At 46.4% G+C, this 1,153,433-nt stretch overlaps 1 protein-coding gene across 1 annotated transcript; it reads right to left on the bottom strand.

Moving 5' to 3' along the window:
- Window positions 1–361,361: 361,361 nt before the first annotated feature.
- Window positions 361,362–865,337, bottom strand: FOXO3 (forkhead box O3). Its single transcript, XM_069606548.1, has 3 exons — window positions 863,541–865,337; window positions 534,891–536,315; window positions 361,362–362,530 (listed from the first exon to the last, which is right to left on the bottom strand). The coding sequence occupies exons 1-2, from the start codon at window positions 864,069–864,071 to the stop codon at window positions 534,924–534,926; spliced, it is 1,923 nt and encodes a 640-aa protein (XP_069462649.1). The 5' UTR covers window positions 864,072–865,337; the 3' UTR covers window positions 361,362–362,530; window positions 534,891–534,923.
- Between the last annotated feature and the right edge of the window lie 288,096 nt (window positions 865,338–1,153,433).

A 1,153,433-nucleotide genomic window follows, 5' to 3' on the forward strand; every position in this document is an offset into this window, starting at 1 on the left:
TCTGGTGCTGCGGCCTGCCATCGGGCACCCAAATTCATTTTAAATGAATTTGGTGCTGCTGCCTGCCGTCGGCGGCGACCTCACGCTCGACTCGAGTCTCTCGACTCACTCACCTTGACGAAGTCAGTCACAGTCACTGGCCTGGCCTCCTCCTTCAGCAGGGGTGGATCGACGTGGGTGGATGCAGCTGAACACAACAAACTCAGCCTCAGCTGGCAGCAAGACGAGAAGCACCACACGCGTTTACTTTTGCGTCGTGAAATAATCAAAATGGAGGCCAACAGAAGCGTTGCAGCACGCTGTGGCCACGCCCCCTCCTCCTCTGATTGGTCAATGGCCAGAGGTCGCAAGAGATTGACAGGGGTCGCTGGCCAATCGCCAGCGGTCGCTCTTGCGACCTCTGGCGACCCCCAAATGACGTCCCTAACCTACAAACTTGAGATTAGGCTCTTTAAGACTGCCATGTTTGAAGCTAAAGAATTGAGTTTAAACTCAAGGATATAAAAAGTGAAATCAAGACCCAAAGAACTGTTCACGGTCCTGCAGGAGATAACGGGGACATTGGCTGTGTCTTCCATGGTTATTGATAATGCATGGTGTCAACTCATTCATGACGGCTTTGTTCAGAAAACAACACAACATCAGCAACATATTTTGGATCAAGTAAAATTGACACAGATTTCAGATTAGACTGGACTCCTTTCTAGCAGTGTAACTAATTCCGAGACTGCATCATTTGCCTTTAAAGCGGTATCAAAAAAGAGATTATGGAGATAGTACATAGTATGAAATCTACATCACATAAGGAGGATATTTTTCCTGCTTCACTGTTTAAGGATTTCTGTAAGACCCTTGCTCCTTGGGTCACTACATTTTTTAACTGGTCCTTTTAGGAGGCCTGTGCTCCAAAAAATATTAAACAGGCCTGGATTAAACCTTTATTGAAAAAGGACAATCTTGATACAATTGCGGGTAATTATAGGCCAATCACGAATATACCTTTTGTGTTAAAAATAATTGATAGAATAGCATGTTCTCAATACCAAACTTTGTAGAACAATATGATATCCTTGCTAGTGAACAGTCCAGGTTTCATGTTAATCACAACACTGAGACTGCTCTTTTGGATTTAAAAACAAATATAGAGGAATAATTGAGAAAGGTAATGCAGCATTGCTCTTACTCTTGGATTTCTCTTCCGCTTTTGATTTGGTCGATCACGCCTTATTTGCAGATAGACTGATCAAGGTGGGTAAATGTATGCCCTTTGCAGAATGTTGGTTCAAATTCTTTCTTGGACCTAGAACGGCGAATGTGGTTAAAGGGAATCATCAATCAAAAAGGATGTTTCTCACCACAAGGGTCTTGCTTGTGGCCGCAACTTTTTAATGTCTTTTCTAAACCTCTATGTGATCTTCTTGTTTCCATGGGGGTTCAGTTTGCAAAGTATGCAGATGATACCCAGATTATGATTGAACTACCTGGGTAATCCAGGATGACTTAGAAAGAGTAAATACAATCTTTAAGGCCATATAGGGTTTGATGGCTGTGAAGTCTTTGGCTTTAAATAATACTAAAACAGAGTTGCTCTATCTTGGCACCCAACAAAAGTTAAATATAACTTGATTTACAGTATACATGTTTTGTAATAGATGGTAATGCCATCAAAGTTTGTGTCAAAACACTCTGAGTCTTTTTTGATTCACACTTATCCTTTAAGAAGCACATCTCCTAACTTAAGTCCTCCTGCTCCTACAATGTTCACATGCTATGCCAAATTCGCCCTTATATTTCAGGGGCAAATAGAGCTGTGATTGCAGCGGCCATCAGTAATACAAAGTTAGACTAGTGCAATAGTTTGTTAGTAGGTGCCTCTCAAGCAAATATAAAAAAACTGCAGGCGACACAGAATGGAGCTGTGTGTGCAGTCTGTGGGCTGAGTCGTAGATCTCAGCTGTCTGAAGCACGCAGGAAACTGCACTGGCTCGCTGTTGAACACAGAATTCAGTTTATGGGCTCTGTTATGGTGTACAAGTGTCTTCTGGGCAAAGCTCCTGTCTATCTCTCTTCAAGAGTTAAAATAAATCCCCTTCGGGTGGACTCTACGCTCTATTAACAGTGTTATACCCCATCAACCGTAAGTCTTTTTAAAAAAGATTGGTGGTGCACATTTTAATGCTTGGGCACCGGCCTTGTGGAACTCACTTCCCCAGGATATCAGGGACTGAGTATCAGATGCCCAGTTCAAGAAGCATCTTAACATTGATAGAGGGATACGCTAAACCTATGCTGTCTTCACTCAAATGGCTTTAAGCAGTCCTGACCTGCATTTTATCTTGTTATTTTTTGTGGTGTATGTCCTGTGAGCGCCCTGAGTCCTTTGGACTAGTGTTGCAATATAAAAATCATATAGATAGACCATATGTCGGATCTGCAGACTGACACATGTTTTGTGCGAGTGCTCTGTAGCAAAAATGACAGCACAGATTGACATTGCCTATACTGCAGAGTGGATTACATAGTTTTCTGTAGCCTAATGCATTAAATATGTGTTGCCTTTTCATTGGTGTTTACAGTAGGAGGTCTCCAAACACAATGACATGTTTTCCTCTAAACAGTTCTTTGTATCCATTTATAGGGCTTCCTGTAGTCTTAGATGAATTAAAGCAAGCGATAGGTTGGATACCATGCTTATTGAATCTACTAAGAGGACTTTAATTTGTCGTAGAATTCTGCATAGTTCAGTTGCAGCTTCTGCTAACAATTTGTAATATTCTTATTTGTTTTGGTGTTCGACTGATAGGAGGAGTTGTCAGTGTAAAGGTACACCTCCTATGTTGTAAGCAGCTAGACATGTGGGGGCTGTTATAACAGCTGAAAGGTTTTTATTTGTTTCGTCTTCTAGAAATGTCTTGATTGTTTTAATTAAGAAGGTTTTGGTAGAACCAGCTTCAGCACACACATACAAGGGCAGAGGTTTATAATGTTTACAACTACAAGTATTATTTTCATGTTTTAGTCCATGTTCAATTTCTTCAGTGGCTTCTAGGTAAATGGTGAGTTAATCATAATTCCACTGTAATTTGAGCACTGGCAAATCTTCTTTAGATTGTATGGAACGATGCATGGTGTTTTATAACTCATTCATCACTATTTCTGCTTCATTTGTGTGGTTCTCCAAGTGGTGCTTGGCATCCTGTAAAAGATGGTTGACTCCCTTCTGAAGTGTCTTTATCTTGTTGGTGTTTCTATTTGTTCTTGTTGTTGATGTTCATTGTCTAACATTTCTTTGTACAGTTTAAATTTGGCATTTGTTATACTGCTTTCATTTGCTTTGAATGCAGCTTTAAATATGTCTGGTCACCTAACAAGTCTTCCTCTTTTCTCCAAAGTTTGCAGTAATGCCATGTAATAATTTCTCAATGTGCTGCAAATTTAAATTATAATTGTACATGGCTAATTAGACTAGGTTTTGAAAGTTTTACTAGACTTACAAGCAGCACTTTTGTTTAGATAGTATGTGTCAATGAGATATTTTTTTTAGATGTCTTGGCTGCTGGGAGTTTTTGTAGCTATAGATTTGGTTTCTTGGAAGGATTTTAGTACTCTTATTCACGATGAAGCTAGACCAATTTTGAGCCAGAGAATGTTTTCAGATTTCCCATACAAGGCTGTACTTGTTAAACGATCAGCAGCTTTGTTGGACCCACACTCTGTGACAGCATTTTGGTACCAAAGCTGTACAATTTTTGTTTAAGGGTTTTGTCGGATGACATGTCATCTCATAGGTCTTTTAGCTCAGTTTACTCAGCTTTGGTGTGATAGGCTGTGAGATATCTTGCAACGGCAGCCTCATTGTCTGCAATGTATTGAATGTCTATGTTAGCATTCCACAAGAGTGCAATGACAGGATTGTAATCATTGGTGTGCTTCATCTCTTTTAATGTATGTATTTTTGGGAGATTTGTCTTTCACACTGTGCATAACAGAACACATTAAACTATTTACTTGACCTTTGGTACAAACTGGCATTATGAAATCCAAAATGACATTCGGTGAAGAATCTGTCTTTGTTTTTGTATCGAAGTCAGGAGTATTTGCCACACTTATGTTGTTAGAAACATAAAACTTGAATCTGCAAGTCATTATGTATGTCTTCTGAAGGAGTGTCATAGGTAATGTACTTTCAATAAATTTTAAAACAGTGTAATCACTGTAATGGCCACATTTGGAAGCATTTTTAATCCACAAAAGCATCTGGATGTCTCGTGCTGCTCTGGACTGATATTCTTTCCTCCAAACGAAGTGTTCTACTTCTCCAAGTGGAGGACAGTTTTATTACAGATGAAGTGCTACATGCAATGAAACAATGGTGAAAATATTGTGAGACATTGACAGGATCCAGAGAACAGAGCTCTCTTGCACTTTTTATGTCTATCGCTTTATTTTGGTTTGCAGTTTTGTAGGAATTAATGTAAGTCGTCCCATGCATATGCTGCACAACTCAGAGTAACAACTGATGTGGGGGGGGCTAGTGTCCTTAACATGCAGCATATATCAGCATGATGTCGGAACCAGTATTATTATATACCACACATATTTGCCAAGAGATTTGTAATACTTGACTCCAACAGTTCATCTTTGTCTTTTATCTTTTGAAGGAATTCAGTAGCTGACATTTTTAGAAAGTGGCTGCCTGTTCTTAGTGTGTGTGCAACTCTAACATATTCAACATTTTTCTTGAATTTTAGATCCTCAGAATACATTCGTAGAGAATGATATTCTGATGCACTGATATTTATGGGTTTTTCATCGTGTCTTCCTCCTTTGCCTGTAAGGAAGAATAGTGGAAAAAAACATTTTCCCATATGCTAATTGGAGACCCTTTGGATTGATGCATTTTACATGTTTGTAATGCATATTTCAAGTTGTCTCTGGAATGTAGTGGGTGAAGTCTATACTGGTCAAAAATGTTCTACGTAGTGATAGGATCCACATATTCAAATTCAGCAGTTTGTGGTGTATCTTCATATATTTGTGCTGTTTAATTTCAGTTTTTTTCTATGCTTATATCTTGATAGTATTCTTTGTTTTGTTTAAGATACTCTAGGGCTTCCTTAACCTTTTAAAGTCAGCTAGTTGTTGCCTAATTATTGTGTCTTTTGTCGATATACCATTAACCAGCAAAGTCAAAGATTGCTGTACTGCTCGCTCTACTGCTAGAGCTTCAACATTTTCATTAATGTTTTATGTTAAGTATATTACTTTGCCATAAATGCCTTTGAGTAATTCTGATCGAGGCAATTTGGCAGCCTTGGGCTGCAGAAGTATTATAACTTGGAATGGGAGTACTGTTTTAAATATGATACTCACTTATAGATTAGGTTGTTGGAGAGCATTTGGAAGTGGAAATATTTCAAAGTTATTATTGATTGCTCGAGATGGCATTTGGTTATCATCAAGCTTACTATTACAGTGCATGCAAACTATTAAGGGTATCAGTTATATTGTATTTATTCTTTGCTGTTAGATACAAGGCCAATTGCAACCAATGTGAATCCTCATTGTCTTCTATCTTGTAGGACATATCTACCTTTTTTTGTTACCATTTTCGTGTTTTTCTAATAGAAAGTTTGCAAGTTCTGCTACAACAGATGCAAACTGTCTCAAATTTCAGCAGAAGTGTTTTCAAACGCCACTATTTCTTTTTATATGTGTTTGTGAGAAGCTTAGTGTTTGAAAGTTGCTGATTAATATTTTGTAAATTAACCGTGTTTTCCAATGCTTGTTCAGTTCCAAAATATTTAATTTGTATGTGCGCCATTTGTCTCAGGACTTCTGGGGCTCTTCCATTTAGGAGATTGTCATTCAGTTTTTGTAGTTCTACAGCAGGACCTTTAACATTGCACAATCTATGCACAAGGTTTTACATTGTAGGATGGTGTATTGCTCACATTTTTATGTGATGGAAGTGGTTTCTGAAATGCAGGCTAATGAATGTCCTCATAGTCCAGTGTAGATGCGCACTGAGGAGTCCATGATTTGTAAAATCTGGATTTTACTTTTGTCTTTTATTTTAACATAGTGATTGAGGAATTGGCTGAAAAATTTGAACAACTGTTGGCGCACATTGTATATTGAGCTCCACGTCCATTTTTTATACTCAATGACCTGTGTGTGGACATGAGGAACATTTGGTTGAAAGTGTGTTTCGGAAGATTTTTCTATTAAGGTTTATTTTGCCATAATGGAATCTCCTACTATTTCATAGCCTCGTCCAATAGTGGCTTTGGCTATTGGGTTTGTTTGTTGTTGGTTGTCTTCACTGAAATACACTTCTGTTCTACTGGTGTGAAACCATTCACCTGGACAGAAGTTAGAAAAGTTATCTATGTTCACTCTGCATATGTTTATAAGTTTATTTGTAGTTTTTAAATTAATTTTGAGTGGTTTTATTCTGTTTAAAACTAATATAATTTGTTTTCTTTTTGGTTTGAATCTACTGTCAATCAGTGCTTCAAGTATCTGTTTTCTGCGGTAATTTTGAAGTGAGGAACATGACTTTCAAATCTTTTTATGAGAATGGTAAGAACTGTGCGCCAGAACATTTTCTGTAAAATCTAGATTTTTTAATGTTTTATTGTGACTACATTGACATTGCTAGACATAGTTTGAGGTTCATTTTCAGTTGTAATTTGTTTACTACATATTTGATTACTTTTCTTTTTTGATGCAGGAGCAATACTTTTGTTAGTGGTGCTGTTTTTGTACTTCGCAAGAGCATTGTAATTTGTTCTCTTGCTTGTACATTTTCTATTAATTGTTTTAGTCAATAGTGAGTATATGACTGTCCCTTTTTTATCTGCTCGATCTTGGGGAAAAACACAACCCAGGAACAAAATAACCTCCTTAACAACTGCCTCACAGATATCTACAATTGGATGACAATGAACAACCTTAAACTGAACCTGGCAAGAACAGAAATAATGCTCTCACGACGCAGGCAACCCACAACTGGACTGCTATGCCGGCATGGGAACGCAACTGCAGACTACCAACATAGTAAATAACCTAGGAATACTCATCGACAACGGACTACCCCTGGAACCGCAAGTCAACACAGTCACATAAAAAATGCTCCTTCCTCCTAAGACTACTCGGGGGATTACATCCCTGCCTCTACTTCCCTCACAGAACCATTACAATCATATCCATGATACTCACAAGAATTGACTACACAAACAGCCTCTAACTAGGAATGCTGGGAAGACTTACCAAGAAACTCCAAAGGGTGCAAAATACAGCAGCCAGGATCCTACTATGACTAAACAGCAGAGACCACATCACTCCAGCACTGAAAACTACACACTGGTTACCAGTAAAAAACATATAAAATGTAAAGCACTCTACATCGCCCACAAAGCCTTGCACAGACAATGAGCTGAATTCCTCAAAGACAAGATCAGCCGGTATTGCCCAACGACCTACCAATAGAGACAAAACATTATGAAAAAAGGAAATTCGGCAGAACAGTGTTCTCACATCTAATTGTAAACCTCTGGAACACCATGCACAAAGAAATTGGAACCATAGAAGACCACATCACCTTCAGGAAATGACTACAAATCTGGTTATTCAAAAGACAATAACAACCGTAAAGGAACACCAACTGCAATAACATCACAGACAAACAACTAGAGAGGAGACGAGATGGATTGACTAACCGCAACCAAGACCATGGATAGATACCATCAAGCGGCAACCAAAGAGTCACACCAGGGGTTCCAACAAACCAACCAACCAACTTACTAACCCACATCCCCTTCCTTCTCCTCCAATATAACCAACGCCACTACACTGGACCTTAGGCTAGCCACACTACACATAAACACACCAAGAATCAATTCTATGTTCATACCCACCATCTCTGAGATTCTGGAAGCACACCTAGAGTACCACCTGCCACATAGGCCATAAAACCGTCAACAACACAAGTACACATCGAGACACTGGATAGTCATACAGCAACAGCCACCCGTGACTCTGTATCCTTTATGGACACAATCCAATCAGGGAGCACAACCACAACCCACCCCAACACAGCATGACACACTAACACAACCCAAACACTAGTAAACACCCGAGGCACTGAGTCTTACCCATTCGGTTACAACGCACATGCCTACCACAACAACGTTCACTTGCAAACAACACTCACCAATACCAGTTCCTCCTGGTTCTGATCTGTTCTCGCATCCGGTCCTCACTTCCCTCCCCACGCCCCCTCTCTTGCAGAGCCACACCAGCACTTGGAGGCTGGCCATGGGTGGTAGCGGAGCAGGATAAATCAACATGACATAACATAAAATCAGGCTATCAATGTAGGTGTCTATTTTATAAAGCCAAAATTGTGCACGGGTGTTGAGCCTGGTATCAACAATCTGAACATTATGACCTTGCACGTTTTCAATGGCCCACCATTTGATATCATCTTCACTGTGTCCCACTGACAAGAAATGTTCAACTAGGAGGGCGGTAAGTACCTTAGTTCTAGTCGATGTTCCATAAGCCAGGTTTTGACAGATCTTAACGTCTTGCCGATTACACTTTTTTACATGTAAATTCAATTAAGCAAATAACATTGGAACTATTGCAGGTGGTATGGTTCCTTAATGTCAACGTCCTCCCCTTCACTGTGAACTGTTTAATCTGTGTGGTGTATTTGGGAACATTGCGTGTTCCACAAGGATAAGGGCCCAGCACTAGTGCGAGACTCCACATTTGGCTTAACAAAATGGATTGTGGAATGATTTGCTTTCTCTCCACTTTGGTGAGAAATTGTTCAAAAGTCTTCCCTTTCTTGAAGGTGATTAGTGGGGGTGCCACTGTGGCGTCTTCCAGCTGTAGAAGGTGCCAGTTTCTGAGAATTAATTTTCTGATGACATTACTGTGGATACTGAAAGTCGTCACACAAACGAGGTGATCAATCTTATCCCGGGAGATGGGGTTTGAAAAAAACCTCTCTATCCTGGAAACGGGCGCTCTTAAATGATTGCTTCAGTAATCTGTTTGGGCAGTCTCTCTTTGACAATCTATGGGCCTCATTCCGAGTACGGCACTAACCAATGGCGCTATTAACGCCTTGGTTGACGCCGTACCCAGACCGGCAGCGCCTTGGTGGATGGCGGAATTACTGCCCCATTCCAAGGTTGGCGGGGCGGTAATTCCCCATTCACCAAGGCTCTTCCCCATTCCCAAATGAGCCCCCATGGGGCTCAATGGGAATGGGGAAGATGCAAATAACGGTGACCGTTCATTACGGTCACCGTTATTGGCTGGAGGCCCCTTTGCGCCCTCGACTTTAACACCTGCTCAAAGCAGGCGTTAAGGGCGAGGGCGCAAAGGGAACCTCGGAGTATGGCGGTAAGGGATTACCACCACCGGTCTCGTTAGCGGTGGCCGCTATCCCTTACCGCCATACTCGGAATGAGGCCCTATGAGTCAGAAGCCTGGATTGTACCTGATAGTTTTCTACTCGTGAGCAATTATGCTTCGCTCTGAGGAACTGCCCGTAGGGGATATTATTTCTCAAGGCTTGGGAGTGGAAGCAACTATAGTGTCCAATGGTATTTCTGTCCGTCTTTTTCGATATAGACTGACCACAGTGAAGTATGTTTTGCAGCATAGAAATCCACTTGCAGTTGAAGTTAAATTAAAGGGAAAGTTGTATGATATATTGGAATATGAAGATGTGCTATAGTTTTGATAGAAGGTAGGTCATTTAAACAAAAAGATGTCATTCTTTGCTGTACTCTATCTTGATAATTGAGGTATTTTTAACTATGGAATTATGCACTGGTATAAGTAGTAGCACATGGAGCAATCACTATGCAAGCAGAAGTACTTTCTTTTAAAAGCACTAATGAAGTATTGGATAGGTGCTGCAGTGAAGCATGTTTTGTAGTACAGACAATCAGGTATGGTTGAAGTAAAGTTAAAGGCAAGGTTTTATAATACAGTGTCATATAAAGGTCTGCTATAGATATGACAGAAGGCAGGTAATTTTTAAAAATTCATTATTTGTTGTACTGTAGCACGATAATTGAGGTATTTTAATTATGGAAGTGTGCAGTGCTTTATGTAGTAGCACATGTAAGTCACTACGAAATCAGTCATACATTTAAAAGTACTAATGAACTAATGAGATAGGTGCTGCAGTGAGCATGTTTTGTAGAACAGAACACCAGTTGTAGTTGAACTGTAGTTAAAGCCAAGGTTGTATAATACAGTGTAATATGAAGGTCTGCTATAGTCTTGTCGGAGGGCAGGTCATTTCTTTAAAAATATGTCATTCTTTGTTGTCCTCTAGCTTCATAATTCAGGTATTTATGATTATAATCTGTGCACTGGTATATGCAAGCAGAAGTACTTTTAAAAGCACTAATTAACTATTTGGATAGGTGGTGCAGTTAAACATTTCGCAGCACAGAAGACCAGTTATTCTTGAAGTCATATTATTAAAAAAGGTGGTAGAGAATATTACTATTGAAGAATAAAACATACCTGTAGTATGTCTTCTTAGATGTAGATTCTGGAATGTAGATCCTGTAGATAAAAATCTGTAAACGTCTGCACAATAGGTTGTGATAGAGTAGGCTCTGAATCATGACACAAATGCACTCTTATAGTTAAACAATACATCTGAACTGTTGAGATGGTAAGGTGTAGGGTTTTGGGATCCAATTGGTGGATGGGTGTGTGACTGTTTGAATGTAGCCAAACAGGGAGTGTTACAGAGTCAAGGGTAAAAAAGGGAAGAAGGGCTGCCCTGGGCCCTGATGTCCGCGTACATACGCAACAGTTCGCGGGCAGACTGCACGTGCCACCTGGCTCTTTTACCATGCTTTGCATGGAAAGAGGACTGAGGAGACCGTGGACATCATGGATGTCCGAGGACGTCGGGAGGCTTAACCAATCAGGCCTTCACTTTCTGGAGTAGGAGTTGAACTGCAGAGGAGAACATGGCAGCATGTGATTCATTCCTTGTTTGAATTGCTGAAAGCATGAAGCTCAATAAGAATACTTTTTGGCTAAAGGAGATTTGTGGGTTAATTGGCTGCAGATATATGCCAAGCAGCTTGGTATCTCAGATAATATGGGCTTTGAAAAATTGGAATTTTATGGTATGGAATTTGTGACATGAAATGGAGTTTACTATTACCCAACATCCAGAAGTAATTGTAGTACATTTTGGAGGCAATAGTTTAGGGAATCTAACTGGTCTAACTTTGCAGTTTGCCATGAAATATACTTTCAAATATATTTTCAAAAGTCTGATGAAACTTTTTCCACAAACAATGTTTATTTTTTCACTAATTACACAGAGACAGCTGTGGAAAATATCCAAGCTGTTTTGTCCATGAATAGAAAAAGAAAAGACACAGCAGGATGTGAATAAATCCTTATGTGTATTTCTGCAAGATTGTGGAATGTGATCTATTGAAAATGATATTCAATGACATTAAGGACTGAACATTGTTGGAAATTACCATTTTCTTTGCAATTTTGGGAATGCAGTGAACTTTTTTTAAAGAAATAAAATTGGGAGAAGTAGAGTATGTAATAAAAAAAGTGTATGGCCCTCATTACAACACCGGCGCTACACCATGGCGCTATTAGCACCATGGTTGGTGCCAGTGTTTTAACGAGTCCGCCATGGTGAAATGGGGAAATAGCGCCCCATTCCAAGGGTGGCGGGCGGTATTTCCCCATTTCACCATGGCCCTTCCACATTCCCATTTTTGCCCCATTGGGCTCAATGGGAATGGGGAAGGTGGCAATTACGGTACCGCAAATTGTGGTACCGTAATTGCCTGCGAGGTCCCTTTGCGGGTCCCTACTTTAACGGCTGGTCCAGACCAGCCGTTCAGGTCGGGTCCCGCAAAGGGACCTCGTAGTAAGGCGCTAAGTGGTTAGCGGCGCTACAGCCTTTTACGGCGCCGTTAACCACTTAGCGCCTGGGTCGTAATGAGGCCCTATGTGTACACATTGCATGTGTACATGTTAAGATCATAGCCTTCCTAGAACAAAATTTCTTCTAAGAGTCAATATTAAAGAGTACGAAAAAAAGGAGAATGTATTAAAGCATTGAGTAAGGCTTTAATGCCTTCTTTTATCGCATGCTGCATTTTCAACTGTTTGTATGGCAGAGAAGAAGGGTGAAACAGAATGTTATTTCTGTCAACATGTTTTCTCTGTAGTATACAAACGTTTCAGTATTTGCAGCGGATTTAATGCCAATGTAAATGCTGGAGATTCTTATGGAGTCTGCCTTCTTAATGCATCAAAATAAAGCATGCAGACTCCATAAGGATCTATTGTACACATTTTCTTATTCTAATTTTAGACTTTGAAAGGTGCTTCCCGCTGGAACGTAGTTTTTTTTCATTCTTAAAAATCTTTTTTTAGGCAGGAGGATGGGGAGGTGAGGGGCAGCAATCACTATGAAGGAGGGACAGGTGGAAAAGAGAAGATGTCGAGCACTGCTGATGAAACTAAGGTATGGGGCAATTATTTTCCTGCGCCTTAACAGCAGCCTTGAAGGCACTGCAGAGTGTTCCCCCCTGCAGATGAGTGCATTGCAGTATATGCATAGGACAGTTGTCCTCTGAAGATAGGGATCAACTGCCTCTTGTATAGCCTGCAATGCAGCAGGAGGAATCATCTGCCCAACGGAGGTGGAATGAATGTGGTCAGGAGTGAAAGGTGATGGTGCATTAGAAGAGGTACATTTACATCTTGAGAAAGGAACTGCCTGTCGGGTGGAAAGTACGGGTGTGGGGACGCATGGAGATGGTGCCGAAGGAGTACTGCCCTTTCTGGCCACTACTGAGTATGACACCACACTCAGTGTAGTGCACATGGGCAGCATGATCCTTCGTTACTCCCCCAAAGGTGGTTAAAATAAACACACCTAGGACTCTCTCTGACCACCAGACATAGAAGGTACTTCCTCAACTGCGTCATCAATCTCCTCTTCCTCCTGCAGCTCATCTGCTGCAGTCCCCCTGTTTCTTTCTCCAGGTCCTCCAGGTGGTGGAGGTGATGGCCCCTAAGGGGGAGGGATAGCCATGACTGATGCCATTTTGAAGGATTGTCCAGCTCCCAATTCTTGGTCCTCTCCTATGCTGTGCCATATTGAGAATAATTATGAAAAATGGGTGGGTCGCCTTGCAGGAACTGCACATGGTCTTTCTTAGTGGATCACATGCACGCAAACAAAGAAAAACAATAGCTGGCAATGGAAAATGCTCTGTTCGCACCAGTCACCCTCAGTGAATGAGGTTGGGTCCCGTACAAGAATCTGCCACATAGAATTCAATCCAACCTGGTGCTCTCGACCCTTTGGCATGTATCGAAACCCATAGGTGACATGAAGGGAGTCACATCCTGGCTGTCACCTTTAAGCTGTATATGGGCCCTCCCTCTCAGGGCTAAAGTTGCAGAACCACTAAGATGTCAATCCCACTATGAGGCAGGTCTCATCAGAGCAGGCCCTATTATGGATAGATATGAATCAAGTTACAAGTCAAATTACAGAACTATTTACATATGTGTGTGGTGGCTATAGGGATGAGCCTGTTTTACTGCACCTACGGTCTACATCCCCGATTTCTTCCTACTTCAGCCTTTCCGACCTACACCATACCTTCCATGCACACCACGTAACAACACTGTAATACAATGTTACAGACACGAACATGTATATAGTCTGCAGACTTCAAATTGTGGTTTTAAACAAAATAAACTGTGATACATATTTACAGAACATTTAAATTATAATACATTATGATAGGTGGGAGAATCACTGTGGGAAACAAAAATAAAGGAATTTGAGTGTGGTATAAGTTCATGATTGGGTGAATTGGGGATAGAGATCCCATCAAAAAGTGCATCTGCAATGTCCTCTTCAAATCATTGGGGTGATTGATGGGTAACATTTACAGGTCGGGCAATGAAAATCTCTATTTCGAATCAGAAGATTTTTTACATATGTAAATAGTTCTGCAATTTGACTTGTAACCTGATTCATATGTATGCATAATTTGTTCACCTGTGTTTCAATATTATTCAATATATTTTCAAGGGGTTTTTTTTCGTTTTTTTCTTCATGATTGGTTTCTTCTTCTTGTTCTAGATTGTGAGATATGAGAGATACGTAATACATTGAGTTTAGTAATTTATATATGTAACAATTTGATTATTTTATAAAACATATAAAATAATTGACCATTGATAGGTTCTTCTTCAGTTACATCTTCTTTTGGGAAGTATAACTCTAGCCATTGACAGCCGTCTGCTTTGTTGGCCTTGCCTTGCATCAATTATCTGTTTTTACTAAGCTGTTGCTGGGGCTGCCACAGGGCTAACCCAGGCTATCCCGGGCTCCTGTGTTTCATTGCTGGTTGCTGGTGGTTGCTTGCTGGCTCTCGGCAGCTGGTTTCAATTTTTTTCTTGCTCCTTTTCTACTGACCTCCTCTGACCCATGACAGACTATGACCGCAGAGATCAGAGCTTTGTGCTCAGATCTCATGGAAGCTGCTGGAGAGAGGTACATTTTGGTGGAGGTGAAGGTGAAACACTGACATATTGACATGTAGGGGGCAAGGAGGTAGGGGACATTGTTATTTTTGCCTTGGGCAGGCCCCTGTTCTATCTCCCTTCACTCTGTATGGGCATTGGCGGCCTCTGGTGGGGAATCCAGTATTGGACCGGAGTATTCGGACCTGTGTGGCTTTGTGACTATAAAAAAATGCCTGCTACCAGAATGAATGCTATCAATATGTTGTCCACATCTGCTTCTGAGATACCACCAATGCCTAACTCCCCCAGTCTTCGGGTAAGAAAGGGACTCTTACAAGGGGTAATCCTTTTGAGTACCCAGCCCGCTGTGGGAGTGTAAGTCAGCTGTCGGAATTCCTAACACTGAGTGCCTGGAGGAGAAAACGATTTCAGGGCAAGATGGTTATATTTTCCAATAATAATGATGATGATGATGCTGACCCAGCTTCAATGGATTGCCACTATTGGTACGAAGTTGGTGAAGAAAAAGGCGAATCAGGCTGACCATCTGTGTGTCATTGGGGAAACGTCAATGGGAAATGGAGCTGGCAGTTCTGATGGTTTAGTGTCCTCTTTGGCTTTGGCAATGCAGTCTACTACGAAAATGATGGAGGACATGATATCGGAAGCTTTGGTGCAGTCCTCCTTGGTGAAAAGGGGGCTGGATGATGAATTTGCTAATACGGGGAGATGGCAGCTTAGTAAGGAGCTTATTATATGCAATCTCAATGCGTGCACAAATGTTCCGGAATTTGGCTCCTGGGTAGACTCACTGGATACAAGGGTCCCTCGGATACATATCCTGAGGGCGGTAAGGTCCTGTCAAAGGGACCAGACTTATGACAGGGTTAATCAACATTGCCAAACTAATCTAAATGAAACCTCTGACATGAGAAGCCTTTCACAATTTTAGTAATGAAGAAAAAGCTGCAGTGAAAAGTCTTGCCTCTAACAGAGAGATAGTGATGCGTAAGGCGGACAATGGTGGCGCTTGTTATTACAGAAGCTAAAAATGGCATGGCTACCTCCATACCGGGTACCAGGTCCGGGTCCCGCAAAAGGAGACTTAACGGGCCATTCTGACCTTGGATGGCCCGGGAAATCCCTTTCGCGGGACCCAGATCCGGTACATCCCCATTCCCATTTGAGCCCCCGTAGGGCTCAATAGGAATGGGGAGGATGCTAACAATGGGCCCGTTAATGACGGGCCCATTGTTAGCATCCTGGACTGCTTGCGGGACCCGCTAAGGACGCCTGGTCTGACCAGGCATTCCTTAGCAGAACCCACAGCAGTCCTCGTAATAGGGCAGCCCGTAATTAACGGTGCCGGTCCCGTAGCGGCACCGGTCATTACGGGACCGCCAGGGTCCTAATGAGGCCCATAGTATCTTTATATACTTGCATTCCACAGAGAGACACACTTGATATACTTGAAGAAGTACTACTTTCCAAAAGATCCACGGGTTTCACCCCAAACAATTTAATTCTTTGGAGTGCTGACATGGCACTGACAGAGAATTACTTCAGCTTTAACCAAGAATTATACCATCAGATCCATGGCACAGCTATGGGGTCACCAGTAGCCCGACTGCTGCTAACCTTTATGTCGAGTTCTTCGAAACACAGTACATTTATTTATTGGATCAAATTTCCCTATGGAGACGTTTCATAGATGATATTTTAATCATCTGGGACGGTTCAGAAAAATCATTACTTGAGTTCATCCAATGGATGAACCTACAGAATCCATTCCTCAAATTCACCTCTACGCATAGCAACAACAATGTCAACTTTTTAGACATTATGATTTGGGTCGACAATCTGAATAATTTGCTGAAGGTCAGACCTTTCCATAAACCGCCTGAGAGGAATGCTCTTCTGTGTTTCGAGAGTTGCCACCAGCGACACACCTGCGAAAATTTACATTTTGGCCAATTTTTAAGGTTAAAATGGAATAACACACAGAACAACACCTTCTTGTTAGAGGCCGAGATATTAAGCTCCAAATTACGAGCTAGACGGTACCTTAAGAAAATAGTCAAAAGGGCCCTCAAGAGATCTATGATCAACAATCGGGAGGCACTGTTAGAGTACCAAACTAAGACTGCACCAAACACCGAGATTGTGCTTGTTAGTACCTTCACAACAAAACCAAATGCGATTACCAAGATACTTGAAGGGGGTGAATGCCCATTGTCAGCTTTGTTGTGTGCGTATAAAAGGGCAGAGAACCTGAAGGAATTACTGACCAAGAATGATATCGCGCAGAGAACTGACCAACAAAAACTATTACTGAGCTCTGGGGGTTATCCCCACTTAAAGGACATTCTCCATGTGGTAAGTGTGTCAACTGTAAATTCACATGCAGGTCAAGTGAGGTAGATATTGGTTTGTCAAGACCAACCATGGGCCCAGACTTGCTTTACAAATTGCAATTCAGCTAACGTCACCTATGCCATTGGGTGTCCATCCCCTAAAATCTACATCGGAATGACCGAACAGAAAGTAAAACAAAGGATCAGTGAGCACAGAAGCTGCATAAAGAAGAAAGTGTTGTTTGCCTGTCATGATGCCTACCTCCAAGGAGCCAGGTCCGACCCAGCAACCCCAGAGGCAGGCATCATTTCCCCCAGGGGAGTGCCAGCGGGCCAAGCTGGGGCCCTTTGGACGCAGTCCTGGTGCCTTAGGCGCCAGGCTCATGTTGGACCTCTGTCCTGGCGCCTTAGGCGCCAGGCTCATAAAGCTAGACAGGTGTTCAAGTGTTTTAATGTGCACTTACCTGATGCAGACCATGCTGCCACATCCAGGCCCTCTTGAGGCCTGAATAGGAACTACTTTACCTGTGGGACTACTTTCCACCCGGGTGTGGTCGGGGAAGGATACATACCTGATTGGAGGAAGGATACACACTTGGAACTTCTTCCAAAGCTATTTAAACCACACCCGATCAGCAACTCACGCTTCGGGTTGTTCTGCTCCTCGGAGCAGGACGCTCACCGTGTCAGCTCCTGCATCTGGACTTCAGCCACGCCTGTCAGCATCCTGGGTCCCCTGCAAAGGGAGACAAGAGACCTACCAGCTAATCTGCACCACGGAGACATCACCGACGATCCTGAAAGGGAAGACATCATTTTTAAAAGCATTTCGTTACGCTCGCTGCAGCGCTGCATTTCACTCACCTTTCCTGGGTTCCTCCATCTTCAGCAGTGATCATCCGGATACACAGCCACTTCCCAGAGCCTAGAGAAAAAGACAAGAATAAGAGGTGAGAGAAGGAAGGGAATAGGAAAAGCTCAGTTTCCTTCTAAGACTTACCTGTTGGGTCATTCCCATTTCATTTCGGGTCTTGCTGCTTCCAAGCAGGACCCCGGCCCCTATGGGGAAAAAAGACAAAGACATTAGATGAGCGAATGCAAAAACATTACCTGAGCGCTCATCTAGGACTTACCAGATCTTTACTGGAACTGCACGTTTCACTTCGGGTCGGCGCCATATCTCCGGCATTCCGAACCCCGGCCCCTATGGGGAAAAGACATCAACATCAGCGCTTCGTTGCAAGAAGTCTCCAAAGGAATCTTCATTCATCACCTGAAAAAAGACAATGAACAATAATATTTAAAGCTTGAACTTTTGAACTTACAACAGAACTTTTACAGCGCCTTACCAGTATAATCAAGCTTACCTGAACTCCTATCCAACCTCAATCCAGTGAAGTAACTGGGTTCAACGCGCCCCTGCGTCAGAAGCAGGATGGAGAGCTCGTCCTTTCAGACCCTAAGGTGAGACTTCACGGGGGATCGTGGAAGGGTATCGTGGAGGGTTGGAAGAGAGTGGGAGGCTTGAGCATAACTCAGTCAGTAGGTAATACTCCCTTTTCACGCACAGGGGAATATTCCTGCGAGCCGGGGAAGCCAGAGTAGAGGGCCCTTCCTGTCCATCTTCAGAGTCCTGCGCTTCACCATTGAAGAAGCATCAGCACTCGAAGCCAGACCTGCGCCTCCGTGGGAATCAGGTAAGCGTTACAGAACGCGAAGCCTACCCACAATTTCCCACCCGGGCGCTATGGAGACTTCCGAGACTGACCAGCTGGCCCAGCTTTTGGGGGAATTACGGGCAGAGGTGCACTCAGCCCGCCAGGAGACTAACGCTCTCAAAAGAGAACTGATCTTATCTAAGGAAAGAACTGATGACCTAGCCAAAAGGTTATTACAGGCCCAGGCAGGGCACACTCCTTTACCTAATTATACAAATTAATCTACCTGGACACATGCCTTTGGCCCCGCCTGAACGTTTTGCGGGGGATCCCAAGAAATATGCCGTCTTTATGAACCAATGTCGTTTACACTTTCTATGCAGACCCGGAGCCTTCCCTAACGACCAGACCAAGGTAGCCTTTATACTATCTTACCTCAGTGGCAGTGCTGCCGATTGGTCTATTCCATTGGTAAATCAGGATGATCCCATTCTCCAGAATTTTCAGGGCTTCCAGGCCAGCATGGAAAGATTGTTCGCTCGACACTCTCAAGGACAGGCCCTTGATAACAAACTACTATCCTTACGACAAGGTAATCAGGATCTTCTGTCCTACATAGCCACCTTTAACAAACTGGTTGTGGAAACTGGATGGCCAGAAAGCAAAAGGATCACATTGTTTCATCGAGGCCTGCGCAGAGAGCTTAAGGATGTTCTAGCTCAGATAGTAAACCCACCCCAGGTCTGCGCAGACTACATTGACTTGGTGGTTCAACTTGATCACAGACTTCAAAATAGAAAAGCAGATCGGTTCAAGTATGAAAACCGAGCACCGATCAAAACCCACGCTACCTCCAAGAGTACCGACGTATCTGAACCTATGCAAATCGGTGGTGTTAAAGGACCATTAACGCAGAAAGAACGAGAGAGAAGGCGGCAAATGCAACTTTGTCTGTATTGCGGGACTTCCGGTCACTTTCTTCGAAATTGTCCAGTTAAACCACTTAAGAAGGTGGTTGGAGCTACTGATAACGAATTAGTGACACCTGATTCGGGAAAAGACCTGGCCGGGCAAGCGTAGGGGTCCGCTTGCCGAGCATGAAAACTAACTCTTTGACCTCGCATTTCGTCATGCCAATGGTGCTCGTGGACCCAAAACAGCCTCAGCAGTTGCATGTTATAAAAGCATACATCGACAGTGGAGCTATTGGAAATTACATAGACCGTGAATTGGCTTCCAGGATTAAGCTTCCTCTCCGCCCGAAAATAACCCAAGATGTCATTACTACAGTAGATGGAACCGAAATAGCCTCAGGGCCTGTAATGCATTCCACTGTTGAAGTGACACTGGTGGGTCAGGATGGACATCGGGAAGCAATCGTGTTTGATGTGATCAAGGCCCCACGATTTCAAGTAATTCTTGGAATTCCTTGGTTAGAAACACATAATCCCAGAATTGACTGGCGAGCAAAGAAGATAAGTTTTCCTGATTGTGAACCAACTTGTTATCCAAGAAATCCAGCTATGGGTCTAGCCACAGGAACTTCCACCCCTGTACAGCTACCGTCAGAATACCAAGAATTCCAAGACGTTTTTCAGAAAGAACAGGCTAACACGTTACCTCCCCATCGGTCTTATGATTGCCAGATCGATCTGGTACCCAATGCTCAACTACCTTGTAGTAGGATTTATGCTCTTACGGAACCTGAGAACCTGCATTTGCGTCAGTATTTAGATCAGTACCTAGCCAATGGTTTTATTCGCCCGTCCAAGTCTCCTGTCTCTTCAGCTCTGTTCTTCGTGCCAAAAAAAGAAGGCGACCTTAGAACGTGTATAGACTATCGCGCCCTAAATCAAATAACGATTAAGAATCGTTATCCACTGCCCTTGATCCCTGAGCTTATCGACCAGGTGAAAGACGCTTGTGTGTACACCAAGTTAGATCTCCGAGGAGCTTATCACCTGGTGCGCATAAAAGAAGGCGACGAATGGAAGACTGCATTCCGCACCAAATTTGGGCTCTTCGAATATCAGGTGATGCCCTTCGGTTTGTGCAATGCACCTGCCGCCTTTCAGTACTTTATGAATGATGTTCTTCAGGAACTTATCAGTGTCTGCGTCATTGTTTACATTGACGACATCCTGGTGTACTCTTCTTCAGAATCTGATCACAGAAAACATGTTAGGGCAGTTCTTGAGAAACTGTGCCAGCACAGACTATTTGCAAAACTCGAAAAATGCGTTTTTCATACCACAGAAGTTGAGTTTCTCGGATTCATCCTGACACCTCAAGGAGTCCGAATGGACTCGCGAAAGGTGGACGCCATCCTCAAATGGCCATCTCCAAGCTCGGTGAAGGGAGTTCAGAGCATGCTCGGCTTTGCCAATTTCTATCGAAGATTCATCCCGGAATTTTCCCGAACAGTCCAACCCATCACCGCTCTCCTAAAGAAAAACAAACGCTTCGAATGGACTCTTGAGGCCGAACAAGCCTTCCAGGACCTGAAAACCAAATTCACCTCTGCACCTGTATTGAAGCACCCGCACCCAGATCTCCCGTACATAGTGGAAACCGATGCTTCCAGTTCGGCCATGGGAGCTGTCCTGTCGCAAAGAGACCCAAAAACTAACCAACTACACCCAGTGGCCTTTTGGTCCAGAAAATGTTCTCCTCCTGAAATCAACTACGCAATTACCGATAAAGAGTTACTGGCCATCAAATCTGCTTTCAAGGCTTGGCATCACTACCTTCTCGGGGCAAGACACACCATCACCGTAATTACGGACCACAGAAACTTACAGTATTTAAAGACGGCCAAAGCTCAATCTTCACGACAACTCCGATGGGCTCTATTCTTTGCGGAATTTGATTTTGTAATTACCTATCGCCCTGGCTGCAAGAATGGAAAAGCAGACGCCTTATCCCGGATTGGCATGGAAGAACCTAATTCAAGCTTAGAACCTGTGCCCATCATACCTGAGCAAAGAATCTTAGGCTTAACTTCATTGCAATCTATTGAGGATATCCAAACGCAAGTAAAACAACTTCTAGACACTTCAACCTTACTGGAATGGAGTCAAAAGGGTCCTCATTACACCGTTAAGGATGACTTACCCTACTTCCAAGAGCGGTTGTTTCTGCCAAGTAAAGAATTGCAAGAACTTGTTATTGCCCATCATCATGAATCTTTAATGGAAGGACACCCTGGTATCGCTAAAACGGAGGAAAAAATCAAACGCCACTTCTGGTGGCCTTCTTGGAGAAAAGACATAAAGTCTTTTGTACTGTCTTGTGGAATTTGCGCCCAAAACAAGGCTCAAAAGAAAAGGCCAGCCGGCCTACTTCAACCCTTGGATATTCCACGGGCACCATGGCACACCCTGTCAATGGACTTTATAACAGATCTGCCTCCTTGTGCTGGTTACAAAACAATCCTTGTAATTGTGGACCTATTCTCCAAAATGGTCCACTTTATCCCTTTAAAGGGTTTGCCTTCAGCTTCCACCTTGGCCAAGGAATTCCTGGAGAATTTAGTTCGCATACATGGTTTCCCTTCCATTTTAGTCTCGGATCGTGGAAGTCAATTTATCTCACATTTTTGGAAGAAGTGTTGCCAACTAGCACAAATAGATGTGCGGTTATCCACCAGCCACCACCCCCAGACCGACGGACAAACCGAGAGAACCAATCAGACTCTCGAGTAATGTCTTCGGTGCATGTTACACCAATCCGAGTTAAATTGGAAAGACATCCTTTGGATCGCAGAATATGCATACAACAATTCAGTGCATTCTGGAACCGGACAAACCCCCTTTTATACTTTGTATGGTCACCATCCTCGGACCTCTGATCTAGATCCACCTCTGACCCTGGAAATGCCCGCAGTAAAACATCTGCATTCCACAATAACCCGAGCCTTCAAAGAAGCTGCCACTCATTTACAGCAAGCCAAGAAAAAGTATAAAGAAAACGCTGATTTGCACCGAAGTAAAACTCCTCCTTACCAAGTAGGAGACCAGGTATGGCTAGCAACTAAACATTTACCCCTCAAGGGCCCGCGAACCTTCAATCCCAGATTCATAGGACCTTATCCCATCAAAGCTATAATCAACCCAGTGGCCTTTAAACTGGATCTACCGTCCAACATGCGTATTCATCCAGTTTTTCATGCATCACTTTTGAAGCCAGTACAACCAGGAACCCGATTGTCCAAGCCTCCAGATCCAGTTCAAATTGAAGGGGAATTAGAATTCGAAGTTAAAGACATTTTAGACTCCAAGGTGGTAAAGTCAAAACTCTTCTATCTTGTTGACTGGAAGGGATATGGACCTCAGGAGAGATCGTGGGAGCCTAGTAACCATGTCCACGCACCTCGATTAGTACAAAGGTTTCACCGGAGATTTCCGAACAAGCCCAAACCCCCGGAGGGAAGAACCTTGGGAGGTGCCTTGAGGGGGGGTACTGTCATGATGCCTACCTCCAAGGAGCCAGGTCCGACCCAGCAACCCCAGAGGCAGGCATCATTTCCCCCAGGGGAGTGCCAGCGGGCCCAAGCTGGGGCCCTTTGGACGCAGTCCTGGTGCCTTAGGCGCCAGGCTCATGTTGGACCTCTGTCCTGGCGCCTTAGGCGCCAGGTTCATAAAGCTAGACAGGTGTTCAAGTGTTTTAATGTGCACTTACCTGATGCAGACCATGCTGCCACATCCAGGACCTCTTGAGGCCTGAATACGAACTACTTTACCTGTGGGACTACTTTCCACCCGGGTGTGGTCGGGGAAGGATACATACCTGATCGGAGGAAGGATACACACTTGGAACTTCTTCAAAAGCTATTTAAACCACACCCGATCAGCAACTCACGCTTCGCGTTGTTCTGCTCCTCGCAGTTGGACGCTCACCGTGTCAGCTCCTGCATCTGGACTTCAGCCACGCCTGTCAGCATCCTGGGTCCCCTGCAAAGGGAGACAAGAGACCTACCAGCTAATCTGCACCACGGAGACATCACCGACGATCCTGAAAGGGAAGACATCATTTTTAAAAGCATTTTGTTACGATCGCTGCAGCGCTGCATTTCACTCACCTTTCCTGGGTTCCTCCATCTTCAGCAGTGTTCAACCGGATACACAGCCACTTCCCAGAGCCTAGAGAAAAAGACAAGAATAAGAGGTGAGAGAAGGAAGGGAATAGGAAAAGCTCAGTTTCCTTCTAAGACTTACCTGTTGGGTCATTCCCATTTCATTTCGGGTCTTGCTGCTTCCAAGCAGGACCCCGGCCCCTATGGGGAAAAAAGACAAAGACATTAGATGAGCAAATGCAAAAACATTACCTGAGCGCTCATCTAGGACTTACCAGATCTTTACTGGAACTGCACGTTTCACTTCGGGTCGGCGCCATATCTCCGGCATTCCGAACCCCGGCCCCTATGGGGAAAAGACATCAACATCAGCGCTTTGTTGCAAGAAGTCTCCAAAGGAATCTTCATTCATCACCTGAAAAAAGACAATAAACATTAATATTTAAAGCTTGAACTTTTGAACTTGCAACAGAACTTTTACAGCGCCTTACCAGTATAATCAAGCTTACCTGAACTCCCATCCAACCTCAATCCAGTGAAGTAACTGGGTTCAACGTGCCCCTGCGTCAGAAGCAGGATGGAGAGCTCGTCCTTTCAGACCCTAAGGTGAGACTTCACGGGGGATCGTGGAAGGGTATCGTGGAGGGTTGGAAGAGAGTGGGAGGCTTGAGCATAACTCAGTCAGTAGGTAATACTCCCTTTTCACGCACAGGGGAATATTCCTGCGAGCCGGGGAAGCCAGAGTAGAGGGCCCTTCCTGTCCATCTTCAGAGTCCTGCGCTTCACCATTGAAGAAGCATCAGCACTCGAAGCCAGACCTGCGCTTCCGTGGGAATCAGGTGAGCGTTACATTGCCCCCCTAGTCCATCACTTCTCCATGCTGGAACATGACAGCGATTCCTTGAAGTGGACAGTGTTACTACACTTGGACAGATCATACAATATTGTGGTTGATGCCAAGAGACTCTTCTTTAAGGAGCAATGGCTGATTTTCCTCACTAATACATCCGAGGTAGGATTGAACGAACAAGTGGAATGGAACAACTGTTAAGAAATGTTGTACCAATAAGGTTTATTAGCCCACAACGACCTGCAGTAATGCTTGCACTAAGGGATATGAAAGAGTTGTGTTGGTGTTATCAACTCCCTGCGAAGGAGAGTGCTTGGTTAACAATGACTCTTTGTTTCCCCACTTTGTGTACTTTGGATCACAGTGTTACAGCGCATGGCAGTTGGTCTGTGACACTACAACTGACACTGTTTTATATGTGTTTCTTATACACTTGAGCAGGTACCACTGTAATACCTGACAACTAGCCAATGGCGAAGTAGAGGTGGTGCTGCATTTAGGTTTATTCACTACATGGTCCAGTGAGTAAGCAGCTGTAGTGTAGTTAGATGTATTTCTAATAAATGGTCATATTTTACCTCTGATTGACCACCACTGCCCATGGTGCTCCTGGAGTGTACGAGCAGATACGTGGTGACGTGCATGAACTTCGAGTTCCTGGTATGGATGACGAGACACGTTACCTGCGTCACATGATCTGTCTGACTAGTAGTCACCCGACTTTGAGATCACAAGGGTGCACAGCTGACAACCTACTAGGGCCGCAGCCGAACAGAAGTAGCAAAGGACTGATAGTTAGAGATGCATACAGACTTTGCGTGACCTTTGCCCAACCAGTACTTACTCGACTCGGTCACCAGCAGGGTCTGCAGCGAGTGACAGACTTGAGATTCAGTTGAGTGGAAGTATCGGAAGACACAGAGCTACGAGGGTCGGTTCACAGTAAGCGACGAATATAGCGACACGTGTCTAGAGGGCACCTGCTTCATTTTCAAATAGTTTAGTATGTGTGGACACCCACTTTTAATAACAAACCCTTCGGTTGTTGCAGGTCCTCTCACGTGTAATATAACACGTTGCTCACAAATACCATAACCCGCATGTGGTTTGACCGGCTTTAGACTCACCCGTAAGTGGAGAGCGCTGTCACCAAAAGAACAAGAAGTTACAACGATAACATTTTGTCGTCCTTGTACTGACGGATAGAAGGTCATTTCTAACGTATGAGTATTTGGTAATTGCGCACTCATTGCAAATGTTGTTTACAATATTCGAATCCTGGTCGATTTCAGTAGGTTCTTGTTGACTATGCTTTCTGACGTCCATTTTTTTACCGTAGTTCACTACGGCAGGAGTACGAGTACGATGCTATGTTTACAGTCTACACGCAGAGTAGAGTTGTAGTCTTTTGCATGATTATGACAATTGTTGCAGCATAGAACTAGAGATGACGTTCACAAGTCTATAGGATCTGGCACATTTTTGACATTGACGTGTGCTCATACTGTTTTACATCATCCCTTAGATTTTTGTCTACATTGAAGATGCCCAAATCTGTTTGTGTGAAGGATACTTTGCATTCCTTGTACATACAGTAAGCCTGGTGTGGGTAGATTGGATAGATTGCCGTACCTCATAGGTTTAGCAGCTGGCAGTTATGCACATGTTCTCATTGCTGCTTTTTCTCCCCTCTTCCTTCTATGTTTTGGACTCAAAGCTTCCATGTTCTTGAGTTGTGCCTATTGTTATCCAGCTGTCTCTTTGTGTAGGCACCACACCCTGGTGTATCTTGGTTGAGAAGTGCAGTTGGTCCCCTGAAGAAGTTCTCAGTATAATTATCTTCTAAATAATTAGAAGAACGAAACATGTTGGGTGTTTTCTTGCACTGGAAAATACAGCACTGCCTATAACAACATATTTAGTTGTAACTGGTCCCTTTTTGCGGAGAGGGGGCATGTATACATAGGACCAATCATATAGGTCTAGGGAGGTAATCCGTATTAAAGGATTTCCCCAGTTCTGCTCACCAACGCCTTGTTTGCACTCAATCATTGTATTGAATGTTTTGTTTATTGTACTGTACAAGTTAGTTCTGTATACATAGGGTGTTGCTTTAGTTTGTATTTTTTGCACTAGGGCTTTTAGTGGTTTTATAAGAGATGTGATGTCAATATGTGTTTTATACTGTATATGTTTTAGAATGCCACTTTGTGCACACTGCTTTAAAATTGTGTTGATTTTATCTGCTTTGTCTTAATAAATTTGTATGTTCATATATGTTTTGAGAAGAATTTTGACTCAGTACTTATTTGGTCCAAGGACTGAGTTCTCTATACGAAGGAAGTGAGTCTGGAGAGACACTTGGATTCTTTAGTTGTGGATTGTCCATTTCCAATAGTGGGGTTGAATCCTTGTGTCTATAAATTGTTTCTCCTGGTCTCTCCTTGTATTAGTGTATCTTACTGTTCACATCAGAAAGTCCCAAATGCCAAAGATTACTGTCCCGACCCCGAGGGGATTTAATATGGACCCGAGGAACATTATACAAACATTATACCTACCAAATTTGGGAAGCCTAGGGACCTCGAGACAAGGCAGGCACTCAGAAAAAAAGTCCTGGCCTGGTTACATCAAAGAGTGGAACAAAGTTGTATCAGAACACAGGACATGAGTGCTCCTTAGGGTGCACAATAATAACTGGTGTTCTATGGGCAATACAGATTGCATTGTTATAGGATGCGGTCAAAGTAACTTGCCATTGTTTTTGAGCCGTTGTAAAATCCTGCCTAACATGCCATCCCATACCAAGTTGAGAATTATTTTGAACTGATATCTAGTTTCCATTTGTATGAATCATGGATCTTCTTTCTGGGTTTTAACCTTTGGTTGTTTGCTGTGTTTTATGTCATCTGTTACTTGCTGTTTGTCAGCGCACTGAGGTCCATGGGTGTGTTGTACTTATATAAGAAATAAATACAAATACAAATATTGATGCCACCTGTCCCCAGGTATGTCGGTGGACTAGCGATATTGTCAGTGGACAGGGGAGAATGATTTTAAGTGCAATGTTTGTGTAGAGAACTTATCAAGTTGCTGGTAAATTAGATTGCGCTGGTAAAAACTTATGAAATTCAGGGGAAAACTTTGTTAAAGAGACGTTATGGTTGCCAGGTAAAATCAAAAAAACAAAGAAATTCACCAGTTATGGTAAGCTGCGCAACCATTACTCACGCAACTGCCATACACTGCTCACACTAACACCCAGGACATCAAAGATGATATCACAAATAGCATTATCTATGGCATCACCAGTGACATCAAATGTCCTGGGAAGTTGTTTTTGTTCAGTGGCAATAAGAATGTTAAGCAGAAGACTTAATGTGATTATTCTGCATTGAACACATGATACACACTCTAAAGAAGCTGAATATGTAGACCCTCACCTTGTGCTAGGTTACTTTCCTTAGGGTTTGGCCTGAGCTTATGGTGCACATACATGGAACAAAAACCAAGCCCAAGACAGATAATACAATTTCTATACAATTCCATGATGATGGACTCTGATCTTACTTTCATTTTCTGGTCTTTATATTTGTTTCCTCCTTGCTAGAGTTTCCCTGTCTGTGCCGCAGATTTGCATGGGTTGATGCTCTACATGTACTCTGTGTCCTAATATGTGCCTGTAGTAACTCTTGCATTGTAAGCTGTTGATTCAAACGTTAACATTAGTCAAGATTCTGATAGGCTTGGATTTATGACTCTAATGGCCAAACATAGCAGAGGAAGAATATTGTACTTCTATATTCCATGCAGCAGCCATTGCCTGTGTTTATGTATTATTAGATTTCTGTATTAACAACAAAACGCCAGTAGAATGTTTCTGTTTCAATAAGTACATTTTGTGATACATGGAGCAGTCCCTTAGAGGACTACCAATCACCCTTCATATGTTGCTAGCAGCACTCTAAACAGGACCCCCTGTAGAGACTTTCCATCATGATTGTTACAGAGAAGTAATATCATGTTATGTTATGTTATGGTATATGGCATTTGTGTAGCGCCTGCTGCCATTGGTATGGCCTCGAAGTGCTGTGGGATAAACGCCCTTGGAAGATCGAGATCTGAGATGTGAAGGAGGATTCTAAATTGTGTGTATGCATTTTTTGGCCAGCACAAACGTAGGTATGGGATGGCTAGGTCCCTGATAGCATCCCATGGAAATATGAATAGTGGGTGGGTGCTGTGATGTATTATCAGGAGAGTAGGAGAGCCAAAGAAACTGGTAATGTGCGCAGCTGGACCTAATTTTTACTTGGGACTCAGCCGCATTCTATTGGAAGTGGTGATGTGTGTTGTGAAGTCGAGTAGTGATTGTTGCAGATGTTTGCAGGGGGGTGGCTGTGCCCCGGGAGGGATACAACTATGTTTCAGTGTAATGCAGTTATTTAACGTTTATATCAGACCACCCTGCGTTTTATTCAATCGTACGGGTTCCGTTATTATTCCCAAATTCCTGTCTGCCTTGACCTCACTCAGACTGAAACAGCTAGTCATCTGAAAAGATGCCTTGAGGACCTGGGAGCTTGGATGGGAAGTAACTGGTTAAAACTGAAAGGCAGTAAGACTGAGGTCTTGGTTGTGGGTACTGCATACCCCCACCTGTTCTGGACCACTGAGTTCTGGCCTTCGTCACTTGGCCCTCTCCCCACACCTGTTACATCGGTAAGAAACCTGGGGGTCAGATTCTCTGCATCCCTTTCTATGGATGAGCAAGTGGCAGCGGTATGTAAATCCGGCCATTTCAAGCTCTGCATTCTCCGTAAGGTTCTTCCTTTTGTCCCGGCAGCCTGCCAGGCACCAGTGGTTTCTGCTTTAGTTTTAAGCGTGCTGGACTACTGCAATTCCCTTTATCTGGCCCAGCCCCACTATCTGATCAAGCGACTTCAGCTACTGCAGAACGCGGCAGCCAGAGCAATCCTACATCCTCCCTTTGGAACACCCATGTCTCCTTTACTTAGGAAATTGCATTGGCTTGCGGTGGCAGATAGGATCTCTTTCAAGTCTTTGTGTATTGTACACCGGGCCTTCTATGGGAATGGTGCAGACTATTTGCAAACAAAGTTCTCGTGCTATGTACCCACCCGAGCCTTGCGCTCTCAATCAGCACTTCTGGTAGCAGTACCCTGTTACCAGCGTGCTCGTACTGGAGGACGGGCCTTCTCTGTGGCTGCTGCGAAAGCTTGGAATGACCTCCCTTTTGCTCTCTGCAGCAATGCTGATCACCTCCTGTTCCGTCGTCTTCTGAAAACAACTCTGTTTAAATAAATCCCGGCCTCTGTTAGAATGTCCTATCCTGCCATCTAGCACCAAGATGCCTTAGGGTGTACGTGCACTCTCCAAGTTCGGTTAACATAACATAACATAACATAACATAACATAACATAACATAACATAACATAACATAACATGCAGTGCTAGACGTACCAGTGAATCAAGGCTGATATCTAGTTACCATGAGGTCTTGCAGAACAAAACATAAGGCCTGACTGGAGTCCTTTACATGCAGGCTCTTTACCACCTTGTTGTCTCATCAGGTGACTCATCAGGTGCCCCAGTCTACCTTCCTGGTGTGATAGTTCACCCAAGAGGTAGACTGTGGCAGTCAGGATGCAGAAGAGAAGAGGCCGGCCTTGGTGCCTTCCAGAAAGTGAGGCGATCCTGCATGCAGCGGATGATAAAAGGAATCGAGTTTCAGATAGTGGGAGCTTGGACTGAGAAAGACGAGCCCCCTATTCTGGTCAATTTTGTGACTGGGTTGACGAGGAGGAGATCTGTGCCAGATCTCAGGTTTCTGGTGGGCATGTAGGGTGTGAGTTTAAGTTGCAGATATTCTGGTCCTGTGTTGTGGAGTGATCAGTGGGTGATGCACATTGCCTTAAAGGTGGATCTTTGCCCGATCGGCAGCCAGTGAAGGACACAGAGGGTGGGTGTTCTATAAGTCCTAGGGCAAGAATTATCCTTGATGCAGTGTTTTGTACCTGTTGGAGTTTTTGTAAATTGTGATGCAGCGACCACCAAGCAAAGGGCGTTAGCCTAGACTAAGCATGAGAGGACGATAGCAACGATTGCAGCAACTCTGTGTGGGAAGATCAGGTAGAGGAAGATGGGTCGGAGAATGCGTGAGTGCAGGTAGCAGATTTTTGTGACTGAGTTGATGTGATGTGAAAGTGGCATGTCTGAGTCCATAGTGCATCCAAGGTTTTTTACTGTGTTGCAGGTGGGGGGCCTAGCGAGGGCGGTCATGGGGTGGGTTGAGGGAAGAGGGTAGTCTTCACGCAGATCATAATCTTAGTTTTCCATGGGTTGAGAAGGTGGTTGACTGGCATCCAGTGGTCGATCACGGTGAGGCATGATACAAGATCGAGGCATGAGGAGGAAGGGCCCTCTGGGATCTTGAAGATGAGTTGGGTGTTGTCTGCATAGTTTTAGCAAGAAAGGTTGTGGGAGCAGATGTGTGCAGGTAGAGGTTAAAGAGCAGTGGGGAGAGTGAGGCGCTTTGTGGCAATCCGTGGGCAATAGGGTGGGAGTTGAGGAGAAGGAAGGCATGTGCATTATTTGGGATTTGTTGGAGAGGATGGAGGATATCCACTTCAGAGCTGCATCCCTGATGCCGAGAGTGGAGTCTGTCAGGCAGGGTGTTGTGGTCAATAGTGTCGAAGGCTGCTGAAAGGTTGAGTAGAATTAGTGCAGCACATTCTTCCAAGTCTGAGTGTTTCTAAGGTCATCCCAGATGGAGAAACAGCATGATTCAATTCCGAAGCCAGATTGGGCGTGGTCAAGGAGATGGTTGGATTCTGTGAAAAGTCATAGTTGGGAGTAGGATGTTCAGTCGATTAGTTTAGCTATGAATTGGTTGGTAGAGATCGGTCTGTAGTTGGTTGGTAGAAGGGGGTCAAGAGAGGGCTTTTTGAGCAGGGGTTTGATATACAAGGTCTTGAATCCAGCTGGAAAGGTGCCTGAGGTGATATATAATTTATAATAATAACTGGTTATTTATAACACGCTTAATACCGAAGAGGTTTCTAAGCGCGGACCCAGGATTCAAACCTGTGTTGGTCTACGTCGACTTGTTTCCAAGACGAGCGCATTGCCACTGAGCTATACTACCTGTGCCGTGATAAATGAGTTAAAAATAGATCTTGTGATGTCGCCAGTGCAGGTTGAAGATAGGATTTCTTTTAGAAGAGTCGGAGAACAGGGGTCTACTGGGGATCCTGAGGGGCGGCTGTTAGATAGTAGCTTTAGAAATTCAGCGTGGGAGACAGGAGAGAAAGAAGAGAAGAGAGGGTAGGTGGAGGGCAGATCTGAAATCCCAGACGTGGACGCCGGGGAGTGAGGTGTGAGCGATGCTATTTTAGTGGCAATGGCAATGTTTCTTTCCAGTCTTGTGTTGTGAAAGTGGTCTGAGAGGGAGTCACAGAGTGAATGGGTGTGGGAGGAGGCAATGCATGCTGGGGCCTTGAATTTGGAGATAATTCTGTGGAACTCCCTATAGGTGTTTGGGGCACTGGTGATTCTATTCAAGTAATAGTATTTTTTAACCTTGCATATTTTGGCCCGGTAGGCTTTGAGCCACTGGGCATAGGCTATTCTATTCTGCAACTACGGGTCTTCCCGCTATCTGCATTGTAGGATGTGGTTCTGGGATTTGAGAGATTTGAAAGCTAAGGTGAACCATCTGGGGGAGAGACCCTGTCTGGAAGACAAGTATCTGAATGGTGTGGGTAGGCTGAGATCTTCGAGAGCCATAGATCAAAGTGGCAGATGGAGCTCTGACCCGACTGGATTGGTGAGGAGGTCAGGGAGGCAAGTAGGAAATCTGCCAGGTCAAGAGTTACTTTGATTTTCTTCTATAGAGGGGAGTGGGTAGGAGGCTCCGGGGTACCTGGGGTGGACAGAGGGTCTGCAGTCGAAAGAGGGAATAAAAAGGCTGATTGGTCCGTCCGTCCAGGCTAGTGGGAGAGGTGGCATTGGGTTGATGAGTTCTGGACAGCTGAAGATTGTGTCTAGGGTCCATACCCTGCAGAGTGGGTAGGTCCAGATACTAGTTGTGTTAGATGTAGGATTTCCAGGTCGTTCAGAAGGGATTGTGTCATGGGTTATGTGGGAAATCAAACCGGAGATTGAAGTAACCTAGCATTGTGAAGAAGGGGCAAGAGACCAAGATGGCTACTAAAGAATCGCTAAGATTTACTGCAAAGCATCTGTTGTAGCCCGGGGGTCTATATATGAGCAGGAAGCTGTGAGTGTGAGAGGGGGTGAGAAGAAATTTTACCAGGAGGGATTTGCCCTCTGAGCTGCAGACTTGTTCCTCTGAATGTGAAAAGGAAAGGTTGGATGTTTACAGGATGGCAGTGCTGCCTGCCGTGCTGGTTCTATTATGCAGAATATAAATGTAGCCTAGAGAGAAGGCTTTGTGTGCAATGAGCCAGAAGTCTTGTGAGAACCTGGTTTCAGTGATGAAGAGGATATAAGTTGACTTCAGATGAAATTAGTGTTGAGAGGGTATGCAGGACTATGACTCTGGATTTTAGACCTGATTCCAGTCCAGAGGGACGAGGGTCTGGTGGCAGTATTCTAGGGTTGGTAATAAAGTCTGGGGACTGACTTGTAGAGGATCAAGGAGAATGGCGTCTGGTGTGAGTGCAAGGCATGTTATTTAGCAGGTTGAGGAGGGATTTCACTGGGTTGGGTGGCTTGTTGGAGGCTGTGATGGTGTATGTGTGAAGGGATGTCATGGTTCTGGAAGAGAGATAGGGCACGGTGTGTTGTATAGAGTGCCAGGGTAGCTCTGTGTCTGTTCATTAGGAGATTCAGGGGAGCAAGGGGCATGTGTGTGCAGGTTGGAGGGGAAGCTGATTGGGGTGGTAGTTAGGATTGCACGGACAGAGTTTAGGGCTGCAAAGCATGGGTCATGGTGATATGGATGGGAGGTTGGATTGTGCAAGGGGGTGAAGAGGTCCAGAAAGGGAAGGGTCTGGTTGAGGGAAGGTAGCTTGGGCAAGGTAGGAGGGATGCTTGAATGGGTGGTGCAAAGGGGGAGGTCTACGATGGATGGGGTGGGCCTTATCCTCTTGTGGATGCTATGATGGGCGGGGGAGGTGGCATGTCAGAGTAGGGTCTTACGTAGGAGCAGGGATTTTTCTGGTGCGTCACAAGGCGCCTCTAACTTTGGAGCTGCTAGGCATGGCGAGAGGCCCGCCCCCTGCACCCTAAGGGAGGGAAATACAAGAATATTGGATCCGAAATTAAGTGAGAGACGCGCACCCGGTACCAGCAGTGGGAGGAAACAAAATTGCAACAAACCCAAACCTATTAGATTCAGAAATGTGGTGCAGTTGAACGCTACAGTAGATAGGTTTAGTTATGTCTGCCCGTCCTGGGAAGCGATGTCAGAGGAGAAATGATGTGGGGTAAGTAATGACGGTAGCGGGATTGGAAATGCAAACAGATCCCTATTAGGAAGTACTGTGTAGACAAAATTCAGTGTCGTGGAATAAAGAAGGAATTCGAGATGCAAGACCAATGCAAAGATCCCTGCGTAAACAAAAATTCCGAGTGGTGCAACAGAACGACAGCGAGATTTAAAAATGCAAACCTAGAACAAAATCCCTGTGGAGAAAATGCAGTGCGGTGGAACAAGGCATCATCGAAATTAAAAAATGCAGGCCCTTATCAAAATCCCTGCAGAGAAAAATGCAGTGTGGTGGAACAAGCAACAGTGAAAATCAAAAATGCAAACCCATACCAATATCCCTGTGGAGAAAAATGCAGAGCTGCAGAACAAGTAACAGCATCATTCAAAAATGTAAACCTATTCAAAAATCCCTTTGGAGACAATACAGTATGGTGGAACAAGGCAACAGCGAGATTCAAAAATGCAAATCCACACCAAAATCCCTGTGGAGAAAAATGCAGTGTGGTGGAACAAGGCAACAGCAGGATTCAAATATATTTAACAGTAGAGCAATGGCGTAGTCTCCTACCTCATTGTAGCTGCAAACAGAGGGTGAGACCTGGTCGGGCGGGGCCGAACAGGCAAACAGGGATGGAAGGTGCCTAGGAAGGTACCCTTTGCCTAAGCCCTTAGCTGGCTGCCTGGACAAGGCTGCCCAGGGGACTTTGTTCAAATAGGTCCTCCTGCCACATGGGTCGCCATGACCAATCCGTCTTCGCAGAGGGCGGAGAGGCGGAGGGCAGAAGGGCAGGCCAAGGAATGGGAGAGGAGGGAGGTTCGCAAGCGCAAGAGTGCTCAGGTACAGGTTTGGAGGAGAAAATTGAAGCATGGCGTTCCCTGTGAAAGCACAGCGGTTTTCTCGCCAGTGCCTGCACTGAGTGATGTATGCTCTCTAGCTGGTAGTCAGAAAGTGGTTCCAGGCAGGTCCCGTGGAACTAGGGATCACTCGCCTCTTGTTCTTCCAGGCCATGTGGGCCCCCATGGGCCAATCCGGCTTTGCGAAGGGCGGGGAGGGTGAGGAGAGAGGGCAGGCTGAGGGAGGGGAGCGGAGGGAGGTCTGCAAGTGCAGGAGCACTCAGGTACAGGTTGGGAGGAGAAAATGGAAGTATGTGTCGGGCCCTGTGCATGCATAGTAGTTCTCTTACCAGTGCCTGCACCGAGTGATGTATGCTCTCTGGCTGGTGCTCTGAAAGTGGTTCCAGGCAGGTCCCATAGAACTAGGGATCACTCGCCCCTTGATCTTCCGGGCCAAGTGGGTCCTATGGGACAATCCGGCTTCGCAGAGGGTGGGGAGGGGGGGGCAGAGGGGCAGGCTGAGGGAGGGAAGAGGAGGGAGGTCTGCAAGCGCTGGAGCACTCAAGTCCGGGTTGGGAAGAGAAAATGGTAGGATGGCGGGCTGTGTGCACGCAGAGAAGTTCTCTTACCAGTTCTGGTTGGTGGTCTGAAAGTCACTGACGGACGTCCATGTAAATGAACGAGTGTTGGCAGAACTGAACAGCCATTGTCAGGTTGGATGGAATGCCTTGTAGGGCCACGATCGAATATGATAGTGTCAAAACTAGACACAGGCGGTGTAACTCAGCAACAAAGTCCATTGTGAAAGTATGCCATGGATATGGGGGGGGGGGTTCTTCCGGGTTGCCTTCTCTGCTGGGTGTAGATTGCACAAGTTGCTACATAATCAGAGATATTTTTGGCTTGTGTGGGCCACCAACACCAATGTTCCAATAATTCAAGGGATTTCTGTCCCCCTGAATGCCCGGCCACTGGAGAGTCATGGTACCAACATAGCACGCTTAGTCTGGTTTCTGTCATAGCTCATAATAGCCAGGAGAGGTGATTCGCTAAGGTCCTGTTGTTCCAGGAGTCATATCTTGATCTGTCTTTGCATTTCAGTCGGTGTGCTGCAGGCACAGTCAACATGGTCTTCTGGTATCACAAGTATGTCTCTATTGGTGTATTGAAATAACAAAAATATATAACCACGCTGCAAAACAACTGATCTATTAAATATCGTGCTGGAGAGGTCACGAAGAGTATCTCAAGTATTTCTCAATCATAACCTTTTAATTTAATAACATACATGTTCAACTAAAAACACACATATGACATTATATAAATTGTGAACTAAATATCAAATCAAAACAATCATGTTCTAAATCATGAAACAATGTGATAACATAAATGACAAAAGAGAGATACAAATGGTGTATTGAGCAGCATCTTCGTGCATACCCCTTGACAATTTGACACAGCACCCGTCCTTCATGCCTTTGTAATATGGGCTGTTAGAGACCTGGCCATTCTCTACCTATCGTCTATCGGGCTATAAAAGCGCACATGCATTTTACCACTCTTTTCATTACTTTCAAAACAGACTATGGTCTTCTGATGGGTGGTCATCCTCACAGCAATTCGAAGCCATACCAAGGGCAGCAGGCACTATACAAATACTACCTAACATGGTATGCAGTAATAAAATCGCTGCAAAAATGCCATGGTTTGACACAGTAAAGGTGTACCCCATTATACCATTTAAGGGGAGCGGGGGTTGCAGGGGTATCCCCCACTCCTCTTAAATGGTATAATGGGTCTGGGGGTTGCGGGGGTGTCCCACGCATCCTTTACATGGATTGCGGCGGCAAAACCACAGTCTTTTTGCTGTGATTATTTGTGTAAACAGCCATTTTTGCCGCGATTTTAACTCATGGAACCCCTAACATAGCATAACATACGGGCTAGGGCATCAGCTTTATCGCTGCGAGAGCCAGGTCGGAAGGTGATTATGAAATAATACGCAGAGGAAAAACTGTACAAATTGTTCGAATTACAATTGTTCGAATTACAATTGACCTTTGCACAATTGACCGAATTGTGAAGGTCAATTGTTACATATATGCCGGTGGAAACCATATAACCAATAAATATATATATGCGGTCAATTGTGCAAAGGTCAATTCAGACCCTTGACTTTCAGTCAATTCAGTCATTCGAACAATTGTGTTCGAACTATTTGGGTAATACCGGAAAAACAAGTGCCAATGGGCTTGCCTGGCATTCATGCAACAAAGTGTGCCGAGAGTGGCACGATTTCAGTGGTCGTGAACACTGTGATCTAGTGCTTGGCTCCTAGCAAATCGTTTCTCCACTCCCTTAAAGCTGTTAATATATCTAATAGCTTGCCATCCATGGTAGTGCTGTTTCTTTTCATAGTGATCAAGTTTGCGTGAATAAAAGGCCACAAGGTGTAGGGGTCGAGTAGAGGCACACCTTTGTGACAAGACGGCACCCACCGCTACATCCGAGGCATCTGCTTCGACTATGAAAAGGTTCTTCTGGGTTGGGGTGTTGGAGTGCTGGGGCTGTGGCTAATACCTCTTTTTGCCATTCAAAAGTGATTTGACCGTCGTTGGCCCAATGGAAATGAGTGTTCTTTTTCAACGAAGCCGTCAGCACGACAGCAATATCTGTACTGTCCTTGATAAAGCGTCTGCCCAGACCTGCGTGCATCAAAGACCTTGGCCATCGCCACAATGAGGGCCTTAGAATGACATAGTACCAGGTCATTCCTTTCCAACATTGGATTAGCCCAAAGTGCAGCCTCTCCACCTAAGTAAGATAAGACAAACGCTGCTTTCGCCAGAGCATCCTGAAAAGCAGTTGATCTGCACACAAAGTGCAGTTTTCATTGGTTGATGAAAGTTAGGAAGGGTGTGGGGATTGACCATGAAACGTTCTGCCGTGACCAAGGGAAAAGGAGAGATGGTTGGGTTGGGGAACCAACATTATGCCCAATAAATGGCAAGTGCGGCAGTTCTGTATTACATGCTCCTGCAATGTCTACCTCACTGTCAGGAGGCAGCCGGTTGATGTGTGCCTGCATGCTATGAAAGTTGTTGCGCAAACCTAGATGAGCAGAGGCCTTGTCTGCCCCCAGGGCTGCTATCTCCTGAATGAGAGCGGCAACGGGACCAGGAGCAGCAATGCATTGAATTACCAGCCACTGAGAAGATTCGACAAACTGTCAGGTCTAGGGGAGCAATAGTGTCCCAATGATATTACTGGTAGTTGGGTAGTAGGTAATAATTCCACAAAACACAATATGGTACTGTACACAAAAATATAGGGTCAAGAACAGTACCTGTAGGATGCTGCAGAAGTCGTAATGGTCAGGATGTCATAGATGCCAAATTCTGATGGGGCGAAATGCCTTCCCCGATCGGCATGAGGGAGCATAAAAAACAAGGCATGCAGAATGCAGAAAAAACTCTTTGAGGAAAAGGGGGATGTAGGAGCACCAGGGGAGAGCTGGGTTGGGGCCAGGAATATGACAACAACGGAAACAAGGGACTAAAGTAACGTAACACTAGGCAACAATGACTCGCCGGTTTGTTGTCAGGCTACCCATCATTTGTGATGTAATCAATGATCTCTTCGATGATGCCATTTGTGATGTCATCTTTGATGTCCTGGATGTTAGTGTGAGCAGTGTATGGGGGTGGTGCAAGTCATGGTTGCGCGGCTTGAAGCCAAAGTGGTGGGTAGCACATCTGTGGAAGAGCTGTTTGTGAAAGGTGCATGGGAGAAAAAACAACCCTGGCACTAGGTTGAACACAACATGAACAGACAAAAAGTGCCCACAAACCATGGGACAGCCGCGTCCCAAGCAAACCTATAACAACTGGGTGCCAGTCAATACTTCATTTTCTGACGGAAGAAATTACATATGTGATCCCCCAAGTGGGAATCCCAAATCTTTTCGTACAGCAGTTAATTCAAATCTATCTCGAAAACATATATCATAAAAATTCAGAGAATTACACCCACTCTGCTTGAACAACAAAATGGGGGGGATCTGTATATGTAATTGCTTTTGTGGTATATTAAAGTGTTCAAACATACAGTGCTATTGTGCACAAATCAATCAATATACAGAGTCCAATTTTCATTAGCTCAAAGCGTTTCAGGGAAAGTCCCCTTCGTCAGGATCAGTTTCCTTCAATCATAAATATTCTTCCTATTATGATAGTATCTGTAAAACACGTTTACATCATATTAGAATCTTTCTTAATGTTTCACCATCAATGTAATGTATTGTGATTTTCAAACAGGTATACAACCTGTCATGATTAGTATGGTACTCATTTATCTGGTGAGGGTCCAGGTCTGTCAGTATATTGTTAATCAACTTAAACACCACTCTGGTAAATCTCATATGGGTGAACTGCTACCCAGATTTTCTTTTTAAACGAGGCAAAACGACCGCAATTTATTTGCCATGGGCTCAATTTAAAGGCACATGCGTTTTTTTTGTTGGTTTTCTTCTGCCCCGCCTCCAATTTTAAGGAAGCAGGGGACACCCCTGCATCCCCAAAGTTGCAAAATACCAACCCTGGGGTACGGGGGACACCCCCCCAACCCCTGCTCCCGAGGGTTGGTATTTTGCCAAATCACCCATGCTAAATTCGACCAAATTGGTCATTAGGTCAATTGTTTTAGATCAAATAGGCTAATACCATCTGACATATGTGTCAAAAGGATAAAAAAAAACTCAAAATCATAACAGTTGGTGAAGGGGGTCCAGAGAATCCTACCTTGTTAGGATCTATACCGACAAATGGGCCTCATTACGACTCAGGCGGTAAGGGGTTTACGGCGGCGTAAACAGCGCCAACCCTTACCGCCTGATTCCGAGGTCCCTTAGCGCCATGGAGGTTTTAACACCAGGTGTTAAAATCCATGGCGCTAAGGGACCTTGGCCCTCATTACGACCCTGGCGGAGATCGTGGTGCAATATGCACCATGGAGCACGGCGGAAAGCTGCCGATACCGCCATGGGGGTTGGCGGATTTACCGCCCCATTCCGACCTTGGCGGGGCGGTAAATCCCCATTCCCCATTTTACCCTTCCCCATTCCCATTTTTGCCCCATAGGGTATAATGGGAGTGGGGAAGGCGTTAATTACGCCACCGTAAAATACGGTGGCGTAATTAACAACAAGGTCCCGTAGCGCCATGGATTTCTCCGCCCGGAAAAACCAGGCGGAAACCGCTCCATGGCGCTACGGGAACTCGTAGTAGGGCGGACGGGTCCGCCGCGAATACCGCTGGCGTAAACCCACTCCGCCAGGGTCGTAATGAGGGCCCTTGATGTTAATTACGCCACCGTAATTTACGGTGGTGTAATTAACGCCTTCCCCACTCCCATTATGCCCTATGGGGCAAAAATGGGAATGGGGAAGGGTAAATGGGGATTGGGGACTTACCGCCCCGCCAACCTCGGAATGGGGCGGTAAGTCCGCCAACCACCATGGCGTAAGCCATGGTGGTAAAGGTACGACCCAGGCGGTAACTTACCGCCTGGGTCGTAATGAGGCCGCACACCTCAGGAATTCAAAAGTTCTGGTCAGTAGGGAGCATATGCTAGCCTTAATCTCCGGCAACCCGTTGGGCTCTATAATGTAACCACAAATGTAAAAAAAAGGTTTGGTTACTGCGAGCCGCACTTTGCGTGCAGTCGGTATCTCTTATCTAAGGTTCGCAATCGCACAGGGCCTCCTTTTGATGGGGTCGTAATGTTGCCTGCTGGATGCACAGTCTGTTCGCACTGTAAAATGCATCTGCAGCAGTCACGCGCATTGCTATGTGATGATCGTTTTATCACCTGGCGTCGACCGGGCGCGAGCGCTCCCGGATGACCTCATTAATAAACAAAGCAAGTTGCGTAAAGTCACTCTTTAGTGTTTTGGAAGAGCTCATATCGTGCACGTAAACGCCCACAGATAATCACATCGGTAAACAGTGCACGTTGCGTGCAAGCATCATAATGGAAAATGTCACACATTGCTGTCATTATTAAAACTCCAAGTGGGTGATACTAACTAAAAGTCATAATTCAATCAGACTCGCCGAAATATGTCTGGGAGCGTCCTGGTAAAGGCACATGAGAATAACAATGTTTGAATAATAAACATATTCCTAAATGTAACATTAGTTGCTTAAGTGTCTATGTTGGATACCATTTATGCAATCGAGTTTGAAACCGCATCTCCAGAATACATGTCTAAAAGCGGCGTGCCTACTATGTTAAACTAATCACATGATCACAATATTACATCCATATCAGTAACCAATAAGGTCTAACAGTTACACAAAGGGATTGCAAGTGGAGATCCTCATTTAGTCAACCAATTACAGAATGACATACATAGCAGTAAATGAAAGTCTAGTGGTTTCAGAAAGGATCCCAAGTGGAACTCCTCATTCATTCCATTCGGGGTAAGACTGTCCAGCTTCTCTATCCAGTAGAGCTCTGTCTGGTTTAATTCCTTGCCAACGTTCCCACCCCTTGGTGGTCTACAAACCAACTAAAGTATAATACATTTCAATTGTGTTATGCTGTGTCTCATGGTCACAAAGTGTTGTGCTAATGGTGACTTGATGTTCCTTGTGCGAATCTATTGCATTTATGCTCATTCCAACGTTGTTTGGCTTTACGTGAAGTTTGACCCACATGGGCAACTTAGTCCATAAATAAGTGAGCTAGAATCACATGCAGCGAAGTCCCTTAATTAGATCTTCGCACCAGAAGGGGGGTGTCTAACATGGCCTCCCTTTATGACATTGTTGCAATTATTGCATTGAAGACATGGGAAGGTACCATTCTTTTAATTTATTTTATTTATTTATTTTGTCATTTGTCTAGCACACCAATCCCAGAGGCAACTGGGCGCTGAAGCCAACATTGATGAAAGTCAACATCCTAGTGAAGTGCAAAAATGGTTTGCTTTTCAGTAACTTCTACATCAGTCTGTAATAAATAGAACGTATCTAAAAGCCAATACATTGATTCAGCACAACTGGTTTGTGAGCACACACCTTCCCTAATGTGAGTTGGATGTCTGTTGGTGTTGTTTCGGCCTTCACTAGTTTGTCACGTAGGTTTCTACCTCTTTTGTAAGCCATAAGGGGTGGTTGTGGAAAAGGTTTGTGTACCATAGGCTCTAATTCGATCACTCTCCAATTCTTCTTGATTAGCCTTGGGATTTGATGACTTTGGCTAGAGAATGTAAGTGTGTATAGGAAAGTTATTTCTCTCTTTCTTTTTTTGTTATCACACAGATCCTCTCTCGTGAAGTTGGACCTTGTGGTCTATGCTGTGTCTATGATATCTGCTGCTTATCCTCTTTCCTTATACAGATTGGCCATTTTTTCACACTCTGCTTCCAGTGTGTCCTATTATTTCCCCATCTCTTAATTCTAACTTCACATCCAAAAAGTGTAATTTGGGTAATCATACCTCCTTCTTAAATTTGATGTGATCATGTATACCATTGATGAAAGTCAAGAACTCACTTAATGAGTCCACATTACCCCTCCAAATGATAAAAATGCCGTCTATATATCGTTTTCACACCACCAATCTAGACGACCAGACTGGATCGTGTAACAGATTTTCAGTTTCAAGATGGAACATAAAAAGGTTTGCATAATCTGGGGCCATTGAAGGCCACATTGACGTGCCAGATGCTTGCAAGTAAAATTGTGTTTCATACCGAAAATAGTTATCGTGCAGTGTGATCTTGGTGAGCTCGAGTATGAACTCCTTAGGACCCAGGCAGTTATCTTCCCTCAGAAGAGCCCATCACAGGGCCTCTATCCCAACCCCTCCAATGTGAGGGATTGAGGTGTAGAGGCTCTGTTCACCAAAAGAGACTAAGATGTAATTATCGGTCAATGGTCCAATCTCTTTAAGAATGGTGAGAACGTGGGTGGTATTTCGTAGATAGGTTGTAGTTTTCTGTACTATAGGCTGTAGTACTGTGTCTAGGTAAATTGCTAAGGGATCAAAGATACTGTTGGTTCCTAACACTATGGGTCTGAGAGGAGGATGACTACTGTTTTTATGAATCTTTGCAAGACCATAAAACGCTGGTGTGATGGGGAAACTGTTTGTCAGGAATCTGTGTGTCTTGTCTGTTATCCACTGTCTTGTGCTTTCTCTAGGGTACTTTCAATTAATGACCTAATCATGCTGGTTGGATTCTGGTCTATCCTGATATAGGTATCCGTGTCATTCAGCAGACTCATACATTGGCCATTGTAAAAGCTAGTGTCCATAATGACAATAACCCCTCCTTTGTCAGCTGGTTTTATTGTTAACGTCCTGTCATGTGCAATGTCCTTGATAAGTCTACTCTGATGTTTACTGATGTTGTCATGAGAGATTTTTTGAAAATTAACTTTCTTCAGGTCCCTCGCCATTTGATTTTCAAAGAGGCTCAAAGCCATATTGTCAATTTTGGGGTCAAAGGTGCTCTTAGGCTTTAGCTCTAGATACTCTGAAGTGATTACTGGAGTGATTGCTGGATCTTCTTGTGGGGGCTGTAGGTCGAAGAACACCTTCAATTTCATCTTACTTATTAGTCTATATAAGTGAGTTCTTCTAGTAGTGTGGAGATTTGTGTAGGTACAAATGATAACCCCAAATTCAATACATCTATTTGGTTCTGTGTCAGGTGTTTAGAAGAGATGTTGACCACTAACTGTTGTGTGTTTTGTTTTTTGACTGTAGGTTTCTTGATACCTTTTCTCGTCTTTTTTTCTCTAAAAAATAAACTGCAGCCACTGAGCTGGAAGTGGTTGCCGTTTGTGAGGAATGTAAACCTCTAGTTGTCTGACCACCAGGTCTACTATTCTGCACTACAAGAGTTCTTATTTCCCCTGCCAGTTCACAGTTCCCAAGGGTCTCTTCACCACTACAAGGTGCTTCACTGCTGATGTCACTATTCTCCTGCCTCTGTGTCTTAGGTTGTGGTTTATTGCGGGTCTGGTATTCTGATGAAATTCTTACCATGTATAGACTAAATCCTGGGAGTAGTCTGTTCATGGTTGCGCGGCTTACCGTAACTGGCAAATTCTTTTGGTTTTTAGATTTTACCATAAAACCATAACATCCCTTCACTGAATGACATCATTTTTTATTAGTGCAACCAGTGGTCGAAGTGTACAAAAAGAAGTAGTGGAACTATGATCCCTGCTGGCCTCCCCCCGCTTCCCACAAACCTCATTGCCACACACCCTCCCATGGGCAATCCAAACCCCCAAACACACCTGCTATTTAAGCGAACGTTCAGTGCATTGCACTGAGGTGCAAGTTTCAACTTCTTCCTACCATTTCATTTTAAAACTAAACCATTCCAGAACAGTTTATTTTAAAAATAAAAGTATAGGAACAGTAAAACTTTAAAAAAAGAAGTAGAGGGTCACCGCTCCCAACCGCCCCTGCCCACTTCGACCACTGAGTGCAACTTAACCATAATGTCCCTTTTACAACGTTTTTTCAGTGAATATATATATATATATATATATACACACATAGTTAAGAGAGAGTTAAGGTGATCAAATTGAATGCAAAAACCTTGAAATTCGGCATATGTGGAAGTGATGACCATCTTAATCTAGCGTCCTCCCTTGGATGTCCCCCATGATGTCATTTTGTATGTCATTGTGAATCCCTTCTGTTTTAATATGTATGTGCACATGGGCTTTGCAATGTGGGTGCGGGGGGGGGGCTATGAGTTAAGATGCTCATCACTTCCAACATCTGCTTAATGTCAGGGGTTTTGTTGAGTGAAAACTGATCACATTAACTAATGTTTTTTCAAAGATTTTCAAGGGTTTTGTTATGCAATAGTTTCTTTAGGGTCCTCTAACCATGGCCAATGTACATGTTGGACCAATACGTTTCTACCCGGCCCACTAGCCATGACCTTTGGCCATGGTCAGTAGCCAAGACTTTCAACCGTGGCCACTCTACATGTTACACCACTTATCTTTTCGAAAAGGGCCATTGCCCAATGCCTAGTAGATGTGATCTCTGTAGTTGTAAAATATTAGTTTCTGCTCCCTACACCTGCCATAATTTACCAAAATCTTTTTTGTTTCCAGCAGTAGCATAGCACTGTGCCAATTTCAGCTATAACGGAAAAACAGTTGAAAAATAAAAAGTCTTTCCCATCCTCACAGGCACTCACAATGTGTCTCCCTTATGTTTTCATGGTCGCCCCTCTCAATTGCTTTTTCACTCCCAGGCCCTCTGCCATTACCCCATCTCTCTTTAGTTCATGTGATGCATTTTCTTTACCTATCGTATCTTGCGTCATTGACCATGTTTTCTCGGACTTTCACTATGCACTAATGCCTCCATTTGACCAATCCTACCCTTCTTGCACATTACCACTTTCCCATCCCCGTCCTCTGCCTTAAAACACCTCTGAAATGGAGACCCTCAAAACAAACATGCGCTGTGGTCTACGACACTTGTGTAAATTACGGACACCCACCCTACTCCTAGCCTCCAATAATTTCCTTGCTGCCCAATCTGTGGACTGGACTCTGCCGAATCCTCCTAACCCAAATCCCTTTGCAATTACGCTGGCATACTTTAATCTACCCTCCAATCATTGCTCAGACTTCCGAGGCCAATTTTCACCTCCTCCTCCCTTTCTGCTAATGTCTTTGCTCACTACCTTTCCTCCAAAATCTCTAAAATTCATGAGACTCTCGCTGCCCACTTCTCTCTCCCTACCCAGCCCTCCTTCTGTCCATCACCTCTCCCCCAACCTCTTCTAAACTGGACTATTTCTCTACTACCTCTCCTATTGATTTAGCACCAGTCCTTCACAGTGCCAACCCATCTTGTGCTTCTATCTACCCTTTACTCCTCAAATGGTCAAATACTTAGGCCCTCATTATATGTTTGCCAGTATCCTGGTGATAATACTGCCAGAATACTGGCAAACAGTAATACTGTTACCGGCGCCTGATCTGCAGGAATTTCCATTATTCAAAATTCCTTCAGTGGGCGGTCTTAGGATAATGGCCTTGAAGATCCATTTCAATCTATCTTCCATAGTAACCATTCCACAGAGCCTGCACTTATGAGTGTCTCCACCTCTTTCTCTAATGCTCACAACTCTAAACCTTCTTCTATACTCATCCTTTTGGACCGTTCAGATGCTTTGGACACTGTGACCACTCCTCTCTCCTGCTCACTCCCCAGGACGTTGGGTTTTGTGGTTTGCTCTTGCCTGGATCACCTCCTACCTGCAAGGTCTTGGAAACCTCTGACCCTAACCCTCTCCCTGTCAGTGTACCCCAGGGATCAGCCCCATGGATCTCTGCGCTTCACCTTCTATACTTCTATTTTAGGAAGACTTATCTCATCCTTTGGCGTTCACTGTCACCTTTGCTGATGACACTGACATATTTTTTCCTTTCCCTGCTTCACTGCAATTCATTACTGGATGGCGCTACGCTGCCTCCTGTTGAACTTTTCAAAACAGAACTCATCTTTCTCCCGGCTTCCTAGGCCACCTCTTTTCTCTAACGCCTATCTCCTTCTCACCTGACCGTCTTGCTCCATCATCCAAGGCTCAGAATCTCGGGTCCTCTGTGATAGTGACATATGACTGCAATAATTCATCACTAGGGCTGCCTCTGCTGCTATTATTAACCTCCTCAACTTGTGTCCTTTTCTTACTGGCCACTAAACACAAATTAGAATCTCCCATCTCTCTTGCTCAGCACACTTGACTACTGCTCAAGCCTACTCATTGACCTTCCTCTCTCCTCCTTCCTCCCTCTAGACAAGGCCCTCAGCTTTGCTACTTGCACTCTCTACAACCTACCCAGATCCTCCTCCACTTCAACCTACTGACAACATGCTGATTGGCTCTCCATGCAAAACTGCTCTCTTTTCAAGTTTCGTCTCCTAGTCCACAAAGCTCTCAATGGTATTGCTCCTCAGTACATGTATTATTGTATCTCAGTTTACTCACCATCTCATTCCCTCATTACCTCCACTCCTCATCTGAACTCAACGTCCTACAACCCTCCCTGTCCCTCCTCTCACTTCAGCTCTTTCTCCCTACTCTCCTCACCCACTGCCAATAAAAATCAAAGCTAGCCCAACTGTGTATCTCTTCAAAGCTCTGCTTAAACTTCACATACTAGCTAACGAGGGAGCACCCGCTGGCTTTTCCCCCAGCCTGCCTGCAATTTTGTATATTTGAATAGTCTCTTCTTTAGTTTTAGGCACTTGTCCCTTTAGGTTAAAGTTACCTTTGTAAGCCACCTGTTTTCATACATATATACATGGTAGCGTCCATGTAGTTATGGTTAAATTGGTGTTTCCATAGGAAGAGCATTTTTTGGGTGGCTTATAACTTCGCTCCCTCTGGACGAATCCTCACCAAACTTTGCAAAACAAGTATACGGTCCTCTCTGAATTATTATGGAAAGTTTGGAGAGGTTTGGTCCAGGGGGGGCAAAGTTATAGGGGGGGTCCCAAAACTTTTGTTTTTTCCCATAGACATAATGGGAAAAAACTTTGCGCATGCCTACAGCCCAAACCGCTGGATGGATTTACACCAAATTTGCGGCAGGAGCGGGGGCTTGGTCCCGAAAGCGTGCTTTTGCAAATTTGGTGTAAATCCGTCCAGTAGTTTTTTTTAACATGACCAAAATGTAAGGCAAAAAAAAGATTTGTGATATCTCCGTTCGCTCCGCGGACGGACTTTCTGGTTCGCTCCGCAGACAGTGCCCCGATTGACCGAGCGGCTTGCGTGATGTCCGCCGACATGTGCCGTGTTCGCTGATTGGACGGCGTGGTGCGTGAAGCGCGTCAGATTTTCTGTGGCGCCCTCCATCTTGCATTCGTGACGACCGCGGACAGCGCAGTGAAACTTGGATTAAAAATTGTATTTAGTGGAGTGTGTTGGTGTGTAAGAGTGTTTGGGGAGGGTGGGGGAGTATGAGATAGGTTCAATGTTCTGTTTTTTTTATGTGCTAGACGCTTTTGTTGTGTTCGATTTTTCTGCAGACAACACGGCTGTTCTGAAATGTTCGTAAATAAACAGAATGGATTCGGTGTCAAGTTGAAAGTGTTCTAAGAAGACTCGTGGGGTCCTGGAATGTTCGCACGGGGTGTCCTGAAGACGTTGTCTGTTTTGTTCGTTGTCGAGCTGAAAGTGTTCTAAGAACACTCGCGGTGTCCTGAAATGTTCATACATAAAGAAAATGGGGGTGTTCTGAGGACGTTGTCCGTATTGTTCGCTGACAAGTTGAATGTGTTCTAAGAACACTCGCAGTGTCCTGAAATGTTCGAAAATAAACAAAATGGGGGTGTTCTGAGGACGTTCTCCATATTGTGTGCCTGCTTAGCTGTATCCAATAAGGGAATGGCACAGAGAATGAAGTGGAAATGGTAGAAGGGCTGTCTAAGAGTTATGCGGTCTGCGGACAGGACGTGCTACATCTGGGGTTTTCCAGCAAATCCAGCATGGAAAGTAGACTGTAGGGATCAGCCAATCAGATGTTGAGGTTGTGGATTTGTGCTCAAAGAGACTGTGTGTAGTGAAGATGGCAGAAGTGGAGAAAGTCAGGGTGTTGGTGCTCGGAGATATGTTTGTGCATGGTTTACAACAGTATGCTCAATGCAGGCATGTTGCAAAGAATTTTGATGTTAAAGGAGTGGAGGTGGTGTGGAGCACTGTGCCTGATTGCAATGTACAGGGAATTGTACAAGTTTGTGAAGATATGGGCAGGATCAACAGTCCCCATGTGGTAGTTTTGCACTATGGTGCTTTCCATTTGGTCTATGTCAGTGCCCCTACTTTGTTGGCAGATTTGGAACACTTGGTTCAAGCAGTAATGAACATCCTTCCAAATGCCAAAGTAATTCTTTCTGGATTACTACCTAGGGCAATATGGGACAATAGTTCAGTTTTTTGTCCTCAGCAAAACAATGCTAGGTGTGTAATCAACCGAGGCATGTATGCCTTCATGCTTAGAGCTGGTATGTTCTTCTGTAATAATGAGAATATTGATTCCAGTAATGCTGTTTATTTTAAAGAAGATGGCATTTCCTTATCTTTTATGGGAAATGCCATGCTGTTTTGGAATGTAAGGGTTGCTTTGGAGAAGGTTATGTGAAGATTTTAGGAGTAAAGTAAGAAAAAAAAAATAACAGGTGTCTGTCAAGCATCTGCAAAACCCCCCCAAAAAACGGCTCTTTTCAGAGCCAACCTCAAAGGGGAAATGGGGCACACTATTTAAATTTACATTCACCACGCTCAGATTTTTGATATGTCCGCGGACATGGCGGTAGTCCGCGGACATCGAAATCACTAGCTAGGGGTTCAGTATGTTCTATGTTACATGTATTTAAAGTCAGGGATATTATGGTTAAGTTGAGCTACTAAAAACCTATGTAATTCAGTAAAAAAACTTTGTTAAAGGGACGTTATGGTTAAGTTTCGCTACTAAAAACCTATGAAATTCAGTAAAAAAACTTTGTTAAAGGGACATTATGGTTAAGTTGCGCTACTAAAAACCTATGAAATTCAGTGAAAAAACTTTGTTAAAGGGACGTTATGGTTCAAAGTAAAACCGAAAAAAACCCTGAAATTCGGCAGTTATGGTAAGATAAGCAACCATAACTCACACCACCGTGCACTGCTAACACTAACACCCAGGACATCAAAGATGACATCACAAATGTCATTGATGACATCACTGATGACATCACATGTGCATTTACTTTTCATGAAAACTCTGTACAAGGGATTCTTATAATGCTGACCAAAAACTGTCAAGGATCATTGGGATAAATATCATGAGCTAATTAGTGCATTAAGCAATGCATTGATATAAATAGCATTCTATTATGAAGTTCTGTCCAGTATACTAAGCTACTCATGCAGAAACATAGGCAGTGTGTGCAGCATACATGATGAAGGTGCCATATTCATAATCTTGCCATGTTGAATAGTGAAATGATAACTGCTTTCTTATTAGAGTTTTGCATACTGTGAAACATGTAATAAGTAGATAATAAAACTCACTTAATACATAATTATTACAGACAAAACACAAAGAGACAACAACACATACAAATATGAGTATATACAGGGACAGTGAAGTAAACAAAAAAGCAGAAGTAGTAGCAGAAATAGTTCATAACCTAACTGATTGTCTTTATGCAGATAAACTATTGCTCTGTTTCAAAGCTGCTACTTACCATATGTATGAGTATCACATGATGTGACTGCACCCAAAGGAAAGGAGAGTGAGTACAATGTATACAAATATGAGCATATACAGGGAAGGTAGAGTAATAAAAATAAAACTATGAGAAAGTGCTGATAACCCTAATGATTATCTTCATGCACAGAAAGGATTGCTCTCTTTCAAGCCTGTGTCTTCCGCTATGTATATGTTTCATATGATGTGACTTGACCCTAAGTCTACAAATATAGTACCTTTTCAATTTTTACTTCCTGACTGTTACTGAAGAAAACTATGTGGCCTAGATATGTCAGTAAAGGGAAAAAGGGAGAGCCAGACATGTGATGTCATCAGTGATGTCATAAATGACATTTGTGATGTCATCTTTGATTTTGATGTCCTGGGTGTTAGTGTTAGTAGTGCACGGTGGCGCGAGTTATGGTTGCTTATCTTAGCATAACTGCCGAATTTCAGGGGTTTTTCGGTTTTACTTTGAACCATAACGTCCCTTTAACAAAGTTTTTTCACTGAATATATATATATATATATATATATATATGTATATATATATATATATATATATTCTGCTTGTTTTGTTTTGTACCTGGTACATGCTCCACTTCTTTTTGCACCCTCATAAAGTGGCACAGCACTTGTTCTCATCTTTATGCTATTGTACAGGCACCAATCATCGGAATGCCTCTGTCACCCATTAATCTGTTATTGTAAGTCCTTTTAGATCGAAATTGACATCTCTGTTCTTTAAATGCAAAACAATAACATTATTTTTGTAATGATGTTAAAACATTATTGCTGCTCTTTTGACATGAATGAAAGATGAGAGCACTTTTACCATTTCCTGAAACTTTTCACATTCAGCTAGTGCGATCTGACTGTTCTCACCGCCAAGGTACTTTTTTAAATTTATCATAAAAAACAATATCAACACTTATTTAAGAACAAACCTCCCAAAGCAAAAATATCCATCAGAGAATAAGAATACAGCATTAACACCTGATCCGGCAGGCCGGATCGGGTCATAACGGGCTGGGGCCCAAGGTAGAGGCTCAAGCACAGCAAGGGCCTTAACGATGAGTCCAGGGGCCATTACCACCAGATCCGGCCTGTCAGATTGGGTGTTATTGCTATTAGAACTCCAGGTTTTAAATCTGGAAACCCGGGGTGCTAACAGCAATGTATTGTGTGTGAATGCAGGGCCCCTCTTCCATTTCCATGGCGACTGATGGGGACATGAAGCGGCAGCAGCAGTGTTGGCGCTGCCACTGAACAAATCGGGTAAGTGGTGTAAAGGGGTGGGAAGGGATCAGAGACCCGAGGGGAACAGAGGGCAGAGTGGGGTAAAGATGGCGGCGCAGGGAAGCAGATGGGCTGAGATTGTGGGAGTCAGCCCGTAATCCAAACAACCTGATTGGTTGGCTCACTCGCCCCTGGTACTAATATCAAGTAAAACATTTTTACAAAGTAAATGAAGGATAACGTATTTCAGGTATGCTAAGTTTATGATGTTTATTAATTCCACAGAGGAAAAGGAGTTAACCACAGTGGTCTTGCCAACATTGGGTCCCCATATTTCATTTGGATATATTTATTTAATTGGAGTGTTGTCTTTGCTCACTACTGTGAACATTCCCAAATTTGAGCTTTTATAGTCTTTCTTCATTTCATTGTAACTAACAGATATTACTATTATGCAGCAAAATAGTACTCCTTTTAATCTAATGTGTAAGGAGGAAAAGCAGGCAGGATCGCGCAAGGATTCAAGCATATGCATACCGATGTCACATATTTGTGAACTTCGTCGAATGGCTTAAACACTCTAAAATGGTCCCCCAGTCATTCTCTCGCTTTATTCACCCCCTTTTTTGCACAACGCTGTATTGCTTTCTGGCTAGGTGTACACTGTCAAGAAACCAGGCTTACAAAATCATAGCAGCAAAGTCAGAGGCAGCTTTATTGTCTTGCAAGACAATCACCAGAACATATGTTTACCATACCGAAACAAGCCAGTAACAACCTGAGCCACCCACCAGATGTCCCCTCACGCAATCACCTGACATGTTCCTTCTAAAAAGCTCTGGGTTGAGGATAGCCAAAATCACCACATTCCCCTGCGATACGTGCAGGGTCCATCCTTGATCTCCTCTCCAAGTCGGCAGTCCCTATTGTAGGGACATGATCACGTTACGCCCGCAACAGAGTGATGCAACTCTGTTGCGGTGAAGAAAAGTGGCTTCCCTGCGCATGCACATCAGAGCGCAGGCAGAGCCCGGACGAAATACTTGTGTCAGTGTCTGTCTGTGGGGGTTGGGGGACCGAGGGGCTACTGTTATGCCAGGTCGTGCAGCTTCATTACAATGGCGACGAGGAGGTTGCTCATACTTACCCAAGTGCTGGATCAGCTGAGCTAACGGAGATGGTGCGCAACAAGTTAATTCAGGGTTGTGCCTCCAGAACGATGCAGCGACATGTCCTGAGGGTACCCGGGCTCACTCTGGTACAGATTCTGGAACTGCGGCGATCCTATGAACTAGCAGACACAAGGGCTTCCAAGATGGACGAGGCCATGAAAAGCTGGATGATGTCTGCGCGTTAGGGTGCCAGCAAGGCGCTGGGGCGTTTTGACATGGAATGGGCCCTAGAAGAGACAGGGGACTGGAGATGCCGACACATTGCACACTGTGTGGATAGGACCAGTTGATCATTTTGCATGCATGTGCAAAGCCCTGGGGCCAGTAGTCACACCAAGAGGCCCTGCTCAGAGACGCTTCCCTAGGTTAGACCAGGTGGATCAAGATGAAGACCAGCCAGAACAAGGACCTGACCCAGAAGACGAGGAGGAAAACGTGTTTTTCACCTCTAGTCTCAGTGACCTGAAAGGCAAGAAGAAGAGGCAGCCGAGATGTGCGATGTCTGTTGATGGATGTGAGATCCCGGTACTTATAGACACAGGGCATCTGTGAGTGTAATGGCCCTGGAACACTATGAGGCATTGCCAGGCCCACCGGCTCTGTCCCGGGCAAAAGTGAGAATCTTTACCTTCGGTGGTAAATAGCCGCTGCTATTGAAAGGGGCTTTCTTCTCAGAAATGGGTCATGGGCCGAACACCATCAAGGCGAGATTTTTTGTTACTGATGTCAGCAAGGACACTCTGCTGAGCTGTGCCACCGCAGAGGCCCTCAACATTGTCCGTTTTGTGTATGGGGTCTATGTGGAACACATTCACGAGTTGCTGCGGAAGTTCAAAAGTGTGTTGGTGGGCCTAGGAAAACTGATGGGTTAGTCAGTGAAACTGCATATTGCTAAATCCATCCGCCCGGTGGCCCTGAAGCACAGGAGGGTGATATTTCGTCTTTCGGACCAGGTGGACAAAGAGATAGAATGCCTGGTGGAAATGGACATCATTGAGACAGTAGAAGTGCAGACTCCATGGGTGTCGCCGATAGTGGTGGCACCAAAGGCAAAACCGGCCGGAGTCGGTTCGGATATGTGTAGATATGTGCCTGCCCAACAAGGCCATCAAGCAGGAAAGGCACCTCATGCCCACATTGGATGATATCATTGCAGAACTACAAGAAGCAAGGTTTTTCTCCAAACTGGACCTGAGGTCGGGCTATCATCAGGTGGTCCTGCACCTCGAGTCTCGGTACATTACAACATTCACAACTCACAAGGGATTATACAGATATAAGCAACTCAGTTTTGGTCTCTCGTCGGCTGCAGAGGTTTTCCAGAACATTATACATGGAGTGCTGGCTGACCTGGCTGGGGTTATTAATATCAGTGATGATGTTATGGTTTTCGACAGATCCGACACTGAACACATGGAGAGGCTAGAATAGACACTTGAGAGGATTAGGTCAATGGGACTCACCCTCTACAAGGAGAAATGTGAATTCTTCAAGGAAAGGATTGAGTTCTTCGGGTTTGTTATTCAGCAGGGAGGGATGTTGGCGGATCCCAGAAAAGTGAAGGACATCAAGAAGGCAAAACCCCCAGAGTCAGTCACAGAGGTGAGAAGCTTCCTCAGCATGGTAACATACTGTGGGCGATTCATACGGAATCTGGCAATATTGTCTGAACCACTACGAAATCTGACGAAGAAAGAGAGTGGATGGCAGTGGGGCACATTGGAACAGAGTGCGTTGAAGGGAATCAAGACAGCCTTAACGTCCGACAGCAGTATGGCAATTTTCAACCCAGCCGTATTGTCGGAGATCATAGTGGATACAAGCCATTTTGGACTTGGAGCAGTGCTGACCCAGCAGAACTCGAGGGGTGAGGTGCAGCCTGCGGCTTTTGCGAGCAGGGCCTTGACGGATACCGAGCAGCAGTATTTCCAGATTGAACGTGAGATGCTGTCATGATGCCTACCCCCGGAGCACCAGGCCAGGCCCAGCACCCCCGGAAGCAGGCATCATGCCCTCGGGTAAAAGCCCAGCGGCCCCTTATAGGGGCTCTTTGGACTCAGTCCTGGCGCCAGGCTCATAAAGGGAGGTGTTTTGTGCACTTACCTGATGCAGACCATGCTGCACGCTTCAGGCCTCCCTGAGACCTGAAAGGGACTATTTTTTCATAGGGACTATTTTTTCACTCGGGCGTGGCCAGGGAATGATACATACCTAGTTGGGGAAGGATACATACCTGGGGCTTCTTTGGAGGCTATTTAAGCCACGCCCAGACAGCAGCTCATGCTTCGCGTTGTTCTGCTTCCTGCAGCTTAACGCTCACCGTGTCTGCTCCTGCTCCTGGACTCCAGCCACGCCCGCCTCGAACCTGGAAGACCTGCAAGGAAGGAAGAGAAGAGAAAGGTGAAAACCAGGGACTATTTCAAACTTCTTACCTGCATCCGGAATCTTCTCGCCAGCATCCCTGAAGAAAGACTTCAATTTAAAAGCATTGCGTTGCTCGCTGCAGCGCCACGCTTCACTCACCTGTCCTCGAGACATCTCCTGGCTCCATCGCGGCTGTCAGCATCGGACGCCATATCTCTGCACCTAGGGGAGAGAGGAAGAAACAAAAGGTGAGCAGAAGGAACACAGAAGGAAAGCCTGATTAACAGCCATAATACTTACCGGCTTTTCTTCCACATTTCGGGTCGGCGCCGCCCCGTTGGCAGGTACCGTACCCCGGCCCCTATGGGGAAAGGACAAGAGACATTTCTGGGGAATGATAAGGACATTTAGAGGGATCGCCCTCATCACTACTCACCTCGGCAGTTTAACCCCTCGACGCATCGCCTTCATTCTGCACCTGAAATAAAGGACAGATCACAGGTTAGAAAGACAACATAAAGGGGGCCTCACTTGAACTTTGAACTTTCATACTTACGGCGCATCGCTCAGGAAAGTCAAGTGGATTTTGCCAGCGCCATTCTGAAAACCAGTGAAGTAACTGGACGAACACGCGCCCCTGCACCAGAAGCAGGATGGAGAGTTCATCCTTCCAAGCCATAAGGTGAGCTTAAACCGGGGTTTGGAGGAAGTTAGAGAGGAACGAAGGGGGAAGGGGGAAAGGGGGGAGCTAGCACACTATTCTGCAGACTGTTAATCCCCTTTCTCATCTGCAGAAGGATATTCCTACGGGCCAGGCAAGCACGATTTGGAGGTCCTGTCCAATCGGTGTTCCGGGTCCTGCGCATCACGCTAGAAGAGGCCACAGCAATCCTGACTAGACCAGCGCCCCCGTGGGAAACAGGTGAGCGTTACAGAACGCGAAGCCTTCCTACAAATTCCCACCCAGGCGCTATGGAAACTTCCAAAACTGACCAGTTGGCCCAATTACTGGGGGAATTACGGGCCGAAGTACACGCCGCTCATCAAGAGACTAGTGCCCTCAGGAGGGAAGTGATTGTAATAAAGGATAGAGCTGATGACCTGGCTAGACAGCTTTTGCAAGGTCAAGCTGGACAAACTCCTTTACCCGGTTCCGGGGGAAACCCCGCTCCTGTGGTTTCCAGTAACCCGGTGCAGATTAATCTACCTGGAAACATGCCGCTGGCCCCACCTGAACGCTTTGCTGGAGACCCCAAATGATTCGCCGTATTCATGAATCAGTGTCGTTTGCACTTCCTATGCAGACCTGGGGCCTTCCCTAATGATCAGACCAAGGTAGCCTTTGTGTTGTAATATCTCAGCGGCTGTGCTGCCGATTGGTCAGTCCCACTGGTAACTCAAGATGACCCGATTCTTCGTGATTTTCAAGGATTTCAAACAAGCATGGAAAGGTTATTTGCTCAACACTCCCAGGGACAGGCTCTGGATGACTAACTTCTATCTCTGCGACAGGGCAATCAAGACCTTCTATCCTACATTGCAACCTTCAATAGACTAATTGTGGAAACTGGTTGGCCAGAGGATAAAAGAATCACGTTATTCTATCGAGGTCTACGCGGAGAACTTAAAGATGCCCTGGCACAAGTTGTAAATCCGCCTCAAGAATGCACTGAATATATAGACTTAGTGGTCCAATTGGATCACAGGCTGCAAAACAGAAAAGCAGATCGGTCCAAGTTTGAATCCCGGGTGTTGGCCAAGACCCACGCTAACCCCAAGGGGGCTGATGCCTCGGAGCCTATGCAAATCGGAGGTGTTAAAGGACCCCTAACTCAAAAAGAACGGGAAAGAAGAAGACAGATGCAATTATGCCTTTATTGTGGGTCCTCTGGACACTTTCTACGAGATTGCCCGGTTAAGCCGCCCAGGAAGGTGGTAGGAGCCGCTGATAAAATCCATGGAAACTCTGTATCGGGAAACGACCACGCCCGGCAAGCGTAGGGGTCCGCTTGCCGAGCTTGAAAACTAACTCTCAGACCTCGCATTTCATTGTGCCAATGGTCCTCGTAGATCCGGAACAGCCTAAACGGTTGCATGCTATAAAGGCATACATCGATAGCGGGGCTATAGGAAACTATGTGGATCGAGAATTGGTCTCTAGGATAAACCTCCCTCTGCGTCCTAAAACCAACAAAGATGTCATCACCACAGTAGATGGAACTGAAATTGCCTCTGGACCGGTAACACATTCCACAGCTGAGGTGACACTTGTAGGTCCGGATGGCCATCGGGAGGCAGTTGTGTTTGATGTAATCAAGGCTCCACAGTTTCAGCTTATTCTCGGAATCCCTTGGTTAGAGACATATAATCCTCGAATTGATTGGCGAGCGAAGAGAATAACCTTCCCGGATTGTGCACAAACCTGCTACCCAGAAAATCCAAAGATTAATCTAGCATCAGTAACCTCTGTCCCCGTGCAACTACCTCCAGAGTACCAAGACTTTCAGGATGTCTTCCAAAAGGAACAGGCCAACACGTTACCTCCCCACAGATTGTACGATTGCCAAATCGATCTGGTGCCCGGTGCACAACCCCCTTGTAGCAGGATTTACGCCCTTACTGAACCAGAGAAACTGCATTTGAGACAATATTTAGATCAATACCTCGCCAATGGTTTCATTCGCCCGTCAAAGTCCCCGGCATCCTCAGCTTTGTTCTTCGTGCCTAAAAATGAAGGCGACCTTAGAACTTGTATCGATTACCGCGCATTGAACCAGATAACTGTTAAAAATCGTTACCCTCTGCCTCTGATCCCTGAACTCCTTGACCAGGTGAAGGACGCTTGCGTATACACCAAGTTAGATCTCCGGGGGGCTTATCATCTGGTACGAGTAAAAGAAGGCGACGAATGGAAAACGGCCTTCCGTACAAAATATGGACTATTCGAATACCAGGTGATGCCTTTCGGGTTGTGCAACACACCTGCAGCCTTCCAATTCTTCATGAACGCTGTCCTTCGGGAACTCATCGATGTCTGTGTTGTCGTTTATATCGATGAAATTCTTGTGTACTCCTCTTCGGAATCTGATCACAGAAAGCATGTCAGGGCCGTCCTAGAGAAACTGCGCCAGCACAAACTGTTTGCCAAGCTGGAAAAATGTGTTTTCCATACCACCGAGGTTGAGTTTCTCGGATTCATCCTGACACCTAAAGGGGTCCGAATGGATTCACGGAAAGTGGATGCCATCCTCAAATGGCCATCACCTAGTTCGGTGAAAGGTGTCCAAAGCATGCTTGGTTTTGCCAACTTTTATCGCAGGTTTATCCCGGAGTTTTCACGTGTGGTGCAACCCATCACTGCACTCTTGCGAAAAAATAAACGTTTTGAATGGACCGAGGAAGCCGAACAGGCCTTTCAGGAGTTGAAAGCTAAGTTCACGTCTGCACCTATTTTGAAGCACCCGCGTCCCGATCTCCCATATATAGTCGAAACCGACGCGTCCAGCTTAGCCATGGGAGCTGTCCTGTCTCAGAGAGACCCTGAAACCAACCAACTGCACCCCGTAGCATTTTGGTCCAGAAAGTTCTCGCCGCCGGAGATAAATTATGCGATCACCGATAAGGAACTATTAGCCATTAAGTCCGCCTTCAAGGCTTGGCGGCATTATCTCCTCGGCGCCCGGCATACCATCACCGTGATCACTGATCACCGAAATTTACAATATTTAAAAACTGCCAAGGCTCAATCGTCTCGACAGCTCCGATGGGCTTTGTTCTTTGCTGAGTTCGATTTTGTAATCACCTACCGCCCCGGCTATAAGAATGGTAAGGCGGACGCTCTATCCCGAATTGGAATGGAAGAAATAGACACAAACTCAGAACCTGTGCGGATAATTCCCGAACAAATAATTTTGGGGATAACCACTTTACAAACCCTTGAAGACATTCAAGCATGAGTGAAACAATTCCTGGACTCTTCAGCCTTGCAGGATTGGATCAAAAGGGGGTCTAACTTTTCAGTCAAGGATGGCTTACCTTACTTCCAAGGACGCTTATATTTGCCAGAAAAGGAATTGCAAGAACTGGTTATTTCCCGTCATCATGATACCCTGATGGAAGGACATCCTGGCATTGCCAAAACAGAGGAAAAGGTTAAACGACAATTCTGGTGGCCTTCCTGGCGAAAGGATATTAAATCTTTTGTGATGTCCTGTGGAGTTTGTGCTCAAAACAAAGGTCAAAAGACAAGACCCACTGGTCTTCTTCAGCCCTTAGACATTCCACCAGCACCTTGGCACACCCTGTCACTAGATTTTATCACAGACCTGCCCTCTTGTAATGGTTACAATACTATTCTGGTCGTGGTGGATTTATTTTCCAAAATGGCCCACTTTATTCTGTTGAAAGGATTACCTTCAGCTTTGTTCTTGCCAAAGAATTCCTCGAAAATATCATCCGTTTGCATGGATTCCCGTCCATACTAGTTTCCGATCGGGGAAGCCAGTTTATTTCTCATTTTTGGAAAAAGTGTTGTCAACTGGCACAAATCGACGTAAGACTCTCGACCAGCCACCACCCACAGACCGATGGTCAGACGGAGAGAACGAACCAGACCCTTGAACAATATCTACGATGTATGTTGCACCAATCGGAGGGTAATTGGAAGGACATTTTATGGGTGGCAGAATATGCATACAATAACTCGATACACTCTGGAACTGGTCAGAACCCCTTTTATACCCTATATGGACATCACCCTCGTACTTCAGACTTGGACTCACCTCTGAGCCTTGAAATGCCCACAGTGGACCATTTGCATTCTACGATTACTCAAGCTTTCAAGGATGCAACTGCACATTTGCAACATGCGAAAGGGAAATACAAAAAGAATGCGGATCTGCATCGAAGAGAGGCGCCTCCATACCAAATAGGGGATCAAGTATGGTTGGCTACCAAACACCTATCACTCAAGGGGCCTCGAACTTTTAATCCAAGGTATTTAGGCCCTTACTCGATCAAAGCTATAATCAACCCAGTGGCAGTCAAGCTCGATCTACCAGCTAACATGCGGATTCACCCCGTTTTTCATGTGTCACTTTTGAAACCAGTGCACCCAGGAACCAGATTAACAAAGCCACCAGAACCAATTCAGGTAGATGGGGAGCCTGAATTCGAGGTGAAGAACATTTTGGATTCTAAGATCTCAAAATCAAAACTTTTCTATCTAATTGATTGGAAAGGGTACGGGCCTCAGGAAAGGTCTTGGGAACCCAGTGATCACGTACATGCACCTCGGCTGGTAAAAAGGTTCCATTGGAATTTCCCAAACAAACCGAAACCTCCAGAAGGAAGACCTTGGGAGAGGCCTTGGGGGGGAGTGCTGTCATGATGCCTACCCCCGGAGCACCAGGCCAGGCTCAGCACCCCCGGAAGCAGGCATCATGCCCTCGGGTAAAAGCCCAGCGGCCCCTTATAGGGGCTCTTTGGACTCAGTCCTGGCGCCTTTGGTGCCAGGCTCATGTTGGACATCAGTCCTGGCGCCATAGGCGCCAGGCTCATAAAGGGAGGTGTTTTGTGCACTTACCTAATGCAGACCATGCTGCACGCTTCAGGCCTCCCTGAGACCTGAAAGGGACTATTTTTTCATAGGGACTATTTTTTCACTCGGGCGTGGCCAGGGAAGGATACATACCTAGTTGGGGAAGGATACATACCTGGGACTTCTTTGGAGGCTATTTAAGCCACGCCCAGACAGCAGCTCATGCTTCGCGTTGTTCTGCTTCCTGCAGCTTAACGCTCACCGTGTCTGCTCCTGCTCCTGGACTCCAGCCACGCCCGCCTCGAACCTGGAAGACCTGCAAGGAAGGAAGAGAAGAGAAAGGTGAAAACCAGGGACTATTTCAAACTTCTTACCTGCATCCGGAATCTTCTCGCCAGCATCCCTGAAGAAAGACTTCCATTTAAAAGCATTGCGTTGCTCGCTGCAGCGCCACGCTTCACTCACCTGTCCTCGAGACATCTCCCGGCTCCACCGCGGCTGTCAGCATCGGACGCCATATCTCTGCACCTAGGGGAGAGAGGAAGAAACAAAAGGTGAGCAGAAGGAACACAGAAGGAAAGCCTGATTAACAGCCATAAAACTTACCGGCTTTTCTTCCACATTTCGGGTCGGTGCCGCCCCGTTGGCAGGTACCGTACCCCGGCCCCTATGGGGAAAGGACAAGAGACATTTCTGGGGAATAATAAGGACATTTAGAGGGATCGCCCTCATCACTACTCACCTCGGCAGTTTAACCCCTCGACGCATCGCCTTCATTCTGCACCTGAAATAAAGGACAGATCACAGGTTAGAAAGACAACATAAAGGGGGCCTCACTTGAACTTTGAACTTTCATACTTACGGCGCATCGCTCAGGAAAGTCAAGTGGATTTTGCCAGCGCCATTCTGAAAACCAGTGAAGTAACTGGACGAACACGCGCCCCTGCACCAGAAGCAGGATGGAGAGTTCATCCTTCCAAACCATAAGGTGAGCTTAAACCGGGGTTTGGAGGAAGTTAGAGAGGAACGAAGGGGGAAGGGGTAAAGGGGGGAGCTAGCACACTATTCTGCAGACTGTTAATCCCCTTTCTCATCTGCAGAAGGATATTCCTACGGGCCAGGCAAGCACGATTTGGAGGTCCTGTCCAATCGGTGTTCCGGGTCCTGCGCATCACGCTAGAAGAGGCCACAGCAATCCAGACTAGACCAGCGCCCCCGTGGGAAACAGGTGAGCGTTACACACTGGTGGTGCTCTGGGGGTGCACCCATTTCCGGCTCTATGGGCCTCATTACACGGTAGGCGGTGGACCAAGGTGCTACTAGCACCTTGGTCCATGCCGGTAAAATACCGGCACCGCCTTGGAGGAAAGGGGAATTACCGCCCTATTCCAAGGTTGGCGGGCGGTAATTCCCCCTTCCCCCATTGCCCTTCCCCATTCCCATTTTTGCCCCATAGGGCATAATGGGAATGGGGAAAGTGCTAATTATGGTACCGCAAATTGCGGTACCGTAATTAGCACCCTGGTCCCTTTGCGGGTTGGTTTTTAACGCCTGCTAAAAAGCAGGCGTTAAAGTACCAACCCGCAAAGGGACCTCGTAGTAAGGCGGTAAGGGTTAACGGTCCCTGGTACCATTACCGGTGACCGTTAACCCTTACCGCCTTCCGTGTAATGAGGCCCTATATGTTGGGGAGACCGGTAACAGTTGTGACTAACCATAAGCCATTGCTACCAATCATGGCTGGATCGTCAGCAAGGCCACCAGCTGGGTTTCAGCATTGGATGCTGGCCTTATTGGAGTAAAATATCTGTTTGGTGTACCGGCCAGGGTCGAACAATGCCATTGATTACCTGTCCAGACATCCTGGGAAGTCTGAGGTGGAGTCTGGGGATGGAGAGATGGATGTCGAGGAATTTGTCAAGCTGGTGGTGGAGTCCAACACTCCGAATTCCATGTCTGTGCAAGAGTTGGCAGATGGCTCCGCCGGAGACTAATGTTTCTGCCTGCTTCGAGAGGCCCCCCCAAAGGTAATTGGAAGTGGGCTCTGATGGGGTTGGAGAAATGCACACAGGAAGTAAAGGCATCTCTAGAGCATCTGTGGAAAGTGAGGAATGAACTGTCATTTGCGGAATTGGGGCTGCTGTTGGGCGGTCAGAGGATGGTCGTGCCGTTTGCGCTGGTCTCCAAAGTGATAACCCTGGCTCATCAGGGGCATCAGGGGTCGGCCAAGACCAAATCACGCTTAAGGATGAAGGTGTGGTTCCCCAACTTGGAACTGCTGGTGGATGAGTTTGTGAAGAATTGTGTGTGGTGTCAGGCTGTAGCCCACATGCGGAGAAAACCCCAGATGGAGTTAATGCCCAGGGGCACTGGACCATGGGAAGTGGTGCACATGGATTTTGCATCGATAGGGAGAGAAGGGCATTTCCTAGTGGCGATTGATCAATGGAGCAGATATCCGGAGGTGGATTTTGTGGCGTCGACTTAATTTGAGAACATTGTACCAGTGGTGGAGAAGGTTTTCGCACTGCATGGGTTTCACAGAGAGAGTTTTGCGAGTTTCTTAAAGGAGTGCAAAGGCAAGCACAGAAAGATATCTCTGTTGTGGCCCAGAGCGAATGGGGAGACTGAGCCTTTCATGCGGACCCTGAACAAGGTGTTACGGATCACTCATGGGCAAGGGTAATCCCTGCGTCTAGCGCTCATGTTTCCTAAGGGAACATAGGGCCACTCCACACTGCTCCACGGAAGTTGCCACTGCAGAAACCCGGGTTCCGAAAGTGCTTGTGGGGGTTTTTGCTGGGCAGTGAGGACCGAGCACCGGGAGTGATTGATGAAGAGCAGGCGTCCGAACAACAAAAGATGCGCAATGACAGAGAGAATATCAGGAGGAAACTGCAACCACCAGACATGCCCCTGGGCGATAAGGTGCTGGTCAGGAACCGGCACCCGGAAGGCAAGATCTCTCTTCCCTATGACCCAAAGCCACTGGACGTGGTTGGAGTAAAAGGATCAATGGTGACTGCATCCGGAGGGAGGCCGACGGTGGCCCGGATTGCTAGCTGTTTCAAGAAGCTAAGTCGCAGGAATACAGTAGACCTAAGTCCCGTGCAGAGCGACGTCGGCCAAACTACTGATGAAGCGTGGAGCACCACCGGAAGAGACAGTTCCTGACCCAGGGATAGAAGATGAGTTCCGAGGGAGCACAGGTAGGAGGTACCCCCAACGAGAATCCAGGTGCGGTCCGTCCCATCTAAAAGACTATGTGGTAGACGATTAACATGCTGCCAGTGTTGCACCGAGAGAAGCTGAGAATGGTGTGGTGAGTTCAACTGCATTGCTGTGATGTGTTTAAAGTGTTGACAGTTTTAGTGTGCAAGTTATGTTAATTTTTATGAAAAGGAGGTGTATAGTGACGTAGTCATGCTACGCCCATGACAGAGTGTTGTAACTCTGTCGCAGTGAATGAAAAGGGCTTCCCCGCGGTTGCGCGTCAGACCGCAGGCGGGACCCAGACAGAATACCCGTATCAGTGTCTGTCTGTGTGGGTCACCGGAGGCTACCGTTAAGCGAGGCCATGCAGCTTCATTACACCTGTTTCCTTCATCACGTGACCGCGAAGAGGCTATGCATTCAAAAACCCTTTACTTTATCTTTCAAGTTCCGCGCGTATAGTGTGAAAATGCTTAATCAGGGAAAAGGAACACATAAATGGCAAGGAGAGAGTAGAATAAGTTTCATTTTCGCGATGAAGTCCTTGTAAATGAACATAGCTTCAAATTAAAAGGTAGTGTGACATTCAGACTGAAACGTTGGAACGATAAGGGCCAAAAAGTCATGCCAATATTCCCCCAAAGTGCTACCGAAATCCCATACATAAATAGGTTTTTTTTACTCTTCTGCCAGCCAACAGTAATCTGCATGCAAAACAACTACGAGGTTTAAAATGTACAAAAATAATAGCAATGCATATACAACCCTACCCACTTTTCACACCCAAACAGTTCCACACATTTATTTCATAAAAATATGCTGAAACAGATCTCAAATAATTTTCTGTAAGACCTGGCATTGGTAGCAAATGCCATTTTGCATCCTTGTGCCGTTCATAAGCACAAAGCTACAAGTACCAGAATGCAATAAAATGAAATCCTGGATGCCAAGACATGCAGATTATTTCATACCCAACAAGGGACAATTTAAGATCGTGCCCAATTAGTTGTACTACTCTCAGACTTAGACACATTGCAGAAGAGCCTGTACGACAAAGTGACATGCTTGTGGCCATTTTTCAGAAATAATGTTATTGTTCACCATTTAACATATAGGGCCTCATTACGAGGTTGGAGGCAGCCATGGAGCTATTAGCTCCATGGCTGCCTCCAAAATCCTTCCGACTCCGCCCTAGTGAATGGAGCAATTACCGGTCCATTCCGAGGTCGGAGGGACCGGTAATTCCCCGTTCACCAGGGCCATTCCCCATTCCCATTTGAGCCCCCATAGGGCTCAATGGGAATGGGGAAGGCGCTAATAACGGTACCGCAAATTGTGGTACCGTTATTAGCTCTAGAGTCCCTTTGCGGGTCCCGTCCTTAACGCCTGAAAAAATCAGGCGTTAAGGAAAGACCCGCAAAGGGAACTCGTAGTAGGGTGTTAAGGGATGTAAGTGACTTCAATCCAGCACTCCAACTAAGTCAATGCTTAGGATGGGATGCCCAATGGAAGCCCTTATTTATATATGCTTATGTCAAAGTTCTTTAAATCTGGATGATGAACCCTTATATAACGCCCCTCTCTTTGAATCCCTCTGACCTCACTGAGCCAAGAAGTAGGTTTGTTTTGCAAATTAAAAGGTTTATTTGAAGAATTAAACAATATATATATCACACTTTTATGAACAAAATAATATCTTTTTTTTTTTTTTTTTTTTTTTTTTAAATTTTTTTTTTTAATTTTTATTTATAATATATACAATATATACAATATATCAGCCACTACAATATTACAGAAAACCAAATTATAAACAAAAAGAAATATCCAAGAACCAACTTAAAAAAAATCATTGAACACATTCCAAATCTTTTCATATGTCGACATTTTGCATTTCAATCTGTAAATAAGTTTCTCCGTCCGTGAGAGGCATTGCATTTCCTGGATCCACTCCCCATAGGAAGGAGATTCCCTCCCCTTCCACCCGCGGAGAATCAACCTCTTGGCCACAATAAATGCACGAAAAAACCACTTCTTGTGGGCTGAGCTGATATCACCCAACCCTGTATCATCACCTAGTATTACCGTCCTAAAATCGAGGACCGAACCACCTCCTGTAATCCTGTCACACACATTACAAACCTCATTCCAAAAATCTTTGACTCTCACACAATCCCACAACATGTGTTCCAATGACCTGACTGCCTGGACGCACCCCCAACAGTTAGAATTGTCAGACATGCCTCTTTTATGCAATGTTTCAGGGCACCAATATACCCGGTTCAGGATCTTTATCTGTCGAGAACGTTCACTTAGATTCAGAGAGCACAGAGATACATTACTACACATATTCTGCCAATCATCCAAAACAAACTCTGATCCTATTTTCTCACTCCACACTCCTCGCAAATTGTCATTACTCCGAAAATGTGACACCATTAGCTTGTAAAGTCGACTGGCTAAACCGCCACACTTCCCACTTGAGTCTGTCAGCAAAGCACACACATCCAAAGAGTCAGACCAGTCGACCTCACCAACCGCTCTCTTTAGCAGTCTATATGCCGAATCCGATAGACCATCAAAATTCCATCTCTCTCTCAGCTCTGCGGCAGTCAACCATCGATCATCATTCCCCAAATCAGAAACCAGTCTAATATTCATCAAAAACCATTCAGGCCAAAAAACTGTCCTCAGATTGTCCCTGATCCTAGGATTCAACCAGATGGAGGCACTCCTGCTTTTGAACGCATCCCGATCAAGCAACGACCAGACAGCAGTCCATGAATCACGCAAAAAGGATGTTGCCAACAAATTGCCACCCGAAATCTTGGTATTAGTGGTCAACAAGGCTGTCGGGCCCAGCGGCCCATAAGCGCTGGACTCCGCCACCGCCCAGCTGTCTAAATCAGCCGACAAAAATGGAACAAAGGAATGAGCAGAAAAGGCCAAATGATAGGCCCGAAAATTCGGCACCCCAAGACCACCCAAATGGACCGGAAGCTGTAACTTCCAAAGACTAAGTCTTGGCGGCTTTTTGTCCCACAAAAATTCTTGAACTAGTCGATCCAATTCCTTCCAGTAGCAGCTCTTAATCTTCAAAGGAAGCATGCTAGATACAAAATTGATTTTGGGCGTTGTATTCATTTTCAGGGCATTGACTTTACCCCATAAGGAGAGCTTAAGCAAAGACCACCTTTCTAGATCCGATTTACTTTCCCGAATAACCACAGTCATGTTCTCATCAACCATCCTGGAAAGAGGATACGTCAACCATACCCCCAAATAACGTAAGCGTCCCCCGCACCACGTAAACCCCTGTCCCGTAACCAGGGTTTTATCACATCCATTCGTTAGGGGCAGCACTTCAGACTTCAAACGGTTAATCTTGTAGCCCGAGCAATCATGAAAACCCGACAACAGCCTCATCAAACTAGGCAAGGACACCTGCAAATTCTCCAGTACTAATAGAAGAACGTCCGCATAAAGCCAAGCCTTTTGTACCATACCCCAGCAACTCACCCCGTGCAAATCTGGTTCATGTTTGATGCTAACAGCAAGAGGTTCAATTGCTAGAATGAACAACAGAGGGGAGAAAGGACAACCTTGACGCGTTCCGCGTTCTAAACAAAAGGGTTCTGAAATTAGGCCATTAGTCTTAACGGCAGCAGTCGGCTTGGAATATAGAAGAGCAACCCAAGAAATTAACTCCTCCCCCAGATTCATCCTCCTCAGTACAGAATACAAGTAATCCCAACTAACCCTGTCGAACGCTTTTTCCGCATCAAGCGAAAGGACAGCGGCATCACGATTCGTTCTGTCTGCCGTTTCCATGGTAAGCAATAATCTTCTGATGTTACTAGAGGTACGCCTATTTTTCATGAAACCAGATTGTTCCTCACCAATCAGATTAGGTAAAAATTGCACCAGGCGCATAGCAAGGACCTTGGCAAGAATCTTATTATCCGTATTGATTAGGCTGATCGGACGATAACTGCCTGGGAGATTACAATCCCTACCCTTTTTCAAAAAAACCGAAATGGAAGCATGATTAGTACTTTTAGGCAGCATCCCAGTCCGCTTGCTAGATACGTACACTTCTCTCAAGAGTTCCAAGGCTGAGTTCGGGAGAACCTTATAAAACTCACAAGGGAGGCCATCAGGACCCGGGGATTTGCCTGTATTCAGCGCTGAAATCGCTCCTTTGATCTCATCCACCGTAATTTCAACACCCAGCAGATCACGATCGTCATCTAAAACCGTCGGGATTGGCAAATCACCAAAGAAGTCCTCGCCCACACCGGTAATACCCGCCTCTTTGCTATACAGATTCTCATAGAAGTCACGAAATGTCAAGTTAATTCTATTTGGATCAAATGTAATTCCACCATCTTTGTCTATAATAGACGTTATTGCAGATTCCGAAATCCTTTTCCTTAACCTGTAAGCCAACCATCTGTCGCAACGCTCCCCTTTCTCAAAATATGTACATTTTGAATAGAACAAGCCTCGTTCAGCCCTCATCGTCAAAAAGTCCTCCATTTCTTTTTTAAGTTTCTTCAAAGTTGCTAAAGAAACCGAATTAGTCGGGTCAAGCATCAGATCCCTCGAGATCCCACTAATACGTAGATCTAGATCACGCCTCTTACACTCCTCCTTCTTTCGCTTACCACACGACAGCCCTAAACAGATACCACGCATACTGCATTTAAAGGCTTCCCACGTGTTCTCAACACTGATCTCTTCCGAGCGATTCTCCGAGACAAAGTAATTTGCCTCAGAAACAATCCGTTCCAAAATATCATCATCTAACAGAATAGATGTGTTCATCTTCCATGCGAAACTCCTTTTACAGCGAAATTTAAGTCTCAAATGCATCTCAACGGGGGCCTGATCACTCAATAAAATATTGCCAATACTACTGGACACAACACTTTCCGATACATTCCCACCAGACAAAATCATATCCAATCTAGAGAACACACCATGCGCACTAGAAAAGAAGCTATATTGCCGTTTATCCAGGTTCTCCAATCGCCACATATCTTTCAGATCATGTTCCTCCAAGAGTGAATGAAGTGCTTGATGATGATAATCACAACGCAGTACACGCCTGACTTGACTTCTATCCAGATCAGGATCAATTACCGTATTGAAGTCACCCCCAAGCAGAATATTAGGGTTATTCATGTCTAAAAGGGTTTGTGCCACCATTCTGAAGAAGGAGCCATCATCCACTGTGGGAGCATACACATTGCAAAGGGTTAACAACTCCCCCTGAATCTCAACCAGTAATGCAATCATTCTGCCCTCTTTATCTGCACATTCCCTCAGGATTTTAACAGGCAGTTTCTTACGAATCAGAATGGCCACACCCCTCGACCTTGACGAGAAGGAAGATCCATAAGCTGATCCCACCCACTCCCTTTCCAGCCTCGAAATCTCGTCTTCCAAAACATGAGTCTCTTGTAAAAAACAGATGTCAGCATGCATATCCTGTAACATGTGAAAAACTTTCTTCTTCTTTAACATATTATTGACCCCATTAACATTCCAAGAGACAATGCGCAGGTCATTAGTGGTCCCCCCTGTGCAAAAAGGCATCATGACTAGAAAATCTGGAACATCAAAAGCAAAACCAAAATAAAAAGTAAATGAAAAGTAACTAGAAAAAGAAAATAAACATGAAAACGAACCAAAAACATAAAATAACAAATCAAAAGAATAGATAAGACTGCGAAGTCTATTCAGCTCAAAGAACAAGTGAATCCACATTCAGAACCAATCCCAGGACCCCTCCCAATATCCAATAAAAACCACATTAAAATATTATCAATAAGCATACTAAGAATAATTATCACGCGTAACCGAAAACCGCCACATGACCATATCTTCCACCCCCCAATAGATGTGTCAAACCATATAATTATAATAATATAATAACAACTATTATTAATAACAAGTATTATTAAGGCAACCGGTAAGCCCACCCCTTATTATGTATTGAGGCCCTGTGTATCCTAGACTCTTACATGCTAAATCATATCCCGGGACCAGATATCCATCTTAGATTTTCCACCTGACAGGATTGAAGCGCTCATCAAAATGAAAACTGTGTTCATGGGCATGTTGTTCAAACAAGAAGAACCTAGCATTAAAGTTTTGGCAACAGCTCTGTGTAAGTTACTTCGTTCTCCCCTTACCTTCCGACCCCAGAGCCAACATGTAGGATTGATCATTATGAGATGTAATCTACGCACCTAGTACCTGTCTCACTCCCCACAATATCCCCAACACAGCCTGACTACAGGAACTCATTAATAATTTCAAAAATAAAAATTATTATAATCATGAAGGTTTACCAACCCCAAACCGGTATCAACTAAACCAACAGATTCCACAGAGATCACATCTAAATGAACAGTGTCCACCACTTACGACTAAACACTCGATAGTATCTTCAGTCCACGAAGCAAGGTGGTGCAGTGAAAGGAGATTAAGATTAACCCCATCGCCCGCCCCCTGGAATGATAACATCCCAACCTTCATAAAATAAAACTGGAAGGCACCACTGTACCCCAAACCATCCAATTTTCCCAAGTACCCACAAGCCCCTCCCCCAAAATATACATCTAGTGAGCCAAGCTATCATCATATCTTAAACAGGTATTAAATAAACAAGGGTGACCACACAATGGAGAAGGGTTACAGCATTAGGGAGAAAACATGGAGTACAGGGTCACGGACATGCCAATCCAAAAAGGTAGGAAAATTGTAATAGGAAAGTCAGTACCGGCCCCACACGCAAGGATAAAAGGAAACATCAAGTGCGTGCGTGTAAAGGCCAGCGGTCCGATAGTTGCGCGCCAGAGTCCCTTGACATACTGGCCTGACCCTACAAATGAAAACATAGTGCCCAAGGGAAGAGCTTCCAAGTACCTCGGTAAGCAGATCACCTCCGATCCAGCTGGACAAGTATCCCTTCCCTCAATCCGATCCAGTAATACCGCGCATTTCGGGAATTGAAACATGTCGATAGTTGACGACCCAGTCCGGGCTTCCTGCACCGAGAGCAGAAGTACATCGGGTGCATTCCTTTCGGTCGCTGATGCCGGGCAGATCAGCTGACGTGAGCGCCGCTCGGCGTGCTTCAAACGTCATTCCGAGCGGGTCCTTTCTTCTAATATGCCGGCAGCAACGCGGAGCTCCGTCCGAGGCCGTAGCATGGAATCCGGGTAAGAAGAAGTTCTAAATTAATTTTTAAAAATAGACGAAATGCCAACAGTCATCGGCCACCGGCGCCATTTTAAAAAATAAAACCTACTGTGGAAATAGGTAAAATGTAAAAACAAGACTGATCCATTGGGGGATGAGGTAATTGGATGTTTTGTAAATCGATTAATTAGTCAAAGCAGGTATATGAACACCTTTCTTATAGGTCTCCAGCCAATCCAGCGCTTGCACAGGGTCAGAAGTGCTTTTTTCCCCCTCAGGAAATACCATAGTAAAAACATTATTCCTGTTAAGAAATGCTCGCAGAGATAGCTGTCTGGCCATGTCTTTAGCCCCCCTAAATGACCTCCTCAAGAGCAGGATTTCTTTGGGATAATCAGGGTATAAATAAACAGATTTACCTTTGAAGGAGGCATTCTCAGTCTTCCTAGCAGCTTTCATTAAACACTCCTTTGACCTCTGATTCAAAAAGGAAATCAAAACATGCCTCGCTTTGCCCCCCTGATGTTTCCCAATCCTAAAGACATTGTCAATATCTTCCATTTTAACGGTGGGGCAATGGAAACTTTCCCTAAAAACCTGAAAAATCAGGGAAGGCAAATCTTCTTCATCTCCTGCTGGATCATCCACTCCAACCAATCTGATGTTTTTAGCCCTGACCTTTAACTCCAAATCCAATCGCTGTTCCATTTCTCTCTTCAAGTCAGACTTCAGGTTATTATATGCTTGAAAGCTGCCTGCAATCTCAGAACTCATAGTCAAGGATGATTTCTCCAAGTCTGTGACTCTGCCATCCAGTTGGCCAGTCTTCAAATTAAGCTCAGCCATAGTCAGCTTGATTTCACTCACATCCTGGGCCACCCTAAGAATAGTTTTGTAGACGTCAGACAGGCTTGGGGTGTCCTCCATCTCTGGGACCTGCTTGGATTTTTTTGAGGCAGGGTTCTCGGCTTCACCAATCTTTTTCTTTGAGTTCATGACAATGTCTTTATAAATTTCTTCAGGGAGAGGTCCAGAGCAGTTGAGCTAAGCTGCTACTCCGCTGCCAGCCATTCTAGAATCCCCGAACAAAATAATATCTGAATAGCACACTTATGAATATGGACGGTAATCAACAATGGGTAAGATTATAAAATCAACAATCTCTTTAATCACTTAGGAGTAGGAATAGGAAGGATACTGTAGCAGAGAATACTTTATATGATTCAAGGAAATGCAATAAGAGGAAAGAATGCAACACGGAAATAAAACTTGATGTGATTTCAATTAAAATAATCACTTTTCTCCCTGTGACTACTCACTCCCCCCAGTATGCAATATGAAGAGATGGAAATGAGGGCACACAGGTTTCAGGAATATTAATCAACAATGCAATTCAATCCCAGTTTCCCCAGCAAGCTTAGAGGTATGATTTTAAAACACAGGTCAAAAATGTTTTTGAATGTGATTGCAATGGATGGGAAAATATGCTAAAATGATTTTAATTCACTAAAGGAGATTCAGGATGAATGAGATTACTTTGGATGAGTTCAGGTCAACAGTAGCAATGATTCATGAATGATTATCAAATTGAAATGAAATTCAGCAGTTGCAAACAAGAAACAGCTATTTTGACAGAAAAATGAAATTGAGCCAAATTGCGATTCGCTGCAATTTGTCCGCATGCGTGAATCGCGATTACGGAAAAACTATAATGAATTGGAATATCGTTTTAGGTTCGTTGGAAAGCCTAGGATCTTAGCTTCAAAATGACACTTAAATTTCGGTTCTAGGACGGATCAAATGTTACAGGGGTTTTTGTGAAGGTAGATTTTTTTAGAAATAAAGTCAAGATTTCAAATATGAGAGATCGCGCTTTAAAGGTTTACCAACAAGGATAGGCTTAAAATAAGGAGCTATGAAGAAGCAAGACATTCAACGGGCAGCCACCAGAACTGCGGCGCCACCGCTCTGATCTCTGTCCGTCAAAACACCTGTCCCTCTTCAGAAAATATCAGCGCAAAAATGATTATTGCTACAATTATCAAGAATTATGTGAAGGAGAGAAGAATTTAGGATAGACAAAAGAGGTTCTGTAATGCAGTTCTGGACAGGTTGAGAAGGTTGGAATAAGATTACTTTAAACTAAGAGATTGGTTATGTACAGTTCTAGACTAAATACTCACTCCTATGGTTTTAGAATGGAGTGGGCCTCGTCAAAGATCTGGTCAAGGGTTTGGCTGGGTTCTCTCGCCACCGGACAGTTGTCAGGCACGGAGGTCTCTCGGACTGGATCGGATGGGTTCTGGGTTACAGCACTGCTCTCTCTGGGTCTGGATCTTGGTTCTAGCACAGCGTTCTTAGCTAGAAGCGACACAGCTCAGCCAGGCTGTTGAATGGTTTGGTTAGGCCCCGTGGAAGTTTAGGGGTTAGAATCAGGTTTGCAAAAGATTCTGAAGCCTGCTAAAAAGGGTTCAGCTTGTGGGTTAGGCCTCTCTGCTTCAAGGTTCTAGAGTTTGGGTTCTAAAGTTTGGGTCTGGAGTCTGGAGTCTGGCGTCTGGAGTCTGGAGTCTGGATCTATCTGGATTCTGGAGTCCTGCATGGTGCTTTGCCAAGAAATCGGATGATGAGTGGAAAAAAGGGTGTCTTTCTGGGTCTCAGCAGTCCCTATTTATATGTTTCCAAAGTGGGTCGGGAGGCTGACTCTCTATGCCCAACCCTCTAAGGATCCTGATAGGTCAGAGAATTTCCTGTACCCTGATTTGAGACAGGAGCAGTGTGTCATATGTGTCAGAGTGATGCTGTGTTGTATGGCTTAACTGAAATCCCTCCCCTTTGCTTTTACATAGAAAATCTATTTTTCCCAAAAAACATATTTCTCAGATACACAAGTTGTTCATAATACATATACACATCACAGATTAATTAAGGCATGTCTCTGTTCAAGTCCCATGTTCCTACGAGCTTGGGTTCAGAAATGACCACTTATTCGCGCTTTTGGTGGGTTTCCCAATATTGGTTCTGCACCAAATTTTACACAGGCATACACACTCCATCTGAGCACATCTCTGTAATTTCTTATGTTCATAGCACAAACACTGCAGCTGCAATATTAATAAATTCCGGGGTTTGGTCTCAGAACATCACACAGTGTCCAGCTTAGTCTTAAACCATGAGGGAATTCTTCATTTTAAGAACCTCAAAGTTTCCCTTTTTTTCAGCTGGGTACAATATGTTATAAGCATTTTTATAAAACATACATTTGCTTTCTATTCAATTCACACAATGGTTTGTCTCCGCCTCCAGGGTCCGGGCTGACTCAGAGGTCACATGTCTCTCCTCCTGCCAGGAGTTGTTGTCAGTTACACCCGAATTTAGTATATTCTATTCAGTTGAAAGACTCTATTGTCCCTTTCTCCTGCCAGCAGAGAAAATCCCCTCCCCATCTGATTAACATGTCCATGCGACATTCTCCCTTTTGGTGGGAAGGCCCAAGGTGTGAAGGGTCCTCAGGGGAAGCAAGCCTTTTGGAGTTTTAACTGCATCAGGTTACCTTCTGATCAATTGCAACATAGTTCCTTGTAAAAAAATACATTTATACATTTAATATAAGCAACATATCTTTAAATCCAGTCTTTTTCAACATTAAATCAATGTGTGGCCCTCTATATGGCATTTTGATGGAATTCTCTTCTTTTGGCATAGTTTGGGTTCAATTGTTCAATTTTACACAAATGGTTTTAAAACGCCGGCTTCTTGGTAGAGGTGAGCAACGGTATTACACCCATTCTTGACAGATTTCTTCCAGCAAGCAATCCTCAAAATATACTTTGTTCAGATATAGATACACTTCTGTGGACCTTATATTCATGTAGATTCTTGCGGGAGAATGATGTTGACCACCCAACAAGGAGGTGGGATCTTTTTGGGTGGTTTGTGAGCCATGATTTCTACAAATTTGACACCAAATAAAAACAGATTTTTTAAACTAGCTCTGTTTCTTTTGCAATCAGCATTGCTATTTCCAAGTGGTTTCAGGCTTCTTTGTGGGTAGCCCAAAGGTGGTTTTTGGCAGCGATCTCCTGTGCTCACTGCGCATTTTCTGGTGATTTCTGGCGAGCAGCATGCTTTCCACTGCCATTATGATGTTTCTGCTGCCAGCAACGCACAGTGATGTTGCAGGGCTTGGATGAGTGCGTTGATACATCCCACAGGGATTACCGGCACTGGTGCCCTAACCGGTGCCGGTTATCCCTTACCGCCCACCTCGTAATGAGGCCCATAATCTTATTAAGAAGTTACATTGCCACAATAGACAAATCCCACCACCCACTCAGGATAAACCTACAGTAATCAGATGTAAAGCATGAGTGTACGTAAAATGACAGAGTAGATATCACCCAACCCTCCCTGAATATCCCTCCTGTTGTTACTTCCTCCCTCTAGCAGTATGTTGCCAAAGGGTCTCATATTCAGCCTGAATGCAAGCCATTAAGAGAGCCCCACACATTATAGAAGACATGTTCACGATCTCCAAGTCTGATTTTCATCTTTTCCACAAAAAACTTTTCCAGTGTTTTCCATCCACTCTTCCACTTTTAGGAATCTCGTATATATTTCCTGTGCCCAAGAATGGTTCTCTGTCATAGTGAGAAATTCCTTTTAATCCAGAGGACTTCAGCGTCGGAAAAAGTGCATTGTCGATTCAGCAATATGCTGAACACACTGATCAGCAATGGCAAAAATTCCTGGAGTGATTGACATTTTTTTGGCAAGATTGGACCACACAAGAACATCAGATGAGACTTCTGTTAACGTATCGAAAGGTAAGTGTCGCAGTCCTTACCCGCAGGAGTGGGCGGAGCCTACATTGATTCCTTATGGAAATTCAGGACGAACAAACACACCCTTAGCACGGATCTATGCGATTATCTCGAGAAAAAAATTCTGCAGCCGAAAATATTGAATCTTTTTTTTCTTCTTTTTGCACACCTTCATGCAGGTATATGCAGGGGGAGAATCCCGAAGTCCCTTCATAGTCCGCCATACATTATTTATTACCCTAACCCACTCCCACATATAATTTCATAGAAATCCACAGTTAAAAATGTTTATTACTGATGTATAAAATGAAAACCTATCAAAATATGTTTAAAACATATTTTTTTAAAACACATTCTGCATTTTCAGCCACGAAATTATGGGGTGATACCCTATATCTCCAGCATTTGTCTGTATCTGTCAGCTTTAGTATAGTCACCTTCTTAGGCGATGTTGTAAATTAATGTGAATTTTGGGGATTTTTTGGATGTTGTTTTTTGTGTGTGAAACAAGCCCATATTCACCCTCATTTGTTCATAGGGACAGGTGTGAGCTATGGTAGGTTGGGCCCTGGGGCAGTGCGGATGGCCCTTGCCCTTAATGCTATACCCTGCATACTCGACTGCTCCTGTGCAAAGTGTATCGACTGATCGCAAGCTTGCAAAGCGCCCTAAGGTGGCCTCCACAGGTGGTCAACTCATTAAAATACGTGTGATATGAAACATGAATTGCAGTCTTATTTTTTTAAAGCACCATCATATCTTAAATTGGAAAGTATTTATTTATGTATTGGACATTTGTAAGGCGCCTATACAACAAATGGTGTTTCAAGGCAAAACAAGACAAAAATGGGGGTGGGGAGAAACCAGGGAGAAAGATACAATAATGGTCCTACCCGCCCTTGTGGCATTCGGAGTGTGCTAGCACAGAACAAGAGGTGTGAGGGGGCGGGAATGGGAAGTGCCGGTCTGTGCAAAAAAATTAAGTGCTAAGGTGGGAAGGGAAAAGGGCGAGGCGAGTTGAAAGTGCTAACTGGAGGTCAGAGGGCAAGTGCCAGGGAATGCAGGTAAGTGCAGAGAAGGAGGGTGGGCCAGGAGGGGGAGTCTGGAGTCCTGTAGTACTCAGAGGGAACCGGGCAGTCAGTCACTGAGGCAAACGAAGGTGTTAGCAGGGGAGGGGGAGAGTGAAGGAGGAGGAGAAAAGGAGGGTCTTGAGGAGCTTCCGACACTAAAGGAGATCCAGTTCAAGACTGAGAGGGGCAGGGAGACCATTCCAGAGGGAGGCTCCCACGGAGGAGAGAGATCTACTCCCCTCTTTGCTTAGAGAAGCGTCTGATTTGCATAGAGTTGGAGCTAGCAGACCCAAGGACTCTAGCAGGGAGATAATTAGGGAGAGAGAGTTTGATCCTTGCAGCAAACGGGAGCTAGTGGATAGAAATTAGGGCTGGAGAGACGCAGTCCCTAGGCTTGAGGTCAAGGAAAAGTCTTGCAGTCCTATTCTAGATTAGTTGAAGGGGACAAAGGGATGATGGAGGAAGAGGCTGTTACAGTAGTCCAGTCTAGAGAGGATAAGGACTCTGGAGACATTGAGTTTCTAGGGAAAGGTGAAGATAGGGAGAATACCTCTGAGGAGGTGCAGCTGACAGTGAGTCTGCTTGACAGGGTCCTCGATGTCAGGAGAGACGGAGAGAGACGAGTCAAAGAGGACACCAAGGTTTTTAGCCTCACAAGTGGGTGAGGGGAGTGATCTTAGTTTGAAAAGAAAGGCTATAGACCACGAAGTCTGAGCAGAGGTTTTGTGGGTGGGAACATTGTGCACAGCAGCCTCCCATATGTTCTAATGCTATTTAATATTCACATTGTCAAGCACACCAGATTGCCGCATTATGATTCAAGGCTTTATGTACCTTAATGCGCACAATACTGTGGCTACCTGCTGCCAGAAAGACATGGCGTAAAGTCAGCCCGCCTCTTCACCCTGAGTCACTTGAATGCATGCTTGGCAGACAACATGCACTGCATAAGAAAGCAAAATGGCAGGTGCTGCTAGAATGAAACGCATAACGGGGAAATATCGCAAAGTTCTCAGACGTGGCGAATTGCCCAATTAGAAGTGAGACAGCCGAGTTGCCAAGTGCTGCCATTTTGACATACCTGCCATTTTAAAGCACTGGGGCTGCTCCATTGTTCAATGACAGATATAGATTGCACGTTAAACTACATACAATATTCATTGTTTTGATATTTAGGCTGCAGATGCAAAATATGAAAGGGTGTTCCATGCTGGGTTGCCTCTAGGCACCAGCTGTCATCCGCTTTCTTTGATTCCTGGCGTTCTCTCCCTTTTTGGAAAGAGCAGTAGTTGTATTTGGACCTGCTTCCAAAGAGATCACCATCTTCTATTTGCTTAACTCAAATCCGCTGCTTCCTCCTCACAGATCACCTCATTCACTGGCCAGAGTTCTAATTAACAGTCAATGAAAAGGTTCCCAAAGTGATAGTTTGCATGGCGCAGTAATGGATGGTAGCCGGGGGGCAGAGTTGGTATGCTTGAGCGGTGTGAGAGCAGTTCAAGAGGGCTTTGGGTCATTGCCACACTCTGCAGCCCTTATCACGGGGTATTATTGCTATGAGCACCCCGGGGCAAAGTCACGGGGTGCTAAGGGCTCATTTAAAGAAAGAGTCCATGAGACACAGCCAGACACGGCACGTGGAGTTGTAGTAGAAATAAAGGAGAAAAAAAGCACAGCCACCATAGAAATTGAAGGGAGCGGGGAATGACAGCAGTGCTCCAGTGGCAGGTCAAGATATGGGTGTGTGGGGAGCAAGGTGCCAGCCAGCGAGAATGCTGGAGTGTACCTGTGAAGCAAGCTGTGCTCTGGCACTGCTGATCGGCTCTCGCCTTCTGCTTGGGCACTAATATGCATTTTCTGCCATTGGGTGAAAGGGAGACACTCCTGAGAGGCTCGTCACTGACGCAGATGCATAATTCCCTTGATTGGTAGTGGGACATGTATCTAATACACAGTACTGTAACTGCTGAGGAGGAAATGCTGAGGGCAAAACACTTAGGGGGTCTTGCAGGGGGGGGCGCATCAACATGCACACTTGTGAGCAATTTGGGTCCCTCCATACAATGTTTGTCGTTTGCACTACAATTGTACTCTGTACTTCTCCCTTCTCTTTGTGATTTCTTTTAGGGTTTCTTTTCCAAGATATATATTCTTTGTTGCTAATTCCAGTGTGTCTTAGAATGATACCGTTATTCATCCTCTTGTTCTGCTATGAAATATCTTGTGTCTTTCCCCTTCTCCCAGGGTACCGTTATTCACTCTCTCTTGTTCTGCTATGAAATATCTTGTGTCTTTCCCCTTCTCCCAGGGTACCATTATTCACTCTCTCTTGTTCTGCTATGAAATATCTTGTGTCTTTCCCCTTCTCCCAGGGTACCGTTATTCACTCTCTCTTGTTCTGCTATGAAATATCTTGTGTCTTTCCCCTTCTCCCAGGGTACCGTTATTCACTCTCTCTTGTTCTGCTATGAAATATCTTGTGTCTTTCCCCTTCTCCCAGGGTACCGTTATTCACTCTCTCTTGTTCTGCTATGAAATATCTTGTGTCTTTCCCCTTCTCCCAGGGTACCGTTATTCACTCTCTCTTGTTCTGCTATGAAATATCTTGTGTCTTTCCCCTTCTCCCAGGGTACCGTTATTCACTCTCTCTTGTTCTGCTATGAAATATCTTGTGTCTTTCCCCTTCTCCCAGGGTACCGTTATTCACTCTCTCTTGTTCTGCTATGAAATATCTTGTGTCTTTCCCCTTCTCCCAGGGTACCGTTATTCACTCTCTCTTGTTCTGCTATGAAATATCTTGTGTCTTTCCCCTTCTCCCAGGGTACCGTTATTCACTCTCTCTTGTTCTGCTATGAAATATCTTGTGTCTTTCCCCTTCTCCCAGGGTACCGTTATTCATCCTCTTGTTCTGCTATGAAATATCTTGTGTCTTTCCCCTTCTCCCAGGGTACCGTTATTCATCCTCTTGTTCTGCTATGAAATATCTTGTGTCTTTCCACTTCTCCCAGGGTACCGTTATTCACTCTCTCTTGTTCTGCTATGAAATATCTTGTGTCTTTCCCCTTCTCCCAGGGTACCGTTATTCATCCTCTTGTTCTGCTATGAAATATCTTGTGTCTTTCCCCTTCTCCCAGGGTACCGTTATTCACTCTCTCTTGTTCTGCTATGAAATATCTTGTGTCTTTCCCCTTCTCCCAGGGTACCGTTATTCACTCTCTCTTGTTCTGCTATGAAATATCTTGTGTCTTTCCCCTTCTCCCAGGGTACCGTTATTCACTCTCTCTTGTTCTGCTATGAAATATTTTGTGTCTTTCCCCTTCTCCCAGGGTACCGTTATTCACTCTCTCTAGTTCTGCTATGAAATATCTTGTGTCTTTCCCCTTCTCCCAGTGTACCGTTATTCACTCTCTCTAGTTCTGCTATGAAATATATTGTGTCTTTCCCCTTCTCCCAGGGTCCCGTTATTCACTCTCTCTAGTTCTGTTTTACTGATAATGGGCCTCATTACGACCCTGGCGGAAAGGGGTTTACGCCGGCGTAAAGCATGGCGTACCTTTCCGCCAGACTACGAGTTCCCGTAGCGCCATGGTGATTTTCACGCCTGCTTTTTGCAGGCGGAAAAATCCATGGCGCTACGGGACTTGTTGTTAATTACGCCACCGTAATTTACGGTGGCGTAATTAACACCTTCCCCACTCCCATTATACCCTATGGGGCAAAAATGGGAATGGGGAAGGGTAAATGGGGATTGGGGACTTACCGCCCCGCCAAGGTCGGAATGGGGCGGTAAGTCCGCCAACCCCCATGGCGGAGTTGGCAGCTTTGCGCCATGGACCATGGTGCAAATTGCACCATGGTCCTCCGCCAGGGTCGTAATGAGGGCCAATGTAAAAGCAGGGATTTCAGAATCTGTTTTGTGTTCTTCTCTCTTTGCCCATATGTGTGTCTCTGATCACGTCTTACAAGGTCCTTTCTCTCTCTCTTGTATCCCAACAATATAGGTTCAACTGGTTCATGAATAAGTCTCTCATCATTTTTACTGGAACGGATGCTCTGCAAGATGTAACGATCGGTCTTCAGTCTCCCATTAGCGCAGTTACCTTCTATTACGAAGGGGGGCGTATTTGGAAGTGTTGTTCCTTGGTGAGCCTGTCTTGGCCCTCGGAATGTGGTCGATTTGCCTTCTTTGGCGTATTTCTCTTTGTGGTCTCTCTTCTCTCTACGGTGGGCCGGCTGTCCACCACAGGTTCCTGTGGTGTCGCCACCACATTCTCCTGGTTTTTGGCCCTGCTGTTCTCATGCACTAGGATTGCGTGTTGGCTCTGCTGTCCCAGTTTCAGCCTCTGAAATGGGACTCCTGCTCTGATGCTCTCACGTACTGTGGTTGGGCCTTGGCTTTAGCGTCCCAGTCTCGTGTGTCGGGCTCCTGCCCTGTTGCTCTCTCGTGCTGATGCTGCGCCCTGTCTTTGGCATCCAAGCTTCTTGTACCAGGTGAGTTTCAAACTTGTTGTTCTCCTCTCTAGTGTGTAGCCCGTCTCCTCTCGATCTTACACAGCGCAGGGCCCTCTCTAGGCTGTGTAAGCATTCCTCTCTCTCCCTGCTCTTCATACAGGGTTCGTCATTTAACATCCTAGTCTAAGTGAGTTGCATACTTTGATTTAAAGGGACATGTCCATTTCTTATAAGATGATTGTATCTCTGTGGAGTTTCTTCATCCCAGTCTTTATCTTTACAGGATTCTGATATTGTAGAGCCTGTCATGTAGTCCATAGTGTGTACAACTGTAGGGAATTCCTCATGGTAACAGGAGTCCTTTCCCCTAAGGGGGAGTCTCTCCCGGTGGGGTCCCACTTGCCTCGACCCCCAGGCAGGGTGTTGCGGAGCGGGCTCACCTCCCTAGCCTCACAGGGGTGATCCCCCTTAGGGAAAAGGAACAAATTCCTTCGATTCATCAGAGTGCCTACTGAAGTGAGGACTTAGAGAAAGCAGCAATCCCCAAGCCTTGACCTAAAATGTACCCTCTTCAGGGCTTTCACACTGAGTTTCCGGAACAACTTTAGATTGATTCACTTTTGCCTTGTACAACTACCAAGACGTCAGTATCATCGGAGGAGACCTTCCCTGCTGGTCAGGTTGATAGAAGAGTGGAGGGTTCTCTCAAGAAGGCACATGCAACTTCCAACTTTGGTCTGCATGCTGGCATCTACGCTGCCTACATTTTGCAGTCCACCCGCAAGGATTTCCAACACCTTCTGGAGGCCATAGAAGAGGGATCTAATCTATCCACACTGATTGATCTTCTGGAAAAAGAACTTATGTTTGCCTCTAACATAACATTTGATGTCCTACATGCCTTTGCCTTGCCGGAGGTTTCAGTGGTAGCCAGCAAGAGACAGTGTGCAAGGGGGAGACCTCTGAGAGAGCCATCCTGCTCCATCTTCCCTTCCATGAACAGAGAATGGGAGAGTTTGTTAAAAAGACTCTGGCATTGCTCTCCCTAATAAATGAAAGTCTGTTCCCTCTCGAAGGCCTTACAGATACCACTCCTCCCACACTACCTCTGTGGCCCACCGAGGGAATGTCATGGGTAAAAGCAGGGGCAGAGGGGCATCCTCAGCTGCCAAAACTCAACAGTCCATGACTATCGCCCCAGCCACACCTTCAGCCTGGCTATTCCTTCTGTAGGAGGGGGGCCTGCATTTTTTTTGTTAAGTCTGGCAAGAGGCTGCATAAGATGTCTGGGTGTGCAGGGTGTTCTGTGAAGGGCTATCCATAGGTGTCATCTCCTTTCCCCAAGATTCTGGAATTAGGATCATTCCTTGGCCTAGAGACCCCTTGAGGAGGACATCTCTCCGGTATGCCACTTTGTCTCTTCTAGCAAAGAATGCTATCCAGCCAGTACCCTTCATGGGGCAGGGGCATGCCAACAGAGGCCTTGACCGATCCCGCATTCAAGGAAACCCTAGCTGAGAAGCTTGAGGAATATATAGACCTCAACAAGGGCTCAGTCGACAAATGGAGTACACTTTGGGAAGCAATGAAGGTGGTGACGAGGGGAGAGGTAATTGCCGAAGCAGGCGGGATTAGGAGGCAATTGAGACAAGTACTAGAGTCCGAGGAGGAGATCAAGCACCTTGAGAGTATACTCCCCCCAACGATAGAGACGGAAGCCAGGCTGAAAGAGGCTAGAGAAGACTGCAAAACCGCATGGGAGAGACTCTCGAAGTTCGACTATTCCACTCGGTCTGCAAAGGCACACAGCGAAGCGGACAAACCAGGTAGGATACTTGCCTGGTTATGCAGTAAAGAACACCCAAGGTCGGCACTAAATTTGATTAAGGACAGCGGGGGTACACCCCACAGGACACAGCAAGCTATAAATGACACCTTCTCTGACTACTATGCCGAACTATACGCCCATACCAATCGCATATCCAAGGCTGACATCAAAGACACCTTGGAGGAAGTCGGTCTACCCAGACTGAATCAGGAGCAGGGAGACATGCTGGGGGAGCCCATCACGCCCGAGGACATTTCCGAGGCGATCAGATCCCTTTCCACGAACAAAACCCCCGGAACAGACGGCCTTACACCGGAGTTCTACAAGGCATACGAGGAGCTCCTATCCCCCATACTACAAGAAGTCTACGCGGAGGCATTCGAAACTGGAGGGTTACCTAGTAGCATGAGGGAGACCCTTATAGTCCCACTGCTTAAGCCTGGCAAACCACCTGAAAACTGTGACTCATACCGCCCAATAGCGCTCCTGAACTACGACAGCAAAATACTAACAACTATTCTGGCAAAGAGGCTCTCGAAAGTAATAGGAACCCTGGTACACGAAGACCAAACTGGCTTCGTTCCGGGACGCAACACCACGGCCAACCTGCGTAGACTTCAGCATGTGATAGCACACACAGCCGAATCCACCGAAGACCTGGCTGTGTTGTCGCTGGATGCCATCAAGGCTTTCGACTCGATCTTCTGGGAGTGGCTGATTGAGACCCTGAGGGAATTTGGGCTTGGCGATCAATTTGTTCGCTGGGTCGAGGTGCTTTACAACAACCCAGTTGCGAGAGTGAAGACTGGTAGCATGATATCGAAGGCGTGGCCCATCCAGAGGGGAACCAGGCAGGGATGTCCCCTCTCCCCAATGCTATACATTCTGGGCCTTGAACCGGTGGCGATCTATTTCAGGAATCAGCTCTTTGATGCCAGCATCAGCTTGGGCGGAACAGACAATATCATCTCCCTGTATGCCGACGACGTTCTCCTATACCTACGAGACCCCCAGATAAACGCCCCTATAGCCCTGGATATCCTAGACAACTTCGCGAAATACTCTGGGATAAAATTTAGCCGCCAGAAATCATGCTCCTTCCCCTTGGCTGGACTCAGAGGCAAGAGCGCTGACGAACTCCCTACGCTTGGGATTCAATGGCAGGTGGAGGCGTTCCGCTACCTGGGCCTCACCATTAAGCACACGCCGGCCTCTACTCATGACTGCAACACGGAGGTGGCTATGTCCGGAGTACGCAGATCTATCAAATTCTGGTCGAAACTGCCGCTCTCAATGATGGGTAGAGTGGCAATATCCAAAATGATAATATTGCCCAGATTTCTTTACTACTTCACAAACATAACATACTACATTCCACCACCCTTCTTCAGGAAGCTAGAATCCCTATTAAGAGACTTTCTTTGGGGCCGAGCCAGACACAAGCTTGCACTGAACATCCTTACGCTCCCCTACGCTGAGGGCGGCGTTCAGCTTCCCGACTTTCAGAGGTATTATCTGGCGGCACAACTGACCCATATCGCAAAATGGCTATGTGACGACCCCTCGGCAGAGACGAATCTCCTGCACCAACTAACATCCCCCATGCACCCCAAGGAGCTAATATGGAACAAGCAAGTGGGGCCTCGTGACCCACCTATGATAGCACAGCTGGGGCGACAGGTGTGGACAAAAGTCACCGCTATGCTGGGGCTACGGCACCCGTACGCACCAGAGATTCCCATCCTGGCAGACGTGTGCAAAACCAACAGCGACTTATCGGCGATGAGGAGATGGGAGCACCACGGCCTTTACTCATGGGGAGACATGTTCAGCGATGGGCTGTTTAGAGACTTTGAATCACTGCAACAGACAGATGGACTCCCCCCAGGACAATTCCTATGGTACCAGAAGGTGAGACAGGTTGCCAAAGAGAAATGGACTGAATGGCCTGAGGAGCCGGACACACGCCCACTTGTGCGGGAATTGTATGGTGTCGGCGACGGCTGGAAACCGACGTCAAGATTGTACATCCAGATAAACGACAGGACCAACCCAAGAAGCGCACGCCTGAAAGAGAAATGGGAGTCTGACCTAGGGACCGAAATCACGGAAGGAGAATGGTCGAGGGCCCTATCATACCCGAAGGAGATATCCCGGAATGCGAGGTTCAGGTTGATTCAGCTCAATATCCTCTACAGGACCTACATGACTCCGCATAGGATAGCCACATTCTCCGACAAGGTGGCTCCGACCTGCCCATGGTGCACTGCCGACCATGCCGACATGATTCACATGTTCTGGACCTGCCCTAAAACACAGAAACTCTGGTCCGCCGCCGAACAGACCTGTAGGAGAGCTGGGTTGGAGACATACGAATGGACACCCAAAGAATGCCTCCTGGGTACCTACCCCAGGTTGAGTAAAATCAAACACCTGGTGAAGTTTATGGACATTGCATGCGCACTCACGAAAAGAACAATTGCCATGGCTTGGAAATCCCCGACTGGCCCCAGACACGAACCCTGGACTAAGGAGATGCTAAGATGGACAGCAGCCGAAACCAGGGCGTGGGAGGAAGGGATAAACCGAGGCGGAGAGGATCCAAGCACCGCGCTGGAGGCCTGGAAATCCCTCCTGAGAGACTTGATTTCCTCAACGAGCCTCAAGCCCCCTTGAATCTGCCTCCCCTGGACCATCGAGTAAGTTCGACCGAGATACTGGAACATCAAACCCACACTCCCCTCCACAATACGCTCTAGTTTGATTGGCCAGCCCTCACCGACATGAGACGAGGGTCCGACAACAAAGCGATGAGCCCAACATCCCGGAGGACATGCGAACAGTTAGTGTTACTTTTGTTATTTGTTAAGTTAAGTTGCCCACCCTTACCAAGCTCAAACTGCATATATGTTACACTTTAGGTGACTCACCCTCACCATGTTCTTGACGCTTCACTGCACATGTATACATAAATGCTAATAAAAACATTTAAAAATAAATTCATGGGGCAGGGACGGGGAGTTTATTCCATCCTGTTTTTGGCTCCAAAGGCTTTGGTAGGCTTCCGCTCCATTCTCTATTTTCAATCGGTGAATTGATTTGTCACCAAGAAGAAATCAGAATCGAGACTTTTATATCCATTATTCCGCTAGTCACCCCAGGGGAGTTTCTGTGCGCAGTAAACCTGGAGGACACCTGTCTTCACATTCCCATCAGGAAGGCAGCTCAACAATTCCTAAGGTTTGCCACTGCAGAGGAGCACTTCCAATTCTGCATGCTCCCCTTTGGATTAACATCAGCATAGATGGTCTTCAACAAAATCCTGGCTCCTTCATGCTCAGGGTTCTGAGTGAGCCCATACCTCGACAGTTGGCTAATCCGTGCTCCCTCCAGGGAGGAGGCCTTACAGAGGACTATTATTGTTTGCCAGACCCGTGGCAGGTTTGGATGGAAGTTGAATGTGGACAAATGTCACTTAAATCCAAGCTCCCACTTGGATTACATAGGGGCATGTGTCTCTTCCGCTCCATAGAGTAATCAAGCTTAGGGATCGATCGATTGCAATGCCTCCTTTCCATGTCATCAGCTTCAGCCTGGACTTGACTCTTGAGCCAGGGGGACATGGTGGCTGCAAAATTCATTGTACCATGGGGCAGGGCTCATCTTCAACTATTGTTAGCTCACATCTTGAGGTCCTGGAATCCGGCCTCTCTGGATTACATTCTGCTGATCCCCCTGAATGACTACACCATTGCAGGTCTTCAGTGGTGGCTATCCCTCCCCAAGCTGCTGGAGGGGAGGGTCTTCCTTTGTCTCAGCTCCCCCCTCTCATTCTGACCAAAGATGCCAGCACAATGGGATGGGGGGATGCTGAATGTGGCTTCACTTCAGGGGCTATGGTCAATAGCAGGAGCCTGGGCTTCTTCCAAATGGAGGGAGCTATCAGCAATCCACAAGGCATTACTTAATTTCTATCATCAGCTGGAGGGTCATGCAGTATTGGTCAGACAGATAGTATGGTAAGCAAATGGTATCTAACCCAAATGGGGTTTCGGGGGCGGGGAGATGTGCCTCACTTACCCTCCACATGTCCAGGATAATATCATGGGCAGAGAGGCGCATCTCATGTCTCTGGAAGCTTCCTATCAGCCAGGGGAGGAGAATTAGAAGGCATATTTCAAAAGCAGGATCTTCCCATCCCTGGGGGAGATATCCCTGACTCAGGATGCAATCCAATCCCTGTGCAGTAGGAGGGGTTCCCAATAAAAGCCCTGTTTGCCTCTCACCTCTCTCACATCCTTCCCACTTATTGTGCCCTGGGGGGAAGATCACCAAACCTGGGGGCAGGATGCTCTGTCCATGCAATAATCCCCAGTTCTCATGTACTTCACTTCCATTACCTGTCTATTAACAATAACATTGACACCCTTGCTCCAGCCCTTGCTGAGTTTGCAACCACTCCTTTGCCTCAGGATTCTTCCTCTCCCCTCTGAAGCACTCCCTTGTGCATCCTCTTCTCAAGAAACCCACAGCTGATCCTTCTTGTCCAGCTAACTGTCTCCCAATTTCCATTACTCCCTTTCTGGGAAAACTCCTGGAAAAGTGGGTCATCTCTCAGTTTAACCTTAATTCCAATTCTGTTGGCTGTCTCCATGACCACCAGTCTGGCCTCAGAGCTGCCAGAAGCACGGAAACTGCTCTCCTGAACACCCATGAAGATCTGCTCTCCAACCTTGACTCTAACATTCCCTCTGTCCTCATCTCTCTTCTACCTTTGACACAGTCAACCATACCATCCTGCTCAACCATCTCTGTGATAACCTGGGTATCACTGATCAAGCTTTGGCCTGGCTGACCTCTTTCCTCTCTGATTGACCCTCCCAGGTCCAACTTGGGACCTTCGTATCATCTAACTTCCTCTCCACCTGTTCTGTTCCACAGGGGTCTAACCTCTCGCCCTGGCTTTTCAACCAATACCTGGCAACTCTCGCTCACTGCATTGCCATTTTCTGCTCAAATTTCCAGTGCTACGCTGACAACACTCAACTCATTTTCAGGCTGTCCTCGGCCACCTCCTCTCCCTCTCTCATATCTGATTGCCTAACTGCCATTCAAGATTGGTGTGCCGCCAATGATCTTTGTCTGAATGCCAGAAAGACGAAGATCCTCCTCATCGGCACACCTTCACCATCCTTTCCCTGTCAATCTAGAAATACGGATGCCTCTACTTTGAGACCGCAAGCGCATTCTGGTGGTGGTGGGCCAACCGTCTCATGCATGATATGACAAAATATAGGTTTTCGAGTTTGCCAATGAACGGCCATTTTGATGTAACAAGAATCGCCATTTTATTTTCAAACCATTGCTCATTGCTTTCTGTTCCTATTGCTTTGCAGTATATTTTCCGCTTACACTGCTCGACTGTGAAACATTGTTGTCTGTATGTGAAAAGGACAAGGCCACAGGGCCATGAGGATAACAAGAGTTCGCTGAAACACAAACGTAGGCAGCGCCAGGAAGAATGCCCGGCTCCCTCCCGAATGTAGCCTTGAAGCAGAGCTGCAGGGCATCTAATCATTTCACAGCTGCCAGCCAGTCTCGTTATATGGTAGAATATGTTAGAATAATACCGCTGAAGGCTTGAATTATGCTTTTCTTACGGCCCCCCTTTGCTGAGCCCGCTAGAGCATGTCGGCTCCCAGGACGCGAATAGCACCTGATAGATAGCAAGGTCCGGAATGCAACTCACCCAGTATGTAGTTTGCTTCCAAGAACAGAAGCGCTGTGTTCTATTCAACAACTGAAAGATGCCTTCGCACTCACAAATTGCAAATTGTTATTAGAATAGATGTTTGAAGGTGTCATAGTGGTCGGAGATGTCCATCATCACACCAAGTTCAAAGAAACCCAATAAAGGGGGGTGTTAAACATGTCATAGCTGATTGTGTGATATGAATTTTGTATATATGTAACTGATGTACGTAATTCACCCTCTTGCGTCCCTCGAGGTCTAGAGATACACGTCGCGGGGGCGTGAGGCCGAGTTGGCCAACTGAGACCTTTGCTTTGCAATAAACCCTAGCTTTGGGAATACAACCTTGTGTCTGGCATATCTATCGTGTGTGGTGACTCGCCTTGTTTCCATAGATGTCAGAGTCCCCTAGGGGCCCCTTTCAAGATGGCGCCCAAATAGGGACCCTCCCCCACTTGTTCCATTGCGTAACATTGTAATTGAGTAAGGCACAGAACGGCGAGGACGGGACGATCGAGCCGGGATCAAGAGGTGTTCGGGGCGCTCTGTAGAAGTGATGAGAGACTCCTTTGCAGATCTGCACACATCTGATCCCTGATCGACGTACCTGGCTAGAGAACAAGGAGACGAGGGTCCCAAAACAAGGCGGAAGCCAAGAAACGCAGACACAACGTCCTTTGGTGCGTCAGTATACAGACGACTTGATTTATCAGGTGAGTCATTCCCCGATTCAAAGTATCCTGATATTGGTTGAGAGTTGACTTTGCAAAATCAAACGCCCTAGGTAAGGTTGATTAACCAGGGGGAAGGTTGAAACATGCCTGGGGTATTGTCCACCCTAGCGGGGATTTTCCGCTGTGGTAGACAATCTTTGGAAGATGGCCAAATTGTACCACCTGGGGGAACGCCGGCGTATGAGATGTATGTGAAGTATGGAGTGGGTGCGATAATATTCTGTGAGACTTGGCATAGGCAAACCAGAAAACAACAAGACCATCAGTGGCCGATTAATGGTAGTTTTGAGATAGCGAGGATAGACAACCTGGAAAGGGTTTTGATAACAAAGAAAGCGCGTCCTGCAGCATTTGAGACTATTAAAGACTGGAGAAAGGAAGCAATGCTCCGATTTAAAAGCAGAGCGAAGCATGCGCGCAAGCATAAATCGAAAGGTGAAGTAGCGGACGAGAAAGAAGAGGAGGAGTGGACTGAGAGTATAAGAAGGGCAGGCAGGCGAGACCAGTTGAATATAGAAAAGATATACCCACAACGAGAATTACACATAGCAGATGAATTGATAGAAAATATATTGACCCATACAAAACAAGGCTCAAGATCAGAAGTAAGACCAGACACGTCAGTAGCTATTGCCCAGACCCCGCCCGTAGCTCAAGCTCCCCCTCCGGTAGCTCAAGCCCTCCCGCAGCCACAGACCGTGCGCGTAACACTTCCTATTAGCCAATCAGGCCCACAACAGACACTCCCTGTTCCCATTGTCCCATCCGCACCGCCCGCCTCAGGCACAAACTCGGTACCGTCCGTTCCTCCTGGGGTTGAAGTTGAAACCGCAGGGGAAAGAGGCGGGACTGACCAACGGGGGTGCACAAGGGTATCCCGCAGCGCAATCAGCAAAGAAAGGAAGGTGGAATTGCAGCAACAGGCAGAGATGTATATAGATGGGAATGATGGGACGACAACATTGGCTTCGATATATGACTTCCGTAGAAGCAACAAAAGACAGGTAGTGATGGAATGCATGGGTGAATATTTGGTGGAGAAATGGAAACAGCTCATTGGGAAATTACCACTGCAGCGATTGTTAGATTTGAATGCATTAGCACGCTGTAGGGAGAGGGCTGAAGAAGTGAGAGAACATGTATATAGAATTTTTGAGCTTAAAGATGAATTAGATAATGATTATGCCGAAATGTTTGCTACACCTGGGTACAGGAGTAGGGATATCGGGAGAAATAGGAAGGAAATTGTAGAGCCATATATACAACGACGACATTCAATGTCGTCAGTACAAAGGGGCGATAAATTAAAAGTATGTATACGAGAAGCGTTTAGATGGATGTCGGATCCTAGTATCCCCACAATCTAGATACACCAGATATTTGATGAATATTCCATGCCCATGAAAAGAAAAGCACTACAGTCGATGGCTGAACATTTATTAGACAAAGATATAAAAAACGATAAGGCCAGCCCACCCGAAATAATGGCAGTATATAGAAGAGCACTAGAGCGAGGGACAGGAGAAACAGCCCTATCATTGGATCTGGGAATATTGTAACGTCTAAGAGAAGGGGGGGATGGTAAGTGGGGCATTTCCTATGAGAGAGGTCCCACCTATCTTTGTGCCCAAAGTGGAGGTTCCTGCAGTGGGCGGTGCAGTGGCGCAGGTGACACCAGCCCATTACACCGCCCAATATGTGCATGTCCCCTTTTCCAGACAGGAGGTGAACAACATAAAGCAGCGATTCCTGATATAAGAAAGAATCCTGCAGGGTTTTACAAGGAAGTAGAGTCCTGCCTACAATCATCCGTGCTTACCATTGGTGATATAGACCTAATATTCCCGGTGATGCTGCCAGCAGATATATGGAAAGAAATAAGGAAGGTAGATGACCCAACAGCCTTTGGCGCCACATGGGCGGACTTGATAATAGAAGATAGAAATAAAGCGGTTGGAGGGACACCAGGAGCGAACCTGGCGGCGTTACCAGCACGTATAGTACAGAAGTTAAAAACAATTGTCCCAGAGAAAAGAATTCAATGGGACAAATTGACTGCATGTGTACAAGGCAAGGATGAGTTGGCTACAGATTATTTTAATAGATTTGAAGAAGTATTCACAGACTTCAGTGGGCAGGATGTGGGTTCGGAAGCAGGAAAGAGGTTATTTGTTGACAAATATGTGAAGGGGTTAAAACTTCCAATTCAGGATCTAATAATGACATCAGAGAGTGCATGGCAAGCAAAAACGTTGGGCGAAGTACTGCATATGGCCCAATATTATGAGCGCAGAGTGACTACAGGAAAAGAAAAAGAAGAGAGGGATAGGGTAAATCTAAAGACACAAGTATTAATGCAGCAAGTAGTGGGACATAATAGAGGGCGCGGGAACGCACAACGAAGGAGTAATTCGAATATGCATGGGGGGAGCAGTGGGACCGAATCAATGCGCATATTGTAAAGAGGAAGGACATTGGCGAGGGCAATGTCCACATCTACAGAATAGAAATGGGTCTGGCCAGAGGAGACAGCATAGAGGACACCCAGGAGCAAATGGACCAAATAGGAATAGTATGCAGCAGCATCAAAATAACGGGGGTAATCAAAACCAAGGCCAAAACCAAAATGCCCCAAACCAGAGTCAGGGACAGCAAAATCAACAATATAGAAATCAGAGTGGGGGAAATAGAGGGTAGAGTGGAAATGTTTTCGATACACAGCCAAACACGTATTACAGTAATAGTAATGATTACACATCAGATTATGTGTTATTTCCCAAATAGGACAGCCCAGGACAAGGGTCGGAACCAGTGTCTATTCCCGTGAATCAGAGGGGACCCTACGTAGAAATGAGAGTCGGGAATGAGGAGCACCGCTTTCTTGTAGATACAGGAGCACAGAAGTGTTCAATAGACCATCACTTGGTTCCGGATATACCACTGTCAGGGCAAAAGACTATTTCCATAGGGTTCGCAGGTACAGCAGTCATAAACCCAGTGTCCAAACCAGTCCCAGTTTCGATAGGACCATTTACTGAACATTGTCCTTTCCTTCTAACAGAAAATTGTGGCCACACAATGCCCCTGTGTCAGAATTCTTGTCCGAAGCGTTACCAGGGGAACTAAGTAAAGTACCAACCTGTATATGGGCAATGCATGACAACGATGTAGGATGTTTAAAGATAGAGCCAGTAAGATTATTTTGAAAGAAGGTGTTATTTTGAAAGAAGGTGTTACCCTACCGTGAATACCCCAATACAAAATTTCGGTTGAAGGTGAGAAAGGATTGAAGGGTATTGTTACAGATTTGGTGAAATTAGGGGTAATCGAGGAAATCACAGGCAGTACATGCAACAGCCCGATTCTTCCGGTTTATAAAAAAGGAGGTAATGAGGTACCATATCGTTTCATAATTGATCTACGCGCATTGAATAAGGTAGTAGATCCGCAATTTCCTCTAGTACCAGACGTCACTACAATATTGACAATGATACCTGTTTCAGCAGAATATTTTAGTGTAGTAGATTTGAAAAACGCATTCTTTAGTATTCCAGTGGACAAGGACAGTAGATATTTGTTCGCGTTCACATTAGGAGGACGATCATTTACATTTACGCGGATTCCGCAAGGTTACACGGAAAGTCCAAGTATTTACAGTAGAGCATTAAAAGAGCAGCTAGACATGCTGGAATTACCCGTTGGTTGTGCACTTTTGCAATACATAGACAATCTATTGCTAGCTGCAGACACAGAGGAGATTTGTAAAGAAAGCACTGTATTACTACTGTCACACCTAGCGGCACATGGCCATAAAGCTAGTTTGAAGAAATGTCAGTATAATCGAAAGGAGGTGGCTTATTTGGGCTACCTACTTTCGAAAGGAGGGAGAAGACTAACGCCAGAACGCATAGAAAGTATTTCTTCTATGCCTATTCCAAAGACACAAAAAGGAATCAGAGCCATAATAGACATGGCTTCATATTGCCCACAATGGATTGGTAATTTTGCGTTAATTGTGAAACCATTAGTGAATTTAACTAGAAAGGATGCGGTTATGCCTTTGCAGTGGGATGAGGAATGTCAGAAAGCATTTGATGGATTGAAAACTGCATTATGCTCGGCTCCAGTTTTGGGTACGCCGAATTATGAGAAAATGTTTAGACTATTTGTGTGTGAAAGTGAAGGATGTGCATTGGCGGTTTTGACACAGGAACAATGTGGAAGAAATAGGCCGTGCGGCTATTTTTCTTCTGCGCTGGACCCTGTAGCGCGCACACTACCACAATGTTTGCGATCTGTCACGGCAGCTGCTGCATCAGTGAAACAAATGGAAGGAATGGTATTGGGGCACACTTTAATTCTGATGGTGCCACATGCCATAGACGTTCTATTAAATAGGACACAGACGCAACACCTCACCTCTGCTAGATTGACAAGATATGAGATTATCTTGTTCGCGCCCCATATCCAAATTATGAGGTGTAGCGCTTTGAATCCTGCAGAATTAATGCCACTAACCATAAAAGAAATTGGGAAGAATGAATCACACCCCCACGATTGCTCAATGGTCACTGAGGAAGAAACCAAGGGAAGAGTTGATTTAAGTGATATTCCACAGAAAGAGCCGGATGGAGAGTTATTTTGTGACGGCTCATGTTTTAAATTACCAGATGGCACGACAACTGCTGCATACGCTATCACTACTCTAGAGAGTGTTGTAGAAAGTAAAAGAATTCCCTATAATTCAGCACAAGCCGCGGAAATAAAAGCATTGACCAGAGCCTGTGAGATTTCTGAAAATTTGAATGTGAATATATATACTGATAGTATGCTTTTGGGGTGGTTCATAACTTTGGTCGACTCTGGGCTGAGAGAGGGTTTCTGACATCACATGGCGCCAGAATACAACATGGCCCTTTGATTGTACGATTGCTGTCTGCACTCACGTTTCCAAAGCGCCTAGCAATAGTGAAATGCGAGGCACATAAAAAAGTAACATGCAAAGTAGGAGAGGGAAACGCGTTTGCAGACAGAATTGCGAAACAAACTGCCACTGATTTGAATACCAGAATGATGACGGTTCAGACAGAGGAAGTACCCTGTATGATAGAAGATGGAGTTGCCACTGACAAAGAAATGCAGGCCGAGGCTACGGCCAATGAAATACAGGGGTGGGCAGAGGGATCTGCTGAGTTGGATCTGGAGGGTTTTTGGGTGGACAAGGGAACTAGAAACTGAATGTTGCCAAATTCGTATGTGACTGCAATGGTCACAATGGCCCACAACCCTACGCACATCTGTGCAAAGAAAATAATACAACACCTTTCTACAGTTTGGCAGAATGTAAACATAAAAAAGAATGCAGAGAGGTTGGTGCAGAACTGTATCACGTGTTTGCAACACAATGTAGGGAAGGGAACAGTGACTCCAACAGGAAGTTTTGGCCCGCCCTCCATGCCATTTGAGGTAATTCATTTTGATTTCATAGAGATGGAGAGGTGCCAAAACTTAAAATACGTCTTGGTGGTGATCTGTGCATTCAGTAAGTGGGTGGAGGCATATCCTTTGAAAGACTGCACAGCAATGAGTACGGCAAAAGTAATGTTGAAGGAGTACTTTCCAGATTTGGCTTGCCCCGAGTCCTATGGTCTGATAATGGACCGCATTTGTGGGTGCAGTGGTATTACAGATATGTGCTGGTCTCCAGATTGATAAGAGATTCCATAGTTCAAGCCATCCGAGTTCCGCCAGTCTTGTGGAGAGGCACAACGGGATTCTTAAATCAAAGATTAGCAAGATTTTTGCGGGAAGCATGTTGAGTTGGGTGGATGCATTACCAATAGCACTATTATGCATGCGTACGTCTGTACAGGCTAAAACTGGGCTCTCCCCATACGAGATCGTAATGGGGAAGCCGGCAAATGTTTGGTGCACACCTCAGCCAAAGCGACTAAGTGAGATAGAACATCCTGTGCTTAGTACTTATTGTGGCCTTTTAATGCAGAAATTGCATTTGATTCATCAGCAGGTGCAGGAGGCATTACCAGTGAGATACACCGGTCCGGGGCACGCGCTGGAGCCAGGAGACTGGGTGCTGCTAAAGAACTTTGAAAGGAAGTCATCATTAGCACCAAGGTGGCGTGAACCCCATCAAGTACTTTTGACAACGCAGACGGCAATACGGGTGGATGGAAGGAAGTCATGGATCCATGCCACCCATGCCAAGAAGATTCCAACTGCACTGAAAGACTTGCCTGACACTGCTGACCGGAAAGAGACAGTGGTCCCAGAAACGAAAGAAACTGTTGCCAGTGAGCAGCCACCTAATCTGCCAAAACGAGAAGTGAAACTCAAAACAAAGCCTGAGACGATTGCAAAAGAGGGGGAAGGGCAAAGAGTGCCCCAACGTTGCCCAGCAGAATCGACATCACTGCTGACCGACGCGAAATCTGCCTTGCAAATACCAGTAAAACCAAATTGTGTACCCCTTTGGCGCCCACCAGCACTTTCCAACACGCCAAAAAACGGATCTGCATCATTGGCGTGGCGCACACCAGCACCTGCAGTAGCGCCACAGGCGGACTTCAAGCCTGAATCTGGAAGTGCACCGGCACTGTTCACGGATCATACGATACCAGGTGCAAGGCGACAAAACCTGCGGCCTCGGATGACAAAGTGATCCGCAGTTCTTTTTGGCGTTTATGTCAACCTCTGGTTCAGCTCATGGACGGAGAAGGAACCGGGGGTGTAGAGGAGAGAAGCGTGAGAATTGTGCAAGTCGGACAATTCAAGACTCGCGGCTCCTCGGTGCGATCATAAAAAGTACATGTGTCCTGAACCAGAACGGACAAACTGGGCGCACATGATACTAAGGCGATAAGATAACTGATCGAAGGTCCTCTGAGCAGTATAAGAGGGGACAAGTGATCTCGCCTAAAAATGAATAATCGAATCCAGGCTAAAAAAGAGAAAGGCAGAACTGAACGGTGACAATTCCATTGAACTTATTAACTTCAGAGCAAGCTCGACGAAGAGAGATATCCACAACGAACTGTGATAAAAAAGAAGAAGGACGACGAGAAACATGCCGGGACCGGTTCCAGCCTCCTACTGCACCACCACCGCTGAGAATGAGTCAATTATAAAGACTATAAGCTTAAGAAAAACGCATGGTAAAACAAATTGTATGCTGGTACTAACGATAATAATGTGCTTTATGAGCGTGGTAGCACCAATATCGACAGCCCTAATATTATGGTGGGTAGAAACAATACACCTATTAGAAATGTTTTTACCAATAAGTAATATATCCACTACTGAAAGTCCGGTTCAGGTGATCACTTATACCCTACCCCCAATGGAAGAAAAACACAGGGAAGGTTTTGGAAATAACACCTTATTGCTGATAATGAACATGACACATGCAATCCTGAAGAAAACAAACTGCTGGGTATGTGCCCATTTACCACAGCATGCCGGGAAAGGAATAGGGTGGTATGTGCAGCCATTACCATTAAGTTCTGCATGTAGGTGCAATGTTCTATGGGAAATGGAATGAGAGTAATACAGGTCAATTAGACAGAACCAACATGAATGAGTTTGAGGAAATAATAATGAAGCCTGTGGGTTGTTCCATTTTCCATAAAGCACAAGTAATAGCCCCAGAGCCCTGGAGGAAAAATGCACGAAAGATAACACGACAAAATAGATGAGATAGATTGTCCCCACCAGAAAAAACATCTGTAATGACATTCCGTAATTCCCCCATTTTACACAGTGAATTATAGCCGAAGAACTGTCCCTTTTTGTCTAAAAAAGAAAGGCTCTTTTTCAGTCAGAACATATGCTGGTTGTATGAATACAGTGGTACTAAAATGGGAAATAGAACCAGTATACGTAGGTGATCCAGTTTATTTTAAATGCGGAGAGAAAGCATACCCTTGGTTGCCCAGAAACTGGGGAGATACATGTTACCTAGAGCTACTGTTCCCAGGAGTATTCCTCTTAGAAACAGCAGCCATGGCCAGATTATCTAGAACTAGAGTCAAAAGGACTGACGAAGGTGTTTTAATAGCAACTGATGTAGCAAAATCATTCATTCCATTCTTAGGGCAGATAGTGAACTCCTATAATATAAGACAACTGTCCAGAATCCTAAAGAATACAATAAACACAACAACAGATATATTATTTAACATGACGTTGGAAGAAAGAGGAATCAGGTTAATGACGCTGCAAAATAGAATGGCTCTCGATGTGATCCTGGTTGATCGTGGGGGAATTTGCAAAATAGTGGGATCAGCATGTTGCGTTTATGTCGATGACTATTCCCCCACGATCTTTAAAGCAATAAAGAAAATGCATGTCCTAAGCTCTGAACTCCCTACTGGAGAAGGGAGCTGAGGAATAGGATCTTGGTTTTGGGGAATACTACGATCTTGGGGATGGAAGTTGATCTCAATATTAGTAGTGGTATTTGGAATATTCATAACGTGCTGTTGTTGTATACATTGTTTACCCATAGTTTGCGCTGAGGTAACTGAGGGATGTACGGAAGGATGCATGCATATGATAACAAAGAAAAAACAACCTCATGATCGAACTGACCCAGACCCAAATGAGATGAGAGCGGTAAAAGAGTTGATGGCAATAGATATTGATGAAGACAATGATGTCCACGATAGCATGCAAGACTCAGACATAAGTACTTCAGATTCATCATCACTAGAGGAGGTTTCAATAAATAGATGAGACGTTTGGCATACGGCCAAAGGAGGGTTTGTCAGTCTAGAAATACGGATACCTCTACTTTGAGACCGCAAACGCATTCTGGTGGCCGTGGGCCAACCGTCTCATGCACGATATGACAAAATATAAGTTTTCGAGTTTGCCAATGAACGGCCATTTTTATGTAACAAGAATCGCCATTTTGTTTTCTAGCCATTGCTCATTGCTTTCTGTTCCTATTGCTTCGCAGTATATTTTCCGCTTACACTGCTCGACTGGGAAACATTGTTGTCTGTATGTGAAAAGGACAAGGCCGCAGGGCCATGAGGATAACAAGAGTTCGCTGAAACACAAACGTAGGCAGCGCCAGGAAGAATGCCCGGCTCCCTCCCGAATGTAGCCTTGAAGCAGAGCTGCAGGGCATCTAATCATTTCACAGCTGCCAGCCAGTCTCGTTATATGGTAGAATATGTTAGAATAATACCGCTGAAGGCTTGAATTATGCTTTTCTTACGGCCCCCCCTTTGCTGAGCCCGCTAGAGCATGTCGGCTCCCAGGACACGAATAGCACCTGATAGATAGCAAGGAAAGGGAAGCAGGTGAGTGCTGCGCAGGGCAAGCCGACCCCAGATGCCCCCCACAAAGGAATTTCTGTGCCCCCAGGCCCCTGTACCCTCTTTGCGTCCCCGCTCCTTCCTGGATCCCTGCTCCCGCCTCCCATCCCGCCCCCCGTTCCCCATTGGCTAACTGGGCCCGTGGGTTCGGGTCTAGCGACCCGCGGCAGCCTCCCTGCTTCCGTTACCATCGGGAAGCAGGTGAGTGCTGCGCAGGGCAAGCCGACCCCAGATGCCCCCCACAAAGGAATCTCTGTGCCCCCAGGCCCCTGTACCCTCTTTGCGTCCCCGCTCCTTCCTGGATCCCTGCTCCCGCCTCCCATCCCGCCCCCCGTTCCCCATTGGCTAACTGGGCCCGTGGTTCGGGTCTAGCGACCCGCGGCAGCCTCCCTGCTTCCTTTTCCATCGGGAAGCAGGTGAGTGCTGCGCAGGGCAAGCTGACCCCAGATGCCCCCCACAAAGGAATTTCTGGGCCCCTTCCCCCCCCCATGCCACCATTTTGGGGCCAGGAGGCCCTTGCTGCCTCCCTTCTGCACGGCAGCTTTCCTCCCTCAGTCCCGCCCCCTTTGTCCTCCCCTTGCCCTGATTCGTCCACCTCCCCTTTATCCCCGCCTTTCCCAGGGCAGCCCTCTGCCCGGCAGCCCCTCTGCCGAAGGGCCCCAAGGCAAAGGGCGGCTCCTACAGAGGCGGCTCCAGGATGTGTCAGCAGGTGTCCGCAGGGGACGCCAAGGAAGCCAACAAACACCAACAAAAACCGTGAGTGTGGCATGGGTGGGGAGTAGAGCAATCACTCTACTCCAGAAAACCCCCGCCACTCTATCTTGCCTACCAATAACATAGAGTGCCGTAATACTAGCATGTCCACTCTTAGATGGAATTGTGAATGTTAGCATGTCCACTCTTAGATGGAATTGTGAATGTTAGCATGTCCACTCTTAGATGGAATTGTGAATGTTAGCATTAAGAAGTACGCCGGATAGCCCTCTGAGAAAGATACACTAGAATTTGCATTTAGAAGCTGTCCCTAATTAGCCTCTCTGTGAAAGTTGAATTTAGAACTGCTCCCACCTCCATCTAGAAGTGTACCCAATTGCAGTTGAAGTTGCGCCGGATAGCCTCTCTGAGAAAGTTGAATTAGAATTGTTCCCTCTTGCATGTAGAAGTGTACCCAACGGCATTTAGGAGTGTACCCAATTGCATTTAGAAGCTGCACCCAATAGCCTCTCTGAGAAAGTCGAATTTAGAATTGTCCTCACCTGCATTAGAATTGTACCCAATTGCATTTAGAAGCTGCGCCCAATAGCCTTTCTGCGAAAGTTGAATTTAAATCCGTTACCACCCGCATTAGAACTGCTCCCACCTGCTCCTGGAAGTGTATCCAATTAGAGTTGGAAGTTGCGCCGGTTAGCCTCTGTGAGAAAGTTGATTTAGAACTGTTCTCTCTTACATGTAGAAATGTACCCAACGGCATTTAGAAGTGTACCCAATTGCATTCAGAAGCTGCACCCAATAGCCTCTCTGTGAAAGCTGAAATTTAGAACTGTTCCCACTTGCATTTAGAAGTGTACCCAGTTGCACCTGAAAGTTTGCACCCAATAGCCTCTCTGTGAAAGTTGAATAAAGAACTGTTCCCACTCGCAACTAGAACTGTACCCCGCACCTCCTCAGAGAAAGTTGAATTAGAATTGTACCCTCTTGCAATTAGAAGTGTATCCAACAGCATTTTAGAAATATACCCAATTGCATCTAGAAGCTGCACCCAATAGCCTATCTGATAGCTGATTGTAAAACGGTTCCCACCTTAATTTAGAAGTGTACCCAATAGCATTTTAGAAGTGTACCCAGTTACACTTGAAAGTTGCACCCAATAGCCTCTCTGTGAAAGTTGAATTCAGAACTGTTCCCAGCAGCGTTTAGAAGTGTACGAGGGTGTGAACTAGACGATGATAATGACTGAACGAATGTGTGGAGCGGACGAATATGAGGAACGGACGAATTTGTACAACAGACGATGCTTAATATGCTTTGGAATGAAGGAAACACTTGAAAACATACATCATACCACACCCCACGCTTACTCTCCCTCTTACACCACCACTCATCTAGAACACAGAGATACTATGACACCATTCGGTATAACTGTTCTCATATCCACATCTCTCTCTTACTCCACATCACTCTAAGTAATCATTGCTGGATTCACACCCCCCAGCCAGGCATTCTCCTCAGGCCTAACGCAGCCTCACTCGTTCTGGGTAAAACCGACCAGAGCAAACACATACTCCTGACCTCTCAACCACCACACGTACAACTAAAAAGCAGCTACCACTCGATTTCCGCACCAGCTGCACACATACCTAGTGCGCACACGCACTTTTGGACTCCCTCTACTCTCTATACTGACCGAACTTCGGTTCACAAGGGCGTTCAACCTACCAGCGCCTTCAGACCATACCAATGGTATATAAGGCGCTATATAAATGCAAAATAACAATAACAATAACAATAACAAGGTCCGGAATGCAACTCCCCCCGTATGTAGTTCGCTTCCAAGAACAGAAGCGCTGTGTTCTATTCAACAACTGAAAGATGCCTTTGCACTCACAAATTGCAAATTGTTACTAGAATAGATGTTTGAAGGTGTCATAGTGGTCGGAGATGTCCATCATCACACCAAGTTCAAAGAAACCCAATAAAGGGGGGTGTTAAACATGTCATAGCTGATTGTGTGATATGCATTTTGTATATATGTTACTGATGTACGTAATTCACCCTCTTGAGTCCCTCGAGGTCTATAGATACACGTCGCGGGGCGTGAGACCGAGTTGACCAAATGAGACTTTTGCTTTGCAATAAACCCTATCTTTGGGAATACAACCTTGTATCTGGCATATCTATCGTGTGTGGTGACTCGCCTTGTTTCCATAGATGTCAGGGTCCCCTAGGGGCCCCTTTCATCCTCTTACTCTCTGGCCAGCCTCCCTTGGCCCTCCTGATACCCCACCGGCGAGGCTAAGAACCTCTGGGTCATCTTTGACTCCACACTTTCCTTCTCCCCCCACATCTCTGATGTCTCTACAATGTCAAACTTCCACTGCACCTCCTCAGAGGTACTCTACCTTTCCTCTCCTTCCCCCAGAAGCTCATGGTCTCCCAAGCTCTGGTTCTCTCTAGGATGGACTATTGTAACAGCCTCTTTCTAAATCTACCTGTCTCTACTCTCCGCCCTCTGCAACTAATCCAGAACAGGACTGCGAGACTTGTCATTGGCCTCAAGCCCTGGGATCATATCTCTCCAGCTCGGAAATCCCTCCATTGGCTCCCAGTGGATGCAAGGATTACATTCAAAACCCTCTGCATTGTCCACAAGGCTTTCTGGGGCCTGGATCCAAAATACCTTTAGCTATCCCTCTGCAAATACCTCCCCTCTTGAGCTCTTCGCTCCTCTACCTCTGACTCCCTCAGGGTCAGTCGTTTTTCAAAGAAACGAGCTGGGGGTAGATCTCTGTCTTCAGCCGGGACCTCCCTCTGGAACAGCCTCCCTGCCACTCTAAAACTTGAGGAGAACCATCTCCGGTTCCGGAAGTAACTCAAGACCTTCCTCTTTTCTTCTGCCTTTGCTCCCCCTCTCCCCTGCTGATCTGTTCTCTCTTGGCACTGTGCACCTGACCACCCTCTGTCCTCCGGGCCCAGGTACCTGCTCACCCTGCCACCCTCCCACATTGCCTCCGGGCCACCCCTTGCATTGGGGTCTCTATCTGTACCCATAAAGCACCCCCCTTTTCTTCCTGCACTAATCAGACCTACCCTGTCTGCTGCCTTAAACCTAGCACTTGCCATTTGCTGGCTGCACTACCACTGTTTGTTGCCTTTATTATTTATTTATTTATTTATTATTTATATGTTTCTCCTTTACTTTGCACTTTCCACTTCTCCCACCTTCCATGCACTTTCCCTCTCCCCTCTCCCATGCACTTGCGCATTCTCAATGTCACTGGGCCTAGTCAGATCGTTGTTTTGTTCTCCCCTGTTCCCCTCCCTTGCCTTGTCGCGCTCTGAAGCTCTTGTGTATGAGCGCGATAGAAATAAAATATCAATATCAATATCAATATCCAGGTTCCTTCTCAGGATGAGCAGGGAGGAGGCATCTGTATCTCGATAACCCTGGCCTGGTGAAAGATACAGGAATGGGCGTCGGAGCCTCCCTAGTCTTTCCCCTGTCCCCTGAAGCGTCCTCTATCTTCTCGGTTTTCCCTACATTCCCTCCACCTAAGGGTGTGGAGGTTGAATTAGAGGAGCTTGTGAGAATGGGTATGTGCCATGCCCAAGCTGACAGCATCCAGGCTTGCCATAAGCCCTTCATGCAGAAGACTTACAATTAGCATTGTCAGCATTATTCAGACTCGTCCTTGCCTCTGGGCGCAGTACCCTTGACATGCCGGCCTTTTCGGATTTTGGAATTCCTGAAAGAGGGTTTCGATCTGGGTTTGGCCGTGTCCTCTCTTAAAGCCCAGTTGGCAGCCATTGGAGCATTCTGGGAACCATGTGGTGGTATTGAAGAGGCTAAGGGGTTTTTTGCCCATCTTCTAAAGAATTTCTCCCGGCCAAGGTATCCTATTAGATCCCCGTGCACTACCTGGGATCTCTCCCTAGTCCTTTCATCCTATTTGAACCTTTGGTGACAGTGGATCTGAAATTCTAAACCTTTAAGACATTTTTTGTTTGCCATCAACAGTGTTAGACGCTTGGGGAGTTAAGAACCTTATGCTGTGTTCCTTCCTAATTTTGTTTCCTTCCAGAGAGTCTGGTGCTTCGTCCCTTCTCTGAGTTTCGTCCTAAAGTAATCTCCTCCTTTCATCTCAATGAGAATCTTGCTTATACTTCTCTTGAAGAAGAGGGGTCACTAGAGGAGAAACTGTATCTTAGCATTCTGGATCTGGATGTGGGTCGTCCTGCCTGGACCTATTTGGACAGAACAGTCTACTTCTGGATGCGTGATTCTCTCCTTGTATCCTTTGGGATGGGCCACGCAGGCTATAAATCAGCTGTGGCAACTATCAGCCACTGGATGAAATTAACTATTATGTTGCGCTTTGAATTAGCTGGGATTACCCCTCCCAGGCTGGGGTAAGGGTGTGCTCTGTAGATCCATCAGGTGGGTGGCTACTTCCTGGGTGACTTTCCAGAGCGTTTTCATCAGTGTCATTTGTCAGACATTCACTTGGGCTTCTTCCTCCACGTTTGTGCTGGCACTACTGTCTGGCGGTGTTTGGGAAGGGCTCTGCCTTTGTCTCTGCAGTTCGGAACATCCACCATTCTTTGTGATTTGTCTACCTGGAATACATTCACTGGTGTGCAGTATGCTGGCTTGGGTTTTTTTTTTTTTGTTCTTTTGTTCCAACCAGGCCTTGCTTGCTATGTCCTCAACTGTTATTTACTGGAACGAGGAAGAGGAATGAAGAGGAATGAAGGGGCAATGACTGAATTACTTATTGGTAATCTTCATTGCCTTTATTGTTACTCTTCCTCGTAACAGTCCGACTTCCCATCCTACCCATCCTACCCTCATTCTGCGGGTGGGCCTGGTCAATGGCTTGTGGAAGTAATAGGATGTTGTGGAGGACACAGCTCCTCTCATCCAATCTAGGTTTCAGCATGGAGGGGCCTTCCTCCCATTGGATGGGGGGGTGCATTTACCCAAATTGACCTTTTACAATTGACCTTTTATCCTAATTGATCCATTATAGTGGTCCTAGTTGACCTTATGCACAATTGACCATTATATTATTTTTGTTATTTTATATATGTATTGGGCTGGTTTTGGATTATAAATAATATACGGGGATTGGGTGGGAGGCTGCAGGAGGTTTTGGATTGGGTCGGGGGTTGCAGGCGGTTTCCCCCCGCATATATGTGAAATTGACCTTTTAAATTAGGTCAATTCTCCCGAGGGCAATTGTGAAAAGGTCAATTAGTATACAGCAACAAAATATTGAATCTAACAAAAACAGGTAAGTAGACACTTACAACTGATTTCTACTGAATTGTCTGCTTTTTGTTTAGAGCAGAAGTCTATCCCTTTATTTTGGATTACAGGAAGCTCGTGGAAGAACAGGGATTGTATATATCATAAAACAACAAACACCACAAACATCGCCCCCTCCTTTCTTTACTTATTTTAAATAAACAGCTTACGAATAATGATGCAGCCAATACCTTAATCACTGCACATGAGACTCCAACCTTTTATGAAAATATAAACATTCAAATTGTATTCTTTTTCTGAGATTTAAACATCTCTTATTTTTCCAACTCATCTAATAAAATGACTCACAATACATATAATACTATAAAGTGCATTAGTGTGCATAGAGGTTAGTTAAAGTGTCTTGGGTGCAAAGAACAGTACATATTAAGATTTTTGATACATGTTCACACATGCCCACACAGGGAATGTGATAGTTTTCTAAACATAGTTTGATGGCCAAACCTGAACAAGGTGAGTGAGGTATACATATTAGACTAACAGATAAACCTAGTTTTATTTTTTTTAAACTCTCACTTTTCTCTGACACTTGAGAAAACACAATGGGCCTCACTACAAGTGTGCCAGTCCTGAATCAACGGTGCCAGTAGAACCGTATCGGCACCGTTTTCAGGACCGGCACATTCTGACACGCGATGGCGGAAACACCATCACTGCAGAGTGACCCCCATGGTGCTACCGCACCGGTAGCACCGTGACCGCAAACAGCAGGTTGATTCGCCGGACGGCCCTGAATTACCTGCATGCCGGTATACCAGGAACATTACGAGTACCGCGTATACGTAAACACCACCATAAAAATGGCGTTAGCACTGTGACCACTACGCCTGTATTGCTGCCACCGTGGACCAGGCGTTAAATAGTGCCAGGTGAGCAGTAACAATCCCCAGGTGTGCAAAATTAGGCCAGCTGCACATCATTGTCCACTGGGAAACTACAAAAGGGCCACACCCACACCCAACCCACCTTCCAACACAACCATGCTGGCAGTCGGCCTAGCAGCAATTGGGATGGGGAACCTGCAAGCAGCAATGGAGTTAGAAGTAGTATTGAGGCAGAAGAGGAGGCGTAGGTGCAGGAGGCAAATGAGGAACCCGGTGGCCATCCCAAACATCAATGTACAGCAGGTACCACCACGCCAGCGCCCACCAATACCGCGCATCAGAGCAACACCATGGAACCTGACCCCAAGTCAAATCCACACATTACACCGGCTTGACAGGGCCACAATATTGTCAATTGGTAGAAAAACTTTGGAAGAGGACGAACGATAGACGCTTGAAACTCCTTCGTTAAGGCGGGTTGACATGGACCGTTGAAGATTGCGAGTAGACAACTTGTAAACAACGGGGAAAGAAACGAGGAAGTTGTGTTTGGCTTTCCCATTTAGCGGTAGACCGCGGAATATCGGCAACACGTGTTCGTGTAACAGAAGTGTTTGAATGAAATTACCAAGGAAATGAAGTGAATAATCCGTGCATAAGATCGAAGCACATTTACAAATCTATTTTTGGGAGTACAAGGGTGCCCCTGGTATGCTACACGTTTCAAATGTGACTACGTGAAAAAGAAACAGTGTCCTGAAGACAGAATCTGTGAAGAAATAGAAAGGAAATTAACTTGATTGTATTCTTGTGAAATGTATAGATTCTAGAAACACATGTCTAGTGTTGGCACGTTGGTTTTTCCCAAAGAAGAGGAAAATATTGTAATAAGAATATACAACAAAAGTGTGTCCACATATTATGTTTGATTGTACAAACCTAATGGGTGATGTTCAGATACACACTTAATGAATTGGTGTATTTTTCTGTGAACCTGTAGGGTTCCTTTTAGATGCATCACTGGTGTTTTTTACCTTTTTAGTGACTGTGATAGACATTAAAATATGTGTTATTTTTTTAAAGGCCTTGTGTGTCTGCTTATATATTGAATGGGCAGCTTGTATGTATAGCGGGCAGATGCTGCAGACATACTCATAGCTTGAGTGGGAGGAAGCCGTTGCTGTGGGATTGTGTTTTGTTGTGAATTGTCACACTCATCAATGAAGACATCAGCAGCATAATCAACATCCAGGCTGCAATTCCGCCCTTGCCGAAGGTAGTCTCGCTACTTACTTCCTTGCAACCGGAACATATCAGCACACTATAGGGGAGCTGCATGGGCTGTCACAACCCTGTTTTTCAAGAGTACTCTTCCAGGTACTGGATGCGCTGCTGTGCCATGTGTCAGACCACATTGCCCTACCCTGAACACCTGCACAGGTCAATGCCACCAAAGTGGCCTTCCATGTCCTTGCCGGCATGCCCAATTGCATTGGTGCATTAGACTGCATGCATGTGAAGTTGACTGTCAGACATGCAACTGAGGCAGTCTATCAAAATCAGAAGCAATTTCACTCCCTCAAAATACAGATGATCTGTGATGCACAACTACTAATCACGCATCACACACGACTCAATGGTTTTGTGGAACTCCATGTTGCCTCGGTACATGGCACATTATGCGGGAGAAAGCATGTGGCAGTTGGGTGAGTAGAACGACCAATGCATGACCTCTGTGAAGTGTGGGGGGGGTAGACATGCACCACAGTGTCCCAGGCTGTTGGGTGAGTAGAACAACCAATGCATGACCTCTCTGAAGTGGGGGCGTGGGTAGACACTCACCACAGTGTCCCCGGCTGTTGGGTGAGTAGAACGACCAATGCATGACCTCTGTGAAGTGGGGGGGAGTTAGACACTCACCACAGTGTCCCTGGCTGTTGGGTGAGTAGAACGACCAATGCATGACCTCTGTGAAGTGGGGGGGTAGACATTCACCAGAGTGTCCCTGGCTGTTGGGTGAGTAGAACGCCCAATGCATGATCTCTGTGAAGTGGGGGGTGGGCTAGACACTCACCACAGTGTCCTTGGCTGTTGGGTGAGTAGAACGACCAATGCATGACCTCTGTGAAGTGGAGGGGGGTGGGGGTAAACACTCACCAGAGGACATCCAGCTTACCGCTGCTATAGGCAAATGAAAGTTTGCCATGTCAGGGGAATATATACATTGGATAATTTAATAAACCCCTAGCCATGGAGTGGCACACCATGCAATGGCAACATGGTGAATGGAGTATCTCCACCAGTGAGGAAATAGTAGGTGCACCCATGTGCGCGATGGCTAGTCATCATGATGTGCCCAGTATTTAATTAAATCGTGTGGGATGCGCCTGACGCAGATTCCGCCAGCACCTTACAATACATGGGGCACCTAGTGCACCCAATTGACTGAAAACAAACTAATGCAACATGGACTTGCCTAGCAGCACATCACAATTGGAGACATCAGGTAATAAAGATTCTGTAGGAATGTATGACCCAAGTGTGTATTATTGAAGAGTACAACTTTGCTGGTCCCGAAACAATGGAGGCAGGAAGCTTACTGCCACCGTAGTTTTACGGACCGGCAAAGTACAAGTATGCAACTGCGTGCCGTCCCACCCATTTGGTCTGCCCTAGCGGGCAGTACGGCACCCGGCCGCAGACTTTCACTGCAACACCGGCACCGTAATTACACGGTGCCGGGGTTTCAATGGTCCCCATTCCCACTGAGTCCTATGGTGCTCAAATGGGAATGGGGCCTAACATTTACTGCCGCCTGACTTACCGGACCGCCATGGCTGTAATGCCCCAGTATTTCCGGCAAGTCAGGCGTTGGGAATTCATTACATGCCCTGCTGCTACATGCCGGTTTCACCTGCACTGTTGACGCTGGACCTGTGATGAAGGCCATTGTAACATATTGCACATTGAAATCTGTGGCCTGTACTATGTTGTGTGCTGATCTAATACATAGACTGTGTAAACATACCAACACAAACATTCTATCACCTTACCATGCAGGTGATGCCGGATACCCACTCACACCATGGTTCATGACACCCATCCGATGACCTCGGAACAGGCATGAGTAGGTCTACAACCGGGCACACATATGGACACAGGGCATTATTGAGAGGACCTTTGGACTGCTGAAGGCCAGATTACACTGCCTTAGCCGATCTGGTGGGGCATTGCTGTACAGCCCCGTAAAGGTAGGGAAAATTGTGCTGGCATGTGCCATACTGCACAATATGTGTATACGCAGGAACATTCCACTGCCCCAGACATTGAGCCAGCAGATGAGAATGAAGAAGATGAGGACGATGATGATGGGATGGGTGTACAACCAGGGCGGGGTGCCATGGATGGACTACATGCACGGGGAGCACTTAATGCAAATTTCTTTTGATCAAAATCAACTGCACATGAATCAGATTAGTTTGTAACACTTGCATTAAATGATTGATACACACACGTAAGAAGATTGTCCACTCGTAGTAATGATTTGCAACCCAATGTATTAACGGAAAAAGACATAGGAACAGGTGCTACAAAAAAATATACTCAAACGTAACCACCCACCTCCCCAACGTACCCACCCACCGCCCAGGCCCCAAATACCTATTCCCACTATGGACCACCCCCACCTCCCCAACGTACCCACCCACCACCCAGGCCCCAACTACCTATTCCCACTATGGACAACCCCCACCTCCCCAACGTACCCACCCACCACCCAGGACCCAACTACCTATTCCCACTCTGGACCACCCCCACCTCCCCAACGTACCCACCCACCGCCCATGGCCGAAGACACAATATGGCAACATGTGTAACCTTTGTATGTGACACTACACTCTATTTTTTTCCCCTGCTGACCCAGACAGCCGCGTGGACCTCCTCCTGGGGCTGGCAGCCTGCGAGCTGGATGGAGGGGTGCAGGTGGAGGGAAAAGTGGGGTTCTGTGTGGGTAGGCGGCTCATGATGGCCTGCAGGGCCAGTGACATTGTTTCTGCAATATTGGACTGCACGCTGTTTCCCTGTACCCATCATGACATCAACCAATGGCACGTGAAACCCTGCGCCTAAACTCTGGTTGCTCTCCCATTGCAACCGGGATTCCTCACGTTGGAGCCTGGACTCCTCCAGGTGTCATTCCACCAGTGCGGCCAGTGTGTCCTGACATTGCTCTATGCGCTGCAGATGGCTGGTTAACTCCTGGAGTGATGGTGTTGGGGAGCGCATGATCCTCATGCTGGTCAGGCTAGATATGCTCAGTTGATCTGGGATGTGGGGGTTCTAATCACTCCCTGATCCAGGTCCATCATCCACAGGTCCCTCTCAAGTGCTGTCCACGCCATCAGGCTCGGACAGGTCTGGTGTTGGTGCTGCACTTCTCGGTGTACTTGCTGTGGCAGCAGGGGTGTTCTGCTGAGGTGCCAGATGGGGTGATGTGGCAGCTGGGATGATCTGCTGGGGTGCCAGCTGGGGTGCTGCGGCAGCAGAGATGTACTGCTGGGGTGCCAGCTGGGATGCTGTGGCAGCAAGGATGTACTGCAAGGGTTCCAGCTGGGGTGCTGTGGCAGCAGGGATGTTCTGCTGGGGTGCCAGCTGGGGTGCCGACGATGCAGGGGTGGTGGTATCCTGAGCGTAGTGCACCTGGGCCGTCGTTACACCATGGATGACCGAGGTGCCGGCACCAGATGTCAATTTACGCCTGCAACGATGGGCACGTCCTGTCCCTCTTGATGTCCTCGGATGACCCCTGTCGGTCAAAGATGATGTTCCTGTAGGAGATTGAAGGGCATGATGTTAGTGGTGTCACAGGATGTGTATGGTAAAGTTACATGCAACACACTCCCCATGCTGCATCAAAATGTGGTTACATACATGCATTGATGTGTGCTGTGTTCATGTGGGTGTGTATGTGGTACCATTTTGGTGCATGGGGGCCCATACGGTACTGGGTGTTCTAGGGTTGAATGGGACTGTGATATGTGGCTTTGTGTGCCTTGCTGGGGCGGGGGGGGCAGGTTTCGTTTGATTCACATTCATGTCATCACACTTTCTGTACTCACCAGCCTCGCCAGGTGTCACTGCTCCAGCCTCCGCTCCACCAACTCCCTCAATGTCTTTGAGGTGCAGCACGCTGCTGCACTTTTCCTCCCACTGTAGTATCTTCAGTGAGGAATGTGGTCCACCTCCTGTAGCACTGCACTGCTGTCTGTGGGCATACTGGCAGTATGTTATGCACCCTCTGGCGCAGGTCATCCCACCTCTTGTGGCAGTCCTTGACTGAACGGGGTGTCACCCCCACAGCTGACACCTTCTGGGCAGCTTCAGCCCATATGGCCTTTCGCCTCAGCTGCGTGCTGCGCCTCTGGTCTGCTGTGAACCTTCCCCCGACACTAAGAAGTGCTTCTAATCATCTTGGTTTTAGAAGAGCCCCTTAAGACCATTCTGTTCTAACTCTTCTCTCCTAGGCCACCCTTTGTGTGATCAGCTCTCCCTTTTCAGTGCCATGATGCCTTGGCGACCGTGCCCTCTATAAGTTTAAAAACATAAAATAACATAACATGAATAACTCCCCTGCAATGTCGTCTGTGTTGTCGACAAGCAGAGTGAGTTCCACTTCACTGAAGCAGGGTTTGCCCTGCCGGCTCACTGGAATCCTGGAAGACATTTTCCTTGTGATTTTTCACTCTCACAGTAGATGTGGGCCTCCTGGTACCGGAGGATTGCAGTGAATTGTGATTTATGTAACGGCCGCCGCTCTCTTTCCGGTTTTGGCAATAACGTTAATTCCGGCTCTGGTGTTTCCGATGCCGCTATGTCCGGCATGCACACGACGGAGGCGGATGCACTGCCAATAATGGTGGCAGTGCATCTGTGTCCGCCGGTGTTACTGTAACGGCGGTGGCTCTGGTTCCGCATGTTGATAATGCGTGCGGCCACCAAGCCATAATTCAGCCTTGTTTCCGACACCACACAGTGACATAAATGGTGCCACTGCCATCACGGTAACACCGGTTTTCTTACGCCTAACTTATAATGAGGCCCAGCGTCTCAACAATTTATCTCGGGATTGTTGTTTGTTAATATCCTGGTAACCTCAGTTACCCCATTTAGATTGTGTTTAGATTCATTCTACAAAAAAAACATCATAATAAAAAATCATGCAAAATCAGGTAAAGAGTCTCCTAAAGCATTTTATATATGCCCGTATTCGTGTTCATGAGCTCACCACTAATTCTTTTCCTCAGGGGGGCACATTCTTGTTCTTTTAATACTGCGTCATGCATTTTCGTGATGCAGTCTGTAAGAAATATATCACCTAGGACCCATTTTACTCCTAATGCAAATTTTTCTTAGGTTTCTAAGCCTTGATTGTTGTTTACCATTCATCAATGAACACTGACTTTTTATAGTTCTGTCCAACATACAGTTGGAGCATCTTCTATCTCCAATCACCGGGTTGCCACTGTCACCTATAGGCCACAAAACCTGCCCTAAGTCAATGTCTACCCTGCAATCCTTAGGGTAATAAGCTCAAAAGAATGTCAATTTCACTTGAAACTCAAAACCATTTCCCAGGAAGTCAAGCCTGACTAGATGTGTAATATTAATCAGTTATTACCCTCTTTGTTTATAGTGTGTCAGCCCTTTTTAACATACAGAGCATTTAGAAAGGCATGCTTTCTTTACTAAATGGCTGTTATTGAAGCACAGGTTAACATGAGATCTCTCTTCTGTTGGTTGCGATATTAGCTTCGCTCTACTAGTTTCCTGTCGTCTCCGTAACACTAATGGGATTGAATGATAGATTTAAACATCAGTAAAAAAGCCAACAGCACCATAGAGACCAACCTATATCAAAAACCCACGGATAAACATACTCTGTTACGCTTCAGAAGTTATCATCCTAACAACCTAAAAAAGAATCTCCCCTATGGTCAATTCCTGCGGATTAGGAGAAATTGTTCCACCTTAGACCAATTCAAGGTCCACTCTGGTGGCATGACGGAGGCAAAGAGGTTACCCCCAAAAAATAATAAAATGTGCACAGAAAAGAGAAAAAAACATCAATAGGGACACGTGCCTCACTAAATATATAAGAGACAGAAGAAAGGATCACATATGTGACCACATATAGTCCAATGAGTGATGCCTTAAACAAATGAGTGCTAATAAATTGGCCAACTATTCAACTTTCTGATTTCCATCCCAACAAACTTGGTTTGGCTTTAAAAACACTAAAAACCTGAAACAAATGCTGGTTCACACATACGACTATAAACCACCCGAAATGTGACCCTTACAAGCCTTTGGGGTTTGGATCTAGTAACGGGCCACCACAAGTGTGGTCAGTGCTTGGTATGTGGACTCACAAAGAAAATGAGAAATGATGTCCTGAATGAGATCACTTGGGAATTAAAAGAATTCACAGATTACAAAACAACGTGGGCAGTGTATGGAATCAAGCACCCATGTGGCTTACTCTACATAGGGAAAACTAAAAGAGAAATCAGACAGCGCATCTGCGAGTACAGCTCATGCATATCAAAGTCCTGGGCAAGCCAATGGTGGAACATTTTGGTCAGGAAAAACATAGCCACACAGATATATTTTGTTTTATCATGCAAACAGTGAAAGAAAACACATGGGGAGGAGACAAAGACCTGGCTCTTAGGAAATAGGAGCAGAAATAGATACACAAATTGGACAGTGTAAGGCAAGGTTTGAACACAAGCATCGAGTGGGGTCTGTTCTTCTGAGAAAATGAGACATCATTCCAGGTGAACAATAGACCCCACTGAATTAGGTGAAAGTGGAGTTCTGTCTGTGGTCACCAATAAAGGCGGCTTGGAAGCTAAAATGCCTGGCCTCTACCTATACACCTGTACAGGAATAAACTTAAAAACACCTGAATGATATCGAGGGCCTTAGCCCGATAAGAATGTGTGGCCATGGAAAGGTCAAAAGGTGAAAGGAAAGCACCCCTTGATAAATATAGGCAGGGCTGAAGCAAAATAGCTGGTTAACATGGAGAAACTGAAATGGATGTAAAGTGAAAAAAAATCTCCCACAAATTTCCTCTTTCACCCGAATGAAAGCAACAAAATGAGAGGATGACCCACTACAATAGAGCACCTAAAGTGTTTAGCAATGCAATCATGAATGAGGAAGGGTCCCTAACAAGAAAATATTCATAACAATGCTAATGGCATATGGGATAATAAAACCGCTCAACCTAAGATAAAGTGTTGAGTATTGTTTAAAGTGAAATGGATCTGTATTTCAAAATGGTATAACAAGAGTCAGCACTTTGTGTGGAGGACGGCGATCTATCCCTATATGAGGCAATTGTGGAGAATCCCGTTGATTCCACACTTTAAGACGTGGTATTATTCCATGGATGCTGGTAAGACTATTCAGAGAGAGGTTATAGCATCTTGCCATTCTGAGGAGTTCCAGCCTATGGTTCAAACCAAGTTAGTAAGACCTAGGAAGAAAATGTGTAAAGCTACCCCATCTCCAAACCATTCTTTTGTAACCCTAGAATCCCATATCCCCCCAATGCCAAAGGTATGCCAAAAGGAATGATGGAAAGGTGACCTTCCCTGTTCTGTCTGGCTCTAAAAAGGTAAAGCCCTATGATCCTCCTTCCAATAACATCAAGAAAAGAAAAATCATCTTTAAAATGTTTACAGAAGTAGAAACATCGAATTTGCCAAAAATTGACTACTTGTCCGAGAGTCCCTCAGGGATTGTGACAAGGAAGAGAGCTGGAGAAGCATGTAGGAGCCATGGCCAGGCAGGCAGGCCTAATAGCTTTTGACAAGGTCAGGCAATTAGTCCAAAGGGTGTATACATCAAGCCAATTAACCCACCTGAGGGACATAAAAGGCTGCAGCAGGAACAAGCAGTAGAAAGAAGCTGGTGCAGGAGCAGGAAGGTCAGCAGTAGCAGTAGTAGGAGAAGCAGAGCACAAGGCTGGCAGTTCACTAGGAATTTTGACCACAGAAGGGACACCATAGAAAAGGAAGAGAAGATTTCACCTGCAGACTCTGAGTTAATTCTGTGCTCACAAGCACTGTTTGGCTGTGGCTGCATCGGAAGAGACTGGAAGAAACTGGCAGTCTTTCTAGGTGCGCCTAATTGCTGTGAATGCAGAGCTGAAGTTGCGCAACCACCCGAGGCCTGTGTGCAGAGGCAACCCGAGGGAAGCTGGAAAGGGGAAGGCTCTCCAGTATCGTGGCAAGATCGGATACACCCTTGCAACAGAGGGGTGTGGGTCCCAAGAGTGCCTGTATCAGTAGCAGCAGAAGAAATTAAGTCACGAAGCAGAAGCAGGAACTGTTGTGATTGTGGAGTCGGTGAATGAAGCTCAGTACTCCAAATCATCAGAAACACCTTGCTGGTAACAGTGTCCATCTTAAATGATGCTCGCAAGTAAGTGAAAGTAAGTAGAAATTGTTTGTAGCCACGGGATGTTGCTCTAACAAGGGAATTGTATTGAACGCTTATTGCAGTAAAGTTAAAGTACCCACGTGAAGAGAAAGCTTTTCTTTTTCCCATTGTTAGATCTAAAGTGTTACCGAACGGTTGTGTGTCTCCTATTAGGAAGGAGCATGTTGCCGGTAAACTTTATGAAGCAGAAGCTGACTTTCCTGCATTGTAACAAGCAGCCAATCTAATATCAAACAGAGGGCACGCATATGAAACTGTGTTTCTCGATTTCTATTGAAGTTGAATGCTATCCGGAAAAGAGAGAACACAAACCTTTTAAGCGGCAGTTCGTATTTAAAACAAACACGCGTGTACCTAAATTTGTTTCTACAAAGAAACTTAACTCTTGTAACATCTTAAACAATTCTTTAGTAGTTGCAGAAGTAGCTGAAGCTAGTAGAAGAACAAGCATTATCCAAGCTAGTGGATGAAACCCTTTCAAGGTGAAACAAGTCCAATTAAGAACTGAAAACCATTGTTTGAAAGTTGCTGAAGCTGTTATAAACCCAGAGTCCTCTGATATAAGGGTGACAAGGTTATCCAAGGCTGGAAGAGTGGAAATGCAGCTGTGGGGTAACTACTGGAGACAAGAAGGTGTACATGAAACTGGGGAAGGGGGCTGAGTGCTTGTTAAAAGAAGCCATTTCTGAATCTGTAGAACTGAGACTGTTCAAGTCAAGGGAGGGGAGCAGTGTGGGAGCTAAGACACATTTTGTGGTAGCTGCGAGACAGAGAGGAAAGGCAAAAAGGCTGCCCTTTCTTACTATCCAAAAGAGAAGAGTACCTTGCCAACCTGTAGAGGTCCAAGTGTCTCGTTGAAGTTGCCTAAAATACCAAGCAGTAGAAGAAGCAGTAGTACTGAGGTTACCTGTACATTTGCCAGAACATTATTTGAATGTAGCAGAAGAAGAAGCACACTATGGGGCAAAGAAGCAGAAGGGATTTGCTAGAGAGAGAGCAAACCCTAAGAAGAAGCATTCTGACAAAGTATATTAAAGACACTGCAGTCGTTGTTCTGCAGAAGTGATACTTTTGTCCTAAACTTTATCCATTCTCTCCTGGACGGAAGTTATCCAGGAATACCATTGGTGCTGTTGGTTTCTTTGTGGGAATTGGAAAGGGAATCTTTTCATCAAGCGAAGGAGAAACTGTTACCAGCAGATTTTTCTTTGAATGAACTTCTGTTTTCTTGGAACTTTTCAAAGACTAATTTAAGACTTTCTTTTCCTTGGAAGAAATTGACTTTGGGACATTCTCGGGAGGGTGAGCAAGTTCTGCCCAGGACAAACAGAAGTCATCCAAGACACTGGTTATGTGGTAATCTTTCATCTATGTGGTTTATATGTTACTTTGTATATATTCTTGTTTAGTGTGAGGGCTAGTTTTGTGTATCCTACGAGGTCTTCTATTACATTCTAGACTAGGTAGGGATCCCCTAGTAGAGTAGGTTTAGTTAGGGTCTATTTACTATTTTTGTTTAAAATAAAATATCATGCCTTGAGAAAACTGAACACAGTTGTGAGCCTCACATTACGGACCCCTCATATATGGTGTCAGGGTGGGATCCAATTAGCTTCATACAAACAAGGGGCCCACTTAATAGTGTTGGAATAGGATTCCTGTATGAAAATAATAATACATACCACAGAGGGAGATGATTTTGTGGTATATGCCAAATCTAAAGATACCATTTCCCAATTGAAACACGAAATATTGGATCAAAAGGCCTTTCCTATGTATCACCAAAAATAATATTTTAGTCAAAAGCCCCTCTCTAATAATAAGAAAATAACTTACTTTGATCTTAGTACCTCAAATTAAGGCTTCTTACTCCCTTTCTGCAGCCTCACCTGATATGGAAATTAGTGAGGACGAGGATCTCGAGATATCAGGAAATGTGGAGTTTGAAGATCTTATTGAGGTAGACAGAATATCAGGGTTTTGAGGTTAGTGATGAGTACTATAACCCTCCATTTAAAGATCCTGAAGGAAGTACTGTAAGGGAATTGTTATCTGGAGCAATTATCATGGCGATAATAAATGCCCTTCTAGTAAAATTGACTGAACAACAGATCCAAGATGAAACTAGGTATCAAGGGGGAATTGAGAGAATCATAGCATCTGCACAGAGACCTGTGATTTCACGGGGAGTGTTACAATCATATAAGAAAGGTGAAGACCTGGGAATTATTTTTCTCAACTTTGAAAGGTTAGCACACCAGTTAAATTCGGGCCCAGAGTTAAAAATCTGTTATTTGGCTACCCTTCTCAAAGGCAAAATTCAAAATTTGTATCACCTTCTTAATCCAGATGGTACTACCTCTTATGTGGAGATCAAAGAGGAATTGTTAAGGAAGGTGGGTCAAACGGAAAATTTCTATAAGCAGAAGTTACGTAACATCAAATTAAATTCAGATGAAACTCCCATTGAATAAGCTGCCAGGATTCAAAACACTTTATCCTAATGGTTAGGGAAGAAAACAAGATTATAATTGGTTATTTATGATTATGATTGGTTATTTATAACACGCTTAATACCCGGAGGTTTCTAAGCGCGGACTCGGGAATCAAAGCTGTGTTGCTCCGTGTCGTCTTGTTTCCAAGACGAGCACGTTGCTCCTGAGCTATCCTCCCCAAACTGAGACATCAGCTATAGTATTAGAAACTCTTACTATAGAACAATGTATTAAATCCGTTCCACCTTTTTTACAGAAACCCATTCTAAAGATCAATAAACCTAATCTATCCTTGGTTGCAGAAACAGCCCAACATTTTCTAGAAGCCAGTAAACATATACGCAGTTTGCATAAAGGAGATGAGGTGAAAAGGGAATCTAAAATTACACCACCCTCTCTAGAAATTATACCATACTCTTGTCATAAAATCGAGAAGGTGAAACCTCCAGGAAGTTTTTCTAAGCCCCCTCATAAGACAGTGGGAGTGAGCCAAAAATAATATCTGGGGTGAAAGGAAAAGAGAATCCTAGACTAGAAGAAATTAGAAGCCTTAAACCCTTGACCATGTTATGTTTTTCCTGTGGGCAAGCTGGCCATTTAGCTTGACATTGTCCCTCCAATAGAAAAGAGGAACGTGTGGAGATTGGAGATATGGTAGAGAATGAGGAAGAAGAGGAATTGGAAGAAGAGCAGGAGGAATATCATCCCATATACACTATAAATACTCAATGCTTAGGTGGAGAAAACTTTAAAACACATGACCACGTTTTGGTAAACGGTATTCCAGTTCAAGCTTTAATTGATTCTGGAAGCCGACAAACAGCCATTAGACCTAATTTAGTATCATCTGAAAATGTTAGGAGAAATAAGCCTGTTAGGGTTATTTGAGTTCATGGGAATGAAGAAATGTATTATTGCATCCCTTTTACCATTGGAATTCACGGGAATGTTACCTGAATGAATGTTGCAGTCATTCCCGGGTTGAAAGAAGAAATCATTATTGGCACTGATCTTCCCAATTTTGAAAGATTACACCGGAATCTAAACCACTCAAATAGGTTCTCATAGTGTCCATTTTATTCTTGGGTTCATGAAGAGTTCTGCCCAAATTACCGAACATGGGACTGGAAAACTAGTAAAACTACAAAAAAGGTGGGGAGGGGCGAAGTAGACGGGAAGATGGAATCTAGACCAGAGATCAGGTCTTCAGGGGAAGGGTATGTAGAGAATCACATGGATTCCCCACTAAAACCCTGCCGAAAGTCTCTTCCCAGAGAGCCAGGAGAGGGCAGATGTTTCCTGATCCCAATCTTGGGGGTGGTGTACTGCAGAAGGATCACCTGGGTGGTGAAAAGGCCTGGGGTAGTGAGGTGGGTTCACAGTGTGAGACATGGTATTATTCCATGGATGCTGGTAAGAATATTCAGAGAGAGGTTATAGCATCTTGTCATTCTGAGGAATTTCAGCCCATGGTTCAAACCAAGTTAGTAAGACCTAGGGTGAAAACGTATAAAGCTACCCCATCTGCAGAACAATGTTTGTTGTAACCGTAGAATCCCATATCCTCCGCAATGCCAAAGGTATTCCAAAAAGATTGATGGGAAGGTGAACTTCCCTGTTCCGTCTGGCTCTAATAAGATAAAGACCTATGATCAGGATGGGCTAAGCAAAATAAAAATCTTTTGCTGTGAGTGTATCATGCAATCCCATTAGAACTAGTGTCACAGAGAAGATAGGAAACTAGTAGAGCGAAACTAAGATCGCAACCAACAGAACAGAGATCTTGGGGTCGATTCATGGAGCAAACGTGCGCCGAAAATCCAAGCGCAAGCAGGCGCAAGGTGGCGCAAGCGTGAGAAACCCAGCGCACGCGCACGCGTGCGATTCAAGGAAGACGCTGCACGTGTTTCCCGCTGTCCGTGCGCCAAATCCTGCCATGACGCACGCGGGCACACACGGCGTGCGCTACGCGCACAGCAAAAGCGCACATAGCGCGGCGCACACAACCAAAGTGGGCGGAACAGTGGGCGTAACACGCGGAATGGGGAATAACACGTGAAAAAGAAGGCGTAACTGGGGAAGTACTGCAGGGAACTACACGGAACGCCCACACGCACGCGAACAACCGGTATTCATGGATTCTCATACGGGAAACCCGCGCACGCCAAAAGACGCACACAGGCGTCAACGCGACCGCCACATGAAGGCAGGCGGAAGCGTCCCCGCGCACAGTATAAAAGTGCGCGCAAACAACAAACACGTATATACAGCTACGATGAATGCCCCATTTGTCGCAGCACTGATCGTGGGACACCGCAGGAGGAGGAGAATAGCCAGGGCACGCATTTTTGCACCACGGAAAAGCCTTTTTGGGATGCCTGATGACTGGGTCTACGGCAGGTATAGGTTTCCACCCCATATCATCCTAGACCTGGTCAGGGAGTGGGAAGATGACCTTACATCCCCCACCCTTTGCTCCCAAGCATTGAGCCCCTTGGAGAAGGTGCTCAATGTCCTGCATTTCTTGGCCACTGGGTCATTTCAGCGGACTACTGCCATAGTGGGGGGGGTCTCACAGGCCACACAGTCACGCTGCCTACACCAGGTACTGGCAATCATGACAGCGCGCCCCTCAGTCTGCAGGCACATATACATGCCCAGAACACCCGCAGAAAGGCAGGCCGTTGTCCTGGATTTTTACAGGGTAGCACACTTCCCCAAAGTGCTCGGTGCCATAGATTGCACCCATGTGGCCCTACGTCCACCTATGGCCACTGAGCACATCTACCGAAACCGCAAGCACTGGCATTCCATCAATGTACAGGTGGTATGCGATGCAAAGGGAATCATCACCTCTGTCTATGCAAACTACCCTGGCTCCAAACATGACAGTTTCATATACAGAATGTCCGCCCTGAGCCGGGCCCTGGAAGCTGGGCAGCATGGCGACACCTGGCTCCTAGGTGAGTACAAATGCCCTTGCACATGCATGCATGTCACACACACACACACACAAATACACAAACCCCAATAATCACAACCATTTACACCTCCCCAGGCGACAGTGCCTACCCTCTGAGCAACCACATGATGACGCCAATCCGGAACCCCACCACACCACCCCAGGTAAGATACAACGCCGCCCATATTGCAACCAGGGCCATAGTGGAGCGCACATTCGGAGTGCTCAAGTCACGTTTCCGCTCCCTTGACTGCTCTGGCGGGCAGCTACTCTATGCACCCCCAGTAGTGTGCAGGATCATTGTAGCAGCATGTGTCCTGCACAGTGTTGCAACAAGGCAGGGCGTACCGGTGGACATGGTGGTGCCCCCACATCCCCAACCACAGGCACAGGCGCTGCCCATGGGAGGGGACAAGGCACGTGGCGAGGAAGCCCGGACCCAGCTTGTGGCCACATTTTTCACCTAAACTCCCACCCCTGCGGAGTGCACACCAGCCTGGCACATACCAGGTGACAATCGATGATGACAAAGAGACAGTCAACTGTCACAACCCTACCACCCTGAGATAGTTGCCATGGAAGTGCCACATTGCATCCCTAGCTACTTAAACACAAGCTATCCTGTGTGACCAAAAGGCACACATATGACATATGACATGACATGATATTGTATTTGTAACGTGCCTATACATAAGTGTTTCAAGGTGCAACGAGGCAGGGAGGGGGGAACAAGGGAAGACAGACAACGATACTACTAGGTCAGGTGTCATTTAGATTGCGCAAGTGCAGGGGTAGGGGGAAGGGAAAAGTGCAAGGGGAAGGGGAGGGGGGGAGTGCAGTACAGGGTAAGTGGAAAAAAAAATCAAATAAATGGGCCAGCTGGTGGCAACTGCAAAGGTAAGTGCAGACAAGTGCTGGGAAGGGGGTGCTGTAGGGATAGAGAGACAGTCCCGCAGTGCAGGGGTTGCCAGGGAGGCAGTGCAAGTGGAGAGTGGCTGGGCCAGGGACCGAGGTCGGTGAGAGTGGTCCAGTTGCAGATCCAGTGCAGTTCCAGTGAAGAATTTAGCAAGGGAGAGGAAGAGAGAAAGCAGAAGCAAAGAGGAAGGTCTTGAGGTGCTTCCGGAACCGGAGATGGTTCTCCTCAAGTTCCAGTGAGGCAGGAAGGCTGTTCCAGAGGGAGGCCCCTGCCGCGGAGAGAGCTCTACCCCCAGCTAGTTGCTTTGAGAAGCGGATGGCCCTGACATGGAAGGTGTGAATCACACACACCTGCAAAACAGGCCATGACCATCACTGTTACGTCACTCAAACCCTCCCAAACCACAACATGACATGGCAAGCAATAGCCATACACCAACACAGTACCAATAAGGTACACATTGCCATGTCAAAAATGTACAGTGGCATCAGACAATGATGCCTGACATGGAATCAGATGAAATGACTGACCAACAACCTCCCACCCAAAATAAGTAATTCCCAAATGCATTACAAACGTTGTAGATGTAACATAACAATGAATGCCTGTCTACATGCACATTGTGCATTGCAAAATCCACACTGCAGCTTCTGTGTGCTGTGTCCAACTCCTGCAACACACTGCTCAGCGCACAGCACAGTGAACAGCTATTGTGTGTGATGCACACCCTGAGCATCACATCTAAGCGACAAACCACTTCAAAAAGCAAATTAGGCATGTACAGGATCCATAATTGGTCACAGAACATGTGCTGCAGGGACACAGTGGGCACCAGAAGGCAAACAGAGTGTACACGTGGCTATCCAAGGGTGGTTGTACATGTAGTGCATCATAGTGCAAGTGTGTGTGTCAGTAAGGACATGCACTCAACATATGCATGTGCAATCAAGTGACCATCAGTGTCCTCTACACATCACATGTGAACATTCACCATGTGTACACCCCAGCATGTCAAACCACAACTATCCCCTCACACCTGAAAGGTAAACACAACACATGAACAGGCATTGATCAGCAGAACACAACATGTACATAGGATACCACAATTACAATGTCAGGGTTCCCATCACACTGCAGGGCAAGGCAACTATCAACAACAAAACACCCTCCCTCCCTCACAAATGACCATGACCCACTGAACAACTTCACCTGGGTCATGGAGCCTTCAACCCTCAATTTCACCTGGCCACAGGATCACCCTTCCCCTTCGTCACCATCTCCCACCTTGTGTGTAAAAAGGTGCCTGCACCCTCAGAGTCCACCCTCATTTGCAAAATCACAAAATCCAAGCCAGAAAAACGAACCAGAACACCCTCCAGTAGATGACTTTACGTAGCAGTACCTCACAAAGGCCAAGTACTACCACAATGATGTAAAAACCAAGGTAGCACAGTAAAACAATGTCACAACAGGATGTGAACCATGTGTGGTACATAACATAGAATGATGCACCATGAACGGATGTGTACTGTCACAGGTCCCGTGTATAGGCGCAGGAGTGGCACGAAACAACCACCCCCACCGTGGCCCGGGTGCCTGCAAGGTCAAACTCACACAGGCCTCTGAGACCCTGGTGGGGAAGGAGGGTCAGGGATATGCAGTCGGGACAGGCGTTGGCACACTGGATAACTGGAATGAGTGGCAGGAGAGGGGAGGAGGAATGACACATGAAAGTAGGGAATGCACGAAAATGTACTACCTGCATGAACACATACACAATCCGAACAAACTTGGACATCATTGTCATGGCCTTCTGTAGTCCAGGCTTAGGAGTGGCACGAACCAACCACCCCCTCTAGGGTTTTGGCGCCTGCAAGTTTGGGGCTTACACAGGCATCCGCAACCCCAGCGGGGAAAGAGAGTTAGGGAACGTTGCTTGGATAGGTACGGGAAGCAGGAACACCGGGTAGAGGGTACAGGGTTTAAAATTGGATAGGACTCCGGGTGATTAGGGGAAAACAAACATACCAAATTGAATTACACATTCATCCATGCATTAGTGCACCCCCCAGCAAGCCTATGCAGAGCAGTTTGAAAGAAAAACAACAAGACACTTAGCTCTGGTTTTGAGTGCTGGCCTCCTGCCTGCGCACTCCCAGGTCCGGTTAGAGGAGCACTTCAATGCTGCAAAGAGAGCCACAGTTAATAATCTGTCCGTGGCCATAACACAAAAACACACCACAAAATATGCCCCATAGCAACAAACTACTCTACAAACAGACAATCTGGTGTAGATGCTTCGTACCCATATGTAACATTACCCCTGTGATGGGTCATACACAGTCAATGCAGTAAGTCAGCCGCCGGTGGGTGCTTGGCAAATGGAACACCAATGTGTCACAATTCACACAACATGCAATGTTCCCTGGGTAAGCAGACAGACCCATATAGCAAGGCATGACTTCAGAACAAGTCGTGTTCCACCATGACCAAAACAAAGCAGGCAGTGCATGTTTCAAAATGTACATGGAAATGAAATGCACTGCACCCGAGTATGTCCCTTGCTTTATGTCCCTGTGAGCTGCCCCTTTCCATGTCTCGGAAGGCTACATGGTTGATACAAGTGCCTCAATGGACCTTGGTGTACCGGAGGGTATGTGCCACTGCCCCTGCAGGTGCCCCAGACAACCTTACAATCAACAGCCATCAGTCCACCAACACATCTGAGCTGTATTGTGTGCTTCAACACCAATATTCGTCCAAGCTCCCCCTCAGTGCTGTTACTAAGCCTGCATGTGCAACTCGCCTGGTGCAAGCTTTGCTGTGTTGTGGCCCTCCTGTGCTGCTCACCTTGCCTGGAGTTCCTTGGAACACGTCAGCAGTTCTAGGATGTAGGTCTGCAATCCCTGTGCCTCTGCTTGTGCACACATGTGCATGTGGGCACCAACAAACGTGTCCAGAATTCAGACGTCCAATGGGCCATGTCTGCTGGCAAAGGTGGTCTGGAGGCTCATCCCCCTGCAGAAAGGGCATGAAACACATGATTAATGCTTTATAGTCATCTGAGTGTGTCTCTTCAGGCATCTCATTACTCTACCATGTCAGAGACTTACATCAGAAATCACACCATCAGTCTGTCTTTCACATCCAAAGTGTGGAACACACTATCTACGGCATGAATTGCAACAAGCATGTGTACAGTAAAGATAAGAAACATACTACACAATGCATAGCAATGAATGTACACATTAATCATGAAACACCCCATCTAGCAAAAGCTGAACAGTGGACAATAACACCGCAATCATCCCCACTAGGGGTGTCAAAACAAGTTACACAGCACCAGACATGCCACAGATATGACAGTCCAAAGCCCTTGTGTAATAGGCGGAGGGGAGGCACCCAGGAGGGGGGAGGTACAGGGTGCTGCTCAACACCCACATGCGATGATGCTGAGCCAAAAAAAAAACCTCCCTGGGCTCAACGCCTGCACAGCCCGACCTATGTGGGAGATAGATGGTCGTCCGAGTCTGGCTCATCCTGGAAAGGAGGACGTGGCACAGTAGCCTGGCCACGCCTATCCGCAGCTTGCCCCTCGTCGGCAGCAAGTCTGCTGGACGGGTGAGCCTGGTTCTGTGTGGCGATGTGACGTAGGTCTGCATGCAGAATCTCACGTGATACACGTGCTTCCTCTTGCAAGGTAGCACGTGTAACATGGAGTTCCTCCTGCAAGGCCTGGCTGGACAACCGCTGCACCTCCCGGCAAGCCTGTAGCTCAGCCGAGATGGTACGCTCAAGCTGTGCAAACTTCTCCTCTGCCCGCTGCCTCTGGTACATCATAAGGACACCCAGAGTGGATTTGAGGGAAGCATACTCCTCCCTCAGGGCATCCATGTGCGCCTCTGCGTGAGCAGCAATTGCTTGACGCAGAGACGACATTTCAGCCTGGTGTGCCCTGTCTGAGGCCGCCATGCCCAGCCTGAGTGAGCGGGCCGTGGACCGTGCCGCCTGCTGCTGGAGAAGCACCTGCCTAGCAGGGGGGAGCACAGATCGGGCCACACGCTCCATGCTCCCAGCGATGTTCTCCATTGCTGCCCCCTGCCGTTCTGAATTGGCAGTCATGTCTTGCTCCCACTCAGTATACTGCGGTTGCGCGTGGCGACCGCGTGGCTGGGCTTGACCCCTGCGGGACCCAAGGACCGGATGTCCTCGCTGTGTTGGCACCGCCCGCGGCTGTACGACTACATGCCCCCGGCACATCAGTGACTGGTGTGGAGGGTGACCCTGCGTCCCGATCCACCACGGGCGGAGGAACCAAGACTGTCTGATCCCTCAGTGCAGGTGTCGCGGACAGAGGAGTATCCACATCAGAATCACTCACCCCTGACACATGGACTTGATGCTCATCCAACTCGACATGGACGTCAGAGTCGTCATCAAGGCTGGACTCATAGGCAGCCAGAGACAAGATGGACTGCAGCACTTGGGGGTTTTCGTGGCCTACCACCCCACGACCCCCACTTGTGCCAGGTTGATGTAGTGGTAACAACCCTGTGTCTGGCATGACAACACCATCCTCTGCCTCCATTGCGTCATCACCTGAAAAATAGAGAGACAAAAGGTCACTACACATGTCAGAAGCACACAACACACACACACCGACAACAAACACATCAGGCAGACATGTGACACACAACATATAACCTGGCATGCATGCTGGGTCAACTTTGAATTGCTTCTGTGATCAGACCTGTTGAAAGGTGGCAGTTTCCATGGAAGTGGGTCTATGCAGTGCAGAAAATGTGTACGCCACTCACTACCTACATGTACAAGGACTCCATGGTGTGTGTCAGGAAATGTGAAGGCAGTGCAAGGTCAAATTCAGGCATCACGTGCATTGTGCATTCAATGTGTACCATATCTAGAAGCCAAGCACCCCTCCACCCAAGTACAAAAGCAGGGATGCCTAGCATGGTATCAAAAGGCTGACCATAGACCTGTGTATTGACAGGCAGTGTTGACTGGCATCAACAGCTTAATGTGATTCAAGTGACAACAATGCAAATGATGATGGGACAGTAAGCAGGACACATGATGAAAACTCTGGAGGTCGCCCACGTGTGAAGAAGACACTACAACAGTTGGACAGAGCCATTGGCCATTAAACAGGCTGAGGCCTGTGAGCCACACAGATTGTCAGACCCTAAACATGTGTGCAACGCAGTACTGACCCACAGTTGACATGGGAAGGCTGATGAGATGCCATGCAATGTATGTCACCCAGGACTTGTATTACAGTGATCATCCAGTCAAGGACACATAGGGGCATGCGTGCAATGCACATGGAGCATGAATGGGCACTCATGTCCCTGCGGGACATCTGACCTATGCACAGTACAAGTGAGATACCCTGAATCAAGTACTAAGGCTGCACCACACGGCATATGTCTGGCAGATTGTACGCTGGAAGTTAGCATCTACACAGGACGCATGAACAGGAAAGTACACATTGGCAAGATTGAAGCAGACCAGTGCAAAGGTGGAACTGGGGTGCAGAGTGGCAGAGGAGGGGCAAGGGAGCATGCCTACATGGAGTCCCCGCATGCAGGCAGAGGAGACATGCACGTCAGTCATGCAATGACATTGTGCCTGGGCTGAGAGGAAGGTCACCCCACGCCACATGCAGAAGGGCCAGTGAGCTGGAACATGGACCGGAGGGGCATACTTGTAACCAGCATGTCAGTAGGGTGCAATAGTGGTGATGCGGACAGTCCCCGTCTGCTCCTCATGTCCACCATCCAGCAGAGCAGACATGCATCACGGAAGCATTGCATTACTTACACATCAGAACCATGTACACGTCACATGTAGTGGCAATCATGCACAACACATCCCACAAGTGAAACACACACGTCCTCAACAAACACGCATCAACACTCACTGGACTGGGCATCAAAGTCCAGCATCTCTCCCACTCCTTCGACCAATTCAGGTGGTATGAACTCGGCAACGAGTGCCTCATGCGGAGTGAGCTCTTCCTCCTCTGGTGCAGGCCCACCGCCAGTTACCAGAGTCAAGTTGTAATTAGAGGCACGCTTAGCCTTAGTGCTGCGTTTGATGTCATTCCAACGCTTTTTGCACTCTTGCGCCGTGCGCACTTCATGGCCGAATGAACTGACATGTTCCGCAACATGCTTCCAGTGGGTGTCATGTTGGGCAGCCGTAGTCTGACTATTGGCACCCACTAGCATGTCACGGCTGTGGCCCCGCACGTAGCCCACGAGGAAGTCCAGTTCCTGCTTTTAGAAAGGCTTCTTCCTCGACGTGCAGGAGGTCGTGGCTGTGTGTGGGGTCCCAGCCTATGCTGCAGGTGCAACCTTCCTCCTCTTGGACTGTGGCGCAGACCCTGGCTGGCTAATGCCCCCCTGACCAGTATGGCCAGTGGGTTCGGTGGATTGAGCCAAGGGAGTGGCAGGTGGAGGGACGACCAAAGGCCTGACTTGTGTTAGTGGCAGCTGGGTGTCCTCTAATGGACCCTGCGCAGCAACATCAGCTGTGGCAGGGTCATTGACCGCAACGGTCCTGGTTGGCAGACTCACAACCGGGGTGTTGTTGGGTGCATCTGCCCCTGTACTTGCCAACACCCGGCTGTTCGGGGCAGCAGATGACATAACTGCCCCAGGGACACGTGTCTTGGTCTGAGCAGCCCTGCCTGCCCTTATGCTTTCCCTCCTGGCCTGTTGGAAATCTACCAAGGGCTCCTCAAGTGCCAACGCAGCCTGCGCTGGCAGACCCTGAGCCTGGGTGGCGGTGTCCACAGCTGCACCTGCAGCTACCACTACCCTTGGGCCCGTGGCAGTCGATGGAACGGACTGCCGGGTAACACGGGCGCCAGTGCCAGATGCAGAAGCTGCATCCCCCGGAACCACAGGGGGTGGTGGCATGACTGCACCGACACATGGCACAACATTGTGCTCAAGTGGCGCACCCCTGCCTCTTCCCCCTCTGTGGCCGCCCTGGACACCCTGGAGTCCCCCTACTCCCTGGTCACCACGGCCACGTCCCCGACCACGCCCACCACGAGGAGTACACCCAGCTGAGGCGCCCCTCACCTTTGGTGTCCTTCCAACCATGGCACAGATGTAGTAGTGCCGGCAGAGATGGAGTAGTGCCAATAGGAGGTGTACACCACAATTGACCTGGGCAATTGGGGTGAAGGGGGTGGGAAGCAAGATGTTAAAAGCCCCCCTGCACCTGCAAGGCTGTATGTGACCCCGGTGATGTAGTGACGGGTCACGCAACGCTCAGGCACCCCAAAACTGCAGTAAAACCGTGCACGCAACCCTGCAGCCTACGTGCGTGGAATCAACCTCCCGCAGTACGCGGTGGCACCCAGTAACACGAATAACGCGTACGCGTGGGACACGCAGTTACTATGACCTCGAAAATGGGTGCGATACACAGGGGCACCCGCAGTGGGAAAAATAGCGTGTGCGACTCACCGTCTGACTAGCGCGATGCAGAAAAACACGCGTAGCCAATACCCCCGCCAAAAGAAGAGATACGTCCTTGATAGCTGTGAAGTTGTGATGGCGCGCGAAACAACAGGAAGCAGCAACACACGTCGGTCTCCACGAAAGGCACGTACAGCGAACTGCTGCCCCCGCTCACCTTTAACCCGTGCTGAGGGAAATGCCCGCGCGCGTCACGTCACTTACGCGCATGGGCCCTTTCCTCCGATTACACGCATTCCCACGCGGACGTGCAGTTTTTCACACGCGCTGAAACGCCCATGCACGCCTGCACGTGTCACGTCACAGTGGCGCTTGCGCTTGAAGGGCCTTCTGTCCAATGAAATCGCCTATGCGTGCAGACGCGCTTACGCGCTAAGGGCCTTTCCTCGAATTACACGCTGACGTGCAGAATTTTCATGTGCCAAATCACTCCGTATCAAGCTGGCCACGCATAAGCACACGGACGACCACACTCCTGCCCAAAAGGCTGAATTACTGCCCCCCAGAGCCCCGAGCAGCCTCCCACGAGCCATCTGCTGCTGCCTGCCTGCCTGCCTGCCTGCCTGCCTGCCTGCTGCCACCGTGCCCTGCCATTTGGTGCCTGCACATCAGCCATCTGCAGGGGTCCAGTTGCTGTGTCCACTCCTGCTGGAACAGAAGACTCCCGACTGGGATACCATCACTCCACAGCCCAGCCCCAGGACCCAGTTGCCCACCCACGCTTGCCTCGGGGGTCACCATGTCGGGGCAAACACCATCCGAGACCACTGGCGACCCCCAGCCAGAGGGGCAGAGGGCCACCAGCTTCAGTCAGAAGGAAGTTGGTGTCCTGGTGGAGCATGTCCTGGGGCATTATGATGCCCTCTTCGGATCATCACGTGCCGACAAGGATGGACGGGACAGGATCTGGACGGACATCGTGACTGCCATCAACGCGGAGGGGGTGGCAGTCCGCGACTTCCAACATGTCAAGAAGCGCTGGGTGGACTTCAGGTCCAGGACCCTCAACAAGGCCCGGCGCCTCTTGAAGGCAGCGGATGCTAAGGGGCGCCGGGGCCACTTGTCGGAAGATCAGATTAGGGTCCTGGAACGCATATCCCCTGCGCTCCACGTCCAGGTCCTTGAGAGGCAGACCCGTCTGGAGTCGAGCGGTAAGTGGCCAAGCATTGCTGTGTGAGACAGGGCATGTTGCAGTGTGCTGGTTGTCTGATACTTGCCTGTAATTGTGACATAGGCCATGTGCGTGTGTGTGTGTGTGTGCAGGGACATCATGGTCATGCATGTGAGACCAGTAATGTGTGAAGCACACGGTTGGTGTATGTGTTTAAATGCTACATGGGGAGCCCTATGCGGAATAGACACATGAGAGCATGCCAGTCTCTGTTCCTGGACATGGGTGGGGGTGAGGAATGGGTGATGATGCCATGTACATGTATGGTTTCCATGTCTGTGTGTCTGACCTGTGTGTCTGTGACTTGTGAATGCCATGGATGCATGACACATGTCTATGTCAATGTTCAGATCCACTGATGCAGCCTAGCTATCCTTGCATCCACTGTGTCTGGGGTGTACGAGTCCAGATGGATGAAAGTACGGTGAAGTGTGTGAATGTGATAGGCATGACCCATTATGCATGTGAGTTCAAAAACAACATTGTATGTTTCAAGAGTCCCTTGGACATGTTTGCTTATGTCCATAGCATGCGCCATGCCTGTTACTGCATGTGTTTTGCCTGCACTGACCCATGTGTTGTGGAGGGACATGATGGAAGTGATCTTTGACAGTGCCACTCATCTGCTATTGCTTCCTGTCTAGGGGACCATTGTACAGTACCCTGATGCTTGTGTTCTATGTCTCCCTCTACACAGCGCAAAGTGAAGAAGAGGGCGGAGACGGCACTGTGGAGCAAAGCGGCGGGGATGCCCCCACGGCTGCAACGGAAGGGGTGGGTGAGCCCCCACAGGGGCTTGCAACGGCGGAAGACGGTGTGGCGCCATCCAGGTTGGTGGTTTCCACAGAGGAGGAGGAGGCCGCTACTGAGCCGCACATGGGGCCTGGTGGGGGCATCCCTGCTGGTGCAAGTGGTACAGTCCAGGGGCAGGGGCAGGAGGCAGCACAGGTCGCCGTGGAGGTGCCTGTGCATGTCACTGTCCCTGACACTGTGACTGCACCACCATGCACCAGCAAGGATGCCCCATCCCAGGCCCGTCCGCAGGTAGGGGGGATGTCCATGTCATCTGACTCCCCTCCACCTGCGGACGAGGGGACACCTGGCCATACAGAGAAGGTCCTGATTGGTGTCGCGTTGCGCACGGGTGTCTCTCCCCGGGAAGCACGCACCTCATCACGAAGAGCACTGTGCCAACGTGGCCCAGTTGGGAGCGGTCATGGTCAGGGGTCTCGTACATGTGTCGGGCACTTTGGCGACCCTCTCCTCCTCTGTGGAGGCTATGCTCCAGTCGTTCTCCATGCCGTCTTCCGGCCCAGATGCCACCAGGGCCCCCTGTGGACCTGCCCCGACCAATGCAGCCAACTTGGTGGGGATCCCATCCCTGCCACAGTCGGGAGTCGGAGGTCCAGCAGGGGTGGACACACCAGCAACTGGACCCCAGCAGATGGAGGATGTGACGGCATCATCGGGCAGGGCACGTGCACGATGGCGTCGGTGGATTCCATCAGCCTGGATGCCGTCGTGCTGGCACAGGAAGTTGCATCGGAGTCAGCGGCAGGCTCGACGTGGGAGGCATCATGGCTCGGGGCCATCAACATCAGGGGTGCAGGCATCGGCCGGAGGGCAGGAGAACCCTGGAATGGGAGTGGCTTCCGTGTGTGAGCGGTTGGGCCAGCAGATAGGTGTGGAGCGGCAGCGGGCAGAGGAGGAACGGCTCACAATGGTCAGGGCGGAGAACTCCATGCGGAGGGCGCTGAGGCGGGCTGAGTGCCTCGAGGGTCTTCGCAGGGAGTAGGAGCTGGACACTGCTTTGTCCCTGCGAGACCACGGGGCCAGGGAACATGCCCGCCTCCAAGCCATTGAACAGGAGTTCGATGATGCCCTGGCCCATGACAACATCCAGTGAGCCGTTGGACTAGCCCGCTGCCCTTGTAAATAGTTATGTAGTTAGTGTTAGGTTTCCTTTGCTTTATTCTTGATTTTGGACCTTTTGGACAATGGCCAACATTTTTGTATATAGTTTTTTTTATTATGTAGTATTTTTAGATAGGTTTCATTTCTTCAGTTAGGATCATGGACCCTGGATTGTTTATCTGTATATAGCTGACTGTTGGATTATGTTTTTTTTTTTGATTTACCCATGGAACAATGGTTTTTAGTTTTGATTTTCCCTTGGATGTACTTTTTTGAACTGTGACTTTGGACACCTTTCCTTTGGATTATGATTTGGGGTTTTTCATTATTTTACGGACATGCTGCTTTTTGGTTTTTAATTCCCATTGTCGTTTGTTTATTTTTAATCCCATTTATGTTGCTTTTAATACATTTTTTTCATCAAACTTCAATGTGTAGTATCATATCATTGGTTTCATGCATGTCATGATATGGGTTTTGACATTCACTTACACCCATTGTGTGTATGTGAGGGACATGTGTTCATTTACATACTTGCCATTGGGGTTGTATCATGTAATTGGCAATTCTGAGTGGGTGGATGCAATACTTGGGTGGGTGTTTGGCATGTGGAGGCTGCCCATAAGGGCCAGGGATCTAGATTGTGATGACGTGTTGGCTGGGGGACATGTGTCAGGGCCTGCTGGCAGGTGCCTCGCAATGCTGGGGGGTGGGGGTGCAAGGGGACATGAGTGGGACATGAGTGGGCGCCTGCTGGCAGGTGCCTCGCAATGCTGGGGGTGGGGGTGCAGGGGGACATGATTGGGACATGAGTGGGGGCCTGCTGGCAGGTGCCTCGCAATGCTGGGGGGTGGGGGTGCAGGGGGACATGAGTGGGACATGAGTGGGGGCCTGCTGGCAGGTGCCTCGCAATGCTGGGGGGTGGGGGTGCAGGGGGACATGAGTGGGACATGAGTGGGGGCCTGCTGGCAGGTGCCCCACAGTGCTGTGGGGGGTGGGGGACATGTGTGGGGGCCTGGTGGAGGGTGCCCTGCACTGCTGGGGGGTGGGGGTGCTGGGAGACATGTGTGGGGGCCTGGTGGAGGGTGCCTCTGACTGGTGGGGGGTGGTGGTGCTGGGAGACATGTGTGGGGGCCTGGTGGAGGGTGCCCCTGCAATGCTGGGGGGTGGGGGTGCTGGGAGACATGTGTGGGGGCCTGGTGGAGGGTGCCCTGCACTGCTGGGGGGTGGGGGTGCTAGGAGACATGTGTGGGGGCCTGGTGGAGGGTGCCCCTGACTGGTGGGGGGTGGGGGTGCTGGGAGACATGTGTGGGGGCCTGGTGGAGGGTGTCCTGCACTGCTGGGGGGTGAGGGTGCTGGGAGACATGTGTGGGGGCCTTGTGGAGGGTGCCTTGCACTGCTGGGGTGCTAGGAGACATGTGTGGGGGCCTGGTGGAGGGTGCCCCTCACTGGTGGGGGGTGGGGGTGCTGGGAGACATGTGTGGGGGCCTGATGGAGGGTGCCCTGCACTGCTAGGGGGTGGGGGTGCTGGGGGACATGTGTGGGGGCCTGGTGGAGGGTGCCCTGCACTGCTGGGGGGGGGGGTGCTAGGAGACATGTGTGGGGGCCTGGTGGAGGGTGCCTTGCACTGCTGGGGGGTGGGGGTGCTAGGAGACATGTGTGGGGGCCTGGTGGAGGGTGCCCCTCACTGGTGGGGGGTGGGGGTGCTGGGAGACATGTGTGGGGGCCTGGTGGAGGGTACCCTGCACTGCTGGGGGGTGGGGGTGCTGGGAGACATGTGTGGGGGCCTGGTGGAGGGTGCCCCTGACTGGTGGGGGGTGGGGGTGCTGGGAGACATGTGTGGGGGCCTTGTGGAGGGTGCCTTGCACTGCTGGGGTGCTAGGAGACATGTGTGGGGGCCTGGTGGAGGGTGCCCCTCACTGGTGGGGGGTGGGGGTGCTGGGAGACATGTGTGGGGGCCTGGTGGAGGGTGCCCTGCACTGCTAGGGGGTGGGGGTGCTGGGGGACATGTGTGGGGGCCTGGTGGAGGGTGCCCTGCACTGCTGGGGGGTGGGGGTGCTAGGAGACATGTGTGGGGGCCTGGTGGAGGGTGCCCCTCACTGGTGGGGGGTGGGGGTGCTGGGAGACATGTGTGGGGGCCTGGTGGAGGGTGTCCTGCACTGCTGGGGGGTGGGGGTGTTGGGAGACATGTGTGGGGGCCTGGTGGAGGGTGCCTTGCACTGCTGGGGGGTGGGGGTGCTAGGAGACATGTGTGGGGGCCTGGTGGAGGGTGCCCCTCACTGGTGGGGGGTGGGGGTGCAGGGGGACATGTGTGGGGGCCTGGTGGAGGGTGCCCTGCACTGCTGGGGGGTGGGGGTGCTAGGAGACATGTGTGGGGGCCTGGTGGAGGGTGCCCCTCACTGGTGGGGGGTGGGGGTGCTGGGAGACATGTGTGGGGGCCTGGTGGAGGGTGCCCTGCACTGCTGGGGGGTGGGGGTGCTGGGAGACATGTGTGGGGGCCTGGTGGAGGGTGCCCCTGACTGGTGGGGGGTGGGGGTGCTGGGAGATATGTGTGGGGGCCTGGTGGAGGGTGCCCTGCACTGCTGGTGGGTGGGGGTGCTGGGAGACATGTGTGGGGGCCTGGTGGAGGGTGCCCCTGACTGGTGGGGGGTGGTGGTGCTGGGAGACATGTGTGGGGGCCTGGTGGAGGGTGCCCCTGCACTGCTGGGCGGTGGGGGTGCTGGGAGACATGTGTGGGGGCCTGGTGGAGGGTGCCCTGCACTGCTGGGGGGTGGGGGTGCTAGGAGACATGTGTGGGGGCCTGGTGGACGGTGCCCCTGACTGTTGGGGGATGGGGGTGCTGGGAGACATGTGTGGGGGCCTGGTGGAGGGTGTCCTGCACTTCTGGGGGGTGGGGGTGCTGGGAGACATGTGTGGGGGCCTGGTGGAGGGTGCCTTGCACTGCTGGGGGGTGGGGGTGCTAGAAGACATGTGTGGGGGCCTGGTGGAGGGTGCCCCTCACTGGTGGGGGGTGGGGGTGCTGGGAGACATGTGTGGGGGCCTGGTGGAGGGTGCCCTGCACTGCTAGGGGGTGGGGGTGCTGGGAGACATGCGTTGTTGATCAGTAGTGCAAGGTGACATGTGGCTTGGCTGGGGGGGGCATGCCCATGGTGTATGGGCTGCCTGCGGGACATGAGCAGGGGTGCAGGGTAGTCCCCTGTGGTGTGGGCTGCCTGCAGGGGCCGTGGAGGTTGTAGAGCGAACACCTGGGAGGACCCACACGGCCAATTCACGTGTAGTACTCCCCGGAACCCCTGAAATACACGTACCCTGCTGAAATCGCGTTTGAGACTTCCCAGGCACCCCGAAATACACGTACTCAGGACATTCGCGTGTGGAACTTCCCGCAAACCCCTGAAACACACGTACCCTGCTGAATTTGCTTGTGAAACTTCCCGCACACCCCAGGAATACACTTACCCAGGACATTCTCGTGTGGAACTTCCCGCGCACCCCTGAAATACACGTACCCTGCTGAATTTGCTTGTGAAACTTCCCGCACACCCCAGGAATACACGTACCCAGGACATTCTCGTGTGGAACTTCCCGCGCACCCCTGAAATACACGTACCCTGCTGAATTCGCGTGTGATACTTCCCGCGCTCCCCGAACTACACGTACACAGGACATTCGCGTGTGGAACTTCCCGCGCACCCCTGAAATACACATACCCTGATGGAATCGTGTGTGGAACTTCCTGCGCACCCCTGAAATACACGTACCCTGCTGAATTTGTGTGTGAAACTTCCCGCGCACCCCGAAATACACGTACACAGGACATTCGCGTGTGAAACTTCCCGCACACCCCAGGAATACACGTACCCAGGACAATCGCGTGTGGAAGTTCCCGCGCACCCCTGAAATACACGTACCCTGCTGAATTTGCATGTGAAACTTCCCACGCACCCCGAAATACACGTACACAGGACATTCGCGTGTGGAACTTCCCGCGCACCCCTGAAATACACGTACCCTGCTGAATTTGCGTGTGAAACTTCCCGCGCACCCCTGAAATACACGTACCCTGCTGAATATGCGTGTGAAACTTCCTGCGCACCCCAGTAATACACGTACCCAGCTGAAATCGCGTGTGAAACTTCCCGCGCACCCCAGTAATACACGTACCCCGCTCGCACAGGGCCAATCGCGTGTGGAACTTCCCGCGCACCCCTGTAATACACGTACCCCGCTCGCACAGGGCCAATTGCGTGTGAAACTTCCCGCGCAGCCCAGTAATACACGTACCCAGCTGAAATCGCGTGTGAAACTTCCCCCGCACCCCATACCCCGCTTGCACAGGGCCAATCGCGTGTGAAACTTCCCGCGCACCCCAGTAATACACGTACCCAGCTGAAATCACGTGAGAAACTTCCCGTGCACCCCAGTGATACACCTACCCCGCTTGCCGTGCTGGTACAGGGTTAGCGCAGCCCTTTGCGCTGGATTGGGGATTTTGATGGCCTTTCCCTGTGCAAGGGGCGTAACTGGGGGCGTAACTGGTGCTGCTGCAAGGTCGCCACTGTGCGCCACGTCTGGTTTTGGTGGCTGGAATCCATGAATCTGCTGTGCGCAGAAATGTATTTTAGCGCACGCGGCTGGCGCAGGGATTCGCACGCCCACACTGTGCGCCTGCCACGTGCGCCACTTGTGCGCTGAATTCTATGAATTACCCCCCTTATGTTAACCTGTGCATCAAAACGAGCTGTTTACTAAAGAAAGCATGCCTTTTCTAAATGCTCTGCATGTTAAAAAGGGCTGGCACACTACAAACTAAATGGTACTAACTGATTAGTATTACACATTTAGTCAGGCTTCAATAATTCACTTCCTGGGACACTGTATTGAGTTCCAAGTGAAGTTGACATTCTTTTGAGCTTATTAGCCTAAGGATTGCAGGGTGGACATTGACTTTGGGCATATTTTGTGATATATAGGTGACAGTGGCACCCCGGTGATTGGAGATGGAAGATGCGCCCCCTGTATGTTTGACAAAACTATAAAAGGTCATTCTCGATTGATGAATGGTAAGCAACAATCAAGGCTTAGGAACCTAAGAGAAATGTTAATTAAGAGCAAAATGGGTCCTAAATGATAAACTTCTTATAGACTGCATCACAAAAATGCATGACAGAGTATTAAAGAAGAACGTGCTCCCCTGAGGAAAAGGGCTTAGGGATGAGCTTATAAACACGAATAAAGGCATATATATAAAATGCCATAGGGGACTCTTCACCTGATATTTTATGATTTTTTATTATGTGTTTTGGTAGAATAAACATAATCTAAATGGGGTAACTGAGAGTTTGATCTACAATCAGCTCCTGTCCTGAAAAAGGCCTAGAAGATAAAAGTTAAGAGATTGTATTGGATGGGCGGATCTCAGAGAAAGGGCTGAAACACTTATGTGTCAACATTGGGCCTCATTCCAAGTTGGGCGATAAGGGATACCGGGCACCGGTAAGGAGAGGTCCCTTAGTGGGTCCCTCCTTTAACGCCTGGTCTGACCTGGCGTTATGGACAGGACCTGTTAAGGGACCAGGGTGCAAATAACGGGCTTGACATACGCCAGCCCGTTATTTGCGCCCTCCCCATTCCCATTGAGCCCTTTGGGGGCTCAAATGGGAAGGCGGAATAGCATTTTCAATGGGGATTTACCGGTCCCGCAAAGGTCGGACTACACCGGTAAGTCCCCATTGAAGTAGACAGGTGCCGGACCCGTTATTGGTGGCAGTCATGGCGCAAATAGCGCCATGACTACCACCAACCTCGGAATGAGGCCCATTGTTTTGATTACATCCTATGTTTTATGGAAATGAGGTTATCGGGATATTAACAAACAACAACCACGAGGGAAATTGTTGAGACATTAAGTGTCCGAGAAATATGAGAGTTTTTGGAAAATAAAACTGGGTTTATCTGTTAGTTTTATATATATACCTCACGTGGAATGACCATCGAACTATGTTGAGAAAACTATTGCATTCCCTATGTGAGCATGTGTGAACATGTATCATAAATCTTAATATGTACTGTATTTTGCACGCAAGGCACTTTAACTAACCCCTATGCACACTAATGCACTTTATATTATTATATGTATTGTGAGTCATTTAATTAGATGAGTTGGAAAAAGAAGAGATGTGTAAATCTCCGAAAAAGAATAATTTTGAATTGTTATATTTTCATAAAAGATTGGAGTCTCATGTGCAGTTATTGAAGGGATTGGCTGCATCAGTATTCGTAAGCTGTTTATTTGAAATAAGTAAAGAAAGGTGGAGGGGTAGTTTGTGCTGTTTGTTTTATTAAGAAGTAGGTGTATTCCAGAGAAAGCCATTTGTTTTCGGCCAGCTAGAAAATGACGTGCCGGCTGAAAATCATTTGCACTGGGAGCGGGAATGGCAGCCTGAAACGGTAATCCTGTTTGTGTCCCAATTCCACCGGCGAAATGACCAAAATCCAGTATTGTGCAACAAAATGGTGTTAAACCATGTGTTACACCTGGTATTACACTGCATTTTGGGGGACTTAACAATGAATCGTTTAGCAGTGTTGACAAACTGCTGTCCACGTTTCTCACCTAATTTAACTCCTTGGTCATTGATATAGTATGCTATTTTATTTATATAGCGCCTATACACAGGCAAGTGTTTCAAAGCAGGTGGGAACACGGGAAAAAACAGTCGCTCAGAGCCATTGAATCTGATACGATAATAGTCCGCACAGGCAGAGTAAGTGCATAAAATACATTTAACCGTATGGGATATAGCAAACATGCCTGACGGCGATTCTGCAATTTTAACAGTACAAATTAGGGGTGAAGACAGGGGGTGAACAGACAGACGATCTTGAGGCCTGGTGCGTACGGATTGATCAAGTGCACAGAGGATCACAGGGAGGGGAGGGTCAAGTGAACCTGTTCGGTTGAGAGCGGGGTAAGTGCAGAGAGAGCCACACTCTTGGGTCAATTTCCCAGTGTGTTGAGTGTGGGTGGGGTGTAGGGCTTCGACAAGTACGAGAGAGGACTGGCGGGGCTGCCGGGGACCAGTGAGACTCTGAGGTACCCCAGGCGGCCAGTTCACACTTCTTTAAAAAATATGCAGGGGCCACAAGTGATGGTCTGTGACTCGGCGTTTAGATCATGTCATTTTGCATTTCAAATATGTATTTGATGTGTTGTTTTCTTACAACATGTAGGACTGCTAGTGCCAGAATGCCATGTGGTGTGAGCTTAACAGCTAGGACTGGCCGACATTCTTAAACCTGACTAAAGACAGCTTGGGATTTCTGTAAAGTCTTCTACTACTTGCAATACTTAGAGATAACCTCCAAAAGAGCCTGTGATGAAGCCACTGGCTCATAATCACTCGTTGGCACAGGCATGCAGTTTGTGTCAAGCATGATGAGTTTAAAACTGCAGTTCAAAATAACTGGTATGTTTTTTATATGTCAAAGCAAGAAACAATTGTGGAAATGGAATCAGCAGTTTTGAACAGCTTATTATTTTTATTACATGTGTCCCTTGTTTGCAGGATGATAATAAGCAGACACTTGTGAAGGGGTTTTGGCTCAGAGATGCAGATAATAAAGCCAGCTCAGAGCAGTTAGTGACAAGATGCTATGTAATTGAAGTCCAGCGGCCAAGGGTCTTGGCTCCACAGGCTCACATTAAAATGTAACACTGGGGCTCATTACAGGGTTGCCGATAAAACCCGCTGGTAGGCGTCGGGTTACCGGCCACCCCGTCATACCCTTACTGTCGCCTGATATCCCGGTGCCATCAGGATATCACAAGTGGCGGCGGTAATGGTAAGTCCCCATTTTCCATGGAGTCCAATAGGACTCCATGGAAATGGGATCACTGAAGCAGCGGCATTGTTGCTATCGGTGCCAGTGTATCAGTGACAACCATGCCTGTAAGGGCCTGAAAACCCGGCAGGTCAGGCCTGTGTTGGGATCCGTGGCCCCTAGCGGGATTGTTGTAGTATGGCGGTCCAGAAAGGGTGCTGATACGTTGCAACCGGCACCCTTATTTCCAGACCATCATACTTATAATGAGGGCCACTGTCCTCTGCTCCCTCTGCTGACCTAGTGAGGAGGGTGTCCCTTTTGTAAAAATAGTAGGGTCCTTTTTCCAATTGGGTGTACCTCGACTTGTGTTCTGCGTAAACCCATGATTTAAGGGATTGGTCGCCATTGTCTTCAGCCAGCCTCAAATGGTGTGGCAGGTATTACCCAAATTGACCTTTTACAATTGACCTTTTGCACAATTTACCTAATTATAGTGGTCCTAATTGACCATCTGCACAATTGACCTTTATATTATTTTAGTTATTTTATATATGTATTGGGTTGGTTTTGGATTATAAATAATATAAGGGGATTGCGTGGGGGTTTGGGGGGGATTTTGGATTGGGTGGGGGGGTTGTGGGGGGTTTCCCCCTGCATATATGTTAAATGTTAAATGTTAAAGGTATTTGTACCGTGCACCGTCACCAACGGAATTGGTCCCCAGGCGCTCTGGCGGATCTGCAAACGATAAGCGCGGTTGGGTTAGTACGGTGAAGAAGGAGTAGGATAGTGAGAGGAGTGGTGTTCTGTTGGCAGCTTCAACTCGGTATACACCGGGTACTGAGCTTTGGTGCGGGTATTGGATTGGTGTCAGTCCGCGTGTGCTGTTGCTCCGGCTTATGTGTTGTTGCAGTGTTGTGAAGTGCGTGCGGCTTGTGGTGCGAGAGATGGTTGTGTGGGTTTTTGAGTGAGATAAGTATGCAGAGTTTGAGGTTATATTGGTTAGTGGGTTCCCTGAACTTTTGCATGCTAACTTCACAGTATTGTCTGAGCGTGGCACTTGTTGGCCTTCACAATCCTATCTAGGTGTGGCGCAGGCCAATGTTCAGAGTTCTATCTAGGTGTGGGCATGCTAACATTCACAGCCTTATCTAGATGCGGTGCAGGCTGGTGTTCACCGTTCTGAGTGTGGCACATGCTAACATTCAAGTTTCATTTAGGCGCGGGCATGCTATCCTGCAGTCAAAATCCTATCTAGACGCGACGGAGGCTAATGTTCACAATTCTATCTAAGTGTGGGCATGCTAATATTCACAGTTCCATCTAGATGCGACGCAGGCTAATGTTCACAATTCTATCTAAGTATGGACATGCTAATATTCACAATCCTATCTAAGTGTGCACATGCTAATATTTACCATTTCTATCTAAGTGTGGACATGCTAATATTCACAATTCTATCTAGATGTGACGCAGGCCAATGTTCAAAGTCTAAGTGTGGACATGCTAATATGTCAAAATTGACCTTCTAAATTAGGTCAATTCTCCCGAGGTCAATTCTCCCAAGGTCAATTGTGAAAAGGTCAATTAGTATAAAACCGGTGTGGCACACTACTATCAGTAAAGGATCCGGGTCATTTCCCTACCGGGGCCATGTTACTTCATTTTCTGTCGCTTTTTTTTATGGGGGCAAGTCCCCCGGATCTCTCTCCCACTCCAGCCACCATTCCCACACCCATCACTCCCTTAAAAAAGTACTAATAAATGTATCCTTGCTCTGCCCCCCTAGAAAATGCCATGAGATACACAGCGAAATGGTGGTTCGCCAAATGCTATGAACCAGTTGGTGAGAGGGGTGGGTACCATCAGTAAAGTAGGGAATCATTTTAAGAAATTGCACTGCAGGAGGACCTTGAACGTTTGCAGTTAAGCGCCAAAGGGGCCCTGTGTGCACATTTCTACTTTTCCAAAACAGAGTGGAACGTAAAGAGTAAAACCCAGGCAAATTCGCCTAATCACTGTTCACTTTTCCACTCCCTTTTAGGAAATAGAAAGTGATGCACCTAAACTAGGATCCCAAAGAATCAAATGGATCCTCTATGCCGATGATTTAGTAATGATATATCAAACTCCCAGAGGCCTCCAGAACCTGATTCAATGTCTTGAAAAATACAGTAGAGTGAACAATTTGATAATCAACACAGAAAAAACGCAAGTGGTGATTTGTCAAAAAAACAATTCTAAGGTAAAATTCAAACAATGCAAATGGATACTAAATAATGAAAACCTTTGCTTAGTTAATACTTATAAATACCTAGGCCTACACTTTGCTGGAAGCCCGGTGCCTTTATTACAGCCGTCCATCCTAATAGCAAAAATTCAATCTTTAGCCTCACAAGCTTCCATTATCCTGCGAAAATATGGGAAATTCACAACTAAACATGTGTTGCTTTTTTACAAACAAAAAGTAATTCCCATAATAGCTTATGGGGCTGATTCCCAACTACCACAACCAAGAAAATATTGGGATAAGCATGAAGGCACATTTTGGAAATCGGTTCTCAAATTACCCACTTGTACACCAACGGCATTGTTGAGACTAGAAATTGGCTCTAATTCGATCTATTGTCATGTCCTATGGAAAATGTGTTGTTTTTTCAGAAAATGTCTGATAGGTGTCTCCCAGCAAAATGTGATGAACACTATTGCGTACTACTTGTTAACTTCTGCTGACAGATTTCCAAAAGCTTGGCTCCAACATGTGATTAACATACTTACCGAAGCTAATATTTCTTTGCAAATGCTAATCTCAAATCCAACTAAAGCGAAGAAAACACTGTTCTTATATGACTGGATTCTGACCCAAGATCTGTGTAAAAATTTAGTTGATTTCTCTTGAACCACCTTTTATCCCAAAAAACTGGGTACAATGGAAAAATATTTACAAAAATGTCCTTCACATTTTGTACGAGCCCAGTTGTTAAGAATACGTTTAAATCTTTACCCCACACATGAAATCTTGTCCAGACGTGATAAGGTCCAAACGCAAAGTAAACGCTGTCGGTTTTGTAATGATAATAACTGTATTGAAACCCTTAAACATCTAGTAGTGTCATGTTCTGCATTAGAGACTCTACGGCAAATCTATTTTAAAAACTTTTTGCAGTTTTATTGCTTTCGCACTGAAGAAGAAATTTGGGGCTTAGTAATTAATAGTGAACGCCCAGCAATTTTAATTGCTTTAGTTAAATTTATATCTACTATCTTCCATTAACATGGAAGTGTTGTAAGTACAATGAGGTGTAAGATATTCTTCATTGTTCATATGTTGAAGATGAAATGTACTGAATCTTTTAGTTATGTATTGAATGACTTAGAATAATTTTCTCTTTTGTACTTTTTTGTTCTTTCTTAATTTTCACTTTTTTTTTTACGTTGTTTTATATTAAATATTTGAAAGGTTGATTCTCAGCCAAACAAATAAAAAAAATAAAAAATAAAAAAAAAAAAGTGTTAATGCCTCTCACAATTAATGATTATGGGAGACATTTACAATGAATTCCTATGGAATCCACCTGCTTGTACCAGGCAGTAACTTCATGGGATTCTAAAGGAATCCATTGGTTTATCTCCATCATGAAAGTTTCATGCTGGTCGCACACCAAATGGATTTGTTATGTGGAGTGGGAAAGGGGGCGGACATGTAATGGCTGCTCCACTCCCCAATTCCACCTGATAAATTCTACAAAATCCACCACATCAGTAAAAGTGTTGGTGTAGTGTTCTGTAATAGAACCTTGACTCCCCGCGCTGCGACCGCCTTGGAATGTTTGGGTTAGAAGTCTGGTTGGTTCTGGGACAGTTGAGAGAGTGAGTGAGTGGTGGAAGGAGGCGGACTCAGTGCGGGGTGCCGGAACGGTAGAAGACTAGAAATAAAGATTTTGTTTAATTATTCACCTCGCCTCCGTGCATACTTCATTTGGCGACGAGGATCCGGCGTCCCACGAGCCCAATTCGAAAAAAAAAAGAGAGAGCTGGAGCTCCGAACCAACGTAGGCTCACGTTTGTTTGTGCTGCCGATAGCAAAAGGACATACAGAAGGTAACCGGAGCCACTTATCAAGGGAAAGCGGTTCCTTTGTAGATATTATTCATCGATTGTTGCCAGTGAGTTTCCGATCGCTTCCAAGCATACGCGCGCAACATCGCGCGTATTAAAGAAAAGGACCTTCCAGCAGCTCGCGGTCACGTGATCCTGCACGTTCAAGACCAGGAAGTCTGGGCAGGGTGAAGATTGGGCATCTTCATCCTCGTCCCAGTACCTGAAAATAAAAATATATATCTTTTTTTTTCTTTCTCTGTTCACCGCTATTGGAAATTGACTATTGGAGCCAACCTATGCATTTTAAAGAAGCCTAATTCTTCTCCCATATTGACAATTAACTCCGCATTTTGACAGTTGTGCAATAGTGGAGTGACCATTGTGCTCTATAACAATGCAGGGCATCAGTATTCATCCTCCAGCAAGTTTTTTGCTGACTCCAGGACAACCAGCAGTTGTCTGGTCAGAGTGGAAGGAATTTTGGCTGAATTATATTCAAGCTGTACATCAAGAAGAATTCACATCCCGGAAGAAGAAACTACTTTTGTTGCATGCACTTGGATTAGAAGGTCAGTGGAAGTTTAGAGAACTTCCAGACTTGACAAGAGATGAAGCTGGAGATGCTGACAAGCATGATAGGGCTATAAGACAATTAGACAAGTACTATGCTCCGGAAACGAATGTAGCTATGAATAGATACAAATTCTACACGAGAGTGCAAAAAGAAAATGAGACAATTGAAGAATATGTTTCAGCATTGAGAGTTTTATCGCTAACTTGTCAATTTGGTAATGGCATCACTCTTGATGAATTGATAAGGGATAAAATAATTATTCACTCAAAGGATAGTATAGTTCAAGATAGGTTGTGGAGGGTTGGCAATCCATCACTACCTGAAACTATAACCATTACTAAATGGGTGGAGCATAGACAATTGTGCTCCAAGGCGATGAAAGACAAGAAAGAGTAGGCTATACAGAACATGCAACGACAAACCACTAAGATAGTACACAAACAAGAGGAACAGAGTCAAGTTAATGCACTGCGATCTAAAGACAAAGGTGAAGCCACTCCAGGAAGGAGCAACAAGGCAAAAACCTGTGAATATAGATGAAATAATTCAGTTAGGGGAAGGAATTGGTCGAAGAATGAACCCCGATCACAATATGATCAGAAATTTCAGAATGCCCAGCCAAGAGAAGGAAACAGGTCTTATAACTGTGGCAGAATTGGTCATTATGCAAATGCAAACCAGTGCCCGGCACTAGAACAGAAATGTGGAAATTGTGGCCTAAAGGGCCATTTTGCAGTTGTTTGTAGAAGGAAGAAAAAAGTTTCTGTCATCGTGGATGAAGAAGAGGAATCAGAAGAAGAAAGGGTGTTCTTTATACATGAACCTCCAGAAGGAGAATTTAAATGCCTGAGTTGCGAAGTGGTTCTAGATAATTGGAAACTTAGAGTGAAGGTGGATAGTTGTTCGCCGTGGACAATTATTACTAAGAAAACATGGCAGAACTTAATAACACTTGGTCTCAAAAGTGAATTGAATTCACCAGACATTAGAAATCCTGGTGAGTTTGGAGGGTCTAGAATCAAAATGATTGGATGGTTTTCTTGTATCATTCAATTTAAAGACAGACAAGCGCAGGTTAAAGTTTATGTAGCAGAAAAAGGAGTGAACATTATAGGATGGAGAGACCAAGCTGGTTTGAGAATCAGGTTAGATCCATGTACTGAAGAACAAATCCTGCTGGTTAATAGTAGTCAACAACGAAGAAAGGAAGTGTCAGCAGAGAAAAATGAAGTTAAGTCAAAGTTGGGTTTATTAAAGGACTTTTTGGACAGAATTCGCCTCAAGAAGGGAGCTGTACCGGTTAGACACACAAAGTCTAGACCGGTTCCATTTGCCATTGCTGACAAGGTCGAGCAGGAATTGTCATTATTGGAATCTGAAGGTGTTTTAGAAAAAACGGAGTCCTCTGAATGGGTGAGCCCCCTTGTCGTCGCACTAAAGAAAAATGGCAAACTCAGGATTTGTGTGGACTTGAGGGATGTCAACAAGACATCATAACTGATACTTTTCCTCTTCCCATTATATCTGAAATGTTGAATTGTATTGGAAATGCAGATGTGTTTTCTACGTTAGATCTGTCAAAAGCCTATCATCAAATCTCACTTACTGAGGATTGTAGAGACATTACAGCTTTTATTACACCACATGGTCTATATAGATATAAACGTATGCTGTTTGGTCTAGCGTCTGCGGCAGCTGTATTTCAAAGGGTTATGGTGCATGCCCTTAAAGGTTTAAGTGGGATCTTTGTGTATCACGATGATATTATTGTGTTTGGAAAAGGAAGTGAGGAACATGATAACAGGTTGAAAGATGTGTTGAAAAGATTAGAGGACGTTGGTTTGAAAATTGAGCAGAGCAAATGTAAAATTGGGGTAGATGAAGTAGAATATTTAGGACATACTGTAAATGGCAAAGGGTACAAACCTAAAAGAGAGGCCATGGAAGCAATTAAGGAGTCACCTAATCCTAAGAACAAAGATGAGTTGAGATCATTTTTGGGGTTATGTGAGTATTATAATAGGTTTGTTAAGAACTTTGCGAGTGTCACAGAACCTTTGAGAAAATTGTTGAAAAAGGATGCTAAATTTGTATGGAGTGGTGATTGTGATAAGGCTGTAGGTTACATAAAACAGAAATCTCTAACTCTTTGGAGTTAGGAGGGTTTGAGTTTGGTAGGATGACTGAGGTCACAGTGGATGCCAGTGGGAATGGTTTGGGGGCAGTTTTATCGCAGATAGATGAAGATGTTAATGAGAGAATAATCAGTCATGCCTCAAGAGCCATTTCAGATGTAGAGAGTAGATACTCAGTGATTGAAAAAGAATTACTGGCTTGTTCTTGGGCAGTGAATTATTTCAGGAAATATTTGTGGGGAACAAAATTTGTGATTCAGACGGACCATAAGCCATTGATTGAAGTCCTTACGGTCAAAGGAATGTGCAAAGCCTCGCCGAGATTAGCAAGACTTAGTCTTAAACTGCAAGATTATAATTTTTTAGTGAAATATGTGCTTGGAAAAAGGAATGTTGTTGCTGATTTTCTATCAAGGTTACCATTGGGAAGTAGGCAGACAGCTGTGGAGGTGGATGATGAGATGGTAGCTGTTGTGTTTGAGGTTACTTCCAAGGATACTTGGATTGAGGAGTTGGGCAAGGATGATGAACTATTACAAATCAGTGAATACACGTAATCTGGATGGCCTGAAAAGAAAGCAGTGAACGAAGCATGTTTGAGATTCTGGGAGGTAAGGGATGAATTGTCAATAGAGGATGGGTTTCTAGTGAAGGGGGATAAATTGATTCCCCCACATAAGTTATATGGTGAACGTATTGAAAAAGCACACCAGGGTCATCCTAGCATTACGGGCACGAAGAACAATGTGAGATTGAAATACTGGTGGCCAGATATGGATCTGATGATAGAGAGGGTGGTTAGAAATTGCTGGCCATGTCAGAACAGTGACAAGAGTTGCAGAATTGTCAAGTCAAAGCCTATCAACATTTGTAAAGATGAAGCACCATGGGAAATGGTAGGAATTGATGTTGTTGGGCCATATGTAAAGTTGATTGGAGAGAAGACATTTTTAATAGTTTTGGTTGATTACTATTCAGAGTGGCTTGAAGTAAAAGCAGTGAGTAGAATTGATAGTCATGAGATTATGAAATTCATAATGCAGATTTGCAGAAGGGAAGGATTTCCCAAAATAATAATGAGTGACAATGGAGTTCAATTCAAAAGTAAAGAGATGAGAGAGTTTGCCAAGAGATCGGGAATTGAGTGGAGGTTTTCAGCTTTAAATCATCCTCAAACTAATGGATTAGTGGAGAGGTACAATCGTGTAATAGTAGAAGCTGTGGAGTTGGCCTTAAGTAATAATTTGTCTGTGGATGAGGTTCTCAAGGAGAGGGTGTGGTGTAGTAGGGTGTCGGGTAAGAGAGGAATGAATATTTCTCCTTTTGAATTGATGAGGGGAAGAGCTCCCAATGCATTGCTTAATCCAGAATGGGTTAATAGTAGGAGAGTTGCACATAATGAAAGACAAAGTTTGGTTAAACATCAGGTTAAGAATAGTGTGTCTACTGGAGAGCCCAAATTGAGAATCTTGCCAGGAGATTATGTGCGGATTAAGATTGGTCGAAATGCGAGGAAGGGTGACTCTAAATACAGCAGTCCGGTTAAGGTTATACAAGTGTTCCGGAGAGCAGTTAGAGTTACTGGTGGAGCGGTATGGAATTTGGATAGGGTCAGTAAATGTAGGTGGGAAGGTAAACGTGAAGGAGTTAGTCAATTTGGTAAGGAGAGAAGAGCGGCTGATTTGTTTGGAGATGATTATATTCAGTATGGAATGGAGAATGTCAATGGGATGGAGAATGTCAATGGGGATTTAGCCAGACAAGATGATGAAGTAAACATGCGACAAAGTAATGATGTTTCTGGACGTAACTTTCTGCACAGTTCAAGAGAAAGGAGATTACCATATTGGTCCAGAGATTATGTCATGCGAAGTTAAATTTATGTATAGTCGATAGTCTCTTCCTGGATTAACATGTGTTACTTATATATGGTTTAAGATTCTTATATTCTGTGTATTCTACTTACTTTTACTTTACGATGTTGTGATATAATATTTAAAGGGGGGGTGATGTAGTGTTCTGTAATAGAACCTTGACTCCCCGCGCTGCGACCGCCTTGGAATGTTTGGGTTAGAAGTCTGGTTGGTTCTGGGACGGTTGAGAGAGTGAGTGGTGGAAGGAGGCGGACGCAGTGCGGGGCGCGGAACGATAGAAGGCTAGAAATAAAGATTTTGTTTAATTATTCACCTCGCCTCCGTGCATACTTCAGTTGGAAATCAGTGCGTATATATTTACTGCCACTTTTCACAGAGCCATGGGTTTGGAAACCGACCCCTGTTCTAAATTAAATTGCAAGTTCCAAGTGCGAGGTAGACCATGCAGATTGGAGTTCTGCTAGGAGCAAATGTCCATGTACAAAACCCTCACATAGAGGGCTCCCGCGCATGCGCCCCTGCATTGATCCTACTAGGCCGATGGCCTAAAGGCCTAGCGAGTCGCGAGGCACTGCTCTTCAGCACGCGCACGCATTGGGGAGATACAGTGGGTCCGTTTATCAGGCTATCCACAGGGACTGTATGAGAAAAATGTACATACAATACATTTCGTGAAGATTATTTGCATTATGCTTTGGTCAATCTGAAAACCCTAACAAGCCAACACGCCCATCTCTAGCCAGAGAATTTCCTAGTCATAATGTTGTTTTCTTAGCCCGTGGGACAGCTCAGAAGCAAAGTGCTGCCGGAAAGGGACATAGGTGTGATGATAGCCCGTGACTTAATCTACATGAGGTAACATTACTTCCACACGGAGCGAAAGAAAATCATGCAATGCACGCGCTCCTTGACATCCCACGTAGAGTCTCGTGCGTGATGTAGTTGTCATGGGGACACCGGTCATTTACATTTCAAACGCGGCTATAAATAGCAATTCGCTGCCACACCAATCTCTTATGTCATCGAATGGGGACAGTACTCCGCTGGAATGAATATATATATATATATATATATATATATATATATATATATATATATATATATATATATATATATATATATATATTTCACCCCTCAAGTTAGTTCCTCAATAGAAAAATGCTGCATTGTGTGTAACCCTCTTAGAAATTACAGGCACGGTTGTGTGACGGAGATGCTGAGTTATGACAGCTCCACCAGATCTCCCTAGATGTGTGTGTCATTCTCGCGCTCTGTCTATGGCTGGATGTATAGAAGGCTACACTCGCAGGTATACTAATATACATGGGTTGCTTGCTTGTTTACTTTATATAGCGCTCCCCCACCGAAAGGTATCTGGGCGCAACATCATAAAACCTAGTTCAAGGGCGCGAGTTGCCCGAGTTGCATTTATGCCGTCTAATGCATTTGTATTAATTCGTTTCAGATAATACGGCGACCGCTCGGCTCAGTGAGTGGTAGGCAGCGCTCGTTATGCGAAGCTACCTGGAGAGATTGCATTCACCTCCCAATGCTGCTTCGTCTGTTTCTTTCGTGCTCTCTTCCTGCGCGCACGCGGGTCCCCTGAACACAGAGCGCAGAGCGACCCCTTATCCGTGTACCCGAATAAACATTATGCTGTTTATACCTCCCTTTTGTACAATTAGGAATTAGTAAATTTCGTAGTCCTAGTACTTGCTTTGCTTGCCATTTTTCTTGTTCTCGTCCTGACTTTGGGGGCCGATGTCATACAATATGGGGGAATGCCAGCATGTTCGGGGTGTTTCTTCAAACGTTCTGCGTTGCAGTTCTCTTGTGCTTCCAAACAGAACATTGTAAACCGAGTTCATTTTCTGTTTGTAAGTTGTTGCTTGATACTTTGCTCGAACACTCTGCAATCGAGCTGAGGTGCTTTCCCCCTCGTTTCATTCTTTGCTGCTGGAAGTGTTCCTTTTCAAAGGAGTTGAGGGTGTTCTGGTCACTTCTTCATTTTTCTTTCCATTGAACAATGCTATTCCATTGATGTTCCAACACCAAACGTCAGCGGTGACATATTTTTCTCTAGTGCGTGGAACCATACTTGTAGTTTATTTTTTTATAGCATTTTGATCTTGATTAACATGTTGTTTTGTAAGTATTGTACATCAATTTTTCGTTATCAGTTTTCGCAGAGCGTTCTTGATTTTGTATCTTATTATTTTGGATGTCATCTTGATTGTCTACTAGTAGAGTCAGGAGCAACGGTGTTCTCCCCAGTTCCTCGTCAGTGGAAAAGGGCTGAAGCACATTTAAAAGTTGGGTCTGATGCATGTTCTGTAACTGCAGATAATGCTGTAGTGATCTCTTTATGAACCTGTTTGCCCTCTCATCTCGTCCACTAGTTTGAGGGTGGTAAAGTGCTGCTTTGTTTTGCTTCACATTGCATTCAATTACAAAGTTTACAATTTTCTGTGATATTAGATGCACACAATTTTCTGTTACTAATTCCGAGGGATATCCCTCCCTTCTGAAAATGCCTTAAATAGTACTTATTATGGTATTGTGGACTGTGATGCTGGAAATGCATCAGAGGGACAGGGCCTCTGAATCCTTGTCCATTACTGCTTTTTATCGTGTGTTCTGTCATGTTTTCTGCCCAGGAGTCCATGTGGGACTCCTGGCAGTGCATCTCTCTCTTTTGGTTTGGTGAACAGACCCATGGGATACCCTTATGGCACCCATGGGTAGGGGTACAACCCTGTGCCCCTAGTGTATGTTTTTGGGCACCTGTGGGTGGCCCACAGAGCAGGGTATGGGCTGGTGGCAGCTCCATGCTGAATTTGACAGGTGCTCTGGGTGTCCTCCATTTTGGGATACCCAGGCCCTACCATTGGGATCAGTTGATTCCTGATAGGAAACAAGATGGCCCCTGTGGCCTCTTGCTTTCTATTGCCTGTTACCTTGTTTTCCCAAAGTCCTGGGAAGCCCTGACTCTGTCCCTTCCCCCTGACTGGCTGTTGGGTGGAAGTTCCATATATGGTGTTGTTGTGAAGGCCCAGCTAGACTGACTGGAGCCTTCCCAGTGACTGTATGTTGTGGGTATCTCCTGTGGGTGGGACCTGGGTGAATGGAGTGTGTGACAAATATACACTCTTTGTTGTGGTTGTCTGGTTTCTGGCATGAGAGACAAAGAATGAGACAGCCCTGCCCGAAACTGGCCTGAATGCAGTGTGTAGTGTTGAATGGCTGGGTACTTGTCCCAATCCACATTCCTTGTTGTGAGTGTCTGAAAGGGAGGAGTGTGGCACTGTGTGCCTGATTGGCTGACTGACTGCATGAATGCCCTTCTGTATGATTGGCTGCTGAGTGTGTGCCAGCAGTGTGGATGAGAGACAGAATAGTATATCTGGGGACCTCTCACCACTGGTAAAGTGTTCAGGGAACGTTCAGAAGCGTTCAGAAGCGTTCTGGAGCTGAGTCTCCACTCTAAGAGTAACTGGAACTGCTGATCCTCGACGTCCAGCTGGAAGAAGAAGACTTGCTGTTGCATTTGCTTCGACCGTTCAAGAGTTGAGTTCAAGGTCCTTATTTCTGAGTTCAAGATCCCTATTCTTGAGCTCCACTTGTTGAGCCAACTCCTCTTTCTTAAGTTCAGCATCTATTTCCAACTTGCGGTATTCAAAGGCCAATTTCATCCTTAATAACTCAAGCTCCAAGGAATTGCTGGGGTTTGGAACAGAGGCAGCAGGAATGGCAGCATTCCCAGAAACAGATTCAGCAGAAACCCCAGGGGCAGAGTCCTCATTGGTTGCATTCCCCCCCTCATCAAGAGTTTCACCATCAGTCTGGTAGTCCACCAGGGCAGCTATCAGCTCAGCCCTAGACTTATCCACAAAGTCTAACTCCCTGGCTTCACAAGCACTCTGGAGAGCCTCCAAGCTCATCCGAGTCAATTTGCCATTTGCAATAGACTCCATTGTTTGTAATGCAGTTATCTTGTACACAACTAAACCTTAATTTAATAAATTGCGGATATCCTTTGTAAGTGGCACGGTTATACACTGATTCTTAAAACCATAAGCATCCCACCGCTGCCACCAGTGTAGAGAAAAGAAGACCGGTGGGGGGTGTCTGTACTTCTGCTCTCTATATGGTAGAAGAGAGGCACAGAAGACCCCAGCCAAGATTCTCTATTACGGTAGCAATGGACGAGCAATCAAGGCCTAGCTTCTCAGGAGGTGATGCAGGCGGGTTCTTAAGTACAGTGTACCCCAAGCCCCCACAAAGGAATGTCCACACACTGTATTGGTTAGAACACAGTCTTTATATAATCAAGATTCAAGGTTATGTACACTTATCATAATAACTCACTTTGTACTCAGGAAAATCAACAATGGCAAATATATACAATTCTAAAGTGGTACCACCCTTTGTATTAGATCTCATAAAAGTGCATCAACAATACTGTAACAATGTCACACAGATCAATAGAGGGAAACCAGCAATAGAGAGAGGAGAGAAAATAAGATGGTTGAACAATAGGCAGAATACTGGCCCCTACCACTAGACACAGTTCTGTGTGGAGATCCCCCCACCTGGGCAACCTGTAAAATAAAGATATAGCACAAGCCCAGTCCATATATTGTTCTGCAAGTCTTATTCCCTCCTATAATGTTTTTACCCCCCCCCCCAATGTACCTGGTGGAGTCGAGTTCTTCGAAGAGGCGTCGACAGATCCTTCTTGAGCGACCCCCTTTCAAGCGGGAGTCACGGATCGCCGAGAGGCGTCGAGAAGCGTCGAGGAACTCTGTGTTCGGCGACGGGGAATCGACGGCCCTTCTTGAATGTCTTCCCTTTCAAGCGGGAGACACGGGGCGTCGAACGTCCGTCGACAAACAGGGTAGAACGGCGTCGATGAGGCGGCAGCTTCGTCCGAGCGGTGCTCGTCGGCGTCGGAGCGTCGGCGTCCTGCAAGGCAGAGGCGTGCGGGGCACCTCGGAGACAATAGTTCTGGACTGCAAAGATTGTGGAGACGGAGGCCCAGCAAGGGCGTCGAGTCATTCGAGTCTTTGTGGTCTTCGGGTGGCGGGAAACCCACCGGCAGGTTTCTCCTCGGCGCGTTGGTCGTCCTCGACTTTCTCTGGCAGGATAAAGCGGTCGACGGTGCGGACGAGGGAGTCCTTCGATTCGAATGTTCTTAGGCAAAGGAGCGGACGGCTCCAGTCGTCGGCGGCACGGCGTCAAATGGTTCCCACGGCTGGGCAACACAACTTCGACGAGCCTCCAGCGGTTACACAAACCTGCGAACCCTGGTCGACGGCAATGGACTTCGACGGCAGCGATGTCCGGGTGCTTCACTTCGATCTCCTCGGCGATCCCGTCTCGGGTCGGCAGCCTTTCGAGGGTCTGTCTTCCAGGGCGCTTCGGCGAAGATGGAGCGGTGCTCGATGGTCCCTCGGAGCACGGGAAGAGGGCGCCTTACCAGGTCCTCTCTCGGGTCAGTCTTTGACGATTTCAGCAGCCTTCGGATCGGTCGAAGCAAATGCAACAGCAAGTCTTCTTCTCCCAGCTGGACGTCGAGGATCAGCAGTTCCAGTTACTCTTAGAGTGGAGACTCAGCTCCAGAACGCTCTGAACGCTTCTGAACGTTCCCTTAACACTTTACCAGTGGTGAGAGGTCCCCAGATATACTATTCTGTCTCTCATCCACACTGCTGGCACACACTCAGCAGCCAATCATACAGAAGGGCATTCATGCAGTCAGTCAGCCAATCAAGCACACAGTGCATTCAGGCCACACTCCTCCCTTTCAGACACTCACAACAAGGAATGTGGATTGGGACAAGTACCCAGCCATTCAACACTACACACTGCATTCAGGCCAGTTTCGGGCAGGGCTGTCTCAGTCTTTGTCTCTCATGCCAGAAACCAGACAACCACAACAAGGAGTGTATATTGGTCACACACTCCATTCACCCAGGTCCCACCCACAGGAGGTACCCACAACATACAGTCACTGGGAAGGCTCCAGTCAGTCTAGCTGGGCCTTCACAACAACACCATATATGGAACTTGTACCCAACAGCCAGTCAGGGGGAAGGGACAGAGTCAGGGCTTCCCAGGACTTTGGGAAAACAAGGTAACAGGCAATAGAAAGCAAGAGGCCACAGGGGCCATCTTGTTTCCTATCAGGAATCAACTGATCCCAATGGTAGGGCCTGGGTATCCCAAAATGGAGGACACCCAGAGCACCTGTCAAATTCAGCATGGAGCTGCCACCAGCCCATACCCTGCTCTGTGGGCCACCCACAGGTGCCCAAAAACATACACTAGGGGCACAGGGTTGTACCCCTACCCATGGGTGCCATAAGGGTATCCCATGGGTCTGTTCACCAAACCAAAAGAGAGAGCTGCACTGCCAGGAGTCCCACATGGACTCCTGGGCAGAAAACATGACAGAACACACGATAAAAAGCAGTAAAGGACAAGGATTCAGAGGCCCTGTCCCTCTGATGCATTTCCAGCATCACAGTTGCCCCCCCCAGACTGAGGTGGAGGGTGTCTAATCTCCCACGAGATAGACACCCTCATCCAGACGGTCAACATACCTTCTGGAAAGGCCATCTGCATTATCGTGACTCTTCCCTGGTCTGTGCTCTATGGTGAAGTCTAGCCCTTGCAGGCTAATGGACCACCTGAGCAATTTCGGATTCTCACCCTTCATTTGCATAAGCCACTTCAGGGGCTTATGATCTGTTTGGACCTTGAAGGTAGACCCCGTAAGGTAGGGCCTAAAACGCCTAAGGCTCCAAACTATGCTAAAACACTCCTTTTCAACAGTAGCCCACCTAAGTTCTCTACCCTTGAGTTGTCTACTGATGAATATGATAGGATGTTCTCTCCCTTTGTCATCTAACTGGGACAAGACAGCTCCAATTCCGGTGTCGCAGGCATCCGTCTACAAAAGGGTGATCTGGCTATTTAGAGAGACAACCCACAATAGCCAATCATGTATTTTTACTACATGGACATATGATCAAATCCTCCTGAAAAATCACCCCTCATTTTTCACAGACCTCTTCTGGGCGCTCAAACCTGTGCAAAGGTGCTTTCCTTTGGTGCAGTCTTTGTCACTGTTAATGCCTTCTGTGCACCTTTGCACAATGTGATCAATGTGAGCGTCCATGCGTGGCTACAAATACACTTCTCTCCCCCTCTTCATTGTTACTGTCGTTCTTAGATGTACTTCATGGGTAGCTTTGAGGATTGCTTGTTTTGATTTGTGAAGGGGTATAATCTTGCCATTTCTGCAAAGGACATTGCTGTGATAAAACATATTTATTGCCCCTTTGCAAAAAGCTTGGAATGGAATTGGCAATTTATTTCACTTCTTTCAAGGCCATGCTTTTGTGACAAATTCTTTAGGAATTATTTGAATATCAATATTCAGAAATTTAAAATCATTACTTTCATGTGATCTAGGAAGAATCAAAATTTTTCTCCCCATATCTTCAATTCCAAATCACAAATAGTAAACCACCTAATGTATTAAGGGTTTTATATCTATAAAATCCCATTTGCCTCAACAGAATATACAAGATTAAGATATAATCTAATACTCTCATTTGCGGCTGGGATGAAAAAGATCAACCTGACGTATGGAGCTTTTTCCTTAGAACCAGTAATTAAGACTTATAAAAGAAAAGTTGTACCTACACTCATATATGGTTTTGAACTTACTTACGGATTTGGTAGGTGGTGATTTCCTAAACAAACTGGAAGGTTTGTTGTGGAGACAAGTCTTAAGTTTGCCAGCTTGTATCCTAATTATGGTCATCCGATATGAATTGGGCTTATTACCAAGCAGAGCTTTTGTGAATTGGAGGTTGCTTCGGATCTATGCTAAACTGCTGGATCATCTATTTTTATCCCGATACGTAGAGCAACGATCTGCCAAAATTATTAACACTTTCATCACTAATTGTGAGTGCATTTTAGATAGAATTGGAAGGCTCTTTTTACTCTCATTAAAAATTGTTCCAAAGCAAAAAAAGCTTTGGGAATTAGAGTGGCTCCACAAGCAAGAAACAATTCTGAGCTATATATTATGCCACAATGTCTCCAGAGAAGAAAGAAGTGTGGACTTTTGACAGCCATACTTAATAACATTTCCAAATTATAAATGGCAAAATGTATTCATGCATTTTAGATTGAACGTATTACCTACGCATGAAGTTCTGGGGGTGAGGAAAGACATAGAACATTCTGACTGCACTTGTCATTTCTGTTCGGTGCCTACTGAGCTGAAGACTTTGTTTCATCTATGCTTGCAATGTTCCCGCTTCAATCAAATAAGAAGCTTATATTTGGACAAAGTTGTATCCTGTCCCTCATCGAGACAATCTTTGCAGTTTGGGCAATGCATTTTAGAGGGTAAACAGCTTGCACATACATTATTAAATTTGAGGTTTGTTCAACAGATTATTCCTTCTCTTTCTGAATTGAGGGTTTCTTAACATTAGTCATTTTCAATGAATGGTTTTAACAATTGCTTTTATAAACTGTGGTATTATGATTAATTATGTATTATTTTATATTGGGTGACGATTAATTAGTGCCTACATTTTAGACAATGTTGTTGGAAGGTTTCATATTTAACCCTGGCACAATAATAACAAAATTCCTTAACTTTTGTCACAATTTCACTGGTACTCATGTTTTTGGAGCCATTTTGTTTTTCGCAGGCCAGACAACTTTCTGGCAGAATGTACTTGACCTTTTATCTTTATTGGGTAAGCGCACAATCTGGAAGACTATGCTGTTTCCCAGGGAAGTGCCATATTCCTAAAGTGAATTCTTGTAACTTTGGTGCTTGCCTTGCAAGGCGTGGTCTACAGGAGCTTGTGGCCCCTCGGTATAAGTCAGTGGTTAGTGTAGACTAATTGAAGAATTTTCATAACATTTCTTTTTTTATTTCAATTTGAATAAGACCATATAGAAATCCATATAAATGTCCATGATCTGGCATTAGTAAAACAAAGCAGACAATATATCATCTATGCGTCACTTGAAGAGAATCGTCAGAATATCATACAGTTAGCTTTCTCATGTGAACATCCTGTGAAGCTTGTCCTGCCGACACCCCCAATCATCCACTGTACCCCTCAGGAACTTCAGAGGATAGAAAAATGCTTCAGCAGAACAGGCTTGAACATGGAAGATTCATTAGAGTGACTGCAGTCTATATAAGGAGACCAGGTCTTAAGAGTTTTAGGCAACATATCAGTTAGTAAGGCCAACTATTTCTCAATTGCGCAGGATTCTCACACTTTGCTCCACCAGGTTGCCATAAAAGGGCCCTTCTGGGCCTTCCAGCACTGTGCTAGGGTTATCCTGGCTATATTAAGGAAGTGCATAAGAAGGCATGCCAGACATCAGATTGGGCCCACCCCCACCTGAGTCACTTAAGATAAAAAATAACTTCTCTAGAAGTAATTGTATGCAACAAAGAGGACTGCCTTGCAGTAAAGTTGTGTTTTAGGACAGATCACCAAACATGTGCCAAGGTCTCAACCCCTCCGCAATCCCTCCAGCAAAACAAAGAACAAGACAGGGTCTATTTGCAAACTCATTGTGTGGGTGAGATGCAACCTAAAGCAGATTTTGTAAGCACACTCATTCATTTTCATACACCTCGAAGTCTCGTGGACTTTTGCACAAATTAGTTTCCAGGATCTTGGCCTGATTTTGTTGCGCATTCTTCCTCCCGTTTCGTCATGCAGAGTGGTTTCTCCTCAGGAGTTCTCCTGTCAAAGAGGCAATATATCGTGGAATGCCAGCCCTGAGCAATGCCCTCAACTAGGGTGAGTTTGGGGGTGGGTTGTCTAGTTCATTTGGACCGAATCTTTGGGTACACAGTCTAGTGATGCAATTTGGTATGGAGCAGAACCTCCCTGGCAATGCCACCTTGAACCTAAGCTTGGCATCTTCAAATGTTAAGGGAATTCACTAGTTATCAAACTGAGACAAACATTTTACGCCATTTTGGGCAACCTGGTTCCCCAGCCTTGAAATCGCTCTGAACCAATCCCGGAAAGGAGTTGGGGTTACCCACTACTGGTGAAAATGGTCACAATCCCACGCTCAATCCCCAAAGTCTTAACCCTCGAGTAAGGACATCTAAGCGAGGGTGCAGCGGGAAGCAAGAAGACCTCCAAGAAGACCTCTGACCCTAGATTTTTACAATTTGCGTAAAAGATTGAGGTTCAGAAAGGACATTTTAGTTACAATGTTTTCCCTCCCCACCCATCCCACACCTTCCCATGGGTGCATTCAGTGAAGAGGATGAGTTACCTGATATGTGGTCAGGTACAATTTACACTGGGAAGTCCAAGGCACCCAATCACAATAACTCTAAGGCAAACCTTCCTTGGGACTCTCACTAGCTTTTAGTCCCAAAAAACTCACAATAATCTCGTGTTATAAACTTTCTGGGATCTTGATTAGGAGACCTACAAACACATAAAAGAGGTAAGGATTAAATAAATTGTACAGTGTAAAGCCTACCTATCTGGGATTTCACCTGAGTCCCCCATTTATCAATGTCATGCGACATGCTATGGATTTATCTTTAGACTTATCAAATTTCAATCAAATCCAGAGACGACCTCAAAGTCCACCAATTTTCGCGTCAAGGATGTCAATGTAGACGCAAAGGTAATCAGTGGGGACAATCCAACTCTCTGTCCATTTGGGAGTGCCCCCATTGAACCAATGTGAAGTGTGTGAAGACTTTTTCATCCGGGTTAAAGAATCGCCCTGCCTATATCAGCCCATGTTCCCTCAAGAGTCTTGCCAGTACAGTTGTATTTGTAAAATCTGATATTGTGTGGGCTATAGATGTATTATTGTGCAGGTCTTTGACCACATAGAATGACCATCCAGTAATCATTTAGCCAGTAGCGAATGCAACCACCCTCCGGAGATGTCAAGGAAAAAACATCCCCCTTTGTCATTCAGGGCATAGACAAAGATGCGAATTGTAAAGTGCCCAAATAGCACCCCATTAAGTATCGGGAATCTCACATTTGGACCTCTAAAAAAGTTATGTTTAACAAACTGAATGCCCTTAGCAAAGAGAATTGTCCCACTTCTTCTTTTTGTCCCCGGAATCAGAGAACTAAAGATGATAATGTCTACTGTGCAAGGAATGTGCACCCCAAAGACATACAGTGCCTGAGACAAATATATACATATTTCACTTTTTTGTTTAGCAGGTGAATTGGGAACATCATCCACGCGCTATCCATGACGCTATTTTGGCACCAATGTATCTATGCTATTGGTTGTACACAGCCTTTCGAGGAGCTATTTATCATTTCAGCCCTAGGCGCTCCTGGACATTCATTGGGGGTGGAAGCACCCACACCTTCATGCACTAGCCCTAGCCACAGGCACTGTGCAATTGGGTGGAAAGTGTAATATAGGCATGGTGTTAAGGACACAGGTGTTCAGACACCCATAGCTCTCAGTAGCGGGAGTGGGTAGAGAGTTTAAACCTACCTGTTTGTTGTTATTAGGGTGTTGATTTATTCATGGTTTTATGAGATACAGACTTTCACAGATGCAGTTCCTCTTTATAAGATTGAACTATTCAACCTGGCCTTCAATTCTGCTTGATTTTTTTCTGTTTTCAGAACAGTCACAGTCACCCCTCTCCTAAAAAAGCAAGGGGCTGACCTGAAGTTAATGGCTAACTTTAGCCCCGTGTCTCTCTTTCCGCACTTCTCTAAAGTGCTCTAAACGGTTGTGTTCAACCGTCTCACTAATTACTTAGACATCCACACCCTTCGAGACCCGCGAACAAGCAGGTTTCCGCTCCTATCACGGAAATTGCTCTGCTGAATGTGTCCAACTTCATCGCCTCTGCTAAGCACTCCAACCTATCCTCTATCGTAATTCTTCTTAACCTGTCCGCTGCCTTTGACACTGTCGATCACTCTAACCTTCTTAGTACCTGTCATGCGCCGCATGCCGTGGTGCCTATGGTCCTGTGTACGACTTGGCAGCGGCCATTGTTAGCCATGTTACCTTGTTACACGCTGCCTCTGCAGCGGTCTAGTGTTGCTGCACACAGCATCTGGGGAAACATTTAGCCATCCTCCCGCAGTAGCGGTCCGTTGCAACCGCTTTCGGTCAGCCCTTCTGCTGCTTGTTTTTCCCTGGTTGCGCTCGCTTGTGTTTCTCTCTCTTTCTCTCCCTTTGCCTTCCTCCTTTCCGGATCCCGTTCCATTCCACCCTACTTTTCTCTGATGCCCCTGTGCGTGTCGCCTTTCTCCTCCCTCCTTTTCCCGCTCTGCGGTCTGTTTTGCTTTCACTTTCTTCCTTCGTTCTCATTGCCTACTCCGCGCATTTCAGGGGCCTCCTCTCTCGGCTACAGAAGCTGCTTTTTGCCTCACCCATTTCTGCATTGTCCACCTTTGGTATGCTCCACTCTCTGCCATACTAGGACTCTTCCTCTGTGGCCATTAATTACAACTATATTGAGCCTGCGGAGCCCACCTTCCACTCGGCACTGATACTGCTGGATCTTTAATACCGCCTTTGTGGCAGCTTGGGTTTTTTTGCGCCTGTCCTAGGCTTTTTCCCCATTCACTCCCTCACGGGAAAGGAGCCCCAGTTCATGCTCCTGCGCAGTTTTCACTGTGGCTTCCTCCCGTGTGAGACCCAACCTGCAACAAAAAGAAAGACGTAAGGAGAAGGACTACCGAGCCTGCAGACCTCTGGATTCTGTCACATCAGACTTCAATCCGTCAGGTGAGGAGGAGGAGGAGGGAAGTCGGATAGACTGGGAGGTTCAGCCGCACGGGGTTGACAGTTTGCAACGCCCAAGTTGAAGGATGGCCACACCAGAGCAGCTACAGGAGTTGGTAGCGGCAGTGCAGAACCTCTCCCTAGAGGTTCAGAATTTAAGAACGGAGAACAATTTGTTAAAGCAGATGGTCTCAACCCGAGACCCCAGACCGGTTGATTTGCCACCCATGGCGCTTCCCTCTGGAAAATACGATGGCACTCCAAAGAAGCCGAAGGAGTTTCTAGATGCCTGTAATATGTACTTTACCTTCAGGCGTACTATGTTTAACTCAGATCATGCCTGTGTGGGGTTTGTGATCTCAAACATGTCTGGAACGCCCTGGCATGGGCTACCCAACTGGTTACAGGTACTGACCCGGTGCCTCAAGATTATGGGGCCTTTGTTGCCCTGCTTAAGCAGACTTTTGAAAGACCCGAGATCACCTTTACCGCCTGCGAGGACCTCCTGGATGTGCATCAAGGCCAGGTCGATGTCCTTTCCTACATATCTGCTTTCAAACGGTTGGCAACAGAAACTGGATGGCCTGAGCAATCACAATTCGTCATATTCAGGCGAGGACTTTGCGAAGAAATAAAAGATGAGTTGGCTAGGTCCCCCCGGCCCGACACACTTTCCAAGCTACTGGCTGCAGCCCTACAGATCGAATATAGAACCCCTGAAGAACGGAAAAGAAGAAGGGGAAAAGGGTTATGTGCTTATTGTGGTTCAGACCAACATCAGACCCAGAATTGTACGGAGTTTCCCTTCTGGCATTCGGGAAACGAAGGCCCTCGGTCCTAGGAGGGACAGGATATCGAGGGGTAGCATCCAGTCCCTACGTTTCTCTATCCATTGGTCCAAGAGACTCATCCAACGATTCTAGACTCATGGTACTCAAGGTTCTGCTTTCTGTGGATCAACGCCAAATCAAAGCTTTGGCCCTGTTGGACTGTGGCACAGCGGGAAACTTTGTCGACACTATATGGGCCAATACTCTGGGTCTGCGTAGAATGAACGGCAAAGAAGACCAGAAGGTCGAAGAGATGGACGGAAGTCCTCTCAGTTCCGGACCTATCACCCAGACCACCGAACCCTTACACTTGTCTATTCAACAGCACACAGAGGAAATCCAATTTGACATAATACGTGCTGCACACTTTCCTCATATCCTAGGAATCACTTGGTTACGGAAACATAATCCCGGTATTGACTGGTCCACCAACTGTTTAAGTTTCGAGTCTTTATTCTGTAAGAAGAGCTACCTGCACAACACAACCTATCTGGAGGCACAGGCTCATTCCGTTTCCCCGAACAACACAGTTGGGGTACACTCTGTTCCGTTTGATCTCACTGACTTCGAAGCAGTCTTCGGAGAAACATCCCCGCTGGAACTACCGCCCCACCGACCAGATGACTGTTCTATAGATCTAATTCCCAATGCATTGGTTCCTTTTGGAAGGATGTTTGCATTATCCCAGGTGGAAAAGAAGGCCTCCGATCCTACCTGGATGACAATTTACAAAATTGCCTTATCAGACCATCCATGTCTGCTGCAGGGGCACCGCTGTTCTTTGTTCCTAAAAGGGACTCACTTGATCTCCGGCCTTGCATTGACTATCATGGGTTGAATAAAGTGACTATCTGAGATTGCTACCCCATGCCGCTTATCACGACATCCTGTAGGCTGGGCTGGGAGCTAAAATTTTCACCAAACTGGATCTCTACAGTGCCTACCATCTGCTAAGGATCCGCTCGGGTGATGAGTAGAAGACGGCATTTGGAAAACCTTTTGGACTATATGAGTACCACGTTATGACGTTTGGGTTAGTCAATGCCCCGGCCGTGTTCCAACGGTTTATGAATCGTGTCTTTTCTGATCTCATGTATCTTGTGTATCTTGACAACATATTGGTGTTCTCCCGGGACGTTCAAGAACACAAATTCCACCTGACAGAAGTCCTTAATCGTCTCAAGGTGCATAACCTTCTCGCCAAAAAAGATAGAGGAAGTCAATACATCTCTCGATTCTGGTCGTCTCTGTGCCACAATCTGGGCATTGAACGTGCTTTATCGTCTGGGTTCCATCCCCTGACCAACAGGCAGACGGAGCGGCTCAATGGCACACTTAACCAGTACTTCTGCAGTTATGTCAACAAAGAGCAAGACAATTGGGTACCACTATTACCAACAGCTGAATTTTCATACAACAACTCAAGGCATACTGCCACCGGCCTCACTCCATTCTTTTTCCACCTATGGATTGCATCCTCGCTCGATGTTGCCTCTAGCCTCTGTTTACTCTAATCTACCTGCTGTTGAAGGAGCTTTATCCAAGCTTCAGGAAGTGCACAGAACAGCCAAACTAGGCCTAGAGGACAGCCAGAAGACGTATAAGACCCAAGCCAACCGCCATCGCCAGAAAACACCAGAGTGGAAGGTAGGAACCAGGGTGTGGCTCTCACCAAATTTCTGCCTCGCTGGATACATCCATCCAAGCTGTCACCTCGCTTTATTGGACCCTATCCCATTGTAGCTAAAACCAACCCTGTGGCTTACCACCTAAGATTGCCCCCTAGCATTCAGCGTGTCCACCCGGTTTTTCATTCCTCTTTGCTCTGCGAGGCTTTGCAATGCTCGGCTCTCAGACTGAACCCTTTGCGATCCCCACCAGAGGTAGGTGATGAGTATGAGGTGTCTCAGGTATGCGATTCCCGATATAGGCGGGGACGCCTTGAATACCTCGTACATTGGAAGGGTTATTCCAGGGCTGAAGATTCATGGGAGCCCCTCTCACACATCAAAGCACCCATACTGCTTAGGAAGTTTCATCGGACTCACCATTGGAAACCTGGGGGCTCTCGGCATGGGGCGGGCATACTATCATGCGCCGCCTGCCGTGGCATCTATGGTCCCATGTATGAGTTGGCGGCGGCCATTGTTAGTGCCGTTACGTTGTTACACGCTGCCTCTACAGCGGTCTAGTGTTGCTGCGCACAGCGTCTGGGGAAGCATTTAGCCATCCGCCCCCAGTACGCGGTGCGTTGCAACCGCTTTCGGTCAGCCCTTCTGCTGCTCATTTTTCCCTGGTTGCACTCGCTTGTGTTTCTCTCTCTTTCAGAGATTCAGAGACACTCACAGAACAAGCAACTGGTAATTCTGATCGTACAGCTAGTCCTCCAGCAGAAGCATCCTACACCTCAGCTTTTTTGGGCGCTCGCCCAAAAGAACTCACAGGGGGAGGAGGAAACCTAAGACCCAAACCACAGACACGTCTACAATTAAAGAAAACCTAATCATTAACATCTCAGACAGAATTCTTAACAAGTCTGAAGAAGACACATTGAAAAAAGGACTGAGCTTTGTTCCAACTTATGGTACCACATTATTTAACAGCAAGATCGAACTATACAGATTTGTAAGGAAGCTCAAGTTGAAAGTGTTTTTTGAAGAATTGGAAACCTTTGATAAACCAACCAACATGCCTGATTTCCAAGAATTCAGGGTCAAGAGCGGATTTCTACCACCTATCAACGTACCCTCTATTGATATTTTCCAGAGATTAGTCACCCGTGATCTTGAACGCTTCAGTTACAGAACCCCACCACATAAGAACCTTAAACCCCATGAAATGAGACTCATCAAGGATCTATACAGCGACACGAAAATAACAATTCGCCCTGCAGATAAAGGAGGTGCCCTTGTTATTCTCAACACTGTTGACTATGACTCAGAATGCCGGCAACAACTCCAAGATCATACCACATATGCCGCATTGGATCATGATCCTACTATTTCCATCAAAAACAACCTGGTCATCTTGCTGGACAAGGCGTTAGAATTGGAATGGATAAATGAACACACTCATAAATTCTTGCTAAATGATCACCCCAGAATTCCAAATTTCTATACGCTTCCCAAGATCCACAAGGATTCCACCAAACCCCCAAGAAGACCAATAGTTGCAGGGATGGACAGTATTAATCAGCCAGTTGGCGTTTACATTGATTTTTTTCTCCAACCACTTATACAGAGAACTCCAACTTATACCAGGGACACTACTCATTTTCTTCAGAAACTTAACTCCACCACTTTTCAACAAAACCAATTGATGTTCACTATAGACGTAAAGAGTCTATATACCTCCATACCACATGACCTCGGTATCAAAGCAGTCGAATGGTTGCTACTCCAATCACCAGATGTACGTGCACAAAAATAATTCATTTGGACTCTGTTACAATTCATCTCCGACAATTCTTATTTCCAATATGGCAACCAGTTTTTCTTGCAACCTCTGGTACCTCTATGGGCGCCACTATGGCGCCTACATACGCCAATTGTTTTATGTTTAAATTTGAGCTGGATTATATATTGAGCAAGCAAGAATGGAAGAAAGATATCCATATGTGGACTCGATATATTGATGACATTTTTGGCGTTTGGACAGGCACGGAGAGAGCATTTGATGACATTTTTGAGCACATAAACAACATTGACCGACGCTTGCAATTTACTAGGGAGTCATCACGTGACAAGATCACCTTTCTCGATGTACAAATAACGAAGAAAGACACTGGCTACAGCACCACCCTTTTTCGGAAGCCCACCGACCGCAACAACCTGTTGCACCGCCTGAGCTTCCATCAACCGAGTTTATTGAGGAACCTTCCATTTAGCCAACTTCTACATGCAAAGAGGATCGTTAGTGACCCTCAAGACTGTATTTCGCAACAACTTGAAATGAAAGAAAAATTCCTCAAACGAGGCTATCATCAAGAAGAATTGGACTCGGCAGTTCAAAGAGTCAATATTCTTGACCGTGACACCCTACTATCCGCTTAAAAAAAACCAGTCAGAGAACTGAAATCACCGGTATGTGTGTCGAAATTCTCCATCCAGAGCAACAAAATCAAGAAGACAATCAAAAAACACTGCAGTATTTTCAAAAACGACACGAGAGTACAGAATCTATTTAAAGAATTACCGGTGTTTGCATTTCAGAGAAGCAAGAACCTCAGGGATGAACTGGTACAGACAAGACCACCCGCTAAGGAATTGATCACACAACGAACTGGTACATTTCCTTGCCTGCACTGCACTAATTGCAACTCCGTAATCAAAGGGAATGCTATTTTTCATCCACAAACAGGCAAGAAGATTTTTCTTAAGGAACCTGCGACAGCACTAACATCATATTGTCATGACCCACAGAACACGCCCCTTTTGGACCTCATGGTCCTTGTCACAAAGGGGCTTGTACTCCTTGATACTCCCAACATGGCCGTCTAACGTGCAACATCTTCCTTGTCCTCACGTCAGACGCAGCATGTTTACAAATAGGCCGCGCCCCCTCGGGCCCGCGCTTCTCAATGCTACTGCAAGCCGCGACTAGACGTGTGCTCCGTAGTTCGCTACACTGTTGTCCTTGTTCCTGGACCTCCTAATTCCATTCTCATTACCCTCTTCCTTCCTCCTTGTTTCCTGGACTCGTTTGCTGTGTGCTTACCTTCTTCGTTCCTGGATCCCAGAGTGTCTGAATCCTGGAGCTTTGAACGCACACTGGACCCAGAAGAGGCTCGCGCAGGCTTATACAAGACCAGGTCCGTGTGTAAGAAGACACCGCCCAAGAAATCCTGCAAGGATCACTCCCAGGTGAGAAAGGGGGAATTCTGTGACAGTTTGAGACGCCAAACGACCGAAGTCGAAGCCGACATGGAAGCGGCTGTTCAGGATCCCATGCGTGGCATGCAAGAACTATCGACCGAGGTACAATATTTAAAGGCGGAAGACGCCGCTCTCAAACAATTAGTTCTATCCCATGATTCTGCCACAAAGGAAAGCGTATTGCTGGGCGGCATTGTTGACAAATACAATGGGTCGGCAAAAACCCTTCATGGATTCCTTGATTCTTGTTTGGTCCACTTTACTTTTAAGCCCTACTACTTTTCAACCCCTAGGGCTAAGGTTGGCTTCATAATTTCACACCTTTCCGGAAATGCTCTAACCTGCGCTACGCCCTTAGTCAATTCTGGTGATGCCCTCCTGGTTGACTATGATGGTTTCATACAAGCTCTTAAAAACATGTTTGACCGCCCTGAGCAGGTCTATAGTGCCCAGGAGCGCCTGCTAGACTTTCAACAAGGATCCCAGAATATGCTTACATATGTAACCCGATTCAAGCAATTGACCAAGGAAGCTGACTGGTCTCCTGAAGCAAGTTTTACACTTTTCAGAAGGGGACTGAATGAGGAGATCAAAGATGAGTTGGCCAGAGTGGCTCGCCCAAGCTCGTTCCAGGCTCTTTTGGACCTTGCCATGCAAACAGATTTTCGTATCCAGGAAAGAAAGGCAGAAAAAAGGAAATCCAAAGTAACCCCCCAAAGGCATCCTTCGAGACCACCTCCAAGACTGGCACAAATCCAGGGTCAGCTGCTGAACCAGAACCTATGCAGTAGGAGCCTTCCATGGACCCATATCCCCGCAAGAAAGGATGAGAAGGATTCATACAGGGTTATGCATGTACTGTGCCTCGGATAAACACCTGGTTAGAGAATGCCCTCTAGCCCCTCCTCAGCGTTCGGGAAATGCCAGCTCCTGATCCTAGATGGAGCAAGGCTTCGGGAAAGAGATGTCTGCTCCGCGTCTATTCCATCCTTGAACTCTCCTGGACAAAACAGCCTAGTGATTGTACAGGCCCTTCTATCGCCATCCAAGAATAAGACCTACTCCATTTTGGCCTTGGTTGACTGCGGAGCTATGGGAGTATTCATTGATCAAGATTGGGTTACGTGTCACCACATTCCATACGAGACACGAAGTACTATGCAACCGGTGGAAGCGATCGATGGAAGACCCCTCACTTCAGGGCCTATAAGCCTGCAGACTAAAGAGAGCCAACTTTCAATAAACCATCACCAAGAGCTGATCAGATTTGACATCATTAAGTCTGCTCATTATCCCATGGTCCTGGGTATGCCCTGCTTACAGAAGCATAATCCTTATATCAACTGGGCAGCAGGATCCTTATTTCTTGGATCTGAGTTTTGTATGTCTCACTGTCTATTCCTGGAATCATTTGTGACACCTTCCAAAGAACCATCAATAGATCTGCAAGTTCCACTCATGGTTTCCAATATCGTAGCGGTTCCAAAGGCCTATCAGAATTATGCTGATGTGTTCTCAACTGCCATAGTCCAGGCTCTACCCACTCACAGACCTGAAGACTGCGCCATAGACACAGAACCCTCAGCAGTGATTCCCTTTGGGAGCATGTTCATCCTATCCGAACCTGAAAAGAGAGCCCTACGAAAATACTTGGATACCAACCTTGAATATGGCACCATAAGACCATCGAAATCCCCAGCTGGAGCCTCACTGTTTTTTGTTCCCAAGAAGGACACCAAGGAACTTAGACCTTGCCTCGATTATCGTGGATTAAATCAATGCACACTCAAGGACCGCTACCCTTTACCCTTGATCTCGGATATCCTGGAAGCGGTGAGAGGAGCTGTAATCTTCACAAAACTGGATCTCAGGGGTGCCAATCATCTAATTCGTATCAGGGAAGGAGACGAATGGAAACCAGCCTTTCGAACACCCTTTGGACACTTCGAATATCTGGTAATGCCCTTTGGACTTGCTAATGCCCCTGCCGTCTTTCAACGTTTCATGGATAGGGTGTTCTCCGATATGCTGTTCATCTTCATCATCGTCTACCTGGACGATATCCTGATATATTCCAAGGACCTTCTAAGGCATGAAGAACATGTCAAGGCTGTCTTACAATGACTATGTGAACATAGACTCTTAGCCAAACCCGAGAAATGCCTGTTTAATGTGACCTCAGTTCATTACCTAGGATTTGTCCTTAGTCCAGAAGGAATTGGTATGGATCAGTCAAAGGTAAAAGCCATATTATCCTGGCCGGCTCCCACTTCTGTGAAACAAGTTCAATCTTTCCTGGGGCTAGCCAATTTCTACCCGAAGTTCATACCCACCTTTTCGGAGATTGTTCAGCCGATCATTGTACTCCTGAAGAAAGACACTCCCTTTCTCTGGTCTACACCTCAAGACAAGGCATTCCAACGTTTAAAGACAGAGATTACTCAAGCCCCCATCCTAGCCCAACCCAACATAAATCGACCATTCATAGTGGAGACGGATGCCTCTAACTATGCCATAGGAGCAGCGCTGAAGCAAGAGTTCGAGGACAAGATGGAACACCCCATTGCTTATCTTTCAAGAACTCTGACTCCCAGTGAGACACATTACTCTGTCCTGGAAAAGGAACTGTTAGCCATCCGTCAAGCCTTCACCGAATGGCGACACCTACTCCTGGGAGCGAGACATCCAGTCCAGGTCCGCACGGACCATCGGAATCTTCAGGTTCTACAATCCTTGGAGTGTAGGAACAGTCGTCAGGCCCGTTGGGCCTTCTTCTTTGCCCAGTACCAGTTCCACATCCATCATGTCCTCGGATCACAGAACATAATTGATGATGCCTTATCCCGATGTCCTGACTACGAAACAATTGAAGACCGGACCTATCCCAAGATGTTTCCCCACATGATTTTTGTAGCTCAAGCAGTCAGTCTCCTCGAAGAAATTCAGATACAAACCCAATACTCTGAGCTTTGGAAGGATGTTTCAAGGAAGTATCAATGGAATCTAAGAATCAAGGATGGATACTTGTTCAAGGATAATGCTCTAGTTATCCCCACACAGAAATTACAACAAAGGATAATCAACCTCTGCCACGATACCCTTCATTCTGGACATCGTGGCGTCACCAACACCCTCCGTCTTATACAAAGACAATTTTGGTGGCCTAGAATGAAGACAGACGTACAACTGTACATCCAAGCCTGGTCTATTTGTAGTCAGAACCAACACGATAACAAGAGACCAGCAGGTCTCCTACTACAACCTACTCTACCAACAAGAGCATAGGAATTCATTGCTACAGACTTCATTGTGGAATTGCCACCTTCCAGGGGATACGCGACTATCATGGTTACCATTGACTTGTTCACTCACATGGCTCACTTTACACTACTGCATAAACTACCGTCCTCATCAGAGCTAGCTGGAATCTTCCTAGAACACATTTTCCGCCTACATGGACTTCCTTCCAAGATCATATCAGACCGAGGACCTCAATACGTCTCACAATTCTGGAAACATCTCTGTCGTATTCTGGGAATCCAAAGCTCTCTCTCATCAGGTTATTATCCACAAACCAATGGAGCTACGGAACGTGTAAACCAGACCGTGGAACAATACCTTTGCTGTTTCGCCACTAAGGTTCAGGACGACTGGTCGCTCCTAATACCCCTGGCTGAGTTCGCGTACAACAATTCCGATCATTTGGCAATCAACACCAGCCCCTTTTATTGCAGTCAAGGATTCCATCCATCAGTGTTAACCTCTGTTCTTCCACATCCCACACCTGTTCCTACCGTTGACTCCTGGATGGAAACACTCATCAATGTACACAAGGAATCCAAGCAACACTTAGAGAAGGCCAGAATACGAACTAAACAAAATGCTGATTCTAAAAGAAGACTAGGGCCTTCATATGCAGTTGGTGATCAAGTCTGGTTGTCCTCGAAGCTACTACCCCGACACTTACGGCCAAACAAACTGGCCCCCCGGTACTATGGTCCATTTCCCGTCAAGGAAATCATAAATCCTGTCTCATACCGACTCAAGCAACCCGACTCCTGGAAGAAGATTCACGCAGTTTTTCACACTTCTTTATTAAAACCCTACATCCGATCTTCCCGGAAATCTTGCAGACCCCCTCCGGTGGTGGTGGACGACCAAGTGGAATATGAAGTGTCCCGAATATGCGATTCCAGGTATAAACGGGGTCAGCTTCAATTCCTGGTTGAATGGAAAGGATATCCTCCAAGTGAAAGAACTTGGGAACCAGCTTCTAACCTGAATACCCCCTCGATTGCTCAGAAGATATCATCTCATACACCCGGCAAACCCGGTGGAACAAGTCTTCGAGGGGGCATGCTGTCATGACCCACAGAACACGCCCCTTTTGGACCTCATGGTCCTTGTCACAACGGGGCTTGTACTCCTTGATACTCCCAACATGGCCGTCTAACGTGCAACATCTTCCTTGTCCTTACGTCAGACGCAGCGTGTTTACAAATAGGCCGTGCCCCCGCGGGCCGCTCGTCTCAATGCTACTGCAAGCAGCGACTAGACTATTGACCTTGTTCCTGGACCTCCGAATTCCATTCCCATTACCCTCTTCCTTCCTCCTTGTTTACCGGACTCGTTTGCTGTGTGCTTACCTTCTTCGTTCCTGGATCCCGGAGTGTCTGAATCCTGGAGCTTTGAACGCACGCTGGAGCCAGACGAGGCGTGCGCGGGCTTATACAAGACCAGGTCCGTGCGTAAGAAGACACCGCCCAAGAAATCCTAGAAGGATCACACCCAGGTGAGAAAGGGGGAATTCTGTGACACATATATGGCATTAAATGCCCATGTGGAAAATACTACGTGGGCCAATCAACCAGAGCTGCCAAAGTACGCTGGAACGAACACCGTTCCTGCATTCGTAATTCTAACCTGAACTCAGCTGTGGCCCGACATTGGGCTGAAAATAACCACAACCTCTCACAAATTAAGTTTTTGGTCTGGAGGTTTTGACCAGAAATAACCCTCACGAAGATTTAGGCCTACGCCTGAATCGTAGGAGACATTTTGGATTGATAAACTCTGTAGTCTGGTCCCGAATGGTCCAAACGAAGAAATGAATTACCACTGTTACATCTAAGTCCCTTTGGAATACTAGGACATATGTGGCCTTCCCGATGCCCTGATGCACTTTATGCGTGATGTTTGCTGTTTACATTGCTTTGCCTTTAATTTAATTGAATATGTGTTCTCTGCATGGACTATTTTTGCTCCAATGTCTCCATGTTAGCAACCTTGCCGCAAGTCCCGGACTTCTGTCTGGGACCCAAGGTGCCGCCTGTGAGCGACATCGTTCGTGACGAGGTTGTGCTTAATCATTATTATGAGCATTACTATTATTCCAATGTCCTTTTATATCAAATGTTGACCACAGATATGCATGATTTAAATTGAGTGGTTTGAATGTGCTCCACGTTTATCTCCATGTTTTAGTGATTTTCATGATATGCATGTTCCTCTTTCTTTTCTTATATCAAACAGATGTTTTCCCTCTGTCTGCTTCGGGTCCTGCCTTGGTCCCGTTTTCATTTGAGTGTTTTTACTATTTCCATTGTTTTTTTTCATTTTTGGATATTAAGACATCATAATTAAGGATATTAAGTAGGCATGCCCGTAAATTGTTTACTTTTGAGATTTGTGCAGTCTGTCTCCTGCTATACACCTAAGTTCGTAACCACCGGAATTCCAACGGCGCGAGGTGGTCACGTGTAGTATAAGAGGCCCATTGTCACAGCAACCGCCTAACACGGCAGACCCAGTTGCTGCCCGGCATCTGCACGCAGGAGTTTCAACGCGCTCCGTGTGCACCGAGGTATGAGATCTGATTGCTGCATATGCTAGTTATTTTGCACAGACATCTGTGCTAGTTACGCTACAATACTCATTGCGATCCTTTCCCTTTACCAGATACCATTTGTAAACACATAGCTCTCAACACACACGCTTTTGGCCGGTGTCACCCACCTTGTAAACAGCTGACTCACCCACTGAGCCTCCTGCATGCCCATTCGTTTCAATGGGCCTCTCACCCGCCAAAATTAAACTCGGGTGTTTTCACCCGCCTTCACGACACAAATGGTTGAGAGCTATGGTAAACACGTTCGTGTTTTACACCACAGCCGCTGTATCCACGGCATATCGTTGTGTCCCACTTTGGGTTTGTACAACGTATGTTCTCTTCTAAGCCACATCTTTAAGGTAAACTAAGTTTTACACATGTTGTCATTTTTCGGCCATTCACAAACAATCAACTCATTATTACTTTTTATTTCTTTTCTTGATTTTCTTTGGAATCTCTGCTGACTGGTATGTTCCTATTATTATTATTATTATAACATGTATGTGTGACTTTTCATGTCGATATTGATGTATTATGTTATTGACTTGGAACTGATTAGACTTGCCCTGAAGAAGGAAATTAAGTCTGTATTACATATGAGTTGCGGCAACTGCTCCCTCACTAAGAAGACATTAGTGATCGCTTTGTTTTGAATTTCTATGGATAAATCAATACTTTGATACAAACTACCCACAAATTCTTTTCATTTTTAACAAGTGTACTACTTTGGATACCGTATCAAAACCGTTCTCTTGAACTTTGAATGATTTTTGCCCATGTTGGGCCCCATTGAGAGCAGCTGTGTGACCTGGTATGATTACTTGGTCTATAGCTTTTTGTCTCTCTCTTTCTCTCCCTTTGCCTTCCTCATTTCTAGATCCCGTTCCATTCCGCCCTACCTTTCTCCGATGCCCCTCTGTGCGTCGCCTTTCTCCTCTCTTCTTTTCCCGCTCTGCGGTCTGTTTTGCTTTCACTTTCTTCCTTCGTTCTCGCTGCCTGCTCAGTGCATTTCATGTGCCTCCTCTCTCGGCTACAGAAACTGCTTTTTGCCTCACCCTGTTCTGCATTGTCCACTTTTGGTATTCTCCACTCTCTGCCATATTAGGACTCTTCCTCGGTGGCCATTACTTACAACTATATTGAGCCTGCAGAGCCCACCTTCCACTCGGCACTGATACTGCTGGATCTTCAATACTGCCTTTATGGCAGCTTGGGTTTTTTTGCGCCTGTCCTAGGCTTTTTCCTCCATTCAGTCCCTCACGGGAAAAGAGCCCCAGGTCATGCTGCTGCACAGCTTTCACTGTGGCTTCCTCCCGTGTGAGACCCAACCTGCAAAAAAAAGAAAGACGTAAGAAGAAGGACTACCGAGCCCGAAGACCTCTGGATTCGGTCACATCAGCCTTCAATCTGTCAGGTGAGGAGGAGGAGGAGGGAAGTCGGATAGACTGGGAGGTTCAGCCACACAGGGTTGTCAGTACCCTCTTTTTTCTTGGGATTCGCGATCAAGCCCTTGCCTGGATTTAATCCTACCTTGCACCCCACCAATTCCTTGTCTCCTGGAGCAGGATCACCTCTCAACTCACTCCTCTAACTGTTAGTGTTCCACAAGGCTCTGTCTTGGGTCTACTCCTCTTTAACTCTACAGCTCTGCTCTTGCTTTGCCTTCCCTGATGTTAAACTCTACCAAAACAAAGGTGCTCTTGTTCCCTGCCAAAAGCTCTCTCTCAACTCTTCCTCTGCCTATCCAGTTCCCACCTAACACTCTCCCCTACTCTTCTTCATCTAGAAATCTCAGCATCATCTATGACCCTTGCCACACCTTCACTACTTTCATCTCCAAAACTGGAATAGCAGCTCGCCTCAACCTCCTAAATATTAGGAACATCAGACATTACCTTCCTTTCAACACTGCCAAGACCACTTTTGTCTTTTATAAACTGGACTACTGTGCCAGCATCCTCTTTGGTCTCTGAAACTATGCTTTTTGTCCTCTCAAAAAGATCATTAACTTTGCTACCAGAACTCTCTTTAAACTCCCTCACTTTACACCTACTTTCTCGTACTGTCACCAGGCTGGATGTTAGACAATGCAAAATAGGGCCAGATTTCTATGTCTTCTCCTGGTTCACAAATCTATCTATGGTAAGGCACCACTGTATCTATTCTCCTATATCCAACTCTCCAAGTCTTCTCAGAATCTCTGCTCTGCCCCCTCGACTACCCTTATGGCTCCTTGCCCTTCCTGTGCTTCCTCTCGCTTCCGCTCCTTCTCACTTCTTGATTCACTTGAATGGAATTCTCTTCCCCTGGACATCTGAGAAACAGTCCACATGGATTTGTTCAAAACCAAACTAAAAGCCTACCTTCTCGCCTCTGCGTGGCCCTCTTAACCTACCTCTCATCTGCCTGCTAGATACAATGTTTCCCTTGCTTCTAACCTGCCCCTGTCCCTCACTTCTTCTGTCTCCACTCTAGCACTTCACCCATCATGGTCACATACTGAGCACAGCTGGCCATACTGCTTACCTGCACTTAAAAATGTCCAATGCTCATTGTCCTTAATCTATGAATGTCTACTTATGTAATGTCCCCGGTGACTGTTCCATTTACTCCCCTTCACAACCTGGTCAGAATGTCCCTTAAACTCACCCCATTGTAAGAAGCTCACCGCTTACCATCAAATCTGAATTCTTATCTATTGTATGCTCTTTTAAGATCAAAAGAGCATTGTTCCTCCTTGATATAAATAAATAACAAAGAAATAAAATATGTATACTACTCACATTAGTATGAATGCTGTATGTATGGGTTTGAAGTTACAGCAGTACATGCAGATAGTGAGATTATTCAAATTTAAACATCCATCAACCTTTGATATTACATTTCCTTTGAGTAGCTGATGGGATTTGTAGTCTAAAACATCTCGCGAATGCTCAGAAAACTTGCAATGGCAAAGCCAATAGGTCTGCGTTTGCAAACTGACTTTGCCAGTGCTTGTTTTCTAAAATCAGCACAGCATTACTGACCAAACGTGACTTCAAGGACTCCCTTCAGGCAATGGGTGTTTGTGAATAGATCTACAAGTATGATACCATACCGTTGAGGGATTTTAAAGCATACATTTTATCTATACCAAGAGTTAATCTATTTTAAGTTCATATATTTCCTTCCTGACATTCTCAAATAATGGTGCCGTGATTAGGAATGTAGGAACCAGAGCGAATGATGGGTGACTTATCTCTCTTCTTTCCGAGAGGAGGGGGGACACCTACAAAAATAATGACACTTTCACTTTCCTGAGGAGAGGATGCGTGGCACATCTTCTTTCCAGAGTGGAGGCGGGAGCGACACAAAGAATTAACTCTTCTCTTTCCCGGGGAGAGAATGTGTGGCAAAAGGGCTGAAAGGGTGTTCTTAAATCAACTGCTGTCCCACAGACAAGGGGAAACCACAAGAGTTGAAATCAACCCCTGCAGCTATTGAAAAGCTTTCCACCTGGGGCACTGCCAATTAGCAGAAAACCACTTATATGATGAGAAGGATACAGGAGGGGTCATTTGAGTTTGCAAATTGGCCTGCCTGCTATTTCCTGGTTAAGTTGTCTATTCAAACTGAGCAGGTGAGAATCTCTTTGCAGTCAACCACATGATGCTCATTTTTTGCTTGGGTGAGAATGGTGTTAATATCCATAATGTGTAATAATGGCCTTGAGTGGTGGCTGTGTAAGTAATGAAAGGAAGGATGGAGGGCATCAAAACAAGAAGGCACCACCAGATTAGCAGTGATTGACAGGTGGTTGGGGCATGGGGTCATATCACCTGAACCTATTTTCACAGGTGGGCCAACTGCAAAATAAAGAGCATGGAAAGAAGGGGGCGGGATAAAGAAAGAGCAGAAACACAAAAATGGGCCAATATATTGGCAGTGATTAACAGAGAGTGGGACAGAGGTTACCTTTTCCTAGATCCACTTGCACCAGCTGAACAAACTGCAAAAGTGAAATCACTGATACTGGGGAAATGAATGATACTGAGCTAAATATTTGCTGTCGATTTAACTGCATGGAATGACCCTGTACCAAACCTGATTGATCAGGGTGCACTAAATATGATATACTAGCAAAAGGTACCTGTACTCCACATGGGTTATGTAGACAGACATGATAACAATCATCAATTGTTGAAAATCAATGATACTGCTCCGGTCTCTGTTACAAGTCGCTTATGGCTTATTGTGCTTTGCACTCTGAAGTAAACTTCCCTGAGAATAGGTGTGTGTAGCTGGCTGGCATACCCCGTAGCAGACGTGAAGGGGAGGCGAGAGTTGGCGTGCTGCAGCAAACTGGGACCTTCTGTGCACTCCCCCACTTGTCGCCACCGGCACGGTGGAGTGCGTTGTTGTGGTGGAAATATCTCGGAAACGGTATGCCCATGGACCTTGAAACACGGTTTATGAAGTCTGAGTTGTGTTCCTCGGGTCGAGACGCTTAAATTGAGCTTTGTCTTGTCCTTCTACGACCACATTGATGTATTGCCGATTTCAGGCAACCGTCTCATGTGTGAAGGGGCTGAATTCCAGGGGGTGGGGTGGGATGTCCAAATGTCATGTAGCCAGTAATGGCCAGAGGCTCCTAACAGGTAACTATGCAACATTTGGTGCAGATTGGTGGAACAGTGTGGAATTGTATAAGGAACAAACTAACAGATTTCCTGCTTTAAATGTGGTAGCTGTCTGTTGGCTATTATTTTCGCTATTATTTGATTTTCCATATTCAACATGGATGATGAGAACCAATGTTTCCAGGTGCCTTATTATCCTTTAGTGGTACTATAATATTGGCCATGATCAATGACGGTGGCAGTTTACCTACCGTCTAAGCTTCATTATACATTTCTAATGGGCGTGGAGCAAGAATGTTTATTTACTCTTTGTAACTTCGGCTGTCAGCTCATCAGGGCCAGAGTTATCCTGTTCACAAAATCTTGAACTGCCCGATGTATCTCGGTCAATGGATAATCTAATAGAGTAATGACATTCACAGCTAGCTGGGGAATCGTGATCAAGTCTAAGTCATGTCTTAAGTCTGCGTCCACACAGGTAGTCTTAGAACTATATAGAGTCTTAGCGTACTGCAGGAACAGTGCATTCATTCCACTCAGCTCTGTAATCCTATCTCCCTCTTCATTAGTATTTCAGCAATACAGGATCACTTTCTCTCATTGTTTATTAACCAGGCAAGAGATCTGCCGGGTCTTTTTTGCTCACAGTAATGTCTTCCTACGGTTGTCCTGAACAGAAACTTAATTTCCGTCTCGGCTGTTTCCTTATATTGAGACAGTTTCTCGTGGCATGGAGCCAGTATACTTTAAGCACACATGTTACTGTAGCACTGCTGTAGGAGACAAATATCTGTTTCTAATGAGGCGCTATGCCCCAAGGTGGTGGGCGGACTCTGTAGGTAATGGCCCGCTGCCCACCCGAGTGTGGTTATGCTGTTACCAAAGGGTCAGCACGGCACTGAGGGGCAAATCGCCATTAGCACCTGTGTAGATTTCCAAATAAAGGTACCTTACTTTCGCAGCCCGGTGCTGGCAGTGCTGCTATCTAGGCTGTGACATCATGATCATGATAACAAACGTCCTGAGAGCAGCACTCCGTGGCATCAGGCTGCGCAAGAAAGGTACGTTTATTATTTTTCTTTTTGACAAAAACTCACCATTAGCACCCGTGTCGAAAACTACACGGGTGCTAATTGGTGAGGGTGGAGCGGGGAAGTGATGGAACAGCGGTGCTGGCTGCCCGTTCTGAGCCTCCTGCTTGTCCGGCGCCGCCACCCAGGGTGCTAATGTGTGTTAATCCCCTTCATATATCTTTCAGTACCGCGGCTTCTTTGGTTATACAAATCCCACAAATATGCAATTGAAACACGTCCCACAAAGTAGCTATCAAAGGGACCCCGATTAAACGTGTAATATTGTTCAATCGTCTTGTGTACGAATTGTTCAAACGTGGGACCCGTTAGCACTCAAGCTTTACATTTCCAAACGACAGACTTAACCTATCCAATCTGGAGTTCACACACTAATCGCTCAAGGCTGTGGTCAGAGAGTGTTCCTGCAAAGATTGTACACTCTGCAACCTGCACCATGGCTGTGCCTTTAGCAATGCATAATCGTGCAGAAGTGGCATGTACTCTCGAATAGCGTGTTCACTCTCTTGTGTCAGGGTAGATATGTCTATACACATACATCATATTATGAAAAGTCATGAATTCTCTCACTCTTGACTGCCTTTGCAATCTGCCGTGAACTGTGTTGTGAAGGGCTTTGCTGGATAGATGGATGCAAGCTAGTGTGGAATGCATGCGGTCAGAGAGAGTGTTGGAAGGTGAGACTGTTGATGTAGGAGTGAGAGATGGGTACGGTGCTGGCATTCCAACTCAGGAAGTTGGAAACATGTAGCCTGGGTCGTGGGAGCCAGTGGGGTCCTCTTTTGAAATGTTGAGGATATTTGATGTAACTATAATAAAGGAACTGTGAAGTAACCTACCTGGAGTATCCTTACAACAATGGCGACAAAACGGACATGCGTGTGCTGAAGCTGGATGGCAAGACACCAAGTAAGCTGCTGAGCGGGGTGCAGAAAGCGAGGACACACTGCCCCCAAAGTAACATCTCATCAGCCAGGGTGGCCTTCGCAAGCAAGGTAGGCTGCATGAGGAAGGAAAAGTTGGATGAGCTGAGTAAAATGGCACAGGGAGGCCTGTAGCATAGAGGCTGTGCTGGAGGGGGTGGAGACCCAGGGCAGTTTGCTGGAGGAAGATGTACTAAGGTTAGTCTAGAGAAAAGCAGGCGATGAAGAGGAGAGTTATAAATAAAGAGCTGAGTGGCCTGCAAGCTGGCCAAGAAACTGGGAAGGATGTCACCCAGGGAGCGTGCATGCATGTGTAGGGTGCAGTATGGTGTGCCATGCTGTGCAAGCAGAGAAGATTGGCTCCGTACATGAAGAAGAGTTAATGGATGTTTGGCTGAGTTTCACCTCAGCAGGAGGTCGAAGAATTGTGGAGGAAGCGTTTGCCAAGTGGATGAGTTCGAGGTCGCTGCCACATAGCCCACGCTAACTAATGATGAGTGGGGGAGAGTTGGAGCTCAGATGACCATCTCATTTGATGGCTGGGAACAAGTGATGACGTTTACATTGCCCTAATGGCCAGATACGAGGAAAGGACCCTGCGACGCCGATACGTGGCCATCTGTACCGTGGGGAGAGCCCTGGTGCATTCGGAACGGCGGCTGTTGGAGGCTAAAGACGTGCTGGGGAGTCACAGGCATCAGGCAAGCATGAGGCTATATCATCGATCGGATGAAGGAATGAAAGGAGACTGGAGAGGCTTCCAGGAATTTAATGTTGCCTTTGCAAAAGGACATGTATGCGGAGCAACTTTATTAGTAATGGGGTGGTAAAAACATATGGATATGATCCTGGGTAGAATAACTGAGTCACAGCTGCAACAAAACGATATATGTTTTTATATTTATTATGATTAACATACCAGAGTCTGTATTGGATGGAAATCTTCTTGGGTATGGATGGAGAGTGTGGTACAAGAAGGTACATACCAGTGGAGATGTGTTAAGGGGTTCCTAGTGACTTTATCGAAATGCCATTTTGTCGGCACAAAATTGCCGGAAAAAAAAATGTATGTTTTTTTTTTTTTTTAAATGGGGGGTTCCCCCCTTTTTTTATTTTTTATATCAACACTTTTTTTTTACTCGCGAAACAAAAAAAACATATAAAATGTTAAAAAAAACATTCAGAATTTTTTTTTCGGCAATTTGTTTTCGACAAAATGGCATGTCGAAAATATTTTTTCGGTAATTTAACTGTATACCGTGTTAAGGAGGGAAGAAGCCTTATCTATAGATGTGTTGCACATATGTGACTGTACACAGGGCCTCATCACGACTTGGGCGGTAACGTTAGCGCTATTAGCGCGGGGGCTATTAGCGCGACCGCCATAGCCCCCCCCCGACGCTAATAGCGCGGGATCACGAGTTGGGCGGACTTGGAAGTCCCCATTCCCCATTGAGCCCATTCGGGAATGCCCCATTCCCCATTGGGCTCATTGGGAAATTTTGCGCTCATACCGCCGGCGGATTTCCCGCCGGCGGTATTAGCGCGAATTCTCGGCGGATTTCACACCAGCTCAGAGCTGGTTTGAAATCCGCCGAAGCCCTGATTCGGCGGACCCTTAAATCCAGCGGTAATAGCGCTACCGCCGGATTTAAGGGTTACCGCCGAGGTCGTGATGAGGCACAGTGTTTATGTAGGAATTGAAGTTATTTTCGGAATTTGCGGGTACATTTTTGTCCAGCAACAAGGACTTTTAGGAAAGTCGTTGTCAGAGATTACATCTGGGCGTATGTTATGTCTAGAGTTCAGATATGCAGTGTGAGTGTTATACCAAGGCAATGCAAACATAGGCATAAAAGTTCTAGCTTTGCACATTATAGAATAGTTTAGCATTAACGCTTTGAGGGTTTGCAGGTAGTGCTGCAGAAGAGCAGCAAGGACTTTTAGGACAAGGAAAACTCCCAAATTACATGTATCAGCAACTATCCATTGCAGGAATTACAGGATTAGCGCTGCTGAAGCAGCGAATGGTATGTAATAAGTGGATAAGGAAGCAGAAATGCTGTTTTTGTTCAGCATTTGTAGGGTGTGTGCGTTGTTATTGACTGGAGGGATGGAAAAAACAAGGGGGGTTCCTTGGAGTCACTCTGCTGGACCTTAGTCCCAGTTACGAGAGCCTTACCCAGATTCTTTAGCTCACTATCTTTCACAGAGAAGAAACATCCCAAACATATCAGTCTTTGTCCTGCCCAGGGGCAGTCCAGCACCGAAATGCTAAGCAATTCTCCTCTGAACAAGAGTACCAACAGCAATCCCAGACACGTGTTTCAGCCTTGTTGGGCATCATCAGTGAGTTCGAGCTGTGCCTCTCTGAGAACAGTGAGCAAGGGGTCCACATCTGGATTCCCTAGTAACTTAGGGTGAGACCCAAAGTTATTTAAATGACACAAAAAACAAGTGGGTGGGGGCCTGGGAGTTTAGAGAGGCACAGCTTCACCCTACTGATGAGGTCCAACCATATTGAAACACGTGTCTGGGGTTGCTGTTGATACTCTTATTCAGAGGATAATTGCCTAGCATTTTGGTGCTGGACTGCCCCAGGGCAGGACAAAGACTGATATGTTTGAGATATTTCTCCTCTGTGAAAGATAGTGAGCTGAAGAATCTGGTTAAGTCTCTCGTAACTGGGACTAAGGTCCGGCAGAGTGACTCCCAGGACCCCCCCTTGTTTTTTGCATAACTGGAGTAATGGGGACAAAGGTGAAGTATAGTGCATCACAGTGTATGTTGTGAACATTGGTTCGAGTGGATGTGCCTCGAGTCAGGTGCCTATTAAAAATGTCAGTTGTGAGGACGTTGAAGTTGATTTTGTGCTATATTAGTAGTTCTGGGTATGAATTTTGTGCTATGGGAGTAGTACCAGATTTGGAAAGGAATGTGCGACATTGTTTATGTACTTGGTGGTACCAGATACGGATTAGAGCATGCTGATTGTTTGGTTCTGTGTGAGACGCCAGTGAGCTTGCCAATTGTTATACAGCATGAGTGCTCTCGGAGTACAAGAGTATAGGACTACATGTGGAGGTGGGTAATGTGGCATGTGCGCCGTGTTATGCAGCAGCATTATTATTGCCCTCAGAATATGTGAGGAATAGGGACTATATGTGGAGGTGACTAAACATGGAGGTAGATCTTGAGGCAACTGTGTATGCCAAGTATTTACAGAGCATAGTTGCTTTTTAAAAGTATGAGTGGTGAGTGGTGTGAGTACATATTGTATAAGTATGTGGTGAATCTAGTTTTACTCAATGTGTATGTAGGGGGAGTGTTAAGCTGTTTGAGGGGTGCTTTCATTTTGATGTACTGAGTTGAGGACATGTTGCTTCCACTTGTATTTGGTTTGCAGCAGTGAGGTTGGTACTGGATCCTCTATTTCATAGGTTTCATGGTTCTGTCAATGTGAGGCTTGGAGTTGGATGTGTGAGTGTGAATGATGTGTGTGTGTCTGGTAAAGAAGGGATGTGTGTTGCGAAGTGCTTTGCTGAATATATGGATGCACGAGGTCAGCAAGAATGTTTGAAGGTGAGGATGTTGATGTATGAGTGAGTGAATGTTATGTTGCTGATATTCCAACTCAGGCAATTGGAGAAATGTAGCCTGATTGGTGGGAGCCAGTACAACCTCTGGCAAAACTCGGCGTATCAAGGTTTCCAAGAACATCTCCATTGCACCAGTTTCTGAACCTTCGCTCAAACCAAGGATGTGTATATTATTTCGGTGAGACCTACCCTCCAAATCCTCGACTTTGTCAGCTAGTGATACCACTTTCTATATTTCTTTGTGCACTGTTTTGGTTACATCATTAATTGAATCTCCATGTCTACCATTGTGCTTCTCAGCATTGCAGGTGCAACTAGTGGGTTCCATCAATCTAACTTGTGCATCATCCACACATGAGGCCAACCCTCTAGTTTCACCGAAAGCTTTGAGTGACTACTCTTGAGTTCGGTAAGTATCTCCTGGAGAATGTCCAGGGAATCAGTGTGACTTTACGCAGCTGAAGATTTCTCCATCATCATTAGAGAAGCAAATTCTTGTTTATAAGCAAACTTTCATAAGTCTGCTGCTTTGCTAGCTTTTTTGGTTTTGTCATTACTGCACAGCGCTCAATTAGCAGCACCATTGTGCACCATGAGTGAGAGGGCACATTTTAGAGATAATCCTCAATTATATTCCTAGAGTCTAGAAGTATAACCACTGTTCTCCACATTTAGTGACCAATCACCAAAAGGGGGTCTGTCCTTTCCTGGTTCTCCTCTTGTCTGTCTAACAGAACTTTTTCCATCTCCTGGGCTGGCAAGACCTCCTCGTCTTTCCCCCTCGAGCATGGAGTTCCCCAAGGATCAGTCCTGGGTCCTTTTATCTCTTCTCATTATACACGTCTCAACTTGCTGCCAGAATCTCCTCCTTTGGTCTCTCTCATCACTTCTACGCCGATGATACACAACTTTTTCTATCTTTTTTGTCCTTCACGCCTGAAATCCACCACACCCTTACAGCCTGTCTTTCTGCTATCAAATCCTGGATGGCCTCTCACTTTCTCACTCTAAATGCAGGGAAGACTGAGGTTCTGTTCTTCCCTGCTAACACTCCTCCCCCTCATCCTCCACCTCCTTTCATATTCTCTCCTCCCTCTAGTCTCTTTATTTCTCTCACAGCTCACAATCTTGGCCTCTACTTTGATTCTAATCTCTCTTTTGCTCACCATATTTCTCTTACCTCTCGTTCCTGTCATTTCCATCTGTATAATATTCGTAAAGTTCGTCCTTTCCTCATTTTTCAAGCTACTAAACTTCTGATCTCCTGCCTAATCTTTTCCTGACTTTTCTAATGCTCTACCACTCTTTTTGGCCTCCCAAGCTCTTGTCTTGCTCCCTTAAAATCTATCTACAATTCTTCTGATCTGCTACTTTGTCTTTTCTCTTATCGAGATTCTATTTCCTCTTCACTTGCCTCACTTGGCTGGTTCCCTTTTCACTCCCAACTCAAATTTATTTTCTTTGCCTAGTCTTTAAATCCCTCTATGGGCTTGCATCTGACAATCTTGCTGAACTCTTATCTTTCTATACTCCCTCCCGTTCTCCCTGTTCTTCTTGTCTCTTTACACTGAACATTCCTCGTCCTCCATGTGCCCAGTCCCGTTTCCGATCTTTTCAGCTTCTTGCTCCTTTACATTGGAATGCTCTCCCACTCTCTCTCCGCTTTATCACTGTTTACTCTCTCTTTCGCCTCTCTCTGAAAACCCATCTTCTTCATTGCCCCGGATTGCTTGCTACCCGAATTGATGTTTGATGTTTACTACCTATCATTATTTTGCACCGTACCCTGTTTTTAAAATGTGCAGCGCTTTGGTTTAAGGTGCTATACAAAATACAATAAAATACAAATACAATCACATTACACAACTGTGGTGGGTAGGCTTCTGTTGGTATCTTTCAAACCATTATTGCTTGCTCTTTAATATTCCCGTCTCCTCCAATTCTTCAGTATTGACTTATTCTAATATCATCACTAAATATAGTTTTGGGGTTCCCCCTTTGAACCAAACGGTTATTGACATAAGGAGTGTGATGATCACAATTCTCTTTCAGAGGCCTCTACTTCACCACAAATCAGTCCTCCTCAGTTCTCCCACTTTAGCATCTGCCCCCCACCCGACCCTCCCGGTTGCCAGGGAGGTCCAGGCCATAAAAGTCTTTCTGATATAAATTAGGCCAATGGGGCCTCCAAAGCACGTGATTGTTCTACACTTCTTCACTGTAATCCCCGAAGGCAGCACTTACTGCAGGTCACCCGGGGCTTCTGAGGATATCTAGCCTCAGGACAAAGCTCCCTTATTGCGCTTCAGATCAAGCATCCAGTTTTCTACACACCGTGCTTCAGCAGGGCTCCCCCAGCTCAGCCACACACACTTCGCACTTCGCTGCTGATCAGTCACTGCACTCCCGGCATCAAGCCACCATTTAATGACATTTCAGCATGCCACATGTGCAGCATCTTTGTCCCGTGCGCCATTGCCCAGGGGGCCAATATGGTGCATGCCATATACCAAAATGATCACGAGGACTTAATGAATGCAGATGTGTCAATAACAGCACTATCAAGATGCATAAGACAGCTACAATGTGTCAACATTTGCTGCCTGGGTTACGGAGCTCTACTCCAGTACTGCTCTTTAGTCCCCGCCCATCACATGACCTCAACCTTAAGGTTTCATCTATTATTAAACTTTTAGGACAACATAAAATAAAACCAACTTTAAAACCAACATTGCTGGAACCTTAAAAAATCCTTTCAATTGGCATGTAGAAAAATAACATTGCCACATAGTTATATCTTTATAATGTACACCAACAACAACATAACATGCACAGGAAACATTCAACATGTCATAAAACACACCACATTACCATGTAACATAACATAAAAAGAGTATATACACCTTATATTAAATGACGTCAAAGCATGCACCCACAATCACACCTTATAGTACATTAACAGCAATCCAAAACAAGCATTGGTAAAGCCAACAGCTTTAGCGTGTGTATAAGTATCAGGCATATGCCAAGCACAGCTATTAAATGCCCAGGTGCTTGCACCAGTGTGCACCTGCTACCATCAATGGCCAGTTAATACCACTATGGCAGTGTCTGGCAAGTGCCTTTCCTATGCCTATACAAAAGCCCAAACTGTTGGTATTGCCAATGCTTGTTTTTTCGTGGGGCTCAATGAGATGCCTTCGGAGCCCTAAGAGAACAAGTCTTGCCACATCCCTTCATGGTGTGTTCCAATAAATACTTATTTAACACGCAATGGCAATGCCAACAGTTTTTGCTTTTGTGTAGATTATGAGAAATGTATTTGCCAAGAATAGACGTAATGGTAGTAACTGGCCATTAATGGTAGCAGCTTGAAAATGGTGCAGTACCTTTGCATGTGCTAGCAGTGCCGGTCAAGTTTGCCAATGCTGGTTTTTAGCAGAACTTCAGTGAAGAAGGGTAAGCATACTGCTTAGAAATCAAGTGGCTAAAGGCAGACACAGATAAGACATTTTTACATCAGAAGCACGTTTACCTACAGCAACAATTAAAACCAATTAAACCGTTAGCTCTTGGAAGACTGCTTTGAACGAACCCTGTCAGGCGCTTCGAGTGCAAAGTTTGATGGTAAGGCTTGATAAAGACAGCTCAAAAAGATTCCCTGAGGTTGTGTTTTGGACATGAATGGCCATAGGTATTAGCATGGCCACTTAATGCATGGGTAAATAGCCAAACACCTACAAGCTTTGTGCCCTTTACATGCCATCTCTGCCTAGCTGTACTCCAAAGCATCAGCTTCGGCTTAAAGATGGGGCAAAATAAGGCCAAAACATTAAAAAATGTATAATCTGCACCAGTTTCTGCCTTTATTATGCTTCCCCTTTCCATCTGGAGCTACGCCACGTGCACCTTTGTCAATGGTTGATCACCACTGCACATATATCATACTTTCTCACTCATGTTCCTAGCTCACTGAAGATGTGCGCCTATTTTAAATAAAGTGGATATTGGCTGGCACCTCTTGTAAGTGATTTCAATCCGGCACATTACCTAAATCAACACCTAGCGTGTAATGCACAACTGAAATCCTTATTTATTTATTTGTGTCTAAAAGTTCTTTTATTCTGAACGATGTACCATTTATATCACGCCCCTCGCTTGGAACCCCCCTGGTCACACTGAACCAGGAATCAGGCTGGTTTGCAAAGTTAAAATATTTATTTATATATTCACAATATAATCACACTATATTTAATGGGTATACAAAGATCACCAATGGGGTGATGTCACATTAAGCAATTTCTTTAATTACAAGGAGTAATAATGAGCAAAAACAACGCAGCACCACAATAATACTTTTGTGGGTGTGTGTTCAGATCAAATGGCAATGTGGCTACTATTTCCCCCTGTACACTCCTCCACCCCCCAATAAGCAATGTAGAGAGATAGTGGGAGAGAGAACAGGTTTCAGGAATGCAGAATTCAAGCAAATATCTCAATCCCAATTACCCCCAGCAAACACAAGAGAGAAACAGAATTGATTGGCAGACTGTCAAAATGCTTTTTAAAGTTGACTTTGAATGGAATAGGTAAGACACTAATTATGGTTTAAATCACTGAAATTGTTTAAATTCTAATGGGAGCCGCTTTATCTGGTTGCAGATAAACACTAGCAATGATTTGACCACTAAGCAATGTGCAAACTGAAATTTGAGGTCTGGTGCAATGAAAAGCTGTTTTACACGTTATAGAAATTTCCTAAGGCAAAATTCGTGGCAAACTTTCCCGTGTGCGGTAATCGCGATCGCGGGAGAACTATAATATGTTAGCTACTAGCAGACATTTAAATTTTGTTTCTAGCATAACATTTAAAGAAGTTGTGGACGTTTTCGTGGAGGTCGTTTTTCTGAGATAAGCACAAGAATGGGAAAAACAGGGATGCGCTTTCAAAAGACAAACAGGATTTCTTTACACTAGGGTCAGAAGCAAATACAACACGGGAGCACAGCCACTAGACCAGGATGCCTCTTGATCAAGTTTTTGCCTGCCGAGGAGCTTGCCTTCTTGAGATGAAATATATCAGCGCAAATATATGTTTAACAATACTACTACAGAAGGAAGGTAGTAGGGATAAGATAAAGAGTTCAGGCAATTCAAAAATATTTCTAACCATGCAGTTCTGAAGACAAGATAGGATAGATTAGGATAGGGATTGCTATGGATAGTACATAGGCTAGTGACACAGTTCTATACTCTGGATACTCACTATATGTATTTGAACAGAACCGTCAGGAATTCTGGTCAGTCAAGATTTCTGGACAGGAATTCTTCTGGGCACACCGGACTGGGACAGGCTGCTGGGCACACCGCATGACAGGACTGGGTCTGCAATCAGCACGGCGCTCTGGTTACCGCACGACAGGACTGGACAGGATTGGCACAGCACGGCACAGCATGGCACAGAATTGGGTTTAATCTGCCCTTCTCGGTTCTGAAGATAATTATTTAGCAGGAAAGCAGTTACAGCACAGCCCAGCTGCTTCTTTGGTTTCCCCTTTAAGTTTGTGGGATTCTGGTTCTAGAGGTTTAAGGCCTAGCTGAGAATGGTTCAGCTATACAGTGGGCCTTTCTGCTTGCAAAGTTTCTGGAGTCTGGAGCAAGGAATATGGATGGATCTCCTTCAGGGTGCTTCACCAGGAATTGGTTAGTGGGTGAATCTGTGTGTGTTTCTAAGTCCTCAGCTTTCTCTATTTATGCATTTGGTAAAGGGGTGTGTATGCTGGATTGTCCTAAGCGTGCCCCCTAGGCTGGCTATAGAGTAAAATTTCCCCTCTCCCTTGATTGGAGGAGAAAACAAGGTGTCACCATGATGATGTGGTTTTATGAGTCAGAGAATCCTCCCCTTGGCTTTTGAACATGAAATCTACTTTTAGTATAATACATATTTACAATTTTGCAAACTTTATAACAATAACATATCGAGATCACATATTTTGTGAAGCAAATGCTCTTCCAAGCCCCGTCATTGTAGGATCTTGTGTCAGCTTTTGACAGAATTCTGTCCTTTTGGGCCGGAACACAATGGCCCTCATTACGACCCTGGCGGTAAGGGGTTTGCGCCAGCGTTAGCTGCGCCGACCCCTTACCGCCAACTACGAGTTCCCATAGCGCCATGGTCACTTTTCCGCCCGCTTTTTGCGGGCGTAAAAATCCATGGCGCTATGGGACCTTGGTGTTAATTACGCCACCGTAATGTACGGTGGCGTAATTAACGCCTTCCCCACTCCCATTGAGCCCTATGGGGCCGAAATGGGAATGGGGAAGGGTAAATGGGTCAATGGTGACTTACCGCCCCGCCGGCCTCGGAATGGGGCGGTAAGTCCGCCATCCGCCATGGCGTAAACGGACTTTACGCCATGGCGGAAAAGTCCGCCGATGGCGGAAAAAATCCGCCAGGGTCGTAATGAGGGCCAATATCTAGTTTATCCAAAATTTTGTACAACTGTGCGCATTGTATCTGGGCCTAAGTGTGTGAAGTTTCATACTTTTGACATAATTACCTTTAGTATAAAACCACAATTTCTACAGTTACTTCCCAGAACATAGCACAGAGTTCTGGCTCCTCTTCAAATGTGCAGCCAAAAATTAGGTTCAGAAGTCTGGGGTTTATATATTTTTTACAATTGTACACAGTAAATTATCAGTCGTTTTAGAAATATGCTTTTTGTCCATTGTGAATCAACAAAAGTTATTGTCATGATGCCTACCCCCGGAGCACCAGGCCAGGCCCAGCACCCCCGGGAGCAGGCATCACGCCCCCGGGTAAAAGCCCAGCGGCCCTTTATAGGGGCTCTTTGGACTCTGTCCTGGCGCCGTTGGCGCCAGGCTCATGTTGTACATCAGTCCTGGCGCCATAGGCGCCAGGCTCATAAGGGGAAGTGTTTGGTGCACTTACCTGAAGCAGACCATGCTGCACACTCACCTGATGCAGACCATGCTGCATGAAGAACCAAGCCAATGACCATAAGAAGGATATTCCTACGGGCCAGACAAGCAAGATTTGGGGGTCCTGTTCAATCGGTGGTCCGAATTCTGCGCATCACGCTTGAAGAGGCCACAGCAACCCAGACCAGACCAGCGCCTCCGTGGGAGCCAGGTGAGCGTTACAGAACGCGAAGCCTTCCTACAAATTCCCACCCAGGCGCTATGGAAACTTCCGAGACTGACCAGTTGGCCCAACTACTGGGGGAATTACGGGCCGAAGTACACGCCGCTCGTCAAGAGACTAATGCTCTCAGGAGGGAAGTGATTGTAACAAAGGAAAGAGCTGATGACCTGGCTAGACAGCTTTTGCAAGGTCAAGCTGGACAAACTCCTTTACCCGGTTCCGGAGGGAACCCCGCTCCTGTGCTTTCCAGTAACCCGGTGCAGATGAATCTACCTGGAAACATGCCGCTGGCCCCACCCGAACGCTTTGCTGGGGACCCCAAACGATTCGCCGTATTCATGAATCAGTGTCGCTTGCATTTCCTGTGCAGACCTGGGGCCTTCCCTAATGACCAGACCAAGGTAGCCTTTGTATTGTCAAATCTCAGCTGCAGTGCTGCCGATTGGTCAGTTCCACTGGTAACTCAAGATGACCCGATTCTTCGTGATTTTCAAAGATTTCAAGCAAGCATGGAAAGGTTATTTGCTCGTCACTCCCAGGGGAAGGCTCTAGATGATGAACTTCTATCTCTGCGACAGGGCAATCAAGACCTCCTTTCCTACATTGCAACCTTTAATAGACTAATTGTGGAAACTGGGTGGCCAGAGGATAAAAGAATCACGTTATTTTATCGAGGTCTACGCGGAGAACTTAAAGATGTCCTGGCCCAAGTTGTAAATCCGCCCCAAGAGTGCTCAGAATATATAGACTTAGTGGTCCAATTGGATCACAGACTGCAAAACAGAAAAGCAGATCGGTCCAAGTTTGAGACCCAGGTGTTAGTCAAGACCCACGCTAACCTCAAGGGGGCTGAAGCCTCTGAGCCAATGCAAATCGGAGGAGTTAAAGGACCTTTAACGCAAAAGGAACGTGAAAGAAGACGGCAGATGCACTTATGCCTTTATTGTGGATCCTCTGGACACTTTCTACGAGATTGCCCGGCAAGGCCGCCCAGGAAGGTGGTAGGAGCCGCTGAAAAAATCCATGAAACCTCTGTATCGGGAAACGACCCCGCCCGACAAGTGTAGGGGTCCGCTTGCCGAGCTTGAAAACGAACTCTCAGACCTCGCATTTCACTGTGCCAATGGTCCTCGTAGATCCGGAACAGCCTAAGCGGTTGCATGCAATAAAGGCATACATCGATAGTGGGGCTATAGGAAACTATGTGGATCGTGAATTGGTCTCCAGGATTAACCTCCTCCTGCGTCCTAAAACCAGCAAAGATGTCATCACCACAGTCGATGGAACCGAAATTGCCTCGGGACCGGTAACACATTCCACAGCTGAGGTAACACTTGTAGGTCCGGACGGCCATCGGGAGGCAGTTGTGTTTGATGTAATCAAGGCTCCACAGTTTCAGGTTATACTCGGAATCCCTTGGTTAGAGACACATAATCCTCGAATTGATTGGCGAGCGAAGAGAATAACCTTTCCAGAGTGTGCCCAAACCTGCTACCCAGAAAATCTGAAGGTCATTCTAGCATCAGTAACCTCTGTCTCCATGCAACTACCTCCGGAATACCAAGACTTTCAGGACGTCTTCCAAAAGGAACAGGCCAACACATTACCTCCTCATAGATCGTACGATTGCCAAATCGATCTGGTGCCCGGTGCACAACCCCCTTGTAGCAGGATTTATGCCCTTACTGAGCCGGAGAATCTGCATTTGAGACAATATTTAGATCAATACCTAGCCAATGGTTTCATTCGCCCGTCAAAGTCTCCGGCATCCTCGGCTTTGTTCTTCGTGCCAAAAAAAGAAGGCGACCTTAGAACTTGTATCGATTACCGCGCATTGAACCAGATAACTGTTAAAAATCGTTACCCTCTGCCTTTGATTCCTGAACTCCTTGACCAGGTGAAGGACGCTTGCATATACACCAAGTTAGATCTCCGGGGGGCTTATCATCTGGTACGAGTAAAAGAAGGCGACGAATGGAAAACGGCCTTCCGTACAAAATATGGACTATTCGAGTACCAGGTGATGCCTTTCGGGTTGTGCAACGCGCCTGCTGCCTTCCAATTCTTCATGAACGATGTCCTTCGGGAACTCATCGATGTCTGTGTTGTCATGTATATCGATGACATTATGGTGTACTCCTCTTCGGAATCTGATCACAGAAAACATGTCAGGGCCATCCTTGAGAAATTGCGCCAGCACAAACTGTTTGCAAAGCTGGAAAAATGCGTTTTCTATACCACCGAGGTTGAGATTCATCCTGACACCTAAAGGGGTCAGAATGGACTCACGGAAAGTGGATGCCATCCTCAAATGGCCATCACCTAGTTCGGTGAAAGGTGTCCAAAGCATGCTTGGTTTTGCCAATTTTTATCGCAGGTTTATCCCAGAATTTTCACGGGTGGTGCAACCCATCACTGCACTCTTGCGGAAGAATAAACGTTTTGAATGGACCAAGGAAGCTGAACAGGCCTTTCAGGAATTAAAAGCTAAATTTACGTCCGCACCTATTTTGAAACATCCGCGTCCTGATCTCCCATATATAGTTGAAACCGATGCATCCAGCTTAGCCATGGGAGCTGTCCTGTCTCAGAGAGACCCCGAAAACAACCAACTGCACCCCGTAGCATTTTGGTCCAGAAAGTTCTCGCCGCCGGAGATAAATTATGCAATCACCGATAAGGAATTATTAGCCATTAAGTCCGCCTTTAAGGCTTGGCGGCATTATCTTCTTGGCGCCAGGCATACCATCACCGTGATCACTGATCACCGAAATGTACAATATTTAAAAACTGCCAAGGCTCAGTCTTCACGACAGCTCCGATGGGCTTTATCCTTTGCTGAGTTCGATTTTGTAATCACCTACCGTCCTGGCTGTAAGAATGGCAAAGCGGACGCGCTATCTCGAATTGGAATGGGAGAAATGGACACAAACTCAGAACCTGTGCTGATAATTCCCGAACAAAGAATCTTGGGGATAACCACTTTACAAACCCTTGAAGACATTCAAGCTCAGGTAAAACTATTCCTGGACTCTTCAGCCTTGCAGGATTGGATCAAAAGGGGGTCTGCCTTTTCAATCAACGATGGCTTACCTTACTTCCAAGGACGTTTATTTTTGCCAGAAAAGGAATTGCAAGAACTGGTTATTTCCCGTCATCACGATACTCTGATGGAAGGACATCCTGGCATTGCCAAAACAGAGGAAAAAATTAAAGGACAATTCTGGTGGCCGCCCTGGCGAAAGGATGTTAAATCTTTCGTGATGTCCTGTGGAGTTTGCGCCCAAAACAAAGGTCAAAAAACAAAACCCGCTGGTCTTCTTCAACCCTTAGACATTCCACCAGCACCTTGGCACACCTTGTCACTAGATTTTATCACGGACCTACCCTCTTGTAATGGATACAATACTATTCTGGTTGTGGTGGATTTATTTTCCAAGATGGCCCATTTTATTCTGTTGAAAGGATTACCTTCAGCTTTTGTTCTTGCCAAGGAATTCCTCGAAAATGGCATCCGTCTACATGGATTCCCGTCCATACTAATCTCCGATCGGGGAAGCCAGTTCATTTCTCATTTTTGGAAAAAGTGTTGTCAACTGGCACAAATCGACGTAAGACTCTCAACCAGCCACCACCCACAGACCGATGGTCAGACGGAGAGAACGAACCAGACCCTTGAACAATATCTACGATGTATGTTGCACCAATCGGAGGGTAATTGGAAGGACATTTTATGGGTGGCTGAATATGCATACAATAACTCGATACACTCTGGAACTGGTCAGAGCCCCTTTTATACCCTATATGGACATCACCCTCGTACTTCAGACCTGGACTCACCTTTGAGCCTCGAAATGCCCGCAGTGGACCATTTGCATTCTACGATTACTCAAGCCTTCAAGGATGCTACTGCACACTTACAACATGCGAAAGGGAAATACAAAAAGAATGCGGATCTGCATCGCAAGGAGGCGCCTCCATACCAAATAGGGGATCAAGTATGGTTGGCTACCAAACACTTATCGCTCAAGGGACCTCGGACTTTTAATCCAAGGTATTTAGGCCCTTACTCGATCAAAGCTATAATTAACCCAGTGGCAGTCAAGCTTGATCTACCAGCTAACATGCAGATTCATCCCGTCTTTCATGTGTCGCTTTTGAAACCAGTGCAACCAGGAACCAGATTAATAAAGCCACCAGAACCAATCCAGATAGATGGGGAGCCTGAATTCGAGGTGAAAAACATTTTGGACTCTAAGATCTCAAAATCAAAACTTTTCTATCTAATTGATTGGAAGGGGTACGGCCTCAGGAAAGATCTTGGGAACCCAGCGACCACGTACATGCACTTCGGCTACTAAAAAGGTTCCATCGGAAATTCCCGAACAAACCGAAACCTCCTGGGGAAACGGCCTTGGGAGGGGCCTTGGTGGGGGGGGTGCTGTCATGATGCCTACCCCCGGAGCACCAGGCCAGGCCCAGCACCCCTGGGAGCAGGCATCACGCCCCCGGGTAAAAGCCCAGCGGCCCTTTATAGGGGCTCTTTGGACTCTGTCCTGGCGCCGTTGGCGCCAGGCTCATCTTGGACATCAGTCCTGGTGCCATAGGCGCCAGGCTCATAAGGGGAAGTGTTTGGTGCACTTACCTGAAGCAGACCATGCTGCACTCTCACCTGATGCAGACCATGCTGCATGAAGAACCAAGCCAAATGAGGCTTAGGAGGGACTATTTTTCTGAAGGAACTATTTTGTTACTTGGGTGGGGCTGTGGAAGAATACTCACCTGGAACTTCTTCCAAGGCTATTTAAGCCACGCCCGGACAGCCACACATGCTTCGCGTTGTTCTGCATCCCAGCAGCTGAACGTTCACCGTGTCTGCTCCTGCACCTGGACCTTCAGCCACACCCGCCTTGAACCTGGAACACCTGTAAGGGAATAAGAGAAGAGAAAGGTGAAAACCAAGAACTATTTCAACCTTCTTACCTGCATCCGGAATCTTCACGCCAGCATTCCTGAAGGAAGACTTCCATTTAAAAGCACCGTGTTGCCCGCTGCAGCGCCGCGCTTCACTCACCTGTTCCCGAGACGCCGCCCGGCTCCATCGCGGCTCTCAGTGCCAGTCGCCACATCTCTGCACTGCAACTAAGGGAGAGAAGAAGAGACAAAAGGTGAGCAAGGGAACACAAGAGGAAAGCCGAATTTTCAGCCATATTACTTACCAGCTTTTCTTGGTGAACCATTCCACATCTCGGGTCGGCGCCACATCTCTGGCAGGTACCGCACCCCTGGCCCCTATGGGGAAAGGACAAAAGACATTACTGGGGAATTATAAAGACATTTAGAGGGGTCGCCCTCATCACTAACTCACCTGAAATAAAGGACAGAAAAAGACAACATAAAAGGAGGCTCACACTTGAACTTTTGCATCTTCATACTTACGGCGTATCGCTCAGTAAAGTCAAGTGGATTTGCCAGCGCCATTCTGAAAACCAGTGAAGTAACTGGGCGAACGCGCGCCCCTGCACCAGAAGCAGGATGGAGAGTTCATCCTTCCAAACCATAAGAAGGATATTCCTACGGGCCAGACAAGCAAGATTTGGGGGTCCTGTTTAATCGGTGGTCCGAATTCTGCGCATCACGCTTGAAGAGGCCACAGCAACCCAGACCAGACCAGGCCTCCGTGGGAGCCAGGTGAGCGTTACAGTTATCTGTCCCCGCCTCCTTCTCCTTCTTGTAGCTCAGAAGCAATCTCCGCCCCCTTCCTTCTGGCAGAGGCCATTTATGATGCTTCCTGATTAGCATCTCCTTGCCTGGGAGGAAGCCCATTGTGCCCTTCCCACAGCAGCCGAAGTGCTCCTCCCCTCTTAATCATCACCTGAATGTGAGTTCCTGGTCTAGAGAGCAGAAGGGAGGTGCCTGGCCCGGTGGGGGAAGTTGTTTGTGGTTTGGCTTGGAGTCAGGCTGAATTTAAATGTCATTGTGGTAAAACTCTCCTTCGTACAAATGCGCCAGATTATGTCATTTGATATGTACAGAATTGTGGTTTATTCTCACATTTAATTCAGAACAATTATTTTTTGTAATGTCATATGCCCTTCATGGTAAGACATGTTTCGGCAACACAAAAGTGCCTTTCTCAAACCAGGGCTATGTAATGCATAAACAAATTAGACATGAAACATTTTCATATGGAAATCAAAACAATTATTGTAATAATGAAATATTCCATTCAAAGTTCAAATAAAAAAAGAAACATTGTCAAACATCATAACTTTTGATAAGAGACAGAGATGAAAAGGGATGGGTGAAGGGAAAGGAATTTGCGGGAAAGATACAAAAAAGACAAACAAAAATACAAATAAATACAGATTCGTTCACATGTGATTTACCAGAACATACTGATTTAGTATCGTCATATTGTTAATCTCATGTTAAATATAACTAACATCCAATTATTATCCCACATTATTCTTTGGTTAAATATGAGTATGTGGATTATCTGATTAAAAATCTATTGTGTCAGCAAAAACCAAGAAACAACACCATTTGCCCAACTCTGTAATTGTGGAGCTTGCGCTTTTCTTATGGTTGTGCCATTACCTGTTAGCTTGATACACATAGGGTTAATGAGCTGCCGTCTGTCCTTGACACAATAACCAGGTTAGATCCCTGAAGAGAGAATTACGCCAATTACCTATTGTTGTACAGACATTTTAGTTGTACGATTGTATTTAAATGGTCATAAAAATGAATACATCCGAAAGTTGCCATACGTCCATAATTGGCTTATGGTGACTGCTAATTAGTTTGTTCTATAATCATGAGCCAACATGTTTAAAGTTCTAACTCTCGTCCCTGCCTTTTTGAAAAAATACATGATGTCACACTCGAAAGTTGCGCATGCTGTCTTTTAAATGGATATTTCCATGCCCGCGTATCCTTCGGCTCACGTGGCTGTATTATAATTGCCGTCCTATCGGCTAAAAATTTTGTACTCATTAGCATAGATGTAAGCAAACTATAAAACACGCTCACCATGCAGGTCGGGCTCCTGCGCCTCTTCAATCAACCTGCACTCGCTTTGGGACACTGCTTTTGAATGAGCATGAACAGTATGTTGTCGACCGGCATCATGGCAACGTTGTGGTCCTTTCTTTGTTGCCATGTTCCCGTCGGCCATCTTTTGGGATAAATCGTATACGAACGGATAGAGGACCTTGTTTGTGGTCCTGTACTCGTTTGTTTCAATTAATACTGGCATGATTTCAAGAGCTTTAATAGAAACATGTTTATAATTGATCCTGTTGCTCAAATATTTTGCAACGGGTCGTCATGTTTGATGAATTAAAACTGATTATGGAACGGATTTGCATCGCGCAATGTATCCGTGTGACATTGACTTTTTGTAACTTGCTGATTACGTCCCAATTATGTTGAAAGATATATATTATACCTAGACTGTGATTTGTGTGTACTCTTTTGCTCAAATTTCCTGAATATGCAAAAATGGAGAGAATTAGTAATTGACATAGAAATAGAGAATCAAAAATAATGTACCATACAAAAACACATTTTGACTTTTATTGAAATGACCGCTGGTACCCTAGTCACACAAATCACATTATAGGTTTAAAATATGTCAGGGGTAATGTTTGGGGTATGGGAAGGCGCTTCCTGTACCCAAAAAGATGTTAAATAGGGAAAAAACTACATTTCCCAGCATGCTTTGAGAGTGTCTAGTTCAAAGGTTTCCCGCGGCCCTCCAGCTGGGATTAAATAGGAACTGCTTAAAGTTCACCGCCGCCCGTGCCTCAGTGCAGGTAATTACAGTTTATCAGCACGGGCGGCAGCTGAGGACACGAGCAGATGAAACCCCGCAGGGACGCCGAAGGACTGTGAAGCTTCTTCCTGGGCCGCAGCGGTGATTATATGCAGGAGAGAGCAGGAGCTGAGGCCTCGGCGGTGAATCAGCTTTACTTTTCGTGATGGGCAACTGACTTCAGGGTCTGGATGTCCTCGTGAGGCATCCGGACTGCCAGTTAAGTGCATTTCTTCATTGGCTTGTTTCCGAAATCTGTGTTCTTTTGGCTGCTTATCTGTTTTACATTGCTGAGAGGGTTGGAGGAATCACGCCACTAAGCGATGAACTGATTAACATTATTCCTAACCCAATATGCAATTGCCAAGAGAGAATCATCTCTAGTTCATTTGATTTATGAAACATTACAAAGTGTCCCACAGCAAGAGGGCACGTGTTTGGTGTAATCGTTGTGACTCATTGTTTGTCGCTTCACTGTGCCCCGTGGACCATGAGTCTTGTCTCTTCATGCAACGGATAGCCCTTTGTTTGTGTCATTTCGCCTGTTTGCCAGCTTCCAAGTGTCAAGTGGAATATTCCACCGTTTGCTTCAGTATTATGTCATGTCGGAGTATTTAACCCCATGTTCTTTGGGAAAGTGGTGTCTTATATGACCAGTACTAAGGATATGCTATGCTAGGTACTCTATAGTTTACAATCCTTGTATGCAGGAGGTTTATTTCAGGTATTAGGAGGACAGGCTAAGGGTTCAGGAGTAGAGTACATGTATAGGAGTTTTTGACCTACATAGTAGTAATTGTCATGTACTTGCTTGTTATGTTTTCCCCTTCTTCCCCTTGTCGTTCCACCCCCTTTCCCTAACTCCTTCTTCTCCCCATTGGCTGCCACGTGGCTTCCTGTGTTATTCATTATCAGGCGCCCGTGCCAACCACGGTGGGAGGGTCGATCTATTCGGCTTCTGTGGTTCGGGAGAGGGGGTCTAGTACCCTATTCTCCCTTTGTGAGTTTGACAGAATTAACTGCCCCCGATTTCGGGGTAATTGAACCACCCAGGCCAAATGGATACGAATCCTCCCTCTTTAGCGGACGTGCTAAAAGCACTGCAAGACATTCAAGTGGAGTTAGTGCAGGCTAAACAAGAATCAAGTAAGTCGAAAGCCCAGGTACAGGGTTTGGTAGCACAAAGAACCCCTTTGGACGGGGCTGGAACCTCTACAGGGGGTCAAACTGGTAGAGTCCCATCTACGGTGATTGTGCAGCCCCCTAGTAGTGTGCCTTTAGCGGCACCAGAAAGGTTTGCAGGAGATCCCAGGAAATATATGACCTTTTTAACACAGTGCCGTTTGCATTTTTTGTGTAAACCTACAGCCTTTGAGACTGTACAGGCTAGAACAGCATTCGTTATTTCATATTTAACCGGAGATGCGGCCGCTTGGGCCATGCCTTTGGTGCAAAAAGGATGATCCTCTACTGTATGATTGGGATGTTTCCTGGGGGAATTTAGAAGACTGTTTGATCGCCGGGAAGTTTCCCTGGCTCAAGACAAAGAATTGTTAGCTTTAAGACAAGGAACTCGTGATTTGGTTTCATATGTTACTCAATTCAACAGGTTAGTGATTGAAACAGATTGGCCTGAGAATAAAAAACTGTGTTATTTTACCAAGGACTGAAGGAAGAATTGAAGGATGCTATTACTCAGGTAGAACCTCAACCTAATACATGCACGGCTATGATTGATATAGCATTAAGGTTGGATCATCGTATAAGTGAGCGCAAGGGAGATAAGAAAAGACCAGAAGTGTTGCCTTTTGCTAGATTGGATCGTGGTAAGGGAAATAGGAATACAGAAGGAGAACCTATGCAGATTAGTGGAGTGAGAGGGCCATTGTCTACAGCAGAAAAGGAGCAACGCAAGGCTAATAACTTGTGCCTCTACTGTGGGCAACCAGGACATTATATTAGGGCCTGTCCGAATACTCCAAAGAAAGGAGTAGGTGGGGACAGAAAAAAGGTGGAGGCGAGAAAAGGATTGGGCCGAATTTAGGGGGAACTCAGGTGACAGGCCCAGAAAAGACTAGGTTCCCCACATGGATAGCTAATACAACAGGGAAGAGAAATTCACATTTGTACATTCTGGTGACTTTAATATTTGCTTGTACGAAACAAATAGTGTCTGCAATGGTGGACTCTGGAGCCACCGTTAACTTCATTGACATTGGATTGGCCAAAAGGCTGAGTTTACCGTTAAGGGAGAAAGCACAGGTGGAGGGGGTACAATCGGTGGATGGTTCACCCTTGGTTTCGGGGCCCATTTGTCAACAGACTCAGCCCATTCACATGAGGTGTGGGTCCGGACATATTGAGGAAATTGTATTTGATTTTATAGCAGCTCCTCAGTTTGAACTCATTTTGGGGATGCCTTGGTTAATTCAACACAATCCCAGAATTGATTGGGTTACGCTGGAGGTGGTCTTTGCAGGGTTGGAATGAGAGGATCATATGGAGGAGGAGATGAGTCCAGCATTATTTCTGGCAGAGCAAGGGGCAGAACTTCAGATGGTGGGAGCAATGGCTGTGAGTATTCCAAACCAGTGTCAAGATTTGTCCAAGGTCTTTGACAAAGGGGGAGCTGACAGGTTACCACCTCACAGATCCTATGATTGCGTGATTGATTTGGATCCAGGGGCTAAGTTACCTTGTAGTAGAATCTACGCTTGGACTGAAACAGAGAACCAGCATTTACGAGAATACCTGGATGATATGTTGAGTAAGGGTTTTATTGTTAAATGTTAAATGCTAAAGGTATTTGTACCGCGCACCGTCACCAACGGAATTGGTCCCCAGGCGCTCTGGCGGATCTGCAAACGATAAGGTGGGATGGGTTAGTAGGTGAAGAGGGAGTAGGATAGTGAGAGGAGTGGTGTTCTGTTGGCAGCTTCAACTCGGTATAGACCGGGTGCTGAGCTTTGGTGCAGGTATTGGATCGGTGTCAGTCCGCGTGTGCTGTTGCTCTGGCTTATGTGTTGTTGCAGTGTTGTGAAGTGCGTGCGGCTTGTGGTGCGAGAGATTGTTGTGTGAGTTTTTGGGTGAGATAGGTATGCAGAGTTTGAAGTTATATTGGTTAGTGGATTACCTGACCTTTAGCCGGCTAACATTCACAGTTTTGTCTAAGTGTGGCACTTGTTGGTCTTCACAATCCTATCTAGATGCGGCGCCGGCTGGTGTTCACAGTTCTAAGTGTGGCACATGTTAACATTCAAGTTTCATCTATGCGCGGGCATGCTTTCCTTCAATCAAAGTCCTATCTAGATGCGACTCAGAGTTGTGTTCACAATTCTATCTAAGTGTGGACATGCCAATACTCACAATTCCATCTAGATGCGCTGCAGGCTAATGTTCACAATTCCACCTAGATGCAACGCAGGCCAATGTTCACAATTCCACCTAGATGCGACGCAGGCCAATGTTCAGGATTCTATCTAAGTGTGGACATGCTAATGTTCACAACTCCATCTAAGTGTGGACATGCTAATATTTACAATTTCATCTAGCTGCGACGCAGGCTAATGTTCACAATTCTATCTAAGTGTGGACATGCTAATGTTCGCAACTCCATCTAAGTGTGGACATGCTAATATTTACAATTCCATCTAGCTGCGATGCAGGGTAATGTTCACAATTCTACCTAAGTGTGGACATGCTAATGTTCGCAACTCCATCTAAGGATGGAAATGCTAATATTTACAATTCCATCTAGCTGCGACGCAGGCTAATGTTCACAATTCTATCTAAGTGTGGACATGCTAATATTTACAATTCCATCTAAGTGTGGACATGCTAATATTCACAGTTCTATCTAAGTGTGGACATGCTAATATTTACAATTCCATCTAGCTGCGACGCAGGCTAATGTTCACAATTCTATCTAAGTGTGGACATGCTAATATTCACAGTTCTATCTAAGTGTGGACGTGCTAATATTCACAGTTCTAAGTGTGGACATGCTAATATTTACAATTCCATGTAAGTGTGTATGTGCTAATATTCCCAGTTCTATCTAAGTGTGGACATGCTAATGTTCACAATTCTACCTAAGTGTGGACGTGCTAATGTTCGCAACTCCATCTAAGTGTGGACATGCTAATATTTACAATTCCATCTAGCTGCGACGCAGGCTAATGTTCACAATTCTATCTAAGTGTGGACAGGCTAATATTCACAGTTCTATCTAAGTGTGGACGTGCTAATATTCACAGTTCTATCTAAGTGTGGACATGCTAATATTTACAATTCCATGTAAGTGTGTACGTGCTAATATTCCCAGTTCTATCTAAGTGTGGACATGCTAATATTCACAGTTCTATCTAAGTGTGGACATGCTAACAATTACAATTCCATGTAAGTGTGGATGTGCTAATATTCACAGATCTATCTAAGTGTGGACATGCTAATGTTCACAATTCTATCTAAGTGTGGACATGCTAATGTGTTATTAGACATTCAACTTCACCTGTTTCGTCACCATTATTCTTTGTCCTTAAGAAAGAGGGGTTTATAGTGATACTGTCGAATTACAAAATGTGGAAAGTCAAAATGTGGAAAAAAAAAGTCAGAAAAAAAATGTTTAATGTCCCTTTTTTTTATTTTCTGTTCGAAATGGGGGGGTTCCCCCCAACCCTCCCCCTTTTTTTAAAACCCTTTTTTTAAACGCATGAAAACAAAAAAAAACATGTAAAATAAAAAATTACATATTCAACAAAAATAAATTCGGCCTTTTTTTAGTCGACATTATAACTGCACACCGAAAGAGGGCACTCTTAGGACATGTATTGATTATCGGGCTCTGAATAAGGTGACAGTGAAAAACAGGTACCCCTTGCCGTTGATTTCGGTACTATTGGATCAAGTTAAGATGGCAGTAGTCTACACCAAACTAGATTTGAGGGGAGCCTATCATTTGATTTGTGTAAAAAAGGGGGATGAGTGGAAAACGGCCTTCAGGACGAAGTTTGGTTCATTCAAATACTTGGTCATGCCTTTTGGATTATGCAACGCTCCTGCAGCCTTCAATACTTTATGGAGGAGGTGTTGAGTGAGTTCCTAGATGTGTTTGTTATAGTATATATTGATGACATTTTGATTTATTTATCTACTGAAGAACAACCTATAGGCCATGTAAGAGCTGTGTTGAAGAAATTACAAGATTATCAGTTGTATGTAAAACTAGAAAAATGTGCTTTTCATACCTCACAAGTGGAATTCCTTGGTTTTATTTTGGCTCCCTCTGGTATTGTGATAGACAAGAAAAAAGTGCAAGCAGTTACTGAATGGCCAGCGCCTCAATGCATCAAGGATATTCAGTCCTTTTTGGGTTTTGCTAATTTTTATATGCAATTTATTTCTAATTTTTCACAAATTGTCACACACATTACAAAATTATTGAGGAAGGCCACTAGGTTTTGTTAGAACTCTGAGGCAGAAGAAGCTTTTCAAGAGTTAAAGAAAGCATTCACGTCAGCACCGGTACTGAAACACCCAAATCCGGAAAAACCTTTCCAAGTGGAAACTGTTGCTTCCAATTTGGCGTTGGGGCAGCGTTGTCTCAAAAGGATGAGGAAGGCGTGTGGCATCCAGTAGATTTCTACTCTCGTAAGTTTACGAGCTGTGAACAAAATTATTCTAGCATTTTTGGAATGGCGACATTATTTGCTGGGGGCCAAACATCAGGTTATGGTGGTCACTGATCATAAGAACTTGCAGTATTTTAAGACAGCTCATACTTTGAGTCCCAGGCAATTATGGTGGTCACAATACTTTAACGAGTTTAATATTGTGGTCACTTTTAGACCAGGAAAATAAAATGGAAAAGCTGACGCTTTGTTCAGGCAGCAAAATCTTGAAAGCAGTATGACAGAAGTTAAAACTACCATTCCTGTGGAAAAGGTAGTGGGAGCTGTAATGACTCAATTACTGAGACAGGTGAAACAAGAAATGGAAAGAATGGAAAAGGTGAAATGGGGAATGCAGAATCCATTAGAAACTTTTCGCAATGGTCTTCCCTATTATGCAGCAAAGTTGTATTTATTGACGCTTGCTTTTTTTTAAAAACTTTTCTTTATTGGCATGAAGAGAGAACACATAAACAACACAGTGGACAGGACAGCTAATATCACAGTTACAAGAAGGGCATTACATATGTTTGAGGATGACAGGTATGGGATAGGCCCTTGGTCTTACAATTCAGTGTGTTTCCGGGATAACCAAGCTTACTTCATCTGGAGGGGGAGATGATAGAAGTTCAATATCCTCCTTGGTGTCTCTCAGTCCATACATTCTTGGGGCGAGAGGTCAATGGAAGGGTGTTAATGTAGTCCTCCTCACATGTTTGAGTCCAGGTGAGGGCCTTTAGCCACATCTAGAATGATGGGGGGGAGCAGCGCTTCCAACACTGCAATATGCATTTTTTGGCTACCATAGTAGCGATATTTAAAAATGTAGACATCTTCCTTGCCTCAGGCTCATCCCATACTCCGAACAGGACAGCCAGAGGTGCGGGAGAGATATGGATCGTTATTATCTCAGAGAGGGCTTCCATGATGGCTTTCCAGTATGGGCCCAGTGCTTCACAAGCCCAGAACATATGGATGTTGTCTGCATCTGTGGATTTACATCTAGGGCATGTATGAGCCTGGTAGTATAGGCGATTCAGGAGCTTATATTGCATACATCTATATCTGGCATTTAGGGAGGCCTTGCGTGTGTGCATGCACATCTTTCTCCACAATGCATTAGAGAGGGGGAAGCCCAGTTCGCCACTCCACATGTCCCGTGCCGGCTGCAGTGCATCATCAGGGTTAGCCATCAGCATTTTGTACAATGAGGATGTTATGCCCCTGGCCCCCGCCAAGTTGGTTATGTATTGGATTTCGGGCGAGTCTGGGGGTTCGTCGGGATAGGAGGGCCACCAGGCGCGGATTGCTGCCTTCAATCTGAAATACTGCAGCAGTTCCAGCACCAAGCCAGAGTGCCCGGGTCCCCATGTCTGCTGAGTAATGAACTTCCCTCCGGGGTATAGGTCGGACAGTGCTCGGTAGCCCAAATCGTACCAGTGTCTCATTATGAGTTTGTCGTGAGTAGGGCTGAGGCCCGGGAACTGCCAGATGGGCAGCCATTTGTAATATGGGTGGTGGCCAGGGTGCTTGTAGTAATCGTTTTAACGCCATGATTGTTGCTGCTACGGGGTCAGCGGGGGCATCAGTATGGAATGTATGATAGAGGATGAGGGAGAGGGTGTTGACTTCTTCACTTGCTAGTTTCTCGAGTTTCACATGTGGGGGAGGATCCGTGAATATATACCATTGTGAGGTGTGTGGAACTTGTGCAGCGGTCCAGTATTTGGCGAAGTCTGGGGCAGTGAAGCCACCCTTCTCGTATGGAAGAGTCATATGCTGCCACTTTTTACGAACCGTGCCAAAATGCCACAGAAATTGGGCGCATGCAGTGTGTAGGTCCTTAAAGTATCGCCTCCCGGGCCAGATCATTACAATTACAAAGATGTAGAGCAGCTTAGGGACAATTATCATTTTGATTAGGGACAGTCTGCCCGATAATTAAAGCGGGAGGTTGCACCACCTCAACAGCCGGGCCTCCACGAGTTGCGCTGCAGCTGCGTAATTATCGGCTAGTAGTGAAGATTTAGTGAAGGATCCCTGAACCTCGAGATATCTGATGCCCCCAGATGACCAGTGGAGGGGAAATTCGCATTCTGGTTGGGAGGTTGCCACCGTGAGCAGGAAAATTTCAGATTTAGTGTAGTTTATGGTGAAGCCCGAAAATGTGCCAATTTTTGTTATATCAAGTATGATAGAGTGTAAATGAGCAGCCGGGTCTCTAATATAGAGAAGTACGTCATCAGCATACAATGAGATTATCTCCGGGGTGTCTCGCAGGCGTATACCCTTTCGTGCATGTTTGTCTCTAACACTGTCAGCCATGGGTTCGATAGCAAGCGCAAAGTGTATTAGGGAGAACGGGCGACCTTGGCGAGTGCCTCTGTGGAGCACAAAGGGGGATGAAACCATAGAATTGATAAGGACTCTGGCTACAGGGTTTGTATATAGTAGCTTGATATATGATATCATTCGTGGGCTGATTCCCATTTTGTGGAGTACCGGCCACATATATTGCCACAACACCATGTCGAATGCCTTCTGGGCATCGAGGGTGACCGGTACTGCATTGGCGTTGGGGTCGATTCTGGACATGACGTTGAACAATGAATGGATGTTGAGGGCTGTGGATCTACCGGGAATGAAACCACTTTGATCAGGGTGAACTAGGTGGGTCATTATGGGGAAGAACCTGCTTGCGATGATTTTAGCAAAGATTTTCATATCGGTATTGATTAGAGACAGGGGTCTGTAGGACCCACATTCGTTGAGTGGCTTGCCCGGTTTGGAGAGCATGGTTATGACGGCCTCACGCATATACTGGGGCAAAATAGCCAGCCCGAGTGATTCATTCCAGACCTCGAGGAGTCTGGGTGCAAGAATGCCAACATGCTCCTGATAAAACTCCGAAGTGAGACCGTCTGGGCCGGGTGCGGCAGCTCGATATTGCTTTGGTTATCTCGTCAAAGGTGAATGGAACATCTAGCTGATCTCTGGTAGCGCAGGAGAGGAGGGTCCTGGGGATTTGGTCAAGCAGGAGGTCCGTATCTTGTGGGCTGTGTTCTTGTTGGGGGCCATATAGGGTTGTATAGAACGCGGTGAATGTTTCGAGGATGTGTTGGTCAGCCCAGCACAGGGCACCGCATGTGTCTTTGATGCAGTCTATACGGGTTCTGCCACCCTCCGCGCGGACCAGTCTGGACAACATCCTCCCCGGTATGTCCCCTTCACCATATTTCCGGGCTGCCATGGGACAGGCATGGTATTGTATCTCCCTCCAGGCGTGGGCCTCAAACGTTTCCAGTTCCGATCTAATTTGTGCCAGTATGGTCGGGGAAGGGGCAGAGTTGTATTGATATTGATATTTTATTTCTATCGCGCTCATACACAAGTGTACTGCTTTTCAAGTTCTTTTAGCTTCACCTCCGACTGCTGTAAACTGTTTTTAATGCCTTTGAGGACCCCAGCCTCCCTGGAGATACACATCCCCCTGATGAAGACCTTGAATGCCTCCCACAGGACCCCATCGGATGTAGCCTGTCTGTTATTGCATTCAAAGAAGGTGTGCGCGGCAGTATCTGTGTATCTGTGGCCTTGCCCACCATTCCACTAGATATGAGGAACAGGTCTATCCTAGATAGGCTATCATGTACTGATGAGTAAAAGGCATGTTCTCTCGCCTGTGGGTGGAGGACTCTCCCTATGTCTTTGAGACCCAGCGTGTCCATGTGTGTGTGTAGTCTGTTGGCCGCACGTGAGGTGGCCCTTCGGGCAGTCCCAGATCTGTCGAGCTCATTGTCCAAAATCAGATTGATATCTCCCCCCGATATGATTGGAACCCAGATATATTTCACCAGTATGGTGGTGATTGCATCGAAAAAATCTGGAGCGTCGAAATTCGGGGCAAATGTGTTCACGTGGAGGCATTCCATGTTAGCAAGTAGACGATGAAGTATTACATATCTGCCCTCAGGGTCAATGTGACTGGTGCGCAGCGAGAATTGGACTTATTTGTGAACTAGAGTAAGTACTCCTCTGGACTGGGTTGAATATTTTGTGTAGTATCTGTTAACACCCCCATTCGGGGCGAGACACGTCGTTAGGCGCCCCAGGGCATGTGTTTCTTTGAGAAGGAGTATTTTAATTCCGTGCCTCTGGGCATAGGCAGTTATCCTATGGGCTTTGGTGAAGTTACTCAATACACAGACATTCCATGTCATGATGTTAAGTGACATAGTGCCGTATTATGGGACATCCCAGCAGTGATATTCATTACTATTCAGTACCTTACACCCAACTGCAGTACAGGCATATTGCGCTGCAATCATGTATCCCCCTTCCATGCTGTTTTCCTTTAACCAATTCCCAACATTGCCTCCCCCCACCCTCACTGCCCACCCCCAACTTGCAGTGTAGACGCCCCCATCCCCAACAGAGGTGCCAGCAATTCCCCAAGCCCAGGCGGCACTGGGTAAGTCAATGCCACCGCTCATGTAGAGGTCGGCGGCCATCATCCAACGTGGGTGTGCTTCTTTTGTGGCCCAACCGGGGCCCAAAAGCAGTAGCAAACAAATGAAAATGAACATGAACATTGCAACTGCAGTGAGGTGCGCTGTTGTCGTGTGGTCGGCATCTTAAACATAGAGTCGGACAGTAGATGCTGTCCAGGATAGGTTTCTGTGGTGGGCAGATCCAATGACTGGTCCCAGGAACTAGTATGTTAACCAGAAAAGTAGGCTGCGGATGCAGGAATGTTCAGGGCAAGCGGCCGGCTACAGGCACCGTGGAGAAAGGATGGTGAGTGTCTCCAGTTCAGAAGCATGGCCGGTAGTCCAGGCCGCTTGTGGCAGGAAGCTATATTTGCTGAGTAGAGAACGACGTTGCCATCATCGCATTGAGAATCGAGGATCACCAGATAGAATGCAAATTTGCAGTACATCATTGCCATCGACACATTCAGAGTCAAGGATCAGTTGATGAGTTAGGCCACATCGGGCTGGCTCGTATTTGGTTAATCATCGTTGGCGCGGTCATCCGCTGGATTATGTAGTGGAATGTGCGCTTCAATAAATTTCACTGCCTCGTTCGGGACAGTAAAGAAGTACAGTTTGCCGTTGTGTGTGATTTTGAGTCGTGCTGGGAATAGGATGGCATACAGGACACTGCATTCCCTAAGCAGTTTCTTGACCCCAAGGAATTGGCGCCTCTCCTGTTGTACCGCAATTGAAAAATCTGGGACAAGCGGAGGATGAAGTCTCTGTCCCGGTAATTAAGAATCCTGGCGATGATGGGCCTTGGGATGTCGCCTGGTTTGGGGCGTGGTGACAACGCTCGGTGGGCGCGTTCAACTGTGAAATAAGGTGAAAGGACCGGGTTACCTAGCAGATCTTTACGTAAGGATTTGACGGCATCCCCCATGCGCCCCTTCAGAGCGTTCTCAGGGACCCCAATAATACGCAGGTTGTTTCTGCAAGAGCGCGATTCCAAGTCGATGCACTTTGCTTTCACACTCTTCATGTCGCGCGACAAGGAGGCAACTGTGTTCTGCAGCACATGAATTTCATCCTCATTCGTTGATATCCTATTTTCGGCATCAGTGATTCTGGTCCCCGCTTGATCCACTCGTGTTTTTAGGGAGGCGACATTAGCATTGATGTCGTCCAACTTTTCATGAAAGGAGGCAAAGTTTTTAGCCATGGATTCCATAAGCGTAGTCAAATCGGGGATCGGCCTCAGGTTCCTCCTGCAGGGATGATGTGTGTCCTGCCTACACTCTCGGGACAGTCCTGGTGAATTTATCCATGGCTCCCCCCTTAGAGTTCCCTCTTGTTCTGTTCGACATTGCTAGTATGCCCTTGGACGAGGCGGGGGTCCACAGGCGCAGATGGTCAGGGGTCTGAAGTATTGAAGGACAGTAGGCCCCACACCTGTGTCAGCGGTGCGAGCAGGCTGTGGCAACAGAGGATGAAAGAAGGCCGAAGCCGGATGGAGAGCGTTGGGCCACTCAGGGGCCAAGAGGTGGAGGTTGCCGACCCACGATGGCAGGCAGCCACCCGGTAAACTGCAGTGATTATGTCGTAAGGGCCCACTCCTTTGTTAGGATGGGAGGCGCTGTATAAACTCAGCCCAGCTGGTCTCGTTCCCCTTGGGGCCCAGTCACTGCAGAGAGGGGGGGTATACAGGCCAAGTGCCCAGCGTTCGTAGGGGCCCCTCAATTGTAGGTGATCAGCAACAAGAGGGGGCTACAGCGCGGATCGGAGCCCCAATGATAATGGGTGGAGAGGTACCCAATGCTGTAAGGAAGAGTTCCCCAAATCCCACATTCCAAAGCAAGCAGGCAAGGTTTGAGGCCCCAGATCAGGCAGAAGGAGGTCACAGTTAGCCGAGGACAGGCCCAGGGTGGACCGCAATAGCCCCAATATGGGTGCCCCACCCCCCCTCTCCTCACCTGGACAGCGCGGACCCCCGCGCAGGACCAAGGCTGCGAGTCCAAAACAGCAGCCAGGCCCCACGTAGCTCCGCAGTGGAGAACCCGGCACTGGAGGCGAGAGAGGAGGCTGGGGCGCGCTCCGACACGAGCCCCTGCGGTGGGCCCATTCGTGCAACAGCGCCGTGGTGGAGGATGCAGTTCTACCTCCCAGCAGCCGAAGGTAGTCAGCACTGCGGGGGTCCTCAAAAGGAGGGCAGGGCGCTCGGGCACCACACCTCACGCCCTACCGTGAGCCACAAGCAATAGAAGCCGGCGAGGAGGGAGCGGGGGCCGGGCGCACGCCGAAGCCTCCGTGGGTCAGCAGGCGGCCACAGCCAAAGTTCTGTGTGCAGGCTTATAAGGTCCGATTCGGGCTGGGATTTTTGGGGTGAAGGCAGAAAGGAGAAAGCATCAATCCAGCCAGATGTGGGGTGTCAGGATTAAGGTATGCAGCAGTTGAAGGTGGATTGGCACCGGAGCCACACAGAGCTCAAAAGCTAAGCAGCTACCCTACCGACGCTTGCTTTACAAAGATGTAAGCAAACTATAAAACATGCTCACCATGCAGGTCGGGCTCCTGCGCCTCTTCAATCAACCTGCACTCGCTTTGGGACACTGCTTTTGAATGAGCATGAACAGTATGTTGTCGACCGGCATCATGGCAAAGTTGTGGTCCTTTCTTTGTTGCCATGTTCCCGTCTGCCATCATTTGGGATAAATCGTATACGAACGGATAGAGGACCTTGTGTGTGGTCCTGTACTCATTTGTTTCAATTAATACTGGCATGATGTCAAGAGCTTTAATAGAAACATGTTTATAATTGATCCTGTTGCTCAAATATTTTGCAACGGGTCGTCATGTTTGATGAATTAAAACTGATTATGGAACGGATTCACATCGCTCAATGTATCCGTGTGACATTGAATTTTTGTAACTTGCTGATTACGTCCCAAATATGTTGAAAGGTATATATTGTCAAACTCACAAAGGGAGAATAGGGTACTCGACTCCCTCTCGGTAGATGGGACTCTACCAGTTTGACCCCCTGTAGAGGTTCCAGCCGCATCCAAAGGGGTTCTTTGTGCTACCAAACCCTGTACCTGGGCTTTCGACGTACTTGATTCTTGTTTAGCCTGCACTTACTCCACTTGAATGTCTTGCAGTGCTTTTAGCATGTCCGCTAAAGAGGGAGGATTCATATCCATTCGGCCTGGGTGGTTCAATTACCCCAAAATCGGGGGCAGGTAATTCTGTCAAACTCACAAAGGGAGAATAGGGTACTAGACTCCCTCTCCCGAACCACAGAAGCCGAATAGATCGACCCTCCCACCGTGGTTGGCACGGGCGCCTGATAATGAATAACACAGGAAGCCACGTGGCAGCCAATGGGGGGAAGAAGGAGTTAGGGAAAGGGGGTGGAACGACAAAGGGAAGAAGGGGAAAACATAACAAGCAAGTACATGACAATTACTACTATGTAGGTCAAAATGGGGAATGAGGAATTCCCGAATGGGCCCAATGGGGAATGGGCAATAACCCTTCCGCCAAACCCGTGATCTGGCGCTAATAGCGCTGGGGGGTTTGGCGGTAGGGCTATTAACCGCCCAACTCGTGATGAGGCCCATAATCTGGCACATTTGTACGAAGGAGAGTTTTACCACAATCTCATTTTTTGTAGAGGTGGGGGCGGGTACCTCTATCTCTCCTGACAAATGCGACGCAATCAACAGTGTTATGAGAATCTAATGTCAGGTCACAGAATGTGAAGGTCAGCATCAAACCGCCCCATTTAGTTCTCATGAACTTAAATGTCCTTTTGTTGCAAAGTTTTCTTGGTTGAAATAAACTTGTAATTTTAAAACAAACATCTAGAACACTGATTCCAGACTCTAAACCATGAAGTTTAAATAGTTACAGCCTAGGTTACTCTTGATAACAGGTCACTTAGATTTCAGATATTAGATTTCAGTGTACATGTTTAAACCCTTATGATGCAAAATACTGACAGCTGTCATACAGGTGGCCGCTGGTACTGCGCCCATATTTTGACAGATCCCACAGGCAGGCAAACTTGTGCTGTGGGTGTTTTGATGACCAGTTCAGCTTTCCAGGATATTGCAATTTCACAATGATTGCTTGAATTCAGTAAAATGTGACACCCAGCAAGAAGATCGGATGTTTGTGGGTGTTTTGGACCAGCATTCTGTATTTTCAGCAACCAAGAAAAGATTCAAAATGCAAGATTTCGGATTTCTTTCAGCAAGCACTGCTTTTCATGCAGTCTCCATTTTTACTTGTTGGGCAGCCCAATGACATGTTTCAGGAGTGAGGTCTCTGTTCCACCACTGACAACATGCATGGTAGATTTGGCAGCCATCTTTTTGTGTTTTGTAGAGCCAATTTCCATAGGTTTTGCCGCGCATAGGGTTTTGCGGCCATTTTGATGATTCTGGTTCCATCAGGACACAGGTATGCCGCAGGGCAGAGCATAAGTGGGTTAATACATCCCACAAAGCCCCCCCTCTCGACTTGACTTGTGACCGCCCGTCAAGGGGAAGTCGGGAGATTAGGATGTTCAGTTTTTCTTTTTGGTCCAAGTGGAAAATTCGTCTGCTTCTCCCATCAGTGCTGGATCAGCAGGTTCTCCTCGCAGGTTCCAGATGAGAATATGGAGCGATACCCTGGGCCCCTTGGGTCTTCCCTTCCGGTCCCCGAGTGGACCTCCTTGGTGCTTAGGATCCATGGTTTCAGTCCTATGATGACAAAACGGAGCATATTTGTGGACATTTCCCCACCACTATTCATGTAGTGGGGCAGATGCATACATTTGACATATAAATGACAATCTTTCCCGCTTGTAATTCCTACTAATTATAACAGATGGAATGGTTGTTTACAGTCAGAATTTTCTAGGGAGCTGGAAGGTCCCCCTCCGGGTTTCCAGATGAATCCTCTAGTTGCTGCAGAGTATGCCTAGGATGGCAACACTTCAGCTGGTTGATGTGGACCCACTTATCTTCCCCTTCTGCCAAACTGCCTTTGGGGATACGGATTTTGTAGGCGACTGGTGAGATTCTGTCTACAATTTCAAAAGGACCCCGCCAGCTAAGAAGAAATTTGCGCTGTTTGGCCTGGTTCCTTTGGAAATTGTACAAGTAGACCCGGTCTCCTACTTGGTATTCTTTTCTAGTTGTCTTAAGGTCATAGTGGGTCTTCATACTGTCTGCAGATCTTTCTAGATTCCGCTGGGCATAGGCAAAAGCATGGTGAAGGTGTTTTCTCAGATTCTCAACATACTCATGAGTTGTGGAGGCATTGATCAAGGTCAGCTCTTGGGTTCTGTAGAGCAGATGCTTGGGAAGCACCATCCTTCGTCCAGTCATCAGCTCAAACAGTGACATTTTAGTTGCAGAAGAAGGGCTAGATCTGATGGCCATCAGGACAAGAGGTAATTGAATGTCCCAACTTGGCCCAGAATCTGCCACAAACATTTTTAATATGCTCACAATTGTCTTGTTGTATCTCTCAACTCCACCACTAGAGGCTGGCCGGTAGGCAATGTGTAGTTTCCTTTTGACGCCAAGTATCTCCCACATCTTTGTCCTCACTTCGCTAGTGAAGTGGCTACCTTGGTCTGACTAGATCCTTTGGGCTAGTGCAAAGCGCGAGAAGATGTGGTTGATCATCAGGGCAGATGCTGTTTCTGCCTTGCAATTTGGGGCCGGGAGACATTCCACCCATTTAGTGAACAAGCATGTCACGGTCAACATGTACTTGTTCCCCCTAGAGGAGCGAATCACGGGCCCGATAAAATCGACTTGTAAATCTGACCAAGGCAGTGTCATCCCCCTCTTTTGGAGAGGAGCACGGTGTGTGAGGGATGTTGGCTGAAATTGTGCACACACAAGACACGCCTTGAAGTATTGGTTGAGGTCCTGGCCCATGTGTGGCCCGTATGCAACCTCTCGCAAGATTTCTAGTGTCGTATGAAACCCCTGATGACCGGCTGTGGCCGCATCATGGGCATGACTTAGCATCAGGCTTCGGAATGAGGTGGGGACCACCCACTGGTCATGGGCAGCTGTGGATTTCCTCACCAACACACTGTCTTGGATTCGGAACATTTTTGGACACTTCATCAACACTCGGAGGTCCTCTTTCCATATGTAATCGGTATCCGTCAGGGGAAAGTTCCTAGGGTCCTCAATGTGTTGATAAAGCTTACCAATTATTGGATCCCCTTTTTAAGCCGTAATCAAATCAGCATCTGGGCTCTCCTTACTCCATTGTGCAGTTGAGAGTTCATTGTGAGCATTTGTCTGGGACCTAGTGATAGCAGTGACCTGGATTTCCCCCAACAGGGACTCGATCTCAAGTGGATCCCCTTGGATGGTTCTGGTTTTGGCTAGCTGATCAGCTAGGTCATTTCAAGTTTTGTCTGGTACCTCTACTTTAGAATGACCCTTGATCTTTTTTCCAGTAGATGCTCATCCCATTCGAGGTGACCAGATCATCAATATTTTTGATAAATTTCCCATGTTTCAAAGGTTTGTTATTAGCACATAGCATGCCTCTGGTTTTCCAGTTAACCAGGTGCTCCACGAACCCGTTCCGTACATAATCCGAATCTGTGATTATGACCAGTACGTGGAGTTGGTGTTGGACAGCAGTGAGGATGGCTTGATGCACAGCCATCAACTCTGCCACTTGACTACTTCGGGGACCGATTTTGTACCCAGTGGAGGGTTCTGGGGTATTATTCACCCATGCATTCCCTACACCGGCCACAAGTTGTTTTTCCCCATTGTCAACATGGTAGGAGCATCCATCCACATAGACAGTGGGCATTCCCTCACACTTGTCTTCTTCAAAGACTTTGTGTGGGGAATTAAGGTATGCCTCCATGTTGTCCTTGATTTTAAGACTTTCGTCCTCGTGACAGTTTTCTCTGGCACAATCATGCGAATCAGCCAGACCTTGCGCGAGGGGACTATTCTTGTTTTGGCCATATCTGACCTCCACAGGAAAGCCTTGCATTTGCAGAATCCAGGAATTATGCACATTTCCGGCCCGGATTCTGTCACTTTGGAGATATTGCAGAGTCTAGTGTGGAGTCTCCACTATGATGTGTTCCCCCTGGATAAACGGGCGGTAATTCTTCAATGCCCACACCATTACCAGGAGTGCCTTCTCACAATCGTTGAATTTTTCCTCCACAGAGGATAAAGTCTTGCTTGCATAGGAGATTACTTTATTGAACTTGTCATGCTTTTGGTATAATACTGCAGTCAAGCATGTATTTGAGAACCCTGTCTCCAAGAAGAACTCCTTGTTTTTGACATGGTAAACTAGGCAAGGCGCTTGTCAGAGGCTTTTTTAGAGTTGTCTTACTGCCTCGGCTTGTTCTGGACCCCACTCCCACTTGACCCCCTCTTCAAAAGATGGATCAGGGGTCTTTTCATCTCTGCGTAGTCCTCAATGAACTTTCTGCTGTAATTAGTCAGTCCAAGGAGGCTCCTTAGTTCCCGCAGAGTTGTGGGGTCTTTTAATTTCTGGAGTGCTTCCACTTTCTTTTCCTGGGGACAGAGACCTCAGGAGTTATCTCATGCCCCAACAAATTGACACAGGTTCTGCACCACTGTGCCTTTTGAAAGGGGAGTATTGCTCCGGCAGCCCTCAACAGTGTCAGGACATAACAGATCTCTGCTATGTATTCCTCCACAGTTGAGCTTTTGACTAAAACATCATCTACATAGGCCAGGTTACCCCTCTCACCCAGGTCGGGCATGGCCTCGTCTAGAAAAATGTTGAATTCATTGCCGGAGTTGATGTATCCGAAGGGAGTCCGGGTCCATGTGTACTGCTGCCCCCCGAAGGTTAAGGCCAGCTTGTATTGGTCCTCCCTACTGACAGGTAGAGTCCAGTACCCATTGGTCAGGTCTATTGCAGTGAATACCTGTGACCCCTTGATCTGGGCCAGCCCTTGGTCAATGTAGGGAAGAGGCCATCAGGAAGTATGGACCCGTTTGTTGAGCTCCCTAAGGTCAGCACAAAGTCTCCACTGGCCGTTTGGTTTCAAAATCCCCAGCACCGGATTATTGAAGGTGCTGTGGACTGGACAAATTATCCCACAGGACTCAAGGTTCTTAATTATTTCAGTAAGGGACTCCATTGATGCGACAGGCAAGCGATATTGCTTCACAAACACTGGAGTTATGCCAGGGTCCGTGGGAATTGTTGTTGCGTGGATGTCGGTGCGACCACAGTCATATGAGTCCACCGCAAAGAGATCTTGAAAATCTAAGAAAACTTGTTTCAATGTTTGCTTTTGCTCCAGAGGCTCACAGGCATCGGCTAGGATGACTCTCTCTTCAACAATCTGCCTGAAGCCTGGAAAGACTTCTGGTTTTCCTATCTCAGCAGCCTCCTCCAGCTGGCTGAAGAAGTCCCTGGTCAAAGTGCTGATTTGGACTGGTGGCTTCAGGTGGGGAAGGCTGCCCTTGCGGACCTGAAAGATCACCTCATCCCTCTCGAAGTCACAGGTCACATCTTCCTTACCATAAGGGCAGGAAGTGTACACCAGGAAATTCCCCCCATGCCGGGTGAAGATCCTGTCTGGTGTTGCGTCATCGTCACTGTCAAAACAGTCCTTGGGGATGGGTCCTAACAGTTCATTACCTAAATCTATGGAAAAATGTTGGTCATTAACCGCCATTCCAATAATGGTGCCTGCGGCTAGAGTGATACTCTTTAAGTCGCTGTTATCCACCTCTATTGGAATGGTGCCATGTTCTATGTTGACTAGTAGTGTTGGGTTTACCCCCAACCCTTGCTGTTGGAAATGAGCATTAAGCTGAATATAGGCGTCAGGGTTTTTCAGTTTCTGTCCTCTTAACTTTCACTTCAAGTGAGAATTGTCGGGTCTGTTCTGGGATGGTGACTTCCTCTCCAATCTGAATTTCAACTGCATATGGCAGCAGTTGAGCTGACCGAAATGCTTTCTCTGGGTTATCAAAGTCCATGGGATTACCCGCTAATCGGGAACAGGCTTTGAAGATTATTAGGTCCAAACTAATGGCAAAGCGATTGAGAATGTCATTGCCTAAGTAAAATGCAGCTAGGACATCTCGCACGACCCAACTATTATGGACTATGCTCTTGTTGCCTATCGAAATTTTTAGCATACACCTGCTAGGCAGGAGATGTTTGGAATTGGGTGTTTCCAGGTCCATTTCCCATTTGTCTATCAGTTTAAATGTGAGAATGGCTGGATCTTTTGGGAGTTTGCGGAACATGGCTTCGCTGATGAAGCTCTTACCGTTGTTCACACACACTCGGGTGGGAACGGAGTCCTTCCCTGCATTTAACTGAATAGGAATGAACAACTGCTCTCCAATCTTCTGAATATCAGCCAGGCTTTGAGCTGATTTCTCATCTTTCTGGACTATAGGAGTGGGATTTTCTGATTGTGAATTTGTAAAGAATTTCAGAGTGTTTCCTTCAATTGTGGAATACCACCTTAGACTGGAAGGAAGGTTGATTTACAGAAATAGAGAGGATCCCCCATCACCAGTTTGTTTTCCTACTGCAATTTCTGTCACGTCTGGGATTTGGTTATTCTGGAAGTGAAATTCTATTTGGCCGGGTTTTTGTTGAACCATGTGGCATCTGCCGTTTAAACTAACATGGTTGACACTCTGTTTCAATTTTATTGGTCGGCTAGTCTGGGTCCAGAGGACCTTGTTTACACAATCTATCAGGGGTGACAATCTACGCAGGATATCATTCCCTAGTAAACAAGGGGTGCCCTCTGGAGTCACAACTATGACCGGGTGCTTCACCTTGTGGCGCCCAATTTTAATGTCCAAATCCGCAGTCCCCTCGATGGGAATTTCCTTCCCGTCGAAGTTCTGAAGTTGTCCAGGAAGAGGGGTGAGAGGAATTTGGTATTTCTCCCCCTCCCCGAATTCAGTTGATCAAAGGTCCTTTTTTGCAGAAGGGTATCTTAGGATCCAGTGTCCACCAGTGCCGAAATTGCACATTGCCCCTGTATTTTGACTGGGGCATAGAATCTTCCCTCCTTTTCCTCAAGGGGGCAGAGGTAATGTACATTTTTGGACAACTGGTGGGTTAGTTTCTTGGTTTTGGATACTGACAGAAAGGTGATTTGGGCAGGATTCTGTTTGAAGTCTTGGGAATCTGGAAGAAAAAGGTGACAGCTAGATATAGAGGAGGTTTTGGGTTCCCCTGGTTCTGATTCTGGGCTCCCCCCCCTTTTTGTAGGCAGTCATCAGGATGGGTTTGAACCAGGGGATTTTCGTGATGGTGATTCTGGGATTTGATGATGGACGGTGCTAACTCGGTATCCACATCTACCCAGTCTGGATTTGGATCCTTAGGGACCCGTTTTTCTTTGGGAGGAGCTCCCCCATCCCTGAAGGAGAAGATCCTTTCCCCAGAATCCTCTGAGGACCCCTCTCCTTCAAACTGGAAGACTTGTACCTCCTCCACAAAATGGGTCTTTTTGGGCTCTTTATTTCTCCTACTCCCTCTCTGCTCCTTGGGTTGCAGACTTTCGGGGGCAGGAGATTTTGGTTCCGGTTCCTGGGTTTTCAGAGGCCTTTTACAAGTGGGGAAGGAAGCTTCCTCCAAGGCTTTAGACCCCAGTTCCCCTTGTGCCTCCTCCCTGGGAACTGGTGGGTTGTCAGGGTTCTTCCCCCGTCATTGCTCTGGAGCACCAGGTCCTGGATTTGAGGCATTCTGCACTGCCATGCTCATCTGAGGGTTCTGTTGAGCCCTCAGCATGTGACCCAGATCCTGTGCCATGTTCTGGACCTGGTGCTCTAGTTCGGACACCCGCTCTGGCTGGTACGGGGTCCTCATGTCTCCCCTGGGCTGATCCCGGGAAGGGTAGCTATCCCTTCTCCCAAAATACCCCGGGTTAGGAAAGTTTGGGTACCCCTCCATCCTTGGCCTCCCCTCTCCCGGATTGGGCTGTCTGGGCTCAGGAAAGTGGGGAAAGAAGGATGGATTGTTTTGGGAGTTAAAGTTTGGCGGGTACCTAGGAAGTAAATGTTGTCCAGTATTTGGGGGATAACTGCCCTCCTGGGGGAAGTGAGGAGGGAAGTTCCCTGGGTTTCCTGCTGTCTGGTTGGATCCCCCCCTTGGGCTGGAGGAGTCCACACATAACCCGGATGGGTCTATTCCCCTTGTAGCATGGGCTGTGTAGTCAGGAACGTTAGGGGTCCCATTGGTGGGGCTACCTCCCTGGCTCCCTGTTTGTGATTGGCCCGAGGGCCTTCTGGGTTTGGGGTTGTTTTGATTCTGCGTGGGCAGGTTTTTAGGCCCCCCCCATATCTAAATCAAAAATGTGAGCAACCTTCACCTCTGCCACTTTAGCAGCAGCAGGGGTGTTGGTTGTTTTGGGGCTTTTTCCACTATTTTTATTTTCCACTGGCTTTTGCACCTCATAAATGCATGTGGCTTGTTCAATGATCCAGTCTAGTGATCTTTTCTCGTGAAAGTCCCTCACTAGCTGGGTCATGATATGCTTAGGGAGAGCATGAAAGAAAGTGTTTGCAAATTCTTTGCTGTCAGTGCGCACCCTTCTAGTGGTCTGCGCAAAGGCACGTTTTAACTCTTGAACAAATTCTTGTGGGGCCTGGTCTTCCCCAAATTGTAAGTTATAGGCTGCCTTGCGAGCCTCCTGATGGTTCCTGTGAATAGAAAATGTTTTCAGGATGGCCACCCTATAGGTGGACCACCTAGAATCGATTCTGATCCTCCAGCCCCGCAAAGAAGCTTGAGTACTCGGGAGAAAATGTCCACTTTACATATTGAATACAGCTTTGGCTGTCCTTCAAATGGAAAGTTTCCATCATTTGTTCAAATAACTCATTGTGCTCCCAAACCGAATATTTTGCATTCTTATGATAGGGCGTGATGATGCTCCTAATGGCTTTTATTTGTTTCAGGGGATCCTTGAGCAAGGCCCTCTTGACCTTGTTGGCTTTTTTAGTTCGGGTGACCCTGGTCCACTCATCCTTTGACTCAAAGGCACTGCTACCAGAGGTGCCTGTCTGGTCTTCTAGGCACTCCCGGATTCTGCGAACTTGGGAATGGCTGGCAGAATGTGGGGGCCTAGTTTCTGGAGTCCTGTGGCACTCAGAAGAGTCTTCTGATTCTTCCTTGCTCCCAGGATTGGCTGAGTAACCCCTCCCCACTGTCCTAGCTGGGAAGAAGTTTTCAGAATGCCCTTAGTGGGCCTACTCTCCTGGAGTTCCCCACCAAATTTTACCATCTGGTCTCTGGGTGAATTATATTTTTGAGGATCCATTTCTCTGATCCTCCCCTCATTTGAATCTCCCTGATCAGAGAAGATGGCCCTAGCACCTGGGGACCCATACATAGATGCCCGTCCATCCATTCCTGGGAGGCGCTGATCTATGGGCCCCATATTTCCCATTGGGTGCAGTCTACCATCCCCGTGGCCCTTGGCTCATGTGCACCAGTGGACATGGGGGTGGCAGAGTCCATGGAGTTGAAGAGATGGAAGTCTCTGGTACCAGGGTTCCTGAGGTGATGCTCAGGTGTTTCCCTCTCCCAGCGGACCTCATCTCTCTCAACCCCTACTCCCTGTTAATATGCCAGAACCTGACCCTTTTGCTCTTCTATCAAGGCCTTACTAGTCTCTATTAGTTGTTCCTGCATAGCTACCTGTCTGTGGAGCCTGTCATTTTTCTCACAGAGAGCCTCATTATCTCTCTGTGCTTCCTGTGTAATTTTGGATTATTGGGCCAATTTTTGCTGCAGGAGGGTTACCTCATGAGTCCTGTCCTTACTGGCCTGGTCATTCTTTGCTAGTGCATCTTCCACCCTCCTGGCGTGCTCTAACAGTTTTTTGTAATCTTTTTGGAGCTCACCCAGTCCTTGAAGGGCCAGGTGATTTTCTTCCATCTTGGTTTTTAAATAACTGACCTCCTGGCCTGAGGTGTCCCTTTCCTGAATTAGAGTACCCCTCTGTGCAGCCAGGCCGTCCCTTTGTCTTTTGAGTGCACCAGCTTTCTGGCACTCTTCATCAAATTCTGATTGGGTGTCAAGGTCTTTGAGAATTCATTTGTTATTTTCTTCTTTTACTTGGTCAATCTGATTTCCAGGGTGAATATCTGCCCTGCGCAGGTCCTATTATAGTTCACTTGCTGCTCCAGCTTTTGTTGGCTCTGTAATAGAGAGTCCAATCTTTCCTGACACTCTTTTTGCAGTGCCAGTACTTTGGTATCCTGCTCTACCTTCTCCTGCTGCAGGATATCCAGATCTCCTTTTACTTTTATCAGGTACTGTCTGGTTTCATTTTCTGATTCTAGGCTCTTTTGTAGCCTTTGCCCTGCAGAGTCCAAATCAGTTTGGGCTTTTTCTAGTGATTGTACTCGCCTATTTGCCAGATCTAGGTTTTCGGCATATTTTACCTGTATTGCTCCAATGTGGAGGTACAGATATTCCGCTATTTTGGTAATTTTACTTTGCTCTTCTTTTACCTTAGGTGCCATGTACAGTTCACTCAGCGCCATGTGTAATGGACCCTGATCCTGCCATGTATCTAATCCTGTGGCAGTGGCTTGTTCTTTGTTTTCCTGCAACCAAACATTCTGATCCTTCCCTGTCCATTCACCCCTGACAAATAATTTGTGCAGTAGGTGTTCTTTTGCCATATTAATTTCTACTGGGGTCGCCATTCCAGAAATATTAATTTCCTTTCTTACTTACAGGAGTTATTTTATTTTTGCAAAACAGCCCAACTCCTTATAGCGTTCCTATTGAAGGGTGTGTTTACAGTGTAACACAGTGTGGCAGCCCAACAGGGTTTATGTACCCCGTCAGTTAGCACGCTGTATTAAGCTGTCACAAGTGGTATGTCTAATTCCGAAATCTTGTGACGAGCCCCCAATCTGTAAGTAATTTCAATCCGGCACTTCACCTAAGTCAACGCCTAGCGTGTAATGCACAACTGAAATCCTTTTTTATTTATTTGTGTCTAAAAGTTCTTTTATTCTGAACGATGTACCACTTATATCACTCCCCTCTCTTGGAACCCCCCCGCCCCCGCTCACACTGAACCAGGAATCAGGCTGGTTTGCAAAGTTTATTTATATATTCACAATATAATCACACTATATTTAATGGGTATACAAAGATCACCAATGAGGTGATGTCACACTAAGCAATCTCTTTAATCACAAGAAGTAATAATGAGCAAAAACAACGCAGCACCGCAATAATACTTTTGTGGGTGTGTGTTCAGATCAAATGGCAATGTGGTTACTATTTCCCCTTGCACACTCCTCCACCCCCCAGTATGCAATGTAGAGAGATAGGGGGAGAGAGAACAGGTTTGAGGAATGCAGAATTCAAGCAAATATCTCAATCCCAATTTCCCCCCAGCAAACACAAGAGAGAAACAGAATTGATTGGCAGACTGTCAAAATGGTTTTTAAAGTTAGCTTTGAATGGAATAGGTAAGACACTAAATATGGTTTAAATCACTAAAATTGTTTAAATTCTAATGGGAGCCGCTTTATCTGGTTGCAGATAAACACTAGCAATGATTTGACACCACTAAGCAATGTGCAAACTGAAATTTGAGGTCGGGTGCAATGAAAAGCTGTTTTAAACGTTATAGAAATTTCCTAAGGCAAAATTTGTGGCAAACTTTTCCGAGTGCGGTAATCATGACCGTGGGAGAACTATAAGGATTTGAGATGCGGTGTCTGGTTCTTTGGAAAGCTGTGAATGTTAGCTACTAGCAGACATTTAAATTCTGTTTCTAGCATAACATTTAAAGAAGTTGTGGACGTTTTCGTGGAGGTCGATTTTCTGAGATAGGCTCAAGAATGGGAAAAACAGGGATGCGCTTTCAAAAGACAAACAGGATTTCTTTACACTAGGATCAGAAGCAAATACTACACAGGAGCACAGCCACTAGACCAGGACGCCTCTGTATCAAGTTTTTGCCTGCCGAGGAGCTTGCCTTCTTCAGATTAAATATATCAGCGCAAATATATGTTTAACAATACTATTACAGAAGGAAGGTAGTAGGGATAAGATAAAGAGTTCAGGCAATTCAAAAATATTTCTAACCATGCAGTTCTGAAGACAAGATAAGATGGATTATGATAGGGATTGCTATGGACAGTACATAGGCTAGTGACACAGTTCTATACTCTGGATACTCACTATATTTATTTGAACAGAACTGTCAGGAATTCTGGTCAGTCAAGATTTCTGGACAGGAATTCTGCTGGGCACACCAGACTGGGACAGGCTGCTGGGCACACCGCACGACAGGACTGGGTCTGCAATCAGCACGGCGCTCTGGTCACCGCACGACAGGACTGGACAGGATTGACACGGCACAGCACGGCACAGGATTGGGTTTAATCTGCCCTTCTCAGTTCTGAAGATAATTATTTAGCAGGAAAGCAGTTACAGCACAGCCCGGCTGCTTCTTTGGTTTCCCCTTTAATTTTGTGGGATTCTGGTTCTAGAGGTTTAAGGCCCAGTTGAGAATGGTTCAGCTATAGAGTGGGCCTTTCTGCTTGCAAAGTTTCTGGAGTCTGGAGCAAGGAATATGGATGGATCTCCTTCAGAGTGCTTCACCAGGAATTGGTTAGTGGGTGAATCTGTGCGTGTTTCTAAGCCCTCAGTGTTAGGCATCAACATGTGCAGTTCCCTCTGGGACCACTGCAACAGATTTAAGACTACAGGTGTTTGGCAGTAAACCCACTTGGTAGCAGTCTGTACCACACAGATTCACTTGGTAGCTGTGGCTGAGCAGTCAGACTTCCCTCAAGAAGAGTTAGGCAGTATACAGAGTATTCACAATAGGTCAAAAGAACATAGTAGAACAAGTAAACACTGACCAGGGCTTGGTGTAAAAGAGATAAAATTATTTATTTAAAACCACATCTAGAAAAACACACAGGCGCTAATAGTAAGCAATTCAAAAACACGGTCACTAAAAGATATACACTCCCTTAGAAGAATATTAGACAAGTCTTAAGTAAAGCCCCACTTATTTTCAGACAGCGATGAGTGCTTAATGCAAAAGGCACTCTAATAATTCGTTTTAAAAGGGAGAGAAAAGCAGAGAATAAAGTGAAACGGATCCCAACACTTTTACAAGAACACAACAAGAGAGGAAGGCAAAGTAAAACCGTGAAGTTAGAGTTCAAAAGGCCGGATCCACTTTAAGAGGATCAAACTAAATGTGTCCAAGGTCACACGGTTGCAGTGCACAAGAGTCTTGCAAAGGTTCAAAAAGAGTTGGACCAAAAGAAAGGGACCAGTTAGAAGGTCAAGGCGGCCAGCCCAGTCCAGAAGGTTAAGGGGTTATTATTACCTTGTAGCAATCTTTAGAAAGGGAGGCCTGGCGGACACGGTACCTTAAAGTGGTGAGAATGCTCCAGCGGGGGCAGTTGTTCCTGGCAGCGGATGCAAGTAGGTGCTTCGTCCGGGGGAAGAGAGGATCTCGTTGGGGAGGAAGACAGGAGTCCGTTGCACTGCCAGGGAAGAAACCAGCACCGGAGTTCTCAGGTAAAAGGAGCAGTTCTTTAGTTCGCGGTCCAGTGGTAAGTGGCTATCCGGTTGCCGGGGTGCTTGGCACGGGCAATTCGACCACAAGCTGGGCTGGGGTGTGAAGAGAAGAAGGTAAACTGGTTGTGCCCACCAGTCAGGGGAAGAAGCCTCTCCAGCCGGGAGATCTTCTCTGTCGTCTGGAAGTGGTGAGTCGGTTCCGCAGGGCTCCACCGGTAGTGTCTTCGTGGTAGGTCGGCTCAGCTTCTCCCTCGTCGGATTCTCAGGTCCTGTGGCGACTTCTGAAGTTCCAGTCCCCAAAGCCCTGCTTTTATGCAGCACACCCCCATTCACTCAGCCTAGCTGTCAATCAAACATGCTAAGTGGTGAGCCGGCCGGCCGGCTCACCACTTGGGCTAATCACACAAGAGTGGACTTGAGTTACCAAGGTAACTCAGTCCAGGGTGCCTAAAGCCCCTCCCACACCCCCTGTGGTACCCAGACAGAGTGGCACCACTTTTGGAGGCTTCTGTGGAGAAGCCCGCCAAAAAGTGGAACAAAGGGCTCAACTTGGGTTGGAGTCACAGAAGAGAACACAAATGCCATTTTAGAATAGTAAAAACACATGAGACCCTATGGAGTAAAGGACCCCATAGCGCATAAAACACATTAACAGTCAAAGGAACACCATAAATCATGTCCAAGAGTGGGAGAAAAAGAGTCTCACTCTTGGCAGGAGAAAAAAAACAAATCCAGAAATCCAGCAAAGCTTCTGGGGGACTCGCTAGGTTAGGAAATTCAGCCTAAAGAGAGAATTCTCCCTAACACTCAGCTTTCTCTATTTATGCACTTGGTAAAGGGGTGTGTATGCTGGATTATCCTAAGCGCCCCCCCCCTAGGCTGGCTATAGGCTAGAATTTCCCCTCTCCCCTGATTGGAGGAGAAAACAGGGTGTCACCATGATGATGTGGTTTTATGAGTCAGAGAATCCTGCCCTTGGCTTTTGAACATGAAATCTACTATTAGTATAATAAATATTTACAATTTTGCAAACTTTATAACAATAACATACCTAGATCACATATTTTGTGGAGCAAATACTCTTCCAAGTCTCGTCATATCATATCATTTCATATCATATCATTGTAGGATCCTGTGTCAGCTTTTGACAGAATTCTGCCCTTTTGGGCCGGAACACAATATCTAGTTTATCCAAAATTTTGTATCTGGGCCTAAGCGTGTGAAGTTTCATACTTTTGACATAATTACCTTTAGTATAAAACCACAATTTCTACAGTTACTTCCCAGAACATAGCACAGAGTTCTGGCTCCTCTTCAAATGTGCAGCCAAAAATTCGGTTCAGAAGTCTGGGATTTACATATTTTTTACAATTGTACACAGTAAATTATCAGTCTTTTTAGAAATATGCTTTTTGTCCATTGTGAATCAACAAAAGTTGTCTGTCCCCGCCTCCTTCTCCTTCTTGCAGCTCAGAAGCAACCTCCGCCCCTTCCTTCTGGCAGAGGCCATTTACGATCCTTCCTGATAAGCATCTCCTTGCCTGGGAGGAAGTCCATTGTGCCCTTCCCAGAGCAGCCCAAGTACTTCTCCCCTCTTAATCATCACCTGAATGTAAGTTCCAGGTCTAGAGAGCAGAAGGGAGGTGTCTGACCCTGTTGGGGAAGTTGTTTGTGGTTTGTCTTGGAGTCAGGCCGAATTTAAATGTCCTTTTGTTACAAATTTTTCTCGGTTTAAATAAACTTGTAATTTTAAAACAAACATCTAGAACACTGATTCCAGACTCTAAACCATGAAGTTTAAACAGGTCACTTAGATTTCAGACATTAGATTTCAGTGTACAAGTTTAAATCCTTGTGATGCAAACTACTGACCGCTGTCATACAGGCGGCCGCTGGTACTGCGCCCATATTTTGACAGATCCCGCAGGCAGGCAAACTTGTGCTGTGGGTGTTTTGATGACTAATTCAGCTTTCCAGGATATTGCAATTTCACAATGATTTCTTGAATTAAATAAAAGGTGACACCCAGCAAGAAGATTGGATGTTTGTGGGTGTTTTGGACCAGCATTCTGTATTTTCAGCAACCAAGAAAAGATTTAAAATGCAAGATTTCTGATTTCTTTCAGCAAGCACTGCTTTGCATGCAGTCTCCATTTTTACTTGTCGAGCAGCCCAATGACATGTTTCAGGAGTGAGGTCTCCGTTCAACCACTGACAACATGCATGGTAGATTTGGCAGCCATCTTTTTGTGCTTTGTAGAGCGCAATTTCCATAGGTTTTGGCGTTTATAGGGGTTTTGCGGTCATTTTGATGATTCTGGTACCACCAAGAGACAGGGATGCCGCAGGGCAGAGCATAAGTGGGTTAATACATCCCACACTCTATATCACCAATGCACAGGAGAAGACTGGCACACTGCATAACAGAGTAGCCAGCTGTTTTCAGGGGGAAAACCTAACTATTTGATGCCAATCCCTTGCACTGGGTGTGATAATGGACTCCTAGCTCGTAAGAAATGGTGTGCTGTGTGTAGGATATGATATGATAGGTTATTTATAACATGCTTAATAACCAGAGGTTTCTAAGCATGGATCCGGGGATCGAACCTGTGTTGTTCCATGTCGTCTTGCTTCCAAGGCGAGCATGTTGCCCCTGAGCTATCCTCCCGAGTATGAGTATTGTGATGGCTAGTACCTGCTAATGTTTACCCTTGTGATTGTAATGCAGTTCAATGGTGTATGTGGCCACGGGAAAAAGAGGAACAAAGGGAAAATAATGACAGCCTCTAGTTGTAGGGTGATATTTTATGAGTACCAAAGAAGGCAAGGCCAATATATTGCACTGTTGTACGGTACCAAGGCATTTGATGGAGATTACAGGCAAAGATCCAAGTATTTGGACTTGATGCCAATAACAAAGACAAAAAGGTGCAATGTGATAGCAAGGTTCGCCAAATACTTATATGATGCATGCAAAGGCCCAACCTATTGGATTTGCCAATGCTTGGACGACAAAATACAGGGTGAATGGGAGCTTACTGGGTCGCGGTTAAAGAATGCGAAATTTGTTGACAGATGACATGTAATTGCATTGAATACTCAAAATGCCTGCTCGGTTTCTGCATGTAAGCACGTGTGGATGGGGCTCATACACAGGTGAGCAAGCCTTGGTATCTTGTGTGTCAAGTCAAAGCATTAGTAGAACAGAGTCAAAATAAATATGTGATCATGAGCAAGAGCTACAAGCTAAGACACCAACTCCAGGAACGTGCCATATGCAAATGTAGGAATGTGCAATGTGCAAATGCAAGAATATGCAATATGCAAATGCAAGAATGTGCAGTATGCAAATGCAGGAACGTGCAATATGCAGCTCCTAGATGTCAGGTATTACAGCAAGAGCTACTTCAGGGAACAAGAGCTAGCGCACAGCTTGGCAGCAAGCGCGACAAGCTAAGAAATCAACTCCAGGAATGTGCAATGTGCAAATGCAGGAACATTCAATATGCAAATGCAAGAATGTGTAATATGCAAATGCACGAATGTGCAATTTGCAAATGCAGGAATGTGCAATATGCAAATGCAGGAACATGCAATATGCAGCTCCTAGGTGTCGGGTATTACAGCAGGAGCTACTTCAGGCAACAAGAGCTAGGGCACAGCTTGGCAGCAAGAGCAACAAGCTAAGAAATCAACTCCAGGAACATGCAATATGCAACTCCTGGACATCAGGCATCACAGCGAGAGATGTCTCTGGATAACTAAGAGCGAGCACACAGCTTTGTGCAAAAATAAGTGCCACATGAGAGGCAAACTATTATTGTTTGTCCATTACGTTTGCCCCACTGCGAATATTCTTTCAACAACCCATAATAAACATTTCCAAACATGTCATGTTAAACTCAGAGCGGGGGAGTCCACCACCCGGTCTGAGTTTGTTTAAGTAACGTTAGAGCGTTAATGAAACAAACGGCATTACCTCTCTCTTCCAATCGCTAAACTGCAACAACAACAAAAAGTTTAAAACAAGAAGAGCTGCATTACTTGAACATGCGTGCCGAGGTGTTCAAGTAACCAAGCTGTACAAATAATGCTGAAATAACATGGCTACCTGGGGGAAACAAATGCAGAATGGAGATTACATCATACTGACATCACTTACTGGAGAGCCAATCAGGTACAACAGCAGAAAACACTAGACACCCACACGCACAAGCAAGTCCATGGACAATTTGAAAGCCATTTTACCAAACACCTTTAACAGTAAATTCTTTATTTTGAAAACCAAAGACATTAAAATATGTAACATAACTGATCAATATGTTTAAAAACATCAATCAACTGAAATAACTTTTTTATAACATTAAATCATGGTGGCTGCCATTTTGGAAGTCAAAATGGCCGACCAATCCACCACACAGTAGAAATTCAGCCAAAGAGTGCAAAAAGAGGCAAAGTCGTGGGTGGCAATAGGTGGGAAGGGGCAGAAAAACTCCCATCCATTTCACTTATTTTGGAAGTCAAAATGGCCGACAAATCCACCACACAGTAGAAATTCAGCCAAAGAGTGCAAAAAGAGGCAAAGTCGTGGGTGGCAATAGGTGGGAAGGGGCAGAAAAACTCCCATCCATTTCACTTAGCAATGGGCGTTAAATGGGTAGGACACATAGTCAAACTACCGTGTGTTCATCCTCATATGCCAACCTGCATTGAAAAGCATTGCAACAAACCTGCATCCAAAGCCCCTCTTTCAAGTGCTCGTGTCAAAGCTTGTATTTTAATGACAATCGCTTCGGCTTTATAGGTAGAGCTTTCTGTGCCACCTAATAGCCAAAACTAAAATAGGGAGCACTAATGTTATAGAAATGTTGGTTTTATTTTATGTTATGTTTAGTGTTTAGAAATAGGTTAAACCTTAATGTTGGCATTTCTAACGCTTATAGATGTCAACTTGTAATTGAAAGTGACCATAACTTTTTAACAAAAGTTCCGTAATGTTTTATCAAGAGGGGGCAAAGTGGCGGTCCGGTGCCAAAAACGTGCTTTTGCAAATTTGCTGTTAATCGGTGCATCTGTTTGTTTAGAAAATCATTAAAAGTAGGTAACAAAAATGCGTGATATTTTTGTGTCATCCACAGACTTACTTGCTGGTTCATAGTCCACGGATGCCTTTGACCAATTAGAAAGGCCATTGTTGTTTGCGTGCATTAAGAGTAGAAGTGTCAGAATACAGCCTTACTGGTCGTTATGGACTATATGTAGATGGATGCTGCTCCTTCCAAGATGGAGGACCACAGTTACCATGGCCTCCCATTTCGAAATGGCACCCTTATCTAGGTCGTATGCCTTGATATCAGATAACCGGAACTGCAGTTCCCGCAGTTGATTTCCTTCAAAACAGCAAAACAGCCGGTAAACTCCAGTCTGCTGTTCCTTCTTGATTGGGAATCCTGCCTCCTACTCTCCAGTTTATCTGTGCTGTTTGCTTTCTGTGGCCAGCTCTCCTCACTCGCTGTGTTTGTTCTCAACAAGAGGGTTTTTTCTTCAATTGAGTTTTCCCCTCTTTTGGGCTTGCCGCTTCAGAGGACCCACTTTGTTTCTCTGTTCTTCCAGAGTACAAGGTGCCTGCCCGGTAGGACTGATGCTATCTCTACTCTAAGAGGACCCAAAAAGGCAAGAAGGTATGGTGCAAACCTGCGAGCTTGCGAGGCCCAGAGGCTGACATGGCCCAAATGCAAGATCTCATAGTTGCAGTGCAAAATCTCAAAGCTGAGATGCAGACATTAAAAAACAAAGACGCATATTTGCATCAAGCCTTAACAAACAGAGATGCCTTACCTTCAGGGTCCCGTCCGGGCAGTCCCCAAGTGGAGACACTTCTTGGGGATCCTAAAAAACTAAAGGAATTTCTAGACGTCTGTACGGTTGTATTTTCCTTCAGACAGGTGTCCTTTCAGACTGATAGGTCAAAGGATGTTGTTTTATTACCCATATGGGCGGAAGTGCCTTAGCATGGGCAACATGTAAGTGCCATGATGCCTTTGGCGAAAGCGTGCTCTAGAAGAAATTAATTGATTGATTGATTGATTGAACTCCATAAGGGACAACAGACGATCCTCTTCTCAATACCTTTCTAGGTTTCTTAACAGCCTTGGAAGCTTACTTCGACTGACCAGATTTAACTTATGCCATCAGGAATCCCTATCAGACTTCCAACAATGGAACTTGGATATGTTACCCTACATTACACATTTCAAACCGATAGCTCAAGAAACTGCCTGGCCTTTCTTAGACGGCTCTCCGGGGACTTGAAAGACGAATTGAAAAGGGTTCCTAGACCTCCTTCTTTTTACTAACTAATTAAACTAGTACTACAGTTGGATTTTCATATCCAAGAAAGAAGGATGTAAAAACGATGGAAAAAAGGAGACATAGGACGGGAACCACTCGTTCATTAACTCTCCCACGGCCTCAGATAGTCCATCCATTGTTTCTTCTGATACGAAGGAGCCCGTGCAGATTTGGGAGCTGTACGCGGTCCACTTTCTGAGGAAAAGAAGACCCGCAGACAAACAAAAGGGATATGTCTACATTGTGCTACTTCATCACATCTGTAAAGGCAATGTCCCTTGGCTCCACCTCGCAGGCAGGGAAACGCCAGTTCCTGAAGCTAGAAGGGACACTGTTTCGGGAATGGCAGAAAGTCCCCTTAAAACCATGCCAATTAATGTTTTTAATACACAGACCTAAGACAATAGTTTGTTGGTCTTCAGTGTCTTACTCTGGTCTCAGAACATACCACCTATGGGAGTATCTGCCATCGTGACTCCGGAGCCACTGGGATATTTACGGATCATATTTGGGCTAAACAGATGGGAATATCTTGTGTCTAGAAGCCCATATCCTTATCAGTTGAAGCAGTCGATTGGACGCCATTGGATGGGGGTCTTATAATGCTTACCAGGACCTCAGAATGCAAATTGCCCAACATCAAGAAACTTTGTCTTTTGTCATTATAAGGGCAGCACTCTTTCCCTCAACTCTAGGGATTCCTTGGCTGACTCGTCACCACCCGTTTTTTGGCTCTGAACATTGTACCTCTTTTTGTCAAGCTACACCCTCTCCACCTATACTTCATACTCATGACCAAAGGTTAATAATAATTCTAAACCTTACAGCCATCACCTCTTTTATTTTGCTCTAGTCACCCTGAGTGGGAAAGGTATGCCCAGACATGGGTCCTGTGCCTTATGGGCCTAGAGACCCAAGTTACTGCTCATTGATGAGGCCCAACAAGGCTGAAGCATGTTTAGGGATGCTTGTGATCTCGTGCAGAAGGGATGTAACTGTCAGGTAAGGAGAAAGGCAGTGAATATGGCAAGGGAAATGTGCACAAAATCACACAGTGAATAGCTTTGAATCAAACAACGTGCACACAGGAACCAAGAGTCATGTATACTAAAACCCAGGAGTGCAAATAGAGTGTGACAACAATACAAATATATGAAAAGGCATGTGGGGTAAGCACTTAGAAACTCCTTATGACTGCAAGGAAAGTCGGCAGGCTCCTTACCCACAATTGCTGTCACAGGTACTGACAGCGCTAAACACACGTAGAGGGCAAGCAACGGCAGGATCTGTGAGCTAACACTCTTGCTGGTATTGAATAAGAGAACTTAAAAACAGTACGCACGAGGACAAGAAATACCACTTGAATGTCAGCAAGCCCACGAACCCTGTTGATCATACAGGGACCCAGAAAGGCTATAACAGCAATGGGAGGATAACTAAATACATAAGACTCAAGACAAGTGGCAAGTAGGAATAGTGATTATAGAGTAGTGAGGAAAACATAGGCAGTCATACAGGAGCTAGCTACAACAGCACACCACACCTAATAATCAATCGGAAATAAATGCAGAAGTGCAAGGGAAAACATGGAATGGATTCCAAGAGAAAGTAAAGGAGCAGGAGCAGGGAAACAAAATTACAAAGGCAACATCCCCCACCCATCCAAGGAAAAAGGCAGGAAGGTTAATCTATAAAGAGGAAAGACTAAAGCATCAATGTTTACAGCAGCAAAGGGCAAAGTCAAAGAAAAATAGAACACAGGTAAACTGGGCTGCAACAAAAAGGGAAAGCACTGAGAAAAGCTGCCTGTAAACAGAGGAATACAGAAAGGGAATCTAGGAAGCAGAAATCAATTAAGCACATACATTCGAAATCCAGGGTTAAGGAACAAGGACTAGAACTTGGAACTAGGCAAAAAGCTAAGAACCAGGAACAAGGGACCAGTACAAACAGGAACACTGCATCAATGACCAGCACTGGACTGAAGCAAATGGAGGCTTTTAAAGCTGCTTAACGAGCACACGTCTCAGGTGTACTGCTGGCTGCACCTGCAGCCACAGGTGTTGCCTATCCTCCACCTGACCTTGTCCTGGAAGGGTGGGGATGAAGCAGTGGGCCAGGCATTCTGGGAAGCATAGTCATTTGATTAAAGAAGCATGCTGGCTGCCAAAAACCTGGAATGGATCCGGAAGGGAAGTAGCTTGGAAAATAAGGTTTTAGCGCTCCCAATTCATCACAGCACTGTAGCATAAGGTTCGGTGGAAAAGTCCAGTAGGGAATAAACCCCAAATCATGCCCCCAAGTGGTGGGAATGGGAGCGAAGGGAGCGAGTCGTGACAGTAACCAAGCATTTCGGGTTGAACTGCTCCTTTTGGGGTCAGACAAAGCCTGATTTGTATATGGTCTTTCCCCTTTCGTAATGGCTTGGCAGGCAATGAACGATTGTCTGGAGGGTTGACCAGAGCAATGCCAGAGGTTAAGATGAATTCTAAACCTTCCAGCCTCACTTTTTTTTATTTTGCTTACATAGGAGACCTCCTTCTTCTATGAAAGAACTACAGCGAATCCTGGGCTTGGCAAACGTTTACCCTAAATGTATCACCAGGTTCTCAAGAAAAGTTCTTCCTCTAAAAAACGTGCTTAGGAAGGGCCAAAAATGTAGCTGGCATGAGACAACCGAGAAGACCTTTACATCACAAAGCAAACGTTCACTTCAACACCCGTTTTGGTTGAGCCCAATGTCTTAAACCCCTTAATTTTGGAAACAGATGCCTCCAACAGAACAGTTGGAGCCGTGCTTAAACAAGTACAAAAGGAACAGGAAAATATCATATGTCTTTTTTCTCTAAAACGCTGTCTGGGCTGAAAGGAACTATTCTGTTCTGGAAAAAGAATTGTTAGCCATCAAATGAACATGTTTTGAGTAGTGTCATCTCTTACTTGGAGCCAGGAAAACCACGGTAATCAGAACCAATCATCGAAATCTTGAGGTTCTTCAGTCCTTTGATTGTAAGAACAGCAGACAGGCTTGATGGGCCAATTGTTGTCACAATATCGTTTTTTCATGACATATACTCAAGGCTCAAAAAATCTGACAGCTGATATGCTGTGTAGATGGCGAATGGATGATCTAGGTATAGGACCTTGTCACGAGAAGATGTTAACTACCACTCCTTTTATCATTGTAATTGAAACCTTTCTCCAAAAGGTCCACTCACAGATTGCAACTACACTGTAAGATACCAATTTTTGTACCAAATGGGGACTTAACTTCCAAGATGACCTCCACGTCTATGGCAACTGGCCATAAATCCCTTCCCTATCTCTTTGAACATAACTGCTTTCTTTGGGTCATGACTCAGCAGTGGCAGGACATTGTGGAACACGCAACACAATTGAACTATTACAGCGCCAGTTTTGGTGGCCAACTCTCAAACAGGAAGTACATGAATATGTGAACACTGGTGTAGTCTGTAATGAGCACAAGTCCCACAAAACCAAACCTACTGGCAAGTTATTGCAACCAGAGCTGCCTAAAAGATCTTCGCAAAGAATTTCCACCTACTTCATCGTCGATTTTCCTATCTCAGGCGGTTGCTCAGTGATTAGAGTAACAGTGGAGACCTTCACTAAAATGGCCAATTTTTCTGCGCTACCCAAATTGCCTTCAGCCTCTCAAATGAGTCAGGTCTTTCTCTACGCAGTCCTTCATCTACATGGTTTACCTGAATCCATTATGTCACATAGAGGTCCACATAATGTCTCTAAATATTGGAAACAACTATGCAAATCCTTAGGCCTGCAAAGGCTTTTGTCCTCAGGGTATCACATGGAAGCTAACTGACAAACGGAGAGAGTAAATCAGTCACTTGAGCAATATCTGAAGTGTTTTGTTTCTGCTGCACAAGATGGCTGGACATCCTTTATGCCCACAGCTGAGTTCACTTAGAACAATGCACTCCATTCCTCTCTTGGTATGAGGCCTTTTTTCTGTTCATATGGTTTTCACCCTAAATCGTTGCCTTTTTCAGATGTCAAAGAATCTGACGTTCCCAACCTAGATGCCCTGTTGAAAAAGCTACAGGAAATACAACAGCTGACCTTACAGAATTGTAGCATGCTCAGAAGACCATCAAACATTATGCAGATCTTCGCCAGACATCCTCTCCTTTGTTCAAAGTAGGTGATAATGTTTGGTTATCTTCCAAATACCTAACTTTTCACCTACATTCCAAAATGTTCTCTCCTCATTATTTTGGTCTGTTCACAATCAGCAGAGTCATTAATCCAGTTGCCTTTCGACTATGTCCGCCTCCTTCTTCGAAACGTAGCCATCCGGTGTTCCACATCTCCTTGCTGAAACCTGTAAGGGAGGAAGGGTCTCCCAGGCCCCCCTTCATTCCTAACAACACACATGATATGCTCATTCTGCGGTTGACGGCGCACCTCTGGCCAAGGTGTGTGGTTACCATTGAATGACCTATAAGTGCATTGACTGAGCCACAAGACTTCATTTTGTATTAGCTACCAACTCAATTTTCTAGTAGGCCGCATGAAAACACTGAATGCAGGCCTGCAGCTCTCCCCTTCATTCTTGGCACACAGTCAGCATGCCACCCCCTCCCCTCTGCCGTCTCCGCGGCTGCCATGTTCTCACGGAATCTTGGGCATGTACTGTAATGAGCTAAACACGGTATCTCTCTTCCTTTTACATCACTGCCCTGTGTGTGACTGGGCCGAAGCCTGGACCTGGAGAAAACCATCCACCTCCACAAATCTGCCTCTGCACTATCAGACGCCCTCCTAAAGAAATATGGATCACACGCCCTATAACCTCACAACTCTTTGATGTAACAGTTGCATGCCCCTCACCGCGTGTGCCACTCCAGCTCACCCCCAACACTAATCCCATGTGGCCATATATTCTTCTTGTACTAAAACAGTAAAACATCCACAGTAGATCCAAGGAGATATTTGATCAATGTGTTCTTGAAATACGATGTTAGATAAGACACCTGGACCCATGTATCCTCATTTTTTATTGTTCAGGTCAAAAGTCTAATTATACACTTATTGCATATTAAGATTGATGAATAATGCCAAGATATGTGTGGCCAAAAGTGCAAATGTTATCTAGCACAAATTACAGCGATGTGGACATCGCCTGACCTCGCACCCCTCCCAGATGAGCCCATCTGACCCGTGTGCACCAAGAAGTTACAAGCTGAAGCCAGCCAATCCTGAAGCATCATCCCTATATGTAACATACTGACCAGTCCCCTTCGTCCAATGAACTCTACCAATTGTACCCCCTATAGCACACATCATAGATGACGTGTTTTTGTAATATAATGTTATTTGGTTATCTCTATGGAATTGTGGGGAATGCCAGCTTTCATTAGGTGACCCAGACGCAATTGCGTTCTTCTGTTCCTTTTGGTACGAGACGTCCCCCGGCCACTGCGGCGAGATCCATGGTGCCCCCGTCAAGGCTACCCACCTACGCAACTGGTACCCTTAGAAGTATGCACATTAGGACAAAAGGGTCCAAGGGTCCCCGCTTTGCAAATACCTGGCCGTACCGCTCACCGTAGCCAGGTCTGGCTGTTGAGTGTGGGGCGCCACCTTGACAGACCAGGTCCGCAGGCTCCCGGATCAAGACAGACACGCGAGTATCAAGTGCAAGAGACCCTAAAAGGAGGTGAAGAGGGAAAGGGAGTGAGATAGAGGTGTGTTGAGAATATATGGTGGGGATAGAAGCAGGGGACTTCTCTTTAAAGTGGGAAACTTTTCTTTTCGCATATGGCCATTAGGAGTATATAAGAAGTTAAGAGGTGAACAGAGGTACTGGAACTTAGCTCCGTGAGAGGGTAGAAGGTGGCGCTGCGTAGTACTATCTCGACTAGTACAGGGATTAAATAGTGACAAGGTGAACAAAGTAGGAGTCCTGAGTAAACAGCAGACTCGGAGTAGTTTTTAGAAACGCATGTTATTTCTCTTTCTTTCTTGTCTTTCAGAGGGTGGTCCAAGAGGGACCAGGATAGGGGTGAAATTCTGGGTGAAATAAAGGGAGAGGGAATAGGGGATAGTAGGTAGGCAGGGTCCATGTTTTAATGTTCATGTGTTACTTTCTGTTCAATGTTGCATGATTTATGTTGTGTACATCAAACTATACGTCATATGTCAAGTGGCCACTCTCCTGTTCATTTTTCTGGTTCGAGATTTACAACGTGTGGTATTTGAAGGTCTAAAAAAGGTACTTCGTGAAAAGTATTGCGATATATGTGTTGAAAAGTTCTAGGTTTTTAAAGGATTGATTGAAATTGGTTGAAATTGGTTTTAGCTTGCTGACACACACACACACATACACTCCAAAGGTTATAATTAAGGTACGATGGAGGCAGAAACGCCACTTATGCATATATGTCAGAGCTTACCTGGGTATAATGAAAAAATTTAAAAGTACCACGAACAGTGGCTTGCAGAAATGAAAGGGGAAGGTATGCCCCAGGTATGGCCTGAAGGTGGATCATTTGAAAAGTTAATACTTGACATGGTAGCAACATACTTGATCATTAAGTACAAGGGTAAACAGCTCCAGAACATAAGAGAAGTGTTGGACTTGTGGAGACTATTCAAAGAAATACTCCTGAGTAAGAATAAGGCACAAGGCCCACCACCCCCGGCCATGAACAGCAGTGTGGGTGGAGGGGAGAGCAAGGAAAAGATAACAGAGCCCACAAGAATATACCCAATGCTAACGAAACCTGCAGAGGGATATAGTAACCCAAGCACACACCCCCGCGTCACCAGCAACAGCCCCACTCCCGTACGATCCAAAGGGGTCGTTCGGACAGACGTGCACCCCTCCGTTAAACATATAACAGCTGACACAGGACCTAGAAACACGATTAAGAATGACACAAGCTGGACTAACACGGCTCAGGGGGATATGTGAACAAAGTACACCCTTACAGAGAGGCGAGCCAACACTGTCGCCCCAGACGCCTGGTACCCTAGTAAACATAGTCAGAGATAACTGGAAAAAGGGGGAGATTCTATTCCGCATTAATGACACCCCCACCAGAATAATACAAGTAGACCAGGAAGAGGAACAGGTGAGTAAAGGGCAAGAAAGCGTGTCATCTGAAAGGGAGGAAGAACACTGGAGTGATTTAGAGGAAGACGGAGAGGGGAACGGGATAGGTGAAGCATCAGGTGGGGCATCCCTGCTTATAGGATCCGTGCCCGGCGAACAGGGGGACGAGGAACGGTGGGACCAAGGGAGACTAAGAAATAGAAAGGGAAGAGCGGCGGTAGCATGAAAAAAGGGAGCAAAGTTAAGTACAGGAAAAGGAAAGAGCAAGTTACAAATTCCACTGATACATAAAGAAGCAGGAAGACCACACTATGTCCCGTGGCACACATGGACAAAGCAAACCTTTGAAAACACTACCTGCACTATCAGGGGGAGCGAGTAAGTGGATATACACATTTGAGAAAAGTACAGCTGGGGTCCCCTTAGCAATTGCCAATATTAAAGGTTTGTTTGTTTCTGCGGTGGGCGATCAGGCCAACAGGGTCTGGGCGAAGGCAGGGTTCCCCGGGGTACATTGGACTGTGACTACCATGATGGAGCGTCATTTCATACTGTGAGGGCCCTACTATGGGACGCATTGAGGAGCACATTCCCAGATATTCCTGATTTACAGTCAGTAATGCAGTGCACTATGGAGGAGGACGAAGATGCTGTGAGTTACATTCTTCAGGTGCAGGACATGTGGAGAGCAGGGACAGGCACGGCTTGGGATCAATCCACCTCCCTCTTTTACTTCATAATTAAGAGAGGCCTCCAAAAGGAAATACAGAAGGCACTCAATAAAATTGTGGGGATCGACGCCAGGGGTTGGCCAGAAATACAGAGCATCATAGTGCACCACAGTAGGAGGATCAAAGAGAGGGAAAAAGAGATAGTGCAGAAAAGGTTGCCAGATGAAGCAAAACTAGTACAAACGAAATTGGTGAAGGTCGCAGTAGTAGCTGTCGCCCTCCCCGAGGGAACGATGGGGGACGGGGAGGAGGGCCAATAGCAATACAGACAAGAATGGAAGCAAAGTGGGCAGCAAATGGACAGGAACAATGGGCTGGCGAGGAGAAGTATGGAGGGTCACAATGGCAAGGAAGAGCTGGAAGAGGAGGCTGAGGTGAGTAAACAGGAGCAAGAGTGGGATATGGAGGTCAGGGGCCAAGAGGAAGAGGACAAGGAGTATACTGGAATTGTGGTAGATGGGGTCATTTTTCAAGAGAACGTCCCAGCCGTCCCATGGCACCTTACAAAAATGAACAACAGTATGGCCACCCCCACCTAGATAGCCCCTACGGCTTGCCCATGGGTGGATATAGACGAGAGGAACAAGCAGATGCCCAGTACGCATACGAACACAGAGCACCAATGCACAGCACACAGCAATCCCCGCCATCACAGAGTCACATGACACCTACACGCAGTAATCCATTTGCCACAACAGCAAACAGTGCACCAACACCTTTCAGAGGGACAGCAGTGGTGGGTAACAATGTTTTTCACAATCAAGAATCAATTAAACATCCAGCATAGGACAGCCCACAGAGAGCACTTGCGTGTCCAGTACTATCGACGACCCTTCGTCCAGAAGAGGAACCACTGGTGGGGGAAGAGATAGGAAACAAACAGTTCATTTTTATGGGAGCAGAAAAATCGTGTCTAAAAGAAGGCCGGTTTCCGGTTTCAAATTGAAAAATGGAGACGCAGGGATTTTCTGGGGCCGTGGTTGAGGTTTCATACACTGAAGATTTGGATGTAACAGTAGGGGGAAAAACAGTGCGGGCACCCCTGTTGTATTATGAAGATTCACCCATAAATTTGTTGGGGAGGGATCTCCTAAGCAATCTTAATATGACCATCTCGTTTACAGAAAGAAGAATAGTGTGTTCAACACCAGGGATATGTGCCTTGAGGGCCATGTTGCAAACACACACATAAGCTAATGAACTGACAGTCTGTGGGATACCCATTGACCCAGACATGTTTGTGCAAGGGATACAAGTGTTGGCGAGAGTAGTGCCAGAAATAACACGCCAAGAGTGGAGAGTACCATCAGAACTTGTATTTCAGCCTGTGGCAGCCCCAGAAGTGCGGCCCAGGTCGATAATGACCATAGATCTGCATGGAGTGCAAGTGTCCGCACGACGAATAGCAGTGATTGGAATGGACATGCATGGGTGTGAGTGGCGAACAGTGCTGTGCATAGACCCTAATGTAGCACTATGAGACCTATCAGATAAGGAGCTGTTCACTGACAATGACACACACACAGAAATAATAATGGAGATCTCCATCCCATGCAAGATAATGATTCAACACAGACAAGTGACAACACCCCTCATGGCCATTGTCAGTGCACCGCCGCCATTTTTCGACAAAGACCTGAAACAGGTAACCATCCATACTGTGAACCACAGGGCCCCATGACGTGGAACTCCTACAAGAAGTAACCCCTGTCAGAATCAAGCTTAAGCCAGGCGCAATACTACCCTGTGTAAAACAATACCCACTATCAAGAGAGGCAGAGGAGGGAATAAAAGAAACAATACATGCCCTTCTGGAGCAAGTCATTATTGTGCCTTCAACTTCACCCTGTAACACTTGCATTGATCTGATTAAAAAAGCAAAGGGCGAGGCATGGAGGATGATACAGGATTTAAGGCCTCTTGATGATGTCATAGAGAAAGAATTTCCACTTGTCCCCAACCCTGCATCCATTCTGTGTAGCATCCCAAAGTCAGCGACATGTTCCACAGTGGTATACTTGAAAAATGCGTTTTTCTCGGTACCAACAGACCATGAGTCACAATACCTAACTGCATTTACCCTGGGGGGAAAAAGATATGAGCATTGCTGATTGCCCCAGGGATACTGTGAAAGCCCAAGTATCTTTAACAGAATACTACATGAAGATCTCGGCAACATTGACACACAAAGCATGATTATTCAATACATTGATGACCTGCTAATTTGCGGAGAGACTGAGGAGCAGTTTAGGAAAGATTCAATAATATTGCTCACCTTGCTAGCCCACAAGGGGTACAAAGTGGATAAACAAAAATTGCAGTACTGCCTAAGTGAGGTATTGTATTTGGGTCAACTCATATCAAAAGATGCTAAGAGAATAATACCGGACAGAGCACCAACAGTGCGCGCAGTGAGCAAACCAAGTACAGTAAAGGAAATGCAAATATTCCTGGGCATGTGCAATTATTGCAGAGCCTGGATATCGGACTATGAAGCATACACAAAACCCCAATTGCATGCATTAAAAGAAGTGCAAAAAGAAAATACGACACTCAAATGGATCCCAGAAATGAGTGTAGCAGTTGATACGCTCAAAGACTTAATTTCAACTGCACCCGTTCAAGCAACCCCTGATAATGCAGGGACACTTCGCGTGCGAACAGGCTCTTGCAGCTGCCGTGTTTGCAATTGAAAAAAGCAGCCCAATTGTAATGGGATGTTCATTGACGTTGTTCGTTGAACATTTATTGTTTGCCATCCTTGAAAGATCAAAATCCACACTGACAACACAAAGAGCAACAGAATATGAGATTATTCTATCCAGTCCAAACATACATATAGTGTGGTGCAAAACAGTAAACCCAGCCACGTTCCTCACAGAGACATGCACCATTGAAGATATGCAAAACCATGATTGTGCCACGTACAAAGAGGAAGATGATGACATGCCCAAAGCAAACGAGAATGCCCTGGAGGAAGGAGAAGTGTATTTTGTAGATGGGTCAGCGTCTGTACACTCAGAGACAGGAGAAAAGCATGCGGGGTGGCAGTAGTGAGACTGGAAGAAGGAGAATATAAAACAATAGTACAAAAGCGGTTGCCAGCACACTTTTCAGCACAAGCAGCAGAATTGGTAGCATTAATTGAAGCAATACACGCAGCAAAAGGGTGTGCAGTAACTATTTACAAAGATTCAGCTTACATGACCACAACAGTACACAGGGGATTGTCACAATGAGGGAGGAGAGGGTCCAGGAGGACAGATGGGTCCCCGGTACAGCATGCCAAGCTTTTAAAAGAACTGATAGAAGCCTTAACAGAACCAACAATAGTGGCCCTGGTTAAGTGCCAGACACACACGAACAACAATGACGTCATCTCCTTGGGAAATGCAGCAGTGGATTCTGCCGCAAAAGAAACAGCATACTTGGAAAAAGAAATACAAAGGGAATTTATAATAAAAGAGAATGTGGAATAAGACAGGGAGGACGGTTATAACTCAATGCCAATTTCACAAATAATCGAGTTACAAAAAAGAGCCCCACCTGAGGAGCAGGAATTATGGACTAAAAGAGGGTGTGCCCAGTCATCCACTGACCTCCTTTGGCAGCAAAAACATACCGGGAAAATAGTAATTCCTGTGGAGTTATTAGAAATAGCATTCCAACAACTGCACTTCCCTGCACACAGTGCAAAACAACACATAGCAGCAGACATCCAGGAAAATTGGTTCGTGCCAGGGTTACAGGAACACGTGGCAAAATTGATGATAGAATGTACAACCTGTCAGACGTACAACTCAGGAATGACTTTGAGAACATTAACAGGATCACTGCCCCACCCCAGCGCACCATTCCATGAACTGCATATTGATTATGCAGATGTGGGACAAAGGCGCAATGGAGCACGATATCTGATTGTGGTGGTCTGCCCCTTCTCGCGTTGGGTGGAAGCAGGACCCTGCTCCCACCCGGATGCGAAATGCGCAGCGCAATTCCTAGTGAGGGAGGTGTTTCCCCGGTGGGGGATATGTGACATCATACGATCCGACAATGGAACGCATTTCGTCAATGACTTATTCAAAGCAGTGACTGCCCTGCTGGGGATAAAACACAAATTGTGTTCGATTTATCACCTGCAAGCACACAGGATTGTGGAAAAAATCAAAGGCCTCCGCAAAAGGAGATTATCAAAACTGTGTCACACCGTAAAGAAAAAGTGGATGTACTGCTTGTAGTTGGCACTATTCGAGTTGAGAAACCAGCCTAGCAAAGACCACCACTTGTCACCCCACGAGACAGTGACAGGGAGGCGCATGCACACCCCAATATCACCTCTGAGGAGAATATCAGATGCACATAGAACAGCCACTGTACTGAGTGAAGAGTTCCAAGATTACCTAAAGAGGTTGACTCGAGCAGCAAGGATGATAGCAAAGCAAATAGCACCACCCTTTACATGGGAAAGTGAAAGTGACACAGTAACCCTGGCAGGAGACTGCCCAAATGCACAATTAATGCCTGGGGAGACGGTATATGTCCGTAGCATTGTACGGCAATGGAATGCTCCAATATTTCATGGCCGTTACGAGGTAATATACTGCACACCCACGGCGGTGAAAGTGAAAGGGCTGAAATACTGGGTACTTCTATCAGACGTACTAAGAGCACATGATAGCTTTGTAGTGTGAGGAGAAGAGAACATTGAAGAGAGAACAACGCAAACGTAGCATTAAGAATAATGCAGAGAAATTACACAGAGCCAGATGAAAAAGAGAAACAAAATGAAAAATGAGCTATCAACAGGAAAGGAAAAAGGTGTACATAGAATAACGAGAGAAATCTATAGAAAATTGAATGGTACTCACAAAATGCAAAATACATATGTTCACAGTTGCAGGAATTAACTGTTTCCTGACTTTCTCTCTCCATTTCTCTCTCCCTCTCTCTCTCTCTCTCTCTCTCCATTTTATTAATAAAAAGTTAACAATGAGTACAATAATATGAAAATGGTAACGTAAAAAAGATTCATATGAAAAATGCATGCAAATGAAGTTAAATGTGCAATGTGTACTTAACCCAATTACATCTCACTCTGTAGGTACAGAGATGGCAGAAACAACGGCCCTCAATGCCAGCGATTCCACAATAGATAGGAATAGGAGAAATGTTAGCAACACTAGGATGTACTCATTCGAATGCGGGCTTTGTTTCTCTGCAATTCTGATTTTTACGTTATTGTTGGCTTAGCATTATATGGGGCAATACCTTTCATATACATTGATATGAAAGAGGGGGGAGGAGGAGTAAAACTGATACAAGAAGGATCTCACTTAGTATGGGATGTTTTATGCTAATATGGGCTCAAAATGCTCCCACAAACCTCAATACCCTACACAAGAATAACACTGTCTGGCCCCACTGTTGAACTATCCGATAGCTGACTACTATGAGCATGAATTTAAAGTATATGAAATGAATGACCCCAACCCTTATGCATTTACATTGCCATATGATGAACTCTATACAACCACACAAGCTACCTCAAGCAGTGATTATGTAAATGATGAAACACAAACCCCCGACCCGGCCTATGGTAAAAAATATGGACAGCGAAGTGACGGGAGGGTGTGAAGGCAATGCCCAGAATATTCCCAATCCGATACCAGGGAGCAGGAGGCGGAAAAGGGGGGCGGGACGGAAGATGTATGATGAATTTCATGGACTAAGTTTAGATACAGTGGAAGACCCACGACACCCAGATCAGTCCAACAAATGGCACGCAGACATGAGCACAATGGCGAAGCAAGCTACCAACGAAAGCTACTATGTGTGCTCCTTGATCCCCATGCCTCAGGGACCTCTAAAGTATTGTTACCACAGGAGACACCTATTGCGGAGGCCCAGTTTCTAATCCACCTTGCACTGTGTAGAGGTAAAAGCACCTATCAAGCACACACTGTTACACTACAGATGCTGCAGAATGAAAAAAACTGTTACAGCAAGTGCAAGAAGTGATCTGCAGCAAGGAACCTTTGTTCGTGATTCAAGGGACAATGTTTTCTGACAACAAGTGGCAAGAAGAACAAGTAATGTGTAAGGAAGAGGCTTTACAAGGACTGTCGGACAAAAAGGTACAATGGGTTAAAAGTACATGCGCTTCAATCTGGTCTCAGCACATCGACAAACTAATGTGGGTAACAGCTTGCGAGAAACCAATCAAGGTGCAACACGAAATATCATACAAGCTGTGCTTCCATGGAGAAGGAAAAGTGCCCCTAGGCATAAACAAGAATTGTAGCAAAAGTCTCATAATTCCAGACATGAAAAAAGGAACAGCAGCTTTAATGGACACTTACTGGGGCGGCAAACAGGCGTATTTGCACCTTACGTAGTCACGGAGGGGCACCTGCGCTCTGGCAACACTGCCCTAAGCCCTGATGGTGATACCAGAAAGCCACATCCGAGGGGAGAGGGTGCAAGCAAAGATGTCCCAGGCACCCCTGTCAATGACCGAAGAACCCCCTGCATATGACGTCTTACCCGAAGAGCAGCTACTAAGCACCGTATCCCAAAAATGGAGATCATCAAACTATATCTCTGGAGAATCATCTGAACTTTTTGGCACAAATCCCTGACAAATTTAAGTTATTTACTTCAGCAGAAACATCCTTCGCGTCCCTCGTTCCAAGCATCCAAACCTGAGCAAATGCAAAATGGATACAAATTGTCGGGTGGGAACTTATCCAGCTGACCAATGACACCGAAGAGGGATTCAATGCAATCAAGGTGGAATTGAGAGCCCTGCGGCTGATGACCATGCAGAACCGCTACGTCCTGGATCCTCTAACTGCAATGGACGGCATTGTTTGCCGAAAAATCGGGAGCGCATGTTGCACTTTCGTACCCTCTGCCGATGCGGACAATGGGACACTATCAAACATGATAGCAGCAGTGCATAACCTCAGAGAAAGAATCAAGGAAGAAGGAGGAGGAGTGCAGTCCAGCACATGGTTTGACAACCTGTTCGAGTGGGTCCCATCATGGCTCGAAATGGCCTTGAAGCTACTAATACCTATCATTGTCTTTTTCTTGCTCACTTTTTGTGTGTGCCAATTGGGACTCGGGTGTTGTGCAAAGTCTATCCCTAACAGTGCAATGATGATGGTGACAATGGGCAATGTAGCAGGAGTAGTGCAGGTAACACATGAAGCCCAGGTCCAAACAGGAGAAAACACATAACCAAAATATAGAATTACTGCTATATATAACACTGGGTACATTGTAGACCCGTTATGGCACACCACAATTAAGGAACCCTGAGAATTAGAGTGGTAGGATGAAGTGTGGGTATATTTGGAGAGGGCGGGGGCTGTATCTACTTGACTTGTACCCCAGATGAATATGCACAGGCAGGGGAGAGCCTTAGAGCGGTATGTCGGGCCTGGATGCCAAGAAAGGGAACCCTGGCTTGGGAGGAAGCAGTAGCTGAGGAAGCCAAATGGAAACAATTGGGAGAGTTGCAGTATTTGTTACTTAACGAAAGGGGGGAATGTAAGGGAGGAAGGGTCTCCCAGGCCCCCCTTCATTCCTAACAACGCACATGATATGCTCATTCCGTGGTTGACGGCGCACCTCTGGCCAAGGTGTGAGGTTACCATTGAATGACCCATAACTGTGCATGGACTATGAGCCGCGAGACTCCATTTTGTATTAGATACCAACTCCATTTTCCAGTAGGCCAGATGAAAACACTGAATGCAGGCCTGCACTTCTCCCCTTCATTCTTCACGAACAGTCAGCATGCCAACCCCCACCTCCTCCCCTCTGCTGTTTCCGCGGCTGCCCTGTTCTCACGGAAGCTTGGCCGTGAACTGTAACGAGCTAAACGCTGAATCTCTCTTCTTCCTTTTACATCACTGCCCTGTGTGTGACCGGGCCAAAGCCTGGACCTGGAAAAAGCCATCCATTGCCAAAGATCTGCCTCTACACTATCAGACCCCTCCTAAAGAAATATGGATCACAAGCCCCCTAACCTCACAACTCTTTGATATAACAGTTGCATGCCCCTCGCCCCGTGTGCCACTCCAGCTCACCCCCTGACACTAATCCCATGTGGACCCTTCTTGTACTAACAAACAGTAAAACATCCACAGTAGATCCAAGGAGATATTTCATCAATGTGTTCTTGAAATATGATGTTAGATAAGACACCTGGACCAATGTATCCTCACTTTTTAGTGTTCAGGTCAAAAGTCTAATTATAAATATATTGCACATTAAGACTGATGAATAATGCCAAAAGGGCAAATGTTATCTAGCACAAATTACAGCGACGTGGACATCGCCTGACCTCGCACCCCTCCCACATGAGCCCAGCTGACCCACGTGCACCAAGAAGTTACAATCTGACGCCAGCCAATCCTGGAGCATCATCCCCATATGTAATATACTGACCAGCCCCCTTCATCCAATGAACTCTACCAATTGTACCCCCTATAGCACATGTCATAGATTATGTGTTTTTGTAATATCATGTGAATTCCTTGTTGTTTGGGCAGAGCTTTCTCGGAGTAGCGGAGTCCTCTGTGTGCCCCATTTTAACTTTATATAAAGTCTTATCTTTTACCTCACTTGCACTTGGTCCTGGCCTCATTCCCTACTGGGGTGTGTCCATTAGTGTTTCTTATTTGATTATCTCTATGTAATTGTGGGGAATGCCAGCTTTCAAACCCTACAGACCAGGAACCTCTCTACGGAATAATCTACCTCTTCCTCCTCCCATTCGCAGGGATGATCATTTAGAATATGAAGTCCAACAAATCTTTGATTCACAAATCCGCCAAGGCCATTTGGAGTATCTGATTGATTGGAAAGGTTATGCCCCCTGTGAGAGAACTTGGGAAAAAGACTAAGATGTCCATGCTCTTCTTTTGGTATGACATTTCCATTCAAAGTTTCCCAGAAAGCCAGTCCCCCAGATCTGGACGGGGGCATAATGCCAAAATACAGCCTTATTGGTCATTATGGGCTAGATGGAGATGGATACTGCCCCTTTCAAGATGGCGGACCGCAGTAACCACAGCTGCCCATTCCAAAATTGTGCTGGCATCTATGACACACACTGTGACGTCAGGTAACCAGAACTGCTGTTCCCACGGTTGATTCCCCTCAAAACAGCAACACAGCCAGTACGCCAGCACGTTGCAACGGTTCCCCTTGTTGCATCTGGTGCTTCCTGTGTTCTCTTAAGTTCTTCCCTACGTTCCTCATGACATTTACTTCCTTCCTTCCTTGTACCTGCACTCCAGTCGGCTGTTCCTTCTTGATAGGGAATCCTGCCTCCTGCTCTCCAGTGTATCTGTGCTGTTTGCTTGCTGTGATCAGCGCTCCTCACTCACTGTGTATGTCCTCTACAAGATGGTTTTTCCCCCAATTGAGTTCTTCCAACTGTCATACAAACATGGAGAAACATTAGAGACCAGCTAGTTAAGGCAGAACGGACATAACCTGATACACAAAGTTTCTTTGCACACCAAAGGTTGGCACATTCCCATATCTTAGTTGCCAGCATTGCAACAACAACATTAAGGGTGACTATGTAAGACATCCACACACTGGCAAGAAAGTTAAGGTAAAGCATTTTGCCACCTGTGACACTCGCAATGTCGCTATGGGATTAGATGCTGATGCAGGAAATATTATATTGGGAAGACTACACGCAGGGCGAAGGAGCGATGGACGGAACACAAGTCCAATATTCCAACACAAAATGACAAGACACCAGTGTTTGGACACTTCCATGAATTCCATCATAATGTCTCACAAATGAGATGTATTATACTGGAGGTTATATATTCACTCCTTAGAGGAGGTCACATTAACAGACGATTGTCGCAAAGAGAAATGTCCTGGATCCATCAGATGGACTACTTAAACCCTTTGGGAATGAATGAAGAGTTTCATTTTAGTTCATTTTTATAAATGTATATTATAATCTCTGTTATTTTCCCACCAGCACTTGGATTGTTGGCCATTATGAACAGTTTGGGAACAGTTAAGAATTTCTAGGATTTTGCTGTATCTCCAAGTACTCTAGTATGTGTTACTTATGATTTGTTTGCTCAGATTTTAGCACCTATATTGTTTTATTGCTTCACATGATTTACTCTCATTTGAGAACGTTCAGGTTCAGACACATTTTCAGTTTCAATGATCTTATTCAGCACAAACTAAACCATGTTCATCTATTGTGAACTATGACATATGGATTCTTGATATGTTGTGGTTTATCATCATCAATACATGTTTGCTATGTTTTGGTTTTCAAATCATATGTACTTCAGACCAATGTCAGATATTATGCACAGCGAACATCGTGGAATGGGAATACTCTATTATACTCACAAATAACCATGTGAATTATTCAAATATTCTACCCATAAGTAGAGATTCTTGCTTATTGCTATAGACTCAACCTTGGTTTCCATTGTTATCATATCTTCTGATTTCAAATCATGTGTATTTTTCACTAATATTGTTTATCATAAAAAGTCAACATCCTGGAATGTTAATGTTCTATAATGCTCATGAATAATCACATAGGTCATTCAAATGCTCTATCAGCAAGTAGAGTTTGTTGCTGATAGCTATATACTGAACCCTGGTCTTAATTGCTAACATATCACGCAAGCCCACCCAAGCTGACATGTGCAGATTTTTAAAGAATTTTGCAATTTTTGAATTTTTTTGTAATCATAAAAGAATTTACTTTATGATTATATACCTCAATTAAACCTATTTCCTCTTTGGACAACACAGACCCCATTAGCAGTATAACTTTTAAGACATTCGATTTTGGTTATCATAGTTACCATCTCACGTAACGTTATCCCTAGTTGATAGATGCGGGCCATTATGTTATTCTATGCATATTTACATGTAATTGTATGTTGATTCCCGTTTATGATTCTGTGTCTCTTTTGAGCCAGTTTCCTCTTTGTATACTATACAATTTACAAGCATCATGGATGATGTTTCCTACACATTGTGACTATTTGCACATAGATGTAACGTAATACCAAAATGGCGTCTTCAAGTAACATCATCACGTTATTACGTGGGGCACATTCTTCATAAATATTGCAGTAATTTTTGCCCACGTCCTCCACGACGTGTTTAGTCATACGTGGCTTTGTCTCTCTTAAGCATCTATTTTACAGGTAATTGCTACTGAATTTCGATTCCTAGTTGTCCAATCCAGTTTACATCTGGTTTATATAAAGGAAAGTACAGTGCCATGAGGGCTTATTTTCCTTTCTTTTTTAATAGACACCTTAACCCTTATGGTTTACCATGGATTCGGCTTGTGAAGGCATGTCTCAATTCGCATAATCACTTATTACTTACGTCTTTTTTACATGTTAGTGAGTAATCTTTTCTTCAATACAGATAAGTTGCTGAGGTTTTGAGATAGGCTGTCTTTGAGCATTTTTCTCATTTTAGAACATTACTTGGACTTTTAAGGTGTGATTTCTTTCTATACCTATTTTTGGATGACTTGAATTTCAATGTTACTTTTAGCATTATCAATAGTTAAGCATATTGAATAGCTTCACTTCTTATTTAGATTGGAATCACACTGGAACAATGTGGAGGGTTGAGATTCTTTGCATCAACTCTTCGTATAGAGTCACTACCCCTTGAAGCTTCTTTTGTTTGCATTGCTTTGAATCATAAGGTAAACCTACCTGTTTGTACCATTGACAATTTCTAGTGACATTATATCAGATCTATTAGATTACTGATCACTTTTTGTTTGGATTGCATTTACAGATTTAAGACTGTTTGCTTCTGAGGAAGAGACGTGTGTGTCCCAAAACGCATTGGGCAGTGTTTTACTGTGTGCATTTTTTTAAATAAACTACTTGGATGAAGAAAACAAGGAATGGACAATCTCATGAGATACCTACTACTTTGAGCACTTCTTTTTAAGAAGTATATATTTACAGGCTATATAATTAAACAGTTCTCACCTAGTTCACACAAGTGTGTTTCATGATCACACCATAGTTGGATTTAAAGTTCTAGCATCACTAGGCTTTAACAGAGTGCAGGGGACGGGAGTATCCTTACAGTTAGATACTTGTTCTGTTTCGGAAACGGATATACCGCATTAGTACCCGGCGTATGTGCAACCATGGGATACACTTTATATGATTGGCTGGTTTCCGAGCCATACCATGGTGTCATCCTGTGGACGCACATACGTGCCTGTGTTTGTTCCCGGGGGGGGGGGGTGCATGGCAACCCCTTAACCAATGAGGAGGCTTGAAACGGGGCAATCCCCGCTCCGAGCCTCCCCACGGCTGGACTCAGGTATGTTTTTTCTTTCCTCCACCCCTGTCACCTGCAAACTATCCCTCCCAACCCCACTTACTTTTTTTTTCTTCTTTTCTCGGGAGCGAACGCGCTGGGAACAATTCTGTTCCCAGCACATCCACTCCTGATGGCCGCCATGGAAAGGGAAAACGGACTCTGTTTTCCCTTTCCCGTCGGCCATTTTATTTGACTTTTCTATACACATATTGTTCAGCATTGCACGTGCCAGCACAATTTTGCCAACCTTTACAGGGCTATACATCAATGGCCCGCCGGATGTGCCGAGGCAGCGGAACGTGGCCTTCAGCAGTCCAAAAGTCTGCTCTATTATACCCCGTGTGCATATGTGTGCCCGGTTGTAGGCCTCCTCATGCCTGTTCTGTGGTCGTCTGATGGGTGTCATGAGCCATGGCGTGATGGGGTATCCGGCATCACCTGAATAGCAGTGACAGAAAGGTGATCAGACATTTTTGGTGGGAACTTTGTGTTGGCGATTATAGCATGTACGCAGTCTCAAGTATTTTGTTAGCACACAACATAGTATGTGGCACAGATTTCAGAATGCAACCTGCTAAATTGTCTTGGATGTACTCTTCAATATTACACACCTGGCTCACTCATTCCTACTGAGACTGTTAGACGTGCTCAATGTCTGCATTCATGATACCTTCTAAGCAACTACATGTCTTATTCCTTACAATTTGCACAATGTTGTTTGTGTACATACTAGGTGCCTCATGTCTTGTAAGGTCCTGTCAGAATAAACATCATGCACCTGCAGCGCACAGGAGTGAAGACACTGCTGCGCGGAGCCAGAGAAATTGACATTGTGCAACTGGGAGCATCTGCTACTTTCTCGCCGGTGCCTATACTCACATTCACGTCACCTTTGCATGGTGTGCCACTCCATGGTTCGGGGGTGTTACCATTGGCCATTACATGGATTCCCATGACATGATAAACTGTCATTCACCTATTGCAGCGGTAAACTGGGTGAACTCTGGTGAGTGTCTATTTGCGCACCTCCGCCCCCACTACACTGAGGTCCTGCATTGGTCATTCTACTCACCCAACAGCCATGAGCACTCTGGTGAGTGTCTATTTGCCCCCCCACTACACAGAGGTCCTGCATTGGTCATTCTACTCACCCATCAGCCAGGTGCTCTCTCAGATGTAACGTGCCATGTACCCTGGCAACGTGCAGTTCCGCAAAACCATTGAGTCATGTGTCAATCCCGGGAACATGCACAGCAATGGGTGATGAGTTGTTCTGCATCACAGACCATCAGCATGTTCAGGGGGTGTAATTGTTTCTGATTTCTATACATCGCCTCAATGGCATGTCTGGCAGTCAACTCCAAATGGGTACAAGCTGGTGCACCTATGCAATTGGGCATGCCGGCAAGGGCATGGAAGGCCACTTTGGTGGCATTGACCTGTGCAGGGGTTTGGGGTAGGGCAATGTGGTCTGACACATGGCGCAGCAGTGCCTCCAGTACCTGGAACATTATCCTTGAAAAACAGTGTATGTGCCGGTTGCAAGGAAGTGCAATACCGACACTACCTTCAGCAAGGGTGGAATTGCAGTCTGGATGTTTATGATGCTTCAGATGTCATCATTGATGAGGGTGACTGCTAAAATTATGGTGTCCCTTTCAAGTCGGTATAAGGTGTGGATTTCGATTGGGGTCAGGTTCCAGGGCGAGGCTCTGATACGGGGTATTGATGGCTGCCTGTGGGGTGGTACCTGCTGCAGAATGATGTTTGGGATGGCCACCTGGTTCCTCATTTGCCTCCTGTGCCTACTCCTCCTCTGACTCAGTGCTGCTTCTAACTCCATAGCTGCTTGCAAGTTCCCCAGCCCATTTGCTGCTAGAACGACTGCCAGCATAGTTGTGTTGGGAGGTGGGTTGGGTGTGGGTGTGGTCCATTTGTAGATTCACAGTGGCCAATGGTGTGCAGTAGGGCTAATTATGGCCACCTGGGGCCTGATTACCAGCACGGGTGTGTTGGGAGGTGGGTTGGGTGTGGCCCATTTGTTAGTTCGCAGTGGCCAATGGTGTGCAGCTGGGCTCATTTTGGCCACCTGGGGCCTGTTGGTGCTCACCTGCCACTGTTTAACGACTGGTCCACAGTGGCGGTAATACAGGCGCGGTGGTCACGGTGCTAACGCCATTTTTATGGCAGTGTTTCCATGTAGGTGGTACTCATAATGTACCGGTGTACCGGCGTGCTGGTAATTCAGAGATGTCCAGCGATTCGTCCCGCTGTTTGCAGTCACGGTGATACCGGATGCGACAGCACTGTGGGGGTCACTTTGTGGTAACAGCGTTTCCGCCATCGCAGGTCCGAATGTGCCATCCGGGAAACATGCCAGTACGGTGCTACCGGCACCTTTGATTCTGGACTGGGAAACTTGTAATGAGGCCCATTGTCTCCACAAATCATTATATAATGGGCAAAAGAGACCAAAGTGTGCCAGAGTTTCAACATTGCCACAGAAACGACGACTGTCCTTTGCATGCTTCGTGCCATACCAGTAGCAGGTAACAGCCTTCAACTGCCAAGTGTTTAGTCTGGCTCGAGACAGAAATTAATTGTGATATAAGTAGGCCACAAGATCAAGATGAGCAGCCATTCCCGTGGGTGGCGAAAGAGGGAGATACTGCGTCACAGAATTCTTCACAAGATTCGTGTCCTCCCACCTCATACCCCAGAAGGTCAGAAACTTGCTTTTTAATTCTTTCACAGCAAGACTAAATGAAGTTCCAAAACCACATTTCAAGCCCACAGTGCCAAGAGATTTTTCTTTAACATTACATAAACATTCGATTGTGTGATGATTCCCCAAAGACAGAAAGTGTCTTATCGAAGCTTTGGTTGAATGTTCTTGTCAGCTCCTCCACAAAAAGAGTCTAGGGTATCAGAAAAGTTGCCAAGTCCGGTTTCAGAGTGTGTAAGAAATGATGACGCAGTCGGAGGCACTCCCAAAAGAAGGGGGAGAAAAGATTTCTCCTTATCTTGGAGTCCCTCCTGCTTGCTCACACCCCAGAGTTCACTTACGTAAGCGCCTGCTGCCACACTCTTACCCCTGTGTATAGTTAGCACGCGCTCAACAGAAATTGTAGCATGGATTTTGCAAATCTAAAAATACTGCTGGAAGCTTGTTTCGTTTTCTGTCTTCTGATAATTAAGTTGTCCTTCCAGTTTAGGCAGCGCCCAAAGTTATGCAAAGATACTCAAAACATTGGCAGGCATTACGTTTTTTGCCATCCAGGAAGACCAACCGATCACGAAATTGTTTAGTAGCAAAACACATCGGATAGCATTTATTTGCGTTTACCTTCATTCTCCTACGATTTATAAACTTGCCGTACCCCTCTACAGGGCTTTGAAGGGACTTGGGGGTTTCTACCACGCAATCAGGTGTGTACTGGCAACCAAAAAAGGCCCTGGAAATTATTTTCAAAGTGGCCCCACACATTTTCAGTAAGCTCAACACTGGCCCTGTGAGAAAATGTAGAGCTAAAATAGGTTATCACGCAAAAAAGCACCAGGGTGCAGAGGCCGCAGAGTTCCCTATAGGTCAGTCCAGCTCTGCTAGCAATGCAGCATCATCAGCAGGGGAGTATCCAGTGCGGCAGCAGTGGGGTGGCAAACTATGCAAAAGTCCTGGGTTTTTTATTTGTGAAATTGAATTCTTCCAATGTGTGCCAAAGAAGGGAGCAAGACCTAACTAGCCATCTGCATGGGTTTCCAGGCCTCTACCTGACAATAATACCTCTACAGCCTGTAGCAGTTGTAGCTGGTGGTTTTATTTCCCTGGGCAGAAGCTAGCGTGCAACCATGAAATAATCCATTAAGGTTTGGCAGGTGCTTCCCCTTTTTTAAAATAATGGTTTAAAATCATTAATTTCATATATAGATTTCAGAAACATTGGCTCGATAAGTTGACTGCTAATCAAATTCGGTGATTAGGAGGAAAATAACGCTGGTTCTGCGGCAGCCACTCTGCTATACTAGGCCCTCTTGTGCACTGGCTGCTGGTGACACTATGTATCTCCCTGTCACGTCACGTTTTATGGGACACAGGAAGAACCATGCAAGAATAATACAATTCTAGGGGATGGTCTCAGGGGCCAGTGACAGGGGAGCACAAGCATGTAGTCCCTATAATAATTAAATCTGATCCATTGGAAAGGGGCCTTTTTTGCAATTAGTGTGAACTTCATCTAATAATGAACCCAATTTGTGCAATTAAATCAAAGTGTTATTACAATATTTGCCCCACTCTGCAAACTTTGGTTAAGCAGTAAGACCAATATTTTAACCCACTCTGTGCTTTAGGCGTTAACCACCTATTTTGTACATTTTACTTTGTACAAAACGGTTTGGCATTCAAGGACTACACTAAAATACTGGCATAGTGATTTACTGTCAAAATACACAAATCTCATTATAAAGCAATCTGACAATACATAAATCTTTAAGGAACCAGGTTAAGCCAAAATGATACTATCTTGGCTTTCTAAATGAGAAACTAGAAGTCCCAGAAGCAAAATAATACACATATAAACATGTCCTGTTTTACAAAGGTTCACTTTTATTACTTTAAGACGTACACTAAAAGAAATTGAGAAGCAAGGTCACCTGTTTATAGAAGAGATAGCTTGTCACAAACTTCAAGCTCACAGTTATGCATCCACATAAAAGCAACCCCTCCTTTGCATATGAAGCTAGAAGGCATCAAGGATATAAATTCATCTTTAAAGGAGCTTTGTGTTACTCCATTAAATTGACTTGGCATCAGACACAGATTTAGTGGGTAACTGGAGTGGTGTGTGTGGGGTGTCTTTCATTTAATAATGCTCCACTATACTGCTGATTAACAAAACACCCACGCCTAAGAAAGTCAAGCACTCATGCTCAAGTAAGGATGCAAACAAAATAAACACTTTCTAACAGTAATTGTACGGCCGTTTAAGGGGTGCATTTTGTCATCTGCATTTTGTCCAATAGTGATAGCTGGAAAGGAGAGCAGATCCCTTCAACAAGTCCCAAAATGGGATGCAGCTGCCACAGTCATTGTGTTAAACGTCTACCCATTATCAGGGAAATGCGAGAAACAAAGAAGTGTGAAAACTCCGGGCTCTGGAGAAATGTACACGGAGCTGAAGGACGCTGGAAGAGAGATGACGATCGGAGGAGCAGCCGAGTACTGGAGAGTGAAATAGAGGGAACACTCATACCGGGGTGCTCCTGGGGCCAGCTGGGCATATGGTAATGCTGAATTAACTGAAATATGTAACAATTAATGGTGAACCCAAAGTGAGGGGTTTTGGATAACGAGCAAGCTGCGAATTACAATGAAATTAACTTGAATGTGAAGTATTATTGAATACCGAATTAAAGGAAAGATCTAATGGGCCACTGAAGTAAAAACAAGTGAGAAATATACATAATTAACATTTATTAAGTAAACTTTTTTGAACCATGTGAATAAACAAGTGATGAACACGTAAAGGCAAATGTTGAATCTTTATGAATAAAGTGAAAATCAAGCGATGAGCACTTATGAATACTGTGAAAGCAAAGTGGTGGAAGAGAGTGAGCACCACAGAGTGAGTTATGGGAAGAACCCATTATGTCAAAGCCAAGCGACTGGCAAGGAGAGTCTGAAGTGAAAGCCAAGAGACTGGCAAGGAGAGTCTGAAGTGAAAGCCAAGAGACTGGCAAGGAGAGTCTGAAGTGAATGGATACCCATGACACGGGTGCAGAGAGAGGAAACCTGTGTTGGTAAGAAATATGAAGATTGCAATATAGAAAACACTTTGTGAGCAAGCCAATACACTGGCAAGGAGAGTCCGAAGGGGATGTAAATCCATGACACAGGTACAGAGACGGGGGAGACCTGTGTGAGCAATAAAATCCAAAGGCGACAGAAAAATAACAGAGTGCCAAAGGTTATTGGTTGGTTGACCTGTGATGGGTCAACTGTCTGGTCCGATAACTGCACCTAGACCGAAAGGGTTATAGGTTGCGTGGCCTGTGATGGGTGGACTAAGTGGTCCGACAACTGCGCCTAGACTGAGTGAACCCTAAATAGAAAGAGCCAAGAGAAGTAAAGATGAAGAAACTACCTCTCATAACAGGGTTGCTGGAGTGGGAGGGAAAGCAATCTGTGTGAACTATTGAAAAGTCTGAAGGGTTACAAAGTTGAATTGGAACTGTTTTGAAAATCAAGAGACTTGAACTAATTGTAGATGTTGAATCCTTGAGGAGAGGAACCTCAAAGCCCTTTGACACTTTGGAATAGGATTGCTGTAGTGAATGAGACAGAAAGCAATCTGTATGAACTAGTGAAGAACCTGAAGGATTATTACGTACACTGGAATTGGTTTAGAGAAGATAGAGACTTGAACTGATTGTAAGTTTACAAACTGGAAGAGCTGACGTCTTGGGGAAGGGGAACCTGAGACTTTGTGAAACGTATTGTCGTCTTGGGAAAGGGAAGTCTGGGGTCTTTTTGGAACTGTGTTGTCGTCATGTGGAAGGGCACACTTAGACCCTTTTTGAACTGTTTTGAACTTGGGGAAGAGGAGCTGGAAAGTAAGCCACGAGCTGGAAGAAGCTCAGAACATTATTTGGAACACTATTTCTTTTGTTGCTGACATCCCTACACATCTTTTAGCTTTAGTTGTGAGGGCAAGTACAGGTTTTGGGCACAGACTGGCTTTTAACTTTAACTTACTGACTCAGACTATCTTTAGTTTCTTTAGGTAGGGAAATCCCACTTTAGCATAGGGCAAGTTAGGCCTGTCACCATCCTGACATTTAAGTAAATAAAAGTATTTTATCTAGAACATTGAAGGGCCGATTCATGGAACAAATGTGCGCTGAAATCCGTGGCGCAAGCTGGCGCAAGGGTGAAAAAGCAAGCGCACGCACACGTGTGCAATTCATGCAAGGCCCTGCATGTGTTTTCCCCGGGACGTGTGCCAAATCAGCGCGTGGTGCACACGTCACTGCAACATCCCAAATGCTGTGTGTGATGCGCACAGCGAAACCTCACGTTAGCGCACACACCAAAAAGGGGGCGGAACACGCGGAATGGGGAACAACACGTGAAAATAAGGGCATAACTGGGGAAGTACTGCTGGGAAGTACACGGAACGGCCACACGCACGCGAACTACATGTATTCATGGAATCGAATAGGGGAAACCCGCGCAAGGCAAAAGACACGCACAGGACTAAACACGTCCGCCACAGGAAGGCAGGCAGTAGCGTCCCCGCGCATAATATAAGTGCACGCAAACAACAAACACGTATATACAGCCGCAGCACTGATCATGGGACACCGCAGGAGGAGGAGAATAGCCAGGCCCCGCATTTTTTTGTCCAGGACCAGCCTTATTGGGATACCTGATGACCAGGTCTATGGCAGGTATAGGTTTCCACCTCATATCATCCTAGACCTGGTCCAGGAGTGGGAGGATAACCTCACATCACCCACCTTGTGCACCCAAGCACTAAGCCCCTTGGAAAGGGTTCTCAATGTACTGCATTCCTTGGCCACTGGGTCATTTCAGCGGACCACTGCCATAGTGGGGGGGATCTCACAGCCCACACAGTCACGCTGCCTAAACCAGATGTTGGCAATCATGACTAGGCGACCTTCAGTCCGCAGGCAGATATACATGCCCAGAACACCCGCAGAAAGACAGGCCATGGTCCAGGACTTTTACAGGGGGCCACACTTCCCCAAAGTGCTCGGTGCCCTAGATTGCACCTGTCACGATCCCTGCCCTAAGCCTGGATAGCCAGGCCAGGGCTGCTACTTTTACCCCCATCAGGCCCTTAAGGGCCTTGACATTTGCTCCCAGACTCTCTTGGAGTCAGTCCTGGCACCTTTGGCGCCAGGCTAATATGCTAGAGCAGTAATCAGGGCCCATAAGGGCATTGCGCAACAACATGGATGCCTCCACATGGCTCAGTTCCTAACCTGAACCATGCGGTCTAGCATTTTGGGTGTGGCAGGCCCAGTGATACCTGGGATGCCTGCGGGCTATATAAACCACACCCGAACTCCAGTAAACGCTTCACGTTACTTTGCATTCCAGCAACGTGACGCTCATCGTGTTCTCCAGCATCTTTGAACTTCAAAAAGTCCGCACCTGCAAAACAAAGGGACATCGTTATTTTCAGCAGCTTACCTGAGATTCCCCGCAGACTGCAATCAGCACCCAAGGAACAGCAAGCTTCTTGGATCTTCGAACCTGCAAAAAGAGAGAAAAGAGACATTAGACATTTACATCAGAGCCGGCAACTTACCTCTCAAGTCGCCCATTGACCAAAACCGCTTAGGAGCCTCTTGCTTCGGTGAACGCAGCGGCCAACGGGAATAAAAGACAACAGGTTAGCAGACGCACGGCACCATAGCGCTACGTATAGCGCCCACTTACTGCATCGAGGCACTCCCGAAACACCATCACTCGCCGGTGAGCCCAAATCCAGCCAACGGCCCACAGCGGACTCTCGCGCACCTACTGGGAGAGAAAAGACATCATTAGTTCAAAGAAAGGCTTACAGAATAACAGTAATAAGACCTACCTGAGAAACTCAAAAGGGCAGCATCAGTGAAGTAACTAGATTGCAATCGCCCACAGAGGACAACGCGCCCCTGCCAAGAAGGCAGGACGGAGAGCTCGCCAAAGCCCAAAAAGAAGGTTAGGAAAGGCCCGGGGAGGCGCTGCGGGCATACCGGGTGTTGGGTGGTTATTTCCCCAGTTGCTCTATCTTGAACATTGCCCACCTGTTTTCCAGAAAGAACTCCCCGCTGATAATACCCGGGAGAGACCGAGAAAGGCACCAGGGTTCCGGCAGCTGGGTGGCGTCCCCGGGGATACCAGGTGAGCGTAACAGCACCCATGTGGCCCTACGTCCACCTAGGGCCACAGAGAATATCCACCGCAACCGCAAGCACTGGTATTCCATCAACGTGCAAGTTGAATGCGATGCACAGGGGATCATCACCTCTCGGTTCACCCATGACAGTTTCATATACAGAATGTCCACCCTGAGCCGGGACCTGGAATCTGTGAAGCATGGCGACACATGGCTCATTGGTGAGTACAAATGCCTGTGCACATGCATGCATGTCACACACAGACAAATATACAAACCAAACTAATGACAACCATCATCACCTTCCCAGGGGACAGTGCCTACCCTCTGAGCTCCCACATGATTACGCCAATACGGAACACCACCACCCCACCCCTGGTAAGATACAACGCAGCCCATATTGAAACCTGGCCCATAGTGGAGGGCACATTTGGAGTGCTCAAGTCACGCTTCTGGTCCCTTGACCGCTCTGGCGGGCAGCTACTGTATACACCCCCAGTAGTGTGCAGGATCATTGTGGCAGCATGTGTCCTGCACAATGTTGCAAGACGGCGGGGCGTACCGACAAGGTGGTGCCCCCACATCCCCAACCACACGAACAGGCGCTGCACATGTGAGGGTAAAGGGCACGTGGAGGCCGCCTAACTGAGGCGCCCCTCACCTTTTGTGGCCTCCCAACCATGGCACAGATGTACTAATACCAATGAGAGGTGCACACAACAATTGTCCTGGGCAACTTGGGTGGGGGGGCAAGGAACGTGATGCAAACAGCACCCCTGTGCTCCTGTAAGGCTGCCTGTGGCCCCTTAGGAAAAATGACGGGTCACGCAATGCTCAGGCATCCCAAAATAGCAAGAAAAAGAGATATGTGACCCCTGTAGCCCACGCGCGTGTAAAAAAACACACGCAGCACACTGTGGCAGCCAGGAACACAAAAAATGCGTACGTGCTCAACACGTGGGCTAGTATGACCAAAAAAAAGGGGTACGCGACAAACAGGGACACCCGCAGTGGGAAAAATCGCATGCGCGACTCACCGTCTGCCTTGCGTGTAGAAGAAGAATGCGTAGCCAACACCCACGCCAAAAGAAGAAGTACGCACTGTAGCCGCTGTGAAGTAATCACGTGTGAACCCCAACGTCTGGAAAACACATGCAACGCTCTCCATGAAAGGCACGTACAGAGCGATGGAAACCCACCCCGTGCCGCAGGAAACGCTCACGCGCATGTTACGTCACCTACGTGCTTACGCACTAAGGGCCTTTCCTCGGAATTCACGCAAACGTGCTGTTTTTCACGTGCCAAATCACTCCGTATCAAGCAGGCCACGTGACAACACATGGAAGACCACGCTCCTGCCCAGAAGGCCGAATTACTGCCGCCCAGAGCCCTGAGCAGCCTCCCACGAGCCATTTGGTGCCTGCACATCTGCCATCTGCAGGGGTCCAGTTGCTGTGACCACCCCTGCTAGAACAGAAGACTCCCGACTGGTGTTCCATCACTCCACAGCCCAGCCCCAGGACCCAGTTGCCCACCCATACCTGCCTCTGGGGTTGCCATGTCCGACACAACACCACCATCTGGCACCAGTGGCAACCCCCCGGCAGAGGGCTACCAGCTTCAGTGAAAAGGAAGTTGGTATCCTGGTGGAGCCAGTTCTGGGGCATTATGATGCCCTCTTCACACCATTGTGCGCCGAAAAGGAAGGACGGAAGAGGATCTGGAAGGACATAGTGGGTGCCATCAATGCAGAGGGGGTGGCACCCCGCTACATCAAACATGTCCAGAAGCGCTGTGAGGACTACAAGTCCAGGACCCTCAAGAAGGCCTGGCGCCTCTTGGACGCAGCGGATGCAGTGGGTCGCCAGGTCCAGCTTAGCACCCAGCAGATGAGGGTCCTGGAGCGCATTCACCCAGTGCTTCACCACCAGATCCTCAGGATGCAGGCCCATCTGGAGTTGAGCGGTAAGTGCCCATGCATTCACGTTTAAAACAGTGCATGTTGCAGTGTGCTGGTAGTTAGCTACTTGGCTGCATGTGTGACATGGGTCATGTATGGATGTGTGTGTGCAGTGACATGATGGTGCTGCATGTGAGTCCAGTCAGGCGTGGCCCACATGGATGGTGTATGAGTTACAATGCATCATGCGGATTGCACATGTGTATGCATGCCTGTGTCTGTACTTTGACATGTTTGGGGTGTCAGAGATGTGTGCTACTGTCATGGACATGCATGATGTACATGTCCGTGTGTCTGAGTAGTGTGTGCGCCATGTATGCATGACACATATCCGTGACGATGTGTTGATTCACTGATACAGCCTAGTCATCCTTGAATCCACTGTGTCTGTGGGTATACGGGGCCAGATGCATGACCCTCCGGTGATGCGTGTGTATGTGATCAGCATGTCCCATGATGCATGTGAGTTTCAGCCCACCATTGGATGTTTCTACGGTGCCCTGGACATGGATGCAAATGTTTGTTGCATGTGCCATGCCTGTTTGTGCATGTGTGTTGCCTGCACTGACCCATGTGTTGTGGAGGGACATGATGGAAGTGACGTTTGACAGTGCCACTCATGTGCTATTACTTTCTGTCTAGGGGACTATTGTACAGTACCCTGATGCTTGTGTTCAATGTCTCCCTTTACACAGCGGCGAGTGAAGAAGAGGGCGGAGACGGCGCTGTGGAGGAAAGCGGCAGGGATGCCTCCACCGGCCGGCGACGCAAGGCCCAGTCACGCTCCCAGGAAATTTCATCATCTGGGAGCGAGGGGACTGGTGCCGCGTCCACCACTACGGCTGCAGCGGAAGGGGCGGGTGAGCCCCCACAGGGGCTTGCAACGGCAGAAGACAGTGCAGAGCCATCCAGGTTGGTGGTGTGTACGGAGGAGAAGGAGGCCGCTACAGAGCCGCACATGGGGCCTGGTGGGGGTGGTACCACCGGTGCAAGTGGTGCAGTCCAGGGGCAGGAGGCAGCACAGGTCACCGCAGAGGGGCCTGTGCATGTCACTGTCCCTGACACTGTGACTGCATCACCATGCACCAGCAGGGATGCCCCGTCCCAGGCCCGTCCGCAGGTAGGGGGGAGGTCCACGTCATCTGGCACTCCTCTACCTGCGGACGAGGCGACCCGTGACTAGATTGAGTCCGTTCTGATTGGTGTCGCGTTGCGCACACGTGACATTCGTGATGACGTGCGTGCTTCCTGGGGGGACCACGCACGTCATCACTAAGAGCTGTGTGCCAACGTGGCCCAGTTGGGAGGGACCATGGTCAGGGTTTTCCTCCATGTGTCGGCCAGTCTTGCAGCCCTCTCCTCCTCTGTGCACAATATACGCCAGTCGTTCTCCGTGCTGTCTTCTGGCCCAGATGCCACCAGGGCCCCCTGTGGATCTGCCCCAACCATCGCAGCCAGCCTCGTGGAGATCCCATCCCTGCCACAGTCGGGAGTCGGAGGTCCAGCAGGGGTGGCCACCCCACCAACTGGACCCCAGAAGAAGGAGGATGCGCCAGCATCATCGGGCAGGGCACGTGCACGACGGCGCCGGTGGATTCCATCAGCCCGGAGACCGTTGTGGTGGCAGAGGCAGTTGCGTTGGAGGCAGCAGCAGGTTGAGCGTGGGAGGCATCATGGCTCAGGGCCATCAACACCCCGGGGGCAGGCATCGGCCGAGGGGCAGGAGGACCTGCTGGCAGGTGCCCGTCACTGGGGGTGGGGTGGTAGACATGTGTCGGGGCCTGCTGGCAGGTGCCCATCACTGGGGGTGCGCTTGGGGACATGTGTTGGGCCTGCTGACAGGTGCCCGTCACTGGGGGTGGGGTGGGGGACATGTGTCGGGGCCTGCTGGCAGGAGCCCATCACTGGAGGGGGGGTGGAGAACATGTGTCGGGGCTTCCAAGTGCATGGTGCCATGTGGCCTGCCTGTGGGGCATGGCCAGGGGTGATGGGCTGCCTGCGGGGCATGCCCAGGGTGTAGGGTAGTCCCCTGTGGTGTGGGCTGCCTGCAGGGCATAGGGAGGGGGAGAGGGGCATGGCCGGGAGGGCCCACACTGCCAAATTGCGTGTAAAACTCCATGCGCACCCCTCAGAATACACGTACCCCGCTCATGCCAGCGAAATCGCATGTAAAACTCCACACACACACCCAGAATACACGTACCCGCTCGCGCCAGCGGAATCGCGTGTAAAACTCCACGCGCACCCCCGGAATACACATACCCCGCAGGCAGCCCATCCACCCCTGGGCATGCCCGGCAGGCAGCCCATCCACCCCTGGGCATGCCCCGCACGCAGCCCACACCACAAGGGTACTTTCTCCACACGATTTCGCTGGCATGAGCGGGATACGTGTATTCCGAGGGGTGCGTGTGGAGTTTTACACGCGATTTTGCTGGCACGAGCGGGGTACGTGTATTCCGGGGGTGCGCGTGGAGTTTTACACGCGATTTCGTGGTTGGGGGGCTGTATGCTGGTCCACTGGCCTTTGCGCCATGTACTGGATTTGTGCAATGTTTTTGCCATACGGGGCGGGATTGGGGGCGTAACTGGCGCTGCTGCAGGGTCGCTGCGCCATCCTGCACCACGGCTGATTATGGATGTTAGTATCCAGGAGTACGTTGTGCGCTAAAATGGGTTTTGGCGCACACGGCTGGCGCAGACTGCACAAGATTTTGTGGTTGGGGGGCTGTATGCTGGTCCACTGGCCTTTGCGGCATGTACTGGATTTGTGCAATGTTTTTGCCACACGGGGCGGGATTGGGGGCGTAACTGGCGCTGCTGCAGGGTCACTGCGTCATCCTGCACCACGGCTGATTATGGATGTTAGTATCCATGAGTACGTTGTGCGCTAAAATGGGTTTTGGCGCACACGGCTGGCGCAGACTGCCGCACGCGCACTCTGTACACCAGCTGCGTGCGCCACTTGTGCGCTAAATTCTATGAATTACGCCCTGAATCTGTTGTCTGTGTCTGTGTTGTCTGTGTCTTGCTTCATGATGCCTTCACAAGTAGGATTAGTCACAGGAGAGGGACTGGGCCTTTTACACTAGTTCGTAACGTTTTGTTGGAGTTGTCGGTTGGTTGCGGGGCTTCTGGTTGTTCTGTAAGGAGGTTAGTGGGTCTTGTCCTCATCAGTGCCAGGTTAAACGAGTTAGTGTTTTGCCACTCTTACTGGCAGTGGAAGTGAACTTGGGGCTTGGTTAGTGTACGCCAGTGTTAGTCGCTGGCCTGGCACTGGAGCTTTTCTAATCTGTTGCGAGTATTGTGGTACTGTAGTCAATGCTTGTGGATGTGGATGTGGCTATGGATAGGATAGGTATGGCTTATGGATAGGTTTGGCTACATTACTTTTTGTACCTAGATAGACAGCCTATTAGATGTACTAGGTATTAATACAATACTTTATGTGTAGCACATTGGTATTGAATCACATATTCTAATATCAGGGTCACAGAAAAAAATCCAAGATGGTTTTAAACCCCCCACACATTTTCTGTGGATAAGGGAGTTGTTAGAACGACATGCAGAGTATGGCACGTTCCTAGCATTGTTAGATACTTACTAGCATGGGCGTAATTATAGGGGGTGGGGGGCGGTGGGTTTTGTCCCCCCCAACTTCTGTGGCATGCCTTTTTGCCCCCCCCAACTTTTGGAGGGAGGGCAGGGGGGGCCGCAATCATCAATTATGTAATTGGACAGCGCAAGCCCGGCTGGGGTGCCCAGCAAGGCTTGCTCTGTCTCATTACATAATGCAGAGATGCCTGGCAGCCGTGCTGCAACACATTCAGGGCTGGGAAGCCCGGCGTGACTCAGTCCCTCACCCTGGCTGGCCTGACTCAAAGTCAGGAGCCAGGGTGCTGAAATGGGTGTTGCAGGGCACCTGTGCTGTCACGCTAGCAGCAGCACTTCCGGGGGCCAGCGGGACAGAGCATCGCTTTCTGGCTTCGTGTTCGCGCGACACTCAGACAGGAACTAGGAAGCTCATTCAGCTTCCTTGTTTCTGTCTGGAGGTGCGTGAGTGCAAAGAGGTTAGGTTGGTGTAACATGAGACGTGGCCGGGGCGGCATTTGAAAGCAGAGCAGAGGTACTTTAAAAAATAAAATGTTTTTAATTGTGTTTGTGTATGTTTGTTGGGAGCTCTGTCCAAGCCTTCTGAGGCAAAACACATGCAAACTTCCTAATTAACATATGGATTTCACCAACAGAATTGTCTTCACAGAAAAGGGCATTGCAAGGCACATCATTAGTCTTCGATACTTGGCGGCACCATGGAAGTGACTTTAGAATAAGTTGCCACAAATAACTTTGTGGTGCAAAATACCTAAATTGCACTATTGTTATATGTGGAGCAACTCTATAGTCATTAGGCTTTTCCATTATAATAGCATGATACATTAACATAAGCTTTGAAGAGAATCAGAATCACTTAGAGAGCTGCAGATAAGGCACAATGTGATTAAATAATTTGCTCAGGATCACACACTTGGTTAAATGGTGAAACCGGGATGTGGACAATTTATGCAACCATGCACATCTTTCCAGGCTTAGTTGATGTATTAAGGTTTTGCTTTACATTTTATGTGCTTATTAATTATATAATACATATAACATATAATTATTTATAGCAATGCATTGGAAGCAAACCACATTACATAATAAACTAGCCTTTCATAATAAACTAACCATACACTATGCACATTGTCATTGAAATATGTTGAGCAATGGGAGTATGGCTTTAGTTTCATTCTCCCCATTCTGCATGCAAAGTTACAATAGCATCATGCAGATTAATGTGAGCCTAACAAATCCTCCTTGGTTTTAAAGTCATAGGGCCTCATTACGAGTCCGGCGGTAACCGACGCGGTAAAACTGCCTTGTTACCGCCGGACTCGTATTACCATTCCACCTCCGTGATTCCCGGAATTACCGGGGCATTACAACCCCAGTTTCACGGGAATCACGGAGGCGGAATGGTGTTAATCCTATGGGACTCAATGGGAATGGGGATCATGGAAACACCGGCAGCATCTTGTGATTCGGGATCAGGTGGTCCGGAAACAATGGTGGCGGCGGGTTTACCGCCACCGTTATTTCCAGACCGCCTGATTTGTAATGAGGCCTATAGACATTATTTCATAAGGCATGCAACATTATGCACCCTTCTCACTTCTGATCACTACCTCCCATTCACATTTCTAAAAGGACAAAAGTACCCCCTTCCTCCCATCAGTGCCTAATGGCTCACATTGTAATGATCTGTTGATACAGAGCAACGTGAGGACCCTCTGCTGCCCAGAGCTCCTTGGGACATTGTCCTAGCAGTGGGACACCTCTAACATTCGGAACAGGTAAGGTGTCCTGCTGCCAGGACAATGAGTGTGCTGAGCGACTCTCCCGCTCGGTACTCCACTGCGTGGAGCTATTTGAACACAGGAAAACATACCTTAATTTGAATCAGTCAGAATATTGTACAAAAAATCTACCAGCACGTAGATATATATGGTGCTGTGCAGAACCCAAGTTTGGAGTTATATGGCATTTAACATCTATACCAATTATACTTTGTCACCCACTGCATTGAATTAATCAATGGTTTCTGCCTTTGAATGAAAGGAAAAATCAGGCAAATTGCTGACCTTGCAGTGAATCTGGTCATTTCCACCATGGCTTTATAGTTCAGCTGTCAAGTCAACGTAGCCCAAAATTTCAGGTATCAGGGGGTGATAAAGTCTGGTCTGCTCAATGGACCTTGCGCCACTGTTTCCATGTGTTAATGTAAATGTACATATAAATGTTCTGTGCACACAGTGTATGTCAGTGGAGGTGCTGGGTGCATTTGTGTGTGAGTCAGAGTGTTTGTAAGCATATGTGTGTTGACTTTTGTGTCTGAATGAATGATAAATAATGCATTGTTTGTATGTTCTAGTGTAATTAGGTTTGTGAATGTTATGTTGTGTCACTGGGTGCATGGCAGGCCGGCTGAAGATGTTCGGGGGCCTAATTGAATTTTAAAGATAAGCCACCAGTCTTATGAAAGTTATAACAGAGCATCAGCAATGGACTCTTGTGGTATAGTAGTTTAGTATTATCCCTCAGGGATTTAGGTTGTTTGACCGACGTACAAAATCACAGCAGAATTGACCGTAGTCATTTTAGCTGCTGATAAATTTTTACCTCGGTACAAAAAAACCAAACCCATGTTCCCTCAAACCGCCAGTACACCCATAAACCCCCCCACTTAACCTTTCCCCATCCGCTGCCTCTCTTGTAACCTGCAGCGTCAGATCCATCCCTTTAACACGGGTTGGATCTGACGCTGCAGTGTTCCTTTTCTTATTTTTTTTTGTTGGGTCCCCTGCCACCAATGCTGAGGAAGCGGGGGACAGCCCTGCAACCGCCGAAGCTAAACATATCGAACATGGGCTGAATGGGCCACACCTGCAGCCACTGCTCTTCATGTTCGGTATCTCGGCTTCGAACTAATGGTGGTGATCTAATTCGGTCAAATCTACCATTCGACCAAATTTCTTTTAACAATTTGGCCAAAATGATCCCTCAGAGCCACCATCCGCCCTCTCTTCACCCCACCGCTTTCCTTCAGTTGTCATGTCCCCTCCCAACTTTTTCAACAAAGTTACTCCACTGCTTACTAGCATATTCTCAACCATCATGTGTATTTTGTAAAGACTGTGCAAATTAGATTTTACTTTAGGTTGCTGCAAAAAGGATGTTTTATTTCAAATATTGTAGTTTTAAACAGTTGGCTTATTCTAATTGCACTGTTAAAAACAGAGAACTCTATATTAATACATTTATTATGCAAGTTTAGTGAACAGTGCAGGTATTCGTTTAAATTTAAAGTTTAGTTACTAGTACACGTATTCTTTTGAATTTAGGTTACAGAAAACAGAATGTATTATTTGTAATATTGTAGCCTTAAAGATGCAGGTGTGGCAAGTATTGCCTATAATAAAACCTTGTAGCGCAGTCAACATTGTAAAGTAGCCAGGCACCCATTGGCATATTTTAACTGTGCTTTTTTTTATTTTTTTTGGTTTTCATTGTTAACATAACAAGCATCAGTATTGCCTCATTCATAATCTCCAGTACATATGAAATCAAGATAACTCAGTCACAGGCCCCCTTCCACCACCCTCCCCAGTAACCGCGTTCCACCCAATGCCTGCCCTTCAACTACCTATACTCTGTTCCAGTCATACGCCACTAGTTGCCACTATATGCCTAGGAGGCATTTTGCACCAGGTGGGCCCCAATTATTCACACGACTCATAGATCAAACTTCTAAAATCTTTTGGCTAGTTATCGAGGCTCTCACGGGGGTTTATCGTCAGAGGGCCTGAATTGTGCCTGTGTAATCCAATTCCACGCAAGTAACACATCAGGCCTCATTACAAGTTCGGCAGTCTGGAAATAAAGGTGGCGGTAGGAACGTACCGGCACCTTTTCCAGACCACCAAACTATAAGTATGCCAATAGGGGCACAGAACTCCCTGTGGGCCTGACCTGCTGGGAGGTCAAGCCCGTACCGGCATACTTTTCACTGAAGCCCTGGCACCTTTCCTATAGGACTCCATGGGAATGGGAAATAACCGTTCTGCTGCCGACTCTGATATTCCTCTAGCACCCGGATGTCAGGCGACAGAAACAGTGTTATGGGGTTGGTGGTAACCCACCAGTAGCGCCGGCGGGTTACCGCCAGCCTCGTAATGAGGGCCATCATCCTCTTCTCTTCACAATCTCTATGCATCGTAGTCCTTTGCCAGACCACCGTTTCCGCTAACGTCCATCGCTTAAGATCCTCCCCCCACCTATCTATCTTGGAGCCACCCTTATCTTTCCATGCCAGTGCAATCCCCCGTTTGGCTAGTATGAATGCCAGGGCCCCAAATCTCACCACATGGCCAAAAGACACACCTTGGTCAAATACTGGTAGGTCGATACGCAATTCATGCTGCGTCCCATAAACCCCCATCCAAAACTTTTGCACCACAGAGCAGTTCCAAAACATGTGTATCACTCCTGCTCACTCTATCTTACACCTATAGTGTGTTGTGTAGGGAAATATCTGGTCAGAGTTCGAAATCCAGAAGCTGTAGACCCCCATTTTCATAAGGTCTCTGCAGCGTATTTAGCACGATCTTCCATCTAGAGTTTGCCCGTATGAGATCCCTCATCTTGCTATGCAGCAACGCAAAGTGGATGACAGGAACACCAAATGCAACATTGGTATAAAAATAAAGCATTCTGGGGAGCAGAATCATTTTCACCAGTGCTATTCTCTCTTAAACGAGCTGTCCACATAGGTTAATAGTAAGTCTGCCATTGGCGATTGCTCATGTTGTCACCAGACGAAACAAACATAACTCAGGCCAGTTTTTCTTAATACTAGAAAGCTTAGCAACATTTTCCACCACTTCCAATACATATGACAGGTTAACCCCGGAATTGCTTACATACAGCAGAAGGTGGTCCGCGTACATCAAGACAAGGTGGTGTCCGCCCTCTGTCCATATGGCCTCCAAATGAAACTCTTTTCATAAATACTCAGCCAGCGGCTCCATGGACATTACAAACAATCGTCAAGGGTTTTGACCCATGTTGAATCAATAGACTGGGTAGATGTGGGGATGAGCTGTCGCCGCCCATTATTCTATCCCAGAACAAACTAAATCAATAGACTGGGCAGATGGGGGGATGAGCTGTCGCCGCCCACATTCACGCCAGAATCCAGGAGAACTGCGCAGTTTGCGCACACCAAAATGGTCACCTAATCTGCCACCCACCAGTGCAAAGAAAGATGGTTCTGTTCAAAATCCGTTTTTATTGATGTCAAAAAGTTGCTAAAATCATGGGCACAAGACCACTCTAAAGATACAACCTTCTTGTGGGGGGTTCCACATCACCACTCTACTGTAAGGATGCCAGCAAAACAATGTTAAGCAAGGATCCTATACTATCAAGCAAAAGACCACTCTATTGAAATGCATTAATTCAAGACAGATCCCAAAAATGGGTGCAGTACCAGCTTTGTCCACAAACCGACGCTAGCGGTCTAAACTCTGACAGGAGAACTGCTACTTCAGAAGCTAATCAGCCTCTTGAGACAGCTGGAAACTTCAAAGGCCCGCTGGTTAATTAAAACTCTTAACCACCTGCTGTTCCCAGAGACAATCTGATTACATTAACAGGCCAAGAGGCTGGGAAACCTTCTCACCTCAGAGACCCACACAACAGCCCAGGAGATCACATGGACATGCTAACCAAATGCAGAGTGGCCCCCTGGCCTGCTGACCTCAGCCGACACAATAGACTCTTGCAATTGAATGGGGTATGTTGATTTTCAGTGTGGACTGTAAACAGAGCCCTGCCTGGGAGAGGAGAGACATGTGGTACTCCCAAGTTTCTGGGGGTGGACTCAGACACTTTTGTGGAATCATATTGCAGCAAATATATGTTTAAGTTAAATACTTCTAAAATATTGTATTAAGCTCACAAAAATGTGCAATTTGGAGAACCTTAATATAATAAATGTACCCACAATTCAAGACTTGATTCAACTCTGTACCATGTTCTAGGACCAAACCCCGCTATTTATTGATACTACAGACACTGGGTTTATGCTAGAGACCTAGTAAAGTACTGGAATATGTGTAGAAGGGGAGTGTACATTTGTGTAATTTTTGATGAAAAAGCAATGTTGCAAAACCCACTAAAAATGAAAATAAATTGCCATTTCTTAATCCAAGTGCTTAGAAACATCAGAGTTGGAACAGAGACTACCTTATGTGATATATGATGTGTGTATATAATGTCAACCACTTGTGTATCTGGGAAAGGTGTTTAGTTATGAAAATTATTTTCTAAGGTAAGAGCAAAGGGGAGTGTTCTTTCTGTATGCCATGAAGATGACACCTCATGACTCACTCTGACACACAACTCTGTTCTCCAGTGAGAGCACAGAAAACTCTTCAACCTACCAGGACCCTTAGTGGGTTGGCCATGCAGAATTAGCCGACCTACCCACTTTCTAAACACATAAAAAGAGCCACTGGAAGCCAGATAGAGCTTGCTTTTTCACTTTCTGCTGAGCATTTTGACTTCAGACTTCACATCCAGAGATCCAGACTTCAAATCCATCAATCTCCAGAGACCAGAAATTAACTCCAGAATTTGTAGCAGAGAGGCCTGAATCCACAAGCTGAATCCTTTTTCAGCAGGCCTCCAAATCATTTGCAAACTATTCAACAGCCGGACGAGGTGTTTGAATTTTTGCCAAGAACTTTTGTCAGAACCAGAGACCAGACCGCCGTGCAGTGCCGAGAACTTTTGCCAGAACCAGAGATCCAGACCGCTGTGCAGTGCCGCTAGCAAAGCTGACCCAGAAGGTAGAATTATCCAGTGAGCAGAACCAGGCAGAGACAGTCCGTGGCGAGGGAACCGCAGTCCAATCCTGACCCGATCCGTGGCGAAGTCGCATTCCTGTCCAAAATATAGTGTGAGTACCGCCAGAACTGTGCAAAACCCAATCTCTTAGTTTAAAATAATCTAATCCAAACTATTTTAACCTATTTAGAACTGCCTCCTAGAATCGTGTCATTCTGTCATCTTTAAACCTGAAAACTGTCATCTGTCATTCTGAGCTTTAAAATTTCAAATCCAAAAAATGACCTTTACTAAATCGGCCGTATCTCGGGAAATGTTTGTGATAGAAGCGAGATCTAACTGTTATTTCGAAGCTGAGATTCTAAGCTTTCCAACAAGCTCTAATCTGACTTGCTACACCTCATCCTCCCTCCGTAATTGCGCTCGACGCACACGACTAAATTTGCCGCGATTTAACATTTTGCTTAATTTCAGCCACATGTAAAAATATTTGTCCTTGCTTTCCTTTGCTGAAATTCGTTTGCAACCTGACAATCATTCATAGAGCATTACTAAAGTGATCCTGAACTAATACAAAGTAGCTATCACCTACCCTGAAACCTCCTATAGGGAATTAAAAGCATTTTTCGCATATTTTACACTTAATTGCAACCACATCAAAGTATATTGCCTGTATTTAAAACTCCTACCTGTTTTCCTCTAAGCTTGCTAGGGGGGAACTGAATTATATTTGATTGCATTCCTGAGAACTATGTGTTTTCCTTCCATCTCTTTACCTTGCATAAGGGGGGGGGGGTGAATTGTCAAAGAAAAGTGATTACATTGCCTTTTGTTGAAGTCATATCAAGTTTATTTTCTGTACTGCATTTTCATTCATCATTGCATTGTTCTTGAAGCCATAAAAGCATTCTCAGCTAAATATCCTCTCTATATCACTTCTAGGCCATCAAAAAGAGTGTACCACTGTAACATTATCCATTGTTGATCACTATCATCTTCACAAGTGTGCTATCAAATATTAATTTACTATAAAAGTGTGATAGATATATATTGTTTAATTTTCAAATAAACCTTTTAATTTGCAAAACAAGCCTCCTTCTTGGCTCAGTGGGATCAAGGGGGTTCTAAGAGAGGGGTGTTATATAAGGGTTGTCATCCAGAGTAAACGAACTGGACATAAAAATATATCAATAAGGGTTTCCCAAAGCATCCCAGACTAGGCATTGATTTAGCTGTAGTGTTGAATTGAAGTCGCTTACAAAGTGGGGGCTCGGAGCCGGGATATTCTGGGTTAGATTTACCACTTGTGCAGCTTAATACAGTGTGCCAACTGACCGGATACACATATCCGGTTAGATCACCACGCTGTTTTACACTGTGAAAGCACCCCTCAAAGGGACGCTCTAGGAAACGGTCTGTTTTGCAAAATAAAATACAAACTTCTGTAAGTCAGGAAGGAACTCAAATTCCAGAATGACGACACTGGTAGACATCAAAATAGCCAGAGAGCACTTCTTACATAAGCTATTTGTGAGAGGTGAATGGACTGAGAAGGGCCAGGATGCGTGGTTGCAGGCAATCAAACAACAGGTCACTGCAACTGGGTTAGATAACTGGAGAAATCAGGGTCCCTTACATGTGGCCCTGAGTGAACTATACATGGCTCCTAAAGCTAAAGATGAACACGACAAGATGGTTAGGATAGCGACATATTTGTATCCATATATGGGAGCCATGCAGGACAAATGTGCTGAAGGCCAAGATCTGGCAAATAGGCAACAGATTGCGTTAGAGAAGGCCCAATCTGACCTGGCCTCTTCTGAGCAGAGGATGCACAGAAGTCAGGAGTCAAAAAATGAGAGCAGACAGTATCTCATTAAAATCAAAGAGGACATGTGTATCCTGCAACAGGAAAAGTCTGACCAGGATACCAGATTTCTGGCCTTGCAGAAGGAGTACCAAGAAGGTTTGGACTCCCTACTGCAGAGCCAGAAAAAGCTGGAGCAACAATTAGATTTCAATAGGGCATGTGCTGAGCAGGTAGTCACCCTGCAAAGCCACCTAGATAGGGAAAAGGCAGAGAGCAATAAACTGATCCTGAAAGACCTGGATACCCAGGCAGAGTTTGATCAGGAGCGCCAGAAAGCTGGTGCCTTTCAAAGGCAAAGGGACGACCTGGCGGCACAGATGCAGACTCTTAGTCATGAAAGGGACACCTTAGGCCAGGAAGTCTGCCATTTAAAAAGAAAAACTGAAGAAAATCACTTGGACTCCAGGGGCTGGGTGACCTCCAAAAAGAGCATCAGAACTTGCTAGAGCACACCAGGAGGGTGGAAGAGGCTCTGGCAAGAAAGGAGCAGGCCAGTAGGGATGGGACTCAGGAGGTAACCCTCCTGCAGCAAAGACTGGCCCAGTACTCCAGGACTAATCAGGAGGCACAGAGAGAGAATGAGGCTCTCTGCCAGCACAATGATAGGCTCCAGCAACAGGTAGCCATGCAGGAGAGACTGATAGAGTCTAGTAAGGCTTAACTGAGGAACTGAAAGCGCATGCTCTTGCATTGCAACAGGGAGCAGGGGCTGATAGAGATGAGGTTCGCTGGGAAAGGGAAACGCCTGAGCATAACCTCAGGAGCCCTAGTACCAGAGGCCTTCATCTCTACCAGTCCCTGGACTCTGTCACCCCCATGTCCCATGGCGCACATGAGCACAGGGCCACAGGGATGGCAGATTACTATCCAGCCAAAAGGATGGGGCTCATAGGCCAGTACCACCCAGGAATGGATGAGCGGGCATCCGGGTATGGGCACCTAAGTACAGTGTAATTTAGTGGGGAACCCCAGGAGAGTAGGCCCACTAAGGGCATCCTGAAAACCTCTGCCCGGTTAGGTCAGTGGGGGGGGTACCCATCAAATCCTGGTAGCAAGGAGGGATCTGAAGACTCCTCTGAGCGTCAAAGGACACAGGAGACCAGGTCCCCACATTCTGCCAGCTATTCCCAGGCTCGCAGAATCCGGGAAAACCTGGAAGATCAGACGGGCACCTCTGGGAGCAGTGCTTCTGAATCAGAGGATGAATGGACCAGAGTTACCCGAACCAAAAAGGCCAATAAGGTGAAAAGGGCCTTGCTTGAGGACCCCTTAAAACAGATTAAGGCAATCAGGAGTGTCATCACGCCTTATCATAAGAACGCCAAGTATTCTGTTTGGGAACACTTGGAGCTCTATGAGCAAATGATGGAGACTTTCCATTTGAAGGACAGCAGTAGCTGCATCCAGTACGTCAAATGGACATTCTCCCCTGAATACTCCAGTTTCTTTGCGGGGCTGGAGGACCAAAACCATTCAAGATGGTCCACATATAGGGCGGCCATCTTGAAACATTTTTCTGTACATAGAAATCCCCAAGAGGTTCGCAAGGCAGCCTACAATTTGCAATGTGGGGAGGATCAGGCCCCACAAGAATTTGTGCAAGAATTGAAGCGTGCCTTTGCGCAGACCACCAGAAGGGTGCGCACGGACAGCAGAGAATTCATCAACACATTTTTCTATGCTCTTCCCAAGTACATAATGACCCAGCTCGTGAGAGATTTTCACGAGAAAAGATCTTTAAACTGGGTCATTGAGCAAGCCACCCGGATCTATGAGGTGCAGAAGCCCATAGAAAATAAAAGTAACGCGCAGAAAAACCCCAAAACCAACAGCACCCCTGCGACTGCCAATGTGGCGGAGGTAAAGGTTGCCCCCGTTTTAGATTTGGAGATGGGGGGGCCTAAAAACCTGCCTGCGCAGAATAACTCTAACACCAGAAGGCCCTCGGGCCAGTCACAGACAGGGAGTCAAGGAGGTAGTCCCACAAATGGGGTCCCTCGCTCCCCTGATTATGTAAGTCCCCGCTACAAGGGAAACTGACCCATCCTGGGTTATGTGTGGACTCCTCCAGCCCAAGGGCGGGGATCCAGCCAAGCGCCTAACCCGGGGAACTTCCCTCCTAACTTCCCACAGGAGGGCAGAAATTCACCAAATCTGGGGCAGAACTTTTTCCCCAGGTATCCACCCAATTTCCAACCCCAAAACCATCCATCCTTCTTTCCCCAATTCCCTGAGCCCAGACAACCTAATCCGGGAGAGGGGAGGCCAAGGGTGGAGGGGTAGCCAAATCTTCCCAACCCAGGATATTACCAGAGAAGGGATAGCTACCCTTCCCGGGAGCAGCCCAGGGGAGAAAACCGGACCCCGTATCAGCCTGAGCGGGTTTCCCAGTTAGAGCGCCAGGTTCAGAACATGGCACAGGATTTGGGCCGCATGCTGAGGGCCCAACAGAACCCTCAGATGGGCATGCCGGCACAGAATGCCCCATACTCTGGACCTAGTGCTCCAGAACAATGATGGGGGCAGCACCCCGATAACCCACCGGTTCCCAGGGAGGAGGCACAAGGGGAGGGGGGGTGTAAAGCCTTGGAGGAAGCTTCTTTCCCAACTTGAAAACAGCCCCTGGAAACCCAGGAACCGGAAACAAAATCTCCTACCCCTGAAAGTCTGCCACCCAAGGAGCAGAGAGGAGGTAGGAGAAACAAAGTACCCAGACAGACCCATTTTGTGGAGGAGGTACAGGTCTTCCAATTTGAGGGAGAGGGATCCCAAGACGATCCTGGGAAAAGGATCTTCTCCTTCAGAGATGGGGGAACTCCTCCCAAGGAAAAATGGGTCCCAAGAGATTCCAATCCAGACAGGGTGGACGTGGGGATTGAGCTGTCGCCGCCCATCATCCTATTCCAGAACCAACAAAGCCAAACTTCCCTGGTTCAAACCCATCCTGGTGACTGCCTCCAAAAAGGCAGGGGCGGCCCAGAACCGGAACCAGGGGAACCTAAAACCGAATCAACAGACTGGGTAGATGTGGGGATTGAGCTGTCGCCGCACATAATTCTATCCCAGAACCAACAATACCAAAATCCCATGGGTCAAATCCATCCTGATGACTGCCTCCAAAAAGGGGGGTGGGCGGCCCAGAACCCGAAACCATTTCCAGTTGCCAACTTTTTCTTTCAGATTCCCCAGGCTCTTCACAGAATTCTGCCCAAATCTCTTCTCTCGCCATGTCCAAAACCAGAATGTTAGCCCACCAGTTGTCCAAAAATGTGCATTATCTGTGCCCCCTTGAGGAGAAGGAGGGAAGATACTATGCCCTGGTACAAGTACAGGGGCAGGGTACAATTTTGGCACTGGTGGACACTGGATCCCAAGCTACCCTTCTGTCCAAAAGGGCCTTTGATGAACTAAATGCAGGAAGGGGGGAGAATTACCGCATTCCTCTCACCTCTCTTCCTGGACAACTGCAGAACTTTGGCGGGAAAGAAATTCCCGTCGAGGGGACTGCAGATTTGGACATCAAAATTGGGCGACACAAGGTAAAACACCCGGTCATAGTAGTGACTCCAGAGGGCACCCCTTGTTTACTAGGGAATGACCTCCTGAGAAGGTTGTCACCCCTAATAGATTGCGTGAACAAGGTCCTCTGGACCCAGACTAGCCGACCAATAAAATGAAAACAGAGTGTCAACCATGTTAGTTTAAACGGCACCTGCCACATGGTTGAACAAAAATCTGACCAAGTTGAATTTCACTTCCAGAACAACCAAATTCCAGATGTGACAGTAATAGCAGTAGGACAACACTCTGGTGATGGGGGATCCTCTCTATTTCTGAAAATCGACCTTCCTTCCAGTTTAAGGTGGTATTCCACACTGGAAGGAAACACTCTGAAATTATTTACCAATCCACAATCAGACACTCCCACTCCTATAGTCCAGAAAGATGTGAAATCAGCTCATAGCCTGGCTGATATTCAGCAAATTGGAGAGCAGTTGTTCATCCCTGTTCAGTTAAATGATGGGAAGGACTCTGTTCTCGCCCGAGTGTGTGTGAATAACGGTAAGAGCTTCATCAGCGAAGCCATGTTCCGCCAACTCCCAAAAGATCCAGCCATTCCCACATTCAAACTGATAGACAAATGGGAAATGGATCTGGAAACACCCAATTCGAAACATCTCCGGCCAAGCAGGTGTATGCTCAAAATCTCCATTGGCAACAAGAGCATAGTCCATAATTGTTGGGTCGTGCGAGACGTCACTGCCGCCTTTTACTTAGGCAGTGACATTCTCAATCGCTTTGCCATTAGTTTGGACCTAATAAACTTCAAAGCTTGGTCCCGATTAGCGGATAATCCCATGGGCTTTGATGATCCAAAAAAAGCATTTAGGTCAGCTCAATTGCTACCTTATGCAGTTGAAATTCAGCTTAAAGAGGAAGTCACCATCCCAGAAAGGACCCGACAATTCTCCCTGGAAGTGAAAGTTAAAAGAGGACAAAAATTGAAAAACCCTGATGCTTATATTCATCTAAATGCTTCTCTCCAACAGCAAGGGTTGGGGGTAAACCCAACACCATTAGTCAACATAGAACATGACACCATTCCAATAGAGGTGGATAACAGCGAGTAAAGAGTATTACTCTAGCCGCAGGCACCATTATTGGAATGGCGGTTGATGACCGACATTTCTCCATTGATTTAGGAAATGAACTGTTAGGACCAATCCCCAAGGACTGTTTTGACAGTGACAGTGAGGACAATACAACACCAGACAGGATTTTCACCCGGCATGGGGGGAACTTCCTGGTGTACACTTCTTGCCCTTATTGTAAGGAAGATGTGACTTGTGACTTCAGAAGGGATGAGGTGATTTTCCAGGTCCATGAGGGCTGCCTTTCCCATCTGAAGCCTCCAGTCCAAATCAGCACTCTGAACAGGGACTTCTCCACCCAGCTGGAGGAGGCCGCTGAGATAGCAAAACCAGAAGTCTTTCCAGGCTTCAGGCAGATGGTGGAAGAGAGAGTCAACCTAGCTGATGCCTGTGTGACTCTGGAACAGAAGCAAAAGTTGAAACAAGTTTTCTTGGATTTCCAAGATCTCTTTGCGGTAGACTCATATGACTGTGGTCTCACCGACATCCACACAACAACAATTCCCACGGACCCTCGCATGACTCCAGTGTTTGTGAAGCAATATCGCTTGCCTCTCGCATCCATGGAGTCCCTTACTGAAATAATTAAGAACCTTGAGTCCGGGGAATAATCCGTCCAGTCCACAGCACTTTCAATAATCCGGTGCTGGGAATATTGAAGCCAAACGGCCAGTGGAGACTCTGCGCCGACCTTAGGGAGCTTAACAAACGGGTCCATACTTCCCGATGGCCTCTGCCCTACATTGACCAAGGGCTGGCCCAGATCCAGGGGACACAGGTATTCACTGCAATAGACCTGACCAATGGATACTGGACCATGCCTGTCAGTAGGGAGGACCAATACAAACTGGCTTTTACCTTTGGGGGCCAGCAGTACACATAGACCCGGACTCCCTTCGCATACCTCAACTCCGGCAATGAATTCAACATTTTCCTACATAAGGCCATGCCCGACCTGGGTGCGAGGGGTAACCTAGCTTATGTAGATGATGTCCTCATCAAAAGTTCATCTGTGGAGGAACACATAGCGGAGATCAGTTATGTTCTGACGCAGTTGAGGGCCACCGGAGCAAAACTTTCCTTTCAGAAAGCACAGTGGTGTAGAGCCGTGTTAATTTCTTGGGGCATGAGATTACTCCTCAGGGTCTCTGTCCCCAGGAAAAGAAAGTGGAAGCACTTCAGAAACTGAAAGACCCCACAACTCTGCGGGAACTAAGGAGCCTCCTTGGACTGACTAATTACAGCAGAAAGTTCATTGAAGGCTACGCAGAGATCACTAAACCCCTGATTCATCTCCTGAAGGGGGGGGTCAAGTGGGAATGGGGTCCAGAACAATCCGAGGCAGTAAGGCAACTCAGTAGAAGCCTCTCACAAGCGCCTTGCCTAGCTTACCCTGTCAGAAACAAGGAGTTCTTCCTGGAGACAGGGTTCTCTAATACGTGCTTGACGGCAGTATTATACCAAAAGCATGATAAGGTCAATAAAGTAATCTTATGTGAGCAAAACTTTATCCTCTGTGGAGGAAAAATTCAACGATTGTGAGAAGGCACTCCTGGCAAAGGTGTGGGCATTGAAGAATTACCGCCCGTTCATCCAGGGGGAACACATCATAGTGGAGACACCACACCAGCCTCTGCAATATCTCCAAAGTGACAGAATCTGGGCCGGAAATGTGAGTAATTCCCGAATTACTTCCTGGATTCTGTCAATGCAAGGCTTTCCTGTGAAGGTCAGATATGGCCAAAACAAGAAGAGTCCCCTCGCGCAAGGTCTGGATTACTTGCATGATTGTGCCAGAGAAAACTGTCTCGAGGACGAAAGTCTAAAAATCAAGGACAACATGGAGGCATACCTTAATTCCCCACACAAAGTCTTTGAAGAAGACTAGTGGGAGGGAATGCCCACTGTCTATGTGGATGGATGCTCTTACCATGTTGACAACAACGGGGAGAAAGAACTGGTGGCCGGCGTAGGGAATGCATGGGTGAAGGAGTTTCCAGAACCCTCCGCTGGATACAAAATTGGTCCCCGAAGTAGTCAGGTGGCAGAATTGATGGCTGTGCATCAAGCCATCCTCACTGCTGTCCAACATCAACTCCACGAACTGGTCATAATCACAGATTCGGATTATGTACGGAACGGGTTGGTGGAGCACCTGGTTAACTGGAAAACCAGAGGCATGCTATGTGCTAATAACAAACCTTTGAAACATGGGAAGTTAATCCAAAAATTTGATGATCTGGTCACATCGAATGGGATGGTCATCTACTGGAAAATGATCAAGGGCCATTCCAAAGCAGAGGGACCAGATAAAACTAGAAATTACTTAGCTGATCAGCTGGCCAAAACCGGGGCCATCCAAGGGGATCTAATAGAAATAGAGTCCCTGTTGGGGGAAATCCAGGTCACTGCTATCACTAGGTCCCAGACAAATGCTCACAATGATCTTTCAACTGCACAATGGAGTAAGGAGACCCCTGATGCTGATTTAATTACATCTCAAAAGGGGGATCCAATAATTGGTAAGTTTTACCAACACATTGAGGACCCTGAGAACTTTCCCCTGACGGATACCGATTACATTGGGAAGGAGGACCTTAGAGTGTTGATGAAATGTCCAAAGATGTTCCGAATCCAAGACGGTTTGTTGGTAAGGAAATCCCAAGCTGGCCATGATCAGTGGGTGGTCCCTACCTCATTCCGAAGCCTGATGTTAAGTCACGCCCATGATGCGGCCACCGCCGGTCATAGGGAGTTTCATACAACACTTGAAATCTTAAGAGAGATTGCATACTGGCCACATATGGGCCAGGACCTCACCAATACTTGAAGGGGTGTCTTGTGTGTGCACAATTTCAGCCAACATCCCTCACACACCGGGCGCCTCTCCAAAAGAGGGGAATGACACTGCCATGATCAGATTTGCAAATCGACTTTGTAGGCCCTGTTATTCGCTCGTCTAGAGGAAACAAGTACATGTTGACCGTCACATGCTTGTTTACCAAGTGGGTGGAATGTCTCCCGGCCCCAAACTGCAAGGCAGAAACAGCAGCTGCCCTGATGATTAACCACATCTTTTCCCGTTTTGGTCTACCTCAAAGGATTGAGTCAGAGAGGGTTAGCCACTTCATCAGTGAAGTAATGACAAAGATGTGGGAGATACTGGGGGTCAAAAGGAAGCTACACATTGCTTACAGGCCAGCTTCTTCTGGTGCAGTGGAGAGATATAACAGAACCATTGTGAGCATATTAAAAAAGTTTGTGGCAGATTCTGGGCCAAGTTGGGATATCCGACTACCTCTGGTCCTAATGGCCATCAGATCTACCCCTTCATCTGCAACTAAAATTTCACCATTTGAGTTGATGACCAGACGCAAGATGGTGCTTCCCCACCATTTGCTCTACAGGACCCAAGAACAGACGTTGATAAATGCCTCCACAACTCAGGAGTATGTGGAGAATTTAAGGAAACACCTCCAACATGCTTTTGCCTATGCTCAGCGGAATCTAGAAAGATCAGCTGAAAGCATGAAAACCCACTACGACCTGAAGACCACCAGGAAGGAATATACTGTGGGAGACCGGGTCTATCTATAGAATTTCCAAAGGAACCAGGCCAAACAGCGAACATTTTTGCCTACATGGAAGGGACCGTTTGAAATTATAGACAAGGTCTCCCCAGTAGCATATAAGATCCACATCCCCAAAGGTAGTCTGGCGGAAGGGGAAGACAAGTGGGTACATATAAATCAGCTAAAGTGTTGCCATCCCAGGCACACTCTGCAGCAACTGGAGGAGTCCTCTGCAATACCAGAGGGGGCCGCTCCAGATTAATTCAGTTCCACCCTAAAATATCCCACATATAGTCTCTAAAATATTATGATTCTTGTATGCAACTGTCTTTGAATTATATCTTGTTTTTCAAAATAAGAATGCTATGTCTCTTGATTTATAAAATGTACATGCCGCCCCACTAGATCAATAGTGGGGGAGAAATGTCTACGAATCGGTATTGCCGCTTTTGCTTTATCATCCTAGGAGAGATGAAACCATGGAGACTGACCAAGGAGGACGACCTGGGACCGGGAGCAAAGATCCGAGGGGCCCGGGGTACCGCCCAATATTCCCATCAGGACTGGCGAGGAGAACCGATCGATCCAACTGGATGGAGGAAAAGATGCTGAACTGTGCCATCTACGGAATTGGAAGAAGATGATGCGGACATACCAGCGCGTGGATCAAAAACATCCTTTGCACCCGACTCCCCCTCGACTCCAAATCAAAGCGCAGTCGGGCGGGGGGGCTTGTCAAGGGTTTTGACCCATGTTGAATCAAAAGACTGGGTAGATGTGGGAATGAGCTGTCGCAGCCCATTATTCTATCCCAGAACAAACTAAATAAATAGACTGGGTAGATGGGGGGATGAGCTGTCGCCGCCCACATTCACACCAGAATCCAGGAGAACTGCACAGTTTGCGCACACCAAAATGGTCACCTAATCTGCCACCCGCCAGTGCAAAGAAAGATGGTTCTGTTCAAAATCCGTTTTTATTGATGTCAAAAAGTTGCTAAAATCATGGGCACAAGACCACTCTAAAGATACAACCTTCTTGTGGGGGGGGTCCACATCACCACTCTACTGTAAGGATGCCAGCAAAACAATGTTAAGCAAGGATCCTATACTATCAAGCAAAAGACCACTCTATTGAAATGCATTAATTCAAGACAGATCCCAAAAATGGGTGCAGTACCAGCTTTGTCCACAAACCGACGCTAGCGGTCTAAACTCTGACAGGAGAACTGCTACTTCAGAAGCTAATCAGCCTCCTGAGACAGCTGGAAACTTCAAAGGCCCGCTGGTTAATTAAAACTCTTAACCACCTGCTGTTCCCAGAGACAATCTGATTACATTAACAGGCCAAGAGGCTGGGAAACCTTCTCACCTCAGAGACCCACACAACAGCCCAGGAGATCACATGGACATGCTAACCAAATGCAGAGTGGCCCCCTGGCCTGCTGACCTCAGCCGACACAATAGACTCTTGCAATTGAATGGGGTATGTTGATTTTCAGTGTGGACTGTAAACAGAGCCCTGCCTGGGAGAGGAGAGACATGTGGTACTCCCAAGTTTCTGGGGGTGGACTCAGACACTTTTGTGGAATCATATTGCAGCAAATATATGTTTAAGTTAAATGCTTCTAAAATATTGTATTAAGTTCACAAAAATGTGCAATTTGGAGAACCTTAATCTAAGAAATGTACCCACAATTCAAGACTTGATTCAACTCTGTACCATGTTCTAGGACCAAACCCCGCTATTTATTGATATTACAGACACTGGGTTTATGCTAGAGACCTAGTAAAGTACTGGAATATGTGTAGAAAGGGGGTGTACATTTGTGTAATTTTTGATGAAAAACCAATGTTGCAAAACCCACTAAAAACGAAAATAAGTTGCCATTTCTTAATCCAAGCGCTTAGAAACATCAGAGTTGGAACAGAAACTACCTTATGTGATATATGATGTGTGTATGTAATGCCAACCACTTGTGTATCTGGGAAATGTATTTAGTTATGAAAATGATTTTCTAAGGTAAGAGCAAAGGGGAGTGTCCTTTCTGTATGCCATAAAGATGACACATCATGACTCACTCTGACACACAACTCTGTTCTCCAGTGAGAGCACAGAAAACTCTTCAACCTATCAGAACCCTTAGTGGGTTGGGCATGCAGAATTAGCTGACCCATCCACTTTCTAAACACATAAAAAGAGCCACTGGAAGCCAGATAGAGCTTGCTTTTTCACTTTCTGCGGAGCATTTTGACTTCAGACTTCACAACCAGAGATCCAGACTTCAAATCCATCAATCTCCAGAGACCAGAAATTAACTCCAGAATTTGTAGCAGAGAGGCCTGAATCCACAAGCTGAATCCTTTTTCAGCAGGCCTCCAAATCATTTGCAAACTATTCAACAGCCGGACGAGCTGTTTGAATTTTTGCCAAGAACTTTTGTCAGAACCAGAGACCAGACCGCCGTGCAGTGCCGAGAACTTTTGTCAGAACCAGAGATCCAGACCGCTGTGCAGTGCCGCTAGCAGAGCTGACCCAGAAGGTAGAATTATCCAGTGAGCAGAACCAGGCAGAGACCGTCCGTGGCGAGGGAACCGCAGTCCAATCCTGACCCGATCCGTGGCGAAGTCGCATTCCTGTCCAAAATGTAGTGTGAGTACCGCCAGAACTGTGCAAAACCCAATCTCTTAGTTTAAAATAATCTAATCCAAACTATTTTAACCTATTTAGAACTGCCTCCTAGAATCGTGTCATTCTGTCATCTTTAAACCTGAAAACTGTCATCTGTCATTCTGAGCTTTAAAATTTCAAATCCGAAAAACTACCTTTACTAAATCGGCCGAATCTCCGGAACCGTTAGAAGCGAGATTTAACTGTTATTTTGAAGCTGAGATTCTAAGCTTTCCAACAAGCTCTAAACCGACTTGCTACTCCTCATACTCCCTCCGTAATTACGCTCGACGCACGCAACTAAATTTGCTGCGATTTGACATTTTGCTTCATTTCAGCCACATGTAAAAATATGTGTCCTTACTTTCCTTTGCTGAAATTCGTTTGCAACCTGACAATCATTCATAGAGCATTGCTAAAGTGATCCTGAACTAATACAAAGTAGCTATCACCTACCCTGAACCTCCTATAGGGAATTAAAAGCATTTTTCGCATATTTTTCACTTAATTGAAACCACATCAAAGTATATTGCCTGTGTTTAAAACTCCTACCTGTTTTCCTCTAAGCTTGCTAGGGGGGAACTGAATTATATTTGATTGCATTCCTGAGAACTGTGTTCTTTCCTTCCATCTCTTTACCTTGCATAAAGGGGGGGTGAATTGTCAAAGAAAAGTGATTACATTGCCTTTTGTTGAAGTCATATCAAGTTTATTTTCTGTACTGAATTTTCATTCATCATTGCATTGTTCTTGAAGCCATAAAAGCATTCTCAGCTACTTTATCCTCTCTATATCACTTCTAGGCCATCAAAAAGAGTGTACCACTGTAACATTAACAATTGTTGATCACTATCATCTTCACAAGTGTGCTATCAAATATTAATTTACTATAAAAGTGTGATAGATATATATTGGTTAATTTTCAAATAAACCTTTTAATTTGCAAAACAAACCTCCTTCTTGGCTCAGTGGGGTCGGGGGATTCTAAGAGAGGGGTGTCATATAAGGGTTGTCATCCAGAGTAAACGAACTGGACATAAAAATATATCAATAAGGGTTTCCCTCAGCATCCCAGACTAGGCATTGACTTAGCTGTACTGTTGAATTGAAGTCGCTTACACAATATGGCGAAAGCGGGCAGTCCTGTCTCGAGCCCGTCCTGATGGGTCATTCCCTCGGGATTGTCTGCCCCATCTCGACCCTTGCCCTCAGATCTGAATACAAAAGGGGGATCTACTTAAGGAACTCTTCTCCATTCTTGAATTTCTGCACCACTGCGGGCATCCAACTCCATTCAACCAAATCAAATGCTTTAATCACCCCCAGGGATGCCACCGCTAGTACTAATCTTTGTCATGTGTGTGAGATAAGACATGCTGCAACCTTCTCAGGTTGTGCAAGGTGTTTCAGTGCAGTATCCAACCTGTGTGGTCCGCATGGATCAGTTGGGGTAGCACCTTCTGCAGCCTCCTGGTGAGTATTGAACTAAGAATCTTCACATCTACGTTCAGCATAGACAGGGTCTGTACGATACACTGAGAACAGGGTCGTTCCCCCTCTTTAACGATCGGGATTATGACCGCTTCATTCAGTGATCCCGGTAGTGCACACATCTCATATGAATCATTGAAAGTTGCCAGTAATTTCCCAGCCATAATTTGCTTGTATTCTTTATAAAACTCTGCAAGGAGTCCATCAGATCCCGGAGCTGTTTGTGCCTCCAATTGTGATATAGTTGCCAAAATATCCTGTTTAGTAATGAGGGTGTCCAATTCCATAGCCTGACTTTCTGTGATGGCAGGCAAGGAGATAGACCCGAAGTATGCTCCACCTCCTCTAGATCCAGCCCCCTATCCCTACCATATAGCCTCTAATAGAAATCAGCAAATGTGTTGTTTATTACAGAGCTGGCGGCCCACCTTTCCCCCACATTTATCCACTATTTACCCTATACTCATCTTCAGGTCTTCCTGTCGTAGAAGCCAGACAAGGGGGTTCCTTGGCTTATTGCCCTGTGCATGTAGTTTCTCCGAGTTTACTGCATGGTTATGTTTACCCAGTCTGTCCCACGCATCCATACAGTCTTGCCTTAGCTTGATAAGGACTAGTTCATCTCGGTCTCCCTCTCTCTCCACCAAGGTCCACTCAGCCTCTGTAATTTTTCCCTATATGTCCCCCAGTGACTTTGCCAGTAGTGATCTGGTGCCTGCAATAAAGGCTATGCATTATCCCTGTATCACAACTTTAAAGGCTTCCCATATTACACGGCAGTCTGGAATACTGCCCTCATGGCTCTCAAAATATCCTTGCACTGTCTCCCAGAGATTGGCACTGTATATCTCGTCCATCAAAGCCTCCGCCCTCAGTTGCCACATGGGTATTTTTGTTTTGGTGTCTGCCCATACAAACGCCACCACTAGAGGGGCATGAACAAAGTCCTGCCCAGATACTGAGCTCCTGCAAACAGTTGTTTATGATCTTCCCCGTGAACATAAAGTCAATGCTTGTGTAAACCTTGTGTGGGGGCAAATAAAAGGAGAAACCACTAGACTTGAGGTTCTGATCGCTCCATATTTCTGTAAGTCTGAGCTTCATTGTTACCTCCTGCAATGCTTGCAATTTTGGTCTACATCTATTATTCCCACCATCCGACCTGTCACGTATGGGATCCAGGATCAAATTGAAATCACCCTACCAGATCCACGGGACGTCCCTGTGGGCAGCCACAATTTCAAGCAGCTTATTACAAAAGGTCACTTTGTCATAATTCGTTACATAGCTGTTAATTATACACAGCGTCTTCCCCTCCTAGCATCCTGGCCGCAATATTAGACAGCCCTCCATTGCCCTAATCGCCCTCTCAACTTTAAACAAAACATTCCCAGAGATCCATATAAGCACCTCCCTTGGATATGTGGAGTAGGTTGAGCCAAACCCAATTCCAACCCACCTCTTAAACATCGCCTGCTGCCTAGGCACCGTCAGATAGCGCCATCGATATCATCTGGTGCCTGATGCAACTATAAATACTGTTCCTCTTGATATAGCAATTCAGGCCCCTAACATTCCATGACATAGCTCGCAGATTATCCCCCATCCCTGATAGCTTCAAATGTGTCAGCCTCCCAGCAACTATTCAAATGTCCCTCAGGCATCTGTACCCCCGCAGCATTCCAGAATAATTTCCCCAAGAAGGCAGGCATTAGCATCCCGCTCCCCAATACAAAAACAACATCATCTACAACTTCAACGAACAACTAACTCTGAATAACTCCCACTATTCGAGATATCACCCAGCTATACCCTCAACTAAACAGTTGGGTGTCAGGCGTGTGTACCAGATGGCCCCCGACAAAGAAGGGCCAATCTGAAGCTCTGCCTGGTAAGCACCTGGGCGTATATACCATTCCAAACAGTCTCACTAGTGAGGCTCAGCTACAATCTCAGCTACATATGGTGAAACCTGCCCCCAGTCCCTTCAGCGTAATACAGCGTTCAACACCATTAAGTATTGACAATGACCTGGAATAGATAGTAGACCAACCTCGTTGTAATAAGCCCATACCTTTCACCTTGGGTTAACCCATTACCAAGTGACTCTGTTTCTGTGAGAGATTAACCCGTATCACTCTGGGAAAGTTCCTTCTGTCCATCTTGAATGCTCTGTTGACCGAGCAGTTGATCCACCCAGTCAGGAGTCTCAAAGAACCAGGACGTCCCCTTGTGTATGACCCTCACCTTCATTAGGTACATCAGCATTTATGAGATTCGATGTTGTATCAGTCTAGCCTTGACTGAATCATACAGCCTCTGTTCCATCGGCACCATCGCAATGTAATCTGGGTAGACTGCTAATTCTGAAGTGCCCCTGGTGATCTTCCCTCCAAGCCTGGAGCACCATAGTATATATTCTTTGTTCTTATAATTAAAGATTTGGCAATCAGTGGTTTTGGAGGTGCCCTCGGGGGAGGCTTCCTAGCCAGTATTCTGTGGGCCCATGACACCATAAAGCCTTGGGTCAGTGAACCCAGGTCCAATTCCTGCAGCAGCAAGTTCTCCACAAAGTTAGTTGGGTCTTCCCCTTCTGCCCCTTCAGGCAGGCCCAAGATCCTAAAGTTATTTCTTCTGGCCCTCCCCTCCACATCTTCAACCCTGCCTTCCAGCATCACAGTCTGAGGCAGCAGGTGCTCCACTTGTTCCTTCTGAATCACCACGTGTGCTGCCTTGTCCGCCAGTTGCACTTCCGACATGCTCACCCTTTCCGACAGTGCATGAAAATCTTGTCTCAGGAGGAAAACATCAACCTTCACCCTCACCCTTATCATTTGCTCCAGGGAAGACCTAGAAGCTGCTATTGAGTGCAGGATGGTACTCAACCCTGGTTGGGTGCTCTGCTGCACTGGCATGTCCTTCACCTCCTTCTGGGCTCACCCATTTTGTACCTTCTGAGTGTAGGTATCCATATTGGATTGTCTGGAACAAGAGTACATTGTTCGGCTCGACATCTGGTACTTCACTCCATGATCTCCTCTTTTATATACCCCCCAGAACCCAGCCAAGTCTTTTGTGCTCCTTCTCATCAGCGAGCGAAAGGGGCAGAGCAGGTCTTCCCTTCTTAGCATCCTCACCTCTTATATGATCCTTCACTCTAGGAGTATGGTGCTCTCTAAAAATGTATGTTGCATAGGGCGGCTCTTCGCTAGGAGTTTCTGCAGGCTGTCATGCAGCACGTATGTCCAGCAGTTTCAGCCTGGCTGGCCACAGCATTCCCAATATCTGTGACACCTCTGCCACTCTTCCCTTCGCCGTTCACCTTTGATTATGTCGCCGTTTCACAGAGCGCCAACTTCCATCCGTCGTCCGCAATGCCGGCTGGAGGTAGAGGGGTGTCCAAAACTCCACTGTCTATCCCAGAGTGGTGAGGCTTACAGAATCCAGGGGTAGCACCCACACTCCAGCCCCAAACTCAGCCTCTCGAGTCGAGCAATACATTTGCCTACCCAGTGTTCTCACCACTGATGTCCCCAGCACTCAGCCGAGTCTTCCCCGCACCATCACTTGGTGCACAGCACGAGGGGGCAGGGGGCAGGACCACAGATCTCTGTCTTCTCGGCGGTCCCAGCACCCATGCTGCTCCCTGCACCAGGTGCATATTACTCCCATAGTCCACAGGGTGAGTTTTCACTCCACGCTGCAGCAGGCTATCTCACGACCAGTTCTCAATGCCGTCTGATAGGATCAGAGTGCCGTTAACCCAGCACCATCTTGGGGCTTCACTGAAGCTGAACTCCCGTTCTGAGTAGCAAGCCACTGAATGCTGTTCTCTAGCTGCCAAGCGGTCCTCTTGTGCGGGGCAACCATCACCTTGTAGAGGAGGTCCCAGGTGTGGCCTGCACTCCAGTCTCCCATTTTGAAGTACCAGGAACATTCACATCGAGATATGTGACGTACGATGAGCAAATAAAGAAGCAGAGAGCCGCACTAGGGCTCTGTCCGGTGCCAATTGAAAGAGCAATACCTATTGAAGCGCCAATAACCAGACAACCATGGACAGTAAGGTATCCATTGAGACAACCATACCAGCAAATGACACGAAATGAAGATTGTTTAAACACTGTCCCAGAAGAAACTCAAAAGGCCTTAATGGAAGACGAATGATGACGTCACAAGGGCCCGGACAGACGTACAGATGAAGAACGACAACCAAAAGATGACACACAAAGACGAAACACCATGGATAAGGATATCGCAGACATAAAAGAAGAGACGATGTTGAAATATAAAGAAACGTAACTGCAAAGCAGGATGAAAGTATTCAACCAGGTAACGCCTGTACATAGATTTGTAACGCAAGAAGCTATGAAAACAGTGTGGCTTGCTATGCTTAGTAGAAGAATAGAGCGGCAAGCGTCAACTATATATATCTACCTCAACGAAGCACATTATATAAGTGCAGTCTACTTTATACAAAAGCAGAATTAACCCAGGTTACTAAAAGTCAAACAAGCCAGGATTCTTATTCCAGCTAAAACAAGAAGAGAGAGACAGCGGAATCGAAACTCAGCAAGGAGCAGGCTGTGCCTGAGAAATCAAGGTCAAACCAAGAGAGGGAGGCAGACAGTAACTTCGGAGAATTGAAACTTAAGAGCAGAGCAGCCTGCCCCGTGAAGGTCGAGATAAGGGGGCCCAGGCAGGTGGCAGCCGAAGAGGAGAATTAAATGCACAAATAGAAGGAAAATTAAGCCGATTCACGTGTGCTAACATGTGACCAGCCAAGCGCGAAGAGGTACCAACGTCTGATGTCACCCAAAGCAGGAGATACCATAACTTTTCCTGACAAGAAGCTACAGTTTCGAGGCCAACCTCAGCCAACTAATTGACACATAGCCCTAAAGTACTGATTGATGGAAGGGAGGCAGGGTGAATCTTGGGGTATACTGCATCTGGGTGACCATTCTGCATGCTGCTTATTAAAGTGGAGATTTATGCTTAGGGTTGTAGCCAGCCCAATCACAGTGGGCTAAATAATCTAAGGTCCTATAGATAGTAGAACCAATGAGACGTCGTACTTTTAGTGACGTTTGCATGAGTAATATAGAGGGAAGGGCGTAGACGCCCACCCGATAAGAATTATCCAATCCTCAAACTCCGTTACCATATACTGGTATAGCACCTATACTTAAGTTACCTTTTCCAACCAACAGAATTGCATGACAAACTTGTGAGTGTTACACGTCAATGAAGACGAATTTTGACTATAACTATTGCTGTTTGAATGGAGATTGTTGGGAGTTGAAGCGAGAGGGACCATTGCATCCTTATTGATCTCCATGTTTCCCTGTTTCTTGTACTTGTCATTAAACGGACTCCCCTTTGCCAAACCATCGAGTTGTCCTTATTGATTGGTGTTGGAGTAAGAGAATCCCCCACCCCATCCACCTCAAGGTGCAGCTATTTCGTCTTAAAGTATTCGAGAGCGAGCTCTGATTCTATGGACCAATCAGGGGTTAATCGCACTCGTTTACACTTGGTAGCAGAGGATGGTTAGAAACCATCGATTATTGATTATTGATTATAATAAGACAGCTATTGACCGTTGACATGAAGTAACTCTAGGTATTCGGCAATATCACAAGTCCTTCGGCATTCGGCTGAGTAGACTGTGACGATTCCCGTGGACAATGGTAGTGTAATTGATCCAAAACTGCAGTGGGGCCTGAAGGGACCCGTTTTAAAAAAACCAAATCCCTTCCCATTCCTACGTGCAGCAGATCAGGCGAAAGTCTGAAGGAGGAGGTAACAGAGACAGTGATCCCGAGGGTCCAGCGAGGAACGATGAGAACGGTGAGTGAAATAAAAAATTGAGTGCTTTGGCAAATTTCATAGGCGTTAGAATAAGTAAGGGAAAAGGTCACAGAGGGAGATGGAGAAACAAAATACTAAGAAGTAGAGGACACTGTATATATGTAAGGCGATAATGACTCGAGAATACTTGAACAAATAGAGAATACCAGGGCGGACACCTGAGAAGAGAGAGGATACCAGGGCGGACACCTGAGAAGAGAGAGGATAACAGGGCGGACACCTGAAAAGAGGGAGGATACGCCTTATTCCTGTGCTTTAATATAGCGGTCAGAAGAAACGTGAACTCAGAGCCCCACATAATAGGGGACGACTAGGCTACCACCACGTTTAAAGACGTCATGAACAGGGTTTGTTTAAACTCCATGTAGGGGTAATAATTAGAGGCAGAGATATTTGTGTCCAGCTGGTGTCTGTCTAGTCTGTTAAGTGTCTGTCTTATATGTTCTGTTGTGCTATCACATGTGAAGGAATTCTTTTGTGTGTTTTGAGTGAGACCTGATTAAGATTGGCGTGATTCCGTAGTTGAGACGGAATCGTATATGAATTGATGTTGTTGAGTAAATTGGTGATATAAAAGATTTTGGCGGGAAAAAAATTGGATTGGAGCTTGCGGTGTTTGGTGCTAGCTCATATTGTTGGAAGTGTTAAAGTTGCACGAAAGCATTGAAAAAGCATTGTATAAGAGGAGTAGAAACAGATTTAAACATGGAAGACATTACTCCATTAGCACACTTATGTAAGCAACTGCCGAAACACGCAACCAAGCTTAAGAAATATAGCACCGAGTGGGTTAAGGGTACTGCCCACATGATGTTTATGCCGTGGCCACAAAATGGGTCTTTATCTAAAGCCATCTTACAACATATGACGACATACTTGCATACCACATATACAGGCAAGAAGCTCGAGAAATGCCTAGCTGTTCTAGAACTCTGGAAATTGTTTGAACAGTCAAAGAAAGAAGAGCCACCTGCAGATTGGATATTAAATGTATGCACGGAGGGGGGTGAGATGCCTACCGCACCACCTGCCCCACCTGAAACAGAACCCAAAGAGAGTAAGCCTGAGGGACTCTACCCATTAAGGGAGCTTAAAGCAGCCACAGGGTACAGCAACCCTGCATATGAGTCACCTACTTACAGTAGTGACGAAAATCAAGGGAAGGATAAGGACTTGAATCTCACCTCCATAGTCCCGAGGGACAAGGGGAGACGCGATGATGAAAGAAAGGGTCAGGCACAGACAAGTGCATCTCTCGATAAGGAGAGAGAGGGAAAGAAGTGGAAAGGAAGTGAAGACACAACTGACAAGATAACATTCGCAAAAGATGAATGGATTGGAGGACAAATCTTATTGAAATTTGATGGGAAAGGAAGTGATGATGTGAGACCGAAGGAGAGGTTAGATGAGGCACAGAGAAAGGAGAAAGAGAAGGAGTTAAGGGACGAAAGGATAAGGAGGAAAGATAGACTGAGGCGAGAACAGCTATATCGCAAAGAGCAAGAAAAACAGCTCGATCGCAAACAGAGAGCAGTCTATGACCACGACAGACAGAAACAGCAAAGGTTGGAAGAAGAGCAAAGGCTATGTGAAAAAAGGATAAGGAGACGAAGAGATGAGGAGATACGAAAGGCAGATGAACGTAGAAATGAAGAGAGGAGGGAAGAAGATAGAGTCAGAGAGGAGGCGAGGAAGCGCAAAGAATTTGATGATGATATTAAACGTAAGCGTAGACAGAGGGCACGCGATCTCAAATATCTGGAGAGGGAAGCCAAAAAACCTGATCCAGTGGTAGATTGGGATGACATTGAAGAATTCTTTCCTGCGTACGACTCAGTACAAGACACGTCTAGGGAAAATACTGAAGATGACTTCGCCACCAGAAGCATTGAGGAAACGATCGATAAAATATATGATGAAATGAGGCTAGAACAATTACCCCAAGGGGCGGGGGAGGGCGAGCGCCTGGAGAGCACTCAGCTATATGACATGGAGGATGTCATCTGAAGTAGTGGGAGTAGGAAGCTGTCCCTTGACAGATTAGAAATCAGTAGAAACGGTGCTGACACAAGGAGTTGCGTGAATTGGGAACAACCAATGTCCGACTCCGAAGAGGAGGAGCGTGAAGCAAATGAAGAAGGGAGACGGTGTGAAAGACGACTCCCAAGGGACAAAGGGGTACGCTGGTCAGATGCTAGCGAGTCTGCACCAAGGGCATCAGAGTCAGCCGCACAGTCTGACCAGCATGAAGGAACACCCCATGGTCAGAGGGGGGTGTTGTCACTAGCCTATGTAGACAGATTAAGGACATTGCCAGGTAGACGGCGATGCAGGAATACTACCCCTTTGATAGACAGGAGAAGCATGAGAGAAGAGAAAGAAGGCTGCGCATTCCAATTTCCGCTACTAGAAAAGGGGGAGCAAGACCACAATATATTCCATGGCCACACATGGATCGAGAAAACCTGAAGAACAAGCTTCCAATGCTGACATCGGGAACCGGAAAATGGATACATCAGTTAGAAAAAATGACAGGGGGGAACACGCTAGCTATAGGGGACATTAAAGGTCTCCTGATCGCCATACTTGGTGAGAGAGCAGACGATGTGTGGACACGGGCAGGCTACCCTGGTGTAACCAAAATTAACACTAAGCACGATGGAGCACCATTTAACAATTTCAGAGCAGCAGTATGGAAAGCGCTACGGGTGCTTTACCCAGACACTTCTGATATGGGAGCTATAATGACTGAAAAAACGAAGGAGTCAGAAGATCCGTTAATTTATATCCAGAATTTTCAAGACGCGTGGGTGCTCGAAACGCATGAATCTTGGACAAAATCTATACCTGTGTTTTACCATATATTGTGCCAAGGGTTGCCAGAACCAGTGCAGAAACAGCTCAATAAATTGGTAGGAGTTGAGGCTAAGCCTTGGGCTGAAATACAGTTAACTATTGCACATTACTGTAGATTGTTACAAGAAAAGAATCGAAAAAAAGAGGCAACTCGAAAGGGTGAGGAAGCAAAGCTGGTGCAAAAGAAATTATTGAAGTATGCTCTCGAAGGAGCCATGCTAACTAACGCAACTTAACCAAACATGCAACAGGTGGCTAACCCACAACTGAGCAACCAGGGTAATGTAGGATTTTACCAGAGGGGAAGAGGTTTGAGAGGAAGAGGATGGCAGAGCAAACAAGGAGGTTTCCGAAATAATCAAGGAGGTTTTCAAAATGTGCAGAATGGTAGTCCAGATATGTCAAATGGACAGATAATCCGACCACCGCCTGTTTGTTGGTTGTGTGGAATGACAGGGCACTTGGCGCGCATATGCAGAAGTATAGGCATGTTGCAGAATGGCCAAGGAATGGGGGCAGGCACCTGCTTTCCCACAACAGGGCGTTGCACAGAATCATACGGTGCAACAGCACGCGCCGGGAGTGCAGCAAGGTACATAACAAGGGGTGCAACCACAGAACATGGGACATTTTTCACAAGGACAATTGTAACAGACACCGTCGGACATGCCACACACAATGAGCACAGGGCAGGACCAGAGCCCTGGAAGAGGAAGCAACACTGGGAATGGGGAAAATCTGCCAGTGCACAGTGGGCAAACTTATACATACAATAGAACAGCTCACTGGGAACCCTGATGTGCTCTATCCTATCAGTGACACCAGACCCTCACAGGGAATCTAGGGTGAATGTCATTACAGGGGGTAAAGAATATTTCTTCCTAGTGGACACGGGTGCAACACGCTCGTGCATACGTGAAGGCAAATTTTCCTTATCCGGCGAGGCCATAGATACTCAGAGTTTCACAGGAGCTCACAGTCAAGTTCCCTTTACAGACTCACTCTCAGTCTCCATAGGAGAGTGCGACATGAATGTACCTCTATTATATTCACGCCAGACCCCTGTAAACATTTTTGGTCGAGACTTAATGACAAAATTGAACCTGACGATTTTTGTTCACGGAGGAGGGCATAGTATGCTCTACTCCAGGAATGCATTACTCGAATGTATGCAAAATAATTAGAGCATACTGAGGACACATAGCCATGAGAGCTATACCGCTGGTACCAGAGGTTTTCGCATATGGCATGCGGGTGCTTATGGCGGGGTTGCCAGGCCTAGCGGATTGAACCATGAGAACCCCTGATGAGTTTTTATTCAGACCTAGAATACCTATGCATGAAGAGGAGGGACAAGTATTTCCCTTGATGATACATGCTTCAGCAGTGCAAGGGAAAGTAGCATTGGTCGACGGAAATGATGATGAAGGCAGACAATGGTGCGCAATCATCGCCATTGAAGAAGGGTATCGAGTGACTGACGTCACCGATGACGATCTGTTTGAAGAACAACCAGACTCAGAAGGGACGAGAGTGGAAGTGAGTCTCATCTTTTGGGTAAAAAGGATCAAAAGAGAAGTGCCTCAGAGAATGATGCTGGCGTTGAAGCGTCCGGAATATTTTGATGAGGATGTAGCTAAAGTACCTGTCTCAGTATGGACTACAGGACCCTATGACGTAGGCCTCTTGAAGGGGGTGGGAGAAGTGAAAATTAACTAAAGCCAGGAGCAATTTTGCTGAGAGGCTGACAATAGCCCATGTCCAAGGAGGCAAACAAAGGGATTTTTACGACAATCTCTGCCATGATGTACCAGGGCATCTTAGTAACGTCAGAGTCACCATGTAATATGGCGGTTTATCCTGTCAAGAAATCAAGGTGAGGGTCTTGGCGTTTAATCCATGTTGAAGCCGAGTTCCCTTTAGTCCCTAATCCATCTACAATTCTATATAATAGACCCATCGAGGCAAAATATTTCACGGTGATTGACTTGAAAACTGCTTTTTTCTCAATCCTGTTGCACTGTGACTAACAAGATCTGACGTCATTCACGTTCAGACAAATGCACCTGAAAAGCACGAGGTTGCCACAGGGGTACTGTGAGTCCCCGTCAATTTTCAATAGAATCCTACAGATGGACCTAAGCAATATTGCATTAGAAAGTGTCGTCTTGCAGTATGTGGATGACATTCTAATCTGCAGTACCACAGAAGAGCAATGCAGGCACGATTCTGTTCAGCTACTGACTATACTGGCTGAGAAAGGATATAAGGTTGACAAGGAAAAGCTACAATATTGTCAACAGGAAGTGCTGTACATAGGCCAGTTAATCTCTCATGAAGGGAAAAAGGTAACCCCAGAAAGGGCTGAAGCAATATTGAACACTGCTAAGCCACACACGATAAAGCAAATGCAGAGCTTTCTAGGGCTGTGCAACTATGTTAGGGCATGGGTTTTCGATTACAACTCGTATACCAAGCCGTTACTCCAGGCCCTGAAGAAGACCCAGGTGACAAAGGAAAAGATTGAATGGTCTTAGGCAATGGAGAAAGCGTTTGCTGAACTCAAGAGAGCGATTTGTATGGCTCCAGTTCTCAGAATACCTAACTATGCAGAGGAATTCTACCTGTTTTCGCACACAAACGGCAGCATTATGACGGCAGTGCTCGCTCAAAAAACCTTACTGGGGTACAAGCCCTTAGCATATTACAGTGGGAACCTGGACCCAGTAATGAAAGGTCAATTCCCATGCAAACAAAGTTTAGCTGCCGCAGCGTTTGCCATAGAGAAGGCGACAAACATTGTAATGGGATGCTCCATGACGTTAAACGACGAGCACTCATTATTTGCCATTCTACAGAAACCAAAGGGCACATTGACATCTCAAAGAGCTTCTGCTTATGAAGTGATCATATTAAATCCATCAATCAAAATAATCTGATGTAAAATAGTGAACCCAGCTACGTTCATAGCAGAGCCAGTCACTGAAGGAGAGCCGATACATGACTGTGCGAATTATGGAGAATTCTATGGTGAGATCCCCAGGGTAAAAGAAAATGCCTTGGCAGGAGGAGAAATCACCTTTATTGATGGGTCTTCGAGAATCGATCAAGCTGACGGACAAAGATATACAGGCGTTGCTGTAGCGAAGCACACAGCAAATGGAGAATTTCGAGTACTTGTCAGTGCGCGAATATCATCTCATTACTCAGCACAGGCTGCAGAATTATTGGCGCTGATACTCGCCATTGAGAATCACGCAGACCAGGAAGTAACGGTGTACTGTGACTCCGCCTATGTGACGTCCGCAGTGTACGCAGGACTAGCGCGCTGGAAAAGGAGGGGCTACCTCTGAGCAGACGGCACACCAGTGCAGTACGCAGCCTTATTGGACAGGCTAATTAAAGCACTACAGCTCCCAGTGGGCATAGTGGTCGTGAAATGCACCGCCCACATGAAAGGGACAGATTTTGTGTCACGCGGAATTCCCGCAGCAGGCACGGAAGCCAAGCGTATGGCATCCAAAAGCGAGATGGTCGTGGAAGTGGCGTGCACCCACGAAAGAATGATGGTCGCACAACCACACCTGAAGCCTATAGTGATCTGGGGCAAACACAACTAATGGAACTCCAGGGGGAGGCCCCGCAGGAGGAGAAAAACCTGTGGAAACATTGAGGGTGTTCTTTAAACCCCTCTGACAACTTGTGGAGGCAAGACAGCACTGGTAAACCAGTAATGCATGTAGCCCTACTACAAATAGCGTTGGAACAATTGCATTACCCGATGCGCCTGATAAAAGAGAATCTAGCAGCAAAGCTCGCGGAAGACTGGTTTATACCGAATTTAGCTGAGCATGATGCATTCTTTATGGTGAACTGCATAATCTGCCAGCAATTCACCGCTGGGCACACATTAAAAGCAATGAGAGGAGTCATCCCCCGGCCAAATGGGCCTTTTCAGCACTTGCACGTCGATTACGTCGACATGATTCAAGTATCCAACGGGTACAGATACTTAATTGTCGTGGTGTGTCCATTCTCTAGATGGATAGCAGCAGGTCCAGGTACTCACCCAAACTCTACCTGTGCGGCCAAATTCCTAGTGAGGGAAGTGTGTGAAGTAATGAGATCAGATAATGGGGCTCATTTTGTAAATGCAGTCTTTGAGCAGATTAGCTTGCTGCTTGGTATAAAGCACAAGTTCTCGTCGGCGTATCATCCAGAAGGTAATGTGATTTGTGAGAGGCTCAACGGCTTGTTAAAGGAAAGGATAGCCAAGTTGAAGCTTACTCTAAAGAGGGGATGGTTGCACTGCCTTCCATTGCCATTGTATGCTCTTCAGAACCAACCAGGCTCCAACCATCATCTTACGCCACACAAGATAGTCACAGGAAGGAGAATGAGGACCCCTTTAACCCTTTGAGACAGAGCTAGATGTGATGCCCAGTCAACCCGAGAGGTCCTGGGATCTGAAAAGTACTTGAACTGCATGACATCCAGCCTTACTGTAATTTCAGACCAGCTACAATGATGACGAAAAGGGTGCAGCGCAGCGCAGAACACCGAAGGGAACACTGCAATACACTCAGTTCAAGATCTACGTGTTCCACTCGTGTTTCCTGGAGATAGTGTGCTGGTGAGGAACCACACGAGGAAAAGGTGGGACGAGCCAAGATCCAATGGTCCTTTCATCGTGGAGGACTGCACTCCGTCAACTGTGAAGTTGCAGGGCAGGAGAGCATGGATTTTTCTCAATGACATTAAGCCCTATATCGGAGAAAACCCCCTAGCTGCACCCCACTGCGAAGAGACTACAGACGACGGGGAAGAACCACAGCACGTGCAGACGAGATCCATGAAGAGGAAGAAGGACGCATGAGCAGTAAAGCAAGACAAAGAACCCTTTTTGCAAAATTGTGGCTTAAATTGGACATTTCCCCTAAGCAAAAAGAAAAGGGGGATAAGGACATAAAAAACAGACACTCTGTGCATCCTAGTTGCAGGGGGAAGAAGATAATTGCGCATATAAGCCACAGCACGTTTTGTCGACACAAACTTTTGAACCAGGTCACACTTAAGCTTTGTTGAGGAAAAGACTATAACAAACTTTGATCAAGGACTTTTACATTGAAAGCAGATACAGTATCCTGATTCACACAGTACCAATACTTTGTTTGGCAGCACTTATGGTGTCCCCCAGTAGAGACATCACAAAGGATGTGCTTACTTACTTCCACTTAGTACTAGTATCATATCCGTCACTGGTAGGGAGGGTCACCAGTGTCACAGACTTTTTACAAGATCCTGAGAACGAAAAAGTAATCAGACACCTGCATACTGTCATTGCGGAAGCCTTCATCGTACTCCCGGAGTAAATGATAAGGACACAAATGCTTCCACCACAGGCGATACTAGATGAACTCATCAATACACTTTTCTTTCGCATAATCGAAGAGTGCCCATCAATTGTCGGAAGAACCACAGACACGTTGACATTTATTCGAGATCCAGCAAACACTAAACATTTGAACAATTTGCTAAACAAAATCAGCATATTGGTCGCACTCCACGCAACTGGACAGTGCAAACATTGTTCACGTCAAGGAAAGAACTTATAATCCTGAACCCAGCAAGACAGGACGAATGTCCCTTTCACTAGAAGACAGCAGACTGGTGCACAGTGTCTTTTTCCGCAGAGTGGCTGACTTTCCTGAATTAGTGGGGAGGCCTATCGAAATTGACGCCCCCACATTCATCCGAGATCCAGCAAATATCGCACAATTGGGAATGCTCCTGCATGGAATAATCCTCCAGGTGGAACTTTGATAGTCATCAAAGAGACTATCTGGGGAGATTCTGAAAAATCTTTCCGCCGAGGGACAGATTGAGGGAACAGAGTCAAGAACCCTAACTGTTATGTTTGTTGTCATTTTTCCCATATTTCTTCAAACTGACTTTTGTCCAACACAGCCGCAGGATTGAACCAGATTAAAGGAGTGAACTGAGAGCTCACACACTTTTGAACCTGCACAGTAAAAGTGACTCACCGAAGTGCTAGTCTAATCTATTTTTTCCATAGTCTAGCAAGGGAACTGCATCCCACATCAAGAGACAATTACCTGACGCAAGAGGGGGGAAACTTGTGAAGCACTTGACACTTTATGACACAAACTGGTCAAGGAACGATATTGAGTGGGGGAAAACAGTAACATTGACACTTGGCGAATGATCGAGATGGGGGCCCAGAACAGTAACCAGGTCCTCCCACAAGCAGAGGGGCACCCAAGAAAAGCCGAAACCCACAAAAGCACCCAGACCTTATGTAGTCATTCCAGTCCCGAGAAATTCTGATGGTAAAGTAAATGAAATTAATGTAATTAGCAGTGATAGATACACGCTTGAGGTAATGAATGAGCAGGAAAGCCCTGTGGACAACAGAAGCGGCCGCAGAAGGCCTCGCCGCAAGGACAGATGTTAAAAGATCTTCTACTACTGCACATAACCAGAGTAAGAAAATACAGGAGGAACTGAAGAACAAACCGACAGAGATTGAATCTACAAGCACACATGGTCCAAAACAAGGTACAAGCACCAAGTCTACAATACAGCCATATACCGGACCGATGTTAGGCTGGGTGGCATGGGCACTTGCACGCAGCAGAGAAAAAATGCATGAGGACCTCGAAGAAGGCGACAGACACTTGTCCACTCAAATGGGGCAGGTAAGGAGACCTATACCGTGGACCAGAATACCTGAGAGTTCTCCAGCAAGAAAAAGCCATACAGACGCATTTAGGGAAGTAGTTATAGCAAACTACAGGAAGACACTGAGAATCAAGAGAAGCCTACATGAAGATAACAATGAATTAAATGACTACCTGGACAGCACAGCACATCTAGGGAACAACATTTGGTACCAGCACATGGAAGAAGTTGGAAGACGAAATTCAGAAGGAGAATGCTTGTCTGTGCACTCCTACCATACAGCATGGGGAAGTCCAAGATCTTCGTAGCTGTAGAAATTGATGTCCCGACAGCACACTGTCTGTCACACATAGCAATGTGCAACACCAAAGGCCAGTTCATGGGGAGGGATGCCTTATTGATATGGGCAACTGAAACAGATTACCCCGATGAAGAAGATTATGTCCAGGACATCAAGACAAGAAATAGAGCTCATACTAGGTATCACCTTATCAGGTACGAGAAACCTGAAGTTAAAGGAGCAGGAATGAGATGGAAAATAAACCCAAGGCTGAATGTCCAAGGGAAAACCCCGGAAGAGGTTCACATTTGGAAGAACAGAGGCCAAATGCAGATTTGGGGAACAGTGCTTTCCCCCAACAATGGGAAGAAGGAGTGGTGATTTGCCAAGCATGGATGGTCCTTGGAGCCTGAAAGGAAGCAATAGAAAACTCACAGAGGTTGTGCAAACCTTTATGGCCGAAACTCACAAGATTACTGACATGGGTAGAAGACAGAGGAGGACCCCTGCAGATAGTGACACTGGAAGGCCCGATATTGTGCTTCAGGAACAATGGCACAAGGAAGATGGGAGAGAATCAGAACTGTGGATGAATTTTCGAGGCTCCAGGAATGATGCATGGGACTGCAGTAATTAGGGATCATTATTGGGTGTGTGGATCCAAAGCATCCATAAGACTGCCGAAAAACTGGGGAGGCATATGCACAATAGTGAACGTCCATGTTCCAGCACTAGTGATCCCGAAAAGTGACCTGAATATTGACAGTTTCCCGAAAGCAGATCCTCACCTGAGGAAAAAGAGATCTGTGGAACTGGTATCCCGAAGGAAGAGAGAGAATTACTTCTCTGCCAAATCAGAAGAAGCATTCCATGCAATCCCATATGAACACAGGCTGTTCAGCATCACCTCATCAGTGTTCACAACAATCCTCATGCCAAAATTCCAGGTTGGAGCAAACACTAAATGGTTGCAAATCACCAGATGGGAATTACTGCAGACCATCAACTCGACAATAAAGGGATTCAATGCAATCAAGGAAGAGTTAAGAGCAATCCGACTGATGACTCTCCAGAACAGATATGTACTTGACATGATCACAGCTATGGATGGAGGAGTTTTTGCAAAAAATTGGAGAATCATGTTGCACATTTTTACCTTCTCACGATGAGGAAAATGGAACTTTAACAGAAGCCATACGTATGCTGACAAACCTACAGAACCAGATGATCGATGAAACTGACGAAGTTGATGATGACAGCTGATTTGGATCACTATTCACATGGGTCCCAAAATGGATGGCAGATGCATTTAAAGTTCCTGGGAGCCCTGCTAGTGATGATATTGCTAGGATGTTGTGTCGTTAAGATAATAATCTCACAATGCCAGAAAACTGTGAAGAAAGACATAGGGATGAACATCCTGATTGATGTCAAACCAGGATGGAAGCCCAGACATCTAACTGATGACGAAATAAGAGACTTTGTGAAGGCAAGCAAGCATGCGCCAGAAGGTACAAAGTTTCTGTATCCCAGGAAACGCAGAAACTATGAAGGAAAATGAATCTATTGCAGCCCAAACGGACAATGTAAACTAATGACATGGAATAAAGACGAACATGTAAAGATAGCAGGAAGCCTGAAAGGAGTGATAAAAATATGGACGCCGAAGAGACATTCCTTCAAACTATCATGTACAAACCCAGAAGAAGAGGAAGAAATGAATACAGAAGAACCAAGTAAGATGAATCCCAAGGAGGAAGAAGAAGAGGTTGATAAACCGACCAGAGGGGGGAGTGTAGAGGAGGTAAAGCAGCAGAGAGCCACACTAGGGCTCTGTCCAGTGCCAATCGAAAGAGCAATACCTATTAAAGCGCCAATAACCAGACAACCATGGACAGTAAGGTATTCATTGAGACAACCATACCAGAAAATGACACGAAATGAAGATTGTTTAAACGCTGTCCCAGAAGAAACTCAAAAGGCCTTAATGGAAGATTAATGATGACGTCACAAGGGCCCGGACAGACGTACAGATGAAGAACGACAACCAAAAGATGACACACAAAGACAAAACACCATGGATAAGGATATTGCAGACATAGAAGAAGAGACGATGTCGAAATATAAAGAAATGTAACTGCAAAGCAGGATGAAACTATTCAACCAGCTAACGTCTGTACATAGGCTTGTAACGCAAGAAGCTAAGAAAACAGTGCGACTTGCTATGCTTAGTAGAAGAATAGAGTGGCAAGCGCCAACTATATATATCTACCTCAACGAAGCACATTATATAAGTGCAGTCCACTTTATACAAAAGCAGAATTAACCCAGGTTACTAAAGGTCAAACAAGCCAGGATTCTTATTCCAGCTAAAACAAGAAGAGAGACGGCGGAATCGAAACTCATCAAGGAGCAGGCCGTGCCTGAGAAATCATGGTCAAGCCAAGAGAGGGAGGCAGACAGTAGCTTCAGAGAATCGAAATTTAAGAGCAGAGCAGCCTGCCCCTGAAGGTCGAGATAAGGGGGCCCATGCAGGTGGCAGCCGAAGAGGAGAATTGAATGCACAAATCGAAGGAAAACAAAGCCGATTCACGGTGTGCTAACATGTGACCAGCCAAGCGCAAAGAGGTACCAACGCCTGATGTCAGCCAAAGCAGGAGATACCATAACTTTTCCTGACAAGAAGCTACACTTTCGAGGCCAACCTCAGCCAACTAATTGACACATAGCCCTAAAGTACTGATTGATGGAATGGAGGCAGGGTGAATCTTGGGGCATACTGCATCTGGGTGACCATTCTGCATGCTGCTAATTAAAGTGGAGATCTATGCTTAGGGTTGTAGCCAGCCCAATCACAGTGGGCCAAATAATGTAAAGTCCTATAGATAGTGGAACCAATGAGACGTCGTACTTTTAGTAATGTTTGCATGAATAATATAGAGGGAAGGGCATAGACGCCCACCCGATAAGAATGATCCAATCCTCACACTCCTTTACCATATACAGATATAGCACCTATACGTAAGTTACCTTTTCCAACCAATAGAATTGCATGACAAACTTGTGAGTGTTACACGTCAATGAATATGAATTTTGTCTATAACTATTGCTGTTTGAATAAAGATTGTTGGGAGTGAAGCGAGATGGACCATCGCATCGTTGTTGATCTCCATGTTTTCCCGTTTCTTGTACTTGTCATTAAACGGACTCCCCTTTGCCAAACCATTGAGTTGTCCTTATTGATTGGTGTTGGAGTAAGAGAATCCCGCACCCCATCCACCTCAAGGTGCAGCTATCTCGTTTTAAAGTATTCGAGAGCGAGCTCTGATTCTATGGGCCAATCAGGGGTTAATCGCACTCGTTTACAACCTCCTATTACGCCACATCTGCGCTGAAATAGACAGTATTAGGTGCGATATTCAAGGCTTCAAGTCGGCGATCACGCGCGACCTCACATCATATGCGCTGCCCCCCCCCCCATTATGTCAAGCTTAATGTGAATAGTCAACAGTGCAATTCCAGATCCACGCACAGCGGAGCAGTCGGCCAAGAATATCCTGGCTAAATATTGTAAACGTTCAAATATATGAAAATTGCCTCTATTAGTAAACATATTGTCCAGTCTAGTATACACGTTATAACAGAATAATATGAGTAACCTCTAATTTCTCCATTTTGCAATCTCTGCATGTCTGCTATTTCTAATTGTCGTAATGCTTGCCGTGATGCTTCAGCTGATATCTCCCTGGTGATTTTGACTGGGTTGGATCTATTCATGACTTTTTATCATTATGCAATTAAAATCACCATTCCAGAATATCAGTCCATCCATATATCTATAACACTTCTGCACTAGCACTGGGAAAAAGAAAGCATCTTCATTTGTATAAATTGACAATGCAAACTTTCAATCCCTCCAGTAGTCCCACTATCACAACATATCGCCCCTAAAATGTACTACTATATCCACCATGTTTGACACCCATATAAGCACTGCACTGGCAAATTTGTAATAAGTCATACCAAAAACTGTGCCCCCCTCCTATTTCTTATTTATTTTCCCTAGATCTTCCTGAAATACACGATTCCTGCAGAAACGCCTTTTGTGTGGCTTGTCTCTTTAAAAAAGAAAGGACAGGAAAAAGTTGAACATAGCTGCACATTACCCACACATCGCGGGATATAATGTTAACTGCACTCATGCCTCATCTCCATCTGTAATACATAGGGCCAACATATCCAAACAATACCACACATTCATCCATGGAAACAAAACCCTCTCTTTTCCCCTTCCCATACCCAAGTTTCCCCACATCCTGGATCTTCATAAACAACAGATCCAACATTCTCAAACAAAATAGAATGAGATTATCCTAGGACAACAGTGGACCTAGGCCGGAACTGACGACTCCTCAGTTGCCAGTATGGTGTCACACTCTTTCCCCGACCACTCCTGTCTCCCTCTCAAAATAAACCTTCATACCTCTGGTACGGCTGCCCGCGCATAAGGTAAAAAGCTGATAATCTTCACCGTATTCATGGCATGTCAAATATTTAGTCTATTCAGAGTCGTAGCTCTCATTAATTCCGAATGTCAATGCTCCAATGCAGTTCTTAATCCTTGGTCTCACCTATATGTCAACAATGGAACATTAAGAAACCTTTCAATTTGTCAACTGCTGTATGTTCTTTCCTGAAGCTGTATCCTTCTGTATCCATCTTCTTTGGCTGCTGTCTCCATCACCTTCTCCGAATTGTTCCTCAAACGTTGCCTCTGCATAGATACATCAATTCCTTCAGCATCCATTTCGTTCTCCAGTGCTGTTCTACTCTCTAGCATAGCCTTCAAAAGCTCTGCCTAGCTACATAATCAGACACATCTACAGGGTCTTGTGGTAGGTCAGTAGACCCATTCATCCCTCCTGCTGTACATCAATCCATGTTCACCTGTTTTGCACCTTTATGGGGCCTCCCTCCAGTCATTCTGTCCAAACTCTACAGGATCTGCTCAATCGTCAGTATTTTGCCAACAGTGTCCCTACAATGGCATGCCTTTCTAAATACCACTCGGAGGAGCCTGAGAAACTCGGAAAGAAAAACTGCAGCGTTTTCAAACACAACCGCGTTGTGTTTCTGCCTGCTGTGGCTATCACTTTGGGTCTCCGGTGCTCCCCCAGGGGAGCCCCGGAGACCCAAAGTGAAAGCCAAGGCAGGCAGAAACACAACGCGGTTGTGTTTACATGCCGCAGTGTTTCTGCCTACAGCTGATTTCCCATTTGGGGCTCTCGGGCTCCCCACGGGGGGAGCACCGGAGACCCAAAGTTATAGCCACAGCAGGCAGAAACAAAAAACGCGGTTGTGTTTGAAAATGCTGCGGTTTTCCTTTCCGAGTTTCTCAGGCTCCTCCGAGCCAGAGGAGCCTAAGAAACTTGGAAAGAAAAATCGCAGCGTTTTCAAACACAATAATGTTGTATTTATGTGTGTGGTAGCTTCAAAAGCGACCGCAAACATAAATACAACGTTTTTAAAGCTGCGGTTTTATTTCTATGTTTTCCGGGCTCCTCCAGCCTGGAAAACTTAGAAAAAAAAACGCAGCTAGTGCTTATTTTTAAAAATAAATAAATAGCACTTACCGAGATTCAGCTGCAGCTTTCCTGCTCTGGTCTCCGGCCCCCGTCCTCCGCGTACAGCACCAATGAAGGAAAAGCCACCCAGCGGTAGCTTTTGTTTACTACAGCTGGCTGGCTTTTCCTTCATTAGTGCCGCAAAAGCCAGCAAAGGTGGGCATCCATTGCACAAAATGGATGCGCCCATGTCCTTGCTTTTGCTAATTTTGAGCTTGAATAGCTCAAAATTTTACATAGGAAGTTTTAAAAAAAAAAGTGTTAGTATTTTTTTTTAATGTTGCCTATCTATTTTTTAAATAAAATGTTTAGCTGGACTACCCCTTTAACACACTGGGAATAAGTAGGGACAGAGCAAACAGCAACAGTGTGTTTTGATTCTTGTGTTCCTGTACCTGAGAACGGATCAGCAAAGCTTATGAAAAGGCCGATTACCCTCAAAATTCCTTCCTCTCTCAGCAGGATCTAGTCTAGAGGTGGATTATTTTTCCTATGAATTGAGCGGGATTACCAGGTTGGACCTGGATGGGACAACATGTGTGGTGTAAAGTCGGTTGTAGGATTGTGGGTTCAGAGGAACCTCTAGGCATTATTACTACTGGGAGGCTCTTGCTCAAGTATTGGCTGGAGAGAGGGGCGTTTTTATTCTCTTTATATCTCCCCAGTTAATGTCTTGTTCCTTGAGTCTTGGGGCTGGCTAGACAACCAGTTTCTGTGGGGGACTCTGGCCTCACTGATTCCTCTGATGCAGAATTGGTTTTGTCAGTGGATGCTGGTGGTGTACAGGCACCTCACAGTAGTTGAGTTAGAGTACCCACTTGACTAATACAGGTAGGAGATCAGGAAGAATTCATGGCATCAACTTGGTTTGTTGCAGGTAGGTGGCGTTAAAAAGGTCTGGAACATATTACCCTCCCCAAAGGAGTGTCCCTAAGGCGGTGATAGGTCCTATAGGACTCCATGGAATGGGGAGTTACCATCGTCTCCGCCGCCAGTAATATCCCAGTAACACTGGTATATGGGTCGCCAGAGATGTTACAGTAGTTTCCCGGTATCCCGCCGGATACTGGGGAACTCAGAATACGCCCATTTGTCTATTATGGGGCTGGGATAGTGATCCTTTTGTAAAGGGTGTAGGAAGACTTTCAGGGCTCTTCCAGTTTGAGCTAGATTTGATTTAAGCCGAGGGAAAGCCATCCGAGCAGACCTTGCTAAGTTTTCTCTTGACACACATATGGCAGGGCTGCTAGGTAAGGATGTGTACACACTTTGCAAGTCTAAACCAGGTTCTCATATGGGATATCCATCAGATGATGTTGGCTCTTTATAGGTCCATCCTCCTCTTCAGTTGGGGTGCACTTCTATGTGGCCTATTTTGAGCACAGCATCTGGTGCTAAGGGAAGGAGAGTTACTTGCCTACAGCTATAGTTTCCAGGGGAGGATGGGCTCACCAAACTCATAAGTAGCCTCCTAAGAATGGTAGGGCAGAGATGTCTTTTGAAGATCGAGTCATCGGGCAGGACCTGTACAGAGCTGCAAATTTAAGGTTGACCCCACACCCGTGATACCACTGGTGGGGCTTTGAAAGTCACACCGAGATAGACAGAGCAGTCCAAACTATAGCCCTTGCTTGAGGAAAAGGCTCTGGACCCTACATATACTGGACTATACGCAAACACTGGCTGGTAGTGTAGTTCTACACAAATGTTCTCGGTGTCAAGATGCGTACCATTTCAAATGGTGATAAAAACAGTTCTCCTCTTACATCCCTTGTTGGTGGTGACTTTCCAGTGTCCACAGAGCATCAGTCAATCATCTAAACTAATTCGGCTTTGTGTATAGGATGGCCTTCAAGATAACAGTGAAATGCCAAATGGTATTTCCCTCTGTCCGCATAGACAAACATGTCTAGTGATGCTTCTGTTGGTGCATGCATCCACAGTTAAATCATGCACATAAGTGAATCCACCCTCCACCGATGCCAACTGCATCAATGTGGTGAATTTAACCTACCTGCCCAGTACCTTTTGATTGTCAATAATGGTATTGCTCTTGTGAAGCACAGAAAGGAAACAGTATCTTCCATGGGGCTTACGGTCCTTCTCATATAGCAGATGTTCAGCAGGCCTTCTATAGAGATGGCCTCCTTGATGCTAAAGGCAAGACACCCGGGTATATCTTTCAGGGAGCAGAGGGGGGCTGAGGTGGCTATAGCCCCAGGTCTTTTGGTTGCAGCCCCGGATAGAAGCTCAGGGACTACAATTAAAAGGCTATAGTTAGCCCCCAGTCCTGACAGTCCCGACATTAGCTTAGCCCCTGATCTTTTCCAGACCTAGCAACACCCCTATCAGGGAGAGTCTAAGGGTGTCAGTCTGCTGCCTCTTTGCTCAAACCTGTGCCCCGTCTTCAATACAGCGGGTGAGTTTTCATTTCTATATGAATACAACGATTGACATTTTCATGTCAGTGTTTTTCAGATGAAAACGCGATGCTCTATGTCCTTGTACTCAGATACAAGCTTCATTGGCGTCAGCATGGGGGAAATTCCATGAATTGCTTATATGTAAAAAAAATAAAAAAAAACAATTTGGACATTTTGAAGTATTGTGTGAAGTCACAACACTGGCAACTGGTCTCTGAGCCAGTGGTTGACTGGGAACCAAAAATGGCCCTGGAAACGTTTTTCAATGAGCCTCCATATAACACTCTGACAGTGAGCCCGGCCCTTCTAAGTAGGATTTGGGGTTTCTCTTACAAGAAAATAGTGGAATTTAAAGCACATTTGTCCCTGTATAGGGATCAAAATGAAGTTAAACCTGACAAAAAACGTGCTGACATTTGTTAAAAGTGAGGTATAACATGCAGTTAGATTTAGGGAGTGGTACATGAGGAGATGGGGAAGGAAAGAGGTGAGGTGACTGGGGAGGAAAGGGTGTCACGGGAGCAGAAAGCCAGGATACCCATGCAGAGGCCTACGGTGCAGAGGCCCACCTGGAAATCCACAGAGTTTCTTCTAGACCAGCCCACGACTGCTCCGAGCTCTGCCCATTAAGAAACGGATTACATTGGCGTCTATATCAAACCCCATAAATCACACACGTTGGTGAGGTGTAGAGGTGGGGGGCCAGGTTATTCATGTAGACGTGGGGGTGCCCGGTAATTCATAACAGGTCTGAGCCAAGGAGTGTTATGTGGTTTTAAGATTCAAACACATGTCAAGCCAGCAAAAGAATGACTATGCACATTTTGCAAGGGAAGTGCTTAAAGGTCGAATGCAGCAATACAAAACGTGGGGGAATTGATTGGAAGGGATGTCTGGGTTGATCAGATCAGTGCTGTTGGAAAACCCATGTATTGCTAGGTTAAACCCTGGCCTGGGACAAGTGTTTTTTTTTGTTTGCGTTGGAACCACTTTATTAGGGGAATGTTTAACAAATACAATGTGCAACAAATACAGTTTGTTCCCTAGTTAATGACCGAAATTACAGTATTTACAGATTTGTTAAGGCACAGGTATCCAGAAAAAGAAGGCATAATGACAACTTTTCGCTTGAGATTTCGGCGACCTGCTTCACAGGTTGTGATCCCTTTAACATTTTCTCACAGCCTAATCCATCTGACGTCTTGGTTTGACACAGGTATTACGCTGGTGATGTGCATTGCATTTGCACAAAAAGAAAAGCAGCCATGCCAACATGCCCCCTTTCATGAGGTGATACTTATCCAGACTGTTGAGAATCTACAAAGGACTACAAGTCGCAGAATGCAAAGGACTGGCCCACGGACACGGGAGCTCAGGATGTTGAAAACCCCTCTCGCGGCTAACTTGCCCTAACTAAAATCAAGGGGCCATGAACGCCTCAGCATGCTAGTATGCGGAAAGGTGTTTCAAGTGAGAGTGCTCGTGTTCTCTAGGTCAAGTGAGCTGCAACGTGTGTTTATTAACGCGTGGGAGTCGCGCGCAGCTTGAAAGTCGGAGTGGTTTGCGAACACGTCGGAGCACTCACGTCAATACCAGTCACGAAATAGCTGTGACATTTACGTAAACACTCTGGAAATTACTGGAAGGTTTCTGGTTTCCATTTCTTTTAAAGCGCGCGATCTGTTGCCATCCAGAGCAGCAGGCTGGTACTTAGATTTACCCAGCGGCGCACTTAGATGGAATTGTTCGTTCATACTCATAGATTCTGATTCTCAGGAGACTAAACGACGCGTTTTGTTTCTTTCTTTCTTGACATCTGTGTTGTTGAAGGATCCCTTCGACTTTTAATGCCTCTACTAAACAGACCAACAGAAAGGCATCTAGAAACCCATATGAACACGCTGGAAAGGTCCTGGGGTATGCTGCAGTGGCGTAACACAAAATGTGGAGCTCCCACAAACCCAATGCTTTAAATGGGGTAAGAAATTGAGGGGGGTGGGAGGCTCATTTGGGCGTGTGGCTTCCATGGTGGGCGTGGCCTGAACAGTGCATAAACCATCGTAAGGTACACAAACAAATATATAAATGTGTGTAAGCATTTATATATTTGTATGCGTACCTTACTATGTATGGTTTGTGTACTTTTCAAGCCATTTTTTATAAACATAGAAATAAGTTACATATTTTCTATTTTTATAAAAGATGGCTTGAAAAGTACACAATTCAAGCCATTTTTTATAAAGCTTTACCAACAGATCACCTAGCACGAGGCATCTTTGACCCTCAGTGAACCCGAGGGCTCTGTGATCTAATCTGCAGATTAGATCACAGAGTCCCCAGGTTCGCCGAGTGTCAGTGACCTGGGGAGGGGGAAAAAGGGACCATAACTTCCTCTTGTGACTCCTCACATGAGGGGTCAAAAGAGGAAGTTACAGTGACTGACAGAAGTACCAGCCAGCCACAGCGTAGCTGAAACTCCAGTTTCAGCGAGGCTGTGGCTGACTGGTACTTCTGTCAGTCACACAGCTAGCTGCCTGACATTAAAATGGTGGGCGCATCTCACGTCGTGGTTACGGCCATGGCGGAATAATGTGTCCCGCAATGGCGTGGTGGGACGGTTCAGCACAACTTTTTGGAGACTGCCAGGGCCCAGCCCCGGCCCACCTAAAGCACTACCCACACCCCCTCCATGTTGACTTCCAGTCCCCATGCCAATCTCGGCAGGACACACCACAGCATGTGTTGGCCTGAACCACCACACATGAGCAATGTACATGATGATCATGCTGTTGCAGAGGCACGCCCAACACTGCACATGGCTTTTTTTCACTAACTGAAAGATGCAAGTATGTGTTTTAATCAAACTTTAAATCTTTCACCTAGTGTAGAGACAAGAGGGATGTGCCTGGCTTGTAGGTTCAGACACCGAAATGTACCATGCCAACTCTACATGGCCAGTAATATTATATTATGCACAGTGTTGATACCTTAAGAAAACATGCTCATTCTGGCTCTGTTCGAATATGCCAGTATCCCCATGTACACACATTCGCTGGTTTGCTTAGACTTCAATGCCAGTAGAAATCTCCTGCCATAGGAAGAAAATACGTTATTGCTGTTACACAAATGCTAGCCTCTACCCCAGCACCACAATGTAAGAATACTCTTCATGTTGACTTTGCCCTCAAGACCAGTAAAACATGCAATGCTGCAGTAAGGAACCATTTCCTTGTTTGGCTATACAAATGTCTCCACCCACCATGTCAGAACACTCATCCCTTAACACCAGTAAAAGCTAACATTTACTTGCTGACTGCACAAGTGCACCCACGCTCCCCATGTAAGAACACAGATCAGATGTTCAGTTTGCCTGCCCTATTGTCTGCCTACACCCCCACCCCAAACCCTCCTTCAAGTAGTAACCTTCATTAAGTTGGCTTTGCCTAAGAATATTGATATTTTATTTGTATCGCGCTCATACACAAGTGTTTCAGAGTGTGACGAGGCAATGGAGGGGAACAAGGGAGAACAAAAACAACAATCTTACTAGGCCCAGTGACATTAAGAACGCACAAGTGCATGGGAGAGGGAGTGGGGTAAGTGCAAGGGTGGGGAAAGAGGTGGAAAGTGCTGAGCAAAAATAAAAATAAGCAAATAACTAAAACATTATTAAATAAATAACAAAGGCAACAAACCATGGTAATGCGGCCAGCAAGTGGCAAGTGGTAGGAATAAGGCAACAGACAAGTTTGTCTGAATAAGTGCAGAAGAAGAAAAAAGGGGGCGGGTAAACTGTAGGGTTACAGATACAAACCCCAGTGCAAGAGATTGCCCTTAGGCAGTGCAGGTGGGTGGCAGGGTGAGAAGGAACGTGGGCCCTAAAGACAGAGGGCGATCAGGTGCGCGGTGCTGATGCAGAACAGATCAACAGGGGAGAGGAGGAGAGAAGGCAGACGCTAAGAGGAAGGTCTTGAGGTGCTTCCGGAATCGGAGGTGGTTCTCCGCAAGTTTTAGAGTGGCAGGTCAGTTGGTAGCAGAGATGTTGTAAGAAGGTCTGTCCTTCACTGATTCCTATGAGCCCTGTAGAAACAAGGGCGACAAAGAGAACAGAAAGGGCCAATCCCCAGATAGGGAAAACTCCCAAAGAAGAGGAAAAACCTGTTTAATTGTAGATCTTCTCTAGGGAAGGTGTTTCCAACAATTTCGGATTTAATCTTGAATCTCCGATGTTTGTTCTGTATTGTTATCACAGGTGGAGTAAGGATCCGTTGCTAGAGTGCACTCTGCAGAACACACGGCAGCTGCGGGTGGCAGAGTTCAGCCACATAGAATTGGAATCCAAACAACGCTGGAATTAAGGTGCGACAGCCGTGGGTGGTGGCGAGTGCAGCGTGGAAATGAAGTCTAACAATGCTGGATTTAAGGTGCGTCAGCCGGAGGTGGCAGAGAGCAGCCACAGGAGAATGAAGTCCAACCACACTGGTAAGGTGTGGCAGCCTCGGGTCACAGAGAGCAGCCGCGGGAGAATGGAGTCCAACAACGCTGTTAATAAGGTACGGCAGCCGCGGGTGGCAGAGAGCAGCTGCAGGAAATTGAGGTCAAGAAGGCTGGAGGGCAGTTTGCAGCAGGTAGCCGAGGAATGGTTACCCCGGTATTAGCAAGAAGCAGAAAGGAATGAAAGAAGACGAAGAAAGGAAGAGATGAGAAGAGGAGGGTGCAAAGGTACAGAGGGTTTGTGCACGGGGGGGCACAATTAGATGTCTGGAAGCGGGGATTGACTTGGCAGCACGGAGGAAGTGAAGTCAGTATAAGCTCTGAGCAGTAAGACGCGACACGCTTACCTGACTGTTCGCATCAGCTAGTAAATAGCAACTAAATAATCATGCAAAGGAGTCTTCCGACTCTCAGATGCCATCTTGGAATAAACTAGAAAGCTACTTGAGGAAACACACAGAGTACCAACTCGACACCATCTTGGATATCCTAATATGCCATAAGGATGTCTTTTCCTCCACTTGTGCCATACAGAGCAGGTGTTCGAGGTAGTCCTAACAGTATGCCCTCTCTGAGGGGCGGAGGGACCAGGTTTCCAGGGATGTAACTGATGAAATCGTCTTAGTAGTTTTGGGGATGAACGGAAAAGGCTGGTTCCCAAGTGCGCTCAGCGGGACTTTATCCTTTCCAGTCCAATAGATATTGTAGACGACCACAATGAAAGCGAGAATCACAGATGGACTGGACTTCATATTGAGGTCTGGATGGAGTATCCACTGGAGCTAGGGGTTGCGTCTTCCTTCTGTTGAAGGGATCGGGAATGTGAGGCTTCAACTGTGAGACATGGAATACTGGATGGATCTTAGACATGGACTTGGGTAACTCCAATCCGAATGGCACAGAGCCCACCAACTGAATTATCTTGAATGGACCAAAGTAACGAGGTGCCAATTTGGAAGGGATTAAGTGTCTTGGAAGATAATGAGAAGAGAGCCATACAAGGTCGCCTATGAGTAAAGGAGGTGTCTTAAGACGATGTTTATCGACTTGTTTCTTACTGGCTGCTCTGGCATCCAACAGTACTTGTAGTGCATTGGAATGGCAAATTTGAATTTCGTCTATGAGCTTAACCACTAAAGTTGCAACTTAGTTGCACTGGTCATGAGGGTAGGGCCACAACTGGGATGAAATCCGTATTTACAGAGGAAAGGGCTGACTCCAATGGAAGTATGTATAGAGTTATTGTAGGCAAATTCTGCATATGGAAGTGAGTCAGCCCAGTTGTCATAGGAGGCAGATGTAAAACACCTTAAGTACTATTCCAGTGTCTGATTTAGCCTCTCAGTTTGCCCAGTGGACTGAGGATGTTATCCTGACGTTAAAGCACTTTTGATTCCTAGAATTTTGCAGACCAGTTTCCAAAAGGTGGCAGTGAAAGTGGTATTGAACGCTGCAGACAGATCAAGAAGTATAAGAAGGGAAGACTGTTTAGCATGGCGTGCAGATTGTAAAGAGTCAAGAACAGAAAGGACAGCAGCCTCAGTAGAGTATCCTGGGCGAAACACAGATTGGAAACGAGGAATAATAGAATGTTGAGAGATAAAAGTGGAGATTTGAGTGTAGACTATGCGTTCGAGGATTTTAGAGAGGTATGGAAGAAGTGAAATGGGACGGAAATTAGAAGCAGAAGAAACATCAGTGGAAGGTTTTTTCAAAATAGGAATAATAATGGCATGCTTAAATAACAAAGGGAAGGTAGACGAAAGTAGGCAAGAATGAAATAATGTTGTAAGATAAGAAACAAGTGAAGGATAGATTTTAGATATAAGTGTTGATGGTATAGAATCCAAAGGAGAAGAAGTAGGGGGGGGCACAAGCAAGAACATTGGTGATGGGGGTAAAGTCCGAGAAAGTTTCCTTAGGAGATTCGAAAAGAGATACAGAAGACAGAGTTATCGTGAGTTCAAGAAAACTCAATAGTTGGTCGAAATTAAAAGACTTTAGTAGTAAAGTGCAAGATCTGTAGTAGTAAGAGTAGAATTAATTGAAGGGTCTGGAATAGGAGATGAGAGCATTTGAGAAAGAGTTTGAAAGAGGCGTCTAGGATGAGAAGATTTTGAGTGAAGAAGATCAGAGAAATAAGATTGTTTAGCGGATAGAAGACAATTATCACACAAAGTATGATAAGATCCCTAAGAAGTATAGTTTCCTGGTGTCTTCAGTTTTTTTAACCAACATCTTTCTAAGCGCCAAAGAACGCGGCACATAGCAAAAAGACGGGAAGACAACCAGGGTTGAGGTGGTTTGTGTGACGGATGAAATGGAGAAGAGGGATATAGTGAATCAAGAGAGTGCAAGTGAAGAAGAAAAAGAAAGGGTAGAAGCAGATTCATCTACTGATAAGTTAGCGAATGAAGCTTGAGAATGCAGTTTAGAGATGCTTGTAGAAGTGAAAAGTGTGTTAAATTTACGTAGATCACGACGTAAAAAAGTAGGCGAGGAAGAAGTAATGCAAGGAGAAACAACAGAAGAAATTGAGAACAAGAGAAGATGATCTGATAAATAGACCGGAAGAGAAGACACAGGGGATGCAGTTATAGATGATATAAATATAAGATCTAAACAAGAGCCTGATATATGGGAAGAAGGTGTAGATAGAGGAATAAGGAAATAGGAATCAAGAATGGAAAGTAATGGAAGAGTTGAATGAGTGGTTGAGAGATGGAGATTAAAGTCACCTAGAGCTATAAGAGGGATAGTAGTGGGAAGCAAAAAAGACAGCAATGTGTCAATGTCCTCACAAAATGAGGTAACAGGCACTGGTGGATGAGAAATCAATAGAAAAGAGATAGAAGGCATAGAAGAAATAGCAGAGAAAATTGAGTAGGACATTTCAAATGTAGAAAAATGATGAAGGGTTAATTTATGAGGGACAATGGAAAAAGGGGAATGGTACAAGATACCAGTGCCACCACCTCGAGAAGAAACGCGAGGGATATGGCAAAAAGATGTAGCAGAAGTAGACAGTAAAGCAGGTATAGCAGTATTAGTAGCTGAGATCCAAGTTTCTGTAATACAGAGAAATTGTAATTGTAACCATAAAAACATGTCAAGAACTGTTGATGATTTAATGCAACTACAAAAAAATATACAAATAATGCCACTTTGTTAGCTCAACCTTCTTACCATAGAAATCGCTTTCATGTCCTGGCGAATGCAGCAGTGGCCATGGGTATACCTTATGGTCAGCCGGTCTCCTCAGCCCACCGTGCTCTTCACTGGCTTCCTGTCTCAGCAAGCATCTGGTATAAAGCGCTTTGTATGATCCATCATGCGTTTTATGGCAAAGGCCGTTTATCCCTGCAAAAGACGATTAACCCAGATCACCAGACCTACACCCTACAATGTTCTTGTTGGGCACTCCTTACAGTTCCTCATTACGATCTGGCACAATGTGGTGGCTGTGTGTTCTCTGTAGCTGGCATTGATATTTAACATCTTTTAGTCTCATAATGCCTCTGGTGAAGGTCTGCACTATATAAGACTGAAATAGATAGAAGGCTTTGGCGCCATTCATTTACGTCATGGTTCATATTCAAACATTGGTATGGTGGAGGGGAGGGGCGGAACGCAACTTGCATTTCCGCCACCCCCTTCCTCTCTGCCATTCAAATGCACACGCATCTACACCAGCATGGATTACCAGGCCAACTCAGATGCTGGCAATCCCTATGTGGTCTGCCTGCTTCTTGCACCAGAATAAAGCAGGAGGTCCCCATAGGGATCCATTGTACACGTTCCCTGTTACGCAAGCATGGCAAGCAGCGCTCACAAACAAAAGGTTAACACTGCATGGCATGCAAGCATGCCAGTCAACATCTACTCACTTTGCACTGCGGAGTGCACACATTAACGGCAAAAGGTGGTGTGCACACTTGTCCGCTGCCATTTGTACTTTATTTTTGCACCATGCAGTGCAAAAGAAAACATTTTGGAGGCAGGGATCAACTTACATCACAGTGTAAACATAGCGGCTCTCTGCAGCCAAATCACTAATTTTGAGTATATGAGTCCTGGAAACATGAGAAGCACCCATGTACGCCATAACAGTCCATGTTGGCAAGTGAAACCCCAATGCCCCCACAACACGCTTTATTTGAGACCAACCCACCCATTCACATACTTTGATTTTGCTGCAGCAATGCACAAGGCACAAACCTACATTGAGACATGGATTATTGAGATTATCTAATTTCGCAATTAGTCAACTGAACCCCTACTCTCTTCTTTGGGGGCTTCTTCTAGCGCCATGGTCTTGCAAGATTTCTGCATCCTAGCAGCATCAAGAATCTGACTTACTTTCGTGCAATTTTGGCAAGGTGATAAGTGCGTAAGAAACAAAGCTTACATACAGCATTTTTGCCATGTACCTTTTGGTATATGTTATCCTGTTACGCTCGGTTTGGCATTTTCTGGTTGCAGGGACACTGATGCTTTAGATGCATTTTATGACAATATGTTAAGAAATCCACAGAGTTGAATCCTGCCAAATCCCTGCCACGGCTATACAGTGTTTTAAGGATTATGATATGATCAGTACACACAAATCTGTTAAGTCTTAAGATGATGATGGTAATACAAATTTGTGTTCTTGCAATTCAATGAATGAAATGGGCAATGCCAATGGTTGTTTGAACAACATAGTAGATGGCACAATGTATTATCTGTTACCTTTACATACGTTCATTCCTTTTTTTTTGTTTCCTCCTTTTCCCGCTTTTCTTTCCCCTCAATTATGGTCACATTATCATATGGATACTTAATTTGCAGTTTATTTTGGTTCCTTTATTTTTTGTTATAACTGATACCAATGTGACCAATCGTTTATGTTTGTGAAATATTCTGATATTAGATTTAATCATTTGCCTTCAAAAAGACTGATGTGGTCGAAACAGGTGTCGGCACCGTTTTTTTTCTCATCAGGCACAGTTTTTGTACATCAATGACCATGGAATAAACATTGACAACTTAACTCACCTATGCTGATTAGTTCTGTTATATTGATTGTTTTGCAAACATCAGCGCATGCACATGGAACAATCTCGTTATCTGTTCTTTCACACTAGGCAAGGGCAGCCTAAAGTTCCATTGTTTGCAGCCGATAGTTGATACGATATTCAATTTTCCTCACTAACCTTTCTAGCCACAGCACCCTATACCTGGTTTCCCCAAACTCACTTACAAAGCCGAGCAGAGTGTTTGCAGGCAACAACCTTGTCCTTTGTTCAGAGACCCTTTGGCACTTCCCACCTAGGAAGCTTGCTGGCAGACCCTAACAGAGCACGGTGTGTGCTGGCTGGGTACCTGTTCTGGAGCTGCTGGAAGGGTCCACTGAGTCCGGTATCTCCCTCTGTTCACTGGGAGATGTTTAGGAGAGCGATCCTGCTTCCCTCTTGGAAATCCTGGCCTTCCTTCACTGGCGGAAGCTGTAAGGCAGACTTTGTCTTCAGTCAGGGTCCAAATGAGTACTTCTTACTCCTTTCTAAGTTGTAGGATGATCTGCTAAGTGAAGGGCTCAGGCCTCTTAAAGCCAAATGGGCCCCAGTCATTGGTGCAGGCTAACCCTAACGTAATTAACCAATCCTGGGCCCCCACCAACAATCTTCTGTTATACGTGAGGTCATTACCAGAGTAGTTTGCAACAGGAAAGGTAAGCGGTGACAACATGTACTACTAAGTCCCACCCATCTTCCTGTCTGCTGTGGATCAAAGCGTCTCTCTGGTTTATTGAGCTCTCTGTGAGTCCTGATCAAAGTGCAGGTCTCCCTTGAAGTTTGTGGAGAGAACAGACTTTGTCTCCATCAATTCACATACTGTTGCCCCAGACATGCCATTCACTGCCCTTCATACAGAGAGTTGGGAGCTAGCTTCAAGTTGACACATTGCATACCAACAGCAGAACTTAGACAATAGAGAGGGCAGATCCATGGAGCCTTTGATTATTTTAACTAGGCTGGCCATGGCTGGAGGAAGGTGTTGCCTTCCTCCTTCAGAAATGCTTTGATGTAGCTGTGGCTGTCACATTCCAGCTAAATGTGACAGGGAGGACTGTGTCTGTAGGCTGTGTCCACCCAGAGTACACTTGACTTTGTGTTTGTTGTGCTGCGAGCATAGAAAAATGTGTGCGGATTAGTCCCATCATTCATTTTCATTACAAAACTTCAAAAACAGCCCAGGCGAGCGCACACTCCCCGTGCGGATGGTAGAATTCCTCACAGCAGCCATTTGGGAAAGGTTGGCTGCCATTGAGCAGTGCCAGGCATCACTGGAAACACCGGCGGGCGAGTAGGTGGAACACATGCAAGCCATAAGGGACTGTCTGCAGGGAACGTGCCGCAGGATTACCTGTACCATCTGCCAGGTCATGGCTGCCATCACCACGCTCAAGCAGAGTATGAGGAAACATACAGAGGGCATGTTGGCATTTGCTGAGCCCCTCAATTCCTGCATGATGTTGACTCTGCAGAATATCTGGAGCCGGCGGGTCTGAGTACTCCACCTCAGTCACCCCCACAGAGGGATCCCATCCCAAGACCCCAAGGTGCAGCTCCCAGCACCACCTCAGACCTAAGGTGCTGGAGCAGGCTACCAAGGCCAAAAGTCACAGAAGTGACTGCAGACACATTTTGTCAGATATCACAAGGGAAGAGGGTGGGGAGGTGGAGGTGTTTTAGGGATAGTGTGTTGACATTTGTTCATTAAATAGATATGCACTTGAAGCAATGTCAGGACATTCCTTATTCTATGCATGTGTTTAATTCATTACGTGACTATAAACAGAGGTGCATAGCAAGTACATATCAAAGTGCACAGCACCCGCAGGTAGTGAGCCCCACACTTCTGGGTGTGGCATGTCCTCATCAGTGGGCAGGGCGACATTCCGCTTGAGGCAAATGCGCAACATGGCATATGCAAGAAAAATGTGTCTGGCCTGTACATTAAGACCCCTTAAGACCGGCGTAGACGCCGGAAAAACACCTTCAACAGGCCGAAGGTTCGCTTGATGCAGAGCCTGGCCCGGACGTGTGCCTCTTAAGCCACCTCCTGTGGTGTCTGTGGATTCGGCATGGGTGTCGTCAGCCATGGCAGCTGGGGGTATCCAGAGTCACATGCAAGGGCAAAGGTCATAGGGGTCAGTCACAAAGCATTGTGGATGTGTTGCCTTTTTCAACGGCATGTTGATACAGGCTATGCATGCACATTTTGACAAGTATTGTTGCACAACATGATTTTCCTTGCCAGTACTTGCACGTGGAGTCATTACTTTGTGGGGACATTTGCTCTGTCGTGTAACACCATAACACAGCTCACTGCCAGCACTCGTCGCTTTCAGGGTTTGTGATTGACATGGCAAAATGCCAATGTGCCTCTGCTGGACCTGTTTGTTGCTCTCATGAATGTGCCCCGATGGGTGGTTAGTTGCATTTATGAAGGTCTGTGTTGTCTGCATCTATTCCATCATGGCTTCACATATATGGTTACCAGAGTACATTGCATTACTTATGCCAGTGTTGCTTTCTTTTGGTGCAGCATTGAACTGTGTTGTTCCATGTATAGGGATGTGTAATGTTGCATTGTGGTTCCTGTAGTCCCATTTGTGGGTGTTGCTAGCCTGTTGGGGCAATATGCATTGGCAACTTACTGCAGCATTGTCAATCTCAATCATGTCCAAGTCCTGTGCATTGTAGGCTGTCATGCGAGGGGTGAGAGGGCAGGTCCTGCATGTACCGAGCCTTGACACGGCATACATTCTTCAGTCGTGGTAATGCCCCCCGCCCTTTCACATGGCAATTCACTAGTACTGCAAAAATAGTTTGTGCAATGGCACTTGTACTCACCCAATGCCCACGTCTGTTGGCCTCTGTGCCTCTCCATGTATCCAGACAGTGTGCTGGTCCGCAGTATCATGGGTGGAACCAGGTAAGCCGGCAGAGCAGTGGGTTATGAGGTCAGGATCGCAAGAGACCTAGACATTCAGGGAGTGGTATTGTTTCTGGTTGTGGTATACCTCTTCAGATGGCTAGGGGGCCACCAACGTCACATGGGTGCGGTCCAGAGCAGCAATCCAGTTGGGCAGGTGTGCTGCTTCAAAAAAACTCACCTTCATGGCATTCTCCTGTGCCGGGTTGGTGGGCAGGGATATGTGCCAGGAGATATGGCACAAGAGTGCTTCGAGCACCTGCACAAGCACATTGGAAAATGTGGGCTGGGACACAGTGTGCTGGAAGGTGCCATTTGCAAAGAAATGCAGGACTGACCAGCTTCAGCAGCGGGGGTAAGGCTGCACTGATGTTGATCTTGCGCTCTATGTCATCTTGGAGCAGAGTGAGCAGCTCAGCTATAGTTTCCCTGTTCAGCCGGCACAGGGTGATTAGCTGGTTGTCAGTCAAGCATCTCCCCCACCTCCCTGCATCCTGTGCTGCTCCTCCAGCCTCTGAAGCTCAATGCGGAGCAGGAGCAGCTGCATGTTCAAGTTCACAACAGCTAGCGGCAGCATGGTGTTGGAAAGTTTGTTTGGGGAAAGTGTGGGCCTTATGTACCGTTCCCAAGTGAATTGGGTGCACCTGTGGTTTCATTTTCATCACCTGTATCATTTACCTCCACCTTCAGGTGGAGGTAACTGCACTGTATTTTTTGCAGTATTACCGCCCATTTTTGGCAGTATTTCAATTTGTAATATGGCAGACATCTTATTTTGGTATCTCAGTGTAATTCCCCCAGTGGAATTACCACAGGGGTTAATTCCGCCCTGTGTTGGCGGTAATTCTGCCAGCGCTAATACCGACAGGCTAATTCTGCCAGCATAGTTACTCCAGAGTCATGATTCGGCGGTATGGTAAAAGTGGTGATAATACCATTACTGCCACTTTTAACTTATCCCTTCAGACTCATGATGAGTCCCATAGTGTTGACCAGGTCAGTGAAGTAATTGAAGGATGAGTTAGGCGCAGGTGGTCTCTAGATAAAATGTACAGAGACAGCACCTCTGAAAGAGAGGGAGCTATTATGCTGCCATATTGCTAATGCCCCATCTTTATACCATTGTTATTGTGACTTGTACCGCTGCCAATTTTCATGGTCTCCAGGTGCTCAGGCGGATTTGAAAAGAAGGGGGGTTGGGGCGGTTAGTGGGGTTAAGAGGGGACAGCGCAAGAGAGCTTCCGTGTGCGGCTCGTAGCTTCCGTTCAGAAATACCGGTCACTGTGTGCTGGCATGAATTTGGTAGTCTGGCCTTTGTGTGTTGTGTGCGTACATTATCTGAGTGTATTGGTGTTGTGGGAGAAGGTACAGTTTATTGGTTTCAGTGTATCGTGCCTGCGGCTTGTATCAAATCTGTAATGTAATGGGTGGTGGATGTGTTGAGAATTATTAGTAGGGTTGGTTAGGGGTCTTTGGGTTTGTTGTGATGGGTTAACTATCGTTTAGTCTTGTTCCTGGTGAGCATGATATTATATGATAGGCTATTTATAACGCGCTTAATACCCAGAGGTTTCTAAGCACGGACCCGGGGATCGAACCTGTGGTGCCCTGTGTTGTCTTGCTTCCAAGGCGAGCACGTTGCCCCTGAGCTATCCTCCTGAGACATGCAGTTGCCATTTGGGTGGTCCATTCTCTGGGTGTTCTCTTGCATTGCGGTGGGTGGATTTCTTTCACTCTGAAATTTTCTTCAGCTTCCAGTGTTAAAGAGCCACGTTTTTAATAGTTTCCTGAACTTCAGGTGATCCTCCACTGTTTGGATCTCCTTTGGGGACGTGTTCCAGAGTTTCACTGCTATGCAGGAAAATGCTGATCCCACAGATGTTTGTTTTGAGTTTTGTTTGTGTTCGAGGCGGATGTCGCTGCTGGATTTTAGTGTTCGTGTTGGGGATAATATTACTTTCGGGAGAGAGCAATTGGTAGGGCGTAAGGTATGCAGGTATTGTTGGAATAGTAGAATGGGAGTTAAGTATAGAGTGGTGGGGAGGGAGTTCCAGAGTCAAAAGGGCAATGGCTGAAAAGGTCAACGTATGTTTTTGCTGCATTTTGATAACCTCTAAGCAGGGGCGTTTATCATCTTCCAATTATACACCTAAGACAGCAAGATTCCAAGCAAAGTTTGGTAGGTTCCTGCCTTTTGTTTAATGCATGATTGGAGAGGTAATCAGTGAAGGGGGAATCAGATGCGGGAACTACAGTTTAATTTTGGAGTACCCTTTTATCTTCCTCATCACAGTCCTTTTTTTATTTTTTTATTTATGAGAGAGACGTCTGGAAAGAGGCCACCACATAAGCCCCTTAAATTTAAACATTTTAGCCTCTTCCGCATGCGGCGTATAAAGTGCCTGAACAATCACCTGTTTTTCCCTAGATTCAGCTAATATGCTGGAGGCTGCATGCTGTACTGTATTTAGCTAAACTGCCTTACTTAATTTTTGTGTGTCATTTGTTTTGGATATACTGTGTCTTCTGCAATTCCCTCCAAAGCACTGTCAGAAGGAACTTTGGTGTCAGATTTGATTATATTTTTTGGGACACGGCTTGCCATGCCGGTCCATATTATTATAATAATTTTATTGTGATATAATCCAAAATGTGGACTTTACACAAACATTCTTGACATAATGCAAAAAATACAATATATGCAGTACACAATAATACACAACAGTATGATATAATCTAGTGCAAATTAGTGAATAGTAAGGTACAGTAAAATAATATAATAATAAAATATGAAATAAAGTGTACTTGGTTAACAATAACTCCAAATAGATCAAGTAAAATAAAATACAGTACTACACAGTTTTACTTGAATTCGACACCCTGGTCTGTTCATCAGACCTTATACGGAACATTTAATTGATGGTGAACTGACATATCCAAATAGCGTGGCAGGGTCTATCCAAAGAGTGGTGTGGCAGGGTCTATGGGTTCTATGATGTCACGGCACTAAACAATACCAAATTCAACAATCACAATATCATTGGTCAGGTAAGAGGGTTTTAACGTGCTGCCATACCGTAAATAAAGCTAGCTGAACTGAGATAGAATAGGAGTTTAAACAATAGTCCCAGAAGGAGTCCGCAGTAATTGCCTCGTAAGAGTGAAACAGTCTGCCTAACATGCACATGTATAAAGTATGTATGTAGGCTTGGCACGTCTAAGTGTTTTTCGGGGACATCCCCCTTCTGGAGTATATTAGAGATTTTGTGTGGGAGGAAAAAAACGGACTTTGCAGGTTCATTTACTTGCCTACTTGCCCCACCAAATTCAACGTACATTTTGCAAATTGAATTTGTAGTGGGTTACAGCTTCAGGAGGGCAGTAGAGCAGGCTCCTTCGTAAAGCATGCATAATCACCAACATGTGGCCTCATGGTGCATTCAGGGCTGCTGCCTGAAAGAAGGTATCAGTTTCTCCAAATCATTACAATGACTTTTTCAGCCTCGTGCTGCACATGTAACACCAGATCTCCTGTAACTAGCGCCTAGAAGCCTCAGCGCTTTTTGCGCGGCTATTAATCTAAAAATAAATAAATAAATAAATTATTATTGGCGTTTCCCATCTAAGGCTGCAGCCTAAATAAGATGTTCTGTTTTTTTCTAAACTGTAGAAGCGTTCACATCGTTCATGTTTATTTAGGTCTGCTCCCCTTCCTCCTTCCTTTCCTCGCGTGTCCTTTTTCATCATTCCACCGACTAAATTCTGGATAGTCCTGGCAGGGGCTCAACACGCCACTTTCCCCCAACAAGACTTTGTGCTGTTAGGCTACTAAAGTGATGACCGGCACGGTATTAAACAAAAAAAAGAAGTAACATAACATTGGGGAAGAACCGTTTTCCAGGGTATTGCTGTGCATTGTGCAGTACTAATTATCAGACCCTCCAGGGTATTGCGGCATGAAATGGAAAATTTTGCGGCACAAAAAAGAAAAAATTGCGGCACACAACTGCATTTTTTGCGGCATTATTTATTGTCGAAAAATACATAATTTAACATCTTTTTTATCCAAAAACAGAGAACTTGAACAGTACAGAGTGTTGCACATTGAAACAGGAATGTGTGAGGTGATGTGGAGAACTTTTAACAAACCTTTGAGCTAACTTTATGGAGCAATAGCATCAAACTGTGAGCCTGAAATGCCCGTCATTGTTTTTTCAAAGCAGTCTTCTGAGTTAATGCCTTCTGCCACTTGATTTATAAGCACTATAATGGCACTGATTGCATAGCTTTCTGAGCACCCCCGTCCATTCCTGAGCTACATCAGTTTCAGTACTTGGTCTCAATCCCATCTCCCCTAATCATATCAGTCCTGACTTGCAGCTTCTCTTTTATTCTGTGGGTTCCTAAATATAGCTCTACCAGTCGACCTCAGTCCTGACTTTCAGCACTCTACGCAACTCCTGCTTACCTTCATAATGCTGCCCAGCTATAACCCCTGCATTTTCAGTACTGGGATGTAGACACATACAGGCACACACGCACACAGCTCTGCTGATCTACCTAAATTCTAAAATGCGCCCCTTCTGCTATCCCCCTACTAAGATCCTCTCACACAGGTGCATCCAGGCACACCTGTCCCTAGTTAAGGTAACCCTTATGGTCCATTTCTGGAAGCCCATCACTGCTTCACTACCACTCTTTAGTCATGGCATGTGAACCCAATGTGTACGGGCAGTCCTCCGGGGTTAGGTCCACACATTTCAAAACAATGACATTGAAGTGGAGCTAAACACCCTCAAAGCCTAAATTGGCAGATAAGTACCAAAATCGAAAATTTTAAAAGACTGGGGAGTGAAGTGTTGGGTATAGATAGTGGGTGAGTGCAGTGAAGAAAGAGGAAATCCAAAGATGGCATGGGGGTGGTGGGATCCCTATAAAAGTAAATGGAAGGTGTATCTTAATTAAAGATGACAACGTCGATACGATAATCTCAAAAAGACTCAGTCTCCCATCCAAATGAGCCATGAGAATCCTCCCTTCAGCGGAGGACAGGAGCATCCTCTGCAGGCCATCTGGCTTGCCTCCAAGGCTAAAGGCACTTCCCTCGCCAGCATTCCTCCCCGAGATCTATACTCCCAGTCCGTTGCTGCGCACTGCTAGAATTGTTTTGCATAAATCAGGGCATTTATGTAATTCCTTTAGCTCTTAGTCTTCACTGTGGGTCACCTGCGTCTGAAAATCACCTCCTTCCCAGTTCCTATTCCAGCTTTCTACCAGATTCACTGCCTGCTCCTCTGGAAGCACTCTCGAAACCGCATAACACTCTGAGGTGCTCCCACAGTCGGTCCATCGCTACTAGTGTTCTGTGAGTTGCTCCCAAAGCCTTAATCCGCCACAGCAACACTGTGTTATTTGGGGAAGGGGTCCCTCAAGATGCTTCTTAAGCTCAAGGGATCCAGTAAGCGCTCTTGCCAGTAATCCTGCCAGGTTTCCTGGCACCTTAAATCCTTTAAGTCCTTTAGTGCGGTGGACAGGCCACATCACTGGTGAGGGTCACAGCACAGCTGTGGCAGCAATGCGCTTTACAGGAGCTTGCTGCCATGTGAAGAGGATATGGGATACTGCTGTTGCCGAAGCTTGGTCTCGGCAAGCTTGGTGTCAGTGCAGACCCTCCCTAGAATAACTCTGTTACACTTAATCAGGTCCAGTACCTCTGCCAAACACAAAACGTGGGTTCCTTCCCCAAGATAGTTTCTATGAGTGTCCTTCACTGAAGTCCTGCTAAAAACAAGCATTTGCAAATCCAACAGTATTGACTTGATTTTAACATAACTGTGTATAGGAATTGCGAGCTGCTGCTATGGTAATTAATTGCAAGGCCTTTGTCATTTGTGTCCCGTTCTGTCTGGCCACGCTCTTTAGGACAGCCAGGCTGAGTCACCACAGCCTAACATTTTGGGGTGTGGAGGGGGGAGAGGGCTACAGCTCGATCAGCTCCATGGAGGGGCTTGAATTCAAAGGTGTCAACCCTGGTTCACACCTTTGAACTGAAGCCCCTCGGTTTATTTGTTTTTTGCTCAGTGGAGTTGTTAACCCTTGAGCTGCTGCAATTGGCAACCCCTCTGTGGATGCTATAAATCATTAAATGAGCGTGAAAAAGATACTTAAAGCTAATGTGTCTTTTTTGCGCTCATTTAATGATTTATAGCGGCCATAGCGGGAAAGGGCAAATTTTGCGTTTTTTTTGCAAATCGCAAAATCGCCATAAGCTGGGTGGTCTGAATTATGTGGATAACTGTTCTAATTCGGTCCTTTACAAGGGGTGAAACGTCACGCAGGGCTGATAATTAGGCTACCTACAGTCAGACACGCTGCAGTTCGTGACCAGAAGCCAGAGTTATTGGACTGCTGCGGAGGCCAACTCCTCCCCTGCTTGCTTTGTCCACCCTACACTAGATGCTGCCCGGCTTTAGGTCGGTTGTTTTGCTAGGCGTACACACTTCCACCCTATGGGACCGGTATTGGTTCGAATCGTAATAGGCTACAAACAGTACACTGTTTGTTCTTTTGTCTCAGGGCTAAAGCTTCACCCTAACAACTGGATGCTTCACTGAGAGGTTCTTCAGTTCTTGCTTCCTCTTGATAGAGAAGGTGGTGTCCAGTTTTTTCGTCATTTTTCAATCTTATCGCTGTTTCCCAACTCTCTAGAAAGGAGAAAAATTCACTATTTGCACAATCCAAACCAAATGTATTTCCTTAATGAGTATTTCACACTCTATGCCCCTTTTTCAACTTTACTTATCTTTCAATACAGACTCCCCCCCCACACACACTATATATATATATATATATATATATATATATATATATATATATATATATATATATATCAGCACTGCCCTCTTCGACAAAGAATTTGCTGGAGAAAAGGTTTGCATTTGAGATCATTTGCATACCCACAATGCCTTGATGTTGTGCCTCAGAACTGGAGTGAACTTCCAGCGATAGCTACTAGGTGGCGTTGTGGAATGTGTGACTTGGCTCAAATGGACTTTCCTACTTTCACATTTCAGGTGAAAGGGTTTTATTTTAAACCCACCTTAACACCACCCCCCAAGAGGCCTATGTTTTGTTGCCAAAATAAAAAATGTCTTCAGATCCTTGAAGGGGGACTGTTTTCTGTGATATTTATGGTTCTTTCCCTTTCCAGATTTCAAAATAATGGCAACTATGTATTGAATAAGGCCTCACTCAAACAGGCATGTCTTGGCTCACCCAAGGTGTGCTACTTATTGAGGGCTGCAGTAATGAAGTCTACCACCTTGCAAGCAAATTCATATTTAAGGATTTCAGGAATATTAATGTACCACAGGCTGACAAAAAAAAAAACTAAGATCCCTGAGAAAAAGTTGCAATTCCTTTGCTGGGATTCCACCTGGCTATAGATTTTCCCTGTATTTTTAATGGATATACGTTGATATTATATATACACTTATATGACTTTTCAGGATTTCTAGGGCGAAATTGAGAATAGTCTCTTTATGCTGAAGTTATGAATTGTCCTTGTGGCCATTCTGTAACCGTTTGGGATCGCGATCCCTCTGGCGGGTTATATGATGCAATACTGTGGCAAGAGGCTACAGACTCGGATTTTCCCAAGACAAGTCTTTCTTTTTTTTATCCCTTGTCAAGTGAATTGATCATTTGTCCATCTCCTTGGTAAGGAGTGGGATCTCTTTGCAGAATTTAAAAAGCAGGAACGGAGTAGGATTTACAGTTCACAGACAAGGTCTCTTAGGGCTTTAAAAATAAAAAAAAAAGGATGACTGACTGCCGATGTAATTGTCCAAACATAAGTGTTCCCCTCTCTGATCCACTCTTGCATGTTTGATACTGTTCTGATTATGGATGTGACTTGCTCTCTAAACAAGCCCAAGTCTGGTTAGTTCCTTGGCAGGATATAGTCAATCAATGTATTTTCATGTGCCAAATGTGGGACAGCTTTTTCGTTGGCTTTGTTTTGAAGGTCTCGGATGCTTCACATGCAGGATAAATCACTTCGATCGGTGTTCTGCCATCCATATTACAGGATCCATCTGTTTTCATGACTGCAGAATATAATGGCATTCTTGACTGGCTGGATAGCCACTAGTCATCAGGTTTACAGATACCATGGCCTTCAGGGGCAAGCAAAAGTGTTTAACTTATTTGCATGTGTATTTTCTACAACAATAAAGATATCCTTTCTAATGGAAATCTACATGCAAAAGCACACGTCACAGGTGAGCAGTATTCCCTGTACCTTTCTAACATATCATGATTAAACAAGACTATATGAGACAGTGTAATAATAATACACTGGAACATAGCCCTTTGACTAGGGAACAGACACAATCAAGATGTAGTAGGTACAATTAACATGCATACAATTGATGAATGATCTTATCAGGGGTGTATCCTATGGAGTCAGTCGACGAACCACTAAACGATTACACTGGGATAGGGGTAGGGAATCCTGGACAGTTACACTGATGGGCTGATTTTGATGGCTAGGGGGCAAACATTAAAATGGATGGGGGCATGTAAAGAGAGGAGGAAGCACAGGTGTGGATCAACAGGTGTGACCAAACTGTTGTGGGGATAGGATGGAACACGTTATGTACCGGTAACTGTTGTTCTCCAGCATGGATTCACATGCTCATGAATATTCCTCCTCGTCAGGCCAAGAATCCTCAGTAAAAAGAATGAAGGTTTGCTTTAAAAAGTTTGAAAAATGCCTTTCCCCCGTTAACCAATCACTTAAGCCTAGGTCATGCTGCACCCATCCAATGATGAACGTCTCCCCAAGCCCCACTCCCGGTAGCCATCTTCAGATTTGAAAGCACGTGAAGTGACAGTATGCACCAAGAACACTAGGGAAAGGCGGGAGGGTTTGCATGTAAATCCATGCCAGACCCATGCTGGAGAACAATAGTTACAGGTAAGTAACATGTTCCTTCTCCAGCATGGGGTCTGGTATGGATTTTCATGCTCATGAATATGAATACACAGCAGTGCATAACACCCACGGGAGGTGGCAAAGCTCAACAGAAGTACAATCACTTACCCTTGGAAAAGACTCACCTCAAACAAACTGGTTGTGTACGACCGCCTGGCCAACTCTGGAATTCGTGAAGGTGTGCGTAGACCTCCATATAGCAGCCCTGCAAATGTCCAGCAGTGGACCATCAGAGAGAAACGCTGTTGTTGCTGCGATGGCACTGGTGGAATGGGCCCTCAGCTGACCTGGAAGAGGTCTGTTGGCCAGATGATGACAGTGCATGATACAGCCGGAAAGCCACCTGGATATGGAAGCCTTCGACAGGGCCTTCCCATTATTCACAGGACCAAAAGTCACAAAGCGTTGAGATGTGTTCAGAAAATCCTTCCTGTGGGCCACATAAAACTTGAAGGCACGACCAACATCCAGCGTGTGCAGCGGCCTTTCAGCATTTGAAGAAGGATTCAGGGAGAAAACTGGAAGCACCAGGGGTTTGTTGAGATGGAATTCAGAAAGAACCTTCAGCCTAAAGGTTGGGTGGGTACGCAGCACCACCCTCGTAGCATGAAAAGACAAGCATGGTTGCTTGCATGAAAGAGCCTGGATCTCTCCGACCGGCGTGGCCGAGGTGATGGCTACTAGGAAAGCGGTCTTTCATGAGAGAAACTTCAGAGGAGCCTGATGCAATGGCTCAAATGGAGGCCCCATGAGTTTAATAAGAATGACAGAGTTCCCAAGATGGGGCAGGAGCCTTCACCGGTGGAAAAGTCCTGAATAGGCTCTTCAAAAAATCTTTGATCAGCCTGTGAGACCACAGTGAAGCTCTACCCGGTGACCACGTGTACTGGGAAATGGCTGCCAGATTCATCTTGGAGGCGTGAGCCAGACCCACCTTGGCTAAAGACAACAGGTAGGGCAGGAACTGAGGGGCTGTAACACGCTGAGGTGTTATCATTTGCACCCTGCACCACACAGTGAGGTGTTTCCATTTGTGGCTGGAGAACAATAAGTGTAGAGGACGCTTTAGACTCGGCCAGGACCTTCCTGCATTCTAGAGGAATGCCATAATGTCCAAACTCTAGGGCTTCAGGAGCCAAGCCGTAAGGTTCAATGAAGTTGGGTCGTGGTGCAGAATCGTTCTGGCTTCTCTGTAGAGAAAGCCAGGAAGAGCAGGCAGCCGGTTGGCTGGCACTATGGCCTGGTAGAACAGCTCTGGGTACCAGATCTCGTAAGGCCACGCCGGGGCGATCAGTATCATCTTCCCGCAACAACGTTCAAGTGTGTTGATAACACATAGCAGCAGAGGTATTGGAGGGAATGCGTACAGAAAGATGCCCTCCCATGTGACTAACAACGCATCTCCCAGGCTCAGTGGCTGTGAAAACCTGCTGGTGAAAGCCTGGCACCGAGTTCGCTGCTGTGGAAAAAATGTCGATCTGGTGTCAGCCCACATTCTGATGAGACGTGACATCTGTGCCTGCTGGAGCTCCCATTCATGGGAGGACTGCATCTCCCTGTTGAGGGAGTCCACAATGGTGTTCTTGATGCCCGCCAGTTGAAATGGGACAAGAAGCATGTCCTGAAGAATGGCCCAGTGCCACAGGGCCTGCACCTCCAGGGAAAGAGCAGGAGAGCAGGTCCCTCCCTGCTTTCGGATGTAAAACAGTGATGTGGTGTCCATGAAGATTCTCACCACCCGTCCCAGCAGAAGAGGAAGGAAAGACTTGAGGGTTCAAAACACAGCCTGCAGCACCAGAACATTGATGTAAAGCGCCTGCTCCTCTGGAAGCCAGAGGCCTCTGGCGTGGGACTTCCTGATTTTAACCCCCCCCCCCCATCGAACCAGGGCGGCATCCGGGGTGGGACTTGAAACAGGGATTCCCTGCGTAAGGTGTTTGCATACTACCAACCACTGGATGGCTTGTCTGAAGTCTCAGTTGAGTATAATCTTGTCTGTCCACTTGCCTGTGACCTGGAGCCACCTGGCATCCGAAAACTCCTTTAGAGGTTTCATCTGTAGTCCACAAAACAAAATCAGGTGAATGCAAGACAACATCATGCCTAGCAGTGACTTGATGGCACGCACTGTCATGGACTGAGCCGTGGCCAGTCGATGCACCTTCCCAAACATTGCTGCCACCCTCTCCTCTGAGGGAAACACCAGAGATGTCACTGTGTTGAGGCAGGTGCCTAGAAGAACAAGTTACTTTCTTACCTGGTAACGTTCTTTCGATGGGATGTTCCTCCGATGTATTTCACATCTATGACAGTAATCACCACAGCTGTGCTGCTTCAGAAAAAATTTGCAGCATCTTGCGTCGATACGCTGTCCCTCGAGGGCCTCCGTCAAGCACCAATGTCACCAGATGTTATATGTAGGACGCACGACACCCGTAGCCTTAGTGGTAGTTTTTTCCCAGAACGTGTGGCACCAATCTTCTGCCAATATGACTACAGAAAGCCTTGCGGAAACGTAAGCTGCAATCGCATAAGAAATTCTGTAGAGGGGCAGGCTGGGAGGGTGCGATGTGGAATACGTCGGAGGAGCATCCCATCGACAGAATATTACCAGGTAAGAAAGTAACTTGTTCTTAGAGGGGATTGTGTCCTTAGACGTATTCCACATCTATGACAGACTCCCAAAGCAGTACCAACGTATGGAGGTGGGAAAAGAATTTAGAATGCCCAATCAAATTGCAGAATAGAGGACCCCCTTACCAAAGGCCAAATCTCGCCCATGGATAGAATCCAGGGAGTAGTGTTTTACAAAAGTATGGACAGAGGCCCATGTGGCTGCTTCACAAATATTACGAATGGGAACACCACTCTGCAGAGCAGTGGAGGCAGCCACACCCCTAGTAGAATGAGCCATAAGCCCACAGGAGGGTTCTTACCTTTCAACCGGTAGCATTCAGAGATTGTCAAGATGATCCAACGGGATAAGGTCTGCTTAGAAACAGCTTGACCTAAACGACTTCCAGCGTATCCTACAAATAGCTGATCGTCCACTCTGACCCGGGACATGCGTGAGATGTAGAAACTTAAAGTTCTCCTAGGATCCAACCTATGGAGCCTCTCCTCTTCCTTACCAGGATGCGGAGGAGGATAGAACGCCGGAAGAATTACCTTTTGCCTCAAATGAAATTCCGACACAACCTTCGGAAGAAAAGAAGGACGAACCTTAAGGACAACCCTGTCCTTATGGAACACCGTGAAATGTGGCTTGGCGGATAGTGCCTGCAACTCACTCGCTCTGCGAGCGTAAGTAATCGCAACAAAAAATATTCTTAAAGAACAACAGTCTCAATGGACAAGAATGTAAGGGCTCAAACGGAGCTCCCATCAGGAACTTTAAAACTAAGTTCAAATCCCAACCGGGCTCCTGGAAAGGTGACAGAGGAAACACATTAGTTAGCCCTTTCAGAAACTGAGAAATCAAAGGAATCTTAAAATAAGAACACTCCTCAGACGAGCGCTTAAATATGGACAGCACCGCCAGGTAACCCTTAATGTTACCCACTTGCAGGCCCTTGTGGGCTAAAGAAAGCTAAAAAGACAGAACCATAGGAATTGAACACTGAAAAGGGTCCACATACTGTACCCTGCACCAGTCGCACTCTCAAACGGCAACGGTACAGGGATTTTGCTGCTGGCCTTCTGCCGAGAGCAACACCTTCATTGCGTCTTCAGGGAGGTCCCAATCCTTATACCTCAGTCTTTCAGATGCCAAGCATGAAGGCTGAGAGACTTGACCTCTGGATGGAGAACCCAACCCCTCTCCCATGAGAACAGATCGTCTCGGTAGCGAAGACAGCGTGGAGGGCAGATGAACATGTCGAGAAGGTCCGGGTACCACGCTCTACTGGCCCACGCCGGAGCAATGAGGATCATTCGGTAACCGAACCTCCGTAACACTTGCCGAATAACGGGGACTGGAGGAAACGCGTACAGCAGTGGGAAGGACCACTCCACTACGAACGTGTCCCCTAAGACTCCTCTTGGAGAAAATTCCCACAAGCAGAATCTTTCGCACTTCTGGTTGACACTGGTGGCAAAGAGATCCACTAGTGGGGTCCCCCAAAGGGCGAAGATCTCCAAAAGAACTTCCTGAGCCAGCTCCCACTCGTTGGAGACCATGCTTTGCCTGCTCAGAGCATCCGCCACCTCGTTTTCATTTACGAGCAGATGAAATGCCGAGATCGATGGTCACCTCCGGCCAGGGTAGCCAAAATGGAGCCCCCTTCATCAGATTGCCTTCGACAGCCCACCACAGAAGATCTTGGTCGACCAAGGGCGGCACCTGAACGGGATCCGACATCCTGCCAGAGGACTGCGACCACTGCATCTTGAGAGCCCACTGCAGAGATCTCAGCCGCAGCCTGGCCTCTGGCACCAGTAGAATGCAGGATGCCATGAGGCCGATCAACCTCAAGAACTCGAACGCCAGGAGACTCTGGGCATGTTGAAACTTGTCCACCATCTGCAGAATGTGATGAGCCCTCACCTGGGGAGGCGAACACTGCCCCAGGGATGTGTCTAGCACTGCTCCGAATGTACTGGAGCCGCTGGGTAGGTGTCAAGTGGGACTTCAAGTTGAGGGAGAAGCCTAGCCTGTGAAGGGAGTGGCAGGTGACTGACAGATGATCCAGGACTTGCTCGGGAGAGCGCGCCCTGATCAACCAATCGTCCAGGTAGGGGTAGACGTGAATCCCCCCTTTCATGAGATACGCTGCCACCACCATTAGCTTGGTGAAGACCCTCGGGGCGGAGGTCCGAATGGTAGGACCCGAAACTGAAAATGCGAGTTGCCAACCGCGCACCGAAGGTACTTCCTGTGCATGGGATGAATCGGCAAATGAAAGTAAGCATCCTGGAGGTCGAGAGACACCAACCAGTCCTGAAGTTGAAGGGCCTGGAGGACCTGAGAGAGAGTAACCATCTTGAACTCGTCCTTCCTGAGGAGCTTGTTCAAAACACGCAAGTCCATAAGGGGTCTCAATCCCCTGTCTTTTTTCGGGATCAAAAAATATGGGGAATACCATCCCTTGTTCCTCTCCGCTACAGGCACCAGTTCTATGGCTCCTTTCTCCAACAGGGATTTGATTTCCTGCGCAAGGAGCGGAACCGGATTCTTCAAAGAGAGCTTCCCTGGTGGATTGTCGTGAGGCCTCTGCCGGAATGGAAGACAGTAGCCGTGGGCTATGATCTCCAGAACCCACACATTTGAAGAATGGCACGTCATTCTACAAGATGCTGCGCCAGCCTTCACCCAACCCGCGAACCATGGGACATGGCCTCATGACTGAGCGGAAGCGGCTGCGGCAGTGCTTGAGTGCAAAGAGGCAACTGCCCAAGCGGCTTTGGCACCTCAAGTACCTTGTTTTCCACCTCTGGTACTTCTACGTTGGCCCTTTTGACTGGCAGCTCCTCTTGATCTACCAAAGGAAGAGTAGTATCGAAAGGAACCTCCCCTCCATTGCTGTCCCCTAGGACGAAAAGGCGGAGGGTGACGTGCTGCAGCGCTCAATGACTTCACTGCAGCTTTGGAGGTCTGCAACCTCTCAAGGCTCTCGTCGCCTTGCTGCAAAAAAGATGGTCAACATCAAACCGCATGTTGAGAAGCCGGGGCTGTACATCGGGAGCAAACCCCGACTTCCACAATCACGCAAACCTGCGCATCATGGTGCTCGCCGTCATGGACCGGCTGACACAGTATGCCACATCCAGACCCGACTGAACAGACTCACATGGCATCCTTCCCATCCTGAACGAGGGCAAGAAAACCATCGCGTTCCTCCCCTTTGGGAATATGTTCAGCCGCCAGAGATGCACAATTCCACAGAGTGTGAGTGAATCTTGCCAAGACACAAACTGAGTTGGCTGCCTTTAAAGCCATATGCTCAGATGAAAACACTTTGTTCGCCCAACCTTCAAAGTGCTTGCCGTCCCTATCCGGAGGGATGGTAGGTTACGCAGCCTGCTTTGCTGGGGCCATAGTCGCCTGCACCACTAAACTCTCCTGAGTGGGGTGCGTAGACAAGTAGCAGGGTTCGCCACTGGCTGGACAGTATTTTTTCGGTAGCAACTTATTCACTGCTGGGAGACTCTCCAGAGCAGTCCAAGCCACTGCCACCCTTCTTTGTAAGGCCATATGAAATGGCAGCACCGGGTCAGTGGGTGGACCTTGGTCCAAAATATCTGTCAGGTCATCCTGCAGAAAATCCACAGGTGGAGCAGACCACCCCAAGTACTCCGTCACCCTTGACATGAGACGCCTGTACGATGACTCGGCGTGTGTACCAGGCTCAGGCCTGCCAAACTCAACCTCCGGAGAGGTGTCCAGACCACTGGCATCATGTAAGGATTGACGCAGGTCTTCCATCTGGCTATGACCCGATAACAGGTCATCAGGAACCTCAGGAGGCACAAACCCCTCCACATCTGACCCTTCATCCACCTCTGAGATGTAATCCAAAGGCTGGAATAAATCCCTGGATAAAGGTACAGACAAAGGCTCAAACACAGGCCTCACTGATTTACTCAGGGCCTTCCACAGAGTTTCCACCGGCCTCCGGGGGGGACCTCAAACAAAGCCTCCTCAAAAGGCGTCGACGGAATCGGTGTCGAGCGAGGTGCCAACAACTTCAACAACAGCTTCAAGGCCAGAGCCCCAAGCGTGTCCTTCGACGGCCTCAGCGCTGATCGCGTCGAGGACTTCCTCGGAGGCGGAGCCTCAAGAGAGTCCATCGATGGACATGGCGCCAACGGCATCAATGCCTTCTTAGAAGTCCGGGACCTGGCACGGCTAGTGCAATCAACCTTTGCCGATCGGGACCTTGACGGCGCCCGAGCCTGAAGGCGTGCGAGCGGGGGCCCTAGCGCATTCCTTGCCGGCTTCTCTCAAAGGCATGAATGGAACGGTGCCCTGCGATTCGAAAATCACCATCATCTCCTTGCGAAATGCGTCCCATTCCACCAGAGATGAATGCTTTTTGGAACAAGCTACCCGCCGGACGAGGACGGGGAAGGCGACCGGTGACGGTGCTTCCACGAATGCCTAGAAGAGGCAGAGGAATGGCGGGAAACACTCCGGGACCGAGACCCGGATGCGGAGAGTCGCCCTCGAATAGTCGGTTGAAAGCCCAGTGGATTTCGATTTACGGGGTTTGGAAACCCTACCTACAGACAACTCCCGCAAGGCCTTCGACGTCAAAGATTGGCGTTCATCGCAGTCATCGGTGGCGTGGCTCTCGCCGAGGCACCACAAGCAGACGTCGTGCGGGTCCGTAAGCGACATCTTGGAACTGCAGTCCCGGCACTTCTTGAAGCCTGACCTCCGGGTAGAAGAAGAAGAAACGATTTAACAGGAGAAGAACCGAGGCGCACCGAGATTCCGAAGCAAACAAGTTTGTGGAAAAAACGGAACTGAGGATACAGGCATCATGCGTCCTACAAATAACATCCGGTGACATCGGCGCTCGACGGAGGCCCTCGAGGGACAGCGTATCAACGTCATCGGCGCAGAAAATGTTTTTCGAAGCAGCACAGCTGTGGTGATTACTGTCATAGATGTGGAATACGTCAGAGGACAGAATCCCCTCGAAACAGAGCGTTCTGCGATGGCACCACGCAGGAATTCGGATAGTTGATAGAGAATCAGAGTTCCGTCAGAAGGCGTATGGTCTCTCTGGTGTGCTGCACCGCCAGGGCCTGACAGAGACATGATTAGCCTTTCTGTGGACATCCTGTGAAGGAATATCCTCGGCAGATCTCGACCTCTTCCCCAAGGAAGAATGCTCCAAAAGGTCATCCAGACATGGAGGGGGCCTGTGCCCACCCAGAGGCCATGCCTGGAGCCCTTTCGTCTTTCAGCCATGCGACCAACCTGCTCTAACAGTTCTGCTTCATCTTGGCAGGGAAACCTCGGCAGATCTTGCATCTGTCCTCATCATGGTCAGGAAGCAAATAGAGGCACCTCATGTGCCAGACTTCGATGTAGATGTTCCTCAAGCCACATCTGGCGCAGATCTTAAACAGCCTTCTCTTGCCTTCTGCTGACATGGCGAGGCATGAAGTAGGCCTCAACTAGGCCTTCTGAACTGGAACAACAAAGATTCAACGATGTCACGGTCGATCTTCACCAGCAAAGGATCCCTGTTGCCGGCACTGACGAACGGTCAGCGGATAAGAGAGATTTGGGCAAAAATAGGTCAATGTATACAATGAAAAAATTCCCAAGTAGGAAAATATCTCGAAGAGCAACTCGCGAGGACCCACAGCACTGAAGCGTGCAGTAGAAATCTGAAGATGGCCACAGGGGTGGTGCTTCGGGAGATAGTCATCATTGGATGGTTGCAGTATGACCCAGGCTTCCGTGATTGGTTAATGGGAGAAAGGCAGTTTTCAAGCTTTTTAAAGCAAGACTGCCTTCTTTTTAGCAAGGATTCCCAGCCCAATGGCAGAGAATATTCATGAGCATGTGAAAACATGCCAGCCCCGATGCTGGAGAATGCAAAATTCAGGTGGGGGAATAACGGGAGATCCACTCAGTAATGTAATGGGGATGGGTACAAGACCATGGATAGATTTGCAAACGAGATTTGGTGACTTAGAGGTTATGCATGGAATGCCACCTAGCACAATGTTGGTATGTAGCAGTGAGGGAAAATCTTTGCAGGTTGTAGACGGGCCATAGTTTGGAGCCACTCACTGGAAGCACCTACTATCCCCAAGAAAGAGAGCAAAGTCAGGGAGTTGAGTCCCCTTACCATGACGATTTCTTTATTTTTTTAATTTGTTTATTGACATTTTCCAAACTAAGTTAAACAGTGTGCATACATACAGTTGTATGATCATACTATATAGTAAAACAGGCCAATAAGCTTGCACAGTATGAACTAAAGGAGGTAAAGGGAACAAAGCAGGAAAGGGGGGTAAACCAGTATTGGAAGGGAGGAAAAAGAAAAACCAACCAAATTCATTAATATGGTGCGTAATTCCACTGTACTCTGCTCATACTGCTTCTCATCACAAGTGAGGGGTCAGTATTCAAAGTTGCAGTCTGCATGAGAAGGGGGTTGTATCTTGTTCAACACAAGGAACAAGTTACTTACCTGTAACTGTTGTTCTCCAGCATGGGTCTGGCATGGATTCACATGCTCATGAATATTCCCCGTCGTCAGGCCGGGATTCCTCGGTAAAGAAAAAAATTAGTATCAGTTTTGTTTCTGATCTGTCTTTCTTAGTAGTAACCAATCACTGATCTCTGGGCCATACTGCCCCCAGCCAATGACTGCCCAATACCTAAGCCCCTCCCCTGGCAGCCATCCTCAGATTTGGTAGCACGTAAAGTGGCAGTATGACCAAATGAAGAGCCGCAGAGGGGAAGGAGGGAGGGTTCTCATGTGAATCCATGCCAGACCCATGCTGGAGAACAACAGTTACAGGTAAGTAACTTGTTCCTTCTCCAGCATGGGGTCTGGCATGGATTCACATGCTCATGAATATAAGAATACATAGCAGTATACACTTCACAACCACGGGAGGTGGCAACAGGCTCAACATTAAGCAATACAACAACTCAACATTAAGCATCTCTTACCTCCTCACCAGGCTCACCTTAAGCGAACAAGTTGCGCAGCACTGCTTGGCCGACTCGGGACTCCACCCTGGAGTCCCGATCGACGCAGTAGAATCTCGTGAAGGTGTGCGTCGACCTCCACGTAGCAGCCCTGCAGATGTCCAGCAGGGGCACACCAGACAGGAACGCCGTGGTAGCAGCGATCGCTCTGGTCGAATGGGCTCTCGGACGGCCGGGCAGCGGTCGGTTTGCCAACCGGTGACAGTGCAGGATGCAGCCGGAGAGCCATCTGGAAATGGAAGCCTTCGAGAGAGCCTTCCCTTTGAGTCACAGGTCCAAAGTTCACAAACAGCTGTGATGTCTTCCGAAAACTCTTCGTGCGGTCCACGTAGAACTTCAGCGCTCTAGCCACATCCAGCGAGTGCAAAGTCCTCTCGGCCAGAGACTAAGGTGACGGGACGAAAACTGGCAACACCAAGGACTCGTTGAGGTGGAAGTCCAACGGCACGTTGGGCATAACGGAGGGCACCACCCTCGTGTCGTGAAAAGTCAAGTATGGAGGCTTGCAAGATAGGGCCTGGATCTCTCCCACTCGTCGTGCGGAGGTGATGGCCACAAGAAATGCTGTCTTCCACGACAGGAACTTCAATGGCGCCAAATGCATAGGCTCGAATGGGGACCCCATGAGCCTGGTCAGCACCACGTTGAGCTCCCACGCTGGGGCAGGGGCCTTCACCGGCGGGAACGATCGGAATAGTCCCTTCATAAATTCCTTCACCAGGCGATGAGATCACAAGGACGCCCGCCCTGTAGTTCTGGTGTATCGGGAAATGGCAGCCAGATGTATCTTGATGGAGGCGTGAGCCAGTCCAGCTTTGGCCAGCAACAGTAGGTACGGCAATACTTGAGGGGCCGTAATCTGCAGAGGGTTAATCTTCTGTGCACGGCACCAGACAGAGAACCTCTTCCACTTATGTCCCTAGCATTTGAGAGTTGAGGACGCCCTGGCTTTTGCAAGAACCTCTCTGCAGTCAGCCGGGGTATCGTATCCTCCAAACTCTAGTGCTGCAGGAGCCAAGCCTGCAAGTTCAGCGGGACGTGATGGAGAATGACACCTCCTTCTCTGGAGAGAAGATCCGTGTCCGTCGCCAGCTTGATAGGTGGGGACGCTGACAAGTCCAGAAGGTCCAGGAACCAGATCTGTCTCGGCCACGCCGGTGCGACGAGGATCATCCTGCATCTGGACCTCTTAAGCTGGTTGATGAGACGGAGCAGCAACGGCAACGGAGGGAACGAGTACAGGAACAGGCCGTCCCAAGGGAACGAGAAAGCATCGCCCATGCTCCTCAGCTGGGCGAACCTGCTGGCGGACCTCTGGCACTTGGAGTTTGTCGCCGTCGCGAACAGGTCAATCTGGGGTTTGCCCCACCGTTGAAAAAGCCGATCCACCTGGTCCTGGCGTAGTTCCCACTCGTGGCACGAGCGCAGCTCCCTGCTGAGTGAGTCAGCGATGGCGTTTTTTATTCCTGCCAGGTGGAAGGGAACCAGAAACATCCCCTGGGCGACGGCCCAGTGCCACAGATCCTGGGCCTACTTGGATAGGGCTGGGGATCTGGAGCCTCCATGCTTCCCGATGTAGAACATTGTGGTGGTGTTGTCGGTGAAGATCCTCACCACTTTGTCCTTGAGGGACGAAAGGAACGATATGAGCGCCCAGAACACAGCTCGTAGCTCAAGGGTGTTGATGTGAAGAGACCTCTCCTCCGGGAGCCAGAGGCCTCTTGCGTGGAGATCTCCGGTGTGGGCCCCCCATCCCTGCAGGGAGGCCTCCGTCGTTACCGTCTCCTGATAGGCTGGGGCCTGAAAGTCCATGCCTGCCGAGAGGTTCGCACGGGCAACCCACCATAGAATCGCCCGACGGAACTCCTCGTCGAGCGGGATCCTGTCTTCGAAGCTGCCTGCTGCTTGAATCCAGTGGGCGTCGGGGAATTCTTGTAGCGGACGCATCCGAAGTCTGCAAAGGGGCACAAGGTAGATGTATGAGGACATCATCCCGAGGAGGAACTTGATGGACCTCACTCTGGCCACATCCGTGGCTAACAGGCACTGCACCTTGCCCAAAATGGCCTTCGTCCTTTCTTCCGACGGAGATGCCAATCGCTTTACTGTATCGAGCTTCGCTCCCAGAAACAGTGCCACCTGCGACGGGACCAGATGGGATTTGGGGTAGTTGATGGTGAATCCCAGCTCCGTGAGCAGGTGGACGGTCCTCGCTGTGTGTTCGACGGCGAGTTCTCTTGACCTTGCACGGATTAGCCAGTCGTCCAGGTAGGGGTAGACGTGGATCCCTTGCAGGCGCAGCCGCGCTGCCACACGTGCGAGGCACTTGGTGAACACCCTGGGTGCCGACTTTAATCCGAACGGCAGGGCTCTGAATTGGTAGTGACGCCCCTGGACTACGAATCTGAGGAACTCTGTGTCCTTTTAGAATGGGGGTAGTGGAAGTAAGCATCCTCCAGGTCCAGTGACGATAGGAAGTCGCCCTCCTCCAGCTGTCCCAGCACGTGCTGGAGGGTGACCATCTGAATTTCTGTGCCTTGATGTACTTGTTCAACCGACGCAGGTCCAGGATGGGGCGCCAACCGCCTGTCTTCTTCCTGACGAGGAAGTATCTTGAGTATACTCCGGAGCCCTGGAGCCTCTTGGGGACGAGCTCGATGGCACCCTTCTTGAGCATCGCCCTTACCTCCAACAGCAGTTGAGGGATGCGATTCTCCTTCCTGGCCACGGGAGGAATGCGAGGACACTTCTTTTGAAATTCCAGCGAGTGTCCGCGGGCCAGGGTGACCAGCACCCAAAGGTCGGTGGAGATGGACTCCCACACACTGACGAACTTCGTCAGCCGGCCTCCCACCGGGGTGCTTCGGTGGGGGCCCGACGCTACGGCCGGTTCAGTCCTGCTTGGAAGAGGCCTTGCCGCCTTGGCCTCCTTGCCGACGGCGGCGAGACCCTCCTTGCTGGCCGCAGCCTCTGTAGGCCTCCTGGGACGAGGAGCGGGCTGCCTGGCGGTAAGTAGAAGAGCCGCCGCTGGATCCCTTGGAGGCTCCCTGTCTGCCTCCAGAGCTCCGAAAGGGCCGTCGTTGCTGAAGGACTCCTAGGGTTCGGGCTGTTTCCGTGTCTGTCTTGATGGCCTGGAGGGACTCATCCACAGTCTTTCCAAACAGGTTGTTGCCGTTGAACGGCATGTCCAACACTCTGGTCTGGACGTCCTGGCGAAAGTCCGTCGCCTTGAGCTATCCTCGTCGTCGGAGGCACAACCAGTTGCCCAGTTGGCAAAATCCGGTATCAGCAATGTCCGTTTCCACCGTTATGGCATGATCCGACGCCACCTCTCCTTCCTGCAGAATCTGTAGGGCCTCTGCCCTCTTGTCGTCCGATAGGAAGTCTAGCAGAGGAGCTATCTTGAACCAAAGCTGCCTGTCGTAACGGGCCACAATCGCTAAGGCATTGGCTGCCTTAATCGTCGCCGACGAGATGACTCGTCGTCCCATGGAGTCCAACTTCTTGTCCTCGCTGTCCGGCGGGGAAGTGGAAGTTGAAGCCGCCGCACCCGCTGCTTTCTTCCTGGCCGCTGCCGAGACAGAGTCCGGCGTAGGCTGCGCCCTGAGGCACAAGGGGGCGGCATCGGGGACCCGGTACTTCTTCTCGTACCTGTCCTTCTTGGCGGGTGTCGTGGAAGGGTTCTTGAGGATAGCCAGCCCCTCATCCCAGATGTCGTCGAGCAACGGCACAGTGAGGACCGTCTTTCTCTTGGCCTCTCATCGTTGGTAAAGAAAACCTTCCTTTTTCTGTTCCTCAGGGCAGAGCTGGAAGAGCTCGGATGCCCGGCTATCATGGCGTGAAAACGTGAAAAGAGCCAATTTCGTTGGGCGGAGAGGCCCGAGGGGGGGGTGATGAGGGGATGTCCGTTGTGTCATCGCCGCTGTCGTCGGCGTCCGTCCCCGTTGCTGTATCCGTTGCCGTATCCTCCTGAGGGACCGGCGAGGGGGATGAGGGGTCCACAGGCCTCGCGGGCACGAAGGGCGGAGCGGGGTGGACTCTCCTCAGCTTGTTCGGAGGGCTTCCCGACGGGCCTGGTTCTGGATCCTCCGTCGAGGTCCGTGTTAACCTCGTCCTTATCTCAGTACATAAGGATTGGATCGCCAACAAAATGGCCGCCGAGCTATCCTGGGGCTCGGGTAATGGCTCCGACAGACGGGATGGCTGCTTCACTGGGCCCTCGTCGTCGCCATCTTCGATCACATCAACGGGAACCTTCCCCTGGGATCGAACCTCTTGTTGAGGCCTATGAACCTCTCGTTGAGGCCTTTCACGGTTTCCACCGGATCCTCCTCGGAGGCTGAATCCGAGTCCGTAATGGCCACCGCCCCCCCCCCTCTTTTTCCGCCGGGGTCTTCACAGGGGTCTTAATGATGGTCTGGAAAGAGGATTTCCTCGGCTGCGGCAGGGAAACTCTCCACTGGCGTAGCCTCTGCCGGCTTCGCCAGGGCCGCTGCGACAACCTCGATAGAGGCCTTTGCCGGGTGGATCAAGGCCCTCACCACGTTAGGTGCGTCCTGGGCCTTCGCTTTGGGGGGGAGGGTCATCGCCTCGCTCCCCCTCGGCTCCCTTCGAGATCGACCGGGGCATCTCCAGAAGCTTACCCGGGTTCTCGGACTTCCTCTTCCCCGAACCAGAGCACTGTCTCGTGGTTGATCGTGCCGGGGAAGTCGCGCCCTGCCTGGCAGCCGAGGAGTCCGACCTTTCGGCGCTCCCGGTGCCCACGGACTCGCGGTGCTTGGCCTTCTGTTGGGCTGGGGCGCCCTCACAGGACTTAGAAGACCGCTCAGACTTTTTCTTCGCCTTCTCACCTGCTGTGCCCTTCTCCAGCCAGGCGGCGAGGCAGGAACGACGATCTTGCTTGGTCCGTGTTCCGACAGGTTCTTGCAGAACGCACAGTCCTTCTCCACGTGCGTCTTGTCCTCATGAAGGCAGTAGACACATCTCGAATGCTCATCTTCCTTGAAAACATTTTGCAATCCGCATCCTGGGCAGCTCCTGAACAGCTTGGATCCGGGTGTCGAGCTTCCCTTGTTCTGGGCCATGTCCGTTGAGGTAGGCCACAGAACTTCTGGAATCCTCCAAGAAGCGTAACTCGACGAAAACCTCACCCTTGAGGGGCGTAGAAGACCCCATGCTGGAGAAGTTTTTCTCCTCTTTGGGAGTTCACAGTGCTTTTTCGTCAGAAGGGTACAGAGCAGTATTAACCAGTGCCTTCCAAGTCTCAAAAAGGAGCCCCACCTCCCCTCTGTGTACATTTATAGCATGTCACAGGCTGTTGTCTCAGCCGTGCTCCAGCCCTGCATTTCTTTTAGCCATACTTCATACAGTGGGCCTTTGTTTGATTTCCAAGGCATGGCTATGCATCTCTTCCCATGTATGCAGGCTAGGTCCATGAAACTGGAGATGTGCTTGCATTTACTATTTCTGGTGTACATACCCAGTATACATTCATGCGGTGTCCATTTGTATCTGGTGACCCCTGCACTTTTGCTGCTGTGTTTACTTCTAGACCAAAACCTTTGTACGGTGTCGCATTCCCGGAACATGTGCATTACATGAGCATCAGCTTGGTTGCATCTAGGACAGGTGGAAGTTACTTCCTTATTAAATTTAGCAACCCTAGCTGGGGATAGGTATGTGCAATGAAGGTCATTAACCTGTAGGAGTCGGAACCTTGCATTTCGTGAGATGTATTTACCATGACTGAGCACCCATACCCACTTTCTGTCTGTGGTTTCTTTCCCCAGATCTACCTCCCATTTGGCGCTGAGCTTTGCTTGGTCTGTGATCGTGCTATTACGGCCTTATATACTCCGGACACTGGTCTCCATCCGTCCTCTAAATCGTGCATGAGTTTGAAGAGCGTGCTAGGTTGTGGTTCCGTTGGCCAGTCGGGCCAAGCGCGTTCGGCGAATTTAGTTATCTGCATATACCTTTTTGGGTAAGGTCCAAAAACTCTCTGTATACTCCATTCTCATACATATCTCCCCACATTAGTATGCCAATGTCCTCCCAGCACTTTGCCACTTTCAACTCCTGTGGGTCCCACTATGTGTTGATCAGTAAAGAGCTATGGGGGGAATACGATTGTGTAAACTTAATATTCATGGTCAGTTTCCAGATTTGCCTGCCTAATGTCAGCAATAGTGGGTGTAGTGCCTGCCTGTTCAAAGGATGCCAAAGGGCGTCTCGTAGTCGTACAGGTCGGATCAGTGCCTCTAGTAAGGTATGTTCTATGTTAGGTTTGTCTGTTAACCATTTGGCCGTGAAGCTAAGCTGTGCCGCCAGATAGTATTCTAATATTGGTAGTTGTATTCCACCTTGTTCCAAGGGGAGTGTCGGTGTTGCTGTAGATAGTCTGTCTCTCTTGGGGCCCCACAAAAAGGTTCTTAGGGTGGTATGTCTAATTCCCAGAAGAAGGAAGCCGTTATATGATAGATAACATTTGTGAATCCATATAACAATCGTGGTAGAATGATTATCTTTGTAATGGCCACTCTGCCCATAAGCGAGAGAAGTAGTCGAGACCAAAATACAATAACAAAATCTGGATTGACCACCACCTTCTTGCATTTACGCTGGCAACTAAAAGGCCTAATGCCAGGTTTACCCCATAGTCCCCCCCCTACACTAACTAGAAACAAAAAGAACATACTCTAGATAAACTCCTTACCTGTATCCTTTCCAATCTCAATTCACTACACGACAATATGGACCCCAACTTATTAGTTGATGAATACAACAAAGCCATGACCACCGCTCTTGATGATATTGCTCCCTTAAAATTGAGAAACAGCAAACCCAAAAGCCACCTAACACCTGGTTTACCCCACACTTGAAAAGACTAAGTTTAGATAAGCGAAAATGCAAAACTGCGTGGAGACTACTCCCCTCTGTAGCAAACAAAACAAACCCAATTAATATGTCAGCCCAATATAAGAAAGACAGCCTCTTGGCGAAACAGGAAACTTATAATAACAGAATTCTGCAAGCTAACTCCAGTATGAAAGAACTATTTACAATACTAAAAGAACTAGAAAGTCCTATTGCAGTACAAAACAATTGTGTGAAAGACAAAACATGGTGCTCCGACATTCAGCATGCTCTAGTCAACAAAGTTTCTAATCTTCAGAATAAGATAGCACAAAATAAAGCCTCCCTAATTCCTTCGACAGTCTCTAACAAAACACCCTTGCCACCTCTCAAACATCTAACCCGATTCAGTTTTTCTAAAGTCTCCACTATTGAGGTTGAGAAGGTCATACACCGCACTCAAACCCTCAAATTGCCAGGACGACCAATGTCCAGCACAACTAATCAAGGACGCTACCAGAGATCTAGCGCCTTTCATCTCAAAACTTATTAATGCCTCCTTCTCATCAGGTACCATCCCATGTAACCTTAAAGAATCCTGGGTACTCCCTCTCCTCAAGAAACAAACCCTAGACCCCACCATACCGACTAATTACAGGCCCATCACAACAGTGCCATTCCTCCTAAAAATTTTAGATGAGGTAGCCTACATCCAAATTCAGAACTTCTTGGAACTTAACCAACTTCTAGGAGCCCGCCAATCTGGTTTCCGGCCACATGGCACGGAAACTGCATTAATTGATCTCCAGACCCAAATAGAGGAACTTAGAAACAATGGAAAACTAGCGCTACTCCTCCTCCTCGACCTTTCAGCTGCATTTGACCTCGTACACCACAAGGTCTTATGCAGCCACTTGGACTCAGCAGCCAATTTCTCCAAGGAAGCCATAGTATGGATACAGTCCTTCCTCATTAACAGGACTATGAGAGTCTTCTCCCCCTAGACAGCAGCAGACCCCATCACTTGTGGGGTGCCCCAAGGATCATGTGTCTCTCGAACCCTGTACCATGTATTTACCAAGCCCCTTTTTGATGATCTGGACCATCTGGGTATCACCTACACCAACTATGCAGATGGTACTCGGATCCTCTTACCACTTACTGGGGATTATGATAAGGATTTGGCCTTGGTGAATAGAATCTACAGCATCATTCAGGCATGGATGGCTGCTCAAGGTCTCTGCCTGAACAATGACAAAACGAAGATCATCATCCTTGGCACTAACTCCCACCTTACTAAATTAGGCCCCAATTATTCATCCTTCACCATTGATGGGAACTCCATTAAAGTGGCCAAAGAAGTAAAAACTTTAGGTTTTTACATAGACTCCACTCCTAACATTCACCAACCAGGTAAATACTTTGGCCTCATCCACTGCATATACTTGTAAATTAATTACAGCCGGCAAACAATTCCCATCTCCTAACAATTGTATGATCCTAGCCAGAGCCCTCATCCTGTCCAAATTGGACTACTGTAACACCCTCTACACTGGCGCCAAAAAATACATCATTAAGAGAATACAGGTACTTTAGAACAATGCCATCAGAGCCGCACTAAGTTTAACGAGAAAATAACACATCTCTGAGACTAGGAGACCATATAATTGGGTATCCACCCATGATAAAATCCAACTGAAAATGGCATCTCTCATCCACAAATGCCTAAATAATAAGGTACCATGGTACTCGACAGAAAGAATAAATAATAATTCCTCAAGCAGACCCACTAGAACAGTAAACACTAATTGTCTCCTTGTGCCACGATTCAAACTTTCTACAATTGGGGGCACTAGCTTCCTGGTCAAGTCAGCACAATTGGGGAATTCCCTGCTGCCACCACTGAGAGCGACTCAAACATTCACCAAATTCAGACATAATCTCATTAACTGGTTCAAAGAGAAAAACAAGTAACTTCTCTAGCCCAATATCACCCCTGTAAATAACTTTAAATGTCTTGTAAATTACATTTTTGCCGGTTACATTATTCTATATGCTTATATCTTCTTTTGCCGGTATATCTTGTATTTTATGTCTGTATACTATGATTTGTTCTTATACCACATGTAACCAAGCTGAATGCCTTCTTTTATCTTCTGTGCCCTGATACCCTAGGGTCTGGCGCGCATTATAAATAAACCATTGATTTTTTGACTCCTTCCACTGCTCTGTGTGTTTAAGACATGGGTTTGTTCCGGGATGTGTGTGACTTATGTCCAGATACCTGAATGACTTGTGTTCCCATTTCAATCCCCAATCCAATTTTGGGGTCAGTACGATGTCATTTAGTATTGCTAGGGGGAAAAGACATGATTTTTGGCTGTTAAATGTGATCCCGGAGAACCTTGCAAAGTTGTCCAATATTTCTAATATCAAGGGAAGGTTATGATGTGGTTGGGCTAAATAAAGTAGCACATCATCAGCGTACACGTACATTGAAAGTTTCCTGGCCTCAAGGTATTCCTGCCTGAGGTACACAGCGACAGGTTCCAGCGCTAATATATACAGCATTAGAGAGAGAGAGGAGGCACCCTTGGCGAGTCCCTCTCTGTAGATCCCATAGTTTGGATACATAACGCCCCGTTCTGACCCTGTCAGTGGAAGAAGTGTATAATATCTTGACCCATCTTCTGAAATGTGCCCCAAATCCAAAACTTTTTAAAGCAACCTCAATACATTCCCAATAAACAGAATCAAAAGCTTTAACTGCATCTAGTGACACCACTAGATAGTGTTCCGGGCGCTCATTCATCTGTTCAATGACATGTTGTAGTCCGCGTAAGTTCAAGGTAGTACTGCGGCCTGGGATGTAACCAGTTTGATCCGGATGTATGAGTGTCGATATGCATTGCCGCAGTCTGGATGCCAGTATTGTGGTCAGGAGTTTCACGTCGCAATTCAGAATGGCCAATGGTCTATATGAGTCCACATGTCTGCTGGCTTCCCAGGTTTAAGAATGGGAACTATCCATGTTTCTCTCTGTGTCTGGAAGTATCCCTGCCTCAAAGGTTTCCTCAAAGACCTTCAGGAGTGTTGGGGCTACTATGCTTTGATATGTTTTGTAAAACTCTGCAAGCAATCCATCACTGCCCGGCGTTTTTCCCAGGGCAGTTGCTGTGATTGCGCTAATTCTTGTAGGGTGAAGGGTTGGTCTAAGAGGTGACTTTGGGCAGTAGAGAGCTTGGGGATCTGAATTTCTGTGAAGGCTTCTTCTATGTCATCTACAGGCACTTGGGCGTTGTGACTATATAACTTGGTGTAGTACGTGGTAAATCTGGCATTTATTGCTGACTGCGCTCGCCATGGTTCTCTGCATTCATCTTTCAATAGAGTGATCAGGGTTTTGGGATGTTCCCTACAACATAGCCAACCAAGGAGCCTCCCTCATTTGTCTCCTTCATTGTGTGTGCACGCAGTGCTGGCAGTGTAGTCAAATTTGGATAAACGCTCCCAAGTGGTTTGGTGGTCTTGTCGGGATTCTCAAAGGATTCGCTCAACGATTCCCCCCATAGGTTATGTCGTTTCCAGCACTCTTACCTTTCGTTCGAAAACTTCAGGCTCCACTCTTAGTTGTCGCCGAACTCCCCCCGCCCCAGCAATTACTACTAGACTGACTGTAGCCACTAAAGAATGCACATATTCAATTATTCAGACAGAAGCCACCCTAGCGTAATCTTTAATCCACATACAGGGGCACCGACAGACTCCTCCACCATTCACGCTCACCTACACTGGCACATTTTGGTTTTCTCTCCAAGAACACTCGTGATAAACCTACTAACATTGTCTTGTGTTGGTTGCCCACTCCTTGACATGTGCCATAGAACCTGTTTAGGGCAAAGTGTTTAGATGGTGTACATTGAATTCTTCATAAATGTCTTTTTCCTGCAAAAATAGAATAAAAGTGTTGGGCATAGCACTTGCTTCTGTGTTAGAACGGCTGTCAAGAAAGCTTCTAAGCTGAGCCAATTATGTATAGTGTCACTGGGTACTTTTTCCTCTGTGTGTACAAGGGGAATGCACGAAAGCCAGTAGCAAGTCAGGCATGCAATGCCCCACAATGCAGCAATTGTGAGAAATGAATCAACATCCATGGTTGCGGTCTTCTAAATTTTTATTTTAATACCCTTTTGTTTTTTTTTTAAAGATTGACAAGAACAATATTGTTTAATGTCAACCTGTGGGAAAGATGTATGCCCTCAAAATGAAGTGGACTGTCTATAATTTGACTAAACAGGCAAACATGTGACTTAAAGAGGCATTAATTCCTCCAGAATCCTCTGGCTTCCCTAAATGGTTATGGTAGTTTATTGTAGAGTCTTCCTGTTCAGCGGGTGCATTTGTTTCAGTGCATAGAGGATAAAGCACATTTGTTTCAGTGCATAGAGGATAAAGCAATCAGCCAACATAGCCACACATTAAAAGCAGAGATCCATTATGCTTTATTTACATGCTTCACTATCTGTTTTACAAAGTAGATTACAATTTCAAGTTGAAGACACAAGGCAATGTTTACTAACACCAAGTAGAGAAAAGCACTGCATCTCTTGCACAACTAGAAGGGGGAAGAGGGACGAGAGAGATACACATCAAGCCCAAGTCATAGCCCGGAGAGCAAGGTAGTGTAAATCCTTCCACTGAGGCTCCAGGTGCCCGGGTGCCCTTCAGAGTACGTGAGTTCAGCATGATAGTGCACCGCGTTGAACAAAAGTACCAAGCAGTTCATATGGAAACCTATAAACCACTAAGAGGTGAAGCATGTAAACTCCTTCAAACGACAAGGCAGTGGTGTACAAAGATGTGTCTGCAAAATAGAACAAAATGGAAGAAAAGCAGTTTTGACAACTCAGCAGGTGCAGGTATTGTGTGGTGTAGGCTGGTGCACAATCCTTCACGCACCAGCCTTCATCAGCCACTTACTTTTGCTTTGTTCATTTATTACATTAAATGCATTTTTTTGTAATTCATACAAAAATTAGCTGACCTAGTCCTACCCACTGGTTTACGAGGGTGCACACCCTTTCAGAAACACTGTTTATTTAAAAATAATGCCCCTTCAGTCCTTCCCCTTTTTCAGGAGGAGCAGGTTGTAAAGGGGTAGTGGTGAACATATTTCCAGAGACATGCACCCAAGGTTAGCAACCAAAAGATTCTATTACAGCCAACGCTCTGAGGAGCGGGAATACACCGGGATAGTATCTAGTGAGAGTGCAGGAAATTAGAAAAGAAACACGAAGGAAAGGCCCAAAAGGGCGGCAGATTACTCCTCTTCGTTGCACAGAGCACACATTTCACGCCTTACATGTCAAAAGGAAAGGCGTGACCTTAGTAACATACAGCGGTTTGTTCTTAGTGCAAATGTGGTATAGACACTAGGGAAGGTGGTGCAAGAAGAGGGCTAGGGGACAGTTTTAACGTAACACTGAACTTTCTCTATGGACCTCTGCTTCTGGGTGACACTACATGAATGGGGTTTCACAAGCCGTCCCTAACCTACTTGCCAGTGTATTCCTGACCCCGCTTTCCCTGTCAAATGGAGTCTCTATAAAGGTTAGGAAAGGACATCAAGTGTCGCTGTGTACGTAGGCATTAAGTTTTACAAACCTACCATAATAAAATGTATAACAATTGTTGGGACAGGGGAAATCATAAAACACCTGTGGCATCTTTGCACTCTAGTTACGTAGGTGGCAGCATAATATTAATTAGCACATGGATTTCATTATAGACCCACTTCATAACACATCAGAATGCTATCTTTCTTAGCTGGTACAGATCACATTCCAGACATTCTGACATGAGCAGCCTAAAATCATTCCCTTTTCCCTTCAGTTGCATGGTCTAACAACCTTACGAGACCGCAAGAGGAGGTTCATGATCGCTTTGCATAAGGACCCTTCAGCGGCTTCAACTCCCACAATAACTTGGGGGTGGCTCCCTCAAGCCTTACTTATGAAATAGTTTGTGTGACACTGAACTTTTGCCTGGAATCAATTAAACTAAAAAAAAAAAGCAGCCATTTACCAGTGAAACGTTGTATACAACTTTGCGTTGTCACCTCGATTCAGTACTGAATTTTTACAATAAAAGGCTGTGGGGATTACAGTATTTAGAGTAGCACGAGTAATTTATATTTTTGGTTTCATGCTACTGCAGGTGTTTTCCCACATTTTATTTGGATGCCATAGATCATTGTGGGTGCTTGGTGCTACGATGCATCCAAATGAAACAGAAGACACAAACTCGCCAATCTACCCTCTTCACAACGAGTAGTTGGGTAGGATTGCAATGTTACAGGTTTTACTACCTTACCACATGCTTGCTTTGATCATTTCCCTGAACATTTGTTTGCCCTTGTTCGTGTCATCTTGCTTTTTGTTGCTCGCAGATGCAGAGGGCACTGTGCGTGCAATTACGTCAATCTGCTACAATGCCAATTCAGCCTCAGTGCTACATGATCTTGGGGAAGCAACATGTGGGCTTGCCATTTATTCGTTCAATTTGTAGTTATTCTTTTTTTTACTGAAAACTACTGTTGTTTTCAATTACTCTAACAAGTTTATCACCACAGTGAACTAGCTGGTGGTAAAAGTACCACCTCTTACCCATGCGATTAGTGCCAGAGGACCCACTAGCTCTTGCACAGGCTACATAACATTCCCCACTCTGTGATAAGAGGAAAATTATAAAGGCACACACCTTGTCAATTCAAACCAGATTACAATACAATATGAAGAGCTATTGGCAGGGCATTTTTGTTAGATTAAACGCCACCGTGCAGCAAAGCATTTTTTTTTTCAAAGGCTAAACAATATGCTTTTTGCTGAACCAGAGTAATAATGCAGAATACAAGGACTTCGTGTATCTGAAGAGCTCTAATTTTAATGCAATAATGCAGTTGCTGACTAACTAGGACAACCGCTGCAGAGGACTCAAACTTGAGACCAAAGGGCAACCTATGCTGCAATAAAAGCATAGTAAATCTTTTTGCATCTGCCGAGGGAAGATGCTGAGGTAGCTAAGTTGAATGTGGTTTAGATGGGAAAGCTGGATATAGTTTTAGACCTACTTTTAACACTGCCTGAGTGCAATCTTAGCTCACAGTTTGAACTTCAAGATTCACAGAACTCTAGCCATGACATTGAACTAAAGAGACCAATCCCTTGGACAGCGAAGACCGAGACATGTCTCATTTTTGTGTGCTGCATAGGCATCAAACAGGGCGAATTGCAAGCTTTCAAATTCAGAGTCAGAGGGAATCTGCATCCAAATACTGTGGATTATTAACCAAGGGGAGATCCAACCCGCAGGCTCCCTATTTCCCAACGGACTGAATCCACAAGATCTCCTGGACAACCCTGAAAGGGCAGGGTGAGCAATGTTGAGATCATGTTTGCAGCAGGCACGCTGAATAGCTCACTCTGTAACCAAATCCAATTAAACCATGATTGACTGCTCATGAATTGAGTCGTATTTCCACAAAGTTTAACCTGCTCCAGGAAAGGCTCATACATTACATTTTCTAGGTTTGTCAAGGGTATTTGTATACTGCAAACGCCCTTTGGATCAATCATAGGTGTGTGGGCTCTTAAGAGTACAATAGCCATCTAAAGCAATTTTAACAATTGCAGGAGCTGATGTGTTATGAGCTTTGCATTGTGATTCGAGTGCCCTGCGGCAAATAAAAACAGCACCCTTTGTAGCATTTTGTGTTTTGTCCTCTGGCGAATCACAGGAATTCCCGTGTGAGGCTAGGGAGGTGAGCCTGCTCCGCAACACCCTCCCTAAAGTTAGAGGCAAGCAGGATCTCACCAGAAGCGGCGACTCCTGTGGGGACAAGAACTCCCATTGCTGTGAACTCTCTAACAACCCTCCTAACTTTACCTATTCAACCATACACTATAAGGACTTGTAAAAAGAAAGAACAAGTATATGTTACTGTAAACAAGAAAATGTGAATATCCCTTTAAATGAGGAGAGGTATTTAACTGAGATGAGGATGATGAAAAAAAGAAAAGGCCTCAACAAGCCGCAGCAGAGTGAGGCGGAGATAGGTGGGGAAGACCCATGGCAACGTAACCTCAGAAGGGGGTAAGAGACTGGAGAGTCAGAGACCCGCGGAATACAAAACGTCTGGCAAGCCGAAAATCAGAGGGTCAGACGCGCAGCGCCCGGTCAGCTGGAGAACGAGAGAAGTCGCCAGTGCTTGTGTAACCACAGAGAGCCAGTGCAGGGCCGGCGATCCTGGCAACCACTGAGAGACCATTATGCGACTGGTACCGCGTAATGTTTCGGTGCCTGGAATACTGAAAAGCAATTTGAGAGGAAGGCTCGGGGTACGAGATACCGAGCAAGGAAAAGGAATCTAGTGACCAAAAGAGCGAGCAGAAGCCGAGTGAAGTGAAATTCCAGTGATGTTATCCCTGATATTGTCCGTTAACAGGGAAACAGGAGACCAGGATCAGTGAATGAGAATGTTGCAGTGAGAGCAAGATAAGTGAATGAGAATCATAAGAGTATTAATACTCGTCCCAGTCGATGTAACTAAAATATAACCTGGAGAATAAGAGTTGAGAAACAGAATAGTTATCCATATTAGTTATCCATAGAAGAGTACCCATATTCGTCACAGTCAAGATAACGTGACTATTACTGTGGAAACAAGAGAAGGAACAGGGAATTGTTATGTAACTATTCCTACTCTTCTCAGTCAAGATATTGAGACTATAATCCTGAAAATCAGAGCAATCGATAATACTTGTGAGTAAAGAAAGTGTCACTGACCAAGAGCGAAACTGTAAAAGAAAATCCTGAAGATAAGGATAAAAGTATTATATATATATATATATATATATATATATATATATATATATATATATATATATATATATATATATATATATTATATATATATATATATTATATATATATAGAGAGAGAGAGAGCGAGAGAGAGCAGGGGATACATACAATGCAGACACTAAAGGTTGTGAACTAAAAAGAAGAGAAATAAACATCAAGAGAGAAACTCAGAAAGTTTGGATAACCTTACCCTGGGAAAATGGAAGAGTAACTTGGAAAGAGAGTTGAAGAGAAAAGTAGCAAACAGAGGCCCCTGATAAGGGAAAATATATCAGTACAGAGTAAAGGAAACGCCACGTGGAGAAGAAACAAAAGAGTAATGAAGTATTAAGAGAACGGTATGAACTGATTAAAGAAGTCACAAGAGACTATTGAAAAATCAGTTACTGAGCAGCAAGCTTACAAGAAGCAAAACCTCATGAAAGGGGAGTTATTACCTGTCTTTAGTCCTGTGTTAAGATAGTTGTAGAGTCAGTTAGCGTTAGTTTGGACAGTGGGCAGATTACTTTAAGACATTGATCAACGACTGACAAGCATCTCCATTAATTTGTTAGCTAGGGAATACCCCATAGAAGTAGGGAAAGATGAGCATTATTCCTTTCTTTATTCAATATTAATCTAGAAAGTCTTACAAGAGTCTCTGTCCTTCTGCCCCGCCACAGCACATAATAGGTGTTGGTCATGCTGGCTGTCTCCCGAGAGATGGCTCTGGCGGATTCAGCATCACACAGCCCAATTCCACCATCATGTATATCCCCTCATCCCAGACCACTAATACAGAGAGGGCTCCAACTCACAAAACCCAAAGTTCAAGAAGCACACCATAAGGGCTTCTGCTAATCTGGATACATTATGCTTTCCTCATCATACCAGGCCAAATAGACAAAAGGAGATGGTGCACCTTCTGAGGGTTGTGGGGGGTGGGGGGGACTGCCAAAATGAAAGGAACTAGACTAACAGAAGTACCAGTGTACTTCTTTTACATTAATCCTGTATCTATGCGTCATACAAAAACATTGGAGGAAAACAGGACCAAAGAAAAACAAGCGCACTCAAACACATACAGATGAGCTAAGGCAAGAAAGAAGACCCAAAGCTGCAGTCCAAAATGAACTGTAAACCCTGTTGAAATAACATTTAGATTGGGAGCGATGGAAAACATTTGACAGACGTGCTGGGGAGTGGGAGGTAATCCTGGAGTGGTAAATAGGGAAACGGATGGGCAGAGGAGATCAGGAGTAAGTATAATGAAAGATATGTTACTAGAAAACAGCGGCCCATGTTCCTTTCTGTACTGGGGGGCTCTGTGTTGTCACTTACTCAAGGAACATTGTCAACAAAAACCCACTCTCCCTCCTAGTAAAAAGAGGAATAATCCATGCATTAATAAAGATATACCAACTACGATAGCAAATCTGCAAAGGGTTGGGTCCTAACCCCCACTTAGCATGAATGAAGTAACTTTAAATTAAGGATACAACCACCTTTGGCTGTCCATGAGATGGGGAGAATAATGGGAGAAGAACAATTCTTCTATATGGCTTTAGTTGCTCATCCACACAGTTCTCATCAGCAATGGCAAGCGATGTGTCATTCCAGGGAGCCCTCTAGATATGGGACTAACACCATCTAGCAGAACAAAGTAAGCAGCTTCCACTTCTTGGTGAGGTAGATGTGGTCTGTAGCATAGACAGGCCTTTGCATTCAACACAGGGAAACTAAATACTGCCCCCCAACATTAACGTGGGGCCACGAAAGTGTTTTTAGAACTTGGGACATGGGATGAGACTGGCATTTCCTGCTAGGCTGGTTGCCGAGTTTTAAAGCATTGATCAATGAGCATGGCAAAGAATGCCTTGGCTAGAGTGCTCTACCACAACCTACTTTGAGATGGACATGTGCATGGAGGAGCACTGTCAATATGGGCCGGAGAAAGAGAAGTGGAATTTTCTCAGGGGCCCAGAAGAGGTCTGTTTCGGGAAAGGATTAAGATACCAACGTTATGAAGTTAGGCTCAAACATTTGAACAGAGCTTTGATAGAGAGTGATTGGTTGAACAGGGTTTCTTTTAACAGATTTGTAGACTGACAACATCACTGCAACAGGCCACTGCGGAGATTAATCCAGATTGCACTAAATCATACAAAAAAAGTGGTCGGTCAGGTGGCCAATTATCTACCTCCACTACTTCAACTAACAGGACGTGGTTATTGTAAGAATAATGGTCCTTGGGCAGTATATGTTTGGTACAAGAGGTTCAGGGATTATTTGGTGTGATAGCTGGACGTTTCCACATTCCTTTTACACTAGAGGCCTGGATCCATTTTGGTCTTGAAACCACACCTACAAATCACAGTTTTCATATAATGTCCAAGCTGGTATGGAGAACAATTTATCCAGGTAGGTTTTGTGCAGTGGGACTACTAGCAACATGAAATGGCAACTACTTTAGTAATGTGTGTTACACATGTGCCTTCATAGCAACTCACTTCTGTACACCTCAGGGCCGGACATGATTTGGACAATACTTATGAGCAAGTACCACAGGTTGGCATGATGTAAACATTAAATTACATGTTTAGCCTGATTTCTAAATTCTAAAAAATATAGGATTACATTTTAGTAAAGGTATAAGTAGAGGAGGGCATTTCAGCTAACAAGTCACACACACCACAGCGCCCTCAGGTTCAGAGCCATTGAGTGGTGCAATGTGGATCTGCAAATTGAAGGTAATGTTTCAATTGTTGTTAATTCATGGGTCTCACACTGCTGAATCGTTGCCAGATCCAATCTCACCTACTGTTACGAGACTGGACACCTCCGGTTTTAGACAAACCACTTGAAATAAGCCGCATGCTATAATTTCACCATTGAGGGAGTCCACCAGTAGAAGGACAAGCCGAAGGGGGTGAACCTACATAAAACACAGCGAGCATCATGTATACATTTGTGTGACCTGGAACCTTTTTGAATTAAGGGCCATGGGCACAGGGATCTTGGAGCATGTAGTGCTTGTTCACAGTGGCTGCATAGGAGACACGATGCTCATGTGCTGACCTGTTTGGTTGAAATGCTAGTTTGTTTTCGTACACCCATGCACTATAGTAATTATTTCCCTACATAATAAAATATATTTATATATCGATATGCATAATGCATTTATGCAAAGAAAACAAGTCTTCATATATCACTCTGGAGAAGATTTCATATGCTGTCCTATTCGGAGACACTAACTTCATAGCATGTTCTACTGTACCAATGGTATTTTACTCTTCCCACCCGGCCCTCCCTCCAACATCACAAAAAATAAAAAGAAATGAACAAAATCCTCAAACCCTTCAGATAATAAAGAGGATGCATACAGCACCAAATGTCCATTAAGTGGTATAATTAACTCCTCACTGGCCTTCACGTTTGTCACATCCCTTATATTTTACCACAGTTTATTTTACATGGCGAGGACCTCCAGCACTACAAAGAAAAAATAAAGACATTTATTGGTTTAGCATTGGTGGATAGCTGGTAGGAGGGGAGCAATGATGGTGCGTGGAGGGAGAGTGCTAACTAGGGCACACATTTCTAATCCATGAGAAACAAACGCAGCATAGATAAAATTGCTGGCCCCATGCGGCCGGCCAGCATCTGGATGCATGGACTGTAAACTCATCCCTTCTTTTATCCATGACCTAACAAGGCATAAAAGAATTTGTTCCAAGGTTCTAAAAGAAAGCACAACACATTTGGCAAGGTTCAGCGGCCAGCTTATTTTAGATACCTTCAGAATCTAAACCCGTTAAAATAAAAACCTGTATTACCTACACGCCCCTCAAAAGAAAACGCATGGACAGATTGCTTCACCCGAGTTTTCTACTAATGTCGACCACATTACTACTCAGTAACTCACTTGCTCAGGGCAGCCAACGCGATGCTGCGGGTAGACTATATTTGGGAGACAGCAAATATGGTACCAAGTCTGTAAACAAAAAAAGGGCCTCCCACGGTAGCGCATACAAACACTGCAAGTTTCCTACTACGTGGTCACCCCTGGGCAGCTACAGTATGATGTACCATCAGGGTTACTACAAAGACCATGAGGCTGCGAGAGGGCGGTGCACGCTACTTGTAGACAAACCGGTCTTGCAGTGTTTTTCAACGTCAGTTGGATATTACGGCCAGGTGTCCCTGGAAGGTTCTGCCTACATTGACCGAAAGAAGGAGAGCATTAAACAAAATATGAACAACACAAATGACTGAAGAAATCGTCTTAAATGAAGGAACACCACCCAAGAAACAAAACTATTCGTACACCACATACACAGTTACAAAACACCATTGTAACAGGCTACACAGTGCTCTTAATGGGATGACGAAGGTCATGTACTCCACAGCAGGCGTGTATCTCTTCAAGAAGAAATTTGCATACTTTAAAACGTGTTCAGTTCTGAAGTCAATCTTCATCCAGGGCAGAAGTGAGGTGATGCTGGAGGGAGGGTGGCGAGTCCTTTAACAGTCTCTGCTTTACAAGGAAAAGCGATGCAGGGTTCGCAAGTGTCATAGGCTGTAAACTGTATCACGGTCCACTTGCATGATCGCAAATTTGGCAAAAGGGTTCACTTTCGGTGCTCTCGTCAGTTGATGGACCTATGGAAAAGAAAAAGAGAGGCAGAAAGCCTCGAGTCACCTCACTCCATAAATTCAATACATAAAGATATAAAGCAGATTGGGTGGAATGAAGCTCAGGAGGATTTAAATATCAGTGCCTGTGTTCATAAACCATAGGGTATTTAAATTTTCAACAGTAAATAATCAATGCTATTCATCTAAATCCTCAATCAGAGATATCGATTAGTCAGAACAGGTACACCATCACTCACATGCTAAACAGCAGGGTGTGTCGAATGTACTACTCCAAAACTAGGCGTAGTCACACTCCCTTGTGCTTCGCTGTAACATACTAGAGTAGTGGTAGCCAAACATTTTAATGCTAAGGCCTTATATGTTCAATTAAAAGCAGTCACTGTTCTTCCACTTTAAAGAGCAATGTGCACCCGTGGGCAGCCTCTGTGGCCTGCGCTGGGCCAACCCACAGCTTCTAGACCATTGCCCTAGAGATATTTTACAACTGAATACTTGCCCACTGGGCAAATGTCACACTTCCATAAATTTTCAGGCTTCAGAGCCATGCAGAGATCACTACCATGCTTTGCCACTTTCGATTGACTATGAAGTTGCTTGGTTTTCAAGCTGCACAATGATTTAAACAAGTTTTGGCAAAGTTAACAGTTTGGGCTTTTAGTAGCCATTTGTCAGGCACTGCCATAATGTTACTATCGGCCATATGGAGGCAAGAGTTGTCAAATGGTGCGAGTACCTGAGCTTATGATAGCAGTGCCGGACAAGGGCCTATCTAATAGCTATACACAAGCCACAGATGTTAGATGTTAGGTGTAGGGGTCCATTTCAATTGAAAGAGTTAGAAGGCCCAAATACAGAGAATCATCGTCATCCATTCCACCTCTCGGGCTTGTGGTGTACACGGCTCTTGTTCACGCATGGGACAACCAGCTTGCTATGTTGGGTACATGCTGCTGGGGGCCCAGGGAGTGTCTGTACTCACAGTGTGGATACAATGTTCAATCTCAGTACCAAATCAGTTTTTCTTCGGCGTTTAAAACAATTGTACCAACAGCAGGGCTGTAATGCATGCTAATAAGCACAACAGAAAACAAACTGTCAGCTAGATTTATTTTTATTACCATGGCCTGTGCACACCACCTTTGTATGCTGCTTCAGAGCAAAGCATTTGCGAGAGCACATTGTGGCCTCCCAGTCTGCCCATGCTGTGAAGTTGTAAAGTGCAAAGGGGTGGAGGCTACATTCTCTCCTATGCACCAGAGGCTGAGATTTCTTGTACAGTCATTAATGTAGGCAGAGAACTGGTCAGCCACATTTGCACAGATCTTGTTCACCTGCAGGACATCTAGCTCCCTCCGTAAGGTTCTTGATGCGTGGGGTACAGGGATGGAGTGTGCTCACATTGTGGATAATCTGTTGAAGCCCAGGGTCAAATCAGTTTTTCTTCTGGTTTGGTAATGTGTACTAACACTAGTGGTGAAGTATGGTACGAAGCACTAAAAAAAAAGATATCAATTAATAAATGTGCTGCAGAATTTCAAGAATGAAATAGCAATATAGACAGGAAGTACACCTAAAAAAATGCCTGTTTATTTCCACATGCTTACAAAAAATGTCTGGGTGCGGAGACCACTAGGGGGCGTGGGATAAGATGGCCGCCTAGCCTCTTAACTCCCGTCCCCTTTGGCGAAATAGCGATGATATAGAGCATCTTAGCCCAAGAACCCAGAATCTAAACGCATCAAAATAGAGGTGAAACACCCCAGCACCTGAATGAGCAAAAAAGGAACCCGAAGGGGGAAGCCGTGAGGAGGAACACTGCGGGGTGGAAATGTGAGGAAAAGGCCTGCAACCACCAGAGCTTGAGCACAGGGACCGGATGCAACACCCCGCAAGGAGTGAGTAAAGGACACGTGGAGTAAAGGACACGTGTAGTGAAGGGGTTTTGAGAGCCCCTCAGGTGGTCGACCCAGACGGAAGACGATCCCACACGCCTGTGGGCTGCCCCACAACCAAGGAAGACGTATATACAAAGACACGGCCAGGGAGGATCTGAAGGCAAAGGGCGTGCACCACTCTCTCTGGGTCGGAGGATGGAGGGCAGGAGAAACACTCCCCCCACCGGCCTCGAATCAGCCGCCACGCAGCCCACTCGCCCCAGCCGGGCATGAGGGTGCCCCGACAGCAACAAACCACCCAGCACCGGAGACTATAGGAAACAGGACATCAGGCGGGCACGAGAACAGCTCCCTGGTGGGAGTGAAGGGAGGAAGAAGTCTGGGATAGGAGAGGAACGAAGCCCTCAACACGAAAGGTATGCTCAGATCCCCCAGAGAGCCCCACGCACTACAAGCGGCGGGAGAAGTCACCGGAACAGGTCCAGAGGTGAGGAGTACCCGGGTGGCAGAAAGAGGAACCCACGGGCCATCCATTGCACAAACTGTCCCCAAGTACATGAGGGAGAAGGCACTAGACATTTGCAGGAGTGGGCGTCCACTATAAGCTGCTCCCACAAGTACCACACGACGTAACCAGGAGTCCCCAACTCAGAGAATACGAGTACATGGAAGGAAGCGACGGAAGGGGGTGGGGGGGGGACACCACGACACCCAGATAGACAAGTCGGGGAGCCTACTGCCCTATTGCTGTGAGAACAGAAAGATTTTGACAAACCAGTATCTTGCCACACGCAGAGTGGGCGCCACACGGGGCAGCACGGAACAGAGCGGCAGCCCTCCTGGCTGCACCCCGCACAGATAGGCTAGATCGGTGATCATTGAGAGACTGAGGGAGAGAGGGGAGCGGCCAGCACCTGGTCATAGCAGGGTTGGGACAGGCAGAGACTTGCCAGAGGAGAAGAGAAAAAAGTGCCCCAGTGGCTCGCAATACTGCTCCACAAGCACATGAAGGGGGACACAAACAGCGCCTACGTGCTGCCTGAAGGGAAACCAGCAGAAGAACACTGCAGCACCTCTAACGTGCCTTAGCCCACCGCGTATCTCAAGGGAAGAACCATGAATAAAAGGAAGTAACGCCCAGAGCACGGAACCCATAGTCCGCATCAGTAGAATCAGCACCCGGAGGGCGGAACGCACACACGTAAGGAAATAGTGGACAACCAGAAGGGCTAAAGGATTGGAGTGCTGGAACAGACCACTTGCAGTCGGCACCAGCTACGAAACACCACCTAGGAGGAAGGATGGGGCCTAAAAAGGGTCCAAGTCGAAAACCTCTGGAGACACACAGTGAAGTGAGCGGTGATCAAGACCGGTGGCACTGAAACAAGAGAGCGAAGAGCCTGGACGTCTGAGAAAGTAAAGGGGAACGACGGGAGAGACCCTTGGTGGTAAATATGGCAACAGGGATTGACATGTCCATGTTGTCCATAAAGGAAGATACGGGGCACATCCTGGCAGAGATCAAGGCCCTCAGAGGAGACATACAGGCCTCGCTAGTAGACTTCACAGGCATAATGACATCTGTGGAGTCCAAAGTGTAAGGTCTCGAACACAACCAGCTGAAATGGAACTGGTAGAAATGAAGTTGGATGTGAGGATGACAGAATTAGAGTTGAGAGGAAGAGGTGCAGCTCAAAATGGACGATCTCGAAAAACAGAGAGACAGAACATCATAAGAATACTAGGACTGAAGGAATCAGGGAGGAAAACCCCAAGACAGATGGAGGAAAAAGTAATTGGCTTGATAAACCAGCTCTTCGAGGCAGACGGGGGCAGGACAGTGCAACTTGAGAGGGCGCACAGAGGAGGCAGGCCCTACGGGCATGGTCCCCGCTCCATAGTGGTTGGATTCCTGAGCTACAAGGACAGAATGGAAGTTCTGAACAGGGAGAAACGACAACGTGAAGTGGCATTTGAGGGCTCCAAAGTAACAATATATCAGGATCTGTCAAATTTTACCCTAGCAAGGCATAGAAGCTGCAGACCCCTCACAACGTGGTTGCGGGATAAGGAGATTCAGTACAGACGGGGGTACCTGTTTTCGCTCCAGTTTGAGGTGGAACGGGTGGAATACCGGCTAACATCAGCAGAGGAGGCTGAGCAGGCCCTTCGACACCTCACAGCGGACTCAGATGCCCACCCAAGAAGCCAAGAAGGCCCGTCTGTCAGTGGGGAGAGGCCAAGATCCGCTCCAGGCCCCCAGAGAAGAAGGGGGCAAACACGGAGGAAATGTATGAGGCTCAATGGACCTTCCCCCCCGAAAAACTAACCCCCATGCAAGAATAACGACTGAAAATCAACCTGAGGGACCAAATCGTGAGTAATCTACAACATGGAAACCGTAAAGGGGTGGATGCCAAGAATGATACTGAAAATCTGCTGATGGGTGAGCGACTCTACACGCTCCAAAGTGGCCCCCTGAGAGAGAGGGGGTGTCTCAGACTAACGCTCAACACACCAAGTTGAGTTTATCGATAGTTCAAAACTTATTTTGTGAATTTGTTTAAGGGGTGGCACCAGGGCACCATACATGGACGATACCGAACAAGGGCTCCAAAACATGGGTGAAATAGGAAAGATGGCATTTGAAGTTGGATATGGGGGCAGAGGTGGGGTGCGTGGATACGAGTCATGGGGAAAGGTAACGCTAGGACGGGTCTAACTGTGGGTACACTCAACGTATAAGGCCTTAATTCACCCACAAAGAGGTACCTAGCTGTGCGAGAATTCCAAAAAGGCTGCGCTAGATATATTATTCCTAGAGGAAACACGCCTCATACATGGGGAAATGGTGGGCGCTGAGGGGGGGTAGGTAGGACAGGTATACTGGGGGTCCGGGAGTACTAAAAAAGGGGGAGTCGGGATAATAATCCACAGACAGTGCAGCCTGCAGGACTATGTGGCCACAAATCTGTTGGAAGGGAGACTGCTAATCCTACAGGGTAACCTAGAGGGAGCAAGAATACTACTGGCAGCGATATATGCCCCCAACCAGGGCCAAGAGAACTTCAAGAGAGGCACTTGACAAAATGCAGGGGCTAGAAGCAGACCTATACATACAAGGGGGTGGGGGGGGGGGACTTAACTCATCTTCAAGCAAAACCTGGGAGAGGAAAAGGAGAGAGGAGACAGAAGGTGGACAAGTTGGGGCACCTGGGATTGGCAATCGAGAGAAGGGGTTTGGTGGATGTATTGAGGAATCAGCACCCACGAGATGAAGGCTTCACGTTCTATTCAGCGCCTCACAAAACGTATTCGAAGACAGACTATCTGTTTGTGAACATGGAACAGGGAGCAAGGGTAATGGGGGGTGGTATCAGATCAGTGGGTTGGATGGATCACGATATGGTAACTATGAATTTGGAAGTGACTGGCCTGTACAGACCCAAGGTCCCATGGCGCTGCAATGAGTCACTCTGGGGTGACCAGGTTTTTGCTGAATAGTTAGCCAAAGGAACATCAGACTATTTTGAATTGAATGACATGGGAGAGGTGAGCACTGAAGTGGTCTGCAATGCGGGGAAGGCAACGTGCAGAGGTCTTCTGATTAGGGAGGGGGCGAGGAGAAAAAGAGGCCTGATTGAAGATAAACTTAGAAAAGAGATACAAGATGGGGAGGAGAAAATGCATGCCAGGAAAGAGAATACAGACAAAATTAGGGAACGACTGCTGTCGAAATGGGCAGAGCCTAGAGCACTTGGTATTGGGGGAAACCCTGTGGAAAATTAGATACTTAAAGCAGCTATATTACGAGAAGGGGGACAAGGCAGATGCACTCGTAGCAGCTAGGCTCCAGATGCAGAGGGCAGAGAGATGGGTAGCCAAACAGGAAGACGCCGCGGAGGGGGACAAGGTCCGACCGGAAGACATTGCTGAGAGGTTCGCCCAATATTATGAGAAGCTATAAGAGTCTGAGGCTACTGACAGGGAAGAGGCAGTAGGGGCCTACCTACGCGGAGTAAATAGGACTAGTCTAGCACAACAGGAGATAGACCACCTAGAGAGCCCAATCACAGAAGTGGAAATTCAAGACGCAATTTCACATCTCCCAAATGGGAAGGCCCCAGGTGAGGATGGGTACACCATAGGATTCTACAAAAAGCATGTAGGAATCTTGGCTCAACATATGGCAAAACTTTACAACCATATTCTAGACACAGGAAAAGCACCGGCAACATTCAGCAAAGCACTAATATCTGTGATTCCAAAAGAGGGGAGGGACCCAACCCAAAGCCCGTCATACCGGCCAATCTCACTTCTAAATGTTGACGAAAAGATATTCACAAGCATGTTGGCGACAAGACTAGAAATTTAACTGCCCCGTATAGTGCACCACGACCAGATGGGGTTCATAGCAGGGAGACAAGGCCCAGGCGCAATTAAAAAGACGCTAGACTTCAGAGAACACTAAGGATAATCGTGGGGACCAGGCGCTGCTGAGCTTGGATCCCGAAAAGGCTTTCGACTGGGTAGAATGGGGCTTCCTCTTCGCAGTACTACATAAGTTATGGGTGGGAGAAGGAACAAGTTACTTACCTGTAACTGTTGTTCTCCAGCATGGGTCTGGCATGGATTCACATGCTCATGAATATTCCCCGTCGTCAGGCTGGGAATCCTCGGTAAAGAAAAAATCAGTATCAGTTTCGTTTCTGATCTGTCTTTCGTAGTAGTAGCCAATCACTGATCTCTGCGTCATACTGACCACAGCCAATGACTGCCCTCTACCTAAGCCCCACCTCTGGCAGCTATCTTCAGATTTGGTAGCACGGGAAGTGGCAGTATGACCAAGTGAAGAGCCGCAGAGGGGTAGGCGGGAGGGTTCGCATGTGAATCCATGCCAGACCCATGCTGGAGAACAACAGTTACAGGTAAGTAACTTGTTCCTTCTCCAGCATGGGGTCTGGCATGGATTCACATGCTCATGAATAAAGAATACATAGCAGTACACACATGCACAACCACGGGAGGTGGCAAAGGCTCAACATTAAGCATTACATCAAACTCAACATTAAGCAATTCTTACCTCCTCACCAGGCTCACCTTAGGCGAACAGATTGCGCAGCACTGCTTGGCCGACCCTGGACTCCTCCCTGGAATCCCGTTGACGCAGTAGAATTTTGTGAAGGTGTGCGTCAACCTGCACGTAGCAGCCCTGCAGATGTCCAGCAAGGGCACACCAGATAGGAACGCCGTGGTAGCTGCGATCGCTCTGGTGGAATGGGCTCTCGGACGGGGAGGCAGTGGTCGGTTTGCCAACCGATGACAGTACATGATACAGCCGGAGAGCCATCTGGAAATGGAGGCCTTTGAGAGAGCCTTCCCCTGATTGACAGGTCCAAAGTTCACAAAAAGTTGTGACGTCTTCTGAAAACACTTCGTGCGGTCCACGTAAAACTTCAGCGCTCTAGCCACATCCAGCGAGTGCAAAGTCCTTTCGGCCGGCGACAAAGGCGACGGGAAGAAAACAGGCAACACCAAGGGTTCGTTGAGGTGGAAGTCCGATGGCACCTTGGGCATGAAGGAGGGGTGCGTCCTGAGCACTACCCTCGTGTCATGAAAAGTCAAGTACGGGGGCTTGCAGGAAAGGGCCTGGATCTCTCCCACTCTTCGTGCGGAGGTGATGGCCACAAGAAACGCTGTTTTCCACGACAAGAACTTCAACGGAGCCGAGTGCAGAGGCTCGAACGGAGGTCCCATGAGCTTGGTCAGCACCACGTTGAGCTCCCACGCCGGGGCCGGAGCCTTCACCGGCTGGAACGATCTGAACAGTCCCTTCATGAATTCTTTCACCAGACGATGAGACCACAAAGACGTCCGCCCCGTGGTTCTGATGTATCGGGAGATCGCAGCAAGATGAATCTTGATGGACGCGTGCGCCAGTCCAGCCTTGGCCAGCGTCAGAAGGTACGGCAGTACCTGGGGAGCCGTAATCCGTAGAGGGTTAATCTTCTGTGCGTGGCACCAAACAGAGAACCTCTTCCATTTGTGTCCATAGCATTTAAGAGTTGAGGACGCCCTGGCCTTTGCAAGAACCTCTCTGCAGTCGGCCGGTATGTCGTATCCTCCAAACTCTAACGCTGCAGGAGCCAGGCCTGCAAGTTCAGCGACTTCGGGTCGTGATGGAGGATGGTGCCTCCTTCCCTGGAGAGGAGATCCACGTCCGCTGGCAGCTTGATTGACGGGGACGCTGACAAGTCCAGAAGGTCCGGGAACCATATCTGCCTCGGCCACGCAGGTGCGACGAGGATCATCCTGCACCGTGACCTCTTGAGCTGGTTGATGAGCCGGATCAGCAATGGCAATGGAGGGAACGCGTATAGAAACAGGCCCTCCCAGGGGAACGAGAAAGCATCGCCCATGCTCCTCGGCTGAGGAAACCTGCTGGCGAACCTCCGGCACTTGGAGTTCGTCGCAGTCGCGAACAGATCGATCTGGGGTGTGCCCCACCGTCGGAAGAGGCGGTCCACTAGATCCTGTCGTAGTTCCCACTTGTGGCACGAGCGCAGCTCTCTGCTGAGCGAGTCGGCGATGGTGTTTTTTATCCCTGCCAGATGAAACGGCACCAGAAACATCCCTTGGGCGACCGCCCAATGCCACAGATCCTGCGCCTCCTTGGACAGGGCTGGGGATCTGGTACCGCCCTGCTTCCTGATGTAGAACATGGTGGTGGTGTTGTCGGTGAAGATCCTCACCACCTTGCCCTTGAGGGACGGAAGAAAGGACCTGAGGGCCCAAAACACTGCACGGAGCTCCAGGACGTTGATATGGAGGGACTTCTCCGTCGGAAGCCAAAGGCCTCTCGTGTGCAGATTTTCGATGTGCGCTCCCCACCCTTCCAGGGAGGCATCCGTGGTCACTGTCTCCTGGTGGCCGGGGGTCTGGAAGTCCATGCCCGCCGTCAGATGCGTGCGGGTGCCCCACCACCGGATCGCTCGTCGGAAACTCTCGTCGAGTGTGATCCTCTCCTCGAAGCTGCCCGCCGTCTGGATCCACCGCACGTCCAGGAACTCCTGCAACGGGCGCATCCGGAGCCTGCACAGGCGGATGAGATAAATGCAAGACTACATCATTCCGAGGAGGGACTTGATGGACCTCATCCTGGCCGCGTCCGCAACCAGCATCCGCTGCACCTTGCCCAAGATGGCCCTCGTCCTTTCCTCTGACGGAGAGGCCAGAAGCGACACTGTTTCGAGCTTCGCTCCCAGAAACAGTGCGTCTTGCGCGGGCACCAGGTGGGACTTGGCGTAGTTTATGGAGAATCCCAGGTCCGTGAGTAGTTGGACGGTCCTTGCCGTGTGCTCCACGGCGAGCTCCTTTGTCTTTGCTCGGATGAGCCAGTCGTCCAGGTAGGGGTAGACGTGGATCCCCTCTCGGCGCAGCTGCGCCGCCACCGGTGCGAGGCACTTGGTGAACACCCTGGGTGCCGACCTCAATCCGAAGGGAAGGGCTCTGAACTGGTAGTGACGCCCTTGGACCACGAACCTGAGAAACTTTCGGTGTCCCTTTAGGATGGGAATATGGAAGTAGGCATCCTCCAAATCCAACGACGACAGGAAATCGCCCTCCTCCAGTTGACCCAGGACGTGTTGGAGGGTGACCATCCGGAACTTCTGTGCCTTGATGAATTTGTTCAGACGTCGTAGGTCCAGGATGGGACGCCATCCTCCCGTCTTCTTCACGAGGAAGTATCTTGAGTAAACTCCGGAGCCCCGAAGCCTCTTTGGGACGAGCTCGATGGCGCCCTTCTTGAGCATCGCCTTTACCTCCAAGAGAAGTTGAGGGACGTGATGTTCTTTCCTGGCCACAGGGGGGACGCGCAGGCACCTCTTTAGAAACTCAAGCGCGTGACCCTGAGCTAGGGCGTCCAGCACCCAACGGTCAGTGGAGATGGACTCCCACACGCTGACGAAGCTCGTCAGCCGGCCTCCTACCGGGGTGCTTCGGTGGGGGCCCGACACCACGGCCGGTTCAGTCCTGCTTCGACGAGGCTTTGCCGCCTTGTCCTCCTTGGCGACGACGGCAGGGTCCGCCTGACTTGCCTCATCCCCTGTAAGCTTCCTGTGACGAACGGGCCGCTTGACGGTAGGTGGAAAATCCGCCACTGGAACCTTTGGAGGCACCCTGTTTGCCTCTGCCGCTCCGAAAGGGCGGCCGCCGTTGCTGGAGAACCCCAAGAGCCCGGGCCGTCTCCGTGTCCGCCTTGATGGTTTGAAGGGAATCGTCCACTGTTTTCCCAAACAGGTTGTTTCCGTCGAACGGCATGTCCAAGACTCTGGTCTGCACGTCCTGACGGAAGTCAGTAGCCTTGAGCCATCCACGCCGCCTAAGGCACATGCCGTTGCCCAACTGGCGAAATCCAGTGTCTGCGATGTCCGTCGCAATCGTAATGCGTGGCCACCTCTCCTTCCTGCAAGATCTCTAGGGCTTCCGCCCTCTTGTCATCTGGTAGGAAGTCCAGCCGGGGGGCCAGTTTGTACCACAACTCCCTGTCGTAGCGGGCTACGATAGCCAAGGCGTTGGCCGCCTTAATCGTCGTCGCTGCCGACGAGATGACTCTGTGTCCCATCGTGTCTAATTTCTTTCCCTCGCCGTCCGGCGGGGAGGTTGACGTAGAGGCCGCGCCCCCCCCCCCCCTCTGCTTTCTTCCTGGCCGACGCGGAGATGACCGAGTCCGGGGTCGGCTGTGCCCGAAGGCACAAGGGGGCCGCGTCCGGGACCCGGTACTTCTTCTCGTAACGATCCCTTCTAGCCGGTGTCGTGGATGGGTTCTTGAGGAGGGCGAGGCCCTCATCCCAAATATCGTCTAGTAGAGGTACAGCGAGGACCGTCTTCCTCTTGGTCTCGCGCCGTTGATAAAGGAAACCTTCCTTCTTCCCTTCCGGGCTGGAAAAGCTCGGATGCCCTTGCGATCATGGAGTGAAACGATCCAATCTCGTCGGGCGGGGAAGCCCGGGTGGGAGGTGACGACGGGAGATCCTCGTCGTTAACCTCGTCGTCTGTACCCGTCGCGGCCGTGTCAGACCCCGTATCATCCCCATGTGTCGTGGACGGGGAGGAGGGCTGAACAGGGCGCGATGGCTGAAAAGGAGGTGGAGGATGAATCCTTCTTCTCTTAGGGGGAGGGCTCCCAGAAGGGCCTGGCTCCGGGTCCCCCGTCGGGAGCGGTTCCTCCGTTGGTGGTAACGGCAGTCTCGTCCTTATCTCCGAGCATAAGGACTGTATAGCCAACAAAATGGCCGCCGAGTTGTTTTGCGGCACTGGTTGAGAGAGATCCGACGGGCGATCAGGAGCCCCGTCGGCATCCTCGACGCCCTCGTCGTCCTCCACGTCGGGGTCCCTCCCGACAGGATGGCCTTCTTCTTCCACGCCAGAGCCGTGGCCTAAGACTTCGATCATCTCCTCCTCAGAGGTTGAGGCTGAGTCCACGTCGACCTCCTGCCCCCCCTTTTTCTTCTCCGTCGGAGGTTTCACAGGGGTCCTGTCGATGGGCATGAAAGAGGACTCCCTCCGCGGTGGCAGGGAGATTCTGGGCCCCGGGGTCGCCACCACTGGTGTAGCCTCCACAGGCTGAGCCAGGGCCGCTGCGACTGTCTCGATAGAGGCCTTGGCCGGATCAAGGCTTTCACCACCTTAGGTGCGCTCACCGCCTTCTCCTTGGGGGGAGGGTCACCACCTCGCTCCCCCTCCGATGGGGCCTTAGGGCACGACCGGGGTCTCTCCAGGAGTTTCGCCGGGTGCTCGGCCTTCCTCTTACCCGAGCCAGAGCGTTGGCTCGTGGTTGATGGCGCCGGGGAGGATGCGCCCTGCCTGGCGCCCGTAGAGCCCGACTGTTCGGCGCTCCCTGTGCCAGCGGACTCGCGGTGCTTGGCCTTCTGTTGGACCTCCGTCGCCGGGGCGCCCTCAAAGGTCTTAGAAGACCGCTCGGACTTCTTCTTCTTCTCGCCGGACGGACTCTTTCCTTCCAGCCAGTTGGCGAGACGTTGATGGTGGTCCTTCATGGTCCGCTCCGACATATTGCGGCAAAACGCACAGTCCTTCTCCACGTGCGTCTTGTCCTCATGTAGGCAGTAAAGGCAAAGGGAGTGTTCGTCCTCCTTAAAGACATTCTGAAGCTGGCATCCAGGGCAGACCCTGAACAGCTTTCCGGGCGTCGAGCTTCCCTTCTCCTGGGCCATGTCAGAGATGGGCCTGAGAAACTTCTGGAGTCCTCCAAAAGCGTGGCTAGACGAAATCTTCACCCTTGAGGGGCGTAGACGAATCCGACACGGGTCCCCGTTGATCGGATGAAGAAACGGTGGAGCTTGAGGCTCTTTTGACCGAAAAGAGAATTTTTTCTGAGAAAAAACGTGAAAAAAAGCACTAATGCTCGAGAGCAAAAGCACGAGGATCCCACCACTTGAACGTGCGGTAAAAATCTGAAGATGGCTGCCAGAGGCGGGGCTTAGATAGAGGGCAGTCATTGGCTGTGGTCAGTATGACGCAGAGATCAGTGATTGGTTACTACTACGAAAGACAGATCAGAAACGAAACTGATACTGATTTTTTCTTTACCGAGGATTCCCAGCCTGACGACGGGGAATATTCATGAGCATGTGAATCCATGCCAGACCCCATGCTGGAGAATGAATGTACCGTGCAATAGGAGCTATCTACGCGGGCCCAACAGCGGGGGTGGTGGTCAATGGAGCCAAGTCCAGGGAGTTTAGGCTCAGCAGGTGTACTAGGCAGGGATGCCCTCTTATTAGCCCTACTATTCGCGCTGACAATGGAGCCGCTAGAGGAGAAGATGAGAAATGACGATCAGATAAAGGGGATACAAGTGGGGGAGCAGACCCACAAGCTGAGCATGTATCCCGACGACATACTATAATATCTCTCAGACCCAATGGAATCGATATAGCGGGTGTGTAGAGCTTTAGAGGAATACAGGGAGATGTCAGGCTTCAAGGTCAATGTCAACAAGTCGACTCTCCTCCCACTCTATGAGGGTACAGTGCCATCAGCCGATAGGTGGCCCGACCTGGGGATCCCAGTATAGAAGAGCGATATAAGATACCTAGGGGTGAGATTACCGAGAGACTTAAATTATATGAAAGCAACTTCCCCCCCACTGCTACATGGGGTGTTCAAAGACCTGGAAGGCTGGTGAAAATTAACAGTCTCCTGGCTTGGCAGAGTGAACACAATTAAAATTGTCTTCCCAAAGTGTCATATCTCTACCAGGCACTCCCGATAGAACTCCCGGAATCGCACTTTGCGGACATCAAAGAAAATACTGAGATTCCTATAGCAGGGAAAGAAGCATAGGGTGGCATATAAGCTACTAGTGCAACCCAAGGAAAAAGGAGGTGTGGGGATGCCCGAGATGCGGACCTAGTACAGAGTGGCCCAATTTAGAGCCCCATTACCTCACCTATGAGTAGAAAGGGACAGGCAATGGGTGGGGAAAGAAAACTTCCTATTCAGACCCATAACACTAGGGGAATTACTCTGAGCACCAGCAGCTCCAAACAGTGTACACACTCATAGGATCCTGGGCCCCCTATGCCTATTGCCTGTAAGCCATATATGCTGCCCGCCCCCCCGGACCCACTGTACGGGAACGTATACCGGATCATGAGAGGTTTCAGAAATGGTTTGAGGCAGGACTGGAAAGAGTGGGACAGGTTCTGAAGAAGGACAGATTCATAAAATTAGCTGACTTGGAGGAATCCCTGGGGATTGGGAACTTGTCAGTCTTCAAGTATTTGCAATTTAAGGGGGTGCTAATGTCGGGAGACTGGAAGGAGGAACTACAAAGAGACCTGACACATGCAGAAAGGTTAAGACACGGAGAAGGGGACCAGGGGCGTTATTTCTAGAATGTACCCGGCACTATTGGAAGCAAGGAGGGTTGATATTAGCATGAGGAGGATGAAATGGTACTGGGATTTGGGGCTGGAAATGGTACCGGAGCAATGGGAGAAATTATGCATTAGTGCCCACCGCACATCAGTGGCATGCCAGTAAAAACAGCACGGTTTGAAACTGCTGTACAGATGGCAGTGGGAGCCTGCGAGGTTAGCCAAAATGTTTCCAGGGGCGGACCCTCATTCCTGGAGGAAATGTGGACAAGCGGCCGACTACTGGCACATGTGGTGGGGCTGTGGGAAGGTGCAACAGTACTGGAAGGAGGTCCTGGGGTGGATTAAGAAAGGGATTAGAGGAAATTGACAGGGAGGCTGAGCCCATGTTGGTACTGTTTGGCTTGGAAACAGTTGAAGAATGGGTGAAACTCCTGCATATGCTGCACTACCTACTACCTGGCGGCCAGGGCATGTCTGGCAGGAGGTTGGAAGAGAGGTGCTCCCGTCGGAGAACGAATGTGCTTGCAAAGAAAGCGTGGACCTATACAGAATGGAAGAACTAACCAGGAGTCTGCATGACAAAACCTCGACGTGGGCGGTGGCATGGGCTGCATGCCTGGCTAAATATGACCCAGAGAGACTGCAAAGGAATGACTATGCTGGAGAGGAAGGGATCAGGGTGGGAGCTACGCAATCCTAACCCATTCCCGGCTGATGGAGAGAGAAGTAATATAGAGGGGGGAGCATGCCTGCGGGAGGGATTGGAGGGACGGAGTGAATAAGTGTGCCCAGAGATGGGCCCGAGATTAAGACCAGAAACTCATGAGGTGTATCCAATGTAACAGGAACACTTGCCCCAAGATACTACTGGTGTGGTAGTCCTGGAGCCACAAAAGGCTGGTGTGGGAGGGCGGATAGGGGGCTGGGGGGGGGGGGGGGGGGGGGGAGTTTATTTTCATCTTTGGGGCGGGGCGGTGAAAACGTAAAAATAAAATCTACATGGTGATTTGGTGTATTGAAATGCTCGACGCTGTCCTGATGTGATGTAACTGAGCTACTTCGCTAACGCCAAATTTGAAGAAAAAAAAATGTCTGGGTGTGATGGGGTGTGGTCGCAAATTCACCCCATGCCCCTCACAGAATAAATACCATGAACAGTCTGGCCCACTGGAGGCAGCTGCTAAGATACATTTGTACTTCCAGCAGAACTATCTGTGCACCCTGGGGTTAAATGAAGCTTTAAGGTGGATGGAGCACTGTCACATCTACACCAGTTGCATATAGAGGGGAAGACTAGCAACCTTTGTGGATTGGAAAAAACACATTCCAGGTTAGGGAGTCGGAAAGGTTTCACTATGCACAGCTGAGTCACTGTGCTTCTCATTTGCAGACTAAAGTTAGGGGCACGTGGGAGCGATCTACTTTGGAGCCAACGTAATGTGCTGGAATATAAAAGGCTAAGGTGTCCACACTATATAGGTTGTTGGACAGGAACGATCCTCGGGAGCATCTACCTTGTATTGATAAGTGGGAACAGGACATAGGTGTGGTGATAGTCTATGATGCCTGTAAAAGGATTGGGGCTCATACGCATAGTTCCTCTAAATGTACGACCGATAAAGAATGTGTAGTGAAGATCTGTTAATGTTAATGGATATTTGTACCGCACTCTATCACCACTGGAGTGGTCCCCTGGCACTCTGGCGGCTCTGAAAGAGGGGGGGGCGAGTTAGTGGGAATAGGCTGGAAAAGTGTAAGAGAGCAGTGATGTGCTGATGGCAGCCTCAGCCCGGTGGGTCCGTCGGCTGGGCCCGGGCTGTTTTACGGTTGGTAGTCGTGTGCTGTTGTGCAAGTCTATGTGGGGTTTGTTTTGTTGTTGCAGTGTAGTGAAGTTTGTGCGGATTGCTGGTTTTAGGCTCATGGTTATGTTTGGTTAGAGTTTGAGAGGTGTATGCAGAGGGATTAAATTGTTAGTGGATTGGTTAGTTGGCATTGCTGTCCTTGCAATTATGTCTAGGTGTGATGCTTGCTATCATTCACTATTCCATCGTTTCCAATTTTTCAATATTCTATCTAGATGTGAGGCAGGCTGGTGATCACAATTCCAATTAAGTGTTGCTCTTATCTTCATTCGCAGTTTCATCTCAATGTGGTTCATGCTAACTCCCACCGTCCTGTCTACATGTGATGCAGGTTAAGGTTAAAAAAATTCAATCTAAGTGTGGTATATGCTAAAATTCACAATTCTAGCTAGATCCAACACAGGCTAAAGTTAAGAATTCCATCTAAGTGTGGTACATGCTAACATTCACATTTCTATCTAGATGCAACGCAGGCTAAAGTTAAGAATTCCATCTAGGTATGGTACATACTAACATTCAAATTTCTATCTAGATGCAACGCAGGCTAAAGTTAAGAATTCCACCTAAGTGTGGTACATGAGAACATTGTTTCACCAGTTTATAGGTGGCACAGGCTAATCTTAACAGTTCTCTATAGTTGTGGCACTAGTTTAACATTGGCTGGTGTGTTAGTGCGTAATGCAATGCAACGTTTACAGTCAGGCCAAGAATGGAATTTGGCTGGTGGTGACAAATCACACCAAGTATGCATGTTGTAATTCTATGGCAGTCTGCGTTATGAAGAGGTAAGGTAGAGCGGCGAGAGCTTTCAGGAGTAGAGTAATTGCTCTACACCCCACCCATGCCACACTTACAGTTTTGTTGGTATCGGTTGGCTGCTTACTTCTTTAGCTCCCCCTGCAGACACTTCTTGGAGCCGCCCTTCGCCTCAGGGGCTGCCGGGCAGGGGGCTGCCCTGGGAAGGTGGCTTAAGAGTTTTGATAGACCAATAGGGATGAGGGAGTGGGCAGGGAGCCACAATCAAGGGACGCTTCGGGGCATGGCAGCAACAGGCCGGGGCCACAAAAGGCCAAAAGGGAGGCATTTCATGCAGAGTCTCACCGGAGTACCACGCTCACCTGCAACGCCGAGATGGAATGATGGTTGGTAGGCGGCATGAGGGAGGAGAGGGGGAGCAGGGACACAGGGGCAAGTAACACTGCGGGCAGGGCCCGGGGGGCTCAGAGATTAAAGCAATGCCGAATTATAGGCCCAGGAGGGTCGGGGCTTCACCCATGCTTACCCGAGGACGCCAGGATGGCACATGACTCTGCGGAGGCTGCAAAAGATGAATGGGACGTACTCCAATTGTTGGAGAGGCTGGATGAGGAGGGCTCTTTGCTGCATATGTTGTGGTCCTGTGGTAAGGTGCTGCATATTTGGAAGGCGGTTTGTGCGCAAATTAAAGAAGTTACAGGTGTTTAGTTGCCGTTAGATCCTTGTGTAATACTCCTGGGAGATACAGGGGAGGGAATGTTTCCCATGACTGGGTATTTAGCTACCCTAACGGTTCACCTCCTGGCAGCGGCTACGATCTCTATAGCCCATAACTGAACGTTTCAGGAACAGAGTACGCGTATGTGGTGGTTAAAAATCGGGGACATTTTAATAGCGGAAACAAATCAAAGCATTAGGCATGGGGAAATACGAGCGGTAAAGAAGGTATGGATGTCATTTATAGAATATTCAGACAAAATCCCTCTGATGACTTTGAACCACCCTTGATCAGAAGCTACTCTTTGCTGTGATGATCTTGGGCAGAGATGGATAAGATAATTGTTAGGACAGTTTTTCTAAAGTCCATATAAGTGCTTCATAAAACCATACATCTAAGGCAGTTCATAAATCCACTCTTAGTAGAAGGCTGTACCACCTGAGAACATTTGGTAGCGTAGACAGAGCAGCCAGGCTTATCTTGTGAGGGAGAGAAGGCTGTAGCTTGGTACAAAGAAATTGTAGCATACGTATGGTCCAAAGAAACACTGAAACACTATGGGCCTCATTACACAGATGGCGGTGGACCAAGGTGCTATTAGCACCTTGGTCCATGCCGGTAAAATACCGGCACCGCCTTGGTGGAAAGAGGAATTACCGCCCTATTCCAAGGTTGGTGGGGCGGTAATTCCCCCTTCCCCCATTGCCCTTCCCCATTCCCATTTTTGCCCCATAGGGCTCTATGGGAATGGGGAAGGCGCTAATTACGGCACCGCAAATTGCGGTACCGTAATTAGCTCCCTGGTGCCTTTGCGGGTTGGTTTTTAACGCCTGCAAAAAGCAGGCGTTAAATTCCCCAACCCGCAAAGGGACCTCGTAGTAGGGCGGTAAGGGTTTACCGGTACTGGTAAAATACTGGTACCTGTAAACCCTTACCGCCTATCGTGTAATGAGGCCCTATGTATTGTAAAAATAAAGGGTTTATTTAAATAAAAGTAGACCAAGATAATTATTGGGGAAGTAAGTAATATGACATAATATAAACACAAACATAAAAATCAACTCAATAACTATGGTATGCAAACCAAGGTATTACCTTATTTAGTGGAGCAGTTAGCAAATCAAGGTGAGTCAAACCCAAGGTTATACTTTCAGGAAAGTAATATACTACTCTTGGAGAATAAGACCAGGTTAGATATATAATCAGTATTTCAAGGGTAGTTGACCGTGTCAGTCATGCAGTGACACTCCATTATCAAATCCCTTAACATAGCTAGAGTGTCTATTTATTGCATCACTGGTACGTTTATAAATAGTACACCTGAGAGTGCCCAGCAAACTCCAAAAGGTGGCCTAGTCCAAGTTTAGGGCATGTGAAAAAGTGAATTGTGTTGGTAACAAAAGGCTGGGGGGTGGGATAGACGGACTGGGTCCTCTCTCTGGCAATAACAGGCAGGCTGCACTGAACTATGGGAACACAATGAAGGCACCAAAGTCTCTGTAGAAACCAAGAAAGGATTATTACAGGAAGAGGAGTAAACTCATTGCCAGCTGGATTCATTAGACACACTGGACTAGCTAGCCACACATATTGGCATGGAACACATGGCTTGGGGAGTACCCTTCGATATAGGGGGTTGGGGGGAGAAGAGACACAAACGGAGAAAGGGAAGGGTTGAAGAGGGAGTTGGGGTAGGGGGCTGGTAGAGATGGTGATGAGAAAAAAAAAAGAGAAAAAAAAAAGGGAGGTATGCGCAGAGAGAGAGGGACCAAAACAGGGAGAGAGAGACAGGGGCATGGAGAGAGGGAGAGACAGGGGCACATGGAGACAGACACAGAGATGGAGACAGACACAGAGACAAACGGAGCGGCACAGATACAGGGTTAGGGGGAAACAGCAGGGGTGGGGGGCAAACAGGCCAGGAGCCCTACTGGCGGACATATAGAGCGGGTTGAGGTTGATGGTTAGAAACCAATAGTCCTTGCTGGACCACTGGTGCCCCGAGAGTTGATTCATCACAATGGGATGCACTGAATTGTCAACAGCTGGATCCCAAAGTTTCTCTGCCTTCAGTTGTGCTCCAACCAGGCGTATCCAACCAATGATTCATGATCCCTTTTCAAAGGGGGTTGAGCATAATTCAAGCATTTTACAAACACGCTTGTGGACCTGGTAAGGAACACATAGCTACAAAAAGCTCACATGCCTTCCCATTCTTACAAGATTTACAAACGCGCTTCAGTTCGATACTTTACAATATTACATCTCCAATTTTCCACAAGAACTGTGCCGTGGTATTTGTGGGCACACATTTGATGTCCACGTGTTCAGGCTGTGCTTCAAAGCGAGGCACTTTTTTTATTTTTATTTTTTATACATAAGCACGATCATTACTCGCCTGAAGACAAACGGCATGAAATGTTCTGATCACTGCACCTGCAACACGTGGAAGGCAGTTAGTTCCTCAGGCCCCACTCTCCGCGTCACCTCTTAGTGATCACCCAGTGCGCGTTGAGTAATGAGATGGGATTTTCCGTGCACCTGATCAAGCTCCCAAAGGTGTTCATTAGTGTGCGTCAGAATTGTGTTTTGAATGGAAAAGTGATGCTCTGATGCGGTTTCCCAAAGTTACACCCGGCGCTTCAACGGGGGCCTACCATTACGCACCAACAATATATTCAAGAGCGCGCCGGACACATAGCTGGAGGCCGGTGCTTTCCTATTGATTATTCCACAAATTATGCATTTCTCAAGAAATATGACAACACGTGCTGCAGTTACTTAAAATACATAAGGTGTGTATGCAAATGAAACCACCACTGTAAAAATATGCACCAGCGCTGTTACTAAAACATGCAGAAGTAGGGACAACTCAGAAGATGGTTACAGTAGATTTAAAAGTTTAAAAGCAAATGCAAAGAGAGAAATAAAAGGTCACGTGTTCCGATTGTTTGTATTAGGTTGTGCCCTTTAGAGGCCACGGGAAAGAGCACTTATACAGTACAGGCACATATTCACAGCAAACACTGCAGTTGAGAGGATATTATGGTACAGTTATCAAGCAGAAGGGCTCACTATTTCAAAACCGACGAATTTCACGAAAACACGTTAAGTATGCCAAGTGTATCGTGGACAAACTAAACATTTAAAAATGCTAGCTGTGTAATGAAATAGTTCCTGTTTGCAGGTGATGCCTAATTTAGATTTGCCATATTACCAAGCTCCATGCACTGTGAGCATGTCAGTAGCAGTCAGCCTCAGGTCAATGGGAGGGGGAAGAGAGACAAGAGCACATGCACGCAGCCTTCACTAGAGGACGTTTTGGTCCTGGTGTATCTGGAGCATGATACTGAGGCAAGGAGACATTAAGGGCATGGAGAGGCAGAAACCGCAGGGCCCTGATGAAGAGTCAACGAAAAACCTGGTGGTGATAGTGGCCAATGGAGACCTCATGGACGGAGATTCAACCTGATGGCGACTGGAGAACACTGGGCACCCGACTAAGTGGTGGGGAGAGACATTGGGATCCAGATGAGGGAACACTAGAGACCCAATGGGAAAGAGCGGCACTGGGCAGTGAATCGAGTGTTTTGGTGGAGAAGTGATTAGATCAACAGTCTTGTTTGGCGATTGGGGTAAAAGATCATGTGGCAAGTGACTAACCAGCCATAAAAAGTCACATGCCAACTTAAATATAAACATACACACAGCACACCATTTCTTACTTGCCAAGAACCAATGTTGATTGCAAGTTTTTAGCCCTGGAACTTTGGGGTGCACTGAAATATCTGATGAATGCAAGGGAGCAGCTCAACCTTGATCGTGGGCATGCAGGCACTGACACACTCAAGATCTGAGAGGGGCACTTGCGAACTGATCTTGGTAGGGCTGCTTTGGGGACTTGAGGGTGTGTAGGGGACCCAGAAGGAGCCTTTGTGAGGCCACATCCCACATGTAATTGTTTGATTTCTAATAGTCTCCCCACACCAAATAACACCCCCATTTGCTGCTTTTTTTTAGAAGAGACGTTGCAATACCGGTTAATTGAAGTTTTAGTGCACACTTTGGTGTGAATGCAACATTCGGCTTGGAATTTGAAGCATCGGGCATAAATACTCATCAAGCCAAAATTCGGACAGAGTTGGATGTTCTTCATGTAACGCGCAAGAACAAAAACTGAAAGTCAAACACGTCTCCAAGGTATCCAGTCATTTTTCGGAAACAAAACAGAACGGTACATAACAGGGTGGACATGAAATAAAGGGTAGTGTGGGTTAAGGGGATGAAATGGGTTGGGATGTGGTGGCTTGAAAGGGGGGGCTGTGTGGTGGGGACCTCCCCAAAATTGGCGTTTTGTCCGTGATGAAATGTACCAATTTGTAATAGTGGTTGGTAAGATTACATAACTGTCTCCAATCGTGCAAGAAATGCACCAATCTCTGGATTACGAAAGTGAGGGGGGCTCGTTTTCCCAAAAAAAAAAGAAAATGATGACGGGAATACCATTGCACGACATCTTAATGAAGCTATCCAGATGGAGGTCAGGGGTGAAATCAAGATATACCAGAACCAGTGATTTGGGAGTGCCATGGTGTTCTAATATGCAACGTGGAACTAGCTGCCAGAGAACACAAATGTGTGCTCTGTAAGGGGTTGACAGAATTATTATCTGTAGTATGCAATATTTGGCTCTCTGGATGTTCTGGACTACAACTCCCATCAGTCCGAGCAAGCGTAGTTAATGATAAAGGATCACGGCAGTTCTAGTCCAACACATCTGGCGAGCTGCAGAACCCAAAGATTTTCAGACCCCCGGTGAGAGCAATCTAACACTGCACACAGTTGTGTGCCCAAGATGTATCTATTTCAGTGACTGCCAGCCCTCCTTTGGGGCACCATGGTACATGACAGGTATTCGAGGGAATTTCATTCTTTTAGGGCATAATGGAGCTGGGAAATGTAATTCATCTTGACAGGGGAGATTGGAGAACAGAGTCAAAAGCTATCCTTGTCATTAAGGCACGGGAGGTCACCCTGTGTTGGCAGTGAAGCTAGATTAGTATATACTAGCTCATAAAGATCACCAGGATTAGAGATGTCTGTGCCGTAAGTGGCACATGAGGTGTATGCGTAACACACGAACAGTATGCATATCCGTGGGTTAGCAGGCAAGTAAAAAGTGACTATCATTTCATGTACTGCTGCATCAACTAGCAATAAGCAATCATTGTCAATATGCATACTGTTTGTGTGTTACACATACCCCATGTGCCATTTAATGCATAGTGAAGTAACTCCTCAAACTGGCCCACATTGGCCAAAAAAAGTGGCCCATTTTTACTGGCCTACACTAGCATTTTGCATTTTTGGTACAGTCATCTCCCTAGTGCCTATAGGCCAGTCCAAGCCTGCCGGCTCATCCATGATGGGCGAGGGGGCGTCCACCCACTGGACACCTCACCCATTATGGAGATGCCAGCCCAGTGAAGCACTGAGCACTCCCTCAGCTGCTTTTTCCAGCTGAGGGAGTGCTAATGGGCTAGCTGAACTATCAAAGGGAAACTCTGTTTGCCTTTGACAGTTTATTTCCCCAGCCACACATGATCACTGAGCCATGCAACGCTGGGGGTGTTTTGATTCGGCAGCCTTACATAGCTCATTGGAAATGCTGGCTGGGGCATGCATGCATGTATGTGCGAGTAGGTGCTCCAGCGCCTCCTCGCACATACGGGCAAAGCAACCTGCAGCGGGGCATTTTAGCAACCACGCGAGGTACGTTTATGGCAATTTATTTTTTATTTAAATGTGTATGGATGTGTGTATGCTTGTGTTATGGGACTGTGGTGGGATCAGGATGGGAGGCAGCACTGGGATAGTGGTGGGAGTAGGGTGGGGAGAGCCCAGGGTCTGTACTGGGAGTAGGGTGCGGTGACGGCACGCAAAAGTTCATAGTGATTTCTACATACTGTCCATCTGGCACTTTTGCGGGGGGCCAGGCCTGCCCAAACTTTGCTCAGGGGGGGGCCCAGGCCAAAAAAGTTTGAAGACCACTGCTCTAGAGTGAGGCCCCTACAAAAAAAAGAGGGTTTCTGCACCCTTTTTCTCTCATCTCATTCATCTCGACACTCCTGATCTACCCGAGGCATGCAACCCCTAATGTTCCCATCTGTCCAAGACATTCCCCAGTTGGTTAGAATTTGGAGATGTTGTGCCTCAATAGGGTGCCATGGGATCGAGTGATCTATACATACCATAGTAATGGAGATGATTTTTGGGTCACTCTAACCCTTCAGCGGCCACCAGAGAAGGTCTCAAAAAGTGCCAACGTCACTGGGAACAGTTGAGATTTCTGAAAGCGGATTTGGAAAACAAACTATGCTTAGAGTTCAAATTCAGACATGACTGCAGGTAAGGAGCGATAAGGGTTATCCAACGGGCAGGCGACATCGACATGCAGGCCAAGTTTTTGATGGGTTGTGGACCTGGGATTTGAGGGTTATTTTGAATATGTTGTGCTAGGGAATCCCTTGAACATGCAATTACAACAAGCAGGGTAAAATGGGTCCCATTGCACATATATCAAAATTCCTCTACCCCGTCATGAAAGCTAGTACTCCACATGCACACAACATACTTCTGACTTGTCAAGCGTGATTAATCATTCGGATTGGCTGGCAAAATGCCCTGATGTGTGATGGGGATAAACCTACTTGGAACATAGGCATAATCATAGCTATGACTAGGAGAGTCCTAGTTCATCTTCTTTGTGTTCTTAAGCAGTAGGAAGTAACGTCCACAGCCAATTCCTTTAAGAGCACTGAATGTGGACAACCAATTGATGCGATCAAACCACTTACTGGCGTCTAAATTTAGGATAGTAGAGCAAGGAGTTCCTTACGCGTGGCTACCAAGCGCATCGCACTGACAATGCGTTTCTCACAGTCCCCGTTCAGCCCGCTTTAGTGAATCCCATTTGGTAGCAATTCAGTTCCGAAAATGTTCTGCTAGCCTAGAACTACTACAGAGGCACTGGCAAAGCTTTACATGCAGAACTATCTCCAACAGATGGTGAATACAAGGTTTCGCCGCCTTCCTGGTGCCTGGCAGCATTTAGAACTGGAGGAAATTTTCACCATTTCAAAGCCGTGATCTCTTGCGTGGATAAGAGATTAACTCTTCAGACATTGGAAGATGGATTACAAAAAACATTACATGGATTCGATTGGGTGGCATAGCCTGATTGTTAATGCTGCAATCTATAGCTGATCACGACAAAATAAATGTATTGGTTTCTGGCATAAAATATGGCCATTTTCTTATTAAACAGAATTACAACTACCTTTATAAATAACAGTGCTGTCACAAAATATGTCATTGAGGTTTCTCTCTATAACATAACTGTCATTAGCTACAATGCCACAAAATAATGTGTACTCATCTGGGTTGGCAAATATTAATCCGGAAAGAAGTTTTTAAAATACACCTTATATTCATTAAACATCCAGGTTTATTTATTTTTAAACAAAAAAAATTGTACAGCTCTCAATGGCTTATAATCCCACAGAGAAGAAATCAAAGAATTGGCCGGCTTTGCAATGCGTCGCTGCCACAGAAAGCTACTTAAGATATGAGATTGTCACACGGTTGTTTACTATACATTGTGGGTTCATATCTTTGTGGTCACGCAGAGATTTCTTAAACTGCCTTGAAATAACTCCGCATATTTAAGTAAACTCACGTAAAAGCGGTGGGTCCCCACTAGGGGAGATGGGGGGCCCTGGGGGGAACGCGAAGCGTCTCCCCCCGGGGAGTTTTTTGGCGCTGCACACGGCCAGTGAGTGGCCGTGGGGTGCAGAGCGCCCCTCCAGAGGTACTTAAGGGCTCAGGGAAGGTTCGGGAGGCAGGCGACGGTTAGGACTTGGTGATTGTCAAGTCCTGTTGCCTGCTCCCGAGCCTTCCCTGTAGTGGCTGGGCCCTAGGTGCGAGTTAGAGCAGGTGAGGTAGGGGAGTTGTAGTAGAGGAGGGCGGTTAGGTTTTGTGTTAATTTAATAAAAAAAAAATAAAAAAAAAAAAATTGTTTAGATACGCTTGAGGAGTTTGTAAGAGGGGTGCCGTAGATAAGACACCCCTCGCGTCTTACCGTGGGTCTCCGTGCCTCCGGGTGTGCGTCGGGGGTACTCCGTGAGTGGGGGCGGGAGGGCTCCGGGGGTTTCCGTCAGGGAGTTGTGGAGGAATCCTTCCTCCGTTCGCGTGCCGGCTGGGTGTGGGGGTTTTAGGGGCAGGTTAAGGAGCACAGTGTTAGCGGCTTTCCCGCAGCTCCTCAGTGGGTTTTCCCACGTAGTTCGAGCGTTTGGCTCTCGGCGCTCGCGTGTGTGGGCGCGGTAGCAGCGCTGTGTAGGAAGGGGGCAGGGCAGCGCCGTTAAAGGGCCCGTGTTTCTCGATTGAGGGAGGGGTGCAGTGCTGCTTGTACACCGCTAGGTGGCAGTGTGCACTGCCGTTATTCAGCACTATTTTGTGCTTGTTGCTAGTGTCTTAGGGGCTCCCTCTTCAGGGATTTCCTATGTAGAGGGGAGGGGGTGTGTGCAAGGGTAGAATAGTTGAATAGGGTTTTTTTAAAAAAAAATATATATATATATATATATTTTACAAAATATCATAAAGGAAATAATAATAGAAATAATACCAGTAATAAAGAGGTAATTAGGTAGGGATATTTTGGGGATTAGTTTTCTTTTATTAATTATCAATACTATTTAGGTTAGTTTATTGGTTATCACCCACGGTGTGTTTTGGTTTCTGGGGGCTTTTTATTTTCTTGTTCGGGTTGCACAGTGCCAAGGGTACTAGTCCACGGGTAGGTTCCGGCTCGGGGGCTTAGAGTACCTAGTTTGATTTTAAGGGGCATATTTTTGGGCACACGCGGACTATTGTGCACAATGGCAGGCCGGGGAGCAAGCAAGAAGGGGCTGGTGGATGCTGAGGCTTTGAAGAAGGCCCTGGAAATCATTAGCAGGGCAACTAAAGCCCAATTGGAAGGGGCAGTAGGGGAAGTTACAGGAGAAGAGGAGGGTAGTGGGGGCAGGCCGCAGCGTAGAGCTGCGGCAGACGGAGCGCTGGCGGCGCTGGTGGCTTGCACCCCTTCGGCAGGGAGAGGGGAGGTTTGGGAATCCAGGGGCAGGAAGATGAGGAGGGAGATAGACAAGAGGGCGGATGGGGGAATAAGGAGGTCGGGGGGGGCAGCCAGTGAGAGAGGAAGGGTATGATAGCTCTAGGGAAGAGGGGAATGCTCGAGAAGGTGGGGCTCGAGGGAACAACAGTGGGGGCAGGGATGAGGCACAGATGGGGGTGTCAGGGCAGAGGGGAAGAGGGGGTAAATACCTGCAGAAGAGTGCAGGTGGGAGAAGGAGGGAGAGGTCCCCTTCAATTGAGGAGGGTAGGGTGGGGCGCGGAACGGCCCCCACGGGTAGGAGGAGTGGGGGCGGAGGGCACTGCGCAGCCCCCGCTGTCCAGGTGGAGGGTGAGGGTTTCGGTACGGCCCCTCCTCGGTCAACGCAAGGAGAGCCTAGAGGGCGCAGCACAGCCCCTAGCAATGAGGATTCCAGGGTGGAGGTCGGAACGCCTCGCCCGAGAGAAGAGGACCAGGCAGAGGTTCCCACAACCCCGCCGAGAAGACGTCAAAGGAGTGGCGGGGCGGACGCCCCAGGCTCGCAAGAAGATCATCAACTCATCTCGGGCATGAGCTCGCATCCACAATGGTATTTAAGGGGTGATGAAGTTGGTGGGGAGGAATATGTGGGGCAATGGGAATCGGAAGATTACAGGACGGAAAGGGAAAGGGTGGAGGAGAGAAGAAGTTCAAGGTGGGATAGGGAAAGGGAAGTGCAGGGGGGACAGGGTGAAAGGGGTCAAGGGAATTATTGGCTGGGTGATTGTGCTGACATGTTTTGTCCCCGCAGTAGGAGCCCTCTAAGAATGGAGAGGAGGAGCACCGTTGTGGACGCCAGGCCGCAGGTGGCAGGTGTGGAAAGAGGTCAGCGGGAAAGGGAATGGTCATCTGCATGGCAGAGAGGGGTTACAAATAGGTGGTTAGGGGATGAACGGGCTGGTTTTCAAGGTGTAATGAAGGAAGTTGGTGTGCAGGCCATTGGAGCCGAGGGGGTTGAGAAGAGCATTTGCTCAGTGGAGGTCCAAACGGACAAAGTGGTGGAGCCATTGGGGCTCGAGGTACAAGCTGGTAAAGATAAAGAGGTGGAAGTGAAAGGAAAGGAGAAGAAATTACCATACATGGGGATAACAAAACCATTGGGGGCACACTTGATGGCAGCGACCAGGGAGAAGATCCAGGCAGGGGAATTTGTGGATGTCTTCAAATTGCTACATAGGGAGGTGAGAGCGAAGGAGGGGTCTAAGGAGGAAGAGAGGGAACTGGCTTCACGCCCGAGGGTCCCGGTGACCATTGAGAATTGGACATCGGCGTTTATCATTTATGCCAGTGTGTATTGCGAAAAATTCCCGGAGCGTTGCGTGGCCCTGCTTAAATATATGGATGTAATAAGGAAGGCTTTTACGAGCTTTGGGGGCTTTGCCTGGATAAGGTATGGTGAGGAATTTAGAGCGAGAATGGCAGAGGACAGTCAGGCAGTCTGGGGGGAGATAGATATGGATCTTTGGCTGCAATGGATGGCCCAACAAGGCCTGCCCCGACATTACATACAGCAAGTGGGCTGCCAGTGCCTTTCCGGCCCTTTCTTGGCCGCCCCGCCCATGAGGGGGCGGGGGGAGGAGGCAGGGGCCAGTCCTCAGCAGCGTGCTGGGGGTACAATAAGGATAGCTGCGCAAGGACCATGTGCAGGTTCAAGCACGAGTGTAGCAAGTGCGGGGGAAAACACTCTCTCACGCAGTGTTTCCAACAAGGAGACAGGGGGAGGGGGAGAGGTGCAGGAAAAGGGGTTGGGGGGAAAAGCTTTTACTCCAATTAAAGTGGGTGTGTTGGAAAAATGGTTGCAATTTTATCCGGATAGGAAAGGGGCTAAGATTTTGAGTGAGGGGTTTTGTCAGGGATTCAGATTAGGTTACCAGGGTCCAAGGGTGCGGCGGTGGGCGGAAAATTTGAAGTCGGCGAGAGAAAATGCGGAGGTGGTAAGACAAAAATTGAGCAAGGAAATAGCGGCAGGAAGGATAGTGGGCCCATTTGATGATGTACCGGGTGATTTAGTGATATCCCCATTGGGGGTGGCGCCCAAGAAAGCTCCGGGGGAGTTCAGACTGATTCATCATTTGTCATGGCCGGAGGGTATGTCAGTTAATGATTTCATTGCCCCGGAAGAATGTGGGTTTGTGTATGCGAGTGTTGACCAGGCGGTTGAGCTAATAAGGAAGGAAGGGCGAGGGGCCTTCATGGCCAAGTGCGATATCAAGGCGGCGTTTAAATTATTGCCGGTGCACCCAGAGGATTTTTGGTTGTTAGGTTTGCAGTTTGAGGACCATATATACATAGACAAAGCATTGCCAATGGGGTGCGCAATTTCCTGTGCTTTGTTTCAATGGTTCAGCTCTTTTCTACAGTGGGTCTTCTCATTTAGCTCGGGGCGGGAGAGTGTGCTGCACTATCTGGATGATTTTCTGTTCATTAGCGGGACAAAAAAGAGAGGAGGATTGCAGAGGAATGCTAAAGTTGTTTCAAGACTTGATGGAGGAGCTGGGGGTACCATTAGCCGAAGACAAAACAGAAGGGCCGGCAGTGGTGTTAACATTTCTAGGAATTGAACTGGATTCAGTGGCCATGACCTCACGCTTGCCGCACGACAAGGTGAGCAAATTGGTGGTACTGTTGGAGAAAGCGGTGGGGGCCAAGAAAATGATGCTGGTGGAGATGCAGAGATTGGTTGGGCATCTGAATTTTGTATGTAAGGTGGTGGCCCCTGGGCGGACGTTTTGCAGGAACATGGCAAGGGCCATGGCGGGAGCGAAGTGCCCACATCACCGGATAAGAGTATCGGGGGCAGTGAGGGAGGATTGCAGGATTTGGCTGCGCTTCTTGGAGAGTTTCAATGGAATGTCAATGTGGTTGCAGGGAGACCCGGTGACATGGGAAGTTCAGATACTCTCGGATGCAGCGGGGGCCGGTGGTTTTGGAGTGTTTTGGGGGGGGGAAATGGTGTGCGGAAAAGTGGCCAGAGAGATGGTTGAAGGAAGGGAGGAGTATAGCATTTCTTAAATTTTTTCCATTACTAGTAGCATTGGAGTTGTGGGGGAAGGAGTTGCGGAACAAGAAGGTGAATTTCAATGTAGACAACGAATGCGTGGTCCATGTGGTAAACAGGCAGTCAGCGAGGGATCAGAGGGTGGCAAGGCTGATGAGAGAATTTGTCCTGCGTTGCATGGAATGGAATGCAGTGTTTAAGGCAACACATGTGCCAGGGAAGGATAATGGCATCGCTGATGCATTATCTCGTTTTCAATGGCAGAGATTCCGTGGATTGGCGCCAGATGCAGATCAGGAGGGGCAGCAGATTCCGGAGGAGCTGTGGAAGATAGGAAGCTGAGAGCGCTTGCTTTGGTGGAGGGTTCATTGGCCGCGGCATCTAAGAAGTCATACAGGAGGGCCTGGGAGGATTTTATTAGAGGAGGAGCTTGTAGTTGGAAGGGTAGATGGGATGCGGAAGAGCGGAGGAGGGATGATGTCATGAATTTCCTGCTGAGGTGCATGGACAGGGGCTGGTCAAGGGCAACGATAACAGGAAAGCTAGCAGGGATTTCCTTTTGCGGAACATGGTCTTGGGGTTTTCAACCAAGTGGGGGGGAGATGGCGAGTAGGATGTTGGAAGCATGGGCAAGGGAGAGTAAGAGGGACAAGGACAAGAGGAGGCCGACATCGCCTGAATTGCTGCAGAGGTTGATTGAGGTTTTGGGGGGAGTTTGCTGGTCGGTATGGGAAGGGGAACTGTTTGCGGCTTGTTTTACATGGTTATTTTTTGGGGCCTTCAGGGTTTCTGAGTTGGTCGGGGGAAAAGGGGGGGTAGGGGGTCTGCAGTGGGAAGATGTGCAAATTACAGAAGAAGGTTTAGACATCAAGATTAAAAGGTCCAAGACGGATCAGAAGGGAAGGGGCTCTCGGGTCCTGCTGGGTCGAGGGAGCAAGGTTTTATGCCCAGTTCAGGCAGGTAAGGTGTGGAAGGAGCGCTGTGGGGTTAATTCAGGTTTGGTTTTCCAGCATTCGGATGGATCGCCGGTTACAGCAGCACAGGTGCTAGGGGTATTGCGAAAGGCGCTGGACACGGTAGGAGAAAAGGCGGAGGAGTTCGGGACTCATTCTTTTAGGATGGGCGCAGCATCTGAGGGTAGCAGACTGGGTTTTTCGGAGGATAAAGTGAAAAGTTTGGGGCGTTGGAGGTCGGGAAAATACAAGGGTTACGTCAGGGATTTTGGGAAAGGGGATTATTGAAGAAAGATGGTGGAGGACTTTGTGGGCAAGTTGTTGTTGTTTGTAATAAGTTGACTTGTCAGTAATTTTTGTAATTTCTGTTTCAGATGCTGCGCAAAGGAAGGGGGAGTTGGCGCAAGTTTGGATTGTTGGACATTCAATTGTGAAGTGGGCTGGTAAAGAGGCGGAGAAAAGGGTGTTTGGAAGGCAGTTGGGGTGCAGTTACAAGGAAGTGGTGGAGAGGTGACAAGGTTTGGGGGGCCTGCGGTGGGATCAGCTGCTGCCCATATTGGCAGGAATGAGGGAACGCTATGGAGTTCCACAGGTGGTGATGCTGCATGCTGGGGAGAATGACCTGGTTTGGGATACGGGGGTGGCTCTGCAAAGGAAAATGAAGAGGGACTTAGGGTGGATTAGGGATATGTGGCCTCAAGCGGTGGTGGTGTGGACTAAGTTGTTGCCGAGAAGAGTGTGGAGGGGAGCAAGAAATGAGGGAGCAATAGAGCGGGCCAGGAAGGGGATAAACAGGGAAATGGAGAAATGTTGTGCGTCAGTGGCGGTGAGAGTCATGGACCATAAGGAAATAACGTATGAGGGTTTTCTTATCTTTAGAGAGGATGGGGTACACTTGTCCGTGTATGGGAACAGTCACTACCTGGCGGACTTGGGTTCTTGGCTGGGAGACTGGGTGAACAGTTTGAGGTAGAAAAGTGGGGAGGAGGGGTTGGGGCAGAAAGAACTCCTCGGGGGAGGGTTTTTCTGGTGCCGGGGGCATGGCCCCTTTTGATGTGGGGGGAGGGAAGCACAATGGGGGAATGACACGGGAAAGGAGGGGGTGGCGCTGTTTGCACAAGCAGGTCACCCGAGGGGAACAGGTATTGAGCCTGGAGGGGCATGGCCCCTGGGAGAAAGCGGGACGCCTGGACAAGGGGCAAGGATATGGTAGGATCCAAGGGATCATTAGGGAGGAAATTGGTTATTTAATTATTTAATTGTTGGGGGGAAAATGAAAATGTTTAAGTTATTTAATTGATTGTTCAAATATCTATTTAGCTTGTTAGGCCATGGAGCCAGTTAAGCGTTTTGATTGTAAGCTTTGGCCTGTCACATTAAAGGGACCTTTTCCACTTTTAAATGAGTCTGGGTTTTTGTGCAGTAAGCCAAAAGGCAGGAAACGGGCTGTAACTATACTGGTAAAGTGATGTCATGTACGGGTAATGGACTCTCTAGGAATGCCCTGGGACAAGCGCTCCCACCGTGAGCGGTCTCTGGGTGGACAGTCTACTTTATTGATATTCTGAGTAAAGGAATTGTTGAGCTTCGACATACTGTATAAAGAATGTTTTAATGGAGCTTTTTTCATCAACATTTCTGACATTCGTGTTTGATTTGGTTTGTAATTTGTACGAACTCCAGATTAGCAACCAGGGTAGGAGGAGGAAATTGTTTTTTACATATATTTCTGAAACCATGCCTTCAAGGGTGAATAATACAAGTGTTTCTAGGCACGGCAATGCCACCTACTACAGTTATCTTGGTGCAATGGAAGATAACCAGATGTCAAACAGTGGGCAATGTTCAACAAACTGGCCAGACCAGGGAATAAGGTTAACAAAAGGTTTTATTACTAATTAGTACCCGGTGCGACGCAATGAGACCGAAATCTATGCACCAATTGGTGCTATTCCGAACCTTACCAGAAGGTAATACCTCTGATGTTCGGAGTGGTTCTGGTGCCGGTACAGACCATCGTTTCCATGTAAATTCGAGAAACGGTCGCAATGCTGTTTCTTGACTCGAGAAAAATTGCCATCAGTACCCCGGTACGACGTGCCGGGGTTCTAATGGCAATATGACCCTCTGGAGGGGGGCCATTAATGGTCAGGTAATGTACCCAGGGATCTGATAAAGCGCTCGCTTCGCTCGGCCTTTTAAATTATGGGCCCGGGTGCATTACCCGACCGGTAATGTCCCCCCTCCTTGAGAAATGCCACTGCTAGATTTTCTTAAATTTGGCCACATGCCAGTAGCTAGTAACTACTGTTCTCCTGAGAGGAAGTGCCCTTTTGGCGACCCCACCATCCACCAACTCAGTCAGACAAGGCACTTCATGACAAAGGACAGCATCAGACATTGAGGCGCCGTCTCCATGAACATGCATTGATCACTTTCAGTCTACCATCCCCAAATGATACCGCTTGAAACAAAGTTTTATCCGAGGTTGGATGTCGGATCCTGTAGAAAGTTAAGACTGAAGAGCCATAGAGATCTCAATACCTTCGCATAGTACAGGAGAAAACTCTGCCAAATAAGGCAGCACATGTTCTAGTTCCCAGGGGCCAGGATCTGTGCCCTAGACGACCAAAAAAAGCATTCTGACAGCAACGCTTAACACTTCATGAGATTGCCATAGAAAATGTATTAGAATGAAGCACTCGGACCTTTAACAAGGGCCAAGTAGTTACAACCCGGTATGTTCAGAGGATGAGGACATCATTGCCATGTATACCCTGGGACAACACCCCCCTCAGGTGTGATAGGCAAGGAATTAATTATGTTTAAAATAGAGCATTTGAAAACGAAGGGGAAAAAAAGACCCTAGTGGGCATCCTGGAAATGCACCACAAGCTGAAGCTCCTCTTAAATGTGCATGGCCTACGAGGCGTGTTGATTGCATGGCGGGTGATTCTGGATTGGAGAGCAACGGCCAGGCAAAGGAGGTGGCTGCCGAAGAGCGGTATGGCTGACCAGCAGTTTTGGAGGAGACTGGACGTTACGGCAGAGCATGGGAAAGTGAAGTAAGAGTGCGGGGATCCAGGGCAGCCTGGCAGAACAGAACACCCTGGGGCGTGTCAACGGCCGGCAGCATGAAACTCTTTCATCTGTGGATAAACTTTGTTTTCCTCAGAAACCATTTGTGACAATAAGAGTGTAGGAAAAGAGCAGAACACTTGCTACAGCTGGGCAGACCTCCAAGGAGTTCAACACATTTCAGGATCCCAGGGAAAAAACTCTTCACGGATGCGTAGCTTAGTGATTCACTCCATTTCAACACGCTGAAATATGGGTAGCTCGATCGTGTGGATGCTACACTGGTCTGTTAAACTGCAAGAATCACAATAAAGTAGAACCTTTTGCCAGTCTGGTCAAGATTCAACTTTAAGAGGCGAAAGCACAGAGATGAGCTTTCCAGATCACGGTCAATGATTTCATCAGCTCATTGGCAGAATAGGATATCTTCAAGGCAGCCTAGGGCATAATTGATATGTAGAAAGGCAAGTAAAGTAGTAAGCTACAAGATAAACCTTGTTAACCTGCAAACATCTTCAGCACTCATTGCTTGGGCTTGTTCTTCGCTTGTATGTGGTTAACCTCAGGTTTATAGAATTATAGTCAACTGCGGGCTGTAGAAGCTGCAAATGGACCGTAAACTCAAACTAACGGACCAAGCAAAGCAAGTACGTTAACGAGGGCTGAGGGCTTTGACAGGCCTATAGCGCCTGGTGGGTGAGTGGGGCAGGGCATACCACAGCTAAAAAGTGAAGTACGAGTTGCTACAAAAGTAAGGTGTTCGTTGTGTGCAGAGCTTCACAGAACACCCTAAAAACCAGGTCACAACGGAAAAGGGAAATGTGAACACCATCCAAACAGATATAGCTCTCTTTTCCTTTCACAAGCAGAAGTGCGAGGAGAGCAAGCGGGAGCTGGAGTGCTGCGTGACAAAGCAGCGGCTGCCGAGCAGGGAGGGGAGGCCGCATGAACCAAGGTCTTGAAATGCGGGTCAATAGCAGCAGTTCGACTATCTAGGACAACTCCAGAGAGGTGATGAGCAACACTGGGACGGCTCTCGGTAGGGACGGCGGCCTAAAATATGGGCTCTTCCGCCCTTAAGATTGGATTACAATTAGATCTAGTTTTTCAATAACAATAATATTGATAGCTATTTACATCGCTATAGCAAAAAGATCTTAAAGTTGCTCTTACAAACATCATGGAAAACTAACAGCGCATATAAATATTCACAGTCCATACAAATTATACAATTACTCGTACAAAGAAACTGATGCTAAAGGACTGATAATACAGGGGCTCGCTATCAAGGATTTGTTTTTGTGCTACTAGATAAAGCCATAGCACCTGGCAAGCCCCGGACACCAGATTCGCCCCACCACAAGATGCAGAGCTCCGTCCCGGAGAACACCATGGAGCACAGTGAAAGAGGAAGACCAAATTAATCAGCTGATAGAATTAGAACTGCTGACATTTTCTATTAAAAACAGTCACTGACGTTCCGTTTTACATAGGGCGATCAGATTTAAAAAGTAAAAAACCGGGACAGAGCAACTAACATAAAAGTAAGACTAACTCTTGGAAGTGGCTGTGAAGGGACCACACTTCAGTAACGGTTGGAGGAGAAGGAGGTTTAAGTGTTACTGGTGGAACACAATTAATTCTTTCACAAACTATCACTATCTTAATTCATAAAAGTCAGCATTTCTTCTGTGTGAGATTGCGCATTCCTGCCTGCCAGCTATGAAGACCCGCTACCAAGAACCAGGGCCGCTGCATTTTCCGATGGAAAAATAATCTTGAGAAAGGGGGGACAACGCACCCAATTTTGACAGTCCCGACAAAATAGGGATGTCTGTCACCCTAGTTTTACAGAGCCTTGCCTCCACTTCCACCCTCCTATGCCCCCAAACCCACTCGGCCCTTTACTGGGCCAGCCCTTTAGTTTGCAGACCAATGCCCTCTGTATCAGAGGAGTTGAAGGACAAGAGAACAGCTAACTTGGAAGTGTGCACACAACACATTTAAATAAAAACAAAAAAAGAAATAAAGACAAGTTGAAGGAGCGTACAACAAGGTGGGAAAACGCCACTCCATTCCACAGCAGTAGGCAGTTTGAAGCAACATTTCGCCGATTCTGCGCCAAGGATTACATTTAACACGCCGCAAAGAAAGGCAGATGCTCAAAATATACCACCAGAAGAAACCCGGGCCAGGAAAGCCTTCAACGAGACTGGAAAAGGAATTCGGAATACGAGTGGCTATGCTACCACCAGCCCAACAAAAACAGTGCACTTGGCATCTCCTAAAATACAGTGACAGCAGACAGATAAAGTCCAATACACGTTTGAATCAGAAATAATAATAACACGCCCATCGTGTACTAGAAACACATCAGGATTGCTGAATCCAGCAGTAAAAGTACTGTGGTGTGGGAATGAAGATGAGAGGAATAGCAGCGTTTTACCCTGCATGCACGAACATTTGCATTTCACTATAGAGATATCATTTCCTGGACCACGGCAGCAAGCACGTGCACTCAGGTCACTTCCTTTGATATGCCATTTCGACATGAATGCAACCGGATTTTGTTTTGAGTAAAGCACGTTGTTGTACAAAGGTGACCAAATTGCATAATAAGTCCAGTGCTTACCTTCTTTACCGCAGGGCACAAGTCGAGGGACCACGTGTGTGGACGGTGGCCGGCCACGCGCCATCCCCCATCCCCGGTGGGTTTAGGGAGTCTTAGAAAAGGAATACAAATTCGCTGTAGCCACGTGTGCCACACCCAGGATTCAAACCCAGGTCATGGAGCTGGAAGGCTAGAACCTTGGCCACAAGAAGCTAGAAACATGGCCACAAGAGGTCACCTGAACGTTAAAATGTAGATCAACATCTTGCCATATAGGATTTTTTTATTCTTAGATCTAAAAGATGCACGCTTTTTGTAATTATCCAGCAATGAACTTAGAACTTTGTTCTCTCTGTGCACTAATCAATGGTAAAGACAAGTTGAATGAAATTGCATATTTCATTTTAGGAACTGTTCAGCTCCTGCGACGTCAAGTGCCAATGCGTGTGCCAGAGTCCACCCATCCTATTTTTTATGGAGCAAATATGCCGTGCGATGGGTAAGCGGGCAATCGGACGGGAATCCCATGGCAATTTACTACAAATGATGGAGCTTGGCTCTATATTCTGTGGCATTGTGTAAACCGCCAAAACTTGATTAGCACTACAAATCATAAACGAGAGATAAAGAATACTTTGCATGGGTAAAGAACAAAATTTACTTTTTAGATGTTTCCAAATTCAAAAAGGATGTCCACTGTTACAGGGCGGTCTCCAGGGCAAGACATGACAACCAGCTCTTCACCATCCTACACACCACTGTAACTTACCATCGAACAACTTCAGCACCAAAAGAACACAACTCAACACAATGGAAAGTGTACCACCCCAAGACAAGTACCTACACTAACTCTCCCAAAACACAGAACTAACCTACAGTAGATAAAGCATTACAACTTACACAACTCAACTTAAAACGCCCCACTGCCCGCCACCATGGACAACCGCACAATTTACATTAGCCATCTGGAGCACAAACCAAGCACTGTGATGAGCAACTTGCAAAATATTTAAAAACGTACATATCGCACAGCACCCTACCTTTTCAGATTTGTTCACAGCAATATTGTAACAAAGCAAAAAAGTGATATGAGGTGGGAAAGCCACTGCCATGCTAGCAGCTATATCATCTTCTTAGGTGGCGGCAGTAAAACAAAAGAAACCCCCACCTACGTTTTTCTGGTTCAATCAGAACTGACAGCAGGATATCCGCCAAGTTCTGCACTGTACCAATTACATATGGTATTAAAAAAAATACGTATTTAGTGCATCTATTTAGTTTTTTCTTCATTTTCCTTTAATGTACTTTCATTTTCTTTGCAGGTTTAACTGTTTACATAATCGCGGTTTAACAGTTGTTCATCAGGATTTCGTACCTGCCGTCTCGCCGAACGAATAGACTCACCAACCACTCCACAGGACAATATCTTTCCTGAATGAGGATTCGCATTTAATGAAGCCCGCAGCCAAGTGAGCCTCATTACATGTGTACCGGACCTCAATCCCCTCCACCCCCCACCCCCCACACCACCACCCTGGCCCAAGTCAAGCAAACAATAGAAGCCTTGAATTTATTTCATGTTAAGACTAAACAGAGGCAACATTTTTGGCTCTTAAAAAACAAAAAAACAAAGATATAGATCATTGGCTCACAGTGCCTTGACAAAGTGCCTGTTATGCGTGAAACATGTGGGCTTAAGCCAATGATGCTCCACAAAAGGTATAACAAATCAGTTTTATACGAGAACCGTTGATGAAAACTTTTTTCCTTACAAGAAACAGTTCAACCTCCGTGCAAACAGAATAAGGTGCATCTGATTTCAGGAAAAGACAAATAAAAAGCTATGCACAGGATCAAAGTCTTTTCTTGGGCGACACATGTAAATGGAACAGTGCAACATTTAGTGGATGTACTGCAATGAAATTAAACAAAGCAATATTGCCACGCTCCCTCTGCTTCTGTGTTAGTGACTGCAAGCGCCCAAATAGCCCAGTGGTGTTGCCGTCTGCCAGGTGCCCTAAACGCGTTTCTCTGTATCCAGAGGTGAGGGGACAGCAGGAGCACTGATCAGACAGGAGTAACTGTCTGACCGAAGCTGACCAAGGTGAGCTTCACCATGCGGGGCTGGCTGGCTCCATAATGCATCCAACAAAGATACTGGAAGTTCAAACATGGAGGCTCTTCTAGAAGGTACACTATAGTTGTTGAAACTGGCATTTAAATCATAAATTCTCAAAAAAAAATACCTTGGGAATAAAACAAATTCACTATGACACGATTACGAATAACTTTTAGGGGAAAGGAGGCACATTTGTCTTTAAATAAATAACAGATCCCAGTCTGATCAATGACAGAGGGGTAAGATGGCGGCTGTTTGAACAGGAACCAGGATTGCATATTAGGAAACCAGCATTATACACGGGATTACAAGGCATTGTGGCTCGATGATAAATATGAATGTTCAGGTTTACAGGATGCAGGACATGTATGTAAGCTTTGGTGACTTTTATAGAAAAACACAAGGACTAAAATAAACAAAATGAGAATGGTCTTCCCGAGAAGGGCAAAAGAACAGACGTGCACAGACTCTAAATTATTGGAGATTTCTGGCTCTTGACGTCACGTTACAAAGGGACACCTGTCAAATTGCGTAGCGTGCCCAAATGTTGGACTGTTGAACTAATTTCTTTTCAAAGCCAGACTTTAAAAAACCTATATACAGTGACATTTTCTATCAGCCATTTTGCAGCCCACAGAAAAGGTATCAGAAATGTATTTCCATCAATTACCTTCTTGAATATGTGTTGAGAAGTACACAGGCCGTTTTGGCAAAGCACATCCCTGTCGTGTGTGAAATTCTGTGCCAAATCAAGCACAGGATAGCAGACACTTAGGGCCTGATTCACAGAAGCCTTTTTTAATAGTGCAATCCCATTGAAAATGCTCTATGAACCAGGCCCTTAGAGTGCAGCTTTTAAACATAGAGAACTGTAATGTTCGAACTGAACTGCCTTTGTTTTCAAGAATGGACCATGCTACATGTGAATGGCAGACCACGAATTAAAGTAGTTATGTTGCAGGGCATACTGGAAGCCATTTAATTAAAAGCTTATAATTGGATATCTCATATGTCCTTCCAATGTGAATAGCATAAGTAAAGATGTCATTATAGCAACAATTGTATTCCAGTAAATGTGAGAATTCATATATTACGTATTCCTTTATTCTATCATGTTAGTAAATCATTTGAATCTATATTGGTTGAAACGTGGGAAAAGGAATAAAAATGCTATTCAATTCCATTTTGCAGTGCCATGTACACTAAAAAGACAGGTCTGCATTGATAAATTAAGAAATTAAACCTAAAGGAGCTGCAATTAAAGAACTAAATCTGCTAGTTGCCCAGACTGCAGACTTTTGTTCTCTTCAGTATGTCTACGTTAGGTGGCGTTGGGGAATGTGTGACTTGGCTCAAAGTACTTTCCGATTTCAGGTGAAACTTTTTTTTTTTTCAAAACCTTTTTAAACCCACCATAACTCTTGGTAGTGTGAAAACATGAGCAAATGCTCCAACCAGAGGGCTGACAGGACTTTACTGCACTGATGATCCCTAATAAGGGTGTAACCAGGTATGAAGTTGTCCTGGCAGCCTTGCAAATGTCTGGCTTGGGTAAATGCAAAACATTTTGGCTGCCACTTTAAAGTGGGATTGCTTGTGTAGATTCTTAGTCACAGTGGGTCATAGTAGTGCAATGGCAAGTACTATCACCTTGGATGATATCAAGTCGTTAATGCCACCAGTAGAGACCAAAGTATAATCTGATAGCGTGTGTGACGAAATGCATGCTGAAATAATTGTATTCACGAAGAACTGTGGGAAGTGCTAATCCTCTGCATTCTCCCATCTTAATACCTAGGAAGAGTCAGGTGTAGTGTGGGAGGGAAGAGATTCTCAAACTAAATATCTGTCACTAGAGACTAGGACATCTCCAGCCCAGAAATATAAACATTTCAAACTACATATATCTAGACTGAAAGGAACATATCCATGTTTACCGAAAACCACACACAGGAGCATTTATGTTATGCAGGACTACACAAATTGAAAGGTGTGCGCATTAGTGGTTTGAAAACACACACACCAAGTGTATAGAGTGTGAATCTCACACGTTTGGCTGAAGTCACAGAGGCACAATTACTGAAAACTGTACCCATGTCTTTAAGATAACTAAATATATTTGTGGGCTCAGAAGAACACATTTAGATTCCAGAGAACATTATTTGTGAATGTAAATTCATAAGAGCCAATGCAAACAAGAATCCCTTTGCATATAAATGGCTTGACACAGCCCTACATTAGCCGGTCCTTGCATATATTTCAAGTGGCCTCTACATAGATAATGCACCCAGAGGGGGATCAACAGATCTTTGGGAACACGAGAGGGAGGAACAAGAGTTCCTTGAAAGCAAAGGCAGGCCGCTAAATGTGCCCTTGCTAGTAGCCAGTCTAGAGTAGGAAATAGTGGACTGGATGCACAAGGAGAAATTGCATTCCTGCCAGGGGACGAGTGACATTCTGGAAGGGACCGTGTCTTGCAACTTCACAGGTGACACTCTGGCAAAAGGATAATAAAGGAGGAGGTAAACAACAAAGGACCAGTAGAAAATTTGGGTTGAAGGCATGAGTTGTTGAGCTTGCTTTTTTTATGCAGCCTTACCAAATGGTTGAGGGCTTTGCAGAAGATGGGAACATGGCACAAAGTCCAATCGCCCTGTGATGGAACATGCTGGCTACTCCACATGTGCAGTGAGACTGCGGTTTGCACTACCTCTGGAAAGCCAAAATCAAAGAGTATTGTTTATGAATAACCAAATCCCTGTAAGCTACAGCGTCCAAGTAATTTATTACAGGACCAACCCTGGGAAAAGGTGGCACAACACCAGCGCATGGCACTCATTTTATCCATCTAAAAAAATCTGAGCAGTGCCGAGAGGATATGCTAGGATTCAAACCTTTAAAGTTTAAGTTACTCACGTATTTCAGCCTGCAACGGGTGCTTATATTTAGTGAGCAGACGAGAATACTTCGCTGCACAAAACAGAATTAAATGCAACCCATCAGAAATGAACAGTAAAACTTTGAAACATTTTTTAAAAAATAAGTTGCTCGCTACAGTTCCCCTTTTGGATCTCAACGATATGACATTTTTTATTGCACATTGAAGTATTGGGGATTTAGGAAAACATTGAGTTGAAAAGTTATTTAGACTTAAAACGAACGTTTTGAAAGACTATTTACAGTATGGATAGTGACTGGATGAGCAGCAGAGGTGGAAGAAGTCTGGACTGAAAAAAAAGCCATTCGTGCATAGTCCTGTGCTGCGTCACTTGAAATGCATCTAGTAGGGAGGTAAAAAGCCAGAAACGCAGATACTAACAAATCAAATTCAGATGTTCTTTTAGAGATGACCTATTGTCTGGCACGCACACTATGTTCCCAAACCACATTCTTGCGTCTGTATTTCCTCAATCGTTTGGAAATGTATCCCCCCCAGTAATATTCCTACCCGCATTCGTATCTTGTTCAGCATCCCTCGTCACTGTCGTGAACATCGTCATCATTGTAATCCAACTTGTCCTGTCCATATTGCCAGCTAAGGATGAACGAAAACCGCAACCGCAGCATATTCGCCCCCATCCACATCGTCATTTACAACTAGTTGCATAGTAGGAGGGTACACAGGGGAGCAGTAGTGGTCAGGAGTTGGGTGGGAATTTTGGCACAGTGGCTGCATGGTAAAGGAGCAGGGGGGTAGAAGAGTAAAAGGGCACCAAGGATTCTGGAAATACCTGTGGGCCATAATTACTTTTAAGATACCTTGCAGTTTAGTGGGAAGAAGTTTGGGGCCCAGTATAGAAGGGAGGTATGTTATTACTCAAAAAGCTGTAGAAACTCTACCTTTTCCGTTAATCAACTGTTCAGTAAGAGGAATTAGTTATTGGGGAAGGGGGATGAATGTATTCATTTAACTGTAAAAGGTGTCCATCTTGTCTACCCCTTTGGCTGCTTTTCTATGGGACGTTCTTGCTAGCTTTGAACACTTTGTTGAATGGTAAACACATTATGTAGATGTGCTTAGGCTAAACTGCGATGTATTACATCTTGCAAATTGGTGTAAACCCCATGTTCAGTTTATTAGCTCTTTTATGAAGATGTGTTATTATTATTAAGGTATTTATTGAGTGTGGACCTAGCTTCGGGAAGCAGTAGACTGCTTTACAATCATAGGGGCAAGAATAAGATTAGGGAGCATAGAAACAAAGAAGTGAGGATCCAACAACAGCTGAGGGCGGGAAAGAGTCAACAATGAATCTACAAGTAACAAGGGAAGGAAACGGTGGGGGATCAGATCACCCAGTCTCAGGATGGATGGGGAGTGGACTGTGTAGGGACCTAAGTGTTAGGGAGGAGCCATTCCTTCAAGAAGATGGTCTTGAGCTCCTTCCTGAACTGTAGAAGCGACAGGGCGAGTCGGATGTTGATGGGCAGGAGGTTCCAGAGTCTTGGGGCATAAACCGAGAAGGCCTGTCTGTTTTATTTCCTTCCTGCACCGGCAGAATTCAAGGATGCACAAGTCTTTACTTTTGGTGGATCACAGGCCTCCGGAGATGCTGGGTTTCTCAGCGAGGTAGTTTTGGGACTTTAGGGCGACAGCCATGTATATAATGCAGCAGGATTTGAAAAAGATACAGGCTGTGGGAGTCGTGCGGCAGCATGCAGGACCCACTCAGGGGAGCCAGGGTAGTTGCCAGAAGGCCTTCCAAAAGGGCACTGCCACCATCCAGATGGGACAGGACCAAGGCTTGAACAGCTGATCTGAAGTTTGTTTCTGGGATGAAGGGCTTGATGTTCATTATCAATCAATTAAAAAAAAGGTGCAGACATTCAATTCAGGTCTGATCTCTGGTCTTGGCCGATGCAGGTTTTGTGGGTTCCTGGGTGCGACTGGTGAGGTATGGCCCCTTTCTTGAAGATCCATCGTATGGGGTGCTGTGCTCTTAGGGATCACTTTATGTAGGGTGTTTTAAGTTGGGGGTAAGGTTATATTTTGGGTAAGTAAACTTGTCATTTGCATATTCTGTATGGGTAAATATATTTTGACTCTAAAACACAGGCCTTTCTTTGTAATCCAGACTTTTGTACCCATTAATTCTAAATAAAAGATTAATATTTGAATTCAAGTTCCTCTTCAGATGAGGTAGTAATATTACAGCTCATTCCTGTGGCACTGCTCTGCTGTTAGCACAAATCCTATCATATCCCTGGAGTAGGGTGGGACCATGCAGATGGCAGGCTTCCAGGTGTCCTTCGATTCATATTTTGTGGTTACGAGAACAAGTCTGTTTTTAGAGAGTATAATTGGCCTCTTTTCTGTAGAGCCGAGGGATGCACAACATTTTCGCTAGGAGTGATAGCAGCCAAGTCCTCACAAGTAGAGAAATGCCAGCACAAAACAAACATGTGATGAAGCAGATGAAGGGAACCTTTGAAGTTTATATACAAACAGTAACAAGTCAATAATATGATGGACAAAGTAAACTAGCCAATAAGGCTAAGGTGGGGAATTACCAAGAGCAGAAGTATGAACAAAAACACCAACCCGGCAATATACCATGGGCAGAATGAATTACCTAAAAGGGATAATGTGGTGAATTAACAAAAGTGGAGTTGCATCCAAAGGCAATTACAAGATGGTGAATACAAGAAGCCCTGGCAGGAGAGTATACCAGGAAATTAAAAATTTATGAATATAAGAAGCCTTGGCTAGAAAACCTACCAGGCAATTAAAAGTGGATAATTGCGAATACCAGAGGCCCTGGACGAAAAATATACCAGGAAGTCACAAGAAAACTATCAAAGCTCAGAAAATCCTGAAAAGAAATCCCAAGACCAGAATTGTGTTAACAGAGAATAAAGAGGTCCGGTGGAGAAATATCCAGACTAGGAAAAAGATTGTGTTAAACATAAGATATGAGAACAGAGAAACACTGGGTGGAGAGTACCCCAGGTATCCTGACAAAATAAAGGCCAAAGATAGTTGGGTATGATTTTGTATTGAACAAGAGAAAATCAACAAATGTTATTTGTAAGAAAATGTGAAGAAGGATCCAGGGGAAGGGAGACGCCCTCTGGAGTAACAAACAATATCCTTGAGAGACTTTTTTTCATATATGTATGAAGAAAGAAACAAATACACACCAACGTGCACAGGTCACACACACTCTGCTTCACCATCAAAGAAAGATGCTTGAAATGCCAATATTTAGAAATGTTGAAAAATTGGCTTTATTGTAAACAGAAAATCGATGCCCTAGGCAACAAGAGAACAGGAGAGACACAACACGTGATGCGTGCCACACCCAAATGGGCGTTTGTTCACACACTTGCAGAGCTTATGTTTGAAAATGCATTTAAATGGGCTTTCAGTTTGGCTACTCTATGATACAATCTCGCATTTGCAACTCTATGGTTCACTCAAAAATAACAGCCATATTGGCCTAGTATACCATGCCAAGTCATTGTGTTGCATGGTATTCTATAGACATAGTTGTGCTATCAAAGAATAGTAATAGTTGGCCACTTATTGCATTTATAGTCTGCAAGATAGTCACATAAGACATGCCTCTGAAACAATAAAAAACAAAAATGAAATGAATTTCGGGTCATTCGATTGATTAAAACCAGCACTCGAATGAGACAATATAAACACAGGGTGTCTAACACAATATCATGTGGTTAGTCCAACTAATACCCATTAACAAAGTGAAACGCATAGTGCAACCGCTCTGGAAACAGGCACGCTTGTGTCAGACTTTATGTCTGGTTAAGTCCAATATTCTACCCAGTGCCATGTGTATGACACAAGGTGTTTCCCACATAAAATAAGGCAAACGCAGGTGTCAAATGTAGAGAATAAAAAGCATAGTGCAAATAATCTGACTAAAACAACAACTCCGATCATACGAGTGGTGTCTTGTACTTAAAAATAAATAAATAACGAAAAAACCATGAGTTCCCGTCTTGGACCCAATACATCTATGGTCAATGAACTATGCAAATCAACAGTTGTGCATAATAAAGTGCATGGTGCCTGACTGTATAAGTCAAATGCTAATTAGCGCACTGTGCAAATAAGCAATTGTGCAACAATGCATATAATAATGTATAGTATATATTTTTATAATGTTAATAGCTCAAATGAGCTTTATCATAATATATAAACAATATACAATTGTTCAATCGAACACTAAGACAAGATTACATGCATAGAAAATATGGTTCATAACTAACATACATAATTGAATGTATCAAAACAAAACTTAAGACAAAAACATATATGCAATTATATAAACACTTAACCTAATCTTCACAATGATATATAACTATAAGGTATAAAATGCACCTATCAGTTCATCATAACAAATTAATTGTAGCCTCCTGGTTCGTAACAGCCAACTAGTAAGAGCATCAAGTTCATCAGACAGTCACTTACAGTAGCTAGTTTACTGAATTCCATGGCAAATGTTTATCAACATGTGAGGTTAATATAGGGGGATTCCCTAATTTTTCTGATTTTAATATTTCTTTCCAAATGCTGAACAAAGCGATATGTATAGATTTATGATCGAAATTAAAACAGTACCGCCAGAAGGTTTCACTCTTAATGCTATTATAGTCGGATACATATGGGCCCAATATCTTCATGTTTAGTGGACCATACTCTCAACACTCCATCAATTCATGCTATTATTATTATTTTACATTTATAAAGCGCTCACACAGCCCGCAGGCATCGAGGCGCAGTTACTTCATGTTGGGTGGTTTCTAGCTTTCCCGCTAAGCCATCAAGGTGACACCACCACCCCCGCTAAGCCACCAATGGCTCCCAATACTGGTAATTTGCCAACTCGTAGGAGCAAGACGAACCTACATAGCTCTGGTGATGGACATAGGTTAATATAACATTGGGGAGATGTACATCTGTGGCAAAGTTGGTCGGTGGCAGTACCATAGCTGCTCAACGTAGCAAGATGGGTACAGTTAGCACACCAGTCCCATTGTTGCAACTCACGAGTAGCCTTCCTGATTAATTCATGTAAGCAGTGATCCCAATTTGGTTTCCACCCTATCATTTCAAAACTGTTGTGTGAAGGATGCCAGCTAGTCACCGGGCGGGGAGGAGGGTGGGGGGAGGTGGGGGGGGGGGGAGCCAGGGGGAGTGGGGGCCTGTTTTCCCAAAAGTTGTAGCAGTGGGCATACAGGCGATTTGCGAGATTTTAAATATAATGCATATCGTCTTTTCAGGGCCATGGTAGATAATGATATGAGGCCCAACTCCAAACTGATGATTTCAATTGGGACACTGGGACCCAGTCCTACCATTTTCCGCCAGAATTTGCCCTCCAGTACCTCGAGCCAGGTAAGGTCTTGCATACAGATCGCTTCCAGCCCATAGAGGAGCGAGGAGCAGAAACACTGTTTATAGAGAGTAAGAATACCTAGGAAACTGAAACCAGACGCTGCTCTCACACATCTGTGCATCATAGTCATTTTAGTCATTGCATTTAGTTTTTTTACTGCAATCAAGTCTCAGTAATCTGAATCTGCCTTAGTCCTACATTCCAGGTCCAAGTATTTAAAACAGGAGACATGCTCAATAAGATGTCCGTCAATAACCATATTAGGCGCTGATGCACGCTTGTGTGAAAAATGCATGAGTTTAATCTTCTCATAATTCATGATGAAGTCATGGTCCTTAAAGAGAATCTTAAGAGCTCTATCATAGCTCTTTTCAGGCCAGCAAAGGTATGATCCAGTAGGACCAAGTCATCTGCATATGAGAGACATGAAACCTTCACTCCTGAGCTCTTAGGTGGGCAAGTATTGTACTCTAAGTCCCATCCCCTTTCCTCCATACTGCATGGGCGTCCCTCACGAGGGACGGGAGATGGAACCTTTCACCAGAAAAAACCTTCGACTTTAAGTTTAGAGGCGCGTGGGGGTGCGGCCCTAGGAGAATGCGTTGCCCTGACTCCGCCGCCACACCTCAGTCCCGTTTTCCGCGTCAACTGGAATGGGCTGAATTCACCAGAGCTCCTGGGTTTGGCTTCGGCCATGTAATTCCACGAGCAGATCATTCAGGTACTCGGTCCTCAGGTGTCATGCTCCTCCCCGAGGCCCTGTGAGTGTCTGCATGCCCCCCCTTACCCCTGTGAGTGCTTCTGTGCCCCCTGTGAGTGTCGGTGTGCCCCCATGCACCCTGTGAGTGCTTCTGTGCCCCCTTGCCCCGGTGAGTGCTTCTGTGCCCCCTAGCCCCTGTGAGTGTCTGTGTGCCCCCATGCCCCCGTGAGTGTCTGTGTGCCCCCATACTCCCTGCGAGTGTCTGTGTGCCCCCATACCCCCTGCGAGTGTCTGTGTGCCCCCATGCCCCCCGTGAGTGCTTCTGGCCCCCCTCGCCCCCGTGAGTGCTTCTGGGCCCCCCGCAAGTGTCTGTGTGCCCCGATGTCCCCCGTGAGTGCTTCTGGGCCCCGCTAGCCCACCTTGAGTGTCTGTGTGCCCACCTTGCCCCGTGAGTGCTTCTGTGTCCCCCCTGACCCTCATGAGTGTCTGTGTGCCTCCCCTGACCCCCATCAATGTCTGTGTGCCCCCCATGAGTGTCTGTGTGCCCCCCATGAGTGTCTGTGTGCCCCCATGAGTATGTGTGTGTGTGTGTGTGTGTGTGCCCCCCCTGACCTCATGAGTGTCCGTGTGCCCCCTTCGCCCCCCGTGTCTGTGAGGCCCCGCCATGCGCCATGTGTCTGTGAGGCCCCCCCCATGCCCCACGTGTCTGTGTGCCCCCTGTGATTGTACATCCCCCGTGAGTGCTTCTGTGCCCCCCATTAGTGTCTGTGTGCTCCCATGCCCCTTGTGATTATCTGTATGCCCCCGTGAGTGCTTCTGTGCCCCCTTGTGTGTCTGTGTGCCCCTGATGCCCCTCGTGAATTGCCTGTCTGCCCCCTCCCTCCTCCATGAATCCCCCTTGTTTTTCCTCCTTCCTACTCTTCACCCACTCTATTCTCCCTCCTCTCCTACACTTCCCTCCTCCCCGCCCCCCCCCCCACTTCCTCCTGTTAACTTCGAGCACTACCTCAACTGCCGTGGCATAGTTAATCCATAGGTGCCTGTCTTTTGCAGTGACCATGCCTCCCCACCCCTAACCCCCCTTTTCCTTTTTCCTGTTAAACCTGGCACTATCCCAATTGCCGTCAGGCATAGTAATCATATCTGCCTGGCTTTGCAGCCACCCTGCCCTCCCCTCCTCCCCACCCCCATCTGTCTTTGTCCTGTGCACTTACTCTTATCATTTGTCCCATGACTTTTGATAGCAGCTGGTCTGTCTCCCCTCCTTCCCTCCTTGTCTTCTCCTCCCACCCCCACTCTAAAATTTGTCTCTGACCTATTTTGACAGTTTGTTTTGTTCCTCTCCTTCCCCCTCCCTCCCCCTTCCCCTTCTATACTTCTTGCACTACATCAATTGTCGTCAGGCATAGTAATGTTACTGCTGGTTTTGTCTCCTTTTCCCTTCCCTCTTTGCCTGATCTGTTCCATGCACTTGCAGTATCTGAAATGTCGGCAGGCTTATTACGATAGTTATTTTTTTCACATTCTGTATTGTTTCAAGGACTTCAAGATTGTAACTGTATTTTCCCCCATGTTCCCTCCCTCCTTGAAGCGCTTTGAAACACATTGTGTATAGGCGCTATATAAATAAACAATCCTCCCTTCCTGGCGCATGTCGACTTCTACAGGGTTCAGCAGGTGCCCATCCTGCGACAGGCTCTTCCCGGCTAAAGACCCCCATGCCCTCTGCCTACAGTGCCTTGGCCCTGACCACGGCTGTAAAGCTTGTACCGCGTGCAGCACTCTTTCCTCAAAGGTCTTTTAAGAACAGACTGGCCAGGTGGAGGAAGCTCTTCCACAGATCGTCTCCAGAGGACCTAAAGGACTTGGTCTATCATCGATCCAAGCCCAAGGTAGGGCCGCTCGCTTCCTGTGCACCCTTCAAGGGAGACTCCTTCCCAAGGACTCGCCCGCGTGGGAGGGACCGCACAGGTCCTCGTACCAGCACAAGTACTGAGGCTGTATCAGCTACCGGCCGAGGGATCTGCAGATCCTCCCGGTGAGGGTGCTGAGGGACCAGAAGGCTCTTTTACCGAGTCTTCAGCCGAGGGGCTACGCCCTAGTACCGGCAGCATGTCCAAGGGGGGGCGCCTTTACACAGTACTACTGGCAGATCCGGCAAGGGCGTAATGCCTACCGGGCCTAGGCCTGAGGAACAGGGTAGGCCCCATGATCCACACTCGTGAGTCCTGGGCGGGGCCCAGTGAGCAGAGCAACACGATGCAGGCACGTGGAAGGCAGCTCGACAATATGGCCACCACGCCAGAAAATCCAGACATCTGGCTGACGCCGCTCCAGGGAAGGCAGGCGGAGGACCGTGTGACGAGGTGGGACTGGTGTCAACCAGTTATGTGGCCTACAGCTTATCCTTCCTTTCCGCAAGGCAGGTTCCCGGTGCGTCGATATGGGCAGGGTACATAACGGCTCCAGCAGCCGCCCGCTACCCGGTCAATATCACCTACCACCAATCCAGCCTGTGAGGACAGATTCTTTGAAAAGTTCCTCGGGCTCATGAAATCTCCACAGATGCGGGAGGGGGGGTCCTCCTCAGGGACACCATCAGGGACTTGCTCCCTCCAATTGTCCCGCCGGCGTCTCGGGCCCCAGCACAGGCTCCTCCGGTGCCTCTTCAGCCTCAGCAGCCCGCTCCGGCCTCCCCAGCCGATTGCGCAGGCAGTCCCGCACCAGCCTCCGCCGCAGCCTCCGGCTCCTGTACCGCAGCCCCTGTCTCCTAGCACTCCCCCTCCGGTGCCGGACCCTCCAGATCCGCAGGTGGACACAGATGAGGAGGACGACCCTGACACGCCATCTTCAGCCAAGGCCTTCCAAGAATGACTGGCAGGGCTGGCAGAGTACTTGAGCCTTCCTCAGCCCAAGGTCGAGCAACCAGCAGAGGGGGTCCTCACAGAAGTCCTCACGCTACGTCCCGTTGCCAGAACAGGGGATCCCGATGCAGAAGGACGTAGTTGCTGTAACGCTCACCTGGTATCCACAGGGATGCCACCCAGCCGGGTTACTTGCTGGTATGCATCTGCCTGAAAATACATGAGGACTGTTTTCAAGACTGACCGACTGGGGTAAGTATCCTCCCTGCCCTGATTTCAGTCCCTCTGGCGCCCTCTCCTCACCTTGTGGTAGAATTAGGCGTGCTCTCCGTCCTGCCTTCTTTGCAGGGGCGCGTGGTCTTTCATGGGCAAGTGCGGTCCAGTTACTTCACTGACGCCGGCCCGTTTGATATTGTTCAGGTAGGTCTTATTGCTGTTCTTTAGTTTTGTTGCTATCCTGCATGCCTTTCTTTGGTTTAAAATGTCTTTTTTCTCCCTTCGGTATGCAGAGTTTCAGCACGGCGAACTGGCTTAGTTGAGCCCCGCTGGTAAATGATGGTGCATTAAGAGCGCTATGATGCGGTAAGTAAGCGCTATGCACAGCGCTGCGAAGTCTTGCCTTTGCTAACCTGTGTTTTCCTTCTTTGTAGGTCGCGGTGTTCTTCAGCGCGAGTGGAATGTCCGGAGTGGTGCCAGCCGAGAGGCGACCAGCCAGGCAAGCCTTTTGAGCAGTTCATAATTTGTAAATGTTTCTACTGCTTTCTTTAATGTTGCCTCTATCTTCCTCTTTCAGGTCGTTCTGTCCGGGAAGCGTGCAGATTCGAGGAAGCTGTTCTCAGTAGCTCCGAGTGTTTAAAGATGAAGACTGCAGGTAAGTTGCTGCTGCTAATGATGTTCCTTTTGTCTCCTGGCAGGTTCTGCTTCTCCGAGGTTCGAGGGAATAGCTGGACACGGTGAGCGTCACGCTGCAAGCTGCAAAGTAACGCGAAGCGTGTTGTCTTGCTCGGGTGTGGTTTAAATAGCCCGAACAAAATAGTCTGGGTAAAGTAGTCCCTAGGCTACCACACCCAAAACATTAGACCGCATAGCTTGGTTCTTAGGAACCAAACTATGTGGATGCCTCCATGCTGGCTGACAATACAATAATGTAGTTCCCAAGCACATTGTTTTTCATGGTGTATGAGCCTGGTGCCATAGGCGCCAGGACTGGCCCCATGAGGGCTTTTGAAGAGGATGCCAGGCTCTAGAGGCCCGAGTCCTGACTCCACCTGGCCAATGGGTTTGCCAGAGGGGGTTTTGGGCGAAGGTCATGATAGTTGCCTTGGCCAAGAAGGGTTGGCTCAAGCCCCACTCAGCCTAGCCAGTGAATAAACGCCTGGACGCCAAGTACAGGCAGATGGAGGGGGATACACTCTTGCTATCAGCCCATCCTCAGCCACACTCCTCGGTGATCGCTGCGGCATCACTGTACTCCAAGACTCAGTCGTCCTCAGCCGCCTCCTCTGCGGCGCTGCTAGGCAAGCAGGAGAAGATCTTGGAGGCATACGGGAAGAAGCTGTATTCCAACGCGTCCTTGCACCCGAATCAAGCTAATGCGGATGCCATGCTGGCAGCCATTAACCAGAGGCTCTGGCGGGAAATTGCAGATTTCCTCCCAGAGCTTTCGGCGCAAGAGCCAAACATGATTCAAGGCGGGATTGGCAGGGGCCAAAATTGTGGTGCAGGACATCATGGAGTCCTCCGTGGCCCACATTGACACCTCTGGCCGTGTCATCTGTATTGCCACGGACATGAGAAGAACAACCTGGCTCTGTGCTACGAAATTCAACCCAGATGTCCAGGAACGCATACTGGATCTTCTGTATGAAGGGGATGACCTCTTCCACTCCACAATGGACGAGGAACTGGATTAAAAGAAAAAACGCTCTCAAACGGCCAAGTTTATCCATTCTTACAAAGACCACGCCCAAAGTGCACACCCAGTCACAGCAACACTGAGAAGGGGCGTACACAGAGGTTTCTGCGGCTTCCAAGAGCGGAGGTCCATGCAGCCTGACCGTTTGCCATCCCAGCATCGGCACAAACAGGTGGGTGGCAGGGGTGTGGGGTGGTGGGGCTGGGAGTAAGGGCTTTTTCCAGTCCCCCTCCGCCGCAGCAGTCTCAGAGGTAAAGAGGGCATGACACATCCCTCCGGGTCCACGAGTCTCCAGTGGGGGCAGGCTTGCACTCCATGCACATTTTTGGTGGCAGAATTTCGCTGACCCCTGGATCCTCTCTGTAGTCTCCACGGGGTACCACCTCCCTATTCCAGCCTCTCCTCCCCTTCACTCCCACAGGTTGGGACAGCAACTCTTTTGGCAGAGATCCAGTCGCTGGTCGAGAGCCAGGCAGTGGAGGAAGTCCCAGCCTCCCAGCAAGGTTTGGGCTTTTACTGCAGGATTTGCGCCATTCAGAAGAACCAGGCGGGCCCGAGAGCTGTGCTGGACCTTTCCACCCTCCCTCAACCTCTCTCTACCTCTACAAAAATTCAAGATGGTTATGCCAGCTTTGATAGCGGAAACATTGTGCAAGGGAGACTGATGTGCTCCCTGGATCTGAAGGACGCAAAGCTACACGTACCGATCTGGCAGCCTCATCATTCCTTTCTACGATTCATGATCATGGGCTACCATTTCCAATACAAGGTGCTCTCTTTCGGCCTCAACTCGGCCCGAGGGTCTTTACCAGGCTGACGAACACGATGGCGGCCCTCCTCAGGTCGCAAGGCCACCACATTCTGCCGTACCTGGACGACTGGCTCGTCAGGGCTACATCTCCGGAAGCAGTGCATCATACCTCCCACGCTCTTATGAACACACTGCATGAGCTGGGTTTTTCGCTCAAACTCAAGAAGTCACAGCTACAGCCCACGCAGACACTGACCTTCTTGGGCCTCATGCTCAGAGAAAGTTTTTCCCTCGGAGTACAGGATCATGGCACACTTCCTCAGCAGAGAAATGACCTTGGCCTGGTGGTACCAACACCTACTGGGTCTCATGGCAGCAGTCCTCTTGGCCGGCTCCCACACAAGACTAAGGATGAGGAGGATACAGCTGCACTTTGAAGGCCCTGTTCCTGGTTCCAATGATGCTGCAGTCAGAGATGATCAATGTTCCTCCGTCGCTTCACCCAGATGTCACATTGTGGTCCAGGGACTGCAACCTGCGGACGGGCAAGCCTTTCGGGCAACCTCCACCATAGGTCAGCATCACCACAGACTCCTCTTTCAAGGGTTGGGGGGCCACCCTGGACAACCACTGCATCCATGGCACCTGGACCCAGCAGAAGTACTGCATCAATTGGCTGGAACTGAAGGCCATTAGGCTGGTGGTGTTCATTCAAACAGACAACTCGACCAGCATGTTCTATGTCAACAAGCATGGTGGCAGTCAGCATGTGGGAGTGGTCCCTAGAGAACAACATCTACCTCACAGCGGTCCACCTGCCGGGGGAATCCAACCTGGAGTCAGACAGGCTCAGCAGACTGGGAGCGGACAACTACGAGTGGCAGTTGAACGACCTAGTGCTGCAGGAGATCTTTTGCAAATGGGGTCACCCTCAGGTGGACCTCTTTGCCTCCTTGGGCAACAGGAAGTGCCAACTGTTTGCCTCCTGGCAGGGTCAGGGCCCGGGCTCCTTGGGCGATGCCTTTCCGATCAGGTGGGACGGAATCTGCAGCATACACCTTTTCGCTGGGCCTGGAGGGTCATAAACCTACAAAGAATACAAGTCTCAAGTTGCGCTGTTACCCAAATTAATTATAGTCTGAAATCATGAACACAAGTAGATGGTTGAATATGTCAGTTTAATTAATCGATTATTCCATTTGGTCCAATAGTGATGTGTACTTGAAACTCAGTTAGGTTCATTGAGATTCAAGGATAATGCGCTTCATACAAGAAGTAACAAAAGTGAGTTCAATTAAGTCCAACTCTGATCCTCGACACTTCAAACTTTGTAAGTTGTTCCAAATCCTGACCTGTCTCAGGATATTTTCTCAGTTAGCAGCTCACCCATTTCAAATCAAAGCATACACAGGAAAGCGCTTGTGCCGTCTTTAAGACTGGGAATCTCCATCTCTTAAGGATCATAAACATGAATAACATGTACCACACTGTCAGAATTCGCAAAGCAAGTGGACTGCAAGGACATGGGAGTCATCAGCTCCCGTCATTATTCTTGATGCTTTTAGGAGATTTTTGACACCAATGAGGCCCCCATAAGGGTGGCCTCTCTTCCCTTTAATGGCCTTAATTTGGAAGATTTGGAATCCGTCCACCAGCAGCTTCATGAGCAGCCAGACTTCCTGTAACAGGAAGATATCTTTCTTCAACAACAGCTTTAATGACCCTCCAGCTTCCAGCATGTGGGAAAATCCACAGGTATTCAGATTGGAAATTTTGCAATTTCAATTTCCACTTGATGGGGCACATTCATTGTTTGAGATAAACCAGTTTAAAATATCCAGTAGGTTTCCTTATAGAGAGCCATTGCCATTTATGCCTGCGACTTTATTACCAATGATACTCATTTTCCTGTATTACTCTCAAATCCTTGGCCCTACATGGTTTAGGTGCTACCTGCGCCTCAACTGTGTCAAGTTCGTACCCAAGATCTGCATATCGATCTTTAAAAGATCTTACCATTTGCGCAGTTTCGTTCGTACTGCAATGGACCCTACCAAACTGGTGTTTTGAGTTCCTAATTGGCTCAACAAATTCATTCTTAATGGGAGGATTTTTTGGGTCAAAGACAAGAAATCAGCTCTGTTTATATGGTGATTGGATCTAGGTTTCCCCTGTGCTAGCTTCTTGATGGTAATCGTCTGAGGAGGCTAGATCGTGACTGCCTTCAACGTATTGTCAGAGATCTCCACTTAGTGCTTGATTTACTGGCAAAGATTCTGATAAATCAGTCATATTTTGATGCTTAAGTGGAACAGCTATTTTATTAGACTGCATCGGGAGCTTAGGCGGCACAAAGCTGATATTATGGACTGTTTGCTCATTCACCTCTGGTTGGCATCTATCATTAACGATCCAGCAGGATAGCGTGCATTTATACCTAGCACCTTTTTGCATTTCCCATTTGTCCAAGTATTCTTTTTTTGTCTGACAGTATCAGGTGAGTCTTTTGAACCTTAAGAGTGTTTAGAGAATTCTTGTACTAAGTTACATGTTGCTGCAATGCGACAATGCGATTTTGCCTCGATTTTCTCTTCTGTTTCCGGGTTAAAAACATTGTGGAGTTTTCTCTAAAAAGTTAATCAGATTCATTGACCTCCGCATAGGCAATATCAGCATCAGCAATGCAGACCACTTCTTAAGAAGCGGCATTATTATGTAGGTTGACGTTAGTAGAGGTGTAAGGAACTGCAGCATGAATGAGAGCATCCAAATCCCTATCCTCATCAGCTTTCATAGAATTACTAGCCAGCACCGAGACTTCATCCAAACATTTTCCACACATTTCAGTACGACCTTCATTGCAAACTGTGAAAATGACAGTAGGGCTTGGGTCGCATCCTGCTGCCGCGTGTGATCAGCGTCAGTTGGTTATGACCCCAACATCTTCCATCGGGCATAGGTTCGGTGAGGACGACAGTCTGTGCACCTTATCGTTGACCTTCCTCTGTTCGTATGCAAGACTGGGTGGCGCCATACTTACTGACATGTTAGAGCAAGCCATAACAATGTCTATCTTCATGCACCTGCTTTGATATAGTACGTGCTGTGGTTCAGGCACCAGAGAATCACGCAAAGAATAACATAAGGCCAACAAAGAGTGGTTATTGTCCATCGCAGAAAATGAAAGATCTAAAATGTTCACTCTGCTAGGCGACATATTCGTGCCTAGTACATTGTCAGTTGGGAGGGGAGGTGGAGGGAGTGCCGCCAATTCTGGTAGAAAGTATGCTTCAAATCGTACCAGGCCCACCTGTCTTGGTAAGCTTTCTCTTGGCGAGCTAGTAGCTTGTAGTTTCACAGAATCTCCTTTGGTAGAATAGGACACAGTACGGTTTTGTTTTGGACATTCTGACACTGACAGATCATTTATCAATAAATGTCTTTAGCCAAAACCATGTCTAACTCGTGTCCGAGTATCAATCCTGACTCCTCACATATGATGTGGGGTAAAAAGACAGCCCCAGAGCGACAAATCGAGAGGTCATGCTAGGCCCCATTGTGAGTGAAGCCGGTTAAGTCTGGCGTTCCATTGAAATATAAAAGCCAGTACAAAAGAGTGATTTTAACATAAGACCTAGTGAATGAGCAAGAATGGGCCTACCTCCATTTTGTTAGAATGTACAGGCACTCAGTCGAAGAAAAGGGAGACTTAGAACTGGAATATTGTTAACTGCTCCAATGGATTCCAAAAGACAGGTGGCACTGCAGAAGCTTACTTCGTGTAAAATCACATGTGACAGATTTAAAGCTGCAGAAGTGCACATGGAAGGAAATAAATACAGTTTAAATACTGTGCATTTGGAAGCTAAAAAGGAGGAATGCTGCCTTACATTTGAAAAGTCGAATGACAAATTGCCTTCATGAGGAATAGAGAGACAATTTGAGCACATAAAATGATAGCATTTATAGGGAAAGGCCAATGTAGTTTTGTAGCAATGAACACTGGTTCTTATGTAACTGTGGCCTATCTGTGTGCACTAGATTAATAGTGAATCAACCTCTATTCTAATGTAGTATAAAAGAAAGATTATATTTATGAACAGCCGGCCTAGATAGAATGCTAAAATGTTATATGTAAGCAAATCTTGTCGATTTAAAGCTGTATTTTCTGATGAATGCGTGAAACTGGTGTTTTCCCACTAAGCTGAAAGGTCTGTGCCTTTGAAAATTTGAACTCAAGACCTTTGGCTCAGGACCCCTAGGAGAAGGTCTGGTTGTCAATTTAAATGCTAAAAAATACAAAGAAGTAGATTGAAACTATGGGATTTACAGATAACACAGCCATAACAATTGACCTTTAAGGTCAGTTTCCCCCATTAAGTGTGCATTAGCTCTGAACAAAGACACATTGAAACTCAGGAGAAGAGGGTAGAATAAACATTGGCCAGCCAGATGTCCTGATCTATTCATAGAAGAGAAATGCTTGGGGTGATCAGAAACAAAACCACCTCTCATAATACATTGTCATATGTTTACCATTGAACACCTTTTACTAAATAAAAAAGAGAATTGTGTGTCCCAGTGGGCCCATTCCGGGATCATTGTAAAGGGGATACAAAGCCAGGTGGGACCATGTAAAACGAAATATGTGTGATGAACAGGACTTAAATTATGATCAAAATAATGATTATGGCATTTTCATAAATATGAGGAAATGGAAATATTGATAGAGTGATAGACTGTGAAATTAATGTTGAAAGTATGTACTGTCAGAGTTGTAACTATTACGGCGCAGCCACAAAGCTCGAAAAATGGTGGCTCTGCCCAGGAAATGTAGAGTTCGAAAATGTATAGATTCATGTAGTTATCTGATAAATTAGCATAGCTGCCATGTTAGATTTTCAGAACCCAAAAAGGTCAATCCCATATGTCATTTTGAGATGACAAATCTTTCTCCTCCCTCAGCCTACATCATACACACCCCCTAACTCCTGGTCCTATCAGCAGCCAGTGGGCGTCTTGGTGGAAGGTGAAGGGTGAGTCCAGTCAATCCTTACTGTGCCAATTATGGTAATGTAGGAGTGTCATCAGCCCTATAAGAGGTCAATTTTGCATCGGAACAGAAGCCCACTTGATTCTGACAGGTGGCCTGCTGCTGGACTCTTGTGAGGAACAACTAGCAGAGAGGCCTCAATCCTTGCATTGGAGACAATGACAGGGAAATCTAGAAACTAGCCGGACCCAATCAGAGGAGCCAGAGTCAGTCTGGCTGCAGGTGAAAATCCTTGACTGAAACCCTTGACCATATCTGTTCTGTCCTCAGAGGAGCCCTGCTGTTTTTCACACCTTATAACCTGGCAACATGGCTGATGAGGCTCAGGCAGCGGCAGGCGCCCAGGCCAACATTGGCGCAGGGTTCACTTCTAGAGCTGCGTTCCTCCAATGGCCAAATCCATTTACCCTACAGCCACATCACGACCAGGTGCAGAGATGGGAGGAATGGATGGAGAAATTTAAAGACTTCATGAGAGCCATAGGTGACCAGAACTCAAGATTGACATTTTGCAAACCTGCCCCGAAAAGAGATCAAGGGAATCCTAAAAACAATCCCAGCGCAGAAGACCACATATGCACTCTTAGTGTCTGCCATCAACAGGAAGTTTGTTATATTATGAAACAGGGACTACAAGAGATACTCGTTCAATCAATGCATACAACTACCACATGAAACCGTAGGGGAATTTTTCCTCAGGCTCCAGAGGAAAATTACCCACTGTGACTTTGCCAAATTCGATGATGACGGGGAAATCAGACTCAGGGTAATTGAAGGGTGCACTTCCTCACTTTTTAGAGAACACCTACTGAAGAAGCCCCTCTCCCTACAAGAGATCATTGACCTGGCCTGGGTATGTGAGTGAGTGAATCTACAAGCAGCAGCCATGGAGAACCCCAAGAAGAACGACACCATTGCGGCAGTAAACACTGGACCCCATGGGAACATTCGCAGTCAAGGAACCTCGCCTGACAGGATCCCCGAAGCCCACACTGACAGCCTCAAGGTGAAGAACAGTGTTATAGGTGTGGATTTGAATTTCCCCACAAAGGCCAATGTCCGGCCATAGGACAGATGTGTATGAGATATGGCAAGGAAAATCCCTTTCAGGCGATGTGCAGGGAAAAGTCCCCAACGCTTGCTGCATACAGGCCAACTTTGCTTGCCGGCCCGGTCAAGAGGCTAAAGCAACCAAGAGTACCCAAACTCAGAAGGTACCCTGACCGTGACACTCAGGCCCAAACAGATGTCGTGAGAGCCATGGAAGACCTCACCATTGACCCATCAAGACATTACCAGAACGAATAAGACCACTCACCCAACCCTTCAGCATACCATAATCTCGACCAAGCTAAGAGCCCGAACCGTATGCATACCCAAAACCATACTACAGTCAGGGCCCATACAAAAACCCCTCAACAGATCAAGCAAGGAAACAGTCACCAGACCAGCACTACAGCCAGGATAGATACAGCAAAGAATACCTCAGACTCATCAGTGACACCTCTGATGACAGCGTGGCTCTGAATGGCGCAGTTCAAATCGAGGGCACAATAAACCGCAATGAAGAACAAAATGTCTTGTCAACTACGTTAAAGAGCTTTAGTACAACTGCAAGACTATGGCCCCCCCCTTTTCTATACATCCCACAAGATTTTGGGAAATTACCATCTCATGGGTCCGGTCTTGTTGGTCATTTGATGAGAAAGCAGTTTAGTATTTTATAGAAGACTTCAGGCTCAAAGTCCATAATACAGTTAGTGTGTAGAGTGTGGTCATGTACTTTATTTGGGTGCTTTTAATATCTCTCAAAAAAATATAAGAAGCAAACTGTTGCACTCCTCAGTAACCCTCTGTGTGCAGGGCGTTTGGACAAAACCTTGCTGAGTCAACCATACAGTGGCTCTTCACTACGATCAGTCTCTCCTCCGCCAATTCTCTTGGGGTGCATGTGGACATAAGGAGGAAAATTAGAGTTTTTACATGGCACAGGACAAAATGTCATAAAGAAAGCCCTGTGTTGTCTCTAGGCGCAAGCAATTTATGAAGAAACGTGTCACACTGTACTTTTGCTGGCCTACGAGAAGCTCCATCAGGCCTCCCACTCCCAACTTTCAGCAGCCCACATGCAAAAAACAGATTGCCAGACCAACCAACAGAAAGGGTGGTTCCCGGGGGATACATGCAAGTGTTTCCACCGGGGTATTTTTGGGCGCTGCACAAGCCAGTGAGCTGGCCTGGGGTAGCGTGCTTTTCTTCCGGGGGGCTTAAAAGGAGCAGACAATAGTTGGTGACGTTTTTCGTGTGCCCAGTCGCTGCTCCTGTACCTTCCCTGCCGTGGCGGGCCAGGCATTTGCGACTGTGCAGAGGGTGTCAGGCGAGGTTGGTCCAGGCTGCTGGTGCGGGGCCGCAGATATTTTAAACAAATAAAAAAAATGTATATATATATATATATATATTATATATATATATAAAGTGGTTGTGTAAATCAACACCACTTGTACTCACTGTCCCAGTTTCACCGGGCCCGGGTAGTGTGCCGTGCCTCACCTGAGTGCGAGTTATCCTTGGTTCGTTGCGGGGGATATTGGGTTGGGAGCACCCTCTCTCCATTCGGGCCCATGCCAGATGGTAGGGGTCAGGCGACAGGGGGTGGGGGGGGGTCAACTCGGCTGGGTTGTGGCCTGCGAGCCTAGCGTTGCCTGCTTGGAGAGGGAGGGGAAGGCTGAGTAGCCTGTTGGAGGCGCAATATAGGCTGTAGACTGCGGTCAACAGTTGTTGCACTAGGGGGCAATGTGGCGAACAACCCGCAGGGCTGGCTGTGTCAGCCTCGGGTGTAAAACAATGCACCAGTGGGGTGGGGGCTTTTAAAAAAGAAAAAGGGGGAAGAAAGTAGCCAGTATAGGAAGGGATTTATAATTAGGGGAAAGCAGTGGCAAGGACCCAGTGTGCCTGCTGTAGTGTAGTGCCTGGTCATCCCCCCCCCTCCACCACTCCCTCGGGTCAGGGTCTCAGTGTGTTTATTTCCTCTGTGTTCGTTTTTGGGCCCAGGAGAGGGATTTTATTTCTTTTTTTTTTAAAAGACGGATATGTATTTGGATTCTGCAGGGAGCACACCTGTTTTGCGGCTCCCTGGTTGGGGTTGTGCAAAGGGTTTTGCTGTGGGGGGGAGAGGGGGTTTCGAGAGGCCGGAAAGGCTTTGAAGGGCTTGGAGGACACGGTAGGTGTAGTGGATGCCCAGGCCTTGAGCATAATAAGCAGGGTGACAAAGGCCCAGCTGAAAGACGCAGTGCAGGAAGTCACAGGGGAGAAGGGACCCAGGGTTGGGAGGCCCCAGCGCAGACCGGTTTTGCACAGGGCCCTCGCGGCAGTGGTGGCGTCAGCAGGGGTGGGGAGCTTGGGGAGAAAGGGGCTAGGAAGAGCAGGGTGAACATGACGAGGAGGGTGTTGAGGAGCGGGGCAGGGGGGTGAGGGGAGGACGACACTCTCCCCAGTAGATGGCAGTGACGGGTGAAGGTACGGGACGACCTCTCCGCCCGACAGTTTTCAGCATGGAGGGCTTGGCGTGGCCCCTGGGGCAACCGATGAGGAAGGAGAGTACTTTAGAGCACTCGCTCCAGTGAGAAGGAGCAGGCAGCCTAGAGGGTGTGGTACAGCCCCTAGCACGACAGAATGCAGGGCAGAGGAGGGAACGCCTCACTTGAGAAGAGGACCCGGAAGGGGTTGGTGCAGCCCCTCTGAGAAGACAGCGCCCGAGAATCATAGAGTGGATACCCGGTGCTGGCCCAAAGAGGATCTGCCAGGCCCAGGTGGGATCACACAACACAATTGGTATATTGCTGGGGATGATGAAGGGGGCGAGTAGGACTGGTTGGTGTGGGAGGTGATGGGTCAAAGAGTGGGTTGGAGGAGAAAGGACGACATGGGGCGGGTTTTGGGGTGGAGGGGGAGTAGGGTCTAAGGGGAGTGTGGGGAGAATGCAGTGAAGAGGGTTGGCTAACACTGCTGATGCTTTTTGTCCCCGCAGTAGGAGCCTGTTCAGGAAAGTAATTAGGTGTACTGGTGTGGAGGCCAGGATGACGCAGCTGGGCGGAGACAGGGCAGCAACAGGTTAGCAGGGCCGGGAATGTCTCCGGCTTGGGTTCGGTTGGGAGCTAGGTGGAGGCCACAGAAAGGGGGGCTGGGGCACCTGGTGCAGGGGGAAATGACAGGGGGTACAAGCAGGGGCCCGGAGGGCAGAAGGGAGAAGTGTAGCCTCGGTGGATGTGCAGACAGATAAGGTCTTGGGTTCTGGGGTGCAGGTGCCTGCTGAAGGAAGGGGAGGGTACGGAATTGTCGTATTCAAGCTTCTACATAGGGAAGTCAGGGCTAAGAAGGGGTCGAAGGAGGAGGAACGGAAGCTGGTGGCAAGGCTGCGGGTGGCGGTTATGATCCGTCGTGATCTCTAATATACGCTAGCGTCTACTGTAAGAAGTTCCCTGAGAGGGATGTAGCTTTGTTTAAGTATATGGATCTGATTAGGAAAACTTTCACATGTTTCTGAGGTTTCGCTTGTGTGAGGTACGATGAAGAGTTCAGGGCAAAGATGGGTGAGGACAAGCAGGCAGTGTGGGGGGGGGGTTGACATGGACCTGTGGTTGCAATGGAATGGAGGGCACCCACACACCCAGCCCCAGCGCTTCATACAGCGAGTGGTTTACCTGTGCCTTATCAGTCCTTTCTTGGTCACCCTGCCCCTGAAGGGGTAGGGGGAGGAGGCAGAGGACATAAGTCAGCGGCATGCTGGGCCATTAATAAAGAAGGATGCTCTAGGCCGGTGTGCAAGTTTATACCTGAGTGCAGCAGATGCGCAGGAAGGCATCCCATCGCGCAATGTTTTTTCGCGACTGGGGCAATAGGGAGGGTTTGGGGGAGGGGAGAGGGCTTGTGGGCAAATTCCTATACTCCAGTTAAAGGGGAGGTTTTGGAGATAAGGAGGGGGCTAGGATTTTGGGCATGAATTTCCGGGCGGGTATCAGGGGCAGAGGATGCAGCAGTGGGCAGAAAACTTGAAGTCTGCGCAGGAGAATCCAGAAGTGGTAAGGACGAAATTGCAGAAGGAGGTGGCTGGGGGATGGGTGTTTGGGCAGTTTCCGGATCTGCAGATCTGGTGGTGTCTCCCTTAACCCCTTAAGCGCCATGGACGAGCTATCTCGTCCTTAGCATTACATTTGTGTTGCCATGGATGAGATAGCTCGTCCTTTTTGGCACGTCACTGTGCGATCCCTGCAAAGCAGGGATTGCACAAAAATGAGATCCAATCCCCGAGCTATGTGAGGAGGAGGTCAGTCCTCACGGCCTGGGGGTTGGATTTCCTTCAGTTTCACGTCAGCATGCATAATGCGTGCTGACGTGAAACTGAAAGTAATTTTCACTGCGAAAGCCATTTCGGCTGCCGCAGTGAAAACAGAAGGTGAGTTTCCTTCTTTTTCTCCCTCGATATGTTAATGTTAAAGGAAATTTGTACCGCGCACTATCACCACCGGAGTGGTCCCTTGGCGCTCTGGCGGCTCGGAAACGGGAGGGGAGGGGAGGTTGAGTTAGTGGGAGGAAGCAGGAAAAGTGCACGAGGGCAGTGATGTGCTGTTGGCGGCCTCAGCCCGGTGGGTCCGTTGGCTCGGCCTGGGGTGTTTGCAGCCGGTAGTCGTTGTGTACTGTTGTGCAAGGCTATGTGTGTTTTTGTTTTGTTGTTGCAGTGTAGTGAAGTTTGTGCGGTTTGTTGTGCTGTAGGTTTTGGTTGTGTTTGGTTCGGAGTTTGAGAGGTGTATGCAGAAAGGGAAATAGTTAGTAGGGGTTGGTTAGTTTGCGTTTCTATCCTGAATTGAGGCGCTCTGTTTGCGTAGTCCCCCATTGTTGCTGCTCTGTCCTGAACTGGGTCTGACTGGCCTACAGGTTCCTTACTCCTCTAGCCCCCGCCTCTGACATGCTCTCTCATAGCTCCCTTATCTTCCATTCATACTCCTGTGGCCATTGCACCTGCCAATGACAACCTCTCAGGTAGTGGGGCGATTGCCAATATCTCGATAATTCCACACCCATATGGTACCTGGCGGTAGTTAATTAAGGGGCGGGCGAAAGTGTTGGTGGGGTTGTCTAGGGCAGTTGACTCAGTCTCTGTGCGTATCACCTGTGTTCCAGTCTAGCCGGTGTCACCCATCCAGGTGCCGTGGGCGTTACTCTCTCAGGTCCGGGATGTCCGTGTCTTTTGGTTTAGTCATCCTTTTCCAGTTTTGGTTTCCTGGTTTAATCTATGGTGTTTTAGAGCCAGGTTTTTAGTGATTTCCTGAATTTTAGGTGATCTTCAGTGTTTCTTATTTCTTTTGGGATGATGTTCCAGGTTTTTGCAGCTAAGTGGTAGAAGGAGGTGCCTTCAAGTTTTTTTCTTATGGGATGGTTTGAGTTCCAGGCGGATTTCGTTGCTTGATCGGAGGGGTCTCGTTGGTTTGTAGACTGTTATTTTCTTTTGTAGGAATTCTGCTCCTTGTCCGCTGATTGCCCTGTGCGTTATGCACATTGTTTTGAAGGTGATGCAATGTTTTACTGGGAGCCAGTGTAATGTTTTTAGGGCTGGGGTGATGTGGTCTCTTCTGGATAGTTTGATGAGTAGTCTTGCTGCTGCATTTTGGATCCGTTGCAGTTTCTTAAGGAGGTATTCTGGTATTCCGAGGTAGAGGCTGTTTGCATAGTCGATTTTAGACATGATTAGGGCGACGATAGTGAGTGTTTTGTATTTGTATTTGTATTTTATTTATTTGTATAGCGCACCAGGCCCAGGGGCAACCAGACGCATCACTTAGTTACAACATAGGAGAAACAGACAGAGCCATAATTACAAAATTTACAAGTATAATACAGAATTTACAGGTATGATAATAGCAATGAGAGGACAAGCAGATTATATATACATGTACAAATTAAGCAGAGAACCCAGAGATAAATGTCCTGGGCGGCCAGCCAGGTTTTAGTAAGGTGTTTGAATCTCAGGAAAGAGGGGTCTGCTCTAAGCTCATTAGGAAGCATGTTCCAGAGTTTAGCTGCCAAGATAGGGAAGCTAATTCCACCAGATCTTTGGAGATTGAAACGTGGAACCTCAAGGCAGTTTAAATGAGCCATTCTGCGGGGTCTTATGGAGTTGTGGAGGGCAAATCGGTTAGCCAGGTAGCAGGGAGCTTGGTTATGAAGGCATTTGTGGGTAAGAGCCAGGGTTTTCAGGGAGATACGATGTGGGACTGACAGCCAGCGAATATTGCATCTGGTGTCGGATAGGTGTTGGCGCCTGGGAATGTTGAGGGCAGGTCTAATAGCATTGCACGAAGGAGAGGAAAGGTAGAATTCTTCTTGCCATGCGGAGGAGGAAAAAGCATTTCTTCACTGTTGCATTTATTTGTGGTTCCAGGGTTAGGTTGTTGTCCATTAGGACTCCCAGATTTTTTTACTACCTTCGATGGTGTAGGTGTGTTTCCCATTTCTGTTGGCCATGGGACGGCGGTTTCGTTCTCTTGGTCTTTGGATACGATCATGATTTCAGTCTTTCCTGGGTTGATTTTCAGGTTGTTGGCATCCATCCAGTTGAAGACTTCTTTCAGACATTCGGTTAGGGTTGAATGGTCGGCATCTGCGTCTTTGATTTTGTAGATGATCTGAGTGTCATCTGCGTAGTTGTAACATGTAATGTTGTATTTTTTTGAATATTCTGATGACTTGTCTGATAGATGTTGAAATATAGTGGAGATCGTGAGGATCCTTGTAGTACTCCGCAATCGTTGACTCGTGGAGTGGATTTGAAAGGTTTTATCCATACGGTCTCTGTTCTGTCTGCTAGGAATTATTTGGTCCAGCATAGTGCTGTGTCTGTTATGCCTATGTCTTCTAGTATTTTGGTCAGGGTGTCGTGGCTAACTGTGTCAAAGGCTGCGGAGAGGTCGAGCAGAATAAGGGCTGAGGTAGTGTTTGAGTCTGCGTTAGTTTTGAGGTCGTCCCAGATGGATAGTAGTGCTGTTTCCATTCCTCTCGCTGGTCTGAAACCAATTTCGGCTTGGTCCAGCAGATGGTATTTTTCTACGTGTTCTTGGGTTAGTTTATATACGTAGGTCTCTAGAAGGTTCGCTGGGTAGGGGATGTTGGAGATCGGCCTGTACTTCGAAAGGTCGTCTACGTCACCATTTGTGTTTTTTAAGAGTGGCTTGATGTATGCTGATTTGAAGATCTTCGGTACAGTCCCTGTTGAAAGTGATAGATTTAGAAGGTTTCTGTAGTGTTCTGCTGGTGATCCTTGCACAAGGATTGATTTGTAGATGTCTAGGGGACATGAGTTCATGGGTGATCCTGCTTTCTTGCTTCGTTTAACCAGCATTGCCAATGCCTCTGCTGATATTTCAGGAAAGCTTCAGAGTTTGAGTTGTGGTTCCGAGTTGGGTTCGTTGGGTTGTATGTTGTGGTTGGTTGGTCGCTTTTGTTTGTTTGACGGATGTCATTGATTTTTTTTTTTAAGTGATCTGCCAGGTCGTTGCATAGTTTTTCTGAGGGGATTGGGGTGTTATCACAGCCTGGTGGGTTTCTCATTTCTTCAATGATGTTAAACATTTCTTTTTGTGTGTTGGTGGCATTACTGATTCTGTCATCGTAATGTCTTTTCTTTGCCTTTTGAATTTCTTTCTTGTATGCACGGATTTGTTTCTGGTGCAGTGTTTTTTCCCCTGGGTTATATTCTTTCCTCCATTCCAATTCCATCTGTTTTCCTTTTTCATGTCGTTTAATTGTGGGGTGAACCATTTTGCCATTGCTCTTTTTTTGATGGGGTGAACGGTTTTTCTGGGGCGATCTTATTTATAGTATCTGCAATCCATTTGTGCAGTATCTCTGCTTTTCCATCTAGGTCAGCTAGCTCCAGTTCTGTAGTTGAGGGTTTCGTTAATTCCAGTTGTTCGGATAGGTTGCTTTCTTTGACGTGTTTCCAGTTTCTTTTGGTGGTGGTTGTGAGTTTTGGATGTTGGATGTAGGCTTGGGTAGGCAGAGTAATCATGAATGGGATGATGAGATGGTCGCTCCATAGTATTTGTATCGGAGGTGCTGTGGTGATGAGTTTTTCTTTGGCGAAAATTGCGTCTAGGGTGTGTCCTGCCAGGTGTGTTGCTCCTTTGACTAGTTGTCGTAGTTTCATGGCGCTGAGTTGATCAATTAGTGAGTTTTGGGAGTTGGCGTGGCGGTCTTCAAACCAGATGTTGAAGTCCCCCAGGATGATTAGGTATTTGTGGTTGATGGCTAAGTTGGTGGTGGCTTCTATGAAGTTATCAACGAATGTTGCATCATATGTTGGTGGTCTGTTTACCAGGATGAATGTGATGTTGGTTTTTGGGCTCGCTGTTAGGTGTATTACCATGGTTTCGCAGTTGAGGATGTTGAGTGGTTTGTCAGTTTTTATTTTCAGGTGTTCTTTGAATGCTATGGCGATGCCTCCTCCTTTTTTGTTTAATCTGTTTATTTGTAGGCATTTGAAGTCGGTCGGAAGGCAGCTTTGGAGTGTGATTTTGTAGTTGTCATCCAGCCATGTTTCTGTGATGAACAGGATGTCAATGCCTTTGTCGTCGAGTAGGACGGAGATCTCTGTTGAGTGTTTTGACATGGATCTTGCGTTTATTAGATTGCAATGAAATTTGGAGGTGTTTGGTTTGGGTTTTGTTGAGGTCGTCTTCCGCTCGGTGTTGAGGTTTCCTTCTTGGTCGGCCAGTTGTTGGGCTGTGGGGTACGGGGCGTCAGCGTCTTCAAAGAGATCTTCTAGGTTTTTTCTTGGGTTTTTAGTGTTTTCATCGGGTTCGTCTTCCTGGAGTTGTGGTTGATGATTGGACGTTCCTCTTGCTTTGGTGATGTAGGGGGGTTATTGGGTCGGTCGTCTGTTTGTTGTTTGTTTTGGCCATCATTCTTCTACTTGTTTGCGTTAGGGTGATTGATGTTGCTGTTTCTAATGTTGCGTTGGATTGCCGTGGTGGCCAGTTGTCTGCGAGGTATGGAGTTAGGTAGAGGGATTTTGCTCTTCTCTCAGAGTTCCTTCGGTTTGTGTTCCTGCCTGTGGGGGTCCAGTCTGTGGTTGTTCTAGGTTGCTGTTCTGGCGTGTGTGTTCTTTCATCTCTTTGTCTTCTCCTCGGAATTGGTCGTTTGCGCTGAATTGTAGGACTGAGAGTTGTTTGGTGACGTCTAGATGGTCCTGCTTAGGTCGGGTGGTCTTGTGGTGTAGTGGTTGGTGAGGGGGTGTCCGCGGGTGGTTTGGGCTCTGTCTGTGGCGAAGGGGGGAGTTAAGGTTTATTAAGTTGGGTGTTATCGGTGGCTCTCTTTACTGTCCGTCTCCCTAAGCGTGGTTCACTGTGGTCAGCAGGCTGTGTGGGTTAGGAAGTGTATCCGCTGGTTAGGTGGCTTGGATCCGCGTAGCTTGGACTTTCGCCTTGTGATGCGAGAGGCCCTGGTTAGAGTGACCCACCACCATAATTCGTTGGTGGTTTCTGTCTCACTTGAGAGTTTGCTGAATGTGCGAGTGAGCTAGATTTGAGACACCTGTTTAGTGGGAGAGAGGCCTATCAATGCAGTCTGGAGGTCACACAATGCAACTTGGGCACAGAGGCCCTGCTATCAATGCAGTCTGGAGGTGTCACAATGCAATTTGGGCACAGAGGCCCTGCTAAATTTGAGACACATGTATAGTGGGAGAGAGGCCTAACAATGCAATTCGGAGGTCACTCAATGAAATTTGGGTATTGAGGCCCTGCTATTAATGCAGTCTGGAGGTCACACAATGCAACTTGGGCACAGAGGCCCCGCCAAGTTTGAGACACCTGTATAGTGGGAGAGAGGCCCAACAATGCAATTCGGAGGTCACACAATGCAGTTTCGGCACAGAGGCCCTGTTATCAATGCAGTCTGGAGGTCACACAATGCAGTTTGGGCACAGAGGCCCTGCTAACGATGCAGTTTTTGGAGCAATGGGCGGTGATTACAATGAGCGATATTGGTTTTGCCTAGTGGTCCGGTATCTGGGGTAGAGTTGTACCTCTCCCCCACCCAAACAAACCTATCTAGATGCGACGCAGGCTAGCGTCCACATTGCCCTACAGGTGTGACACTTGTTAACATTGACTAGCATGTTAGGATGCAATGCAAGGCAACATTTCAAACACTGTCATGGTTGAAATCCGGCTGGTGGTCACACAACTTTCTAAGTATGCATGGGCTAAGTCTATGGCAGTCTATGTTATGGGAAGATAAGGTAAGGTAGAGTGGCGGATGCTTTCTGGTGTAGAGTAATTGCTCTACACCCCACCCATGCCACACTTACAGTTTTTGTTGGTGTCTGTTAGCTGCTGGCTTCTTTGGCTTCCCCTGCTGACACCTGCAGAAACTTTCTGGAGCCGCCTCTGTTGGAACCGCCCTTTGCCTTGGGGCCCTTAGCCGCAGGGGCTGCCGGGCAGAGGGCTGCCCTGGGAGGGTTGGTTATGGGATGAGGGTGATCCAATCACTGCCCATGGGCGCGATGGGAGGCGGGCTGGAGGGGGAGAATCCAGGAAATGGTGGCTGGGGCACGTAGGCGTTCCAAAACACTTTTTGAAGTGTTTTCTTGCAAAATGGGGGCCGTGCACCGCAGCTCCACTCACCTGCCTCTGCTGGGGGAAATGGTGCCCATATGGGGCGACCAACCCCAAGTGCAGCGGGTCTCCAAGGGTGCCCCAGCAGGGTCCACATCCCTTCCCCAAGGGACATTCTGTAACACAGCCGAGCCAAAGCTCCAGGATTTGTCGGGGGTGATGTCTCTGGCCTTGGGTGGCTGTCTCCCATGTCGGTCGACCCTCCCAAAGTCCAGTGGCAGTTCCGGCAGGGTCCCCATTCTTCCCAGGAGGGAAAGGCTGTAACGTAGCACAGCCAAGGGTCCAGGCTGGGCTTGGGGATGGTCGACCCAAATAGGAGACTGGTGCCCAAGGCCAGGGACATGACCCCGACCATCCTGGAGGTCTGGCTCAGCTGCGTTACAGAATATCCCTCTGGGAAGGGATGCAGACCCTGCCGGGGCTCCCTGGGACAGCCGTTGCACTTGGGGATTGTCGCCCCATATGGGAGACAGCCAACAAGGCCGGGGACATTACACCCGACTATCCTGGTGCTCTGGCTGGCCTGCGTTGCAGATTCTCCCTCTGGGAAAGGTCGGGGATCCTGCCGGGGCTCCCTGGGACTACCGCTGCACTTGGGGACGGTCAAACCACATGGTAAGACAGCCGCCCAAGGCCAGGGACATCAACCCTGACAATCCTGGAGCACTGGTTGGGCTGCTTTACAGACTTTCCCCCTGGGGATGGAAGGGGACCCTGCCAGGGGCTCACTTGCGCTGTCGCAGTAGTTGGGGACAGTACTCCCACATGGGAAACGGATGCCCATGGCCGAGGAGATCACCTCCAACCGTCCTGGAGATCTTGCTGGCCTGTGTTACAGCTTTTCCCCACCAGGGAGTCTCAGCAGTGTGACAATACCTCCCCGAAGGGAAAAGCTGTAATGCAGCCCAGCCAGAACTCCAGGACGGTTGGAGGTGATGTCCCCGGCCATGGGCATCCGTTTCCCATGTGGGTGCACCATCCCCAAGCACAGCGGCAACTCCAGGGAGCCCCCGGCAGGGTTCCCTTCCCTGCCCCGAGGGAAATTCTGTAACTCAGCCCAGCCAGTACTCCAGGATGGTCAGGGGTGATGTCCCTGGACTTGGGCAGCTGTCTCCCATGTGGTTTGACCATCCCCAAGCCCTGCAGCGGTTCCAGGGAGCCCCGGCAGGGTTCCTGTCCTTTCCCGGAAGGAGAAGCTGTAACGCAGCCCAGGTAGAGCTCCAGGGTGGGCTTGGGGATGGTCAACCCACATGGGTGACGGGTGTCCATGGCCTGGGACATCACCCCCGACCATCCTTGAGCTCTGGCTGGCTTGCGTTTCTACCTTCTCCCTCAGGGAAAGGATGGGGAACCTGTTGAGACTCCCTGAAACTGCCGCTTGACTTGGACGGTCAACCCACATGGGGGACAGCCCCCCCAAGGCCAAGGACATCACCCCGACCAGCCTGGAGCTCTGGCTGGGCAGCATTACAGAATTTCCCTTGGGAACAGACGAGGACCCTGCCGGGGGTCCCTGGGACCCCCGTCCGTTGGACTTGTGGACAGTCGACACTTTCTTTTCCACCCAGGTAGGTGCACCCACACATGTGAGGTACTGTTTTCATCCGGACACCTGTGGGTATGTGGGACGGTAGGGCACGTGCTGGTGGCGTGTTTCAGTAGTTTCCAGGTGGGAAATATAAAAATTGAGTTTTTTTTCCCCAAATTTTGGACTTTGCCGGAGTTTGTGGGTAATATATTCTGGGGCGATTTGCGTAAGTCAGACCGCTGAATTCCCACGGGTGTCTTCTTTTCGGCAATGCATGGGATTCCCTGTTTTCCTTTGAGACTGCGACACCCCAGGCCCAAATCTGTGGGTTGGCTCCCCAAACCCTTTGGGGCATAGCAGTGGTTTAGTCTTTTCCTTTTGCGCCCAGGTAGGTGCACCCATACATGTGAGGTACCGTTTTCGTCGGGACACCTGTGGGAACGCGGGAAGGTAGGAAGTGTGTTGAAAATTATGTTTTTTTCACCAAATTTCGGACTTTGCCGGGGATTGTGGCTAATAAATTCTGGGGCGATTTGCGCAAGTCAGACCTCTGTGGATTCCCACAGATGTCTTCTTTTCAGACATGCATGGGGTTCCCTGTTTTCCTTGGTGGCTTCAACACCCTAGGCCCAAATCTGTAGGTTGTCCACAAGTGAAAAATCCCACAAAATCTGCTCTGCCGAAGGGCTAGGGGTTACCAGTGGTTTAGCCTTTTCCCCTTGCGCCCAGATAGATGCACCCACACATGTGAGGTACCATTGTTGTCGGGACACCTGTGGGAACGCAAGAAGGTAGGACATTTGTTGTGTTCGCTTGGTTTTCTTAACGTTTTCATAGATTTGCTGCTGCACTTGGTTACACAATCCTTTCATTTCCCAAATGTGACCTATACTTAGTTGCTGCTTTAGGCCCTATATGCCGCTGTAGCCTGCACAAGTCATCTACCCTTCAAAAAGGTCTGGCTGTGCTCTTTCAAAAAATGTATGCTTGCCCTTCCTCACCACATTTGTTTTCCTTATTTACACATGCTAAGCATGTCTGTTTAGGCCATAAGCATAAAAGTCTTGTGTACCATGGCTCCATTTTAGGCTTGTGGTTTTGCTTATTTTCTCAAACATTGCGAAAAATGTGTGATTTCCTAACTGGAAGAGTAGTGGGAATGTAGCGGAGCATTGCTTTTTCAAAATTCACAGAAGCCATTGCTTTACCGGGCCAACCATGTCCACCACATACCTTTTTTTCTGTCATTTTTCCAATTTCTCCCAAAACTATTGACATTTTCCCTACATAGTTGTTGCCTGATAATAATAATGATAATGAACTGTGCAAATCACCCCTTCCTAAACTTGGAATGTTGCCTACTTTTCAGAAATGTATGCCTTTCTGTCTTCCCATTCAGCTTTCCTACCCCCCTCTTCCATTCCGTCCATGCATGTCCTATTGGGAAAAAAAGGGCAAAAATCGCCTACCTCTCACAAAACGGATGGTAAACATATGTTCTTTTGGTTTCCACTCAACCCGTTCTTGAAAGCCTGGAGCATGGCGAATTCAGCACAGTAAACCATTTGTTCCTAGCTCTTACAAGGGGGAAAAAACTACAGGCTTCTTTGTACATCATTTTATTGGCATTTTCTGAAAAAAACGAAAATGGTCTCCCTTTTTGGTTATTTTCTCTCACCCCCATAGAGCCAACTAGGATTCCTTGGTGGCGTAATGACCACATACATGTGGGAAGAAAATGGGCCAAATTAGGCAGAGATATCTCATGTAACAAAGAAGTTACAAGGGATTGAATGGTGACATACCAAAATTACAAAAAAAAAGGCCTTGGCACGGTAGGGGGGTTGGGACCTTGGCAGTTAAGGGGTTAAGGGTTGGGTTTAAAAGAGCAGCCTGTGAGTTAAGGTTGATTCACCACTTGTCATGGCCAGAGGCCATGCCATGAATGATTTCATTGCCCGATGGTTGCAGGGTGGCCTATGCAAGTGTGGATCAGGTAGTCAGTTTGGTGAGGGAGAAGGGGTGTGGTGCTTTTATGGCCAAGTGTGACAGTTGGATTTTTGGTTGTTGCTGGTGCATCCAGAGGATTTGGATTTTTGGTTGCTGGGGATGCAGTTTGAGGGTCAAATATGCGTGGACAAAGCATTGCTGATGGGCTGTGCAGCGTCATGTGCATTGTTTGAGCATTTTAGCTCCTTTTCTGCAGTGGATTTTCACTTACAGTTCTGGTTTTGGGGTAGCATGCACCATTTGGATGATTTCTTGTTCATCAGTGAGGCCGGTGAAGAGGAGGAGCGCCAGCGGATGCTGGAGGCTTTTGAGTTGCTGATGCTTGAGTTGGGAATGCCATTGGCAGAGGACAAGATTGAGGGACCGGGGGTGGTTCAGACTTTTTGGGGGAATCGAACTGGCAATTAAATTACCTTATGTCCCGGTCTCCCGACCGCCAACATTTACTTGTGAAATCGAGGCTGCAGCAATATAAGACTGACAAGCTGCATCTGACATTTGTCCTTTGCTCACCCGCGAGCCCAGGCCTGAATAGTAAACAGTCCAAAGCTGCATGTAAGTCTTGTACTTTGCACACATTGTACTGTTATCGTGAGTTTTCTGATGGATTAAATGAGCACTATATCCATTTGGCATTGCATGCTCAGAAGTGTTTGATAAGTTGGCTGTCATTCTTACACTCCCAGACTGCACTTTGTTTGCATGCAAAGGAGCCAGCAACCGACATTCAGGGCACCTGCACTATTCAACAACTAGCTACACCCTGCGGTCCCATCTACACCACTTTGGCAATGCGTTCCCTCGTCCCCAGCCCCCGCAGGTAACTACTGCACTTATTCGTGGGGGTGGGGTCGTGATCGCCAGCACTCTGGGCTGCCCAAACTACCAAACAATTCAAACTTGCCGGTGGGTGTGTTGCCCCATAACATGATCGGAGTGGGACTTCATGCACCGCTTCGTCCCTGCAAGGAGCAACTCAGCTGGGAGGCCCTAGATGCTTCTAATATTTCTGGATTTTAAAAATCGCCGAGGTGTGGTATAGGAGTGTAGCTTTTTGAAGAAAAATGCGTTGCATTTTTCGTCCTTCTCAAGATGCTAAACCCTGGAGCGGAACATGACTTTCCTGGATTCTGCCTGCAAGTGGTGTCCAGCTCCTTGCTGGTTTCCTCCAGGTCATCTTTCACGTCCCAGCCTCTGAGCTCGAGTTTGAGAGCAAATGAAAGGAAAGAGTGTCTGGGACGAGGTGTTGCTTAAACAGTGCTTCAGGGACTGGCCCGTTCCTTCTGAATCGCGAAATCCCCCTCTCCCCAACGCAGGCAGGGCTCACAATATGGTTTTATTTCTGAGCTTTAAAAAAAATGCACCATATAAACCTGGTTTACAGCAAACTGTCAAAAACAAAATGTTTGTTATGGTTTTTTAAATCCTGTATATTGTGGAGCTGATGTGGTCAAGTAGCTGAATGATTGGTGGTGGCACCAGGACACCTGCATTCTAATCCAGGCTGTCCCACTTGAACAAGTAGTGTGATCTTTGGCGTATCACCATCGCCCCAGGCCCGATTGTGGATTTTCTCCCACAAATGGGGGAGCTTGAAGACTAAATGCTATGAACACAAATGCGCAAGCCATGCATTTGCATATTACCCTGGAAGCGTGCACGTGTTTTTGTAAAGACTGCTCTATGGGCTGGGATTAAAACTCCTAAACGTGGGTGCTTTGGGTGCTGTGGGGGAGAGGAGCATGCAGCACCCCAGCATACGAAGGGATGGATGAGTGGATGGATGAATGAGTGCACGGTAGCAGTGACAATCATGCTTATTAGGAAACTTTCTTCTGAAACCCTAGAGGTGGCAACTGGAGTGCATTGACTTTCACAGCAAGGATTCATGCTACATGCATGAGAACTTGAGGGCATTCTTAGGTTTGCATAATGCTCTTTGCTTTTATGCAAATGGCCAGACTTGGGTTCTATATAGAGATAGTGTTATGTGACCTGGCCTGAGGCCACGCCCCTCTGCCTGGCTCCACCGCCCCCCCACCACCGCCCCAACCCTCTCCTCCTCTTCGCCCCCCCCCCCAACCCTTCCCCTGTGCATCCCCCGCCTCCCCCTGCCCCTCCCAAAAGGTGGCGAGGGTTTTTACATTTCCAGCACTGGGCATAGGGTGACAAACCGGTGACCTCGAGGTTCTGTGCCTTACAAATGACATTAGAGTGTCAAATTAATTACAATTTGACAATTGCCTTGACAGCCAGCATGAAGCGAGTTGGTGGTCTCGGCTCCCAGAGGTCACGAGAAACCAGCATGGGAAGCGGTAGCCACCGTCGCCGCAAAGGATATTACAGAAAACGTAAAAGCCTCTTGCACTAAAGGCAGGCATCGGAAATAAGCATGAGGCAGCCTCTTCTAAAAATACCACCACTTCACGGTGCTGTCATTTGGTTAGAGAAAGGCATGCAGCAATCTTGGCATCTGAGGCGAAGTTAAGTCTCGGGCTAATTCCCAGGCAGAAACACGTGACAACAACGACGGCAGGCCTGCGCGAAAACTGCAAGAGCGGGGACGCAGAGAGGATGGGAACACGAGTGGAAAAGCCCAGGGTACTTGGCTGAATACTTCATGCGAATGTAAAGAAAAAGTGATTAATGCACCACATAAAAATCGACGGGAATGGGTCTATTAGCAGAACAGAAAGAAAGAAAAGACTAGAAAAACTCCGACTAGCACCACTGTCACTTGGCAACAGCAGCTGGTAAAAAATCTCATTAGAAAAGGCAATCACTCAATGTGTGTTTTTTCGAATCTATTGTTTGCATTCAGTTCATTGCCTTAGGTTTAGATAATTTGACACGAGTAACACAATTATGCAATCTTAATTTATTTTATATCACCAATTCCTTTGAAGCATTTGTAAGAAAACGAAAAAAAAACCCAGGCTGAAGCGTGAAGACAAAATATGCTCTTCCTTCAGTGAAAGTGAAAACAGTTCTTTAAAACTAAAGACACAATCTTGGCTTGGGTTAGAGCACTAGGGACATTTCAAATCTTACTATCACAATACTACAAGAATACTTGCTCTATAAAGTTAGCGACCACATCCTTGGGTGGCTACTAGACCCATAGGATCAGAAGTCAAAATGGTGTTCTAGTGGTGGAGCAGGCCTCCAATTTGTCAAGATGGCTTGGAGGATAACATGAAAGTGGGGGCAAAATCAGAGTGATCACTCGTGGCCCCCTTCAGAGTGCCCACAAACATTAGATTTAGATTTCTATTAAGTACTCTCATTCACTAGTGCCCCACATTCCAGTGTAGGATCATATGTGCCCAGGTCCAGCCAAAATATGCCCAAGTTAAGACAAACTCCAAATACAGCCATCATATTCCTGATCATGGTCCTATACCAAGAATCAAAAGCTCAAATGTATCCATCATATACCTAAGTTTATTCCTATAGGCTACCATCATATTCCAGTACAGCTTGAAATATGCATGTTCAGCTTTACAGGTGGAGCTGTATATGCCTGCATACGTTTCACACACCAGTTCCCGTTTCCTATGCCAGATGCAACTTCACAAGCGCAGCTGCAACCTCACAAGCATAGCCAAAGCCTCAGATGGCCACGTAGAGTCTTTTATACTAGGATCATCTTAATGTGCCCAGGTTGACCCCCTCACATGCCCATGAACTGCACTGGTCAGTGAAAAACACATTGATACGACCGTTTTTACCGTGACCCTGGAAAACTGCTTTGCCAGTTTCACCCCCACAGGACATGTACATCAGAGGCAGCAGAACAAGCACTGCCACATAACATTTCCAGTACAGGCGTCCCACACACAACAGGTGCACATAGGTGTCATTAGTTCAGGGGTCGAGATGACAACACTAACAGAAAATGTAGCAGCTGTTCCAGCGTTTCGAAAACAATATGCTCAGAGCAGGCAGAAGCAGCCCAAGTTCCACCTCACGGTTGGGTCTATTTGACCTAAAACATTTGATCGAATTTGACCTTTTTTTCGGTCTAAAATGCAGGGGGTGGAGGGGTTCAACCTCCCCACTTCCCTCCATCCTTATCTATACCCTTACCAACCCACATATACATTTAATTAAATTTGACCGAAAATAAAAGGTCAAAAATATTCGATCAAATGTTTTTAGGTCAATTATGCGGATCCCCACCTCACACTATGTACAGCACAGGTAGCAGCACTACAAGCAATCACCACAATTCGTCCAACGCATGCGCCAGTAGCACAAGCTATCCTCCCACAAAACAGGATCACCAACAGAAGTAGTGCAGGCTTCCCCCTCCCATATATTGTGCAACAAAGGAAGCAAGCTTTTACGCGACCTTGCACAACCAGTCCTGCATAAGCAGCAGCATCGCTGCAAGCTGTCACTCACCACTGGCTGTGCAGTTTGCTGGCTCTCACTATGCGGCACACCTGGCACTGCTAGTCTAAACTTTGATAATAAATAGGACTGACCAAAAAGAAAAGGACTTCCCTTACAGCTATGGAAATCCATTTTACAGAACGAAGCATGCTTGGGCCAGCAGACCATTGAACTAAAATGTGTACCCTATCCCTCCAAAATCTCTGTTCCAACCCCACATCCTCGGTTAACATGATGAAAGCCCTGTCGCACCTAGGAGACATTTCAAACCTCTTACACCATCCTCTCCCCTACCATCCTCTGGATGATCATTCTCTCCCATTCCCAGATGCCCAGAATGTTGCCAAAATTATATTAGGTAGTTGGAGATTTGCTTTGAGTACCCGCGAGAAACCTCAAGAGAATACCCCCAGCCTCTTATACTAAGATAGACAAGCTCAGAGGCTTGGCTCAGGGCTCCAGAGACTTGTCCCCGGTATGCCGCTACCCCTATGCCCATTTCTCAACGATGCCCACTGCTCAGCAGGCACCATGTCACACATGTTTGTGCCTATGCTGGGTTTCTGCTTGCTCCACTTTATATCTTAAGAGTTCTGGTGGCAAGCGTGTGCCCACAAGCGGCCAGGATTTTCTACTCGGAGCAGTGTGGTAGCCTGGAGTCAGCCACAGGTTAGTACAGCAGCGCTATAGGGAAACTGCTCAATTTACTATTATTCGTTTATCAATTGCTAAAGGTGAAAGGCAGAGACAGTCCTAGGAGAATTCCAAAGTCTACATGCAGTTTGCACACAGATCCCCACTGGTCTCTGGCAAAGTACATGTATGTGTGTATCCGACCTTATGAGATGAACCCACTTAATTGACAGAGGAACATGTTTTACATTCCTACACATAACAGTAATCCAAGTACAAAATAACTGCAGTAACTGCAGAGCGAGGAAATACTAACGCAGACTGAAGCAAATAATATGGACAAAGTATTGCTTACCCATCACTACACATTTCAAATTTGTATTTCTCAAAACTACACAGACAGAAACAAAGTACTCAAGTCTTGTTATGTTATGCAAGTCCTGTCTAAGCACGTCATTGTATACTCCAATATAAAACTTACAATTCATTTCACGTTATAAACGTAGCACTACTAGTACCAGCATGCAATATGATTTGAGGCTAAAAACAAAGACTGGCTGATTATCTTTCGTCGGACAACTTCAAACCTCTAAAACTTCCCTATGGGTAAGACCCCTTTTAATATGTTGAAACACTGAGAAAGAAGCCTGTGCGATTAAGTAAAATGTACAGTTGCACCAATAAGCCAAACGTGTGCTTTTCTTGTGAAGAAAGGAAGTTTACTTCACAAATCAAATAGTTTGCAGTAGGGACAGAGTCAACGGGGGTCTATTGAACTGATGTTTTTATGCCAGCTCTACTGACCCAAACAATCACGCCCACACACCATTTCACAATCATGAACAGAGGACTATAGCAAAAATACACTTGGAGAAATGAAAATTCTTGAGGGCATGCTGGAGGTGCTTGGTGAGCAAAGCCACCACCCTGCCTCCCGACTGCTTCACCAGGGTGTCATCAAGTATGTTGGCAACATTTTGAGGGGTTTAAGCCTGCAGAAGCATGTGATCAGTTTGGCGATAGGCGCACCATAATATTCACAACACAAATTGTATTGTTTTCCAGCTGCATACTGAGCTATTTTAGAAGGAATATTCTGGAAATAGAACACTTGCACTACATCGTTATGGATACATACTGCAGGCAGTGAAGAATCCCTTTCACCACTCACGTCCTGATGAAGGCCATCATAATTGAATCAGATGAAATCCAATAGGCCGAAACACTTGCGTGTCAACAATATGAATGTGTCTTAAATGATCTTTTGTGTCACTGTGAACCTTGAAAACACAAGGTGGATCTGTTCTAAATCACCAGATGTTTTTCAAAGTATGATTTGTTGAAACGGTGTACCCTGTATTGTGACGGTGTTAGGCTCACTATTGTCTGGCAGTATGCTATGTTATATATGTTTTTCAAAATTACATTGTCTTTTTGAGAAATAAACAGTAACTGCGTACACAAAATGGCTTAGAGTAGATATTTTCTCTCGTCTATATAGTTGTATTGTGTCCAGAATCGCCCCAACATACTTTTTGTGAGATTGTTTTAGAACAGGCAATCTCAAATAATAAACACTGCCAGGCATTAATGTAGCGGTACAAGACAAATTGCTAAATGCACTATGGTTCAATAGTACCTGGTGAGGAGGATGCAACCGCCACCCAGCCAATGAGGAGGCTTGGAATGGGGTCTTTACCACACAAGAAAAGACACAGCTCCGAGCCTCTTCATAGAGGGAGGCCGATATCTTCCCTCATCGGGAACAAAGGTAAGCGTGCACCCTGCATCACCCCCCCCTACAGTACTGTTTACGGCGCATCTCCGCTGCGTGAATAGCCGCCATGGTAGTCCCTTCTCCTCGTTCCCTGGCAGCCATTTTCTTTTTTTTTTAAAAGCACTTTAATGGTCGCCATGGAAAGGGAGTAGGAGCTATGTGTAGTCTGTCCTCCCCAATCCATGGTGACCATTTTTGATGCTATTTTCCCCCTCGAGTTGAGAAACTGCTTTCACGCCATTTCGCAACTCGGGAAAAATGACTATCAGTACCCCTGATAGCAATAGCACTCTCAGAGGAGGGGCATTACCAGACCAATAATTCCCCGCCCCCCCCCCCCCCCCAGTTCTATTGCTTTAGTAGTCTCCAAGGCCACTCAGATGATGCCTGTTAATCTCCAGAATCAAATTTGAAATACAATCTTTTGTGGGTAAGTAGAAAAGGGGCATGGTAAAATGGTCAAGGAAGAGAAGGCATATGAGAGGGCAACAAATCTGCAACCACAAACTTGACCTAGACTGTCTGCTCTCAGACGCCCCATCGACAACTTTCCACAGCCAACAAGTCCACGTTTAAGGCAACTCCCATGACGTTATCTTTCTCACATCTCCCTTCATCTCTTCCAACCTCACCATTGCTCTTTACTTATCTGGCCACTTTCCCCTTCATTCTAATTTTTACGTACTGCCTCCATTCTCCATCTCTTCTGTCTCACCCAACTTAACACATGTTTCAAATTCACTCACTTGCTCTGTACCAAGATCAGTTCTTTTGCCTCAATCTTTTCTTTACACTGGCCTCCACCATTGACCGGGTCTCCACCAACTTTAACTTGGCTCTCGACTACCTTTCTCACTACTGCCCACCACTTTAAACTCTCATCCATTCTCACCCCGATCAACCTTCAGCCTATTCAACCCCAGAATCTAGACTACTGCACTTGTCCAAATAGCCTACTACATCGCTAAGCATTTATTGCGTCTTCTGAAATACAGACAGTGCCACTTCTATCCCTCTTGGAGTAGGAGTTCCCAAAGACACGGACCACTACTATTTACCCTTTACCCGACCTCCTTAGCCAAAGTAACCTCCCATCTTGGATACTCAAACAATCTCTTTGCAGATAATGCAGACTTTGTTCTCAACTCACTCAAGATTTCTCTTCATGGGTCACCAACTTTCTTTCAACCACCCACCACTGAATGGCGCGTCCTGCTCATGCTTAGGTGTTCCAAGACTGAAGCAATTCACCTCCTAGTCCAGAATCCCCCCATATTACCCATTTCTTTTCCTCCTCCTCTCTTCCCCAACTCCAAAGGCTTGTACCCCTCCGACACCGAACTCAAATTCCACCAGTTTATCACATTCAATGCAGTCAGATTCAAGTTTCTTAAGAGCATCAACCACTCCACAAACGCCCATATGCACCCCAGTACTGAGACACATTAACTACTGCTGTAGCCTCCTCTTTGGCTTTCCGATCTTCTCCTTTACTTACCGAAAAAAAATCTTCACTTTTGTAACTCCTACTGCTTGTCCTTTAATCAATTTATGGGCTAGCCTCAGACCATCTACCCCCTGACCCCCCCCCAATCTCCCATAAGCCCCTCCTTGCACCCACGCCCCGTCACCCTGCTCATTCTCTCAGACACTGGCCCACTGTGGGGATACTTTCATTTCTGCTCCTACTAACTCCACCACTTAAACACTTCAGAAAGAACCAACATTCTTGAGCTCACCAGCACTCTCAAGCTCCATCTCCACCTCCTAGAAGGATCTCCTGCACTATCCCAAAACATTATCCCCCTGAAACCCTCATTATCTCGACTCATGCAGTGCGCATCCCCTGGACAAATACATGTCAATATACGTATATATGTATACGCACACTTACAATTAGTATCCCTCCCCGCAGTACATTGTCATCTGTGTTCCATGTTAGTTTGCTTCATCCCCAATTCTATCCCTTCAACTGGTCCATTTCCATAATGCTGTGCGCCAATCTCTGTAACTTGACCTTTTGTATGCGTTTCTCGTCGAAACGCCACATCCCTGCTAAATACAACAAAAAAGGCACATAGGTAGAGGGGCAATGAGGAGCACAAATATGGGGCATGAAGGCGTACGAAGGTGGCATGAGAGTGCACAAAGGAAAACTGGAAAGAGACCCCTACCAGGCTTGCAGATAAGCACCGAACAAGGCAGATTTATGCATTAAAATCTTGTAAATATTTTCCTGCATACATTTATGCACAGGTTTAGAGCAGTGGGCAGTCCAGAGGTCAGGTTACTTGACAGAAACCAGAACGCTTTTGATTTTTATCTACATGGATGCAATTTCAAACCATAGAGAAACATCTGTGAAACAGACATATTTCTTCAAAGCCTTTCAGAAAGAAAAAGCACACAGCAACATAAGGAATTATTTTTTTCTGTTCAGCTTGCATGCATATTTATTTTCCTAGCATTTTAGGATCATATCATTAATAAGATGGAAAACAGAGTTACAATTGAGAATTATCTTGTTTACCAAATGCTTTTTTTTCCAGCGAAAGCAAACCTGTAATGCCCAAAAGCATTTTTCACAGTTCTTGTGATGTGTGCATTTATCATCAAGAAGCATCTATATGGTGTGGTCATGCACATTAATGTGTAGGAGAAGGTTTTCCATAAATGTTATACATTGTTTGAAACCAGATATCTTTGCTGAACAACTGTTTTGTTTCTAATGGGCCTTATTCATTTTCAAGTTGTGTCATGTTTTGGTTGCCCCTTGCATACTTTTTAGACTCTTGCGAGGGCAAATCATTTTTTATCTTACACTCGAATTATAAAAACAGTGTGCACAATGATCCCACCTCAAAACCTTATATAAGGCACTGATAAGTAAGCAAGGCCATCCATTCAACCTTTACTTGCAGTCAATGGGGTACATTACTATAAATGGTCATTGGCAGCGGTGACCTTGCTCAATGGTGAGTGGTTGTCATTACACCAATCACGGGTGTCACTGCCTCTTTCAAATGTTCAAGACTACAATTAAAACATTCATAACCTTATGCTCCAGGAAGTGCCAGCACTGTTCAAACACAAACAAAAATGAAACGGTTTACATTTGCAATTTAAATAGAAACTCAGCAAAACCGGTCTCTGTAGTGATAATCCAGATAGGGATTTAACTTTTTAGGTAGAACTTCATTCATGGTTTGTCTAACTTCTAAGAACTGTGATAATAATACCCCAGTTGATGCTCAGTTTACATAAATCCCGATGGATGTTAACTTGTAAGCCGCGGAGGAAGAATAGCTCAGGGGCAACGCGTTTGTCTTGGAAGCACGACAACGCGGTGCAACACAGGTTCGAATCCACAGGTTTAGAAACTACTCACTGGTATTAAGCTTGTTATAAATGAATAATAAAATAAATAGCCTAGGAGTTTGAGCGCTCTCTGTTGCTGCGATCTGTGCGTAATCTTCAGGTCGCAGGTTCGAAACCTGGCAAGGCCAAATAGGCCTTTCATCCTTACGAGGTCGATAAATGAGTACCAACTTCGCTACGTAAATCTGTTCTATGTACAGCGCTTTGGCAAAAATGCTATATAAATAACAAATCCTAACATATCATTAACTGTCCAGCCAAAATGTGACCATGAGATTAGATGCAGAATTTAGCATTGAGCCCTTACCTCTCTGGCACTGTTGCATCATAACATGGGCATACCATTAGGTACTAGTTACCAGAAAATGAGGACTTTCATTAAACATCAAAAGACAATTCTGCTATTAAACCTCACAATACATTCAGGTTTGCTTTACTGTTTAACTGAGAGGGTTTTTGTGTCTTAAAATGTTAAATATATACAGAAATCAAATGCCCAGACCTAATGTGAAATGGGTATTGCGTGACTTACCGCCCTGTATTAACATCCCAGTCTGCAACATGTTTTAGTATGTGAACCAGCCGTACAGTGGCTGGGAATTGATTTTGAAATAGTTTGTTTTTCTAAGGCTGGATGCCTTCTAAATCATGCTTTATTGAATTCCTACTATGCAACGCTTTCCTGATTCGAGTTAGCCTATGTATTTTGGCAAGTGGCTATCAATGTTACATTAGTTCTATCTTTGAGGATCTTGCATTGCTGAGGCAATTAGCTGTTCCTGTTCGTTGTGGGTAGTTTTCCACTGCTGTATCAGTAAGGCACATGCTGGGCGTGTTCTTTGTGAGTGTAATTTGGTCTGCTAAACCCTATGATGTTCCAGTTTTATGTGAGTGGAGTGTGCACTGCTCTGGTGAGCCTTACCTCTTCAGTGTGGTGGTGCTTCCAATGCTCCATCCCATGCAGTTCCTTCTCTGTGCAAGTGGAACTTATATTGTTGTGACACACAAGGTAGCTGTTCCAAGTGTGCTAATCTTGCACTGTTGAGACTCACAACATTCCTGTTCTAGGTTAGGAAACCCTGGTCCACTGAGATGCATGGTATACCATTTCTACATTCGGAGTGGAGTGTGCACTACTGAACACTAGTTTACACTGTTGTTTTATAGGAGAACATATTCTACTGTGGAGACACATTCCTAATCTGTTCTCTGTGTGGGAATCCTCTTCCCTTGCTTTACACTTTGCACGGATGCCCTCCACTTGTTTCTACATGTTTAAAGCTTGCCTTGGGGTTGCCCTGGTTTGCCTTTTCTGTTTGTGTCGGGGAACCCTGCACAGTTTCTACCGAAGCTGACCTGCTCTGTGTGAGCAAAGCGTTAAACAGCTTATACTGCTCTTGTACCCTTTCTTTACACGCAGGGGAAACTCAGTGTTGGTGCTCATCTGCTCCATATGTGTGAAGGTGTTTGTGCCACTGCACCATGTGCCTTATCTGTTCATTGTGAGAGAACCTGCTTTTATGTCACAATGTGGAAAGCTGCAGCATGATCATTATTTCCATAGTTTTAACTCTTTGCACAAGTCGGGTCGATGTCATATTTGTACTCTCTTGCAAAGGAGAAAACTAATTTTTACTCCCTTAAAATCACATTTACTCTCAGACTTTAAAACTAGGGAGTCAAATTCTCTCACCTCAAAATCTTATCTTGAACACTGACCCAACATAATAAATACAAACATAGGGGGGAGAAGGCACAGAAGGTAGGAGAGGGTTGAGACACAAAATGGGTGCCGGTAAAGAGGAGATCAACATTCAGCTTCAGAAATCTTTCACCCTTCAATAGCGATCAAAATATGTAAAACTGGAACAAAAACATCAAGTACACCTTGATAAGTTCATCCTACTCTTAATGTTCACACCATATAACAGGTTTACGTCCTCTCAAACAAAGTAATATAACAGACTAGATTGCTCGCCTGCCACACATTTACCGGTTTCCCCATTGAAATAGCCAGTTTATACCATTAGGCTCTATTTATGCAGCATTTCAGAAGAGGAGTACAAGTCTGTGACTGACATCATTCATAGGATACACAGAGTAAGCCATATTCACAATATGGGCCATTTTATAGGTCTGGCTAGAGGGAATATTCCCCCTAGACCTATTGCTTACAAGACTCACATGGTGAGCACTGCCACAAAGTTGCTCTATGAGGCAGTGTTTCCTATAGGTTCAATGAATCTTAGAACTGTTCTCCAATTGGCTCACTGCATTTAAGTTTCTTATCTGTGGAGCACCTAGGATTACGCCCTTGTCCTTCTGCACAGTAATCCTTTCCAGCTGAAAGGTCTTTGTGAGTATATGGAATGACTGCAACGCAAAAGCCATTGCATACCCCCGATTACAGCCTGGTTGAACCCACAGAGCACAGAAAGTAAGGATTTAGGTGATAGGCACACGATTCTTCACTAAAAGATGTTGGTAACGCGGTGTTGGTTCAAAACCAAAATAAAAACATTTGAATAAGAAGATACAGCATTGGCTCTACCACCACCCACCCAGGAATGCTGTGGCTCACCCAGGACATTTCCTTACAACCAAAGGGACGCCACAGCAGGGCCTACACCCGTATCGACTGCCCATTCTTCCATTTTTGTAGCCACAGTTTAAGCAGGGGACGGGACCGGAGTACCTTAAGTAAAATATTTCCAAATGCAAAAAAACATTTCGTCAGTTGTATAACACTGTTTGGTGGTCCTGATGTATTATACTCTGCATTATGCATTTGCTTTGAATGCAGCAGAAGCAAATTCTGTTAAGGAGCGAAGGGTACAACAAGCTACAGAATCCTTAGCTGCAAGTCCTGCAACTAATGCTAGACTCTTATTATTGCCCATGATAATGTCTCATAGTGAGAATCTCACAATGAGGCTCAACCCCTCTTGCATTTTATTGAATTCCATAATAGAACAAACAGTTCTACCATGGAATGTCCCCCGAATCCACTGAAATGTTCTGTTCCTGAAAGACAAAATACACGGGACACAGAATTGTCAGGAAAGTGGTAATGGGAGAGAGAAAGCAGAAAATAAAAATAAAGGAATGGGTGTGCTGAACATGGAGGATCACCACACAGCCTCACTCTAACTCTACTGTGTAATTAAACATTTTGATGATCACAGCATCCAACCAATTAAATATTCCTCAAATCCTCTCAAACATCCAACCTGCGTTCCTCCTCAGAAAGATGACTTTCATGAGAGCACAATTGGACATCCCCAAGCGGGATGACTTGCTCGTGGGGGAGTGTATACTTTCCATTTTTCTCCCATTGCCAATGACCACATTTCAAATTTCGTCCGGGCCAATTCTATCACTTGCCAATGGCTTATATGGAATACAAACGTATCTGATAAAGGGCAGTCTCAGACTTGATAGGAGTTCATATTGGCCTGTTACAACAACGGTTTGGTGAACATGGGCAGTACATTTGATGCAAGTAAAGTTGGGTAAGCATCAGTATTGGGCAGAGGAGCAGCAAGTTAACCTCTTTGGGTGTACCAACAGGAGCCTGGATTAAGATTCTAGAATAAGGTATGTGCATCTTCACTTTAAGCACACCACATCCATTGGTCTAGCTAAATGTTTTCATTTATGCACTGTGAGGAACCAGAGGGTGTCCTCTCTTCTTTATCCCCAGGATCCTACTCTGAGGTGGCCAGGGAAAGGCCCATCGCCCTGGGGGGAGGATCACCTGGGTGGAGTGAACTTGAGGAGAAGACATCCTTAGGTGAGACATGGCATACCCCTTTCCCTTTTCAAAATGGGCCCTCTATTCCTAAAGACTTTTTTATTATAGCTTTTTTTAAACACTTTCCCTTTTCCTCCTTCCATATTGTCTCCCTGAAACAACACCTTAGTAATGGGAAGAGGAAATACCAACTAGGAGGACACATCCTCATTTTACTGATCCGCACACATATCAGAGATAAAACAGAGTTATGAATGCTCCTTTTATTAAATCGTGCAGTTCCAAACATCACTCTGGTACCGAGAAGAAGACGGCTAAGGAGGTATACCAGTGGAACAACCAAGCATGTCTGTTTAACAGAGTTCTCCATAGTCAGGTAATGGAACTCAATGACCCACACCTGGGGTCAGTTAGACCACCTGATGGATATAAAAATGCCCACCACTTTGGGAGAAGGGGAATGGGCTGAAGGAAAGGAAGCTAGAGACCCAGGTGCCCGGAGCAGTGTTTGTATTTATATTTCTTTATTTGTAAAGGGCGCCTGGCCCTGGGGCATCTGGGCGCATATCGTGGGTTGGGTTAGATGTACATGAGTAGAAAGTAGATCTACAATACAAGAGAGTGCACATATAAGCAGCAATAATTACAGTTACAATAGTGGGTATACACAATTCATATACAATCACATTCCAGGTGTTGTGCAGGAGAAAGATGCCACACCCTTGTCGGCTGTGTGAGGGTCTGGAGGTCCCATTACCTTCCTGAGCGGGTCTGCTTCGTGGAAGCTGTGAAACTCCCATTGACTCCAACCGCCGTCAGAGGAAGCCAGGAGAGCGAGTAGTGCTCTCTGCAAAGGCAGTGAAGGAGAGGGGGAGTCTGGGGAATCAGAAGAAGCACGTTGCAAAGGGCGCCGAAGAGAAGAACGCTGCCGTGTGCGACCGGTGAGTGTAAAGCAGTTACACGCTCATGCCTGGCCTCTCCAGTAACGCATAACAAAGTCCTTTGCGATTGTCAAACAAACTGAAAGTACCTAAAAGTACTTTTGCATGCCGGAACAAGTATTTGTAAGGTACCTAGTGAACTGAGACTGACTGAAAGCACTTTTTGAATGCTGCACAGAATACAAAGCACATTGAATACTCATAAATGGAGTGAAAGCCAAGTATTACATGAGACAGAAATCAAGGAATGCATTGTATAAAACAAGTATTGATAAACTCAAGAGAATACCAAGAAGGGTATGAAGTTGAGAAACTAAGTATTGGCCCAAAGCCACGAAGGGCCCAGAAATTGCAGACTAAGGAAACTTGTGTTGGCAAGAGCCAGAGGAATACAGGAAAGGATAAGAAAGTGCATAATTGTTGATGGGAACAGGAGGGATATCGGTTTCGTGACTTGTAATGGGTGGACTGCGTAGCCCAACAACTGCGCCTAGACTGAGTGCCCTACATGGAAGAAGCCAATGAGCGTATATCTAAACAACTTTATGTTTTGCGAGGGCCTGAAATGGGAGACTGAAGTTAAGAAACAGAACTGTCTAAGTGAATTGGTACAAGGTATAATTTCAATGGAACTTGGAAGTGTACCAAAGAACTGTATTCTTTTTGAAAGCTGGAAGATTTGAACACTTGGGGAAGGGAACCCCCATATTCTGTGAACCATTTTGAAGTTGGGGAAGGGGAAGCTGATCCTAAGCCAAGAGCTGGCAAGAACTGTGAACTTTCTTTTGAACACTATTCTTTTGATGCCGACATACCTATACCTGGTATACAGTTAGTTGTGAGGCCAAGTATAGGTTTTGCATACAGACAGACATTTGATTTGGACATACTGACACAGACTATCCTCGTTTTCTTTAGGTAGGGAAATCCCACCTTAGCAAAGGGCAGGTTAGGCCTTACTCCATCGTACATTCGGAGTTAAATGAAACTTCTGTAACAGAATTTGAATCTGTTGTCTGTGTATACACTGTGATGCCTTCACTGCACTAGAAAGAGGCTCACTGGAATTTCCACCAGGATGCTCGGCTTTCAAGAACAAAACCTGAGACAATAGAGGTAGGATATTCCATGTGGAACTCTATGGTAGTCACATGACCTGGTGGTAAGGAGAGTGACAAATGGAGCATTTATATTCATGGAAGCGGCATCGTTCAACTGTTTTACTACAGCCGGACGAAGTCCTTGTAATGGATGAACGAGTGGCGTTATTCACTACGTGTGGGTGAGTGTATTCAATCTATCGGGTCTGCTTTGATTGTGCATGTCTTTGCCAATCTTTTATGGTTTGTTATTAATTTTGCACTATGAATAAATTATACTAAGACCGCTTTTTTTGAGTGCGTTTTTGAATCTCAGCGTGAAGGCATTCATTTCTCATCACGCTTTGGAGATTGAGCATATATATATATATATATATATATATATATATATATATATATATATATATGTGCATTAAGAGTGTTTAGAGTTTGCGAGTAAGCAAGTGGATCCATCACAATGCTTTTCTATTCAACAAATCAGAGACCAAACATGATAATTTCCTTAATTGCACTGCCACACAAAAAAAACATCTTTGCTGGCAATACACCTTTGTTTCCTGCACAAAATAAGCACCCTTTCACCTTCAAAATTAATTCGGTGAAAGACGTAACATTTTACTTACGTGTGAATGTTTGTTTTTTTTTTTTAACTAAAACACAGATGACAACATGTAAAGCCAATTGGTCATTTTAATGATTGATCGCGCCACTTATTTCACATAAGCCTGGCTTAGAACTGTAGAAAGGCAGTAAGAAATTGGTAATCTGTTTAAGCGATGTTCAAAGGAACATCACAAATAGAAATGGCTATGAAAGTGACAAACACCCATGTTTGCTAAAAAATGAAAATAGGCACCCTTTTTATCCACCACCACAAATGATTTTTCAACAGTCTAAACATATGTACCTCTGTATGCATTTTTCTATTGTACAAAGAGTCCAGAATAGGAGGTTAAATGGTCACGTCCATAAACGTCCCCATTTAAAATTCCATGAACAATTAGCAAGGCGCTGTCCTCATAAATGTAATGAAAAAGGCAATAAAGTTAAACACCTACACACAATTGTTTCTCATTTGGGGCCGCCGCATGACCATTTACAGCCTTAGAGGAGTAATAAACGGTACATTGTCACTTCTCAGCGATGGGTGACAACCCAGCACAGTACATTTGAAAACACAGAGCATTATTTTGCCCAAGTCTGCAGACCATTAGCTTGCGACTAATCAATGCAATGTGACAAAGGAGTGACAAAATAAAGTAAACCTCTGCCTACAGCGGCTTTCTCAAGTCCACGCTTGCAAAATATTAATGACAGCGCCAATGGCCGGTGCTGTTCATGTCCTGTTACTTACACTGCACGAGAGTGCAGACGTGGGGGCATGGTCAAAGCATTGAATATATCTACCACTCCTCCAATATCATTCTCTCGCCATTACATCATTTCTGGCTCATAGGCCTTTGAAGCAAAACTAAAAATGTGATTGTACCCTTTTGAATCTCCCTTATTAGGGAACTAAGGTTCAAAATTGCTCACACCTGACATTTAACCATTGACTAGCAGGGCCGACAGCCATGGAACAAAGTAAGAGTTTGTATAGCATGGGTGACTGATACAGTTGTCATTTGCTTGCATTTATCGTGATAATATGCATTTTAATCCAAAGTATCAATAAACAAGGATGTAGCCGAATTGTACATGTCAGAGAGTTGATATTTTGGGCCGCTGCTGCCAAGCTACTGGGCTGGTTTATGACCACGGTGGTCTGAAAGTGCATAGGATTGGTCAGGTATAGCATGTCCCTGCCCAGGGATCACTTATGATGAGAAGGCTAGCGAGATTTCATTTATGGCAATTCATGCCTGGGCCAGTTTCAAGCAGTCCAAATAATTAGCTCATGTAATAAGCTCAACACGCCAAGTGGAGGTAGATAAATCACCTTAGAATTCAACATGAAAAATATTACAAATGAATGCTCCTTTATAGATGGGACTGTGGCCACTGGATTTATTTTTCTAAAAAGACTGAAAGGGATGGAGATTCGAAATTTAGGAGACCGCCCTTCAGATACTATCCCATAATGGATTTTGGCATGCTATTCGAGCGAGTACCTCTTTATCCCAGATTGCAAGGTGGATTTATGGAATCTCAAACAGACAGGGATGTCCATGCCCTGCCGTTAACGCTTGAATGCAGAGGCCGTGGACGTCTGATCCTAACCATCATTACACCCACCCTGCAGCATCAATTGCTGCCACATCTATGTGTTTAAAATCACCAGCGTGAGAAAGAGCAAAGGCACTTTACATTCCTCTAATTACCCAGACAAAATATAAAACTGAACGAATGGACCTATGGCAATTCAGAGAACAGAGTCCATATTGAGCTCAATGGATGTAACCTTTGAAATTAGCAGGTAGAAAAGAAGGTGTTGCACTTTTTTTACAGGCAGAGCTAAACCTACAAAGATGATGCCACATAGATACATGTTTAGAGTTTACCAGTGGGAATAATAAAAAATAAAAAACCTTGGAAAATAGGGTTATATAATTTTGGCAACCACAAAAGAGATGCAGTTGCTTACAGGATGCGATTTACCAGAAGAATGACGTCTCACAGCCATGAAATTACACTGAATACGTTAGCGAAGTTATGGTTACATAATTTGGCTTTTGGTGTGAAAACTTGCTCGTTGTTAAAATTCATTATGACTTTCAAAGTATTTGTGATCATATGCCTGCAGTATTCTGGGTCTAGAAACAAGGGGAACTGTTTCAATGTGCAGGATTTGCTTCCTTTTCTATGCATTATCATTTGCAATGAAAGGGGAGTTGACGTTTTCTGTGTCCAGTGACAGTGGTAGCATGCAGGGGAGTGAGGAGTCTTAGTGAAAGCGATCACCGGCCCAGAAGAAGCTTCTGGTAAGCTATAAACAGGGTTGCACCGGTGAGGCGCATGCAAAGTCCGGCAAGAGCACTCCCTCACACCTTCCAGGTGGAAGCCCCAGAACTGTGTAACTGGCTTAGCAGCATGAAGGGTTCCACAGGGAGGAGACAGGCAAGAAGACTTACCATTCAACATGGTTATTGGAATTCAATATGTCCTCCGGATATTAGAGTTCTAGCAGAAATGTATCATATCATTTAAAGTGAAAGTAGGAAGCACCTTTTCACCGTTTGTCCTAACACACAGACCACCATTTCAGGTTGAGAACATGCTCCATGGCATAGACCTACAGTGATCACCTGCTGCGAATGAGGAGGTAAATCTAGACACCGGGACCGCAATGCCCAAGCACTACTGTAAATAAAAAAAAAACATTTGTTATTAAATGAGGGACATCCTAGAACTAGTGTATTGTTCTAATGTTCACCTAATAATGTTATTTTAAATAAAACTAAGCAGATCGCCAGTGAGCGTGGGGAGGGAGAAGTCCATTGAAGATTCCTAATAGAAACTCATGAACAAATTAAATGTTACTCTTGGTTAACTCAAAGGCCCCTCCCAGGAAACAGTTCTGACCTTTGAAATTTAACAATTTCCAGAGCAAATGCTGAGCTAGAAAATGGATATTTTGGAAAAACCGAAAAAAGGTTTCAGGGTCGAGGAGTTGCACCAGAAACAAATGGTGTACATTGAACATAATTGAGGGGAACACCACCCACTGACATTCCTGAGAACTTGGAAGAACCACGAAAATCCACCTTGCCATCACAGACGAGTAGCAGGCTTGATAATGGTGGAGCAGGATGCAACTTATTTTACATATGGTGGAGTGCCAGCACATGAGTTGCCTATTCTGTAACCCGTACTCTTACCAGAAGGGAAGATGAAACTAATTTAAAAAGGACCCTTTGAAGAGGCCTTAAAAACTATGGCCAATGTATAATACGAACAAGTACAATAGGGTCCACATCAAATCCTCAAACAAACGAGAAGAAAAAAGATGCATTATTTAGGATATTTGACTCTGTATCCTTTGTTCAGGGCAACGCCTGCATGGAACAAAGGAAAACGCCATCTAGAAAAAAAATTCGGATCCAGAGATCGTCACCCCTACAGATCTAGAGCTTGCCTTATTAAATGATAAAGGAAAGAAAGTACTCTTTCATGATTGGTTCCCCAACAATTACAAATCCTAGAAATCTGTTGCAGAAGGAAGTGCCACAAGCTCAAGTGTGTGCTGGGAAACCTACCAATGCATAACAGTTTTATGTATGTAATAGGCCAAAGTAAGCCTCCTTGTGTCCCTGGAAAGAAATCCTCTTTACATATGACAGAATTGGAGATCTAAACAGAAGGACAGCTGTACATAATTTGAGTTCCGATTGTTGCAAATCAGAGGGCAAGACAAGCGACTTTAGCCATCTGATTGAGCAAAGGTAAGCTCTTTAATTGCACAAAACATGTAGCTATGAAAACCTACTTGATCTAGCATTAGTGCTTTTTTCAAAACATTCTTCAGCTGATGTTCATTTCATCCTCAGACATTAACATGGTGGAGTTCACAAATACACACAATTTGTTAGAGATTAACTGAGTGCATTATTAGTTCAACCATTGGTTAGCAAGTGCTGTGCGTTGCGCACCAACTGTGCTCTATGGCGGTGGATTTTGTCAAAAACTTCCCATTTGTAAATAAAACAAGAAAAAAAAAAACAAATACGAAATACGGTTTGCAATCTAGAAAACCGCATATTCCACGAGATGGCCCCCTTGATGTGGTACAATGAGCGGGCACACATAACATGGTGCATAAGAGATAAACACTCTAGATGCGATGGCAAATAGAATGTTGGAGAAAATGAACTTCTGATAGTTAAAAAAAAAAAAATGATGGTAGGCGCGTCATTCAAAAACCGATGCCTCCTGTTGGATTGCCTATCTTGCTCGGTTTCATGATGAAAGGGGTGTCCCAGTAAAATGTGAAGCAATTATGTCTGGGGCCTTGAAAAGTCATTCTAGAGACTGTCTTGTCAATGCTGAAGATTTGTATAGAAATGCTTTTATTTACTGCACTTTCTAATGGAGCACTATACAAGTAAAAGGTGCAAAATAGGCCTAATTTCATGCTTTAAAGACACACATGCAATGAGTGTATTTTTAGCTACTGCCTCAATAGTATGTTGCAAAGACATGTGGAAAAAGTTCATTCAAGTGGAACTGCGCCATATGTAAAAAGATGGTGTTTGCCACATCGAAGAAAATTTAGCAGGCCTAAGGCCATCTAGTCCAAGCTTTAAAACTACAAGGAACAATTTCAGGATTGCATTCCACACGCTACGTGCCTGGGAACACTTATATTTGCAGCCCTGAAGCTTAAAAAAAAAAAAAAAAAAAAAAAAAAAGAAGAAGAAGAATTCCCACAATTCGGATGCCATGTTAAAGAAAATGGGCCTCATTACACGGTAGGCGATAAGGGTTTACCGGTACCGGTATTTTACCGGTATCGGTAAACCCTTACCGCCTTACTACGAGGTCCCTTTGCGGGTTGGGGAATTTAACGCCTGCTTTTTGCAGGCGGTAAAAACCAACCCGCAAAGGGACCAGGGAGCTAATTACGGTACCGCAATTTGCGGTACCGTAATTAGCGCCTTCCCCATTCCCATAGAGCCCTATGGGGCAAAAATGGGAATGGGGAAGGGCAATGGTGGAAGGGGGAATTACCGCCCCGCCAACCTTGGAATAGGGCGGTAATTCCCCTTTCCACCAAGGCGGTGCCGGTATTTTACCGGCATGAACCATGGCGCTAATAGCACCATGGTTCACCGCCATCTGTGTAATGAGGCCCAATATATCCTTAATTTTAAAATGCTTTCCTTTCAAAAGTGAATGCAATTATAAATGAACCAATGCCCTCTCACCAAAAAATGTGAAGTGTAGTATAGAAATGAGGCATTATACAAAGTTCCATTGTACTTTGCCAGCATGCTTTTCGTTTCACTTTGAATGATACTCTATTTTATTTTACTTGAAAAGAGACATACCCAAACGTAACTTGATGTTTACTTGCGTAAACCTAAAATGTACCGCTTCTCCTCCAGCCCAAGTCGCATCACAAGACCTGCCACCTTAAGACCCTGATCACAAGCTAAGATTTTGTTATTGTGTTCATGTAAGATTTCTCTGCAGGAATCATTTTAGAACCAGATAAAGCTCAAAGCTAATGTAAGCTAAAAGACAAACACGAGTATATTATATTGAGAATCACAGATTCCTTATCTTATTATTTCAATAAAATGGAAATAAAGCCCATTGCCCATGCACCGCCATCACAATCTGCAGGTCGAAATCAGCATTTAATGGACTAGGCAATCTTGTCAGCCAAGAACAACAGTTCTTTGTGTGCCTTTGAAACCCAAAACTTAAATAAGTGGAAAAATCATGTCTTTAGAAAAGAAGGTCGTACCAACTTAAACCAAATTGCTGAAAAAATGTGAGGAATCTATTTGAGGTACTTCTCACTTAGAACTCTGCGCCCTCTTTATTTGGTACTTCAGTTTAGAAGGTCGCATGGAACTAGGGTAACAATGGAGTCTTTGATTCCTCTACTCCATTAGGAAGAGACAAAATGAAAGTTGGTTACCCTTAAGATGTGCTCATGCGCCCATTATTGAGAAATCCATTGATTGGAAAAAATCACACGACTTCAATTTGAGATTGATATTTGTCAATTTATCTTGAAAGATGTTGCCCTATGGTGATAACACGTGTTTCGACGTATCCAACGTCTTTTTCAAATCAGGGCCATTATATAGTGTGGATGTGCATATAATTGTCAGGTTTCATGTCCAGTCATGGGATAATCCCTGCCGGTACGCAGACGGAAAGAAACAACGAAGTAACCAAGGTAGCAGGGATTATCCCATGACTGGACATGAAACCTGACAATTATATGCACATCCACGCTATATAATGGCCCTGATTTGAAAAAGACGTTGGATACGTCGAAACACGTGTTATCACCATAGGGCAACATCTTTCAAGATAAATTGACAAATATCAATCTCAAATTGAAGTCGTGTGATTTTTTCCAATCAATGGATTTCTCAATAATGGGCGCATGAGCACATCTTAAGGGTAACCAACTTTCATTTTAAACCAAATTGCCTTTTGTAGCTGAAAATTATATCTTCCAACTCATTTAAAATTTGCCTTGGGCATAATGTAAAAATGTAGATAAATAGAAAAAATACTTCTCTGGAAATATATGCGACATTATGCATATTAATTCTTCCTTCTGATCTACAGATTATGGTGATCTGTATTTTATTAAACTAACACATATTAATCAAAGGTTAATGTAATAAACAAAATGCCTCTCCATAACATGAAGAGTGAAATCCCCTCCCACCTTTTTAGGACTGGTGTAAACTGTACCTCAGTCACAAGATCTGGGGAGGAGTTGAACAGATAATAGCTTGCTTACAGATGAGGATTATGAATATTGAAAGATAGAGATGGAAGAATATTTATAGATGCAACAGAAAGGAAGATTGCAGATGAAATCATCAGGAGGATTGGGTTACATGCAGGCTGAAGATGGGAGCCATTTCAGAGAGTTGAGAAAGCAAGATATTGGATAATGATTTACAGACAGCCAGCAGAAAAGTGACCTTGCTGACGTGGCAGCACCAGATTGAGGCTCTAAGCTGTGTCCATAAAATGAGAAGCCATATTTAAAATTCAAGTATAGAAATCCAGAAATAACTGCCAATTGTTCTGACTGTCTGGTAAATATGGGGAATAAAGGGCTGGACATCAAGGGGACTGTTCATTTAACAATGACTGTATCAGCAGCGTTAGAAGTCCTTCAAAATATCAAATTCCCTGGCAAGCTCAATGTTAAGGTCAATGAGAATACAGAGAGGATTCAAAGCTAGACTAGGTTTTTCCCAGTTCAAACAACCAGGGGGCTTGGAATGAAACCCTCTGAATACTGGTTGTTCACTCGCACTTTAGAGGAACAGCGTTCATTCTTAAAGCCGGTACTGAGTGAGACCAAAATCAGATCCAGAAAACCAACTGTATAGTGCTTGTTGGCAGAGGATCGGGAACATCTCTAGAGGGCAGTTGGGGCTCTTTAACCACAGTACAATGAAGGGAAATAGGTTGCATAATGTTATGGCAGAACTGAATGCTCATTTTCAAGACCAGGAATATGGCCTTAAAGGACGCCCTGTGGTTACTTCATGCCATTACTAATGAGATGATATTCAAGGACTAATCAGTTGACTAATTTGTTGTTAGTCTCTATAAGAAGGACGCAGTAAAATATGCCCCAAAGCTGACAAAATGAGACATGTGAGATACGTGTTGACCGACAAGATTTTTTTTTGTAATGGAGAATACCTATAATTTATGCAAAGGTGTTTAATCAAAGAGATAACTGAATGATGTGGTAAGTAATTTTGGAAAAATTGAGAAATTGATATATATTTTAGCTCATCCCATTGTAGATAAAAACCTGTAATCCCTTTCATCCCATTGAGGAAAATAAACGGACTAAATCCACTGCAGCAGGAGTCTGGTTTAGGAGAATTCTGCATTTAGGATAAAAAGACATGGAAATTTACCACAGCTGTGCATTAAGTAAATCATCTATGAAGAAATCTTGAAATTGCACTGTGCTTTTCTTTTTTTTGCCTAATTTCATTTCATTTTTAAGCAGTGCACTGACATTTTTCTCCCTTTAAAACGTGTGTATTTTTTTGCCACATAGAAACAGTACTGTGTGTTTTGTACTGCATTTGATATTGAGTGAGAATACACATTAGTTACACTTACTTAAGCTTATCAGGATGGTACAACTATTCTCTAAGAACGAATCTCCACCTTGAAAGGGATAATGGCGCAAAAAAGTGGGGACATATATTTTGAGCCAGCCCTGGATTTTCAGGTTTGGCTGGGGGAGCAAACGGATGCTCTGTATTGGATCCTCAACAGTGGGTATAGCAAAAGCCTCTAAGCAAGAGCACCATAGGCACCAACTGATAATAAGGTGACTTCTCATTGTACTCCAGTACTCATCGCAGAGGGGAAGACTGATCTACTTAAGGCATCATAGGCATTCCCACAGGGGTGCAATGAGGGTATCCCAAGAGGAAAAACAGGGGTGGTAAACCTATGCACAAATCGACCTGGGCCCAGGCATTTCTTTCAGAACCTTGCCAGAGAAATGGGTATCATGGCATGGAGAGCCTCCTTGTGTCTGTGGAAAATAAATCATTTGAGCTTGAGCCCACTGAAGCTGTGTAGCATTAGTGTCCCATCACCTAAATAAGATTTAAGGAACTGACCTGGGAGGGAAGGGGGTGGTGGGGGGAGGCTGGGTGGGGGATACATGCTCATACGTCCAAATTTCTGTATTCTTATGCTGCACAAAATTGCCTCTTCCCATACCACGTGTACAGCTCCCCACCAACCTTTCTACTCTCCCACACATTTATTCTTTGGGGACATTTGTATGGCACCTATACACTGGTGTTTCCAGGCACCACAAGTCAAGATAGGGGGGTGGTGATGTTGGTGGGGGTGGGGGTGGGGTGGGGGGGACATGGGAAATCATAGGAATACAACAAAGAAAGGAAAAAAGGCTATATTGGCCTTGTGACAATCCTACCATGCAAGTGCATGACAAGGTGATAACTGCAAGGGGGTGAAGAGGGAGAAGGGGAGACGTGCAGGAGTGGGGTACCCCCACAGGTAGGGGCAGGCAAGTGCTGGTCTGGCCAAAGCAGCAAGTGCCAGCAGAAGGAGGTGCTGCAGTGGACAGGCAGGACTAAGTTGGGATAGGCGGGGAAAGGGAGCCCAAGGCCAAGTGCTGGAGGTGGTGGTCTGGTCCCTGTATGACTGACTGGACCAGGCTCCAGTCGGTGAGGCAGGTGGAGGGTTTAGCACAGGAGGGGGGAGTGGGAAAGAGTAGAAAAGGAAGGTCTTGAGGTTTCCAGAACTTAAGAAGATCCGGCTCAAGTCTGAGGGGGGTGAGGCTGTTCCAGAGGGAGGCACCAGCCGAGGAAGGGGATCTACCTCACACTCTCTGCTTGGTGAAACGTCTGACCTGCATAGTTGGAGCTAGAAGACTAAAGAATTCTGGCTGAGAGGTATTTTGGGATAGAAAGCTGGATGTAGAGAGGTCCCAGGCCCCAGACAGCCTTGTGGATGATGCAAAGGGTTTTGAATTGGATCTTTGTAGTCACTGGGAGCCAGTGGAGAGATTTTAGGGCTGGAGAGATGCAATCCCTGGGCTTGAGGGCCAAGGATAAGTCTCACAGTCCAATTCTGAATTAGTTGGAGTGTGCGAAGGGAGGAAAGAGGAAGACTGAGGAAGAGCCTATTGCAGTGGTCAAGCCTGGAAGGAAACAGGGATTTAAAGACATTGAGCTTCTGGGTGGGAAGGTGAGGAAAGGTAGAATGTCCTTGAGGAGATGAAGCTGAAAATGTGACTTCTTGGCAAGGCCCGTGGTGTGTGGCGAGAAGGCGGGAGAGGAGTCAAAGATGATCTAAAGGTTTTTTGCCTCACAAGTGGGTAAGCAGAGGGGACCCAAGGAGTCTGGCCAGAGAGTGAGGGAGAAACTAGGAGCAGGTGTCCCAATGAGAAGGATCTCTGTCTTGCTGGCATTGAGGCAGAGATCATTGGCAGAGGACAATGCCTGAATAGCAGTCAGGCAGTCGGTTATAAGGGAGTGTTAAGAGGCAGGAATTGGATGACACGGTGATAGGAGGCAAAGCTTTATTTGAAAGCTAGTAACAGCAGAGACTCCCAGCTGCCCAAACGCAGCTAGCCTCCCTCAAAAACTCCAACTGATTTCCAGTGGAACCTTTACGAAGGTAAACATGCACATCATAGTGGCTTGGCAGAATCCTCATCCACCAACACTCCACCTGATATATATATTATACAAACACACACACACACTTCTCCACAGCAACTCTACTATTGATCCATACCTGACCACCCGCTAAACGAATGGCCCCATTCAACACTGCAACAACCTTCACGGGGTCAGAGTACAGCAGATCTCCTTTCCTTTTGATCACAGCTTTTCCTATTCGCACCATGTCACCACATTTTACTCTCAACTCCTTTCTGCCTCTCCTCACATTTTCTCTCATAACCCATTCCTCCTCTTCAACACTTTTCTCACATCCTCAACTACTACATCAGATTCGCTGCAAACGCCTAGCCATGGCGGACTCACTGCAGAGTTAGGGTTACGGACATGCATCAGCTCAAAGGGACATAGACCCGTCTCTGCATGCATAGCCATTCGTAAGGCCCATTTTCTTTCCTGGCTACTCTCTTATCACAGGCACTTTCCTGGGCTAAGCGTACACTTTCCATCACACATCTATTCATCCTTTCTGCCATAACATTTGTCTCTGGATGGTAAAGAGCTGACTTCTTGTGTTTGACCCCGCATTTCATCAAGTACTCATGGAAACATCCTCCAGTGAACTGCGTACCATTATCCGCTAGGGCACTCTCTGGAACACCTTCCCTTGCGAACACTTCTTGCAAAACATCAACCATACTCTCACGTGAAATGTCCCCAACAATCGCAAACTCACACCACCGGGAAAACATATCCATGAGGAGTACAACATATTTGCCTCTTCCATATCCCATGGCGACAGGACCTAAAATGTCCATTGCTAATTTTCTCCAAACCCCGTGGGAATGTTCACCTCCACCACAGGTTGTCTCGTCGCGACCAAACCCTTTCCTGACTTAATACACACCTGACAGTAACCCACTCTCTTCTCAATAGCTCTTTCAAATCCTGGCCACCAATAATGTGACCTGAGAACTCCTTTGGTTTTGGTGATGCCAATATGCCCAACATGGGCCAAATCAACAACCCTGGCCTGCAATCCAATTGGAACTACCTCACTCTCCCATCCAAATAACACCTAATCTTTTACCGATAATTCATCCCTTACTTCCTAAAATGGCTTCTCTTCCTCCAATAGTTCCATTCTCCTAGGCCACACTGATGTGAACACATATGTCATAACCTGTGACAATACCTAGTCTTTCCTTCCTTCTTCTAACCACACCTCTCAAGACACTATACCTTCGGTATTGACAAAAACCATTTCCATTTCCGCATCTTCATCCTCCCTTCCATTTGGTGCCACCCTTAGTCGAGACAAACTATCCGCTAGAACATTTTCTTTGCCGGATATCACCTCCATCTGAAATCTGTGGCATTGCATCCTGGTAATCCATCCTGCCACCCTCCTAGATACCTTGTCCAATCCTTTGTTCTCGAAAATGACTTAATGGCCTATGATCTGTTCGAATTATAAAATCTGTTCCCCATATAAAATTCTTAAATCTCTCTATTGCCCAGTAGCACGCTAAGGCCTCTTTCTCCAAAACAGAGTATCTCTCTGCTGCACCTCTTAATGCTTGTGATGCATGTGCTAATAGGTCATGAGACCCATCCGAATTAACCTGGGATAGAACTGCACCCACTCCTGAATCACATGCATCAACTTTTATCACACTTTTACACCTGGTGTCGTAACATCCCAAGGGCTGGGCCAAATCAATATCCTCTTCACTCTCAGGAATTCGTCTTCACATTCCTGTGTCCACACAAATTCGGCACCTTCCTTTAAAAATGTCCTCAACTCCACCACTTTGGCCACATAGTTCTTTACAAACTTTTGATAAAATTCCGCTAAGCCTAGAAACTATCTCAATTCCACCTTGTTGGTGGGCCTCTCCACTGCTTTTATTGCATCAACTAAGCTTTTCTTCGGCCTGACGCCACTCCCTGATACCTCATGATCCAAGTATTCTACCTGACTCACAGCAAACAAACACTTCTCCTCCCTCAAGGTATTGCCTTTCTTTTCAAATATCCTCAACACGTCATTAAGTATAGCGTTATGTTCTTCAACAGATTTACCACAAATAAGTATGTTGTCTTGAAAACAAAATACCCCTTTTATACCACCTAGCATTCTATCCATAAGTTTCTGAAACACCGACGATGTGGACACTAACCCATAGGGCATCCTCTTAAATTGAAAAAACCCTTCATGGGTGACGAAGGCAGTAAGTTTCCGACACCTTTCCTCAAGCTCCACCTGATGGTAAGCCGACGCCATGTCAACTTTTGAGAACACTTTCCCACAGCCGACCCTCACTTACATCTCTGTTACGCTCACCTGATATCCCGGGGCGTCTTGAAGGCTCTGAGATCTGGAACCCTGGATGCGTAGTTGCCCAGTGCTGAAAAATGAATCTGCAATATCAGAAGGGAAGATTTGTGATAACTGTCTCTAATGGGTGAATCGCCCACCTCCCTCTGACCGATTCCCTTCCCACTGGGCTCTTTTCTCACCTTAGTTATTTGTAGGGTGAGCTATCTGTCCTGCATTTCTTGTGCAGGGGCACTTGACGTTTTTTGCGAGCTGCTTGAGTTGCTTCACTGGTGCAGTTCGCTTTCCTTGGGCCCAGGCCTGCTGTGACCCCGAATCTGCTGGTAGGCAGGTAGGTTTGTTAATTGTAAGTCTTTGTTCTGTTTATGGTGGGAATTCGTTAATGTCTTCATCTCCTCCTTTTCAGGTGCAAAGGTCTTGATGCTGGCATGCCGGATGGAGAAGCACGTTTTCTAGGTAAGAGAAAGCGCGAAGCGCAGCACCTTTATTGTCATTTAAAGCTAACCAGTGTTTTCTTCCTCTCCTCACAGACCGCTGAGAGTGTATGAGAGTGCGATGAAAAACAGGCCCCCGGAATCCGTTAAAGTAAGTACAGCGCTGTGCGGTTGTTTAATATTAAAAGCGAACCTGAATATGTCTCTTTTCCTTTGCAGATGTTGCTGTGGTGCTCCGGATGGAAGCGTGGCGTAGCGCGATGGAATTCAGGTAAGACTGATGGAATTCGATGTTTTGGAAGCGGGCGCTCTAATATTGTTTTTCCCTTTCTCGTTATTGCAGGTCGCAATGTTCGAACAGCAGCTGTGGTAGCGGTTCACCGGAAGTCCTTAAACTAGTACTCACAGGTGAGTGATGTTTCTTCTTCGCTCGGTTTCCATAGATTGCAGCCCAGTTGAGATGCTAGGTGCTGGATGGTGTTTTCTCAGGTAACACAGAATAATCTTGTTCTTGTTCTTGCAGGATTACAGGAAGATGCTGAAGACCAGGAGCTGGTCACAGTGAGCGTCACGCTGCGGGTTGCAGAATAACTCGAAGCGTGTTCTGCTGTCAGGGTGTGGTTTATTTAGCCCAGGTAAAGTAGTACCAGGGAAAGTAGTTCCAGGCCTGCCACACCCAAAAGACTAGACCGAATGGCTTGGTTCTTAGAACTAGACTGTGTGGGTGCTTCCATGTTGGATTTAAAGGCCCATGTACATAAATTGGACCTAGTTTGAACAGCCCTTCCTTCCTACATATGAGCCTGGTGCCAAAGGCGCCAGGACTGACTCCAAGAGCCCTTTTGCAGTGGTTTTAAGGCCCTCAGGGTTCTGGTGGGAGCCTGCTTGTGGCACAACTTGTGCCCCCTCACAGTGGTCATGACAATCTCCCCCATGTTAGGGAGTAGGTGCCGGTCCACTAACACACATCTGTTGAGTTCGCGTAAGTCTACATATAGTCTGAGCTCTCTCGAACCCTTCTTCACCACCACCACCACCACCAACCGGGGGTGTCCACTCCACACCCCCAGCCCTTTCCATTATATCCATCTGCAACAATTTGTACATTTCCTTCTTGACACCTTCTCTTGGGCATGGGTCTCAACTTCGCCACCACGGATTTACTACCCTTTCTCAAAATGATCTGATGTTGGCCCCCTTTTATCTTCTCGACACTTTTCTTAAAAACATTGGGTGCCTCTCGGATATCGCACAACCCACATGAAGTACCTGCTCCTCCTCACTGGGATCTAATCTTATTTTCAATGTTCTCTGTTCTCTCCATCCCAATAGCGTCAAACCTTTCTTAGACACAAATCTTTCCCTCACACTGGCAACAATTCAATTTTGTCTTGATTGTATCCACCATGATTGATGCCCGGTTTCCCCAGTAATCTAAGCTCCTCTTTCACATCTCTTTTGAAACACCTCCCTGGATATCAATGTGATCTTGGACCCTGAGTCGGCCATCATCATCACATCCTGAACATTCACACTGATGCATGCATATGGATTCTCGCAATCATCGTCATTATCACCAACAATATTTATTGTGCCAACAGTAATGTTTTCAACATAAGATGACTCCTCATCTTCCGATGATCTCCGGTCTGACTCCTCATTAACATACAATACTCTCCTTTGATTGAATTGTCCAGACTGGTAATTCTTGCAACAGTTAGCAAAGTGTCATTTTCTCTTGCACTCAGAACACGTGACTCTCCTCCCAGGGCATCCTAGGAACGCTGCAAAATGACTCCAGCTGGCACAGTGAAAACATAAACGGTCCTCTCGCTTTTCTCCTTTTTTTTCTGCTTTCTGGGTAGAACCTTGTGGTTTTGGATCACCCCTTCCTCGGCCACTTTGCTTGGGTCTAGACTTCTTCTTACCCTTGTTTTCACTTAATGCCAATACTTCGGTTTTCTGATCTGACCTGGCCTCATTCTTTGACAATTTAGCCACACACGCCAAAGAATGTTCCACTTTGCGGGCTATGGCCAATAGTTCATCCAACGATGCCTCGTCCCTTAACCATAGTTCCTCCCTAATCTTGTTGGAACAGCAACGAGTCATAAACTGGTCTCTTTTGTGTTCATCAAAAGCATCATTGAACTTGCATGACAGTGCCAAGTGGCGTAGAGCAGTAATATAGTCCTCCACAGATTAATTTGGTTCTTGTATGTGCATGTGAAAATGGAAACGCTCTCGAATTGTCCTTGTTTTGGGGTTGAAGTGTCGGTCAAGTCTCAAAAGTGCACCAGCTACTAATTTGGAGCATCGCCTGTGCCATCCTCCTGGATCTGAGGCAGCACCTCGAAAGATTCTCTGGCATTCATATCCAAGGAAACGCACAAGTAAAGCCATCTTCCTGTCATTGGGATATGAGTTGCCACAGGCTGCCTTTAGGTAGTGTATGAACCCCTTCTTCCTTTGCGACCACGCAATCGTTGGGGTTCCTGGGGTGGGCATGAACGTTGGTGGTCCATTTATTCCCGACATTGCCATTTTGTGAGACTGATATGCGATGGACTGTTCCTTGTCCTTTTATCTCCTGTCTCTGCACTCCTGAACCTCCTTTGTCTCCACCCGAACGTTCACAGTTAATAAACTGGAACCAAGTATTGTGTCACTATCTGGAACCAAGTATCTTATTGCCATTCCCTTGCCTTTACTCCTTCTGTTTATGGGGTATGCGCCTAAATGTTGCCCCAGTATGTGCAGGATACTTTCCACTGTGTCCTTATCTTACGGTGTGTGACACTGAGCAGCGTGTTGATTGCACCTGGCTGTGTCCGGTTATGAGTGTCACAGCGAGTTGTGCATTTCTCTTATTTTTCAAGCAGTGGGAATGCTGCAAGGCAGAGCTGCAAGAGACAGGGTTGTCTCCTCTCTTATGAGCACTACGGTAGGCTCCTCGCTTATGAGCACTATGGTATGATCGTGCCGGCTGGGACTGGTGAGCGCCTCATTTCTTCTCCTTTCATTGCAGGCAGTGGGACCCTTGCGCAGGAGGAAGGCTGCTCCTTTTTTAGGAGCATTACGGTATGGATGCCCGCACTGGTTAATGCCGGAAAGGATCAGAGGCAGGATAAGTTCTGGCATCCTTGGGGCACAACTCTCAGTGTGGACTGGAACTCGATATGAGGCCATATCTCCTCCGAACCGGACGACGACGGCAGCCTTGCAGGCAAGATTTGGGGGCATTCACTTACTTGCCGTGGGGAGGGATCTCACCACATGGTTGCTCCCACTATGGCTGCTGCAACGCTGGGTGCGGAGCGACTTGGGCCGTAGATCACAGACAGGGTTTAACAGTCTGTAGCGCGGCCCTTACTGCTGCACTAACGGCCCGACCTGCTTGCTGCTGCTGGGTGAGCACCCGATAATGCTACTGCTGGGGGTCCTTTTGCTTCGGTCTCCGTTTCAGATCCTTGTCGCCAATGTTAAGAGGCAGGAACTGGATGACACGGTGACAGGAGGCAAATGTTTATTTGAAAGCTAGTAAAAGAGACCCCCAGCTGCCCACACGCAGCTAGCCTCCCTCAAAAACTCATCAACTGATTTCCAGTGGAACCTTTACAAAGGTAAACATACACATCATAGTGGCTTGGCAGAATCCTCATCCACTAACACTCCACTTGACATCACTAGGATTCACTGCCATAACAGATGTTCCCTAAGCCACATCATAACAGGGAGGAAGAGGAGGAGGTAGGGGAAGGCAGCCAGAAAGAGCTGTATGCCACTGGCAGAATACTGAAAAATTAGGGGAGTAGGTGGAGATCAGGTGGGCCAGAGGGGCCTGGTAGATGTTGAAGAGCCATGGCGATGGGTCATTTTCTCTCCTCCACCTCACTCTCTACATGTGGCGATTATTTACACTTGGGAGGATCTGTTAGAGAGGAAAGAAAGCCATGTCAGTGCCCTGTCCGTGATGCCTAGGGCATGCTGGAGATGGTTTATGAGGATGGAGTGGTTGATGGTGTCAAAAACAGAGGAAAGATCAAGGAGAATTAGAACAGGAGTGTTCAAGTCCTGATTAGAGAGTAGGTCTTCTCTGGTATCCAGACAAGCAGTTTCATTGTCTCTGGAAACCGGACTGGTGGTCATGGGGGTGTGGAGAGCCAGTAGGGGGATGACCAACTTCTCCATGAGTCTGCCCAAGAAAGGGGTGATATAGATAGGTCAGCAGATGGCTTTTTTAGGAGAGAGTGCCCAAGACAGTGCTTGAGGAGTTGAGGAAAAGAGCCTGTGGCAAGAGTGGTTGCCGAAGTCAGCCAAAGCAGGGGCGAGAGTGTCAATGTTGTCCTTGATGGTTCTGGAGGAGCAGGGTAGCGCCCGTTTAGAGGAGACTTTCATAGAGCGGACAACTCTAGAGATTTTATCTGGTGCAATGGGAGAGAGGGAGGAGTGTATAGGAGAGGGAGAGGAGGGGGTCAGAAGAGGTGAAAGAAGGGGGAGGTGAAGCAGATGACAGGACAGGATGTCAAGAGTTTTGGAGGAGAAGTGGGAGGCCAGTGCAGAGCATAAGGCCTGGGAGGAGAGGAGGAGAGGAGGAGACTGTGGTAGGATTGGCGAGTTCCTTGCATATTTTAAAGAGTTCAGCCATGTTATTTGTGGCTCCAAAGATGCAAGCTCGGACTCGAGCTCTTTTCTTGGAGCAGATGGAAAGACGGTATTACCTTCGGAGTAGACGGTAGACCAGTTTGTCAGGGGATGAGCTAGATGTCTGCCACTTCCACTCTGTCGATTTGCACTTTCATTTCAAAGCAGCTAAGTCAGAGTCATACCAAGAGCTGCATTTGAAGGTAGGTTTCATGCAGATCCTCACGACAGGGGCAAGGATGTCCAGGGTGTTGGTGATAGAGAGATGGAGGTTAGTTAGGACTGAGTCAGAAGGAGAGTCCAAAGAGGGGGGAGGGGAAGGGATGAAGGAGGAAGCAAAGGCAGTGACTGACACACACTTCATCGGTTGAATGGCGAAGGAGGAGACTGGCAGAGCGGAGGAAGGAGACTGGGCACAGGGGAGGTCAAGGAAGGAAGAGGTACGAGGGTATGAAGCAAATGGAGCATGGAACATACGAGCACATGGTATAGTGCATAGTGCCAAAGAATAATGCAAAAATTAAATTCAAGATTGAATTACCATTGGAGTATAGAGCTTGAGCTGGTACTTGAGATTTTTGGAAGAAATCCCCGCCACCACATCAAGAGAAAAAAAGTTTGAAGTGCAGTGAAGGTGACTAAACTTAACAAAACCCTTGAAATTCAGTACATTGGGAAACGCAGTACTGGCTTTAACTCAGCGGGTTCCCATTGATCTCCCCCATAAGGTATGGCAATGTAAATTCCGTTTCTTAGAATATATATTTGCAATTGGGCTTTGCAGCGGTAACACGCCTTGTTAAGGTGGTCCTGAATTTCCCAATGCGCTAGATTTCAAAGGTTTTGTTGTGTTAAGTTTAGTCACCTTAACTGCACTTCAACTAAAGATTTTTCCTTGAATTTCCAGGGTGTGGTTATATCGATTTTTGGTTCAGCACCACTGGCTATGGCCTTCGGCCTGGCCCACTGTATAATTCTCAGCGCCGATGTCCATGGCCTTGGCTATGAACACTGTATATTTTTCACGCCTTTGGCCATGGGTATATTTTTCAGCACCACTAGCCATAGTCTTCCCCTGTGCCCAGTGTATATATTTGGCCGTGCCCGCCGTATTTCTCAGTGCCACTGGGCTTTGGGGGCACCCCCTTCTCCATCACATTTTTTTTAAAGTACTGGAGGCAATAACCTCAAACCACAAAATGATCGCAAGTCAACATTGAGGCATCCTGCACATACAAAATCGTCTTCAAAATGTCTGCTATAGTCATCATACGAGTCAAAACTTACACACACAATGTGCAAGTCTAGGAAAGAAGATGCATGGCAGCATGTGGTCGAAAACCAGTCCCGCGCTCAGAGCCTGGTATTGGCATGATGCACCATATAAAAGTGCAACTTTGTTTTACTTTATCATGTTAGTTTCAACTGTTAATGATAACATGTGCAGTCACTGAGATACAAGCTTCAAGTTCAACTGACACTGACCATGCAAAAATGTTGGACCAAACCATCTCGCATCTCCTTGTGCATTAACCCTGCTGCTTTCTAGCTCATTCTACTCCCATTACATCAGCTACAATCTCTATGTCCCTCCATCCTGCTTTGCATCACTGCTTTGTTCCTTCTTTTAGGTTTAGGTCTTGCTATGCAGAACTGCCTTTTGTATTCTGCTAGTGTAACATTGCAAAGCCAGGTTTGCTTTTTAACCCTTGGTTCTCTATGAAGCGCGCCTACCTTGGGGTCCAGACAGCCATATGTACTTTTATAAATTAATACATAAATGCCCAAACATATGATGTCATTAGATGTCCCAGGTAGTCTATAGGAATGCCTGGATCCAATGTTAACCAGTGGGATAAGTTTAAATCTTACTGAAGAAGAATATTCACGGAAGCGCCCTAGTGAGTCAAGATCCTCATAAAAGCTGGCTAGCATGGGAGAGAGGTCACAAAGAGAAGCAATACCTATAGTTCTCTAGACCTGCAAAAGTAGTACCTTACAGCTAAAGATGAAGTAGTTCGCTCATTCACCCCAACTTTCATTTTCAGGAGCCCAAGGAGTGCTACGAAGCATGCTGAATATTGAAACCCAATTCAAAAAGGAGCTCAGAGCAGGCAGCTCCCATCAGCCCATATGCAGTATGTGTGCAAAACAGACTAGAATGCATGGCTGGTGTAAACAACTAAACATGGGGGTAGGGATGCCCTGGCTGCACCCCTAGGTGGCAGTTTCTTGTGGCATTGAGAGGCTGAGGCGGACAGGCAGCAGGCTGCCCAGTAACCGTGAACGCTCCCTAATATCATGCAGTTGATGTAAATCAAAACCATATTTTTATTTTTTTAAACATAAAATTGCTAAAAAGTGTTTGTGTTTATTTAGACTTGTTGAACGAAGAATAAAGTACACGATATACCTGTATTTTAGAGTTCTGCAAGGAAATGATAGATCGAATGTTTCTCATGATGGTTTAGTCGATTTATAAACAGAATAATGTATTATTTGAGTGGCACTGTAAATAAAGACGGTAAACAGCACATTTCTGTTACATGGGAAATAATAGCTCATGTAGCTTTTCTGCACTAGGAGTCAAAGCTGTGAACTTTGGTTAGCCCACGTTGTATGTTTATGCAGAGCTCAGGTCGAGACAAGGAAGGTGGAGGCCCCATTATCCATCACTGTGACTAAGCTATAAAGAGGGTGATGGACACAGCCATCTGCACCCAGAACAAATGCATGTGTGTAAAATTACAAAGAAAACTTACAAATAATTCCAGAACTAGAGTTTTAATAGACTTATTTGTGTGTGGCGCTTCTGAAAGTCGACCCTGTTAAGAGATTGATGAAATGCAATATCATTCAGTAATGGCAACTTCAAACATCGGATGCCTTTCACAGACCCTAACTTTTGAATAAGAGTGGTGGCACAGTGGTGTTAGGCCCCATTTTTGGAAAACAACACTCCAACAAAAGTCCTCACAGGTTTACCACGAATGGTTTTACCACACAATATTTCTGCTGATTTTTGGTAGTAAGGTGGATCATTGACCTCCAGCCTTTTGTTGGAGGTAAATCATCCTTCTACTGCTAAATCTTATAATACGGTAGTGGGCTAACGTGTGTGTAGAGTAGTAACAAAATTACTGCCTCTTTACCACACCACCATACACGTAAAGAGGCCCAAAGTATTTTAAAGTGAAAATTACATTACTGGCTCTGATTTTGTAACCCCTTAACCATAATTTAGCGGAACAGGGGGAAGGAACTGCATGCATATAAAAAGATCATCTTACAAATTGATGAATTGTTACATTTGCTTATTTTAATCACTTTTAGGCAAACAGTTAAAAACATGAAAGATGTCTCAGATTTCAGAATGCTTTTGCAAATGTAAGAAGGCATTCTTATTTATAGTACAGGTCCACACCAGGCACTCCAATTGAGACATTTCAGGACAATTCTAATTTTAAATTCCTAACTGGAGGGCTAAATCACAGCTGCGAATACATTCCCTTGCGACATGTTACAGTACCTTCGGCCAATCAAACCAAAACGGAAGATGGCAGTAGATTTAAGTGACCCCAGCACAGTCTGTCGAATGCAAAAATGCTGTCCCAAATGAAGCTGCTTGGGTGGTGTTTGCTGGTTATTTAAAGTCTAACACATAGGAAGAAGGTAAAGAGAGCCTGCCTTACAGGAGAGAAGCCGATTTGGGTTCCAACTGGAAATAGCTGATTGAAAATGCCTTTTTTCAAAGAGAATTTCTGAGTTATCTTGGATTTTTGTTGGGTTCTCAAACTTCTTTTTCACATTCCCCACTTTCAGCACATAAGGCACTTTGGCAATAACATCAGCAGGCAAAGGAAACCGGTTACAGCAGCCAGGAGCGGACCCAAAACACATTTGCTGTGGACAAATTTGCTGTAGCATGTTGACCATTTTAGAAGGTAAAGCCTACCCTTGGTTGATTCATCTTTGGACACTGTTCGAAGGAGGAGTCACCGGAAAATCTTTGGAAGTGCAGTCTACTTGAACGATTTTGGTCAGAGAGGCAAAGACCATTGCGCTCCAAGGGAGAGGAAACTTTTTTTTATTGTCAAAAAAGGATATATTTATCTTATATTTATGTATTCATAAAAATAACCGGGAAGGCAATACAATGAGCCACAAAAACACTTACATAATTTACCATTGATAACAGAGCGCAGAGCAAATGGATTGGGTAAGAGAATGTGACTTGAAGACCAGATGTTTCAGGGGAAGGAGGAAACAAACCAGGGACGAGGGCAGCACAGATGGACATACTAACGGGACTGTGGAGGAAGTCCTAAATTAAGGATGGAGAGGTGATGAAAAAGTGTTGTAGGATTGTCCGTGAAGGGTAGGCAGAGAGGAAAACCAGGTGACCCAACAGCGTAGAGAGCTCAGAAACAGGTTATTCCGAATGGAGGGCTGTGAATTTGGATTTAAATTGTGGTAGAATTGAGGTAGTACGGAGAGGGAGAGGAAGAATATTCCAGGCTAGGCCAGCGAGGAAAGAGCGGAAATGAGGGGGCCACAAGGGGCTCGAGTGGTGGCATGGAGGGTGTTGAGGATGATCACAACAAGCGAGGAGGAGAGTAGGGAGTGAGATGAGCAGGTAGGTAGGGTGGGGAGAGTCTATGGATAGTTTTGAAGATGGTGAAAATAAGTTTATACTTGCCCCTTTGTTTCATAGATAGCCAGCAAATCCGGTGATGGGCAGAGGAGGTAGAGGTAAAGCGAGAAAGGTTGAAATGTGTGCGGACCATAAAGTTGAGGACTTTGTCCAAAGGTGGCAGAGCATAGTTGGGAAGGCCACAGAGAAGACTGGGGCAGTATTCAGATCTAGAAAGGACGAAGGAGGAAATTAACTGTTTAGCAGTAGTGAAAGAAGACAGATATTTCTGATATTCAGGGGGTTAAGTCGGACTGCAGTGGCAGAATTGGAGTTGAAGAGCGAAAAGTTGTGTGGTGGGTCAAACATGACACAATAGTTATGAGTGGAAGCAGAGTAAGGAAGGTAGTCAGAAGGGAAGAGGGGGTAAGAGGCGGCCTGTTTGGCTAGGAAGAGGAGAACTTCCATCTTATTGGAATTAAGCATTAACGAGTGAGATGCCATCCAATATTTGATGGCGGAGAGACAGTTTGACATTTTTTACACCAGCTTGTCGAATAAGGAGTGAAAGGAGAAGGTCTGAATATCGTCAGCAAAGAGTTGAGAAGCAAAGCCATAAGAGGAGATCATGGCGACAAAAGCTGAAATATAAAGTGTGAAGAGAAGTGGACCAAGGACAGAGCCTTGGGGAACTCCAGCAGTAAGTGGGGGGAGGGGTGAATTGGGAGGTAAGGCTGTTTCAGGTCACCTGAAAGTGTTGTGGCAAGGTATGAAGCAAACCAAACAAGGGCCTTATCCCTGATGCCAAGGAGAGAGTTGTAGAGAGAAGGTCAGAATGGTCAACAGTATCGAAGGCAGCATAAAGGTGGAGAAGAATAAGAATAGATCAAAGGTCATTATGACGAGTGGCGGGATGAAGTTGCTGGCATTGAGGAGAGCTGCTGCGGTAGAATGCAGAGGTCGGAAAGCCAGATTGAAGAGGGTCCGAGTATCAAAGAACTCAGTGAGTCAATCGAATACTAATTATATATAATAGTGTTGTAGAAGAGAGACAGGACAAAGATTGGCATGTCAGTATCTAGACTAGGCTTCTTAAGGAGAGGGATGACAGTAGCTGTCTGATAGGATGAGGGGAGACGTGGCATTGTCAAGAGAGGAGTTGAATAGGTAAGCAAGTTGAGCTATGTGCTTCATAATGTGCGGTGGCAGTGGGGGCACAGGAAGGATTGACCTTGAGTAGTGCAAGATTCTCATCAAGGTTGGTGGAAAAAAGTAAGACATAGTAGCAGGAGTGGAGGGTAGGAGTCATGGAGAAAGGGGGATCGAAGGTAAGAACTGAGGGTATTGTGAATGGTAGAAAGTTTGAAAGCAAAGGAGAGGAAGATTATTTACAGAAAGAGTGGAGGCGGTGTAGGTGGGTTTAGGAGGTGAGAGAATGGAGTTGAGCGTTTCGGAGGTGCCTAGGTCTTCCCAAGGGCCCATTTGTGATAACCAGCTGGCTCGAGAAGCCCCCCGCAACAGAGACACTGGTACCCAGATCCCTCATGGGCATTGTCAAAACCCTGACATTTCACTCTACAAACATTCCTCGATGCGTAGGGCAGAACAAAGGACTCACCTTGCATTTGAGCATTTGCGTTGGGTCTCCCAGAAACCACAGAAGCAAGGAACCCTGGCTCTCCCTGCTTCTCCAAACTGTCTCGATGCCAGTTTGGATACAAGCTGCTGGAAGGGAACCGCAGAGGTCATCGCCGTCTACGAGGCTCCCCCATCTCTGCAACACATACCTGCTGAGTTTTGTAGCATGCGACAATGCCCACTAGGTTACCAGCTTCTTCGAGCTCCAAGCGGTTGCTGCTGCGGTACCATGATGAGCCAGTTAAGGACATTCACTGTCGAAGGAAAGATCTCTGCTTTATGCATCGGAATCAGGCCAGTCTTCCAGCACCATCGACCTGCCCTTTGCATAATCATTGATCCACAAACTATCACCACTGCAGAACCACACTACATTGTTGGATCCAGTCTACACCATTCCATGACTCTACTGTGGTTCAGTGCCAAAAGCACCCAGACACGCGGTTCAACGTCGAAAAACCTGAAAGTGAATAAAATGGCACTGTCCGCTGGTCTGACTTAAAGAACCCGAATGACTTAAGCATCCTTCTCAACTTTTTGAAAGGCGTATTCAAAATGTTATTTCACTGCTGAAATCTCTGTCTGAGCACCTCTGTCTTCAAACCCAGAGTGCCACCTTTATTCTAAAGTCTGCTTTCTCTTCCATGGGTGGTCCAGTGGTGCTATTAGTTACGTTTGTTAGTTTCATTTTAGGTCCTAATTATATTGAACCTTGGTCTTATTTTGGTACTACAGACTATTGCTGTTTGGATTGCTACTGTACCAGTTCCTATCGCTCCTGAAGAGTATAGCCTGCCTTCAGCCCACGTTACCAAAAGCAGCAAAGGAGGTATAGCGGTGGGACGCAGCGAGTTTCACCTTTATGATTGCGATTACTGTGGGTTTAGTTGCAGTGTGGGACTGGGTAGGTGCTTTAGCCACTATTCATCCCTGCATTCCTGCAGAACAGTAGTAATTTCGTCACAGGGCGCTTTGCGCAATATGGCACCCACACAGGGTGCAGTGTGGTGCTCTAGAAAGATACTATCTGCCCATATACAGGTTTTGAAGGAATTTGGTAAATGTGCCATCTAAATTCACAAACATATCCAGTGAATGATCACATTAAATACACTATGCATTAAAATGGTAGCCAGTGGTTGTAGGAGTCTTTGGATCTGTTGTTGGAAGGCAAAGGCCGTGTTACCCCCAAGCTCTGTGCAGGGAACCTGTGTGGAGAGTAACCATTTCCGAGCCCGCCCTGACGAAGGACCTTCAGTCCGAAATGCATCAGCTAGGGCCTCTGCAAATAACCAATTGAGCAAATAAAACAGAAAATTGTCTGAATACAGAGAACTGAAGCATTGCTGCATTTTATTTTCATAAACACAGATGACAATTTTGAGCATTTGAATCATCATTTGAAGTCGTTTTTACTACATAAACCGGCGTCTCCAGGCTCGGTGATTGATTCACTGAGCATCTTCTCTCCTTAAGCCAGTGGTTGTAGACCTTCCTAAGTGGGAAACCTCCCATAGAACCGGTTATTTGCAAGGTGTTTGTTCCCAGTAGAGGGGCTCCCACGCGTTTATATATTTATTGTTTGGTTGGGCACTACACTGCAGATAAAACAGTTTCATAGCTCACGAAGCTGCCAAGGAAAGGGAAATGGGAGGGGATATTAATAGGTAAGCTGTGGCTTCCCCATTCCACATCCGGACTAGGTGGAAGGCAAGATAAAGAGGGTGGTAGGAAGGGGGACGAGAGAACGGACCAAGGGCCTTTCATTGCCAAGCACGGAGTCTGCACTCCAAATCCTGACAAGGGAGAAAGGATGACGACGAGCGGAGAAGGTTAAGGTGATCAACAAGGTGGTTGAAATGAGGTAACTTGGGTAGAGAACTGGCAACAACATTACATTTCCCTTTAATCAAAAACTGCTGATGTGCCTTTTAAGTTCACAGGCAGATAGTCTCGCATTGTGGTGCTCAACCAGAGGAAATTCTAAGTGGGAATACGGCTAGTGCGGATCTGACTGCCACAGTGTTAGCAGTCAGCGATCCCAGCAAAGTTAGGGTCAAGTGGGCATGCCATATCATCGGGGAAAAGGTGCATACATTGAGGTGCCAGTCTCGGGGGCCATAGCTGCCAATAGAAGCTTGGTAGAGTCTAGGGCCTGGCAGTTCCTTTTCTAACCTGCCTTTAACAGTTGCCTTGCTGGGCCTGCCCTATAAAAGGGATGTGGAAGGGGTGATACGTGCAGTAAGAATGTGTGTGAAAGCACTAGGGGGTCAGACCCACACTGGCCTACAGGGCAATGCCCATACCAAAAACCCAAAATGCTAGTGTGGACACTTTTTTGGCCAATGTGGGGCAGTTTGATGAGTTACTTCACTATGTGGCTAGTCGTTTTGACCATTGTTGCTGAACACCTATCACTTAAATTGCACACTTTGCATCACATTTTATCAAAAAACTCCCCCTTGAGTACTATTGAGACAGTCTGTCACAAAAAAAGTGAGTTACCATTTGCAACTGTGGGCCTCTTTTTCCATCGGTGCCCGAGACAATTGTATGCCCCAGTCCGAACGTGACTAGGGTGCATTGGTAACAATGTGCATGGAGCCTCCTAAAACTAATTGCAACTCTGGTACTTTATGCTGGATCAGGCCTATGGTGGATCTTCTACTAAGTACTGAAGTGCGTTGAATGCAAGCACATAATGTGTATTATACTAGCAAACAGAGAGCACATACTCTGCAAAAAGATGCGTCTAATCTAGATAAGCGCACATAAACCCGCCACCTAATCACCATTTCCTGGCATGCAACTCTTGATGAATTGCGCTGGCAGAGGCTTCCTCATTGTGAAATAATGACGCTCAGCCAGCCTCGCACTCTCATCAGCATTCGATATTATTACAAGCTAACAATCGCCGTGCTGAATAAACACTTGGTTTTCGACACACTTCTGCCTCTGGCAATCCAGCATGTAAATCGTACACCAAGTCCAACCAGAGCAAACAATAACGTCAGCAGATACAGAAAAATAATATTCAAATATGTACTCGGGCCCCGTGTGTACCTTTTGCCTTCTCTTAACGTGAACCCGTGACGATCCATCCAAGATAGATACAAGCCTCCCGAAATCCTATATATATATATATATATATATATATGTATATATATATATATATATATATATATACCACACCGTGCCACTAATTCACAACCCACAATTTCAGAATTAGCTTACACCAGTACGATAGGTAAAATTAGCCTACTGACGAACCTGCTGTATTGTGAATTCAGGTTTATTTTTCTAGTCTGAGGAACTTTTTGGTGAGTATTTGTAGTAACCTTAACGATCCCAACAAATGTATATTATCCTTCACAAGCGCCAACCTTAACGCTCTAAAACATTTTTCCATCGACATGTATAATTATTTATGCACAGATCAAATACAGACAATATCGTGAGACGACTACCATAGAAAGAAAGACCACAGAAGAACAAGTTACTTACCAACTGGTAACGTTCTTTCGATTGGATGTTCCTCCAAAGTATTCCTCATCTTAGATGTATTCCATCCAGCTTTGCTGCTCTTCGGAAAAGATTTTGGCAGAGGGAGCCGTGCGTCGATGTCGTCAAGTTGATGGTCCCTCGGGTCTATAAGTAGCACGCGCGGCGCCCGTTGGCCTCAGTTCTGTTTTTCCCCCTTTTTTTTCCTGTGATCTTGTACTGTGTAGATTGTCCCGGCAGACAGGTATCAGCCTTGTGAGATTTGAGATGGTAATAACCCAGAAAAACCTACAGAGGGGTAGGTTGGGAGGGCGATGAGGAATACGTTGGAGGAACATCCAATCGAAAGAACGTTACCAGTTGGTAAGTAACTTGTTCTTCAAGTGGATTTTGTCCTCCAATGTATTCCTCATCTTAGATACACTCCCAAAGCAGTATTTTGTTACTTTCTCTGGAGGAGGGGTCAGATTTTTTTAATCAATGCCTTTAGATGGCGGAATAAAGCACTGCTTTTCCAAAAGTCAGCTCCCTAGACTGGGAAGCATCCAGGCCATAGAATTTTGAGAAGGTTTGAAGTGAAGACCAAGTTGCTGCTTCGCAAATGGACCTTATTGGGACACCTCTTTGAAGGGCCGTGGGAGAGGCGATGCCTCTGGTGGAATGAGCCCTCAACCCTTCTGGTGGGTTTTTTGTACTAGTCTGTAGCATTCTGAAATGCAAAGTACAATCCAGCGTGAAATTGTCTGTTTTGTTACCGATTGACCCAGTTTCCTTCCTGTGTAGCCTATAAACAACTGGTTGTCCACTCTAAGCCTAGAAAGTCTAGAGATGTAAAAGCTTAAAGCTCTTTTTGGATACAGTCTGTGTAATCTTTCTTCCTCCTTCAAAGGATGAGGTGGAGGATAGAATGAGGGTAAAACAATTTTCTGACTTATGAAAATCAGATATTACTTTTGGTAAAAATGATGGTTTAACCCTCAATACAACCCTGTCCTTATGAAACACAGTATAGGGTGGCCCAGAAGACAGTGCCTGCAATTCGCTCACTCTTCTTGCCGATGTTAGAGCAACTAAAAAGGCCGTTTTCCATGTTAGTAATCTTAATGGACACGTGTGTGTATAGGCTCAAAAGGGGCACACATTAAGAATTTTAGGACTAAATTTAGATCCCAAATCGGTACTTGAAATGGTGAGGAGGAAACGCATTAGTGAGACCTTTTAAGAATTGTGTTATCAAGGGAATTTTGAAGTAGGAGCATTCTTCCGATAAGCGCTTGAAAATGGAAAGCGCTTCAAGGTAACCTTTTATTGTTCCGATATTCAGACCCTTTATGTGCTAGGGTCAGAAGGAAAGATAGTACTTCCGGAATAGAACATAGAAAAGGATCGACATTCTTTTCCCTGCACCAGTTGCAAAACTTTTTCCAACGGCAAGGGTATAGAGACTTTGTTGCTGGCCTTCTTGCCGAAAGCAACACCTCCATAACATCATCTGGAAGGTTATAATCCCTGTATTTCAGCCTTTCAGATACCGAGCATGAAGGTTGACTGTTCTGATCTCTGGGTGGAGAACCTGACCTTCCATTTGAGAGAGGAGGTTCTCTCTCTGAGGAAGACGTACTGGAGGACAGATGCACATATCTAGAAGGTCCGGATACCACGTTCTCCTAGCCCAATCCGGGGCAATTAGGATCATGCGGTTCCCGAAGCGTCTCAGCCTCCTGATGACCTGAGGAATGACGGGAATCGGAGGGAACGCGTACAATAGTGGGAAATTCCAATCCACCACAAACGCGTCCCCCAGGGCTCCTCTCGGGGGAAATTCCCTTGAGCAATACCTTTTGCATTTTCGGTTGGTAATGGTTGCGAATAGGTCTACCTGAGGGGTTCCCCAAAGGGCGAAGATCTCTTGAATGACTTCCTGAGCCAGTTCCCATTCATGGGACACGGTGCTCTGCCTGCTCAGAGCATCTGCCGTCATATTTTCTTCCCTGGCTAGATGAATTGCTGTTAAAGAGATTCCCTCCTGAATAGCCCAATACCAGAGCTGCATTGCCTCTCTGCACAGGGGTAGTGACCCCACACCTCCTCTTTTGTTTAGGTAGTGCATGGCCACTGTGTTGTCCATCATTATCAGGACATTCTTTCCCCTGACAGATGGCAGGAAGGCCTTCAGCGCTAGTCTGATTGCCCTCAGCTCTAAAAGGTTGATATGTAGTTTGGACTCCGATGGAGACCAACGACCGTTGATTGTCAAATCGTTGGCATGAGCTCACCACCCCAGGAGTGAGGCGTCCGTTACTAATGTGATCTCCGGCCATGGTTGCCATAAAAAAGGTTCTCCTTTTAGGATGTTCTCTGTACAGGTCCACCATAGAAGGTCTTGTCTGACCTTGTTCAGAATCTGAAGAAGATTCCGTCATTTGACCCGAGAACTGGGACCACTGAGTCTTTAGGGTACATTGAAGGGATCTCATCCTCAAGCGTGCCTCTGGCTCCAGAAAGATGCAGGATGCCATGAGGCCAAGCAACCTTAAAAAGTCCTAAGCCTGGAGATTTTGGGCATTTTGGAATTTGGAAACCATCTGAAGAATGTCTTGAGCCCTCGTCTTGGGAGACGAGCCCTTTCCCAAGGATGTGTCTAGTACAGCTCCTATGTACTGAAGCTGTTGGGAAGGTGTCATCTGTGACTTCTTGAAATTGAGGGAGAAGCCCAGTTTGTGGAGGAAGAGGCAGGTGACTTTCAGATGATCCAGTGCTTGCTCGGCAGAGCGCACTCTGATCTACCAATCGTCCAGGTAGGGGTAGACATGAATCCCCCTCTCCTGAGGTGCGCTGCCACCACTACCATCAACTTGGTGAAGACCCTCGGGGCGGAGGTCAACCCGAATGGCAGGTCTGGAAACTGATAGTGTGAGTCGCCAACTACGAAGCTCAGGTATTTTCTGTGTTTGAGATGAATCGGCACATGAAAATAAGCATCTTGGAGGTCCAATGACACCAACCAGTCCTGAAGTGGAAGGGCCTGAAGGATCTGAGAAAGGGTAACCATCTTGAATTTGTCTTTCCTGAGGAACTTGTTCAAGTTTCTTAAGTCCAAGATGGGTCTCAGTCCTCCGTCTTTTTTGGGGATCAAAAAAATACGGGGCGTACCATCCCTTGTTCCTCTCCGCTGCAGGTACTGGTTCTATAGCACCTTTCTCCAGCAGGGTTAGAACTTCCTGCTGTAGGAGCGGGTTTGAAAACTTCAACGGGTGTCTCCCTGGTGGATTGCTTTGAGGTTGCTTTAGAAAAGGAAGGCAGTAGCCTTGGGCTATTATTTCTAGAGCCCAAACATCTAAAGTAATGGCTCGCCATTCTTGCAGATGCTGCGACAGCCTGCCTCCTACAGGTGTTTTGTGGTGCAAGTCCTCAAAGTGGTTTTGTGGCGGATGTTGCAGCCGCTGATGGCAAAGAGGCTGCAGCTGGAGCTGGCTTAGCACGTTTACCTCGTCCACCACGAGTGGCCTTTCTTTGGCCCCTTTGACTGGCCATTCCTCTCGTCTTTCCATATGAGGTGTAATAACAATAGGATCGTCCCTCCATGATTGCCCTTGCGCACGAAAAGGCTGAAGTTGCCTAATAGCAGCTCCTAAAGATTTGGCCGCTGCTCTTGAGGTCTGCAACCTCTGAAGGCTCTCGTCAGCCTTGTTGCCAAAAAGGCGAGACCCGTCAAAAGGCATGTTCAGAAGGCGGTTCTGTACATCCGGTGCAAAACCCGACTTCCGTAACCACGCAAACCTGCGCATTACTGTGCTAGTGCCCATGGACCTGCTTACACTATCCGCAGTGTCCAATCCAGATTGAAGGGATTCCTGCATGGCCTCCTCTCTAACGATGGCTAGGAAACCTTCCCTTTCTTCCCCTTCTGGTATGTGCTCTGCCGCCATTGCGATGCACTCCCACAGAGTGTATGAAAATTTTGCCAAGGCACATGTGGAGTTGGCAGATTTTAAATGCCATGCTCCCGGCTGAAAATACCTTTCGTGCCCAACCATCCACACGCTTATCGTCCCTGTCTGGAGGGATAGACGGGTACGCAAGTTTGTTGGAAGCTGTGGCTGCCTGTATGACCAGACTCTCGGGAGTTGGATGTTTTGACAGATAGCCGGGGTCGCTACTGGCTGGGCGGTATTTTGATGCGAGGGACTTATTTACCGGATTATCTTGGATAAATTGGGCTGGTGGTCTAGCCCATCCCAAGTAATCTACCACCTTGGTCATTAACTGACGGTAAGATGGACTGGCATGCTCTCCTGGATCTAGTCTACCAAAGTCATTCTCAGGAGAAGTGTCAATGCCACTTGCATTATGTAAAGACTCGACCAAATCCGTAATTCTGCTTTCCTCTGAGATCAAGCATTCTGGGACATTTGGGGTGCCATATTCCCATCCAAAAGGTACATTTTCCTCCTCGGATCTCTCCTGTTCATCAAAAACTCCTTCCTAGGGAGAGGCTTGAAAACCTTCTCTGGGAGAGGAGGTGGAAGAGGTGTAGTACCAGGCTCTGAAGAAATTACATGTTTTGTAACTTTCTCCTTCTCTTTTTCAGGCTGCCCTGGCTTGGTTGGAGCCTTTGGCACCGAGGGTTTTGCCGTTGACGTCGATAAAGGCGTCTACGACATAGTGGTCGTCGACAGGGTCTGCTTCGAGGGCGTCGAGGCAGTCTTCGACGATTTTCCCTTCAAGGTGTGACAGGTCTCGGATGACATCGGTGACCTTGAGCGGTCGACTCGAGTGTTTATCGCTCGGCGTCCTGGAAGGTTCCCTATCCTTCCTTTTACGATCACCCGGGCGCGCGAGTGTCGGAGCGATGATGCTCCCGGCCGGCTTCCGAAGAAGACACGGACCGAGGCTTCGCCTTCTCAAACACCTCCATCATTTTGACCCTGAATGATTCCCACTCTTCGGAAGACAAATGTTTCGTGGGGCATTTCATTTTTTTCAGAGACTCGTCTGACGACGAGGTGGAGGGAGACCTGTGGCGTCGTTTCTTGTTTTTCTTTTTTTTTTTTTACGAAGACGACGAGCGATGAGAACCGCTTCGGGATCTAGATCGATGCCTTTCACGTCTAGGAGATTTATCCTCATGGGGTCTCGACTCGACGCTAGAGGCTTTTCGATCCTTCCGACCTACATGTAGTTTTTCTCTCCTTTCTCGCAAGGCCTTCCCCATCATCGCCTGACACTTCGAACAGGCCTCCATGTCGTGGCCTTCTCCGAGGCACCACAAACACTCACGGTGCGGGTCGGTGATCGACATTTTTGAGCCGCACGACGTGCATTTCTTGAAACCCGATCTCGGGGTCGTGGTCGGTGTCGATGACGAGGACATATTTCTTCTTGTTTACATATATATATATATATATATTTCTTCACAGAACTCGAGGCGCGCCGAATGTCCGAAGCAACGTAACTGCAGAAAAACGTAACTGAGGCCAACGGGCGCCGTGTGTGCTACTTGTACACCTGATGACGTCACCCTCGACGGACGCCTTCGAGGGACCATCGACTCGACATCGACGCACGGCGCCCTCTGCCGAAAAATTTTCCAAAGAGCAGCAAAGCTGGATGGAATACATCTAAGATGAGGAATACGTTGGAGGACACAATCCACTCGAAAGAGGAGGTGCACATATGCCCAAAGGACAAGAATAATTCTACACCTGCGAGGAAAAGTGAGGGCCTTTTCATCGCTGAGGAGAAGTTATTGTGCTGTGCACCTCTTTCCCGCCTCTGCCATTACTATAAAGGAAGTACATGTTTAAGGGCCGTGGAAGAAGTGGATACAGAAGTACAGAACAGTAGTGTTGTGTTCTTCACATTTACAAGGAAGCCATATGCTACCAGCAAACTCCATGCCCTTCCAGCGGCATCACCCGCTGGCCAAACCTTCACTCCAAAGAAATGTACATCTCCAATCACTAACAAATTGGACGTCCGTACCAAAACCATTTGACTTCATCTCTCCCCCTGTGTACTGTACTAAGGTGGGCCATGACATTAGAATGATGTATGTCTTTTAGTGCCAACAGCTCAGCTGGTCCTACTAGTGTTGGACCTCGTCTTGGAGGAGACACTGCACACCGGGTGGCACAATCCCATGAGAGACGCATCAGGGGCTAGCACTACCTGCCTGCAATCGTGTTGATATGAGGCCACATAAATCGAGAAGGAGAGTACTTCAAATGACAAAAGGGACATTTGGATGCCTCCAAATGATCTCACCCTCTAGGTGGGGACTCACCCCTCCCTCTCACTCCTTTTTGCAAAGGATTGTCAGTAAACTGTGCAGCCATAAGCATCATTTTTGCCTCCCAAGGAACACTGACAATATTGAGTGAGACTGTAGAGAAGAGGGTTGCGCAGCTTTCTGCACAGGTTAAGCAGCAGAGAGAAACACTGGTGGAGCCTGCAGAGCCGACAGCTTAATGTCGAGGAAGAACCGAAAGTGGAACAATTTATGACATCTATATTAGCCTTCCCTACCAGCACCCTCAAAGATCCCTGCCCATTCTCCTCACCGTCTTCTATTCTACGTCTGTAGCAGTTACCTCTACAGTTGAGACATAGTTGCAGACTTTCACAAGAGGGGAAACCTCAGGTTCTCCTCATCTGCTTATTTTGCTCACTTTTTAATGTTTTATTATGCATTATCTTTCATATCCACAATTACAAATCGAGAAAATTGGCAAATGGCAGTTCGAATTAGAAACATTTTGCATTGAGAAAGTTGCATAAATATTTCACCCAATGCAGTGACTATTGCTATTTGAGAAAGAGGATATTTTCTTAAATGTTACAGTTATTTACAATTCCAAAAAAAGGCCCTTGAATTAAAAAATGCTTCAAGCATGTTAGACAGCACCAATACTTGGCCAAGAGCTCTGCGACTATTGTAGCACACTTCACTAACAATATTTGATAAATCCAAGAACACCAGATTGAGAAAGGACCAACATTATCAATCCCAGCAATGGTAACAGCACAGAGGACACCTTTTATTTTAGCACCGACATTCTTTCGTCCCTTTGGGATTGAAGATTTTCTAAACACGGTCAACGGTAGCAATCCAGCAAGTTTTTCGAAGACCCATTCAACATTCAATCCCCCTACCCCCTGGCCCTCCACCCAACTGCTACCCCAGGCGTGTGTGAGCCACTCTAAACTCCGGGTTTGACACAAGGTTTGTGGTTTTAATGATGGGTTGTTAGTCTTACTGAACTGAACAATTACGATGTGTAGTCGGGAGACTTCACACTCAATAACATACATGTGTTATCTACAGATACACATCTTGCAGTTACCGCCCTGATGAAGGAATTTTTCCGAAACGCGTTGGCACTTTTAGAATAATACTTTGGATACTGTCCACAGATCGGGATCAAGTTGAGATGTCAACATTGGATATGGAATTAAATACTTTGTACACCAGCAATTTCTGCTACCTATGAACTATCTGAGGGGAAGTCACTAAGGATTTTTCCATGTTCAGCGTTTGCTTTGACTGAACCCAACAAAGGACTGTACCATTTATTGTTCAACACTGGTATTTTGTTTGATCTAAATAATGTGTTAGGAGTGGGGTGTGAACACTCACTCTACCAATGTAAAATTTAGATTGCTTTACCTTGAACAGGATGTGATGTACAGGGGATTGAATTAGGTATGTTGAAAATTGCCCCATGAATTCTTTTTTTGTTGAAAACATCTTTTGTTGAAAATATTTTTTGTTGATAATACTTCTGGTGGATAAAACCTCCTATAAAAATTTGGTGATTTGAAAATATCAATCTATGTTTATGTTGTATTTTTTTTTATCATACCTTGATAACTATATTAATTTGTTGAAACTTGCATATGGAATCTTGGGGAGCTTTCTCCCATTAGAGTGCATATAGGGGCTACCAGTCAGCATATGATTGGTTCAGTTTTCTTTGGTCTTATATTGTTCGTCTCCAGTGGTCTAGAGACAGAGTTAGTCCCTTTGCACCTGAAATAGAACTACTGTATATTTTGTGAATGTTTTGAACATTGAATTTTGCATATGTATTACTATTTAGGTTTCTACAACTTTATCTAAAGAACCTTGTTGTGCCCCTCTATTGCCCTCTTTTTTACAAAAGAGTACAAAACATGTCAGCTAGGCTTCTTCTAGGACATCAAAGACACCAACACATCATGCCAGCCGTACATGCCACTGGCTCCTGATTAAATAGGGTTTTAAAACTCTATGTGTAGAGCATCACACCTTCCATGGTGGGGGCATGGAATTCACGATGCAGACATTCATCCATTAAAAGCCATCAAGAGTGAACCTAGGCCACGTTACTGGATTGAACCAATCAGAAACGCCACCGAGGACCGGCATCCTCCTTTTTTGCTCAAGCAAGCTCTGGAATTCCAGCCTCAGACAGTTGTGCATAGAGAAAAGTCACTGGGGGTTCGGATATTCCTACACAACCTAGCTAGTTAACAGCCATCAACAAACTTAGAACCAAACCAAAGCACCTCGGACCAATCTTAACATACACCAATTCTCATTAACATCGACTAGACAAAAATGTCCTCGGTCTAGCTACCTGAATAGGACATGGGCCTGTACACAGTCCATCAGCCAAGGAACACAAGAAAGAAAGGACTCATTCAGGCAGGTCCCCCTGCATCCCTAATTAATAACAGAATGGCAAGAACCCTATATCACCAGAGATGACACCAAATATCATGAAGACTGGATCAATCATCTTGAATCAAAAGGTTGTGGCTCTCCAAGCGATTCCCATCTTCTTGCCTTCTAACTTGGCCCTTCATTCATCTCCACTTTAAACTACTCACAATCAACCTCACAAATGGAAGGAAGCATCCTACAAACAACATTCACAGGCCCTGGCAGCCCTTTTACATCTTGAGCTCTGCCCCTCTTGATTAAACACACACCCATGTGTCTCCCGTCACTATCCACCTAGAAATATACCAACACTCAGGACTTTACGACCTGCAAGCATCAACATCACTGGATTCACATCTGCCTCCTCTTCTATCCCACCATCCCTACCCCCCTATTTCTTCTTGTATGGTCACTCTCATAAAGGCCACTAAAATGGCACTGGTGGTATACAAGACCACTTTACATTACATATAGAGTTGAGCGTTTCTTTGCAGATCAAGACTGTGTGCAGATCTCTTCATAGTTGCCCGCTGATTGATTTCTGCGATCCGTGCATCCACCATAAATTGGTGGTTGCCTTTACAATGTCACAGCGCACTTCTTTTGGCAATCGTGTGCCCCTTTTTGACCTGCAGCCTCATAATGGCTTAGACAGATCATTCTGTCCCAGCACCATTTCAGAGTTTTCAGGCATAGATAACATGTCCTGGATTTCTCTTCAACACCTTATTAGTTTGGGTTATCAGTATGAAGCAATGCTTTTAAGCCATAACTACCTGCACAGTAAGTGGAGATAGGACCGAGAAAGTATTTGAGGAGGGACACAACCTGTGGCCATTTGGCTTTTTACCAACCCATTGACAGCCTATGGTCATGCTAGTCCCTATGTACATTCCACCCACTACCTGCCACTCTGCTGCCCAAAACAAACACCCCTGTGATATCTTTGATCTACCTCTGTGCTTTTAAGGGGTTGCCAAAGTTATTTCTAAAGCAGTGGCTTGAAAGTTTACCAGCTCCTGGTGGAATATAAAATGCCTTAACTGGGTGCGCCTTCAGCCACTTAATTTATAAGCAGTAGGTTTCCTTGCATCTAGCCCTACAGATAAGGAGTATATCGCCCATTTATACTATTAAAAATTGACGAATAAGAATAATAGGGAATACAAACGCCCGCTCCATGATCGCCCACGCCCTAGACATTGCAGACCTAATCTTAAACAATGACTTTCACTTCTTGGCAATCACCGAGCCCTGGCTGCATCAGGCAGCTGGCTAAGCATTATCATTAGCTATCCCAGATGGATACTCAATAATAAGGAAGGACAGACAGCATAGCAAAGGAGGCGGAGTAGCCTTCATCGCTAAAACATTCCTCGGCTTCAGAGCCACCCCCACGGGCAACCCATCATCTATAGAGCTCCTCTCAGTCAAGCTCCCCATCTCAGCAACCCAAACCATCCTCATCCACCTCATCTACCGTCCCCCCAGGTCACATCTCCTCCTTCAAGGAAGACATCTCTGACCTTCTGACCAATAACACCAAACCTAGCTCACAAATAATACTTCTTGGTGACTTTAACCTAGGTCTAGCTGATCCTAACAACTCCAATGCCTCATCCGTGGAAAACACCATCTCCCAACTCGGTTTTAACCATTGTGTGACCACTTCTACCCACAATAAAGGCAGAACTCTGGATTGGTTGGCGGACTACAACTGATCTACAACCATCCTCCAAAATGCTCCTCCAAAATGCTCCTACCGCATGGTCAGACAATCACTTCATCTCCTTTATCATCCAAGGGAATGCCCCGACCATCCCCACTGTCACACAGCCCCTCAAGAATAACCGTAATCTAACGCTTCAAAACCTACGACCCCTGATCCAGAACGTCCTCGACCCAACCTTCTTTAAGGACATAGATATAACTAAGCTAGTGGATCATTGTAACAACACTCTTGAGGCGGCTGTGAAGAGCATCGCCCCCATCAAACTAGCCAAATCCAAACCAACTGCCCATCTCAACAAACGGTTTACGCCTGATCTCAAAATCATGCAGAATGTCAGAAGAGCAGCAGAAACCTGCTGGAGAAAATCGCCCAACCCAAACATTAAGGCCCTCTTCTCCACAGCAGCAACATCATACAAAACAGCCATCCTCAGTGCAAAAAAGGAAACCTACGACAACCGCATCTACAATGCCAAATCCAAAACTAAAGAGCTTTTCGGCATTCTCAGGGAGATAGAGTCACAAGCCCCTCCCTCGGAAACCTGCACTAAAGACGCAATCTGGTGTGCAAACATCCAGAAAGCCCTTGCAGACAAAATTGCTCTACTCCAATCCAAAACTGTGTAAAAAAAGGAGCAGCCTGATCAAGAACTCCACCTCCCCCACCGCTTAATATCCCAGACTGCCCACCTTTTTCCTTCTCACCAGTCTCGGCTAAAGACGTGGAAAAAAAATCATCAAAAGTCTCAAACCTTCCAAATGCCAAGGTGATCTCTGTCCAGCTACAGTCATTCAAGAAGGCGCTAAGGAGCTAGCCCCGTTCATCTCAGCGCTAGTCAACTCCTCCTTCGAGACCAATACGGTACCAAACAACCTCAAGGAAGCTTGGGTCATGCTCCTCTTAAGAAAATTAATTTTAAAAAAAACAACCTTGATCCTAACATTCCCACAAACTATAGGCCCATCACCACCGTGCCCTACAACCTAAAGATCTTCGACAGAGTGATCTACCTCCAGATCCAGAAACAACTGGAGGATCACAACCTACTAGGACTCAGACAATCTGGCTTCAGGCCCAGACATAGAACGGAAACCGCCTCCTGGATCTCAAAATCCAAATGGACGAGGCTAAGGATAACGGTAAGCTTGCCATACTCCTGCTGTTAGACCTATCGGCAGCTTTCGACCTGGTTGACCATCAAATCCTCACTGATCATCTGTCTAGAGCAGCTGCCTTCTCTAGCAATACCTCTACCTGGATACAATCTTTCCTGTCCAACCGCACCACCTTGGTCTTTGCACATTCGGCTTCTGAGGATCTGATTCCCATCCACTGTGGCGTACCACAAGGCTTGTGCGTTTCTCCAACGCTATACAACATCTTCACCAAGCTCCTCTTCAAGCGTCTTGACAACCTGGGTGTCACATACACCAACTATGCTGATGACACACAGGTTCGCATCACCCTCTCGGGGAGCTATGAAGATGATTGTACAAGAAACAACTAGATTTACCTGGAAATCCAGGCATGGATGGCAGAACACTGCCTTTGCCTGAACAACGATAAAACTGAGCTTTTGATCGTCGGATCCCAAACGCGCCTGAACAAACCAGACCCCTCCTATGTCTCCATGAACATCGATGGTAACACAATCAAAGTGGCCAAAGAAATCAAAACACTGGGAGTCTACCTAGACTCCACACTGTCACTCAAGAAGCAGGTGAACCCAACCGCTTCTTCTATGGCTTACACTAACAAATTAACACCTGCAAGCAATTCCTCTCGCCCAGTAGCTGCATCACACTAGCCAGGGCTCTAGTGTTATCCAAGATAGACTACTGCAACACTCTACCTAGGCACGTCCGAAGGGAACCTCAACAAACTATGTCCTTCAAAACAACGCCCTAAGAGCAGCTTTAAGTATACCAAGATCCATGTAAATCTCCAGTTTCAGACAGGACGCCCATTGGCTCCAGGTACGGGACAGAATTGCCCTTTGCACGCTGGTCATCACCCACAAGTGCCTATCAAACACTGCCCCCAAATACCTAGCTGTTATACTCAACATACACCAGCCTGCCAGACCAACCAGGACCATCTACTCGCACTGTCTAACCGTGCCTAGATTCCGACTGAAAAGAGCCGGGGGAGCAAGCTTCCCAGTGCTAGCTGCCAAACAATGGAATGCCCTTCCCCTCAGGACGGAATCTACATTCTGGACCTTCAGAGCTAAAGTCAAAAGCTGGCTCTTCGGGAAGCTGCCTGTTTGCTCAGTCCCTGGCACAGCCATTCCACCCTGCCTGATGTAACCTCCCCTGACACTGCTTCCTGTGGCTCCTCTCCGCGACCACACACTGTAACCGCTGGTCACCCTGCACTGATCTCCGTTTTTGTACTCGGTCTATGTACATTCACTATGTCCTAAACCACCTGTATCTCCTGTAATATCACCTGTATCAACTGTAAAATTGTATGAGCTCATAACTTTGTAACCTATGTATAAGCTTTAAGTGCCCAGTTACCCGAGGGTTTGGTGCGCGGTACAAATAAAGAAACTAAACTACAAATACTCCAAACTAAAAACAGCACACTGGCCCATAGGGGCTTGTCCTCCCGCATCCACATGGCTCCATGGATATGTTTGGACTGGTAGTACAGTTAGCGCCACAGGAAGAAATTGTTATTACTGCCTGATGCAAAGAAATATTTCTTTCAAAACCTTTTTTTCCAAAACATACTTTTACTCGCTTATAAAAATACTCTCATTGGGATTGGGACTTACTCTTTCACGGTATCAGGTAATCATGTCCCATACATAATGGTGCTGGGAAAAGCCATTGGCGACATTATATATGGTGACATTATGTATGGGGACAGGTTGTGGGGTGTCCCCTGCCCCCTGCTCCCCTTGTAAAAAATAAAATAATTTGGGGGTTTGCTGGTGTGTCCCCCACATGTTCAATGGAATAATTTCTCTGCAAAACACTGCGACTTTGTCGGGAGACATTTTTGCGGGGACATTACACATCATCAATCATTTTATTCCCACCTTTAAAAAATATAGTAAAATACACCCACCTTGAAATCTTATTTTAGGCACTGCTTGCATATGTACCCTTCCTGCTAAAGGCAAGCATTTTAAATTAATTAGCACCCTATAGTATACATTTAGATACCCACAATTCTAGGAACATTCGTCTGCCAGGAAATGTCTGACCCCTCACTGTTATAGCTGCTGAGGATTACAGGGGAAGTGCAGAAAATCATCCAGAATGATATATGGGAAACGTATTTGCTTTCATTCGCCAACAGTGAGTTACTGGTGGAACTTTTGGGGGTATTTTATTTTAATCAGCCCCTCACCACATGTCACTGCTGGAGACAGCACCACCAGAATGGGAAAAACACCCAATTTCTCCAAGGTCAAGGGGCCGAAGGAAGCCACCTTGCAGCCCCCACCCCTTGGCTACCGCAATCCCTTTTCCAGGCTGAATCGCTCGACATTGATACCTGGCTGTTCGAATACGAGTTAGAACAGAAAGCTCGAGGTCCCCTTCAGTTCTGCATCTTGCTTAAGCTAACCCAGGATTCAAAAGCATGCATGCTACTGCGGTCTATTTATTGTGTTTTATAATGAGCAATATAGAAACACTGCTGCACAGTGCTAGGGGAGAGGGGGAAACGAAGGGGAGCAGGCACAGCACGAAAATAGTTTAGTAGCATCCATTCAAACCTAAACCAAAGGTCCGGTCGCATTGTCTAGTGCCCAAAGTCATAACTACATTAGGACGATATAAGGTTGCAGGCAACACTTAAACGTTGTTGTGCTATTTTGATGGTGTTTTCTTGCCCTGAAGTCTGCTCATAGAGGTTTGCTATCCCAGCTCAGTTTTCCTGCATTCCTGCTTCATCTGTCCAGGGTGGATTCAATTAAATTTTCCAGATGTGCCGTCAGGACTATGTCACGGTCAAGAAAGACGAATTGCTTGTGCATAACCCAACTTCACAAATTCTGCGAATCAAAGATCTCAATGCTACAAGGTGGCAAAAGGATAATGCTATTCAGGAAGACGACCATGGCAGTTGGCCAGATGCTGAATTGTAAACCGAAATTAAATAGGTTCAAGAGAAAACGATAGAGCGTGTGGCCAAGGTCTGGTCGATCCAACATTGGGCTACACCAGGATAACTGCACACGAAGGCCCGCAAAGCAGACGCCCCATCGTGGCGATCCTGGCTGTAGGTCAAGTAGACAGAACGATAGGGAGGATGCAGAGCTCTCGGCCCTAAAATGGCTGAAGTTTTGTTTACTTTCTCTTGAGCACACACAGAGTTTAATAATACACAGAACAAACCGATTAAAGATGCACAATTTAGGCATTCCTTTAGACAGGGATACTTTTCCCGTGTAATCTCTTTCCGGTCATGGGGCACATAATCCAGAACTAAACCGGAAGCATTTCCTTGCAATGAGAATTCTTCTCTTGCGACTGCAGGCGCGAATTACTCCACTTGCGTTTTCGAAGCACCATTCTGCAGCTAAATTCTGTTGTATTTTGTAATTTGGGAACATTTTCAAAATACCTGACATGAACTTTTATGTAAAGTCTACGGCAAACGTTAACTTGGGGCGCCCAGGGTCAAAGATCCACAATTAGTAAGGAAGATGTTAGGTATAAGAGTGCCACTTGCAACCTATCTGGCGTCAGCTTTGAGCAGGCGTATGTGTGCCGTGTCACTCATTCGCTCTCATTACAGAGTGAATGGGACCCCAAGCACGGCACGGACACGCGGACTATTAAGCTTGAATCGAGCAAGAGGCAGTTAATCAGTGGACTATCTGCACCAACATGAGCCAGCTATGGCTCGCTTTCACGGATATTAAAGGCAACTGCTGTTCATTGAACGGAGAGGTTCGCTTGACTGAAGACGGCAAAGAAAACGTACTGGAAGTCAACTGAGAAAGTGAATTCAGAGAAGGCAATGCATGAACAGCCAGCTAGTTCAGTAAAAGGAAAGTTATATTACACCTACCTTTTATAGAGCTCTCAATTTTGGCATTAATCACTTTTGCCGAATGGCAATTACATCGATTAGTTTTTCCGCCAGATTTTGTAGCACTTTTTTTTTTTAACCACAAACTTAGAGCTGGTAAGTTTTAGTAAGGTATAAAGTAAAGGGGGCGAGTGAGTAAGGGGGTGGCAGACGTCTTCCCCCACTTAAATAATAAAATAAAAAGGAAAATTCGACTAAATAAAGGCGTACAAATATTCGTCAAATGTTTACAGATCCTCAATTTTCCATCCCGTGGCCATGCGTGAAAGGGCGTTTTAGTCTTGTTTTTCCCCCTTGGATTCCGTTACTCGTAGTGTTTCTTTTCCATTCGAAATTTAGGAAAACTACACGTCCCAGAATACCAAACAAAAATAGCATTAAATTACCTTCTCACTCTTTGCCACAGGAAACTTGAGATCTCCGCTTTTAAGAGAACTGTGCATTGATTTTTTAAAATTTTATTTACTAACGCAGTAAAATGGAAATAGATTTCCATATTCTTTTGAAACGTCTGTGCACCAGCTAAAGTCTTTATTGCTCTGTTTGGCACATCCCTTCAAATATTATATGGTAAAGGTGCATGTTAAGAAACATTAACTTTTGGTAAGCAGGAGAAATTCCTACACAAAGATCTGCAGGTCCCAAGCTCCAGGTCTGGCAAGGCTGGCTCACCCTTCATCTTTCCAAGGTTCATTAAAAAGTACCATTAAAGTGATTAGCCAGTTAAGGATGTCAATACAGTAATTAAGCACTAAAACAATTATTTTTTTTGTTGAAATTATTAGCACCTGGAAAATGAACTGGAACAAGTGAACCTCAGGTGCTTGGCAGACATTTTATCTGCTTTTTACTTCCTAGTGCTTCTCTCCTTCAGCAGGTGCACTGGGAAGAAACGATCAACGAGTTGACAATGAAGACCAATCCCAAAGTCATTCCCACATTTTCATGTTGTGGGCACAGGGTGAAGAGGAAGAACTTGATGAGAACATACGATCTATGGAGTAGTCCTGCACACGTTGCAGTGCTGGAGAATGCTATGAAGCCACGGTGGCAAGGAAAGGCTGTACAATTAGTCAATGTTATATAACGAGATTAACACCGTAGACTAGTATCTAAGCACGGGGCCAGATTCGAGCCTGTGTTGCTCTGCATGGTCTTTCTTCCAAGATAAACGCGTTGACCCGGAACTATCCTCCTGGCTCCTGCAAAGAATGGAACAAGTCGTGGGTTTCAGGCAAGAAGGCAGGCAGTGATCACAAGATCTGCGGAAGGACCAGATATCCAAATGGGGCACTGCAGAGAGATAAGAGAAGGCGAGGCAGAGCTGAAACACCAGAAGATGGGAAGACACAAAAGCCACCAGAAGTTACCCGAGAGGCGTGTGCTTGGAAACAGGAGAGTCAGAGAGAGACTGGTGAGCCACAAGCAGGAAAAGGTTTGCCAACCGACATGTACCCCCAAAAGAGGAAGGGGAGATTTTCCAAGGCAAACTCAGAAGGCTGAAGGAACAAGTTAGAAGCTCCAGATGCAGGAGTCCAGTGAGCAACTCAGCCAGGAAGAGGAAGCAGAGATGTAATGAATCCTGGAACGTGGGGTCAAAAGTTCTAGTGCCACATGAAAAAGTTTTGATCTGAGAAGTTTTGAATCCTGGAAGGTGAGGTCAAAGCTCCTAGTTTCCAATGGCTGATGGTCTCCAGGGAGCACTGTGGCACCACCCCTTCACTTTCCAGGTCTCATAGTCCTGTAAAATGAGACTGCAGCATTCATTTGCATTATGGAGCGTATTCTTTTCACTTGCGCCTCCATAATATGCAGTCTCTGAATTTGTCAAAAATGCAAAACGCAAAGGCTGGTGCTCCTAACTCCCAGCATAGAGCTGTGCACGGGCCAGGATAATCAGCCGCCCAGGCACTGATGCACATGAAGCACTAGGACTATGCAGTGCAGCGCACTACGGAGGCCTGGCGGACAGTGAAGGGACGTTATGGCCTTGATTGTACTGAATGTGCACTGGAAAATGCTGTCGTGTCTTCAGCAATGAAGCCTTTTCAGCCCTCCCTATTCCTGCAAGTTTCAGGATGGGTATCAGAATGCTGATACAATCCCACGGCGGATTTCAGAGCAGGGGGAGGGAGGGTTAAAGGCAGAGCCGGCCTTAGGGGGCGGGGGGAGGTGAGCCGGGCGACATCGCCCGGGGTGCCATGCCCCCCAGGGCGCCATAAGCCCCCGCCACGCCAGCTCGGGGGGGGTCTTTCAAGGGCTCCCTCTGTAAGCGATATTCAATCAACACTACAGCTAAGTCAATGCCTAGTCTGGGATGCTGAGGGAAACCCTTATTGATGTATTTTTATGTCCAGTTCAGTACTCTGGATGACAACCCTTGTATAACACCCCCCTCTTAGAATCCCCCTGACCCCACTGAGCCAAGAAGTAGGTTTGTTTTGCAAATTTAAAAGGTTTATTTGGACAATTCAACAATATATATCTATCACACTTTATAAATAAATTGATAACTGATATCACACTTCAGAATATGACCGTGATCAACAATGGATAATGTTACACGGGTACACTGATTTGGTTACTTAGGAGTAGTGTAGAGGATGAGGTAGCTGAAAATGCTTAATGGTTTCAAGGAAATGCAAGGTGGAATAAAATGCAGTACAGAAATAACTTGTTATGATTTTAGCAAAAGGTAATATGATCACTTTTTCTTTTGACAATTCACTCCCCCCTATGCAATACAAGAAATGGAAGGAGAGCACACAGTCTTCAAGAATCCCAACAAATCACACTTTATAATGCAATACACCGTTCCAGTTCCCCCAGCAAGCTTAGGGAAAACAGGGATGAGTTTTAAACACAGACAAATTACTTTAATGTGGTTTGCAAGGAAGTGACAAGGTGCTAAAATTGCTTTTAATTCCTTCTAGAGGTTCAGGGTGAGTGAGAGAGGCTTGTTGGTATTAGTTCAGGCTCACTTTAGCAATGCTCTATGAGTTATTACCAGGTTGCAAACGGATTTTAACAAAGGAAAGAATGGAGCTGCTATTTTGAGAAGTGGAGAAATTGAGCCAAAATAGCAAATCGCGGTAAATTTCGCGAGTGCGTAAATCGTGATTGCGGAAAAAGTATAAGGAGTAGGAAGTCGGTTCGTTGGAAAGCCTAGAATCTCAGCTTTAAAATGAACGTTAAACCACGTTCCTAGCCCAAATGGTTCCAGAGATACGGACGATTTAATAAAGGTAGATTTTCGGATTTAAAGTAAAACTCAAAATGACAGGTGACAGCTTGCAGCTGCAGAATTGACAGGTGACAGTTGTGCAGCTTTAAAAATGACAGATGACACGATTTCTAGGAGGCAGTTCTACTTAGTTAAAATAATCTAATCCAAACTATTTTAACCTAAGAGATTGGTTCTGCACAGTTCTGCTAGGTACTCACAATATCAATTTGAAATAGGCCTCGTCACGGTCTGGTCAGGTTGGTTCTGAAGCCCCGGCTATCTGGGTCAGCTCTGCTCTCTGGGTCGGTAAGCACCGGATCTGCTCACAACGGTCTGGTTTGTGGTTCTCTCGGGTTCCGGATACAGCACTGCTTTCTGGATACTGCTACAGGTTCTTGCTAAAATTCTTGCCAAAAATTCAAACAGCTCGCCCGGCTGTTGAATAGTTTGGTTGGTTTTGAGGCCTGCTGAAGAGGATTCAGCTGGTGGATTCAGGCCTCTCTGCTACAAATTCTGGAGTTAATTTCTGCTACAGGTTCTGGAGATTGATGGATTTGAAGTCTGGATCTCTGGATGTGAAGTCGTCAGTCAGCATGCTCCGCAGCAAATGGAATTGAATGTCCCTACCTGTCCCAGCAGTCTCTTTTTATGTGTTTTAAAAAGTGGGTGGAGAGGCTAGCATCCCTAAGCCTGCCCCTCTCTTGATTTGATAGGTCAATAGATTCTTTGGTCCCTGATTTGGGAAGGGATAGTGTGTCAGAGTGATGTCATTTTTATGACCTGCAGAAATGACACTCCCCTGGTCAATGTGCACACAAACCTATTCCTGATCCAAATACATATTTCCCAGGTACACAGTTGTTTTACATCACATACACACATCATATATTACTAAAGATAGTCCCTGTCCTGACTTTGGCGTTTCTAGGAGCTTGCATTAAAAAATGGCAACTTATTTTTGATTTTAGTGGGTTTTGCAACATGGAATTTGCATCAAAAATTATACAAAGGTACATTTCCCTTCCACATATATCCCAGTAACTATCCATGTCTCTAGCTTAAACCCATCGTCTACAATAATCATAATTAGCGGGGTTTTGCCCCAGAACATGGTACAAATTGGAGTTTGGACTCAACTCGTGAGGGCATTTTTCAAACTAAGACTCTCAAAGTTGTACATTCCTGTCATTTGGTTACAATAAATTATCACTGTTTCTATAAAATATATATTTGTTGCAATTCAACTCCCCCAAGTGTTTGGGTCCGCCTCCAGGAGTCTGGGTGGGTCAGTGATCACATGTCTCTCCTTGCCGGCAGAGGGCTGTTGACAGGAAATACTCAAAATGAATATACCCCATTCAACAGAAAGCCTTTTGTGTGGGCTCTAGCAGGCTGCCTAGAAGTCTCTCCTCAATCAATCAACAGGGTCATGTGATATCCTGCCTCCTGGTGTGGAATCTCTGAGGTGTTAAGGTTTCCCAGCCTCTTGGCCTCTGGGAACAGCAGGTGGCTAAGATTTCCAATTAGCGAACAAGCTTTGAAGTCCCTGCCCCTCTTGCAACTCCTAAATACAGTTTCCCTGTCAGTGTTTAGACCGCTAGCACCACCTTGGGGAATTGGTCGGTACTGCATCCATTTTTGAGTTGTCTTGAATTACTGCATTTCAATAGAGGGGTCTTTTGCTTGATAGTATAGGACCCTTCCTTAACATTGTTTTGATGGCATCCTTACAGTAGAGTGGTGATGTGGAACCCCGCACAAGAAGGTTGTATCTTTGGAGTGGTCTCGTGCCAACTGCTCAGTTCTCCTATTCTGGCATGAACGTGGGCGGCGATAGCTCATCCCCACATCCACCCAGTCTATTGATTTAGTTTGTTCTGGGATAGAATAATGGGCGGCGACAGCTCATCCCCACATCTACCCAGTCTATTGATTCAACATGGGTCAAAACCCTTGACACCCCGAGCAGGCGTTGTGGGAGAAGGCGCAGCAGGCGGCCTTTTACTGTAAAATGTGCCCGCGGCGGCAGGTGCATTTAAATGCGCCCCTCCGCCGCGGGCACTTTTCATAAGAAAAGGTGCCATTAGCCCCATACCACGCCAGCTCGAGGGGGGGTGGGGGGGGGGGGGGGGGGGAGTCTTTCAAGGGCTCCCATGAGCTGGCATAGTGGCAGGCGCCTCATTGTCATTAAATGAACCCGCGGCGGCGGGCTCATTCAATGACAATGGGGTGCTAACACGCCCTATTTAACCTCCTCGCCGGAGCGCGGAAGTTAAAAAAAAAAAAAAAAGTAATAAAAAAAAAAATTAAATGTTTTTAAAAAAAGTGGCCCATCCTGGCCCCGCCCCTTCCACCCTGCCCCCTGTTGACCAGGGGCGCGCGGTGGGCGAGGGGGGCACCAATTTGCCCAGGGCACTGCTGCCCTTAAGGCCGGCCCGGGTTAAAGGGAGGATAACAACTGCGCCACTGGGAAAGCAATACGCAGGACATCATCACTACCGCGACCCGAGCCATGGTAAGTGGTTACAAAAAGTCTATGATGAAAACCAACTCAATGGGCTGTATGGGGTAGTTTCCTAATAACTAATGGGTAAATAAATATCGCCCCATCTAAAACTGTACTAGGGCTCCTAAAGTGAGTCTTTCCCACCTAGTGCATTCCAGGCTGTGAGTGAAATTAGGCTGAGATGAATAGAAAAATATTCATCTGTCAAAATACATAAAATAGAAAAATACACTAAATAAATCGACAAGACAAAATAATGCAACAATGCTTGAGAACTAACATCAATAAAGTAAATGAAAAAATGTCACGAATACATAATGTTAAAAACAATTGTTCAGCCTATACAGCATGCCTACCAAGTTAGGGGCCCCTATGGTACAACAATTTAACTATTGTGTTTGTCTGATCATAGTTGTCCTTCTATTCATAAGTGTGGTTCCCTTTATCATGTGGCATAGAAAAAGCACCTCAATTTGCATAGAGTGCCAGTAAGGTACCTAAAGTGTATGTGCATGTTTTTTTGTTTGAATGAGGCTGTGCACGTGTGTACGCACATGTATGTACTGTGTTCCTTTGGGAGTTATACATAAGTGAATTTGTGTATCACTGCCATGATGTGCAGGCGGCGACCATCCCCTGCCAAACACAGTCTGTGTGCATCTGTCGGGGGAAGAGTGGGCAGAGGGTCCTGCCATGCGCAATGGTAAGGTTTCTACAGGGCAACACCAACATATAGACAGGCAGCATTAACATTTTTAAGGCAGCAATATTGACTTATTTTGGAAACAGCCAGCATGCAAATGTTTTACAGTGGCAAAATGGGCATCCATCTGATAAACCCAGCATTCCATTTCTTCCAGTGGCAAAGCTGGCCCATAAGGAGCCCAGCCAGTCCGAGTGTGTGCTTACAGTTACAACATATATTGGGCACATACCGCATGAACATATCTTCTTAGAGTATAATACGCACATATATTGTGGGCACAGTTCTGAAATGTTTGACAGTTTTAATGTGGGCATATATTGTGGGCACAGCAAGCACGAGTGTCCAAAATTCGTACAATTGCAATACTTTAATTACCTTGGTAATGCTGGCATTTACTGTGGGCACAGCATCATGAAAATGTGTTGTAAAATACTGAATAGTGATCTGGCATCTATTGGATTTTGGGGTTTTAACACATATGGCGGCCCTTTTTGCAGGACACCATTGTTAAAACAATGCTACAGAGAGGAGAAAAGGGAAGTGAATTGGAAGTTGAATATCTGGTTGGCAAGGCAACTCACAATGCGAGCAGTAGTCATTGGCTTCATCACAGTGTTATTTTTGTGTCCTGCCACTCTTGGGATGAGTGAACAAAAGAAAACTGCAAAGGCCTGTAATTCATGGAGGCTCAGTCCCTCTTCCTCCATCTCCCTTGACCCCCCACCCCCCTTTCTTTTCCTGGTTCTTCTTGTTCATCTTAGTCCTTGTCCTTCAACCGCTCTTCCTCGTCATGGTCCCCCCTTCTCATCAAAGTCCCAGTCTCTTTTCAAGTAAGCGTCAAAGTCAGTCAATGTCTCTCGCATCCACCCTGTATAGCTTAACCTCGCCCCCTCACACTCTCTCTCCCCCTCTCTTACTGTCTCTCTCCTTTAGTGTGGTGCCAGATGGGGGTGGAAAATTGGCAAGAGAAGGCAAAGGAAGAATCAAATGCTGCATGAAGGTTTCATCAGAGGGATGGACGCTGAAAGCATACAATGTGAATTAACATTTTGCTCTGTTATTCAGAAACAACCAACCTCTAACCTGCATAAGGGTCTGCTTGTGGTTTCTTTCAACTAGGAACCTTACTTGGCTTTAGGGTACGAGATATATATACATTAACCATAAACGTTGTCATGAAGTATGAAATGGGCATGAAATCCTGTGAAAGTAACCACCCATTTCTTATGATTCCGAAGTCTGGGTAGTCGATAAGGACATGCAGAGAAATATTCATATGGAAGTTGGAACTCTGTCACATCCAAAAGAATTCAGCAGGCCCCACAACATTTATTGGAGCATTATAAAGTAAATTAACAATTCCAGGATGTCATCACTGTGTCATGCACCTGGGCCTCAAGCACCAAGAAGGAAAATCTGCTTGTGTTTGACAGTAACCCAATTTATCAATAATTGCATCGTGAACAGGTTGGAGCAGGCATGGAGACCAGGTCCATCAAGACGTCTGGAGGGCTCAGGGTTCGAAGATTCCATCTAAACTCAAAGCAAGACCACGAGAATAAGTACCATACAGGTTTCATACTGGAAGCTGGGTTTGTTCCACACTTCATCAGCAGAGTTTTGGAGGGCTAAAAGGTTCTCGAAGACTTCCACCAGCTTCGAGTCTGCACCTCCATTCTTTTACAAGTAACTAGAGCAAACAGATACGCTACACATCTGGGCAACGGGTTTGAGAGTAAAGGTGCCAAGCCACAATCGAAGGGTTGTATTTATTCAATCATTTTGGTAGTCACTGACTAGAAAGGTGCAGGCAACATTCCAACTCCATGGGCTTCAATTCCCGTTGCACTCTCCCCATGCGGATTCAAACATGAATCCAGACAGCCTTCCAAGCTCATCTGGTCAAGGCCTCCACAGTCCTCAAACAACTAGGCTGGCAGAGCCAAGGCCACGCATGAACATATCTGTATCACATTCCCCTTCTCCTAGAGAGGAGGCCTGGCTGGAGGACCCTGCCTTTGATTTTACACAGGCATAGATGGTTAACTCATCTACAGAGTAGAGTCATGAAAATGACTCTTGCCACAAAGTGAATACAACAAACCATCAACACAGAGGGATGTTTCAACAACTTTATTTTATTCTCTGCAAGGACGTACTGAAGGGACACATTTTGGAAGGGGAACAGAGATAAAAAGGAGATTCTCTGGCAACAGTGCTAGGAAATAAATCGAGTGAAATGTCTTTGCTAGGGGGACCTAACGTGTGTCCAATTTTTACCTCCTTTTCTAATTCACACAGTTCCCAGGAATGCACACCCAGGAAAATGTCTTTCAACACAGCCTCAGTGAGTTTAAGGGCCCCAGCAGACTTCTCATCTTAGCCTGTACAGATCAATGACAAGGTGCATCCTCAGATTGTTCTGGATTAGATGATGCACTCCTAGCAGAGCAAGGCCTTATAGCAACCCCACTCCCCCATTGCCCTAAGTCTCTCTTGGGTAGGATGTTCTCCCTCCCCAAAGTCAAAGTTCCTCTTCAGTCTGCAGTAATTATACCAAACCCCCCACCCCCCAGACTCCTCAGCGAAGCGTCATGCTCTTGTGTTTGAGCCCACCACAGGCTTAGCTTAGGTTTCCAAGGTATGCAAACCTGTTGAGTTTGCTCGGGTGGCTTTGCAGCAACCTTCAATATCTGGGCTGGAGCCCACAGCAATCTACTCTTGCACTTGCTCTTCAAGGGCTGGCTCAATCCAGCCTCGGATTCAAGGCTTCTTGCAGGTGCCTTAATCTGGTAAGCCTTACTCCCTCTGTAGTGTTGGTCACTTGGTATAACCTCCTCCTTTTCTTCTGCAGGGTTCTAAACTGAGGGGAGCTGAGAGCTACTTTGCTACTGTTTGTAGACTACCAGAGCCAGGTTAACATTGATGCCAACAGCTACCTGGAGCTACTTTTGGCTACCAAGGTCAACTGATGGCGAACAAAACACTTCTGAGAAATTAACTCTCTGCATTTGGAACAAACTATAAACATTCAGACACATTTATAAGACATTTAAAGCATAAGGGGGCCATAGATAATTGTCAAAATGTTCATCTGCATTTCATGTGTAAGCTAGATTTGCGGAACTAGCTCCTCGTGAGATCTATGTCCTGTGGGATATATTATGCACATGCCTTTTAAACTATACATTTTCTGGCATGCAATGAAATGCCTAAAAGGAGGCTTGTCGCGTCCCTCGTCTACCACCACCAAGGGTAGTTCCACATATCTGTTGGCTTCCGCAAGCTCCAGTTCCACAGTCCTTCCAGAGAGCCCTTTGTCTCTTGCTAGATGCAGGCTGCACAGTTGTCACAACTCCTATACCTGCTCAGCCTAATCTGCATGGGTACTTTGTGATCTAGGTTAACTTGTTCACTGCTGCAACGCCCCATTGCAAAACCCCAGGCCATACCTGTTTAGGACACATTGGAAGGTTTCAATTTGACTAAAGACTTTGCCTGAATCACTGTTGGGGAAGAGACTGTTTTAGCAGATTTAGGTGGGTGGCCATCTTTGGGGAAACCCCATCATTTGGGGTACCATATTTATTTGGTATGTAGTTCCCACTTTTTGGATTACATGGTGTCTTTTTCCTTCGAAGTTCATTATAAACACATGGTTGAAAAATGTACAACAAAGCAACCACATGAGGACAATATGTACAAGAATCACACTCCTACATAGAAAAAAACTGAAATATAATAATCTGAGTAAAGTCCCATCCACTGACCATCAGTCGGGTGATCACATTGTTCGAGACGGTGTCAGATGCAATGTCGGACAGTAGAAGATGAGCTCTGAATGGTTGCCAAATATCCTTCGACTAATTGCTGCAGCACTGCTGTCCGATATGTTTCAATGCAGTCATTACACCACAATTAATCCAAAAACCAGCTGACCTCCAAGGGCGCCTTACCATTCCAGGCAGAAAAATCCCCCTACACCCCAGAACATAGCCAAAAGAGACAAACCCAGGAACATCTTTGAGGAAGCCTGAGAATCCCTACAGCAGACACCCCACAGGGCCCACCTCTAAGGAGGACCCGATTATGCTTGGAGCTTCCTGTAAGATCTGAAACCAAAATGGGATCCCAAGCAGGCATGACCAAAGCGTATGGATTGAATCCTGCCTTTCCCTGGAAACACCTAGGGCATAATGTTACTCTATTTTTATCAAATCAAGTACCCCAAACAGGTGAGAAATAAGCACTATGGAGACATTCACACTGTATATGTGTATGACGTGAGTTTTTGGAGACCTTCCAACATAGAAAATCTTTCCCCATAGACCTTCTGAAAAAACATAGCCAATATCTAGCTCCCATTCTGCTCAGACCATGATTACAGGAGGAGGTACCCCGATTTGTGCCATTGAATACATAGTAGACTATCTTGCTGCATGCCACAGCATTCACAAGGTAGTGTAATAAGGGCTGTGTGTTGTGGCTTTTCTTTTGTAAGGACAGTTCTCCAGCTGTGGAACAGAGCATGCATCCTAAAGTAATGGAGTCACATAGTAGGGCTTTCCCCCAATTTCTCTTGAAAAACACTATCTGGGGACATGTCTTTCAAAGTGCTACTAGCCAAACAGGACCACAGCCTACATAAACCGGGGTCTTACGTGGGCTCCAAATCAGACACTTACCACATGCCTCTCCAGTGTACAGATCAGATATTCCAAGTGACTGAAAGGCCTGAGACTTGTCAATATTGTACATACTTTGGTCACTGGTGTTTGCTATGAACGGATCAAAATTACATTTTCATATGACTTCATAGCGAACGCCAGTGACCAAAGTGAACATGGGTATTCTTCTGCATTTTCATTATAAACATGGAAAATTGAGTTATCTGGGCAGTTCCAATATGCTATGAACTGCATCTAGGCCACAGAATAACAGCTGTAAATCAGGAGCTGCTGCACCACGTTGAGTAACAGAATGAAACACTATTCCCCATTTAATGCGGTGCCGCTTTGAGCCCCAAGATGGCTGGATCAGGAGAGACTACAGTCTTGCAAACACTTTTTGACCAGGCCATATTGGGATGTTCTGAACAAACAAATAAAAATGTAGGGACTAATACAATCTTCATTAGCGATACCTTCCAACACCAAATCTGATACTTCAGGGCCTCCAGATACATCAAGTAGTTTGCATAAGGGGCATGAAACCCAGGTATGTGTGGAATCCCCCCCTCCCCTACCCCCTGGTCATTGAGACAAAGTATCAGCATTTATCAGGAACAAATCTGACAGCACTGTTACTCTTCAGGCAGGATAACCACCCAAGTCACACTACACTCGCCATTGTGTGAAAAGGTTAACCTCCCGGTCCTGGATGGATAAAAGCATATCATCCGCATCGGAGATGATAGACCTATGCCCTCCTAAAGCAAGCCATCTGTGTGCATGTCACTCACTCACCAATGCCAACGATGGCCCCATCACTATGGCAAATTAAAGATGGGACAGAACCTTCAGTGCAGGAGAAAGGGGTCTGAAAGTTGATTGATGGATACCATACAACGTGGGCTCTTATAGCGTAGTTTTATTCAACTGATCAATTGGGGAAACACACTTCATACAATGCAACATAGCAATTAGGTAGGGCCCACAGACTGACTAACTCTTTCTCAGTGTCCAGGAGTGCCCCAATTGCCTGCAGCGATGGTACCTGACAAACGGTGGAGATTAAAGGCTGTAGACCTACCGACAATAAATCAGGGCAGATCCCATGGGCCCCAACAACCTATGAGCAATAAGATTTGCAAAAATGTTTACACCCCCCGTTGATCAGGGAAATCAGGCAGGGGGAATTAATTGCAGCACACAGGGTCCTTATAAAGGTTGAGAAGTACAATAGCTCTGCACATCATGGGAGGGAAGCAGCCAATCTCCAGCGCCTCCTTCCAAACATCCAGCAATCTGGGGGCAAAAACTGGGGCAAAGCCTTGAGTTGTTGGGTCAACCCAGAAGAACCCCAAGTCTTAACAATAGGGGACTCCCTTCCTCTATGTATCGCTTTCCCAATCAAATGGTCCAGTCTGTCTCTGATACATTATCCTGCCGGGAGTACAACTGTCCAGAAAAACCATATTGCCCTGCATAGATATTTTCCAGGCTAGCCGGGATCAACCCCCATCTCTATATTGTTAAATTAACTATGCTATAACTACCTGAGCGATCCGGCTACCGGTTATCTTCTTGCGATCATCGGCTTAGTGAGAATCATCAGCTCTCAATCCACCCACCCACCCCCCCCCCCAACGATACAAACTCACTTAATTTTCACTCAAAAGGGAACAGTCACCCAGCACTGAATAATCAGATTCCAAAACGTTCAGTTCTGAGTCATTTTTCCCCCAATACTACTTCTAATGACTTTTAATACATCATTTTCTACACCCATACATATCTATTGCATATATAATTTGAATGTCTCACACAGCACCGAATCCTGGGCAACATTAACATCATTTTAAAACATTCTTCAATCCTAGAACACATTTCACTGGCAAATTCAACACCCTTTAAAAACTGATGTTTGCACCTCCAAGTTGGAAGGCAGACCCTTTTGGGTCACAAACCTGGTGTGCCCATTGCCCGAAAACATGGGACATGATCGAGGAACCTAGTATGATGCTACTGAGATGTCCACCACCAGAATCAAATCTATTTTAGAATGTGTGGCGTGCAGAGATGAATATTATGTATACTGGCTGGTATCGCGGTACTCACCGGCTAGACAACCAACAGTTGAAAGGACGCTAGTATTTTAGCTCTTTCCTTATGAGCCGGTGATAAAGACGTGGGTGCTGTACTGGAGTGGTAAAGAAGTACATTTAGTACCATCTGCATCTCACAAGACACTAGACAATAAGAAAGTACCACATCAGTCTATTTCTTTTGAGAAAAAAAAACAGGTCTTTAATGTTTGAAGCAAATGACTTAATCATTGTTATGTGGATATCACAAAGAGTGCCTTTAACTATTGCATATCTACCATCGGGATACATTTCAGCCTTATTAGTAATCAGTAGTGAGCTATAAATCAATCTAATAACCCCTGCTAGTGGCTCCTATAGCCACTTTTAGTATTTATGTACATCACCCGCTCTAGATTTTGTGGTTCCTCGTAGGGATCTAGCATCTTGGTTCCTTCTCCAGTTTTTCTAGTTGGTCTCTATGCTCCCTCCAGCCCCCTCTTCTGGGTTCCAAGTCTATGCAGGGCAATATGGTTTTCCTGGATTTGTATAATAGGGGTGTTTTTTTGCAGGTTTTTTATCATGATTTTTTTTAACAAAAAAACATCACATCCAATTTTTTTTAATTCTTTTTGGGGGTGTTCCCTCCAAAACCCCCTATTCCCTTTAATGTTTCATGTATTCCTAAACACCCACACCCCATATATATATAATTTTCTAACCCCTCCCAAAAGATGCAATCCTTGTTACCAGATACCAAAAGAATGTGTTACTATCAAGCCCATTAAGAGTCCAGTATTGCGCCAATTGTTCCGATGCACTTTCTACAGTATTTGGAGTTCCACAGTTGGCAGTCAGATCCACTCTGGTATTCGCATGAAGGCAGACAATGTATGATATGATATGATATGGCATTTGTAACGCGCCTATACACAGGTCTTTCAAGGCGCGACGAGGCGGGAACAAAGGGAAGACAGACAACGATCCTACTAGGCCAGGTGTCATTCAGATCGCGCAAGTGCAGGGGTAGGGGGAAGGGAAGGGGGGGAAAATTGTAGAGAGTTCCTTAGCGGAATGGGAGACCTGGTCCCCTGGAACTTTTCCATAAACTCTTCCATGTTTTCAATTTGTATCATTTCTGGAAGGCCAAGAATATGAATGTTGTTCCCGTAAGCGTGGGCTTCGAGGTCTTCAGTATTCGCTCCAATTTCTTTCACGTCGTGGAACACTTTATCAAGTGCAGCCTGATCTTCTCCTTATGCTCCAGTTGGTGGATTCTAGTCCCCGCTTTCGGTGTTCAAAAGCTAATTGCATCAACGTGAGCCTGCAGCATCTCCCCCTTGAAGATCAGCGGGTCCAGTTTCAGGCCCACTGAGCCAAAACCAGCCTGCATTTCAGGCAACATATTCAAATTCAAGGCTGCAGAGCCATCAGTATTAAGGGGCGCAGCCTTGTTACTCATTTCATACCCAGGGTACTGATTTTGTGGTGCGGCTTGTTTGGAAAGTCGAGGCGGGACTTTAGCTTTCCACCTTTGCCATGAAGAAATGCCCCCTCAGCAGCAGATCCTGCAGGAAGCAGCAACTGAACACAGTAATCACTTGTGTAAAAGTCACACCCCATATACAAGTTACAACAACGGTCCAATAATCATGTCATCCATAATCAGCCAAAAATAAGCTCTAGAGGTGTCATTCCTCTCCTATAGAAATTGGTCAATAGAAAGTATAAACAATGCATACCCGTGTTATCCTCTCAGAGCTCCATAACTCCAGCCTCCTCTGGTACCCATGGAACTGAAGCATGTAGTATGTCTGCTGATGCTGCTCCAGACTCCCAGCATGGGGCTCAGAGCAGGTTCAGCACCTGGTGCGCAGCTCCCCTCCTCCGAAGAAATTACTGGGGCCCCAGCACGGTACTCCAAGCGCAGGCTTCATTAAAGTCAGCACGCTGCTGGCTCCAGTCAGGTTCTCTGCCACACCTCAAACACAGCCCAGAGCCAGGCCCACAGATGCCAGGGCCCTCAGTCGAGAAAACCATCAATACCCCCCGAGCTTAACCGCCAATGACATCGCGAAATGGTGGCTAGGCCTTGGCTCAGCTTGCTTCAAGCCGCCGCAGACAGCAGCTAAGGTGCAGAGGAGCACTCTACTTCCAGCAGCCAGTGGTCGAAGTGGGCCGGAGCGGTCGGGAGCGGTACTTCTTTTAATTAAGTTTTACAGTTCCTATACTTTTATTTTAAAAAGAAACCATTCCGGAATGGTTTAGTTTTCAAATAAAAGTGTAGGAAGAAGTTGAAACTTTCACTTTCAATGCACTGAACTGAGTGTTCCCCTAAACAGCAGGAGCATGTGTTTTGGGGTTTGTATTGTGCGTGGGAGGGTGTGTGGTGATAGGGTTTGTGGGGAGCGGTGCAGGCCAGATAGAACATAGTTCCACTACTTCTTTTTGTACACTTCGACCACTGCCAGCAGCAGAATATCTATGGCAGCAACCAGCAGACCTCCAGGCATGATCCGTAAGGGCAGTGGTGGTAGCAGGGTATAGAGATCTTTAAGAGACTGCGGCCATCTTAGCAGCCATCTTTCTAGCTCTCGCAATTCCATTGTATCATTTGACATCTGACACCACTCCCATGAGTTTAATGTAAATGTAAAAACCCCGGCCTGTTTTTGGCGAATGGGAGAGTGACCACGGGCGCAATCCCAGCTCGAATAAACAAAATGATTAAATCTTCAAAATAGGCTCAATTATAAACCAAATGAACATCATACTAGTTTTACATTGTTGCTGATCACTAGAAAGGAGTGCCAGAAGGAGGCAGAGATTAAGCGAGAGGAGAGTACCAGTGTGGGAAGAAGAGGATGTTGGATTGCCCCATAACCTGTCTGTACCGTCTGTGGATTATCACGCCCCAGAAATTATCGACTAATATACTAACTGAAAAATGAGCAATTAAGCCATCTGTGGGATTTAAGCTTCAGAAGGTGGGCGATTCTGACGACAGCCTGGGGTGTGGAGGGGCAATCTAATTCAATGGTCTTTCCCTCACAAGGAGCTATAGACTTCACAGCTATTTCAGCTCAAACGGATTCAAGTTTGCAACAGCAGATCGCCTATGCTGAAATGCCTTTATTGGATGCTACAACCCCCCCACTAACAGCTCCCTGCCACAGGCTCCATTGTCCAGGACTGAAAGTGTTTCATCGTGCTCACCTCATCACTTTAGTGTAAGTCCAAGTTGGAAGATTCCATATCCTGATGTTGAACACTCTACTGACCTGCGTGAGTGGCATCTTTTGAAAGGGCTTATTATAGCCAAAGGTGCCTCACCTTATGGAGTTTCAGCAGTGGCTTTAAACTATTAATCGGGTGAGATGGCGCAGACGAAAGCACAAAAACAGTGTCAGACTACTCCAATAGTGGTAGAAAGTCAAACTGAGGCTCGAGGCATGACTGAGATTGGAGGGGTAAGTAATTGTGCTCCTCCACCCCAAGCCCCCGGTATCAAAAAGCGAATAAAGGCTCGTTTGTCACTGGGCCACTTACAGCTCAATCCTGGATTTGAAAAAACTGGTAGTCTGAAGCCAAGTGCTTTTACACCACACACTATAACGAGGGACTTATGTTTAAGGAAATGGCAGATGCCACTGATAGCAAATCATGAAGTCTGCCAACTAATTCTGGACAAATGGAACTTTGTCTTTACTAATGTTGAGAAGCCCTCTGGGAGTGAACCAAGAGAAGCACTTAAGAATGAAGTCATAGCCTGGCTATGGCACTTTGAGATGGGCACACCTAAACGTTTAATTCAGGTCACAGCTCGACAAATGGTTTCCCTTGATAACAGAGACTATCATTGTGGCCTGTGGCAATAGTAACTTTCCCGCGTTTTGGAGCATGTGTAGGAGCCTGGGACGTATGCATTAGGATTCCAACCTGCGGATTGTGCTGGACTAAGTTTTTAACTGGTGTAAACCAGCTTGTGTAGATTGTCCTATTTATCTCGAGTATTCTAACCTTTAAGATTGAAGAGCGCCTGCTCATCCTAGTGATTGTGGTGCCTGCACCTTTAAGGGTACACACGGTGCAGAGTGACAACTCCGCCGCATGTGCTTGTAATAAATGGGGCGTGGAGCCTGGACAGCAAGCACTGTGTGGCCGGATGGTTATTCCGGCGACACGCAACAGTGATTGGGTTTTTGCTGGGTAGTTACACGTTTTATGTTTTTTTATTTTATTTCCGGTTATTATGTAAACGTTGCCGCAATAATGTTTACTTGCTGCTCTGTATTGTTGTGCTGTTTTCTTGTTTGTCAAAACTCTGATACATTGGGCTTGCTGTGCTATATAAATAATGAACTAAACTTAAGTCGACTTTTGTGGGATGGGCTTAAGCCCCCACACTTTCTGGTAAAAGCCACATGCACTCACGGATTGTGCCATCAAGCCTGGTTGGGAAATGGATACATTGTTCGGATCAATATTCCAGGCCTAGCTAAGGCTCCACTGTTATTAACATGCTTACATTCACCCAAAACCACACAGTGTAAATGCAGGAGCAGTGCTGGAAATACTGTGGGATCCTGTGTGGAAGGGGGGTTGTTTGGGGGATGGTGTGCGGGGGTATTTACTTTTCCCACTTGTCCCGGTTTTTTATTTTGAAAATCGGTTCACCCTATACAATTCCTATCTTCTAATGTGGCGCTCGGCCGCAATATACATTTTTAACTAATCGAAACTCAATAAATACGGGATTCTTGAAAAGTACACACTTTGATGTAGCGTTCTAAACGAAAACGTTTTTGTTTTTTATATTAACGAAGATATTCCCGAGTTCTTGTTTAGTCACACACACCGTGTCCTCCCAAACTGAGCGCGATGGCGTTGCTCCGCTGACATGACATTAAGGTAATCTCGAGATTGGCTGCCACTCACGTTTGGGCCCCCCTGTGCAAGCACCAGTGCACCGCGAGAGCAGAGGGTGTGCCCAGCACTGCTGCGTCACCAGCGTAAAGGGTTAGGGCCAGAGTTCCCTACTTAGACAAGGAGTAGCCGGGAGCCCTGGCCTGGCACATATTGCTTCACGGTTCATCTGTACTGCATGTTGCGTCTTTCCCTCGGACCACCTCCTTCAAGAAAACGGAGCAATGGGCACTTCTCTTTACTTGGCATGCATTAGCCGGCAGTTTTTTTCCACGAGGGCGGGCAGGGCAGAAAAGAGCTGGCAGTGGCAAGGGAGTTAGCAGCCACGCGACACTGGCACGCGTACTCTAAGCACACAATTAAAGTGCAAGAGGGAAACCACGGGACTGAGCGGTGACATAAAGGACTTGAACGGGTTTCGCAAGTCACATAAAATGCAACTTAATCAAATCCAATGTGACTCAACCTGTGAAAATGATTGTTCGTTTTAACAGGCGCTCCCTTCTTGCATCTCAAAAACGGGATGTGGGTAGTTTGTATTTCTCCACTGTAGAAAATGAAAGAACTGTACTTACCGCTTTATAGTGAGGCTTTCTGGCTTGCCCCAAAGGAAACCGTGAGTTTAACATCCCAAAGGCGGAGGAGGTACCTCGGGTACACAACCAGACCTTAACTCTACCCAAAACCCATACCAAAGAAGAGTACCAGCTTGCCATACAAGCACCATCAAATTCTCGGCTGTGATAAGGCCCAAAGCGCACAGTATATGTGACAAGCAACCTGTGAAGTGGCAGGGCATCTGGTGGAGACCACAGACAATCAAAAGAAGCACTTTCAGAAGCAAACAGGAGGACAGGCCACGGTCTGGTGCCAAATGGATCCATGCTTGAATGCGGATTCACAGGACGACGCGTTTGGTAGCTCTATTTGGCAAGAATTATTGAGATAAAGCTCAAGCTGTGGGCTTCAGTTTTATAGACCTGTTATGAGAGAAGTAGCAAATGTTAAGGGCCCAGAAGAAGGGTTAAAGGCCCAAGAGTAGACAAAGTTATTCAAGAGGTTTATGGGCCGAGAGTGCGTATATACTCCAGCCTTGGAATGTGGCATTCTGAACAATCTGCGGGCTATACTGGATCGTAGAGCCCACGGATTTTTCAATTAGAATGCTAGGTGAACACTATGGGTTTATTGCTTACATATAAGCCTTAGTCATGGGAGGCTATTACCGGTCAGGTAATTATATGGTGCCCGAGTTATTTTGAGGGCCTTAACGTGGGCCTCTGCGCCATTACCTGACCGGCTAAAAAATAAACTGAGCACCATGAACATAGGGGGAAGGGAACTAAATGTAGTCCCTTATCACTTTCTATTGCTGCAGGGGAGATTGGGCAGGAGAGAAAAGAGCCGGCAGTACAGAGGGAGTTATGGACAAAGGGCGGCCTCTGGTATGTTGGGACGATTTTGGGATGTGTGGCGAGTGGTTTTGGGAGGTGAGGGTGAGGAGATGGGGAAGAGGATCAATCACCCGGGAGGAAAGATGTTGGCCTCCAACTTCTCAAGAAGCATGGAGGTTGGCTAATACCGTGAGGACAAGTCTGCCTTCTGAGCTTCCCGATTGGGAGTTTTCCGAGCCTCACAACACCTCCCGGGTGTGAAAATTAACTTCAATGCTGAACAAAGTGTTCGGAGCAAGGTGAAAAATCACTGAATCCCTCAGGCCCAGTACTTTCTAACTCTTCAACAGCTTTTGCCAGAGCTGGCCTGATCACACCAGGTTACAGAGATCCAGCACAGAAGGATTTATAGAGCAGGTTATGGAGTCGGGCATTTCAAATTTCAGATAAGCAGATACATAAAGACATGACACTATTGGCTTACTACCAATTTAATGTACCAGGATTTGAGATGTCGTGCCGGTCTAGATGCCTACCCTCATGCCCCCCGGAAGCATGTAATGCTGACAGTTTACAAAATAATATCAAGTAGGCAGGCATAAAAAAAATGCCTTCAGTTTTCAACAAGCTAGAAAGCGGTCTGAGTTTAGGTGACAAAGTGAAACCTTCATCCTTACATTATTTTGAAACGAAGTGGATTAAAGAGCTTTCAAATGGTCCGACCGAAGAATGTCACAATGCACACTTGGACATCTAAAAATGGTCTGTAAAATAAAAACTAGAACCACACCAACGTCTGTACCTCGAAATCTTTACGTACGCAAAACCATCAGTCGCGAACGTGGCACTGTTTATTCAAATTATAAGAAAGACAGCAATTCTCCGTGCTGCTAGTTCACAGAAGAGCCCCAGAAAATTGCTGGGCAGCTTAAAAGGCCGGAGCTGTTATGTGCTTTTTAATGCAATGTTTGCACCTTATTTCTATTGGCAAAACTAGTTTATTTCCCAGTGCTGCAAGAAGATTGCATCAACTCTTATATCTGCATTATAAAGTATAAATTTGATGTAAGGCTCCCACGGTAGTTCACCCCAAAAAAAACTTCACGAGTAAGGTTTTGAATTCATCTTCATCACGGACAGTGCTCTGAGCAACCTTCCACACCACTTTTTTTTTTATCCCATCTACACCACTGAAGGGCTCCACTGATATGCAAATCAATGTGGTACTGCCAACCATGGAAGCAGACCAGCCCCAACTGCGTTGCCACTCCCCTCTGCCTGGAGACGAGCAGCTTCAGATATGTTTCGGCCTTGTTGGACCTTATCAGTGAGGTGCAGCTTGGGTTGCTATGGCGCAGCGGGCAAGGGACCCATGGCATGCCTTTCCGTGCAGAAGGGACGTAACCTAGCATTTCAGACTAGACTGCTCTCATTGGTGGCAGTCAGACTGCTTACATATGGCTGTTCCCCTTCTGTAATGTTGTAGATGGGCTACAAACAAGGGTGTTGACAGTCGGCCAGAGCACTGCCAGTGGTTAAAATTCATTCTAAAGCTTCCACTCAGCACATTTTTTGGTTATAAGGATCCCATTGTAGGTCACCTGCAATACAACGTGCAGGGTTTAAAATCGCTAGGAGTTACTTCACTCCCAGTTATCGCATAAAAGTGCCTTGTTAGTGTCATACCAAGATTTACCAGGAACTATGTTCAACTCCACGGGCAAAATGGTGCCGTGCACATGTACCCATATATAGTCAACCCTGTGTCTCTAGGAATGCATAAAGGAGCATAATTTAAGACTTCTAGAAGTTAATTAAGCAAATTGGGCCAGACAAGGGAATACAATGTATAGCTTACACTGCATGTGGAAGTTAGACTGTGGCACACTATGGAGTACCACCACTTTAGCCAGAGAAAGCTCCCGATTACTGGGTGATTCCCGATACCCAAGAGCTGCTAGTAGCGCCTAGCCATGAAAAAACTTTTGATTCCACGAATAGGCTTTCTTTCGATTTGTTATCCAGCTCTTCATTGCGCCATGCGACATGATCATTTCAGACTCAACAGACCGGATGTTTCTTTATGCTTTACAAGAGAACCGATCCCCACCCTAGACCAAAGGACGCTTACAGGAGGAGCCAGTGCTAGCAAATAGCATTCTACATATCGTCCTCTGCTAAAAGAGACAAATCTTCCTCCAGCGATGCTGGCAACGAGTACAGATCAGCAAGCGTGTGCCTGAGCTCTTCCCCAAGACCCAAGACTCTCGCCACTGTCCTCTTTGCAATTTAAGATCTACATCCAACTTCTGAACTGCATTTTCAAAGGTCTCAATCTCCACTCTTCCCCCAGATTACACACACATTCACCTTAAAATGTCTAAACACCAAAAAGACCACAACACAATTTGTATTACTCAGTATTTTTGGATATTGTTGTTTTACACAAGTTTTGTTTTCATGCAACGCAAACAATCCATTTCTTTGGTAGGGAGACATGACAAGAAAGGATTAAAATCTGTGAGAGCTAAAAAAAATAAACATCTGTTCAAATAAATCATAAAACTGAAATAAAGGCAACACAATAACTGATTTGCCGAATTTATAAAACCAGAAAAAGATTTTGCAGTATTAACAACCAGGACTTAGAATTCAAACTCTTTCTCCATATCACTGCATTTTCTTTTACTTCACAAATATTCATGTTCTAAACGCCCCTTCACTCTTTGCTCCACCCAGCCAAGAAACCAAAGGGTCCCACTTAACTACCAATTTACTCCACGTGGCCATTCGAAAGGAGTAGGCTGCTAGTTTTTAAGAAAGAGGCACATGTCTTACATTTGGCTGGAAACCCTTTGCAGTGAAGTGTATTCGCAGCATTTAGGTTTAATTGAGGAGAACGAACCTAAGCACTGTAAAAGGATAGATGCAGCTCCACTGGAGAGAATAGTGCACCAAGAGATACACCAGGCAGCCATTTGGGCTTCAGCGGTCTTAATGTATACAACGACGTATATAATGCAAACACTTTCTTACAAAGAAACTTTACTACAATGCTGTGAGTGTCAGAGCCTACTGCATGATCCGGAAATACACCTCGAGCCATAGTTCTGATGTCTGTGAAACGTTGCTTTCAGTATGCGACCCCGTTTGCGTCACTGCCCTATAGTGAGCTACTAGGATTCTGTTTGTCGCTCACGGCCAGAAAAGAAGCCTCTATTTGCAACACTGCTTTTGGTTTTCTTGGACAGATGTTGAAACATTCGTTTAAGGAGAGTATAAAGTAACAGCCTACAAATGCTGGCAAAAAGTGGGTGTAATTATAAGTACGGTTAACAGATCCAAGATTAAATAGCCGGCAAAACCGGCCAGTCTAGCAATAAGCAAGTAGAGCGGGAAGAACAACATGCTTCTTGGTCATACTCAAACTTTTATAAATCAGGGTAGATTTCATCATGCTTTCATAATTTTCTTTTCCAGATGTCCAAGAAATGGCCTTGGAAGTGTGCAATTTTCACTGGCTAGACCTTCGTTTTGGAAGATCTGCTGCTGTGTACCATACCGGGTTGAGCAATTCCCAACGAAGCTGCCACAAAGAGCAATTGCTGCTAGTGTCTTTGATGGCACCCTTTTTTTCAAATGCTAAACTTCACATACAGAATCTATGTGTTCACTGCGCAGCCCGTAACTGCGCCGACCAAAATGTCGAGGCCAATTATGGCGCGGCGCAGGGATCAGATAGATCACTTTGCCCACATCCCCCAGCCCTGCATTCCCCTACCCACTTACCTTTACGGCGGCACACTTCTGTGTGCAACGGCACCACCCCGCTAGCCCTGAATGTATTAATTACCTTCTAGTCCCCTGCACCGCTCCGGCTCCCGTTACTGGGCCAAGGAGAGCGAGGGCCACCCCCACAACCCTCGCTCTGCTTGGGCGCAGTAATGCGAGTCAGCAAAAGGAAATGTGCCAAAGTCGCTGTAACTGCTTAGTCGCAATTATGTGGTCGATATTTTGGTACATTTCCCACATACATATTTCGTTTTTTTACTTCGTTCCTGCACATATCACTTTACACGCTCATATGTATGTGCTATAAAATGGTCTTGCAGTACTTTTGGCAGCCTCGTGGCACACAGCTTATAAACAAAGGGGACGAGGGAGGGTCAGTGGCAGTAGAGGAAGAGACCAATGCTAAATGAGTGGTGTTGAAGAGCAGAGGTAAGCTGTAACAAAACTGTGCGTAATATTCTGCATGGTTTGTGGTGGTGGCACTTGACCATTTTGTCTGGAGAGAAAACCCCCAAGATGAGGAGGGAGTGCGTAATAGAGCTAAAGGTGTTTGGCCATGGAAAGAGCCCCAGGTGGTAGTGGTGTCCTTGCAGGCATTACATTACAGTGTGCTGGGGATCCGTATGCCTAGTGCAGAAGGGGCAGTAGTCCAAGTTGAGGTTTGTTTGGGTGTGGGGTAATTTCGGTAGGCTTTTTGGGAGTCCGCTTTGGAACTCAGACTAGACCAAATAGGTGGGGGTAACATCATACCACAGGGCTGAAGGAAGAGGTTCTCTATGTGATTAGTAGCCATGGTCATTTCTTCCTGACCTTGGTTCCATTTCAGAAGAATTAAATCGGGGAGCATTGTTATTTGGAATCTCGAGAAATCTAGACTATGCAGTGGATGGCTTCCCATTCATTTATACGTTTTAAATCCCACAAAATATGATGAAAAAAAGGACACCAATTGCTAGATAGGAGAACATGGGAAGGGGAAATAGAGGAGGAGGAGGAGAAAAGGAGGAAGATGAGTAGGGCACGGAGCACTGCAATACAATTAGACTGGCGGCCAATTGCCCTGAAGATCCAGGAATAGAAAGGTAGTTGGATTGCCAGTCAACTGATCCGATGAGTAATGGAGAAAGGTCTATGGTTTAACAGTCTCAGGTTGGACCAGCAGTTGAATATGACCAGGGAGGGTGCAACTGTCATAATGCCTTTATGGAGTACCCCCTCCCATGTAAATGTTCCATTAGGGTTGTTAGGGAGAATTCTCTTATAAGGCTAATTTCCCAAACCTAGTGAGTCCCCCAGCAGCTTTGCTGGATTTTTGGGGTTTGATCTTTTTCTCCTGCTAAGAGTGAGACTCTTTTCCTCCCACTCTTAGGCATGATTTGAGGTATATCTTTGACTCTGTGTGCTTATGGGCTATGGGGTTTTCTTTTTACCCCCTAGGGTATCATCTATTTTTTATGTGCGTGTTACACAGCACCCTCAGTGCAGTAACACAGGGGTGTCATAGTGACCCCCAAACATAGACTCCATACCCTGGGACAGACTACTGTCTCCTAGGTGATGTAAAGTCACCATTGACTTTACTAGTCCTAAATTGTGAACAGAACCAGTACAAACCACCATATTGTGGAAGTACTGGAAGGGGTTAATTATATTGCCCCTGGGTCTGTTTTCAAGGGGGCACTGCCCAGTCCCCCCTTGTCGAGTTTCTGGCTGGTGGCAGGGGTTACCACGCAAAATATTCCACTGGAATATTCTCTATGGGATTTTCCCATTGATTTTAAACGCACCACTTTTTGGTGCAATGTTAAAGATACCGCCGGTTTATTTATTTAATATTAAATTAGCGGTTGAGTCTTTTTGCCAGAACTCTTTTCTAAAATGGCATTTGTGTCAGTCTCTGTAACTCTGACCAAGGTCGAGCCCTTTATTCCACTTTTTTGGTGGGCTTCTCCTCAGAAGCCCTCCAAATGGTGCCACTCTGTCTGGGTTCCACAGGATGGGTGGGGAGGGGAATTGGCACCCTGGACTGCGTTGCCTTAGCAACTCAAGTCGCACTCTGTTCTGATTGGGCCAGTGGTGAGCCGCCCGGCTCACCACTTAGCATGTTTGAGTGACAGCTAGGCTGTTGAATGGGGGTTTTTCTGCATAAAAGCAGGGCCTTTGGGACTGGAACTTGAGAAGTCGCCACAGGGCCTAAGAATCCCAAGAGGGAAGAGCTGAGCCAATTGCAACGACGACACCACATGTGAAGCCCTGCTGCAACTACCTCACCACTTTCCCGACGACAAGAGAAGATCTTCTGCTGGACAAGTCTTCTTCCTCTGAGCTGGTGGGGCCAACCAGTTCACCCCTTTCGCCTTCCAAAGACGTCTCTTGGTCGAATCGCCCGTGCCAAGCACCCCGGCGGCCGGATAGCTAAGCTTCACCACTTTGACCACAAATAAAAGGAACGCACCTTTTATCGACGAACTCCAGGGCTGGTTTCATCCCTGTGCAGTGCAACAACTCCGTTTCCTCCTCGACGAGATCCTCTCTTCCCCTGGTCGAAGCTTCCTCGCTCTTTAAGGTACTGTGTCCTGCCTGGCCTCCCTTTCTTCGGTTTGCCCAAGGTGACTCTTAAATCCTTGGCTTTCCAACTGGGTTGGCCCCAGACCTTCTAACGTTACCTTCTTGAATCACCCCAAATGCTTTTGAACATTCTGCAAAGACTTTTAGTGCATTTTAAACTGTGTGATCCTGGGCACATTTCGCTTTGCTCCATTTAATGTGGGCCTGAACTATGAACTTTGGCTCTACAGTGTATAGTGCCTTTATTCCCTTGCTGCAAACTCCTAAAAGTGTTGGGACCGGTTTTATTTCTATGCTCTGCCTTTTTTTTCTCCCTTTAACCCAACTATTGGAGTGCCATCTAGGTTACGCGCTCACATCTGTTTTAACAAATGGTGGTGTTTTAACTCTGACTTGTCTAATAGTTATCAAGGGAGGTGTGTATACTTTACCTGACTGTTTTAACTTGCTTTTGATTTAGAGTGCTAGTATATTGCCTAAAGTGTGTTTTAAATAAATAATTATATACTTTTTATACAAAGCTCTGGTCAGTGTTTGTTTGCTCTACTGTGTTTTTAGCCCCATTGTGTATACTCTATATTCTGCCCTACTCTTCTTGAGAGAGGTCCGACTGCTCAGCCACAGCTACCAGGTAAATCTGGGTGGTGCAGACTGCTACCAATTGGGTTTACTGCTTACTCCTGCAGTCTTAATCTTTTTGCAGTGTTCCCCAAGGGAACTGCACAGGACACTGCCTAACAAGGGTCGTAAGGCTACTACATGGAGATTGCTGGGGTCTGAAAACTATAGCAATGTGGACTCCATTGCTGAAAGAAGGCCCAAATTGATGGTCGAGTGGACCAAGTTCTAATATTTGTGGGCATAGGTACGAGGATCGCTTACTGCTGGGAGGGGAACGCTTTTGCAAAGAGCAACTTTTTTTGCTCCACTTTGAGGCTACTAGAAAACTAAAAATCATTCAAAGTAATGGGAAAATTTCTCCTGATTTTATCCAGTCACACCGGTACTAGGTCTTGAGAAGGCCAGTGTTTATGGATCGATGTTGCTGGTCGGGTTCTAACAGTGAAGTTATATCAGGGGTAAATTGGATCCTTGTTTCATATATCTTGATTATCCAGGCGGTGTCTTGAGGGCCGCCAGATCTTCGACTTGCACTGTCTCAAGTCAAGGGTTAAACTGATAGCCCTGTTCTGAATAAGCTTCATGCGTTTTAGAGTGCATTTGGTTACATACGACCACAGCATGGACTGCTTCAACTTTGTAACAGGAATCCAGAGAGAATTACAAAGATTATATAGCGTGTAGTTTTCTCCTGCATGGACCTGGCATTCGAAGGACTGTGCAAAAAATGAAGCTCAAGTTTGGTACAGTGGTACTTAGAGATGCAAAGGACCACGTGGATGCTGATCACACAAAGGGGAGCCTCGTGGTGAATTGGGGGACACATGTCAGTGTTTCCGTTTTACGCCCATTAAAAAGTAAAAAGATATCCTACATCCAAGTCTGCATTTGTATAAGACAGGCTTGGATGTCCACGGTTGTACCCCTAGCAGACGTATCAGGATATGTGTCGGTTGTATTCAGCTGGAAGTGTGGCTCAGTACTCCAGTAGTGAGGCAAGGTGTTGCACGCACACCTTGAAAAGCGCCGATCTTTGTAGGACCCCACAAGTTTGACACTGGAATTTGTAGTTGCGGTTACAGATAGCGATTTGGAAGCAACAGACTTTAAGGAGTAAAAAAAGGTACATGCGAGGGCTGCTCTTGTAATCTCCCTGTCATTTCTAAGACTGTATAGGGGGTCATAAGCTTTAGAGAAATCGGGGCATTTCTAATAATTAACAGAATTGTGACTCTGCCTCTCGTGGGTCTGAAACCAGACTGATGGTGATGAAATAAGCAATTTTCTATGCTGTACTTTTGGGGTTGGTCTTTAGCTAGTTTTCCAGGATTTTGACTTCAAATGAAGATGTTGGGATTGGCAAAATATTTCTTTAGAAGGGGGAAGTATTCTTGATTTCTTTAATGTAGGGGGCACAGTCACTGTGGTAAGGAAGCTGTTGCAGAGTGGAGATGCCAGGAGCCAATATTATCGGTCTTTCATAAATGATGTGGAGCAAAGGTAGGTGTCGGTTGCGAAGGCTTTTTGGCAAATGAGGAGTCACCAGGTTCAGGGACCATCTCTAGGACTAACCTTTTAAGAGTTGTCCTATGGATAAGAGGAATCCGAAGGGATACATAAGCAGACATGTCCACAGACTGAATGTGGCGACTGTCCCTTAGGGATCTGGTCCCTTGATCCTCAACCTCAACACCCAAAAGGCGAATTTCGTGAATTTTGCATTTGAAGGGCAAGTGAACAGATCTACATGGCAAGTACCCCAGCATTGGAAGATCCTGGAGATAATGCTGGGATGGAGTTTACACTCGGCTACAATGAGCCTGCCAAATCGATCTGCCGCCATGTTCTCTTGGTTGACGGATGTAATACCCTTAAGAAGATGCCATAATGGAAAACCCTCTCCCAAATCTTTGTTAGAAGACACAATTGAGGGGATTTAGTACCTCCTAAATTGTGGAGGTAGAACATGCACATTGTGAGGTCAGCCTGTATGAGAACAATCTTACCCAAACTTATAAAGAGAAATGCCTTCAGAGCAAGGAGAAGGTCAACATTGTAAATGTTTGCCATGATCCTTTCCTTCTGCTGGAGTCTGGTGACCATCAACTGAGAGGACCCCCCCAGTCACTCCCAATCTGTAGAGGGACAAGTATTTATTATAGAATGAGGCACATGTTTAGGAAGCCCCCTAAAGGGGGGATTATTTAACATGCGTTCTTATCACGTGGACGTAGGAATGAGAACCTTGGCCGACTGATGAGCACAAAGTTGATCACACAATCAAGCCAGATACAGCTGGATCCTTCTTTTGAGAGAGGGGACACCAGGACAAAGAATGCCAAGACCCCATTGAGCCTCAAACCAACAGGCCACGTTCTTGGACCTGGACAAAACACAGAGGGCTGCCTGCTTGATAATCCTCAAGCCCTGGTGCTCGGAGTCAGAGAAAACTAATTGACTGATTGCACTGCTTGGGGTAGATCTCGGATGTCTCCTGATTGGCTGAGAGGACTAGAAAATAGGAAAGAGTTAAGAGATCTTGAAGGGAGCTCGAATGAGCCAGTCATCTAGACATTCATGGTTGTGAATCCCACCTCATGCAAAGATGGGCAAGTACCAGCAACATCAGCTTGCTGAAGACTCTTGGGGCAGGGTTGAGGCTTTCCTGCTATGGAAAGGCAGAGACGTTTCCTGCGAGGAAGCCACAGATTATGTTAAGGTAAGTGGTTTTCTTCTGGGTACCCAAAGGACAATCAATCCCCTTGACAGAGAGCGGACCTAATCTGGTCAGACGTAGTCATCATGAATTCCTCTAAGGGAAAGTGATCTAGCATGGTGCACAGGGCAGCCTCATCCCTTTGGGATAGAGTGACAAGTCTCGAGTATAATCCAAGCCCTCCCTCTGAAGGAGGCACCTCATTCAGTGCTCTTTGGATAAGGTTCTGAACCTCCCTAAAAAGGAAAGAAGAACCCACCTGGAGGGGTGTGGGGGGAGGGGGATGGTGGCTTGTGTTCACAGAAAGGACACCTAGATACCAGGAGATGGAAACAAAGCTTACCAAATGCCTTTTGGCCCCAGCCCCACAGGGGGGAACCGAGGACCTGCACTGAGATGTCATTTAGATTTATGCTCCATTGCAGAGAAGGAAGGCTAGCGGAAAAATCCCTTGGTAGTGGCTCTCAAATTGTCTCTGGAGACGCTGGGGGAGCCATCAGGATGGCTGCTTATTTACTCAAGAAGGCCCTGAAAGCCTTCAGTGGACATGGACTAGCCTTCATCCGTCCTAGCATGGAAACAGTCCGACCCATCAAATGGCACATCCTGTGTGATTTTTGCAGCACTGAGCCAGCTCAGCTGGCGCATATCTGCTCCAAGGCAGATACCCCTGGCTGCTGTGTTGATGTGAGGCTTCCTTCCACTCTGCCCCAATCATTCACGACCTCATGGAAGCACCTGGGCTACAGAGGCGGAACAGAGAATCATCAGTGCTGAGGAGAACATTCAAAATATACAGGTCACAATAGATAAACTAGCGAAGGATTTGGAAATATGCAAAAACAAATTGTGATGACTTAAGAGTTGCGCTCTCGATTATGTTCACATAACCTAAAGTCCTGAAAATGCCTTTGTAGCAATTTGGAACAAGCAGTTCAAGATTTTCTCAAAATGATCATTGGGAACCCAGTACTTTCTCCACATTTCACGGTAGAGAGGGCTCATCGTTCACTAGCTCCAAAACCCTAACATGGAGATTACACGTGACCGGTCATTGTGCGTATATTGTACTACAGGAGCAAAGGGTTGCTTTTAAAATATGAAAGAGAAAAAAGGATCTTCGGTTCGAATTTCTCAATCTCTACCTTTCTCGTGCACTGCTGTTCAACAAGAGCACCTTCCAGGGAGACTCCTCAGAGAGCAACACTCAATATGCCATACTTTTTCCAGCACACCTTGGGTTTCAATCTGAAAACGCAACCTTTTTTCCATGCCTGATGCCGTAGTTTTTTGTAATCGAAGCTAACTGTCTGAAACCAATCACTTCCTTTCTCGTTGCTCCCTCCACAATGGATTAGGTGTTAAACGCTGGTTTGAAAGTCTTTTTTATTGATCCCAATCTCTTGCTTGTTTATTAGCGATGGGGAAACACTTCATATTTGATTGTGGGTTGTTGTTGTTTGCTGCCATGATTGCAGTAAACCCCTATGTGTATGCAGTGGAGTGGCATACGGGTCGGGTTATAGGGTTGAGGTTTTTACACTGCCAATGTTCAGGGTGCAGTGAGGGGGGGAGGGGAGTGGGAATCATTCTGGGGTCGGTCTGGAAACAAAAAAAAAAAGAAAAATAGTACTTGGTGAATCTATATCATTATACAGAGTGATAGCCTGGTTGCACACTCTTGGCAGAGTGCACGGACAGTGTCAGTCTCGTTTGTAATACATGTCTACACCACCAAAAAGTAATGATGGCTTCAGGTGCATAAGCTGGAACCTCAGGGGCTTAACAAACCCTGTTAAGTCTCGCAAGTGCTTGAGCATTCAAGCGGTCATGCAGAACAACCATTAATCATGCAGGAGGCGCATGCTATGGTGGAGGTAGCTGTAGCCTTTGCTAGAAATCGGGGTGACCATCAATTTTACACATCATAATCTTCTCATGAAAGAGGAGTTCTGACACTTATACACAAATCACAACACTTTGGCCACCATGATAGACTGTCTGGTGCATTACGTGATTGAACATGAGGGTCGTCATCAAGCTGAAGTCCTCCTTGTGAACGTGTATGGGCCAAACCTAGATTTACCTGAATTCTATACGGCTATTTTTGATATCTTCATGGGTTTCCCTACTGCTACAATTATCTAGAGAGGTGTGGGGTGATCTAAATGCCATACTGAGCAACTCACTGCACCGTACTGGTAGAGCAGTCACAGTGCTGACCGGGATAGCTAGCATGATTCTGGAATGTCGGAGTGTGTACTTCTAGATGCATGGAGAGCCCTGCACTATAGGGAAAGAGACTATACGTTTTACTCCACCATGCATGATATGCCCTTGCGAATCGCTGTTTGGTTATAGCCTGCTCAGACTGGGTGCTGTGTCGTCATGTGACATTCTTCCAAGGATCTTCTGAGACCATTGCCTCACGAGGCTGGTCCTCAATTTCCCCTCCTCCCGGTGCACACCATGCATAGTCATGAAGATGGAAACCCACGGCATTGTTGGATGTGGCCTTTGTGATTAATGGATGCAATAAAATGAACCTTTTTTCAAACCAGTGCAGGTTTAGTATCACCAGTCGCCGTACTTTGGCAGACATTTAAAATATATATGCTTGGATCTGCCTTCTCCACAAAATTCAGTCTCTTAAAAGAAATTAGAAGGGATCTCCAAAATGCTGTATGAACTGAAATCACTGGAGTTGCGTTATGCGTTTGAATCCACTGCTACACTCAGGACGCCCAAAAGGAATTTAATTGATTTTGAGAAGCCTGCAATGGCCACATGCTTTGGCGAGGCAGACAGACAGATCTGGGAAAACCAGCATGCATTTACACCAACATCCCTTACATTAGTCTGACGACTGCTGTGTGATGCACACGAATGACAATATTAATGATGTTTATCTGTTCTACTCAAACTTGTAGGCACTGGGCAACACCGCATGCACCGCTGAAGTAGCGAACTCATTGGACCCAACCCCAATCTCGATACTTTCAGCAGAGGCGTGGCACCAAGTTGACACTGCAATCACACTCGTCGAGATTAAAGTAGCAACTCAGGCATTGCCCAATGGGAAAGTGGGAGGTTCTGACAGGCAGGTATCTGAATACTATAAAGAATATCCAGAATTGGTGGCCCCTATCTTTTGGAAAAATGGGAAGAGTCACAAAGGGTATTGTGCCAGAATCACTAAGGGAAGCTCTAATTCATCTACTTCTTAAATTAGGAAAATCTGTAGATAACTGAATCCTATCGGCCACTCCCTCTTATAAAAGTGGCACTTCATTATTTTCCAAGCGCTGGCAAGTAAGCTCTTGGGACTCATGCTACATTTGGTACACCCAGACCAGGTTCATCTCGGGCCGTTCCACTGCCTTGAACATATGCAGAATTTTCAATATTATGTCTCGTACCCAAACACGAGGGCTGGGTTGGAGGCCCTGGACATACAAAAGGCTTTTATCAATGTCTCATGGAAACTTATTTACTTTTCTAGAAAAATGTGGGTTTGTTCATAGTTTTATTTCATGTATCAAACTTGCATCCATTGGCTAGGGTTCGGACGAATGGAACAATGTCGCCAATATTTCAGTAAGCGAGAGGCACGAGACGGGGTTGTCCCCACTTTCCTGTGCTCTTTACTCAGTTGTGGGACCATTAGCTGATTTGATAAGAGAGAAACCGATTGAGTGGTAATCCGAAACTATACTATTACATGTGGATGATGTGCTTCTGTTTTTAAGAGACCCAGATAAGAATACAGAACCTATCATTTAAGACATGTCCAATTTTGGTAGCTATATGGTCCCTGGGTAAACCGAGCCCATTTGGAATTACTGCGTGAGTGATTTCAGGTGGGCTAGGGCTTGGTTTAAATATTTAACTATGACCATATCTAGCTACCTCTCCCAATTTACTTTACAAACATAATTGTGGTTGGTATGTTCCCCATCTGAAGTCAAAGTTTTGCAGGTGGGGCAGACGGCCTATGTGACTTTTCGGGAAGATTTAATTAAAAGAAACAGGTTACGTATCTGTAACTCCTATTCTCCAGCATAGGTCTTACATGGATTCATATGCTCATGAATATTCCCCGTTATCAGGCTGGGAATCCTCAGTAACATTAAAGCAGTTCTGCTTTAAAGCAAAAACTGCTGGTCCCTTCTATAGCCTATTGCTGTCACTTTGGGTCATACTGCGCCAGCCAATGACACTTGTCCTCCTAAGATGCATCGCTCGTGGCCATCTTCAGATTAGGCTGTGCAAGTAAGTGGCAGTAGGAACCAAGAAGAGCCGAGAGGGGAAGGAGGGCAGGTTCACATGTGAATTCATGTAAGACCCATGCTGGAGAGCAGTAACTTGTTCCTTTTCCAGCATGGATTCACATGCTCATGCATAGGATTACACAGCAGCATTTACACAACCATGGGAGGTGGCAAGGCTAACAGAAGCAATACACTTATCCCTGGAACAGACTCACCTCAAACTAACAGGTTGCACAGCAGTGCTTGGCCGACTTGAGACTCTTCCCTGGTATCCCTGTCGACACAGAATCTTGTGAAGGTGTCAGTAGACCTCTACATAGCAGCCCAGCAGATATCGAGAAGGGAACCACCAGAGGGAAATGCTGTAGTCGCTGTGATGACTCTGGTGGAATGGGCTTTGGGCCGGCCTGTCTGTTGGTCAGACGATAGCAATGAACGATACAGCCAGGGAGCGACCTGGAGATAGAAGCCTCAGACGGGGCCTTCCCCATGTCCCACAGGTCCAAAATTGACGAAAAATCTGAGAAGTTTTCCTAAAGTCCTATCTGCATGCAACAAAAGAACTTCAAGGCACGCACAACGTCCAGCGAATGCAAAGCTGTTTGCAAAGAAAACTGGTAGAACCAAAGGCTCATTTAGATGAAAGTCCAACAGGACCTTGGACATGAAGGGTGAGATTGCAGAACCACTTTAGCTGAATGGAATAACAAATAGAGGCTTACAGGAGAGAGCCTGTATCTCTCCCACTCGCCTAGCTGAGGCGATTGCCACCAGGTCTTCCATGACAAAAGCTATAAGGAGGCCCGATGCGTAGGTTCAAATGGAGATCCCATCAGTTGACAGTATCACATTCAGTTCTCATGCAGGGGCAGGAGCCTTTACCGGAGGGAATGTTCTGAAGAAGTTCTCGATGAGCCTGTGCGACCACAGGGAGAGCTTGCCCAGAGCCCAAGTGTACCAGGAAATGTAAGCCAGGTGGACCTTGATAGGTTCATGGGCAAGGCCATCCTTGGCTAGCGGGAGCAGGTACGGGAGAAGCTGCGGCACCATCACACACAGCTGAGAAATCTTCTGCAGCCGGCACCACACTGCAAAACGCTTCCACTTGTGCTTGTAGTAAGCAAGTGTAGATGGGGCCATGACCTGGGCTAGAATCTTCTTGCATTCCAAAGGCAGCGAGTAGAGTCCAAATTCTAGGGCTGCAGGAGATAGGCCATGAGGCTCAGACGCTGGGTCGTGGTGCAGGATTGACCCTCCCATGGAGAGCAGGTCTGGAGCGGAGGCAGTTTGATGGCTGGATTCACTGACAGATGGGGAAAATCTGAGTGCCAGTTCTGCCTGGGCTAAGCTGGTACAATGAGGAACCGGCAGTAGCAACGTCTCAGTGTTTTGATCACTCGCAGCAACAGAGGAACTGGTCGGAAAGCGTACAGGAAGAGGCCCTCCCAAGGGAACGAGAAGGCGGCGCCCAGACTGCCTGGGTGAGGATGCCTGCGCCACAGGTTCTGCGTCTCCAGAGAGAGAGCGGGGAGCGAGTACCACACAGTTTCCGGATGCAAAATATGGCGTATGGTCTGTGAAGACCCACACCACCTTCACCTGGAGCGGAGGCATAAAAAAGGCTTGAAAGCCCAGAAAACTGCCCACAGTTCCAGGACTTTGAGGTGCAACTCCTTCTCTTCTAGGAATCGGAGGCCTCTGGTGTGAGAATGCCCTGTGTGGGCTTCCCAACCCTCCAGCGACGCGTCGGTCATGACTGTCACCTGATATGCAGGGTCTGAAAAAGGCACCCTACGAGAGATGCGGGCGAACTGACCACCATCGCAGAGCCTGACGGAATACCAGATTGAGGGCGATCTTGTCGTTCCATGCGCAGGTGACTTGCTGCCATATGGCATCCAGAAACTCTTGCAAGGGTCTCATCTGCAGTCTGCAAAAGGGAACTAGATGGGTGCTGGAGGACATCATTCTTAGCGGGGACCTGGACCGGACTGTTGCAATGGAAACTGTCGTTAGCTGTTGGAACTTGCCCAGGATGGCCTACACCCTCTCATCCGAAGGAGTCCTCAGACACAAGAGTGTATTGAGGCAGGCACCCAGGAATAGCACGTTCTGAGATGGCGCTACGCAGGACTTCCAATAGTTTATCAAGAAGTCAGGGTCTGGATGGTCTATGTGTTGTGCCGGATTGCAAGCGTGTGAGAGCGGGATCAGATAAGCTAATCGTCCAAACTGGGAAAGACGAAGATGTGCCGTCACCAGGGTCAAGCATTTGTTGAACCCCCTCGGGGCTGACTTTAGGCCAAATGACAGAGCCTTAAGCTCATAATGACACCAATGAACAATAACAAATGAAGGAATTGTTTGTGTTTGCGATGAATGGGTATGTGGAAGTAAGCATCCTTCAAGTCTAGGGTTGTCAGGAAATCTCCTTCCTCCAGGTGGTCGAGCACATGCTGCAACGTGACCATTGTGAACTTTTGGGATTTGAGGAACCTGTTGAAGCGTTGCAAGTCTAGACTGGGTATCCACCCTCCCAACCTCTTCAGCACCAGAAAGTAGCTGAAGTACTTCCTGTAGGGGCTGAGGGACTGGTTCTATTGCCCCTTTGCTTAGCATGGCTTGAACCTCCTTTAGCAGCTGTGCCAACTTGCTGTTCGTGTTGTGGGATGGGAGGGCATTCCGTGAGTCGAAGATCCGCCGATGGATAAAGGATCTCCTCCAGCAACAGGTCCCTGCTGCCGGTAGTCACAATGTGAATGAAGAAGAAAAATCAAGACGAATTCTCGCAAACGTAGCAAAAAGGATGATCGGATTCGGAGGAGTGAAACACGAGGACTCCCAACACGAGAAAGCACATTAAAAAAGGAAGATGGCCAACATGGGTGGAGTTTAGGAGGACGAGTGTTATTAGCTGGGGCAGTCTGAACAAAAGTGACAGCAATAGGCTATAGAAGCGACAAGCAGTTTTAGCTTTAAAGCAAAACTGCTTTAATATTACCAAAGATTCACAGTCGGACAGGGAAATTCATGAGCATGTGAATCCATACAAGACCCCCATGCTGGAGAATGATCATACTTCCGAAACTTTTAAATAACATGTTTCAAAACATTCCCATCTGGCTATACAAGACATTTTTCAAAAAGATTGTTTAAAGAATTGATATGGAAGCCCGGAGCGGTTACAATTAAGTGGGCTGATCCATCACTACCGTATGGTTTAAGTGGCTTGGTGGCTAGTGATTTTGAACTAAATCTGGTGGCTCCAGCTCAATTTGCTACATCCAGTCCCACTACATGTTAAATTAGATAAGCGTGCAGTTGGAAGTGCAAATATTAGAGCTATTCTACTAAGTGGACATTACAAATCGGACTGTATTCTTGTTCATGTTACAATTATTCTAACATTAATAAGTCCTATAATGGGTAAATCTATTCAGGTGGCATGGCAGGCTGCCCACATAGAAAGATTGGGCGATAGGCTTCCGGACTGACAATTTTCCTACTTGCCCGCTATTAAGTCTAAGGTAGAAGATGGGTTGTTGCAAGCCCTTGGGTACTGTCGGATGAGAGCAGCATTCAAGGCCCATTGGCCCGCATTCTCTGCCGAAAGCCCTTCATATGCATGAAGGTGCGTCTGAAGCGCGTGATGTACAACTGTATTTATTTGCTCGCATTATACTTTAATGGGCTTCACCCCAAAATAAAGTTTGACTGACTACATGAATATCATACACGGTCTTCTCAAATTGTAAAAGGAGAGTGATATCAACCTACCTTGTATGGACCAGCACAGTAGAAGACACCTCAAGTGACGTCTAAGGACAGAGCCAAATGTTGCTGTGACCTACAGGTGGATCTCACGGATGTGCAATGGCAACATATGCACAGACTAAGGAAATATTACATTCCAAACTCTGTCTAAAACAATTCAAGATTCTAAAGAAGCTGTACTACACTCCACTCCAAGGATCAAGTCGTGGACGTTCCATTGTGAGGGCGGATGCCTCAGGTCTACTGCTCTACATGGGGATTTAACGAGCATGTTATGGTCGTGCTCGCAGTTGGTGGACTTCCGGTCTGGTGTTTGCAAAATTCTGTATAAAAATCGCAGATTCGCAATCCCTGCACCTTCCTCCTGGATGATATTGGTTCCATGACATCGTGAAGTGCAGAATTATTAAGCTTGGTTTAATTCTAGCAAAAGGATGTACATTACAGAAATAGACAAGTGTTACACACCTGTGGCAGAACAATTTGACATGGACCAAAGATAAGGAAGAATGAAATGCGGCACTCAAACGCGTCCTAAAGCCATCAGGCTGTACTTCTATTACTTACAAACCAAGGAAGCAAATGAACAAAATAATCAAAATGTAAAGTACAATGAGTTTTAGATTTGCACTGCACCCATGCCTCATGTCTGGATACTGGATTTACCGTTCCTGGTAGTTTTCTCATGAATGTATATTTTTTACTGAACCACCAAGTGCTTAAATAAATAAATTACAAACATGAAACAGAAATGTGCAAATGACGTTAGATAGATGTTCTTAGCTGTATACACAAAGAACGCATCGTTGCGAATAAGCTCTAATTAGCATATGAACAGGTGTGCATGGGGTAGGGAACATTTGTATTACCCTGCACACTGTTCGGCCATGCGGTTTAGCTGTTATGCAAGCAGACTCCCTCGAGATCATATGATTACTTCAGGATTCGGACTCGGAGGATGGTCCATAGAGTGGCAGAAGATGGCTAGTGAGCCCCAGGCACAGCACCAAGCTCATCAGGAAATGGGACGTTAGGACTTTCATGGACACCCGACAAGGATATTTGGAGCTTGGGAAAGTTAAGACAATGCAAGGCTACCAAGTCTTTGCTCAGCGTCTCAGAAGTAACGCAATTGCACCGTGGGCGACCCTTGTAAAACAGAAAAGTGGTTCTACACCTTAATAGGGCATTGGGTTGTCTAGAAGTCCTCACATGCGCTAGATCCAGTTAAGGAGAGAATCTACCTACATTGTTTGTGAATCAAAGTGCAAACGTTTAACAGGAGCAGTCAAATGAGCAGCAAACAGTCCATTAGAGGTCACCCACCAAGAACGAAAACCTTTTTTTTTCATTAAAAGCACCCCAAACTATTCAGTCAGTCTTCAATAGTACATTTGCCCAACATCTTCCCTTCTAGGGGAAGGGACAACTTGGACTTTACAGTAAAGTTTGCAGGATCAGTGGCATAAGCAGAGAGCATGAGAACTGTGTGCGTGCACCAACCAACTACCTTTGGTCCCTCTACATGTCAATTGCTGGTCATGTCCATTGGAGGATCTGCTTTTACATGTTGAAAAGGGAGGGAGCCGAATTTAGGATGAAGAACACTGTGTGGTCTTCATCTACGTTAATACTGAAGGATGAGACACAGTTGGTGCAAAAGCATGTTTTTATTATTAAAAATCTTAATGAAAACCTGCTCCCACAGAGGACATTTCATTGGATGTTCATAACGTTCTGGGAGATGCTGCATCGCACACACACACACACACACGTGTGCAGGGGGAATTGTTAGAGCGAATACAATAACCTATCCCAGAAAATAGTATCAAACTCAACTGCGTGGATGACATTGACAAAACTGAAGAGCTTCTTGTACCAGGATTTCCAGCTCTCAGAAACCACGTTAAAGATTTCTAAGAGATTGATGGGAAACGAAAAACCAGGCTACAGAAAATAGAACGTGGAGTCTCTCTTCTGTACCGTTTGTTTCTTGGCCATTATGCTTCTTTCGCAGTCTCTGACCAGTGTTCTCCACTGCCAACTAGGCCTTGCCTTTCCCTGGACGTCTTACATGAGGAAGCTGAACGTTTCTTAACGGGGTTACACCGCATGGGCCTTCCCCTCCTGAAATGCTTGTTCCGGAGGCAGTGAATTAGACCCCTATGGACTCTGTTGCGTTTGTGTATGCAAACGCATGGCATGGACATGGGAGGACACCTGGCACCATTTTCATGTACAAGTGTTTACAGCTCACGCTATTTGGATGGGTACCTCTCCAAAGAACGTGGCAGTAGTTAACAAAAATGATTGGTACGCACGTTTGCCACGTCTGGTGTTTGTTTTTTCACTGATTCTGAGATTTGAACAAGAGAAATCCAATCCCAATTCAACCCGGGTGCCAGGATGACCCGACGCTAGCTATGCAAAGTGCCATCATGATAGAAAAAGCCGGTCACAAAATGCAAGCATTTCAGTGCAACAAAAATCTACAACATAACAGCTGTCCAGGATTGAGCAGCAATGAAACTGCACACAATAGCATTTGTTTTGAAGACAGTATCAGTGCGAAATTAGAAATATTTGCGCATCTGGCACCCCAATACATTTTAAAGCTCCAATAACATTTTAAAAAATTTACAAAAAACAAATTGACCACTCACCTGCTTGCCCACAAGACCCTTTCCAGTGATTTTTCAGCCTGGCACCCAACTCTGTGACGATGTTTGTTTAGCACCTGTGAAGCTCCCCACATTCAGCGAGACCACATTCTGGGCTGAGATGAGGGAATCGAAATTAAAATCCAAGCCATCGGCATCCAGCAGTTCATTGCGGATAATGGATTCCATGTCACACTCCAGGCTCCCGCTGAAAATGTCCAAGTCCAAGTCTGTGGGAAACCTCTCGTGGCCTAGGATCGGAAGGTTGACGCTAGTCGCGTACAAGGAGCCAGACAGCGAGTCAGACAGCGTTTGCATAGACGGGTTGACGGGCGACTGTTGCTGGTGCTTGGGAGAATCCAAGCTGCTGGAGTCATGCAAGCCAATGCTGCCCATGGAATTGGACAGGACGCGACTGCTGCCAAGCGAGCAATTCTGTGAGGGGTGCTGATGGAGCAAGTTCTGAATGATTAAGTGTTCTTGGCTGGACTGCGCGGCAAATGACATCATTGGGTCGTTCCTTAGCATGATATTCCTGCGTGCATTTTGGGCAGATATCGCTGCGCTGGCCTGGGACATGAGTGGGTCGGACTGTGTCATCAGGACGTCGCTGTGGCTCAACGAGTCCGTTGCTAGCATGTCCTGAAGGTTCGGGTTGCCATAAAGATTCATGGAAGAAAAGGTAGCTTGCTTGTTCTCTTGAATGGTTTGCATGGGAGACTGGCGCAAGGACGTCAGGGCAGAAGCTCCAAACATGGTGGCATTAAAGCTAGCCGCTGTGGAACTGAGGCCGGCAGCTTTGGAACCATAAGTAAAGCTAGAACTTCGCTGCATGAGGCCACTTGGAGGCGACTGCTGGGAAGAGGTCAGGGCTATATTGTCCAGAAGGTCATCCATGAGGTTCTCAGTCAGTCCATCATTCAGGTTCATTGTCCCTGCCATATCCGTCAACCGAGGCAACTCAACAGTGCTTGGTTTGGACGGCGACAGGCTTCCTGGACTGCTGTATAACATAGGGGACAGTGGCGAGTCGTCATCTTGCACGTCATCTAGCTCGGCGGTAGCCATTATAGGGGACAGGCGTCCACTAATTGTGCTGGCATTAGAGTTTGTGCGCGAGCGGAAATCTGTCCATGCTTCCAAGTCATCGCTACTGCGGGAGGTTGGACTCCCGGGCCACTTTGAGAGCTGAGAAGGGCTGTCCTCCGCAGCCTCCTGTGCCACCTGACTCGCCGCCTTTTTCTTTGCAGCTCGCCCTCTGCTTTTTGTGTACTTGTTGCTATTGTCCATTGAAACAGCACGTCTCCGTGGTGCTTTCCCGCCCTTCCCGCCTTCTGGGTTGATCATCCACCATGAGCTTTTGCCCGTGCTGTCATTCTGCACCCTGATGAACCGGCTGTGAAGCGACAAGTTGTGCCGGATTGAATTCTGTGGGAAGCAAATGAATAATCTTAGAACTCGCCATCCACACAAGAGAACCAAAAACACGTTCAAACAATTGCATATTAGAAGATGACGATCAAAAGCACGTTGATTCACAAGACTTTGTATAATGCTCGATCAAAGTGAATGGAAAGAAACAAATTCCAAATGTCATTTGAAGCACCAAATTAATTAAAACAATGTACCAATTGTAAATATTCATACTTTTTACGCCATCATATTAACCATATAAAAGAGATCAAAGCCAGAAATCAAGTGGCCAGGGGTTTAATGTATAACTCAGGTTGTGCCCCATGATATTTAGGTTCCGCATCGTACATTTTAGAAGGCCTCTTTCTCTGCTGATATATGTTGTCTCGCCACTAGCCCTGATGCTTTGGCATCTTGGAGAGGCTAATCTTTTTGGTGCCAAATCCCAGGTGGCTCTAAGCCGCTGCGGTTCGGACAAGCGATTTGATGGTCGAGAGGGTGGGAGGCTCAGGCCTCACCAGTGCAACAATTTGTTGTTGACTGAGCAAGGAGAGTGGTGTGGAAAATGGCGATATTCTATTTGATCAATTACCAAACATAACATAAGCACCCCCTACTACCACAATCACACACCCACCCTCGGAATCCTTTTGTACCTTTCCAGTTGTTCGTTTGTTTCCATCCTACACTCTCTTCCCTTATCCTCTGAAATGTGTCCCACCCCCATTTTCCTTTGGCCCACATACAGCAGCCTGGATTACCCTGGGGCAGCGTGACACGCCACTCTCAGGATAAGCCTTGGCACAGTACCACCACTACCCTGATGACGCTTAACATAACTCCCTGCACACACTGTAACCAGCTGAGCTGTAAAGATTCAAGGAAGAGGGTATCTAGAAAAGAAATTAAGTTTTAAAGGGACTGTACAAAAAAAAAGGTAGTAGTGGTGGAAGACCATGCCAAGCCCCCCCTGAAATCTGACCAGTTTTCTTTATAGATGAAGTCACTGTGCTCAGTGGCCTCTTGTGCAAGAAGTTCAAAAACCTTGTGAGTACCACAGGATTTTCTAAGATCTGTAGAACACTTCCGACTGCTCGTCTCTTGCTCCCCGTCAAGGCAGGGGCGCAGGCGCAACATCAGGCAGTAACCCTATAGGAAGAAAGGAACCTCTAAAATAACTGAGTTATAACTGGGTTGAGTGCCCACTCAAGATCTGTACGTCACAGCTCTGAATCCAGTCGAGACTGACTCAGCCTTTCAGTCCTCCAGTTGACAAAAGGAGCCCCAATGTGTTTGGTAATAACAGCAAAAAATGCCCAGAGTCAATTCATTTGGATGTGTGCTCTATAAATATACTCATTATAAAAATTATGGAAGATACCCAAAGATGAGTGCTCCTGGCGCAGACGACCTCCTCAATGTTCAACTTTTTCAGAGCCTTTGGAGCAACCGTTTCCACGCCATCTGCACTGTCGTACAGACCTATCTATTGACCTTTTTTTTATGCACTACTTTACTTTCCTCCTTACATTTTGTTTATTGGAAGGGCTAACTCGAGATTTCCTCCTACACCATTAAAGTTGTTGAGGAATGGGGTTTGGTGTAAATGGACCCAGGAACGCACTAGGGGCGGTGATGAAGGCTGTGGCGGAGTACCAACCAACCAACTGCTCAGAAATGCGCACATTAATTAGGCAGTGCATGTGTATGGCGCATACATGAGGATGGGTTTAGGCAGACTGTTAGAACCACACTCGCATATAACCGATGCACACAGAGGTCTACCACTCTGCACATGGGCAACCAACAGTACAGGCTAAGATTGGTTGGGAAATCGTGTTTGGAAGGAGCATTGCCGATTGCAGTTTCTGGTCACAATTACGTGCTCAGATTGTACTGTTTAAAAGTCGGTCACCCAAAATTGCCTTCCCACAAGGATCCTACTAACATTTTGTTTTTGAATCATACACACAACCAAATGGCATGGCTGGCGTTCTTATTCGCGTCTAAAACACACACAAAAACACTGCTTGCGCATCAACATTGCCTTTAACAAACTTCAGGCACACATTGCAAACCCTTCGGACGGGGCGTTAGTTCAGCTTTTTTAAAGAGGAACCTTCATTAAATGTTTCATTTTAAAACATGAAATAATGATCAAGGCTACACTGGAGAACACCATTAGATGTGTTAAACAAAATTAAAAAGTCCTAAAAAATAAGCCCTCCAGCTGGCTCCATGGGAATGGCATCTTTCCACTTCCTTACATGGTGCCATGGCTCCTGTAACAAGGAATCAATAAGTGCTCAGGGTAGGGGCCTTTCTACAACGAGAGGCAATGGTTGGTGTTCCAGTAAATAAATAATGGACTTGGCTATCAAAACTGAAGCACAGTGATAACATTTTGAAAATGACTAATTGACGAGTAGTACAGGTATAATGCTATTTTGCAACGATATTGTGAGCCACTTTCCCTCGTCTTTCTATATTTCTGATGCTCCCTTTTCAATCTTCCTTTCATTACTTTTATCCCTAACTTTTCATCTCTACTTTGCTTTCCTTCTCATCCCACCCTTCCATGTCCTTCCTTCCACCCTCCATTTTCCCTTTCTTTCTTTTCTTCTTTTCTTCTTACGATCTTTCATTCCATATATTTTTTTGTCTTGTTTTCCATCTGTCAATCCTTCATTCAACATTTCCTTCTTTATTCCATCTGTTTTATTTCCCCTTTCTTCTTTACACCGTCTCTCTTTTTCAATGCTTTGCAATTGTTTCCTCCTCTGTCTCACTCGCTTTCTTTTGGTCTTTCTTGTTCTTTTATTCTATCTCATGTTCTCTGCGACTGTTTCTTGCTCTCTCGGCATCTGCCCTTTCTTTCCCTCATTCTCCCCCACCACCTGTTCTCCCCTTTTCTTTCTCGCCCTCTTTCCCCACCTTCCATTTTTGATATTTAGGTTTCCTTCATTCCCATCTATCCTTCCTTATTCCTGCTTTTTCTTTTTCCAAATGATAAATCCAAGCTAAATCGCATTTAACTTGCTTCATTGTGTTAGCTGCCAGGTTTTCTAGTGGGTGATGCAGCAGAAGATCTGAGAAATCGAACAGAAAACCGTGAACGTTATTTCAACAAAGTAAAACAGTCTACTTCATGCCACTCAATATCATGATCTGATCAATAGTGTACGAGTGCTTTCTATGACTAGCAGCAAAGTCTTTACACCCCTCAAACCTGGAATAACAAAATGGGCCAAACTTCTATCTCTGAAGGGAGTCCATTACATAGGACAACAGTTCACGCTAACAAAAGAATTTCCCTGTCACTAGAAGGACAAGAACTCTAAGATTAGATTACAAACTTTTCACAGAAATGGAGAAGATGAATGTGCAAAGGATACCAGAGTACCATGTAGGTGTTTGGTCCAACTCCTATCCCGATTTAGCTGGTCAAAAAACGTATTCCATCCGGCTCAGGATATCAGTCCGGACCAACTTCTTTCTACCTGCTGTCGTTGCCCCTTCCTGCATAGCCCAACTTGAATTGGCTGCTTGGAGACTGAAAAGGTTGGGGAATCCTGGAGAAGATCCATGACTGTTTCCCAAGCCCAAGGTTGTCCAGTTCTAGGCTTTGTGAGCCGAAATGATGACAGGTTTTTAGGATACCCCTCATTAATATTCATGAGGGAAAAAGTGCATACATTTAGAATCATTGTATGCGAATTTATCTGATGAATATTAATGAGGGGTATCCTAAAAACCTGGCATGGATCCAGCCCTCGAGGCCTGCTGTAGGACAACCCTGTCCTAGCCCTTCAGGGCTCAAGGAGACCCCTCCACCATTAAAGTCTTTAATCTGTGCTGGTTTCCCTTCTCCATCTAGTTGATGCGGGAAGCTAGGTATTGACCCACTACAAGTGATACCATGAAAATCCAGGGTTTCCATTAGGAAATGTTTGCATTCAAACTATTCAATAACACCCAGAGAGCCCCATTAGCAGCAATCTGCGTCTTCGGGAGCAGTGGAAAAGCACAGATATGATTGAACCTTATGCCACCAGACTACTTAACTTCCTATGATATTTCTCATTCTGGGATTAGGTCTACCATCTGACTTCTTGGGACCTGCCACTTATTCTTAGAGCCTGGACAGTCCCAACTTTCGAACAGTTATTCACAGCCCACCCATACTTCGGGTCAGCTAAGATCACATTCTTGGTGTCCATCATTTCTGCAAGAAGGCATGAAGAACTACTTGGGGCCATACTATGTAAGGACTCCTTGCTCCGCTTTCAACCTGAAGGTCTAGTTTTACATCACTCTCACAATTTTAGATCCGGGGTCCTTTGAGCTTCAACCAAACCAGGATAGTGTCCTTTCCCAAACTGAGCCCTAAGAAGGAGCCCCTCCGTCGCTACCCACTAGATGTGTAGAGGTGGGAGGTTTAAGATGTACATGGAAAGAACTGGTCCGTTCAGGATCTCCAATCCCGCATTTGTTAACTTTTGACAGGCTGTTGGAGGAAAGAAGCCCCTCACCCCCCCCCCCCCACACAGAGCAGGTGGATTAGGCTAGTTTCGTTAAGGAAATGGCAAACATCCCACTCTTCCTCCCTTAGTACAGGAAGAGTCCACTATAGTGATGGGGGTTACACTGGCAGTCTGCAAAAGAATTGCTTTTGTTGACTTCTGCAGAGTGCCCACTTGCACCCCTCCTATCACATTCATTAAGCCCAACATTTAGAACGTTGGCTGTAGAGACAGAGCCTTCAGAAAAGCCGTCCTGGACACAGCTTTTTTTATGATTACAGGAATAAATACATTTCACCACTGGGTTTGGCATCAGTTATGATTGTTTTTCAGCATATCTCCCGTGTTTGGAAAATCTGCAACATGTCGGGACTGTGACAACGAAATGGGGACAGTGGTGATGGCACGATTACTTACCGGTAATTTTCATTACACCTAGTCTATCTTCCTGGTCCCCCACCAAATGTCCCTGCGTCTCCTACAGAATGATGCGGATAAATGCCCGCGTGTTCAGCTTGAAAACGTAATAGGACGGAGGAGCGACATGAGGGTCACTTACACCCTCCCACAAAATTGGAGGGGCTTCGAAGAAACTAAGTGATTGCGCAGAGAGTTATTCAATGCATTAAGAGTACCCGTCTTGGCATGGATGCCCCTCAAATTCGAAAGATTCAGACAAGGAAGATGGACTAACCATAATGAAGATGACTGGTAAGTAATTGGGCCGTGCTCAAAGTCAGTCCTGGTTTTTTTCTATCCATTCAGTGACGTGTACTCTTTGATTTAAAATCCACATGTCAAGTCCCAAAACGCAAGAATAAAAAAACAGGGTTGGATAAGCATTCCCAGAGTCGCCTGGGACCAATTTGTGTCTGTATATATATATATATAAATGCATCCCCCTATTGATAATGGTAAAGGAAAACTACAAATACATTAATGTGGAGAAGCAAACAGTATGTGATGCTTCACAGGCACCGGACATGGGGCATAGATTGCTTGTGTCCTCAAAGGTGGGATGCGGGCGGCTTAATAAAACAGTGCAGCTATCTAAAAGCGAGATCGTGATATGGTGCTTAGAATCGGAGCTTGTCCGACACCACACACTGAGCAGGTTTGTAGCACATTTTGGAGGGAGACCATGCATCAATCCCAATAGTCCTATTCTCCAGTGGAACTAGGACTATTGGAAGTCTGAGCTCCGTAGGAACTACAACGAGCTGGCGTTTTCCCCACCAAATTAGCTGGTCAAGCTAATGACACATTAGCTGGCCAGGCCTGTCATCTAGAAGACTGCTCTGTTGCCAAGTTGCAGTTAGAACTCAATCAGGACGTGTGCTCTGCTAAGAACATAACGGACACTCTGGCAAATTAACAAAGTCGGAAATTGGTTGGCTGCTCACCGACCGACTAAGGATACGGGTTAAGGTCTGGTTTGCGGATGCTGGCAAAAAGAAATGGCTCAGAAAGAGTATGTAGTATGTGGCTCTTAAATTGGACATCCCATCCACCACCTTCTGCAGCCCTTGTGTCCCAAGTCAAAATACATTTGCAGTGAATGTCCCATTAGTGGAAGCATTTAATTAATTAGACCCCGCCCACCCACCACCCTCGACTTTAGAGCCTTTAATGGTATGGCCAATATTGATGAAAGGAACTAGTGACCGCCATTGTCATGCAGTTTGCACGGTTATCAATTCTAGCCATTCGTTAATGTTCTAATCAAGGAGAACCTCTTATTTACTGGCTATGGATTCGTAGTGTATGATTTTTTTAAATGAATGTAGAATGTTCAGTCAAAAGAAATTGACTTATTTAAATGTGTCGAGGAGGTGAAGTAAGAAGAACAAGTTACTTTCTTACCTGGTAAAGTTCTTTCGACGGGATGTTCCTCCGACGTATTCCTTATCTGTGGTATACGTTTCCAGCTTGCTGGCCTCAGAAATTTTTTCTGTAGAGGGCGCTGCACGTCGACGTCTGCCGAGTCGATGTCCTTCGACGGCCACCTTGTCGGCGCCGACGTCACCATGCCCATAAATAGACACGCGCTGCGTCCGTTGCTCAGTTCCGTTTTGTAGTATAAGAAAAGACATGCCTGAATTGGTTAGTAACCTTGAAGGAGCGAAAGCTGCAACCACAAGGGAAGTTATCACTGCGGGGATGGATGGGAGGGGCGATAAGGAATACGTCGGAGGAACATCCTGTCGAAAGAACGTTACCAGGTAAGAAAGTAACTTGTTCTTCGAAGGGATTGTGTCCTCCGACGTATTCCTTATCTTTGATAGACTCCCATAGCAGTGGTATGTAATTGGAGGAGGGAGCGATAGTGTTATGTATCCCTTTAGGGATGGACCGAGTCTAATACGGCTTTGCCAAATCTGGTCTCTTGAGCAGTGGAGGAATCCAGATTGTAAAATGTTGTGAATGTATGTGCGGACGACCATGTGGCAGCCGAACATATGGCCCGGACCGGTACCCCTCTCTGGAGAGCCGAAGAAGCTGCTATACCCCTGGTTGAATGAGCCCTGAGGTTTTGGGGTGGCTCTTTCCCTGCTAGTCTATAACATTCCAGGGTGGCCAAGATAATCCACCTGGAGATGGTTTGTTTTGTTATGGGTAGTCCCAACTTGTGACCTGAGTATCCTACAAACAGCTGGTCTGCTTGCCTGATTCTAGCCATTCTGCTGATGTAAAAGCTGAGAGCTCGCCTAGGGTCCAGCCTGTGTAGCCTTTCCTCCTCTTTCCCCGGATGGGGAGGAGGGTAGAATGAAGGCAAGGTAATTTTCTGAGTAATATGGAATTCAGAAACCACCTTTGGGAGAAAATTAGGCTTCACCTGGAGGACAACCTTGTCCTTGTGGAAGATTGTATGTGGGGGTTTACAGGAGAGAGCTTGTGGCTCACTCACCCTCCTAGCAGATGTGAGTGCTACAAGTAGGACAGTTTTAAGTGTGAGAAATCTCAATGCGCAAGAGTGAAGTGGCTCGAATGGAGTGTCCATTAAGAAGTTTAAGACTAAATTTAAGTCCCATAATGGAACCTGGAATGGTTTTGGAGGTTAAACGTTAGTCAGACCCTTGAGAAATTGTACCACTAGAGGAATTTTGAAATACGATGGTTCCTCCGCAGTGCGCTTGAAGATAGAAAGCGCTGCAAGATAGACTTTTACAGTGCCAACTTGAAGGCCTGAGTTTGCCAAGTAGAGTAGAAATGATAGCACCGTTGGTGTATCACATGAAAAAGGGTTGATATTCTCTTCCCTACACCAGCTGCAAAACTTGTTCCAACGGCAGCGGTATAAAGACTTTGTTGCTGGTCTTCTGGCCGAAAGCAACACCTCCATGACGTCATCAGGGAGATCCCAATCCTTGTACCTAAACCTTTCAGAAGCCAAGCGTGAAGGTTGAGGGTTCTGATGTCTGGAAGGAGAACCTGACCTCCCTTCTGCAAGAGAAGATTCTCTTTGAGTGGAAGACGGATTGGAGGACAGATGGACATATCTAGAAGGTCCGGGTACCACGTTCTCCTGGCCCAGTCCGGGGCAATAAGGATCATGGTTTTCCGGAATATTCTCAACCTCCTGATCATTTGAGGAATAACAGGGACTGGTGGAAACGCGTAGAGGAGTGGAAACTCCCAGTCCACTACGAACGCATCTCCTAGAGCTCCTCTCGGGGGAAATTCCCTTGAACAGAACAGATCGCACTTCCTGTTGGTGCTTGTGGCGAACAGATCCACCTGAGGGGTTGCCCAAAGGGCGAAGATCTCTTGAAGGACTTCCTGAGCTAGCTCCCATTCGTGGGAGACTGTGCTCTGCCTGCTCAGAGCGTCCGCTGTCAAATTCTTCTCTCCGGCTAGATGGACTGCCGATAGAGAGATTCCTTCCCGAATTGCCCAAAACCAAGCTGCATTGCCTCTCTGCACAGTGGCAGTGATCCTACGCCTCCTCTTTTGTTGAGGTAGTGCATGGCCACCGTGTTGTCCGTCATTATCAGGACATTTCTCCCCTATACTGATGGCAGGAAAGCTTTCAGTGCTAGTCTGATCGCTCTCAGCTCTAATAGGTTGATATGTAGTCTGGACTCCGATGGAGACCAACGACCGCTGATGGTCAAGTCGTTGGCATGGGCTCCCCACCCTGTGAGCGAGGCGTCTGTGACTACTGTTATCTCCGGCCATGGTTGCCAAAACAGTTCTCCTTTCAAGATGTTCTCTGAATAGGCCCACCATTGAAGGTCGTGGGCTACCTTGTTTGGAATCCGGAGGAGGTCTGACATTCACCCAGAGAATTGTGACCACTGACTTCTCAGTGCCCACTGAAGAGATCTCATTCTCAGGCGAGCCTCTGGCACAAGGAAGATGCAGGATGCCATGAGGCCTAGCAACCTCAAAAAGTCGAAGGCTGGGAGACGCTGGGCATTCTGAAACTTGGTGACCATCTGTAGAATATCTTGAGACCTCACCTCTGGTGGCAAGGCTTTTCCCAGGGAAGTGTCCAGGACCGCTCCAATGAACTGGAGTCTCTGAGATGGTATCATCTGTGACTTCTTTAAATTGAGGGAGAAGCCCAGTCTGTGAAGGAAGAGGCAGACATAATCTAGCTGGGTCCGGGCCTGTTCCAAAGATACGGCCCTGATCAGCCAATCGTCCAGTTAGGGATAGACGTGGATCCCTTCCCTCCTTAGACTCGCCGCCACTACCGACATCAGCTTGGTGAAGACCCTCGGGGCGGAGGTCAGCCCAAATGGCAGAACTCAAAATTGATAATGAGAGTTGCCAATTGCGAACCTCAGGTATTTCCTGTGCTTGAGATGGATTGGCACATGGAAATAAGCATCCTGAAGGTCGAGAGATACCAGCCAGTCCTGGAGCTGGAGGGTCTGAAGGATCTGAGAGAGAGTTACCATCTTGAACTTGTCCTTCCTGAGGAACTTGTTCAATTCCCGTAAGTCCAGGATGGGTCTCAGTCCTCCGTCCTTCTTTGGTATGAGAAAGTAGGGGGGAGTACCAGCCCTTATTCCTGTCCGCTACAGGTACCGGTTCTATGGCACCTTTCTCTAGCAGGTCCATAATTTCCTGCAAGAGGAGCGGATCTGGAACTTTTAGGGAGCTGTTCCCCGGTGGATGACTCGGAGGGATGTGTAGAAAGGGTAGGCAGTAACCTTGGGCAACTGTCTCCAACGCCCAAGCATCTGACGTTATAGCCTGCCATTCCGTCAGATGGTGAGTTAACCTGCCCCCTACAGGTGTCTTGTGTGCGAAGGCCTCAGAGTGGTTTGGGGGCGGCTGATACAGATGGCGAGGGTAAAGAGGCACCTGCTGCTGCTGTCTTAGTACCTTTGACCCGTCCACCTCGGGTGGATCTTCTTTGGCCTCTTTGAGCCGGCTGTCCTCTGCCTTTTCCGAATGCGGAATAATAGTGAAAGGACTTTCCTCTCCCAGAGGTTCCTGAGGGGCGAAAAGGAGTTTGGCGGATAGCAGCTCCTAAGGATTTTGCTGCTGCTTTAGAAGTCTGTAACTTTTCCAGACTGTCATCAGCCTTTTTTCCGAATAATGAAGAGCCGTCAAAGGGCATATTCAAAAGTCTGGCCTGTACATCTGGAGCAAAGCCAGACTTTCGCAACCACGTATGCCTGCGGATCGTTGTACTAGCCGGCATGGCCCTGCTGATACTGTCAGCGGAATCGATGCCAGTTTGAAGAGACTCGCACATGGCATCTTTGCCATCTTGAATGATGTTAAGGAAGGCTTCCTTCTCCTCTCCATCGGGTATGCAGTCAGCCGCTGATGAAGCACACTCCCATAATGTGTGAATGAACCTGGCGAGCGTACAGGTGGCGTTGATGGACTTCAACGCCATACTACAGGCAGAGAAGACTTTCTTTGCCATAGAGTCGTACCTCTTGTCATCCCTGTCCTGTGGGACAGTAGGGTAAGCAGTCCTACTGCTGGATGAAGTTGCCGCTTGAACCACCAGGCTCTCTGGGGTCGGGTGTTTTAACAGGTATTCAGGGTCTGCAGCCGCTACCCTATACTTTGTCGACAGTCTTTTATTGACTGCTGGGATGACTTCGGCAGTCTCCCAATTGGATGCAATTTTTCTTTGTAGGGCTGCATGGAAGGGGACCACCGGGTCCTCCTGTGGGCCTTTGTCCAATATATCTGTTAGATCATCCTGTTGGAAAACAGGTGAAGGCGCAGACCAACCCATAAACTCAATTATTCTTGCCATCAGGGTTCTATATGGTGTTTCGCATGTTCCCCTGGGTCTGGCTTTACAAATTCCACTTCTGGGGAAGTGTCAAGTCCACTGGCCTCATGAAGTGAGTCCTGTAGTTCCTTCAGCCTCCTTTCTTCAGAGGTGAAATCCTCTGCAGCAGGCAGTGAGGATCTCTGTAAACCAAAAGTTTCTTGGTCAGAGTCTTCTCTTTCTTCATAAATTGAAGAAAGACCAGGGTATTCTGATCTCTGAAATGGAGTAAAGCCCATCTCTAGGGCCAAAGGAGCCAAACTCGTCGTTATTGGACGAGAAAATGTCAAAGTCGTCAACGTCGATGTAACCGGCCTCGAAGGCGCCGAAAATGGCGTCGAAAAAACTGGAAGGGGCCTCGAAGAATTCGAGAGGATCGGGATCCTACTCGAGGGCATCGACGACGGTCTCGGCGTCGTGCCGGAGGCCCTTGAAAACACCGTTGGCTGTGGAGCCTTGGTCCTCTTTCATCGACGTCGATGATGGCGTCGAGTCGATCGACCGATGCGTCGAGGAACCCTTCGACAAAGGCGTTGATGGCGCCGACCCGTGCGTCGAAGGAACCCTCTACGACGGCGTCGAAGACTGTGCCTTCTTACCCGATGGCTCATGGCGCTCTCGGGTGGAATGTTTCGCCGGGTGCTGCGACTCGCGGCGTTTTGATTTTTGGGGTTTTTCACCCGGGGTATCACCCTCAGCTGTCTTCGAGGGGGACGAGGCCGCGTTCTCGAAGACGCTTAACATTTTCTTTCTGAATTCTTCCCACTCTGCTTGAGAACTGTGTTTGGTGGGACAGGGAACTCTTTCTGGGGACACTGAAGACGACGAGGAATGGGACCTTCGACGTTTCTTTGAGTGTCTAGATCACGACGAATGGTGGGAGCTGCTTCAAGATCTAGAATGGGAGTGTTTTTGACGGCGAGGAGACGAATGCCTTGACTCGGTCGACGAAACCTTCGAGGAGAATTTGGCTGACTTACCTCTCTTGAGCTTCCCCTTTCGCTCCTTCAGGGCTTTCGCCGTCATGGACATGCAGTCCTCACACTCTGAACAATGGTGCTCGGACCCCAAGCACCATAAACAGACCCTGTGTGGATCCGTTATTGACATTTTTTTTACCGCAGTCTCGACATTTCTTGAAGCCGGATCGCGGCGTTGTCGGTTCTGATGGAAAAGCCATCGAGAACGATAAGGAATATTCGTCGAAATAGATTTAGATAAACCTGACTGAGCTGAGCAACGACGTTCCGAGGCCCCACGAAGCGTCGAAAAACAGAACTGAGCAACGGACGCAGTGCGTGTCTATTTATGGGCATGGTGACGTTGGCGCCAATACGGTGGCCATCGAAAGACACCGACTCGGCGGACGTCGACGCGCAGCGCCCTCTACAGAAAACATTTCCGAGGCCAGCAAGCTGGAAACGTATATCAAAGATAAGGAATACGTCGGAAGACACAATCCCTTCGAAAGTAGGATTACAGGAGTGCTCACTGTGTACTGTTAATGTTATTTGCCAGATTAATCCATCTATAGGCAGTGGGTCTCGCATTTCTGCACACCGTCATTGTAATTGTGCTCTGTACCATGCCTGCAAATACTATAAGCATCCCAAGTCAACACTTTACAAGACTTCTGCTACCTATAGCTCTGCACTTTTAAGGGCAAAAATCATAAAGTATAGGCACAAGAATTCAAAGAAATAAAACAACGTAGGATAAAGCACTCACACACATCATGGTGCGTTAAGTATGTAATGGGAGGAAAAAAGATGCTGAATTACTGGTGGTTTTTGCTTTTCAGTCAGTGACATTTTGCATCTGCAGGCCCAAACCTATGGGCAAAGCAGGTACTGTTGACTGACCAACTAGGCTAGGATGGAGGGATCACGCGAGTCATGGACCACTTAGTGATTAACATCCTTTTTGGAACTTAGTCCCACCTCTGTCCCATGTCAAACGTGAGATACTCTACCAGTCCCTGCCTCTAGTCTCACAACAACCTGCAAATGCACTGATAACATCCTCGCGTTGTAATGTTTAAAGAGAATTTCAAAACTGTAAAAGTGAGCAAAACAAAGGCACTAAAAAATAAATAAAACGGCAGAACATCAATCCTGGCAAGGTACAATACACGAGCCCGGTTGCTGCCTAGAACTCAGTCGACATGAATGAAGAGGTTCTTTAAACGTGGGCGGTAGTTTATCAGCGTTAATAGCGTCATCTGCCTTCAAACTGCTCCCACTCAGCAACTCCTCTGCATGCAGACTCCTATTGCGCGGCTAAATACGCCAAGGTTTACGCAGCCACGCGTGGCTGGCTCTGAAAAGGTCATCCTAAGGTTTACAGCGAAGCAATGCCGCTGGCAACATGTTTTCACCAAGGAGACTGGGATCGGTCATTCTTTGCCATAAGCATGGGGATTGGATCTTGTAAATGGCAATTTGTGTTAAATACCCTTTTGCAGGGGTACAGTGTCAGAAAACGCCGCCCCACCCCGTTTGTCTCTGCGTGCCCTTAGTACATCGGATTATTTGACAGAACTGCAATCTTTTTAGGGCCGGCCACGGCACTATCAAGATACGATTCAGGTAACCAGCATTTACACTAATGTTTGGAGAAGCCCTTCCAATATTGAACATTGTTATTGTAATTATCATTTTAAAACCTCTTTATTGATGGGTGATAGCCCAGTTGACATATGCAGGCGTAAACGGACACAAGAAAAGCATACATGAGCAACAATCAGATCGAGAACAAACCTAAGCATAGCATTGTTGTGCACTATCTAAATCACACCATCAACGCCCTTGTCCGACTATGGGAGTAAAGCTGGGCATGTGTATAGCTTGGGCTTGGGTGGCCCATGGGAAGCATCCTGTCTGTGGCTAATGAAGGGAAGCCAAGCTGCAATGTAAGAGGCATACCTCCATTCAGTCAGGAGAGTTATTTTCTCAGAAGCTAACATTCACTAGAGTTTTCCCCCACCACATGGCCAGCACCGGCCCATCTGAAGGGCTCCAATTGTGGGCTAGAGAGATCTTGGTTGCCAGTAGGTGATGGGTGAGAAGCCTAGCTTTATCGCCCACCCCCCGCAAGATTATCACAGGGCCCTAGGGCAGATTGATTTGCAACATGTTTTAATGTGTGAAAGGACTTCCTTCCAGTAAATTTGGGCCTTGGGGCATAGCCACTGCATGTGGCAATTGGTACCGTTTCCTTGGCAGCCTCTCCAGCAGTTCTAGGTAGGGTAGGAAGGGGCTGTACGGTGAAGTCTATCCAGGGCATAATACCATTGGTAGCAAAGTTTACGTTGGCTCTCTTTTCCGTGGTGCACCTGGTGGTCTTGTGGTTGTGTTCCCATTTTGCAATACCAAGAATCCTCCCCGAGGACCACCCCCAAATTCCTTTCCCACCTTAGCATGTATGGCAAGCTTTCCCGAGGATCAAAGCGGCGTAGCAAGTTGTAAGGCCCCGAGATTCTTCCCTTGGATCTACCCGCCAGGTAGGTAAGTTCCAAATGCATCAAGCTTTCTGGTGCCTCTCTGCCGGACAACCGGGTGACACCTCCAGTGGCGCAACTGAAAGTATCTGAACCTTTCCCCTTCCTGTAATGGGAATATCTGCTTGCATTCTTCAAAGGTTAGTGGGGACCCGTCCTTGAGTTCGTGTAGGCCCCCAGAGGTCCAAGCAGCAAATGCTGATGCGTGCTTGCCAGCAGTGAACCCGGGGTTGCCAAAAATGGGCGCTAGCAGGCCTAATACGGCAGGTGTGCTCCATCTTTTAGTTGCCATGTTCCAGCATGAAAGAGTGGAATGTCGGGGAGAGAAGCACAAGCCAGGCCAGGCTGCTGCTGTGTTTGACAAACAGTAATTGCTTCAGGGGGGAATCTGGGACACTACTTGATCATCTGAACTCACCGCGGGACCTCCCCCATGTAAAAACGTGAATGTTATTCTCTTGCATTTTAATTTATAAGCTGTTGCATTTATCTGAATACACCACCATTTTCAAATCACTAAATGTCATGTGAAACCATGTTTTTGAACCCAGTTTTTCAACTTCTCAAATATTTACTCCTCGTTAATCAATGCCATTCACCAATTTCATCACACACACGCGTAGGTCCAGCTCTACATATTTAATGTTCTATGGAGAGCGTCATATGTGAATTTTTCCTCCATGTACTTTGCTGAACTTCCTTGCAATTATTTTGCAGCTATGAATTCTCTACCAAGATCATTTGCCCTTTCAGAGTGGTCCGCACACATTGAGCACGTTTTGTTAAGGATTGCATTTGTGCGGTCAGGTTGATTATGTGGTTGGGTGCATTGCAAGACAGCTTGATGAATCAGAGTTTTGCATTGAAAAAAAAAATACTATGACAAAAGTGTACTTTAGTGTTACTAAAGATGAAATGCGCGTAGGTTTAGACTGTCCAATGGAAACTGCTGCACAAGGAAACCAGGGCACAAATCCTAGCTTCCCCACTGGGCCAAACGATGCGATTCTAGGCAGATTACATTACATCAAGATTTATTTCCCTTAGAAGACAAAATAGGGATCCATTACAAGTGATTCGTTTAAGTGTGCACTATAATTATTACAATTATAATTGTTCTTTCATAATGCGCTTAATACCATAGATTGGTTTCTAAGCGCGGGATCAGGATTCGAATCTGTGTTGTGCTGCGTTGTCTTGAATCCAAGACAAAACGTGTTGCCCCCGAGTTAGCCCCACTATACTAAAACACTCTCGAGTGTATCATTTTACAGGACTACATATAGTGTTGCTCAGTATAACATTTATACTGATCACTTATACAGGCTGACAGTCTCTCTCATCTGTTGAGCAAGAGCTGGGCCCATGCTCTGCCTTCACAGAAAAGAGATAAAGAACACTGCAAACTTTGCTGGGGGTTGAGGGTGAGATTTGCAGAATACCATGCAGACTTCAGGGTGGGGGGCGTGGAAGGATGCCACTCTGTACAATTGAAGATATGAGGGTACCTGTGGTAAGGTGGGGTGACCCATAGATGCACCTGGAGGCTTCTTCTACAACGTATTTATTAGTTACAGGTAAGTAGGTACAAGCTGGAGGACGACACTGGTACATAATGGACACATCCACCAGCCACCCTCTCTCCAGCCAGCCTCTCTCCAACTGACACTCCAGGAACACACAGCAAGAGAACACCCACAACCTTCGACCCCAGCAACACTCTTTACCATCACACATAGCAGAGCAGATAGGCAAATGTACAATACCATAGTACTTCAAGAAGATACAGCTGTTCAATGTAAAAAGCAAGAAAGTGCTGGTTGTCAACCAGCCACGCTCTCCTTTTCAGTCAGGTGCCCACGCTGTACAGCTCGTCTGGGACATATCAGAACAGCAAATCTCCCTACACCCGCCCTCAATACGGATTACGATAACCGACAACGATACGGCCCTCCAAATACATAACGGCAGCAGGCCTGGTCTAGGTAAACGTTGACACAAAGGGACTTCTGTCACCTTCACGGAGAGACAGGATTCGCAAGGGCAATTTTTGGCATTCAAAGTCCGGAGCCAGAACGCCCAGGACAAAGACAGAGGAGAAGGTTGAGTAAGGCGAGCCGAGTTGGCTGCCCCTACTTCTTGTATTAATATTATCATGATAAACTTCGAGAAAAGAAAAAAAAAACCTTTATGACTTGATCGCGGCGGTTCCCTTCTCTCCTCCCCCCCCCCCCCTCCTGCCAGCCCCATCCGTTTCCTCGACAGGTTGAGGGTCTACAATGCATAGAAAAAAAAACAAAAAACCCGTGCAGCTTCTATAAGCACATCAATATTAGCCAAGACATATGATGGGAAGCATGCCCAGGTACACCGACATGACTGGAAAAGCGTGGTTTTCAAAAATGCGTTCTAGTTGTGCACAAAGGTGCATAAACCGCGCAGTTTCGATCCCACCGCACGCCCTCGGCGAACCGCACCCACCCCAACCCGAAGCCGCAGGTCGCCCAGCGGTTGACCTGCTGGAAATGCAAGACAAGTTACCTTTCAAACTGGAAAAAAAGCCATTGTTTTCGATGCAACTTCACAGATACGGTTCATATACCGTAAAGCAAGGGGGGCCAAAGTCTGTTTAACGGTAAAAATACGAGTGGACTTGTAATTGTATTTTTGATTTAACCTAAATCGTGGCACAGTTGCAGACTGCTGCCTGAGGACAGTGCAGTAGGGAAAGCAGCGTTTTGGATATACTTTGGCAGGCTGCCAAACTGTTTGCAGCCGGGCAACCTACAAGTTCCCAAGTGTCAGGGGCTGGACACCATAGCATGAGAATTGCAGGCCTTCCCCCAAAAGCAGGCTTGGACTGGGAAATAGGGCAGCTTCAAGTTACTTCCCCTCGCGTTTACCAATGTTATTTAAAAATGGACAATTTGCAACACAGTTTGCCAAACATACCCCCCTCGGGGTTCCGTCACAAAAGGAACAGATTGCCCATTTGTGAAGGTGGGCCACTTTTTCATTGGTCCAGGGCTCAATTTTATGGCCAAAAACGTGCTCTGCGCCACTGTGAACACCACGGTTGCATCCCAACTCATCTTGGAGGTTCTGAGGGAAGAGGTGGTGTAAGAGGGGGAAATGCATGTCTGACCTATTCACAACCACGGGGGGAGAGGGCTACAGTAAGGAGAGAGAGAAAGAGGCAACGACAAGAGAAGAGACAAAGAAAAGAGGCGAGAGAGAAGAGAGAAGAGAAAGAAGGAGAGAGAGAGAGAGAGAGAGAGAGAGAGAGAGAGAGAGAGAGAGAGAGAGAGACAGAGACAGAGAGAGAGGGAGAGGATGAGAATGAGCAAGAGAGACCTAGGCAAAAGTTGAAGAACTAGGTGTGGTAGAACGTTAAGAGCCTGCAGTGCACTAAATACATCCATTCCTCATGTTGGAACTTCCAATTTTGGGACAGTCAACAAAACATGCAAGCGATAAGTTGTAGAACGAAAGCCTCTGTTGCGTTTTTAGACAGCGTTGGATTCGCATTTTCATGTTGCAAATGTTGCAGAATATTTAGCAAACGAGTTGGCATATGAAGTTTGTCCATCAAAACGCACACACAAATATCTATGCATTGGGAGTCTGGAAGAAACGAGGCAACATGAGTGTTCTGAGAGCGAGTATCACTTAGCTTTGGAATGGTCTCCATCGATTCGAAAGTACACCATTGAATATTGAATATGAAATGTTCCCGTTACCCATCTTCTGGGCATTGGCAGAGGTGTCAAGTAACCACAATGGGTCTTCAGCTGCAGCCATACTTGCCTCTGCAATGCACAGTGCTATTGGATAAAAGGAAGGGGACTTCCTGGCGGTGCCACACACGGCGTTACAGCATGGAAAGCACTTGGTAGCCAGTGGCGGCAACGTCTCACTGCCTGAGTCTGCCTCATGCCGAGACATCGGGCGCAGACGAGGAGCTGCTCAGTAGTGGCCAGGCCAGGGAACATTGGGTGTATGTAGGACCATGTTGGGCAGGGAGCATCTCTCGCCCAACTACACCATGGCAAACAGTGCACAAGTCTGACAAGACCTAGTTCACTATCGGAACAGGCCCACCACAGTGTCTGCGCATGCTCCAGCAGGCAGGAAGGCTCTCTAGCACCGCTCTAAAGAGGCAACACCCCTGGAAAGGAGCGACTGCTGCCGCCCCTCGCCAATTGCGGATCCCGATTAATGGACATACATATCTTGTAGGAGCACAGTAGAGCGATTAGCCTCAAAGCAGCAAATACTTTCTGGAGGTTGAGCAATCTGCTCTGTGGCACGCATGCCAGGCAGCACTGTATGAATAGACATGTGCATGTACAGTGGGCCGCAATTATGACCAAGCCATATGGGAAGGTGCAGCATATGTTCTAGCTGTAGACGTCGATGCACACACCAGCTCAAAGAATGCGTGTGGTGTGCTCAAACCTCGTTTCAGGGCAATGTGCAAGACTATACTTGTGCATCCTCCTGCACTGAGTGCGGCAAATCAACCCCCGGGGGACCAGTGTTCCAGGGATGAATATTGGTTTCTAAATCATTAATTAGCCCCACACCTCTAGCACACCAGAAGACATCCGAACAGATTGGAAAAGCAAACAAATTATAAACCTCCTTGTCCAATTTTGGTAACGTGGGTGGAACGGCAGGCTTATCTCCTAAAGGTTGTGGATCATTGATTAGTTGCAACACATCGAAAATTTAATTCTTATCCAATGATAAAAAGGGACTGTCCAGTCATGGCTGTATAAAAATATCTACTTTATTAGTATCACAAAAAACAGTTCTAGCAAACTACAAAATACAACCCAACCCTGTAAAGGAATGCAGAGGACAGACAATTTCAAAAAAGGAAAGGGGATGCACGCTGGAACCTGACAGGAGGGTAGTCAGTATAGTAATTCATTGTAATAGCTCAGGGATACTTGGTTTCAACACAAAGGGAGCAATGGGTTGTAAAATGTCACTAGGGGCCTTCAGAGAAGGACCATGGGGACAGAACCACAATATACATTTTGCTGTCGGGGTTCTTGGTGCTCAACAGGGTCGAGTCGGTTTCAGGGCGCTTTGCAGTTTCTGCCACAGAGTTCAAGACCAGAGATAGCTGCGGGTATCAGGCAGCAGGCAGTTCGGCGAGTGAGGCTGGACAGATGGCTGCAGGCTGGCTTATACGGCAGCTCATGGTCCGGAATCGTCTCAGTGCTGGTCGGTGGTTCTGAAACACCTGTAGAGGTGCCTCGGACGGCTTTAGCAACTGCAGCGCAACAGTCAGCTGTGCAGTTGGTTACAGCTCGAGGGGCTTGAAAATGTCCTTTAATGCGGACGTCGGTAGGTGTTTGTCGATGCACTCTGAGCATCTTCACTGGGCGTGTGGCGTCTTTTTAAGGTGGTCTGCCCAAAGCTGAGAGTTGCAGGCAGCTGCCTTGTCCTTGGTTTGTTCAGAGACTCTCTGGAACTTCCCACCTATGAAGCACGCTGCAGAGCCTAGCAGCAGGGCACGCTGTGTGCTGGCTGGGTACCGGTTTTGGAGCTGCTATAGGGTCCTCTGCATTCAGTATCTCCCTCTGTCCCGAGGTTCTTGCTTCCCTCTTGGGGGTCCTGGCCTTCCTTCAGTGGCAGAAGATGCAAGGCAGACTATACCTTCAACCAGGCTCTAATGAAGAGTTCCTCTTGCTACTCCTTGCAAAGTCTTCAGATGACCTGCCCAAAAGAGGGGCTCAGCCCCCTATTAAAGCCAAATGGACCACAGCGATTGGTGCAGGCCAAGCCTACCTTAACAAACCAATCCTGGGTCCCCAACCAACAATCTACTGTATGCATGAGATTATTACCAAAGTGCTTTACAACAGAAAAGGCAAAGGGATGAAAACATGTAATACTAAGTCCCACCAATCTTCCTGTCTGTTGTGGATCAAAGGGTTGCTCTACTTAATGAAGCTCTCTGTGGTTCCTGATTAAAGTAGCAGGTCTCCCTTCAAGCTGCTGCAAGACCAGACTCTGTCTAAGTCAATCCACACACTTGTACCTTCTGAATGGGGTCCCCCTAAAGAGATGACTACTGTAGCAGTCCCAGCCATGACATTTCCCTGTCAATCGATACGGAAGGCGGGAGCTGGAACCAGGTTGACAGTGCATATGAAAGATTGTAGGGTGTTTCCGGTCTCCTTTGTTAACCTCTGCAGCCAGGCCCCATGTGGGCCTGTTTAAATTAAACTCGGATTAGTATGCAGCACTGCCACCAGCAACAGAGCTAAACAAAAAGGACAATGTGTTGTGGCTCGGCTCCACCAATACACAGCAGAAGGGGTTATTAAATGTTGGGCAATACAAGGGCCGCAGGTAACGCCATCCCCATTCCAGAAATTAAACAAGCCAGCCCACCCACAGCGTTGCCAAGTCCAAACTGCAGAAGTCACACGCAGCATAATCGAGGCACTCTACAATGGGGCAATACATACCAGGTTCGAAGTATTCTCGTGTGAGCGCACAATCCTAACAGTTCAAGTGTCGGAGGATTTTTCTCCAATTTTAGGATTCCCCCAAAGAGGCCTATGGCTGAAGATCAGCCATAAGCAGAGCGCTTGAGTTTCTGTAGCAATGAGTGAGAAGGCCATCTAATTCCCGTGTTTTCCCTTGGCATTCTGGTACTTGGACCTTTAAAATATTTCAAATGGAAAAGGAAAAATACAAAGCCCAGCATTCCAAGTAAAGACAGGAATGTGTGTCTTCTCAGACATGGCCACGGGAAACTTGAGAGCTCTGAACAACGTCTCAGAGTAGATAGTGGAATGAAGTGGGAGAAAGAATTCATACACATAACTAAGGCACTTTCTTGCAACAGCGCCTCGGTGCCCTTGGGATGTTAGTGTTATTTACAAATGTAAACAATAAATGAAATGAATAAGAAAACGCACAGAGTTGCTTCCAAACAATTACATTAGCTTCCTTTCTGAAGCTACAGGTCCAGGAACGCCCAGCTGTTGCATCTCCAGAACACCTAAACATTTGAAAGATTGGGACAAGAAAACTGCTGAGCAGGCGGATTCCCCGGCCTTTGCCATACAACTTACACGAAAGGATTTTCCCCCCACGCCTGTCCTCCGCCCATTCCACCAGCTTCAGGCTCTCAAGCACTGTTTACCTTGCAGAGGCCGACCACTAATGGAGACACCAGCTGCAGATGCGTGCGCTGGAACACAGAGCGCGCGCTGTCTGGAGGCGACATGTGGAACCAATCCATCATGCCCGGCCAGACATCTACGGCGCGCTCAGCCAGTAGTAGTAGTAGTAGTAGTAGTGGTGGTGGAAGGGGGGTTTAACTCCTCCTTCACCTCAAAGCAATGACTCGGGTGTCCAGAAGGACGGAGTACAGCTGGCCAGTCGCTTGCTAACGTTGATATCTCGGCGTACACACGGGTACCCCCTTAGCTATGCAAATCACTTACAATACTACACATCGACATAATGCGCACGGGCCTATGTTGTCCTGTAATCCCTACGCGAAGTACACAACTGAATGAAGCGGCTACTGGAGAGCATGCAAAAAAAGCACTGTGCATCATGGCTGAAGAAAGTCTAGAAATGGGAGGTCGTGTGGTACTTGCCCTGAAAACCCAAACAACCCAATAAAAACTGGGGTAACATAAGCTGTTGGCATTTACAGTAGGAAGTAAGGCGACAACACAAACTAGGATAGTGGGCACCAAAATTGTCACGTCAAATTGAGAAAACCCAAACCACCTCCATTGCCTCACCCAAAAATATGTGCCCAGAAAACCAAAACACAAAAATTTGTTTGGGACAAAAAAGTATTAGTTTATGCTATCCAAATTGTTTTTTTTTTTTTAAATACTGTGTCAGTCACCACCGCAGTCATGACCAACCAGCGTTGGAGCTGGTCTAAATCGGATGGATAAATTCACTCCTAATACTCCAAATTCGTAATGTAGAAAATCTTGGGATTTTAAAATCATTTGACAATGAACACACAAAAAAAAATGCACCATTCATCCCAATTTGTGGCTTCACACTTAGTGCTCTGCCTGAGTGGTTGCAGTGCACATAGTTATGTTCCGCTAGAATGGCAGAAGCATTTTTGGAGTGGCAGTATAACTCATATCAACCAGCCGACACGGGAGAGCCGAGAGGCCTTGCTATAAGTAAGGAAGGCCAGAAGCACCCTTCATAGTGGAAGAGCTAGGGCACAAAGTCATGGAACCAGTCGCCCTGTGGGGCACCTTTCAGATCCCAATGAGCTCTTCTTGCCACCTGCAAAGTAATGACATGGTACTGACCAGTGCACCATCGGGGAGACCCTCGCCCTAGCACAAGACCTGCCTCCGCCACTGAACATCTACACAACTGCTCCATGATTAGACATTGAATGCCCATTTTCCAATGGTCATTCAACCATATGCAACATTCATTATTTTATATTCAGTCTGAGATGCGTCCGGATAGTAATTCCCATCATCAGTGATCAGATCTTGGTTCGCTGTGGGAACAGACTCACCGGAGCCAACCACCTTTTCTGTTTCTAAATTCTAGGGGTCTAAGAAATAACTAAACCTGTGCCAACAACGTTGCAAATGTTTAAATAATACAGAAACTGTATTTCATAGTGCAGATTATCCAAAAATCCTTTGCACTGTGGCAAAAATGTAGACTTTTGTGTACAATATTGGCTATCTAACAAAAACATATATAGTCCAGGTCCAATTTCCATGACCTAGTGCTGGGTCCTTACGCACCAGGCCAGGGGGGGGACCACTATACCTCCCCAATACCCAGAACAGCTGTGGAAAAATGTGCATCAGAGAACCTGAATTAGACTGGCATAACAGGAGATGGGCTACCACCTCAGTTCGCATACCAATCAAGACAGGAGGAGCATGAGTGTTTCCCTTAAACAGGGGAACTCCATTTAAAACATAAAAAATGAGACACCGTAGGAAAGTCTAACTCATAAAAAGATGCAGAGCAAGGCGTCATTTAAAAACACGTAAATTGCAGCTTACCAACAGCTTTGGAAAACATGCGCACAAACACATGCAATGTTTTGCAGTCACTCAAATAAAAACGAATTGACAAGGCCCAAGATGAAGGTGCCAACTATCAGAAGGTATCCTGCAATTCTTATCAAAATGGATAAACTGCATTCATGGAAAATGTAATGTTGAAAATGTAACATCTAAAGGCACAGAAATATTTACTTTAAAAGTGGCAATGGGGAGAAAGCAACCTGAACCAAGCATCGGCTATAGGATTGAGCAATAACATCTGTATTCTGCCCAGGCCACCTCCCCCACAATGAGAGGTGAAAACCGATCCCATGCTTTCTGGCAGAGATGAGCTGGTCTAGACTCAGCCATAAAGAGGACAACTGGCCTGCAACTTAATAGAAAAAAAGAGGAAGGAATCCGTGATGTTGCACCAATCTCCTGGTATTTAGTAGGATTACTTCAAGAGAATGATTATTCCTTCTGTTAGGTTCTCTTGTACATTAATGATCCCTCAACATTGTGGTCCTCGCGGCTTGTTAACAGTGGAGGCCGCAGTCTCCCAGAGAGCAGCAGTGTTCCCTCTCGTTCTCTTCTCTCCCCCCGCTCTATCACCCACCCTCTCCCTCTCTCAATCAATCATTGTGGCATTTTTTTTTAATTTTCCTCTTTTCTTCAGTGCCTGTCCACTGTCTCTGAACAAGGGAGCCCTGTCAATTGTCCCTTGATCCGCACCCCTTTATGGAATCTGAACTTTGACTCAACCCAAGATCACGAGGCAATTAACCGAATCCATTGGGGGGCCCTGGGGGGAACGCGAAGCGTTTCCCCCCGGGGAGTTTTTTGGCGCTGCACACGGCCAGCGAGTGGCCGTGGGGGGGCAGAGCGCCTCCCTAGGGGTATTTAAGGGCTCAGGGAAGGTTCGGGAGGCAGGCGACGGTTAGGAATTGGTGATTGTATCAGTCCTGTCGCCCGCTCCCGAGCCTTCCCTGAAGCTAGCTGGGCCTGTGGTTCTGCAGAGTAGAGTAGGTGAGGAGGGTTAGTTAGTATCTTGGGGGTGGTGCAGGTAGTTAGGAGTTATTTGGAAAGTTAAAAAAAAAAAAAAAACTTTGTGTCGGCGAATTTCGCACAGTGGGGAGTAGCGTAAATAAGCTACCCCCCTCCTTACCTGAGCTGCCATTGGCGTTCCGTACACGGTGGGGCGGCGGGATCATGGGGGCGGGTTTTTTTTTCTTCGCGCAGTCGTCGGGCCTCTGGGGAACGGGGTCGTTGCGAGGGAGAGGGATTTTCTCCTCGTCGGGCCCATCTAGGGCTTCTTCCTCCGTCGCGCGAGGGGGGGGGGGGGGGGGGTTGGTCCAGGCCTGGTTGGGCTGCACATTAGGTGGTTCCGTGCGGGAGCCGCGGACACTTCCTTTTCTCTCTCCCCACGGCGCCGGGTCTTCCCTGCCCGGATCCTCTTGGTTTTCGCGGGGGTGTGATTAGCAGAGCCCTGTCTTTTTGGGAGTATACAGGCGCGGTGACAGCCTCCTGTCAGAGGGGGCAGGGCAGGCGCCTTAAAGGGGCCGCGCTGTTTTACTGGGCTGCTAGTAGTGCGGTGCAGCTCGTGGGCCACCAGGGGGCAGGGCGGGCGGTGCTATAGTGGACTGTTACCTGATTTAGAGGGTTTTTCCCCAAAAAAAAAAAAGGGAATAAGTTCAAGGGAATTAGGGGTCATTATCAGCAGCAGTAGTAGTAGTAGTAGGGGGCTCCTGGGTGGTGTACATTTAGCAGAGGAAGAAGTATAGGTAGGAGAGGGGGTTCTTTCTTTGGGGGAGGGGTATTTTTTAGGTGGGGGGCAAATAAAAAAAAAAAATAATTCTTGAATAAAAAAGAAAAAGAGAAGTGCTGTTTTGGGGTTATTTAACCCCTTTGTGTTATTAGGGTTATAGCGCAATTTCTGCTGGTTTTTCCCTCAGCTAGGAGTAATTTTTCCACGGGTAGGTACCGGCTCGGGGGCATATTTAGATAGTGAGCGTCAGGGCGAAGTTTAGTGCGCTCTCAGATTAGTAGTGCACGATGGTGGGTCAAGGGGTTAGCAAGAAGGGGCTGGTTGATGCTAGGGCTCTTAGGGAGGCCCTGGAAATCATCAGCAGGGCATCGAAGGCCCAGTTGGAGGGGGCGGTGGGGGAGGTCACGGGTGAGGGGGAGATAAGGGGCGGTAGACCGCAGCGTAGAGCGGCAGCTGATGGGGCGCTTGCGGCAGTGTTGGCTTGCACCCCTACGGCGGGGAGGGGGGAGGTTTGGGAATCCAGGGGCAGGAAAATGAGGAGGGAGATAGACAGGAGGGCGGATGGGGGAGTAAGGATGTCGGGTGGGCAGCCAGGGAGGGAGGAAGGGAATGATAGCCCTAGTGAAGATGGGAATGCTCAAGAGGTTGGGGCTCGAGGGAACAACAGTGGGGGCAGTGATGGGGCACAGAAGGGGGTGTCAGGGCAGAGGGGAAGAGGGGGTAAATACCTTCAGAAGAGTGCAGGTGGGAGAGGTCCCCTTCAATTGAGGAGGGTAGGGTGGGGCACGGAACGGCCCCCCCGGGTAGGAGGAGTGAGGGCGGAGGGAGCTGCGCAGCCCCCGCTGTTCAGGTGGAGGTTGAGGGTTTCAGTACGGCACCTCCTCGGTCAACGCAAGGAGAGCCTAGAGGGCACAGCACAGCCCCTAGCAATGAGGATTCCAGGGTGGAGGTCGGAACGCCTCGCCCGAGAGAAGAGGACCAGGCAGGGGTTCCCACAACCCCGCCGAGAAGACGTCAAAGGAGTGGCGGGGCGGACGCCCCGGGCTCGCAAGAAGATCATCAACTCATCTTGGGCATGAGCTCGCATCCACAATGGTATTTAAAGGGTGATGAAGTTGGTTGGGAGGAATATGTGGGGCAATGGGAATTGGAAGATTACAGGGCGGAAAGGGGCGAGGAGAGAAGAAGTTCAAGGTGGAATAGGGAAAGGGAAGTGCAGGGTGGACGCGGTGAAAGGGGTCAAGGGAACTATTGGCTGGGTGAGTGTGCTGACATGTTTTGTCCCCGCAGTAGGAGCCCTCTAAGAATGGAGAGGAGGAGCACCGGTGTGGACGCCAGGCCGCAGGTGGCAGGTGTGGAAAGAGGTGAGCGGGAAAGGGAATGGTCATCTGCATGGCAGAGAGGGGTTACAAATAGGTGGATAGGGGATGAACGCGCTGGTTTTCAAGGTGTAACGAAGGAAGGTGGTGTGCAGGCCATTGGAGCCGAGGGGGTTGAAAAGAGCATTTGCTCAGTGGAGGTCCAAACGGACAAAGTGGTGGAGCCATTGGGGCTTGAAGTGCAAGCTGGTAAAGATAAAGAGGTGGAAGTGAAAGGAAAGGAGAAAAAAATGCCATACATGGGGATAACAAAACCATTGGGGGCGCACTTGATGGCAGCGACCAGGGAGAAGATCCAGGCAGGGGAATTTGTGGATGTCTTCAAATTGCTCCATAGGGAAGTGAGAGCGAAGGAGGGGTCTAAGGAGGAAGAGAGGGAACTGGATTCACGCCCGAGGGTCCCGGTGACCATTGAGAATTGGATGTCAGCGTTTATCATTTATGCCAGTGTGTATTGCGAAAAATTCCCGGAGCGTTACGTGGCCCTGCTGAAATATATGGATGTAATAAGGAAGGCTTTTACGAGCTTTGGGGGCTTTGCCTGGGTAAGGTATGATGAGGAATTTAGAGCGAGAATGGCAGAGGACAGTCAGGCGGTCTGGGGGGAGATCGATATGGATCTCGGGCTGCAATGGATGGCCCCAACGAGGCCTGCCCCGACATTACATACAGCAAGTGGGCTGCCTGTGCCTTTCCGGCCCTTTCTTAGTCGCCCCGCCCATGAGGGGGCGGGGGGAGGAGGCAGGGGCCAGTCCTCAGCAGCGTGCTGGGGGTACAATAAGGATAGCTGCGCAAGGACCCTGTGTAGGTTCAGGCACGAGTGTAGCAAGTGCGGTGGAAAACACCCTCTCACGCAGTGTTTCCAACAAGGAGACAGGGGGAGGGGGAGAGGTGCAGGAAAAGGGGTTGGGGGAAAAGCTTTTACTCCAATTAAAGTGGGTGTGTTGGAAAAAATGGTTGCAATTTTATCCGGATAGGGAAGGGGCTAAGATTTTGAGTGAGGGTTTTTGTCAGGGGTTCAGATTAGGTTACCAGGGTCCAAGGGTGCGGCGGCGGGCGGAAAATTTGAAGTCGGCAAGAGAAAATGTTGAGGTGGTAAGACAAAAATTGAGCAAGGAAATAGCGGCAGGAAGGATAGTGGGCCCATTTGATGATGTACCGGGTGACTTAGTGATATCCCCATTGGGGGTGGTGCCCAAGAAAGCTCCGGGGGAGTTCAGACCGATTCATCATTTGTCATGGCCGGAGGGTATGTCAGTTAATGATTTCATTGCCCCGGAAGAATGTGGGGTTGTGTATGCAAGTGTTGACCAGGCGGTTGAGCTGATAAGGAAGGAAGGGCGAGGGACCTTCATGGCCAAGTGCAATATCAAGGCGGCGTTTAGGTTATTGCCGGTGCACCCGGAGGACTTTTGGTTGTTAGGTTTGCAGTTGGAGGACCGCATATACATAGACAAAGCATTGCCAATGGGGTGCGCAATTTCCTGTGCCTCGTTTGAACGGTTCAGCTCTTTTCTACAGTGGGTTTTCTCATTCAGCTCGGGGTGGGAGAGTGTGCTGCACTATCTGGATGATTTTCTGTTCATTAGTGGGGCAAAAAGAGAGGAGGATTGCAGAGAAATGCTAAAGTTGTTTCAGGAATTGATGGAGGAGCTAGGTGTACCATTAGCCGAAGACAAAACAGAAGGGCCGGCAGTGGTGTTAACATTTCTAGGAATTGAACTGGATTCAGTGGCCATGACCTTACGCTTGCCGCACGACAAGGTGAGCAAATTGGTGGTACTGTTCGAGAAAGCGGTGGGGGCCAAGAAAATGATGCTGGTGGAGATGCAGAGATTGGTTGGGCATCTGAATTTTGCATGTAAGGTGGTGGCCCCAGGGCGGACGTTTTGCAGGAACATGGCAAGGGCCATGGCGGGAGCAAAGTGCCCACATCATCGGATAAGAGTATCGGGGGCAGTGAGGGAGGATTGCAGAATTTGGCTGCGCTTCTTGGAGAGTTTCAATGGAATGTCAATGTGGTTGCAGGGAGACCCGGTGACATGGGAAGTTCAGATACTCTCGGATGCAGCGGGGGCTGGTGGTTTTGGGGTGTTTTGGGGGGGGGAAATGGTGTGCGGAAAAGTGGCCAGAGAGATGGTTGAAGGAAGGGAGGAGTATAGCATTTCTTGAATTTTTTCCATTACTAGTAGCATTGGAGTTGTGGGGGAAGGAGTTGCAAAACAAGAAGGTGAACTTCAATGTCGACAACGAATGCGTGGTCCATCAGAGGGTGGCAAGGCTGATGAGAGAATTTGTCCTGCGTTGCATGGAATGGAATGTGGTGTTTAAGGCAACACATGTGCCAGGGAAGGATAATGGCATCGCTGATGCATTATCTCGTTTTCAATGGCAGAGATTCCGTGGATTGGCTCCAGATGCAGATCAGGAGGGGCAGCAGATTCTGGAGGAGCTGTGGAAGATAGGAAGCTGAGAGCGCTTGCTCTGGTGGAGGGTTCATTGGCCGCGGCATCTAAGAAGTCATACAGGAGGGCCTGGGAGGATTTTATTAGAGGAGGAGCTCGTAGTTGGAAGGGTAGATGGGATGCGGAAGAGCGGAGGAGGGATGATGTCACGAATTTCCTTCTGAGATGCATGGACAGGGGCTAGTCAAGGGCAACGATAGCAGGAAAGCTAGCAGGGATTGCCTTTTACGGGAAATGGTTTTGGGGTTTTCAACCAAGTGGGGGGGAGATGGCGAGTAGGATGTTGGAAGGATGGGCAAGGAAGAGTAAGAGGGACAAGGATAAGAGGAGGCCGATATCGGCTGAATTGCTGCAGAGGTTGATTGAGGTGGTGGGGGGAGTTTGTTTTACATGGTTATTTTTTGGGGCCTTCAGGGTTTCTGAGTTGGTCGGGGGAAAAGGAGGGGTAGGGGGACTGCAATGGGAAGATGTGCAAATTACATAAGAAGGTTTAGACATCAAGATTAAAAGGTCCAAGACGGATCAGAAGGGAAGGGGCTCTTGGGTCCTGCTGGGTCGAGGGAGCGAGGTTTTATGCCCAGTTCAGGCAGGTAAGGTGTGGAAGGAGCGCTGTGGGGGTAAGTCAGGTTTGGTTTTCCAGCATGCGGATGGATCGCCGGTTACAGCGGCACAGGTGCTAGGGGTATTGCGGAAGGCGCTGGCCACGGTGGGAGAAAAGGCTGAGGAGTTCGGGACTCATTCTTTTAGGATGGGCGCAGCATCTGAGGGTAACAGACTGGGTTTTTCGGAAGATAAAGTGAAAAGTTTGGGGCGTTGGAGGTCGGGGAAATACAAGGGTTACGTCAGGGATTTTGGGAAAGGGGATTGTTGAAGAAAGATGGTGCAGGACTTTGTGGGCAAGATGTTGTTGTTGTAATAATTGGACTTGTCAGTAATTTTGTAATTTCTGTTTCAGATGCTGCGCAAAAGAAGGGGGAATTGGCGCAAGTTTGGATTGTTGGCCATTCAATTGTGAAGTGGGCTGGTAAAGAGGCGGAGAAAAGGGTGTTTGGAAGGCAGTTGGGGTGCAGTTACAAGGAAGTGGTGGTGAGGTGGCACGGTTTGGGGGCCTGCGGTGGGATCAGCTGCTGCCCATATTGGCAGGGATGAGGGAACGCTATGGAGTTCCACGGGTGGTGATGCTGCATGCTGGGGAGAATGACCTGGTGAGAGATACGGGGATGGCTCTGCTAAAGAAAATGAAGAGGGACTTAGTGTGGATTAGGGATATGTGGCCTCAAGCGGTGGTGGTGTGGACTAAGTTGTTGCCGCGAAGAGTGTGGAGGGGAGCAAGAAGTGAGGGAGCAATAGAGAGGGCCAGGAAGGGAGTAGTTTCTTACCTGTAACTCCATTTCTCCAGCATTGGTATCTTTCATGGATTCACATGCTTAGAATATTCCCCGTCGTCAGACTGGGAACCCTCGGTACACATATATAGTCGTTTTCTATAGGAAAAAACTTCCGACACTTGTGTGTCCTATCCACATCTACGTCCTCTCCGGGGCCGTCCACGCAAGCCCCGTTGGACGTAATGGTATAAAAAGGCCCCGCCCCCGCGGGTCCCGTCAGATTTCGGCCCCTCCAAAGTAGAAAAGGGGAACCTGCTTATGCACATATCTTGCACATTGCAATCCGGGGAGGCTGGAGGGCGCATGTGAATCCATGAAAGATACCAATGCTGGAGAAATGGAGTTACAGGTAAGAAACTACTCCCTTCTCCAGCATTGGATCTTTCATGGATTCACATGCTTAGAATAGATTGTATAGCAGTATCATTAAAGACGGAGGTGAGAATGCAATGTAACTTACTTTTACAAGCAACACTCTCAGTCCAAATATGTATATATATATATATATATATATATATGTGTGTAAGCAGCAACATATTTTCAGATATAAACATATTCATAAAACATAAATAAGATCAAGGGAACAAACATAGGCAAGGTAAGAGACAACAGCTTCACCGTATTTGGCTTACCTCATTGAAGCAGATGGCGCAGCACTGCCCTCCCCATCTGTACCTCATCCGCGTGCTGCCTTTCCAGGCAGTAATGGCGTGTAAACGTGTGTGGAACTGACCATGCTGCCGCCTGGCAGATGTCGGTCAGAGGAATTCCTGCCCATAGAGCCGCGGAGGAGGCTGTCGATCTCGTGGAATGGGCTCTAGGGTACCCTTGTAGGGGTCTCCCGGCCTTGGAGCGACTAAAAGCAATCGCCGAAGAGACCCATCGAGCCAGCCCTTGCTTGGAGATTGCCCTTCCTCTCGTCGACGGGCCATAGGCAATGAACAGCTGTCTGGTAGTTCTGATATCTTGCGTCCTTTGCAGGTAAAATTTGAACGCCCTTTTGACATCCAGAGTATGAAGGGCTTTTTCCGCCGTCGACGACGGGGACGCAAAGAAAGTAGGAAGGACCAGGGTCGAGTGCTTGTGATAGACTGTCGGTACTTTCGGGATGAAAATAGGGTTAGTTGATAAAATCACTTTGTCCTTAAAGAATCTCATATATGGAGGATCTATGACCAATGCCTGTAATTCCGACATTCTTCTAGCCGATGTAATGGCAATTAAGAAAGCCAGTTTCCAAGATAGGAACTGCATGGATGAAGAGGACATTGGCTCAAATGGAGGCTTCATTAAGGCAGCCAACACTACATTTAAACTCCACGACGGTGGGAACCGTTTCGTAGGGGGGAAAGTTCTAAAGAGACCCCTCATGAAATGTTTCACCAGTCTGTCACTGAATAATGGTGGAGACTGTCTCCTTCTCGTAAACCTTGAAATGGCCGCCAAGTGCACTTTGATGGACGATGATGACAGCCCACTCTCAGCTAGGTGAAGAAGATACGGAAGAATTTGTTCAGGGGTTACTTCTAAAGGCTGAATTTCGTGCTGTGTTTGACACCACGTACAGAACCTTTGCCATTTGCATATGTATTATTTGTTAGTCGAAGGGGCCCTAGCTGCCTGCAGAATTCTCCGGCAATCTGACGAGACTTTCAAGTTGCCAAACTCTGAAAAGTCAGGAGCCATGCTGTTAAGTTGAGGCTGTCCGGATTGTGATGCCACACCGTTCCCTTGTCCCTGGACAGTAGGTTCGGCACTTTCTGGAGAGTTATAGGCTGTTCCAACGACAGATGTAGGAGGTCGGAAAACCATGGTTGTCTCGGCCAATACGGTGCCACTAGAATGACCCGGCATTTGTACCTGCGAATCCCCTGGATTGTCCTCCGTATAAGGGGGAACGGAGGGAAAGCGTACAGGAATTTGTCCGTCCAAGGAAACGAGAACGCTTCCCCCAGGGATCCTTTTTGAGGCCACCTGCTCGCGAACTGTTCGCATTTCCTGTTTTCTTTCGTTGCGAAGAGGTCGATTGAGGGGGTCCCCCACCTTTCGAAGATTATTTGTAGCTGACCGGTGTCCAGCTCCCACTCGTGTATTTGAGCCATTGTCCTGCTCAGGGAATCCGCTTGCACATTCTTCACACCCGGGAGATGGTAAGCCACTAAGGATATGTTGTGTTTCAACGCCCAGTGCCAGATCTTTTGAGCTTCCGCCGAAAGGGTCCTGGATCTGGTGCCGCCTTGCTTTATCAAGTAGAACATGGCTGTCGTGTTGTCTGTCAGCACTCTTACTCTGGATCCTTTGATATGTGGAAGGAATGATTTCAAGGCCCATCTCACTGCCCTCAGTTCCAGCACGTTGATGTGTAGGTGCGATTCGGTCGACGACCATCTGCCCTGGGTTTGATGATCGTTCATGTGTGCTCCCCAGCCCGTCAGGGAGGCGTCCGTGATGACGGTGTTCTGAAATTCCGGCTCTTGTAAAGGAACCCCTTTGTCCAGGTTGTGAAAGATTTTCCACCATTGGAGGGATCTGATGACACCCTCGTCGTCGACGGTTACCCTGTCTGACCACCGGCCCGTGGCCTGCTTCCATCTGTCCGACAGGAACTCCTGTAGAGGCCTCATGAACAGTCGGCAGTTTGCTACTAGGTGGATGCACGAAGCCATGGAACCCAGGATTGCCACATATTTTCTCACGGAAAATGTGTTCTGTAGGCGAAGTTGACTCGTTAGTTGTTCGATCTTCAATATTCTGTCTAGGGACGGTTTCACTATTCCCGAGTGGGTTTCGAATTGAGCTCCCAAGAACTTCAAGCTCCTTGAGGGCTTTAGAGAAGACTTTTCGAAGTTCACTGCGAACCCCAGTCGTTGCAGAAGTTGTAAGGTGGCTTGTACGCTGTCGTTGGTCGACGCTGGGGAGGATCCCCTCACAAGCCAGTCATCGAGGTACGGGTATACATGATGCCCTCCCTTTCGCAGCCAGGCTGCCACAGGTGCCAAACATTTTGTAAACGTTCTTGGGGAGGACTTTAGACCAAATGGGAGCACTGCAAATTGGTAGTGTGTCTGACCTACCATGAACCTCAGAAACCTCCTGTGTTTTTGACACACCGGAATGTGGAAGTACGCGTCTTGTAGATCTAGTGACGCCAAAAAATCGTCCCTTTGGACGGATTTGATCACCTCCTGCAGTGTAAGCATTTTGAATTTTTGACTCTGTAGGGTCTTGTTGAGGTCTCGCAGGTCTAGAATAGGGCGCCATTTTCCGTTTGGCGTCTTTACCACAAAACACCGTGAGTATACCCCTAGGCCTTTCTGGGATGCAGGAACTAATTCGATGGCGCCTTTCTGTAACATGAGCGTTACTTCCTGCCGCAAGATGTTTAGATGTGGCTGGGATAGGTGTATTGGTGGACATTTTGGAGGTTTGCATTTGAATAGTAGGCAATGTCCGTACCTCACAGTGTCCAAAACCCATTGATCTGTTGTGATGGTCTCCCATTCCTCGATGCAGCTTGACACTCTTCCTCCCAGAACGGTACGCTTCCCGTCATTGCTGGTCTTTCTGTTTGCTCGTCGACGACGAATAAGTTGGTCGTCTCTTGGAAGACTGGAAGTTTCTACGCCGGTTTGAGGTCTGAGAGGCTCGTCTATATCCTTGGGAAGGATACGCTGATCTACCAAAAGATCTATCCCTGGTTGCTGAGAATCTTGAGTTTCCAGATGCTCCTCTAAAGGGACGAAAAGAACGAAAAGGCTTAGCACTCTGGAGAGAACCCAACGAGTGTGCTGTATCTGAGTCCTCCTTCATGCCCTTCAAGGCCTCGTCCACCTTTTCTCCGAAAAGAAGATCACCTTCGAAGGGCATGTCCAAAACTTTATACTGTACTTCGGGTCTGAAGTTGGTGCACTTAAGCCAAGCCTGGCGCCTTAGAACAACTCCGTTATTTATTTGTTTAAAACCCGAATCTGCCAGGTCCACCGCTATGTTAATAGCATGATTCGATGCTTCTTCGCCTTCTCGAACCAGGGACATCGCCGTTCTTCTATGTTCTTCCGGGAGGTGGTCCAGGATAGGTGCCAGTCTGTGCCACATCTCCCTGTCATATCTGGCCACAATCGCCAGGGAGTTAGCTGCTTTCACCGTTGAGGCCCCCACAGAAAGAACCTTCTTACCAAACACGTCTTGGCGCCTCGCCTCATTATCTGGAGGGGCAGAGCATTTATGTTGGGCCTTTGCTTTTCTCGTCGCCGCCGACGACACCACCGAGTCCGGTGTAGGTTGAGCCGAAAGACACTTCGGTGTAGAGTCTGGTACTTTAAATTTCTTTTCAATGCGGCCTTTGACAGCCGGTTCAGAAAATGGGTGACGCATGGTTTGAACACCTTTCCAGACATGGTCTAAAATGGGTATTGAGAATATTGAGCGTCTACTCTTGCCCATATGGTCAAAAAGAAAACAGTCCTTTTTATCCTCCTGCTGGACTAGGCCAAACTCCTTGCACGCTTTTTCCATCATAGAATGAAAGGCACCTATATCGTCCGGAGGTGACGGGTGAGTGGGACTCTTTGGTGTTTCCATTTCCACATCCGACACCCAGGATGGATCCCTAGATGGTGAGAGGGATATATCTGACGCTGACCCGTGGTCAGATAGGGAGTCCGAAAGCTCACCTTCCTCCTGGACTGCTGGAGTAGTTGGAACCCCGACCGATCTGGTCGGGCGGTGTGAAGGGCCGGGCTCGTCGACGGGGGGTGTCGACGGTACAGGTGGAAGCCTTTCATCCAGCGATTTCAGCAGCGAGTGTAAGGAGGACAGTACCTCGATGGACAGGGTCGCCTGAGAGCTTGGAGGCTGGGTAAACACCTGAGAGCAGGTTGCTCCTGATGGAAACCTGGCTCGTAGACCGAGGTCCTCCGGGCTCACAATTCTGAAGCCGTCGTCTTCTTTCGAGGCAATAGACGCTGCCTGATCCTGTAGCAATGTATCAGGCAACCCAATATCAAATACTTCTGGTCTCCAGGCCAAAACTTCCGTCGACGAGGACATCGTCGCCGAGGTCGTCGCTGGGTTGATGACGGGTGAAATCAACTACGTCAGAGGCAGTGAAGACACCGACTGGTTCGTCGTCGTCGACGTTGGGCCTGCAGGTGGTTTTGGCGGTCCCGCCTTCACAGCGCTCTCCCTGCGTTTATCCGAATCTCTACTCGTGGCTGATCTGTGTTGATCGCCCAAGGAGGATTTAGGCCTCTCCTTTCCTTTCTTGGACGAAGTTGACGAAGATGTCTTTCTTGCAGGGTCTTTAGCAGAGTCCTTAGAAGAGTGACTTTGTGGAATGTCCTTTTCCGCAGGTCGTGACTTCTTCGCCGGAGGTTCCGACGAAGTTGAGCGTCGAGGGGCTCCTGATGTTTTCGCAGAGACCACGCTGCGCACAGAGCCCACCTCTGACTGAGGGTACGCTCCCGCACCGTCATTTAACCAGGATACCAGCCGTCGATTTCGATCCTTAAGGGTTTTCTGGGAAAAACCTTTACATATTTCACACTGGTCTGCCGAGTGGTGAGGGTGGAGGCAATAAATACAGTCTAAATGGCCGTCCCCCTCGTAAACCTTCTTCAATCCGCACGTGGCACACGGGCGAAAAAGAGGTTTTCCCGACATTCCGAAAAAAATTAACAAACTCACAGGAGTTCGACAATTCGACAAAATCTAGCCGTAGAGACTACGCGAGGAGATCCCACTATCTTTGGAGACGGTTGAAATCTGACGGGACCCGCGGGGGCGGGGCCTTTTTATACCATTGCGTCCAACGGGGCTTGCGTGGACGGCCCCGGAGAGAACGTAGATGTGGATAGGACACACAAGTGTCTGAAGTTTTTTCCTATAGAAAACGACTATATATGTGTACCGAGGGTTCCGAGTCTGACGACGGGGAATATTCTAAGCATGTGAATCCATGAAAGATCCAATGCTGGAGAAGGGGATAAACAGGGAAATGGAAAAATGTTGTGCCTCAGTGGCGGTGAGGGTCATGGACCATAAGGAAATAACATATGAGGGTTTTGTTATCTTTAGGGAAGATGGGGTACACTTGTCCGTGTATGGGAATAATCACTACCTGGCGGACTTGGGTTCTTGGCTGGGAGACTGGGTAAAGAGTTTGAGGTAGGACAGTTGGGTGGAGGGGTGGTTTGGGGCAGAAAGAACTCCTCGGGGGAGGGTTTTTCTGGTGCCGGGGGCAGGCCCCTTTTGATGTGGGGGGAAGGAAGCACAATGGGGGAATGACACGGGAAAGGAGGGGGTGGCGCTGTTTGCACAAGCAGGTCACCCCGGGGGAACAGGTATTGAGCCTGGAGGGGCATGGCCCCTGGGAGAAAGCGGGATGCCTGGAAAAGGGGCAAGGAGACGGTAGGATCCAAGGGATCATTAGGGAGGAAATTGGTTATTTAATTATTTAATTGTTGGGGGGAAAATGAAAATGAAAATGAAAATGTTTAAGTTATTTAATTGATTGTTCAAACATCTCTTTAGCTTGTTAGGCCATGAAGCCAGTTAAGCGTTTGATTGTAAGCTTTGGCCTGTCACATTAAAGCGACCTTTTCCACTTTTAAATGAGTCTGGGTTTTTGTGCAGTAAGCCAAAAAGCACGGGCTCGGCTAGTTCGGCAAGGAGGGGGTGAGCCTTACCCCTGCCCACCCTCGGCTGGATTCAGAACGTATGAAAAAGTATGGGGATTCGGGAGCCCATGGAAAACACTTCGGAAAGCCCAAGTCAATACGTTTCGAGCGGCAGGATGTAGTAGTTAAAAACGGTCTTGATTTACAACGTTACTTGGCTCGACTCTTTGTCAAACAATAAGGTGCAAGTTAAACGAGTGTGCGTTCTAGCTGATCTATTAAGAATATATGCCCCCCCAAACCCCCTGCCCCACCCAAGGTAAGTGGGGTACCAGCCATTTTAAGCAGGCAAATACTTGAAACAAAACAAAATGGTGTAAACATGCAATGAAAACTAGCAAATGGGTGCAAGGGAAGCTGCCTCCTGCTTCCAGCCAGACAGCTCTATGCATAGATTTAGGTCCCCATACCAGCAGGGCAGCGCCACGGGAGGGAGCACTCCTATTCCCTGGTGCGAGGAGAAACTTTAGGGTAAAAATACATCTTTTCATTTTCCTTAATTACTAGGTGCAAAGAAGAAAAGAGTACAACATATCCGTTTTAGAATACAATTAGAATTAAAAAAAATAAAAAAAAGACTCCCTGAATGAGAATGGAAACTACAATTGTTTTTACATTTTTACTCACTAAAACATGTATATACTCCCACTGTAAAATCTTAGCTAGAGCTCTGCGTCCACCAGACCCAAACCTTCCCACTGAGCACCCTTCTGGCTACCAGTCTTCCCCCAATGGGATTTTTAGGCATTCTTTTTCCGGTACCGTAGAGTAACAGCGTTTGACCGTATGAAACGCACGCATTGCGTTACTCATTACAACGTTGGTTTTTACTTCAGGTCCTTTTGTCACGTACTGTCCAAATCACAAAAAGCCCTATAAAAAATGGTCGCTGTTGTACCATAAAATAATTACTTTTCACCTTTGTAGTTACTTCGGTACAGGTTACGGTTTCTTAGAGCAACAGAAACAATACAACAGAATGATTAAATAAAAAGCAAAAAAACGGACCCTTACAGAGATCAAAGAAAATGGGTGACATGGGCAGAATATGAAGCTTCCTTTGTACTCAATCAACAGAACCCATTTCTTGAGAAAATCTTTCATTGGCACAGATACATTGATGACATTTTGTTTGTCTGGAGAGGTACCATACCAGACCTCACCACATTTTTCACATGGCTGAACACTCAAGTAACAGAAATTCAATTCACTCTCAACTACAGCCGGACTACTATCAACTTCTTGGACTTAACAATCTCTCCAGTTGACAATAGGCTTCAATGCACACTATACCGTAAAGAAACTGACCGTAATACACTGCTTCATTTCAATAGCAATCACCGACAAAGTCTGAGAACCAATCTACCTTTTGGACAATTTCTCAGGGTTCGCAGAAACTGCTCAGTTACGCAAGAATACCGCCAACATGCATCTCACCTTGAAAGCAAACTTGTGGAACGAGGTTATCCCAAAAAACTGGTTAAAAACACCCGCAAAAGAGTACTTTGCATCCCTCGAGAAACATTGCTTCAACCGAAGGATCAAGATACACCAGAAGACCGTATCACCTGTGTGACTACCTTCGGCCCAGACAAAAATAAGACCAAAAAAATCATCAAACAATTCTGGCCTTTAGTACACCAAAACCTTCCAGATTAACCTATACCCAGGATGGCACTGAAAAGGTCTAAAAATCTCAGCGAGTGGCTCACACATGCTCGTCTGCCTAAGAAATCTATCAGAACAGGATTATGGGACCTCAGAACACCGACAGGCCACCACCCTTGTGGCAATTGCACAGCCTGCAAATACACAAGCAAAACAAAATCCTTCAAAATTGAAGGCAAAGACTGGACGCTTAGGCAATTTACCAACTGTAAAACTCCCAACGTGGTATATGCCATTGAATGCCCATGCGGTTTACGGTATGTAGGCCAGACGACAAGACCAGTACACAAACGCATCGGGGAACATCGCTCTAAAATAAGATGCCACTCAACTTCAGCACCACTGGTCTCCCACTATGTGGAATTTAAACACACTCAGGATCAGTTGAAATGGTGGGTTCTTGATAAAATCCAACACACGTCAAACATCAGAAATGCTCTGAATTACAAAGAAGCGTGGTGGATGTTCAAATTGCATACAATTGAACATGGGATGAATGAAGCCCCAGCATCAGAAAATTACTACTAGAACCATATTCCTCCCTCCCCCCTTTCTCTCCCTTCCTTTTCCCCTTTCCCCCTTTTCCCCCTTCCCTTCCACCTCCCCTCCGTTCCCCCTCCTTTTTTCCCCCCTCCCCCCTTCCCCCCCCGTCCACCCTCCCACCCCCCCACCCTCTCCCCCCAGAATTCTGTCTCTATCTACATTTGAGATAGGTCCCAATCGATCTTGCCTACAGAGCTTCTTATATACTGGTATAAGTTGCTTCCTAGAGCGCGGCATAGCCCAGGACCCTTGCTTTCGCTTTATTCATCTTTTTTGCCTGTGGCTCATAGTACTTTATTGAGCCTCCATCATGCACATTTGAGACACTTAAATACTAGGCTCGGGTACACATATAGCCTGGCTAACCTGTACAGTACTTCTGATACCGGTGCTGGATGTCGGGATTTTCCGCCCGAGCGGCCTGCCCGTGGCCGGACTCATCCTGTGGCGAGGTACGTGCAATTTTGTTGCTGTTCGATGTACGCAGGCGCAAGGAGACTAGTGGTTTCTCAATAGGGACTTTACTTACTCTGTCCCGCAGCCACTAACCCCCTACGCATGCGCAGCGCCAGCCTTGCTCCATTGGTCGGCGCACCCACTGCTCTTCAGCACAGGCGCACATCCATCTATATATTCCAGCTTAGCGTTCTTGCCGGCTGGACGTACCTTCGCGGCAGTAAGCAGCACTTAAGGCAGCTATATCCATGGCTCACATGTAAGTAAGGAAGCTGCTTTCCTTTAGAGGCCCCACTATGGCTAGCCCCCTTTAATATACCAGCGGTCAACTTGTAGTTCGCTGGCAGCCTGCTTAATATAGCATTTCGCCTTCTTTTTAGATGCACCTTATTATGAAGGTGTTTTGGGCTTCTTGATCGCCCTTCCAGACACACGGACCCCTCCACGTTCAAGTCCCATGCCTATCCGCCTCCAACTAAGCTGGTTTAACATAGGTATGTGAAATTCTTGACATTATTAGATATCGATGCCTAGTGCACCTGCATTTCAGTGGTTCTGCAACAGCACTGTGAATACTCTGCTCTTCTGTTGTGCCGATCTCCACGGCATGCCAATGACATAGCCCTGTTTTTTGGACATTACAGGATACAAACAACTACTATCCTCAACACCTTAATAAGGGACATCATATACCGGGAGACTGGATCTCTTCCCATATGATCCAGTCCAAGCTTAGTCCTTCACTCCATCCTCTCCCCAGCCAGGACATATCTAAGGTCAGTTGTTTTAATCCCTTCTTTCTAAGACCAGAATACACCTTTACATGTGCATTTCATGGTTGCTCGTTTTAACTGTTGCTTAGATTGTATTTGCTACGGTCACACCCTCCCGTGCTTGTACTTTATCTTAATTCCATCCCCTTTCTTTACACATTATTGCAGGCCTCCACCATCCTCTTGGCCCAGAAGAAGGCCATTATTTCTAAGGCCGAAACGTCACTGTAACAGGCTTCTGCCTGCCTCCAGTTAAACATCAGGGATTTTTTTTCTGTTCCCGACGTAGACCAAGGATTGGCCACCATTACATTGATGTGCAAAGACCTCAACATAGAACATCAGAACTTGGCTGGTTTAAATTAAATTGTATAAAGCCAGACTGAGCATTTTCTAAATAATGCCACATTTTATTTTAAGTGTGGTTGGTTTGCTCTCTTGTTTATTTGTTGTTCTCTTCTTCCTCCTGACCCCAATGTCATGTACATAACAGTGCCCACAAAAACACAATGCACTCCACTTGTTGTGAGCCTTTTTATGATTGGGTAAATTAGCACACACTCTGATTGCATTAGATAATATTGTAGCTCTGTTAGTAAATTACAGAGACAATATTAGTATATGGACTTTTGTTGAAAAAAAGTTTTGCTTGATGTACCAGGAACAAATTCTCCTCTGCAGACAGGTTCATGTATAAGAGCTATCCTTTTAACTAAAATGCAAATGTTGGTTATAGTTCTTAGCATAGAACCTTTGTTTTCTTCCAAATGGACAATCCTAGTGTTGAACATTGTTTATCATCTTGTTGCTTTATACACCATGGCAAAATGTAACACAAAAAGTCTGCTTTGCCCAAAGATGTGAATATGTTTTTCTTTTTCTTTTTTATCTTTTATCATATGTAAATAAATACATGCTCCCTGATTAATAAGGGCGCATAAAGAATGATTGAATCTGCTTTGTTAATTATAGATAAATGCGAGTTCATGTTTCAGTTCTTGCTGGTTTGGAATAGGGTGATCACTTCTAAACACCACTACAGTTCCTTCTAAATACAACATTCTACATTTTAAGAATGGTTTAATTTTGAACGGCGGTTACCATCCCCCTTGTTATACTGACATGGGGAGCTCGCCAAGTGAGCCCACTTTTGGGTTGACATTGCCCCAAACATCAGCCCCATAAAGTGCCGATCATATTACACAGCATTTATTGCAACAGTACTACACCCATCCATAAATTTGATCAGTTGCGTCTAGCCCGAGCATCAACAAGTCTAAAAATATAGCTCAAGAAATGCCCAATAGTCATCCAGAAAATGACAGTCGATTCACATCAAGCATGCTCCATTGGTCGGCAACTGCTACAGAGCCATCTTGTCCACCACCACTTCTAACTTTACGATATTGGGAAAAGTCTGTTTTTTTGGAGAAGCTTTTGAAATGGAGCTCATCATTTTTCAACACAAAGTCTAAAGACCAAATGCAACTACTAACAAGCATTAACAATGCCAACAGTTTGGGAATTTGTGTAGTCATAGGAAAGGCACTTGCCAGGCGCTGGCGTAGTGGTATTAACTGGCCATTGATGGTAGCAGGTTCAAAACTGTGCAAGTACCTGGCAAAAGTCTAATACTTATACACAGACTAAAACTGCTGGCTTGGCCAATGCCTGTTTGTAATAGGATGTCAGTGAAGAACACACATAGTGCTTGAGTGTCTCAAGGCAGACCTGGTTAAGATATTTTTATTACACCAGTAGCGGGTTTACAACCCTGGAGCAGCGAGAGGAAGCCTAAAAAGAGAAAACAGAGCTGTAGATTAGCTGTCTAAGTGAAAGGGTGCTGTTGCCCCAGGTTAGGCCATCTCTAAAGGAAAGCTGGTCCCCTTTTTAGTCATCCTGCCAGGCATTCATTTTAAAACATCTATTAAGATACTTGAAAGGTTTAAGTAAAAGCCCCAGAAACTGGTATACTACAGACACAGGGAGTCCTAATGCACTTGCACAGAGTCTGCAGAGTAAAGTGTATCCACTATGGCGTTAATCCCCTGTTCCAAGGACTGAAACGGGGGTTAACGGCCCGGTAGCCCAAGTTATCGGCCCGAGCAGGGGGATTAAGGCTATTAGCACCCCGGGTTGCCAAAGCGGTAACCCGTGGTGCTAAATTTCCATCGTTCAGCAGGACGTCACGTGCGTCCCACTGAACGAAGGAAAATCATTTTCCAAGATGGCCACCATGGAAAGGGAAGGAGGGCTCCATATGAAGGAGCGGCTGTGGCGAAGGATGGGGGAGTAGATGGCGGCAGGGGAGCCGGCCGTCAGGCAGCATGGAATGCAGGCTTTCACCGGTGGTTCAAGCCTGTGTTCCTAGCCACCGGATTAGCTGGCTTCCCCCGCCAGGGTGCTAATTCGAAGTAACGACCGCAAATGCATGCACCAGTAAATGTTGGCCATTGTGCCAAACCTTCCAGTAAACAGCCAACTATTTACATTGTGAGGAAAATCATTGGTCAGAAAGTAGTTGGGGAATTTTGAAGCAACAATTTCAAACACAGTACAAGCAGACTTTAGAGGACCTGAGAGATTGCAGTTGTAGACGCAATACTAATAATTTAGTATCAGGGAGTGCCTAGTATTCCTGCTTGGTTCATGGATTCTGGTTTAGGTGAAGATCTCCTGCTTCGGGACCTGCATCTAATTACTGTACAAAGCACCCTGCTCCGACACACCGGGTGCTTGCCCTTGAGCACTTACTTACGCCTACACGATACATGGTACAAAAATAATCCAGGATTGTACTAAACTCAGGAAAGTGCCGATTCGTAGAATACCGCCCAAAAGGAACAAAGGCATGGATGTAAAACTGTGAAGAACGATAACTGGCAAAGGCAACAGGGTAGGAATTTGTGTAGGCAAAAGCAAAGCATTTGCCAGGCACTGCTGTAATGTTACCAATTTAGCCATGAGATGTCAACAGCTGGAACAGGTATCTGGGCCGTTGTCACTGCTTTTCGAATGCCCATTCTATACTATTCTATTCTATTCCAGTCAATGAAAAACAAAGAAAGAAATGCTCCAACCAGAGGGACGAGAAAACAATTGGGTGGGACTGCGAATCTTCTATTCCAGGCAGTAAGGGGGAAAAAGACTTTTCAACCCCATCAGGCTGTCTCCCATTACCCACAAGTATAGTATTTATTTTTCTTTTGTAGTTTTAGAAGCCTTGGTTAGGCAGAGCCTTTGTTGCTATTAGCTCCAGATATTACTGAATGACAAGCAGGACTGCGGATGTGTGCCTAAAACTGGTGACCACAAGCATTTGCCATTTTACTGAGGCAACAACACCGAACTAGAGCTAATGGATCATGCCGGCTCGAACTGGTCTTCAAAATAAACCTAGCAGTGGAAGGCGTCACGGGGGTGAAGGCCCCATGCCCCTCACCTGAGGTTGTACCTGGAAGTACGAGTGAGCAGCGGTATTTACCCAGAAGTAGATCACGTGGCTTCTTACGAACATTTATTCATTTAATTTTTATATAGCACCACAGGCCTAAGGGCACACAAAAAAAAACACTAAACAAAACCAATAGGACAAACAGACAAATTGGGGGCAGTATCAGTCAAACCATGACTAATCTAGCATGCATAACCCTGGACATCATTTTCTGCCTAACTGACTGAAGTTGTAGGCTACCAACCAGGCACAAAAAGTTAACCACGCCCTCAATTCACCGTTCTGTAAGGGTGTTGAAGAAGGAAGCTGACAAAGGTGACATGGTTTTGGTTATAAACTTTATTTCTCAAATAGAAAATATCACTGTCCCATCTCCAAGAGGGATTTTTCCCTGCCTCAATCTAAAACTAAAGTGTAGCATCGGGGAGTTGGGCAGCTGGGTAATGTAGTTCATGGGCGGGACTTGAGGAGCGGGTCGGCAAGGGAAGTGACGAGGGCCAGGGGGAAGTAATTAGTGGTATGTGGGACAGGGAAAAAAGATGTGCATTCCCATCGCTAGTGTCAGTTTCACTGTGTGGAGACGCTGTGAGTGTTTCGTAACACGCGCAGTCCGAGTGAGGCAGAATTGTGCACTGGCAATTAGCGGGAAGCTCGCGCTGGAGTTTTTGCTTCGTTACATACCCGGGTGTGGCAGTGAAGTGCGTGTGGCAGGCGACCGGGATGTCCAGGTGCCAAAGTGGCGATTCCCCATTTAAAAGGAACAAATATCAAAAGGGAGAGGCAGGCGGTGCTCGTGCCTACTTGGTGGCTGCCATTTTGAAGAAGTCACGCAGGCCTGGTGGAACTGTAGGTGAACGGGGAGTAGAGACCCCATATGGACAGTTGCTGGCCAGCTAGACTGTCTTTTGGACATTTCATCATGGGCTTAATTGATATACACTGCACCCAAATCTCAGGCCTGGCCACCTAATCAATGAACAACCCTTCCCACTCACCATGCCTGATCAGAACATTCCATCCACTGTCCCAGTCACACCACAGTTTCAAGTACAGCAGAGGGTCCAAGAATCACTGGCAGTACAGTTGCCTGCGGTGTTGGATGTCACCGACACTGGCAACATGGGGTCCAGGTGGGCCAGATGGATCAGGGATTTTGGCCTGCATGTGGGTGCTATGGGGCCTATGGAGGACAACCGACAATCATGCCTATTGAAGTTGGCTGCAGGACCACCCACCAGAGAAGAGATGACATTGATGAGCTAACAGCTGACTCGATAGACAATTCAAGGCTGCTCTTGCTACCCATTTCACACCACATACCAATGTGGATTATGAAAAAAACCTATTTCACACCACTAAAAAGCAAAAGGGTGACACTATAGACTCCTTTATGAGGCTACGAATTAGAATAATTATTGAAATCAGTGTTTTAGTTTAACACGTAGGCTTTGCAATCTCAGATAATTGCGGGTTGCGAGTGGCATAACTTTAGGAGAAAGTTGCTGCAGAAATCCAAGACATTGGAGGAGATTCTGATGCTGGCGAGAGCAGAACTAGCGGTGGAGTCAGAGGGGGGGGCCATGGACAACCTAAAGAGTTTGCTTATGCACTCGGAAATTATACAGAAGGTAATGGGGGAAACAAAGAACTGAAGGAGAACCCTTTTGTTACAGATGTGGATATGAATTTTCCCATGACGGCACATGCCCAGCACTGGGGCAGTGAAGCTCGGAGTGTGGGTGGGACCACTTCAAATCAGTCTACCAAATGTCTAGGAGTTCGGGAAAAGGATAAGGTGAAGTGGCATTGTGACGTCCCAGGTAGCAGCCCAAGTGCATGGGAAACCGAGAAGGGGGACGACGAAAACATGAGTCAGGAGAAGACAAACCAATAAGGGACCTGAGAGAGAACAAGCAAGTGAGGGATCATAGGAGATACTGTGCCTCGTCATCACACCTAGAGAGACATTTGAGATGCCATGTATGATACACGGTTGAACAGTCACCCTCGGAAACAGAACTAAGCTCGTCAGAAGGAGAGCAGAGACGGAAAGGATACTTGTACACTAAGCAACAAACAGGCCACAAAGCACAGCCCTATGCTGCTCATGCACCTGTATGAGCAGCAAACGCAGTTCCTAGTGGACACTGGCACCACCGTGAATGTCATTAGTAAGCACACATACAAGACCTTTCCACACGCTCCCAGACTCCGCCCATTCAAAGTGGACATCTAACCTTATGGGTCCATTCCCTGCTAAAGTGCCTTGGCCCGTTTCAGGCAAGATGCTGGTATAAGACACAAGTAAGGAAGATTCCTGTACATGTGATCTCCACGGCGACAGAGTGCAGGGCATCTCAAGTTTCAAGACAGCCATTGACATGGTTCTAATTCCTATACTGTACAGGCTGATGGTCAACAAATACATTGACACAGTGGACAAGACTGACCAATTGTTCCCAATGATCTTTAAGGGCATAGGCAAGGAAATTGTAAGTTACTCACCGTAGTGACTAACAAACTCTTAGTTCATAGTCCCCATTCCTCCATACTGCATGGGCGTCCCTAGCGAGGGATAGGAGACAGAACCTTTTTCACCAGAAAAATCTACTTTAAATTTAGAGGTGCACGAAGGCGCGGCACTGGGAGCATGCGCTGCCCTGACTCTGCCCTCCGGCGCCACACCTCAGTCCCCAAAGACGTGTCGACAATAGAATTACCATTGCCTAATGACACCAGATTATTAGGGGGGGTAGATGTTGGAATGTATGGAGGAAAGGGGACTATGGACTAAGAGTACGTTAGTCACTACGGTGAGTAACTTATAACTACTCTTCCGTCCCATCCCCTTTCCTCCATACTGCATTGGCGATTACAACTGAATGTAGCCCCAGGGTGGAGAGGAGACCCTCCTTAAGCAAACAGGTTCCGGAGAACCGCCTGTCCGAAAGCCACATCTGATCTGGAGCCAGCATCCAAACAGTAATGCTTGCAGAAAGAAGATACCCATGTGGCCGCCCTGCTAATGACCTGCAAGGGGACATGGTGCTGAAAGGCGATGGCCGTTGCCTTGGCCCTGACAGCGTGGGCATGCATGTTCGCAGGAAGGGGTCTAAGCTGGCCCTCGTACGCTTGCTTGATGGCCGAGACCATCCAGCGGGAGATGGAGGCTTTGGAGGCCTGATAGCCCGGCTTGGCGCCTCCAAAGGTGAGAAATGGGGCATCCTGCTTGCGGAAGCCCTTGGTCCTGGCCAGGTAGAATTTCAGGGCACGCCTGACATACAGGCAGTGCAGAACTCTGAGGCTCGTCCTTTGGGCCGCAAAGAATGTAGGAAGGATGATCTCTTCGTTAAAGTGAAATGCTGATGGCACCTTAGGTAAAAATGCCAGATGGGTCCGCAGGACCACCTTGTCCTTGTGAAAGGTGGTGTACGGCTCTGAGGCGACTAGGGCCTGGATCTCGCTGACCCTGCGCGCCGATGTGAGGCCGACTAACAGGGCTGTCTTGATGGTGACCAGCCTGATGTCTGCCGTCGCCATTGGCTCAACGGCTTGTGTGCAAGGGCGCCCAAGACCAGATTCAAATCCCACACAGGGTGTGGCTTCCTGATGGGCGGGTAGAGCCTAGCGAGCCCGGCAAATGCCTCCTGATGATCGGGTTGGAGGAGGGGAAGACCCCTTCCTCAGAGTTCCTGTAGGCGCCAATGGCTGAGAGGTATGTGCGGCAGGTGTCCACCTGCAGGCCAGTGTTGGCGAGGTGAGCTGAGAATGACAGCACGTCGTATAATGAGCAAGCCAGCTGGTTGATGTCCTTGGAGTGAGCCCAGTGGCAGAACCTGGTCCATTTACTCTTATACTGGGCCCTGGTAGCCTTGCTCCGAGCCCCATGTATGATTTCCAGGTTGGCTTGGGATAGGTTGAGGCGGCTGAGCGTCACCTGCTCAGGAACCACGCTGTGAGGGCCAGCTTTTGGGGGGAGGGGTGAACGACCCTGCCCCCCTGCTGTGTCAGAAGTTGTGCTGGGCTCGTCGGGAGGTGGATTGGCAGGACCGCTGAGAGGCTGATAAGCTTTGAGAAGCAGCTCCACACTTCTTGTTGTGCCTGGTGGCAAAGAGATTCACCTGGGGGGAAGCCCCAACAGTGGATGATCTCCCGTGCAACAATGTCATTCAGCTGCCACTCCTAGTTGTCTACTCCAACCTGCTGAGCCTGTCCGCTTCCAGGTTGGATTCCCCCAGAAGGTGTACTGCCATGAGGTAGATGTCGTTCTCCAAGGCCCATTCCTACATGCTGATTGCCACTCTGTACAGAGAAGGGGACCTGGTGCCCGCTTGCTTGTTGATGTAGTACATACTGGTCGAGTTGTCTGTCTGGAAGAGGACCACTCTTCCCTTGATACGTGGGAGGAAGGCTCTGAGCGCTAACCAGATGGCGTTCAGTTCCAGCCAATTGCTGTGTTCTTCTTGTTCTTGCCGGGTCCACGTGCCGTGGACCCATAGGTCCTCCAGGGTGGCTCCCCAGCCCTCTGGGGAGGAGTCTGTGGTAATCATCACCCGAGGGACGGGGGGCCGGAAGGGCTTGCCCGTACGCAGGTTGCATTCCCTGGCCCACCATGTGAGGTCCGGGTGGAGAGAGGGGAACTTGATTTTTGCCTGAGAACCCCTCTCCTGGATCCACGATGCTGCGAAGTGTAGCTGAATCCTCCTCATCATGAGTCTTGTGTGAAAGACGGCCAACAGTACCACTGCAAAGAGGCCCAGCAGATGCTGGTACCACCAAGCTGAAGTAGAGCCCCAGCTGAGGAAGTGGGACGTGGCCCTCCTGATGGCCGAGATCTTGTCCTCCGAGGGGAAGACCCTCTCGGAGCGCCTGTCCGAGATGAGGCCCAGGAAGGTCGACGACTGTGTGGGTTGCAGTTGTGACTTCTTGAGACTGAGCGAAAAGCCCAGGTCGTGTAGCATGTTCATCAGTGCATGGGAGGAGTGGTGAACTATTTCCTGAGATATAGCCCTGACAAACCAGTCGTCTAGGTAGGGGTATATATGGAGGCCTTGAGCCGGAGGAGGGCTGCCACCGCATTCATGAGGCTGGTAAAGACCCTGGAGGCCGAGTTGAGGCCAAAAGGGAGGACCTTGTACTGAAAATGGCATCCCATGATCCTGAACCGGAGGAAAGACCGATGGGGTTGCCAGATCAGGACGTGCAGCTAGGCGTCCTTCAGATCCAGGGAGCACATCCAGTCTCCCCTGCATAGTGTCTCCACAATAAAAGCTGGCATCACCATCTTGAACCTCTGGAGAGGTAAGGAGAGGTTGAGGGTGGAATGGTCCAGTACAACTCTCAGGCCAGCCTGGTTCTTTTTCTGAATGGCAAAGATCCTGCAGTAGAGGCCCGATCCCCGCTCGGAGGCTGGGACTTCCTCTACGGCCTGGCTCAGGACGAGTGACCGAATCTCCGCCAAATTGCAGTCCCAACTTGAGGAGGAGAGGAGGGAGGAGAGGCAGGAATAGATCGGCGGTACCCCAAGGATACGGACAGGATCCAGGGAGGAATGGGTCTGTCCTGTGGAGGAGGAGTATCTGGAGCCGGAGGGTGGGGCACAGTTACCACCGCCGGAGGCTGAGGAAGAGGCGGAGGCTGTTATGGAACCGCCTGTGGAGTAGGCTGAGGAGCCGGAGGAGGCGGCTGCACCGGGGCCAGAGGCGTTGGTGGAGGCGTCTGTGGTGCCGCTAGCATAGCGGGAAGGACTTCTCCGACTGCGTCCTTGATGATAGCCCCCATATCTGGAGACTTTGAGGCCGAGGAACCTCACAAAGATCCAGTCCTCGCTGGCTGGAGGAGGGGGAGGGGGAAGGAAGTGGGCACTGAGGGGGTTACTAGAGGCAGCTGAGGCCGCTGCCGACCCTGTACATACGGACGCAAAGGAAAACAGCCTTGCGCATAAGAAGGGTAAGCTGTAGGCCACGTACCTGGTTGATGCCAGTCTGTTATTTGGTACAAGTGTGGAAAAACATGATGAGACATTCTCAAGAGTGTGTATGGCATTGGAGGCAGCCAACCTCAAACTCCCATTCAATCAAGACAAGTGTGAGTTCCGGAAAGGAACCCTCCGTTTCTTCAGGCACATATGCTCAGAGAAAGGAATTACCCCAGATCCTGAAAAGATTGCTGCTCTTAATGAGACGCCACCTCCAACAAATGTCTCAGAGCTTCGATCTTTTCTAGGCTAGCAAGTTGTTGCACAAGATACATTAAGGACTTTGCCACCATCAGTGAACCGTTGAGGGCCCTCTCAAAGCAGCAAGTACCATTCCAGCGGCCATGTGCTAGGAGGCCATTACAACCACCTGGGACCGTATAGCAGAGGCTGAGAACATGGCATACTTTGAGAGAGATAGAGAAAGATAGAGATAGAGAGACTGGGCTGACTGTAGATGCAAGCCCGGCAGGACGGGGCACCAATGGCACCGACAACTCCCAACAGAGACACATTGTCTCTTATGCCAGGAGAAGCCTGTTGAAGACGGAACAAGCATACTCACAGACCGAAAAAAGAAAGTTTGGTCAGCTGGGCCTGTGAACATTTTCATTTGTTTCTCTCTACGGGCAGCCATTTAGGATAATCACGGAACACCGGGTCTTACTGTTCCTGTATGGAAACCCCCGGGCAAAAATGCCTCCTTGCATTGCTCCTAGGGGCCTGCGGGTACAGGACTACACATTTAACATCATTAACTGGCCAGGGAAGGAGGACAATCCAGCTGACTTTCCATCTCATCATCCAAGGTCAGCGGAAGTGCCAGAGCCGTCAGTGGCCGATCAGTTCATCAGATACCTGGTGTGACAAGTAATTCCGGCAAGGGATGGATCCGATAAAGCAGACGCAAGAAGCGGAAAGAGATGTGGCCATCCAAATCATCATAGAAGGATTACAGTCGAGAGGTGGAGAGCGGCCGTCTCAAGGATGAAGAAGTGAAGAGAGACATGGAAATCCTCTGGCAGTGTCAGATGAAGGACCTCTGCTCAAAGTTAATAAGATGTTGGTGCCCACACCATTGAGGAGACACGCAGTGGAGTTGGCACATGAAGGACACCAGGGAATTGTGTCAACTTAAAGAATGTTAAGGCAGAAAGTATGGTTTCTACGACTAGACTCAATGGTAGCAGACTTACAAAAAGAGTGCCCCACATGTTTCATCACACCCACAAGGCACCCAGAACCTCTGAGAATGACCTAACTTCCAAAAGGGGTGTGGGAGGAAGTGGTTGTCGACGTCTTTGGACCCATTGAAGGGGGGAAAGTTGTTAGCCGTCGTGGACGAATATTCACAGTACGCTGAAGCACAGATGGTAACTTCCATGGCATCCCACCATGTCATTTCAGTATTGAACAGAATATTCACCGCGTATGCAATCCCTCGACTGGTGAAATCAGATAACGGGCCCCCATTCACAAGCCAAGACTTCAAGAGATTTGCAGAATATACAGGATTCAGCTATTCAGCTACAGAAATCTGGCCCCATGCTAATGGAATGATTGAGCGTTTTATGGCCAACTTGAAGAGACCACTACAGATATCTCACCTTACCGGACAGCCGTATGAACAGGTGTTACATCAGCTGCTGCAAGATCACCGGAGCACGCCCCACAGCTCTACAGGGAAATGCCCTGCAGAGGTAATGTTTGGCCGCATCATTTGCATTGGACTGCCACAACACAATAAGGCATCTGAGAAGTACGTGGAGGAGGATGTCATGAAAGTAATGGACGTGGCTGCCAAGGAGAAGATGAAACAATATGCTGACACCAGAAGAAGGGCAAAGGACTCCTCACTGATGCATGGATATGTGGCGGTTGTGAAACAGCCCAGAACCAACAAACACACTGCCACATTCCACGAGGACCCATTAGTCATCAAAGGCTAGAAGGGTTCCATGATCAGAGCAGAAGGAGACCAGCGCCAGGTGACGCGGAACTCGTCACACTTTAAAAAAAAAGAAAAAAAAAAAGGTTAATGACTGACCAGACACAGAGGAGCGGATGTCGTGGTTATGAGATCCTGTACTCCTCGGATGAGTCCTATCAGGGAGTAATAATTGTTAGTATGTGCAGGGTTTTAAATAGTTCAAAATGAGCTGGGAAACCGCGCTGTACAACAAGGACATACAGCAATAGGATCCACCCACATTTATACAACTAGAAAGACAGACAACTAGGGTATGTAATGTATTAATTTGAATTAAGTAACTTCTGTTAAACGATGGGTGAACATGATTTTGTTATTGAAATAGCAAATATTTAATGTAATGAAAAACGTGCCATGTATGCCGACAGCACATATTATAACTTCACCTAAAGGTGTTGAAATATGCATAGCCAAGAACCAAATTCATTTCGAAAGCAGAATTACCTAAATACCCCTTCACCGGAGATCTCATGTATTTAGAAAACTCTAAGAATGCTGATGTTTAAAGTGAACAGATCTGTTGGAGCGTTCTTGCTGTAGAGGTATATGCATGGCAGCGGTCAATAAAGAATTGGGATGCTCTTCTTCTAGTGAGAAAGCAACAACCCTGAACTAGCTCAAGTCCCGTCTTTAAGACATTATTTTTATTTAATTTGTGTATTTTTAGAATATGATCGACTTTGACATGTTTACTTTATAATTAATGGCAGATTGTCTTGAGAGCCTGGCCAAACACAATGCATTTTTTTCTGTTGACCCCCAAGTCACTAAGAATAAGAGGCTGCAAAGTTAAGCACTTTTTAAGTGCAAATGGCTTTTAAAAGCCAACTTTAATGGAACACATGTGCCTATATCCCAGGTCAAACGAGAGGCAGGAAATACAATCTTAGCTTGTTGTGGTGGCAAGTGAATTTAAATCCGCTTAGCATGTAGCACCACATAAACTGCCACGTCTCGGCTTGCATATGGTCCTATATCAAAAATGATAATGTGTGCATTATTCTGATCTTGTGCCGGATTCATGCATATTGGCATTAAGTGACGGTTTCCAATTAAACGATGAAAATCACAACTTTGCAACTGTACATTCTAGAGAGATGGGATGAATTGAGATGCATTGTACAGTTAGACCCACGGAAACGTAGTTGTGACATACACAGAACCTATATTAATAAAACTGTGCAATCAGTCTGCCTAAGAAATTTAATTCAGTGAGGTCAGATGCAGTGGTGGGCTGGTGAATTTCTTTTATTGGAGGGGCAAAAATATTTTACACCAATTATTTGACAGAGCGATCAAGTGTACTGAAGGAGCCCAAACAAAACAAAGAGGTTACGGGCAAGGGAGTGGTCTCCCTGTCCGTAGCCAGAGACAATACTTTGAATAATGGGTTAAAATGGTGCATTTTGCATTACACAAAGTGAAAAATTTGGTCAAAAGCCAGACAGTTTGCAATTGGTTTTGTGGGGTCACTCATGAACAAATCAAATAGATGCAAGTTACCAAAAGTGCACAGGAACATTTCCCAATGCCACTACCGACAATATCCCATTTTCATGTTGACTGTGCTCATACATTTTCGTGACGACTGCAGCAATATATGCAGGTATGGCCATATAATAACACACCTGTTTGCTTTGAGCATAATGCCAGTAATGATACTATAAGAAAACGTGTCCATGCTGGTGCTGACAATATAAGGCAGTATCCCCACGCAAGAACCTACTCCTGTTGACTATGCCAATAAAAATGCCATGCCCAAACTGGCTGCATCAAAATGCCAGTCTAGCCATCACCATGCTTCTTTTGTCACAGATGCAGTGCAGGTTATCAAAGGATATCCCACCTCCTCCCCCCACCGGCCTAAATCAGCACCGCTGGAGAGCACAAATCAAGCAAGCCACATACATTCACTCTCTCATTCAAACACCATTCATTAGCGCATTCACTAGCACATTTACGAACGCGCCCAACTACCCATGCATCATACACTTGCATGCATACACAAATAACACGTTCTTACATACAAAATTAATGTTTACCTTCAGCCCCACTCCAGAGGCTTCTCTCGATGCTGCTCCTCGCCGCCCCACACATAAGAACAGGAAGCGCACAGTGCTTACTGGTTCCTGCACATGCAGAAAAGCCGGAGCAGTGCTCCGTTTGAAACACCATCGAGGCAGGGTGTGTGGGAAGGTCCCCCTTGCACATTCAGATGTGCAGTTCCCCAATGGACTATGCAAGAATGGGGAGGTGAAAAAGACCCACGGCCTTTCATGGTCCATTAGACATGCACAATGGGCAACAGCAACTGTGAAGGTGAAATCACGTTTTCCCTTTGACATTTTAAGCCATGGCTTCTCCATAATGGGGGAGGGTAATAGCGGATCAGTGCTCCCTCTGGTCAAATGCTGCGAGCAGGGTTTACAAGGAAATGAACAAGACAGAAACTTCCGTTTCAAGCCTTATTATAGGAAAGAGACAATAGTAAAGAAGAGGGTGCAAGATTAGTCTTTTCCCATGGGTCTAGAGACCAACTGAATACACAGACCAAAAGGAATCAGATGTACTCACCAGTCTCTTATGGGTGGAGTTAGCTGGCTTTTTAAGCTTAAGCACATAAAAAGAAAGGATAGATTTGGGAAAAACGAAGCAAGAGTGGATCGGACAGGAGAACAGCAGATTTCCTCCCCACTGGATGTGGCTGATGGTAAAATCTTTTAAAATGACTCATCTGGAACGGAGTGAATGCAAAGGCCTTTCCCAAAGCAGAACCAGACAACCCGAGAGTGATTCTGAAGTAGGTGCACAAACTGGGGGGACAGATCATCTGACAGAGCTGCTGGCGGCAGATGGTGTCCCTTCCTGTATAGGGCCTTTGAAAAACGGACAAAAAGTTAGTATCTAAGCTCCAGAATTTAGAAATTTCTCCTGAGAATTAATTCAATCTAGGTAGCATTGAAACATATTTTGGGAGCACTGTTTAAAAGTTATATCAAGGAAAAAGGAGAATATAGTTTAAGATGTAAAGTTGTACTTACTTTGTGATTTATGATTAAAATGCAAACTCTAGTTGGCATTATAGAATTAGGAAAGCAAAACATGGGTCAAGAACCCATAGGATACCACAGAAATGCACAGTCAAGGGGCTGGGACCCAGAGCAAGTTGGGGACTATGTTTTTATGATAAGAATGTCTACAGTTAAGTCTGGCAGGATAGTGAACAAGGTTTAATACTGCATTTGTGAACTGCAGAGACGAACAAGGAGAAGAGACTGCCCCTGGATACTTGGGAACTGTGTTTTAAGAGGCACTCATTGTGTTTTTCTCATCAAGAACTGAACATTAAACATCTGCATCCAAAACTAGATAAGCTTCTTTCTGGATCAAGAAGAGGCCCCGTTTTCTTCCTTAGTTTAGTGTAAGGGACGGAAATAGGTTTGGACACAGGACAGTGGACACTTTACTTCCCAAGACATCCTGCCGGAGTCCTTAGTGGGTTTTTTATTTTCAGGTAGGTGTGATTAATCCAGTGAAATCATCACTTAAACCTTGGTATGGGCCTCCTCTCATGTGGCCAGGGGAGGACAGATGCTACCTGATCCTGACCTTGGGGGTGGTATTATGAGGATCACATCGGAGGGGACTCAGATCAGGAAGAAGTGGTAACTCCTTTGACTCATGAAACCTCTATTCTCCCTGAAACACTGATCGCATATTGTAAAGTACAGTCAAACAACGTAAATGCTATTCACATACCATCTCCAAGCTCTGGGTACATTCAGTCCACTAATGAAGTTCAAGATCCATAATGCCTGTGGTTCTGGGACAAGGAAGAGGGACACGGAATTAATGAAGATCAAAAGGGCTGCAGAAAGCACTCTGCGGTCTAGTTGTTTTAAGTAAAAGGCATCTGAGCGGGACAGTTAAACCTGAGCATGAGCAACTGCTATGAGAAGGAGTAGCAGAGGCAGAAGCAGTCAGGAGAGAGGCTGAAGCGGTGAGTGCGAGCGGCAGCAGAAGCCGACACAGGAAAAGAAAGTGTGATTTTGCAGAGTACGCACAGCAGGAAGCAGAGATGTGGACCACAGAGGGGAGAGAAGTCCAGCTATGTGGGAGACGTGCTCACAACCTGATGCAAGTCACTTAACAGTCCTGGAGGACGCAGAGACCCACCAGAGCTGGTGGAGCTTCAAACAGAACATTCACTTATTTCAGATAATTTTGATTACCAAGCAAGCAGAATTAAAAGGCCAAAAGGGCACATTTATCCTTTGACATCTCCTCAATTAGGGGAAACTTGTAACCCACATTGCCAACAAGAGACTATAAAGATAGGCAACCATTGTTCAACCCTCCCCACATGTGATACTGGTGTGGAGAACCTTGGAACAAATATTACCACTAACAAGAAGAAACCAATTGTAGTAGGTGTTTGTCTTCCTGGCAGGCAGGTATATATCAGGAAAGAAACAATTGCTGTGAAGAGATGAGGTTGTGGGGGAAGGGGGTGGCGGGGGGAAATGTTGTGGAAAAAAACTGTTAACTTTATCATCCTGACATAGTTGCATCACAAAATACAGTTGCTGTGTATTCCTCACAAAAGCATTTCAGTAGAAGATTGTGAATTCTATATTCTAATAATATCTATTGTGCATGGGGGGCGTGGCTATGAGAGCCATGTGAGCAGTTGAGCTCAGAGAGCTCCGAAGATCCGGCATTTGATCCTGGATAAAAGTGCATAAATACATGCACCGACGCCCTGAGATTTCGCGTGCCTGCTTGTGAGTGGTGCGCACAGGCATCCTGGAAATTCAAAGTCCAAACGATTGGGTGAGGACCGCTCTGCGGGCTTTGTTGTGCCTGCGTACCTCGAGGCCGAGACCCCAAAATGGCAGACAAGAAGAACTAACAAAGGCTCCAACGGTCAGAGAGGAAACGGCTGTGGCCCTGTGGCATGTGAGGACGGATGTGGGCGACGACGCGCTTTGGCGCCTGCGACACCCGCTGAAGCGTTGGCGTGCGGTGTCCGGAGCCCAGCTGGCGCATGCGACTGCTGCGCTCCCCATTCCGGGGCGCTTCCGTGGATGGACGCGGGGGGGCACGGCCGCCTCCGGCATTGAAGCAGGCGGGGGTCCGGCTGTGCCAGGAGCGTGAGGCCCACCGGGGGACTAGTCCGGCATCCACATCCCTGGGAGCCTGTGCAGGTATCCCGGGGGAAATCAGCTGCATCGGGGACACCTGTGGCCCCCCGCGCCTCTGGGTGTCAGAGCGCATCGAGGGCGGGGAGGCAGGGATGGCCGTGCCCCCCCCCTCGCGAACCGGAGCCGCGGCGGGCTCAATAGCGGAGAGCGCCTGCCGCGTAACTGCCCAGCTGTTACCATAACGTGGGACTTACACGGCCCGGACGGGTGCATCCCGCACATAAGCGCAGCACATATTCACACTTAGCCCAGACCTGCAATTGTGATTTGTGATCCGCTCAGATGCATGGCCATAAGCGAGGCGCTGCACTTAGTGGGTGGCACAGAAGGCATCATGGAAGCAGCATGGGGCGCCAATTGATCCCGGGTCTTGGACAACATCAGCGCAAGTGAGTGGAAGGAGACACTCCCCTCCCCCAGCTTATGCCAGCAAATGACTATGTGGAGGGTCGCAGCTCACTCCCAAGTGCATAACTGGAGCTCATAAAACACCACCGTTGGATGGTGATGATGGTAATTTGCTGAGGCGCTTGGGGAATGTACATTGGGGCAGCATACACGGCCGGGGGCTTCATAAGTACCAGGAAGGGCGCCCGAGGACCCGAACCAACTGGGGCTGGAGCTCGAGATCCGAGTGGATTGAATAAACCCACATGATTACGTGGGAGGACACAGCCCACTCGAGGAGTAGAATAGGCAGCCTGAGGACACCCCTGACACGGCCTGGCAAGGCCCTGACACTTAGGACTGTCTAACTCGCTTGGGCCGGGGGCCACGAGCGGTGGGGCCAGCCCACACGTTTCCGACGCATCACGATGACCAGCAAACCTCTAAGAATAAAGGGCAAGCAACCCACACTCGATGAATACGCCAGAACATCGCTGGGCGCTGAAGGGGCCAGGAGCAAAGACAAGACCCCTGGTGGGGGCACAGACACTATGGGCAAAGACCAGGAGATACTTGCGGCGATTGCTGATCTGAAAGTGGCTTGGGAAACTAAACTGGGACTGGCCATGAACGAATTGAAAGCGGCACTTGAGCTCAAAGTTGAAGCAGTACAGGAAGTGAATCTTCTCTGGCAAGATGTAAGGTCACTGGCAGAACGCACAGGTAACCTAGAAAAAGAGGTGGCCCCGAACATGGCAGACTGCGCAGCCCATAAATCGGAACTTCACGCCCTGGTACAACGCGTGGGCAAAATGGAAAGCAGGGCGGAGGGACGCGCCCGAAGGAACAATATTTGCATCGTTGGATTGCCGGAAGGTGCGGAGGGATCCAACCCCACGGAATTCATTGAGTCAATGCTGTTACAGGAGATAACTGGGGGAGTGTTGACCCAGTGTTCGCTGTGGAAAGGGCGCATAGGGCCCTGATGAGGAGGCCACCGCCAGGAAACCCCCCCCCCCCTAGGCCGGTAATAGCCAAGATCCGGAATTACCAAGATCGTGAAAAAATCCTTGAACACTTCCGGAAGGGTGGAACAATACAAAGGGGGTCGGCAAACATAACGGCATACCCGGATTATACTTTGCAGTTGCAGCGCCGATGCATGAACTTTGGGACCGTGAAAAGAAGATTGCGGGAAGCGGGCCATAAGTACATGCTGATCTACCCGGCAAAATTGAAGGTGTTCCACAAGAGCAGAATCTTGTTTTTTGAAACCCCGGAGGACGCTATGGGATGGTTGGACGCGCAGAGCTGCCCCCAAGAACCGGTTATCCAGACTGAAGAAGGCGAAGATAAGTAACATGTGTCTGCGGCACCCACGGTGTCACAGCCTAAGACAATGGGACTTGAATATAGCACAGGATATAACCTGTGGGAGGGTGCGATTAGGGCTATAGATATATGCATGATCCGTCAGCACTGGAAACTTTGGTATTATTGCGGGAGCCTTACGGAGCCAGCCCTCACATCCCCAAAACGATAAGTTTAGTTAGGTCACCGGTAGACCGGTGACACCCTGCCGGGTTCCTGGCCTCGGCATTCCAATGCAGAACCAAACACAGGGGGGCCTGAGATCCAGGGATGGAGCTGGGCACTTGTTGGGGTTGGGTAGGGAAGCGGTTGTGTGCAGTGGTTTAGAGTTGGGAACGGGGGGGAGGGGGCGTTCGTTGGCAGAGGGAGGGGCACGAGCCAAATGTGTCAAATCAGGCGGGAGGGGAAACTGAGAGGGGAGGCGGGATATCCACTAGATGGCATCGGGTAGCCTTAGAGTGGTGACCTGGAATGTAAGGGGCCTCAATTGCTATTTGAAGCGTAACAAGGTTATAATTATTACAAGAAACCCACCTTACTAGGGAGAAACTGGATGTAATCAAGAGGAAGTGGAAGGAGAGTATCACAGGAGCCACATACTGAGCTTATGCGAGGGGAGTTATTACATGGGTGGTACCGCATGTACCCTTTCAGTTGATGCAGTCTACAATGGACCCGGAAGGTAGAATGGCAGCAGTGCGGGGGATGCTGGAAAACCGGGAAGTGAGCATTATAAACGTACACGCCCCTAACCAAGATACAGCGGCTTATTTTAGGTCTTTATTCAGCAAAATTAGCCCCCTACTGGGTGGCGCGATCCTATGGGGAGGGGACTTTAATTGTACATTAAATCCGAAATTGGATAGATCAGATGGTAAACTAGACAAACCCACCCCGGCCGCAAAGGCATTACAGGCCCTGCTGAGACTTTGCACTCGTAGATGTTTGGAGGCAGCTACACCTAGCGAGCGGACAGGCAGTACTCACATTACGCAGCCCCACATAACTTGCACACAAGGCTGGATTATATGTTCGCTGCTGCTGAGTTAGTAGGAGAAATGTCGGGCGCACAGTATAGGGCCAGAGTGCTTTCGGACCACTCCCCCTTGGTCCTGGAATGGCAACACCAACCCCCTAGAGCACGAATCCCGACGTGGAAGCTCAGAGCTGAGGCCCTGTAGGACCCGGGAGGACCTGAGGGAGGCGATCACGGAGTATTTCGACATTAATACCGGAAGCGTTCAATCTGAGGGAACCGTGTGGGAGGCAGTTAAAGTGGTAGTGCGTGGTGTAGCCGTATCACAATCTAGAGGGCTCCAGGGGGGCATAGAACAGGAGTTGCAGGACACGGAGAGGGAGTTGGAGGACATAATACATAAGGGGGGGCACCTCACGGGAGGATGAGGCAAGGATGAAGTTGCTCCAACAAGCCAGCAGTGAGCACTGGCAAAGATTATGTAAATTGAGCTACAAGATATATATCGAAAGGCAGCATGTGGGTGGAGACAAGGCGGGCAGACTGATGGCCTGGTTATATAAAAATGAGATATCACAACCAGTGATCAGGTAAATCAGAGGGGATGAGGGCCAGATCTGGGATACCCAGGAGGGAGTAAACGAAGAGTTCCTCAGATAATATAAAGGTCTTTATGAGGATGTAGGGGAAGAAATGGATCAAGAGATCCAGGAACCATTAGAAGACATAGGCTTGCCCACATTAGACGACCAGGAACGGGCAGACATGGACGCCCCAATCGCTACAGAAGAATTAGAGACAGTGATTCAGCAGCTGCCCACATGCAAAGCTCCGGGGTCGGACGGGCTCCCCAACAGATTTTATAAAACATACAAACAAGAGCTGCTCCCCCCGCTGCTGGCCATGCTTAACGAGGTGTTCGAGCGTGGTAGGCTGCCGGAGTCCCTACAGGAGGCGGTGATCATCCCGCTCCTAAAACCGGGTAAGCCAAGCACAGACTGTGGGTCGTACAGACCTCCATCGATGCTTAACCAGGATAGCAAAATCCTCACAGCAGTGCTGGCAAACAGGCTTAAGCTAGTCACTGGTAGACTGATACACCCTGACCAAATAGGCTATGCTCCTGGCAGGGATAACTGACAACCATAGGAGACTTCACCATATTATCGACCAAACAGAGAAGGACCCGGGCAAACTAGTAATTGTCTCGCTGGACGCAATTGAGGCCTTCGACTCGGTGAGATGGCCTTGGTTGCTAGCGACTCTGAGAGAATACGGGATGAGGCCGGGGTACCTGAGATGGGTCAAAATGTTATACAGTTCCTCAATTGCAAGAGTTAAAACGGGAGCCACAATCTCTGACAAATGGCAGCTTGGCAGGGGCTCTAGACAGGGTTACCCCTGGTCGCCCATGCTGTATATTCTTACGTTGGAACCGTTGGCAGTCTGCCTCAGACAACAATACGGGAAGATAGGGATCCACACTGCGGGAGGGTCGCAGCTCCTTTAATTTCATATAAATAAAAGTATTTGCCAACAAGGATGCCACCACCAGGTCAGACTTGTACTTCTGCACCCTTACAACAGTCAAATGGCTGAGCTAGGGACCAATAGTTTTCCATTGTCCAACTCAAAAGATTTAACTTGGCCAGGGTAGTGAAGACTCATCCTGGACATACAATTGTAGTAAAATGTTTCAGGGTGGATGTAGGTTTAACATAAGCATAATTCTCATATGTAGATTGATTTGGTTTTCTATGACATTATCGATGTCATGTAGTATTTCTAGATCTAGAGTAAATAAACATTTAACTGGTTTAGACTGAGGTGCGGGTACAGTGCCATTCAAATTCAATTGGCGAATAATCGGTCACATTATTTTGATGCCACTTTATTTAATAAAAGAAATTGAAAAAAATTGGTTTGCAATAAAGAGTGCGAGGGTGGGAATGCTACAGGTAAATTATTAAAAAGTGAGAGCTGTGTGAGACCAGAAATTCAAACTCCAAAAAAGGATTGTCCTGATCTTATTCAAGGCTGGAATTTTAAAGGAATGGCTCGGTCAACATTTTTTATTGCCCCTACGGGTCGGCCATGTGTTTTTAAGCCTAAGTCGCTCGATTTTAGAAAACTTTCCTATGGACCTTACCCGAGTTTTCGTTCATTAAACGCACGCGAAAAGAGGCACCAGGGAGCTGCCATTTTGTGATAATCCTATCATTTCCCCCCATCGCCCTGGCTGACCTGCTTTTGCGGCACTAAATCATATCCCCCACTCCTGAGCCTGTCATCAGCAGACGCGTACTGCCCATTTCACAATGCCAAAGCACGTCTCGTGTCAACAATCGCTGCTCTTCAGCTAATGACGTGTCGCCATGGAAATGGCAGGACGTCTCTTTCCTCAATAAGTATAAACAGACCGTTTCACAACAAACAGCAGCAGATTTTTGATTCCATTCCTCTCTCTGTGTTACTTTGAGTATTCTGCGACTCGTTTCTGTGCTATGGTCAGCTACCTTCATTGCTTGTAGCCCGTGTGAACAGATACCAGTACCACCGCTATCAATTATTTTAGTTTGTTTAACACACAATGGATACAATAATGCCCTACATGTACGAGCCCGAGTATACCGAGGAGGAACTACTGGAAAGGGAAACACGCGAAAACGATGGGTCTTCGGACGGCAGTTGGGAGGACGATTCAACAGCTGTAGAGCCTGGACCTAGTCGCATGGACGGTGTTTCCACCTGGTGCACATGCAATCGGTGCGAGCTAATGCCAACCGAGTACGTGAACTGCTGCTGCTGTGAAAACTCAGGATGCGTGGCCTACATTTCGGAAGGTGAGCTACGACCGCAATGCATCACCGAGCTGCCAGACTTCAGGGCAGCCTGCCTCACACGGTCCGTGTTGAGGATAATGATGGTGCTTATGCACGAACTTCGCGCAACTGTTCGTCCTCGTAATCCGAGTAACGAGTAAGTATACTCTAGTTGTCATGCCACTCCCATTTCATGGTCTTCTACTATATCCAAAATGACATATACATATCATTGTAATGCATGAAAGTCGTTCAATAGTGTGCAGTGTCTAGATAGCATTTGTCCGAGCAGAATGCCATTAGTTACAAGAATTGTCATTGACAACAAACGTTTATTAAACTTATCTTGGTAATTTAAAAACAGTTTGTTTCATTCCTTTTCACAGGTGGTACAGGCTGGTGGCCTATCGTTCCTTTACATGGTGGCTTCACGGGAGGCTTGGACACCGCGTTCAAAGAGCGATACCCGCCTGTGCCGTTCGTGCCATAAGAGAAACGTTCCCGAGTGACAGCGGTCAGTACAGGGGATTTTCTCTCGCTGTGCTGCAACCTGAACTGTACAATGTGTAAAGTTTTGTATTTTTGTGTCATCAAAATAAGCTACAAAATAAAAACACCACATATATTTTAACAACGGTTGTTTCGATTTTTTAAATCTATCAAGTGTGTCTTCATTCAAGGATGGACGTCAGACACCTGTGCTCGGAATGGGTGAAGTTCAGGTCGCTGTGAAGCGGGGTGGTCACTATCTAAGCTAACATAATATATTATCAATAATGCATGCACTAAATAACACTTGTTCAAAGTCTTTCAGTCGGTTATGTCTCTATAAAAGTCACACATATCTCTATACTATCAATTAACATTGGATTATACAGGCCTTAGGTCAAGGGTCTTGACCACTATAATGCACTGTTTGAAGTGTCGGTCTGTGCTCACAAGAATCTCCGGTATGTGGCATTTGTTAGTGATAGGCAATGATATACTGCAGTAGGGGTCTAATGTTAGTTGGGGATCTGCTCGGTGGGCATCATGGCGTGGTCAGTGGTCTGGCACATGAAGAGAATACCTTGCAGGGACACAGGGTCATAATGGCAGTAAGTTTCCACTGGCGAGGGTGAGTGGGCAAGGACACGTTTGTGGAGATGAACGAGCCATGTGCTTGGTTCAGGCCGGTTCATATGCAGGACCGTGATCTCAGAGAGTGATGTGTTACATTTATTAGCTGTTGCAAATACCTCTGGAGTTTTTCGGTCAGAGTGGGAACGAGGCTGTGGGCCATGTGCTCTGCGCGCTGTACGATCGCAGTGAGGCCTGGTCATCAAAATGGAGTGGAAAGGAGGTACAAAAATGGATGCCCCGTGTCCTGCTCAGTGTTCCCATCTACGCGAATGTCATCCAAAGTTAACATCACATAAGGGCAAGGGGCGAACCCACTACTGGAGGCACTTGGTACAAGTTTCTACTGAGAAGTAAAGGACGAGAGGGGCCTGATGGCCCCTCGCTCCCACACACTTGCCTGCACGCCAAAAGGCGGTTCGCACCCGGGGATGAGCGCTGGCATGGGGGGCTGTGACGGGCGCAAACGGCCAAGGTGCCAAACAGCATGTACACTTCAAAAGGTATCCCACACCCAGGGGCCATCGCTCACATGGCCTTCTCAGACCCCGTGTCTCCAGGCAGGCCTCCCCTGAGGCAGGCCACCCCCCTGCAATCCACATAAGTGTGTCGCCATTCAGCAGTCTTCCTGTGCCTTATCTGCACGCCCCAGGCCCATCCATTCCACCCCCTCTATCAAAGGCGGTTCACACCCAGGGATGAGCGCTGGCATGGGGGGCTGTGACGGGCGCAAACAGCCAAGGTGCCAAACAGCATGTACACTTCAAAAGGTATCCCACGCCCAGGGGCCATCGCTCACATGGCCTCCTCAGACCCCGTGTCTCCAGGCAGGCCTCCCCTGAGGCAGGCCGCCCCCCTACAATAAACATAATACCACGACATACACACGTCATTCATTCACAAACACACCCCTGTTTCGAATACTTTATAAACCACTTGATACGTCTCATGAGAACATCTTTGTGCTTTGCAAGTCAACTCCTGAACCTTCTACCTGAGAAGCACTGAGAGCTATGCTAATCTGCTCGTCGCCGTGCTATCTGTGACCGCTTCGAGCAAACTCGTCAGTGTGCTACCTGTGGCCATCTACATGTTCTCCTGCAACATACTGCTCGGCCTGCTGTATCCAACTGTTTGTTGGTCAAGGTAAGGCCATGTATCCTAGTCATATTTTGGTCATTTTTACATTTCAATCTATTTGCTATTACAGTACCCAATAGAGCTATGGTCATTGGTCTCATTGCTATTGACTTGAGTTTCAATTGTTATGCTATCAATAGATCTATTTATTTTCATCTGTGTCAATTGTCAACGAATTGCATCCTTCGGGGGTCCAGTCTATAATGTAAGCATGGTTCCTTTTCGTGCAAGACAGAACATCCAAGGGACGAGTCACATATTCAGAGTTTAGTCACATAATTTTAAAAATGTCTGTAACTTATGCAAATACTAAGCCGCACATGATGAACTGCTATAGTTCCGGCGACCAAAACAATCCTTGCATCGAGCATAGTATGGTTCATTTACTTTATGACATTTTTATTCATCAAGGTTTTATAATAATCTTGATATTTACTTTTCAGAATTTTCAACAATGCCTGCCTGTTCGATTAGAGGTTGCCCTTCGAAGACCCATGCTAAATCTGAAGGCACTACAATGCATGTGTTCCCGAAAACTGTTGTTCGAATAAGAGAATGGGTCAGACATTGTGGATATCCACTGGATGAGCTGGAAAGTAGAGTCCAACAAGTCTATGAGGACAAGAGGGGTGATCGATACCGCATCTGCAGCCGGAACTTTCCCTCGAACATGTACACCACATCTTGGGTAACAAAGAAGAATAAACGGCGATCGACGCGAAAATTGCTCGCAAACGCTATTCCCACTCTATTCGTCCACAATCCGCCACTGGTGAGTCAAGTGTCCGTTTTTAGCTTTAGGCCTTGTGGTAGTGTGTAGGTAGCCGAATGGATTCATTGATATTTTAGGTGTTTCCAATTTCTAATACTTTCGACATTGATATGAGTGTATAGCTTTTTGAATAATGACATTTATCAATATATTATTTTTAGATTTCATAACCCACAAACGAAATCTATATATGGGCACAGGGAACTGTGCTATATTGCGCATTACTCAAGTATTCTGTCTCCTTACATGGCAATTTTAAATATTGGCATTTCATTATCAAACAATAATTTACCTTTACAACTTCTTGACCATCCCTTGAATCTGAAGCAAGAACATTCTACTTCCGTCACGTGCTCGCAGTTATCAATCACTTCTAGCGCGTATCAGGTAATCATACTTGGCTATTCCGCTACAGACTTGTTTTATGCATGTCAAGTAATAGTTTGTATGTATCGTGTGATTATTTTACCAATTGTTTGGTTAGTGCTTTCCAATTGATATACACCTTAGTTGTCGTCCCCTGGTGTTTGTTTTCAGTTATAATTAGTGTTATCCATACTAATGCAAGTACTGTCTTTCAGGGAGATGCTGAAGCGTCCACCACATTGACAACAGCCCTAGATGTTCTTCAGCAGCCCGAGGTATGGATACTGACAGCTCAACTGACCGTGATCATCAGGACTGGAACACTTGTCGTTTGATTGTTCTACACCATGTTTCATTTGTGGTTAGCCGTCGATATGTACCTTTGCGGTCGACCCCAAGCGTGTGTTGTGTTTTCAATATTGTAATCCTTACTAATGCAAATACTATGTTTCAGTCAGTTGTTGAATCGTCAACCCACACACTTGATGCGGAGCCTGACATTCAAGTAATTCCGGTGGAAGCGGGACCATGCGGATACAAATCGGCGCAACAGCTTTCGGAAGTGCGCACCACATTGACAACAGCCCTAGATATTCTTCAGCTGCATGAGGTATGGATACTGACAGCCCCATCGAGCTTGATCATATAACGTGATTCCATTTGCTATACTTTCTTCCCTATTGATGCAAGTACTGTGTTTCAGGGAGATGATGGAGCTTCCACTACAATCACAAGATCCCATTTAGATGATGCAGATTTAAAGAAATCGGAGAAATAAGTCGATTAAATCTGATCATTTTAAAATATTCCTTGATTCTTTTAGACAATGCAACATTTGTGATTATCTCTTTATATGTACCTGTGCCGTCGACCCCAATTGTGTGTTATGTTTACAATATTGAAAACCATACTAACGCAAGTACTGTGTTTCAGGGAGTTGCAGATGCCTCCTCTTCAATACAATCCTTCGTGGCAGTCCATGCATACCCAGAGGTATGGATACTGACAGCTCCATCGAACTAGGTCATCGTTTGATTGTTCCACACAATGTTTAAATCGTGTTTGGCTATTGAGATGTACAAGTGTGTTCGTCCTCACGTGCGTTTTATGCTAACAATATTTTGATACACAGTAATGAAAATACTAGGTTTCAGGGAGTCGATGGAGCCTCATTCCGTGCTGTCTATGCGGATACAGAAAATCTAGTCGTTGCAGCGCAAGAGGAAGGGGAGACATGCGGATAAGTATCGGAGCAACAGCGTGCAGATGTTGAAGGTCGAGTCAAAAAAGTTGCAAAGAAAAGAAACAAAAATAAGGTTAGTTACAAACAGTTCATAACTTTAGAATTTTTTTTGTGCTGGGGACTTTTATGTTTTTTTAAAGTCAATTGTACTATACTTTATCTTGTGTTTAAACTGAACATCCCTTTTCCAATCTATCCTCTAGTTGCCCGTGGGTCTACGTACTATACATACACAGACAGTGAAGCGAATGAGAGATGTTGCTTGCCAGACCATTTACACTATGGAGGCTATGGAGGAACTTTTAATTCAGATGCGGTGTGTTGAGACTCGGGATGCTCATGTCCAATGTACAGAAAATGAAATTAATGTGTCCGGAGAATCCAGCAAAGTTGTATTGGACCATTGCTACAGTACGACCGCACCACCGCAACAACATGATACTGGATGTATTGAAGATAGCTCTGAAGTAGTCGCAGATCAATTTACACAATCTACACCCGCCAAAAAATTGCCACCAAAAAAGCTGTCGACATTGTTGTGTTCTCCCATCAATGTTGAAGTAGCAGATGTTGAAATGACAGAGAATGAACCAGCAGCAGCATTCACTGACGCATCAGAACTTGATAGCAGCGATATTTCTTTCAAATGTGGTGATATGTCCTCAACATCACAGGCCAAAACAACTTTGACGCAGGATGACAGTCTAATGAAAGAGGACAAATACATAGTATTCAACAGTTATTTGATGGATATTATAAGTATGCTGAAATGTGGGCATTCCGTCAGAGGCAAAGTATGTGGGAAGCCATTGATTCATGTGACTCGTCAAAAACAAGGCAGTAACGTCACAATACATGCCGCCTGTAGATTACATCATACGTTCTGATGGTCTGCACAACCGATGCTGGGGAAACTGCCAGCAGGCAATCTACTGTGTGCAGCTGCATCACTTTTTAGTGGCTCCAGTTTTAGAAAGTTAGAGTCTTTCTTTCAGTTTGTGAGACTCCATTTCATTTCAAAAACGCAGTACTACAAATACCAACATGATTATCTGTTTCCCGCCATTAGTGATGCTTGGAAAATTGAACAATTGTCTCTAGCAAGTACATTCGAAGGCAAACTATTCAGGCTAGCCGGTGATGGACAGTGCGACAGCCCTGGATTTTCTGCCAAGTACTGCACCTACCACTTTCAGGACATGGATAGTAAGAAAATTGTGAGTTCGGTGGTCATGCAGGTAACACAATGTACATCCTCAGTGGCCATGGAGAAACTAGGATTTATAAAATCAATGGAATATACAATCGAGGGGAATGCACATCGACCTCATAGCCACGGATAGACACGTTTCAATTGCCAAGACAATGAGAGAGCAGTTCCCACATATTAAACATCAATTTGACATATGGCATCTTGCTAAATCAATCAATAAGAAAATCTCGGCTGCAGGGAAAAAAAAGGTTTGGAAAGTATTTCAGAGTGGTCCCAGTCTATCAGCAACCATCTTTGGTGGAGCTCCAAAACTTGTGAAGGGTCAGTGGAAATACTACTTGAAAAATGGCAGTCACTGATGCACCACTGTACCAACGTGCACCGCTGGTCAGAAAACCTACATTTCCACCAACGTGAACATGGCCTTTTATCCCCAGTGGAGGCATGGAAGAAGAAGTGGTTGAATCCATCTTCACCGACACACAAAGCCATTGCGAAGATTGTTTTCGATAAAACTCTATCAAGAGATTTGAGGGGACTGACAGAATTCTGTCACACTGGAGGTTTGGAGGTGTTCCACAATATGTGCCTAAAGTACAGGCCAAAGCGCTTGCATTTCACCATACAGGGCATGAGACATAGGACTCTACTTGCCGTCTTGGCCCATAACGAGAATCTCGGCGTGAACAATCTAGGACTAAGGGTAATGTAAGGATGCCTCGCTACACTAAGGCCTTTTCAAAAAGAAGTAAGCAATGGGTGATCAGACCAGTCTGAGGAAATGGAGTTCGACTTTGTCAAAAGCCTTATTGTTGCTGTATTAGAGATGCACAGATTTGGAATGCTGAACGTTTCTGTGCAGAGCACTGATCCATTGCCACCCAACATTGCCACTGCGCCATGTCCACCCAAAGGAGAGCTGGTTGTGAAGTACAAATCCCGGTTTAAATAATTGTAATACGATTGTCTTTTTGTAAATATATTTTATTGTACAGTGTGCATAAAAAGTACGCTAACCCTAACCCCTACCTTCACCATCCTGGGTGCCGAACTACCTGGGTGTCATTTTTGAATTCTCTCTCTATTCACCTCATATTGCTGACCTTGTCTATATGTGTATGTATACATTTTTGTTGATGTAACTAATTTTCGCAATCTCTTATAAATGCTGGCCACTGTTAACCGAGGGTAGGCTTGCGTATTGCAAATAATAAAACAAACAAACAATAAATCTCACTTTCAACTCAACTCCTCGGGTACTTTATACTTTCCCTGACCTTCCCCAAAAAATTAAAAGTCTCAATAGTTATGGTTCTTTGGGGCTTCAAAGCTCGCAGACAACGAGGACAAAATTGGGGGCCTTAGAACGCGCCAAGCGAGCCGTTGTAGATGGGAGAGAAGCCAGTTTGCATTTGCACATTGAGGCGCAGTACATAGATGGATTTGAAACTTCAATTTCTCACAGATGGCTTTGCAAAGAAAGAATGTATGCTCATTTCTAGTGAGGGTCAGCAACTTTGATTTTCAGCTCGCGCCCTGAAGAGGCCCACAACTCGCACTGGCAGTATAAGGTTCTATTGTTTTTTGACCTTGAGAGACATGGACCATGCCGAAAGAACTTCATTTGAAGGAGGGTTTGGGGGGTGCAATAACGTAAGAGACGATAAGGCAGAAAATTCTTAAACTAGACCGAGTTTCATGTTAGTTCAGTATACGAAAAATCGTTGTCAAGAGCACAGTGGGATTTACGGACTGCATTACGCAGAGACACAATGGAAATTGCAAATATAATGTAAGTAACTCTTTAGACGCTTTTATACCGGAATGAAGAATTAATGAATGGATGCATGAATAAATGAATGAATGAAGAGCTTTGAAAACGTTTGTGGGATTGTCCTTGTAGCGGGCACATGGGCATGCAGGTCCACATTCCACACGCATGTAGACAAAAAGTCGTTTCTCATTGTGTACTAACCTCGATTTATTTTGTTAGTTTTCGCATTGATTTTAGAGCCGAACATACTCCATTGCACTATCCTTGAAAGCAAATAGTTTCAGCTCGGCCGTAATAAATAAAAAGAATAATATTAATAAAGATCGGCTGGCGAGACCAATTATAAATTTTATGTTTTCAAAACAGGTATATACTTCCATTTTGCCACTGCCACCAGTTTCAGACACCGGCAGACAGTTTCTTCAGCCGCCAGCTGCAGCTTAATGTAGACAACTGCACCATTCTGATGATCTTATGGGACGATCGCCAAGGGCCCCTATGCCCTTACGCGGTACTAGCGGCTAGAAGCAACATATCAACCTTTACGCTGGCCTAGTGCCTACTTGATGGAACAGCCTTGCGGTTCAACGTGCGACAAAAGTGCTTCTTTCAACGAAAATCAACATCCCGTGTACCATAAAGGAACAGCGCGCGAACCCACGATAAAATTTTACAGATTTGCGGATAGAGATAAAAGAAAATAAATGACTTTCGGAGTTCATATGGCAATTGCTTAATATTCTATAAACATTTAATGTCAAATAAATGTACTTTACCAAATTTACCGTGTTGCTGTTTGATTTTAAAGTACAGTTTCATATTCCGAATTGTGGCGCGCTGTGTTGTGAGCTGATCTGTGTTGGTTTCCGGGTTCTGTGTGAAGTCGCGTAGAAGACGACTGGGCGTGTTTGCCTACGCAGCACAGAAACATCACAGAGAGAGGAGGGGAATATGAATGTTTTGATATGTCAGGCTCAGGGGCGGGGGATATGATTTAGTGCCGCAAAAGCAGGTCAGCCAGGGCGATGCGGCGAATGATAGGATTATCACAAAATGGCAGCTCCCTGGTGCCTGTTTCCGCGTGCGTTTAATGGACGAAAACTCGGGTAAGGTCCATAGGACATTTTTCTAAAATCGAGGGACTTAAGCTTAAAAACACATGGCCGACCCGTAGGGGGCAATAAAAAAAATTGCCCGAACCATTCCTTTAAGATTCCTTGTATTGGGTGCCACCCAACTGATGAATATAAATAATCTGACAGGTACAAGGTTATGGAGAGATGGATTACGGGCAGAGGGTACAGGGAAGGGAAGGGTAACCCGTCTGGGATGGGCAGGTTCTGCAATAGTCATGTTAATGGTCTGCAGCCCGTTTCCTCTTCCCCCACTGTCAGCCATCTCACCACCTCAATTGTTCACTATTTGCATAGACCTGAATGCACCTTGGAGGCATGCTTTGGCATTACGTGTACTAGATAACAATGAAGACATTGTGTGCTTGTATCCCGAATGTTAACGGTACATTTCCTTGTTTTGAAGCATCAGCTTTCAGATGGCTTAAGATCTACATACATTACCTAAAAACATAATAAAAACCAGAAAGGCCTACAATTGTTTTTGCAAAGTTCTGCTTCAGTCAAGAAGTTCTTAAAGTCGTCATTAGGACGGACCACGAACTCCATCACTGAACATGGGGACACCTGTAGGAACATGAAATTAAAGCCCTCGTGAATTAGAATTTTCTCAGTCTGTCCTTCTGACGAACTTCCCCCACAAACCACATCTATTTCACTTGCCTTTGCAACTGACGACAACGGCAACCTTTACGGTTTGTGGCCTCACACTGCACCCACTGCTGAAACAATGTGGATCAGCACTGCCCAGAAGTCTTAATTACTTAGGTGCTCAGACCATTGGGATGAGCTAAAGCCTCGATCAGCATAGAACAGTGGACCTTCTTCACAAGTACCCCGTCGAACAACTGGACATGTTCAAACGTTTTTCAATAAATCTCAAAGTCACCCTATTAAGCCCTGAAAAATGTATTCTCCTTAGAACGGCCCTTGGTTTATGGACGTGACTGCACCTCATCATAAGACATCATGCCAGTGTTTGCTCACACACTTCGCACAGCCTGCATGAAGCTTTTCAGGATGCACTGCAAGCCCTGTCCAATTGTTGAGTCACTGTTTGCAACGCCAAGCATGCTCAGAAGCAAAGGTTGTCAAAGGCTAAATCCAGTGTTGGAAATGGAAATTAAGAACAGTGGTATCCAACCAGCCATAGAGGAGGGAAACCGAGGGGAGCAGAGGATTTTTCTCGCCCCACCCCCTATAAACATTTACATATCAGGAGATTAATTATTAAATAAAGGATGGGCGTTTCCTATAAAGCTGGAAGCAAATTAGAAAAGGTGCACATCTTTTAAATGTAAAAAGCTGTACTTGAAGATCTTCTTTCTGCAAAGTGCAATTCTGACAGGAATATTCAGACGTGGTCTAACCAGAGGTTCCAGTAGTCTAGCGGGTAAGTCACTCGATCTGATGACTCGAGTTTTGTATTCCAGTTCCGGCAACTAAAGCAGATCGATTATATTAAAAGGGACACAAAAACAGATTTCCCAATTCACGTATACGAGATTCTGGGAGACATTTTTTGCCGTAACTGTGAAAATGTGGCCTAATGACATGCGTTGGCTCAATCCGTAGCTTTTTCATCAAGCTCACATAAAAGTTCCCATGTGCAGGCCCTACTATTTTGCACACTCAGACCGCCACCATTTCCCTGCATGAGAGATGCCCAAAGGCGTCCAGCCGCTCCAGACATCAGACTGAATGGGTGACTTGGAAGGGATGGGCCTCTTCTAACTTTGCTCTCTGCACTGAAAAACACAGATTACCATCTGAGTCAGTGGGGATTGAACCTCCTGGAGTCATCTAAAGGGCAAGGCCAGATCTGTGTCATGGCACCACAAAGATGCCCTATAGGACGCCCACAACAAGTGGCTGACCAGATTAGCCTGCCAAAAAGCAACAAGGCACCAGAATGTCACTTGACGTGGGACAGCGGAAATCTTTGCATAGTTAGGCACAGAGTTTGGACGCGGACCGTGTACATCCAGCCACCTTTCTTGATGCACATAGGAAGGTTTACTGAAAATATGCATTCAATCTTTGGACACCCTTTTGTTTTAATCCAATCAATAGCTTTCGATAACTGAGTAGCTTACATATGCCTAATGGAACCGCCAAGACGGCATAACAGAAAGAGATATGTCACTTTACACATTCTAGTAAGATTAAGGCACCCTGTTACGAGTCCCTGAATCAGAACGCCTCTTCTGCCCGAAAAGCAATTCTAAAATGCTAGCTAAGCAAACGACTGAAAACGAGGGTATGACTCAGCACGAATGCCTGGCAGCTGTTTGGCAAAGTTATCATTTATATCTAGGTCCAGCCACATGCAGACTGACTGGGTTGGCATGCAACTGATTAAGCAGGCAGATGTGGACGTGAACAATGATGATTACCCCTGCTGTAGCGCAGAGAGTCTTGATTCTATTAAAAGACAGAGGCAAGCATTATGCTGAACTTCCTTTAATTCCACTCTTCCAGCAGATTTAAATCTATATATTTCTTTAATAAAAAGGGTTTTAATTTTCTTTTATTTTTTTTACTTCAAACAGAAAAATATATCTTAAAAAACAAACTTCACATCGCATGAACCCGTGTCTGGTAGTCCTATGAATATGTGCTATCCCCGAGCTCCATAAACCACTTCCTGCCAGGTCCTTTCCTCTTCTTTGATGCCTTCCAACTGAAATCAAGGCTAAATGCAAAACACACTCCAAACTGCAAAACTAACATGCAGTCTTCGGCCTCAATCAAAATGACCATTCCAGCTAGTGAACTCTTTACGGCCCACACCGCCAATCCCTACTGTAACGTGACACCACACCAGCTCTCGGAAACTCAGCCAGCTTTCTGGTCATCATATGCCAAAGAAGACATATTACGGCAGGGTCATACGAAGCAACGCATCATCCACACAAGATCGCCATTCCACAGAACAGATCACATTCATTACGTTGCTGGGCGGGATAATGCTCCCCTCCATGTCTTTAATAGAATCAAGACGCCCTGCGCTACAACAGGGGTAATCTTCATTTTATGTCAAGGCCGGAGGCGAGAATTATGCTTGTTCAACGTTATTCACTACAGCCGCTGCCACACTATCTGCTCATCAAAGGAAAAAGCCTTAAAAGCGGAGTTGCTGGAACACTGCACCGCTTTCAAAACGTCCTGCAGACTTGCTCCGGCCGTACAGGTTTTAGAAGCCATGGTGCCTCGAACCAAATGTGCTCCGAACTGTTCTACATCTATGCCTCCTAGGAGCATGATCTCATGCACCCACTGGGCTCTAGTCGCTGCTGCTACTGCTCTATACAGCTTCATTGTGCATGATGAGCAACTGCGACACTCCTGCTGGTATCATCTCAGCAGTTCTCGCTTTGTATTCTTTGATACAGTTGGCCACTCATAACTTGGGCTGAACCCAAAAATAAGTATACGAAAATAATCGATCAGTGGCTCTTTGTCCTCTTCGCTATGGAGAAGGACACCCTTTCTGGACGGAAGGTCTTCCTATTCACTTTGAGCGCTTTTACATCTGACACTCTCCTACTGGACACTAGAAACAGCAGCATTGCCAGCTTCCCCCAAAAGCTGCTGAACTAAAACTTTGCTTAGCCAGTTTATTAAAAAAATAATAAAAGAAATAAATAAAAAAATCGCAAGACTGCATCAACGTCCCATAAATAAGCCTATTTAGGGATGGGCGGTAGGTTCACCTTAACACCGCGCATGAGCTGCACAACCACCGGATGTGCCCCAATGGGAACACTGACCAAGGGATCATGTCCTGCCGAGATAGCTGACCTATACACTCCTACCGTCCTGAAAGCTTTACCGCTCCGGACATGGGCTGCAAGAAAATGTAACACCTGCACTAAAGGGGCTGAAACAGGAAGAAGCTTGCGCCAGCTACACCAAAGGCACCATCTCCTCCGTGCTGCTTCATAGCTTTTGAGCATAGAGGGTGCCCAGGATTGCTCGATAAACTCTGCAGCTGGTCCCAAAATGCCTGGCATGCTCCAATAGCACCAGATACCCTGCACACTAGCATAGGTAGTTTCCCCATCTTCAGAGGATAACCCCCCCCCCATTGGGTCTCACAGATCATCCTCCCTGGGAGGGAGCACTTGCAGAAAATCCAATGAAAGTTCCATCAGAACTGGAAACCCTGCTTGCGACTTCCAGTTCGGGGCAACACTGATGGTTTATGCCTTCTCCTTCCTGTTCTTCGCCACAATTCTGGACAACATCAAGGGGGTGAGGGGATGTGTAGTGCACAGCGCCTAACCACGCTTTAAGAAAAGTGTCTGCCCCTTGCGCTTCCAGGTCCAGTCTCCAGCTAAAAAACTTGGGCAACTGTTTGTTCAACCTGGATGCGAACAGGTCGGTGTCCAGAGGGCCGTAATCTGCTCTAACACTTCCTTGCATAGCATCCAATAGCTCGAATCGGCCAGTGGTAGCAGTTCCAGTCAGCTACCACATTCTGTACGCCTAGAGGATACTCGGCTATCACAGAGATCTTCCGTCCAATGCAATAATGCCAAAAACCCTTTGCTAGTTCCACCAGCATCCACAAACGTACCTCCCAGTTGGTTGACATAATCGTCCTTGGTGAAGGCTTTTATCGCAAAAGAGCCTGCAAGCCGATCTAAGCAATTTATGTGGAGGAACAGCTGCTCCTGAGAGCATCTGTCATCCGTGTCCAGGGGGGGCGCTCCTGGCTCCCCAGCCTGCTCTGCTGGCATCAGACTAACTAGCTCCGGAACATCACTGAAAATTGCCTGTCCGTTCCAGGGTTCCATGTTATGAAGCCACCACTCTAGTTCTAACTTTCCTTCCCGATGCAGGGGCACTAACTGATGATACCCCGGACCTTCTTGCAGGTGACACATTATCAGCCTCTGCAGGGCTCTGTAATGTGGGAAAGATGGCCTGAATGGATGTTGCTGGCAGCCCCACAATGCTCGCTAGAGTCCGGAGAGATATCATGGGGCTCGTTAGCGCTGCACTCAGCTCTTTCTTTATTGCTCTCATCTTCAGCTGGTAGCTCCAGCATCTCATTCGTAGTGTCCACTACAAAGCCCAGGAACTCTACTCACTGTCTGCGAACTAGTTCAGATTTCTCCCAATTTATCAAGAATTCCATTGACACTAGCAGGTGTACCGCCCATCACATCTGACCGTTGAATACTTGCTTGTTGTAGTCTAGCAAGAGGATATTTGTCTAGGTAAATGATCATGCGGATACCCCTTACTCTCATGGCCACCACCACTGGTCTCATCACTTTCGTGAAAGCCCAGGGAGCCGAGGCCAGGCCGCACGTTAACCTGAAACTTCCATACCTGCCCATCTCATAGGAAACGGAGATACCTGCGATGTTCCTTGGCAATTGGAATCGTCAGCTAGGCGTCCTTGAGGTCCATCCTCATGAGCCAGTCTCCCTTTCGGAGAATGTCTCGGAGTAGGTGCACTCCTTTCATTTTGAAGTGCCTGTAAGTCAGCCACCCATTGAGTTCATTCAGATTGAGGACTGGTCTTGCTTTGGCTTTCCCTTGTAACAGGAACATGTTGCTTATGAAGGCCAACTCAGCTCCGTCGCTGCTTTCTACTGCCACTTTGCTCGCTGTCGCAACTCTAGCATTTTGCTCTCCTTGCACACATAATCGAATCCCTTTGGCTTTACTTGCTGCACTGGCGCTGCTACCGTCTGCTGTAGCCATACATCACTTGAAAGCATTCACCAATTTTGCAAGAATAACAGTGTCCTGCCCCCTACTGGAAGGTAGGTACCTTCCCTCACCCGACTGTGCTCCTGCATGGCGATAGTACCCTCGTCCTCTACATTCACGGTTGCCGCGCCCTCACGCAGGAAATAAGGCAACCTGTTGTAGGGCTTCCCAGTAATGGGCTCTCGGGTTCGGAGGCCTTCTCTGTGAGTGAAAGCGACCGGACGCACCGCCTCTGCTATGACCAGTCCGGGTAAAAACTCTTGCTGCGAAAAATGTTCTTGGACATCTGTGCCTGGTTTGCCTTGCCTGTGTATGTGCCCAAAAAGCTCTCCATCTTTTTTGCGAAAGCATTTCCAAAAAGGAAACCTTGAGCGGCTTTGCCGGCATCATGGGATGCTAGGTGCCCCAGCTTCAAGTCATCTTCAACAGCAGGCTCAGGGCACAATTTACATTTCCCAAGAGGCAGACCACCCTCTGGGCAATCGGAATACATCCATATTCGCACCTCCTTCTCGATGGGCTTGAGGAGCCTTTGGGTCATATACGATGCCACTCTTGGCAAAGGCAACCAGACGTTCGATTTCAGGCGCACTATAGCCCGAGGGTCAAACATGTCTTATTTCGTCTTTAGGCTCCTCTAAATGCTTCACTTTGCATTTCCTCTTCCCGCCTTTGGACTTCTGAGAGGATCTAGAGCCAGATAATGCTGAATCCGAGGAGTCATCGTTATCCCCTATATTTTGCACCCCTATGGAAGGGGGGTAGAAGGCACGGCACAGTCGACCGCATCATGAAAGCATCTTTCAGCTTTTCAAAACGCGTCGACAGCCTCAGGAGGCTTTCCGATTCCCTCCTTGATAGGACGCAGGGGAGTCTGAGAATTTTTTTTGTTGCAGGTCTGTTCTCTACCCATAGTGGTTGCCTTGTTTATAGGCAGTGCTGAGGACGTGCTGGAGTCAACTTCGGGGCCTTTTCCTTAAGGCAGTCCCCAATTAGAGATTCCAGGGCTTCAGGCCTTTCTTGGAGAGGGTGCACCCCTTGAGATACTGCATTCACCAGGGAGTCTACCAGTACTCTTTTCAAACTAAGTCAGTTCAGAATCCTCTTCAGAGAACACCTAGTCTTGGCTCCCCACACTCCCTTCATCAGATTCCATCTTATCTACTGATCATGCTTGTGCCTAAATGCCTGGACAGAGCAGGCTGAGTGGCATGTCCTATAGTAGGATCTCAAAAAGCAGGCTGCTGCTAATATGGAGTATACAGTTTAGAGTTTGCAGTGTAGGTAATGGTCACTTTTTACAAGTCCAGCACAGTAATATAAGGTTTTTGCCTTCTCCTCCTCTTGCAATTACCGGAGAGGTCCAAGAGCCACAAGAGTGAACGTGTTGTGCAGGTAATGGTGTACCTGTTGCTCTCTGGTGTCACACAAGCTTATATTCTGGGCTTTAGAGACGCTCGTTTTGCGCTTCCATGCTGCCGAGCTTGAAGCGGAGGAAAAACACACCGCCTGAGGCCCACGTTGTGTCGTGCTTCCACTAGCATTGTTCGAGGTCACATTGGGGAGTCAACACACCACCTTTAGCCAGGGTCTCTTTCTCGAAGCGTGTCATTTGAAAAAAAGAGCACCTTACTGCGCGTGCAAGTCCTGGGCTCGTACGCAGGGATGAACTTGCTTTACAGCATTCCCGCGGCTTAGACCAAGCGAGAACAAGCTCTGCTGCCATGTGGGGCGCAGCCGGGTGCCCCTTCGTGAGCAATGATACTCACGGGTAGCTCCTAGCGGCAAAAGGGTAACTAAGGTCAGTTATCGTTAGCAAACGCTACCCGCGAGCACCGTACTGTTTACTACGCGCCAAATACTGCAAACCGTTTTACGGATCCAAAATGCAATTGCAATGTCATAACCATACTCCCCCATAGAAGAAATGGCCATTGACTATGGTACAACAATGAAAGTCAATGAAGCATACGTCAACTGTACAATGTAAACACACATTATGTTCTGCAAACAGGGAGCTAAAGAATCTGCTACTTATCTCATGGAAGAGCAGAAAAAGAAGAGTAAAGGACCTGGGCAGGAAGTGGTTCATGGAGCTCAGGGACAGGACATGGACATGGGACTACCACAGACACTGGAGCTCATGGGATGTGAAGTTTAAGATATTTTTCTGTTTGAAGTAAAACAATAACAAAATTCAAAAAAAGTTAAAGAAATATGTAGATTTAAATCTTCTGGAAGAGTGGAATTAAAGTAAATTAAACATAATACCCGCCTACGTTCTGGACACAGAATTAGTGAATTTCCACAGGATGGTTGACACTGTAGGCCTCGATATCCGCGTGTCCAAGTCCACATTGTTAACAGACGTACAGCAAATTTTTTTTTTTTTTTTTTTTTAATCGAGTCTCAGCCGAATGGGCACGGATTTGTTTCTTTTGTAAAACCAAGAAAAACCAAAAAGTACAAAAAAATAGAACATGCTGAATATTTTAAACCACCTCCCTTGGTCAACCTTGCCCATTGCCCAGGCAAGTGTCCTACGATGTACAAAAACAGACCATTCAAAATGCTGGTTTGGTCAACATGTGATCTTTGACCCACTGAGAAATTTCTCCGAAAAAACGGTACTAAGCAGATTAAAATAAAGTATTGATATTTTCACACGTGCACGTTTTTTGTAAGGAATACAACTGCTTCAGAATTCATAGGTAGACGGATTTAATGGGCTAGGTTTGTCATTACTAGGGTTACCACCTTTTTTCAAATAAAAAACCGGACGTGTAGCCACACCCCGTGACGCACCCCTTTTATAAATTAGAAAACTGAAATGCAAGAGCAGTGGGAAATGCAGTTCTTTAACGTACCTATACATTTTTTTTACGCATTCTGCATTATTCAAACACAAAAATGACAATGCTAAACATATTTCACTAAATTATATACCATAGTTATTGTCCTTAGAACGATGAAAAGCTGAGCTGCTTCTGACAAAATTGGATCCAGTGATTGTCAAGTCAGACCAGCCTACAGTTGAAAAGTCAAAAACCGTGAGTTTGCTGCTGTTGGTAGCACACACCTAACACCTCTTAAGTGTTAGAAATTCTGCTATTGCCTCATCACAGGGTAAACAAGGGTGTGTATATGATAACAGATAAAAAATACTCATGCCAACATTTTTAACCATCTAAATAAAAATTCAACAATTGAAACGTATTCATTTCATTTGGGCAAATATATATATATATATATATATATTCAGGCTTTATTTCATGCAAAGACAGGGAGGGCATTTGTAGGGCATATTAGAAGTGCCACAGAAGGATAAACTGATGCCCAGCATCACACACTTCAAATGATAAAACCAGGATTTGAGACCAGTCCACCATTTGGGGATCTGACCTCATGTTTTCTTGTCCAGTTGGTAGATATGCGTTCAGTGTGTGTTTTCAAGACTTTTCTGTTTTAAAAGAGAATTCTTGAAAAGGTGCACAAATCACAAACATTCAACGTGACAAATCTGTAAACCCAAAAAGAAGCATTTTTAACAAGGAGTATAACTGTAGCTTTCTTTCCCCTCCATCTTGATTGGAAGACTACATATTACTTTGCACTCTGGTACTCAAGATAGAGGGGAAAGAAAGCTACAGTTCTACTCCTTGTTTAACATGCATATATATATATATATATATATATATATATATATATATATATATATATATATATATATATATATATCCATCCAAAAAGAAGCATGTTGAAAGCTACAGTTCTACACCTTGTTTAACATGCTTCTTTTTGGCTAGATATATATATATATATATCCATCCAAAAAGAAGCATGTTAAAAGCTACAGTTCTACTCCTTGTTTAACATGCTTATCCAAAAAGAAGCATGTTAAACAAGGAGTAGAACTGTAGCTTTCTTTCCCCTCTATCTTGAGTACCAGAGTGCAAAGTAATATGTAGTCTTCCAATCAAGATGGAGGGGAAAGAAAGCTACAGTTATACTCCTTGATGAACATGCTTCTTTTTGGATATATATATATATATATATATATATATAAACTATAGATGAAGATATCGATATAGATATCCCATTACAAAAACAAAGGCTGTGAAAGCTGGGTGATGCAGCCTAAGATTTAAGGCTCCCCCCATGCTACTTACTGTGTCTGGAAATTCTCTACCTCCCTGCATTCAGTGAGCGGTAGGGCCTCCGGGCAAGGGACACCCAACTCAGTAAATTTTGCAATTGCTCATTAAAAGGGGTTCCCGGTCTGATACGCTAATCCTTCTTCCTCTAGGACAGGCAAACTGCTTCATGAATACATCTTATTCATAGGGTTGGAGTGAATTGTACCTTGCTGCACGCCATCGAGGATAACTAATGAACCAAAGAACTGGCCTCAAGTAGTATTTTTTCCATTGCTTCCTCACTGGGATACGGGAGTCTGGACCTCCTGTGATGGTGCACTTTCTTCCGTTAGGCGGCTGGTGAGTGTGGGACTGTCTGATCGTGAATGCATACCAGTGGTACAAATCTATCACTAGTTGGTGTTTTAGGAATAAGATCCCAGATGTACGTTATGCCTTATCTCTCTGGTTGATCCAGTCATGCTATTATGGGTATGAATAATTTAGCATAATTTTCATGCTGCTCCTACACTGGGAGGATCTAAGATTGAATGACTGATCTGGTCCAATATGAATAATCACCTGCGCCATCTTGACATGTCTAAAGAAAACAAAAACGCCGGCTTACACATAGCTGGCACTCACCGGTCATATTCCCAAACACCAAACCAGGAACCATTGGTGAAAGGTTATGAGGCTAAGGCACTTCCACAAGCTGCCTATAGTGTAGGTTATGTTCATAGTGCCTCTCGGAAGACCAGGCCAGAGAAAAAGCACAGTCCACTAGACCCGCCTCAAGCCAGATGCAGGAACGGACTTTGGACTTCAGCGCGTTCCTTTTCAAATGAATTTCTCTTTCAGGTACCCCACACTCCCCCCCCCCCCCAACGTCAAGTGTCGATGCTCAAAATCAACACAATGTCAAATGGGATGACAATGACAACAAAATGGAGAAATACAAAAATAAAAAGCAGCAAACAAATTACCCTCTGGAGTTATGAGCCATATTTATTTTGGAACTTCTGTTGGAGTTAACATTTCCTCTTTTGAACATTTATACACTTTAAGGCCAAAGACATTTCCCTTTCACTTTAGAGTTCATTTTAGATGTGCGGGTCAGAATAGTACTTTGGACACAGGACCTATTGTTTTGGACATTTGGACAAAGGGCTGACCCATTAGCTTTGTTTTGGTAGGGAAAATACCTCAGAGCAGGGGGAGAGGGACACATTTTTCCAACCCCTTTTGATAAAAGTGTATAGGGAAAAACATGAATCCACTGCGTCAGAGTTTCGTTCCTGACACTTCACAGTTCTGTTACTCAGGATGTCTGTGCTCTTAATACATACAGGCTGCTCCATTGGGCTGCACTAAACCTCAGATGCCACTTGCTAGACCACTTGTCAAGCTTTTGTAGAGAACGCCACTCATCCCACCGTGGTTTACAGATTTAAGAATCGTACTCAACGAGGGCATCAAAGTCACAGCAAATGCCTTGGTTCTAAAAGTAATCAGAGTAGAACAGACCCAGGGCCAATGAACGAATCAACATCTGGGAACCATCCACACAAAAATGAAATGCAGGGACGTAGTGGTTGCTTACCACCCCCTCTGATTGTATATCACCCCAAAGGGGTGGATCTACCGGTGTAGTCTAAACTAGACATAATACACCTGAAACGATCTACATGTTAGGGGAAGAAGGGAAAAATAAATGTACAATGCTGCAAATTCGAGTTTTCTATACTCGCAGGGAAGAAGAGATTGGGCGTGGTCATGCACATATATAGTAAACCAGTGTGAAGAGCCAGGCCTTGATGGTGTTCAAAGTGTCCAGTCAACAGTTTGACATTGTAGAGGGGTACAGATGGCAGGAGCTACCAATGGAAACTCCTAAGGGCCCAGTCTAGCACATTGGAAACATGACACAATGAATGAAGGACCCATTGTCGGGTACAACTCGTCATATGGGCGTCTACATTTTTCGCCAGCACAACGAAGGACTGCACTGTTTGAAATTAGGATTCGATGAACAAGAACTAAAACTAGGTACTGGGTGTAAGGCATTACCCACTAGCGCAGAGTATCAGCAAGTAGCCAGCATACTGGAAATTGGATACACTAACTTTTTGCCCATTATGTATGATCCATTATATTTAAATGTCTACTAGAGATGTCCTAATTCTACTTTACTCCCATTCTCAATTACAATATCACCTGTGCATGTTTGTAAGACACCAGTTGCCCTGGGGAGCCAAAGGTAGCTCCTGGAAGCTGTTTTTTCAAGCTATCCAGGCCTTCCTAGTGTAGAGGCTGGAGCTAAATAGTTACCAGCAATTTCGATCCCTGGACCATCCGCTATCAAAAGAAGGCAAGGCCTCTGTTTCCTGGACTGCATATTAAACTGGACACCATCTTCATTCAGACCAATTAGGCTTTTGAACTTTTATGTTTAACTTGATTCATGGTTTACCAAAAACTTGAAACTAAAAGGCCTGATTAAAGATGGTGCACAAATTAGAACTCTGCCATGAAAGGGTGGGCTCTGCCTTATTTACAAGTTGGGCAGCCCAAAGCTTGCAGTGACAGGGCTGGAAGATGCCTGGCTGTCCTATCCAGCGGCGTGTGAATGCAGATTGTAGCAGGGATCCACTGTTGGCTGCTGTTGGGCACCCGCCTCCTTGAGGGTGGAAAATAAAGGTGCAGGTCAGTGAAGGCCCTGGGCATGGTAGCACGGGAGCTTCAACTGGCTAAAGCTGGCCAAAGTTTCATCCATCCAAATCTTAAATGAATGGGCAAGACACCATTGGCAGGAGGGTTTCCTCCACAATCCAAACGCAAAACAACGTGCCCAATTACAGGCAGTACAATTGTTGCTGCTAATACTTTGGCAGAGTCACCCACATTCACCGAACTATGGGTCGCTGAAGCGCCGTCCTCCTACTCAGTCAGGCAAATAAACAAGCCACCAAAACCTCGCGTCCTTTCTTGATTTCAGAGAAGTGTGAGGGTGGCTGAGCTCTGTGTCACAGGAACACTGAAGTGGGGCACCGTGGCGAACAGCGACCGAGGGAAAGTGATGCAGAGTAATGTAAGTAGGGTGATAGGAGCAGGATCACTGTGGTAGGAAGCTGCTGGGTGTGCAGCCACAGAGGAATAGGAACAGAGCCCCCTCTTTTTCAGGGTGACAAAAGTGAGGCGGGGTGAGGAGTGATGGGACAGGGGGCAGAGCCCCAAAAAGGCTGCAGTGTAAGGAAAAGAGGTGCCGGGGAGGGCTGGATCGGCAAATCCAATTTGGCGAAGGGTGCAAGAAAGTGACCATGTGGTCGTTAGCAGGAGGGTGGATCGGCAAGGGGTGGGTCATAACGCCTCTTTTACTGGACCTGCAGGAGTCCACAAAAGCAATGCTCAGACAGCAAGGGTTCTATTCCTTTTTTTTTCTTTCTGATCCATTTAGATTACACAAAAAAAAACTCAATTTCTGTTAGCAATACAAAGTTCCTCCAGCGCCGTCATAGGACTGGCCGCGGTCTACGTGTTTTTCACCTCATCTCAGGATAAGGATTCATGCAAGGACAGACAATGGAGGGGGCAACTCATGTAAAGTCAGCAGTGACTCACTGAGGCATTGCCTATGCGTCACTAGGATGGCAACACCCAAGACTAAACAGGCTGCCACACAAAACAGAAATACCTGAATTGCCTGCTATTTACAGAGCTATGAAACGAGCACTGTCGTAAAGACAGTGTACCGCAGCTACACTAGAATTATTTTAAGACCACAGACTTGATGGAGGTCAAGGCAGGATATGTAAACATCTGAAGTCTGTTACTCATAATGCTCCTTGCCCTCGGCGCCATCATGACAACATTAACGTGCACTAGTAACGCACACACGGCTCTCCTCAACTTGTTGGGCACAAAATGTAAAAATAACAAAATAAAAATCACTTAATTTTCAGGTTAAACTTCTTTCCAAAAGCATAAAAATATGGCACATCAGAACACGCGACAAGAGTGGACAGTTGGCTATAGGGAGGCCGTGCTCAGGTCCTCGGGGTTTGGTATTTTAAGGCAATCGGCCACGTTGCGGCTCTTGGTGAAGTAAGACTCTCTGCTCTGCACTAATGCTCCCCTTTACATCAGATTAGGCCATCGGAGCCCGTGGTCTCTATAGACACCTCAACCAAGTGAAGAGTCAAATTCGTAAGAGCAAGAAAGTGGAAAGCCTGCAACTTTGTAAGGATGATGGAACAACCGCCAAGCCAGCCCAAAAGGCTGCCGCTGTTAACTGGATGGGAGAAACTCTTTACAAGGGAGGGATGAAAGATTACTGAAAAATTACGCAATTTACAGTAAATCCCAATGATATGAATACGTGTCTTTATCAAGACTCTGCCGTGGGGAGGCGTCACGAGCAGACACGCAAGCAACTTAATGGTTTGGGGGACGAATGGGGTGGGACACATCGCATCACTTCTTGGTAATCTGGCATACATGGACATTTCTTAAGGATTTATTAAAAGGCAGTGTTAGAGGTGGACAATCAAGACGAAAAAACTAAAAGTACATGTAAATAAAACCCCACTGTGATTTCTCCCCACGAACCCACTTCGTTTCAGAACCTACCCCCCCCCCTAACCCCCGCCGGGCATAATGGGGGATCTTGTGCTATCCAAGACAGAAAGCCAGCCTAGTTACAACAGCTTTCTGACTTGTACTCCCCTGCAGACCATGCATGGGGGTGGAGGGGCGTCACAGAACGGTTTTAGGAGCACGGGTACATCAGTCAGGTTGCAAGCTACAAGCCAAGCATAAACATTCCCAAACTGCCTCCGTTCTCCACCTACACACAATCACACAATGTCTTACTTGCCGATAGTCAATTATCAGTGGCCAATGGCCAGTGCACATATTAAGGCCTGTTAGTAGCTGAACATATTCAACGGGATAAAGGCTGTGCAGAACAGACAGTATAAAAGAAAAAAAAAAATCAAACTCCCAATGGGATGTGTTGTAAACATCCTAAAATGAGGCACTGCCATTTCCCACCAATGTAGTTATTAAGTAGGTCAATTCTGGTATATTTGGATACATTGATTAGGTCGGTTCATTTGCTAGGAGCACCCCGAAACTGCTTAGTAGAGAGTATGGCGACATACAAATAAAATACCAAAAAAACGAAACAAACGAAAAAAAAAAATGGGAGAGACAAGGGATCGCTGCCAGCAGGGTTGTGGCACCGGATGATTAATGCTTCCTGTACATTCTCCTCCAGAAAATGTGATGGTCATCGAGGATTAAGTGGCAGAGAATAAGCTTCTTTAAATTACCATGCAAATAAACGTGCTCCTCCTGTGTAGGCACGTAAACAGTTCACAAAATTGAAAGCATTACTGTCCCGAAGGTAAAAAGTTGTGCTGTGTGAACTATTCCTCTGGCAACCATCTAAGATATGCCTTCAATCCTCCCCAAAACATAGTTCGTGCTCAACGAATTACCAAAGTAAGGTACCAGATAAAACAGACTATCAAAATGATGTTGACTAGTCTCAAAGGCATGCAAAGTTCATTAAACCCACTTTGCAATGGCCTCTGGCTTACTTCCAACACGTGTACATTATGGAGTCTATATTTTTTATCTAATTGTTTTCAACCCTTACAGCAATATAACAGCAACATGTACTGATTAGTTCATAATTTAACCATTTAATATTTTTATGAGAGTTATCAACAGGTCCTAAAAAAATGCCAAGTACTTCCCAACACAATTCTTGCGCCGGCGTCAGACCGTATCTGGTTGTGTGCCAGTAATCACCATTAGAATACTTCAAGCAGCGACCCTGCCACAAACAGTCATGCATTTAATCATGCCACAAAATGCACTGCTGACGTGCAACAGAAGAGGACACCGTGTGCTTAAAAATCGCGGATCTTTGCCTAGATTAAGCCTGTGAAATGGGTCGCCAGTTTAGGACGTGAACCTGTGGCAGTTCTCGCAGCCCAGAATGCATTTGCGTCATAAACGCACTCACTAAAGAACGCACGCTGCTGGACACTGCCCTGAAGACAGTACGCACATGCCTGCAGTCAATGACCCAAGCAAAGGGCAGCGGGGACTGCAATACTTGGCAAAGCCTACCCACATGCTACAACGCCCTAACAAAATGGCAACACACTACATAGAATAGTTTTAGAGAATAAAACATGCACTTTCATTCTGGAAACTTCCATTTCAATTGTATTTTTTTTTTAAACACCCAATGCCTTTTCTTAGTTGCTCAATTGAGATTCCCCTGCTGGCTCCCTGCCCCGTGATAGTCTGTTGTCACTTTAAACCCCCTGGCTCCAGTGCTTTAACTAGGATTTTTCCATAGTAGGAACCCACAATGAAGGGCTGATGGTGGACACATAGTGCCTGGGCAGGCACCAGTCTCCTCAAACTAAAGGACGTTCCACTTTCAATGTGCTTTTGCTGGCCAATGACAGTATACCTCTTTAAAAGGTGCAATTGCTGGCCCGTTCAACCTGCTTCCAGCTCTTTGATGTGGGCCTGGAATATGCTTGGGGAATAAAGAAATTCAAGGTGGGGCTCGTGTTTTGCACCATCCATGATAAACCCAGATGAAATCCACCCATTGGAGATTGCATTATAACAGTTCCACTATAATCTATGCACCACACAGCTGCCTCAGAAGGGGAGGAGGGGCTTTTGTGTCACCCTCAAACATTTTGAAAGAGGTCCCACCTGACCGCACATGCATCTTACGCAGGGCCTGAAGTCACACTGAGGAATGGGAGAGATGTAACACATGTAGGCTACTTTGCATAAAATCAAAGCACGTTGGCAACATAAGATTTGGCACACTTTTTATAGGACGCATCTGTGCCAATTATTAAAACCCGCAACACTTCGGAGCATATAATGTACACTGCCATGCCTATTACTTTAATGTGCGATTACACCCCAACAGTAAAATCACGGCAAATTAGGAGTCATACATATGCATTTGGACAGCTTCACCATTTGAGAGTCAGGCGTTAGCGGTCCACAGAAAACTTCCCTAAACATATTCGATCACGGAGTTAATCATTTGAGTGTGATTAACACAAGTAACTGCGCAGTCAATATCGTGCTGGCGCTGGGTGCTTTTGTGAATCACTCAGGGGGCGCTGGCAGAGCCCCGACTGAGAGGAAGCTTTTGGAGACTGTTGGGGCTCGACACGAGCTAGCTCCGACCCACATAAAGCCCTGCCTGCAACTCCATATGTGTTATTGTTGGGATTGTAGGCCGGACTTCAGGGAGCCAAACAGGTAGGTATGCTCGTGTGCAAGCATACTTCACGAGACAGCTGCCCGCCGTTTCCACTGCAATTTACATGTAAAGCTTATTAATCGGTGAAATTACACAATCCAGCACGAACACCATGATAAAACACTGGTGCTTGTGCACCCGACATTGTTAGCTAGTACCCACTAAGTAAAAGCACACACTGGAAATGCTACAGTCTCAATAATACATTTCTTGAACAATGTGCTCAATGGCACAGAGTTGAACTTTCGTGTGGAAGTGCTAACTGGAAGAATGCTCCTCGGGCGTCAGCATCCCTGCCCCCACGCACTCTTACTAATACAAGCCAAGTCCTCTCCACTGTGCCTTGCCTGCACCTCAGCTGCTGCCGCCATTTCATGCTCATTCTACACATTTGAATTTCCTGCCTTGCCAACTAAATGCTACCTCAACACACAGGGGTGCATCTATGGCCCCAAACACTACAAACTCCCAACAAAGGATAAATGTTATCTTGTATTTTGGTAGCGCCTCCTGCAATATGTTAAGGCGTCAAAGCCTTGTGGGGCCTGTGGCCCTTTAGAAGACCATAGCCTGCATAGGCGAGAGAAGGGAGCATAGCAGAACATGCAGCAGGAGAACCAAGGAGCATCTGAAGTGTTCGGATAAGGCAGAACGTTGCGTGTAGGTGCGTTGGGGAGATGAAGGATGGAAAGAGAAGCAGCACTGGTTGCATTGAGCTGGAAGTATCTATGTTCACAGTTGGATCGAACTTTTTTGTGGGACTCTGCTGCATTCTATGGGGCGCATGAAGCCTGGACACATTAGAGCTAAGAGGGAGATATACAGGAGAATTTAGATTGCACGGTAGCTGAGCGGGTTAAGCACATAGTGCTGAGATTTGTGTAAATCTGCATGTCTCAATTTCAAATTCTGGCAAGGCAGACTTGGCCTTTGGCCCATCAAGGGTCGATACAAATTAAAAACAATTTTAGTGGAGTAATAATAATTACATTTAAAAGTATAATATGCAAAGCACTTTCGTAAAAGTGCTATACAAGATTATTATGCTTACTAAGGAGCTAAAATAATCGCAGAACAAGAAAGGAGCGCATACACTTTTTACTATTACAGGGATATACTCCCCCCCCCCCCCCAATGCTGAGTTCCATTTCCACCTCTTCTCCCTTTTGGCCCAGGCCTGCTCTTGATGCTCCAATTGTACTTCCATATTTAACTACGTTTTTCACGGTCCCAAATATCCCTAATATATAAATTAACTTCTGTGCTTGAACAATTTGCCTCAGTGTTGGAAAACAGTAAAACAAAAACAAAAAAAAGGTTTAAAAACGTAATGTTGGAAAGAATACAAGAATCCTTACAAACAAATGACAGTTTTAGCATGGACTTTGGTGAGGCAGGGAAGCCGTGACAAGTTAGACATCAACGAAATTGGTCCAAAAATAGCCCAATCAGAATACATACGGGGATTGCAGGAATCTGTCATAACATGGCAGCTTAATAAGAGGCAATGAAAAGGGGGACTACCATAAATGAGCCCGGTGAGTAGCGTGCAAGGAAGACGGCCAGCAATGGAAGGAGCAACTCACAGATATCCCGGTGCACAAATGGAGGAAAGGCTGTGCCAATGACAGAGTAAAAGACTTGGAGAAGAATAAAAGGTGGCTCCTGTCCAGCAAGTGAGTCTTCTTCCCCATGCACTACCCAAAGGATCGATGCCCAACTTCGAATGAGGCTGCCAATGAATCCGTAGCACTAAGAATCAGATCAGATATCTAACTTGATGATGCTTGCAGCGCAAATGATAAGAGAAAGCAGAATAGCACACAAAGAACACCAAAAACAAGACTTTGAAGCGACATTACAGCTACAAGTCAATTTTCGCCCCATCTTGCTTCTTCATTTACTCTCTAAAATCATCGAGAGGGCCCCGCCTACGCTCAGGTTGCTAGTTATCCAACTCTTCATTCTCTTCTCCCACCTCTTCAATCTGCTGTTCATCCTTCTCATTCCAGAGACTGCCCTCTTGCAGGTCTCTTACTCTTCTGTCTGCGTGTCATTTCAAGCTTTCATCTATCCTCATTCTTCTTGATCTTTCTGCAGAGGTCGATATTGTTGATCATTATCTTCTTACCTCTTCTCTTTCCACTTTGGGCATCTCTGGTTCTTTTCTTGAATGGTTCTGCTCCTATCTTTCCCAGCAGCCCTACTCTGATATTTGGGCTGGACACACCTCTTCCTCATTTATTCTCCTATATAGTGTCCCTCAAGGCTATGTACTGGGTCCTCTCCTTTTTTCTTTTTATTCTGACCCCTCTCTGCCCTCATTTAATCTCTCCTTTGATTTGTATGCAGTTGACACTCAAATCTTTTTCTCCTTTTCTTCGTTTGTTTGTTTATTTATTTGTATAGCGCTCTTGACCCAGGGGTATATGTGCGCTTTGAACATCAGGTTACAGGTAACAGAAGGGGACAATAGTACAGTAGTAGCAAGGCATAAGAAGGTTGACAGGAAGGCAGTTAGTGCATAGATAATTTTGTGTCTACACTTCACTCTACTGTGTCGAACTGTCTTTTTTCGGTCCAGAACTGGATGCCTTCCCATTTCCTTCACCTAAACCATCTAAAACTGAGTTTCTATTCTTCCCTGGTTAAACTATTCCTCCTACTCTTCCTCCGCCGTCTCTCTCCTTTCCTCTATCTTCTTTGCCTATTTCCTTATTGTGCATAACTTGGGCGTTATTTTTGATCCTTCGCTCTCTTTCTCACTCCATCTCTCTTCTAGTCCCCATTCCAGTCGCTATGCGCTATTCAACATTCTTCATGCTCGTCCTTCATTCTCTTCCATGCCACTAAACTTCTCTTTTCCTCGTTTTACCCGCATGGACTACTGTTCATCTCTTCTGCCGGGTCTCGCTTCCGCACATCATCTTCTTTGCTTTGTTTATAATTCCTTGGTTTGTCTCCTTTTTCCTTTACCCCCTTGTTCCTCCATTACTTCCTCCTTACTCTCCATCTCATTGCTTCCTTTCGAATCACGTCTTATCATTTCCTCTGAATTGTTTTTAAATGTACCCATGGTCTGGCTCCTCCCCATCTTTCTTCATTAGTGTCATTCGACTTTCCTTCTCCGTCTCTCCGTATTCCTTCTCACTGTTCCTAACCTCCTTTGTGCTTCACCTAGTTTCCATTCATTTGCTCTTCTAACCCCAAAATACTGGAATTATCTTCCTCTCGGTCCGCTCTTCTATGCCGCTTTGCATTTTTCAATCTCATTTGAAAACTCATCTCCTGTCCTATTTCCACTTAATGCTGCTTTTTCTCCCATCTGTTTTTAACTGATATTGCACTATCATGTAACTGTACAGCTTTTTTGTAAATTTTATTCCGCTATTCTGGCGAAAAGCACTTCATAAGTCTAATAAAATGAATGAAATGACAGAGGGTGTTACTAGGAAAAAAGCCTTTATGCCCCACCTCACAGGCCCCAAATGTAACTAAGAGATAAATGATGCTAGGAATGTTGCGTCTCCAATACAAAAAAGGCACAATGCGGAATTCCTCTTGTCCGTACAGAACAAGGATCTAACAGTTGAGCTCAAACTTGGGAGAGGCAATGGCCACATTAGGACCTGCATGTTTTCAGTATGGCCACCATTTTTGGAATTAGCAGAATCAAGAAGGATAGTTGTATGTAATAAAACTGGATACAATGAACCAAACGTGGGAAAAAAGGTACCAACGCTAAGAAATGTTCTTAAACAGTGAGACAAAGCCATGCCCACAGTTCATACCACAACACCAATTACTGTTTAGTATTATCAGATTAGCTTAACCATTTGTAATGCTGCACTATCGTGGCACCTTTGTATTCGCATCACAATTTCGACATAACTATATCTTAGATGTTACAGTTTCAAAACATTGAGTCCTGAAGGGTGTTCTAGCTTGTATATTTATTATTTTTGATTCTGTTTCTGAATTCAAAATAGCTTTAGCCATTCACAATAAGATCCACAATTGCCTGTATTACTTGGTTCAAGTAATACAGTTAATTGGGGATCTTATTGTAAAAGGCCAAAGCTGTTTTGAATTAAGAAAGAAAAACAAATTACTTTGCAACCCATGGCAAACAAGAGACTGAATAGACAATCAAGAAAACTGTAGTATTTGGACTCTGATGTGTTAAGTTTAACACTTTGTATTCTTTAAATTGTAAAATTCAAACATTAAGGACCAGCAGCAATACCCCTTCAAACGAACTAATTTTGATATTGGGTAGTCGCAATATGTGGGGTTCTCGCTTAGAGACGACACTCCCACAAACACTCAAGAATATTCGCCACTTCGATTGACCTATGTCTGCCACATCACAATAAAATATCATAGATGTTGCATTTATTACACTGCATTCAGTTTTTCTGGACACGGGTGACATAGTGGAGCTGTGCTTGAAGCAGCTTGGAACTGAACATGTGTATTTGCCACTGCCTGAGATTTTGCAAAAGCATGGTCTGGACCTCTATGCCAACTGTAAGCAGCTAGTGCTGCAGCTCAAGTGGAACATGCCGTTAACTAACCGAGACCGGCAGGAATTGGCAATACACAGCTGTTTAAGACACTCTGGCTTAGAGGAACCCAAAGTGGCTGGCCCCGGTAGCGATCTACCACCAAGGATTAAACACGTGGGATGGAAAATGCCGCCCACCCCAGTCGTTCCCTTCTCTTGGCCTCCCAGCCCTGATCGTCCTTAAAAGTCAGCGTAGAAATTACAGATTTTCATTTGATTAGTACTTGCCCTTTGAGACAAACATCCAATGTGGTGAAATGATGACACCCCTATCTGAACCTACTCTGAAGAATGAACACCCCTGACTTCACCACGGTTTGTAAAATATCCCCGATTCCAACCATTATTCCCCCTTGCCCCCCGAATGTTAGAATACACAAATGCCACCCTTGGGAGTTAGGAGGTGGCAGCCAAATTACCGCTCAGGCTTATGGACAAATCACCTACGTAAACCTCAGGGCACCCCAATGAAAGCGCACCTCTGGACCCTGGTGGTCTTTAAAATCAGGTTCACGTGAATCTGATGGATTTAGTTTACTGCCACAAAGGCCTTCTGCATCAAATCTAGACCTTTGAATGCAAACCAGTGCACCCAGAGATCAGCATGTTTTCATCAATTGGGCACACGGATTATAAAAGGTTAGTAGGTGGCCACAGCCAGAGAGTGTAGAGGTGGGGAGGAGTGGACAAAAAGTTGCACTTGGTGGTCAGCCATTAGTGATCATTCAGTCTCGGAAAGCAACAAATGGTGTTTATGAGCTTCTGGAAAACTGGCACTCATGCCATGGATTGAGTAACGTATGCCTGGCTAGTAGCTTGCAACTTGAAATGTTTATCCCGGGGGTTAAGAGCAGAAGTGCTGCATGAACGCCTTAGTGCCTTGAAAGAGGAAGGAGGGTTAGGAAATCAAGAGCTGCAATGTGAAAACCAATCTGTTTCAAAAGCCTTTAATTAATATAAGCCCTGCCTGGCTCAATTAGAACTCCAAGGTTGCCTACTAGGAATTAGGTCCATTGGTGGCCGTCAGCAAATGAGGATCTTACTTCCACAATCTGAGGCGATGAGCAAGTACACGAGCACTGCTTCAAAGAATCCAGGAAGGAACCGATAAAACTCCAGAACTGTTGATGGAAGTAGAAGTGTGTGTGTGTGTGTGTGTGTGTATGTGTGTGGCTGAAGTCGAGGCAGCCCGACCATCAGGGAAGAGGAGTGAGAAAAGGGCAGGGCATAGGCCCACACCAGGGCCCGGGGAACCAGCGGCTTCTGTCTGAGCCGATGTGTGGCAGATGTGCTATCTTTACCCAGGACTCGAAATCGGAGGATTATGCAGAAAATGGAAGTGTGCCCTGTCGATGAAATACTTAACAAATGTGGGCAGAATAGGGTTGGGGGTGAGGTGGTAAAAGACGTAGACGATTTGTCTGGAACATCGGGATGTATCCATGAAAACAGAGGTATGACTGCCATTTCTTCCAAAATGCCTCAACCGCTAACATAACACCCAAAACCTGTACAATGTTGCAATACACCCCGAAGAAGACCGCAAATAAAATCTGAACACTAACGGGGCAGAGCTGGGGAGGCCCAGAGATGTGGAAGAAACCCACGATATTATTAGGATGGGTAAACAGGGGTAAGTCAGCTGCAGCCGTCTTCTACTTGAGATGTGTGGCAGATGGGCTTTGAATGGATCCAGTCGATGGCCAATGGGTCACCAGCTGAATGGAACTTCCTCCAGAGTGAAAGGTAGCCTTCTGGAGGATGCAATCAGGGCCGCTCCAACGCTACTGCAGTTCAGGAAGCACCTCAAAATCCTGCTCTTCATGGAATACCTACGGGTCACTAGAGGGTTGATAGTCCTTCACAGGTAGCACAGCTAGTATGGACTATCCAAGCTTCTAGAACCTTCCATTGCGCTTGGTTAACCCCAAATTACTCGTCCAGCACTCTTACTTCCTAGCTTGGTCTGCGATAAATATATACACACACATACGAAGGAGGCGGCTTGCTTTTCCCAGAAACGGAAGTGTTCTGTGAGATAAAGGAATACTGAACGACCCCGTCTATAAGCACAGAAAAACAGTGCAGGCTATTGTCTGATAAAACATTTAATGGACTATTTAGATATGGGCCTTGGACTCAGTCCCTGATACGTTTGCCATAGGCATCAGCTAGTAAACCAAGTGCAATGTTCTGCATAGTGCAATGCGCCATGCTCAAGGGTGCCAGGAGGGGGTGCTTGTGTGCGATGGTGCATTAACAAAAAGGAATTCCCTATAGAGCCACTTCGCCCTGCAGGGATGTTGTCGGGGCCTTTCAATCCTTTCATTTAAAATGGGCCTCAAGGCTCAGGCCCGCCACCCCCTTCCATGCAGCCTTGCGCCAAAGCAAAATACTTCTGTAATTCGGGACAATATGCAGCTGTTGTCTTCAGGCAGTCACCTCCCACAGGACTTCGCACTGTCCAGCAGCTTTAGGTGGACTGGCTTTTACTCTGGATTACCGCATAAACAGCTTGCTGAGAAAGAGCGCTTAATAGCTTTCCAGTGGACATGTATGTTCCAGCTCCCTGCCTGTCCCCATATAATCTACAGCAATTCACCCCACCCTTGCTGCATTCCTTTTTGTCTCCTTTATTATCGAAGCACCCCACTGGTGCCAAACTGTTCTTTCCATCTGTAGGGTAGGGAAACACCCAAAAATGTTGAAATAGGCCCCCAGAAGGCCCGACAACGTCACGCGGCCTGTGTGCAGCAGACACAAAGGAAACACTAAGAACATCCCTAAAGCACGCAGTACATTTTTAGCTCTGCTTAGAGAACCACTGAGCCGAGAATATCACGTCGTTGAGCCAGTATAACCAGTATAAGCCACAAGGGCGAGTTCAAGACTCCAGTCTTGAAATCATATAGCACCATGACAGGAAGCCGAGTGCCGTCGCGGCTGGGTCGACGAGCTCAGATGAATCCGACACCAAAAGACACGGATGGCCGTGAACATGACGCGACAGCTGAGCCACCGAGGCTCTAGTGTGAGCTGGGGGAGGGGCAGCGTATGATCATGTGCGCACTAAGCTAACTGTGCACCGGGGTCCACATCGCAGCTGCCACGACTTAAAAACTGCTGCCACCAGAATGACCCAATGTACCCACTCTACTTTAAAAATGGTTTTGTTCTTTCTTTTTTCCACAGACGTGGAAAGAGCTGGCAACGACACGATTACTTGAGCCTTTTGGCCTGGACGATGGCGATTCTGGAGCATACACTTTCTGTCAAGCAACACAGATGGAGGATGACCGAGAACACACGGCTTCAATTCCGTGCCACTCACTGGTTCGGTCGGTGCCGGTTTGCTGACGTTCTGGTTGCGCTTGCACCATTGCCGTATATTAACAGTTTTAAGGTTACATCGAACAAAAACTGATCTAATGGACCCTGCGAGACTACCTTTACACCTTCAATACAAACATGAGGACGTTTTAATCATCTCCGTAAAGCAACCATACGGATTGTTCTGCAGCAGCATATACAAAGACTAAAATAAAAAAAAAAACTACTTTGGAAGCAACACAGTTCCAAAAGTGAGAGCGTCCATGACTCCAATCCTCACATGTGGCTCGGCCTAGTGTGCTTTTTGATGTAAGAAAAGGTTAACCCTCACCTTTGACTTCAGGAGCCGCTGGATGCAGGAATGGGGAACTTGGGCGCATGGGCGATGGTGCCACAGAAATCGCGAGTGCTGAAACACATTAGAGTAAGGCCACTGGACACATGAGAGGAAACGTTCCAATTACTGTGCTTTGAAGTGGCCAGGGTGCGATAATTGCACTCTGCATTCCTGCTTTCTCAAGTACAGCATACGCCTCTCACTCCCCTTCACTCAGGAAAGTGGTAGCAGAGGAGTTAAACGTCCCGATCCAAAAGGAGACCCGTCCCCTACCAAATACTCCGAATTAAATGCTGCCGTTTCCATACCCTCGGAGCCCAAGGGGGTATCCAAGGAGCAACCAGTCTCCAAGCCCTCCATCCACCCATCCTTTGCTTTTAGGTATCCGAGATGGACATTGCCCTTCACTACAAACTGAACTGCCACCAAGTGCTTTTTGCCTCAGAAGAAGCACCAGAGGCTTTAATCGGCTAGGGTTCAAGTCTCTTTCGCAGGGTCAGATGGTCTGGACAGTCAAGATGTAGTCCAAGCAGCCTCACTTTGGCCTCAAGCCTCCCACCAGATGGCCTCCCCCCTCAGCCAGGCCCAGCTGGGTCCAGCCCTGCGACTTGTGGGGAAGACAGCCCAGAACATCAACAATGGGGCGGGTCCATGGCTCCTTTTATCCCAATGCATGACACTATGCAATTAATCCAGACACACCACAAAAGCGCCACAGTGGCTACAACTGTATGTTGGGTGGCCAATAAAGCGGTACTTGGTCCCAGCCCAATTAGTTCCTAAACACAAGAGACCAAATGTCTACCCTGTGCCAAGTGTTTTTTCGGTTAGCAAGCCCCTTAAATTGTCAATGCACCCTATAACCCATTTACTTTATGCCTGATTGAGCTGGCACTTCGTCCAATCTTGCCAATAGTATCTACGTCTGTCCCAACATAACGCTGGCCCGCAGACGTCAGCTGGCAGAGGCGACTCCAGAAGGCTCTTGGCTCATGCGCAGACGCAGAGCGCGTGCACTGGAACTCCTAGGATGGGCTGCACCTTAGTGCTCGTTACTGTACATCGTGTTCTTTGTGACAGAACAAAATAAATGCCCTGGACCGATTGCAAGGGAAACAGAATGTGCTAATCACAGAATCCAAAAGGGCAGGGACACGGCTGCCATTGGCTTTCCAACTTTACATGACTGAGCCAGAAGGACTTGGCTTGCAGGCCTTGGTTCAAAACTCACAGGGACGAGTACATACAAATGTTATTATCTTTAACAATGCATTTCAAAGTGCTTTTGGATGGAGTGGAACATATCGAATGTAAAAATGGAGAAAATAATGCTTTTAAAATATATTACATTCAGTTGAATATAAAAAAAAATACCATCAATTACAGGCTTTGGAAATTCAGGACAGTCTTAATGTGACCCTAACGCTACTTTTAGTAGCCCTCTATTCATGTTGCCCTACCCAAATATCACGCCTTATACAGGTTCCCCCCAACCCCCCATCACTGTCCATATAACTTGTGACCTGCAGGTTCTTTCATAGCCTGGAAATGTGTGTGTGGAGAGAAGTGCCGTTCATGCAGACGTGTAGTGGGCCTCAATGTCAGTATTTGCTTTTCCGAGTCCTCAGGGGGTCGTTGTTTGTGTTGGTTCACTGTTCCTTCATCCTGTCATGGATCTGGCAGAATTCATTTCCGCCTTTGTGTATGCCAATAAGACGGATGGGGCAAGTCCTAAGCATTTCATCGGACACTGGGAGATCTCCAGGCAGCCTCTTTTATGGTCTTCAGTCTCCTGGATCTTCTACGGCTCCTGAATTGCTCCCCTTCAGCTTGGCTGCATTTGCACGGATAGAAGCACTGCTCTTATGCCATCCCTCCAATGCTCACAAGATGTTGCCTTTTTCTGTAAAGGGTTCAACTTCATATTTAAGTGATATCAGTACTATGGTGCAGGTGGCTTTTTTCCCTCTTCATATGTATGGAAATGTTTGCAAACATTTGTCCTGGGGGTTTGTGGAATGTGGTCAAGCGCCAAGTCTAATAATGCCTATGGTGTAAAGAGCCTCTATTGGCATTAAGAATGCCACAACAGAATGGTGCAAAAATGGAGAACAAAAACTTGCTTGTTTGGATACATGACCTTCACACACTTATCACCCACACTCAGCACACCCACATTCAAATCAGGCACCCACAGCCACACTTAATACTTGTGAAAAATTAAATACTACTCCGCCTATCCCTGCCACACTTTGCCCATTATATGCCACTTTTGGCCACAGTTTGCCACACATTGCACACGCTCAGACACCTTCGGCACATGCTCATTCAGCATATTGGGTATGGACACCTTCGGCTCGGCTTTGCAAAAGTTCAGACAAGTGCTGTACACAATCCTCTTGCATTCCCCGAATGGCATGTGCAAGTCACATGCCCTCTTCCCCGCCACCAATATGCAATCAAGCTCATGAGCACTTCTGGAAAGGAAATGCGGAGGGCACGTGGGAGTACTGTACGATCAGCACTTGGGGTGAGAGTATGAAGGCATATCATTCGAAGCGTGCACCATGTGTTGATCAAAAGGAGATTCATCTTTAGGTTTCTGCTTCTAGACAAGGTTGGCAGGTAGCAGAGGTTGCAGGCTCTTGACATGCTACAATTTATGTAAAGAAAAACAATTTGACCCCCCCCAAAAAATAGCTGTATGAAATAGGGTAAAAAATACCAAACTTACCAAAAACGCATTTAATAATTACAGATTGTGTTTTTTGAAATAGTTGAAATATAAAAAAAAATTTAAAAAGTTTTAACCAAAGATTGTTTTTGGGAAATGATTTCATAAAAAGAACAACAAATTTCTGTACATTGAGAGAATAACTTTTTGTATACCAGACCAAAAAACATCCAGAATACGAGCCCAATATGCAAGAGTTTGTGCATCAAGAAATGTCCCAATCCAAATGCTCATTCTTCCCAAAGGGCTGACAACTCCGGAAAGTGTACATCCGTAATGCGTCGGGTCGACCATGCCTTTATCGGGGATGTTTTGAAAAACACGTAACAGCAAAGTGCAAGTACTCACAGTGTGTAGAGAATGAGCATTAGAAAGACGATCCAAGAAAGGTTTGATAGACTATCAAATCACTACTACTTTTGGTCCATATGCCACAAAATGTAAAACCCATCACTCAAATACCGGCCCGTGACAGGCAGACCCACACTTGGAATTTACAAAAGATACACTGATATTTGTCTACAAAAGTCCAACCTATAGTACACAATTTTTCTCCTGGACTATGCCAGTGTAACTTATGCATACACCTATTAATGTCTGTGTATCAGTAGGGGATTGTCTCAAGTACGTGTGACAAGGGGATATCGCACTGAACCAACCCGTAATGAAAAAAACGCTTTTATAACAAAATTCACAATAATTCATTAAGCAAATACAAAACAGCACCCAGGACACTGAACCAACCCGTCATGAAATAGAATACAATCAGCCCATGGTATCAAGGTTCAAAGCATCATAACCAAGACCATTTCCATTGAAAGAAATGTATATAATGCATTTGCCATGCAGTTGTGGTGTGCTTCTAAAGGCCCTAAACAGAAATCCCTTTCACCTGAAAAACTGCATTTAAACATTGCCACCAAAAACGCCTGTGCTTTGCTTTCCCTGTCACATAAGTGGCAAGCATTTGAACACTGCATCCAAAAACGACCCTGCTTTGCTTTTAATTCACACGAGGGGCAAGAATTTCAACACTACAATAAGAAATGTATTTTGCTCTCCATTTCACTCGAACAGCAGCCTTTCAAACACTGCAAACTAAAGACGGCGTAGCTTTTTTTTCCTGTTCAAGTCAAATCAAAGAACCATGTGGAAGGTGGCCTACCCCTCATCGTCAATGGACTAACAGCAAATGCAAACTCCGTCGTAAAGGAGAAGTTAAAGAATTCTGTGACCTACAAGACAGGATTTCAAACATTAAATGCAAAAACGGCTTGCACACGTGTGAAAAAGAAATAGGACTTTAAAAAGCCAGAGTGAAAAGATAGCACTGCTCGCACAAGAAAAATGTCAGGGAAATATACTGTGGGGGTTGACTAAAGTAATGTACATTATGTTTCCACCCACAAGATTTCAGTCACCTTTGAAGAGGCAGGAAACTTCACAATTAAAAGCCCCACTCCCATTGGAAGTCGCACCTACCAGTGAACCATTCCGAAGTCAAATGTGAGGTTACTGAGGGTGTCATAATTCCCTGCTCTGCCAGACTTGAAGGCAGGGGCTCAGGGATTTCAAAGAAAGCAAGGGTGGGGTGTGAGCTCCTTCCTGCACCCACTACAAACAATGAACTGACAACTTCAAAAGGGGGGTCATACAAATCTCTGATCCCCGGCTGAGCCAGGGAAAGACAGTTTGGTGGTGGGGGAGGAAGTGCCCCTCCCACAGAGGGGGAGAGATCCTCCCAATTGACATTAAAGGACTGATTTCATTTTTAGGCATTTTTGCAGCATTTAGAATGAGAAATAATTTTGTTTTATACTATGTTTTTATGTAATTTCCAGGCAGGTTTTTAAGAGAAGAAGTGCATTTTCCTAGGACTTTGGAGTATGACAAGGCCAGTTAAGACAGTTTTATGGCTGATCTAAAAATGGGGCAGAGTTAGAACTGTTATACATTTTGTGAAAAGGCCACAAATGTGCCACCGGACCATGCTACATCGTACAGAGTTGGCAATTGGCTTACCTACTTACCTATGCCCCACTAAAACCACATATCTAGTTCATATGTCAGGGGCTAGTAGAACTATGAAATTAGGAGCCATAACTAGTTTGTGTTAAGTAGCAAGGAGGACAAAGGATAGTAATACATGCAAACAGACAGATGGTGCTCTCTTCCCTAGAACCAATCGTGCCAGGGTGCGGAGAAAGAAATGGTAAACTGTCCTATCCGAGAGGTAGGGGTAGTTACAGAGTACTCCCCCTAGATTGTGAAGGGAGTGTTGGCATTTGTGCTATATAAGGGGGGCTGTACTAGGTCAGGACACACAAAAATCCAGGGAGACAGGAGGAGGACGAAGAGGAGGCGGCTGAACCATACCATCTTTAACAGTGCAGTGACCAGACGCCTTGACTAGCTGTCCAGAGTGTCTTGAGATCCAGCTGGCTTTCCAGAATCCCAAACCAAGGCTTATTTTGGAAGTAGCAAATAACCCCAGCCCTAAACTGCATAAGCCCTTCCTGTAGCATTGCACCCATTGAAACCCCAATTGAAAAACCTAATTGAAAACCCCACATTGCTCGTGTAATTCAGTCACTTTCCCATAGAAGAATATGTGTTTAGCCTGGAAACATGTTAGCATATTCCCTTTGGTAAACCTCTCAGTGTCTGTGTAAATCCTTTGCATATTTTTAAGTAAATCAATGAATCCCCCCATTGAAATTCAGGGTACAAGTTGGTTAAAATGTGAAATTAACCCCCTTGTCCCTGGTGTCTTTCTTTAATAATTATAGTCAGTAAAGTGTTGCCTCAAAAGAATAAGTCTCATTGTAACTGAAAACCGAATTTGCCCATATATTTTGTGCATTGCCCCACGGATTCCTATTTAAACCCCAAACCGTAGTCCCATTGAGAGCAATCCCTTTTGCCTATAAGTCAGTTATGTGCCTCTGTCCTTGTCATTGAAAACCAATTTTCCCATTTTCATTGAAAACCCCTTCCCTGAGGGGCCTGTCATCCTAAATCCAGTGTAAAACGAATTTACATTTGCCACTGTATTTCCCCTTTTGCACTTGATTCCTACAAAAAACGATTTTTCCATTTCATTCTTACTTTTCCTTGGTGTGCTGATTAGTATTATCTAAGCTTCCCTAGCTCTTCAAGTGTAAGCAATGCAAATTTCCTTTCTTTCTGTCATCTAGCAGTTGTGAGTAATAATTAAAATCCCATTCTGCTCCAAAAACGGGTTTTCACTTTCTTTGCTGGCTTTCCATCTTGGGGTTGTGGGCTTTACCCCAAATACGATTTTTCTCTCCATCTCTTTTCCTACTCCTTGCCACTGTCTTCCATTCAGAGGAATCAAGTTAGCTGATGTTTAGGGGTGAGTGTTGCAGGGGGGAGTGCTAAACCGTTGGTGTTATCTCTATCAAATTGTTCTTTTTCTGTGTTGCCATTAAAAACTGTGTTAATTGTAATGGGATCTCTTAACCCAATTTTGTAGAGATTAGTGCATTTTGTGTTGCCACAACATTGGTGGCTGTGAAACTGTTTGATTTTCCTTTTGCATTAAATAATAAATATCTTCTTCATATACACCGGCCTGATTCCTGGTCCATTGTGACACAGGGTGGTTGTGGAGGTTGGGCGCGAGACAGGTTGGAGTCCTACTCAAATAGAAAAGAACCTCTGGTTTATTAAAAATAAAAAGAGGTTTATTGGACGCCACATTCATTGTCGGGAAAGGAGTCCCTGGCTGGAGTGTGCTGTGTAATAAAACTGTGACATAGTAGTTCATAGAGCAAATTGAGTAAATTAATTGTACAATATAGCAAAAATGAAACATTACATTGACAAGAACAACCCGGGACAACAAAGACAAAGTAAAATCAGAAAGGGGAAACACAGATGGAGAAGGAGTTAGCAAAAGGTGAAAAATTGATTCACACTACATGTAGTTACAGTGCCACTCTTTACAGCCATCTAAAAGCTACTACACAGCATGCGTGGCTGAAGCGTTTAATAACTTTCTGTAAATTAAAGGTGTGTGGCACCATAGTGAGGATCAGATCTAAACACGTTACCCTTCTTGTAATGCCGATGCCCTGTAGAAAAGGTAGGTGAGATGTGGAAAAACCAGACCTCATTGCACAACATACCTGGCTGTGCCAAACCCTCTCTTGTGTGGTTGTGCTATTTAAGGCTGGTTTTAGTGGCCTCAGGAAATAGGGGGTGGTGGGGAACCAGTCCTTTCCATTTCCAGTCTCCCCTCGGAGGAGAGGAAGCGGAAAGTAAACAGAGGGCCAAAGGGACAGCCTACTATGCCAGCTGCCTCTCTAGCGCCCCCTAGCATGGGCTGGGTCAGCTGCTGGAAGAGCACTGCACCCTTGTTGGATGGAACACAATGAGCATAAGGGAGCACAGCATGTGCCTACTCCAAGAGAACTGTGTACCCAGTGCTGGAAATGGACACAATTTACTGGGGAACTCCCCCTCAGGTCTACACAGAACAACACTAGGGTAAGACAATTTTTGCCAGAGTACAGTCTTTCTTCCCTGCGTGTACCCCATTCAGAGCTTTAAATGGGTTAGGCCAGAGCCCCAGAATTCTCCAAAAACGGTCCTTGAGCTGGGGCCACTGGCAGGGCTCCTTCAGTTCCTCATGGGTAAGAATCTGTTGCAAATCGAATGACTCAGAAGGAGAAATTAAAATGAAAACAGTGAAAGCAGTACGTTCAGGGAAGCAGTCTTCCTGAGCATTACAGCCAGCACACTTGGTGCCATCTATCCTGCTCCCCTTTCCGAGGCAAGCCCCATCCAAAATTGAGGTGCTGCCGGGTTATGCAGGCGGTGGCATCAACAGCAGGAGGAGAGAGCGGGCTGAACCTGCAGGCCCGCCATCACCGGAGCCAGAGTTAGTTGGAGCATAGTGTGACAATTATTCATCGACGACCCGCAACCACAACCTGCATGTAGGCCAGTGATATCTAAACCACTTTGTCCCATGAAATTTCCGGTTGTGCCATCAAGGTTGCATTATTGTGCACCTTAAAGTAGGTGTTGGCTGGTTGTGCCAGGGGCTGAACATTCTCAGAGGGAATTTGGTTCGCTATCGATAGATAATATTCCCAGTTCCGTTATAATGCCATCCGTCTATTGTTCCCTTTATCAGTCAGTTTCTCCGTCCCATTGGGAGCTATACTTACTTCACAGCGCTAACCTTTCATGCACATCGTAGTCTCAAATACTCCCCCATTTGGTCTGTGTGTGTTCATTGTGTGTGGTTTGTGTTAATTATTAGGTTTCATCCAATGCAGAATTACAGGGTAACTTGATAAATTTTAATAAAGAACAGCTGCTAAAATATATTTTTATTCTGTTATCTGCAGATATATTGTACCATTCTGCGACTGTCAGTTTCCAGCTACCGTGGGATGGATTCTTCAATCAACAATGGCAGATACGCCTAAACAGATCTTTTAGCATTACCGTCATGTGGGACGACAGACAGGGACCGATATGCCCTTTGGCGGTACCAGCGACAAGGAGCAACCTGTCATCAGCAAGAAGCTGATGCCAAAGTGTTGCGATCGAAGGTGGGTCGAATCAGTATCTTCTTCCGAAAGGAACACCATGTGCGTCATTATATGGTTTTGCTGGTGTAACCTAAGGACAGACAACAATTGATCGTTGATCGCAATCAGCGGATCATTATAATGTGGTTTTGGGAGCGTTCTTTGATAAATAAAAGCACTTACTGCACTGCAGATTAATGATGTTTTCTTTAAAAGTATTATTTACAAATCTGATTTCGGGTGTGCTCTGAGAGGATGTGTGTGTTGATCTTCCGGGTTCTGCGTTAACTGGTGTTATGGTGTGGGTGATGACTAGACGTGTTCGGCTATCTGTTTGGCTATGCTGCCCACTAACGTCATGAAAATAGGTGGCGCATATAGTTTGGAAATAGTGATCTCAGCTTCAGGGCCAGGCAATCTGTATTCTTGCCGCAAGCGCCCTTGAAGTTAATGCGATGGCTCAACAGCTCATATCAGCACAAGATGGCCGCGCCCAACCTGTTTTTGCATGTGTAAAAGTGAGCAAACTAAAGTAAGATGCATAGGAAAAATGTTTACGATCGATCACAGTATGCTCAAAAACACATGCCTGTATGTTCTGGACAATACACTTTTTGAGCGTACCTCCCCTTAAAAGGTGTTCATGAGCCAATGGCCAGACTCTGCAATTGTTTGTTGGGGCTTTATGTGGGAAGAAAAATAGAGAATATGGCTCGATAAGTCACAAAAAAAAAAAGAGGGGAGCAAAAGAGTAGCCTAACAGATACGGTTTAGTTTTTATACCATAAAATGGAGAAATCCAAATTATATTTACACAACCTTTTAGGAATCAGCAATAAAAACAAAAAAGAAAATCTACCAAAATATTAATTTAAAAGACCAATGTAGATTCCAAAACTGCAAAGATACTGCAGAGATTTAAAATGTTTGTTGGAGAGGTATGCCTATACGCAGTAGGTCAAGTTGCCCATGACATTAAGTTAGCTTATGATGTCACTGTACCTGCTGCAGATATCTACATGCAACATGCAGGCACAGATCCCTCCTCTAAAATAGATGGGCCGTGATTCCACTTAAATCATTCCAGCCCAGACCATCCCCCAAAACAAATTTACTGTATATTCAATTTACTGGGCAAAAAAAAATTAAAAAAATAAAACAGCATTCAAAATGCCTATGTAGAAAGTGCCTTTTAACAAAAACAAAGCATTGCCTTCCATCAGTATTCTGCAGCAAGTATTGGCCAGGTGTGAATATGTCAGTGTGGCTTCTTTTCTTATGATGCCTCCAGGCACTGACGTGCCATCCCTGCGGAGGAAAAAAAAATCAGCAGAACCTCCGGAGTGGTGGATCCTCCCATAGCTGCAAAAGGTTGGAGACATTTTCTGGTTGTCAGGGGCCCCTGCAGGACCCGGTCTCGAGGCAGAATTAATAAGCCTGCCAGGGCCCGAGAAGCACTGTCCTACTGAAAGACCCGTTTTTGTTCATTACATTAAATTCCTTCTGAAAAGAGCAGTCCTGAACAATCTAGACTTTGATGGCACCTAAGGAATGTCACAGGCATCCAATATACTAATTTATCTGCCTTTTTTGACCCTTCCTTCTCCAAATCTACTCTTACGTGGTCTTATGTAAGACAAAATAACTTTCCAACCTCGGTTGTGACAATTTTATCTAAAAATAACCAAAAGACTAAGATAATTCTCTTGGGCACTGGGTGCACCCTAGTAGCGAAATTAAAATCCAATTCTATTGAAGACTAGTCCATAATTTGCAATAAGATGCCATGAGCATCCTTTAAATAGTTGCTTTTTAGTATAGCAATACCTTCCTCTTGACTGTAGTGAAGGAAGTTGAAACATGGCCAATGCATTTCTGACCAGATGTTCAGAGTCGGGGCAAAAAAAAAAGAAAGACAAATTAAAAGACAAAAAAAATCGGTCACATCATATTTTTCATTGTAATATAAGTTGTATAAAACAACCTTCTACAAATCAAGTTAATCACGAATACTAGACAAAAATACATTCTAATCACACAAGTTAAAATCATGCAAGTTAAAATACACTTCAAATACAATTCAAATCCGGCTCGATCAACAATAAAACCAAAATCTGGGCATTGTTCACATACATACAGTCAAATCCATTGGACCTTCAAAATTCAAACCTAGTAGTGATTCTTAATATTCATTAATTCCCCCACTTTCATTATTAGAGCTTAAAGCTAATATCACAGTCCCCATTTCCATTATGTTCTAAAGTGCATGTAAAGTGAAATTAATTGAAGAATTAAAGAGCAAAGCAGAAAGAAAGTGCAAACACGGGGTAGACCAACCTCTGCAACCCCAAACAATCATCTCAGTTTAATAAGCCCTACAGCCCTGAGCAATTTACTTGCACTTAACGTCAGCCCAGTCTCCTCTAGTCTCCTCTCTAAAGGTTAATCTATTATAAAATTCTGGCAACCTTAGTACTTGAAGTCATGCACATACTTTGACCACAACTTTCCTCTTCGTGTTTGCAGGGCCTCAGATTCAATCACAAGGTGAAATCGCGTTTGGAGTACTCCAACCTTATTACAGCAACTACAGTCTCCAATAGTGGCAATATTTGGAGGACGCGTTTTGAAACCTCGCCTGTGTGCAATAGATTTAAACGAAATCTCAAATACTGAGTCTTCCAATAGGAGAGAATCTTTTCAGATAAAGAGCCACTGTCCTATCTACAACTAGCAGGTTTTTATAGCTTGAGAGAGTTCACACCCTCAATTGTGTATAACCAGTCATAGTCTAGGAATTTCTTTTTGTCCTTCATTGGATTGCAGATACGGTCCGCTGCCCGAAGGTTGCAGTTAGCTAATATTGCCCGTTTCGCTCTCAAAGTTCACTAATGGCGTAGACTTGCCAGTCGACGTAGCCTCTGCCAAGTCCACGTACAATGATCCAGCCACTGGAACCAGTACGTTCCTGTAAATAACACATTAATGAGGGGAGTCCCAGTTCAAATTGCAATGCGTCAGCAGGGAGGCAATCGGGAAGGTTTCAAGGTCCTACGCCAAAGTCTTGCTTCAAGTATGCCCCAATTTATAGATCTTGTACCTCTTGCCATTTCCATGCCATACAAAAGAGCAGGAACTGCCTTCATACTATAGTAATTAAAAGGCATTAAGGAAAATCTGCAGTGTTCACCACAGATCGTTTTAATCTGGGACGTAAGCGGATTGAGTAGCTCCATGCGTGCAAGCATAATTTATTTAAATTGAATGGAGTTCAGAAACAAACCCAGATACCTAACAGAGGCTTTGGGACCAGAATATGATCACCCACTTGCCATCTAAACCCAATTTTCTTACCTGCATTTCCCACGAAACGGATGAGGTAAGTCTTCTGCTCATTCATTACGAGTTCATGTTTTGGTGGAATAACACAGAATACTGATCAATTGCCTCTACAACGCCATCTGTGTTTTATGATCATCTGCATATGTGAGATACGGTATTGGAATATTAGCAATTTCTGGTGGGGCGTAACAACTCCTCCAAATGCTCACGATCTGAATGCACCATGCCTTAAGATCATCTATCCTTTCCTCCCAGTCTTCCCTGCCGCATGGTAGCGCCTCTATGTTCTTGAAACATCAGAATCCTGGTCAGACCTATTTGTTATCTACACTGTTAATTGTATTATATGCACTTACTCTGCCTGGCAGACTGGTTATCGTTCAGAAACTAAAGGGCTCTGAATGACTGTTTTTCTTCCCAGTTTCCTCCCTCCTTGAGCTCCTTGAAACACTTGCATCGTGTATAGGTCCTTTACAAATAAACATTACCATACCCTTGCCATACCACCCATGTCAGCCAGATATAAATTAAACAGGCACGAAGACAAACCACTACCCCAGTCTTAAACCTCCCCTAGTGGGGATATTCCTAGTCAAGGCTCCGTGCCTACTCAAAGCACCAGCCAGGAACTGTTATTGTGCATAAGAACTACAATAGAGAGCAACATTTCTGGAATCTTCCAATCTCTCAATTTCTTCCATGACCGATTTACGGAGTCGAAAGCCTGGGAGTAATCGATCGTGACCGCAAAAACAGTAGTGGCTCCCTCACCCCATGATCATTCTTGAATACATCTAATGATGAAACCATTAAGGGTAATGGTAATGGTCTCTGAAGAATGTGTGGAAGAAAGTACCAGGGGTCCAAATGGTTCTAGTAGAATAACGAGAGGCCAGTGGATAGTTGCACTGGCATTAACTAAGTAACGGCCAGCTGTTCTAAAGGAAAAGACAATTCAGTTGTTTGCGGTGCTATATGAATGTGGTAACTCGGTTAGACTGTGCAGCTATTCACTCGCGTGGAGGCTAACGTGGCATTACCAATTCTAGGAGAGAGAGAGAGTGCGAGAGAGCCGATTAGTGGGAAGCAGTGTCTCTTGCAGCTAAGAAGAAGGGCCCATTCTCAATCTGGTGGGGGAGAAAGTGGCACTCAGAGAGGGGTGTAGGTTACATACACTTGAAAGACTGGTCTCCGGGGCTGCACTGTTGCAAATGAAATGATGTATTTAAGGCCTCTGCAATGAATGGCAAGAGACCATGGCATGGCCTCCTTCATTGCTACCCTATTCAGAAAAAAAACTAAACGCTATATTAAACTGGATGCTTTAAGGGCAGCACTAAATTGAAAGGGCGATGTCAAGTTTTTCAAAGTGCCCACTGTAAACTTTAGAGGACTTTGCAATGCCACACAACAGGTTTTAAGTGCTTCAATGTTAAAAGTTCATGTTACTGCACAACTGGCTCCTTCCATCTTTTTGAGGGGATGTGTACCACCGAGTAAATTAATGCCAGCTGCTTTAAAACAAGATTTAGCGTTTTGCATTGTGCTGTATATATATATGGGCAACGCAATACATTACAATCAATGAGAGGGTATCAGGGACGGCTGTGCGTCGACTACTGCCCATAAGCTTTCCCTGCCATCTCTCCTAGTGCCGGGTAGCATTTCCATCAATTCCACCATTCAAAACCGATTAAAAAATAATATGTAAAAATAAATAAATAAATAAATAAAATAAAATAAAATAGACGCACTGCTCTTGCATCAATGTCAGAAATTGAGAAGTGATGTAGAAATGTGGTATGGCAACACTCAGGAAATAAAAAAAGGGATCACTCCATAAAATAACCTCTTGGGATAACCAAGTTAAGTGCGTGCAAAGACGAGCAGCCTGCATGGCTTGACAAATACAAGCATACAGATGTGTACTTCTAGTTTGAGTGCGAGCTGGGGGTTTACATGGTTGCAGTGCTGCACAGGAGCACGTATGGCCACTGGACCTGTGCCTAAAGCAAGAATCATTTGAGGAAGCGAAGGGACTTTGAAGACTCTGGGCATAGGAGTGAATGCCTAGATTCCTGTCCTTATGAGAATAAGCAAATGACTTACGCTGGTTGTTATTGGAATACATATTATTGGGCCAATTTACTATTTATAGTTGCAACAACACCTGCCTCAATAAGTTTATGTATGAACTGTTGGCATGACTCGCTTACAGGTCTTTGGGACACATTTATCAAATTGTTTCGGACTTGTCTTGTGGAGAAAAAGGCACAGGTCAGGGTCAATAATTTGTAGGTACTTTAAATAAAGTACCATGTACAGTACAGCTCGATAGATCGTCTCAGGGAAGAATTCGGTATTCAGGACATAACTGCCACGGAAATCCTGGAGGGCAGAAATGCCAGAGCAGGCACTTTTTTTGGCGCTCTCAACAGCTACGTCACACCACCCGCCCGAGCTTTGGTGGACATGCAAAGGTCAAGGTCAAGGTCAAATGACATCCACGGGCACAAAGCTCCAGCACAGGTAGATCACACCTGGGGCTGCTCCAGTAACTTCATCTGCAATCTGTGGCTCTCCTGGTGTTGTGCACTGGGCAACCCACCAGCCCCAGCCAGTACAGTCAGTGGCGAGGGATCATGGGAATCAACACTAGAGTAACTGGCGAGCTGTAGGTGGCAGACCCCAGCGTTAAGGTAGTCACCCCACGACGGTAAGAGGCCTAGACATGCAGTCAGTTACTTCTATATACATTGGGGCCTAAGCAACCCCAGGAGGTTTCCCCTTAAATTGTTGCACCCTTCCACACAACAAGACTGCAGCGCCCCTTGCCTCACTGCGTTAGTATTTGTAGACAGTCTTAAGGAGTTCCATTGTATAGAAAGTCAACGGGCTGTAGCCCTGCCCAGACACACACTGCACGAATAAATAAGCGCTTGCACTAGACCAGCGAGAACCTCCTCTAACAAAAAAGAAAACCTGTCCATACAGCAGCACGTGCTTCATCCAACAGCGCTTTAGATTACCAGGCAGCCCAGTGTGGTTCCCAAGTATTACAGATACAGCATTACCAGAAGCAGGAAAGTCAACATTGCATTCATAGTGCAGATCGTTAGTTGTCTGCGCCCTTTGGGCCACTGGAAGGCCCGTCATAAGACTCTAGCCACGAGCCATCTACCTAGACAGTGTCCTGAAAAAGCTTCCACACATAGGCTGCGCCACTGTAGTAAAAAAACAGTAACAACCCAAGTTGCATTCATTGGAACAAAGAGCAGTACCAATGTTAACTTTTTGGACCTTACAATTTATGTGGAGAGCAATAATCTGATGACACGCACATACCGCAAAGAAACTGAGGTCAACTCAACTCTTTTCGCAACAAGTTGCCACCATGACCCGGTTAAACGCAATATCTCCAAGGGGGAATTTATCAGGGCACGAAGGAACTGTGGAGACCAAAATATTTTTGATAATTTGTTATTGTTCTCCAGATTCAAAGAAAGAGGTTATACTGCTAAATGTATTAAAACAGCGCGTGAGCAAGCCAGAAAAATGACTAGAGAGCAGACCTTAACACATAGGAAACAAGTAGAAAGAAGACAGAGATAAGGTCAAATTCATTACTACCTTTTATAACAACAACCAAGTGCTAAGAAGAATTCTCAGAAAGAACTGGTACCTACTCAAATTGGATCCTCACATTGACAAATTCATAGATGACCATCCCAGCGTCATATATAGAAGAGCGAAAACTCGTGAGGGCGCTAGAGGGCGAATAAGATGGCGGCTCCCTACTGAAATCTGTGAAGCTCTGAATAAATCCTGTGCAATCGCCGCTCTAATGGGGAATCAACCCATATAGCGAACAACACTGAAGGAAGACGGCATCTGCAACACGTCCTGCATTGTCCCTGAAAAGACCTGCCTGGTCCACACAATCGAGATTGCAGAAGGCCATGGGGAGCGGTGCCTGGGCCGCTTTGCTGCGACCCAACAACATCGAGCTGCAGTCCCTGGGAACAAGGAATGGGCTGTATGGCGGAGAGCCGGGGCACCACATTCCTAGACCACCCACTGACTGGCAGCAGACGCCACAGAACGATCGTGACCAGGAGCGGGTCGTCCGGAGGGGGTGCGGAGGCGCCCGCTCGCAGGCCGCACAGGCGGAAGCAACACCAGGGTGCCTACCACAAAGATGAGGCCATCGGCGGTGGAGGGGCCCTGCCCCGCACCAGTGGTGCGGCCTCTGCCCTTCCAATGCCGCAAGCGGGCCGCAGCAGGGAAACCGCTCCGAGGATCGAGCACAGGCACAGTGGTAAGTGCAGCTGCAGAGGAGGTCCTCTTGCTCCCCCCCTACCAGACCCAGTCAAGGAGAGCCCGCAAAGCCAAGACCCCAGCGGTCCCGGCAGGCGCTGGCTGCAGCCTGCTCCGGACGCCCTGTGATTCATACCAGGCGGAGAACGGCTTTCAACAACCACACTAAGCCACTGGGCAGGGAACACTTTTACCTCTCCTAAGTAAGCCTCAGATCCCTGCCAGCGTCGACCCCCACACCGTTCATGGGTCAGGCGCCAAACCTCTTACACCCTGTGGCCCAGCAGCAAACCCAGAAAAGGGCCGTATGTAGTATAAAACGGGGCGCACAAAGCTCAGCAAATTAAACGCTGGACAGTATCCAAGACATCACCAACTGTGGGCCCCCGTGCCCCCAGGCAACAACGACCTACAGCACACTTCGAATCAGGAGCCCACGCCCAACGGGTACCCACAGGTTGGGGACCACCAGTGGAGAATGCTACCCACGGCACTGTATCAACATCCAAGCAGTTTGAACGAGGGCACTACTCCAGTCCCCCGAGTTCCACCAGACGCTACCAACACAAGCGCCCAGACTCCAATAACGCACCCCCAGCATTCAATAAATGGCAATCACAAGATGTGCACCGGAGAGAAAGAGCTAGTGTGCCATTTGAGCACCACTAGTTACTGGAGATCACCAAAATAGCCACAGATCACTGCCACAACTAATCAACACAGCCAATCTACACTCTTCTCGTCCAGCAGGGCTCAAGGTTAAGCTTCTCTCCAGTTACTCGTCGTAGTGGACTTCAGCTTCTGAACACGATTCCTAGAAGTGAGAGGTCCCCAGATATACTGTTGATCTTCCATTAATTCCGCTGGGTCGCACTCAAGCATCCAATCACGACTATGGGCATTCATGCAGGCAGGCAACCAATCAGGTACACAAGGTATTCAGGCCATTCACTTCTCTCCAGACACTCACAACAAGTTACGTGTATTGGGACAAGTACCAAGCCATTCAACACTCCAAGCTGCATTCATACCGGTTTCGGGCAGGGCTGTCTCAACCATTTTGTCAAGCACCAGATACTAGACAGTCACAACATAGAATGTATATTCGTCACACACTCCATTCACCCAGGTCCCACCCACAGGCGTACCCACAACATACAGTCGTTGAGAAGGCTCCAGCCAGTCTGGTCGGCACTTCCCCACACTACCATATACAGAACTTCCACCCAACAGCCAGTCAGGGGGAAGGGACAGAGGCAGGGCTTCCCGGGACTTCGGGAAGATCAGGGTAACAGGTGATGGAAGGCAAGAGGCCATTTTGTCTCCATCGGGAATCTACCGATTCCAATGACAGGGCCTGGGCATCCCAAAATGGAGGACGCTCAGGGCACCAGTCATTTCAGCACAGAGCTGCCACCAGCCCGTATCCTGCTCTGTGGGTCACACACAGGTGCCCAAAAACATACACTAGGGGCACAGGGTTGTACCCCTACTCATGGGTGACATAAGGGTATCCCATGGGTCTGTTCACCAAACCAAAAGAGAGCTGCACCGCCAGGAGTCCCACATGAACTCCTTCGCGGAAAACACGACAGAACACGCAATAAAAAGCAGTAAAGGACAAGGATACGGAGGCCCTGTCCCTCCGATGCATTTCCAGCATCACAACCACCACGACATATACAAAGATAACTATGAGACGACACTAGGATCACTCCAAGACCGAGTTCACAGATGGAAAACCCTTCCACTGACATTATGGGGTAGAGCCCCGTAGGTCAAAATGGTGATTCTCCCTAAATTTCTTCATCCGTTTGCCAACATACCCAAGCTATTACCGCTATCCTTTCTCAAAAGAGAAAAGAGCTTAATCCTGGAGCTTCTGTGGACGAGTAAGCCAGTACGGGTAGCATACACGACACTCAAACTTCCAACATCCCAAGGAGGCCTTGCGCTTCCAGATCTTATCTTAGTTATTGGTACACCACACACTTCATTAGACCACACGTGCAAATAGAACGGGCTCTCGCATCTCCCAATCTACTAAGAGCAGTTATTATCGGCCACCTTGCAGTATCGCACAACACGATGAACATTGTTCTGTCCACATATGCCATCTGGAAAAAAGAAATAGCACGAAAGTGTGGCTTTCAAACCAGATCTTCACCCCTCCTACCAATTAAATTCATACCTGGAGTTCCCCTCACTTCAGAAAAAGTATTTCATCAATGGGTAGACAAACTACAAATACAGACCATAGGAGACCTATTCCCCTGAGGATATGTTCTTGACACCCCAGCTAGCCAGGGAGAGAGGAGGCAACACATCCCTTGACACATTTGTATACTTCAGACTTTGTCACACCCTACAAACACTGTTTCCAACATTTCCGCAACAACCGCCCACGTGGCACCTCCTCCATGGTGTGATACAAGCAAAAGGTGAAGGTAGATTGATCTCCCTGATATACAAGTCCCCACTAACAGATACCGTGCACACGGATAATCGCACGAAAACACGATGGGAGAAATCACTACAGACCACGATACCCGATGAGGATTGGTCCTGTATCGTTCGATAAACACAAAAAGTGGCACTGAACACACATTTTAAACAAATCCACTTCAACTATCTTCATCAAACTTACTACACACCAGCTAAAAAATGCCAACAACAGCCTGAATCCGAGGCCTCATGTGAGAGATGTGGCGCTCCAGCAACAGACTTTCTTCACCTTGCCTGGAACTGCCCCAAGGTGGCCCAGTTTTGGACCCAGGTCCTACAAATAACAGCCACAATTATTGGAGAAAACCCGACACCCATTCCAGTCGTAGCCCTTCTTGGTCTGACGAAATATTTGTCACGAGCAATAAGAAAACTCGCAACCATCCTAATGGTGCTCGCACGCAGGAGGGTCGCTATGTCATGGGGCCCGAGGACCAGCGTCCACCCTGGTAACCTTGGAAAAGACACATACTATATTGCCAAGACGTGGAATTTATTAAAACTCTACCCTTACATGCACGCCCTCCTGACATATGGGGCCCATATGTCACATACTTGCTGTCCATGTCAGCAACCTCTAACCCACAATCACCTGCATAGTGGAGACCCTGGGACACTTAACAGACACTACGAGCCGGATGTAGTTGCATCGCAATATCCTTTCTTCTGTGCGAACAAACCTTCATGAGTACCGAACAATTGGGAGGGGTGGTGAGCGGTCGAGATTGAGTAACCCAGAGGCGCAAATTGTGTTTTACACCCACTGAATGTTAATTGATTTGTAATTGCTTTGAAAATACCAAAAAATTAGTTTTAAAAAAAAAGAAGAGCGAAAACCCACAGGTGCTCCATGCCATCGTGTCCAGAGCTGACCAAGTCAGGCTCTGATGTATCCTCTGACCACTATGTTGAGCCGGATCTGCATCATGACGTGTCGTCGCCGGTAAGTGATCCTGTGTTGGATGATCTTCGGTCCGCGACACCTGCAGTAGGGGGCTGCGCAGGGTCGGATTGTCCGCCTGTGGTGGTTACCGATGCACGGTCACACTCAACACCAGTTGGCCATGTTCTTGGGGCATCAGGTCGACGGAGGGATGCAGTCCTGCAGCTGTGGGCGGCACCAACCCAGCAAGGACCGCGGCTCCTTGGGCCCAGCAGGTGTGGTGTCTGGCAAAGCCCATCATTACTTCCCGAAGAAGACAAACCACCTGCTACAACATGGTTACAAACACCAAAAACTGGCTTCAGAAAATGTGGTACGTGCACTGTGCACCATGTACAAGTATGCTCATCAACACACAAACAGATTTACAGACAAATATGGGCCTGCCATCCTGATTAAAGAGGATATGAATTGCAAATCAAAATTTGTAGTATATTCTATAATTTGCACTTGTTGCAGAATCTACCTAGGAAGCACTATACGTGAATTGAGGATTTGCATACGCGAACATTTGTCCTCAATAGGAAGTCAGAATGGATCTTTACCTTTAGCACAACACTGGCAAAGACATCACCAAATGAATGACGAGAAAGATTTCAAAGTTGGACTCAAGAAAGTCACCATGGGCCGACGAGGGGGCAACAAGGAAACACTCTTGAGGCAAGCAGAAACGAGACTTATCTGCAGATTTAGATCTGTTGAAGTCGAACTCGCATATAATGAGATGACTGTATGTTTGTGAAAATCAGGACTTCAGGGCCTTACGAACTGTAATTAGCAATTCTTCCAATGTATATAAATGACATTATGTACAACCACACACAAAGCTATACCAAGTATGCACATGTACACTCTGCAAGGTATGACGAAAAGGGAGGTATATTACACCGATGCTAAATCTTCTATAAAGTCAATTACATGGGATATTATACTGCACACTATGTGCATACTAATTATAGAATACTAGTTCCTCAACATCCCAAACAACGGTAAGCATTATGCCATTCTGACCCTAAAGGAGACAGCATTGTGACGTACACGACACTCTCCAAGCAGCACACATATAAAAATGTTTCTCCGTAGCACACGTATCTAAATATAGCAATGTCACCGGAGACTATGTATAGCATATAATTCTTTCCTGGGCGGCATATTTAACCAATCTGATATTTGTAACTAATCAAACCAGGACTAACAACACACTGCTAAAAATTAGATAAACTCAAAATTATTATTTTTTATTATTTTATGAAATATTTAATTCACCACAATTGTTTAGAATTGTAAATTATGGTCTGTTTCACCACCTAGGATAATCACAAGTAATCACAACAAAGGGTGAACTACTGGAACAAGGTACATATTTGTTTTAAACCGGCACAGCTTTTTCCCAAAAGATGGCGGCCGTGTAATTCAATGAACGTAACAATCGAGAAATGACTAGCGTAGCTATGGCAACGCTAGCAAATAGGAGACAGAAAAGAACACTTCGCGCCTTCGGGAACTAGTTGATGCGGAGACTGAATCAGTTTCATTTCAGGTAAGCCCTACTGATCTGAAATTAATTGTGCGACCAATGCTTCTATAACGCAGCGGGTCGTGATGTTCGAGTTGCGGATGATTATGTAGTTTCATACAATAATAACAGAGAAACTGCCCTAGCCGTTACACAATCAGCTGGAGCAGCAACCTATAGTTTTTTCTGTACTAGCAAATATTTATATGTACAGTGTACTGCAACTTGGAGCAACAACAAAGCTCTATTACAGTATACAGCTAGCAGCTAATTAGCCCATTGTTACCGATTTCCAAACTAATAATATTCACACAATACTTTTGCAATTGGTAACAGAACCTGCAAAACAAACTGACAACGAAGGGTAAAAAAAAATGTGAATATGGAAATAAAAGCATAGTCTTCATACATGACCTTTTCCTAATAGAATGCACTGTATATATTCCTTGGGAGGGATTCTTTTTCAATATTTATTTTCAAGAATTTCAAATAACCAAACAATATATTAATAAAAAAGTTAAACAGAATAGATAACACACCACACTGTATTACATAGGCAAACAAATTATTAGTAATTCAAAGCTTGAAGAATTACTACAACATCGCAGATAACAAACTACTCTTGCTCCTTCTATGCATAAATATATAATCACAATCACCTTGTACATAAAACCCCAACACTGAACAACACAAAGACACTAAAACACTCCACAGACTGAACAAAACAACAACAGGGGTGGGGAATCCTAGATCAACGCTCATGTACATTTCCAGCTCCTTTGGAGGGATTTAACCCCGGACTCTGAGAAAGGAATGACCATTGAAACATATGGTTTTAATTAACCAGAAACTACTGGTAAGAAATGTAGGTTCTTTGGGACACATCAACAAGTTTGTCAAATCAAACAAATAAGAACACCTAAACTAATGAATATCTTCTTATGTTGTTTCTCTCAACTTCTCATATTACCTAAACCTCCACCCCTCGCCCCTTCCTAATCTCTGTGGAAAATTGTGTACCAAATGCACTTGACAATTTACATGACTTCTGTCTTATGCCTACTTTGCTTTTGAACACATTTTTGTTTGTTGACAATAATAACACATTGCTTTTCTTATAATGTTGGCTTATATGTTATCTTTTACGTTGCATTTTCTTTTTATTTATAAAAAAATATTTGTGATTAGCTCCGATTTAAAAAAGGCACAGTACGTGCCGAAACACCCGTCTCAAAAAAGGGCTACCATTATATATTAAACCACTTACTTACTCAAAAGTAACTTGGGCTGTTTAAGTGGTTTTTATCTGTGGAAGCTTTTTCAGGACAATGCTACTATAACGGAGCAGGGGTAACTGTACTTTCACGGGCAAGCAACACCACCTTTGCTTAGGTCTGGGCGCGGAGCACCCACAGTTGATATCGCAAGACCCCATCATCCAATAAATCTACCCAGACATACTGGTTTATTCTTCTGATGGCTAACCGGATGTGCAGGAGTGGAACACAATCTCGACGCGGCGACAGTGCACAGCTAATGTGAAATTCAAAACCAAAGTCTGGTGAAGAAGCCCTTACTCCACCCACCACAAGCAGGCAACCTTCATGCCGCAAGCCCCACCAGGCTGCTGAGGATCTGAAACTGCTGCATCACCTTGACGAGAAGTAGGCCTCAGTAGCCTCACGCAGGTGTGTCCAGGAAGGGCTGGAAATGTGGTGATGAATAAACCTCTGGAGTTATTTTTAGCGGTTCTCCTCTCGCTCTGCTGCGAGCAGAGGCAAAATTGCCATTGCGTGGGGCATTGCTTTCAGTTTTTAAAAGAGGTGTGGTTCTTGACGGCTCATAGCCTAAAAGTCGTCTCTGCTGGCTGCCACCTGCAGTGAGGAAATGCTTGAAGCCTTATGTGGTTCATGGAATATCCGTGGTGGTGGTGGTGGGAGGAGGGGGATGGGGGATGCAAGACTCTTTGTGGTCAATTACATTTTCTTTTCACACACAAGATAAATCAGGTTTCTTGAGTCGGCTTTTTAAAAAGAAGCAACGTGAAACGCATGCCTGGTAATGAAACATGGTGGAGGGAGGAGGAAATCGAGGCTGTCCAAGTATACAGAACACTTTGTGAAAATCTGCAGAAATATTTTTCATACCTCTGCGAAGTGTGAAATTTCATAGTTGCAGACGGGAAATCTGCTGAACTGTCCAAACATTTCAAAACCTGCAGGGGATTTCTAAAATCTGTGGAGAATTTTGAAATTCTGCACCAATTACGAAATATAAGCAATCTGCATTGCCTGCAGAAAAATCTGCCCTGCTAATGTGGACTGTCTCACGAAATTGTAATTACTAAAGCAATACATTTTGGGTCAATTAATAATTGGATAGACACCCAGCAAAAAATGGGCAGGGGTCATGAAAGACCGGGTCTCGGATGCACTGCTGGTCCATTTGTCAAGGGCATAAAGCTTCCGAAAACAGCAATGGCTGCTAAAATGGGAGCGTAACACAAATTTCATTTTGCATGGCACAGGGCTGCAACGGACCCAAGTACGACCAGTAGAACTACTTTATACCAAGTGTCATGGTTGAAAGAAGGAAAGCAGTGGTAACGACATGGAATTAAAGAATGGATCGTATTTTTAGGAGCCATAGTTAAAAGGGAACGCTCAACTTTTTATCAGCAAACATGTATGTAAAGCAGAGTTCTTAAAGTCCAGTCCACGAGAGATTTAACCATACCCTATTTTCAAGACAGCCATTATCTAATTAAACAACTCCCATTTACATTCTAATGTTTGGCTATGGAGTGGATTTGGACTCGAGGGTCCGACGTGGATGCCGCTTCTGCAGAGGTACTCGCGCACATACAGTATGGTACAATAAATAATGGCGTAAATTAGACCTCTCAGACCCTTTCCACTTCCACAGATTGGCCCCTGCACCAGGCGGTGAGGTTGTGTAAATGGGAGAGGTGCACATTAAGACTCCTGTGCAACAATGAGGAGTGACAGTGCCTTGCAAGGGGTGTCTCAGGGGTGCCCCAGAAAGACAGAAGTCTAGGTAAATGAGGAGAGGCTGAGGGGAGAAAGCCGGAGCCATCAGCTCTCATTTTGTCAGGATGTGATCTTCAGTTTCCCACCCCTCGCCGTTGCAGAGTGTTGTGCAGCACTGCATGCCACAACAACTGTGCAACGATGGAAAACGGTTATGGTACAAACACTAGTATGGAAGGGTTCAGAAGAGGGTTGTGGAAGTAGGGTCAATGGCACGGATGACTTGTCAAAACCAGAAGGTCACTCACAAACGCTGCTTCTTTCCTAGTCTCTTGCACCATTTGATGTCTTATACTGTGGCAATAAGACCAGAGGCGGCGGGCCAATACCACCCCAGGTAATGCCCGGGGCCGTAGTCATAGGCCCGGGCGTAGCAAGGGCCTTAACGAAGCCCCGGGCATTACCGTGGGCGGTATTGGTCCGCCGCCGAGGGTCTTATTGCCATTAGTACCCCAGCCCGTTAGACCGGGGTACTAATTGCTTTTTTTTTTCTGTTCCATAACGTTTCGGAACAGAAAAAAAAAAATAACGACCAAGAAAATGGCCGCCGCCATGGAAAGGGATAACTGAGTCTGTTTTCCCTTTCCATGGCGGCCATCAGGAGCAAATGCGCTGGGAACACAAGTGTTCCCAGCGCGTCTGCTCCGCGCGTCTGCTCCCGAAAAAGGTTTTAAAAAAATGGTAAGTGGGTTTGGGAGGGCGGGAGAGGGAAAAAAAAACTAAAAAAAACGTACCTGCGTCCCCGGCGGGGGACGAGGGAAGCCCCCAGCCGTGTGGAGGCGCACAACGGGGATGGCCGGCTCCGAGTCTCCACACGGCTGGAGGCTTACCTAGTCCCCCGTTGGGGACGCAGGAACAAGAAGGTAAGTTGGGGGGGGCGGTGGGAGGGAAGGGAATTAAAAAAAAAAAAGACTTACCCGAGTCCCGGGCGGGGGGCGAAGGCAGCCCCGGAGCGGGGATGGCCCCGTTTCGAGCCTCATTGGCTGAGGGGCTGCCACGCCCCTCGCCGGGAACAGAGTAGCCGGCACGCACGGCGTAACTGGGAATACCGTGTGGTATGGCTCGAAAATGAGCCAATCACCACACAGTATTCCCTTTGCGCCACGCGTCCCGGGTACTAATGCACTTCACTGGTTAGGTTTGTGGTTGAAGCCATAATTTATGGCATGGGGAAAAAGGTCAAGTTAAAAGCTACTAGCGAGGCTTAGAAGTCAATGCCACCATGCATGAATGCGCACAGCACACCATTTCCTTCTCGCCAAGTGTGCAGTTTGCAGAATGTGGGATACTCCCTGCAAGTCTTGGACTATTTACAGAGACCAGATTACCCCACGTTGCCACAGGGACAGGACACCTCTCCGCCCTCAACTTTTCCCTTACAGAGGACTGCAATTAGGTACTAAAGTCCAACTTGTTCAATGAAATGTCAAAGGCTATAACTCCCAGAATGTATATATTTATTTTTTTAAATTAGGAAAAAGTAAAGTGCGCTGCAGGAAATAAAGGAAGTGAAGACATAAACTTCTGTATTGTAGCAGGTGGTGTGTCCATTGGGCAGAGACGGCATTAGCGGCGGCAGCGCCCCGGGCAGCAAGAAGAAATGTGACACCTCTCCCCCCGCGTGCCCCTGGTCATGGGGGGCGGGGGCACATTTTTCAATATACGCCAATGCGAAAGCATCAGTGCCCAGTTATTAAATGTGCCCCGCTCCAGAGAGCCTGCCGTGCCTTTTCCTAGCACAGCAGCTTGAGGGAGGCCTTGAAAGACCCACCCCTCCCCCCTTACCCCTCCCAGCTGGCCTGACGGGGGTCTAGTGGTGCACCGGGCAGTCGCCTGTCCAGCCTTGCCCCAAGGCCAGCCCTGCCACTGGGACTCCATAGCGGAGCCAAGCACACTTTCTGAATGACGGGGTTCAGCAACATGAAGGGGAGAGGGGATTTGAGAGAGGGGACACTCTGGCAGTGATGGGGAATAAGAAATGTTGCACTGTTGCGACAGTGAGGAAGAAGAAAAGAAAGATTGTTCATGCAGCATGACAGACTGCTGCGATCTGGAGGAATAACCTGGCAGCGAGGTGGCTATGCGGCCTGTGGCATCCGGCTTCCAGGATGGGGACAACTTTGTTCCCTGGTTGGCCCTTCTCAGGCTTCTTTTCGGTCTCTGGCTTCCCAACCATGACTGTTCGACATGGTTTCCTCCCACCAGGCACTGCGATGAAGAACACCAGCTTGGATGCACTCCCAGACTTTGGTGGGTCCCTGAGCCTGGTTGGCAGACCAGGCCCCCCCCCCACCAGGCACTGCGACGAAGAACAGCATGGATGTATTCCCAGGTTTTGGTGTCGCATACAGACTTTATTTACTCACCTGCCAAGAACTGCATTTACTGTTTTTCACTCTCAGTTCTCTTTATATGGGTGCAGATCCCAGACTGGCCTTCCTTCTTCCCTGCGTGTACTCCGTCTCACGGCTCCTCCACGGTGAGCTTGACGCTGTCAAGACCTTCTTTGCTTTTAACTTGATTCCTTTCAATCGGCTGTTGGGGTCTGCATCCGTGTCGCGTGATGCCCAGGACCTGCATCACTATTTGCACGCAGACACTGTCCACGTTTTGAATACAAAAAAAGTGTGCTTACCGAGTCATGCAACCGTACATAGTTATGTGTGTTCGTGCCACTTGTCCGGGTTTATTTTGGTACCTAATAGGCTTGCAAGCAGCATTAGAACGGTCAAAGTAATGACTTATTAGCTTATAAGCACTGGAGGGCATGCATTACAAAAGACACATGCTGGTAATCCACTCGGTTTCTGCCAAAGATTTCACAATGATAAACAGGAAGGTCAACAGAACATGCATCCCAAATCCAGCCAAGCCAGAAAGCTGCTCAAACAGCAACTCGACGCTTTGAAAGCGCAGAGCTACCCACCAAGGCAGAGATTTCTGCGAATTAAAACAGAAAAAAGGGTAAGGAAAAGCAGCCTGCTCCACCTCACTCGATAATGAGTTAGACCCAACACCATTAACCTCTATTTTGCAGTATGTGAACAAATGTCTACGTTAGCGGTCCTGAGCCGACGTCAAGGGCCTGCCTCCAACTTGTGATGTTACCTAGCACACAATAACCTGCTAGGTAAGGCCTGCATGCCTAACTGGTTGGAGAGCTGGAAACAGTGAGAAGAACAGAAGGAGATGCAAGGAATGTCGGCTTCTGCTGAAGGTTAGCACCTGCTTTCCACCATTTCTGATCCCTAAAGAGGAGAAAACAAGCTCTAATAATCAAATCACGATTCATTTAACTTACAGCAGTGCATTGTCAGAGGACAATGATCAAGCGGTCGAGCAAAACATGGCTGCCAACTGGTATCCGCTCTTGAGGAAGTGGCAAATCCAGAAGGACATTTTTTTGCCTCCAATTTGTGCAGTTTGAGTCAAAACCAGTGGTCTTTACAGTTGATACCTTACCACCCCCCCCTCCCCGTTCAGCCATGGAGCAGATCAATAGCGTATGTATGGGCATACTTATTTAAAGAATAAGTCTCGAGAGCACAAGTCCCGAGTGGGCATCCTCTTTGTCAGGTTGCTCTTTGGCTCCTTGCAGCTCAAGATTCTGCCAAAGTCTGTTTCAAGGAGGCTCCACATTTGGTTCGCAGATGTGGGATTAAAACTCCTATCAGCTTTAGCCAGCATAGTCAATGGTGAGCGATCAGAGGTGTCCTAGTTAATTTGCCAGGCTGCAGGCCAATGGAATAAAGCTTGCCAATGAAAGGGTGGGCAGACCCCAGGAAGGGCTTTTCCTTGCAAAGCTTTAACAACCAGCACACTATGTACAACAACAACAAAGAATATGCTGGCATCATTATTCCAGGAACTTGTTGAAACAAATCACAGCCCTGCAAAGCCCCCATTTCACGGTGAAGCCTCCCTCCAGACAACCTCTGAAGATCCCGTGTCCATCATCCTTTCTTCATCTGCACTCAGCACCCTGGTGTCCGTTTTATGCAGCATTGCATCCAGTATCAACATCCCAATAAGCAAAACTCCTAAATCTTGTGAAGCATCACTAGCTTGGGATATGCACAAGGACACAAGGACCCATTGGTCCTTGAGCTGCAGGTTCCACTGCACAAACTATTGCAGGCAAAGCCATAAAAACTGCTATGTTACAAAATGCAACCCCCCCCACCCCGTATTACCATCGCTAGTTGCATCCTGCACCCCCCAAAACACTCTGCTTTTCATGAATCTCTTGAAACTAAACCTCACTCTAGTCTCGCGTTCGGCCAGGACTCTGTAGGTCTTGTCCTTGGATGTGGTTCTGATGTTGGTGACTTACTTCTTCCACAGGGTCACACCTTTTCCCAATTACAAAAACCAATCGCTATTTATCTATCAATATACAAAGTCAAGTGTGCTTGCTTAGGATGGGTGGCGATTCCTCCTGTCGCCCCCGAATTCAGTTCCTTAAGAGATGTGCCTGCGTTGAGGCTTGCATTCCTCCCAACAGCCACAGCCTGGTGATTTAACTTAAGAGAAGTCTTTATGACAATGTCCAAAAGTCCTGGTGGTAGCTCACACTGATTTAGGCCCGCTAATTACAATAATTCGGTGTACTTTTATTGAACAAACATTTTGTAAATTTAGGGCTGAATAGTTTTTCAGTGAAATAGACGAGAAAGAAAAAAGCGTGATGAACTGTTGCTCAATAGCAAGCTTTTTGGCAGGAGGAAGGGGAGATCTTGGCGAATTAGTAAAACAATTTGAAATGCTTAAAATACAACAAGAACGCCATCCACAAGGTCAGCATTTCTGAGGGTTTCTTGGAGTTCATTTCTGAGCAAAGTGCCAGTTTTTACAGATTATAAAGCCATTTGGGACCGTTCTGTTATTTAAGCAATAAGCCCCGAGCAGGTGGGGCATTACCGCTTCAGGTAATGCCCTGCAGCCTAGTTACAGGCCCGAGCGTTTCGGAACAAAAAAACACAAATGTAAAAAAAAAAATGGCCACGAGAAGGGAAAACGAAGTCCGTTTTCCCTTTCCAAGGCAATCATTGAAAAAAGGAAACACAAAAAATGGCCACCATGGAAAGGAAGAAGGGACTACATATAGTGCCTTCTTTCCTTTCCATGATGGCCTGTCTAAGATATGGAGCAGGCGAGATGGGGACAGAAGTGTTCCCAGTGTGTCCGCTCCCAAAAATGTACTAGAAAACAAGGTAAGTGAGGGTAGGGTTTGCGGGGAGGGAATTATGTGAATGGGGGGAGGGAGGGGAGAGGGAGAATACCACACTTGCCTTGTTCCCCGGCGGGGGAAGATGGCAGCCTCCAGCTGTGAGGCGGCTTGGAGCGAGGCGATTACTAATACTTCAACAAAAACTTAAAAAAAATAAACAAAAGTTAATAGGTTTTACATTTGACTGATTCATAAAACAGCCTCCAATTGCCAACTGTTGCCATGTACATGGGTAACTGGGCTCAGAAGATCAACTGGACTAAGGACTGCATTGCAAACAGTCGATGCTGTATTCTGCAGCACGCACACAAGACAGTGAATTGTAAAATGACAGCACAGAAAGTGAAGTACATGCTCCCCGAGGAAAGGGTAAGCAGGATGTGCCCTTGAAGCAAACCAAACGCGGTGATGTAAAGACATTATTTCACTTTCTATACCAGCTTCACAATAAATAGGAAACAATGTGTGTACCTGGGCATACGAGAGCAATAACTGACAAATGATGAAGGACTGGCAATTGCCTACAAAGTCGAAACTATTGTATTTGTAAATGCTCGCGCTTTTTGGGCTCACCCTCAAACTGAAAGGAAAACAAATGCCCTACTGGCCAAAGTTTTATCAAATGAAACAGACACATAGGGAAGGGTGCGGGGGAGGGGAACTAAAGAAGCCTCAGACTGCATACAAATGGAAGAGGGCTGGTCCATCTATGCCGACTCAAACTGATGGTAGCATAATTCCGGCAGTGTGATGCGAAGTGTGCAACACCCTGGCATCACCAGTACCAGAGTCGTACACAGGGCAAGAGGGGACAGAAAGACAGTCCAGTGTAAATAGCGCCACAATGCCACCCAGGCCAAGCTATTGCCCCATGGTATAATCCAATCCCTTAGACCTAATAAGGTCCAATTGGAGATGAGGAGAATGCCCAAAGGGGGGAGGAAACTGATGCTTCCCCTTTCCCACAGTACGCAGGGGAACCAAGATGCAACTTTCTGGGGGATGTCACACCATTCACGAAGCAGCAACGTGCCCCACCCCAGGATAGCCTGCTGGGTTGATTATGCCACCCATTGAATCCATGCCGTCAGCCTAGTTATTCTTTCCCGATAAGCAAAGCGAGCAATAGGGAAGCGTGTGCTGGAATGGGTAAGGGAATCTGTGCAGCAATGACTAGTCCGCCATGACATATTATCTACTGACATTGGGCAGACCATCATTCAAGTGGGTGCACATTTTCAGAGGAAAGATGCCGACCATTTGATGCATTTTCATCCAATACTTCGGATTGGTTTGGACTACCTTAGAAATTGGAGGGAAGTACAGAAAGCGTCAGAATATGAAGGGGAACCTTCTGGAGGAGAGGACCCTGGACTTCAGGTAAAATTAAGTGGGATTATATCAATCCCGATTTTCTGAAGAAAAAAAGTTATTATGGGGTCTTCTTCAGGCGCCATTTGTAGAATGTAAAACTCTTTGCAATTTGAAAAGTCACGCAAATGGAAATATGCTCCACTGCCAATGCTACCGCATCTGAAGATTAAGAAGTTAAAAACACATCGTCCTTTGATACCACTTTGGTGGTTACACTAGTCCGAATAGGTCTTTGGAGTAATCTACATGAAAGTAGAACGCAGCATCCTCTGTCAGTTCATTCCTATTTTTTGTTCAGAGTATTTTGAACCCCATTTATGTTTGGGGGAGTTGCCCATTTCTTTAGGGACTAGAAGTGACTGTTACAAATTATCTGTAGGGCTGGTAAAACCTTACATTTGAGACATCTATGACCAGTTATTTAAGTGGGATGCAACATCAAGGTAGGGCTCAAACAAGGTGGCACGGTCAAAGTGCAGGAGTGACCTAAATCATGCTCGGCCACGCCTAAAGGATCGTCCAGTTCCTTAGGCAAGGAACACCACATCATGAGAGCCTGCAACGGGATTCAACGTTTATTCAGCATGGTCATTGGTGGTTCTGTTTGCATCCCAGTGGCATACTATAGATAAATCTCTCCGATTTATGCAGCAATTTATTTTCCAACTAATCCAATCATTTTCTCATTCAATATATAAAGAATTAAATTGGTAATTAAATAACCTTCGTTCTGCAAATAGATCACCCAGGCCTGGAGTTAGGGCCAGCTTAACAGCCCTTCTTAAGAATTCACTCAGGACACACTTAGGACACCTGGCAGTTCAACAGGCTCTACAGGAACCGCGGTCACTTCTCTCAGTCCTACGAAAAAGGCACTTGACTCGGTGTTGTTGGACAGCCTGTGGGAAATCATGGAACAAATGGGGTTTGGAGAAAATGGTATTCCGCTGGGTCCGCTTACTCTATGAATCACCGGTGGCAGAAGTCAAAGTGAACGGAACAACGTCCAGGACCTTCCCGCTGGGAAGTGGGATTAGACAAGGGCGCCCACTTTCTCCTCTATTGTTCAGTGTGGGCATTGAACTGCTTGCAAAGCAACTCAGAATGGATCCCACACGGGCAGGCTTCCGCTGGCCAATCGGATGGGAAAATAGGGTCTAGCAATATGCTGATGACCTACGGATATATACATCTGGGAAATCCAACTCAGTCCTGTTCCGATCTAAACAAGAAGGCTTCAAGAAATGTTATTGTTGACGTTGTAAAAAAAAAATGCATACTGCTAATAAAAACATTTGGTAAAATTATGTATGTGTATATATATATATATATATATATATATATATATATATATATATATATATATATATATATATATATATATAAAAAACATTCAGTGGCCTTAGTGTGAACCCGCACATATCCATATTCTTCCCAATGCAAGGCCACGATCGGGAGCTGCCTTCCGACTGCCCATACCACAGAGAGGAAAGGCTTTCAATATTTAGGCATACACATAGGAACAGATCACTCGGGGGTCCCTCTCGTAATCTTCACCTGAACGCTTCTTACATGATGTAAAACACTGGATATATTTCCCGTTAACCCTACTAGGGAAGGCCGCCTTGTTTAAAATGCTAATGCTGCCTAGGTGAAAAATGCCCCTCGTGATTATGGATACGGTTTCCGTGGAACGATAAAGAACCACGTATTGCCCAGGCCACACTGCAACGCTCGTATGGGAGGAAGGCATCGGCTGCCACATGTGCAGCGCTACTACTGGGAGAGCCAGTTGGCAACTGCCAAAGACTGGCTACATGTTAATCCCCAATTACCTCACATTAAGGCTGAGAAAGCATGGCTGAAGGTGACGAGGCCAACCCAAAATCCTATATGGGAAGATTGGGGAACCGTTCCTTCCGACGTAGCCCGACATACACTATACAGATATGGAATGAGATTCGTAGTACATTTCCCCATCTGATGTGCCCGACACTGGCACAACCGTTCTGGGATAATGCAGATACCGGAAGTTGACATAATTGGCAGATTCACAGTGTGCTTTAATTCCAACATCCTCGCACTTAAAGATGTGACAGAAGAAGGGACTCTGACAGTTCTTCAAAGAGCATAACACAGAACACTACCACTATATATAACCATCTCATGCCCTACGTACGCAAGTAAGATCTCCAGGAGATCCCACAATGTTTTTCACATCATATGGGAGTGTTCACAGATCCGTCGTTTTTGGGGTGCATGCCTCGATGATGACAACTATGGGATCAGAGATACCACATGAACCAAAGCTGCCATTATTGGAGATCTGGGGTGCAGTCTCTTATAACCGTCATGAAAAATTATTTGTATCCTTTGAAATTAGTCTGACAAAATGCAACATTGCCATAAAGTGGAGAGCACCAGAACGTCCGAAGTACAGTACTTGGGATGTCAGATGTCGACATATATGTGTCCCAAGAAAAGAATACACACTGCAGGCTGTTGCGCTCGTCGATTATGGCCGCGTAGGTTTCGAGTTCTGTTCTGGGGAACATCCTTTTTGCTATTAAACCGTTGCGGTGCTGCGAATCCTCCTCATACTGAGGTGAACTGTGCACAGACCACATCGCAGACTTCAGCTAACTTTCAACACCAGATGACCGAAAACCCTGGAGTTACAGCCGCATGAAGACTGCCGTGTAATCCTCCAGCGACTACCCAAGCTGCAGCTCCACGCGGCGCAGCTCAGCCAGCAACTGTGAAACAAGGCGCTGCGGGCCTGCTAGGGGAGAGGCAGCGCGGCTCAGACTTCGTGCCTAGTTCCTGCTGCCCAGCTCCAGGGGCATTCTTGGTAAAGAGTGCGGCACCATCTTCAGGACTACTGGGAGCCTCTGGGCCATCGGCAAGCCACCAGGGACGAAGACTCCACTCCGGAGGACATCACCTCCATCGCACCGGCGGCCCTGTCAGCGGAGGGCCGGGCGTCTCCTGGTTCCCCTCTGGCGGACGCCTGCTGGTGGGTCGTTGGCCTGTTGGAGGCAGGGAATCCCTTACGCCAGCACCAGGCTCAGCGATCCTGCGGCCCCCCTGCCGCTGCCCACCATCGAGGCAGAACACATCTTTGGACAAGGTAGGACCTGCAGGGGGTTCTGCAGGGCTCCGTGGTGCACACCTCCTGCATAGTGGCGCACAGGCTACAGTGGATCCACAGGAAATCACGTGCCTTACGATCTCCCCGATTTCCCCCCCCCCCTCCTGCTGCTGTGCTCTGGGCGGCGGGGGCTACCCACTTACATGACACGCACGGTGGGCCACAGGGAGTGAAGTGTGCATGGCGCTCCAGTCAGCCAGGGGCACCGGCTTAATCTTGTCCCCCTCTACCCTTGGCCCCCCACCCCCAGAATTGCTCCTATTCTCCTGCTTGCACGGGGGCGTTCCAGTACCCTGCAATATTGCCAGGGGCCTGAAATCAACCGCCCTTAGCAGCAGGGTGCAGACAAGCACTACCTACCTGCTGCCACTGACTCTCCTCCGAGTACACTTCTTGCCGATCCCTTTGAGAGGCACATACATTCGAGGTGCGGAACAACTGGGACCTCGTCGCACACAGACAAATTGAATTTACAGACCTATCCTTTAATGTTACTGACCCTCCTGGTGCATACTCACATGTCTGAACCTACGTGGGAGGCCACAGCCCATCCGGAGAAGCCCACTAAAGATCTGCAAGGCACCGTGGCCACCTCCACTCATCTTCCCTTTTGTAGCCCGAGGCCTGCCAGGTTTCTTGTACGCTTCACCTCCCCCTCAGCCAGCTCCAACTGTCGAGATTCCCCCTGTTTGACACCATAACTAAAGGAAGGGGGGGGGGGGGACAGAGCTCCATTAATATGTTTGCAAAAACTCTGTCCAAATCGGCTGTGGGGGCACCGGATCTTGAACCCACCACTTCGGCCCCTCTGGCCTCCGAGGACCCACAGAAGATGCTTGAATACATCCGAGAAGGGTTCACTACTCTTCATACCAAGCTAGACAACATGAATGGCACTATATCCTCCATTAAAGCCCACATTGAGAAAACTGATGGCCGGGTGACCGAGATTGAGATGAGGGTGAGTGCTACTGAGGATGACCTGGGCTCCCTTCGGGCGGAAGTCTCCTCACTCTCTAATCGAGTACTTGAGGTGGTAAAAAAGAATGAGGACCTCGAATCACGCTCGAGACGAAATAACCTCCGCATAATTGGGGTTCCTGAAGACGGCATCAAGGAACCCATGGAATATTATGTTGAGCGTACACTTCTAATGCTTCTAGACTCGCCGAAGCTCTCGCCGCAGTTCACCGAGCCTTAACAACAAAGCCCAGACCTGGCGCACCTCCACGCCCCATTATAGCCAGAATTTGAAATTTTCGTGATCGGGACACCCTCCTTAGGGCGGCGAGGGCCAAAGGTGAACTATTTCTGGGGTCCGCCAGGATCCACTTGTACCCTGACTTTTCTGTGGCTGTGCAGCAGGAGCGCAAAACCTTCCTGGCTGTTAAAGAGACTTCGCGACCTGGGGGTCAAGTACTCCATGTTATACCCCGCCAAGCTGAGAATCGAGCACTCCAATCAGGTGGTGTTCTTCACAATCCCGGAAGAGGCCTCCAAATTCATGGATGACCATTTCCCCAGTTGACTTTCTCCTGTAACGTCTCTGTTTAGTGTTATGATTTTCAATTGAATCCTCACTGGGCAAGACGCCCTCCTCGCCCAAACACATAGGAGATCCATCTTTTACAGCAATGCACACTTTTTTAAAACTGTTTTAATGGCGTGTTGATCTTCACTCCGCAAGTTCCTAACTATGTTACGCTTGGTCTTTTCGCTAAGCACCATAATTATCCTCAAACGCCCCCAGTCCGGAGCATTGCCGCCAGGCCAGCTCGCAGGCCCCCAGGCGTCGATGCCATTGGTTTGGTTTCCGTTATTGGGGTATTGGATTATAATTCTTCTGTTTGGGGGGGTGGGAAGGGGGCGGGACGGATCGGGTGTTATGTTAAAGGCTTGGCATCCACAAAAGAAGTAGAGAATGAAACAGTCCCAGGTCAAATGCGTACTGGAGGGGTCCTGCGGCCATTTCAGACATGTTCATTGGCTACCACCCTGTCAGAAGTTAAAGTTTAAGCAGTATCTCCAGAATGATGGGTAATAATAGTCTAACGTTCGTGAGCTGGAATGTACGGGGGCTGGAAAACTATAGAAAAATGAGACAGTTACAACTTCATGCCGAGCAGCGCGGCATGGCATTAAACTCCTCTGTCTATAGGAGAAGCACGCTCGCCGAACATTGTGAAAAATTCGCTAAACTGTGGGGTTCCCAGGCATCAACTACTCTACCCAGATTCGTAGAGTGATTACTCTGATCCATAGAAGCCTTAAATATATCTGCAAGTCCTCACAAGTCGACCCACAGGGCAGATATGGGCTGCTTCAGGGTACCCTGCAAAATAAGGAGGTGGTTTTATTAAACATTTATTGTCCCAATGTCGACGACCCCGAATTCTACCTACACCTTGCCTCCCTCTTAGAAAGCTTTCCCCCGATTCCGATCCTATGGGGTGGCGATTTCAATACAATATTAGACGTTAACCTGGACAGATCGGGCTCCAGACCCAGTCAACTCTCCAAAGCAGCCCACTCTATTCTGACGTCACTTCCCAGTCTTGCGATTGTAGACCCAAGGAGACTTATGTATCCCGAATCCCGAGCATATTCCTCAGTGCACGACTCACACTCCAGGATCGACAGGTGGCTCATATCAGACATATTAATAAGGAACTTATCACACCTATCGATTCTCCCCAGAACCCTCTCCAACCACTCACCGGTGATCATGTCTCTGTGCTGGGTCAAGACCACGACAAAACTAGGCATTGGAAAATGAAACCTCATTCCCTGCTAGATCCGGTCTTTAGTTCCGAACTGGAGTCCTCCATTGAGGACTTCTTTGAATTCAACACCAATTCAGTCTCATCACATTCCACCCTTTGGGTGGAACATTTAAAGCTTATGTCAGGGGTATCGCCATCTCCAAAGAAAACCGTATCCTGAAAGTGATTTCTGGAGATATTATGAAAAGCAAATCGACACTCGCCACGCTTAGTCCCACTACGCTTTGCATCAATCCCCCGATACCCTGGCATCATTAGGTGCGGAACTGGACACGTTTCGCTCTCTGGCTGAGCGAGAGGTGAGATTCCTGGATAACCTCGGCTTTGTAAGAAAATATGGGGAGGGAGAACGGCCATGCCGAATTTTAGCCAGGCTCCTCCGCCGAGAGTTTGGATGCCCCAACATACTGGCTGTAGAGAGACCCAATGGCACCCTAGCCACATCACCGCAGGACATCAACTCTGAATTCATGGCTTTTTACGAATCCCTCTACTCAAAAGCTGATCGTGTCCCGACAGCAGGGATAGATTCCTACCTAGAGAGCCTTCCTCTCGGTTCTCTCTGCTGAAACCAGCATCTCCCTTGAGAGGCTGTTCACCCCTGAGGAATTCTCAGAAGCCATCAATTCATTATCATCTGGTAAATCCCCGGGCTCAGACAGCCTCCCAATTGAATTCTACAAACAGTTCAAATCCCTTCTGATCCCTCACTTGATGGCCCTGTGGGAGGAGGCGGGTGAAGTTCGCAAGCTCCCCCCCTCTCTCCGCGAGGCCATGATAACGGTCCTACTCAAACCCGGCAAGCCCCCACCCCAAAACAGTTCATACCGCCCCCTCTCACTGATTAACTGACGTCAAAATCCATGCCAAACTATTTGCTCTATGCCTAGCCTCCTTTATGCCATACATCATCCACCCTGATCAAGCAAGATTTATCCCAGGGCGATCCACTGCCTTGAACCTGAGACGCCTGTTCAACGTAATTAGTAGAATCAGCCTGAATGTACAAGCAGTGACCGCCACCCTGGATATGCAAAAAGCATTCGACTCTGTCATGGGAATACCTATGGCGAGTCCTGAAAAAATGTAAATTTGGACCCAGTTTCCTTTCCTGGATTAAGCTACTTTATTCCGATACGTTGGCTAGGGTCCGTACTGAGGATAGATGCTCGCCCCCTTTCCAAATAGCAAAGGGGACAAGACAGGGCTGCCCCTTCTTTCCCCTATCTTTGCCATAACCATGGAACCTTTTGCCGACAGGATGCAGCCGTCCCACGCATGCGAACAGCGGGTCATTGGGACATTATCTCCTTATATGCTGATGATGCCCCGCTTTATATTCAATCCATTTCTACCAACCTCGCCCCGATACTGGAGGATGTGGTCCACTTTGGGCGTATCTCTGGACTGAGGGTAAACTGCTCCGAATCCACCCTTTTCCCCCACTTACGGACTGCACACGCCCCCCGCCGGACCTCGTGGGGTTCACATGGTCCCAATCGAAATTCACTTACCTTGGTGTGGAGGTGGCTCGCTGCTCAGAGTTGCTACTCGGAGAAAACTCTCAGACGTACCTCATGAACCTAGTTGCAAAGACCTCCAGCTGGGCGAGACTTCCAATTTCCCTAGCAGGCCGGATAAGGATACTAAAGATGGTTGTACTACCCCAACTTCTATATAGGTTCATCAACCTCCCTCTGTGGCCAGGCGATGGCTTCTTTCAGGCATTAGCCCACACAGTCAACACTTTCTTGTGCCACTCTGGCGCAGTCCGTCTTAAACTGGGTACATTGACCACTCCCATGGAGAGTGGCGGATTCAGCGCCCCCGATTTCCTCAGATACTGGCTAGTGGCGCAATCCCAATTTGCCTCACACTGGTTCAACACACAGGACCCTCCCCCTCATGTCAGACTTGAGAGACTGGCAGACAGTGATTGAGATATGCGCTCTCGAATTCTCACACCCACTCCCGCCGACCTAGAGTCAATTGACCCAGTTGTTAGTACGTCCCTCGCCCTTTCCAAAACCTGGAGACTATTAGATACGCCCCATCCCTTCCACGGGGACTTGCATACTGTGGAACTTCCTCCCAGAGGTCCCACGTGTACCACAGCCTGTCGTATCCCAGTCAGACGAGGCTGGATACGAATTGCTCCGAGACATTTTCGTGCAGGGAAACTTTCTCGAATGGTCTAATCTCCCACTCTCCCTGAGACGGAAACCTTCTGCTTGGCTCCAATAATCATCTCTTTGGAAAACCCTCAAAATTAAATACCCCAATTTTCCCACGATACCACCCGATGACCCCATAATTGCGGAGCTGTGCACCTTCGACTCCTTGAGGGGAAAGGTGTCTAGATTGTATGCCCTGCTACAAACCAGAGCTACACCCTCATTTACTACATTGAAACACAAATGGGAAGAAGACCTGGGGGTGGTGATGACCGATCGAGCGCTGGTCCCCTATGTGTGCATGCACCCATAATGTATCCTTCAACTCCTGATTCAAGTTAATACAGTTTAAAGTACTACACAGATATCACCATACTCCAAGCAGGCTGCACCACATGTTGAAGGAGCTCTCCCCAAGATGACCCAGGTGTGACCGCGATAGTGCTACATATATTCATATGATCTTCTCCGGTCCTCATCGGACACAGTTCTAGGCTGAAATATACTTCACCATGTCCACTATCCTAGAGCATACCATCGACCCCCCCTACATGGTGTCTCTTCCATGACTTCCCTGAACTGGGGCGCGACTCTAAAAAACTAGCTAACCTCAGCATGCTTCTCGCTGTGCGCTGCACCTTAATGCGCTGGCTCCAGCCCGGAGCACCTACACATGCACAATGGCTCAAGGCGGCCACATGGGTTTCGGATACAGAAGAATCCTGGACTAAACAACGAACACACTCGAGGCCCAGAGACATCTGGCTGAGGTTACGCACCTACACGGCCTCCACATATACTGACCGATACTGAATCTCTTGAGTCCCACCCCGTCCCCCTTCTGTAACCACTGCTTGAACTGTGGCTCCCCATCCCCTCATCTGTGCAACTGTTGTCTCCAGGTTTATAAACATAAAATATGAGCGTGCTCTCTATCTGTACTGTATTCACTGTATACGATTGTACCTTTCTCTAATGTCACTCGCTTCTTTTGGTGTTGTCAAGCTGAATAAATAAAGTTTTTTTTAGAAAAAGAATATACACTGCAAAAAGGATGTCCTGCAAAAGCACAGAAAATCTGCGTTAAGTGGGAGGAGGGCTGAATATCGGATCAAGAGCTGTATATCCAATGGGTACATACTTGGGAATGTTATGGGATAGTCTGCCAAATGTCTACTTGCTCAGAAGCTTCTTGATTAACTGTAACCAGGCAATTTGGTCGCTGTTCTGCCTAACGTACCTTTTTCGTCTTCAGTAATAGATGTAATAGTTGCTAATTATTAAATGGATTTGTTGGATTATGCATTTATTGATAATTACTGAGGTACAAGGTCCTGGACGCATCTTATTTGAGGTGTCCTCCGTGGTATCCTATTCCTCTTCCTGTGCCCAAAGCCAAGAACTGCCTCTGCACAATAAGTGAAGCACACTCACCTACAAGATCGATACCCATTGAGGGTGGTGGGGTTATCACCCATCTTCTTACTGGGGAGTTCTACGTGTTTTTAAACAAAACTCAAGTGACTCAAGAGTGGATGCACAGTGCACTAAGCACTCGGGCAGAGCAGCAACAGATGTCATTTCAATTTATATTCACTTAATTACATTGACTCTCTAAGGTTTAAATGGACAGATTCAGCTTTGGGTGGATGGCAATATTTTGGTTTGTTTAGAGCAGCGTTATTACCAAAACAAAGAACTGTGTGAGCACTTAATAGCAGATGATAAATCAGTAGGATCATTTATAAAGCACGCGCTGTGTAACTCAACCACCTCTTGATGGTGCTCAGGAACACATTACAGTCGGGTGAAAACATTTAACCAGAGTAGTGAAAAGTACCGAGACAGCCACTGAAACTAAGCCAGTACCAGCTAACAGGTTGCTACGTTCAGGAGATCAGTTATAGACCTCAGTCCCTCCTTCCTCTTTTGTTTCAAGGGGAGACAGAAGGTTTGCAGTCTACGGCCCCAGATTGTGAAATAGTCTTTCTCGAGATATCAGAGCCCTCGACTCTTCGAGCTTGGTAAGGCCCTCAAGACCCATCTTTTCAAATTAAGTGAAAGGTGATGGTTGCAGTGTTTTTTTGTGGGGCGAGGGGGTTCTTCTATTTCTAATAACTGGATCGCAGCATGGTTCCCTGGTGGTTCGCAGGGCCGGTCTTTGCATCAGGCAGTGCAGGCGGCTGCCTGAGGTGCCAGGCTCTGGGGGGGCGCCAGTCTGACTTCAAACACACCATTGTCATAATTAAAATTATTGTAAAAAAGTACATACAGTACACAAAAAACAAAGTGAAACCTTTTAAATAATCAGACTCTCCAATTCCTGCAGTCTGCAGCAGTGCATTCAAAGCCAGAACCCTCTGGGTCCTTTGCAAGCCTTCGCGGTCGGAGTTTCCAGGCAGAAACTTGGTTAATCACACGTGCCTCCTCCTCAGCGCATGTGCTGTACAGAGTTGGGGCTGATTGATTGGGGTGATAGTATACATACGGCGCTTGCAAAGTTGTGCCCGAGTGATTAGTATCTCGGGTACATGCAACTCTTCATGCCAGCATGGTACACATGGTCTGGATGCAAAGAGGGGATGTGCCCGTGTTTGCATAATTGTATCTTTGCATCTTGCTCTCTGAGGCAAGTGCTGTGCTGTGCAGGTGGGTGTGGGGCAGTGGTGCAACGACCATGCAGTACGAGCGTAACAGTAATATAAGAGTCGCTCATACCATAGACTGTATGTATTTATAATGCAAAGGCGTTAATTTGTGACTGTAATGGAGCGCTACAAAGCCCCTTCATTCAATGACCACTTTTAATGTACATTTTACTCACATACTAAGAAATACCCTACTTTTAAAATGATGGTCGCCACTTTAACACAGACATGAAAAGCTCTTTCTTTGCTGTGCTCTGGGTGTAGCATAAGCTCAGCAATTTATATACATCAGGTATTTAATTTCCAAAATTATAAGTGTAAAATAACCTAAAATAGCTTATTTTTAATATTAATATTGTTCAACCAATATAAACACTATAGAGGAAAGAGCATTCGGAATGTAGTATTACACTGAAATAACACAAATTAAGGTTGGAGTTGCGGAACACAGAAGCATCAATCTATATGTTAGAAGTCCACCATTTACGTTTCTGCCTCGCCATCCCTGGTGTCACAAACAAAGCAACCAACTTGAAAATTAATGAATGCAGGCTAAATGGGCCATGCAGAGAACTGATACAGCACCCACATATGCTTATATATTTTGCGGGCCGTCCTCGCTTCTCAAGCACTCTGCAATGTGTCACCAAGGTGCCCACAGGCCAGGCTTCCCTGTAATGCTGGTGTTTGCTTAAAGACTGCACAGGGTACACACAGACACAAAGCTGCACCCATCATTGTGTTGCACCAGGGCCCACACCATGGCGAACAGAGGCACTGGAGAAGCACCAGATCAGACACAAATGAGAAGGAGGGGATAACGGGGGGCACAGTCACTGGTTAGACCACCCACCCATGTCCCCCTCCCCAACTGCCCAACTCGGGTGAATCAATTAGAGCCCAGGCAAATACCCATGATCAGCTTCAGTGATGCAGATCTGACACCTGGAATCTTCAGCAAAACACAGGGTGTTGCTAGGTCTGAAAAGATCTGGGGCTACGCTAATGTTGGATCTATAGGGACTCCGGGCTAGCTAGCCTTTTGGTTGGAGCCCCTGAGCATCTATCTGGTGCTACAACCAAAAGACCCGGGGCTATAGCCCCCTCAGCCCCCCCCCTAGCAACGCCTCTGTCAAACCCCATGACCCCTCCCCTTACCTTAGTAAGACATTTCAGACTTGAGCGATCCTCCCCCTTCCGTTCATCTTGTATGATAAGGCGAACAAAGCCGTAGACGGACAGAACAGGACAGACAATAAATGGTGCTGGCGGCTGCACAGTTAACAAATGCCCGGCCATTACTAATGTAAAACGTTTCATTGTTAGCACATGCATTCGTATGAATACATTTTTAGGCAAATGAAAGAGGAGGGGGGGTTTGTACTTGCATGCCAGGAGACTGATTGGAAGGGTAGGGGCAGGAGACTGTTCACTCTCACAGCAGTGCGTAAGTGTGTGGTTTCTCTGGTTTCAGATGTGAAGGAGAGAGTTAACTGCTTATAGCATTGAAGCCGCACAAGAATAGTCTCATTAGAATGTGTAAAGTTAGATGCCCCCACACAAGTAAGTTTGCCCCTCCCCCCTCGTTTCTGAAGTTAGCACCTCTGCCAACATTTTGGGGGGCGCCAACCATGCTACCTGCCTGGGGTGCAATCTGGTTTAAGACCAGCCCTGCCTTTGTGTATCAGCTGCGCCTTTATATGGTTGAGTCCGTTCTGTGCACTTTCCAAATGTTCAAAATTCGAATTCAATAGGACGACTTCAGGGAGGGAGCTCCACTGTTTGGGACCTCAGATGGAGAAGTGACTATCTCTAGGGGAGATATTGTGCCTTAGGAACAGTGAGAACATTTCGATTGACTGACCTTACAGAGGGAGGTGGAAGTGTAAACACAAAATCAGGTAACAAAACGAGGCTGGCACTTGACCCCGAAGCCCTAGGATACGAGACAAAAGGTCTTGAATACAATATTTAACACCGAGCCAGTCACACAAGAAATCTACCAGCTGAGGTGTGATCCGATCTTTCGAGACCCCGAGCAAATTTAACTCTGGGAATCAGAGTAACCCACATTTCTTAACAGGCCAATCGGGGAGAACAGCGAGAAGTAAATGGAGTAATCCAGGCAGGAATTTGAGCTAGCAGCACCAGGGCTCAGTTTTCGTTGGGAGGAAAAGAAAGCGCTGGTTCAAGAATTTGTATGTGGTGGAAAATACACATTTTTAAATGGATGAATAGGCGTGAGTAGCGTCACAATGGAGACCACAAGGTCCCCAAGATTTCTTACTGGACCAGAAGATATGGAAGCACTAGCCAATATACTCAGTAACTGAATACCAGAATAAGCAGTTTGTAATGAACGGTGCGCCAAGGACAAGAATCTAGGTCAGCTTTCACCAATTTAAATCTGGATGGACAAAAGACAGTTATTTGAAGGTGAAGAGTGAACGTTTCAAAATGAGCCCAGTATTGTCAGTAAGGAACTTGTATCTCTAACCTCATTCAAGCACATGACATCGGATACAAGTTAAAAAGCAAGGTTGAGATGGGTGAGCCTTGTGGAAGTCCACAAGGGATATCAGAAGTAGCTGAGAATCTGAAGGGAGAGAGTGAAACCTTTAGAGAGACCAACCACCGGATAGGTTGGCAGCAGCTTCTCTTCAGCCACAACAAAAAGTGTGAGTTGTAGTGCAAAAAGATGATTGGCCACCGCCCTACCTTCAGTAGCCTGGAGTGGGGAGAATGTGGCAAGAGTGTGGAGCAGGGAAGGTTTCCAAGAAGGAGGGTTAGAGAACTGGATTTGCCAGCACTTGCGGATGAAATGCTGCAAAGCGAGTCCATACAATGCATAACGAGCTCTATAAAGTGCCCAGTTTGTAGACAACAGCAAATTCTGAACTTTCCGGCAACAACCTAAATGAAGAAAATTTCTGTTGAGAGCTACTCTTGGGCTTGACACGGTCTTCATACGATGCCATTACTAAAAACCCTGTCTAGGAATCGTAGATCTGAAAACGTGAATACAACATCTGCCAAAACGACAGAACAGGCAGCAGCCAGCAAGATTATTGCAGTGCCGGTGGTGAAACATATCTTTTCAACAACATATAGGTGAATGTGCAATACTCACCGCCTCAACGCACAGACGCAAGTGTCATGCAAACCATCATAAACTCCATCCCTAGGTTGCATCTCCTTCGCTTACATGTACAAATCTTTCATGTTGATTTTACTCTTCCCCCTTCATCCCCCACCCCATCTTCGGAGGACTATTGTCTCATCCTCTGCAGACTAAGTCTTGGATTTCCCTGGCCTAGGAGGAGCGGTGAGGACAAAATATGCCTCTTTTCAGCCAAGTCCCGGTCTTCAACGATGTGCCAATGTCACATATTCTCCATGGTTTGCCAAACACATTTGTTGTCTGCAAAGGGTCACCCTCATCGTGTTCAGACAAAAAAAAACATGACTGTTCTCCCCTATTTAGCCTATGTATTGGAGGTGTAAAATGTCAGACAAGAGACAATGTCAGGTGCCAACAGTTAACCATAGATTTAATATGTGAAATGTTACAACTATTTTCAAGCATACATTTAATGTGTAAAAAGTATTATAGTAACACATACAAAGAATCAATATTTTTATGTTGAAAACCAAACATGGCTAAATTTCACAATATGCTCCCAATGTTGCAATGTCCTAAATAAAATCAAACAGTTTGAATCCGCCTGTAAATGTCAATGAAGTGAAGTCAAACGGTATAAAAGTCCATGTTCATCATTTACTTGATGCAGGCAGTAGTATTCTTAAGCAATTTATCAACCCCAGGTTGGTTGTACTCGATATACGATCCAATTTTCTCAATAACATGGGGGCCTACATAAGCTTGTGTATTTTGAAGCCCAACATGTTTTGCTCCGATGAGACACTAAAGGAACTTCATGAGGCAGATGGATTAGTGAGCACCAAAGAACTACAAAAAGGGGGCGGGTGGTGCAAGGTAGAATGACTATTGTATTCATAAGAAAGTAAACTGAACTTCACAGATTACTGGGGGCAGATTGGGAGGGGGATTGGTTTGTCGTACCTGAAAAAGACTGTGCCAGATAATGGGTGAAATTTGCAGTTGACCAAGTACAAGTGGCCTTTGATGGGTCTAGCTGGAGCATAGAGGTTGCAAAAATGATATATATATGTTTGAAGAGTAGCCCCTAAAAACTGCTCCTGCCTGTCAGCATCCATTGGTGATACCCAGGGGTTGTTTCGAGCTCCTCCTCTTCACATGGACCCACCAACAAAGACGGGGGACATTTTTCTGACAAAAGCTAAACTCCATATAGAATAAAAAGACACCACAGACACAAACAGCCAGTTCCACAAGGAAACTAGTCAACTGGAACGTTTTATTAGCTCAGTTTGCTTGCAACTTCATCAAATAGAAAGCATACGCTACCCACTGGATCCAGTGGACGCCATTACTGGAATGTTCCTAGAGGCTTTCCTGCTCTTGTGACCTTCTAGAAGTCTACCTGCAGAAACAAATGCCTACGACTGCAGGCATGCCAGTGTGCTTCTCGCCCTCCCACTGAGGCAATTCACCCTGCTGGGTGCAGATCACACTTATGTGCAATAATGCAATGTTATATTTGGGTCATTTAACAGTAAAGTGAGAGGGGGCGGCATGCCTCTTGTTTACTTCTGAATTAAGTGTTGTATACCTCATCAGTAAGCCTGCTTGCTGGAGTGCTTTGGTGAATACGTGCAGTGAAGTCTGCAGGAATTTGCCATGCTGTTCAGCTCAGCGCCTGCACACCACAGCTTAGATGGCCCCATAACAGGGGTGGACCGGCCAATAGGGAATTTTGGAGATTTCCCAGTAGGCCTCTGAAACCTGGGCCTCTTGCGTGGCAACCTATTTTACTCCAAATGTTCTCATAGTTAAAGGGTTGGGCTTGCTGAAAATATCAAAGAGGCGGGCACTTTAAACATTATTTCTAGGGCCTCTTTTGGGTCCCAGTCCACCCCTGCCCCTTAAAATGTAAATGGAACATTTCCCGCTGAAGCCCGATGCCACCCTCAATGTGCCTAGTTGCAAAGAGCCCAAGTTTGTCGGCTTGGCTAGGGGCGGGCGTTCCTTTTACCAGAGGTTTCCACACTAAAGACGCAGTTCTTACAGCTCCTTCAACTCACCTTAAAGCAATCATTGACACCACATGAAAAAGGTCCCTTGCCGCCCCTTTCCCCACTTGCAAGTCTGTGTATGATGTGCGAGTCATCAGGAAGCGCACGCGCAAGGCAGCCTTGTCACTGCATAGAACCACATCATGTTGTGTCGCGGTAACTCGAAGCATCCTCACTTCCCACAAAACCACAGTTCTTTCAGAAGTCACTGCTCACTTCGTACCCAGGGCACAAGAAGCCGCTTAACTGAAAATGCTAGGCAGCTTTAATCTGGGGTGAAATGAAACCTAGGTTTAGGGGGTGGGGTGGGGGGTTCTAAGCCTTCAAATGTTGGGGAATTGCAACCTTAATTGTGTGGGGGGCCTGTAACTCCTTTACACACTCCAATTAGACTATTCTAGTGCAGCGTCATTGTTACAAGCAGTTAACTCTCTCCTTTAAGCCCCCCCCATGCAAGTACTAAACCCACATCACGATTTCCATTGCCCAAAAACGTATGCTTACAGATGCGAACACTGAAATGCTTTGTTTTAGTAATTGCCAGGCTTAAACGGCGCTTGGGCTTCGCTGTTAAACATCGGTGTCCTGCTCTCTGTAGGTCAGCCAGGTCAACATAGCCCAATATTTCGGGGGCAGGGGCTGAAGCCTCATCAGCCCAATGGTGTTGTGCCGCTGGCTTTGCTGGTGTACGGCAATTAGGTTTGCCGTCTACCGAGATGATGCCAGCACGTTCCTCTTTTGTCATTTATTCAAGACTTCTCCGCAACATCCCTCTTTCGTTACTCGAACACATCTGGGCCCCTTTACTTTCCATCATATGGAGGCCGTAAATAATCTAGACTTCCGGTTTGAGAAGCTGGACTGCAACGATTTTGCTTAGCCTGCAGTTCACGTTGCGCTCCCTCATTGGAGAGGCCACCCTCGTGCAAACTCAAGTTAATCAGATACAAAAACGTCCTTCTGGCTGAATTCTACTGCTGCAGAATTTGAGTATATTGGGCACTCAATTCTGTTTTCAGCAGAAAAACAAGGCGCCTTCCACTGGTGGAATGAAACTCGCCTGAGTCCACAGGTTTGCTCGAGAGGTCGAGGTCCTTCTGAAAAAGAGGTGTGCAAGCAGCAGAACACAGTAAATCGCGGCCTTAAAATGGAACACGGAAAGTTTCGACTTCCTGGAGAATGGGGTTCTGGAATCATTCAGCAGACCATCTGCCCAGTTCCACACCTAGATGAATGCATCCTTCATACATACCATTCTGGGAAATTCAGCTTCATTTTAGCATGCACCAAGATTCCGACCAATCGGGCGACGGCGTTAAACAATGCACGGGAGCGCAGGATTCCACCCTGCGAAACGTTGCACACATTCCGAGAGACTCGCCATTGTTGAAGGTTATGCACACGGCCATTTTAGCACAATAGCTCGCATATCGATTTCACTTGCACAACAGTGACGAGTGAAAGGTGGGAAATAAAAGGTTTCCCGTGCCCTTTCACGGGTTGGACGTAAAACATTCATGGGTGGGAAGGCCCTGGCAACTTGGTAATCAGATACGCCCCTCAAATAATTCAGTATAACCAGAGCTCCAACCAACATTTTGAAGTGTATTTTACTCTCCCTTTATAAAGTTGGGAGCAAGATAAAAAAAAAATATTAAAAAGTTTAGATTCCGAAATGGGGGTCTTTCTTTTTACGTAAGCAAACCTATACAAGAGATCTTGTTTTACAATCCATAAACCTTTGCACCTAGTAATTCATGCAATTCAAAACACACATTTCTATAGTACAGCTCTGCTTCAGATCAGGCAGTAATGAGAACTACTTTCTGAAGCCTCAGGGGTCAAAACAAACATTTAATGAGCAAGAGCTAAAACACATCTCCTGGCTATCAGGCATCACTCAACAGGCAGGAACGATCTCTCGGAAGCTCGGCGTTAGTTCATGCATAGCGCGCCGAGAATCTAACTTCGACAGGATCTGCAAACCATGCTTTTGTCCATTGTGTATGATCAAGTATACTTTAAAAGTCGATGTCTGTTACAATGCCTCTTTGTTCGCATTCACAACACACAAAGATGTACAAGCCATAGATATACTTGTATAGCACCAGTTAGGCTGGGGAGCTAAAAGGTAGCTCCTGGTAGCGGTATGTGTCATGTTTCCAGGGTCTTCTAGGCTTGAAGCAGGAGCTAAATAGCCAATAGCTAGTGCTTTGCTAGCACCACTGAACAGATCCATGCAACTGTCTGGGTGGAAGAATGGAGGCATGCTCCTGTGTCCGTTGCTTATTTTTGGTCGAGTGTATTCTTACTCCCTATTTTTTCTGTTGTGGGCAGTATTTGCCTTTTTTGGGGGAGTTAAAGTTGCTGGTAAGCCGCTTATGGGTAAAGCAGAGCATAACTGTTGGGCCATGCAGGAATTATATCAAAGCATTCCACCGTTTCAACTGAAAACTAGCCTCTTGTTACTGCTCTTCTTTCCTGCAACATTTTGCCAACACGCATGGAACGCGGACATATTCCGTACATGTGGCTCCTGGAAGCATAGTCTGGGTTTAAAAATAAGTGTGCTTTGGGGGAGAAAGGGGATGAGAAGGAGAGCTCGTATGCTGTATGACAACATGGCTCCATTTTGCTCTAAATGCGTAATCGAAAAGTCTCAGCTAGACTGCGAAGCAGATTTTCCACCCTTCTCAAACTCAGTTTGCACGAAAACCCACTTGAATTAAAAACAGGTTGGTTTTCCCTTGAAGGACACAATTGGTGGCTCCCAATCATTCCATTCAACTTCCAGAAGGAAACAACATGCTGCAGTGTTTTCCAATTCTATGTCAAGATCGGAGGCGAGCATTATGCTGCTCTTTCTTTATTTCAAACTACTTAGCATCCAGATTTTAGCCAAGCAAAACGGTTCAAGAAATCCTCAAAACCTGTTTGACTGCTGAAATCTTCCACTAAGCAAAAACTGTGTGATAAAAGCAACAAACTGATGGAATAAATAACTGGACTCCATTTCCCAAATGTTTGCCTATCACTTACTGCAGTCACTAACATGTGACCTCAAATCACCAATCCCAATTGAACTAGAACCTTAAAAGCCTAGATCCTTCTTCCTGCTTCCGCTTTCTTTGTTGCTCGCAGCAAGATAAGTACCTCTTTGGTTTCCAAATTTCAGTACTTGTTGATTTCCTGATTTCTATTTGTGAGTGTGTGTACTTGGTCTTTGTGCTAGCCTGCACGCTACTAATCTCAGCGTGAGGGAAGCCGCTGCCTCATTTTCGGCCACAGGTGGGGCAGACTTAAGCAGAGAGCCAGGCCGCCCACTTCTCTGGCGTCCCGCCCGGAGAGCTTCCACATGGCAGCACCATTACACACAGTCTTACCTCCCCAGCAACAGCGCCAGCAGTACCATGAGTTCCACCCCCTTTAGCACATAGCCTTTCGGCGCATCATTTCAGGGAAAAGCCACCTGCCTGACCCCTACAAGGGGCGCACCAAGGCCGTCCCGTGGTTCCCCTGGTCTCCGTGACTGTAGCGAGACTCAGGGGTCCTTTCCACTGCCTCCTTCTCCTGTCGCTCAGAGACACATTTCCGCCACTTTCCGCACAACGGGTGGTGGAGCAGACCAGTACCGCAGCCTTGAATTTGAAAAATAAAGACATGAAAGTAAGAAAGACACGATAGGAAAAAAGACACGATAGGAAAAAAGACACGATAGGAAAAAAGACACGATAGGAAAAAAGACACGATAGGAAAAAAGACACGATAGGAAAAAAGACACGATAGGAAAAAAGACACGATAGGAAAAAAGACACGATAGGAAAAAAGACACGATAGGAAAAAAGACACGATAGGAAGAAAGACACGATAGGAAGAAAGACACGAAAGGAAGAAAGACACGAAAGGAAGAAAGACACGAAAGGAAGAAAGGACTCAGGCAGGGTTGGGGGGGGCAAATTTAAAAAGATAAATAAAAAAAGAATCAAGGAAATAAGAATAATAAAGATAGGGCCCATTGCATATAGCCTGCTTAGTGTGAGCTATGGCTCAGAGGGAACCTCCATCGGACTAGGAGTGGTCAGAAGAGGAAGAGTCCTGCTTGAAGAGGAGGGGGCCTGCCAATAGCAGGATCTGGCTTTGGCAGCCAGTTTTAAAAGAGTCCTAGGCTCTTCGGTGGAGAACACCATTAAAAAGGCGGTGGCTGACATGTTGGTGCCCATGCAGTTTCACTTGGATGATATGGAGGTGCACCCAAAAAGGGTATAGATCGAGCATGGAAGTCAAGCCAGGACAGGGTCCTGCACATCACCGGCCATCTAGCAAAGATACTAGACCTGTCTGAAGAGGCAATTGAGTCAGGCAAGGCCATAGACCCACTTACGTTAGCAGGATGGGCCAGGAGAGCAGTGTGCCTCTTAGGCAATCCTAATTGCGCCATCTCTGGGGAGAGGCGAAAAGAAATTTTCATGAAGATCGACCCAAAATTGGGGGAGCTGTGCACATCTAAGTCGGGCCATGCCGCCCAAGGCCTCTCGTTTGGGGACTCATTCGTAAAAGAGATGACAAAGTTTGTTAGCGCATTTACAGCTCTGGACAAGGCCCAGGCCTCAATGAAGAGGGTCTTTTTGTTTAAGGTTTTCACCAGGGCAGAAAGAGGCAAGGGCCGTTCCTCCGGCCTCTTTACACTGGATAGAAGGTCCCAGCAAGGTTGCGAGTTGGCCGGCTACTGGCAGGAGCACAGATCAGACATATTCTTCCCCCTCAAGGGGCAGAGCCAGAGGACGCAACTTGAGGCGGCCAGCAAGACAGCCATCGCAGACTTCAGGTGCGTCTCAGCTGCGTAGCGCCAGTGCTGCATGTGCCTATAGGGGGCAGGACAGTGGGATTTGCACAAGCCTGGGACGCCTTATCAGGTGGTGCTAGGATCAGGGATACAGCGAGAAGGAGCAAGTTACTTACCTGTAACTGTTCTCCAGCATGGGTCTGGCATGGATTCACATGCTCATGAATATTCCCCGTCGTCAGGCGGGGAATCCTCGGTACAGAAAAAAAATCAGTATCAGTTTCGTTTCTGATCTGACTTTCCTAGTAGTAACCAATCACTGATCTCTGGGTGAAAATGCCCACAGCCAATGACTGCCCTCTCCCCAAGCCCCGCCTCCGGCAGCCATCCTCAGATTTGGTAGCACGTAAAGTGGCAGTATGACCAAGTGAAGAGCCGCAGAGGGGTAGGCGGGTGGGTTCGCTTGTGAATCCATGCCTGACCCATGCTGGAGAACAGTTACAGGTAAGTAACTTGTTCCTTTTCCAGCATGGAGTCTGGCATGGATTCACATGCTCATGAATATGCGATTACATAGCAGTTCACACATGCACAACCACGGGAGGTGGCAAAAAGCTCAATATTAAGCAACTCTTACCTCCTCACCAGGCCCTTCAGGCGAACAGGTTGAGCAGCACTGCTTGGCTGACCCTGGACTCCTCCCTGGAATCCCGCGATCGATGCAGTAGAATTTTCGTGAAGGTGTGCGTCGACCTCCACGTAGCAGCCCTGCAGATGTCCAGCAGGGGCACACCAGACAAGAACGCCGTGGTAGCAGCGATCGCTTTGGTCGAATGGGCTCTCGGACGGCCGGGCAGCGGTCGGTTTGCCAACCGGTGACAGTGCATGATACAGCCGGAGAGCCATCTGGAAATGGAAGCCTTCGAGAGAGCCTTCCCTTGATTCACAGGTCCAAAGTTCACAAAAAGCTGCAACGTCTTCCGAAAACTCTTTGTGCGGTCCACGTAGATCTTCAGCGCTCTAGCTACATCCAGCGAGTGCAAAGTCTTCTTGGCCGGCGACGAAGGCGACGGGAAGAAAACTGGTAACACCAAGGGCTCGTTGAGGTGGAAGTCCGACGGCACCTTGGGCATGAAGGAGGGATGCGTCCTGAGCACCACCCTCGTGTCGTGAAAAGTCAAGTATGAAGGCTTGCAAGATAGGGCCTGAATCTCTCCCACGTGCCGTGCGGAGGTGATGGCCACAAAAAAAAGCTGTTTTCCACGATAGGAACTTCAACGGTGCCGTATGCATAGGCTCGAACGGGGTCCCCATGAGCCTAATCAGCACCACGTTGAGCTCCCACGCCGGGGCTGGGGCCTACACCGGCGGGAACGAGCGGAATAGTCCCTTCATAAATTCCTTCACCAGGTGATGAGACCACAAGGGCACCCGTCCTGTTGTCCTGGTGTATCTGGAGATGGCAGCCAGATGCATCTTGATGGAGGCGTGAGCTAGTCCAGCCTTGGCCAACGACAGTAGGTACGGCAGTACTTGAGGGGCCGTAATCTGTAGAGGGTTAATCTTCTGTGCCCGGCACCAGACAGAGACCTCTTCCATTTGTGTCCGTAACACTTCCGCCCTAGCCTTTGCAAGAACCTCTCTGCAGTCAGCCGGTATATCGTATCCCCCAAACTCTAGTGCTGCAGGAGCCAGGCCTTCAAGTTCAGCGACTTCGGGTCGTGATGAAGAATGGCGTCCCATTCTCTGGAGAGAAGATCCGCGTCCACGGGCAGTTTGACTGGTGGGGACGCCAATAAGTCCAGGAGGTCCGGGAACCAGATCTGTCTCGGCCACACCGGTGCGACGAGGATCATCCTGCACCGGGATCTCTTTAGCTGGTTGATGAGCCGGAGTAGCAGTGGCAACGGCGGGAAAGCATAGAGGAACAGGTTTTCCCAGGGGAACGAGAAAGCATCGCCCATGCTCCTCGGTTGGGGGAACCTGCTGGCGAACCTCTGGCACTTGGAGTTCACCGCGGTCGCAAAGAGATCGACCTGGGGTCTGCCCCACAGCCTGAAGAGTCGATCTACTTGATCCTGGCGTAGCTCCCACTCGTGGCACGAGCGCAGCTCTCTGCTGAGTGAGTCGGCGATGGTGTTCTTTATCCCTGCCAGATGAAAAGGTACCAGAAACATCCCCTGGTCGACGGCCCAGTGCCACAGATCCTGGGATTCCTTGGACAGGGCTGGGGATCTGGTTCCACCCTGCCTCCTGATGTAGAACATCGTGGTGGTGTGGTCGGTGAAGATCCTCACCACCTTGCCCTTGAGGGACGGAAGAAAGGACCTGAGGGCCCAAAACACTGTGCAGAGCTCCAGAATGTTGATATGAAGCTGTTTTTCCTCCGGGAGCTGAAGGCCTCTCGCATGGAGACTTCCGATATGCGCTCCCCACCCTTCCAGGGAGGCATCCGTCGTCACCGTTACCTGGTGAGCTGGCGTCTGAAAGTCTGCGCCCGCCATCAAATGAGTGCGGGTGCCCCACCACTGGATTGCTCGTCGGAAGGTCTCGTTGAGCAGTATCCTGTCCTCGAAGCTGCCTGTCGCCTGGGTCCAGCGTGCATCGAGGAACTCTTGCAGTGGACGCATTCGAAGTCTGCACAGGCGTACCAGATAGATGCAGGAGGACATCATCCCAAGAAGGGATTTGATGGATCTTACCCTGGCTACGTCCGTAGCTAGCAGGCGTTGCACCTTACCCAGGATGGCTTTCGTCCTTTCGTGGGATGGCGAGGCCAGCCGTGCCACTGTGTCGAGCTTGGCTCCCAGAAACATGGCGACCTGCGAAGGGACCAGGTGGGATTTGGGGAAGTTGATGGAGAACCCCAGGTCCGTGAGTAGCTGGACCGTCTTCGCTGTGTTCTACGGCGAGCTCCCTTGTCCTTGCTCGGATGAGCCAGTCGTCCAGGTAGGGATAGACGTGGATCCCTTGCAGGCATAGCCACCGGTGCTAGGCACTTGTGAATACCCTGGGTGCCGACTTCAATCCGAACGGGAGGGCCTTGAGCTGGTAGTGCCGTCCTTGGACAACGAACCTGAGGAACTTCCGGTGTCCTTTTAGAATGGGGTTGTGGAAGTAGGCATCCTCCAAGTCCAACGACAACAGGAAATCGTCCTCCTCCAGCTGTCCCAGGACATGCTGGAGGGTGACCATCCGGAACTTCTGAGCCTTGATGTACTTGCTCAGTCGCCGTAGATCCAGGATGGGACGCCAACCCCCTGTCTTCTTTACGAGAAAGTATCTTGAGTAGACCCCGGAGCCCCGAAGTCTCTTTGGGACGAGCTCGATGGCACCTTTCCTGAGCATCGCCCTTACCTCCAGCAGCAGCTGGAGTACGTGGTTTTCCTTCCTGGCCACGGGTGGCACGCAAGGGCACTTCTTTAGAAACTCGAGGGCATGCCCCTGGGCCAGGGTATCCAGCACCCAACGGTCAGTGGAGATGGACTTCCACACGCTGACGAACTTCGCCAGCCGGCCTCCCACCGGGGTGCTTCGGTGGGGGCCCGATGCCACGTTCGGTTCAGTCCTGTTTGGAGGCCGCCTTGCCGCCTGGACCTCCCTGGCGACGAAGGGCAGGAACCTCCAGACTTGCCCCGTCCTCTATAGGCCTCCTGCGACGAGGAACGGGTCGCTTGACAGTAGGTAGAGGAGCCACTGCTGGAACCTTTGGAGGCCCCTTGCTTGCCTTCGGTGTTCCGAAAGGACGGCCGTCGTTGCTGGAGAACTCCCAGGGCCCGGGCTGTCTCTGTGTCCGTTTTGATGGCTTGCAGGGACTCATCGACTGTCTTCCCAAACAGGTTGTTCCCGTCGAAGGGCATGTCCAACACTTTGGCTTGTACGTCCTGGCGGAAATCCGTCGCCTTAAGCCATCCGCGCCGTCTGAGGCAAACACTGTTGCCCAACTGGCGGAAACCGGTGTCAGCGATGTCCGTCACCACCGTTATGGCGTGGTCCGACGCCACCTCGCCTTCTTGCAGGATTTCCAGGGCTTCTGCCCTCTTGTCGTCCGGCAGGAAGTCCAACAAGGGAGCGATCTTATACCAAAGTTCCCTGTCGTAACGGGCAACGATAGCCAGGGCGTTGGCCGCCTTAATCGTCGTCGCCGCCGACGTAATGACTCGTCATCCCATTGCGTCAAGCTTCTTTCCCTCGCCGTCCGGCGGTGAAATCGATGTCGATGCCGTTGCTCCCCCGCCTTCTTCCAGGCCGCCGCCGAGGCGACTGAATCCGGGGTCGGCTGTGCTCTAAGGCATAGAGGGGCCGCGTCGGGGACCCGGTACTTCTTTTCGCATCGGTCCCCTTTTGCCGGCGTCGTGGACAGGTTCTTGAGGAGGGAGAGCCCCTCGTCCCAGATGTCGTCCAGCAGAGGTACTGCGAGGACCGTCTTCCTCTTGGTTCCCTGACGTTGATAAAGGAACCCATCCTTTTCTTCGGGGCAGAGCTGGAAAAGCTCAGATGCCCTGGAGATCATTGCATGGAAGGATCCAATCTCACCGGGCGGAGAACGACGGGGAGGTCCACCCCGCCGTCGCCACCCTCGTCGTCCGTGCCCGTCGTGCCTGTGTCATCCCCGCGGACCGTGGACGGGGAGGAGAGTTGAGCAGGCCTCGAGGGTTGGAAGGGTGCAGGAGGATGTGTCCTTCTCCTCTTGGGTGGTGGACTTCCCGACGGCCCTGCCCCTGGCTCCTCCATCGGGGGTATAGGCAATTAGTCCTTATTTCAGAGCATAAGGATTGAATTGCCATCAAAATGGCCATTGAGTTGTCTTGCGGCACTGGCTGCGATGGTTGGTCTGGGGTCCCGTCGCTTCCGTGGTCCCCCTCTTCGGGATGCCTCTCGACGGGCTGCTCCTCGTCCATGCCCGTGTCGTGGCTCTCAGGGGCTTCGACAAGTTCCTCCTCGGAGGTTGTGTCCGAATCCACAACGGCCACTGCCCCCCCCTCTGTCTCCGCCGGGGGCTTCATGTTTTTTTTTTTTTGATGGGCTTGAAAGATGCCTCCCTCCGAGGTGGCAGGGAGACTCTGGGCCCGAGGCCGCTACCACAGGTGTAACCTCCGCAGGCTGCGCCAGGGTTGCCGCAACCTCCTCGATAGAGGCCTTGGCTGGGTGAATCAAGGCCTTAGTCACTGACTGCGTGCTTGTGGCCTTCACTTTGGGGGAGGGCTCCCCGCCTCGCTCCCCCTCAGTCGAAATCTTCGAGATCGACCGGGGCCTCTCCAGAAGCTTGGCTGGGTTCTCGGATTTCCTCTTATCCGAGCCGGAGCCTTGGCTCGTGGTCGATGGCGCCGGGGAAGGTGCGCCCTGCCTGGCAGCCGAGGAGCCCGACCGTTCGGCGCTCCCGATGCCCGCGGACTCGCGGTGCTTAGCCTTCTGTTGGGCCCCCGTCGCCGGGGCGCCCTCACAGGACTTAGAAGACCACTCGGCTTTCTTCTTTTTCTTCTCACCTGACGGGCTCTTTCCCTCCAGCCAGTGGCGAGACGAAGATGGCGGTCCCTCATGGTCCGCTCCGACATGTTCCCGCAAAACGCACAGTCCTCCTCCACGTGCATTTTGTCCTCGTGAAGACAGTAGAGGCATAAGGAATGCTTGTCTTCCTTGAACACGTTCTGCAGCTGGCATCCAGGGCAGGCCCTGAACAGCTTCCCGGGCGTCGAGCTCCCTTTCTCCTGGGCCATGTCCAGGGTAGGCCTCAGAAACTTCTGGAATCCTCCAAAAGCGTCGTTCAACGAAATCTTCACCCTTGAGGGGCGTAGAAACTTCCGAAACGGGTCCCAGTTGATCGGATGTAAAGACGGTGGAGCTTGAGGCTCAATTTAACCGTAAAATTAGAAATTCTCTTTGAAAAAGCGTGAAAACGCAGCAAAAGCTCGAGAGCTACAGCACGAGGGCTCCCAACACTTGAGCGTGCGGTAAAAATCTGAGGATGGCTGCCAGAGGCGGGGCTTAGGGAGAGGGCATTATGACCCAGAGATCAGTGATTGGTTACTACTAGGAAAGACAGATCAGAAACGAAACTGATACTGATACTGATACTGATTTTTTTCTGTACCGAGGATTCCCAGCCTGACGGGGAATATTCATGAGCATGTGAAACCATGCCAGACCCCATGCTGGAGAAGTTATCGGATAGACTTCTTTGCAAAACCCACAAAGATGAAACGGCCACGCCCCTATAATCATGCCCCTGGCAGACAGGGCAGTGTTAGACATGTAGGCGCGCAAGCTGAAACAGAAAGGCGCGATTCCACTGTGCAGGCAAGAGCAGGAAGGTTTCTTCAGTTCCCTCTTCTTGTTAAGGAGGAAGGAGAAGGTTTGGCCTGTGATCAACCTAAAAGGGTTAAACAAGTTCATCCTCCATCGCCACTTCAAGATGGAGGGCATTCACGTGCTCAGGGACATACTCCTGCCCAGAGACTGGCTAGTTCGGCTAGATCTCAAAGACGCTTATCTGGCGGTGCCCATTTGTCCACAGCACACAAGGTTTCTGAGATTCAGCTGGATTGGGCTCAACTGAGCGTGCACAAGCTTCCCCTTTGGGCTCTCGTTGGCACCCTGGGCATTCACTAAACTGAGGAAGCTAGTGTGAGCATTCCTCCGGGAAAAGGGAATCAGGTTGATAATTTTCCTGCATGACAATCCTTAGGTCACAGAGTGAGGCACTGTTCAGGCACAGGCAGCCATAGGACTTCACATCTTGGGTTTCCTGATAAATTGGGAATAATTAATTAGAGCTGGCGCAACGGCTAGAGTTCTTCTGGTTCACAGTGGACAAAGATGACTGCCTCCTGCGGCTCCCCATGGCCACAATACATGTGATGTGTGCTGTTGCGCAATAATACAATTTCCTTGAGGGAGCTAGCCAGAGTGATAGGTCTACTCTCCTCTTTCATTCAGGCCATATTTCCAGGATGGTTACACTGTCGAGAACTGCAGAGACACAAGGGTCAGCACTTGAGACATAGTCTCTCTTATACTCAACGACTAACATTATATCCTCCAGAGTCGAGAACAGAGCTGCACTGGCGGATGAGGCATATGGAGACCTGGAACGGCTGTACAATTTTTGGATTGGCGCCAGACCTCATTTTAGAGTAGAGTTAGGACGCCAGCTGGACGAACTGAGGAGCGGCCTGATCGCCACAAATGGAAAGTGGTCGCCCAAGGAGCTAGAGACATATCAACTGTCTGGAGCTCATAGCAGGGTCCTTCGCAGTCTGTTTATTTGCCCAAGACAAGGTGAGCTGCTGTATACTTCTCAAAATGGACAATATATCAGCAGTGGATATATCAATCATCTGGGAGGCACCAGAGAGGAGCCGGTGGCAGAGCTAGCCAAAGACCTTTAGCACTTCTACCTTCAGCACCAGATTTTGCCAGGTCTGGCAAACTAAATAGCGGATTGGAATTTGATTTACTTGTCGGACTTCTGCAACTGAAAGCTGGACAGGTGGGTCTTTCTTTCACCTCCTGCATAACAAATGGGGTCTGCTCGATGACCTATTTGCGTCATGGCTGAATGCCCAGATGCCGGTCTTTTTCAGTTGGCGCCGAACCCCGAAGCAAAGGAGGTGGATGCGTTTCTACAGCAGTGGAGCGAGGGAGTGTCTTAAGCTTTCCCCACCTTTGTTATGATCACAAGGTCCCTGGCGAAGGCCCATTGTGAGCAAGCAGAGTTGATCCTCGTAGCCCCAGTCTGGGCCGCTCACGCCTGGTATGCAGTCCTTCTGGAAATGTCATCATATTCTCCAACCCTACCACCCCTGATTCTGGATCGCCTCTCAGGTCAGAGTGGGGGGGGGGGCATCCCCTCATCCAGAGCGGGTCGCTGACCTTGGCGGCCTGGAGGATTTCAGGTCGAGATGGCGAGTCCTGGGCATTTCGAGCAAGGCAGTCAGCCTTATCAAGGACAACTGGGCGCCTGCCACTTCTACGAGTTACGCCAATTTATGGAAGGGCCTGGACGCACTGGTGCATGGAACGGGATGCCCATCCAGTTACAGCTTCTTTCGCAGAAGTACGAAACTTCCTAGCTGGGCTCTCCGAACATGGCTTAGCATAAAGAGTGGTGAACGCGTATTTCTCTGCAATCTCAACCGGACATAATCTGGTGGATGGCCTCCCGGTCAGAGAGTCTCCGCTAGTTTGCAAGATGCTGAAGGTTTTCCGTATATCAGCACCACCCCCAGCTCGTTATGACAGGTTATAGGACATTAATAGTGTTTTTAATCGATTCATTTACTGGCCGCATAACGCAGAGCTGTCCTGCACACCCACTTCAGGCTAACTCACAGCGTTCCAATGCCTGGTGTCTTGCAGGCGAGTTTCGGCTGTGAGAGCACGGACTTGGCGGGGTGAGTTTACTCTCCGAAAGGAGTGATGTTTCACATTTCCAGACAGACAAAGTGTGACACTAGAGTCATTACGCACCCAGCTTTCATGAAGCAGCCGAAGCTGTGCGTAACAAAGTGCTTGAAAGCATATGAGGAGATGATGGTGCCCCTCCGGACAGACAGGAGGGTTAGTTGTTAATTGCGTTGCGCAAACTCCCTAAGGCAGTCACAGCGCCGACTCTCGCCCGCTGGGTGCGCTGGACGCTCGCACAAGCAGGAATCAATACAGAGCCCACTCAGTTAAGGCATTTCAATTCTGTGTTAAATTTGATGACATCATGAGGATGGCTGACTGGGCAGGCAAGTCAGTCTTTAAGGAGTTTCACCTGAAGTCAGTGGAGCAACCAGCATCGCTGGTGGTTAATAACCTTCAAACAAGCATAATGCTTGCCTCTGGCCTTGACATAGAATGAACATTTTTCAGAATAACTTTTAGAAAAGTCTTGATTCTATTAAAGACACAGAAGTGAGCATTATTCCCACCCGATGGAATTCAGGGTGGTTGCCTTCACTGCTTTGACTGGGATGCAACTGTGAACATATTATATTGTATCTGGTTTTCAAGGTTATTGTCTTTACTATGTGCCGAATTATTCCCCTTCTGCTGGCGTTATTATAATGATGTCGGGGGGGGGGGGCTTTAGTTTTTTGTAGTAAAGGAAGCGAATCACAATGCTTGCCTCTGCGTCTTTAATAAAATCAAGACTTTTCTTAAAGTTATTCAGGAAAATCTTCATTCAGCTACAGTATTCTCGCAGTAAAATGTGTGTAAAGGAGGTGTGGCGTGCCTTTGGACCCACCATACCTCAAAGTAATGCAGAAGGCGACAATCCCATTCAGGTATGCATCATCTGAGGATGCCAGGACATGTGAAAGGGTTGCCTTTTAACCATTTGAAGTTCCTGTGGAAAGGTACAGAGCCCAATCACTGACGGCAAAAGGGAGAGAAGGAAGGATGGCATCTATAAGCAGGTTCACAGCAGAATACTTTTTCGGAGGTCTATAAGGAAAATTAAACTCCATCAACCGAATACCCTGTTCTAGGAGATAGCTCTCTACAAGTTAAACATTTACAAAATTACCCAAAGTATAAACAATCTCCTTTACCGGTCTACACATACAGAAACAAGACGTGCTGTGAGTCGGGCTTCGGTGTTTTCGGCTAGCAGGCCGCAAAAGGATGAGGATCGGTGCTGAAGCAGTTACGTGAGGGGAGGCAGGGGTGGTAGTTATGTGGGGAAGTGGAGTGCTCCCCAAAAGGACTGTACAAATGACTGGCCTTGCTTGGGCAGCCTTCAAAAGGGGGTATTAAATCCGGCTCCCAAATGGGTTAACAAGCAGCGCTCCAAAACAAACTTCAGTCTCCACTGCACAACAGTCACCTAAATAAAGACTGAATCAATCATAACTTTGTTTCTGTGAAACAGTCTATGAGCAAAGTGAAAATCAGCAAGCGAAGAAAATCTAAAACATCACACAAAAAGGCACCCAAACTTGAACGTCCTGTCCTCCTGACAGATGAAAGAACAGATTCACTCAGTGATGTCTTTTCACAAAAATGTAATCTGTAGCTAAGTGACATACAATCATTGAAACGGTCCCTGATGACATCCCAGGAAGCTGTGTGATTTGACCGAGATTACAGGAACACTTTTTTTAAGCAAACACATTGAAAACATAAGTCTGCAGCATGTTAACAGGTCTAAATCACCAATGATTTAAACTAACCAAAACAAAAGCCATGCTTACTTTTTATAGATTATTTTTATCTGAGGGAGGTTGCAAGCAGCATCACTGAAGAAGCCATATCCCTTCAAGCATTACTGATGTTCCAGACAGCCTGCATTGCCTACCTAAAGCAGACAACCAAAACACCACTCTACCTGGCTAAGTGATTATCTCCGTATTCCAGCACATCACACATTCTTTAAAATACTGCTAGACCTGCAGGGCAAATTCTATAGTTTTACATACTCGACCTAAAAAAATGCACTCGCTCCACAGTGACAGGTGACAAAATATTTACCAGTGCTTTCTGTATAATGGTGCATGTCACCAAAAGGACACTTCATAATTGGAGCAACACTGCCAGCCATACACCGTAAACCTTAGTTGCCAAGTGTCAAAATAAGACTTTCAAACACTCCCATACTCGCCAGCAAGCTCCAGTATTATGCAATTAGTACCCACCCTTCATAAAATGGTTAGTACATTTTGCGAGCCTTGAGAAGCCACGAACATCAACAGACTGGGAATTTCCTGCTAAGAGCCCAGTCTCTAGAAAAGGTCAACAATACAAATAAGACTAACATCCTCCATCCCACACACCAGAGAGGACCGAGAAAAAAACCTATTCTTTAAAAGGACATCTCACCAATCTCTGATCACTACACTCGACCCTAGCCCACTCCGATGGTCTCCATCACCTGCTCCACCTACCCAGTCCAGCTTCTCCTCTATCACTATGCACTACTTCTAACCCCCCTAGGAGCCTACCCTATGTACAGTGCTCTATTCCTTCTCAGCCCGTTCCACGCTTTATAAATTCCTAATATACATACATGACTGCTATTCCCAACTATCCTCTATTGGCAATAACATATGTTTGCCTTACCTCCCTGTGCCAGTTTCATCTTGTCCTACCTTTTGTGTAATCACAGCTCCCCTGGTTTATGAGCCAGCCCTTGTGATTCTCCCCCGTCAGATTTGCCACTGGAAGCTTGGACCATATCATTAAATGAGCAGGTACCACTAGGATCTGCACTCCTATGCTGCTTTCATTGAAATGGCTCGTACCCTACACGTGCGGCTGCAGGATCCAGCAACATTTGAGCACAGTGGTCACCAAACACTTTCACATTGAGCCACCTTGCCCCCCCGCCCTCACTTAAGCAAATTGTTGGGTGTAACCTGACAAATAGTGCAACTGTTAGTGATTTGCTACTGAGGCAGCTCCAACTCTGAACAGCCTTGAGAACCACCCCACAATTGGAAAACCACTGCCCCGGCATTATCATCCGTATGCCATTGTACTCTGGGCATTAAACAATGAAACCACCTGCAGCCAGGGTGGTTGACTGAAAAATCACACCACATGTTTCAAACAAAGAAAGGCAAGCCATCCAGCGAGCATCACGCTAGGCATGCCCCACACCACACTGCTTAATAAAGTTAAGAATACAATCCCCAACCTTTCGGCTACAGAAACAAAGATCACTAATGAAAATCACAGTGATGCAGCACGTTTACAGCATACGTGCTGGATTTATTTCTCAGCAATTAAATATGTGGATTTAGTTACGGATCAAAGCAAGCTTTGTTCGCTGCCTCTGAGCAAAGCTGGTGACATAAGCATGCTACAAGAGCAATCGGGCTTAAGTCAACCAAATCCTAAAACATAATTATTTCAAAAGGAGTCCAGCAAAGCCAATCACAAGGATGTAGACCATCTTAACAGCACAGGAGGAGAAATGGTAGCCCCAATAGTGAAGGGAACACCGCCTAAGGAACCGCTGGACTTCCAATTGCAGTTCCGTAATTATAGTGACACAATCGGGTCCGTGCATTCGTGACATAGTACTGCAAGTCTCTAGTAAATTGGGGGATTGGGTAAGCAAGGAATCTTGAATCACATGGAAGAAAGATTACACCCCCAGACACAGCGTGCATTCTGCAGCTTTTGTAAAATAGCTGACGCCGTTTTGGGGTTTTTATGTAGGTTGTCCTTACGCCATAAAATGTGCATCCATCTTTGCCTAATGTAAGAATTGCTTGAACGAAGATATTTTCTTTATCCACATATTTTTACACATGTGGAAACCTATTACGATTATCAACAAAGGACCTCTGCAATCGCAAAAAGGAAAAACAAGGTACCAGCTTCCCACGCTTTTCCAGAATACGCGCAATATTCAAAACAAAAATATTAATCACAACCAGAGCAAAGTAAACAAATATTCTTTTTTTTAAAAAAGCACGATGTGTAAAGCATGATTACATGCATGTCTGAACATATTCTTTATAAAAATGTTAAGCATTTCATTTAGTGCGGGCTAACGTTAGTCGAAAGTACTGCTTTCACAAAAGATTTTAGCACACAGGAGCACAATCGAAGACGGACAGAAGACCGTCCGCTCACGCAGGAAAAGTAGAAAGAAACTCAATGTTTTAAAAGGCTTTCTGAACATTTTCGGGGTAGACGGAAGGAAATGTTATTTCAATAACAAGGCCATGCAAAGGGGGCGGGGGGAATCTCGTCTGGACAGGTTTCCACGTATTCACTCTCCAATACACCCAGCATAGATATATGTGCAGCACACGCACTTTGCATAAAAGAAGTGTGGAGCAGGGGCGTTTACTAAAAAGGGGGCTTCTCTTGCATACAGGCCTGGTTGGCGCATAAACGATGAATAGGCCAGTCATGAACGCAATGAGTTGTGTGGAGGTTTCTGATCGCCTGCCATTGCCAAGTAGCTTCGTACATTCTGATGTTGGACACCCAGTTCGTCCAGGAGATTGCAACAAGCTGCGATAGTCATCACCTCTTGACAGAATGGTTTAATTTGGAAAAGCCGGCCTTTTCGTAAAAAAATTAGAATAATTCCAGAGCCGTTGGTAGGAGTTGATCTCTGCAGCACTTTGTGCCTTGAAGGAGAAGCCCAAATCTTTTCATGGGACACGGCTATATCGCTTAAGTGTCGTCCGCAGTAAGTGCTGGCCACAGAGGTACTAGAAACTAGCCCGAGTAAATCAATGCTCTGACCGGTCCACTTTTGAGTTGGGGTAAGTTAGATTTCTTCCTAGGGTTACTAAGGAGACGAGCATGGGTAAGTCAACTCTTGCCCTACTTAGACATCGACATAACTAGAGAACAGCTCATGGCAGCGTCCCCTGAAACCTCATGGTCCAATCTGTGGAAGGTTTTAAGAAAAAAAAAATGCATAACAATAGAGTTCTGAAGAAAGCCACAGCTAAACAAATTGTGGGCAGGGAACTATTGACTACACAATGTGACACCAACTGAAAACAGAGTCCACATATATGGGGTGCCCTCAAACTGGTCCCAGAATGAATTGTCCTCAACAGCAAAGTGTGACTTATTGCGTCAACCACACAACAAACCAGACAAGGAACAAGCATTAGCAGCTCTTCCTCGTCCAATGAACATGAGAAAAAAGCCCTGGACATAAACTAACACACCAAAGGGTCATATGCATAAGCTCTTACACATCACTGATACTCATGGTCATGCTCGGTTATGGACCACCTTGTGCCTCAAATTTGGCTTTTAACCTCGGTTTTCTTTCTCCCGATTCCTAGTCTTTCAGATTCACATTTGCATCAGTGTTTGCAGCGCTTTCGCAGACCTCAGGGATCAATGGAGATTATGGACAGAAACAAATTAAGTGAAAAGAAAACTTCTGGTCCCAGACACATGTAAAACCACACTAAAAGGACGCATTTATAAGATTGAGACTTTACACAGCACAAAGATCGCAGCGTTGGATAAACATTTTGATGAACCGCCACTGTGTACACTATCGGATAGAGCATCTCCTTTTACATATGCTATGTATTTTTAAGAAGTTCAAAAATAAATTCACTTCAACAAAATAGGGGCTCATTTTAGTGATGGACAAGTAGAATTGCCAAAAATAGGCTTCATTGACGGCAGTGAAAATTGCACGAATAATAGTCAGGAATTCAATGCACTCTACTACTTTCTTCCAAAGAACAAGGCTGTGAAAGAAACCAACAATTGCAAGGGCTGCCCTGAAGGGCAACCAGAAAAGTAGACTCATAACGACTAGAGTAACATGGTGCTGCATAATATACCAGTGTGAAAGACCAGAGCCACCTAGACCAAGAAATTGGAAACACTGCTGTAAACATACAAGTAGGTCTTATTGTGGACCATCCAATCCCATCTCTAATGCTTGACAATCTCTGCAAAACTATCACAACAGGCAACACTTTTCAGATAGGATTCTCAACAAATGCTTCACAGAAAAAGCAATAAAGTGCAAAGACAACGGCATTTAAGTCTGCTGCCCGACCTAATTAAAGGACTAAACCTTGAAGAAGAAGAATTTTTAACAAGAATCGGATTTTCACCAATAGGTATCCCTTATTTGTGACATTTTCGGCCACAGATTAAATGCTGCCTTGTGCAGGTCCCTGCATGCTGTGGATCTTGAATGCCATTTGGATAGTCCAGAAGCTCCGATAACCGATTTTTCTTTTATAACGTGCCTATTATCCGAGAGAAGTCTATAAGCTGACCATGATTCGAACCTGTGTTGCTCTGCGTTGCCTTGCTTCCAAGACAAACACGTTTCCCCTGAGCTATCCTCAAGGCCCACATAATCGAGTGCAAGTGCTTACAAGCCTTGAAGATCTCACAACAAAAAGGTACAAACACCAAAAGGCAGAGGTTTGGACTGCTTCCGATAGCTCCTCACAAGTGGCAACCAAGAGGTCAAACAAATAATCGAGTTTTGACATACCTTCTGTAGCTTATGCGAAGGTCAGAACGTGCACACTGAGAACGTGTTGCATTGGGTAAGCAAAGAGTATTGCTAGTAGGTCACTGACAGAGGTCAAAGATCATCGTGTTGTGGGAAGAGGAGATTTTGCACATGAACCAGAATTTCAATGGAAAAATCGGCGACAACAGAAGCTAATATTGTAATGGACTGAGTAATGCATTTCCTAAAGACCCTCCTGAAAGCAAACACTAATGCCACAAGCGTCAGAGCGGGCAGCCCTTAGAAGGATTAATAGGACACCAGATCACGTTGCCCTTTTCCTACTGCAGTTAAATTACGTAAAGCATAATGAGGAAACGCAAGACAATGCACACGATAATGAGTTTATGAACAGGAAAAACATTATGCAAAGGACAACGTGGCTACTAACAAGATCAAAGCTTCGATCAAAATGGAATAGGGGAGGTTTCTCCCTTTAGATGCCTTGTAAAAGATGTACAAATTGTTCACAGCATTTCAGCTTAGCCAAGAGTGGCCTCCTATCACCCGTGTGCTGGATACGCCCGTTATATTAATGTATGTAGCAAATACATTGTACCATTGTATACTTTGCAAAACCCATGTAACTCTTTAACCTTGAATAAGTAACGCTAGAAACTACCAGTTAAAATTTGTATTCCTGCAACCAGCATTACAAATGTACCTGAAGATCGTTACTGCATATACTATGCAATTCTGTAACCATAAGCAAATTAAGTAATCATCTAACCTTCATGCTTCTGTAACCAGTGCCTAGATGCCCCCGGGCTAAGCAAGCTTAACAAATGCCAAAATAAATAAACCATGATATTTAATGGATGCCATGAAACCCGATTGCATTGGTGTGCAACCTTTATTTGGGTTGAATGTTTGCACATCACAGAAGGTGTGCACGGCAGGGGCCACCAAGAGATTGTAAAGGTGAATGATGTTGAAGATTGCCAGCTAAACATGCAATAAGTCCACATGCAGTGGGTTTCATGGTAAACAAAACAAGACTATTTGGCAAGTGTGACAAATCGAGGGATTGTGTCCCTTCTCCCCAAGGTGAGCCAGCTCCGCAACACCCTCCCTAGGGGTAGAGGCAAGTGGGACCTCACCGGGAGAGACTCCCCTTAGGAGACAAGGGCTCCCACTCCGATGAGAAACTCCCTAAAGCTGTACGCATTATGGCCTACCTGGGATGCTCCCAAATATCAGAAACCTTTTCACATTAAGAGTGGAATGAAGAAACTCTGCAGAGATGCCATCCTCTTACTGAAAAGGAATATATGTCCCTTTAAATGAGAACAACCAATCTACTGGGATGAGTATGTTGATTAATGTAACCTCAATGAGCTAGAGAGAGGGGAGAGAGAGGAATGCAGATGTCGAGCCAGGAGGGCCCTGAGCGGCCTATCACCTGTAGGAAGCAGGAAGGAAAAATCCAGCGTGCTTCCAACTCGCTCATCAGAGAGCGGAGCGCCAGAGCTAACGTGAACCTGCAGCACGAGAATCATGCAGGGCCAGAGCCCGAAAATAGAAGGTGAGGAGACAATGAAAGAAGATCTGTGATGAACTGCGTGCGGGTCACAAATCTTTGCTGATATCACTGCGAGTGTCTGGTCCCACATCCGAGCACCGAGAAGAGACAAGAGACAAGGAGGAGAGGAGGGACCGACAGAAAGCAAGCACTGAAGGAAAGGCACTGGCAGCCCATACCAAGCGAGAAGGATTCAGAGAAACCAAAATCCGGGAGACATTCTCTGTCAAAGACGAAGGGGAGGACGGAAGACATGCATGGCCTCAAGGAGGGAATTATTACACTGTACAGCCAACTAGTCTCAGTGTTTCGGTCATGAAACAAAGGTAATCTTGAAACAAGTACATTTAAAGTGTGAGAATACCAAAGAAAAGATTATTGAAAAGCTAAAGAGAACTGCCAGTGATCCCAGTAGTAGCCTGAGAAAAGAGAAAAGAGGTTATGTTCCACTTAAACCTGATGAACTTAAAATTTGATAACACAAAAGAGTAAATTCCTGAGAAGCTGAATAAAGCGAGAAGAACCATCGATTAGTACCCTGGAAAAAGGCAACAGAAGTACAGCAAAGGCAAGGTCAAAGACCACAAGGCACTGAGCTACAATAAACCAAGGCGGACAGAGGCCCCAAACAACAAATGTATCCAGGGATATGTGGAGAACCACAACCAGAAACGTAAAACGTATACGCAATGCCTAAAGGAGATTCCGAAAGGTGAAAAATACACCAGCCCGTTTGAAGAGTTAGAGAGATTGATCAAAGAAGTCACAAGAGGCTATTTAAGGATCATACACTAATCTACAGACCAATACTACAATTATCCCAAGGAGACGACAGCCATTATCCAAGCCAAAGTTAGTTTATATAGTGGTATGGTCAGTGAGGGTAGTTTTGGACAGCGGACTTCTTTATTTGGACTTCCACAACAGACTGACAAGCACTGTAGTTAAGATGGGTAGGGACCACTTATTGTTATAGGAAAAGTTAGGCATTTAATTCTTACTTTAATACCATGCCAGAAAACATCCGACAGTCCATGTCCACCTTCTGACTCACCATACAAACCTCTGCAGCTGATGAATGCTTGAACAGAGCGATATGGACTTTGTTACGATTGGTTAGAATGTTGTCATAAAACATTGGCGTGGGTGCTGATGGAATGCAATTCCTTTGAAGGAAGGCAGATTCTGGAAGCCATCTCTCCAGGTTACTGCTCTTTCACTTCAAGTTCCACTATGGGGGTCTCTCTCTTCAAGTGGAGAGCTCCCCACAGTTATTACAATAAGAGTACTGGAGTACAATGCTTACACCCACAAGACTAATTTGTTGAGAGAGCAACACATTTCATATAGTTGAATGCTGAGCACCAGGCAGCTTGCTTGTGGTGCCTGACTGCATGCAGACTGTCAGCTATTTGTGGTCTCAGTTTGCTGCTGCCAGAGGTTCCATGGTCCTACCAGAGTGGCCACTGATGCAGTGGATGTTGTTTCTTGCCCATTGCAGGGATAGGCAGCCCAGTTTGCGATGCTGCTTGATGTTTTGGGCTTCGAAAGGAGGTGTGTTGCTTTCTTAAAAATGTGTTTTTACCCAAACCTAAGTCTTTGATCCTTTTGGTCACAAATGTGGCTTTTCCAAGTGCTTTTTGATGGAGTTGCAGTTTTTAAAAAAATATTTTTAAATAGGCGTCAAGTTTGTAAAACCTACTTCCATGGCACTCTTTTTGGGTCAACGGATATGTTGCCAATATTTTAGAGCAAGATATTTTGTTATATAGAAATAGAATGTATGCTCATCACTAGCTTTTTACATCTCCAATACATTCAGTTTGTCATTTGCATTTTTGTAAATTACACAACGGGTTTCTCCGCTTATCCTGAAATATATAAAATATCAACAGTGGAGCCACTATGTTTATTTATTTGTTTGGATTTGTAAAGCGCACTAGCAGCCCAAAGGCATCGAGGTGCTGTTGCATGATCTTAGTTACAGGCTGGTTACTTTGCTCATGGTTGCAGTGAGCTTGCAATCAAAACAGTCAGAGAAATGATAATATTGATAGTACATTAGTGGCAAATACACAGGTTGTTACAGTTTTAGATTATCATACAGTTGTAATGAGAGTTACATAATAACTAGGATGGAGCGTGCAGTCTACCTAGAGTGATGGTGCCTGAGAACTTATTTAAACAAACAGCATAGTTTTTAACGCTTTTGTGAAGGCTAGATGTGACTCAATACTCCTCATGTGAGGGGGCAGTGAGTTCCAGTGCGTCGCTGCCAGGTCCGGGAAACTGGACCCACCTGCCCGCATTCTCTGGGTTTTAGGAATGGAGATTCCGTTAGTGTAGGCAGATCTTGTTGGTCTGGCTGAAATGGGCTTGACTATTCTTTGGGCAAGGTACAGTGGTGCCAAGTTATGGACGCATTTGTGTGTCAAGGCAACAGTTTTAAAGACTATTTGTTCTTTAATGGGGAGCCAGTGAACCTGCTTCATGGTTTCAGAGATAGGTTCCCTCTTGGAAATACTGGCGGCGGCCCTCAGGGCATTATTCTGGACAGTTGGAGTTTGGTTGTGCTTTTTGCGGTTGTCCCTACAAAGAGGGCATTGCAGTAATCCAACCAGGATCCAATTATTGCTCTTCCAATCGTGAGACAGTTCTGTTCTGACAGAAAGGGTATAGCTGCGTTAAGCAATTTAGAATGGTAGGCTGAGGTCGATGCACTGGCGTTGACCTGCCTGTTCATAGAGAGGTCGGAATCGAGGTAGACCACAAGGGTCTTAACGGCTTGCGATACAGGGATTGGAATATTGTCAATCATGAAAGCGCTGTATTGTTTGTCCAGTTTCCTAAGGGTGGCAGGTGATCCAGTTAAGCACAACCAGTTTTCTGCCATCCAGGTTTGGATGGTGGAGTATATGGACTTAAGGGTTACCATGTCGTCCTCAGTCACCAGTCGGGAGGATGAGGACCTGCGTGTCATCAGCATAATTGGTGTATGTGATGCCCAAGGCGTCCAAAATATGGAACAGTGGCCTCGTAAAACAGGTTATAAAGGGTAGGAGATTTGCAGGAGCCCTGTGGGATTCCACATTTAATGTTGCTTGGATGGGCACAGGCTGAGTCAGAAAAGGCTTTGTATTTCCATATAATAGTAGCACACTTTCTAACACATTTACTTCTACATAATTCAGCATTTCCACAAACTAGTTTAAAGCATCCAATCTCTCCACTGAGACAACCAGGGTGCCACGCTCCCGATTAACATACACGCGCCTCATATTACAAAAAGACATCAGACTAGAAGACCAGCCTACACGCTTTAACACGGCCCTGCCCATTATTATGGTTCACCTGTAAAATAAAAAACCTTTATGTTTGCAGATCAAGAGGGCAGTTTGAGCAAACACATTTTCGTACTAATATGTAAACTTTGCTTTTTAAGAGTAACTTAAGGACAATAAGCTTTTAAATGAGGAAAAACCGGTTTAGTTTCACTAGTCAGATGAATTTGAAATAATGTGACTCAGGTTTGACAAACCGTTTTTTTTAAATGGCTCGTAATTTTGAAAGATTTGTGGTGAACGTTTAGTTGGCGAGCCTTCTTCCTGGTCACAGGCTGTACACCAGAACTGCTAGTGGACACACTGCGAAGGTCTGGTCGTGAGAATACAAAGGCTGTACTTGCAAGCCAATGACTCACGAGGGCGGATGAAGCACACACGGTCCAATGTCTTTGTTTAAAGTCTAATTATGTGTACGCGCGCCTCTTCTGACTCAATAGACACAGAGGAATAGCCAATATCTGATTTGTAGCAACAATTATAAGTGGCATCAGACAAACACTGCAAAGGACTTAATCATGTCCTTATAGGCTTAACGCATCACAGGCAATTCAAAATGTATTAAACGTTTGTATGATATTAAAACGTTTTCAAACTTCAAGTAATGCAAGTGTACACACCGTTTGAAATACATTTGTGCAAGGAAAAATCTTCATAGGAAAAGCGTTCACAGGCTAAGCACGTTCACCACTATGTGGCTTACAGTAGGTCGGATGGATACAACAAAAGAGAATTCCAAAGACCTCCATTCAACGTGGGTTCCACAACCTTTAATCATTCACCCGGAAACACTTCCTTGGGAGGGCAGACCCTTTCTGAGACAGGTGAGCAAGTTTGGCTAAAGCAGGTCACCCTACCAGGGATTGAGCATGTCGTTTGTGTTGTACGCAAACCACTGAACCTCGTATCTGCAGTTAACCTTCTGTAATCACAATGAGGGGCTGGTAATGCTATTTAAATATTGAGCATACTTGAGAGCGGTTGGTCTTGGGTTCATAAAGATACCTATAAGGTAGTGCTGCCTTAGAAGACGATATTCTGGACAAAAAGCATGCTTTTGAGCTAATTTGCATATCCACAATGCAATGCTCAGTGGCTCTGAAGTTCAGGAGAACCTTCAGGGTGGGCTACTGGGGGGTGCTGTGGCATATGTGACAGATGACATGATCTACTCTACTCTCAATTCAGATAGAAGTTTTTAAAACCCCAACATAACATTGACATGATCTGCTGAGAATGGTTGAGAAATATTGTTGCACCCAAAGTTGCAGAACTGGCTTCTTGCTATAGAGAAGGTGGATTTTTTTTTCCAGGTTTAGCCAGCTTACGTAGCTAGCTTACGTTGCACCTTATGAAGTTTTTGCACTGTGCCAAATCATCAACGCAGCAGTCTTAGTGCACCAAGGCTCGTCAGTGAGTTAGCATATTGTGTCCTGCCATTGGCATCCAGACCATAGGCTATAGAAGGAAAAGGAGCAGGGCAAAGATAAGAGGATGGGAAATAAAGAATAGGTGCCAGAGGCAATGGGAAAAGTGAGAGGGATGCAGCAGGAGAAGAAGAATGGTTAGTGATACCGTGGATGCCCATCGGTCCCGTTAGGTGAACCATAGATCTGTAATGCAGAAAAGGAGGATGCGTCCCAAACGCTTTGGGATAAATTGGGACGTATTTCACACAGAAATGGAGAAAAGGAAATGAGTACACAAGTGTTTGAATGGACAAGAAATTCGAGATATGCTTGGACATTTAGAAGATTAGAAGATTTCGTGGCTTATTTGCCCTCACAAACTTAACTCGTACTTCAGATCAAATCCTAGCATATAAATTCAGGGACAGAAAAGTCGGCTTAGATGAAGGGAGTGGCGTAAGGCTGAGCTCGGAATTCAGAGCCCTTATGCCACTAGAGACATTGGCACCAGATACAGTGGTATTTGCATTTATTACATAGGCAGCAAGGACAGAAAACGACACTCAATGGCAAAGCAGATGCCAGGCACAGAAAGAGCAGTAAGTGTGAAACTCTGTTCTCCTTAGGTGTAGTGAGAGATTCTCACAAATGCAAAGGGGTTCCATGGAATGAAGTTGGAAAGCAGTTTTGTTTTTCACTGGTCTTTGCTACACTGGGTGCCAAAATCCAAGTTGCAAACTACTATCCAACCACCTCGATTCTGTACATACAGACAGCACATTATTTCGTACTCGCAAAGAGTCAATTATCACTAGGCAATGTCAAGTAAACATGTTGAACCCTGAACTAGAAGTTAGAAAAAGTTGCGTTTTTATTGGGGGTTAGGGCAAGCACTGTTTCTACTAAGCGCCCCGTTACCTGGGCTCGGTCTCTACCTCCCCTCCTACGCTGGGCTGTGCACCCTCAGTCGCGCCCTTGAGCCGTCCCAATGCGCTAAACCTTCCCCTCTCCTGCCCTCTACGATGTACTGCTGCTTGCTGCTTCTGCTCCTCAGGCTTCCTAACCCCCTCCATGCCACTAACCCGGCCATGGGTCATCCATCCTTAAAATGCCACTGAAAGCCTAGCCCCGGCACGTGGTCTTCCACCAGGGCAGTATTACTCCTTGCTCCCTGCCTGCTCTCCTTCCATCGTCCAGGGCCTGTGTTTCTGCTCTCCCACTGTTACCTTCCACATACTCAGACAGAGCAACCTCTCAATCTACCAAACAAATAAAGAAAAACTCAAACCCACCCCCATCAACTCATCCAACCGCTAACCCATCCACATAACGTAAATACCGTCCACCCACCCATTAGAACGCCATCACACACAAACCCACACAGCTGCACAACAAAATAATACCGAGATGCTATCACAGGAAGAGAGCAAAGGGAGAAAAGGTTACTCTTTCCAAAAGAACCGAACTGTTTAAATTGTGTTCCAAGGTCAGATTTTTTAAAAGCCAGACCTTCCACATTTCGATTCTGGTTAATTGTTGACAATAGTCAGTGTTCTGTAAAGCCAGCATGTCAACTGTGGACAGTGACCATGCTTTTGGGGAATAGATGTACAAGATGGTGTCAAAAAAGGGGGTGGCGGGACGACCCACGCACTATCTTTTAGCTAAGAGTGGTAACGTGCCCGCTCTGAATTATTATTTTGGGTATTGAAACTAGGTACTTGCTAAGAGGGAGATATTTGGTGAAAAGGGGCAGGGCCACCCCCTACGAGTGCGATGTTCCGTTAAAAAGGGGCAGTGAAATAGCGAAGATTGTGATGTGCGTTTGGGGAAGCAAGGTTATGCAGGGGTGGCAGCTGCACTCAAACCTAGGAACAGTACACTATGCACACACCATTAAATGACCTGGCTTCACAGAGCCCATCTGCATGCGCCTGGAAATGTATTGGAATGCGTGTCATTAGAAATGTAGGTGATACAAAAAGAATTATGCTCGTCCTGAATTCCCATAACAAATTACTGTCAGCTCCGCCCACTTCCGGAGTTCAGTTTAATCAGTAATGGTGATGCCTTGGAAGGAATACTGGCCTGCCATTACGGATTACTTACTTAAATGAAATTTAATTCCCCCAGAGTCTGAGTAGATGAATGGGAGGCTTGTAGCAGGGAGCCTGCTGTGTTCTGGAGCCCCAGGCAACATGCACTGGACCGTGCACGGGACACATAGGATGCACAGGGACCCTAAAAGGAGCTTGTGCTGTTCCATGCCTGCAAGGGCACTCAGTCTCTGAGCCACAGACATTCTAAACCCTGGAAAGCTGTAGGGAGATGCACACAGTGTTGCGCTTCCCTCGACTTTTGTACCACACTCTATGCTCCAAATGACTGAAAGAACCCTGGACGCTGGCACTGCCGCTTCCTTCGATTTCATGCACCAGTTTCCACCAGCCAGCCCTTCAAGCGCAAAGTATTATTATTACTCAAGATTCTCTTCTCCTAAAGAGCAAAGTGCGCAGTCCAGGAAGGGACCGCTTTTCTCTCAACCCATTTTTAAAGGCATTGCCAACAATAGCAGTGCTTAGAGCTAAGCCATTTACTCAGCTTACCGGTTCCATTTTATCTTCTTAAGTAGTTCTAGATGAGAACTGACCCGAGGTAACATTTCTTGTGCTTTGCGCAATTGAGAGCAATCAAGTTGGATGAAGATGAAACCCAACCCAAAACAAGCCGTTTTTCTGTTGCTTGCATATGCGAATCCGGTTACGGACACTGAATGCTACATTTTGGGAGCTGAACACGTGTGGGGGAGCAAGAGGCTTCGTTCACACAGCAGATAATATAGTCGAAGGGCACAAGTTAGTCGGGTTTTCAATACCACTTGCTATGAAGTTAGAAATTCTAGTAGGGCGCGCCACCTTGCATTTCGTAATCCTCCTGCAGTTTGAAAAAGAAAATCAGTGAGCTGGGCCAGGTTTTTGAGAATTGGGCTGCATTTGTGACAACCATTACCCTTGATGAGCGTGGCTAATCCATGATCCTAGTACTGCAAGTTAAGTCCCAGATCACGCAAGAGTAAGGTTTAAGTTACATGTAACTATCGGTCTCCAGCATGGGTCTGGCAGGGATTCACATGCTCATGAATAACGAATACTGCCCCCATCCAATGACGGTCCTCTCCCCAAGCGCTACCTCTGGCAGCCATCATCAGATTTGGTAAGCATGTAAAGTGGCAGTATGACCAAGAAGAGCCACAGAAGGGCCAGAGGGAGGGTTCACATGTGAATCCATGCTGGAGAACAATAGTTACAGGTAAGTAACTGAAACCTTCTCCAGCATGGGGTTCGGCATGGATTCACATGCTCATGAACCACAAGTACAAAGCAGTACACAGCACAAAAACACAGGTGGTAGTAAGGTTCAACAGAAGCAATTAACACTCCCTGGATCAAACTCACCTCAAGCAAACCGGTTGTGTAGCACTGCTTGGCCGACTTTGGACTCCTCCCTGGAATCCCTGTTGAAGCAGTAGAATTTTGTGAAGGTATACGTGGACCTACACATTGCAGCCCTGCAAATGTCCAGCAGGCGCAAACCAGAAAGGAACACTGTTGTCGCATCGATCGCTCTGGTGGAGTGGGCTCTCAGATGCCCCGGCAGCGGCCAGGTTTGCCAGCCGATGACTGTGAATGATACAGCCAGAGAGCCTTGAGATGGATGTCTTGGACAAGACCTTCCTATGGTCCACAGGACCATAGTTCACAAACAATTGAGAAGTCTACTGAAAATGTTTAGTGTGTGCCACATAGAACTTCAGAGCATGAGCATCGTCCAGCGAATGCAAGGCCCTCTCTGCCGGCAACAAAGGTTTCGGGAAGAAAACAGGAAAAAGCTTGTTAAGGTGGAATTTCGACAGACCCTTCAGCATGAAAAAGGGGTGTGGACGCAGTACCACCCTCGACTCGTGGAAAGTCATACCTTGCAGGATTGGGCCTGGTTCTCACCCACATGTCTGGCAGAGGCGATGGCCACAAGGAAAGCCATTTTCCAAAAGAGAAATGGGAGCAGACCCGATGCATAGGTTCGAAAGGTGCCCCCATGAGCCCTGTTAGAACCACGTTGAGTTCCCATGCCGGGGCGGGAGCCTTAACTGGACTGACAGATTGGAAAGAACCCTTTGAGGAATTTCGTAACTAGTCTGTTGGACCACAGCGAGGATCTTACCCGGGGCCCTGGTGTAGCGGAAGATGGCCACCAGGTGTAACCTGATGGATGCGCGAACCAGCCCAGCTCTTGCCAATGAAAATAAGTATGGAAAGATCTGTGGAGCCGTGACCCTCAGAGGGGTAAAATCCTGTGACCGGCACCAGGTAGCAAAACGCTTCGACTGATGGCCATAGCACTTTAGTGTCAACAACATCCTGGCCATGGTGAAGACTTCCTTGCAGTCCGCCAGTAGCTCATAACCTCCAAACTTCAAGGCTGCGGAAGCCATGCTTTCAGGTTCAGCGATCCTGGGTCGTAAAAAAGGATTTACCCCTTCCTCTATGGTGAGCAGCTCCGGAAGTACTGGCAACTTGACTGGTGGGGATGCCGACAGGCTGAGCAGGTGCAGGTACCACATCTATCTCGGCCACGGCGGGGCGATTAGCATCATCTTGCATCGACACTGTCCGAGTGTGTTCATGACACGTAGCAGGAGAGGAAACGGGGGAGGGTCGGGGGGGGGGGAGCGTACAGAAACAGGCCTTCCATGGGAAGTAGAACGTGTCCCCCAAGCTCCTCGGTTGATGAACTCTGCCGGCAAACTTCTGGCATATGGAGTTTGCCACTGTGGCGAAAAGATCGATCGGGGGTGTTGACGCCTGCCTGGTGAAGAGGGACGAGGAACATCCCCTATCCTAAGGGCCAGTGCCAAAGGTCCGGAGTTTCCTTGGAGAGCACTGGAGACAGAGTGCCCCCTTGCTTCCTAATGTAGGACATGGCGGTGTTGTTTGTGAATATCCTCACCACCTTGCCCTTCAGAGATGGTAGGAAAGACTTGAGGGCGCAGAACACCAGAATGCTGATGTGCAGATCCTTCTCTGAAAGCCAGACCTCTGGCATGCAGATGCCCGGTGTGAGCCCCCCCCCCAACCTTCCAGAGAGGCATCCGTGGTGACCATCTCCTGGTATGGCAGGGTTTAAAATCCCATTCCCTGGGCGATGTAGGAGCGCACCCCCCGCCACTATAGCCCGCCGGAACTCCTTGTTGAGAGGGATCTTGTCCGCAAAATATCCAGACACTTGTATCCAACATACAGCCAAGAATTGCTGTAGGGGTCTCTGCAATCTGCAGAGAAGGACGAGGTAGATGCAGGACGACATTATGCCCAGCAATGACTTGATGGTCCGTACCTTGGCCGTCTTCACTGATGAATCGTTGCACCTTCCCTTGAATGGCAGCTTGTGATGGCAGAGGTTGATGCCAGACAAGCCACCATGTTGAGTCTGGCGCAGAGAACAGTGCATTCTGCGATGGCGTCAAGCAGGACTTCGGATAGTTCACAAAGAATCCCAGCTCTGTCATTAGTCAGTCTCCTTTGTGTGCTCACCGGCCAGCTCACGAGAGCAGGCGTGTATCAGCCAATCATCCAGGTATGGGTATGCAGGTATGCCCTCTAGATGCAGATGGACCAGGCATTTTGGAAACACCCTTGGGGCTGATTTCAAGCCGAAAGGCAGGGCCTTGAACTGATGTTCCTGGCCTTGCACCACAAACAATAGGAACTTTTCTTGTGAATGGGGACATGGAAGTAAGCATTCTAGGAGGTCCAACGACCTCAAGAAATCCCCTTCTTCCAGTTGGCCATGCACGTGCTGCAACGTGACCCTGCTGAATTTTTGGGACAAAAAAAAAAAAAAAAAAAAAAAAAGGTATTTGTTCAGGCGGCATAGGTCCAAGATGGGTCTCCAACCTCCCCGACCCCCAGTCTTCTTTCTTACCAGAAAATATCTGGAATAGACTCGGGAGCCCCAGAGCCGTTAGGGAATGAGCTCTATCGCCCCTTTCTGTAACATGGCTTGCACTTCCGCCAGGAGTTGAGGAATGCGCTTCTACTGTCGGGGAACAGGTGGAATTCAAGGGCACCTGCGTTGGAACTCCAAGGTGTGCCCCTGGGTGAGAGCCTCCAGCACCCATCTGTCAGTGGTGATATTCCACTGGCCGACTACCCTCGTCAGCCGGCCTCCCATCGGGGTGCAAGAGTGGGGGCCTGACATCTTGGCCATTCAGGCCTGCTTGGGTACTGGGCTCTGCTCTTCAGGCAATGCCGACCTCTGCTACTGTAGGCCTGGAAGCGGCCCCTGTAGGTCTCCTACGTGGAGGATTGGGGAGGTTGCCTGTAAGATATCTTTGGATGATCTGCTCGACTTTCCCCTGGAGGAGCAAAAAGAAGATGAGCAATGTTGCTGAAGGGTGCCCAGGGAACGTGCCGTCTCCGTATCTGTTTTTATGGCTTGGAGGGACTCGTCGACCACCTTCCGAAACAGATTCTGGCTGTCGAAAGGCATGTCCAGCACCTTCGCAAGAACTTCCTGACGAAAGTTAGTGGCCTTCAACCATCCTCGCCGACGAAGGAAGACTGTTCCCCATCTGCTGGAAACCTGTATCAGCGATGACCACTGCCACCGAGATGGCATAGCCCAACACCACTTCCCCCTTCCTGAAAGAGGGCGAGAGCTTCAATTTTCTTGTCGTAGGGTAGGATCTCCAGGATCAGGCCCAGCTTGTACCACAGCTCCCTGTCCTACTGGGCCAAGATAGCCAGGGCGTTAGCCGCCTTGATTGTAGATGCTGCCGTGTAAATTACCCACTTCCCCATGGCGTCCATCTTTCTCTCCCTGTCTGGGGGGACTGAGGACGATGGGGGCGGCTTGGCCAAACGTTTCCTTGCAGCAGCCGACACTAAAGAGTCCGGCGACGGTGGAGACCTCAGGCAATTGGGTGCAGTGTCCGGCACCCTGTACTTCTTCTCCAACCTGTCTCGCTTGGTTGGAGCCATGCCTGGGTTCTTCATAGGGGCCAGGCCTTCCTCCCAAATGTCATCCAGAAAGGGTACCGCCATGACAGTCTTCCTCTTGGATTCTCGCCGCTGATACAAGAAACCCTCCTTTGTTTCCTCGGGCGCCAGCTGGAAGAGCTGGGCGGCCCTGGAGATCATGGAGTGGAATGATCCCACCACGACTGGTGGAGAAATTCTATGAGGAGCATCCAAATGTGGCGATTCATTTCATTCTGGAGAAGTCGCGTCCCGACGTGGTGGGGGGATAAGGGGGCAGGGGGGTCATCGGATGACACCTGCTCTTTTTACGTTGAGGCTGATCAGGAGCTGCGGCACCACTGGTGCTGTAGGCAAACTCTGTTGAATCTGTCACCAGGGCATGGAGAGTAGAGAGAAAGTCCATGTAAATTTCCCTTGGCCGAGCATGGAGCGACGGAGCGCTAGGCCCTTGCCGTCATAGTCGTCCTCGTGGACCGTATGAACAGACTCTTGGTCAGTGTCGTCCATGGATGAAATGTCCATGGGTTGAACGTCAACCTTGGAGGGCTGTTTTGGGGTTTCCTTGCCCCCCACACCACTTTTCCCACCCAGAACGTCTTGAACTGGGACCTCGACCAGTGTATTCACCCCTCCAAGGGTACTTGCTACCTTCGCTGATGTCTCTGCAGCCATGTCTTGCGCGGGGGGCAGGGACAACCTATGTGCTGCAGGAGCCACCACCGCAGGATCGGCTTGCAACGCTGCGGTGGACGTCACTGTAGCAGTCGACGAAGTGGCCAACGAGAACTTTGGCAGAGCCTGTTTGAGTTGCGCGGTCTTCTTCTCTTCCAGCCTAGGCCCGTCTGACATCTCTGAGCAACTTGGCCAGGGTGGATGACTTCCTCTTTGAGGAGTAGCTCGATTGCCGGCTGGCTATGGAGGCAGACGGTGGTGATGATCGTGGCCTATCCAACCTGGGACCCACGGCAGCGTGCACCCGCTGGACTCAAGACTTGCGGCTCTTGGCCTTACCTTGGACCCACCCCTGGATGGCGTGACCTTAAAGGACTTAGAAGAGTGCTCTTCGGACCGGCCGGTCCTGGGTGAGGCATGCCCCTTCTCGGAGCACGGCACAGAGGCTTTCTTCAAATTGAGCCATGCCACCAGCCTGCTATGCCTATCTTTCATCATCCTCTTCGAGAAGCCCAGGCATATCTCACACTCGACTTCCACAAAGACATTCCATAGCCCGCATTTGGTGCAGGGTCTGAAGAGGGTCCTTCCCTCCTTCTCAGGCATGGTCGGGTGGCACAAAGAAGGCCCAAGGTGGCCTTCTTCGATGAATCCTCGCCTTTGAGGGGCGTAAAACTTCACGGACAAAGGATCCCCGTTGCCAGTAGATGAGGAAAAAGAGCACACAGGTTCTTGGACACAAAAATTGAACTTTTCTGCAAAAGAAATCCGAGCTATTTAGTAAGTTTTTCCGGAGAACAAACTCGAGGACTCCCAGCACTGAAGGGTCCGGTAAAAATCTGAAGATGGCTGCCAGAGGTGGGCCCTTAGGGAGAGCAGCGTCATTGGATGGGGCAGTATTCGTTATTCATGAGCATGTGGACCATGCCAGACCCCATCTTTGAAAATCTCTATTTTGCAATCCAAAACAACATCTTCTTCAAAAGAACAAATCAGTGCCATCTTGTAGGGCATGTCTCCGTCATTACAGGAAGAGCACTTGCCGCACAAAGCAGCATGCCCCCCAGTCTGCGTGCCAGCCCCACTCCAATAATAAAATATTCCATACTGGTGCATTCTCAGAGGGGAGTGGGTTTCTTAAACGGATACTGCAAGTCAGGCCTTAAATTCCAGAAAAGGAATTCAAGGTGTGACCAATCAACTTCCGGGGTACCACTGGTGATTATTGGTTTCTAAACCATCAAACAGCCCCACAACTCTAATACACCAGAGGGGATCCGAAGAGATTGCAATAACAAGCAAATTATAAACCTCCTTGTCCAATTTTCTTAACGTAGACAGAATGTCAGGCTGATCTCCGAAAGGTTGTGGATCGTTGGTTAGTTGCAACACAGCGAAAAAATACAGTTATTACACAAATGACAAAAAGGAGTGTCCAGTCAAGGCTGTATTAAAAATATCTACTTTATTAATCACAACAGCCCCTCCCTGTACAGGAATCCAGAGAACAGACCATTTCAAAGAAGGAAAAGGGATGCACTCTGGATACCGACAGGAGGGGAGTTGGTATGGTTAATAACTACAACAGTTTGTTAAGGTTTCATGGCTTTAGGACGCAATGGGTCTGAAAATGTCTCTAGGGGCCTTCTGAGAAGGACCAGGGGGGCAGAACCGCAACGTACCTTGTGCTGTAGATGTTCTTGGTGTGCGACAGGGTCGAGTCAGCATCAGGGTGCTTTGCAGGCTTCTGCAACAAGAGTTCGAGACAGGAGTCAGCTGCGGGTATTAGCCGGCAAGATGGTTCGACGAATGGAGCTGGATAAATGGCTGCAGTTTGGCCTACAAGTCAGCTCTGGGCCATGAGTTATCTCACTGCTGTTTGGTGTTTCTGAAGCACTGGTTAAGACGTCTTGCATGTCTTTAAGCAAGGGCAGGTTGACAACAGTCAGCGTTGCTGTTCGGTGCGGATCGAGGAACTTGACTGGATCCAAAATGTCCTTTAAGTGGGACGGCGGTAGATGCTTGTTGAGGCACTTCTCTCAGCTTCTTCAATGGGATTGTAGGGTGGGCGTCCCACAGCTGAGGAGTGTGTTGCATGCAGTTGCCTTGTCCTTGGTTGTAGGTTCAGAGACCTTCTGGCACTCCCCATCCACAAAGCTTGCTGTAAGGCCTAGCAGGGCATGTTGGGTGCTGGTTGGGTACTGGTTCTGGAGCGGATGAAGGGTCCTCCGAGTTCTGCATCGCCCTCTGTTCCATGGGAGATGTTTAGGGGAGGGATCTTGCTTCCCTCTTTGGATGTCCTGCCCTTCTTGCACTGGTGGAAGCTATAAGGCAGGCTGTACCTTCAGATAGGGACCAAGGATGAGTTCTTCTTTCTTATTTCTTGTGAAGTCTTCAGATGATCTGCCAAAAGAGGGGTTCTGCCCTCTTTTAAAACCAAGTGGGCCACAGTGATTGGTGTAGGCCAACCCTACCTTATTGAGCCAATCCTGGGGTCTCCTGTATGTGCGAGATCTGACATAGAGACCCTCCCTTTTCCAAATTTCTGGCTGAAGTGATGGCCATTAGAACACAATTTGTAAGTGACAGAATTTTTTTTTTCAAATAGTATCAATAGGATCAAAGAAATGAAACGAAATAACTTGATTGCCAAGTAATATTCCAGGGGTAGTCCCTGGTATTTGGTCTTTAGGCTGCATTTCCTGGACCGCCTTTTAAAAAAAAGACCACCCAGGAAATGCTGCCTAAATGGCTTAACCCCCGAAATATAAAGTGGCCTCGAAGAGAAAAGAGACAGGCACAAATGGGTGTGGGGGTCAGGGGTGGTTTGCAGAGGGGAAATGTGTAAAAGGAGGTACAGGGGGGTGACCACGCCCCCACCCCTCGACAGAATGAAAATCCTGCAAGAGATGGACCAGGTAAGTGTGAGGGGGGGGAGGGGCATGCTTACTTGGGGTGAGGCGGGTGAGCAGTAAACCCTCTTATAAAATGAAAATCCATCCTTTCGAGGACCCTCGATGACAGCCAGAAAAGGGAGGTCTTTTGGAGGAGCAGCCTCCATTGCGTGGGATTAAGAGCAAGAAACAATTTGCCAGGATCTGCCATAGGACCAGATGAGAAAACATTTTTGGAGGAGAGTCATGAACCCTTTTCCCCTGCAATAGTCCCACCCAAGGATCCCATATAGCCTTAATCGTTGCCAGTTTTTCCTTAAGGTAGGCTCTCGTGCCAAGGATGGCCTTAAAGAAATCTGCTAGATCTGTGCTACCGCCAACTCCGTGGTCAATGAGGCACCATGACCTGTGGCCTGGAATACCCGACCTAATGCAAGATCTGGGAAGAAGGGGAACCATGCAGTAGTCATATAACCGTTAATGTATGCCACGTTTTAGCCATTATCCATCACCCATGATTCCCTGCATTGAAAAACTGATACAAAATGTTTTGAGACCATCATACTCCTGGCATGACAAGTCCAGGGATAGGCTCCCGAAAATATCCCTTTTGTGGACCCAATCTAAAGCTGGATCTGATGGAGCTCAAGGCACGGTATCTGTTGACACAAAGCCTGGTCATTATATTGCCTGTTCATATTATTACTGCATACTCGTGGATCCATACCAAGTCCCACTGCACATCTCTGATAACTGCTTCAATGTCTAGCAGTTTCCCTTTCAAACCCACTGGCTCAGTGATTAGAACAACTAGTCGAAAATCAGACCAAAAGGATCATTTGGTTAGACTTTCTTGACGTAACCACAATAGCATATCCCTCGACTGGTCGTTGTACACTGGCATGGCCTTAAAACTCCTTGAGATGCTGGAGTCCAGTGTGTGTAGTCAAACTACTAGATGCCGAAGATGGGATCTCGCCCAAGGATCAACATGAACGCCAGAAGCCATGTGTGGCTGGCAATAGGGTAAGGGTGGAGCCACAGTGCTATCTTCATACTCTCCATAAGCAATCCCTGAATCTTGCCGCCCTGCTCTTGAGGAAGAATGGCCTTCTCCAGTTCCATGCTGAAGTGGACCCATATGTAATTCATATGCACTGCTGCGATAATTGTTCAGAGGCCCCCTGCACTTTATTATCTGATGGTTCTGTCGCCCAGGGACCATCAGCAGTGGAAGGGAATCTGATCAGTCGGTCGTCGTGGTAGGTGACGGTTTGCATTCCCCTCCAACTGTAGAACTTCTAGCACTAGTGCATTGATTTACAGGAACACCCTCAGGACTGACTTGCGTCCAGATGGGCTCGCTCAGACCTGGAAAAGAGGGGACGACCATGCCAACATAACATTTCTGATCAGCACTGTTTAAGGGGACGTCGATGTATGCATCCTAGAGGTCCATAGACTACCAGTTGGAAACAAAACATATCTGAGGAAGAGCTATCAATTTTAACACATTTTCCCCTTCTTTTGTGCCCGTGGAGCTCTTCATGCACTCTAACCTTCACTGACATTGCAACACTAAACGAACACCACAGGCTTCTTTTTTTTTCTTTTTCGATCTGTTCGTGCTTACCACCTATACTCCACTGCATTGTGTTTGGAGAGGATTCTCCATTTCCCAATACAATATGGATTTTCATGCTGCAACGCTGCACAGAGAACTAGCCTTGCATTTTTATTTCCCCCATGCGCGTCTTCTGCCATCCACTGAACTGCCAGCCCATCCACTCTGAGGAAGTGTCATGACCTATCCTCGGTAAATGTCTACAACAATTTCGTACAATGAACGAACCTTCTCGATCTGTGCGATCACGCGTCGAAACATTTGTTTACATTTTAATTTCTGTTCAAATATTACCTGTTGGGATCTCCTTCCCCGGGCAGAGATACCCCTGAGGAAACTTGCATTAGCTACATTTTCCCATGGTATATCAGCCGCCTCTCATTTTCTTTACGGCAGCAGACAGAATGATGGACTGAGTGGTCTTTCTTCCCCTTACCTCCGCCTGGAAGCTGACCAATTCTCCATTCGAGGCTGGTGATTTCTGGTCACAACAAACTGACCTTTCCTGTAGTACCGATGGATCCCTTTACAACACACCACACACAGCAGCCTCGCCTGCAGCACCCTAGAGGGGATGTTCCAAACCTGCATGGGTCCTCCATGGAAGGGAACTTTGTCTGTGTTGCTCCTTTAGCCCCGTTATGAAGAGTTTCTGCATGGCTAGTGCCTGCAGCCCCTTCTTGTCCCCATCTAGTAGACTGGATTTTTTTTTAAACTAAAGGGATTATGGGAAAAGGGATCTACTAACCCACCCATGGGGTGAATAGGGAGGGACAAAGAAAAGGAAGCACAGGGATGAGATGGAGGAAAACGGAGGTAATGGGCAACTGCTTTTATTGACACTGCACATGGCATTTAGCGCTAGTCCCTATGCAGAGCGCCACCACACACCTTTAGTAATTTTCCCCTACAACTATAAACGGACACGCAAAACCTGCATACCATGTCACTAAGTGGCCACACTAACTGCATCTGTATTTTAATTTGTCTGACAAACGTAATGGATGGGGAAGCTTTATTGTTCTAACAAATAAAATGGCATTATTGGTATTGTTGGCCTTGGCTGCCATTTCTAAAATGATTACAAAATGAAGCAACAACAACAGCAGTATGTATACAGATAGTCCCGCTTCTTCATGCTTTTGTGGCCCAATCCCAATTTACCTACCCCACCAAAAGACCTAAAATTCGTAACACCAAAGGTTCGAAAACCCAAAAGTTCGAACCTTTTGTGGAATGTCTGTTTTGGTGGGGCAGAGGAAGGTTAAAAAAAAAAAAAAAAGAAAAAGAAGACATTTAAAAAATAAATAAATAAAAGGCTGCACGGGTGTTCCCCCGTAACACCCTGCTCACTATACTGTATAGTACAGTGAGAAAGGCGTTGCTGGGGACACCCCTGCAGCGGACCCAAAGGAAATCTAATAAAAAAAAATAAAGGCTGCAGGGGTGTCTCCCGCAACACCCCCTCACTCTACTATACAGTATAGTGAGCGGGGGACACCCCCGCAGCTGCCCGACAAAAAATAAATCAAAAAGAAAAGAAAAGGACCCTGCAGCGCCGGTTCCCGATCAATGAAGTGAAAGGGAACAGGCGTCTCAGGGTCCAGCGAGACAGAAGGCAAGGTAAGCAAGGGGGTGTGGGTGGGGATTTGGGTACATCGGGAATGTTCAGGCGAGAAATTACCGAAGATTATTTTGAGCAAATCTTCGGTCATTTCTCCCTCGAACATTTCCGTCGCGGGAAAAAAAATCACACAAATTTGACGAATCAGTATACAACTGTATTTTTAACAGATCTGTTAGTGTAACCCATGGTGAGTAAGCATTAGCTCCTTCATTTACATCCTGGTCTCTTGGATGTGAATATCAAGCAGTGGAATGTGCAGTGTCAAATATGAATGCAAGCTTAAAACAAGGAGGTCTGCATGGAATGGCCTGGTCTACATAGCTAGCAATCCTCAAAATAGGCCTTTGTAGCAAAACGTGTAACGAAGGCATGAACAGTCTCCCACAGTGCTGTCTTGCAGATGTTTCCAACACTCTAAGTTTTCAGAATGGCACACAGCAAATTAAAATGTGATCCAGGTGGTGACAGTAACGAAGGACGGACTCCTGCCCAGGGTAACAAGGCGACAGACAAGATGAGGATATAATTTCGTGTAGAAAATATGTCGAGGCATAGAATTTCTTCGACACCAATATCACGTTGGGACTCCCCAGCAAGACTAATGTGATCTAAAAGGATGGTTAACGTGAATCCCAATTGCGGTAGAAATCTGAGACTAGCTTTTCAAGGAAGGAAAAGCTCTGACAGACCAGCCACTTATTAGAAAAGACTGTGCAGCTCAGGCAGATGGCAAGTCCTCAAAGTCTGAATTCTAGCCATGGACCGGTTCCACGTGCAATACAGTAGTATGCGGAAAGCATCTCAACTGGATGCAAGTAGGGCCTGCTGCAGAACGCACAGAATGTGTGAGCGGACTGCGGTAGGGAGGACGCAAGAGGCAAGAGGTCTTCCATGAGGATCCCATGGTTGACCCATGCTAAAAAGGCTGTCATATAGCGAGATCTCTGAGCTTTTTTACCTTTTACCTCGCGAGAAAGTCAGAAAAAGGACGGAGGATCTGGGACTGCTGAAAAAGGAACATTGGTTTCATTTTAAAGTTTTCTGAATATTCAGATGCAGGAATACTTGCTCTGGATAATGAGCCCTCAGGAGAGGAAGCTGCAGTGCTTATTCACCCAAAGTTTGTCTACCAAAATGGCAAAAACTAGCATTCTGGTCTGGTTCAGATCAGACAGTAAAGATGTGCATCATTTGTCCCCAATATGGAGGAGATGCTGGTACTTTTTTTTATCATTCTAGCCCAGAAATCACTCTATATGGCAACATACCATCTTTCCACTAGTAAATCGAGGATCTTTTCCCAATGCAGACCAGCATTGCTTAATTCCCAGCCTACTCGCCTTTGTACATCTGCGCAGGCTTTTCAAATGCATCTTAGGGAAAATAGTGCCCCCGGCCCCTTTTTCCTCACTCTTAATAGTTGCCTGTTTTTAGTCATTTATTGTACCTTGCTGCACGAACTTGGCTCGTGCGCTTGAATTTTACTCTAATTCCATTGATGTTTTTCTGTCGTTTTTCCGCATTTTTACCCTATGGAATAGCATTATGAAATTCTTTAGAGAATGGATGTGCACTGATGCTGTCGGATATTTATGTAAATCATAATTTACACACTCTGGTGGGAAGTCTTGGTGAAGTCGAACGCTGTTTAGCGGGGAGTTTAGCTGCTTCTTTCAACTATTGCATTCCGCTGTGTCCCATGTATTTAACTCACCTGCCTCTCAACTCTACAAAAGGCTTCAACGTCACGCTCTGGCTTCACACGCTCTGGTGGGAAGTCTTGGTGAAGTCGAATGCAGTTTGGCAGATCGGTGGAGAGGGCGATAAATCTGACTGACAAACTTGATCTTCTTTATTGGATCATGTTGCGAGAACTGTGATAAACAGCCTTTAGACGCTTGAATCTGGTTGACGCAGCTGAAGTAGCTAAAAAGCGACACTCTTGGCTCTCAAATGTAATCCTTGAAAAAAAAACACCCGAAGTACTTTCCTGCGCAACTGACATTGGTGCTGGTAAAACGCTGTGCTGACTGCTTATTGCTGGCGGATTGTCTTTGAACGAACTGGGATAAAGGAAGGGGGGTGAGGTGCTGAAGTGATGTTCCCCATTACAAATGTAGTTTGGTTCTTGTTGTCTCTTGAAGAGCTGACAAATGGGTGGTTTCTCCAGCTTAGTGAACGGAGCTATGGCTACGTCCCATTATAATCTATGTAGCGCGCCGCCACCCCCAAATTCTAACAACTTCAGTGTTGAGCTAGCGCCCATGGCAGTGCAGAACTTATTGGACAGGAGTGAACGTGGGGTGCTAGGCTGCACCCCTGGAGTTATGAATGCAAATGTAGGTACTACTCTTAAGCCCTCACTCAAAAACAAACAGGGGAAAATCACAGGTTTTTGTACATCCAAAGTGAATACTAATGCGAGATTTGAAAAACCATCTACTCCTCAAGAGGGTTTCTCCAATTCCCTATACAGTGACTTATCAGACTCCATCGAGTTGGATGCCTCCTTCCTCTGGCTTTGCTAGAAAATGTGTGAGGATCCCTTGATGTGTCACATTGGAAACTTTGTTACTATCCAGGGGAGAGCCGCACAACACATGTCAACATTCCCAATGTCGTACAGAATGAGTCGGAATGTCGAGGGTCTAATGCAACTCAGCCCTAGCGATAGACCTGCCAGTGTTAGGCAGAATCCTGTGCAGGGCCCTTAGGGACCACTACACACAATTAAGACTACAAGTGGTAGTACAAGTTCACCTTTGGTACAAGCCTGTACTACTATGTTAAAGTGGTAGCAGTAGCGGAGCAGCCAGGCTTATCTGAAGAGTATATGAGCAGTAGCAGAGATTACACAAAGGGACCACAATTACTGTGACTCAAGCAAACACCGACTCAAGGTTTCAGGTAAAAAATATAAGTACATTTATTTTTAAACCATCTGTTATAAAACACAACACTTCTACAAGTTCAAAACCACATGTAAAATACACTACAAACAACCAATTCTCTTGGCACAGAACAACTCGAGGCAAGTACCTTATGTTTTGGCGGGACGGTGTTGTGCAACAAAAGAAGTTACTGTGAATAGGTATGTGATAACTTTTTCACAGTTCGGTCTTACTAAAGATACGCGTATCCGCGGCAAGAAATGTTACCGGGGCAAAACACACTTAGCACCTGGGCTAACCAGAGAGAGTTTGGGGCAAAAATCATGGGCAATACTTTTGTCAAGGCAGACAGAATCAGAGAACACTCGCTGACAGAAATACAAAAGTCAATAGGCCGGAGCCAGTGTCGAGTGGAACCGGGTTCCTGTTGTCGAGGATCACCCAGTCAGACAGTTTGAGATTCAACGTTGCCAGGAGTACTTGGATATTGTCAACAGAGGAAGCAAAAGTTATAAGAAGGAAGGAAGACAAGGGCAAACCTTGGAAGAGGAGAAAGGGGATTCACCCCATTTCCTCGAAGCAGAACATAGTACCTTATTCAATGAAGAAGCTGGTGCCACGGCAGTTGTTCCTGGTAGTTTCCTGCAGACCCACTGTTCCTGGAGCTTCGATCGTGGAGACGAGAAGGAGGACATCTGGAGGGGTCTGCACCACTCAGGGATGAGGCCAGCAGCAGCGACGGTGAATTAACGGTGTGCTTCTTTAAAACAGGAGAGGCTCTTCAGATGGTATCCAGACCACGGCAGTAGGGTGCAGTGATTTCGACCACGAAGAGGATCCTCTGGCTGTGGAAGATGAGCTGGTTGACCCCACCAGGCTCAAGGGAAGAAGACTCCGGACTGGATCTTCTCTGGCCGCCGAAGGGTAGATGGCTCAGGACAGCAGCAGGGCTTCACCTGGACGGGTTAGTTGCAGCAGCCATCTTCTTCTCTGCTTCTCTTCGGTTCCTTGTAGTTCCAGTGGCGACTCTGACTTCCAGCCCAAGAGTCCTGCCTTTTATGCAAAAATCCCCCATTCACACAGCCTGGCAGCAGGGGGGTTGTCCAGCCCGGACAACCACCTCAGCCAATCATGGCAAAGTGTGACTTGGGTATCCTAGGATACCCTGTGCAGGGGGCGACTACACCACTCCCTCACATTCAGCCCACCTAGACACCCAGGGGCCCAAAGGAGGGCTTCTTGGCAGAAGCCCGCCAAAAGACTGAACAAAGAAGGCAAATCTGGTTTGCCGCGCAAAGTAAAACACAAGGACTTTAACAAAAAGAAATGGTGACTAAACCCAACCGGAGCAAAAAGAGTATTTGGTCAAGCGGGTTTATGTTCGAGGCTACTATAATAGCCTAAAACAATACCACGTTTATACAGTATAATCGCGGTAGAAAAGTTAGGGTAGATACCACTGCCACCAGCCAAGTCTAAATGTTAAAAGAGCAAAACAAAGCTCAGAGAGGCACAGACAACAGGGGGTAGGATTTAACCCTTTCCAGTACTCCATGTAAGATGGGTTGTACTGGTACTGTAGTTTTAAAGTGACTATGTAAAGTTAATGGCAACTTTACCTGTTTCTGGGGGACAGTCAGCCCCAGAAAAGGGAGTCATTGGGAAGTCTTAGACAACCCTGTGTTACACACACACGTTTGGGCTCATGGAGTGGTGTGCTCCAGAGTCCAAGACCACAAAACAAGTAGAAATGCACATGACAAAACACAGGTAAGAGTGGGGAAAAGAGGCACACTCTTGCCAAGTGGAAAAAATAAACTACAGAAATCCAGCAAAGCAGCTGAGGGACTCACTAGGTAAGGGAATTAGCCATAGAATGATAATTCTCCCTAACAGCCAGAAACATGGGAGTCAATATCTAACATGAACACCTTGGGGCCCTCTTCAATTACAGCACTCCGCCTAGCACTGGAATCGATTATCTTTTAAATCTGTCATCCAGCTTTGCTAAAGGGCCTTCATTAGATAATATCTCTCGATTAAGCGCCTTCTCCGAGTTGTTTCAGCCTCAAAATGAAGAGCTCCAGCAAAATCCTGGTCATCAAGAATTAAGGGAAAGTTTGATGGGGACTTTGGATTCTCAACCGGCAACTTCCCTTAAGGGAACACATTTTTCGCCAGCGCAAAAACCTAAATCTAGACACCTACCCAAGAACAAAAGGCTCAAGGAGAAAATCATCAAGAAAATGTTTGAGATCACTGACAAGAAACCAGGAAAATATGGAAGACGTTGAGCCTGATTTACCTAACACTATTTCAGCCGTGGAGGAGGTGGCAACAAAATGGACAAAAAAAAAAAGCTAATACTAATGAAGAAAATAGAAGCTTGGTCCTTTTCAACAAAACGTTACAGACTTTCTTCCCACTTGGGACGAATTGCAAAAGGAGAGGACTACGTTACCCATGGAAGAAATGCAAGAGTGGCTTTTTTTTTTAAGTCAGGGCCCGGCCATTACACATCAATGGAGAAGAGTACAGTGACGGATTAACTATCAGGACAGTAAATGCAAACATGACGCATTAGATGATCAACATGCAAGGGAGGTTGATTCGGTGTATAAAGGAGAGAGGGGCCCTACAGATACTAAGAAATAGTTGGACTTTGACCCCTTCGTACTTGGGCTTGAGAATATCCTTCAAAATAATCTGTCGGTGCATTTAAATCGAGTGAAGCATTTGTCAATTTTTGCAGGAATTCCACCTTTAAGATCCCTCGACTCGGGAGACCGACTTTATTGCAATCCCGTTTTCGGGTTTCAGTTGATTAACAGTGCATTTCTACTCGAGGCTGGTTGCAAAATTGGTGTGGGACCAGGCTAACACTGTAGGATCAATGGACTTTGATATACTCAATTTTCAGAATCAAAGCCAGATCGATAAGTTTGTGTTGATTGATTATTCATATAGCGCCTATACACAATGTGTTTTAAAGCGCTCCAAGGCAGGGTGGGCTTCAAGGCAGTGTGAGAACAAGCTACATTGACATTCTTAGAAGTCCTTGATACATTAAGAATAAAGAAATTAACAATCGTACTCGGCCTGGCGACATTTCTAATAGTGCAAGAGCTTTTGACAGTGATAAGGAGGGAGGGGTGGGGGGGAGAAGACAGTCAAGCGGCTACGACAATTTTGGTAGTGCCAGAATTTAACAAGAGGTGGTGGGGTGGTGGGGTGGGGACAGGGAGGAGGAGAAGAACTAAACAAGCAGCTATCGTAGTAGGCCTGACGACATTTCAGATATTGCTGTGGAGGGGGAGAGGAAGGAAAAAACATAAGGGGGGAGGAGACAAACAAGCTCCTATCAAACAGGTTGGGTGACATTTCTGATAGAGTAAGTGCTAAGGATACAGTGAAGGAAGGAAGAGAGAGGAGGGGACAGCAAGAAGAGGGATATAAGTAAGCAGACAACTAAGCAAACAACAAGGGGGGCGAGATACAACAGGCAAACGTACAAAGGGGGTGTTAGAGAGAAAGAATAGGAAGAGAGGTAAGGATAGGTAATAAGGATGATTGCAACTAAGCTAAATACATGAAAACACAACCAAATCTGGAAAGCACCAAGATGAAGAAGATAGAAGTGTGTGTGAATACGCAATGTAATCAGAGGTGCAAACATGAGGGACAAGCAGAGAGGGGGCTGAGGCAAATGAGGGTAGAAAAGCGGTCCAGAGTAGGGGACGTACCCAAAGTTATGGAGGAGTATTACAAAGGCCACATATCAACGTAGAGTGAAGTCGCAGCGTCAAGGACGTTCGAGTGCAGGGAAGACAAGGAAATCTCAGGTAACGTTCTGGTAGCGGACAGGGAGCAGAGAGGGGCCATAGGCGTAGGCCTTTGGTTGGAGGGAAGGCCTGCCGGCTATCTGGTAGGCCATGATGTTGAGGCCTCAGACCAATCAAAAGCAAAGTTCAGCAGATGAGGAACAAAGGGCTGCAGTGAGCAAAATGGAATCTTGTTACAAGTATGAAATTCCAATTGTGCGTTAAAGGTGGTCAATTTGCAGTCAAACATCTATTAAACCAAGCAGCAACGCAACTTTGGTAAGTCACTAGTAAAAGGTGTAGAGAAAGAGTTGGTGGAGGAAGCGTCCATGATAATTGAGGTAACTTGAATAGCATAATGATCGGGATGCCTGATCTATCTAGTGATATATCGCAGGCCATTTCTTGGACAGCTTTCGACCCAGAAGACCTTTATGTGCTTATAAAGAAAGATAGAGGGTTGAAGGCGCTGGGCCCTGATAATTTGGCTATGAATACCCTAAAGCATGATTCTGTTCTCTGGGCCGCATTCCAGACAATCTTTAAAGAAATTCTGAAAACGGGAGTGATGCCTCCTATGTGGAGCATAGCATACATAATTCCCATATATAAAAAAGGGCGATATGTCTAACCCATCTAACTATTGACCCATCACTCTTTTAGATGCCACCAGCAAAAAGTAGCTAGAGCTTTGGGTAAATAAACGTAATGTTCTAGTTCCTAGTCAAATCTGTTTCCAGAAAAAAGTAGGAACTATTTTGAATGGCACTCCTCTTTCCCATATTCTGTCTCTGGTGTCGTAAAGTTCAATTGGCACAGTCTATATGGCCTCATTGAACCTCACTAGTGTCTTTAACAGGATCTATGTGATCACTGCGCTGCCCATAACTCCGACGGCCGAAATTCAGATGCCCGTTACGGCGCGGCGCAGCGATCATATAGATCACTGTGCCCGCTTCCCGGCCTAATTTTCCTTTCCTACCCCCCCACCCCCCAACTTACCGTTCACGGCGGCACACTTCTGTGTGTGCCGCCTGCACCCTGCTATCCCTGCGGCATCAGCTCCTCCCACTAACGTGGGTTAGAGCTGACGCCGCAGGGTGCTTTTCTTTTTTTTTGTGTCCCCCGCTTACCACAATGGTAAGCGGGGTCACCCCCGCAACCTCCGACTCCCGTTACGGCACCCAAGCAGAGCGGGGGACACCCCTGCAACCCCCCTCTGTTTGAGCGCAGTAAATGTCACCCTCATTTTGTGTGCCCCCAAAGTTGCAGTAACTGCGGGGGCGCACAAATGAGGGCGACATTTTTGTACGGTTCCTCTTTAACACACTGCAAAGATACATACTCTGGCATACATTGATAAAGAAGAGGGTACCCACTACATTAGTACAATTGATATTCGTACTACATTAGAACACATCTTGAAGATTAGGCTGTTGAAATATGGCTCCTTATCTCGACCAATTAATAGCTTGGTGGGCCTAAGACAAGGATGCCTCCTAGCCCATCTTCTTTTTAATATACATTTATAAAATCTACACAACTTAAGGGATTCTATAAACTTCCAACCCATCAGAGTTAGCTCTGTAAAAATAAATTGGTTTGCCTTTGTCGGCCATCTATTATTCTTGGACTTGACTCCTGTTGGGTTTCAACATACGTCGACAGCTTTCACCAACTATTCAGTAGAGAATAATCTTACTATTAATGTTACCAAGTCAAGAATAGTAATTTCTTCAACAACAAAAAACATAAGTCTAAAGTGATGGGGAATGGGCAATGCTCGCTTGGCTTTAACCTCCTCTATGAGATACTTGGGCTTATTTTTAACATATAAAGGAGCTTAGAGGGGCAGTTCAAGATCTTTTGAGAGTAAAATCAAAATCTCGTGTTACTTAGCTCAAGAGACTGCGCACCTCGATGTGCAGTTTCTCCTTGCTTCTGTTTCAAGAAAAAAACTATTTGGCCAAGGTGGTGCCATGTTTAATTTGCAGTTTGGAATGGTCCTTATATGATCATGGCACATTTCTGAACTACCTTGGGGGTACCATCTGGAAGAGGGGGTTAGGTCACCCCTCTTTTTTCATTTGTGTAATTGGTCATGGGTTTGGGTTGGTATCTCTGGCTGCCAGAATCTCCTGGTCTAAATTGCACCTATACTACAAAATGCTAGTTCGTCCTCCTAACTCTCTGTTCGAGTCTCCCTCCCTCACATCTTTCACCCACCTGATCGGCCCACTTTAATAGGTGAGCAGCATCCCCATGATCCCCAATTGTTCATAATTATTTTTCGGACCACTGCAAAATACTCAACAATTAAGGTAGGATTATCAAGACACAGAAGTTTTGCACTACACAAATGCTTTTTTTTCCTAATACTGCCGACATGCTAGTATGCTCAAATGCCAAGCGTATTTATTCAAATGGGCAGGGACCTAGGCATCCTAAACAACAATCTCAATATTTTTCCTTCAAGTATTTTCATGTGATGCTGATACTTTTCCCCACACCTTAACACCGTACAACATACACAGCACAATTGTCGCTATATATAACAAAGGTTTTGATAGAGCAACCGCCCTGTCTGCCAATAAATTTACTTAACACGTGGGCTATTCTCATCCAACAATCAGTTTCCTTCCACTGTGCAGCCCAATTTAGCAGTCATCAACCACAACACCCAGGTACTTCTAATTACTGGCCGTATCCACGAGTTGGTTATCAACGTGCCAAACTTTTTTTACTTTACATTTTTTTTTGGTGGCCATGAATGCTATCGTTTTTGTTTATATTAATACACAGACCATTTATCTTAGCGAACAGGCTCAGGGCATCTAGCATACTTTGCAAACTACGGGTGGGGGTGTGGGGAGGGGTGGTCCAAAAGCATAGCCAACCAATTCTCAACGTTCCCACTTTCACAGGGGAGGATACTCGTGCATTAAAGGTTTCAGCTAAGCCGGCTAGGTAGAGATTGAATAGGGTCACTTTGTTTTACACCTCTAGAGGTAGTGAAAGGACTGGAAAGGCCACCATCACCATTTAATCAGGAGTCCCAGATTATTGATAAAGGAACAGAATAGAATTCTAAAGAGCATAAAACATCTGATCTTGTTTTTTGAATTAACAATCCAACTAAAGCGACCATGTCCTCTGGGCAGACCAAATGAGGGGCAACAGCATTGCAACCGTGCTTCATCTCCATTGGATGATTTTAGATGTGCTTGAAATACTAATGTTCCATCATAAAGGGATATGTTTAAAGGCATCCGATATTTGCTATAAAGAAACTATTCAAATCGTTTCTTTTGTTTTAACGGATTTGTTTTTTCATTGTTTTTTGTTTGTTTTACAAGATGTGTGTGAAAATATAAAAGCGTTTATATTTTATATAGTGAAACATTTTATATTAAAACCAAAACACTAATTAAAACTTTTTTTTTAAAGAAAACGCATTCATTGCTAAATAATCTTAAAGTTTAACTTGAGATGCAGTGCTCCTCGAGCAAGCCACGCTGATGAGGCAGGTTGGAGAGCAGACTCCTCGGCTGAAAAGCATTCTTTATGGCAGGACAAAGCACGGCCATTCAAGGATAATTTGCCCTTCGGTGTGTGGGAGACCTCCACCAACCAAAATATGACACGAGAGCAACATGCAGGCGTAAAAGCTGATTCGGTGCATGCAGCGTTGAGAAATTACGCAGTGTCAGGAATCTGCGATATACGAGACAAAAGAAATGCTCATATGGAGAAAGAAAAAACGAGGTGCCAACCTTCCCCTGTGGCGGTCATCGGGATGGAAGTCATCGGGATGGAATGCAGCCTTCCACTTTTGATCGCCGGAAGTAGAGTAAATTGGCCCTCTCCCATTCCACTGACGAGACAGTGTAGATTGGTTTCCCCGTCTTTAACTACAGTATCTGCCCAGATATGAAACCAACAGGGCAGGGTGATAGGGACAGCAGGTGTAGGGAAGTGGTGCGGGGCATCGGGTGCAGATTAACAAGGCAAAGAAGTAGGGTGCAAGTTATACCAATGATTTTCCCTACGAAAGCTGCAAATATTTCTGTAAACAAGATCATTTCGGTCTACTAACAGTGACCACGGGAGATGATCCTACTAGGACAGTTAGGAGCGGGACTGGATGGTTAGGCCCAGATTTCTAATCTCGTTGTCGGGTTTGCAGCATATCCTCCACATTGAAGAACGGGACAGAGATTTGGTAATCACTCAGGTTTGCGAGTGTCCACAACCCATGTCACCACCACAACCTCAGACTGGAGCACCACATCCCTAAAGTCAAGTGTAACTTTAAGAAAGGTCTACCAAAATAAAACCCAGCCCAGAGTAGAGGGAGAAATCACTCCGCTTACAGGCCCGGTACCAGGAATGCCCAAACACAAACTCTTACTCTGCACCCATTGATTCTTGGGCCCATCATATGTTGCGGGTTGTTCTCCTTGTAACATTAATGTTAAATTTGCACAGCAGTTACCTCATCAGTAACTTTTTCTGTACCCCCTTTTATCCCCCAAGCGCCGTTAGGTATACAGTGTACAATTTGCATGCTAAACAGTGTTTTCGTGTTGTGCCTTTATCAGAACATCTGTGGAGCCATTACAAGGAACGCTGGTCAAACATTTGGCTCTTTAGATTTTATTCTTCTTTTTAACCAATGCTTCTTTTTCACGCTTGGCGTGGTCCTTGCATTTGAAAGACAATAGCCTAAGAAAGCCACACTATTCATAAGCAGGTGTGAGAAACCTGAAGGCGTCTCCCCGACTAGTCCCCGGGGGTCTGTCGTCCAGGTCACGGCCATCGCTACTGGATCCAGTTCCTGGGGGTGTACCAGTGAGGGAGGATCACCTGGATGGGGGGTCCTCGGGGAGTGGAAGTGGGACACCAAAGGGTGAGATGTGGTATCCCCTTTCTTCTGACAACCTTTCCCCAACTTACCACGTAGGATACATAAACACTTTAACTCTCCCCAACCCCCCCACCTTTTCAGGGCGCAAAAACGTTCGCATTTTATAAGGACAATGGCAACAGAGGAGTTCAGCACCACGTGGGTGCTCACTCAGGAAACTCTGGGCGATTAACCAGTTGTTGAAACTACCATAACCAGAAGGCCTTGGGAAAGGCGAGAAGAGGGTCAAAGTTTGCAAAGCTAAGGGAAGTGAATCCCACATCGTAAGAGTTGAATGAGAAAAGCATGATTGGCAAGAGTGAGTCCGAAAGAGGGATGCCAATAAAAAGGTGTCGACGTCTAAAGTCCCGAAATACATTGTGTTGAAGAATGAACCCGACCGAGGGACGGCCACAGTGAACTGTTCAAAAGGACATTAAGATTTGTGAATATCACAGAAGAGATTGTTGAATTTTAGTTTTAATACTTTAAACCCGTCAGGCACTCGAAAGTAAGAAAACATACCTATCAGAGGTCCTGGTATTATTAAGGAACTTTCTAGGGAAATGCATCCAGAAGAGGGGGATCCAAGGGTGAAAGGCATCACCCAACGTGCAAGCAGAAAATAACTTTTTTTTTATTATTTCGAATAAATCAGGCCTACGGCGGCAAGAGACTTTTTGTAGGAACAAGACAACCACCAGAGGCCCAAATTGCTGAGAGCGTAACTGTAAGCTTGTGCTGGGAAAGCTCGAGCGTGTGCTGTGCTCCAAAATCCTACCTTGTCCCGTGCTGAAAATGTGGGCAAGGAAGAGCCCAAGTACTGCATCCTTTTTCTGAACACTTCCTTCTTTCTTAAGAACATTATCACACATTTCTTGTATTTAGAGTAAGGATTGGCAATAGGCCATTTTATGCGACAAAGACACCACAAGGACTGCCTTGTTATTGTTTGGTGGTCGAAGCTTGCTCCCATTTTCGATTCAGATTAGGCATTTTTCCAACCTACCTATACAGTTTAATAAACGCCCTTGAACTGTGATCACTTGCGTCTGTCTTTACTGTTGCCACCATTAGTTCCTTACACAGGGTTTCATAGGACAATTGAAAGGAAGTGTTCCAGTGAGTGTGTGAACAGCTTGAAAAAGGTTTCCAGAGGATATCGTTTTTTAGTTTTTTTCTCTACATTTTATTTTTTATTTGGACAGGTTTTCTTTTTTTCCTCAACCCAAAGAGCAGATTTCATCTGTCAACTTTTATTACCTAGACCATATAAAAACCAGAGTTTGACACCCAGCCTTCCTATTGTTACTCATAGGATTGCAAAATCTAACTGAGACATGATGTCCATGAACTCGAAGGTGGATAGCCAAAGTATTCCCAGCCTATTGCTGTCCGAGCTCTGCACATTGTACACTAATGACATCCAACTGTCCACGTGTGGAGCTTTGCTTGCGGAGATTACAGCAAAACTGAGAAATCTCGTAGTCAAACATTGTAACGAATATCAACTTTATTTTCTTTGACCCCATCGCTGAGCTGGGGCAGCGTTTATATTTTGCTCACATCAACACCAACTACTTTCAGACAAATTATTTACTAGCTCGTGTAAAACACCAACCATTATTATTAAACACAATTACTTGCAGGTACTTTTACGTGTCAATTTACTAAAGGGTTCCAATGGGTGGAAAATAGCAGCTCTAGCATTTTACAGGGGTACCTAAAGTAGGGGGAAAGGACACGTTAGTATTGCACCCGTCTATTGGGAAAGTTTTAGTACAATCTGTGGTTCATAAATGAAGCCATTCATTTGTTTGGCATGTGCTAAATCCTAACACCGGCTGTGAACATTAAAAGTGTTACAATGCCGTTAACACCGCCTTCTTCTTACACAAAACAGAACAGGCTGCACGGGATGCAATTTCTGCCTTGCAGGAGGGAGCAGAAATGCTCAAACATCCTGGAATCTTTGACAGCATAAATGCTTCCCAATAAGGATCTGGAACCTTTACCGGACTCAGTCCGCTCTATGGCAGCACTGAAGGGTCAGGTCGTCATAAGTGGAGGGCCTCCACCCATCATAAAAGCAAGGCGTACCCCTATGCCACTTACTGTGGAGGTCGCTGACCAAGAACCTGCAGTAAGAGTCACAACCACAGCAGGTACAATGTTATGCCTGCAAAAGAGCACCCGATGTGGCCATCAAGACGGTGGCAAGATGCTCAAGGGTGGAGTGGAACAGCTTAAGAAAGGGCCCACAGACTTAAACACACACTTACAACCTATACTTTCTGAAGCAAACCTGTTGTAACAGCGGCTAATAGCCTGCACTGCCTGTTCCCCTTTTGTTCTTCTCGCAGTGTGAAGATCTTTAGCCTAACAGCAAGCTTGGAAAGCAGACTAACCACAGAGTCTGACTGGGCCTTACAATTGCATCTGCAATCAATGAAAAAGTGGCCCACAGTTGCAAATGGCTAGCATTCCTTTTGTGACACTATTTGAATAGTACCCAAGGGGGAGTTTTTGGATAAAATGTGACTTGAATTGTGAATTGTAAAGAATATTTATTCAACAACACTGGTTAAAACTATTAGCCACATAGTGAAGTAACTATTCAAACAGGCCCGCTTTGACCAAAAAACTGTCCCACACTCGCATTTTGCGTATTTGGTTCAACCATGGGCCTATTGCCCTATAGGCCAGTCTGAGACTATCTAACCACCTGTAAAAGCCTGCATTCTAAGCTAGCGTCCCTTTGTGGTGTGTACACACTGGGCAAGGGGGGCAGACACAAGTGCCTTCAGTGGAAGCCCCAGGTGACTCTTCCATTCATCCCTGCACAAGCCCTAAAGGCGTTGGAGCCCTTAACACCAGGCTTTATTGTGCGCTAGGGGTGACATTTGCCTACAGTTGCCCTTCGCTTTGGCTAGACACTACGAATTAGGGTGGCGGATACCTACCGAATAATAGAGCCCTTAGTGCCTAGCACTCGGGCAGCGCTGGGAACAGAATTAATGGTGCCTTAGAAGTGACCTTTTGCTGCCCACAAACTCGTCTGTGGAACAAAAGAGGCATTCTTAAATGATGCCAAGGCGAAGTTGCCCCCCGCCACGCTGTAGGAGGCAGCCACCTACCATGGCCTCGTTTTAGACACAGAACCGACTTAAGGTACAGAAAGGGCAGCACGACCCAGGCATCAAGAGGGCTGCAATGAGGTCAGATTTCCATAATATACTGGATGAATATGCACAGCATGAATGTGCATGCGGATTCATTCTTCTCAATGGTCAATTGACAACAATATATGTCCCCACACCTAGGCTTTGCTGGCTACATTTTAAAAGGCCTTTTCCATGGATTTCGAATTTTGCTCCAACGTGGCACTGGTTACTCTTTCTACCCTATTTCCAGACTTGAGGGCAAACTTCCAGTCAATACTATTAGTATTATTCCCAACGTTTTTGAGGGTGTTGCTTTTCGTCAGAGAAAGCTGTTCTGCATCCACCGGTGCGTTGTTGGCACCTGTCCAAAAGGTCAATGATACCGTGAATAGTAATCTAGCCAGAGTAGACACTGAAGGCCTGTGCGTGGGGCAAAAGCTCAAGATGGCAAGGTAGGCTGGACAATCCCACACACAATGAGCTACTTAGCTGTGTTCATTAAAAAAAAAAATACCACTTACAGGTGTGCAAGGTGCATATATATTTACAAATGAGACGGGATATACATGAAAAGAAACAATCCACGCGAGATCTAGACAACACAGAAGAATGGTCGATTGCATCTGACCCTAACCACATTTGTGATTGTTCACCTCATAGCTCACTGAACACACATTCTGCGAAGTGGCACAATAAGGTTAAAAGAGCCAGAAAGCCAGGCACTGAATGTGCTCTGCAGTCTTAGCACACAAGGTTCAGCACCACCCACAAGAGCAAACAAAAAATGCCCTCTCTGCATTGTGCTTACAGGGTGTCCCTTCAGCCGGGTTGGTGCGGGGCAGCATGCAATGAAACGAACCGAATTATTCCCCGAATGGAATCCTACTGAGCCGCTGGCACAAAACGACAATGATGTCATGCAGAGAAATAAGTAAGTGTGTCATCAGTAAAATCAGCTTTTACTTGCTGAAGGGAGTCCTAAAGGACACTGAAAACGTCACACCTCGCATAAACATACTACTTTGTGATCATGAACAAAATAAAGCTCAGAGTCTAGCTGGGGGCAGAGACATTCAGATCCAGGCTGACCTTTCTAAAGTCAGTCTAGTCATCTTTACAAACTGGCAGGTTTGAATGAGAGGGGATGGTACCTCAGGTTCCAAAGCGTTAAAGGTGGATTTTGATGGATTATTTCTCACAGGGTTGTTCACTGGCAACGTGCTAACAATTGACTACTGTACAAATGGCCAATGGTAGGTTTTATCTCTTAGCAGGAAACCTGGGGCCAGATTACAGAAACGTTGCGCCGGTGCAAGTGCAAAGTTGCACAATATTAGCACTAGGGCAAACTTTGCCCCATTTTAAAAAACAATGGGCCATATTAGAAAACGATTGCACATGACATGTGCAGTTTAGAACGGTATAAGCACCCCGGTAGAAACACTTATGTACGAGCGCGATATAAATAAAATATCATTTATCGTGGCAAAAATTGCCCTCAGGCCAAATTATCACTGCATTATTGGGTAAACTTTGCCCTGGTGAAAAAACGCATAGAAAATGCATTTTTTTTGCACTATGGAAAGGTTTGTCCCACTCACCCTTGATCAAGTACTTTGCTATCACTGACCATTTATAGTAATTTACCCCATTGATCTCATGTAAACTGGACCTTGAGTACACCTCATTTTACACACTTTTTATAATTAGGGTGTAAATTAAATTATAAGAGTGATAATAATTTGCTCTGCGAGAGTGTAAAAAGTATGCAACAGGCAATCAAAACAAGACAAAACCTGCAAATGAATAGGACCCATCAGAAACAAAACAGTTGTTCAGCAAGGATGTCAAAACCGTCTCCTGCACAAGTGAACACACCATATACATGCATCTTATTGATGAATGCACAAAGGAAAGTAACTCTGAAAAATACTTCTGTGCGATACAGGTTTGCTTTCATAATTTGTTACAAAAAATAATTGTCAATTGGAACTCAGTTTCCATCTTATTAATTATGAGATCCTAAAATCCTAGGAAAATAAACATGTGTCGCTTCGGTTTGCTCCATGAGCAGAGACACAACACAACAGAAACTGAACAGAAAGAAACCATTCCTAAAATAACTGTGCGGTTTCTTTCTGAAAGGCTTCTGAGAAAAAAGAGTTTCAAAAGCTTTTCTCCATGGCCTGCAATTACACCCACATAAGTAAAAATGAAGCATTCCAGTTTCTGTCATGTAACCAGACCTTTGCACAGAACTCTGCTGTAAATTAGTAAATAAACGATACACAGGAAAATAATAAAGAGGTTGTATGTACAAGATTGTATTGCATAAAAAGGCATGGTATGATAGTTATCTGGATGCCTGAGGAGACCACCGTCATTCTACATCACTGCAGGGGGGTGGGGCGGGAGAGAATCGGAGTGATCCTCAGTTGGTACAAATCATACCTTGCTTACCAATACAAGTTCATCTAAATGGATTTCTCCAGATCACCAACCCTTCCCATCACATGTGGAGTCCCGAAAGGATCCATCCCTTCCCCTTGATCTTCAATTCTTAAATGGAACTACTCAGAACCCTCCTGGCTGCACACATCCACATCCAGCAATATCCAGATGACATGTAGCTTAACCTCAATATATCGTCCATTGAAGACATCCACAGACTCATGGGTCTGCCTCATATTGATGGAGTCCTGAATGTCCAGTGCTTACCTGAAGCTCAACCTCTCCAAGACAGAATTTGTAATGCTGACCAACAACATTGAACACCCTGACATCCAGACCTGGCTACCTCTCCTTCAAACAGCACATAGCAAAGAAAACACAAATCACTCGGTACCAAATGTCTCTCCTGTGGATAATCAAGTCCTTCATCCCAGAAAAGTTCAGATCTGCTGTCCAAGCCTTGGATCTCTACCACCGGGATAGAGGAAATGTCCTTTCGGAACGAATGAAGGAGACTACCCTAGCAAATGCTGCAGCACAACTCAAAAGGTTTCTGCAAACTCAACCACATCCCCATGACACTCATAGAACTGCACTGACTCTGGCTGCAAGTTCCAATCATCTTCTAATCCTGCTGCATCATCGACAATGCTGTTGCTCTGAAGTCGCCAAGTTATCTCACTGAGAAACTCGACATCTCCGGAGGCCTACGATCCACCAGAAGTAAGGACATGTGCAGCCTTTAATTCCAACGAGGAGGAAGGAAAGAACGAGAAGACAAGGAAGAGTCTCCAAAGTTTTGGGGCATAGACAGAGAAGGCCTGTCAACACCAGACTTGCCCGATTGCTTCTATATTTCAGGAAGGAGCTCAACACCCTCTTCAAGAAATGACTCATCCCCAACACCTAGGTCCACACATCCTCCACTCCCCACCTAATGCGAGACTGAATGATCTAAAGCCCCCTTCCCCCATTTCCTCCCCTGGTTCCTTGTAGATCCCTCATTGCCAAATTGCTTGCCCTCCCCAGTTGTTAGTTCCCCGCTCCCTTGCAGCTTTGCTTCCCTCACTGTTGCCTTCCTACTATGATTTGTACATCGCTTAGTTGCTTCCCAAAGCTAGGTCTGAGCTCAGAAAACCAGAACGATAATACACAATCTTAAGGTAATGGGACAGACCAAACCAATAAGAGTCCCTGAGGTATCCTGCATACTCCCACGTGGAAATGAAGCAAAACAAAACACTTGTTCGTGAATGCCTCAGTCAAAGTCTTAAGCCTCTACTGTTATAATGAAGAAGGGACACAAAAGGGAATTGTTCCACCATTTTGAGCATCCATCAGAAGAGCCAGGCACGGACAATTAAGTCCTTTTCAAACCCTGGCTAGTGTCAGACTACCAACCCCATTAGAAAAGCAGAGTTGGTTGAAAAAGTTTCATCAGCTTGTGAGTTTAGGGTACCATATATTTAAAGCAGTCTAGAAGACCAAGGAAAACTCTTGAGAAGGTTTACGTTAGTTACCTGTAACTATTGTTCTCCAGCATGGGTCTGGCATGGATTCCCATGCTCGTAACTATTCCCTGTCGTCAAGCTGGGAATCCTCTGTAAAAGAAAAACCAGTTTCGCTATCATTTTAAAACTGTATTTCTCCTCTAAATCAATCACTGTCCTCTGGGCCATACTGCCCCCATCCAATGACAGTCCTCTCCCTAAGCCCCACCTCTGGCAGCCATCTTCAGATTTGGTAAGCACGTAAAGTGGCAGTATGACCAAGAAGAGCCGCAGAGGGGCCACAGGGAGGGTTCACATGTGAATTCATGCCAGACCCATGCTGGAGAACCATAGTTAGAGGTAAGTAACTCAAACCTTCTCTGGCATGGATTTACATGATCATGAATAACAAATACACAGCAGTACACTTTACAAAACAACTTGAGGTGGCAAAGTTCAACAGAAGCATTTGACACTTACCCCTGGAACAGACTCCGCTCAAGCAAACAGATTGTGTAGCACTGCCTGGCCGACTCCGGACTCCTCCCTGGAAACCCTGTCGACACAGTAAACCTTAGTGAAGGTGTGCGTACAACTCCACGTGTAGCAGCACTCCAGATGTCTAGCAGGGGCACCCCAGACAGGAACACTGTCATCGCAGCAATCACTCTGGTGGAGTGGGCTCTCGGACAGCCCGGCAAATGTCGGTTTGCCAGCCGATGGCAGTGTATGATGCAGCCAGAGAGCCACCTTCAAACGAAAGCCTTGGACAAGGCCTTCTCATCGTTCACAGCACCAAAGATCAAACAATTCAGAAGTCTTCTGAAAACTCTTTGTGCGTGATGTAGAACTTGAAGACACAAGCAACATCCAGAAAATGCAAGGCCCTCACTGCCAGCGATGAAGGTTTCGGGATGAAAACGGGCAACACAAAAGGCTTATTGAGAAGGAATGCTGACGGAACCTACGGCATGAAAGAGGTGTGCATACGCAGTACCACCCTTGATTCATGGAAAGTCAGGTATGGTTGCTTGCAGCTCACCTACACATCTGGCAGAGGTGATGGCGACAAGGAAAGCAGTCTTCCACGAGACAGAGTGGGGCCTGATGCATAGGCTCGAAGGGAGTCTCCCCCCCCCCTCCTCCATGAGCCTCGTCAGAAACACGTCGAGTTCCCACGGCAGGGCAGGAGCGTTCACTGGTGGGAAGGATCAGAAAAGGCCTTTGAGAAACTCATTGGCGAGCGTGTGTCTGCTGTGAGGATCTCCCTGGGATCTGGGGTACCGGGAAATAGCCTCCAGGTGTACCATGGATGCGTGAGCCAGCTCAGCCTTTGCCAAGGACAGCATGTACAGCAAGATCTGAGGAGCTGTGACCCTGAGAGCGGTAATCTTCTGTGACCGGCACCACGTAGCAAAATATTTCCACTCATGGCCTTAGCACTCAAAGTCGACAACGCCCTGGCCTTTGGGAGGACCTCCCTGCAGTCTGCTGACAACTCATAACCTCCAAGCTCTAAGGCTACAGGAGCCAAGCCTTCAGGTTCAGTGATCCTGGGCCGTGATGAAGGAACGCGCCTCCCTCTCTGGTGAGAAGATCCGGAACCACTGGCAACTTCACTGGAAGAGCCGCTGACAGGCCGAGAAGGTCCGGATACCAAATCTGCCTCGGCCACACCGGGGCGATGAGTATCATCTTGCATTGGCACTGAGTGTGTTAATGACAGAGAGGGAACGCATACAACAGTCCTGCCCACTGGAAGGAGAATGCGCTCCCCCAAGTGAGTCTGCTGGTGGAATCTGCTGGCAAACTTCTGGCATTTGGAGTTCGCCGCAGTAGCGAACAGATCAATCTGGAGACTGCCATTTGACGGACAGGCAGTCGACCTGATGCCGACGAAGCTCCCACTTGTGACAGGTGCGCAGCCCCTTGCTGAGGGAGTCTGTGGTGGTGTTCTTTACTCCCGCCAGGTGAAGAGGAATGAGGAACATCCCCTGACAGATGGCCCAGTGCCACAAGTCCTGGGCCTCAGAGAGCACTGCTGATCGAGTGCTCCCCTGCTTTCTGATGTAGACCATGGTAGTGGTGCTGTCCGTGAAGATCCTCACCACCTTGCCTTTCAGAGACGTTAGGAACGACTGGAGGGCCCAGAATACTGCAGCTCCAGGATGTTGATATGCAGATCCTTCTCCTCCGGTAGTCACAGGCCTTGGGCGTGTAGATGTCCAGTGTGCACTGCCCAACCTTGGAGGAGTGTATCTGTGGTGATGGTCTCCTTGTATGGGAGGGGGGTTTGAAATCCTGTGCCTTGGGAGATGTGGAAGCGGACTCCGCCACCACTTTATCACCCTTTGGAACTCCTCGTTGGTCCGTGAAACTTCGACACCTGTATCCAACGGGCCTGCAGCTGCTGTGGTAGTGGTAGCCATCGACTGAGTCGTCAACTAAAACTTTGACTGTGCTGGTTGCGCGTGCTTGGGCTGTGCAGCCACCATCTCCTCCGCCCTTGGCGTATCGGATCTCTCCCGTAGCTTTGCCAGAGTGGATGACTTCTTCTTTGAAGAGAAGCTCGATAGTAGGCTGGGTATGGAGGCAGAGGGTGATGTTGATTTGCCTTATCCACTTTGAGATCCGCATCAGCGGTGGACTCGGACTTGCAGATCTTGGCCTTAGCTTGGACCCCCACGGATGGGGCGCCCTCAAAGGACTTAGAAGACCGCTCCTCAGACCAGCCGGTACTGAGTGAGGCATGACCCTGCTCGGAGCATAGGTCAGAGGGCTTATTCAAGTTGATGCAATGCTGTCAGTCTAGTGCACCAGTCTTTCATCGTCTTCTTAGAAAAACCTTGGCATATCTCGCACTACCTCCTTATGGTCTGGGTGTAGGCAGTAGAGGCATTGCAGGCATTTGTCTTCTACACACATTCCACAGGACGCATTTGGTGCAGCGCCTGAAGAGGGACCTCTCCCCCCCCCCCGCCTCCGACATGGTCAGAGGGCGTGATGTATGCCCAAGTTGGCTTTCTAGAATCTTCGCCCTTGAGATTATCCAGTTGTCGGCCAATGAGGAAAAGAGCACACAGGCTCTCTCAAACAAAAATTGAACTTTTCTTGTTGAAACATGCGAAAAATCATACAAATAGTTTGGAGAGCAAACAGGAGAACACCTAACACTGAAGCGTACCGTAAAAATCTGAAGATGGCTGCAAGAGGCGGGGCTTAGGGAGAGGACCGTCATTGGATGGGGACATTGTGACCCAGAGGACAGTGATTGGTTTAGAGGAGAAATACAGTTTTAAAGTGAAAGTTAAACTGATTGTTTTACCGAGGATTCCCAGCCTGACAGGGACTATTCATGAGCATGCAAATCCATGCCACACTGCATGCTGGAGAAGAACACCATTTTCACTCACCACCATCCATTGGCGAGTGATAGATAATTCATTCTTGGCAAGAAATGCTTTGGCCATGTGGAGAACTGACTTTCATTCCAGGGAGCAAATTATATAATTGCAACTTGAAAATGCACTTTTGGATGATTTATCAGAACTGGGCGGTTTGGGAGTAGGAGGGAACCAGTATTAGTCAAGGATAAAAAGGATTAGGCTTACAACAGACAAGAAGAAAAAAAAAAGCACCATGTCCAGATAAATCCGACAAAACCGTATATACTGTGGAAGCCTCTACGGCAGGTTAATATCCCAGTGTTGATGGGCAAGCTCCCCAACTGGAACGAGGGGAATGTTGCAGAGCAGGGTGTGGGTCAACGACACGAACTGGTGGGCGCAGGCTCCCTGCTGTTGCAATGAATTATGTTTCACAAAAGAAACAAAAAACATAACAATTTTAATTAAAAAGTGAGCATGGAACGTCAAAACGACCACTAAACCAACTATTAAATTAAATCAGTTCAAAGAATGGAGGATCGTGGAACTGCTGAAAATCGGAACTGTGCTGAAAATAGAAGTTGTACTGTAAGGTAAACCTCGAAACGAGCGAGGGAAGGCTAGTAGTAGGATAGAACGCTACTTTCAATACAGCCCTCTTCATTATACGCGGAACGACCAAGACCCGCTTTTAAAAATGGCGGCCAATTATTCATAGCATGAATCTTGTGCATGATTTAGAACAGAGCACGTGGGAGCAGTGGAGCAGGCAGGGCGCGTTTTTTTTTTTAAATAGTTATTCTTTAAGGGAACACGCACCCAGCGAGGAGGGTCACGTGACAATAGTTGAGCAGTGTATCCTGCAAGCTCTCCTGGCACCGCGCCAAGCCCTACACAAGTGCTGCCATTCGGGCAACAAAGGGCGCATTATTGGAGAAGGCATGCTCCGTCTTAATTCTGGCACCGCTGAATGGGGAGTACACACTGGCCACAGAACAATGAAGCAAGAAAAAATAGAGTTACAAATCTCCTGTGACAACTACATGCAAAGAAAGCAGGCTACACATTCGGGGCTCCACCTGGAGATGACTTGAAGACAAAAAGGCCTTTGCCCTTCCTTTATCCACTAGGCTTTTTACGAGGAAAAAAATGACAGCGGCGAAAAATGAATGTCACTAAATCTTCTTTACACGAGGTCCCAAGTGGGGCCTCAACACGCAGGCCCAAAGGATTCCTCTCCTTTGGCAGAGCAATGCGTAAATCTCCGGGCTGTAGGAAACCTACACTATTCATCCATTCTTGTACGAGTTTAATTCCGTGAGAAGTGGACCAACGCCGTGGGTCTCAAGCCTCGGCCCACCCATACTCGCTAACATGTATTCAAGACTTAGATTTAGATGTTGCAATGCTTTAGTGGGGTGGTATATTGAGGGGGTGGGGCTCCCGTTAGGGGGCATGGCCTAAGTAGTGCTTAGGCCACGCCCCCAACAAGAGCCCCAAACAAGAACGGTTGCTGTTGCATTCAAGGATCCGTGGTTAAGACAAATTGCTTGTGAGGCTCGCTGACCCTCCCAGGCAACCCTTTAACCACAAGGCTCCTTGACTGCAATGGGATGCCTGCTGCGTAATGTCTTTTGCCAACCCAGCCCTCATCCTGTTTTGGAACAGACTCATTTTGTTTCTTGGTAAAGAGCCAACACGCAGTGGAAGCCCTTTAACCAAGCAAGGTTAATGGGCTTCCTGCTGCATGGCAAGATTTTACAAACAATACCATTGTACACGTAAAAAAAGTTTGCATTCACTGGCTTCAGAATGAGGCAAGCAGTTTTTGTAATTAAGTGTACAAGTACTCTTTATTTGAAACTAGATTTATAGGTTCATATAGTTCTATTAAATCGGATAAAGCACCCGCCTCGAGAGGTTATAAAATGTTATTTTTTTTAAAAACCGTTTTCATTTCCACTTATGTATTAAAAAATAAATAAAAAACAACAGTAAGACCCTGGATTTAAATAAGTCAATGCTTGTTAAATTATGTAGGTTTCATAATGTGCAAGATCACAATATTTCAGCAGAAAAAGAAAATAAAGCAACCACATTTGCCCAAATGCAGAAAAGGTGCAATAAATCTGGACTTGGATGCCTAGATAATCATTCCCCCATTTCTAGGAAGTTTCGAGTTTCGCCGGAAAAGGAAAACTGTCCATTAAAGGATGGCCAATGAGCTTGGATGCCCATCCCTGGATTTTCATGTTGGACCAGCTCATCTGCGCTGGTCGCCGGTATTCATTCCCTGGCCTGTTACCACCCACTTTTTAGGATGTCAGCCTCCTACTTTTCTCCTATACCGTTACCTCTTTTTCCTTCGCCTTGCATCTTCACTTTTGGGTGGGGAGGTAACGTGTTTAATGGTTTGCTATAGAAAATGGCATACATACGCCTTCTGTGTTATGTTGGGTTCAACACTGCAGTGGACTAACTGTTTTGCTCTCGACCTTCCCGTCAATCTTAGTACGACTACTATGTTACGCAGCACCTATCTTTACATGGCATGCTGTATTTTACACTCGTTTCTGGTGATCCAGGCCACCCGAGTCTTTTGATCAATGTGTAGCCAAAAATCACCAAGCACAGGTCTACATCGAGGACTCTTCTTTACCAGGATTAGCCTGGGACAAATGCAATTCCACCAATAGAATCGCAAAACGACAAGAGACTGCGTCATATCTTGCCAAATTCCATGATAAACATCACAGGCGAATTTATATGCAAGTTTAATGTAATCGGTTTACTAAAGAAGTTCTCGCATGGCGCAGCACAATTGATTCCAATGACTTGTTATGCCGATTTTGCCACCAGGTGAGAATTGTTGAGTCAACAAGACATTTCCTCTCTTTCTGTAAGGAACTGAATACTAAAAGACAATGCTAGTTGGCACAAATGTACCCTAATTACCAATGGGTTAATGATCAAGAAATATGACATCGCTGCATTAGTGGACGCAATATTTCTGAAACTTTGGCTGTAGAATCTTTTTTTTTTTAAGTCTTTCAACTTAAATAAATGTAATCTTAATATTATTAATACTGTACCGGACACATTGTAGTATTAATCCATTTATTTTCTTGGTTTTTAAAACAAAGGTTTTGTTTCCTTTTGATGTTTTACTTTTCAAACTTTGTCTACTTAAGTTTATGATTTTAGCTTTATAATGACATGTTCTGTGTGTTTCGTATCTGCATACGTCAACTAATAATTTTGCTAACTTGGTTAAAATGTCATTTTTTTTCCCTTTGTGTACATTTTACTTGTAAAAGATTTTTGTAAAGGTTATTTAACCATAAACAAATAAAATAATTCCACCACTAGGATAGGAAAGGGGAATGCCTCAACCTGCCCAGTGTCCGCTTCGTCTCCAGAATGTGGTCAAGTATCTAGGCCATAGAGCAACCATTGTCTCAGGAGTCCAGTAGAGCAGCCACTGTCACAGGAGTCCAGTAGAGCCGAAGGAAGATTTCAATACTGCATGAAGTGATAGACTATACATAAAATCACAGGGATGTGTGACTAAGACTTCTAGACAACCCAGAATCAACCCCCTTGCTGCTCCTGCAGGCTGCCTCTTCTCTGATGCTTCAGCAGTTGCCAGCTAAAGGTTTGCAGACATCTTAGGAGGTGGTAACACCAGCCCAGTAATAATGTCAATTCACAAACGTTGAAAGTCACGCCGCCCGTCTTGGGGCTTCCTTACCTGTTACGGCGCTCCCTGTCCTGGAGGGTCTACCCGCGCTTCCGTCTTCGGGGCCCGGGGCTGTCTTGGATTTCGGGCGCTTCCGGGTCTTCTGTGCGCGTTGCTCGGCGCATGCGCGGGCGGCCGCTCTCCGCGCATGTGCAGTGCGCAGAGGGCTCGGTTCGGGTAATCCTGCGGCCCAAGCCTCGTTGTGGGCTGACCAATGCCTGGGAGACAGCACAGCTTGCATTGCAAGCCTCCCAGGTGTTGGTGGCCACATATAAGGAGCCCCCGGCCCTTATTCAAACCGCGTCTCAACGCGGTTTGGTTCGGACCGTGTCTACGCTGGTTCCTTGTTTACTTACCTGTTTCCTGAGTCCTTCTGCCTTGCCCTGTTCCAGTCTGTTTTTCCCCTCCGGTTCCCTTCTAGTTGCCTCCCCTGTTCCCTTCTCCTTCTATTCCTGGGGTTTTGGGTCCCTTGTACCTCCTGGTTCTCACTCTGGTTTTGGGGTGGTTCCCCCCCCGCAGGCCTTTCCCATTGGTCCTGGTTTCAACTGCTCCTTCTGGCTCTCCTTGCCTGCCTGCCTGCCTCTGTCCCTTGCTGCCTGTTGCTGATACTTGGAAGTACCATTCGACCTCAGCCTTCTGGTCTTCGTCATACATCCATCTGGAGCCTACTGCCTTCTGTGAACCCAGAACTATCGACAAGGAGGCTCCCCCGGTCAGTGCTTGCACTGTCCCGACGCAACGCTAATCAGGGGTGAGCCAACCCGTGGCGTTGGGAGCCGGTTCACCTCCAATCCGGTTCCATTCGCGCTGGAGCTGGGCTGGTTTCCCGCACCATCAGTTACATCTCCACGGATCATCAGACAGTCTGGCATCATCTTCGAGAACCCAAACCGGACGAACAGGTACGCAGCGCCCCCGTGACGCTATCTTTAACAGAAAGCTTCTAAATCTAAATACGCAAAGAACAACCCTTTGAAACGAGAAGTGGCTGGCCTACTAATGAAATGTGGCGGATGGACTATTGATGCAAACAAGGGATTATCTATTGATCAATGTGATGGAAAAACCATTCATACAAGAACTAGACAGGCTATTGGGGAGCACACTGAACAAGCAAGGGCTGGACTCCACCATTGCAAAGGGAGTGTTATTGGTGTGTGCAATGAATAGCCCATTGGGTCAGAGGAAAATATAGTTTTTGGTGTGGCTAAAGGATAGGATACTGCTGTGTGCAATAGAAAGGGGTTTGATGAGAGCAACGGGTATGCTATTGGCATATGTTATGGGCTGGTAATCGCTATATGCAATATAAAAGTCGCCAATACACGAAACAGGACAAACAAAAGGGAATCCACAGTGAAGTGGTCAATGGGAGCAGTAAGCAGGACCTGCACTGTGAAGACTAAATCGTTGAAGCCATTATAAGATCACCACAATGGAATATTTCATTATTTGGCCTGCCTTTTGCCACTTGCAAAATATTAATGTTTCCACCAAGACGTTTCAGTTCGCCAAGTTAAAATATCAAAATCTCTTAAGCAAGTGCGCCTTTATCCAACTTCCAAACATTTTGTCATTCCAACGCACAGCTCTGAATGGAAGCAGGTATGGACTGCGTGCAAATTCATAATCCCAATTAAGGAAATAATGACGATCAATAGGGCCATGAAATCCCTCCAAAATCACCTGGCCAGGGGACACTTGAGATTCCATGGCAGATCTTGGATCACTCATACGGTTGACTTGCAACAAGGATACGAAGACCTGAATCCACAAATGGTTCTTAGTTTTGCAACCATCCCATTTCTCTGCATACCACATTAGTGCAAGGACACTTCAAAATGCAGATTTTCTCTAAACCCTCCCCATGCCGTTTGGAAACCCAAAAGGAGATGAGGAAGACTAGGCGAGAGTTGCCTGATGAATTATCATTTGAATTCGGGTGGGCAAACGTGTCTCCAAAGTCTTTTTACAATGGCACCGGACAGGCAATGCAGGTCATGGCACGAAGGCTCTGTGATATTGCAGCCGAAGAGGAAAGGGTGAGGTCACCATCCAGCATTGAAGGAGAAGGGCTGAAAATGCTGCACGCAGGGACACCAAATCCCAATCCCAGAACAAACGCAGAAAGTTCGCGGAGTGAAATCGCTTCATACTGGGACACCAAGTCCTACTCCCAGAGCCAACAGAGAAACCATGCACTGAGTGCAAATACTGCAGGCTGGATACAGAGTCAAATTCCCAAAGTGAACTAGAAGAGTAATTCCATTGGAATAGCGAGCTCAATGCCAAGAGCACACCAAGAGCAACCATTTGCTAGGTAAAAACACTGCATGCTAGGTTACTGTGCCCAATTCATAGGCTAGAACGAACTAAAAAACAAACATTGTCAATCAAACAGTTTGTGCTTTTGTGTAGACCTGGGAAAGGGCAATGGCTAGGGACTGCCGTAGTGGTATCGACTAGCCATTGATGTTAGCGGGTGCAAAACGGTGCGAGTACCTGGGCATGCATACTGCTTAAAAATAGAGTGGCAGAAGGAAGATCTGGTTAAGAAATTTATATTAGACAAGTACAGTATTTACAGTTCCAATTAGTCATTAACTCTCAGAAGACTGATTTGAGAAAACACTGGCAGCCAATTGAGTGCAATGTTTGATGGTAAGGCTTGATTTAACCATGTTCAAAGAGTTCCCAAAAGGAGGTGTTTGGGTGGGTACAGGCAGGAACCGGGTGGTTTAGCATTTATTTATTTGCATTTGTATCGCGCAACTTGCAGCCCGGAGGCATCGAGGCGCTTTTACAAGAATATGAAAGATGTTTGTCATACAGGTTCATGCGCCCAAGGCTTCTTAGTTAGTTGCACATTACAGGAAACACATTTAATGAAATACAAAGTGATCAAAGTGATGGGCAAAGAAAGAGTAAAGTGTGGTGGTGGTACCTCAGAGGAGTGGTACTAGGTTTTTAGCTTTTAGTTGAATAGCTTCGTTTTGATGGCTTTGCGGAAAACTTGGTGGGATTCGATCTGTTTTAGGTGAGAAGGGAGTGCGTTCCAGTGAGTGGCGGCCAATGTAGGAAAGCTGGAGCCGCCTGCACGGGCTCTACGGATTCTTGGCGTGAGGATCGTGTTAGAGTAGCCTTCTCTGAACGGCCTCGTGGCAGTATGCCTGGTGATTCTGTGGGAAAGGTATGGGGGTGCGAGCTCATGGAGGCATTTGTGGGTGATGGCAAGGGTTTTAAAGACAATTCTTTCTTTGACCGGGAGCCAGTAAACCCGTCTTCTCACTTCAGAGATGTGGTCTCTTCTGGAAGTTCCTGTGGCTGCCCTGAGTGCGTTATTTTGTACCAGCTGAAGTTTGTTGATGTTTTTTTGGGACGTGCCAATGAGGAGAGCATTGCAATAATCAAGCCTAGAGCCGATTATAGCCCTAGCAATGGTGAGGCAGTTCTGGCGTGATAGGAAGGGTCTGGCTGGGTTAAGCACTTTAGTGTAGTACGCAGATGAAGCAATGGCGTTGACCAGCATGGCCATGGGCAGTCAATGCGTGGGCAATAATCAAGCATATGTCATTTCTCCCCATCTGTTCTGTAATCCAATAGTTTCGGCTTATATTTAACGCCACAATTAAATCGTTGAATGCTGGGACACCAAGTCCGATTTCCAAAGCAAACAGAAAAACCATGTGCAGAGTTTAAATGCTGCGTGCTGGATACACAGTCAATTTTCGAGAGCGACTAAAAGGAGAACAATTCAGCGTAAGGAACGAATGCATGTATATAGGGTTCACTTCCAGCAGCCCACCAAGAAAAATAAAAGCATTGGGCGAGGTTAAAAATGTTTTTTTTAAAAAAACGCTGCATGCCCAATTCTAAGAGTGAACTAGATAAATGGGTTTGAGTGTAACCATTATACTTGCTGAATGCAGCCACAGCACACTCATCAAGCCTCCGAGACACACCCATTGCCCGTGATAAAAGACCTGCCCAGCCCTTTCCCTGCTGGGTGTACGGGATCCAAACTCCTCCCGTTTCTGAGAAAGGCAGTGACCAACCATTGCCTTCTGGCCGTTGCAGTCCCAAACTTCGAGCACGGAAAAAGAGGTTACAAAAACTCGGTGCATGTTGAATGTAGTGGTAACAGAACCAACTCGGTCAAAGCGAAGACGCAGGCCAACCAACGCTGTCCAAATAATCAACAAAAGTTTTATCAACTCGATTGCTTTGATTGGTAATTAATAGTGATTGTCTTTTGATACATTTAAGTTTTTTTATCCATTGATCTTTTCTCAACAGTGTTTGATAAGATATTGCAGTGTTAAAGTTGTGAGAAACTGTAAACACTAATAAACATTATCCTTGGAGTGCATACTTTATTTCATTGAATGTCACAACTAGTAGCAACAGGTTATTCATTTTATCAGGATGACTTGTAAACAAAACAAAAAAAAAATCTTATGTAACAGTTGCTAAGTGAAAATAGGAATAGTGGCACCATGGGTTACCAGTCATTTGGTCGAAAAAAAAAAGGTCGACAGGACAAATGGTCGACACCATTTGGTCGAAAGACAAATGGTCGAATTATTTTTTTGTATTTTCATTTTTTTGGGGTTCCCCCCACCCCCTTTTTTCTAAAAAACCCTTTTTTCCCTAAACGAAAACCTAAAAAATGTATATATAAATAAAAAAAAATTCGACCATTTGGCTTTCAACCAAATTCCGTCGACCATTTGTCTTTCGACCAAATGTCTTTCGACCAATGACTGGACAGCGACTATTGAAAATCCAGAATGGCTGGCTTGACCAATGGTTGTTTTCCTAGCTCCAGAGGGCGCTGGCTATTTTGGTTTATTGAATTATGTAGGCTCTTGCAGCACAGTTAGGGACAGGGCTGGGTTCCAGTTGGTTTTCATTCCGGTGACATGTATAGATTTTCTCTGGCGTAGCCAGTATTACATGACACATCTCGCCTCAAACTTTCACACATTGCCAACACCCAAAGGCTCCAATTGTGTTAACATGTTCCACCCCAGACTTGAATATTATTGAAAGTCCTGTTGAGAAACTCAATACTAAGCCCAAACCAGTTCTGTGCACAGAACCGCAGAATGAATGACTACACTATTTGTTGTACATACTCCAAGTGATCTTTACTGTACATATAAACAGGGTTCAAAAATGCTGGGAGCTATTCGGCTCCTGCTTCTCGCCCAGGAGAGCCTAGCTGGTTTAAAACCAAATTACCAGACCAGAAGCTACTTTTGGCACCCCAGGCCAATTGGTGCCTTACAATCATGCACGTGTCATTAACTTGGAGTATTGGAGAATGTAAATAATGAAGAATTATGACGAGTCTAAAACAGATTTAAACATTACAGATCGTACTCAATGGACAAAATGTTAAAGTGTGCATCTCGTGTGGAAGTTAGATCTGCAGTGTGCAGTGTACTCGCTCCTGGCTGTGCAGTGCTACCCCGTGCCTACTGGGTGATGCTCAATGCCCATGTGCTGATTTTAGCTCCTGCTCAATGGATGTTAATTTCGAACCTTGCACAATGTCCATGATCAGACGGCAACAGTTGGAGGTAGCAGAGAAGAAAGGCTAGGTGTTGAGTGCACATACTACAGGCACTGTGGCAAAGTCAGATGCCGGATTCCATCACAAGGCTAGAAGAGGGCTTGTCAGATTAGGTACTCCAGCCTACCCAGCCATTGGAAGGTGCATAGGGAGGGAGTTGCCGTGTCAAGATCCTCGTCCATGCCCCCCCTTCCTTCTCCCCAGGAGATTTAGACACATTCAATGTTAAGTGGGGAACTATGGAGCTGCATGGATTCCCTCTCCAAAACCAGTGTTCAATTAAATCTATGCAGCTGGAGAGAATGTTTGAGATCCAAATGAAGCAATGAAACTCCAAACACACGACGACTAAGGAATCCCTTTGTCACACCAACCCCCCACCAAAAAAATAAAACGTTTTAGGCACAGCTGCATGGTTCTGCAAACCAGTCAGGGTACTAGCGAAAGCGGCTGAGAAGATGGAGACAAGAGAAGAGCCAAATTGCAGAGGCAAGTCTTAGCCTGATCCCAAGATGGCCACTGGGTCTTTTCCATCTTCGCTCGCTAAACCGTCTTGCCACCTGATACCCGCGGCGGAGTCTGGTCAGGAAATCTGTCACAGAAGCCTGCCAAGCTCCCTGAAGTCGACTCGACCCTGTCAAGCACCAAGAACACCTACAGTACAAGGTACATTCTAGTTCTGCCCCCCTGGTTCTTCCCAGAATGCCCCTAGAGACATATTAAGACCCACCGTTTCCTTTATGCTGAAGCCAAGTAAACTTAAACTGTTGTGGTTATTAACCATACCAACTACCCTCCTGTCAGTGTCCACCATGCATCCCTTTTCCTTCTTTGAAACAGTCTGTTCTCTGCATTCCATTACAGGGTGGGCTAGAACGGTCTGTTGTGATATAAATAAAGTAGATCATTTTGATACAACCTTGACTGGACAGCTCCTTTTATCGTTTGGTAATAATTGTATTTTTGCTATGTTGCAACTAGCCAATGATCCACCACCTTCCAGAGAAGAGCCTGCCGTTCCATCCACGTTACCACAATTGGACAAGGAGGTTTATAATTACCTTGTTTTTCCAATCTGTTCAGATCCTTCTGCTGTATTCGAGATGTGGGGCCGATTGATGGTTTAGAAATTGATATTCATCCCTGTACAAATGGTACCCCGGAATTTGATTTGGCATGGAGGGTTTTGGAGGGGAGGGGGGGGGAGAAAGTACTATAGTTCTTATTTAGAACTGGGCACAGCATCCTTGGGAGTAGGAAGTGGGCCAGGAACTACCCTCCTGAACTGGGTTACAAACAGAGCTTAGAGCTATATCCCTGCAAAGGTCAAATTGACCTGAGATGGAGCTGGGCGATATATAGCCCAGTAAAGATGTGGCCAAGTGCTTTACACTTGTGACGGGTTATGAAACAAGAAGCACCTATGTACTATATGTCTGACTGTAAAACCAAGAAAAAATCTGCAGAGCATCATAACCCTGAAACTTTAAGGTTGGGATTCCATGGGGTGCGGGAGCGAAACCAGTATCCCTACAATGGAGGAGCCCTGATGCACTATAATTAAACGCAGACAGCTTTAGTTTGTTCCAAGACAGGCACACCCACTTTACTTGTATAAACCCTAGTTCCTGTTGGCATTCATCCAAACCCCTTCCCGACTTCAATAAAACCAGTTTAAACACATTCCTGCATAAACTCATACATTTCCCCCAAATTATTTCTTGCAGACATCTTTTCCCTATGCCGCTCTCTCCCCATCCTGCTAAAGCGTATCTATAAAGATTTCCTGACCATTACTTGCGGAGTTACATTTTTCTGAATGTCTTTTTTTTTTTTTAAACCACACTTCTCCGCCCTCCCTCCCCCATCTCCTTTCAAATCCCCCTTCCACGCCATATAACTTACCCAAACTTACCATATATAATTTAGTGGGCAAAAAAGTGGTACAGAAATATGGCAACACTATCTGTCGACAAAGTGGGTAATATCGTTGGAGCACTATGCCCTGGCAATTACAAGAAATGGTTCGGTTCTATGCAAACGTAAACTCTTGTTTGCAGAGGTTTAGGAAGGATGTATGGGTAGGTTTGTGTTAGTTGCCAACATCTTAACTGTTGCCACTCTATGGGATTGGAGGTACTTTTTTCCTGGGTAGGTGGCAAGCTAGCGCATTGGGTCCTGAACCCCACACTACTTGACACAATGTTTCCGAGAGCCTGGAAGTCTGCATTGTATTTTTTTCAGCGTGCGATGCACACGCAGTTTTTGTTCGAACAGCAGCTTGCTGTCCATAATGTTTGTGGCAAAATTGGGAGCTTTGAGTGTGGTCTATTGGGAATCTCAAACTTGAATACTATAACTGCGCACAATGGGCGTCGACCTGGATTGCCAAAATGGGAATCTACTGGAGTATGCTAAATGGAAATGCTATTACTGGGAATGTACTAAAAGTTTGTCTTTTAGAGCATACTACCAGTGTCATATCTGGCTATTTACGCTTGAATTTGGCTGAGTATACTGAAATTCAGCAACTGTTTACTGGGATTCCCGAAACCTGGATTGTATAACTTGGAATACATTGGGATTGTGCAAACTGCAAATAGGCTGAGATAGATGGAGTATGCCCGGATTGTCAAATTGGGAATGTACAGGATCATTAAACTTGAAATCGACCCCCCATTGTGAAAACTGAAATTATGCAGAGATTGTACAACTTTAGTGCAAGTTTGCGATTGTGTAAACTAGCAATGTAGCACACTGGGATTTTGAAAGATACGACTATACAGGAATCATCACACCGAGCGAGTATACCGACATACTACAACCTGGTTATACTACTGCGGTTAAACTAGAGGTTTACTAGTACTTTGCAATTGGGTATATAAACGGAGAATGTTCAGAGAACACGGAGATTGTCATACTTGCAATATACTGGGGTTGAACAACCTTACAGCACAACACTATAACCAAGCAATCTGCATATGATCAGACTGTACAAGTGGCGGTAATGGTCAGAGAGTAGCAGGGGTTGGAGGGGGTTGGGGGGATTCTTACTTTATGCAGAGCGTAAATACACAATTCCAGTTTGCAAAATACCAGTGTAACAGTTTACTAGGATTCTGGAAACTGGACTGCAGAACAGCGAGTACACTAGAGCGATTCTCCGATTCTTTAAAGTAGGAAAATACTGTGATCATGCAAACTAGCATTTGTGGATTGTTAAACCGAGAAACGTACTTGCACTGAAAAACTAGGAGGTTAATGGAGTTATGAAAATGGCAATGTGTGGGGCTGTGAAAACTGCAGGTAAACAGTTTGTCAAATTAGGAGTGTATTGGGATTGCCATACTGAAGTGTACCAGAATTTTACAAACCTGATCAGTGCTCAGATTGGCCATCACAGTATGCTTTCCTTTTGACAAACTCTATACACTGGTATTGTGTAGACTAGAACAATACTGGGATTTTGAAAACGAAGTGTACATAGAAATTATGAAGGAGTAAACTAGAAGTATACCAGAATACTACAGAATGGAACTAAACTGTATTTGTCAAATTGGTACTGTAGTGGGAATCACAACTTGGAATATATCAGGGTTGTAAAAACCGATTACACAAATTGCACAATCCCAATATATTCAGAAGTTGCCAAACTGGAAATGTGCTGGGGTTGTAAAAACTGGAATTGCAATGGGACTGGAAATTTCAAAATATACTGAGCTTGTGCAAACTAATTGCTAACCGCGACTGTCGACCCGTTAGCGTACGGAAACTGTTGGAGTGTAATGAGATAGTGCAAACTTGCAATAGATTGGCACACCAAATTGGCCACACAGTGGTCGTAAAACGGATTGTCAAACTGAATTTGCTGGGATTGCACAAAGCGGGAATGTATTTGTATTGTCAATGCTGGAATTGTGTATACCAGGATAGTGTGCAAAAAGGGGTAAATGCTGGGATTAGCAAACACATAATGTACACTGTTTTGACAAACCGCAAGCATATACAGGTAGTAAAACTAAGAATATACTGCCATAGTGAAAACATGAAGTTAACTGGAAATGTCAAACTGAATATGTGGGGGTTGTTAAATCGGTAGTTACATTAAAAATCTTAAAATATTGCAGGAGACACATTTATTAAAGCGGGACCAGGGTCGCCTGCGCCCGAGGGGCTTCCCATTGATATTGTTTGCATAGGGCCCCACGAAGAGGGGGGGGGGTGAGGAGTCGCCCTGGCTTTTGGGAAGGTAGTTAACTTTAGACCCCATGATATCCTCAGGGACAGCAATGTGAGATACATTATGGTGAGGGGCGAGATATTGGGGTCTCAATATACTATTGCCTCAGTGTTTGCCCCCAAGGTGGGCCAGGACCAATTCTTGCGGGAACGTTGGGCACTTTGGAGAATTTTGCTAGGGAAGGGTGATATTGATGGGGGATTTTAATCTCGCCAGGGATAGGAAGGGGGACCGGTCCCGGCACGAAAGGGAACAAGGTGACGCCGTTGCATCTCCTCAGCTGAGGGTGAAATGGGAAGAGGCCGGGTTGAGCGATGCATTGCGTGCAATACGGGGCGAGGAAGAGGGATTTACTTTTCTATCAGATGTCCATAGAGCACAGTCCGGAATTGATTACATCTGGATTTCTGCCAGCATGATTGGGCGGGTGGAGGATGTGGAAGTGGGCCTCCTGGGGATAGCAGACCACAAGGTTGTGCAAATGAATATGCGGCTCGGGAGGCGTAGGCCGGGGGTATATAGTTGGAGGTTCCCGGGGGGGAGCACCTGAGGGATCAGGCATTGCGAGAGGAGATAGGAGACAGAATCCGGGACTTCTTCGAGAGGAACAACAGTTGGGACACAAGCCAGAGTGTGAGGTGGGATGCCTTTAAAGCGACCTTGAGGGGGGGAAATCATCGCTATGAAAGCAGAGAGAAGTAGATTACTGAGAGGCCTAGGAAACTCAGCTGGAAAATGAGGTTGAAGAGGCCAGGACGTGGGTACAGGAGACCCCAACCAGGATGACATATAGGAAATATAGGCTGGCGGAGGGCCAGCTGGGGATCTTGCACACTAAAAAAGCTGAAGACACGATGCTCAGGAAAAAATGTTACGCTATGGCCAATAAGGCAGACTCACTCCTAGCTCGCTTCCCGAGGGGACAAAGGGAGCAGACGGTTATAACAGCAATTAAAGAGGAGGGGGGGGGGGGAAGAGGCTTACCCAGGCCGAAGAGATAAAGGGGAGGTTGGTAGAATTTTATGGGGAATTGTATTCTTCACAGAGCCCACACACACAGCCGCAGAAAGAGTTCCTGGAGGGCCTCCCTCTCCCGAGATTATCCAGAGAGGAAGGCGAGGATTTAGGCCGACCAATTACAGAGGATGAGGTTAGGGCCACAATAGCGACGATTCCCCTCGGCAAGGCTCCTGGGCCCGATGGCTACCCGGCCTCCTTCTACAGGGCTTTCTCCCACCTCTTGGTTCCGCACTTAACACAATTGTTTAACACATTTGGTGAGGGGGTGGTATCACTCCCTCAATGGAGGAGGCAAAAATGCCTCATCCACAAAGTGGGGAAGGACCCGGAGGAATATACCTCATACCGTCCAATTGCCCTTATAAACACGGAGGCAAAAATCTTCACCAAAATCCTGGCGAAGCGCCTGGAAAGGCACCTACCTCTTTTGATCGACCAGGTCAGGCTTTGTTGTGGGGAGGCAAACCGCTGATAATATCAGAAGGGTGGCCCACCTGGTGGAGAAGTCACGCAAGACGTCCACTCCGGTGGTACTTTTGGCGCTTGACGCCGAAAAGGCGTTTGATCGGGTGGAGTGGTCGTTCTTATTTCAGGTGATGGAAAGGATGGGCCTGGGTATGGGATTTATACAAATGGTCTCAGCTAACTATAGGAACCCCATTTCGCGGATCCTGGTAAACGGGGAGATGTCCCAAACGTTCAGATTGGGGCGGGGGCGAAGCAGGGGTGCCCCTCTGTCCCCTTTACTTTACGCAATATATCTGGAGCCACTGCTTTTGGCCAGTCGTGAGGCGGAGGAGATTCAGGGAATACCATTTGGGGGGAGGCAGCAAGTAGCGGCTTTCGCCGATGACATGTTGCTCACCCTCACGAACCCTAAGGTTTCCATTAGAACAAGCATAGAACTACTGACCAGATTTGGTGAACAATCGGGTCTGCGAGTCAACTTTCTGAAATCTGAGCTTATGAGTCTGTCCCTAGGGAAGCAGGAGGCGGAAGAGACGCGGGCGACTTCCCCGTTTAAGTGGAGCCCCACTGGGCTGCGTTACCTGGGAGTCAGGATTACACCTTCTCTGGCAGGTTGGTGCAGGGCCAACTATGAGCCCTTGTCAACTATCAAGAAAGATTTAAGAAGATGGGGCACAGTACGACTTTCCTGGTTGGGGAGGGGTGCCGTCCTCAAAATGGTGGTGCTTCCCCAAGTATTGTATCTTTTCCAAGCTATCCCCCTTCCGGTCCCGGAAAGATTTTTCAAGAGACTAGATAAGGCGGCCATAGAATTCATCTGGGAGGGGAAGAGGCCGCGTTTATCCAGGCGGTTGCTAGTGGCTTCTAGAGAGGGGGAGCCTGGCATTTCCTGACTTTCGCCATTATCATGAAGCAGCTCAACTAAGGGTGATCAGAGAATGGTTTTCTGATACCTATCTTAAGCACTGGGTAAAAATGGATAGGGCTGTAGCTCGGCATATTTTAGGGGGAAGTATTGTGGCTCCTGCGAAGACTGAGGCCTTCGCATTTATATTTAAGTGCGATTACGAAGGGAGTGGTGGATAACTGGGACAGGGCAGTGGAGAAGCGGGGGATCACGACCTTTCCGTCTCCGTTCACCCCAATCTTCAATAATGGGGACTTCACACCGGGGCTGGAGCAAGGGGCGTTCGTACAGTGGGAGAGAGGGGGCTGTAGAACACTGAGGGATATGTTTAGTGGTGAAATGGTGAAAACGTTCGAGGAATGCAAACAGGAATTTGGGGTGGGAGAACGGGAGTGACATAGTTACTTCCAGATCAGACTTTGCGTAATGTATGGGGAAATAAGGAAGGCAGCGACGTGGGGGGATCACGCATTTTGAGCGATTTCTCACCACTCATGAGGGTTCCAAAGGGTTAATTTCAGATCTGTATAGACAACTGGAGCATGCAGGCCCAGTAACCACATGGGCGTATATGAGGAGCTGGCAGCAGCAACCGGGGTTCAGCATGGGACAGGACTGGGAGAGGCCTTGGAAGATGATCCCAAGGCTAGCGAGGGCGACTCCGCTGCAGGAGACATGGTATAAATATTTGTATGGCTGGCACTATACTCCGGCCCGCCTGCACGCGATGTACCCGGCGACTGAGGCGAAATGTGTGGAAAAGGGCTCAGCGGCCCACATATGGTGGGACTGTCCCGTCATCAGGCCTTTCTGGAGCGGGTTTGCGCAGGCCCTCTCAGTCGCTGGGGGACGGGGCCAACCAGGACCCACGGGAGATTCTACTGGGAAAGAGGATTGGGGGCGAGGAAGAGGGGAAGGGTAGAACCAAGGCAAAAGTTATCTTCACGTTGGCCGCGATGGCCCTCATCGCTCGGAGGTGGAAGAGCCCCACGATCCAGACGGAGCAAGAGTGGTTAAGGAAAATGTGTGATATAGTCTCGATGGAATGGGCATCTTATGCAGTAAATAACAGGCTGGAGAATTTCCCAGCAGATTGGGGAGAGACACTGGCATACTTGAAAGGGGACTTTAGGGAGCAATGGTGCCCCCAAAGACTTAAGCTCTTGGACATTTTCGGTTAATCTGTGGCGAAGGATACGGCTGGGCGGGGTGATCCATTGGCGCTATGGTGGGGGGGTTTAGTTTGATGCTGTTCTTGATTTGTGTTCGTTTCGGTGTCTTTCTCCTGTTTTTGATTATAATGATGAAAACAATAAAAAGAACTTTAAAAAAGTTATATGCTGTATTAAAATATACTGTGCTGGAGCAAACTGGGAGAGTACAGTGAGCCTCATACTGGGGTTTTGCAAAGTGCGAATGTACTGGGTTAGTCAAACCGAGTATAGCAACTAGCTAAACTGGGAGAAAAAAAATAGGATTGGCCAAATAAAATTTTGCAAAACTGGCGTTTGGTGGGTTTAACAAATTGATAGTATACTGGAATTGTCAAATTGGGACGATGTTGGGATGTCAAACTAGGACAGCACTTTAATAACTAGAACGATTTAACTGGGAGTGATAATCTAGGAGTAGATTGATTTTGTGCAGGCAAAATAGAATATTATGCAAAACTTAAATATGCAGGGTAATCACATTTTTACATCGAATAGTATTGTCAAACAGGAAATCTACCGTGATTGTGCAAATGTGGACTCTATTGGAGTTGTTAAACTAACGGATAGCAAAGAGAAATTATTATTGTCTAAATATCTAGGTTTTATACTGTTGCAAATTTGAAAAAGGCTGGCCTGTGCAACTGAAAATAAGAGTCATTAGTCAAACTAGAAGTACACTGGAAACGCCAAGCAGAAAGTATACTGCATTTGTCAATATGGATGAACAGTGAGATTGCAAAACTAAGAATATAATGGGATAGTGAAAACCAACACCATACTACAGTTGTCAAACTGGGCGTGTACTAGGTTTGACGAATTAGGAATATACAGGGTCTAAAATTGTTCCGTTTTCACAACCTAAAAATGTTTCCGTTTTCACAACCCAAACCCAACCTAGTCCCCGTTTTACAAACTGGATGTACACTGACATTTTAAATGTGGGACTATATAGAGAATTGAAACATATATCTAGTCTGAACAAACTGGGAAAAAACGATTTATTTGAATTGTTTAATAGGAATCTGGGATTCAAATGGGCTTGCAAATAATAGCATAGTGGTAAACTCTGCATAAATAACGTAGGGATATGCTTGAATTGTGTGAACTAAAAATGTATTTATATTGTATACATTACACTTGTATAATGAAATTGGGTATGCAAGAATATCATGCTAAAAAATAAATACTGGTATTGTCGGACTGGGAACACACTAGTATTCTAACTATTGTGATTATATGGAGATGAGCAAACTAAGGATATATCGGGATGTTTCAAACTGGGAGTCTACTGAACTGCTCAAAACTGAAAATATACCAGAGTTGTCAAACTTTTTTTTTTACTGGGATTTTCAAACATGGGAAATACTAGCATTGCCAAACTGAGAATATACTTGGGTTGAGAAAACTGGGAATATAATTGAGTTGGCCACACTGGGAAATTACTGTGGTTTTATAAATTGGGAATATAGTGAGGTAAATGTCAACTATACTTGCCTGGTTCACAATGGGAGCATACTGGGTTTTTTACAAACTGTAATTGTCTAACTGGGCATATAGCAAGACTGGCAACGTCAGTATATTACATACAGGCGCATGCCTGGGTTGCGCAATGGGAACATGCAGAGCATTTAAAACTGGAAATTAACAAAGTTTGCAAAATTATGACTATACTGCTTGCGTGAAAATGAGTAATATTCTGTGACGACTGGCGAACACCGAATGCTCCCATTGTGGCAACCTCTTTACTCCCATTTGACAAACTGGAAATAGACTACACCAGACAAACGTGTAATATACGGGGATTGTGTACAGGGGGAATGCCAAATTAAGAATTCACAGTTTTGAAAGCTCCAAGTATAACAGACTTTCCGAGCTTGAAATAAACAGTGGTTTTCCAAAATGGGAAATGACTAGAAATGGAACCTTGAACTAATGGAATTGTGCAATAACAGTGCAATTCTGCTAAACTTGGGACGATTCTACAATTGTGCTACAAGCGCTTTATAAAATTAATAAAATAAATAAATGAACCCCGAGAATCTACTGGAATTATGGAGACTGTAGTGCAGTACACCATAGGAAAATACGGAGATAGCCCAAATGGAACTATACAGTGATTCTACAAACCAAAAAAACTAAATACCAGGATTGTACCACTAGCCCTATACTGGCATAATTATCGCAAAATAATTGGGGTCGTCAAACTGGATGCATTTTGAAGCTGTACAAACTGGAATTATATTGTGAGGGTCAACGATTGGACTATACAGGGATCGAGAAATTGGGAGCAGAACATTGCGGGTTGTGAAAACTAGGAATACAACCGGATAATGCAAACTAGGATGTCAAACCAGCAATAAGGAAGGCAAACTTTGGTGTTTGTGGCACCAGCACGATGACCGCCATCTGCTTTTTGTGCTTGCAAAATAAAATAATTCGCAAGGGAGTAGGCCACGTGCACGCACTAGTATTTTCTGGAGCCAACACTTTTACAAATGTTATTTCTATACCATGGCTAACACAGGCTAAACGTAGTCATTGTATAGGGGATGCAAACAGCAATGCAATTATAATGGCCACGTGTGTTATTTCTTAGTGCTGGCTCAAACTTAACCCAAAAACTGAATGGTAGAAAGATTTGAATTAAGCATAACCCCTGCATTTCTGGGGGTATCCTCCCACACCATTATTTTGCACTGTGTGTATGCCATTGCAGATGGTGAGCAGACATACGGAAATCATTCATGGTCCTGTCAACAATGGGAGCAAATGCCATGCCCCACTATACAGGATCACAAGCTACTTGAAAGGATGCAGCTCGGAGGCGTGTATTTTTTTTATGGTTCTTATCTCCGCGAGCCGCCTCAGTACGTAGGAGGAAAGCTCGTCGAGCGAGCGACGGCAGGTTACTACACTACTCTAGTCAAGTTTGGCCTTTTTGGGCCTCTGAGGTGCAGCTTGATTCCCTTGGTGGAGAAGGGCCCTTTTGAACACAGAATGTTTTCTACAGTGTCCACCACTGGCTGCTCTCAATGCCGTAGACCATCAGAACACCCATCCCTTTTTCCACCCAAAAACGGCAACAGAAGGCAAAACATTATGGGTGCCGGCAGATGAGCTCAGGCAAAGAGTCGTATTAGAAACAATTCATGATGTGCCATTAGGTATAATGGAAGCTGGAAAGTGTGCATAATATACGCTGGGAACTTTGTGGGTACAATGCAAACTGAAATTACGTCCCAACTAGAAGAATGTAAACTGGCGACAAAATGCTAGTTTTCAAATATTCATAATGTAAGGGTGCAGAAGTAAGAGTCCAACAGTGGTGGTAGGTTTATTGAAAACCTATCTTACCCTATTTCTATGAGGGGTTGCCCTACCTCAACAAAAATACAAAGGACTGTCAGGTTTGGAGGGTGGACACTTTACTGGACACCCTATTTCAATCCCTTACACTCTAGACTAAGGAAAAACTGTGCGTCTTGATTCAGAAGGAGGCTTCTCTCGTTCTGGATACAGGTTTCAAATGTTCAGTTCTTGGTGAGAAAGCACACTGCGTGGTTCTTTAACTTAAAAGTTCTTACTCTTAAATGTGCTTTCCAAATGTATAGAAAAAACAGTTCCCAAAAAAAAAAAAAAAAAGAAGAGGGTGGGGACTCTTCGCCCATTCTTTCTTCCGCTCACAGACGTAGATTCATGTCTGTTTCATTATCCTGCCAGACTTGCAGACATACCACAAAAACGCAGTTCCCAAGTGTCAAGGAGGGGTCTCTAGAGCCCTTTGAAGTCCAGAAAGTACTTCTTATTTTGGCAGTAGGTCCTCGGCCCCTTGTTTCACCTTCTGGTACTTCTCTCTTACTTGGGTCCCAGACCCTTTTAAGCTGTCTTGGCATATCCCCAACCCAATCCAGGCCCCAGGCCCTGGACTGTATGCTTCTTTGTCTTTGTGTGGGTCCTAGACCCTGGGGTGCTGCTTTTGCAGGCGCTGTGCCATTTAGTGTTCACTGGAATGGGCCTGATGTCTACTACTGCCAGGTACTGTTCCAAATGGGATATTTTTTGTAAAAGTTTTGTTTTTGAATGTTCAGTTCTTTCGCTATCCCTTTCGGCTTCTTGGGATATTGGTATGTGTCTCTTTAATCTCTTCAGTGCCCTCCAGGTCCCACCAGCTGGCCCAACCCTTTCCCTACCTTCGGGAAATGCTGTTGCGCGTCTCTGATCTGTACTGGAAGTAGAGCAGGGCTTCTGCATTACTTCCGCATTCAGCGTCCTGCTTTTGGCAGTTCCACAGCAGCATGCTCTCCCTCGACTGCGCGCCTTCGGCTTGCTTTGGCTTCGCCGGTCAGGTTTTCTCTCACTCAGTCACCAGACGGGCTCCTGCACCATGGAGCCACTCTTCACTCCCTGACAGGATCTCCTTCTCTTCTCCTCGGGTCCCTCGCCACGCTACCAGCATGTGGTTTCTCGTTCCTCCAGGGCTGGCTTGACGAAGTACACAATCCTTCCTTGCTTGCTTTTTATCGCCAGGGCCGTCTACTAGAATATCACATGTGTTGGTTCTATGGTGGGCTTTTGCCTCCTTGTCTGATCTTCGTCTCAGTGAATGTATGCACTCGACCTAGGTAAACCTCACTCTTCCTCATCCCAGTATGATTTGTATGAATGAAGTCCTCTACTCTACAGAGATACATGGATATGTGGGGGAATTCACAGGGGACTTAGTTGAGTGAGATGAAAGAGGGCAGAAATGGAGGGGGTGAATTCCACATTCTCCTAAAGCTATCACTGATCCCATGGTGGGCTTCCCTCCCCATGAGATCCACCTGCTCAGTACCACCCCCATGGGGACTATCGGGGAGCGGTCTCACATCACTGGCCTCAAGGAAAGGGGCTTCCCCCATGGGAGCAGTGACAATACCCTGGGATTCCGCACAATACATACAAAACTGAAAATGTATTCTGAATACCAAACTATTTTCCTTGTAGTGGCATGAATATATTGACTTGTGAGGGCAAAACAATGAAGGCTGGTGTAGCATTCACAGTGTAGAAAGCTCTTGAATGTCTCCATTGTCAATGTCTGCAAAGAAAGTCGGAAGTAGACTTCACAGAGCTGGTAAACTGCAGATTGATACTATAAATGGAATGAGCTTAGCTAGGAACATTTCCCTTACTTAATTTCACTGACAATTTGTTATTTGCTCAAGAAATCTAGAGTCTGCAACTGTGCCCCATTTTAGTTTGGGCAACAAACCATTCGGTACAAGGTAATTTACTTCGTATCTTAAGGTGTGCATAATGCTTAAAAGTTTGCCATTGTACAATTTCAGCATCCCCACTCACCGAAGATGCAGAGATTTAAAATGCCTGAACCTTACAGGCATGTGTAATGTGCAGAACTGGTTAATGCAGGATGCTACATTCTACAACGGACACCATTTTATAGGGCAAAATGACCCCCTACTGCTACGACCGGTTCTATTTTTTGAAGCAATTACAACAGAAAAAAACAATAGATTTATTTTCTCAAATTTGGGCCTCCCCACTCATCCCAACCCCCCCCCGCCCCCAAGCACACCTTTCCCTCTACTAGTATCCCCTTCCCCCACACCTTTTAACCCCACTATACATTTCAATGATTTTTTTCGCAGTGATTCTTTCATTAAACACGACTAAAACCACAATACTGGTTACCGCACCCCCAGTTGTGCCTGCATGAAGCCGATGCAGATCAGATTTTCAATGGCTCAGCTATCCATGCTCTGTACACAACTCGTCGCCCCCAATTTCCCCACTACCCTTCAACCTCAAGTAGCTACACAGTTTTTAACAGATTTTCACCTCACTCTGCCTCCCACCAGACCATAGCTGCTTCTGCTGCCTTCCCCCTGATCCCTATCAGGCTGCTAAGCAATTCAAACTAGGAGGTAAAGGGGTCCAAATCCAACCGATGATACAAGCTTGCAATGCTTACTCAAAATGACTTTGCAGTGGTCCAACAATTAGCCCAACTCCTACTTCGATCTTGCAAGCTCTTTTGGCTTTGTGTTCTACATTGTGATGCAATTTTTGGACTCAAAACTTTTTACGGTCACAGTTCTGCATGTGGAAAAAACGCAAATAAAATTGTCACATACCAACCTCAGATCTCGGACTGCATTTCACCTAGTGAGCCCACCCCACACCTCCAGAAGACTCGATGGTTCCTCCTTCTCTGTCCAAGCGCCAATCACCTGGAATTCCATTCCCTTATGCATTTGCAACACTGAAAACCACCTCAAATTCAGGAAGGCCATAAAACCTGGCTCTTCCCAATACTCTCCTAATCCACTGTACCTAGTGAATACACCACTAATATACTCCCCCACTTTCAATCACAACTCAGGAGCCGGCAGCTCTCGCAGCGGTCTCACCTGACGCAGCACCACAAAATGGCCAACATTTCCAGCCGACTACTACTCCAGGCAAGCCAGCAGCTTTCGTTGCGACTCTCCTGATCCACCATCAACCGCCCACAACAACACTCTAATCAGACAAGCACTCGAGGTAAGCCAGTTGCCTTTGCTGTGGCTACACTCGCAACATACTCACCGCGCCCCCTGCCTGCCAGTCCACATGAGAGACTACCAACAATGAGATAAGTAGCCAAGGGGAGCACACACCCATCACCAAGTAATCACTGCCACTGTTAATCTGCACTGCTCATTCAGCGAAGCTCTCAACACAAGCAATCCCCCACTACAAATCACAAATCTAGGTGTAGCCTCCCCCGTTTATTATACGTTGAGGCCTTCGGCACCTCAAAACCTGTGCCTCCTGCCCACCATATAGGACCATCAAATATAGGTGCAGCCTCCATCTCCGTTTACTGTATGATGAAACATACTGCTTTGCGATACCTAGGCCTCTCTCCCACTGTACAGGATTCTCAAATCTAGGTGTAGCCTCAGTCTTTGTTTCTCATATGCTTAAATATACTACACTGTGAAACATAGTCCCTTCTCCCACATACAGGATCCTCAAATCTAGGTTTAGGCTCCATCTCGGTTTAATATATGCTGATACTGGCTACAGTATGAAACCTAGGCCCCTCGCTACTGGATTCTCACTTCTAGACCTGGACAAATAAGCGAGCTAGCAGCCTACGGTACGTATATCTTACACCACTAATGTGGACACAGGCCGCAGGCACGGCTAACCATCCATGCATGATAGAAGACGGTTACAGCTAAGCACACCCTGCCTAGTTTCACACATTGCCGTCCAGACTGAAACACCTGACGTACCTCAACACCTCTGCCCCTAGCATACAGCAGCCACCACCCGAAAAGGAACCAGATATAGCTGCTCTCACGTAGACTCTCTCAAAAATAGCAATCTATCTCTAACCCTCAAAAGCACCCGCCCATGTGTCTGACCTCTCCTGGGCTGTTTATTCAAGCCTTGCCAGCCACCCAAGTCTTAGAACGGCAACATGCACACATGCATCTAAGCTAAACTCCCTAGAATTTACAACCACATCGACTACAGTCACCAAGGGCGTTCCAACCAAGGAAAAAAGCACATTGAAGCCACACAAGTGGGGAAAGGGCGCTATATAAATAATCAAATACAATACAAATGACTGGAAAAGTAGTAAACAGATCAAAAAACACAATTGTCACACAATGTATAACCAATAAAACATTAGGAACTGATTATATATGCTAGTTCAAAGTGTGTCAAATATTTTTCTGCAATTTAGCCAAAAGACAGATCCATATACTGGCAGATATAAATGCCTGCTGTACAAAAACTGACAAGGAACTTGATTTCAAGTGTGACTCAAAGACCCAATGCATTGTAGTTTATTGAGAGGTAACAAACAATTAAAAACAATAACAATGCATGTTTGTAGAGTAATCCCCACACGCAGACTATCTGCATTAAACACACAAGTGGTCTGTCTTTGCTCAAGCTAGGAGGAGGCCTCAGCGGCTAGTGCAGTTCGAGGTGAATTGAAGAGGATGGTGGCTGACAGAAGTTGTGATTCAGGGCCATGCACTTAAACTGCGGTCACGTGATGGGCAGGTGTTTCACTATGCCTAGATTTTGCTTTCCTGTGGGCATCCTGCCCTGGGTGTCCCAGTCAAGGGGTGACCCTCTAAGGGCACGGTCTTCCCAGTTTTCTCCTGGCAGCTTTGGTTCATTCCCCACTATTATTCATGTTGCTGTTGTCCTTTTAGCACAACACTCCATTCTCACTTGCTGTTTCCTATATACATTTATTCACCTGTTCCTAGTGTGGAAATTATTAACAAATAATTATAGGCACTTTGCAAAATGAATGAGTTCTGTAATCAGTTAGTCTGTGCACACAACCATAGAATGATTGCCTAGCAGTAAAAAGAAAAAACCTTTTGGTTGGCACTTACACATGTATTCTTAGAGAAAGCCCAAGGAGCAGAAATAGTCCAGGTAGCAGCTGCATTAGCAGTAAACTGACACCCCGACTCAGTGTTCGCATTTAGCTTGGTGATTTAATGCCAGTCATGAAGCAATGTACCACCAAGTGTACAACAGTGGTTTATTCTCATAATAACTTCAGAGGCACAGACTAAGCCAGTTGCTTCGTCCAAGCCCAGCTTAAGCGAATGAAGAATAAAACAGGACTGTGAAGCCTTCTAACTCCTCCGTGCTGGTGTCTCATTCTGCCGGTTATGGGCACAGGGGGGGATTACGAGTAGTATTGCCCACACTAGTCCTCATGCCCTCCTCAATACATCTTCACTTTTCTACTCACCCACATGTACCTCCATCCCAAAGTACTCGCAATCCTGCCAATCTTTCTTAACCCAAACTATCTTCCTTCCCAGTTAGCATCACCATACATAGGCCTTTGGAATATCTGGTCTTCCTGCAACAAGTCCCACTCCATTCTTGATCTGATCTCCCAGATCTCCTCCTTCGTGATCTTTCTCCTCTGTAGTCTGACTTTTGTCCCGCTCACTTCACGGAATATGCTGCGTTACACCTCTCCAACTCACTTCATTCTGCTAGGCACAGCAAACTATCTTCTATTCTTTAGTTCATTGGATTTATAGAGCACCTTGCACCAAAGGCGCTGAACAAAGTACATTTTAAAAAAGCGGCACAATCAGAACAAAATGTAAACCGATAAAAACAGAAGAAGAAAGAGGAAGAGTATTAGGGAAAAGGAGGAAAAAAAATTGACTGGAACATGCGGCGAGAAGCAGAACGAAGTGAGAGGGGAAGGGAGTTCCAATGTTTGGGATCTAGGAGAGCAAAGAAGCGGAAACGAGACGAAGCAGAGGGAGGTTTGGGAACAGTTAAAATAAATACATTCTGTGATCTTAGAGGGCAAGATGGGACATAAAACGAATGTAAAGCGGAGAGATAAGGGGGGGGCAAGCCATGGGCACATTTGAAAACAATTGAGAGAAAGTGCTGAAGATATTAAAAAGGAAGTAGTGAAATAGAAAGCAAGGAGACTTTATAGAGGACCTAACACGTAAAGAAAAGAGACAAAGAGGAATTATAGACTGAGCGAAGGGGGAGAAGATAGGAGGCAGGAAGACTGAGCAATAGAAATAGCAGTAACCAATATGGGAAAAGACAAGAGAGAAAAGAAGTTTTGTGGCATGAAAAGAGAAATGGGGGCAGCACGACGGATGTTAAAAAATGCATAGCGAGCAATAAAAGAAATGTTTAGAGAAAACGAGAGAGAGAGATCAAAGAGAACACCCAGATGGTAACAAGTGGCTTGCATCCCATCTCTCCAACCGCTCCTATTCGCTTTTATGGGCTGCGCAGCCATCTTCTTTTGGTCCTCCTTTTTGGGGTACCCCAAGGCTGTCCTTGGTCCCCTTTCCACACTATATACCACTCTTTTCTGCACTCATCGGCTCCTTTAATCATTCTGGTCATATCTAGACACACAAATCTTCTCCTTCTCTTCCCTCCTTGACAACACTGTTTCCTATGGCCTCTCATTTTCTCCATCTCAATCCCACTAAGCCGGAGATACCCCTGCCCTTCTCCCTCCCTACCCCCAGCCCTCTGGTATCTATTCCCCCCCCCCCATAATTTGCTTCCCTTTTCCACTTATACTCACAATCTTGGGGTCATTTTTTGACCGGTCTCTTTTCTTCTCTGCTACTGCTTGCTATCTTTAATCTTCATTGCGCTCAACCATTCCTTTCTTTTCAGGCCACATAGCTTCTTGTATAGTCACTAGTTTCCCCCCACTGACTTAATTACTGTTCTGTACTTTTTCTTGGGTCTTTGCTCTTCTCATCTTGCCCCCTTGAGCTCAGTCTTTAATGCTATCCGCTTATTGTTTCAACTCCCACCCCGTTCCCAGGTCACACCTTCTCTCATTTTATCTCAGTCTTCTTTTCCATTTTGTATGCTTTGTTTTTAAATCTCTGCATGGTCTTTCCCCCTTCTGCTCATTGGTTTCTTTATACGTCCCTGCACGCTTTCTTTATTTGTTCTCAGTCTCTCTTTCTTCTTTCTATCCCTAAAACACCATGTGCCTCCTCTCACTTCCGCTAATTTGTGCTTCTTGCTCCCAAACAATGGAACTCTTCCTCTCCCTTCCCTCCATGTTTGTAACCGATCTCAAAACCCATCATTATCTCAAATTTAATTCTGTTTCCCTGATTTTTCATTTTCTTTGCTGCTGTCATTTGTACTGTTGTTGCTTCTAATCACTGTCAAAGTGATTTGACGAAAGCACTATTTAAATAAAATACAAATCATAAAACAAAAAAAAAAAGCCTACTCTCCTGAGCCTTCAAAATCTTAAACTATGGAACTCAAGAGCACTATTGAAGTGTTAAGAGCCAGCACGAGCAGGCTCTCCTGTCGGGTAGATGACTCCCGACCAAATCTGTGGTCCCAAGCTGAAGGCAGGACCCTCTACCAAGGGCAAAGATCCCCCTAGCACACAAAACATGTAGTAAAAGGATGAAGGTTACAAGCGCTGGCACAGGTAGGGTTGAAGGTGGTGGGGGGACTGCGAAAGCCTCACATGGGGGCTTCAAGTGACATAGCCCGTCCATGTAACCTTGCCCAGTGGCAAGTGTGTACACATCAAAAAGGTTAAAATACAGCCTTTTAGAGGCAGATTATAGGCTGCTTTCCAAGCTTGTTAATATGCTAGAGAGCTGAAATAAGTGAGAACAGAGGAGAACAACGGAATTCAGGCTTTACGTGTGGAATTACAGTCCAGGGACAGCGTGAGGCCGTAACAAGTGTTATCGGCCCACACCTGAGATGAAGTCTAGAGCAACGGGTGTTATTGCGATTAGCACATTGGGGCTAATCCCCAAGGTGCTAATTGCGTTTAAAATTAATAAGAAGGGACCCAAAAACAAGAGTGCAGGTCACAGGGAAGATGGTGTCATGGAAATGGAAGCAAGGCTCCAAGCGAAGTCCCTCTTACATTTGCATGGCGCAAATGATGGTGTCAGCCGAAGATGGACCAGGAGGCAGACGCCAGCGGAGCAGTTTGGGGTCCAGGGCAAAGACACTGGTGGCACAAACAAGAGAAACTGGCTCGGGAAGAAAGGTGCTGACCTCGTGGGGAACATGGGCTTCTACAGTGAGATTCTGACATATTCCAGTACACTCGATTGTCCATTCCCTTTTCCCCCAAGGTACGAATGTTGGTTAGAGCCTGTACTTTCTAATTGTCTAAACCAAGAAAAGAGAACCGGCTCGAATACTGATCGCTTTCAAAGCCATAAAGACGATACGTCCTTAAAATGTAAACTGAGCTCCCAATCTCCATGCTCCCAACAAACGTAGATTAAGCAAAGCCAGAGGTGGTGGGAGTCAGGGTCGAACTGGGCCATAAAATTGTATCGGCATCAATGAAAAAGTGTCCTGGCGTTGCAAATGGCTACTCATTCTTTTTGTGACACTGTGAATAGTAACCAAGGGGGAGTATTTTGATAAAGTGTGATGCAAATTGTTAATTGTAAATAATATGTATTCCGCAACACTGGTCAAAACTGCTAGCAAACAAAGTGAATTAACTCAAACTGGCCCAAATTGGCAAAAAAAGTGGCCCACTTAGACCAACAACAACAAAAAAGTGGGCCACATCCACATTTTGTGTTTTTTGGATCGGCCATACATATAGGCCTACTGCCCTATAGGTTTGTCCGAGTCTGGTGGGAGTTGCATTACAGCAGAGGAATAGTTTTGGGAGATAATCTGTTCGAAACCACTAAAACATTATCACCTCAGTCTTCAAGGGCTTTCAAATTTCTTTAGCGCGGAGAAGCCTTTGGCACATTGTATGTGCTCAATAATTAGTGAACATAAGACATGGGGTGCTTCTCCTAAGTAAACTCACACCCTATTCACACACCACACCCTCTTGTAAATATGCTTTGCCGGCTCGCCATTTTCGTCATCCCACTTAAAGCGCTGAATACAACACTTGCTGTTCCGCCATTTTCTAGTGCTGTACATAACCGGTATCACTGATCCACAACCAAACGTTACTCCTTTTCCTCGTCTGAAAGGAGAAAATGCCAAATCAGCCCTAAATACAACCCCCACACTACACACACTTCGGCAGCAGGCACATTAACCCACTATGGTGAGACATTTCCCAGAACTCTTGAGAGGGGAGACTGACGCAACACTTCGCCTCAGAGAAACCAACGACTGCGTGTAAACTATGCTCTTACAATATATGGCAAGACGACATGAAGAGCTATGTATATACATATACACACGCCCCATATCCCTTCCAATGCCAGTCGTTTTGTTAAATACAGTCTTCAATAACTTAAAAATAAACCTTCGCAGAGCAGAACTTCGGCAAGGGGGCGTGCAGAAGCTTAGTGAGTAAACGTTGCCGGGCCTGTGTTCCTGTCACGTTGCAAGTGCTGCGAGCGTAGAGTAGTGTCCAAACGGAGGATGGACTGCGGCCAGATTAAACAAAGCTGGATTCAGTAATGAGAACAGGCAGTCGATTCCACGTTGCTGCCCTGACCTACATTAAGTGGCAGTCAGCTAAAGGAGCCAACAGGGCCTTGGCCAATGTGGGCTATTGGGAGGGAACCCTCCGCGGCCTATGGCACAGGAGGACACTTTTTTTTTAATACATGTATTTTTAGAGACAGGGCAAGGCATACCAAAAGCAGAGGCATTCTCTAACGCACACAAAAGAACATCCAAGGTCCTAAACGGAACAGAGTTTTTGGCACGCTTAAAAGAAAAGTAAAATCAAGACAATTGAAAAACGAACAGAAACCCGATGACGCAGTGTGTGGAATAAAACAAAATAAAAAAAAAGTTGGCGCGGGGAACTCGAGCGGCAACAGGGAAGGGGGAGGGGGTGAATATTGTTGACTTTTTTCGAAGACCACAGCCTTACTGGAATGCCACAGGCCCACGGATAATTTATCCACAGCACTTGTTATTGTGATCCTTTGTAAAGCACCACGAGGCTCCTTCAACTCGTCCCGATTTATTAGTACTGCTAAATGATGCATCTTTCAGGCTACATACACAGGACCTTCACCACAGTCCATGCATGTGATTGGTATGATGCAAAGGCTGGGCAGAACAATCTCCCAGTCTTAGCCAGCGGCTCATTTTTCTTATGCAAAATATTCTCAGTGCTCTCACCAAGACCGGCTCTTAGGGTGACCAGATTAAAATAAACATTTTAAAAACCGGGCAGGGCAACTAACAAAAGGTAGGACAGTGGGTTTCCAGGCACTACACTTCTGCAGCAGTAGGAGGAGAAAGGAGTTTAAGGGTTACATGGTTATTGTTAGGCAGAATCAAATGCAGTACCCTTTGGGAACACTACAGGCAATTAAGACTACACGTGTAAGCCTGTACTACACAGTAAAGTGGTAGCAATGGCTGAGCAGCCAGACTTATCTCAAGAGTTTAAGTGGGCAGTAGAACAAGTTACACAAAGGACCAACTAATACAGTGATTTAAGTAAACACTTACTCAAGGTTTCTTGGTAAAAGAATACACATGTATTTATTCAGTCAGTTAGAAAAAATTACACTAGCATAAGCAGCTCAATATCACACACTAATAAACCACATAAATCCAACTGGTAAGTAAATGAACAAGTTTAACGCCTATGAAGTGGGAGCAAAATGGCACTTCAAATACTTGAAAATGAGAAGGTTATAAAAATAGACAGCTCGAATACATTCATAGGCAGGGCAAAGGGTTTTAGTTAAATACTACAAGCAATTCTTCTCATAGGCCTGGGCCAAAGTCAATGGTTCAGAGTCTTTGTACAGGGTAGCACAGTTCTGGGAGATAACGGTTAAGTCTTTGGCACAGAGTTTAGAAGAATTTGGCTAGGCGAAAAGTTTGAAGAATGTTTAGGGAAGGACAAGCCTTCGAAGTTGAGGAAAGTTTCACGCACTTTCTTGATGGCCAAAAATAGTTCCGGACCACGTTTGTACAGTACCTTGTTAATGAAGAAAGCTGTAGCTGAGGCAGTTGTTCCTGCAGATCTTACTGTTGCTGAGCTTCAGTCGTGGGGACAAGAAGGACGACGTCGGGAGGTTCCTGCACTGCCCAGGGATGAGGCCAAAAGCTGTAGCAAGACGATGGTTTAAGATGTGAGTGCCTTAAAGTCCACGAGCAGGTGTCCTTCCCTCTGGCTATCCGGTTTTCAACAGCACTTTGATGAAAATTTGACCAGATGGGGACGGTGTCAAGGTGGCTTACAAGTTGGTTGTTCCCACCAAACTCCAGGGAAGAAGTTAACCTTGAAGTGCTTCTCTGTCGATTGGAGTTTCAGGCAATTCGGACCTGCAGCAGGGCTTCACCGGTCGTCCAGGAGTTGCAGCAGTCCTCAGCTCATCTTCAGTTCTTTCGTTCCAGTGGTCGACTCTGCTTTCCAAGCCCCAGAGACCTGCTTTTAAACAGTTTTCCCCCCCATTCATTCCAGCCTGGCTGTCACTCACACAGCAGGGTGGCTGTCCTTGCTGGACAGCTAGCAGGCCAATCACGCCAGAGTGCATTCAGGTCTCCTAGGAGACTAAGCACAGGGAGTTCCCGGCACCTGCCTCACATCCTGTCCATCCCAGACACGCAGGCGACAGAGGAAGGCTTCAGCACTGAAGCCCGCCAAAGGCCAACGAACAAAGGGACCAAACCTGGTTTGGCGCACAGAGGCAAACACAAGAAGGACTTTTCCTAAAAGAAATGGCAAACAAAGATGACCGGAGTCTGTTTTTACAGCTCGGTCTGGGGCGCCATATTGAAAAACATGGCTGACCCGATTTTTTGCTACCGTTGTTAGCGGTCGGGAAAAATCACGGTAGTTGAACTAAACCACTGCCAACACCCATTTAAAGTAGGAAAAGGTAACATTTTACTGTTACATGAGTGTTTTGACTCAGGGGAAGCTAAGCAACCCCTCCAGCACTCTATAGGAAGATAGTGTGTGCTGGGTCAGTAAATTTAAAGAGACTAGTAAAGCCAATTTAACTTTACATGCTCTGGAAGACAGAAGTCAGTCCCAGAGAAGGCATGTAAACCTTGGGAAGTCTGAAAGACATCCCTGTGCCACTGCACTGAAGGTGCTGTGTGACACACAGAAAAAGATGATGCCATTGGAGTGGTTTTAAAACTCCATAATGAAAGAACACAAAAGTAAAACACATTGAAAATGAAAAGTTCAAAGCCCCAAAATATAGCAAAAAAGCTGGAGGGCTCTAAGGTAGAGGTAATTTAGCACTTGTGTGAGAAATCTCCCTAACAATTATTCGAACAAAATCACAACTATTTTAATTCATAAAAGTCAGCATTTCTTCTGTGCAAGATTGCGTATTCTCAACTGCCAGCTATGAAGACCTACTAACAAAAACCGGGACCACTGCATTTTCCAATGGGAAAATAATCTTGAGAAGGGGGGACAGAGCACCCATTTCCGGAACAGTCCCGGCAAAACGGTACATCTGGTCATCCTAGGCTCTATACAAATGTGCACAAAAAAACCAAGGAAAAAACCCTGCAGATCCAAACACCCTGAGCCTTAACAAATGAGATTATCGTATGCCAATTTCGGTGTAGGACTGTCCTTATGGGTAGTACCAAACAGATGTAAATGGGCATTTTCTTTTGGAAATGCATGCAACCTAAAATAGGATACTAGGCCCACGCACAAGTGCACAACCCCATCCATTTGGCCTTGTTTCTTCCCTGTAGAAGGGCTCTCACATTTTTGGTCAATGTTGGAATACATGGGGGTTTCACCTTTAGTTAAGCGTAATCCAGAAGTGGACCCCCTTGCTCTGTGGGACCATACGGATACACAAATAGCCGATTAGCGATTGTAGACCCGAGGACGTGCGTTGGCCTGATTTGCCTTCAATAGAAGGGGTTCCACTTTTTTGCAATTGTTTTATCATTAGCTTACGCATCTTAGTGAACTGACAAGACTACTTTTCGGAAGAAGATGCACCCATTTACACATTCAGAAAAGCTGGTTTGTCAGTGTCTGAGACCAAACTATCAATGAACCCCCATAAAATGAAACTCATTTTGGCTTTGTGATTCAGGCTCTGAGGTTTGCCATGGGGTTGAATCCATCTGCCTTGGGTCTTACCAGGCTCTGAAGTTCGCCATTGCTTTAAAACTTGCTGTGTTCTGACATTTGCCATTGTGTTGAATCCTGCTGCCTTAGGAATTTTCCCATTGCTTTAAATCTACGAACCACCCCTGATCCTCGCTCCTCTCCTGCACACCTCCTATTTACCACACACACCCATCTGGGCTATCCTTGCTACACACAAACCACACATCTACCTCAAGAACTAACTGCCACAAAAAACAACCAACCAAAACACCGGGCGTTGCTGATCAAGACACAATAACCCCAGTGCACATAATCGAAGCACACTCAGAAAGCCAACACGCACATCCGCCAGTTTCTCCTGGTTCTGCAAGCACCAACAGAAGATCACAACCTCTATCCTATCTCTAAAAAAACCTACTCCCGCCCACTTTCTTACAGAGCCACGTGAGCGCCTAGAGACCATGCAAATGGTAGCGGTGTACGGTATAAATCAACATGCATAACATTTGGTGGGGCAGCAACGGTTAAATGAAATGCCATATTTTTTCGCTACTGGCAGACTGGAACTAAAGAGTGTGTGCTTGTGAGGAGGTACCAGCGACGGACGCCGGGAGAACCGACAATGTACAAGGAACGGGCGGTCAGAGAACCGCATACACAGGGTGATCCGACACGAGACGAGCACAACAAACACACCAGGACTAGAAGCGCTGCAGCGGAACGCTGTGACATGCTCAGCTACTCACCATGCAGAAGTCCCAGCCCGCATTGGAGTGTATCATGGAGTCAGCGACCCGGACTAAGGAGGGGGCGGGAACATTGCCAAGAGACGGTCCGCGGCAGCCACAGCCCGCGGCTCAGATCGGGAGGAAACCCAGACGTCGGGTCCACCCATACACACTCTCGAGGCCCGACGCCGCATGGGCCGCGCTGGTGCAAACGCCATAGCGCTTTCCCCTATGTTACCGGGGGCAGGCAGAAATGACGGCGGGGAAGTCAGCTTTGTGGGAGGCGGGACTAAGCCTTCCCAATCCTCATTGGTGGGGGTTTGAAGCCAGGGACAATCATAAACGCCCGCCTCTTCTAATAAATGGTGTCTCATATATCCACAGGACGCCGAGAAGGAGAACACAGTCAACCCCGAGTGGTGGTCCTATCCGGATATCACAAACTAAAGGACAAGATCCTTCTGCAGGAAGGCATTGGGGAAGGAAGCCCCACGGTGACGGAAACCGCCAGAACCTTTAGTTTATTGACCACCATACATTTCAGTTAATTAACTCTTGACAAAACTTAAGTCAGAAATAAATATTATTTCAGCATACCGCCTTGTCTCCAGCCCCCTATTTCCACAAGTGGTGACGAAGGTGGGATTTCGGTGGCGCGATGGAGGCATTAATCAAAACCTTGTCGGAAGGACAGCAACAGCTGCAACAGTTGGTACAGTTACAGAGCCAAACAAGCAGCTGCCGATCGCCAAGCCTTCCAGCAGGCTATACAGTTGCAGAGGACAGTACACACCACTGCACAGGTTAAACATCACGAGACCATTTCTAGGCTCACAGACATGGTGGCTAGCGCTAGGACCCAACCAATGGTCCCGTCCGCCCTGCTCCAAAAGTATAAGGACGGCGAGGACCCTGCTTTCATTTTTACAAGTTTCGAAAGAATAGCCAGGAATGCACAGTGGCCCCCAGAACGATGGGGACAATACGTCGCCCCCCTTCCATCTGCCGTCATGCAGGGAGCCTACCAGGCAGTGAACCCTACCGGCAATACTCCCTATGGTGAAATTAAGGCGGCTGTATTGGACCGCCTTGGCCTTGGTGAAGAGGCATATCGAATCCAACTAAGGGACACCAAGCTACGGGCTGGGGAAAGCCCTCGACAGCTGTATTATCGGATAAAGGACTTGGGGGAGAAGTGGCTGTGGTCTCCGACACCGGAAACCCAACCGTTATTGGACAAAATCATCCTCGAGTAGTTTGTGGAAGCCCTACCAGGACAAATGCAGAGTTGGGTGAGGCAACATCACCGGCCCTCCCTGACCGAAGCCGTGGATATCACCTCGGCGTATCAAAAGGCAGGGTACCACAAGTTGCCACCCACGGGGATAACAGCCCGCATAGCAGTACCGATAACTGACCCTCATCTGACCAGAGGGGTCCGACTTCAACCAATGAGATGGAGACAACCCGACGAGGGCATCCGGAGACCAGAAGACAAGAAGTCTGGAATTGAAGACAAACCCGCTGGTGCCACGCCAGGATATCGGCAGCCTCAGTGCTTTGAGTGTAACAAATGGGGCCATATAGCCCGCTTCTGTCCCAGGAGAAGAACCGCTGAGCCAATGTATATCGGATACCTGAACCCGCTGGCGGAAGAAAGCCTACCCGGGCCATACGTCGTGGACATACGAGTCAACGGCAGACCTACCCGCGCTCTGCTTGACAACGGCAGCAGGCAAACAGCCAGATCACCCACTGTAAGTAGTAAACCTAACTTACCTAATGTGTCTGTGCCTATCAAATGTATCCATGGGGACATAAAAGAATATCCGATGAAAAAGGTGGCTATTGAAGTGAACGAGGAACTATCGCCCTTGAGGGCTGCCGTCCTACCTTTTCTGCCTGCCCCGCTAGTCATAGGAACCGATTTACCTAATTTTGACCAGGCCCTGACGACCCGGGAGGGAAATAAGGAAGCAAGACCTGATACGGACACAGGAAGGGATATAGCTAGCCCGGGAACCCTAATCAATAAGAAGAGACGAACCCATATGGACTGGTGTCAGGCTAGTTATATGACTAGACCCATCGACTGGAAGATAGAGGATATCGAGGACAGCAGTCCTCGATATCCTCTAAGGATAGCTTGGGAAAGGGCAGCCCAAGAAGGGGATCCAGATGTTTCAAAGCGGCCCGGATTTGTGCTTCGTCAGGGTTTATTCTACCGAAGATACAAGGGCGACGATGGAGCTGTTAAGGAGCAGTTAGTACTACCAAAAAAACAACGCATGGTAGTAATGCAATTAGCATACAACCACCCATGTGGAGGCCATATGGCTTCCTTAAAGACCCAGCAAAACATTCTTAAACAGTTTTACTGGCCAGGACTCTATGGGGAGGTGGCCCAGTTTTGTAAAAGATGTCCAACCTGTCAGCTAACGAGCGGAGTGAAGCCCGCTAAAGCCCCCCTACAGAAGATGCCCCTTATCGCAGTACCATTCCAGAGGATCGGCATGGATATAGTCGGTCCATTAGATCCAGCCAGTAGAGGGTATAAGTATATGTTGGTCATAGTTGACTACGCCACCCGCTACCCAGAAGCTTACCCCCTAAGAGGGACATCGGCCAAGCACTTCACTCATACCCTTCTTTGCACGAGTCGGCTTACCCTCAGACATTATCATGGACCAAGGGACCAACTTCATGTCGGATCTCCTACGCCAGGTGTGCGAACGTCTACAAATCAAGCAGCTAAGAACCTCTGTGTACCATACCCAAACCGAAGGCTTGGTCGAACGATATAAAAAAACAATAAAGAAGATGCTGAGAAGGATAACCGGGCCAAATGCCAAGAATTGGGATAGGGTGATACCTCTTGTTCTGATGGTCCTAAGAGATACGCCCCAGTCCTCCAGGGGTTTTGCTCCCTTTGAGCTGTTGTTCGGGAGACAACCCCGAACAATCCTAGACCTGGTTAAGGAAGAATGGGAGGCCTCCGAAGAAATGACCTTAACTGAATACACCGAGGAACTGAAGGAACATTTAACAGCACTACGTGCTTTGGCAGAAGCCAACCGTACTCATGCCCAGACAACACAAGAAAAAACACTACAACAAGGGAAGCCGAATGAGGAGTTTCAACCCGGGCGACCAGGTACTCGTACTGTAACCTACCAGCGCCAATAAGCTATTGGCCAGATGAAGAGGACCATACCAGATCATGGATGTTCTCAGTCCCGTAAAATATAGGGTGCACCAACCCGACCGAACCAACCCGGACCAGATATACCACAATTTATTGAAGGAGTGGAATGAACCCCTGGTAGCTGCACTAGGAACAACGGGGACAGAAACAGTGGAAACAGCAAACCCTGATACCGGTTCTTTGGACCATGTCCAGTGGAGAGACGCCCTACCACCAACTAGGAGAGCCGGGTTATTGGATAGGTTGCTACCCTACAGGAAAGCTTTTTCCACCCTACTGGGGCGAACAGAGATGCTCGAACACTAAATAAAAACAGAACCCGGACAGGTAGTACGACTCGGACCCTATCGGATACCCGAAGCCCGGAGACGCATCATAAACTCAGAGGTAGATGAAATGTTGCACTTGGACATCATTGAGCCCTGAAACAGCGCTTAGTCTTCGCCCATAGTACTTTTCCCTAAGCCGGATGGCTCAATTCGGTTCTGCATGGACTACAGGCAATTAAATGCTGTGTCTTGATACAAAGCCTATCCAATGCCACGGATGGACGAGTTGTTAGAAGGACTCGGAGCTGCCCAGTACCTGAGCACACTAGATCTCACGAAGGGATACTGGCAGATCCCTCTGCGACCCCAGGATAAGGAAAAAACTGCCTTTTCCACACCACAAGGACTCTACCAATTTAAAGTTCTACCCTTTGGCCTGCATGGGGCTCCTGCCACCTTCCAAAAACTTATGGGCATCATACTACATGAGGGGTATGCAGCGGCCTATCTGGACGACATCATAATATACAGTAGTTCCTGGGAGGACTATCTAAACCACTTGGAACTGGTCGTAGCCGACATACATAAGGCAGGTCTACACATAAATCCCCGAAAAACCATGATGGGAACCCACAAGACCAAGTATCTCAGACACTTGGTGGGTGGTGGAGTACTAAAACCACAGACGCCCAAAACGGAAGCTATACACAGAATACCAACGCCCGTGAACAGGAAACAAATCCAGGCTTTTCTGGGACACGTCTGTTATTATAGGAGGTTTATTCACGATTTCTCTTCCGTCGCTGCCCCGCTCACTGATGCATTGAGACTCGAGGGAAACCCGAACTTGACAAACAACGAAGCAGCCCTAAAGGCCATAGCCCTCCTAAAACAAAGGATCACATCAGACCCCGTACTGTGTTGTCTGGACTTTCAGAAACGATACTTTCTCCAAACAGATGCCTCAGACCAGGGCTTGTGCACCGTGCTTTCCCAGGAACAAGGGACGGAACTACGGCCCGTATGCTTCATCAGCCGGAAATTACAGTCGCATGAGTCGGCCTACTCCACTATTGAGAAAGTGTGTCTGGCCATCAAATGGGCGATTGAATCCCTCAAATACTATCTAGTGGGTCGCCAGTTCACGTTGTTCTCAGACCATGTGCCCTTACAATGGCTGGCCCGACACAAAGATACCAACCAAAGAGTCCTACGCTGGATTTGCTGTTGCTCACCAACAGCAAATCCACGGAGCAGCTTTCCAAAACAGACTGTCCGCCGCGTCTGCCAAAAGCACCTGCTCACTGGTGACAAAGCCGCAGAATGGCTCGTGAATAGAGACTGTTTTACCAGCAATTGGGACATTCGCATGAACTGGAACTTGACTGGGAGAAGAGAGGGAGCAAGAGCAGGGAGGAGAATAGCAAAGTGCGAAAAGAAAGAGTAAAATATGGAAAATAGTAGACCAGTGTGAAAAATCAGGCGAGTGCTCAGAGTGATTCGAAAGTACTATCCAACTGGGATCATGAATAGCTGTTCCTGTAGATTTTCTGATGAAGTCTAGGCAGATAAGGCATTTGCTTTTAGATAGTAGGAGTCACCGATAGCTATAACCAGTCTGGGTGAGGGAAGTCGTGTTGGTGGTGGGGGGGATAAGGGACGCCTGGGTCACCCAAGTCTGCATGGCTTCCAGTTTTTAGTCCAGTTGATCCCCCCAAGGCCACTCTAGTACAGTCGGCCATTGGTGGCTTGTGTTACTAAAAAAAATATGGGGTCTCTTGCATGCAACTAGGGCCTATCCTCATGCACAGTTCCTGCCTCCTTAAAGTGCTCCACCTCGGTTTTGAGAAAAAGCCAACCGATCACAAACAAGCACACATGAAAAATCAGTCACTGAAAGCACATTGCACACTATGTCAACGTCAATACAAAACAATAGTGTGATCACTATAAAGAGAAATGTGTTAAAATTGCAATAAGGTCTAACCCGAAACGCAAAGGTTATGAGAAAAAAAAAGAAGAAAAAATGCACACCTCCAGGGTCATCAGAAAAAGGAATTTCAGAACATACAAATAAGTATAAATACAAAAGTCCACCGTTCTATAATTGCATGTTAAAATATATGCGGCTGTGAAACAATAATTGGCGCTTTACTTGTAAGCTAGTCGGCCAATCTTCATCTCCTGTATTGGATGCATGTCTCTGTCTCCCTCTGACCCCCCCCCCTGATCCTGCTGCACAGTGTGCATAGCTCTGGTGCAAGTGCTCAATGCAGGTCCTGTCTCAGTGTCTCTTGTCTGTCCCCTCGCTGAAGCTTAGTTCATGTAGCAAGAACTTCTGTTTTGCATCACTGTATTGGTCTGTGCGGTCATCACCTGCAGGGTTTCTGTGCTGAGCCCCTCACGCTTTGGAGATCCACAGATTGATCCTGGTTTTTGTTACCAATGTCGTTTTCAATGCCTGAACGAAATGGATGATCACATGAAAACATTATCACTTAGAAGGCAGTGCAGATCAGAATCTCAGGAGTCCGTGCAAAGGAGTTTAGACCACCCTACCAAAAAGGGCCTGCTGGCTGATGTTTCTAAAGGCTTTTTTCTCATATTACAGAGAATTGTTTATCCCTTCCGAGTCACCTTCCTTCCTCCTCTGCCGCTGGAGCAGCGAAATATGTTGTGCACCCAATTTGTCTGCACCCACCTTGCTGCTAGGCCGCCGGGTGAGTTCATCGTCCCTTGTGCAGTTACCAGTGTCTCTCTCCCCCTTCCATCTCTCGGCCCTCTCCTTCCAAGGTGCTCTACACATTTCCCCTATTTACTCTAACTGCTACTCCATCACCTATCCTACCTCTTTCGAAGAATGGAAGGAAAACAAGTTCAAGAAAGATCTCCTAGTATCCAACCCAGGCTTGCCCATCGCTGACACCTACGTCAATGCTTCTTCGAAGCAGACTGTCACTGACATCCTCTTTGTTGCTCCCTCCCTGCACCTATGGACTCCCCATATGGTCGGTCATCTCCACTTTCTTCTTTTTGCCCATAAATGGTGGTACCAGATGGGAAACACTCTTGGCACACTTCCCATCCTCTAGGTGCATCATTAAGGCCTACCAGAATGGCACGGTCATGGCTCAGGGCGCTCAGCCCAACCTCCTTCTTGATGGGAGTCTATCCTCCCTAATCAACTTCCTTCCATCTCCTGCCTCTCCTCCTCCTGCCACCCTGCTGGCCTCTGCGCCACCACCGTTGGATGTACCACATCCCTGTACCCCCTCCTCGGAAGACCGTCAAAGGCAGCAACTAGCTTCACTTAGCTACCCTCAAAGCTCGCTCTGCCATTAAACACTCCTCTGACATCGGTCACCTCCTTGAATACGTGGACCTGGATGTCCTCACTCTCACTGAGACGTGGTTCACTGCCAGCTCCATCACTGTTTTTGACACACTCCTCCCAGAGGGATACAAGATCCTCTCTAAACCCAGGCCTAACCAGCTTGGAGGCGGAGTGGCCTGGATCTTCCCTGAATAAGTCCCTGCTACTATCATAACCACTCAGTCATACTCTTCTTTCGATTGCCTCATCTGCAGGCTTGATGTCTCTCCTATCCTCTCGCTGACTCTCGCCACCATCTACAGGACCCCTGGTCCAGTATCCCAATTCTTTTCGGAGTGGTCTGACCTCACCTCTTGTCTCATGGCCCTACCTCTAAACTTCTCCTCCTTGGAGACTTCAATATTCACCTCGACTCTCCTGATGCGGCCACTGGACTCTACCACAGCCTCTGCAACTCTTTCCCTCACCATTCTACCCTCCGGTCCGACACACTCAGCCGGACACACCTTGGATGCTCTCGTCTCAGCAGATATCCCCATATCCAACTCTCTCGTTACACCGCTCTCCTGGTCTGACCATGCTCTCCTGCCCTGCCATCTGGGTTCCTTAGGTTCCCCAGGCTAAGCGTCTGCCCGCACTGCCAGTCTCCTTCTCGGTCATTCGACCGATGAAACAAGTGTCAGTTGCTGCCTTGGCTGCCACTTTCATTCCCCCTCCCACTCCAGTCACTGACTCTCATACTGACCCAGCCCTTGCTAACCTTCACCTCTCCATCTCCAACACCCTGGACATCCTTGCCCCCGTCATGAGGATCTGCATGAAGCCTGTCTCCAAGCGCAACACCTGGTATGATTCTGACCTAGCCTCTCTGAAAGGCAAGTGCGGAGTTGCTGAACGGAAGTGGCTGACTTCAAGCACATCCACTGACAGACTGGCCTGCCGCCTGCTCCAAAGGTAATACCGACTGTCCATCCGCACCAAGAAGAGGGCCCATATCCAAGCTCGCATCTCCGGGGCCACCAACAATACGGCTGAACTATTGAAAAACTGCAAGGAACCCGCCAATCCTACGGCAGTCGCCACTTCTCTGCCATCCCAGGCCCTCTGCACTGCACTGGCCTCCCACTTCACTACCAAAACATTATGTCCTCACTCTCCTCTACTCCCCTGCCTCCTCACTCAGCTGCTCTCTGGCTTCTCTTGCCCCCCCCCTCTGCCTTCCCCTCCTACTCTCCTCCCTCTCACCCATATTACCAGATGAGGTCTCTAAACAATTCCTCTCTATGAAAGTCTCCTCCAAACAGGTGTTCCCCTGCTCCTCCAGAACTAGCAAGGACAACATTTCCTCCCTTGCTCCAGCCCTGGCGGATTCCTGTAATCACTCCCTTGCCACAGGCCCCTACCCTCTACCACTCCTTTGTGCACCCTCTCCTTAAAAATTAAAGTTACTCACCATAGTGACTACAGTACTCATAGTCCATAGTCCCCTTTCCTCCATCCTTCTGGGTGATTCCACCAAACCACAACATAGGGTGGAGTTGAAACAACCTGCCAAGTGAAAAGGTTCTTCAGAACCACCTGACCAAACTGCATCGTGCCTGGAGCTGGTGTCCAGCAAGTAGTGCCTACAGAAGGCAGAGGGAGTGGCCAAATTACGCACCTTGCTGATGACATCCTAAGAAGCAGGTCTCTGAAACGCGACGTCCGTGGCCTTAGCTCTGACCACCTGGGCATGAATCCCCTCAGCAAAAGGTTTGCCCATGTACTCCTCCGAAATGGCCTGCACCATCCAACGGGTGATGGAAGTCCTGGAAGCCTAAGAGTCGGGGGAGGAGCCCCCAAAAGTCACAAATATTGCCTCAGACTTCCTGAAGGATTTTTTCAAAGAGAGAAACTTTGAGAACCCTCTTGAGGTCCAAGGAATGTAGGGCCCTCTCTGTCTCTGACTGTTGGTTTGGAAATATCACCGGCAGGCAGATCTCTTGATTCAGATGGAACAGAGACCACCATGGGCAAGAAGTTTGGGCGAGTACGCAAGATGACCTTGTCGTTGTGAAATGTGGTGAAGGACTCGCAAAACAAAAACGCCTGCAGCTCACTAGCCCTGCGTGCAGAGGGGAGACCTGCAGCTCACTAACCCTGTGTGCAGAGGGGAGATCCAACAATAAAACACATGTTTAGCGTTATCAAGCAGATGTCCACGTAGGAGGGCTTGGGTTGCAAAGCTGCAAGAACCACATTGAGGCCCCAGACTGAATGCAGCCTATGCACCTGAGGAAAAAGCCTAGACAACCCCTTAAGGTGGGCCTTAACCACCGGGTTGGCTTTCGAAAAGACATGCTCAGGGGAATACTTGTAAACCCCAATTGCCGCCAAATACGTGCGGCAAGTATCCATCTCAACCCCAGAACTAGCAAGGTGTGCTGAAAAGGCTAGTATACAGAGGACAGGTGACAGGGTCCAGACCCTTGCCACAAGGACAATGGCAGAACCTAGTCCATTTGCTCTTATACTGCGACCGAGTCGAGGGCCTCCTGGCCTGCCGAATGATGTCCCAGTTGTCATCTGAAAATTGAGCATGCTGAAGTCTCAGTTGATCAGGAACCAGGCAGCGTTTGGCCGGGTTCAGCTGTTCCACTGCCCCACCCTGCAGTGTCAGGAAGCCCCTGCTGGGGATCAGAAGATGGATGGGGCCCCGGGAGCACAAACGGGAGCAGATCCGAAAACCAGGTTCTCGAAGACCAGTGGGGGGCAATCAGGGTGAGACTGCAGCCCACAGGGCGGGAACATGGAGGGTCCTTTGGAGCAGAGGGGCGGGTGGGAACGCATAACCCCTGCAGCCGTGCCAACAGATCTGGAAGGAGTCTCCCAGTGACCCCCGACCTGCCCATGAGGCAAACTGGGGGCACTTGGCATCCAGGGGAGATGCAAACAAATCCAGGTGCGTGAACCCCCAATGCTGTGACAGGGGCAACAAGAAGTTGTTTTGCAATTCCCACCTGTAGGTGTTGAACCCCATGCGACACAGCTGATCCGCTTCTGCATTGCTGTCCCCAAGCAGGTGGACTGCCAAAATTACAAATCCCCTCCGCCAGGGACCATTCCTAGATCGAAAACACCACCATGCAGAGGAAGAGGGGTTGGGGGTGAGGGGGTTGCCACCCTGCTTGTTCAGGTAAAAACATTGTAGAATTGTCCGTCCTGACCAGAACCAACTTGTCCCTGATGAGGGGGAAAAGATGCCTTGAGGGCCAGGCCCACTGACCGGAGCTCAAGCAGATGGATATGTAGCAGGGCTTCCGTCCTGGACCATGCTCCATGAATCGCATAGCCCTCCAGAATAACCCAATAGCCCGAAAGAGAGGAGTCAGTCGTCACCACAAGGGTAGGCACCGGTCGGGTGAAGGGGGCTCCCATTGAAACATTGCCATCTATCAGCCACCAGGGAAGATCAGGCAGAGGGAGCAGCGGCATAGGAATCCTGTCCGACAGAGACCATGTCTCCTGATCCCAATTGGCCCGCCAAGTGGAGCTGGAAGACACCTCATCTTGAGACGTGCGAGCTGTACAGTGAGCATGCAGGAAGACATCAGACTCAGAATGTGCTGAACCACCCTGCCGAGGTGGTCGTGTTGGCCAGAAAGTGCCCTGCTGCCATTGCAGAGGGACAGAAGCCTCTCGGGCATAGGAAACAGCCGCTGAACGGTAGTGTTCCAACTCTCCGCCAGGAAGACCAGTTCCTGAGATGGGCACAGCTGACTTTCTCCAGTTAATGGAAAACCCCAGCTGGTGAAGGAGATCTGCCAATCTCCTGCAGGAATGCACCACACCTTCGCATGACCACGCCCTAACCAGCCAGTCGTCCAAGTAAGGGTATAGAAGATGGCCCTACAAGCAGAGAAGGCCCGCCACTGGTTTCATTAACTTTGTGAAGATACGAGGGGCAGAGTTCAGGCCGAAGCGCAGCACTTTATACTGAAAGTGGTACAGCATAATTGTAAACTGCAGAAACCTCAGATGCGGTTGATATATGGGTACATGTAGGTACGCATCCTTGAGGTCCAGGGAACACAACCAGTCCCCTTAACACATAGATTCAGCTATGTGCGCTGGAGTAATCATCTTGAAGCAGTCCAGCTGTAAAGAGATTTATAAATGACAGGTCCAGGACTACCCTCAGGCCAGCCTTCTTCTTGGGTCCCGCAAAAATCCTGTAATAGTAACCAAAGCCCCTGTCTACAATGGGAACCGGTTCTATAGCCTGCACCTCCAAGAGTGAGCAGTCTTCCTAGACCTTGACCTCATTGCATCTTGGCGGCAGGGGCAGAGAGGAGGTAGGGGGGCTGAAAAACCTGTGCGACGTCCGTCCTCTGCTGCTTCCTCCTGTTGTCGCTGGTCGACCTGTCAGGCCTCTGTGTACCACAGTCTCGGAACCCCTTAAGCCGTAGAAAGCGAAGGGTTTGAACTCAGTGCTACGGTGGGATTGAGGGAAGGATTTCTGACCTGGTTTTGTCAGGATGGCAGTTTGAGTGGAGGTTTTCTTCTTGGTCATCAGTGGACGAATGAAAAAGGTCCACGCCCTCCTGCGCGTCAGATGAAAACTTTGTGGTGTGCATCCATGCCGTCCTAATATCGATCCTGAAGCACAGCCCTCTGCTGGCTGTGTCAATGTGGGAGACTGAAGACTCCATGAGATCCTGCGCAATGGCCCGGGCATCTGCCAGACCGGCCGTGAAGGAGGCCTGCTTGTCCAAAGGGAGGTCAGGCAGAAATTCCCTGAGCTCCGGCCACAGCTTCTGGTTAGCCGCAGTCAAGAGTGCGTAAGCGTTGGCTTGCCGCAGATGCAGTCCTGCAATGGAGTAACAGCGCTTCCCCAAGGACTCTGTCCTTCCTGGAGAGACAACTGGAGGCAGTTCCCGTGGAGGAAGATGATGGTTTAGAATACAACGAGGCTGCAGCTACCACAAAGGAATGAGGCTGCAGGCGAGAGGCAAGGAGGATCGGTTCCCTGTCCGTTAGCCTAAACCTGCTGTCCAACTTTTTGTTCATCTGGGCATTGGGCCTGGGCTTCTCCCAGACCTTCCGCGCCACCTGCAGGACATTCTTCTGGAGGGGGGGTGCTGGTAGCCGTAACACCCCGATTCATGACCTCGGAGCAAGCCCTGGTAGGCTGAGACCCCTCAGCACCTGGGCCAGTAGCGGTGCTGGATCTAGCTGAGGACAGACTCTGAGGTGGCACTCGACGATCCCTTACTCCCTGGGACAGAAGAAGAGGACAAGCCTGATCGGCCCTCCGAGGACAGCCCGTTAGGGCCCCTGAGCGCCTCAGCTTGGAAGGCCTCGGGTCTGTCCCTGGACCACCCTCATCTTGGGAGCCGGTTGCCTTAGAGGGCTTGGAATTGACAGAACCTGAATCCAAGGAACCCTGATCCGTGGGAAATAATCGCTGCACTGTGGAGCCGTGCTTAACAGAGGGCCTATCTTGTCATGATGAGAAGTCCTGGAACGAAGTTCTTAAGGTGGGGCAGAGGATAAGTGTGGAAGATCTCCCTCCACCGTGACAAACGATTCTTCAATGCCCTGTGACCGAGAGCACTGCAGGCCAAACATGAGTCCCAGCGGTGGGCGGGCCCCAAGCACTCAAGACAGAGTGCATGTCCAAAGCCAGGAAAGAACAGTTGCATGAGACACATCTCGTGAAGCCTCCTGCAGTCAACATGCGCCGGGGGAGGCGATGCGAAAGGAAGTGAAATAAGATTGAATAAAAACAAACAGGAAGCAAGCGGAAAGCTAAAAAGGTCTCTGCGCTGGCTGGCAGGTCTGACACCCTCTGTGCGGAAAAAGGGACCGAGGTGAGGCACCATATGGCAGAGCGTTCTCACGCCTGAGGCCGCACCCACTCAAACTATATTAAATTTACAGGGGAAGCTCAATTTTTCGGTGCCAAAGGTTCCGGTACCGTTTACATGTTGGGGGGGGGGGTGAGGGGGGACACCCACAAGGATGGAGGAAAGGGGACGGGACACATGAGTAAGCCTTGTGCGACCCTTCCTGGCCAGCTAACTACCGCCCTATCTCCATTACCCCCCTTCCAGGGAAAACTCTTGGAGAAGTTGGTCATCTCCCAACTAATCCACCTCACTGAATCCACTGGTTTTCTCTACGACCACCAGTCTGGCTCCAGAGCAGCCAGAGAAATGGAAACTGCTCTCCTGAACACCCGTGAAGACTTGCTCTCAAATATCAATTTCTAACTCTCCCCCTCCATCCTCATCCTTCTCCACCTTTCCTCTGCCTTTGACACAGTCCATCATGCCACTCGTATAAGCTCTGTGATACCCTTGGCATCACGGAACATACACTGGACTGGTTGACCTCCTTCCCATGTGACAGACCTTCCCACGTTCAACTGGGCCCTTTCCTCTCCTCCACGACTCTCCACCAGTGGCGTCCATCTGGGCTCTATCCTCTCGCTGTGGCTCTTCAACATCTACCTTGCCCCTGTGGCCCACCTGATCTCCACCTTCTCTCATCACTGCCAGCGTAATGCAGACAACAAGCAGCTTTCTTTCAAGCTTCCCTCCACATCCTCTTCTTCCCCTCATCCTGGACGGTCTGACTGCTATTCAGGCATGGTATGATGCTAATAATCTCTGCATGAATACCCATAAAACTGAGATATTTCTGATTGGGACCCCTGCTCCCCCTTCCCTCCTACTCTCTTGGCCACCCTCCATTGGTCCCCTCCCATTAGCCTCTTGTGAGGCTAAAAACCTTGGTGTCATCTTTGACTCCTCCCTCTCCTTCACATCGCAGACCTTGCCAAGAAGGCCAACATTCAGCTGCATCTCCTCAGAGGAATTTTCCCTTTCCTCACCTTCCCCCTCAATGTCCCCAGAGCTCTGGTCCTCTCTAAGCTGGACTACTTCAACAGCTTCTTCCTCCATCTACCTTTATCTTACCTTTGCCCCCTTTAGCTAATACAGACTAGGACTTTGAGACTTATCCTTGGCATCAAGCGCAGGGACTGCATCTCTCCAGCCCCAAAATCTCTCCACTGGCTCCCAGTGGCTGCAAGGATCAAGTCAAGACCCTCTGCTTCATTAGCAAAGCTTTCTGGGGCCTGGGACCCATCTAAATCCAACTCTCTACATAAAAACCTCCCTGCTAGAACCCTTTGGTCTACTAGCTCCAAGCAGAGAGTGGGGCCAAGGGGGTAGATTTCTCACTTTTCGGCAGGAGCCTCCCTCTGGAATGGCCTCTCTGCCCCTCTCAGGCCTGAGCCGCATCTCCTTAAGTTACGGAAGCTTCTCAAGACCATCCTTTTCTCTTCTTCCTTCCCTCTCCCCCCTCTCCTGCTAATGCGCCCATCTGCCACATTGACTAGCTGCCTGGTCCCTCCCGAATCCTACAGGGCACCAGGCCCTCCTCGTCCAGTCTACCCCAGCATCCTGGTCTCCCTGACCCCCCCCCCCACCCACCCAACCTGCACTTGCCCATCCGGGCCACTTTCCCCCAGATTAGCCTGACAGGCTGGTCCACCCCCATCCTCGCACTTCGCATGTGGACCTCACTCCCTGCATCCCCTGGAACTTGTCCACCTGGCCTTTTCCTCCCCTCATCCACCCCGCTGCACTTGTATACCGCCACTTCTGCCCCCTTCTTCCATCCCACCCCAGCATGTTTCCCTTCCACCCTGACCAACACTCCCTTCCCCTCCCCTTTGAACTTCTTGTTACTGCACTTGCCCCATCCGAATGACACAAGGCCTAGTAGGACTGTTATTGTTTTCTTCCCTGCCCCCTCCCTTTCTGTCTTGTGGTGCCTTGAAACACCATTTGGTGTATAGCGCTCAACGCCCAATAAATAAAATGTATTTAAACCTGAAAAATTTGGAAAATGCTCCTTCGAGTCTTCTGCACAGAAATCCAACAGAGCCTAATCCTTAACTTAACCTTCAATGCGAGGAAGAAAAGTAATCCAAGAAGTACCGGACTTTAACATGGTAGTACTGCACAGGAGACTGAATTATGGAAAATTCACAGAGATGTATAGAACTATTACCAAGTAATTCTTGGCAATATTCTAACCAAATTCCAATCACCTTCCAGGATCAATTCTTAAATATCACCAATTAAACGAGGTGGAATGTAACCATTATAACGTCATGCCCTCTTGTTAACATGTTACAGTGTTGCAAACAGAGGTTCCTACTACTCAATTTGATGGTACATAATTTATCAATCTGAGAAGGGTGAATGATGGAGTCGGCCATTCCAAGATTCGAGCTTGTAGCATAAACAAAGATCCCAACATCGTGAAATTAACTCAAGTAGGCAACTTGTGCCATTTGTTGTGCCGACCTCCAAAGTGATCACCCATAGAGGTTTTTCTCATTTTCCCTAAAACTTTACTTTTAAATTAAAAAACGATATAAAGGTTTAATCGATATCCATGTATTCAAGCCCTTTCACTACCACCCTCTACACCCAGGCTGGAATATGACAGTTACACAAATCGGGCAATGTATTATAATTTAATATAATTATCACCTCATGATGGCTCAAAGAAAAAAGTTCATGATGCACAACCTCGTTAAGATGCTCCATTCTCTACTAAAAGGGCGCTCTGTGGTAAAAAAAAAAAAAACAGCATGTGGCTGTCCAGTCAGTGTTAACATTGTTAGGTAACCAGGTGGACTCAGTAAAAACAAACCGTACGGCCATTCAGTAGGAGATGCAGTGCAAAATAACACGGTATCTTTAACGTAAAGAAAACACTAGCCACTGAAATCCCTATTCTTTGCCAAAGTAGTAGGTATGTTGTCAGTGGGACAGCTTCTCCCAAACTATACAAAGACACAAAACTCCCTTGGATCTGCCTCTGCGTTGTTCTATCAAAAAGGCCAAAGTCAGCTTTTCCTAGTTTTACCAAAGGGCGTTTTCATTCACAAAATAGTGCTTGCAGTTGCATCCCCCAACGCTGATGTGCAGTCCCTGCAACGAAGAGCAAAGCAGGCGCCTCCACCCTGGGCACCCAAACACCGTCTGAACATTCGTGTTTACTACGGGACCTATGTCCAAGAGAACGCCTACCTCCCATTCCTCTCTCTGGACTTACTGCAGGGCACCAATTCAACAAAAACTAAAGAGTTTTAGTGGTATCAGCAGTTTCGAGCAGGAATTCCATCTCCACCACACACACACATGCTTCTCTGCACTTATTATAGGGTTGTGGTGCACTTTTAGGTTTACATGCTTCCTTAAGCTCCATCCATTTAACTTTTCGTTCACTAGAACATATACTAAAGTGATTGTTTAAGGCACTCGACCGACCTCTAATAAAATTAAGGACTAACGCCTCCCTTGACTCTGCAACTCTGATTTGGTGACTTCGAAACTCCAGGATACTTGTGCCGACAGTGTCAGCGCAGACAGCACTTACCTTTAGAATAACCAGAACTGTATTTCTCTAGAAATACAAGACCACATATACCCTTTTCACGTGAGTAACTTTCAGGGGGCAATCCTTACATTTTTTTTAAAAAAAATAACCATGTGAAGGCAGACTGTGGTTTCGCCACTTCCCTCTCTAAGGTGTGCAGATGTCCCGGTTTTGCCAGGACTGTCCCAGAATGGGGCCCCCTGTCCCAAGAGTTTTTCTAAATTAAAAACACTGTCCCGGTTTTGGGGAAAGGGAGGGTGAGCTCCAACAATTTAACATATTATAATAAAAAAATAATAACATTAGTAATTTTACAGTTTATGGACTCCACCCCCTGAAGCACTCCCTTGTACACCCACTTAAGAATACCTCTGCCGATCCGTCCTGCCTGGCTAACTATCGCCCCATCTCCATCACTCCTTTCCTGGGCAAACTCCTGCAAAGGCTGGCCATCTCCCAGCTTAATCTTCACACTGAATCTGTTGGTTGTCTACATGACCATCAGTCTGGCTTCAGAGCTGCCAGAAGTACGGAAACTGCTCTCGAACATCCATGAAGACCTGCTCTCCAACCTTGATTCCAACAGCCCCTGTGTCCTCATCTTACTTGATCTCTCTTCTGCCTTTGACACGGTCAACCATGCCATCCTGCTCAACCGTCTCAGTGATAACCTGGGTATCACCGAGCAGGCCCTTGCTTGGCAGACTTCTTTCCTCTCGATCGACCCTCCCAGGTCAAACTTGGGTGCTTCCTCTCCTCCATCTCTACCTGTGATGTTCTGCAGGGGTCTAATCTCTCTCCCTCCAACTTCTTGCCCACCGCTTTGCGCTCTCTGCCCCATTTCTCAGTGCTATGCGGATGACACTCCACTCATTTTCAGGCTCCCTTCCGCCACCTCTTCTCTCATCTCTGACTGTCTGCTATCCAGGAGTGGTGTGCCACCAATGATCTCTGCCTTAATGCCAGAAAAGCCAAGATTCTACTCATCGGCACACCTGCTCCCTCCTTTCCTGTAACTCTCTGGCCGGCCTCTCTTGGCCCTCTTCCTGCTCCCACCTGTGAGGCTAAAAACCTCAGGGTCATCTTCGACTCCATACTCTCTGAAGTCACACTACCAGCTGCAGCTCCTCAGAGGTATTCTTCTCTTTCCCCCAGAAGCTCACTGTCTCCAGAGCTCTGGTTCTTTCTAGGCTGGACTACTGCAACATCCTCTTTCTAAATCTGCCTGCCTCTACTCTCCGCCCTCTACAACTCACACAAAACAGGACTGCAAGACTTGTCTTTGGCCTCAAGCCCAGGGATCATGGCGGTGAGAATCAAGTTCAAAACCCTCTGCACTGTCCCCAAGGCCTTCTGGGGTCTAAGGCCCCAATACCTTCAACTCCCTCTTACTAAATATCTTCCCTCTCGAGCTCATCCGCCTCCAGCTCCCTCAGGGTCAGTTACTTCTCCAGGCAACTAGTTGGTGGTAGATCTCCTTCTGCTGGAGCCTCCCTCTGGAACAGCCTTCCTGCCTCTCTAAAACGAGGAGAACCATCTCGGTTTCTGGAAGCACCTCAAGACCTTCCTCTTTGCTTCGGTTTTCTCTCCTCCTATCCTCTCCTGATCTCCTGGCTGAAACTGAAACTGCACTGGTTACCTGGCTACCCTCTGATCTCGGGCGCAGGACCCCTCCCCACCAGTTTCACTCCTGCACTTCCCCCCTGGAAACCCTTGCACTCTGGGACTGTTTCTGTATCTCTACAGCCCCTACCTGCACTTACACCTGATGTCTGGACTTACCCTTGCACTTGCCACCAGCTGGCCCCCCTTTTTATTTGTTGTCTTTATTTATTTACTGTTTATCCAATGCACTGCCCCCTTCCCTCCTGCACTTGCGCGATCTGAATGTCACCTGGCCTAGTAACATCACTGTCCGTCCTCCCTCTGCTCCCCCTCCCTTGTGTCGTCGCGCCTTGAAACACTGGTGTATAGGCGCGTTATAAATGTCATATCATAACCCCCAACCTTTGAGGTAGCAGCCAGATGCACTAACTGATTGTGCCGCAAGACTAGCTGGTTGATATGTATCCAAGGCTTCTAACAGCTATAAAAACAAAGGCCCCTTTGTTTTTCCATTTACAGCCAAATTTGCACAGCTTATATATTTTTATTTAATTTTATTTATATAGTGTGCAGCGGCCCATGGGCATTGTGGCACTGTTACATAATACTTGCTTGTGCAGACTTACATATCAGATCGACAGTGCAAACAATATAGACACCCTTGGGAGGTTACGTGTTCCATGGTTACAGAGGAACAGCATACCAACCTGGGAAAGTGTTACCGGTTACAGATACGCGACATATTTAGTTGAAAAGTTTGGTTTTTAGCATTTTGTGGAATGCTGTATAAGACTTTTCATTTCTTAGTTCTGTGTGGAGGGCATTCCAGTTTTTGGGTGCTAGGTGTTGAAAGCTGGAGCCTCCTGCTTTGGAACTTTTAAATGAGGGGACATAGATTTGGTTAGTGAGATGTGCTCTTGTGGGTTCGGATGAAGAGTTGGGGGTGATCCTTTCAGAGAGATGGCGGGGCGCTGAGCGAGAGGCATTTGTGTGTAATGACCATGGATTTGAAAAGAATGCGTTTTTTTTTACCGGTAGCCAGTGTGCGTCTTTTCTTGCCCGAGAGATATCTTCCCTTTTAGGTATACTCAATGCTGCTCTAAGGGCATTGTTTTGTGTAATTTGAAGCTTGTTGAGGTTTTTGGCAGAGGTGCCTAGGAAGAGGGCATTGCAATAGTCGAGCTTGCTGCCGACTGTGGATCTGGCAATTGACAGGCAGTTACTGGTTGATAGGAAAGGTTTCACCACGCTGATGACTTTAGTGGTGAGGGCAGCGGAGGAGGCTATGGCACTGAGCTGGCATGTCAGACAGGGAAGCGTCAAGGTATACTCCTAAAGTTTTTACAGCTGATGAGGCAGTGATAGTGGTATTGTCGATGCTGAATGCACTACAAAGCACAGAGAGTTTGCTAAGCGTTTCTTTGGTACCTAGCACTAGGATCTCGGTTTCATCTCCGTTGAGACAGAGGCCGTAGCTGGCATCCAGTTTGAATGGCTGTGTAGATTTTGGTTAGGGCCGCAGAGTCTTCATCATAGTTGCCGGTTAGGGCGGAGTAATACTTGTGTATCGTCGGCATAGTTAGTGTATACTATATCACGACGACCCTGGTCATTGAAAAGAGGGAGGGTGTTCTACAATGTAGGTGCAGTACATGACACCAGTGTAAGGTTGTAGGTGAGGCACAGGCAGAGCCTGAGAAGACTCTCACAAGTCTTCCATTGAGGAAGGACGCGATCCATGCTGTGGCTTGCAGGGAGAAGTGGGCTGCATTTTTTAGTTGCTTGCTGAGAATATCATGGTTGACAAGATCAAAGGCAGCCGACAGATCTAGCAAGAGGAAAAGTGCCGGTCTGCCTTTGTCAATAACGTCGCCAAGTTGTATTTTAAGATCGAGGAAGGCAGATTCTGTCCCATGGCCTGGGAGGAAGCCAAATTGCCTTTTAAACAAATTCTTGTTTTCCTCCAGAAATTGCTGGATTTGCGTGTAGGCAACTTTATCCAAGATTTTGAGCAGAAATGTGACGGTGGTGATGGGCCTGTAATTATTGGCTAGTTCAGGGTCCAGTGAGTTTTTTTTTTTTTTTCTTCGAAGTGGGCGAACCCATGCCTCTTTAAGGCTGGCAGGGACATGTTGGACTTGAATAAGGCGTTGATGACGTTTTTTTAGAAACGGGGCTAGTGCTTCTGCACATTCTTTTACTAGTTTGGCTGGGCAGGCATCTCCTTTAGAGTTGGAGGGTTTGATTTTGTTTACAAGGTCTACTACTTCAGCCTCAGTAACATCTCTGAAGGAGAAGGGTTTTATTTTGTCTAGTGTGACCTTACTGTCAGGGAGGGATGCTTGCATGATTTGTTCAGGGAGCTGATTGTCCTGTGGTACACCAGGTTTTCTTTTTGAGCATTTCTTGCGATTTAGTGGCAGCAGTGGATAAATCTTTATAGAGAGTAAAGAGCTCCTTTGATTCGGATGTGGCGTTGGTGATTGTTTCGTTGTTTTAAGTACATGCTGACATGGCAAAGGAGGGTAATCTGATTTAGCAAACTACCAGGCAAGGAGTAAAAGGGCAGGCATCCAATCTGCAGTACTAGCTTGGAAAATTGGCTAAATCAAGAAAAAAAAAAAAAAGCACACACTTCAGCAAGATAAACCATGCCTCTGGAACCCATGTGTCCCACTGCCACTTGGAATAACAAGAAAATAGATCAATTGGAAATGGTGGCAGGCAATTGAAAACAGCAGTGGTACTAGATAGATACTTTGCCCAATGTCGCAGGAATGACAGAGGCCTAGAACATTAACGCAAAGAGGAGTATTACTAGGATGCGTGTGGGGTACCCAATATTGCTACCTCGTCTCTCCCCCACAAAGGGCATGCTTATGGATGGCCACAGACTGGCGAGGCGGGCATAAATTGGTACAGGAAGTGTATCCTCATGTAGGTCATATGAATCGTCAGGGAAGGACAAAACAGGATTTCTGCCAAGACCCACAAAGCACCTAGATTTAAAAGTAAACTGCAAAGTACGTCCGACATCCAGACGGTGCATCGTCTCCTTATCCAAAGAGAAACAGCCCTGTTGAAGCTATTTCCTGGTTGCTATTAACTTGAAATAGCCTTAAAAATTTAAGATGAGCAATTACGGAGCACAACTGTGAATGTAAAGTGCGGCGTGATGGTCCATGAAAGGACATTACTGGGCAAGCCATTTCAATTTACAGGAAGCCCCCAAGCTTACATGGTGGACGCAACGCAGTGCAGCATATTTAGATCGTCCTGAGCAATGGTCGAAGTGTATGAAAATAAGTAGTGGAACTGTGTTCCCTACTGGCCTGGCCCCGCTCCCCAAAAACCCGACTGCCACCCCCCACACGCAATCCAAACCACCAAACAAAAACACACCTACTGTTCAAGGGAATGTTCAATGCAGTGCAAGTTTCAACTTTTTCCTGCACTTATATTTCAAAAGCAAACCATTCCGCAAAGGTTTCTTTTTGAAATAAAAGTACAGGAACTGTAAAACTTAAAAAAGATAAAGTAGAGGAGCCCCGCCACTTCGACCACTGGTCCTGAGGAGGTGGCATCTGAACACTGGAGAAACCCATGGGTAAGTTCAAAGTCTCACTTTTTTTTAATGGTAGTGTTGGACAATCAGAATGCCTCAAGACTCCACCTATATACACGTCCACGCAAAGTACAGCGCAAACAAGAAGGTATGGTAAAAACAGCAAGTAAGAGGTTTAACAATGTTCTGAAGATTCCATTCTTATTACTTTCTCCCACTTCCAAGCAGAACATTTTATTTTATTGGGGACAGGTCCACTCAGATTGTTTTTTCACGGAGCAGGTTTGGAAGCTTACATTTTGAAAGATTAGATTAAGAAGAAACTCAAAGGGTGGAGGCTTGACTCCTATGAAACAAATCCAGACTCCCGCCCATCCAGAATGCACCAAAGTAGCGCAACACCAGGTCAGAAGTGCACACCCTGAAGCAATCAGAGTGAGGGTGAATACTTTGCTGTGCTGGAATTTATGAATTACTTTTTTGATTACCTGCAGGGAAGAACAACCATTAGGTCTTCCTGCTTGTGCACTGGTAAGGCGGCACCAACGGAGCACTGAGACTTACACGTGCAAGGAGCCCTCTGGAGGCACTTAAGATTAATGTGCGGCTAAACAGACCGGCACTGGATACTGTGGGGCTTAGCTCCTTCCCCGTGTACAGTATGATGGTAGCTGTCTGCAACCTCACGAGGTCACAACCCATAAAGTGGGCCTTGACAGCAGGGATGTTATGGTAAAAGGCACACCCTGCGGGCTCAAATGACAGCAGACAGAGGACGTCTGAGTGAATGCCTCATAGCATATTCCAGAAAAATATTTAAAGTTGTACGAAACCAGAATCCCTTTGGCGAATGAGAATTTAATGTACTGGTTCAAAACAAAAAAACAAACAAAAAAATCCTTAGCAGCACACTGATACATAACATCTTGCGGTTTCCTGAACACCAGTACACTCAGAGAGGGGCTCCCACACTCCTTTGTAACCATGCTCAGAGAGCTTCTCTGATGACCTTACCACAGAACGTTCATTGGCCTACAAAAAGGGACACCATCACAAAGGTTCCCCCCACAAACATCATGATTAGTTAAAAGCTGCTGGACTGATGTGCATCTGCCCCGACTCCATTCAGTAGAAACATACATTAACATTTACCTCAAATGAAGCCTGGCTTGTGGAACTAGTTGGGTACACAAGAAACTCCTTTACCTTATAGAACCCTTCTACACCTGGAAGCCAGATAAAGTCCAACTCCCTGCCTCCACCTTTGAGGGTGGACTGGAGGGGGCAGCAGTCCTTTGCAGATGTCCAACAAAGCCCTAACTAAATAACCCTAACGCCTGTAGAGAATTGTATTTTTATGTTGAAGCATATGATGTGGGGATGGCCAGAAGAGACCAAGATGAGGGCAAACTAAGGTGGGAAGGCTGCTATGTACGTCATGGCCATGGGCAGGGCCATTTTAAGCACTTTGGGGGCCCTAGGCACAGACATCTTTGGGGTGCCCTCCACCAAACCAAAGGAATTAAGTGATCAAGAATATCTGCCCTGCCTCACTCCCCCCGACGCAATCACAACCCATAGGTTGATATACTGCGTCACACCATTACAAAAAAGGATGTTTACTCCCTTTAAGTCCCCTTACCCTCTTCATTCTTGCACTAATGAGAATGATAAACATACTTGAAGGCCAACATTATCAGGCTACAAAGAGGTTACTTCTGTTCTAGCATAGATTCCGGAGACTTTTTATCAATAGAATCTAGAAATGTATGCGGCCTGTATTATTCATGCAGGACTGTATGAAAAAGCTACATGTATCCCAGAATAGACAGAGAACTCACATTTGCTGGCTCGCAGAATGCAGAAATGCTCAAGCATGGATAGAGGAGACCAATTGGTCGGAAGGAGAAAACTAAACATACCATACCTACCAGGAAGGTGTCTGTATCCAGACAGAAAGAGATTATAATGAGACATGGTTGCCATTAGAGATCAAAAGAATCAAGTGCTTGGGGTGTGCAATATATCAATGCTCACTATTTTAGTGGAAGCAACACTATAGCCAGTGAAACCATGAGTGAGGTTGTTTTGAAGATCATACCCTGAGAAGGAAATCTCACTGAAGGGCTGACAATTTTTAAAGTTTTAGGGACTGGCAATTTCGAAAGGCTAGGCAATACAAGATTAAATTAGCTGCCCGGCATTACACACACTGGTTAAGGGGTAAATCTCGAATGTGTGCCAACTCTGCATTTGAACAATTTCATTACCAGCTCTTACCATGAACTAAAATAATCTCATTTTATAAAACTGACGTGGAAGGTACATCAATCACAATACCAAGCATGACAATTTTTAAAAACAAAATATTATAGAAGGGTGTAACATAGAATGGTTCTAGTTTCATCCTCTCCATCATCAAGAGAAGTATATAAGCAACAGCATACCAATCAGTGTGATTTAACAGATTTAATCTGGTTTGGTCTTTTTAAAGCTTTAAAATACAATAGTTCCAAAACACTGGCTGGTGAAATTGTCATTAATAAATATGCAGAAAAACCTTAGACTTTTAGAAAAATGCAAAGCGTTTTTTGGTGTCAAACGAGCAGACTTAAAAATATGCTAGCCTGAGTCCTGCACCATCTAGTCCGCTCCCTTCTGTCTACCACCCCTCCACTCAAATGGACTACATAAGAAGAAAGATAAAGTAATGGGCTAAATGATGCCACCAGCATGCAAGGAGGCAAACTTCACAGAAGACAGTACAGTAATGTACGAGCTATTAGATGATTTGACCAGGATCACCGTATTGTCTGCTGGCAAAGCCAGGATACAAGCATGAATGCTTTGGTTCCTAATTTGGATAATTATTCATCTGTTGGACTAACAGTTTATGCTCATCATTGGAGATGATTGCCTAGGTTTTACAACACCCCATCTGAACAGACTAATTTCTAGACCTTCACCATAAGGATGACATGTTTGTTTTTATAGCAACCCCTATCTGGTGCAGGTGCATTGCTGATAATAGCACCTGTTGTGCTGCAAGACCAAGTACATAGTTAGGCAGGTTTATAACCTTCAAACATAGGAAAGGCTCAGCCAGCCTTACAGGAATGTGCTATTCTAATCCTGCATAGGAACATGTATCTCTGCAATGAGTGCTTAACACACTGACCTAACTTCTGAACCATTGTGGCACTCAATTTATCAATATGCATTTCAAATTTTGCTATTGCACATGATCAATATAATTCCAACAGGAAGGAAAGAATGCTACTGGAGTGCCGCAAGGAACACACAAACGATATATACATCACACAAACGATATATATACCTCAGTGAACACAGAAAGCATTACATGATGAATTGATCAAGGCAGAATGTACTTGCCATACAGACAGGCAATAGGTTTGGAACCTCAGCGGCCTGCCATACAATATCCTGTTGCGTGCTTTTTAAGTCTGGTGAACAAAGGAATCTTACTTCTTTAGATCAGGTAGCCTCGTGGGGGCTTTGGGCAAATGCCCCTTTTGCCCTCCCATGAAAAAAAAAGTCTCCCACCATGGGTGTGGCATCAGGGCCTGCAGTCGATCCTCTTATTTCAGATTTGGGACTGCTTTGGCGAGTCCCACATCCTACCATGAGTTGACAGAAATATGAGAGCAGGACTTCCATGTCAGGAATGTCAAAACCGATATCCTGTCTGCTCACTAGACGCTACTCCTTCACTGTGTGCTATTTTTAATCTGGTCATGAGTGCAGAAAGAGCAGCACAGCTGTGCAAATCTAATAGCAAATCAAAAGTGTGTATTTATAACAGAGTAACATTGGAGCAGAGATGCGTTATGATCATATGAACAATTTAACCACCCAAAAAAAAAATCTGTTTTTAACAGCGTTGACTGCCATTGGTGACTTTGTGAAGTTGGGAAACTATAGCAGGGGGTGTATCAAAATGCAAAGCGTTTTTTGACATACCCCCTGTTCGTGTGCGCTATACTGCTCTGTATGCCATTTCCGTTCAATCCAAAGTGTGGGAGGGTTTAAAATGTAAAGGCAAACTCCTGGATCAGCCAGTGCTGCAGATCAGCACTATTATGCCTAGGATTTTAAAAGGGCAGTGCCAAATTTACCAATTCGGATTTAAAAAGGGAAGACTCGCCTCAAAAGGGAAGGGTGCTGTGCCCTGCCTAGAAATACTTGGCAGATCATTGGGACACACTATGTATGGTCCAATTGAAGAAAGCAGGAGGAGAGTAAAACACCCAAAAGTCAGTGTAACGGCTACCAGCAACTCCAAAGCGCTGTGACCCACTATGGACAACCATCTCAATGATCGTGAAGACCAATGCGAGCTGGACCCTGCTGCCTTTCAAAAATTTGAAAGTTTCGTTTACAGCCCTTTAACATGTGGCTAGCAAGCCTCCAATCCCTGGCGCAACCAGCAGTGAACCGTGGCACACCCATCCCTCTCCCACCCCTCAAGTGCAACGGCAATCTGTGCTCGCCACTCCAGGCTCTTGCCCGCCCAGCAGCAGGTAATCCTCATCCATAGCCTTCCGTCCTCGGCACAGTAAATGGGCAGGATCTAGGACCCCACACAACTCCTTAAAATCAGGCCAAGATATACAACAAAGAAAAGAGGCAAACAGGTGTGCATCCGTGCCCGACTGTAATGACACCTGCACTCCTCTCGTGATTTATTTAGAGCAGAACCTTCCACTAAAAGGGCTGGCTGATGTGGAAGCAGCCTATATGATGAACAGGCTTCTTTTCATTTACTACCTAAAAAGAAATGTACAGATAAGATAATAGCCTATTTTCCAAAACTAAATTACATTTTATTCCCCATAAAATATATGACAACTGGGAATGGCAACTACATTTTTGATCTCGAAAAGAACAAATTACAAACCACACACTCATGTTATTTCTGATGGAGGAGTCTTTCATCCCACAGATGCCTCAGTTTTGATGGCTCTACTAGCACCAGCCACCAGGGGGCACCATACGGCTCCACAGCAGTTGGACACCCATGATCAAACTGTACCACCATTAGGGACAGGATCCCCCTCTTCAAACATCTGGTTTATTGTGGCAACACATTGGGCATAGAAGCTGGAGCAACAGGTCTGTGCCAGAGCTATGGAAGTTTGAGTTGGAGCTGCTACGCCTAAAGCAGAGACGCATGGCACTGTAAGAAAGCAGTCTTTAGTAAGTGAGCCAGAACCAAGCCAGCTGGAATACGATTAAAAGTAGTGACTTTGTCAGCTTGTTCAAGGCACAGGGGACCCTCGCTCAGGGCCTTGGATAAGGTGTGAACCTGCTGCCCGAATTCCTCCCACTTCTCCACGGTAGGGGAGCCAGTACGGAACAGTACCTTATATGGTGGAGAGTCGTCTGGTGTCCTTTTCATCCTGTAAGCAAGAGCAATGGCTCCTTTTCCTGGAGGGGTAGAAGAATGCTGCTTCGATGGGTTACTATGTGAGCAGGGTGTCGTGCTCTGCATACCCTTTCCTTTTTTCCTTCTCCTTATGGTCTCTAATCACAAGAGCAGGGAATCTCCTCTCTACGGTATGCGACACAGGACTTCTTGGAGGAAGGTTCCGGAATCTGACTGAAACTTCAAAAGGAACATGTTTCCTGACCTTATGGAGAAGAGAGTTGAAGACCCTATGAGATGTAGGGAAATCTACTTCAAAGAAAAGATGCAGAGCAAGGGGCTATGTTATAAACACACATGTAAACCGTGGCCTATGCACAACATTTCAAAAGCATACATGCAAGCAAAATGTGCAATGTTTTGCAGTCACTCAAATACACCTATAATTTACAAGGCCTGAGATAAAAGACTTCCAAGTACAAACAAATATTTTGCAGCTTTTATTTAAAATGGAGAACTGATGAATCTGAAGGGAAAAGAAAGAAAAACCGATTTGCCTTTTCTGCTGCTGTGATAAGCCAATACAATGTACATGGGCGCAATTTGAGGGGGGGGACAGGGATGTTTGTCCCCCCACCCCCCCCAACTTTCATGGCACACCATTTTGTCCCCATTCATTTGGCTGGGGCAACTTTTCTTGAGATGTCATGTCCCCCCCAACTTTTTCAGCAAAGTTACTCCACTGACAATGTATAAATTGCCATGTTACGCAAAGGGAAAATCAAGGGGAACCGGAAAATGCACATTTAAAATTAAAAATTATGAATGAGGTCAAATTGTAATGAAGCCAGAACTGAATTCTGACACCCGATAGTCTGTTCAGTTCATGAGAACCACAGCAGAACCGATATGCCTTGTACTGTCAAGCAGTTGGAATTCATCAATCAAAAGAATGTCCGTCTCTAGAACTAGGTCCCAGAGAGGCAGACTTTAATTCTAAGGGGATGTTTTTTTGGCTGCATCTGTGTGTAGTGGGCTTAACCTTTTGAACATTAATAGGAGTTCAGCTTGACCAGTGGATCCATTTTCTCCAATCTATTTCTTCAATCTCCCAGACCTTCCTAAGTAAAGGAATCTTGATACCTGGAAAACAAAGTGTTTATACGAAAATCAGCCAGACCCAGGATCTGGTCCAAGAGACTGTACCACTGCCAGGCTGAAGTCATAAAAACATTGAGCCCTGAACTAAAAGCTAAAAAACTAAAGACACCAGATGCTTTGTAATTGACAGATCCAATTTCAGATGCCCAATAATATTTTGAATAAAGAAGAAAAATGCTATATTCTATTCATAGTTTTGGTCATATGTCCCAAGCAGAATGTTGTAGGAACCACATTTTTTTTAAAGCGCTCAATTTGAAATGGGAATTTGAATTATACAAATTGGAGAATTTGCATTTTGTCACACAAACGGTGCATGCCAGAGAGCCACACCTCCTACCGTCCGCAGTGACTACCCCATTACTTTAAGATGGGTAAAATATGTACATACATGTAGAAGGGAGTTGTAAGTCATTACCCAATTATGCCATCATTATGAGAATTAGGTTGTTTGATTCATGCCAGAGACAGACCTCTAGTGAGCCGATTAGTAGAGTGGTCATACGTGAGGAGAATGGTCATACATGAGGAATATTTCAGAATATTACAATGTTTACTGTAATAAATCTCTGAGATGGCATAAAATGGGAGGGAAACTGGGCTTAGAAGTTACTCCCATCAGACCTCCCCTTGCAGTAATATGCCCAATGACAGCAGAGGGGTAGTTCTACAGTGAGGTCACTTTTGGAACACTGTCCAATCACAGACTGCCCAATTAGATAGAAGAAATTACACACCACAAAAAGGGAGAGGTTTGTGTTCCATAAAAGGTTCACACTCACTAGGAGACGGAATCACTTGCTCATTCAGTCACTGACTGATGGAGAGGAAGAAGCATTTATAACAGGAAGGAGAAGGAACATATTGCTCTCCTTTTGAACCCATTTTGGAAGATTGTCAGAGCCCCGTAGGTGAGGCCTGGTAGGAGTTAAAGCCCAAGGCCTTCTTCAGAGGGAGATGCCGCAGACAGGTTGTGGAGGAAAGATGATCCCATTGAGCTGACTGAGGCCCAACATTCCTAGAGGGAAGAATTGAACAAGTCCATTAGAGTGCCCACCTGTTTTTGAAGCAGCCAAAAGAAACTCATATGTGATTAGAAATTGAACGTGAAATAATCCTGAGGGGAGCGATACTATAAAGGGAATTAGATTAAATCCTGGCCCTGTTATTTGTCAGTACTGAGGGGTAGAAATATATTAATCGATTATGCATCCTTTGAAGTTAGGGACCATTTCAGAAGTGTATGTGCTTCTGGTAAAATATAGATCCGATAGACCAGGTCCAATGGTGTGTCTACAGTGAGATCCACTCTCACTCTCAATTATCGGGGAGTTAGACGGAGATCTCACTGTTTGCATACATAGAAAATGAATAGAATGAAAGTAATTCCTGGGTATACCATCAAGCAGACTATTGTTACTAATGTCAAGTTGTTTCTGACAAAACGTAAAGGGTGATAACTTGCTACTAATTTTCACGTTTAAATTGCCCATTGAAAGTGAGAAATGTACACTTTTACACAGCAATTAAATAGAAACAGCCTACAAGGGAATCGGGCCAACATAAAATTTCCTTTCAACAAGCCATTTACATACATGAAGGTCCAGCAGTTATTGAGATTTTAGAATGCCGTTGAAATTCTGACAAGCCCATTGGATAAGAGGGGTGATATCTATTTGCAATGAAGGGGGGGGAAGTAGAGAAATTTGGATAGGCTGGGAGTTTTTATTAATTTGTTTTTAACAAATTAAAGTCTTATTCTGGATCCTCATGCATTTTTTATTAATGGTGCATATGCGCCCAGGGTAAACAAAACACAAGTGGTGAAACGTGCATTACAAATATCTATTTATATAACTCTAGCATAGAAAACTAAGGGAATAGTGTAGATTATTTTTTATCATTGCATTAGAATTGAACAGATGTAGGATGTATTAATCTAAATAGATATGATTATTCACATTTTGTTAATAACCAGACCTTCTGTGTTTCATGTCCCAAAAGGGTGGGAGACTGAGAAACAATTGTTAAATTGGGTGTCAGAGATTCATAAAACTACCTTTATTAAATAAAGAAAGATTATACATGCCTAGGTTGTGGTGGGTGGAAAGGGCCACTGAATTAGATGAACAAGTTACTCTCTTACCTGGTAACGTTCTTTCGATGGGATGGTCCGACAACGTATTCCACATCTATGGCAGGTAATCACCAGAGCTGTGCTGCTTCGGAACATTTTCGGCGTCTGCGTCGATGACATCGATACAGTGTCCTAGAGGGCATCCATCGAGCCGACGTCACCGGTTGTTATAAGTAGGACGCACGACGCCCGTAGCCTCAGTTGCAGTTTTTTCCCAGAACGTGTGGTACCAATCTTCTGACAGTATGACCACAGAAAGCCTTGCGCAAACGTAAGCTGCAATCGCATAAGAAATTCTGTAGCGGGGCAGGTAGGGAGGGAGCGATATGGAATACGTCGTCGGACTATCCCATCGAAAGAACATTACCAGGTAAGAGAGTAACTTGTTCTTCGAGGGGATTAGGTCCTCCGACGTATTCCATATCTATGACAGACTCCCAAAGCAGTACCAACGTATGGAGGAGGGAAAAGAATTTAGAGTATAGAAATTTAGAATGCCCAATCAAATTGCAGAGTAAAGGACCGCCTTGCCAAAGATAGAATCTAGGGAGTAGTGTCTTACAAACGTATGGACCAAACCCAAGTGGTTGCTTCACAGATGTTACGAATAGGAACACCCCTCTGCAGGGCAGTAGAGGCAGCCATACCCCTAGTAGAATTGGCCCGTAAGCCTACCGGAGGGTCCTTACCCACCAAGCGGTAACATTCAGAAATTGCCAAGATAATCCATCTAGACAACGTCTGCTTAGTAACAGCTTGTCTCAAACACCTTCCAGCGTAACCAATAAAGAACTGATCATCCACTCTGACCCGGGACATGCGTGAAATGTAGAAACTTAAAGCTCTCCTAGGATCCAACCTATGGAGCCTCTCCTCGTCCTTACCAGGATGCAGTGGAGGATAGAATGCCGGAAGAATGACGTTCGGGTTTAAATGAAATTCCGATACGACTTTGGGAAGAAACGAAGGACGGATCGAAGGACAACCCTGTCCTTATGAAACACTGTGAAGGGTGGCTTAACAGAAAGTGCCTGCAACTCACTCACTCTGCGAGCGGAAGTAACCGCAACTAAAAACATTTTTAAGGGTTAACAGTCTCAACGGACAGGAATGTAAAGGCTCAAATGGAGCACCCATTAGGAATTTTAGAGCAAGGTTCAAATCCCAACCGGGCACCTGGAAAGGTGACGTGGAAACACATTAGTGAGCCCTTTAGATAACTGAGAAATTTAAAAGGAATTTTGAAATAAGAACACTCCTCAGATGAGCGCTTAAATATGGCAGCGCCACTAGGTAACCTTTAATGGTACCCACTTGCAGGCCCTTGTGGGCTAAAGAAAGCAAAAAAGACAGAACCACAGGAATGTCACATGAAAAAGGATCCACATTCTTAACCGTGCACCAGTCGCAGAACTTTCTCCAATGGCAACGGTGCAGGGACTTTGTTGCCGGCTGTCTGGCCGAAAGCAACACCTCCATCATGTCTTCAGGGAGGTCCCAATCCTTATACCGCAACCTTTCAGAAGCCAAGCGTGAAGGTTGAGGGATCTGACCTCTGGATGGAGAACCCGACGCCCCTCCCGTGAGAGCAGATCGTCTCGGTAGGGAAGATGACGTGGAGGGCAGATGGACAAGTCGAGAAGGTCCGGGTACCACGTTCTCCGGGCCCATGCCGGAGCAACGAGGATCATCCGGGAACCAAACCTCCGTAACCTCCGCAACACTTGCGGGATGACGGGGACTAGAGGAAACGTGTACAGCAGTAGGAAGGACCACTCCACCACGAACGCGTCCCCTAAGGCTCCTTTTGGAGGAAATTCCCACGAGCAGAACCTTTCGCACTTCCGGTTGACACTGGAGGCGAAGAGATCCACTTGTGGGGTCCCCCAAAGCGCAAAGATCTCCAGGAGAATCTCCTGAGCCAGCTCCCACTCATGAGAGATCGCGCTCTGCCTGCTCAGAGCATCCGCCGTCTCTGGCCAGATGAACTGCCAAGATTGAAATTTACTGCTGGATGGCCCAGAACCAGAGCTGCATCGCCTCCCTGCACAGAGGAAGTGGCCCTGCCCCCTCCCTTTTTGTTAAGGTAGTGCATGGCCACTGTGGTGTGTCAGAATCAGGACATTCTTCCCTCGCACAGTCGGCAGAAAAGCCTTCAGGGCAAGCCTGACGGCCCTCAGCTCCAACAGATTGATATGGAGTCTGGACTCCGACGGAGACCAATGACCGCTGACTGTCAATTCGTTGGCATGAGCTCCCCATCCCGTGTGGGATGCGTCCATCACGATCGTCACCTCCGGCCAGGGTAGCCAAAATGGAGCCCCCCCCTCATTAGATTGCCTTTGACGGCCCACCACAGAAGGTCCTGGACGACTGAGGGCGGCACCTGAACGAGGTCCGACATCCTGCCAGAGGACTGCGACCACTGCATCTTGAGAGCCCATTGCAGAGATCTCATCCGCAACCTGGCCTCTGGCACCAGAAGAATGCAGGATGCCATGAGGCCGAGCAACCTCAAGAACTCGAACGCTGGGAGACTCTGGGCATGTTGAAACTTGTGCACCATCTGCTGAATGTGATGAGCACTCACCTGGGGAGGGAAACACTGCCCCAGGGATGTGTCGAGCACTGCTCCGATGTACTGGAGCCGCTGTGTTGGCGTAGTGGGACTTCTTTAAGTTGAGGGAGAAGCACAGCTTGTGAAGGGAGTGGCAGGTGACTGACGGATGATCCAGGACTTGCTCGGGAGAGCGCGCCCTGATCAACCAATCGTCCAGGTAGGGGTAGACGTGAATCCCCCCCCTTTCCTGAGATACGTTGCCACCACCATTATGAGCTTGGGGAAAACCCTCAGGGTGGAGGTTAATCCTAACGGCAGGGCCCGAAACTGAAAGTGCGAGTCGCCAACCGCGAACCAAAGGTACTTCTTGTGCTTGGGATGGATCGGCACATGAAAGTAAGCGTCCTTAAGTTGAAGGGCCTGGAGGACCTTAGAGAGAGTAACCATCTTGAACTTGTCCTTCCTGAGGAGCTTGTTCAAAGCACGCAAGTCCATGAGGGGTCTCAATCCTCTGTCTTTCTTCGAAATCAAAAAATAAGGGGAATACCATCCCTCTCTGCTACAGGCACTAGTTCTATGGCGCCTTTCTCCAGCAGGGATTGTATTTCCTGCGCAAGGAACGGATCCAGACTCTTCAAAGAGAGATTCCCTGGTGGATTGTCGTGAGGCCTCTGCCGGAAAGGAAGACAGTAGCCGTGGGCTATGATCTCCAGAACCCACACATCTGAAGTAATGGCACGCCATTCTACAAGATGCTGCGCCAGCCTTCCCCCAACCTGCGAACCATGGGACATGGCCTCATGACTGAGCTGAAGTGGCTGCGGCATTGCCCGAGTGTAAAGAGGCAACTACCCGAGCGGCCTTGGCACCTCGAGTACCTTGTTTTCCACCTCTGGTACTCCTACGGTGACCCCTTTGACTTGCAACTCCTCTCGATCTACCAAAAGGATGAGTAATATCGAAAGGAACCTCCCCTCCACTGCTGTCCCCTAGGACGAAAAGGCGGAGGTTGGCGAACTGCAGCGCTCAACGACTTCGCTGCAGCTTTGGAGGTCTGCAACCTCTCAAGGCTCTCATCAGCCTTGCTGTCAAAAAGATGTTCACCATCAAAGGGCATGTTGAGAAGCTGGCATTGCACATCAGGAGCAAACCTCGACTTCCGCAACCACGCAAATATTCGTATCACGGTGCTCGCCGCCATGGACCGGCTGACGCAATCTGCCATGTCCAGACCCAACCGAACGGATTCATACATGGCATCCTTGCCATCCTGAACAAGAGCAAGAAAGCCATCCCGTTCCTCTCCTTCCGGAATACGTTCAGCCGCCAAAGAGACACAATTCCACAGAGTATGAGTGAAATGTGCTAAGGCACACACAGAGTTGGCTGCCTGTAAAGCCATACCCCCTGAAGAAAACACTTTCTTCGCCCAGCCATCAAAACGTTTGTCGTCCCTATCAGGAGGGATGGTAGGGTACGACGCCTGTTTTGCCGGAGCCGTAGCCGCCTGCACCACGAAACTCTCCGGAGTGGGGTGCGTAGTCAAGTAGCTGGGGGTCGCTACTGGCGGGACGGTATTCCTTCGGCAAAGACTTGCTCACTGCCGGGAGACTCTCCGGAGCAGTCCAAGCCGCTGCCACCCTTCTCTGCAAGGCCATATGGAATGGCAGTACCGGGTCAGTTGGTGGACCTTGGTCAAGGATATCCGTCAGGTCATCCTGCAGAAAATCCACTGGTGGCGCAGACCACCCCAAGTATTCCGTGACCCTCGACATAAGGCGCCGGTACGAGGACTCGGCGTGAGTGCCAGGCTAAGGCCTACCAAACTCCACCTCTGGAGAGCTGTCCAGACCACTGTCGTCGTGCAACGATTGCCGCAAGTCTTCAATCTGGCTATGACCAGACAAAATCTCGTCAGGTACCTCATCAGGAACCAAACCTTCTTCCTCAGACCCTTCTTCCACCTCAGAAATATAATCCATATGCTGGAATGGGGGCACAGAAAAGGGACAAACATTTTCAGACTTGGCCAGAGCCTTTCTAGGGGGTTCCACCGTGCCACGGAGAACCTCCGACAAAGCATCCTCAAAAGGCGTCGATGAAATCGGCATCGAGCGTGGCGCCGACAGCTTCGACACAGTCCTCGAGGGCGGAGCTCTGAGCGTGTCCTTCGACAGCCTGGGCGCTGATGGCGTCAACGGCTTCCTCGGAGGCAGAGCCTCGAGAGAGTCCCTAGACGACCTCAGCGCCGAAGACGTCAATGTCTTCTTTGCAGACCTCACAGGCTCCGACGGTCTCAAGGGCGTCGAGGACCGGGACCTGGAGCAGGCATGTCTAGAGCGATCCGCCTTGTCCAACCGAGACCTCGAAGGTGCTCGATGATCGCGCCGACCACCCGAGCCCAAAGGTGTGCGAGTGGTGGCTCTAGCACGGTCACAGCCGGCATCTTTCGACGGCACGGATGGAACGGAGCTCTGTGACTGAAAAATCGCCATCGTCTCCTGACGAAATGAAGCCCATTCCACAGGAGTGGAATGCTTGTTGGGACAAGCAACCCGCCGACGGGCGGAATCCTCGGACGAGGAAGGCGACTGGTGACGGCTCTTCCGTGAGTGCCTCGAAGATCCACTCCGGGACCGAGACCCCCCCCCCCCGGACCTACGCCGACGATGCGGAGAGTCGCCCCTCGAATCGTCAGTCGAAAGCCCAGTGGATTTCAGCTTCCGGGGCTTGGCCACCTTACCGACAGAAAGCTTCTTCTTACGCTCCCGCAAGGCCTTCGAAGTTAATGACTGGCAATCGTCACAATCGTCCGTGGCGTGGTCCTCACCGAGGCACCAGAGGCAGGTGTTGTGCAGGTCCGGCCGCGGGGTAGAAGAAGACGAAGGCATCATGGAAATCTTCACAAACAAACAGGTTCGAAGAACCTAAAGAACAGAACTCAGAAGAACCGAGGCGCACTGAGATCTCCGTAGCGAACACGTTTGCGGACAAAACGGAACTGAGGCTACGGGCGTCGTGCGTCCTACTTATAACATCCGGTGGCGTCGGCTCGACGGAGGCCCGCGAGGACAGCGTTATCAACGTCATCGACGCAGGATGCAAAACATTTTCTGAAGCAGCACAGCTGTGGTGATTACCTGTCATAGATATGGACTATGTCAGAGGACCCAATCCCCCCGAAGTTTCAGATTAAAACATCCTAAAGAGAGTTTGCCGCTAGAGTACATGGAGTGGCAAGATCTGCAGACAACCAAAAAAAAAATTATACTCAAAATGCTATAAAAGGAATACCTAGCAGAGATACAAAATGGACATTGGATGCACTCAACCCCAGCAGGGCTTGAAGCCCACTTTCTGGGTGTAATTAGTCATGATGCAGTAGACATTCAAATATATATCAGTGGCAATCCTGGGCAGTACAACGGGTTGATGAAAGAAAGGAACTGAAATTCTTTGGGACTGCCAACTCCATATACGGTGCTTATGTCTCATTCGGAGTCAAGGGCACCCAACAAAGTCTTGCGGACCAGAGGCAGAGTCGCATGGCTCTCCGTGGTGGCTGAAAAAGATCCAGAGGACAGCTGGTCCTGGAAGGTAAACCAAAGAGGAGTGATCTGTGGGAGGAAACAAGACAATCCTTCTACTCACAACCTCCCAAAAAAAGGCAGCAAAATACACCTACTTCTTATTTGCATCCATAGCCCCACCTATACCTACTATAAGTTGGTGCAAAGATGGTTTTGCCCTTAGGAGCAGTTGTGCTAACAGGAGTAGCGAGTAGGTAGATGGGGTTACCGATGCCGTTTGCAATCCAAGTGTGACTTGCATCAGCCAAGCAACAGAGCACTACCTACCGTAAACCCATTTCGAACATAGAAATATCTTGAGAAACGTGGAAAGGCCACAGAGCCTTGGAATAAACTCGTGCTTTCCACATGGAAAAGCTTGGCTCCTCAGCACTCGAGTGTAGGGAAGACTGGTTTCCTTAGCAGCCAGAATCAGGCTTTGATACGAGAAATGTGAATGGATAATTTGTGGTGAATGGTATCAAAGTGAAAACAAACTACGCTCTGCTATTTGCAGCGTGTAGCAGGTAAATGAAAACCAGACGGGAAATAATGCAGCTTTACAACATTTCTATTAGTCTTCCTTGTATATGCCGGGCTTAAATAGGAGCATGTATCAAACACAATTAACCGACAAAAGAAAGTCATTTTGCTATTCCCAGCACACAAAGGCTTTTTTAAAGAAAGTCACCCTTCATTTCAGCACACAGCAATTATGTCCTGTCAAGGTCCTGCTGATAGCAGCCTCTGCTGCACACATACACTAACAATTGCTTGCTGAGAAGTGGTGCCAGTACAGAAGGATGCAATGCTCCCAAAATCCAGAAACAAAATGTCAAACTACAACTTAACGATGAACTGCTGGATCTTCGAAACCACTGCACTGTGTCAGCAAATTAACTACACCCTCAATATGTTATGGGAGATATGCAACAGATTCCAAAACGAGAGGTGCTGCAGACATTTGAAGAGGAACCGCGCAAATAAGGCTGTCAAAAACGTTCACCACCTAATTAGCACGATGTGCATGCGTTAAGAGTCATGATTAATATGCAGGTAAAAAAGAAGATGTGCATATCAATTACCTATATGCTGTAAAAATCAAAGATATAGTGCCAAACACCGAATCATGCGATGGGATTCAAGTATAGTGAATGCATTTGTGCTCCCGCACTGAATTAAGCATTACATAAAAATAGGGGCGCAAGTCATTTCTACCACTCCATCCCCAGGTGGAGGAGAACATGGCACCTGCTGCACAGTAAGCTGGTTTGAGGCAGGCCGGCATTTTTGGTACAACAAAAGGTGGAGCGGAGACCGAATGGTCTAGGAAGCTGGCAGAGCAGTCACTTATCTGCTGTGTACATCCAATACCAGAATGCACCATCCGAGACGTTGACCTTACAAACAAAATAGCCTGCTGCAGCCGTATGCACAGACTGAACGGTGAAGTAGAGAGCTATGATTGACTGAGAACCAAAAATACCTGGCTCATCAAGACCATTTCCCCAGACTGCTTGGGGCCCGGCCCCCACAATTGCTTCAATAGTCATAGCATCCACTCGAACACGTACTTCATTAAGCCTTTGACTGCACTACAACTGGTGAAAAACACTTGTGTGCTGCCATTGCAATTCAGCAACCGGTTCTATTTACCAAATGGTAGAAACCGCACTGGATTCAATCTTATTACATATTTTCAAAGTAAATAACTGGAGCGCTAGGTTTCTCAAGTTAGTATATTAATAACAGTCAAAAACACATCCAATCTGTTATGCAATATTTAGTTTTGTCAGATTATTGCTCAATGTATGTACAGCGTGCATAAGCTTAAGTGAATACAAAGAGAAGTACAGCATCAAAAAGTATTGCACATCATATTATGAAAATGGATCATATGTTAGTTGCCTTGTTAATTATATGACAATTTGGAGAGGCTGGTTAGCCATCCAATTCAGATAAAAAGACAGAATAGGTGAAATCTCCTTGGTTCAAGTATTAGCCTGCCGAGTGTGTGCCAACACGCGTTTCGACTGGGGGTCTTCATCAAGGCAAACGATTTATACTTATGTTGCTGCTTCAATAAGCAATTGATATCCTATTTCAATGGTTCAACCACGAGTTATTCTTTTCTGTAGAGTTAAGTACTGAAGTCTTAAGTGATATGTTCCATGTTTAATTCCTCCATTACTTTCCCAAGTTCCATATCTCAAGATTCCCCAGTAGGCGATTGACACTGCGCTCTTCTCTTCGGTGTATACTGATAATTATTGATGAGTTACTCCATATATGTGCATCAATATGTAGGGATGAAATGCATCCATGCTGTTTCCAGTTAAAGAAAGCTGCGTTCTGTGTAATAAAATGTTATAGAAAACAGAGACCATCTTCAGACCGACCTACAAAGTCAACATTTCCTCATCAAATCGAGTTGCATCAGTTTCTCAGCAACTTCGCAACCACAATCACCAGTCATTTTAGTGAACACCATTCTGATGAAGCCAATGATAAAATTATTTTAAAAATCTGGTATACATTACAATGAGACAATATTCCCCAAGGCGGCAGGCCGAACCTGCATGTAATGGCGCACCACCCAAGTTGGAAGCCGGGCAAAGAGCGTGTTCCTTCAGCCAGGCCGTGGTGCTATTACGGTCAGGATCGGCCTGCCACCGAAGGGAATATCACCATTAAATCACACGAGCGACAAGGGCTCTTTAGAATAAAAATCCGAAAAGGAAATCACAGATACTGCACTTGTAAAGACCCTTTTCATTATGGATGACCATGAAGGCATAAACAAAGAAAAAGGTACTTTAGAGGTATGCGGTGGCCAGCTCATTTCTTTGTTTATTCAAGAGAGCTTTTTGCGGGTGCTAAGGGCATTTGTGTAAGGGCCTAGAGAGTGGAGAGCAAAGACATGGGGAGGGGCGCCGGGCAATCCGCACACATGCTTGTACCCGTGAATGCAGCCCATGTGCCAAGCATCTAGATTGACCACAGCCGCACGCCACGTTGCCAATTAATTGGTGTGGGGCTGGAATGCAGCCTGGTGGTAGGGCAACATGATGGTCTACTATTGTGTTTCTTAATTCACTGCCCTTGCTCCTTTATGGATTTATCAAACACATTCAGCACCATCAAGATATTTAAATACAAGAGTTGACTGCTACATATTATTATTGCACATTAAAAGACAGACGACTCGCTTGGCCATAGTGAGGAAAGTGAGCAGGAACGGTCGAGAGCTGTGTTCCACTACTTTCTCCGTTTACCATTCCTCTACTTTTTGCGACTGTATTCACCATTCCATGCAGAGGATTGGTCCATTCAGGTGCCTGTGCAAGTATAAAGTTGTAACAGGAGCCGTAGTTACTAGTCACCTATATTGCAATGCCCTGGCTGCAACACTGTGTCACATGTCACACTACGCTCCCACCTACCCCCTTCCCTGCTAAAGTTCCACTACATTTTTTCCGATACATTTCTACCAATGCTTGGCATTAATAAGAGAAGCTACCATTATCAGTCTCAATGGCACTCACTGTCAGCGAAAGAATGAGTAAAAGCTGAGCTTCAAACCTGCGACTTGCAAATCACAAGCAAACGACTGAAGCAATCCTTTGATAGTTCTGCGCCGATAGGTAATATGAATATAAAATGTCATATAATCCAAGGGGAGGGCACCCCAACGTATTTCTAGACTGGAGAGTAGAGTCACAAGTTCCCAAGGAAAATTCAGGGGCATCTTGGTCAATAATTATCTTGGATGACCCCTCTCCTCCCCACCTCCACTTATGAGAATATTGGTAATGTGAATCAGACCATGTAAATCTGCCTTTGAATCACAAACGTCATCTATATAATTTATATTGTGCATTTATTTACATGCTGTCAAATTATTTTACTTACCTGCCTGCTAGTAACAGTCAGCTAAATTAAAATTAGGTCTTTGCTTATCAATACATTGAATGCACCGCCAAAAAAGGGTTGTAGGAGGTCACAGTGCTATGAATGTGTGCACTTTCTTCCTAACCCATATGTTTTTATACCATAGGTTCGCTGTACAACAAAATGGTGTCTGGTTTGGCCGCTGTCTTCAGTTTTTATTTGTGAAGGGAGAGTGACAGTTAAGCCACCTTTCAAATTCTCTGTGCATCTGAGGGGCGCTGTTGCGTGCGTAGAAAATGGCCGCCTAAACCCACCGCTCTGCCATCACCCCAAGATCCTGCGCTTGAAGATCCGTTCATAGGCCGTCTAGAGGGCTGAAACCTGCTGTAGCGATTGCCGGTGTACTTGTCCACGACTTGTGAAAATCCGGGCCCGCTGCGGTACCGGACTCCTGAGATCTGGCTGTCAACAAATCCACCGACGCGAGCATCGGTGCCGTGCTGACGCGCGGCACAAGGGGAATCTACCCAAAGGCTGTGGTTGCCGAGTGCTGCGGGCCGCGAGTGGGCAGAGTCTATGCTGGAGGCCCGCGCCCTGCCCTGCTGTCCAGCCTGCTCTCTTCACGTGGTGGCGGTTGGAGGCGCCGGTCGATCCTTGGAAGCCCCAGCTTTGGCCTGCCCCTACACCGGCCTGCTTGACACCCACCTCCCCTTGATCCCGGAGTATCGTGGCTTTCGCCCACGCATAGACCCGCAGGCGGCTGAGCTGGACAAACAAGTAAGCGGCCAGCGAGAGGTTGGGGGGGGTGTCGCGGTGCAAACATTTCATCGAGATCCGCTAATCTGGGGCTGCGGTCCTCCTGATCCCCACCTGCCTCTTTAGGCCTGTAAACACTCCGTTAGGCCGATTGGAATGTGCCGGGCAGCTCAGCGATTTGATTGAGGTGGTGCCTCGCCGCCCCCATACTGCGGCTACGCGGCCCTTCGTGATACGCCCTGCAGGCTTGGCCGAACCTCGTGATTCTCCTTTACGGAACCTGACGCTTGGGGGTGCGCTGGCCCTCGCCCGCGCTCCAAGGTTTTGACCCTCCTGAGCTCCTTGGACAAACTCACTTTACACGCACGACTCGCTGTGGGCATGTGGGAACCAAGTAAGTCAAACAGGGCATCCAAAACCCCCGCCGGCAGGAAGAAGGGCCCTATGGACACGTTTACCAACACGACCAGTCATGCTGTGCCGAGGGACACATCTGGACGAGGGTGCTCAGGGCGAGCTAGACGTGGTGGACAGAGAAGATAAATTGACCGCACTAGTACAGAACGGATTCCTTGCAGTGAACACTAAACTGGACGAAATAGTTGCCACCATTGGCTCCTTGAGAGTCAGAATAGACAAGGAAAGTGCGCGTGTCACAGAGACAGAGCAGGATAAGTGTGAACGAGGATACTATTGCCCACCACAGTGGAGATATATCCTGTATCAAAGACACGATGAGCAAACTACAGAGCAAATGTGAGGACCTCGAATGCAGATCGAGGAAGAACAATGTCCGCATGGTCGGAGTGGCGGAATCCTTTGGCAGGGGCCAAATGGAGAAGCACGTGGAGGAACTTTTCAAAACCCTATTCGGGCCCGAATCGCACTCTGAACATTTCCTGGTGGAGAGGGCACACCGTACTCTAGCACCGGTACCCAAACCAGGAGCCCCCCCCCCCCATGTACAATAATTGCCGCCTTCTGAATTACAGAGACAGGGATACAATCCTTCGGTTGGCACGGGAGGCCGGAACATTGCAATATGAGGGGAACCGTATACATGTATACCCAGATTTCTATGCCTCTGTCCAGGCAAATAGACGCTCTTATGAACCGGTTAAGAAACTCCTCAGAGCACGACAGATCCCGTACGCCTTGATGTTCCCAGCCAAAATGAGAATTCAACATGCAGGAAGAGCACACTTTTTTGAAAACCCGTCTGAAGCCCAGTCTTACATTGAGTCCTCTATTCCCCTCCCTCCAAGGGGGGGGGTATGGGACTAACTGCACCGAACAATAGACCCCGGCCGGCAGACTAAGATTTGAGCACTCTACTGAGCTGGTTGCAGCTGGTATGGTCCCTACTGCAGGGTCCTTGGTAAATTGATACAAAAGATGGCCATCTTCTATGTTTGGTGTTGGATATGAGCCGAGGATGGCGGTCATGTGAGGCAACATGACTACCCCGGGAATATTCCACAAGTTGAGGGACGGACATCGTCAAGTTGGGGGAGACGATGAGGGTGGGGGGCGGGTTGGGGAGTTTGGATTGGGTTGTTTTCAATGCTATGTCCCATGGTTTGAATGGGTAAAGGCCCCCCGCAGTATGGCGCCTTGCACTGGGAGGACTATCCGGGGAGCTGGCTATAGTTTATTGGTTAAACAAGTGGTCTGTGAGATTCTGACGCAATTCAAGTTATTTGAAAGATACATCCAAGAGGTTGGGGATGCTATTCGAACTTTTCTACGTAAGACTTAGACCATGCATTAAGGGTTAAACTGTTGTCATGGAATGTAAGGGGGCTGAACAATCGGGTTAAAGACTAAGAAGGTTGGAAATTATATTGTCAGACATGGCGCTCAAATTGTTAGGTTGCAAGAAATGCATACTGTTGATACTGGCAACGAGTTCATACTTCCCAGCTGGGGCAAATACAGGTTTTGTACAAATTACTCGTCTCAGTCCAGGGGTGTCACCACGCTCATACATCCAAATCTGGGATTTTGCCCCGATGGCCATAAGTTAGATCCCCTTGGTAGATTGCAGGACAGCGGATGCTACTGGTAAACACATATGGCCCGCACATTGATGACCCCGCCTTTTATACTAATATATACCAACTGCTATCTGAATTGATATTCCCATTATAGTCTGGGCTGGGGATTTCAACATCGCTATGGACCCCAAACTGGACAGATCCAGCACGGTTGTTAGAATACCTAGTAGGGCTGTGCTAACTTTGCGACATGTCCTTTCCCAGCTCTCCCTCAATGACGCCTGGCAAGTGATGCATCCGAAAGGACAGGCCTACACATACTACTCTACGGTTCACGATTCCGAGTCCAGAATTGATTATTGATTTGTTTCCCCCACTATGCTTGCTGTGACAAAGTCGTGTGAAATACTTCCCCGTACACTCTCTGACCACTCCCCAATAACACTTGAGGTTGCAATTCAGAACTGCCCTAGATCTCCCAGAAGTGAGTGACCCTGGGGTGGTGGAGGGGCTACACACCGAAATAGCAGAGTTCCTCGAAATCAACATGGGCTCGGTTGATAGATGTTCCACGGTATGGGAATCATTTAAGGTCTGGGCTAGGGGGACACTTCTATCCAAATCCGTGGGTCTCCTGAAGGGGGTTAGGGCTGACCTGACCCAAACTGAGGGCGAACTGGGGAAACTTGAGGACGAGTACGCTCGTACACATAAGACTATACTAGCTGGAATACAACACCTCCTCCAAGAATTTGGCAGACTAGCGGCTAGGGAAGTACAATACATGGCGGCCCCGGTCCAAGCCCGTAGGTATGGTGAAGGTAACAAAGCAGGTAGGACACTGTCTAAATTACTGAAACAGGACAGACACCCTAATCGAATTACTAGTATACAAACGTCTGGCGGAGAGGCTGTGCTGAGAGTGGGATTAATGCTGAGTTTGCTACATTTTACCAACAACTGTATAGCAATAGAGACACTAAGACAATCACGGAAATCAGGGCGTACTTGGAGACGCTGACAATATCGAAACTCCCTGAAGAGACCCGCCTGGCAATGGACCAACCTCTCACTACTGACGAGATTATTGAGGCGATTAAGGACTTGGTATCCAATAAAGCCTCAGGGCTAGACGGCCTGGGAGCTGAGTTTTACAAGGAGTTTAGTGCGGAACTCGCTCCATTGTTATTGCAGGTTTGGGAGGAATCCCTCCAATCCAAAATACTGCCCCCGTCCATGAGAGAGGCCCTGATAACTGTTCTCCCCAAACCACGCCGCCCGCCCCAGGACATGTCATCATATAGGCCACTATCTCCGATTAACACAGATGCTAAGATATTTGCCAAAGTGCTGGCCAGTAGGCTTCTGCCGGCAGTTCCTACACTTGTACATCCTGACCAGAATGGGTTTATCCCCACTAGATCTACGGCTCTCAACCTTCGTAGGCTCTTTGGTATTATGGCCCAAATAGACCCGGGCAGAAACGCAGTAGCCGTATCATTAGACGCGGAAAAGGCCTTCGATTCTGTGTCCTGGGCCTACTTGCTCGCAGTACTGGAGGCATTTGGTGTTGGCCCTAACTTCATTAGATACGTGGAATTACTCTACACGGAACCTGGGGCGTGGGTATTGACCATCAATTTCTGATTTGTTTTTATTGGGAAGGGGCACCAGGCAAGGCTGCCCATTCTCGCCCATACTATTTGCCTTGACAATAGAGCCAATGGCTATAGCGATCCGACTGCGACACTCTAACAGGGGTATTAACCTTAAGGGGGCTACTCAGCTTATCTCGCTATACGCGGACGACACACTTTTATATATTCGTGAACCTGAAAGCAACCTAGTACCCATTATGGCTGAGATTCAAGAGTTCACCGCGCACTCGGGGTACTCCATAAACAGAGACAAGTCGGAGGTTTTCCCCCTCACACCGGCAACCGGCCGTCCCGGCTTCATGTGTGGTTTGAAGTGGTCTGAGGAGTCCATGCGTTATCTGGGGATACTTGTCTCACGTGGGAAACGCACGCTGTACACAGACAACTACGATACCACACTACAGGCCTTGAAGACTAAATTGCTGTTATGAGACCGCCTGCCAATGTCTTTGCATGGTAGGGTAGCAGTCCTAAAAATGATAGTCCTGCCCAAATTATCATACCTTTTTATGAACATTCCAATAGGGCTGGGAAGACCCTTCTTTAATAAACTTAGATCCATGGCGACGACCTTTCTGTGGAATGGGAAGACTCCAAGAATAGGGTGGGAAAAGTTAACTGAACCGTACTCTGCGGGCGGCTTAGCAGCACCTAACTGAACTTTATGATTATGTTTCCCAGGCCCAGTTCTCCAAATATTGGTATTCCAAGGACGTGGGTCCCCCACATGTGGAGGTATAAGAACTCACCACTTCCCCCACGAACATACAGTCCGTAATCTTAGATGCACACTACAGGGACTCATGCGACTTCAACCCGGTGAGCTGTACTATTGGCGCATGGAAAGCTATATTTAAAAGACTTGGAGTACTGGCCCCGTATAACCCCAAGGTTTCCCTCTGGAACTACCCTAATATGATACCAACACACAACGCTAGCCTACGAAAGGCCTTGGATCCCAGCGGAGAGATGAGACGGGGAGATAGGTTTATAGATGGGAAATGTGTGACCCTTCAACTGTTCATGGGGGCTCTTGGCGCGGGCCCTCTTAGGACACTGCAGTACTATCGTATGAGATCGGCCTTCCAGAAGTGCTGGGCGTCTTTCCCTGATGAACCCCCTACGCACCCATGCGTGCAGATGATAACAGCGGGCGACCACCTGGGGGTGTCCAGTCTGTACACTGTCATACAGGCACACACACTCTCGACTAACCTGATAAAAGGTAAACGAGAGAGCGATCTCCAAATCCCCATAGACGATAAAACCTGGGAAAGGTGCTGTTCCCTTACCAAGAGGGTTTCCCCGAACGCTGGGCTACGCCTTATACAATTTAAAATTATAAACAGATTACACTACACTCCGGGCCAAGATAGCAAAGTTTGTTCCAGATAGTCCAGGCGAATGTCCCAAATGTAGGGCGGATCAGGCTGGTTCATTTCATATGTACTGGGGCTGTCCGTTGGTGGCTGGCTTTTGGAGGGAGGTGGAGGAGTTCCTTGAGGAGTTTACACAAATCCCCCCCCCTCCCCCAACCCCCTCCCCGACATTGACCCCACAGAAATATCTATTCGGAGACATAGGCAAGTGCTCCGAAAAAAACAGAAGATTATTCAATGTCTCGTGTGTAGTTGCCAAAAAATGTATACTACAACAATGGAAGAATGCTATGGCACCCACTGTAAAACAGTTCCTCTGGGAATTGACATATGTAAACGAAGCTGAAGAACAATTTGTCCTCACCCGCCCATCGGCTAGTAGACCTAAAGATATTTGGGGGCCCTTCAGAATGTTTTTGTGTGATATGATCTCTGATGAAGATGAAGCTATGTAGATGTACCACCTTGATGAGATGTATGATATCTGTACTGCTTTTCTATTCTGTCATGTTTATTTCTAGCTTTAAGGTAAAGCTGTAATTGTGTTATGTATCTTCTGGACCACTAATAAAAAAAGTGTTAAAATAAAAATAAAATTCTCTGTGCATCTTCCTAGTGATGGGCCAGCTGTCAACAAATGTGTTTGCATCTTTAAGACACTGTGCAGCCGTCAGCTGTCACATAATGTAAAAATGCCAGATGCATTATGGGAATGTCCCAAGATCAGACGTTCTGGCGAGCAGACTCACGGAATTTAAAGGGTCCATCTATTGAATGATCCCACCATAGCGCTCATTACCCGCCCAGACCTCAAAACAAAAGGGCATTTTGGAATCCATTTTGTTGAAGAGCGTTAAGGCAAGAACAAGAGCTGTAATAACTTATTTTCACTTGATATCTGCAGGCCTCATCTACAGCCACAGAAAGCTCACCATCACCACCCGCACCAATGTCTTGGTGCAGTCATGCCATGTATCTCCCCAAGACCATATATATATATATATCTTAGTTAAGTTATTCACCATGTGGCCAGCTAGTCCCCTGGGGAGATAAATGTGCACCATGCCAGCGACCACATTGCCTTTCATTGTTCTGAGGTTGTTATATTAAGCATCATCTCAGCCATTTTTTTATTTTTAAAAGTTTGAGTCGTAGCTCCACTTGTGCAGAGCGTCATGCCCAGACCTAGAATTTCATTGGGAGTGGTTTTGGAAAAGCATAAAGACTTGCACATCTTGACAAATGTTAGCACGCCGGCCACTGCTTCAGTTGTACGTTTAAGAAGCGCCCAGAGAAGAACAGTCTAGAATTGAAGAGCCATCACTTAGCGCAGTTCCCGGCCTGCAGCGATCACCACCTCTATAAACAAATCCGATACTGTTGCTGTAAAACAGAACAAGCTTGACAACCATCAAAACTAATAGTAGCCATCTTATATAAAGAAAAAACTAATCGAACATTAAGAAGTGAATTTTCAGAGACTTTGGAATACCACTTGTGGCGATAGTCGGGCCTCCTTTTAATGGCACAATTTGTTTTTGTCCCTTTTGAGTATTCACATTTTTTCATAAAAATCGATTGAAAAAATGTTTTGCTTTATGTGAAAGCCCATTAAAACCAGGAGTCAAAAACAATAAGACCGTTGTAGCACAGACTCATCTGTGCCTGGTGCCGCTATGTTTGTTCCCAAGCTACTTTCCTCAAGGTTATGGTTGAGGGGATCCTCTGTCGTGCGTGGGCATGGTAGATTCTGGTCATCACTATGCACAGAAAAGGCAACAGAAACTTACAACACTGAATATTATATTGACAACTCAGTCACCTGTATGGGGGACCAGTTGCAAAGGTGCAGCAGATTTAGTGCTGGGTCCTAGGTGGTGGCCCTCCCTCAAAGTCAGAGGTCTGCAACCTACAATTTTCCAGATGTTTTGGACTACGACTCCCATGATCGCTCACCATGGACTATGCCAATTAGTGCTGATGTTTTAGTCCAAAATATCTGGAGAGCCAAATGTTGCAAAACCCTGCTCAATGTCTTGGTTGAGGGTATTTGGGGCTGGTTGGAAAAGAATGTGGGGAGGGGGATCCTATTCAAACATTCCTCCAAACAAGTATGCAGTTAGGCATATTAACTCTTTATTCTTCCCTCATCTGAGTGTAAACATTCTTTAGCTCTCTAATGATAGCTTCTACAATGCAAACAAAAACTAAATTTTTGTGGCGAGCATCTATGTGTTTATAAAATAGGCCAGTTCAATTTCCCATCAGTTCCTGCAATTTAGGGGTTCTATGGCTATATAGTTTTGGTCAACTGTTCTATTGTTGTCCCTTTTTCTGAGTCTCACAGATCAAAAAGCCTAGGCTGAAGTGGTATTTCGGCAGAATTTCTCGATCGAATAAAAATGAGCAAAAGCATATAATACAACAGAACCCCTGGTGGTTTCTAGCACCCTGAAGAATACAACTAACAGAGTATGTTACTGAACTGAAGCATCTTATAAACATTAAGATGCTCATCACTAAAGTTACGTTTTAAATTACATTATAGAAGCCATCATTAGAGGGATAAAAATGTTGCGCACACTCAGATTAAGGAAGAATAAAGTTTAAATATACTCGACTAAATATATTTCGAGGAATTTTTAAATGATGTGGTACAGGTTGACTATCTCATAATTCTTTTTTAAAAGCTGCCACAACAATCGAAAAGTACCTGGGAGTACATACCGTGGGGCCACAGAACGCTCTATGATGCGGACAAAGTACCGTCCGCTACTAAAACCCTGGAGAGATGCTGGAGAGCATAGGAATAAACTATGCCCACTAAGGTAAACTACCAGACATGGCCTCTTACCCCGGAATAACATTATTTTTTTCTTACGGATTAAAGTACATTTCATGTGCAATGACCTGCTTCATTTAATTCACAGACCTGATTACTCAAAGATGAACCGCAAGTTGGCATAACTGAAAGGCCCATTGAGTTCAACCTAGCAATGCTTTCTTAGTTCCTATAAGAGGTTTTCTTCAGAGCCCGCAAGGCTATAGAATCCAGCTTCCATAGTCGCCGCTAAGTATCCTAGAGGAATCGAGCTATACTTAGGGCTGCCTTCTCTGCACAAAATAGCAGCAGCCACCAGAGCCCTTTCCGCCAAGATTAAGTAACTGGAAACGATCCCATAGTCAGAACATGAACTCGGCTTCACAAATTACAACCTTCAACAAAAGAGGATGCCTTCCAAGAACAAAATGTGAGCTGCAGACTATTGGTCCCCCAAGAACGGAAGGTAGAGATGGGCTGCAAGATAAATCTGGTGCTTGCGTTTATGCAAGAGGCTTGTGGTTCTTCTGGGTACTGAATGTACCAGGACGCGCAGTCTCTGGAAGCAAACAATGCCCGGCCTATGTTTGGGAGTGCATGCATGTGTGAAATCCTAACTTTTCTGGCTCACAAATTGCTAACTCGGAGCGATTAAGCACATATGTCAAGAGGTCTGCAGTTGTGGGAAGCAGCTGACATCCAGCCAAGAATAATGAAGCACATACGCGTTCAGCGAGGAGTAGGCCTTGTTCTTAGCATTCTCAGAACTCAGCCTCCAAAACAACTGAAATATGAACTCGGAATGCTCAAGCAGGAGCATGGAAAAATAATAAGGATAAGTATACATTCGGGGTATTTCTTCCTTTCAAAAGGCAGAACAACAGAGGACTTCCATTCAACGGTCCCCAGAAGTCTCTTGGCACTCCAATGTACTCACCTTGGTGTCCTGTTCTGCTGCTACACAAACAGAACCACGATCATTACAGAGATTATTACTGGTTTATTATAACTTTATACCCCCGCCTTCCCTCAGGATACACCTGTACACAATGACACAGGTTAAGGGTAAGCAAGCTTGGGGACATTAAAAGCAGTTGTAGGCCAAGGATAGGGGCAATAAAGCTATTAGAACTGTCCAACAGGGCCTTGAGAGCAGAAAAACAGAGTCAAGGACTAGGCGGCCACAACAAACAGCGATCTTTCAGAAGGGAATAGCAAGGCAACAGTCGGTCATGGCTTTCAAGAAAGGAGGCCAGCCCTGGACTGCCGGCAGAGCAAGAGTCAATCATTGCTGTTCATGGAGGTCAACGGGGGAAGAGGAGATGGCAGTGGAGCATGCAGGAGATAGTCACGCAGCCCTATGGTACTGGTAAAAGCTGCTGCAATGCTATATCTGGAGGGAGAAAGACAGGTCCAAGAGCAGGGTGGCAACTGCCTTGTATTTTGCGGGACGGTCCCAAATACATGGGCTGTGTTGGGGGACCCACAGAATTCCCTTAGTCTTTGACTACGTTGCAATTTCTTGATAACTTTTTATCTATGTGCCAAGTACCTTACAGTATCGCGCAAAGAGGTCCTTTTGTTTTATGCCCCTAGCCACCCTCTAAGGATAATTTTGGTGATTGTACAAGTGTGCCTGCAATGAGCTGGTGGCAGCAGTTTACTTTTATAGTATTTTTACTACTTTGTTACGAACTAGATCAAGTTTACCATCTTTGGGTCGAGACTGTGGCCAGTGCCGAAAATGGCTGTGCCACAAAAGTCATTTGTTCTGTCCTTTGGCCATTTTGCCCCTTTGCGTTCCCCCAGGTCGAGTGACCCGGGTATTCCTTATTTGGGCATGCAGCCTCCAGCGAAAACCACGGCCTCCTGCATGTCACGTGTGCTAGTGCCCAGGAAGAGGATTGGGACCGTCTGGTCCCAATCAACATTACTGGTGCCAGTATTCTGGTATGCCGGAGTGACTAGGACCACCATGGACAGTGATTGGTCCACATCTGGAATGCATGCATGAGAGCAGATCTTCGATTGGGTATGCAAGATTTGAGCGTGAAACGGATCTCGGATAAGAATCCATACCAGGTCAATCACCTGAAGTTCACACCAAAATACAGAAGGAGCCAAGTATCCTGAAACGCTAAAGCAGACCCGTAGAACCGTCAGAGACCTGCTGGAAGATTCGGCACCCTGAGCCCGCTGCTGCCCCGTCGGACCCGTTTTTGCATCAATCACTTAAGGGCGCTTCAACCCTTTGAATTAGTAGGAACGAACTACTCTCGACATCTCCGGATAACCCCCCAGTAGAGCCTCTTCGGAAGTGTTCCTGGGCCATCCAGTAAACGGACCAGCTCGACCCCGAGGTATTGCCTAGGAGCACTGCCATGCCGAGTTGACACTTGAGACTTAAGGAATCGCCAGCTTGTGGTCCTGGGCCCTCTCCCGCCTAATTTCATAGTCCTAGACCCTCTGGGTTGCGATTTAAGAGAGTGGGCCACGCCGCAAGCATTTGCGGCCCCTGTGTCGCTCTACTGCAGTGACAGTCATTTTAGGAGCCCTGCATACCTGTCCCTCCTGTGTCCCCTGTGCCCTTAAGACAGTCTGCACTGGAACTATCCTCTTTTCCTCATCGAGAGCCAAGAAAAGGCTGCTGTCCTGCCATAGACGACCGTCCCATCCCGCAGCCACTGAGAGCCAGAGCGAACTGCAGGGGTTGAACCTACAAGCGACCTGGCCTAGACTGCCAAAGTTTGTCCCGGACTGCATCAAGGGTCGGTGAGTACTTGCTTCACTTACCGGTGGCCCCCTGGCACAGCCTTTGTTCTTTACGCATGAGAATCCCTAAAAAGATACTCACCTTAGCTGGACTAGCCTGCGCTCCCTAGCTATTCCTGAAACTCGAAAGTCGCTCTGCCTGTGAGGGTAGACCCTCCTGGAATAGTAGGACACTGTTCTTCATCACCTCAAGGCCCTCCCTTAACTGCTGCAGCTCCCTGAAGAGGACCTGCTTTTGCTCATAATGCATGACAGCGCATTTTCAAAGCACTACTGTACTTTTGAGCATAAGGCTCCCCACTTCGTAGGGCTGAACTGTTAAAGTTAGGGATCAACTCTGTTGCAGGTTGTGGCGGTGTTTTCCCCTTTACCGCAATAGGCGAAACTTAATTGTATATATGGCAAATATTGAAAGGCGTGTGTGGTAACTGTTTGATATTACTTTGGTGTATTCATGTTTAATTATTAAGTCCTATAATAAATGTATATGCATTTCTTTATATAAACACACGTCTAAGCTTATTCCATGGATTTTTACTCTGTGTGCTCCTTGTGGGCTTCCAATCACCCTCACCCCTCCTGAGACTTAGCCTTGACCGCCTGCCAAGCTACCGCGATTGGTCTGGCTTGTCCAGAATGTTCCCCTATTTCACTAGAGTGGGCTCCTAAACTTCTGCCCACCAGGTCAGAGTTTAGAAATCCATCCCAACATGAAGTGATAGCAAGGGATAAGGAATTAAAGAACACGCATCCACGTGAACCCAGATAAGGACCACAGGTGACAATCCTATAATAGGAGAACTATGGAAGGTGAGAATGACAGGCAGTTTCTATAGATGTGGCAGACCGGCACCCTGCGTACGTTCAAAGCATTGCCCAGCCCCGAATCAAAACTGCACATACTTCTAACATTTTGCAGTTGCCAGCCGGAACAAAAATAGTGTCTGTGGTTCAGGACAAAAACTCTGATGAGGAACAAAAACACAGACATCCAATTGAAATGTCCCAGCTGTGAAGTAATCACAGGAAACTGGAAAGTCAACGTAATGCTACACAGCTGATCTCCATACACGATTTATTCTGCAAAGAATTGGAAGAATTGCAGAAATTGGGTATGGAGGCAAAACTGAAAAGACCAGACATGGAAAACCCAGGAGGGTTCGAAGGTTCCACCACCAAGATAGAGGGATGGTTCAACTCCACTGCAGAGTTCAGAAACAGGTTGGCAGGGATAAATGGCTATGTAGCGAAGGGGTGGGGGGGGGAGCTGGGGGTGAACGCCCTGTGATAGTGAGACCAAACTGCATTGAAAATCAAGCTGGGCCCTATCAGAATGAACCAGTACTGAAAATATGCACAAAGGAGGTGTCAGAGCAACGAAGATTCATAGCAGGCATGGGGAGAATGGAGGTTTTCACCCACAGAATGTTCCTAAAACCTGGGGCGATACCAGTTGTTCACAAACATAGACCCATACCATTCCCATTAAGGCAACAAGTAGAAAAGGAACTGGAGAGACAACATGAGTGATTGAAAGAATTGAGTCAGCTGAATGGGTTAGCCCCATAGTAGTGGCCATGAAGAATGGGAAACTCAAGATGTGTTAAGACCTACGAGACTTGAACAAGAACATACGTGTATTAGATACCGGTTGCCGATAATTTTGGAAATGTTGAATTGCTTGCAAGGAACTGACAAGTTTACAACACAAGATGTATCAGCGGTGTATCACCAGATATCCTTGACCGAAGATTGCAGGAGACTTCACCACATTCATAACTCCAGTAGAAGTATTCCGTTATTGCAGGATTTTTGGGCATGCTGCAGCTGTGGTGTTCTAAAGGATCATGACATGCATCTTGAAGAGCAAGTAGGAAACATGGTGAACCAGGGTGCTATATTTGTGTATGGAAGAGGAAGACTGGAACATGGCATTAGACTGCAAGGAGCTTTGGACACATTGTTAGAAGGGGGGCTGAATTAGAAGCCAGCAAGTGCCAATTCATGGAAAAGGAAGCAGAGTACCTAGGGCATGTAGCACGTGGGCATGGTTATAGAGCAAAGGACAATGCTGTTGCAGCAATAAGAAATGCTCGCATACAAATTTACAAAAATGAGGAAACAGACGAAGTAGTAGCTATATTGTTGTAAGCTAGGCACAAGGTATTGGTGAAAGTTAAAGAACATATTCCCGAGAGTCTGGCCAATGAACAAAACACAGTACCTTATTGGGAAGTTAAGGAAGAATTGTCGATGGAGGATGACATACTGTTGTAGACCAGAAATTCATACCTCCTGAAGTAATGAGCATGGAAATTATTATGTTAGAACACCACTGTCAATCAGGAACAACAGAAACCAGACCAAGAGTCAGAGAGCGGTCTTTCTGGCCAGGGGTTCATGTGTGGGTTAAAAAAAGTCAGTAAAAGAAGGTTGTGACTGCCAGAATTATGACAAATATTGCACAGTGACGAGACAAGGAATCAGACCGATTCCGTCTCCATAAGGAGTAGGGAAATAAATGGGGATAGACATTCTAGGGCTATTTAAATCTGGAAATGAGGTTTGTGCTAGTAATGGTATAGTATTACTCCAAGGGGATCGAAGTGAAGTTAGTGACGAACACATGGGAGAAGGAACAAGAACTAGGCTGGGAAAACAGAGCGGAAATAGAGAGGAATTAAAAGAAAGTAGGTCCAGGTGCACAATGTTATGTCATGTTAAAGCGACTTACATACGCTGAGAACACCAAATGTATTCAAGTAGTTACTGTGACAAATCCGGAGATGTCGCCACTTCACCCCGAGAGGGAGCCCATGGTGGTGAGGCAGCTACGCGACAGTCCCCCGGGGGTGGTACTCAGCGGGAGGATCTCATGGGAAGAGACCTCCCCTCTGGGGACAAAAAGGAGAACATGGTATGACAATCCTCCACACAGACCCTATACACCTTCCTATCCCATACAACCCAACTCCATATCCCATACTTCTATGCATGTCTGTAAGCCCAAAAACGTAATAATTACTGAGACGAGTGAGAGCAGGGACTACCTAAGGGAGAACTACTTAGCAAGTACTGGGATGAGGAGGGGGGTGCGGAACAAGGAAGACCAATGCTGAGAACTTGAATGAACAGTCTAGCCTTCTATGTCCCCTTACGATAAAAACAAAAGAAGGACTTACTACGTTGTCAAACCGGCTGTCAAGTCAGCCCCTGGACAACAGCAGGCGTGGATGCCACGAGGCACAAGAGGAGAGACTGGAGAGCAGAAGAAGCCAGCGAATTGAAGAAGACTGCTCTCCAGGACTGGATATTGGTTGGTCATTTGACTGGAGGCTAGGCAGAGGTAAAGGCTCCGTAAGAAGGTGAACCGCAGAGGAGGAACGGATGGCAGACTCCAGTCCCCAGAAGAGCCACCACAAGCATGAGTCCCAAAAGGTAACAAGGGTAATGGTCGGGCTGGCTGGGACGTAGGGAGGATAGCATGCCCGATTCTAGGCCTCACAGCCCTTGTGGCGCATGGAAGAGGCCAAGAAGGGTCAGGGACCCAACAAGAAGATGTGGAAGTAACACACACAAACTCAGAGAGGGGCAAACAGTGTCTGATGAGAATTGTGAAGATTGGAGGGAATCTCCCTCCAACTGGTGGTCGAGTAATGCCACTGACCACCAGGGAAGGGTCGCCGACCCAGGAACAAGAGAACACCACGAGTCATCTTCCTCATGACAATACTTGGGAGAAAAGGGCTCCAAGTACCCAAATACAAAGACGGAAATACGGGTCTGGGACCTGCACATACAAAAGAAGATCCCTTCAAGTCATCTTGTTCGTGGCAGTACCCGGCAGGAGAGTAAACTAGGTCTGCCAAATGAAAGCAGCAGAAAAATACGGGTCTAGGACCCACACTCAAAAGAGAATAAATCATGTTCCTCGTGGTAGTACTTGGCAGGGGAGTGAACCAAGTGTGGAGACAGGGAAAACCTGAGTCTGGGATCCTCAAAGTGAAAGGTTGAAATTGTTGAACTGTGAAAGCAAAGTGAAAGACCAGGGGAAGGGAGTCATTCTCCTGGTAACCACCGCCAGGTGAAGAGAGTCATTCCCCTGGCTGTGCTGGACTGCAAAATCCAGATGCCAGGAGGAGGGAGTAATTCTCCTGGTGAAAAGACTCCAGAGGTGAAAAGACTGATACAAAGTATTAAAATATAAGCAGCATGCCTGAGAGAGAGAGAAGTGTTAGAACTGCGTCTTTTGTGTGGGAGGACATTTTTGACCCGGGCAAGGGGGACATTCCCCCAAGAAACCAAAACATCCGGAAGTGAACTTTTATCCCCATTCCAGTAGAAGCGAGTCATTCGTCTGGACCAAGAAGGTCTACTTTATCTCTAGTTTAGTTTTAAGTGTTAAGGTTTTGGACACAGAGCGGTTGAATATTTATTTACACCGACATACTGACAAAACCCTTAGTGTTTTAGTGGAGGCAGGGTAAACCCCTCTTAGAGATAGGGAAAGTTAGGTTTTCCCTTTATTTTATTGGCTAATACAAGTCTATAGCAATCACCATGCCACATGTGTGTCATTCTCGTCCTTCTGCACCCTTACATTACTGAATAACAAAAAGCAATGTGCAGGAGTGGGCTGAACAATCAGTGAAATAATGGCTTTGGCACAGTTGACCTAATGCTAACTTGACCTACTCCCATTTCACCACATCTTTTTGACCTAATTCGGTAGGTCAAATGGTACACCAATTAAAAAAATAGCTGTGGGGTAAGGGAATAGGTTGAGGTGCGGTGGTAGTCGGGGGAGGGAGGCTGGGTCATCTCACCATGCATAAGGAAGGGTTGCCGGGCGGTCCTCCTCCGCAGGTCAAAAATAAAAAAAAAATATGTCAAATGGCCAGTAGGCCACTTTTTTTTTTTTAGGTTAAACAATCCATATCCGAAATATCTCAAAACTATACGTTTTCAGAGCTTTCTGAAACTGAGTTGGAAAGGTTTTCAACTCTAAAAGGTAAAATTATTCCAAGTTTAGGCACTCTGAATATCAAAATGGCATCCTACAGATTATAGTTTGGCATAGTCAAGAGAAGAGAGTTTGTTGATCGTTCATTTGTACAGGAAAAATGAGGGAAAATTATGGAACCCATATATTTAGCAACATTAACATGGAGACACTTAAAAGTTGCAATTTTAAATTCAGTCCAGGCCTGAACAAGAAGCCAATGAAAGGATGGTCAGTGCGAAAGCAACATGTGCATGTAGAGGTGCGTTTTTAACATTACGGGCCACTTGGTTTAGAAGCAACTGAAAACCCATTATTTGGTGCTTAGAGTTACTTGCTAAAAGGGCTCTGCGATAGAGCCAAGAAAAGGACAACAGATCTGTTGGTAATGAAATTGACATCTTGGCGCTACGAGCAATTCAAAGATTGGGAAGAGTACAAAAAGGTAGTACTGTTGGTGTTCGAATGGGTTGAAAGGTTCTCAAGCAGTTCAACAGCGAAAACCACTTGTAACACTTGAGCTTTCTTGGCTCTCAGGGTGCTGCAAGTCCCAATCAAGTGGCTCAGGGACAAGTGGATTGTGAACGAGTGCCCTATGATGTCCGTTTCCCAAAGCAGCACCTGTGGAGTGGCTGCTTCTCTGGGGAAGGGGTACCTGCCCTCATAAAGGAACAAAGACAATACTTCTGCCAGCAGTGGCAAGGGCAGCCTGTCTGGGGAGAATACACCTAATCCTGTCACTGCGGAGCTGGGCTCACAGGGCCGACATGTGCTGTGACGGTACTAATTATAACATCCACCATACAAGAACTCACTCGGTATGGCTTAAATGTAAAAATGAGTCTGCCAACAAGACAGTATCCTCATAATTATGGAGTTGTGTTGCAGGGGTGCACCTCTTAAATGCAGCCCCTGTGCTGCAGAGACTTGGCTGTAAAATGGACATCTTTGACCTCAAAATCTGCTCTGTGCCATTGGGCTACTGATGCAGCAGGGACAAATGTGCACAATGCTTTTGACATGGAGCTTGAAATGGAAATCCGATTGGCAGAATATCTTATCAGAGATGGAATTATCCACATAATTGTATTCATTTAAAAAATCAAAAAGCCAGAGGTTCTACACCCAGCCAGATGGCAATTCCTCCCACTGGCGCATAGGCAATTATTGCATGGTTTTCGTAAGTTCGAAGAAGGCTTTTAGTCTGGAGTAAACAGAGCTCCAAATAAGATTTTCAGGTTGGAGTATTTTACCATTTTTTGTAGTTGGAAGTAAGACGGGGGCATTTTTCAGATGATTAATAGTAGTAGTGCTCCTTCCTGTGCCACTACCCCAGTAGTACCACCGATTGGAACGGATCTGAGAAGGAAGGTACGTCTAAGCAGGCTTCAAGGTCCTATGCGTCCTAGGTTTCCGTTTTTTTTGGCCAAGAGTATTTATACTCCATTCTTTTTTTTGTGGAGATTATTTGCATGTTTTAGGGGGTAAAATGTGGCTGCCATGCCACTTATCTGTAGGATTTGGAGTAACCCATGATAGATTGAGTGGATCTGGAACAAATACTTTCGAGAAGAAAAAAAAATGCCATTATCGAATGCCACCAAAAATGTAAGAAGCTATACGCAGCAACTTATAACCTCACTAGGACAGCGATTTGCGTGAAAGGAAGTCACTTTCCTTGAATTACTCATCAGCCCAGGTTCTTCATAAGATACTGGACAGAAATGTAAATCAGTAACAGTAACAGTCCCATATTAGGGAATAGTGGATGCACAGGAAAACTTGCGCCTGTCCGAATTCTGGGAATGAAAATAGTCAATCTTAGTGATACATGCAGTATGGATAGGAAGTAGCCAATCTTATGAAATAGGAAATGTGGGTTAGGGAGCTGGTTTGTTTTCTAGGAATATTAGATTGGAAAGAATTCAGTTGAAGGAGATGGGGGGGGGGTTCCTGTGAACTAGAGGTTAGTAGTAGAGGAATGCATGGCTCCAACGCAAACTCCAGTTGAAGCTGGAGTTGTAGCTGCAGTGCCTGAACGCAACACAGCTACTCTAAACGAGAGTCTTTAGGAAAAGGGTTCAGGCCTGGATGCGTGAAGAAAACGTAGGGTTATAAAGCAGCAAGTATGTGATCCAAGTAAGCCAGCATCTAGTTGGTCCACAAGGATTGGCCACCACACCCTGGGACGAGAGTTCTTGGCCCCTCAGGGCAAGTCTGATTGGTGCTTGCGCTTTTCTCTTTGCTCTTTTGAGTCTTGTTGCTTATAAAATAAAAATTAAAAAATAAAAAGACTGAAAACTTCAACGGTTGATTGCAGTCATTTGTGCTTCATACTTGGCCTTCTGACACCACCTGCCTGCTCGATCCACAAGCATCCTCCAAATGAGCCAAGCACCCAGAAGCACGTCCTTGCCACTCATGTAAATGTATTATTTATTAGGTTAGGTGTCCAACATAGCACAGACCTAAGCCCAATGAGCAGAGCGCTTCAGGGACCCTTTATTCTTACAGGTGGAACAGCAGGGGGTTGGGGGTGGTGGCGGCTGGTGCCTGGTTAAGGCATGATTAGAGATGATGGGAGGTGCAGGGTGTGAACACGTGCACTAGTAGCCGGCACAATATACAATTTTTGACGTATTTACATTACACCTTCTTTGAAGTGCAGGGAGATTGTGGTAGACCCCGAATCACATTTTGTTCATTAAGTGCCAAAGCTTGGATAGGAAGCCAGGCCTCAAAGTGCCACAGTAGAGGCGTGGCTGGTATCTTTATTGGTTGCCACAGCCCGATCAAGTCGCTCTGGATCATGATTTAGTTTTAAAAATAGATCTTTTATACCAGCTGGTCAAAACCTACACGCAAAACGGGAGCTTTTCAAGAATCGCACATAGTAATATACAGAACGTGCACTACAGCTGCCTTCATTCAGCTTTGTGAACGGAGTATAGCACAAAGGCAACATGCTGGTCTTGGAAGCAAGACCACGCAGAGCAACAGTGGTTTGAATCCTGAATCCTGGATCCACACTTAGAAACCAAACCCGGGTTTTAAGCTCATTATAAAAAAAAATAAAAACCACAATTAATGAGTTCTCTTCTGCCAGATCGCTACGCTCGCTCAGGGCTGAGCCTTATCTCACAGGGTGGACATTCACTTCACAAGGGGGTTTTACAACAACCAATCAAAACGTTTACAAGGCAGTCTACACCAAATACGAGGTCCTGTCCTTTTATATGCAAAGTGTTATGCTCCCAAAATGGCCTTGTTTTGCTTGCGGCCCTCACGAGAGCAGGAAGCGCATAATGGGCAAAGGTGAGTATGTGAGCGGTAAGTGTGTGGGCATTGGGGAGGGCCGCCACCTCGAAATACCTGTGTACAGGTGCGTTATAAATGCCATATCATATCACTCCCAAAATGTGGAAGTTACGGGGCGGCCTTAGCTGAGGAGGGATGCTGCTGCAAGAGCCTGGTTGGGGTTTGACGGGCGCAGACCACCCTTACGGACAGTTGGTACTCACAACTGCAGTGGCCCGGGTTTATTTGCTCCATACAGGTGTAGGGGAGTAATACAGTCCTGGTAGAAAAAAAAAGGAGGCCGGCTTGACTACTTGTTAAGAACTCAAATCGGAAGTGACAGGGTCACCGGGAAGGAAATTGGAAGGATATTAAAACCGAAGTGATGGTTCACCGGTTTGTTTGAAGCCGAAGGGCAACCCAGAGAGGTTTACACCAGGCTCATTAGGGACATGGACAAGGTTATGCCCACCTGTAAGCTGACTCCAATAGTCAGTTTTCATCCATTATACAAACATTTTCTGTGCAAATTATTGGGGATGGAAGTTATTTTAAAATGTCTGTGTTAGGGAGGCGCAGTAGTGGTTAGCCCTGCTATGTAAACAAAACGCTTACAGGATAGGCCCTTTTATATGTAGGCAATGATGTTCCTGCTACCAAGAGGCCCTCGGCTTGCACTGAAGCGGGTAAATGGGCAAGGGGGTGGCGGCACCCATGGCTTAACATTAGTTTAAAGGGCAATGCCGCTTATCAGGCAGTCCATCTATTTCATTTGCATAATTTTTCACTGTGAACTGTACAATGTCAACTTTTACAGATTATGTGTGGGAGCGTGGAGTGTGCGTGAAGCGCCCCCTTTCTTGCATGGGCAAAAGGCGGCTATGGTTTTGTTTTAATTCTGGCAGCTATTGAAATTGCAGCATTTCAACCATCGAACTGCTCCCTTCCACAATGGCTCTTTAACATTAATTTGTACGTTTACTTACATTTTAAATTGAAACGCTACACCCAAACTTTTAGCCAGCCTGCCAGCCACTGGTCGCAGTTCCCACCACCCTTTTTAGCGTTAGGACTGGCTGTACCGGCCGGATACTAGCTTCGAAAGGAAACATGAATGAGAAAATTGTTAGTTGTGAGCCGACGAGGCAGGTCTTTCCAGGCGGCTGAACGATGGATAACGTGAAAAACAAACCCTCGCGCTGCTCTGAGACTGGGCAGCTAGCTGCAGCCTGGCTACACGTTCCATAGCTTGGGACACGACAGCTATTCCAATCCCGCCAGCACATGGTGCACTCCTATTAAACCCAAGGTAACGCAACCCCGGCACGCCAGTGTCCGAGTGAGTGCAGGGAAGGGGACAATTTACACATTCCTTCCTATCGCGTCGGGTGTGCGTGCAGCTGTTAGCGATTTCACTACTCTGTGCCCATGTGCCATTGAGAAATAAACATGCGAGAGGGTAACCGGGAGGGCAGCCGTTTCCATATCAGGAGAGTAGAACCGCATTGAGGTTGTGTTTGTGCAATAAGAAAACAAAGTTAGAAATGGGGAGGGGCGGGAGGAGTGAAGTCATGGATTCACTCTGACCAAACAGCAGAGCAAAGCGCTGAACTCCACCAGATTTCCCCATCGGGGTTAATTTTTTCATGTCCTGCGTTATTGCCGTGGTGATGCTCACGCGCTTTACGATACAGGCGTAAAGCAATGTTTCTCTTTAGGCTGAGACATGATCAAAAAGAAGGGGTGAGACCAGGTGTAGTTATGCCTTTAAGTACAGCAAAGCATCCACTATCTGGATGTCCAGTCAATTTCAGTCAGCATCAATGCAAGTCAAATGGCCGCTGGAGAGTACGGCAATTTGACCCTTTAACAGGGCAGCCAGGGTGGGGTGTACACATTGATCCCAGATATTGGGGAGGCGTCTTCAAAACATGAAAACGAGCCACTGGGAGTGGGTGGAGAGTGGTACAATGAGGGTGCGCAGGAGTATGAGGGGGAAGAAGTGACTAACAACACACTATGTGTAGATAATGTAAAGAAAACAAAAAGGAATTTTGTGTGCCTGCTTACCCGTTGCATTTCTGGTCATCATAGTGGGATTTTTGCTTGTTCTGACCTGGTAAACAAGGACTTCTCAGCCGAGGGTGCTGCGTGCCACGCTAAAGTCACGTGGTTTTGTGTCAATGGTAAATCAGGGGTGCATACAATGTTTGGAGAAAAGAGGTCAAACCATCCTTTGTTCCAAATTAGAACTACAACAATAAACACACATCAAAACAAAAATCTTTCAGACGTTAACTACTGTAATGAAAGCCAGTACCAACTCTGAGAACTGGTGCACTGCCGTTCATCCAGAGGCCATTCATACACAGTGAGACTTTTATTAGATATTCAGTGCAAACAAAAGTGTGTTCGCAGTAAATATCAAATAAAAGTTTCAAACATTTATTGTACTGCATCCCTTCTTACAAGAACTAAAATTGCCATAAAATGCAGGATTGGAATAGGAAAGATTAAGCAGGTTTCATTGTCTGGTCTTCTCCAGTACTTTGTCACAAAAAAATAAAAAAATAAAGAGTCTGTGTGGTGATAATAGAGGAGTCCATAGAGGAAAAAAGGTCATGGTAGAGGCACATTGAAGTACAAGTAAGAAGTATGTAGTTTATGCAACATAGCGTTTACCATTTTAGGTACAAGAGATTGGCAACAAGGAGGGCGACTTGAGTGGTTTGTGGTTTCCAGTGCCCAGAAGAGCTTTCCCATTGAAAAGTGAAATGCCGTGGAATTTGAAGCAACACTAGTGCATTAATTATGGACAGTGTTCTTTGGGTAATGAATAATGCACAGACCTAGCAAAGACTTTATTACTAATGTGTACACTCTACAGGTTAACAGGGCCAAGGTCGTTGGAGGGTACTGGGGTCCGTCTACTCTCCAATAAAGGAATTTAAAAAGGTTGTCCCACATGTTTGAAGACTAAACGAGAGCCTGTGAAAAGACGGGGCAAAAATGTGATTGGGAAGTAAAATGCAGAAAGATTGTATGCAAAGTAACATTGTCTTTTAGACTATATCCCTGAAAAAGTTCTGGCACTTTGTGTGGTTTGAAAGAACGAAACATGTTGGATAGTTTTAGATGGTGTAAATAACAATATTAGGTTGCATTTTTTGTTAAATGTTGGATTAGATTTTATTGTCATTTTAACACGGTCAGCTGTGCTGTATGTGTTTGGGTCTATGAATCAAAGTATTAATGTTGTAGGTTAATGTTTAAAAAAAGAAAAAAGCATTATATATGCACTTCAGGCAGGTTTACAGGAAGACATGGTTGAGGAATTTATTGCATTTGCAATGTATGTATTAATATTGACAATATGTAGATGACATCCTTGTTTTTAGGCGGATATATAGATCCATTACATGTATACATTTCATGAATTGACTATTTCGTAGCTCTCAAAGAATGGAGTAGCATTTCAAAAATGTGGAGTGTACCAAATGGGTTTTTTTGTTTTTGTGCGTAGCTTAAAAGCAGGTAGGACGCATTTGTAGTTTTTCTTGTTTTACTCCTGTAGTCTCCCGTGTAGTTTGGTGTGGTTGATCATCCACAAGGCTTTCACTTTGGGCTTTGTACAGATGATCACCTATGCCAGTGGGTGCAACAGTGAAGTCACCTAGAAACCAACATGTCTACAGTGTGACTTCCACTCTCCCCCATACAAGTTAAGCCCTGATGGATCCTTTTATGCTCTTGATCTAATCTACAGAGAAAGGTGAGGCATGCAGCGAGAGACCACACTTTTATGGTCACTTGTAGGCACATCTCATGGAATTTTCAAACTAGCCAAGATTTTAAAAGTTCCATAAAATCTATGAAGGTTAAATTGTCATAGTAGCACTTCAAAACTTGCTTTAGTTCCCAGTTAAAGGCGATAAAAACAAGTGAATTAAAATGGTGACTTTTTTTTAAATTAAAGGACCACTGGAAAGCCTGAGCCACTTTGTGGATTACACCAGAAAAAGAAGAGGCTTCAAACCAAATTAAATCGGCCTAACATTTATTTAGAACAGATTGGTTTAGTATTAAATTACAAGGAAATAAAAAAACGACAAAATAAAAGTAGAAAACGTAACCCACATTACCAAAAAAGATAAAACATTAAATGGAACAATAAATCACGATGGTGCCACACCCAGCCCCACAAATAAGCAGTTCATCAATGTTTTACTTCCTAAAAACGTATTAGGTAACCTGTGGTGTATGTGTGTGTTGGAAGTATGATCTCAGCATAATCTTGTTCAATAGCAGATGGAGTCTAGAGGCATAAACTCAAGCAGCGTTAAGTGAATCATGTGGAGGGGTTGAGGTTTTGGGTGGTGTATTATATAATGGTCACGGTGAAGGTGAAAGTTTGGTTTACGTGAATACTTCCTCTAATTCAGGATACAGTAATTGGATGCCATTGACAAGTGCTAGAAATATGGGGTGTGTGAAGCAAGGTGCTATTAGGGGTATGTGGATGTCCGTTTGGTCGCATAGTTGAGAGTTGCAGAATAGTGTTGGATAAATGACTGCATCAGAGTCGAGGCAGGGCACACATGATGGCCATTTTAGTTTACAAAAGCATTCAGTCCTTGGGTTTTGGCCATACGGGCTTGGCCATTGTGTAGGCGTCACATGTGCCCAGGGCACTCTCATTCTTTGATGGTTGCATCAGCTTGTTGTCAATCCCTGGGGTACACGTTTAAGATCCTTTTGTTCTTGGGGATGGTTTTGGAGGGGTTATCCCTTTTAAATTTTTATTTTAAAAAAAGCACATCTTGAGTAGAAGGTAACAGGACAACGTACACGACAAAAGGCAATATAAATGACAACTGACAGAATACCTTGGCCATCCTAAAAACACTCTACAGTGAGCAAAACAAAAGAGGTAAAAGAGTAAGTCTATGATAATATCTAAAAGCGAATCTTTCATCTTAACTGAAGTCCAACAGAGAAAGAAGATGGATAGGTGTGGTTAGAAAATTCCAAGCACGAAAGCCTGTGGCAGAAGAAAACTTGGCCAGAACAGTGAGCATTGCAAAAACGCGGAATAGTAAACCTAAAATTGTCAGCACTTCTGGAGTGTCCAAGACCGCCAGATGGGTGGCGTTCTGATGTAAAAGGAGCACGTTAGCCCAATACAACTGCGTCTTTGATGATGCAACGTATCTTGGAAAGTGCAATTGTGGACTGGAAACCCACGTTTGTTCACGTTCCTACAGCTCTGTGGAATTCTTTGCTGTGCGCTCTACATTGCAATCCTGTAAAAAAATCTTGTAATCCTGCGATTCTGTTATATATGTTTAGCGTATTGAGCCCCCTGGGCGAGTTACGCTCAACAAGAAAGAAATCATTTCCAAGTGGAAGGCTGTGATACGACCCATCATCATTACCCCTGCAAATTCTGCTTCTCCCTCAAACCAGAAGCAATCTTAATTATTTGTGGTTGTAACATTAAGCACAACTTCACGAAAACGGATTCCGGTGTGATCAGCTGCGGTCACAGCACCTTGTCCTTCTTGGGGAGGACCAGTTTCAATCAGGTTATTCAAGACATGCGTTTTTTACCTCTAAAAACTGGGATTTGGCATTCAAAAGAATGCACTGTCCTCCAAAACTGAAAATACACATGCTATCCTCAAAGCCTGGGCAGTGCTAGCATTTGACCCGATTTTCCCAGATCTGGTATCCGCCGAGAAATCGCTACTCAGATGTCCCAGTTTCAGGGAAATCCACTTACCCGTATTTTCCTCTTGCTGTTCCGGATTCGAACCGCGATCGTTAGGATCAGGGGGTGAGAACCTCAAGGCCAATTCCGACCGATAGGGACTCCTGTGAAATCCCTTATTACGATTGCTCTCGCCAGGAAATAGAAATACATCTTTTTATGTTTAAAAGGTGTGCATATTTTATATTTAAAGGGGGAGGTGGTTGGGAACAATGGTCTCCCCCTCCCCCCCCCCGGCAGCACTATACCCCTTTCACCCTATGCATGTGCCTTGTGGAATCCCCCCCAGTAAAAAAAAATTAAAGTAACAAAAACAAAAAAAGTGCCCTGCACTGGTGTGCTGAGCTGATAACCGAGCAGTGCACGCAGCTAGCAGTTTACACACATTACTGCGTGCGAACTTGGAAATTCACCAAAGTATTACACATTCATGGATCTCCACAGTTTAAACCTATTGCAAGTAACACGCATGACTCCTATAGAGGATGCCACTTTTTAGCACCAATACACTGGGTAATGGTCACCTGCTATTGGCAAGGCTATCAAAGAGAACAAGTGTATACCCAGCGCATCTATTCCAGAAAAAGAGGCGATTAAACTGCACACCTATGCATTGCGTGTTGGCACTTTTCAACCCTGTGAGAGGACGAGGGACAAATCCATCCTCGCAAACGGCCACTTCTTCCATGGCCTCTTCCGCCCCAGAGACCAACATTTCACACCGCTTCCTTCGGGAGCTCCCGGGACACAATATTGCTACTTGTGATAGAATCTTCCCGGAATCCAAAAAACAAACAAACACAAACACACACACACACACACACACACACACAAAAAATACTTCGCCATCAAGAACATGGCCAAGCATCGGACCCACTATCGTTAAAGTAATGCATTGTTGGAGGGAGGAAGGGTACAGTATGCTGTGCATCGATGGGCGAGCCGGCTATCTAATCACTGGCACCACATGCCCAAAGAACACTTGGCAGCCGCAGCGGTGAACCCCACCCTGCCTTTACTTGCTTAAAAACCCGTTAAAGCAGAATAAGCTATTTAGTCCGTCTGCAGGACAACTGTACAACGCACCACTGCCCTGCAAAAGTTAACAGCAACAAGGCATGAGGCAGAGTGTAGAAAAAGTGGGAGTTGAAGAAAGAGCATCCTTTCCTCGCTGCACCCGTAGATGAATTTACAGCGAAGGCTGAGACAGAAACAAGCCTACAGCTGACCGGCTGAAACTAAAGAACCGTGCAAGAACCACACGATGGGAGGGAACTACTGGTGTTGGGGAAAGTGGAAACTGGATACTGCTCGTTAGTGGCGCTAAACCAGCAAAATTCTTTGTGCTGTGAAATATGGCATGCAAGGAGCTAAAGGGCACAGGCCCTTAAGCTAGGGAAGGGGACCTGGACACTTGGCGGAAGGAGGAAAGCATGTGACAGAAAGGCACGCCACTCCCCTTCCCCTTATGCCTCCCAGTCCAGTGTATTTCACAAAGGGCTAGGGGGGGGGGGGGCAGCAAATGGGCGCTAATACACGGTGCCAGGTGGCAAAACCTAAGGAGACATCTCTTCCCCAGCTTCAAAAGGGAAAAAACAGAACCAAAGAAAGGCTGCACCGTGCCAGGTAGGTGAAAAGTGGCAGTCCGCTTCAGCTGGCCATTTGACAGCGGGAGCAAACAGCCAAATGCATGGCCCCAGGCCATAGTTTGACAATAAATACAGGACTCCTAGGACAGCCCTGGAGACCAACGCCTTCACCAAGCAGGGACTGCAGTATTACACATTCCCACTGGAGTAAGTGGTGTCCCAGAGGTTTGTGATCCTAGGCCACCCAGCAAACACCAGCATTGGAGACATCTCATCGGAGCTTGCAGAAAATTGCCTCCTAGTGAAGGAGAATCTTACAGCCAACCTCACCAGTGGACAAGAGCAGGAAGTTCCCCGTTTGCGGCCATCCTGGCATTAACCAGAAATGGAAGACTCACTGTCCTTACAAAGATCACACGGCAACACAGCTGCGCAGTCACCACAGAAGCACAAAAGGGCAGACTAGGATCGATCATGTGCTTCAACTGCCAGCGCATTGGCCACACATCCACATTCCGACTTCAAGAGCCACACTGTGAGCGATGTGGGGAGAACCACACATTGCAACACTGCCCCGAGAGCAAAACAAGTCGACAACCTGTGCCAACTGCAAGGTACCTCACCCTGCTAGCTATTGCGGATGTCTAGCCTTGAGCGGATGTCCGGCCCTGACCAGAGCCAAACAGGATGAGCAGCAGAGGAGGGGAACACAACCACTGCAAACACCACGAACTCAGCAACCACAGCACATGACTCGCAGGAGACTGTCACGCAGAGGAACAGTGGAACCGACCAACCACACTAAGGCACTGCACATCACCAGAACTCATAACAAACAACTGCCACGTAGAGTAACAACTCACCTCGTCTGCCCCCAGGCCAAGGCCCAGCAAAGACCCAAGGCCCAGCGAAGACCCAGAGGACACCTATGACATCTAGGGTGGGCTGAGTTGCGTTGGGAGTCCTAAATCTGCCACCCAACCAGCCACAAGCTGCCACCCCAGCGCAGGAAGAGGGAACAGCAAGCTCCATCAACTGGAAGACCACCATTGTGAAGATCACAGCTTTTGTTGCAGAGTTGAACACCTATCACACCAGGACGATGGTGGCAAGGCTTGTCTTGAGCCTATTCCCGGGCGAAGAAACAAACCAAAATGGCATCTAAACCCAGCTACGCCATTGTGATGTGGAATGCCAACGGTATCCCGAAGACAGATGAACTGCTTCACCTGATGGAAACAAGAAACAGGACTTCTGCCTTGCTGTCAGAGACCTACCTGCAAGGAAATCAGATGCTGAGCCTGGCGAACCACAGCATGTACTGGACTGGCCGACCAGTAGGAGCTAAAAGGAGGGGGGGGTGACAGCAGTGATAGTGAAGATGTTGCTTGACAACCAGGAAATTACCCTCTGACCCCTCAGAAGCAACAAAGCCACTGGAGTGGAAGTCAATATTGCAACACGACCACTCAGGCTGATTGCTTTCGGAGGGCAGTACATTGCAAAGCTGGACCTTAGAGACCTTAATGCTTTGCTGGATTCCACTGTTCCAACAATCATAGTAGGAGACCTCAACGCCAAACATTGATGCTGGAACTCTAGGACTGCCAAACAGAGGGGACGGACACTACTGGCGTACTGCAGGAAGAAGGACTGTGTGGTAGCAGGTCCCACTGAGCCCACACACTACCCATGTGCAGCAAGGCACAACCCAGATGTGCTGGACATCGTGTTACTGAAGAACCTGCAACCCTGTGGAGCTGAAAACACTGGCAGACCTGACCTCGGACCACAACCCAGTAGCAATCACCGTGGGAGATGAGATAGAACCCTAGCAGCAGGCCGAGTGGTACAACTTCAAAAGAGCTGACTGGGGCCGCTACAAAGAAGAGCTCAACAGCAAGGTCACACCTAACCCCCTGAGCACCATGGAAGACATTGACAAGGCTGTGGAAGACTTCACGATAGCAGTCCAGCAGGCAGTCAAGAACAGTGTTCCAAAGCAGACGACAAACAGATGTTCCATCTATGACCTACCGAGAGGCATCGGGCAGTCAATCGCTGACAAGAACCGGGCCCAACGCCAGTGGCAATAGTTCCACATGCCTGATATCCTGCAGAAGTACAACACACTCAGAAGGCTCCTGCAGGAGAAAATCAGACAGTGCTGAGGAGAGAAGTGGGAGGCTGCAACAGATAAGTTGAAAGAGGTGGAAAACACTGTGTGGAGAATGACTCTTCAGCTGACTGGGAAGAAAGAAGGAGCCAAGCCCACCATCGAGGGAACGTACCCACCTTGCATACAGCAACAAGGACACGGCAGAGGCCTTCACCGAGACACTGGAGGTTTTGTTCACCCCAAACAAGACAAGCAGGCTTTCAGACGGAGTGGAGGAAGAAGTTGAGCAGCATCTTGCAGAAGACCGAACACGGATGGGAGCAGAAGATATCAATGAGTGCACAAGCTTTGAGGTGGCAGAACTTGCAGAGAAACTGGCAAATGGCAAGTTACCAGGGAGCTACGGAACAACCAACCTGGCAATCAAGAACCTCTCGCAGGGATCAATGGAACACCTCACAGAGATCTTCAATGCATGCATGAGACTTCAGTACTTTCAGTCATTGTATTCCGAAAGGCCAGCAAACCACTGAGGGATCCAGCGAACTACCGCCCAATCAGCCTGCTCTCTGGATTATCGAAGCTCCTGGAGAAGGTCCTCCTCGCCTGCCTCTCTGAAAGAAATCTACTAGCAAAGGAACAGTTTGGATTTCGAAAGGAGCATGCAACAAACCATCAGCTGCTGAGAGTGGTGGACACCATCAGCCACGGATTAAACATCAACAAGTCCACAGGAATAGTCTTCTTGGAAGTCACCAAAGCATTCAAAGTCTGGCACAAGGGACTGCTGCACAAGATGATTGGCCTGGGATTTCTGAACTACCTGGTGAAGAAGACTGCAAGCTACCTGGGAGACAGTACCTTCCATGTCGCCATGCGGTCTGAAGTCCTCATCACATCCTACCAGAGCATGCTTGCCACAGAGATCGAACCTCAGACCCTTCCTGTTCAACATCTTCACCAACAAGTCTCCACAAGACCAACCTGGCACTGTATGCGGACGATGTTGCAATCATCTCCCAGCCATTCAGCGAAAAGGAAGTGGCGAAGAACCTGCAAGCTTCATTTGATACCATCTTGACATGGTATAGCGATTCACGGATATAACACCAACAAGACACCTGCCACGCGGTTCAACAGAAAGGAGATCAAGGTGCACCCGCACATCAACCTCAACGGGGAGACCATCAAGTGGGAGAGAGCAGAAGCCGCTACCTTGGTGTGACCCTGGACAGCAAACTCAACTGGAGAAGCCTTATGGAGAATACTCAGCAGATGCAACGGGAAAGCTGGCAGCGCTGTACCAACGCCTGAAGACCAAGTCCATGCCCCTACAGACAAAGATCAACTTCTAAAAGGCGATCATCAGACCTACCCTGACATATGCTTCCCCAGCATGGATGACCTGCCATGAGCGACACCAGAAGAGTCTTCCAATAGTCCAGAACAAGGCCCTGCAGATAGTGTCTGGAGCTCCACTCTTCACAAGTATAGCTGACCTTCACAGAGAACTGGACATCGAGATGTTGGACGAACGTCTAGCGAAGCAGAGTAATAACTTCTGCCAAGGACTGGATCAGAACCCCAACCCTCTGATCAGAAGTCTCACTGCCACCACTGCAAGCCTTTTCGACTTCTACACGTGACCCATCACGCGAAGACCCTGTGAAACCAGCCCTACTGTGACAAGTCCACATAGACCATGAAGAATCCAAGGCCACGACTGCATACTCAACCCCAGAAGATAGAGTAATGAGACTCAAGCCTCGGTATCCAATAATCACAGCTGAACCATCAGAAAGAAGACGATGAGGCAGCCCTGAAGTACCAAACAATGCAGACAGAGTGCAAAACTTTTTCTGCGAATGCAAAAAGCCATTTCTTTTGCTTACTCCTAGCCCTGTATGGGACTTGGGAGCCGATGGATCCTCGGTGCGCTCCCTGCTTGGATGCCATGGTTAGCAGGACATCGCGCCAGAAGTTGCCTAATAATGTTATGAAAAAATATGGCGTTGCAGAGAAGTTGCCAAGACTCTCTGCGAAGGTGAAGCCAGTGTTTCAGCTCCGGAGAGCCGTGCAAGCACAACAGTGAGGAGCGGAGGTGCGAGTGCAGCACGGGGAACACAGCAATATGCCCAGCAGAAAGCCAGGGAGCCGCTGTACAGGTGAATGTAGCAATGTGGAACAACGTGGCAAGAGAATAGACAACAGCAAGATTTTCAAATAAAACACCACACAGAGCTTTTGCACGGTGGTGCATTTCAAGGAAATAGCTCCGGATTCACCAGCAGCCTGCAATTACTAGAGGCATAGGTGCAAGAGTGAGGCAACAACACAACAGCCTGAAATGCAGAGTACAAAGATATGTCCTTGACTGTGTGCGCAAAAAACTGAGCAGTGAACCGTCACAGAACCAAGACAAACATGAAGTGTTGCAGGCAGAATATTGAGCTGGAAAACTCAGAAGATGGAGCAATTTGCCGCTACAGCTAGAAGCACACTCTCCCCTGGAATGAGCGGTCTGACAGGGCGTCTGCTGCCACCAGGGAGCTGAGCTTGCATGAAGTGTGAGCAAAAGCGAGCAGACGGGACACAGCAGAGCCGCTTTCGGGAGCATCGCTGACGGAAAGAGGAGCAAAAATTGACTGTGTGTACAAGCTGGGTACAGGTGGTTAAAGGAATTTTGGGGAGTAAAACCAGCTCATTACAACAGCAAGCCCAAAAAACTGAGGAGGTGGACAGCACACTGCACGGGCGCAACAGGTGGGCCACCGGAGCACACAGAACCGCCGGCCAAGATCCAACACAATAAAGGAAGTAAGAACAAAAGAAACATTAAAAGAGCGGCACTCGAGGGAGCTTCAAACACCTTTCCAAATACTCTTGAAGATTTCAAAAATGATGGGAGCGTGATCACCAAAGGGAGCGGCATGGCAACTACCCGTCAGTCAGGTCCAAAACAGTGAGTGTTTTTTCACATAGCAAGGACGATCAGACAAACCCCCCAGGAGGCCCATGCTGTGGCAGTACACCCGTAACATGGAGGAACACGGGCGAGTATGGATATTGGAGGAATAGGCATGGATTATAATGGCCAATATCTGGCCCGCGAGCAAGTGATGGCTCTAGAGCCCAAGCGCATCAATTAGTACTGAGTTGAGTCAAGCAATGCTTTGACAGGAGCTAGGTCTGGGGTATAGGGGTGCCAATATAGAGTGCTGCACAAATCTATTTGCCACTTAAAATGCAAACATAACACTTGGTACATTATTCACAACTCATATGCTTTAAATGCTTGACTGGTTTAAAATAGATCACCCTAAGCTAAAAGCCAGTAAGATGGCTCAATGGGTTGAAAGCTCATTGCTGGGACTTGCCTTTCATCAGCAGGTTGCAACTGTAAGAAGCCTTCGTCTGAAGGTTGTTTAATGCAACCTGCAGTTGAGTTTTATTAGGCCAAGAAGAACCCTCAGCTGGCAAAGTAAATGCCCACACCCATCCTACTATATCCATTTCCAGTAAATACGATGGATTATGAAATCCTATACAATTCAACAGTGATCAACATGGGCACGCATACAGTAACAAGGATGGGCAGCCATTCACTGCACACTAAAAGTCATTTGAATAGGCTTTATTACGTTATTTGACATCTCTGAAGGTCTTGGCACAGTCCGGTTGTGCACAATTTCCTGTGTCCTCTTTGGAAAAGGAGGATGTTTTTGCAATGGACTTATCAAAGATGCATGCCTGTGGCTTCCATGGTCCATTACTTGGATGATTTCTTATTCATGGGGCCCAAGTACTCAGATGCCTGCAAGCAGGCGCTAGAAAATGTATTAATCTAACAGAAGACTGAAGCATCCTCCTAGCTCAGGAGAAGACAGCAGGCACTGCCAATGTCATATCTTGCTTAGGAATAGAAATAGACACCAATTTAGGGGAATACAGGATTCCTAAAGAAAAAATAGAAGACCTACTTTAGGCAATCAGGTTGTTTAAACAAAAGGAAAAAAGGGACAGTAAGAAAATGACAGTCGCCGGCTGGCAGGCTCAACTTTGCAGCAAGGGCGATAACTACCTGGGAAACCCCTTTGTGAAAGATTCCAATTGTTCAAGAATATGGCGCATGCAATAAAATACAGAAATGAAGAGTACCATTCATTGATGCAGCTGGTAGAAAGGGTTTCGGGGCAATTTTTAGAGATAGGTTGGTGTGATGGCCCTTGGCCAAAGGCATGACTCAGATAGGGGTGTCCCAGAAACATTACACTACTGGAAATCTTCCCCATATGGATTGCCTTAAAGCTATGGGTCACACAGTTGAGCAACAAAGAGCGGTTAGTCTGGTCAGACAATATGGCGGCAGTTATCATCAACAGAAGAACAACGTCATGCCAATGGGTACTGAAAGTACTAAGGGCAATGACTGATATCTCACTGAGTAACAATAACAACATATTTATTTATTACATTTTATATACGCCCAGACCCGGGGGTATCAGGGCGTAGTTACAATACACGTAATGTAACATACAATGTATATACAAGTGGAGGGTGGAGGTCTGGTCAGGTTTGTGAGCTAGGCTCAGTTAATATTGGTTGAATAACCAAGTTTTTAAAGATTTTTTTAATTGTGGGTATGATGTTTCATTCATGATGTTAGTGGGTAAAGAGTTCCAATGTCTGGGAGCCAGGACTTTGAAGCAGCTACCACCCGCTTTCTCTCTTTTATATCTTGGGATTTCGAGGTATGAGTTATCGTTGGATCTGAGAAGTCTGGTCTGCGATTTCTTCATGACCATATTGTTGAGGTATTTGGGAGCTTTACTGGCAATACATTTGTGCGTGATGCTAAGGGTTTTGAATAGTATCCTAGCTTGGATGGGGAGCCAGTGGTTGTCTCACCTGATATTGGAGATATGTTCATATTTGTTTATGCTTAGGGCAGCTCCGAGGGCTTTGTTCTGCATAAGTTGAAGTTTGGCTATATTGGTTTTGGAGGTGCCAAGGAAGAGGATGTTACAATAGTCGAGCTTGGCAAGCATAAGTGCTCTGGCTTGTGTAACGCAATTATCAGGTGAGAGGGATTTACGACTAAGGGCGATGAGTTTGGAGGTGTAGCAGGCTAGGGTGTTTACTTGTTTTAACATAGTTAAGGTGGCATCTAAATAGACACCAAGTGTCTTTGCTTGTTCGAGTACAGGGATCGTGGTGCCATCAATGATGAATGATTTGTAGACGGACTGAAGAGCATCCATTTTGGTGGATGAACCTAGTATCAGTAGCTCGGTTTTGTCATCATTGAGACAAAGGCTATTGTTAGCCATCCAATTTTGTATGAGTGAGTAGATTTGGTTGACAAGCAGTGATTTTTGCTCGTAGTTGCCCGTTAGTGGGATGAGGATCTGGGTGTCATCTGCAAAGTTTGTGTAGATGACACCCATGGCATCCAGGGCTGCGAAGAGGAGCTTGCTATAGACATTATTACAGTGTAGGGGATAGGCAGGAACATTGCGGGACTCCTGCGGGAACTGGTAGAGGGTCGGCTGATTCTTTGCCGATTGATACTCTAGATGTCCCGTTTGCTAAAAAGGATTTGATCCAGTCAGTGGCATTCTTAGATAGGTTGAAATTAGTGTATCGCAGAGTTTGTCATGGTCGACCAAGTCGAAAGCCACTGACATAGAAACAAAAGGGCAAAATACATTGCAGGGAGAGAGAATGATGATGCAGATGCTTTATCTTGCCTACAGTGAGACGCTTTCCGGCGCCTCAGACCAGACGCGGACTGGTATATGACAAGGTGCCAGAAGAGGTTTGGGAAATTCCGACAGGAAGCCAACAGCTGATTGGTCAACGCCGAACGGCCAGCCCAAAGGGAGAATGCAACAAGAAAATGCAACAAGAAAATGCACCTCAGCCATGGGTGCCAGCAATCTCCCTCCCTGTCAGACAGCCACAGGCCCCCCTCAGGTGTCTTGATCGAGCTACCCAACAAGACTATTGCAACGAAAACAGCAAAACAATACAGTAAGTGCCTGGCTACAGTAAAACAAGTAACACATGTTGTACACACAAAGATATTAATGAGAATATAGTTAACAGATTTGTAGAATGGGCTTATTACCAGAATAAGAGAAAAGCGTGGGCAAGGTTGCAAACTTTGTATAATTAGCTGGTGGGAGAGATCCAACAAAGCACGCTGGTAGACTATGCATTCAAAGGTTAGGTGAAACTCAAGGGGTCATCAAAAGATAAGACGCCCCTTAAATTTTGAAGTTACAAATATTAATGACAAAAGTGTGTGAAATATGTTTGCACAAATAGGAGCAGCTTTTGCTCTGGCCTACTTTGTGGCCCTCAGGGTCAGTGAATAGCCTCAAACACGAGGGCTAATGATGGTTTAGCCATGGTAGATGTTCACATGGGGTGGGATAGGAAGACAATAAGGATAGACAAGTCAAAAACAGGGAAATGTAGGATGATCAACCCTTATTGTATTGAGGATAGAGTTAATTCTCCGATTTGTCAGAAGAAATGCCCTCGCCACACTCCCTTGTCTTGGGGGCCAGTTCCTAATACACAGGGATGGCAAGACCCTCAGCCGCTTTCAATTCCAGACAGTCCACAAGAAAGCAATCACCAAGGCTGGTTGTGGCAACACAGAATACTTCCCTTTAGAATAGGGGCAACAACACCTGATGGAGGGGACATGGGTCCTCAAGGAGTTACAAAACTAGTGGGCTGGGCATCGGGTCTCTACAGAAGGCTAATGTTAATTTAACACAATTTGTGAACAGATGAAGAACCTCCTTAGTCGGCCTGGATTTTGGGGCACCTTTGTGTTTAGGACAGGAAGATGGACCAAAGAAACTCCATCACCTCCTGGTGGGACACCCGGGGTAAGAAATGGGATGAGAAATATGAAAAATTGGTAGACCTAGTAGGTTTCAGAGACCCACCCTCAGAATATGTAGTAATACACTTGGGGAGCAACAAATTAGTAGAATTAGGTAGAAAACAGTTAATATATGACATCTGTTCATCCCTGACAGGGATGTCAAGATGCTGGAAGGAAAAGAGATTTTCTGGAGAGGTGGCTCTTCACACAAAGCTATTGACATAGCAAGGAAGAAGCTTAAAGGAGTAGAAAAATGTTGCACAGGTAGGGGTCCGAATTTCATTAGGCACTGGAGCAAAGCCTTAGCTGACCCGGACTTGTTTTGCAAAGATGGAAACCACTTGTGAAGGGGATGGAGCCATTTCATACAGGGATCCTCAATGCCTTAGCTGCAAAGAGGTGTAAAGAAGAGTTCTTTCCGGGGAACTTGAACGGCCTTGGACCCACTCGGGTGCGGCGGCATGGGACAGGAAGGAAACTGCCATCATGCACAGGAGTGCAGCACCAGCCAATTTACAGGTCCCAATGATGTGGAAAAAATAAATAAAAAATAAATTAAACACTGCCTTTTTATTGCCATCACAGATAGGTTTTCTGGGTGACGATTAGGATTATTACTGTTCTTAAAAGTACAAATATAACTTGTGTTTTGTGGGTCTCACTGCTCCTCTGCTTGTATCCGCTTACTGGGTTTGAACGGGGGTCATCATTGTAGGACTTTAGCATCCGACTGCTTTCCTGCATGCCCCAGCGTGGTCCTGGTTTTCAGCTGGTGCACGAGCAGGTCGTATGATACGGAATGACGAATTGAGGAAACGAGACACTGTCAGGACCGTTTCCTTATACCGTGCGGAAGGTTTACTTGAAAAGTTAAGAACGCGTCCTGGTGAAGCACTGACTTCTTATCATCAACCACAACTCTGTTCCAAAACTGCCCGATAGAAGGGAGTGAATTTTTGGCTCAGATTAAAAGACGGCTGCATTTTAGCCCAACAATTCTGGGTTATGTAGACACCGCTGTCATAAATGTCATGGGTGATTAAGAGTTTGCCAGCAATGGTAACACCTGGCATTTAATCATACCCGAGATTTCACCACTCTGCCCAATTCGGTTTGTCATTACTGAAACTCATTTACTGCCTGCTTCCGAGTAGAAGCCCTTACCTCAGCACAAATGCATTGCCACATGTGGTGATCACTGAACCCCATGAATTCCTTTGGGAATCCAAAATGGAGAATACTGCATTGCTTTGTTACAGTTACAGGTAAGGCGACACGTAGTAATGTTAAATGAGCTTGGCGGTTATATTAGCAACAACTAATAATAAGGCACGCAAAGCAATGTACCCAAACATTGTGTCACACGAGTTTCCTATGAAACACCTCCACCCCCTTTTTTAAAGCAAGCGAGGGATGCACCAGGGGCAAAGTGTGGCACTCCGGGCTCTCTGCACCGGCCAGGACCAACAGCAAAAATGATGAGGCACGTTAATTTGGTGTAGCGAGAGGGCAGACGAGATCGTTTGCCCTGTAGCCCCGGCTTGTTCTTCAGGCCTTTCCATAGCTCTCGATTGCGGTTTCAGCTCAACAGTCCCAGGGAGCTGCCGAGGCCCCGGCCGCATCGCTGTATTGTGCCCTGCAAAATCAAGTTACTGACAGGAAACCTCCCCTTTCAAAGCCAACGGACTATAAATAGCAGGAAAGCTATTAAGCCATCTACTACTGGGTCCATGTTAAGTGCAGTGGGATCCAGAGCCCCAGGGCTCCTGGGAAGGGAGATCCAAACACAGCAGGGACTGCACAAAGAGAAAACGACTTGAGCATCGCACAATCACACCGTGAACATTTTTGGCTTCAACTACGTTTGCAGATAAATGCTGGTGGGTCAGGGAACACTTGGTAAAAAACAAGTACAACAAGAACAGAACGGGCATACATACGGGCTATTGACATCTATGGGTGGAACGTGTTAGTAGCGCTGATCAGTGGCCTGCAGGTACGGCAAAAAGACACTCAATACGATTATGGACTGGGCTTAAATGCGGTACAATACGGAGTGGACATGAAAGCCATTCACGTCCAATGTACTACCTCACATTCCCCTCATCTTGCTCCCCGCCAGTACCAAACCTCTATGTTACTGTCCTTTATTCTCTCTTTCACTTCCGACCCATCTTCCTCCCTACTACATCATCCTTCTTGCTGTACCAACCAAAACATTCGATCATGCTCTTTTTATATCAAACTTCAATTCCATCTTCCTCCATCCCATCCACCTCCCTATTGCATGGCCCCTCCATCCCCATCTTCTGTACAACCCTTCCATCCCACCTTCTAGTCAAAGCCTCCATTGAATCATCCACTCTTCTAAACTACGCCTCCAGCCCATCTTCCTCCCAGTTGTATCACCCCGCCACCCTGTGGTACCTTCCGTGATACATCTCCATCAGACTGCTCTATGTTCTCTTTTGATACACGAGAGGGGAAAGCTTAAAACGTATACAATTAAGCCAAAAAAAAAGTGTGGCTAGACAGATGCATTTGTACGACACTAGGTTTGCTACTAGACCTCTCGGGAATTCTGCTGGGCACTGTTTCTAGTGGATGGGGGATGAAAAGTGTTGCACCACGCAGCTCCCCGCTTGCCTTCCTAAAAGTTCATTTGACGCCTTTAAAAATTGGAAAACGCAACTATTGCAAAACCCTGACAAATCACTAATGCTTCAAAAAGGACTAGGGTTTAGTTTGCTGATGGAACCAAGGTTATGATGGAATTTGTTTTTGACTAAAGAAATAATGCTTAGGAGAGGGCATACTACAGATAACGAGATGGGGTTTAGATTCTGTAACCTTGCACCAGAAACAACAAAGCATCTGGTATTAAACTGTGAAGCACTAACAACGCGCAGGAATACATATGTGGTACCTTTTTTGAATGCAGAATGCAGTACCAATACCATCTGGAAACCATGTTTAAACAGGGTCTGGCTTTAGCAGGCTTTTTGAAAAGCCTTAATACTTTACAAATTTATACAGAACTAGATTTGCTATGAATTGAATGTGTTCTTTCTATTCTCCATATGTTCTCTAACAATTCGAAGTGGGAAGAAGAAAGCCGATACGTTATTTTATAACTTGATAATTTTAACTAATCTCTTTCTTGCTCTTTTAGTATAATAATTGCTTGATTCAATTGAGATTATTTCAGTTTTTGAAATTTTGATTGATATGAAGTGACTGTGAATGTGTACATCATACTTTTACGTATGTGATTAACTTTTTTCTTTTTTTTAACTGTTCTGTACTGATGTAATATTATTCATTTTTTTCCCTTTTGTAAAAACTTTGTAAAGGTTAAAATTAAACCAAATACAAATATACAAATAAAAAAATTCAAAAATAAGATGGAACCAAATCCAAATCCCCCATGCCCCCAGGGACCCTCCCGTGTTGTTTGCTTTGACCACCCTCCCATTTTCCAGTGGCCCCTACAATCATTGTGAACTGTGGAGGCAAGATCAAGTCAAGCCTAAGGATTTCAAAGCATGTTGCTTCAGGGGACGGTCAGAATGCTCGGTAGAGTCCCTCCCAATCGCCAACACACAGCCACTAGAAGCTGATGTTCTCAGAAGCTCACTCCCTCCTTGTAATAGTGACTGCTGTTTCATTTGAGTGTGGTTTGTTGAGTACCAAAACAAGGAAAGAGGACAAGAGAGAGTGGGGGGGAGGGGGTATGAGAGAAAGGGGAGGAAAAGAGTAGATACACATCAGGTAGGCAACACGTGCATTGTATAGACAATACAAGTATGTCCATTTTTATTGCCATTTAGAAAAGTATTTCAATCCAAAACTCATATGTTGGACATATTTCATTAAAAATTACTAAAGTGTTTTTACTCTAGAGCTGGGAATCTGCAACCTGTGGCTTTTCAAAGGTTAGGTCTACAATTCACAATAGCCCTAGAAAGCAGAGTTAATGGTGAGGGACCATGGGACTTTCGACCTAAACATCTGGTGAGCCACAGGTTGCAGACACCTGACACAGAAGATCACCTAACCTTACTTTATTTTTACTGCATACTAGTACCCCAGTCAGTGGAGTTCTCTGGGAACTGAACATTGCTTTGGAGTGTGCGTAGGGCACCTGACTAATCATGAGCATTGATCTTGACCAGAAATGCTGAGGAATAGTTGGAAAAGAAGAAACAGGACAACAATGCATAAAGGGGTGTCATCAAAAGCTGAGGAGCGATAGGTGCGGGGGGGGGGGGGGGTGGGAGGGGATACACAGGAGGAATACGAAACACACTTTAGACGTCAGGCTGCAGGGCGAGAGGCCATTCCTTAAAATTCGCAATTTGAAGATCTGAGCCTTCAAATACAAGCTGAAATCCCTATGTTGCAATGTTTTGGAGTAAAATCATCCGTTTTAGTCACCAACCCAACTAGGCTGAAAATTAAATGTGGTTGGTATTGCTAGAATATGGAAATCAAAAACTGCTCCACATGTCGAATATGGCCAATTCCTAGGAAGCAAAAACACTTTCACAGGTGCATTTTACTCCTTTTCCTGCTCATAAATTGTGCAAACAGTATGTGAGATATTGTCAGAGTTAAAGAACCTGTGTGCTGTGCAAATTGAATGTAGAACAAGAAACGAGGCAACTTATTTTCCACGTGTCAATTTACACTGAACATCAGGAATGTTTTTTCAAAGTGTGTAGATGTTTGTGGGTGTGTGTGATGGAGGGGCGACATGAGGCTCTGGTTCCAACTTGCACTAGATTCTTCATTCAAATTGTATGACATTTTAGAAGTGAATATGATCTAGCGTTATAAATATATAAACCTAGATGAACATATTTTGCATAATTTATATTTTTACAATTGTATGTTGTGAAACAAAAGACAATATTTTACATATGATGGTTATATCTGAAAAAGCTTCTACACAAGCATGATCTTGTGTCATATTAGAAACAGTCATCAACACGGATCGAGATGTCCTCAATGAGTGGGTTTATTTCCGTGACTACATCAGTAAAAAAAAAATAAAAGCCTGCCTGTTGCCAATTACCTTATTAGCACACACGGGGAATGGGGTGTCATTATCTGCGTCAAGCTTTTTAGTTGGTGAATATATGAACTCCGGTAGCCCCTTAGCCATCCAGCATAAATGGTCAGTGTCACAAATGGGCCTGGACATAAAATTGGGGTCTGGAAGGCTGTGTCTTTATGTTGGTAGCATTGACTCTTCTGGCCCCAGACAACGCATATTACTGGCCACTGGCAAGGGAATGTGTGTTAATGGGTTGTTTCCCATGGAAAAATCACTACTGGCAAAGTAATTATCACAGTCCAAAGAAAGATGGCATTGGGCATTGCAAATATGGTATAACTGCACAAACCACATCGAATCAGATTCTGGTTCAGTGAAACAGAAATTCATATTCCTGTGACAGAGGCAATGTTGTATTACGACACATTTCACAACATGTTGGACCTACAAAAAGATTGAAAAATTCTATATGAAAGAAAAAAAAAAGAAAAACCACACACACACATACACACCTTTCAGGTTCCAAGCAGACAATTCTACATATAATCAGTCAAACACAAAACAAATTTGCACAGCAAGACTTCACACAGCGTAAAGCTAGAAAGGGCAGCCTGCTTTCTAGCTGTGGATTCAAGAACCAGGGGTGGTGGATTTCAATCAAATATCTTGAGATACAGAGCAAAAGGCCCAACGGTTCCAAAGTATTGGGGTTTCGAGGCGCAGTAAACTACACGGACCGAACGTGTAATCACAAAACATTGCCTTCCCAACACCTACTCTGTGCGGAATGGTAATTCATCAATTCCCAAAGCAGCGCAAAGTTGACAAGCTGCACAACTAGAGATCTCTGAATAGCAGGGGCTTTAACAATTAATTATCAAGCAACACATGCCTTAGGCTGCCATTTTCCTTTCAACAGCACTCATGAAAATGCACCATTTCTGCACACCCTAGAAATCAAAAACATGGCTGCCCCATGAGGAGATTGCAGTGGGAATCGCGCCAAGGAGCCAAAGAACCAAAAAGGATGAAGATATAGCCGCCATCCCATCAGCACACCCCACGATGCCTACTCATTTGGCTTAATAAATTGCAGTGGAGACGTTGGATCACTATGTTCTAGGTCAGCATAGAAAACTAAGATCTGGGGAGGGTTGCTTAGAATAATGCCAGAAATTATGAACAATTCAAATCCTTCCAGCCATCAACCTTCATTTGTGCAAAAAGGAAAGAAATCACAGCAAAAGTCTAGGTCACGCCTATAAACCATTTACAATTAAAAAAAAAAAACAGTTAAAAAATAATTTAAAAAAATATATAACTCCTTGATGCCTAGATCCACACACACACAAAAAAAAAGAAAATGGATAAAATGATCTACTTTCCTTTTGAAAGATTAGAAAACAGTGTGCTCTAGCCTAAGCGCAATAACTGCAGGCTTACTTCCCAGAGCACAAAGCTTATGATCGCACACAGAGGGAAGTGCCAGTTTCTGTGAATTGTTTTCAAGGTACTGGAAATAAACGGGTATGTCATGTCAGCTGTCTGTTCCAGTCAGAGAGGCTGGTCAGTTCAGCGATAGACTATTCTTTAGTTTGTTCAGGATACTTGGTATTCTCGCAAGCAAGCAACATTAAATCATGCAGAAAGAACGCTAGAATTCTCCCCTAATGCGTGGGCTGGGATAGCAGCACAGATCACAGCGTTTTCTTTTGAGGGAAGAAACATACAGGGCCAACAATCGGTACAAGACCAAAATCTGATTTTTCAATACAAGAGAACTACTTTTTGTTAAACACATTAGAAACTTCCAAAAGCCAACAATCTTTCCCCAACATAGGATCCTTTGACACCGTGTTCCTTCCATTCCACGTGTGTGTGTATGGTACTCCATCCAGAAACAGAGCGGCCGAGTTAAGGTTATTTATGTATACAAAAGTGAAAACGCTCTGAAGCATAGGGCGACTTCTAACTGGCAGAGCCTCTTCAGCAGGAATGGCCTGCAACACCTTTTCCAATAGCCCAAACTATATGCATCAACCCCAGAATGATGCCATTGCAAGTGTGGGAAATATGGTCAGGGGATTTAGGACACAACTGGCACTCACACAGAGGTGCCTGCATCACGCCACCTGCAACCTAATGTAAGACAGAACCCTTCAAATTCACAGTAGGTGAGAGACCCTTCTGCTGGCCGGGCATGCTGGCAGAACGAAACCCAGATGGAAGGCCCAATGCTTTCTAGCAGTGTCATCTTTAGGAATTCAGAAAATACTGCAGTTTTAACCCATCAGTATTTGGGCGTGGGAGGGGTGGGATACTTTTCAGGTAGAATTAAAATTATGATATATGAAATGGGCACCAGAAGATCAAAAAACAAAAATATAGTATATGCTAATAGCATCTATAATGCATGGCCTGCTATGAAACTTTAGGCAGGGGGATGCTCGTGGGTCTACATCAAAATAAACCACGAGGCAAAGGGACACAGGGCTCAAGTGTTTTGGGAGTCAGCAGAAAACAAAGTGTAATATTAAGGAAGTATTGCCCAAATGCCTCCAACCATGCCGTTTACGTTCTGCACGAGTTGTCTGCCATTAATACAAGCAGCAGAGGCAGTGGTAGTGAGGAATTGTTGCAGTTGTAGGTTGCTATTGAAGAGTACCCAAATATTGCAAACCTTGGGCAAAAGGAGCAAAAAGGAGATAGACGGATGGCATTGGAAGCTGGGAGAAAGAGGACTTCCATTTTCTGAAAATAGGCAGCCAGAGCCATCCAGTGACAAATTGCAGTGAGACAGTTTGTGATTTGTTCCGGTGTGGGTAGGATGAAGGAAGAAAAGGAGAAATTATTTGTGCGCGTCATCAGCAAAAAGGTGACAGTGAAAGCCAAAAGAAGGAAATGTATTTATTTGTAAGGCACTGTAGCCCGCAGGCATCGGGGCACCAAAACACAAACACAGATAAGTCTTCCTAGGACTGAGGTACAAAGGGTGAAGAGCAGAAGCCCAAGGACTAATTCTTCGGGGACGACGACAGGGACAGGGGTGAGGTCAAAGGTTTGTTAGTTCCAAGAGATTTTAAAGGAACGACCTTCCAGGTAGGAGGTGATCCGAGCAACAGCAAATTTGAAAAATCTAAGGTCCTGGAGAGCAAGGAGGTGTCGACATTTTCAACGCGGTAGAAAGGTCCAAAAGGATGAACACAGAAGGGAGTTGAGAGGTGAGCATTAGAAAAAAAGTTGGAAACATGCACGAGTGCCATCTCGGTGGAGCGTTTACTACGGAAGCCAGAATGAATCTCCAAGGCCATTAGCCTCAATATCCGGTCAAAGACCACCTGCTCAAGGATTTTTAAATAATGGGGGAAGGAGAGAAACTGGGCAATAGTTTGCTGGCAAGTTGGTGTTGCAGATTTGAAGAAGGCAGGGAAGAGTCCAGTGGGGGGGGAGAGAGAGAGAGAGACATTAAAACTAGGTCTTTGGCAAGCAAAAGGGGTCGATACCAGCACAAAGTGCATCGGCACTGCAAAAGATTGTTCTAATTCAATAGGAGAGGCAGCAGAGCGTAGGAAAACGTAGGGTTGGATGGAGACAGGGACGTCATTTGGGGTGGGGTGGCTCGCAGATGCGACCCCCGAGGTCTCCCTTGGTACCCCTGTGGTCTTGATGTAAGCTCCTGGGCTGTGGCCAGCGCCATGTGGCTATTTGTTTCTGGAGTGGCAGGCATTCTTGTTCAGGACTCTTTAAAAAAAAAAAAATGAAAAGGCGGTTCCACAATTGTAACACTTTTGAGCAGTGACCCTAAAAAAGAGAATAGGAATATTTGTCTTTCTGGAATTCTATTAGATAACTGCTAGACTCTAGTATTATTTCAGGCACACTTCAGGATGTGAATCACCGATGTAGTCTGTTCTTAAACACCTCAATTGAGCCTTTAATTCTTCTGAGGTCGATAAATGAGTACCAACATTGATTGGGTGATATTATATGTGTATTTGTTCTATATAAAGCACTTAAGCGCAAGTGCTATATAATAACACATCATAATCATTTGGCCTTAATGTCTGCTTGCATTCACAGTAATTTGGTAATAAAGGCCTATGCACACTGATCCATTTCATACAAGAAAGTATGCCACATCCAAGTGATATTGTAACCATTTTTTTCGTAGCATAGGAACAATGCTAACCATTTTTTTCGTAGCATAGGAACAATGCTATATGATGCCACTTTGTTTTGTCAAAGGTCCCTTCACTTCCCATGATGAAACTTCGAGGTGGGGTCAAATGACAACTTCCTGTGATATCAGGGAAGGGTCATGTGATGTCACTTCCGCTACTCCTGGCATTTTGGTGAAATGACGTCCCTGGGGGAAGAGGTGGTGGACAGAAGGGAGATGGGAGAGGGCTGGGAACATGTCACGAATTTTAGAGGGAAAGTAGTGAACAAAGTCATTAGCAAAAAGTGAAGAGGCAATGGATATAGGCTTGGGAGATGAGTAAAGATTTTAGGGTAGATAGTTTGCAGGGCTGATGCAAAGGGAGGAGATTAGCATGTTGTTAAAAAAGCCTCCTCACCCCCTCCACCAAGTGTGCCATGTTTACACCGCCCACACACTTAATTGTGGTAAATGCTATCCTGTACCACTCCATTTACTATAGGAATCATTTTGGTTTACGCCACCCACAATGCCAAACCACAAAAGACGGATAGGATAACCATGAGGTACCCTCTGCTACAAAGGCCTACTGCTGCAACTAAGCAAAGGGCGGTGTACCCAGGATTTGATGTGTCCACTTGTGTCGTACATATCCCCAACGAACCCGTGGGCACGACACAAAGAAGTTGTGACGAAGCATGACGAAGGCGTGCACCGCACACTGCCGTGCACCCCCCTGTAAAACTGTCACGCGCTCTGCACGAAAGGAAGCGCTGCACCGACTTCGCAATTCCCTGGCTTGGTCGTCTGTCGCAGAGCACGTACAAGCAAAGAAGGTTAAATAGCAAGAACGGATGGGTGGCGGTCCATAAAACGAATAAGGTAGCCCGACAGGGTGGGCGGTCCACTTCGCTCCTGAAAAGGAGGGGGTGCGCCGGGTCATCCTGACGTCTCAAAAATACGTGCTTTGTGCCATCTTTATATAGAGTTTGTCCGGCAAACGAAAGGTACCTTTTAACCGGCCGACTGTATTGGGTCAAATTAAACAGTGCATCATATCGTGCAGGTAACAGTTTTCTGAGGTCGAGAGTTTGTAACATTGGAGGAGTTTGAATGACAGGCGGCACAGCTCCCGCAAGACCGAAAAAGCCCTTGGCATTCACCGAATACCTGCATGGAATACGTAGCCACCGTCAATGGGCCACCGAGCCTTACAGGCGTCTCACAACAGCAGCGCGAAGGGGCTACGACAGTGGGAGAGCAAGCGCACCCGAAGCTTTACTACGAAGCAGTGGCACACACCTAGAACTGTACTGGCACAAAAAAGATCGCTCCCGGGTAGGCGGCCAAGTTATCAGTCTCTGTGGGCCCATTACACAATGTAGTGACGCGCTGTTCCGTTTGACCCAGTACAGTCGGTCCGTTAAACGGTATCCATTATTGGTCAGACAGACAATCTGTATACAAAGGCGACACACACACAGCAGAACAGTTAATTATGCTGGGGTTGTAAAAACACGTGAATACTATTCACTCCATTACTAAACCTCCCCAGGACCCCCGTTCCACTCTTTCGACACGGGCATTCATGTCACCCACACGCCGGTACACTTTGAAGACTGCACTTGGAGGACTTGGGACGGTCGAATGCCTTAGAACGACGTCGAAGGAACGGGCTGCCCACTCTGGCCTCAAACTTCAGAATGAGAGTCCCTTTGCCCGCGATGACGCAATACACATTTTGCTACCGTGACTTTGCACGTGGCCAGGTCAGCCAGACTCCACTCAACCCCCCTCCCAATCCATGCCCCTCCCTCCATCATGTGTCCATGAACCCTCATTATACATCTCCAGTATGATCTGCCCAACGTGTGAACCCCTCGCCCTCCCCTCAAAATGACTCTCCCTCGCCGCGTGTGCAGGGGCCCCCCCCTAAGGCTTATGCCCTCCAGTCACAGTCTGCCCCGTTGTTTCCTCACGCCCCTCCCTCCATTTAGCCCTCCTCTCATGATCATGCCCCCCTCCCCACTTCATGTAAGCCTCCCACAAACACACTCTCCCCTCCCCACGTGTCCCCACCCCCTCACCTTCCAACCGGCCGAGCTGTTGCTGTCGCCCTTGTCCTTGAAGTAGGGCACGCAGCGCACCATCCACTCGTAGATCTGAGAGAGCGCCAGGCGCTTGTCGGGCGAGCTCTCTATGGCCCGGGTGATGAGGTCGGCGTACGACAGGTTGCCCCAGGCGTTGCGGCGGGACGAGCACTTCCTAGGGGGCGCCCCGGGGCCGGTGGAGGGAGGGGAAGAAACGGTGGAGGAGGAGGAGGGGGCAGCAGCCGCCTCAGCCCCCGCCTCGCCTTGCAGCCCCGGCCCCACGGCCATGGCGCCGTCCTCTTCTTCCAGAGGCTCCTCGTCGTCGTCCTCCTCGGGAATCATGGTGCTGGTGCCCCCGCAGGGCTCGCAGCCAGAGCCACCGACGCCCTGGGCCGGGCTGCCCGGCAGATCGGGCCTCTGCAGCGGCCAAGTGCAGGAGCGAGGCCGGCTCTGGGGCTCGAACTCCGGGTCTATCTCCACCTCCAGCCCCGGGGACAGGGGAGCCTCGGCGCCCTCTCCTTCTGCCATCTTTAAGCCTACTGGAAGTGCAAAAAGAAAAACAGATCCCAAAAATTATGCAATTTCTTGTTTTACTGAAGGAAAAAAAAACAATGGAAGAGAGGAAAATCCTTAAATCAATGCCCCACGTGGGCGTAAATGTCACTTTCCATGAACGATACTTATTACTGTACGAACATGACAGGTAAAATTGCACATAAAATCTTAGAAACTGAGTCGGACTTTCCGCGCCGAGTCGTACGTTTCGGGATATTTTCTTCTCTTGCTTTTTAGTGTTATCGTCTCAGGGGGGGGGAAGCTGTGACAATGGCAAGAGTGAGGGTTGCCCCTTTGTAGAATATCCAACTTGTTAGCTTTTCCAGGAGAGAGAGTGGCAGAAAAAAGTCTCCCCGGGTCCCGGGCTGTACTTCCCAGTTTCCTGTGAGGGTTCCTTCATGTACACACTGTATTGAGGACGGGAGGTTCAGTGGCATGGCCAGCAGGATTGGTTCATTGGAGCTTCTTGCTGCCGTGGGGCTGATCCCAGGTTCATTGGAGCTTCCTGCTGCCGTGGGCCTGATCCCCAGCTTGTTCTGCCAGGCTGTGTCCTTTCAAGCGGAGCATGGTAGTGTCCAACGTAACCCCAGCTGCTACGGCACCGCCACCTTCCGCACTACAACTGCAAGGATTCAACCTGGAAGTCCTCCCGGTGCAAGGAGGGCGTAGGGCGAAACGTAGCCCAAAATAGGGTTTCCCCTACAGAGATTTCCAAACAAGAATAATACAATAAGGGTTGTTAATGAAACCAAATGCAATACGTCCCCATCAGGTCTTAGGAAGCAAACAAAATAAACCGGTATTGATGAAATCAATCCGATAAAAACCTAAGACGAACAGTGTTGAGTTGCAGCATTGACAGTCACAACCTCCTTTCTCCTGCTGCTGCCATCTTGACAGTGGTTTCCCCTTCACTCAGATCCTTAAAAGAAAGCAGGGGGAAGGGGCGGCAGAAGCAAATGCAGATGTGCCGCAGATGCAGTAACGTCCCGCTCCCGAAAGCCAGCGGTTGCACAGCAGATGGAAATCCACGCCGTTCACCTCGCACCCGGGTGCGTGCACGCCCTCGCTCGCAGAGAAGCAGTCGAGCTCTGCTGCACTCCAAGGTAGCAGCCTGCCACTGTCACCCTGCTCCTGCCCTCCGCCACCGAGCAGCGCATTCCTTCTCCTAACAACCAGCGGCAACAGAAAGTTAAAGGCGCTGCATGCAGGCGGGCCAGGGGATGGGGGAGGAGGCGAGGGAAAGACTCAACCTAGCCTGATAGACGCACGGCCCCGCCCGTGGAGGTGGGCGGGAGAAGAGGCCCAGGACTTAAAGAGACAGGCAGGCCGAGGTTGCTAGTCTGTGGGTGAGGAGGCATGCCAAGACATGCACATTGAAGAGTCAGATACAATGTTTTTAATTTTGCCATCACACTGTAGAGAGAGAGAGTTTCTCTTGGTCTACGTTCCACCGAAGTAAATTGATTTATGAAAGAAATATTCATTGAAAAATGTACGTTTTTATTATTTGTCTGTGTCCTAGAGAGCTGCATGCATTGGGCTTCTAAAGCTAAATAGAAAACGGTGCTTCTTTGCATGACAATTTTCTAAAACATGCTTTTGAGATAATTTACATACCCAGAACAGAACTTCCAAGGACGCTACTGGCCAGTTCTGTGGCATGTCTGTTTTAGTTGAAATGACCTCTTCTACTTTCACGTTTCAGATAGAATTTTTCCATAAATTTTTTTAAACCCACCATTATATTGTTTAAATCTGGGAGAGCCAGGGAATTCGGGAGCCCTTGGCGAAAGTCAGACATCTTTGGATTCCCCCGGGCGTCGTCTTCTCAGAAATGTATGGGGTTCCCTTTTTCCTTGGTGGCTGCAACACTATCGGCCCAAATCTGGCGGTTGTCCACCACACCAAACACTGGCACTGTGGAACAACCCTCACCAACCCATCCCTCCAACACCCCAAAAAACAACCCAGTAATTATAGGCAGGTTGCAGAGTTATTTTCAATTATGTGCAAAATATCCACTTAAACGAGCACAATGACGATCAGGCGTACTTGTGAGATACTTTCTTTTTGTTGAGAAACACAATCTGTTGGTTTACCCCTTTGCAAATGCACGACTAGTTAGATGTGTACAGTAGGTTGTGACTGAGAAAGGGGGGGGTGACCTTGCCTCTTTTCTCTGGTAACACTCCTCCACAATAGCGAAAGTACAATAAGCGGACCACCACCAAAGGGTATCACGTAATGTTATCCCCGCCAATAATGTCAGATATATATATATAGTCATCGGGAAACCGCATAGGTGACATTATTGGTGGGTTTAATATTAGGTTTTAATCGGCGCGGGGGTTGCGGGGGAGTCCCCTGCTCTCTTAATGAAAAGATGGGGGTTGCAGAGAAAATGGCGCCATTCTTGTATGGCAACATTTTTGCGGCAATATTAACACATGGAACCCACCAAAGGAGGTAGTGTATGTGTCTGACATTTTTACACTGTCTCTAATGTGGAGCAGTAACACCAGAATCCACATGCAAACGACCTGTTTACGAAAGGCTGGTTTCAAGCCAATGCGGCACAAAAGTTCCTGAACTGGTGCATTGTGTGCTCTCTCAGTGAAATCCGAGACCATCAGAATAGCTGTTAATTACCAAACATGTCAGTAAAACATAATCCAGCATTTTTGGAAATTTACACCTAATCAAGAATCGGGAGTTCGGTCTCTAAGAGCCTTTTTGTTCTAATGGTATGCTCTTCAAAAAAAGTCTCACTCATGGTTTTACTGGCTACAGTGTTGAATTTTATATAATAATCGTGACCATTGATATATTGGATACCACAAAGTAATTTGTTCTTTGCAGACTAATAGCAAAACGTCTTGAAAACCATAGCTTCTAATATATATAAACAAATTAAGCAATCTGTCTGCATGGTTGGGCGCTTTTACTATTAATAAGACTGCCAATCTGAGGCATCTCTCTATGCTAGGGTATGTGTGCCTTTTTCATACAGCTACTTATCTGCGCCCTGCATTTGAACTACAACTTTCTCGAGGCTGCTATTTCAAAAAATGTTCCTGTACCTATGTTCAAACACAACTAGCCTTGTCCTGGACTGAAAAAGTTGCCCTTCAAATGCTGCTTGTTTATTATTCCGATTCCAGCGAGTCTGAAGAGGTTAAGGAAGACTGGTAGGGAGCCCCAGGCATATTTTCATTGCTGCAGGACAAAAAAAATCAACCTGGGGGGTTTTGATCGCGACGTGGGGACGGCGACCATGGATTTTGTTTCCCGTAATTTCTTTGGTTCAGAGGGGGGCCCAAATGGGTCTGTGCCCCGGGCCCCAAGATTCCTTAAGATGGCCCTGCTTACCAGTCCAAACATGTCCAGCACATACTTTTTTCCCTCACTTTCCAATTTGTTCCCGAATGACAGGAATATTAGGTACATAGTTGTTGCCTGACCTGCACAATTCACCCCTTCCTGAACTTAGAATATTGTCTACTTCTCAGCAAAGTATGCCTTTCTGGGTTCCCATTGAGCTTTTCTAGGCCCCTCCCACCCTCTGATTCCTTCTAAGCATATCCTATTTAAAAAGAAAAGGAAAAAATCGCCTACCTCGCACAAAACTGATGGGAACCTTATAAAAAACGTTTTCCTGTTTCCACTCAACCTGTTGGTGAAAGCTTGGAAAATTGAGCTCTTACAAGAAAAAAACCATAGGCTTCTTTGAACATCATTTTATTGACATTTTCTGAAAACACACAAAATGTGCTCTTTTTTGCTATTTTCTCTCACCACCCTACAGCAAGTTAGGATTCCTAGTGGAAAGAAAATGGGCCAAATTTGGCCGCAATATCTCTTCTAACAAAGAAGTTAGAAGGGATTGAATGCGACATACCAAAATCTCCAGAAAAGTGCTCCATACTGGGAGGGAAAACCCTCAGCAGTTAAGGGGTTAAAAGAAAAGGTTAATTAAAATATATATACATGTATTAATAATTTGTCAAATGTAACCAACCAATGTTAAAATTATTAAATTTACATTATTTTACACATTGTTTACATGTTTCTTTTTTATAGGTTAAATAGCAACATTAATACAGGATACAAATCCAACTGAGCCGGAGTTAGAAAAATAAAACACACATCATCATAAATCTTGTAAGCACAATTTACTCTAATAACAAATAAACATTTACAACAAAAACATGCAAAATGAACAAAAGTAAAACCAAATGGTCATTTGTCCCCCGTAACCCAAGGCTGCACCCTTGCAATTGTCAGGATTAAGGGTTTGGGCCAAAGGAGCTTGAGAATAGCTGAACTACACTTCACAGCAAGCAGTGGGTCATTGCGTAGTTCAGTGTGTTCGTGCTATGGCCCAGCTGGTTGTCATCGAGGGTCTTCATAACCGCCAACCGCCCGTACTCTGGTGCAGATAATTAACGTTGGACAGCAAGGACGGCGGCGGTGTTGCAGGTCAAGGAGGAGAAATGCAGTGAACGTTTGGCAGGCCGAAGGAACGCTGGAGCAAGTGGATTTTCGCTTTCCAGTTCGAGCAGCGGCTGTCTCGCTCGTAGGAGTTCATTTTCCCAGGCTGCAGCAGTGAAAGGAGGCATCTTGGTGGAGTTCAGCGTCATTCCTATGGGTCCGGGTGGCCTTGAGAGGCGGCCGAACATTCAGTTAAGTGATCACAGACTGTTTTTTTGTTAATTGTGTCATGCAAACCTCTAACGCATAATGATGTAAGAGGCGCATGTGGGGAGTAGTAGCAAAAAGGACACTGTCATGTGCCGCTTCCCGTGGACATTATGGTCCCGGGTGCGGCTTGGGGGCCGCCATTGCAGAGTGCCGCCATGTTTTCGAACGTCGTTGTAGCAGTCTAGTGTTTCTTTCTCTGCGAGCCGGGACGCTTCTCAGCCACGCCCCCCGGCACGCAGTGCGTTGCAACCCGCTTGGTCAGCTCCCTGACTGCTTTCTTTCGGTTGCGGTTACGCTAGTTTTCTTTCCTTTTTCCTCTCTTTCCTCTGCCGCCCTTTGGGCCGCTTCTTGCCTTCCCGTTTTCCGGGACCTCTTGTTTTCCTTTCCTCCTTTCTCTGGCTCCTTTCCGGTTCTTTCTCCGCTCTGTTGTCTCTCGCTGGCCGTCATTATCGGCTTCCTCACGGTTCCTTCGGAGCCTGCCTTCTACCCGGAATCCTTACGACGGGCCTCCGCTGTTGCTGTTCCACCCGGAATCCTTACGACGGACCTCCACTGTTCCACCTCTGGGGTTTTTTGTGCCGGATGGCTTTTTCCCCAGTTTGTCCCTCCCGGAAGAGGGGGCGCAGGTAGTGCTATTCACAGCAGTACACTGTGGCTTCCTTTCATGAGAAAGATACTTTCTCAGAAAAAGAAGAAAGAAGGAGAAGGATTATTGTGCTAGAAGACCACAAATATCATCCATTCAAGACCAATCTTCAGGTGAGGAGGAGGAAAGGGGAGAAAGGTTCAGGGTGGAGATTGAACATTCTCAGAGGGCTGACAGACGCTTACTTTCTTTTCTTAACGAATTGTGAATCCCCAAAGAACTGTGGCCCATGTTATGTGGGGAATGTTGCCTGCCAGGCCAGGAGAGTCCTGGCAACGCTTACTAGGAACACAGCTGAATTTGTAATGTTATGATGTTTGTTGCTTATGCTTGCCCAAAGGGCCATGTGTTACGTTTCATTCACTGAAGGGAATTCCCTTTTGTTTCGTGCCATCCAGCTTTGCAAGTCCATGTTATGTGTATGGTGGTCTTGGTCTTAAGAGCTGGTGATAAATGTTTGTACCCTTTATGTGACAAGAACTAACCCATATGTGATTTGTGCATTCATGTGTAAACCTTGTATTGTGTCAAGTACAATATTTGGGCAACAGGAATCAGTAGGATGTCAGGAAAATGTTGGAGGGTGTAGGACTGGTTATAGGAGGTTAGGTTGTGGAGTATAGGTTCTAAGGTACATGGGTACAGGTTATAGTAATAAGTCTAGTAGGATATGTGTATGTTTCTTCCCCTACCTTTCCTTTGTCATTCCATCCCCTGTCCCTAACTCTGTTTTCCCCCCATTGGCTGCCACGTGATTACCTGTGTTATTATTATTATTCAGGCGCCCGTGCCAACCACAGTGGGAGGGTTGATCATTTTGGCTTCTGTGGTTCGGGAGAGGGGATTGATACCCTAGCCCTTTTTAAGATCATTGACAGAATCATCTGCCCCATTGTGGGATATTGAACCACCCAGGCCAAAATGGATAACCCTCCCTTGTTAGCAGATGTGCTAAAATCTTTACATGAGATTCAAGTGGAGCTGGTACATGTCAGGCAAGAATCAGGTACGCTTAAAACTCAAGTGCAGGGTTTGGTAGCTCAAGGTACGCCATTAGAAGAAGCAGGAACCTTTACTGGGATCTCAGCAGTTGGGTCACCCACTGAGATTGTCCAGCTTCCGAGTAGCGTACAATTGGCGGTACCTGAAAGGTTTTCAGGTCATCCTAAGAAATTCATGATGTTTTTGACACAGTGTAGATTGCATTTTCTGTGTAAACCTACAGCGTTTCACAGTACTCAGGCTAGAACCGCATTTGTCATTTCATATTTAACAGGGGATGCTGCAGCTTGGGCAATGCCTTTGGTGCAGAAGGATGATCCTCTCCTATACAATTGGGATAACTTCTTGGCAGAATTTGGTAGATTGTTTGACCATAGAGAAGTTTCCTTAGCCCAAGATAAAGAATTACTGGCACTAAAGCAAGGTACACGTGATTTGGTTTCCTATGTGACCCAATTCAATAGATTGGTCATTGAAACGGATTGGCCAGAAAATAAACAAATAGTGCTGTTTTATCAAGGTTTAAGAGAGGAGTTAAAGGATGCCATGGCTCAGGTAGAACCCCAACCCAGTACATGATTGATTTAGCATTAAGGTTGGATCATTGTATGAACGAATGCAAGGGCGACAGGAAAAGACCTGACGTGGTGCCGTTTGCAAGATTGGATAGGGGTAAAGGAGGCAGGAGCGGAGATTGAGAACCCATGCAGATTGGAGGGACAAGAGGTCCATTAACTGCAGCAGAGAAGGAGCCACAGAAGGCTAATAATTTGTCTGTACTGTGGTCAAACCGGACATTACAATCGAACTTTCCCAAACACTCCGAAGAAGGTAGCAGGTGGAGACATGAACAAGGGGGAGGCAGGAAAAGGATTGGGCCGGCCTTAGGGGGAACTCAGGTGTCGGGCCCAGTGATGGGGCCCCTAGGGGATCCTCACATATGGAAACCAGGCACAATCACCACACACAAACTGATACACCAGATACAAGGTTGTATTCCCAAAAGCTAGGGTTTATTGCAAAGCAAATAGTCTCAGTTGGCAACTGGGTCTCAAGCCCCGCGACGTGTGTTTCCAGACCCAGAGGGACGCAAGAGAGCGAGAATTTTACAACAGTTACATATATACAAAGCAAGCATCTTACAATCAGCGGTGACATATTCAATACCGCCCATAATGTATTTCCTTTGAATTGGGTTTGACGATTGACAATTGTGACGAGTATGACACCTTCAGACATTCATTTAGCAACAGTTTGCAATTTCGCGAGCCTGCAGACACAATTCTTTTTTTTAGAGCACACATCGCTCCTGTTCTTGCAAGCAAGCTGCGTGCAGGGGAGAGACACATTCCAGGCCTCACTATCTTCTAGTTTCTATTCGTGTGCTAGGGGTCAACTCGCTCTCCATGGCTCTACTGGGCTCAGGGAAGGGGGGCCACAAAGGAGAGCATGATTCAAGCCATTAATTGTTTGTTTCTACCATTTTTACCGCATGAGCGAGACTAGCTGGCACCTGTGTAATGATTAAATGCCTTGTTGCTTACTTCCAAGGATTTGTGAGGGAGTAGACCGGGCATTACTGTCTGGGTTGCCTGCGTTATGTTTCAACAAGTATCTCGCGGCCTTGCCCTATGCATGAACAACAATGTAATAGTGGAATAGAACAAGCTTACAGCAAAGCAGTTTAAACAGAAGGCAAGAAGCGAAAGTTAACAACAAAATGGCGATTTCTATTCCATCAAAATGGAGCACTTTAGTCATGCTTATGAGTCTGTATTACTAATACCGAACATATGAGGTGGTTGGTCTTCGGCCAACAAAATACATTGCCTCTGTTATGGAGGGGTATCTACTTTGTCTGGACTGACAAACCCTCCTTTTGGCCGTATGCCAAATGCCTCATCCATACATTGCATCCTCTTCTGACCAAGTATCTGATTCTGAATTTTGCATACTACTAGTTTTCTGCTCGTTATCATCAATATTGATTGACATGAATTCTTTTACTGTCTTCATTTCATGATTCATTTGAATATCCGATTCAGTAGTGTTCTTTTTTGTTACTATCTGTACACTCTCCTCACTTATTTCGGTGCAAATTATAGGTAAGCAGTGTATACAACAACATGTCATAAATATTCCTAGCAATGCTACTAGGATCGCAACTAATTTCCATCCCAATGAGCGTAATACTTCCCAGAACCAAGAGCTTATGTTTGATTCCCAACTTCCTTCTGGGGGGTGGAGGTCAGAGCTCCAAATGTGCAACTTTCTTATTGTTTCGAAAATCGTAGGGGAGGAGTCGCTTACAAATACGCAACATGCTGATCCCACGATTTTACAAACTCCCCCACGATCAACCAGAATTACATCAAGCGCCATCCTATTTTGGAGTGTCATTAATCTAATTCCTTTTTCCTCTCATGTCATATTGTATAATATGCCCGTTGTCCCATTTATTGTTTTCTCTAATATTTTGGACAGTTGTCTTATAATATAAGAGTTTATTGCTTGGCCCCAAAATGGTATAAATGATTTTGCTATGTCTTCCCGCGATCAAACCTCCTCCTTCCTCATCTCCCCGTGGTCTTGACCTGGACAATTTGGCTATATCTGCTGTTTTTGGAAAGAATACTCCCGGGAAAAGTCCCAAGTAACAAGTACCTCCCGAGTTTCTAGGTAACGAGGGATACGCTTTTTCTACACATATAAAATAAACGGGATCACCTACATACACAGGTTCTTTCTCTCTGTCAAGGAACGCTATATTCATACATCTAGTAAATGTCCCCACTGAATAGGATCCCTTCTTCTTCAAGCAAAAGGGAACAGAGCGTGGGCTGTAGTTTACTGTATAGGAGGAGGGCACTGTATCTTTATTTCCTTCTAGGTTCATATGAAACGTGATTACAGATGATTTATATGGCACAAATAGTCTATCTTGTGGCATGACTACTGGTGTGATCAGTCGTGTTTTATGAAATATAGAACAACCTACAGGTTTCATAATTATCTCCTCAAATTCATTCATATTTGTTCTGTCTAATTGACCCATTCAATTTCCCATAATATAATGCACTCAAGGACGCGTAGCATGCAAAACTCAATGGCAGTGGCTGCACATACCAACCTATTCCCTTAGCACCATGCTGTGGCAAGTGGGCACACACCCAACAATTGTTTTTGTTTCTCAAAATTGAGTGAGTCATATCATTATTAGCAGTAATTTGTTATTTCCATATCCTTGCCCGTGTCTCTCTTCCATTGGGGACAAAGTGTAAGTAATCACATGGACCGGGCTTTCAGTATTGGAGATGTTTCTAACAGGCAAGAGCACTTCTAATGGGTGTATTTCTTCTAAATACCATAATACCAGTACTGTCATTATTGGGGCTAATATACTCATCACACACATGACTATTGTTAAGATCAGCATACAATTTTTTCGGCAATCTTTATTTTTGTAACCTTCCAGTCTCTACATTTAACTCATTATTAGCAGTGGTGCAGGAGGGGGCAAAAGCCGGTGCCGGCATTATTATTATTTATTTTTTCTTTCGTGGTCCTTCTTCTCCAACAAAGTTCGTCGTGAAAATCTCTCATCGTTGCACTTGGTCAAATGTCAATAAGTTCGGAGATGTCAACAGTTTGTTCTGCCAGTTCTCAGCAGCCTGGATTGCTACATGCTGGGCAAGATTTCTGTGCATACTCCTTTACTGGAAAAACTATCTTCTGCATACCTGATCTTTGCCGCTGGCTGCATTTCCCTACGCGACCAAGACCTCGCGCTCGCTTCCTGGAGGAGGCGGGGCACGGTTGCGCTCACATGTCTGGTCACGTGACTCATCGCCAGCATTTAGAGGAGCACAACCCACCCTTGCGGCGTTAAGCCCGACGGGGTAAAGGGCGCTGGCTGTTGTGCGGCTGTTCGGCGCTGGCAGAGCCTGGGGGAGACTGCGGAGGAATCACCTCTTTGATCCCCATATGGTATCCTGCCAACACTTGCGCTATTGAGTGAAGTTGAGTGTTGCCTGAGGTGCAAGGCACATTACACATACTGCACTCACCCTCCGAATCTCCAAAACTACCGTCCTCTCAAAACCGAACATCGATTGTGTGTTTTCTGAAAGACGAATGAATGAGCCAGGGCCCTCGGGTCTCTTCCTGACCGAAACGGCCGCAGTACTACCGGGAAACGATGGAGGAGTGCATCCGCTTACGAGACAGCAACGCCGCTGCTTGGCTGCCGCTGCCTGTAGAAGCACGCCAATGGAACTGAGAGTGGTACCACCGGCAAGCTGTAGCAGGTCCCGCAAAAGGACCTGTGCTTCTATTCCTTCAACTAACTCTGAAACTTTTTTTGACTGTCGAGCCAGTAGCTCTCCCTTACTTGCTATGGCTATAGCCCCCCCCTACTCCCTTCACCCCCTCTATATCTCAGGCTCTCTCAACAATGCATACAGCGAGTGACATAACTGATATAACCCACGAGACAAATGACGAGAGAGTAAACAAGAGTCCTGTTATGCCTGAAGTATTCTCAGAGGTTGTTATTGACCTTGCTACTGACGATAATGTAGGAAACAAAGAAATTCCTAGTGACACACAAACTCATCAGACCATCACGGCCCTTAATAAAACTGGAGCTTATGAGACTCTATCTATCACGGCTTTCCAGTCAAGGGTTCACTCTTTAAGTGACTGTAAAGTCAGATCTGAGGAGAGTGAGAGAGAGAGTGAAAGTGAAGAGAGCCCTAATCGATCGTTCGACGAGGATCTTGATGAAAACACTGAAATAGGCTGTAAATACTCTATTACATCAACCCACCGTGTCCAAACGCAAAGCGAAAGGTGCATAAATGACAATTTACTTAATCCCAGAAGCGAACTGTTAGCAGCCGGCACAACTGGCTTGCAAAACAATGTGATGTGGTCTAACCCAGCTTGTCTATCTGACCAACTAGCTTGTATCACTAGAAGCCCGAATCGACGCAGTTCGATCGCTGCTGTGGACAAAGTACTAAAAGATCTAATTCAAATAAATACTAGAACGGGAAGTAAGTATACTGTTCAAAACAAAGCGGAAGCAAACTCCACTGAATTACAAAAAGAACAAGAAGTCGAGCCCCAAATGGAGCTCCGAGTGGAAAACACGAAGAATATTTTGAACTTATGATCTGAAATCCAAGAATCCCATGAAAAACAGAACCCGTGGCTTAAACCCATGCCTAAAAGGAAAAGACTTGATTCCTTAGGTGATGACCATAGAGACCAGCTGTTCACATCGCAAAAAAGACATGCCGAGATGCGAGATGCAGCGGGTCTGGATTGTCTTGGACTTGAGTCATACTTTGTGCCGCTTTCTGCTGATCCCCTTATACAAAATTTCTCCACAAAGAAAAAGAAGCGTCGGAAAGAAATTTCAAAAACAACCAAACTAAGGGTGATACACAACAACAAATCAAACTTCAAAACACAAAATATGGCAGAACACCTATCGAAAGAAATCTCCAGAGATCTGAATGCACTTATAATGTCCGCACATACCATATCCATGGTGCCGTATATGAAACTATATGAACAACTGAATGAGACCTTAAGAGATCAAACAACACTTTTAGCTATGATGAACACAAAAATGATCAACGTAGAGCAAGATCTGAAAACTACAAAACAAGCACGGCAAGATGACCACTTAAGAGCTGAAACAAATCATACTAGAACACACCAAAAACAGTGCTCTCGACAAACGACTATTTGCAGAAGTAGCAAGAGAAGCGATCGCCCTGTTAAAACAACAGAAGTTGAATCCCACATCCACCGAGATGGAACTAAATGAGAACAGAGAGCAACTGGACGACAGTGTGAAAATAACATTGATTACTAATTCAACTGATCCTATTATGGAATCCGCAGTCCCGAAGACGGGAAAAGCTGTAAAGGCGAACCAACAAGAATTAAGCAATGGAGAAGATTGTATGGACGACAGACCAACTAAATGCAAACAAAAACTGAAACGATTAAATGATCCAACTAGTAACAACAAGGCCGTCCAACCGATTGAGAAACCTGGTGTAACAAATGGCGCTCTTGCAAGTACTGGAAAGAAAGAAACGTTGAATTTACCTCGATCACAAGTGAAGTATCCTAAAAGTACGGCTGTTACAACACCGCTTCCACCTGGAAATGGAGGTTCAGTGACTAATCAGAATAAAAGTGCGGAGAGTGAAGCTGCCCTAGATGCTGATCAATTGGAAGCCAATCTGGCTACCAAGTCTAAAGATAATCATAACCTGGAAAACTGTAAAGAGAACGAGGTAGAGGATGTCATGTCAAAGAAAGCAAAAGCGACTTCAAAAGAAGTGTTCGCAATTTTTGACCCAAAGAGAACGGAGCAAGAAGAAAATCTTAAAATAGTGGGATCAAAAGATGAGAAACAAATGAAAACCATGAAGAAAAGGAAAATGCGAACTAGAGCAAGTGTGCGTTCATTTCTAAGGAACATCAAAAGCTTTAGCTTCACAACTTCATCTAAGCATGCAGCGGGTCCTTTGGTAAAGGCCAATATTGCCACTCAAATAGCTTCTGCAAATGTCAACCAAAGGGATAACATCGAGGCATCAAATGATGAGCCAATGGCCGTTGAGAGCTCTACCGAAGATCTATTAAACTTCTCGACGTATGATGAATGTGAAACAGAGAAAGGCAGCCTGACCGAGATCCCTGATTTAGTACTGAATGAAGAACGTGCACCTACTGATGGCCTAATTAACATCGACCTCACTGCTCCATTAGATGAAGTTATAACATCTGCAAAAAGACTATGCCAAATATGCCACCAATTGTTTCAGGAAATGGGACTAACTCCAACTTAAGCTGTATCCCGAGTGTGAAACTTGTAAATACGCAAAGAGGTGTAACTATAGATCCATCGACATGATGGTGATTCGCCACTCTTAGCTGTAGACTCATCTAAAAAATTCACCACACTTGAAGCTAAAAGAATATTACTATCGACCTCGTTGAAACAAGATCAATCTGACATGAAGTCCACTACTCGAAATACGAATTTGTGGAAATATGAGCAAGAATTTGGAGCACTTGAGGCAAAAATGGCTTTAATGGACGTTGGCTTAACCAAAGCTCTACCAAAGATTGAAGAAAGATGTGGAGCTCTGTACATGAACAAATCTGAATGCCACTCTCAGAAGCTGTCTAAAGATCTATTCTCGCAATTAAAGAGACCATGTGACCATCCGCAACCATTGTCAGAGACGAGGCATAATCACTCAAAAAAGAACTCTGATATCTACAACGACTCTGACCGTCAATATCGTCAAGTGAGAAATAACAAAACAAAAGGGAAATATCTTTTGCGACTTGAGCGAATAGTAAGAGAAAGAGATGGACTCTTACTAAACAGGAAAAATGTGATTAACCTATTACACCACATACCACAATTAAGAACTGTGGTCTCTGAAGACATCCAAGTGGTAGAATTTGAAAAGGAAAAAATTAACGACTGTGTGATATTACACATAGCCTCAAAAATCATTTGTGACTCATTATTAAACGTGGGTACGATCCTGAACTCATTGGGATTTGACATAAATGAAATCTGGAACCAAAAAGAGAAAGAACGACCGAGAGACTTAGAATCTCCTCCAAAATATGAAACAAGATCTAACTATGGGCCTAGACACCAAGTCGAAAATAGTAGCTTAGAGAGCAAATTTGTTTCCGTCACGAGAACAAACAGTGATGAAACACAAAATCAGATCATCGACTGCAATATAGTAACAGATGTGAACATAAACACTGAAATACAGAAGAATACCAGTTTACAAAACGAAGATCTTGACTGGACCTGGGTCGCTAAAACGATCAACCTCTCTAAAAACAGTTAATGTCTAAATCCCAAGGATCCTGGCAATACATGCGTAGCCTCATGGAACACGCGAGGGCATACGCATCTATATGGAAACATACCCAAGGAACTGCGGGATGTAGATTTACTTTGCCTGCAAGAGACCTAGTTAATGGAACCACCCATTGCAGAAGGATTTGAAATTGCGTTTAACCCAGCGATCAAAGGGAATAAAGGACACCCCATGTCAGGGATGGCGATCCTGGCAAAAATCAAAAGTGGCATACGTATTTTATCATCAACTAATGCATCATCGTATGTACAAGTATGCAAAATCAAACTCCCGGTGAGACATGGCACGGAGGAGAACGTGCTAATACTGGTAAACATCTACTGGCAACATGCTGCCATACAAGTGGAAAATTTCATTGAAACCATTTCGGAAATCATCTGCGAAATTAAAAGACATGAAAAAGATGTACACATTTTAATATGTGGCGATCTCAACATAAATTGTTTCCAAGATAAAAGCTATAATGAGCACGATGAGAAAAAAAACAAAGATGGACATGCGGCAGCACTCTGGATGCTAGAAATGAACGCATTGAATCTACAGATGCTAAACGGACAGACAACAGGAGATATCCCTGCCCAACCAACATGGCGAAGAAATGAGTCAAGCTCAACAATTGACTATACGTTCATAAATGGAAAGCTAAGAAGTGAAGTAAAATGGCTAAAAATCATCGAAATGAAATCTAGTGATCACAGCCTAGTTAAGCTGTATATGAAACCACAACAATGCGGGAGAACAAGCGATACAGTTAAAACTGCTCTTGAAGTGGGACCAGGCCGCAACAGACTACGACTAAACGCGACCCAAATAATCTCACTGCGGACATCATTAGAAGCAAAACAAGCTCCAGATAAAATTGAATACACTACTCTCTTGGAAACCTATCGAGAGAAGAAAATCCACAAAAATAGATCTGATTTTTCACAACGTCATATATGGGATGCTGAGCTTAATCTAAGGAAAAAAAAATTGTTCAAGACCTAAGATTGATAAAGAATAAAACTGATCCAACCAGCAAAAGCAAAATAAAACAACTGAAACAAATGTATAAGAACTGGCTAATCAGCCATAAACACATAATGTTGCAAAGAGACACAGAAAGCATGATGACAATGCTTGCTAATCGAAATATAAAGGACTTTTGGGCATATCTGAATAACATCTCAAGTCCCCAAGGAGCAATTATAAAATCCATCATTTCGGAAGAAATATGGATAAAACATTATACTGAAATTTTCTACAATGACACCGCCAAAGGAATTGTACCATCCACTGCAGAGTCTGAGTGGTCAATCGAAATAAAGAAAGAAGATATATATTGCAACATCAAAAATCTGAGTACATCAAGAGCCCCTGGGCCATCTCTTAAAACAACATCCGGAACTCTGGGCAGATTTATGCCACTCATTGTTTAAATCGATCTTACAGAACCGAATGATCCCATCGTCCTGGCGAAGTGCTATTGTCGTACCCATCTTCAAAAAGGGAGATCGCAGAGATCCAAAGAATTATCGGCCTATAGCCCTACTAGATGTGGTGGGGAACGTTTTTGCCACCCAGCTTCAAAACCAACTGTTAAAGTGGATCCAGGATTCTAAGGGATACGATCCACGCCAATCCGGATTTGTGAAGGGCGTGGCTGTGGGCTGAATTTAACAATCCTTAATTTCATAAAGATGGAAGCTATTCGCCAAAACAGGAAAATCTACGTAGCTTTTGTCGATTTGTCCAGTGCTTTCGACACCATCGACCGAGAGATGCTCTGGAACAAGTTAATGAAATGGAAATGTCCGGATAACCTACTTCAACCTATAAAAGCGCTCCATACAGACACGGAAATTAAGGTCAGATTAGACGCCTGCGGAACCTTAAGCAAATCAATAACAACAAATCAAGGCGTGAAACAAGGCTGCCCATTGGCAGCCACACTATTTGGCCTATTTCTGTCAGATATTGGAGAAGATCTTGAAGCTGTCAACTCTTTCCCACCAAACATCAACGGGATGATTGTAAACTGGATGCTCTGTGCGGATGACATCGCATTGTTGGATCTAACCCCCATTGGTCTAACACGAAAACTATCTGCTCTTGAAGGGTATGTAAGAAAAAACAAACTAAAAATCAACCCTGCAAAGTCGGAGATAATAATACTCCAAGATCTCGAACCAACAAGAGAAACATGAAATGTACACCAAAATGGAGATTATCTAACGAAAATCTGAAATGCGTAAGTAAGGCAAAGTACAAAGGTACTTGGATCAACAGTAACATAATGGATGCACCATGGGTCGAAAATGCTAAACAAAAATGTAAACAACTTGCATGTCAAGGAGTAATTATAAACAAAAAATTTGGAAAATTCTCCCTGTTACCTGTGTTAGCCCATTATAATCAAAAAGCAACACCAACATTGATCTATGGCGCTGAAAGTGCCCTAGGAGTGTCAGCAACGTTGTGGCCAGAACTAGAAAACCAGTACTGGAGGCGAGTACTACACCGACAAAAAGGAATCTCGAGTGCTTGCGTACGATATGAACTCAATCTAATATCTATGCAAGCCCGAGTGTTATGGAATATGTTATCCGTATACAGGAAAATCATCCTAACAAACTGCACTCCTCAATTTAAGATCTTACAAGATGCACTGCAAGGCAACCAAGAAGCGCTTTTTTGTAAATGGGCTACTGAATGTGACAATCATTTAACACTCCTGGGTACAGATCAAGACCCATTGAAAAATAACCCAAACTATGTAAAAAAAAGTTATGGGAGCTCGACTGGTGCACCACGATTGATGATCAAAATCGTCACAAGCTCATGGAAGACGCAGCAATTGAGGCTAAAGATCGAAAGAAACCGCTGCAATACCTGATGAAGTCAGCTAATGGAAAACATCAAGCTATCTATATGAAATTTCGACTAAATCTCTTTAACACCAGGGTGAGTCAAGCAATCAGGGCGCGAAAATGACAGCAACCTTGAGCTGTTGCTTCTGTTACAGACAGCAAGAGACTCTCAAACACTTAACTCTATATTGCGAAGGCTTGAAAGATATGAGATCTGTGCATTTGGGAGACCTGGTGCGACAATATTCTACTCTATGCGGCGACGAACTCTGGCGAAAATTCTACAGTCCGCGTGAAAAAGACATATATGGGCTGACCAACTTTCTACAATCTCTGGAGGCTCTGCTAAAATCCCAATAAGAAAGGAATGGAAATCATTCAGAAACTAATACCAATGTGTCGGAGATGAAGAAGTGTGAACCTGCGTCAAATGCAGTCTTTTGATGCTGAAGCGGTGGAAACAAAGTTAGTTGACTGAACTAGAAGGAATTAACGAGAACCATAAGACAGTTAAGACCCTAGCCGCGGTAAAAACTCTGTCATTATGCACTGTAATACTGCTAAAACTTGCCTCTGCAAGGCCCTCCGACACATTATAGGAGGAGGGATAATGTAACTCTTTCAAAAAGTTTGTATAAACTAAATGAAATAAAAAAAAAAAAAGATTTCTGTGCATCAGCACATTGCTCAAAGAACTCCAGAACAGTTATCAATTGCCTTTGTACCATATGAGCCCCTCTTGTCCGTGAGGGGTGATCTACACATGGATTTTTTAGCACCGGGGAGCCACGCTCTTTTAGCTGTCCGATTTGCACAACCCTCACGCCGCTCTCCCCTAGGCCTCCAGTACCCACTTCATCCGTTTTTTGGGAAACAGGCAACAAAGATCAAACAAAATGAAGATTTGATCACTCCTTCTTCCGGGGCTGTAAATTATACCTCCTTGCTCCTGGTGTCGTGTGATCAATGAATAGTGCGGGTGCACTTCCAGACTCAGGCTCAAAGTCAGCCTGCGGCGCAATGACCAATGATGAGCGCCAGAGTGATGATACAGGCTTCGTGTCAACCAGCAGTGATGCAGGTTCTGCTGGACGACGTTGGAGCACGCTTTGCCCTTTCTCCTTTATAGCAATCTTTCCAGGCTTCGTTTCAGGATCAGACAGATTTTGTGGCAAAGAGCTGGCAACAATTTCTTTTGATTCTGGGGTCGCTGTCTCTCTTTGGTCGTCCTCATCAGGCAGTTTTTTCAATGGCGATGGGACCTTATTTGCATGTGTTGCATGTAACCACGCCTTTCTCCCGTCCACACGGATTGCAGTCTGTGTTGCCAAAAGTATCTCGTAGGGTCCACGCCACCTGGGTGCGAGCGATGACTTTCTTTCAAAGTTCTTCACTAGGACCCACTCTCCGGTTTCCAGTGAATGCCCCGGACCAGTGTATCTGATTGGGAGAGCCTCCTGCACCTGCTGATGAATCAAATGCAATTTCTGTATTAACAGGTTACAATAAGTGCTGAGCACAGGATATTCTACCTCTCTCAATTGCCTCGGCTGTGGTGCACACCAAATATTTGCTGGCCTCCCCATTACGATCTCGTACGGGGAGAGCCCAGTTCTTGCCTGCACAGATGTGCGCATGCACATTAACGCTAGCGGCAATGCGTCTACCCAGCGCAACTTATTTCCCGCACTGATTTTACTAATCTTTGCCTTCAATATGCCGTTTTGGTGCTCAACAAGACCGGCACTCATGGGATGTCTGGCGCAATGGAATTGTTTGTCAATCTGGAGACCCGCGCAAATCTGTAGTACCACTGCGCCCACAAAATGCGGGCCATTATCTGACCATATGACCCGGAGTAGACTGAACCGTGAGAAATATTCCTTCAACATTACTTTTGCAGTGCTCATGGCGGTGCAGTCTTTTAATGGATATGCTTCCACCCACTTACTGAAGCACACACAACCACTAAAACGTACTTCAAGTTTTGGTACCTCTCCATCTCTATGAAATCAAAATGGATTACCTCAAATGGCATAGAGGTAGGGCCGAAACTACCTGTTGTGTCACTGTCCCCTTCCCCCACATTGTGTTGCAGGCATGTAATACAATTCTGTACCAGACTCTCTGCATTTTTCTTTGTGTGTGTTCTGCCATACTGTGGCTAAATGCTCAACTATCTTCTTCGCACAAATGTGTGTAGGACTGTGGGCCATTGTTATCATTGCGGTTACATAGGAGTTGGGCAGCATCAAATTTCTACTTTTCTTGTCCACCCAGCAATCTTCTAGATCTAATTCTGCAGAGCCCTCAGCCCATTCTTGTATTTCGTCAGCAGTGGCTTCTGCCTGCATCTCTTTAACAGTAGCAATTCAATTTTCTATCATGCAGGGCACTTCCTCTGACTGTACTGTTAACATTCTGGTATTCAAATTGGTGGCAGTTTGCTTCGCAATCCTGTCTGCAAATGCGTTTCCCTCTCCCACTTTACATGTTACTTTTTTATGCGCCTTGCATTTCACTATTGCTAGGCGCTTTGGACACGCAAGTGCAGACAGTAATCGTACAATCAAAGGGCCATGTTGAATTCTGGCTCCATGTGACATCAAGAAACCCCTCTGAGCCCAGAGTCGACCAAAATTATGTACCACGCCAAAGGCGTATTGGCTGTCAGTATATATGTTTACACTCAGATTTTCAGATATTTCACAAGCTCTGGTTAACGCTATTATATCCGCGGCTTGTGCGGAGTTGTAGGGGATTCTTTTACTTTCTACAATACTTTTTTGTGTCGTAATAGCATAGGCACCAGTTGATATGCCATCAGGTAATTTAAAACAGGAGCCATCACAAAACAGTTCTCCATCTGACTCTTTTTGTGGGGTATCTGCTAAATCAATTCTTCCTTTCGTTTCTTCCTCAGTGACCATTAAACAATCATGGGGAGGTGATTCATTCTCGCCTAATTCTTCCGTGGGCAGTGGCATTAATTCTGCAGGATTCAAAGCACTACACTACACCTCATAATTTGGATGTGTGGCGCGAATAGGACAATTTCATATCTAGTCAATCTAGCAGAAGTGAGGTGTTGCGTCTGCATTCTATTTAATAGAACGTCTATGGCATGTGGCACCATCAAAATTAAGGTTTTCCCCAACACCATTCCTTCAGAATGTTTCACTGACGCAACAGCCGCTGCAACAGCTCGCAAACAACGTGGTAATGTGCGCGCTACAAGGTCCAGCGCGGAAGAAAAATAGCCGCTTGGTCTATTTCTTCCACCTTGTTCCTGTGTCAAAACAGCCAACGCGCAGCCTTCATTCTCATGCACAAACAATCTGAAAATGTTTTCATAGTTTGGTATGCCCGAAACTGGGGCGGAACACAATGCAGTTTTGAGCAGATCAAATGCTCTCTGGCATTCTTCATTCCATTGCAAAGGCATCACAGCACCCTTTTTTGTCAATGCCACCATTGGTTTCACAATCAACGCAAAATTCACAATCCACTGCCGGCAATAGTCAGCCATGCCTGACTCCTTTCTGCTTTTTTGGAATAGGCATAACAGAGATACTCTCTATCCTTTCTGGTGTCAGTCCTCTCCCCTCTCTCGAAAGTAGGTAGCCCAAATAAGCCACCTCCTTTCAACAATATTGGAATTTATTTAAGCTCGCTTTATGTCCATGTGCCGCTAAGTGTGACAATAACAAAACAGTACTTTTTTTAACAAATCTCCTCTGTATCAGCAGCAATCAATAGATCATCTATATACTGTAAAAATACACAACCTGCCGGTAGTTCTAGCATATCTAGCTGTTCTTTCAATGCCCTGCTGTAAATACTCGGGCTCTCTGTATAGCCCTGTGGAATGTACGTGAATGTAAATGATCGTCCTCCTAATGTAAAGGCAAACAAGTATCTACTCCTTGTGTACTGGAATGCTGAAAAATGCATTATTCAAGTCTATAACACTAAAATATTCTGCCGAGGCGGGTATCATTGTCAAAATCGTGGTGACGTCTGGGACCAATGGGAATTGAGGGTCAACCACTTTGTTGAATGCGAGCAGATCAATTATGAAACGATACGGTATCTCATTGCCTCCTTTCTTATACACTCGGAGAATGGGACTGTTACATGTGCTGCCTGTAATCTCTTCAATCACCTCCAGTTTTACCAAATCTGAAACAATCCTTTTTCTCCCTCTATTGAAATTTTTATACTGTGGAATACGTGGCAACGTTACTCCCTCTTTTAGAACAATTTTTACTGGCTCTATTTTCAAGCATCCCACATCATTGTCATTCATCGCCCATATGCAAGTTGGCACTTCACTCAACCCTCCCGGCAAAGGTTTGGACAAAAAGTCTGACACTGGTACATTCTGTGGCGCAATTGTCAAGGACACTCCATCAGGAGTACAATGGATAACTGCACTCAATTTTGTCAATAAATTTAAACCCAATAGATTTTCTCCACAATTTTCTGTTATGAGAAATGGACAATATTCAGTGAATGGACCTAATGTTAATGGTACTGATTGGGACACTGCATTGATTACTGGGGTACCTGCGAACCCTGCTGAAATATTTCTTTGCCCTGACAGTGGTATTTCCGGAACCAAGTGATGGTCTATTGAGCACTTCTGCGCCCCTGTGTCTATGAGAAAGCTGTGCTCTCTATTCCCGACTTTCATTTCTACGTAGGGTGCTTTTTGATTCACGGGAATAGACACTGGTTCCGACCCCTGTCTTGGGCTGTCCTATTGAGGAAACAACACATAGTCCGATGTGTAGTCACTACTATAATATGTATTGGGTTGTGTATCAAAAGTATTTCCGCCCTTTCCTTTATTTCGCTCACTCTGTTTTGGCTAAAAGCAGTCTGATTTTGAGCTTGGTTTTGATCCTGAGTACCATTTCCTTGATTATTCTGGTACTGCTGCATATTGTTTCTATTCTGTCCATTTGTTCCTGGGTGTCCCCTATGCTGTCTTCTCTGACCAAACCCATTCCTATTTTGTAAATGTGGACATTGCGCTCGCCAATGACCCTCTTCTCTACAATACGCACACTGATTTAGTCCCAGAGGCCCTCCATGCATGTTCGAATGACTTCTCCCTTGCGCGTTTCCCCTCCCTCTGTTATGTCCTGCCAATTGCTGAAGTAACACCCTTGATTTCAAATTCACCCTATCCTTTACCTCTTTCTCTTTCTCTGTATTCACTCTGTTGTCATAATATTGGGCCATATGCAATACTTCGCTCAACGCTTTTGCTTGCCATGCACTTTCTGATGTCATTATTAAGTTTTGAATTGGACGTATTAACCCTCTCACATACTTATCAACAAATAGTCTTTTGCCTGCCTCTGTGCTTACATCCTGTCCACTAAAATCCGTAAATACTTCCTCAAATCCATTAATTAACACCTCTCGTATACATATTCTTAGTCTTTCACTCGCCTGTCTTGACGGCTGAAGAAATCGCTGCTGTACATATGTACCACCTCCTTCCTATCCTCCTTATATCTTTATTCCTATACCCTGGCATGGCAAACATTTCAGCATATGCCTCATCAAGTTCATTCTTAAATTCAAAAACCCTCTCTACATGTTCCTTTATTTCTTCATCTCTCTCTCTACAACGTGCCAAAGCATTTAAATCCTGCAACTTCTGCGGCGGTACCATCCCAATTAACTGCTTCCATCTCTCCATCAAATATTCCCCCATGCATTCCAACAATACCTGTCTTTCATTGTTACTCCTGAAATCATACATCGAATCCAGCGTCAACGTTTCAGCATTCCCATCTATATACATCGCTGCCTGTTCTTGCAACTCCTGTTAAGTTCAATGGGCGGAGGTGCGGATGGGACAACGGGAAGGGGAAGTGAATGCTGCGGCGCTGGAGTTGCGGGCCGCAGCAGTGCTGGCTGGCTAATGGAGGCACTGATTGTATGATCTGTGGCTGTGCTGGGATCTGAACAATAGGGAGAGGCTGAGCAACTGAAAGGGGCAGAGCAATAGACACTGGTGCAGTGCTTTTAGTCTCTCTTTGTGGGCGTTCTTGCCTTGTTTCAGTTAATATTTTGTTTATTAACTCATCTGATGAATGCAACTCTTGTTGTGTATATATCTTATCTATACTCAACTGACCACATCTGTCTGATTTTCTCAAATTTTCATCCCACTCCTCCTCTCTTTCTTTCATTCTTTCTGTTTTTGACTTATGCCTGCACGCATTCTTCTCTCTGCTTTTCCAACGAAGCATAGCTTCCTTCCTCCAGTCTCTAAGGACATCAAATGCCGCAGGACGTGTTTTCTTTTTCAACAACACTTTTTCTAAATAATCTATCCTCGAAACCTCAAAACTCCTGTGATTCGGCCATTGTAAATGCTCTTTGTGTCTGGTTTGCCTATGCCAAATTTCACAAAACATTACCGCCCCTACACCATACTTCACATACATCTCATACGGTGGCGACCCCACGGGTGGCGTGACCTGGCCAGTTTCCAAAGATTGTCTACCGCAGTGGAAAAATCCCACTAAGCAGGTGGACAATACCCCAGGCATGTTTTAACCTTCCCCTTGGCTAATTAACCTTACGCTGGGCGTTTGATTTTGCAAAATCAACTCTCAACCAATATCAGGGTTACTTTGAATCAGGGCACGACTCACCTGATCAATCAATTCGTCTTTCAAGACGCAATTCGTCCGTATACTGACGCAACCAATAATTGTCCTGTCTGCGTATCTTGGCTCACTCTGCCTCGTTTCAGGACCTTCGCCTCCTTGTTCTCTGACCGGACACGTCGATCAGGGATCAGCTGTGTACAGATCTGCAAAGGAGTCTCATCACTTTCACAGGGGCGCCCCCGAACACCTCTTGATCCCGGCTCAACCCTCTTGTCCTCGCCGTTTTCCTCGCCTTCTTATATTACAACGTACACAATGGAACAAGTGGGGGAGCGTCCCTATTCGGGCGCCATTTTGATGGGGAACCTCGCATATGGAAACAAGGCACAATCACCACACACGAACTGATATGCCAGACATGAGGTTGTATTCCCCAAAACTATGGTTTATTGCAAAGTAAATGGTCTCAGTTGGCCAACTGGGTCTCACGCCCCGCGACGTGTGTTTCCATACCCAGAGGGACGCAAGAGAGCGAGAATTTTACAACAGTTACATATATACAAAGCGAGCATCTTACAATCAGCGGTGACATATTCAATACCGCCCATAATGTATTTCCTTTGAATTGGGTTTGACGATTGACAATTGTGACGAGTATGACACCTTCAGACATTCATTTAGCAACAGTTTGCAATTTCGCGAGCCTGCAGACACAATTCTTTGTTTTAGAGAACACATTGCTCCTGTTCTTGCAAGCAAGCTGCGTGCAGGGGAGAGACACATTCCAGGCCTTGCTATCTTCTAGTTTCTATTCGTGTGCTAGAGGTCAACTCGCTCTCCAGGGCTCTACTGGCTCAGGGAAGGGGGGGGCGCAAAGGAGAGCATAATTCAAGCCATTAAATGTTCATTTCTACCATTTCTACCGCATGAGCGAGACTAGCTGGCACCAGTGTAATGATTAAATGCCTTGTTGCTTACTTCCAAGGATTTGTGAGGGAGGAGACCGGGCATTACTGTCTGGGTCACCTGCGTTATGTTTCAACAAGTATCTCGCGGCCTTGCCCTATACATGAACAACAATGTAATAGTGGAATAGAATAAGCTTACAGCAAAGCAGTTTAAACAGAAGGCAAGAAGCGAAAGTTAACAAAAAAATGGCGATTTCTATTCCATCAAAATGGCGCACTTTAGTCAAGCTTATGAGTCAGTATTACTAATACCGAACATATGAGGCGGTTGGTCTTCAGCCAACAAAATACATTGCCTCTGTTATGGAGGGGTATCTACTTTTTCTGGACTGACAGTAGGTTCACCACTTGGGTGGAAAATACGGCAAGAAAGGGTAATTCCCACTTGTACATTTTGGTGATGCTATTCTTCGCTTGTACCAAGCAGATGGTGTTGACTATGGTGGATTCAGGGGCCACAGGAAACTTCATTGATATCAGCTTGGCCAAAAGATTGTGTTTACCTTTGAGGGAGAAAAACTCAGGTGGAAGGGGTGTCGGTAGATGGATCCCCCTTAATTCCAGGGCCCATTAGTCAGCAAACTCGACCCATAAGAATGAGGTGTGGGTCAGGGCATGTGGAGGAAATTGTGCTGGATTTGATAGCGGCACCGCAGTTTGGACTCATTTTAGGTATGCCTTGGTTAACCCAGCATAACCCTAGGATTGATTGGGTGACTCGGGGAGGTGTTATTTGATGTATGGGTCACCTGGAGGAGGAATTCGGTCCAGCCTTGTTTTTAGCGGATCAAACATCGGTACCCCAAGTGTAGGGAGCCGTGGGACTGAGGGTTTCGGACCAGTATCAAGATTTTGTTCGTGTTTTTGACAAAGGAGGAGCAGAAAGACTGCCTCCTAACTGATTGTATGATTGTGTAATTGAGTTAGAACCTGGGACCAAATTGCCATGTAGTAGGATATATGCTTTGACAGATACAGAGAATCAACATCTAAGAGAGTATTTGGATGACATGATGAAAATATGCTTTATTAGACATTCCACTTCTCCCGTTTCATCCCCTTTATTTTTTGTTCCAAAGAAAGAAGGAACACTTGGAACTTGCATTGACTACCGTGCTTTAAATAAGGTGATTGTGAAAAACAGGTATCCATTGCCTCTAATCTCAGGATTATTGGATCAGGTAAAGACCGCAGTAGTATATACCAAACTTGATTTGAGAGGGGCATATCATTTGATTCGTGTGAAGGAGGGAGATGAGTGGAAAATTACATTTCGGACTAAGTTTGGTTTATTTGAGTATTTGGTTATGCCTTTTGGTTTATGTAATGCTCCTGCAGCTTTCCAGTACTTCATGCAGGAGGTGTTGAGTGAATTTTTTTACATTTTTGTTATTGTATATATTTATGATATTTTGATTTACTCTTCTTCAAAGGAACAGCATGTAGGCCATGTTAGAGCAGTTTTGAAAAAATTACAAGATTATCAACTATGGTTTATGGTCATAATACCGAATTTAAAAATCTCGAAAAAATAAATCTCGAAACAAAAAGGCCGAAAAAAAAGGTCTTTTTTTAATGACGTTTTTTATTCGAAATGGGGGGGTTCCCCCACCCAACCCCCCTTTTTTTTTTTTTTTTTTTTTTAACCATTTTTTTTTAATCCCGGACCCCAAAATAAATATATAATTAAAAAAAAAATTCGACTTTTTTTTCGGTCTTTTTTTTTTGACCTTGTTGTTATTCGAGATTATTTTTTCGAGATTTTGACTGACCACCATCAACTATATGTAAAGTTGGAAAAATGCACCTTTCATACCACTCAGGAGGAGTTTCTGGGATTCATTCTGACTCAGACAGGAGTAATAATGGACAAAAGAAAGGTACAGGCAGTTACGGACTGGCCGACACCACAATGTGTTATATCCAGTCTTTTTTGGGTTTTGCTAATTTCTATAGAAGATTTATTTCCAACTTCTCCCAAATTGTGACACCCATAACTAGATTTTTGAGCAAATCGACTAATTTTGGTTGGAATCAGGAAGCGGACAGGGCTTTTCAAGAGTTGAAGAAGGCTTTCACTTCAGCACCAGTATTGAGACACCCAGATCCAGAGAAAATGTTTCAAGTGGAAACAGATGCGTCAAATATGGCAGTAGGGGCAGTGTTGCATCAAAAAGATGAAGAGGGGGTTTGGCACCCAGTAGCTTTTTATTCTCGCAAACTCACCAGCTGTGAGCAGAATTATTCTATTATAGACAAAGAGCTGCTAGCCATACGGGCGGCTTCTCTGGAATGGAGGCATTACTTATTGGGAGCCAGACAACAAGTGATGGTGGTTACTGATCATAAAAATCTACAGTACTTCAAGACAGCACATACATTGAGCCCCAAGCAATTACGTTGGTCACAATATTTTAATGAGTTTGATTTCCTGGTAACATTCAGACCGGGAAAAAGAAATGGAAAAGCAGATGCTTATCCAGACAACAGAATTTGGAGAATATTGTGACTGAGGTAAAGACAATAATTCCAGCAGAAAAGGTGGTAGGAGCTGTGGTGACCACATTGTTGAAACAAGTAAAACAAGAAATGAGAAAACAGAAGAATTTGGACTGGGGGGGTCAAAGGATCCCTTAGAAACCGTCAGGGATAAACTTTCGTATTATGCAGGAAAGTTATATTTACCCACTATTGATTTACGAAAGAAATGAATGCATTGGTGTCATAATTCGCCCCTTGCGGGTCATTCTGGAAGTCGAAAGACACAAGATATGCTAGAGAGATATTTTTGGTGGCCAGATTTGAGGCAGGATGTCATTAACTATGTGCAGAGATGTGACACATGTGTTCGTAGTAAAACTGACCATACTAAGAAAGCAGAGTTGCTTAAACCATTGCCCACTCCAGAAAAGGTATGAACCCATATATCTATGGACTTTATCACGGATTTACCTCCAGATGAACAGTATGGCACTATATGGGTAGTGGTGGACTATTTGTCTAAACAAGCTCATTTTGTGCCCTGTAAAGGAATTCTGGGAGTGGGGAAACTGGCAGAATTATTTTTGCAACATGTTAGGCTACATGGGTTGCCTCAAAGTATTGTATCTGATAGGGGGCCTCAATTTACTTCTACATTTTGCCGCGCCTTCTGTCAGATGTTAGGAATTGATTGTGCTCTGTCCACCAGTTATCCTCAGACAGATGGACAAACCGAGAGAGTTAACCAGACCCTGCAACAGTACTTGCGCTGCTATTTAAGTGAGGGCATGGAGTCATGGGTGCAAGCCTTATGGTTAGCAGAATTCACGTACAACAATACCGAGCATGCCTTTCTTGGTATGGCACCAAATTAATGTTTATATGGACAAGTGCAAAATATGCTGCCACAGCATTTACCTGAGGTGGAAAACATTCCCGTCCTTCAGGAGAGGAGACAATTGCTTCTAACCATCAGACAGAAGGCTCGAGCCAATTTAGATCAGGCCAAATTACAGTACAAAAGATATGCTGACACGAAAAGACGGGTAGAAGAAGTATGGTTGTCCACACACAATTTGCTGTTAGTAGGACCTCGTAAATTTGCTCCCAAGTTTATTGGACCTTATGAAATTGTATAATGTGCATCAGAGATGGCGGTAAAATTAAGATTGCCTCAAACTTTAAAGATACATCCAGTATTCCATGTGTCCTTGCTTAAACCCGCAGTTCCTGGGACACGTGTGCAGAGACCACCCGCAGTTTACAAAGAAGGTCAGACAGAATATGAGGGGAAGAAAATACTGGATTGAAGGCGAAGACGGCAAGGATTGTGGTATTTAATCCAATGGGCAGGATATGGGTTGGAAGAATGTTCCTGGGAACCAACCAGTTTAGTGAATTCTCCTCGCTTGGCAAGACGGTTTCATTTACGATATCCCACGAAAGCAGGTCCTGGGAAGAGCCCTGGGAGAGGAGGTACTGTCAGGATTAAGGGTTTGGGCCAAAGGAGCTCAAGAATTAGGAGCTGAACTACACTTCCCAGCAAGCAGTGGGTCATTGTGTAGTTCAGCGTGTTCGCGCTACGACCCAGCTGGTTGTCATCAAGGGTCTTCATAACCGCCAACCGTCCGTGCTCTGGTGCAGATAATTAACGTTGGACAGCACGGGCGGCGGCGGTGTTACAGGTCAAGGAGGAGAAATTCTGTGAACGTTTGGCAGGCCGAAGGAACACTGGAACAAGTGGATTTTCGCTTTCCAGTTCGAGCGGCGGCTGTCTCGCTCGTAGGAGTTCATTTTCCTGGGCTGCGGCAGTGAAAGGAGGCAGCTCAGTGGAGTTCAGCGTCATTCCTATGGGTCCCAGTGGCCTCGAGAGGCGTCCGGACATTCAGTTAAGTGATCACAGACTGTTTTGTTAAGTGTCATGCAAACCCATAACAGTGATTTATGAGGCGCATGTGGGGAGTAGTAGCGAAAAGGACGCTTACTTTCTTTTCTTGACGAATTGTGAATCCCCAAAGAACTGTGGCACATGTTATGTAGGGAATGTTGTCTGCCAGACCAGGAGAGTCCTGGCAACACTTACTAGGAACACAGCCGAATGTGTAATGTTATGTTGTTTGTTGCTTATGTTTGCCCGAAGGGCCATGTGTTACGTTTCATTCACTGAAGGGAATTCCCTTTTGTTTCGTGCCATCCAGCTTTGCAAGTCCATGTTATGTGTATGGTGGTCTTGGTCTTAAGAGCTGGTGATGAATGTTTGTCCCCTTTATGTGACAAGAACTAACCCATATGTACTAGGGTACAGGTTATAGTAATAAGTCTAGTACGATATGTGTATATTTCTTCTCCTACCTTTCCTTTGTCATTCCATCCCCTTTCCCTAACCCCATCTTCCCCCCCATTGGCTGCCACGTGGTTACCTGTGTTATTATTATTCAGGCGCCCATGCCAACCACGGTGGGAGGGTCGATCATTTCGGCTTCTGTGGTTCGGGAGAGGGGATTGATACCCTATCCCTTTTTAAGAGTATTGACAAACATTGCGTACTGTCCCCTGTAACTCAAGGCAGCACCCCGGTGAAACAGTGGATGGTCACCCCTAACTCCAAGCGGCACCTAAACTATGTACTGCCACTCCTAAATTCAAGCGGCATCCTGGCAAAACTGCGAACCATCCCCTGCAAGGCAAGCCAGCACCCTGGTGAAACTGCAGACCGTCCCTCACAACTCAAAGCAGCACCCCACCAAACATGCAACTGTTACTCCTAGTTTCAAGGCACCAAAACTGTGGGCATACACCCCTAAGTTATAGCAGCCTCCACCCGAACCCCCAGGCAGCCCCTGTGACAAATCAATTTCCGGTGCACCAGTGGTCCAGGGATGAATATCGGTTTCTAAATCATCAATCAACCCCACACCTCTAGTGCACCAGAAGGGATCCAAACAGATTGGAATACAAGTGAATGATAAGACCTCCTTGTCCAATTTTTGATAACGTGGAGGGAACGACAGGCTTATAACCGCAAGGTCGTGGATCGTTGGTTAGTTGCAACACAGCGAAAATACAATAATTACCCAATGATAAAAGGGACTGTCCATTCAAGGTTGTACAAAAATATCTACTTTATTATTTACTGCAACAGACAGTTCTAGTACAACCCACCCTCTAAAGGAACACAGAGGACAGACAGTTTCACAAAGGAAAGGGATGCATTCTGCATACTGACAGGAGGGTGGTTGGTAAAGTAATCGGTCTTACTGTTCAAGATTATTTGGTTCCAGCACCAAAGGGGCAAAGTGTCGTAACTGTCTCTAGGGGCCTTCGGAGAAGGACAAGGGGGACCGAACACAATGTACCTGGTGCTGAAGAAGTTCTTAGTGCCCGACGGCATCAAGGTGGTTCCAGGGTGCTTTGCAGCCTTTGAGACAGAGTTAGTGGTGAGAGACAGCTGTGGGTACCAGGTCGCAGGCAGTTCGGCATGCAAGGCTGGACAGATGCCTGCAGGCTGTCCGACATGGCGGCTCGGGCCAAGAATCATTGTCTCTGTGCTGGTTGGCGGATCTGGACTGCTGGCCAAGGTGTATTGGACAGCTCTGGTGACTGCGGCATGACAGTAGTCAGCTGAGAAGCCGGATGCAGTTCGAGGACTCGACTGTCTCCAAAATGTCCTTAAAGGATGGATACTGGATGATGCTTGTGTGGCACTCCTAGGTTCTTTGCAGGGCTTGTGTCCTTTCAAGGTGAACAGGCCAAAGCTCAGGAGAGTATTTGCAGGCAACGGCTTTGTCCTTAGTTCACATACTCTCTGGCACTTCCCACCTATGAAGCTTGCTGGCAGAACTTAGCAGGGCATGCTGTGTGCTGGCTGAGTACGGGTTCTGGAGCTGCTGGGTGGGTTCTCTGAGTCTGGTATCTCCCTCTGTTCCCTGGGAGATGTTTAGGGGAGGGATCCTGCTTCCCTTTTGGAACACCTGGCCTTCCTTCACTGGCGGAAGATGTAAGGTAGACTGTAACTTCAGCTCGGGCCCAAATGAGTCCTTCTTACTCCTTTCGAAGTCTTCAAATCTACTAAGTGAGGGGTTCAGACCTCTTTTAAAGCCAAACTGGCCCCAGTGATTGGTGCAGGCTAAGCCTACCTTAGAGAACCAATCCTGGAACCCATCAACAATCTTCTGTTATGCATGAGGTCAGGACCAGAGTGCTCTGCAACAGGACATACAAGGGGGTGACAACATATACTTAAGTCCCACCCATCTCTGTGTCTGTTGTAGATCAAAGTGTCTCTCTGGTTAACCAAGCCCTCTGGGACTCTTTATTGAAGTGCAGGGTTCCCTTGAAGTTTGTGCTGGGAGCAGACCTCCTTTCTCCCCCAAAACACATACTTCTCCCCTCTGAAAGGGGTCAGCTCTGCAGGGGCTTGACTATGGTAAATAGTGGACCCAGACATGCATTTCACTGCCTTTCGTACAGAGGGGTGGGAACTAGCTTCAAGTTGACAGATTGCAAACCAAAGGGGTGTTAGCAAAATAAAGTGGATAAGGGTATAATGTATCCAACTGCGCTGGGACAATGATGTTTTGAGGTACATGCCAGCTGTGTGGCTGGTGGTCTGTAGCTAACCCTTAAGCCATACAACATTTGGAAAGTATACAGAAACCACTGGCACTTCCCGCTTGGCCTTTGTTCGAAAAGTCACTGTTGTGCCTGCAATGCTTGCCTGCTTTATATGTAAGTGAGGCGGCATAAAAAAGTAGAAGTCATTAAGTGAGAGATTCTGAATTCTTGAAGATGTTTTTTGTGAATTTAATCTGTGGTAGTATATCTTGCAATGAAACAGCCAACACGCATTTTAATTCTTCGTCTTTCTCAAGGCTAATCTGTTCCATTTTCTGCCCTTGATAGGTTGGCCTGTAATTCGCCAAAAGATTATTCTTCATTCATGTATAAATGAATGTCACCTTAGTTGGATTCAGCTCATTTAGCAGAAGCTGTCCTGTTTGCAATCACCTTTGCATGCGGACCTATTAAGGGCAGGAAATAGCACTTACATATAAAGCAGGCAATCCTCGCAGGCACATCAGTGACTTTTTGAACAAAGGACAAGCGTAAAGTACAAAGGGGTGTTAGCCCAGCTGTTCCTGTTGTCTATTCTGGCAACCAGCCCCCTCAGGCTTGCTTCAATTATCTCTCATTAGGATGCACCGCCATCAGCCTGAGGACAAAAGGAAAGTAGATCCATGGAGCCTTTGATATTTAAATTAGGTTGCTCATGGTGGAGCAAGCTGTGCCTTCCCCCTCCTTGAGATTCTTTGATGTACCCGGGGCTGTCACATTACAGCTGAATACCACAGTGGAAGACGGCGCCTGCAGGCTGTGTCTTCCCAGAGTAAATGTGACTATGTTTTGTGCGGGAAGCAGATGGACTGTGTGTGGAATGGCCTCACACAGTCCTTGGAAGGTTGGTCTCCCATCATTCATTTTCATTTATCACAAAATCAAAAAGCCCAGGCGAGCACACTCTCCCCGTGTGGATGGTTGAATTCCTCACATGTCCCCCAGCCTCAACATGTGAACCACCACCCTACTGAGGGTCTGGTTCCTCATCAAGGCAAAAGTCCCGGCTAAGGCCATCTGCATTTCCATGCTGAGAGCTTGGGTTGTGCTGGATGTCCATATCTAATCCTTGTAGGGATATGGGCCACCGCAAAAGCTCAGGTTTCGCCCCTTGCATGGCCATTAACCATTGCAGAGGCCTGTGGTCTGTCTGGATTGTAAAGTGAGACCCTAAGAGGTAGGGTTTCAGCTTCTTTACAGTCCACAGGACTGCATACGCCTCTTTGTCAACAACCACCCAGTTACTTTCCATTTTTGTGAACTGCCTTCTAATGTAGGTGACAGGTTGCTCTACCCCTTCACAGTTCAGCTGTGCTAACACTGCTCCAATCCCAGAATCACAGGTGTCTGGTCTGTCTGGATAATGAATTCCAGACCATAGTCTGGCACTTTCAGAACTGTGGCCCTGCACAATCCATCCTTTAAATCCTGAAAGGAGGTTTAACAGGTGGGGGTCCAAGTTACCTTCTTCGGCATTTTTTTGGCCGTTCCATCGTTCAGGGGCATGGCAATGGTCCCACACCCTCTGATGAATGACAGGTCTTACCTAAAAAGTCTCACACCTGCATCTGTTTTGTGGGGATGTCCAACTCCTTCACAGCCTGTACCTTTGCTTCGAGAGGTTGTTTCTTATCTCCAACGACCACTCTAGATAGGCGACGCTGAAGTTTACCAGTCCAGACAAAACCTGTTTAACCATCCTCTGAAACATGGCAGGGGCATTCTTAAATCTGAAAGGCATCACTGTGAACTGTGAATGTCCTTCTGAGGTTGAAAATGCAGACCTCTCTTTCGCTCCATCTGTCAAGCCGACCTGCCAATACCCCACCGTGAGGTCAAAAGTATTCATGTACTTGGCAGCGCCGAGCTTGTCAATGAGCTCATCTGCCCAAGGAATGGGGTGAGCATCTGCCTTTGTGACAGAATTGACCCCCCTATAGTCCACACAAAAGCAAACTTCAGTTTTCCCATTACTGGTCTTTTTAGGGACCGGTACCACTGGGCTAGCCCAGAGGCTATTGGATGGCTCTATCACTTTCAAGGGACAACATCTTGGAAACATCCTCCTTGATGGTGTTCCTGACCTTATAAGACATCCGGTAAATCCTACTCTTCACCGGCTTACTGTCTCCAGTGTCCACATCATGGGTGCACCAATCTGCGCGACCGGGAGTCATTGGAAACAGGCCGACAAGCTGTCCCAGTAAACAGCGACAGTCGGTTGCTGTTCTGACAGGTCCATTGCAAGGTTGACACCTTCAATTGACCCACCTGTAGCTTCAGTGTGCAGGAGGTATGGGAGGGGATCGGTCTCCTCCGCAGTCTCTCAGTCAGCCACTAACGCCATGACCAAACAGCCCGGATATAATGGGGTTTTAGCCGGTTGACGTGAAAGACCCTGCACATCTGTTTAGGTCCTTTCACGTTAATGAGATAATTCACCTGACTGACCTTTTCCAGCACACAGTACGGGCCAATCCACATGTCCTGAAGGGCACTGGGTTTGACAGGTGCCATAATCCACACCCCTTGGCCTGGAGAATACACTGTCACTGTGGCCTTTTGGTCGTGCCAGTGCTTCATCAGCTCCTGACTGGCCTTTAGATTCTTGGTTGTCTGTTTGATGTACTTTGATATTCCAGACCGAAGGCCGAGTACATAGTCCAGCACATCTCGTGACAGGAATGAGGGTTTGCTTTCCCATTCCTCCTTCACTAGACTGAGGGGACCATGTACAGGGTGTCCAAACAGAAGCTCAAAGGGGCTAAACCCTACTCTATTCTGTGGGACCTCCCTGTAGGTGAACACAAGGCATGGCAGGAGAATATCCCATTTTCTCCTCAGGTGCTCACCTAAGCCACTTATCATGCCTTTCAGAGTCTTGTTGAACCGCTCAACAAGCACGTTGGTTTGTGGATGGGAGGAGGTAGAGAACCGGTAGGTGACTCCACAACCTTCCCACACAGCCTTCATATATGCTGATATGAAGTTTGATCGCCTGTCAGAAACAACTTCCTTGGGGAATCCAACATGGGCGAATATCCTAATCAGAGCCTTTGCACCACGGGGTCTTTGATGCTCCTCAGAGGGACAGCCTCAGAGTATCTCGTGGCATGGCCCACCACCACCAAGTTATATCTGTTCCCTGAGCTGGTTTGAGGATCCAAAGGACCCACAATATCCATGCCAATTCTCTCGAAAGGCTGCCCAAACACGGGTAGTGGAATTAAGGGGGCCTTTGTGATACCACCTGACTTGCCAGAAGCTTCACAAGTCAAACAGGACCAGACAAATTCCTTAACCTTTACGCCGAACTGCAGCCAGGAAAAGTGCACAGACAACCGGTCTGATGTCTAATTCACTTCCAAGTGACCCGCTAAAGGAATTTGGTGAGCCAAATCCAATAGGAACTTTCTGTGGCAAACAACCAACCTTCTGGTGTTCTCGCCCTTAGAAGCCTTTGGCTCATTGTACAGGAGTCCATCCTCCCAGTACACTTTGAATAGTCCAGGGGCCTTGCCCTTAGGCTTCTCCTCCGCCTGCTTCTGCAGACCCGCCATAGTGGGACACTCTTTCTGGGCTGTGTAGAAGTCAGTCTGATCTGGGCCCCCAGCTGATGCGAACTCATCCAGCTTGGGAAGACCTTTCAGCTTTGCGCCCACCTGGTCCTCCATCTCAGGTTCCTGTGCTGCACCAGGCACCTCTGAAGTCACGCAGTCGCCTGCTACCAAAGTAGGGTCCTCAGTGGCTACTAGCCCCTCTCCCACAGGAGTAGGCGTCTTAGTAGTCTGTGGAACTGGACCAGGGGCTACTGGCCATGCTGGCCCTTCCTACACGTCCTCTGGAAGCTCTCCAGACCCTAAGGCTCTGAGAGTGTTCAATCTGGTGATCTCTTTGGCCCTCGGTCGTGTAGCCACTGCGACTATTTCAGGATCAGGAAGATCATTACCCAACGGACATGGGACAGGGATGGAGTCTTTCACCGCTACTCGGCACTGGGTCATTTCACCTCACCAGCTGACCTCTACTATCGCCAAGGGGCACTTACTCTTACCATAAAATCCACTTACGCACAAATCAGGCCCAGCAATATACTGGCCTATCTGTACCCACTGCCGGGGGACAGTGGTGATGCTAGCTGCAGTGTCTCGGACCCTAGGAATTTTGTGTCCATTGATGTACACGCGCTCTAGATGGAGTTGAGTATTATTGGGAACTGGGGTTGCTTCAGCAGATCCTGTACGGTTCCCACTTAATGTAACACATCCACATTCAGCCACTCCCTGGTCTAGTGGGAAATCCTCCTCAGAGAGGCCCAAACTAATGATGGCCTCTTCCAGCTCCTTACGCATGAAACAACCGTTGGGTGGTCAGAACGCAGGTGTCCAGTGTTAGGGGTGCCTCCGCTCTTTTTTTTAGGTGTGCGCGGCTGAACTAGAGTTTGGGGGTTTCCCTTTGTTCTTTTGGGGACCTGACCTTGAAGAGGATTGGGTTGTACCTTTGTCTGTTTCCATCCTTGTTTACTTTTTTGTTCGCCAATTTCTCTTCCGGCTTGGGTGTACTCGCATGAGCCTTTTTGTGGACTTGAGTACTCACAAACCTGTCGGCAGCCTTTGCAAGCTCCAAAGGGCCTGCAATAGTCTTGTCAACAAGATGCTGGTGTAAGTCAAACTCACAATTTTTCAACACATGCTCACACGCAATCAATTATAAATACCTTTAAATGTGTCAACTTTGTTACAAGTCACCCACCCGCTCAGATATTTCAACAGTGTGTGAACGCTTTAAATGTCTGCCTGCTTTTCTTTCCGAGCTCTCTGAAGCTCTTCAGATACTGTTCTGGGGTTTTACAGAACTTTCCGAGGAGAGCTGCCTTCATGCTCTCATAAACAGGCCTTTTCTCAGGAGTTAACTGAAGAATTGCATTGGTCCCTGGTGTCGGTAAACGACTCATCAGGGCTGCACTCCAAGTACCTCATCCACCTCCTGCAGATGGAATGCCAGCTCGAGTGCTTAAAACCAATCAAAAATATCCTTCCCTACTTCATATGCCTGTACTAAATCTTTGGGGATGTGCCGTCTGGGCTTATCCCGGGCACTCTGGTTTGAGCCACTACTGCTGTTCTCGCTAGAGGAGGACCTGATGGCCTCTTCCTGCTCTTCAAGCGCTAACTTGCACAGCTCTATGGTGACCTTGTCTCACTGTTTCTTTTCCTCTAGCGCTAGTCTCCTCTCCGCGAGTAGGAGCTTCCTAGCCGCTACCTCATTAACAGCCGGAACAATTACTGTGACACTTATAATCTGTGCTAAGGCCTAGAACCTACGGGATGCCGCACCTGCCCCTGTCTTCACTGACATTCTTGAGTGTTGAGAAACCAGACTTTCCCTCTGGCGGGATGATTGGCAGAGAAATGTTGCTCATGCGGTCGTCCTCATCATTTTCCCCCTCCAGAAGGTCTTGTCCATTCGGGTACACAGGGCCTAGCCCATGCCCTGGGGTCTTCTCCCCAACCACCCTCGCTTCTACTCAAGCTTGGAGAGTGGTCAACAACTCAGGTTTATTAACCTTAGTGCTTTGGGGATGTCCTCTTGATATAAGACGTGCAAGACATCCTTGGTCATGCCTTTTATAGTCTCCATGTCAAGTTCCATGACTATTACTAATAACTAGCAATGACTAAACGTTACCTGCAACAGTACTTATCGTTGGGTGATTGAGCTGTGCGCAAAGCTCCAACTGATCCCACCGCTGCCACCAATGTGACAAATTAATTTCCGGGGCACCAGTGGTCCAAGGATGAATATCGGTTTCTAGACCATCATTCAACCCCAGACCTCTAGTACGCCATTATGGATCCGAACAGATTGAAATACAAGTGAATTATAAAACCTCCTTGTCCAATTTTTGATAACGTGGACGGAACGTCAGGCTTATCCCCGCAAGGTCTCATTATGACCCTGCCGGTCCGGAAACAACGGTGGCAGTAAATCCACCATCACCGTTGTTTCATGACCGGCTGATTCCAAGTTCTGCAGGTGGGAGGTGTCACTGAGTAACGCCACCCGCCTGCAGGCTGAAATGGAAACACTGGCTCCATCATAGACGGAATCAGTGTTTCCATTGTCCTCATGCCCAATACATATGTAAAGAATCTGCTTGTTCGGTCAGACACTTAGGGCAGCCTGGTGATACTTCGGGGGAGAATTTCGCCACTTTTTGGGGAGTGAGATGCAGGTTGTTCAGGATCTTGAATTGGATCAAAATTAAGCTGGAAGCGATTGACACTGATTTGGTAAATTGACAGTAATTGGCCCACTGCATTTCATCAATTGACAAGCCCAGGTCCCGCTCCCATACATCCTTCATGGAGTAGCGAGAGGGAGTATGGATCTGTATTATTTTATACAATTTGGAGGTTCCACAGTTAACCCCATTAGGCGCCATGATGTTGGTTGTAAATGTGTGCGTCTCTGGCTCACCTGGAAAGGAGGGCCATCCTCTGCGAAAAGCTGTCCTCATTCTGTTGTATTGGAGGGACTGCGATGGTCAGTGTCCTAACTTTGCCACAAAGTTAGCCAATGACACAATCTTCCCGTCAAGGAACATGTCGCTCATTTTTAGTTGAGCACAGGGGTCCCAGGTGTTCCTGATTGCTGGATCATATGTAGAGCTATCCCATGGATCGCCACAAGGAGGAAGTGCTGTTATAGGGTAAACTGATGTCAAGCCTCTTAAATATTCTGGACCACGTACTTACTGTGATCTTAACCGGGACAAAGGAACTAGTGTCCGAATAGCGTTCAGTGAATAAGACAGAGTGAAGATCAGTATGGGATGCTGCATATCTCTACACCCTGAGATGAGCAAGGTCATCAGAATCGGAGAACCAATACCCCGCATATAGGGCTTGAGCAGCCAAATAGTATACTTCAAAGGCAGGTGCCGAGATGCCACCAGTATCGTATTGTTCAGTCATCTTTACCCAGCTCATTCTAGCCGTCCCCTTATTCCAAACAAACAAGGAGACCATGGATTGAAATTTAGAGAAAAAACTCTGCCGGGCCGTATAGGTATGTTACTAAACAGGTATAACAGTTTATGCAGAACAATAATTTTCAACAATATCTGGCCATAGATGGATATTAGAAGGTTGTTCCAGATTTTAAGCATGGCTTCTAGATGATGCAAATATAGTTTGTGATTGTTTGCATACAGGGATCGGCAATCAATGGCTACTGCTGCACCTAGATAATGGATAGCTGTGGGGACCAGCGAAAACCCATGAAGTCAGCGGGCTGTGTCGTGGCGGGCGTGAGTGGCAATAGTTCAGATTTAGTGTTGTTTATTCTGCATCCGGAGTATACAGAGAATTCTTGGACATCTCTCATGACTGGGGCAAGACTGATTTCGGGGTCGCAAATATATAGTAGAGTATCATTGGCATATAATGAGATTAATTGTGGGGGGCCATTAATACAAACCACTCTTTTTAAGTGTTTGGAATGAACCAGCACAGCTAGGAATTTAATTGTGAGTGTAAATAATAGGGGGGAAAGAAGACATCCCTGCCGCGTGCCTGTGCATAGGGGGAATTTATTTGAAAGGATGTAGTTATTTCAGACTGCAGCACTGTGGTTGGTGTAGAGGATTTGAATATAACTTAGGAATAGTGGGCCGAACCCAAAGCGTTTGAGGATGGCGAACATATATAGAGCAATGAGACTGTGTCAAATGCTTTCTCAGCGTCTATTAATGCTGCCGCTACTTTTGCCTTCGGATCTAATTGGGCATTGATGGCGAACAGTCTATCTAAGTTCAGTGAGGTTGATCTGGTGGGTATAAATCCTGATTGATCAGGGTGCACAAAGTGAGTCATAAAGGGCAGCAGGCGGTTAGCAATCACTTTGGTGAATATTTTGGTGTCCAAATTGATTAAAGAAAGTGGGCGGTATGAAGCAACTGCCTGTGGGGGCCTATGGGGTTTGAGTAAAACAGAGATGACCGCTTCACGAAGCGATGAGGGAAGGGTCCTAGCTGTGAGAGCCTCGTTCCACAATGCTAGGAGTTTTGGGGCAAGTTCATGTGTGTAGCATTTGTATAAATCAATCCCCAAGCCACCCGGGCCAGGAGCCTTCCCAGCAGCTAGGCCCTTATGGCAGATGTAATTTCATCAGTGGTAAAAGAAGCCTCCAGGGTTTCATATGCCTTTGATGACAGAAAGGGAAGTGGGATCGCAGATACATAATTGGTGAGTTTGCAGGCAGACACAGTGTCAATATTGGCATACAATGAAGAATAGTATTCAGCAAACACTTGGTTAATTGCAGTTTCTCCCACACATATTTCCCCATGTTGGTTACATATACTGATGATTGGTTACCTGAGGTTTTCAGCTTTGATCAGTCTTGCTGACGGTTTTACTGGCCTTATCTACCTCGCCATATTTTCTCGCTTTGATCAGTTTAATAACATATAGAATCCCTCTGTTGGCTAGTTTATAAAACTTGTCAAGTAGTGTGTGGATTTGAGTCAGAGTTGATTCCTCAGGTGCCAATGCATAATCATTTTCCAGTGTGCGTAGTTTAGGTTCAGTCACTTGGAGGATGGTACGAAGGGAGCCATGTGTCTTGGATATAATTTGACCTCCAAACCAGACCTTTAAAGTCTCCCACACTGTGGACAGAGAATCCACTGTACCCTCATTGTGCTTAAAAAAATCTGTCATCTCTACCCTCAGTGGGGCCACCATTGTAGTATCGCGCAGGAAGGTCGGGGGCATTTTCCAGAGCTGGGGACCCTTATTTAAGTGCATCTGCTTAATGTCGAGGAGTACGGAAGAGTGATCTGAGATTATGCGAGGGAAGATTGTGCATTATGTAGTGTGTGAGGCCCAGTCAGGTGTGATTAACCAGAAATCGATGCATGATCCTGAGTTAGGTACAGAGGTGTGGAAGGTGAATTCCTCTCCACGGGAGTGTAATTCCTGCCATATGTCTACCAGGGGCAGGTATCTCATTGATTGATTGGGTTATAGTCAGAGCAAATCTGGTCAGTGTACGTGGGTTCCTGGGAGTTCTGTCACATGTCAGATCCAGAATGGTGTTGAAGTCCCCACCCCACAGTACCCAGGTATTGTCATCGTGGTAGGTCGGCTCAGCTTCTCCCTCGTCGGATTCTCAGGTCCTGTGGCGACTTCTGAAGTTCCAGTCCCCAAAGCCCTGCTTTTATGCAGCATACCCCCATTCACTCAGCCTAGCTGTCAATCAAACATGCTAAGTGGTGAGCTGGCCGGCTCACCACTTAGGCCAATCACACAAGAGTGATGGGAGATATCAAGTTTATGATATTAAGATAAAACTCTGTTTCGACTATGTTACAACCAATGTGTTGATGAGTACAGTGGCTGTCCATGCAAGTCACCCCAGAAAATGACATACCTGCGTAGCATGTCCACAGAAGTTTTAGAGACCTGATAACCCAATGTGTGATGGATGAGAGTGAGAACCCCCCCTAGACTGTGCGGAGTAAATCGGTTGCAAAATTCTGTGGGCCCCAGCTGCGTGCAAAGGAGTCGACCACTCTGTTCAACGCATGGGTCTCTTGCAGCATCAAGATTTTTATTCTGTGTCTTCTGACGTACAATTGTATTTTCCTAGATTTGATGGGATTAGTGAGACAACTGATTTTCCATGTAAGCATCCTAATAGACTGGCTACCGCTCCCCATCATGTAACAGAAAGGAATCTATTTCCCCGGTGACAATGCAACAGCTGACCAACAAATGCTCCCCATGTTTGACCGTCAATTTATGTGTTTTTTAAACCATTTAACATCCCAACCCCCACCCTCACTGTACTTCAAACTTGACAGTGGTTGTTAGGCAGAAACCTGTGCAGTTCCCTCTGGGACCACTGCAAAGGATTTAGGACTGCAGGTGTTTGGCAGTAAACCCACTTGGTAGCAGTCTGTACTACACAGATTCACTTGGTAGCTGTGGCTGAGCAGTCAGACGTCCCTCAAGAAGAGTTAGGCAGTATACAGAGTATTCACAATAGGTCAAGAGAACACAATGGAACAAGTAAACACTGACCAGGGCTTGGTATAAAAGAGATATAATTATTTATTTAAATCCACATCTAGAAAAACACACAGGCACTAATAGTAAGCAATTCAAAAACACGGTCACTAAAAGATATACACTCCCTTAAAAGAATATTAGACAAGTCTTAAGTAAAGACCCACTTATTTTCAGACAGCGGTGAGCGCTTAACGTAGATGGCACTCTAATAATTTGTTTTTAAAGGGAGAGAAAAGCAGAGAATAAATTGAAACAGATCCCAACACTTTTTCACGAACACAACAAGGGAGGAAGGCAAAGTAACACTAGGAATTCAGAGTCAGTAGGCCGGATCCGCTTAAGAGGATCCAAACGAAATGTGTCCAAGGTCACACGGTTGCAGTGCACAAAAAGTCTTGTAACGGTTCAAGAAGGAGTTGGATCAAAGAGAGGGACCAGTTAGAGGGTCAAGGCGGCCAGCCCAGTCCAGAAGGTTAAGGGGTTATTATTACCTTGTAGCAGTCTTTAGAAAGGGAGGCCTGGCGGACACGGTACCTTAAAGTGGTGAGAACACTCCAGCGGGGGCAGTTGTTCCTGGCAGCGGATGCAAGTTGGTGCTTCGTCCAGGGGAAGAGAGGATCTCGTCGGGGAGGAAGACAGGAGTCTGTTGCACTGCCAGGGAAGAAACCAGCCGCAAAGTTTCTCAGGTACAAGGAGCAGTCCGTTGATTCGCGGTTCAGTGGTGAGTGGCTATCCGGCTGCCGGGGTGCTTGGCACAGGCAGTTTGACCACAAACCGGTCTGGGGTGCGAAGAAAGAAGGTAAACTGGTTGTGCCCACCAGTCAGGGGAAGAAGCCTCTCCAGCCGGGAGATCTTCTCTGTCGTCGGGAAGTGGTGAGTCGGTTCCGCAGGGCTCCACCGGTGGTGTCATCGTGGTAGGTCGGCTCAGCTTCTCCCTCGTCGGATTCTCAGGTCCTGTGGCGACTTCTGAAGTTCCAGTCCCCAAAGCCCTGCTTTTATGCAGCATACCCCCATTCACTCAGCCTAGCTGTCAATCAAACATGCTAAGTGGTGAGCTGGCCGGCTCACCACTTAGGCCAATCACACAAGAGTGCGACTTGAGCTACCAAGGTAACTCAGTCCAGGGTGCCTTACATCCCCTCCCACACCTTCTGTGGTACCCAGACAGTGTGGCACCACTTTTGGAGGCTTCTGTGGAGAAGCCCGCCAATAAGTGGAACAAAGGGCTCGACTTGGGTTGGAGTGACAGAAGAGAACACAAACACCATTTTAGAATAAAGTCTTGGCAAAAAATACCAACCGGCGAATTAATATTAAATAAATAAACCGGCAGTATGTTCGAGGCTATGAGAATTAAATAATTAAAGTTGGTAGCCTCGAACAATGGAAAAATCCCATAGGGAAATATTTGCGGTCGAATATAAAAAGTAGTTTCCACTACCACCAGCCAAAACTCGATCAGGGGGGACGGAGACGTGCCCCCTCGACTAACAGACCCCGGGGCAATCGAATTGCCCCGACCAGTACCGGTACGTCCACAATATGATGGTTTGTACTGGTTTCTGTTAATAATTTGGGACTAGTAAAGCCAATGGTGACTTTACATGCCCTGGGAGACAGTAGTCAGTCCCAGGGTATGGAGTCTATGGTGGGGTGTCAGTATAACTGTGTTATGGCACGGAGGGTGCTGTGTAACGCACATAGTAAAAACACATGAGACCCTATGGAGTAAAGGACCCCATAGCCCATAAAACACATTAACAGTCAAAGGAACACCATAAATCATGTCCAAGAGTGGGAGAAAAAGAGTCTCACTCTTGGCAGGAGAAAAAAACTAAATCCAGAAATCCAGCAAAGCTGCTGGGGGACTCACTAGGTTAGGAAATTCAGCCTAAAGAGAGAATTCTCCCTAACAGTGGTGCCCCGTAACAAAAATAATACATCTTTAAAAAATGGGAGACGTCGTGAGAACATCAGCAAGAACTTTGGAACATTGTCTGGTGCTCCCGCATACCACCAAAAGGGAGATCCCATACCTTGTGATATAGTGATGAGATGAGATCATCGAATTGCTATATTCAAGAATCTCTGTGGGGGTCATTCCGAGTTGGACGGTAAGGGGTTACCGGCACCGGTAAGGATGCTGGTGCCGGTAACCCCCTACCGCCCTATTCCGAGGTCCCTTAGTGGGTCCCACCAGGAACGGCTGGTCTGACCAGCCGTTCTTAGCGGGACCCGTTAAGGGACCTTGGAGCTAATAATGGGCCTGCAATTTGCGGGCCCGTTATTAGCGCCTTCCCCATTCCCATTGAGCCCTATGGGGGCTCAATGGGAATGGGGAATGGTATTTGGCATGGGGACTTACCAGGTACGCATAGGTCGGAATGTCCCGGTAAGTCCCCATTCTGCCTACCCGGACCCAGACCCGAGTTTGGAGGCAGCCATGGTGCAAATAGCACCATGGCTGCCTCCAAACTCAGAATGACCCCCTATGTCTTTTTAAACAATTCTCCGGGTTACTTTCTCCCCTTTACTTAGGCCCCCCTCGTCCAGGCTCAGACCTCCTTCACCTGCTTCCCAAAACACTAGCCAATTTACACAGAGACTTCCGAATGGCGGGCATGTCCTATTGGGTCACTCCATGTTTCTACGGCAAGTGGAGGTTTCACTTTATCATATCTATGCAGTGTTCCCCTCAGTAAGACAGTTCACTTCCCATCGTGTTAAAGACTTTTGACTGTACAAGGGGTATTGGCTTGACCCTTGTATGACCACTTTCACATTTCACACCGGCCTCCCCTAGGGCCTCTTGGTTCTTATAGCTCTCTCAATTCACCATATCCTCCTTGTTCAGGAGCAGGGTCTTTGTCAGAGTCTTTCGAATAAGCGCCCACGTTGCGCTGGACCACTCTAACGCTGATACCTTGTTTGTTCACAAAAGATCTTTGTCTATTATCTTCTTTTCTTTTATGCAAAATATTGCCACTGCAAGCTTGAGTTTTAACACAGTTCGGTCCTCTATCAGTTTCTTCCGACTCACTGGCTTTGCTGAACTTGTTGGCTTTTCTCTCCCTGGAGTCAAGGACAGTACCACGGTGGTAAGCTCTTTTCCCCGCCCTGGCTATCAGTGCAGGAGGGCCCTGTGTACCGTTTAAATCTTTCACACCAATCGCCAGCTGCCTTTCCTGGTCTTATGGTTCTTCCATCGAAGGCCTTGCGGGTCTGGGTCGAAAAGGGCAAGGGCAAATCCCTCTTTGTTGTCCTTTCGGTTTCAACCGGTTTTCTCCTCCGTTTGAACTGCCATCCCAGAATCGCTGCTTCCTCAAATGTTCGGCCTTGCTCAAAGTGTGCTCTTGTACTCTGCCTTTTATCCCTGTAGGGAAGGGAAAGGGCTGTCGGGTGTGTGTAGTTATCGGCAATTGCCTTATTCTGCCTGGCCCTTGTGTTGGGACATGTCAGGTAAACGGCTCTGGTGTTAGTCTGTTGTCTTTAGCGGTGTGAGAAAGTGTATGCGTAGGGAAAGAGGGGATAGAGCTTCTAAATATTCTATGGGTTAGGATGGGGAAAAGGTGTCATAAGGAAGGGGGTACCATGTTTCACCCTTCGCTATCCCACCACTTCCACTCCCTGAAGACCCCCATCCAGATGATCCTCCCGCACTAGACCAGTACTGGATCCAATAGCGATGGCCGTGTCCTGGCCACCTGGATGGCAGATCCCCAGGGACAAGCAAGTGAGACACCTCCAGGTTTCTCACAGGGGGTCACAAACACAGCATGGGTGCAGCCCAGTGCTGCTATTGCATTTGGCAGTTGGGCTATTGCATAGAAGTTTGCCTTCATGGCATTTACCTGGGCAGGGGTGGTGGGCAGTGCAATGTGCTGATGCACATGCTGCAGGAGGGCATTCAGCACTTGGCCCAACACAGCACAGAATGTGGGCTGTGCCATGCCGTGCATCATGGCCACAGAGTGCTGGAAGGTGCGAATAGCTAAGAATTGGAGTATGGACACCAGCTTCAGCAGTGGGGGCACGGCTGTCAGGATGTTTATCCTGCTCCCTAGGTCATACTCTATTGTGCTGGGCATCTCAGTTATGGTTTGCCTGTTGAGGCAGTACAGAGCCACCAACTGGGTGTCAGTGAGGGTCGAGGGTGAGGGCCTGACCCTTGGGATGGGTGCATGCCTTGCTTGTCCTCTCCTCGCCCTCCTCTTCCTCCTCCCCATCACCTGTACTCCTAGTGCTATGGCCTGGTTGACCTATATCCTTACTTCCAGGTGCAGCAGGAGCAGCTGCCTGTCCCATCTTGCTGCAAGTAATTTCAGCATGATGTTGGAACAGTGTTTATGGTAGGGGTGTGCCTTAGGTATCCCCCTGGGTTGCATTGGGTGCACCTGTGGCTTCATTTCTGGCACCTGTGTTCATTTTCCTCCAGCTGGAGACAGGAGGTAAATCTTGGCTATATTAGTGTTGGTTTTCAGCCCTAATGCAGCCGTACATGGACTTGTGACACTGCGGTAATTGCGCTTTGTGCTGGTGGCGCTATTAACACTGGCTGTGATGGCGCCGGCTGTAATAGCGCTGGTTCATTTTATGGCCGGTGGTAATTGCCCCGAGTCGTGCTCAGGCTGAGTGGTATTGGCGGTGCTAATTCCGTTACCACCACATTTAAGGGCTACCGCCCAATTTGTGATAAGGCCCAAAATCTTTATCATAGTCTGGAAGACCTAATTCAGGAGCGCTACAGAGTGCTGCCTTTCTATTCTCAAATGCTAACTTCTGACCAAGGGTCCAGACAACCTCATTTTGGTTTTCCAGTCAGTACTGTTTCTTGCAAGGGTCTCACTACCAGGGCATAATCACAGATCCACTTCTGCAATATCCTAATAATCCCAAGAACGATCTCAATTTACTCTGGGTCACTGGAGGAGGCAGGGTGGCTATTGCTTTCACTCGGTCAGGGTCCAGGGATCGACTACCTTTCTTAATTATGTACTTAACCTCAGACTAATAGAACTGCAGTTTAGCTTTGGAGGCCTTGTGGGCCTTCTCAGCCAGTGCAGTGAGCAGGTGCACAGTTCCAGGACACACAGCTCTTCTGTCCTTGAACACATAAGCAGGTCATCCACATAAATCAGAAGTTCACTGTTCCCAGGAAACACTATCTCTGACAGATCCTGTGAGAAAATGATAGGTGCATGAACATACCCCACTGGCATTCTCTTCCAACACCTTTTGTACTTCTTAGAAGTTGAAGACGAACAAATGCCAGGAATCGGGATGCAGGGGGATGCTAAAAAAGGCAATACACATATTCACCACACTGAAGCAAGCAGCATCAATGGGGACAGTTGACAACATCGTGGTTGGGTTAGGCATTACGGTAACTAGTGGGCTATACAAATGCATTAATGGACCAAAGGTCCTGCACCAGATGGTACACATTAGAGTGAGGTTTCAGGACCGCCATGATGGCAGTGTTGGTAGGTGACTGAGCTACTACTAAAATGTCCTAATGCAACAGAGGGAAAAAGTCCTTTCTCTGCTTCTGACTTCATAGGGTACTGGGTAATTCTGGCCAAAACAGTTCCTTGTGAAATCCGGACACGCAGAGGCTGCTAAGACCAGATCAGACCAGCTTCCGTGTTCTGTGTGGCCCATAGGCAGACGGGTACTCTAACTACCTCAAGTACTCCTTAGTCATGGAAGTAGCAACCAGGACAGGACAGAGGTGTAACCGAGCCATCGTTTTAGGCATTTGCATTTGGATTTAGAACTCCTTAGCCTTATCTGTGATGTACAGTTTACTTAGGCCTTCTTGGCAAAAGATCACCTACCTTTCCCAGAAAATCCATACCTAGCAAGTTTGCTGAGTAAGAGGCACTCAAAAGGAACGTTTGGGATCTTGTCAGGGGATCCAGGATGACCCGGGCAGGGACAGTGATAGGTACCCTCGAGGGCCTTCCTTCAACACCTTGAACAGTTGCAGTGCGACCAGACAGTGGTGCATCCAGAAACTTCCTCAGTCTGCACCTGTGTCCACCAAAACCACAGTGGTTCGTCCTGCTACCTGGGTGGTAATGTAGGGACCAGATTCAGGAAAAGGGATGGTCAAGGCCAGGAGGTCAGGTACCAGATCAGAGTCTGGGTCCTGTCATACCTGGGAAAACTGGAACAGCTCTTGACCTAACTGGGGGTACTAAGCCTACAGGGCAGAGCTAGGTGGGGCATTCTGGCGAGACAGCATACCCCCGGGGGGAGGGAGGAGGCAGGCAGCCTGAGGTAGAGGAGACTGGAAATAACTAGGGTGGTGGGCTGTACTAGGGCCAGGTCGCTGTGCTAGGGATCCATAACTGGCAGGGGCACGGTGCAGCATCATGGGCTGGTACTGGGCTTGGGCAGTAGGTGGTATAGAGACGCATGGCACTGGATAAGCCTGACCTTTAGGTCTCGGTCTCTGGGGACACTCTGATTTCCGGGGGCCCATTTCCTTACAATAGGCACACTGGTCTGCGTGAAGCTGGGAACCTGGCTGGGACACAAAATCCTGTGGTCCAGGCTGGGGCATATACTAGTAGGCTGATAGGCCCCTTGCTCCGGCAAGACCACCTCAAATGGACTGACCTCTAAAGTTACCATACTGCATTTGAGAGGGCATGTGTATCATCTGCAAGCCAGGGTCACCAAAGTCTACTGGAGCCCGCAGGGCAGCAGAATTGGCATCAGTCTACTGTTCAAGACCTCTAGGCGCATCAGTCTATACTTTGTTTACTGGTGCTCTTTCTGGTGCAGATTAAAATAATGTCTTGCCTGAGCTATGATTGCAGAATAGGACGTGCTATCCCAACCAACACACAATCTTTTAATATCTGTGCTAGCCTATGAGAAACGTCCCTCCACACACTGGGTCACAAACATGGGTCTGGCAGACCTGACAGGATCTGTCATGCCAGAATATTAACCTTTCTAAGTAATCAGCCACATTCTCTGACCTCATTTGTTTACAAGATTGTATTCGCTCAAAGTCTGTGACAGGCGGGTACAGATCAGTGATGGAATTGGCAATTTCCTCAAGCTTGGCAGTCAGGGCAACAGTAGCAGGGACTACTTCATCATTCTATGACAAGACAGGAGGCTTGCATTATGCTTATCCTTCTTTAATACTGCCATATCAGCATTTCAAAACTTCAACTTTTAACTTTTATGTTTTGGTTTTTCTTACATGTGACTTGGAAAAAAAAACAAAGCAGGAAGTTACAAGTTTCATATCTCAACTGAATCAACTAGGTTTAAGAAACCACACTTCCCATAATCCTGAGGCCCTTTGTAGTCCTGACCTCTACTCCCACACCAATCAGTGGCCAGATAGGGGTATAAACACTGGCTCCCCTAAGTCCATTCCTCTTTCTTTTTGCTGCCATACTGAGATAAGTATTATGTCTCATGTTTAGGTTCTTAGATTATTGTTGCCTATTATAATTTGGTCACTAAATGTAGTCATTATCAATGATAGTTAGCTGATAGACTAACAGGTGTATGATTGATGACTGTCGAGAGCTTATTTTACAGCGTTTGTACCGTTGTGTAGAAGGCGCGCGCGCGCGCATTACCAGTGGTTTCCCCCGTCATGCTTTTATTTCAATTCTAACAGGAACGGGTGTGAGGAGAGCCGGGGCGTAGCCGCGGGCAAAGCCGCCCGCTTCTGGCAGCCGCCCCGTTCTCCTCCGGCGTATGCGGAGTCTTCGCTTGCGAAGGCAAAGGCTCTAGGACCCTGCAGCAGCCTACACTATACGTGTGTGCGCGGAGGTGGCTCGCGCCGCTGAACGCGCAGGACTTTAGGACCCAGCGAACCAGGTTCAGCCGCATAACATTCCCGGCATGCTCCACGTTCCCCTAACGCTCGCTTTTCGCACGTACACATAGCGAAACGGAGCAGAGGGTCGTGCGAGTCAGTACCTGAGAGAAATTTTCGAAAAAAGAAAAAAAAAAGGGGGAAAGACATTTCTTGGTGGCATCTGTTGGATCTGCGGAGAACGTGAAACAGTTTCACAGATAGGCTAGAAGGCACAGAGTGCACAGGAGGTAAACTCTGATTCAGAGCCTTAATTTTCAGCTGACCCTGAGAAGTTAGCGCTGCTAACAGTATTCAATGGCTCACTCATCGCACCCGAGAGATTCCCAGTCCACCTCAACAGAGTGGAGTGAACAAGAGTGGGAGGAAGAACCCACGTGGCAAGACACAGATTTATCCCTCAGCTTCAAGAGGGTACTGGGAGATTCACTTTCTCAAGCAGTCTCCCAAGGGGTGCAACCTTTGACTGAAAGGTTAGAAATGCTCGAAGCATGCATGGCTGAGCAGCAGGAACAGCTGGCGGCCAGGAAGAGACGGGCTGGCAGCCCTGGAGGGGGGACGTCAGCTGGACACCCTCAGAAGAGGTTTGAAAGTAAGGGAGGTAAAAAAGCCCAGAAGAGCGCAGACTCTTTGACCCCCTCGGGCACAAAAGATAGGGTTGACTCTGTTCCCCAAAGTGAAAGCGACCCAGTCGCCAGATTTAAAGAAGCCTTTCTAGCAACATTAGCAGATGGCCACATCAGACCCCTTGCCCCAGGGGTGGACAATTCAGGGGAATATGAAGAGGGATACGCCCCGACGACGAAGGCAGAAGAAGAGTTCCCTCAACCAATTCCTCAAACTCTTCCCGAGGAAGAAGACAACGTAATTGATATGTTTGACTCAGAGTCCATTAGACACCCAAAGGCTTCTGAGTGGGTGCCCTCACCCAGAGTGCCATTATACATGTCACAACACATCAGGAAGCCGCTGGACAGAGAAGTTCGATCCCGCATGCGATCAGAATGTCCACGGCCTGAACTGCCCAGGAAGCTGGCCGATACACCAGAATTGGACCCAAAAATGGTCACTTTTGTGACCAAAACAGCACGAGACGTTAGGAAAGGCATTGATCGTGCGTGGAAAGGGTGTCAAGATAAGCTCTTGGATTTAGCAGGTCCACTGGCAAAGATTATGGACCTTGTAGAAAAATCAAAAGAAACTGGTACCCCAGTAGAGATTCACGCCCTAGGTAACTGGGCTCAAAGGGCAGTGTGCTTGTTGGGTAACGCCAACTGTGCAATCTCTTCAGAGCGTAGAAGAGGCATCCTCCTAAAATCGACAATAAACTCAGCGATCTAGCCACGTATGAAGCAGGTGAGGGCGCCAAAGGCCTGCTTTTCGGGGAGGCCTTCGTGAAGGAAATGTCTCAATTTGTTGGCACTTACTCAGCCCTCGAGAGAGCTCAGAGCTCTATAAACAAGATATTTCCCGGGCGTGTTTTTACCGGGACCGGACGAGTCGGAGGTCGTTCGTCCGGTCGCTACAACTATCAAAGAAGGCCTCAAGGTCCACGCGCTCAATATTGGGAAAACCGTCAGCAGCACACCTTTTTCCCGGCCAGAGGAAGACATCCAAGAGGCCGCAGAGGAAGAGGTTCTTTCCGTCAACCCGGCGCAACAGGCGGTGAGTACACCAATTGTTTCTATCAGAGGCAGAACTCTCCGTTTTCTGAGAGAATGGCGAGCTTTGTCAAGCGATGCTTGGGTTTTACAAGCAGTAGCGGGCATTCACCTAGATTTCATAGACATCCCAAAGCAGTACAGAGAACCTGTCCCCATTTGCATGCCACAAGAAGAGAAAGCGCTTTTACACAGCGAGTTAAGCAAATTACTCGAGAAAAACGCAATAGAGCGCGAGAGCACAGAAGGTCAGGTTTTCCTCAGCAATATGTTCCTGGTGCGCAGAGGGGAAAAGATTCGTCCAGTCATAAATCTAAAAGAATTCAGCAGTTGGCTACAATACAACCATTTCAAGATGGAGGGCATACATCTCCTCCGAGACCTATTGTGTTCGGGAGATTGGCTAGCCCGTCTAGACCTCAAAGACGCCTATCTAGCGATTCCGATAGCAACTACCTTTCGGAAGTATCTCCTTTCGGAAGTATCTCCAGTTCCGATGGGAAGGAGAGATTTGGCGCTTTGCATGCCTGCCGTTCGGGTTGGCGTCAGCTCCTTGGGAGTTCACGAAAGTGATGAAGCCAGTAGCTGCAGCTTTCAGGGAGAGAGGTATTCGTATGATTATTTATCTGGACGATATCCTGGTGATGGGATCCAGCAAAGAGACCCTCACGAGAGATGTACAGTGGATTTTCAAGTTCCTATCATCTCTGGGATTCTTAGTCAATTTAGAGAAGTCCCAATTAGCGCCAGTTCAGAGATTAGAATTTTTAGGCTTCACCATAGATACCGTGAAAGCGACTCTAGAGCTTCCAGGTCACAAAGTGAGAGCGATAAAGAAGGAGCTCAGGACAGTGATTGCAAAGCGAGTAATTTCGCTTCGGAACCTGGCCAGAATAGTAGGTCTGCTTGCAGCTTCCATTCAGGCCATCTTCCCGGGACCGTTACATAATCGAGCGTTACAGAGGCTCAAGATCAAACATCTCCGCGGAGACCTGAGATATCATCAGCGAGTGAACCTAGACCAAGAAGCCTTGACAGAGCTACAGTGGTGGCTAGAGAACATGGAAGCCTGGAACGGACGAGCGATCTTCGGAGATGTTCCAGAACTGACCATCGAGTCCAGACGCAAGCAGGTCAGGTTGGGGAGCCAGGTGCAAACAAACCCAGACAGGCGGGAAATGGTCCGGCGAAGAGTTGAATCTCCACATAAATTGGCTAGAACTTCTTGCAGGCTCCTTCTTAGTTCGGGCGTTCACGAAGGACAAAATAAGATCTAGCGTATTGCTCAAGATGGACAACATCTCAGCAGTCCGCTACATCAACAAATTAAGGGGAACAAGATCCAGAATGCTAGCGGAATTAGCGAAAGATTTCTGGCATTATTGCCTTCAGAACGACATTGCGGTAACTGCAGAATATCTTCCAGGGAACCAAAACAGTATAGCAGACTGGAACTCTCGGTATCTTGTAGACTCCAGCGATTGGAAGCTGCACCCTCTAGTTTTCAAGCATCTCCAAGACATATGGGGACCCCTAGACATCTATCTGTTTGCGTCCAGACTGAATGCGCAGACGCAGAAATATTTCAGTTGCAGGATAGCTCCAGGAGCAGTGGGGACAGACGCTTTTCTACATCCATGGAACGGAGCAGTCCACTATGTCTTCCCGCCATTTGCAATGATCACAAGAGCTCTAGCGAAAGTCCGCAGAGACAAAGCGGAAGTGGTGATGGTGCTACCCTGTTGGAGGGCGCAGGCTTGGTTTCCAGTAGCGATGGAACTTTCTACGTATTTTCCGAGGATAGTTCTGAACTTCCAGGGCCTTCTGCTCGACCCGACCGGTCGGATTCACCCGCTCATAGAAGCGGGTTCCTTGCAGCTGATTGCCTGCAGGGTTTCAGGAGAAGATGGAACTTGCCAGGAATTTCGGACCTCGCTGCAGATTGTATCCGAGATTCCTGGGCGCCTTCCACCATTAGGAGCTATAACACGGCTTGGAACAGTTGGGCGCAGTGGTGTTCAGAACACAGCCTGAATCCCATTTCGGCACCTCTAGTGAACATCCTGAACTTTTTAGCTTCAAAATTCCAGGAGGGTTCTGCTTACAGAACGATAGGAGTCTACAGATCTGCAATTTCAGCAGGGCAGAATAAAATAGAAAATAATCCAGTAGGAGAGCACCTAGCAATTTTACGGCTCCTCAAAGGTATAAAATTGAGAAGGCCGCCAGAGCCAAAGTATGCGGTTTTATGGGACGTTTGAGATGTTTTTCAGTTATTCCTTAGGTGGCCGGAAAATGAAGCTTTATCCCGGTCACAATTATCAAGCAAATTAGCTATGCTTCTATGTCTAATCGATAGAAAGATATTTTAACCAGAAGGAGTAGCGTTTACTATCGCGAAAAGAACAAAGACCGACTCCAGAGTAATTTCCTACCCATATTTTGCAGAGAATAAAAAGTTATGCGTAGCACAATGTATCAAAGATTATGAAGCATCAACAGCGTAGATCCGACCGCGCGGCGTAACCCAGTTGCTTATAGCGCGTAGGAGGCCTCACCACGCAGTAGCGACAGCGACCATTGCGAGATGGGTGAGGGAGGTCATGCAATGGGCAGGGATAGACTTATTCTTATTTGGTGCAAATTCCGCTAGGGGAGCAATGGCTTCTACAGCGTTTGTGACAGGAGTATCCCTACAAGATATTATGAAATCTGCAGATTGGTCTTCTGAATCCACCTTTAAGACCTTTTACTTCAAGCCAGTATCTGATATACCGAATAGAGTGATAGCAAGCTTTGAACAAGCATAATGCAAGCCTCCTGTCTTGTCATAGAATAAAGATTGCCCACACTAATAGCTCAGGAAAGTCTTCATTCTATTAAAGACAAGGAGGCGAGCATTATATCCCACCCTAATGAATGAAACAAATGAGAGAAATGACTGAGCAAATGAAAGCTGTCATGCATTGTGTTCCATTTCTAGTTCATTCCCGCCCTCATATGATTTTTCTGTTCTCATAGGAAACGATTAGAAGGCGACATGAGCAAGTCAGGGTATACACCGTGGATCTTCTGGCAAGTTGTCCCGTTGGACCGATCAGTCACGCCAGCTGCGGATCAAGTGAAGGCCTTATGGATTGTGTTTAACATTTTGTGGACTCTCTACTTCTAGAACTCTGATGGCAAAAGAAAGAGGAATGGACTTAGGGGAGCCAGTGTTTATACCCCTATCTGGTCACTGATTGGTGTGGGAGTAGAGGTCAGGACTACAAAGGGCCTCAGGATTATGGGAAGCGTGGTTTCTTAAACCTAGTTGATTCAGTTGAGATATGAAACTTGTAACTTCCTGCTTTGTTTTTTTTTCCAAGTAACATGTAAGAAAAACCAAAACATAAAAGTTAAAAGTTGAAGTTTTGAAATGCTGATATGGCAGTATTAAAGAAAGTAAGCATAATGCTCGCCTCCTTGTCTTTAATAGAATGAAGACTTTCCTGAGCTATTAGCGTGGGCAATCTTTATTATCATGTTTGCCTTCTGGTATGTTCCTAAGGTCCATCTCTGTAGCCATGACAGTGGCAAGCTGGTCAGAAGAAAGTAGGCTCCTGAGTTACTGTCTCATGTCTGCTAGGGATGGGGCATAAGTTGCAATCGCATCTCGCATGAACACCACAAATTCCTGTGGACTCTTCCTGACACTAGGTAACTGACTTTTCATGCTCATCACTTCTGCTGGTGACCAGAGCTGGTGCACCGTAGCCCAAGCGAAAGGCCTAGGGGCTGCAATCTACCACAGAGATGCCACCATTCTGAACTATGCGCTGTTTTCCTCATCAGAGGACAGATCACCATCCCGGTCCTTGGACTGAACCTGATCATAGAGATAATTCAGGACATCAGCTTCTCTGGGCTTCGCTTTGCCCGCCTCATATCTTCAGCCTTTTTACAATAGTTTTCTACAATGGGATACTCAATTCCATACTGCTTGGTAAAAACCCTGATCTTACTCTGGCTGGTGCTGGCAGGGAATAGGTCCAGAATATGGGCAGCTAGGCGCTGAAGGACTCACAGTTGCTTAGGAGTGGGGGCAGGTGACGCAGGAGCAGTATGGTCAGCTGGTGCAGGTGGCGCTGGATGGGTTGCGGCAGAGTCAATGGACAGGCCTGTAGGAAGCAGACGTTTTGAAGCCATTTCAGTGAGTCTTGCAGGGACAGGGGCTGGAGCAGGAGCTAGGGGTACAGTGGGGATTGTTGCTGCAATCGGTTTGGAATAACCTGAGGGTGGAGCCCAGACCGGGAAATCTAGCACATCTTCTGCAGCAGCGGAGGGCAGTACGGGGTACAGGTGAACAGCTGATTTAGGGGCAGGTGTTTCTCTAAGTTTCTTTATCTATACATTATTTGATTCTAACTTATACTTCAAATTCTTTTACATTTTAAGCATTGTTTGTTTCACTCCAGTGGCACTTTATTGAGACCATAAGAAAAAGGCCTCCCATTGTTTCACGAACGACGTACCACTACTTTTCAGTTTCAGAACAGTGTGGACAGCTTTGATATGGTCAGAATTAAAAGAGCCCTCTCGGGGTCACACTAACCCGTTCTTATGCTTTGTCATTTCTCACCACGATGGCGACCACCGGTTAATCCCAAGGCCATGCAGAGCAGTCGTGACAGAAGCCGGCAAATTGAGGGAGAAGCCATCTACCCCTCAGGAGCATCCGGTAGAATTTCCGATTTCGACAGGCAGAGTCAACTAAAACTATTCTACACAAATAAGTTAATATGTCCTGGGTAATAATCTCAATCCGCTAGGGGAGAAGGCAACCATCTGGGAATCAGGTGTTAAGCAGGGCTTTCAGGGGAGCAGTCACTCACAGCAGCGTGCCACACACAAACACACTGTCACATACACACTTAGACAAAGAACACGGTATGCTTGGCAGGTTTCCACATGTTCTCTAGTTCACAGAACTGCAGGCACTACGTTCTAGGGGTCCCCAGAACAACTAATCAGGCCGGCAGGTGCAGGTCCAGGCAGGTAACAGGTCAGGCAGGTACAATAGGTCAGGCGTCAACTACAAATTTGACCAAGTGGATAGAGTCCACTACTAGTTACTGAGTGAATCCTGGTAGGTAGTATTTTCCTCCGCTTAGTAATGTCCTAAATTCAGCGGGTCGCCACGTCTGATCTGAGGTCGTAACTGCAGGTACCCCACCTGTTTACCTCTCGACGGTTTCATGCCCTCTTGAACTCTCTCTTGCATTCCCAAGCAACCCCACTCCGAGAAGACCCGATCCCTGCGTGCAGGGGGCTGCTACCAGCCTAACACCATACGCGGTGTAAGCCTCGATCAGAAGGACGTGGGCACCCTGATCGACGCCGGAGAGTCGGTCTTCTGTAAGCCACATTTCCTCCGCTGGACGGGGATTCGGCACTGGGCTCTTCCCTCTTCACTCGCCGTTACTGAGAGAATCCTGGTTCGTTTCTTTTCCTCAGTTTAGTAATATGCTTAAATTGGGGGGGGCGTGGCTTATCAGCCATGGAATAGGCTGCTCTTCCTGAGAGCTCCTGCAGATCCGGGACTGATCCTGATGTATACGAACAATATAAGCTTCTAAAACATATGGAAAACGGACTTGCGGCTGTCGGAAGTTGCGGGGCTCATCAGGTGCAGCAGTTGCAGTGGGACAATTGAACCGGGTTGAAGATACAGAGCCCGGAATACTTGACTGGGCCCCGCGGACCAGGTAACAAGATGGCGGATGCCAGGATGCCGCAGGAGACTCTGTGGATTCAACGAATGATAGCAACGGATGAGACCGCTCTGAGAAGGGGAGCACAGGGCGTCTGTGCCGGCAAAACCTTCCGAGGTTGAATGATTCACTGGATGCCCACATATCGCGGATACAATATAACACTGAGCACCCGTGACAGCGGAACCTCTGGAAGCCGAAAGATCCACACAATATTTACACAACGTGGATACATTGTATCGTCGAACGAACGGCGCACCGGCAGAGCACCATGCAGCAGCACTGGGCAGACTTTGTGTCTTCACCACACAGGTCATGGTGCGAGGGACTTCAGAGGGACCTGACCGATACCGTGAAGTCACTCAAACAATAAAGCACTTTAGCTGCGCAAACCTCTGGAAACGAGGGATCGGAAAGCAGGCGGGTGAACAAGAAGGGACACGCAGACGGACCTCCGTACAAGTGCAGTGCACACTGTGACACATGGAAGGTATCACGAGGTGCGTAAAACACCGGAAACGCAAAGGGACCCAGGACCCTGATGGTCACCAGGGAGTCGCTGAAGTTGGCAAGCTCCTCCACAAGCGAAGATAATGGTGGATTGAACCGGCGCAGCAGGCACCTATGAGCAGGTAACAGCAGAGACAGCGTGTGCACCCAACACCCAGGACATATTCCTGCGGGCAGGGCAAATACGAAATAAGACATAATTACAGGGCCGGTAACAGTGTGCTTCCGGTCGTTGACCCAAGCAGCCTCATGGAATTAGCTGGAGCCGCGTCAGTGAGACGTATAGAAAACTTAAAAGTCCGATTAGCCACAGGGCACGTGTGAAGGGAATGCTGCTGGGTCTCGGTTGGCACAAATAGCAGGGCTACATTGAGAACCGGGACTAAGGGAAATTACGCAGCCCCAAGGCCCGGGACCGTGGGGCAAGGAGAACAATGCCCAGCCGGGAGACGCAGAGTACGGGGCAGTACAACCCCGCAAGAATAGCATCGTGGGTGTTTCTGAGGACAGGCGCAAGCACGGAAAGGCGGCCTGTTGCACCACCAGCTTGGCTTGCCATTAACAGACCCACTGCAGGGCACGAGAACAGATCAGTGCTGACAGATACTCCACCTGGGAGCAAAAAGTAGGAAAGGAACCTACTCGAGGCTCCTCCCTGGGAGCAAAGCTAGCCGACGGACAGGAATCTGGGCGGCATTGGAGAAATATAACACCGCAAAGCAGGCAGTCAAGGTTGGCGGCACGACAAGAAACATGGCGCTCACAAATAGTAGAACCAAAGGGAAACAGCCCACAATAGACATCTTTACCAAACCACCACAATCCCGACCATGTCAGCATAGGTAAGGTAAAGGATGACACCAAGGGGGTGACTGCCCCCACCGCGGGGTTGACCAGTAGATCCTGGACGCCATAACAGAGCTGAAATCCTCATGGGGGAGCAAAATTGATGCAGCCATCGCGGGACTAAAAGCAATGCTGGAATTCAAAATAGATGGAGTCTGGGTAGAAGTAAACCTCTTAAGACAGGGCGTGAGAGCACTGGCAGAGCACACAAGCGGGCTAGAAAGTGCAGTGAAAACCAATACAGACCTCAGCACGACCAATGCCAAGGAGATGCATATATTGCAGCAACAGGTGTAAAAAGCCGAGCAGAAGAAGCGGAAGGGTGAGCAAGACGCAACAACATTAGAGTGGTGGGTCTTCCCGAGGGCGAAGAGGATCTGGACCTGATGAATTACATAGAGAACATGCTGATTCAAGAGATAGGAGCGGGTGTGCTCACCCAAGGGTTCACGGTCGAAAGAGCACATAGATCCCTGATCAGGAGGCCCCAGCCAGGAGCTCCTCCCCGAGCAATCATTGCCAAGATTTTGAACTATTTTTTTTTTTAAACTTTATTTTTAGTATTTTCCGTATACAACAGAAAGAAAGAACAAACCATGCACCAACAGGGTGCACATTAAACAATATCCCTCATACCCATCCCTTCCCAGTCACCCCCCCTTGTGTCTCTCGTTTACTGTGCAGATGCCTTGTTGACACTATGTTCGATGCTTTCACTCCTGAGTATTCTTCTCTTAGGGACCATTTATCCCGGTCTGTCCCAATTGAGAGTTTGGGGTTTCTGAGTCTAAGGATTCTGTACTGTTTATCAGGTATGACACGTTTTTCTTGGCTGGTGTATAATACGTTTGGTAAATAAAGTTAAAGTGGATCAATTCAAATCTCGTATTTAATGCGATTTTTTTTGGGTTTGTCGGAGGATGTATGTCCAGTCCTCTGTGGGTATTGGCTCCAGAATGGCTGTATCCCACTTCCTTTGGGCTCGGGGGTTGGGCTTTCGAGTGTCTTGTGTAAGAGATCTGTACAAGGTTGACACCAGTCTTCTCTCTCCCTGAGCTTGGGTCACACTGTGTAGCAGGGTCCACGTGGGAGGCTGCTGAGGGAACGTGGGGAATACCCCCTGGAGGGTGTGGCGTAGTTTAAAATAGAAGAATACATCTAGGGAGGAGTTAGCTCCTCTGTCTTTGGCCATTTGTAGGGTTAGAAAGGTGCCCTCCGGGAACAGATCGCCCAGAGATTGAAGGTTCAATTTGTCAATCCATATGAGAAACACTTTTTCATTTGTGAGGGGTATTCCGGGGATGAATTTAATGGGAAGTAGGGGGGAATACCGTATGGGTATGCCATATTCTTTGGCCATCTTTTTCCAGATAGCATATGTGGATAGAACTGTGTTTAGTGTCTTGTGTGGGACGGGGAGATTGCTAATAACGACTGTGCTTAACAGGTCTGGGGACGCTAGGGATCTTTCCACTTGCACATGCAGACGGATGTAGTGAGCCGAGTACCAATGACTCAGAAATTGGGCCTGGGCTGCCCAAAAGTATTTTTCAACATCCGGGAGAGCCAAGCCTCCCTTCGCTGTTGGCAACGTTAGGGTGTTGTAGGCCACTCGTGCCGGTTTCCCGGCCCAGAGTAGTTCTAAAATCAAACTCTTGACTTTTTGAAAGTAGGATTTGGGTAAGAGTAGTGGGATGGTCTTAAAGAGGTAGAGCAATTTGGGGAGGATAACCATTTTCGTCAGGGAGGTCTTGCCCCAGGGCGTCAGCAGAAGAGACTTCCATCTCTGGACACGTTCTTGTATGGAGTGTAGCACTGTTTGGTAGTTATCTCTAAATACCTCGTGATGATTGCGGGACATGTAGATGCCCAGGTAGCGCACTTTGGACTTTTCCCATTTCAACCCATGATCATCCCTGAATTCTATCGTGTGAGGGGTTAAAGGAAACACTACTGATTTAGAGTGATTTGTTGTGAGGCCTGAGATTCTCCCGAATTTTATCACTTCCCTTATTACAGGGTTTAGATTGCTTTGGGGATCGCTGACGAATAGCATGACATCGTCGGCGTAGAGAGAGACTATCAATTTATGGGGCCCTAGTTTCAAACCACGGTGACGATGTTCTGCCCGTAGCCTCGACGCCAAGGGCTCCATCACCAGGGCAAAGATGAGGGCTGAAAGCGGGCAGCCCTGTCTTGTTCCGGTGTGATGCCTGGGGACCTAGTGTTACCAACTGTGATGTATGAGCGTGGCTTGTTGTACAACAGTGACACTAGTTTAAGGAAGAAGTTGCCTAGGCCCATCTGCCTGAGCTTGCAAACATAAAGGGCCACTCGACAGAATCAAACGCTTTCTCTGCGTCTAAGAGAACTGCAATTGCCTGTTGTGTCGGGTCAATGGCCTCAATAACGCCGAACAGCCTCCTGATGCCATAGGTTGTGCTACGACCTGGGATGAAGCCGGCCTGGTCGCCAAGCACCAGGGCCTGCATCAGAGGGAGCAACCTCGTTGCTAGAATCTTCGCTAGGATTTTATTGTCCAGATTTATTAAAGAGATCGGCCTGTATGAGGCACAATCCTCTGCAGGTTTGCCGGACTTATAAAGTACCATCACGTTGGCTTCGCACATCGTGGGTGGGAGTGAACCTCGTTCTATCGACTCCTCGAAGACCTGACCTAGAAGGGGGGCCACTATTGAAGCGTGTGCTTTGTAAAATTCTCCAGTTAGTCCATCTGGACCCGGAGCTTTCGTGTTTGGGAGGGCTTTTATTGCTTCCTGGATTTCTTCCAGTGAGATCGGAGCATTCAGGGGTTCTCGTAGTTCTGCGCTGACCCAGTAAAGTTCAGTGTCATTAAGAAACTCTTGTATTGCTCCTGGATCTGCGGCACCCTTTGAGCTGTACAGGGTGCGGTAGAAGTCGTGGAATGCCTCGCAGATGTTTTCTTCGGTATATACCAGTTGGCCTTGTGCATTCCTTATACGTTCGATGCGAGGTGGAGTTTTGTCGATCGAGAGAAGGCGGGCTAGCAGGGCTCCAGGCTTCTGACCTTCTTCATATTGTTTAATCTGATGCCTGCGGCCCAGGAATTTTAGTTCTCTTTCGGCCGTTTCTCTAAAGTTCTTGAGTTCCACTTTCATCTTGGCTTGGAGTCGTGGGTCTGGGTAGACGGAGGATTTGAGCTCTAGGTCTTTCAATCGGTGCTCACTATCCGTGAGTTCTCTGCGGATTTGCTTTAGCATGCTGTTTTCTTTTGCCAGGCATATTCCTCTCACATAGCATTTGAGTGTTTCCCACACTGTACTAGCTGAGTCGACTGAGTTTTTGTTCGTGTCAAGGAAGGAGATTATTTCCTGGCTTAGTTCTGCAGCGAAGATGGTGTCAGTTAACAAGCCTGTTTTAAATCTCCAATGAAGACCAGGGATTGTGGAGCCTGCTAGGGTGGTTTCAAGTACGACCATGGAGTGGTCTGAAAAGGACCTTGGCATGATTTGGCTTTTCCTCCATTCAAACGGGCTGCGGGCTGAGGCTAGGATATAGTCGATTCGTGAACTGGAGTGGTGAACTGCCGAGTAGAATGTGTATTCTTTGGCGTTCTGGTTGTGGTTCCTCCATGTGTCCGTTAGACCAAATGCATGGCAGATCTCTTGGACCTGGGCACTGGCTTTCGAGGGCGGCCCTGACGTGTTGTGTGATTTGTCAAGCTTGGGGTCGAATGGGGTATTGAGGTCTGCTCCCCATATAATGGTTGTTGCGTTTGTCTCTCCCAGTTTGGACAGCACCCAGTTGAAATTATCTGGTCCATCTGTGTTGGGAGCATAGGAGTTAACCAGGACCACCTCTTTTCCGGCTGGTATTCCTCTCACCAGCAGAGCTCTCCCTTCGGTATCTCTTCTTGAGTCTATCAGACTGAAGTTCGTTCTCCTCTCTATCAGTATCGCGACTCCCCTGGCATATGACGAATAGGATGAGAAGTATCGGTGGCAGCCCCATGATCTGGTCCAATGAGATTCCGAGGACTTTGTGAGATGTGTTTCTTGTAGAAAGGCGATATTAATTTTGTGTCTTCGCAAGTATTGGAGGATTTTCCTCGTTTTCGCCGGGTGGTTGCCCCCACGTATATTCCATGTGGCAATCCTATATGTCGTCATTGTCTCGTGAGGGAAATTTCATGGGCATGCTGGGCCGAGGTTCAACGGTAGACGTGGAGTCAAGGCATTCGGGGGGAATCTGAGGTCTTGGCTTCTGCTTGCTTGATTTCCGTGTTGAGGTTGGCGAGAGATGAGGGTACGAGGCACTTGGTGACTTCTTGGACCTGGGATCCCTCCCTTGAGTGGGCAACCCCCAACTGGCCCAAACTGAACTAACTCTGGTTGGCAAAACAGCCAAGGTTGCTGTGCATGGGGCGCTGGTGGCCCTCCAAGAGGGGCTGGTTCCCCACGTCTGTTACTAGATTTGTTCCGTGGTGGTGAAAGTAGTTGCGCCTGGGTGATACTTTGCCTTAATAGTGTTAAACCGTCTGGCGAAAGTTACGGAGGGTCTCTTCTGGGTCCATTGCCTCTTTGTGGTCTGCTGTTATTCGTGACGGGTCTGCATCCAGAGCGGTCTAGGTAGTCACTTGTTTCTTCAGGTGTATTAAAAAATTGGGTTCTGCCCTCGTGTTGGATGCGGAGCTTGGCTGGGAACCGCATTGAGTATTGAATTTGATTTTCCTGCAGCCTGCGTTTCACTGTTGTGAACGATCGTCTTTGCGCCTGTACCGCTTGAGAGAAGTCTGGGAAAAACTGAATTTTGTCCCCCTCGAATTGGAGGTCACCTTTGTCTCAGGCGGCTCTCAGAATTGTGTCACGATCTTTGTAATTAAGCAACTTTGCTATGATCGGACGAGGGTTCGCTCCTGGGATTGGCCTCGAATTGGGTACTCTGTGCGCTCTTTCGACGATGAACATCTTGGAAAGGACCTCTTCACCGAACAGCTCAACGCAGATTTTTTCCACATGATCTTCCATCCTGGTAGCCAACTGGTGCTCTCTAACGCCTACTATCCTGATGTTATTACGCCTGGAGCGGCCTTCCAAGTCCTCATTTTTGGCGCATACCGCTTTCATTTGTGATTCTAATGTGGACACTCTGGATGTTAGGGAGGTCGAGCCGTCCTCAAAGTCCGATACCCTTTGCTCCACCGTGTCCAATCTGTCTGCGTGCTTGTCAAGTCTGTGCTGGAGCATGTCTACTTTGGATGAGAGGGTGTCGAGCTTGCTCCCAAGGCTGCCTATACCGGCTTTCAGGTCGAGCAGGATTTCTCTGATATCAAGATCCTGCGCCACAGTCTCATCTTGGATTGCGCTGGGGTTAGGGGATTGAGAGCGACTTTAGGCCGCAGGTGCCTTGTTTGAAGAGCTGCCCTCGAAGTTGAGTTTTTTTCTGGAGTCTGTCTGTCTTCCCCATAGTTGCTGTTGTTGTGGAAGCTCCTGTGCCACCTTTGGTGAGCAGTGCTAAGGATTTGTCGTGCCTATGAGAGACTGGGTTGTTTGAGGCGGTGGTGGTCTTTTTCAGCGGGGTGCCGCCGGAGCCTGCCGTTTTACGAACCGCGGCTCTGTCTCCGCTGCCGCTCGTGTGTGCTCCCCCTCGAACCCCGGGACCGGGTTTTGCAGCTGCCTGGGCCTCCTATGCTACCCAGCGTTGACTCCTGTGGCCGCACGACAGCGCTCCTGGAGTGTCGCTGGCCTCAATTTGCGGGCAGACCTGGGTCGGGAGCCGTCCAATGCTCCGACGGCCTCTGATCGTATGGTTGTCACTCGAGGGGACCCAGGGATTTGTGCGGCAGCCGTCGCGGCCACGTGGGCCAGGGGGGTACGCGGAGCGCTCGTACCTGACCGCCCGGGCCGGGCGCCTGCCTTCTTTTACCCCTCTCCTGTCAGTTCGACCAGGCTCCACAGGTTTCGTGTTGGCTCAGCGGCCGCCAGTCCTCTCGCCGCTCGGGACTCCTTCCGGGTCGTCCACGTAGGTCGCACCTTGTGTCCGCGGAGAGGAGGGGGCGACACCTTCTTGTGGGAGATTCGCCACACACGTCCACCGGATCGATAAAATGAGTATATCCCCCTGTGAGGAATCGCTTTCTCTACAAGGGGGAGGTAGCTTCTGTCGGAATACACCACACGGATGCAGCAATTTTTCAGGATGTTCGTGGGAGCTCCGCCGAGCTCACAGGGAGGCCGCCATCTTGGACGGCTCTCTAGCGCCCTCTCTTGAACTATTAAGATAGAGAAAAGATCCTGGAATATTTTCGCAAGGGCGGAACGATAAACAGAGCATCAACGATGGTCACAGCATACCCTGATTGTACCATGCTGGTACAAAGGCAACGGCTAAATTATGCAGCAGTGAAAAGGCGGCTGAGGGCATATGGCTTTAAATATATGCTATTGTATCCCGCAAAACTAAAGGTCCTGCATAAGGGCAAGGCATTCTTTTTCGAGACACCTGAAGAGGCGGCGAGTTAGTTGGACGCTCAAGGCTGCCCAGTGGATGCGGATGGGCAGAGCGGAATGGACGGGATAATTGAATCAGCGTCTCACTATTGATTGACTGGGCAGATGTTAACTTAGTGACCCTGATATTAGCATGGTAGCGGGATAACACTAAAACCTAAAGAGATATACTGAGTATGTAAGCAGGGAAGTAAATGTTGACCGCGTGGTGCGCTTATCAGGTAAACTTTTTGGACTTGAATATACATATGAGTAAAAACATGCATAAGTTGGGCGTGTGCAGCATACTGTGGCATTAATGCGGGAGATACGGGAAAGTGAGTCCTCATCCCCAGCAGTTAGGTTAGTTGAGACACCAATCGGGTGATTTCCCCTGCTGTGTTTCGAGTCCCGGCGGAGGCCAAGAAAGGACTAGTGCAGGGTGGTCTGAGATCCAGAGATGGAGCTGGGCACCAGTTGGGGTTTGGGAGGGTGGGGAGGGACTTGGGGAGTTTGAAGGGATGTTAACATTTGGGGAGCGAGCTTAAGACTATACATCACTGGGGAATACGAGAGGAGAGAAGGGTGGATTAGGGTACGGATAAGATGGGGGATCTTAAGATAGTGACTTGGAACGTAAGGGGACTCAATAGCTATTTAAAAAGGAATAAGGTCATGATGTACCTGAAGAGACAGAGGATAGACATTGCTTTATTACAAGAAACCGATTTAACGACAGAGAAACAAGAACTGGTGGGGAAGAAATGGAAAGGGATCACCATAGGGGCAACATATTCGGCGTACGACAGAGGGGTAATTACTTGGATAGCACCGCATGTCCCCTTTTAAGCTATTGCAGTCCACCGTAGAACCCGATGGGAGGATGGTGCTGATTAGAGGATTAGTGGAGAATAGAGAGCTGAGCATTATCAACACGTATGCCCCAAACCAAGCTGCCACTTGCTATTTCAGGAACTTGATACAACGTGATCAGTCCATATATGGGGGTGGTGGTTATATGGGGAGGGGACTTCAATTGCACGCTAGACCCCAGAGTAGACAGATCTGATATGAAGTCGGACAAACCAACCCCGGCAGCTAAAGCACGAAGGACCCTACTGGGAGACTTTAATCTGTGAGATGTGTGGAGGATGCACCACCCACAGGACAGGCATTGCTCCCACTACTCCGCCCCACATAACCTATACACAAGACTAGACTATATATTTATCGCACCGCAGTGGACAGGTGAATTAGTATGGTCGGAATACAAAGCAAGAGTCCTCTCTGACCATGCGCTACTGATTGTAACAATATTTGCCACCCAGAGCACGGATTCCAACATGGAAACACGGGGCCAAAGCCTTGAAAGACACAGCGTTCAGAGAGGACCTACAAAAAGAATATTTTGAGCACAACACAGGGAGCGTAGACTCGGCGGCAGAGTATGGGAAGCATTTAAGGTGGTGGTGACGGGAGCGGCAATATCTAAATCCAAGGGTTTGCAGGGTGGGATAACACAAGCGCTACACGAAGCGGAGAGGAAATTGGAGTCACTTATGCATAAGGGCAAGCACTCCCCTGAAGAGACTGGTACTATTGGACAGCTGCAACAAGATTGCAGGGAGTATTGGGAGAGACTATGCAACCTGAATGACAAAAAATAAGTGGAAAGACAGCACGCAGGGGGAGACAAGCCGGGCAGGTTATTAGCCTGGTTATATAAGACTGAGACGCCCAGGCAAACGATTAGAGCAATACAGGGCATGGATGGACGAGCACTAGATACTCAAGAAGGGGTTAACAGAGGCTTTGTGGAATTTTATCAGCAACTATATAAGGGTGTAGATGGGGGTGAGGGAGATGAGGTGACAGAAACATTGGCGGACGTTGGTCTTGCCAAATTAGAGACTGCTGAGAGGGAGACCCTTGAGGTTCCAATTACGGTAGAGGAATTGGAGGTGGTGATCAAGTTACTACCCACTAGTAAGGCTCCCGGGCGGTCTCCCTAGCGAGTTCTACAAGACATACAAGGAGGTTTTGCTCCCCCCCCGCTATTACCCATGTTAAACAAAGCGTTAGATAAAGGGATACTGCCGGAATCCCTGAGGGAGGCGATCATTATCCTGCTCCTCAAGCCTAACAAACCCTGCACGGACTGCGGGTCATATCGACCGCTATCCATGCTTAATCAATATGGCAAGATACTCACGGCAGTGTTGGCGAATAGGCTGAGACCGGTTATTAATAAACGTATACATCCCGACCAGACTGGGTATGTTCCGGATAGGAGCATATCTGACAATCTTAGAAGGCTACACCACGTCATAGAACAGACAGAAAGGGACCCACAGGAGGTGGCAATCATTTCATTAGATGCGGTGAAGGCCTTTGATTCGGTCAAATGGCTGTGGTTGATGGCAGCCCTTAGAGAATATGGGGTCGGGCCCACGTACTTGAGGTGGACACGACAGCTGTACAGCGCACCACTGGCCCGAGTTAAGACGGGAGCGACTGTGTGGGATCGCTGGCAACTCAGTAGGGGTACTAGACAGGGATGCCCATGGTCACCGATGTTGTTTATTTTAGCACTGGAACCCCTGGCGATATACTTGAGGCAACAATATAGTGAGGTGGGGATAAGTACGAAAGGAGGGCAACACCTGATATCATTGTATGCCGATGATATGCTGCTGTATTTAAGATACAGTATATTCTGGAAGTAATGGAGAGATATGCGGAGCTGTCAGGTGTAACGGTAAAACCCAAGAAATCTTGTATATTTCCCCTAGAAAGGTATAAAGGGTCACCACAGGAAAAACTGCCGGTATTACAAATACAATGGGAGCGCAGGACCTTTAGGTATATGGGGATTGAGGTGTATAATACGGTTGAGGCTGAATATACACAAAACACAGTGGCTGATATTGAAAACAGCATGAGGTTCTGGGCCAAACTCCCGCTGACCGTGATGGCGAGAGTGGCGTTGCTAAAGATGGTGGTACTGTCCAGGTTGTTACATTTCTTTGGGAATATACCGTATCTGATATCTAAGCGATTCTTTGTAAAGCTCGAAAGTAAATGAACAGGGTTCATATGGCACAACACTAGAAACAGGATAGCATTGTGGAAACTGCAAACGCGTATGACCGAGGGGGCATCAAATTGCCTAACCTTGAGATTTACTACTTGGCCAGCCAACTACGGTATGTGGCTAAGTGGCTATCGGAAGACTCAACATCTGAGTCTAGATTGTTGAGAGCTGAAGTGCCCCCTTCTTCCTGAAAGAGAGAACATGGGTGCCGAAACCACAGCAGGTTGGGAAGACGAGAATGTTGGATTTGGGATGGGAGATCTGGTGGAAAGCCTGTTGGGCCATGGAAAACCAAATCCCGTGCTCCCCACAGATGCCACTTGTGGCTCTGAACGGAGTAGATGAGCAAGTGAGGAAGGTGCTTCGGAGGCACTGGGAATCGACTGGTATAGCAACTCTGGGGGATATATGGCAAGAGGGGAAGGCAGTAGAGTTCGACACACTGGTGGAAGATACTGGTCTACACAGGGGGCAGTACATCAACTATACTAGGCTGGAGCGGGAGATGAAGGAAACGTGGTCAGAAATATTGCTGGAGGGACCACCGGGCACGGCCATCGAAACATTTTACGATCTATCGGATGGGAGGCACGAAGTTTCCCGAATTTATGAACTGCTGATGTCAAGGGTGAGGAGGGAGGTGCTCCAGGTGAGACGGGACTAGGAAGAAGAAGTGGGGGAGCCTATGAATGACAGGTTGTGGGTAATGGCACAGAGATACCATTAAAATAGTGTCTAGGAACGCGAGGTTAGAACAAATTCAACTATATATTACCCATAGGGCATATATGACCCCCCCAGAGGATTGCAAAGTTCAAGAATGCGGGAATACAGACATGTCCTAAATGTGCGGAGGTGGATGCAGGAATGATACATATGTTCTGGGTGTGCCCGGAAATAGAGGTTCTGGGGGGAGGTAGCCCATCATTTGACTGAGAAAGGGATCAAACTGGAGGTTGAATCTTTGTGGGCATGCATGGTTGGAGGGTTTTCTAGGCCACGTAAGCTGGCACATATAAGTAAACTCAAAGACTTGGCCTATATACTGGCCAAGCGCAGAATTGCTATGGGTTGGAAAGCAAGTAACAGACCATAGGTAGAAGCCTGGTGACATGACCTACTGAAATGGGTGGACGCGGAAACGGTGGTGTGGGGTGAAGCAGCTAACAGAAAGGGAAATGAGGAAGCAGAGACATTGAGGGCCTGGAGGCACCTAGTGGCTACGCTGACTAGGTCGGTCCGGACCTGCCTAGAAGATGATGATTCTACAGGGGGGGAGGGGAGGGAGACATCCCCGGATAGGGCAGAGGAGGGTGATGAAGGGAAGTAAGCTCGAGATGGGGTGAGGGTTGGGGACAGTGGGGACATAACATGATACTGTATATAACACTTGAAAGTTATGCCTGATGACCACTGTTTGGTTTTATAGTTGCTTTGTTTGCTGTTAAACTTAATAAAATTGTTTTTTTAAAAATGCTTAAATTCAGCGGGTCACCAAGTCTGATCTGAGGTCGTAACTGCACGGACCCCACCCGTTTACCTCTCGACGGTTTCACACCCTACTAGTGTCCTCACACCAGGTCTTTAAATTGGCATTGCAGATGTGCCCTATAATCTTACTAAACAAAAGCACAGGCACGCCACAATCCCTGGTACTTCAGAAATCAACTAGCTAAAATAGCTAGCACGTCAAACAGGTAAAACAGATATGTTTTCTGGACTTGTACCGTGCACTGCTGCCGATATCAGAAAAACTTTCCATAACAAGCTAAATGTGTGTCACAGGCTACCCTGAGACAGGGTTTCCAGTGTCCCACCCCCCGCAAGAGGCTAAAATAGGTGGACAGGTTAGGGCTCTTACTGGTGGAGCGATTCTTACCTCCTGATCCAGAGGTAGCAGGTGGTAGCAGGAGAAAGGGGCAGTCAGCAGGATGCTGCATGTGGTCAACCGGGTGCAGGCAGTCAGTGAGATGCAGGCAGGCAATGCAGGCGGATTCAATTGTCCTCAGGTCTTGATCCGGGTCACGGCACTAGTACTGTGGACTTGGAAATACGGCAGGAGTGGGAGGCTGTGATGGGAGACACGGACTGTGCCACAGTAGCTTAGCCACAGATAGTACTCTCTTCCAATGTGTTCCAGTGTCTCCCGCCCTCTATCAAGGGGTGTGCCAGTGCGTGCATGAGAAGGAGCCACGGACTCCTTGTATATGGGCCAGTTACAGTTTCAGGTTTATACAGGTGACCTCTGGGTTACAGGTGTTCACAGGTTACAAATAGGAGAATTCAGGGTGACGGCTTCTCAGGGTATACCTGGTATGTAGTTTCAGTGTGTGCTGGCTTACTAAGGCACACTGGGTTCCCAGTGTGTACCAGGTCTGAGGGGTTACTCACGGTCTCAGGTTACTTTGGGACCTGGGGGGGGGGAGGGCCTGAAACATGACAAGATGGCTGTGCAGAGACTTGGGCTTAACTGGGGAGGGGAGGCTGGCCAAGTGCACAGGGGCCAAACATGGACAACCAGGGACCCACAAACAACTGGCAGATGGGGTAGGGGTGGCCTGAGCATGCCAGACTGTACATGGATCATAACACGATACAGACAATAATAGCAATATACACAATCCATAACAATGACAAATCAATACATCTATTGCAGACAGAATATTCCCTACTACCACGGCTAAACATTATGCATATCATGCTACAGGCAAATATATGTGTAGACACAGAGTGTCAGCCATTCGTAAGTAAGAAAGGCATTTCCACACTTAATTTAAACGGTGCGTCCAATTTATGAAAATCAGCCTGGACCCTCTCAGATTTTAATCCCCCAATCAGCAAATCCCCCAAACTGAACTACAAAGGTTCCCATATGGACTGGGCTAAATCCCTTAAAATGGGAATTATCCTTTCTGCAGCCTCTTTGGAATTTCAGCTTTATAGTTGGTACCTCATCAATCCATCCATAATAATAATCCCTCAGTATCAGTTTGTAGCCTATTTTATAATAAAAATATTCTAAATAAAATGTTATTATGATGCTGCATATATTAATTGGTCAAGTCTTTTCGTTGGCTAGTTCAAAAATCAGACACTCCCAAAAATGCACATATGCCTATGGTCCTTCATTGAGTTGTCACCATTTCTATATGTTTAACATGAGCAGAAGGGAGGGAGGATTTTACAGCTGTACCACTAGTTTTAGTTTGTTTTCCTATTAATCCTGATGGTAACATGCTAATTCATTGGTACCAAGACCAGTGGACTGTGCTTGTAGAAGCATGCAACGCTACCCAATGGGCTATTTATGAAGTTATTAATTTTCATAATTTTTAATAAATGTTCATGATTGTGGAAAATGCTAATTTGATGCCATACCAAAGAGGAAATTATCTCAATCACAACACACTTGGTCCCACATGTTTACATGTTAGGGATGCTGATTTATGTACATTTCTCATCCCAAATTAGATAAGCACCTATGTTGTACCATTGATTGTATATGTACAACAAAAAACATAAATCAGGTAGGGTGTGTTACTCCCTATAACTACTTGGGTCGGTAATTGTGGGATCACTGCCGCTGTCACCCAGCTTTCCTATCCAAAAATGGTAATAGGAAACCTTGCAAAAGGGTACTTCTCATTATGTCCATGGACACAACAAATGTCTTCAGTGTGAGCCCTTCTCCAATTCTAAGGTAATAACTCAGGTCTGATGGCACGCTTTCTACTCCCACCATCCAATTGGGCCTGTACCTGTTTTTGTTGGATGTTGACAGGAGGATTGGTCACCTCTTAAGGTAATGGGTAGGGAGTTCCAGAGTTGGGCAGCCATGACAGGAAAGCTGCTGCCACCTGCTTTTTTTCAATTTAAACCTGGGGACTCTTAGGCAACCGCAATTAGAAGTCCTTGTGGGTCTTGAGGAGTTGTGTTTGATACATTTGCCAGTAAGGTAATGAGGGGCTGAGTTGTTGAGACATTTGTAAGTCGGGGAGACTGTTTTGAGTTTTATTCTATCATTGATGGATAGCCAATTATTATCCCATCTGAACACTGAGATGTGGTCTCTTTTGGAGATGCCTAAGGCTGTTCTAAGTGCGTTGTTCTGGAGAATCTGGAGTTTATTGACGATATATTTGCTAGCACCTAGGTACAGTGCATTACAATAGTCGATTTTTGAAAGCATTAGAGCTCTAGCCAGCGTAATGCAGCTTTCTGTGGAAAGTGTTTACATGCGTGGATCAGCTTACAAGTGTAAGCTGTTGCCGAAGCCGTAGCACTAACTTGTTTGAGCAAGCTCAGGGAAGAGGCTAAGTAGAAGCCCAAGGTTTTTACCTCTTTAGCCACCTTGATGTCATTACCATCGATGTTGAAAGAGATGTATTGATTGCTCAGTTTCTTCTGTTTGGAGGGTGTAGCTAAGAGTAGCAGCTCAGTCTTCTCATCATTCAGACACAGACCATGTATGGTCATTGTGTGGGAGTGATGGGCCGTCTGGCCCCCCCATGCATTCAGCTCAAAATGCATCACCTGCTCGACCAACAGTGGGGGACGCTTCCATGGCCCTTATGTTCATAACCAGCCCTCATGCTGACGATGACATAAGTGGGACTGTTGAGAGACACTTGGCATCCATTTTGTGTACCCTCGACTCCATCTTTGAACTAGGCCTCACTGCGATAATACGAAAACGCTTCTCTCCCCTTTGCAGCGCCGCACACACCGCGCTCATGGCCCCCACCTTTTCTCCCTGTGTCTGAAAGCTTTGCAGCTCCATTCTCATGCCTGAGCCGGAGGTAATTGCAACAAAATAAATGTAATGCTTCGCCCTTCCTCTGAGATCACTGTCCTATGCGTGAACAGGCTCGAACCATGCCTTACAGCTCATCCATCTCCACAAACCTGCCTGTGCCCTCTTACCTCCGCTGTTGGAAAATTACTGCCAGTATAACCCCATGGCCCGCTAGGTATTCTCTTGATATACCAGACATGTAACCTTGGTGTGATGCCCACCCCAGTGTGCCCCCAACTAAGAGCCAACCTCTGTCACATTATATTGCACTCTAGAACTAACAAATGTCAGCATGCCCCCTAATCCCTTTGATGTGCCCAGACCCACCCTACGACCAATGATATCACCGAGGCCGAGACCCCCGAGCTCTGATAAGCTATATAAGTCCCAGTGAATAATAGTGCTACCACAAGTGTAAAATTTATAGGGTATGATGATTTGCTCAAAGGAGCCTTAGTGACTGTTATTTAGTGCATGTTTAAAGACAGTATATTATGTTAGATTAGTTAGTGCCTGCCCTGCTTCATCACAACCTGACCCTCGCCCCACCCGGACACAGGCAGATGGACCTCGTGATGCTCACCCTCCTGCCAACGGAACAGCCAATCCAGAGGGAGCAACCCCTACAGCATCATATGTAGCCGAATGTTTTACCCAATCCTGTGTCCATGTAGTCCCCTATGTGATGATGTCATCAATGACATTTTTGCCTTGATAAACTCATGCAATCGTAGCAGAGTTCTCTGGATGCCAATTTTACATAAAGACCACAAACTCTTGCAGCCTGTTCTCTTAGTCTCATTCCCCGTTGGGGTGTGTCTTATTTCTTTGTATTGAACGTGTAAGTCGCAGAGTGGGTCTACACCATCCAGGCCTGAATGATGAGGTAGATTTTGTTAACCAGAGCTAGATCTTTGTCATAGTCACCTGTCAGAGGTATGAGGATCTGGGTGTCATCTGCATAGTTAGTGTAGGTGAGACCCAGATGGTCTAGGTCATCAAACAATGGTTTGGTGAACACATTATACATAGTGGGCGATACACTTGATCCTTGCGGGACTCCGCAAGTTATGGGGATAGGAGCAGCTGCTGCGGATGATGTGAAAACTCCCATAAATCTCTTGTTTAAGAAAGATTGGTTCCATGCCGTAGCCTCTGCTGAGAAGCGGGGCGCTGTTGAGAGATGCTTACAAAGCACCTTGTGATCAACCAAATCAAAAGTGGCTGACCGATCCAGCAGAAGCAAGAGGGCAGATTTCCCTTTGTCTTTCAGGTCATCAATCTGGATCTTCAGGTCAATCAGGGCTGTTTCTTTGCCATGTTGGTGTCTGAAGCCAGATTGTCGGAGTCCAAGTAGATTATTGGTCTCTAAATATGATTGCATCTGGATATAGGCTGCTTTATCGATGATCTTTAATAGAAAGGGGACTGTTGTAATAGGTCTATAGTTTGTGGGGATACTCTGGTCTAGAGAGGGTTTCTTCATAAGTGGGAGTACCCATTAGTTTCTCAGGTTGGTGGGGACAGTGCATGTGCGGAAAGATTAATTGATAATTGATAAGCGTGGTGATAATGGGGGCTAGTTACTGGTAGCTTCTTTAACTGTTGATGCTGGGGAAGAATCTCCTTGGCAATTGGAGGGTTTGCTATAATATTTTCCACTTCTAGGGTTGACACTTGGGTAAACTTAAATCGATGGGGAGGTTTAGGAAAGTTAGGACAGGATTTCAGGCTGTTTACTTGAGTTGGAAGGTTGAGTTTTTTGGCTTCTATTTTGTTTTGGAGCAGAGCGATCTTGTTAGCTAGTGCATCTTGGATCTTGGTGCACCAGGTTTTTTCCTTAATGCAGTTCTCTATTGGAGGGGTGGGAGATTCCATTTCTCTTAATCTGGCGAAGAGTTCTCTCATACTCGAACTGGCTTTATCAGTCCTATCGTTGTAGATGTTGCGTTTCACTCTGAGAATTTCTGTTTTGTAGTTAGCTGTGATTTTAAGTAGGTTATCTTTGTTGGCTGGGGTATGGTTATTTTTCAAGGTCGTTTCTCATTTCCTTTTTTCATTTCGTAGGGATTTGAGTTTGGGTGTAAACCAGGTGTTGAGATGAGCTTTAGGTTTGCCTTTTTGAATTTTAAGTGGTGCAATTTTGTCTAGGGCCAGGGTGATAGTGTTATTGTAGAGTTCCACTGATTCGCTGGATCGGAGGAGGCAGGTAGGGGATTAAGTAAGAGGTTGGAGAAAAGGCTTCAGATTGTCCACTGTGATATTCCTTTTGTTTCTGGTCAGAATGGGTGGAGCAATAAGGTTTTGTTTATTAGGAAGTGTACAATCTTGGATAGTAAAGGTGAGTAGAAAGTGGTCAGTCCAAAGGTAAGGTTCAATAGAGGTTATGGTGGTTTCGCAATTAAGCTCAGCTACCCAGTCTAGGGTTCTTCCTTTTTCATGCGTAGGGTGAAGAACTCTTTGTGTGAGGCCTAGCTCAGCCAAGGAATTCGCCAAAGTCAGGGCACATTGGTCATTGAGCTCAACATTGAAGTCACCTAATATTAAGATTTGCGAGGCATGCTTAGTATTAGTTGATAGAAGAGTGATGATATCTTCCTCAAAGGAGCCGATAGGTCCAGGGAGTCTGTAAATCAGGTTCACCGTTATAGTGCACGAGTTGGTGAGTTTAACTGTCCTCAATTCACATGACTTGGTGGGAGAATGACAGACTATTCTAAGTCCCACGGTAGATTTGGCGATAAAGGCAATTCCGCTGTCTCTAGAGGATTCTCTGTCGGATCTTAGGGTCGTGTAGTTGTCCGGAGTAGCAATAAGGAGGGATGGAACTGCAGCTGCATGTAGCCAGGTCTCAGTTATTGCTAGTAAATCCATCTTTTATCAATAATTAAGTCAGCAATGCCTGCTGCATGTGCAACCAGGGATCATAAATCACAAAGGGGGTTCCATGGGAAGGTTTTTCTCACTCCTCCTGTTCTACTGGTTAGTACCTTAGAGGGAATCCACATTCTTCTCTTGTGGGATATAGTTTGCATTTTAAGGTAGATGGGAAAAGGTAGAGTGGTATCTTTTCCCTTTTCCGTTCCATTATGAACCTACGTGGGGATGAAACCTTTTCATCATTGGTAGGGATGGTTTCCTGTCTATTACCTGCCAAAGATAGATCAGAAGTCCTTTAAGGTAACATGGGACGCCATGGGAGCACAAGCAGTCTCCTCCTTTGAGTCTGCCTTTAGTACACAGTTCTTTTGAATGTTTCAATCTCTCACTCTCTGGATCTCAGTTATCCTTACAGGGGTATGGTTCTTCCCCTTTTCCATTGATGGTCACTGTTCCAGAGGTTGTGACCCCAAGCTTTCTTCATCGTTTTTCCACCCCTGGTGTACTCTCCTGTCAGGGTGTTCGCAACTTTGTTACTTATTCTTAAACGGGCTATGGTTCTTCCCTTTTTATATTGGTTATCACTATTCTACAATTTAAGGATGGGGTTTTACCCCTGGGTTTTCTCACTTCTCTAGCCCTGGTTTACACTCCTGCCAGGGTATCACACTTGGGTGCAGGTCCCAGACTTGCACACTGTCTGGTTTACTTTCCTGCCAGATATTTTTCTGTCCTCTCATGGGTGTGAGTACCAGACTCCATTCTCCATTCATTGTCTCTTGCATTCAGGAAATAACCCTTTCTTAACAATGTTCGTATTCATATGACCTATTCCAGTTCCTTTAATTAGGCTCTCTTGCACGGTCAACGATACCCAGTATTCGTCCTGAAGTGCCGCAGTGTCCCATTAGCTCTCACTGGGCTTACTGGTCTTCACTGGCGGCTTCAGTGTTCCTTGCATCTCACCGTCTTCTTTGTTCTCGGCCCGCCGACTGGGAGTGCATCCCGTTAGCTGTTTGGTTCCTGCTTTACCTTCCTCTGCTTTTGGTGGCTCCAGCTGCCTGTGGCATATCCTACACGAATTATGCCGATGACACCCAAATCCTCCTCTCTCTCTCCAGCACCTACCACCTTGACATTGCAGCCATCAACTCAGTCAATGACATTGTCCAGAACTGGATAGCAACCCACCAGTTATGTCTAAACGACGACAAAACTGAGATCCTCATTGTAGGCTTGCACACCACTCGCCACAACATGGATCCATATTCCAACGCATTCGAAATTGATGGCAACTTGATCCAAACTTCAACTGTATTTAGCTAGATGCTACCCTTGACCTCTCGTGCCAGGTCAACGCCATCGCTTCCTCTACTGTCTAAACCACCAAACTTCTCAATGCCAGCAAGACCTTCCTCACCACAACCAACTGCCTCACCATAGCCAGAGCCATTAGCGGAGTCAAATTGGACTATAGCAATGCCCTCTTTGCAGGTACTCCTAAATGTAACTTGTGCAAGCTACAAACTATCCAAAACAACGCCCCCCGCCGGGCTGCACTAAGCTTGTCCAAGCACAACCATGTTACAGAAGCCAGGGAAGATGCACACTGGCTCCCGATCCACAAGCGGATTAAATCCAAGACCCTCTCCATCACACACAGGTGCACCACCAACAATGCCCCAGCCTACCTATCACGCAGTTTGGAGAAATACACCCCACCTCACCCACTAAGATCCACGAAAAGCCACTTCCTCATGGTGCCACCTTCACTGGAAAGACCGCAGGAGGATCCAGTTTTCCTGTCATTGCCACAAAGCTCTGGAACAATCTCCCCATCGCCCTGAGAAAGGAACCATCCTACTGTACCATTAGAAAAAATGTAAAAACTTGTCTCTTCACCTTAAACTCCCTGAGCTAGGACACTAAGGAATTTTGATACCTCTCTCCTCTTGTCAGGATGCGTGCTCCCAAACCCCTGAAACTGATGGGCCCACCCCAGTCACTAACACCCATAAGGGCTTATCAAGCCCCAAAGGAGTGTCCCAGAACCTCCTGGACTCAGTCCTAGCGCTGTTTGCGCAAGGCTCATAAAATGGATTGGACTGTATGGGACTACTTACTCAGCCTACTAAGGCTGAGCCTTTCTGCATACCCTGGGTGTGGCTGAGGGACTACTTTATCTGAAAGACAGGGTGTGGTAAAGGGACTACATTACCGGGAACTACTTGCAAGGCTATTTAAGCCACACCATGCAGGCAGAACATGCTTCGCGTTATTCTGCACTCCTGCAGCGTAACGCTCACCGTGTCTGCTCAATCCTCAAACTTCTACAGCCACGCCCGTTCTGAGATTTCCATCCATCGGTACCTGATAGAAGAAAGAGAAGAGAACAGGAGTTAGTACAGCAACGTAGGCCTTGCCTGTAGTTTTCATCCAATCGGTCGCCCCTTCAGCTGATCTTGGGATCGCCGTCCTTGCAGAGAAGAAGGCATCCAATACTCACCCCGGGGTCTGCATTCCTCCGGAATACGTTGGAGCGGTTCTTCCATTAGCCGTCCTGGAGCCGCGCCGCGCCTGCACAGAAGGAAAAGAAACAGCAGGTTAGTCGCGCACGAAAACGAACAGTTATTCAGACATTCAGCGCCACTCACTCACGCTAATACTCACCTGAAGAGAACCTGCTCAGCATCCTAGGAAGAGTCAATTCTTCATCGAAATTCTGCACGAGACCGCGCCTGAAAGAAAAGACAAAACACGTTTAAATCTGGGGCAATAAAGACTTTGAGAACCTATACCAAGCATCCATTGGCATAGAGATTTACCTGTTAAATCCAGATATTCCAGACTCTGCGACAGCCACACTGGACTACTGCGCCCCTGCTAAAAAGACAAGCAGGACGGAGAGCCAACCTTATAAAACTCCAAGGTGAGACAGAAGAGGAGTTGGGCATCAGGAGGTTAAAGGAGGTGGAACCTAACCACCCCCACTCAATAGCTAATGTCTTGTTTCAACATTTCAGACAAAGGTCTCCTGGGCTGATAACAAGGGAGAGGACATCATCATTCAAGCAGTGTTACACCAGTGCAGACATCATTTGTGCGGCTACGTGCTACGCCCCCGTGGAGACCAGGTGAGTGTGACACCTCTTTATCCTCCCCTCATTGTACTTTCATATGTAAAGAACCCTCAGCTAAAACACTGATGGGGGCAGAGCGATAAAATGTGGCTGTAATGCTATTACAGACAGATTGTGCCGGACTGAGTTGTGGTAACGCTAATACCGTTAAGCAGTATCCTGGCACAATTACTGCTGGGATACCCCTCTTCATGAGGCCCCAAGACACTTCGATACCTGTCTTCTCATTTTCCTCCCCCATTGTGCTTTTCATATGCATTCTTTCATCTAATGTAACTAGCGCTGATATACCTAAGGGTTCAGTGCGCTGCAACAAATGCAAAAATAAATAAATAAATGCAGCAAACTTCTCTCGCCTCGGTTTCTGTGCACACCATTCTCGTCTGCTTCTGTGCTGCGTCCTGTTCACCTCCGGTGTCCCAAGCAGCATCAGAACAAGTTGGATTCAGCAGCAGTCTCTGTCTCTCTCTCGTTCTGTTCAGCTGTGTCACTTTTAAATGTCCTGGCATTGGTTAGCATTTTACAAAGACTAGAAAGCGGCGTTGACTTACCACTTCTGGTCATCCTCATTACTCCATCCCTCTTTCTCATCTCTGTTATATGAAAGAGGTGGAGGAGGGGGTAAATAATGTTATTGGCCATGAAAACCCAGGAATTTTCTATCGAGATCACAATAAGCCATAGAGGACTGTTACAGGACTGTTACAAAGGCACATTGGCAGGGTCGGATTGGGTCGTCGGCCAATCGGCCCATGGCTGATGCAAAATCATGGTGAGAGACCTGGGGGCCGGTTCCTGAAGCCCACGTGGGCCGGTTTCGGCCCAGGCATGGGCTTCACACTTAAGGAATCAGCCCCCAGGGCCTCTGCCTCGCCGGACGGATGGAAGTTGCAAAGGATCTGTAAGTAACTTACAGATCCTTTGCAATTGCAGCCCGCGCCCGCCGCCGCCGGCCCACCGCAGATGCAGAGAAAGGTAACACTGAACATGATAAATGCGGCGAGTCGGCGGCCAACTGCCGCAGCCCGCGACACCCTGGCGCCAGCAGCAGTCAGTGTTACAAAACACTGGGAGCGAGCGGCAGGGCTGGGCGGTGCTGCCTCAGCCCGGCCTGCTCCCTCCCAGTGTTTTGTATTACACAGATTCTGCTCTCCGCGACCACCTCCAGTGCCTGCCACAAGTTGAAGCAGTGAGCTGCGTGGTGGACCAGGATCCAAGGCTTCCCAGCTGGGCCCCCTACATCTCGCCTGATCGAGCGCTGGTCGAGCCTTCAGCGCAGGGATCCTGGACCCAGGAGCCCAGGGTCTGTCCTCGGTCATTCCCATGTGCAGAGAGTCAGCCTTCAGCTGATGTCTCAGCTGCTGTTCCTGGGCCTGCTTCTTTCCTGGAAATGTAGGCTACCGGCCAGGAGAAGGTAAGGCCCTCAAATACCATTGCCCTCCCCTTCCAAAGAATCGAGGAGACCGGAGCAGGAAAATTGTGTGTGTGTTTGTTTATTATTTTCTAGAGGTGCTTTTTATTTTTCTAAGGAACTGACGCTTGGGTGAGTGCTAGTGTGGCTTGAGGTGAATTTACAGGTAGCTTCTTTGCATACTTTTGCCAGAACCATAGCTTTATCTTAGCCTGGCATGCCAGCGTGTCAGAAACACAGGCCTGGCGTGCAATCTTGCCACTGTCCCATAGGCCAGGCTCTCTTGGATTCCCCTTCGGTTCCTGGCCTGTGGTCCTCAGGGGATGCGGCAGGCACTGGACCGGGGAGGCTGTTCCCATGAGGAGGCAGCGGGCGGCTCCCTTCTAGCGCAAATCACTGGTTATGAGAAATCGCTTTGGTTCCAAGGGAGAAAGCAGTAATTACATGCAGAGGAGAGTGGCCCGCTGATTGAGGGCTAGGCGTGTTTCAACCTCTTAACTTGGTGATATTGCAAATGTTTATTACCTGCCGAAGCAAGGGCAGTGGCCTCTTACTTTCTGCCCAAATCGAAACTCTCACTTTAGCGGTGATTGACTCGCTGGCTGTTTTTACGTGACCAGAAACTGGGATGCTGAAGATGCACGTATGCTATTGATATGTAAATATAGGCCAATAACTGCTCACCATGTCCCTAGAATCAAGGTTGCAAGACTTTCGAGACTTTTCAATAGCAGTGTGGACTAATCGCATCATACATGTCAACATGACCCATTCCATTCAGGGGATGGTTTGTAGCACTGATTTGAAATTGGGTAACTTCAGGACCACAAATCAGGAAAATCAAAGGGGGAAAACAGAACTGGACTGCCATCTGAGTAGGATGGGGCATGTTGGCAGGACTTTTGGACAGGTCCACGCAGGCTGCATCAGGGAGGAGACTGCAGAGAAAAGGCCATGTACGCTGAGGTCACAATCTGCACAGATGGTTTGCTCTGTGTGTGTATATCTCTATAGGATCAGCTATACGTGCAATTATTTTCTCTCACTGTATGTACCAATCTTGCTTGTTTAGCTATCACCATCCTATATTCCTACAGCAAGCTAAGTAAGCATACTGTAACTAACTGTAAGTATGTAACCGTGACTGTTTCCAAAACAACTTGAAGCAGCACTGGGGTAGGTGTCAGCCTTCAGCTGATGCCAGCCTTCAAGGTGGGGGGGGTTGGGTCCGCTGGTATATTCCTAGCTGCTGTAAATCACTGCAGAGTATGGGAAGCTTCAAGTCCCCTCAGAATCACTGGGACGAGTGAGCGCAGCTATGAGGCGCTCTGGCACTACTGTGGGAGGTGAGGGAGGGTCCACTAGTGTGAGTATTTGTGGGCTACTTCTGTTTTAGTGGTTTGATCAGCTGTGACTTCAGTCAGCCAGTGAGTTTGCAGTTATTCGGACATCAGTGCAATTTACCCAGAGCTCGCAAGATCCCCCTGGCCATCCAGTCCCATTTTTTCCCCATTGAGTTCTGGAACTTTTCGTTTTTTTATTTCTGATTTGAAATTCCAAGTAAAAACAGGTCTGGACTGCCTTCTCATGCATGACCACGGAAAACCTGAGCGCTCTGAGTAAATGCGCCTGCGAATCACCCCTGTATCACGGTGTGGGTGCAGCTAGGAGTCACTCTGGTATAATTGTAGCGAGTGTACCTGTGTGTTACTCGGGTACCACTGTGGTGAGTGCAGATCTGAGCAATTCGGGTATGAATGAAGGGAGTACAGCTGTGAGCAATCGAGTGAGTGCAGCTGTTTGTTACTTGGTTATTAATGGACTGAATGCAGCTGTGAGTCACTCTGGTATCATTGGAGTGAGTGCATCTGTGTGTCACTCGGGTGCCACTGTAGTGAGTGCAGTTGTGAGCCACTCACTATCAATAGAGGGAATGCAGCTAGTAGTCACCCTGGTATCACCGGAGTAAGTGCAGCTGTGCTTGCTGAAAATCCCACGCTGTATTTGTTTATTGTGGATTTATATGAGCGTGGGGTGACGTGCTTGTGTGGAGAACGTGCAGAGGGTGGGTGCAGCAGTTGTGGCAAAATGCAGGTGGCATGGATCTTTGGAGGTGATACGGGGGGGATGACGGGGCACCAAGTGGGTCATTGGGTGCCAGTGGTTGCTACCATTGGTGCCTTGGGACGTGCTAGCAGTGAAAAGATAACATGAGAATAAAGTGGTTGGATCGGACAAAAATACTTACTCAGACCCCCATTGACAAATACAGTCATTTTAAAGGCAAAGCTTTTGTCCTTGTGATATTCTGAAGGAGATGTGGTCGGATGTTGTGACCTAGGGGGCAGGAGGGCGCTCCCTTTCTTGTGGCCCACGGGGTGCTGCTGCTTTGAATTTGTAATGTTGTTTTATGCGGTTGCCAATCGCATTCATAAGGGTTTCAGCCAGTAAAGTAACAAGTCTTGGATTTGAGTGAAATGTTCAAAGGCCTTTTGAAGAATTGGAGTAGTCCTGGGCTGCATTCTGTATGCAAGTGTAAGACATTGGCAATACCAACAGTTTGGGCTTCTGTGTAGGCATGGCCAAGGCACTTGCCAGGCACGGTTGTAGTGGTATTACCTGCCCATTGATGGTAGCAGGTGCAAAATGGTGCGAGCGAGTACTTGGGCATATAATAGCAGTGCCTGTGAAATGCCACTTGTGCACAGGTCAGGGCTGTTGGCTTTGCCAGTGTTTGTTTTCGATAGGACTTTAGAGCAGGTCACACAGAATGCCTATGGCTCGAGTGGCTCTGGGATGACCAGGTTAAGAGATTTTTATTGCACCAGTAGCGGTTTGCAACTCCAATTGAGCTATTGGCTCTCAGAGGACGGCTTTGAGGAACACGCTGGCGGGGGCACTTTGCGTGCAAGGTTTGTTGATGGGCCTGATTGGGGTGAGCTCGAGGAGTTCCCATGAGCGGGGGCGTTGCTGGTGGGTGGGGGATCTGGGGAGGCTGTAGCCCCGGGTCTTCTTTTCGTTATGGCCCTGGATGGAGGCTCAATGAGCTGTGGCCCTGTCACAGAACGGTATGCAAAGTTATGTTATTTTATGAGCTGTGTTGTAATGTAACAGACACATGAAGCCTCCATAAGCAGCATTTTCTGTAAAGTTGTGAATTGACGCCATTCACGGATGATGGTTTGAGGGACACTTTTTTTGGGGCGATGGGTAGGCCACTTTTTTGGAGCGAGCGGTGGGACACTTTTTTGAGGCGAGGGGTGGGCCACTTTTTTGAGGCGAGGGGTGGGCCACTTTTTTTTGGGTGTCCGGGCCTATTTCTTGTCCCAGTTCGACCCTGCACATTGGTGTCATTAAGAATAACAGTATTCAGTATTTTTCTGTCTTCCTGGAGTTTGTCCTCCCCTACGTGGTCCTCCCGCAGAGAGCCACCCCCAAGGACAGAGTCTGGAAGCTTCTGCCTTTCCCTTGGCTACGTAAGAGATGTTTCCTTCCATGGAATCAGTGACGATGTTGCTAGATTCATCACAGTGCATAGATAATTTATTATTAATTTGAATCATGTCAATCCGTTATTATGGTTTTGTAAAATAATATGACAGTAGTTGAATGAATACACAATTTATGTCAAAGTGTCTTTGAAACAGTGAAGCCATTGCACTTCCCTCAGTACGTCAGAACTGTGCACCTTTTAAAAAACATGGTAATGCTCTTTTGTTTTTACAGAATATCCTGCTTACATTTTTATGCATGGTTTTATACCAATATTTCTGCAATAAAGGCCATTCATTTCCTTGCTTAGCCAGGGTACGAAATTGAGCCTTATACACTAATGAAGCAAAGGGCGTTTTGAAACTTCTGTTGTAACTAATAGAGTCGACTACAAATGCATTCCTTTTGGGCTTGCTTGCATTAATGTTCTTAGTAAGTGCATGAACCGTCAAACGGTTTCTGGGATATTTCCACGTCTCTTATTCTTTTCTGGCCATCGTCTGCATTCCGCTTAAAGACAGTAGAGCATTTTTTCAGCCTCACTTTCCTTCAATGAAATAGCTTGGAACAAATTTCTTTCTAGATATCCCCTCCCGGAACTGATTTCTCAAGGAGAAGGAAAAATATTAAGGGGTCATGGCTTTTTGGTGGTTAAAATAATCCTGTTCCCGACATAGTGTACACATAAGCCTTGTGAAGGGGGTCAATCGACTGGCCTGCCTCGGTTCACCAACGCTGATGCTCTAGTTCCATGATTATTTCTACAGGTAGGGATACTCGGATCCCTACCCCCTTTCCTTCTCCAGGGAAGCGATTGACCCCCATCCCTCTGGGCCCTTTTCCCTCTTCCCACGTTTATCCGGAAGGCTTAGTTAGTAAGTTGAAAGACTGGGTTAGTATAACATAGTTACCCATTTTTCATTTTACAGCTTATCCTTCCTAACTTATACCCTTATCTTTACATCAATGATATACATCAATGTTACACATATAATAAAAAATGATACTTTATCGTCAACATTCCACTACCATTCATCCTTTCAATAAAAGCATTCATACTTATCATGTCACGTAGAGGTCATCTCATCAGGAGGAAAACTACTAACTCCTATATCCGATGAAGGGCATTATGAGGATTACAGGTTTTGCACTGGTTTTCTTGGACCTAGAGTTCCTCTTTTTAGATATCTGCATGTCATAGTAGGTCTTTGGACTTACTGCATTCTTCTCCAAATTCCTCTATGCATAGGCAAAAGCATGTTGGAGATGCTTCTTTGGGTTTTCAACATACACATGTGTGTTAGAGGTGGTAGAGACATTAATGTTTTTGTGTTTGGTATAACATATGTTGAGGCAAGGCAATTTTGCTGCCAGTCATGCATTCAAAAAGTGGCATTTTAGTGGCAGAAGTAGGGTGTACCTCAGAGCCATCAGGACTAGCTGTAATGGCAAGTCCCAACTGGGTCTGGAATGAATCTACCACAAACCTCTTTAGGACTCCTACAATGGTTTTATTATGTCGCTCCACTCCCACCTTCCGCTAGATGCCAGGTGGCAAGTTATATACAGTTTACACTTGACTCCTAACATTTCCCACATCTTAGTTATTACCTCACTGATGAAATAACTACGCCAGTCGGACTGAACTATTTGAGGAAGACTGAAATGAGAAAAGAGGTGGTTGATCAATAAAGTAGCAGCAGTGTCCGTCTTGCAAGTTAGGACAAGGAGACATTCTAACAAATTAGTGAAGAGGCACGTCACGGTCAACATATATTTGTTGCCACCTGTGGATTGAATAACTGGACCAATACAATCTGAAAATCAAACCAAGGAAATGTCATTCCTCTCTGTTGTAACAGAGCCCTTTTAGCGAGAGAGCTCGGTTGGAAATTAGCACGCACTAGACAACCATTTGGATACACAATTCAAGATACACAATTGAAGACTTGACCCATGTGTGGCCAATAGGTGACTTTACATAGGATCTCCATTTTCTTTTTAAATCCGCTGTATGACCTATTTCAGTTCCTTTACTGTGTCATGAGAATGATTTAACATTATGCTTAGTAGAGCGGGGAGAGCCCAGGTGGCTTGGGCCTGCTCGGGTCACAGCTGGGGCTATTGACTGACCCTCTTCTCAGGCCAGTGCCTGCCCAAAGCAGGGGCAGGCCACAAGCCCCACCAGTTGCCCACCTGACACTCCAGAAAAGAAAATTGAAAAAAAAGAAAAAATGCTCCTGCCCTGTCCCAGCCAATCAATGAGTGGCTGGGGAGGGATCGGGGGAGTCATGCGACCAGGACAAGAAGTCATGTGGCCCCTTACAGCAGCACGGCTGCCTGACCTCTAGTACCGACCACCTGACTTCCTGTCCTACCCTAGCCACTCATTAATTGGCTGGAACAGGACAGGAGTTTGCATTGGCTGGCTGTTGTGGCGGATTTCAAGGTAAGTGAAATGGAGCACAAAGAGGTGGCAGCCAGTGCTTACCACCTCTTTGTGCTCCTAGAGTGCTCGCTCCCCTTGCTATCCTCCCCTTTGCCATTCAAAATGCACAGGCACTGTCCCTGCCCCTCCCCAAAACCTTTCTCTCTCACTGGCCCTTTTGTCTTTCTCCAGCTCCATTTATCTGCCCCTGCTCCCTTTAGCTCCTATTCCTACCTCAACACCCTCTTTGTTGCCCCAATCCATTTTAGCGTCTAGTCCCTGTTCTTGCCCAAGTACCCTTTAACCCCCAACCCCCGTTAATCCCTGTGCTTGCCCTTCCAGTCCTGTTTAGTCCTTGTTCTTGTCCCAGTCCCCTTTAGCCCTTTTTTTCTTTCTGGACCCCTTTTTCTTGCCCCCTTTTGCTACCTTCAGCCCCTTTTGTAGCCCCCAACCCCTTTAGCCAACTGTGATACTCCCAGTCCTGTTTAGCCCCTTTTCTTACCACCAGCCCCTGAGACAGGCTCCTCCTCTGCTTTGCGTTTGCCTGGCTCGGCTCGTGTGGGGCCCTAACAGCCAGGCCAGACCCCCAGGTTTGGCCCTGGCTCGGCCCTACCCAAGCATTCACTGGCTCTCCCAGGTCTTATTCTTAGGAAGGAGGTAGGTACTACCAACTGGTCATAACCAATTTGGAGTATCCTGGGCCAAAGTACATTTTGAGTTGTGACAAATCCGTGGATGTCATCCCCTATTCACTAGGGGGAGACCCTTTGCATGAGAACGACTATCCTGGGGGAATGCAGTATTCTGATAACACATCACCATCCAATAGACCCTCCTCCCTGTCCCCTTCACCTCTGTACCAGACCCCCCTATGTATGATGGTAGGGTTGAGAACTCAGTCCCCTTTAAAAGTACTGGGACGAGGAAGACGTCAACTGACTCACTAGGAGTCCTCAGGATCAGTACTGAGACGAAGAGTCTAACTGACTCACTAGGAGTCATCAAGATCAGTACTGAGACAAGGAGGATTTACAGAGGCATAAAGATTTCCTCGATGAACAAAATTGAACTGTCTAGTGGTTGCCAACTTCCTATTGGCCAAGGTGCAGTAGGAATCGAAGAGGGAAACTAGGAAGTATTGTCAAGCTCTGCATGGAGGAGCAAGGAGCAGGAAAACTTTATTCTCATGAGAAGGGGCTGTGGACCGGTTGGCCTACTAGATAGAGGGGGAACCTTTGCGAGCCGACGAAGTACAGAGAGCTGGAAGAAGCTGGAGATTTCCTTACTGGTGGAACAAAGGTCAAACCCTCCCTCAAGGAACAAGGAAGCTGTGCTGTGCAAGAAGGGGTTGCAGACCAGTTTGCCTACCAGAAAGACAGGGAACCACTGCAGAACCGCCATGGACCCTGTAATCTGACGCAGAGAACAGGAGAAGAGCCCCAAGGACAGACGCATGAGACTGGTGAGCACCCAGAGGAGGATTGGAGGACCAGAAAGGCTGTTGGGGACCCCAAGAGACAGAGACACAAGAATGTAAGGGTCTGGGACCCACATTTGAAATTGAGTGGCTGTACGTGGGAGGTGAGTGCACCAGGTCTGCCAAATTCCCAGACAAGGGAAGTAAGGGTCTGGGACGCACCTGTTGAATCGGGGTGCATCCAGAGCGATCTTCCTCGTGGCAGTAAATGGAAGGCTAATGTACCAGGTCCGCTAGATTCCCAAAGAAGTGAAATAAGGTTCTGGCACCCACATGAGAAACTGAATTCTATCCCGAGGCCTCTACCTTGTGGCAGTTCCTGAGAGGTTGGTGCACCAGGGCTGCCAGATTCCCAGTTAGGGGAAACCAGGGTCTGGGACCCACACATGTTTACGTGAAGTAGCCAAAGCGGGGTCGGTGGCTCAGTGGACTAATGCATCCACTACAGGGGCCTGTGTTTGACCTCAGGGTCATAGGTTTGAATTGTGGCAAGTCATCTCAGCCCTTCATCTTTCCGAGGTCGATAAAATGATTACCATGAAGTTGGGTAACAAGAAACATCTGTTATTAGCACCAAGATCTCTGGAGGTGAATGTGTGCTTTGCAAACACACCTGTTATGTTATGTTATGAAATTGTAACATGAAGAGCAAGACCTGGCAGGAGAGTGAACCAGGGTCTTGCAGGAACATTGTGAGAAAAGCCAAGAGATGAGGAGTTTCTCTAAATGTTGTAAAAGTTGAGAAGACCAGGGAAGAGAAACATGCCCCTTGGTGTTGCACTGGAAACCTTGTAAAAGACCAAGCAAGGAGGGTCATCCTCTTAACATTGTGGAGCGCTTAAGAAGCCACGGGACGGGAGTCATTCCCTCTGGTGCTTGTGAGTCCTGTCTAACATCAAGAGAAGGGAGACATTCTTTTGAACTGCAGTGAATGACAGGAGTTGGAACATTGTTTTGCACTTGTTTGGAACTCAGTGTTTTTTCCACCATGGATCTTTGCTTTTCACTATTTGAGAACTTTGATTTGCACCTTTTGATGAAAAGACTCATATCCTGGGGAAGGGAACCAACACCTCAGGAAAGAATCGCTCAAAGCACAGGAACTGTGAGTCATCATCCAGGAGAGGGGAGCCGCCTGGACCAAGGACATTGGTATACTATTTCAGTTACAAGAGTAAGCGTTGGTAATAGGATTTGACACAGGGCGAGGGACGTTTTTCTTCTAGGACATTCTGACAGTTTCCTTCGATTTGTTTAGGCAGGAAACCCCTTTTAGTTTTAGGGAGATTTATGTTTTACACTTTATTTTCATTAAATAAAAGCTTATGTCAACAAACATGACCTTCCTGTGTCAGTCACATATCCCTGCACCCTTTCATAAGGTGTTAGAAGTGAGATCTGGCCTGGTTGACACAAATCGGGCGACCCTAGCATTTACCAATCTTAGTAATAAAGCTGCTAGCACATCTATGGCACCCAGGATAGTCCCCAAAATCCCCAGCCCTAGAATGGGAGTAATATTTGATCTCTTAACCTCCCAGGCTATTTTTCCAGCTGAAGCAAGAGACTTTGCAGAAAAGAGACTTGGCCCCAGAAGGTCCAGGTATCGTTGAAAGGAACTGTAACCTTGTGCTGGAGAGGCACAGGAGTGGGCTGTGCTCAGGTGTCCCATGCTATAATCATGGGGAAGAGAGAACCCAGAAACACCATCCTGACTTATCATTTCATGAACACTTCTTTCTTTTCTTGTGAACATTATCCCACACTATTTTTGTAGCATAGTGGTAAGGATTTGCAATAGGTCTTTTAGTATAGGCCCTTTTGATTTGTCTAGACTCCGCTTGGACTGTATTGTTATTATTTGATGGTCATAGCTTGCTCCCATCTTAGATTTAGGTTTAAATTAGGCGTTTATCTCACCCATTATACAGTTTAATAAACACCCTTGAACTGTGATCACTTGTGTCTGCCTTTACTGTTGCCACCATGAGTTCCTTACATATGGTGTCAGAGTGGGATGTGACTCAATTGAAACAAATTGGGGACCCTATCAAAATGGACACCAGAGTTCCAGGAAAACCAGCCCTGCGGAAATCGATCAGCTTCACAGGGACTCCACTTTTAGAGTGGGGGTTACCTTTCACCCTTTAAGGCCCCAGGTGATTTCTCCTGGATGGAAAGCATTAGAGGGCAATAATTATTACCCCCGATGTCCCCAAAACTATCTGATACCAGGGAGAGATTAAATGGTGGTCTCTTTGGACTTACAGATGGGCTGTTCTGCCACCTCAGCCATCTATGTGGAACCCCACAGGAAGATGGGTGTAGAGATATTTCCCCTTATATCTTGTGGAGATGAGCTAAAATTTGCTTTGCTCAACTTTTCTTCTACTCCAAGAGATGTTCATCGAGGTGAAGTACTGGGGACCCTTATATATGAGAACATGTGGAACCCTTCATCTAAGAGAACCACTAAAAACCCAAGTAGGTTTGATGAGCCTCAGATAGATCATCCCTTCCTCTCCCCAGAAGACCCAAATCCCGTAAAGCAGGAATTGAAAGCCCTAATAACCCACTAACTCCCTTGGCATAGGAAACATAAACCCCTGTCGCTAGAGAAACTACTCACGGCTTCATTCCAGGGGAAAAGAAAATGTGCAAAGGATACATCAAGTGTCAACATCTTAAGGGCAAAGGGGGATGAAAATCTGGGAATTTAGAAAACAAAATACCCAGAGAGAACCTAATATATGAGACCTTGAGGGAAATATAATCTAACAAAACATCAGGAGTGGGTCTAGAGACCCCCTTTTCAGAAAATAATATCCCAGAAACCCATCCTTACTATTCAGAGGGAGAAACAGGAGACAAGCAAATAGGAGAAGAGGTAAGAAACTCAAATGGGAGGATGCCAGGAGAACCGTATATTGACAAAGAAGAACAAAAACTAGAGAGCAATGATGCCCTGAAATATTTTTTGTAGCCCCCTGAATAAGAATAGGAGAGGGTCAACATCTACGGTATCTAGAGATGAGTCGGAAACCTCTCAATTAGAACAATGCTTATTTTGTGGAGAGTGAGGACATCTTACAGATATTTTCCCTGAAAAGGTATAGACGGAATTAATGGACATTCATGAAGGGGAAAGGAAGGAAAAGAGAGAAAGAGAGGGAGGAGAGAACTCTTAAAATCATCTCCAACGCACGCCTTGATTGACCGGGAAAGGGTTAAAAGTCCCAACAATAACGATCCAGGTCATATGCTGGAAGGCTTGGACCAGCAGTCTGGGTGTTCCATGGTGGAATTTCCAAATGAAACACTGCAGTCCAACCAGCATTGGGGAAGGGTATGTAAGAAACCCAAGAGTATTCTCCCAAGTAGACCTCGAGAATCCCTTATTCAGGTGGCCAGGGAAGGGCTGGCAGTCTCAGATCCCAACCCTGGGGTTGGACAAGTGAAAGAGGATCACCTGGGTAGAGGAGGCGGGGTTATGCTTGTGGGTATGCCCTAGGTGAGATGAGGTTTTACACCAGCGAGGATGATGAAATACCTGAATCAGTTATAGGATGTTCCAAATAAACCTCCCTTCCACCGAATAAATCTCCCTTACCAGAATCCAACCACCCATGCAAATATGGCAAATCCCAGAGGAACCCAAACCCTGCTGCACTAGGAAACAACATCTCCCAGAATCACAGTTTTTCCGTTGCGTACCAGATTACTCCCAGTCATTCTTCTCCCCGCCCCTCAGACTATAATTTCACAAATTCCTAGCCTGCTTTAACCCAACACAATCTCCCCTGTTCATTTCACAAACCATACAAATATCATCTTTCCATATTCATAAAACCCCCCTTTTCTGACACAAACACTTTCTCACACTGTAACAGACAACGGAATAACACCAGAGCCATGTACCTGACATATCCCAACACAAAGATCAGACAGAGTCAGTCAATTGCTGATAACTATACACACCTGACTGCCCTTTCCCTTCCCCCCAGGGATAAAAGATGAAGCACAAGAGCACATTTTGAGCAAGGCCGAACGCAGGAGGAAGCAGCTATTCCGGACCTGCAGTTCAAACGGAGGACCAAGGCAGCAAGACCTGAAAGGACGATGAGGAGAGTTGCCCTTGCCCTTTTCAACTCAGACCTGCGAAGCCTCTGAAAGGAGAATCATACGATCGGGAAGTACAGCTGGTTTGTGGTGTGATGGGTGTCAACGGTACACAGGGCCCACCCGCTCTGATAGCCAAAGCAGGGAGAAGCACTTGCCACCATGGTGCCATCATTGACTCCTGAGGCAAGAAACTCCAACAGTTCAGCACAGCCGGTGAGTCAGAGAGAACTGATAGTAAACCAAACTGTGCTGGGCCCAAGGTCGCAAAGGGGCAACGTTGTTTGAAAAAAGAACATACATATTGGAACTTTAAAGAAACCCCAGTAAAGGCCCAGATGCAGAGTGGTCCAGCGGCGCATGGGTGCTCATTCGAAGGACTCTGGCTGGAGCCTTTTTGTTGTTTTTTGTTGAAACTACAAGAACCAAGAGGCCGTGGAGGAGACCGGTGTGAAGTGTGAAGGTGGTCATGCAAGGGTTGTGCAAAACTCCTTGTACAGTCTAAAGTCTTTGACACATGACGAAAACAAGGTGAACTGTGTTACAAATGTGAACCTGACTGAGGGATGCCTACGAATCAGGGTAACCAGTAACACACACGAGAACATTGTATTAATAGAACTGTGTGAAGCGTGGCAGGGGGCTTTAAGGGAAGCCTGACTGGGGGCTTTAAGGAAAGACTGGCTGGGGGTTGAGACCCAAACTTAGGCAAAGGGAAGAACCTAAGGGGTCTTGTGAACTGTGGCAAGTGTGAACCCAACGGAGGAATGTCAGGAGAAAGCTACGGGAAGGGAACCCCTATTTCTGATGAGATTGTGAAATTTCGAACTAAGGCAAGCATGAACCCGACGGAGGGATGCCGAAAAAAAGCTAGGGGAAGGGGACCCCGCTTTTCTGATGAAATGATTGAATCATGAACTTTGTTAGAATGGCTATGTGAACCCGACAGAGGGATGCCAAGGAAAACGCTAAGAGAAGTAAATCCTGCATTGTGATAAAGCAAAGTGAACTGTTTATCTGGCAAATGTGAACCTGGCTGAGGGATGCCTGCGAAAGGGTGAAGCATAATACACTGAGAACATTGTGCTGACAAGAGTGAACCCGACTGAGGGATGTCCATAGTGAATGATTGAATACATTGACTCTTGAATGTTACAAGCTGCTGATATTGTGATGAAAGGCCGTAGTGAACCTGACTGAGGGAGACCCACGTTACAAGAAGGATCAGAGCCCGACTGAGGGGGATCGAAGGGTTGAAGAGCAAATGGCCAATGTGAAAGATTACCAAAGGAACGTTTGTTTATTGTTTATGGTCCAGTAGGCCTTCTAAGGCAAGAGACTTTGCAGAAAAGAAACTTGGCCTCAGAAGGTCCTAGTATTGTTGAAAAGAACTGTAACCTTTTGCTAGAGAGGCCCAGGAGTGTGCTGTACTCGGAAGTCCCGCCTTGTCCCGTGCTAAAAACATTGGGAAGGGAGACCCCAGCAACACCATCCTGACTTATCATTTCATGAACACTTCTTTCTTTTCTTGTGAACATTATCCCACACTATTTTTGTAGCATAGTGGTAAGGATTGGCAATAGGTCTTTTTGTATAGGCCCTTTTGATTTGACTAGACTCCCCTTGGACTGTATTATTATTATTTGATGGTTGTAGCTGGTTCCCAACTTAGATTTAGGTTTAGATTAGGTGTCTATCTCACCCATTATACAGTTTAATAAACACCCTTGAACTGTGATCACTTGTGTCTGTCTTTACTGTTGCCACCATGAGTTCCTTACACCTGTGAGAAACCTGATGGTGTCTCCCTAGCTAGTCCCTGGGGATCTGCCATCCAGGTGGCCAGAACATGGCCATCGCTACTTGATCCTTTTCCTGGGGGTGGACCAGTGAGGGAGGATCACCTGGATGGGAGGTCCTCAGGGAGTGGTAGTGGGACACTGACGGGTGAGATGCGATATCCCCCTTCTTTTTACACCTTTTCCCCATCCTCTCTCGGAGGACATTCCAAACCACTGCCACCCCTTTCGAACTCTAACACTTTCACACAACACAAAGGACAACGGACTAACCCCAGAGCCGTTTACCTGACATGTCCCAATACAAGGGTCAGGTAAAGTCAGGCAATTGATCAGAATCACACACAGCTGACGGCCCTTTCCCTTCCCCACAGGAATAAAAGGTGGAGCCAGCGAGCACAGTACAAGCAAAGCGAACACGGCAGACAGCACAGCGAGACGGCTAAGCAGGTGTGGTAGTTCAAACAAACAAGAAAGGTGTCAGGAATCGAGAGGGTGGCGAGGAGAGAAGTGACCTTGCCCTTTTCATCCCAGAGAGCCTAAGACCGCGAACAATAGCACAAGTGTCCTGCAGCAGATTTCAATGGTACACAGGGCAAACCTATGCCGATAAGCAGGAGTGAGGGAATCTCCCACGCCCATGGTACCAGCCCCTACTCCAGAGAAGTCCACAGCCAAGCGGTTCATCATAGCCATTGAGTCAGGGGGAGAATCGATAAAAACCGGGCTGTGGTGAGTGAGAATCGCAAAGTGGCTAGTTTTGAAACCAAAGCTGGTTAACTTTGAATGAACTGTAAAAAGTGTGAAGGGGAGACCACCTGCAGAGGGAAACTAGCACCACGTGGGTGCTAACTCAAGAGACTCTGGTCGAGCCCCATATGAGAGAAACTACAGATACCAGAAGGCCATAGAAGGGTCGGGGAAATAGGTCAAAGTGATCCTACAGAGGGTCAAGCCAAATCCCTGTACAATCGAAAGACTTTGATCTACAAGCAGTGTGAGAGAAAGGGAAGTGAATCCTACAGTAAGAATAAACATTGAGAAACCAAGGAAATTGAATCATGCAAAGGTCAAGAGGGGTCCGAGCCCGACCAAGGGAGATCCAGGGGTGAAGCCACAGCCAAGAACTAAAGTCAAGAGCGGTTAGCGCCCAGAAGAGGGGGACCCAGATGTGAAACCATCACTCTACGTGAAACTGTGATAAACAATTGAGAAGGTTCAACGCCCAGAAGAGGGAGACCCAGGGGTGAACCCATCACCCAGCGAACATTGGTGACAAACTTTCATTTTGTTAAAGGAACTTTTGTTTTGGTTATTTGAACAAGTCAAGCCCTGAAGGCAAGAGACTTTCACAGGAAATGAGACTTGGCCATCGACGGTCCTGAGAACTGCCAGTGAAACTGTCGTCTCCTGCTGGAGAAGCCGAGACCATACTGTGCTCCAAACTCCAATCTTACCCTGTGTCCAAAACGTGGGGAAGGGAGACCCAGGCTACCGTATCCTGATATATTATTTGAGAACACTTCTTTCTATTCTTGAGAACCATCCCACACCCCTTTTTGTATTAGTTGTGAGGTTTTGGCAATACGTTTCGTAGTATAGGCCTTTTTATTTTTGACACAACGCCACTAGGACTGCCTTATTATTCATTTGATGGTCGACACTTGCTCCCATCCTAGATTTAGGTTTAGATTAGGCATTTTCCCTACCTGCATATGGCATTCATTGTTCAATAAAACACCCTTGAACTGTGATCACTTGTGTCTGTCTTACTTGTTGTCACAATGAGTACCTCAAACACATTGGCCACCCTGACCTGTTGTCATTATGGCCAGGCCTTCTGTGAGCATTGGAGTCAGGATTTCTCTTTTGAGATCTCATGATTTGACCAATGCTCTCTGTAAAATTCTTAACGTGTTGCTCACGTTATGAGAATGGTTTTCCACTCTCCCGACTGTGGGATGGTCTTTGGTTAAAAGCAATGTCTTCCCTCGAAGGGAAACTATATCTCTTAGGAGAGTAGGTTTGGTAGCTCTGATAACTGTTGTTTATATGTATTGCTTGGTCTCCACTCACTCTGGTACTGGGATCTGTTATCCTATGATCTAAGAGGAGAAGGAAAATAACTTTCTTGGTAATAGGTTTTTGGATGTTCCTTTTCTCACAAGGAGAATTCCGATTGGGATTTCTCTGGGAATCTCTTTCCTGGGTTAAGACTTTTTCTCTTTGTCACAGGGACATGTACTTAGCTCAGCATAACCCTAGAATATTTATACCAAGGACTGATGTAAGAATCTGATTTTGTGGGGTCAGTATTTTGCCTACCAGGTGGAGGATTTGTCGGGTTGCTTTGAGCAGAGGGTCTCATTTGCCTGTTAGCATCCTTATCAGTAGAGGAGTTTGTTTTAGCACCCCTCCCCCCCACCGCCTCTAAGTTCAAATGAGGAGTACCCTTCACCTCAGTTACCTTAAATGGCGGCTGGGGCAGGCATTTGTTTAGAGAGCTTTTCTTTGTTTTTAAGGGTAGTTGGGTTCTGTACTTCATAGATCCTCGTAGCTAACTTGATGATCGACTCGGGATCTCATGAGTCATTGAAATCTTGAGCTAACAAAGCCACTATATACTTACGCAGGGACAAAATTTCACCAAAATGCCAGGGGTAGCAGAAGTGACATCATATGACCCTTGACCTCTGATGACATCACAGGAAGGGATGTCATTTGACCCCACGTCAAATTGATATCAAGGGAAGCGATGGAACATTACTTTTCACCCCTTGACAAAACAGGAAGTGGCATCACATAGCAGTGTTCCTAAGTACAGTATGAAAGATATGGTTACGATATCAATATAATGCAATACACATTTCTAGCAAAAATGGATCACCATATGTATCGTTAAGCTCAGTGTGTATAGGCACATATTACCAAATTACTGTGAATGCAAGCAGACGTCCAAGGTCAAATGATAATAATGTCTTATTATATAGCACTTACACTTAAGCGCTTTATATAGAACACAAATGCCTACAATATGACCCAACCTGTGTTGATACTCATTTATCGACCTCAGACGGATGAAAGGCTGAGTTGAGGTGTTTAAGAACAGACTAAATCAGCGACTCACCCCCTGAAGTGTGCCTGAAACACACCTTTAACAAGTCTACCAAATATTGTATAGAATTCCAGAAAGACAAATGATTTGGTATTCCTATTCTTTCTTATTTAGGGTCACTGCTGAAAGTGTTCGACTTGTGGAACCTCTGTTCTTTTATTTGCCTTTTCTTTTTAAAAGGCCTGAATAAGAGAGTCAATCACTCCAGAAGTAAAGAGCGACTTGGCGTGGCCACAGCCCGGGAGCTAGCGTTTAAAAAAAAAAAAAAAGGTTTAGGGGTAGCAAGGGAGATCTCAGGGGTTGCAGTTCCCTAAATGACATCCCTGCATGGAAGAATACAGTTTTGAAATCTTGACTTTTCTTATCAACATATCGAGAAATCTGAGCAAATAGAGTACTAGATCTGGAAGAGAAGGAAAATAAAGCTGACCAACTAGATTGTGACTATGAAACCTGCAAGGGTGCAGAAAAAGGAGACTGATACAAAGGTAGTATGGATATTGCAATACACTTTTATTAGTCAGGAAAATAAAGAGAAAACCTAACTTTCCCTATCTCTAACAAGGGTTTGCCTGCCTCAACTAAAACACTAAGGGTTCTGTCAGAATGTCTGTGTAAATCAACAGTCCACCACCCTGTGTCAGAACTTATTTCCCTTATATTTACAACTAAACTAGAGATAAGGTAGACTTTCTTTGTCCAGAAGAATGATTCCTTTCTTCCGTAATGAAGATAAAAGTTCACTTTCAGGTTTTGGCTTCTTCTTTGGGGAATGATTCCCTTCCCCAGGTTAGAATTGTCCTCCAACACAAAAGACAGAGTTCTGACACTTCTCTCTGTTAGGCACAGCACTGTGTATCATAACGTCTTTTCAGCTTTGGTTACCAGGTGAGTGACTCCCTTCTCCTGGTATCTGGATTTCACAATAAAACACAACTAGGGGGAATGACTGCCTTCCTCTAGCCTTAGTTACCAAGAGAATGACTACCTTCTCCTGGTATCTGGTTTTCACAGTTCAACACAACCAGGGGGAATGACTCCCTTTGTTATGACTGCAAAGCTTTATACACACAATACACAATGCACTCTCACCTGTCTTCCTCTGCCTCAGCATATACAGATTATGGAAAGCCTTTCACATCCCACACTGTTTCCTTAATGATAAAGTAACAGAGTACAGTGGAAAACATGGGAAACCCTACAGGTGAAGAAAACTGACTTGAGTTGATGGGGACTGCTCAGCAGTAAAGAGTATGTAGAAAAGAAGTCAGAACTTCTATGGTCCTCGATTTCCTTCAGTAGCAAATCAAGGCAGAAAAAATGCCAAAGGAAATAGGAGTGAATAATGCCTAAGAGTTATACAAGAACACGAATGATTAAATTCCAATAACGGAGTAGGCTTTGGCAGGCGAGCACGCAGAGCAGAAAAAGCTGGTGTGATGCCAATATGGGAGCTGGGTAGCAGGCAACGATGTGACCATTGCAGGCTTGCACACAATGCCGGGGAACTGTGAATTGGGCAGAATGATTAAGGAAAAATGGTGGAAACCATTGCAGGAGTGCGCACAGTGGACTGAATACCGACAAGTCTCCACAATGAGAGGCAGAAGCAGTACAAGAAAGACATGCGCACGCAAGAAAGGGACCCACACCTGGTGACTGCTGAAATAAGCCTGGCTCCGGTATCAGAAAGAAAGACAGAGCGGTGAAAGGCAATTAAGGCAATGATGGAGTCCTGGAATGGCACGCAGCAGCAAGTCAGAGTAAAGCCAGTGTTCGGGAAAAATGCCAAACAAAGAAAAGGCAAAAAGATAATGCCACATGTAACAAGTGTAGACTCCAATGGTGAACGAGTTGCGCAAGTGTCAAAATATAGATCCATGGAATGAAAGCTGGAACATAGTGGTGGAGCTCAGTATGAATGACAGAGGAAGGAAATAGGAAACAAAGAATAGAGAGATGGGAATGGGGAATAAGGGAAACAAGAATCAAGAGTAGAAAGGGAGGTTAGCATTAAGAGGTTAATGCTCACAACGTGTGAGTCACGGAAGAAGCAAAGTTGCGAGCAGCAAGATAGATCCTTTTTATAGGAAGTCAGAGTGATTTTGTCGACTTTCAAGTTTTGCTGGTGACCATCTTGGAAACAACTAGACAGTTGCAATTTATTTACTTCTGAGGAGCATCTGGGCATCATGTTGAATATGGAAAAAAGGGATCTTATCCCCATGGGTTTCCATTCATGCCACAAATACCAAGAGGACTAATGCTCATGACACCGTACCGCTGTCCTTTGCTACCAAGAGAATGACTCCCTTCTCCTGGAATCCTTGATCCTTCCTTATGGTCCGTTTGCAAAAGTCAGTATCAATAATATTCACAGTCCCAGACCCAGGCTTCTCCACATCTTTAGTTTGGCCAACTTGGTTCACTATTCAGCCAACTTCTGCCACAAGGAATATGATTTGTGCTTTCTTTCTGCTTTGGGTGGGGTTCTCAGACCCATGCTTCTCTACTTGTTTGCTCTCGAAGACATGGTTGAGTCGCCTGCCAAGTACGGCCACAAGAAAGAGGTCTTCTCTGTGAGTCAGGGGTTACATCCCAACTCCCGAGTTCTATACTTGTTCTTCTTGTAGGATTCTGTGGTAGCCAAGACCCTCTCGTGCCTCCACCAGCGAGCCTGTTAACTCCCTTCTGGGACTTCTCCGGTGGCCTACGGTCTGCCTTTGGGTCTGCCTTTGGCCTGTTTGTGTCTGTCGTGGCTTCCACTGGCTTCTCCTGCATTGCGGCATCTCTGCATCCTCTGTCTCCTGTCTCTCTGCAGTACGTGTACCCATTGCAGACCATGTGGTCCACCTCCCCTGCAAGGTCTGGTTATTGCTTCGCCAAGAGATCTCCAATGTCAGACCCGCTAGGGATGCTGTCTGCTTCTTATCCCTGAATGAAGCCGCTTGAAACTCCCACGCCGAGCAGCTTTGTGGTCCTCGATTCCTCCTTGGATGGGTGAGCAACATTGCAAGCACTTTGTTGCTTTTTAGATTACTAGAATGCTCCCCCAGGTTACATGGAGCATTCTTTATGGCTGCACACCTCCTCCTTGTCCCAGTACTTGTCACAGACTTACAAAGGTACATGGGAGTACTAGGTAAAGTGTTAGGGTCTATGGGGTATGGAGGTGGGTACGGTGTTTGGTGAGGATGTTACGCCGCGTTTTTCCCAGATGTTCATCCTTGTCCCCGGAGGGGGAGTCTCTCCCCATGAGATCCTCCCGCTATGCACCACCCCCAGGGTGACTATCAGGTAGCAGTCTCCCCACCCTGCTCTCATGGGAAGGAGCTCCCCCTTGAGGAGAAGTGACGACATCTCAGGACTCGTCATATACCACCACTCAGAGGAGGTTTGAGAGAACTACAAATGTAAGCGAGGACATACAGGTGAAAGCAGTTGATGCAGCCCGGAGTAACATTGGGTGACTGGTTGTTGAGTATATGAACAAAATGATAAAACAGGGACATTCTTAGCCTGTTTGGCACATATGGATGACCTTACAAGGACTGTAGGGGGAATCCTGGATGGGTATGGACAGTTAAGGCTGGATTCAAGAGAAATTAGGGAGGTGTTTGCCAAATATCATCAAGAACATTATGAGCTACAAAGGTAGAGCTCAGAAAAGAAACTTGGTGCCTTTATAAAATACCTACCAGTTCGTCAGCTATCAGATGTCTGCTGTGATCTCTTAGATAAAGATTTAACAGAGGTGGACATGGAAGCTCCTATGGATCAATTGAAGGGCGGAAAGGCTCTCAGACCAAATGGCTTTCCTGGGGAACTCTGGAAGAAACTAAAAGGGAACGTGATAAAGTCCATGTGAGAGATGTTTCCCCCACGACCTTTGTGGGGCAATTCATATGGTAATGTCAAACGATGGTAATCAAATGTAACTCCCTGAATCTTATTGACCAATATCTATCACATAAACAGGGAAGCTAGGATCCTGGCCAGGGTTATCACAAACCACTTGTGTGGACGAGTATATAGCTTATACAAATGAGGCTTATAATAAATTAAATGAGAAAGGATTTCTTTGCAGAGCAAGAGGAACAGATGTAAAGACTGTGATGAACCCGTTGGAGTCATCACTGATTTCCCAGCGGTGACTTCCTCCCATGTAGCCAGGAGACGACAGCCGTTACCTGATCCTGACCCCGGAGGTGGCTATATGAGGGAGGAGATCACATGGGAGGAGACGACCTCTGGGGAGATGTCATGGCTTCATAGGGTGCGACCTGATAAACCCCTTTTTTGCATAGAAATGACACTCTGATACCTAATCTCGTCATGGCCTAGAGGACGCTGCTGCACTGGGACACGCTGCAGGTGTCCAACAATAGCTCTTCACTTACCAGAGCCGAGAAGGATGCAGACCAGACTTGTGGAAGCTGTGACAAACGGAAGAAAGAAGCAGTCGCAACAAGGAGACGAGTAGAAATCCTTTACCGGCTGACCGTGGGAGAATCCAGGAACACCCTTAAGAGCTGTTGACTCTCCCCCAAGACAGTGGGGACCCTGGGCTATATCAGCGACCATGCCAAATGCAGATAATTTATTCTTTTTATTTTTTTTATTTAGTTTATTACAAACCTTTAAAAACACAGCACTTTTCACTCATCTTTTAGAAAGTAAAAAAGAAGCAAGATTGCATGCAAATTCCTATATTTGACTTAACGACATAAACTATCTTTTTAAAAAAAAAAAAAAAAAATTTAATAAAACATTTTATTGTTTGTTTTTAATCACATTTTACAACAACAAACATTACAATGGGGTCAACGGACCCTTAACAACTAATCGTTCACACCTTTCAATTGGGTCTCGGGAGCAACACCATCGTTCATATAGGGATCCTCGAGGTCATATCCCACATCGTTTAAATCAAGTTATGTACATGCGGTCACCTGATTCACTGCATATCTTCCCATTTCTGCCATATCTTTTCCGCCTTATTTGGGCAGCCTCTGGCTGCATATACTCTGCGTTCCATCATCACGCACATGTCCACATCTGCAACCCATTGTTCGTATTGCGGGGGTGATGCTGAACCCCACAGTCTCGCAATGTTCCTTTTGATTAGTGCCGTGGCTGTGGACAGAAACAGTTTTTCGTATCTGGAGAGGTCGTCTTCACCCTCCATCCCGAGTAGCAGTACTTTCGGATCTTTGTGAATCTCTTTCCCCATTACTCTTGTGAGTTCATCACAGCATTGTTGCCAGTATTGTTGGATCTGAACACATAGCCATAATATGTTGAAGAAGGTGCCCTCCTCTTTTTGACATCGTAGGCAGAGCAGGTTGGTAGCCTTTCCCCATCTATGGAGTGCAACCCTAGGGTAATATACTCTATGCAGGATTTTGAATTGTATGAGTCGGAGTCTGGCGGAAATCGCTACCTCGCGTGGGTACATTAGGCTAATCATCCAGTCCTCTGGTTGGATGGCACCAACATCCCGTTCCCACTTTGTTTTAAGACTCAACAATTCAGTGGTGGCAAAGGATGTTATAACAGCGTACATAGTGGATGTTATTTTGGTGTCGATTCTTGCTTGGACTACATTTCTTTCAAGGGGAGTGCTTTCGGGCATGTCTGCGAGGCCTGCGAGGTGGGGTCTTAGTGCGTGTCGCATTTGTGTGTAGTGATCGTGTTCCGTGTGTGCGAGGAGGAAGCGGGTAATTAAGTGCTCGAAGGGTGCCAGCCTGCCTTCAACAATTACGTCACCAACCGTGGTGATTCCCTGGTTCATCCACTGTTGCCATCTCGGGAGTTTGTTCAGTTCAGGAAGGTTCTTATTTCCCCATAATGGTTGTAAGGGGTGATTTTCGCATCCCAGCCTATGTATTTGTGTGTCTCCTCCCAGATTCGTGTGATGTGGGAGCGCATGGTTTGGGGATTCCTGGGGTTCGTTGCCCGGTAGAGACATTCGAGGTGGGCACTGCCTGGGTCCCCAGCACTCGCCACCCCGTTGTGCGGCAGTGATGTATCGCCATGTAACATATCATTGACTACGGCCATTTTACTGGCCCAGTAGTAAGATTGTAGGCGCGGGAGGCCAATCCCCCCTTCCCACACCGAGCGTTGGAGGATGCTCAGTGCAATGCAAGGGTGTCCGTTGCACCATAGCAGTTTCCTCAACACGCGGTCGATTCTCTGGAACTCTCTCTTCGGAATGTATAATGGGGCGTTCTGTAGTACATACAGGTAACGGGGAAGTGCCATAATTTTAAACAATGCGGCCCTGCCTAGTAGGGTAGTGGGCGAGAGACCCAATGGCGGACATCTTCTGTAAATCTTATCGTTATTGGATGGAGGTTCTTAGTTAAATATTCTTTTAAGTCGTTGGTGACCTGCACTCCCAGATACCAAAACTGATCAGTCACAATTCTGTATGGGCAATCTGGGGGGGCTCTAAAATTGTGTTTATCAATTGTAAATAGTGTCGATTTGGACCAGTTTACTCGTAGCCTGCTAAATGACCCATATCTATCAAGTAATTCCGTTATTACGGGGCATGCGGTGTGTGGGTCTTTTACGTAGAGAAGTAGGTCATCTGCGTATAGGGAAACTTTGTCTTCCCAGTCGCTTTCCCATTGAAAACCTGTCCAAGACGTGGATGTATGCAACAATATCGCCAGGGGTTCAATGGCCAGTGCGAAGATCATTGCAGACAGAGGGCACCCTTGTCTAGTCCCCTTTCCCAGTGCGAAGGGATTCGAGGGCCACCCATTGACACGCATTTCTGCCTCCGGGGACTCATATAATAGCTGAACCAAACTTATGAATTGGGGCCCGAAGCCCATCCGGTGCATCACCACCCATATAGCATTCCAGTACACAGAATCAAAGGCTTTTTGAAAATCTATTGTGAGCAATGCTAAGGGGCCTTGGAGAGCAGGAGCTCTCTCAAGTACTGAGTGTAGCCTGTGTATGTTCATACGGGTGGATCTCTGCGGCATAAATCCGCATTGATTGGGGTGTATCAGTAATGTTATTACCTGCTGCAGTCTATTGGCGAGTACCTTTGCGAGAATTTTGGTCTCTGTATTAATAAGGGAGATGGGCCTGTATGAACCACAGCGGTCTGGTGGTTTGTCTGCTTTCGGAATCACCACTATCGTGGCTCGCCAGAGTTCCGGGGGGAGAGCACCTCTGGATTTGGTGTGTTGGAACATTCCCAACAGGTGCGGGGCTGTTACATTTGTCCCCACTTTTCGCCATACTTCTATCGGGAAGCTGTTCGGGCCTGGCGTTTTCCCAGTTTGAAGCTGGGACATTGCTGTTACCAGCTCCTCTTCTGTGATATCCTTCTCTAACAGGGTTTGTTGTGTTTGGGTGAGGGTGGGAAGGGTGATTTCATTCAATATGTCAGTGTTCGCAGGTGTTTCGGGAGATCTGTATAATTCAACATAGTAGGAGGCAAAGCTTTCGGCTATGTTTTCATCATTCACTAATTCTTCAGAGTTTTCTGTTACGATCGCTCTAATTTGGCGATTGCCCTTGTCTCTTTTTTCCAGCCATGCCAGTATTTTTCCTGCTTTATCTCCTGTTTCGTATATCGTAACTCGCATTGTTCGATGAGCTTACTTGGCACAATTTAGGGCTGCGTTCTGGAGGCGTTTATGAGCTAGGGTTAACTGGCGGTGGGAGTTGGGCTGGTCGAGAGCTAGGTGGTCTGCCTCGGCTTGCGTGAATAATTGCTCGGCCTCGAGGAGTTCCTTTTGGTGTTCTTTCCTATGTGCAGCGGTCCAGGAGATGACCTCGCCGCGCAGCACTGGTTTAAGGGCCTCCCATATTACGGTTGGATCGTCAACAGAGCCAACATTCGTTTCAAAATACGTTGTGGTAGCCGTTTGCATCTGTTCTAGGAGTTCTGCGAAACCGAGGTAGTAATTATTCAAACGCCATGTGGGGGGAGGTCATGGTCTGGTTGTGCGCAGTTCAATGAGCAGGGGGGAGTGATCTGATATGCCTCGGGGTAGTAATGTTGCGTTTATGACCCTTTGCATGTTTGGTGCAGGAAGAAAGAAGTAATCCAAGCGTGATAGTGAGGCGTGTGCCCCAGAGTGCAATTAGTATTCCCTTGTGTCAGGATGAAGGTCCCTCCACACGTCACGTAGGCCTAATGCCGCGGCGAAGGTGGCGAGTCTGGTGCGGTTGGCCGGGTTCCTCCTCTCAAGTGTGTGTGGTCCATTACTATATCCATGACTTCATTGAAGTCCCCGCCAGTGACCAGCAGGTCAGATTCATCCTCCGTGATTATAGACGTTATGTCAGCTATGAGGGCTGGTAGTAGCACCGGTGGCGCGTAAACCGCCACATTGCTATGGTCTGATTCTACAGCTCTCCTGTAATATATACATACCTCCCATTAGGATCCTGTCTGACTTTTTTAAGGGTAAAGGGTAACCTTTTGTGAACCAGTATGAGGACGCCACGGGAGTCCATGGTAAAGCCTGTGTGTACTGCCAGTCTGTAGTTAGTGCATTTGAAAAGGTTACAAGCGGTGCCTGCAAGGTGTGTTTCTGTTAAAAAAGCTATGTCTGGCTTGTGTCTGTTTAGGAACTGCATGACCCGTCGTCTCTTGATTCCTCCACCCAGGCCATTAACATTCCAAGTCAGGAACTTGAGGGTTCTGACTTCATTGCTGTTAGATGACATTGGCCTGTGTATTCGGGGCCTTAGGTGCGCTGTCACACATTGCGCGTGGATGTAGTGGTGTTCGTTTTGTGGTGTGTGGGACCTTCTCATGGTGTGTAGGTGTACTCTCCAGGAACCTTGTGGTGGTGAACATAATAACAATAAACTGTCCCATCCCCCTCCCCATACTCCTCCCATCTACAAGTACCTGTCACCTAAACTTCACACAACAACCAAAGCTGGTCCTAGTGGCCAGCGATCAAACAATTAACTATCTATGGGGTGGCCCACCTTTGCTGCGGCCGTCCTATTGCTCCAATCTTGACGTGTGTTTGCTGTCGCACTGTCATTGTTCGGTAGATGCTATCCATGGTCACCCCATTCCCTCAGCATGGGGGTCTTCGGGTGGTTGTTGTGGTGGCTGTGGGTTCCGGTCCCGGCGGACCCGGGAGTTCCTCCGCCTATTGTTGCTCGGGGTGTTCCAGTCCCTTTCAATGTGTTGCTCTGCCCAATTCCGGGCCTGTTTCGGATCGTCGAAGTGAACTGTCGTCCCTTTGTAATATATTTTGAGCTGTGCTGGGAACAAGAGGCCGTATTTGACTTTCAGGGTTTGTAGTTGTTTCTTTAACTGATCAAAGGATTGTCTGGCCTTTTGGACTTCCCTTGTGTAGTCTGGAAAGAAAGCTATTTTTGCGCCGTTGTATGTCAGTGTGCCCTTGACTCTTGCTCTCCGGAGTAACGCGTCACGATCTCTGTAATTGAGAAACTTGGCAATTACAGTGCGGGGAGGTGCACCCGGCATCAAACATGTCCGTGAACCACTGTTCAAGGAAGATTTCCATGTTTGCCCCTTGTGTGTTTTCGGGCAGGCCAAGAATCCTGACGTTGTTGCGCCTTGATCTGCCCTCACTATCGTCCACTCGGTTGGTCAGTGTTTTAAGCTCCGTTGACGCTGGCCAGTTGGTGTTGTAGGGTGCGCATTTCATCCTCAGTGTTGGAGATGCGTTGTTCCGCTTCCCCTGTGCGAGATGTCAGCTTTTGTAAATCGTGGCGGAGGAGCGACACGTCCATGCTTATACCGTCTATTTTTTGCTCCATAGAGGCACGTGAGTCGGCTATCGCCGCCATGACATCTTTCAGCGATAGTGCGGCTTTTGGATTGGGGGCATCTGTGGTCGGTTCAGGCTCCTCTTGGTTTGTGTGGTTGGCGTGGTATATTTATCCATTTTGTGTTGTACAGCAAGTTTTTTGGGTTTATGTTTGCCCATGATGGTCGCTGGTTCTGCCAGTTTCAGGGGTAAGCACTTTTCCGCCGTGGCGTCGTGGGTCTCAGTTGTTTTTTTGGATGGATTGATGGCACTGGGTGGTGGTGGGGGAAGCGTTTCCCCCGGGTCAGGCTGCCAGGTGCTAGGAGCGGGTATCTCAACAGTTCCTGTAACAACGTTAGGGCTTTCTGACTTTTGTTGAGGCTTTTAGGGCTCTTTCCCGGGTCGCGGTATCCGGAGAGTGCGGGCCGTCGTCCAGGGAGATTCACAGCAGGTGTTCCAGGGTGTGATGCCTTCCTAGGGTCGTGAATTTCTTGGCGAGGGGGCAGTCAGCTCCTTCTTTCCATGTGTTTTCTACAGTTGCAGTCAGTTTATAAGCTTGTCTCGGGCCTCTCCTTGTCCGCCCGGGGTGGGATTTAACATCGATCCAGTGTGCAGCTTCTCGTGGGGTTCTGAGAGTTCCCTTCAGTAGTGTTGTGTTCTACGGGCCAATGGAGCGGTGCACTGTCAGGCGTTCCACAGTAAAATTGTTGGGATTGGGGGGGCAAGCTCTCACCCATTCAGGGGGGCGTCTGCTCGTCGAGGCACCAGTGGGCCAGAGAGTGGTTCCGGCTGGCTCGGCTGTTGGCACTATGATGTGCGCGCTGTATTGTGGGATCTGTATCCACAGTGGACTGCCTCGCCCCTCCGGCAGGTCCCTCCGCGGGAGGTGAGGCCGCGTCCGAGGATCACCAAAACACACTTCTTCTCCTGTATGACAGCCCCAAAGCGCCCCGATGTGCTACGGCTCCAAGGCACATAGTCCGCCCAGTAAGGGGGCGAGGGCGATGGTGTCTGGCCTGCGATGGCGTGATGTCGCCTCCAGTGCAGAGCCGGGATGGGACGAGAGGGGGGTCGCACACTTTTGGTGGCAGCGTGTTACCGTGTTCTCGTTCCTCCCCTGCCGGGGATCCCCAGCTGACCAGCGGACCACCAGGGCGCACCGCTCCGGCAACTCGGCCCCGGATGGGTTGTATGTTGCTATCACCACCGGTCCCCCGGCACGGCCTCACCCAGGGCTGTCCGCTGCGTCGGCCTCCTCTGTATCAGGCGCGTAGGGGCAGGACCCGGCGGGCGGCCATCTTGGTTTCACGATTTTCCGAAGGCCGTTTGTGCAGGATTGCGTCTAAGGTTCAGAACGATTTTTTCAGCTGCAATTGTGATCGGGCGTGCAATATCAGCAGTGGTCTTTTGGTGCTGCAAAAACATCGGATTCAGGCTGATTGACCAGGATATTCAGGGACAGCCGCGGAAGCGATCGTCTACATCGACTCGCCGCTGGCCACGCCCCCGACATAAACTATCTTGATAAATTTGACAACTAAGAAACAGACGTTAAATTGTTCTGAACGTCATGATCAGAGAGCATTCAGTCACTTGACTTGTTTCTTTTATCTAATCTCTGTTTTAACTTCTCAAGAAAAAAAGACAATGCAAAAATTATTTTAAAGTTTGTTCCTTCATGAAGAATCAGCCACCAATCTTCTGCACATCGGTCAGAATATTTTCTCAGTTCACCACCCATGTGATTCGTTCTTTCGTCTCTCATCTTGGGGCAGAAGAGAACTAAATGTTTAAGCGATTCTTCTTGTAAATTACAGAGCCTACATCTGAGATTAGGGCTTTTATCCACACCCTTCGTGCTATAACTAACATCACGTGTATCAAAATGGTTCAGTCTGAACTTCAGGAATGTTGCTCTTATTCTCTTGCATGGAAATTTCGTCATATATGCAGCTGTCACGTGCAGTTTATTTTTTGCCTCAATCTGTGTATTTCTCATTCTTGCATGCTCAATTATTTTTTCACTAGTGTCAATCCAATCTCTTTCATAAATTTGTTTTGACTGCATTTGGATTGTCTACTAGGAGTTTCTTGTCAGTGTCCAGCTGTTCCAGTATTGTTTCACAGCCACTTTCCCATTGCGTTAGGAGGTTATCTTTCTCATTACTTGTGCCATTTTCTAGTATTTTAAACTGTGGAATGTTGTCTTCTCCGATAACCTTTCTATAGAGCGCCAGGGCATTCCATGTCACTACAGCTGCCATTGACAATTGGCTTACTTCATATCTCATGCAAGTGTAGGAAAGCCTTTTGGCAAATTCCGAATCCTCTTCCAAATGACATGTTCGCACCTTGTCCAGATCTCATAATGACAGCCCAGCAATTCCTCTGCGCCATAGGTTAATGCCGGGATGATTTTATTCCTGTAATAAGAAATTACAGGAAGGAGCGAGAATTTGCCATATTTTAAGTGCAGTCTACCTGCTTGGGCTGCCATCTGATTGCATTTTGATGCAATTTTCTTCACCATCGGTTCATTATTGATACTCAAATTTATTATAATGCCCAGGTATTTGGCTATGTACAAAGTCTCCTTTCCGAGCTTCCAAGTGAACTTTCCTGTTCTACTGTTCTTATTAGTTCCTTGTAAGTTTTTAAGCACCAATATCTTGGATTTCTTTACGTTTATCTCAAGGCTGTTATTATCGATATAAGTTTTCAAGGCATTGATTTTTCTTTGGAGCCCAATTGGTGTCATGTCAAGAAGAATAATATCGTCGGCATATATCAAGGTGCTGATGTGAAAACCGTTGGTTTTTGGGGGAAAGGATTGAACTCCTTCCATGGTCTCTCTCACATCCGAGATGAAGAAGTTGAACAATGTTGCTCCTAGCGGGCAGCCTTGTTTCACTCCACGTGTTGTTCTTATGGGTGATGTTAGGTGACCTGTTTTATCTAAACGGATTTGGACCGATGTTTCTGAGTGGAGCGCCTTTATTGCAGCAATTAAATTCACCGGGCATCCTTTTTTTGTCATTTTTGCCCATAACATCTCTCGGTCCACACCATCAAAGGCGTGGGCCAGGTCAATGAAAGCGACATAGATCGGGGTCTTCTTCCTTATCGCTTCCATTTTTAGGGCATTCAAGATAAACAGATTTAAACAGCAACCAACACCTTTCACGAATCCTGTTTGCCTCATATCAGCAGCATTTTTTTTTGCTTCAGCCATGTTAATAATTGGGCCAATAGCTGGGTAGCAAAGATTTTACCTACTACATCCAGTAAGGCTATCGGTCTGTAGTTCTTCGGCTCGAGCCTTGAACCCTTTTTAAATATGGGGACAATTATGGCTTGTTTCCACGTCATAGGCACTTTCCCCTTACTAATTATCATCCTGAAGAGTTAGTCGCAAAAATCTGCCCACTCTTCTGTTTTTTTTTGAGAATGGCATTTGTCAGACCATTGGGTCCGGGGGCACGAGATGAGCTAAGTTTCTTGATGTTGTCCAGGATATCGTCTCTTGTGATGGCAATGTTCCAAGCTTGTTCTAAATGTACGTCTTGGATGTCGCTAGGATGTTGTTTTTGGAACAGCTCACGGTAGTGACAAATCCATTTTTCTTCTGTCACCACGTTACAGATACTGGAATTCTGAGGGCATTCAATTTCATTTATTATCGCCCAAAAGTCTCTGGAATTTCTTTGAGTGAGACAGCTCAGCATTTGTTCTGCATTGTTTTGTTGCATAAGAACAGTGTGGTCCAAAGGCCTATGTGAACACACAGCGCTAGTACTCAATATTAAGAATGTGAAAAAGGCAGTGTTCAACATGAAATTTTGAGGGTGCCAGGACCAAGAACCCTCAGTGAGAGATAAGTTAAGTGTAATCAGTGAACTGCGCCAATTAACAATAATACAATAACAATTGAGTTATATTTTTAATTCCATTCCACAGCCTGACACGTGTTTCGAGCAAAGCTCTTTTTCAAAGGATGTACATAGTTGCAAATATACAATCAATAGAATGTTAATTATTGTATACACATCATATCAATTGGCAAACATCAAGGGGTTACAAAGGGAAAATGGCCAAAAATAAATGTGTATTACATGACAACAAAGTTAACATCATGACATTAAATAATAGTGAAGCATTTTTCAAATTCATACAGTCAATTACCGTTTGATAGAAGGATCCATCCGGTTCCAAAACCAATAAAAGGGATGACAAAACAACATGGTAAGAAAATAAGTGCGTGCGGTGATCAAACAACCATAGATGAATTAATATACCGAATCAACTAAATTAGTCAAAACTGGCTAGATATATTTACTGATGAACCTTGTCCAAGAAGAATCTGTGCAACAAAAATTCACAAAGATTATCGATTGCCATAGCTGTTACGTCCATAGCCCAACCAAAATTCCACGACATTTAATACAAAAAAATAATTACCTTGATATTACTTGCAATTGCAATAACAATTAGAGGAATTCTGCAAAAATCCACGTACGAAAGGGAATTGTTGCCCGTAAGGATGCAGTAATCAACCAATTCAGGATGAACCACGTATCCAATGTCAGTAAATGATTGAACAGTTAACAAGAGAGAAAAAAGGGGGAAACAAGCTCGGAATTAGATGAAAGCGCCTGATTGAGACACAGGGACCGTATCAAAAGGACATGCAGACCGCTTAGCAGCCTTCCGGCAACAACAGTATCCAAGGGAGAGCGCGCGCGCGTGGTGCTGCTCGTGTAGTTAAAGGAGAAAACTAGATCGCATAGACATCAACATGACAGAACATCCAGTGGCGGCCATATTGGGTGAGGGAGAATGTCGACTACAGTCAAGTGACATGCTCCTAAGCCATAGTTAAGCACTAGGATCCTCCAATTAGTTATAAGATTTAAGCGGTTATGTTAGTGCTTATGAATGCATAATTTAGGTGTTGATACGAAATGAAATTAAAATGGACACACTGAAAGTAGTGAGTCCTGGTTATATGCTCAACACACACACCTATTGGTGCTACTAAGCCTGAATTACCACTTGAGACTACAATTTAATTGAAAAAATGATCCGATATTGTGGTAATAAGAAGAATAAATCTTAGTGGTCGACAAAGATATGTCATCCTAGGTTGTGTAATTAACCGCACACACCCATTAATTCATCACAGGGCATACTCACAATCAAATTAGCTCCCTTTTCGATCAGAAAATAAAAATAAATAGCTTAAAGAGCACAGTAGTCAAGTGTAGCTACCTAATTATCAATGGCACAAGTAGCCAAACTTAAAATAAGAAATAAATCATAAGAAAACATGAAATTCATGATCGGAATTAAGTCCACAATTAAGCAATCTATGTTTACAAATAAGTCTTGCTTCCAATTGTCTGAGTCTAAGTTCCATATTGCCACCTCTTTTTAAAGGACATATTTGAGCCAACCCAATAAATTTTAAGTCCTTGAAGTCATCCAACTGATGTAGAGTCTGCCAATGTAATGCCAATGGATATTTAGCATCCTGTTTGTTCAAAGAGGCCACGGATCCGAATTTTGAGTGGCCTGATAGTGCTCGCGACATAGAATAAGCCACAAACACATATGATGCAGTACACTACAAACTTAGTGTTACAATTAATAAATGAGTTAATTACATGCTTGCCTGTTGTGCCAAAATCAAGAGCCTCGGATTCGAACGTATGTGAACACATGTTGCAACTTCCACATTTGTGAAACCCATTCAAGCGCCCTTGATCTAACCATGTTTTGGCAGTGAGTGCTGGTGCCATAAAAGACAGACATAAAAGATTTTTAAGAGTAGGAGCTCTACTAAATACTATTGATGGGTTTGGTTCCAATAATTTGGTAAGATTCTTGTCATGGTGGAGTAAGTGCCAATGACGTTTTAGAATAGCACACACCTCATTACTATCACTGTTGTATCGAGTAATCAATCTAATTTTATTAAAATGCGTGTTAGCTGAATTTGTTCTAGGTGGAAACGTTGTAATTATGGATAAGGTAGACTATATCTCTATGGCACTCGACCATTTGAACTCTCCAGGTTGTTATGCCATTCTGAAAAACAAACCATTGTATTTTGAGTGTTGGACCAAGGATAGTCAGAGACAACTCCTATTTCTTTTGGGTTCAGAGGTGTATTTCTTGTTAAAAGCTGCGTTCCTAGGGTTTGTTTTTGACAAAAATCTCCTGTGAAGTGAACTCACGAGTTCTGCCTCTCGACTTATACAATCTCCTTTTCATCCAAGAGACATTAGATCAACACATTTATTTTAATTGGTTGCATTCCAAAATACGAAATAAAATTCAATGTTTATTTGGGAAACAACACATAATGTATGAAATCTTGAAGGATAAAGTAAACGGGAACCCAACACTGTGGTTCAATTCCAAAAAAAGAAGCAATATTTGAATAGAATTGCCTCCTATCTACTGCCACAGATATTGAACCCCAGAGATTCTTTTGTGGCTACCGTAGGATCCGAAGCTCTGTCACTCTATTTCTCATGTTAGGGGTCCCCAACCTTTGTCGGTTGAGCTGCATCCCACTCATGACACCATATATGACAGGCATGTTATCACGAGAGATGACTTAGACAACAGATATATATTTCTAAACAAAGATTTATTAATGATCAGGATGGTATAATGCCTAACTAGGCCTATGCTATGGCGAGCATTTCCCTGCCTAAAGAAATCTAAGGAAAGTCTGTGTCACCAAGTCCACATCAAAAGGTCTGTCTGTGTCAAAACCTATGCTTTTCCTCACAACTACAACTAAATCTAGTGGGGAAATGTTCTCCACCAAATATAAGTGCTCGGGTTCAGTACAGTTTCAATATAACTTCTTTTCAAAGAGGTTTGATGAAGTTACCTTCTGTAGGTTCACAGGTATCACAGTTTGCATCCAAAGAAGTCCTGGGGTTTTCCCTTCCCCAAGTTCAAATGTAATCAAGTTCATAAAACACCATGATCTTGGGACTTCTTTCTCCAAGATAAACACTCTCCGGTTCTTTGATTATCAGGGTTCCCTTCCCCAAGATTTATACTGAGCAGTTGACTTGTTACCTCTGTTCACAAGTTCACACGAGAATAAAGGGTCTGTTTGATCCATCCCTTGGTTAGCTTCACCAAGGACATACACTTCTGTGCTGCTTTTTCAATATTTAGTGGTTTCTGGTCTAGATGCAGTTGTCAGACCACATGTTTCACCCATTACAGGTCACATAACCACATGCCTTGTCTGTGATGTGACTCTTGATGTTGGCAATGTTAGTATTTAGGAAACTTCCTGGTCTAGGCGCAGTTGTCAGGTCACATGGTCCACCCATCCATAATTTTCCTCAAAGCCGTTGTTCAGTAATATTCAAGACAACTCTTCAACTCCCTTATATGTCTTTCACATTAGTCTTAATGTACTTTTATAGCAATGGGTTAGTTGATGTATTTAATTGTCTCAAAATGTTCATACAGTCTTTAGCACTTCATAGTTTGATCAAGTAACAACTTTCTTTTCATTAAGTTCTTCATAATTGCGGCACTCACTTGGTTTCACTCAAACCACGACTTTCCTGCTGCCCAAGATTCAATAAATGTCATGTTGCGTTGTATTTGTCAGGATAACAACTGTCATTCAATTAAGTTTTCAACAAATGTTGTTTTAAGTTGTGCAGACTTTAATAACACCTTTTTTCAGTTTGGTATTCAGTAAATGCAATTTTAAGTTGTGTGTGTTTTAAATAACACCTTTCATTTAGTCTGGTATTCAATAAGTGCTATATTTCATTTACTCCATTGATCATTACCATTTCCATGGTCCCTTGGAGCGCTCCAGCATTCCTAGTGTCTCCCGACACTTACCAGGTCTCTACAGCTCCGTTCAGTGACTTCTCCCCAAGCGCCGAAGTGCTCCCCTCAGCACACGCTGGCCTTTGAGCTTGGCTTCGCCTCTGCTCCCTGGCAGCGCTCGGTGTATGTCTTCCCTCACAAGGGTTCCCAGTCCTGCACAGTCACCTCTGGATCTCTGTTGGTGTGTCAGTGTCTCAGCTTCTCACTTCTCAGCATGGCAGCTCCTTGGTTCTCTTTTCCTTCTGCGACTGCATCTCTCATGTGCTTCTGATTTCCACCTTTTATACTCTGCTCTACCACTAACAGGCTGCTGGTGAAACAAGGTATACTCAATTGCCTGACTATGCTTGAGCATTTTAGTGTGACATGCCCGATCTTTATTGCTGCATGCCTCAATACCACTCTTCTTTGTCCCAGTATCACAGTGGTGTTTATAATAGGAACTCTGCACTACTCCTAGTTGTTGCTTCTTTTTCTCAGTACTTAAGGAAAAACTACAGCAAAGGATGGGATGAGATTGGTAATAGCCCATAAAGGCTAAGGGAGGGGATAGTAGGTCAATATCAGGAAAGGGGGATACCATGTCTCAACTTGGGGTACCCTCTTTCCAATCCCCAAGAACCCTCCACCCATCTGGGCCACCTGAATAGAAGATCCCTGGGGAGTAGATGTGAGAGTACTGTCAGGTTTCACACAATGCCCATATTTAATATGTGTTTGGAGTACACAGATTAAAATTGGTTAAGCATATCTCTGCCATATGTGAATTCCTGTGTCCAAAATAGCCAGCACAGGATATGCTATGTTTTGAGTGCAGAAAGAAATAGTGACAAGATACAAGCCTTAGTGCAGCTTGAAGAAGAGTAAACCAATACCATTTAATGTGACTATCTTTATGCAGAGTGAAGAGCAAAACTGAAGCAGCCTTTGAATAGAATTAGGTGACTATTCAATTACTAGCAGAGATACCTAGTTTAAACATAAAATCATGCAGAGCACTGTGTGCAGGTGCATAGATGGCTGATATGTCAGTGACTATGTGACAGCTGGACCGAATTGTTCTTGGCACTCAGCTGTAGTCTATCGGTAAGTGCAAGAGGGAGAATGGGTATTACAAATAGTCTATCAACCTTTTGGGCAACAGTCCACAGTTGAAGGCTCTGCTATACTTTTCATGCAGAAGTCACGCCCATTGAATAACATGCAGTCAAGGCAAAACCACCTGCAACCCTGCATTCCCATCACTGTCCTATTGCATACAGGTCCCAAAAAGAAACAGCCTTTGGCTCTCATTTGTACTTGCCAAGCAAGCTGGAAGGAGAAAGCCAGGAAACTGCTGACAACAAAACTTAAGATATACTTAGAATATTTACCTTTCCTGGTCTGACACAGTTAGAATGCATGTGAAGGGTACACATTATGAGTTCTTTCAGTCCAGGTTGGGCTGGCCTCCGAGATTGTATGAACATACCCTACTACAGATGACATGTAATGGGTCCAAAGTCCACTTTTCAAAGGAAATCTTTCACATGCTTCACTTTACATGAACTCATAAAAAGCATTAGCCATGAAAGGTCAAAGAACAGGTGAGCGACATTCAGATATACACAGGAGGAGAATTGTGCTTTTGGATAATGATAACATGAGGAAGGAATATGTAGGCAGTCACTGCCCTCTGGTAGAGAACATCTTAAATTGCACATCAGAAAACCATTTAATTAATACACTGAACTGAAAATCTCACATTAAATGCGCAATCATGAAATGGAGTGGTGCATTGCAAAGCAAGATCCAATTGACAACAAATTTGGACAGTTTGTAGATAAGAGTTATATATATTGCTTTAATAAAAACTATGTATCATTGTATTTTGAAATGTTCAAAAATTGTAAAAATGTGTTAAATTGTCAAATCTGACTGCGCAATATTCATTCACATCTCTAAATGTTTGCCCCGACTTGCAGAATATGAAAATATGTTTTTTTTTATCAAGGAAGCATATATTGGTCAGAAATTATAAATACATTTAAATGCATTGGCCATGTTTTAAAAAAAAAGCATTTCTCCCCCACCTTTGTTAGTCATGTGGATAAAGAATCCACACCTCTATGGCAAGGCATAGGTGGGGTTAGAGGGAGATATAATGGCATATACAGAGGACAGAGGGAAGAATAATGAGTTTTGGGTAAGGAAGATTCAGAAAGAACTGGAGATTGAAGAGCAGAGGACTAAAACTATACCCAGAGGGCAGATCTGGCCATTGAGAGAAAGAGGCCAGAACAACATTTAGAAGGAAGACCAGTCGGCCCTTGTCAATTAATTTCCAAATAAGCCACCTGAATTGAGGGTTTGCTGTAGGAATTGTAATGAAGGCATGGTATCGAGCAGTAGACACAGACACAATGGATAAAGGTTTTGAAAGCCTTTATTTAGTATTTTAGTTTGGTTGGTAGAATTCCTAACAGGCTCTAACTCTAGAATGGGAGTAGTCTTGACCATTAAATAAATAACAAAAAAGTACATGTCAATCTAGTCAAAATATAAAAGCCTATACTAAGAAAACCTAACCTTGCCTTCCTCCTCAAAATGGCAAATGTGTTAAGGGAATACAAAAGGAAAATAGTGTCTCAAAAGAAATGTCACAATGGCTTAAGTAACAACTCTCTTCCCGATGTTCAGATCCACAGGGTCTAGAAAGTTTCTTAAAAAGGAGAGGTGGATGGCACCGTTCTATCAGTCTTGCACACTTTGGCTTACTGGCAAAATTCAACAGTTCAATCTTGGGCTTCAAACTTCCGGTAGTTCAATCACTTCCTTAGGCTTCATCTGCCTTGTCATCAATACTCTGTTTACATGCATAGGCTTCACTTTGCTCGGTTCAAGCCTGTCCATTCATCTTTCATATTATCACACGGTTTTACTTAGACTTCCCTCTGCCAGGCTCAAGCCTGTCTTTTGTCACTTTATCACACAGTTCTGCACAGACTTCGATCTGCTGGGCTCGAGTGTGTCTTCTTTGTGGGGGTTCCCTTCCCCATGTTTTAATGTAGGTATCTTTTCACTGTCGAAGAGTTTAGAAAACTACAAGGATTTTACATAGTCCTCTGCATGACCACTTCGACTTATCTTTCAACAGTTCTGCAATTCATTCATCTTTTTCATCTTGTAACGGCAATGCCTCGTGGTACTTGTAGTTCTTATTCTCTTTAGTTTGTCCCCTTGGTCTTTTCCAAATTTCATATACTTTGCCCTCTTGGCATATTCAGAGTTCACATACTTCATTACCTCTTATTCAACTTTCTTATTTTGTATCCTTTCCTTTTACAATTCAGCAATTGTCCTTTCATTCATGTTTTATTGGCACATGCGCAACCTCTTACTTTCAGTTTACATCCGCTTTTGCTTTTAACACTCACCAGACTTTTGTTGCCTTTGATAACTCACTGACTGTGTTAATTTTTTTCTATTCATCTTTTTCATGCAACAGTCAAGGCCGTTACCAATGCCTCCTCTGCTCCTCGCCAACTCTGCCATTCCACCGGGGGGGGTCTCAGGCTGCTTTCATGTACCTTGAAGGTTTCTTTCCTCTGCTCACTCGGTTTCAGCCTTGGAACGCTTACGGCTTCCCGGAAGTGTGGATTTCTTGCCTGGCTCTCTCTGTCCATACATCTGCGGATAAGCCCGTTAGCCTTCCAACTTCCACAGCCTGGTTCGCATCAGCCCCAAAAGAGCTGTTCCTTCTCGTGCCCAGCCTCACTCAAAGTGTTTCTGTGTGCACCACCCTTTATTTTCACAGGAAGTGTTAACTAGTGGCAGGTGTGCATTGTTAGGACTCTGTGCCTGACTCTGTAATTGGGTGCTTCTCCCCCCACTCCCTGAGGACCCCCTACCCAGGTGATCCTCCCTCGCTTGTCCAGGCCCAGGGTGAGGATCCAAAAGCGATGGCCTTTCCCTGGCCACCTGAGTATGGGATCCCCAGGGACTAGGTTGTGAAACACCCTCTGGTTTTTCACATATTCTTCCCCTATGCGATATGGACGAATCTGTTTAACTAGGGAACCATGAAAGGAAATACGTGTAGCTCTTATCTTTACCTTTCCGATGTTCTACTGTAAAACAGTCTGGTTCTAAGTCCAGAACTCCTTAACAGTTTGAGACGACATCCGACCGAACTCGATATAGACATGGAAGCGCCCGTCCAGGACCTGATGCGTGGCATGCAAGAGCTATCAACCGAGGTGCAGAATCTAAAGGTGGAAAACGCCGCTCTCAAACAATTAGTTCTATCCCGTGATTCTGCCACAAAAGAAAGTGTGTTGCTGGGCGGCATAGTGGACAAATACGATGGGTCGGCAAAAACCCATCGCGGATTCCTGGATTCATGTTTGGTCCACTTTACTTTTAAGCCCTACTACTTTTCGACTCCCAGGGCTAAGGTGGGGTTCATAATTTCCCACCTTTCAGGAAACGCCTTAACCTGGGCTACGCCCCTCGTTAATTCCGGCGATGCTCTCCTAGATGACTATGATGGGTTCATACAAGCCCTTAAAACCATGTTTGACCGTCCAGAGCAGGTTTATAGTTCCCAGGAACGCCCGTTATACTTTCAACAAGGCTCCCAGCATATGCTCACCTATGTAGCCCGATTCAAGCAATTAGTCAAGGAAGCTGATTGGTCCCCTGAGGCGAGTTTTACCCTTTTCAGGAGAGGATTGAATGAGGAGATTAAGGATGAGTTGGCCAGAGTGGCTCGCCCAAACTCATTCCAGGCACTAATGGACCCTGCCATGCAAATAGATTTCCACATCCAGGAAAGGAAGGCAGAGAAGAAGAAATCCAGAGGTAATCATTCGAAAGTGTCCTTTGAGAGTACCACCAAGACGGACACAAACCCAGGCTCAGTCTCTGAACCAGAACCCATGCAGATAGGAGCCTTCCGTGGACCTATATCCCCGCAAGAAAGGATGAGAAGATTCATACGGGGTTGTGCATGTATTATGCCTCAGACACTTGATTAGGGAGTGTCCTCTAGCCCCTCCTCAGCGTTCGGGAAACGCCAGCTCCCGATCCTACACGGAGCAGAGCTTCGGGAGAGAGATCTTTGCTCCACATCAATTCCATCCTTGAACTCTTCTGGACAAAACAATTTGGTGATACTACAGGCCTTCCTATCGCCCTCCAAGAATAAGACCTATCCCATTCTGGCCTTGGTAGACTGAATGGGATAGGTCAAGATTGATCAAGATTGGGTTGTTAGTCATCTCATTCCATACGAGACACGAAGCACAATGCAGCCGGTGGAAGCAATCGACGGAAGACCCCTCACTTCAGGACCCATAAGCCTGCAGACAAAAGAAATCAGCTTTCTATAAACCATCACCAAGAGCGGATTACATTCGACCTCATTAATTCAGCTCATTACCCCATGGTATTGGGTATGCCCTGGTTACAGAAGCACAATCTGTATATCAATTGGACAGCAGGACCACTATTCCTAGGCTCAGAGTTTTGTATGCCCCACTGTCTATTCCTGGATCCCTCCTCGACACCCCCTAAAGAACCACCAAGAGACCAGCAAACACCACTCATGGTTTCCAATATCATACATGTCCCAGAGGCCTATCAGGGATATGCTGATGTATTTTCAACTACCATAGTGCAGGCCTTACCCCCTCACAGACCTGAAGACTGCGCCATAGATACAGATCCCTCAGCAGTGATTCTATCAACAATGTCTGACGCTGTGGGTGTATCAGCAGGGTTATCCGTGATGTGGTCCACCCCACTCAAACCCTAAGAGTCTTTCAATTCCCCTTCCTCCTCCCCTGATGAAGACGAGAAGTCCAACTTCCTTCCACGAGGTTGACGAGTAAAAGTCCTCCTCTCCTTGTGTAGATAGGGTCTGCCTCGGGAGGAAGCCACCGCGACCCTTTGGGAATGAATTCGCAGGGGCTCCCCCTCCGCGACAGACAAGTGCGGCGAGGGGAAAAGCCTTACGGCACAAAAACCCCTTTGGAGTGTAGGTATCTGATGATGCGGAACGAGAGGAAGATCCAAGCCAGCTGGAATACGGGAGACCGGCTAAAACTGATGGTAGGGAGAAGCAATGTGCAGAGCACGGCCCAGAATGAGGGGGGTCCAGAGAGTGAAACTAAAACAAGTAAGGCAGGAGGAAAGAAAGGAGGAGAACAAACAAGTGCCCGTGTAAGAGAAGGAGCACCGGGTATAAAGAGAGAGGTCGAGTGGACAACAGGAGGAAAATAGTACAGGAGCGGATCTCCGCTAAGCGAGAGTACTGTGGAGCGCAAGCAACGAAGAAGAATTCAGAAGTTGCAACGCGCCGAACCGCCGAGCGTGAACAGAGAAATAATCTCAGCGGCGGCCATGTTGGAAAAGACTAGAACGTAACCTCGCTAGCGAGCACAACGTGGCGGCACAGTCTGACGACCGCCATGTTTCCACCTCTTCCATAAACGCCAGGAACCTGCGGTTGTGACAGATTCCCTTCGGCAGAATGTTCATACTTTCCGAACCTGAGAAAAAGGCCCTGCGAGAATACCTGGATACCAACCTTGAAAACGGCAAATAAGACCCTCAAAATCTCCAGCAGGTGCTTTGTTGTTGTTTGTTCCCAAGAAGGACACCAAGGAACTCAGACCTTGCCTCGACTATCGTGGCTTAAATCAATGCACCCTCAAAGATCGGTACCCACTGCCCCTGATCTCGGATATCCTGGAATCTGTGAGAGGTGCCGTAATATTCACAAAGTTGGATCTCCGGGGTGCCTATCATTTGATCCGTGTCCGGGAAGGAGACGAATGGTAAACAACCTTTAGAACACCCTTTGGTCACTATGAATATTTAGTCATGCCCTTTGGACTAGCTAATGCCCCCGCAGTTTTTCAACGCTTTATGGATAGGGTGTTTTCTGACATGTTATTCCTCTTCGTCATTGTCTGTCTGGACGACATATTGATCTTTTCCAAGGATCCTCTAAAGCATGAAGAACATGTAAAGGCAGTATTACAACGACTCCGTGAACACAAACGTTTAGACAAACCCGAAAAATGCTTGTATCACATTACTTCTGTTCACTACATAGGATTCATCCTTAGCCCAGAAGGAATTGGTATGGACCCTTCAAAGGTAAAGACCATACTGCCATGGCCCACTCCCACGTCCCTGAAACAAGTTCAATCCTTCCTGGGGCTTGCCAACTTCTACCGGAAGTTCATATCTACCTTTTCCAAGATCGTTCAGCCGATCGTTGCTCTCTTGAAGAAAGACACCCCCTTTGTCTGGTCTACACTGCAAGATAAGGCATTCCAACGTTTGAAGACAGAGTTCACGCAAGCCCCCATCTTGGCCCAACCTGACATAAATCGACCATTCCTAGTGGAAACGGATGCCTCTAACTACGCCATAGGAGCGGTCTTGAAGCAGGAACTTGAGGATAAACTGGAACACCCCATTGCTTACCTTTCACGAACCCTGACTCCCAGTGAGACACATTACTCCGTCCTGGAAAAGGAACTGTTAGCCATCCGCCAAGCCTTCACTGAATGGCGACATCTACTTCTGGGTGCTAGATATCCAGTTCAGGTCTGCACGGACCATCGGAATCTTCAAATTCTACAGTCATTGGAATGTAGGAACAGTCGTCAGGCGCGTTGGGCCTACTTCTTTGCCCAGTACCAGTTTCACATCACTCATGTTCCCGGATCACAAAACCTGATTGCTGACGCCTTATCTCGATGTCCTGACTATGTAGCTACTGAAGATAGGGCCTATCCTAAGATGTTTCCCCACACAATCTTTGTAGCTCAAGCAGTCAATCTCCTGGAAGAAATTGGAGTGCAAACCCAATCCTCTGATCTCTGGAAGGATATTTCAAGGAGGAATCAATGGAACCTAAGAGTTAAGGAAAGATATTTATTCAAGGACAATGCACTGGTCATTCCTACACAGAAATTACAACAAAGAATAAGAAAACTCTGTCATGATACCCTTCACTCTGGACATCGTGGCATAACCAACTCCCTCCGTCCCATGCAAAGACAGTTTTGGTGGCCTGGAATAAAGACCAACGTACAGCAGTACATCAAACCTTGTACTATCTGTAGTCAAAATAAACATGAAAACAAGAGACCGGCGGGTCTTCTACTGCAACCTACAATGCCAACAAGGCCATGGGAATTCATTGCTACAGACTTCATTGTGGAATTACCACCTTCCCGAGGATACACGACCATCATGGTTACCATAGACTTGTTCACTCATATGGCTCATTTTACACCCCTGTGTAAGCTACCATCCTCGTCCGAGCTTGCTGGAATCTTCCTGGAACACATATTCCGTTTGCATGGACTTCCTTCCAAGATTATATCTGATCGAGGACCTCAATACGTCTCTCAATTCTGGAAACATCTCTGTCGCATTTTGGGAATCCAACGCGCCCTCTCATCTGGTTATCATCCCCAAACCAACGGGGCCACAGAACGTGCTAATCAGACCCTGGAGCAGTATCTTCGATGTTTCGCCACCAAGGTTCAGGATGACTGGCCGCTCCTGATACCCGTGGCTGAATTCGTCTACAACAATTCCGATCATTCAGCACTTAAGACCAGTCCCTTTTAATGTAGCCAAGGTTTCCATCCATCGGTTCTACCCTCTGTTTTCCCTCATTCTACACCAGTACCCACTGTCGACTCCTGGATAGAAACCCTCATCAACGTACACTAGGAGGCCAAAGAAAACTTAGAGAAGGACAGAACACAGACTAAGAGGTATGCAGATTCCCAAAGAAGACCAGGCCCTTCTTATGCAATTGGTGATCAAGTCTGGTTGTCCTTGAAATTACTACCCCGACATCTACGGCCAAACAAGTTGGCCCCTCGGTACTATGGTCCATTTCCCATCAAGGAAATTATCAATCCAGTTTCATACCGGATCAGACTACCAGACTCCTGGAAGAAAATTCACCCAGTATTTCACACATCCTTATTAAAACCCTACACCCAATCCTCCCGGAAATCCTGCCGACCTCCTCCTCTGCTGGTCGACAACCAATTGGAATATGAAATATCCTGAATATGTGACTCCAGGTATAAACGGGGACAGCTTCAATAGCTGGTTGAATGGAAAGGATATCATCCTAGTGAAAGAACCTGGGAACCATTTTCTAATCTCAAGGCCCCTCGACTGCTCACAAGATTTCACCATATACACCCGGGGAAACCCGGAGGAACGGGTCTTCGGAGGAGGCATGCTGTCATGACCTACAGAACACACCCCTTTTGGACTTCCTGGTCCTTGTCTCAACGGGGCTTACACTCCCTGGTACTCCCAACACTGTGAAACACCTTCCTCGCTCTACACGTTGGACGTAGCGTGTTCTATTAATAGACCACGCCTTCCGCGGCTCCGCGCAACTCAATGCTATTGCGAAGTAGAAACCAGACGTGTGCTCCGTAGCGCACGGCATTGTTTTCCTTGGTTCTTTCCCAGCCAGCCCCATTCCTAGTACCTTTCCTTCCTTTCTTGATTCCTGGACTCGTGTGCTGAGTAGCGCACTCTGTAAATTTCCCGGATTTCTGGATCTTTGCATCCCGGAACTTTGAACGCACGCTGGAGTCGGAAGAGACTTGTGCAGCCTTATTCAAGACCCGATCCATCCGCAAGAAGGCATTGACCAAGAAATCCAGCAAAGATCGAACTCAAGTGAGAAGGGGGGAACTCCTTGACAGTCTCTGGGAAATAACTTGCAACTGGCAAATAATATAGGGTGTTCTAAGCCGTCATGTACTTAGGACAATACAGCCCCCAGTCCAGTCAGAGAGGCGTCCGTCTGAAGTATAACATCTTTTGAGTAGTCTGCCACTTTCAATATGGGATTCTGACACAAAGTATTTCAAACTAAAAGTTTTTTTTCAACTATTATAATAGGTTTTATGCTTATCAGTCCAACAAATCTTTTGCAGTTCAGCGTTTTTTACCTTGTCAGTTAGTCAGGATGTTTTTTCAGAGAAATTAGGGACAAACCTGCAATAGTATCCAATTAGACCCAAAGATGCTCTAAGATCCCATTTGGCCTTGGGTTTTGGTGCATTCAGAACAGCTTTTACTTTCTCTTGCTGAGGCTGTATACTAGAATTTCCTACATAAAAGCATAGATATTTTAAAGCTGATTGAGCCAGCTTTCATTTTCTAGTGTTAGCAGTCAGCCCGGCTTTTCGTAGGGCTCTCATAATGGTGTATAGCTGATAAATATGGTCTTCCCATGTTTGGACATAGAAAATATTATCATGAATATACTCCTCGCAGAAATCAGAATAGGGCTGTAAAAGCACATCCATTAGCCTTTGGAAAGTTGCTGCTGCACCATGTAAACCAAAAGTTAGGACCTTGAATTGGAAAAGTCCTAACAGTGTTGAAAAGGCTGTTTTTTCTTTGTCTGGGTCATGTAAAAGAACCTTGCAGTGTCCCATAGTTAAATCTAAAGTTGACGAGAAAACTACACTCCCCAACTTGTCTATCAGGTCATCTATACAAGGCATGGGCTATGAATCAACGGCTGAGATAGCGTTGACTTGCATAAAATCTATGCAACATCTCCAAGTTTAGTCTAGTTTATTCACCAATACAATGGGAGATGACCAAGGACTTGAATATGGTTTGATAACATTAGCCCTGAGCATACTCTCCACTTAATCAATAATGATCTTTTTCCTTGCCGCCGGGAGCCTATAAAACTTTAAATGAACTACTTTTCCCGGTGGTGTCTGTTTATAGTGGTAAGCTCCGTGTACCGTCCCTGGTGTCTCCCAAAATACATCAGGAAATGCGGAAACACGATAATTCAAATTTTCTTTCTTATCCTGGGGGAGTTCTTGGGGTATTAGTTCTACATTATCAATTTCTTGGGGTGCCAAACAAGAAAATACAGGAGTGTGGGAGAACCCTGGATTTTCTTTCCACTCCTTTAGAAGGTTGGTGTGGTAGATATGCCTATTTTGGCACCTCTGTGGTTGGGCTACTTTCTAGTTTCATGTTCCCACCTGTTCCAATACCTCATAAGGCCCATGCCACTTCAAAATGAATGTATTCTCCCAAGTTGGCAAGAGAACTAGAACTTTTTGACCCACTGAAAACATTCTCAAATTAACTTTTTTATCATATAAAAGCTTCTGTTGGTGTTGGGCTTTCTCCATGTGGGTATGGACTAAAGATCTGACTAGGTTCATGTGTTCTTGTAACCGAGTTGCGGTTTGAGACTTCCAACTTCCACAGCCTGGTTCGCATCAGCCCCGATTACAGGTAGGCAAGTCAGTGGAGGTAATCTTTCTGATCGTATTTCTCATCTTCCTCGGCTCAGTACTGTTGTCAAAGTAAAGTGGGGAGGAATTATAAGAAGTGTAGTTTCCCAAAAAATGAGCAGGGATAGCAGTTAGATAGGTTGTGGAAAAATGGGGATACCATGTCTCACCATTGGGTGCTTCACCCCCACTTCCCGAGGACACCCTACCCAGGTGATCCTCCCTTGCTTGTCCACCTCCAGGGTCAGGATCCAAAAGTGATGGGGTTTCCTTGGCCACCTGAGTACAGGATCCCCGGGGATTAGGTTGTGAAACACCCTTTGGTTTTTCACGGAATTATGTCCATCTGACTAGATTCCCTGCAGGTTCTCCCAAAACCAGGAGGTCCATCTGGAAAGGTAAATCAACCCAAATCCCCAAATTGTCCAAATTAAACAGGGTACAATCTGGGAGGATAAAGGCCAGGGACTCACAGGGAAATGCAGTTTGAAGAGCACAGGTGTTAATATTTCTAAGACCTGTAGTCCTCTAATTACACTGGAAATAAAGTGAAATGTGGCTTATTTAAGGCCCAGTCCACTTTGCAGTGAAAAACAAAATCCAAATCTGAAGGCATTTTGGCTGCCACTTTAAAGTGGCATTGCCTTTGTAAAGTTAAGAATAATTTGTGAATATAGTTAGTGGTTGAAGCCTGTATTAAGTCATTTAGATAATAATGGAATCATGACCCACTATTGTCTAAGAGACACTAGGCAATTAATGCTGCCCTTGGAGACTATAGTGTAGACTCGATAGATAGGATGTTTGTGCAATAAAACGCAAGCTGAAAGAAATCAATTCTATTAATTAAGAACTGTGTGGAGTGCACATCTGTTGCATTCCTTAGTATTTCAATGCATAGACAGAGTCAGATGTAATGCGGGAGAGAAGGGAGTCTTCAACTAAGTGTCTGTTGCTGGAGAATAGTACATCGACAGCCCAGAAACGTAGAGACTGAAACCTTTGAGAAAAACATTATATTCATGCCTCTTTAAAACCAGGCATGAATCTGTGTCAATAGACTGATAAAAAGTAATAGAAAGATAAAGATGGCCTAGTATTTGTAGAATCTAATGTATACAAAATATAGAGTGAATGTTTGAAAGTGGATACCTTTGTGGGCTTATAGTAGTGAGAGTCACATAGGCAGGTACAGATTTATGTTTAAATATTTATGTTGGATACATACAATATTGTAGTGGTCTCTAGGGTAAAGCTGTAGAGACAGCCAATTGAAATGATTTTCTTCTTTTAAATACTTTTGATTTTTACTACCCCACTTGTCTGTTCTTTGCCCTGAATTGTGTGGAGGGATTGTATAAATGGGAGTATTAGATTGGTGTGTGAGCCAATATCCAAACTTAAAACGATATCTCTACATACATGGAGGCCCGCCCAGGTTTGGATGTTAGGTTGATGACCTGACTGATGTACATGCATTAATGTATTTAGTAACAAGGAATGTACAGAGAGATCACATATTTGTGAGAGATCTCATTGGTGCATGGAGTTAGATGACCTCTTTTGTATGGTCCCATAGAATGTCCAGACAGTGATGGTGATTTGCATTTAAAATTTAAAGTGTGAATTTCGTTTTAAAACAGGTGTTGCTCATGCTGACTGAAGGTTGAAAAAATATTGTTTCATCAAATTTGTAGGGAGGCGTTTTTTGCCATGTCATCACAAAACGTCAGGGCGGATGTTTGGACACAGCAGGGCCCACTAGATGAGGTCCTCCAAAAATTGTATCTGACCTCCACAAATGATGGGGAGAAACAGAATCTTGTGAACATTTCTGCGCACCATTTTTATTTTCTTCAAATTATGGAGAATAGATTGTGTGACAAATCCCACAATGTCGTCACTGCTTCTGAAAAGTGGGGGCCCCTTCCCATGAGGCCAGGGTGGTGAGACTTCTACCCGATAGTCCCCCTGGGGTGGTACTCAGGGTGGATTTCATGGGAGGGAAACCCCCTTGGGACCAGTGACGACCCCATCAGGAGAACCCAGTATTCCTACCAATCTCATGACCCTGGGCCCCTTCCCACAGCTATCCCACTTTTCCTTCACCTCATTCCTCTTCAAACCGACCCTCACACACTATATACTTTTCTAAAGCAGTCCAAATAGAGAGTACTCAGATGAGGAGGAATCTCAGTGAGTTACCTGATCAGCACTCACTTAGTACTGAGATAAGGAGGAAGTGCGTAGCAGTAACGAATTACCATTGGAACCACTTTTACCAGTCTAGTGGATTGCAACAAAATATTGGAAAAAACATAAGAAGGACTTGACAAGAGCATCAAGCCCTTCCTGGAGGAACTACAAGAGTCAGGAGGAACCTGACATGCAGGCGGGTGCTGACCAGGATGCCAAGAACCGGAAGAGACAGTCTGAGGCTGGTCCAGGACATGAGGACCGCTCGGCCTGCAGACTGACTAAAACTCTGGGCAACCCAGAGACCTGTGAAGCACATGAGTGTGAGACCACAATGTTCCAGAAGGAAAAAACACTGCAGAGCAGCTTCAGAGCAAGGGAAGCTCCAGGAAGGTACCAGAGCCCTGCGAACGAACCCAGCTACCTCAAGGGAGCCGATAGCCATGCAAACCACACCACAAGGTATGCAGGCTGCTGAGAAGGGGCCGAAGGCTCAAAAAGGTGGGGAACCCTGGGAAAGGAGGGTCTGGGACCCTACAGCAGTGGGAGAAAAGCAGCAAAGTACATGGAATTGTATTACAGCTTGGGAGGAGAGTGAAACAAGCCCACAGAAAAGAAAACTAAGGTCAGAACTGGAACTTGATGGACAGTTCTTACAGTGCTTGGCAGATTAGTGAACCAAGCCTGTACGACCCACTGCAGCCTGAGGAATGCATCCAGGCTACTCATTTGTGTCACAGTACTCGATGAGAGGGAACCAGATCTGCACACCAGGGTCAGGGACACACTACAGCTTGGAAAGGGCATTGAGGTTACTCTTCTCCATCGCAGTACCTGGTGAGAGGGAACCAGGTCTGCACACCAGGGTCAAGGACCCGCTATAGCTGGGAAAAGGCATTCAGGCTACTCTTCTTCATCACAGTACCCGGTGAGAGGGAACCAGTTCTGAACACCATGGTCAGGGACCCACTAGAGCTCGGAAAGGGCATCCAGGCTACTCTTCTTTGCCACAGTACCTGGTGAGCGGGAACCAGCCCTGCAGTATACAGTATACAGCGAGAGGAAGCCAAAGCTGCCAACCAGAATTTAGGGCCCCAAGGAACTACATTGTAAGTCTAAGGAAAGCTGGTGAAAGCTAAGGAGTGGCTGACACCAGATTGGGAAAGTCTTACCAAGACAAGAATTGCCTTTTGTCCAGGAGAAGGGAGTCATTCCTCTGGACCAAGAAGACATCTCCTTTGATTTAGTTAGCTTAGTGTATAAGGGACAGAGTTAGGATTGTGACACTGGACATTGCGACTTTTGCTTTGCACATTCTGGCACTAGTTATTTCAGTTAAGGCAGGGAACCCCCTCTTAGAGTTAGGATGAGAAAGGGTTTTCTTTTCCTTTTTACCCATGAATAAAAGTTTATAGCAAACCCTATGACCCCTCTGTGTCAGAGTCTTACTTCTGCACCCTTACAATTGGCAGAAAGTACACACGCTTTGCATTGCATTCATTACACTACAGGAGGCCTCTGCAGATTTAGCAATGTTGCATGAAGCCAAACAGTGCTTAGATGCTGAACTGACAGAACTTAATGAAATGCATAGTCAATGCTTACTGATGAATTGAGGGAATTTGTCCCTTCTCCCCAGGGGGGAGCCCCCTGTTAGGCTAGAGAGGTGAGCCTGCTCCGTAATAACCTCCCTAGGTGTAGAGGTAAGTGGGGCCTTGCCGGGAGAGACTCCTCCTTTGGGTGCAAGGACTCCCGTTCCCATGAGGAACTGCCTAAGACTGGACATATTGTAGTCTACATGGGATGCTTAGAAGGACCAGAAGATATAAAGTATCAAGACTGGGATGAAGAAGCACCTAACCGACCGGGAGCAGGACTTTCCGACTATAATACTGAGAAACTGCCTTCATGATATAGGCAGGCGGATGAATGCCAACTGGTTCAGTCTCAATGCTCGAAAAACTAAAGTCATGTTCCTGGGGCGTTCAGCTTTGGCTCAGGTGATGTGGACTGACGATTACTGGCCTTCTTCACTTGGCCCTTTGCCGGATCTAGTGCTAGTTGTTAAGAATTTAGGGATTAAAGTGGCATGGCATCGTCCTTGTTGGTGGCTCTGCAGGTTGCTGCTAGGTGTATTTCATGGCACCTTACATTGAAGATTCAGAGGAATACGTGTCAGTTCGTTCCAGTGGGTCAGCATAGCCTTGTAGTCTCAGGGACTTTTGCTGGGACCCTAGACTACTGCAACTCCACACTGCTGTTTCAGCCTACATTTTTTATTCAGCGTCTGCAGGTACTGCAGAATTCTGCAGCTCGTTTGGCTGCCGGTCATCCTAAATGCTCCCATGTATTCCCAGTGCTCCGGAGCCTCCACTGGCTCCCTGTGGAGGCACGAAATAAGTTAATGTCCATTTGTATTGTCCATCGGGCATACTATGGGGAAGGCACCCTCTACTTTCAGAAGAAATGTATCAAGTACACTCCCCTTAGGAACCTTCGCTCAGCCAATTCCCTTCTGCTGATGGTCTCTGCTCTTCCAGAGTCACTATTGGAGGCAGCGTCTGTTCGATGGCTGCTTCCTAGCTGTGGAACTTGCTGCCTTTTTCTCTGCACGCGAACAGGGACCATCTTGCCTTTAGAAAGGCTCTGAAAACCTTCTCATTTGACTAGACCACATGGTTCTTCCGTGCAGACTATCATTGTTACTATGACTGACTATTGGGAGGGACTTTTCCTCCACCAGTATACCTCCGAGTCTTAGCTGCACTCTACAAATTCGGAAATACATTTGGAATTAAACCGATGCTATCATCTTAAGGGAGAGAAGCATATCCCTTCAAATAAAGTGACCAATCTACTGAGACAAGGGGGTTGATTAAGGAGTCCTCTGTTAGAAGGCAAGGTGAAGCAGAGAGAGACAAGCACGTATGTAGGCTTGGGAACTCCCCTGCTATGTCACACCTGGGGAAGACGGAAACCCGGAAGCCCACGAGTTTCGAACACTCCAAAGCACGCAGTGCGGGACGGCCGTGAGATTGCGATCCCGAACGGAGAGAAGCCAGCAAGGCAGGAGCCTGCAACGAGGTGGTGGCGAGACCGTACAACAAGCAACCATGGTGGATAGTCCTTCCACAAACCATCACCAAGACCCCTATTAAAAGCGAGTCCAGAGTTGCCCGACCGACGCAGCTCCTGAGGACGTCCGCATTCAGGAACAAAGGTTAAGGTGAAGGACGGGAGGCACCCAGGACATCCTTATATCGCACGAACAACCCATCTCAGTGACAAATATGAAACAGAGTGTATTTGGAAACAAATGTACTTCAATCGTATTGATAATCGAAAAGGAACCACTGAAGAGGTAAACAAAGCTAATGAAAAGCAGAATGAAATACCCTGGAAAAAGGGGAAAGTAACAAATAACTTTACACAAGACGAGTATAAAGAGAAAGGAGAACCAAGTGTGCGCCAGAGCTCGAGAGAGATAGACAATGGGAATATACAACAAGAGAAGTAGCCCAACTGAAGGAGATATATAATTGTCCAGGAGGGAAAACGGAAACACTCACCAGAACAAGAATACTTTAACAAGATATTCTAACAGCAACAAAAAGAGTTATGGATCCTATGTGAAAATCCCAAGGTGTATTGCCAAAGAGAAAGGAAGATTTGATAATGCAATTGATGAAATAAAGAGACTGATTCACAAAGTCACAAGAGACTATTTGCAAACCAAATACTAACTAGGAACACATATACTGGTACCAGGAGTACCTTCAGGAGAAGGGAGTCATTCTCTTGATTTAAGTTAGTTTGCATAAGTGGTAGTATCATATAGGGTAGTTTTGGATAGCAGGCCTGTTTATTTGGACATTCACAACTGACAAACGAGCACCTTAGTTAGTAACGTAGGCACAGACAACCCAAAGTGATAGGGAAAGTTCGGCCTTTTAATTTACTTTAATAGAAGCTGTGCATCATGTCATCTAAGAATTTGTGTACTTCTTCTGACTTGCCACATTACATACACATGAGGAATTGAAATCCAAAATAATTAATGAAGTCATATATACTAATGGATTATTAGATGGAATAGTGAATATGAAAAACCAATTGACGCAGAGGCATGATCAAAATACCAGGCTTATAATGAAGCAGATTGACTCACAGACAGAATTTGATCAGTTGTATAATTATGTAAATATTATCAAGAAACAAAAAGCTCAGTTAACTAATTAGAAAGATGCTGCTGTTCAGCAAGTTCAACAGCTTACCTTGGAACTGAAATGCGCAAATGCAAGATGATCATGTCACGACTCGCTCCCTTCGCTCCCGTTCCCACCATTTGGGGGCATGATTTGGGGTTTATTCCCTACTGGACTTTCCCTCCGAACTTTATGCTACAGTGCTGTGATGATTTGGGAGCGCTAAATCCCTATTTTCCCAGCTACTTCCCTTCCGGATCCATTCCAGGTTTTTGGCAGCCAGCATGCTTCTTTAACCAAATGACTATGCTTCCCAGAATGCCTGGCCCACTGCTCCGCCTCCACCCTTGCAACACAAGGTTGGGTGGAGGATAGGTAACAGCTGTGGCGGCAGGTGCAGCAATCAGCACACCCGAGGCGTGTGCTCGTTAAGCAGCTTTAAATGCCTCAGTCTTACTTCAGTCCAGCGCTGGTCATCGTTTGCAGTGTTCCTGTTTTTGACTAGTCCCTGGTTCCTGGTTCCTTGCCTTTGTACCTACTTCCTTGTTCCTGTTTTCTTGTTTCCTCCGCCCTGAATTTCGGATTCATGCGCTAATTGATTTCTGCTCCCTTGATTTCCCTTTTTGTCTTCCTCTGTTTGCAGGCAGCAATTCTCAGTGCTTTCCCCTTTTAGATGCAGCCCAGTTTGTCTGTGTTCTATATTTCTTTGACTCTGTCCTTTGCTGCTGTTACCCATTTGCCTTAGCCTTCATCTTAGTTTAGTTTCCTGTCTTTTCCTTGGAGGGGTAGGGAGAAGTTTGCATAGGTTATTTCGTTTTTCCCCTGCTCCTGATCCTTACTTTCTAGAGGATCCATTCCATGTTTTCCACTGCACTTCTGCATTTATTTTCCCTTTGATTATTAGGTGTGGTGTGCGGTAGTAGCTAGCTCCGGTGTGAATGCTTATGTTTTCCTCACTATTTTGTAAACACTATTCCCACTTAGGTATTTAGTTTTCCTTCCATTGCTGTTCTAGCCTTTCGGGGTCCCAGTTTCTTCAACAGGATTCGTGGGCTAGCTGACATTCAAGAGGTTTATCTCGTCCTCGTGAGTACAGTTCTTAAGTTCCCTTATGTAATACCATCAAGAGTGTTAGTACACAGATCCTGTCATTGCTTGCCCTCCACGTGGGTTTAGCGCTGTCAGTACCTGTAACAGCAATTGGGGGTAAGGCGCTTGCCGACTTTCCTCGCGGTCAGGTGCTTACCCCACATCCCTTTTCATATATTGGTTTTGATGTCACACTCTATTTGCACTCCTGGGTTCTAGCATACCTGAGTCGTAGTTCCTGGGTGCACATTTCCCTTGCCATATTCGCTGCCTTTGTACTCGCCTGACTAATCTTGACAGATCATGGAAAAGTGGCTGCACAAGAATTTGTGTATAGAACAGAAGAAAATGTAATACTGAAAGAAAACATTGATATACTAGCGAAACCATTTGATGATGCAAAGTCGGACAACACTATTCAGGTGGCCAAGGGAGGGCCATCGCTCTTGGATCCCAACCCTGGGGGTGGATGAGCGAAGGAGGATCACCTGGGTAAAGGATTCCGGGGTTGTCTTAGTGGGCATACCCCAGGCGAGACTCAGTATTCTGACGTGACAATAGAGGAGGAAGAGGACGCCTTCATTGGATTTATATTGACTGCCATTAGTCTTAACCAGGTGTCATGGCCTTTGATTCCCATCCTATTAGTTGTGACCGAAGAGGGAGAAAGAAAGGATTCAGTGGCCCCAGAGGGGGAAGGAAGAAGACCCAAATGAAACAAAGACAAAGTTCTTGTGTTGAGATCCATTCATTCTCCACCTATCCAAGTTAGAGAGAATACCATCAAGACCCTGTTTTTATAACCAACCTGTAGACATAAGGAAGGGGGCAACCATTCCCTTAAGTAAAGACAAGATTAGAAGATTTTCCTATATTCAATGTCAACTCCCTAAAAATGTCACAGCAACTCAATCAAATCTCCAATCCCATTACACTTCACATCCCTCTCCCTTAGTCTTCATGGGGTATCTTCAATCACACCCCATCTTCCCCTCCCCATTTCCAGCAAATACTGAAACGAGGAAAATGCAACTAAGATCAGTGAAGATTACCCATAGAAACAACATGGGGAAAGTAAGGGAAACCTACTATAGAAAGAACTCACGTTGTCGTACTAATATAATCAGGCAGGGTCAGCCATTCAATAATGACCACTCACACCTGACTCGACTTGACTGTTTGTTCAACTATAAAAGATGTGGTTTTTCACAGAGGAGAGGGTGAGCTGGGGATGTTGCCAGGACCAGAGAGGCCAAGGAGCAGAGAGCAGCAGGATCAGAAGCTTGAAGGAGAACGGCATGCCAAGACGCTTGCCTGGTTGCGAGAAAGGCGCGTAGCATGGCTAGGGAGCCGTGCCTCCAAAGAGCCGGTGCGAGGCACCCTGTATCCTGCTGTTGGCGGTTGAAAAAGTGCTTGTTACCCTGGGACTTGTGGTTGTCCCAAGGGTGTCTGAAGGGCAGGTGGTGAGCCCCTGACCTCAACCCTGTTTATCCAGATGGACCACTTGTCAACGTGATGATGCCCGGTGAGTTTCGTGTCCGTGAGAGAGAAACACGTGAGTGTGCGATTGACTGGAGTGGGAGAAAAGACACAGTTAATAAAGCAGAATAGAGTGCAAACGCGAGAGAAAGCTTGTAAAGCGGCACAAAGCGAAAAGGTGAAAGAAGCAAGAGGACGCTTGCAGAGAGGCAAGGAGTGGAAAAGTGAAAGGAAATATGGAAAAACCAGAAAGCGCAAGAATATAGATAAGGAAAGAAACAGAAAGAAAAGGCACTAGCGCTACAGAAGGAAATAAATAAAGACATTAAGAAGGTGCAAATGTGCACGAGAAAACAAGGAAGGTGCAAGTGTGCACGAGAGAGCAAGGAAGTTGCAAGTGTGCACATGAAGGAAGCACTGGAGAACAAGAAGGGGTGCAGGAAGCACCTGAAGGTGAAAGTTTTAAAAGGAAAGCAAGAAATAAAGGGAGGGGCTACAGATGAGAGTGGTCACACCCAGGAGGAGCAAAGAACCTGGCGGTTTCGAAAGTCTTTGATTGTACCCCACAAGTGAAATGTGTATGAAATAACTGTATATAAAAGGAAAGGTACATCCTGACAAGTTGAACTTGTGCTTAAAAAGGGGCCTAAGCTCAGGGAAAGAAACCCTGAGAGGTCAAGGTTGAAATTGTCTTTGAACCCAAGAGGGCCTAAGCTTGGGGAAGGGAACCCTGAGAGGCCTAAAAAAGTGAAGACTTATCATTGTGTTATACTGAATAAGGTAAGATTTGGGGACGAGAACCCTGAGAAGCTTGAGGAGGAACTTTGTATATTTCCTTTGGTTATGTGTTGAACTTGGAAGAGTTAAAGCTTGGGGAAGGGAATCCCAAGGAACTTAAGAGATGTAAAGCTTGGGTAAGAGGGGCCTAAGCTTGGGGAAGGGAACCCTGAGAGGCCTGGAAAAGTTGAATACGTATTGGTGGTTGATGCTAAAGGAGTTAACGCTTGGGGAATTGAACCCCGAGAAGCTTGGAGAGGAACTGTGTATCTTTCTTTTGGTTGTGTTTTGAACTTGGAAGAGCTAAAGTTTGGGGAAGGGAATCCCAAGGAACTTAAGATATTGAAAGTGTAACACTGCTACAAGATCTGTGGAGAAGGTCTTATGAACAGCCCTCTTTGAAGTAACTCATTTTTGTGAAGCTGACCAACCCACAGATGGTGAGAAGACCACCTGAAACCAATCTTGGATTCCTATTTTTTTTTGTTGAACCACTATATTTTTCTTTTAAGAAACTTCCTAACACATTTTGTCAAAGAGGGAGGGCAAGCCTAGGTTTAGACAAAGACTGATTTTTACTTTGGACTTTCAGAGTTCAACGGCCCTTAGAAACATCAGTTAAGGGAACCATCCCTTTAGTGTTAGGGTCAGTTAGGCATTACACCAACCCAGACACCTTAGTAAATAAAGGTTTTGAAACTAACATCTTTGAGTCTGTGTCTCTCTTGATGCCATGCCTGTCTCACAATACCCTTACCGGGACTTGTAATCTACCGGCAATTCCGAAGGTAGACCAAGTGCCGGTAACAGTAATTGGCTCTTGCTGTATTTGTGCTGACTCGTAATCCGGCAGAGCGGTATTGGTGGTGCTAATACCGTTACCGCCGGATTTAAGGGCTACCACTTAACTCGGGATGAGACCCTTTGTCTGATCACAGGCTGGCTCTACAAGAAAGGAGTGCGATACAGATGGGCACATCCGTGCCGACTATTGTTTGAATACGAGGGGAAGTCTTACAATGTGACTAAAGAAGAAGAGGTTGCAGACTTAATGGACTTCTCAAATCCCTTGGATGTCGAAGAACTCCTAAACTGAAGAGAGACGTCACGATGTAGGAGAGTGCCAGGACGTGGTCATGGAAGGAGAGAACGATCAGAACGTGGAAGAGGGGACAATGCGGAAAGGCAATGACCTGAGACTTGATTCCAACGGAGGGGATTGTTATTTGATTCTGAAATATGGGTTCTCTATAAAAGAGGCTCTCTATTTGAAAATGTTGAGGGTAGATTTGAGGCTCTTATGCGGGTCTTGGAAGTAAGAATAGGTTATCTTTTATCTTTTCTTGATTTTCTTCACAGATAGGTTTCTTTTAGTGCATGCAGTGGGAGGCGGGGCCCTGGGAGCAAGGATAGGGCCCTCATTCCGATCCAGGATACATACAGGAAGTTTATGGGTGTACCTGGGTTTGGGGCTTGTAGGTTGTTGGGTTTTTTGGGTCGACATGAGGAATGGAAAGGCCATGAGGTGGCTGGGTATATGGATAAGGTACAGGGCAAGAGCAAAATGACAATGGTGTGTTCTAATAGGTGACGTTGATTTTGTAACCCTGAACTTTTGAGGTCTTTACTGCCCAAAGAAGAGAAGGTCGATTATACACAGATTGATTAAGTTGGATGCATCTGTTGCGTTCCTCCAGGAAACAAACCTTAGGGTGCAGGATATAGCGAAGATGCACAGTAAGGTTTTCCTAATGCAACATTTTGCATCTGAAGAAGGGCAGAAAAGGGGAGTAGCAATATTGATACAGAACGTGGTACATTTTGTGAGGCATCATATATATATAGGGACTCTGAAGGCAGGTCACTAATTGCTAAGTGGAGGTTGATGGGGCAATTGTTTACTTTGGTAGGGGGTTTATGCCCCAAACGAACAACCAGACTAATATGTAACTACATTGTTCAAGAAGTTGGGTGAGGTTTGTGAGGGCCAGGTGGTGATTGGTGGGGATTTTAACTGTGTGATGGACCCAATGGCTGAGAAAACACTGGCCCCTATTGTGGCAGACCTATGGAATAGAAATGTCTTAGGGAGACTGTTCACAGAACTGGGTTTTATTGAGACCTGGCAGTTCTTCCACCGGGAGGATCGTAAATATATATTTCTCTGTGCAGTCCACAGAGGATATTCCAGAACAGATATGATCTTAATTTCTGCTACAGTGGTCCGAAGAGTGGTGTGAGCGGTCAGAAATGCGAGACAGACATGCAGGTATAGGTTTCTCACAAGTCGTCATTTTATTGGTAAGACAAAGACCTACCTTTCCCAAACCTAACAAGGATTTCTCTACCTAACAAACTAAGGCTAACAGAAAATGATCTAATGTCCAAAATGATCTGTACTTCATACTAATACATACAACAAAAACATATAGGAATTATTTTGCAGTTTAGACGTTCATAAAATAGCATATAAATTCAAACACAAAAGTTATATATAGGAATTCCTGTGACCAGGGTTGAATCCCCTTCCCCTGGATCAAGTCAGGATTTTCCAAACTAAAGTTCAGTTTCAGCAAAGTTCCTTTCACTAGCCAAATACCACTCCAGGTAGGAATTAGTTCTTCTCATTCAATATATCCTTCACTTGGCAAAGTGACTGTCTCATTTCAAAAGGTTTTACACACTTGTAAACAATGGTGAAAGTGTCTGCAACCTTCTGCTTGGCAACTCAAAAAGACTTTCTCTTCACACCTCAAGTCAGAAGTCAAGGTTAACGTTCTCTGAAGATCAATCACTTGTTATCACAGTATGTATCTTCTTTGGAAACAACATCTTAGTCAGGATGGTTATACAACAGGTCATCAAACACTGTAATGGGGTTGCCACTTCTTTCCAACACAACCTTCTACCACATTCACAGTACTTCAAGTTATTTTCTTCCTGGTCAACTTGCCTGCCAGGACTAACGACTATTTGTCCCTTTCTTGGTTTACTATCCTGACAGGATTAAACTCCTACTACAAGAACATGTACTATGTGGTAAGTCTTGTCAACACAATTGACACACAGTTTCTTTCTCCAATATACTGCAAAAAAGGCCAATAATTCTCACATTGATCTGTTTGCCATAAGTAATGCAGGTTACACTCCCCCCCCCCCTGGTTTTTCTTAATATGGAGGGCTTTTCTCCTGCTGTAGCTGTCTTTCCTTTACACAACCTTTTGCTGTTGGTAATATGATTAACAACTACCTCCCTCGAGATATCTTGCTATGGGACTGTTAAATCCAACTTGCCCGGGTGTCACTCTCAGCCTTCTTCGGCTTTGGCAAAGCAAGTTATAATGTCCCCTTTTTATATATCCCTCTTTGGGAAAGAGGTATCTCTTTCATTGTATTTTTGCCCCTCTTTGGATTTGCCAAAGAAGGTTATAATATTACCTTATTAGATATTCCCCAATTTGGCTTTGGCAATGCAGTTTACAGTATTCTACTATTCGACATCTCTTAATGGGAATGGTGTACCCTGTTTTCTTAAATTTGAATGGTCGGTATTCAAAATTACTCAGCAGTCTCCTTCAGGCACGCTCCGGTGACACCTGCATCAGGCCAACTCACTGCTCTGTCCTGGTGTCTCCTTCTGACACGCTGGTTCTGCTTCTTTGTTCGTTGGGACTCCTGCAGTGTTTGACAGCTCCCACCAGCCTGCCACTGTGCACACTGACCGTCAATGCAGCTTGCACAATCCTGTATGCTTGCCAGAGAAAAGCTTAGACCGGAGTGGGTGACAGCACGCAGGGTGCTTCTCTCTCCCCCGGGGCTGCTAGCCTTGATAATGCTTCTTGCTGCATGTCCTCTGAATACACCAGGGATCCCAAACTTCTCCATGTTCTTTACACAGCGTCCCGCTGTCAGTACAGCAGCAACTCCATTCCCTGCTTCTTCCTGCTGCTTCTCCCCAGCCCACACCTGAAAGGCCTTTAAATCTTTACAGGTCTGGGGGGACGCTGTTGAACAGCCCGAAAATGGACGCTTAGCGTTTTAGCTCTGTGTGGTACAGACACTAATCCAGTCACATCTGCGGTCTGCCATCACGCCATCGACCTATATTCCCCCAGGTTGCAGCTGCTACCTTGCTGATTGATCGATCGCCGATTCGGGCGAAATCGGATTCTGGAAGACCCGCCCCGTTTGGCGGCAGCCTGCGGCCTGGTGACTCCTTGGCCTGATGGCTCCTGGGCCTGCCGTGCACCCGCCCTCGTGTGATCCTGCTCTGCCTGGGCGGAGGACTGCGCCAGCTGCCTGCTGGGCACTAAAGACCTGCCCCCCTGGGCCCTACGCCATGCCTGTGGGACCTGCTACGGCCGCTGCAGGGGCTGCGGCGACTTGGCCACGCCCCGTGCGCCGTCCCTGGGGAGCGACTGCGCCTGGGCTGGCGGCCCCTCCGCCCGCTCGCCGCCCCCTGGATCGGTGGCCTGGTCCCGCGGTCTCCATACCCGACACACAGCGGAGGCCTGTGCAGGAGCCGCCCCCCAAAGGCGGCGTGCTCTGTGCGTCTGGTTCACCTCCTGGGATTTTTTGAGCATGCCAGGTGGACCCTGGCAGGGCAGAGGAGTAGCGGGGTCGTCTGCCGCGGGCTGATGCTGGTGGGCCCGCGGAGCAGGTGAGGAGCTGGGGGGCTCACCCACGAAAACCATTATTGTGTGTGCTGCAGGCCCCTCATGGGTCCATTGCTGTACATGATGTACTCTACACTGTAATCCAAGGGCTGCAGCCACCCACATCTTTGCTCTCAGGTCGGATTACGCACGTCCTCACCGGCCTATCCAGTGGCAGATGGCCCCCTTTGTGTGAACTGACCTGTATATGGAGCTTTGCGTTCTGGCCTTCCTGTACCCCCGTAAAAACTGTTAAGCCCGCTGCCCAGGCGGGGTCTGGGCACCTCTCCCGCATCTGCGCTCGCCTGGCTGTGGGTCCCCGACCTTGCTCTCCAACTGCCTGGTTCTGCTGGACATGAGTGTACACCATGTCGGCTACCTTTACATTCATCATTGTACAGTGGCAGTGGCTCATCACACCGTCATCATTATATATTAAGCATTGGAGGCCTGGGGAGGCTACTTGCACTACTGGGACCAATGTGTGGCCCCCTTTGACACCTTGTTTTGGATTCCATTGCTGTCAGCTCCCAGGGCTCTCACCCTGTGCCCCACTGCCTCCTTACTGCACCCTCTGAGCGCCACTACGCCGATCCTTACTTCTGCACTCCACATCACTCTAAGTGTCACTCCCCTGAGCACCACTCTGCATCGAACTATACCTGAAATGTCTAACTGATCCCGAGGTGCTAATAAGGTGGGGGCCATGGATAAGTTCACAAAAGCAGCGCCAAGGTCTGAATCGGGAAATGTATCATCCATTCAACAGGAATCTGAATCTGAGCCACGCCCCAGCGCACCAACCCATGATCTCACCAAATGATGGAATCAATGGCAAAGAACTTTGCTTCTTTCCACGAGAAGCTAGATGATATCAACGCCAACGTTGCTTCACTTAAATCCCGGGTTGATCAGGCTGGAGCCAGCATCACTGAGGCAGAATTAGCACAAACGAGGACGGGCTACACATTCTACAAGCCACAGTCGACTCCCTAACCTGCGACATGAAGATTGTAAAGGCAAAGTGCGATGACCTGGAGTCCCGCTCACGTAGAAACAACCTGCGCATTATTGGGGTCCCGGAGAATGCCCTTAAGGGGCGCATGAAGGCGGCAGTCGAGACCCTACTTAAAGAGCTGTTGGGCAACCCAGTCCTGTCCCCATACTTCACGGTGGAGCGCGATCACCAGGCCCTGTTGCCATACCCTAAACCGGGCGACTACTCCAGGCCCATCATCACCAGGATCCTCAATTATAGGGACAGGGACCTCATCCTTCGTTTGTCATGCGAGAAGGGCGACCTGCGTCTAGACTCTCACACCATCAGGATCTTCCCTGACTTTTCTGTGGGAGTGCAACAGGAGAGGCGGCAGTTCCTCTGTGTCGAAAAACTGTTAAGAGAACGCAATGTCCCCTGTGCCATACTGTTACCGGCACGACTCAAGATCACCTATAGGGAAAAACTCTATTTTTTCACTGTCCCGGAGGAAGCTGTGAAATTCATTGAGTCGCAGATACCGCTTCCCGGCCCTGCCCGGGACTCCATGGACAACGATTGAACACAAACTGGTCTGTTCTCATGCCGCCCCTCCTTGGCGATAATTGCTCATTTTTGTTCTTTCTGATGTGATGATGGCAATAACGACTCATACATCGAATTCTGTAAGCATACCTGATGCAGGCAACCGATGTGCCCAGTCGGCTCCTCTCTAGTTGTTATTACTTGTTCCTCATCCTAGGTGCCCAATTGGTCACAGGAGTGGCCCTGTCTTTGGGCTTTCCCCGATGGCCCCCATGCTACCGGGAGCCGACCATCTATGTTGTTAATTCCTCAAATAGGCCCTGCCTTATAACATTTTCTGGTGTTATAGAATATGCTATTATTATGTGTACCTCTGACATCTGTACCGCCTTCGGTACTTGTCGTCCTTTGCTTTTGTTTAAGTGTCAACCACACGGCAACAGCGTGTCCCACTGCGGTTGCAATGGTAACTCTTGTTGGGTTTTTGGTGGTTTTGGGCCTCTGTTGGGCCAGCTACATGGTAGATCCATGCTGGGATTTACCTGCCGTCTATTGTTTTTCAGAGAGTTTGGGAACAATGGGCGGGGGTGGGTTGGGAACACTGCCCCCTTGGAAAGGGCGGTGAGGGAGGGGGGTGGAGTTGGTTGTGGGAGTTATATTAGAAATGGCGGAGGCAGTCCAGCATATCATGCTGCACCCGGGTGTCCTCAAAATGATAACATTGACTGCAAACACAGGCCACGACAACAGAGCTGGGATGTGCACTAGACCCTTGAAATGCCCACTACCATAATGTCCTGGAATTCCCAAAGACACGGTTGCAAAATTCTACTTTTACAAGAAACACACTCTGAGGGGCCCCTGGCAATGAACATGGCGCCATCATGGGGATCCAACAGATATTACACTTCCTACTCCTCTCGGGCCAGAGGTGTGTTGACAATGATTCATACATCCATCAAATTCATACTACACAGAGTTATATTGACCCCGATGGTAGATATGTTATATGCATTGCTCAATTGCTAACAGAGAATATCTTCTGGTAAACACATATGGACCCAATGTGGACACCCCCGTCTTTGTCGATACGGTGGTGACTATATTACTGGGGTACGTGGGAATCCAAATCATCTGGGGAGGGGACATGAACCTCATATTGGACATAAATCTGGACAGAACAGGGACAGCCCCCAGGCCTCTGTCCGGTGCAGCATGAAGACTACAGGCACGTAGTGCAGCACTTAACATTCCAGACGTCTGGAGAATTTTACACCCACAGTCACGTGAATATACCCATTACTCATCCGTACATGATAGTTCCTCCAGAATTGACCTATTCCTAGTGTCAGGGGAAGCAATGGGGACGGTTAGTGGAGCGCAATTACTGACCCCCATCCTCTCTGACCACGGCCCTATAACCCTATCGATGGAGTTGGGAATACTCGCCCCGACATTTAGCACATGGCGATTTAAATCAGTGGCGCTCCACGACATTGGGCCTCATTACGACCCAGGCGGTAAGTTACCGCCTGGGTCGTACCTTTACCACCATGGCGTAAACTACGCCATGGTGGTTGGCGGACTTACCACCCCATTCCGAGGTGAGTCCCCATTAACCCATTTACCCTTCCCCATTCCCATTTTTGCCCCATAGGGCATAATGGGAGTGGGGAAGGCGTTAATTACGCCACCGTAATTACGGTGGCGTAATTAACAACAAGGTCCCTTAGCGCCATGGATTTTAACACCTGCTAAAAGCAGGTGTTAAAACCTCCATGGCGCTAAGGGACCTCGGAATCAGGCGGTAAGGGTCGGCGCTGTTTACGCCGCCATAAACCCCTTACCTCCTGGGTCCTAATGAGGCCCATTGTGTTTAAGGCTGACATCCTAGCGGACATTGAATCCTATTTTGAGCACAACCCCCCCAAACCACCTCCATAGGGGTCCGATGGGATGCCTTCAAGCCCTATATTAGAGGAATGTCCATATCCAAGGTGGCGGGGGTGCTGAAGACAATAAGGGCAGATCTCAGACTCTCCGAGTCCAAATTGCGTGAAGTGGAGCAAGAATGCACAACTTCAGCCAACCCCGCCACACTCGCCTTGATTAGCGAGGAACAGTTATTTAACGCACATGCCAACAGGGAGGTCCAATACTTTAGCCGCCCTCAGGCCGCACGGAGGTATGGGGAGAGGGATAGGCATGGCAGAACATTGGCTACCTTAAAAAGGGGAGAGTGGGGTCAAGCCCAGATCACCTGCGTCAAAGACGATCGTGGCGATATGCACTGGTCGGATCAGCAAATACTGGACATTTTCACAAGAATATCTATTCCCAAACCCCCGAACACAGCGAACAGCACATGAGGGATCTCCTTGACCAAATACCGACAACGTGCATCTCCCCTGCAACTAGGGACCAACTTGATGGGCTGATCCTACTTGATGAGATGGTCACCGCTATCTCGGACCTACCTAAGGGTAAGGCCCCCGGCCCCGATGGGCTCACAGCCGAATTCTATCAGGAACACATAGCCATTCTGGCCCCCAGGCTACTAGAGGTATGGGAGGAGTCGCTCTGTGTCTCCGGAATCCTCCCCAACCCTGCACGAGGCCGTCATAACGGTGCTACTTAAACCCAGCAAGCCCAGCAATGAACGTGGATCATATATGCCCCTCTCTCTTATGAACCTTGACACCAAGATTTTCGCCAAAGGAATAGCAAATCGTTTCCTCCCAGTGATGACGTACATGGTCCATGAGGACCAGGCAGGCTTCGTGCCTGGGTGATCCACTTCCCATAACATCAGGCGGATGCTCAACATCATGGCCCAAATCGATCAGGGCTCGAATGCGGTTGCGGTCACGCTGGACCCTCAAAAAGCATTTGACGTGGTATCTTGGAAGTACATGTGGTTGGTACTGGAAACGATGGGCATTGGCTCTAGCATGATCAGATACATCAAACTACTGTACACCTCCCCAGTGGCTAGGGTGCGGGTCAACTCCTTAACATCCAACCTGATCCCGCTCTTCAGAGGCACTCGCCAGGGCTGCCAATTCTCCCCAATCCTTTTCGCCTGGAAATAGAGCTGATGATGGACCATATTAGAATGCGACATTCCCATAGGGGGATTCAACTGAAAGACACTCCCAAGATCATATCCCTCTATGCTGATGATGTGTTCTTATATGTTAGGGACCCATCTGTCCACCTAGATCCAATACTATGTGATATCACCCACATTGGCACCCACTCGGGATTCACAATTAACTACACCAAATCCGAGGTCTTCCCACTCACTAGCTCCACCCAACAACCGGCCACTGAATACCCACTCTGCTGGTCGCCCACTGGAATCAGGTACCTGGGGGAGCCAGGTGTCCCTCAATAAAGACACCTTGTTAATGGACAACTACCAGGCTGTGCCGTAGCTTGCTGAATCAAAGATGGCACGCTGGCTCCCTCTCCCATTGTCATTCGCTGAGAAGCTTTCCCTCATCAAGATGGTTCTTCTCCCTAAGTTTCTGTATACATTCTGCAATGTATCCGTCTGGCCGGGGGGGGGGGGGGAGTACTTTACGAGATTACATAAAATGTGCGTGCAATTCCTGTGGCACTCTGGCGCGGTGCGCAAGAAATGGACAGCTATGACCCTCCCATACGAGAGAGGGGGATTCACTGCCCCGGATCTAATGCTGTATTGGCTAGCAGCACAAACTCAATATGCCTCACATTGGTACCCAGGCACCCCCCCACCCGCACGTCAAGCTGGAGACCCTAGCAGCTGCCGGTGTTAACGTAATGACACTCATATTGCACAGACAGTACATACCAGACTCACCTATTGACCCGGTCGGCGCGACTGTGACTGCCTGGGGACGGTTGTTTGGAATTACAGCAGAACTGCACCCGTATTACAAGTGGCTCCCCGTGTGGGAGTTCCCTGGGATGGAGCCTATGCACGATACAGCCCTGTCACAACACTGGAGTGCCCTGGGCTACCAGGCACTAACTGACTTCTACCCCAATGGGCAGTTCATAAATCCACAGACATGGAGGCCGGGCCACTCTGGGTCGGCTCTGAAGCTCCTACAATACTATAGGCTCTGCTCTGTCTTCCGCTCCGCATGGCCCGACTTCCCTAATGAGCCCCTCGGCTCCCCAGTGATTGCATACATTGCCAATGCGGGAGGCGCCTGTGGCGTTGTCTCCTCACTATACAAGTTACTATTGGCGAGTGTCCCAGCTCTGCCCTCCAGGGCACGTGACGAATGGGCTAAGGAGACCACTTATGGGGGAAAATGTGTTCGCACACCAACAGAGGCTTCCTCAATTTTTGTTACCGAGCCATGCAATACAAACTGTTACATAGGCTATATTACACCCCTCTCAGGATCTCCAAATTTGCTCATACGGGCTTGCATCCTTGTCCTCGCTGTAAATCGGAGAGGGCTGATCACCTACACATGTTCTGGACATGCCACAAACTGGGAGTATTCTTGGAGAGAATCCTAGGGACATTATCGGAGATCATTGAAAGCACTATTGATCCGGACCACTGGGGGTACTGTTTGGGGTGTGGAGGGCCGAGGACACTAAGCGTATGGCTACATTTCTGAATATAAGCTGCATGGTGGCCAAGAAATGCATACTTCAAAGTTGGAAGAACCCCTCCCCTCCCACATTTCAAAAATGGTTGAACTTACTTACCTGGTCCGGAATTGTGAAGAGGAATACCTGGACATGCTTCCTACTCACTCATGCCCCAAGGACATATGGACTGCATTCAACAGCTATTTTAACAGCCAGGAGGGGGGTACGTTTGAGAGTGGCGCCTCCCTGGGCTCATAATGTAGTATCTGGGTGTGGTGGTGCACCTTGATTCTCTTTTGCTTTGGCCCCTTATCAGTATTAATGATATTCTTGCAATTACTGTACTATCTCATATGTAATTTGAATGTAATTGATTGCCCCGATGTTCGTGTTTCCTGTAAGCCTCTGTCAACAAAAATAAAATAATTTAAAAAAAAATGTTTAAAGGTCCCACTCAGGTGTGGATCATTACCACAACTAGACCGCGCATTACATTATGATAACTCTTGACCCTTCTTCCTCGTCTCAGTACTAGGAGCATTATGGGACCGGAAGTCCGTAATGTTCCGAGTTGGTTTAACACCATCTAATCCACTCTATTAAAGTGAATTAAAGGAGGTACTGTGAGAAACCTGAAGGTATCTCACTCGCTAGTCCCCAGAGATCTGTCATCCATGTGGCCAGGACACGGCCATCGCTATTGGATCCAGTTCCTGGGGGTGGCCCTGTGGGAGAGGATCACCTGGATCATGGGTCTTTGGGGAGTGGAAGTGGGACATTGAAGTGTGAGACGTGGTACCCCCTTCCTTGTAACACCTTTTCTCCATCCTACCCCGTAGGAAAATTAGAAGCTCTACACCCCTTTTCCGACACAAACACTTTCTTGTACCGTGAAAGACAACTAACACCAGAGCCGTTTACCTGACATGTCCCAACACAAGGGTCAGGCAGAGTCAGGCAATTGACAATAACTGCACACACCTGACTGTCATGATCCCATCACAGAAATACAGATCCCATTCAGAAATATGTGAGAGGCAGGGAACATTATTTCTATCAGTGGGTCAACAGTGGCTTCAAGCCTGGCTCAAGAGGCATTTGCCTCACTCTTAGCATTGTACCCATAGGCTCATTACACTTACATTATCTTCCCTATCTTCAACATGGCCGTCGCTAATCCCATAAGGTAACTCACAGTGCATTCTACACCTGTAGCAGAGGGAGCTACTTAATCCCTGCCTCGGCAAAAGCTCTCGCTTCGCATCTTCTTCGATGACTGCGGGTAACACGTCCAGCAATCTCCTGACAGAACCTGTCAACAGAAGAAAACAAGTCAAAGATATTAGTTCCATAGCACAATCAACAATATAATAGAAATACTGTGAAGACTTACCAAACCGAAGGTTTCCAGGAATTTTCCGCAGTCTGCAGTAATATTCGAAGTCTCCGCATCTCCTGTCAGAAGCTCTGTCGCAGCCGCAGCATTTCTTTTCTCAGCAGCCTTTGTCTGCGGTTGCAGCGTATTCTTCCGAAGGTTTCCACAGCAGTTCCCTGCATCCTCCAAAGGCATTTTCTTCCACATTTTCTCCAAAGACCTGCAAAACAAAGGTATTTAATGAATGAATGACCTTGTTAAAAGAAAAGATAGAAGAAGTTTCATACATGCTTACCTGAAGTATCAGCAAAGCTTTTCTTCGCTTATTTTTACCACGCTTGTTTCTGAAGGCAGCTATTACTCTGTTTCTTTTTGAAGAAGTGACGTCATTTAATATTCCCTTAAAAATGAGTATAGCTGCAGCCTTACCACAGCCTAAGCCCTTGTTAGGGAACCACGAACATGCAAAGGATAAAGGGGAATTCTAGCAAGAGAGAACTCTCCAACATAGGGACCATTTCTAATTTGATGAACTATAAACAATCATTATTCTTACCAAGAGACTTTCCCTTGATACTTAAAAGAAGTTTTGGACGCGATACAGATAAAAGGCGTTTGACACCATTACCCCCTCTGAATAAGTCACCTACCCAATGCGCCCCTGTAGAATACAGGATGGAGAGCTTCACAACACAAAAGCATAGGTGAGAAGGGAGGGTCATTTTCAAAGTACGCTGCATCACAGTTATCAGTTTGTGAATGGGAATTACAATAGTGGTTTCGTTACCATCAGGAAGCAGGTGAGTGCTACGCAGGGCAAGCCGACCCCAGATGCCCCCCCACAAAGTATTTTCTGTGCCCCCAGGCCCCTGTACCCTCTTTGTGTCCCCCTCTCCCCGCTCCTTCCTGGATCACCCTGCTCCCGCCTCCCATCCCGCCCCCGTTCCCCATTGGCTAACTTGGCCCGTGGTCTCGGGTCTAGCGACCCGCGGTAGCCTCCCTGCTTCCTTTACCATCAGGAAGCAGGTGAGTGCTACGCAGGGCAAGCCGACCCCAGATGCCCCCCCACAAAGTATTTTCTGTGCCCCCAGGCCCCTGTACCCTCTTTGCGTCCCCCTCTCCCTGCTCCTTCCTGGATCACCCTGCTCCCGCCTCCCATCCCGCCCCCCGTTCCCCATTGGCTAACTTGGCCCGTGGTCTCGGGTCTAGCGACCCGCGGTAGCCTCCCTGCTTCCTTTACCATCAGGAAGCAGGTGAGTGCTACGCAGGGCAAGCCGACCCCAGATGCCCCCCCACAAAGTATTTTCTGTGCCCCCAGGCCCCTGTACCCTCTTTGCGTCCCCCTCTCCCCGCTCCTTCCTGGATCACCCTGCTCCCGCCTCCCATCCCGTCCCCCGTTCCCCATTGGCTAACTTGGCCCGTGGTCTCGGGTCTAGCGACCCGCGGTAGCCTTCCTGCTTCCTTTACCATCAGGAAGCAGGTGAGTGCTACGCAGGGCAAGCCGACCCCAGATGCCCCCCCACAAAGTATTTTCTGTGCCCCCAGGCCCCTGTACCCTCTTTGCGCCCCCCTCTCCCCGCTCCTTCCTGGATCACCCTGCTCCCGCCTCCCATCCCGCCCCCCGTTCCCGATTGGCTAACTTGGCCCGTGGTCTCGGGTCTAGCGACCCGCGGTAGCCTCTCTGCTTCCTTTACCATCAGGAAGCAGGTGAGTGCTACGCAGGGCAAGCCGACCCCAGATGCCCCCCCACAAAGTATTTTCTGTGCCCCCAGGCCCCTGTACCCTCTTTGCGTCCCCCTCTCTCCGCTCCTTCCCGGCCATTTCCATCCTGGCCCAGGTAAGCGTGTGTGCTTGTGTTGCCCCTGCCCCCCCATGCCACCAATTTGGGGCTAGGAGACCCTTGCTGCCTCCCTTCTGCACGGCAGCTTTCCTCCCTTAGTGCCGCCCCCTTTGTCGTCCACTTCCCCTTTATCCCTGACTTTCCCAGGGCAGCCCTCTGCCCGGCAGCCCCTGTGGCGAAGGGCCCCAAGGCAAAGGGCGGCTCCTACAGAGGCGGCTCCAGGACGTGTCAGCAGGTGTCCGCAAGGGACGCCAAGGAAGCCAACAAACGCCAACATAAACCGTGAGTGTGGCATGGGTGGGGAGTAGAGCAATCACTCTACTCCAGAAAACCCCTGCCACTCTATCTTACCTACCAATAACAGAGTGCCATTATACTAGCATGTCCACTCTTGGATGGAATTGTGAATGTTAGCATGTCCACTCTTAGATGAAATTGTGAATGTTAGCATGTGAAAGTTGCATTTAGAAAGGGCGCCCTACAGCCTCTCTGTGAATTTAGAAATGTACCCAATAGCCTCTCTGTGAAAGTTGCATTTAGAAGTGTGCCCAATAGCCTCTCTGGAAAACTGATTTTAATAGTGCGCCCAGTAGCCTCTCTGGTAAATAGAATCTAGAAGTGTTCCCAATAGCCTGCCCACTCCTGCATTTCAATGGCCCGCAGTATAACGTCAACTAATGATTGCTAGCATACGCCACACTTAGATGGAATCTCTAACAACCTCTCTATGAAATTGAATCTAGAACTGTTCCCAATCGCATTTAGAAGTACGCCGGATAGCCCTCTGAGAAAGATACATTAGAATTGTTTGCATTTAGAAGCTGCCCCCAATTAGCCTCTCTGTGAAAGTTGAATTTATAAGTGTCCCCACCTGCATTAGAATTGTTCCCACCTCCATTTAGAAGTGTACTCAGTTGCATTTAAGAGGCTACGCCCGATAGCCTCTCTGTGAAATTTGAATTTAGATCTGTTACCACCCGCATTAGAACTGTTCCCACCCCCATTTAGAAGTGTACCCAACTGCAGTTGGAAGTTGCGCCGGATAGCCTCTCTGAGAAAGTTGAATTAGAATTGTTCCCTCTTGCATGTAGAAGTGTACCCAACGGCATTTAGAAGTGTACCCAGTTGCACCTGAAAGTTGCACCCAATAGCCTCCCTGAGAAATTTGAATTTAGAATTGTCCCCACCTGCTTTAGAATTGTACCCAATTGCATTTAGAAGTGTACCCAGTTGCACCTGAAAGTTTGCACCCAATAGCCTCTCTGTGAAAGTTGATTTTAGAATTGTTCCCACCTGCATTAGAAGTATACCCAATGTTATTTAGAAGTTACACCCAATAGCCTCTCTGAGAAAGTTGAATTAAGAACTGTTCCCACTCGCAACTGGAACTGTACCCCGCACCCTCTCTGAGAAAGTTGCATTAGAATTGCTCCCTCTTGCAATGAGAAGTGTATCCAACGGCATTTTAGGAGTGTACCCAATTGCTTTTAGAAGCTGCACCCAATAGCTTATCTGAAAATTGAATTTAGAACTGTTCCCACCTGCATTTAGAAGTGTACCCAGTTACACTTGAAAGTTGCACCCAATAGCCTCTCTGTGAAAGTTGAATTCAGAATTGTTCCCACCTGCATTAGAATTATACCCAATGTTAATTAGAAGCTGCACCCAATTAGCCTCTCTGAGAAAGTTGAATTAAGATCTGTTCCTACCTGCATCTAGAATTGTACCCTGCACCCTCTCTGAGAAAGTTGAATTTAGAATTGTTCCCACCAACATTTAGAAGTGTACCCAATTGCATTTAGAAATTGCACCCAATGGCCTCTCTGAGAAAGTTGAATTAAGGACTGTTCCCACCTGCATTTAGAAGTACACCCAACTACATTTGAAGTTACGCCCATTAGCCTCTCTGAAAAGTTGCTCAACTCAGTAGTATGCCCAACTGCATTAAGAAAGTGTACCCAATTGCATTTAGAACCCTACCAAGTTGCACTTAGAAGTATACCCAATTGCTTAGAAGCACCAATTAGTCCTTGACTAGTTGAGCCCAGAAGTGTACCTATAAGTGTGAGTCATCGACCCTAGAACCACAATCAGAAAACCCTCCCAAATCAACCCAAAGCTCACACCAATCATAAGCGCACCAACTCCACCAGTGCCCATCAGAAACCCAAGACCACTCATCTCCTGAACCCCACTGCCGACCCGCCAGCACTGCCCATGCCCGCTCCCCCACTACCACACCCCATCCTGCAATCACCCACCCCCCGCCTTGCCATCATACCCCTGCCACCTTCCCCCCCCTCTGACCCACCTACCCTCTCTCACACCAATCGCAGCAAAGAAAGTGTGCGGACCGGACAAGTGTGCGGACTGGACAAGGGTGTGAACTAGACGATGATAATGACTGGACGAATGTGTGGAACGGACGAGTATGAGGAACGGACGAATATGTGCAACGGACGATACTTAATATGCTTTGGAATGAAGGAAACACTTGAAAACATACATCATACCACACCCCATGCTTACTCTCCCCCTTACACCACCACTCATCTAGAACACAGAGATACTATGACACCATTCGGTATAACTGTTCTCATATCTACATTCTCCCGCTTACTCCACATCACTCTAAGTAATCATTGCTGGTTTCACACCCCCCAGCCAGGCGTTCTCCTCAGGCCTAACGCAGCCACACTCGTTCTGGGTAAAACCGACCAGAGCGAACACATACTCCTGACCGCTCAACCACCACACCTACAGCTAAGAAGCAGCTACCACTCGACTTCCGCACCAGCTGCACACATACCTGGTGCGCACACGCACTTTTGGACTCCCTCTACTCTCTCTACTGACCTGAACTTCGGTTCCCAAGGGCGTTCAACCTACCAGCGCCTTCAGACCATATCAATGGTATATAAGGCGCTATATAAATGCAAAATAACAATAACAATAACAATAATTGTTATTTCCACAGAACTAGTACCCAGACCACAGGTCCTCAGCTGCAAAGGCAATACGCTCCCGCTGGGACTTAAGGTAAGTGTTACACTGACAACACTTTCCCTTCCCCACAGGGATAAAAGGCAGAGCACGAGAGTGCACTTTGAGCAAGGCCAAACGCACAGGGAAGCAGCGATTTCAGGATGACGCCAAAGCAGAGAAACGTGCTTGCTTCTATGGTACCGTCCTTGACTCCAGAGGCAAGAACCGCCAACGAGTTCAGCACAGCTGGTGAGTTGGGGAGAGCTGATATTTAACCAGACTGTGTTGAGCCCAAGGTTGCAAACAGCAACATTATAGGAGCAAAGATCTTGTGCACAAAGAACTTGTGTGTGATTGAACTTTTGAAGAAAGCCCAATGAATGACCAGGTGGAGAGTGGTCAGGCGCCACTGGGCTCTCATTCCAAGGACTCCGGGATGTCCACAGTGAATGATTGTTTAAAAAGACACAGACTCTTGGATTTTACAAACTACTGATACTTTGAATGAAAGGCCATAATTAACCCGACTGAGGGAGGCCCACATTGCAAGTAGGATAAGAGCTCAGCTGAGGGGGGTCCAAGGGCGTAGAGCAATCGCCCAAAGTAAAAGATTACCAACTGAACATTTTGTTTGTTTGTTGTCTATGGTCCAGCAGGCCTTCTGAGGTCCTGGTATCATTGAAAGGAACTGTAACTATGTGCTGGAGAGGCCCAAGAGTGTGCTGTGCTCAGGAGTCCCACCTTGTCCTGTGCTAAAAAAGTGGGGGAAGGGAGACCCCAGCTATACCATCGTGACTTAGCATTTTGTGAACACTTCTTTCTTTTCTTGTGAGCATTATCCCACACTATTTTGTAACATAAAGGTAAGGATTGGCAATCGTTTTGTTTATTTAGTACAGGCCCTTTTTATTTGACTAGACTCCACTTGGACTGCATTATTATTATTTGATGGTCATAGTTTGCCCGCATCTTAGATTTAGGTTTACATTAGGCGTTTTACTCACCCATTATTGAATTTAATAAACACCCTTGAACTGTGATCTATAGTCCAAGCACAAGGTAGAGTTATAACTACTATAAGTAGTAGTATTAACTCCCTGACCCTTACCCCATTTTTATGTTCACAATAAGGGTTCTCATATTCAGCACCTGGGGTACATCTGGGAGGGGGAGCCTTATTGCGACAACATGCCTTTAAATATTCAGGCACTAGGGACACCTCATGCTCAGAAGAGGATGAACATTGTGTCTCCCCTGACAGAGTCACCACATTCCCTTGATGACCTTCTCCTCCCATGTGATCCTCCCACTTCATACCACCCCTAAGGTTAAGATCAGATGGTGACTGCCTTTCCCTGGCCATATGGGAGGAGACTTTATGCTGGGATTCTTAGATGACTCTGCAGGATTCATCACAGTGGTTTCAGTGAAAAGTGGTATTATGCCTCACGGACCATGCTCCGCTTATAGCGAAATTGATGGTGTATACCACCCCTAACCCTATGAGAAAATCATGGCAGTTGAATGTATCAATGTTATACGATTTAGCTATCCGTGAGCATATACAGGAAGCAATTCAGAACTTTTTCAAAGAGGATGAGACAGAGGGGATGGACTGGAGGACAATATGGGACATAAGAAAGGCAGCTGTTTGGGTAGAGTTTTTTAGGACATCTGTGATAGGGGAAGATCTGAGAATTGAGCTGGAAGAGAAGGATCATGTGGTAGAAAAGCAGAAAGTGACAAATTGGGCATTGAGGGCATTGACTAAAGCGTTTGTCTTCTTGCGACGCACTTGGAGGCTCGATAAGCTCAAATGTTGTTGCAGGTGAAACAGTCCTATTATACAAGGGGTGACAAGAAAAATTGATTTTTAGCGGCTAAATTGCGTAAGCTAAATATAAGAAATGATATTGTGGAACTGAGAGATGATCTGGATATTTTACAAAGGGGAGAGGAGGAGAAAGTTAATATTATGGAAGGATTCCATGAGAAAATAATGAAGAGAGAAGATCTGGAGACACAATGAGGATACTTTTAAAGGCAAATCTCATTAAAATTGAAGAGGCAGACCGAGACAGTTTGGAACAACCCATTTCGATGGAAGAGGTAGAGTGCGCAATCGATGTATTACCCTGAAATAAAACCCCTGGTCCTGATGGTTCCCTGATGCATATCACAAAATGCTTAAAGGAGTCCTGGTGAACCCCCTTACGAAACTGAATAATGCAATCATGTAACAGTGGACAGTATCTTCAGATATGGCACAATCGACAACAATATTGATGCACAAACCTATGAAAGACCTGGGCAGCTGCTCGAGCTATTACCCAATATCGTTACTTAATTGTGATGCCAAATTGTGCACTAAGATTTTAGCAATTCGATTGGGGTTGGCGCTTCCAGATATAATCCACCCGGATCAGATGGGATTCATCAATGATAGATCCCCCCACGATGATATAGGTGGGGCAATAAACGTTATTGATTGGGGAAAGACGGTCAGGAGAATGGATGACTGTGTTAGCTTTAGATGCGCAACGCACATTTTACAGTATGGACTGGGATTTCTTGTTGTCCATGTTGGAAGCTTTTCAGCTGGGTCTCATTTAGCAATATGATATTGGCTAACTTTCGGATCACTGCGACTAGGTTAAATGTTAATGGAATACTGACCCCCCTACTCAGATATCACACGGTACATGACAAGGGTGTCCGCCTTCTCCCTTCATCATTGCAATGACCATGGAACCTTTTGCAAGTTTGATCTGGGGAGATGAGAGGATCGCAGGAGTAAAGTGTGGGGAAATGCAACATAAACTGGCATTATATGCCGATGATGCTTTATTGTTCCTAACAAACACGTAGCACATACTCCCATTGGTGCTAGATAGCTGGGTTGGATTGGAGAGGATCAGGGTTAAGGGGTAATTTATGGGAAATCTAAAGGGCTTAATGTGAATGAAAATCATACAATAATTGAAGAAATGGCTGAAAGGTTCCACTTCAAATGGCAAATGCAGAGGATAGATTATTTAGGAATAAAGCTAGCATCATTTGAGGGGCTTTACGCTGCAACCTTTCCTGAGCTATGGAAGCACTTATGTGATGATTTGAAGAGGTGAGATTTACAGGAACTGTCGTGGTCGGCTAGAATAGTGTTGGTAAAATTGATTCTACTTCCTAGGGCACTTTATGCATTTTCGGCTCTTCCAGTGGCAATACTGAGGGTCGTGAATGATAAGCTGAAACGGGAAATCTTTCAATTTATTTGGAATAGAAAACGACCAAGAATAGCAGGGAGAATCCCAACGAAGGCTCTGTTATTGGCTTCGGTGTCCTAGATCTTAAGACGATATTTGATGGTGGTTCAGATAACGCCCATGCTAGAATGTTCCCTCATACAGGGATATAAAGGATGGCAAGATTTGGAGCAGAGAGCCACATTGATAACACTACACAATTTCCTTTTGTGAAGGGTTTGGTGGTTCATGCTGCTGGGCGACTACCAAATCCCACAGAATGTTCATTACCTTATTGATTTAAAGCTTTATGAAAACAAGGCACATGGCCAGGTTTGGGACTTCTTTCGCCATATTACCCTTAATCCAGATTTTACACATGGAACGAATGGGAGTTATTTAGCGAATTGGGAAAATAAAGGGATTACTCACCTCTTGAATCTCTACAAGGATAATAATCCGATGATGTTTGGCATATGTAGGGCGCAATACTCGCTGGGGAAACAAGAGTGTTTTCGATATACTCAACTCAGGCTTTGGATCTCAAACAGAATGGTGCAGTAAGCCGGCTGGAGCTTTCATTAGGGGAGGAGATTGGAAAGGGCAAGATTTCGAGGCTCTACACGTTGGATGGGGACACACCAGAAGATAAATGACCTTATATGGAAAGGTGGGAAAGGGAATTGTGGGTACTTATTACACAAAAAGATTGGGAACATATTTCGGAACCAGCCCATAGGCCATCGAACGATAGCTCAATAAATGAAATAGGCTACAAGATTTGTTTTCCATGGTATCTTACCCCCCAACAAATTAATAAGATTTCTCCTCAGGCGACTCCCCTTTGCTGGCATGGGTGTGGTGAAACGGGATACTTGGTGAACATGTGGTGGAAATGTATTAAGTCCCTAATATTTTGGAAAGAGATTTTGGGGCACATCAAGGAATTTACAGGCAGACAACTGCCCATGGACCTGATGATGGTGATCCTGGGAAATATAGCTGATGGTTCATATGTTATGAGGGGCGCAACACCGAATCTGATTACCCACATGCTGAATGCAGCCCAACTGACATAGCCCAATTTTGTAAAAGGAAAGAAGGTCCAATTACGGCCCATTGGTGAGTTAAAGTTTGGGGAGTATTGGCGATTGAAAAAATAATATCCTTGGCAACGGGAAATATGGTGTCCTTCAGGAAAATATGGTCATCTTTCCAGGAACATGTTAGAGATAGGAAGCAGTATTAGCATAAACCTGCTATATTGAGAAAAGACTCAATATATGAATATGTTGAAGCATGCACAGTTAATTGGTAAAATCTGAGTGTGGGGGTAAATGGAATGGAAATGCTTTGCTGGTGCTGACCTGGGCACGCCATCGTATTTCGACCTAATTATAGTTGTAGCAGTAGTATTAAGTTTCCTTTGTTTTGTTAATAATAACACACAAGTGCATGTGATGAGCATAGAGATCTTGATCTTTTTACCAATCTGAGAATACTATTGAGCAATATCACATGTACCTCTGGTGTGATAAGCATTCAATAAAAAAAAGTTGATAAACAAATTTAAAGCAACTGGCAGGTAGATAATTTTGCTGGAAGAGAAACATTCTACCCAATTTGTGAGATTACCTCTCCATTCCCAGAGTGGTGCTAGTCAGTTTTCCGCACATAACCATATGCAAGACATAGGGGTCGCGAGACGCACATTCCCTTCTTCCCAAACTCCCAGATACACAGGAAGACCTAATTTCCATGTCAGATACGGAGGAATACAAAAAAATCCAGTTGAGAGGAGAGGTACACTTAGTCAGGGGTGGCAGGAGAGGAAATGAGAGTACACCCAAACAAAGAGATAATGAGTCAAGTGATGAACATGAGTTAAGGGAGCAAGAATTACAGCAAATTATCAAACAGAGACCATCTAGTTTGTTTCGCTCACATTTAAAGACAGGAAATGCAACCTAACAAAAGCATTTTAAAAGTGCCCACCTTTGCTAGGGAACCTGGCGACACTCCAGAACCCCATGGTAGATGGTGAAATACTGAGTCTCAGAGACAGCATGATGACATGCCACATTATCCAGCCCCTCACAAAAGGTTTGAGGCCCAGAACCCAGAAGAACAATGGGACAGAGAAATGAGAAAGGGTCCCCAGTACCTTTCACATACACAACCCCCTTATAGTTATAGAAACAAAGGGTGAAATATGAAAATAGGGAGGATGATTCAAGCAGTGCCTCTGATTCCGATGAGGGCAACTGGATCCAAGTAAAGAGACATGGAAAACGAAAACCACAATTAGTGAAAGGTGCAATGAAAAACAATGCCAAAAAATTGACGTTGTCTAGTGCATTTTCTAGTTTCTTTGCTGGGCTGGAAGATAATGGTCATTACATATAGTTTTCAATTTACAGAAATTCGCAAGAAGCCGGCAAGCAGCTGTAAGAGGATTCAATCCCGCACTACAGCTAAGTCAATGCCTAGTCCAGAATACTGAATGAAAACCCTTATTGATATATCTTTATGTCCAGTTCATGCGTTCTGGATGACTACCCCTATATAACACCCCTCTCTTGGAATCCCCCTGACCCCACTGAGCCAAGAAGTAGTTCTGTTTTGCAAGTTAAAAGGTTTATTTGATAATTTAAACAATAGATAGATATATCACACTTTATAATAAATTAATAATTGAATATCACACTTAATCTGATATGATAAATATTAACAACGGAGAATCTGGCACTAACACGCTTCTCTATAATCAATACGGAGTTGACATGAAATGGATAAGGTAGCACACAGGTGAATAGAAACAAAAGAAGAAGGTGGTACAGAATGCTTTATGTAAGCTCAGGTGGATGCAATATTCAATGAATGCAGTACAGAAAATACTCAATATGACTTCAACCAAACAATGTAATCACTTTTCTCTGGCTATTCACTCCCCCCCTCTTTATGCAATGCAAGGAAATGGAAGGAAAACACACAGTTCTCAGAAATGCAATCAAATGTGATTCAGTTCACCCCAGCAAGCTTAGACTACAGAAGTTTGAAAACACAGGCAAAATGCTTTGATATGTGCTGGCAATTCAGTGAAAAGTATGCGAAAATGCTTTTGATTCCCTCTAGAGGTTCAGGGTGAGTGGGATCTAGTTAATATTAGCTCAGGCTCACTCTTGCAATGATTCAGGAATGATTAGCAGGTTAAACGAATTTCTGGCAAATGGAAGGCAAGCAGCAGCTGTTTTTACACGTGGAGAAATTTGCAAATTGCGGTAAAATTCGCGGATGCGCCGAGCGCTATTACAGAGGAACCGCAAGGACTATCACTATCGTTTTGGGGTCCTAGGAAAGCCTAGGATATCAGCTTCCAAATGAAAGTTACTGCAAGTCTCTAAGACAAACGGTCGCGGAGATATGAGCGATTTTGTGAAGGTCGTTTTTGGTTTTGCAACTTTTAAACGCAACACTTTTTCAGCTTTAAAAATGATGGCAGAATAACACAATTGCTAAGCTGCAGTTCTACTTAGATTAAAAATGGATTGAATTATATGATTTTAACTAAGAGATGTGTTCTGAGTTTTGCTGAGTACTCACAAGAGATTTTGAACCGGAAAGCGACTTGGTCACGGACTTCAGTCTGGTCAGGTCTTCCCGGGTTCCGCTCACAGCGCCTGGCCTCTGGAACTGCTCACAGCATCGGGGTCAGCACTCTGGATACAATGGCCTGGTCTCTGCTAGGCACCGGTTCTCTGGGTCGGGTCCTGCCTTCTCTTTGGATATTTCTGTCACCGGGTTCTTGCAAAAGTTCTTGGCAAAATTCAGACGGCGTCAGCCGGCTGTCTGAAGAGTTCAGTTGCAAAAAGATTTTTTAGGCCTGCTGACAAATACTCTTGCTGGCAGTGGCCTTTTTGGTTAAGGTTCTGAAGTCTGTTTATCTTGGAGTCTAAGTGTTGGCTCTTTGAAGTTTGATGGAGGTAGAGTATGGATTTTCCGGCAGAGCTTCCAGCGGCAGATGGAATTGAAGGTCCCTATCTGTCCTGTCTCTCTGCTTTTATGTGTTTAGAATGTGGGTGTGTTCTAGCATCACTGACCCTACCTCTCTCTCAGCTTCCAATTGGTCAAACTTCCATTTCTCACTTGATTGGGGGAGCTAAGTTGTGTCAGAGTGATGTCATTTTACAGCCTGCAGAGAGGACACTCCCCAGTCAAATTGCACACATTCTATATTTGATAACAAAAGACATATTTGCACAGGTAAACATTGGTTTAAAATGACATGCACACATCACATATCACAGGAGATATACCCTGTCCAAACTTTGCTCTTCCTGGGGGCTTGCATTCAGAAATGGCACATATTTCACTTTTTAACTGATTTTGCAATTCCGGACATTGACCCAAATTTACACACATGTGCGCAAGGAGTATGGACATTAGTTGATGAAGTGTCAGATTTTTCACATGCACACATTTTGAGTAATATCCTCTTTTCCGCTAAAACCCCCCTGAACATGCCACCGGTTCGAAAAACCTCTTAAAATGTGGGCAGGAAAATCACAAGAATTATGGTATCATTTAAATAATTTTCACAAGTCCGTACTATGAGTTATTCATCTTTTTCTAAAACCATATTCTGGCTATAGAGGTGTGTCTTTTCAGGTCACATGGTACAGAAACCAGTCTTTCCAGTTTCTGGCAAGCTCAGATACCCTGCCCCTCCCAGCTTCTGCCAAGAGGAAGCTCCATTTACGACTCCCGCCAATAAAACATTTGCCTGAGTCAGGACAGGGCTTTGTTCAATTTCCTGCAGAGCCCAGGTAATTCAATCAGGGAAGTGTCATATCCCTTTTGGTGTGAGCAGCAAAAGGGCAGCTAGGCCTGGGAACACAGCTGTGACTCAAGTTTCACTCCTGATGGGGGTAGTTGCCAGGCAGAATCCAGTTCCTTAAGCCAGGTTTCAGATAAAATGTCACTTTTTGTTTCCCAGTTTAAGTCAAGACAATTTTTTTTACATATGCAGCTAGAATGCTGATTCTAAGTTCAAAACTATGACATTTAAACAATTTCAACCTATGTGACACTCAGAAGTAGGTCACTCAGTCAATTTAAACATTTAGATTTGTAGTGTCTTTCAGTCCAAATTTACTTAAACTGCTGAAATCCACAGCACAGCCAGTCTTGTTATAAACCTTCAAGTCACTTCAGAATATAACTTTACATTGTATCCACCTCTCAGTAAGTCTTTCTTTGGCTTGCTTTGGGTTCATCTATTCAGTTTTCTACAAAAAAGTAAAATCTGGTGGTTTTAAAACGCCGGCTTTTGGATAGTGGTGAGTACTGGTACTGCACCCCTTTTTGGGATTTAAGAAAATGAATTCTCCACAGTTATGGGTTTGCTTTTGGCAATCAGCATTGCCATTCCCAATGGTTTCAGACTACTGTGTGGGTAGTCCAATGGTGGTTTTAGGCAGTGTCCTTCTGTGCCCATAACATCGGCAAAAATGGGTGGCAGCCTATTCTTCATGCACTTCCCTGTGCATTTTCTGGGAAGCTCTGGCCATCATGATGTTTTCATGTCAGTACTGCACAGTTTTGAGGTAGGGCTCGGATGCATGGGTAAATACATCCCACAAGCCCCCCTCTTGCGATGGCCATTCGGTTTCACTGATGGGACTCGCAAGACCTGGGATGTTTCCTCATCTTTTTCCAATAGATGGCACAGTTCAGCATCTTTTCCTCCACCCGGTCGGATCGATCGGTTCTCCTCGCCGGTCCTGATGGGAATATTGGGCGGTACACTGGGCCCGTTGCGTCTCTGCTCCCGGTCTCCGGATCGTCCTCCTTGGCCCGTCTCAAGGTTTTCTTTCTCCTAGGACGACAAAGGAAGAGCGGCAATACCTATCCATAGACATTTTTCCACCACTGTTGAGATAGTGGGGCAGCATATGCATTTCATCATAACGAAACATTACATTCTTATTTTGAAAAAAAACAGTATAACTAAGAGACAGTTTCATGCAAATCACAATATTTTAGAGACTAGATGTGGTATGTTTTATGATTGGAACTGAATTAGTCTGAGACAGTACCCGCTAGGATTCCAGAGGATTCCTCCAGTTGTTGCAGAGTGTGCCTGGGATGGCAACATTTCAACTGGTTTATGTGGACCCACTTGTCTTCCCCCGCTGCCGAAGGACCTTTGGGGATGTGGATTTTGTAGGCCACAGGGGAGATCTTGTCGATGATCTCAAAGGGTCCTTTCCATGTAGGCAAAAATTTGCGCTGCTTGGCCTGGTTCCTTTGGAAGTTGTATAGATAGACCCGGTCCCCCACCTGATATTCCTTCCTGGAGGTTTTCAGGTCATAGTGGGTCTTCATGCTATCAGCTGATCTTTCTAGATTCCGCTGAGCATAAGCAAAAGCATGTTGGAGGTGTTTCCTTAAATTCTCCACATACTCATGAGTAGTGGAGGCATTTATCAGTGTCTGCTCTTGGGTCCTGTAGAGCAAATGCTGCGGAAGCACCATCTTGCGCCCAGTCATCAACTCAAATGGTGACATTTTGGTTGCAGATGAAGGGGTAGATCTGATGGCCATTAGGACCAGAGGTAATCGGATATCCCGACTTGGCCCAGAATCTGCCACAAACTTCTTTAATATGCTCACAATTGTCCGGTTATATCTCTCTACTGCCCCAGAAGAAGCTGGCCTGTAAGCAATATGCAGCTTTCTCTTGACCCCCAATATCTCCCACATCTTTGTCATTACTTCACTGGTGAAGTGGCTACCTCTGTCTGACTCAATCCTTTGAGGTAGACCAAAACGGGAAAAGATGTGGTTAATCATCAAGGCAGCTGCAGTTTCTGCCTTGCAATTTGGGGCTGGGAGACATTCCACCCACTTGGTAAACAAGCATGTCACAGTCAACATGTACTTATTCCCCCTAGCAGAGCGAATCACGGGGCCTACAAAGTCGATTTGTAAATCTGACCATGGCAGTGTCATCCCCCTCTTTTGGAGAGGCGCACGGTGCGTGAGGGATGATGGCTGAAATTGTGCACACACAAGACACCCCTTCAAGTATTGGTCGAGGTCCTGCCCCATGTGTGGCCAGTATGCAACCTCTCTTAAGATTTCCAATGTTGTGTGAAACCCCCTATGACCGGCAGTAGCCGCATCATGGGCGTGACTTAACATCAGGCTTCGGAATGAGGTAGGAACCACGCACTGATCGTGGCCAGCTTTGGATTTCCTTACCAGCAAACCGTCTTGGATCCGGAACATTTTTGGACACTTCATCAACACTCTTAGGTCCTCTTTCCCAATGTAATCGGTATCCGTCAGGGGAAAGTTCTCAGGGTCCTCAAGGTGCTGGTAAAATTGACCAATTATTGGATCCCCTTTCTGAGCTGTAATCAAATCAGCATCAGGGGTCTCCTTACTCCATTGTGCAATTGAAAGGTCGTTGTGAGTATTTGTCTGGGACCTAGTGATAGCAGTGACCTGGATTTCCCCCAACAGGGACTCAATCTCAATTAGATCCCCTTGGATGGCCCCGGTTTTGGCCAGCTGATCAGCTAAGTCATTTCCAGTTTTGTCTGGTCCCTCTACTTTGGAATGACCCTTGATCTTTTTCCAGTAGATGGTCATCCCATTCGATGTGACCAGATCATCAATGTTTTGGATCAACTTCCCATGTTTCAAGGGTTTGTTGTTAGCACATAACATGCCCCTGGTTTTCCAATTAACCAGGTGCTCCACGAACCCGTTCCGTACATAATCCGAATCTGTGATTATGACCAGTTCGTGGAGTTGATGCTGGACAGCAGTGAGGATGGCCTGATGCACAGCCATCAATTCTGCCACCTGACTACTTCGGGGACCAATTTTGTATCCAGCGGAGGGTTCTGGGGACTCATTCACCCATGCATTCCCTACGCCAGCCACCAGTTCTTTCTCCCCGTTGTTGTCAACATGGTAAGAGCATCCATCCACATAGACAGTGGGCATTCCCTCACACTTGTCCTCTTCAAAGACTTTGTGTGGGGAATTAAGGTATGCCTCCGTGTTGTCCTTGATTTTTAGACTTTCGTCCTCGAGACAGTTTTCTCTGGCACAATCATGCAAGTCAGCCAGACCTTGCGCGAGTGGACTCTTCTTGTTTTGGCCATATCTGACCTCCACAGGAAAGCCTTGCATTGACAGAATCCAGGAAGTAATTTGGGAATTACTCACATTTCCGGCCCGGATTCTGTCACTTTGGAGATATTGCAGAGGCTGGTGTGGAGTCTCCACTATGATGTGTTCCCCCTGGATAAACGGGTGGTAATTCTTCAATGCCCACACCGTTGCCAGGAGTGCCTTCTCACAATCGTTGAATTTATCCTCCACAGAGGATAAAGTTTTGCTCGCATAGGAGATTACTTTATTGACCTTGTCATGCTTTTGGTATAATACGGCCGTCAAGCACGTATTAGAGAACCCTGTCTCCAGGAAGAACTCCTTGTTTCTGACAGGGTAAGCTAGGCAAGGCGCTTGTGAGAGGCTTCTTTTGAGTTGTTTTACCGCCTCGGCTTGTTCTGGACCCCATTCCCACTTGACCCCCCCTTTCAGGAGATGAATCAGGGGTCTGATGATCTCTGCGTAGCCCTCAATGAACTTTCTGCTGTAATTAGTCAGTCCAAGGAGGCTCCTTAGTTCCCGCAGAGTTGTGGGGTCTTTCAGTTTCTGAAGTGCTTCCACTTTCTTTTCCTGGGGACAGAGGCCCTGAGGAGTAATCTCATGCCCCAAGAAATTAACACGGGTTCTACACCACTGTGCTTTCTGAAAGGAAAGTTTTGCTCCGGCGGCCCTCAACTGTGTCAGAACATAACGGATCTCCGCTATGTGTTCCTCCACAGATGAACTTTTGATGAGGACATCATCTACATAAGCCAGGTTACCCCTCGCACCCAGGTCGGGCATGGCCTTATGTAGGAAAATGTTGAATTCATTGCCGGAGTTAAGGTATCCGAAGGGAGTCCGGGTCCATGTATACTGCTGGCCCCCAAAGGTAAAAGCCAGCTTGTATTGGTCCTCCCTACTGACAGGCACGGTCCATTATCCATTGGTCAGGTCTATTGCTGTGAATACCTGTGACCCCTGGATCTGGGCCAGCCCTTGGTCAATGTAGGGGAGAGGCCATCGGGAAGTATGGACCCGTTTGTTGAGCTCCCTGAGGTCAGCACAGAGTCTCCACTGGCCGTTTGGCTTCAATATTCCCAGCACCGGATTATTGAAGGTGCTGTGGACTGGACGGATTATTCCCCGGGACTCAAGGTTCTTAATTATTTCAGTAAGGGACTCCATTGATGCGAGAGGCAAGCGATATTGCTTCACAAACACTGGAGTCATGCCAGGGTCTGTGGGGATTGTTGTTGTGTGGATGTCAGTGCGACCACAGTCATATGAGTCTACCGCAAAGAGATCTTGGAAATCCAAGAAAACTTGTTTCAACTTTTGCTTTTGTTCCAGAGTCACACAGGCATCAGCTAGGTTGACTCTCTCTTCCACCATCTGCCTGAAGCCTGGAAAGACTTCTGGTTTGGCTATTTCAGCGGCCTCCTCCAGCTGGGTGGAGAAGTCCCTGGTCAGAGTGCTGATTTGGACTGGAGGCTTCAGGTGGGAAAGGCAGCCCTCATGGACCTGGAAAATCACCTCATCCGTCCTGAAGTCACAAGTCACATCTTCCTTACCATAGGGGCAGGAAGTGTACACCAGGAAGTTCCCCCCATGCCGGGTAAAAATCCTGTCTGGTGTTGTATTGTCATCACTGTCACTGTCAAAACAGTCCTTGGGGATTGGTCCTAACAGTTCATTTACTAAGTCGATGGAAAAATGTCGGTCATCAACCGCCATTCCAATAATGGTGCCTGCGGCTAGAGTAATACTCTTTAAGTCGCTGTTATCCACCTCTATTAGAATGGTGTCATGTTCTATGTTGACTAATGGAGTTGGGTTTACCCCCAACCCTTGCTGTTGGAGAGAAGCATTTAGATGTATGTAAGCATCAGGGTTTTTCAACTCTTGTCCCCTTTTGACTTTCACTTCCAGGGAGAATTGTCGGGTCCTTTCTGGGATGGTGACTTCCTCTTTAACCTGAATTTCAACTGCATAAGGTAGCAATTGAGCTGACCTAAATGCTTTTTCTGGATCATCAAAGCTCATGGGATTATCCGCTAATCGGGACCAAGCTTTGAAGTTTATTAGGTCCAAACTAATGGCAAAGCGATTGAGAATGTCACTGCCTAAGTAAAAGGCGGCAGGGACGTCTCGCACGACCCAACAATTGTGGACTATGCTCTTGTTGCCAATGGAGATTTTGAGCATACACCTGCTTGGCAGGAGATGTTTGGAATCAGGTGCTTCCAGGTCCATTTCCCATTTGTCTATCAGTTTGAAGGTGGGAATGGCTGGATCTTTTGGGAGTTGGCTTCGCTGATGAAGCTCTTACCGTTGCTCACACACACTCGAGCGAGAACAGAGTCCTTCCCATCATTTAACTGAACAGGGATGAACAACTGCTCTCCAATTTGCTGAATATCAGCCAGGCTCTGAGCTGATTTCACATCTTTCTGGACTATAGGAGTGGGAGTTTCTGATTGTGGATTAGTAAAGAATCTCAGAGTGTTTCCTTCCAGCGTGGAGTACCACTTTAAACTGGAAGGAAGGTTGATTTTCAGAAATAGAGAGGACCCTCCATCACCGGTCTGTTGTCCTACTGCTATTACTGTCACCTCTGGAATTTGGTTGTTCTGGAAGTGAAATTCTACTTGGTCAGATTTTTGTTCAACCATGTGGCATGTGCCATTTAAACTAACATGGTTGACACTCTGTTTTAATTTTATTGGTCGGCTAGTCTGGGTCCAGAGGACCTTGTTTACGCAATCTATTAGGGGTGACAACCTTCTCAGGAGGTCATTCCCTAGTAAACAAGGGGTGCCCTCTGGGGTCACTACTATGACCGGGTGTTTCAACTTGTGTCGCCCAATTTTAATGTCCAAGTCTGCAGTCCCCTCGACGGGAATTTCCTTCCCGTCAAAGTTCTGCAGTTGTCCAGGAAGAGAGGTGAGAGGGATTTGGTAATTCTCTCCCCTTCCTGCATTCAGTTCATCAAAGGCCCTTCTGGACAGAAGGGTAGCTTGAGATCCAGTGTCCACCAGCGTTGAGATTGTACCCTGCCCCTGTACTTGTACCGGGGCATAATATCTTCCCTCCTTCTCCTCAAGGGGGCACAGATAATGTACATTTTTGGACAACTGGTGGGCTAACTTTCTGGTTTTGGACATTGCTAGCGAAGAGATTTGGGCAGAATTCTGTGGAGAGCCTTGGGAATCTGAAAGAAAAATTTGGCAACTGGAGATCAGAGCCATTGTGGGTTCCCCTGGCTCTGGTTCCGGGCCGCCCCCCCCTTTTTGGACGCAGTCACCAGGATGGGTTTGAACTAGGGGATTTTCTTGCTGTTGGTTCTGGGATGAGATGGTGGGCGGCGGTAGCTCAGTCTCCACATCTCCCCAGTCTGGATTTGCATCCCTAGGGACCCATTTTTCTTTGGGAGGAGTTCCCCCCTCTCTGAAGGAGAAGATCCTTTTCCCAGGATCCTCTGAGGATCCCTCTCCCTCAAATTGGAAGACCTGTACCTCCTCCTCAAACTGAGTCTGTTTGGGTCTTTTGTTTCTCCTACCCCCCCTCTGCTCCTTAGGAGGCAGACTTTCAGGGGCAAGAGATTTTGTTTCCGGTTCCTGGGTTTCCAGGGGCTGTTTACAAGTGAGGAAGGAAGCTTCCTCCAAGGCTTTACACCCCCCTTCCCTTTGTGCCTCCTCCCTGGGAACCGGTGAGTTATCGGGGTGCTGCCCCCGTCATTGTTCTGGGGCACCAGGTCCAGAGTTGGGTGCGTTCTGCGCCGGCATGCCGGTCTGAGGGTTCTGCTGAGCCCTCAGTATGTGACCCAGATCCCGCGCCATGTTTTGAACCTGGCGCTCTAACTGGGAAACCCGCTCAGGCTGATACGGGGCCCTGTTTTCTCCCCTGGGCTGATCCCGGGAAGGGTAGCTGTCCCTCCTCTGGTAATACCCCGGGTTGGGAAGATTTGGGTACCCCTCCACCCTTGGCCTCCCCTCTCCCGGATTAGGTTGTCTGGGCTCAGGGAATTGGGGAAAGAAGGATGGATGATTCTGGGGTTGGAAATTGGGTGGATACCTGGGGAAAAAGTTCTGCCCAGGGTTTGGTAAATTTCTGCCCTCCTGTGGGAAGTTTGGAGGGAAGTTCCCTGGGTTAGGTGCTTGGCTGGATCCCCCCCCCTTGGGCTGGAGGAGTCCACACATAACCCAGGATGGGTCGATTTCCCTTGTAACGGGGACTTACATAATCAGGAGAGCGAGGGACCCCATTTGTGGGGCTGCCTCCTTGGCTCCCTGTCTGTGACTGACCCGAGGACCTCCTGGGCCTAGCATTATTAGGTGCAGGTAGGTTTTTAGGCCCCCCATCTCCAAATCCAAAACGGGGGTGACCTTTACCTCTGCCACCTTGGCAGCAGCAGGGGTGCTGTTGGCTTTGGGGTTTTTCTGGGCATTACTTTTGCTATCTATCGGTTTCTGCACCTCATAGATCCGGGTAGCCTGTTCAATGACCCAGTCTAAAGATCTTTTCTCGTGAAAATCCCTCACGAGCTGGGTCATGATATATTTGGGCAAGGCATGGAAAAACGTATTTATAAATTCTCTGCTATCCGTGCGCACCCTTCTTGTGGTCTGTGCAAAAGCACGCTTTAACTCCTGCACAAATTCTTGTGGGGCCTGATCCTCCCCACATTGCAAATTGTAGGCTGCCTTGCGAGCCTCTTGAGGATTTCTGTGAACAGAAAAATGTTTCAAGATGGCCGCCTTATAGGTGGACCATCTTAAATGATTTTGGTCCTCCAGCCCCGCAAAGAAACTGGAGTATTCCGGGGAGAAGGTCCACTTTACATATTGAATACAGCTTTGGCTGTCCTTCAAATGGAAAGTCTCCCTCATTTGTTCAAACAACTCTAAGTGCTCCCAAACAGAATACTTAGCGTTCTTATGGTAAGGCGTGATGACGCTCCTGATCGCCTTAATCTGCTTTAAGGGGTCCTTAAGCAAGGCCCTTTTTGCCTTATTGGCTTTTTTGGTTCGGGTAACCCTTGTCCATTCGTCCTCGGACTCAGAGGCACTGCTCCCAGAGGTTCCCGTCTGTTCTTCCAGGTTTTCCCGGATTCTGCGAGCCTGGGAATGGCTGGCAGAATGTGGGGACCTGGTCTCCTGTGTCCTGCGCAGTTCAGAGGAGTCTTCAGATTCCTCCTTGCTGCCAGGATTTGATGGGTACCCCCTCCACTGACCTAACTGGGCAGAGGTTTTCAGGATGCCCTTAATGGGCCTACTCTCCTGGGGTTCCCCATTGAACTGTACTGTACTTGGGTGCCCATACCCGGATGCCCACCCCTCCATTCCTGAGTGGTACTGGCCTATGAGCCCCATACTCTTAGCTGGATAGTAATCTGCCATCCCTGTGGCCCTGTGCTCATGTGCGCCAGGGGACATGGGGGTGGTAGAGTCCAGGGACTGGGGGAGATGAAGGCCCCTGATGTTAGGGCTCCTGCGGTTATGGTCAGGAGTCTCTCTTTCCCAGCGGACCTCATCTCTATCCGCCCCTGCTCCCTGTTGCAATGCAAGAGCCTGCATTTGTGCTTTCAGTTCCTCAGTCAAGGCCTTACTAGACTCTATCAGTCTCTCCTGCATTGCTACCTGTTGTTGGAGCCTATCATTGTGTTGACAGAGGGCCTCATTTTCCCTCTGTGCTTCCTGGTTGGTCCTGGAGAACTGGGCCAGTCTTTGCTGCAGGAGGTTTACCTCCTGAGTCCCATCCCTACCGGCCTGCTCCTTTCTTGCCAGAGCATCTTCCACCCTTCTGGTGTGCTCTACCAAGTTCTGGTTTTCTTTTTGGAGGTCACCCAGCCCCTGGAGGGCCAGGTGATTTTCTTCAATTTCCTTTTTTAAGTAGCAGACTTTCTGGCCTAAAGTGTCTCTTTCCTGACTGAGAGCCTGCATCTGTGCTGCCAGGTCGTCCCTCTGCCTTTGAAGGGCACCAGCTTTCCGGCGCTCTTCATCAAACTCTGCCTGGGTATCCAGGTCTTTCAGAATCAGTTTATTGCTTTCTGCCTTTTCCCTATCTAGGTGGCCTTGCAGGGTGACTACCTGCTCAGTGCATACCCTGTTGAAGTCCAGTTGTTGCTCCAGCTTTTTCTGGCTTTGCAGTAGGGAGTCCAAACCTTCTTGGTGTTCCTTCTGCAAGGCCAGAAATCTGGTATCCTGGTCTGTCTTTTCCTGTTGTAGGATGCCCATATCCTCTTTTATTTTAATGATATATTGCCTACTATCATTTTCTGACTCCTGGCTCCTCTGCAGCCTCTGCTCAAAAGAGGCCAGATCAGATTGGGCCTTCTCTAACGCCATCTGTTGCCTATTTGCCAGATTTTGGCTTTCAGCACATCTATCCTGCATGTCTCCCATATATAGGTACAGGTATACCGCTATCCTAACAATCTTGTCGTGTTCATCCTTCGCTTTAGGAGCCATGTATAGTTCACTCAGGGCCACATGTAAGGGACCCTGATCCCTCCATATATCTGACCCTGTATCCGTGACCTGTTGTGTGATGGCCTGCAACCAGACTGTTTGGTCCTGGTGAGTCCACTCACCTCTCACAAATAGTTTATGTAAGAAGTGCTCTCTGGCTATTTTCATATCTACCAAGGTCGTCATTCTAGAGATTGGTCTCTGTCCTGACTTACAGAAGTTAGTATTTTATTTTTGCAGAACAGAACTTTTCTTGGAGTGTCCCTTTGAGGAGTGCTTTACAGCGTAACACAGCGTGGTGATCCGACCGGATATGTGTATCTGGTCAGCTGGCACGCTGTATTAATCTGCACAAATGGTAAATCTAACCCAACGTCTCGGCTCGAGCCCCCAATTTGTAAGAGGATTCAATCCCGCACTACAGCTAAGTCAATGCCTAGTCCAGAATACTGAATGAAAACCCTTATTGATATATCTTTATGTCCAGTTCATGCGTTCTGGATAGAGATAGGAAGCAGTATTAGCATAAACCTGCTATATTGAGAAAAGACTCAATATATGAATATGTTGAAGCATGCACAGTTAATTGGTAAAATCTGAGTGTGGGGGTAAATGGAATGGAAATGCTTTGCTGGTGCTGACCTGGGCACGCCATCGTATTTCGACCTAATTATAGTTGTAGCAGTAGTATTAAGTTTCCTTTGTTTTGTTAATAATAACACACAAGTGCATGTGATGAGCATAGAGATCTTGATCTTTTTACCAATCTGAGAATACTATTGAGCAATATCACATGTACCTCTGGTGTGATAAGCATTCAATAAAAAAAAGTTGATAAACAAATTTAAAGCAACTGGCAGGTACATAATTTTGCTGGAAGAGAAACATTCTACCCAATTTGTGAGATTACCTCTCCATTCCCAGAGTGGTGCTAGTCAGTTTTCCGCACATAACCATATGCAAGACATAGGGGTCGCGAGACGCACATTCCCTTCTTCCCAAACTCCCAGATACACAGGAAGACCTAATTTCCATGTCAGATACGGAGGAATACAAAGAAATCCAGTTGAGAGGAGAGGTACACTTAGTCAGGGGTGGCAGGAGAGGAAATGAGAGTACACCCAAACAAAGAGATAATGAGTCAAGTGATGAACATGAGTTAAGGGAGCAAGAATTACAGCAAATTATCAAACAGAGACCATCTAGTTTGTTTCGCTCACATTTAAAGACAGGAAATGCAACCTAACAAAAGCATTTTAAAAGTGCCCACCTTTGCTAGGGAACCTGGCGACACTCCAGAACCCCATGGTAGATGGTGAAATACTGAGTCTCAGAGACAGCATGATGACATGCCACATTATCCAGCCCCTCACAAAAGGTTTGAGGCCCAGAACCCAGAAGAACAATGGGACAGAGAAATGAGAAAGGGTCCCCAGTACCTTTCACATACACAACCCCCTTATAGTTATAGAAACAAAGGATGAAATATGAAAATAGGGAGGATGATTCAAGCAGTGCCTCTGATTCCGATGAGGGCAACTGGATCCAAGTAAAGAGACATGGAAAACGAAAACCACAATTAGTGAAAGGTGCAATGAAAAACAATGCCAAAAAATTGACGTTGTCTAGTGCATTTTCTAGTTTCTTTGCTGGGCTGGAAGATAATGGTCATTACATATAGTTTTCAATTTACAGAAATTCGCAAGAAGCCGGCAAGCAGCTGTAAGAGGATTCAATCCCGCACTACAGCTAAGTCAATGCCTAGTCCACAATACTGAATGAAAACCCTTATTGATATATCTTTATGTCCAGTTCATGCATTCTGGATGACTACCCCTATATAACACCCCTCTCTTGGAATCCCCCTGACCCCACTGAGCCAAGAAGTAGTTCTGTTTTGCAAGTTAAAAGGTTTATTTGATAATTTAAACAATAGATAGATATATCACACTTTATAATAAATTAATAATTGAATATCACACTTAATCTGATATGATAAATATTAACAACGGAGAATCTGGCACTAACACGCTTCTCTATAATCAATACGGAGTTGACATGAAATGGATAAGGTAGCACACAGGTGAATAGGAACAAAAGAAGAAGGTGGTACAGAATGCTTTATGTAAGCTCAGGTGGATGCAATATTCAATGAATGCAGTACAGAAAATACTCAATATGACTTCAACCAAACAATGTAATCACTTTTCTCTGGCTATTCACTCCCCCCCTCTTTATGCAATGCAAGGAAATGGAAGGAAAACACACAGTTCTCAGAAATGCAATCAAACGTGATTCAGTTCACCCCAGCAAGCTTAGACTACAGAAGTTTGAAAACACAGGCAAAATGCTTTGATATGTGCTGGCAATTCAGTGAAAAGTATGCGAAAATGCTTTTGATTCCCTCTAGAGGTTCAGGGTGAGTGGGATCTAGTTAATATTAGCTCAGGCTCACTCTTGCAATGATTCAGGAATGATTAGCAGGTTAAACGAATTTCTGGCAAATGGAAGGCAAGCAGCAGCTGTTTTTACACGTGGAGAAATTTGCAAATTGCGGTAAAATTCGCGGATGCGCCGAGCGCTATTACAGAGGAACCGCAAGGACTATCACTGTCGTTTTGGGGTCCTAGGAAAGCCTAGGATATCAGCTTCCAAATGAAAGTTACTGCAAGTCTCTAAGACAAACGGTCGCGGAGATATGAGCGATTTTGTGAAGGTCGTTTTTGGTTTTGCAACTTTTAAACGCAACACTTTTTCAGCTTTAAAAATGATGGCAGAATAACACAATTGCTAAGCTGCAGTTCTACTTAGATTAAAAATGGATTGAATTATATGATTTTAACTAAGAGATGTGTTCTGAGTTTTGCTGAGTACTCACAAGAGATTTTGAACCGGAAAGCGACTTGGTCACGGACTTCAGTCTGGTCAGGTCTTCCCGGGTTCCGCTCACAGCGCCTGGCCTCTGGAACTGCTCACAGCATCGGGGTCAGCACTCTGGATACAATGGCCTGGTCTCTGCTAGGCACCGGTTCTCTGGGTCGGGTCCTGCCTTCTCTTTGGATATTTCTGTCACCGGGTTCTTGCAAAAGTTCTTGGCAAAATTCAGACGGCGTCAGCCGGCTGTCTGAAGAGTTCAGTTGCAAAAAGATTTTTTAGGCCTGCTGACAAATACTCTTGCTGGCAGTGGCCTTTTTGGTTAAGGTTCTGAAGTCTGTTTATCTTGGAGTCTAAGTGTTGGCTCTTTGAAGTTTGATGGAGGTAGAGTATGGATTTTCCGGCAGAGCTTCCAGCGGCAGATGGAATTGAAGGTCCCTATCTGTCCTGTCTCTCTGCTTTTATGTGTTTAGAATGTGGGTGTGTTCTAGCATCACTGACCCTACCTCTCTCTCAGCTTCCAATTGGTCAAACTTCCATTTCTCACTTGATTGGGGGAGCTAAGTTGTGTCAGAGTGATGTCATTTTACAGCCTGCAGAGAGGACACTCCCCAGTCAAATTGCACACATTCTATATTTGATAACAAAAGACATATTTGCACAGGTAAACATTGGTTTAAAATGACATGCACACATCACATATCACAGGAGATATACCCTGTCCAAACTTTGCTCTTCCTGGGGGCTTGCATTCAGAAATGGCACATATTTCACTTTTTAACTGATTTTGCAATTCCGGACATTGACCCAAATTTACACACATGTGCGCAAGGAGTATGGACATTAGTTGATGAAGTGTCAGATTTTTCACATGCACACATTTTGAGTAATATCCTCTTTTCCGCTAAAACCCCCCTGAACATGCCACCGGTTCGAAAAACCTCTTAAAATGTGGGCAGGAAAATCACAAGAATTATGGTATCATTTAAATAATTTTCACAAGTCCGTACTATGAGTTATTCATCTTTTTCTAAAACCATATTCTGGCTATAGAGGTGTGTCTTTTCAGGTCACATGGTACAGAAACCAGTCTTTCCAGTTTCTGGCAAGCTCAGATACCCTGCCCCTCCCAGCTTCTGCCAAGAGGAAGCTCCATTTACGACTCCCGCCAATAAAACATTTGCCTGAGTCAGGACAGGGCTTTGTTCAATTTCCTGCAGAGCCCAGGTAATTCAATCAGGGAAGTGTCATATCCCTTTTGGTGTGAGCAGCAAAAGGGCAGCTAGGCCTGGGAACACAGCTGTGACTCAAGTTTCACTCCTGATGGGGGTAGTTGCCAGGCAGAATCCAGTTCCTTAAGCCAGGTTTCAGATAAAATGTCACTTTTTGTTTCCCAGTTTAAGTCAAGACAATTTTTTTTACATATGCAGCTAGAATGCTGATTCTAAGTTCAAAACTATGACATTTAAACAATTTCAACCTATGTGACACTCAGAAGTAGGTCACTCAGTCAATTTAAACATTTAGATTTGTAGTGTCTTTCAGTCCAAATTTACTTAAACTGCTGAAATCCACAGCGCAGCCAGTCTTGTTATAAACCTTCAAGTCACTTCAGAATATAACTTTACATTGTATCCACCTCTCAGTAAGTCTTTCTTTGGCTTGCTTTGGGTTCATCTATTCAGTTTTCTACAAAAAAGTAAAATCTGGTGGTTTTAAAACGCCGGCTTTTGGATAGTGGTGAGTACTGGTACTGCACCCCTTTTTGGGATTTAAGAAAATGAATTCTCCACAGTTATGGGTTTGCTTTTGGCAATCAGCATTGCCATTCCCAATGGTTTCAGACTACTGTGTGGGTAGTCCAATGGTGGTTTTAGGCAGTGTCCTTCTGTGCCCATAACATCGGCAAAAATGGGTGGCAGCCTATTCTTCATGCACTTCCCTGTGCATTTTCTGGGAAGCTCTGGCCATCATGATGTTTTCATGTAAGTACTGCACAGTTTTGAGGTAGGGCTCGGATGCATGGGTAAATACATCCCACACAGCCTACAATTTAATGTGTAATGAGGATCAATCTTCTATGGAGTTAGATCAAGAACTGAAGCATGCTTTTGTCCAGATTTCTGGACGTGTTGATACCGAAAGTCGAGAATGCAAAAGCACATTCGTCCATGCACTTCCACAATACATAGTGACGCAGTTAGTGCATGATTTTGATCACTCGAGAATCCTGGAGTGGATAATCATGCAGGCTACAAAAATCTATGAAGTACATAACTCAACTTTACCCAAAAACAAGGAAAATAACCCCAAACATCTGCTCCAGCCACCATTAAGGTAGCTGAAGTGAAGAGTACTCCACAGGTGGACTTAGAAACAGGGGGGCCAAAGACATATTCCTCTGATGCTAAATAATCTAACAGAGAAGACACTCTGTTTAAAGCCAACAGACTAGTCCTCCATCTAGCATGCAAAATACTGACACTACAAAACCGGATACTTATGTCTTATGTAAGCCCTCTGTATATCGGTTCAAACCCTATCGTAGGCTATACGTTTGTTGCTCCTGCTGAGAGAAATACCCAGAACCTAGGAGCAGACTCACAAGGAAATTTAAATCAGAATTTTTCCAGGGAGAGAAGCCAATCCACACCTTCTAGAAACAACTACCAATTAAATTGCACTCCTCCTAGTTTCCAGGATAATAGACCACAGTACTAGGGTGAGTGGAGATCCAACACTACATCCAACAATAATTCCCACAATTACCAAAACTACTCCCTGTGGCAGTTTGGAAGAAGGAGTCGGACACTTGGAAGACAGGATTCAGGATTTTAATGAAATTATAATAGAATTACTAACTTTCCCTATCACTAAAGGGAATACCCTACCTATCTAAAAAAACGAAAAGGTGCTTGTCCTCTCATGCTGACGTTCCACATTCTCCTGTGAGGGTCACTGTGGCAACATTGGATGCATTGCCACAACCATCATGGCGACCGACACAGCACACTATGGCCTTCGCAAGATGGCACCTAAGGGTTTCGGCTGCCTCACCTCTGGCTTTTCCCGCAGCATTCGGAAGCTCCGTATTTGAGTACTGGTATACCGGCGCTCCTTGCATCGCAACTTCAGGTATTCCTCCTGTTCATAGCGCTCCTTGCTCTTGGTTCCCTTGTGTGCCACATTCCTGTCCTGCTTCTGGTAGCCGCTGTGTCCTTTTGTCTCATGTACTCTGCTGCTTAGCTCTTTTCCTTTCATATTACGCTTGCTCTATCCTGGGCTACACCCTTATCTGAACTAGCTACTTCTGAGCCTGATACCAACTGGGTGCCTGTTCCCATGCTTTACATACTACCCAACGTCTCTGCATCTGTGTCCATCGACCAGTCTGCTGCCCATGTCTTCTGCATCATCAGGGCACTGTCGAGAAGGTTTTTTTTCCCCATGAGGGTTTCCCTTCCAGTGGCTTCTCTGGAGGAGACTCACGTTCCATTTCTGATTTGACTGGAGGTGAAGTGGCCTCCGCAGGAGGCCAACCAATTTTCAACAAACCCAGAAGAAAGAAGTCACCACAGGTACCTTCAATCGCTGACACGTCCGTTGTCATAAAGTCAAAAGAAAATATGTCCTCCATTCAAGCTACCATATATTGCCCTGCCACTAATGTTAACGAACTTGAATAAACCAAGGGAATGATTTGTCTTCAGCTGGTCTCCCTCCAGGTAATTGAATAGTCTTGAATTATGCAACCTCTCAGTGAAAGAGGGTAGTCTCTGCAATCAATTCTAGTAGCTCCTCAAGAGCACTTTTCTTTCTCTTGCTTTCTGTGGTCCCCTTTCCAAAATGTCTTTACAATAAAATGTCTTGCTACTCAGATCGTTATTTGTAACCTCTTTCCAGGCCTTCTCCTCTGGAGCACTTGATAGTGGTTTTCCTCTGCCCCTTTCTATCCTTCTATTGTCATTTGTTCTCAGACTTTGAGTGTCTCTTTCTTTACTGGTTATCCCCCAGCAGTATTGATGCAGTGCCGCTCTTCTAGGATTTCACCTCTGGTTTGGGTATCTCGCCATTTATTGATCATACAACTGTCTGTGCTCAGCCCCTCTCTTCTAGGATTTTTGCTTCTTAAATGAGATAGTTCTGTATTTGAAAACTCGTTTTGAGTACTAGTACAGGTTTCTTCTGATAGATAAAAATATCCAGCTAGCCTCCCAATTCTCCCAGTCCACCTGGTACCTCTTACTTGGTGGGGTCGGATGGTTGGAATCGGCTCTTGCTCAGGTCTGCTCTCTCTATGCTGCTCAGCTTTTTGTTCTTGGTTCTGCGTCTGACTCCTGTTTCGTACTATCACTGCTGGTGTGAAGTGACCCTCGCTTCCTGTAGGCAGTATCAGCATTGTTCCTCCAGCCGGCGTAATGATGTCAGGGGCTTCCCATCAGAGTCCACATCCTTTCTCTTCTCCACAGTTATATTTGCATCTCGCATTAAAGAGACATCTTCCTTTTCTGGTGCCATTAGGTGTTTGTCTTGCATTGCCTTCAGCCAAAGATAAGGATGCCACATTCTGAGGTTTATCAGGTAGTCCCATGTATGCAATTACATTTGTTGGTGTAGGGAGTTCCTAACAGGAACGGGAGTCCTTGTCCCCAAAGGGGGAGTCTTTCCCAGTGAGTTGCCACTTGTCTCGACCCGTAGGGTGGGTTTGGCGGAGTTGGCTCACCTCCCTAGCCTCACAAGAAACTAATACTTAAAAAACCTTGGACAGAATAAATAGACAGGTCAGGATGGACAAGAGGACATTTTATAAGTTGAAAATACACAAGCAGAAGAGGAAAGGGAGAGGCGACAGGAAAAATATGCCAAGCCATAGAGGATGTTTCTTTTATCCTCCTGCAAAAATACCCCTAAAATTACTAAAACAAATTGGCAAAAGCCGAGCGTGAACCCTCTTTATTCCTTCAATTAACATCTGAGAAAAATAAAAAAGTGAAATTCTGTGAGGAGAAAAATGTAACCATTACCTTTGAAAAAGAAGAGAACTCTGTGAAGGTGAAAACCAGTGTTGCTTCTTTACCAGGTTTAGTACCTCCTCAAAAAGAACAGAGAAGCTGAGGTAAACGTTCTGACAAAGAACGGGAATGAAAAGAAAGTAATAAAGAAATCCATAGGCATTAGATCCAAAATTAGCAGCACCCAATAACTTTGACACAAACCCCAAAACCAAAGGATATTTCTCCCACTTTAGGTGTCTCTAGGCCTTGCAATCCAAGCATTAGTAGTGACCTGGAAGCTGCAGAAAAGAGGGAAGTTCCCAACCCTTGCGTAATCTCTAAATGCTATTTTAATCCTAGAGAGTCCCTGACTAACTCACATAAAGTTGACCCTGAGTTGAATGCCCCTGAGTGGACAGCTCGAGGTTAGCCTTATGAAATCCCAAATATTCAACGAATGAAATCTCAATTATCTGCTAAGTCATACTTTTTCTGTAAACTGTAAATGAAAGATGAAAGGTTTTTCCCGCCTATTCAAGTACAGGGACAGTGCGACTTACCGGCTCTCATATATGCCAGGTCAAGAGCGACCTTGAGATCTAAAAAAGACTTGAGACTCTCAACCAAGGAACAGAGAAAAGTCACCCCTTTTTCTCAAACCACTCCCTAGAGAGCTTCACAATTTTGAGGGGAACCAGATCCCAGTACATGGGATTACTGAAATTGAATTCAAAATAGGTTTTTCATCGACTCGCCCAATCAGTGATAATCGTGGCTCCCCAGAGTACACCTGTTTTACTAGGAAATTACTTACTTTTAAGGCTTTCACCTCTGATAGATTGTGTGTACCAGGTCCTCTGGAGCTAAACTTGCCACCCAATCAAACTAAAAAGGAGTGCCAACTATGTCAGTTTGAATGGCACTTGTCACTTGATTGAAAAACATCCTGATTGAGTAGAAATCAATTTCCAATATAGTTGAGTCCTAGACATCACTAGCATATCTGTGAAAGAACAAGATGGAAGTGAAGGGACTTCTACTGAACCCTTGATGATAAATCTTCCTCCAAATAATGATTGGCTCTCCACTCTGAAGGGAAATACCGTAAAATTGTATCTACGGCAGACCTCCAGCAAGGACCAATGGCAACCGGAGGATAACCCGGATGACAGAATCAGTAATTGAGCTCCACTACAAAGAAAAGGAGAGCTCACATTATTCCCCATTCAATTTAATAAAGGTATGGTAACAGTTTTCTCCAAAGTTTCTTTAATTCAAGAAAGAAGCGTCATTAAAGAAATATTACTCAAGAAAATTCCCACATTTAATCTGAATGACAAAGGGCAGTCTGGATTTGATGTTATAGATTCAAAACACATGGTTACCGGCAGGTGTATTCTGGAAATCTAAATTTGAAATAAAAAGGTAAATCATCATTGCAGTTGTGAGAGATGCCATGGTTGATTTTCATATTGGAAATTATATACTATATTGATGCGCAATTAATTTGGAACTTATATATAACAAAATGTGGTCACAAATTGCAGCGAAACCCAATCGGCTTTAATGGTGTAGAAAAATCATTTCGGAAAGCCTAATTGCTGTTGAAGTTCAAACCAAAGAAGTGAATATTCCTAGAAATACATAAGAATACACATTACCAGTAACATTAGAAAAGGACGGACCTTGTTTAATGAAGAAGCTTTTCTTAATAACTTTAAAAATACTCTTCAGCGGCAAGGCCTGTCTCTGCATCCAACCCCGTTAGTAGATCTTAAAGATGACACAATCCAAATTCTAATAGCTAACAATGACCACCAAAGTTCCATTTTATCCTCAGATACTACCATTGGGATGGCTGTTGATTCTAAATACTTTTCCATATATTTAGCCAATCCTACAATTGGTCCCATCCTAGAAGATTGTTATGGCAAAACTGATGGCAACAGGTCAGAACTGATTTATACTCGACAAAGGCGAAATTGATGGTGTACTCCATGTGCCCCTATGAAGCAGAGGGTGGTATCTGTGAGATGCTGGAAGTTGAGATGATATTCAAAGTCACAAATAATTATCTGAACACTAAAGGATTATCTGCTCATGTAGACACCATAAATAAAAATCTTTCTACACAGCCCGAAGATATTTCAGAGATAGTCATCCCAGAACTATGTCCAGGCTTCTTTCAGATGGTAGAAGAACATATCAGTATGGCCGATGCTTATGTGCAGAAACCAAAATTGAGACAAATATTTATCGATTTTCATAAAGTTTTCTCTGTAGAGTTATATGATTGTGGATATACTTCTCTTAATTATACAACCATAACTAGTGACCCTAATATGGAACCAGTATTTGTAAATCTGTTATCTCTAGCCTCAATGAGATCACTCACAGAGATTAACAATAACATATTTTTACTCACTTATAAAATATTCCCATTGGGAATTGGACTTATATTTTTATTCCCCAAAACATCATTTTACTCCCAACTTTAAAAAAATAGGGCGTAAAATACTCCCACTTCAAAATCTTATCTGCAGCACTGGTCTCAGTACCAGTGGTCGGTGTGTGTGGGAGCCGTTGGGAGCAGTGCTCTGTTACTTTTTAAAAGTTTTAGTGTTCCTATACTTTTATTTTAAAAAGAAACCGTTCCGGAGTGGTTTCGTTTTAAAATAAAAGTGTAGGACAGAAGTTGATAATTGCACTAGAGTGCACTGCACTGACCATTGCCTTAAATAGCAGGTGTGTTTGCTTGGGGGTTTGGATTGTGTGTGGGAAGAAGCGTGGCAATGGGCTTTGTGGGGAGCGGGGCAGTCCAGCAGGGAACATAGTTCCACTACTTCTTTTTGTACACTTCAACCACTGCCCGCTACCCCATGAACACCAGTGTAAACTTTCCTTTACCTTTGGTGGGCAGAAGTACATATAGAGGTGCAAATTTATAACTTCAGAAAGCACAGTGGTGCAGAACTAAAGTAAACTTTCTAGGATATAAAATCACATTCGAGGGTCTTAATCCTCAGAAAAAGAAGGTTGAAACACTATCTAATTAACATATATTTGTGGGGTCATTCAATTTTAGTAGACTATTAGAATTGACTAACTATAGTCATAAATTCATAGAGGTCACTGAACCCTTGGTCCATCTTTTGAAAGGATGGGTGAAGTGGGAGTGGGGGGACTCTCAAACAGAGGCTGGGATACAACTCTCCTTTTCCAGCTACCCTAGTGGAGCTCATTTACCCAGCTCTCATGCCAGTTCCTACTCATGTGTTTTATTTATCCTTGTCTTCTGGAGTTTTTCCATCTAGTTTTACATCGGCTACGTTGTTCCACTTCTGAAAAAACCCTCCCTCTCATCTCCTGCGTTGTCTACTTTTTCACCAATTTCTCTTCTCCCTTATCTATTTGAACTATTAGAATGCCTGCCCCTGGTCCAGATCTCTCTTCACCTTAATTCACTTAATCTGATTCCTTCTCACCAATCTGGCTTTTAGTCTGGCTCCTCCAACAAAACTGCTCTTCTGTCTGTATCTGATCACATTCTTCATGCTTGCCATCGTAAACTGGCTTCCTTGTTGATTCTTTTAGATCTCAGTGCCGCTTTTGTACACTCTTAATCATGCTACTCTACTTCCTACTCTTTCATACCCTGGGTTTTCGGGCACTGTCTTTAATGGTTTCCTTCTTATCTTGCTAATCCTCTCTTTTCTTTCCTCTTGTTCACGGTGTCCCCTAGGGCTGGTCTTAGGTCTCATGCTATGTACTCTTTATACTTCCTCTCTTTAATTAGTAGTTTCAGGTTTACCTCTATGCCAACGACGCCCAGATTTTCTTGTTATTCTCCTCTTTTGAAGACTCTATTGATTGTCGTCTTTCTTCTTGTCTTTCTGCTATTTCTTCCTGGATGCCGCCTCATTTTCTATGTTTAAACTAAAGAAATTGAAATACTATTTGCCCTTCTGCTCCCAAGATTCCTCCTCCTCTTTCTATCTTTTTCCTCCTGTGCTTCTCCCTTTGTAATCGCAAGCACACAATTCGGAAGTTCAATTTAACCCCTCTTTTTCACTTCAGATTTCATCTGTAGTTCTTACATGCCATTTCTGAAATGCTTGTTTATTTTGCGAGGCCTGCGGAGACGCAGGCTTTTATTACGGTGATGGGGGATGAGTGTCCAAAATGGCTGCGCACCTGGGCCATGTTGTTTTAGCTCGCATTTCGCACAAGCATTACACCGAGTTAGGAGGAGGACCAGTCCAAATATGTCCCATACTGCTAGCTATCATTAAATATAATGACATGACTGTAAACATTACTGTGAGTGTTCAGTCTGAAGTGCCTAGTATAGTAGGCAGTTATTTGAAGGCCTTGGGTGTGTTTTCCAGCACACCAAAGCCTACTTCTAAAAAGAGAAGGGAGCTGATAAGAAAAGCGAGGGAAGAATCCTTGAGAGAACTTCACACTGAGACCAAGGAGAAATTCAGAGTCTCCAATGAAAAGAAGGGTATCAAGCACAAAGCTTCCTCAAAGAAGAGAGTTCCCGAAAAGAGAAACTCCAGGTCACCCCTGTGTCCCCACCACCAGCTGAGGCCGAGTTGGTGACAGAAGATTCCCCTGAAGAGCCATCTTCTGATAAGTCAAATGTGGAGGAGATTCAGCCCTGTCTAGGAGATCTGGATCCTAGAGACCATCCAGAGCTGCCGACCTTGCTTGCAGAAGGAAGACCCCCAAGGACAGACTTTAGTAGGGGGCATAGAGAGGATCCCTCTCTTGAAGGTCTGCATCAGCAGGTAGCTTCCTAGAGTGAAGGGCAAGAACCTGGGAGGCATAGGCTCTACTACGAGGACGACCTCTGCTACAGTGAACCTATGGAATCTATTCCGGGGGACCTCAGGAGACTTGTGGTACACCAAGAATTAACATCCACATTTCTGCAATTAGCCCATGGGGTTCCTTTAGCTGGCCATTTCACTTCGAAAAGGACCAAGGAGAGGATCTCATTGTATTTCTATGAGTCGAAGATGGGTGCAGAGGTAGAGAAACATTGCAGGAGTTGCTGCACTTGCTAATTGTCTGTCAAACGTGGTTCCAAGAATGTGGCACATTCAGTGCCTCTCCCAGTTGTGGGAGTTCCTTTTAAGAGGGTGAGGTTTGACATTGTTGGTCCCCTAGACCCTACAACTTCTTCAGGCAATCGATTTATATTGGTTGTCGTGGACCTGTTAAGGATTTCAATCAGGCACACACCCGGGTCTCGCCTTACATGTAATGCACAGATGAAATACTTATTTATTATGTCTATAAGTTCAATATTCTGAGTGATATACCACTCATATCAAACCCGTCTCAAAATACTCTCCCAGGTCAAAGTGGACCAGGAATCAGGCTGGTTGATAAAGGTAAATATTTATTTATTTATTTAAAATTCAAATCAAACACACATTTTGATACATATGTATGGGGCAGCAATCCCCAATGTGGTGACAAACAATTTGGAAAATAAGTAAAGCAATTGAATTCACTTATAGCACTACAGAATAGAAAACACAGGAAAAGAACAGTTTTGGCTTGTGAAAAGATAGCGTTTAAGTTATGATTCCCCATGCAATGTTTTCAATTCACAAATGAGCAATTCTACACAGATGTAAGTAAGCAGCAGGTATTCAGGAAAGAACAACAGAATACAGTGTTTGAATGCAATCTTCCCTCCCCAAACAAGAGAGAAAAGTGTTTTGGGAACTTTTACACTTATAAAATGACAGTTGAATATGGCTTTGTGAAACAATGAAAGTGTGCAAAAATGCTTAAATTGATCAGAATTCCTATGGGAGCAACACTAAACAGGTTCTAACAAACATAAGCTACCAGATAAACAACAGAACACACTTTAAATCAGAATTGGAGTGTGGAAATACTTTGAATGAGAAAAAGACACGTGCGAAACTTTGCAAAAATGCGAATTCGCGCCTGATTTTCACTATGCTATTTTTTATAAAAACTGTTCAAATATACTGTTTCGCAATTTTGGGTTGTAGATGTAGCCACAGGTCTTAGGTTTAACTGAGAGTTGAAAAAGAAATTATGTAAGTTTTAATAAGAGGTGTTTTTGAAAATAAAGACGCGAAAATGAAATCAGAAATAAGTTCTTAAATTGTCAATGATGCTCTAAACTAGGGTATTCAGGATGGTTACCAGTTTGAAACACAGTAAGCCCCAGAATGGTCTGCGGAAACCAACCCCAGCACCTCCGTGTCCACCTTGGAGGACTCAGTCGGATTACCCGTGGGATGATTTTAAGGGTTTGGGATTTTCGCAAGACAAAGGGATTTTCCAGAAATTATTACTATTACAAGAAATCAAGGTAAGGTTTCAGACTGGTATGACACTATTATAAGTTCTTAAGTTAAAAAGAGGATGGGTTGAGATTGGGATAGGACAAGGCAAATATACTATGGGTTACTATGATTCATGTTGATACTTACAGTCCACTGTAAATTCAGATTGGACCATCAAGTTCTGGTCATCACGGGTCAGTCTACAGGCAGCAGGGCACATCTGGCGGGATGGTCAGCTGGGCGGTTCTGGTCAATTGTACTACACCTCATATTGAATTGGATTGGATTGGCCTTTCTGGGCCCTGGACACAGTAGATTAGCGGGATGGCGAGTTTCAGCAGGCAAGCGTGATGGTAGCAAGCAAAACTGGATCAGAATGATTTCCCTGAAGTTTGGGATGGTTCAGGATTTGGTCTAGCTGAGAAAGAGTTCAGCAATTGCTGGGCCTTGGTTTTGCAAAGTAGTCTGGAATCAAGACAAGATGAAAAGTTCTGGAACAGGATGAAGAAGACAAGAACAAAGCACAGCGCGAAAATCAGGATGCAGTCAGGAATCAGTGTGTCTCTGTGTGGTGAAGTTCCTATATTTATCATGCCAAGTGACATCACTCAGTTTATGGTAGGGGCAGAATTACAATCCACACCCCCAAGGCTGTGGGTGGCCAAATGCACTTGCCTTTTTATGGTTGGAAGCCAGAAAGAGCTGTCATATTTTATGATGTGATTTAGGAACTCCCACAGTGATTTGTACCAAAACTTAACTTTTCCACAAATACACATTTCTATAATTATGCCCTCTAATAAAATCGGACACATGCATTACATATGTGATGGGTTATCTTTACATTCAATTCCCATCTCAGTGAGAGCTGGCTTTGTCGTTCTGTGGAATTTTGCCAATTTTAATCATAACCCTTTGACCTAACAATTCCTAATTCAGTATATATCTGGGAAATTACCCCTAGAACATGGGTATACAATCTTATATTTTCAGCATCAATAGTTTTGCCACAATCAGTGGGCCTCATTACGAGTTTGGAGGTAGCCATGGTGCTATTAGCGCCATGGCTGCCTCCAAACTCGTTTCTGGGTCCGGGTTCCTTGAATGGGGACTTACTGGGTCATTCCAACCTTGGAGGACCCGGTAAGTCCCCATTCAAAATACCCATCCCCATTCCCATTGGAGCCCCCATAGGGCTATGTGTGTTAGTTAGTGAAATAAGTATGTATCTACCTTCCTTGTGTAAATAAAAATAAATGTTTATTTTTTATATTACATTTACTGTGTAAGAGTTCCTTTGGAAAAGTGTATTTACTGGGTTCAGTGTACTTACCTACAGCGCACATATTCCTTTTATGATAAGTCTGGCTGCTCTGCCATTCTACCAAGATTCTTTGGGTAGTACAGTTATACTAAGAGTTGGGGACCTGCATACCAAGGGATACGTTCTGTAAAGTCTTACCTCGAGTGGACTTTAGGAAAACTCCCTAACGGCGCTCCATGCACAACCGCTCTCTTTTCAAGTTCCGTCTCCTAGTCTACAAAGCTTTCAATGGTCTGGCTCCTCAGTACCTGTCTGATTGCATCTCAGTTTACTCATAATCTCATTCCCAACCTCACCATCCCATTCCCTCCCTGAGCCTCCTCTCACTTTCACTTTCTCCTTGCTTGCCCCACCCTAATGGAACCCACTGCCTTTAACAATCAAATCCGGACCAAATGTGGATCTTTTCAAAGCTCAGCTTAAAAGAGGGAGCACCTCCTGTCCTGTCTACTCTCCCCCATCCTCCCTACTTGACCAACCACCTTCAGTGACACTTATGCTTAATGATTTAATTTTGTATATTTAAATATTACTCCTCTTTAGTATGAAGCCTATTTAGTATGAAGCACTTGCACTCTTAGGTTAATGTTGCCTTTTTAAATCACTAGGTTTGTATACATATTTTTGTTTGTTTTGACCCTGGAATAAATATGCACCACTTGTTTACACCGTCATATACTGGCTCACCTATTGTTCCAATCTTTGTGCAATTGAACAGGGTACCTCTATGGAAATGCCGACACATCTGTAAATGTGCTATTTTAAGTCATTTCTAATCATAATTGACATCCATGTTCTTCACATAAATACAAATACAAAAATCACATACATTCCAAAGTGTCCCATACCATTTGCATAACTCTCAACCTTCTGTGTCCCCATGGAGGGTGAAAACGGAGGATTTTGTTTTTGGCGGGTCAGAGCCCATAAGTCTATAGGCGTGTAAGATACTTGGCGGGTGAGTGAATTCATTATAAGGTGGGTGACACTGGCCAAAAGCATGAGTTGAGTGGTATGCATTCGGAATATAGTAGTCCAGTGCGTTTTTAACTGTCCATTCTCTGACATGAAGTCTGGGATTTACCTATTATAAACCAGGATTACGAGTCTCAGAATTCTAAATTGAAACCAGTACTCGAGACAAGAATCTCCTGTATGAAATAGGGCATGTGTGTATTTAGGCCATTGTATTGCACAATATACTGGAGACCCATTGCTGCTCCCCTGATCATAACCGACAAGATTAGATAATTCCAACATAGCATGGGGAGAGGAGAGTTCTGGGAAACTGGTATGGTCCAACACTTATTAAGCGCAAAACAAATCATGCCTTACTGGAGGCATCATGGTGCTGAAACAAGTAGGCCTAAAGGTTCTGCAAAGAAAGAAAAAAAAACAAGTGACCCACCCACCCCTACCAACCATCCACCAAATCAGGGAGAGTTTAAGAAAGTCTTTATTTTATGGCGCAAGTCTAGGTGCCCTTCAATCCTCCACAAATTCAATGGTAGAGAATTCCACAATTGTGATGCCTGAACAGAAAAAGAGCAACCTCCCCATTGCACCCATCGAAAGATGGGTTCCGAAAGGAAGTTCATGGAAACAGATCGAAGACTTCTCCCAGGAACATAACAGCAGAGTTTACAATTGATAAAATTGGCCGATTGACCAGTGCACGATGCACAGTGTCTTAAACTTTACCCGACTCTCCACCACCAGCAACCAGTGAAAAGCTCGCAAAATTGGGGAGGTATGATCTCCCCGCCCAGCTTTCGACAGTACCCTGGCAGCCACATTTTGTATTCTCTGGGGACGGTGCACTGGCGTAACGGGGGCTGCCGCCATGCAATGTTCTGGGGAAGGGTCCAGCCCCCAAAGCCAGAGGCTTCTTAGAAATCATTTCTTTCACAAGTCAACTCGACTTCTGAAAGAAATGATTTATTTCAGAAGAAATGTTCCTGTTGCACCGTGGGATGAAACACCCAGTGCCCCTGTAGAACCGCAACATTAACTGGCCGATTCATGGAATTAATGTGCGCTGACATTTTCAGCGCAAGCGTGCGAAAGCGTGCGAATTGCAGTGCCAGTGCAAAAATTGCAGCGAAACCCGCCCACAGCGATTCATGGAAGTCCGTTCGTGTGGAAATCCATGGATGTGCGCTGAAATCCTGTTCGGCGCACGTTGGCGCACACGCCTTCAAACAGCGTGCGCTAAGCGCACAGCGAAAGCGCACATAGCGCGGCGCACACAACAAAAGTAGGCGTAACACGGGACGTGACACTCGGAATGGGGAACAACGCATTAAAATGTGGGCCTCACGGGGGAAGTACAGGAGGCAAGTGCGCGGAGAGCCCACACGCTCGCCTACAACACGTATTCATGGAATCGAATAGGGCAAACCAGTGCACGGGCAAAGACGTGCACAGGCCTAAAGACGTCCGCCACACGAAGGCAGGCGGTAGCGTCCCTGCGCATGAGAAAAATGTGCCCTAACAAAAAGCACGTACATACAGCTATGATGAATGTCCCATACTATGTCCCTCTAGGACAAATGATGTGCAAAGGGGTACGTGACAAACACGGACACCCGCTGTGTGAAAAATTGCATGTGCATGTATTTCAGGGGTGCGCAGGAAGTTTCACACGCGATAGGCCTTGGGCGAGTGGGGTACTTGTATAACTGGGGTTCGCGTGAAGTCTCACACGCGATTGGATCGGGTACGTGTATTTCTGGGGTTCGCGTGAAGTTTCACACGCGATTAGCCCTGTGCGAGTGGGGAACGTGTATTTCTGGGGTTCGCGTGAAGTCTCACACGCGATTGGATCCGGGTACGTGTATTTCTAGGGTTCGCGTCAAGTTTCACACGCGATTGGCCCTGTGCGAGTGGGGAACATGTATTTCTGGGGTTCGCGTGAAGTTTCACACACGATAGACCTCGGGCGAGTGGGGTACGTGTATTACTGGGGTTCGCGTGGAGTTTCACACGCGATTGGATCCAGGTACATGTATTTCAGGGGTGCGCTGGAAGTTTCACACGCTAAAGGGCCTGTGCGAGTGGGGTACGTGTATTTCTGGGGTACACATGGATTTTCACACGCGATAGGCCCTGTGCGCGTGGGGTACATGTATAACTGGGGTTTGCGGGAAGTCTCACACGCGATTTCAGCAGGGTACGTGTATTTCGGGGGTGCCGGGGCGTCCTACACGTGAATTGGCAGTGTGGGTCCTCCCAGGTGTTCCCTCTATACCCTCCACGGCCCCTGCAGGCAGCCCACTCCACAGGGGACTACCCTGCACCCCTGGTCATGTCCCGCAGGCAGCCCATCCACCATGGGCATGCCCCCCAGCCAAGCCACATGTCACCTTGCACTACTGATCACCAACGCATGACCCCCTACACCCCCACCCCCCAGCAGTGCAGGGCACCTGCCAGCAGGCCCCCACTCATGTCCCCCTGCATCCTCACCCCCCAGCAGTGCAGGGCACCTGCCAGCAGGTCCCAACACATGTCCCCCAGCACCCCCACCCCCCAGCAGTGCAAGGCACCTGCCAGCAGGCCCCCACACATGTCCCACTCATGTCCCCCAGCACCCCCACCCCCCAGCAGTCAGGGGCACCTGCCAGCAGGCCCCCACACATGTCCCCCAGCACCCCCACCCCCCAGCAGTGCAGGGCACCTGCCAGCAGGCCCACACACATGTCTGCCAGCACCCCCACCCCCCAGCAGTGCAGGGCACCTGCCAACAGGCCCCCACACATGTCCCCGAAAACCCCCACCCCCCAGCAGTCAGGGGCACCTGCCAGCATGCCCCCACACATGTCCCCCAGCACCCCCAGCAGTGCATGGCACCTGCCAGCAGGCCCCCACACATGTCTGCCAGCACCCCCACCCCCCAGCAGTGCAGGGCGCCTGCCAGCAGGCCCCCACACATGTCCCCCAGCATCCCCACCCCCCAGCAGTGCAGGGCACCTGCCAGCAAGCCCCCACTCATGTCCCACTCATGTCCCTCAGCACCCCCACCCCCCAGCAGTCAGGGGCACCTGCCAGCAGGCCCCCACACATGTCCCCCAGCGCCCCCACCCCCCAGCAGTGCGGGGGGTTGTATACAAATTGTTTGTTTTACAACTGTTCGAATGACAATTGACTTTTTCACAATTGACCGAATTGTGAAGGTCAATTGTACCATATATGTGGGGGGAAACCCCTCACAACCCCCCACCCAACGCCAAACCCCCCAAAACCCCTATATATATATATATATATTACCAAACCGATATATATATATTCGGTCAATTGTGAAAAGGTCAATTGTTGTTACACATCGCGGCAAGTGGTCGTTATGGGCACGGACCCGCTTGTGCGGCGCCCTGATTCCGAGCATCTCCAAGATGGAAGCTAGAGTATCTTTCCGACCCGCTGGCAGCGGTTTAGTAGTTGCACGCTCTCTTGACGTGCGGCCGTCCGGTCACGTGATCCTTTATCCGGAACCGAAACGACCAGTGCTTCGCGTCGCTTCTGTCTTTGACGCTCCGTGAGTTTGTTTCTGTATCCTTCCTCTTCATGCACACATTTCTCTCTACCTTTAGCGGTTCCTACTTACCCTGTTGCTTTCTCTCATCAGATCCTCTGCTCTGCATTCGCTGGTTTCTTTTTCAACCGGCTTCGCCAACCCATCTTGTTTGTCTTCTATTCCGGCCAGACCCACCTCTGAGTAAGTACCCTTTCTCTAGGATTCCCTTTGAGATTGGCCAGGCTCTCATCTCCTATTATCCTTCAAGGCTTCCCCGAAGCTGTCCTTTGCAGTCAGATTCCAGATCCGAACTTTCCATTAGTCCTATTCGGGTGAGAGAGATCTCTTTGAAGCTCTTTTCTTTTCCATTCTACAGACCCTCCTCTAACCTGATTCCCATCTCTTCACCTCTCATTCCTGCAGACAAGGTGTCTGGTGTGATTCCCGGGGGTTCCTGCCGTAGACGTCCATCTTTCATCGTATCCTGATCTGCACGAGCTGGGATTCGTCCAGGGTTTTCTTCCCATTGAGGGTTTCCCTGGGAGTCCTGCCCGCTCTCCTGGGTTACTTTACCCTGGGTTGAGTGGCCAGGGCTGTCTCTGGGAAATTCTCACAGCTGCTTTATCTTTCCAGTTGGAGTCATCGATTGCCAAGGTGAGCTGTTGTAAAGCTTTCACTTTATTTAGTTCTGCAGCTTAATCATATTTACACGAGTTCCCTAACAGAACTAACAGTAAGCGACGCCCGAAAAAAGAATATTGGCAATCGGGATTTCAAATGGAACAACAAATGCAGCAGCTAATGACGGCCATGCAGGCCAAGTCATTAGAGGTACAATCCTTGAAACGGGACAATGCTCAGTTACGACATCACGTGGCCAGAGCTTTTTCAGACACTCCCCCGTCGTCCTTACATTCCATTATGTATGACGGTGATCCCTATAGACTAAAAGAATTCCTTGACAGTTGTACCGTTCAATTCACATTTAAACCTCGCTTCTTCCCTACAGATAAAGATAAGGTAGGCTATGTCATTTCCCACCTCTCTGGTCCTGCGTTAGCCTGGGCGACTCCTTTAGTCACCTCCAACAATGTTATACTCGATTCTTACTCCGCTTTCACTAATAGTCTCAAATCCATGTTTGGAAGAAAGGAGATTTCGGTTGCCACTCAAGAGAGACTTCTCGATTTAAAGCAAGGAAACAAGGAATTACTTTGGTATATCACTCAATTTAAACAACTGTCCTCTGAACTAGGCTGGCCAGATGAAGGTCTCCTTACTCTTTTTCGGAGAGGTCTCACAGATGAATTAAAGGACGAGGTCTCTAAAGTCCCTCGTCCCGCTAATCTAGCAGATATGATCACATTAACCATGCAGATTGATTACCGAATGCATGAAAGGACATGCAAAAGGAAAAAAGGAAAAGGTACACGTCCACAGTGGGATTTTCCCACAACCCCTCAGAAATCTCCGTCTCCTACTGAAGAACCCATGCAAGTTGGGACCATTCGAGGACCAATCTCAGCCACTGAAAGAGATAGGAGGAGATCTTTGAAATTATGTATGTACTGTGGATCCTCCAATCATGTTTTGAAAGACTGTCACTTAGTTCCTCCTCGTCGCTCTCCTATTCCCAAGTCGGGAAACTTCAAAGCCTTACCGTTGAGGGAAGACCGGTAAGTGCCCAGTATCATTCTTCCCCGTATCAGACCAGTATGTCTCTTGACAACTCTCTAAACAACCAGGCCATGGTGGTAATTTCTCTTTCCATCCTACTACCAGAAAATGTCATCCCTGGTATTCCGGCCTTAATAGACTGCGGTGCAGCTGGGAATTTTGTGGATGTGGAGTGGGCAAAATTACACGGTATCTCTCAGGTACCAAAGACGTTGGTTACTCCTATTCAAGGAGTAGATGGGACCCCTCTGAGTTCAGGTCCCATTAAGGACCAAACCATTCCGCTCACTTGTAAAATATCTAGCCATAAAGAAACCCTGGTTTTTGACGTAATCAGAACTGCCCATTATCCAATTATCCTGGGGCTCCCTTGGCTGAGATTGCATAACCCTTTCATAAACTGGACCACGGGAACTCTTTTTCTAGGGTCAGAATATTGCGTCCGTCATTGTCTTTCTCAAGAATTTGTGGGGATTCGCATACCTGCAGATGAAACTCTCAAACCGACGGTATCTTCCATCAGCCAACTGGAGATTCCTGACTGTCATAAGCATTACCGATCAGTGTTTGAAAACCCTGAATTTCCTAATCTCCCTCCTCATCGAAGAGATGACTGTCACATAAACCTGCTTCCCGACCAGCCCATTCCCTTTGGCCGCATGTACGTCCTGTCGCAAAAGGAAAAAGCGGCATTAAAAGAATACCTTCAAACTCATTTACGGAATGGTCTAATTTCTGAGTCAGTGTCTCCTGCAGGAGCTTCATTATTCTTTATTCCCAAAAAAGACTCTGATGAGCTCCGTCCCTGTATAGATTATCGGGGACTCAACAAGATAACCACAACTGACAAATATCCCATGCCTCTCATCACGGATATTGTGGAAGCTGTTTGAGGGGCTTCTTGGTATACCAAGTTGGACCTTCGTGGTGCTTACCATCTTATTCGTATTGCTCCAGGAGACGAATGGAAGACCGCTTTTCGGACTCCTTTTGGACATTATGAATATCATGTGATGCCATTTGGCTTAGTTAATGCGCCTGCGATATTTCAGAGGTTCATGGATCATCTATTTGCCGACATATTGTTCCGATTTGCCATCATCTATCTCGACGATATCCTAGTTTACTCCAACAACCAAGAGGAACATATCCATCATGTTAACATTGTATTAGAACGCCTGCAGTCCAACCATCTCTATTGCAAAGCATCCAAGTGTGAATTCCATCAGAAACAAGTTACCTACCTAGGATTTGTCCTATTTTCCGTGGGCATTTCCATGGACCCCAAAAAGATATCCGCAGTTGTGGATTGGCCTGTTCCTACGGGAATAAAGGACATACAGAGGTTTTTGGGGTTCGCCAATTTCTATCGTAAATTTATTCCTTCCTTCTCAGAAATCATACTCCCCTTGACTCGACTTCTCAAGAAAGGGGTGTCATTTGTCTGGAATGATTCAGCTCAAAAGGCCTTTGACAGTTTGAAGAAAATGTTTACCTCCTCCACAGTTTTGATCAACCCTGACCAATCCAAACAATTCATTGTTGAGACAGACGCTTCTCAGAATGCGTTGGGTGCTGTGTTATTACAGGCATCAGAACAAGGTGAAGAAAGACCGGTGGCATACTTATCCAAGACATTTAATCCTGCTGAGATAAATTATTCTGTACTCGAGAAGGAACTGATGGCTATCAAACGCGTCTTTGAGGAATGGAGACATTTGCTGTTGGGCTCACCCTTTCCTGTCTTGGTGCGTACTGATCATCAAAATCTCAAGGTTCTCCAAAATGCTTATACCACTAATAGCAGACAAGCACGTTGGGCTTATTTCTTCTTACCCTTTCGGATAGAATTTGTTTACTGGCCTGGCAGACAGAATCTAAGAGCAGATGCTTTATCCCGTAAAGATTCTCCAACTTCATCGTTTAGCCCAGAAAAGATGTTTCCCAATGCTCGATTTATTGCTGTACTCACTGACTTCCTGCAAGAGGTACGAACAGCCACCACTCTTAATAAAACTCTTTGTGAAGACCTGGCATCTACTTATCTTCTCTCCAAGGAAAAGGAATACTACTTTCATGGTACTCAAGTGTTGATTCCCGTTCCTTCTTTACAACTGGAGGTGTTAAAGATTTGCCATGACTCACAAGCTGCAGGACATAGGGGTGTACTTCCCACATTGGAACTTATCCAACGGCATTTCTGGTGGCCTTCCATGAGATCGGATTTCCGGGATTATGTAGCCGCCTGTAACATCTGTGCTCTTGCTAAGTCCCCTCGTTCACCACCATTAGGGTTATTAGCTAGAATGCCCATACCAGACCGACCTTGGCAAATCATTTCCACTGATTTCATTTCTGACTTACCACCATCATCGAATATGACTACTATCATGGTAACTATCGATTATTTCACCAAGTTAGCACACTTTACCCCTCTGCGAAGATTACCAAATGCTCCTTCCATGGCCAACATTTTTCTCTCTGAAGTATTTTCTCGCCATGGTCTACCGGATACCATAGTGTCGGACAGAGGTCCTCAGTACACCTCCCTCTTTTGGCAGCAGATCTGTCGCATTCTGGGGATCAAACGTGCCCTCTCTTCTGGATATCATCCGCAGACGAACGGCAAACTGAGCGTTTGAACCAAACCCTCGAGGGATACCTACGGTGCTTTATTTCTGCAGCTCAAGATAATTGGGTGGAACTGCTTCCTTTAGCAGAATTTGCATACAACAATTCTTTGCATTCTGCTCTCCAGTCCACTCCTTTCTTCTGTACTTATGGTTATCACCCTTCCTTTGCTCCGAGTGTTTCTCCCTCCGATTCCAACTGTCTGGGGGTGGATTCTCTGATTGCAGATATCCATGAGGGACAGAGACTGGCCAAGCAGTCGTTACAGAAAGCTCAGGATCGAGCAAAGAAGTATGCTGATCGTCATCGTAGAGAATTTAAGGAACTGACCATCGGGGATTCGGTCTGGCTTGCTTCCAGGTTTCTTCCTCGTCATTTGGTCCCATCTAAGCTATCTCCCAGATATTTCGGTCCTTTTCTGGTTCTCTCCAAAATTGGAGCGGCTGCTGTCCGACTTGCCTTACCTGCTTCCTGGTCTCGGATTCACCCGGTTTTCCATCTGTCTCAGATTAAGCCAGTGGTGCGGGATCGTTTTCATCGCAATCATGATTCCCTACCTCCTCCGATTCTCACTGACAGTGGTCCTGAATTTGAAGTAGCTGCAATTTGTGACTCACGATACCATCGTGGTCGATTGCAGTTTCTGATTGACTGGAAAGGTTATTCTCCTGCAGAAAGAACGTGGGAGCCAGCTTCTGGTGTTCATGCACAACGACTTGTGCAGCGTTTTTTCCTGCTTCATCCGGGCAAACCAGGGGCGCCCTCCCGGAGGAGAGGGCATACTGTTACACATCGCGGCAAGTGGTCGTTATGGGCACGGACCCGCTTGTGCGGCGCCCTGATTCCGAGCATCTCCAAGATGGAAGCTAGAGTATCTTTCCGACCCGCTGGCAGCGGTCTAGTAGTTGCACGCTCTCTTGACGTGCGGCCGTCCGGTCACGTGATCCTTTATCCGGAACCGAAGCGACCAGTGCTTCGCGTCGCTTCTGTCTTTGACGCTCCGTGAGTTTGTTTCTGTATCCTTCCTCTTCATGCACACATTTCTCTCTACCTTTAGCGGTTCCTACTTACCCTGTTGCTTTCTCTCATCAGATCCTCTGCTCTGCATTCGCTGGTTTCTTTTTCAACCGGCTTCGCCAACCCATCTTGTTTGTCTTCTATTCCGGCCATACCCACCTCTGAGTAAGTACCCTTTCTCTAGGATTCCCTTTGAGATTGGCCAGGCTCTCATCTCCTATTATCCTTCCAGGCTTCCCCGAAGCTGTCCTTTGCAGTCAGATTCCAGATCCGAACTTTCCATTAGTCCTATTCGGGTGAGAGAGATCTCTTTGAAGCTCTTTTCTTTTCCATTCTACAGACCCTCCTCTAACCTGATTCCTATCTCTTCACCTCTCATTCCTGCAGACAAGGTGTCTGGTGTGATTCCCGGGGGTTCCTGCCGTAGACGTCCATCTTTCATCGTATCCTGATCTGCACGAGCTGGGATTCGTCCAGGGTTTTCTTCCCATTGAGGGTTTCCCTGGGAGTCCTGCCCGCTCTCCTGGGTTACTTTACCCTGGGTTGAGTGGCCAGGGCTGTCTCTGGGAAATTTTCACAGCTGCTTTATCTTTCCAGTTGGAGTCATCGATTGCCAAGGTGAGCTGTTGTAAAGCTTTCACTTTATTTAGTTCTGCAGCTTACTCATATTTACACGAGTTCCCTAACAGAACTAACAATTGTGACCCTTTAAATTCGGTCAATTGTTCATTCGAACAATTGTAAACGAACAATTTGGGTAATACCGTGCAGGGCACCTGCCAGCAGGCCCCCACACATGTCCCCCAGCACCCCCACCCCCACAGCAGTGCAGGACACCTGCCAGCAGGCCCCCACTCATGTCCCACTTATGTCCCCCAGCACCCCCACCCCCCAGCAGTCAGGAGCACCTGCCAGCAGGCCCCCACACATGTCCCCCAGCACCCCCACCCCCCCCCAGCAGTGCAGGGAACCTGCCAGCAGGCCCCCACACATGTCCCCCAGCACCCCCACCCCCCAGCAGTGCAGGGCACCTGCCAGCAGGCCCCCACTCATGTCCCACTCATGTCCCCCAGCACCCCCACCCCCCAGCAGTCAGGGGCACCTGCCAGCAGGCCCCTACACATGTCCCCCAGCACCCCCACCCCCCAGCAGCGCAGGGCACCTGCCAGCAGGCCCCTACACATGTCCCCCAGCACCCCCACCACCCAGCAGTGCAGGGCACCTGCCAGCAGGCCCTCACTCATGTCCCACTCATGTCCGCCAGCACCCCCACCCCCCAGCAGTCAGGGGCACCTGCCAGCAGGCCCCCACACATGTCCCCCAGCCCCCCCACCCCCAGCAGTCAGGGGCACCTGCCAGCAGGCCCCCACACATGTCCCCCAGCACCCCCAGCAGTGCAGGGCACCTGCCAGCAGGCCCCCACACATGTCGAACAGCACTCCCAACCCCAAGCATGGCTGGGCACCTGCAAGCAGGCCCCCACACATGTCCCCCAGCACCTCCACCCCCCAGCAGTGCAGGGCACCTGCCAGCAGGCCCCCACTCATTTCCCACTCATGTCCCCCAGCACCCCCACCCCCCAGCAGTCAGGGGCACCTGCCAGCAGGCCCCCACACATGTCCCCCAGCATCCCCACTCCCCAGCAGTCAGGGGCACCTGCCAGCAGGCCCCCACACATGTCCCCCAGCACCCCCACCCTCCAGCAGTGCAGGGCACCTGCCAGCAGGCCCCCACACATGTCCCCCAGCACCCCCACCCCCCAGCAGTGCAGGGCACCTGCCAGCAGGCCCCCACACATGTCCCCCAGCACCCCCACCCCCCAGCAGTGCAGGGAACCTGCCAGCAGGCCCCGACACATGTCCCCCAGCCAACACATCATCACAATCCAGATCCCTGGCTCTTATAGCCACCCAAATCTCACCCCACGCCACCCCAGTCCAAACACCCAACTAAGCTTTACATCCACTCCAAATTGAAATCCCTATTACATGATAGATCACAAATAAGCAGTATGCGCATGAGTACAAGTCTGTCAGACCCACACAATGGCAACACATGACTGAGAAAACCCACATTGTGACATGCATGAAACCAATGAGAAAAGACCACACATTGAAGTGAGAAACAAAAATGTATTCAAGTCAAAATGAAGGGAATGAAATCAAAACACACAATAATGCCAATAATAATCAAAATGCAGCATGTCCCAAAAAATGATAAATAAATAAAATGAGAATCCAAATTAATCCAAATGAAAATGTGTCCAAAGTCACCATCCAACAAAGCAAATCCAAAGGGAAAGAAAAGCGTAATATCCATTGCTCCATGGTGAAAAAAAAAAGATGAAGGAGAAAAATCCACTGTAAAACTATGTACAAATAGCAAATCCAGGGTCCATGAGCCCAACGACATAAATGAAACCTACAATGAAACCTACCTAATTACTAACTATATACAAAAATGTGGGGCATAGTCCATGCACCCCAAATAAAAGAAAAAAGAAATGAAACTTAACACTAATGAACTATATACAATGGCGGCGGGCAAGTCCAACGGCTCACTTGTTGATGTCATGGGCCAGGGCATCATCGAACTCCTGTTCAATGTCTTGGAGGCGGACCTGTTCTTTGGCCCCGAGGTCTCGCAGGGATAACGCCATGTCCACCTCCAACTCCCTGCGAATTCCCTCGAGACACTCAGCCCGCCTCAGCGCCCTGCGCATAGAGTTCTCTGCCCTGACCATTGTGAGCTGTGCCTCCTCCGCCCGCCGCCGCTCCGCACCTATCTGCTGGCCCAACCGCTGCCACACTGAAGACACTCCCATTCCAGGGTCCTCCTGCCCTCCGACCGATTCCTGCCCCTCTGATGTAGATGGACCCGAGCCATGATGCCTCCTACATTGAGCCTGCCGCTGCCTCCGACGAAACTCCCTCTGCCAGCACAACGGCATCCAGGCTGATGGAATCCACCGACGCCGTCGTGCACGTGCCCTGCCTGATGATGCCGGCACATCCTCCATCTGCTGGGGTCCAGTTGCTGGGGTGTCCACTCCTGCTGGACCTCCGACTCCCGACTGTAGCAGGGATGGGATCCCCACTGAGCTGGCTGCGTTGGTCAGGGCAGGACCACAGGGGGCCCTGGTGGTATCTGGACCAGAAGACGGCATGGAGAACGACTGGCGCATAGTCTTCACAGAGGAGTAGAGGGCCGCCAGAGTGGCCGACACATGTACAAAACCCCCGACCATGGACACTCCCAACTGGGCCACGTTGGCACGCTGCTCTTCGTGATGTCGTGCGTGCTCCCCCCGGAAAGCACGCACGTCATCACGAATGTCACGCGTGCGCAACGTGACACCAATCAGGACCTTCTCCATACGGCCAGGGGTCCCCTCGTCCGCAGGTAGAGGAGTGTCAGATGACATGGACATCCCCCCTACCTGCGGACGGGCCTGGGATGGGACATCCCTGCTGGTGCATGGTGGTGCAGTCACAGTGTCAGGGACAGTGACATGCACAGGCCCCTCCACGGCGACCTGTGCTGCCTCCTGCCCCTGGACTGCACCACTTGCACCAGTGGTACCACCCCCACCAGGCCCCATGTGCGGCTCAGTAGCGGCCTCCTCCTCCTCTGTGGAAACCACCACCTGGATGGCTCCACACAGTCTTCCGCCGTTGCAAGCCCCTGTGGGGGCTCACCCACCCCACCTGGTCCAATGGAATCGCGTGCGTGTGCTGACGCGCTCACGTGCTAAGGACCTTTCCTCAAATTACACGCTGACGTGCAATTTTTTCACGTGCCAAATCACTCCGTATCAAGCTGGCCACGCGATAACACACGGAAGACCACGCTCCTGCCCTGAAGGCCATTTTCCTGCCCCCAATAGCCCCGAGCACGCTCCCACCTGCCACCTGCTGCTGCCTGCCTGCCTGCTGCCCACGTGCCCTGCTATTTGCTGCCTGCACATCAGCCAGGGGTGCAGTTGCTGTGACCACCCCTGCTGGAACTGTAGACTCCCGACTGGGATACCATTTGCTCCACAGCCCAGCCCCAGGACCCAGTTGCCCACCCACACCTGCCTCTGGGGTTGCCATGTCGGGCACACCACCATCTGGCACCACTGGCAACCCCCAGCCAGAGAGGCAGAGGGCCACCAGCTTCACTGCCACCAGAGTTGGTGTCCTGGTGGAGCAAGTCCTGGGGCAGTATGATGCCCTGTTCGGAAGTTTGTGCGACGACAAGGAAGGACCGACCAGGATCAGGACGGACATCATGACTGCCATCAACGCGGAGGGGGTGGCATTCCGCAAATTCAAACATGTCAAGAAGCGTGGGAGGACTTCAGGTCCAGGACCCTCAACAAGGCCTGGCGCCTCTTGAAGGCAGCGGATGCTAAGGGGCGCCGGGGCCACCTGTCGGAACATAAAATGAGGGTCCTGGAACGCATATCCCCACCGCTCCCGTCCAGGTCCTTGAGAGGCAGACCCGTCTGGAGTCGAGCGGTAAGTGTACATACATACTGATTGTAAGCTGTGCGTGTGGTGGTGTGCCAGTAGTGTGCAGGTTGCACATGTGGTTTTGTAGGTCCATGTATGGATGTGTATGTACAGGGCCGTGAGGCTAACACGTGCGAGTCCTCTCATGTGTGAGACACATTGATGGTGCATGTGTGTGTAAGCTTGCATGCCAAATGCAGATGTGTGAGCACACATGTTTGAATGACTGTTTATGTAAGTTGGCATGGTTGTGGTGCCACACATGGATGTCGGTTCCAGCTGCATGTATCTGCACCGTGTACATGTGCAGGTGTGTGTATTTCACAAGGGTGCAACAGTGATGCAACATGGATGCTTGGGACACTGATATGTAGAAGACTGATTGCCAGATGTGACGTGGATGCTGATCTCATCACTGCGACAGTTGGTGTAGGTGGACACATGCATGTAATTGTGGTGGGGTGTGTGCATGTCTAGTGCACTCCCTGTGTTTCATGTGATGTCTGGCTCACCTTTGGCTGCTCATGCTGTTGTATGTGTATGGATGGTGCTGGCTGTTGCCATATGGCTGTGGAATTGCTCATGTGTTTGAGTTGACATGCCATGTGTGTTGGGGATTGTGATGCCATGTCTGAAGTTTGACACTGCCACTCATGTGCAACTGGCATGTGTGTATCAATCCATTGTACAGTGTCCTGATGCCTGTCTCCTATCTCTCCCTGTCTGCAGCGTCAACTGATGAAGAGGGCAGAGAGGGTGCTGTGGAGCACAGCAGCGGGGATCACACCACCAGCCGGAGACGTAAGGCCCGGCTCCCCTCCCAGGTTGTGATCTCGTCAGGGAGTGAGGAGTCCGGTGCCGCGTCCCAGGCTGCAGCTGCCGAGGGTAGGTCCAAGAGGCAGAGTTCGGAGTTTGACTCCTCGGCAGCAAAAGGGGCAGCTGAGACCCCACAGGGTCCGACGAAGGAAGATGGCACAGAGTCATCCAGGTTGGTGGGGGGTTTGGTGGAGGAGGAGGCCGCGCAAGGGACAGAGACGGGGTCTGGAGGTGGGGATTCCACTCATGCCAGTGGTGCAGTGCAGGGGCAGGGACAGGAGTTGCCTGTGTGTAATCCTGTCCCCGATCCTGTGACTGCATCATCCCGCACCAGCAGGGATGTCTACGTCCAGATCCGTTTTCAGGGAGGGGATCCGCTTACAACTACTGGCCTTCCTCTCCCTGCGGACGTGGCTATCCGGGACCGGGTTGAGCCTGTCCTGGGTGGGGTGGCGTTGCGTCAACGGGCCATGCGAGGTGACCTGCAGTCTTTTCATGGGGAGACTGCACGTCATCTCGAATGTCTTGTTGACCACGTCAACCTACTGGGGCAGGTCACCCAGGCAGGATTCCTCTGTTTGCTGAACCTTGCTTCAAACCCCTCCTCACCTGAACCCCCTATGCGCCAGTCGTCCTTCGTGCCATCTTCCCACCCATGTATCACCTGGGGACCCTGTGGAGATGCCTCTGACCGTGATGCCAGGCTGGTGGTGGACACATCCCTGCCACAGTCGGGAGTCGGACGTCCAGCAGGGGTGGCCACCTCAACAACTGCACCCCAGTCGGAGGAGGATGTGCAGGCAGCAGGAGCCAAGGCACGGGCACAGGCACAGCAGCAGCAGCAACAAGGTGGGAGCCATGATGGCTCAGGGCCTTCGACATCGGAGGGGCAGGCATCGGCCGGAGGGCAGGAAGACCCAGGACGGGAAGTGTCTTCCATGTGGTAGCGGTTAGGCCATGCTATAGATGCAGAGCGGCAGCGGGCAGAAGAGGCACGGCTCACGATGGTCAGGGCGGAGAACTCCATGCAAAGGGCTCTGAGGCGGGCCGAGTGCCTAGAGTCAATTCGCAGGGACCCGGAGGTCAGATGTCATCGTCCCTGCGAACCCTCGGGGCCATGGAAGAGGACTGCCTCCGGGACATCGAGCAGGAGTTCGATGATGCCCTGGCCCGGGAAATCAGGAAGTGAGCCGTCGGACTAGCCCGCTGCCATTGTATATAGTTAATTAGTGTTAGGTTTCCTTTTGGTTTTCATTTCATTTGGGGCACTTGGACAATGCCCCACCTTTTTGTATTTAGTTGTTCATTAGGTAGGGTTTTTGTAGGTTTCCTTTCAATGGTTGGGCTCATGGACCCTGGATTTGTACATAGTTCAACACTGGATTTCACTTCATTTAAGTTTCTTTTTTACCGTGGATCAATGGATGTGTCTTATTTTTACACTTTGGATTTGGTTGGACGGACAGACTCTTTGGACCCATTTGCTTTTGGATTGATTTGGATTCTGCTTTCACACATTTTTTTTTAAATATTTTGGACATGCAGCTTTTTCTTCATTATTTCCATTATTGTGTGATTTTGTTTTATTCATTTGGTTAATTATTGAATACACATTTATTATATCCTTTACTGATGTGGTCTTATATCATTTGTTTTGTGCATGTCACAATGTTGATCTTTTCACAGTCATGCGTCACCATTGCGTGAGTCTGAGGGACATTGATTCATGGCCATGCTGGTTATGTATTTTCTATCATGACTTTGGGAATTCAATGTGGGGTGTTTGGACTGGAGTGGGATTTGGGTGGTCATGAGGGGCATGGGTCTGGAGTGTGATGACCTATCGGGGGGGGGCATGTGCGGGGGCCTGCTGGCAGGTGCCCCTGACTGCTGTGGGGTGGGGGTGCAGGGGGACATGTGTGGGGGCCTGCTGGCAGGTGCCCTTGACTGCTGGGGGGTGGGGTACTGGGGTACATCTGTGGGACATGAGTGGGAGCCTGCTGGCAGGTGCCCCTGACTGCTGGGGGTGGGGGTGCATGGGGACATGTGTGGGGGCCTGCTGGCAGGTGGCCCTGACTGCTGTGGGGTGGGGATGCAGGGGGACATGTGTGGGGGCCTGCTGGCAGGTGCCCCTGACTGCCGGGGGGTGGGGATGCTGGGGGACATGTGTGGGACATGAGTGGGGGCCTGTTGGCAGGTGCCCCTGACTGCTGGGGGTTGGGGGTCCAGGGGGACATGTGTGGGACATGAGTGGGGGCCTGCTGGCAGGTGCCCCTGACTGCTGTGGGGTGGGGGCACAGGGGACATGTGTGGGGGCCTGCTGGCAGGTGCCCCTGACTGCTGGGGGGTGGGGGTGCTGGGGGACATGTGTGGGACATGAGTGGGGGCCTGCTGGCAGGTGCCCCTGACTGCTGTGGGGTGGGGGTGTAGGGGGACATGTGTGGGACATGAGTGGGGGCCTGCTGGCAGGTGCCCCTGACTGCTGGGGGGTGGGGGTGTAGGGGAACATGACTGGGACATGAGTGGGGGCCTGCTGGCAGGTGCCCCTGGCTGCTGTGGGGTGGGGGTGCAGGGAGACATGTGTGGGGGCCTGCTGGCAGGTGCCCCTGACTGCCGGGGGGTGGGGATGCTGGGGGACATGTGTGGGACATGAGTGGGGGCCTGTTGGCAGGTGCCCCTGACTGCTGGGGGTTGGGGGTCCAGGGGGACATGTGTGGGACATGAGTGGGGGCCTGCTGGCAGGTGCCCCTGACTGCTGTGGGGTGGGGGCACAGGGGACATGTGTGGGGCCTGCTGGCAGGTGCCCCTGACTGCTGGGGGGTGGGGGTGCTGGGGGACATGTGTGGGACATGAGTGGGGGCCTGCTGGCAGGTGCCCCTGACTGCTGTGGGGTGGGGGTGTAGGGGGACATGTGTGGGACATGAGTGGGGGCCTGCTGGTAGATGCCCCTGACTGCTGGGGGGTGGGGGTGTAGGGGAACATGACTGGGACATGAGTGGGGGCCTGCTGGCAGGTGCCCCTGGCTGCTGTGGGGTGGGCGTGCAGGGGGACATGTGACAGGGCCTGCTGGCAGGTGCCCCTCACTGCTGGGGGGTGGGGGTGCTGGGGGACATGTGTCGGGGCCTGCTGGCAGGTGCCCCTCACTGCTGGGGGGTGGGGGTGCTGGGAGACATGAGTTGGTGATCATATTGCAACGTGACATGTGGCTTGGCTGGGGTGCATGCCCATGGTGGATGGGCTGCCTGCGGGACATGACCAGGGGTGCAGGGTAGTCCCCTGTGGTGTGGGCTGCCTGCAGGGGCCGTGGAGGGGGTAGAGGGGACACCTGGGAGGACCCACACTGCCAATTCACGTGTAGGATTCCCCGCACACCCCCGAAATACGCGTTCCCCGCTCTGACAGCAAAATCATGTGTGAAACTTCATGCGCAACCCAGTAATACATGTACCCTGCTCCAATCGCATGTGAAACTTCCCGCGCACCCCCGAAATACACGTACCCAGGCCAATCGCGTGTAAAATTTCCTGCGCACCCCTGAAATACAAGTACCCAGGCCAATCGCGTGCGAAACTTCCCACGCACCCCTGAAATACAAGTACCCAGCCCAATCGCGTGTGAAACTTCCCACGCACCCCTTAAATACACATACCCAGGCCAATCGCGTGTGAAACTTCCCGCGCACTCCTGAAATACACGTACCCAGGCCAATCGCGTGTGAAACTTCCCGCGCACCCCTGAAATACACGTACCGAGGCCAATCGCGTGTGAAACTTCCCGCGCACCCCTGAAATACACGTACCCAGGCCAATCGCGTGTGAAACTTCCCGCGCACCCCTGAAATACACGTACCCAGCCCAATCGCGTGTGAAACTTCCCGCGCACCCCTGAAATACACGTATCCAGGCCAATCGCGTGTGAAACTTCCCGCGCACCCCCGTAATGCACATACCCCATTCGCACAGGCCCTGTCGCGGTTGAAAGTTCCCACAAACCCGTAATACACGTACGCTGCTGAAAACGCGTGTGAAACTTCCCGCAAACCCCAGTAATACACGTACCCCACTCGCACAGGCCCTTTCGCGTGTGAAACTTCACGCGCACCCCAGTAATACACGTTCCCCACTTGGCGTTTGCTGTTTGGCAGCCCTGTAAACTGGTCCAGGGTTAGCGCAGCCCTTTGCGCTGAATTGGGAATTTTGATGGCTTTTCCTTGCGCGAGGGCGTTTTTGGGGGTGTAACTGGCGCTGCTGCAGGGTCGCTGCGCCACTCTGCACCACGGCTGGTTTTGGAGGCTAAAATCCATGAATACGCTGTGCGCGGAAATCGATTTTAGCGCACGCGGCTGGCGCAGACATTCACACGCGCACATTGTGCGCCAGCCGCGTGTGCCACTTTTGTGTGAAATTCTATGAATTACCCTGTTAATTGTTATGGAGCCGGAGACCCTTTGCGCATGAAAGGATGGAACAAGGAAGCAGGAACTGGAGAGCCCCTGGTTAATGTTCCTGTCAGCATGGATAGTTCAGGGAACCGGATGCTCACCTTTTTCCTGCCAGCATCAGGTAAGAAAAAAAAACTTTTTTAAAAGTCTGTGTGTGTGTGCATGCGAGCGAGGGTATTTTTATGTGGATGGATGGATGCTTGTATGCGTGCATGGCATGCAGGGTGAATTATGCAGAGTATGTGAATGAGTGAATGTATGGTGGCTGTGTGCTTGCCTGTGAGTGTTTGCTGTATGGTTGCCGGTGTGAATGTAGTTTCTGCATGGATACAACAAGCCTGGCTGCTGGACACTCGCCAAGTAAAGTCACCACTTTGGATGTGAGGAGGGCTGGTAAAAAAGGACATATTAGTCGGGATGTGTGTTGTGGTGTCTGTTAATGTTCTTATCTTGTCAAACCTTCACCTTACACTGTAAACAAGAGCCTGCACCCACCTTAAGCAAAATTAAGAATTGATGAGCATGTATTATGGTATTGTGCATTGGGACACAGGCTTTGCTCAACCCATATAGGCTCTGAGCCCTTCCCCTTACTGTATCAGTGACATGCTAGACAGGCTTGTACTATGGTGTTGTGGGTTAAGACACAGGCTTTACTTAGAAGGCTTAGCCCATTTGTGGCAACAGGAGTATGTCTTCTGCAAGGATGTTGAGCCAGCCTGGGCATATTCTCTTATAATATCCTTAGTGGCATTATGCACAAAGCAAAAATGAGTATGTTCTTATATGGGAATACTGGCATATACATAGGTGCCGCCAAAGAGGACATATATGCGCACAACCAGCGTGAAAATGTTTAATACTGGCATATACTTGGTTGGTCGACCTTAATTGTAACTCCACCATCACCTCCAACACCTTCTACCCATGGACAGATCACAGGTGCATACAATTCACCATCCCCACAGCACCAACTAATAAAACTACCATACCCAAATCTGCCACCCTAGCAAGAAGCTATTCTTAAGGACACTTTAACTAACGCAATCAACACTATTGCACCCTTAGGAGAAAAAAAAGAAAAAGTCTTTCCACTGAAACTAATGGTTCACAGAAGACCTCCAAACCCAATGCAATAACAAACGCCAGGAGCAAAGAAACTGCCAGGCTAACCCCAGCGACGCTACTAGAGAACTGTTCAAAGATATCGCTAAAAAATACAAAGATGCCATTTTCAATGCCAAATCTCAAGCCTACAATCGTCGAATATCCGACGCCAACTCTCATTCAAAAGAACTCTTTACCATCTTTAAGGAACTCACAGTTCCTCCAATCTCCACTGACTCACTGTCAAAGATGAAGCTTGGTGCAATAGCATTCAAGCCTCTATGCTCAAAAAAATAGACCTCCTACAAAGTAAAATCCTTGACCATTACAATACTCTACCTAAATTGAATCAGTCTACTCAGACTTTTCCCACTAGCAAAACCATTAACCTCCCCAAATTTGGCTTTAATGACATTTCAGAATCAGAAGTCATAGACATTCTGAAACACTTGAAACCATCGCTATGCAAAGGCGATGTATGCCCTCCTAAGATCATCAAGGACTGTGCTGAACCACTTGCTCCACTTATTACCGCATTCATTAATGTCTCCTTTAAGACTGGCTCTGTCCCTGACAGCTTTAAAGAGGCGTGGGTACGCCCCCTCCTGAAAAAGCCGACTCTAAACCCCGCTAAGCCTAACAACTACAGACCTATAACAATAGTCCCTTTCCTTCTCAAAATATTAGACAAACTAGCTCATAGCCAAATCCAACTTTACCTTGAAACAAACTCCCTCCTAGGAAACAGACATTCAGGATTCTGTAAAGGTCACGGACCCGGAACAGCTCTGCTGGATCTAAAAAAACGAATTACCAATATCTTGGACACAGGTAAACCCACCCTCCTTCTCCTCCTAGACCTCTCAGCGGCGTTCGACCTAGTGGACCATGAAACCCTCATTGCACACCTCACCCACTCAGCACATTTCTCCGATCAAGCCACTTCCTGGATCACATCCTTCTTAGAAGGTAGAGCCATGAAAGTTTTCTCAAACACATCTAATGCAGCACCCACCACCATACACTGCAGTTTCCCACAGGGATCTTGTACTGCTCCCACGCTGTACAATCTTTTCACAAAGCCTCTTTTTGATAAACTCGATGCACTTGGGATCGCATACACCAACTATGCTGACGATACCCAAGTGCTCCTTCCCTTAACAGGCTCATATCACAAAGACGCCCTAGCTCTAAACCAAATATACGCCACAATTCAAACGTGGATGGCCACTAATGGCCTCTGCCTTAACGGGGATAAAACGGAGATCCTTATTCTTGGTCAAAAGTCCACACTTGCTAAGTTAGACAGTCTCTATGACAACTTCAACATTGACAACTGCTCCATCCCAGTCTTATCATCTGTCAAAACTCTAGGTGTCCACATTGATGCAACATGTCCATGAATAAGCAGGTCAGCACCATTGTCTCCGTCTCTGCCTTAAGCAACAAATTCATCAATGCCATCAAACCATTCTTAACCAAGGAAAACTGCTTCTCAATAGCTAGAGCTACCATAGGTGCTAAGCTTGATTATTGCAACGCTCTCCAAGCCGGCACCTCTGTAAAAAACATTAACAGACTTCAAATCACCCAAAATAACTCCCTAAGAGCAGCCTTGAGCATCTCAAAAAGAGACCACATTTCACAGGTAAGACAGTCTGTTCACTGGCTCCCTGTCAAAGAACGTATCGCATTCAAGATTCTTACTACAACACACAAATGTATCGACAGCACAGCACCACCCTATCTCTCAGATACACTCCACAGACCACTCGACACCAGACCCACCAGACTATGCTACACCAACCTACTCACTGTACCGCGTATTAATAAGGCTAAAGCAGGAGGCATAGGTTTCCCATACCTAGCCCAAAAACTATGGAATAAGCTTCCCACTGTCCTAAGAGCAGAAAGTTTTCTCCCTGCCTTTAGAAAAAACCTCAAAACTTCTCTCTTTAACTAAAACAACCACTACTATCTGTACGACAAACTGCCCATTGCAATTGTACATTAATCATGTTGTATGTGTTTTTATGTGTAATTAAGTTCCTGTTCTCTTGCCGTAACTAGCGCCACAATGCCCTCGGGCTGCTGCGCGCTTAACAAATACGAGTAAATAAATAAATAAATATATTGTGGGCAAAGCCATTTTGGAAATGCTCCTATGCACTGTTGGTGAATTTCATCTGTTGGATCTGAACCAGTCGATCTCCCTGCCGGTCTTTTTTCCAAACCCTGTCTCAGAGGCAGAAAGGGTTCTACATTGTCTCGATGTCAGAAGGGCTCTTAAGTTCTATCTGGACAGAACATCGGAGCTTAGGAGTTCTTCTCAACTGTTTGTGGCCTTTGGTAAGCAGGCATCTAAGGCAGCTATTTCTTGGTGGATCGCCGCCTGCATTACGGAGTCTTACACCATACAAGGGATGAAGCCTCCTAAAGGCATTCATGCACACCTGGTGCGGGGCAAGGCAGCCAAGGTTGCCTTTCAGAAATATGTCCCCTGGGAGACCATCGCGAGAGCAGCTACTTGGGCCTCCCCATCTGCTTTTTGTAAGCATTATTGCCTTGACATGAGCTCAAGAGCTGATGCTCAGTTTGGTCAGGCTGTGCTGAAGAATCTGTTTCAGTGAGGGATTTTTCCATCCACCCATAGTTCCTGTAAGGGGTGCTTAGGAATCTCCCATAATTATGGAGGAAAGGGGATGGGACATAGGAGTATAACCAGGTTACTCACCGTAGTGACCACCTTACTCCAAGTCCATAGTCCCTTTTCCTCCATACGCCTGGCCGCCGTCCCCTCTAATAAGGTTCCTCTGTTATTGCTAAAAGGTCTTTGACCTGGCGGTAGAGGGGGACAGGTGGGCGATGCGCGGGGCAGGGCCGGAGTGGGCGTGGATGTGCCCGCATCCCGGGCCCTGCGCGGGAGGGAGAGGAGGAACACATATTTTGAAGCAATTTGTTGGATGCTTTTTGCGGGGTGCTCCGGTCCCGTCCCACGGGCGGAGGGGAGTCCCATGGGTGTGGAGGAAAGGGGACTATAGACCATGTAGGTGGTCACTACGGTGAGTAACCTGGTTAAAACAAAAGACAAAGCAAGTAGCTGAGAAAGAACAAATAAATAAAACCATAGTACATCCCTAAACCGGGTGCAGTCGCCAGACAGAGACTCCCAAGGCCGCAGGGTGAGGACTGCAGCTAACCTAGGTGGCCTTATCCTTCGCATAGGCCGAAGCGTCCTCTAAACAATGAGGGTTACAGCTGACCATAATCCATTGTGACATTGGGGCAGAGTCTGATTACAAGGAGACACAAATCAAAACTACGAGGGGAGCGAAACTGGTCCTGGCTGGCCTCTGCTTTAGAACCAATCTTGTCACAATAGGACAACCCCCGGGTGAGTAGGAGGACCACCCTCACTTTCCTTTCAGGGAATACAAGGTGTTTGTCTGGTCTCTTTGACAAAGGGGAGTTGAGCTGTCAGAGCTGGACTTCGCATGTCTATAAGAAAGCTGGCTGCGGGACTGCCCAGTCTTGGATGGGTTCTCTGCACTTTTGAACCCAGCAGTGAAGGTAGTGGTAGGCCGCCCTGATGCAAGCTTACTGACATTTGTGAGGAATGGCATAGACTTCGAAGTAAGAACACACTGCACAAGAGGCACCTTCATTCAACAAACCGTGGTGGGTCCGAAAGGGAGCCTGCAGACAACCATGAAGGAAAGACAGAACTTATACTGGAAGAGGTGGCTTAAGCAGTGGACGAAGCATACCACCAAACAGAGCCTTCAATTATACTGTGTGGCGACCTAAACGCTCAATGTATCGGCCAACAACAGAAAACCACCAGAGCCCACGGAAAACCTCAAAAGCACAAATCCAAAAAGGAGATGTCTGGATGGAGCTAATGGAAAGCAGGAGCCTGCATATCATGAACTGACACTTTGAAACGTTGGCCCATCAACACCATACCTGGAAAAGAGGATCTCAAGCCTGCGTCATAGACTATATTTTTGTCTCTAGGGATTTGATTGACTTTATAACAGGACTGGAGGTGTTGGCAACTACCCCCAGCGACCATTACATCCTAAAAATGTGATGATCCACATAGATCCTGAACCAGCTAAGCCGCGTACAAATAAACAGAGTGTCAAAGACTGGTTGGGTGGATTTCTTCAAATCTTTATACACCGCCCCGGCGATGGCTACGAGAATAGTGCAACAAACACAAGACATGGCGCCTGAATTTCGACCGTGAAGATCTGAGCCACTTAATCAAAAGTACTAACTCCTCCCGAGCCCCAGGCCCTGACAGTCTCCCAAATGCATCTCTGAAAGAGAACCCAAAGGAATGGGCTTTAATGCAGGAGGTAATTTTGAAGAATGTGCTGAAAGCCCAAAAAATCCTGGTTTCCTGGATGACGGCCAATGTGATGACAATCTTCAAAAGTGGCAACAAGCGAGACCAGAACAACTATCTACCGATAGCTTCGCTAGGCGTATTGGGATAAAATCCATGCAACAATCCTTTTGAAGCGACTAAACTCTTTGGTGAGTGAACTCCGCCAATATGTACACTATCGATCCTAAAGGGAAAAAACCCTCAGGACCAACGGCAAGCTATGCCTGGCCTTTGTAGATTTTCAAGAGGCATTTGACGGTATTGACGGGGAACACCTATGGGGCAAATTAACAACTTGGGAATGCACAGAAGACCTGTTGGCACAAATAAGGGCGCTCCACTCTAACACCTCCATCAAAGTACGTTTAAACACCAAGGGATGGCTAATAGAGGGATTTCCGCCAGAGGTGTAAAACAACTGTGCCCACTGGCATCAACCCTTTTCAATCTGTACATTTCAGACATACATTAAGCAACAGGGAAAACCTGATGCTTCCCTCCAACAATAGAGGGGGTAAAAGTCTTGCACCTACTCTACGCAGATGATTTAGTCATGCTGGATGAAACAGCCATAGGTCTAAAGGGGCAGCTGCAGGCCCTAAGGGAGTATTCGGCAGACAACACTTACAAATCAACAGTAAAAAAAACAAAGATCTTGATACTTAAGAAAGGCAACCCAGCAAAGAGGAGATGCTGCCGATGCTCTCTCAGGAAAGAAGTAATCGAAAGCGTGAAATCCTTTAAATACCTAGGGATGCACATCTCCCCTAGCAAGGTGGAAGCACAAACCTGGATCTCACTAAAAGGGAAAGCGACAGCACGGGCAAACTAGGCACTGATGATAAAACACAGGTACTGCCGCTTCTCCATCCATCCCGTTGTGGAACTGTACAACGCAAAGGTGGTCCCCACTCTAACCTACGGAGCAGAGGCCTTATTCTGGTTCCCGAAAAAAATGCTGCCCAATATTAGAAGGGATCTTCTGGAAAACGTTGTTGGGTCTCCCTCAATCAACCCCTATCCAAGCTATCAGACTTGCCTATGCTCCCTAAAAGCAATGGTAGAATGGGAAAATCTGAATTTCTTGAGCATATGCACAAATCCAAATACTGCACCAATGCTGATAATTATGAGAACAGCGTTATTAAAGGACAATGGGAACACGTGATTTGCCATCCGAGGAGCGCGGTGAGTGTGCGTCCCTGTAAGCACCTTTGTTTTTTTTTTTTAAATGCCCATTTGTTCGTGGGCCCATGCCCAGGAGCAGGCCCTTGCGTCCCCTTCCTCCCCGCAGCCCCTTCCTGGTTTCCCAGCCCGCCCACCTCCCGATCCGCCCTCCCTCCCTCCCATTGGTCCATGCACTGTGGGCATCGAGTTTACCGACTCGCGTGGGTCTCACCGGCTCCATTTGCCATCCGAGGAGCGCGGTGAGTGTGCGGCCCTGTAAGCACCTTTGTTTTTTTTTTAAATGTCCATTTGTTCGTGGGCCCGTGCCCAGGAGCAGGCCCTTGCGTCCCCTTCCTCCCCGCAGCCCCTTCCTGGTTTCCCAGACCTCCCGCCTCCCGATCTGCCCTCCCTCCCTCCCATTGGTCCATGCATTGTAGGCATCGAGTCTACCGACCCGCGAGGGTCTCACCGGCTCCATTTACCATCAGAGGTGCACGGTGAGTGCGCGGCCCTGTAAGCACCTTTGTTTTTTTTTTTAAATGCCCATTTGTTCGTGGGCCCGTGCTCAGGAGCAGGCCCTTGCGTCCCCTTCCTCCACGCAGCCCCTTCCTGGTTTCCCAGCGCGGCCGCCTCCCGATCCGCCCTCCCTCCCTCCCATTGGTCCATGCACTGTAGGCATCGAGTCTATTGCTTCCCGACCCACCCAGGCACGCTCTCACTGGTCCACGTACACTTCATCACTGGTCCTCACAGGGCAGCCCTCTGCCCGGCAGCCCACTGCGGCTAAGGGCCCCAAGGCCAAGGGCGGCTCCTACATTGGCGGCTCTGAGATGAGTCTGCAGGTGTCCGCAGGGGATGACAGTGAAGCGAGTGGCCAACAGACACCAACAAAAACTGTGAGTGTGGCACGGGTGGGGAGTAGAGCAATCACTCCGCTCCAGAAAACCCCTGCCAATCTATCTTAACTCCCAATAACATAGACTGCCATGGACTCACACCAGGTACACTCAGAGATATTTGTAACCACCATACTGAACTTATCCATGACAGGATTGTAGAAGTTGCCTTGCATTACATAGTAACATAGTTGTCAAGACCAACATGCACCGCATTTAGATGGAATTGTGAATATTGGCCTGTGTTGCATCTAGATAGGACTTTGATTGTTAGCATGTCCACGCTTAGACGGAATTGTGAATATTAGCATGTCCACACCTAGACAGAATTGTGAATATTAGCATGTCCACACCTAGATAGAATTGTGAATATCAGCATGTCCACACTTAGACAGAATTGTGAATGTTAGCACGTCCACACTTAGACAGAATTGTGAATATTAGCATGTCCACACCTAGACAGAATTGTGAATATTGGCCTGCGTTGCATCTAGATAGGACTTTGATTGTTAGCATGTCCACACCTAGACAGAGTTGCGAATATTAGCATGTCCACACTTGGACAGAATCATGAATATTAGCACGTCCACACTTGGACAGAATTGTGAATATTGGCCTGCGTTGCATCTAGATAAGACTTTTAATATTAGCATGTCCACACTCTTAACTTTAGCTCGCGTCACATCTAGATAGAAATGTGATTATAAGCATGTGCCAGACCCAGGATTCTTAACTTTAGCTTGCGCCGCACCTAGACAGGAATGTGACTGTTAGCATGTGCCACACTCGTATGGAATTCTGAACCCTAGCTAGCGTCGCATCTAGATAGAAATGTGATTGTTAGCACGTGCCACACTCAGGACTCTTAACTTTAGCTCGCTCCGCATCTAGATAGAAACTCTATTCTTAACATGCACCACACTTATAATTCTGAACCCTAGCTCGCGTTGCATCTAGATAGAAATGTGATTGTTAGCATGCGCCACACTCGTATGGAATTCGGAACCCTAGCTTGCGTCGCATCTAGATAGAAATGTGACTGTTAGCATGTGCCACACTCAGGATTTTTAACTTTAGCTCGCTCCGCTTCTAGATAGAATTCTATTCTTAACATGCACCACACTTAGATTCTGATGTGAATGTCAGCATGTGCTGCACCTAGATGGAATCCCATAATTGCAGGGACAGCAATGCCAACTAACCAACCAACTAACAATATCATCCCTCTGCATACATCTCTCAAACTCTAACCAAAGACAACCACAAGCCTTAAACGCAGCAATCCACACAAACTTCACAACAATGCAACAACAAAACAAACCACACATAGACTTGCACAACAGCACACGGCGACTATCGACTGTAAAACACCCAAGCCCAACCAACGGACCCACCGGGCTGAGGCTGCCAACAGCACATCACTGCTCTCTTGCACTTTTCCAGCTTATTCCCACTAACCCACCCCCTCTCCTCCCCTTTTTCAGAGCCTCCAGAGCGCCAGGGGACCCCTTCGGTGGCGATAGTGCGCGGTACAAATGTCCTTTAACATTAACATTTAACATTAAAACCAATTGCAACTTCTCTGGCTTTTTAACCAGTTTTTCACATAAAGTGCGCTATATATCACACCATTTTATCCTAGTATTCACAATTTCCTCACTGTGAACCACTTTAGGTTGGTTCAGACTCCCTCGCTATGCTCACATGCTCTGGCATATTCGTGGTTAATGTTTATACCACTCCAATTAACTTAATCACCAGCCGCCAATGGGTGAATGGCTAGTGGGTAAATGGGCATGAATGTGTGCATACAAGGTTGGGTCCCAGGCAAGGGGCATTGTATCATAGATGCTTACTTGCATGTTTTAATGGTATTTTTGGCAAAGACAACTTGATGAATGTTATTACACGGAGGAGGGGTGGGGGTTTATGGCACAATGGGGCAGACAGACTGGCCAGTTTCTTTCTTTGGCATGGCATTTATTACTAACATAAATGGTAAGGCCAACATGATGTGTGTTCCTATGTGGGATGGTTGGAGGCACTTGTGCAGTCAGCAAGTAAATGTTTTCTTACTGTGGCATTGCACGTTTTACTGTAGTTAAAGGCAAAGAAAACATGAGTGTTCTTAAATATTGAGTGGCGGCATATGTGCAGCCAAAAAAGGAAATGGTTCCTTAGTGTAGCAGTGTATGTTTTACTGCCATTGAGGGCAAAGTCAACATGAGCATTCATATATGGTGGTTCGGGGTTTGGGAAAGCAATTTGTGCAGCCTCAGTAACATGTTTTCTTCTTGTGGCAGCAGAGTTTTACTGGCATTAAGGACAAAGCCAACAAGAGAATGCTCACACATGGGGATCCTGGCAGTTAGCATGAACATGGCGCTCACCTCAGGTCCGGCGCGCGGTATAAAGAAACAAACAAACATGCTTTCTTATGGTGTCATAACTGTGCATACATAATATTACTGGACACATGGAGAGTTTGCTGGTATATTTGGGTGTCAGGACTCAGGAGCCAGGCACAGCCCCCTTGTTTCTATCCCTCCTAGGTAAAAGATATAAGGTTTGAGTAAATCGCATACTTCCATCATCCGCCTTTTGCAGTGCGTGGCATTTCGTTGCAGCAGCATGATCATCACGCACATTGCACATGCTTGGTGGTCCGGGTATGCCTGGCATGTGGCGTGGACCATGGTTTTTTGCTGAGGTTGGGGTGCCTCCGAATGGCTTGAAGGGGGCCACATTTTGTGTTACTCCAATGGGCGGCAGATAGTGATTTTTGGCAGAACTAGATATAGGGTTTTGAAATAGTCAAGCCAGCTAGACATTAAAGCATTTACAATGTGAACTTTATCTGTCAGGCAGAGTGCTAAAAACTTCTAATTCACATATTGTGTAGCATCAGTAACTTTTACCTTTAGAATGTTAAATGTTTTAAATATCTAGAAAACCAAATAACACGAGAAGGTGGAATCATTATAGAGCTGATCTCCAATAGAGCGGAGAAGTCCCACTTTGCAAGAAATACATGCTTCAGCCACTCTTGCTTGAGAGGCGCATTTGTCGACGACAATAAAATCCACTCACTCTTTTTTTTATACCAGATTCTGCACATCAGTCACGTGACGTCATCCCATAACTCTTCCAGGAACCACTTGCCGCACCCTGCGGCCCCGCCTTAATCGCTGTAATCTCCTCCCCTTTAAGATAGGCTGCGGCGTACAAACAGGGTGATGTCATCTGTAAATAAAGCGCGTGTCCGCCTCTGTTCGCTACTACCTTTTTTTCTGACTGGGCGGGTACTCCTGTCACTCAGAACTGCTTGGACGAATTAGGAAAAGAAACGGGTCCGGCTGGGCGGAGACATCGAGGACCCATACACGCACCAGAAAAAAATAAACAAACTCGCGTAGAATGTGACAAGTGATGCTGGCGCGAGGGATAAAGGACATCGGTCGGAAGAGAAGGACCGTTATTCCAGTATATCTTCTAAAGGCGCGCTGTCCATTCCACAGCGTTTACAGTTGGAGCGCGCACGGGCCAGTGTTCTCAGCTGTGAGCGGCGCGCCCCGTTATTTACGAGAACACGTGGGCTCTTTATTTATAACTGTGAGCCCCGGGGATGAGATCATCTTTGCTGCAGCAGCCAGCGTGAAAGGAGGAGCGGCAGCCGCGCGCCCCCTCCCTCCTGAAAGCAGTGCGTGCAAATGAAAATAAATAACAATGCATGGTCTGGAGAAGCATGGAAATCGAACACGCATTAAGCCATGCACTGCACAATGGGAACACCAACGGGCTGTATGGATGTTGCATATGTTCAACACTCGCTCGTGGGTGTAAAGGAGGTATTTTAGGAGTGTAGACGATTCACCGTAGTGATTTTTTTTAGATAGTATTTTTCCGTTAGATATATGTTATTTATAAGGCGCCTGTATACAGGCGTTTCTTGAGTACACTTGTGTACATTCGAAGCGCGTTACATCGTTTTTTAACGTGTTGTAAATGATTACTGACGTCACCTTGTGGTTTCAATTGAAGGTGATCGTTGGAACAGATGCGGAGAATTTCTAGTTTCGTTGAAAGGCAAGGAGGGGCAGCAAGCACGTGCCTATACTGTGTTCAATAACAGATGGCGCGCCACCCTTCCTCGAGCGGTCCCTTTGTGAGAAATGCAGTATGCCATGTCCAAGGTGGGTCCACCATGGTGCAGGCGGAGATAAATGCAGGGACCCCGTGGATCGTTGTTTGGCCAGGGAGATGATTGCATATAACCACGCGCAGCGCTGTGTACAGCCTTTCTGTTCTGGCAGCGTGGTGGGGGATGAAGACAATGACAACAGTGTGACCTGACCATGTTAGTTCGCTGAAGCCATGCTGTGCATTTAAATGGGCTCTATTCAAAGCAGAGCGCAGCAAGAATCTGTCCCGATCTGACGATTGGCGCAGGCGACCCGCATTTACATTATATGCACCTATATCTGGAGCCGTGTTGTTTGTATACCCAGGCGGTGAGACGAAAATAGCGTTCCCCTTTTCATATATTGGCGTTATCATTTGTGCGATTTCAGCACTTTCGTGAAATTCAGTTTTGTGACTTAAATATACAAGTCTAACGTTATAATTTCAGTTCTTCGTCTTCATTTATTTTCTGCTGTGTTCAACTTAAAAATAGGTAAGCGTACTTATCAGACAGCTTGAAAAATACAGAAACACCACACCCATTAGACTGCTAGAGAGGTATGCATGTATATGTGTATACATATCTGCATCTTTCTATGTTATAGGGTGTCGATAGCTGCCCTATAGTTAAGGTGAGTCGAACTCCCTCAGGAACCCCTCAAAATTCTATTGTTAATTTTGATACGAGTAACAGATTTGACTGAAATTTCAGAACGGTTTAAGGACTCGCACCCTACCCCCCCACCGACTGCAACGTTTCGTAAAGATCTGTTAACAAATTAAAGTTCTTAAACGTCAAAACATGTATTTTTTCCAGAAAGTGCAGCCTACTTCCCATTCATTTTCCCATAGACAGCATAGCTCAAACCGCTGGACGGATTTGGACCAGTTCCGAAACAACTTCGGCATGAAGCGTTGACTTGCGATCCATGTGTGATTTGGGGTTATTCCGTGCAGTAATTATTTAAATATTTGAAGGAGAAGGGGGTCCCCCTTATCAAAAATGGATAGTTGTGTTTCGCATGGTGTATTGCAGGATCATGGTCTTAGAAATGAAATGACTGCCATCTTGTTTTTCTCTCAGTGCGAGAGATATTTGAGGTTATAGCCGAGGATATGGGAAAATGAAACGCATGAAAAAAGCAAGTTGCAGGTCAAAAACATGCAAATACCATCAGGCTAGAGGGCACCAAGTGAAATTTTGGAGTTGGAGGGGGTCTATGGCCTGAGTTTGCAACACAAAGGTTTCTGTAGCCTTGAATAGCCGACATCTGAAAGCAAACTGAGTCACAGAAACAGCGTGTGTTGTGGGGGGTAAGGGAGAGAGCAGGGGAGGCGAGGAGGCCATCTGGGGACTGGGGGGGATCTGGCACAGATGAGGGGGGCGCTTGGTGAGGGCCGGAAAGCATTGTATATTTTTCCGACTGTTTTGCCGATAAAGGACTACTTGTAGCCGAGAGCTATAGTGATGTCAGGGGTGAAAAATCACTGGCCATGGCCCGTGTCAAGATTGCCATTCAGGTTTCCCATCCATGCAGTAACTAGGACAGATCCTGCTTGGATTCAAAGTGAGAAAGGGGCCAGCCTCATCAGGCTATGTTGCCCGATAAATGAGCCAAAGTTAGAGAAACAGGACGGCCCTTTCCTTGCTTTGAAGCTAAGTGGGATGGTTACTGCATGGATGGGCGACCAAATGGGTATCCAAATTATTTATTTATTTTTAAAATATTTACTGTCAGTCCTTGAAACTTTTGCACTCTTGAGACAATTTTTTGTTTTTTGCTGAATTGCATTCTGGTATTTGTAGTCTCCAAGTCAATAATAATAAAAACAATATTTTTACAGCAACAGTGGGTTTTACTATCCTGGCAGTAACTGAGACAAACCCTGCTTAGCTTCAAAGCGAGGAAGGGTTCAGCCTCCTAAGGCCATGCTGCCTAATAAATGAGCCTGCCTTACAAGACCACTTAGAGAAACATTGCATAAGGGGGCGGGATCCTTCCTCATTTTGAAACCAATCAGGCTCGGTCCCGGTTACTGCATGGATGGGAGACAGTCCCGAATGCTGTGTCTTTTCTTAGTTTTAAATATCTCATAACACATGGCATCCACTTTATTTTTTTTTTAATCTTGCTACTGTCATACCTTGAGAGTTCTGGACTTGGAGAACAGTTTTTGTAGTCTCACAGTCAAGATGGGGGGAATAATGCCACAATTGTACGCTTTTTGACTAACATAGTTCTATAAGGATTTATATATTTGAGTGACACTATGGTATGTGTACTTTTCAAGTTAGCTTTATAAAGCAGAGTATTGTTGAACATGGGGATGAGTAGGGGAAATGAAGTGCCCACGATGTGCCAAGAGAGTTTGCAATTATGGACACCGGTGCAGGTTTTTTCCCCTGATTTTGGCTGCTTTTCAGGGCACCAGAAAAGGACACATGTGGTGTACAGCGTAACATTTTTTCAGAGGGCGGACGCAACTTCTTATATTTTTGTTTTTTTTAGGTTGGCAAGCTTGCTCAAGTATTTGGCTACCAGAATTTTACTCAAGTTGTCATGTTCCCAGTGCAGACGCTTACTCACAAGACCACAAGCACTTTTTTCATATTGGGATTTCATTTTCCAGGGACTATTTCATGACAGATTGCTGGGTTTAAAAGGTGTGCACGTTTTATACTTTGCCAGCATATTTATTGGAACATTTCCTCTCTCAGGTTATTTTTCTGGTGCTCATGACTTTTTTTAAAGTCCAATGCTATTTTGTCTTGCACACTTTCATCTAAGGAGTAGGTCTATTGAACTACATTTATTCATTTCACATCAAGATATATGTTCACTTACTCTACATATATTTATGGATGCCCGCTTCTGACTTTCGCTATGGGGGCAAAGGTACCTGGGAATATGTTATTTTTGCAGCTGGTCATTTTTTTCCCTTTTACATGCTGCTTGAATGCGTTTAGTTGCGGTTGTGGGATGTCTGACAGCAATCACCAAGAGACCGGCCATAAAACAAGGGGCTTGTAGCACACTACTCAACCAAAGTGTGATCCTCAGCAAATAATGTAATCGCACAGCATTCTCTAAAACATTGAGGGTTCTCAAAGCCTGCAATCTTTTATACATAATAAAACAATAGATATTTTTACAGCTACAGTGTCATCGGTTGAAAAATCACTGGGGACCCGGGTCTCCCATCCATGCAGTAACTAGAACTGATCCTGCTTAGTTTCAAAGTGAGGAAAAGGTCAGCCCCCTCAGGCCATGGTGCCTCACAAGTGAGAAAAAGTTACAAGACTACTTAGAGCAACATGGCCTGAGGGAGCCGGCCCCTTCCTCACTTTGAACTTAAGCAGTACTGTGCGTATATTAATGGGTGAGCACACCTCTCTTTTTGGTAAGTAGACTCGATGTTAGTGGAAAGTATAGGTTTATAAGTGAACGGTTTAGTGTCTTAAGGTGCAGGGGAGAATAGAACGGTCCCTGCACACTGCACACTCTCAGTGGCTGGATACAGCCAAGTATTCAAGAAGAAGGTATACATTAGTTCAGTTGAAGTTAATGTAAATTGAGGTAGTTAAGTGAAACAATTTAATTACATATCAAGGTAATACTACATGTTAAATAATATCTCCATATATGTTGAAAACAAAAGTTTTAGTCCATGAGGTACTGTGGCTTTCACCAATTCTTTTAATCAGATGCCCAACGCGTTTCGAGCAAAAATGCTCTTCATCAAGGGTTCATATTTATGACGTGTAACTGACATGACAAAGAAAAATAATAAATAATGTTTAAGTCTCTTGGTTTGTATCACTCATAGACAATAACATTGAATGGTACTCAAAGCTTGATAAATCACCTTAGGGAAATGGTGTTCCAAAGAATTCTGGCGTCAAAGTCTTGTTCAGTAGACAAGATCTCAGGGAGCTCATTCATATAACTAAAAGGAAACTAAGGAGGGGCTGTTGTCAGGATGTCTATACTGAGCGATGTCCGTCAACATCCTAGTTTACATGCAAATTGTGCTCTTTCTCACCTCACAAAGTCGTGTGAAAAGTGAACGCTTGCAATGTCTGGTTCCATGTGTTGATGGGACCTTAATAGCCTCCTGCATCATCCATCTGTGGAGTAGGCACATAAGTGGATGTACGAGTGGAAATGGCCTCTTTCGTATAGTAAAAGCTGATGCACGGAGGGCAAAATAATTTTTAGAAAAAAAGAAGCACTTTAGTGGCGTGTAGCGTGGGAATGCACAGAAAGCCACGTTAGAATGGTTTCTCGCCGTAAAAGAAACAGCTTGTGATCAGTTCCAAACATGCAATCTGAAAAAATTAGGAGTTATGTAAACAGGGTATACTCTGAGTGTAGTATAAAAGCTACCTATGAGCATGGGTGATGATACTCACTGGGGGATGAGTTAAGGAAAGCGTACCATGGTGTCTTCTAACTGACGTTCTGTGTGGAAAGGTAGACCGCGTTGCTAGGACAGGCCATTGTTAGCAACAGGTTGTGCGCATGGCGTGACATCAATGCGTGTGTATCACGCTCCTACATCTGCTAAACAAGTTAGATGTGAACAGTCACGTTGCTAGGGAGAGTAGTTGAGGGTAATGGTATGGGTCCACTCGGCACAGTGGCATTCTGCAAGAAAAAACATTTGGCCATTGGAGAAACAAAGAATAATGCAATCCAGCTCATGTAAAGATCAAAAACGAGTAACCAGTTACTGTTAACTCGCAATAAATTAGGCCTTAAGTCTGGATTCCAAGACCAAAAATGTACCAACGGGGAGAGCGCTGTTACAAGTGTTCCTGTAATATAATGAGCATGCGTAGGGAGAATAAAGTGAGGTAAATTGATCCAGCTTAAAGTCTCACAAGGTATCAGATAGCCTCTGATAATTTACATATGGTTAAAGGGTCATATACTGTCACAACTACAAAATCATTCTAATACTCTAGAATCCGTAAAATATAATTCGAGGAAGATGGTGCATACAGTAATGAATGATAACCATAATGTACCTCTAGTGTAAATATAATATACTGTCTACCATCTGAAGATCCAATTGTTAATATATCCTATGATGCTGTGTCGATCCTATGTGCTGTGGAGACCGTAGGTCTCTTTATCTCTCAAAGGACCAAAGTGGTGGAGAGGATCTGTGCAATGTTATAAGAAGGGTCCTAAGTAGAATTCGTTGTTCATGCCCAAGGGGCTGATGGAATCAATCTGGTAAATCTAGAAGAGTTCCCTCTGTGCGAGTCTCTTTTTTAGGTCACACCCCCCCTTGATGGGGGGTTGACCACTTCAAGAATAACACATCTCATTTGTGCAACCCTATGCCTGGCTTCTTGGAAGTGTCAGTAAACTGGTGATCTGCTATTCTGTGTCCAGATGTTGGATTTGTGTTCCGTCCAATGATACTTAGCGCGTCCGATAGTTTGGCCTACATAGTAGATGCCACAAGGGCATTTCAAAGCATTAATCACAATTTTAGTGTTACAAGTTGTGAAGTCACATAATTTGATCTTTTTGCACATATTCGGGTGACATATGCGATCCCCTTTGATAATAATCAAACAATGTTGACAATTGTGGCATGGGAAAGTGCCTGATTTCTGTCTGTGCAGTAGAGACTGTGATGATTTTAGTAACTTTAGTTCTGCTTTGACCAGTGAGTCCCTAAGATTCTTTCCTCTTTTATATGCCATCATCGGCAGTGTTGGGAACAGTTTGTTTAAATAGGGGTTCAATTTAATATAGTTCCAATTCTTCTTGATGGTTCTCACAACCTGATGGCTCTGTGCTGAGAATTGTAACATGTGTATCAACCTGTCACTCTCCATTTTAGGTTTTGTGCATAGAAGATCTCTTCTCTGGTGACCTTTCACTGGTGTGAGGGCATTGTCTAAGATGTTGGGTGGATAACCCCTCATCCTGAATCTGTCAGACATCAGTTCATATTCTGTCTGAAGTGTGTTAGTGTTGGATACTAACCTCTTGAGCCTGAGGAATTGGCTATATGGTAGACTTTCTTTGAGGTGTTTAGGGTGAAAATTGTTGTAATGCAGGGTGTTATTGACGTCAGTTGGTTTTCGATAAATCATGGTATTTAGTTCATTGTCAATTCATGGTCACTAGCACATAAAGGAAATGTAAATTTGGCTCTCCTATTTCCAGAGTGAATTTGATCGTATTGCTCGTTAAGATACTCGTAAAATTGTTGTAGCTCCTCTCTGCTGCCTTTCCAGATTGCAAAAACATCATCGATATAAAGTTTCCAGAGCACCATCTTGGGGCTCCAGATGTCATAGTTGAGAATGTGTGTGGTCTCAAAGTGGTACATGTAAATGTTTGCTTATGTGGGGGCCACAGGAGAACTCGGATGTGCCCGCAATCTGCAAAAAATATTTGCCCTGGTAACGGAAAGTTATTTTAGAGAATGAGGTTTATGAACTCTATGGCAAGTACTTTATGTATTGTCACATCTTCGTGGTTCAAAAGAAACTATTCAAGGGCTTCAGTGCCCTCTCCATGTGTGATCGAGGTGTATAGACTGGTAAGTCCAGTGAAAATAGAATCATGTCAGGTTCCAACTGCTGTATGTCTCCTAATAGTTGTAGAAAGTGTGAGGTGTCTAAGATAAGTGGAAGATGACTGTACCAAAGGTTGTAATGCAGTATCCAAGTATATCGCTAGTGGATTACACACACTGTCCGTACCCGCCACTATCGATCTGAATGGAGGATGAGTGGGATTCTTATGGTTTTGGTAAGCGCATAAAATCCCAGGGTTATGGGGTGCTTGTTGATCAAGTATTCACCCATGCGGGGTGTTATCCACTGGAAGTTTTCAGCTTTAGAGATGGTTTCAGCCATTAAGGTCATAATCTCCACGGTGGGGTCTCGATCCAATTCTATATATGTTCTAGTGTCCCTTTGGAGTTCCAAAATCCCCAAGGCCCCTCCCTTGTCAGCTGGTTTCATAGTGATGTATAAATCCTCTGCTAGTTCCTTCTGCAATCTGGTTTGATGTCTGCGTAGATTATGTGTCACAAATTGCAAAATAAAAACCAAGAACTGGATGGGCATCTTCCGAATCACCTCTCTCTCTCTCTTTCTTTCTTTCTTTCTTTCTTTCTTTCTTTCTTTCTTTCTTTCTTTCTTTCTTTCTTTCTTTCTTTCTTTCTCTCTCTCTCTCACACACCCCTACCCCAACCCCCAATTGAAATATAGGCTAAGCATGAAATGTATGTACTGTGAAGCACCAACCCAATGTGGCCCAGTGGTTTTAAATTAAATTAGTTACATTAAAAAAAAACATACTGCCTTGAACCCTGGTCTGCCATAGTTCAAGGCTGTATGTTTTAAAAAAATGTAACTAATTAAAAGAAAAGTAACGCAACTGGGAAGTGCCAAGGTTTGTTGTAGTGCAGTCCTGTGATCTTATTTGGCATAAGGGCGTTTAGACATGGCTGCAATGTTGGCGCGGAAAAGGGGTGTACTGCTTGGAGCAAGCTGCTTAACCAAAGTGTATGGTCCATGGCAAATAACTGACTATCACTTGCCTAAAAACATTGTGAGTATTCTAAGCCTGCAATATGAAGGCCCTGGCTAGTGGTCTGGCAGTGTTTTAAAATAGACAGTGGGCACGGGCAAAGGCCATGCCCACTGACCATGGGCAAAGACCCTGCTAGGAGTCTTGAAGCATTCTAAAAATCTATGGAATAACGAAACCCTTGAAATTCAAGGAAAAACGTTAGTTGCAGGGATGTCACCGGGAGAACTTAACAGATCAAAACCCCTGAAATTCCGCTAAAGCCATCTTAACTTCCCACCCGCTGTAGTGCAGCCTATGACAAATAATGATGACATAACAGATCACATCACTGATGCCTTCACTGGTGCCAACACTAATTACGTTGAATATAACTGATTACATCAATAATGGAATTAGATATAACATCATTTATAAGTTAGCCCATGAAAAGTTTGATTGCCTTAATAACAGGTCGTGGACCTGGCCATGATAAATGCTGGGGTGACTGCCCAGCACCAAATGCCATAGCTAGTGGTCGGTTAGTGTTTAAAAATACCAATATGCATGCTTAAAAACCATGCCTAGTAGCCCATCACTGTTTTAAAATATACAGTGGGCAACGCTGAAAGCTGTAGACAGTGGCCATGGCTTAAAGCCATAGCTAGTCCCATTAATATACAGTCGGCACATCCAAAGGCTATGGCCACTGGCTAGTATTGTGTTGAAGACCATGGCTAGTGGCTGGTTAGTGTATATAATATACATTGGGTACAGCCGAAGGCCATCGCCTATTGCATTTTTATTATTTTAAAATATACAGTGGACATGGCCAAAAGATGTACAAACTGCTCAAGGTCAAAGGCCCTGGCTAGTGGCCCATTTATATGTTAGTATATATAGGGCCTCATTTCGAGTGAGGTGGACATTCAGCAGTAAATCTGCCAAAAATAGCCCTGAGCAATTACCGTTACCACCACTTGGTCAGGCAGAATTTCTGCCTGATTACAGTGGTAGTGGCAGTGTAATTCCCCATTTATTTTGGGTCCATTGGACCTAATGGGGCTTTTTTTGCAGAATTACTGCAGAAGTTTCTGACGATTATTCATCGTTGAGTGGGAAGATTTACCTCCAGGGTTTTCCTGGAGGTAAATCCTCCCCTCAAAACCCAAAGTCATAATTGGGCATACTGGTGAAATTGGCAGTAACGCGGTTACTGCCAATTGTACCACTTACCGCCTAACTCGTAATGAGGCTGATAGTGTGCACAGCAAATGATTGTGGCCACTTGCCAGTACTGTGCTAAAGTCTATGGCTAGTGCCTGACCAGTGTATATAATATACAGTGGACACGGTTGAAAGCTGTATCCACTGGTAAAGGACAAAATCTATGATTGGTAGCCTGTTAGCGTTTTAAAATATTCAGTGCACATGGGTGAAAGTTGTCACGACTGTCCATAACTGAAGGCCATGACTAGTACCCATTCATGTGTTAAAATATATTTGGCTTTGCACACTGACCATGGCTGAAGGCCACTCTTAATGCCAGTAACTGTTGTAATGTAATTAGTGATGTCATCAGTGATGGTTGTGGTCATAGGCTGCGCAACAGGGGGCGCGAAGTTAAGGTGGATTTAGATGACTTTCGGGGGTTTTGTTGTGTTAGGTTCTCACCTTAACGTCCCTGCAAATAAAGTTTTTTCCTTGAATATATATATAACACAAAGCATTGTTTAAAGTGCTTTGGATTATGCCGTGGATTCTTGGATGCTCTGGATGAACTTGATTCCAAGTGTTGGCGAGGTCTGGTATGCCAGAGGTCTGGGGGTTACCACGCGCTCACCCGTTCAGCTCCCAAGGGCCCAACAACCAAGCCCCCAGAACAAACGGAGGACTCAGCCAAGGGCAAGTTAGAACTGTCGTTTATTACAAAAACCGACAGGGATCATACAGGACATTCAAAAATCTCAGCAATTACCAGTCCCAAAATCATGTTAACCCTTTTTGATACAGAACTTTGGTCACAATCTGGGCCCTCTCCCAAAAAACCTATCACACATACTCATTGGGTGCTTGGCGTGGTATACACTATAGTTTGCCCTTATTGATCTTATTTGATTGGCCCTTCAATGTCAGGTGGCTGGCCTGCCCCTTCTCCATGAAACTATCTATTACTTTTTTTTTAATGTTATAGTTTTATTCAAAACTTTTCATGTATCCATACAGCCATACAGTTCCAACATTTACAATAAAAAAACAACAAAAAACACAAAAAAACACAAACTTTTTTTAACATAAACATTCTTGTATCCATATTATCTTATTTCCTTTTCCTTACAACTTTAGCTACTGCTGTAGGTCCATCATTTCAGATGTTTATTTACTCTTCATCATCGTAATATGATTCCAAAATTGAATTATAATAGTAGTAAGACTCCTATTATTCCCTAACAGAATTAGATTCCATCTGTCCTGGCAATTAAGTTCATGCCCAACTTTTGATATCATTTCTCGAAACCAGTTTCTTTTTTCAACTAACGCAGGACAAGTCATGATGATATGATGGATAGTTTCAAGCATCTGTTTGTTCTCACAGATTCGACAAAATGCTTCCTCTTTCGAGATTTGCCTGTTGTTTGCCATGAGTTCTCGCGTTGGCAGTTGATTCAGTCGTAGTCTCATAAGTTGATCCCTGATCTGCCTATCCGGAAATTGTTTCAGATACATAGGCATATCATTGAGTGCCCGACTGTCCGGTTCCCAGTTCAGGTTCATCTGGTATTGTGATTTCTCTGTTAGTGTACGTATCCAATCATTTCGCTGTACTCTTTGTTTAGCACATTGAGGGGAATTCACAAGCATCTCCTTTGTTATGCTATTTGCTGCCATCACACCTTTCATTACGTTCTTCCATAATGCTAATGCTGTGTTGGCCACTGTGTTATTTCTTTGTTGGAATAGTTTATATGCTGGTATTTCGTCCTCATTGATCATCTTTCTGTACAAGTCGATTTTTTTTCCATTCGACTATCGATCTTAATGATTGAGTCGCGATCTTGTGTCTAATTCTTTTGATCGTGAATGAGTTTGATAACCCCAGGACTTTCCTCCAAAAGATGCCTTCCAAGATATCCCAAATTGATTGGTCGAGATTTATCATAGTCTCACTCCCGTAACTAAGTATTACAGTCACTTTTTGTCGATAGAGTATGAGGATCGGTTGCAAAGAGTATTTTCCAAATTTTCTATGTATAATTAGCCCTTGTCTCACCAGTGCAGCTGTTTTTATTCTCAAATGATTTATCCAGGGTATTTCTACTTCTGATTGATTAACTAGCACTCCTAGGTATTTCATTACTGTTACCGTAGTCAGTTTTTGTTCATTCATGTAGAATTGAAAGGGTTGTTTGTTTCTTTTCTGTCCTTTCTTTGCTGAGAGTGGCATGATTCTTGTTTTGGCGGTGTTTATCTCTAAGCCATTTTTCAACATGTAAGATTCCAACTCTCGTAGACTTCTTTGTAGCCCTAACTCTGTTTTGTCTAAAATGACGATGTCATCTGCATACATCAAGTGCTGAATCTGCTGGTTGTTTAATTTAGGTGGATTTGCTTTTTGAAAGCGAGGAGAATCGGGGAGATCCATGGTATACAACTTGAACAACGTTGCTGCAAGAGGGCAGCCCTGTTTAAGACCGTTTTCTGCTACAATGGGTGTCGACAGTTGACCTTGTTGAGAGAGCCTAATTCTTAGCGTGGTATTGCTGTATAGTTGCTTGATTGGTTCCAATAGCGTCAATGGACAGTTCCACTTCTTTAGTTTTCCCCACAATGTTATCCTATTTACCATATGAAGATCTATAAATGCTGCATATGTAGTATGTTTGTTAACCAGTGCCTCCTATTTCAATAGGTTCAAAATCATAAGATTTTCATGAGTACCAGTGCTCTTTGTAAATCCAGTCTGCCTATTATCAAATTGCTTGTTTTCTTTGATCCATATATTACGTTTTTTAAGAAGAAGCATTGCGAAAATCTTCCCAATCGGATCCAAGAGTGCGATTGGTCTATAGTTTATAGGCAATTGCCTATCACCTGCTTTATATATTGGGATCAAAATTGCTGTAGTCCAGGTATTCGGGATTTGTTTCCCTTTCTCAATCGCAGCACCTATTACATTGTTGCAGGGTCGCAGGATTACCATTGGCCCTTGTCTCCTGCCAACCACCCCTGGATTTCTGTCCCCTGATTGGCTGGAACTGGTCTTCTCAGGACTGGGACCCAATTTGGATCTCAGCACTCTGTGCACCTCTTCAAGGTGATGTGAATGACTATGTGTTCCCAATGTATCTGTTAGCCGCACCACTTTTGCCTGTGAGGGTGCTCTCCATGTTGCAACGTTGCTAACTTGTTCATGTTTCACTTCATGTCTGCGGTGCTGAGAACTGCTCGTCTTCCCACTGCGGGTGAATAACCATTGTCTAGCTGAGCTGCATCACGTGGTTGAGGACCACAAAATCGAGCTCTTCTGGTCTGCAATTATGAGGATTTATTCTGGTTTTCTGCAGATGGCCCCTTGTTGTCTTAGGTTTGGAATGTGCTGCTTGTCTATGACCTTGGCTATGAGCCCTGGCATTCCTGCTTTGTGCAGCCTGGTTCTGCTTTCCCGTCGTCTTTCGTCCTGCGGCGTGAGGCCTTATGTGCTTTTCATTATGATATGATTTCTACACACTTATATTGTGCTATATTTCCTAAAGGTTAGTCGTGCTTGGTCCTGCCAGGCTCCTTACGTGATCCTATAGTTGCATAGGGTTAGTTGCCATAAGCATCTGCAAGCTTGCTCTGAATCTCTTTGTTGCTTTGCGTTCAGAGTTTCTGCATTTGGCTAATGAGAAAAGTAATAAAAGCTTTGACAGTATGTATATGTATCCATCCTCTATCTACAAAACTGTGTAAGCATGGTCTTCGTGTACACAAGTGTGTGTTTGTGTAAAGTTGTGCATGGTTGCGAGTGTACTTCATGACAAACGTGGCTATGTCGTGGTGTCACCAATGACGTCAGCACAGCGGTTTCTCCGCATTTAGTCATCGTCATCCATCATGGCATTTGGGTCTACGACCACTGTTGAAGCACCTGTATCCATAAAGACATTCACTGGATAAGGCTTGAATGGCTGTCTGAGAGAATAGTTCTCTCCATACGTCTCAGCCGCTAGTGCTCTTGGGGGCTGTCCGAATAGTGAGTGACTTTGTGCATTCTGAACTCTAAGGGCCTTTTGGTAGCCGTATCTTTGTTACTCATCCAAGATGTCCATAGTAATTTGCATAGTCATCAAAACTACAGGTCATATAGCTGCACTCTCCTTCTGGGTTGCACCATACCCATTTCCCCCAGTATCTGTTATTGACAAATGGATTGTCGAATGTTATCATCTCAGTTGGCAACAGTGGACATTCCTTTATCTTGCTCTCAGGGTATTCCTTTCTTCCACTATCTTGTTGTATCTCCTTCCACGTTCACATCCACTAACATGATTTTCCCTATTGTCTTCTCAGTAGTTTTGCGGCATTGTTTAATGCAGATCTTCAACACACACAGTCTCACTAGTACTAAAATGTATACTCCTACAGTCCACCTGCTAACCATGATGGCTTCCATGACCATATGTATGACAAACAGCTCTGGTCCTTTCCTGTGCTTTTGGCTTCTTCCCCCACCTTGATGTATATTTTCGATAGTATGGTCACTGCTTCTGTCAGTGTATCATTCTCCCTGTCATTTACAGGCACGAATTTGCAACAGGAACTCCCGATCTTGGCACCCACTCCTCCTTCCATTGCTCTGAGAAGGTATAGAACATATCTGTTTTGGAGAGCCATTAACCTTACTGTTTGGAGCTCTTCTTTTATCGCACTGAATCCATTTACTGTAGAGTTTATTGTCTGCATCAGCTCCCATCTTTGTTATCTGCAACCATTCCACGTTTGTGTATGTCTGGATAGCTGGAACTACTAACGCGGAAAACATCTGTCCTGCTGAACAACCAATGCTCAGGTGGTATATTATCTAAGGATGCTTCTGATTTTGATGAGAAATAGTTGTCTCTTTTCACTCTACTCACTTCTGCTGACCGTTTCTTTCTTCCCTTTTTTTCCCCTTCAATCAATCTCTTCTTTCTGTTGTAAGTATCCATTTTAGGGACGTTGTCTATCTTCACGTCCTTTTGTGGTACTACCAGTGCTAGCATATTGATGTGCACCAACAATCAACTCCTCCCCAGCTGGGTGTCAGCTTCTTGTATGCCTTGGATCCACACGCCCAATAGTGGTCCATTAATAATGCTCTGCCAACCTTCATTGCTGGATGCTTCTCTGTGTACCTACACTCTGTATTATCTCCATCCTTAACTGCACCTTCATTCTGGTAAAATAATGCTGGTTTCTTCAGGTGTATAATGGGCATTGGTCCAGCTTCATTGTCTGCACAGGTGAGCAATTTGGTGCTTACATCCCATTCCTTCAAGCACTTATCGTTTTCTCCTTGGACTGTGTTTACTGGTGCTTGTACAAAGGTGTGTGCTTTGCTTCCTACTACTCCCTCTTTCCATTCTTCTGCTGCGTTTACTTGGCCATACACGAGCATCTGTGGTCTTTCCCAGCATTCTGGTTCTCCTCCTATTTCCTTGTCCCCCCTCGTCATGCATGGTAATTCCTTCAGTGTTATTGTTTTTGTCTCTCCTTTCTGTGGACCATCAGTTATGTATTGGATTGTACATGCATCTCAATGTTGCTGCTCTCCCTTGGAATCCTCCTCAGGCTGTAATCATGGATAGGTACATAAGGCATTGTGCTCTTGCTGCAGGTATTTCAGTTGCTATAAATGTTCTGGAGGCACTCTTGGCATAAGGGATTAGTGAGCAGACATATCAGCTCTCCCCAGTGGCTTCTTTACCTACTTTGGTAATGTGCTTGTACCACATATTGTTAGACATTCAAGCAGTGCCAGTGAGATATAGGTCCATCCCACCCAGGTCTGTATCAGAACTGCACTTACCTCTTCTTACCGTGCTTGCAGTACTCTCCTGCAGTGCTCTCCTATCCACCTGACTTGGTCGTACCACCTGCTAATGTTGGGGTAATGTTAGTAGAGGATACAGCGGTTTCACTAGATACAAGGGCTATTCACCAAAAAAGAAATGCAAACACACCACTAAGAGACAAGACAAGATGAGCATATTTTTTTTTATTTTTAATAACCCCTTCCATTACCTGTGCTGCTTGGATCCTGAAGCAGCTTGAAGATATCAGTTGCCCACCTGAAATGCGCAAAAGTGAGCGTTATTGTGTTAGTGCTCAAGCCCCGTTAATCATGTAATCTGTCATGGCAAAGATAAATATTTCTTCCCACACAACCTTAATTCTAGGGTCTCTGAGGACTGCAAGCACAGATGGGTTTCTGCCAGGGTCGGACTGGGACAAGAAATAGGCCCAGACACCCAAAAGAAAGTGTCCCGCCCCCAGCCTCAGAAAAAGTGACCCTCAAACCATCATCCGTGAATCCCGTGAGGACTTTTCAGAAAATGCTACTAATGGAGGGATAATGTGTTTGTTGCATGTTATGTTTTGTGTAAACGCTTGAGAAAACCAGTGATAGCATTCCTTTTGTTCGTTAAAAAAAAAAAATAACATCGTCATCACATAGAAGCTGAGCCACCATCTAACGAGTAATTCAGTATTCTCAAATAAAAACATTTTTAATAATAAAATCTGATGGGGCTGGATTTGCTTGACATCATTTTAAATTGTGGTTTACTCATCCCTTTCACGACATTGTCTATGACTCGAAGCCCCTCAACATGGTGTCCAATTATAAACATGTTTTTATAGTGATATCAAATCGGTGCAATGGGATGATCATTCGTCATTGTACACCTACAAATAGTATCACAGCAGATGGGTGCATTAAAAAGGTTATACCCGAGTTATGGGTGCTGCAGCCTAAAACAACCCCATGTGTTGCTCCCATTTAAAATGACATCTTGACTGCTGTATGGTGCTGAGATGTGGACATTTAAATGATCCAAAGCTATTCATGTTCTGGAGAGTAAGTGCTAGAAGTTACTATTAAACATGCACAGGTTACTTCCAATAGATACTTCCATTTTATTTCAAAATGTTTAATTCCACTCCTGTAGCATTAACATTGATTTTACCGAGATATTAGGGACAGAGAATATGTTGATCATTGTCTCAGGTCATTGGCAATTATATTTGTTATAACGTGCATTTTATTACACAGAACAATTTTTTTAATGCTATGTCTTCTACAATGCTGCCAAATGATTGCAGACATTTAAAGCATGCATATAAAATTAGGGGAACACCTAGGGAAGACATTTCAGGGGCAACGCGTTTGTCTTGAAAGCAAGACAACGCGGCGCAACACAGGTTCGAATCCCGCTTAGAAACCACTCGCTGGTATTAAGCGTGTTATAAATGAGCAATAAATAAATACATCGACCGCAAAAGCTTTTTATGTGCCATAGGTATTGAACCTTCTGGCATCAATGTTAAACAGTTCTTCTGTTGTGAAGTCAAGAGGAAGGACAATCTGTGCTCTAAAGTATTATGTTTCTCTTGAAGTGGTTTCATGCGGGGGGTTCTCGGGGTGGGTAGTGTGGCACTTAACGCTTTCAAAGTGGACCCTGTAGGGTAACTGAGGTTGGCCAACTACTGCAAATGCCCTACCAGGTTTGCCACCTACTCTGCAACTTCCAAGAAGTTTGTCTTTATTTGTGCACATACTGTAATAAAATTGAAACAACGCAGGAACTCCAATTGTCTATCGATCCTAAATATTCCTGCACCTAGAATTCTTGCAACTTTTAAAACTAGAAGCTGATACCAGCCACACTGAAGATGGCAACAAGATCTTCATTGTGGCAACAAGCAGGGGGGTGAGGGCAGTCGTAGCTCATGGATAAGCTTAGTGTGCTAATGGATGGTAGCCAAGATACAGGAGATCTCTACCCTTTTACTTAGCCGGCGATGTCTCCAGCGCTTCATATTCCTTCTGCGATCGACAGGATTTGTAGACCAAGGACCTTGAAGAAATCCTTGAAAATGCCTAACTGAAGGATCACGAAACAAGGAGTCCGATAATGTAGCTGTGCAAGAGGCTTCTGGTATTAACAACAATGCTTTAAGTGGGTTGGTGCAGCAAATTTATCACGCTACTTAAAATTAAAAGCTGAGAGCTGGTGAGAATACAATCAACTGGTCGAGCAAGCCAGACCTTAAACCTCATCTACTGTCAACATGGGACAAAAGGTACTGCCTGGGGATACCTGCAACCCATTTCACTTCATGCCAAGTCCCAAACTAAACCTTAGAGACAATGAGCCATACTAAAACCGTCTAGAAAAAGGAGCAACAGTTTCCTCCAACTATGTTGTCACTATGTACCACCGTGCTTTCACCAGGTATATCCCACCCTTCCAAACAATAGTATTTATTTCTCTCCTCTCATGTACACCATAGCTGCAGGCCACTATGCCCTCCAGTGCTCACGCATGGTGGGTCAACAGTAGTGCATTTAAAGCAGTTGCTGTTCATACAGTAGTCTCTCGATTCTATCCATAGGCCATTATGTCCCTGGTAGACAGCTGTGGGGACCCTGCACTGGCACAAATACTTCAATGGCACTCGTAGACCACAACCACCTCTCATGCGCATCCTCACACTATTGAGACTGGTGTCAAGGCCTGACCAGGTTCATTCTCTTACCCCCTTCTACCTATTCCAACCCAAATGCCACTATTTCATATTTAAGAGTGAATGTGCTGTTTATACAACAAACATAAATCAAAGCTTTTTTTTACAATCTCTTGCCTATAAAAAGCTGTGCCTCAAACGCATGCTCATAACAAAAAAATGAATCACTCTTTATGTCTCCATTTTTTTTTTTTAATTGAGTGTTCCCAATGCTTTGGTGCATAGATGTGCGTGCGTCTATCAAATCTCCTCTGTGAATTAGATTCTGCTTTGGAAGTCATTAGTTGAAGGCATCTATACAACGCTGCTCGGGTATATTAACTGTCCTAATTTGATCCTTATTGATGAAACTGTACTGGGTCTGTAGCCATAAGGGACTGTCAGTGCAAATGAAATAGAAAGTTAACCTTAGTTCTTCAAGAACAAAGCTACCCCATCCATAATCTAAAGTCAAATCAGGTGCTTGCAAATAAGTAGCAAGGTTGAACCGTCAGGCTAATCTCATACAATTGGGCAGGCAGAGAGAGTAAGGCACATTATGCACCTAGTAATTCAATATTATGTTAACTTACCTACATTAATTTAATTGAAACATAGTTTATTATTGGAAACAACACAAATAAAATATAGCAAAAAAGAAGTTGATACAGGAATTAGAGTCTTAAGCAGCGTTTAAATCTAGCAAACCCTTCAACTCCTCTCGTAAAACGCACACCCACTCTGGCCGTGCAGTTTGGTGCCCGAGACTCTTTTGGCTTCGAGCATGCAAAGGGAAGACTAAATCTGTAGCACCGTCCTCAAACACTCAGAACAAGAACATTTCCAGCATAGCGAGTGGACCAAAAAATCACGGAGCATTGAAGAGGAAAGGTTCAAACGTTCAGGGCTGTCGCAGGGCTCTAAGGACGGCGTCATGGCCTTTCAAAATGTTCAGTTGAATTGAGCCCATGGCTCTGAGGGGCTTCCTACCCCTCCCCTTACAGTCATTCTGCAATTTAACATGGGAAAATGCCAACCATGAAACACTTGTGTATAGGTGTGATATAAATAAAATATATCATATTATGCCCTTTGTAAACATCCAACTGACTATACAAATAGGACATGAGCAAAGCAAAGGACGTCTATTACCTTCACATTCACATGGGAATTGAGCAAGCACAGGCTATAGGCGCACGCTATACGAAGTACAAAACTTCGCATTTGTGTGACACGCTTCCTGGTTTCTGATGGATGGTGTGACATGAACGTTGTTCTGTAAGGCCCATGAAAATCGAATTCTTTGCAAATGACCAATCCTGTTTGGCACGGGAACGACCAAGTTAGTTGAGGATTACCATGGAGGAGTACACTTGTTACAAATAACGCATGGTATGTTGCTGGTTGAGACGCTTCATTGACAACAAACATAAGATAGGCGGAATATTATATGAGGTTTTATGAGCCTACAATCCCCTCAGTTGTAATATGAAAAGGGATTGAAGCGGATTCGAAAGCTTTCATAAAAACCCTTGCATTTAGGAAAACGCCTAAGCCCTAATTGTTGCAGAAAGCATTTCCCAAACAACAGGATCCCAATGCTGTTTAACCCGGAGTGCCGAGGTCAGTTTAATGAGAACACCCACATGCAGCAAGCAACGTGGTCTCAAAGGCATTCCTCAGCTATCTCCATTACTCTGCAGGATGTTTGTATGATTCCATACTGAATTAATCTTGCACTTACAGAAATGTCCAGAAAGCTAGGCGTTAGCACTAGCTGTTTGCACCCGCCCAGTCCCGACTCGACTCACTCACTCGACTCCCACCCACCCCTGGCACCTTCAATTTTATGTTTTATTTACTTTTTACTTACTGTATGTTGTACTTTTAGCATGCCGGCCCACCATGTGCACAAATTCTGTCTCCAGTCCAGACATTCCTCGGCTGGGACAGTTAGGCAGGCAGAGGCAGCTCGAATAGGCCATGTCCTTGTGTGTGCTTTGAGGCCTGCTCAGGGCTCCCTTCGTCGTGTCAACACTTCCTTCTTCCTCTAAATCTGCTCTCAGAATGTGCTGCATGTGGTGGACTGGCCGCGTCCAGCACACCAATGCAGGACAGGGCGTGTGTCACACGGTGGGCGCACGATTGGCTTCCTGCTAGATAGCAACAGCCACACAGGCCCAACTGGCTAGCTGGCTGGCCCTGCCTCGAGGCTCAGGAGTCAAGTAGGCATCAACCCTGGGCCAGCTACACCCCCCAGCCCAGGAAGGACTGCAAGTGCAAAAGCAAACTAGTACACAAGCTCACTCACCTCGGGCAACTGACACGACCTGCCCACCCTCACCATTTGTTGTTCTTAATGAGAGTGTGCGGACTGAGCGGGAGTGTGGCTGCGTTCTGGGCCTGTAGGCAGCCACTGTTGAGTTGTGGCTGGTGGCGCCATGCCGGCGGATGGCTGGGGCATGCACTTACTCATGTTTTTTGTTGTGCATTCATTAAAGCAGAGTGAACACTTATTAACTAAGTGTTACTTGCTTTGATGAATGTGCCTGGGCGTGGTAACTAGGGGTGTCACGGTATTAGTTTTATAACGGTACGATAAACTTCTTGCCAAATGACGGTATATCATGGTTATCGCGGTATAGCAGGCGGAGTTAACTAATCTTAACAAATATTTTCTAAAAGGTCACAAATTGTCAGATTTATCATCACAAACAAAACCAGGCACACAGAGCCAGAATTGGGGTTTTCAACATACTTTCCACTGAAATGCCACCCCTTGCTTCCACCAAACACAAACACACATGTGGAGAGGAGGAGGGGGAGGGGGGCCTGCTGCAACTGGGAAAGTAAACTGATAGCTTTTCTTAAGTGGTCATTTAGGCTTTTAGCTCCCCCACTGGCTACTGGGGAAGATGAAAATGTTGCCATCTTTATAACCTGCATGCCACAGATCAATGGAGGATGATGGTAGTATAAGCTTGTGTGCATACACACACACACGCGCGCACGCTCTCTTTACGTTACAGCCTTTAGTTTACTTGCGGGCCAACATGTTACCCTTTGGTATGACAGTAGGGAATACCCACAGAGATTAGTGAATTTCACAGTGTGACTTATTATATGTAAATTCAATGATAGAACCAGGGAAATCCTCCATTGTCATATGTTTAGCAAACATTATCCATTATAAATATATAAACCCCAAAGCCGCCAACCCAAAGTAAACCCTTTTCCTTCTTGGCACTGTATTTATTCTTCCTATTGCTAACATATTGATTTTGTGTCAGGCACGTGTGGTTTATGGAAGGGCATTAAAAACTGCTCCAACTGAAACTACTTTGCAGATGGCACATCCAACAGTGCAAGACCAAGACTGCGCAGAACTTGCTTACTGCAGCCTTTCCAAATCAGATTGAAAAGCACACTTAACGGTATAAACGGTATACCGGTATAAACAATGTGACGGTTATTATTGTTTAATTGAGTGGTTCACGGTATATTTAACGGTATACCTTAATACCGTTACATCCCTAGTGGCAACATAACGTTCTTGTAAAAAGAAACTATGAATGGATGTTGTCGGCACAGTACTTATAAAAGCAGTTATAAAACCAGCCCCAGAGTGGTTTCCAAAACCGGCCCAAGGCCATTCCCAAGTCCAATCTCATTTGGCCAGCGGCCGAACAGCCAATAGGCCAGTCTGCCCCTGGTTTCTGCCTTCTACTTGTGGGTAAACTTAGGCCAGATATGCCATGAAGACATGGTAATACCCATTAGGCTGGCATCCTCGAGACCTGTTGGATCTTCAGATACATTGGATAAATTGGTCGTGGGAAGTATCAGGTTGAGGATCAGTGGGCAGCATGGAAGAAATGCAATAAAAACAGTCGCACTTTCACAATGAATGTGTGCAGAAAGAAAAAAACAAACAGACAGTGTACCCTCACTCTGGGTGTGTAGGATGTCCTTGCCCTAACACTGCTGCCCATGAGCGAGTAACCATTGGGTGTCCTCTGCTTGGCAGTGCTGCTTCCAAATTGTCTCTTTGTTCTTCTCATTGAGGATAGTTGGCCCGGTCGATGCCGTTGCCAGGTGAGGCCACAGCTTTGTAGGGCTTGATGTCCCCTAAATGATTCCAAACTCTTTTTCCAATTAACTTAACAGCTTTTTCAGTCACTGATTCAAGAACCTGGTCTCCTGGGTATACGGGTGACAAGGTCTCGTTGTTCTTGACGTTGTCATTTTCTTCTCTGACTTCAGGCCCATCCTGGTGTCTTTGCAGCTGGCGAGAAATAAAAGAGGCACTAGCAATCCAGGAACTCATATATTCATACATCTCCTGACCCAATACATTTGCTACACTGTCAGCATCCTTAACTGTTCTAGTGGGAGGAGCCAGGGGAAGTCGCATGCGCCATCCTGTCACCACCTCGTGTGGGGTTAAGTGGTGGTCGAACCCAGGCTTGTTACCCAGTGTAAACAAGGTAGCAATGCAGTCAACCCTTATTCAAACTCTTTTTAGTCTTGGCTATAGCTTCTTTAAGCAAGCTGTTGAGGCGTTCACACATGCTGTTCGCTGGTGGGTGATCAGCACAGGTGAATTTGTGTTGGATTCCCAGCAAAGTAGTAATATGCTGAAACATCTCAGTGGCGAAGTGAGGGCCATTGTCAGACTGCAGCACATCTCACATGCCCCATCGTGGGAATACTTCCCGAACCAGGAATTTTGCTGCTCTAAGGGCGTCAGGATGGGAACAAGGACCAGCTTCGATCCAACAGGAAAATGGACACACAACCACTGTCATGTAGTGGTACCATTGGCAAACTTGGATCATGTCGACATAGTCGACGTGGTGGTGTTGGAATGGACCCACTGGGCGAGGTATGGCTCCTCTCACTACTCCTAATGTATGACCTGCAGTATATGGCTTACATGTCAAGCAATTAACCATGAATTCAGCCATGTGTTCTGCCAAGTTATGACAGAACCATGTTTCTCCACCTTTGGCCCGGATACTGCAAAGATCAAGCGGATAATGAATCAATTCTGGCCGCTGGTCCAACTCAGTCTTCCGGACGAACCTAGCCCCAGAATGGCCCTTAAACTGTCCAAAAATCTTAGTGACTACCTCACGCACGCCAGGTTGACCAAAAAGCCAGCAAGGGCTGCTATTTCGAGCCTCAGAGACATCTTAGGACACCACCCCTGCAGGAATTGTTCTGTCTGCAAATTCACAAAGGAAAAGACTGCACCCTAGGACACTTCTCCAATTGCAAGATGAGGAACATCATCTATGTCATAGAATGCCCGTGCGGCATTAGATATGTGGGTGAAATTATGAGACAAGTAAATAAGAGAATCGGGGACCAATCCAGGATATGCTGTAGGGTACAAAGTGCTCCCCTGGTATCCCATTTCATTGAGCGCCAACACAGCCAAGATGATATCAGATGGTGGGTTATTGACAGAGTCCATAACAACACTAATGTCAGCAACGCCCTCAACCATAAGGAAGCATGGTGGATGTTCAAACTCCAATCCATCTCCTCTGGACTTAATGAGGCAAGGCCAATGTGCCCATAGAGTTGAAACGCCATTTGTTTTCTACATTCACACATTTGATGGCCAGCCACACCTTGGCAGTCCAGCGCCACCCAGACTCATCCCTCCAGATAAACATCCTAGACACTGTTCCTTTTCTCCACCGCAAACATTTGGAGCAGGGTCCTCATGGCAAACACCCATATATGGCAATGGCCCTTACGTCCCTTTACACGCACGCGCAACATCAGTGTTCTTTTGTCATAACCTCCTTATGCACGCCGTGCAGTTCCAGACTTTTGCTACTTTGAAGTCACGGCACATTCATGCATTTTCACCGCTGCCAGTGCCCCATGCACTTTCGCACAGTTAGCACAGTAACATTACTGCTACCTACTATGACTTGGGTCCCCGTTTCACATTAGAAACATAGAAACAACCCGACCTGAGTTTCTGTGGCAACATCCCAAACAAGTCCCGCGTCTGTATCTGCATACACGCATGCACAGGACTCCCTGTCTAGCTGGCACTGCCTCATTTCACATGCGCAGCTTCCCCGATTTCAGCCCAGTAGTAGAAACGGGCCACAATTGTTTGCCTGTCATTCTGCATTCTGGATGCCCAGGAGGTAAGCTGCCACCCTCCACTCCCTTCAGACCTTCCTGTGATGGTTTTATGTTTCAGATTTACAGCTCCTCACATTGTTACTTTCACAGCAACCACTTGATAGATACTTGAATGTATCTTCACTATGCAACAAAGCCACCTGCAGACTCCATTTTCAGCATTGTTCATCAGGAAGTTCCAGAGCCATCTTGAACACACAGCGAGCTTCCCGCACCCCACACGGGCACCCTCAACAACTACAAACGTGCTTCTCCACAGTGGCCTATTTTTGAAGCCACGAGCGTGTACCAGTACCAACTGTACATACTTCGCCAACTGCACAAGGTCAGAGCTGCTCTTTTTGGAAGTCATGTCTTCCCCACCTATGGATACGCCATCACTTTAGAGCCCACACTCTGGGATCCCCCCTTTTTTATCATAAGTATATCCATGTGTTCGTCCCTTAGAGAGACACGATCTGAGGCCCAGAAGAAGGCACCCCCAACTGTAGCCGAAACATCCATGGACCCAGCAACTACCCATTTGCGGAGTCCTCAGTACATCTATGGATTTCTTCCCCAACGTAGCCCCAGGATTGGTCACTTTTCTATCTGCAGCCTGACCTATGTTAGGTCTTTAACAAGGACACGCACGTACTACTGTACTATGCTTATTTTTGCCTTTTAATTGTGTCAAAATGTCTTATGAACTATGCATTCGATTCATGACAATGGGGGTCATTCCGAGTTGGGCGGTGAGTATAGGGGAATACCGGCATGGCGTTAAGAGCGTTTCCGTGCTGGCACTAGACCGTAAAAATCAGCCTATTCTGACTTCGCGAGCACGCGCTTACCGCCATGCCGGTAATGAACGTTAGCGCCATGCCGCAAAAGTGCCCCCAAAGCCCTTACCGCCAACAAATGCACCGTACATAACACTACCGACATGGAGTAATCAGCGGTGACTGTAAATAGCGGTCCCCGCTATTTACGATCACCGGTAAAGAACGGAACCGGAAAAAACATCACCGCACAGGAACGGGAAGGAGCATGGCGGCCATCTTTAAAATCACAATCCATTGCCATCCTCTCCATACAGGACCCGGAGGCATATACCGAAGAGAGAAATTGGCATTCAAGACCAGCATCATACCGAAAGCACTAAAAAAGGGGGCTGCACGCATAAGAAAGGAGCGCTTTACCCAGGATGAGCTCCAGATACTGGTGGACACCCTGCACGAACATGCAGACACTGTATTCAGCAGTGATATGCGTAGGCCCACCGTCGTCAGGAAGAAAGAGATCTGGGTCTGGGTAGCACAGAGGGTGAGCGCCGTAGGAAACACCCCCCGCACCACCAAGGATTGCCAGAAACGGTGGGATGACCTCCGTCTCCGGGTGCGGGCCATCCTCTCGGCAAACCGAAGTCAGGCCCTGGAGACAGGAGGAGGGCCAGGTTCCCCCATCCATCAAAATGATGCCGTGGGAGGAAACGTGCACGGCCATGATGGGCACAGAAGCCATAGAAGGGGTTGGCGAAATGGAGTGCGGTGCAGCGTCATCCGCTGATGGAGGTGAGTGTCATGATTCAAGACAGAACATGCATTCCTAATGTAAGTCACTGCCAAGGGCTGGGCAAGGTGTCACGTCATGGTTGGGCAAACCCCCCCCCCCAATGAAATCATGCCGTAACAAGTGGGACCCAGTCTGATGTCAGGTGCAAGGCTGTAACCCATATGGCCCATACCACACAAAGAGGCCGAATCTGTGAGGCACACGGGGCAGTGATTGTAAACACTGTGAATGTGAGTCCTCACAGTACGCCGCCAACATGAGTGACCCAGACATCTGCATGCATTTAGCATCCAAGCCCAGATCACTGTCCCACTCACCACCCAAATGTCCACAAAACGCTGCAATCCCATTGTGATACCATAGGCATGTACAAATGCTGACACCCAAATCATTGCTCATGCCGTCTCTCTCTCTCCCCCCCCACAGGCAGCGGGCATGACAGCGAGGACCAGGAAAGCATCCCGGCCAGTACCTCCAGGGGCAGAGGCAGGAGCCAACGTATACCTGCAAGCAGGAGAAAAACACAAGCAACACCACCTGCTCCTGCAACCCCCATGGAGGGTGCACAACCCCCACCTGCACCCCTACCCATGCCTGCAGTGCCGCTGGACACGTGCCCCACGCTGCACTCAGAGGAGTCCAGTGTGGCTGGGGAGCATGCAGCCATGTGCCTCCTCGATGTTCCAGACAGCCCACCATCAATTTCCGGAGCCAACGCGGAGGATACCAATGACATTGCCCATACCCCTGACACACCATCATACAGCCAGGTGGCACACAGCGACTCCGGGGAGAGTGACACCCCAGGGCTCACAGGGCAAGGATTACAACCTGCCTGTCCAGAATCCACTTCCCCTGCAGACACTCCGGAAAGGCCTGCAGGCCCAATACCAAGCCTGCCAAGCACATTGGCCACGGATGTATTGCCCTCCCAGCACCTCACAGGCCTCATTGAGGAGTTCATCAGGGACAATCGTGATTCTAGGTTGGAGTGGCACAATGACCTTCAGGCTTTGGGCGAGGTGATCACGGCGAACACAAACCGGCTCTGCGAGGTGCTGGGCCGGATCGCAGATGCCCTGGAGGCAGCACACCCCACACCAGAGCCCGAGCGGGTGGACCCACCCTCCCAAAGCTCCTCCACGCAGACCAGCCCGGTCCGACGCTCACTGCGTACTTTGCGCCGCCACGACATGGATCCCCCTGGCTCTGGGAGTGCACGTTGGCCATGCTGGCACACACATGTTGCCTATGTTGTACCAATGGGACTATTGTGGGGTTGTTGTGGGGGGAGGTGGAGGGGGGTGAGGGTGTGTGTGGGAGTTGAGGGGGAGGGGCGTGAGGGGGTGTGTGTGGGAGTTGGGGGGGTGGAGGGGGGTGAGGGTGTGTGTGGGATTAGGGGGGGAGGGTGTGTGTGGGTGTTGGGGGGAGGTGGGTGAGGGTGTGTGTGGGAGTTGGGGGGGAGGTGGAGGGGGGTGAGGGTGGAGGTTTTCTTGTACACGTTTGAACATTATTACTCAATACACTGGTTGATCATCCCTAAGAAACAGAGTGGACATTGATCATTGTGCATGTGTCCTTTAATGTCTCACAGTGCATGGTGTACATGTATCCCCACACCCAGTGCCCAATGTCCTGTCATCCTCACACCCTCAGCTGACTTGTGAGTCAGAAATATTGTCCGATCAATGATTGCCGCAAGGAACGTCCCTCCTGTGCATCGGCACCGTGATGCTGTCCTGCCATTCCTTCCTCCTCCCCCTCATCATCATCTGGTGGTAGCAGTTCCACGTCAGGGGGCAGTGGCATGTTCCGACGGATGCACATGTTGTGCAGCATTACACATGCCATGGTGATCTTGGACACCTTCTCGTGGCTGTAGATGAGTGCCCCACCCGACCGGCTGAGGCAACGAAATCGTGCCTTCAACAGGCCGAAGGTCTGCTCTATCACCACCCGTGTACGGGTATGGGATCTATTGTAGTCCTCCTCATGCCTGTTCTGTGGGTTGCGGACCGGGGTCATGAGCCACGGCTTCAAAGGGTAGCCAGCATCACCTGCATGAGAGTGGAATGAAGGTAAGTGTTTGTACATTCATGGTGCAGAACTGTACTAGTCTTACATGGCAGCAGGTGATTACTGGCCATGCACACATGTCCCAGGATACAGTCACCCCATTACTGGCCCGGGTATGTTTCCTGTGCAATGGAATGATGGAGGGGGTAGCTTCTTCCTGATGGGTCATGGTGTGCACTCACGTCTTGTTGCATGTGCGTCATATACGCATGCAGCAGTGTTGGACTGCATTCATTGATCTCATGCGCGCGATTTGGTGACAGGGGGGTGTTGGCTGCAGTTGGTAGCATACTCATCATTCTGCACTGATCCCTACCATGGTGACTTGCAGCAATCCTATGGGGGTGCAGGACCAGTGACATGCTGTGGGATCCCTGTTAGACTCACTTCTATGCACTCCCAGGGATGACTGTCCTGTGTGTTGTGATGCAGGAGTCAGCGACATGGTGCTATTGCACTGCATGGTGCAGGATGCCCTTACGGTGTGTAAGGGCCGCCGATGAGTGGTGCATGTGTTGTGGTATTTGGCCAGGTTTCCTGTTAGTCATGTAGTGTTAGGTGTCGCCTCAGATTGAGCACTGTGTGGTTAGGTGGTGATGTGCCATGTCACTTGTCTTAGGGCACAGTGTTCTGTGAGGTGCACATCATGCACTGGCATGAACATTCCCACACAGGTGGAGTATGCATCCCCCCCCCTTTCCCACACAGGTGGAGTATGCATCTCTCCCCCCTTTCCCACACAGGTGGAGTATGCACCCCCCTTCCCACACAGGTGGAGTATGCATCCCACCCCTTTCCCACACAGTTGGAGTATGCATCTCCCCCCCCCCCCCTTTCCCACACAGGTGGAGTATGCAGACAACATACTCACAGCCCCAATGCACTGCCATGGCCCATTCAGGTTACTCACCAAGTAGCCAAGCACGTCGTCCAGCATGTCACTCCATGTAGCGTGGTAGTGTTGAGTTCCGCAGGACCAAAGAGTCATGAGTTGATCCGGGGTATCGGGCATTGCAATGTGTGATGGCTTTACTGGCATTACACACCATCTGGACGTTGATGGAGTGGTATTGCTTGCGGTTGCGATACGGCACCTCCATGGCATGCGGGACCACCAATTCAACGTGGGTGCAGTCGAGGGCACCTATGCAATTTGGCATGCCTGCCAGTGCATGGAAGGCAACTTTGGTATCATATATCTCCTGGGGAGTCCGTGATAGGGATATGTAGTCCCTTGTGTGGTTGAGGAGGGCATCCGGCACTTGGTTGAGTATCCGGGAAAATATGGGCTGTGAAATGCCATGCATGTGCCCCACTGTATGCTGGTAGGTGCCTGTGGCAAGGAAGTGGAGCACAGACACTACCTTCAGTAGAGGGGGGATGGCAGTGCAGATTTCTATGCGGCACACTATGTCGTCATGTATCAGGTCCACTATGGTGGTAATGGTGTCCCGGTCAAGCCGGTACAGGGTGTGGATCTGCTCCGGTGTGAGGTTGAAGGGGGTGGCTCTGATGCGGGGGATTGGGGGCTGCCGGCGTGGTAATGGTGGCTGCACTGGTAGGGCATGCTGGGCCTGTCTCACCCTCCTTCTCCTCCTGTGTATCCTCTGTGGTGGGGGCTGTGGTTGTTGTTGTTGCTGTTGTTGTAGTTGCTGCCTTGCAAGCAGGGCCTCCAGCTCCAGGAATGCTGCTACAATTGGAATCATCTTGGTGTGGGAGAGGGTGTGGTGTGTGGGTGTGCTCCTTTTGTGCTGTGACAGACTCCATTGCCGCCACCTGTGCTGATTGAGTGCACCTGTGCCTCTTTGAAACACTGCTCATGGTTCTTAACAACTTCTCAGCGATGCCGGTATTTACTCCATGGCGGTAAGGTACTTAGCGGCCTTGTGGAGGCTGTTTTTTCCATGTCCGCTTTACTTTTGATCAGCTCCGGTTTACGCCATGGCGCTATTTTCGGTATGGAGTGTCGGGCGCGCACCACTAAACCGCTATTTACGGCCTCGTAATTTACAGCGCCGTAAATAACGGTCTGCTGGGTCAGAATGGGCCATAAAGGGAAACGATGCCGGTAATCCTTTACCGGCATCGTTTTTCCTTTACCGCCCAACTCGGAATGACCCCCAATGCCTTTAAATACCGCCATTGAACAAAGTTGCGGTATTCACACATTGTACTGTTCACTAATGTGTTCATTTTGTTTTGTGGTTCATGTATAATTACTTCAAGTAAAACATATGTTAAACTGATAAGAACGTAATAATTAGCATGATAATATTTTACTTTATGTAACCAAAAACAGGAATAAAAACCAATGATACGAGTTGTAGCTAACTTTATTTGCTTACGACTCCTAGAGCCTAGAATCAGGCTTGTGATGGGTTTCAAAAGGCAGATTAATTCAAGACACTACCTCTGACTTATATCACATACCCTAACTTTGGTATGTTTAAAAATCCTTTGAGTGGTAGCACACTTCAGTTTCATATATTTCAATTTTGAGCCCTCAGTCCTTCCACATTGGGCTTTCCCTCCAGTTACCTTTTCTCCAATATGGGCGGCAAGCACCTCCTTCCCTGTATGGGTTGGATAGTGTAGTTGTGTCAGTGCTGTGTGCAATAATGAGAGTGGCATTAACACCTTCCCTGTGTTGTTTTTGCCACCATAAAGCAACTGTTGGAGATACTGTGCACCCCCTCCTGAGCAACAGTTCCTTTTCCTCCCTGGTTGCAGCTCCATAATTTGTGTCACTGCTAATGTCATACCCCTCTTTCAGTATCATAGTTCTTGCATAACTGCACGCATGTGACGAAGCCTCCATTTGTAAATGTCCCCAAAATAGGCAGCACATTTTGCTTCCGCATCTCCAGCCCTTTGTGTTGTCAGTGTGCTCTTCGGTCTTTCCAATATTGCAAAGACAGCGTGATCCTGGCTTCAGTTTTATTTTGGTGGTCCATAAGATGCTTGGGACTTTTGCCAAATCCTTCTTGAGAAAGGTTGGTGGTGCTTTCCGCGCCATCGCCATTCTCTGTGTTACTTCTCTGTAATGTATTTTCGCCCAATATGTAATGCTCACTTCGAATACATCTCGTGATCTGATCTATAGTTTCTGAATAGTTCTTCATCTGTAGCTGTTGTAAACCTTTACCCCACAGGTATGGCGATCACTGCTCGCCATTGTCGCCCTGTGTCATCTCTCCCATGCACTGTTATCCAGTTGTCTCCCATGATTACTGCCTCTAATTCTAGTGCCACTATCATCTCTTCTTCCTCATCTAATGGTATCTCTGGCCTGAATAAGAGCTTGTTTGGAAGGTGCCACATTTTCCCCTGAATCAGTGGAAGCAATGCTATTATGATTTAAATCCCATATTAGAACAAACAGCTCCTCGTCGACTGGCACCCCCCTCTGTACCCTCTGTCCACAATAAGCTTGAATAATTTCCCTCACGTTTAGAAGGTGTATCACTGGTGTGGAACACACTATCCCCTTGTCAGTAAATGTAATAGCCATGTTAAGTCTGCTGATGATGTCTCTCCCTAGTTTACAGGTGTCTGTCGGGAATGGAGTAGGGGCAAGGATAGATTATGCTCCCCTATAGAAAGTCCAATATTGTCTGTAAAAGAAACCACTTCCGTCGCCCCAGAGAATCCTTGAGCATTCATGGCATTGCCTGACATAATATATTTCCCTTCCCGGATGCAGGATTTAATCCCCCTGTGACTACAAGAAAGGAAAACGTCTCGTCACCCATATACTTGGTTTCTCCGCAGGCGTGGGTGTAATCGATAGGATGGAACACATCAAGTCCATCTTTGGGTCGTCCTATTGAGGGTATAAGGACATCCCGTTCCCCAAGAATGGGTTGCCTCCCACTACAGTTACCCCCTTCCATGTTCCTAATGGGAGTCGTCGTCATGGAGTCTGTGTGTGCCATTGTCCCGTCTTTTGGCTGTGTGCTGTTCTGCATCTACAGTATTTGCTCTTCTGTGTATGCTTGTTGTGTGTTGCCCTGCATCTGTGGCATTTGTGGTTCCTGCGAATAGTGCTGCATAGGCGCTTGCATTTGCAGTGCCTGGGTCATGGGCTGCTGCATCTATGCATTTGGTGCCTGTCCTTGTTGTGGTGTCTGGTCCTGCATGTAGTACTCGTCCTGTTCCCCCTGGTATGCTGCCTGGTACTGCATTCCCCCATTCTGTTGCACCCCTCCCCTGCTTCTGCACACCCTCAAGATATGCCCTATCTGTCTGCACACCCAACATTGGGGTGGCTCTCTCCCCTGCCCTTGGAATCCCCCAGAAAATCCCCCTGTGCCCTGCTGTGTTTGTTGCCCATATCCTCGAATACCACCCAGGAATCCAGTGTGGTTCAGCTCTACCTGGTGCCAGTACCCGCGTCCGCTAGGAGACCCCCCTCTTCCTCGAAACCCATGCTGCACATTCCCCCACCCCATGAATCCTCTTCCCGTGAAAGGTGGTGGGTGCTGCATTGTGGTGTCCCCTGTGCCCCCACGCTTGTCAAAACGGCCTCTTCCAAGGTATATTTAGTTAGCTTTCTTTGAGCTAACTTTGCCTCCTCCTGTTGTCTTTTTGTGAGCTTTTTCCTTGCGTTCTCTTGCAATAGCCTACAATACTGTACTATCATGAGCTGTATTTCTGACCAAGGTTTTGCCTCCATCCCCACTAGTTTCTTGAGTCGCTTTTGCACCTGCTCTGGCAACCCCAAAGCTACTGAATTGTCTGAATGTAGTGTAAGGGGACTTCATCATCCCCCATTTTGCACAATCCTCGGGAAGGCCACTGATGACGTATGGAAAAGGGCAAGGTACCCTCGAGTAACCACCCAGGACACAGCGCACAGCGTGCCATTTGCAAATTGTCGAGCCGCCATATGGCAAGCTTTAAGGACACAGTACCCAGGCACATCAGACATTAGTCTTATACATGTTCCTTTGGCTGTGCTGTGCCAATTCAATATGTTTAGTCTAGTGTGCTATCTTTACTTTGATGATTTGCCTTGAAAAGGGCAGCTGTTGGTGGTGTGTAGTTTGATTTTCCTCCAGATGTTCTCCAGTTTACAATTTTCCTTTTTCAAGAGGTTTGTTTTGGGGTTGAACCATTTAACAAGTTTACACACAGACCAGCAACAAGTCAATAAGCTACTATAAGCTAGTACTCACATGTATTCTCAAGACAGATGTAAATGTGTTTATATTCCGCATAACATGATATATATGAATACTCAAATATGAAGAACTTGTATCAAAAGTAAACAGAAATCAAACATCACTTAAATCGGTCCTGATAAAAGAATATTAGTGAACATACTACCTAGCCCGCTGTTTCTAAGATTTTCAACGACAAGTTTGTGTTATAGGGAATATCTGTGAAAGACTAAGTGATAATGGACATTATGTAAGGCCCTGAAGAAGCACACTTTTGAGTCAAACCTAGTCTGTCAGCCTAGCCGTGCAATAGTTTAGTGTTTGAGCTTTATACCTCTTGTACATTCAACAAAACTATTAAAATTCTATTTTGCTATTACTTATTAATTTTCATAAAATTCTTTGTCAATTGGAGAGGCAGATGAGAGCATAAAAGCTTTTCTTCTTCTGTGAGTTTTGATGCTGATTACTGTCAAAGACGGAAATAATCCAGTTATGAATTCTGTGGCGTTTCGCATCCTGCATGATTGTTAGTTCATCTATGTTACGGGTACCTTTGCTTTCTTCTAGTTTGAATAGTAGAGTGTTGATTTGTATTTCTTTCCAGGTTTTGGTGATTGTTTATGGCTCTTTTGATGGTTTTGCAAGGGGTGCTATGTCTGTCAATATTGCGAAAGTTTTGGATAGGTGGTCTCCCTTGGGAAGACTACTGTGGATCAGGTGGTGATTATATGTTTTCTGTAGAACTTAGCATCTAGAGTGTGCCTGGCTATATGAGTTGCAACCTTAAACATTGGTTTGAGGTATACTGCAGCAGGATTGGCTCAGACTGATTTTGTGAGAGGTTTGTCTTCTTTCTCAAGCTAGATGTCAAAATCTCTGAGTATAGATATAAGTTGGCGATCTACTGGCAGGTTGGTGACAGCATCAGCTATTTTTTCCTCAAGGTCTAGCTGTCACAATGAGGTCTGTGTATTAAGAGGAAGCTTAGTGAAGCAGTGGGCACGATGAAGCAGGTCTGAGTGACGCACAGTCTGAGATGAAAATAGATGGAGTTGAGACTATGAAGGAGTCTCTGTGAGCCAGTATTATCCCTCCTCCTCTCCCAGTGTTGTGAGTTGCACATATGACCTTGTAGCCTGTTAGCATACACTCACATATATCAAGGAATTGATCATTTCGGAAAGCCAAGTTTCCGTGATAAAGAGTAGCTCTATTTAGTCTTCGGAAAGAAGGTAAATAATGTTGGAGGAGTTTTTAGAGACAGAACATGCATTGATCAGGAGCCATCTTGTGGCCATCATTTCAGGGTGGGCTCTTTTAATTGAACAAATGCAATTGGCTCATTCATCGTTGCCTTCTTTGGTTTATCAGTGTTCTATGTTAAGGAGTTTTGATTTGAAGAGGCTGGGTAGGCTGTTCTTTGTGTTCTGGGTCATCTATATGTATCCCACAAGTGGTTGTAGTGGATGGTTAAGAGGTCTAGTGATGAATGGTGTTGTGGGTGTTGCTTCTTGCTGAAGGTATTGGGTTGGTGGCGAGTTTGGTTTCTAGTGCTAGTATTTGGTCATAGTAGTTTGGTTCAGGAGGATACTTACTTACTGTTAGTTGTCTCCTGTGGTGAGGAAGTGGAATTCTCTTAGTCTCTGATTGATAGATCTGAAGGAGTAGCAAGGGTCACTTCCAATTCGTACCTTCTCCTTTTTCCATTCTGATTCTTCTGTCTTTGTAGTGCCTAGGAATCTTGTTTTAATCAGTTATAGGTTGAGTTGGTGAGAGTAGAAGGTTGGGAATGATTGCGGCAAGCTTAGATGATACCCTCTTGTTTAATTTGGGCATAGAAATGTGGTCTGCTCATTGGACACTTGACTGGATTTGAAGATGGTGAGAAAAGAATTCTGGGCGTTGTTAAAAGGGGAGAATGTTCTGAACTGAGAGAGAGTGGTTTCTCCTTGCTGCTAATCCCTCTATGATGTTGGCTTAATGGCAGAGTAGGAGGTGCTCTGTATTTACTAGAGGCAGTTAGCTTGTAATCCAGGTGGATGGGATGATGATCAGTAGGCTGTCTGTCTAATGGGTTCCCCGGAAGCTGCTGTGTGTGGCGATGTGATTATAGAAACGATTTGATTTTACACTTGAAAAATTCACAGGTTAGTGGAAGCCAGTAAGGCTAGGGTATTCACTTATAGATCAGGCAGAGTGACATGCCTCGATCTAAGAGCTCACTCAGAGGAACTTCATTTTGGGAAATATCTTCCAGTTTCACTGTGAGTCAGCCTGCCAGAGGAAGTAGAGCAAGATAGGCTGGATGACTTTGTTTGAATGGGATAGGGTGGGTGGAGGTTTGTAAATAGGAAGATTTCCCACCAGGTAGGCTGGCTCTTTTAGGTCAAAAGGGTGGGGGACGAGTAAGCTACCCGTCAGGCAGTGCAAGATGTGAGCAATATGTCCCATATTGGCCTTTTGGGAGAACGTGCATATTGTTAAATCTCTCCATTACATCATAGGCCTGTCTGCCCCAACCACAAAGCGTGTGATACATTGAGATCAGTGTATCTGCTGGTGGAGGGATAAAGAGTGAGAGACGCAGAAACAGCTACAGTGCCTTGCAATTTCTACTGTGCTGAGAACAGAGGGCATGGATTGAGATTTGGTGGATTGGGCCAGCAACCCAACAGACAAGTGCCTCTGAGAGCGTGCAGGGTTTCGGAATATTATGTCACGCATCAGACATTCCTACGCGTGATTACCCCTGCGCCAAGCTTATCTGCCTCTCTGGGAGAGTCCTCTCCCACATGTGGTCTATTGGAGGGGAAATAGTTGGGAGATGGAGTCCACTCAACTCACATAAACCACTTAAAATGTCAGTTCGATGTGCAAAGAAGGTTCGGACTCACTCTTTGCCTAAGATGCCATGCAGATAGCAAGCGATTGCAGTGCGTGTTTTGCATATACAAAATCCTTCTATACATTAGGCCTCTTCTTTGTTTCTAATGTTTTTTTCTGGTTTCTATGCTTTAAATAAGGATATGCTGATTAAAATTAAGAGAGACAAAAATGAAAGATGGGCACGCATTTAAAATAGTGATTTACATTTTTTTAAAGTGCTTATTTTCAGGCGTGCAACATGTTTTATTAAATTAAACAACTATTCAGCTTCAAATTGGTCTTTGGTTGAATACTTCCTGGACTGTTCGGTATTCGGCCGAATACTAAATATGACATTTGGTACACCCCTTAACATTGCAATTCATTGTGTCTACATTAAACACAAAGTGTCAGTGTAGCAATATTACGGTTGTACAGGCAAAGCAGTGAGTCACTCTAGCTATGTTCTATGTAAGCATGCACTCCGGATGAGTCAATTAAGCTAAATGCTAGCTGCTAGGTATTGTGGTATGCAGACATAGAAAACGGACTTAACTACATAGTTCAACACCTTTTTAATGGTAAACGTAAAGGAGAAAAGCATACACTAGTCCCTATATCTAAAATAGTTTCCCTATGCTAAAAAGTCAGTCCTCTGTCTCAAAACCTAGTCTAACCTAACACTAATCTGCTTCGAAAAGAAAGAAAGAAACAAAGAAAGGAAGAAAGAAAGTAAGAAATGAAGGAAAGAACTCCAAGCTGTTGCTTAGATGAGGGTTACTGCAGACAGGGAGATGATGGCTGGTTCGCTGACCTTTCCCGCAAGGTTCTATGTAGTCTCTGGTTTCTCAAAAAATACACAAAATGACAGAGTTTGGTCTAACGAAAATTGTCCTTCAAACCTTCATTCGCAGTGGAAACAGGAATCTCTTCTGTTCCTTCGCCTCTGTCCCTCATCAAGGGAGTGATCAGGTGGACACAGTCTGCATTTATGGTTCACAAAATTGCCAGTTTGCCCTCCTGTAGATTTGTAGAAGGTGGGGGCCTTAGGCTTTGGGCCTCTTCTGCCCTCTGTAGATGATCCCCTTGAGGGATTCTATCGTTCTGTGTTCTTCGCAGGATGTGGACCTCTTGGGCGGTGCAATAGCTGTTTGAAAATGTCTATCTCTGGTAGCCCCTTGCGGGCTATGTGCTCCTCGAGCCGATGCAATACCTCTCCTCGTGGGTGTGTCTCTTGTAACCCCTTGCAGTCTATGGGCTCCTCACGCTGTTGAAGTACCCTTGTGTGGGATGGTGTCTCTGGAAGCCCCTCGTGGGTTATGGGCTCCTCGAGCTGATGCAATACCACTCAGTGGGGTGTGTCTTCTGTAGCCCCTCACAGGCTATGGGCTCCTTGAGCTGTTGTGGTACCTCTGTGTGGGGTGGTGTCTCTGGTAGCCCCTTTTGGACTATGGTCTCCTCAAGCTGATGTGAAATCCCTTGGTGGGCTGGTGTCTCTGGTAGCCCCTCATGGGCTATGGGCTCCTCGAGCTGATGCAATACCCCCTCCCTGGAGTCGTGTTTCTGGTAGCCCCCTGGGGGCTTCAGACCCCTCAAGCCACTGCAGTACACTTTCGTAGGTGTGTCTCTTGCCGTTTCGTTCACTGGGGGTGGAGGTCGTGCTTTCTGCCTCAGCAGACTGTCCATGTCTGGGGACCCTGCTTTCATGCAGTCTCATCATCTCCAGCACTGCATCCTCTGCTCACCCACCACAGCTTTTGTTTCAGGTTTTGCTGATCTTCCAAGTGGCTGAGCACATTTCACGTCCTCACTCTAGTAGTTCTCTTCTCTCTCCATCAGTATTCTAGCCATCCCCCTTAAAGGCCCCCGGAGTGTTTTCCCTGGGTTCAGTTCTCATATAACCCATTAATATGGAAGGGGAGGGTAAGTAAGGTAGGGTGGGAGTCTCAATCAGCCTTCAGGGAGTTAGGCAGAGGCAGGGCTGGGTCCGGTAGAGGAAGCGGAGAAGGGAGATGATCACAGACCACGGACGCGGTTCGGGGTAAACAATACAAATAAAAGGAGAAACAAAAATGGTAAGATGGGCCTTACCTGGCCGAGGGAGAAGTGAGGTTAAACAGTTGTTGGGGAAATTAATGTGTTTGCCATTTCTCTCTATTTTAAAAGGGCTTGTGAGGTGGTCGTGGTGTCCCATGATGTGAGGAATGTCCGAGGAAGAGTAGTGCTAAGCAGATAACTAGGAAGACCATTACTGCCTATTAATAGAATAGTGACTTGACTCTGAAGGCAAAGACTAGTCTGAGTTTGGACAGTGGGAAACAAATACATATGTTTTATTCTGCATGCATCCGATGATATACACCAAAAACATTTATGGGGAAAGAGAGATGGTTGTATTAGAAGTATAAAAAAAGAAAATCCTATTGTTTTCAAGGCATATTCATATTTCTTCACAGAATAAAAAAAGAAGGTGTCAGGCAAAGGTGGGTGGTGGAGGAGGGGTCTTGAATATTTAGCATAAGTGAAAAATGGACCAGAGAATGTACGCGAGTTGTGCCAGCCTCTGAATGCCAGCTATTAGTCATCCTGCACATAGTATTGGTACCGTGGTGAGAAAAGGCTTCGGATGACAGAAAAAGGAAAGTACAGCCCCCGCAATTTGTCACTATAGGCATTTGGTTCAAACATGTGCTCACCCTCTCCTTACCCTGCGCCACCTCTTCCCCACGGATCTTACCCCATCCTCCAAAACCGTTCTGCAGTAGCAACACTCATACAAGGTCAAGTTAAACCCAAACTGGGGGCCTTCTTTTCAGAGAAAAATAGAACTATAATTCCCCACGTGTTCTAACGATTAATGAAGACAGAAGGAATTATAAGACTCTTCGCTTTCAGGGAAAATGGTAAACTGTCAATCACCCTCTTGAGGCACAGGGATAACATTACACAAGAATGCATTGGCATCTAAATGCACTCGTTCAAATATGCAAATATGACTTTTTTCAATTGGTTATACATCTCCACACTGTTGGACGTGTGCTGTTGCAAAGGCACACTTTTAGTTTGCGCTCCCTGCTTTGGTGTGTGCATTGAGCGATGTAGGTACCCCATACCGCTCCTTTTTTTACTTTTCACTGTACTTTGTAGATACGCCTAGCCCGCACCTTGTTTTGAACACACTGCACTGCGGGTGAATGAAGTAATTTAAATGACCTACATTCCCCTTTGGAATCTTCTGACTCTGGTGAAAAAGTGAACTGCTGGTTTCTTACTGCGGGCTAGTCAGTGGTTTTAACAGTAGATACAATGCATTGTTTAGTGGAGGGATAGTCTTTCCTCTCTTTTCTTTTAGGTAGGCGGCACAGCAACGTGGATCTAGGGACAGCACCCCAAGACAGGGATAGGTTGTGCTTCCGTTTAAGGTCAGCATTAGCAATTTTAGCCCACATTGAATGTAAACCTAAGATCGAACTATACTCATTGTTCTCTTCTCCATACATTTCGTGTGTGTTGTAACCCCTCTCAAAGACACACTACTCGGCACACTTAAAATCCTGAAAACAATCAGCGGCAACTCTGTTATTACTCAGTATGCATCGGAGAGTGCCAGGAGTCATAAGATGCTACACACGCGTTGACAAAGTAATTAGCTCTGCAAATGTAGAGGGTAGCACTTTTTTGTCCTGTGGGTGGTTTATAAAAATACCATCTGTATTTGCAAAGCCAGACCCATTGGCTTTGCCAATGCTGGTAATAAAGGTAACTGTGATGCATTTGGAGCACCATAACGTTTTATATAAAAGGCTCCCAATCCATCATGGCCGCATTCTTTAATCACACAAACAGTAGAAGCCATACAATTTTGTAATAATAATGATCTTATCAACAAAAATAACAAACACAATGTAATGCATCACAAAGGAAAACACATCAACGTTCAAAAATTCTATGACAAGATGGAAGCAAGCATTATGCTTTACTTCTTTTATTACTGCTCCTACAGCAATTCAACTTAAACATTTGTTTTACTTCCTTTTAAAACTTTAGCACTTTTTTGTTTCCTTCCTGATTTTCTGGAAGTCTAAAAACAAACATAGGGGTAGCACAGTTTTGAAACTTAAGCAAAATGTCTCTGAACTCAAAGATTGGACCATCTAGAGGCCATGCTGAATAAGCAAAAGGCTGAGCAGGAGAAGCCCAAGAAGAGGAGGGCGCTCACCCCCCGCCGAGGGGACCTCAGCACAACACCCCGATTCTGGGGTTGCACATAAGGGCAGTAAAAAGGCTCGGAAGAGTAAGAACTCTATGACGCCCCGAGCCAGCCAGAAGGGGTAGACTTGATACCCCAAGAGCCACTTGACCCAGTAAGTAGGTTGAAAGAAGCCTTTATGAGAAGGGCAACCGTGCCAGGCTCTCGACCCCCTGCCCCAGGGGTGTACAATTCAGGGGAGGAAGAGGATGCTGGATACATGCCAGGCTCAGAGAGCGGGGAGGAGGAAGTATCCCCTCATCAACCTGAGATGACAGAACAAACTCTGGACAAGGAGGGCCTGGGTGATATGTTTGATCTGGAAGCAAAAGCAATAAGACATCCTAAATCTACAGACTGGGTGCCGTCAACCAGAGTTGCCCAATACATGATGCACCATATTAGGAAACCTCTCAACAGAGACATAAGATCAAAAATGAGGGCAGAATGCCCCAGGCCTGAGCTACCAGGCAAAGTAACGGATACCCCAGACCTCGACCCAAAGATGGTCACGTTTGTAACAAAATCTTCCAAAGATGTGAGGAAAGGGGTGGACAGGGCATGGCAATGCTGCCAGGATAAACTCTTGGACCTTTCTGGGCCCCTCGTCAAGATTATGGAATTGGCCAAAAGGGCCATAGACACAGGCGCTCCTGTAGATCCCCGAGTCCTGGCAAACTGGGTTCAATGCGCAGTCTGCTTATTAGGAAATGCGAACTGTGCTCTCTCTTCAGAGAGGAGAAGAGTAGTGCTATTAAAAATGGACACTAAGCTAAGCGACCTCTCTTCATATGAGGCAGGCGAAGGGGCGAAAGGCATGCTGTTTGGTGACGCCTTCGCCAAAGAAATGAATCAGTTCGTAGGGACATATTCTTCCCTGGAGAAAGCTCAACTCTCAAAGCTCCATAAGGAGAATATTTCCCGGTCTGGTTTTTGCCAGGACCGGACGGCAGAGGGGTCGGGCGTCCGGTCGCTTTGCCACGCACAGAAGACCCCAGGGAGCAAGAACCCAATATTGGGAAACCCGACAGCAGGACAACTTCTTCCCAGCAAGAAGCCGTTTCCCCAGAAACAGAAGGGGGAGAGGAGCCTACAGGCAGCAGAGCACACCAGGTGGTGAGTACTATAGATATGCCCTGCAAACTAGGGGGCAGAATGGCCTGGTTTTTGCAAGCATGGCGCAATTTATCGAACAATGCGTGGGTGTTACAATCAGTGTTGGGCATGCACCTGGAGTTCATAGGTACCCACTCACAGGCACAAGAGCCAGCCCCAATGTTTAAGACACAGAGCGAAATGGCTCGGCCCTTCAGCAAGTTGCATCACCTAGCCGTCAAAGGGGCAATAGAACGGGAGGTTCTGGATGGGCCGGGCTTCATCAGCAACATGTTCCTGGTCCACAGAGGGGAGAAGCTCAGACATGTAATACATTTGAAGAGTCTTAACGAATGGGTAAAATACAGACACTTCAAGATGGAAGGGAAACACCTTCTTTGGGATCTTCTCAGGACGGGACATTGGCTCGTCCGTCTAAATCTCAAAGACGCCTACCTGACCATTCCCATAGAAAGAGAGCATCGGAAATATCTTCGATTCCAGTGGAGCACGGAAGTATGGAGGTTCACATGTCTCCCATTTGGGCTAGCATCCGCCCCGTAGGCCTTCACCAAGCTCATGCGCCCGGTAACGGCAGCCATTCGCGAGAGAGGGATAAGAATAATAATATACCTAGATGATATACTAATTCTGGGACAGAGCGCAAGCCAGCTACAAGACCAGGCAGCATGGGTATGCAACCTAGTAGCCTCCCTCGGCTTCATCAGCTTTTTTTCCGTCGTGGTGCCCAAGGTGAGTGTACCCCCCCCAGGGAAGCCCCAAAATCTGGTCAAAAATATTGAATCCCCCCTCCCTCCCGCTTCCTTGTTGCTTCTGATCGCGCCTCCCTTGCCCGCCCGCGACCAAATTGGCCCCTTGCCCCTGTGTTTCTGTGCATACTGTTTTGAGCGCCCCATGCCCCCTTTCCATCGTTGTGCCCAAGGTGCGTGAATCCCCCTAGCCAAGCCCCAAAATCTTGCCAATTATATTGAATCCCCCCTCGCCCTCCTGCCCACACCTCCTTATTCCCGCTTCCTGGTTGCTTCTGATCCCACCTCCCTTGCCCGCCCCACGACCCAATTGGCACCTTGCCCCTGTGTTTCTGTGCATACTGTTGTGAGCGCCCCCCAAACCCACTTTCCGTCATGGTGCCCAAGGTGAGTGGACCCCCCCAGCCAAGCCCCAAAATCTTGCCAAATAATATTGAATCCCCCCTCGCTCGCCCACACCCACTAGCTCCTGCTTCCTGGTTGTCTCTGATCCCGCCTCCCTTGCCCGCCCCACAACCCGATTGGCCCCATTCCCCTGTGTTTCCGTGCATACTGTTGTGAGCGCTCCCCAGGCCCGCTTTCCGTCGTGATGCCCAAGGTGAGTGGACCTCACCAACCGCGCCCCGAAATATGGCCAAATAATATTGAATCCCCCCTCGCCTGCCCATCCGCACCCCCTTGCTCCCGCTTCCTGGTTGTCTCTGACCCTGTCTCCCTTGCCCGCCCTGCGACCCAGTTGGCCCTCGAAGAGGACATTACTGATCACTCAGGGCAGCCCTCTGCCCAGCAGCCCCATTGGCTAAGGACCCTGAGGCAAAGGACGGCTCCTACAGAGACGGCTCCTGATCGTATCTGCAGGTATCCGCAGGAGAAGCAAGAAGCCAGTAGCCTGCTGTCAACCAGCAACAACCAAAAGTAAGTGTGACAAAGGTGGGGACTGGTGCAATTACTTCACGCCTGAAAGACCTACCACTCTTACTTAAAAATCAAAAACGTTTTTACTGTGTTGCATCGTACAGTCACATATTAAAGTCAAACGATTACTCGTACCCTAATAGTATCATTGCACTGAACCTTGCAGCTAGACTGTTCTCCCAACATCATTGAGCGTGCCTAATTGCATCACTGTGTAGAATCATACATCCAGACTGTGTTACAATTTGAATTTAGAAAGTGCGGCCAACAGTGTGCCCAATATCGTCACTGTGCTGAAGTTTGAACTTAGAAAGTGCGCTCCAAGAGCATTGAGTGCACCCAAATTGTTTGACTTGGTGAGCTTCACCTCTTGATAGTGTGCCCAAATTGCTTCACTGTGTTGAGTCTCTCATCTGGATAGTGTACCCAAATATCATTCAGTGTGCCCTGATGCCTCGCTGTGTTAAAGTTGAATTTAGAAAGTGTGACTAATAGCATCACAGTGGTAAAGTTGAACTTAGAAGGTATTCCCAACATCATTGAGTGTGCCCTAATAGCGTCACTGTGTTAAAGTTGAATTTAGAAAGTGTGCCTAATGCTATGTACCTGTATCCCCATGTTATCTGTATCATGTTATCTGTATCACATGTTTACCCCTATCCATCCTGTCGCTTTATATACGTATGCCGCTATGCCGCTATGTACGCCCCCTGTCCTGCTCTCGTGCTTCGTCGCAGGTGCTTTACGGATAACCACCATATCTCACTACTACGCTTACTCTCTCCTGTACACCATCATTCAACTAGAACACATCTATACTATGACACATTCGGTCTAGCTGTTCTCATACTAACATGACCCCACGAACACCTCATCATCCTAATAAAACACAGCTAGCTGAGCACATACCGGCTAGCTTAGGCGTCTCCTCAGGCCTAACGCAGCCAGAACACAGTCTGGGTGTCCACCCTCCAGACTGAACACATCCAACTGATTTCCTCAGCACCACACCTACCACTAAGAAGCAGCTACCATGCAACAACCAAACCAGCTGCACACATATCTGGTGCGCCCACACACCATACGACACTCTCTCTATCTACTGACTTGAACTGCGGTTCCCGAGGGCGTTCAACCTACCAGCGCTTTGAGGTCATACCAGTGATACATAAGGCGCTATATAAATGCCAAGTAACTTAACTTAACATAACATAAATACAGAGAAGTCAGACCTTTGTCCCGGTCAGTGAATAGAGTTTCTAGGTTTCGTGATAGATACCAAGAAGGCAACGCTAGAGTTACCAGCTCAGAAAGTTCAAGCGATACGGAAGGAACTGAGATCAGTGATAGCGAAGAAAGTTATTTCGCTTCGCAATCTGGCTCGCATAGTGGGCCTCATAGCTGCCTCGATTCAGGCGATCTTCCCGGGCCTCTTGCACTACAGAGCCCTTCAGAGACTAAAAATCAGACACCTCAGAGGAGGGCTAAGCTATCACCAGCTCTTTACGCTAGACCAAGAAGCCATTACAGAGCTCCATTGGTGGTTAAAAAACATGGAGGCCTGGAACGGCAGAGTAATCTTCGGAGATACCAGACCTAGTGATAGAGTCGGACGCCAGAAGAGCAGGCTGGGGAGCTCAATACTGGGATCTATAGACAGGAATTAAATGGTCTCAGGAAGAGCTCCAACTCCACATAAATTGTCTGGAACTCTTAGCAGGGTCCTTTGCGGTGAGAGCGTTCACCAGAGATCGGGCAAACTGTTGCGTGCTTCTGAAGATGGACAACATTTCAGCAGTCCGGTATATAAACAAGCTGGGAGGAACGTCCTCCAGAATGTTGGCAGAATTGGCAAAGGATTTTTGGCATCATTGCCTACACCAGCGAATATCAGTATCAGCGGAATATTTACCAGGGGCTCAAAATATAGTAGCGGACTGGAATTTGCGATATCTGGTAGACTCCAGCGACTGGAAGCTACTCCCGAACATCTTCAACCAGCTTCAGTGACTGTGGGGACCCCTATACTTGTTTGCCACCAGGCTCAATACCCAGTTGCCCAGATTCTACAGCTGGAGGTTAGCTCTGGAAGCAGCAGGGACAGATGCGTTCCTGCAGCAGTGGACAGGAGCAGTCCACTACGCATTCCCTCCATTTATCATGCTGACGAGGGTAGCAGCAAAGGTGAGGAGAGCAGGCAGAGCTACTGCTCATAGTGCTGATGTGGAAGTCCTAGCCATGGTTTCCAGTAGTGATGGAACTTTCTACACATTTCTCGAGAGTGATTCCTCACAGGGAGGACGTTCTCCATAGTCCTAGCGGAGGGCACTCTGAGCCTACTGGCTTGCAGGGTTTCAGGCAACGTTGGGAGCTGCCACGCATTTCGCAGCTTTCTGCGGACTGTATTAGAAACTCATGGGCGCCTTCCACCATTAGGAGCTATGTGCCACTTGGAAGCGATGGTCATCGTACTGCACAGCAATCAGTGTTGATCCCGTTTCAGCACTTCTAGTGCACATGCTGAACTTTTTAGCTCAGAGATTCGAGGAAGGCTGTTCATGAGAAAGTAGAAGGGCGCCCAGTAGGAGAGCACCCCGCCATGGTACGGCTTCTGAAGGGAGTGAAACTACGGAAACCGCCCAAGCCCCAATACTACGTTCTCTGGGGCTTTTGGATGGTTTTCCAACTATTCTTATCCAGGCCGGGTAACAAAGACCTTTCCCGATCCTAGTTATCAGGGAAGTTAGCCATGCTTCTATGCCTCATAGCGTGTAGGAGAGTTTCGGACATGAAAGCTCTAGAGATAGACAGAAAGATCTTCTACCCAGAAGAAGTAGCATTTAATGTTGCAAATAGAACGAAATCAGACTCTACAATTATTTCATACCCTAATTTCCCAGATAACGCTAAGCTATGTGTAGCGCAATGTATCAAAGACTATGAGTCAGCCACAGCAGAGTTGAGGCCTAGGGGAGTTACTCAGCTGTTAATTGCGCATAGGAAGCCTTTTTCAGGCAGTTGCAACAGCCACCATAGCGAGATGGGTGAGAGAAATAATGCAATGGGCAGGAGTGGGTTTGTCTCAGTTTGGCACGCATTCAGCCAGAGGCGCAATAGCATCTAGCGCGTTTGCAGCAGGCGTTTCCTTACAAGACATCATGAAATCGGCCGACTGGTCTAATTAATGTACTTTTAAGACCTTCTATTTCAAGCCTGTCTCACAGACTCATTCCACGATTGAAATTTGCATGCCCTGATCTCAACTTGGGGGTTTACACCTCCATCCTTTAGTCAATCCTGCTTCTTCCCAAGGATGGCTGTTCTGGGGCGTTTAACAAAGTGTTCAAAAATGTGCTAGATCTTAAACCAATCAGAGTGCCCTCAGGGGGATATGTTCTAAGATTGATTGACAAAAGACTTTCTACCAATTCTTGATACCAAAGACACTTTGATAAAATCATGAGCAGAATTTGGCATTGCTCACCTGGTGCACTACTCAATGTCACTTTTATAATTGAGAGGCACCCCTTGGTGTGGCAGATCCAAAAGATGAGTTTGTGGCAAATTTGGTGACATTAACCATGCCTAATACCGTCTCTGTGGTATAGTTAAATTTATAAAGTTTGTCTAATAGCGTCACTATGGTATAGTTGAATCTTGAAAGCGTGACTAATGGCGTCACTGTGCCAAAGTTTGAACTTAGAAAGTGTGCCTAATAGCGCAACCGTGGTATAGTTGAATTTAGAAAGTGTGCCTAAGTAGTGTCACTGTGCCAAAGTTTGAACTTAGAAAGTGTGCCTAATAGCGTAACTGTGGAATAGTTGAATTTAGAAAGTGTGCCAAATTAGCGTCACTGTGCCAAAGTTTGAACTTAGAAAGTATGCCTAATAGCGTCTCTTTGGTATAGTTGAATTTATAAAGCGTGCCTAATAGCGTCACTATGGTATAGTTGAATCTAGAAAGCATATCTAATAGTGTCACTGTGCCAAACTTTGAACTTAGAAAGTATGCCTAATAGCGTCTCTTTGGTATAGTTGAATTTATAAAGCGTGCCTAATAGCGTCACTATGGTATAGTTGAATCTAGAAAGCATATCTAATAGTGTCACTGTGCCAAACTTTGAACTTAGAAAGTGTGCCTAATAGCGTAACTGTGGTATAGTTGAATTTAGAAAGTGTGCCTAATTAGCGTCACTGTGCCAAAGTTTGAACTTAGAAAGTGTGCCTAATAGCGTAACTGTGGTATAGTTGAATTTAGAAAGCATGCCTAATAGTTTAACTGTGCCAAAGTTTGAACTTAGAAAGTGTGCCAAATAGCGTAACTGTGGTATAGTTGAATTTAGAAAGTGTGCCTAATAGCGTCACTGTGCCAAAGTTTGAATTTAGAAAGTATGCCTAATAGCGTCACTGTGTCAAAGTTTGAACTTGGAAAGTATGCCTAATAGCGTCTCTTTGTTATAGTTGAATTTATAAAGAGTGCTTAATAACGTCACTATGGTATAGTTGAATCTTGAAAGCGTGACTAATAACGTCACTGTGCCAAAGTTTGAACTTAGCAAGTGTGCCTAATTAGCGTCACTGTGCTAAAGTTTGAAATTAGAAAGTGGGCCTAATAGCGCAACTGTGGTATAGTTGAATTTAGAAAGTGTGCCTAAGTAGTGTCACTGTGCCAAAGTTTGAACTTAGAAAGTATGCCTAATAGCGTCTCTTTGGTATAGTTGAATTTATAAAGTGTGCCTAATAGCGTCACTATGGTATAGTTGAATTTAGAAAGCGTATCTAATAGTGTCACTGTGCCAAACTTTGAACTTAGAAAGTGTGCCTAATAGCGTAACTGTGGTATAGTTGAATTTAGAAAGTGTGCCTAATTAGCGTCACTGTGCCAAAGTTTGAACTTAGAAAGTGTGCCTAATAGCGTCACTGTGCCAAAGTTTGAACTTAGAAAGTATACCTAATAGCGTCACTGTGCCAAAGTTTCAACTTAAAAAGTATGCCTAATAGCATCTCTTTGGTATAGTTGAATTTATAAAGAGTGCCTAATAGCGTCACTATGGTATAGTTGAATCTTGAAAGCGTGACTAATAGCGTCACTGTGCCAAAGTTTGAACTTAGAAAGTGTGCCTAAGTAGCGTCACTGTGCCAAAGTTTGAACTTAGAAAGTGTGCCTAATAGCGTAACTGTGGAATAGTTGAATTTAGAAAGTGTGCCTAATTGGCATCACTGTGCCAAAGTTTGAACTTAGAAAGTGTGCCTAATAGCGTCACTGTGCCAAAGTTTGAACTTAGAAAGTATGCCTAATAGCGTCTCTTTGGTATAGTTGAATTTAGAAAGCATGCCTAATAGCGTCACTATGGTATAGTTGAATCTAGAAAGCGTATCTAATAGTGTCACTGTGCCAAACTTTGAACTTAGAAAGTGTGCCTAATTAGCGTCACTGTGCTTAAGTATGAATATAGAAAGTGTGCCTAATAGTGTCACTGTGCCAAAGTTTGAACGTAGAAAGTGTGCCTAATAGCGTAACTGTGGTATAGTTGAATTTAGAAAGTGTGCCCAATTAGCGTCATTGTGCCAAAGTTTGAACTTAGAAAGTGTGCCTAATAGTGTTACTGTGGTATAGTTGAATTTAGAATGTGTGCCTAATTAGCGTCACTGTGCCATGAACTTAGAAAGTGTGCCTAATAGCGCCACTATGGTATAGTTGAATCTAGAAAGCATGCCTAATAGTGTCAATGTGCCAAAGTTTGAATTTAGAAAGTGTGCCTAATAGCGTAACTGTGGTATAGTTGAATTTAGAAAGTGTGCCTAATTAGCGTCACTGTGCCAAAGTTTGAACTTAGAAAGTATACCTAATAGCGTCACTGTGCCAAAGTTTGAACTTAGAAAGTGTGCCTAATAGCGTCACTGTGCCAAAGTTTGAACTTGGAAAGTATGCCTAATAGCGTCTCTTTGGTATAGTTGAATTTATAAAGTGTGCCTAATAGCGTCACTATGGTATAGTTGAATCTAGAAAGCATATCTAATAGTGTCACTGTGCCAAACTTTGAACTTAGAAAGTGTGCTTAATTAGCGTCACTGTGCTAAAGTATGAATATAGAACGTGTGCCTAATAGCGTCACTGTGCCAAAGTTTGAACGTAGAAGTTTGAACATAGAAAGTGTGCCTAGTAGCGTAACTGTGGTATAGTTGAATTTAGAAAGTGTGCCTAATTAGCGTCACTGTGGTATAGTTGAATTTAGAAAGTGTGCCTAATTAGCATCACTGTGCCAATCTTTGAACTTAGAAAGTGTGCCTAATAGCGTAACTGTGGTATAGTTGAATTTAGAAAGTGTGCCTAATTAGCGTCATTGTGCCAAAGTTTGAACTTAGAAAGTGTGCCTAATAGTGTCACTGTGCCAAAGTTTGAACGTAGAAAGTGTGCCTAATAGCGTAACTGTGGTATAGTTGAATTTAGAAAGTGTGCCTAATTAGCGTCATTGTACCAAAGTTTGAACTTAGAAAGTGTGCCTAATAGTGTTACTGTGGTATAGTTGAATTTACAATGTGTGCCTAATTAGCGTCACTGTGCCAAAGTTTGAACTTAGAAAGTATGCCTAATAGCGTAACTGTGGTATAGTTGCATTTAGAAAGCATGCCTAATAGTGTCACTGTGCCAAAGTTTGAACTTAGAAAGTATGCCTAATAGCGTCTGTTTGGTATAGTTGAATTTATAAAGAGTGCCTAATAGCGTCACTATGGTATAGTTGAATTTAGAAAGCGTGCCTAATAGTGTCAATGTGCCAAAGTTTGAACGTAGAAAGTGTGCCTAATAGCGTAACTGTGGTATAGTTGAATTTAGAAAGTGTGCCTAATTAGCGTCATTGTGCCAAAGTTTGAACTTAGAAAGTGTGCCTAATAGTGTAACTGTGGTATAGTTGAATTTACAATGTGTGCCTAATTAGCGTCACTGTGCCAAAGTTTGAACTTAGAAAGTGTGCCTAATAGCGTAACTGTGGTATAGTTGAATTTAGAAAGTGTGCCTAATTAGCGTCACTGTGCCAAAGTTTGAACTTAGAAAGTGTGCCTAATAGCATCACTGTGCCAAAGTTTGAACTTAGAAAGTGTGCCTAATAGCGTAACTGTGGTATAGTTGAATTTAGAAAGTGTGCCTAATAGCGTCACTGTGCTGAGGTTGATTCTAGAAAGTGTGCCTAATAGCGTCACTGTGGTATAGTTGAATCTAGAAAGTGTGCTTAATAGCGTCACTGTAGCATAGTTGAATTTAGAAAGTGTGCCTAATATCATCACTGTGCTAAAGTTTAGTGGATGGAGTGGATGTATCGCTATATATCTCTGTATTTCCTATTTATGCTATGTATATGCTACGTACCTGTATCCCCATGTCATCTGTATCCCATGTTTACTGGCGCTTTATATAAGTATGCCGCTATGTACCCCCGCTGTCCTGCTCTCGTGCTTGGTCGCAAGCGCTTTACTGATAACCACCATATCACATTACTAAGCTTACTCTCTCCTATACACCATCATTCAACTAGAACACAGCTATGCTATGACACATTCGGCCGAGCTGTTCTCATATTAACATGACCCCACGAACACCTCATCATCCTAATAAAATACAGCTAGCTGAGCCCATACCGGCTAGCTTAGCCGTCTCCTTAGGCCTAACGCCGTCAGAACTCAGTCTAGGTGTCCACCCTCCAGACTGAACACATCCAACTTATCTCCTCAGCACCACACCTAGTGCTAAGAAGCGGCTATCATGCAACAACCACACCAGCTGCACACATATCCGGTGCGCCCACGCACCATACAACACTTTCTCTCTCTACTGACTTGAACTGCGGTTCCCGAGGGCATTCAACCTACCAGCGCTTTGAGGTCATACCAGTGATATATAAGGCGCTATATAAATGCCAAGTAACATAACAGATAGCTAATAGATTGATTATTAGCTATGAACAAGCATAATGCTTGCCTCCGTCTTGTCATACAATGAAGATTGTCCATGCTTACAGCACAGGCAGTCTTGATTCTATTAAAGGCAAGGAGGCGAGCATTATATCCCACCCTGGTGGGTCATGATAATATCGTTAACTGTATTAAAAGAAATATTAATAAAAGACCCACCCTTATGATAACGTCTCCATTCCTTCCAGGGGAAGACCAGAAAGCAACCTGAGTGGAACAACATATTGGCGAGAAGTTGAGAGCAAGAGTAAGGTTCCTTTACGCCATCTCAAAGCCAAGGTTCCGGCAAAGATGGACTGTTAACATTTTCTTCAGTTGGTTCAAGTTGACTGTTGGAGCTCATATGGTCATTGGTTGGCTGTCAAAGAAAGAGGAGTTTTGGTCATCAAGGGTCCCTCTTATAGGTAGGGGTTAGCCCTGATTGGACAAGGTGATCTGGACAGGACTACCTGGACTCAGAGGATTATGGGCATTTGTAGTTCAGAGACATTTTGCTTAAGTTTCAAAACTGTGCTACCCCTATGTTTGTTTTTAGACTTCCATAAGATCGGGAAGGAAAATAAATGTTTAAGTTGAATTGCTGTAGGAGCAGTAATAAACGAAGTAAAGCATAATGCTTGCCTCCTTGTCTTTAATAGAATCAAGACTGCATGTGCTGTAAGCCTGGACAATCTTCATTCCACTTCTATAAAAGTGTTACCATGTTACACAGCTTTTGATGCATGACACCAGCAATATAAAATGTCTAAAATGTACAGGGTGTCAAAGCTCCCTCAAACCAGACTTAAAACCACGTTGCATACCTTCTTTCTAGACGTGGTACTCAAACAAACATTGTCTGGGAGACTAAAATGTTTTCTTAGGTGGCTGACCGAGGGCCACTCTCTTCATTGCCCAATGCCCCATCTCATGCCTGGAAATAAAAATGAAATCCTCGTTCTTTATGTTGGTTTGGTTTCCATTAAATGACTTGTTCTTAAATGTCAGGAATTGTGGCGCAGCATAAGCAAAATTCATGGAAGCCCGTTAGGCCAGTAAGCAACATGAATTATTTTCAAAAACGCTGTATGTGCGTTTTCCAACCTCTCGTCTCACTTTTCAAGTTATTGTCCACTCAGTTACCAAAGCATTGTTTGGTAGAATATAATGCCAAATTGTGTTGTTTAATGAATATTGGGTCAGAAACAGTGGCAAAACATGAAAGGGTATTTGAGGCCGTCCCTGCTGGATGAGTTATGTGCTCTCATCATGATGGTATTTACATGCACCTTTTATAGGTGTGCGTGTCAGGGCTGGGCTGGCCTATAGGGAACTCTGGAGATTTCCTGGTAGGCCTCTGCAGCCTGGGCCTCTTCTGTGTGGTATTTCCACATTTTCCCATACGAAATGGGTTGGGTTTGCTGAAAATATGTAATATGGGGCCACCTTAAAATTATTTCCAGGGCCTCCTTTGGTTCTCAGTCCTCCCCTGCTGATTATGATAGTTATCTTTGTTCTTTTTCACATTCTGACTGTATCAAGGACTGTAAGAATGTTCATTGTATTGTTTTTCCCTTGTTCCCTCCCCTCCTTGAAGTGCTTTGAAACACATTCGTATAGACGCTATACAAATAAACAATCAATTCAATTCAATGCTGCGTGTACATTCTTCCCATTTCCCAGCTGCAGACTATATTTCTGATTCTGATGTCCCCATGCATAGAAGCAGACAGACACTGCTCTTCCTCACTTCACTAATTCTCTCGCTACAGCACGCCACTCTGAACTCCCCACTCTGCTCATTCTTATAGACCTGTCTGCCGTGTTTGATCGGGTCGATCACTCTATCCTTCTCTCTCCCTCACCCCTCAATATTTCCTGGCTCTCTTCCTATCGTTGAAACCGCACCTACTCTGTATCTTCGACAGACACGTCCTCTTGCACTCTTCCTTTTTCATCCAGTGTTCCAGAGAGCCTTGTTTTGCCCCTTGCTGGTCTCTCTATTCTGTGCCCTTTTCCTCCACCTCCTGTTCAGGGTTGTCTATTTACATGGATGATTCCCAGATCTTCCTTTCTTTATCCCCCTTTTCTGACCAAATTCACTCTTCAGTCTCGGTTGTCTAAAGGTGCATACTATCTTAGTCTCTTAGTCTCTAAAACGGATTTTTGTATACTCCCCCTCAGTTTTTTAACCCCCTACACATCAATTTTCTTTCCTCCTCTCCTTGCCTCATTTCCTCTTCTGCGCACAGTTGTGGCCCCACTTTTGACTCCACCCTGTCCCTGCATATCTCTACTCTAACTCGCTCACATCTGTCGTTTCCAACTTTTCAATATAACCCCTTCCTTACCCTTCAAGATACCAAGACCTTCATTCCCACCCTGGGGCTCTCAAATCTTGACTAATCTTCTTCTCTTCGCTTTGATCTTCCAGCTATTCTGTTGCCTTACTTCATTCTCAACATGGGGGTCTCACATCTTGACTAGTCAACTTCTCTTCGCTTTAGTCTTCCAGTCTATTCGCTTGCCTGACTTCATTCTCACAATGGGGGTCTCACATCTTGACTAGTCATCTTCTCTTCGCTTTGGTCTTCCTGCTATTCTGTTGCCTGACTTCATTCTCACCATGGGGGTCTCACATCTTGACTAATCTTCTTCTCTTCGCTTTGGTCTTTCAACTATTCTGTTGCCTGACTTCATTCTCACAATGGGGGTCTCACATCTTGACTAGTCATCTTCTCTTCGCTTTGGTCTTCCTGCTATTCTGTTGCCTGACTTCATTTTCACCATGGGGGTCTCACATCTTGACTAATCTTCTTCTCTTCGCTTTGGTCTTTCAACTATTCTGTTGCCTGACTTCATTCTCACCCTGGGGCTCTCACATCTTGACTAGTCATCTTCTCTTCGCTTTAGTCTTCCAGTCTATTCTCTTGCCTGACTTCAGTCTATTTGAACTCTGCTGTTCGCTTTCTGTCCGTTACCTCGAGTGTCTCATATTTGTTTTGCTTTTGTCCGGCTGCACTGTCTCGCCTTCATCACTTGTCTCCAGTTTTGTTTTCTTTGTATTATTTTCAAGTGTCTCCATGATCTTCTTCCTCACTATCTGTGTTTTCCGCTACCTTTTTACTTCTGTGCTTTCTCCCTCTGTTCCTTCTTGCATGTTTTCTTTCCATTCAGTGCGCCCAGTACCATTCCAACCTCTTGTCTGGCTTACACCCTGAACTCTAGAAAGCTCCTCTTTTTGGCAGGAGTGTTGCTAGATTTGGAAAATATCTGGGGCTACGCAAATGTTGGGACTGTTAGGACCCGGGGCTAGCTAGCCTTTTGGTTGTGTCCCCTGAGCTACAATCCGGGGCTACACTTTTATACTTCACCTTTTGGCCATAACCCTTCACTCCTAACCCTTCGCCCATAGCTCCTCACCACATAGCCTTAACTCAATAATATTCAACCATATCACTGCCTCTTTACTCCCCCCCTGATGCTGCAAACTCACTGTTAATGTATCACTGTTACCCTTTAGACCAAACTCATCACCCCTAACCCTTTCCACCTATCCTCACACCCTAAATCCTGTATCCGTATACGTCACTACTTATCCCTCACTTTAAACCTCTGAAATTTACACGCTATAAAAAAGCGCTGTGAAAATACTTCTGTTACTAAATGTGCTACGCGAGAAAAAATACCCTCAATGACGTCATTGCTGCCACATGTCCCTCAGTATGTATGATCATTTTCCAAACGCGCATCAACAGGTATGGCACACTTCCAAATGCCCAGAAGCATCTAGTTTCAAGATCCAGCAACAGGTGTGACAGTAACATATGGCTATCCTTCCCATGTCAATTACCATTATGGCGCATAACCACATATCCAGCACAGGTATATCCAGCCCCCTACGTTCAACAATAGGTAGGGCAAGCCCCACCATTCCGAGCACATGCATCACCAACCTTTAAATGCCTATCAACAGATACACCGTCTCCTCTTCCATTCTGTTTTTATGGTCTGTACTTATTTAGGTACATCAACTTTTCCTTCTCTTTCTTATGTTCTCTCCTCTCTCAGCTGGTGTCATAGGTCGGTTAGTTTAGTGCTGTGACAAAGTCCCCTGCCTGTCTTTAATGGTGGCATCACCAAGGAGGCCATGTATCACTACAAGCCATGTGACGCTGTGCCCATGGGTGCTTTGGGAAGGAGCCCCTGGCTACCCTCAGCTTCCAACCGGCAGGAGGCAGGGGATTGTCATGAGGCCATTGTGGAATCACTGTCTCTTCAAGAAAACCTTTTAGAACAAAAAAAGTTGTTCGGAGCTGGGAACCATGTTCACCCCCAAAGGATGCGCCCCAACATCACAGTAAATTATGCTCAGCATGGAGATATACCCTACTCCGCTTAGTAAGAGAAGGAGAAAGAGAGCAAACGAGGGGAAGAGTCAGAGAGCAAGGAGAGAGAGAGAGAGAGAGAGAGAGAGAGAGAGAGAGAGAGAGAGAGAGAGAGAGAGGGAGAGGGTATCAGCAAGCAACGAGTCGTAAGTATGCGAGGACTCACTAACTTACATAGGAAGAGTGCTGTTGGGAGCATGTGAGAGAACAGTGCACAGCGTTCACAGCTCATGCCCAACCGCTGTGAAGATGTAAGATGCTGGATGGCCTGTAAGAAGGCTCTGTCCATGGCAACAGGGGCAGAGCCACAGTGTTAGAAACCACAAGAATGCTACATAGGCGACTCAAACAGAATTACCCGCTCCTGAACCCAACAAACTGGGAATCTCCCCAAGGGCAGTGGCATGATGATGTGGCAAGCAGGGAGATAATCGTACAGGCACAGAGAAGCACCAACCCCCAATCCCAACCTGATCTGAAATAAAAAGGGATGGAAACCTGCCTAGGGGCAGGCCAAAGCATGTAGAAAAGAAAGGGGAGAGTAAGAGAGAGGCAGGTGAGAGTTTGGAGAAGGACCTCCTTGGAGATGGATGGGGAGGACAGGCGTAGACAGAGAAGAAGACTGAGAGAGGAGAAGAAAGAAGGATAGAGGAGAGAGAAGAAGCTGAGGAGGCTTGGGAGAGAAGGAGGCTGTAAAAGAGACACAGTAGGCTGGGTAACAAAGATGATGGGAACCTGAAGGAGAGATCCAGGTGGCTGGACAGAGAAGGATGTGATTAAGGAGATGGTACCTGATACAGGGGTACTGTGACAAATCCAGGGAATTTGTCCTTTCTCCCCCAGGGTCATCCACCCCTTGTGGGACTAGGGAGGTGTGCCCTCTACACAAAACACTCCCTTAGGGACAGGGCAAGCAGGATCTCACTGGATATCTCCGGCCCTTAGGGTACAAGGTATCCCCAAGCAGCCCCCGGCCCTTAGGGGACAGGTTTCCCCAAGCACAGATGCTTCCACACCTCCCTGTTATGCTCACTCTCAAATGTTTGTAGGATATACGGCATTTGCAACCATGTCATAATGTGCAGGGCCCTTTTAAGGGGATTGGCTTAGTTTCTGATCCTAGTCTGTCAACGCTGTACCTGAAATCCAGGACCAATGGTGTCTGCTCTTTCATTGAATTGAATTGGTATTTTATTTGTATCGTGCTCGTACACAAGAGTTTCAGAACGTGGCAAGGGAGGGGAACAGGGGAGAACGAACGATCTTAGTGACATTGAGAACGTGCAAAGGCATGGGAGAGGGAAAGGGGAAAAGTGCATGGAAGGGGGGAGAAGTGGAAAGTGTGGAGCAAAGGAAAACAAATAATAAAAGAAATAAATAATAAAAGGCAACAAACAGTGGAAGTGCAGCCAGTGAGTGGCAAGTGCTGGGTGTAAGGCAGCAGACAGGGTATGTCTGATAAGTGCATGAAAAAAAGGGTGGGGACAGTATGGTTACAGATGCAGACCCCAGTGCAAGGGATTGCCAGGTGGCAGTGGGGGTGGGTGGCAGGGTGAGCAGGTACCTGGGCCCGTAAGTCTGAGGGTAGGCCAGGTGCATGGTGCAGAGAGAGAGAAGATCAGCAGGGGAGAGCAGGGCCGTCACGACGGGAGTGCAGGGGGGGGCAAACTGCCCCAGGCCTCGCACTTGCGGGGGGCCTTGCAGCCCCTTCTCCTAAGTGGAAGGCAGCACAGTCTCCCATGTCATTTATTCACACGGGGGACTGTGCTGTCTGCTCTCTGCCCCTGCAATGATTTTGCTGTTTGTTGCGAAGCCGTTTGGCTTTGCAACAATCAGCAAAACAATGGGAGACAGCAGGGCTCAGAAGTGGGCTCTGCTGCCTCCCGTCATTCAGCTGAAAACGTGGACATGCTGAATGACAAGAGAGGACTCCTCTCCTGTCAGTCAGTGTGTTCACGTTGCTCAGCGTGACCACGCTGACTGATGGGAGAGGAGTTCTCTCTTGTCAGTCAGTGTTTTCACGTTGCTCAGCATGACCACACTGACTGATGGGAGAGGAGTTCTCTCTTGTCAGTCAGTGTTTTCATGTTGTCAGTGTGACCACGCTGACTGATGGGAGAGGAGTTCTCTCTTGTCAGTCAGTGTGTTCACGTTGCTCAGCATGACCACGCTGACTGACAGGAGAGGAGTTCTCTCTTGTCAGTCAGTGTGTTCATGTTGTCAGTGTGACCACGCTGACTGATGGGAGAGGAGTTCTCTCTTGTCAGTCAGTGTGTTCACGTTGCTGAGTGTGACCACGTTGACTGATGGCAGAGGAGTTCTCTCTTGTCAGTCAGTGTGTTTACGTTGCTCAGCATGACCACGCTGACTGACAGGCGAGGGCTCCTCTCCTGTCAGTCACTGTGTTCATGTTGTCAGCATGATCACGCTGACTGATGGGAGAGGAGTTCTCTCTTGTCAGTCAGTGTGTTCACGTTGCTCAGCATGACCACGCTGACTGACAGGAGAGGACTGCTCTCCTGTCAGTCAGTGTGTTCATGTTGTCAGCGTGATCACGCTGATTGGAGAGGAGTTCTCTCTTGTCAGTCAGTGTGTTCACGTTGCTCAGCATGACCACGCTGACTGACAGGAGAGGACTGCTCTCCTGTCAGTCAGTGTGTTCATGTTGTCAGCGTGATCACGCTGATTGGAGAGGAGTTCTCGCTTCTCAGTCAGTGTGTTCACGTTGCTCTGCGTGACCACGCTGACTGATGGGAGAGGAGATCTCTATTGTTAGTCAGTGTGTTCACGTTGCTCAGCATGACCACGCTGACTGATGGGAGAGGAGTTCTCTCTTGTCAGGCAGCATGTCTACGTGTCGGCTGCGTGGATGCTTTTTAAGGGTGCATGGAGGTAAGGTAAGTGTTTTTTATTTTAAATTAAAAGTGTATATGTGTATTTAAATTAAGTTAGTATGTATATGTGTATTTATGAATGCATGCATGCATGTTGGTGTTTGTGTCAATGCTGTGTTTGGTTTTATGTATACATGCATGTATAGAGTTGTGTAACTGGTGGATGAATGCATGGATGAAAGTGCTTTTTGTGAGTGTGTGTTCAGCACCACCCCTAAATATAGCCGTCCTGGGGGCCACTTCATTAAGGGGTAGGTTCATGGCATCAGAGGTGCACCTAGGCTAAAATGTCAGGGGGGAAAGGGGACTAACACTTCAAATGTTGGGAGAGGCGCTAACGTCAGAGGCTGTGAGGAAGGGGCAAACGTCCTTGTGTGGGGGCACCTAACATCTTTCCACATTTCGAATGAGACTATTCTGGTAAAGCTTCAATGTTACAAGCAGCTACCTTTTGCCTTCATTTCTGAAACATCACACTTAAGGACTGCTGTGAGAATGAAATGTCTCATGTCACCACTTCCCTTCTAATCACTTCCCTAGCATCCCTAGCATGCAAGTGCTAACCCCACATCACGATTTCAATTACCTAAAAATGTATGGATATGAATGCAGGTGCTAACAGTGAAATTACGTCTCATGGCCGTGCTAATCCCTATGGCAATTCTCACCAAGTTCCTGCCCTCCCCACCCAAAACACCTCCTCACTGGAACTCTTTGAGCTAGCTTTAAACATGCATTGCCATCAAACTTTGCCCTCAATGTGCCTGCAAGTGTATCCTCAAAGGAGTCTTCTGAGAGTTCATGACTTCATTGGCGTTGTAAACACGTAACTGGTGTAATAAAAATTTCTTAATAAGGTCTGTCCACTCAATTTAAAAACCCCCTGCATGTCTTTCGCTGAAGTTCTTTTAAAAATAAGCATTGGCAAGGCCAACAGTTTTGGCTTGTGTATAAGTATCAGGCATTTACCAGGCACTGCTATTGGCTGCTCAGGTACTCAAACCATTTTGCACTGGCACTATCAATGGCCAGCTAATACCAATACAGAAGTGCCTTTCCCATGCCTACACGAATGCCCAAACTTAGCATTGCCAGTGCTCTTTTTGCTTTACCCTTGATGCACAGGACTATGCATCAAGGTTGAAGCAAACATACTACTTGGCTAAATTGGTCCACATTGAATGTAGGCCAATCTAGCCAGTAATAACACTTATGGTACACAGTCAGCCTGGATATATTTTCTGTGGCATGGCATTTTTACTGGCTGGGAGTCCGTACATGGTAATAATGGCATATATTGATACAGCCTGCATGGACATAATTAGAACAACCAGCTTGAATATATTGTTATACTAGCATATCTCGCGTGGAAAGGCAGCATGAAATGTATTGGAAAATGTTCCTATGCACAATTTGTGATTTGCAACTATTGGGAATTTCCATGTGCTTCCATACAAAATTATTTGCAAACTGTATGGATTTCTACCCAATTTTACAAAGAAAGTGCTGTAAAATGCATACTTTTAACCCAATGATTCAAACATTTTCTTGGGAATGAGAACCCCCCTCAAGCAACCCTTGTTTGGTTTGGGCTCCCTCACTGTGCTCTGTTGATCCTGCCTAATTGGCACAAACATTTAAGCCTCTTAAGTTCACAAATGTACCAGCCTCCACTGTACATCATTTGTCACTGTGTATGATGTGTGTTTTAATGTGCACACAAGGGCAGGGTGCTCCTTAATGATATGATATGACATTTATAACGTGCCTGTACACAATTGTTTCTAGGCGCAACAAGGCATGGAGGGAGAACCAGAAGACTAGGACAAAGCACAGATCTTACTAGGCCTTGTGTCATTCAGATCGTGCAAGAGCAGGGAAGGGGGAGGGGAGATGTGCCGAGGATGGGGTAGGATGCAGAAGTGCAGGGACAAAGGAGAAACAAGAGTGCAGCCAATGGGTGGCAAGTGTGGGTACTCATAAGTGCAGCTAACGGGTGGAGAATATGAGCAAGAGTGGGGACTGTTGGGTTACAGATACAGACCACAAGTGCAGGGGAGCCAAGAGGTAGTGCGGGATTGCAACAGGACAGGCAGGGACCTGTGCACGAATTCAGAGCTTGACCAGGTGACCAGTGCATAGATTTCTCGAGTCTCCTGTTTGCGGATGTGCTGCCGCTGGCCGAGTGCAAAAAAATGTAAGGGGGCCTCACCAAATGTTTTGCCCGGGCCTCACCACATCTTCTGACAGCCCTGGGGGAGAGTAGGGGCGAAGGCAGAAGCAAAGAGGAAGGTCTTGAGGTGCTTCCGGAACCAGAGATGGTTCTCCTCAAGTTTCAGAGTGGCAGGGAGGCTGTTCCAGAGGGAGGCCCCAGCCAAAGACAGAGATCTACCCCCAGCTTGTTTCTTTGAAAAATGACTGACCCTGTGGGAGTTAGAGATAGAGGCGCAAAGAGCTCGAGGGGGGAGGTATTTACGGAGGGATAGCTGAAAATATTTTGGACCCAGGCCCCAGAAAGCCTTGTGGACAGTGCAGAGGGTTTTGAATGTAATCCTTGCATCCACTGGGAGCCAGTGGAGGGATTTCAGGGCTGGAGAGATATGATCCCAGGGCTTGAGGCCAAGGACAAGTCTTGCAGTACTGTTCTGAATGAGTTGCAAAGGGCAGAAAGTAGAGGCAGGTAGATTTAGAAAGAGGCTGTTACAATAGTCCAACCCAGAGAGAACCGGGGCTTGGGAGACAGTGAGCTTCTGGGGGAAGGAGAGGAAAGGCAGAGTACCTCTGAGGAGGTGCAGTAGGAAGTTTGACTTTTTAGAGACATCAGAGATGTGGGCAGAGAAGGAGAGCGTGGAATCAAAGATGACCCTGAGGTTCTTAGCCTCGGAGATGGGGATAGGAGGAGTGCCGAGGGAGGCCGGCCGAAGATTGAGGGGAAAGGAGGGTGAAGGTGTGCCGGTGAGGAGGATCTCCATCTTGCTGGCATTCGATCAGAGATCGTTGGCGGCACACCAATCCTGAATGGTAAATAGGCAATCAGAGATGAGAGAAGGAGAGGAGGTAACTGGGGGAAGCCTGCAAATGAGTTGAGTGTCGTCAGCATAGCACTGGAAATTGAAGCGAGAGGTTAGACCCCTGGGGAACACAGCAGGTAGAAAGGGAGATAGATGAAGGGAAGGAACTCAAAAGGCCCATGCAGAAGAAGAAAGGCTTGCATTAAATAAATTATACTTTGGAGAGAGAACAGAATTCATGTGAGCCATCCTCATAAGTAAACGTTTGTTATTTTCTTTGAAGCTAGGAAACCTTAATCTTAGTGATATGGCGAGTTTTGGTTTTCTTTTCTTTAATAAACACCCTTGAAACATGTCTTTGTGTCTTTCTCCTATATCCGACTTGCCACAGTACCTAAAGAAAGCTGGTGCCTAGCCACAAGGAGCTGGCGCTGAACACAGTAGAGCCTGAGTCAGAGGCGATTAAAGAGGCTGGTGGGTTAGGAGGAGAAGTGGTGGGGGGAGAATTACAAGGAGCTGGAGAAAGGAGGAGAAAGGTGATTCAATGAGAAGTGAAGAGAAATATCAGTAGGCTCGAAGAGGAGGTTCAGAGAAGAGGCAGGAGATGAAAAGAGAGGAATAGTGAGAAAGATCTTGTGGCAAAGTGAGGAACAAGAGAAGGATGGTCAGAGGAAAGAAGAAGAGGAGGCTGTCAGTAGGAGAAATGAAGAGGTTATGCCAGTCCCCAACAGAGTTAAGGCAGTGGTGCTGTATGGAGAGAGGCAAGCTCAGAGTCTGAAAAAGGGGAGCCTATAGGGATGGAGGATTGAGCTTGTGGTCAAGTATTAAGGAGATGCAGGTGAAGCTTGAGGAGCCAGAGAAGGAAGGAAAGACAATGGGAGGTTACTAGGTATGAGCTTGTGGGAAGATGTCAAGGTGGAGAGAGAGACCGGGTTGGTAGGCTGTAGAACATGGACTCTAAGGGAGGGGAGGTGGTGAGAGGCATAGTAAGAACCTTTTGGATGCTCGATGGTGGCCCCCTGGCTCAATACAGAACCATCCGTCACACTCCATTTAGAACCAGAGACCAGGGAGGAGGTCTTTCCACTGTACTTTAGTTAAGCCTTTGGGAGATGCCAAGTTGTGGGCTTAACAAGAACTGAAGAACTTTTGTGTAATACTTAATCCTGCTGAGCAACTATATTGATCCTGACAATCTAATTTCATGCCCAGTGTTTACTGTGAGTGGATTGTGCTTGTTTTCCTATATAGGAAATCCCAATGAAAATGTGTGGGGGGGGGAAAGAGCTTTTGATGCCTGGTTTATGCATGATCCTGCTATAATTTGTTGCAGCGCTTACTGTTGAGATCATCCAGGTTAATAGATGTAAATGCCAGTACAGCAAATTCAACCTTGCCTCCTCTTGACCTTGATGAACCGAGTAGCATTTAATGGCATAAAAGTCACACATGTTGCAATATACAATACACACCATGTCCTCTGTACAAAACAAGATATGTTGTACTTTTTTACATTATAATGCCTGTGTTTATTTTATTTGTTCTTCTTCTCCAATTCTTTTCAATACTCTACACATCTCCATTTCATCCTTTCATTCCTATAATTTTTAATTCTTTAAAGCTGTTTTCTTTTTAGATTGATGTATTTATATTTCCATTCTCTCTTACATTCTCCCTTTCTTTTATTTTCGATTTTACACTCCACAAATGTTTACTGTTATTGTTGCCCCTGTCACTTTCCCACTTTCTTCATTTCTCTCATTTATAGTTTGTGTGCTTTGCCCCTTTCTTTGTCTTGTTCCTTATTTTTTTCTCTGGATCAAAGATAATACATAACTATACAAGTAACGAACCAAGCATAATTTACACCAAAACTCAGACCTTATGATGTGTCATGATTTCCATCATACACTACTTGCCAGAGTTCAAGCTCCACCCCACAAGTATTCGAAAAAACCCACATTGGGCTGTGGTGGGTTTTTGAAGCACAGAAGAATGCTGTACCGAACACAAGGCTCTGAAGAGAGTTGGATTTCTACTTTTAGTGCAAAAGAAACCATTACCCTAGAGCACATGATCAGTTTACTATTAGACAACAATATCCTTGTGGGTCTACCCCTAGAGCATTTAAAGATCAATTCTTATTACCCTTGTATGAATGATTAACATTAGATGTTATCAATAACTTAACGACTCAGTTTTATCACTAATCCAACAAGTATTAACACTTGCAATATGGTGACTAAAAAGAAACGTAACAAGCATGCTCCAACTCTTTTGTTTAGCATCTATGTATATTTATTCTCTGGTAGAGATAACATATGAACATTAAAAATGATTTAGTCAATTTGCAGTCCCCAATATTAGCAATAATGTTGTTGATTATAGTCCTAGAATACTACTCTTCTCCTATTCACTTCTAGACATTTAAAGCAACCGAAAACTGCAACCAATCAACAATGTGTGTAGCCATCTAAAATATGAAACAGTAAAACTAAAAATGATACTTACAGTAGTGCTATTGGGATTGGTGAGCCAGTCGACGGGTTAGTGTATACCAACCCCTGTGAACTCATTGAATGGATATTGCTAAAAAAAACTCAATCGAATGTCTTTGGTGTCTAAGGGTAGTTACCTAAAAACAATCGAAAGCAATGGACTAAAAGTAAAGCATTTAACTTTTTTTTTAATACACATATTTGGATTCCTCTATTCCATCTGCAAGTGTTTAGATGGGTCAAGTTAACCTGGCCAAAGAAATAGGAGGGGGCAAATGTCATAATGTGCTGTGCCTAAAATCACATCACAATAAACTCAGAGTCTCATCAACACAAATGATAGTTGAAAGGCTATATGACAATAAGACATCACTTTGAAGCAGGGAAACAAATTTGAACTTGAAAAAGTGTCAAAAGTGCAGATTTTTGGGCCCATATGCAGATTTGCTTTGCCATGGTGAACACATTAGAATAGCTGCTTGTTTTGTCTTACCCAAGCAGTCTAGTGCAGTGGGTTACTCTGAACCAGCTCTGGTTCAGCTCTACCTCCCGATCTGTTGTTAAGCTTTGTGGTTCCGCTTCTGCCTGCCAGCTCTGCCCCACTTGGAAGCTGCTCACCAGGATATTCTCAGGAACTGTGTGTGTCTGCCTTGTGGTAATTCCGTTACCACTACTTTACCAGTGCATTACTGCACTGCCGCAATAGGAGGTTTGGAGATAAAGTAGAAGATGTACCGCCAGCATTTTGGTGGAGGTGTATCCTCCATTTTGCCTCCAAAGCCTATCAGACTGATTGCGTGGTAATACCACTCATTGTACATCTGCCAAAAAGCCCCATACCATCACTCATGACCCTGTGGCAATGCCACGGAACTGAGTGTCTGTAATGGTAACCGGGTTTGGCATGAATTATGCAGATTTACTTAAGGATTACTGCCAAACTCGTGATGAAGCCCCTTGTGTCCTTATTTGTGATAATCAGGGCCGAATTTTATTTTCGATTCTGTGAACATTATTTGTAAAACAATATGTAGATAACAATGTGGAGTGTATTTTTACTGGCAAAGAACAGTGTGCTTTCACATAACAATTAAATTACACTTTCTAAATCATTGTGTGTGCTTGGCAAAGCCAGTGTACGAAATGCATTTTGAACAGCATTTTCAATGCTGATGTACATCTGTGCATTTTTTGCAGCTCACGTGTGTTTCAATAGTGTACAGTGCACAGCAACGTATAGGTTCAGGCCTAATCGCTTGCCTTGGTTTGTAAAGTTTGAGGACAAGCTTATAATTGTATTATATTATAAAAAAATCTGACAAATATGCTCTTTGTCCTAGTCATTTATTTGAAGTAAAAGGCCTCACCACAGCTGGCCACCAGAGAAACCCAATGATTCTATAAATGTGGCACTGGTAATGGTGGTTTCTTCGCTCTTATCAAAACTATGAAATGTCATGTTCACTAAACTGGGGAAAATCTAATCCCAAAATTCATAACTAGTCACACAACATTCACTATTTACATTAATTTTGGTATATGCGATTCAACATATGTTGAAAGTACAGTGAGCGAGAATCCAGTATAGACCATGAAATGAATGGGCCTCATTACGACCCAGGCGTTAACCATGGCGCTAATAGCGCCATGGTTGACGCCGGATTCCGCCATGGTGAATGGCGGAATTACCGCCCCATTCCAAGGTTGGCGGGGCGGTAATTCCCCATTCACCATTGGCCCTTCCCCATTCCCATTCTTGCCCCCATATGGCTCAATGGGAATGGGGAAGGCGGTAATTACGGCACTGCAAATTGCGGTACCGTAATTACCTCCAAGGTCCCTTTGCGGATCCCTTCCTTAACCAGCCGTTAAGGTAGGGACCCGCAAAGGGACCTCGTAATTGGGTGGTAAGGGATTACCGGCACCAGTGCCCTTACCGGTTCCGGTAATCCCTTACCGCCCGGGTCGTAATGAGGCCCAAAGTCACATTTTGTACTGTTTAAAAGAACTCCAGAGACAAGGCATACAAATTGACATTATTTTTTCAAATAGACTTTCAAGATGGTTCCCAAGTTAGACCATGCAACATGGAAGCCACTTTACCAATTTTGCAGGCCTGTTTATTTTGACATAAATAGAAGTCTGTTTTCTATGTTTATTAATAATGGTGGTTGAATGAATGGCAAATGCATGTTGCCATTTTATGCCAGCTAGTGCATGTCTATGCTCATAGACATGTCTTTATTGCCACAGGATGGTAATTTAAAAAACTATATTTTTGAGTTTGTTTAAAAATATGTTATTCATTTGTGGTTATAATGCTGGACAAAATAGAAACACCAACTGAACTCCACAGAATGCCTTGAGAAAGTACCTGCACGATGATCTCTTACCAATATCTTCTAAGTGCCAAGCATGTGATAGTATTCAGGTATTCAGGAGCAGTGCATGTTGTAACTTACACTGTTTGCTCCAGGTGCAGCACACGTGTTGACCTACATTGAAATCTTCTAAGTGCAATGTCCTTCCCTACCCCCAATAACCATCCAAGTGCAGTGTTTCCCGCCGCTCGATCCATACAAGTACAATACACATGACTATGTTGTATAAACATTTTATATATTTATGCGTGCATTGTAATCCTAACTTTAAAATGGTTTTGAGTTATGTCAATGAAGACCTACCCCTTCTTTGACAACCAAACAAAAACTGTGAGCAAGTAATACTCTCTATTTGTGTTCAATTAGTTGAAATGGGTTCATATTACCAAATAATCTGATACAGCAGCATCACAGCCGCTCACAGATTACAAAGTGCAGCAGAATTAACTAATAATAAAGACTAGCGGTGAATGAGAAAAGATCAGAGAGCTGTAAAGCCTAAAGGTTTAAAAAGGAGCTGGTTCAAAATTCACTTACCGAGAAATACAGAGCTAGTCATGAAATACCAGACCCAATACAGAACGGTATGCAAGAACTCCAAGACATTTCCATGAACAATGATTTCTCAACTTTTCATTTTCCTCCCGTGTGCCAACCCAAACCTCAACTCCTACCCTGTCACAGAACAAATACCTGCACCCCTCACATTAGTCATCGAAAGAATACAAACTCTTGAAGCATTGACCCATCATACAATACCCTGGTGGTCACCCCATCCCAACTCGCTGAATAAAATTCAATTTAAACATCTAATGATATGAATGCTCCCAAGTTTTCGAGATAAAACCGGATCTGTCCTGTTGTGTCACATAGGACACAAAGGGAGCCCAGATTTCATGAATCGTAGCAGCTCGATCATGCGCATTACACGTGAGCAATTCCATTGCCATGCTTGACCACCATTTTTGCCAACAATGTTGTAGAGTGGGACTCTCCATTTTTCACTACCATGACACCACCACCGGCTCAGATTTCAGTAGTGCCTTTCTGAATAGAACTTTATAGACGCAGCCTCTGTAACACTGCACAGTCAGCGGGAGGCCGAGCCGCAATCCCCAGGATTCCCGTGGAATCAATGCCCCTATGATGAGGCTGACGCGTTTTGGGGCAAAACCCAGACTCTTTTTTTACTCTGTTTGTTGCATAGCATCAAAATAAATGTGTTTACTACATTTCTGCTTTATTTTTTTTCTAGTGAAAAAGTTGTTGGTTAAAACGTTTTGGGGCAAACTTTGTCTTCTCTATTCTCAGATATTCAAGCACCAAAATTGGCGCTAAATCCATTTGCTCCATTTTTTTGAACAAGAGCAAAGTTCTGATAATCTGGCCTTAGATAGGAAAGAAGGAGCCCACTTCCCCACGCCCCACCCCATCATTGGGGTTACTTGTTCACATTGAGACGGTGGATTCAGATAGCATGCATATATATAACAGCTTTAAGCTCACCTCCTTGGCTGAACGCACATGATATGATATTATTGGTTATTTATAACGTGCCCAGAGGTTTCTAAGCGCTGACACGGGGATCGAACCTGTCCTGTCGTTTTGCTTCCAAGGTGAGAAGGTGAGCACATAGCCCCTGAGCTATCCACCCGAGACTATAGCGAACTCCCACCAAGTGGGTTGCAACTCCTTTCCCCATAAGGATCTCTCCCATTTCTCCTGGTAGCTTTCCCTTCCTGGCCGAGTATTGCATACAGCATGGAAATTACACCCCTTCTTCCTGAATGACATTTGACTAAGTGTTCAAAATCTTAAACTCACTGGTAATTGCTGTTTTAATGGTGGGTGGTAGAGCCCACGGTGCAGATATTGCAGTCTCTAAGATCCCCCTAGTTTCCCTGCCGCAACCCTCGCCTCTCCCCACTTCCTGGTACACCCCCTCCCGCCTCCCAACCTGCCCTCCTTGCCCTGATTGGACCGACAACCTTTCACCCAAGCCATTACCGACCTCCTCAGGACAGCCCTCTGCCCGTGCTACCGCAGCGGCTAAGGACCTCAAGGCAAAGGATGGCTCCAACGAGACGGCTCCAGATCGTATCTGCAGGTATACGCAGGAGAAGCAAGAAGCCAACACTCACCAACAAGTAAGTGTGACAAGGGCGGGGACTGAAGCAATTACTTCACGCCATAATACCCTACCACTCAATCCTACATCTGTTGTAAACTCCTGCATCTAATTTGTACTCACCACGTCACTGAGTGCACCTGATTCGGTCCATTGAACTGAATCTCACATCTAGATAGTCTGCACAAACCTCCCAATTTTAGAAAGTGTGCCTAACAGAATAACTGTGGTCTAGTTGCATTTATAAATTGTGCCTAATAGCATAACTGAGGTCTAGTAGCATTTGGAAGTGTGCCCAATAGCATAACTGTGGTTTAGTTGCATTTAGAAGTGTGCCTAATAGCATAACTGTGGTCTAGTTGAATTTTGAAAATGTCCCTAACAGCATAATTGTGGTCTAGTTGCATTTAGAAAGTGTGCCTAATAGAATAACTGTGGTTTAGTTGCATTTAGAAGTGTGCCTAATAGCATAACTGTGGTTTAGTTGCATTTAGAAGTGTGCCTAATAGCATATCTGTGGTTTGGTTGTATTTAAAAAGTGTGCCTAACGGCAAATCTATGGTCTGGTTGCGTTTAGAGAGTGTGCCTGTTGGCATAACCGTGGTTCAGTTACATTTAGAAGTGTGCCTAATAGCATAACTGTGGCCTAGTTGCATTTAGAAAATGTCCCTAATAGCATAACTGTGGTCTAGTTGCATTTAGATGTGTACCTAATAACATAACTGTGGTTTAGTTGCCTTTAGAAGGTGTGCTTATCAGCATAACTGTGGTCTAGCCACATTTAGAAAGTGTGCCTATTAGCATAACTGTGGTTTAGCTGCATTTAGAAGTGTGCCTAATAGCATAACTGTAGCCTAGTTGTATTTAGAACATGTCCCTAATAGCATAACTGTGGTCTAGTTGCATTTAGAAAATGTCCCAAATAGCATAACTGTGGTCTAGTTGCATTTAGAAGTGTGCCTAATAGCATAACTGTGGTTTAGTTGCATTTAGAAAATGTCCCTAATAGCATAACTGTGGTCTAGTTGCATTTAGAAGTGTGCCTAATAGCATTACTGTGGTTTAGTTGCATTTAGAAAGTGTGCCTAACAGCATAACTGTGGTCTAGTTGCATTTTGAAAACGTCCCTAATAGCATAACTATGGTTTAGTTGCATTTAGAAGTGTGCCTAATAGTATAACTGTGGTTTAGTAGCATTGAGAAGTGTGCCCAATAGCATAACTGTGGTTTGGTTGCACTTAAAAAGTGTGCCTAAGGGCAAATCTGTGGTCTGGTTGTGTTTAGAGAGTGTGCCTGTTGGCATAAACGTGGTTCAGTTACATTTAGAAGTGTGCCTAATAGCATAACTGTGGCCTAGTTGCATTTAGAAAATGTCCCTAATAGCATAACTGTGGTCTAGTTGCATTTAGAAGTGAACCTAATAACATGACTGTGGTTTAGTTGCATTTAGAAGGTGTGACTATCAGCATAACTGTGGTTTAGTTGAATTTAGAAGTGTGCCTAATACCATAACTGTAGCCTAGTTGCATTTAGAAAATGTTCCTGATGGCATAACTGTGGTCTGGTTGCATTTATAAGAGTGTCTAATAGCATAACTGTGGCCTAGTTGCATTTAGAAAATATCCCTAATAGCATAGCTGTGGTCTAGTTGCATTTAGAAAATGTCCTTAATAGCATAACTGTGGTCTACTTGCATTTAGAAGTGTGCCTAATGGTATAACTGTGGTTTAGTAGCATTCGGAAGTGTGCCCAATAGCATAACTGTGGTTTGGTTGCATTTAAAAAGTGTGCCTAACGGCAAATCTGTGGTCTGGTTTCGTTTAGAGAGTGTGCCTGTTGGCATAACCGTGGTTTAGTTACATTTAGAAGTGTGCCTAATAGCATAACTGTGGCCTCGTTGCATTTAGAAGGTGTGCCTAACAGCATAACTGTGGTCTAGCCGCATTTAGAAAGTGTGCCTATTAGCATAACTGTGGTTTAGTTGCATTTAGAAGGTGTGTTTTACAGCATAACTGTGGTCTAGCCGCATTTAGAAAATGTCCCTGATAGCATAACTGTGGTTTAGTAGCATTTAGAAGGTGTGCCTAACAGCATAACTGTGTTCTAGCCGCATTTAGAAAATGTCCCTGATATCATAACTGTGGTCTAGTTGCATTTATAGGTGCGCCTAATAGCATAACTGTAGCGTAGTTGCATTTAGAAAATGTCCCTAATTGCATAACTGTGGTCTAGTTGCATTTAGAAAATGTCCCAAATAGCATAACTGTGGTCTAGTTGCATTTAGAAGGTGTGCCTAACAGCATAACTGTGGTCTAGCCGCATTTAGAAAGTGTGCCTATTAGCATAACTGTGGTTTAGTTGCATTTAGAAGGTGTGTCTTACAGCATAACTGTGGTCTAGCCGCATTTAGAAAATGTCCCTGATAGCATAACTGTGGTTTAGTAGCATTTAGAAGGTGTGCCTAACAGCATAACTGTGGTCTAGCCGCATTTAGAAAATGTCCCTGATATCATAACTGTGGTTTAGTTGCATTTATAGGTGTGCCTAATAGCATAACTGTGGCGTAGTTGCATTTAGAAAATGTCCCTAATTGCATAACGGTGGTCTAGTTGCATTTAGAAAATGTCCCTAATAGCATAACTGTGGTCTAGTTGCATTTAGAAAATGTCCCTGTTGGCATAACCATGGTTTAGTTACATTTAGAAGTGTGCCTAATAGCATAACTGTGGCCTCGTTGCATTTAGAAGTGTGCCTAATAGCATAACTGTGGTCTAGCCGCATTTAGAAAGTGTGCCTATTAGCATAACTGTGGTTTAGTTGCATTTAGAAAATGTCCCAAATAGCATAACTGTGGTCTAGTTGCATTTGGAAAATGTCCCTAATAGCATAACTGTGGTCTAGTTGCATTTAGATGTGTGCCTAATGGTATAACCGTGGCTTAGTAGCATTCGGAAGTGTGCCCAAAAGCATAACTGTGGTTTGGTTGCATTTAAAAAGTGTGGCTAACGGCAAATCTGTGGTCTGGTTGCGTTTAGAGAGTGTGCCTGTTGGCATAAACGTGGTTTAGTTACATTTAGAAGTGTGCCTAATAGCATAACTGTGGCCTAGTTGCATTTAGAAAATGTCCCTAATAGCTTAACTGTGGTCTAGTTACTTTTAGAAGTGTGCCTAATAACATACCTGTGGTTTAGTTGCATTTAGGAGGTGTGCCTAACAGCATAACTGTGGTCTAGCCGCATTTAGAAATTGTGCCTATTAGCATAACTGTGATTCAGTTGCATTTAGAAGGTGCGCCTAACAGCATAACTGTGGTCTAGCCGCATTTAGAAAATGTCCCTGATAGCATAATTTGGTCTAGTTGCATTTATAGGTGCGCCTAATGGCATAACTGTGGCCTAGTTGCATTTAGAAAATGTCCCCAATAGCTTAACTGTGGTCTAGTTGCATTTAGAAAATGTCCCCAATAGCATAACTGTGGTCTAGTTGCATTTAGAAAATGTCCCTAATAGCATAACTGTGGTCTAGTTGCATTTAGAAGTGTGCCTAATAGCATAATTGTGGTTTAGTTGCATTTAGAAAATGTCCCTAATAGCATAACTGTGGTCTAGTTGCATTTAGAACTGTGTGTGCCTAATAGCATAACTGAGGTTTAGTAGCATCTAGAAGTGTGACTAACAGCATAACTGTGGTCTAGTTGCATTTGGAAAATGTCCCTAATAGCATAACAGTGGTTTAGTAGCATTTGGAAGTGTGCCCAATAGCATAATTGTGATTTGATTGCATTTAAAAAGTGTGCCTAACGGCAAATCTGTGGTCTGGTTGCGTTTAGAGAGTGTGCCTGTTGGCATAACCGTGGTTTAGTTGCATTTAGAAAATGTCCCTAATAGCATAGTGTGGTCTAATTGCAGTTAGAAGTGTGCCTAGTAACATAACTGTGGTTTAGTTGCATTTAGAAGGTGTGTCTAACAGCATAACTATAACTCTGGTTTAGTGGAATATGGAAAATGCGCCAAATAGAGTTACTGTGCAAATTGTGAATAACCACACCATGCAGTACAGTTGAACTTAGAGGGTGTGAATAACCTCACCCAGTGTTATAGCTAACCTCTGAAAGTGTATTCAATATAATCTTGTGATTTGTTGAACTTAGAAACTATGATCAACAACTGTGGTCTAGTTCAATTAGAAAGTGTACCTAATAGCATGACCGTGGCGTAGTTCCAATTTAGAAAATGTGCCTAATAACCATCTTGTGCCAAAAGTGAATTTAGAAGTATGCCTAATAGCGTAATTGTGGTCTAGTTCAATTTAGTGAGTGCACCTAACAGCATAACGGTGGTCTAGTTCAATTTAGAAAGTGTGTTGAATAACATTACTCTGTCAAAGCTGAATTTAGAAGAATCCCTATTAGCGTAACTATGGTCTAGTTCACTTTAGAAAGTGTGCCTAATAGCCACATTGTGACAAAGTTAAACTTAGAAGTATGCCTAATAGCGTAACTTTTATCTAGTTCAATTCAGAGAGTGTACCTAATAGCATAACATAGTATAGTTCAATTCAGAAAGTGTGTCTAATAGCCTCTCTGTGTCAAAACTGAATTTAGAGGAATCCCTAATAGCATAACTGTGGTCTAGTTCAATTTAGGAATTGTGTCTGATAACCTCACTGTGACAAAGTTGAATTTAGAAGCATGCCTAACAGCGTAACAGTGATCTAGTTGAATTTAGA

This window comes from Ambystoma mexicanum, chromosome 4p, assembly GCF_040938575.1.
Source record: "Ambystoma mexicanum isolate Mex_15411 chromosome 4p, UKY_AmexF1_1, whole genome shotgun sequence".
Classification (NCBI taxonomy): Eukaryota; Metazoa; Chordata; class Amphibia; order Caudata; family Ambystomatidae; genus Ambystoma; species Ambystoma mexicanum.

What these genes read in the sequence shown, in the direction of transcription:
- FOXO3 (XM_069606548.1), bottom strand. Translation starts at nt 864,071, where the DNA reads ATGGCAGAAGGAGAGGGCGCCGAGGCTCCCCTGTCCCCGGGGCTGGAG. An exon ending in ACAGCTCGGCCGGTTGGAAG is followed by an intron (nt 536,316 to 863,540) that starts GTGAGGGGGTGG and finishes TGCTTCCCACAG; the next exon opens with AATTCAATCCGGCACAACTT.